This window comes from Puma concolor, chromosome F2, assembly GCF_028749965.1.
Source record: "Puma concolor isolate L17-30 chromosome F2, mPumCon1.1.hap2, whole genome shotgun sequence".
Lineage (NCBI taxonomy): Eukaryota > Metazoa > Chordata > Mammalia > Carnivora > Felidae > Puma > Puma concolor.
Window position 1 is genome coordinate 39,703,927 of NC_141684.1, and position 1,145,642 is coordinate 40,849,568.

The window sequence follows — 1,145,642 nt, forward strand, 5'->3', positions numbered from 1 at the left end:
ACATAAAATCCATGTACTGGCTCTTGAGCTAGAGAGAAGAGACAGAGGCATCTCCACGCTGGCCCCACCTGCTTAGCAATGTACTACAACTCTCCTCAAAAGTCAGGGTCTCAAACACCCACCGTGGGGGGTCGTACAGAAGATACTAAGCTGGAGAAATAAAGTCCAACATTGGACATGGCTGACAAAATTCTAAGACAAAGAAATGGTGAGGTAGAGTTGAGAGAGTTCAACTGAGTTTTCTGAGCACAGATCTTTTGGCACATTCTAAAATTATACAGACCCCTTCTCAAATTCTCTCCTGTGACACCTTTACAAAGTGCTGGCAACTTAGGAGTCCTTGGATCTATTGAGGAGACTTCTATGTAAAGCTAACAGAATAAAGTCATTTGAAGAAACAAACTCCTGGCAGTTTAGCTTACTTACCCCAGTGTTGAAGCAAATAAAAACAATGCTATCCATTTGCTGAATTTATTTAAACAAATCAATTTAGAAATATCATAGAATTAAACAAAACTTCTGACATGTAAACATACTGCCATGTTCCTGAAACAGATGTTAACACCTGATAAAAGTTAATAACCGCTTGTTAGGAAAGCTGTCCATTAATAAGGCCAGTCTTCAGCAAAACTAAAACCATTTTGTTTCTTTAGCTTTCCCAGTATGACAATGCAATACTATCAAAGCACAATCAGATATAATAAAGACAAGATTGGATGGACAGATCGGTACCATTGGTTACGCTGTTAAACAGTTTCGTTCTTGGCGCCACATAAAAACGAGCCAATCACATCAAATAAATCATGGCTTTTTTTTCTTTATCACAACTCACTAAGTGATGTTAATTATGGTCCTTGTCAAACACGTTTGGTAAAGGCTATTTACAGTGTACATGGCTGAGCATGCACTATTTATAGGTACAAAGATGCCTGCCAGTTTATTACAAGAGAATTACACAGTGCCTGAAAATGGTGAAGCATCTCACACGTCATTTAAATCAATAGTTTCAAGCAGAAAACGTTCCTTGTTTGACCACAATTGCAATAATTACATGAAAATTCTTATAAAAACACGAATCTCCCTCAAGAAATTGATGCATATTCTACGTACTATAGGTTAAGGCAGTAAAAAAATGTATTCCTGATAACTGGAGGTCTTGACAATGTCAATTAAAGCTGTCTGACTCTAGTTTTTCATTTTCCATCATATACTCAAAGTTCTGTCTGCATAACTAATTCGTGAAAGATTTCACTTCTAACATCGGAAATGGATTAGCAATGAAGAAGAGCGGACGTTGGGAAAAAGTAACTGCTAAGGAAAGGGGAAAACGTTAAGTCGGACTTTGCCTAGAAGTTTTCAAATCCTAAACAAGAGCATTATTTGTGAGTCTGAGCCTTAAAAGTATAAAACAAATACATATAGTTTACCTTTCTTAATTTAAAATATACTGAACTTTGAACAATTCAAGTAATAATGTAAGACTATCAAAAATAACTTCATAAGCCATACAAGCATCAACTGCATGTTCAATGTTTTAATTAAGAACTTTTTAAAAATTGTAAACTAAACCATGAGTTTAGTTAACAAATGATAAATGACCTTTTATTTGCACTTGTGATTCCTTTAATACAAATTGCTACCAACATATATGTAAAGATATGGCAGATTATGCATTTGATCAAAGCACTTTGATTTAAGCATAAAACAGATTCAAATGGTTTTAAGTTCCGTGCATAAGATCCAAGAGGCCGCCTACCAATTTGTAGGCAACCCTCTTTCTAATCAGAATCCTTTATTCCTCAGCTGCAGATGAGACAGGGCACAATCTGTTGTAAACAGGGCACTGCTGTAAAACCAGGGTAATATTCTTAAATTAAGATCGTTCTTGTTCAATTGAAAAGACTTTCCCCAAGTGTCTTCCAGCACTGTAGTATATTCTGCTGACCTCTTAATTTCATAAATTAACTTTCCTTTGATTCCATTTTTATGGTGGTTGTTTTCACAGTTTTGTTTTAAAAATTGGTTTAAATTTATATAAAACTCTGTACATGTTCACAAATTATTGCATAAACAGCATAATCTTCCAGACAGTGTTTACAAACACATGTCCAATGCAGGAAAAATATATTCACGTTTCCCGTCTGGCTTTTTTCTTCTTTTTTATTTGTTTGGGAGATTCCCAGCTAGTTTCAGACTTGGCTAAGAGGAAAAAAAGAAAGAAAAAACAGGAGAAAATACTGTTATGTCTCAAAAATATCAAGTACCATCAATGAAAACATGCTTTGAAATCCACTAATGACTCTTCAACCTTTATGTGTAACTTCTCAAGTCCCAGTCACATGTTTTTAGGTTATTCTATGGCTACCTTCCCCTTTTCCTTTGAATGCCAATGTATTATTTTGTTTAATCACATGAAAAGTACTGCACCGGTTTTGATCTAGAAAACCCATCATTTAACATGGCATTACCCATCTAAGTAATGAAAGTGAAAATGGGCAAAATGGATACTGAAGGTAGCTAAAGGGAGGAAAAGGGGACAGAAGGCACAGGACAATTCACAGCAGTCCCAAGAACATGTGCACAGAAAAAGGGAAGGACCAGATGGACAAGGGCATGTCTCAAGCCCTCCGCTGTCTATGTCCCTGGACACCCAGTCTCTCCTGGGGTGATTTCAGCCTCTTGACCCTCATAACTGACTGAGGTCCACAAGATGCCAAGGAATCTAGCCTGTGCAAAGGAAGGAAGGGCTGCTCTATTAATCTCTATCAGACTTCCAAGATTAGAAGTCTAAATATTTCAGACTTCTAAGAAATTAACTTTTATATAAACAGTACAGAAAACATACAAAAGAACTAAAAAGGAGAATTACTTACTCTGTGAAGGAGGCACACTATTTTGCTTAGTATTTGACTTGGATTTATCTGTTTCTTGTAGCATCGGTGGCACTTGGGAAGAGCTTTTGTCAGAATCACTTTTTGATAAAATAACAGATGGCTCGGTAGAAACAGCAGGTGGAAGAGTCTTGATAGGCTATTTTGGAATAAAATTAATATAAAATTAAATATCAAAGTAATACCAAGAGGCTGCTGAGGAGCAAGTAAATACTAAAATGATTTCCAAAGAATTTACTAGCAGAAGGGCTACAACTCGTGCGTGCCCTCTAGTGGCATAACCAAATAAATGTTTACCTACAACATCCATGAATAGAGGTGGAGATAAAAAGGGATGAAAAGCACAGAATTACAAGATGTTTACTGAATCTCAAGTAGGAGCGAATAATTCCATTTTCATGAACTTTTATATTTTCCTGTTCATTAGAAATAGGACGATTTGATGTTTCAGTGATTCAATGGTTTGTCCACTTCTCACCAACTCTCAACTCCTTGAAACTTTTTCATGTGAAAGACAAAGAAAATAGCTCCTTTCTGAACTCCCAGTAGGTGATACCACCCCCTTCTCTGCTTCTGGAGATGTAAGGGTTACTCAAACAGAGCAGCAACAGCTTGTTTCCCATGCAAGGGCAAAGACAGCCTATGCAGTCTATGCTAGCCTAAAACACTAGCAGACTAGGACTACTAGTCCTTCTCCATGAAAGTAAGTAGTAAAACTCATGTTCAAATCTTCAGAGTTTTATCCATTCTGGCAGTGAAATCATAATGTTGAGGGCCTAGACTCTTACTGCCTTGCTTCTCCTCTCCAGCCTGGAAGCAGAAAGGAGGCAAATTAACTGATTTGCCTCAGTGAGGCCTAACTGTTAATGGACGGTCAGGAGAGGAAGTATTTGGAGCGCCTGGAGGCTGGAACAGCAGGAGGTCAAGTCACCCTTTAGCTTTGCTTACAAATCCTGACTCTGAATATCGGAACAAGGGTAAGAAACATCACTATGTTTCTCTTGCCTCTCATTCTTCCAGGCTCTCTGGGTGTAAGAAAGCTCAGTGGAAAAGGAAACAAGAGGAAGCTGTGTGTACCCCAGAAATTACTAGGATCCCTTTCTTCTATTTTAGGTATCTGAAGCTGCATTTGTCTTGGTTGGTTCAGCTTTCTTAATGTTCTATTTACTTCATACCCAAAAGTTTTAGTACTTATTTCCAGTATTCTCCCCTTTATTCTCTCACTTAATCTATGTTAAGTCACAGAGGGACTCAAATAGTCTTTACAAGATGGCTTCTGAAAATGACTTTCTAACAACTACAACATCAAAATGTCAAATGACCTTCTGCAACCCTATTATTAAACCTACGCATGTACTGAGATTGCAGCCTTTCATCTCAAAAGGGAATTTTCCTCTTAGGGAATTAAAATCCAAACAGGAAGTATGGTTAAGATTTTATTTTAGTACAAGACTGTTACAAATTATTTCTTTTAGTGGTAACACAGGTTCTTTTTTTCTTTTTTTCTTTTTTTTTTTTAAAGGATTTTATGTTTAAGTAATCTCTATACCTACAACCTTGACATCAAGAGTCACATGCTCTACCAACTGAGCCAGCCAGGCATTCCTGTAACTCAGGTTGTCTAAAGTTGTTTCATTAAATATGTATGTTCCACAAAGGCTGAGATTGTTTTTTTGTTTTTTTTTTTAAAGTAGGCTCCATGCCCAATGTGGGGCTTGAACTCACGACCCTGAGAACAAGAGTTGGATGTTCTACTGACTGAGTCACCCAGGTGCCACAAAGGCAGAGATTTTTATGTTTTGTTCTTTGATATATAGCCTTTGAAATAGCGTGTGGCCCATAGTAGGTTCTCAACAAGTTTTTTGAATGTCTATATAAATGAACCATGAAACTCCAGTATACGATTTCATATATTTGTATATAACTTACCTTATGAGAAATCAGATTAAAATTTTTCTTAAATGTTTCTTTAGTTTTGAGAGAAAGACAGAGCGTGAGCAAGGGAGGGGCAGAGGGAGACACAGAATCCGAAGCAGGCTCAAGGCTCCGAGCTGTCAGCCCAGAGCCCGATGTGGGGCTCGAACCCATGAACTGCAAGATCATGACCTGAACCGAAGTCGGACACTCAACTGACTAAGCCACCCAGGCACCCAGAGAAACAAGATTTTAAAAAGCTATAATCTTTATGTCACTGGCTTAGACCTTTTATAAAATGGTCCTTTCTGACACCTCAAAATTTTCTACCAATAGCACATATTTCAAGAATCTGTCCCCAAAATGTACATAAATGTCCCATTTTGAGAGGTTGGATCACAGTCCTATTATATATTATGCACTGGCTTTTATGGAAATGCAACCAGCTGCATTTTCTCTAGCAATCTATCCCTTGTATGTCTAGATACTTAACAGGAGAAAATACAGTCCAGTGGTTCTGGTCTCACCACTGATAGTTCTGAGACTTGGGACAAGTTATTTAACTTCTCCAACCTCATTTATATAATAGATCTCAGCTTTCTGGAAGGTTGTTTTAAGGGCTAAATTAGTGTCTTTAAAATGCTTAGCACTTTAAAATAGTGATTAGTAATGCTTAGCACTCAGTACTTTGATAAAATATGAGTTATGGCACAATTTTCAAGTCATCAAAATTTTACTCCTTAAATATTAAAAAACTTACCTGGCTATTTTTGATGAGTGCTTCAGCTGGATCACTAGTGCTTATGGTCTTCAAAGAAAAAGCTTTTTCCTGTTTTGGACGGACTTTAGAGGTATTCACTGGAAGCTCTTCTCTAATCTCTTTTTCTAATTCTTCCGTGTCCTACAGAGAAGAGTAGTCATTAGATGATATGAATCACTTCTTTACTAATTAAAAATCTACTTGGTTGGTGCTATTAATGTCCAAAAGATATTCCAAGAAAATAATTTCACGTCAGTAACTGTCCAAATGGCTTAACAGAACATATAAAAACAATCATTCGGGTGCTTGGGTGGCTCAGTCAGTTAAGCATCCCACTCCAGCTCAGGTCGTGACATCACGGTTCACAGGTTCGAGCCCTGAGTCGGGCTCTGTGCCAACAGCTTGGAGCCTGGAGCCTGCTTTGGATTCTGTGTCTCCCTCTCTCAAAAATAAACAAACATTAAAACAATTTTTAAAACAATCATTCAAAGATTTAAAATACACAGGTACATTTGGAACAGTCATCATCCCTGCTTTCTCCAGGGACTTAAATCAACTGTGAATTAAAAAACAATACACTCCCATCTTCAAATGCAAACCATTCTAATTTACTAAACCAATTCAAACAAAATAAACTAGAAATTTTTTCTTTTAAAAAAGCACAGTTAATCAGGTGATACTTGAACTAAGTATACTTTAGAAATAACATTTCACTTAATGACTTCTTCAAGGAACAAAATATTTGTACCTCAGTGCATTCTGTAGGTAAGTTAGGCTTACCTAGTAGAAAGGACAGTTCAGTTCTGGCCTGCTGCAGTCTGCCTGCGCAATGTCAAGGACAAATCATTTAGTTTCCCTTTAGCTTCCTCAACTATAAAATGAAATGTGCCTAGATAATTTCTAAGGTCCTACCTAAGCTTTAACATTTCTATTCTTAGGCCTTTGGACTTTAAAAAAGTTTCAAAAAATACTTCTACAGCACATTACATGCTTAGATATGTGAAATAAATATAACTTGAATATGTTAAATAGGACCATCGTTGTTAATTGTATTGTTCTTTAGCCAACACATACATATGAACACCTGGCTAGGATGATCTTGAAAGTCTTCTTCCAATATTGATTATTTTATAAAACTTGTTCAGGATGGTAGTTGAGTTTAGACAATAATTCAAAATTTTATTGTGAATTTAAATTGAATGAGTAGCTTTGGGTATGTGTGTAAGATTTGCCATCTGTGCAAAATTAACGTGAAGACATAAGTTACTTCCATCCTAAGCTGCACTATAACTAACGGTAAAGAAGCCCGCCAACCACATACCCACAATTAAAAAGAACAAATTCCAAAATGTATTACGGATAGGATGCTATACACTATGTACCTGACACAGAATTTTATGGATAGCTCATTTAATTCTCAAAGCAGCTATGCAGTTAAGTCACGTGTGCAAAGTCAAACAAACAAAAACAAGTAGTAAGGCAAAACTGAAATGTGAGTACAGATCTGACTCAAAAGCCTGTATACTTACTTCTCACTGTATTTGAAAACAGATCAAACATTTGAAAAAGGAGTATCAGAATACCAAAATAATGTTCACAAGTTCATGACCTTTAACCAGTAAACTGAAATTTACAGATTACATCTATCCCACAAAACTTCTTTTAAAAGGAAGTCACCTAATCCACAAAAGAGAAAAAAACAGGCTAAGTAAAGGCTATCCTAGAAATCACAGAAATCTAAGAAAAGTTTGGCTAAATAGATTTCAGACAGTATCACTAACAAAAGGTAACTGTCAATAACATTTCTCATCAACTAGCTCAGCTAAGAGAAGCACTCCTATTAGTTTTTCATATCCACTGATCTCAGTCACGTTAACTTTACTAGTGAGAAAAAACGAATACTGAAAACAGATTGGGGTCATTTATAACAGGTCACGTTTCCCTCAACAAAAATTACCAAACCCGTAATTCCTTAAAAACCCATGCAGCAACTTTCCCCAAAGAGAACAATAAACAGGAAAATTCTTTGTAGGCTATCTTCCAGAAACTCTGGCTATCTCCTACATTTAAAGGAATAAAAACAATTAGTCACAAGGTTGTAAGTAAGGAACAAGATTTTCTAAAATTTTTTTTTTTTTTTCAAACGTTTATTTATTTTTGGGACAGAGAGAGACAGAGCATGAACGGGGGAGGGGCAGAGAGAAAGGGAGACACAGAATCGGAAACAGGCTCCAGGCTCTGAGCCATCAGCCCAGAGCCTGACGCGGGGCTCGAACTCACGGACCGCGAGATCGTGACCTGGCTGAAGTCGGACGCTTAACCGACTGCGCCACCCAGGCGCCCCAAGATTTTCTAAGTTGTAAGGTAATGGTGATGGAACTTTCAAAGAGAAACCCATGCAGACTTCTAGTAACCTAGTGTGTTTGAAATTATAAGAACTTTGTTTTCATCTATATTATAATCTAAACATTTTACCCAAATAGGAAAGACCAATGAAGAAGGAAAATGTAGGGGTGACATAAATAGAAAGTTTCTGTTAGAAGCCAAACGAAAAGGGACTAAGTGAAACTGGGTGCAAACGCAGGGTAAGGTTCTGCCCAATTGTTCTGTGCTAAAATTCCTTTTTTAAAAATTGTATATGCTTTTTTTTAAAAGTTTATTTATTTTAAGAGAGAGAGAGAGAGCAGAAGCAGGGGAGAGGCAGAGAGAACGGGAGAGAGAATCCAAGCAGGCTCCGTGCTGTCAGTGCAGAGCCCGACACGGGGCTCGAACTCACAGACTTTGAGATCATGACCTGAGCGAAACCAAAAGCTGGATGCTCAACCAACCAAGCCACCCAGGCGCCCCATAACTGTGTTAAAATTCTAATTTGCTGAATCCCAGTTACTCAAAAGAAGTTTCTGTCTGTGAGCAACACTGCATCTCCTTTTCCATTCCACCCTAATATAAACCAAAATGCATCTAATTTAATTTATTTACCTTGGGTTTACACCTTTGGTATGATTTTTCCCCCCTTTGGTACGATTTTTTCAGAACAATACAGTTTTATTACGGTAGGATATATAAGATCTTTATAAGATCTTTAAAAGATTGTGACTTTTCGAATACTTTGCAAGTAAACCCGAGAGCTCATATTGTGTCTTTTATCTCTACATATAGTTTGGATCTGCATGTTCTTTTCACATTTTGGCAGTAGGTGCTTTATGAGTCACATCTGTTGTTTTGATGCCCTACCTGTGCAGGAGAGTTCTCGTCACCTTGCTTCTTCTTTTTCTTTTTTTTCTTTTTAGATTTCCCAGTTGGAAGAGCTCCCTCTCCCTTTTCCTTGTCATCATCTGAAACCTGATGTTAAAAGCAAAAGTATTAAAGTGAACCAATTGGTTAAGTTTTCATTATTCAGAAATTATGGCATAATCTCATTCATTAGGCTCAGTCTTTATCTCGTAAATTCTAAGCAAGAATTAGTAAGGAGTAATAAAATGGATCTAAAATTATGTATTAGAAAAGAACAAAGTAAAGAGAACTTCATTCTTCTATTGTCTACGACAGACCACTTTTTGTTTTTTTTACATCTTTCATCACTCACTGCAAGACAAATTAGAGGGCTGTGCAAACCTTGGTTTTTAAAACTCACTGGATAGGTAATTCTGTTTTGTTTCAGAGTTTAAATGCAGCACTATGTGCAATAAAAATGAATTTGACTCTGCTAAGAGAAAGACAAGCTCCAGAGTAGGAGAAAATATTTGCAAACCACATATCCAACAAAGGATTTGTATCTAAGAGTATATAAAGAAAATTCAATAGTAAATACTCCAATTAGAAAATGTGCAAAAAATATGAACAGACATTTCATGAAAGAGGACATACAGATGGCAAAGAAGCACATGGAAAGATGTTCAACATCATCAGCTATTAGGGAAATGCAAATTAAAGCCAAAATGAGTTCACTACATTCCTATCAGAATAGCTAAAATAAAAAACAGTGATGGCAGCAACCGCTGGCAAGGATGGAGAGAAATATGATCACGCATTCATTGTAGGCGGGAACGTAAAGTGATACAGCCACTCTGGAAAATAGTTCGGCAATCTCTTAATATATTAAATATGCAACTACCATACAACCCAGGATTATACTCCTGGACATTTATCCTAGAAAAAGGAACACTTATGTTCACACAAAAGCCTGTACACGAATGCATAATAGCAGCTTTATTCACAACAGTGCCAAGAGAAGAACAATCCTAATGTCCTTCAATAGGAAAACAGTTAAACAACCTGGGGCATATCCAGACTATGACTACTAAGAAGTAAAAGAACCAAGTAATGATACGTAACAATCTGGATGAGTCTCTAGAGAATTATGCTCGGTGAAAAAAACCCCAACAGTACAAAAAGGCTGCATGCTATATTATTCTATTCCTAGAACATTCTTGAAATGACAAAATTATAGAGATGGAAACAGATTACTGGTTGCCAGGGGTTACAAGGGGGTGGTGACAGGAAGGAAGAAAGGGTGGCTATAAAAAAAGGGAAACATGAGGGATCCTTACAGAATGGAAATGTTCTGTATCTTAATTGCATTAATGCCAATATCCTAGTTGTGATACTGTATTATAGTTTTCCAAGATGTTATCACTGGGGGACACTGGGTAAAGAGTACAGAGGATTTCTCTGTATCATTTCTCACAAGTGCTTGTCACTCTACAGTTACCTCAAAATTAAAGATTTAATTTAAAAAATCGATTTTGAGTGGTGCCTGGGTGGCTCAGTCAGTTACGTGTCAGACTTTGGCTCAGGTCATGATCTCCAGATTTGCGAGCCCTACGTTGGGCTTTGCACTGATAGCGTGAAGCCTACTTTGGATTCTCTGCCGTCTTCTCTCTCTGCCCTTCCCCCACTAGCGTTCTCGCTCAAAAATGAACATTTAAAAAAATTGAATCTGAGCTGGAATGTCACTGAAAACAACATTCTGCATGATTAAAATAGTGAATTAGAACTGTTAAATTGGTATCCATAAGATCCTTTCAAACATACCATGAAGTTGACTTTTCTATGAAAAAGTGCTTTTTGTGTCTTCTGCACAGATGAAAGCCAAGATTCCTAGCCTACCCTTACAGGACGAGATGATGGGGTGACTACTATTTGTCTGCTCAGCAGCACAGTCATTAGGATGATTATGGAGGTCTCATGAACCACCAAATAGTTCACAGAAATTACTAGCAAATGGAAAAACAAAACCCTATACAAACTTAGCTAAGAGATTTTCAGTCCAAGTTGGTTGCCAGCTGTGGAGAAACCTCCACAGAAGTTTTCACCAGAAGCTCACAGTGATTAAAACACCACGTGCAAAAAAATGCATCCTCTGAAGGATATTCAGGTCCCAAGGACTCTGGGCAGTCTGCTTCTTAGCCAATTAAAATCCAACCATAAAGGAAATATAGTTCCTCATGCCTAAACACTATTTTTGTTTATGGGGAAAAGGCTGAAACCAACTCCATACCATTTTTAACTCCTATGAAAGAACTTTTGACAAATTTATTTTAGACTAATTGCAAGTAAAAGACATTACCGATAAACTTAAAATTCCTTTACACCCCCCTTCCCGATCCCATTCCCACACTACCTCCCCTAGGGGTAAACCATTTACCATGAACTTCTTTCATGTCCATTCCATCAAGTTTTTTATAAATTCAGGTGTGTTTACACACACACAAAATTTACACAAACGGTATCATATTGTATCTTTCTGTAAACCTGTCCTCCATCATTCAGCATGTTTTTTGAGATTTTATTCATGTTGACATTAATGTACCTTATTTCACTGATTTTTAACATCTAATATGCAACTGTACAGACCTATCACATTTTAGTTCTCCATTCCTCAACTGATGGGCATGTAGATGGTGTCCCATTTTTACTAAGAAATATGAAAGATGATCTCTGAATACACTCAAAAAAAGAACTGCTATGATATATGATAGTCTTCATTCCATTCAGTGGTTCTACTCTGTAATTCTGATGATAAGGCACAAGGAAGTTTCAGTTAGAGAAATATATATATATATTTTTAAATTTTTTTTTAATGTTTATTTATTTTTGAGAGTGAGACAGAGTGTGAGTGGGGGAGGAGCAGAGAGAGGGAAACACAGAATCTGAAGCAGGCTCCAGGCTCTGAGCTGTCAGCACAGAGCCCGATGCAGGGCTCGAACTCACGAACCGTGAGATCATGACCTGAGCTGAAGTCAGACACTTCTCAACTGAGCCACCCAGGCGCCCCGAGAAATATATATATATATATATATATATATATATATATATATATATATATATATATATTTTTTTTTTTTTAACATTTATTTATTTTTGAGACAAAGAGAGACAGAGCATGAACGGGGGAGGGGCAGAGAGAGAGGGAGACACAGAATCGGAAGCAGGCTCCAGGCTCTGAGCCATCAACCCAGAGCCTGACGTGGGGCTCGAACTCAGGGACCGTCAGATCGTGACCTGAGCTGAAGTCGGACACTCAACCGACTGAGCCACCCAGGCGCCCCCCGAGAAATATATTTTTGATTGTACATTCACTAAACATTCAACAAATATCAGAATGGTTACTATGTGTTAAGGTACTATTACCAGGAAGCTTTTTTCCCTAATAGACTTTATTTTTTACAGCAATTTTAGGTTCACAGCAAAACTGAAGATAGAGATTTCCATATACTCCCCCCCACCTCACATGCACAGCCCCCCACTATCAATACTCCCCCTCCCCCCCCCCCCAGAGTGGTACATCTGTTACAATAGAGGAGCCTACACTGCCTTATCATTACTCAAAGCCCCTACAGGTTACCTTCGGGTTCACTCTTGGTGTTACACATTCTACTGGTTTGGAAAAAATGTATTATGACATGAATTCACCATTACAGTGTCATACAGAGTAGTTTTACTGCCCTAAAAACCCTCTGTGCTCTGTCCATTCATCCCTTTCTCCCTCTAACCCCCTCAACTTTCATATTACCTGTTAACTGTCGCCCTCTACATTTATTTACACACTTAGTAATAAATCCCATTACTACCTCTTCCTTTCTCTGGTCTCTAAAGATCAGAGGTACTACCATCTTATCAAAGGCCAACCCACAATCCACTCATGCCTAAGGTTCCCCCACCTCTACTGCCAGGATCTTACTCTATTAGCCAAATCTCTTATTTATGTGTAACTTTTACTTTGTTCTAGACCCTTTCTCTTTGCATCTACAGTAAAGCAAGGGCTGACAAACCACAAATCTAGCCCAATGCCAGTTTTTGTAAATAAAGTTCATTTCCAAATTGTCTGTGGTTGCTTTTACACTGCTGTATGAACCTTTAATAAAAAGTTTACCAACCCCTGCACTAAAATCTCTCTTACCATGAAAGCACAAACAACCTCCAACAAAACCCTTCCTGGTACTAGAGTTTCACTGTCATCCACTACCTCCCCTCCATTCCTATCCTTACTTACTTTTTAAAAAAACACATTAAAAAAACATACTGTTTTCTAACCCTCATTTACTCAACTTACTGCAATATGGTTACTATTCTAAGATTTCTAATGAAACTGGTCTTTTATTTTTAATGTTTATTTTTGACAGAGAGAGACACACACAGAGTGTGAGCTGGGGAGGGGGAGAGAGACACAGAATCTGAAGCAGGCTCCAGTCTCTGAGCTGTCAGCATAGAGACTGGCACGGGGCTTGAACCCACGAACTCTGTGATCGTGACCTGAGCTGAAGTTGGATGCTCAACCAACTGAGGCCACCCAGGCGCTCCTCTAATGAAACTGCTCTTAATTACCAGACAGCAAATGCTTCAGCCTCTTGTGACCCAGAACTCTCTTCTCTCAGTCTCTTTCATGAGCTTTTGTTTCTTCTTAAAAGTTGGAGGAGTTTCCCTTTCCCAGATTCCTATTCATCCCACTGCGCTTTTCAGGTCTACAGACTTTTCCTAGATATTTCATGCACCCTCAAAATGTTTAACAACCATATGCTTATAACTTCCAAACACAGACCTTCTCCCTAAACTTTAACCTGGTATAAAACCAACTTCTCTTAGGCATTTCTACAAAACACTTCGTATTTAACATAGTCCAAATGGAACCAACCATCTTTTCCCCCAGTCAACCAGCTTTTGCTCCCGTATCTTCTCTGTTGGGAACACTACTTCCACCTTCCTTCCCAGTTACCCAACCTAAAATCCTGGAAGTCTTTCGATGACTCTTTCTCCATTCAATTCTAATCACATGTCCTGTGGATTTTATTTCAATCAATCAGTCTATTTCTTTATTAAGTAGGCTCCATGCTCAGCGTGGAGCCCAATGTAGGGCTTGCACTCACAACCCTGAGATCATGACTTGAGCTGAGATCAAGAGTTAGATGCTTTCACTGACTGAACCACCCAGGCACCCCTATTTCAATTTATTATTTTAAGTCTGCCCTGTATTCTGTATGCCATTCTTTTTTTAAAGATTTTATTTTTTTAAGTAATCTCTACACCCAACATGGGGTCTGAACCTACAACCCCGAGATCAAGAGCCGCAAGCTCCAATGACTGAGCCAATGGGACCCCTCTGTGTACCATTCTTACCATTACTGTCCCGGACTAACTAACCAACCTCTAACCTGGCCTTCCTACCTTTATTCACATATGCCTCTACTCCTTTTTTTCTACACGGGCTGCCAGTAGAATCCTTCCATCTTAAAATCCCTCCATTATTTATAGCATAAAACCCAGGTTTTTAAATGACATTCAAGAACTTTTAGCATCTGGTCCATGCCTCTCTTCTCCAGTTTAATTTCTGACCACTCTTTGTTTCACATTCTGCTTTCACCTCTAGGATGCTTTTGCTAAAACTTCCAAGTGCTTCTGTAATACCTGGCACAAACTGTAACATTACGTTCACCCGCTGATATGCCTGTCTTCTTCCTCCCCTCCCTAACTAGACTGTAGGCTCTTTGAAGGCAGTAACTGTGTTTTATCTTGTTCCTCCACTAGCACAATACCTGACTCGTGGCAGATGTTCAATTAGTAATTTGTTGAATGACCCTATTACCTTCAGAGCCTCTGGACTTTCCAACCTTATTCCTACAACCAACCAGTTGCAAAGTTTGATCAGTAGCTTTAGGACTTGTAAATTACTTCCATTTATTTTTCAAAGCTCTCAGTTTAGTTAATTATCTCCTACCCAATTCATATAATTGCCTCTTTAACACTTACCCCAAAATAGTACAAAATAGCTTCCCAAGCTTCTTCTCTTTCTCCTGTATCCAGCCTAACTTTCCTAACCCTAGTGATGGTTAGGCTATCCCTAGTTTAAAAGCTGTCAGTAGGTTCTAATCACTTATAGAATTTCATAAAAATGTGGCAAGGTATGTATCATTCATTTATTTACTGAGTGCCAAGCATGTTGCTAGAGCTACAAAAATAAAAACTTCATGGTTCCTTTCTTTAAGGAATATGGCCTACAAGGGGAAGATCCTGTCATTAATGGATTCCACAAACGTGTAATGTTTACCTCTCCACTAAACTGTTCACCTATCTTCCCGCCTTGACACCTTTTTCGTGGTGTTCTCGTCATGAGCCTTCCTTACTCTTTCATTGGCAACCATTCTGTTCTTCTCTAAACACACTTAGTTGCTGTTATAATATATCAACTATTATAGTAATTCTGATAAGAGAAAAGAACTGTGTTTTCTTATCAGTGCCTAATAGTGCTTTCCACATATTAGAATCCTCAATAATTTGTGGAAAGAAAAAACAGTGATATAGAGAAGGCATGCAGGCACAATGATTAAAGCAAGTATGATCAGAATGGCTCAGAAGCAATTCTACCACTGGATGTGTTTATGATACAGAATGTACCCTCCAGTAATTCTAACATAGTTGGGTGCACAGAGAAATAGACATACCCGCCAATGCCTTTACTCACTTTTTGATCATCAGGAATTGGTTCCTGGGACTTTAGAAGTGAAGCTCTTTCTTCATCTACCCAATTTCCCCACTCTTCTGCTGGAGCATTCCAATCAGAGCTGGGATCAGCAGAAGACAGACCATCTAAAATTTAACAGTGCGAATTAGGTATCTATCATTTCTGCCAAAAACTAAAATGCAAAAACTAAAGTTCCTTATGTTGAACTAAGTTGTAACTATAAACTATTGTTCTTCCTCTCAAGCATATTTTAGAGCTAGAAGAGAACCCAGTAACATGATGGTAAAAACCTTTGTCAAACTTCTGCTAGGCACATCATATGGCTAATTAAATGGAATTTCTAAAAAATCCCAGAAAACTTAAGAATTACCCGTTTAATTCCACTCCCCCTAATTCCTTTGTTACCTAACTCCTAATTTTGCTCTCTTTTCACTGTTTAGGTCTAACTTGGTTTGGGACTTGGTCATTACAGTTTTGTAATTGATTTATTTTCTAGGGTATGGAAGTAACCAATCTTTAACAGCAGTACCAAAATTATACTCCCACCTGTCCTTTTACATCATGTCTCCTGCCCTTTAGCAGCTTTTCAAGACTACATTCCTCTTGAAATTCACCAAGTCATGACAGAATATTTAATGTCTTCTTTCCTCTTTTTTTTTAAAAAAAATAATTACTTTATGATTTTTAATGGCTACAACCTCTTCCTCCTTTAATACTTAATAACTTGTACCTTCTTACATTTTCCAGATTATTCAATGCTACTTTTATTATTTCAAAACAGGCCAAGTCACTTTCAGGGTTTCTATCGTCTATTCTTAAGAATAAATTTTTATTCTAGACTCCTAGATTCCTTTCTTTCACTCCAGAGAATTTTACTTCCTTGCTTATTCTAAAAAGGGAAAAACAATCTTTGGCTTTATCCTGGTTAAGTAGCTCTCAAAGTCAATTCTTGCCCCTCTCCCTGGATTTCATAAATGCTTCCACATCTACTTCTGCAATGACTACTTATAGCCAGGTTTCATTCCCAGCGGTTTAAGATGATAGATATTAAGCTTTATTTCTAAATGGTTAACTAGTCATTCTATAATTGCTCCAATGAAAAATCCAATCTTTTCCCATTAATGTCAAATGCTACTTTTATTAACTAGTAAGTTTTTTCACATACACTTCAGTCTGCTTCTAGAATTTCTACCCTATTTCACTGATATATTCCTGGAATGGTGCCATATATGATTCTGTAATACCTGTTAGTAACTAGAATGACAAATCTGCCTGCATTCTTATTTTCTCTGCTATTCTTATTTTTTCATGTGAACTCCATTATTTTTGTTTAAAGGGGAGGTATTATGATACCACATGAAGGCTTTAAAACCAATGTTTTAGAAGAATATAATAATCTGGGAAAATGCTCAAAGTAAAAAAAAAAAAAAAAAGACAAAACTGTAAAACAGGATACCAAATTTATATGAAGAAGAGATTAAAGAAAATAATACATTAACAACAGATATATCTTGTCACTGGAATTACAGGAATTTCACCTTATTAAGCACTTACTATGTACTAGAACTTGAGCTGGGCAGGTACTAGAGATAGAAAAATGAGAACAATATACTTCCTCCCCACATGGAGTTCCTGGTCTTATCTATTTAGAGGTGAAGATAGGTAAGTACAAGAGACAATGAAGTACAGAAAGAAAGATTCTATCATGGGGGTGTGGAGAGGGAGAAGAGGGCTCAAACAGTAGAGGATGGAGACTGAAAACATAAGAATTTATAGCCTAGCGGAAGAAAAACACGGAACAATTGATTACAAGTATGAAGTATATTATAATAAAGGAAGATCCTTCTTAAATTTACTACCAGGAGCAGGTATCCAGAGGCAGTATTACATAGTAGTAACATAGGGGTTAAGAGCATGGACCTTAGAGTCAAACAGATTCACATCTGAATATTGGTCTGCCCCTACCACTTAACAACTATGTGATTTGGGTCAGATTTCATAATCTTAATGGGCTATATACTAACTTCACAGGAGTGCTGAGAAGATTATAGTAGATACATTTAAAGTAGTACACAGCAATGCAGTAAATGCTCAATAAATGGTAGGTGTAGTGTTTATGTATCACTGATGACATAACAATAGAAAGTCAGTTTCTAAGCTATCGGGCATAGACAACTAAAAATGTATTTCTTACAATCCTGATAAATCTCTCAATAAGATACACTGGTATGTCTTAATGTGGAAATCATTTTTATAAATATAGATGTCGAACCAACTGCTCATCTTACATTAAGCATTCATTAGCAACACCGTTAAGAGATTTGAATGTCACAGATTTTGCTTAAACCTCACAAATAAGAAATGCAGATCTGGAAAATTTCTCTTCATAAGCTAGTCTCTAAGGCCTCTTGTCAGAAAGGAAACTTTATTTTCTTTTAAAAGAAAAAAAGTCTAGACACGTGAGTGGGCAACATAGTAACATATAAACAAACTATTTTCTTAATAAATACGGTGGTGGGAGGAGATAAGGGGTAAAAATCTCGTAAAGTATTTAGTAACATTATTTTTTTAAAGGCTTATATAACCAGAAAGTCTGGGGAATGAATGTAGCCTATGATTTAACTTCTTAAAGAACATTAACAGCAGCACAAATCTCTACTGGCTTTATAAAGCTTTCTGTTGATTGTTCCAAGTTTACTGATTTTAGGTTAGGTTTTTTTTTTTTTTTTAATATTAACTGGAATAAATAAAACTACTATATAAAACAACAGATAACCTAAACATAAAAGCTGTCACCAGAAGACTTCTCAACACATAATTCTTTTTTATTTTTTAATGTTTATTTATATTTGAGAGAGAGAGAGCATGAGCAGGGGAGGGGCAGAGAGAGAGAGTGGGAGACACAGAATCTTAAGCATGCTCCAGGCTCTGAGCTACCAGCACAGAGCACGACATGGGGCTCGAACTCACAAGCTGTGAGATCATGACCTGAGTTGACGCTGGACGCTCAACTGACTGAGCCACCCAGGCGCTCTCTCAACACATAATTCTTAAGAGTCATGAGCCCTAATATGCTAATAAAATTTCTTTCCCTTAAGGAAACGATGTAGTATGGTTTCATTCATTGTATAGTTTTTTCCATTTATAATAGAGTAACTTCTCATTTCTCAAAAGTCTCCCACAGTTTGCCAGTATCTTTTCAAAGGGCCATACTAGTGTCCTTTCAAAATGGTAAAGAATTTATCTATTTAATTTGTGTGAAAAATGTTTTAAGTTTAAGCATCTCATAACTAATCTCTATTTTACCTCAGTAAAAAAACAGCTGTCAGCTGTTTCTGACCAGAACTTACTTTAGTACTAACTTTAATAAAACAACTATGTTAGAAAGACGTTTTCTAGTGTTCAGACAATACTAACTAGCCCCACTGCATAGACTAATTTTGCCCCAAGAAGAGTATCAGCAGCACCATAGCACTTACTATTTACTGAATATTCAGGCAGTGTTCTAAATGCTATATATGTACTTTATCATTTAATTCTCTCAACTGTGGGAGAAGAGCTACTCTTTTTACAGATGAGGAAACCGAAGCACAGAATGACTATGCACCTGTGTAAGAGCAAACCCAGGAAGTCTGTCCTTGAAGTTCATGCTCTTAACCCCTTTATTTGCTGCAGCAAATTCATTCATACTCTGATGTGAATTCATAATCTGACTTTTTACAGGGGTTATGATGATGGCTGTTCCTTTACGATCAATTACAAGATTATCAGTCTTTAAAAAAATGTTATCTTCTGTACTATAGCATCTTAACTTTATACCCAAATGTTGCCTTCTTGTCAGATGAGGTCAATGCCTCAAACAAGAAGGTCAACGTATTAATCACATCACATTGTTAAATGGAGAGCTAGTGTGTGTGTGTGTATACATACACATATACACACGTATATACATACTTTGTGGATTAGTAATCTCAAATATTAAATCATGCATTTTATAAATTTAGAAGGAATACTTCACTTCCCTGAATACCAAAATCAGCCACATTAAAGATAACAAAAAATAAAATTCAGAGAAAATGAGGTTGGTTAAAGAGTAACTCGGGACTTAAAAGACTGATGGGGCGCCTGGGTGGCTCAGTCGGTTCAGGGCCCGACTTCGGCTCAGGTCATGATTTCGCGGTCCGTGAGTTCGAGCCCCGCGTCAGGCTCTGTGCTGACAGCTCAGAGCCTGGAGCCTGTTTCAGATTCTCCCTCTCTCTCTGACCCTCCCCTGTTCATGCTCTGTCTCTGTCTCAAAAATAAATAAACGTTAGAAAAAAAAAAAGAAATTAAAAAAAAAAAAAAAAAAAGACTGCCAACAGCCTAACAAATGAGACAGTGTGGAAAGATGGACGGTGTTTGATACTCTTTACTTTCAACAGAGTTCCGTGGATACACACTTTTTCTTCAGTCTTTTATTTTAGCAGTCTATGGTGTTTTTCACGTTACAAGAATTCTAAAACAGATAAAAGTGGAGTCATTCTGTCCAAGTAGGGAAGCCCAGAACCCGGAAGACTCAGTTTTCCTCAGCTTCAGCGCAGAGCTGCCCAGATTCTTCACTACTATTCTCCTACAATCATTCCTATAAACACTCTTCACTTCTATTCTGTACCTAGCTGAGCATTCTTCTCCATAATCTACAAAAAGCTTTCACGTGCATTTATTACCACATTAAAACCTCACAACAATCTACAGAAGTAGTATGCAAGATTATTTGTTCCATTTTACAGTTCAATTAATCTAGATTCCAAGGTAAGTCTGAGCCACAGGAAGTATTACATTTTAAAGTGAGGACCAGAACTAGGAAATACCTTCTAAACTAGTATGCCAACCCCACATCCCTAGTCTTTAGCCAGGAGCTCAAGACTTTTCACTGCCTAACCTACCTTTCCAAACTCACTTCCCTTGATCTGTAAGAACTGTGCTTCAGCTCATCTACAAAGACTAAGTAATCTATGGGCTAATTTTTGTATTGTGTTGCAAGTTTTTTAATTAAAATAAAAATTTTTTTTAATATGTATTTATTCTTGAAAGAGAGACATAGTGTGAGTGGGAGAGAGGCAGAGAGAAACAGAATCGGAAGCAGGCTCCGGGCTCTGGAGCTGTCAGCACAGAGCCTGACGTGGGGCTCGAACTCCTGAACCGGGAGATCATGACCTGAGCTGAAGTTGGATGCTTAACCCACAGAGCCACCCAAGCGTCCCACTGTGTTGCAAATTTTACCTTAGAGATTACAACCATCCCTAAGGCTGTACCATATGGTGGGTAAGAGCTTGAACTCTGGAGCCAGACTACCACCTCCTGCACTTAACTGTGTGACCTAGGTTAGATAACTTTTCTTTGCCTCAGTTTCTTCATCTGGAAAGTGTGGGGGAAAAAAACACCTACTTGGTAGAACTGTTATAAGCATTCAACAAAACATACAAAACTTACGTGAGGGCCTGGCACATAGTCAAGGGTTTGCATTTCTTATCATCACTACTACTGAACACCCGCATGTAAAGCACTGCACTAAGTACTGAGGATGGAAGAGTAATTGAGAGTTCCCATTTCTAGTGGGTTTGTTTCATTTCATTCGTTCAACTCAAAGAAACCATAATCTCAAAAAAATATTTTTTTCTCACACTGGCCACATGGTGGAAAAGTCCACAAAGTAACATAAAAGTGCTAAATAAACAGTAGAAAAGGATGTGCTGTAAAATTTTTGAGAAAGGAGTATATTCTGAGGTTTGAGGTGCTGGGGGGAAAAAAATCTCGGATTTTTTAAAAATGAAGGTGGTATAAGTTTTCTGAACGTAAAAACTGTATTTTTTTCCCCTTCCTCTTTTTTTTTTAGAACTCTTGCCTTTAACTTTCCACTGGGAATCAGGCTAAGAAAACAGTTTTCTAATACAAAACTTGCATACCTCACAAACTAAAAGCAATTCCTGCATATTATATTCACTCTATTATGCTAAAACTAAGAAACAGAACATTCATTTAAAACAAAAAATAGAAAAAAACAGAAAAACTATAAAGCAACTATAAGAAAGTCATGTTTAAATACTGCCTCAATTACAGAAAGTGAATTTAAATTCTACAGTTATTGAGTAATTAGCTTATAAGTAGTACACATTTGGTATTATATTACTATGACCTAAGGGGTGAAAATTAGGATTAAAATTAAAACGTAAAAGCATGAATTTAGGGTGCTAGGAAGAAAATTCTAAAAAACAAAAACAAAAGCAAAAGCATAATTTTTAAAAGGACATACTTAACCCAGACCATTCATCATCGATATAGGGTTGATTACGGCTAGCATCCCACTGATAATCAGAAGTGGTAGAATGAGAAACTGGCTCAGCAGTAGACCCTTAAATGAAAACGAATGCAATAAAATTAAAAATGGAATTTTCTAGTGATGTTTCATAACAATAGTTCTATACTTTGCATACGGAGACTAAATTATTTTTTACTTCCCCTAAAAGGAAAAATTCAGACATTAGAAAGAGTTAAGATAAGTAAAAGTAGAATTGAGGGTAATTTCAGATTAAGCATGATAATCACTTGATCTAATTCACGGATTAGAACTACATTTTGTCCCTAGATTTTGTCTTTATAATACGTATTTTGTCTTTTATAATACGTATTTCAAACTGAGTATCTACAAATTTCAAAAAAATCCAAAAAAAGTTCTTTTATTTTTGTTCTCAATGAAAAATAATAAAGCACAACAGAAATCCTGAATGTTTCAAGGGTACACACCTATATCCTGAGAGCCCCAAAGGAGAGAACTAGAAAATGTCTGGGTTTGCTAGAACCTATGCCTAAGGAAAAGTTAAAGACCTAGATGATTACCTAGAGAGGCGAGGCAGAGAGAAGTCAGAGGCAGGAGAGTTGTGCTGATGGTCGAGAGACCATGGTAAGTTCAGGTGTGTTTAAAGAGAAGCGTCTACCTTCGTCTGAATTTCTTCTGTTTTCATTTTTTTGGGAGGAAGGAGAAAATGGGGTCACAGAGTCCTTACAATCTGATGAAAGCTCTGACGGACTACTGCCCAGAACATAACACAAAATTTTGCATATAATTTTGGGGGCTCAGAAACTCATGGATGCCAGGTGAAAAGCCCTTGTTCTATAGCCATAAATTCGTTATCTATCAGGGATATCTATACCCCAGACTTTCTCAATCAGAATTTCCATATGTACTGGAAAGCTTGGGAAACTCTGATACTCCCTTAGGACTCAAAGCCACTGACAGAAAGAAATGCTTAAGAAAACCTGTTAGTGTAAAAGACTTACATACAATCATGTCCTCTTGTGAAAGTCCTTCCTAACTTACACATTTCACTTGGTTATAGATTATCTTAGCAGCCTTCCTCTAACTTACCAGCCCATAACTCTTAATGTAATGGCTTGATATATAGTCAAAGTTACATACTTTTTAATATAAATTTTGACAAGTAGAATAGCCCTATAAATCCATATATAATTAGCATATTAACTGCTTACTAAAGTAAGCACTAAAGTAACACTATTGCTATTTTTTTAGCCGCCAATGCTGCTTTCTCTGAATATATGAAGAGAATAGCATCTGCATTGCACCAAGTCATCAAATGAAAGAGGCAATTAATTTGTATCTCTGGAACTGAAATGCAGTCTATGAGACCAGAGGTTGGTAAACTATGACCCATGGGCCAAAGGTAAACTCACTTTTTTGTGTGGCCCATGAGCCAAAACCAGTTTTTATATTTACAAATGGCTGGGAAAAAAAATCAAAATAATATTTCAAAATCAGACAGTCATCTGTTTATGCATCCTCTCCGGCTGCCTTCCTGCTACAATGTCGAATTAAGTAGTTCCACAGAGACAGTATGGCCCACAAAGCCTAAAATATTATTGTGCCCTTTGTGGAAAAAAACCTACGAACGGCTATTCTAGTGACTTCAAACACTGTGGAGCTACATAATTAGTACACTGGGTCCATGAAGTCTGACGTGAACCAAATGCTACAAACTTAACACCTCCCATATTTATGTGGTATTTGTTAGGTACATATGACTTCTACATGATTAATAACAGTGATTAATAAGTGGCATATTCACTTAAGTACTGCTGAATTGATAACAGTTTATTAGTAATACTGTATTTTCTACATCAACAGATGCTCTAAGTAGAGTTCTTATGTGAGGTTCTACATAACCTGAAAGGCTTAGCTATAAAATTCATGATGAATAAAATAGATAAAAGGGCAAACAGAAATAAAAGGCAAACTGCAAGTAGAAGCATGGCAGAAATATGCTAGTAACAGAAAAGTATTGTGACCCTAAAGGGAAGGAAGGCCTTCTATTTGCGTTCCTGTCCGTGTGCCAAGGCACTTTCAGTTATGTTAGGTCACAGAATCTTCCTATCTCCACTACAGAAAGGAACCACTTGCAGAAAAAATTTAGGTCTTTCTTTCTCCCCCTTTTGTTAAGGCCTCTGCTATTTTATATATCTATTACTTATGTTGATAGCAGCACTTGACTCTGGGTTATTTTCCAAATAGCAAGAGCTAAAATGAATTTAAACAGAAATTTTTTTGTTAACTAAATGAAAGACTGTTTTCACATACCAGAAACAGCAGAGTTAAGTGTGAGAGATGCAAAAGAAGCAGAATTCTGTTCAGAGGTATTCATTCCCCTATCCACACTAGACCAAGCAGCTGTTAAAATAAAGAACGTCACTTGGAACCTTCAATTTGCAAAAGAAAAGTTGAAAGATATGTACAGATTTAAACTACGATAACAATCTTAAAGATAACCTTAGTAATTAGGACCACAATATAGCAATAGCTACCATTTACTAAATGTCTATTATATTTGCCAAACTTCGTATCAACCACTTCTAATCCTTAGGGTAACCCTGCTAGGCAAAATTTCAGAGTAGTTAAGTGACTTGCTGATAGCCAGAAAACAGCTGAGCCATAACTGAAACTTAAGCTGATTTCCAAAGCCTATGTATGCCTTTCTCCACTTTAGCCAGCTACCTTATTATTTAACTTTGGGTCAGGCACTGAACTTGGTACTTGACATTCATTATAGCCAATCCTCACAACTACTTAAATATGAGGTTCATACAAGTTAAAGAACTAACCTAATTTCCATAAAAACCAGTATGTGGCAGAATGGGATTCACACCAAATAGGTCTGTCTGAACTAGTCCACACTCATTCCACTATACTGTACTATTTCCTTAACGTTTTCAAGATATTTCTTACCTATAAATGAGTATTTTAAGGCACATACACTTCCTTGAGGCCAGTCACAACGGTCTCTTCTTAGTAACTCACTACAAACCCAATTTAATATAGTTCCCTCTCAATTTCAACAAAGGTCCCAATCCATCTAGGTGGGAACTCTAATCTGCTGCTTAATTTTATCTGTAGCAACATTAAGTACCGTCGAATTTATGTCCTAATTATGAAAATGCTACATAGCTTTTATAAGTAAATTGCAAATATCTGGTAAGGCCATGGTTTTTAACATTACTCAATAAAACTACCATCTTTTGCTAAATATGAAAGGATGCTTTACAGCATCGACATTTATGCTTTCTTCATTGTTGAAATGAGGCTGGGAATTTAGGGAATGACTTCTTCCAAACAAATTTTGATATTTCTACACAATTCCTGGACATCGTACAGGAGAAAGGAAGAATGAGCTTGAGAAAAATTATCAGTAAACGATCTAAAGTTTGTTTCTTAGGGACATTAGTCAACCGGAGTCTTTCTAGACTGATGGAAACTGATGGAAAAATAATGTAGGAAGAAACAGGTCTTTTTTCCTACTTAAACACTAAAAACTCTAGTGTCTACTGCTCTCCCAAATATAAGAAATAAAACTAACAAAAGTATCTGCAACAAGCACAACAGAAAAGAGTGTATGTTTAATGCACAAGGAATTACAACTTGATAAAAAAAAAAAAAAAAAATAAGAGGCCATTAGACAAATGGGCAAAGAACACAGACAATTCATAAAAGAAATAGAAATGATCAAGAAAGTTGTAAAAAATATGCAACCTCATTAGTGATCTTAAAAAGTTAACCGAACAATTTATGTATTTTTTGTTTATCAAGTTAGAAAATATTTTTAAAAATAAGAATACCCAATCTTGGTCAGCACATAATAAATGGCACTCTTACCAACGCTGACAGTATAAACCAAAGCTACCCTCTTAGAAAATACTGATAATATGTCATAGAGCACTGTACACATACTCCCTTTAACCCAATAATATCACTCCCAAGAATCTATCCTAAAGAAATAACCCAAAAACAAATATATTCAATGCAATGTCATTTACATGCTTAAAAAAGGGAAAAAATTCTCTTGATAATATGGGAATAGAAAAATGATTTATATGCTATGCTTACATAATGTATTATAGGGACTTTAAATAAAAATGCTTACAAAAAGGAAAATGTTTATATTACAATATTAAGTGTGTTTGTGGGGACATAAAAATGAATATCCAATTTGGATTACGTAAAATATTGTACACAGGAAAAAAAAAAGACCATTAAATTAAAGAAATATAAAAAAACAGTGGTTGCCATTGTGCGGTGTGGTAACAGTGGGTTTTTCCTTTTCTTTTTGCAGTTTTCCATATAAAACATGGATTTCTTTTCCATAACACACACACACACACACACACACACACACACACACACACACACACACTGGAATTACGCTGCTTTATATTTGATGACTTTCAACAAGAATAAGCTTCTCAACTACTGGTCTTTATCTTTAAAATCAAGGGGAAAAATTATAAATAGGCATTTTGCAGACTATAAAATAGTATAAAAATGAATACTGTAAACTACTTCTATTTACCATTTTCATTTACACTCAACAGCTGAACTGTTGAAATTAATCAAAAAGTCTGCTCACACATCACACTTATCACTAAACATATATAATTACAGTCCTTAGCTACGCTGGCAATCAAATGTGATGAAACCACATGAGAACATGAGGGAGAGAGCAAAAAATACATTTGCTATTAGTTACTTTTTAGTTCCCACTTTGCTCCATGTAAAAAGGATATGAGATGTGTTAATTATTACTATTATTTCTGTATGGCTTTACGAATTTTTCTACTCATGGAATTTTTTTTTCCATTCCTGGAAAATTCAAAATGTACCAGAAATAAGCAATTTTAAATAAACTTAAAATGTTCTCACACTTCTTACCAATGCCAGAAAATATTGAACGGTCACTCCAACTCCTTCCCCAGTCTTTTCCATTTGCATTAGCATCTCCAGTGTCTTGACCCCAAGCAGATGGCTCATTTTTCCTCTTGCCTGCAGAAGCAGGTGAAACAGAGTTCCACTTCTCCTCACCTGCACTGATCTGTGAGGAGAGTTTTACAGACTTCTCATTCCAGCCTCCTCCATTTACGGTGAGGTTTTCGTTCATTCCTGAAGAAACTTAAAGAAAAGAAAAGAAGATTAAAAACTGATATGTGACTCCTTATTAAAACTGGGATATTATTAAATTTCTGTGATTGCTTGGTTTATATTTATCACTCATTTTCTCCCCTACTGTCTTCTAAATAGCTTGAGCTTCAAAGATAAAAATGAAGACTTTTAAAGGGGACATGACCACTGATGACTTTTAGTTTAAAAACTAAGAGGAGGCTTGAACTTTATATATTAATAATGTTTTCAACAGCAGAATGACTTGCTCAAAGAAAGTATAAAAGAGCAAACAGGGAAACAACACATATTCTGGTATACTCGGTATACTCACCCACTAAAAATATGAAGATTTCTCCTTAGTTATTATGTTCTTTCTTTAAATATTTATACACACACACACACACAAAATGTATAAGGCAGTGATTCTAAAACCTGGCTGCACATTAAAATCAATTGAAAATTTTCTTAAAAGTAGACAATGGAGCCTCAACCCAGACTAATTAAAATCAGAATCTCGGGGGGTGCGTGCCTGGTTGGCTCAGGTCAGTGAAAAATGTGACTCTTAATCTTGAGGTTGTAAGTCTGAGCCCCACGTTTGGCATAGAGATTACTTAAGAAAATAAAAAAAATCAGGGGCGCCTGGGTGACTCAGTCGGTTGGGCGTCCGACTTCGGCTCAGATCATGATCTCCTGGTTTGTGGGTTCGAGCCCTGCATCAGGCTCTGTGTCACAGCTCAGAGCCTGGAGCCTGCTTTGGGTTCTGTGTCTCCCTCTCTCTCTGCCCCTCCCTCACTCATGCTCTGTCTCACTCTCTCTCTCTCAATAATATAGTAAATGTTAAAAAAAAATTTTTTTTTAAAAGAAGAAAAAATCAAATCAAATCAGAAGCTCTATGGGTGGAGCCCAGGAATCAGTATGTATGTGTGTATATATGTATGCACGCACGTGTTGTGTTGTGTTTTTCTAAGCTTCCTAAATGACTGTAACGTGTAGCCAGGATTGAGAATCATGGGAATGAAGGAAGCTGACAGAGTTAAAACAAGCCTGAAATAAGGTGCTTTTTCATTTCTGAATTTATAGTATACTACAACACTTTTAGTTTTTAGGTAAGATATACTACTCTACTTAATTCAATCTTTATCATAAACAAGTACATAAAATATATTTTCTAATTGTGGAGCACTGGGTAACTTCAGACTGTAGTCCATTTATTGTAAAATATTTAATATTGTTAAAGAAGCAGTTTAAACGATGATAGGTATTAAGGTTTTTTCCTTAATAAACAGGGGTAAAGTCTTTTATCCCATATATTAAAACCAAGTCCTCCCCCCCCACTCAAAATCCTTCTTTTCTCTATTGACTTACACAATGCAAACAAGAATAAAAACTGCATATAAGCTGTTACTAAAAGATTGCTTTTACATATGGGGGAGAGGGAGAAACAACTAGAACATACCAAAGCCTGTTAGAAGTGGGAATGATTTTTCTTTTTATCCATTTTCCAAAATGTCTGGATTGTGATTATATTACTTTAGTAATTAAAAATCATTTCTAAGCCTTTTTTTTTCCTTCTGTATCATTCATGTGAGGAAAGAGACATGTATATAAGTTTCTATTTTGATGGGCCTTCAATTTAAGTTACATGTAATTTCTCTCACCCTGAAGTGTAGAATCTCCTTTTCCAGACTTAAAGTTGCTAACTTGAACATTTAGATGAGAATCACCTGGTTGAAATAGAAATAAAATTTATTTAATACTAAACAGGCCACTATGCACATTAAATTAGGAGTTAACACACAATTTAATTTTCACTTATTTTTAATAAATTGCTTCAAGTACTAAATTCTTACACTGGAAAAGAGTCAGTTTTACCCACAACATACATGACATGTCCTTAGGGAACTGAGTTCTTTAGTTACCATATTCTTAGTCAACTAAAATGGCAATATAGGACCTGGAAAATTGCTCAAATATATGGAGAGTCTGCTGTTCAATAATGGTTATCAAGATTCTTTTCAGTAGAACTGGAGAACTGGGCTCTGTAATTGGATTCAACTTTGCCACCTCTCAACAATACCAGCTGCCTTTTCAATAATCCTGGAAGCAAACACATCCAACTTAAAAACACTGCCAGTATTTGGGACCAGGACTTAGGAAATATGGCAAGAGGTGTGAATACATGTTACAACAAAGATACTATTTCTCCGACACTAAAAAGCAGAATGATCACAATGTATTAAAAAACTAGCATGACACAGGATTGTGCAGCAAGGAAAGCATGCCCAAGACAGTGAAAAGGGGTCACCAACAGAAGTGCTAAAGCATGACTAATATGGGATAGTGAAAATGCATAAACAGACGTTGTTGCTACACCAAAGCGATAAATTCCAGCAGGTCATCAAGCAAAAAAGTAAAAGACTGAGAAAGTGGTCTAGAGACAATGTGGGGTAGGGAGGCAATTAATAAAAAGGTGAAGGAAGAAAAGTCAATGCCCAAGTTGAACAGTATCACTCTGCAGACTGATGTTTCCAGGGTAAAATGATGGCAATGTAAAGAGCTACTAAGAAGCCATCAATATTGGATAGTCTGAGCATGTGAAATACTTGGGAAGACCATTAGCTCCACAACCTCTGAAGTTCCAGTCCAGCTTTATCAAACACCAAAGCATTCTCAAAAAGTTGGGGTGATAAGAAGTCCAAGACAGAGCCTGCACTATCCAGAACATGCTAGTTTCATCTTGGAATGCAAACATCCAACATGCAGAATGGTGACAAATAATTCCACTTAAATGTCTTGTCCACTATAAAAATGGAGATGTAAGAGAGCTGGGGCAAAGCATTGCACACAAGGAAAAAGGCAACATCATTTTCTCATGTGACTCAAGGCAGAAAGGCAATTTTAATTTAAAAAGCCATTCATTAGGCGGTATGTAATGAGTAACACTGCTGGTTATCAGGTAAACCGATACATGGTCCACAATGCTCTCACGAAGAAGGGTATATCAGCACAATGATGTAAGCTGTTCAAAATAGTCAAATTTTTGACGTAATGATATTTTGTACATCTGATTAAAAGGAGCTGGATTTGATGTATGACTCTTATGTTCCACTAATATACCTTTATTCTTCTTGGAACCAACAGGAAATGATGCGGTTGTAAGTTGCTCGGTGGTAACTGTGATGGTATTTTCTATCCCAGGGATAGTTGAATCCAATGAACCAGAATCAGTCTGCACCTTATCACGTTTACGCTGCTGTCGTTTCTCTCTGTGACTAATTTTAGTTTCCCAGGCTCCTGACATAGCCCCAGAGAAAAAAGTGTTATTCAGTAAAGGGGAAGAAAAAAGTTGCAGTTTTTTTTTTTTTTTTGGGGGGGGCACACAAAATATCATGATAGTAAACTAAAAACCAAGTGTACTGATGATATTAACTTATCCTAAGAATTTAATCTCAGTATGTTGTTTCAGGCAGCTAACTGTCATTATTATTTATTCTGCTAATTTTTATCAACTGTCCTCTATGATTTATAAAAAAATGATAAATGTATGTTATCTTATATATATTTTTTATCCTGCCAGACAGAAGGGATAGGAGAGTATTATAAATAAGTACTAATAAATGGATTTATTTGGTGATGACAATAAAGGGCTTACTCAAGAATTTTGTACACAACCTTTTAGGGATAGTGTATTTAAGAATAGGGAAAAAATTAAAACCATAGTTCTAAGAAACAAAGACAAAACAATTGCTCAACATATTGAGCTAGACCCTCAATTTGAAGATGGTTCCCTTCAGGAAACGCACTTAAATAAAAAAAAAAAGTGTTTTCTAACAATGTCACAAATCTGTACATTAAAATCTGTAGTTACTAAAAAGAAAAGCTAGATACAAGATTAAGCAACACAAATGCAGCTTTTATATAATCCACCTTGGTAAAAAAGGATTAAGAATGTTTCTATAGTCCTTTCACTTGCTCAAGTACCTTCATCAACTTCCTTTCCATCATGGCGTGAACTGTTTTGCACTGCTTTAGCATCTGACTTTGATTTCTTCTTATTTTTCTTTGACTGAAAGCAAAATAGAATGTTACTTAATATTTCATTGTTTTTGAAAAGGTAGGAGTCAGTAAAATACATAATGAAATGTATGATGCTGACAACCAAAAAAATTTAATGTCTGATAAAAGAACTTAACATTAAATGGCAATAATAATAGGAGGGTACAATTTATTGAGTGGTTACTACATGCTAAGTACTTTGCACTGATTTTCTTCTTTATTCCCTAAAAAAACTCACTAGGGAAGGTATTATTCCCATTTTAGAGATGAGGAAACGCAGACTTAGAGATGTTAAATATGAAATTGGCTATCTAGGGTCACATTAAGTTAGTAAGTGGTAGAGTCAAATTAGGAAATAGGTCTATCTGGCTTCAAAGTCTGTGCCCTTAAAAACACGCTATCCTAACTTCCATCACAAATAAGGCAGTATAATATGGTGTTTTCAGAGCAATAAAATTAAAAAAATATTGCTAGCGTTGAGAAAGAAAATGATGCACTGATTAGTGGCTTTTGGATTTTATAAAGCAGATTGCTGGAATACCCTGCTGTATAACAAATTAGAGAGTCAACCAGACAAAGCAGTTAATATTTTGTCAGTTTCAAAGCAATGCGAAAATACCTAGGATTTGCATATGGTAGGTATTTAGTAATTCATTAAAAAAAAATACCTACACACATACAAGATGTGGGTTATTTTGAAACAGCCTTCCAATTCCATTCTGTTAATATTATTTTCTCCTCTCAGAAGCTGCTCATTAAAACTTGGTAAAGCCACGATTTCTATATTTAGATTAGTGCTTCCAGGAAAGTGCTAATATTCATCAAATATTGATTTTACTTATAATCTATATTCACTCTTTTAACTGAGATTGGCTATGTATATCTTATTATCTTCAAGTTAAGTATACCACCAGAAAAAAGATCATATCTTGATACTAAGTTTTTTTTTTCTTTATGGGTAAAGCAGTAAATGATAGTTTGAGTAAGCAATAAATGACAGCTCTTAAGAGTGATTAAAAATTCTTTGACAACAGGAGTATATAAGCAACTATTCATAACAAACTTTTTATGTTCCCTGTAGTTGATCTGTACTTGTTTTTTTCCATGTTCTCATTAACATGTATCATGTTTCATGTACTGCTTTATGACATCTACCAAACCAGGCTCATATCTACTTCACAAAAATTGACGTATCATCTACATACCATAATATTTATCCTCTTTAAACTGTACAGTTCGGTGGATTTTAGTAGATTCAAGGTCGTACAACTGCCACCATTTTCTAATTCCAGAACACTCTCATCATCCCGAAGAAGAAACGTGGTACCAATGACCAGTCGGTGTCCCCACCACCTTTTTCCCACTAATATCTACGACCAATCTACTTTCTATCGACTGTCTGTCTCTCACACCCACTCAAGATAACACATTGAGCATTTTTCAGTTATAGCCTGAAGTAGAGGTCAGCAAACTTTTTCTATAAGGTATCAAATAATAAATATTTTAGGCTTTCCAAGGCACATATAGTTCTATACATAGTGATCTTACAACCCTGCTGCTGTAGCATGAAAGTAGCCATATACAATATGTAACTGAATGGCTGTGACTGTGTTTCCACACAATTTTATTTACCAAAATAGGCCTCTGGCTGATCTGGGGGACCAGAGTTTGCCCATCCCTGGTCTAGAGCAGCACTGTACAATAGAATATAATACAAGCCATGTTTGTAATTTAAAGTTTTCTAGCATACAGATGTCAAAAAGATGAAAGAAAGAGGTCACATTAATTTTAATATACGTTAACTCAACATACCCCAAATACATTTCAGAAGGTAATGAATATAAAAAGTTATTAATAGTATGAGAAGGAACGCTAAATAGCCATTAAGTAGCTACCACATTGGACCGTACAGACAGACCTACAGGAACTAACTAAAGTTAAGTACCTCCATTTTACAGATAAGAAAACAGAGGCCATAAGAGATTATATAAATAGCTTACGACAAGAGGGTTATTAAGTGGTAAATCCAGAACTAAAATTCAGTTCTGACTCTAGATCCTGCCCTCACAAATACTCTGCTATCCTGTCACTCTACATTGAACTCTACAAATTTAATCATGTATTACTTATGCGATTTTGGGCTAAGTGTCTCTAAACCCCTTTCCCCAACTGCCATTTGGGACAAAAATTCCTAACCTCATATGAGGTTCCTTTTTTTTTTTTTATGTTTATTTATTTTATTTTTGAAGGAGAGAGAGACAGAGCATGAGCACGTGAGGGGCAGAGAGAAAAGGAGACACAGAATCTGAAGCAGGCTCCAGGCTCTGAGATGTCAGCACAGAGCCCGATGCGGGGCTCAAACCCACCCACGAGCAGTAAGATCGTGACCTGAGCCAAAGTCAGCCGCCCAAACGAGAGCCACCCAGGCACCCCACATAAGGTTCTTTTAAAGATTAAAGAAGATGTGAAAGCAGACTAACTACAAAATAGTATACATAAGCATACATAAGACTTTAAAGGAGAGAAAGTATGAAAAAAGGGGAGAAGTTATATTCACACTGAAATATACTGTGATTCGTCACTAAAATGAAATCTGCAGAAAAATAAGACAGACTACCTTGATTTAGGTTTAGGTCTTGTTTGATTTTAGTTAAGTAACTAACCAAAGAATAATGCTTACCCAAACAAGACTTAATAACGTATTTATAAAAAGCTTTAACACAAATATGCATTCATGCTACTATTTGCCTTAGCCGTCCTACTGACATAAACATCTTACTTGTGGGCAGCTCCACTACAGTGAACGCTTTTGAAGGAAAATGCAAATACAAAGTGCCAGCTCCTTTGTTACCACGTTCTTCCCTCCTATTCTTTGTCAGCCTCTACCATGGAGCTAGTTAACCTCTCCTAATGGCTGTCATGCAATCAAGATTTATTAAATCCCTACGATGTGCTAGACATACACTCCCAAGATTGTTTCTTTGTAAATTTTATACACACCCTCCTGACAGTGTATATACATTTGTAAAACAACTATTTTTTAGTGACAGCAATATGACCGAACATGCCTCATTATTTTTGAATAAGCTTCTCAATTCATGTATTTTGATACTTTAATACTTTTAATAACTATCATACTTGACAAAAGTATAGAGATTCACTTAAACGAAGGCCATGCTTGTCAAAACATGACACTAATTTTTCAACCTCATCCTCTAAGTATGCAAAGGTTTTTGTGGAAATCTAACTAGTAAAAGTTAATCTTCCTCAACACCAGCGGTTCCTGCAATCGAATCTGATGGTTTTTTACTTTGGTATTTTTAACAAATGGATCCACTAAAAAGACTTAAAAAAAGTTTGTTTTTGTTTTAACTGGTTATATCACTATCACTTATATAGATCTTCCTAATTAACCCAGTCAGGTTTCAAAAGAATTCTATGAGAGGCAGATGTTATTACTTCCACTTTACAGATGAGAAAAGAAGGCACAGAATGATTAACTAACCAACCCCAAGATCACCTAATTATTAAGTGTCAGAGCTGGGATTTGATAAGCATGCTCCAAAATCTGGGCTGCTATGCTTCTGTTAGGAAACTGCTCCCAAGCTGTTAAATTGTGCAGATAGGAGAATTTTCACAAGTAACAGACAAATAATTTATTTTATTTTAGAAACAGAGAGAGCATGAGCGAGGGAGAGGGGCACAGAGAGAGGGAGAGTCTCAAGCAGGCTCCAGGCTCAGTGTGGAGCTCAACGTGGGGCTTCATCCCACAACCCTGGGATCTAACCTAAAGGTTAGAAATGGATGCTATGATACTTTAGTCTGCAGGTAAGTGGCTAGTGTGTAAGATTTCCCCCTAACTCATGGCAGTAACTATTCTGTTTTCTGAGACTTTTGTTCTATTTCCATTGGGTCAAAATTTTTCTTTTTTGTAATGGTGACAGTGATTTTAAAAATGTACATACCTGACAAAATTAAAAGCGGTCAGTGAAGTTCATCATTTTGAAAACTAAGCAACTGCTTCTTGAAAAGTCTGAAAACTACTGCTTTAGGATCAATTTCATCCACCTTTTGCCTAAACAAATATGGTAAGTCCCTATTTTATACTGCTCCACATTCAGCACTATTTATTTTTCTCACTTGTCTCAAACATATAGATGAACAAGGCATAAATGGCAAAGGATGGATGGTCCAAAGAACATATTATTTACATTTCTCTGAACTATCTATACCAACAGTTCTTAATCTTGGTAACTTGGTGACATGATGTAAGGATGAGATTAATTACAAAAAGTGTCACAAACCTTTTTAAAAGTAGAGAGAGTTCCAGCAGATTTTCCTGCTTTTCGGGGTGGTGGTGGTGGTGGTATAATTTAAACTACAGCCAAGATTTTTCCACCCACTACTAGTCTGATACATTTCCCTGAATGCAAGGAAGGAGTAGGATTGTAGATGAAGGGAAGTACCCACAACCTGTACTTTACCTTCCTCCTTACCCTCGTTAGTTAGATTTTCTTTCACTGCACTTACCACCACCTACCATTAGAGAATATATTTGCTTTATTTTAGTCATCCCTTTTCCCATTTTATCCTGTTTTATCAATCGTTATACTCCTAGTTCCTAGAATAATACACCTTGCAGACAGCAGTTATTTGGTTAATCAGTAAAAGAGCCTAAAAATAAATTGCGTTATATATGGTCCTGTCTGCCCAACTCTCATTGCCCCCAAAATAAAACCTCTGAGCTACTCTATTTGTATACTTGAACACTTATGCGAGCCATTAAATTATTTAAATACATTTGGTGTGAGCTCACGAATTATGGTACACCACAAAAGCGGCATGACTACCAACCCAGAATCTTAAAAAAAATTTACAAGAAACTTTTCTTAAGAATTTTATCTAGCCCCAAACTCTTTCCCAGACATGGTTCTCAAATTTCCAACAGCTTAATAAATTAATTCCACTTGGAGACTCCATTTATTACCTCAATCTTAGCATGTTTAAAACCAAATTCATTTTCTCACTCTATTTCAATCTCCTCTTGCCACTCCCACTTGCCTCATTCAACTACAGCATCATGGGAAAATGATGGGCTAGAGGAGAAGTCCTGGTTCTGGTCTCCTTTCTGCTATTTGTCAGGAGTTTAGACAGAAAAGTCTAGGGGGCAAAAATGAGGTTTCTCTTGTAAGATATTCCCTCTTTGATGGAAACTACTGTGTTTATGGAAACTACTGTGTTTACCTTCAAAGGGGGCACTGAAACTACTAATTCTTGGATGGAACCCAAGAATCATGAAGCTATAGATTCTATGGCACAAGGAGCCCAAAAGGTCAAGAGTCCAAGACCTACATAATCAGATTCAAAGCATTCCAGATAATGAAATATTTTAATGAATCCAAAAGATTGTATTAGAAGTTTAAAAGAAGTGTTCAGCAAAAAAAAGCCAGACAATATATATTTTATGCTTTGCAGACTATAAGGTCTCTATTGCAACCACTCAACTTTGCTGTTGTAATATAAATGCAGCCACAGACAATAAATAAGTGTGGCTGCATTCCAATAAACTTTCAAAAAATAGGCAGAGAGCTACATATGGCCAATGGTCATGGTTTGCCAATCCCCGATTTTAGACTATTGTTTCTAAGACGTATTATGGAAGGTAAAACACAAATGCATGTAAATTCACTGGGCACGCAGTGTTCTCTGTTTTGCTAAGAGCTACTATACCTTACAGTTGTTTAAAATCTATGATGCCTTGGAATAAGTTTGTCTATGGTCTTCTAAACACTGATCACTCCTAGAATAGTGGTTCTCAAACTTCTTGGTTATAGGATACTCTTAAAACAGACCAAAGATATCAAAGAGCCTTTGTTTACATGGGTTGTATCTACTGGTATCTAACATACTATAAATTTAAACTAAGATATTATTTAATATATTAATTTATTTCAAAATAATAATAGACTAATTACATACTGTTTAATTACACCTATATAAATAACTGTATTTTCCAAAACAAACAAACAAACAAACATTTTAGTGAGCAGCACCGTTGGTATGTTCTACAGTTTGCAAATATCTTTAATGTCTGGCTTCATAAAAGATAGCTAGATTCGCATACCTCCTTTTGCATTTAATTTTACTGTGATACGTTATTTAAAGCATGTGAAGAAAATCTGATTATATACACACAGATATATAATTGGAAAAAGGATCTTTAAGACTTTTTAAGAATATTTACTAATTGTGGGAGAGTGCAAATGGGGGAGGGGCAGAGAGAGGGGACAGAGGATCTGAAGCCAGCTCCTCGCTGACAGGCTGACAGCAGTGAGCCTGATGTGGGGGTTCGAACTCACAAACCATGAGACCATGACCTGAGCTGAAGTTGGACACTCGAACCAACTGAACCACCCAGGTGCCCTCGATTTTTTTTTTTTTTTTTTTGAGAGACAGAGTGTGCATGAGAGCAGGGAGAGTGGCAGAGGGGTAGGTGGGGGGTGGGGGGGATGGGAGGGAGAGAGGGAGAGAGAGGGAGAGGGAGGGAGAGGGAGGGAGAGGGAGGGAGAGGGAGGGAGAGGGAGGGAGAGGGAGAGAGAGGGAGAGAGAGGGAGAGAGAGGGAGGAAGAGGAAGAGAGAGAGAGAGAATGAATCTCAAGCAGGCTCCACACCCAGCATGGATACCACGACCCTGGGATCATAACCTGAGCCGAAATCAAGAGTTGGATAATCAACTGACTCAGCCACCGAGGTGCCCCAGGTAAAAGGATTGGTTTTTATTTTTTTAATGTTTATTTATTTTTGAGAGAGACAGAGCTCTGAGAGAGCTCTGAGAGAGCTCTGAGGAGGGTCAGAGAGGGAGACACAGAATCTGAAACAGGCTCCAGGCTCTGAGCTTCCAGCACAGAGACCAATGCAGGGCTCGAACTCACAAACTGCGAGATCATGACCTGAGCCAAAGTCGGACACTTAACCGACTGAGCCACCTAGGCGCCCTTAAAAGGATTGTTTTAATAGTTTTGTTGTTGTTGTTTTTTGCTTTTTCAGATAATTGTGATATCCTTTGACATTACACCAAAGGTTAGTGGTTGACAGGGGCTGGGACTAAGAAGAAAAGGAGAAAATGGGGCGTTACTGGTAGTGGGCAGAGGAAAATGTTCAAAAACTATGGCGAGAGCCGTACAACTCTGCAATACAACTAAAATCATACACTTATATGAAATAAATTTTGTGGTATATCTCAAAATAAAGCTGCTTAACAAAAAAGAAAGAAAACCAATGAGCGTAGACTTAAACAGGGTGAGGGGTAGGAACAGAGACCTGTATCACAGGCAGGACCTTTAGGTTATGTTCAAGGTTGTAGAGTAAGAGCAATGGGAAGTCACAAGGAACTTTAGGTAGAGGTAGGGGAAAGTATTATGCTGAAACTTGTCAAGTGGTAGTTTCTTAAAAATTGTTGCAACATGGAATCTGAAAGTGCATCAATGAACTTTCCACACTCTATTGGTCTACCTTGTGCATTTAATGAAACTTTCACAGTTGTCTGATTTTGTAACATGCAAGTACTGGTCACCTGGAAAATACTGGTTCAGTGAGTTACACACATCTTCTAAGATGTTAAAACATTCCATTGTATACAGTATTTTTAAAAATCACATTTGTTAATATCACAACTGATCTCATCAGATATTCTTTAAGCACAGGGATGCTGTCAAGCTAATGGTGGCAGATACAAATTTTCCAGATTTCTAATTTTCACTCAGAAACAAATCATTGTATCATTTGCAACAAATACTAAGTATTCTTTTCCTTGAAGTGACAGGATCATTTTAATTATTTTTGAGAAAATGTCTGCAAGTACCCAGGTCTAAATAACCATTGGTATCTATCAGCTGTTCTTTCACGTAAAAACAGTAACTAGTCTAGGTTGCAACTCAATTGTACAAATGTTCTTCCTCAAGACAACCACTGTTCTTCAGTACACAACATACTAGGTATACTTCCTATTTCATCAAGAAAAATAATTAAAAAGCATGTGTTCAGAGATCAAGATTTAATGAAATTAATAATGATCATTTTTATAGCTTCATTAAGAATACTCTTAAGTGAAACTAGCATTTTTTTTTTTTTTTTTTTAACTATGAGTGGATTGCATAAAGAATACAGTTACTAGTAGTTTGGTGTCACCATCACGATTTGTGCTCGGAAGCCAGCAGTTTTACTTGCTATTGCTTCTGCACCATTAGTGCAACTATCAACATGGTGAAGAAGGCAAATGTCCTAATTATTATGAAAATAGTTTCATCCCCCAGGGCCCAACAAAAGGGTCCCTGGGACCCCATCCCAGGGGTCCACAAACCACACTTGGAGAACAGCTGCCTCCGTGAAATTGAGGGAGCATTATTTACTAGGTATGTGATGCTGGGCAATCCACTAAACTCTTTTTAATGAGCTGTATTAAAAAAAAAAAAATGATAGTACCCCTCTCCTTCCTCAACCAAGACTTAGTCAACAGGGTCAAAAGAGGTGAAAATATTTTGTATTATGTAGCAACATAAAAATGTAAGAGCTTATTAATACTTAAAATGAATGATATTTCAGTAGGACACCATTGACTTCATTCTGAACATAAACAAATTTGATTGTGACCAAATTTTATACATTTTGGTTTCTGTTGTTTCTCTAACAATCTTTACACTTCTATCTTAATTCAAATCCTCATAATCACTCACAAGCCTGACCTGTTAATCATAAACGTTGCTGCCAGCTAAACATATCTATTTTTATCATACCCCACCCCCACCTTGACCAGTCAAACTTATCGAGAGCTTTCCATTAAGAATATCTTCTTTTGTTTCAGCTGAATAATGTCTGATTGTGTCCATTTGTTTCTCTCTCACTTGCCAAAGCTGGCCTCCCCACTTCTACTTACTAAAATACCATCCCTAGCCTTAAGAGTCCAATTGTCAATTCTTTCTGGCCACCCAAATTGGATAATCTTATTCCTGTGAATATCTGGCACCCAAAGTCTTGTTACCTGGTATCTTCTCCTGTGCTTGCCTTTCCTTAACTAGACTGCAGTCTTTCTGAGAGTAAGTACTTCTTCCATTCTTATTCTCTTCAGCATCCAATAGCACAATGCATTCAGCCAGCTAATGGTCCTAGGTCTACTCTACTAGAGACCAGTATCAATGAAGTATTGACCTTCACAGCCAAATAAAGACCTAGAAAACTATGGTAGTTTAACTTGCTTTATAGACACAAGATCTATAACTCTTGTCATACGTGGTTTTTAGACAATGTTTTACTTCTAAGGCTTATTACTCAAGTGACAGGGCAAGGTATTCAGTATCACAGCTTAGAGTGCTTAGATGTGGCTCTGAGAGAAAAACAAACATACAATGATGCATATTAAGGTACATAAGTAGATCTAAGAGAAGCCTCTTTAGAAAGAAAGTAATAAAAAGCCTTAAAACACATATTTACAACATGCAAAAACAGTGCAATAGCATAAAAAATGAACTGAAATAAAGTCTTTTGGGCTAAACCAAGTTAAAAAGCATAAATTCAAGATGCAGACAGCAAAAAGAAACACTAGCCATGAGCTGTAGCATTTACTATTATGCAAAAAGCCTAACCAAGTAGACAGCAAACCAAAGGCAGAAGTTTTGTTCTGAAAAAGCAACAGCAACTGAAAGGAGGCAGTACTGTCAAGTGATTGAAAAACGCATGGGCTTTGGCACCAGAATGAGCTGGATTCAAATCCTAGCTCAGAAACTGTGCGCTGAGTAAAACTGCAAAATCCCTCCATGCTGAGAGTCCTTATTTGTACAATGGGGCAGTTACTACCTGCCTGCTAGAGTTTATGAAAGGATCAGAAATAATACACAGCAGTAAAAAGCACAGACTTTGAAGTCAGATGGGTCTGGGTTAGAACTGACTACATCTAATAGCTTAGATAACTTATGCCTCAGGTTTCTTATTTGTAAGATAGGTATAATACCACCTCCTCTGTGCTCTTATGAGGATAAATAAAGTAACATGGATAAATATTCTATAAAGTCTTAAAAGCACACCCGATATGTACTTTGTCCCTACAAGATATATGTACATACATTCATACATTATACACACACCCCACTTTGCATAGTGCCTGCCATTTTACAGATATTTAAAATGTCAATTATTGTAATTATTTCCTAACATAAGAAATTTCAGAATGATTATAAACTCTAAACTGTGGTTTTTTCATCTTCTTACACCCGATCTATATATGATTAACCAATCAGAGATGAATGGCAGTTCATCAATTATTCCAACTACAAATATTTCAGGATAATTCAGGGAGTGGAAAAAGGAACAAGCATAAAATGCTCACTAGTAGGAAGAAAATCCAGAAACAAGGAAATATTATAGGGAAGGAGTACAAATATGTATTAGACATATAAACTATTCACACTTTAAATTTACAATCCTGAAATTGTATGCTTACTTGTTAATACAAGTTATTTCCTATTTATTTTTCTGCCAAAGGCAAAATCAGGCATAAATTCAACTTTTGCCCACAACTATTCTTCATTTTACGCCATCCTACCTGCAGCCATCTTGAACCTAGACCAATTTTACTGGGTTACGGAGGAGAACTGATCTTGCCAATTCTTCAAAGACACTTTAAAAATTGTAAGCGTTAAGAAAGTGTAGCAACCATTTCATACTATTATTCTGTAGGACTGGAATTGTCGCATTCTGGTTTCTAGAAACCACTTATCTACCTTTCGTTATTTTTTGGTTTGTCTTTCTTTGTTAAAAAGGAGTTATGCATGCACAGGGTTTTAAAAAGGGAGTGGAAGAGCACAAGTATTAAATGTATCGAAAGGACTTAAATGAGAAGTTTCTCTCCCACAGCAGGACAACCCACTGTTAACAGTTCCTTTTTACATTCTGCCTAAGTCAAATAAAAAATGGGTCAGTTCTAACACTGAAAACTGAATAAAACCCCAGGAATGTACCATTTATGGGGTATGACAGATTGTCTTATTTGAAAACTTAAGAGTGCACAGAACATTCTCTTTTGTTCAACAAACTCAAAATGTCTAATAAGTAGACAATTATGTCTCCATCAGAACAGAAATCTATTTCAACACTTAATACCATCGAACAAGTTGGTAAGCTTTTTATGTCAGAAGTGTACTATTAACAAAGATAATACAATCCTGTTTTCAAATAAGAGGGTGTTACGTACCTGCAACCTTACTCCTATAAAAGACGTTCAAGTCATAAATAAAACTGTTTTGGTAAAGTGAATATTTAATACTGCCACAGCATGTTTAAAAATATTTGGTGATACATCCTTCCTTTTAAAAGTAAAAAAACAAAACAACTTACTTACGCCTTTACCACCCATCTGCTATGATAAATTCATATTTTCAGTTGTCCTTAAATGGGGAAGTATACATACAATTTTGTGAAACAGAAAAACATCATTTTTATATATGTCACTCTCTTTATTAAGAGACTTGCATATAATTTCATATGTTCCCAAACTTACCTTTTCATTTTTTTTATCTGTCTCTAAGGGCTGCTTTGCTGTTATACTTCGAGGAGTTCGGACAACTTCCTCGTCAGCCACTTCAACCGTCCGTCCATTCGGCTGCACAGGTAACAAAAGGAATCTTGTTATCAAACTGCTTGGAGGGTCAAATCAAAGATTTATATTCAAGAAACAGCATATACTACAATCAAATGCTACCCCCTGACCCAACTTTAATAGGTTTCTGTACAGCCATGTTGTAAGACTTGATGTGCTACTATCTCTAATAACTGTGTTTTGTAATATGATAATGAACCTATAAACAAAAGCCTGTACCACAAATAAATTTTCTGATCTCACCCAGGGTATCAGTTCCTCCAACAAAAACTCATGGAATGAAAGCAGGAATATGGGGAACTAAACTGTATTTGCACTCTCACCACCAATTAGTAGTGTAATCTCAAAACGTTTCACTCATTCTTTTGAGTCTTATTTCCACATATATAAAATTATAGATCTGGTCTATTCAAAAGCCAGTAAACTTTTTCGATAAAGGGACAGGAAATATTTTAGGCTTTGTGGGCCATATCATCTCTGCTGCAACTACAAAACAGTGCAATTTTGTACAAAAGCAGCCACAGATGAATAAATTGAGTGTGGCTGTATTCCAATGAAACTTTATTTGCAAAACACTAGTAGAGGGCCAGATTTGGTCCCTGGTCCATAATCTGTTGGCCTCTATATTAGATTATCTCTAATGCCTCTCGTAATTCTATTATCTAATGGTTCTACTGTTCTGGGATTAAGAAATTTACCAAGCCAGTGCTACAGCTTAAAAAGGTTACCTCAGCTTCAACATTCCGAAAATAAAAAGATATGAGTAAAATTAAGTTTGTGAATTCCAAGTCTGGGTTTTAATTAGAATCACTAGTTTTGGGGGTTAATCATCCCCCCTCCCCCCCCCCAAAAAAACCACATTTCTATGTTCTATCACCAGAAATATATTTAGATTCAAGAGTTTGAAGAATGGAGTCCAGGTATCTGGTATTCTAACCTCTTCTCTCTGGGTCCTACTATTTCTTTTCACTTGCTTATTCTCATACTCCAATAATTCAATGAGTTAGTAAATCAATATACTAGTTTCAGTTGCCTTATTTCCAGTTCTTGCAGAACAGACTTCCACCAGATTACTCATTATAGCAGAACCATACTCCAGAAAACAATAGCACTGCTCAAGTTTCTATAATGTGACTTTGCCAGAGTTTGTTCGAAATTATCAGGGATATACGGTTAAAGAAACAGACCATTAATATTCTAAAACCCGATTTGTAGGCTTTTCAAAGATTTATGGCAGAAAAGCCAAAACAAAAGCTGTCTTTTAGCTGACAAAAATCCTAATTAACCCCAGTTTAATCTGCTGGCTCTTAAGCAATTTGTTAAACTCAGATGCCAAAACCAGGTCTCCTTCCTCTTGATTTGGTTTTCTTTCTCCTGTGCTGTTGTGTCACTTTCACGCTGCTTCCTCTCACCAGCTTCCCTGTGTATGTACATGTTGGGGGGGGGGGGGTGGTACACAAAGAAGGGTAAGAAAACCCTGAAAGGAATCTGGACTTAGAGCAATAACTACATCAGGAATATAAAACCGTTTAATTCTACTTCCAAGATCAGCATCTCAATTGTCAGTTCTCATATGTTAGTTCTTATTATCCTCTTCAGCCAAACCTTTTCTGATTTCCTGTGGTCTGCTTCAGCTTCACCCTCTCTATACAAGCCTTATGCCCCCTGAACGATCTTGCAGCTTCAATTTCAGTTTCCAGTCTCTAACTGGAAGCTCACAGGCTTACATTTCTGAAACTTCACTTAACTAATCCCTTCAGGAAACTTTCCATCACAGTCGCTACTATAGCACTTCCATTTTATTCATGTAAATGACTACATGGAGTCATCTTAATTTATTAACTGCTAAAAGGTGAGGAATTAATTCGTCAAAAACTACAAAAAATGCAATGCAATTCCTTTGAGGCCAAACACAAACACTGGTGATACAGCCTCCCAAATGAAAGATGAAACAATCTCCTTTTGAACAAATATAAACTCTGAAGTCCTCAATCCCGTGAGCTACAGCAGGAACACTCAGTTTCCATTTCACAGACTCTGAAATGACCGGCAAGCCACAGGTGGTCCCACACTCCAACCTGTGCCATTTTTACTTCCTTCTTCGCAAGATGAATTTATGCAATTACTGTAACTGTAGCTGTTCCTTCGGTCTATGCAGATTTCTCAATGTTCCACTAACATTTGGGAGTCAGCAACAACCCTTCCTCAAAATGCCAGATAACATGAAACAATATGCCTCCTATCCCAACAGAACTCTTGGGCCCTATGAATAAAGGATACACAATGGCAGCTGTGCCTTTCCTACCCACCAGCAACACTCATCTGTCCTGCCACTAGCTGGTCAAGAAGGTCTTGTCCTGGAAAATCATTAACCACATTTAAATCAGCAAATCCAGAAATGGAGGCATATTATGTAGATCTGCTCACATGAAAGTAACTAAATGTAAGTAAGTTAATTAATTAAATAAAGGGGCGCCTGAGTGGCTCAGTCACTTGAGCCTCTGACTCGATTTCAGCTCAGGTCATGATCCCAGGGTTGTGAGACTGAGCCCCAAGTTGGGCTCCACACTGAGCATGGAGCCTGCTTGGGACTGTCTCTCTCCTTCTCTCTCTCCCCGCTCCACCTCCCCCCAACTTGTGCTTCCACTCTCTAAAAAAAAAAGGAAAAAGAGAAAAAGAGGAAGAGAAAAGAAAAAGCAACTAACTGCAAACCAACACTTCAAATCCAACCTGACTGCCAACAGGGTTTTATCTTTTGTATCTTATACAAAAGGTATTATCTTTTCTCATCATGAAGCCTTAATATACACGTTTCCATAGATTAGCAATTATGCGGGCCTCTCACCGTAACCTAGTATAAAATTTTCTGGAAAACTTTGAGGTGTTTCCTTCCAGGGCCATCCAAAGTTAATTTCACATATAGAATATAAGCTATAATTTAAATTAGACAAGAACATCCTCCGAATTTGGTGAAAATCAACCAGAAACAGAAAAATGACATAATCATTTCTTAGATGGATAAACTCCTTATAGGCAATGCTATGTATGCTTTATTGTTATACATTCCCCAACTCCTACGCCACATATTTGAAAAACATATTCATGAATGAACATTGTGTGTGTGTGTGTGTGTGCGCGCGCACGTGCGTGTGTGTGTGTGTGTGTGTGTGTGTGTGTGTTGGGAGGGGTGGTAATAAACCAAAATGAAGATACCTAGCTGACAATCAAGAAAATAAAATGCAAAAAGGAGACACACAGGAGGGGAGCAGGGTCTCTTATTGAATAATACCTGATTTTGGAGCATCTGGGTGGCTCAGTCAGTTGAGCTTCTGACTCTTGGTTTCAGTTCAGGGCGTGATCACACTGTCCCTGGGTTCGAGACCCGCATTGAGCTCCACACTGCCAGTGTGGAGCCTGTTTAGGATTCTCTCCCTCTCTGACTCACCTCTCTCTCTCAAAATGAACAAACAAACTTTAAAAAATGCCTGATTTAAAGGAAATATAATTTTCATGTTAGTCAACCCTTAAATTATTAATTTCATAAATGTTTATTAAGTACTTCAGGCACTGGGCTAGGGACCTCCAGGAACAAGGACAAATGAAAGGAATTTGCCCTTGAGGAGTTTTGAGGTTCAGAATAAGCAGATATGCTTAATAACGGACATCTACTCCAAAGGAATCTACATCTAAGATAACCATATGTAAAGTTTAACATTTGACTTCTAAAACGAAACCATTTAGAATCCCATTTTCACTTAGTTATGTGAATTTTATTTCTAGATAGAAAATATAAAAACCATGACTTCAAGTTACTTGGAAACACCTTAAGAAACTAGAAGGGCAGCCTACCAACTATCAAAAAAATGGAAGATGATGGGGCGCCTGGGTGGCGCAGTCGGTTGAGCGTCCGACTTCAGCCAGGTCACGATCTCGCGGTCCGTGAGTTCGAGCCCCGCGTCGGGCTCTGGGCTGATGGCTCAGAGCCTGGAGCCTGTTTCCGATTCTGTGTCTCCCTCTCTCTCTGCCCCTCCCCCGTTCATGCTCTGTCTCTCTCTGTCCCAAAAATAAATAAACGTTGAAAAAAAAAAAATTAAAAAAAAAAAAAAAAAAGGAAGATGAAGAGACCATGGACACTGGAACTGAACAAACCTGGGATTAAGACTCGACTTCTATATATTTAATCACTGTGATTATAAGCATTTTCCTTGACTTAACCCTTTATTTCATCATTTGTAAATATAAAGAAAATATGTACTCATACAAGTTTCTTGTTAAAACGACAATAAATGAGAGAACATGGCTATAATGGTTCAAATCCTCATCTCCTTGTCCAGCTTTCAGGTCACAACTAGCAAGCCTACAACCAGCGTTAAGTCCTGGTGGTCAAGAGGGTCAACAGACACTACATGCATCCATCAGGCCCAGTGCTCCAGACACAAATTCTTTTGGGGAGTTAACAGAATACAAATGGTAAGTAAACACAGCCTCTCAGAGGCTAGAAATAGTCCAGGCTTGCTGTCAAAGACAGCAATGTAGTATCTTTCTTTTTTAAAAAACTGCTTATAGTTTCACCATTTTCTAAGAAAAGAAAATTACATCATACTCACTTATGTTCATTCACTTACTATCCAGTAAGTGAACATAACCCCTCCAACCCTACTCGTAAAGGAAAAGAGTATGGGTTTTAAAGGCAAGCTGAAACCAGGGTTGAATTTCCCAATGTGTGTAATCCCAGAGAAGTTACTATTTCACTAGAGTTTCAATTTTCTTAGCTTAAAGTTAATCTGAACATACAGGAGGCATAAGTAGACATATTACACCCATCATAAAAAAAGATCAAGGGCAAAATGTTATGGAAATTCAAGGTGCATCATCTTTAGCTGACAGAGTGAAGACGGCCTGACACGTAATTCCCAAGTATCTGCCATGGGCCAAGCACCTTGCTAGATGCTTTACATGCATCATCTCATTTAGTGAACAAAACCTTGCCTTGGTCAGTGTATTTTTAGTTTGAAGAGTTCTGATATAAATTCAAGATAGAACAATTTCTTGCCATTTATTTGAAAGTGTCTTTTTTTCTACCAAATGTGAATATGTCAAATATAAATATACTACAGCTTTAATTATAGTAATTTACTAACTTATTTTTAAATCCAACCCCAATTTTAAACTCTTAATAACTGAGAGTACAATCTTACAAATATGGCCTATGATTCAAATTTGCAAAATCATGCTATATATATCCTGAGCTATTTCCTTTAGTGTAAAGATCCTGTGCCTTCCAAGCAGCTAGCCAGACTCAACTCTCTTCAGGGATTCCGAACTATCAACTTGTTAACTGCACCAGGAATCCTCATGCTGTCAGCATGGAGCCCACTTCGGATGCTCTGTGCCCCTCCCCCACTCACGTGCTCACTCTCAGAAATAAACATTAAAAAAAATTTAAAAAATACTCTCAAAGCTTTCATAACCTTGAGAAGTAGTACATTAACCAATAATGTCAAAGTGCAAAAGAAACCTCAAGTGTTAAGAGGGTTTATTGCTGCTCTTAATATCTAAGATAAGCATAATTATTAAAGGTCTTCTCTGTTAGGACTTTGGCAGAATACAACGACAAGATGAAAAAGTCCTGTCATTTAACCAAACAGAGCCAAATTTCTGGAGCTTTGGTAAGAGTCACAACAATTTTCAGCACAAACTTTTGATTCTATTTTTTTAATGATTATTTACTTATTTTTGAGAGAGAGAGGGAGACAGTGAGCAAGTGGGGGGGGGGGGGGGGGGAGAGAAAGAGAATTCCAAGCAGGCTCCATGCTCAGCGCAGAGCCCAATGTGGGCTTGAGCTCAGGAACCGTGAGATCATGACCTGAGCCGAAATCAAGAGATGGACGCTCAACCGAATGAGCCACTTGGGTGCCCCCAAACTTTTGATTCTAAAAGTAAATTTTGAAAGAAATAAAGAGAGGGGCGCCTGGGTGGCTCAGTGGGTTAAGTGCCCATCAGCTAGTTCACGATCTCCTGGTTTGTGAGCTCGAGCCCCACGTGGGGCCCTGTGCTGACAGCTCAGAACCTGGAGCCTGCGTTGGATTGTGTCTCCCTCTCTCTCTGTCCCTCTCCTGCTCGTGTTCTCTTTCTCTCTCTCAAAAATAAATAAACCTTAAAGCAAATTAAAAAAAAAAAAAAAAGAGGAAAGACAGCTGTAACTTACTGGGAAAATTGGAATTGTTCTCTGAATGCAATGTAATATCCTTGAACATGCTATGAAAACCAGAGAGGTACACGGACATAACAGCAGAATTTGTAGACTACAAATTATCATACCATTTAGCCTTTGAAACTCCTTTGCTCTATGACCTCAAATAAGTTATTATAATCTATAAATCTCAAGATTCCATTTCTGTAAAATCAGCAATGTTTATCTAGAACTCAGAGGAGTTTTTAATCAAATGATTTTTCTTTTTATACTTATAACATGGGGAATAGTGATTTAAAGGTAAAAAGAAAATCCTGTTTGTAGGTAGCAAGTGATATAATTTACCTTTACTAATACCTGGGATAATACAGCAAAATTACTACCTAGAATAAAAGACATACTTTTTTTTTTTAATTTTTTTAACGTTTATTTATTTTTGAGACAGAGAGAGACAGAGCATGAATGGGGGAGGGTCAGAGAAGAGGGAGACACAGAATCGGAAACAGGCTCCAGGCTCTGCACTGTCAGCACAGAGCCCGACGCGGGGCTCGAACTCACGGACGTGAGATCATGACCTGAGCCGAAGTCGGACACTTAACCAACTGAGCCACCCAGGCACCCCTAAAAGACATACTTCTATTGGAATATCTTAACAGCTAAATTTACTTAGCCAAATAAATTATCCAATTAAATTATGAGGTATCATTATACTTTGTTCAGAACTGAGTTCGACAAATAATCATCAAAGGCACTTTACATGCCAGGCACTGTTTGCCATTGTATATATATATCAAGACATACAACCTAGGGGCGCCTGGATGGCTCAGTTGGTCAAGTGTCTGACTTCTGCTCAGGTCATGATCTGATGATTCATGAGTTCCAGCCCCATGTTGGGCTTTGTGCTGAGAGCTCAGAGCCTGGAGCCTGCTTCGGATTCCGTGTCTCCCTCTCTCTCTGCCCCTCCCCTGCTCGCTAGTGCACATGCGCTCACACTCTCTTGCTCTCTCAAAAATAAACATAAAAAAAAAAAAAAGACTTACAACCTAGTGGAGGGAAAAGGCCTCTGAAAAGTAAATGGGTAAGTAATTTACAAACTGTGATAATTATAATAAATACATACAAAGAGTTGACGCAGAAGACAGAAGGGGATGCCTATTTCAACTAGGGTGATCAGTAAATAGTTTTCTAGGAAGGTGAGGTGTTTTTTTTTTTTTAATGTTTATTTATTTTTGACAGAGAGAGACAGACAGACAGAGCACGAGTGGGGAAGGGGCAGAGAGCGAGGGAGACAAAGAAACCAAAGCAGGCTCCAGGCTCTGACTGTCAGCACATAGCCTGGTGTGGGGCTCAAATTCATGAACACTAAGATCATGACCTGAGCCAAAGTGGGATGCTTAATTGATTGAGCCACCCAGGCATCCCTAGGAAGGTGAGTTTTAAGGTGAGACCTACAGGCTGACTTGAACAGTAGGCAAAAGTTTATCCCAGAAGTGCTAATAATAGTTCATGCAAAGGAACTGGGTTGTAAAAGAGTGAAGAACTGAAAAGAGATCACTATAGTTGGAGGTAATAAAGAGAGGAAATGAACTCAAAATCAGCCTAGAAAGAAAAGCAGGTACTGGGCCACACAGGAAAATCTAAACAGATTTTAAATACAAAAGCTACTGAAGTGTTGGTTTTAGACAAGTGTTGGCTTTAGGACTGGGGGGCAACATGCAGAGGTTACTACTCTGTAAGTGAGCTAAGGGGCCAGACAGACATTAGAATGAGAGTAGTCAGACTGAATACACATCTTGGAGATAAAATTAATGGTACCTGCTGACGGATTAGATATGAGGTACGGAAGATATAAGGGAATGAGGAAAAGGGAAGAATCAAGAACGACTCCTAGATTTTTGGACTGAATAACTGAATGGGTGGCAGTCATTTACCATTTACAGAAATGGGGAAGACCAGGAGAGAAAAGGGAATCATGAATTGTTTTGGAGATGTTAAAATTTGAGACAAATGTCAGATTTCCAATAGAAGAAATCAAGTATATACCTAGACATGAGGTTCTGGAGATGAGAGGAATGGTCCAGTTACAGTTACAGACTAATATGAAGTTGATCCCATTATTCAGGGATTCCATATTGGCAAGTTCACCTGCTCACTAAAATTAATTTCTAATCCCGAAATTAATACCTGAGGTGCTCTCCTCATCACTCACAGACATGCACAGGGCTGGGTAAAAAATCTGAATTGCCCTTCAGGTACCTTCCCAGGCAATGTTCAGTTTTGTTTCAGATATCATAAAAAATATAAAATAAAAATATAAAAGAGAGAGACTAACCCTAGCTGCAGAACTAGGGAAGGCTTCAGAGTAGAGACAACACCATAGCTGGGCCTTGAAGGATAAGTAGAAATCATAGAGAGAAAGAAATAAAGGGCTTTTAATAGGAATAAGAGACACTAAAGTCTAGCCAATGGTAATGTGTTTGAGATAATAGTTAAGAGATAAATCTAAGATGGGGGTTACATTATAAAGAGGATTGAGTGCCATGTTGTCGACTGGGTTTTATTCAACATGTGATGAGAAAACTACTGACAAGATGCAAATATGAAAGTCATGGTCAGAGCTGGGCTTTAAAAGATTTAACTGGCATGAGTGGGTAGAAAGGATTGGCAACAAAGAGACTGGAAGCAGGAAAACCAGTTAGGATGGTATTAGTACAGTCTAAGCAAAAGGTAATAAAGTCCAAAAGTAGGGCAGTGGCAATGAAACTGGAACATAAATAATGACTACAAAAGATGCTGCATACTATTAGAATGATTTATTGGCTATAGAATGACGGACCTTATAAAATTTTAGCCAGAAGAGGCAAACACAGCCATCTTCCACTGTAAAAATAAAAAGGTGGCTCACATGGCTGTTTACCAGGCATGAAGAATGGGAATGAGTGGTATAAATACTTTGGTAGGGCATCTTACTACTTTATGCATTGAGTAATTTTTTACTGAGTACTAAGCACTATGCAAGGTTATACAAGAGCAAACAAGACAAAAACACTACCTATTCAGTGAGCTTATAGATATCAACAATTGCATTATGGCAAATCTTTATGAGAAGTCCTACACTAATATAAAAATAACCTTTTCACTAATACAAATTTTCACTGAAGTTGACCCTGGTTATAGGTAGGCTTCTAGTTGAAATTCAAGGCAACAACTGTTAAACGCCAGTTAGTTATATGATATCTCATATCCATCTAAATTATGGCTCAGATTAAGTCAAGTTAAAAAATATTTACTGAGTTCCTATTTAATACTTACATTGTACTAGCTGTCATGGGAAAATACATAATGATTTCCAAAAATGCCAAGAAATAAGCCCAGTGAAAAGTGCCACCCCCTTCACTTTTAGTAGGAAAACAAACTGCAATTCATACCCTGAAAGACCTTTGCCAAGATATTAGGGGATAAGAATCAAAATGATATAAAGATTTTAAAAAGTGCTTATGTGTTGGTTTAAAAAAGCTAAATACCGGGGCGCCTGGGTGGCGCAGTCGGTTGAGCGTCCGACTTCAGCCAGGTCACGATCTCGCGCTCCGTGAGTTCGAGCCCCGCGTCGGGCTCTGGGCTGATGGCTCAGAGCCTGGAGCCTGTTTCCGATTCTGTGTCTCCCTCTCTCTCTGCCCCTCCCCCGTTCGTGCTCTGTCTCTCTCTGTCCCAAAAATAAATAAACATTGAACAAAAGGCCGTGTAGGCCATCCCGATGATTTAAAAAAAATTAAAAAAAAAAAAAAATTAAAAAAAAAAAAAAAAAGAAAAAAGCTAAATACCACCTACTCTATAGATAGAAATAAACTACTAGAAACAAATTTTAAAAATCTGAGTTGCAAAATTTGCAATGATTTAAGAGAGAACTAAAAATAATGGGATAAAAAGATGAAAACAAAACATTTAATATGTAATATCCCTTCACAAAACTAGTTAGTTGGATCAGAGTAAGTATATACTAAAATGTGTATCAGAATGATATAGTAATGAAGAGACAGATCGTAAGATTAAAAATGACACCCCTTAGAAATCTCTCCTTTATTATGGATCTTATGGCTCTATGCTAGTGAGTGATTTTTTAAACTAATAGCAAGGATTTACCAAAGGAGCTTGTTAAAAATGCAGATTTCCTGGACTCAGTTCCAGAGATTTTTGATTCTGAATTTATAAGATCTGTGCTGGTGTTCAGGAATCTATAAATTTTAATAAGCATTCAAAGCAACTCCACTGCAAATAGTCAGAGATAACATTTAGAGGAATCCTCCAATATTTTAACTCAACTAAAATCTTCAATTTATAAACAAGATAAGCTAAACAGAGCAAGGTTAAATGCCTTATTCAAGTTTAGTTCCTGCCAGGCTGACAGAGTTAAGTCTTCCTCTCCTGGGCCTTTCCTGTTTCTTCAGCCTTTTCCACTATCTTGCTCCTACCCACTTTCAAAGCCAGATTCCGTGATAAGGTCTTTCACGGCCTCCTGGGCCCACAATGGGTTTGCACTGTTAATTTTTTTTAGCGTATCCTTTTCCACAACTGGAATAAAAATCTCCCTGGGGAGCAACTGAGCTTCTACTTTTGTATCCCCTTCACAATGAGACATATGAATATTGTATTCCTTTTCACTGCCTTCAAATTGCAAGCTGTATGCTACCTTTCTCCAAGTAAATACTTAGCACAGTGCAAAGCACAGGAGTACTACATAAATGGGTGCTTCTATTTCTCAGTCTCATAAAGCAGTGTTTTTCTGTGGGTCATGCCTCACAGTGAAATGTGAAACCAATTTGATGGGTCACAACTATCATTAAAGAAAAACAAACCGTATGGTTTGATATGTGTGTGTTCTCGATAAGGGGGTGGAAGTTGGGAGGTACTGTAATGGAAAATGTGTTTTTTATTGTAAGTTGCAGTCAAAAAGCTAGAATGCCACAATTTTGTTAATGTTGATAAACTTCTCCAACACCTGTATACCATGAGGTAGGCAAAGATATTTTCTCACCCAATCAACACTGAACAATTTGATTAGTCATCCCATTCTTCACTCCCCAAAGCTTAATACTAAGATTTATTTACTCATTCACTGCCCCATTCCTCAACTAAGATGAAAAAGAGGAGTAAGTCCTAAGTCTGATGAGTATTTTTCACAGGAACCTGTTCCTTCTTCAGATAGGTCGTCTGAGTGTTATGATGCACTTCGGATGGACTCCTAGAGCACCTGTCTCTCGACTCAAGTCTACCTGAAATTCTAGATGTCCCAGACAGGGCTTTGAAATGTTCACAATCTGCTTCATCCACACAGGGTTTAGGGTTATTAATGTGCGTGGTTTTTTCAAGATCACCTTCTTCGCTTATTTTGGAGCCAGGTTCTCTATATCCACCATAACATTACTTTCCAGTAACCTCTGCTCAAAAAATGTAATTATATATATTCGAAATCAGTTCTATTTCCTCTTCCAACTTAAGGTAGAATTCATACTGACAAAGTCATATCCTTTTCTAAGTTTTGTATGTTATCTTAATCAGCAGACTAAATGTGAACACTTATCTAGGCCTAATAATGCACCAACTGTGACCTGTCACTTCTCTAATACTGACTTATTCCAACAATACTCTCATTGCTTTAGTTTGAACTCAAATCCCACTTCCTCCAGTAACTTTCCTAAATCCCTTCAATGGAATTAGTCTCCCACCCTCCAAGCCTCACCTGTCGGTGCTCTATTAGCATAATTGATGAATCTGTCTCCTACATTAGTCTCCATGACTGATTCTCATTCCTATGTGTATACCTCCCACCCGGCAACACACACCAGAGTGCATTTCACATGCTACGACTGGGTTACATTTACTTTGTTGCACTGAAAGGTAAGGAGCTTAATTCAGTGTATATAAAAATAGCCTAGCTGTTTCTAATTCTACACACCCTCCACTTGTATTGTAAAAAACAAAACTCTAAAAGATATAGTGGAAGATCTACGGGTAATAAAGAATGTACAAATGAAAAGGGGAAAGCATGATAAAATGGATGTGATGCTCTCTGCATTTCCACACGTGGCCCGGTAAAACGGTGCCTAAATCTCTTTCAGACAGCACCATTCTGCTCTGTCATTCCCTTTTACTATTTCAAAACCTCGCACACCAATTACCTTGACTTAGCTCTCCCTCATGGGGCCATGTACCCCGAAGTATATTAGGCAGCGACTCCCTCTTGCCTTGCTGCTGTTCAGGCCTCCATTGGCTGCATTCACAAGAGTAAGAGTGGGCAACCATTTCCCTTAAACAGTTTAACTAAAATGGAAGCGCGTGTAGACCTGGGTACCTTTAATCCTCCGTAAACCCCAGATTTTTTAGGTCATCGTATTTCCTCCCCCGGCTACCGTCTCAATGTAACTTGAAGTAGACATCTGCCTTCCAGGCGCAGTCTTTCCACAACTTCCCAGCACCATCGTAAGGTCCCATCATTCTCCACACACAGCCTACCCGGTAGGCCTCAAGAAGGGTTGGCATGTTATTCCGGCGGTCAAGGTTCCCGAAAATGGCCTGACCTCCCGGCGCTTTTATTTAAACGTACCCCACGCCGCCGTCTAACTTCCTTCCTCGAAACTAGTCTTCCCCACTCGTCCTACACTTCCCGAGTTTCCACGATTCCCCAAGTAACGTGTCCACCGATCACCTCCTCCACCTGGGGAGAGCTCAGTCCCAGCTCTTGACTAACCTCACTCTTTTCCCCTTCCATTCCCCGCTGGGGGGACTGGGACTCGGCCTTCCGCTCGCTCGAGGGTTTCCACGCCGGGCCCTGGCCCCTATTCTACCGCCGCTCCACCCCTACTCACTTTGGGCTTCTCGGGCAATTTCTTCCGGTTCTTCTTCTTCTGCTCCTCGCTCCTGAGATTCTTCAACAGGGCTACATCGTCGGTGGCCGGGGCCGGCAGGGCCGCCGCCTCCTCCCGCTTGCGGGGCGGGCTCCTCCGCTTTTTTCGGGCGCCGGCACAAGCCGCGGCCCAGCCGTAGCAGAGCAGGAGGAGCAGCAGCAGTCCCAGCGCGCCGGTGCCCACCAGGATCACCCAGCCCGGGTACCGCTTCGGCTCCAGCCCCAGGTCGAGGCCCAGCTCGGTGCGCAGAAAGCCTAGGCCAACCGACAGCATTTCCCGCAGCCGAGCCGAGCCCTCCTCGGCCTGCTGGGCCAGGTCGTCCTGCCAGCTCTGTGCAGCCATCTTCCCTCCGTCAAAGAGACTCTCAGGGTGACGCTGGGGCGCACAGACGCCGTAGAAGAGTCAAGGGAGGCGAGGAAGGGACGGGCCGGACTGCCTCAAGCCGAGCGCATCGCGGCCGCCCCTCGCGCCGGAGCCGGGGATCGGCAGCTGCCGCCGCCAGGAGAGGGGGCTCCCAGTTCCCCCTAGTCAGCCTCACTCCGCCGCCGCCAGGAGGAGGGGGGCGGCGGGAGGGAGTGTCTCCAGTGGCGGCCGCTAAGCGGCGTCTCGGCGCCAGGGCCAGGCCCCGCTGTCGTCCCTTGGCGGAACAATGGCGGCTCCGGCCGCGATCCACGCCGCGCGCGCGGCGGGGGGGCGGGGGAGATGGCCGCGGGTCACGTGGGCAACCTGGGCGGGACGTGGGTGTCACGTGGGCAGGGCGGGGCGGGGCGGGAGCCGTTGGGTCGAGGGCGCGGCTCTCGCGGTTGGTGGTGACCAGTCCTGGCCTAGTGGAGGCTCCGAGCCTGGGGATCGCTGACCTTGGACGGGAGTCTGGGAGGGGTTAACTGCAGGAAGCCTCCGCCGGGTGGCTGGTGCCCCGGAACTAGGAGACGTGGCGCTTTGAATGGGTCCGGGGGAGGGGCTCTCGAGGAAGTCGGGGATGGGGTGGGGTAGGGAGGAGTGGGTGAAGAGTGTGGAAGCGGGTAAGGGGGTCTAGGTCAAAGTCGCTCAAGGAGAGCGTAGGTTTTCTACATTCTTTTCCTGGGAGTGGTGTTGAGGTGGAACAAGCATTTTCTCCCTGGGTCACACAGCTAGATGCTTCCAGAGTAGGCTTAACTGAGTATGAAGCCGGCACTCCTCTTGCGAGGCCTAGGTTTCATTCACAAACTGGCTATTTCTCTTCAGGGCCAACTAACATACTGCGTGCCTATCATTCGCTAGCCTGGCTCATTCACTGTTGATCTGGGTGTTCCCCAGAAATCAAAACTTGGAAAGCCCGTGGGCGGCACTATTTTCCTAGTAATTTGTAGCTTTAATAAGAAATAACAAGAGAAGCACATTGAACTGTGTTTACACGTAGAGGTAGCTCCCCCCTTGTGTTTTATTTTAAGCTTTTATACAAGACCACAAAAGGAGTTTGAAAAAATTCTGTGTTTATAATCTGTGTTGACCATCTCTGGGTAGAGTTAGGAAGAAATGAATTGCCTTTTCAGATTTTAATTACAAAGATAATGTTTGCTGGATGCCTTCAGTTTTTTCCTTTTTGCTATATGGAAACTTTAATCATTAAATGATAGCAAACATGTAAGCAGGTGTCTTGACTGGACTAATTACAGTTGACCCTTGAACAACTCAGGGGTTAAGGGCACTGACTCCTGGGCAGTGGAGTATAACTTTTGCCTCCCCCAAAACTTGTAATAGCCTCCTGTTGACTGGAAGCCTTACCAGGAACAGGAACAGTCACCTAACACATATTTTGTATGTTATATGTATTACATACTATCGTCTTAAGTAAGTCTTAAAGTAAGCTAGAGAAAAAAAAATGTTAAGAAAATCGTAAGGAAAATACGTTTACAGTACTGTGCTGTTTTATTTGTTGAAAGAAATGCATGTATAAGTGGACCCAGGCAGTTCAACTTCGTGTTTTTCAAGGGTCAACTGTGCAGACTTTCTCAAAGAATATAAATGGGATAAGATTAATAAGCACCTAATGCCAAAACTGTATTAAGGAGTATTTTGACCTACTTTGCAACAGTATTGTAAATGCATGTTGTGATTAATGGGTGGAAGGGAGTTTTGTAAATAATAATAAAAATAAACCACTCTTGCTAAGCTTTTATAGACTTATAATTAAAGACAGTGTAAATTATAAGGCCTAAAACTTTGAAGATATCATTGGGATCTGCTTTATCTCTACAAGGTTCCAAATTCCATTTATGTTTATGAAGTTAGATTTATAATCCCATTCTTAACATTTTGTTTCCAGAGACGGGAAATGTGATGACTTTCCTAAGAGGTTCCACTGCCCATTCTAGGTTAACACCTGTGGATTTAGGAATTGGGCAGATTATACAATAAGAGTAGCAGGATTTCCCTGTTCCTTGGGCAGCCTAGCAAGTATTGATTATGTAAAATCATTTCACCTTTCTTTTTTCTGTGACTGTCCCTAAAAATACCTTTAAAAAAAACTTTAAAATAAATTTAAAATTTTACTTTGTTTAGTAATACAGATAACATCATTTTCATATATAACTTTATAGTCATTTTTCCAGGTTTTGTAATATATGTATATATTATCTATGTATATATATGTATATATTATATATATGTTTTACACATTTATTTTAAAATTTATTTATTTATTTTTGAGAAAGAAAGAGAACACAAGCGGGGAAGGGGCAGAGAAAGAGAGGGAGACAGAATCTGAAGCAGGCTCCAGGCTCTGAGCTGTCAGCACAAGATGTGGGGCTCGGACCCAAGAACAGTGAGATCAGGACCTGAGCTGAAGTCGGCTGCTTAACCACCTGAGCCGCCCAGGTACCCCTCAAGTATCTATATTTTAAAAACATAAATAAGGTTGTACACTATTTACTGTTTTGCACTTCATGTGGTCATGAACATTCATGTCAGTGGATAAAGCCTATCTAAAACCAGAAACACACCTGTAGTTCCACAAAGTTGGGCTTATTAACTTGTAGCAGAATGAAGTTTAGGTAAAGTTTAAATGAAGCAATGCTTTGAAAGACTCAAAGCAAAACTGGTTGTGTATAAAGGAGTTATCAGGCCTGACCCAAGTAGACTCAGAATCCTAATTCCTTGGAAATGACAAAATTAAGATAAATGTGAAATGTTTCTGAAGCCTGAAATGTGGGTTGGAATTAAAACACTGCTTTATCCTTTTTTTTTTTTTTTTAAGTTTATTTTTGAAAGAGAGAGAGAGAGAGCTGGGAGGGGGAGAAAGAGGGAGAGAGAAAGAGAATCCCAACCAGGCCCAATGTCACCAGCGTGGAACCTGATGTGGGGCCCTGAGATCACGACCTGAACCAAAATCTAGTCGGTCGCTTAACTGACTGAGCCACCCAGGCGCCGCCCCACCCCCCCAAAAAAACCCCTGCATTTTCTAAGTGTCAAAGTGACTCATACAGTGGAATACCACTTGGGAGTAAAAAGGAATGAATTATAAATACATGCAACAACATGGATGAATCTCCACATAATTATGCTGAGTGAAAGAAGCCAGGCAAAAAGAGTACATAGAATATGATTCCATTTATATAAAACTAGGAAATGCAAAGTATAGAGACAGAAAGCAGATAAAATAGTTACTTGCAGGGAGGGGTGGGAGCAAGAAGTAGGAGGGAGCGATTACAAAGGGGTACCAGAAAACCAGGGAGTCATGGATATGTTCATTATCTTTATTGTTGTGATGGTTCTATGATGTTTACATACATACAGGTCAAAACTTATCAAGTTGTATACTTTAAATATTAGAGTTTATGTTGCTACACCTCAAAAAAAACCAAAAAAACAGTTCAAGGAAATTTTTAGAAAGTGAACTGCATGGCTCAGATCCTTACAACAGTGCGATGTTGTTCCAGTCTCACTGAGGAGATTTCTAACAAAATTTTTGCCAATCTACGACTTTAAAAAACAAGGTTTCTCAATACTGTATCCTTGATGTTTCTTAACCAAAGCAGTTTTTATAGGCTTACACAATAAATATTCACTTATTCTACTGTCTGGCTCTACTGTAATTTAACGTACTTTATTGTTGGATAGTTAGATTACAGGGGTTTTTGTTTTTGTTTCTTGCCATTGAATGCAGTTCTGGCATGAACTAAATCTTTGTGACTATCCATAATTACTTCTTAAAGATAGAATCCTAGCAGTGTAATTGCCTGAGTCATAGCCCACAAATGTAATCTAACCCTTTTAATTAGGAAGTTTTAAGGGACCTGAAGAAGTTCTACTTAAAGCCTCTCATTTCACTGAAGAAAAAAGAGAGCTTCAAAGTGTCGTCATACCCTAGAGTCAGAGTAGAAGCCAGCCTTCTCCTTGCCTTTGACCCCTTGGCTGCTCCTCTTTTTCAGTATCCTGTGTGATCAGTTCTTGGGAATAGAGTGTGTATCTGTATGTTCAGGCTGCCATAATAAAATTCCCTAGACAGGGTAGCTAAAACAAAAGATTTATTTTCTCGTGGTTCTGGAAGCTGGAAATCCAGGATCAAGGTGTCAGTATGGTCAGTTTCTGGTAAGGACTCTCTTCCTGGCTTGTAGATGGCCGTTTTCCTGCTGTGTTCTCACAAGGTAGATAGAAGGCCGGTGAACTCTGGTGTCACATAAGGATACTAATCCTATATATATATATGTGTATATATATATATACATATATATGTGTATATATATATGTATATATATATACATATATATGTATATATATATATATACATATATATGTGCCATTTTTTATATTTTTAAATTTTAATTATTTATTATTTTTTAATATAATTTATTGTTGAATTGGTTTACATACAACACCCAGTGCCCATCCCAACAAGTGCCCTCCTCAATGCCCATCACCCACTTTCCCCTCTCCCTCATCCCCACATCAACCCTCAGTTTGTTCCCTGTATTTAAGAGTCTCCTATGGTTTGCCTCCCTCCCTCTCTGTTACTATCTTTTTCTCCCCCTTTCCTTCCCACATGGTCTTCTGTTAAGTTTCTTAAGATCCACACAGGTGAGTGAAACCATATGATATCTGTCTTTCTCTGACTGACTTATTTCACTTAGCACAATACCCTCCAGTTCCATCCACGTTGCTGCAAATGGCATGATTTCATTCTTTCTCATTGCGAAGTAGTATGCCATTGTATATATAGACCACATCTTCTTTATCCATTCACCAGTTGATGGACATTTAGGCTGTTTCCATAATTTGACTCTTATTGAAAGCGCTGCTATAAACATAGGGGTACATGTACCCCTATGCACCAGCAGTCCTGTATTAAAGATACTGGTCCTTTCAGATCAAAGCCCTACCCTATGACTTCATTTAACCTTAATTATTTCCTTAAAGGCCCTATCTCCAAATACAGTCACACTGGGGGTTAGGGCTTGAACAGATGAATTTGAGGGGCAGGGGAACACAAACCTTCGGTCCATAACTGTGTAGGAAGCTTCCACTCAAGTAGCTTATCTCTGAGGGCTCATGGAAGGAAAATGTTGACTTGGGTCTTCAAAATGTAGTCTGCTGCCATTGTAAACTCCTGGGCCACAGGATTATACACCAAGAGAGTGATTTTACAGTAAAGCAGGAAACTACAGTTTGAGTGTGCCAAGACTTTGGAACTATGGTCAGGAAAGGGTTATCCTCAGAATAAATTAGTAAGAATTAATAAATAATGAAATTATCTGCAGAAATAGCCTAAGCTGAAAGATAATTTATAAATATGTTGCTGAAAGGGCCAGGATATTTCCCAGTCTCTTTAAAAGATCAGAAGAGGGGCGCCTGGGTGGCGCAGTCGGTTAAGCATCCGACTTCAGCCAGGTCACGATCTCGCGGTCCGTGAATTCGAGCCCCGCGTCAGGCTCTGGGCTGATGGCTCAGAGCCTGGAGCCTGTTTCCGATTCTGTGTCTCCCTCTCTCTCTGCCCCTCCCCCGTTCATGCTCTGTCTCTCTCTGTCCCAAAAATAAATAAACGTGGAAAAAAAAAATTTAAAAGATCAGAAGATATGCTAAGAACCTGCATGGAAGTAAAAACTGGTTGGGGCATGAAGGTAGGGGCCAAGGGAAGAAGAGAAGACTGTGATAATAAAAGCAAAAGTTACAGCAAATTCATTTGGTGGAATGCCATGCCACAATAAACCTAGCAAAGGAGATGTACATTCTGATATCATGTGTATAAAGTTTAAAAGACAGATTTATAAATAAAAATGCAAAACCATGCACGGGAATAATGAACACCAAATTGAGGATAGTGGTTATTTCTAGGGAGAGTGAGACAGAAATGAGACTGGAGTGAGTACACAGGGACTGCAAATGTATCTGTCATGTTTTATCTCAAACTAGGTTGTGGGTACAAGCGCCTCCTTATATTATCTCTACTTTTTATATGCCAGAAATACTTTATAATTAAAAATAAGCAACAAAAAGTAAATGACAAAAGCAATAGTTTGTACAGAGGCTAAACAAAATAATGGAGGCCCTCCTTGACTACTCAACTATTGTGTCACTATTATCTTGCGGTGGGGAAAAGGGTATCAGACCATCTTGGCTCAACAGGTGACTGCTAAGGTCATTTAACCCCCTTTGCACTGATTTCATGCTCAGCACACCACACCCATGTGGCATCTCATATAGACTCTATCACATAACAGAGAATGGGTTGAAGAGTTGGCTTAAGTACTCTGATTCTCTTAGCAGTTACATTTATTGGCATAAATCATGCATTCTTGATGATCCAATGTTGCTCCCATGGGGGTACAAATAACTGGTTCTTGGGGCAAAAAATACTTTAAGAAACATATAACACACAAATAAAATATACTAGATGCAAAGATATGCAATATATCTGTGGCATTACTAGTTCACAGGGGGTAATTAGGGAAAAAATAACTAAAAAGGCACTTAGAGGGGTGATAATGAAAATATGGTTGAAAAATACTGGTGTAAAGGAAGAAACTGACATTTGGTTTCATCAATTAGGCTCCCATGTTTTTGGTTAATTAGTCTCCTTGGGTCATTTAGTCATTTCTTCACTGTACTGTTATTAAATTGCAACTCTGATTTAAATGCATATTGTCCTCAGAAATCTCAGAACCTAGTGAGTAAAATGGACCCTTTTAAAAATAGCCTTAATGCAAGATAGTATTGCTATAGTAAGTTGATTTGAACATGGGGATTATAGTGGATGCTGTGATGTGCTTCCTAGATGCCCCTTCAATAATGAGGAACTTATCCCCAACTCTGGGAGTATTACTAGAAGGCATCTCTGAGGTACGTGTCAGACTTTTGGGAAGATTACTGAGGAAAACCTCCTCAGCCAAAGTCATGTCTCCTTCCAGGAATAGCCCACATCGAGTCACCCAATAGCCTGGGAGTATAAAATCTTGGCCGCCTTGTCCTAACTTGGGACTTATTTTATTTTACTTCTTAAAGTTTTTTTTTTTTAAGTTTTAATTTTTTATTTTGAGAGAAAGAGCATGTGCTCAGGGGAGGACCAGAGAGAGAGAGGGGGAGAGAGAATCCCAAGCAGACTCTGTGCTGATGGCATGGAGCCTGACACAGGGCTCGATCTCACAAACTATGAGATCTTGACCTGAGCCCAAATGAAGAGTTGGACACTTAACTGACTGAGCCACCTAGGCGACCTTATCTTATTTTATTTGAGAAAGAAAGAGAGAGAGAGTACAAGCAGGGGAAAGGAACAGAGGGAGAGAGAGAGAGAATCCCAAGCAAACTCCACACTCAGCCCAGAACACAACATGGGGTTCGATCCCATGACCCTCAGATCATTACCTGAGACAAAATCAAAAGTCAGAGGCTCAACTGCCTGAGCCACCCAGGCACCCCCCTAACTTGGGACAATTTTAAAAGACCATCCCAGCCCCAGAGCACTCCATGGGCTTGGCTGAGGATTGTTAGCACTGTATCATAGCTCAGTTTTCCCTCTGCCCAGTCCTACTTCCTTCCCTCCCTTCTACAGGCACCGTTTCTGAGAGCACTTCCTAATATGCTGATCTATCTTAAGTCTGCTTCCCAGAGAACACAACCTGTAACAGGGATGATAAGAAATATACAAAATATTTGGCATCACTAAGGTGGGAGAGATTATTTCCAGAATTCAGTGATTCATCACTTATATACAACTTCCAGTGCTTATCACAATAAGTGCCCTCCTTAGTTACCCATCACCTATCTATCCCATCTCCCACCCACCTCCCTCCATCAGCCCGTAGTTTGTTCTCTATCATTAAGAGTCTCTTGCGGTTTGTTTCCCTCTCTTCTCTCCCCCCCCCCACTTCCCATATGTACATTTGTCTTGTTTCTTAAATTATACATATGAGTGAAATCATATGGTTTTTTTCTTTCTCTGATTGACTTATTTTGCTGAGTATAATATATTCTAGCTCCATCCATGTCATTATGAATACTTCATGCTTTTTGATGGCTGAGTAATATTCCATTATACATATATATATATATATATATATATATATATATATATGTATTTTATATAATATATATACCACATCTTCTTTAACCATTTATCAGTTGATGGACATTTGGGCTCTCTCCATAGTTTGGCCATTGTTGATAATGCTGCTATAAACATTGGGGTGATGTATCCCTTCAAATCTGTATTTTTGTATCCTTTGGGTAAATACCTAATAGTGCAATTCTTGGATTATAGGGTAGTTCTATTTGCATTTTATTGAGGAACCTCCATACTGTTCTTCAGAGTGGCTGCACCAGTTTGCATTCCCATCAACAGTGCAAGAGAGTTCCCGTTTCTCCTCATCCTCGCCAACAACTGTTGTTTCTTATGTTGTTAATTTTAGTCATTCTGACAGATGTGAGGTGGTATCTCACTGTGGTTTTGATTTGTAGTTCCCTGATGGTGAGTGATGTTGAGAATATTTTCATGTGTCTGTTGGCCATCTGGACATCTTCTTTGGAAAAGTGTCTATTCGTGCCTACTGCCCATTTCTTAACTGGCTTATTTGTTTTTTGGTGTTGAGTTTGATAAGTTCTTTATAAATTTTGGATACTAACCCTTTATCAGATATGTCATTTGCAAATATCTTCTCCCATTCTCTAGTCTGCCTTTAATTTTGTTGATTTTTTTCCTTCTGTTTAGGTTAAGTCTTGAAGGATGAGTAGGATGTTGCCAAGAAGAGAAGGAAGGGGGTAGAGATTAATTCTAAGCATGGAGACCAGCAAAAGTAAAGGCTTGGGACATGAGAAAATTTGGTGTATCTGGATTGTGGTGAGCATTTCTATAACTGGTGATAAAGTCCTTAAGATTTTGGCAAGGGATTGAGGAAGATGGAATTTTCAAGAATGATTCCTGTGCTTCTCACTTCCAGTTGCACAGATGGTGGTGCCATTCACTGAGATAGGGAATATTGGGAAAGAACTAAGTCTGGCAAGCCAAGATTAGTGGTATGGTTTTATATGCATTGATTTTGAGGAGTACAAAATATCCAGATGAAGATAGGCAGGTGAATACATAGGTGTAGACTCCAAAGCACAGATGAGAATCTGGAGGTGACTCTTGGTTTCTTTGCTCTAATCACATTTTTCATTCCTCAATCACTCGATGATTTCTGCTCTTATAAGCCCCTTGTATTTCTCTTCCTTGGGCTTTCCCTGGTTAATTCCTACTCATTCTTCATATCTCAAATGAAACATCCTCCCACAGGCTGTGCTCAACCACCAGATCCAGTCACTTCCTCATATTACATATTTTCATAGCACCACAAATTTTCATAGTATTTGTCAAAATTGTAATTTCACATTTATTCACAGAATTATTTTCTCTCTCTCTCTCTGACTATAATTTCCATGAGAACAAGACCTGTGTATGGCTTTGTTCATCATTATACCCTGTACCTAACATAATGCCTAGCACATGTAAATGTTCAGGACATATTTAAAAGAATGGTTGATGTTCATATTAATGGGAATAAAAACCCAATGGCCATTTACACACGAAGATATGTCCCTAACTGAAGGCACCAGTATTTTGTGGATGAAAGACTCTTAGGATGCCGCCCAGTTATCCTGACTCCTTGTATTCACATCCTTGTGTAATTTCCTCCCCTGGAGCATGGGAGAAGCCCATGACTTATTTCTAACCATAGGATAAGGCAAAGGGTGATTACATTACATAAGACTGTAGCTGCCATCTTGCTGGAAAATCCTATTTTCTCGTTTCTTGCTTGTTTGGTAAAGTGAGCTTCCCTGAGGAGAGGCACATGGGGCAAGAAATTTGAGGGTGGCCTCCTACCAGCAGCCAGCAAGAAAGCAAGATGCTCAGTCGGATGATCCAGAAAGAACTAAATCCTGCCAACAACCACATGAATTTGGAAACGGAATCTTCCCTGATAAGACTCCAGTGCTGGCTAACGTCCTTCTGAGGGGCACCAAAGCAGAGCAGCCAGTTAAGCTGTATCCATATTCATGATTCACAGAAACTGTGAGATAATAAATAGGTACTGTTTTTCAGTTGGTAAATTTGTGGGAATATTGTTTTGTAGCAACAGATAACTAATTGTGGGATTTTGGTGCCTAATAGGGGGTGCTGGTAATAAATACCTGAAAATGTGGGAGTGGGTTTGAAACCAAGCAGTGGTCGAAGGCTGGAAAAATTTTGAGGAGCACGAAAAGGAAAGCCAAATTGTCTTGAACGGTTTGTGAGAAGAAATAATGGACTTTAAAGACAGTGCCCAGGAGGCTTAAAAGGACATGAGGAACATGTTTTTGAATATTTTTAATGTTTATTTGTATTTGAGAGAGAGAGAAACAGAGCACAAGTGGCCGAGGGACAGAGAGAGAGAGGGAGGCACAGAATCAGAAGCAGGCTCCAGGCTCCGAGCTGTTAGCAGAGAGCCACACCCGGGGCTCGAACTCACGAACTGTGAGACCATGACCTGAGCTGAAGTCGGACGCTTAACTGAGTCACCCAGGTGCCCCAGGAACATTTTTTTTTTGTAATAGCAGAAAATTTAGCCAGGTGTTTTCTGCAATTATGTGGAAAGCAAGACCTCTAAGTGATGAACGTAGACATGCAATCATGAAAATTTTCAAGCAAAAGTGTTGAAGGTGCCACTGGGTTTCTTCTTGATATTTATAGTAAAATGCAAGAGGAGAGAAATAAGAGAATAACTATTAAACAAAAGAAGCCAGGACTTGATAATTCTGGAATTTTTTAGCCTCTTCAGATGGGAAAAGATGCTAAAATGGAGGACTGGCTTTTTTTTTTTTTTTTAATGTTTATTTATTTTTGAGAGAGAGGCAGACTGCAAGTGGGGGAGGGGCAGAGAGAGAGAGAGAGACAGAAATGGAAGCAGGCTCCAAGTTGTCAGCACAGAGCCCAATGTGGGGCATGAACCCATGAACAGTGAGATCATGGCCCAAGCCAAAATCAGAAGCTTAACTGCCTGAGCAAGCCAGGCCCCCCTGGGGGACTGGCTTCTAAGCACTGACTGAGAAAGTGGCATGGAGAAAAAGCTGAGAGTGTGACTTAAGAACCTTTTGTTAAAACCTCAGAAAGATCGAAGGATCATACTATTCAGTCACATGAAGGATCTTGAGAGAGGTCGAGGGTATGCTTCAAGGAACCTCTCAATTAACTCATAGATCTTCTAGGAAGTGTAAGAGCGTTTTTTTTGTTGTTGTTGTTGTTGTTTTTTCTTAGCAAAATCAAGAGGGTCCCAAAGTAGAGAAGGTCTTACCCAGAAGAGATTTTGGATTGGCTTTTGTGCAGTGGAGCGAACCCCAGTGAAATTCATAGTTGACCCACAAAGTTTATGAGAAAATTGCATCACCAAAACACTGCCACTTTGGACTGAATGGGACAGAGACAGTACAAAAATGAAAAGAAGGTGTTGGGCTTCCCAAATTCTACTGGCAGGAGTCAGGCTGAGAAAACCACGTACACTGCCAACTTCTGCTACTTTCGCGAAAAGGAACAGAGATTCAGAATATGGGACCAAGATTCTAGGGGGTGGAGTCAAGGACCACAGAGAACTATACCTAGACCTTGAAGCCTAACCAAAGAATGTCCAACATTTGCTGAGGAGTATTTCTGAGTTGCTCTGGATCACTGATGCTTTTGTATCTACCATTTCCCCCAATGTGATTGGCAATGACTTAGCTGTTTTCCTTTGCCTGTCACACCACTGTCTATTCGGTGTCTAGGAGGAAGAAAATCTATCTCTTTAGTTTCACAGTCCCCCTAAATTGAAAAGAACTGTGCTCCAGGAGATATAGCTACCAAAACTACACCTAAGTAGCTTCCTTTGTAGCAGGACCTGATTTAGATGATGAGATTCTGAACTTTGAGCAGATGCTATAATGGGATGAAACCCCTGAGGGCCTTAGGAGAGGATGATATGTTTTGCATGTGGAAGTGATGTGAATCATTGAGGACCAGAGGGGGGATTTTGGGAGGCATTTTCCAACATGGACCCTAATGATCTCTTCTTCTGGTGTTTATGGCTTTGTATCATCCCATCTCCTTAAATAACTTGCTTCTAAGAAACAATAGACTACTTCAACATTGAGGGAATGTCATTTCTATGATCAGATTGCAAAAGATTCTGAGTTCCATCTGGCCAGCAGACTTACTTCCTTGATGGTTTTGATGAAGCAAGTTGCCGTGTTGGAGAGGCACACGTGGCAGGGAACTGAGGGACAGCCTCTGGCCAGTAGCCAGCTGCAAACTGAAGCCCTCAATCCAACAACCCAAAAGAAACTGAATCCTGCCAACAGCCATGTAAATCAGCTTAGAAGCAAATCCTCCCTTAATTAAACCTTCAGATAAGTCCCCGGCCCCGGCTTATGGTTTGATTGCAGTGAAAATTTTGAGAGAATTTAGAGGGACCCAGTTCAACTGTGCCTGAATGCCTGATTCTCAGACCCCGTGAGATAATTAAATATGGTTTCAGTTGCTAAGTTTGTGGTAATTTGTTACACAGAAGTAGAACTGATACACCTGTTATATTGCCAAAGTTGGAAAAGATGGACAAACCTCAGTGTTTGCAAGGCTGCAGGGGAACAGACATTCTCATGTAGTTTTGGTGAGAGTACAAAATTTCTGAAGGCAATTTGGCAGTATAAATTTAAGAAAATTCAGGAGCACCTGGGTAGCTCAGCCAGTTGACCGTCCAACTCTTGATTTCAGCTCAGGTTATGATCTCAGGGTTTGTGAGTTCAAGCCCCGTGTAGGGCTCTGTTCTGACATTGTGGAATCTGCTTGGGATTCTCTCTCTCTCCCTGTCTCTCTGCCACTCCCCCCACTTGCGCTGTATCTGTCTCTCTCAAAATAAAAATAAGAACTTTGGAAAAACAAAAGAAAATTCAAAAGCTCAAAGGTGGATATTTTTGATCCAGCAAAGTTCATTGCTAGGAAATTGTCCGAAAGAAATAATTGGACAAATGTACAAAAGTAAAATCACATAGTCATTACACTGTAGTTTATTCTCTCAAAAAATTATATGCAATCCAAAATGGTGATTCTTTGAATACATTGTGACACATGCAGGGGTAGGATATTATGCAGCCATTAAAGAATATGATGTGTATTTAGGTATGTCAGTTATTCACTGACCTGGAAAGCCACACTGCTAAGTGAAAAAACTTAGTTACAAAATAACATGTTTAGTAGTAACTCATTAATATTTTAGAATGTATTTTTATATATCCATGAATAGACATCTGGAAAGATATTCCCCCACATCTTTTTTTTTAAGTTTTCATTTATTTATTTTGAGAGCATGAACAGGGCAGGGGCAAGAGAGAAGGAGAGAGAGAATCCCAAGCAGGCTCCGTGCTGTCAGCACAGAGTCCAACAAGAGGCTTGAACTCATGAACCATGAGATCATGACCTGAGCCGAAATCAAGAGTCAGATGCCTAACTAACTGGGCCACCCAGGAGCACCCCCCCAAATCTTTATAATAATGTATAGCAGCCATGTGTAGGAACTAGAGTTTTTTGATGGTTTTTATTGTTTCTATACAACTTTAGAACTGTTTGAATATTTTATATGAACATGTATTATCCTTTTATTTTATTATTTTTTAATGTTTTTTTTTTTTTTTGAGACAGAGAGAGACAGAGCATGAGTGGGGAAGGGGCAGAGAGAGAGGGAGACACAGAATCTGAAGCAGGCTCCAGGCTCTGAGCTGTCAGCACAGAGCCCGACCGCGGGGCTCGAACTCACAGACTGTGAGATCGTGACCTGAGCTGAAGTCGGACGCTCAACCAACTGAGCCACCCCGGTGCCCCTGTATTATCCTTTTAATCAGAATAAAATAAGGGTTCTTTTTGCCTTGCTGAAGCTTAACCTACAGAATAATTGTGCACCACATCATATAAACAACCTTAAAAATCATAGAAAGAGAATGGCACAGCTATGTCTATATGCTCAGAGAAGCCATTGAGTTTTGGTGACATTTAAAATTTGAACAGTGACTAAGAATGAAAACAAACTCTGAATCATACAAAAATCATTCATTGTCTACCAGGTACAGCTAAAGCAGTGGGCACTGTTTTGTATGGTACGTGTTTCGGCCTCACACGTGAGCCGGGTCATGGAAGGAATCTGTTCAGAAAGGCTAACCTCTGTCTTCTGAATCATTCTTTTCTTCCTTCTTCCTAAAAGAATTTTTCATTCACCTTTTAAAAATTGGAAAGAAGCTTATTATTGACCCATAGAAAAATTTCTCCCAAGAGGACCAAGAGGATAATCATTTTCTGGGTAATATGTATTAGTTAGTATAATTTAGATTTAAAATGCCTTCTTGGGAAATGCTCCCTAAGAGTTATAATATTTAGTTAAGTATTGTGTTTCATTGAGGCTCACTTTGCTGAATCATGCCAGTACTAAATTTTGAGATATGCCAACCCATGTCATTTATTAATATAACCAGTGGCTTCTAAAGTTCCATTTAAATTTTAAGATTTATTTCTTTGCCTGTGAAACGTTTATTTCCTCAAGGAAAACTTCTTTAGAAGGTGATAAGTAGCCTCTGCTGAAAGAGAGGGGAAAAAATAATACCTCAAGCCTTATTGAGACCTCATGTCCATAAAGATGAGTAGCTCTTCTGGTGGCTGAGTAGAAAGGAAAGACACAGGTGCACTTGCTGGGAAAGACCAAAGTTTATGAAAATTAGTAACCTCAGATACTGAAAGGGAACCAATATTATAATCTAAAAAAATAAACTAGGCAGTTAGCGAGTTTATTACTCCAATGTGGCCTTACTACATCTAATAAGTTCTAAATTTGATGAATTACTTGAAGTCAATTTGTGTGTGTGTGTGTGTGTGTGTGTGTGTGTGTGTGTGTGTGTGTGTGTGTTGTTAAAGCTTAGAGTATGGTACAAGTGAATTGCAAATATGAACTATGGTTGCTATTTGGAGAAATTCCTTTATCCATGCTGTGACCCTTAATCTTGATGAACCATGCTGTGAAGCTATGTGACAGCTTTAACCACGTCAGTACAAATTTGTTGTCTTCACCTTTCAAAAAGGAATATTTTTGATAAATAACATCTTTTTCAGATAGGTATGTTACGACATTATTTTCTTGGAAAAATGGAAACAAAAAGTTGCAATGTGGAATACCTTATTACTTTAAGATACTATTTGATAGTTGCATCTGGTTTGGCCGAGACAATTATCTTGGCCTGCGAGCGTCTTCTTACTCTTCTGTGAGTGTCACATGAAATCTGTTTGTGAAAGGGATGTATACCCAAGCAGGCAGTTACTTTGTGACTTGCCCTTAAGAGGTTCTTTAGTTCCCTACGTGCACTTTGTCTGCAATTAGAGTAAGAAAAACCCCATTAGTGCTTTAGTTATAGCCTCCTCTTCCAAATAGACTTCCATCACTGGCAGGAAGAACAAAAAGAGAGATTAACAAACTTTGCCCAAATTATGCCTTAAGAAATAATGATGTTTCTTATTACAACAGTGGGGTAGAGTGATGATGAGGAGTTACATGGGCAAAGGTTTGGAATAGAGAGCTGGTGTGTCTTTGGAGAATCTCACTTAACTGGAGCTGAGGATTGGCATTTGAGAATAGTGCCTGTGTGGTGGGAACAAGAGTAGCAGGATGTCTTAGTCAGCTCAGGCTGCCATAAAGGAATATCACAGACTAATCCACAGACTGGGTAGATTAAACAAAAGACATTAATTTCCTTACAGTTCTGGTGACTGGAGGTCTATGATTAAGGTGCCAGCAGAGTTGGTTTGTCTTGAGGCCTTTCTCCTTGGCTTATAGATGGCTGCCTTCTTGTGTCTCCACATGACCTTTTGTTTGTGTGCGAGTGGAGGGAGAGAGAGCTCTGGTGTCTCTTCCTCTTTTTCTTTCTTTCTTTCTTTCTTTCTTTCTTTCTTTCTTTCTTTCTTTCTTTCTTTCTTCTTTCTTTCTTTCTTTCTTTCTTTCTTTCTTTCTTTCTTTCTTTCTTTCTTTTTCTTTCTTTCTTTCTCTCATTCTTTCCTTCCTTCCTTCCTTCTTTCCTGTAAGCTGTATGCCCAATGTAGGGCTTGAGATCAAGGGTTGCATGCTCTACCAACTGAGACAGCCAGGCACCCCTCTTCCTTTTATTAAAAGGACACCAGTTCTACAGGATTGTGGTCACCCTTATGATAGCATTTAACCTTGGTTACCTCCATAAAGGCCCTGTCTCCAAAGGCAGTCACACTGGGGGTTAGGGTTTCGATATGAATTTGGAGTTGGCAGGGTGGGGACACAAACATTCAGTTCATAACACAAGAGATCTGGGATTGTTCTATAGAGTCTATGGAGTCTTTGAGGACAAGATACCATAAAATTGACTTGCTATCATCCCTTGCTAGACCGTAAGTCCCTTGGGGACAGGAAGAGTGTCTGACTTGTGTACTATGGTACCCCTAGCACTTACTGCAGTGCGTGTTAGTACAAGTATTTGTTCCAGTGATGAATTAATGAATGTGGTGACTGGAGAGTAGGGTGGAAGGAAGGATGTTTCAGTGATCTGATAAGTGAAGTACCAAGTGCCTGAACTTAGTGGTGGTGGAAATAAAGTGAAAGGGTGACAATGAGTAAAAATAAGAAGATGGGATAAAAGGGAGTGGAGGGAAGAATCATAGATGTGATTAAGTGACATGATGATCACTATCCTATCAGATAGAGACATTGAGAGATTTTAGTACGGTGAATCCTCATGTTGAAATGAGATGCCTCTTAGGACTTGCTCCACAGTTTGTGAAACTGAAAGTTCTCATAGCTTCTCCCAGATGTCCTCTAAGGTTTCCCTGAAGGCCGTGTGATTCCTTTCTCTTCAAGCAACATTTACAGCTTCTCTTTTCTGACTTAGCACTCTCACCCAATTTTGGTGTAGCCCAAAGAGAATCAGGAAGACTGGAGACACACATTTCTCCTCCTCTTTTAATAATACTACTTCTAGCTTTACTGCCTTTTATTTATGGTAACCACCATAGAAATAGAAATTATAGTCATACTGGGCATCACAGTGAAATAAAATTTCTAATCATGAGTATTCTTTATTTTAAGATGGTTCCTCTTTTCCTGACTGCTTCCTTGTCTTCATAATTCTAAGAGCAATGACTCATAACTTTCTTTCTCACTTTGTTCTCTAGCTGAGTAATTTGTGAGTGGAAATTTGCATTGAATAGTAATCTACTTTCTGAAATTGCTGGTAGTTACAACAGCCTCAGCTTGTACCAGAAGCTTTTTGAACATCTCCATTACCTCTTCCGAACAAACTATTCTTAGCCAACTTTAAAACTGAAACTCAACAGGTTGTTAAATATAGAATTAAAGTAATTTGTTTACATCTGCTAAGAGGATTTAGCAACAGGAAGTTAATTGTTTATCTCGAATAATTGAAACTCATTCTTCTAGCTTTTGCTCTAATTGCACCAAAAGTAAAATGTTTCCGTGTACTCCCTTAAAAGTTTATGTTCATTTTCTTTGTGAGTCAACAGCATTGTGCATAACTTTTAGAATAGAGTTTGTTCACTGGATGTGGACTTTTATAATTAGCCAATAAAATGACCACTTTGTATATGTGCTGCCAAAGTGAGCACTAAAATGACCACTTTGAACTACTAGATGATGCAATGCCCATCGATGTTAGTGACCTTATCATCCTCTTTGTATAGACATTTGTACAATTCTTTGAACGTTTTATTGCTCCTTGACTTAAATACTCTGCAACATCTAGTGAACATGAAACAGCAATGAGTCACCAAAAGCAAACATGCTAAATGTAATAAAACTGAGGAGTACCTGGGTGGCTCAGTTGGTTGAGCGTCCAACTTCGGCTCAGGTCATGATCTCACAATCTACTGTCTGTGGATTTGAGCCCTGCAATGGGCTCTGTGTTGACAGCTTGGAGCCTGGAGCCTGCTTCAGATTCTGTGTCTCCCTCTTTCTGCCCCTCCCCCATTGGTGCTCACTCTCTCTGTCTCTCTCTCAAAGTAATAAATAAAACATTAAAAATTTTTTTTAAAATAAACATAATAAAATTGAAACTGAAATTGTAAGGTGTTTCAATTAGGATCAAGATTAATCTGCTTTAACAAAGACAGAGGTTTAAACAATATATAATTTTATTTCTCACTTAACAGTCTGATGTATTTCTCACATAATGTTGAGACGTTGGCTCCTTCCATCCTGCAGTACCACACCAGTGTCCCCTAAATATTAGCCCTGTCTGCTTGTTCTTAGGTGGCTTGCCACCATGTCCAAGTTCTAGGCACCAGGATGGCAAAAGAAGAGATACATTTTCCATTCAAGGAGCACAACTCAGACATTGTCACTTCTGCTCACATTCTGTTGGTCAGAAATTAGTCATTATAGCCACACATAGACACAATGGAGGGTGGGACATATGCCCAGCTGGAACTTGGGATTCTATCCCTTAAGGGAATATAGAAAGATGGATATGATATGCCAAAAGTTGTGACTCTTCAGTCTCTGATGAATGCTCATTGGATTAAGCCGGTTGGCTGTGTATTCAACCGTGAAGGAAAAAAACAGAGGCAAGAGCACGCACCATTAGCAAAATGTTGAAAGTATGTTGTCAAAAACCAAGTCTGAAAGATATACAAAATTTATGGGTCCCGGTAACTGAAGCTCTCCTTATAACTTGCAAGTTTATGGTTTGATTTTCAAAGATCTGGCCTTTGAATTTATTTAGAGTAACACGCTTTGTGTGAAAACAATGAACAACATATCTGCATGAAAATTTCTGGCTTGTCTTTTGTTTTGAAATTTTATGGCAGAATCAGTGTTACAGAGAAAGCTAGATGCTTTGAGTAGCCAAGTTTTCAGTGAAGAATATAATGTGGTGGGTGTCAGTACTTTCTAGACAAAGCTTCTCTACTGAACCTTAGAACATGCTTTTGAGTTTGTGTACAAGGAAGACTTGGTCATCAGGCATCATCAGTGTCCACTTTAACCAGAGCTGCTCTTGAGGGAAGCAGCGTTTTCTAATATCCTGCTCTTGTGTGGCACTGTCAGTCTGCCTGGAGAAGGGAACAAGAGCACAGCCTGAGAGCAAGTGAAGTGTTAGGAAGCATGGAGTGCCAAAGCCCAGCCTGGGTTCCGGTAGACCGGAGAACAAGATGAGTGGAAAAGTCCGGGATCTCACTTTAGAAGGGGGAAGAGTCACATGGTACTCTTCTGCGCTGTCCATTTGAGCGCCTCAGAACCTCAGCAACTGGTGAGGGAATGACTGGGGTGGCCATCTTGTTCAACACCAGAGCCACTATGGCTTGAAGTGTTTAATACCAGACCAGAACTAAATAGCCACATGCTTGGGGTTCTTTGAGGAGTCCCCCATGTCTCCCCCCCCCCCAGCCATTTTATATTTCATCTATTAACCTACTACAGCCCTTAGGGACTCTGACAAATATGAGATGCTATAGCTTCCTTTGGCTCTAGTGGCATGAATTTTCTACCACTGAAGGCAATCTTTCAGGTTAAGCAATAAAAGTGAAGACATTGTCTCTGAAAGCCACAGTCTGGCTTTGGGAGGGCAAGGGAGTGGGATGTTGTATCTCTAGTTCTTTCTTTAGCTCATAATCATTTATAACTGACATATTTATTTGATCAACTGTTTGCCACATTGGGAGTCAGAGAAGTGTGAATAAGTATGCCAGCAACTATACAGTCTGACTGAGTAGGGGCTGTTTTGCAGGGGATAAGCTAAGGAGGGCAGGGCCTGGGAATTACGTTGTACAGAGGCAGGTTGTGAGTGTGGAGCAGAAAAGTAGGAGTGGCACATAAGCGTCATCCAGTGAAACATATTCTCCAAGGCTGCTCCATCTCTGACTTCTTCTAGGCTTAGAACGTCTGGGTTGGAAGCAACATTATTGTGATTGTCCAATTCACTGTGGTTCGGTAAATGGAATATTTTTTCATCTTAATTTTTTTCATAATATATTCATAATTTTTTTGCTACTCATACCACTGCATTTTCAATACTTTGATCTTTAAATAGTTATATTATGATGAATTATGAATTTGGGTTAGAGCTTTTTTGCTATAGCCTTTGATGAGATTAGCGTGTCTCTGTGAGAGGCCTGTATCTTATGAATAGTACAGATCTTTAATGATATGTCTCTTTATCTAACCCAAACAAGTTTGAAAAAATAACCACATTTCTTTATGTATAAATATTTTTATAAGTCTTTATGGGATCAAAGATAGTTGCTTTAATAATGGATGAGAAACTATTGATCAATGGAAAATGCACTGCACCTAGATTCAGAGGACCTAGGTTGTTGTCATGGGTCCTGCTGAAATGATTTTGTTGTATTTTTAATCAACTGGATACCTAGTTAAAAACTTACAATGAGAAATACACCTTCCCCATGATCAGAACAGTCATATCTATTGACTACGGGTCTAATCCCAGTATTAGGGTATTGGGAAATAGGTATAGTATTACTTCTGATGTAATTTCTCATGATCTTAATTCATATTTTATAATATTAGAGGTTTGGATAAGATAGCCTTTAAAGTTCCTTTCAATTCTAAAAATTCGTATTGCATGGTCTGCATCATGGGAAAGGGAAGCCCCGCACAGAACTTGGAATGTAGATGGGTTCAGTGCCAGGCACTGTGGTAAACTCTCACTGCATTATTTGTTTAATCTTCACAATTCATGAGGTAGGTATTGTTATCATCCCATTTTTACAGGTGAAGAAACTGAGAATTAAAGGTGTTAAGGAACTTGCTCAATATCCTACAGCTAGTGAGAGGTAGAGTTGAGATTTTGAACATATGTATGTGGGACTCCAGAGTTTTGGGGATGAAGACTGTGCTTTATTTTATTTTATTTTAATTTGTTTTAATGTTTATTTATTTTTGAGTGATAGAGAGACAAAGCACGAGCAAGGAGAGGAGCAGAGAGAGAGGGGGAGACACAGAATCCGAACCAGGCTCCAGGCTCTGAGCTGTCAGCACAGAGCCTGACGCGGGACTCGAACTCACAAGCTATGAGATCATGACCTGAGTCAAAGTCGGACGCCTAACCTACTGAGCTACCCAGGGACCCCAGAAGACTACGCTTCTTAACTGTTATTTAGTAGCAGTTTTGAGGAATGTTTAACTACCCAAGAGCAATAAACAGTCTGATCAACAAGTTTTTACTCTATAACAAATGATGTAGCAGCAATATTTCTCTAGATATTTTCTATGTGCCTATTATTATAAGTTTATAAGATTTGAAAACTGAAAGGGCAAAGTGACCTCTGATACAAATAGCAAAATAACGTTGGATTAAATCATCTTCCTTCAAATCTAATGAAATGAACAGAAGTGGTGAAAAAAACAAGGCAACAATTCATGAACGAACAAAGGAGAACACATTTGCAGTATGAACTTCAGTGTAAACTTCAGAGTGACGGCTAAGGCAAGTGACAAGTTGTGCTGTGGCTCCTTTCTTCATACCCACTCACCAGGAGCAGTACTGAGAACTCTGAGCATTTTTATTTTTTATTTAAAAAAAAAATTTTTTTTTTCAACGTTTATTTGTTTTTGGGACAGAGAGAGACAGAGCATGAACGGGGGAGGAGCAGAGAGAGAGGGAGACACAGAATCGGAAACAGGCTCCAGGCTCTGAGCCATCAGCCCAGAGCCTGATGCGGGGCTCGAACTCACGGACCGCGAGATCGTGACCTGGCTGAAGTCGGACGCTTAACCGACTGCGCCACCCAGGCGCCCCTCTGAGCGTTTTTATTAATGTCATCCACTGTGGACGGAAGCAGCCTGAGGGAGTAAGTAGGTAGCCCTGGATAAGTAAAGGGAAATGTCTTAAGTGTAGTTGACCCAATTTCTCTTGATGGGGCCTTGAGGTGGGTGGGGTGGGTGAGGTGGAGGGGGGCAAGAAGGGCCTCCATAGCTTCTGATCCTTCAGGCCCCCGAGGGTGGGTAGGATGAATGAGAGGCTTATCTCCACAGCTGGGTGGGGTGGGCACTAGTGCAAGATGTTTAACTGGCCTCCAAAGGAGAAATTAGAGGCTCCCCCCTACCTAGTATGGGTTTGACCTCACTCACAGGCCTCCCAACATGCCCTCGGCTAAAGGTAAGTGTATTGAAAGCAATTCCAATACAATGAATTAGCTTCCTATGGGCAGACAGACTGGTCCTAAATAAAGTGGAAGCATTATATCAGACCAAATAAAAGTCACAACAGAGCTAGCTAATGAAAATGAAAAACCAAAAATGGCATGGCGATAAGTAAACACCTTAGAACAAGAAGATGAAAGAGAAGGAAAAGAAAAATGAGAAAAAAAAGGAAGAACATGGTACAAAAAGACATGCTTTAAGGGGGAGAATGGCTTTTAACATAATAAAAGTACAGCTTTTTCAAATAAGATTCCCCGAGAGAGCTTTAAGGTACAGAATTGCTTTATGACCCTATTATTCTATAAAACTAAGGCCTTAAAATAAGATAATAAAATAGCAGAATGAACTCAACAGGGACATTTCAGAGCTAAGAAAACTAGTTGCAACTCCAAAGAGCACCATGATAGATCTAAAAAATTATTTAGGAAGAGCAAGGAACAAGAGAGACAGTGGTTGAAAATAAAATTAGGGGGCGCCTGGGTGGCGCAGTCGGTTAAGCGTCCGACTTCAGCCAGGTCACGATCTCGCGGTCCGTGAGTTCGAGCCCCGCGTCAGGCTCTGGGCTGATGGCTCAGAGCCTGGAGCCTGTTTCGGATTCTGTGTCTCCCTCTCTCTCTGCCCCTCCCCCGTTCATGCTCTGTCTCTCTCTGTCCCAAAAATAAATAAACGTTGAAAAAAAAAATTAAAAAAAAAAAAAGAAAATAAAATTAGTGGAATGGAAGAAATGCATGACATAATCAGTGAATGCAGAGAAAAGGGACAAAGAAATTAAAATATGTAGAAGGCAGTCAGTATGGAGGACAGAGACCAGCCAACAGAGACAACAAAATGGAACAGGAAAGGTAGTTAGATATGTGATAAAAGAAACTTTCCCTGGAATTAACAAATGAAATCTTAAGCTAGAAGGTCACTCTGTATGCTAGAAAAAAATTGATTCAGCACAATAAACATGCAGACACCCTTTGGTTAAGTTACTGAAATTAAAGGATAAGAAAAGAAATCTTTAGCTATTCAGAAAGAAAAAGTAAGTCACCTATAAGGAGGAAAATGAAGATTGCCTTAGACTTCTCAGCAATATTCAAAGCCAGAACATGATGGAATAATATTTACAAACTTCTGAGGACAAGAAAGTGGGACCCACTCAAAAACTGTTTGGTTATAAAGTCAGCAAGCAGGCTGTCTCAAACATGGAAAAATACACAGAAAGTAGTGTTTAGAATCTGGTATGAAAGATACAGAATTTGAGAGACTTTCTTGGGAAAACAAAACAAAACAAAACACAATACATTTGACATTGAAATTCTGCCAAAGAAATGAATGAAGATCAAGAATTTAGGACTCGTAAAAGAATCAGAAATGGACACTGGACCCATTTTTAAAAAGAACGAAGACGAAATAATGAGGAGTATTGCAGTTACAGCACACAATGTGATGGTTTATAACCTGGCCAAGTAAAAATATAAGCAATGAACAATAGAACAGGGAAAAGTGTAGGTGGGAGGACTAACCAAAGTGTATCACTTCATCTTTCAGAGCACAGTCAATTCATGCTGTCTCAAATTAAACCACATAGTTTAAAAACAAACAAACAACGAAACAGCAGCAGCATTTCCAAAACTTTGATTTTTATAATCTCTGTGCTTAACCTAAGAGCCAGCAAGGCAAGGCAGCCTATGTGTGCCAGATTCACCTGCAGCTATGTTTTGGTTTTGTAAGGTCAGTTCAGCATTTTTAACTATTTTAAAATATGAATGTTTTTAGATGGGGGGTGAACTTGCCAGTTAACCCCAATTTCCATCGTATTTCACCCTTTTAGGGATCTGCCTGGCTTTGCCTGTGGGGGACTCTTTAGGAACTAAAATCTCTTGTGAAGAATTATGTGTCTGAACTTCAATCATTCCTAGTGTAAGATGAAATAGTAATTGATCAATAGATATATTCCTCTCATTTGTTTTGTAAAACAAGGTATTTTTCTCTTGCACAACAAATGACATTTTCCCATATGTTAGAATGACATAAATCTGTCTCTTGGCAAATCACTGTTTCCTTAACTTGGCTGCCACCAGGCCTTGACTCCAGTGGCAATCAGAAGTGATACAGAGTAACTTTCCTGAAAGATCCCTTTTACCACATAGGAACACTCCTGGGAAGCTTCTCCTTAGGTGGTGTCTTTCTTATGCTATTTAAAGCCTTAGGGCTTAGCTGTTGTCACCTGCCAGCTATTTCTTTGGGTCAGTTTTAACTTTCAGCCCTTTAAATAGAGTACGGATTGGGACTGAAAAGGAGCCAGAAGGAACAGCTGATTGGCTGTGAAGGCCCCGTGGGGAGGATCTGACACCCGCCTTAGAGGCTGAGCTGGTCATTCTAAGAAAAACTACGTGGGTGGCCCCAGGGGCTACTCTGATGGCTTTAGAACTGGCATCTGATGGGCACTGGAAGGACTAGCCCTCCAGCAGGAGACTAGCAAGCGGGCACTGCAAAAAGAACTGCACGATTCTTAAGTTAGTATTTCTTTTCTTTTCTTTTTTTTATGTTTATTTATTTTTGAGAAAGAGATAGAGTGCAAGCAGGGGAGGGGCAGAGAAAGAGGGAGACACACAGAATCCAAAGCAGGCTCCAGGCCAGAAACTGTCAGCACAGAGCCTGACACGGGGTTCAAACTCACGAACTGAGTGATCATGACCTGAGCCGAAGTCGGACACTCCACGGACTGAGCCACCCAGGTGCCCCATAAGGTAGTATTTCCACATCCAGGTACTTCATCAGATCTTCAGCCATTTGCGATGGCAAAAGACACTACCTTAGAAAGGCGAAACTAGCCTTTTATTTATATTAAATACTGCACTAATCAAGAGAGAGATGCCTCTCACTCTTAGGTTTCTAATTTATAAATATTTCCATATTTGGAAGGTGTTCCATAGGAGAGAATAAAGGCTGGACCGTTTAATGGTAGCAGTGAGAATGGGGGGGGTGGTTTCATACTGACCTGCTCCCCCACCCTATTCTCATGGCTGCCATCACACAGGCCACAGGAAAGGAAGACTCAGAGTTTGTTTCCTGACTGGATGTGGGAACAGAGAAGGAATCAAGCTCCGTAACTTGAACAACAGGTAACATGAACCATGGACAGGTTGAGGGTTTTATACACTTAACACAAAGCATTCTCACTTGCACATGTACTGCTTTGGTAGGGAATACCGTTGCGGGCAGAGCATCTCCTTTAGTAAGAAGACATTTCTCTGTCTTAGCAGTGCTTACAACGACAACTCTCTTAGGATAACCTCTGTAAGCCCCGGACAGATTACCAAGTACAGACAGACCCCTTGTACATCGCATTTTTCTCATGGAAAAAGGTTCATGAATGTGTGTAAAGCTGGTCACCATTAACCTATTGGTTGACTTCAAAGCTCAGCACTGAGAAAGGTAAATTGCTTGCTACTAAAATATTCAGGTATATAGAGCTGTCACCCTTTCCGCCATGTGAGGACACAGCAAAAAGACAGCTATCTATGAGCCAGGAAGTGGGCTGTCACCAGACAGTGAATTTGTTGGTGACTTGATCTTGGACTTTCCAGTCTCCAGAACTGTGAGAAATACATTTCTGGGGGTGTCTGGGTGGCTCAGTCAGTTCAGCGTCTGACTCTTGATTTCAGCTCAGGTCATGATCTCGTGGTTTGTGGGACGGAGTCCCAAGTTGGTCTCTGTGCTTGGGGTTCTTTCTCTTCCTCTCTCTCTCTGCCCCTCCCCCACTCTCTCTCTTTGTCTCTCAAAATAAATAAATAAATAAATAAACATTAAAAAAATACGTTTCTGCTGTTTATAAGCTATCCAATATATGATATTTTTGTGTCAGCAGCCTGAATGCACTAAGACAATACAGATTTCTTTTTTTTTTAAACATTTTTTTTTAACACTTACTCATTTTTGAGAGACAGAGAGAGACGGAGCATGAGTGGAGGAGGGGTAGAGAGAGGAGACACAAAATCTGAAGCAGGCTCCAAACTGTCAGCACAGAACCTGATGCAGGGCTCGAACTCACTAACTGGGAGATCATGACCTGAGCTGAAATCAGATGCTTAACTGACTGAGCCACCCAGGTATCCCAGACAATATAGATTTCTAAGTGTAGTATATCTTAAGTCTTTAAATACTCTTTATAAATGTAATTAAATTCAGTTACACATTCTAAAATAAGGGGAAACAATGAAAATTTCAATAAATAATAGGGTTAATATGCCAATTTCTATAATATGCCAGATTGTCTTCAAAATTTGCAAACAAATTAAAACACACAAAGATTTTCTTGATATTTGTAAAGCTTATTCCCAAACTTAACACAAAAGAATGAATAATGGATTTGGTTACCTTACCATCCTTGTTCTTATTTCACTGTCTTCTTAGTGTTATAGAGTCATTTGTCCAATGAACAGATTTACCAACTCAGTTGGGTTGGGGTTACCGGTTCTTAACCCCCACCTGCAATTGGGTTATGAATTAGATCAGTGGTTGTCAAACTTTTTGGTGTCAGGATCCTTTTATACTTCTAAAAATTATTGAGAACCACAGAAAGCTTTTGCTTATGTGGTTATAACTTAATATTTACTATAACAGAAGTTAAACCTAAGAAATTTAAACAATATTTTTATTGATTCATTTAAAAAACGAATATTAGGGCCGCCTGGGTGGCTCAGTTGGTTAAGCGACCGACTTCGGCTCAGTCATGATATCGCAGTTTGTGAGTTTGACCCCACGTCGGGCTCTGTGCTGACAGCTCAGAGCCTGGAGCCTACTTCAGATTCTGTGTCTCCCCCTCTCTCTATCCCTCCCCTGCTCACGCTCTGTGTCTCTCTGTCTCTCAATAATAAACAGTAAAAAAAAAAAAAAAATTAAAAATAAATAAGTAAAAAACCAATATTAAACACGTTACATTTTAACATAAACAATACATTTTTATGGGAAAAGACCCTGTTTTTTTCCAAAGCAAAAGAAATTAAAAGAAAATTAAAGTGGCATTACTTTACAATGTTGCAAATCTTTTCCTGGCAAATTCCACTGGATACTAGTGAGAGAATGAGAGAGAAAAAGGCCAATAATTTGTCAGTATTATTATGAAAATAAGTTGACCTACTGGAGCTGCTTGAAAGGGTCACTCTCAGGAGTCTCTGAACCACACTTTGAGAACCGTTATGTTAGATAATAATGAGTTAGATGACCAAGCCAGGACCTGAGTGTTATACACCAGGATAATTCGCCCAAAGCCACGGGTTAACTTGCTGAGGTTTCTCTCACAGTTGACTTGCCCGCTGTGTCAGTGGGGGGTGAGGGGCAAGTCTATGCCTTTCATCACATGTCCCCTAGGCAACTTTTAGATTTCATCCTTAATTTTTTTCAACTTTTAATCACCTGATCTAGGAAGATGGAAAGTTTTTTACTGAATGATTGGGACTTACTGAACTCTGCACTATTTCACCTAGATCTTAATAATCCCCTTTGTTTTCTAGTTAGACTGTACATTATTTTTTATATTTTTCTTTTCTGCCAGTTGACCGCAATTCTTTAGGTAATTTGTTACTAGGGCCCTGAGCCCAGTTTTCTTGCATGTAAATAGTCAAGCATCTGGACACCACTTAACGTTGTTTGTTTTCACAGAAGCTGGATGACCCCTTGTTAGAGAAATTGTTGAAGTGGCTCCTTCACTAGGCGGGAAATTGGGCTAGATCAATGATCTCAAAGTTCTTTCCATTTGAAGATTCTATGCTACTTTTGCTGTCTCCTTGCAACCCTGAAAAACGCGGTCTGCTCTGAGGAACACTGGAGGTTATGACCTCTGCTTGTTTTTTTCATGTTCAGTCTCTTCTTTGTCCTTCGTTGAAGAGACTCAGTTGTGTTAGAGCATTACTGTGTCCAGTTAAAAAGACATAATTCTCTGGATTCTTTGCAACCAGGGATGGTCTTGTGACCTAGTTCAGGCCACTCCTAGTTGCAAATGATCCAAAGACTCCAGAATGGAATATACAAAATGAGATTTAAGCAAAAGGACACATGATGGTGGTTCTGAGAGAGTGATTATTCCCCTTATAAAAAAGAAGCACACTTAGGAAATAAGTGTCTTTTTACTTCTGCCTGTCTGGAACATAGATGTGATACCTGGAGATAGTGTTGGGGCAGGGGCTCTCTTATGCCCATAAAGAAGAAAACCACATGCTGAAGACTGATGAGCAGGAAGCCAAAGGAAGCTGAGGCCTTGAGAACTTTCTCAAGAAAATGTGTGAAGCCTGGTCTGCCTCCTTCTCGACTTCTTGATACAGGAGTAAAAGAAGCCTTTTATAAGGCACTGTAATCGAGTTCCTGTTACAGGCAGGCTACATTTAATCTCAGTTGTCCAATACATTCACTAGTTGTGGCAGCTAGTGCCTTACTCTGTCATCTGACCACTTGAGCATTCTTGACAAGGTTAATACCATGGTACAGTGTAAAAACAACAACAACAAAAAAAACCCCTGGCTTTGTATCACTAGCTATGTGACCTCAGGCAAGTTTCTTAATCTCTTTGAGCCTTAGTTTTCTCATCCATTGAATCGAGACTATGATTTAATATCTCCCGGTTATTGTGAGGATTAAAAGAGGTAACAGACAGGGACATGTGGGTGGCTCAGTCAGTTAAGTGTCCAATTCTTGATTTTGGCTCAGATCATGATCTCAGGGTCGTGAGACAGAACCTTACATAGGGCTCCATGCTGGGCATGGAGCCTGCTTAAGATTCATTCTCTCTCTGTCTCTGTCTCTCTCTCTCTCTCTCTCAAAAAAAAAAAAAAAAAAAAGAAAGAAAGAAAAAAGAAAAAAAAGGAAGAGGTAACAGACAAACCCCCTAGCACAATGCCATGTGGGTCAAAATATGTATTCAACAAATGCAGGCTCCATTTCTCTTTTCCTGTTACAGAAGAAAATTAGTTCTATTTGTTCTCAATGGCAAATATTCGAGACGTATCTCTCACTAGTTTGAAGCTGAAAACAAAAATGTAACAGGATTTTGGTAAGCTAATGCCTAGGCAGATATTTGTACAATAAGCCAGGTAGGGTAGGGTTGCTGGTGACAACTGGCAGTCTGCACAGATGGGAAAGATGGGATACTGATCATCTACTGAAGCACCGAATGGTGACCACTTTGAAGGGTAGGATAGTAATAAAGATGATGATGATGATGATAGAAGGTAGTATTTCTTTTTTTTTAAACATTTTTTAACGTTTATTCATTTTTGAAAGAGAGAGAGAGACAGAGCATGAGCAGAGGAGGGGCAGAGAGAGGGGGAGACTCAGAATCCAAAGCAGGCTCCAGGCTCCCAGCTGTCAGCACAGAGCCTGATGCAGGGCTCGAACCTGCAAACAATGAGTTCATGACCTGAGCCGAGTTTGGACACAAACTACCATGCCACCCAGGCACCCCAGAACCTAATATTTCTTTTTTATTAAAAAAAATTTTTTTTAATGTTTTTTAATTTATTTTTGAGACAGTGCATGAGCAGGGGAAGGGCATAGAGAGAGGGAGACACAGAATCTGAAGCAGACTCCAGGCTCTGAGCTGTCAGCACAGAGCCTGACACGGGGCTTGAACTCATGGACTGTGAGATCATGAGCTGAGCTGAAGTCGGACACTTAACTGACTGAGCCACCCAGGAGACCCTAGAACCTAATATTTCTTAAGTACCTACTATGTGCTAGTTGCTACGGTGAAGGCATTGCTTCATTTCCAACACTCAAGAACTGTAAAGTAGCTACTATTATCTCCAGTTTATGGATAAAGAAATGGAAGCTTAAAGAAATTAAATAAGTTGTCCAAAGTCACCCAGTGCTAGAGTTGGGGCTAGATTCCAACTCTGTCCAACTCCAAGGTCGTGTTGATGACAATAGCCTATTGATAAGATGTAAACTAATGGTAAGCTGATTGTGAGAGCCTATTACATGCATCTCTTCTCAACTCTGAGCTCAGTGAAGTCACATAGGTAGCTTGAAATCAGCCCCAGTAAGAGTATTTACACCACAGAAGTTGGCAATTGCTACACGTCACATCTGTCCCTTCATTTCCTGCTGTGAGAACTGGTTGTTAAACATTTACCAGCACACCACTGGATGGAATATAGCCACTTTTGAAAGGCTATGGATCAGGAAACAGTGAATCTGGTGGATAGCAGATATTAAAGTATTGAGTAAATGAGGACAGGAAAGCTTCTTGAACATTTCTCTTGAGTCGTTTGCCAGGCGAGATGGATTCCTACGAACAAGAGAATAGAAGGATCCTTGGGGCTACAGAAAGGGGCGTCAAGCCTGAGTGAGGGTCTGAGAACCTCACAAAAAAGATACAATGTACATTTCCCTATTATCCCAAGGTTCTTCTTTCAAATGCCTTCTCTGTGTGGGTACTTCTACGTGTCACATAAAGAAACAAAATAGAATCTCTTGGTGACACACACATATATACAAATAATTACAATGTAATGTGAGAAAAAGTAATAACAATCTGTGCACATACGTTTTTTGGTGAAGTGGTGATTTGTCATAACTACTGTGAATAACCCGTTTGGTGCTTCACAGATCTTCTGAGGGGAAAACTCTTTTATTAGGATGGATTATGTTCATAAATCAAGGCTCACGTTGCACAACATCGTCATTGTGCTGTCTCAAGCCGTGGTGTAAATGTGCACAGCTATGGAGACCAAGAGCACCCTAACAACATCTCTTTGTCCGGGTAGGTTGGTAAAGAAGGCCAGTGTTAGCTCTTTGAAGTTGACTTTCTGTCCCTCTTCAGTAGCCTTCATGTTCCTAAGTGTTCTCTGCAGGCCATCAAAGGAGAAAGGATCTGGTATGTCACTTAATGTTTATCACCATGCTGCGTGCTTATCCCTACTGTGGACTGTTTCCATCACTGTGTTACCTGAACACATTTTCAGTCTTTTCTTTTACGAGGTATAATTGACATAACATTATATTAGTTTCAGGTGACCACATAATGATTCCATATTTGTATGTATTGTGAAATGATCACCATACTAAGTCTCCTTAACATCTGTCACCATACAGAGTCGTGATTTTTTTTCTTGTGATAAGAACTATTAAGATTTATTCTATTAGAAACTTTCAGGGGCATCTGGGTGGCTCAGTTGGTTAAGCATCCGACTTTGGCTCTGGCTCAGGTCATGATCTCACAGTTTGTGGGTCTGAGCCCCGCATGGGGTTCTGTCCTGATAGCTCGGAGCCTGGAGCCTCCTTCAGATTCTGTGTCTCCCTCTCTCTCTGCCCCTCCCGTGCTCATGCTCTGTCTCTCTCCCTCTCTCAAAAATAAATAATAAACAACAAAAAAAAGAAACTTTAAAATGTGCAATACAGTATTGTTAATTATAGTCTCCATTCTGTGTATTATATACCATGACTCATTCCTAAAAATGTTTTATTTATTTTTGAGAGAGAGAGAGAGGGAGAGAGAGACGGAGCAAGCAGGGGAGGGGCAGAGAGAGGGAGACACAGAACCCAAAGCAGGCTCTAGGCTCTGAGCTGTCAGCACAGAGCTTGACGCAGGGCTCAAACCCACGAACTCATGACCTGAGATCATGACCTGAGCTGGAGTCAGATGCTTAACCGACTGACTCAGGCACCCCAATGACTTATTCCTTTATAAGTGGGTTTGTACCTTTTGACCCTCTTCGCCCATTTTGCTCAACAATACTGCCCACCTCTGACAACCACCAATCTGTTCTCTGTATCTATGAGTTTGGTTTTTTTCCTTGAGCACTTCAACATCTATTATTCCTCTGATTGTGTACAAAATATTGACACATTTTCTTTAATGGAAAAAAAATGATTAAAATAGAAAATCTACTGCAATATTTTTTGATTTACTAATTTACTTATATTTATATTACTACATATTTTTTCAATTTCTCAACAATTTCATTATTCTTTCTTTTTATAATTCCCTTGAGCATCCATGTGGGTTTTTCCCCCTAAGGTTTTTTTATTGTTTATGAGAGCATTTGCATTAAACAGTGATAGATTCTGAATTTTCTGTACTCTCTCTCTCTCTCTTTTTTTAACCTCTTATTACCATGTGACGGGCTTGGAATTCAGTATCACTGTGATAAAACAACTCTGGTTGTTTATCTTTCAAGATAGGGAAAGGGTTATTGAAAATCTATTCCACGCTCACTTCCCCCGTGAATCTGGTAAGATTTAAAACCCACCTTTTTTATGATCAAGTATTTTATCTCTAGTGTCTGAAGGATCCTTGTGAATATTGTATCTTTGTTTCTCAGAAAAGAGTGAAGAATTAGGCTGGTCTCTTGCTGTATAAAAAGCGATTTCCTCCCAGAACAGAATGTTTAGGGGAGATAACGGTTTTCAACCTCAAAGCTATATATTCATGTCAGGGACTTAATGTCTGGGTTGTTAGATACAAGCAGAATGATAAAGATAGCTTCCCTGAGTTACATTCAGAGGAAAAGAGGATACTGGCCTTAAATTAGACCAGGGATGCTCTCCAGGCGAATTTTTAAAAACTTGGTAATAGGTCATTCTAAGTTTGACTCATTCCGTTGCTGGAAAGTCCCCTTTACTATCTTGATGAGACACTTTAATTTCTTTGAAGCTGTGGATGATTTTGGAGTTGCTATCACTCTTGTATAACTACCCCTCGTGGTTCCACAGGTACTGTAGAAATGAACAAACAAGCCAGCGCTGGGGTCAGCCTGACCAGCGTGTGGCCAGCACTTCCCCGCCTTCCAGATGGTCTTACAGGTGGGCCAGCTGGCCACTTCTGGCATCTTCTGATGGCTACTGGAAATGGACCAAACTTCATCCATCAGGGGATCTAAGAAGCAGACTGATTTCCATTGTTTAAATTTTTACATTCAAATTCATATTCCCTTAAGGACCATTTGTCTTTTTGCCTGTTTATAAGTATTATGCTGGCCTTTTCATTCCTTGAAAAGCTCAGTAAATACTTTTTTGGAGGGGTGGGGGGTGGGGAATAATGAGTTGGCTTAAATAGGCTTTTATTATGAATAGAAGTAGAGATGCATTTTTCCCTGGCATGGCTTGGACAAGCTGTTGTTATCCCTAATAATTTTTGTTATATATTTTGGAGATTTAACATTTTTTAAATGACTGAACCCCAGATGTCAACTGTCCCCCAGGACAGCTTCTGTTTTCACTTCATGTAAACCTATACACGGGATTCAGCACCATTATGAAGTCTTCACAAAACCCACTTGAAGGATGGTGGTTAATATAATGAATTTGAATCTTTGTTCTGGATGTGGAATCTTTACTATCTTCATTAACCTCTCTGCCTCAATTTCCTTATCTCTAAAATGGACATGATAAAATAATACCTACCTCACAGAGTTGTCTGGGTCAAATAGAAAAATTCATATTAAGTGTTCAATAAATTGCAACTGTTATTAGTGGGCCATATAGATTTAAAAATTTTTTATTTTTAAGTTTTTTTTTTAATGTTTTTATTTATTTTTGAGACAGAGAGAGACAGAGCATGAGCAGGGGAGGGGCAGAGAGAGAGAGAGAGACACAGAATCTGAAGCAGGCTCCAGGCTCTGAGCCTGATGCGGGGCTTGAACTCACAGACTTGAGATCATGACCTGAGCTGAAGTCAGACGCTTAACCGACTGAACCACCCAGGAGCCCCTTAAAAAACTTTTTATTAAGGAATATTTCAAACACGTGTAAAAGTAGAGAGGAAAGTACAATGAAACCCCTGTACTTATTTCCTAGCTTCAGTGATGATAGCTTTATGGCCAGTCTGATTCATCTTATTTCTTACTCTTCTCCCCAGGATTCATTTGAAACAAATCTCAGATTTTGTGTCTTTTTACCTGTAAATATTTAAGTATAGATTTCTAAAAGATTAAGAAAAGCATCCTTTTTAAAAAATAACCATAATACCATTATCACGCATTAAACCTAAGAAAAATTCTTTAATATCAACTATCAAACCACTGTTCAATTTCCTAACTTTCTCATAAAGATAATAATTAAAAAAAAAATCCGTTTACTTGTTTGAATCTGGATCCAATTAAGGTCCATACACTGCGATTCTCAATATGTCTTGAATCCTTTTTAATCCATAGTTTTTCTTACCCTACCTTTGTTTTTTCCCTATTGCAATTATGGAAAAAACCGGTCATCTGAATTTTGCTAATTGCTCACCCATAGTGTGTAGCTTTTTTCCTTTGTCTCCTATGGTTCTTGTGAACTGGTAGTTAGATCTCCAGGCTTTGTCAGATTCAGCTTTGAGTTTTCAGCAGGACCGGTTTTCATGGGTCATGTGATCCTTCCATCTGGCCGTGTCTCCTTGTAATGCCAGCGGCCATTGATGGTTCGTGCCCAGATCCTTTCATTCATTTGGGATTGCAGAATGGTGATGTTCTAATTCTGTTATTTATTCTTCATTTCTTAGCTGGAATACTATTTGGTTACACAGTGTACAGTTTATATAGGAAAGGCAGGATAAATGCTTGGTTATTTCCTTTTATCAGTTTTCGAAAAAATAAGCTGTCTCACTAGTATCCGCCAACAGTGACCAATAGGTTTTAATTTGCTTTATTCTCTTTATAAACTAATGAAATAAATGTCTTTGATGTATTTAAATCCTTTGGTGTTAGAAGTCATACTGATGCTCAGTGGTCTCACCTTTGGTCAGTGGGAGCCCCTTTAAATTGTCTCCAGAGCCCTTTACACAGGACTCTGTAGTCTCTGACATTCTGCGTTGTCTGGAATGACTAGATGTTCCGAGCTCACCTTGCATTCCTCTGCCCCTAGAATTAGTTCTTTATAAGAAGCCCTTATTCCTTTTAGTGGAAAGAATATTTCAAGGTCACAATTTGGGTACGAGGGTGCTCATTGCTACGTTTTTGGCCATTCTTTCCAGAACTTTTCATCAGACAAAGAGAAAATGCATCATTTTCAAATTCATGACTATAGGATTTTTACTCAACCTCTTTTATTAAATTTATTTCCTTCTTTTCATACCAAGAATCTCATTTCTCAATAATGTTGGAAATAAGAGAGTTGGAACATCACATAATAACTCATTTGCTTTATCCCAGGTTATATACATGACAGTCGCAGATACAAACAGTATAAACTTCAACACCTCCTTATTAATGTTTTTGTTTGTTTGTTTTAAATAGCTCCTCTCATCCTTGGGCTATATCTCACAGAGGATGCCACTCAAATCACTTTGTTTTAAAGTCACTTAGAATGGCTTTTTTCTGATGGTTATATCACCAACTAGATACACATTTGTTTCCTTTCATTTTTTGATTTTAAGGATTGCTTTTCCTTACGAATTATTTAAACATCTACTTGATCCCCAAGTTAAATCTCCCAAACAAGACCCATCTTAAGAAGTCTAATTTCTGTTTGTTTCTTCTCTACCTTATTTCCTCTCTACTTTCCCAGATAGGTATTGTTGTTTTTACTTTATGGTTGTCTTTTGTTGTTTAAAAAATATAATCATATATATTTATTAAATATAAGCGAATATATTTGTATGCTATGTTCTCATATGAGCTGTAGCATAGTATACAAATTACCTAAATCTTGCTTTCTTCGCTTAACCGTATATTTTGCAGCATTTAATAGATTTTTATTAATGAGTTGATAGATGCAGGAAATGTAGACTTAAAGGCAGGCGGACAAGAGATTTTTTTCCCAGTGTTTCTCTTCTCCCCGGCCTTTTTCCCTACACCAACAAGTACACTGTAGCCTCCAGGCTCCCGACTTTCTAGCTTGCTCTTTTTATTATGCAGATTTCTTTCGGACTCACCCCCTCCTGTTTCCTCCCCTGCCAACCCACACCCAGCAAAAACTCCAGGTACCAGGATCCTACTGTTGGAAGCCACTGGGATCATTTCGAAAAACAAAAAACAAAAAAACAAAAAAAACAAAAAAACCCCACAACAGGCCCACAATGGAGTCATATATGCTAAGCTCCATGTTACCAAACAGAGACTTAACTACAGTTTCGGCTCTCCCAGAAATGGAATCTTCAACCAGTCAATCAGGAATGGCTTCATCAGCACTAGTCAGGTAATCTGTTCGATGGGTAAATCTCTGCCATCCCCTAAAGGAAAGTCATCTTGTAAGAACCAACTTCTCACCTGGTATAACTTCCTTATTTTTCTTCTTTCTAGCCATATAAGTCTTTTGTATAGCATTTCAGAGGTCCTTTCTATCTGCTAGATTTCATGCTGCCTGATTCATCAATCACTGATCTTTAAAATTTACTCAGTTGAATATAGTTTTAACAGACTATATATAATACATATATATGTATATATATGTGTATATATGTGTATATATATATGTATTATATATATTAGCTTAGCAGAAAAAGTTTTCAAGATGGACAAGAGAACTGAAAACTATTGGTGTGAGTGGATCCATTCTTAACTGGAAATGTTAACAAATTCTTAAAAATGTTAAGACATTTTTGATCTTTGGGATGTGTAACTGCAAAACACAATTTGGAATATCCATGTAAAAGAAGAGGTCTTATTGGTTGGGAAGTAGGAATATTGTTCTTTAAATGAATTCCGTAGAAAGAAACCCAGTTAAGAATGGATCCACTCACATCGGTGGTTTTCAGTTCTCTTGTCCATCTTGAAAATCTTTTTTCTGCCAAGCTCATCTGGTTTCCATCTTAAGCAGGAATTACTTGCTCATCTCTATTTCAGTGCCATGAACACGCACTTCCTACATTTGGAATGTCTTCTGTTTCTATCCACTGCTTCTGTCAGCAGTTGGCTAAAAACTCAGATTCTGTAGGAAGCTTATCTGACCAACTCCACTCTCTTAGGATCCTTTTTCTATTCTACTTGCCTCAAGTTCAGTGTTGCCAGATTTAGCAAGCAATAATACAGGATGCCCAGTTAATTTGAATTTCAGATAAATAACAAATACCCTGTTTTCTTCTTTTTAGCATGAGACATGCTTATACTAAAAATTATTTGTTGTTTATGAAATTCAGATATTACTGGGGGTCTTGTATTTTATCTGGTGACTCAGGTTTAAAGATCTTGAAAAAAAAAGTAACCTCCCAACCTTGTTACACTTTATTACGTTGCTTTCACATTTTTCCATGAGTTATTTTATGTGTATATTTTGCTTTCTAAGTAGATTATAAACTCCTCGAAAGTGGAAACTGTCTTTTGTTTTTGTAGCCTCCTCCTCCCCACCGTGCTCCCCACACAATGCTGATCATCAGTTTTGAGCTCATGTTTGATGATGAATGAATATATCCAGGGAGCTTTGTTTTGGGTTAAAGAGAAAACAACCTGCATCCTTGAGAGAAATCTTTGACTGAAACATAAAATACTGTAAAGCTGAGTAAAAATTATTTTTAGAACCAATCTAAATTTCTAAGGCTGATTAGAGTACAGTCAGAAGTTATTACCGTATTTTCTTCTCACAAAACTACCCCATTATCTCATCTGTGATACACATTTTTATTACATTTTGTAGCTGCTTCTTGCTTCACTTAAAAAAAAATTGTAGCAGCAGTTGCTTTCCATGGCTTTAATCACTAAGCCACCGCAAACGACTGCCTTATACCAGATTCACTATCTGCCACGTCATAATCTGTGTTGGTAAAACTCGGGCCCTTTTGAATCAGCAGAGGGAGCCAACTTCAGTTTTGACTTCTCTCTGCGGTTTAAGAATTAGCTGACTTCTAAAAGTTCAAATGTAGAGGCGACTATTTGAAGGCCATTTATTTGTTCTTAGGATTGACAATGTGGGCCTAGAGGTAAGACGCTAACGAATTCAATAACCAGTATCAGGTTTTAACGTTAACAATGGAGTGGGGCGCGATTAAAGCTAGTACCACGGATTGCGGTTATGAAAGCAGTTTAATTTGCTGCTAATTCTCTGCACAAAATGTTCTGGTGTACGTCAGGGTTTTGACATTTTAATCTTGGGTTTTGAAAGAACTGACAAGATTGCAAAGAAAAAACAGAAGGAAGGGGCAATGGCTGAGGAGTGTTTCGTCCCTGGGACAGTCGCGAGAGGCAAACAGACCAAAAAAAAAAAAAGAAGGTGGTTTGAAGGGTGGGGTGGGCACAGGAGGAGGAGGGGGAGGAGGAGAAGGAGGAGGAGCTATTCTGTTTATCTAAAAGGAACAAAAAGGGAAGTAGTGGTAAAAAGGGGGAGAAATGGTGTGTCTGGTGAACCTAATCAGAGGAATTCTCAAGCAAAGAGTAGTTTGGAGCCTGTGGTAGGAAGAAAGGAAGTAGGAACAGAGTAAGAGGAGCCCTTTTTAGCCCACTTGGAAGGCTGGAAGGGGCCCTGGAAGAGAAAGCAGCGGTAGCTGCTGCTGCTGAAGTCATTGTGAGCTAGAAAGGAGGGCCCTGACCAGGACAAGCTGGCATTAAGGGTAGGTATAAAGAAAACTGTCGAAAAAAGCTCTGGTAAGAGGAGAGATGGACTCAGTTTGAAAAAAGAGAAAAAAGGGAAATTATTTTATTAAAAAAATTTTTTTAATGTTTATTCATTTTTTGAGAGAGAGAGAGTGAGAGAGAGCTAGCGAGCATGAGTGGGGGAGGGTCCGAGAGAGAGGGAGACACAGAATCTGAAGCAGGCTCCAGGCTCTGAGCTGTCAGCACAGAGCCTCATGTGGGGCTTGAACTCACAAACTGTGAGATCATGACCTGGCGGAAGTGGGATGCTTAACCAACTGAGCCACCCAGGCGCCCCAAAAGGGAAATTATTAGAGAGTTACATTGTAGAATCTATTTTAATTTAATTTAATTTAATTTAATTTAATTTAATTTAATTTAATTTATTTCAGGGAGGAACATTTTTAATTACCATTTCAAATTCTTTAATGGTTGTTAATTTGTATTTTCTTCAGCCTATTTTGGCATTATATATGTATATATATATATATATATATATATATTTAATTTTATTTTTTATGTTTTATTTTTTAAAATTTACATCCAAATTAGTTAGCATATAGTGAAACAATGATTTCAGGAGTAGATTCCATAATGCCCCTTACCCATTTAGCCCATCCCCCCTCCCACAACCCCTCCAGCAACCCTCTGGTTGTTTTCCATATATATGAGTCTCTTCTGTTTTGTCCCCCTCCCTGTTTTTATATTATTTTTGTTTCCCTTCCCTTAGGTTCATGTGTTTTGTCTCTTCAAGTCCTCATATGAGTGAAGTCATGATTTTTGTCTTTCTCTGACTGACTAATTTCACTTAGCATAATACCCTCCAGTTCCATCCACATAGTTGCAAATGGCAAGATTTCACTCGTTTTGATGGCCGTGTAATACTCCATTGTACATATATACCACATTTTCTTTATCCAATCATCCATCGATGGACATTTGGGCTCTTTCCATCTTTTGGCTATTGTTGGTTAATAGTGCTGCTCTAAACATGGGGGTGCATGTGTCCTTTTGAAACAGCACACCTGTATCCCGTGGATAAATGCCTAGTGGTGCAATAGCTGGGTCGTAGGGTAGTTCTATTTTTAGTTTTTTGAGGAACCTCCATACTGTTTTCCAGAGTGGCTGCACCAGCTTGCGTTGTAGAATCTATTTTAAGACAATTATTTTTTTGTTACTAAATTTAAAAATTTAAAAATCTTTTAGGTTTTTTAGAAATCTGTTATGGAAGGCTGTCATTTGAGTCTCTTCTATTTGAGCGTATAGGGCCACCATCAAAAATTTTCCCCCAAGCGATAAAGAGCTTTAATTAAAATACCGCCTGTAAGTTCACCACCCAGATAGTATAACCATTATAAGTAACATTTTGATACTTACCCTTCTGGAAAATGCATGTGTCCACCTACAGATAGAATGGATATGTAATCAGGCAGTGGGATCACACTGTATGTAATCATGGTAGCAAGCACTTGCCAGGAGCTTAGGATATGCTGGGCCCTGTTCTCAGGGCTTTCCCTGTAATACTGCATTGAATCCTCACAAAACCCCAGTAAGGTAGTACTTTCATTCCCACTTTGGAAATGAAGCCCAGAGAGGTTAAGAAACTTGCTCAAGATCACACAGCTAATAGTTGGGGTGTGATTCCAGACCATTTGATTCTGGATGTGTTTCTAACCCTTATAACCATCTTTCATGTTAGTGCTCTGCAGTCTGCTTTCTTTCACTTAAAAATAATGTATAAGGGACATCTTTTCATGTCAATATAGATCTTCACCATTAATATCACATGTATGTACTCAATCCTCTTCTGATGGGCATATGGGTTGTTTCACGTTTTTTTGCTACTGTGTACATACATCTTTGTTCATTTACTTTTTGAAATAATATACTTCTAAAAATGGGATTTTTTTTTGCGGGGGAGGGCATTGTGAACTCATTGTGAACTCACTGTGAGAAAGATTCTCAATAAGCATTCTACCAGCAGCGGGGCTCTGAAGGCTTGACAGCTAATCTTGGAGTTGGACTCCCAAGCCAGAGGTTCCCTAGTGCCACCTAGTGATACTATCTCTAAATTGTAGTAGCAGCATTTTGAGATCATTCAAGAATGAACACTCCAGGAAGGATTTTGAGCAAAATGTTGTTCAGTTTTCACTATTGTAAATAATACTGTAATTATCCAAGTTACTCATATTTGAGATCACTGTTTTAGTGAATAGAGTCATTAACAATTCTTTACATCGTCACAAGGTATAAACATATTTTTTTTTTGTCTATCATAGAATTTCACTTATATCTTGAATCAAAAAAAAAAAAAAAAAAACAAAAACAAAACAAACCCAAACAGAACAAAACAAAAACCCAGACTTACAGATACAGGGAATAGTGATTGCCAGAGAGTAGGGGAGTTTGGGGGGTGCAAAATGGGTGAAAGGTATCAAGAAATATGAACTTCCGGTTTTAAAATAAGTCATGGGGGGGTGCCTGGGTGGCTCAGTCAGTTAAGCGTCTGACTTTTGATTTCAGCTCGTGTCATGATCTCACGGTCATGGGATTGAGCTCCGAGTTGGGCTCTGTGTTGAGCCACTGAACTGAGCTTGGAGACTGGTTCAGATTTTCTCTCTCTCCCTCTGCTTCTCTATGGCTTGTGCTCTGTCTCTCTCAAAATAAATAAATAAGCATTAAAAAAAAAAAAGAAAACTTACTGTAAGAGAGGAGAGAAGTAATCACACAGGTGATTCAGTGGGGTGAGCCAGGGGCTCCTGGCCAGAAAAACAAGGTTCAATCAATATATCCCTGTGGTCATCCCCTAGCCAACCCTTTGGTTTCCTTGTGTAGAAAATACCAGGAGTGTCTCTAGGGGCTTTTGCAGCTCCAATCATCTGGGAGTTTGGAATCCTGATATCTCTATGGGGCAGGGCCGGGGTAAGTGTCATCTCGAACCACGAACCACGGAGAGGCAGATGTGTGAGAAAGGAGACACCAGCAGAGAAAGGGAGAGGCGGGGCTGGCTGAAGGGGACCCGTGAAGTGACAGGTGGCCCCAATGCACGCAGAAGGACCAGAGCTTTGGTTAGTGTTTTGTTTTCACGGTCCTGAACATTTTCAATAAGCTTTGAACAATGGTTCTCACATTTTCACTTTGCACTGGGTCCCACAAATTATTAGGTGGTCCTGGGTAGGGAACAGAATGGAGGTGGGAGGACAGCAGAGATGTGGCACGGATGGAAGAAAGTGCAGGGTATGCAGAGAAGGGGGCCCGGTCCCTCTCCTGCCCCATGCTGTTGGGCCCCCCAAGCCCACACCAAATGCTCCCCCCATTACCTGAATCCTGGGGTCCCCGTCAGCTTCCTTCACATAGCCCACAGCCCCCAAGTAGACAAACTTTCTGGTGTTTACTGTTCACAGACAAGTATTGCGTCAGGAATCCTCTTTTAATTTTTTTTTTTAATGTTTATTTTTGAGAGAGAGAGAGAGAGAGACAGAGTACGAGCAGGGGAGGGGCAGAGAGAGAGGGAGACACAGAATCTGAAGCAGGCTCCAGGCTCTGAGCGGTCAGCACACAGCCCAACACGGGGCTCGAATCCACGAGTCGTGAGATCATGACCTGAGCCGAAGTCAGATGCCCACCCGACTGAGCCACCCAGGTGCCCCAGGAGCCCTCTTTTAGACTAGTTTTTTTTTTTTCCCTGTGAATTTGGCAGAACTTTCACCTTAATACACAGTATTTTCAGGCGCTGGCTTGGGTTTGCAGAGGCCTGCAGAATAACAGGGTTAGAGAACATCTGTCCAGTGTGTGCACCGTGGGTGAGGGCCGTGAGTGGCCACCCTCACCCTGCTCAGGCATTCCTTTGTCTTCCCAGGCACAAAACAGCCACGAGAATCTAAAGACATTCTTTGAAGAGTTTGTGGCAGCTCATCCTTTGCAGAGGCCGCAGAGGTCAGGCAACAGGAGTCTAGAAGTGAAAGTTGGCCTAGAAAGAAATCCAACATAATCACTAAGTGTAAGCAGTTGTCTTTAACAGAATCCTGGACGATGAACTCACACAGCTGAGTTGACAGATTACCTGTTGGCATTAGACAGAATTGAGGGCTAAGTTACCAGGAGGGAATTTAATACATATTTATCCATCTTAAACAACATGCCAGGCGCTGTGATAGGCGCTTTAAATATACTATTTCATCTAATGTTCACAACACCCCAGGGTGGTTAAGCCCAGTTATTGGTCTCAGTTTGCAGATGAGGAAACTCAAATACAGAGAATAAAAATACGTCTTAGGTCTCTGTAGTGGAATCAATAGGCAGAGAGGTTTGTGAGGGTGGTGAAGGCGGTCCTTAAGGGAATATGGGGATGACTGATGTCCCATGTAGTCATTCCTAGATGTAAACAAAATTACTTATTTGAGTTTTCAAGGTCCTCCTCTGTTCACTGAGTTTCCTCCAACACTAAATGTCTGGAGTTGGGGGCTCGGGGCTTAGACTTCTCAGTCTTCTTATCTTAGATTTCTTAGATTCCCCCCTTGCCCCCATCTTAGACTTCTCATCTCTAAAGGACCAGTCAGAGCGACATGGTCTATAACAGCAGAGTTGTTTATCACACCTTTGTTGTCACTAACCTCTAACTGAAATGTAGTATTTCCTTCAATTATAAACATAGGCAGTGAACCACAGTTTGCAGGATCCTTGTTTGCAGGATCTGAGACTTCCTTCTTTTTTTTTTTTTTTAATGTTGTTATTTATTTTTGAGAGAGAGAGAGAGAGAAAGAAAAAAGAAAGAAAGAAAGAAACAGAAAAAGAGAGAGAGAATGAGCAGAAGAGGGGGAGAAAGAGAGGGAGATACAGAATCTGAAGCAGGCTCCAGGGTCTGAGCTGTCAGCACAGAGCCCAACGTGGGGCTCGAACTCACAGACCACAAGATCATGACCTGAAAGGAAGTTGGTTGCTTAACCGACTGAGCCACCCAGGCGCCCCAGGATCTGCGACTTTCTTGTCAGCAGAAATCACGTATATTTTCATTTTACATTATGGGAGTTGTAGAGATTTCTGAATATCACTTACTCCCTTCACTGCTTTGAAAGTATAGTAGTTATGAGACCCATGGCTAGATCTTGTTACTGGATGCATAGTACTATATCACAAACTTCTGAGCATTTTATTCTTGTGGTAAAGATATATAGCACAGAAGTTGCCATTTGAACCATTTTGAAGTGTACAATTCAGTGGCATTAATTACATTGATGGTTGTACATCCATCCCCAGGTTTGAACGATATTTTGATAGCTATATTTTAATGTAATGGGTTTCCCCTTGTTTATATTATATTAAAAGCATTAGTCTCAGAACGGGTTACATGCTTCATTAGACTTCTAAAGGGCTCTGGGACCCATAAAGATTAAGAAGCCCTTATTTATAAAGTCTTTCCACTTTTAACATTCTGTGATTACATGATTCTAAACCAATCAAGCTTTCTTTTAACAAATGGGGATTATAATATTTCTCTGCTCGAGACCTAACCTTGGAGATGGCCACTTGACAAGCTTTGGGTTAAGTGTTGTGGAATACGGAAGGCAGGCGCTGAATGTCCTTCAGCGCGGCATTGACGTTCTTGGCAAGACTTTGGCATGTCGAAGGCTCCCTGGAGACCCAGGACCTGGGATCACGCGGCACAGGCCCTCTCTCTGAGAGCCGCCTGTGAATGCCATGGTCAGGAAGGGGACAGTGCTTCACTCCTGGGGCTCAGAATCAGGCCAGGGACCCAGAGACCAGGAGGAGGCCTGCTCCCCCCGGGGGCACGCTCAGGATGGACCCCGTTAGCTGGCTGGTAGGACTCACCAACAAGTGGTATCAGCCATTTAGTATAGTTGGGAAAGTATCCATTCATTCGCTTTATTCATTTGTTTAGCCATGTAATACATTTTTACTGAGTGCCTACTCATGTGTCAGGATTACTTCAATGAAAAAAAAAGACAGAAGTTTTGCCCTTGTGGAGCTCACATTCTAGAGGAGGGAAGGCACAGGCAATAACCAAAATTTAAAAGTGCATCAGAAGCAACTGGGTGGCTCAGTCGGTTGAACGTCTGACTTCGGCTCACATCAAGACCTCGCGGTTCAGGAGTTTGAGCCCCCTTTGGGCTCGCTGCTGTCAGCCTGTCAGCACAGCCTGGAGCCCGCTTTGGATCCTTTGCCCCCCTCTCCCTGCCCCTCCCCTGCTTGTGCTCTCCCCAAAATAAATAAACATAAAGAAATAAAATAGCATATAGTAATGATACATTTTGGGAAATGATACAGTGCTCTGGGAGGTGGGCTGGGTTGTAATAGCTGCTACGGTGTCCAGGAAGGGTGTTACTGAGAAGGTGACATTTGATTAAAGGCTTGAATGAGGTTGGGAGAATGAGAGCGCAGACATTTGAGGCCAGATATACCAGGCAAAGGGAGAAGTGCAAAGGTCCTGAGGCAGGAGCACACATGACACGTTTAAGAAACACCAAGGAGGCCAGTGTGGCTGGAGCTGAGCCATGAGGTAGAGACGACAGACTGGTTATAGGAGTCAGCTCCTAGAGGGTCCTTCAGAGCACTGGGTTTTTATCTTAGGAAAGATCAGAAGCTGTTGGAGGGTTTCGAGTAGCTAAGGAAAATATCTGCTTTCAGTTTTTGCAGGATCAGCAGGAGGACAAGGTCTGAAAGTGCAGAGACCAGTAGAAGGCTGTTGCACTCATTCAGGAGAGGTGATGGTAGCTCAGACCGGGATGGTGATGGTGGCAGGGGCAAGAAATGGTCAGATTCTGCATATGTTTGAAGGTCAAGCTGACGGGATTTGCTAATAGATGGGATGTGAGGTGTGCTAGGAAGACAGGAACTGAGGATGATTTCAAGGTTTTTGACTTGAGCAACGTGAAAGATGGGGGCAGTTATTTTGTGGGTGTCTACTTTATGGCTGGCCAGAGTTAACCCTCAGGGAGACAACAATGAGTGGAGCCCAGTCCCTGCCTTCAAGCAGCTTATAGTCCAGAGGGTGGGGTGAGGAAGGCAGAAAAACAGGCAGCCATCATACACCTTCATAAGCCTTGTACCATCTCAACGGCTTCCAGGGTGTCCTTACGACTCTTGTCCTCATCTGTCTAAGTAGATACTAATAGTCCTTATAATGGGTTTCTATACTGAATAAATAAAATAAAGCATGCAAAGCACTTAGCACAGCACCTGGGACATAATAAATGCTAGCCAATATTCAGCACCATCACACATTAGCAATCTCTGGCATAGATTTTATTTGGTGCCTAAAGGGCAACTATATTTCCTAATTATAATTTTTTGGCTGGCATTTTATCGGTTGAACAGTTAAACTTCTTGCCCGTCGATGGATGTCTATATGGTAAAACAGGAGCAGCTTCTGAAATGAGAACTGATTTATGTTTTCATTGGGATTCAAGTAAATGTGGGGTATGGAAGGGCAGTGGAAAAAACATGCAATTCATATTATCAGTTGAAAATGAATGCATGCCACACAGTATTCTTTTCATCTGTTGTGCTTTGAGCTTTCTGCTGGTATTGTTTCGAAGGTTCAAATTTCTGGATTTGATAGCTTAGGGAATTAAGCTGTCGATCTCTTTGGCAAAGAGGTGTGGGAGTTTATAAATATTAGTTTAGATAAATATAGCTTATGATGGACATTCGATTGTTCTATTACCATATTTGAAAGATATAGTTGTGTACAGCCAGATACGATCTCCCCACAGCCTGGCTACTCTTCACAGGGCTAACGAGGAAATAAGGGAGGGGAAAGAGGAAGAATTTTTTTTTTACCAGAGGCCCAGAGCTGCAAAGCTCCTCATTTCTTACTTCTATAAACCAAAATATCAGCCAACAAATACAGCACCTGGCATGTTTTGTTTGCACATAGTCTGCACTTACTTACATGAGTGACTGAGTGAGTCTGAGGGCTGAGTCAGGCAGGGGCAGATAGAAATACGCTCTACAGAAAAATAATGGCACTTATCGTTCAGCGCAGGATGCTTTTTTCCCCCAAGTTCTATCACTGACATTACACCCTGCCATCCTGACCCCTATGTAGTGAGCGGCCAGATGGATGTCCTCAACTGCATTTTACAGAAGACACAGCTGAAACCCAATCACCTGCCCAAGGTCAAACTCTGAGAAGGTGGTGAGTCCCCGAATCCTCGTGGGATGTGCTGCCACCAGCATGAGCTGCTTTATGAAATCGACGCACCGACACTCAGATTCTGAGGTTCCAACTCAAATGAGATGGGCTCACAAAGCACAAGATGGCCTCCCATATGAGATCAGGTGTGGCCCAAATCTCTTCCCACTAGAAGCCTCTGGTCCCTCTCACTCCATGCGCAGGGTGTCAGCCTCTCTGCCTCGCCTAAGACCAGGTGCCACTCTGGGAAGTAGGGATGAGGGCTCTCAGGGTCGAGTTCTCGGCCTCATCATCAAGTTGCCGTGCTGTCGGCACTGCCCTCACCCTGGTGGCCCCATGTTTGAGGGCAGGTTTCTGTCCTAGGTAACCCAGTCTTGGGACATTGCGTTTTAGCAAATGGGTTCATCTGTCGTTAGTTACTCACCTTCTTTGTGGCTGGTCTGTGTTCCCGGTAGATCGATCTGTCTGGATTTCGGGGTTTTCTGTTTCTCAGGTCCTTGCCTTCACTGCAGCTGCTCAGAATCCCTTCTCCAGCGTCTATGCATGCCTCACACCTGCTCCACAAAGGTAAAATGCCCTTGGTACTAACCATCACTCTGCCACCGCGCTGGACTTTGTGTCTCAGCCCCCTTCTTAACACAGAGTTCCCATGGTCTTGGGAAATCCTCCCTGCCTGTCCTGGAGCAGGCCCGTTCTGTCTGGCCCTCCGATCACTCCTAGCACAGAGCAACCTGGGCTCAAGTAAGAGCAGCCGAGGTCAGTTTCCAGCTCCCTGCTGAGCCACATAAGGAGAAATGTGGGCCCCCATGTACACTTAGCCAATGACCTCCCATATTTTGAATAGTCCCCTAACATGGCTGTATGTGAAGTCGTGTGTCATTCGATGGCCTGCCATCGTCAACTCTCATAAACTTGTCCCGTGGGAGACTTGACAGGCAGGGCCTGGGAACAGTGGGCTGATTGGAAATGACGATCATTATTGTACAACATGGAGCCATAAAACAGTCTGTCTTCATTAAAAAATTTGCTATTTTGCCCGCCATGGATTTTTGACATTAATTTTGATTTTTAAAATTTTGCATTAAAGTTTTATTTATGTCGGTTAATGAGGGTTTTTTGGCACCCCTCTAAACTTTGTGTTTTAGGCAGGTGCCTCCGTTTCTTCGTCTTCCCCCCAGCTCTGTCCATCACTTGCAGCCGGTCCTCTCTTCCCTGTGGTCCTTTATCACCATAAAAGCCAAATGCACCTCCTCCCCTCCCCTCGCACCTCTGCTGTCTTGTTTTCTCTGTCTTGCTCTGCACCTGCTAACCTATGGGTCCTCCCACATTCGTCCTCCTTCCCGGTACACACACCACAGCATTTATTTCATCGTTTGCAAACTCCTCAACATCTCACATGTGTTCAGACTCGCTTTTTTCAGTCCTGGTCCTCATGAGAATCTGACTCAATGCCCTGAGACGCCACGTCTGCAATCCTCACAGCCTCCCACCCCAGGAGCACTGCTGGAGGAGGGGCAGGAAGACTGCTGGCTTCCTTCCGGCTCCCCTCTGCCATTCCTTGGTTGCCCATTCCCTGTTCTCACGTAAGAGGACATTTGCCATCGAGGCTCACTCGGGTATCCACGAGGACCTCCCTCTCCTTCTCGGAGTCTCCCGCTGGTAAGCTGGAGCCTGCCCACCTCCCTCACTAAAGACTGAAGTGGAGCTGACTCTCCCCACTAAAGAAGAATCCTACCACAATCTAGGATATTCTGTTGTCTTGTAGCTTTCTTGTCCCAACCTTGGCCTTGCTCTTGAACTTCCCCTTGACTTTCACTTCTAGTCCTTTATAGTTACCTGCTTCATGGGCCACATCTTCAATTGTTTGTCACTGGAAACAACTAGCAGATGTAGCCTTAATTTGCGACCGGTTCACCCCAAACATTGGTCATTTTCTTTTTCCCATGGACTTACTCTTTCTTGGACTCCTCCACCTCCTCTCCGCTTCTCTGATCCTGCTCACCTTCTTCCAGCCTTTCAACCCTTTAGGCTCTTCATCCCCTATTGGCTATTTCGTGCGTCTTCACCTGAACTGCTCTATCAACTCCTCTGCCCACAGACCCCTCCATCTCTCGGCCATATAATTCAAACCCTAACCTGATCTGTCTCCTGTCTTCCTAGAGACTTCTTGTTGGAAATTGTTGGAGAAAGACACGAAATGGTACCGCCTCTTGATCCAGCATCAGCTTGCTCCTCTGCTGGGACCCCCTCCCCATAGTATAATAATGGCCCCCATAGTATAATAAAGGACCCATAATTGCAAGGGGGGCGTATTCAAGTAGACTCAGAGGGTTGGTACATTGTACCTTTGCCACCATTTGCAAGCCTCATCCTCAGTGGTTCCAGTGGTGACTTTCTTTTCCTCTGGGTTCTCTATATTCTGTGGTAACTAGTATCTAGAAAATTCCTCAGATGGATCTTGAGACCAAAACATCACTTTGAACCTCATAAATCTTAAGTCCAAGAAACCAAAAATTTCATAAATCTTAAACCTCTCAGCTGGGAGTATACCTATGTATACACCAATTAAAAGGAGACTAGAGGGGTAGTTCAGTCAATTAAGCGTCCGACTTCAGCTCAAGTCACAATCTTACGGTTGTTCATGGGTTTGAGCCCTATGTTGGGCTCTGTGCTGACAGCTTGGAGCCTGGAGCCTGCTTTGGATTCTGTGTCTCCCTGTCTTTCTGCTCCTGCCCCACTCATGCTCTGTCTCTCTCTCTCTCAAAAATAAAATAAACATTAAAATTTTTTTCAAAAGGAGACGAGAACACATTTTGGGCTAAAAGGGAATGTTAGACATCATTAAGGAGTGAATTACACCACAAAGCTACCATCCAAAGGAAAAACCAGGCCAACTTTGAAATAACTACTGATTGAGACCCATGTCCCCTGAGCTGAGGGTCTGGTGTAAGTCCTACTATTTCCCACCAGGGTAGCCCCACCTTCACATTGTCTGCTAACCAGATAGCTAGGAGAGTTGCCCTAGGACCCGCCACAGCAAGAGGCCAAGGGACTCTGAGTCTTGGCTTGAGAAGCGTTTGGAAGATGGGGCAGAAACTCGGGAGATCTACAGGTGTTGGTTTGCAATCTCAGGAGCTTCTCAGGGGCAATCTGGAACCAACCCCTGTATGTGGAGTTCAGGGAGAGACTGAAGAAAGAGGCAGGCCACACCAGATTGGTAGGTGGCAGATTCAATAAGCAAAAGAACTTATATACAAGGCTTGTCTCAGATGCCATACGGTGAGTACATCTGTGTATCTGCCTGCCAGAATCTTAAAGATTTATATAGAGGACTTAACTGGGTTCAGTCACATATACTGTACAGACGGTCTGAACAACAAGTCATTATCTCAAGGCTATGTCTTTAGGGCAGCTTCTGGGAGTGGAAGGGCAAGTGGAATGCACATTCCAAGGACAGGGGGAGGGGTGGGGAGCTCTGATCGCCAGGGTCCAGATCCTGGGTAAACTGGTGGTCACATCCTCTTGAAGACCTCCCCCAACAACAGGTGCCATTGAAGGCAGAGGTGAGTCTGAAGCAGTCAGGGAGTCTCAGCCAGCTCTGACAGAGCAGAGAGCCAGCCTAGGGGTGAGTCTATTTGCAGAAGTAGGAATTAGCGATGTGCTGGTAAACTAGTTCTCAGGAGGGAAAGAAAAAGCCCAATTCATAGTGTTTGCTGATTTCTGTGCTGTAAATACTCCTACTCTGGTTGATTGCAAGCCTGCTTTGGATTCTGTGTCTCCCTCTCTCTCTGCACCCCCCCCCCCAGCTCATGCTCTGTCTCCCTCTCAAAAATGAATAAACATTAAAAAAAATTTTTAAAAACACTAAAAAAAGAAAAAAAGAAAAGCTATATATGCTCGGTTCTTGATAGCCACTATGAGTTGGCTCTAGAATACTGTTATCATTAGTGGAAGCAGTGACAAGAGGGACAAGGGACCATGACCCTGATCACCACAAAGGCTAGGGAGAATCCAGAACCAAGAAAAAGGATCTGGATGCTGTTTTCACACCCTCTTTCCCTGTCTCTGAAGTAACATTCTCCATAGAAGGCCTATATTTCTCTGCATATCTGAGTTAAACTAATAGTAGGTTTGGGGCCATCCAACATATGGCATAAAATCTAAGCTCACATATGTGACATTTGGGGCTAACTGATCTGCTCCTGCGTGTTTCCAGACTCGTTTCTTATTTTTTGCTATATGTGCTTCTTTTTTTTTTTTTTTTGCCTGCCTAACTTCTATATGTATTTTTAAAGACTTAACTCAGACGTCAAAAAGCCTTCTCTGAATTCTTTAGAATTCAGTGCTGTCTAGTAGAATGTTGTACAACAGTGGAAGTATTCTGGATTTGCACTGTCTCACATGGTAGTCATTTGCCACATATGGCTTTTGCCACTAAGGAACTGAATTTTAAATTTCAGTTAATTTTAGGGGCGCCTGGGTGGCGCAGTCGGTTAAGCGTCCGACTTCAGCCAGGTCACGATCTCGTGGTCCGTGAGTTCGAGCCCCGCGTCAGGCTCTGGGCTGATGGCTCAGAGCCTGGAGCCTGTTTCCGATTCTGTGTCTCCCTCTCTCTCTGCCCCTCCCCCATTCATGCTCTGTCTCTCTCTGTCCCAAAAATAAATAAACGTTGAAAAAAAAAATTTAAATTTCAGTTAATTTTAATGAATTTAAATTTGAGTAGCCACATGTGGTTTAATGGCTACCATATTGGGTAGCACAGCTCTATACTGACGTGGGTGCCTCTTTTCATGTTCATAAAATACATTTTGTGTTGCTCTCACTTTGCATTTACCTTATTATGTCACATTTGTTGTTTTTCTTTGCTTGTCTCTCCTCACCAGATGTTGCCCTCATTGAGGGAAAGGAATGTGCTTACAACGCAGCAGACCCTCAATGTCGTTGAACGTGTGAATACTGCTGGATTTTTCCGACACCGGTATCTGCCTCTTAGACTTTTCCCTGTAGGCTCGGCTGCCTGAATGGACCTTTATCTGCAGGCTACCAACTAGACTTGACGTTCTTCTAGACTTACTTCATTCCACTTGAATTTCCACCCCCGTAATTGGCTTTCCTGGAAGAGCAACTCACTTTTCACTTCTGTACTCTACCTAGATTAGCATCTAAGGCTTTACCTGGACCATGACTTAAGGTAGCCATCTTTCCATCTCTGGACTGATGTTGGTTTCCTTTTCTTCTGATTCATGCTTTTATATGCTGGCCCTTACAGTTATATCCCCTGACTTTATGTACATATAGCCATATTTTAACCTATGTCAAAAGTGTACCTACATTTGGCCTGAGGCTTGCCCTCTCTCAATCATTTCCAGCCTGCCACTTCTGAAGAACTGGGTTTGCTTCACTGGTTTATGAGACATACACATTTTCTTTTATGATCATCATTACTCTCTCTATATATGCCCTTCCAAGAGGTTCCTCCAGGCCCTTTAAAACTTGATCCTATAATTACTGTAAGCCTCTCTTGTACCCTGGTCATTTTCCCTAACTATAAGATTTAAAATAAGCCAGGTAATTAGCTGAGTGGAAATTAATATGTATTGTTCACTCTTTGTTTAAAAAAAGTAAAAATGTCTAATAAATATCCAAACTGAATATTAAATAACATTTTATGTAAGTGGTCATATAATTTTCTTCTTTATCCTGTTCATGGGATGAATTACACTGATTTTCAAGTATAAATCAGTATTATATTCTTGGAATAAACCCAGCTTGGACATGATGGATCATCCTCTTATAGCTAAACTTGGTTGATAATATTTTGTTTTGGATTTTGGTATTTATGTTCACAAGAGAGATTGGTCTGCACCTTTTCCTTCTGCTACTATCATTGTCTATTTTTGGTGTTATGGTCATGAAGGTCTGATAAAGTACAATTGGAGTATAAATACTCCAGCTCTCTTGCAATTTGGGTGATAGACAGGAGGCATTGCAGATTTCCCCTGTGGACTCAGGCTTTGGATAATCCCAGTGGCAAAAACAAACAAACAAACAAACAAAAACACACACAACCAAAACCCAGCTTTTTTTTGTCTGCCTTCCCTTCCTTGTCTCACTTCCCCACTACCCTACCAATGTTTCCTCTAATCATCCCTTACACTCAAATCATTCTCTTGGAATCTGCTTCTGAGAGGAACATAAACTAAGGATTGTGGGCTCTCAATTCCCGACTGTTTTGGTAGCTTCTGAAAGCCTTCAAAAAGATATGTGGTGAATTCTATCCAACTTTTCTAGTTGTTCTTGGTGACAGAGTTGGTTGAGTATAATCTAGTCCATCATGGCTGAAAACAGAAACACTTAATGATATTCTATTTACACATCATATATCTGTCATAAAAAAGAAAATGCCCTTTGGGTATTTTGATAACTTTCCTAATAGTAGAGTTTAGTCTTTGATATCTATGAGTTCTGATTTAAAGTAACCCTGGTAACATAGACATTTTGTTTTAAGTTTATTTATTTGTTTTGAGAGACAGAGAGAGACAGAGAGAGAGAGAGAGAGAGAGAGAGAATGCACATGAGGGAGGGGCAGAGAGAGAGAGAGAGAGAGAGAGAGAGAGGGAGGGAAAAAGAATCCCAAGCTGGTTTGAGTCTCAATCTCATGAACTGTGAGATCATGACCTGAGCCGAAATCAAGAGTCAGATGTTTGACTGAGCCGCCCAGGCGCCCCAACATAGCCACCCTTAATGTTTATTATTTACTCTGAAGGCTTATCTTGGAGTCAGATCCCTCCTGAGGAAGGTTCACGCTTCTGGGACTTAGGCCAGTTTGGGGTTCCTCTACTTCTCCACCACCTGTGTTCTCCTCTGTATGTGGCATTACCCTGGTAATTAAAGGTAAGCCTCAGTTTATCCTTCTAGCTTCCTTATTGCCTTGGAAATTCGCTGTGCCTCCTGATTCCCCTACATCTCTTCAAAGCAGAAAAAGACACAGTAGACAATGAACCTCATGTTCACTATGACAACAACATTTTGTTCTCCTGAACAACAAGAATTCAATTTCCACTTTACTTTAAAAGAGGGAAACATTTCTGTTCTCAGCCACTACTGCATCTCGAGCTTCTTACGTATTGCTAAATTTTAGTATGGGAGCATTTCACTCATTGTTTGAGTTGTCCCCCCTAATCTACAACTTTTATAAGTAGCACTTCTTAAAAGGGACACATACCTTTTCCCAGAATACGTTTCTTAACAACTCTGAAACAATGTTTCGCATTTAAGAAGCAGAAGGTTGTCCTATTGTTTGTCCTCATCTGTTTCCTATTCTTTTCCCTGTAGCTCAAAAGCCATTATGTGGGGTTGAGCAGCTCAGTGATCTTGTTGGGAGGGGGGAGATGTCAGTGACCCAAGGCGGGGGGTCAGAGCCCAAACAAGTTCAGGTGGATGCGCCTGCAGGGAGACAGGCCAGCTTGATTTGCTTTTTCCCTCACAATTCACAGTCAATCCAGTAGTGTTCTCACCTTCCCCTCTAAAATAGATTCTAAATCTGACCACCTTTCATGCTCTCCAATGTTGCAACCTTGGTCCAAGACCCCTAGACTATTGTAACAGCCTCTCCACTCGTTTTCTGGCCTTCACTCTTTGTCTACGTAGCAGCCAGAACATAAGTTAGAAAATATCACTCATCTACTTCCCATCACAACCAGAACAAAATCTGTGCTCTGTTATGACCTACAAGGGCCCACAAAATTGGGCCCTTAACATGCTCTTGGGCCACACCTCTTCATTCCCTCTTGTTCACGTGGCCTATATTAGTGTTCTATTGCTGCCGTAACAAATAACCACAAGCTTTCGTGGCCCAAACCATACACATCTATTTTCCTACGGGTTTGGAGGTCAGAAGTCCTAAAGTCATGGTGTGGGCAGGGCTGTGTTCTTGGTGGAAGCTCCAGAAGAACAGTGTAGGTTAGAAATAACTGTAGGAGGAACAGAAGATGGAGCCGTCTGTAGACATTGACTCTTGTATCTGGCCCAGTGCTTTGCACATAGTAGGTGTTCAATAAGATAAATTGGATCAAGGAATAGACACGTTAGAAAGACTCTTGGGTGACACTGAAGTGTCCGTTGAGGTTAAGATATTGACTTAGATGGTGTTACGGGCAGGGAACAGTATCCTATCTGGTGACTGCTTATAGCTGCTAAATGCATGGTGTTTAGCCTGCTTGCTGAGAGATGGCAGGGTAGTTTATCCTGAGGCACAGGCAGGGCAGAAGCTCCAATCATCTGGATGAGACCTTCTAGTCCATACTACAACCTGAATGCTCCTCTTTGACCACTATGGATGGCAAGAAGTTGAAGCCTGGCCACACCTGAACTCTAAGCATATTATAGAGCAAACAAGAATTGTTTAAGTCATGATATGATCTGAGAATAAATTCAACAATATGACCTCATTCCAAACGGGATCAGTTTTTATTTTTAATGTATTTATAGAATCAAGGTTCGGACTTCCAAGGGAATGTGAGAAAGGGATCGAGGTCAATAAAGGGGGTGAGAAAATAGCTCAAAATGAGCCCTGGGACATTCCATTTAAAAAGAAATGTGTTTGTGGCCAGCCAGAAAGTGATCATAATGGTTGTAAATAGGCAATAGTCATAAGAGAAAGATTTAAGTAACTTTTCATTACTTGGCAATGTTTTAAATTTGGCTGTATCTGACACTAACAGGGGAGGGAGAAAAGCCAGCCCATCATTCTAAAACTAAATTAAAACTGCTCTTGAGGCATCTGTAGATTTCAATCTTGGTGAATAATTGGTTTTTGTTTCAGTTCATGCAAGTCAGCAGGCAGGGTGAGAAAAGCACTGACCTGCAACAAAGCATTAGCCTTCCAAGCAGCGGGCCTTGGTTTCAATAAGTGCAGTTTAGAAAAAAAAACTCTACAAACCTTCTGCCTGTAAACTGAACGGTGTTGTACAACTTCGATGTACAGGAAACTCCACCCGTATACATTTGGCAGGTGTCCAAGGATACTGGCAGCTCAGGGTCTTGACTTACAGCAAAGGACAGCGTGATAGTACATCCTAAGAAAGCTATCTATAGGACACTAGTGCCTGTTATTTTCTTTAACTCTCATCTAATTGATCTCAATGTTTTTGGGCTCTGCCATTTATTTCAACATTAAATTATAGGTTTTTAAAACTAGACCATTATGCCTGGCCATCCAGCAGTTTCCTATTACTCACCTGCCACTGCTCGGGCAAGTCGTCTGAGGAAATGTAACAAGATCACGGGGGTGACCCCTTTCCAAGGCTAATTATTCCAGCACACTCTGTATCGCATTGTTATTTTTAACTTACTAACATTAGCTTTTGTCTTCCTAAGGAGACGAGTCCACTCGATTTCCTTAACTGTCAAAAACGCAGGTTGCAGTTGTATTTTTTTCTGATTTCCTGGGAAACTGTAACCCTCATGTCCAGCTCCATCTTCCCGCTTCTCTTTGATTTTCTCACGGAGCAGGGGTTAAATCTGATCACTGTAAGGTGACATTGCAAAAGCAGGCTGGACACATTTTCAAGTGAAGGCTGTTGGGAAGAGGGGCTCGCATCCAGGAGGGCAGCAGCTCTTAACACGGCTGTTTTGCCCTGACCCCTCTCCAATCTGTTCTCAATCCAGTGGCCAGGCGATCTGTTCAGACCTCAGTGGGTCACATCAGTCCTCCATCCCAAACCCTACCAGATCTATTTTCTCTTCCGGGAATGCTCTTTCCCCAGATATCCTTATCATTGGCTCTCTCACGTCCTTCACGTCTGTACTCGGTGAGGCCACCCTTAACCGTCCTATTTTAAATCACAAGCTCCTCCTCCAGTCCCCAACCGGAACTCCCTCTTCCCTGTTCCTGTGCTACTTTTCTCCATAGCACCCATCACCCTCTATCTTACTATGCGCATTTCTTGTTTATTTTTTCACGTCTGTTTTTCCCTACTAAACCTAAACTCCAAGATGGTAAGACACGTTGTGCATTTTGTTTATGGCTGTATTCCTACTGCTTAGAAGAGTGCCTTGAATCAATTAGTAAGCATGTTGTCTAACTAGGGGCTCATTTCACGAAGCCTATTGATGTTTTCTTTTTTTTCTTTTTTCTTTTTTCTTTTCCTATTGATGTTTTCTAACGTCATCCCTTAATATTGCTTCCAGTCTCCCTTGTCCAATGGTGTGCTGGTGAAATCCTTCCGCAAATAGAAACCATAAATACCCATAACCACCGCAGAAAAGAAACACAGAAAGATGCAATGGGCTCCTAATGTATGTTTCCATTTTCAAACACTTGAAAAATAGGTCATTCATGGTTCTTTCCCATATAATTAAGAACTCCATTAGCACCATTAGCAAGTTATTAGCAGTGACTCGGCATTAAGTATGTGTGTCATAGTCTTTCCCTAAATAAAGAAAATAACTTTCATAGTTCTGAAAGATGTCTCCAATGGAATTGGCTCAACTTCATTTTATTTTTTGCAGAAGTGATTTCTCTGCACTGCAGAGCAAGTTTTTGACTCGTTAAATATTTGTTAAACTCCCTTTATATTCCAAGAAACCATAGCATGCACTGTGCTGTAGTTATTTCATTTGTTAACTTCTATTAGCGGTCTTGAATTGGGGTGCTTGGTTTCCGCTGAGCAAGGCCATTTGGTAAAAATGTTAATTGCGTTCCCTTTTAAGAATCCCCAGGAGGTTACACCACAGTTCAGTTTCCTGGGGGAACATCTGGTTCTTTGGTAAGTTCCAAACTTGGTCTCAAAGGTCTGTCTCACTTCCATCAAATTCCCAAAGCAAGCAGCAGCCAGGATTCCCAGAGCAGCTTTTGCTGTTCTATGCGAATCTTGGTTTTTGTGGGGAATTAACATATGGAGTAACAATACTCTTTCGTAGCAGGTTATTCATTACTCTTTCAGGGGCCGGTGGGTTCTGGTTGTGGTTTGCACTTCCTTCTTAAACATAATAATCAACATGTATCTTCTGATTTAACTTTCATTCATTCATTCATTCATTCATTCATTCTTGTATAGTGGTTACGCCTGTGGATCTTGGTGTGCCGGGTAAAAAGTTCAGTACATTAAAAACATAAGTCTCATATAGAATGAACATGTGTCACACATTTAATTAACCCATGAATGAGGGAACTAGCAGGATGGTAAACGCGGTTCAAAGGATTACAGTTGAGACTGAAGTATTCATGGTCACTGAAAGAAAGGCTGCCAGAATAAGATTGCTGCTTTAGCTGGGAACTGGCTAACCGCCTAGGCGACAATGGAGCTGTCACCTTTGGAGTTACCTTTTCCGCTAGAGAGAAACTCCCTCGCATTGCTGCAGGTCAAGGATCATTTGAGTCACTCTCAGCTTTGTGCAAGTTAGCATATACCCTCACAAAGTTGTGGAAGGGCCTAATCAATAGTGAAGAGTGAGTCATTACGGTAAACCCCCTGGAGGACAAGATAATTCTGGAGTGAGTCTGTATTGTTCCAGTATGACACTGGAAAGGCGGCCAGCCGTCTTTGCATCTGCTTCCAAGCTTTGGATATTTTTGTCTTAACACTTGTTAGGTTGCCTGGAGTCAAACTCTGTTTCCCGCACTCGCTAGCTGTGACCTTGGCCAAGGTATTTAACTTCTCCAAGCCTCGGTTTCCTCATCTGTAAGGTAGAGATAACAATAGTTTCCACCACATTGGATTATTATGAGGTGTCAAGGAGCTGACCTGTGTGAGGAGAACAGAATGGAATAGAATCTCCTGGCATACAGTAAGTGCTCCACAAGGCTTGGCAACTTTTATTTATGCTGGCATTAGGCTGAACGGTGGGTGATCAGGGGAAAGGCCGGTGTCCTCCATGTTCTGGCCCTGTCGGGGAGAGTGCTGAGACTCGAAGGCTACCACAGGTTGGGTTGTAGTGGTTAGAGAGAGCTCATGTCATTTAGGAGTCACGGCGAGCTCTCACATCCAGCCTGTGGTCAGAGTAGCTATTGGCAATCCAGAGCAGAGCCTGGGTGGAGGCAGAGATGGGGACCCACGTGCAAGAAACGAGGTGGAACAGAGAACGGGAAGGGAGAGCTGAGGGTCTGGTGTCACTCGCAGGTGGGGCTGCTGAGCCAGTAGACATTTGAGTCTTGCTTTCCCTCTTTCCTTTCTTCCTTTCTTTCCCCAACTGTTGGAGTCTGCATACAAGTACCAGGTACTCTTCTAGTATTTCTCTACTCTTCAAAGTTGAATACGATATAGTCCCTACACTTAGGGAGTTCACAGACTGGTGGAGGAACCAAGTGTGACCAATCAGTTTGGAGTGTGTACAAAGTGCGGTGTATCAGATGAGAGATATGTCTGCAGAAGGAAGGCTTTTTGCACCCTCAAGGTTTGTGCCAGCAGCTAACTGGTCTGAGATGGACCACAGAAGGGTGGCACTGGAGCTTATGAGCACATTAGGAGCGCAATAGTGACTAGTTATGGGTTGAATTGTGTAACCCGATATATATATTGAAGTTCTAACCCTCAGAACCTCAGAATGACCTTATTTGGAAATAGGGTCATTGCAGATGTAATTAGTTAAGATGAGCTCATGCTGGAGTAGGGTGAGCCGGTGTCCTTATAACAAGAGGGGAATTTGGACACGGACATGCATTCAGGGAAGCTGATGTGAAGACACACAGGAAGACGGGCATGTGAAGATGGAGGCAGAGATAGGAGTTATGGTGTCACAGGCCAATGAGTGCCAGGGGCTGCCAGAAGCTGGAGGACGTGGGGAGGGATCATCCCCTGGAGGCTTTGGTGGGAACGTGGCCCTGCTGACACTTTGATTTCTAACTTCTAACCTCCAGAACTGTGAGAGAATACACTTCTGTTATTCTAGGCCAGCCAGATTGTGGTACTTTGTGACATCAGCCCTAGGCAACTAGATAGCTTTTTTAGGAGGTGATGTTATTTATAGTTGTCTTACAATTTTGCATTAAAAAAAAATCATAGAAGAGGGAAACGTTGGTATAAGACTTATAAAGCAGAGCTGACATGGCTCATTTCTGGAATTCTCTGGCCAAGAAGATGGTCCATCAGTCCAAAATGATGAAGAACATGGGGGTTACATTCACTGAAGGCTTGTGGTCACCCTTTGAACATCTTCTGTGAATGAGGTATTATTATTATCTCCATGTTACAGAGGGGGAAGCTGAGATATGGCCCAAAATCACAGTGAGTACTTTAGCAGGACTGGGATTTACAATGAGGAAGTCTGGCTCCAGAGCTTGTGTTCTTAACTGTGACAGTGCTGGAGTCCTCCCCTTGGACCTCAGGGGAGGGGAAGGGACATACAATGGCCAGCAGTTCCTCTCCTGTCCGCTGCCCTCATGCTCTCTTTTCTCAGCTACTGCCCTCAAACAATCACCCTGCAAATTGCTCCCTAGTGCTACCTTTTCTTTTCTGTTTTTAAAAACTGATTTAAAAAAAGAGTTGGGATGAAATTCACAAAACATGAAATTAACCATTTTATTTTATTTTTATCTTTTATTTGAGAGAGAGAGAGAGAGAGAGAGAGAGAGAGAGAGAGAGAATTTTAAGCAGGCTCCATGCTCAGCATAGGGCCCAACTTGGGGATTGATCCCAAGACTCTGGGATCATGACCTGAGCCGAAATCAAGAATCTGATGCTCAACTGACTGAGCTACCCAGGTGCCCCCAAATTAACCATTTTAAAGTGAACAACTCAGTGGCACTTAATAAATTCATAATATTATGCAGCCACTACTTCTAGTTCCAAAACATATCGTTCTCCCAAAATAAAACTCTGCTGTCACCCCCTCTCCTCTCCGTCGACCCCAGGCAGCCACCAGTTGGCTTTCTGTATCTATGGACCTACTCTGACATTTCACATCAATGGCATCCTACAATATGAGGCCTTTTATGTCTGGTTTCTTTCAACGATAATGCTGTTTTCAAGGCTCATCCAGCATGTATCAGTACTTTATGCCTTTCAATGGCTGAATAATATTCCATTGTTTGTATATACTGTAATTTGTTTATCCATTTATCTGCTGATGGACATTTTTTTTTAAAACCTCTGGCTAATGTGAATAGAGCTGCTGTGAACACGAATGCACAAGTGCTCATTTGAGTATCTCTTTTCAGTTCTTTTGGGTATTCCTAGGTGTGGAATTTCTGGGTCATATATTACTTCTTTTTTATTTCTGTCTTTTTTTTGGGGGGGGTCATATATTATTTCTGTGTTTAACTTTTTTTTTTTTTAATTTTTTTTTTCAACGTTTATTTATTTTTGGGACAGAGAGAGACAGAGCATGAACGGGGGAGGGGCAGAGAGAAAGGGAGACACAGAATCGGAAACAGGCTCCAGGCTCTGAGCCATCAGCCCAGAGCCCGATGCGGGGCTCGAGCTCACGGACCGCGAGATCGTGACCTGGCTGAAGTCAGACGCCTAGCCGACTGCGCCACCCAGTTGCCCCTGTGTTTAACTTTTTGACCTGGTGTCTCTTCCTTTTTTTTTATTTTATTTTTTATTTTTTAAAATTTACATCCAAATTAGCATATAGTACAACAATGATTTCAGGAGTAGATTCCTTAGTGCCCCTTACCCATTTAGCCCATTCCCCTTCCCACACCCCCTCCAGTAACCCTCAGTTTGTTCTCCATATTTATGAGTCTCTTCTGTTTTGTCCCGCTCCCTGTTTTTATATTATTTTTGTTTCCCTTCCCTTATGTTCATGTGTTTTGTCTCTTAAAGTCCTCATATGAGTGAGGTCAGATGATATTTGTCTTTCTCTGACTAATTTCACTTAGCATAATACCCTCCAGTTCCATCTACGTAGTTGCAAATGGCAAGATTTCATTCTTTTTGCTTGCCAAGTAATACTCCGTTGTATGTATGTGTATATATATATATATATATATATATATATATATATATCACATTTTCTTTATCCATTCATCCATCGATGGACATTTGGGCTCTTTCCATCCTTTGGCTATTGTTGATAGTGCTGCTAGAAACAGGGGGGTGCGTGTGTCCCTTTGAAACAGCACACCTGTATCCCTTGGATAAATGCCTAGTAGTGCAATTGGTGGGTCGTAGGGTAGTTCTAGTTTTAGTTTTTTGAGGAACCTCCATACTGTTTTCCAGAGTGGCTGTCCCAGCTTGCATTCCCATTCTGGTTACTGGAGGGGTTGTGGGAGGGGATATGGGCTAAGTGGATAAGGGGCATTAAGGAATCTACTCCTGAAATCATTGTTGCACTATATGCTAACTAATTTGGATGTAAATTTTAAAAAATAAATAAAAGAAAATAAAAGAAAAATAAAAGAATTGAAAAAAAAAAGAGCAAAAAGAAAATTGAATAGATGGACCTGCTAACAGATTGAAATGGGACTGAAATTACTTCGTTTTCTCCTAGATGTTAGACTATGAAATGCTTTATAGTCCATAAACGAAGTAGGTGGTGAGACTTGTGTTCTTGAAGAGCGAGGTTGGCCCAGTTGGGCGGGGCTCAGTGTAACGGCTCCATTCTCCACTAGATGGCGCTGCTAGCCTACTGGGGTGGAGGGTTTGGCGTTTATAGGTGCATATGCGCATGCACGGGGTTGGTGAAAGTGGCGCCATGCAGCTACCCAGTGTGTTCTCCCGGGTCAGCAATCGCGCACCCGTCCTCTGTCTTCAGCTCTCGTCCACTCCCCGCTTTTTCACTCTCCGTGACCAGGCCCCAGGCAGTACCTCTCTCCGGGGTTTTGTCTCAGATGCGGCTGTTTTCCCCGGCCCCTTACTTCCAAAAGACTGCGGCTTTGACCCGTTCCGCCCCTCTGCGGGAGGGTCTCACTGAGCAATAGCTGAATGCTGGCTGCACCCAGGAACGCTTGCTGGACCCTGTTGTTGCCGGTGCCCCGAGACTGCGGCCAGGTACCAGCCCGCCCCAGAAAAAAGTTCACGAGATAGTGTAGCAGCAGCTTTTCAGGGATTATGGAAAATCACAACCCACATCTGGCACCAGGCTTCACCCTTAATGACCTTGCCCCAGCACCAGCAAATGTGGCCGCCTTCTGGGGTCTGCTGGGACCAGGTGGATTCAACAGTTTCTACCAAATGTCCTTTCAGCAGTGGAACCGCTTTTCTCCGTGTGGCCCGAGAACCTCCCGGACCCCACTCTGTTCCTGGGGATTCGCCCTTCCTACCAGAGCACCGCCAGGTATGGAGCTGCGGAGTTGCAGACTTAGCGCTCCCCTTGTTTACAGTCTTAATGGAATTTAAACCCTCTCCTTTCTCCTTTCTCCCTTTTTAATTTAGTCCCTGTGGCTGTTTCCAATATTCCACTTTCTCTCCAGCTGCTTTTGGAGAGGGGTGCTTTTCCCATATTCCCCCCTGCCCCTCCGTCCTCTGTCCACCTGCAAAAGCACCTCCCTTCCCTGGGCTTCTTGCTCCCCAAGTTCACCTCTCCACGTACCTAGGGAATTCTGTGGTTCAGGTTGTGCAGATTGTTGTGTTAATCCTCCAATCAGTTTTCTAGGCGTGTAGGATGGTTTAGTGTTGGTCTGGCTGTATTTCATGGATGTGAGACACACAAAAAACTTCCATGCTGTTCCGCCATCTGGGCTCCTCCCAACCTGGTGTCTCTTCTTGATTCTCATTCTTCAATGTTGATTCCTCTTCACCAAGCCCTGCTTGGGGTGTGGGGAAGCTGCAAAGTCTGAAATAGGCCAAGGAGTAGGGTCAGAATCAAGGAAAGCCTGGGACCATGCCCACTTTAATTATCATTTACTCTGTCACACTTACTATGTGGGACTATTCTCAAGTTTGGGGAAAAGAGATTAAAATTTGCTCCTTACCATTGAATTGTAGAACTTTCAAGATGGAAGAGACCATAGAGATTTTCCAATTTGGTGAATTCTCAAACTTTCCTTGGCTGACTTCTGTCGGGCCTCATGAGGAAGGCCTTGGGGTCCTCCCATGTCCTATCCATCCTTTAGTCATGTTGGCTCTAATTTTTATCTGTTTTACATTTTGTGTTTTGGGGAAATATTTCACAGGAAGAGCAGAGGAATGATATTTTAAAATCTAACTTGTTTTATTTCTGGCATTTCCTTGCCTCCCTGGGCCCTTGACCCATTCAGTGAGCATGGGTTTCTGTGTCCATTACCTTAGGAGAAAGATGACTCAGAGAAGACAGAGGGACAAAAAAGAAAAGACATTCTTGGGCTGTAAATTTCAAAAACCTGGGTTTCTGCAAGGGCAGGTGTCTGTGTGTAGGACAGAGATTTGGGAAGTGAGTAAAGGCAAAGACTTCTGCCTTAGGAAAGACTCTCAGAGATGGGAGACAGGGAAAGATAGGGGGAAGTGAATAGGAAGGGAGGTCGGTGGGGTCTGGGTGGGGGACCAGATTCCAATATGTGCAGAGTCAGCATCTAGAGCCTGGCAGGCTCCCAAGCACCTAAGCCATCAATGAAAGGCTTACCTGTGTTGGATGTCAAAGGAAGCCAAGTTTCTGTTGGAGTGAGCACTGCATCCCCCACAAGGAGGAGCTTTGGCAATGGATTTCTTGGTGTCTGGTGAGGACTTCCTCTTAGAAAGCCATCTGCATATCATCTAATGACTAGCATGAGGACCTCCATCTGTGTCCCAATACTTTCTCATTCCTGTGGCATCTACAGCTAGTAGCCTACTCGATTTCCTCTCACTTGTTTCCCCTTACTATTATATCTCCAATTTGGTTCAGGGTGGCAACGTGTTCATCAAAAAATTCCTAGGTTTCCTTCAAGGTCATGTGGTCATGTGGACAGCTTCTAGGAAAGTTATTGCTTTGCTAAAAGAAATGGAGGGACTCAGCTGGCATGAACCTTTGCCCTCTCCTTTCCCTTCCTTTTCTGCCTAAAATGGAGACATGATGCCTAGAGATACCCCAGACACTTTGTGACCATTTGGTAAGGATGGAGGAGTTAGGGATGTAGGAGCCCCTGTCCTTGGGCAGCCACATTAGGGCTGGCTTACCTAGTACTCAGTTTCCTTGTTAAATGAAAGAAATAAATCCCTCACTTAATCTACTATTTAGCTGCTGAAACACGTAACCGAGCACACTTGGGATAGGCCCCGTGACTCCTACTCCATGTGGACAACTTGAATGGGAAGGTTTGTCCCACATGCAGGAGTCCCATCCCCATGATTGATGGGGGACCTGTTTCTGGACACCTGGAGAGGTGGTGCAGTGAGGAAGGGGAAACCTCCAACATTTGTGTGAGGCCAAACGGAATCCATTTACCATCTCTCTAGAGCCAGGACGTTGATAGACTATTCTTCCATTACAGAAGAATGGGTTCACTTAAAAATAAGTTTCTACTTACTTATTTTTGAGAGAGAAAGAGTGCAAACAGGGGAGGCGCAGAGAGAGAAGGGGACAGGGGGTTTGAAGCAGGCTCCAGGCTCTGAGCTGTCAGCACAGAGCTCAACACAGGGCTCAAACACAGGAACTGTGAGATCATGACCAGAGCCGAAGGCAGATGCTTAACTGACTGAGCCACCCAAGTGCTCTGAATTCGCTTAAAAATAAAAAGTTAAATCCTCTGTTGCAGTCCAGCCCTCTGTCACTTTACAAAGGAAGGGAATGAAATCGAGGGACAGGAAGTTACTTGCCCAGGGTCCTGCAGGTAATGGGTGGCTGATGTGGACTGAAAGGTAGGTCTCTTCCGTCCTCCATGCTGTTTCCACCAACTTAGTGGTTCCAGTGCTAAGTTCCATCATATTTTGTTCTGTTTTCTGCTAAGGCAATAAGCTGAATATCTGGTGTGCTAAATTAGTGAAATTTGAGGGCTGTTAAGTGAAAGTAAACAAGGCTTAAACAAACCAGATAATTTAAAAGAAATCCAGATGGTAGTTAAAAGGATTATTCCTGGTGTTTCTAAATGACAAACCGTTCTCTTAATCTTAATTATTAATTGCTAAATTAAATGTTACAGCCTCATATGTTCTCATATTGTTATGATTTATTCATCACCAGTGTACTTAAGAAAAGTGGCAACCATAAATTAAGCATATGTAAATTTCCACAGTCACAAGCAGATGCAAGAATAGGACCGCTCCCACTACTGCAGAAGGATTATAGCTGGCATAGAACTCCAGTCTAAGGCAACACTGATCCTACGTGACTCTGCCTCTAGGAAATGGGGTACTGATCTCGAAATCTGGAGCTGAAGATACAGTACTTTTCCATGGAGCGCAGTTTATGGAGGACTGGTTGGGAAAACAGCCATGAGCGCTTTGTGACTTCAAAATCTGAGTGCTCCTCAGGGAGCTCATTGAGGTAGTTCTCGGGATTTTGGTGGAGCACCATCTGGTGGCTCAAAATTTTTCCTGCAGGTTTTTCTGCAAGAATATGGAACCTTACCTCTAGGAATGGAGTAATTTGGGAACCACTGTTTTTTGTGGTGACTTTGCACCTCCTTTAGGAAAGCATTCTCCTGCTTCACATATTTTATGTTTTACAAAATTTTACTAAGTCCCAACCTGCCTTGCCTTTGATGCTGCTTAAATTCTTGTTTTTTTCTTCAGCAGGTAGTGATGCTTCTCCTACCAACTGAAATACATACTTTCAAATCCCGCATTTAAAGACTAATATTTAGTGGGCCACTGAGAAGGAAGGAGCCAGCTTCTCCTAATTTCGTTCAGTGTAAAAGGGAAACTTGCTACCGCACCTGTGGTCATTTTGGGGATTACTTTCATTTTAACATTATTTTGTAATATATGTGAGAGATTTGGAAAATTTTTAAGCCTAAGTATTATCTGCATCTCTGTCTATCTCAAGAGAATAGGAAACAGTCACCAAGCTCAGTTATAAAGGCAGAGAATCCTCAGCTAGAAGGTTGGAAGATCATTCTTTCATTCCCTCATCAAACATTTATTAAGCACCTGCAGCCAGCAAATACATAGAAGTTCTTAAAGAGCAGATAGTCTAGTGGGGGAGAGAAAAACATAAACAAATAGTTACAGTGTCTGAGCAAGTTTATAAGACTTCAATTCCCTTTATATTCACAACACAAAACCACTTTAACCCATGCAATTTGAACATACTATCTAAAGACATCATTTGGTAGGAATTACACATTTTTTAAAATTTATTTTTTGAGAGACAGGAGAGACAGAGAGCATAACCAGGGGAGGGGCAGAGAGAGAGAGGGAGACAAAGAATCCGAAGCTGGCTCCAGGTTCTGAGCTGTCAGCACAGACCCTGATGTGGGGCTCGAACCTGTGAGCCATGAAATCATGGCCTGAGCTGAAGTCTGATGCTTAACAGACTGAGCCACCCAGGGGCCCCAAGAATTACACATTTATATCATGTAATAGAAAATAAACTCACCTCTATTAATCACGCAATAATTCACTGGCTTAGATGATACCTTAAAAGTTTCCTTCTATCCCACTGGTTCCTGAAATAAAAAAGTGCTGACATGTTAAAAAAAAAAAAAAAAAAAAAAAAAGCGGGGCGCCTGGGTGGCGCAGTCGGTTAAGCGTCCGACTTCAGCCAGGTCACGATCTCGCGGTCCGTGAGTTCGAGCCCCGCGTCAGGCTCTGGGCTGATGGCTCAGAGCCTGGAGCCTGTTTCCGATTCTGTGTCTCCCTCTCTCTCTGCCCCTCCCCCGTTCATGCTCTGTCTCTCTCTGTCCCAAAAATAAATAAATGTTGAAAAAAAAAATTAAAAAAAAAAAAAAAAAAAGCAAAGCAAAGAAAACCAGAAAGTTTCTGTGGCAAGCACAGTGTCTGGCACACAGTAGAGGCTCAGCAAATATTTGCGATATGAACAGATACATGAATAGCAAAAGAGGGAAGGGATTTTTCTGTTTCTTATCCAAGCACTGTTTAGAATGTCCATTTTGGAACTCAGTACTAGGCTCTTGCACCCTAGCTATGAACATGTTAGCATCTATATAACTTTCTATGATTTCGGTTTTGAAAAGAAGCTGGGTCTAACCTCAAGCAGTGGTTTTCTGCACAGGGCGATTTTGTTCCCTCTCTTTGCAGGAGGTCTGGGGGGCTTCTCAATGTCTGGAGATAATTTTGGTTGTCACAACTTCCCCGGGGATGCTACTGGCATCTAGTGGGCAGAGGTGAGGGATGGTGCTAAGCATCCTGTAACCAAGAATTAAGCAGTCTTGGGGCACCCAGGTGGCTCAGTTGGTTGGTTAAATGTCTGACTTCGGCTTGTGAGTCCGAACCCCACATCAGGCTCTCCGATGTCAGCACAGAGCCGGCTTCAGATCCTCTCTCTCTCCTTCAAAAATAAACATAAGAAGAAAAGAGTTAGAGAGTCTTGAAAGTTAATAGGGCTGAGGTTGAGAGTCTGTGGTTTGAAGTTATCACGCAGTTCAGCCAAATTCAGAAAAAACCGTCAGCAGCAGCCCTCTTGAGTTAGGAAACACCTCTGATTCTTTCAGGGCCTGTCGCTTTGTGCAAACCCCTTGCCCACCTGCTGGCACTTCACGGGGACTGCTCCCATCCGCTGCTCCCCATCCCCTGCAAACTGGACCAAACTGCCTTCCTGCCAACTAATTGATTCCTCTGACTTGGGGACAAGGGGCTTTGGAGTCCGCCTGAGGTCAGGCTTAGCTACTGGCTCCAAAGGGGAGGTGAACAAGTAGATTTTTGTCTCTGATGAGGAAGCATGCTTAAATCATTGAAAACCTGGCCAAGGCAGCAAGGTAAATGCCTCTGAGATCTGAATGATGATTTTTACGTATCTTCTCTCTCTCTCTTTTTAATCTGAGGTCATTTAACTTTTTTAAATTTTTTTAAAATTTGAGGTCATTTTATTTATTTTATTTTTAGAAAGAGAGAGCGCATGAGCATGGGAGAGGGACAGGGGGTGGGGGAGAGAGAGTGAGAGAGAGAGAGAAAGAGAGAGAGAGAAACTTAAGCAGGCTCCACACTCGGGGCAGAGGTGGATCTCACCACCCTAAAATCATGACCTGAGCCAAAATCAAGAGTTGGTGCTCATCCCTGAGCCACCCAGGTGCCCCTACATAGCTTGTCCCTTTACCACTTTGTCTTACAAAGAGGAGATAGGAAAACTCTTACCTTTGGTAACTTTTGAATCACCAGCAGAGGGCAGACATTGCTTACCTAAAGGAAAAACCCGAGTACAGCCTGCCAAACCTGTATCTGCAGAAACCGCCTGATTGATCGACCACCTCTCCTGTCATTCTCTTCCTCCATGTCACAGCTGCGTGATTGAAGTCATCTGGGTCAATTATAATGTTGTATCTGGAAATACTTGATTTCTTTTTTTTTCTGTTGATGACTATTCAGGGTGATTTGAAAATCTTTCTTGAAAAAGTATCTATTTTTTCCTAATTAAAAATAATGCATGAGCATTGAAGAAAATGAGAGAAATACAGAAAAGCAGAAAGGAAATTTTTGCCTCCCAGAGATGATGACTGGTAGTTAGCTCTTTGGTGCCTTTCCTTCTGATCTCTGTTCCATTAAAATTTCTGAATGTGCATGTAGCAATGACATGGGAGGGATCCTTGACACACAGAGAAATGTATATACAGCATGTGTTTTCTTGTCTCTGTCTTTGCTCACCCAACTCAACTGGAAATTCTTTTTCTAATCTTTGAAAATGCAAGTCCTAGATATTTTTCAAGGTCAAGCTCTTATGTCTTGCTTGATTCTCCCCAGGAGGAATTGATCTATTTTCTCTGTATTTTTGTGTCACTGTGTCTATGACTTTATTATGGCGATTACCACCTTCTGCCTTACATTACAATTTTTATGTACAGTTGAATCTTCCTGTATTCCAAATCTTCCAAATTTTTTGAATGTGGGGACCTCACTTTATCATTCTGTCTTCCATAGGACCAACATTGGGTTATCACATAATAAGTACTCATAAGTATTTATGAAGAGTAAGGAAGGGAAGAGACAAAGGAAAAAAAGAGGAAGGAGAGAGGGAAGGGGACAAAAAAGGAGGAAGGAGTGAAGGAAATAAGGGGGAAAGAAAGAAGAAAATTATTTCATTATAACTTACAGCAAGCTTTTCGAGGAAGGCAGGAATTATTCCAGTTTCACAGGGGAGGCCCAGCGAGTCTAAGTGCTGGCTCATGTTTATAATGCCACTTGGAGGAATTTTCTCAGATTAGAAGATTCAGTGCGTGCGCGCGTGTGTGTGTGTGTATGTGTTCTCTAAAATGATGTATTGAAGTCCTACCCCTGGTACCTGTGAATGTGACCTTATTTAGAAATAGGGTCTTTGCAGATGTAATCAAGTTAAGATGAGGTCACATACTGGATTAGAATGGGTCCTAAATCTAATGACTGGTCCTTACAAGAAGAAGGAGGTCGGGACACAGAGATACACAGAGGGAGGATGACCATGTGAAGACCAGGCAGAAACTGGAGCGATGCAGCTACAAGCCAAGGAATGCCAAGGATGGCTGACTACCACCAGGATCTAGAAAAGAAAGGAAGGATTCTTCCCTAGAGGCTTCAAAGAGAACTTGGTCCTACTGACACCTTCATTTTATACTCTAGTCTTTAAGACTTGAGAAAATAAATTTCTACTATTTTAATCCACCCAGTTTGGAGTAATTTATTACAACAGCCCAAGGGAAACAATGCTTCATGTTGACAACTTTCTAGTGACAACAGGCCCACCTGGGTCATGAAAGGAAGTCCTATGGATACTTGGAAGGAAGTCAAGATGCCAAGGAGATATAGGGAGTCCTTGGTGAGGATCATACAGAAGGGAGTTGTTGGCTGGGTTCAGAGATAGCTTTCAGTTGTTTCTTTGCCAAAATTTTAGCACAAGCAAATCCTTCTTTTCCTTCATTTATCTTTCAAGGCATTAGGCCTTACCAAAGGTCTTTGGAAGATGTTGCAAAAGGTAACCATCTAATTTTTCTGGTGTCATCAACAGGCTATTTCTAAATGGATGGAACAGTGGTTGGCATCTTGTTAACTCCTAAGTAGTTTCTGTTGTATAATATAGTGATAAATTTGGAAAGATGATGTGAAAAGCTAAAAAATGGTAGCCACCCAGATCAAGTTTTGAGAATAAAAATGAGGATTTAATGCACTGCAGCCATTCATTTTTCCATTACCATCCTAAGGTTCTTATAGGATTCTGAGAATTAAATTGTAACTGGGAAAATATTGCCAAAGTAGGGGAATGGGGTTTCCTCTGCAAAATAAGCCCAAATGTCCCCCACTCTGACCCCTATGACTCAGGTAACTTAGATACTATGGCCCCAAAATAGAAAGATCAATTCTTTTTAATGTTTTTTTTTATTTTTGAGAGAGATACAGAGTGTGACATACACAGAATCTGAAGCAGGCTCCAGGCTCCGAGCTGTCAGCACAGAGCCCGACATGGGGCTCGAACTCATGAGTGGTGAGATCATGACCTGAGCCGAAGTCAGACGCTCAACGGACTGAGCCACCCAGGCGCCCCAAAAGATCAATTTTTAGAATAAAACAACTTGCAGGGAGGTGTAGGTGAGACTGCTTGATAAATGTCATCATCTCTCCCTGTGGTGGGAAAAATAAGTCAGCAGACATAGAGGTGACTTTTCTTAGGTTCCCATGGTGGCCTTCTCCACCAATGTCTCCAACATATCATGAATAATGATGAAGATGATGGAGATAGGGATAACAATAACCATTATCACTGGAACAAAAACAACAACAAACACTATTCCAGAGAGGATTTTAGCTTAGCAGTGTCTTGCACATAGTATCCCCTCAGTGAAAGTTTTCTGAGTGAATAGAATATACAATTAAGTGAATGAATGACTTAGGGGAATTGGATCCTAGCAGTGCCCTTTATTGCTTTGTAACTGAGTTTGTTTCTGTAATTTCCCTGCAGGATGTCTAGGAATGAGAGAAGCTCTTTAAACTGACAATATATGACCAAAGTCATGAATTTCAAGTATTAGTGTGTTTTGGTTTTCCTATATCACCTTCTGTCTTTTCAGGGTTACTGGTTTCTGAGTGTATCAGTAGGCTGGGAGTGGATACTAGACAACGATTTCAGGGATGCCTGATGCATTGTCTTCAAAACCAAAGGCAACTACATTGAGTGTACCAATGGCCATGACATTTCTGCTTTCAGTTTATGCTAAGTCCCTGGATTAAGTTCCTATCTGGCTAAAAATGATATTGCCATTTGAGTATTTCTTGACCTTAGGATTCAAGCCTTACTGATTTATTAAACAAATATTAAACATCTAGTATGTTCCAGGTTCTTCTTCTTTTTTTAAATTTTATTTAAATCCAAGTTAGTTAATATAGAGTGTAGTAATGGTTTAAGGAGTAGAATTTAGTAATTCATCACCTACATATAACGCTCAGAGCTTATCACAACAAGTACCCTCTTTAACACCTGCAACCCATTTAACCCATCCCCCCACCCAACACCCCACCAGCAACCCTCAGTTTATTCTCTGTATTTGAGAGTCTCTTATTGTTTGCCTCCTTCTCTGCTTTTATCTTATTTTTCCTTCCCTTCCCCTATGTTCATCCATTTTGTTTCTTAAATTCCACATATGAGTGAAATCATATGGTATTTATCTTTATTTGACTGACTTGTTTCACTTGGCATAATGCATTTCAGTTCCATCCACATTGTTGCAAATGGCAAGATTTCATTCTTTTTCATCGCTGAGTAATATTCCATTGTGTGTATGTATATAAATATATATATATATATATATGTATATACTACATCCTCTTTATCCATTTGTCAGTTGATGGGCATTTGGGCTCTTTCCATACTTTGGCTATTGTTGATACTACTGCTATAAACATTGGGGTACAATTTCCCATCTGAATCAGCATTTTTGTATCCTTTGGATAAATACCTAGTAGTGCAATTATTGGGTCAGAGTATAGCTCTATTTTAATTTTTTGAGGAACCTCCATATTATTTTTCAGAGTGGCTGCACCAATTTGCATTCCTACCAGCAGTACACAAGTGTTCCCCTTTGTCCACATCCTCGCCAACATCTGTTGTTTCCTGATTTGTTCATTTTAGCCATCCTGACAGTGTGAGGTGGTATTTCATTGTGGTTTTGATTTGCATTTCCCTCATGATGAGTGATGGTGAGTGTCTTTTCATGTGTCTGTTAGCCATCTGGATGTCTTCTTTGGAAAAGTGTCTGTTCATGCCTTTTGCCCATTTCTTAACTGGATTACTTGTTTTTTGGATGTTGGGTTTGCTAAGTTCTTTATAGATTTTAGATACTAACCCTTTATCTGATATGTCATTTGCAAATATCTTCTCCCATTCAATTGGTTGCCTTTTAGTTTTGTTGATGTTTGTGCCAACTTCTTTTATTGAAGATTTTTTAGTAAACAAAATGCATCCACAGGCTTAAATCCCAGGGAGGAAAGAGTGACAATACACAAATAAAGTGTAAAACAGTGTAAAGCATTGATCATGCTATGAATCAGAACAGCAGAATAAGGAGATGGAGAATGTTGGGGAGGCAGGGGTCTCTCTTACAGATAATGTGGCTTCTCTGAAGAGGTAATATTTCAACAGAGACTCAAGTGAGTGAAGGAGTGAATTGTGTGAAAACTTCTGGGAAAAATTCATTCCAACATAAAAGTCTAAGACCTTTACCTCCTGCCTCCAATACCCAAAACAATTGTCCTTCACGAAAGTGTCTAGGAGTAGTGTGCTTTAGAATAAGAGCACTGGCTAGAAGCTCACAGCCTGGTATCTGGTTCTTTCCATCTTTGTTTAGCCATCCTCAGCATTGGTCATACCTTCAGGCTGTCAGCAAAATGACTGCAACACAACCTTCTAAAAACAATAATCAGCAGAGTCTTTCATTGGCCCTTTGTTAAGAATTGCAGTTGACTAACTTCAATTAAGATAAAAAACAAAACAAAACAAAAGAGAACAGAGAGTGACCCTAGCTGACTTCTTGCATCTCATTAACTGTCACTGGCCAGTCACTCCAAAGGAGTGGCAGTGCCCTTAGCGGGAGTCACCTTCCCTGAGGCACTTGGCTGTGTTATATCTGAGCAAAATTGTGGTTCTAGTAGAGAAAAGAAGGGAGAATGGGTGTTTGGTAGGCAACCAACAGTGCCTGCTACACAAGACCAGCACAATTCAATGTGGTACAGATGATAGGTAGTTATTTTGGTGAAGTGTGGTAACACAAAGAATCACTAGTGGTAGTTACTGGATTGCCAGGATCGTTAAGGAAGCCACAGGGAGCAGGAAAGCACTATATATGCACTGAAGTTTCATAGTCAAGAACGCAGTTATATATAGGATTGCCATGTTGTTGTTCTGCTGATGAAGTCAGGCTTCCGCAGGGAAAACAGATGTTTAGAGCAAAGAGTTGGAAGGGAGAAGAAATGAATCCAAGTTCTGCTGCATAATATTCAGGTGTTTCATCAACTTAGCTGCTTGAGTCCCTGGAGACAAGGCAAGATACTCTGAGTCAGATGTTTACACGTAAGTAGTAGGTCAAAAATAAAATAGCCTTTTGCTACATCAGGCAGCCCGTGGTGGTTAGTCACATCAGATTTCTTATTTATTCATGTTAATGGTAGCAACTAACCAGATGAGTATGATAGGTAGGACTGGATCCAGACTGTATTTTCCTTCGGGAATAGTGGGAAGTTCTGCTGCAAATTCTTGATTATTCACAGCAATGGATGGGAGCAAGAGCACAGCTAATCTAAATTGGCAGTCAAAAGGGTTTCTTTTTCACCAACTGTGACTTGCATACGAATATGACTGTTATCTGCTATTTTGTTACTGAAAAGCCTGTCTCCAGAATTAGAAATTTCTCCATTTCCCCACTTCTGTCCTCCTGCTGCTCTTTGGCCTTCTATTTCACTCATATGGAGTCAACTCCATGCCTTTGTACATGTTATTGCTTCTTAGAATGCCCTTTTCCTGCCTTGTTGCCCTGGCAGATTTGTGCTCTCTTTTCTAAACTCAAATCAAGGCTCTAGAAATTCTCCCTCAACTAATAACTCCACTAATAACTGCCACTGAAGTGATTGAAATGTTCTGTTGTCTTCAGAATGTTCCCAGCCTAAAGGGAAGTTCTTATTAGAAGGATGACAAATTGTCCCAGTTTGCCTGGGACTGGGTTGCAGGAAAAGGGTGTCAAGGGATGTGGGATCTTCAATGCTAAAACACAGAAGTCAAGGCAAAACTGGGGATGAGTTTTTTAAGAATAAGGAGGAAAGAGAGCCAATAGGGCTTGGGAGGCAAGAAGCAGGAAGTGGAAAGTGAAAAATTTATGGAATATTACTCAGTGATGAAAAAGAATGAAATCTTGCCATTTGCAACAATGTGGATGGAACTAGAGGGTATTATGCTAAATGAAATAAGTCAGTCAAAAAAGACAGATACATGATTTCACTCATGTGTGGAATTTGTGAAACACAACAGATGAACATAGGGAAAGAGGAGGAAAAATAAGATAGGACAGAGAGGGAGACAAACCATTAGAGACTCTTACAGAGAACAAACTGAGGGTTGCTGGAGTGAGGATGGGTTAAATGGGTGACGGGCATAAAGGAGGGCACTTGTTTGGATGAGCACTGGGTGTCATATGCAAGAGATGAATCACTGGGCTGTACTCCTGAAGCCAAGACGACACTGTAAGGTAATTAACTTGAATTAAAAAAAAGAAGTAGAAAGTGAGGGAAAGGGTGAAATGACAAAAGAGCTCTCATGAATCCCTCCCCCCTCACACTTTAAAGCTCATCACACACTCCAGGCTATGAAAAACAATAAATGAGAATGGAGACAATTTACTTTTGGTCTTTTCCCTTTGAAGTTGGTCTTTTCTCTTTAAAATGTGTATATTAAAAGTATCACTCTTAAATGGAAGCAATGACTATTGAGTTGTTATGATCATTTAGGCACTTATTGAGTGCTCCGTCTCAAAAACTGCCCTTGCAACTTATTCCTCATTCATTCATTCATTCATTCAACAGATATTCACCAAGTGACCAGGTGCCATGTGGGTGCCATTAGCCTGGAAGGGTCCTGGCGAGGACCTTGTCTCTCCTAGAAGTTGTATATCAACTCCTCCCTGCATATTCTTTTGTTTGTGGCTGAGGGATTTACCGTGCAGGACATCTTGGTAGACTTCCAGAGCAGCCTTTGGAATAAAATGGCCAGTAGAATGTTGGAAAATTTGAATAGAGCTTGGGACACAAGTAGTCTGACGTATCCAGGAATGAAAATAGCCAACTACAATTCATCCTCAGCTTAAATGCAACTGTGAGATGGGGAAAGCAAGGCATCCTTCAGCTAATGAACCCCACAGCTTCATTTCTTTTGTCGTTCCATCCACCTACCTTGGTGAACTATTTGTGGCTCCTTGAACTTGCCTGCTTCTCTTTGACCCCTAGGGCCTCCCCGAGCTTGTTAAGTCTACTTGCACCATCCTTCCCAGTACAGCGCCTGCTCCTACCCCCATTAAGTTGTCTTATGTAGACTTGCTCCCAGACCTCATCTTTGCCATCACCTCCTCCTATAGACCTGCCCAAGCCCTTTCCTCTGATTTTGCACAGCCCACTGCACCTGCCCCACTTCAGCATTTACTACCTGGTATTGAAATGATTTATTTAGTTATGTGTCTTCTGTCACTAGATTGTGAGCTTGCTGGGGGCAGGACTGTGCCTTGCTCAGCACAGAGCAGGTGCTTAATAAATATATATGTATTGAATAATTGAATAAATAATTGAATAAATAAATAAATATATATTGAATAATTGAAAACAAGATTAAAGACATTTCACTGAAGCTATGGTAAAAGTAGGTTTCATGATTTTTGCAGTCAGCTGACACATTAGTTTGGTTAAAGAATATGATATTCAAAATATTTATTACTCTTGAACTAGATCATCAGTGGGAATGGACCAAACCCAGGGGTGCTGAATGAAGGTGGTATGCTAGATGTTACCCCTTTAGTTACTGGACCCTGGGGAGGTGTGGGGTCCCTAAGGAGGAGCCCAATGTCAGAGGTGGGGCACGATGGAAACTTGGTTATTTACCAATTGATTGATACCGAAGTATTTCAGTATTTTAACAACAACTGCTATGGTCATCCACGTGCATTCGGACCACATTCCAGCCCTGGTCAGGTTCATCGTCTCATTAAAATGAATGCTTAGGGTTTGTAGCAGGAAGAGAAAGGATGCATTTTAAATTGCCCCAGTTTCCCCTGGTGGGATGATCTGTGTAATCTTATCAGATATGTTTATGCATGGGGGAGACTCGTTATGCGGTTCCCATCACAGAGCAGAGAAATATCGATTTCATCTAGAACTCCCTTCCCTGAATGCCGGGCTGAGGGGGTTCACTGGGGTCCACCGTGGCTCGCTGTCTCTGATGTTGCATTTGGTGAGCCCGTGCTTTGACAGAAGGCAGGATGTGATGGGGAGGCTGTGGTGGGGAATGCTAGCAGCCATGTGGTACTGGGGGCTGCTATGCCCCTGGGAGCTGCCTGAAGGATGCTGGCCCTTAAATCAGAGTTTCATAGCAGATAAACAACCCCCAAACTGATTTTTTTCAGAGCCCGAGAGTGCCAAAATAAAATGTGAATCATTAAGACATGAAGACGCTAGGATATATTTGAAACCCTGGATATATTTGAAAGCTCTTTGTGTTTCCAAAGACTTTAAAATTTGGCTTCATTTAATTTAGCCATAGGGAGATGGCTGGTATAGGTCTGTGGGCCTGTTTTGCGCAAGCACTGAATATAGAAAGGTGTTTAACTACAACTTGGATGCTAATGAGTGCAAATTTCAGCAACTCTGCCACGTTCCCCAGTGAAACTCTGATCTAAAAGAATTATACAAAGCCATACTTCCTCTCTAAGCATAAGGGATTTCCCATGGAAAGAGATAAAGTTCAGAAAGTACAGGTTTGTGTGATAAAGGCTGTTTTCTACCTATTTTAATATATGCTTTGAAAACACAGGGGTATTAGAAGAAGAGGAGAATCTAAGATCCAAGTTATGTACTGAAAGATCCCGGGGAATAGCTTGCAAGGTATAATAGGATGTAAGATGTTGAGAGATTGCATCAGCTACCCGAGAGCACTGTTTCTGATTAAGAGCTCAAATCTAATGGCCAGGACACCTGAAACAGCTGAATGAAAATAGAATCCCCAGAAGAATCTTTGAAAATAAAATAGGACAGAAGCCCAGAGGCATATCCAGAAATTGCTAAAGGCACCAAGTAAAGAAAGGTCGCAAAGAATAAAAGAACATGGAATCGCTAAAAGAAGGGGGAGAACAAGAAGGGGTATCTTATTAAAATTTAGTGGGAAAAACTGTACTATTGCTACTCCTTGTTACGTATCTAGAGGAAATAAGCTGCTGTGCAGGCCATGATTTATGCTCAGAGATGTTCATCACAATGTTATTTATGATAACTCAACAGTGGAAACCATCTTAAAGGTCAACAGTAGAAGAACGATGAAGCCAAATATGGCGTGCCTGTGTAATACACGATTGTATGCAGCCATGAAAATAATGGTCTTTGGAAGGTTTTACTGAAATGAAAATACTTGTACCATACATACAGTTTAATCTCATCCCTGTAAACCACAACAAACATTTCTTTCTTTCTTTCTTTCTTTTTTAATATGAAATTTATTGTCAAATTGGTTTCCATACGACACCCACTGCTCATCCCAACAGGTGCCCTCCTCAATACCCATCACCCACCCTCCCCTCCCTCCCACCCCCCATCAACCCTCAGTTTGTTCTCAGTTTTTAAGCAACAAACATTTTCTTGTTGCAGGTTAATTTGTTGAAATAGTAATTCCTGTTTTTCCTCCTGTGTTTTTTTTTCTCCCCATTAAAAAAATGTTTATTTATTTGTTTTTTTGAAAAATTTTTTTAATGTTTACTTATTTTTGAGAGAGACAGAGACAGAATGCGAGTGGGTTAGGGGCAGAGAGAGAGGGAGACACAGAATTGGAAGCAGGCTCCAGGCTCTGAGCTGTCAGTACAGAGCCTGACGCGGGGCTTGAACTCATGTACGGTGAGATCATGACCTGAGCCGAAGTTGGACGCTCAACCGACTGAACCACCCGGGTGCCCCTATTTATTTGTTTTGAGAGAGTGTGAGCAGGGGAGGGGCAGAGAGAGAGGGAGAAAGAGAACCCCAAGCAGGCTCCGCGCTGTCAGCGGAGAGCCATGATGCAGGGCTGGAACCCATGACCTGAGCTGAAATCAAGCATCAGAAACTCACCCGACTGAGCCACCCAGGTGCCCCTTTTCTCCCCGTTTTTAAGCAGAAGGCAGGTTTTTGTCACTTTCTGTCTCAGAGATCTGATCAGTGAGCAGAGGCAGTCTGAAGTCAGCTACCTTTTGAAATGTTACTTTTCTAATCAGAAAATGACAAAAAATGGCTTTTAAAAAATGCTATGAAAACTCCCACTTTAAAGATCATGGAAAAAAAATCTTCCAATGCCATTTGGCAAAATGGTGCTGCCTACTGCAAAGTAGCAATGTCTGCTGCTGCCACTGAGTGTCCCGGCTCATCTGCTACGTTTACAGAGGACAGGAAGGCTGGCTGCGGCTTCTGGACCCAGGAGAAATTGTAAGGCTTCCTTGTCCTTCCAGACTGGTCTCTAGGCAGCACCTCAGGTTCCATTAAGAGCAATTTTGAGGGTTGGTTATGTGTACATATCATGTATTGGGAGAGCCAAGAATGGCAAGGGCCATTATCATCATTCCATTAAGCAGAGGTTTTACTGACCACCACTTCCATAAGATCTTGCAGTACTTTCCAAATCACCCAAAGTGGCTCAGTACAGATAGTCTGAATCACAACTTATTAACCAGAACAGTGGTGTTTAAACTTTCTTTTCAACAGAGCGACAGCCTGTTCTTCAAACCCCAGCTTGTATGAAGTTTAATGGGTCACCGAGATAAAAGGTGATTTGCTCTGGTAAGTGGTGGTAGAGAGCCTCCAGGACCCAGCTCAGCCCTACTTTTTTCCTGCAGGTTACCTTCTCCTCACCCTCAGGGGGACCCTCAGGCCCCCCCACCCCCCAGCGCTCTGTGAGCACAAATAAAAAACGGTAGAACTGTGGGGCGCCTGGGTGGCTCAGTCGGTTGAGCGTCGACTGCTGATTTCAGCTCAGGTCGTGATCTCACGGTTCATGGGATCGAGCCCCGTGTTGGGAGGACACAGAGGATCCTGCTTGGGATCCTCTCTCCCTCTCTCTCTGCCCCTCCCCCGCTCTCTCTCTCTCTCAAAATAAATACACATTAAAAAAATTCCAAGTTTAAAAACATAAGAAAATAAACATTAAAAAAATGCAGAACCTCAACATTTTCAAGAGAACAAGTTGTGACCAAACAGAGAAAAAGAGCAGATGGTCTGAGCACATTGCACATTACATCTTGCTGTGGTTGGTGGGTAGAGGAGGTAGAGGAGAGAGTAAAAGGGCGTCTCTCCCTGAAAAGCGAGACAGGTTTGGAGATCCTCAGCCCCTCTCCCTTCTTGAAACATCATCATCGATACTTGTCTGTAGACTGGGAAAACTGGGAGTGAGATAAGGCTGCCCTGTGAAATTCAGTACAAAATTAAATTAACCCCCTAATTTTAATATATTCCAGGGTCAACTGTACGTTTGGAATGTGAGGAAGAAACATGTTATAACAGTGCTGGATCAGAAAGCCTTTGAGTTTTCAGATCCATCTGGCATGAAGAATTTCTTCACCTTCTCTCTTTTTCCCAATTAAAATCGGAGTTTTCATCATTCCTCCTGGCTCACTTATCAACTACTCGGTGGCTTCAGGGGAGGGTGAGATAGGGTCCGGGAGGACACTGCCCTTGGGTCTGCAGCTGGACAGAGCTGAGTCTAAATCTTGCCCCCTTATTCAGTGACTGTGTCAGGGAGTGTGACAGGCAAGCTCCAGCGGCCTTCATTTTCTCTCTGCAAAGGGGGGTAGGGTAGTAAAAGTGCTTACATCACAGGGTGGTTGTGAGGAGTGAATGAGATGATACGTTTAAATACCTATCACAATGCCTGGTACGTTGTATCTATTTATTTTTATTATGAGTTTAGTTTGCGAGCCTCTACAACAGTGATTAGAAAAAAATCATGGCTACCAATTAGAATCACCAGGAGTGCTTTAAAAACTATAAATAGCTGATGGCACACACCAATTAAATCAAAGCTGTTGGACCGGCGAGGGGGGGGAGGCTGGGCATTTGTAATTTAAAAAGCTACCTCAGTGATTCTAATGTGCAGCCAGGGTGATGGCTGTGGGACTGAATATGAAGCAGAGGGGTGGTGAGAATGTCCCACAGTGTGGGGGAGGGGTGTGGCAGGTAGTCGGTCATCTTGTAGCTCATCTTGTTGGGGACGCTCAGAAGTGCTTGCGTCCCCTGTCATGGCCTCGTGGGGCTGGCTGCCAGGCAAGTGGAAGAGCAAAAACAGCGTCAGGGAGGAGGGGGGGTGGGGTGGGAAGGGATTTCAGAGAGATGCCTGGAGGTGAAGGAATCAATAACTGGACCTTGATTGCGCATGGCCCCATCCCATTTCCAAAGGGTTTCCCATAATTAACCAGTTCAGCCTTCTCAATAACCCCGTGAAATACAGGAGGCACACGTTATACCAAAGCAGAGAAAGGAGAATCGAGTCACGAACTCATCAAGTCATCTGCTTACCATCAGTCAGTATCTGGTGGGCAGGGTCATGACAAAACCCACATCTGCTGAGCCCACTTGTCTTTCTGGGATACCATCTATGTCTCTTGCTTAGCTCCTCTGCCTGGTGGCTGTTCCACACCCACTCTCAACCAGCAAGGGGAAGTTCTAGAGAACCTCCTGGTTTTGAATGCATGGACCCGTGAGTGTCTTTTTGCCTCTTCCACAAATGACGGGAACAAAGTAAGAGAAGGTTCTTTTTTTTTTTTTTTTTAATTTTTTTTTTTCAACGTTTATTTATTTTTGGGACAAAGAGAGACAGAGCATGAACGGGGGAGGGGCAGAGAGAGAGGGAGACACAGAATCGGAAACAGGCTCCAGGCTCTGAGCCATCAGCCCAGAGCCCGACACGGGGCTCGAACTCACGGACCGCGAGATCGTGACCTGGCTGAAGTCGGATGCTTAACCGACTGCGGCACCCAGGCGCCCCATGTAAGAGAAGGTTCTAGTGGAGACAAACATTGTAATGTGACTCTCAGTTTTGTATTAGCTAGTGTCCCTCTCCAAGCTCTGAAGTACAGGCAAGCTGGCACAGCAGGAGGAATTCAGTTCTCAACGTTGTGTCAACAACAAGCCTTAGTGCTGCTTTTGTGCTGAGCTCCCGGAAGTCGAATAATGTTTGTGAACATGATGGATTTCAAGCTACTTGTGTTGAATATTCCAGGAAAAGCTAACCTGAGAATACATGATGTCCTCAGTGTCCCACATAACTTCTTAGAAGAACCTGTTCCAAAGTAAACTGTGGTCTGGGTAACAGCAAAGTGCTTATACATACGTGCCCACCCACCATCCCCAGGACAATGACCAAGAATTGGATTTAGCTCTTAGGTACTCTGTGGCCCATGATTTCTTTGACACTCTAGCACTGTTCTGTTAGTTCGTGTGAACTATCTGGTTTCCCTATCCCTGGGGATCTGTTGCGACTTTAAATGTTGTAAGCAGATGATGGGTTTACGGGAATTGCCTAGCCAGCATTGCATCTTGATTTGTGGTCTCACAATTGGTTATGGAGTTGATCTGGATTCAAAGGAGCAAATGACCACAGCATCAGGATGTGGGTTGGTCTTAAAAACAAGGGTGGATGTTCGTGTAGCTACAGCTGTCTGGGAACTAGCTAGTTTGTACCATGAAAGAGACTATCAAGGTGTTTTTCTTTCTTTCTTTCTTTTCTTTTCTTTTTTTTTTTTTTTTAACTGAGGCTTGGGTTAGTAATTTATTCTGAGACTTCACACTACATCTGAAATCCCCTAGGACCTGAAGGAGTGAAGGGAAAGCTATTTTAATCATGTTTCAGTCATAGCTATGGAGAGAAATATTGTCCAGAAAACCCCTGTTCCAACCATAGGGATTTTTTCCCACGAGGAACTCAGAAACATAGAGAAACATCAGGTTCACAACTTGCTCTCTGGATTCTGATCAAGGTAATCATCACAATTCTGATAAGCTATCATCAGCACACAAGTGTAAGCCAAGAAGAAGTGAGACTATGGGATAATCAGTCACCCTGCCTTCTTGCTCTTCTTCCAGTATGCTACCCTCCTTCTGCCACAGGACCTTTGATCAGCCTTTCTCTCTGCCTCACTTGTCTTCTCCTAGTTAGCTCGTAACCATCTGCTATGGGTGAATTGTGTTCTCCAAAAAGGTATGTTGAGGTCCTGACCTCCAATACCTCAGAAAGTGATCTTATTTGGAAATAGGATCATTGTAGATGTAATTAGTTGAGGTGAAGACGTATTGAAATAGTGTGAGCCCTTAATCCAACATGACTGCTGTCCATATAAGAAGGCCATGAGAGACACAGAGGGAGAATACCAGGTGACGGTTGAGGCAGATATTGGGGTGGTGCAGCTGCAAGTCGAGGGATACTAGGGACTTATGGCCACCTAGAAGCCAGGAAGATGCAAGGAAGGATTCTACTCAGAGTCTCAGAGGGAACATGGCTCTGTTGGCACTTTGATTTTGGACTTGCGCCTTGCAGAACTGTGGGAGAATTGATTGCTGTTGTTTCAAGCTGCCCAATGTGTGGAGTTTTGTTATGGCAGCCCCTGGAAAAGAATACACCATCCTTCTGATCTGAATTGAAATGTCACATTTTGGGAAAGTCTTTCAGATCTTTCTGCAGCCCAGAGTACCTCTTCCTACCATGCTGTCCCCAACCACCTCATCTTTTCCTTCATGACCCTCATCATGTTTAGCAATTATCACTCAGTTTGTCTTTTCTATTAGAGTGCAAAGTCTCCGAGGGCAGAGATGACGTTTCCAGGACTCATCCCTGTGTTCCCAGCAACCAGGGTTGTAGCTGCCATTAGCATCCATTCTCTAGATGTTTGTTGAATGAATGAAAAATGAGGAAATTCTATTTAAAAATGTTATTTCTAGCTTTTCAGAATCATCTGGAGGTTAGCACTTTATGAATGGAAATTTGCTCATTAAAACTCACTTTATCTGAAAGAAGGATTGTTTTTTTGGGAGCTTGAAATCCAGCCTTTTTATATTTAGTCACAATATTTCTCTTCAAAGTACAAAAAAAATATTTAGGCTTTCTTTTATATAAATAGTTTTCAAGAGGAAAACAGTGTGAAAAAACCCTGCTTGAAGTGTTTGAAATCTCCCTCTCCTCCCTCCTCCATAAACTGCAATTTAGAATATATTTTGTATATCCTTTTCTTGATGGATTCACCACTTAAGGCAGTAACAGTGCCATTCACTGAATATGAAATGAGTCAACAAGTTGTTCAAAGTATTTTCCTTGCATTTTCCTCAATGCCCTCCACCTTTCTTTGAAGCTGCTGGTGTAGATTGTAAAGTATCTTTCTAAAGCTTTGTATTCCCTTTTGGCCATGTGTGATAGTTACAGGGAACACTATGGAAGAATGAAAATAGGAAGCTCAACTCTAAAGTAATACATGGATGCTAAGTATTTCCTCACCTTCGAGTATTTAATCCAAAATTGTTAAAAACATCATTCTGACTTTTATTCTGGAAGAGCTTCTAAAGTTTGCAAGAAGACCAGGCTTATTACTGTGTTGTCATGTCTGGTTTTGGAGGGAAAGAAAGTAAACCTTTATTTCCTTGGGTTATTCCATATGATTTTTGGCCATTTGTCCGTGATGGAGAAGTTTGAAGGATGGGCCCTGAGAGAGGACAATAGAGTTGCAGCGTGGTGCTGAGGGAGGTGCTATGGGTGTGGGGTGGGCATGGCTGAGTTTGAGCTCCCATTGGTGATGTCAAGCTAGTCCTTAACTTTCTTGAGTCTTAGCTTCCTCACTTGTAAAATGAAAATAATATTTGTAATGTTGCAAAGAAGACTTTTCACAATACGTGTAAAGATGCTTGACCACATATTAAGTGCCGTGGATATGAATTGAGGGTGGAATGATTTAGATACAATTATACTTTACACTCTCGTAACACTTTACCACTTAACAAAATGCTTTGGGATGCATTCTATTGCTTGGGATTTAAAATAATCTGTTGAGTGAAATGGACTAGGCAGTAAGCTACATAGGTGAACAGGATATAGTTTCTGGTGGCAAGGAGTTTATGGTCTAGGGGAAGAGACAGACAACTAGATAATTTCAATAGTAAGTGCAGTATACCTACTTTGCATTGTACTTTATATGTGCTATCCCATGAATCCTTATGACCAACTTATGAGGCCATAATAATTATCTAGGGACTTGCCCACAATCACACAGCTGGTAAAGGACAAAGTTGGGACTGAAATCTTAGCATATCTCCAGAGTATAAAGCTTGACTACTGCACTTGGCAGAGATTTCATAGGTGTTCCAGTTTTACTGCTGCATATCATATCACCCCAATCTTAGTGGCATTAAACAACAGCCATTTTACTATGCTCATGGATTTTTGTGGATCATGAATCCATAAAGGGGCACAGAAACAACAGCTTATCTCTGTTCCATGGTCTGGACCTCAGATGGACAGACTGAAAGACTGGGGTGACTCAGCAGTTGGGGTCTGGAAGGAAAACTTAACCACATACCCTGTGGTTGATTCTGGCTTTTGTCTGGGACCTCAGCTGGGGCGGTTGGCCAAATACCTATATGTGGCTTCTCCATGTGACTACTTGAATTCCCTCACAGCATGGAGTCTCGGTTTCAAGAGCAAGCTACCCAAAGAGAACAAGCCTGCAGCTGCATAGCCTTTTATACCCTAGCTTTGGAAGTCACACAGTGTCATTTACAAGCCCCACTCCACTACAGATTCGAGGAGAGAGAACATAAACCCCATTTTCAATGGGAGGAGTGTTAATGTCATATTGCAGAAACATGTGGGATTGGAAAATCCAATCTGCCACAGTCTACAATAATTCATATTCCTCCCATATGAATTACACTCATGCCCTCCAAGTCTTATCCCCATATGGCATCAGTTTGAAGTCCAAGATCTCATCATTAAATCTGATTCAGTGTGTATGCAGCTCCTTTTATGTGGTTCCTCTGAAGACCAGTGAATTAGAGGCAAGTTATCCATCTCCCTTCTTCTCCTTCCAATATGGATGTTTGTGGGACAAACATTAGATAACTGTGATAAAACTTTTATTTGAAAAGGAGAAAATGAGTAGCACACAGCAGTTACTGGTCCATAACAATTTTGAAATTGGTCTGGGCACATTTTATTTGTTCCTTAGTTAAGGCCCAGTCCTACTGCTTGGGAGTTGTTTTCTTGGCTCTTAGTTCCAACCTCTAAGCTATCCTCCTTTTCTATAAGAAACCACAGGTGTTTGCCACTGAGTGATTTTCTCAGCTGATTTCCTGCCCATAGAAATTCAAAGGTCAAAGGTCTCCTGTCTGTGTCCTTTTAAGTCATGTGTGATCTAATTCTTTAGAAAACTATGGATGTTCTGTGTATCTATTTACTGCATTGGATAAAAGTCACACACTTGGAACCCTTTGAGATAAGCTCTCTCTCTTGGGCTTCCTTTGAGACTCTGGGGTAATGTCCTTATAGTTCTTAGAAGATCTATCCTTTAATAGAGATCTGTGAAGCATGCCCTTAAGTTCCTTAGTAGGCCTGTTGTCTATTTGAAAGATTCTATGAGATTTTAACAAAGGATCTTAGGACCCCACCTTGGATTTGATCTTTAGCTTGAGGTCCTTCTTAATTTAAGAATTATTGCTGGCTGAAAACACTGGGAATGAGAAGCAGTTTTGTATTTGAACCTAGTAAGTTATGGCTCCTTTATATTTAACATTTCATTCATTAATTTCTTTCTACATTTTGTTTATTGGAAGCAAAAAGAATCCAGGTGCCATTTTCAATATTATGACTAGAAATCTACGAACCCAGATCATTGAATTCATTAGGTATATTCCTATTTTCCATGTTACTGTGACAGTGTTGCTAAATTCTCTGCCTGTAAATAATGGGGATCTCCTTTCTTTCAGCTTCCAATGACATTTTAAAATAAGTCTCCTTTAACTTGTAACCAACAGGCTCCCCAAAGCTTTATTGGTTTCCACCAACCAGTCCCGAAGTCAATGCTGTAATTTTTGGGTTTTATTATGACAGCACTCTACTTCCAGGTATCAAAATCTATTTCGGATACTATGGTTGCTCTACAAACCACCCCAAACTTAGTGGCATAAAACAGCAAACATCTTATTATGTGGGGCAGGAATTCTGAACAGGTATGTGTCTTGTTTCAATCATCATGTCTGGCTCTGAACAATGAGTATCAGTTGGGAAGATTTGAAGATTGTAGGTGAATTGATGGTTGAGGGCTAAAATCATCTGAAGGCTTGCTCAGTTACTTGTGTGGTAGTGGGTGCTGACTAATTAATGTCTGAGACCTTAGCTGGGATTGTTGACCAGACCACTACACATGGCCTTTCCCTGTGGCTCCTTGGGCTTCACAGCTGGGCTCTAAGAGTGACTTCTAAAAAGAGTTAGGAAGAAACTGCAATTTTTAAGATATAGCTCTGCAAGTCAATAACATCTCTTCTGCTCTTAGTCACCAGCCTGCTCAGATTCAGGGAGAGGGAATATAGAGCCTCTCTTAATGGAAGAAATGTCAAAGTTATTGAATATGATGGGAGATGTGGGTGGGAGATGCTGTTGCAACCATCTTTGGAAAATATAATCTGCCACGATTAGAAACTATGGGATTATAGGGAATGAACACTTGAGGATTCCAAAAAGTCTGTCAGAGGGAGATCATCCCTGATTTGAGTCTTAAAGATGAGCTTGGCAAGAGTATCATCATTTTCCTGACTTCATGGCAAAGGAAACAGAGTTCTGAGTATAATCTCCTAAATGGTTATGGGTATAACCTCCTGAATTACTACTTTGAGATATATATCTATATATCTACTGTTTTGTATATCATATATATGTGATAAGGTATATATATATATGATATATATATATATATAAAATATATGCACTGTGTTGTATATCATATATACAATGTATATATACTGTGTCATATATCATATATATGTATATATATACATACATATACATGTATATATATACTATGTTAGAAATGTTCACTTTATTTGATAGACAAACTCAACACTGAAGAAATGTTTAATGATGATCTATAAATGGCAAAAAAAATCACCACTTCAAGAGATATAATTCAAATGAATTGGTAACAAGGAGCTATAAATAGGCAGAAACTGATAATCATAGTTCAATGAAGAAAATTCAGGCAGGGGCATCTAGCAAAAAGAATTCTGTAGGAGGGAGAAAAAGAATGGAGAATCTGCCACAGCACAAGGCGAAGGGATTCAAGGCAGCAAATGAAATGGCTATACAATTTGGGGCTAAATATAGCCAGGACCAGTCAACATCTGCTAGTACAGAGGGATGACATCAATTTTCCCCTTAATGACTTTAGGCCACTGTCCCCGGAGCAGTGTTCTGGATGAGGTTGTCTATGCAATACCTTTCCTTGTTCAAATAATAGTCTGACAGTGAATGAAGGGCCATTTGGATCTCTATATGCCCCTCCAAATTGCTGCCCTTGTAATGGAGCTTTGTAGATGGTTACACAAAACTCCTCAAAGTTTTATCTCAGCTTTCTGTCTCATTTGCAGCAATAGGGGCCTGGCCTAATATTTATTTCTTTATCTCTAAATTCAATGTTATGAATAGCTCTAACTTCACATCATTCAAAACACCAGAAGGTATCAATAGACAAGGCATGACCTTCTCTCTGCCATCTTTGTCTCCATTCCACTTTCTCATAGGTAGCCGCTGTCCTTAGCTTCCTGTGTGTTGTTCTAGAAGTTTTTCATGTATAGATAAAAAAATACCAACACAGATTTTTATTGTCTTCCTACCTTCACCTCTTGCCTATTTTTAAACTTCAAAGACAGTGTATTTTTTCAAGTTTTTATTGATTTACTTTGAGAGAGAGAGAGACAGTGTGAGTTGGGGAGGGGCAGAGAGAGAGGGACAGAGAGAATCCCAAGCAGGCTCTGCAAAATCAGCATGGAGCCCCATGAGGGGCTCAAGCCTGAGCTGAAACCGGGAGTTGGTTGCTTACCCGACTGAGCCACTCATATACCCCTCAAAGACAGTGTAATTATGTAATGTGTTTTGCAACTTGCTTTGTTCACTTACTACATTTCTTGGAAATTATTCCCCTCACTTCATTACATGGTGAATTTGTATGTATGTATGTATTACAGGTCTACGGCCATACCACCCTGAACGCTCCCGATCTCATCTGTGCGTATTACAGTCAGTAAGAGAATTCTCAAACCTCATCTCATGGGAGGTAGTGGATATAATACAGATATTGGGATTAGAGCCAAGATGAGTTTGAAATTCATCTTTTCCATTTAAAAACCATGCGCGGCACCTAGGTGGCTCAGTCAGTTGAGGGTGTGATTTCAGCTCAGGTCATGATCTCTCGCTTTGTGAGTTCAAGTCCCACATCAAGCTCACTACTGTCAGCTTGTCAGTGCAGAACCCACTTTGGATCCTCTGTCCCCCTCTTACTGTCCCTCCATCACTTGCACTCTCCGAAAAATAAATAAATATTTTTTAAAAACCCATGTAATATTGGGCAATTTCCTTAATCTTTTAGAGCCAATGTCTTCCTATGAAAGTGGTAATAATGATACCTTGAAGGTTTATAATGAGGCCATCAATAAAAGACTACATATAAATGCCTAGAACATAGAAGATGCTCAACAAAAAATGCCTGTCATTATTATTTCATCATCTGAGTTTGGAATGACACTGATTGCTCTTCAGGTGCCCCAATAATCATCCTGATCTGGTTCTGGATCTAAGGCTTTCACCCTAAATAGTCTCCATCTCCATTCTGCTAGCACTTTATAAATCAAGTTCTATTGAACTTGAAGCCCTTGCAATCTCTGGTGAACATTAGCAGTGCTGCTAAAAATATCAGTTATGTCGATATTTTGTGGTACTTAAAGGAACAATAAGAAATACGAGATCTTAGACTGAAGCTTGTGTGTTGGCTCAGGTGCATTGGCCACTGTGGCAGACTGCATTTTAGTCTCGATTCGCCACCCTTTCCTGGATCCATGCCATTTGCCATGTGACTTGGTAGTTCCCCTGCTGAAAGGATGGAGTATATTTCCTGTCCGTTGGCTTTAGTCCGGGCCATGTAATTTGCTTTAGTCATTAGAAAGGGGGGGAAGTGATAGTGTGTCAGTTCCCATTTTAAAGAGGCCTTGTGGGTTTCTACTTCCTTTTTTCTGTTCTGCCATCGCTATGAGGAGAACATGTCTGAGTTAGGCCTCTGATCCTAGGAGGAGGACAAGACATGTGGAGCAGAGCTATTCCAGCTGAACTATCCTAGTCCAACCATCCTTGTAGGGCCCCGCCTTGATCAGCCGGCTCCCAGACAACCCACAGATGTTCAAGCTAAATAATGGTTGCTGTTAAACACTAAGATATTATGGTTATTTGTTACACAGAATAGCAAGCCAACAAGACTCACACCTTCCCACATGGTTAAAAACTGTTGAAAAATAACAAGAAATTTCAGAAAGAACCACAACTACTTGCATACTGATTCATTATGTATATACATGGGCAGGATAGGTGGCAGGGAGAGTAAGAGATGAAATGGTTAGATATGTTTACAATGCAACCAAACAGGGATGAGGAGGGAATATATAAACTGTCCACAAGTATTTAAAGTACAACTATCCGGGGGGGGGGGCAGGTAAAGAGTTTATTGAGCTCCAAGAGGAAACATCTAGGAAAAAATGCATCATTGGTGAGCCAACAAAAATTTCTTAAATTGGAGGGGCGCCTGGGTGGCTCAGTCGGTTGAGCGTCCAACTTCAGCTCAAGTCATGATCTCGTGGTCTGTGAGTTTGAGCCCCGCGTCGGGCTCTGTGCTGACAGCTCACAGCCTGGAGCCTGTTTCAGATTCTGTGTCTCCCGCTCTCTTTGCCCCTCCCCCGCTCATGCTCTGTCTCTCTCTCTCTCTGTCAAAAATAAATAAACAAAAAATTAAAAAAAAATTTCTTAAATTGGAGCAAGAAAAAGTCTTCCTGATCAGATCTGCATCACTCTTGCTCCTGAGAAGCATTAGGGCCCCCTTGCTCTGATAGTTTTACATTTAACGAATAAGAGAATAGAAACATATTGTGGAAATAACCTCTGGCCAACTGGATGGGGGCTAGAATCAATAATCCAGCAAAGCTGAGCATCCAAATCTCATTAGACAGATGGGCATCTATCCTGTCCCCAGTGATCTTCCTGCTGTCTACAGCTGTTTGTGAATTTTAGACAATTTAAAAGAGGAAATATTGAAAATAATCTCTTGACCCAGAAAACTGTCTTTTAAAATTAGACATACGGCACAAACAGACCTGATAGAAAGTCTAGGTTAATGAGCTTCGGGTCAGAAAGGAATTGCAATAAAGTCAGGTTGGTCTTTTTAAAGATGGTGCACAGCCTGAAACTATTGTAGAATCAGCGATGGCCAATCTAGGCAGAGGTCTCCTTCCTGTCATTGCTAAATACTTGGGTAGGCTAGTAAGTACTGGGCTGAGAGTCTTTCTTTTTCTTTTCTTTTTTTAAAAATGTAACAGCAAGACTGAACATTTTAGGGGAAAGTAATTCCAAGAGAAATTCCTGTTCCTTTGGATAAACACAGGCTTTCAATGCTCCAAATGGCCATTCCAATTTCTTCTTCAGGAAACACATTTTATTCTAAAAGACTCATTTCAAAGTCTTTCTTGCAATTTGGAGAGTCGAATAGTCTGTTGGTTATACAGGAATGGGTTTTATGGGAGTGTTGTCGGGGTTCTCTTGATGGGAAGGAATTCACAAGGGGACAGGGCAGCACAATGTACCTTCTTGCCATTAGCTAAGAAGGAAATGTTCTATCTTTGGTTTTAACAGGGGCTGGGGCTGCATGAATAACTTCTCCTGGTATTAGTAATAATAAACCTCAGAATGCTTTAAACGTAATTTGGATTGGCTTTTGTTGGTTTCTCACAAATGAATTCCTTTCAGCATCTGGAAATCGATACTTGGGAGACTTGCCATAGCTGTCTTCCTAAGGTTGATTGAATTAAAACCATTGGTTTCTCCTCTTTTTTTTTTTTTTTGGATCTTATTCTGCATTAATCATCTTGACTTTCATGGGTTAATACAAAGAATAGAAACTTGAAAAAGTGGGTAGAGAAGTGTCATTCCTAGGCATTAAATATTTTAGTGACAGCAGGGTAAGACTCGATTCGAGGCCAAACTAGTAATGTTTCAGGCCAGTAGATTCACATATGTGTGAAAGCCTTTTCTATGTGCATGACAGAACACTCTCCTATATTTGTCCATGTAGAAAATACTTAAATCTTCCATTCTCATTTTCAATAAACAAATGAAGACATTCTCAACATCTTAAAAATGACTAATTCAAAGTCACATAGTAGGTGAAGGAAAAAAAATTCTTATCACAAATGGGATATGTTTTATGATAGAAATTTTAGAATCAGATGACCAAAAAGAAGAAAACTTCCGTCATGTAGAATCTCCCTGACTGCAAGTAACAAAAAGTTCTAGGAATCCATATGTGGCAGGTAAGCACTCCCCTCCCTGTGGTCTCCACCTCCATTGGCATGAGGGAGGTAGAGTCCTCAGGACTCTGCAAACACCCCTTCTTTCCCTCCCCTGCAGCTCCCATGGCATTCTCACCTCTCCCTGCCTTGAGATGGCAGGATGAACTATCCCGGAGCTACTTATCTCACTTGGTCTGGTCCTCCCTCTTGCCCCAAGGCTTGAATGCCCTAAAGGCTCTTGTGCCCAATGTCCCTGACCCTAACCCCCAAATTGTCAAGTCTTTTATATCTTATATATCTTATCAACCTTGAGCCTCCAGCCTTTTCTAAATCTTCTCTTCATCTTCTTGCTGTATCTCTCTCACACAGTGGCTGCTTTCTTTTCCACACCCTCCATACCACAGGGCACAGACAGGGGTTGGATGTCCTTCTTATTCTTCATTGCCACTTCCAGATCCTTCTGCTTGTCTTCTCCCTGAAAACCCTAGCTTTGAATCTCAATCAGATTGGAAACCCTCTTTTTCCTATTGCAGACATCTTCCTACCCTACTTCCCCCCATTCCTCATTTTTTGAAGCATGTTCTACGTCATACTTTCCATAAGGACTATAACCATTCTTGCTACAAATCTTAGAGGTTTTCAGTATTCACATAAATAATGATTCTAGTTCACTCCCCTCTCATCTCCTTGACTTCCTCCCCTCCAGTGATGTTGTTCTCTACTCTAGCTCACCCTTCTCTTCCTGGTCATGCCCTAGACCTCACCATTACCAATAACCATGGCATGTCCGCATATTGGTTTGAAGCATACCCCTCTGATGTTCTCTGTTTGCAATTCACTCCCTCTAGTATCCCAATGACAAAATTTTTTCAGCATCACTGGCATGCATGGTCCACAGATCCTTCTTCTTTTCAAAGTCTTTGAACCCCCTCATGTCCTCACCTCCCTCTTTACCATACTTAGATCCTATGGTCCAAATTATATCACTCCCTTGCACATATTGTTAATTTCTTTTCTTTTTCTCCCTTTATCATATTCTCTTGGCAAAACCCCGCTTAAATCCAACTCTCTGCTGATTCTGTGTTTGTTCAACTGACCATGGCTAGAGAAAAGCTCACGATCATGCTGACTGGAGCCCCTTTCAATTCATGGCCATGAACCTCAAGTGGGCCTTTCTTGTCACCAAGGAATCTCATTACATTTTCCAAGCTCATTTATGCTCCTGCTCCTCAAGGGAACTATTTCACATATTTTTCTCTCTTTTCTAGTCTCTTCCACTATCCTTACTCTCAGCTTGCTGCCTATCACTAAGAAAATAGAGACAATTAGAAGAGGACACTTCCAGATGTTTCCATCACCATATCTACCCACCTAATTGCATCTCGTTTAATAAGCTCTGCCTGGTCTCCTTGGTGGATGAGTCACTTCTGCTCCATCTACAAATAATGCCTCCACTTTAGCACAAGTTCCCATGCTTTCACCTACTCAGGAAAGTTACAAAAAATTTTTTTGAGGGATCCCCTGTCTATATAAAAAAATTTTAAGTTTATTTATTTATTTTGAGAGACAGCGAGAGAGAGAGAGTGTGAGCACAAGCAGGGGAAAGGCAGAGAGAGAGAGAGAGAGGGAGAGAGACAATCCCAAGCAGGCTCCACGTTGTAGGTGGCTCTGTAGGTGCAGAGCCTGAATCAGGGCTCAATCTCCCGAACCATGAGATCATGACCTGTGCCCAAATCAAGAGTCAGACATTCAACTAACTGAGCCACCCAGGCACCCCTCTATAAAATTTTTGATTAAAAGATGTATTAGAAAATTCATGGGCCCATGTGAGGTATAGTGATTTGTTATGAAGATTGAGGATAATGGGTAAAGAAGTTCTTTTTTTATTTTTTAATTTTTTTTTATTTATTTATTTTTTTTAATTTTTTTTTTCAACGTTTTATTTATTTTTGGGACAGAGAGAGACAGAGCATGAACGGGGGAGGGGCAGAGAGAGAGGGAGACACAGAATCGGAAACAGGCTCCAGGCTCTGAGCCATCAGCCCAGAGCCCGACGCGGGGCTCGAACTCACGGATCGCGAGATCGCGACCTGGCTGAAGTCGGACGCTTAACCGACTGCACCACCCAGGCGCCCCTATTTTTTAATTTTTAACGTTTATTTATTTTTGAGACAGAGAGAGACAGAGCTTGAACAGGGGAGGGTCAGAGAGAGAGGGAGACACAGAATCTGAAAGAGGCTCTGGGCTCTGAGCTGTCAGCACAGAGCCTGATGCGAGGCTCGAACTCGCGGACTGCGAGATCATGACCTGAGCTGAAGTTGGACACTTAACTGACTGAGCCACCCAGGTGCCCTAAGAAGTTCTTATGTATTTATTGTCCCAGCAGCAGAAGTGAAGAGTCTGCATAGTGCTCGGGCACTATTTGTCTTTCCATTCAGATCGAGGGACCATCCCTTTTGTTTCTGATTGTCAGTGTGATGCTTCTGGCTCCTTTCACATCTCCCATCTTAAGAAAAGGGAACGAGGCTGTAATTACTTTGTCATGGCTCTTCAGAACCGTTTGTATCAAGGTAATATCGATCTTCTTGCCTCTGCATTTCCCTAATACCATTTATTTAATGCTGGTTATCTTATTACTCATAAAGCTGCATCATCCATTGTGCGGCCTGTGAATGCTCGCTTCCAAGGGCTCTCTTGAAGGTTGGTTCTGTGCTTCACTGCTGACCACCTTAAATACAAGTCTTACCCAGAGCATGGAGGGAAATCTGAACAACACTTTATGTTACATTTAACACTCAGAAGTTTACTGAATGAATGTAGAACATAGTCTTCTCTTAGCCTAACACGTTAGGCTGTACTCACTGCATTCCTAGGGTGTGCTCGCTTTCATTGCTGATCCCACTCCTGCCTCGCACACACTGCCACCCGGGAAGAAGAATAAGAGGGGCCCATGAGCAGAATGAGAAGAGTGGCTTCATTCACCCCAGACCTTTGTTCATTCCTCTGAACCAACGTGACTTACCATCAACTTGGGAGAGCATGACATTGCCACATTGATTGGAGACCAGAAAGGACGTCATCTGGAAGTGCCCCCTGGTGCCGTAGAGAGAGCAGCTGTCTCATAAAGCCCTTAGGAGAGATAGGCATGTCGCCTCTGAAGACTGCCTGGCACGGAGACTGCAGAGGGACAGGATGACTGACGTGGGTGTCAGTGGCAGGAGCATACAGAATAAGGGATGCCTGCCATCACTTCCCTGCTGTGAACTGGAGGTGGGGCCTGCGGTCGGAACACAGACTGATGTGTCACCCAGGCCCGTACATACCCAACAGTTGGTGGCAGACCTCTGAAGTCATCCTGTGTCCTATATGAGTCATCCAAAATCAGCACATCAGCCCCATTCTAGTGCCCTAATCTTGCACAGTCTTGCAAAAGAAATAATGCTTTGGTGAGTGGGAGGAATCCATAGAACTGAGGCCTGGCCCTGGATCCCCAGAATTCCACCACAGACATAGGCCCTGGAGCCCTTCGGGGCAGCTGATTGATTCCAAGGATGCCTGAAGGGTAATGGAGATATTAGAGATATCCCTGGATAATGGAGAGTGTCCTGAAGGGAAAACACAGTCTATGCTCGCCCCTGTCCAGGCTTGGGGCTTTCCATCCAGATGGCAGTGCTGGCCCCGGCCAATGTACCAGGCATTGAAGGGAGACAGAGCACGTCAAGGAAGGCACTCCTGGTGGTTACTAGGGTTCAAAGGTCAGGTCTGGGGACACCCTGCCCAGATGGCCCTAGTGGTCCCTCACCAACTTGGCATCACAAATCAACTGTCATCATATCAGTGAAACTTAACCTGAACACTCTTCTTGAAACATCAAATGTCTCCCTCCAACAACTGATACTCCCAATCCCTCTCTTCCCTTGCTTATATTAGAGATAGCACTTATTTCCATCAGATATATATTTCCTTTTAAATTTCACTTATTGCCTGTAGCCACCCACTAGAAGGTAAACTCAATGAGGGCAGTGATTTTTGTTTGTTTTGTTTACTTTTCTGTTTCTAGAACTGGAACAAGGTAGGTGCTGTATCTCTTTTTTTTTTTTTCAACGTTTATTTTTATTTTTGGGACAGAGAGAGACAGAGCATGAATGGGGGAGGGGCAGAGAGAGAGGGAGACACAGAATCGGAAACAGGCTCCAGGCTCTGAGCCATCAGCCCAGAGCCCGACGCGGGGCTCGAACTCACGGACTGCGAGATCGTGACCTGGCTGAAGTCGGACGCTTAACCGACTGCGCCACCCAGGCGCCCCAGGTGCTGTATCTCTTGAATGAACGACTAAACCACTTACTGTTGACTTTTTGTTCTTTCTCTTAGGACCACCTGGATTTACGTTTATAGTATTATTTAAAAATTTTATTGTTTATTTATTTTTGAGAGAGAGACAGTGAGAGCAGGGAGAGAGGGAGAAAGAGAATCCAAAGCAGGATCTAGGCTCTGAGCTGTCAGCACAGAGCCCAACCTGGGGCTCGAACTCACCAACCGTGAGATCATGACCTGAGTCAAAGTCAGACGCTCAACCGACTGAGCCACCCAGGCACCCCCCATATATAGTATTATTTAAAAGTCAAGACTATGTTGCACATATTATTTACTAACTGGCTTTAACACTATTTCATGAATATTATGTTTCCATTCTTTAGTCTTCTGTAACATTTTAATGACTGCCTGTTTCAAAGTTTATTTATTTATTTTGAGAAAGAGAGAGAGAGAGAGAGAGAGAGAGAGAGAGAGAGACAGCATGAGTAGGGGAGGGGCAGAGAGAGGGAGAGGGGGAATCCCAAGCAGGCTCCATGCTATCAGTACACAGCCTGACATGGGGCTTGATCTCACGAACCACGAGATCACGACCTGAGGAGAAATTAAGAGTTGGACGCTTAAGTGACTGAGCCACCCAGGTGACCCATGACTGCATATTTCATTGTATAGATAAATCACATCTTATTTACCTAGTGCTCTAGTGATAGAAAGTTGCATTTTTCCAAGGACTAACAATTATACTGCAGTGATGATTTAGCCATTCCTGTGATTAATTCTTTAATAACAGTAATTATCATAATTTATTAGGTACTTCCTTTGTGTTAGGCTCTGGGCTCAGAACTTTATTTTTTATTTTTATTAAAAATTTTTAATGTTTATTTTTGAGAGAGACAGCACGAGCAGGGGAGGGGCAGAGAGAGAGGGAGACCCAGAATCCGAAGCAGGCTCCAGGCTCTAAGCTGTCAGCACAGAGCCTGACTTGGGGGTCAAACTCACAAGCCATGAGATCATGACCTGAGCCAAGGTCAGACGCTTAACCAACTGAGCCAACAAGGCACCCCTGTGCCCGGAACTTTACATGCACTATCTTAATTAATCCTCTTAACAGGCCTATGAGGAAGTTATTTGTGGCAGGAATTAGTAGAAACTGAGGTTAAGTAACTTGCTCAGGGTCATGTAGGTAGAATGTGGCAGAGCTAGGTTTTAAACCCAGGTATGACCCCACTGGCCGCATGCCAAATTGAGATGCTCTGCCAATTTTGCAGGGTAATTTTCTAGAAATGGAATTTCTGCTTGATGCCCAATTCTTAAAAAGTCAGGTGTTTTGGAGAGATTTAATTCATTTATTGTTAGTTTAGGAGAAAGTCCTAGTTATAGCATTTCTTGTCATAGAGCCACAGAAAGAAGAAAACTTAAACATTTTTTTAATATTATTCATACTCTGAAAATAGTACACACATATGATAAAAATTCAAGTTATATCATGGTGTTTAGTGAAAAATGAATCTGCTTTCTACCTCACATTTTTCAATCCTACCAACTTAGAGGTGTCACCATTAATAGTAATTCATATCCTTCCAGAAATTAGAGAACTTAAAAAAAAATTTAATTGTTTTTAGAGAGAGAGTGGGCACACGAACAAGGGAGAGGGGCAGAAGAGAGAGAGAGAGAATCTTAGGTAGGCTCTATGCTTAGCATGGAGCCCACTGTGGGGCTTGATCTCATGACCCTGGGATCATAAGTCATGGATCATGAGTCTGGGATCATGACCTGAGCTGAATCAAGAGTCAGATGCTCAACCTACTGAGACACCCAGAATCCCCTAAAGGTTACTTAAAGAAAATTAAAAATTGGAAAGAGCTTTGGGAATCCCAAAAATAAAAATTAAGAGTTTTAAGGAGATAAGCAAGCATTATAATGAAGAAAGAGCAAGCAACCACCCAATTTTTCTCCTTTCCCTTCAGACCCTCATGTGGCTCAAGGTAGATGATGATTCTTGCCAATTTTTTTCTTTTTAAAAGCTATTTTCATATTAATGAGGGCAGGAATCTTGTCTGTTTTATCAGATAGAATTTTTTTAATTAAATTTTTCTTGTCTCTCCAATGCCTGGCACACACTCAGTACTCAATAAATTTCTAGTTGAATACATGAAATTATTCTAAGAACAATATTGCTTACTTGGCTTTTGGATGCTCCATTCTGAGGGAAATAAGAAGCCACTCTCAGTCTCACAGAGGACCATGGAGACACCTTGACCATCCTCTATGAAGCCAGTGAAGACGGTTTCCCTGGCCTTGACCTTGCAGGTGTCAGAAGAGAGGAGTCTAGACCTGGAGGCGGGGTTGGGGCAGAGGGAGGGTGGTCAAGAGAGGAGAGACATCTGGGAATCCAGTCAAAATGGATCTCATAGGGCCCCCCAAAATGTGACTCAATGGGAATAGTCAAGATGTATGTTTTCTCATCCTTTAACTTCTAGGTGTGTATGTCCTTGATTCCTATCAGTTTTGAAAAGTCCTCAGTGAGCCAGCTTTCGCAACACTGCCAGGAACTCTTGAATGTGAATATGCCACAGTTTGTTTATCCATTCACAAGCTGAAGGACATTATGTTTGCTTTCAATTTGGGGTTAGTATGAATAAGGTCATTATAAATATTTGCAAATAGGTTTTTCTGTAAACTTCAATTTTTCTTTGGTAAATACCTAGGAGTGGGATCCCTAAGTTTTATGGTAAGTGTATACTTAACTTTATAAGACACTGCCACTGTTTCCAAAACGATTACCATTTTGTATTGCCACTAGCAATGCATGAAAGGTCCAGTTTTCCCACATCCTCACTAGCACTTGGTATTGTTAGTTTTTTGATTTTAGCTATCCTAATAGGCATGTATCTTATTGAGGTTTTAATTTACATTTCCTTAATGATTAATAATGTTGAACATCTTTTCATGAGTTTACTTTAGTGAGTGTTAAATATTTTACCCATAGTTTTCATTGGATTCTGTTTTTTTCCCAGATAGCTTTATTATTATTATTATTATTTTTTCAATTTTTTTTTTTCAACGTTTATTTATTTTTGGGACAGAGAGAGACAGAGCATGAACGGGGGAGGGGCAGAGAGAGAGGGAGACACAGAATCGGAAACAGGCTCCAGGCTCTGAGCCATCAGCCCAGAGCCTGACGCGGGGCTCGAACTCACGGACCGCGAGATCGTGACCTGGTTGAAGTCGGACGCTTAACCGACTGCGCCACCCAGGCGCCCCTATTATTATTTTTTAATATGAAATTTATTGTCAAATTGGTTTCCATACAACATCCAGTGCTAATCCCAACAGGTGCCCTCCTCAGTGTCCATCACCCACTTTCCCCTCCCTCCCACCCCCATCAACCCTCAGTTTATTCTCAGTTTTTTTTTTGTTTTTGTTTTTCTTTTTTTTAAAAATTTTTTTTTCAACGTTTATTTATTTTTGGGACAGAGAGAGACAGAGCATGAACGGGGGAGGGGCAGAGAGAGAGGGAGACACAGAATCGGAAACAGGCTCCAGGCTCTGAGCCATCAGCCCAGAGCCCGACGCGGGGCTCGAACTCACGGACCGCGAGATCATGACCTGGCTGAAGTCGGACGCTTAACCGACTGCGCCACCCAGGCGCCCCTTGTTTTTTTTTTTTTTTCAACGTTTATTTATTTTTGGGACAGAGAGAGACAGAGCATGAATGGGGGAGGGGCAGAGAGAGAGGGAGACACAGAATCGGAAACAGGCTCCAGGCTCTGAGCCATCAGCCCAGAGCCCGACGTGGGGCTCGAACTCACGGACCGCAAGATCGTGACCTGGCTGAAGTCGGACGCTCAACCGACTGCGCCACCCAGGCGCCCCAGTTTATTCTCAGTTTTTAAGAGTCTCTTATGGTTTGGCTCCCTCCCTCTCTAACTTTTTGGATTCTGTTTCTTTAAAAACTTCTTATTTCGAAAATCTTATTAGATCTTATTAGAATTCTACTACTTTTTTTGGGGGCACCTGGGTGGCTCAGTCGGTTGAGCCTCCGACCTCAGCTCAGGTCATGGTCTCGCGGCTCGTGAGTTTGAGCCCCGCGTCGGGCTCTGTGCTGACAGCTCAGAGCCTGGAGCCTGCTTCTGCTTCTGTGTCTCCCTCTCTCTCTGCCCCTAACCCACTTGCATTCTGCCTCTGTCTCTCTCAAAAATAAATAAACATTAAAAGAATTCCACTACCTTTTCTACTAATGTCTGTTTTCTGGTACAGGATTCTAGTTAGAATCCCACTTTGCATTTTGTGGGGGTGATTTTTTTCTTCATCTGTTCTAAGCCATGACAGCTCCTCAGACTGTCCTTGTATTTCACAACCTTGAGTCCTGGTCAGTTATTTTGTAGGGTGGTCCTTTGTTTGGCTTGCCTGATGATTTCTCACAATTAGGATGAGATTGTACATTCTTGTCAAAAGTGCCGCAAAATGATACATTGTCCCCTGGGCTTCATATTAAAGGGCTCGTGATGTCAATGAATCCTGCTACTGGTGATGCTAACCTTGACCACTTTAAGGTGGTGTCTGATGAGCTTTTTAACTCTAAAATGGTCTTTCCCTTTGCAGTTAATAAATGTCTTGGGTAGATATTTTGAGACTATGAAAATATCCCTGTTCCCTTCACATTGCACCCAGGAATTTCAGCATTTGTAAATGGATCATGGATGCATCCGTTTTTACTGTGTTTTTTTCTTACACCGAGTAGGAATGTTTTTCATTTCTCTCTTTTTGACTTTTACAGAATTCTATTTTATAGGGGAAGAAGGGTCCCTACTTCCCATTTATTTATTTATTTGATTATTTGTATCAGCATGCACACACGGATATTTATTTTATTCTACTGATTAAAGTTTAACACTGTCATTGGTTGTTCAAACTATTCCATCTTTAGCTATTAGGGGCTCCGTTAGGCTACCTCTTGTGTTCTTTTGGCAAATCCCATGCTTTTCCGAGCAATTCCCATTTTTCTGCCACAAGATCTTATGTACTTTTCCTGACCAAGGCCTAGTATCACTTACTTATTGTTCTTTTTTTAAATTTTTTTAAGCTTTATTTATTTTTGAGGTAGAGAGAGAGAGAGAGAGAGACAGAGAGACAGAGTGTAAGTGGGGGAGGAGCAGGGAGAGGGAGACACAGAATCCGAAGCAGCTCCAGGCTCTGAGCTGTCAGCACAGAGCCCGACGCGGGGCTCGAACTCACAAACCGCGAGATCATGACCTGAGCCAAAGTCGGACGCCCAACCCACTGAGCCACCCACATGCCTCCACTTACTTATTCTTAACCAAGGAACCCTGGTTCCTTTGATTAGAAAATGGTAATTAGAAATAAAAATATGGGCACTAGGTGTGCTCTTTACTACTGAGCATCATTGCTTCTCGGCCCACCCAGCAGACAGAGCTAGAAAATGCTTGTCTGGATTGTAGCACACTCTTCCCCACACAGTTCTATTTCTGTCACCATCCATATAGACATTAAAAACAGTGAGTTATTCTGATACTTCTGATTCCAATCCAACACCAAAGTGTTCATTTTAGCCTTTCTCTTTGTAACTTCTTTCTCTCACAGCAAGAAATCTAGCTTTCTTGACCTATAGTTTATTTATTGTTCACTTCTAGTACACGCATGAAGTGGCTCAGAACAGCTAACGCATACCTTTGTGAGAAATACACTTGATAGCCAGATCACAGCATTTTGGTGCCCATGTTCTCCTCTTTGCCTTATGGCATCCAGTCAAGATTCTGTTTTCCAAAGTTACTTAGGTTAGTTCTTTTCTTCCCCGCCCCTTGCCGTGTGGTTATTTATTTGTAATACAGTGACATCCATTTTTCACTTTTCGTATTCTCTCTTGGATGTCCCCCCACATCTTACTTCGTTTTAATTGTCTCTTTAATTTGGCAAGGGGGTGGGTGGGAAATTTGTGAAATGTATGTGAAACCTTACTGCAGTTTGAACAGTCAGAGCTATAGGAAAGGTATGTTTGGAGAACAGTCAAGGCTAGTTTCATTTCTCTTCCTACTTCCTTACCTCCCTCCTCTGCCACTTGGTGGAGATCTGCAGAGAGGAGTCTGCCGGTGAGCGTGAACTTCTGTGGCTGCAGCTTCCAGGGAGTCTAGAGTCAGAGAAGCCCACATTTGGCCGTTAGCAACTTATTAAAGATTTTGCCACAATAAGTTCACCTCCATCGCCTCATATAGTTCCAAAAAAAAACCCCATCACACGTTTTTTCCCCTAGTGATGAGAACTTTTAGCGTCTACTCTCTTAGCAACTTACAGATACTTACATATATTGTAGTATATAGTCATTATGATATATACCTTAAACTTGTACAGTGAGGGTGGCAATTAGATCTCAACAAAACTGAAAGAAAGCAAAAATGACGTTAGCTGAATTCTTACCCATTTGTATGGAGCCTGGCATCTGCCATGCCGTGTGCTCCAGGAGAGCCTGTGCTCACATGCGGTCTTCTTGGATAGGCTCACTTCCTTCAGATTTCATGCTGTTGAGTTGCTCTGAGACCTCAGCTCTCTGATGGGTTCAAAAAAATACTATGCTTTTTATCCAGATGTTTCATGTTGCTGGAGTAAGACTGATGCTCTGTCCAGCTTTTTATGTCTCAGGCACAGTGTAAACACGTGAGGGGCACTCCTGTGCACGCTGCTGTTTAAGGCATCTTATGTGAATGCTTGGTTGTTCCAAAGACTTTATTTCTCCCTTAGCTTATCAACTTGTGAACCTCTTCCATGTCTATCTAAGTGGGTCATAGGCCCACTGAGGGTCACAGAAGGAGAACTTGATTTTTCTTATTTCTCCTAAAGTGCTCAGTGCAGCAGGCTCCGTATGCTATTGGCTAAAAAGTTTCAATCATTCACACTCCAGTTTAAACCTATTTCTTTTCCTATCTTTAATTGGCAGAGCTGGGGAAAGCACCACTCGCCCCTGTACTGGGTTGAATAATATCCTTCAAAAGTTCATGTCTGCCCAGAACTTGTGAATGTGACCTTATTTGGAAATGGGGTCTTTATAGATATAATCAATTTAAGATGAGGTCATACTGGAGTAGGGTCAGCCGTAAATCCAACATGACTGATGTCCTTATAAGAGGGAAATTGGACACAGAGACATAGGCACTCAGGGAAGTAGGCCACGTGGAGAGGGAGGCAGAGATTGGAGGGATGCTGCCAGAAGCCAAGGGATGCCAAGGATTTTCAGCAACGACTGGAAGCTAAGAAGAGTTGAGGAAGAATTCAACGTAGCGTCTCAGAGGGAGCATGGCCCTGCTGACATCTCGGTTTCAGACTTCTAGACTCCCCCACTCTTCAGGACCGTGGGATAATAAGTTTCTGTTGTTTGAAGCCCCAGGTCGGTGGTATTTTGTTATGGAGGTCACTGGAAGGAAACACACACCCAGTTTGTTACATCATGCGGTTCACTTCTGCCTCTACGATACAGGTGCAAAACTCTTTAGGTTTTCCGGGCAATTCCTTCATCCTTTCTTCATAGTCTTTTTTTCATACTTGTTCAGCCTATGTATGAGCATACATTTTCTCTAGTCAAAAGGGCTCTTGAAGAAAAGCTTTAAGGGAAAGCATTCCATATACAATATGGGAGAGCTGTGGCCTGCACATGGAGAAATGTCTTAGGATTTCAGAACAGCGGCCCATTCAGAGTCAGTGGTGGATGTGGTTTCCAACAGAATTAATGTGATGCTAAGCTATGCTTGATTTTCACCCACCAGAGAGATCCCTAAGATCCATGCAAACAGCTTTGGTCTCTACAAAGTTTCCCCATGAAGAGCCATTTCAGTTTAATGTGGTCTGGCCCATTGGTCTTCAGGATGCATTTTTGTGGTGATAGAATAGTCACTGGTTTCTTTAGAAGAGAGACGGAAATGGCTCCCTAGAAGCCTCCAAGTATTTTCCATCTACCCAGTTGATCAGACAGCCTTACCCTTTAAATCTCTACCTGCTGGGACTGGAATAAGGATGGCCTTTTAAAGTGGTCTGCCAAATAGGAAATGGTTTTTGTACTCCAAAGGATGAGCAGGAAATGCATTGGAGATTTGTCTCACTCCTTTCCCTGGTTTCATATCCCAACATATTTTTCCCCCTCACAAAAAATAAGTTTTACCACTGGCTAATTTCTCTTTCTTTTTCTGAATTCTTCCTTTTGACTTATTTCTTTATTTCCCTGCTCTTTGATTTCCTTTCTTTCTTCTTTCATTGCGTTCTGAATTTCTTAGGCCCTACATCCAAGAAGCTGCTGGATTGACTTGCCCCCACACATCTGTATTTGATCTTATGGGCTTGCTCTGGATAAGGAGGGTGTTTCTGGTGGGGACTATAATTCTCTCACCACCAACTGCAGAGATCTCAGCTCTGGATTTCACTTCCTCTTTGAGCGGCCTTGGATCAGAGGGGCCTCGTACGTGTTGGGGGAGCTGCTGAGTTGATCAAGAACTTTCAGGTTGGATCAGACCCAGATGTTCTGGACTTTCTGGCAGGAAGTAGCCTGGACTACACTTTCAGGCTTCTCAACCAAGAAATCTGAAGGATTCCAGGGGATGAAGAAATGAGCTTAAACTGACAAGATGACATTTAGCAGGGGTATATGTGAAGGGGATCAGAATATTCCATTCCAGGATATGCCACTTAGGCATAAAGATGATTTTGAGCTGAAAGCAATTAAGAAACATCAGACTCAAGAGGAACTCTCTGCCCTTCCCGTTTGTGTCTAAAAGCAGGGCATAAATTTCCTTTTTATAAAGGTAACATAAAATTACATTTGTAAAGATGTCCACCACTTCTGTACTAGGAAGAAGAGAATGATTCTTAATTATTCTAGAAAATTTTCAGCAAAGAAGGCACCAACTCAAGTCTTCATAACAAACCTTACTAAAAAACCTTTATCTATCGCTGGTTTCCCCATATATTTATTTACTTTTTCACAATTTACCACCCCTAGGAGCCCTTTATCTAGTCAAATTTCTGCAATTTATCACCTTTTGTTAAAATTTATGTGAGCTGAGCTTCTGAGTCTAATTGCTTTTGTGGGCTTTCACTTTTTTTCTATGAACACCTCCCCCCCCCGCCTATGCATGTAAAATAAAAAATATCAATGGTAAAAAGTATGTATTCCTTTTCTTCTACTAATCTGACTTTTGTCAGTTTAATTTGCACCCCCCAGCTACTGAATCTGAGAGGGTAGAGGAAAAAAGTTTGTTTTTCCTTTCCTATATGCAAGTATCTGAACTAAGAGTCAAAAAATCTGCTACATGAGTTCAGGTGGTTTAGCAGCTCTAGGAGCAAGGGAAAAAGAAACTAGTCAATAGTAACATCAGTGTTAGTCAAAACTTTTCCTTATGGCTTATTTGCATATTAATGCCCATCTTAGTGTAGACTAATAGAAATAGCATAGCAGTAAGCAAGATCCATATGAGCCACAGCTTATCGTAAAGACCAGGATAGAAAATTGCCTGTGTGGTAGATTAGTTACAAAAATGTTCCCAATATCTTTCAACCTCCTCCCTGTTTCCACACATTTTGCAATTTGACCATGCAACTCCTCCCATCTAGAAGGGAAGTCTATTTCTCCATGCCTTGAATCAAGCCTTGTGATTTGCTTTGGCCTGTATAGAATGTTGCAGAAATGATGGTGAAACTTTTCTGAGCCTAAACTTTGTGAGCCCTTGGACGTTTTCACACTTTTTTCTGGAACCATGCTTCTGTCATGTGAACAAACTCAGGCTAGTCTGCTGAATGCTGAGAAACCCATGGCCTAGTCATGTCTGTCATCCCAGTTAAGACACAGCCAACCACCACACCTGAGAGGAGACTATCAGACCAGTCAGCTCCCAGCTTACTGACAGTTGGCTGCAAATACGTACATGAGCTCAGCTGAGATCAGCTAAGCCTAGCCCAGATAAGGAGAGTGACCCAGCTGACCTGTGGTCTCGTGAGCTATAGTGAATGGCTGTTTCTTAAACCATTAACATTTGGTCTGTTACACAGCAATAGCTTACTGATACAGCTTTGAAAGCACATCTTATAACAGTTGCTATAAGCCTCCATTGTTAAAGCAATGGATGATATTGCCTTTGTAGAAGGGAAGACGGGGTGGCGTGGCAGCTCTGGAGACTGTGGGGTTCAGAGGCTGGTGCCGGACCCACAGAGTAAAACCTGAAGGCCAGCTCATCTGATGACAGAGCAAAGAAAAGCAGCAACCCAGGGAGTGGCCTGCACTATCAGTTTGTGGGGGCAACGGGCATGTATTTCCAATGGATCCAGTATAGACCACAGCCTGGAGAGATTTTAGAGAGACTCTGCTTAAGAGGGTAATCTGGAGGGGAGTCAGGATTCTAAATGACAGGATCTTTGGAGTGGCCTGCTGAAGGGACTTAAGGGTTGTAATAAGTGGCTGGTTGGAGGGAGTATGGGATGAATTAAGGAGACTGAGTGAGAGACTGAGTAATTTCCTAATTACTCTGAGCAAGTGTAAATCTGCCTTGTAGGGTTATTGTGAGGATTAAATGAACTATTCTGTGCAAAGTCCCTGGGGCGCTAGAGTATGCCCGCAGTAAGTGGCAACTCTTGGAAACAGCTTTCACTACTGTTGGGTCAGTGGGTTTAGGTTACCCCCAACTCAGCCAAGGCAGAGAGCAACGGAAAAGAATGATAGAAGAGGATAAAGGGAGGCAGAGGGCTGAGGGGAGGGGAGGGATGGAGAAAGGGAAAATGGAAGCAAAACAATGATAAAGGGAAAGGGTTTTTTTTTTTTTTTTTTTTTTTTTTTTTTTTTTTAATAGGAGAGGAATAGAGAAAAAGAAGAACATTGAGCTGGGGTCAAAATGTAAACATTATGACTCAGATACAGTCTTCTCTCCCCCAAAGAAGTTGATCTCCCATTGCTGGAAACAACAACTTCAATTGATGTGGAAAAAACACTTTAAGTGTTTTCATGCTTTCTAGCATGAAATAATCCTTTGTGAGTAAATACACAGTTGACTTAAAGTACAAGCTTCACAGAGGGTTTCTTTCTGCTTTGCAAGGTGTTTCCTCTTCCTTTCTCTTCTCAAGCTCTAATGTTCAGTAGGTTAGCTGTATTAAATGCATTTTTGACTTACAGTATTTTCTTTTTTTAAAAGTTATTTATTTATTTATGTATTTTCTTTTTTAAAGTTATTTATGTATTTTCTTTTTTAAAGTTATGTATGTATGTATGTATAAATAAAGAGAGAGAGAGAGAACGAGCAGGAGAGGGACAGAGAGAGGGAGACAGAGGATCTGAAGCAGGTTCTGTACTGACGGCAGAGCCAGGCGTGTGGCTCAAACTCAAAAACCGTGAGATCATGACCTGAGCCAAAGTCAGATGCTTAACCCAACTGAGCCACCCAGGTGCCCCTTGACTTATAATATTTTCAGCTTAAAATAGGCTTATTGGGGCATAATTGTATTGCAAGTTGAGGAAGATCTGTAACTAGTTATTTTTACTGTATTAGAAATTAAAATAGAAATTTAAAATTTTTATTAATCCATTTAAAAATAAAAAGAAAGTAAATAGCTATTATAGACTAATATAAATAACATTTAAAAGTGGAAGATAACTAGATTCCTAAAAAAATTAGTAAGAAAGCTGGTTTTACATTTTTTTTTCAAATTCCTTCAATATCTGGCTTCATAGAAGATGCATGTATTTAAGCCTATATCTAATAGAAGATATATACTTTGGCATTGAAACTATTGTGGTAACGTGCTGTGTAGACTCTGGAAAACTCCACTGTACCTTCTTGACAGGGTGAGAGTGAAAAAGACAAACAATGCCTTAGCAGGAGCATGAAAATAGCTTTGATCTCACGGACCCCCTGGCAGGATCTTGGAAGGACCCACAGGAAGATCTGGATCATTTTGAGAATTGCTGCTCAAGAACTTTCTCCGTTCACTTCCAGAAAAGCTTTCCACATCCCTTTCCTGTCTGATGGGAATCCCTCCTGTGTCACACCTTCCTTCCACCCTGCTGGCATCCTCCTTTACCTTCCCTGGGCCAAGGACAGTGTCTGGGCTGTAAGGAAAGATGTTGAATTTTCCAGGAGGGAAAACACCTGCAGGGTTATTTCAAATATGTTATCCCCACCACTAAGAGGAAGGTAACTTGAAAGAAGAGGATGGTTCCCACCAACAGTGCAAGAGGGTTCCCGTTTCTCCACATTGTCGCCAGCATCTGTTGTTTCCTGATTTGTTACTTTTAGCCACTCTGACCGGTGTGAGGTGGTATCTCAGTGTGGTTTTGATTTGTGCTTCCCTGATGATAAGTGACGTTGAGCATCTTTTACTGTTGGTAGGAATACAAACTGGTGCAGCTGCTCTGGAAAACAGTGTGGAGGTTCTTCAAAAAATTAAAAATAGAACTACCCTACGACCCACCAACAGCACTACTAGGAATTTATCCAAAGGATACAGGAGTGCTGATGCATAGGGGCACTTGTACCCCGATGTTTATAGCAGCACTTTCAACAATAGCCAAACTATGGAAAGAGCCTAAATGTCCATCAACTGATGAATGGATAAAGAAAATGTGGCTTATATGTACAATGGAATACTACTCGGCAATGAGAAAGAATGAAATCATGCCATTTGCAGCAACGTGGATGGAACTGGAGGGTATTCTGCTGAGTGAAATAAGTCAGTCACAGAAAGACAGATATCATATGTTTTCACTCATACGTGGATCCTGAGAAACTTAACAGAAGACCATGGACGAAGGGAAGGGGAAAAATAGTTACAAACAGAGAGGGAAGGAAGCAAACCACAAGAGACTCTTAAATCCACAGAACAATCTGAGGGTTGATGGTGGGGGGAGAGGGGAAAACGGGTGATGGGCATTGAGGAGGGCACTTGTTGGGATGAGCACTGGGTGTTGTATGCAAGTGATGAACCACGGGAATCCACCCCCAAAACCAAAAGCATACTTGACACACTGTATGTTGGCCAATTTGACAATAAATTATATTAAAAAAAAAGAAAGGAGAGGATGGTTGAAAGTGAAATGTGTTAGGGACAGGGAGTAGCAGAATTGTGCCCTCAGTGCCTGCTGGGTGGGGCATTGGAACGCTCTGCCTAGCCTGCCTAGCAAATGTTATGTTCTTTCAGCTGCATTTATCACCTGCCTCTTCAATTAATGAGACCAGCTCCCTTCTCTGATGGTCAATTCACTAGTTTCTTTCTTCCCCATTTTGCTTTGGGGACCAGAGTAGGAAAACATCTGCGTTTCCTTTTGCATAGGGATAGACAGATATCATATACTATTAGTGTCTCATAACCAAGATCTATAAACTCAGCCCAGGGTGATAAAGCTGGGTGATTTTTCCCCCCACTGTCTTTCATGTCAATCCTCCTTCATCACAACATCATCAATCAATCAAATTGCTCTTGGAGTTCCTTGTGTTACCATGGCAACGCCTCCCCGCAGAGTTAAAAATAAAACTTCTGTATTCCTACTGAAATTTGGAGAGAACAAGAACCTAATTGCCTGGCGGTCCTCATCATGGGCACACCGCTCCTTTGGCAAAGCCACCCAGCCACTTTGTCCTGGAGAATGAAGATGTGCTGTAAACCCCGAGTTCTGTGTCTGTCTCCCCAGGGCAGCACCCGTGGGAAAGTGAGGCTGCCCCTTGCAGAGCTGGTTGGTGCTTTTCATCACAGACCCACTGGAGTCTTCCCTGTTTTTAGGCTCGGGGTCCTTTATAGATACCTTCTCTGTGGTTTGGCAAATCCGCGGGGAAGAAGGAAAAAAAAAATCAATGCAGAAAGCAGGGTTGGAAGCTTTAAGCACTCTCTTGGACACTTTAGATTGCTTAATAAGGAAAAGATTTCTGCAGAGATGTTGCTTCTTTTAGGTTCCCCCAGAGACAGACCCGAGACAAGGACTCAAGGGCAAGCAGTCGATTTGGGAGACACAGGGAACAGCAGTGGGAACGGAGAGGGGAGGTGCCAAGGTAATACTGAGTAGAAAAGATAGCCAGTAAAGATGTTAGAAGCTCAGCCACCACTGTGGGCCATTGGGGCTTAATTCTGTAGGGAAACTCTGAGACGTGGGGGTAAACACTTGACTTTGAGTTATCCTACCCTATCTAAGTCATTTACACAATGACTCTCAAGGGTCTTTGGTTGAAGGCTGCTCCAAGGGTGTTTCTTCCCGGCATTTCTGCTCTGCCATGTGGGGCAGGGCAGTGCTTTGGCTCTATAGAATGCCCGCTGGCACAAAGATTTCGATACCTGCAGTCAGAAGTCTGTGGATAAGGGATTAGGATGGGTCATTGAAAGTGTCAGCTAGGAATGCTCGGACTGGGCCTTTATTTGGGAAGTTAAAGAAGTTCTATCTGAAGCAAGCTTACAGGAAACTAGACCCAGGAGTAGTCAGTATGAAAATAATAAAAAGTGCATAATGGTTTAAAAGTGGTTTTGTTATTGTTCTAGTTTGTATTTTTGAAGTAGGTATTTTCCTACAGTATGCCAGATATTTGAACGGACATTTGAATCTTCACCAGCATAAAATGGCTTTTCATCCTCACCAACCTCTCAGAACTTTAGTTCTTCAAAACCATGCATTTAATCCACAAATACCCTCGTGTCAAAATGTCAATATCATCTGCCTTCCCTAAGTGTGCTTTGCCTTTTCATTCTGCTCCTTTGATGCTTTCCCAAAGATGACTCCTGAGGGTCTGAGCGTGAAGTGACCGGAATATCAGAAACAAGGCTCCCAGAGGAGGGATGGTGACCTCTATGGAGCGTCCATGTGCCAGGCAGCGTGCTATGTGATCTCCGTGGATCATTTCATTTAAAACTCATAACCACTCCGTGAGGGAGATACTCTAATCACCCTACTTTACAAATGAACAAGCAAAGGCACAGTGACTTGAAAGTTCCGCATCTAACACATTTGGGAGCCAGGGTTCAAATCCGGGCTGTCTGTTCCCAGCAAATGTCTTTCATCGCTTTCATTGCCTTTATCTTTTTTTTTTTTTCCTTCTGTTAGTTCTTCCAAATCAAAATTGCTGTTTTGTGTTGACAATTTTCCATATTCAGGTGGACTCTACCACAAAATGTCTAGGACCAACCCCTCTGTAGCTAACCATCCTCGCTGGCCCTGGCCTGGGACCAATGTTGCTTAAAGTCAGATGTGTATTCAAGGCAAGTGTACTAGCATCCTCCTCCTCACCTCCCAAGGAAGAACCCCGCTGACACTTGCTTTTAAAATATTTCTCTCAGGCCAAAGTTGTTTATTTTGTACTTCACGGTAAGAGCTCAAAGGCGTCAGTTGATTTCAGTTTGTCCAGACCCCCAGGAAGATGTTGCTTGAGGACAAGTTGCCTCTAGCTCAGTGAACTTCTCCTATGGACCTGCTGCATAGGCCTACATTTCTTTCCATAGATGAAGCAACGTACTTTCATTTATCCTCTTGGGTGCAGACTGAGTGACTTAGAATATTACCTCCACTAGGGGCGCCTGGGTGGCTCAGTCGGTTAAGTGGCTGACTTCGGCTCAGGTCATGATCTTGCGGTCTGTGAGTTCCAGCCCCGCGTCAGGCTCTGTGCTGACAGCTCGGAGCCTGGAGCCTGCTTCTGTTTCTGTGTCTCCCTCTCTCTCTGTCCCTCCCCCATTCGTGCTCTGTCTCTCTCTGCCTTTCAAAAATGAATAAATATTTTAAAAAATGGGAAAAAAAAGAATATTACCTCCACTAATTCGCCACTTATTTTAAGGCTGCATGCACACAGGAAACCAAGAAAAACTGAAGAACTGGATGGAAAAGACAGAATCCACTGATCAGAGATAGGTGAGATGGTCTGAATGCTACAGTTTTGATATCGATGTGCCTCAGCCCCCACTGCAGATTTGCTTCTTAAACCTCTCTCTGTTCAGTTTTCTCATCTTTACCTCCATATGCAGTAAAATCTTGGTTTGTGAGCATAATTGGTGTCGGAAACATGCTTGTAATCCAAAACACTTGTGTATCAAAGTGAGTGTCCCCATAAGAAATAATGGAAACTCAGATGATTCGTTCTACAACCCAAAAATATTCATATAAAAAATAATGACAATACTGTAATAGAATACAAAAGAATAAAGAAAATACAAAATAGAAGGGAAAATAAACAAATTAACCTGAACTTACCTTTGAAAACCTTCGTGGCTGGTGTGAGGGAGACAGAGAGAGGAGGGTTATTGTGTAGGACGACTTTCATTATCGCCAATGGAATCACTGCTCTCTATTGGCTCAGTGGAATCTTTTTCTTTTCGTGCAAGTTTAACAAGGAACCTGTCCAGTGACACTTGCTTTTGCCTCTTTTTGAGGACTTCACGGAAATGTGACATTGCATTGTCCTTAAACAGATTCATCGCTTGCACTGCTACAGCCTTATTCAGGTGGTGCTTTTCTACAAAAATTTGCACTGTCTCCCGCATTATAATTTTTTTAAAAAAGTGTTTATTTATTTTTGAGAGAGAGAGAGTGAGCATGAGCAGGGGAGGGGCAGAGAGAGAGGGAGACAGAATCCCAAGCAGGCTCTAGGCTCTCAGCTGTCAACACAGAGCCAGACTCAGGGCTCAAACTCATCAACCGTGAAATCATGACCTGCGCCGAAGTCAGTTGCTTAACCAACTGAGCTACCCAGACACCCTGCCCTGTTTCCCACATTTTACGCATCTCCCTAATCTCATTTGAAGTGAGGGATTCCTCCACCTTTTCTCCTCCTTTGCAGAGGAAGATGTAGACTTCTCATAAAATCTTACAATTTCAGCCACTTGCATACCTTGTTCATACTTCTCAATGATTTCCTTCTTGACTTCCACTGTAATCATCTCCCCCTTCTTACCACCCTTCTTTTCAACCTTTTTCTGCATGGGGGCCATTGTATACACTCACAGGATATTGACTACAGTACAGTATTAATAAACTCTTGTCATATATTGTATCTATGTAACTGGCAATAAGGCAGCAGAGGAAAGGGTCTATAACTGCACGCAGCCTGACCTAGAATGAAGCAAAGCATTTTTAAGCTTACTCTGGTATGGAAAAGCAAAGGACTGTCCATAGGTGCTTTGAAGTGACAAAAAATACACTAGAGCCAGTTATGGGCACCTTCCAACGTTTGAAAAATCGCTGATTTCTGCCAAACACCACAGCCTGAGACCAAGCATCCAAGCATGGGAGATGATCACCCACAATCCTGCAGCGAGAGGGAGGGAGAGAGAGAGAGAGAGAAAACCATTGGCTCAGTTGTGATCATGTAACATTCAGCATCATGTACTACTCATAAGACATCGCTCATTTATCAAGTTAAAATTTATTAGAAACGTTTGCTTGTCTTGTGGAACACTCACAGAACAAGTTACTTATAACAAGGTTTTACTGTACTTGTACTTCTTTTCCTCATATCTACTGCTTCTCTTAGATTTCTCTTTTTTCTCTTTGTTTTACACACAGAGCCAACATGAATCCTGGCTTCTATTTATATTATGTTCATTAAACTAGTGTTTCCACAGTTAACTGCCCTAATGTTAGAATTTCTTGGCTTAAATGCTGAAGGGTGAGAATCAGAATGGACAAGTTCATGTGGTTGAGCCAAGCCATGTCATGAGCCTGTGTCTTCTTGGCCTTTAAGTCAAGTGACTGCCCCTGGTCCAGTTACCTTTGGCCAGGTACATGTGGTATCACCCCTTCAGCAAAGGTGCCTATGGGGGCTGTGGGCAGGGCCGGTACCGTGATAGAGATCCACTGTGCTTCTCTTTGAATTTCATAACCAAATGGCATCTTGCTCCCTGCACTTCTGTTACTAGACGCATATGGGTCTGATTTCTGGCATCAATAGAACTATAGAGACACTCAGGAGAGCTCAGTCTTGGGGCGCCTGGGTGGCGCAGTCGGTTAAACGTCCGACTTCAGCCAGGTCACGATCTTGCGGTCCGGGAGTTCGAGCCCCGCGTCGGGCTCTGGGCTGATGGCTCAGAGCCTGGAGCCTGTTTCCGATTCTGTGTCTCCCTCTCTCTCTGCCCCTCCCCCGTTCATGCTCTGTCTCTCTCTGTCCCAAAAATAAATAAACGTTGAAAAAAAGAATTTAAAAAGGAGAGCTCAGTCTTGAATTGCCTCTCAAAAGCACAGCCATGGTATTTTATATTTGATGAAGGTAACCTAACAGAATTTCTAATCATCTAATGTTCTAGATTTTCCAGGCTTTATCTCCACATGAAATTACAGCGTCACAAAATCACGTACCTGGACTATATTAGTTTACTTATTTGGAAACATGCCTGCATAAAATTATGGTTTAATATTATACCCCTGAGGTTAAATATAAGAAATGTTCACATGAAGAATGTATTTGCATCTTTAAAATTGCTTGAAAAGTCGCTAATTATTACAGGTTCTTTATATAAGGATTCATGTAATAATTTTCTCTTGGATTTTAGTGCCAAGGAAAAAACTTTATTTCTGTTTTAATGAGTGAGAATTATATAATTCACCAAATTTCCTATTGGCTACTAGAAAATTCTGAAGCAAAATTTAGGACTCAATTGTAGTATCACTCCTTAGCGTGGGTTTCTGGTATAATAACCTTTCTCCTCTTAAATATACACTTTTGATATTTTTATTTGATTATCCTTATTTTAACAATTGAAAAGTATATGTGTCTGTTGTCTAAACTGCTTCAAATACTTTTGGAGGTAGCTAGAATGTAAGTGATAAATATGATTCGATACATATTAATAATATTACTGCTTAGTAGAGTATATGCTAATGAATTCAGGGAAATTTTTGGTGCTTTAGGGGGTCTCCAGGCTAGTGACTTTCTACGCTCAAACGTATTGTAAATGAGAGGTTAGTTCCCACTGTGCTTCTGATACTAAGAAAATGTCTGTGGGGCCCCTGGAGCAATCTCATGATGTATTTATGTTGTAGAAAATTTGAATTTAAGAGAGTTCACACAAAGATTTTTATTAAAAGGGGAAGGGCTGAGGTTGGAAGCAACTGGCAAAGAATTATTCGTTTTCCGTAAAGGAATCAAAACTTGATTGGCCTTTTATAATCGATGTTTGAGGATGCTGGAGGCTTTTGTGAGTTCCTTTAAACTATTGTCCTGTTTCACATTTCTTATGTATTTTTTGGAGCAGTGACTTCATTCCAGATGTTTCAACAGTTGAAAATTTAGTGAATCCACAGTTTGAATACACATTATCAGTAACAGACCGATGAATTTCCCCCCCAACTAACACGATTAAACAGGCCCGTTGTTTTTAGCATTGGTAGGCACAACTTCAATTTTAGATAAGTACACACTTTCCAGAAAGGAAGCCTCTTTGGAAGGCAGCTAGCCATGTGGTTTACCAGGGTTACAAACCTGTTTTCCACTAAGTGTTTCCTGGGCTTCGCATTAAAAAAAAGAGAGAGAGAGATTTAGCAGTCACACAAACAAAACTTGCGCCTCTGTGGAGTGGTATCTTCCAGGCCATTGGGCATTCTCTACTATTGGATTGAGTAGCATGTCGTTGAATTTTTATTTTGGAAATGGCCAAGTCTTAAAATCTGCAGACGCTTTAGCCCCCATCCAGCACTCTAGTGAGCTTGGTTGGTGCCTGGTCAAACTCTGCTTCGTAGCAAGTTTGATTTGTTACTTTGGACCATTTTTCTATGGTTCTTTATTCTTTTGCTCTCACGTTGGAGGAGCCAAAGCAGTTGCTTTTGGCACCTGAATTTGTAACCTTTCCCGAATTTCTCCTTCACAGCCTCTTGTCAGAGACCCAAATCCCAAAGGCACATGCTAACGCAGCCCAGATGCCAGGAAGATCCATCCCCAGCTGGGCCATATGACCCTAATGAGCAAGCAGCCATATGTACAGTTAATTAAAACTCAAGTCAAAATAATAAAATGAGGTTTCAGGGTACACTCAGCAATGGCAAGGTTTCCTTTTGTAAAATCTGGAAACCACTTGTACAGCCACCAGGAAAAAGGAGCAAGCCACTCATGTGGATTCCCTTTGCTTCAAAATCTCAGTGAATAGCTATAACGTATATGTATGTCACACACTGAGACGTCCACCGGAAGACATTACAAGACAGATACAGAAAAAAGAAAGCAGTCTGTGCTTATGGTCTAGTGGGGCATTGACACATTAAATTCTCTCCTTCAGTGGCTGAAGTTCATGATTTTTCTCTTCTGTTTCCCTTGACCCTCTGCAGGTAGAATCTGTCTCTTACTTTTGTGGTTCTGTGTTTCCGTTGTGCTCTGTGACTGCCTGTGCATGCTGATGGTTGACTTGTTGCCTCCCCTGCTCACCTGTGAGGTCCAGCGGTTGCGCTGGAGCCTGCTAGTCTCAACTGGGGAGAGCATACTGTTACAGAGTAGTGTTGAGGGCCACTTGTTCACCGTGGGTAGCTGGATATCGACTATAGAGACAATATTTGTATATATCATGGAACTTGCCAAATCAGGGCTATGGATTTTTGGAGTGTGGATTTACCAGCACATGAAGTCCTTAAAGTTAGGATTGTGGCTTTATTTTTGGATCTCCAGAGCCTGGCCTCTCCTGGATACTCAACACATATTTGGTGAATGAATGAAGGGACACAAGTAGAATAAAACCAACTAACCGGTCTTGTATAAAATGAAGCAAGCAATCACAATAATGCAGTGATTTGAGAGGCTGGTTGAAGGGTCCTCACCTCCCCACCAATAGGTATCCCCTTGCTGTTTTGCTGCAGCGCATGATCCACATATTGGTATTCTTTTCTTTTTTTTTTTTTTTTTAATTTTTTTTTTCAACGTTTTTATTTATTTGTGGGACAGAGAGAGACAGAGCATGAACGGGGGAGGGGCAGAGAGAGAGGGAGACACAGAATCGGAAACAGGCTCCAGGCTCTGAGCCATCAGCCCAGAGCCTGACGCGGGGCTCGAACCCACGGACCGCGAGATCGTGACCTGGATGAAGTCGGACGCTTAACCGACTGCGCCACCCAGGCGCCCCTGGTATTATTTTCAAAGTAAAGGCCACATTTTCATTGGCTTTAGGGAGAAGTTCACTGGGTGGAGAAAGAGAAGTGGAAGCAGATAGGAAGCAAGACAATGGGAGCAAGCATATCAGCCACAAAACACACTGAAATGAGAGTTAGTTTATCCAGTTGTGATTCCACTACGGTCCATCACTGCCAGGACTCTGAAATGGTGAGATTTATTCCTAATCTCTTCTAACTTTCTCTGTAAGCCACAGCCTTCATATCACCCCTTGTTTGCCCAAGAAACATCTCCATTCCTTTTCTTTCTCTTTTAGTGTATTTATTTATTTTTGAGAGAGAGAAAGGGGGGGGAGGGACAGAGAGAAAGGGTAGAGAGAATCCCAAAGAGGCTCCATGCTGTCGGTGCAGAGCCTGACATGGGGCTCGAACTCTCAAACTGTGAGATCATGACCTGAGCAGAAATCAGGAGTTGGATGATGAACTGGCTGAGCCACTCAGGTGCCCCTTTATTCCTTTTAAAGAAAAGAATCCCTTGTACTCTAGACCTGTTTCTCTCCCCTTACTTTTCTGTTACAACTTCCTTGTCTTTAGTCCCTTCTCTATGAGACCAGATATTCCTGGTTATGATTTGAGATGTTCTAAGCAAGTTGCTATTGTAATTCAACAGAGGACTCATGGAAACAGTACAGATTGGATCGAAACAGCAAAAAACCCGATGATGGTGTTTCAGGTACTGTGAGAGCTGTTTGGAGGGAAATTTTAGTGTTGGGGACAGAGAATATTCTAGGTGGTATGCTTTAAATCACTCCATGTAAGTAATTGCCTCTACTGCCTTAGTGTAAGCTAGGGTCTGACGGATTTTCAACAAAAGAGAACAGAGGCCTGTTGAGGTAGGAGTTGGCAGGGGTAAGTTTTGATAAAGGGAGGGAAGAGGCACAGGTCTAAGATCAGGGAGATGTTTCCTACCGTGCATCCTGGGCATTTGGAAGGGGTCAGGAATATGGAGTGTGGGCGTATGCTGGAGGCTGGAGTGTGATGCGGAAGCTTCTAGAAGGTATTGGCGGTAGGATGGCAGAAGAAGTCTCAGAGGCAAACATGGCCTGGAGCCAGCCTTGACTGCCATCTGTGTTTTTCTACTCAAAGTTTACTAGCTTTGTAACTGCTGAACACTTGTAGTGAGGCAAACTTCTCAGATGAGATTTGAGGTTCTGTGCTGATGGCCTGTGTTTATTGGATTCACTTTTCTTGGAGAATGACCCCTCCTGTTCCCTGCTCCTCCAAGGCTTCATGGAGAACTCAGGTCCACACTGCAACGGAAGCTCAAAAAAGCCTTGCTTACAGCCTATTAGAGGATTCTGGGAAATAATGTTGTTTATTTCAAAATGCAAGGGGCAACATCTTTTTCTGAAAATTTTTTTCATTTATTTAAGTGTGTGTCTTTATTCTTTAGACAAGCTGTGAGGAGCTGGCAGGTGGGGATAATCCAAATCCTCAATGTTTTGCAGTATGTCTAAGGTTTAAATAAAGATTTCATCAAGACTTCAGAAAATTGTATCTGCCCCCTTGATGACAACTCTCTGTCTGGGGAAGAGCATGAGCTAAAGTACAGTTGGAGAAAGTGACTTTACATTTCCCCCCACTGGCACTGGGACTAGTAAGTAGTGTCTTTTGAAGCAGTATGACTAGGGGGTTGGTGCCAATGCGTGAGCGTCTTGCACCAAGGTTCTTGTGCCAGTGCGCTGGTTGTAACACATTGTCCAATGCTCACACGGAAGCTGCTTTCTCCTTAAAGGTGTCAGATGACAATAATAATAAAAGTAAGTGCACATAAACGCATTGTGCACATAAACGCAACACTGTGTGTTGGGTCCTGTGAACTAAGTGCTTCCCAGGATTATCCCACTTAGTCTTGTAAGAACCCTCTGAGGCAGCCACTGTTAATTATCCCCAGTTTATAGGTGAGGAAGCTGAGAGGGCAGTTAAACAACTTGCCAGTGGTCAGCAGCAGAGATGGGATTATGTATCCAGGCCTTAGCTGTGCTGCTAACCACTACACTACCTCGTCTCCTGGCAGTAGAAGGCAGGGCACAAACCGCAACAGCAGCATTTAACAAGCACCTACTATATGCCAGGAACTGCACTAAGTCTCTTCCACGCCTTATTCACTTTTTTTCTCAACCACACTATGAGGTGGGTACTTTCTCTTTACGTTTTACAGAAAAGGAAACCGAGGCATAGGTCACAGTTAGGGTAATGCAGCCGGGATAGTGGTGGTGATGAAGCATCAGCTGGGCTTGAGCTACTACGGGTGGCTGTCAGAGTGACTGAAAAGACTAGCAAGGGGCATAGACCCGTTTTCATAAAGGCTAATCTAGGGTCTCACATAACTGGTTCTGAGCATGTTGACAGCACGCAAAAATGTGCGATTTCTCCCACTCACTGAGGCTGTGATCTGCCTCCCACCACAGCCACTTTCCACGCCACACCTGTCTCTTGCTCACTGCCTGAAGCCAGAGCCCTCTGGTGCTATGAGTGGAAAGGCTTTGGGTGCTGCCTGTGGGTAAAGGGGTGTGGATGGACAGTGTCTTCGGTTTGCCCGATTGTTGTAATAAGTAAACAAGAAATAGAAGGAGGGAATCTCAGGTTCTTCTACATCCCTCGGTTCCAGTTACCAATATCAGTCTCCATCTTTTTCAGGCAAGGAAAGTGGATAAGCAACTGAGGGAATGTAAAAGTTGCTAAAGGCAGCATTTTGAGACAATGGAGATGCTCACACCTTGGACCTATGTGTCTAGGTTCACGGACAGAAGTTTATCGAATGTGTCTTTAGCTCAGCAACATAGAACAAGGGCTGATTTCTATCGTTTACCCCTCACTGGACTTCACCTGAACTTACAGCGCTCCCCAGTGATGCTACAGATATTAAACTGATGGTTCCTGCTTCCTTCCTCTGATTTCTTTTATCCCCACACAATACTTAATTTTTATGGGGATTGGCCATCTTAGCAGCTTATGAAATGAGAGATGGCTTTGACCAGAAGGTGTAAACAAGGCTTACTGTTTGAAGCTTCGCTATTTGTATTTGAGTTATTTTCCTGGTCACAGACACAGACTTGCAGTGATTTGTCATTCATTCATTGCCCTGAGCTCCCAGCCCCTCGAAGGAATGTAATCCAAATTTCCTCAAGCTGCTGACTTTCCACAGATAGGGGGACTCAAGTGCCCCTGCTCAGGCCACTAGCTGTGTAATGAATGACTTCCGTTTTCGCTCAGACTTCCACCAAGCTATTGCTAGGAGCCTCTGGGGCTGCCATATGAGATCATGAGCCCTGTTTCCACTTTGGACTGTCTTGTCAGCACCTGGGATTTGAGGGCAGACCTCATTGCTTCCATTATACAGCGTCCGATGCACCCCAGATCGTAAACCCTGTGGTGCCTGTGGCACCTGGCCCATCTGCATTTCTTTCTGCACCTAAACCTAAACCACCCACGATTTACACAGAGGTGAAGCTATGCGTGATGTGATGGCACAGGCCCTTCTCCCCCGCAGGGGTCTCTGAGCCTCCCGGGGTCCCTCCTGCATACGGCATCTTGACTCTTATCTGCAGCCTTCTCCCGATGCCTCAGATATGAGCCCACAGGGTTGGCTGTGGTCAGTATCAGACGTGGACTCTCCAGCAGCCCATACGACATGCCCAGACCACCGTGAATCCCGTGAGTGGGTGCAAATTAGTGTGAAATTTGGACCCCAGCCTCTCATGTCATTTTCAGATGATTTTCAGACAGATCCAGCTCAAGGCTTAAAGTGAAGTGATGTTTACATTCAGTGGAATGCACTGCTTTTGGCTCTCTATCCTGGCTACCAGAAGGGCTGTCCCTGACCCAAAGCGTCTGTGCCTCTGGGAGCTTGTTAGAAATGCCCAGTCTCAGGCTCCAGCCCAGACCTACTAAATGCAAACCTGCCTTTTAACCAGATCTCCAGGTGATTTACATGCACACTGAAGTCTGAGAAGCATTGCTGTATATCATAACTGACAGATCAGACCGTACTTAGGAAATGGTGCTAAAGTGATTTTCCAGATCTGGGGAGCCCCGCAGCATAGAACATTGCAAGTAATCCAGTGATTGCTTGCTATTAAATACCTATAGAACGTTTTTTCTGTCTTTACGTACTCTTTCATTTGAATTCAGATTTTATTTTGGGATTTTTGATATTCATGTTAGTCAATAATGGAGTTTGATATTGTGTATTAACTTGAATTCTCCCTCCCTTCCATTCTTCTTGGGTTAAGAACTCTGATAATAGAAGGGAACTATAGACCTGACATTCAAGGAAAATCCAGAAAATGAATTCTTTTTTATCTTCAGGCAGAGCAGCTCCAATGAATAGAGAAGTGTAATAAAGCCTTTTTATATGCCTGTCATAGAAAGACAAACCTTTTCCAAAGGAAATGGATTTGAGTATTTGCGAGGTATGATAAACAGCCTGACAAAAACGAGCCTGAATTTCCCTTTTAAATGTTCAGCAGGGGGAGGTTTTAACTTCTCCTGTCAGGTAAAAAAAGAATTCATTATGAAAGCCATTCTAGCTGAAACTCAAAAATGAAAACGAGGCCCGATCAGAGTGGAAAGCAATGATTTAGAAATGTGTTAAAGGGAGTATTTTAATGAATAAAGTGTCAACTTTCCATAGGAGCAAAAATAAATCACGCAAAGGCTTAACCAGTTTTGTCGCTGTGAATTAGCTGGGCGTAGTTGGGACCAGCACACCCTGTAAGGAAACATTAAAATCTAATTCTCGCTGAGATTTGTGTACGTGCATTGTTGATAATGATGTTAATAATGGCATTGTATGCATTTTACGACTTCTCTTTCCAGCAATTGCCAAAAGCCGGAAGAAAATGAGGCGCAGTTGAACGAAAATGGCCCCAATTCTCAGTTTTTCTACTCAGCGGAAAGCCTTGGGGCCTTGAATCCACCCGTCCAGGAACGACCTGATGTCCCGCTGCAGAATAGTCTAGACGCTCGGTGTTGCTGTCCTTGGTCTTGGTTCCCAGGTATCTTCCTTTCCTATGGCTGCCCTATCAGAGTACCGCAGACCAGGTGCCTTCAGCAGAACTTCATCGTCTCACGGTTCCGGAAGCCGGAAGTCCGCGTCAAATTGTGGGCAGGGTGGTTTCCTGCGGGGGTCTGGGTGGGAGAACAGGTGCCAGCTTCTGGTGGTTTGCTGCCAATCCTTGGCTTTAGATGGACCTCCTTGATCTCTGTTTTCATCTTCATGTGATGTTCTCCCTGTGTACAGGTCTGTATCCAAATTCCCACTCCCCCCACTTTTTAAAGTTTATTTATTTACTTGAGAGAGAGAAAGAGAGGGAGAGAGAGAGAGCATGAGCTTGGAAGGGACAGAGAGAGGGGGAGAGAGAATCCCAAGCAGGCTCAGTGCAGCTCCATTCCACCAATGGTGAGGTCATGACCTGAGCCAAAATCAAGAGTCAGACGCTTAACCGACTGAGCCACCCAGGTGCCCCCTAAATTCCCCCTTTGTTAGTCATACTAAATTAGGGCCCACCCAGATGATCTTCTCTTAACGAATTACATTTTCAAAGATTCTGTTTCTAAATAAGGTCACCTTCTGAGTTACTGGGGATTAAAACTCCAGTGTATCTTTTTCTGAGACACACAATTCATGCAACTCACCAGGTGGGACTGCTTTGTAACAAGGTTGTTTGATTTGTTAATAACTAAACTCACAAGTTTGTAGCACAATCCCTGGGCGAGTGATCAGAGTGCAGCATATCACCATGGAATAAATAAAGTAATTCCTAACCTAGTCATACATACTTATGAAGCACCGTTAGGTATCTTTGAGGCATGGGTTGTGTAATACTTATTTTTTTAGTAAGGAAATGGATTCAATAAGAGGTTAACAGAGTATGCTTCTCACATTCTATAGTTATCTGGTTTATTTTCTTATTATTCTTTGTCGAACTAAAAATGAGGGCAAGGATCTTGGGTAGTTGCTTAATACAATGTTGACCAACTGAGCTTGGTACTTGTGAGATGGTCAGATTCACGTAATTAGTGCTAGCTCTTAAGTACAGTGTGAAGCAACAGCACAGAGTGAAAGTACAAATTTGTGAGAACGAGAAGACTGGAGCTTTAATGGAGAACTCATCGGATCTAAGGTATCATGAGAAATCGTTCAACTTAATGCTCACACACGTTGGTGGGTCTCCTCAGCAGACAGCGAGGGAAGACGATCATCATATGCAAGTACTCCTTGCATGCCAAGGACAGAGGAGCAGATTGTGCACGTGTAAAACAATGCTTACATTTCCTTCCTCCTTCTCCTTTTCCTCTTTGATGTGTCGAGTCCCCACTGGTACCCACTAACATGCTGTTGCTTGAGATTTGCTCTTTACTAAGTAAGGAAAACCAAATGATTGCATTTTAGCTCGTTTTCTTTTTTTCCTGCTGTTCATCGAATGGCAACCTTACAATAACAGGTAAGGGAAGCAGGAACAGAAAGGAAGGGGAAAAAGCAGAGCCCTGCATAATTTGTGCATGGAAGTTCTTTTACAAAATCGTTTAGAAATGACTAGAGATTTATATAAAGTTTTCTCTTGTAAGACGGTAATTTTCTTTTTTTTTTTTTTTAATTTTTTTTTTTCAACGTTTATTTATTTTTGGGACAGAGAGAGACAGAGCATGAACGGGGGAGGGGCAGAGAGAGAGGGAGACACAGAATCGGAAACAGGCTCCAGGCTCTGAGCCATCAGCCCAGAGCCTGACGCGGGGCTCGAACTCACGGACCGAGAGATCGTGACCTGGCTGAAGTCGGACGCTTAACCGACTGCGCCACCCAGGCGCCCCAAGATGGTAATTTTCTTGGGGTAAATTCATTTTTCCATCTTCACCATTGGATGGAAGTATTGCAGAGTGGGAAGGGGCCTTACAATTTGTCAAGTTCAATTCTCATTTTATAGGAGGACATTGAAGCCCAGAGATGATAAGGTACTTGTCCAGGGTCACAGAAATTAGTTTTTACCAGAGCCTGTACTGGCTACTATGCTTTCTTCGTGCCCAAGTCTATTTTTTTTTTTTTTTTTTTTTTTTAGTATACTATATATTCCCTCTCAGAACTGAGAGGGTTTTTTTTCCTCCCCTCCCTCCCACCTCTTTCCTTTTCTTCTTTCTTTTCCCTTCCTTTGCTTTTAGATGCTGCTGACAGCTGTGTACCCTGTGGGAGAAATTGCTTACCTGGATGCCTCACTCTGGACACTGGAGTCTCCACTGTGTGAGTCTGGTGGGCACATCCTGGTGAGGTATCGGTTGCTAGGAGTCCCTGGAGGGGCATTTTGCTGTACCAGACTAGGTAAGGGTCATGCACGGGATAGGTAGTCAATGACTGTGGGGTCAGATCACATGTAGATTTCTCTAGGGGTAACCTACACTCCATCCTATGAAACAGTCATGAATACCACCCAGTGGCATTGTGAGATTCATTTCCACTCCCTCCTGGGGAAACCCTTAGCAAAGTGTGAGCAGGAACCGTCCCGTCTTTCCTTACATATTCTGCCCTTTCTCAGCTGGCCTGTGCTGTTCTGGTCTTAAACCACTCCATGGGACTGCTTGATCGCTTCTATTTGGCCCTTGTTAGGGAACTCTGTTCCCTTCTGCCCTTGCTCCAAGTTCATTTGCAGTTTGGGTCTACCTTAATGGTATTTAAAGGAGGCAGATGTCCCTCAGAATGCTCAGCAAAAACATCGTCTTCCTGTTGACCACGCCTGCAGAGAGTCTCTCTTTCCCAGGCTCTGGGACCTGTCCTCATCTCTGTTCTGAGCAGCTGGGCTCTGCTCCACTGCCTCTGAGTCTTACTACTGTGTTTTCTGCTACACTGTGACATGGGGAAAGGGCTTTCCCCTTGGCTTGATTTGGTAAAAGGAATAACTTCTGCACTGGAGCCAAGCGGAAGATGAATTTTCCTTGGCTTTAACCACAGAGACCATTATCTTTCTCAGCTGTGGGGCTCCACCAAGCTTTTTTCTTGGCTGCTAAATTTCTCCATTTTACTTTTCACATTTTCGTATCTTCACTCTCAGTGTGGGCTAGGCAGGTGGACTGGAGGCACCTACTATCCCCCCGAAACAATGCTGGTGGCTTGGTGGGGAGAGGAAATGGTCATAAATAGCCCTACAATATGATCTGGAGGGGAGAATGGCCCCAGCGTTTGTATCTTCTGAATATTGCCTTCAGAAATGGTGACTTGAGCAGTGAGGTTCTGCTTTTGGAAAACCCCAAAAGCAAAGCCAAAACCCAAAACAGAACTCTGGTCCCAAGAGGGAGGCAGTGAGTCCAGGATGGAGAAGAAGATGACAGGGGGTGGAGCTTGTATTCCCAGGTGAGCAATGGCCCCAAATGTAGCTGGAGGGCTGCATGGCTGCATGACATCGACCTTTGAACTGTCATGGTTCTACTGTTGTCTCTTTCCTTCTAACCCTCAGCTCGTTTGTCTTTTTCTCCTACTTCTACGTAACTCCTCTTATATCCCCACCACCCTGCTGAGACAGTCAAGCTAACCACCAACCATGTGTCCCCTCCCCTCCTGGATGTGGGAATGTTGCAGGGAGGAGGCAAGCTGGGTAGGCCTTGCATTTCCCAGCCCTCCTTGCCTACACATGTGGCCATGTAGCAAGTTTGCAGGGATGGAACATGAGCAGAAGAATGTCTGTCATTTCAGGCTGCACTTTGGAGAGAGAGTGTGCCTTCACCACCACCTCATTCCCCTTCCACCAGCTCACCATGAAGGATTCCGGAAGTGTTTTCAACCTTGTCGTTCATTGGCACCATCTGGAAAGCTTTAAAAACTCTCGCTGCCCAAACCCCTACCCCAGAGATGCTAATTAAATTGGTCTGGGGTGTGGCGGGAGCAGCAGGAGTTTTAAAAGGTGTTCTAGAGGCTAACCAAGGCAGAGAACTGGTGCTCTGGAGGGGTGTGGAGCCCCAAGAAGGAAATTGTCATGGAGAAGAAAGCTACCCACTTGCCAGGAACACCCACGTTGGAATGTCACTTAAAAGAGAAAGAAACCTTTATTCCGTTAAGTTCCTGGGAATTTGAGGTTTATTTCTTAGATCAGCTCAGTTGTCCCAATTAATGCATCTTTTTTAACGAACACAGAGAATGCCTCCTCAGCATGCCAAGATTTTCTCCCGACATCTTTCGGTTGCTGGGTTCTATTGGATTCAGCTGTCCCATAAGTGGGCGACAGGGGTGCTGGTGGGGTGCAGAGCCACCCCACTGCTCCGGCATTTGAGGTGCTACTCCTGCAACTGTGAGAACTTTCAATCAGGTACAGTGTCCCTGTCAGAGATAAGCCCACACAGAGATAATCATTGTTTTATTTGAAAGATGGTGATTTCCTCAGGTTTGCATTTATCCTGTGATTCTATTAGTCTGTGTGATTCTGCTTACTGATATTCTGTGCTCAGGATGTTGTCTTCTACTCTGTGGTTGGTGATAGGATACCATATTTAATTTTTCCAATTTTTCTGATACCACTCAGTGAGAAAAATAATGGTTAGCGTTCAATTGCGGAAGGTTTCTCAAGTAATTGTCTCAAAACTGCAGGGCATGTATTTGATTTCTTTGATTGATCTGTTTTGTGTATATATTTTTCCAACATCTTGAATAATTTAGGAGCAATCTTGGTTTGTGGCTAATTTGGTGTCCAGCAATTATGCATCCTTCTGAAGCTGCTATTCGCTCAAGTGTCTGAAAGCAGGAGAGAACAGCCTTATAACAAGACTCATTGTTATGTGAACTTGGGCATAGCATGTGGCCACTTAGGTTCCTGGAAACCTGGTGCTTATCTTCAGGTCAAGGTGTGTTCTAAAAGGTGGGTGTTGGTCCTGTCTCCTCACATCAGCGTTGATGGGTGGATAAGCTTTCTGTTTGCTTTAAGCTTTTTCCCTTGCATTAGTTGAAAGCAACAGTGAAAGGGAAAATAATGCCTGCTGGAGGTCCTGAACCGACCTTGCAAACAACCCTAGGGAGGAAGTAGGGCTACTTCTAGAGCGAAAGTGGGCTGTGGTGGGGGAGTAAGCGTAGTAATACGGATGCTCTAGAATTGTTCTGGGACATGTAGAGAGCTTTCCAGCTGGGTGGTAATGCACCCTCAAACAGACAAAGGGACTCATCTATACCAAAATGTGCACCTTGCTCTCTGATGCACTTGTGGCTGAACAAGTTGGGCTGGTTATTGTAATGAGGGGGGCACACTGTAGGGAACTGTGGGGAGACTCAGTCAAAGGAAGAACCTCTTGGAGGATTTGAGCTTGTGTCTGATGGTTTTTAGGAGGGTTTAAGAAACTGGGATTGGATACTTTTAGGAAGTGGGGGTCATCCTATGGTTGGGTATCTTAACTAGCTTCTCTAAAAGGTGGGATGAATGAATCGAAGCAGGAGTTGTAACTGGTAAAGAGTTACACTCATTTGGAGGATAGGGGGATATTGGGTGATTTTTGTGCTTTGGACAGCGTTCATATTTTTTGTGTGTACTCAGACGTGATTATGGGCTGGTCTTGTTTTTGCTCTGATCCGTCACATGCATGGTGGCCTTGTCTGATTATCGGTATTCTGTGAAATTGTTTATGTTCAATAAGGCCTTGCTCTGGGTGCCAGTGCCAGCCACTAGCAGCAGCAAGGCCTGGCTGATTGAACCAGGCCGGTTCCCAGAGCTCAAGCTGGTATACTCTCATATAGCCATATTGGTTATTAAAAGATTGAAATAGTTCTCAATTGCTAATGAAATAGTCATTAACCATTGCTGTGAGTCTTCTTCTTTTTTTTTTTTTTTAAAGCTTATTTATTTTTGAGAGAGAGAGGATGCATGAGCTCTAGCTGGGGAGGGGCAGAGAGAGATGGAGAGAGAGAATCCCAAGCAGGTTCCACGCTGTCATCGCAGAGCCCGACCTGGGGCTCTGTCTCACAAACTGTGAGATCGTGACCCGAGCTGAAACCAAGCGTCCAACACTTAACCAGCTGAGCCACCCACACGCCCCACCATGAGTCTTCTGAGAAGTATCGCAGGACAGTTCCCCGTTGTCTTCTTCCCCACAACCCACTGGTTAGTAGCAAAGTAGGGAACCCTCTGGATTGTGCCCCAGGTAGCAGGAAAGGGTGAAAAGACATTAAGAAAATGAAGCAGAAATGAGGTCCAAACAGTGACCTTAACAAAGGCTAAAAAAACTGGAAAAAGCTGAGATGGAGGGAGGAACAGAGGAAGGGAATAGAGAACAAGAGGAAAATTCAGGCCAAGGTGCCCACACTCAGGGGCTTTTGTCATACTGCTGTTCAGTTATATTGAATATGTCTCCAAATGAGTTTGCCGTCGGCTGGAGCTTAGAAAACAATCGTTTCATTACAAAGAAGTTTGGGTTGGAATTGGATCAGATTTGGCAGGGTTTAACCTGTAAAGAAAAGAAGGAAATGGAGCTCTCCGGCTTCACAGCCACTTATGGCACAGCATTAGGGAAGCTGGTTATAATTCCCAGCTTGGCGCCTTCGCTGACGCTCCTTTGAATCACAACTTGCACAGGGTCCTGTGCAGGTACGAAAAACCTCACTGTCTTTGAGTTAGAATGAAAACTAGCATGCGTTTCCCTGCCAAGTCTCCACGAGAAGGCAGTGCGAACAGATGGTGGAGGAAGCTGCACAGAAAACCTTGATTAACACCCAGTGATGTGCGTGGGGCACCACTCGGGAAGACCTTTCCTCTCCCACTTGTGAAGAACTTCTACAAACAGCCAGTGGGAACACAGGAGGGGGGTGGGGGCACCTGCGATCTCATTCTTCTGAAGTCCTACTTCTTTGAATTGGCAGCATAAGCACTGTTCCAGGGAACACACAGGGACTTTTGAAAGAATCAATGAAAAGGAAAGAGAAGGTAAGCGTGAAAAAGAGGAAACAGTGCCTTGGCAGATGGAGGCTGGGTCCTGGGAGCTGGGAGGGGCCTGGAAGTTCACTCCATCCTGAGTTATCTCCGCAGCTCTGTGTGTCCTCGGACTCTGGGGCATCTCTGGCAGCCAGACTCTTTCTGGTCACTTCCAGTGCCTGGCTCTGTGAAGTAGAAGCAGGCAATTGTGAAACTCTATTGTGCCAGGCACTCTATTTCTGCCAGGGCTAAAGTAGGGAAGATACTCACAAGGATGACTTTTCTATTAGATCTCTCTTCAGAGATTTTTTTCCTTAGAGAAATGAGTGTCCCATTTCACAAACACATTCAGAAAAGCCCCTACCGGGTGTGTGTGTGTGTGTGTGTGTGTGTGTGTGTGTGTGTGTTGTGTTGTGTTCGGTCTTAGGGAAATAATTATTGGAGAAGTTGTTCTTTACAGGGGCTTCCTTTGTCTGGGCACTGGAAGATGTAATTTGTCTACATTTCTTTATTTTACATTTTTGGCTGGGTGACTATTCCTGGAAAGTTGGATTTCCTTTCTGGTCATGGAGGGATAGGTCATTTTTACTGCAGAGAGTTCCCTTGAGTCTCAAATATTTTAGATCTACCTTCATTGTTGACAAGTGTTTATTGGATGAAGCTACACTTTATGCAGCATTCTCAAACCTGATCCTGTCCTTTTTTTTCTAACCTCTTAAAGGGAGCTCCATAATCTCAGGACGAGAACCCCAGTTCCTTGCTATGGTTGGCCCTGAGTATCTGGTCCTCTCTCACTTCTCCTGCCTCATGTCTCACCTACATCCCTTCCCATGAGAATCCTGGAAGTCTTTCTGGATAAGTTGTGCTCATTCTAGCTTTTCTGCCGATCCATGGGCTGGTCCATGAGAAAGCACTTGGGGAATGTGCCATCCAGCTGACCAGAAACCACAAGTCTCTATGATGTTGGACTCATTCTGGTTGCAAGGAAGAGACATGCTCAGAATGTTCTGGGATTTATTTCAAGGATGCTCAGGGAATGGAGAAAAGCAGAAAACTGTCTTAATCCCTGCACTGCTGGACTCACAAAAACCGGGCATGATATTTGGGATGTAGATCGTGGTTCGGGATATAACATGGTTTATCTCATTGTTGCCTACCTTGGCTGGTGTTTCTTGTTACGGCGTTTCTCTATTTCTGCCTAAGCTTTCGCTGTCTGGTGTTGCTGACTCACTCTGCTCTCTACCTCGTAGGTTTGGTTTATTCATGGCTGCTCTGTATTGCTTTTTTCAAAGTGAGTTTTTCTGTTTCCTCTGCCTCTGTTTTCCTCTCTGTGTGTTTGGCATTTGGACTTGCTAAGAGAAGGACTGCAGGCAGTCAGCATCCTGGATGGGATGGTGCCACCGAGCTTTGGTTCTGGGCCCCGCCCTGGGGCATTGGTCAGTGAAGAGGTAATCGCCTTTAGGACAGATGCTAAGCCTTGGTCCAATCAGCTGTAGCCAAGGTGGCAAGGTTACTTGGCAGAAAATATATCACCCTAGGATAAGAAGCATCAAACAGGGGTGGGTCAGCATGGTAAGTGAGAAAAATTTCTGAGAAGCATTTCTTCTCAGAAATGCTTATGCGGGCTGCTTGGTACTTGGAAATAATATAAGACAGCAAATAAGTGTTGTATTAGTGAAACATGCAATCAGTGTGCTAGACCCAGGCGAGAAGGGGCTGAGATCATTATGGTCTGGGGTGGGCACGCCTCTGCTTACAATCTTGAGAATAAACTTCTCAGGATGGCATAAGGTCTTTATGATATCAAGCTTCTGCTTACCTTTCCAGCTGCATTTCCAGCTCACAGGATCTCCCTGCGGTCACTGGATGATTGTACCATATTTATTCAGATGCCGCAAGGAAGAACTGCTATACTTCTTTAACCTTGAGATGAAGCATTGTCTTTGCCAAAACCTTGACATATCCCCAATACCTAATACCTTTCCCGTGGCCCTCTGGACCTGCCTCTTTTCTGGCGGTCAGAGCTCCCGATTGTGAATCCTGGCTGACATATCCACCTTGCTCACTGGACTGTGAGGAAAGGTGCTGACTGTGATTTATTCATTTCTGTATCCCAGCAACAAACCCAGGGCTCGGTACCTATTAATACTGTCAGGGCTCCTGTTTATTGAGTTATTACTCTGTTCCATGTACTGTTCCAAGTGTTTTATATGTATTAACTAATTTAATTCTCTCAATCATCTTCTAAATAGGAGCCATTAAGATCCTCATTCTATGTTTTGGGAAGCTGAAGCACAGACAAGTTGAGAAACTTGCCCAAGGTCACATAAGCTAATAATTGGTGGAGTCAGGATTCAAGTCAGGTAACTTGCTCCAGTCTGTGCTTTGTCCACTGAGCTATACTGCCTCTTGGCAATGAATCTTCTAGCGGAAGTAGTAGGTATTCAATTAGTGTTGAGGAAATAAAGGAATCAATGCAGGTATTTTAAGGGAGAGGAAAAGGCAGGGGCAGGCACTGTAGGAGAGGGAAATCAGCCATGCCAAAACATATCCACAGAACAGCCAAGTGTCAGCCTTGGGGGACAAGGCTGGATATGTTGGTTGGACCAGATGGTGGACACAGTCAAATGACAACGGGTCGGGCTTTTGGAGGGAGTGATGTGATTCAAAGCAAGTTTTAAGATTAATCTGGCTTCAGAGTACAGGATGATTTGAAATGGAAAGAGAATAGGCACAGAGGGTCCAAGTAGGAAGCCACTGAAATAGTCTTGGGAAGCAGTGTAATGAGAAGATCAGAGGACCTGGAGTCGGACAAATGTGGGGTTTGAGTCTTGAGTCTGTTGCTTGCTAGCTGTGTGACCTCTCTCAATCTTTGAGCCCCTAATCCTTCATATATATGACAGGCATTATTACTCACCTCACAGTTTGTTATAAGGATTCAATGCAAATGCATGTTTGCCAAGGGCTTAGCACAGAACCTGATCCTGTTCTTCTTTTGTTTTGGGTCAGGTGATTAGGGCTTGTGCCCCTGATATAGCACTGGCAAGGGAAAGAACAGGAAAATGAGACTCAGTAGAATTTGCTGATTGACGGGTGCTGGGAAGTCGGGGCAAGAAAGGGTCAGTGAATGGTCAGTGTGGGTAGTAATGTCAAGAAGCCTAGGTTCCGGGTCTCGTTTTGTCACTAACTACTTTGGACATATCACTCATCCACGTGGCTAGATCTCCGTTCCTTCCCTGGAATGTAAAAATGTTGGACAATTGCTCATTATTCTTCCAGCTCTGAATGCTACAGCACTTTAGCCAGGAGGTTTGGATTCTGGACAACGGGGAGAATATAAACGATGGCCAAGCTTTGCCTTCCCCTTCAAAGAGATTTTCCCACCCCCTCTAGTTTTATAATCCCACCCTTTCTTCTCCCTCTGAAATGGCAATATCTTTGTATTCTTTTGTTTTGGGCAAACAATCCCAAAATCTAGGCCACTGATGGAGGGTTTTACGACCAGAACAGAAGGTGAATCAGAGATGACTTTTTTGCTGGAGTCCGCTGGTTGCCCTATCTGACCTGAGCCTCCCCATTTCTCTGAGAGGCAGAAGCAGGTGGCTTCTCAAACAATTTAGTGTTTTTTCCACTGCCTGCAGGCATGGCCCGTGTTCTCCTTGGTCAGTCGTCACAGCTGGTTTGTGGTGATGCTCCTCAGATGTCTTCCTCCCTGGGCTCTCCAGCTGGGCGTCCTCAGAGAGAAAGACGGCGGAGCCCGTACCTGGCAAGATGCACTTGCAGTCCCCTGCTAATAAGTGTTTTTATATTGTGAATACTGCTTTGCCTGGATTCTATTGTGCTGTGGGTAAAAGGAAATGTCTGAGCAGTTGCTGAAGCCTCCAGTGGTTGGGTTTCCATGGCAGCTCTCAGAGGGTTGAATCCCTCCCCAGAAAAGAGTAGTTGAGTTTTCATTTACAAAGGACAAAAAGGTCTTTACTGTGATTTTGCTTTGGAAACTTCAGATAAATCTCCCTAGCCTTCCAGGTGCCACATGGAGCTGGGAGGAGGGTCGTTGACTTCTGTAACAGTACGACACCCTAGACACAGGATGGTGGTGATATGCAGCAACAAAAGAATGCTGGCTCTTAATCAAAAAGGGAAAAATTATCAAATTGACCTACTAGGCATTCATCAAGCACCTACTGATAATTCCACCTGCCAGAGATGGCAAATTTCCACTCTTTCAGGGTTCTGGGTTGAATGTCAAGACTGCTTGTCTACTTAATAGGAAAATGAACTGCGGCATTCTTTGAGCTGCTAAGCAAAGATATGGGTCTAATCAACCACCACGTTAAACATTTCAAGAATCACAGCTTCTATAAGGAAATAGAGGTAATGATTATCCAACATGCTTTGTAAGAACAGCCCAACCCGTGGAAAGTTACCATAATGCAACTGAAAGAATGGGAAACAATTTTGCCCTAAAATCTTGGAAAATGTGATTCCACTTGACCCAGAAAGATGTCCAAAATTTCTTTCCGTTCACTAATTTTTTCTTCTGATGTGTCCAATATGCAGTCAAATACAACTAATGAGTTATTATATTTTTCATTCTTGTATTTCTTTTATTTTGGGAGTTCCTTTCTTTTTTCTAAATGTGCATATCACTTTGGATGGTGCCGTATTCCATGCACATATTTTCATGTTTGACATTTTTAAAAAACAAGTTTGGGTCCGATAATTCCGTTACCTGAAATCTGTATGGGTCTGTTTCTATGGTGATTTTTTATGGTTCCTATTTATGTTGAGGTTGTCTTGTTTTCTTGTATGCCTGGTAATCCTTGACTGTTTGGTGGTCACTGGTCTTATAAAATTATTCGTGAGTGTTCTCTGAGGCCTAGTAGATGTGCCTCCTCCTGAGATGAGCTATTAGTCAAAACACCTCAGAACAAGTTCAAGTTTTGAGAGCCACTTGGTCACAATCCAGACTCCATAGAATGAGATACACATTTGTAAGATGTCTGGCAAGGGCCAGACCACAAATGCCCAAGAATAGATGCTTTTCCTCTTTTTTTCCTTTTTTCTCTCCTTTTGTTTATCACCAAAACAGGCTTTTGTGGTATTTCCAGAGGTTCTGGGGAGAGGGGCAGGATGAGATCTGATTGCTCTTCACATTGAGAGTATGGCCCTTTTAGGCCTTAGCTCCACGTGGGAAATGTCTCCTAAGACCTGCCCCCCCCCGCCCCGCCCCTCAGTGGGCCTGAGCCCGACTGCTGTCTCTCTAGGTCTGCTGCTGGTGGCCTGAGTATAGACACTCATCTACACATTTTACTGACAAATGCTCTCAAATCATAAGTGGTTTTGTTAGTCTCATTTTTGACTTAGCCTTCTGGTTGCAGGATTTCATGCAGAAATTAGCCAGGAAGTTCCTCATGTCTTTTCAGGTCTTGGGTGCTTTTAAGTTTTTATTTTTACAATTTTGTCCATCATTTTTCTTTGATTTTAGCTGGAAGGTTGATCTGAGTAAACCCGATTGCTTTTTCTAGATACTGGAAGATGGTCTTTCAAAATGCAAGTCTATGTGCGTTCTTCTTATGACTTATTATGGCCATTCTCAAAATACCTTACTTGTTAAAAGTTATTCACTTCTAGTTGGGCCCTCAGCTGCACTTTGGGAAACTTTCAGGATAAAGTTCAAGCTGCTTAGCATGAGCATGGAGTACAAAGCTGCTCCCTACCTCCCCAGACCTACTACCTTATACTCCCCCTTCACACTCCCACATTGTGCTCCAACGAGATGAACATGCCAAGGTGTATCTGAATGCACTGTACCTTTTCACACCATTGCGCCTTTGCACGTGCACTTCCTGTGGAACGGCGTACCCTTTTCTCTCTGTCCCCGAGTCAGCTGCTTATCCGTCTTTCAAAAGCCAGCTCAGAGGTCTCCTCCTTTATGAAATATTCTTGGACTGTCCTCTCCCCACAGGTTATAATTGATCTTCCCTTTTATGGTATACATTGTACACGAGTTTATGAATCATTATCATACAATTACAATTTCCTTTTATACTAGATTTCAGGCTCCTGGAAGGCAGGGATTGTAATAAATTCATCTGTTTTACTCAGCCTCCAGTTCAGTGCCTGGCACATAGTTGATGCTCAAGCTACTTTTGTTAATTGGTTCAATGAATGCAGCACATAATCAGGTAACTCAGATTCCAGCCCAAGCGGGAAGAGTACCTACTGTGACTTCTGATACTAACTCCCCCCAGATCTCAACTTTATAGGTTAAAGGCCCAGTCCTCCATTTTGGGTACCAGCTGCAAGTCTGGGGGTCCCTACGCCACACTCACTTCTGATCACTATCACACTATCTCCCTAGGTTTGAAATTTTACTAGAGCTACTTAGAGAACTCAAGAAATGCTACACTTATGACCATGGTTTTATTATGGCAAATTAGAACAAGTCAAAAGAAGAGACACTAGAACACAATCTGGGAGGGTTCCAAACACAAAGCTTCCATGCCCTCTCCCCGTGGAGTCAGAATGCATAGCCCTCCCAGAACATCAGTGTGTGAAATACATGGTAGAGCATTGTCCACCAGGGAAGCTCACCTGAGATTTGGTGTCTGGAGTTTTTGTCAGGGTTTCATCATGTAGGCATAATTGATCGAATCATTAGCCATATGATTGAAACCAATTTTCTGCTCCCCTCCTTTTCCAGAGGCCAGGCTGATATCACGTAGCTCAAAGCATCAAACTTCTAATCACACTGCTGGTCTTTCTGGCATGGCTAGTTCCAGTCCAGAGTCATCCTGTTAGCACAAGTATTCGGTGGAACGCCGAGTCACTTCGCTAACATAAACTGTTAAAGCTTACCATGAATAACAAAGACACTCCTATCACTTGGGAAGTTTTAAGGATCTAGAGGCTAACTTCCAGGCCATTCCAATTCTTTGATGCACAAGAAATGCTTTCAGCTCTAATTTGGATGTGGTTGGTGCCTAGGAATTCCATCTGGTGAGCAGGGGCCATAGCAGGAAGTCCAAATGGGAACTTGATACCTGAGACACAGGTGAATGGCATATAATAACTGACATTTTGCAATAACTGCCCTTAAATTATAGGTGAGAATCACCCAATGCGTGACACATAGTGGGTATTTAATAAATACTTGTTAAGTAGTGAAATGAAGTGAGCGTGAATTGGACCTTGACGTATGGGGAAGCCTGGACAGATGAAGAAGAGGTTAAGAGGGCATTCCAAGTACAACCCTGTCAAGGGCACAGAGCAGGGATGCATGTGTCAAGTTCAGGGGAGTGTTTGTAGGCTCATGTAGGGCTAGAGGGGGAAATAGGATGACTATGAGTAGAATTCATAGGTCCTTATGTGCCAGTATTGGCATATTGGTTCGGCCACTTTAACAGAAACCAAGGTAGAAGATTTAGTTCTAAATCATGTAAATGTGTGAGCTGGTGGTTGGCCCAGAGAAGTGATTGGCTTTACTCCCTGTTGTCTGCTGGGTTGAATCTAGTTCACCTCCCACCACATCTCTGTTCTTGTGCATGGGAAGGAAGAAAGAAGAGGTAAAATGGCAAGCAGTTTTCTTTGAAGGAGGTGATCCAGATGTTGTCCGCATTGTACTTCCTCATATCCTACCGGCCAGGGAGTAGCCATATGGGCAGTTGGGAAATAGATTCTTTAGCTGAGCAGTCTTTTACCCAGTTAAAATTTGGTGAAGGGTTAGGAGGGTGAGGGTTGTATAAGAAAAGTATGAAGGAGAAAATGAATATTGGGAAAAATAGCAGATTATGTCATACCAGCCTGAAGTGTTTAGACTTCATCTCCCAGGACATTGAGGCCTGGTGAGAGTTTGGGGAAGAAATGACCAAGCTCAGTTCTGAATGCCTTCTAGTGCCTCCTGAGTGGTTTCTGAGATTGATGATACACTCTTTCTTGATTTATGATAATAACGAGGTGGTATGAACATCTCCTCCACCGATGCTTAAAATTCTGCCTTTACGGTCATTCTTTTGGGAGGGAGATTCGTAGTCAACCTTGCTGAGCCTCTTCCTGCAGGGGCACCATGGGCGGGAACACATATTCTCCACTCTTAGTAGTTCCTTCTGTGTGGAGGGTCCTTCCTTACAGGAACACCCTGCTCCCTCCACTCTTCTGTCACTCTTCCCCGGAAGAGAAGGAGGGTCATACATGATTGATAAGCCTTTAAATAGGGATGGTGTCTCATTTGTTCTTGGTTATAAGGAAGGTCCTACAGGGCTGGTCTCCCACGAGGAGTCTGTCGCTTTCCAGCTGCACCTGTCACTGGTAGATGACAGTGCCACCAGACCTAAGCCATACCCTCCAACAGAACTTTTCATGTTATTGAAGGTGATATTTCCATCCTCATCTGCTGGATTCCTGTGCTTGCCTCTGAGCTATTTCCGAACTCCAGTGGGGGGCAGGATGCTGTTTATCAGCCCCTCGAAAGCCAACAGGTGTGCATGAGGCTGCTCCTAGTAGCTGAAGGAGTCCTGCTCACTGCACCCCTGCCACTGAGCAGCAGAGAGTCTGACACAACAGGAGAGAATGAGATTGGCTCATCAGCAAACGCTTCAGTAACACATCAGGTGCATAAACCACGGCTCTCCCCCAAAACTGAAACCAATGCAAGTGAGCAGGAAGGAAGGAAGAAAGCAAGAGAAAATGAGGGCTCAGAAAGAGGGGAGTTGGATTAGTGAATCAGTTTATTGGGATCGCTGAGTGTATGGCACAGGTTCGACATTATTTTTCTTTAACGATTTTTCCTTGCCTGACAAAGCCCAATTTTATGTATTCCCTGTCCTGTGAGCACAGAGTTTTCCACAACATACCGGTCAATTTCATAAACTTTTTAAAAAGGGATAACCTCTGAGTATAATTTTCCATTCTGCTTTCCAGTGCACTTGGCTCCCTTAGGAGGGGTGGCTGGCTATGGAGGTCTCCAGCTGCTGGGACTCCCTCATCTCTGATGGCCAGGGATGACTCACTTCCCTCTGCCTGCCTTGAGGAGCTGCTGAATCCACTCCTGGGTCAGACTCCTGCCCCATAGCCCTTCTCTCTGAATTCTGAAAGGAAGAAATTATCTGCTGTTGACCCAGAATTCAATCCCAGCTGTTAGGTGGACAGCCCACATTTCCGATCCTGAAGCAGTGGGAGATTTTCTGGGTAGTCATCCAGCTCCGAAGACTTGAAGGAGGGATGGGAACAAAGCTAGGAGTGAAAGAGGCAGGAATGTGCAGGCAGGGCAAGGACCCCAGGGGCTGTGTTCATTACACTGAGAACATCAGGTCTTGGGATAAGGAATGCTCAAAAGTCAAGATTAACTCAGTTTTCTGTGGCCCTCAGACAAGACTGATTATAATTTAAGAGACAAAATAGGATGGTTCCTAATCCTGGATGCATATAGTAGAGATCTCCGCTTGGGTGTCTATTAGGTACCCCCCAATTAAAACATTCAAAGTAGAACTTCTGATCTTACTTCCTCCCACCAAACTTGCTCTTTGCCACCTCCCCTCCTGATTTAGTGACACCACCGTTTACTACGCATGCAGCCTCAGTTATCATCTTCTGAACATACCATGTCCATGAACTACGTTTCATCAAGCCTGGGATTCTCCCAATTCTACCCCCGCTTACCATCTCCATGGTTTCTACTGGGACAATTTACCTCCATGTATCATCTGATCTATCGTGATATCTCCTCACTCAGCTTCCTGTTTCTATTCCTGCACGATTAAGGATGAATCATGCCAAATATAACCTCTTATTGCAAGACTCACTTCCGCTGGCTTAATTGCAGTCAGAGTAAAACTCCAAACTTCTTAAGGTGGCTTGTAAGACCCTAAATACACGAGTCCTCCAGCCATACCCCCCTTCTCTCTATTTCTTAAAATTCTAAACTCATTCCCACCTTGGGAATGAGGTCGTCTCTGCTTGGAAGTCTCCCCTAGATATTTGCATGGCCAGCTCACTAGCATCATTCTGGAGTCAGCAAAGATGTCACTTCCTTAGAGAGAACTTCCTTGAGCAGCATCCTTCCAACCGTCCAGTATTCTCTGTCCCATTTAATTTATTCTAGTTTCTTAATTGCTCTATTTGAAATTGTGTTCTTTGTTTCTGTGCTTATTTTATACCTCCTCTTGCTATGGTGAAGGGAAAATATTTTGTTTCTCATTTTTACTACACGGTGCCTAGAACAGTGGACCTGGGCAGAGTAGATGCTCATTAAATTGTTATTGCACGGATGAGTAAATATCAGCTGCTGTTTAATAAGCACCTGTTGTGTATCTAGCATTGAACTAGGAATGCATCTTGTTTGTTCTCTCATCCTTGGCCAAGGATTTGGGGATCCAGACCCATCTAACGGTCTCCCCAACAAATGGGTCCCCTGTGTGAACAAGATGTTTGAATTCAGCACGAGGCGAGTATCCATTTGGAAGCACTTTGGGGAAAAAAAATTCTAATTTCTAAAATTGTAACGCAGCTTCCTCAGCTGTTGATGACACCCTATTATTGATAGAACAAAAGTACACTCCTCCCCTATGTGTTGACATCACTCTGCAGACCGGCCATGGTCTCACCTTTAATCACTCCTTCCATGCCTCTACCCACCGTCCAGCCACACTAGACTCCCCTTGGCTCCACTCATGCTGTTCCCCTGGCCTCAATTTCCCATCTCCATTCTGCACGTCATGAGGCCATATTCATCCTTTAAGAGCTAGCTCAAATGCTACTTCCTTTAGAGAGCCTCTCTTGCTTTCTTCCCTCCCTAATCAGAATTAATTACTTCCTATTCTGTGCTACTTCGCCATTTTGTTCATCCTGCTATTATGACATTGTATTATAACAAATTGTGTGTATATGTGTGTATACACACACACACACACACACACACACACACACACACACACATTTTGCATCTCTTCTTTTAGATCTCCTAAAGTGCCTAGCAGAGAACTTAGCACAAGAGGATTGTATTTGTTTGCTAGGGCTGCAGTAACAAAGTATCACCAACTGGAAATTCCTATCTTACCGTTCTGGAGGCTCGAAGTCTGAGATCAAGGTGTTGGCGGGGCTGGTTCCTTCTGGGGGCCTAAAGGGAGAATCTGTTCCATGCCTCTCTTTCACCTTCTAGTGATTTGCTGCTTTGACGTTCCTTGGCTTTTAGAAGCATCACCCTGATCCCTGCCTTCCTTTTCATATGGTACTTTCCCTGTGTATCTTTCTCTGTGTCCAAATTTCTCCTTTTAAAAAAAAATTTTTTTTAATGTTTATTCATTTTTTGAGAGAGACAGAGCGTGAGCGGGGGAGGGGCAGAGAGAGTGGGAGACACAGAATCTGAAACAGGTTCTGGGCTCTGAGCTGTCAGCACAGAGCCCGACGCGGGGCTCGAACTCACAAACCATGAGATCATGACCTGAGCCGAAGTCGGACGCCCAACCGACTGAGCCACCCACGTGCCCCAAATTTCTCCTTTTTTATAAGGACACCAATCGTATTGGATTAGGGTTCACCCTAATGCCTTCATTTTAACTTGGTTCTATCTTATTATATATCCTAGATCCGAATAAGGTCATATTCTGAGGTACTGGGGGTTAGGCCTCCAACATATCTTTTATTTTATTTTTTTGTGGGGGGGACATGATTCAACCTGTAACAACTATTTACTCATTAATGATTGGACTTGAACTGGAGTCCTTTTCTGGAAAAAAGGAAAAAGCACCCATCTACCGTCCGTCTTCTTTCCTAGGTTGAGTTTCTTGAGGGCCAGGCCTGTGTCAGATTTATTTTTCTATCCCCAGTATGGAGCTCTGGGTGTGGCACATGGTCGTTGCTCAATAAGTGAATGATTAACCGTAAATACTTATTCAGATACCACTTTCTTCAAAGAAACCTGGCATATCAGGAAGCTCCAAAGGCTCTAAAAGGATGGAATCGCACAGAATGGTTAGGGGGTTCGTGCAAATCAGCCTAACATTTAGTGTGGCATTTTTCAGTCTAGCAACAATAAGATACATGATGTTTTGTACCCCATACAATACCTACCTACATGAGTCAGCTATGGGGACCAGGCGAAGATAGTATAAGTCACTTACATTCTCTCATTTACCACTCGCAGTGGTGTTCCGAGGTAGGTACAGGTATTGGTCCCATTTTGCAGAAGAAGAAGCAAGACAGATGTCAGGTCATGCAGCTGGTCGATGGCAGAGCCAGAATTCCACCCCACTTCTGAGACCAAAGCCAGTGTTGTGAGCCACCGCGATACTCTGCTTCTCTGCTTGTCTTTTAGGCTATGTTTGTGAGACACAGCTTCATGAGTTGGAAGGGGCTTTGAAGATCATTTTAATCAACACCACCCTCAGTGCAGGGGCCCACACTCCAACCTCCAAGAACCAGTGGTATGTTTGTAGTATTTCCAGGCTTAAAGTTTGTTTTCTGTAAAATGAGAAAGTTGGGCTCTGTGGTCCCTACCAACTCAACGATTCTGGGATCATTTGAACATACCCAGAGAATGCTTTATTCTGAGGGGTGTGACTGGAGGCTGAAACCAAAAAAGAAAGTCCATAATGAGTCGATGGCTAACCCCTGCGGCTCTCCCTTCTTTGTCTTGTTTGGCCCCTCTGAAGCAACAGAAAAATAATCTATTCCTTTTTTCACACGGTAGCTCCTTATAGATAGCTTTTCTTCGTTGACACCACCTTCAAGGACTTTACCACGTTGGTTTTCCCCTTCCTGGTGAGTGCCATGTTGTCAGAGAAATCTATCTTAAAATGCATGAATCGGAAGGAAGGAAGGTCTGAGGAAATTGAGTAGCTTAGTGGCTGCTATGTGCAAAACTTTCTTCAAAGCACTGACTCAACTCTGTTGCCCTTTTGGATGCCATTGTTTCTGCAGAGCACCTCAGCAGGAAATGAGGCTGGCCAGTTCCTCTGGGGTTTCGATAAGACTGTGAGGCAGCCACAGCCCCGGGGCCTGCTGGAACCCACCAGAACTCTTCAAACACACCCACCTCTTAACTCTTCCACTTCCTGCATTGATTTGGGCTGTTCTTAGGTCCGTCTTTATCTTGTCAGTAGTCTAGTCAAGTCTCAATTACTGTATTTTTTTGGAATATCTCCTGGGGGCGATATTCACCTTCTCTTCCTATTGCCTCTTCCCTTGGCCAGACCCTGAGACACTGGTGCCCGGCTTCCCACCGTAGGCTCCCTCCGTTCCTGCTCTCACCTATCCCATTTACTGTTGTCAGAGTAACTCTCCTGCAACTCAGCCTCATCCCAGAACTCCTTAACCCCCTGCCACACCCCTTCTCTGCCTGCCAGTCTGTGGCCAGTGCCCCCTATCTAACTGACCCACCTTCCCATCATCCTCCAGATGTGCAGGTCTCGTAGCAGTGTCTGTCAGGGTGAGAATGGGGCCTCTTTCTTAGTTTTCATCCAGAGAACAGAGTGCACAGTATGTAGTCCGCAAAAAAAAAAAAAAAAAACCAAAAAACAAAAACAAAAAACAAACCACCCCAAAAACAAACAAAAAAAAAAAACCTTGTTAATAAATTGATCTGAACTGGAGTGCTTTGTGAAGAACAGACACCCATCTGTTTTCTGAAAATGAAGAAAAGACTTATTTATGTTCTTCTCGGAGTGACAAAAGGACTAAGTCTGGCTGAAGCACTTTGATTTTGCACACAATTCCCTTGTTTATTACAAATTCTGAGATGTTGGGTCTATAATTAAGGAAAAAGCTCTCCCCACATTAATTTTAGTCCCCAAGAAATGCATCCAATTTTACCAACTCAGAGGAAGGTATTAAGGATCCTAATATTTCTCAGGTGCCAAATCCAGATGGTGAGGATGGAAGTTATTTTCAAAAGCCCGATCACGAAGTACACGAGTGGAGGACATGGTGGCTTTGGGTTTCTGTCCGCGTCCTCTCCAGGAGGGTAAGGATCGGCTCGATTTGCAGAGCAGTGTGAGGCACCCCCAGGAACAGCCCCGAAGGTTCCCACTTATCTGCAGGTCAGTTCCAGGAGAAAGATGTTAGGTTCCCTTCTCTTTCCAACAGCAGATGCTTTTTTAAATGTCTTTGGGATCTGTTCCTTCTCTCCTCACTGACAGCCCAGTCCCACATTGATATCCAGGTCTCCCAGGAGTTTTGGAAATCAGAACGCCCTAAAGCAAACTCCCTGCATTACTTCCGGCCACCCGAAGCCATTCCCAAGACGCAGGCTCTGGGCCTCTCTCTCCGGGCCCAGCTTAGGAGAGTGCGGGCTTACAGCTGGGGACCATGGACAACTCAGTCCACAAAGTCGAGGATTTGAGGGAAGTGAGAGTGTAGGTTTGTACTTCTCAGCACATCATTTGGCACGGTCTCTGCTTTCCTTCCATGTGTGACACACATTCCCATGTCTTGCAAAAACTCTGGCAAGCCCTTGGGGGAGGAGGGGAGATTAGCGTGGATGGATGACATATGGAAGCTGCTACAGGAAGTACACGCTATCTAATCTGGATGGTATTTGGGGCTTGAACAAAGTAGAATTGTTAGGACTTGTAATTACCGAAACAAATTCTTAAATATAGATGCTGAGTAAGTGAGATCATAGCATCATGCAAGGGCTATTACAGTATGTGATTTCATTGGGCCATTTCACTTTTTTAAATTTAAGTTCAAGTTAGATAGCATACAACGTAGTCTGGTTTCAGGAGTAGAACCCAGGGATTCATTTGTTACATATGACACCCATTGCTCGCCCCGAAAAGTGCCCTCCTTAATGCCCATCACCTATTTAGCCCATCCCCACTAGCAGCAACCCTCAGTTTGTTCTCCCTATTTCAAAGTCTCTTATGGTTTGCCTCCCTCTCTGTTTTAATCTTATTTTTCCTTCCCTTCCCCTATGCTCATCTGTTGAGTTTCTCAAATTCCATATATGAGTGAAATCATATGATATCTGTCTTTCTCTGACTCAGTGAAATTTGTAACTCATTGATTTATTTGATAAACATTTGTTAAGACTTGTTTGTGCCAGGCATGTGGCTAACTGCTGGAAATATATCTAGCAAGTGGGAGGAATTACTGAATTGTGCACATGCACGTACACACACACACACACACACACACACACACACCATTCACATTCACATAATCTCCTTTTGACACCTGGGACTGTTGGCCTCAAGCACCAGCTGTGGTTGCTTGTTTTTGCTTCGGCTACCTGATTTCCTTATTTACTTTTCCCCCCGATTTAATTTGATGTTGCCACTATGTAAGAGAGGCTTTAGCTGTTGTGAGAGAGGTGGAAAGAGAAATGTGTATTTAGTGTAAGACATTTGCGTGCACATCTGAGCTGTTGATTTAATGAGATGACATCCAGGTTGCAAACTGAATGAAAAGGAAGAGAGAAGGGATTTACAAGCTGGTTGGATAATTACAGATTTGTTTAACTGTTACTAAGATCCCATCTCACGGTTTTGTTTTTATAATTAAAGTTATTTCAGCACTGGGTTAAAACCTTATATCTTAAATGTCACCCAGAAGCATATTTTTTGTGATTGAGTTGTTCTAGAAAGCCTTTGAAACACAAGGTTTACCAAGGAAATAATAAAATACAGGCATAATAAATACAGAGGGGCAAAGTCAAGGTGGTTGATTAACGTGTAAAGATTATTGAAGTGTGCAGTGAAATATGGGGTAATCTAGTGGACATGGTTTATTGGTGGAAATTTTAAAACACAGGGTGTTTTAAAATAAATAAGGCTCAACTTTGATTAGTGTGTGTACTTTCAGTAACGGAATACATAATCTTGAAAAAATACTGGAGTCCCCTTTGAGGTACAATGGTTTAGCACAGATTTTTCATTTGGAATTAGTGTTTACTCTCAGCCAGAGAAAAATCCCAGATGTTTTTTCCATTAGGCTGTGTATTTAACTAGAAGCCATAATTACAGAGCACTTTGTAATGTGTGATGTGCTACATCATGCTCATACATGAAGCTTGCACTCATATTAATAACTGCCATTCATTAAGGGTTTGTCTTGGGCTTCGCCCTGTATTCAGCACTCCACAAACTCGTTTAATCCTGAGGAAAACTCTGTGGGTATTTTTGTGTGCATTTTTACAAATTAGGAGGCTGCTACCAAGTGAAGTTAAGAAGTACCCTGCCCAAAGCCATGGAGAGGCAGAGCTGGATCCTGGTCCCATCTGCCCGACTCCAGAGCCTGTACCCTCAATCACTGCACCTAGCCCAGGTCCTGAGTAGGCAGGCGTTTGTACGGGGATCCATCAGCCTTGCCTTCCACGCTAGGAAGATGTGGTGTGGTGGGAAAAAACATGTGGTCACTCCTCCTCACTAGCAACCGGCACCTTGGTTTCATGCTCTGTAAAATGGGAATTATAATTCCTATTACTCACAGAGTTCTTGTGAATCTGGAGTGAGACAATGCATAAGAAAAGTTTAGGAAACCATAAGGAGGCATACAACTGTAAATATCAATTGTATTATATTCATTATGATAATACTATTAATCTATCAGTCCTCACAAACTTGTGTACCCGGTTAATATTCCCATTTCCCAAGGAGGCAGAATGTTTGGCTGGCTCTTTAATATTTAAAGAACAGGATTGTGCTTAGCAGTAAGATCCTTTGCCTACTCTCCCTTCCTTTCCCTGCAGCTCAAATCAGAAGGACCACGGTTCCCTGGAGGTGCAGAGTTCTGTTTCACTGGAAAACAACTTGGCATCTCGAAAACATTTTTTCTTATGCCATAACCATTTTAAAAGCTCTGCTGTCATTGAAAGAACTTTCTTTCAGTGTCTACCACTGAACCCCAACTGCCCCCCTTCTTTTTCTTTTTTCCCCAAGAAACCTAAAGTTTTTCGAGAGGGACTTTAGCACTTTTTTCCCCCTAAAAGAGATATTTGCTTTGTTCTGAAATGTCAAATGACTCACTGTGGCTGGAAGAGGGCCATTTGAGATACTAGACTGCTATTTAAATATACAAATAATAGGTAGCATGGCTAGAGTGATTTTTCTGATCATGTTTATGCCTAAGAAGAGCCTCCACTCAAAGAGTCTGAGCGAGTTGTGAAGGCTCTGATGGCTTAGAGAAGCAGGAGATACAGTAAAAAGTATTTTCTCATGGGGCCAACACACTGAATGAAAGCACCATCTGGAGAAGCTTCTGGGAATTCATATCTATTCAATAAGTATTTGCTGAGGACCAATCACCGGTGAAGCACCATGTTAGAGACTAAAAAGATGCAGAGAGAGAGTAAGGCACTGGGCTTGTCTGCAAGATGCCTTGATGCTATTGGGAGGATGAGACTGGTCTATAAGTATAAAATAAGGTAGGACACAACATGTGTTGTAGTAAAGATACATTGTGTGGGATTAAGGGGAGCCTGGGTGGCTTGGTCGGTTAAGCGTCCGACTTCAGTTCAGGTCATGATCTCACGGTCCGTGAGTTCGAGCCCTGCGTCGGGCTCTGTGCTGACAGCTCAGAGCCTGGAGCCTGTTTCAGATTCTGTGTCTCCCTCTCTCTCTGCCCCTCCCCTGTTCATGCTCTGTCTCTCTCTGTCTCAAAAATAAATAAACATTAAAAAAATTTAAAAAAAAAAACAATGTGTGGGATTAAGAGGAGACCTAGATCCCATTCCATTGGGGGAAATGAAGAAGTTGGGACACTGGGAACAAAATGGTCCAGCTTGGCTAGAAGGTTGAGTTGCTGCAGGGAAGGAGTAAGAAACAAGATGGAAAGGTCAACAGCTCAGGTGACATTTTAGAGGGTGGTCAACAATATTGTGCCCAGGAGGAAGACTGACAGGGGACCTGGTCCTTGGACCTGGTCTCATTTTCCACATCTGTTTCAGGTCCTCAGGTAGAGTTATATTAAACCAACATCTTTTGTGGGGTGCTTTGAGTGGATTCCTGTATGCAAAGACCATGACCAAAGCTAGCCTTTTGTTATTTTTTCCCCCTCTGTTTAATGTATCTACCCTCTCCCCAGGGCTCAACATCAGAGCTGTGGTCGTGGGATAATTGGCTACAACTGTAGAAGCAGAGGCACTCCTCGCTCAGCCCATTTGAAGTCACTTAATCTTGGTTGCACAATCCCGCAATGAATGGAACAGATCTGGGCTCACTTCAAAACACAGGGAGGGGGTTCCTTAGATTATTGGTTCTCAAGCCCGACTACACATTAGAGTCACTCAGGGCAGCTTAAAACTTTCCCATCCTTTGGCCCTACCTCAAGATAACTGAATTAGAATCCCTGGATTTGGCACTAAACATTGGGACTTTAGAAACTTCCTCTGGTGATTCCAATGTACAGTGAGAGTTAGGAATCACTGCTTTAGATCATTTCTGGCAAGAAACACAAATCCAGCAGTCAAGAAACCCAATATTTCCCCCTTTGATACTTTTTGCCCCTGAATTCAGGGTGAAATTCAAAAATGTAATCCCTCAAAGTCCCATCCCAGTATTCTCTAGAAGTAACAGCCAGCTGCCTTACCACAGGGAATGACAGAGATAGCACATTTGCCCAGCAGAGGGACCTTGGCAGGCTAATATCAGGATTGTGACTTTTGACAAATTGACCACTGCCTTTTGTTCCTAGATGTTCTGTTACCACACAGTGTCTTCAGGATCCCCAATGTTAACCTGTGCTTCCTTCTCCTGACACATAATGTCACCCAGGCAATTAGGGGAGCTGCGCCCAGCTACTTGAAATAGATGTCTCTACCCAAAGAAAGACTTTTACTTAGCATTTCTCAACATATCAGACTCCTCACATAGAGACGGTCCTTGTAGTTCAAGGCCCCCATGCAAGAAGTCTTGTTTCCTAGAACTTGATGTATTTTTTTTTCCTTGAATTATCTGGGTAATTACTTTGTGCACTCCATTCTGTATACAGACTTTTGTTTGGACCAAGAAATCCAGATCTAGAAATATGGGGCATCAAATTTATGCCCATCCTTGGAGTTATAGAATGAGAGGAGTAACTGTTCCTAAACACCAGCCTATGGGAAGGATCTTCCTAAACACCAGCCTAATTTAAAGTCATAAATTGTTTTGGATTCATAGTTGTCATGCGGGAAATTATGTTGATGTAATGATAGCCTTCAAGTACATCATCAGGTGAGTGATCCCAGATGAAAGCCCAGAAGACTACTTGTCAGACTCCCTTGCAGCCAGGTGTAGCCACATCACTAGGTTCTGGCCTATGAGAGATCAGCCAAAGTGATACGTAACATTTCCAGGTCATAAACCTCAGAAGGAAGGAGTGTCCTCTCTCCCTTTCTGCCAGCTGGAATGAGGACTTCGTGTAGTCACTGGGAACAGTGCTTGAGAACAACTTCCGTGTGAGAGAGGAATATATTTCTATCTTGTTTATTATTATTAGTTTTTAATGTTTATTTATTTTTGAGCTGGAGAGAAACAGAGAATGAGCAGGGGAGGGGCAGAGAGAGAGGGAGACACAGAATCTGAAACAGCCTCCAGGATCTGAGCTGTCAGCACAGATCCTGACGCAGGGCTCAAACCCACGAACTGTGAGATCATGACCTGAGCTGAAGTCAGACGCTTAACTGACTGAGCCACCCAGGTGCCCCGATTTCTGTCTTGTTTAAACCAGCGTATTTCTGGGTCTCTACCACACACAGCTAAACTCATATCCTGATACATAGTTCCCCAGAATCTTAAGCACCACCGCAAAAATCTTTCATAGGTACTTGGCTCCAGGAAGGGGGACTGGACAGAAAACTTGACTTGCAACATAATGATTTAAGTCAACTTTTGTGTTAAAAGTAGTCTGATTTGAGTTGCCACGTACTAGGAAGAAATGGAACACAAGGAAACCGAACGGTACAGAGGGGTCACTGTATCATAGGTGCTATGTGAGCCCCACCCTTGGTCGTGCTGGGAACCTCAACTAGGTGTGAGACATAAATGCATCGGAAACAAACTCTGTCCTACTGGGAATGAAATGACAGTCACGCTCTACATAATGCAGGATTCTAAAATGGAGATAGTCCCCATGCTTCATGCATAATTCACTGGGAATAATTTATTCAAAATAAGACATTAGTTATATCTACATGTTCGGTGTGTCTCTCAGAAAAAAAAAAGTTGGATTTCTGAATTACGGGCATCAGTTGCTTTGCTAATGTCATAAATCCAACAGAAAGAGAGAAATATGGAAGGCGTTGAAATCCAGGGAGCACTTCTAGCCCAAACAGTGAGTCCCAGACCATTTCTTCCCGAGTCTGGCCACCATTTGTCTCTGTATGAGCTCCCTGAGCAATGATCCTTTGGAATATCTCTGGAGAGGAGTGGCTCAACTCTGTATTTCATACGGTTCGCTTTATTTTTCCTTGGCTCCAGAGAAGGCAGTCTAGCACATCGCATGTTTAGGAGAGAAAGTAATGAGCTGTCAGGAAGGGCAGATTAGAAGCAATTTACTGACTAGTCAGGATCCTCAGCCATGTTCTTGTCAGGTAGGTGAGCTTTTATGCCTCTCAGTTCCTCCTAGGAATTGTGTGTCGATTCCTAGGAATTGGTGACCCAAACGGCCGAGCTGCTTGCATCATCCACTGCACTCATACTGGCTCTGGTTTACGAGACACATATGAACCGAAGATGTATCTGATGTACGTACATAGTTCTTCCTCCTGAGCCATGTTTCTTGCCTCAATTCCAGTGCAAACTCAGACGTTTCAAGAGCACGAGGTTTAACAAAACATATGATACCAAGTTACATGAAATGTGGTGTTTAATTCCACCCAGGACTCTATTTGGTGATACAGTGTGAAGTTTTAAAATAATATTTTAGCACAAAGTAATGTATCTGTTCCTGCAAATGTCACATCTTTCCCAAGTGCTTTGGGTGATTCATTGTTTAAATGAAAAGCCTTAATTATATTTCTGCTACTCATTAGCAGCTACAGTGTGGGGATATTCACTCTCAGAACTTTCTGAGTGCTGATTTGATAAGATCATTCACAGATAGCAGGGGAAAAACATGTCCCACAAGGAGATGGGGTGATGGACTTTCTGACTTATTTGGCTCTAAAACCAATCTTCAGGGAAGGATGTGGAACTTCTTAGGAAACGAATTGCCAACCTCAAAGTGTTCCATTTTTACAGGTCACTGAAGTGCTCTCAAATCTACCAGGACTTCTCGCAGGGTCGTGACACCAGCCTCTCCCCAGACTGCCAACCTTCATCCAGGATGTACCGTTACGGTTCTCTCCTCTGCAGCCCCCTAAAGAAAGAGTGAGGTGCAGCTTCTGAGAGACAAGATGGGGACAAGTTGGCTGTTGAAGGCAAGGAGGACAGGGTCTGGAGTGGGGGACAAAGGAAGAATGAATCAAGAGAAAAGAAAATTTAACATGTGGGACACAATAGGCTGGGGTCTGATAGAGATTTATAGCTCAACAGCTAGGCAAACCACTCCAAGCCAATTGTGGATACCAGGATCTACCAGAAGAGGGTCCTACTGGGCAGGGGCAGAAAAACTGAGTTTTATCCATTTAGCAATTGAGTCCTCTTGGGATGGCCCACTTAGAGTGGATAGAGAGAAGTGGCCCAAAAAGCTAATATAGATTGCGTTTATACTGATTGCTCTGATGGCTATATATGCCTTGCCTCATTCAATCCTCACAAAGTTTTTCAAGGTAGTGATGATTATCTCTACTTTTCCAAGGGAAACTGGGTAGTTAAGTATCTTGATTGAAGTTAATCAGTCAGAAAGCGATAGATGTAGGTTAATTTGTTGATTCATTTCATTCACTCATACATTTATTCATTCATTCATCCTGTAGCTGGGGTCTACAATTTTATGTAATTACTTATACGTACAGAGAAACACATAGGTTCTTTACTTGGGATGCGAGACTTCTCACTGATGTTCTGTGCACAGGAGTGAGTTGTAGGGGGTGCGTGGATGTTGAAACTGTCCACACTCAGGGCAGCAGGACAGGATGGGAGCCCACTGGCCAGTCGCCCTGGTTGCTTTCCTCAATGTTCCACACCAGCGTCATCATTTTCTGTGTGCCTGGAGGTGAAAAAGATTGGGAGGCCCTGCTGTAAACTGACCTTGCTCTTGAGACCATGCTGCCTGGTGAAAGGGGCCAGAGTGTGGGTAAGGAGTACTTATGCCTCCCAATTTATGGTGTAATCATATCTCAGTCTCTTCCAGTGTAACCTGCCTCTTTCAAGCCAGCTCAATGCCTTCCATGTGTCTTCTTTTCGACCCAAATGCTTGGGTGTTCAGCATTTTCCTCTTTCCCCCTTCACTCCAAAATGGCTTGCAGCATATGGGTATGTGGTTTGGTGGCTCACGTTTTCCAAATCTTTGCTGGCTTTGGTTGAAGAACCGTGGCCTGATTGTCTCCGTTATCAGCTTCTGTCCTCACTGAACCCCCTACTGGTGTCACTGCTCCTGCCTGTTTTGGGGTCACATACTGGCGTCAGTGGCCAGCTTCCACCTCCAGTCTCAAGGTCCCTGCCCTTGGGAGTCTTACCAGTCCTTCTGACTTCTCTTCACCTCTCTGCCCAACAACCAGGACACATGGGAACTTCTGGAATGCCTGCAAATTATGCAGCAGCCATGGAAAACCACCAGTTCTTTCTCAGGTCATCTATCCAGACTCCTTCTGGTGTTGTCCTGAGGCCCACCTCAGGGAGGGCAATGCTCTGGCTGCACTCCTTCCCACCAGCAAGGAATCCATGGATCCAGGAGGATGTACTCTGTCTAGTCTCTATTTGAGTACCCAAGACACTGAAATTCCTTGTGCAAATTCCTGGGGTTCCTTCTAGGTCCTCACATGGCCTGGGTCCTGGCCTTTTCCCAGGTGCCCAGTGTGTACATACCTGGGCCCAAGGATGGCCTCAAAAATTTGCTTTTGGTAGGTAAAGGAAGTTGTATGGAATCTTACTTTCTCCAAAATAGCACACCAAACAGTGCTACTTTAGCAATTTGACATTGCTACACTATCTAAGTGTATGATCAGTGGGTTTGTTTCATAGACTGTACACTAGAATAGACTAGTTTGGTTGTCCTCAAGTTCATGTGTTATGTTGCCTGTAGATACTCATCATATGGACCATGTATGGATATGGAATGATAAAAAAAAGTACAATAAACAAAACAAAAACCACTGGTCCTTTGCCAGAGATTGAGAAACACTGATCTAAAGGTCCAAAGCTTGGAGTCAAAAAGCTTCTCAAAGACTCCCGTTTTCTAGGTGATCTCCACCATCCCCCTGGAGGGGTAGATGCACTGCTGTCCCAAGGCCACTGAGTTCATAGGATGCAAAAGTATTTTCATGTATCAAGCAACTCAACAACCATTGCTGTGCACCAGCTGTGTTCCAATTACTTCTGGGTACTTGAACTTGGATCTGTGTTATTCTGAAGACCGCATTCATTTCCCTCAACTATGTCACCTCTGCATGGGGGGTTGCTGCAATGCCCACCTTTCTCTTACAACTTCATGCTGTAAAGTGATCTCCTTCTAGTCACCTCTTTTTCTAATCCATTTCTTCATGGATTGCCTTATCTGCCCTTGATATGACTACTGGTTTGTTCTCAGGTTTGGCCATAGCTTTTAGGGCCCAGGGGTCCCTGGATCTAAGAAGGCCTGTTACACCCAGGAGTTGTCTGCAAGTCCCATCATAGTACAACCAGCATTGGACTTTGACCTTTCTTAAAGGCCAGTAAACCATGTGTTCACGTATTTCAAGTGATTCTGATAATCAGTGACTCCTAAGCCTACAATTCTAGCCCAGATCATTCACCTGAGCACCAGACTCAGAGGCCGAATCCCTACCCACCCTTTAGGACCTTGTGCAGGTGATGTCCTCTAGGAAATATTCCTTAGTCTCTGGCTAATTTCAGTGCACTTATCTGTGCCCCCATGGTGCTCGGTGGGGTTGTAGCAGTGTAGAAATATCCGAAGTACAAACTATCTGCTCCAGTGGCATTCTGTGCCTGCCCATACCACAGTAGAGAGGTGGCTGTGACTGTGGTTTTTAGACCAACATCGTCACCACCATGTAGAAGCTGGTTGGAAATGCAAATTCTCAGTCCCCAGGCTTGTTGAATACTAAAAGATGAGGTTGGGCTAGCAATCTGTGTTTTTAATTAATTGATTATTTTTTTCATGTTTATTTATTTTGAGAGAGAGAGAGAAAGTGGGGGAAGGGCAGAGAGACAGGGAGAGAGAGAGAGTCCCAGGCAGGTTCCATGCTGTCAGCACAGAGACGGAGATGGGACTCCATTCCATGAACTGTGAGATCATGACCTGAGCCCAAATCAAGAGTCTGACGCTTAACCAACTGAGCCACCCAGGTACCCCAGCAATCCATGTGTTAACAAGCACTCCAGGGGATTCCGATTCTTGCTAAAGTTAGAGAACCACCCTGTAGAGAAATAATGTTACCTGTTAGACTATCAGCTCCTCAAAGGCAGAGACAAGCCTCTTTCATCTTTGTGCCCCCAGAGTCAAGAAAAGTTCCCAGGTGCCTGGCCTGTGGTGGACAAAGCTGTGGGTTTGCTGCTTTTTTGATGATTTTGTGACCTAGACCCAGGAATGCCTGACTCGGGCCTCCAATAGCAGCCCCTGCCCTGGACGCCCAAGGAGTTTCAGAGAGAACAACAGATAAATGAGGAAAAAGAACTGCTTTAGTAATAAGTATGCCAGCTGAAACCCAGGAGGAAGCTTGGCAAGGTCTGGGTGAGATCCTGCTGTTTGGACTTGGGGCCTCTGTGCTATTTCGTATTTACGCCCACATTCAGACCTTGGTGGCCGCATGGAGCAGGGCATTTAGGGGAGAGAGGGGCCACGGGTGGCCGGAGCTCTGGCCCTGGTTTCCCTGTCATCAGCGGCACGAGGGTGAGAGGGAGAGGGGGGGAAGGCAGGTCCTAGGAGCCCTGAGCCATCTTTCCTACCCAGCCATGCAAGGCAAAGAGGATCATGAGTGCTCCCAGGGCCCACAGGAGCTAACATTTATGGAATACTCACTGTGTGCCAGGCACTGTTCCAAATAAGGTGGAGACAATGGTTCAACTGCCAGTTTTGCAGAGAGGAAACCGAGGCACGCAGGGAATGTATTGCCAAGGTCGTGAAAGTGGTATATGGCAGAGCCAGGCGGTCTGGGTCTAAACCCAATGTTGTAAATATTCTGCTAAACTGTTTCCCCACAGACAGAAAGTTGCTGTTTGGGAGCAAGTAGCAGGGAGTTTGTTAGGGGTAGAGGAGAAGGGGAGCATGGGGCACATCCATGTACACACACATGCATACACACACAATGAGAGAATGATTCCAGGGTCTCCTTATCTACCCAGACTCCTGGCCTAGAAGAGAGGGAGGATGGCTCATGTGCTCTGAGAGGCCAGCCTGTGCCCAGGTCTGTGGGCACACAGAGGTCAGAAGGGGGGCCTATGGGAGAGGGAACGAACAAGGGTGAGGGATCTTGCCTATAAGGCACAGCAAAAGTCCCCCACCTTCTGGTCCCCAACGAGTACACACGGCCCAGTGGATGTCTTCTGGTCAGACTACCTAGGTGGGAAATTCTCCTCACAGCCTTGGGCCCAAGGAGGGCAGGTGGGTGGGAGGCAGGCAGAGGCAGGCTTGGCCTGATGGGGTCATGCAGTCTGTCCTTCCTTAAGCACAGAGGGGTGGAGGTGTGGGCGGGGCTCTCTAGAGGAGGGGCCACCGGCAGCAGGGTGTGGTGGGCAGCGAGGCCAATGCCTGAATAAAGTGGGAAGAAGGCAAAACAGGTGGAGAAGTGGTTCTTTACCCGACTCACATTTGGGTAGTGTCGAACTTCCCTTAATGAGGGAGATGACAGTGGGTAGAGATTTTAAGTGAATACACGAGAAAGCTGATGCCTTTGTGGCTGTTTTCCCGCAAAGGTGTTTTGATATCGTGAAAATATTTTTTCTTCTTTTCGGTAGAACTGCCAGCTTCGGTATTTCTCTTTACCTTAAAGGTGCATTAGTTTTCCTCAGAGTGGTTAGTTTGAAAGAGACTTAATTTAGCTCACTTAGTGGGGCCCTGCAGGAAATGTGGTGGGTTACAGAAAACAGAGTTGGCTTATGATATGTATCTTCTCCCCAAGTGTCTCAAAGCACAGGTTCGGGACCAAGATTTTTCTCCCCACGTTACAAATGAGGACACCGAACCGAGGAGGTTCAAGCGGGTGATCAGTCTGCTGTCAGAGGCAGGGGTTGGTTTCAATTCTCTTCTGGTTCTGGCCAGCGGGTCTGCTCTTGGGGATTCATGCAGCACTGTCTTAGTTTCTGAGGCAAGTGACCTATTTCTGAGAAGACTCATCACAGAGAGGCCCTTACTGGATTTGCCTCACTTTTAAAGGGAGGAGCTCGTTTCTTCTCCTCCCAAGATACACATAGGATGGATGAGATTATTCTCCCATCAACTGCATTCTCTGTCTTTTCACGTTGGAGTGGGGGTTTTAGCTGCACCTGCTTCTTTGGAAAAGATTCATCACAGTGGCGGAGACCTCCCGCTGTGCCCTGGAGGGGGTGTGGTGGAGCCATCGAGTGGCCTTCGGTAGGGGCCACTTTCCATTTCTTGTAGCTCTGGGACCCCAGGCTGTCCATCCATAGAAATACCACATAGGTACGGGCAACTGCGTTGGTTCAGGGAGCTAGGTTTTCTTCACCTCCTTCCTCACAACCTGTAGGAAGCACAGAGAAGACCGTTTGGGATTTCAGACTGAATGATGGTCAGGACAAGGTAATTCCAGATTAATTAGAATTCATCTGAGGGGAGAGAAAGTGCGGGAAGAACTTCCACTTACTAGTGAAGGGAATGATGAGAAATTGGTAGCAGTCCTCGTGTTATGTGAACAGAACTTGGCCTGGGGGCAGAACTGGAGTTAGGAGTTATTGCCTGGGAAGCTACCCAGGTGCCGATCTATAAATGAGAACATCCTGGCAACACAGTGAAGGGTAACTCGAGTTTCCATGTAACGCCTTCCATAACAGGCAACAGTAAATTGATTCTACTCCCACAAAATAGGCAGGCTCTAAAACAGAAATTGAAGACCCATGCCTCACTGCCATCTTTGAGTATCTTTGCAACAAGCACGTGCAAGTTGTGTCTGCACCGTCAACCTTGAGGCTAGCTCCTGTGGACAGTTGTGGGACATTCGTAGTGACTGGATATTTTCAAACTGAGTGATACATGATATGGTGCTGTTTATTGGAAATAAGTAATTTATTTTAGAGTGATTCTATATATTGTCTACAGCTTTATATGGTTCAGTTTGCTTGGGAGGAGTTTTCTTGTTCTGAAGGTCACAATGGCTAATCTCTCATTTTTGAAACACAGAAAAGTATACCACTTTTAGCAATGGAAAATTAGTTTCTTTTTACTCCCATTAAACAAATGTTCAATAAATATTTAAAGCGTATTGGCTTGAGGGATCATCAGATTATTGATTGCTCAGGCCTCTCGCATGTCCAGGTAGGTATAGGTCCGCCTGCCTTCTCAACTGGAGGTAGGATTGAATTTGGAAGCAAGGACAGATTTTTGTTAATGTCACAGAGAAAGAAGGGACAAAAGTTAGTGACAGATAAAACTGAGGGAGGACCATGCAAAGTCCTACGACACTGATTTGCATTTGGTTGAACTGAACTGAATTGCCTGAGAGATGTGACCTTTTAGGGTAAGTGGGAAAACTGACACTTAGAGATCTCTTTGCTCTCAGGACCCCAAGAGGGTCAGAATCAGACCCAACAATGGAGTCTCTGGATTGTTGGCAGTTTCAAAGTGAGTGTCTGAACTCAGCCAAAGATTATTCTGGAGTTTTCTCTGAGAGTAATGAGAACCAGTACCTATCTGTTACATGAAAGAAAGAAGCAATTTGGAGAAAGCTAGTAAAGAAATGTCATCTTTGCCATATTTGGCTGAAACTGGGACCTAACAGGAGATGTGAGAAAAATAGAAAAAGAGAAGAGTGAGTGAAGAGTCAGGGGGTAGGGATGTGTAAGCAGACAGAGAAATCTCCCTTCCTCCCATGTTTGTTCAAGATCTAACTTAGAGAGGGACTGTGTATTCAAACGCAATTCTGTACATTGTTGTAGAAGCATGCGGCCTCCTTGGGGGAAAGAATCTAGATGAACACAAAGCCTAATGATTACCGATACGTCATTATTTCCCCATGTTGAACATGGGAATTATTATTTGTAGTAGATTTCAGCATTTTTCTTTTGCCCTTTACAGATCATTAGATGCATTTTCAAATCAAGAAAACTCTCGAAGGCCTTCACAAGCTAGACCGTTTATAGAGCAAAAACTCAGCTCCCAACAAATATTTACAACTTAATGATACGTTTGTATAAAGCCCAGAATTTTTGTATAAAACAGGTGTCAGTTCAGTATGTGTTGCCCTGCTCCGTTAAACATCCAGCTTTCCCTTGAAATTACTCCCCATCTTATATGGTGCAAATACATTGAACTGGTCATTTATTTTAAATTAACTCAGTGCGGGGCTGAAAAGCACAGTTCCCCGATGATGGCAAAATTATTCCAACGAGGTTGCCTTTGGGACTGTGCACCATAAAGTGATCTTTATAGGTCAGTGTTTTTCATTCCAATGTGCTGTTGAAAGGTAAGTGTCTGGCACCAGGCAAAGGCGTTGTTTGACCAACGGGGCTTTATGGCCTGTACTTCTTAAAATTCCATTTTCTTTTTTCTTTTCGCCTTTACTCACTGTTGGGACATGTGGAAAACAGACGCTTTGAGCAGAGAAGACATTCAAAGGTCTCCCTGTTCTCGGGGCAAAATATAAACAAACATGCTGGTCACCAGTTTCCAGATTTTTCCCATTTATTGCTTTCATTGCAGCTGCCTGTCCTCACTACAAGAATCGGCTTTCTCTCCCATTTGGAGACCCTCTTTAGCAGAGGAAAGGAGTGGATGGTTAGAATCCTCTCTGTCTTTAAGGATTTCTGACCCTATTGGATCCAAATATTGCTTTTTTCTGGAGCTTAGTCCCCAAGTGCTATAACCCAGCGCCTTGGCTTCCTGCCAGAATGTCCCAAAAAAGAGTGGAAGGGGGTTGCCCCTCTGAACTGCAGTATGGCTTTTGTGGCTTTTAGCTCATTATTGCTGGCTTTGTTTATCAGCCTTTCTCCCAGTGTTCCCTACCTCCTGGTTCCTAACTCTGAGTTTGGCCAAAGAGTGGACATGGATAGCCAAGGACAAGGGGATAAAGAGCATGTCCTCATTCGCAACCTGCAAGATGGATGATGTTTCCCAAGAGTCTGGTGCTTGACATTGGGTGCACCTAGAGCCACTCACTGGTGGAGGCTTTAAAACTCCTGCCCAGGCTGCCCTCAAGACCAATTACATCAGAACCTCTAGTGCAGGGCCTAAGCATCAATATTTTGTAAAGCTTCTCAGGTAATTCTTAAGTGCAGCCAGAGTGGAGAACCACTGTCTTAAGTGTATTTGAGTGATTTTGACACTTTCTTGGTGTACCCTAGTGGGGCAGTATTGACTGTTTCTGTTTTTATTGCCTTAAAATAAATCAAACCTGAAAAAGACTGGGTCTGACGTTACCACCTGAGGTGTCCCTGAAACTCAGACGTTAGCATTTCTGCTTTCAACTTCTGCCACAGAAGGGCTTCAGACTTTTAAAGTGAGAAAGTCAACAGTTTTTCATCACTCAATTAAGAACTGAAAGCCATAGTTATAAGTTATGGGGCATTATGGGGTATGGCTTAGAAATTGCTTCAGAAAGTACCATTAATTTTATTTTTTTAAGTTTATTTATTTTGAGAGAGTACAAGCAGAGGAGGAGCAGAGAGAGAGGGAGAGAGAAGATCCCAAGTAGGCTCCACTCTGTCGGCACAGAGCCCACCATGGGGCTCGAACTCATGAACTGTGAGATCATGACCTGAGCTGAAATCAAGGGTTGGATGCTTAACCGACTGAGCCACTTAGCTGCCCTAGGAAGTACCACTTATTAATTAATTTGCATGTATGAAATTATATTGTTTATTAGAATTTGTTGTTATGGGCATACTTTCTTCATATTTATACCATGGGAACAATGAAAGACAACGTATCATGCCGAAACAGAAGGTAAAACCTTTTCTTTATTCATGTGCTTAGCTACAAAATCATTTACACTCCATACCCCTCCTCTCCAAAAACAAAATAAACAAAGCAAAAAATAAAGAAATGATGTTTCAAGCTTAGAAAGTTCAAATATACTTAGATGCAATCCTGTTAATGATCAGTTTTCTATTGTGATTAGATTAGATTTTCTGCCATTTCGATAGCCAATTTCAGTATTAATCACCTCCAAGAGGCTTATACTGGAGTTGGTTTATTAAGACGATCACAGTGAATGTTCGAGCCCCCAGTTCCAGAAGATGGAACACAATTTATTGTCCAAGTGTCTGGATGAGCACAGGCTGGTTATCCTAATGTGAGTTAACTCATCAGTATTATCACTACAACCTGTGTGGGCATCAGCCAGGAAATGAGAAGAAATAGCTCCGGGTCATGTCAAATAGTTCATAAGTTAACTTGTGAACTCCATGATCATTTTTCACATCTCAGTCCTGAGGAAGTCTCCAAGTTAGAGAATTTTAGAGATGGGACCTAAGACTTACCCGATGCCAGATGGCAGAAAGATCTCATCCCTTGTGCCAACGTTGAACTATTGGTCGTGGTTGTGTGGGATGTTGCACTGATAGACTGAGACAACATCTGGGCTCAGCAGGAGCAGCGCTGTCAGCAATGATGCCTGTGAAGGGTGTACGAGAGGAGGGCAGTGGCAGAAGATGGTCGGTATTTGTTGTGCCTTCTCTCGTCCAACCCTTTCCTCCTGTGACAGTGGTTCTCAACATCACTGCATCCTGCAATCGTTTAAGGGGACTACAAAACATCCCAATATCTATGACATACCCAGACCAATTAAATCAGAGCATCCGGCTATAGGACTGTGGTGATTCCCATATGCCTCTCATGTTGAGAGTCACTTTCTTGTGGACAAAGGACACAAGGGCCTTGAGTGATAATGTGACTTGCCCAATGCCATATAGATGTAGGTAGGACCTCTTTACCAGGTCTATAATTCTACTCACTCTTCTCTTCACCATACCCTATTGTCTTCATCAAAAATATTTAGAGAGGGGAGCCTGGGTGGCTCAGTCAGTTTAGCACCCAATTTTGGGTCAGGTCATGATCTCGTAGTTTGTGAGTTCCAGCCCCGCGTCGGGCTCTGTGCTGACAGCTCAGAGCCTGGAACCTGCTTTGGATTCTGTGTTTCCCTGTCTCTCTGCCCCTCCCTGCCCCTCCCTACTCATGCTCGCTCACTCTCTCTCTTACTCTCTCTCTCTCTCTCTGTCTCTCAAAGATAAATAAACATTAAGAAAATCTTTAAGGAAACACATGAATAACAGCACATCGATTATTTTGCTCACTTTTAGAGCAGTGGTTCTCAACTTATGAGTAACAAGCACAGACTTTCTAGACTAAATGGATTATAAGCAGTCATAGTTTAAAATAACTGCTTTGAAAATATATGAATAGTTCATTTTATCGAGTAAAATACAAATGTATTTAGAAGCATTGCTGAGTTTAGGGTAGCTTTTGGACCTTTCATGTTTTCTCAGTATATAATACCCTCTCGGTTACCACCATGGTAGGGTTGGGCACCACTGACCCAGACCTGAGAGGTTCATGAAACAGTGCAGCTATGAAGAGCCCAGAGTTTCACCTGGACTAATTACAGGCTCCATGATTACCTGCAGACAAACTCTGACAAGTGTTGCTGGCCTGTCGACTATTGTTGATGTACATGAGAATGAGAAGGTCTTTTCAGGACATGTGTGACTCAAAATATTCTGACTCTTGGGTACCTGAAAATGACATCCTTGAGACTGAGTCAGTGAGGATGTCAGTGATGCCTCAGCCTGGAGCCATTTAGAGGCTCTTTCAGATCAGCAGCTGCTATCCAATTGCAGAATGTGATGGAGTTCATGATCATGTGGTTTGCCGTCGTGTTTCTTGTGTTTGTATGAATATTCATGTACACAACTTCATTTCATTCTAGCTGGAAAACCTTGTGTAAATCACTTTTCCTCCCTAGGATCCAATTTTCTAATCTCGCAGAAAGAAGGATTAGTCCCTTCCATTTTAAGAAACTGTTTCCTATGGACCCATAGCCGAAAGGTTATTATTCTACAGATGAGGATCTTGGGGCCTAGAGGTGTACACAGCAACTTTCCTAAGACCATACTTTATTATTAGAAAATACTGGACTCAAAATGAGATCCCTTAACTCAAAAATCTATTTTCTTTCTACTAACAAGGCTAAATAAAGATGTTGGGCTATACCAAAAATTTTAAGGCATCCCTGTAATTTACCACACCCTCTTTATTCTCTGTTCCAACACTTCTGGAGGGTTCTCTGAGCCCAGAAGCCTACATATGTTTGGCAATCCCAGATGCACATTCTTCCTGTCACCAGTGGGGCTGTGAACTGGGTAAGAGACCCACCTAAAAGATGGAATCGTTTCTTCCTTAGGGTCAGCTCTGGAGCAGGAGCTGGGAAATGAGACATTTAATTCTGTAAAATATATGTTTCTTGAACTCTGACTTATTGGATACTGGGAGCATTGGAGACATGCTCCAATGAGTGAGAAGGGGTTTCTGCCTTTGCCTTGTTTGAGAGGGAGACTGACACATGAATAAACAGCGACCAATAAGACAGATTGATAAGTTAGCTGGTTGTAGCAGATGTGACTGATTGGCCAATTTTACACCCATTTCCAGACCCCTTGCCTGTACCCCCACAGAAAAAGCTAAATAGTTGCTTTTCTAGCTCCTGTGAAGAAAGGTAGTTATATGAATAGTCTTGCCAATATTCTCAATGACACACGCCTTATAAGATGACAACTAGGATAGGTCCTGTGAAGGGGAGAGGCATGGGGGGGGGGCAGGAAAGCCTTTCCTGAGGACATGATGCTCCAGCAGAGAGTTGAGGGATGACAGGAGTTAACTGGGCCACGAGGGCCACAAAGAACATTCCAGCAGGAGAACACCGTGTTCAAAGGGCCTGTGGTGAGGTGGGTGGGAGAGAGATGTGTTTCAGGACCTGAAAGGAGGCAAGCTGGCTGGGGTGGGGAAGTGAGTGAAGGCTGTGTGAAGCAGGCTCTTACTCGCCTCTCCTGATGGTTCCTGCCACGTGGACAGAACTTCATTCGTTGTGGCCTTCTGGGCCTGCTTCTACCCCTCACTCAGTTACCTTCCTTGGGGTGGAGTGGGAATGACCTCTGGAGCGGGCAGGGGCAGCTCAAGAGTCTTCCTTTGTTCTAGGGAGGGAGCTGCCTGCAGTGAGCCTGAGGGTCCTCTGGTTCTCCAGGGAGAGGCTCTGCCCATGGGTGGCCTGCGATCAGTACTGCCTCCTCCAGGGCGGGGAAGTCTGCCTACTTTGGGGGCTCAGGGTGTGGAAGCACACCCACACACGGGTTCTGGCCACAGCCTCCAAACCGCTTTTATCATGAACGCAGGTGCTGTCGTGGCCCCCAGCGACTTACACCTTTGTCCTCTCTGTTGTCCAGAACTTAGGTGGGAAAAAGGACTTCTATTTATGGGGCCCTCAAAAACCCCACGAGGCATGGTTGCAAATACAGAGACGATCGGGCTTCAAACCACACAGAGCCTCACGGTCTTCGTCGAAAGGTTTAGATTCCATCCAGTACACAGTCAAGGTCTTTGCAGAGGTTTATTAGCAGGAGAGAGACCTGATCAGATTGGCATTTTGAGAAGTTCCTTCTGGCTGCTCCACAGAGAATGGAATGGGAAATTCTTAAGCGTGGATGGACGTCTTCCTCTGGGTCCCGACAGAGTGGTGGTGGGCAGGGGAGAGTCAGAAACAGCTCTTTGTCCCCCAGCCTCAGCTCTGGCTGAGGGGGGCAGGTGTGGCTCTCTCTGACCCATCCTCACAACCTCCATGGTAGGCTAGATATAGACTGAGAAATACAGGGCTTGCTTTGAACAGTGAGTGATGGATGACCCAATTTTGTTGTTTTCCAGTTGTTCGGGCTGAAAGAAGAAAAGTTAAAACGCACTTTTAGGTTAAAAGAAATGCTGTTTGAGTGACGGAAGATGGATTGACAATGCTTCTTTTCATATCCAGATGGTGTCTATCTCTGGGTCCATGGGTGAGATAGAAGGAGCTGTGGCGTACAGGGGGAAAGCTGCAGCTTGGCTGCGTGGGCGTCGGGAGGAGGCAGCGTGAGCTGGTGGTCAGTTGTGATCAGAGCTTGGAGGAGACACAGGGGACTAGGAAGGAATAACGAGGAGGATGTACTGTAAATAAGGGGCCAGGGAAGCCTCCCTGAGGGAGTGATTTATAAGCAGAAACCTGAAGGGTGAGAAGATGTGAGCCCTAGGGCAGGGTGGTGAGGAGTGGGGAGCAGGAGGTGAGGGATTATTAGGTCAGGATGAGCAGGGGCGGGGGGGGGGGGGGACGGGGGTGGGGGTGGGGGAAGAGCCAGACCAGCGCAACATGAGTTGGAGACACAGAGGGGCCCATTATACCAAATCACAAAGTCTCGTGGGAAGGAGGAAGCGACTGAGCCAAGGAATGAGAGGCTGACCTAGGAGGGCTTCTTAGAGGAGGTGGCATTTGAACTGGGTTTTGAAGCCTGAATAGGAATTTTCAGGCAGAAAAGGCCAAGAAGCACATTTCAGGGGGCAAAATAGCTTGGTGAAGGCAGAGAGACATGAAAAGACATGATCTGGGAGATCCATTTTTTTTTTTTTTTTTAATTCTTCAGAAAAAAAAAAAAAGCTGATTAATACGATGGCCTCTGGCTCCGGTTATATTTCCCCATTTCATGTTTTCTTTCCCATGTGTTTGTGTACTGCCGAGGGGCATCTGGGTATTTTCACTGAAAATAAATCTCAGGTATTTTATTTACTGTTCATGCTATGAAAAGCCCTTAGTGTTGGGCAAAGTTAGGCAGAATGCAACCACAACTGTCCCCAGTATGTTTGTTTCCACAGCCTGCTTATTCAAGGGGGATTGGAGGAGGTGCGTTTCATTGCAGAGATGAACTCAAGTTTGAATGTTGATCCGAGAAGCTGAACGCTCAGAGGCTCACAGTGGCTTTACTAGGCCAGGAAGTCAGGACCCTGTCGGCAAAGAGAAATTGAGAATAAAGAAACCTCCTGAATAATTCAGGTCAGAAATGGAAAACTTTGGTTTCAACTGTGCTTCTGGAGAGATCCTTACTTCGTTCTCTCAATGCTCCCCAGTTCAGCACTCAGAGGCCAGCTCCTAAAGAGGCAGCAATTAGAGATCACTGTCCGTTAGGACTTGCTTATCGCGCCTTCCCCACAGCACGGCCCCTTTACCTTGGAAGCCACGAGAAGCTAAGCATTCTGCCTCCCTCTTCCTCTGGTCTCCTTTACAGCTCCTCATCTGAATCTAGCTTGGGCCCTCCCCAGCCCTCCAGATCCTTCCACTACGCCTTCCTGACTCATGGTCTGTCATCGGCAAAATCCCCAGACCCTCCCATTATTTTCTGGACATTTGCCGCCACTTCCTGCAGCCCCAGATGAAATCCCCGTAGCCCTGTCAGAAGATGTTTTCTTTCTTTTTTCTCTCCTGCCTTCTCATACCCTGGGCATGGAGGCTGGCGAGGTCTCCCCTGCTGCTTCCAGTCCGCTGTTCTTCCCGCTGTCTAAAGTATCTAGGGCGTGTGAGACACCCCCCCGGGGCTCTACGTGGTCCTGCCCCCCTTTTGTGTCATCTGCCTTCCTCCTCCTCTCACCCCCTCATTTACTGACAATTCAGTAAACGTTCAGCCTGTTCCCTCACCACAGGCCTCAACTGCACTCAGTGCTCCCCGACCACCACCTGCTTCCCTTCCAGCCCGTTGCCCCAGCAGCCCAACTCAGGGGATTCTGAGGCCTCCCTCAGACCTCTGATCCGTCCTATTCCTTTGCTGTGCTATCTCTTCCCTCCTCAGTCAGCTGAGATCTCACGGGCCATCTTGCACACATTTTCTTGCACGCCGCTCAACTCCTTCGTTTGTCTCCCCCTGCTTTGCACTTGCCGGTGACCCTCCAAGCCCAGTTAAATCCTGCTGTCTTGACTGTCACGCGTCTGCACCAAGCAGCTGAGTGTGGCTTGCAAAGAGCACACAACCCTGTGATGGGCTATATTTTATTTTATTTTACTTTACTTTATTTTTAACTTAATTTAATTTATTTCAAATTCAAGTTAGTTAACATACAGCGTAGTCTTGGTTTCAGGAGTAGAACCCGGTGACGACGGGCTGTATTTTAAACTCAGGGCTATGGACCCGAGAAGCCTCTCCGCCCTGCCTGGCGGTGCTGCTGCTTCATGTATCTCGTCAACTCCTTCCCCTCCTCCCAGAGGAGTGTTTCACTCCTCTCCTCTCTGGCCTCAGACCACCAAGGCTCTCCTCCCGCCACTCAGGGCCTCGCTTCTTCGCTGAGAAAATGAATGCAATTGAAAGAGGACTCTGATGGGCTCTGACCCCCCGAACTCTGGTTCCAAGTGCTTTGGTGCCACGGGCTCTCCCTTCCTCTGTCACCTGAGCATGAGTCCTCACTCCTGCCTAAGGCTGGCTCTCACCTGCACACTGGACCCCATCCCTGCACTGGCAGGACACTGGTCCTGCCATTGCCTGGTCCCTTCTGCATCGTCCATCATTCTGTTGAGCATTTAAACATAATGCAGTACCTCATAGCCTAACCCGCATCCTGTTCAGGCTGCAGCTTCATTTTGTGCTCCCCCTTTTTATATTTTATTTTATTTTATTTTACTTTATTTATTTCGTGTCATGTCATGTCATGTCATTTCATTTTTTAGAGAGAGAGAGAGAGAGAGAGAGAGAACACGAGTGGGGGAGAGGAGCAAAGCCTTAAGCAAAGGCTTAAGTAGGCTCCACACTCAGTGCAGAGCCCGACATGGGGCTCAATCCCATCCTGGGGTCGTGACCTGAGCTAAAATCAAGAGTTGGGAGCTCAACCGACTGAGCCACCAGGCACCCCTTATGCACCCCTTTATAGCAAAACTCCTTGAAAGAGCTGTCTATTTGCTGTCTCCATTTCTTCACTTGTTCTCTCTTTAATCTACTCCCGTCGGGTTTTGTTCCTCATTGCTCCACCACACTCTGTGTCTACACCGACCGATCCAGTGGAGAATCCACACTCCTCAATTCAGGAGCATCGTTTGACATGCCACTTCTTCCTTCACTCGACTTATAAGTACTGCAACGTCCTGGTTTCCCTCCTACACCACTGCCTATCCCTTCCCACTTTCACTTGCTGGATCCTTCTCTTCTGGACCTCCAGGAGTTGGACCACATCAGGACTCTGCCTTGAACTTCTTCTCTTCTTTAGCCACGCACTCACCTCCCTGGTCATCTCTTCCAGGCCCTTGGCTCTCAAGACCATCTGTAGGCTGATGACTCTCACACTGATAGCTCTTGCTTGGAGCTCTCCCTGATCTTATTTCCTGCCCAGGAGCACACTTGCAGTTGTGCAAATTGGGCTTCGCACGACTCCAGGAAGTAGCATTGGTATGGGTAATAATCACAGATTTGGGTATTTATTAAATGAATTTTCTGGCATTTGGTAATAAAGTGACAGGGGAGTGTTTTCTTGGTTTGGACCAAGTCATCTTGTGGACTAGTGGGCAGGGCTGTTACAGCTTTTACCCTCCACTGGGCTGAGCAACAACCATCCTCCCTCGTGACTCTTCTTTAGGCAAGCCAAGCATACACCTGCCTGTGCCAGAGCACTGCTCTCCCCTGGCCTCGATCCTGCCATCCAGGTGGAGGCTTCCCTGCCTGCTTACGTCATTCCAGGCATTCCTTAATTATTACCACCCCAGATCAAGTAACAGCCCTCACTTCTCTCCTACTTGACTGTTTTTTACATATTTTTACTAGTTATTTTTTAAATGAAGTTTTTAGAAGTTTTAATTCCAGTGTAGTTAACATACAATGTTATATGGGTTTCCGGTACACAATATAGTGATTCAACAATTCCATACATTACTCAGTGCTCATCAGACAGAGTGTACTCTTTAATCCTCACCCCTGCTTTACTATTTTTAATAGTACTTATCTCTCTTTTGTATTGTATTGTAAATACAGTTTCTTACCTGTTTTTCTGTCATCTCCACCACTCTTTGAAACCCAGGAGGGCAGGGGCTTTGTTTTGTTCATTGTTGAATTCCCAGAACCTAGAACAGTGTCTGGCATGGAACAGGTGCTCAATAAAAAATACTTGCTGAGTAGGGGAATGAATGAGTGGGTAGCATGGCTATACTTCCTCATGTCACTGGCTTATGTCCTCGTACCTCATACATAGTCGGTATTATGGACTGAATGTTCGTGTTCCCCCCCAAAATTCATACGTCGAAGCCCTAAGCTCCATTGTGATGGTATTTGTTGGTATTTGAGGAAGTAATCAGGTTTAGATGAGGTCATAAGGATAAGGCCCCGTGATGGGATTAGTGCCCTTATGAGAAGACGTGCCAGACTGGTTGCTTCCTCTCTCTTTCCACCATGTGGAGCCACAGCAAGAAGGAGGCAGTCTCCAAGCCAGGAAGAGAATGTTCACCAAGAACTGAATCTGTTGGCACCTTGACCTTGGATTTCCCAGACTCCAGATTGTGATAAATAAATGTCTGTTGTTTAAGCCGCCTGGTCTATGGAATTCTGTTATAACAGCCTGAGCTCACTAAGACTGGGTGCTCATTAAATGGGAATGATAATAATGCTAAACTCCTGGGGATGTTGCAAGTCTTAAGCCACGTAAGGCATGTACATGTGAGCTGTATACAGACTCTTACTGTTGCTTTTATTGCTAAGAAATTAACTGGTAGGGACAGGAATTCGAATTTCATTTATCCATTTATTGCACAATTATTTCTGAGTCCCTCATATGGGCTACATTCAGGATTCAAGGTTCTGGGGATACAATGGTGAATAAACAAAATCTTTGTCTTCCTGGAGCTCAAGAACTCTCAGATTAGATTTCTTTCTTTCTTTCTTTTTTAGGCTTTGCCCCAATTTCACTTGGGTGTGGTCTTAGCGCAAGGTGCAATCTGTAACGCAGAGGAAGGGTGAGTGAGCATGGAAGTCAGGGAGGGCAGTGATATTTTCAGATGCCAGCTGTTGTAAGTAAAGCTGCATGGATGGGAAAGTTACTCTGTCTCTGTAAACCTCATTTGTCTCTTCAGTAAAACTCAGGAACTAATGAAATCTACCTTGCTGGGCTGTTGTGAGGGTAATTTATGTAACGAACTTGGCATCCGGTGAGAGTTAAGTGAGCCAGGAGTGTGACTTGTGGAGCCATTTTTAGGGGAGGTCAAGGAGGGAACAGCTCCCAAGGGAGAAAGTTTCAGATCTCAGTGGAAGAAGGAAGATTTCTCACAGTTGTCCTGGCTGTAGGCAAATTCGTTTATAAGGGATTGACGATTACAAAAAGACATTATAGCAGGGCCTGGTGGGGAAGGAGAGAGGGAAGCAAGGCTGGGATGAGAAAGATGAGCCAAGCAGACCTGAGAAATAAGGAAAAGTGGTCTCAGGAAGATTTGTTGGAGGAGATCATTTCCGAATCCCAGGGATGAAGGAAGGTGGGATGGGCCAATGGGTTTGGAGCCTGAGAATGTAAAGGAGCAGAGATCTGCTAGAGGAAAGTGGGCCTATGTTTACTTAGCTGAGAACCTGAGTGGCTTTGGATTCTCTAGGGGGGTGGGAAGTTGCTGAGGAGAGCTGGAGAGGGCCTTTACTGGAGTGAAATGCATTTGGAGTCTCTGGGTGCCCTTGGGGAGGTCGGTGGGGGAGATGGTGAGGGGAAGGGATGGCAAAGGGAGGAGAGGAACAGCACAGGGCAGGAGACTGTGGTGGCTGGAATGACTTAAGAACAAGCATGATTAAGTTGCAATTTCAAGCTGATAGCTGCATGTTGTGGCCACGTGACCTTTCCCCATACTAAGCAGACCCCAGCCTTTTTTGACGTTGGCAACATTCTTGTTTTGGTGGATGGTTTCTGGTAGGGTTGAGGGGATTGACTAAAGTAACCTTTCTGGTAGGCATTTTCATTCAACCCAGTACTTCACACGCATGTATGTGCGTGCATGTGCGCACACACACACACACACGCACACATAGTGACATACATTATTCCACGAAATAAGACTTATCCTTACTTTGTGTGATAAAGTAACAGCATAAAGTTAAACGTCATATGTGGTATTATTAACTCTTAAAGGCAACATAGAAACAATAAATAATAGAACATATTTATAATTTCAAATAAAGATGATATGATGAGATAGTTGTGTTTGCCTAGGGTCATAAATTCATCCCAAGACGCACGGGGACAAGACTCCAATCTTATCTTGTGGGCTGCTGATTGCAAGTGTTCTGCTTTGAAATGTGGTCAAGGGTGAAAATTTAGTTCACCCGGCTGGGTTACTGTGAATGATAATATCTGCAATATGCTTTTTATAATTAAGGCATTCTTATTCAATCTGAATCCAAAATGATGAACGTAAACACTAAGTCTGCTCATCATTCTTCAGGGTGAATGAATAAGTTGTAATAATTTATTCTCTGGACAACGCCAAGTTAAGCTCAATTATCGAATCGGGGCTTGGGAAAGAAAATGGATTTGTAATCCAAGTATTTTTCTTTAATGTTCCAATTTCCCTTTTGAATTTGAAAATGAAAAGTTTGGGGCAGAAGGGAGTGGTGACAATATCTCCACTTCTATTTCATTTGGGTTGATTTCATGAGTAATGTTCTCCTTGCTGTGTCATAACAACAGTGGGAATATTTAGTAGATAGGGCCATTACTTATGTCTTGCTTCCTAGGCAAATAAGATCTTTTGAAACCCCCAGGTATGTGGAGTACCTTGTTGATTTTCCTCTATGGTTTCAAATTTAGTTTGTGAAGAATACTGAAAATATCAGTGAAATATGCGAATTTTATTAACAAACATCATCTTTGATAAAATTGCCAAATGAAACTGCTTCTCAATTAGAACACTGAATCTCATTCCAGAGTTCACATACCCCGCTTAACACTTTCCTCTGTAACACTTAGGATGACTCAGCAAGTGGATATGATTAGCTCTAATCCCCGAAAAACCCAAAAGTCAGCCATTTAGTGAGGTTCCTTTAATAAAATTAACAATTTAGCCTACATTTTCCAACTCGTCCATGAGATTTGGCATAATATCTGTGAGATGTCCAGACCTCAAGACACATAAGCCAGATTTCAAACAGCACTGTTCTTAGTAGCTAATAACTTAGTAGCTAATAACGTTTTCTAATAACTGGACTGTGTTTTCTAGCTTTGTTTACTGTCCTGTGCCTTTTAAGCTCTTGATAATGCTTTCGTTTAATTCACATTGATCAACAACATCTATTTCGAGATTCAATTGAAACCATATAACAAATTCTCCAGGAATTGTGTCCTTACACCTGCTGACACACATGAAGCAGATTGCTTCTCTTACAATATCAGTGCCTCCTCACGTTGGGTCTCAGAATCTTTACTAGTAATTGTGTTCCGTACAACGATAGTGTGTTTTCATTAAGAGGAAGAGCTTTCATTTTATCTGCTGATTTCTTATTAAACGTTACATACACCGTATCCACGTGTGCTGAAAGAATAATATTTTTAAGAGCTGCATTTTCCATTTCTCTTTTGCCACTCAAGATGCCATTATATATGAGATTAGGGTTTTCTTCTTAACTGTTGCAGAATGACTAAGAATACCAAAAGCACACACTTACATAGGACTCTCTGTGGGCAGACTCTTTTCTGTGGGCCTTTACATGGATTATCTTTACAATAGCACCATAGACTAAGAACTGTTATAATTTTTATTTTACAGTTGAAGAAATGAGGCACAGAGGGGGCAAAGTAACTTGCTCAAGGTGTTACAACCAGTAAGAGGAGGATCTGGAATTCAAACCCAGCAACTCACTCCAGAATTTGGTTCATAATCAATACATTGAGCTACCTCTCGAATTGGAAATTGTGTCAATAATGTATATCCTTCCCCTCCCCATACTTGAAAAGACGTGAGGGATTTATTGAAAATATATAATGACCAAAAAAAAAAATACATTGGGTTCTCTCATTTTCAAAGGATTCTGCGTGTTAGATAAAGCCTGAATTTTAAGTAATCTTCATTACAAAATCTCACAGTTGCTCTTAACCTTTTAGAATGAAGTTCAGATTAAGTCCCAGTGTATTGACTAGAGTCAGCATTTTGCTCAATATTGTTAGTCTTTAATTTCCAATTCAGGACTTGAACTTGCACACATGCCTCTAGATTTTTTTACCTCATCTTTCCTTGATCTTCATCCATTTTAAGGACCATTTATTATATTTCAACAAAAAGGTGATAATTGTTGAGAAACTAAAAAAATATCTGGTAGCATCCTTTCTGAAAAAGAAGAACTTCTAAATTTGTAACCTGTTGGGACTTTGTGAATTAAGCCTTACTAAGCAGAGCCTCAGGGTGTTTGATGGTGAGCCATAGTTTAGTTTAACAAAAGACCACAAGGAAATTGAAATAGAGCAGTTGATTGCTCCCAAGTCCTGGAGGAGGGTGGAGAGAAATGACCCTGCTGGGAGGTCAAGGTGGGATGCAGGCAGGGAGAATGGAAGGACCTGGGGTGCAAGCTTCCAATAGGGTTCATGGGTGTCATGATTTAGGGTTTCTGGGCTAAGGTCTAGATTGGCCAATTCAAATAAAAAAGAGCAGGGTTTTGATAGGCTCTGCAAGGATTTTATCTAAGGGGCGCACAGGGGGAAGGCCCTGGGAGGCAGGGCAGACTATTGCTCAAAAGGGCTGCTGGGGAGATCAGAGGAGGAACTTCCATTTCCCTGTGACTCTGTGGACTGTTATCTAGGGCATGCGCTCATTGGAGGAGCTGGTTTCAGTTTAAGGCCTCTGCAGGCCACTTGGCCACACAGAATGACCGCTGAGGCAGCAATATTATCGAGTAATTTAGCTAATCTCTCAACAAACCAGCACTCAGTTGAATGGCTACTATTTTGCTGACAAGGGAAATACAAATTGTCATAATATAAAATAAAAGGACACCAAATTAACCCTCCCATTATGGTAATGGTCAAATTGACCATCATAAGCTGAGAAATAGAATGAGACGTCAACGAGAGAAGGAGCAAATGACCAATTCCCAGCCACCATGTGCATTCATCATGTGCCCACCACGAAGTCTCTCCAGTGGTGGGAGCAGCTGAGCACGGTATTAGCTGCAGCATTTACACTGCCAGGATTCCTCCTACAAACTCTGATATTTTCCAGTTAATTACAAAGATGCAGGTTGTAACCTACCACAGTAATTTGACGATCCTCCAGTGAAAGAGACCTACAATTTGAAAACCCTCAGTTAGTGAAAGAGAGGGAGTTTCCCCATTGCTTCTATGTCAAGGTGGAGAGAAATGAATGTCCACAAGATGTGGAGTCAAGAATGGGAATTATGGCAAGTTTAGTGGAGCAATAATACAGTTAGTGACAGAAGTGACCATGAGAGCTTCGAACCTTTGTGAAGTCTCAGGAACTTGGGAAGGGCATTGGGATTTCCCTGGGGTATAGATGGAAGTGTGAGCCAGTCGTAAGGTGGCCCCCGATGCCATTTGCTTGACCACAGTAGCAGTGGAATGACGTGGTCAAGTGTACAGGCTTTGGGGCATGGCTGCTGAATCTGAATCCTGGTTCTGCTACTTAGCAAGCAGCTGTATGCAGGTTACTTAACCTATACTGTGGCTCAGTTTTCTCATTTGTAAAATGGGAATAGTAATAGTATTAAATTTAGAGGATTATGATGAAGATTAAATGAGTTACTATATACCATGCATGAAAAATATTTAGAACAGTGTTTGGAATGTGATATGAATCCACTGAAAGTTAGCTTTTTTTTTTTTTAAAGTTTATTTATTTACTTTGAGAGAGTGTGCACAAGAGTGAGAACATGGGGGAAAGGCAGAGAAAGAGAGGCAGAGAGAGAGAGAATCCCAAGCAGGCTCTGCACCAGCAGCGTGAGCCCGATGCATGGCTCGAACACATGAACCATGAAATCATGACCTGAGCTGAAATCAAGAGTGGGACGTTTAACCGACTGAGCCACCCAGGTGCCCACCCCCAAATCCTTTTTTTTTTTAATTATCAAGGGGAGTCGTGTTCAGGCAAACTATAGGAATTGAAGGAGTTTTCAGCGTTGCTGTAAACCTCCATCTGAAGGTGGCCTCTCTGGGTGAATGGCTTTTCCTGACATTAGGTGACTTTGAAACACTGTAATCCCCCATCAGACCCACCCAAGAGTCTGTCCCCTGCTGTAGGACTCTGTGTTCAGAGACTTCATATCCATGTCCAGTAGCTGGAAATGGGTCAAACAAGACAATGTCAATCGACACTTGTCCATGAGAAGCATGACAGAGTTTAAGATGTAAGAGGAGAGGCAGCTATGGTCTGGGGCAGGGTGTGCTCACGGAGTGGACGTGTGAAAATGGAGCAGAGGTGGAGGCAGTTGATATTGAGGTAATTCAGAAATGTGACGTATGGAAGTTGGATGTATCATTGCAGGTAGCTTAGACCACTGAGAAAGAGGACAGGCTGTGGACAGAGAGTAGACTGTAAATCAGAGGTCAGAGCAAGTAACCATGGGGTCACGGAAAGGGCAAGAGTGACGGAGGACAGAGAGTGCTGTGAGCTTCAAGAAGACAGTTTTCTGCAGTGGGGTCGGGGGGTGGAATCAAAGACATCTAGAGGCAACATAGGGATACTGATGCTGCCTCCTGGCCTGGAGCGTCCTGGGTCGGGGAGGGGAGAGCAGTCCAATTTGAGAGGTCAGATAGAGAAATGCTGTCCTTTGGAATGTGGGTATGGCTGAGGGCATTCTGAAGGGATCAGACTGTTAGGGTGGAAAGCAGGTTCTAAAGGAGGGGAAGAGCAGGTGGAGGGACGTGGTGGAGAGCCACATGGGATGGTGAAATGTAGTGCCCGGTGATGACAAGGGCCATAACCTAGGGGATGCCAAGAATACAGAAACGGGACGTGAGCTCATGTGACCTGAGGAAGGCAGCTCTGGGAGGGGCAGGCCTGCCACAGCTTCTCCTGCTGTGTAGGCTTTAAATAAGCCTTCTTCCCTCCTTCCTTCTCTCCTTCCCTTTCACCCAGCCTCATTCCTACACCACGAACTGACAAAAGAGACTGATTTTTGTACATTACTCATAAACGTGGAAATGGGCCCACACCTTTCAAGATCCCTCATTTGTGATCTCCTGGAGATGGACCCCACAGGATCTTTAATTCTAGGCATTGGAACCTGTTGAATTATGTGGTTGGAGGTGGTGCTCCCCACTGGCTTTACCACCCAGCCCAGTGCTGGGCTTTTGCTTACATACCACTGTGGCTCCTCCAGGGCTAAGCCCACCTTCTGTTTTAGGGACATTAGAGCATTTAGGGGACTGGATAAGGGAGGGACTATATGGGGCAGTTCTGATGGGGACTCAGCAATTCTGGTAGTTCAGGCTGCCAGATGAGCCAGGGGACGGGCTGTCGAAGGAAGACCCTGGTCTCACAGTGATGGGTAGGCATGGCCTCAACATGGCGGCTGCTCCCTTGAAGGGTTGGGATGGTCTACAGATCCTCGGTTGTCTCGTTATCGGCTCTGATGCCTCTGAACACAGCAGACCTCCCTCTCTGGGAGTAATTCCTGTACCCCACACCAGTTCTTTCGTCTCTGGCCACAGAGCCCCCCAGGGTCATGGCCCCACCATGCGAGTTCTCTCTCCCAGTCCTGATGACCTTCACCTTGTCTCCTCTGGAGGGAAGTTTGCCCCTTCCTCCATGCATTGTTTTCTAGTCTTTATTATGACATAAACTCATGTCCATGTTCTCTTCCATGCAAGGATTTCTTTTTTGATTTTCAAGAGTTTGGCTTGTAAATAAAAGAGTCTGAATAGTAACTGTCTTCTTTTCTGTGTCCCTGTAGCTCAAGGACCTTTAGATGCCTGTGCCGCACTGGCGGATGGGGCTCTCTAATCTTTGTTACAGTACAGACTTGAAGTTCTGTTTCTCCCCGGGCCTTCTGTTCTCTTCAAGGTCAGCAAGTGAAGGAAGAAAGAAAAAGCCCAAAGATTAATATTGCAGGATCTTATCTCAGCACACGCACTATTGTTCAGGAACAGACCTCAAAGGGCTGCTCCCGGATAGGCTCTCTGTCATGGGCACTGCATGTGAAGGGACCTGCCTGGCAAGCTGCTATCTTAATCAGGATTCTTCCGGAGGTGACTGTCAAAAGCTTCTTGGAAAATATTTTGTAAATGGATACCCAAGTATCTGTCTGTACTCAGAGGCAGGGGAATAGCTGCTCAGATAGTGCCTGGTCCACACAACTGGAAGATTCTTCTTATTGTGTGTCCTTCTTTGTTTATGTAGTCTGATTTTTATTTCCTCTGACCACTTGGTAGAATATGGCCACCCAAGGCTCTCAAGCTTATGTGATACGGGTTGGCCATTTGGATGCTGCCTGCAACTGTCCTTCCTCAAGCTCAGAATCCCAGGATGGGGCATCTGATGTCTTTGCTCAGATCAGGCATTTGTTCCTGTTATTGTCATCTGGTGTAGGGGTAGGAAGGGGTAGCAAGGGCCGTGAGAGGGCTCAGACCATAGAGAATGGTTATAGATGGACACACAGAGCACCGGCTGAGGCAGCTCCTCCCTTGCCCCTGAATACAGACAGACCCTTGTACCCTTTTACAAGGTATTTCCCAGGAAGCTTTGACACTTGTTACCAGAAGAATCTGGATTAAGATAGCAGCTGGCCGGCAGGTCCCTTCACAAACAGGGCCTGTGACAGAGAGCCTGTCCCACACAGACCTGTGAGGTCTGCTCCTGAATAGTAGTGTGAGTGCTGTCTCTGAGGGTAGAGAGGTAGGGGCAGACCATTCTCAAAAGGTGAGGGAATTGGGGCGCCTGGGTGGCTCAGTTGGTTAAGTGTCCGACTCTGGGTCAAGTCGTGATCTCACGGTTCACGAGTTCAAGCCCTGCATCAGTGCAGAGACCGCTTCGGATCCTCTGTTGCCCTCTCTCTCTGCCCCTCCCCAGGTCGTTCTCTGTCTCTGTCTCTCTGTCTCTCTGTCTCTCTCCCCACCCGCCCCAAAGTAAATACACTTAAAAGAAAAAGGTGAGGGAATCAGCGTGTGCAGGGCACGCCTACTGTACCTTGTTCGGCTGCACTTCTGGTGCTCGGGGCATCCATGACCACACTCTGCCATGTGGTGATCCAGCCTGTGAGAACCCCTCCCACGAGGGGGAGTCCCCGTCCCTCCCACTTTTATCAGAGCTGACGGACTACTGAGCTGGAGGCTGTCTCCCTGTAACGTCCACCTTCTAGTGTTAAATCCGACCCCTGAGTCGTGGGAAATAAATCCGAGTTCCCTTTCCACTAACAAGACCTTCTGGTATTTGAAAAAGTATCTTCTTCAGGAAACTGTGGCCAACTCCTTTAACTTTTCCTCATGGGATGTTTCAGGCTCCTTTGCCATTCTGACTACTTGCCTCTGAATGAGCTCCTGACTTGATCGTCTTTACTTAAAAAATTATTTATTTATTTATTTATTTATTTACTTATTTTTGAGAGAGCGAGAGAGAGAGAGAGAGAGAGAGAGCGAGGGAGGGGCAGAGAGAGAGGAAGACACAGAATTCAAAGCAGGCTCCAGGCTCCGAGCTGTCAGCACAGAGCCCGATGTGGCTCAAACTCACCTACTGCAAGATTATGACCTGAGCTGAACCGACTGAGCCACCCGGGTGCCCCTAGATCATCTTTACTTTTATTAAACCGTGGTCTCCTAGACTGGATTCATTAATACTCTGTGCATGGCCTGGTGTGGGATGCACTTCCCTCATTCTAGAAACTACAGTGGACATAGTCTACAGTTGTACCAGGTTATTTAATGATCTCCTGTAAAGTTTAGAGGATGCTAGAGCAGAATTTAAAATCAGGTAGCATGGGTTCTGATCCTAGCTCCACCACTTACTGGTGAGGGGATTGTGGGAAGTCACTGCAAGACCTTTTGGAGCCTCAGTTTCTCCTGTAAACTGGGAATACTAATGGCCCTACCCTGATAAAATTTATGTTTGTTTTATATAGGGGTTAAATTAGCTAATATAAGAAAGCACAGTGCTGGTATTTGGTACATATTTTTAAATTTTTTTTAATGTTTATTCATTTTAGAAAGAGAGAGACAGAGCACATGCAGAGATGGGTCGGAGAGAGAGGGGGGACACAGAGTCCGAAGCAGGCTCCAGGTTCTGAGCTGTCAGCACAGAGCCCGACACGGGGCTCAACCTCATGAACCGTGAGATCATGACCTGAGCTGAAGTTGGACGCTTAACCAACTGAGCCACCCAGGCACCCCAATCTAGTACATACATATATTTTTAAAGTTAGCTAATAGTACCATAATTATTTGTATTGTTTCAAGTGCCAGTGTTGACACTGGTGTTTCTCACATGATGTTCTTCTGGTTGCCTGGATTCACCCGCGTAGTGTTTCGTACTCCTATGGAGGGCTCTGTTCTTGGGAAATCCCATTGTGTTAGATTCTGCCCATCTTCTAACCCTATCCTGCTAATTTTGGTCTCTGGCTCAGTAAGTCAGTCTATTCTATGTCTCTCCCAAATTTCTGCCTTGGTCAAAATGTAAGGAACCTCAATACCAATAGGAGGTTAGCTTTTGTTTTCCCTCTACCTCTCTTGAGGGTTAAGGAATGGAGTAGGGATGTGAATAAACATGAAACTCATTGAACTCAGAAGGATAGAGCGGCAGCTACACGGTTCAGGACTAGAATTGGCACCCCTGGGCTCCAGCCCCTACTTGCTGGTGACATGATGTTCCACCGGCTAATGGAATGTGCTAAGCCTAGGTTTCCTCATCTCTAGCATGTGAATACTATGGGACCTACCTCCTAGGGTTGTGGTGAGGACTCCAGGAGCAATCCATGCTGGGCACACATGTAGTAGGTACTCAGTGATACAAGGTGCTCTATTTACATCGCCATGGCAGTTCTCTGTGGTTCTGAGTAGGAACCATAGGACTCTGGAAGAGGCACTCATGTCTGGTGTAACACCAAAGCTGTCCCTGGGAGGAAAGAGAAGGTTATCCCCTTCTTGCCTCCCACGTGGAAGCCCGAGGATCTGATGGCCAGGGGAACGAGCTAACAGTAACAGCAGCAAACATGCAGTTCTACTAATATAAGCCACCTTTTGTTCGGCCCTCTGCTGGCATCTTCTCCAACACTGAGGCTATTATAACTCAGGCCTCCTGAACAGCACGCACCATCCTCACTGCCAAGGTTGGGTGTCTGGGGCCGACCTTCCCCAGCTGTGGTCTGGCCACCGCCCAGCTCATGTGGGTTGGGTGCTCAACAGAGGGAGGGTTAGAGGCCCAGGCTTTGGGGAATTAGGGAGGTTGGATCTTGGTATGGCAGCCAAAGAAATGTGAAAAAGGCACTTGTTTTTAAAAGCTCCTGCCTTAAAGCTTGGAGTCAGGGTCCCCAGAGAGTGTGGTAATAAAACAATGGTGGTAAATTACAAAGGTAGGGGCCACGTGGGCTTCTGAAAAGCATTTTTGCTTCCCGGAAATGAATAGCTTTTATGCATATTGAAAATTAATCAAATGATTCAGATCTTTATGTAATTAAAGTCCTTTGTAGGATCAAAGAAGCTTCTTCTGGGGAGGCTTTGAAGACACGGAGCAGAGGCTCTTGGCATACACATTCTGGAGATCCTGGAGATACCTAAATGAGGCTCATTTTGTCCAGACTTAACAACAATGAAGTTAAAGAAAAACCAGAACGAATCAGACCAGGTTGTTCGTGTCTGTCTGGTGCCAGCATATCCCAGTGTGGCCGGATGGCGTGTGGCTGGGTACCTCCAGGGAGAACTTCCCTCAGCCCTCCGGTTTGCTCTGATGTGGCTCTGGAGGGACAGGTGGTGAGCCCGTAAGTCCCCAACCGTGCCTCAGGTTTATTCTGCTGCTTCAGGGCCGGTCCAGGTGCTCTGCCCAGAGAGCAGGAATCTGCCAGCCCAACCGAGGCCTCCGGGGTGGATGGGAAGCCTTATCCCCAGGACACAGCGCCAGAGGTCCTCTGGGTAATAAAGAAAAAATGAAAAGTAAGTCACTTGGGTTGTTGTGCTGCTGGGCTCCAGGACCACTTTGTAACTTCCCTGAGGTTTCACTTTGCTCTCTGGTGACGTCTCTTTTCCAGCCTGTTCCAGAAACCAGGTTTCTTCATGGCTGCTGGTTCCTGGCACTGCCTCTCTTGTTCCTGGGTGGTCAGGCTGCACCTGGACAGGATTTCCATTAGTCTGGTCTTTTATAAAATCCTTCGATGTATATATCTTTTCCTTTTTTTTTTAAGCTTTATTCATATTTTTTTTCTGAGCATTTCCTGTCACTTTTCCCCCTCAATATTTTATTTGCTGCTATAGTGAATGGAATCCCCTCCTTGGGAAATTTTTGAATTGATTAATTCTGGAAAAGGATTGATTTGTGTGCTGGGTAGCACTTGGCATTAAATTCATCCGAGCCTATTGTTATTTTCAGGATAAAACTTTGACAATGAAAAACATTATTGGGGCGCCTGGGTGGCTCAGTCAGTTAAGTGTCCACCTTTGGCTCAGGTCATGATCTCACGGTTCGTGGGTTCAAGCCCCATGTCGGGCACTGTGCTGACAGCTCAGAGCCTGGAGCCTGCTTTGGATTCTGTGTCTCCCTCAAATTCAAGTTAGTTAACATACAGTGTAGTATTGGTTTCAGGAGCAGAACCCAGTGATTCATCACTTACATATGACACCCAGTGCTCATCCCAACAAGTCCCCTCCTTAATGCCCATCCCCCATTTAGCCCATTCCCCCCCCTCCTCTCCAGCAACCCTCCCTTTGTTCTTTGTAGTTAAGAGTCTGTTATGGTTTGCCTCCCTCTCTGTTTTTATCTTATTCTTACTTCTCTTCTCCTATGTTCATCTGTTTTGTTTTTTAAATTCCACACATAGTGAAAACATGTGATATTTGTCTTTTTCAGATTTGCCAAAGTTTATTTTATTAATCTTTCCAAAGAACAAACTTTTAGCTTTAGAGTTTAAGTCTGTTATTTTTTATTTTGTATCCTAATGCATTAATGTTTGTCTTCTGGTTATTAGTTATTTCTCTTTATTTAGGTTTATTCTTCTGTTTTTTATCTGGATTCTAGAATTGAACACTAAATTTGCTTTTAATTTTTTTCTAATGAATACCTATGAGGTTATTCATTTTTCTTTTTACTTCTGTGGTCAAATCTCTTAGCCTCCAATATGTAATATACTCATTCCTTTATAGTTTATAATTATTCTTTTAATTAAATACTTATTTTGAATACATTTAAATTTCCAAGTAAATTTGTGTGTGTGTGTGTGTGTGTGTGTGTGTGTGTGTGTGTAGAGAGAGAGAGAGAGAGAGAGAGAGAGAGAGAGAGGTGGCTTTAGTTTCCTATTGATGCTGTAATGAATTATCACAAACTTAGTGACTTAAAACAACACATTTTTTTTTCTCCTACATTTCTGGAGGTCAGAAGTATGGAATCTATTTCAATGGGCTGAAGTCAAAGTGTTGACATGGCTGTTTCCTTCTGGAGGCTCTGAGGGGAGAATCTTTTCCTTCCTTCCTTCCTTCCTTCCTTCCTTCCTTCCTTCCTTCTCTCCTTCCCTCCCTCCCTGCTTCTTTCTTTCTTTCTTTCTTTCTTTCTTTCTTTCTTTCTTTCTTTCTTTCTTTCCATCTTTCTTTCTTTCCTTCTTCTTTCATCTACCCTTTAGTGCAGCTTATATTCTTTGGTTTATATTCCTTTATCTTCAAAGCACATCACTCTAGTCTGCTTTTGTCATCAGATTACCTTCTCTTTCGTAGTAGCATTTGCCTGTTTCCTTCTTAGAAGGATGCCTGTGATCACATCACTGGGCCTACCTGGATGATCTAGGGAATCTCTCCATGTCAGGATTATTCACTTCATCACGTTTGCAAAGTCCTTTGAACCACATAAAGTAACACATTTACAGATCCTGGGGATTAAGATGTAGCTAATTTAAGGCACTATTATTCATCCTATCTCAGAGATGCTTTTCTCTAATTGTGAATTTCTAATAGGCTTTATTTCAGTTTTAGTGAATTTGTTGTTTCATGGAAAATTAAGATTTTTTTAAGTTTTGAAAAATATTTTAATTTAAATACCTGGTGACACTATATAGTAAGAATGTATTAAAACTGGTAGGAATATATTTTATGGGGAAGACATGAGAAAAGCTGTCATCTTAGAAAAAAATATAATCTGGAAATGCTTATATAAAATCATAAGGTTTTGAAATTGTCACAAGAAAAGACAATAAGAGTTAAATTGAAACATCAGCATGAGTTTACCACTTTAAGAAAGCTCCTACTGTGTCATGAAGGTAGCTTAGGTAGCTTTGGTGTAACTGCCTGCAGTCAATAATAAAACTAGAGGATAAAAATATATAAACGTATAATATATATATATAAATATATATAAATTTATATAAATGTAAATATATATAAATAATATATATATATAAAAAGACTAGACAGAGGATGCAAATTGTGACCATTGGTTTTCAGCAGGATGGGCCACAGGCTTTCTGTCTTATCTTGCAATGTCTTTGAAAAGGATGAGAAAATATTTGCAAGGCCCAGCTTGAAGCCTTCTTTTGGGACTCCTGATTGCTTGCTCTTTTGTCACATGCCTTTGTATCAGAAGAAAGTCGTAAGGGATCTTGCCATGGCCAGAGTGCATCATGGATGTTCCCATGGGTGGCAGTTTTAAGTAAATTTCACCTTAGCTCTATAATCGGCTGGCTGGAATTATAACCTGGAGACTCCCTATAAGGCTTGGCATTAAGCTCTTCCTTGCACACGCCACCCTTAAGCACTGTTCAAGCAATCCCAGATCTGGGTTCTGGCACTGTTTGCAAAATTAGTGTTTCCATTGTTTGATCAGAGGGCTGAAATCAATGTGGGCAGTATTTAAATATCATCTAAGCATTACATATGATAGTGAATAAATGGCTGTGAAACCCTTCGACGAGCCTATCAATTGGTGTTCTGAAATTTATCTCTTGATTCAAAGAATCAAAGTATAATTTATCCCAGAGACAGCAAAATTTGGAAATTTGGTCAACCATAAGGTGTGTACCAACTCATTTACATTTAACTACAAGTTCTCTTGGTTTCTTTGCTTACTAGTTGTGGTAGAATGAACTACTTGGCTTTGTTTAGATCAGACCTGTCAGAAGCAACTTGACTTTCTAGAGTTGTGGGAGGCCAATTGAAATATTGGCTCAGACTTCGTCACAGACAATTCATTTAGAGAAGTGGAAATCTTTATGCATGTATACCTGAAAAATATCTTCATTTTACCTTCTCACATTAAGTTAGTGTGACTAAGCATATGATTCTAAATTTAAAATAATTTCCTATTAAAAAGTTAATATGTTTCTTCTCTGTCTTTAGGCATCCAGTGTTAGCAATGAGAAATTTTATTAGGATGTGCTTGGGCATGGGTCGTTTTCTTTTTCTTTTTTTAAGTAAGCTCTACACTCTACGTGGGGCTTGAACTTACCACCCTGAGATCAAGAGTTGCATGGGGCATGGGTCTTTTTCATCAATAGTCTTGGGTACTTGGAAGTTCTTTTATGGAACTTTGGGATATTTTGTCTTATTAAAAAAAATTCCTTCTCACTCTTACCTTTTAATTTTAATTTAAAAAAATTTTTAAAGTGTATTTATCTTTTTTGAGAGAGAGAGAGAGAGAGAGAGAGAGAGAGAGAGAGAGAAAATCCCAGGCAGGCTCCACACTGTCAGAGCCTGACATGAGGCTTGAACTCACAAAATGTGAGATCATGACCTGAGCCTAGATTAAGAGTCAGATGCTTAACCAACTGAGCCACTCAAGTGCCCCTTAATTTTTATTTTTAAAAAATTTATTGAAGTGTAATTGATATTCAAGAAATTCATATATTTAATGCATATACTTTGATAAGTTTGAATATATGCATATACTCATGACATCATCACCACAGTCAAGGTATAAACATCCATCACCTCCAAAATTTCCTTGTGTTCTTTCACTTTTTTTTGTTTTTTGCTTTGGATTTTTGGTGATAAGAATACTTAATATGGGATCTGTCCTCATAATGTATTTTAAAGTGTATTGTTGGGGTGCCTGGGTGGCTCAGTCGGTTAATCATCTGACTTGGGCTCAGGTCATGATATCATGGCTCGTGGGTTAGAGCCCCACGTCGGGCTCTGTGCTGACAACTCAGAGCCTGAAGCCTGCTTTGGATTCTCTGTCTCCCTCTCTCTCTGCCCCTCCCCTGCTCATGCTCGCTCTCTCTCTCTCTCAAAAAAATAAACATTAAAAAAATTTAAAGTGTATTGTAAACTATAGATACTATATTGTACAGCAGATCTATAGAACTTAATCATCTTTTATAACTGAAATTTATACCCATTAAGCAACAATTCTCCATTCCCCCCACCCCCCAGCCCCTAGTAATCACTGTTCTACTCTCTGCTTCTATGAGTTTGACTATTTTAGATTCCTCATATAAGTAGAATCCTGCAGTATTTGTTTTTAGCATAACGTCCTCTAGGTTCATCGATGTTGTAGCAAGTAGTAGGACTTCTTTCTTTACAAGGCTGAGTAGCATCCCATTGTAAGTACATACCACGTTTTCTTTTTCTTTTTTTTTTTTTTAAATATTTATTTTTATTTTTGGGACAGAGAGAGACAGAGCATGAACGGGGGAGGGGCAGAGAGAGAGGGAGACACAGAATCGGAAACAGGCTCCAGGCTCCGAGCCATCAGCCCAGAGCCTGACGCGGGGCTCGAACCCACGGACCGCGAGATCGTGACCTGGCTGAAGTCGGACGCTTAACCGACTGCGCCACCCAGGCGCCCCACGTTTTCTTTATCCATACCTATTCCCTCCTTCTCAAAAGTCATAGGTGATATTGACCTTATGAAATGGTCCTTCATGTCTCTTATATTTTTCCTTGCATTTTTCTACTTGTTTAGCTTTTACCCTAGTTATGGATGATTTCCTTGACCCCCATCTTTCAGAATGATAAGCTGGTCTCCAGTCCTATCCATTTTATTATATTCTGTTCACAGACGGAGAATTTGTCAGAAGTGATCTTTGAGTACAGCTAAGAGAATGGACTGGGGAGCACCACTGCAGACAAGGAGGTGAGTAAGGGGCTCTTGAGGTAGCATGGATGAGAGACAGTGGGGACTTGTCCTGGGAAATGGAGGCAAGTAAATGGATTAGGGAAAATTAGCAGTTGGAATAGATAGGACTTGGGGCTAGGATTTAGCATTGAAAAAGAGGGAGGAGACAAGGATGAAGAAAAGGTTTAGACTTTGGTAGCTGGATGATCGTGACACTATTCTTGTAGGGGGCCTCAGAAGTAGAAGCAGGTATAGGGGCATAAAATGAGCCTCTATTTGGCCATGTTTGTTTCAGAAGCATCCAAGACATAGGAATGGAGATATCTAGCAGACAGCTGAATCTATGGGTTTGGAACACAGCAAAGATATCTGACATAGAGTTATGGCTTAAGGATTTAGTAGGATATGGATGGACATTGAAGCCTTGGAACCAATAATATTACTCAGGGAGAGTGAGAATAGGAATCATTGTTTAAGAGACATGTCAAAGAAGAGAGGTCCACAAGGAGGCAGAGAAGGAGCGGTTTGAGAGTGTATTAGTTTTCTACTACTGCTGTACAAATTGCCACAAATTTATCATCTTAAAAGAACACCCATTTATTATCTCACAGTTTCTGTAGGTCAGTAATCTGGGCTCAGCATGGCTCAGCTGCTTCTTTGCTTAGAGTCTCACAAGTGTGAACTCCAGTTTCCTTGCTGGAAGCTCTAGGGAAGAATCTATTTCTAGGCTCATTTGGGTTGTTGACAGATTCCTTGCTGGCTGGGCGTCATTCTCAGATTCTGGAGGCTACTCACATTCCTTGGTTCACGGACCCCTATGAAGCTAGCAATGGTAGCCTATATCTTTCTCACTCTTCGAATCTCTCTGACTTTCCCTTCAGCCCCACCTCTCCTGCCCCATCTCTCTGACTCCTCTGCTTTGAAGGGCAGAAGTGACTACATTGGTTCCACCTGGATAATCCAGACTACTCTCCCAATCTTAAAGTCAACTGATCACTTACCTTAATTCTACCTGAGGTCTCTTCACAGTAGTACTTACATTAGTGTTTGAATGATGGGGTCATGGGGATTTTGGAGAGGACATCTTTAGAATTCTTCCAACTGCAGAGAGAAAAGAAAGACCAAAAGAGAGGAGTTTGGGCCCAGGGAGCTAAAACCCAAGGAGGCATGGGGATGAGAATGAACGTGAAGATGGTGTCCATAAGAACTTATATTTAGTGATAATAGCAAGCAAGAAGTCATGGCAGGGTCAGCTAGCTGAGGAGCCTCACAAAGAATTATTTTTGCTGGACCTCAGTGAATGGTGGGGATGTGGTCATCTTAGAAATATCCATCATCTGTCTGGGGTGATGGAGCTTTCAAAGAAGTGCCAGTTTGTGGTGGTGAGGGGGTTTCTAGGGGTGAGGAGATACTGATTTCCCTGGAAAGTGGAAGTGAAAGTCTTGGGCACGCTTAAGACCAGAGAGGAATTGGGTGCCGAGCCCACGCCCCCCAACTTTATTTCTATCATTAGCTCCTGTCTCCTTCCCCCAAAGCTCTTAATAGGTGTCTTAATTTCCTGTGGCTGTTATAACATATTACCACAAATGTGGTGGCTTAAACCAACTGAAATTTATTCTCTCACACTTCTGAAGGCCAGGAGTCTGAACTCAGTATCCCTGGGCTGAAGTCAAGGTATGTGCAGAGATGTGTTTCCTCCAGACACCCTAGGGGAGAATTTACCCCATGCCTCTTCTGGCTGGTGGTGCTGGTGGGGTGCGTGCCAATGTGAAGGAGAATTGGGTGTGGGTGGAGAGCCTCAGCAGGGATAAGGCTGGGGAGATGGGCTGCGGCTGGGCCACGGAACCCCTACATGAAATGCTAGGAAATGGTCCAGAGAAGGCCTACCTAGCTCCTTACTGTATGATGGTAGCCTCCAAAGAGGAGGATGGAGGCCTCCAAAGAGGATATAATAGGGGATGAGGAGAAAATAGTAGAACTTCCAGAGAACTTCGGTCATATTTTTTTGATATCATATCCCTCTCAATGTCTGTTGTAATGAATGTTTTGCACTGCTTTTGTAAGACATTAGTACAGTAATTGATACATATAATCCACAGGAGTTGATAACAATCTAGTACGGTAAATGACACACATAATATGCTATATTTATATGTACACAAAATATTTACTTATATTTAAAATAGTTTACTGATTGGATGTAGGACCAAAATAGTTCAAAGACCACATAGTACTTTAAAGCACAGTAGCATAGCCTGCCCAACAATCTCACTGAGCACATAGGTAGACCCCTGGTTGGGTCCAGGAATGGTGTCCTGTCAAGTGGCAAAGTTGGCTCTAAGACCCTAGGATACCAAGCTTAGATTCTGGAAGCTTCTTTCAAAACAGGTGGGAAAACAGTTGTTCCAGAAGCTATGGTTGAATCTCATTGACCATATCTTAAATATCTTCCAACATCTAACTAACTTGTCCTAACAACCCTCTCAACAAATTGGTGTATTCAGTTACTGCTTTATGTTGGAGAGTTTGTCAGGAAGTGACATTGCTTAAAGTTAGGTATTCAGGATCCGTTATAATTGATGTATTTATTGTTTTTTTTGTTTTGTTTTGTTTTTTTAATGACTGTGCCTAGAGTTTGGAAACAGCTGATTAATTTTTTTCTGGGCTGAAATGATCATAGCCAGGCTGTGTGGAGTAAGGTTTTAGGGGCTTGGTCGCCCACATTACCCTGACACGCCCAGAATCATTTTCTGAGGGAATCCAAGCCCTGCTATGAGGGTTCTCCTGTGTCTGGCTCTGCAGAGCGGTGAGGTGGGGCGCATGTACCTTCTGGATCTTCATGGAAGTGTGATCATACGCAGACACCCAGTCGAAGGACATAGGCCTGCCTTTGGCTGGTGCCATGGAATGCCTGAACCCTTAGTGTTAGGACTGTGTTTATGAAGCTTTGCCTCCTGGGATTCAGCTAGGCCACTGGAAAACTGTACAATCTGGATTTGGATCTTACCACCTGAGGTTTGGTGCGAAGCCATTTCACTGCGCTGAGATGTGTCATAAATGGATCCACAACACGGCCTCCCAGAACCATGGCCACATTTGCTTCAGGGATGCTGTTGACGGTGACGGTCTGTCGATCATTACATCACACAGCCCTTTTTAAGAGTCTCAAGTGAGACATTTTCTGTAAGTCTCAGTACCAGGATAGAGGTTTTTTTTTTTTCCCTGAGTTTGTTTTTCATTTTATGAATACTGTAAAGCATGTAAATGAACACATTTCCCTCTTTGATGGAGAAACACAGAGCTACATTTGCTGCTTTCTTCTCTAAAGTACTCAGGACTCTGTGGGTATATATTTTGTATGCTAATTCCAGCTTCATCTTATTTGTTTCTACCTTAAATTTTCTCTTTACTTCACTGATTTGCTATCGTGTGTACAGAATGTGTTTCCTAAGTCACCTCAGATATTTCTGAAATGAAGAGAATTGAGGGCGCAGAGGTTTAAAATGTGAGTTCTTATGGTAGGATGATCCGAGGTTGGATTCCTGCCCTGCCACTTAGGACATGTGTGTCCTTGGATAACGTATCTGACTTTGATCGAGCTCCAGATCCTCATCTGTACAATGGGATGGCAAGAGCACCAGTTTTTTTTTAAGGCTGCTGTAGGCGGTAAATAGAAAGCATTTAATACAGTGCCTGGCATATGGTCAGTGATAAATCAGTGTTACATAATTAATGCTATTGTTAATATTAAAACTAGTGAGAGGAAAATTAAAATGTGAATAAATTAATTTATCTACTTTTTATCGACTGGAGGAGAAAAGGGCCAGTCTCATCCTGCCAGGGCATTTCCTCGATTCCTGTGGGTTGGGGCAGCCTGGCGAATTAATTGTACAAACTCCAATGATGATGGCTTAAAATCCCGTAGAAGTTCACCTAGGCTTCTGAGAAAGATTTTTATTTTTTATGTTTTAACTAGAAGGGTATGGAGAAAGGGTCATGACACGTTAAAGTATATTACTGACTGCATTATTGACCTGTATTATGTTTTAACAGTAACTCCAAAAATTATTACCATCTGAAAAACAATTCCAAACAATAATGTTGTGGCTTCTCTGTATATGCTGTCATCAACTCAGAGGGGGTATTGCTAGCTACTAGCCACATACCCTGAAACTTAAACAGTAAAATGAAATGGAACAGTAGATGATTATAATATTCTAGAATAGGCTGGTATTGTTACAGTGGCTAAAGTGATGTAGTCGAGAAAGAATAGTAATACCAAGGTGGTGTCTTTATTAAGGTGCTTTATAAACATGAACCTATTATTCCCCCAAGGAGCTCTTTCAAATAGCATAAGCTCCACACACCAGACTAAGAACTCATTTTAGTCTGGACTTTTATGTGCTTAACTCATCTTTGATTCTGTTCCAGCATCCAGCACATGCCCGGCACAAATGTTTCTTGACAGAGTAAATGAATGAATAGGTTGCTCCACATCGTAAGAAGCTCACCAAGAACTGGACGATCTCTCCAGAGGCATCAGGACCGAAAAAAGCTTGGTGACCTATGGGTTGATGAACAAGCACCTGGAAGTCTTTAAACAATTTTTTAAATGTTTAGTTTTGAGAGAGAGAGAGAGAGAGTGTGAGCAGGGGAGAAGCAGACAGAGACACAGAATCTGAAGCAGCCTCCGGGCTCTGAGCTGTCAGCAGAGCCTGATGCGGGATTCGAACTCGTGAATCATGAGATCATGACCTGAGCTGAAGTTGGACGCTTAATCGACTGAGCTAGACAGGTGCCCCTTCTACTGGAAGTCTTTAATGCTGGGAACATGGGAGAAGGTGTTGCATTCATTCATTCATTCACTCATTCAACAGATTTTTGTTTTAAGTCACTATTATGGTCCTGATGCTATGCTGGCCATAGAGGACATAGAAGACAAGGAAAATAGAAGACAAGGCGCTGTCCTCCTGGCACTGAGCACACAATAACAAAGACGTGACAGGCACAAGGCATTCTATGGCATGACAAAGAAGGATACCAAATCCACCCCTGGACACACACAGGGAAAGCTTTCATGAAGAGTGGGCATACAAGGGTTGAGTTGGATGTCTTGACCAGGTAAAGGGGGTGAGGGCAGGATAGCTAGAAAATGAGAGAGCACATAATACACAAGAGCCCCTGGCCATGCCTAGTCAGTGCGGCTGGGGTAGAAAGAATACAAGAACGTGTTCACGGCTCAGACTGGCGAAGAAAGGAGAGGGGCCTGCTTGGCAGAGCCTTGCCTTCTAGGATAAGGGATATCACTTTACGCTGAGAGCAATGGACCTTGATTGAAAGTTTGAAGCAGGAGAGTTTCCTGATCAGATCTGAGTTTAGAAAGCTCACTCTGGATGCCATGGAGAGTGGATTTCAGGGTGGAGACTAGAGACAGGGAAACCACTGAATAAGGAGGCAGGGATGTTGACCAGGCAACAGAGGGTGGACCTGAAAGATTGTTGAGTGTCCTTAGTGATTGGATGTGACTGGGGACTGAAGAGGAAGAGCCAAAGCTATCTTCAAAGGAATGAAAAAAGTAAGATCGATGTTGCCTTTGAGTACTGGATGGACATTTTCCCACTTCTAACTCTTTCCAAAGCCACCTTGTGACACATGGGCAGGACTGTGAGATGTGCATCCGGCAATGTGAGAGGCCGTCCCAAAGTTGTGGGAGCTCCTCTTTGCCTCATTTCCAATGTCACTATCATGGTGGCATGGCAGCTGCAATCAGGGAAGCTGTGGGAGCCTGAGGACCCCTCTGATGGGAATTAGGAGGCTTTAAGATCTTTGGACACTGCCTTGTGCAGATGAATGTGGGTCAGGATGTGCCTATGAAGACCCTGTCTTCTATGTCCTCTATGGCCAGCATAGCATCAGAACCATAATAGTGACTTAAAACAAAATAGAAAACAGGTGGAAATCAATGAATCAGATAATCATGGCATTGGGCTTCTTGGGATTTGGAAGCAGAAAACCTGCATCCAGGCTCCATTTGGGGTAAGCTGGGGAAAATCATTTAAGCTCCAACTAAAATGTCATTAAACGTCAACACTAAAAACTCTAATGACTTACACAAATCCAGGAGTCGCTTATACTCTATTAATTTTAGTTTTCCTCTTTATAAAATGAGAATTTAAATGTCTGCCTAGGGGCGCCTGGGTGGCGCAGTCGGTTAAGTGTCTGACTTCAGCCAGGTCACGATCTCGCGGTCCGTGGGTTCGTGCCCCGCATCGGGCTCTGGGCTGATGGCTCGGAGCCTGGAGCCTGTTTCCGATTCTGTGTCTCCCTCTCTCTCTGACCCTCCCCCGTTCATGCTCTGTCTCTCTCTGTCCCCCCCCCAAAAAAAGAAAAAATGTCTGCCTATACATATCTTGAATGAAATAAATCACATGTGTACTCATGCTTTGTAACTGGTAATATGGTTAACTATGTATGTGTTGGAAACCTGTGAGGGTTGCCAGGTGATGTGTTGAGCATGGATTTGACAAGTCAGACATTTAGGTTCTGGATATGTCACAAGCCAGCTCTTGGCAAGTAGAGTAGGTTGCTCCCCAAATGGCATCCAGTAATCACCACCTCCTGATATCTACTCCCTTGTGTAACCCCCACTTTGTGTGTGTGTGTGTGTGTGTGTGTGTGTGTATTGGAACTAGTGTTGGCTGAGTAGAATATGGTGAAATTCATGGGATGTCACCATGGAGATTAGGCTGTAAAAGACTGTGATATCTGGTTCTCTCTCTTTCTCTGCCTCTGATGAAGCAAACTGCCATGAAGAGGCTCATGTGACTGAAGGCAACCTCCAGCCAAGTGGTGTGGAACTGGAGCCCTCGGCCCAGTAGTCCATGAGGAACTGAATCCTCCAGTAACCATGTGAGTGAGCTTGAAATCAGATTCTTACCCAGTGGAGCCTTGACATGAATGTGGTTCCTGCTAATACCTCGACTGTAGCTTCGTGAGAGACCCTAAGCCAGAGGACCTAGCTAAGCCGTGCTGTGATTCTTGACTCACAGAAACTGTGAGATAGTAAATGTTGTTTTAAGCCACTAAGTTTTGGGAGATTTTTTTTATATGGCGATATGTAACGACTATCAAGTTACTCAATCTCTCTGAGTTCCAGGGTCTTCCTCTATGAAATGGAATCCTAAGCCTACATGCAGAAGTTATAGCGAGAATTCAGTGAGACAATGGATCTAAGCCAAATACAGTGCCTGGCACCTAGTAGGCAGTAAATGGTTGTTAACGTTATCGAAAAGGCAGCAGAGCCCCAGGACAGTTGAATGGTACATACTACGGGGCACTGAGTTTAGGGTAGCACCTTCATGTCTACCCTGTGATAGAAAACCACACTCTACTGTTAATGTTTGTTCAGTTGTGTGTCTTCTGCAGTTGACTTTGAACTGGATGAGGATGAAGGTATGTATTTTGTGTCCCCACCCTATTCCTTGTGCCTAGTAACATTCAGTGAAGGTTTGTTAAATGAGTGAATAAATAATTGAATTAATGAGAGGGCTGAGAGATTGCTTGCCCCTTTGGGACTTCTGGGACTTCAAGCAGCTGGCGCTTGTCCCAGGAGATAGTGTGTGTGTTGGAGGGGGGGCGGTGGGAAGGACGTCGGAGCTGAAGTGTCAGGGCCAATTCTCACGCTCCTTAGCAGATACCCCCCCCGCAGCGCTTGCTGAACTCAGGCAGCACATCGCTACGTCTGCAAGGCTCAGTTTCCTCATGCACCAAAAGGGAGTCATCATTGTCCTAACCTCCTAATAGGATCGCTTTGAGGATTAAGTGAGGCCACCAATAGAAAAGCATTTTGCAAACGGCAAACAGGGCACAAATATTAGCTGCTAGAAATGCTGGCGGAAACCCGCCCCACGTGGTCATTCTTCTCAGGTGGCCTATTACTCAGTCAGGCATGTTTGGACACAACTCAGATTTGGAAAATATGTTTGGATTGTGGACAAAATTAATGGACTAATTTAATATGAAGAGCGATATTCTGACAAAGTTTTACTTTTTTATTATCTGGAACGTATTCTTGTTTTCAAAGGAGTAAAATGTCTTATTTTTCCTTTGAAGTATTTTCTTTTCTTTTTTTTTTTAAGTTTTATTTATTTATTTTGAGAGAGAGAAGGACAGCATGTATGAGTGGGGGAGAGGCAGAGAGAGATGTAGAGAAAAAGAATCCCAGGTAGTCTCCACAGGGTCAGTGCACAGCCATGACTGTGAGATAATGACCTGAGACAAACCAAGAGTCGGGCCTATAACCGACTGAGCCATCCAGGTGCCCTTCCTTTGAACTATTTTCATTCACCTTTGTGATTGGCATGTTTGGATTGGTAAATGGGAAATGTGTCTTTTACAGATGACTCCTTTAGCAGTAGGGTCACAGTAGTTTTTGCAACGTGTCGTTGATAAGTTTTGGCTCCAAATATTTGTTTTGTGTCCATGGACATGTGGGTCAGCACTCTTACCAGCTAAGGAAAACAAAGGCTTTTGTGAGATGTCCTTCATTTGTATTCAGGCTGGGTTACATCCCGAGCAACCAGCTCTGCCTCACGTGAAACGCACCAGCAGGCCCTAACCAGACAGCTATTTCTGCTTCAGAGAAACACAAATGTAGCCAAGAAGACTCAGTTTCCTTGAACAAGTAATATCCAGGCCCCTTTCCATCACACCTGACCTCTCATTCCAAACACATCTTCCTCTGCATAATAAATGCCTTTCCCCAGCATTTTACAAATTGTGGTAAGGGAGGGATTTACCAGTTTACCATGAGTGAAGGCACCATGTGACATGAACATGAGTTAGGGAAACATAGCATACTATACCTCCCTCTTGGGGAGCAATGCCCCCCTTTTCACTGCCCTCCCCCCCCCCCCCCCGCGTTAGGCAACTAACTTTAACATGACTTAGGTGAAAATAAACATCATCAAGTAAGACTTAATTGCTTTCTTTGTTCTTTCTTATATCTCTTTACTAACAAGGATAACCTTCTTCCTTGCCTTTTAGTTATTTTTCCAATTGCCTGTCTCCCTGGTTACTCTAATATCTCTGTGAGTACAGACTAGATTTTTCACTCTGCATTTCTTTGTTTTTTCACTCTGCATTCCTTTGTTTTTTCACCCTGCATTTCTGCTGGGCCCAACCCAGTGCTATAAATGGCGTAGGTGCTCAATAAATGTCTTTGGAACATGCCGATAGAATAGTGAATATTGAATCACCTAGAGTGGGCCAAATAAGCAGACCTTAGAGGAAGAGGGCACTGACAGGCAAAAAGGGTCATGTTTTAATTAATTAATTAATTAATTAATTAATTATTTTAATTTAATTTTTTATTTTTTAAACTTTACATCCAAATTAGTTAGCATATAGTGCAACAATGCTTTCAGTAGTAGATTCCTTAATGCCTCTTACCCATTTACCCCATCCTCCTCCCACAACCCCTCCAGCAACCCTCAGTTTGTTCTCCACATTTTTGAGTCTCTTCTGTTTTGTCCCCTTCCTGGTATTTATATTATTTTTGTTTCCCTTTCCTTACGTTCATGTGTTTTGACTCTTAAAGTCCTCATATGAGTGAAATCAGATGATTTTTGTCTTTCTCTGACTGACTAACTTCACTTCGCATAATACCCTCCAGTTCCATCCACGTAGTGCAAATGGCAAGATTTCATTCTTTTTGATTGCCGAGTAATACTCCATTGTGTGTGTGTGTGTGTGTGTGTGTGTGTGTGTGTATATATATACACACACCACATTGTCTTTATCGATTCATCCATCAATGGACATTTGGGCTCTTTCCATCCTTTGGCTATTGTTGATAGTACTGCTATAAACATGGGGGTGCATGTGTCCCTTCGAAACAGCACACCTGTATCCCGTGGGTAAATGCCTAGTAGTGCAATTGCTGGGTCGTAGGGTAGTTCTATTTTTAGTTTTTTGAGGAACCTCCATACTATTTTCCAGAGTGGCTGCACCATCTTGCATTGCCACCAACAATGCAAAAGAGATCCTCTTTCTCTGCATCCTCACCAACATCTGTTGTTGCCTGAGTTGTTAATGTTAGCCATTCTGACAGGTGTAAGGTGGTATCTCATTGTGGTTTTGATTTGTATTTCCCTGATGATGAGAGTGATGTTGAGCATTTTTTCATGTGTCTGTTGGCCATCTGGATGTCTTCTTTGGAGAAGTGTCTATTCATGTCTTTTGCCCATTTCTTCACTGGATTATTTGCTTTTTGGGTGTCGAGTTTGATAAGTTCTTTATAGATTTTGGATACTAGTCCTTTACCTGATATGTCATTTGCAAATATCTTCTCCCATTCTGTCGGTTGCCTTTTAGTTTTGCTGATTGTTTCCTTCCTGTGCAGAAGCTTTTTATTCTGATCAGGTCCCAGTAGTTCATTTTTGCTTTTGTTTCCCTGGCCTCCAGAGACGTGTTGAGTAAGAAGTTGCTGCGGGCAAGATCAAAGAGATTTTTGCCTGCTTTCCCCTCAAGGATTTTGGTGGCTTCCTGTCTTACATTTAGGTCTTTCATCCATTTTGAGTTTATTTTGTGAATGGTGTAAGAAAGTGGTCCAGACTCATTCTTCATGTCGCCGTCCAGTTTTCCCAGCACGACTTGCTGAAGAGATTGTCTTTATTCCATTGGATATTCTTTCCTGCTTTGTCAAAGATTAGTTGGCGATATTTCTGGCTATATTTCTCTATTCGGTTCCATTGATCTGAGTGCCTGTGCTTGTGCCAGTACCATACTGTCTTGATGATTACAGCTTTGTAGTATAGCTTGAAGTCTGGTATTGTGATGCCTCCTGCTTTGGTTTTCTTTTTCAAGATTGCTTTGGCTATTCGGGGTTTTTGTGGTTCCATACAAATTTTAGGATTATTTGTTCTAGCTCTGTGAAGAATGCTGGTGTTATTTTGATAGGGATTTCATTGAATATGTAGATGGCTTTGGGTAGTATCAACATTTTAATAATATTTGTTCTTCCTATCCAGGAGCATGGAATCTTTTTCCATTTTGTTGTGTCTTCTTCAATTTCTTTCATAAGCTTTCTATAGTTTTCAGTGTATAGATTTTTCACGTCTTTGATTAGATTTATTCCTACGTATTTTATGGTTTTTTGTGCAACTATAAATGGGATCGATTTCTTGATTTCTCTTTCTGTCGCTTCATTGTTGGTGTATAGGAATACAACCTATTTCTGTGCATTGATTTTATATCCTGAAACTTTGCTGAATTCATGAATCAATTATAGCAGGTTTTTTTTGTGGAGTTTTTTTGGTTTTCCATATAGAGTATCATGTCATCTGCAAAGAATGAAAGTTTGACCTCCTCCTGGCCAATTTGGATGCCTTTTATTTCTTTGTGTTGTCTGATTGCTGAGGCTAAGACTTCCAATACTATGTTGAATAACAGTGGAGAGAGTGGAAATCCCTGTCTTGTTCCTGACCTTAGGGGGAAAGCTCTCATCTTTTCCCCATTGAGGATGATATTAGCATTGGGTTGTTCATATATGGCTTTTATGATCTAGCGGTATGCTCCTTCTATCCCTACTTTCTTGAGGGTTTTTATCAAGAAAGGATGCTGTATTTTGTCAAATGCTTTCTCTGCATCTATTGAGAGGATCATATGGTTCTTGTCCTTTCTTTTATTGATGTGATGAATCATGTCAATTGTTTTGCAGATATTGAACCAGCCCTGCATCCCAGTTATAAATCCCATTTGGTCGTGGTGAATAATTTTTTTAATGTATTGTTGGATCCAGTTGGCTAATATCTTGTTGAGGATTTTTGCATCCATGTTCATCAGGGAAATTGGTCTATAGTTCTCCTTTTGAGTGTGGTCTCTGTCTGGTTTTGGAATCAAGGTAATGCTGGCTTCGTAGAAAGAGTTTGGAAGTTTTCCTTCCATTTCTATTTTTTGGAACACCTTCAAGAGAATAAATAGGTGTTAACTCTTCCTCAAATGCTTCGTAGAATTCCCCTGGAAATCCATCTGGCCCTGGACTCTTGTTTTTTGGGAGATTTTTGATTACTAATTTGATTTCCTTACTGGTTATGGGTCTGTTCAAATTTTCTATTTCCTCCTGTTTCAGTTTTGGTAGTGTATATGTTTCTAGGAATTTGTCCGTTTCTTCCAGATTGCCCATTTTATTGGCATATAATTGCTCTTAATATTATCTTATTAGTGTTTTTATTTCTGCTGTGTTGGTTGTGATCTCTCCTCTTTAATTCTTGATTTTCTTTATTTGGGCCTTTTCCTTTTTCTTTTTGATCAAACTGGCTAGTGGTTTATCAATTTTGTTAATTCTTTCAAAGAACCAGCTTCTGGTTTCATTGATCTGTTCTGCTGGTTTTTTTGGGTTTCAATAACATTAACTTCTGCTCTAATCTTTATTATTTCCTGTCTTCTGCTGGTTTGGGGTTTTATTTGCTGTTCTTTTTCCAGCTCCTTAAGGTGTAAGGTTAGGTTGTGTATCTGAGATCTTTCTTCCTTCTTTAGAAAGGCTTGGATTGCTATATACTTTCCTCTTATGACCGCCTTTGCTGCGTCCCAGAGGTTTTGGGTTATGGTGTTATCATTTTCATTGGTTTCCATGAACTTTTAATTTCCTCTTTAACTTCTTGGTTAGCCCGTTCATTCTTTAGTAGGATGTTCTTCAGTCTCCAAGTATTTGTTACCCTTCCAAATTTTTTCTTGTGGTTGATTTCAAGTTTCATAGCATTGTGGTCTGAAAATATGCACAGTATGATCTCGATCTTTTTGTATTTACTTAGGGCTGATTTGTGTCCCAGTATATGGTCTATACTGGAGATCATTCCATGTGCACTGGAGAAGAATGTATATTCTGCTGCTTTAGGATGAAATGTTCTGAATGTATCTGTTAAGTCCATCTGGTCCAGTGTGTCATTCAAAGCCATTGTTTCCTTGTTGATTTTTGATTAGATGATCTGTCCATTGCTGTGAGTGGGATGTTGAAGTCTCCTACTATTATAGTATTACTGCCGATGAGTTACTTTATGTTTGTGATTAATTGATTTATATATTTTGGTGCTCTCACATTTTGGTGCATAAATGTGTACAATTGTTAGGTCTTCTTTGTGGATAGACCCCTTGATTATGCTATAATGCCCTTCTGCATCTCTTGATACAGTCTACCTTAAAGTCTAGATTGTCTGATATAAGTAGGGCTACTCCAGCTTTCTTTTGTTGACCATTAGCACGAGAGATGGTTCTCCATCCCCTTACTGTCAATCTGAAGGTGTCTTTAGGTCTAAAGTGGGTCTCTTGTAAACACCATATAGATGGATCTTGTTTTCTTATCCATTCTGTTACCCTATGTCTTTTGATTGGAGCATTGGGTCCATTGACGTTTAGAGTGAGTACTGAAAGATATGAATTTATTGTCATTATGTTTCTTGTAGAGTTGGAATTTCTGGTGGTGTTCTCTGGTCCTTTTTAATCCTTTGTTGCTTTTGGTATATATATATATATATTTTTTTTTTTTCCATCTTTTCTCCCCTCAGAAAGTCCCCCTTAAAATTTTCAGGGCTGGTTTAGTGGTCACAAACTCCTTTAATTTTTGTTTGTCTGGGAACCTTTTAATCTCTCCCATTTGGAATGACAGCCTTGCTGGATAAAAAATTCTTGGCCGCATAGTTTTCTGATTCAGCACACTGAATATATCCCGCCACTCCTTTCTGGCCTGCCAAGTTTCTGTGGATAGGTCTGCTGCAAACCTGATCTGTCTTCCCTTGTAGGTTAGGGACTTTTTTTCCCTTGCTGCTTTCGTGATTCTCTCCTTGCCTAAGTATGTTGTGAATTTGACTATGATATGCCTTGTTGATGGTCGGTTTTTGTTGAATCTAATGGGGGTCCTCTGTGCTTCCTGGATTTTGATGTCTGTGTCTTTCCCCAGGTTAGGAAAGTTTTCTGCTATGATTTGCTCACATAACCCTTCTACCCCTATTTCTCTCTCATCCTCCTCTGGGACCCCTATGATTCTGATATTGTTTCTTTTTAATGAGTAACTGATTTCTCTCATTCTTAAATCGTGCTCTTTTGCCTTAATCTCCCTCTTTTTTTTCTGCTTCATCATTCTCTATAAGTTTGTTCTCTATATCACTGATTCTCTGTTCTGCCTCGTCCATCCTTGCCACCACTGCATCCATCCGTGATTGCAGCTCAGTTATGGCATTTTTAATTTCATTCTGGCTATTTTTTACTTCTTTTATCTCTGCAGAAAGGGATTCTAATCTATTTTTGACTCCAGCTAATATTCTTCTAATTGTGATTCGAAATTCTGGTTCAGACATCTTGCTTGTATCTGTATTGGTTAAATCCCTGGCTGTCGTTTCTTCATGCTCTTTCTTTTGGGGCGAATTCCTTTGTTTTGTCATTTTGAAGGGAGAAAAGGAATTAATGAGGTAGAAAAATTGAAATTAAAAAAATTAAAATTAAAAAATATTAATTAAATATAATTAAAAATTAAAAATACACACACACAAAAATCAAATAGATGATGCTAGATCCTAGGTATGATTTGCTCTGGGTGTTGAAAGTGATTTGACAGAGTAGAGAAAAAAAGAAGTGGGCGGGAAGGAAATCATTTGAGAATTTGAAAAAATGGATACACTGAAGTAGACTAAAATGAGATGATGGGGGTAAAGTAGAATTTGAAAAAATATACACAAAAGTAAAGAATATAGTAGAAAAAATTAAAGAAAAATATTTTTAATAAAAATTAAAAATAAACATGAATTTTTTTGTTTTCTGTATTTAAGAAAAAAGAAAAGAAATGAAAAAGAAAAAGATAAAAAAAGAAATCATTTGAAAATTTGAAAAAGTGAATACACTGTATAGACTAAAATAAAATGATGGAAGTAAAATAGAATTTGAAAAAGTTTACCAAAAGCAAAATATATAGTAATAAAAATTAAATGAAAATATTTTTAATAGAAATTGAAAGTAAAGATGAAGTTTTTCTCTTTCTGCATTCAAGAAAAATAAAAGAAACAAAAAAGAGAAGAAACAAAAAAAAGGAAATTGTTTGAAAATTTGAAAAGGTGAATACACTGAAGTAGACTAAAATAAAATGATGGAAGTAAAGTAGAATTTGAACAAATTTACACATCAGTAAAAAATATAGTAATAAAAATTCAAGAAAGATATTTTTAATAAAATTTGAAAATAAAAATGAATTTTTTCTCTTTCTGTATTCAAGAAAAAGAAAAGAATTGTAAAAGAGAAAAAGACAAAAGAAAAAAAAGATAGAAAATTGAATAGATGAACCTGCTAACAGATTGAAGTCGGACTGAAATTGCTTAGTTTTCCCCTAGAAGTCAGTCTATGTAGCTCTTTATGGTCCATAAACTAAGCTGGTGGTGAGACTTGTTTTCTTGAAGAAGTGAAGTTGGCTCAGTTGGGCGGGGCTCAGTGTGATAGCTCTGCTCTCCACTAGATGGCGCTGCTAGCCTACTGGGGTGCATTGTTGCGGCGCTCGTAGGTGAGTATGCGCATTTGCATGAGCAGTGAAAATGGCGCCACCCAGTTACCCACTGTGTTTTCCCGGATCAGCAATTGTGCACCTCTCCTCTGTCTTCAGCTCTCGTCCACTCCCCGCTTTTTCACTCTCCGTGACCAGGCCCCAGGCAGTACCTCTCTCCTGAGTTTTGTGTCGGATGTGGCTATTTTCCCCAGCCCCTTACTTCTGAAGGACTGTGGCTTTGACCCGTTCCGCCCCTCTGCAGGAGGGTCTCACTAAGCAATGTCTGAATGAGCAATGGACGAATATTGGCTGCACCCAGGAACGCCCCCTGGACCCTGTTGTTGCCGGTGCCCCAAGACTGCAGCCAGGTGCCTGCCCATCCAGAAAATGTTCGCAAAACAGTGTAGCAGCAGCTTTTCAGGGATTATGGAAAATCACAACACACATCTGGCATCAGGCTTCACCCTTAACAACCTTGCCCCAGCACCAGCAAATGTGGCCGCCTTCTGGGGTCTGCTGGGACCAGGTGGATTCAACAGTTTCTACCAAATGTCCTTCCAGCAGTGGAACCGCTTTTCCCCGTGTGGCCCGAGAACCTCCCGGACCCCACTTTGTTCCCGGGGATTTGCCCTTCCTACCAGAGCACCGCTAGGTATGGAGCTGCGGAGTTGCAGGCTTTGTGCTCCCCTTGTTTACAGTCTTAATGGAATTTAAACGCTCTCCTTTCTCCTTTCTCCTTTCTCTTTTCTCCTTTCTCCCTTTTTAGTTTAGTCCCTGCGGCTGTTTCCAATATTCCACTTTCTCTCCAGTTGCTTTTGGGGAGGGGTGCTTTTCCCGTATTCTCCCCTGGCTCCCCAGTCTCCATCCTCTCTCCGCCCGCAAAAGCGGTTCCCTACCTTTTGCAGCTTCTTGCTGCCCAAGCTCAGCTCTCCATGCCTGCTGAATTCTGTGGTTCAGGTTGTGCAGATTGTTGTCTTAATCCTGTGATCAGTTTTCTAGGTGTGTAGGATGGTTTAATGCTGGTCTGGCTGTATTTCATGGACGTGAGACACACAAAATCTTCCATGTTCTTCCGCCATCTTGGATCCTCCCCAAAAGGGTCATGTTTTTAACGGAACAGAATCAGACAGTGAGGGGGTAAAAAAATCCCACTTCCGTTGGCTCCTTCAGGCAGAGTCTGACATCAGTAGATTCTGTTAAGTCATTGTTCCCAACGGTTTGGCCCTTTTCAAGCCATTTATTCAGCGTCGTATAAGCATGGTCTTCCTGTATTTTCCTGCCTGGGGACATTTCTTCATCCACACAAATCCTCTTTAATTTTTTTCCTAGAGACACAATGTTTGTTTATGAGGGGAAAGTAATTTAGAAACTGCTCATCTTGATTTGGAGTTAATGGAACCAAACACACTGCCAATCTTAAGTTACCAACAGGATGATCATCTCACAAGAACACTGAGAGTCTTTGGCCAGATGCCAATTTTGGAAACGCTTTTAACATCTGTGTCACCAGCCTCCTTTTCTCATGCTGTGGGTAGCAAGCACTCCTTGGAGGCTTTGAATATACTCTCATGTTCTCCATTACTTGTCAGGTTTCATGTCATTTTGCAAACACAAACAAGTGGAAAGACGGGCTTTGACTCAGAGGTGGTTCAGGACTCAGAATAAAATGTGTGGGTGCCAGGTGCTAATTCTCTGTAACGTTTGTCAGCGCGGATTCTCTACCTCCCTGTTAGCTCAGCCATGTGTATCTGCGGGCCTGAGTGTGGGAGAAAGAGATGGCCTTTCAGACAATAACGCTGGCTTCCAGAAACATGGCCACTGCCAGAGGAAGAGGAGGCCAGACTGCGTTGGATTGTTTCATGGTTAGCGAGACAAACTTCAGTCAACTCGAGCTGAGGTCTGATTGTGTAGTGCTGACCCCGGTGGTAAGTGGAAACAGTGGGGAAATCTGTCACAGTTTGGCCATGACACGAACAGCTTCAGGACACACTGGGGTCTATTTCTTGAGACCCAAGTGTCATTCATCGCTGAGCGAGGCAAACAAGCTGAGCAGACATGACAAGAGGAATCGCTTGTACTTAGCAAGAACCATTCAGGGAACCCAGCTGGGGGAAGCAGAATTGGTGAAGATGATCTTTAGTAAAAGTGACACCTGTTAAATTGCTAGTTATTGACAGGGACTCACGAAGCATGCCAAAGACAGAATAAGACTTTCTTTTTATTATCACTGGTCTTTTTGGGCTCCAAGAGGTGGGAGTAGCACGCGGAGCAGGAACATGGACAGCGCTGGAGGCCAGGAAGGAGGGCTCGAAAATACTAAAGGTCAGAGAAGAAGAGCGGGAAACGTGGTAAGGACAAAGAGAGGTCTCAGTGAGCTACATAGATAAACGGGTAGGGAATTCCTTTGGCAAACAAGTGAAGCATGAATCATTTAATGCTGAAATGGTGGTTGGAGTTACTGAAAGGAGTCTAGGAGGCGAGGTAGAAAATCGTTAGCAGAAATTAATCATCCACCGCTTTCAACACTAAAAATTATTCTGACCTACGCAAACCAAAAAGACCATAGAAGAAGCCAGAGGGACCGCTCCGGGGCCTGAGGTAGCGGCGGCTGCCGTCCTGGCAGGCAGAGGAGAGTGGCAACGGGGAGCAGGGCTGGGTCCGATGCTCTGGAGGAGATAATACTATCACAGATCTCTGTATAGTTAAGAGAGGGGAGGTTCCTGAAGATAAACAGAAAGGGAAGGTCAGTACTGAATGAGGCCCAGCACCCTTGGTGAAGAAAGTCACTGTGATGGGCTCAGCTCCTGGTGAGGAGATGTGTTTGGTTTGGACCCGAGAGTCCCCCTGCAGAACCTCATGGGTAGAGAAAAGGCATGCACTGTGCTGTCCAGGGGTCAGGCTGACCATACCAGAGGGCACCATAACCCCAGGAGCTGGACAGGATACGACCACACTGTTTCCACTGTTGAGAGCCAGAGGCCAACTTACTCCCTCTGGCGCAGACATCCCCAGGTTTCTGGACTGTAGCTTTCCCGACAGGTGTCTAGGCAGCACCCCACCATATCACAAGGAATCATCTCACAAAATCTTTTCCTCTTCCAGGCACTGGGGATGGTAGGTAGGAGCTTCTTGGACTCCTGGCTTCCTGGGCATGGTGATGTTGGGATCACAACTGGCACTAGGACAGCACGAGGGAGGTCCCTAGGGTGCAAACGTAAGGAGGTACTCTCAGTGCCATTGGGAGAGTGCGTGGTCGGCACCCCCTTGTACTTTGCACTTCGCTTCTCCCACCCTAGTACTGGCTGTGGTTGGCCTCAAGTATTTTGCTCCGTATTTGGCAGTCTAGAGCCCACGTTTCCGTCTGGTGTCTGGAGAAGCTGTGGCCAAATCTGGAATGCATCAGGATGGGAGGGGGGTGCTTTGTTCTCTGCAGCTGCCAGATTCCCAGGGGCTGTCCGGGCCCCACTGCTATGGGTGCTGCATGCAGCCTATGAAGCTGTTCCTCCTCTGGACAGGAAGGGTGGGAAATAGAAAGAGAGCTTTCACCAGTGTGACCTAAAGGTAACCCCCAAAGGACACTGATAAGCCTTAAGAAATAACTTCTCTATTATTTTCTGTTTAGAAAAACAAATGCATGTTCATTTTACATGGAGTTAAAAAAGAAAAAGCACCTATAATTCCAACCCCCAAAGTGATCCACTATTCCCACTGGCAGTCCCTTTTAGAGTTTCATCTTTCATCACAGGGCCCTGGTGATGCCAATGATGAAGATGAGAACGATGACCATTACGACAAATGTGTATCATTTCTCCACGTCAAACCCTAGGCTAATTGCTTTACATGCGTTTTCCAACATGAGCTAATCTATTGCTCATAACAACCCCACTGGGCCAGCAATTGTATCCCTATTTTGCAGGTAAAGACAAGGAGCGTGAGATGTGAAGTGACCTGCCAGGGTGACACAGCTGGGAAGGGGATTCAAATCCAAGCGCACCTGACCCCATGGTCTGAGTGCAAGAAGGTGGATTAGGAAAGGTCTCCTCTTTCTGGGCTCCCCCCTCTGGTTCCTTCCCTGTCCGTTTACAAAGAAAGCATAGAGCGAAGATCAAACAACAGATCCTGTTTTGGAAGATTTTCCACCTCTTGGGTAGAAGAGACTCGCCAAACAAGAAGCGAATATCACTCCCTCCATCCATCCCACTCCAGGTTCTGCACAGTGTTTATTGAGCTTGCTCACACCGTATAATTTGCAAGTTTGAAGGAAAAACTTCTTGTATCCTTTCTGGGTTTGCATTTTGATGTTCTAGATTGTTTTGACCCTTTCTGGTGCTTCATGAAGTTGCGAGCAGTGGAAAAGATGCTCCGTTGGAGAGAATTGTGCCCCCCCTCAGACCCAACGCTTGTTCACATCAGACATTCCCCCTGGGTTTTTGAAGTCAGACACACTGGGTCTGACACACTTATGACTTCTGCTGTCATAAGAAGAAACCGCCCTGTGTCCACACATGTTTTAGGATTATGTAAAACAGAGCATGCATGCAGATTCAAGATGGTTGCACATTCTTGGACAGTTCTTCTCTTTGGGGAAGTTGATTTCTCCTCCTCTTGAATCTGGGGGTGGCCTGTGACTGCTTGGACCAGTAGACTATGATGAGACTAGCTTTTATGGTTCTGAGATTAACTTTTATGGGAACTGGCAGCCCCTGCATTGGTCCCTTAGAGCACTCTGTCCCAGGGTCCTGAGCTACGTAACGGTGTTTCAATGACCCTGAAGTCACTGTGCTGTGCAGAAGTCCAGGTTGGCAACATGGAGAGAGGTCATCTCTCACACATTCCTGCCCCAGCCATTCAAGTCTCCCCAGATGAGACCATGGACACTGTGAGGCAGAAATGAGCTGTCCTTCTGTGTCTTTTCTGAATTCTGATCAGTAGAGTCTTGAGATAAAATACTAAGTTGTCTTAAGCCGTTAAGTTTTTGTTAGTTATGCAGCAACAGATAACTGCAACATAACCACCTGCAAAATTTTACAAAGCCACTGAAGATATTTTCATCCAGACAAGCCCAGGAAAGCAAAGTGGTGGTGTCTTGATTTCCTAGGGTTGTCATGATACCGCAAACTGGGTGGTTTAAAAAAGAACTCATTGTCACATAGTTCTGGAGGCCAGAAGTCTACCTCAAGGTGTTGGTAGGGCCTTGCTCCCTCTGAGACTCTGGGGAGAATCCTTCCTTGCCTCTTCTGGCTCTTGGTGGTGGCCACCAATCCTTGGGGTCCCTTGGCTTGAAGCAGCCTCACTTCCCTATCTTTTCTGTTGTCACATGGCATTCACCCTATGTGTGCCTCTCTTCTTCATGAAAAGATAGATTGTATTGGATTAAGGGCCCACCCTAAGCCAGCGTGGCTTTATCTCACTTAAACTGATTATATCTATGAGGACTCTATTTCCAAATAAGGCCGCATTTTCAGGCACTAGGGGTCAGGACTTCTACATATTTTGGGATGGGGGTGGGGGGACACAATTCAACCCGTAACAGGAACTTTGGACAAATGACAGGTCAGTTAGCTGCCAAATGGCTATTCTCTTGGAGAACACGTTTCCCTCCAGTAGAGCTAAGTAGTTTGTTGTGTTCTATTCCAGTTTTAGTGTTTACTCTGGTTTGAAATTCAGGCATTCAACATTCTAGTGACACATTTATTTACAACTTTAATTAGAAATGTTTCATGCATAGCCTTTAGGCATATTTATATTGGTAAGGTTAGGGGAAAAAACAGTCTGTGTTTTTACCTGTAACAGCATCTGATCTTACAAAAAACCGAGCAACCAGATGAGAATAGGGGGACTCCCTCCAATTTTCTTTCTCTTCCGGTCTCTCCTAATCTCTGTCTCTGTCTCTCTGTCTCTCTGTTTCTCCCTCTGTCTGTCTCTCTCTCTCTCACACACACACACACACACACACACACACACACTCAGTCACAGAGCTCAGAGAGAAATAAAGACAAACAAGAAATAAGGGCCAATCACAAAACTTTCGCTTTGATGGGGACAGGTAGGAACAGCATGGCAGTCTAGGCATGAGGATAAGCAGGTACCACAGAGCGTGGGACTGAGAGCCAGGCGGATGCCATTCATTCTGTTACTCATGCATTCACTCAACACCCCTGTATCAAGCTGTAGCGACAGCATGACGACTGTTAATCGAGTGCTACTCTGTGCACCCGGAACCATCAGAAGATAACTCTGGTCACTATCAGTAAGGGATTTTCAGTGGCCAGGAACATACAGGGAGGTGGGAGGTGAAGTACAGAATGGTCTAGAGCAGAGACTCCATCAGAACAGTGAACTTGAGTCTCGGAGGAGATGGTGGCGAGTGGAGGGTGCGGGTGGTGAAACAGACGGACTCATTGTCACTGTTGACAGTTTGTTTTACATGTTGGGATGGGCCCGTGCTGACCTCACACTTTAGTGGTCACGTTTACTGGTCCAGCAGTACTTAACCATTGGTGCCCAGCCACCTGAGTTTGAACCCCACCTTGGCCCCTTATTTGCTCTCTTAGTTTGCTGGGGCTGCCATAATAAAATGCCACAGACCGGGTGGCTTAAACAACAGAAATTAATTTTCTCACAACTTTGGCCTCTTTTTGTGTCTAAATTTCCTCTTCTTACACAGACACCAGTCAGATTGCATTAGGACCCATCTTTACAGCCTTGTTTTAACTTAATTACCTCTTTAAAAGGCCCTCTCTCCAAATTCAGTCACATTCTGAGGTACTGGGAGTTAGGGCTCCAGCATATAAACTGTCGGGGGGCACAATTCAGCACATAGCACCTGCTGTCCAGTATTGGCAGGTTACTTTCTAAGACTTACCTTCTGTACAACTGGAAAGCTGTTAGTAACTAACATGTATGAAATGCTTTCTGGGTGTTTTAAAAACATTTTTTTTTTTTGATGTTTTGAATTTTTTTTTTTTTTTTTTTTTTTGAGACAGAGAGAAAGCACGAGCTGGGGAGGGGCAGGGAAAGAGGGAGACAGGAACCGAAGCGGGCTCTGCGCTGAGAGCTGCGAGCCCAATGTGGGGCTTGAACTCATGAGCGATGAGATCATGACCTGAGCTGAAGTCAGATGCTTAGCTGAGTGAGCCACTAGGGCACCCTGCTTTCTGTGTTTTAAAAACTTTATATTTATCATCACATTTAGTCCTCACAATAGCCATAAAGTTGGTATTGTTAGAATACCAAATAAAAATACAGGATGCCCAGGTGAATCAGATACAAAAATGAATACTTTTTTTTTGTAGTGTGTATGTGTCCTATGCAGTATCTGAGACATACTTACATTAAAAGTTGTTATTTATTTGAAACATAAATGTAGTCAAATGTCCTGTAATTTATCTGGCAACCTTAGCTCCTGGAGCCAGAATAGTAAGAAGGGTCAGGGCTGTTGCCTTGGGAGAAGGCCCAATTGTCCTCTCTCCTCTCGCATTTGGAAACTCCCTTCTTACTGCGGCACCAAACTCAGGCTTCCTGGGAAGGCAGCCTAGACCAGTGTGGTTCTCGATTTTGGAAGGAATTTGCTTTCTGCCTCTCTCTTTAGTTTCTTCTTCTCTGTCACCAGCTGGTGTGGCCTGAATAAGTTTTTCCTTGCATTGCGATAAGACCAAAGATTCAGATAGGAGCTTGGGGAAAAATGGCCAAGTGCTTGCTTTCCTGGTTCGATGCTACTGAGACCTACCTAGCATAGGAAAAAAGACTCCTCCATATGACCTAGCTGTGTTCATCTAAGTCCTTCACTCAGTTTTGAACGCAAATCTTCAGCCAAGAGCAAAGTGCTATTTGCCTTGCTTTGCTTTTCTTCATCTGGAGGCTTAGCTCTCCCTTGGGGACCTTGGGTGGAGGGTTAAGAAAAATTATTCAATACTTAGCAATAAGCAAAAGGGTTATTACACGACCTTTTAATGTCATCTAAGGCTGTGCTATTTAAAATGTGGTTTGCTGACTAGCACTGTCACCTGGGAACTTGCTAAAATGTGAAATTTCAGGCCAAGCCCAAGACCTACTGAATCAGAATTGCTGAGGGCAGGGCCCAGAAGTCTGTATTTGTATATAGTCTGGGAAGCACTGATCCAGAGAAGCTGGCCTGAGGGTCCGCTCACTCTCTCTGGGAATGCAACATAGATTATACCACTGATTTGGGCTCAGACTTGGTGCAGTGCTAGTTAGATGGCGCTGATTTTATTTTCTGCCCAAGTGGACAGGACAACCTGAAATCTTACGGTTTCACTGACTTCTTGGGTGTGAACCAGTTTTGTATCTGGATGTGTAATGTTACTCTGCACTCCTGTTTTCTCATATTCTCTTCTGATCCAACATCGTCATCCTCCCGGCTCCCTCAGTCATGGACTCAATAAAACCTTGACTTGCGCTTTCTTATCTATATGAAAATTAGGTTTTTAATATTTTGGGAATTATACTCTGACAGAAGGATAACTGAGAGAAGACAGGGCTCATGTCTTCTTCAGACTCCTGGCTGAATACCGTCATCACGCTGTCTCCATCAGGGTCTATTTATTACAAACAACAAAAGCCAATCCGAATTAGCACAGATAAGAAGGAATTCACTGGAAGCCTATCAGAGTCACAGGACTCAGTTACAGGAAAGACAGCCAGGCCTCCAGGGGACCGGAACACTGTCAGTCCCTTACGTTCTCTCACCCCAAATGCTCTCTGGTGTCTGAGTTTCTCTAGAAATGAGCACCACTCTCTGGCTTCATTAGAGATTGCTTTCCCTGTTTACTTATCAGCCTGAAGACGGCTAGAAATGGATCTGAATGATCTTCCAGCACCAGAATCTGATTGGTCCCTGACAAACCAATGAATCGACTAGATTTCAGCACCATGCCCAAGTAGCTGGGGGAGGGGAAGGATCACACCTTCAGCTGCTCACTCACCAGAACCTAAGGTTAGAGTAGATGTTCTACGAAGCGCCAATGGGCAGGGTGGCAGATTTATTTCTGATACTCTGCCCCTTAATAAGACTGTTTTAGACACTCAGAGACAGAGAGAAGATGAAAGGTGTGTTCTTCCCAGGATTTCCCGCCTCAGACCTGAGAGTGATCTTAGGACCAATTTGGCTCAACCCATCCCTGAGGCCTAACAAATAGGAAAGCCTCTCGGCTTCTTAAATGGGCAGAGTGAGGGCTGAAAAAAGAGAGGATGATTTTTAATTAAAACTCTTTGAAATGGAACCTAATAAAAACATCATTTTTAGGGGTTATACTGATCATTGAGAAAATTGCATCATATTGGCACGCATTTTCAGCCCAAATACTTACACTACAGTAACAATAGCTACTGTAACAAATAAATCTCTACATTTCATTGCCTTAGCACAATAAAGGTTTATTGCCCACAGCAGTATAAATATAAAGCAGGTATCCCTGATCAGTGGGTAGGAATCCTTTGATTTGCTTAGGTCTTTAACAATTTCTGTCAGTAATGCTTTGTACATATTTTGTTAAATTTATAGATACTGGATGGTTTTGACACTACTTTAAGAATTATCTTTCTTAAAATAATTTGTTTCCCAATATTTGTTGCCAGCATTTGGAAAGATAATTTCTTTTCTTAGACTGATCTTGGCATATTTATCTAGCAATCTGGCTAAATCCACTTAGTTACTTTAATAATTTATAGGTACATTCTTTTATATTTTCTATGTATATGAATATATTGTCAAAAATACCTTTACGTCTAATTCTTATGCCCTTAGAATCTAAAGAACAGTCAGATAAGAATTATGGCAGAATATTAATGAACTAAATATTCTTCTTAGGATATTAGAAAAGGGCAGTGAAGTAAACTCAAAGAAAGTAGAAGGAAGTGGGGAGTCTGGTGGCTCAGTCGGTTCTCTGTGCTGACGGTGTGGAGCCTGCTTGGGATTCTCTCTCTCCCTCTCTCTCTGCCACTCCCCTGCTTGTTCTCAGTCTCTAAAAATAAATAAATGAACTTGAAAAAAAAGTAGGAGGAAGGAAACAACAAAGATTAAAGCAGATAATGAACACATAATAAAGAATATCCACAAAACCAAAGATTTTTCAAAAGCCTAAAAAAATTAACACTCTGCAAAATTAATGAAAGAGAGAGAAAGAGGAGGCACAAGTTAACAATAGTAATTGACTTTCTGATGTAAATGTGAAGATTGTGTAATGTAAAAATGTAAAAAATAGCTGCATATATTAACATTTTTTTAACGTTTATTTATTTATTTATAATTTTTTTTAACGTTTATTTATTTTTGAGACAGAGAGAGACAGAGCATGAACGGGGAAGGGTCAGAGAGAGAGGGAGACACAGAATCAGAAGCAGGCTCCAGGCTCTGGGCTATCATCAGCCCAGAGCCCGACACGGGGCTCGAACTTGCAGACCGTGAGATCGTGAGATTGTGACCTGAGCTGAAGTCGGACACTTAACCGACTGAGCCACCCAGGCGCCCCAACGTTTATTTATTTTTGAGACAGAGAGAGACAGAGCATGAATGGGGGAGGGTCAGAAGGAGAGGGAGACACAGAATCTGAAACAGGCTCCAGGCTCTGAGCTGTCAGCACAGAGCCCGACACGGGACTCGAACCCACGGACCGCGAGATCATGACCTGAGCTGAAGTCAGATGCTTAACCAACTGAGCCACCCAGGAGCCCTGCTGCATATATTAAATGTAAAAAACATGATTACATATAATAAAAAGAAAATAGTCTTTTGAACAACTTAATGCCAACACACTGAAAAATTTAGATAAAATTGACAAACCTTAGAAAAATCACCAAAAGTGATTCAAAAGGAAATAGAAAATATGAATAGCTCTATAATAAATAAAAATATTCAAGCAATAGTATGAAATATCCCCACAAAAAGTTATCCAGCTCCAGGCAGTTTTGCTAAATGATATCAAACATTCAAGGAACAAATAATGTCATTCTTACAAAAATTATTCCAGAATGTATGAGTGTAGCCTAATCTTAACAGCAAACTTGGCAAGGATGGCACAAGAAATGCAAACTAAATCCAATGTCATATGCCTATGTTTATGAACATAGGCACATTCTACACAAAAATATTAGCAAACTGAATTCAGCAACATAGAAATGTAATAATACATCATGAGTGAGCTGGAATTATCCCCAAAATGTAAAGTTAGTTTTAACATTAGAAAGACAATTACTATGATTCAATACATTAATAAATTAAAGGGAAGAAAATGATACAATTATCTCAACAGTTATAGAAAAATGTACTGTTAAAATTCAACATGTGTTCATGACATAAATTCTTAGCAACTAGCTAGAATTTTCAAAAGGAAGTAACTTCATTAACTTCAGAAAATCTGTAAAAGCACTCCAACAGCAAACAAACATCATAAGTAATGGAGAAGTATTGAAAATATTCTCTTTAATATCAGGAATAAGACTAGAGGGCTTACCATTCTTCCTTCACTTCTGTTTCATGTTGTAGTAGTGTCCTGACTAGGTCAGTAAGGGGAAGGAAGAAGATCAGAGTGAAAGAGTCCTAAAAGTCATAACAGAATTTAAAATAGTCTGCAGAGAAAACCCAAAGTCATCGGCAGATAAATTATTAGAGTCAGTACAAAAGTTTAGCCAAGTGGCTGGATGAACAACTGACAAAAACAAGAAGAAGGACAACAAAAACAATTGAATGTATATCTATCAGGAAATACATTTTTATTTTAAACGTTTATTTATTTTTGAGACAGAGAGAGACAGAGCATGAATGGGGGAGGGTCAGAGAGAGAGGGAGACACAGAATCTGAAACAGGCTCCAGGCTCCGAGCTGTCAGCACAGAGCCCGACGCGGGGCTTGAACTCACGGACCGTGAGATCATGACCTGAGCCGAAGTCAGCCGCTTAACCGACTGAGCCACCCAGGCGCCCCAGGAAATACATTTAAAAAATGAAATTTAGAAAATCTATCTAAGAGTATCCCAAAATAAGAGGTACTTAGTAATAACCCCTTCCCACCATAGACAAAACTTTTGTGGAAAATATAATAAAAATGTACTCAAAGATACTTAGAGGCCCTAAAAATGGATGTGGCTGTGGATATGAGTATGCACACACACATACACCAACTTGGGTCTGGTTCATCCTGGCAGTGGCAGGGCGGCAGGATACTCAAGCATGGCCATTGCAAATGTTACAAGTTTGCAAATAATGCTGAAGACTGGCTGGAAGGACCGGCAAGCTCTTGACGTTCTTCCAGGGAGAGACTTGGACTCAGTGACCTTTGGGGGGAAGCCTCAAGAAGTTAAACACCTCATTTATACTGTGTTGTTTCAGGCTCTGAACTGTTCAAAGACCTTACGGAATATTAGGCAGCATCTAGGCTTTAAATTTGGCTGGAGGAAAGTGGCTTTCTTCTTTCTAATAGAGAAAGAAATGCTTAGTCTTGGACAAATACAAAATGATTTTGCAAGGGACGCTTTATGGTAATAACAGACCCTCAGCTTTATGGCGTGCTATAACAAGGCTGAATTACTCACAGCAAGATTCAAAACTTGAAGGCTTAGTCTTTACCTTTAATTACTGTCAGATGAGGCTTCATCAAGCTTCAATTGCTTTATTTCAAACCATCCATTGAAAAGAAATCATACTGCAGAAACAAAAAGGGGGCTGGCACAAGTACTAATTTAGTGAAATGTGACCATTGTCATGGGCAAACATAAGTCTGGTTAAGGTGCGCGTGAAAGTCCTCTGTGTCCTTGCATCCCTTTCCTGTGTAGAATTTATCAGCGTGTTATTATTGCCCATTGGAAATCAATGGGAAAGAAGCCAGGAGCCCAAAGCCCATTCAGACTAATCATCTCAGTGTGTTTAATCACAGGACTGTCAGCCTTAGTGTAGTCACAGTCAGTACAGGTGGTAAATGACATTTCAAAATGTTACTGTCAAGTCCTGCCTTCCCCCATCCTCTGTGGCTTGCTTCTGTCCACCGTTGAGATGATTTACCCCCCACCAGCAGGTTCAGCCCCACAGTAGTTTCTAGGAAAAGGATTGCAAATATGCCTACCATCACTTACTTCCCTTCCCAAGACAGACATCATTAATGGATCACTACCTTCATTTCTGTGAAGCCCAGATAGCTGCCGCCTTAGAATCCTTTTCAACTCAGGATTCCTGGCAGCTATCCCCAACAGTCTGCATCCCCAAATGCAGGCAGGAATGCATTTGGCTTCTCTACTCTTGGACCAATTAGATGGAGAAGACCCTAAAGACAGCCAGCCTAGGACTGGCTCCACATGGAGTCACCCAGGCTGCTTTAGTCTGTCCTTGACTTTGTGTTCCTTTTCTTCTAACTGGGCTTTGCGGCATCCATCCATCCATCCATCCATCCATCTATCCATCCATCCAACAAATATTGAGTGAGTGCCTCCTACAGATCAGATACTATTCTAAGCTCCAAAGAAACAGTATTTATATTATAATGGAACTTTTATTCTAGTGGTGGAGACAGATTATAAACAAACAAATGAAACGGATAGTAATAAATGCCAAGAAGAAAATTAGAGCAGGACAAGAGGATATACATATGTCAAAACGATTAAATTCACAGTTTGGATATGTGCAGTTTACTCTATTTCAATTATAGCTCAATAAACTTGAGGTGGGAGGTAAATTTAGAAGAAAAACAATGGTGGGTGACATGAAAAGGAGTGATATTTCAGACAGAATGGCCATGGCACTCCCCTCTCGAGCAATACACGAGCAGAGTCTGTGTGAAGTAAAGGAACAGCACAGAAAGATATCTGGGAAGGAGCATTCCAGGTTGTTCAGGATGATAGGAAATCATTTGATTAGTATTTCTTCTCAGTTTTAAGGTAAGTTTCAGGTTATAGGACTTGTCTGACTTGTAATGGTTAAAGTAACAGATAACCCCCCAAATCTCAGGGCTTTAACATAGAAACACATGTTTTGCTCACTGGAAATCCAGGGCAAGTGTTCCTAACTGGCCAGACCTTTCCTCCAAGCAGTGATTCAGAGGTTAAGCCCTAGCCTCTTAGAGTTTTACTTCTCGTTACCAAGGTCAATTCAAAGGCATGGCAGAATGGGGGACCAGGTGTGGGGAATTCTAATGTACCAGTTGAGATCCACTTCCACTCTATAGGACATTGGCAAGAATACACACATGTGTGCACACATGGGACCCATAATTAAAAGAATCAAGATTTTTTTTCTTCGTTTTTCTTAAAAAAAAATTTTTTTTTAATGTTTATTTTTGAGACAGAGAGAGACAGAGCATGAGCAGGGGAGGGGCAGAGAGAGAGAGAACAAGGCACAGAATCCGAAGCAGGCTGCAGGCTCTGAGCTGTCATCACAGAGCCCAACGCGGGGCTTGAACCCACAAGCCGTGAGATCATGACCTGAGCCGAAGTCAGACACTGAACCGACTGAGCCACCCAGGTGCCCCTGTTTTCCTTTTCTTTATATTTTCTTACCTTTCTTTGCTTTTCTGCTCTTTTTCTTTCTTTTCTCAGGTCTATTCCTTTGCGGGGCATTGTCTAAAAGACCTTGTGTGAAGGGAGTATATTCCCAGACACTAGTGTGAGTGTGAAGGGTCAGGCTCCCCAAAGCCCATAAGGTGGGAGGACCTCAGAGGGTGGGCTGGGTCCCTGACCCCACCTCTAGGATTGCTTAACATTTACACCTTATTAATCATACAGTCCCACATGTACATAACAAAAGCAGATTAACTCTGTTATAAGGTTTATTAAATTATGATGGTAAATTATCTTCCCAAATCCCCCATCTTCATGTTTGTTGCTCATAAATTCATCTACTCACACACACCAAGAATTGGGAAACCTTGTTTTCTGTCCTGGCTTCCATCTATTCATACATCCATAAGTTATTTTTCATTTAGCAAATATGTATTAAGAAACTGCTATGTGCTCTGTTAGGATTATGAAAATAAAACCATAATATAAGATGAGATAAAACGTGGGTTTAGAACAAAATGCATTGAACTTCTGAATCCTCTATGAGTGTGTCATGTGTTAACGTGTCTTCTCTTTTATACGCAAAGATGAGACCCCAGCCTTCCATCGTGATAGATGTACTTGAGCTGCCTTCTGGGCATGGCATGGGTGTTCTAAACCATCCATTCCAAATTCCAGGCTCTTTGTGGTCCTAGATACATGCAGTGACTGTACTCTGAGACTCCATTCACTCACATACTCCAGGCTTGAGTCTCCACATAGAGGTTCTGGTGACTTTCAATGTATTTAAATGTTAGGGTTGTCTTTTTTTATTCTCTGAAAAGTACCTGAAGTAACTTTCTTTTAACTATTATGGTCAACTGCTTGTGAATGCTTGTGCATTGATTTTCCAACTAGTGTCTGCATTGAACACTGAAAATAGCCCCTTAATTGCCACAAAGCCAAGCTATATTGGGAGAAGCCTGTCCATTGGGGTGCAGCAGATGCTGGGCAGAAGGACCCCGGGCGCAGGTCCAGTGTGGCAGGCAGACCCTCGGCACATGGAGGACTAAGCTCAGACAATGGGGGAAACAGCACACTTGGTGCATGATCCAAACACAGGGAAAGGAAGTCTGGGAGCAGAGAACACCCGGAAACAGGCAGGTGGTACGGCAGGCAGAGGCCAAGCTGAGCTGCCAGGGCAGGAAGCAGGCTTTCAGATGATGGCAAAAGAACAGCTCACATCGGGAGACAGATGAGGGCAAGGATAAGGAGCGTTGACTCTGGAGGTCCAGAGCCCTAAGTTCAAATCTTGATCTAGTCATTAGGTAACTGTGGAGGACACTGCTGGCTGATTCCATGCTGATTCTCTTCTTTCTGCACACTCGTCCTTTGTGGTTCGTTGTGGCACAGGACTGTGTTCTTGCCAAAGTACCATGAGCGGAAGTGGATCCCAAATGGTATGTTAAAATTCCCCACAATGCCTTGAATTGACCTTGGTAATGAGAGGTAAAACTCTAAGAGGCTAGGGCTTTACCTCTGAATCACTGCTTGGAGGAAAGGCCTGGCCAGTCAGGAACACTTGCTCTGGATTTCCAGTGAGTAAAACATGGCTTCTATCACATTAAAGCCCTGAGATTTGGGGGGTTATCTGTTATTTTAACCATTACAAGTCAGACAAGTCCTATAACCTCTCTGAAACTTACCTTAAAACTGAGAGGAAATACTAATCAAATGATTTCCTATCATCCTGAACAACCCGGAATGCTCCTTCCCAGATATCTTTCTGTGCCATTCCTTTACTTCACACAGACTCTGCTCGTGTATTGCTGCTTGAGAGGGAAGGCCATGTCCACTAAGCACACGCGCACTGGCCTGTGGCTGGTGAGCTGTGGCAGCTCCTCCCTCTCTGTGCTCCAGTCCCCACAGATTGCACGTGCATCTGGAGGGGCTGCTGAGGAGAATAAAGAAGATGTGGGCCTGTGCATCTCCAGAAGTTTCGCAGTGAGACCATCCCACTTGCCACCTCTGTCCAGCCCACCCTCCACGCTGCCGCCGAAGCAATTTTCTTGGAACGCAAACCCAGTTGCGTCATTTTCCTCTTAGTGCCCTGCCTCTCCCCCTCTGTACGGTAAAGGCCAGACTCCTTATCATGGTTTATAAAGCCTTCATGGCCTGGCTCCTCCTACTTTCCAAGTCTAATCTGCCATTCTGTCAAATACAGCTTTGCTTCCAACCATTCAAAATTACACAAAACTCTCCCTGAAAGCGTGGTTTCACATTAACCCAGGCCTCTTTATGCACTAGCGCTCTTGCCTGGAATTTCTTCCCCTCTATTGTCCATTCAGTGAACATCTAGGCATTCTTAAAGACTAGGTTCAAATAGACCGGCATTGTGCAGAACTTCTCAAACCCTCATGCTCACAGGCTGTCTCCACAGCAGGCCTATCTCACTGTGCACATGGGCCTCCATATAGCAACAGCCACCCTGTGTGTCATTCGTTGACTTGTCTCTCTCCCAGGCTGGTTGCTCCCTGAGAGTGGCTACCTGATCAGACTCCTCTGGAAACCCCAGCACACTCTCAGTGCCACTGTTTGCTGAATAATAAGTCTGAGTTGCTTAGAATCGCACAGTGCCGGGTTGATGCATAGTGAGTTCAGTATTGTTTCCGTTCTGTTATGGCCTGTGTTCCCCAGAGAAGATATGTTGAAGTCCTAGCTCCCAGTACTTCAGAATGTAATTTTATTTGGAAATAAGGCTGTTGCAGAGGTAATGAGTTAAGATGAAGTCATCCTGGATGAGGGTGGGCCCCTAATCCAGTATGATTGGTCTCCTTTAAGAAGAGGAGAAAAGACACAGAGACGGACACGCACAGGGCCATTCAGCTCTGCACAGGAGGCAGAGCCTGGAGTGATGTATCGGCAGGCGAAGCACGGCAAGGATTCCTGGGAACAGCAGAAGCTGGAAGAGGCAAGGAAGGATTCCTCTCTAGAGCCACTGGGGAGAACGTGGTCCTGCTAACACCCTGATTACAGACTTCTAGCCTCAGAACTGTGAGGCAAATTTCTGTTATTTTAAGATACTTCATTTGTGATACTCTTAGGGCAGCCCTGCAGGACAAATACACTTTCCATCAGGCCATATGATCACTCCCGGTCCTCACATTTCAAGATGACTGCTGATTGTCTCCCTGTCTTTGCAAAGGATGATACCAAGGTCAGTATGCAGAGGGCATAAGGACCGTAAAACTCATAAAGCTTCAAGGGCCCCTCATTGATGAGGCCCATTCCAAAGGCATAGGAGGGTCTCCAGCTTTGTGTTCACATGAGTATAAGTTTTTGTAAAGATTTTAAAATAGTATTTTAACCACAATCCGTTAAGGCACTGTCTTTTTCCTCTCCCCTTGGGTCAGGTGACTTTAACATGGTTGTGAACTGTTTGGGATCCTGCAAAGGGGATGTAAACTTGGAGATAACTGAGTTTGGCTTAGTGGGATATATTTATGTGGTTTTCAGGCGCCTGCACGTGGAGTCAAGTAAGTGTTAGCTCTCCCGCTGTAGAAGGCTTTCCAAAATTCTCCTCCCACTCACTGCGGTGCAGGGCCAGAGGCTGTGCCCCATTATGCATGTGCCCCTCAGCACCCACTCTGAAACTAGGGGGAAGTGAAAAGACACAAGGTTCCAAGTGCATCCAGATGCAAGTCTGTGAAACATTCTTTGAATCACCAGATGTGTCAAACCGTAATTGGAGAATTTTGTGCTCATCAACTCTGTCAGAATGGAAGCTCCCTTCTGTCAGAAATATATTTTAGTAATGTAGCATGTACACTGATAAACACTCCTTACATTCTTTTATATCATGAGGGGAAGTCTCATAAAATAGAATTTCATCTGAATCCTTGTGTTTATAGGGCACACACCTGTAACAGTAGTACAAACACTGAGCTCATTCTGAATGCAAAGCTGTATGTTTTCTGCATGCATATCAGATCACGTTTTTGTGAATCTGATATACCTTGTTCCGATGAAGGCTGGTGGGTGCAAACAAAGAAGCGTGCAAGCGACAGCCTGATGAAACAAGTGTTTCCCTGAACAAAAGTCCTATATGTATTCATCTTGGAATCATTGTGTAGCGTAAGAGTAATTTATTGTATTATGGGACTCAATGCAATAGAATAACTTATGAAGCTGAAAGTAACTTTCCTAACCATTAATGAATAATGCAAAACAATTTTTTTATAAAAGAAAGACTGAATTTTGTTTTCTCTTTAGAAAAATTATACAATTGTTATTGCATGAAGAGTTAATCAGAGCATATGGAGCCAAAAACTGTGTGGGAAGAATGTATTATAGAGATGTGTCAGGCAATTATTTAATAAGAATGTGATATTTATGAGTTCTGTGATCCTGGTAGGATTAATCAACTTTGTTATATTTGAAATTTGTTGTATGTTCTTCAGTCTAAAGAAATATTCACTTTCGTATTAAATTTTATATTCCTCCTTTTGTATTTTTTTTCTTAAAGAAGACCCTCCTCCCCTCCCCCCAGATTATATGTGTTAAGCCCCATATAATCAGAAACTGGCCGTGTTAACACATAATGATGATTGACATGACTTGTTCATCGTTTTTTTGAAAGCCAACTGCAGGCAGGGCAACGTGGTAGGGACTATAATTATGGTATAAAGTGGGAAGAGCCCTTGGTTGGAGTTAAGGGTCCAGAAAGAGAGAGAGCGAGAGGGAGAGAGAGAGGAAGAGAGAGACAGCCATATGAGATTAGGCAAAAACCTTCCCCTCTTTAAAACTTGATTTCATCTTTAGTGAAATAAGGAATTTGGATTAAATAAGTCCTAAAGTTCACCTTCACTTGATAATTTTATGAACGTGCATTTCAGAGTCAGCCCAAGCCTTGATATTATTTATAAATAATATTATCACTACCTAGTTGTTTCTGCTCTCCAGGAGTTTATGATCCAGTGAGCCAAGACTGGTCTTTGGTTTGCTGTGACAGGCAATGTTTTCTGGGAGTTCTTTTCCTTTGTGTCACAGGTTGATTTACATCTTGGGCCAAATGAACTCCAATTCTGATTGCTGAAGTTTTGAAGCTGTGCCTGGGCATGTTCTCATGAGGATGCTGTTCCTATTTCAGCAGGAGTTACCATATCTAATAGCTGAGTTACTCTCTTGGTCTCATTGATCCTCTGACAAGACCTGTGAGGGCATGTCCTCCTGCCTGGCAGTTTGGGGCATGATTCCATGACTTTGTTTTCTTGGACCCTAACATCGAATAGAACATTCTGTTTGATGTTTTGACTCTTCTGAGGGCATCCTCTAGGTTGTTGGGAATGATTTCTGCTACAGGGATAATGCTTATTGTCACATGGGATACTGACATGACATTGCTCTGTAGTTCTTTTTGCTAAGGAACCACTGTCCATATAAATGTCAAAAACAAAATTTCCATCAACCAGCTACTGTTCATTCCATATTAGAAAAAGAGCAGTGTGTGCTTCAGTTGGCACTTCTGTTTTTATTCCCAGGCCTAAGTTAACCATGGCTGTTTTTATTCATTATTCATCTATGGATTTGATTTATATCCCTTCTTTTTCCAACATAAGGATTTGAATTAGATTTCTGAATTCAATAGGGAATTCTGGGCATATCAAGATGCCATTTTTGAACATGGCAAGATCATAATTGTATTTGGGTTTGAGTTTGATTTCCAAAGATAGCTTTAAAAGGTGTCAACAGCTCTTAATAAGGTCACTTACATAAGCAGGTAATTAGTTTAAGAACAGAATGTCAACATTGATAAAAGCTGCTAATTTGGTTATTTTTAAAGATGTTTCTGCTGTGGAAGAATACCTTTTAAGTAAGAACTCTTGTTTGCTATGACTGTTTTTGAAGATTACATGCAAGTCAGTTAAATGATTCATTCACTAATTCCCTCAATAAATATTTGCTAAGGCACTGGATGAGAAGCTGCTGACCACTCGCAGAGATGATGCAGTTCCACAGACTGAGAGTTAGTATGAAGAAGATGGAAGTTACAGGTCAACTTGACCCAGAAAAGGAAACCCTGCCTTTGAAGTTCCACCCAAAGATGGGACATTGATAGATGGTGTTGATCTATGCTGGCTTGGCAGACAGAGGGGAAAAAAAAAAGGCTCAACACCAGCATGGTCCTTTGGGGGAACCAGAGACATTGGCTCTATTTAATAAAGAAAGTGGTCATTTGGTTGCTGCTAGAGACAAAAAGCCAACCATAGGATAAGTCACAAAAGCAATAAAAACAGAAATTGCATGGAGCAAATAGCACAAACAATGTGGTCATATATCAGTTTCTTTAGATGGGTAATAATCACTATATAGATGGGTCAAATAATTAGCATTAATGCAACCACAGTTCTAGACTATGTGGAAAGTGTCTTGAACATTTCACTAATTAATTCAATCAGTCATCCAAACAATGAATTTTTATTGAGGCTATGTGCTAGGCCTTTGCTAGTAGGTGTTGGAGAATCAGAGATGAATAAACTGTATGGAGTGCAGTGTAAGGAGACAGATAAGTAAACCAACACTACGATATAGTTTGAAAAGTGCAATGACAGAGTACTTGAAAAGCACCCAATTCACTCGTGAAGGAGTGGTGAGCGAGGGACGCTAGGAGAGAAAGCATGGCCAAAACCATTGGTAGGTTACGCAACTACCATTTCCCCCATTCATCCTTGCCAATAGAACCTTTTGCTCTATATAAGGCAGAATGCATTCAAAGAAGAGGGCTTTCCGCCTAGTCACAGGGAAACCACAGCAACCCTTTTCCCTTTGCCAGTGATTGCTCTAGGGTAAGTTGGTAACCTAGACCTACTGGTCCCAATGGTAATGGGACCAGTAGGAAAGTCTGCTGGGAAATATTTTCTTCTCTGATAAAAAAGATGTCCCAGGGGAAGCCTTCATTTCTTTCTGCCTTTAGATGTGGTTTTGTGTGGATCTGATGTTTGGAGTCAAGGCATGCATTCTGAGACCATCTGGGGAAAGCCGAGACAAAGAGAAGGCAGCCTGCAGCTCAGATATCATCAGGCTGCTCAATTAGCTAGCTCTGGATTTGCCTGCTGTGCACTCCTTTCTAGGGAGGTAATAAACCTCTATATAATGCTGTATGACATTTCCAGTTTGATGTTTTGTTAGTTGAAGCTTGGAAACATCTCATTTGATACAAGAGTCTTCCTGAAGGAAGTTCTGAGCTGACTCTTGAAGAATGTGTAAGAATCAGACAAAGAACCGAGTGAGGCAGGTACAAAAGGCACTGAGCCAGACAGACACATCTGGGGAACCACAGTACTTCAGTACGGCTATGGCAAGAGGTGGGGCTGGAGAGAAATGTGTGTGTGCCATGAGAAGAACCTTAAATGTATCCTGAAATAACCCCAGGGGCACTGCACTGAAGATGTCTCTTAGATTTGCATTTCATAGAGATGATTCTGGTGGCCATAAAGGGGACGGAATAGGGGGCTTGGGATGAGACAGACAGCAGGTAGGCTAATCCTGATGAGAAACGAAAAGGGTGGTGAAGTGGGGAGATGTTAGGAAGGCAGGCTCCACAGGACTTGAAGCCTGATTGAATGTGGGGGAAGACACAGTGAGGTGGGAAGGCCAATTCCTGAGTTTCTGGTGGGTGTCTAGGCAGGTAGAAGTTTTTGCAACTGAGCTAGAAAATGAATAAGGTGGTTCTGAGGCTGGGGGAAACAGTTGGTATGTGTGTGATGGGTTGAAGGGGCATGGGGATAACAAGTTCAACTTGAACACATCCATTTGAGAATTCTGAAGGACAAGCAGGTGGGGATTTCTAGTGGGCAGTTTTATATGTAGGACTAAAGCCAAGGGCTCTGAGAAGAGGTCTTGCCTGGAGAGATCTGAGGATCCTCTGCACAAAGATGCTGTTGAAACCTTGTGAGTGGGTGTACAACACATAGACTGAGATGAGAAGTTTCTCTGGAAATGCCCACACTTGAGAAGCAAGAAAGAGGAAAAAGGTAAGAAAAAGTGGGACAAAGGAGGCAAAGAAGCATCAACTAGAGAAACAGGAGAAAATGGTACAATGGAAGCAAAGGAAAGGTTATTTCCAGAAAAGAGAAGGAGTAATATTGTCAGATTCCAGAGAAATGTCAAGTCAGAGGGACTCTGAGAATCCAGGTGTTTTACAGAAGGGAACTCGTAACCAGAGGAATGGTGGGGATAGGAATGGGTTTGTGCTCTGGTAGGAGAAGCAAAGGAAGGTAAGGAAATGGAGACAGATGTATACCTCATGGGTTCTTAAACTTCGCAGCACATTGGAATTTTCTGGAACTCAGCCCCAGGGAGCATAATTTAATTGGTTTGGGGGAGTCCCTTAACCATGAGGGGCACCAAAATTCCCCCAGGTAATTCTACTACGCGTCAAATTAGAGAAGTCCCGCCCCCAACTACACTGTGGGAAACTCAGCTGAGTGGGAGGAGGGCTCATGGCCCAGAGAGGCAGGCTAGAGGATGGTAACTCCTCAGAGAGACAGAAGAGGCTGAGATGGAGACACAAAGCACTGAACTTTTGCTGGGGGAACGCAGCAGGTCTTCCATGAGGAAGAAGATGCTATAAAGATGTGAAGGGGGTGTGTACCGTCCGGGAGAAGAAGTCGAGGGAGACACCTGTATGCTGGTTTCTCTTGTTGGAGTTCCTCACGGGCCACGGAGTTCATTTGTATGGCGGATTCACCGTTGGTTGTTTTCTTGTGTATGCCTATCCTTCCTGCTATACTGCAAGCTCATCTGTTTGGCTCACCATTGGATCTCCAGCAGCAGATCTATTGCCTGGACTCTAGTAGGTGCTCATTAGATGTTTGTTGAATGAATGAGTGGCTTATTTATCTCCCTTGGTGTGCTCAGCAGTGATCACTAGGATGTTCAGAAATATGTCAAAAGAAGTGAGAAGCCAGAGGCCTGCCACGGACATCACATGACACCCAACTTCTAATTTGATTCATCAACACCACAGAGCCTAGAAACTGAAAATTAAGACCAGTGACCAATGTGCGGCCCAAACCCCATTACTGCCTGTGGACTGACCTTGGGCAGGATGGTCACCTAGGCAACCTTACTGGAGAAGCAAAGGAGAGGTGGAGTGGGAAGGAGTTGTTTGGGAATGTGAATGAAGCAAGGAGAATTTCAAATATATGCCTCACAGAGGCATTTGCAAATGCCTTTTTTTCTTTTTTTTTTTTTTTTTCATTTGCTGAACTGACCGGCTGGCTCATACTATCCTACAAGAAGCAGAAAGAAGTGAATTAACAAAATTCAGTGTCTCTGTTCCCTTTATGGGGCTAGTATGTGCCTTCTAGTGGGTTGTTTGAAGTTGCTGATCTGTCTCTTACCAATAAGTTTCATGAGGGCAAATAATTTTGTCTGGCTTATTCTCTGATGTATCCACAGCCCTTAAATCAGCATCAGCCCACAGTAACTATTTACTGAATGAATGAATGGACATTCACATTGTGCCCTGGCTTTTATTCTAGGCCTGTGGGTTCGCTGCTTTGAAATCCTGCAGTGCGCCACCTCCCAGTCTAGAACTTAACCATCACCCACTCCATCATGAAACTAACTAGGACTCTGTAAGGAAGGGATTTTGTTTAATCACCCTTGGTACCTATCACTGTCCTGAGCCCGTAAGAGAATTCGTTCATTCAAAAAATATTGGCTACTTGTCTTGCTAATTCCAGGTGCTGAGGTAGGCCCCATTGATACCATGTTAAACAAGATCCAGTTTCTCACCTCAAGGGTTTACCATCCTGGGAGGAGGAAAACCTACAGGCAAATAAACCAGTGAGCAGTGCTACAGTGGGGTCTGTACAAAGAGCAATAGGAGGGCACACAATGGAGAACTTCCATCTTCCTGGGGCTAGGGTAGGGGTGGTTGCAAGGTTGGTCAGGGAAGGCTCCTCAGAGTGGCTTCTGGCTGAGTAGGGACATGGGAGGGTATGTAGGTTAGTAGCCATGGATATAGAGTGAAAGAGGGAAGGTGGTGGTCATGGGAGAAGTGTGTTAGGCTGAGAGAAGAGTGTGACCATGAAAACAAGGAGACGAGGGGCACCAGGGTGGCTTGGTTGGTTAAACGTCCGACTCTTGATTTCAGCTCAGATCATGATCTCATGGTTTGTGAGATCGAGCCCCACGATGGGCTCCGTGTTAACAGCTTGGAGCCTGCTTGGGATTCTCTCTCTCCCTTTCTCTCTGCCTCTCCCCTGCTTGTTCTCTCTCCCTCTCTCAATAAATAAATAAACATTTACAAGAAAAAGAAAACAAGGAGACATGAGAAAGTGGAGAGGGGTGTGGCTCAGGGCTAGGGTTGTCTATCATGACATGGAAAATAAATCAACGATTTATTATAATCAGAACCTGGGTCTCAGACTTAGCTAGAACGGCTGAAGGCAGACAAAGTAGTCTTTTCTGTTTGTGGATGGAGGGAGCCCAGTCCCAGTGCCCAGATCCCAATGAGTAAGATCTCTGCTGAAGCCTGGGCTTTGCTTTCTTTGTTTGCAATTGATTACTGTGGTTGTGAAGATCTCATTTTTCTCCACTCCAAATCCTGCATCTCTTGTCTGAGACTGATCTATGTAATTACACCCTTCTTTTCATATTGATCTGGTTTTATGGCACGAGATACTTTCAAATGATAAAACTTGTTTTCTTTCAGATAAAAAGGGTAGGAAAAGAAATTGACTATAGTGTTTGTAGAAGGATAAAGGAAATAAACATTTTTGGATAAACATGGACATTTTAAGCCCCAAACTGTGATCTATTATGGACATTTATATCCAAAAGGCAACCCTGTACACAGCAGTGAACAGAAAATGTTCAGGATGCAAATAGGAAATGCTTCAAGGAAAACATTCTTCTTTTAAAATAATCAAATTCAAAACAAAGAGAATTGAAACTAAACCCCATCCCTAATTTGTGCTAAAAACCATGTGGCCAAAGTGTACAATTTATAAATGAAATTATCCTTGGCTTCTTGAACTGTCATGATTGGCTTCATCAATGAAAGGAGGAAATAGAAGGAAGGACCTTTATCTTAGGATGTATTTCCTCTCTGAATGGGGCTCCTGTTTAATTGGTTTTGCTCTGGTTTTTTTTTCCCTGTGGGCAGAAATAGAGAAGAGGTTGAAGGATGGACCAGTCAAGGCAGAGACCCAAGACTCCTCTCTTTAAACCAAAGAAAAAAAGTAGAAGGTATTTTGACATTTTGTTTTAAATTTTCTAACTTGGCTCAAGTCATTTAACTTTCTTCACAATGCTATCTATACCAGAGAAACGTGTATCCTGTATTTCTTGTTGGGAAAGAGAAAACAATTCTTCAAATGCTTGATAATGTGGCGGGCAAGAAGTACATGGACATATGTGGTATGAATTGAAAGGCTCCATGAAACTTCCTCTATGACCATAATATAAACAGTTTCCATTATTCTGCCATTGTACCTAGAATTCCTATTTGATTCATTCCTTTAGGGAAAGATATGGCAACAATTCAGATTATTCTGTTCAGATGGTGATACCCAGCTAGATTGTCCACTGCTGGATGGCAGACCTATCTTCTGATTCCAAGTATGTCCACTTCGCCTAAATATGTCTATATCCATGGTAGGTGTTTAGTAAGTGTATGTGGAGAGCCAAAACTGAGCATTGTCAACCATTAGCACCATACTAGGATGGTTCACTTATAAAATAATTGTCCAGCTAAGAACACTGAAATTTATACTTATTCAGAAGAAGGAAACTCAGGTTGATTTGGGTGTTTTAGCAGACCAGGAGCAGGAGAAGGTGCAGTGAGATGCTTGGGACCCAGGGCACTAGACCTGTATTAGAAACATAATGTGACCACATATGTAATTAAGAAATTTCTAGTAGCTGCATTGAAAAAGGTAAAAGAAACAGGTAAAATTAATTTAATATATTATATTTAACCCAATATATTAAAAATTATCATTTAAACATGTAACCAAAATAAAAATTATTAGTGAGGTACTTTACATTTTAGTTTCATACTAAGTCTTCAAAAATCCAGTGCGTATTTTAATCTTACAGCAAATCTCAATTCAGAGGAGCCGCATTTCAAGTGTCCAAGAGCCACATGTGGCTACCATGTTGGACAGCCCAGAACTGGAAGGCCAGTTGGCACACAGGGAGGGAAAGGGAGAGGGAAAGAGCAAGGGGGGAGCCTTAGGGAGTCTTAGGGAGGAGGCTTAGGGAGCCAGGTGCCAGAAGAAAGTGGCTGGGAACAGGGAGGGGAGTTGGAAAGCAGGAAGGCATTGAGACAGAATATGCTTTGTAAGTCTGATGGGGCCCTTTAGTACAATGGCTGGAGCTGCACTGCTCAGGTACATTTGCTCAGGCTGGGTTGGAAGGATTTTTCAGGGCTGCTATAGTTGGGGTTCCTTCAAGTGCTGTTCCTTTGGTGTCCTTGATTAACTCATCCAACTCAAAGTCTCTGAATTTAATAAATTCAAGGAATTATTAGAACACCAAAATTATCACTTAATTTCTTCTGGAGAAAATGACCATCTTCTAGAAGAACATATTCAAATTACCATCTTGAAGCACAGGTATCCCTGGCCAGATGATATCTCCATGACTCTATATTTAATGTCACAGAGATTGTAGTAGAGACTGTGAGAAACTGGGTAGACAGAGAAACTTTCAGTCACTTTTACCAGCATGCCATCCAGTCTATCCAGGGCACTTTTCCATGATCTACAACCCATGAACTTAAACTCAGTTTGGAGGCATCTTCCATGAAGACATTATGGATGTATGGCACTACTTTACCATAATTGGGATGGGTGGGTGGGAGGGAAACCCACACCTAAATGCCATTTGCTTCATTAGAGACTGGATGTTGAAATGTTCTTTCTTGTTAAATTTAGAAATTTACAACAGTGGCAGCCCCAGTCACCCCACTTAATTCAAGGTGTATTTCTCTCCTAGGAAACAAATTAAAACTTAAAATTTTTAGGATTCTTTTTCTATTATACCCCATTAGATTTTGTTTCAGAAATTCCACATGCTGAGAGCTGAGAAATAAAAGATTTCAGGATCTTTCCAGCACACACTCTTCAGAAAGAAAATTTCCATCTTCACTCCCATGAGTGGAATAATCCAACCTAGGAGGTGTAGTTCCATTAAGACCAATAACCCGAGGCCTGCACCTGATCTATTTTTTTTGTCCTGCTTTCCTTATTTTTTAAAAATTTTTTAAAAAATTTATTATTATTATTATTATTATTATTTTGAGAGAGAGAGAGAGAGAACACAAGCAGGGGAGGGACAGAGAGAGAGGGAGACACAGAATCGCAAGCAGGTTCCAGGCTCTGAGCTGTCAGCACAGAGCCCTATGTGGGGCTCAAACTCATGAACTGTGAGATCATGACCCAATCCAAAGTCGATGCTTAACCGACTGAGCCACCCAGGCACCTCCTGCTTTCCTTATTTTTAAAAGGCCTTCCCTTGATTGTACCTTTCCATGGATTTCTTGGGCATGTTCTTTTCCAATCACAGGTATTATCTGTATCTTTGCTTACAATAATGGTTCCACCCAGAAACTTACCTAGTAATTGAGTATTTTGGATGGGTCTTCCCTCTCAAATCTGTCCAAAATTTCTGTAACTACCTGGCAGATTGGCCAGTCTCCTGCTTGTGGTTTCTTCAGTTACTCTTATCAGGGACTCTTCCTAGAGCTGTAAGAGGATGGCTTTCAATGCTTTCAAACTTGACATTCCTTAACCAGTGTGGGGAGAGGAGGGGTCATTATAGCTGGATCTTCCTCCTAATCTTTTCTTTGGGATCAGCTAGATCTGGGTGTGTCTTTTCATTCCCTTTATATCCATCTACCTTGTCTCTAAAACCCGAATTGTTTTCCTAAGGAAAGCTTTCTTTTCCTCCTACTTAAGCGGCCCATCTGCTTTCATTTGTCTTTCATTCTCTCTCTGCTCCTATTTAGATAGTAGGACAGAAGCATATTTTGACAACCAACCCATTTCCTCCTCGAATTTCTGAGCAAACCTGCTTTTAGATATACTGTTTCAAGTTTAGGCCTCCTAACTTGCCTTCTTAACTTTTCGGGCGATAATAATTTCACTGAGCATTTTTTTGAGGGGGGATGTTTTATTTGTTTTCTTTATCTAAACTCAGGAAGATGGATTATTCTTATAAAACAATGGCTTCTATTCCTTTCAATACATCCATTAGTGAAATCTACCACCTTTTGGGAGTGTCTCCAATGTTAGCAACCCTGAAATGTAAAGCGAGGGCCAGAATTTATGCAATTAACAAACTAAGGGCAAATTTGAGGCTGAGAGTTTTACTTCCATTATTTCATTCAATTTCCACAATAGCCATTGAGGTGTGTATTCATAACATTCAATTTACAGAGAAGCAAAGTAAAAATTGGAAAGATTAAGCAACTAATCCATGTTATAACAAGTAATAGGAGATAGAACTAGGATTAAAATCCAGATCTGATTCTAAAGGCAGCACTCTCAGCCTGGGTACTGTATCATTTGCCTGTTAAAAGGTGGGTCACTGTCCATCCCTGCCCTTTCATTTAAATCCATATTCCTTGGACGTGAATCTCGGGAAATTTTTGGCTTCCCTCTCTCATTATGCTTCCAGAATGCGTTTCCTTGCAGATGATGAAGTGGAGATGGGTAAGAATGAAAGGATGAATAGGAAGCTCCAGATGCAGGTGGGGCATGCTGAAATGATAGGTTGTGTACATAAATCAGTGGATGTGCATGGCTCTTGGTGACAGACACCCATTTGCCCTACAGCCAGACTGTCTGCTTTGGCTTTGCTGAGCTGTAGTGGGAGCCAAACTGTCTACTACTGAATCAGTGACCCAACAAGAGGGGCTGAAATTATTAAATCAAGCCAAATAAAAATCAAACCCTGTGCATTGCTGCAGTGGAAGAAGAAGAGATGTCACATGCCCGTTTCTGAGTATTTCAGAGATTTTTGTTGCCTGGGAATGGAATTCCAATGACTGGAAAGGCAGAGGGATGGTTGCCTTAATGCATTGCCCGTTAATCCTGTTCATCCTTTTGCCAAGGAGTTAATGAAGCTGAGGCAGAAGGAATTGTTATTAAACAACCCAACTTAAATCTACTATTTAAGCTAAAAGTAAAGCAGAACAGGAAGGTCCCCAAAGTCATAAAGGATAATAGTTTAAGCTAGAGAGGGAAATCTAAGGCAGGTTGCTGTAAACCTTGATTTTCAACCCTGTTACTGATGCAGATGGGCCTGTGGATCTTTTGAAATTTATTACTTTTTCATGCAAATTTGAGCCAAGCAAATTTGAAATTGTGTAATATGAAAATAGTAATAAAGCCTCCCTTTAGGTATGACATTTAGGATAATATAAATTCCCCTTATTTGTCATGTTCCCAGCAGGAAATAGATGGCACACTTAAATTGGATGAAAGGACTGTTTACAAAGGTGTGGGCAGGGTGCAGGGAAACTGCCAGAAGTAGTACAAACACTGGCTCCAGACCCACAGGGACCAGGGGAGGGAGCAGTTATTGAACCCTCAGCAGGCCAGCTGTATGGGGAGGTCCACCTGATGGGAACCTGGGTCTTTAGTAGAGGGACACAGCTGGTCTGTGGTGGCCCAGCAGGGTAGGACTCCTAGAAATTGATACCCTAATCTCTGTCCTCCGTCTCCCTGATTTCTTGCAGGTGCTGTGCATTGGCAGAATCTGGCTGGAAGCCAGAGGGCAAGGAGACTTGTTGATGTTGCATATATAGATCAAGTTCCTATGGCGAGCAGGGTGAAGGATCCGGAGGATCCCCAAGCTAAACCAAAAACCGAGCCAAGAATCATACAATTTCAAACTAACAGTAGGGCAAATTGTAAGGGATGCTATTGTTCCATGGCAATGCCCTTTCAGCTGGTAAACAGCACTCACACCCCGACTTCCCCCAAACTATCTATCCATGGTCAGGATTGCACTTGCATTGTATCGATTTTGAATTACAAGAAGCTTTGAGGAAACATGCTTTCCATTGAATTCAACCTCCCCAATTCACCTTCTCCCAAATACCATGTTGGTTTGGGGTCTTCCTATAGGAGATTTTAAGCTGCAAATTAATTACCAGGCTACAGAAAGAATTCTGGCTCACCTTTACGCAGCTTCTGTGTTCTTGAAATGCCAGAAAATTAAGATTTTTCTAAATACAATTCTATTTTTATTTTGAGGCATGGGATGTTTTCGGTGCAATGCAGCCCTTCTTTCCTCTTACCCTAGAACTGATTGGTACTCCAAGAAATTAATTTTAAATGGAATTAACAGTGATGCTTTCCTTGTCACAATGGATTGCAGAAGTTCTGGCTGCTAGACTGTAAGTTCCCTGAGGGCAGGGGTTTTGTCTCATTCAACAACGGGTCTTCAGCTTCTGGCATAATGCATGGTTCTTAGAAAGTACTCAATAAATACTTTTTGAATAAATGGACAAAGCTTTTAAAATTATGCATAGATCCACACTGAATCATACCTATTTTTAACCATATTCCCTAAGTATGTATTAAAGATTTCAGAATCACTATAAATTGTGAAGGTTGAATGGCTCCCACCTCCACTGGAATGCTGGGAACACACAAACTAAGAATTAATATCCAAGATTATTAATCCTTGTGTATGATTCAATCTTTTAAAGGATTCTATGAACTGCAATTACTGCCAATTAAATTTTTTCCCTAAGACTCAAAGAAAGTCATTTATCCTTTCAGATCCCTGTGGATGCGGAAAACTTGGAATCTCGACCAAACCAAGTGTAAGAGTTGCCATGGGGCCCATTTTGTTCAGTCATCTGCTTTACTTTAAAAATAACAAGGCTGTATATTAAAGCCATCAAGGTTCAGTTCCAAGTGGGTTGAAAGGAGCTTTGATTCTCTCTAGGTAGCAGGATTCACCTCTATCACCTGCCACAAGGCAAGGACCAGCTGGGAGGGGCGAGAAGGATTGAGAAAAGCTTTGCCCTGTGATACTGTTCTTTGCTTAGAAAGCCTGCATTCTGGCATCTCTTAATGATGGCTTAATTTGGGGTATTTGTAATCCAGGAGATTAAACCAAGCCATCCATTAAGAAGTTAATCCATGCATTTGATTTCCATTAAGAGGGAGAAGAACAGATTTTTTTCCTCTCCCTTTTGTCCTAATTTCCCCTTTACTTAAACTTCTTCTCTGCTCAGTGATGTCATTGTAGCTTTTAGTCTCTGGCCTGGGGGTGTGGGTGTTAGCAGGTCTCTCTGTAGCCACTGCTGATTCATCTTGGTGAATCATCTGCCTGGGCTTCTGGGCTAGGAAAGAGTGATGTCACTGTATGTCCTCTTCCTCCTCCTCCACCCCGGCCTCTCCTTTAATACTCTGCATGTTCGCAACAGGCGTGTTCAGCTGAGACTTCCCAGGAGCCTGGGAACTCACTAAGCTTCCCAAACGCCGGGTGATCCCAGGCAGGGAGCCTGGAGTTCTCACCAGTGCAGGGCTGAACTTCTTCACCTTGCTCACCACGAGGACATTCATGACTCAAACAGCGAGGAGGTGACCAAACTGACACATCCGAGGCAGCCAGACATCCAGCAGTCAAGCTTCCCAGCCCTGCTCAGCCTCTCTGCTTTGAGGTCAATTATTATAAACTATCATTTTTGTAGGAGGCTCTTAGTTAAATGGTTGTATAAACCATGGCTCTGTTTCTCAGCAGTTATAATTCAGAGCCTCTGGTACAACAGTAATCCCTGGTTTAATCTTTTCTCTCTCTTTCCATTTCTTTTCTTCTCTCTTCTTCAACTGCTTCTCCACCTCACTCCTAACTCAACAGTTTCCAGCTGTGTATCGCTTGGCTCTGCTTCCACCCCAGATTTTTCTATAACATTCAGTTGAACTCCTTCCAGGTCCCAGATGTGCTATTTATTTATGCTGAAGCATCTGGGCCTCAACACAGCCCTGTCACTGCAACATGGAAAACCTGCAAAAAATTCAACTGGCAGCTAGCTGGCAGGCTGCACCATCCTGACAAACCAGGGAGGCATTTCAAAGGTGTATGGGTGAGGTCAAAGTGAGGGGCGTGAGGGGTGATGGCAACCCAGGCGAAGCCAGAAGCTCACACTCTCCCATGCTGTGGCTTTTAGATGAGTCTAGTAACACTAGAAGATGAGGGTCTGATTTATTTCAAAGCAGGATAGTGCCCAAATAACTCATTCTTCTCTGTAACTGACCTGGAAGCAAGGTTACCCAATGGGGTTGTCATTCCAAAGTGATGGGGCTCTGAGCACCAAGGAAGACAGTCCAGAACTTGGGATTGTGAGGGCCACTGGGGAGGGACGCTGGACTGGGAGCCAGAGTCCTGGTTCTGGTTCAAATTTTCTCCCGCCCCCCCCCCCCTTTTGAAAAAATATTTATTTATTTATGGGAGAGCACAAGTGGGGGAGGAGCAGATAAAGGGGAACAGAGGATCTGAAGTGGGCTCTGAGCTGACAGGCTAACAGCAGCGAGCCCAATGTGGGGCTCAAACTCACAAATTGCGAGATCATGACCTGAGCTGAAGCCGGATGCCCCGACTGAGCCACCCGGGTGCTCCTCTCCTGCTTCTTTTCATGACCCTAAGAAAGCCTCTTCATCTGGGATTCTATAGCCTTTCCCACAAAATTAGAAGATTGGGTTAAATGGTGAGATTTCAAGCTTTTTCTTAAAAAAAATTCAACCTAAATCTTAAGTGGAAGTCTTTTATGTGAGTTTAATACTATGGTGCAAGGAAGTGGTAATGACAATGTTTTGTTAAACAGCATTGCTGGCAGCCATTCCAGTGCACACTGGATCCCACAGAATTCAAAGGCGGGGGGGGGGGGTGGGGGTGTCAGAAGTGTGCCTTCCCAACATTCAAGCATCCTCACCTTGAGAGTCATGGGGCTTGGCCACATGGCTACCCTTCTCGATGGCGTAGAGAACAAGCCCCTCAATTGGCACTCTCTCTTCCTTTTTCCTTCCCTGGGCCAGTCTAACTTCCTCCACCCCCTCCTCCTTTCTATTACCCTCTTATCCTTAGCTTCCTGCTGATATGGCTAGTCATTCAGTTCCATCCTCTCTGAATGGGCCAGGTAGAGCAGGCATGGGACAGAACCATTCATAACGTCAGGTGAAACAAATGCTTGGCACACGAATCTTCCGGACTACTAAATGGAGCCTCTCTTGGCAGATTTTCTGTGTATTGTATCAAAAGAAACTATTCACTCTCTTTTTCCACCTTGAGTCTTGTTACCGAAAGCCCCGCTTATCCTAGCCCTAGCTTGTGTGGCAAGCCCCAGGAATAAGGGTAGGGGCGAGGATGGGTCTGTGCCCCTCTGTCTAGCCATTTCTGAGATAACTTTGTTGAAACTTGAGGGTTCCTTAAAGCATACTTTGAGGACCACTGCACAAAATATAATCATTGCTCCCAATCCTTGGGTCCTAAAAACTCAGAGAAGAGTAGTCTTCACTTAGATTAGAATCCTAGGAAGTTTTTGGACTAGAGGACTTTTGGAAATTCCCCCATCCTTTCTTAGCTGCTGTTTTGAGGGAAGTCTACACCAATCCAGAGTCTTACCAGTTGAGGGAAATTCCCCTTGAGGAACAATTCATAACTCCTAGCACAATATAGCTATCCTCAGGTGACACAACTTTCTCTCCAATGGTGGAGTGTGAGATACTCTAAGCACATTTCAGTTTTGGAGAATATCGCTCCATACAGGTGACTTCTTATTCACAGACCCAGGAGTCCAGGTGGTCTAGAGGTGAGGGCTGTGCCACCGAAGGAGATCCCAAATCATCTCAGCTCTGTGGACAAATGATTATTTTCCCTCTGATCCTCAGTGAATGGTATAGCACCATACTTAAAGCTGTTATACATTGTATTATGTTCTCCAAATATTTGCTGCCCTACTGAGTGATGGATTAAGATCTCCTGGGTACATGAATGTTGAGCGTAGTCACTGATTTGCTTTGGCCAATGAAATGTGAGAAGTGATGCATATCACTTCCAAGATAACAGTCTCAAAGCTCATGTGAAATTCTACCATCTTTCTTTTCTCTTTTAACAAAGGGCAATATATGAAAAGGGCAATATCCCAAATAGTGGTTGCATCATCAGCCTGGGTCTCAGAATGATGAGGATGTGAAGAGGCAGCAGACCCACGACAGACATGTGATAAATATGGAGCATGAACAAGATATACACCTTTGCTTTTGTAAGCCTCATTCTAGCTCAACTGTTTCTCATGGATTAGGGGCCAGACACACCTAGCTCGGAGTTTCAGCTGTAGAACCTCAGACAAATCACTTAACCTCTTGAAGCTTCCATTTTCTCATCCATGAAATGGGGATGATAATGGCACTCATCTCACTGGGTTGTTGAGAGACTTAAATACAAAAATGCAAGTAAACTGCTCAGCACAGTGCCCGATACTTAGAAAACACTTGATACATGTTACCTACTATTATTGTAAAACATATTTAGGGCACAGGAATAAAAACATGGGCGTATATGAAAGAGATGAACAATTATGAAGCAGGATAATTGGTCATAAATCTTCTTTAACACTTAATTTTTAAAAATAATACTCAGTGGGGCACTTGGGTGGCTTAGCCAGTTGAATGTCTGACTCTCGATATTGGCTCAGGTTGTGATCTCACGGTTTGTGAGACTGAGCCCTGTGTCAGGCTCTGTGCTGGCAGCATGGAGCCTGCTTGGGATTCTCTCTCTCCCCTTCCCTCTCTCAAAATAAATAAATAAATAAATATTTAAAAAATATAACTCAGTATTTATGACTCTATGCAGTAAGAATAATGGCTCCCAAAGATGTCCGAATCTCAATCCCCAGAACCTGTCAATATGTCACCTTATATAGCAAAAGGGACTTTGCAAACGTGATTAGGTGAAGGATTTTAGAGATGGCAGTTTATCCTGGATAATCCAGGTAGGACTGATGCAATACAAAGGGTTTTATAAGCGAAAGAGGGAGGCTGGAGAGTCAGCAAGAGAAGGAAATGTGAGGATGGCAGCAGAGTTAGGAGCGATCCAGTTGCTGGCTGGAAGAGTCAAGGAATGCAGGAAGCCTCCAGAAGATGGAGAGCCATTAGCATGGATGCTCTGCTATGGCCTCCATTAGGACACAGACCTGCCACCACCTGGATTTTAGTCCAGTGTGACCATTTGGACTTTTGACCTCCAGAACCATAAAATAATGTAATATAATATGCCACTAAATGTGTGGTAATTTGTTACAGCATCAATAAGAAACTAATTCAGGCCCAATCTTTTTTCTGTCATTTCAGCTTTGCTTCTTGTCAACAGGTAGTCTCATTTTCCTCAGTCCAAAATCAGAAAGGTTTGGGTAGGCCTTTTTTAGATCCCAATGCACGCTGACTCATCAATTGGGCCCCTGCCTGTGGCCATCCTTTCCGGCCAACTCCCTCCTCCATCCCACATGATCACACCCTATCAATCTCACATACATAGTTTCAACTCATAAAAGGAATTTTCTATTTTAATTTTAAAATGACATGTTATACTTTGCTCACTGTATGTATTTTCCAGTCACTATTGAATGATAAAATTAAGGCCAGAAGGCCAGGCCCTTAGATAAACCTGAATTATGCCAGCATGTTTCTTATCATGACTTTTTCCAGGATTCTCTTCTAGCAAATGAATTCTTCCATCATCAAGAGAATGTCACATAAATTCTCTTGATGATAAATGAATTCATTTACTAGAGTAATATATGAGGCATATGGTAGCAATTAAAAAAAAATATCATTGGTTGCTGAAATTTTGTTTGATTATAAACAGGGAGAAGTGATTGTTGTTGTTTGCTTCTTTTAGGGACTTTTATTTTACTTCATAATTTTTTTTTTAATTCCAGGATAGTTAACATACAGCATTATATTAGTTTCAGGTACACAATTTAGTAACAATTCTATACATTACTCTGTGCTCATCATGATAAGTGTATTCTTCAATCCCCATCACCTATTCCACCCATCCCCCCACTCACCCTCCCTCTGTAACTACCAGTTTGTTCTCTACAGTTGAGAGTCTGTTTCTTGGTTTCCGTTTTTTTCCCTTTGTTCATTTGTTTCTTAAATTCCACATATGAGTGAAATCATATCGTATTTGTCTTTCTCCACTTGACTTATTTTGCTTAGCATAATATTCTATAGCTCCATCCATGTTGTTGCAAATGGCAAGATTTTTTATGGCTGAATAACATTCCAGTGTGTGTGTGTGTGTATGTATGTGTGTGTGTATATATATATATATATATATATATATATATATATATATCACATCTTCTTTATCCATTCATCTATCAATGGACACTGGGGCTTCTTCCATATCTTGGCTATTGTAAATAACGCTGTAATAAACATAGGGGTGCATATATCCTTTTGAACTGGTGTTTTTGTATTACTTGAGTAAATACCCAATAGTGCGATTACTCGATCATAGGGTGGTTCTATTATTAATTTCTTGAGGGATCTCCATCCTGTTTTCCTTTTTATTGGTTTTGGTGATGGCAGACAAGAGACAAGAGGAGTATTTGTCATCTCTTTTGCACAGGCACTTTTCAAACATTTCAGCTCACCTGTCTGTAGTATGTAGGCTGTGCAGGTGCTTCAGGGGTCTCCCTTATGCTGGCAAACCTGGAAAGAAGCCTGCTCAATGTACTACCATTTCGAGGACTATCTCTGCCTCAGGAGTTCTTGGTTCCTTTACTGCTTGTGCTTGGAGTTAAGAGAATGAGTCACATGGGGAGGTGTAAATTTCCTGACCCTTCCAACTATAGTTCATTGAGTTAGCCACAAAACTTGTAAATATTCTCTTTGCGTTCTAAATTAAGATAGTAATTTTGTGCTCAGATTGCTACTTTTTTTTTGTTTGTTTGTTTGTTTCCCATTGACTCCCAACTCACAGAGCCCAGGCTGAGAGTAAACAACTTTCCAGAATCTCCTCAACCACAAAATGCTGGTTAGTTTTTGTTATTTTCCCTATTAAAATAGGGTTGCAGTATGGGAGGGGTACCCTCTACCAGTCCTGGTGCCAGAAAATAAACCTTTTATCTTTCTTTATACCTTGCCTTTTCTTTCTTTCTTTTTTTAAAAAGTTTAATTTTGAGAGAGAGAGAGAGAGAGAGAGAGAGAGAGAGAGAGAGAGAATGAGGAGGGGAGGGGCAGAGAGAGAGGGAGAGAACGAATCCCAAGCAGGCTCTGTACTGCCAGTGCAGAGCCCAATTTGGGCTTGATCTCACAAACCATGAGATCATGATCTGAGCCGAAATCAAGAGTTGGATGCTTAACTGATTGAGCCGCCAGGCACCTGGCTGACCTTTTATTTCTAAGTGTCCCCCCATTACTTTAGAGGTCAGGGCTGTGAGCAACAACCCCCCCCCCCTCAACTCGAAACTCCTCTCCTTTCTGATATCCAGTCCCAGGGAAGGGTGGTCTGGCTACTCTCCAGTGACCAGCATCTCCCTCTCGGAGTGTAGTGTAAAATCTTAATACGTACAGTATACTCACTATCCTCATGCTAGATTTTTACTATTACATTTCAGCCTGGATTCTGCAGTGGAAAACTTAAGTAAGTGCAACATAACTTACTTTCATTCAATATTTTTATCTAAATATGGTTACACCCATTTTTAGCTAGATATTGTAGGAATTGGTATCTGAACCATACCAAAGAGCAGATGGAGTTGGGTTTTTCTTTTTTTATTTATTTATTTTTTTAATTTTTTTTTTCAACGTTTATTTATTTTTGGGACAGAGAGAGACAGAGCATGAACGGGCGAGGGGCAGAGAGAGAGGGAGACACAGAATCGGAAACAGGCTCCAGGCTCTGAGCCATCAGCCCAGAGCCCGACGCGGGGCTCGAACTCACGGACCGCGAGATCGTGACCTGGCTGAAGTTGGACGCTTAACCGACTGCGCCACCCAGGCGCCCCTGGAGTTGGGTTTTTCTGAGGAAGACAAAGCATTAGGTTTTCTTGTCTTAGTGATGAAAATGCCAGCTTGAGCAATTAACTGGCTGGTGTCCTAATTGTCTTAATGTGTGAATCACAGGGGCCATATGGCCCACCTGATCAATTGTGTGGGTATGAAGAAGGGGAGGAAAAAAGGAATCCAAAGGGGCATAGTTAGTCACTCAAGTCTACCATTTATGTCAGAAGTGTGTTGGTTGCCAGTAAAGATTTGTAGATGTAGCTGCTGGGAGAAGCGAGCAGCATGGCGTGTCTCTGAGCTGGTCTTGCCTTCACATTATAGGGAGATGAAAATATTTTTTGGAGTCTAAATTACATGTGTGAAGAAACAGGAGGTAGCAATGGGGTTCTATGTATGAAGAAATAAAGCCAATTAAAAATAATTATCATCATCTTTGAAGTTCTAAAAAAAAAATCTTGTCAAGAATATAACCCCTCACTTGTGCCCATCTTGAGTAACAGCTGTCTCCCAGTTGCCATCAATTCCTCACTTGCCTTAATGGCAAAGGGTAGAGTCCTACCTTGGATCATATTACTGCTCTTTATTTTCAAAGGCTTCTCTTAAGTGGCAGCCACAAAAATCTCTCTTCTTTGGAAGAATTCAAATAATTTCCAGACATTCATTCATGATTTCACTTATAAACTTAGTTTAAAAAAAAATAAGGGTGTAGAACAGGGATTTAAAAGTGAAGTCTACGAGCAGAATTGTTTTGTTTGGTTCTCACAGGATTTTTAAGAAATTTCACATTAAAAAAATGCAGATTTCTCCATGGCTGTAATTAGCTGGAGTTAAGTGGCAATCGCTAGCCTGAGAAAGGGCATAACCCAATCTTCAATTCCCTACAGATGGGCACTGGGCTGGTTTCATTCACTTATACCACCTGCCCGGTCCTATAACTGAACCCTGGCCTGAATAACCACCTCGCACACTATTGGGAAACTGAGGTACAGAGTTACTCTGAGAGGCAAACACAGCTTAAGTCCGCAAGGACTCAGCTTTGTGTGTGAATGGAAGAGGACCTGAAGTGGGGAAAAGGTTTTAAAAGCAACCAGAATGGTTTCTCTATAAACACACAGTGTGGGGGAAGCAAAGAAAGGAAAGTGATGGGAGACAGAGAAATCGATGAGGAAATGGGGGAGGAGGGCATGGTTCTCAGGAGAGCTTTGTGCCCATTCGGTAGCAGGGGACAGAATGAAATCCACCACTCCGTTCCTCATGTGATATTATCTCCCACAGACAATGCCCAGGTTCCAGACACAGAGTCAACTGGAGATGGACACATTTGCAGAGGCTGACTTCAAGACATATGTTCACTTTCTCCTCTAAATTCTATAAACTCTGTGTCCTTGGATGAAGCCACTATAGCTTGGGACCTGAACCACCACAGAACTGCTTTCATAAAGTGGCTCTCTGTCCTGCTCGCCAGCCTTTGTGGCTGGTGTTATAGGAGATGCCCATGGTGCTGGATTCAGCATCAGGATGGTACTGGGGCTTTCAATTCTGATATTCCTTTCTGGGTTCAGTATTGAGAATACATGTGTTTTCTCTGAGAACATGCTTTTTCGTTTTGTTGCTGTTGTGTGTGTGTGTGCGTGTGTTTTTAACATTGCAAACGTTATAAAGGTTATACCACATCTCCTTGCACTGGTAGGTTAAAGGCCAGATTTCTCTCCTTGCACTGCTGGGTTAAAGGCCAGAATCTGTGGCCAGCCTCCAGTAAGTACAGCAGACATAGTGGAATGGGACACATTTGGGTACTTCATTCTGTTTTTTGTTTTTTTTTTTTAATTCCCCAGCCCTTAATTTTCCTTTGTTCTTTTTTCTTGACTATAACTTTTTAAGTGCTTTTTAAAATGTCCTATTGTTATCAGATATTATACAAATACAGAATGAATAACCAAAATGGGCATTCCAGAAAGCAAGGAGTATCTGCAGTTAAATTAGCTCGAGTAAAAGGAAATGGAACCCCATGCTTATGGATACTAAGTTGATTGCAACACGTAATTGAACATTTTAACCACAAAATACTTTCCCATTAATTTAGAATTCAATTTAATTTTGGCTTTGTTCATTTTTCCAAGGTCTTTGATGTAAATTCCTAGCTTCATGAAGATCTATGACTTGTTGGATATAAAGTGTGTGTGTGGATCTTCTAATTGGTTTCTCTCACACCATAGTTAGCTGGCTGGAGTCTGAGATGTGCTGGGTGATATGAGAGGATTCTTTCCCCCACCTCCATCCCAGGGACCTTAACTCCGTGCCGGTTCTGGTCATCCTCCATGAAGATTCTGGCCTTCCTCAATCTCAGAAGCTAGTGTAAACCATGCAGGATCTTAGATTATATAAAGTGAAGGTGATTCCAATTTCTGTTTTTCATGTTGCCCTTTGTCAATGGCTTTTTCTGGGATTTGCCAAGACTCACATCCAAGTCTTGTTGGGATATTTTCCTCCCAATTTAGCTCCCAAGTGAAATTCTACCAACCTCACTTCCTTTTCTAGAGCATTTCTGTACTATTATTGTGTTGTTGGGAAAGAAGAAGGAGTAAGGATGTTAAGAGTGTGTCTGTGCGTATATATATAGGAAAGGGAACAATCGAGATTAAAAAAAAATATATGGGTATGATATGAACAAAACATTCCTGAATGCATAAAAAGAGATGTAGGGAAGAGACAGACTTTGCATCCTACTGTTCTCTGCACTAGACAACATGTGGTGGTGTTGACTGAGGACAGCTTGTTTTGGTTTAGAAATTGAGGGTTGTTTAGTACAGGAATGGCTGTGGGGTAATTCAAGGAGAAGGCACTGTGCAGCTTACATATAAGGCAAGTTTGGTGTTTGTAACTCAGGGAGCTTCTTTTCTGGTTGGAGACAAAGTTGTAACCCAACTAGGAAGAATTCAAGTGTATGATAAATTACTGAATAACATTATTAAAAGTAATAACTGCAATAAATGGGGTGCACCCACAGTTCTAAATTCAACCCATAACCAATTTATGAGAGACTTTCTTAGCACTTAATTTGGCTTTAGGTTCTCTCCCTAAATTGTAGTGAAAATTTTCATATTTGGTGATTGGAGTTTAATGGATTTCTTGATGTTTATAATCACAACTATGTCTTAAGAGGCCTTCTTTTAATACCTTCTATTATTTTCTAAAACTATCAATGTCACTTATCTTCTAAGAAGTTTTAAAGTCCCATCTCTTAAGTTTCTCCAGCTTTGGTGCTGCAGGACTAAACCCATTAGATATTGGGCCTGGACTACTTTTTTTTTTTTTTTTTTTAATTTTTTTTTTTTCCAACGTTTATTTATTTTTGGGACAGAGAGAGACAGAGCATGAACGGGGGAGGGGCAGAGAGAGAGGGAGACACAGAATCGGAAACAGGCTCCAGGCTCTGAGCCATCAGCCCAGAGCGCGACGCGGGGCTCGAACTCACGGACCGTGAGATCTTGACCTGGCTGAAGTCGGACGCTTAACCGACTGCGCCACCCAGGCGCCCCGGGCCTGGACTACTTAATACTATTGTAGTGAATATGAATTTTCATAGTTGCAGCAACTTACAAAATTCATGTAACTTAAACAGGGCAATTCAAGTTACTTGGTAACTTAACACTTAAAACTTCTGGTTTCTTTCATGCAGATACTTAATCACATAAGATGCCTTGTTCCTTTTCTCATTTCTCCAGGGCTAAGGATTTTCCATCTTATCATTGATGGAGAATATCATCTTCGGTCTTTGCTGGTATCTTTGAAATCTGTCTCTATTTCCATTGTGTCCACTGATGAAGCGTGCTCCCCATGGTTTCTAGTCATCAAATCCTTTACTCTGCATCTTCTTTGCCAACAATACAAGGCCCATTTAAATTCCCCATATGCTCTTAGCCAACCTCCACCTCTCTCTTTACTAAACATGGAGAAATATATGGCTGCTCTTGCACTCTGTTCTGGGGCTGTGGGAGATTGAGAGTAGGGTGGCTGGAGGGTAGGACAGGCCATTTCAGAAATCCCTTTGGCAGCTTTGTGAAAATCAGTAAAAGGAAACCTTGTTTAAAATAAAGTCACAGGGCACCTGGGTGACTCAGTCAGTTGAGCGTTTTACTCTTGATTTTGGCTCAGGTCATGATCCCAGGGTTGTGGAATCAAGTCCTGAGCTAGGCTTTGTGCTGAGTGTGGAGCCTGCTTAAGATTTTCTCTTTCCCTTTTTCCCTTTTCCCTGCTTGCTCTCTCTCTCTCTCTCTCTCTCTTAAATATAAACAAACAAATAATAAAGTCAGGAAGCTGGAAGGGGAGCTCTTGTGCCTACCACTTGTTGACAACTGAAGACACAACAGGAAGAGACACACTTTGTAAGCCCATACTACTTTAGCTGCTTTACTAGTCCAGCAGGAGGAAGGTTTTCTTCTTGCCCAGCAACAGTGCAGCCAATGAGAAACAGACACAACTCAGCCAATGAAAAGTGACCATACTTCAAACCCCCAGTTTACTCCAATGGGCGTTTGTTTCTAACAGTCCCTCCCAATTCCCCTTTCTTCTATAAAAGAGCCTTCCTCTCTGTTTTCTGAACTTGCCTATGGTTTTGCTATAGCTTTCATGTTCTGAATTACAATTCTCTGCTATTCCTGAATAAACTTTTTCTTTTCTTTCTTTCTTTCTTTTTTTTTTTTTCCAACGTTTTTATTTATTTTTGGGACAGAGAGAGACAGAGCATGAACGGGGGAGGGGCAGAGAGAGAGGGAGACACAGAATCGGAAACAGGCTCCAGGCTCTGAGCCATCAGCCCAGAGCCTGACGCGGGGCTCGAACTCACGGACCGCGAGATCGTGACCTGGCTGAAGTCGGACGCTTAACTTACTGCGCCACCCAGGTGCCCCTCTTTTCTTTCTTTTTTTTTGGTGTGTGCTTGTAAAATAACTGACTTATTTTTAAAGTACACTTGTACATACCTTTCTACTCTCCTGGATGTCCTGTGATGAAAGAAGCCCTTGGAGGATTTCTTGTCAGGGTTCCAGTGTTAAAGTTGGGAGCTAGTCCTCCCCACTCTTAGATGGCTGTCTTTTCCAGGATGGTCTCTACCAACTCCCCAAGGGTTTTGATCCCTGGAGGAATAACTGTGAGAATCTTTTTCTCAAGATCCTGCACCAGCTATATACTCTCTAAATTTTCTCTAAGTTCCTCAAACCCATCTCAGAAAAAGTTCTTATTGCCTCTTTGTGTGGTGGAGATAATGGCTTATACATCATCACGTTTTTCCTCCTTATGTTTTATGTTATAAACTCTATGCACTTAGTGCTCCAGGATTTGCCTCTGAAGAGCTAAATTTTTTTTTCAATGCTATTGTATCTTCTCCTCTCAAGAGGCTATTTTGAAATTCAAAGCAAAGCATTTGACTTGCTGAATTCAGCTCTTGCTAGGTTCTTCCGTACTTTCTCCTCTTTAGGATAAAAGCGTTAGCCTAAAGATCTAATTTTAATGGTGAAAATGTTGTAGGGTAAAAAGGAAATGCCAAGAAGTAAGAATATATCTGTGAATATTTTAAAATATTTTACAGCCACTTATATGATATGAACTGAATAACTTAGGTGGTCTACTATAAAATTTTGCTCTTTGGGGAGGATCTGGAAAGAAGCTAGGCACATTTCTCAAGATATTAAGCTTAGGGGCGCCTGGGTGGCGCAGTCGGTTAAGCGTCCGACTTCAGCCAGGTCACGATCTCGCGGCCCGTGAGTTCGAGCCCCGCCTCAGGCTCTGGGCTGATGGCTCGGAGCCTGGAGCCTGTTTCCGATTCTGTGTCTCCCTCTCTCTCTCTGCCCCTCCCCCGTTCATGCTCTGTCTCTGTCTGTCCCAAAAATAAATAAAAACGTTGAAAAAAAATTAAAAAAAAAAAGATATTAAGCTTAAATAGTTTGTGAAATTTACCATAAGAGGCAGATTTTTCTCTTCCTCCTCGGCTTTGAAAATATTCCCTGTATCACCCCCTTCTTTTCCATGATCTTCCATAACCTGGGAGGGTCAGTTGGCAAAATTCCACACAGTAAGCAAGACGTACTGCCATTTAAAGAGGCTCAAACTATCTCCCTGGGGAAAAACAAAAACCCTGTGGCTAAAAATGTCAAGTCTGGGGGCGCCTGGGTGGCGCAGTCGGTTAAGCGTCCGACTTCAACCAGGTCACGATCTCGCGGTCCGGGAGTTCGAGCCCCGCGTCAGGCTCTGGGCTGATGGCTCAGAGCCTGGAGCCTGTTTCCGATTCTGTGTCTCCCTCTCTCTCTGCCCCTCCCCCGTTCATGCTCTGTCTCTCTCTGTCCCAAAAATAAAATAAAAACGTTGAAAAAAAAATTAAAAAAAAAAATGTCAAGTCTGGGATCTTAAAGTTCTATTGGAGAAACTGGGGGGGGGGGGGGGATGTTACTTTCTTGGTGGGAGACTAGGTTGGATCACTGGAATGTCTTTTTCCCAGCTTGTTAATTTATATGATTTGAGGAAAATAGACCTTAAAAGGAGTATACAAAGCACAATTTTTTGGAGAACAAAAGTGAGCACCAGTTACATCAGTATTTTGAGAAATGTTTTTATGAATTTTTTTTTTTCAACGTTTATTTATTTTTGGGACGGAGAGAGACAGAGCATGAACGGGGGAGGGGCAGAGAGAGAGGGAGACACAGAATCGGAAACAGGCTCCAGGCTCTGAGCCATCAGCCCAGAGCCTGACGCGGGGCTCGAACTCACGGGCCACGAGATGGTGACCTGGCTGAAGTCGGACGCTTAACCGACTGCGCCACCCAGGCGCCCCAGTTTTTGTGAATTTTTAATAAAATTTGCAAATGATGAAATATCACATTTAAAAGAATCAATTAAATGCTTAAATAGGGACTTAAGCCCCTAATTATTGGGAAAAGGTAAAAATTCCCAGATTTCTGAGTTCATGATAGTAAACTTGTTATTTCTTTCATAATATTCACATAATGCTCATGACAAATATAGTTCAAATGGAGATGTTTTATTCCCAACATTGATTGTTCAAATGAAACTCACTTATGTTGAGTATCACCATGCCAGGGATAGAGACGAGAGAAAAATTATTCCTGGGGTTCTTGGGTGACTCAGTCAGTTAAGCATCTGACTCTTGGTTTGGGCTCAGGTCATGATCTCACGGCTCTGTGGGTTCAAGCCCCAAATCAGGCTCTGCACTGGTAGTGTGGAGCCTGCTTGGGATTCTCTCTCCCTCTCTCGGCCCCTCCCCACTCACACTGTTTCTGTCTCTCTCAAAATAAATGAATTAAGAAAAAGAAAAAGTATTCCTGACTGATGTATGTATTGTTCATGTGTGTAAAAATGTGTATGTATGTGCATATATAATTTTATACGTTCATAAAATTTTTGAACATTGAAAAGGATTTTTACCCACTAGAGAGAGTTTGCTATTTCAATCTCTCACACCATAATTTTACATCATGGAGTAATGGTTAAGAGCATGGGTGCTGGATCTGATTGCCTGGGCTAAAACCATTAATTTGCTGTGTGACCTTGGGCAAGGTACTGGACCTTTTTGTGTAGCAGTAACCTCATCTCTAAGAAGAGGGCAATAGCTACACCTGACCCATGAAGTGGCTGTGGGGATTAAGTGAATCAGAACATGGCATTGTATAAAGTACAAAATAAATGTGAACTTTACTCAGTAACATTACTAGTAAGTGCAAGGCCCATGCTAGCTGCCTTGGAAGATAAAAGAGACACAGTCTTAACCCTTACATGGCTTACTGTCTAGCTGAAAACTCAAGCTATAGTCTCATATAAAGTTAAATATTAACGCCTGAGAAGAACATCAGCAGTTCAGTTCAGCTGCATAGACCATCCTCTTAAATACAGAAGCCATATAGGCTGGGTGACCTGGAGTATCTTTATATAAAGTGGTAGTCTCACATTTGTTTCTCTTCACCTGACGCTTATCTCTTTGACATGATGAAAACAGGCTGGAGGCAGATTGTGTAATAAACACCATTTGCAGTGGCCCAGTCTACATTAACCTTGCAGTGGTTTTGCCATGGATGAGCAGTAAATGACGCAGATGCCGATGCTGGATTAAGGCTCTTGACAAGAGGTTGGTTGAGCTGTGAGTGCTCTGAGAAGTGGGCCAGCCCACCAATTTCTGCAATTTTTAGAGGGGCAGTGACTGCTTCAGCTAATTTTTAAGTTTTTCTGAGATTTACAGACAATTTCAGACAGTGGTTATCCAGTTTTAAGTGGTAATTTTGTACAAGGACTGGCACAAAACTGCATGTCTAATTGCCTGACAAATATTACAGTTAACTTCTCTGTGAGATTGAGGACAGGACTACTTACGATGGTCTGGGATGTTCATGGAAGGCCTTGGGAAGAAGTAGTTATGAAAAAGCCTTCAACAAGAATTTAAGGTAATCCTTGGACTAATCCTTTTTAAATCAAATATTAATTCCCCTTATTATTTTTTTTTAATAAAGAGAAATGCCTTTATTTATTTATTTTTAAAATTTTAAGTAGGCTCCAAGCCTGTGGGGCTTGTACTCACGACCCTGAGATCAAGAGTCATATGTTCTACCAACTGAGCCAGCCAGGCACATCATCCCTTAACTCAATTTTTAAATTAATCGCTCTGGATTTTCACCTACACACTGTCCCTGAATGGTGCTCATTTCAAAAGATAATTTTGTGTCTAAGTTATGAGTTTAATACATTTTCATTATGTTGATCGGAGTATATAACCTTTATCTATAAAACTGCTTCTGTGGGGAAAACAGGGGTATTCTGAATTTCAGAAGATCAATTTAGAAACCCATTTTTTAAAAACTCTACTTTGGTCGGTTCTTTCACTCAACAATTATTGCTTTTCATTAGTATCAGACACTGTTGTAGGCTCACATGAACAAAAGAAAGACACCTGACCTCATGGAGTTAACATTCTGGAGAGGAGAGACAGTTAAACAATATACCGAAGAAATAACCGTGTAGTGTGTTGGAAGGCAATAAGTCCTAAGGAATAAAGAAAAAACAGTGCAGGGTATGAGGGATGGGGATGCATGGCAATTTTAAACAGGATGGTTATGGAGATTACACTTAAGCAAAGTGTGAAGGGAGCCAGCCAAGATGACCACTTAAAGTGAGGGAAGAGTATAGAAGGCAGAAGAGCCAGTGCAACGTTGCAGCAGGAGCTGACCCAGTGAGTCTGAAGAATAGCAAGGAGGCCAGTACAGGCGGAAAGGAGTTGGGGGGGGGGGGTGGGGACAAGAAGATGAGGTCAGAGAGGTAAGCTGGGTAGTGGCAGGAGGGAACTTGCTAGATCACATACAGCCTTAGAGGATTGCAGAGCCTTTGAGAAAGTCAGCGGTCACTTGCACTGGGCTGGCTTAAAGTAAGGCCTGTTTGTATCAAAAGAATTTCTCTTCTCCCCTGTCTCCTATACTTCAACTTTAATGTGGATACAAATAAACTGAGATCCTGTTAAAATTCAAATTCTGATTTCATCCTTCTGGGGCAAGGCCTGAAATTCTCCATTTTTAACAAGTTTCCAGGTGATGCCAGGCTGCCAGTCTACAAGGACACATTGACAAATAAGAGGAGGGAGGGGTTGAGTTCCCAGGGGCTTTGGAACTTACTTCTCCATTAGCTGGGAGCAAGGGACTTCTTGTTCCCCGTGAGCCTGAAAAGATAACCTCAGAAGGTTTTTGTTTGTTGTCTTTTTGGTCATGGTCTCAGCACGTGCTACGCTATTTCAAGGTCCTATCACTTGGCTAGTAACAACAGGGTCTAGAACTTGCTCCAGGAACAAGAGCTAAGTTGTCTGGCTTTTTCCATGCAGTGTCTAAGAAGTTTCTAGGGCCTCCTCACTGCTACTATGGAGGCTCTGATTCTGAACTTCAACTTGGGAAACGCTGCTGCACTCCCTGAAAAATTAAATTCTCTGACCACATTCCTGTCTCACTCCAGTTGCAGAAGTTCTGTACAGGTCCTATACCTTCAGTGAAAGCCCAGCTGTGTAAACGAGGCCTGAGGCAGCTAGAGGATTTGGGGTAGGGCCACCAAGCAGAAGAGAGAATACCCTGCCAATGCCTATTTTACAAGCAAGGCTGGCCTTCTTAAGAGCCAGTGCAGTAATTTGCAGGCGGAGCAGCCCTGGAAGGACTGGCCGCTTGCAAATATAAAGCACAGAGTAGGAGTCAGATGGGCTTGGGTTTGAATTGTGCTTCTACCCCTTACTGTGTAATATCAGGAATATTCCTTGGTGTCCTAGAGCCACAGTTTTCTCATCTGGAAAATGGGAATGACAACAACGCTTCCCTCATTTATTGAGATAATGCACATAAAGCATGCAGTGCGTAACCTGGTTCATAATGATGCTCATAAAATACTAGTAATTATTTTTATAATTATTATTTATATTTATAATTATTTTATAATTATAATTATAATTATTTTATAATATTATAATAAATATTATAAAAATAAATATAATTATTTATATAATTATAATTATTTTATAATTATTTGTGGCCTGGCACTACGGTACCTACCTTTACATTCTCTGGAGTTAAGGCACCATGGCAAATCCCTCAGCAAAGGCTTTCAAAGAGAAAAACACAGGGACCAATAGCAGTTTCATCTTGGCAAATGTCACACGAGGTAATAGGACGCACTGAAGATGTTTAGTTTAGAAAGTAGATGATGGGGGGACACACGTGGTCATAGTTGTCGCCATGCTGTCTTGTATGAGAGGAATTAGACATGCTCTATGAGACCTAGCGGGTACAACTGACACCAACGGGAATAAAGTGAAGGACGGCACACGCATCCATTAGCAGACAAAGCGAGGTAGGGGGCGAGGGAGGAGGGGGGCGTCTGTGAGGGTCTGCTCGTGCGCAGCTGCGGCGGCGGAGCCAATCACCGCGCGCAGCCCGTCCTCGCGCGAGGGTACAGTCGTACAGCCGTGACGTCGGCGGTTGCCATGGAGAGGCCCGCTCAGTCGCGACCGCGAGCTGGCGCCAGGGGCCGCGGGGTCGGAGCGTGGCTTTGAAGCTGCTTCCGCTACCACCATGAGCGGCCGAAGTAGGGGTAGAAAGTCCTCCCGCGCCAAAAACCGGGGCAAAGGCCGAGGCAAAGCCCGAGTTCGCGCTGCTCCTGACGACGCCCCCCGCGACCCGGACCCAACACAGTGCCAGAGGCTCGGGGAGGAAACCCAGGCGGCACAGGTGCAGGCTGGCGCGGGTTGGGGTGGCCTGGAAACCGCTGCGCCCGCGCCGCCCCGTCGGCCCGGGGAGGAGGCTGCCTGCCGGCTCCCCCTGGATTGTGGCCTCGCGCTCCGGGCCCGAGCTGCGGGGGGTCGCGGGCAGGCTGCGACCAGGCCCGGCCTGGGGAAGGCCACATCCCTCTCGGAGCGCCTAGCGACAGATACGGTCTTCGTGGGAACCGTGGGAACCGTGGGAAGGCCAAAAAATGGCCCCCGCGTTGGAAATCGGCGTGGTGCTGCTGGGAAGAAGGCCTCAGAAACCTGTAGCGCAGCGGGGAGAGTACCTCAGGCCCTAGCTGGTGGGAAGCTGAAGAAAGGGGCCACTGGGGAGAGCGTCTCCGCCCCTGTGGGAGAAGAAACGAAGGTGGAGAAGGATGCAGGGTCAGGGCCCCTGGCGACAGATGGCAGCATGGATACGCTGGAGACCGTCCAGCTGAAGCTGGAGACCATGAACGCCCAGGCGGACAGGGCCTACCTTCGGCTCTCGCGCAAGTTCGGGCAGTTGCGACTGCATCACTTAGAGCGCAGGAACCTCCTCATCCAGAGTATCCCAGGTTTCTGGGGGCAGGCTTTTCAGAACCACCCCCAGCTCTCATCCTTTCTCAACAACCAAGATAAAGAGGTTCTCAGCTACTTGAACAGCCTGGAGGTGGAAGAGCTTGGCCTCGCGAGATTGGGCTACAAAATCAAGTTCTACTTCGGGCGCAACCCCTATTTCCAAAATAAGGTGCTCATCAAGGAATACGGGTGTGGGCCTTCGGGTCAGGTGGTGTCTCGTTCTACTCCAATCCAGTGGCTCCCGGGCCATGATCTCCAGTCGTTAAGCCAGGGCAACCCAGACAACAGCCGTAGCTTCTTTGGGTGGTTTTCAAACCACAGCTCCATTGAGTCTGACAAGATTGTGGAGATCATCAACGAGGAACTGTGGCCCAATCCCCTGCAGTACTACCTTATGAGTGAAGGGGCCCGTGCAGAGAAAGGAAAGGAGGGCAGGCAAGGTCCAGCAAGGCAGCCAGTGGAGACCCCTGAGCCTGGGGCAAACAAGTCCAACTGATCCTGCACTAGTCTCCCTACTACCTCCTGTTGGACCTGTGCCTAGCTAACCACATGTGTTTGGCCGTCTGCCTTCTCTTCACGTTGGCCTCTGTGCACTGTATTCCCTTTGGACTTCAGTTACAAGAATATGGTATTTATGATCATGTTCTTTGGCCCCCTCGTGGCCTTGCTTTTTTCACATTAGTGTTACACGTTAAATGATCTCACCCCTACTGTTTATACGTTAAGCACACATGCTTCAAGTGTGTGCTGCCTTTGTCTACATTGCCTGGACCGTGTTCTTGGCTCTGGCCTTTCCCAGCTGTCTTTAACATGGACACTCATGAGTCATCCTCCACAAGGACCAGTGCATCCTCGAGCTCTGCTGCTCCAGGGCCAGTGACTTGCTGAGCTTTGTGTTCATGCTGGCCATGCGTGCCATCTGTGGCAAAGTCTTCTGTTGCCACTGCAGAATGAAGCTAGCACACATGGTATTGGCCATCAGCCAAAACTGATTGTTCCAAGGCCCTGGGGCCACCAGCCAAGGTTCCACCACCTACTGGATCTCTGGCTTTGGCTAGGGGCCTATGCTGCCCTGCTGGATATGTGGAATAGCACTTGACTGCTGGGCATGGATGAGGTTAAGGGTGAGAAGCATAATGCCATGTGTTCTATACCATTATGCATCTCTTTCTGCCTCTGGGTCCTTATGATGAACATTCGTCAGGGTCAACACCGTACCCCATCACTGTCAGGCCACTGAGATTTGTCTAGGTTGCTATTGGCCCCACTTGGCTTCCCAGTCAATGAGGACCTCAAGAACTGCCTGTGGACCAAGGCCCCCTGCCAGTGCATGAGACACACACCTACCTTCCCCAGCCTTCTAGGAACCCTACTGCTTGCCAGACTGATGGGCGGGTATGTGACATGTGCTCACTGTCATCGTGCTGCGGCTCCAGGTGAGAGTGAGGACTGGACCCACATACAATCTAGGTACCTTTGTCAACTCTTCTCATCCCTTGCTAGCATATGACCAGAGTGCTATAGTGGGGTTGTGGGGAAAAGGGATTTTTGATCTATGGGCCTGTGTCTACTTTATCTTATACCTCTATACCTCCTTACTTGCCCTTCCTTCACTTCTCTTCCTTCTTCCCTCCCTTCCTTTCCTGTCCTCCTTTCTTACTCCTCTACTCCCTTCCTTCCTTCCTTCCTTTTTTGTTTCAATATTACTACAGCTCAGAAAGTGAAAACAACTGAAAAGCCAAGGTTGTCTGCATACAGCTAGTGAGAGAGCTAGGACTTGCTGTGCACACTCACACATTGGGCTGACAGAGGGCAGAGGAAACCAGAAGGCCAAGGTCCGTAGTCGGACCTTGGTCCCGACTCCTGGACGCACTCTATAATTCTGAAGTTGAAAATTCTTTTCATGGCTAACATGCTAGAATTATAAGTCCCAAGGCAGCAGTGTTGTGGACTTAGTGTTTACTCCTGTTCCAACTTTTTTGTGTGTGCCCCATAAGACCCAGTTGTCTCATATTGTTTCTTCCTCTGTGGTAGCCTCTGGCCATCTGGCCCTCGTTCCCCAGCTTTCTACCCTCAACAGTCCTTTGCTGTCTTTACTTCTACCTTCAGATACCCTTAGGAGTAGGCTTTCGTCTTGGGGCATGGGGTCAGGGTGGGCAGAATCTGTTCTGGATCACCAAGGCTCATTCCCAGTGGGTGTAAAAGCTGAGCTAGGCCCTTTTTCTCCTTCACATCCCTAAGGGTGATGCATTAAGACTGTAACTCCCATTCCTTGTGGGAGACCTTGTTCTGAGTTCCCCAGGGGCTGGGGAGGCCTTGACTCAAAATTGTATACAGGATGTGCCAGGCAAGGCAGTGGCAGCAAAAACAGAGTAGGAATGAACCTGATGTGGAGATGGGCCTGGAGAAGCAGATAGAAACGGGTGAAGAAACCTCAGGGAGAGTATGCCTATTTCTTAGTGATGGGGGGGACAGGGAGGGACCTTTTCCAGAGTGAGGAGAGGAGAGTTAAAGGGATCATGGGACAATTACAATGCCTAGATGTAGGTTTGCCCCAAGTTTTGTTCAGTCATTAACTCATCATTAGTGGATTTTATAAATCACAGAAAGAAACCCAAAACAGAATAATGTTACTTTGGATGCTTTCTCTTTTCTAGGTGTGGCCTTGCGTATGTGGAAGATTGATGCTATATGCTGCTTATTTTTGCCATAAGTAAAATCTTACCACTAATGGGAATATGTAGCAGAGTAGGTCTGTTTTTTTTTTTTTTTAATGTTTTTCTCTTTATTGTGGACATTTTCAGACATGCACAGAAGTGGAGAGGATGGTCCCTGGACCCTGAGTACCCATCACCTAGCTACATCAATTATGATCAACCTGGTATCTTCCTCTCCCCACCTATATTGTTGATGGAAAGTCCAACACTGTGCCAATTTAAACTTGACTACTTTGGGAGATCAGGACTCTCTTTTGGTGGTGATAGTGGTGGGGTGCACTATCATGATCACATCAGGTCTGCTTTTTGCTTTGAATGTTAACTGATGAAGTTCTAGAAATGGGCCTTAGAAGTGAAAGTCTTCAAGATTAACAGGGAGTACTCAAAAAGAAATGAAAATGTGCTGTCTTTCCCCTGCATCACAACAGGAGAGAGACTGTTGTGTTGTAAATCTTTCAAAGACTGATATAAGGTGCTTACTTGAGACCCTTCACCAGAATATCAGTCTTTTTTGCCTGTAAAAGATGGAGACTTGTGTGACTGTTAGAAATACCATCAGCTTGTCCTGGTCTCGTGATATAACTGTGGTCTTGAAAGTATAATTTGGTAATTGTTGCTGTGTTCTGTAAAAATAATCTCCCAAAAGTAATCAGTAACTGGTTGTCTTACTTGCTAATTTGACATCCTGGTAATAATGCAATTATTCCTTTGTTCCTAAGTATAAATAGTTGTAAGCCTGCATGCATTATGGAAAAATAAAAATCTGTATCTCTGTTATATTTTTTATTTTTAAAAAAGAATTGGAAGGTTAAGCCGAAGCTGGGTAGTTGAGGGGATGTGTACATTGGCCTCGAGTGATTCCTAGGTCTCAGGCCCTTGTGTGACTAGCTATATCACAATACACAAAATTCAGATTCCCAAGCCCTTAGCAGATAATGAGATTCTGTGGTTCTGGAAGGAAGCCAGGGAGTTCATGTTCTTAACAAGTTTTCCAGGTGATTGTAGTGTAAATCCAGTGCTTCTCAAATTTTAGAGTACATCTGAATTGTGTGAGGAAACTATTAAAATATGAATTCTGATTCAGTAGTTCAGGGTGGAAACGGAGATGCTGCATTTTTTTTTTTTTTATTTAATTTTTTTTAGTGTTTTGTTCTTAGAGAGAGACAGAGCACGAGCAGGGGAGGGGCAGAGTGAGAGAGGTACACAGAATTAGAAGCAGGCTCCAAGTTCTGAGCTGTCAGCACAGAGCCTGATGCAGGGCTCAAACTCACAAGCTGTGAGATCATGACCTGAGCTGAAGTCGGACGCTTTACTGACTGAGCCACCCAGGCACCCTGGAGATGCTGCATTTCTAACAAAATTCCAGGTGATTTCAGTGCTGGTGGTTTGTGAACTACTTTGAGTGCCTAAGGAGGTGATGTTCAAGTCCCATTCAAACGGGAGTAACAGTGCTCAGCCTTGGCTGCACACTAGAATTATCTGGGACACTTAAATATGCTGCCAGAGCTTTGTACAAATGCCAAGTAAATCAGAATGTGGGAAGGGGTTGGTCCAGATACAGGTATTTTAGAAACATCCTAGGTGATTCTTTTCTCTATCTAGAGTTGAGAACTAGGGTTACTGATGCTGTTCTAACACATCTATAAAAAGGTTAATTCTAGTAATCAAGAGAAGCATCAGCAGACAACAGAATGCCACATAGCTGCCCAGCAGAAAATAGTTGGAAAAAATTAGAAGTGGGCTGTTAAATGACAAGATAATAAAATTAGTTTACATGAGAAAGGGCTTGAATCAATAAGTGTACAGTGTTTAGAGCATAGTAGGTATTAAGATATTGAGGGGCGCCTGGGTGGCGCAGTCGGTTAAGCGTCCGACTTCAGCCAGGTCACGATCTCACGGTCCGTGAGTTCGAGCCCCGCATCAGGCTCTGGGCCGATGGCTCAGAGCCTGGAGCCTGTTTCCGATTCTGTGTCTCCCTCTCTCTCTGCCCCTCCCCCGTTCATGCTCTGTCTCTCTCTGTCCCCCAAAAAATAAATAAACGTTGAAAAAAAAATTAAAAAAAAAAGATATTGAATGAATGAATAAATTTAAAACAGTTTATAGAAAAATGCCTCTGGGCTAGTCTGATAATTAAATTAGTAAAGTAGATCAAATTTGTTTCTAAGGATGTATTAGTTTGTTGGGGCTTCCATAACACAGTACCATGGACTGGTGGCTTAAACACCAGAAATTTACTTCCTCAGTTTTGGAGGCTAGAAGTCTCAGATTGAGGTGTTGGTAGGGTTAATCTCGGAAGACCTCTCTCCTTGGTCGTAGATGGTCGTCTTCTGTCTTCACACTGTCTTCCCTCTGTGTGAGCCTGGGAGTAGTGGACGGTTGTGGAAGTTGTGTGTGGCTGTTCTGCAGGCCTAGATTGTTTCCCTGGGGGCATTGCGGGCCTCGTGTTGCTACATCTTCAAAGGGGAGTGGGAAGAATCAGGATTTTTATGTAGAATCTCCCAATTTTGAATGCTATCAACTAAAAAAAATTTTTTTAAACCCCTAAAGCCTCACTACTAGTGATATGGGGAGTGCAAATTGGTATGGAGAGCAGCCTCTATTTCAGGCTCAAGCCTCTTCTGGGGGTTCATGCCGACTCCTCTGGAGTTAGGAATTGGGGGAGGCTTTCTGCCCAGTTCAGCTCACACACTTGCTTTTTCATGGATGTAAAGCCTCCACTTACCAGGACTCCCTTTCACAGCCCTCCACTTGGGTTCCATCTGATCTGGGATTCACTACCTTCCCATGGGCTCATTCATTTATTGAATGTGCCAGTCTTGGTGTAGACATTAGAAATATAGCTGTGAACAAATAGAACTTTGAATTCTGCCCCCCTCCTAGGTTTCAACCTCTTCTCAGATTTTGCCTGGGATTGTCAATCTATTTCTTTTTTCCCTTTTCCCGCATAGGGCTTCTGAATGTTTTAGATCAATATGGGAACTAAAAGAAAGTCTCTTTTTCACCCTCTGACCTCCTAGATCAGAGTTCACAGAGCAATTAGGCTTTTAATAACCTGAAAAGTGAGGGCTTCTTGGAGTAATTCTCATTAGGCGGGGAGTCCCTGGCCCTTTTCTCAACTTTGAATTTTATTATAAAAGGACTTTTGATTTCTAAACTCATTACTGGCTGGGCTTTTTTGGAAGTGTGCTGGGTTTGACTATGCCATGGGTGAGGGAGGAGAACAAAACAGACTTGCTATGCATAGTTTATTGGAAGTTTTATCAGCTTCTGACTGTCTCTCCTTACACTTGGGGCTTTCTGCCTCTGGTCTGCTCCACTGGTTTGCAACAAGGCAGAGAGGCATACTGCTCTGGGGTGGCCTCCCAGAGGGAGGAGACTTTGCCCTCAGTTGCCCCTTTCAAGATTTTGGAAAGCCCTTATGCCTTCTCAGCCCTTGAGATCCTAGGCCTGGGTGAGCCACTGTTACTGATGTTACATATCCCTCAGATGTTGGGGCAGCAAACAAAACAAAACAAAACAAGAGAACCCAGGCTATTCAGCCTATGGTTTTTATCTGTCTTTGTCCTTAGCATCTTCACTTCTGCTTTTGGCATCTTCTTCAACTGTATTTCACCATTCCAGATCATAACTCACTTCTGCTAGTTCGTTTTTATCTGGAACTCTGACTTTGTGCTTCGGTACCCCAAATCAGCATTCTCTGGTTACCTACTCTCCAAGGCTCAAATCTTGAGTTCCTTCCTCCTCTCCCTGCCTCCTGTCAACCTGGTTCTCAGCTGAGGTTTGACAAATATAAGACAAAATAGTCACCATCCACGTGACACTTCATGTTTCCCAAACCACATTCACTTACATTATCTCAGTTATAACAACTGTCCCCTGAGATGGCTCAAAGAGGTTAAATGACTTGACCCAAACTACCCAAGTGGTACGCGGTAGATCCAGAACTCAACTCAGGTCTGCCGGTTCCAAACTCCATCCATACTTGTGATGGTAAACACAAGGCCCAAGCAGATATCTGGTACTGTGAATCTAGGCACTTCTTTCCACAGAACCTGGATTGATGCCTTCACGGAGTGCATCGGACCCCTCAGCATGGCACATTAGTCAGTCACAGCCAATCAGAGTTGGCATGAGTGGGAAACTTCTTGGCGATCCCAAACTACAGCCTGCTGTCGGAGCTCATTTAGGAGCTGGACTAGCTAGGGTTGGGTGGCTCAGAACGGTGGCTGAGGCTTCTTTTAACTGCTTTGTTCTAAGGTCAGGATCGGCTCAAAGTTTTAATACCTGAATCTGAATGATTCGGGGAAAAGGAGGTAACTCTTCTATAACACGGAGTCTGGTGATAGGAAGTTGCAGGCTTGCTTCCATGGCTCCATGATAGTAGGACTCTGGTCCACACCACTGCTTCCTCTTCTCTTGGCTTTTTTTTCTCATGGTTCCCCAGCTGCACGTAAGGACAGGCAGGAAGGAGGGAAAGGATGTCTTCTCATATGTCTCTGTCTTTATCAAGGAAGGAAATCTTTGCCAGCAGTCCCTTCTGGATCTCAGGAGAACTGAGTCAGGTTCCTTGGGCCAGAAATGGGTCACACTCCCACAGTCTATTTTAGGGAAACAGCACTTCTCAGCATCTCTCGTGGGTGTAGGGGTCTGCCATCAAAGAATAAGGAGAGCTCAAGAGGTTAGAATGGACAGGAGATTTTAGTCGCCTGTGGGCTCATCCTTTCTGGAGTGATGTGGCTGTGCTGCTGACACAGACACCACATACTAGGTAGAAGCACTGTGCGTCTGCACTTCCCGCCTCCCAGCTCTCCTGGGCACCTCTTTTGCCAAGAAAGCTCTACCAGTGCTTGGTGTTCTGTGTCTCATCTCCTCTGTTACATGGCTAGTGCTCTTCCAGCCAGGCAGTGCCTTTTCGGTTTTCCTCTCTCCCACAGCACCTCACTCAGGGCTCACTCAGCATTTGATGTATGTGTTCAGTAAATGCTACTTGGGTGGCTGTGATAAATCAATAATATTTCTAAAATGAAACTTTTGAACAAGTCAATCACCAATCAGAACTTTCAGGAGTAAGGTCCAATCCTAAGAAGCTCGTAACAGGCCCTTTGTTATATGACTGCATTAAAATTTATTTTTTTTTATTTTAGAAAGGGAGAGAGAGCACAAGTGGGGAAGAGGGGCAGAGGGAGACAATCTTATGCAGGCTCCATGCTAAGCATGGATTGATGCGGGGCTCAATCCCATGATCCTGGGATCATGACCTGAGTTGAAAATTAGAGTTTGTCAGTCAACTGACTGAGTCATCTGGGTGCCCCTGACCCTACATATATTTTATTTCAAACACTTTTATTATGAAAAGTTTTAATATACATAAAAGTTGACAAAGCACAATGGTTACCCATGTATGATTTTTAACTTTGTGCCATATTTATTTTGTCTGTATATGTTTTGCTGAGCAGTTTGGAAAAAAGTTGCTTGACCACTGAATCCTAAATACTCAGCTTGCATCTCATAAAAAAGGATTTTCTGGGGTGCCTGGGTGGCTCAGTTGGTTAAGCGTCCAACTTCAGCTCAGGTCATGATCTCACAGCTCGTGAGTTCAAGCCCCGCGTCGGGCTCTGTACTGACAGCTCAGAGCCTGGAGCCCATTTTGTCTTCTGTGTCTCCTTCTCTCTCTACCCCTCCCCCACTTGTGCTCTGTTTCTTTCACAAAAGTAAATAAACATTAAAAAAAAAAAAAAAAAAAGGATTTTCTGCTGCATAAACATAAGACCATTATCAGGCTACAGAATACAGTTCCCAAATACCATCTAGTATTGAGTCCATTTTAGTCCATATTTGGACTTTTCCATTGTTCCCAAGATTATTTTACAGTATTAGTTTTAATTTTTTTTTTTTCAACGTTTATTTATTTTGGGGACAGAGAGAGACAGAGCATGAACGGGGGAGGGGCAGAGAGAGAGGGAGACACAGAATCGGAAACAGGCTCCAGGCTCTGAGCCATCAGCCCAGAGCCTGATGCGGGGCTCGAACTCACAGACCGCGAGATCGTGACCTGGCTGAAGTCGGATGCTTAACCGACTGCGCCACCCAGGCGCCCCTACAGTATTAGTTTTAAAATCAAGATTAAATAATGCTCAGTCATTCATCTAGCTATCTCTTCAGTCTTTTTAAAACAAAAATAATTGCCTCACTTTTCCCCCCCATGATATTGACTGAAGATGTTAGGCCAGTTGTCTTCTAGGATGTCCCAAATTCTGGATTTGTCTGATGGCTTATTCCTGGTGTAATTTAACTTTTCCCTCTGTCTCCTGTATTTCTTGTAAAGTGAGGGATGCAGATGAAATGCCTTTGGCAAGAATACTACGTAGACAAAGTGGTGTACCTCATAATACATCACTTCCAAAGGCACAGTGACAGGTGTCCAACTGTTGTGCTGTTGGTTTGATCTATCAGTTAAGATGGCGATCACAATTAGTAGGTAATCTCTGAGATTACTGTGAGGATATTGTTTCATCCCAAGGTTTTATCAGCCATTGATGACATTTGGCCAAATCCGTTATTTCACTGTGGGATACAAAACAGTGACTTTCTGAACTTGGCATTTCCTTTACATATGCTATCTGGTATTTTCCTAAGGAACACCCAGCCCTTATCATCTAGTGGTGAACTATACTTCCTTGTGAAAGGCAGTATAAATGTCTAATTTGTTCCTTGTATTACCTATTTTTGGAATCAGAAGTAAGTGTAAATAATTGCTTCTAATGGCCTCAAATAAGGGTGTGTTATTCTTTTCTCTTTACTATCACTGTGGACTTGTGGGTTTTTATTTATTTCATGTTTTATGATCAATTGCAACCATTTTTCTTTTGGCTACTCAGTTGATCTTCATTTTGCTCCTAACTTAAAAAAAATTTTTTTTTCTCTAATTGAGAGAGAGAGAGAGAGAGAGAGAGAGAGACAGAGACAGAGTGCAAGCAGGGGAGAGGCAGAGAGAGAAGAGACACCGAATCCAAAGCAGGCTCCAGGTGCCAAGCTGTCCACATAGAGCCTTATGTGGGGCTTGAACTCACGAACTGTGAGATCATGACCTAAGCTGAAGTCAGACACTTAACCAACTGAGCCACCCAGGTGCCCCACTCCTAACTTTTTATCAGACTCCTCCTTGACCCTGATTTTCTCCCATTGCCCCCATGTGCTGTGCTGCAGCCAGTGTGACTCACTTCTCTGGATGCCCACTGGGTTCTCTGGATGCCCACTGTGCTCTTTCACACCCTGAACATTTGCATGAGCTGTTAGCATAGGAAGAAAGCCCTTGCAGCCCTTCTCAAATATGGCTCAGATACTGTTGTACGGGGGCCATACTTTTTGATCTGAATTTTTCCCTCCCTTCTCTTTATTTCCACAATATTTTGTCCACACTTCAATTTATAGAACCTAACTAACATAGTGACATGTTCTTGTCTGTTTACCAGAGACTGTGAGATTCTTGAGGCCACAGAATAATAATAACAAACAATATGTCTTAATCATTTTTTATTCTCATAGCTCAGAGGCTTACACATAGTAGGTTCTCATTAAGCAACTGAACAAATGAATGATCCCTAAAGATTCCTTAAGGCATCAGTGACAAACTACAGAGAGGCTAGAAGTGCCCAGAAACAGAGGTTGGGAATAGTTTCAAGTGAAGGAGAAGCATGAGTGAATACAAACGGGTTAAAGGATGATGGGGGAAGGAAGCTATCATTGGTACAACCTCAGGCAAAAAACTTAGTGGTACCAAATCACTCTTGCAGCATATTGGAAATCAAGTAGGAAAACGGAAGTGACCTGGAAAGCTAAAGAATAATGTCGGAAAGGTACCCTGCATGGTGTGCTGTAGTAATACTCCACGCGAATATATAATCAAAAACAAGAAAAAGCTGATATGATTCTCCCAATGACTTTTTTTCTCTCTTTATATATGCATACGTATACATAGTGTGAGCTCTCTCCTAAGAGGTCCCTTGAATTTAAAGGACTTCAAAAAATTGGCTTAGAACAAGATTTAGAAAAATCTCTAAAAGAGTGGTATCACCAAAAATCACCAAGCTAGACAAGTTAAGCCTGCAGAATGGAGCCCAGTGAGGTATCTAGCAGAAGGTTAGCTTAAGCCTCAATAGGAAATAGCCTAAATTCCAGGATTGTTGGGAAAAAATGGTCATCGAAGCCCACTGCTGCTCTGCCTGGTGCTGTGGGACCAGACACTTTATAAGAAAATTCAGAACACTTAGGGGGAGAAAGGTACAAGACAAGACCTTTGAAACCCAGGAACGTTCTGGACGTTATGATCGTGAAACAGACTGTTCCCCAGGAACTGAGGTTGTAGGACCTTGATGTGCCATCAAGAGAGCACTTCATCTCCTGCCCGGAGGATCCATCTTTCTGTCAGTGCCACTCTGGCTGGGAGAACATTTATTCACGCAACTAGCATTGATGTGAGGGACACTGAGCTCTTACATGTTTACACATCATTCTCTCAGCAAGAGGTCTTATCTGATTCCCTGATAAAATGGCATTCCCATGCCCACTGCTCACTCTGTATTCATTCTCAGTTCCCTCTCCTTCATAGGATTTATCACAATTTGTGACTATCGTTTTGTCTTTGAGTTTGTTTCTTCCTCTGTACTATTTGCTCTTAAGTACCTTCATTCATTGTTGAATCCCTTAAATCCCAAGTGCATGCACACCGACAAATATTTTGGTCTGGTGGAAGTGTTAGTCTTATGAGCCATGACCTATTAAAATGGCAGACTGAATGGGCCATCTCTTGGAGTTGTCCCATGGCAGGAGAAGCTTTCTCTTCCTAAGTGTGCTTTGAGATTTGGAGAATCCATTTTGTTGAGCACATGCCACATGCTGGGCACAGTGCTAAGCACATTTAAACACATCATTGTAACAATTCTATTATTATCCTTATTTTCCAGATGAGATAAAAGAGCCCAAGAGAGTTTAGGTAACTCATTCAATGTTTCATAAATTGTAATTCCTGGAGCTGGGAGTGGAAAGTCTCAATCACTATTCTGCCCTGCCTCTCAGTCTAGGGTATGCAGTTTGAATTGTTGAGTTAGACTAACATTGTCCCCTGCCTTCAGAAGGGAGGGAGGAGGAAGTGTGGCTGAAGATAGGCTTCCAGCTCTTTAGAGGATAGCTATCACTGTGCTCACTCACCAGGAAGTGGGAATACATGTGCATGTTTGTGTGTGTGCATGTGTATGTGTGTATGGGGGCGGGGGCACATCTTGATATGTGCCCAGAGAGGGAATGAGAATGGCCAACAAGCCAGCTTTGGAATACAGCCTACAGACCTGTAGACTGCATGCTGCTTGTCCACAGGCCCACAGTGCCTGGAGGCTGCCAGGGCATGTGTGCCCACTCGGATCACTGCCCACTGAGCAGTTGAGTCCACATTTTAAAGACTCCCAGCTGTGGGTAGCTTGTGGGCAACAGACTCCCATGGCCTGAAGCAGCTCAGAAGGAGTAGGCCTCTGTTGAGGCCCTGAGCAGATGGTGTGACAGAGAGGCTGAATCACAGAAGGCACCAGGCTCAACAAAAGGCCATCGCAACTACTAAATGAGGGGATTTGTTTGTGTAGAGGCAACTTAGATAGGCCTGTGGGTCAGAAGCTGTTCTTTGAGCTTCAGCCTCCCACACAGACAGCTGTCCCTATCTCTGCTCTTGTCTCCAAATAAGAAAGATGGTGAAAAATCATTCTTTCTTGACATTCCATAGGGACATTTTCCTATTCCCCCAAAACTCACTGAACATTCTGCTCTACACAGGGAGCATGTGGAGGGAAAGAAAGCAAAGCAGTTGACATTTGTTGAGCACCTCCTCCATGCTAGACTGTGACATGTGAAATTTTCACCATCTTTTGTTTAGGTTTGTTTTCTTAATAATGAGCTTATGAAGCCTCCATTGTTATGTACGTTTTCCAGTTAATAATACTGACACTCTACTCTGCAAGTTAAGAAACTTGCTCAGGGTTTCTCAGCCAGAATTCTGACTGATGGAGTGCCTTTGGCTCCAAAACTTTCCATTTTCCCATAGTTTTCCCTCCTAGAAGAAGAAGGGAGACACAGCTACTCCAAATTTTAATGAGAGTGATATGGATTAATTAGAATGCTTTCAGCTGTAACAGAAACCCTATCTAATGGGGACCGAGAATAAGGGCAGTTATTATTGCCATAATAAGGAATTTGGAAGCAAGTGGTCCCATGGTTGGTTTAGCTGTCCGGTTATTTTCTTAAGTCTCCAAACTCTTTCCATCTTTCTAGCCCTTCTAACATCCGTGGCATACACTTAGCAAGGACTTTGGGTCTTCAAATCTGTCTCTTGGTGCCAAGATGGCTGCTTCAGTGCCAGGCATCACATTCTCAGAGACAGTGTCCAACATAGGAAAGTAACAAAGTGGGCAAAGAGGGGCTTCTCCTGCACAACACTCTCTTTTACCAGGGGACAAAATATTTCCTTTACATCTTATTGACCAGACATGAGTCATATATATGTATATGCCAAGACATTACTGCCATGAGTTGCTCACATTAACCAGGACTAGTTCCCCAAGTCTGGGCCACATTACCCGAAAGGAAGAAGGGAGCATGGCTGTGGGATATGCACTTGCCACATGATAGTAAAGTCACGGCTCCTCAGGCTGTCTAACTGCCAGAGGCAGAGCAGAGTACTTGGGAGAACTGAAGACATTCACTATTTGTTCATGGATTTAGACTGCTTGTTTTGTTCCCTTTCTGATTTCAGGCATTTGTTAGGCGCCACAGTGGGTTGAAAGAACTATAGGATACAGGCTTGCATGTACTTTATGGGGGAGGAGTTAAATAAGGGGAACAGTTAAATGAGAGCATGAAACAAAAATTTCACAAAGCCAGCATATGATCGAATGGTCTCTGGGTCAAAGGGCAATTGAGCAGATTCTTCTTGAAAGTATTTTGTGAGTTTCTTTGTTATACTCATGATTGGATGGAAGCATTTCAACTCTTTTCAACCAGAGGGAATTGTTTTTATATCCTCTGCTGGTTTTTGTTATTTCCTTCCAAAGAAAATGCATAAAATTTTCAATGATTTGAGGATATTCTGGGCCAAGGAAATTATTTTTAGGTGTTAAATACAATATTGCTGACCACCCAGAGAAAATATTTGGTGCTTCGGCAAGAGATCCGAACCATCCATAAACTTATGTATGAGTACTGGTAGCTTTACGACGTATGGGTGACATTTTATGATTTTTTTTTCTTTTGCGGTGGGGCGGGAGGGTTCCCTGTGGAGCTAAGCAGTATTCAAATTAAGCATGAACATTCATTTCAACTGTTACATTAGAGGCATTTGAATAATGCTTAGCAAAATGGCACAGCAGCCAAAACTTTAATTTGGCCTCTGATTAAAGGCAATCTTCTCAATCTGGCCTCAGTTCCTAGAGTAATCCTTTGAACAGATTAAACACAAACACATACTTTGCTGATAATTGTGTGTTGATTCTATAATAAATTGGTTAGGAGTAGTTGTTATCATTTGAAACCCCAGATCCCCAAATGGTAACTCAGAATATGAGTTCTCATTCCTCCAGAGCCTCAGCTGGACAACTTTCCCCATGGCCCAGGCATTTTGCTAAGGTCACCATTTGGGAGACACCACCCCCCTGCCTTTTTTATTTTTGGACTTTTGTTTTAGGATCTACCTCGAGAAGCTTACCTTGATTTTTCCAGCCTCTCCTTGGTTGGGGTTTGGGAGAGAGAAGGGAGGATCACGCCCAGCATGGCATTTTGCAGGCTCCCTTTTCTGGGACTGTCCTAATGAGTATGGGCTATAAGTGTGCTGCTACCTCACCCCACCCAGTTGGGTATTTTAAATGCTCCTCCGCCCTAGTTGAGCTGAAGCCATGGTGATCCACGCCAATCTAAAAAGAGACGGTTTTGCCAAACAGTCATCTATGGGTACTTCTCTGCCTCTGAGCACTCCAGAAGCTTCTGGGCCAATGAGCAATCACAGAAAATGTCGTGGCTAAAAAACAAAACAAAACAAAAGACATGATGCAGATTGCAGAACATGCTTACCTCATAGCTGCCTTCAGGTCTACATTTGAAGCCATGGCCTTCAAAACCAAAACTGGAACTCTAGTGGAACCAAGAAAGAAGAGTAGGTATGGGCTATGGTCCAACCAAGGCTGGAGAGAGTCACTGGCTTTGGGTTCTTGGTGACGATGTCAAATGTTTCAGAACGGTTAACTGGTAAATGTTGACCAAAGTTAGGTGTGGGACCTGGAGAGTTGGGAGAAAGGTATGCAATGGGAGGTTGGAGGGTAGAGTAGTTAAGACTTGGATTCAGGCGTATGTGGGCTCATACTCAAACTCTGACAGTCAGTAGTTAGGGTGTGCCAACTTGGCAGGGTGTTTAGCTCCTTTAAGCTCCAGCTTTTCTTTTTTTAATCTATAAAATAGAGACAAACGTTCTGAGTTAGGTGGTGGCCATAATAAATAAGAATTAAAAAAATGTTAACAGAATTAACAGAATTAAAATTAACAGAATTTTAAAAATGTTTTAGCATGTACAACTGAAAAGTCCAGGAGCAGTCTGGGCTTCGGGTAGGGCTTGATCCAGGGACTCAAACAATGTCTTTCTTCACCTCTCAGCTTTTCTTCCCTCTGTACTAACTTCATTCTCAGGCAGGTTTTTCCCTCTGAGTGGCAAGCTGGCTGCTTGATTCTCTAGATCCACAAATATCACCCTTTCAGCAGCAACCCTAATGAAGAGAAAAGGTATTTCTTCCCTTTCAGTTCTTCCCTCCTCCTCCTCCTCCTCTTTTTCCTCAAAAAAACAAAACAAAACAAAACAAAAGGCCTGAGATTGCCTCTTCTGGTTCATTTAGGTCATCATGTACACTTGAACCACTTCCTACGAACTAGGTTACTGCCCAGCCCTCGAGCCTGGAATGGGGTCAGTCCCACCCAAACTATAAGGGCTGACAATAAGGAACAGATGACTTTTTTTTCCAGATGCAAATAAATTGTGGTGCCAGTACCAGAGAAAGGGGGTTGGATGCTGGGCAGGCAAAACCAGTAGATCCCCGCTGAATGGCAGTCCATTCCCAGGTCATCCTTGTTAATAAGGAAGTGGGAAGGGCAGAAATAAAAGACCTTATTTATGAGGATCAAGTGCCAACCACTCCCCACCTTGCCTTTCTTCACAGTGTCATAGTCTTTATACTATAGAAATTTGGTCACAGCTTGATTGTGACATATGACCCACATTGCTTTAAGCTCTCAAGGCAGTAAGCCTTGTTACTATTCTCTCAGGGTTTTGGTAATTCTCCTCTGTATTTTCTGATGTGTCTCTTGGCTACGGATAATCCAGACAGCGATTGCTGACCATGGGCATGTGAGGCTTGGAAGTCTAAAGAAGTGAGGCCAGCAGCTACGACTGACATACAAAGAGGGCTCCTTCAGGGGGCAGAAGTAGGGGGCCTTCACCTGAGGCCGTTGGAAGCCAGATGACACTGGCTAGTATGTCAGAGAATTGAGGGATGGGATTACGGGATTTCCTGGGAACCCCTTGACTTTCCATATACCTCAGAGTGGTTTGGGAGTTTTTACTCCTCCTTCCTAGGCTAGGGGTCTGCCCTTCATTCTTCCTCTTGGCTCCTATTCCAGGGCTTACATTTCTGTAACTCCCTCTTCTCTACACAGTGGTCTGTTCCATTGGGGATGAGCCACACAGGTGACCCCTTGTTAATGTGGGTGGCAGAGGGACACACAGGCGGGTGGGTGTCTTCCAACACCAGACGGTGCCAGTTAAGGGATGCATGTAAGACTGGTCACACAGGCAAAGCTCCTGAGGCTCACACAGATGGCAGGATTTACTCTGGGACAAAGAGCAGAACAGAGTTAGAATGAGCTTATAACAACATGGAAAAGAGTGTTCACGAGAAATGTTGTGCACAAACTTACTACGAGAACGTCAGTCAGAGAAAGAGATGAGCTCTACTCAGTGGCACTAATGGATTCCGCGTACTTCCCTTTGGGCCGGGCTGTGGTGAGAGAATGAAGAGAATTTTATTTTATTTATTTTTTAACGTTTACTTATTTTTGAGAGAGAGAACACGCGTGCGCGTTCGAGCAGGGGAGGGGTGGTTGTGGGGGAACAGAGGATCCAAATCAGACTCTGCACTCATAGCAGAGAGCCAGATGTGGGGTTCAAACTCAGGAACCACAAGATCATGACCTGAGCTGAAGTCAGATGCCTAACAGACTGTGTTAGGCACAGGCACCCAAGTTTTAGATGAATTGCTCAAAATGTGAAACTAAGAGAAAAGGAGGCAGGACATAGAAGGGGTAGAGGCTAATTAGGTGGTGGTAGGTGAGTGTCTAGATTACTTTGCCCAGGAGTTGGCGGAGTTAGGCCTGGGAGCCAAGTGAGGGAGACACTTCCTCCTTTAGCAATCAGGAGGAGAGTGGAGGAGATGCTCAGCCTTGGGCCAGAGTGAGAAGCAGGAAGCAGGCAAGCTTTGTTCTGAGGATGCGGGTTTAGGGTAGAGGGAGCAGAGACCACCCAGAAAGGGGAGGCTTTCCTGTCCTAAGGCAGGGGACTCAGGAGGCTGCATGGATATCTCCTTCCAACGCCTGTTTCTTTCATCTGTGCTTGAACTTCACTCTGTACTTGAGCCAGCTGTATGAGGACAGGCGTGGGAAGACAGGGTGATGAAGTGATAGAGAGGATGTGGGGCCAGCGAGGGAAGCCCGAGCCTCAGGATTGGCCTTCAGCAGAGCAATCTCTTCCTCCTTATGCTGGGGAGGTGGTTGCTAGGTGTGGATTGGAGAACAATTAACCCTATCACAGGAGGAGCCCTGGAGGTCCCTGTAGCCCTCTGGGGAGGGGTGGGGGTGGGGGCGCAGATGCTCAGCCTGCCTGCAGCTAGCGCAGGGTTTGTGTCCTGTTTTCCTGCCCTGCCTGAGGGCCAATGTGAGGTCACCTCCCACCCTCCGCCTCTGCCCATACACACGGTTCTAAATCTTGAGGCGCGCCAGGTTCCAGCCCAGCCTAAAGGAACTATTTGTTCTCTTGAGCTGTATTCTGATCTCCATAGCACAGAAGAAAAAAAGTCCAAAATAAAATGTAAAACCTATTTTCAACAATTAGGGGTTTTGTTTTGGTTATTTTTGGAAGGGTATGTATTGGGGGGGAAGGTGGGAAGGAGGAATTCTTTCTTCATCCCTGCAGAATCTAAATCAATGAAAATTAAAAACTGGCTCCCAAGATGACACTGAAAAGTCTTAGCCCAGGATAAACTCTGAAAGCTACATTTTCAGCCCGAAAAATGAGGACTTTCTAACAGAAATGTTGGCAGCTCCGAGCTCTGCAGCCTGGCCCTGGGCAGTCTTGGGACGGTGTTTATTTGAAGAGAGGACACAGCCAGAGCAGCCCCTCTTGGAGACTGTGGTCCTGGCAGTTGCAGGGCCGTCCCTGTCTCCTGTGTGTGAGCCCCTCTGTTCCGTGGAGCCCTCACTCTCAGCTCCACTGCTAGAGGGCTCTCACTGCAGATCGATCAGTCCTGGGCATCTGCCATGACCTCCCTTTGCCTTTGAAAGAAGGTGCTGCCGCTTTCCACCTGCCTCCTTTAGGGGGATTTTCTTTCTGCCTGCATCAGGAGGGCGCACAGCTGTGGACAGGAAGGGCCAGGGGCCCACTGGAGGTTGCAATGAAAGGTGAAACCACAGGACGCACCATGGGACCTGTCTGCTGGACCCCACGCCTCCTACGCCAGCCGCGGTCTTCTGCGGGCTGGCGGCTAGCTCAGCCCCTCAGTTGTGCGTGGATCTGGAGGGAAAGCCACGCTTGGCTGAGAGTGGCAGAGGGTGTGTGGGACGAGGCAGGGTGGTAGTGGGGAGTGGGGACGGGGACAGGGACAGTAGGGGTACTGCCTGGGAGCACTGGCTTTGCAACTAGACAGAAGTGGATTTGAACCTTGGTGCCAAGACTTACTGGCTGTGTGACAGCAGCCTGACTTCTCTGAGGTCCAATTTCTTGATGTTTAATACAGCGATAATAATGTTTACGGCAAAGTCTCAGGACCCCCCCCCCCCCAAATCATACACAGTGATTTTGAAATTGATGCCTTAGACCCAGACCATAGGCCATGGTTTGTGAAAATCTAAGTCCTCCTCCAGAAGCCGGCTTATTATGATCTGTGGACTCCTCTGCCCCAGCTTTGGGCCAGGACCACAGCCTCTTTGCCCCTGTATCAGCCCACACTTAAAACGCAGGGGCTTTCAGCACTTCCCACAAAAATCCACTCTTAGCAAGCACTCTGCAAGTCTGGTATACTTTACAGTTGATCTGGGGACACTGAACAGGCAGCTTCTGGTCTTCTTTCTAGTTCTTTCTCTTCACGTTTCCACTCTTGTCCTCCAAGATTGCCCAGAGTTTGAAATTCTTCTCCTCTATTTGCAGATTTGTCTGTGCCCACTCCCTGCTCCCCATATTACAAACCCAAACTTTAAGATTGTTCAACAGATTTCGCCAGATCTCAATGTCTTTGAAAGCAGTGGAGTAGCAAACAACAAATCTACCCTGAGAGACTGCCTATATCATAGCATTTTCATGAGTTGTAAATAAGGTGAGGTAAAACTACTACCACAGTGACTAGCACTTAGTTATCTTTATCTACCTTTTTGGGAGAAAGTTGGGGGTTAGCGTATCTGAGAATCCAAGAAAGGATCCTCACACATTTGTGAAACAAAGAGCAAATGTTGAGGTCCACATATCCTGCTTTGTTTTCACAGAGATTTCCCCTTCTTCATCTCCTTCTCCGTCTTCTTCTCCTCCTCCTTCTTTTTCTTTCTTTTTCTTCTTTTTAATGTTTATTTATCTATTTTGAGTGCGACAGGGGGACAGCGCAAATGGGGGAGGCACAGAGACAGAGGGAGAGAGAGAGAATCCCAAGCAGGCTCCACACTGCTAGTGCAGAGCCTGATGTGGGGGTTGAACCCACGAAGCTGTGAGATCATGACCTGAGCTGAAACCAAGAGTCAGATGTGCAACTGACTGAGCCACCCAGGTGTCCCTGTTTTCACAGGTATTTCTATGTCTCATTGACACTCAAGGAACTCTGTGGGGAGGCAGGACAGCCTTTATCATACCTTTTACACAGAAAGAGTGCCTTCCCCAGATTCACTAACTGGGAAGTGACCCTTGTAGAACTGAAACCCCACAGGGGTTGGGACTGCTGGTGTTGCCTCAATATCTCTTTTCCTTGTTTGCCAAAATTGCCCCTTCAGTCATTAGCTGTAGAATGTGGTCCCAGAAGAAAAGCACCACTTCTCTACATCCCTTGCAGATAGATGTGATCGTGTGACGCAAGTTGTTCCTCGGGACCCAGAAACCTTCCTTAAAGTCAGTCAGTGCCTCCTCTTTACCCCCTTTGTCCTTACCCCTTCCTCCATCCTGCCTTCTGTCACATGGATGTGGCCTGTGTCCCAGGGATGATGGAGCTGTGAGCTGGAAGGAGCCTGGGCTCCCCAAGAGCCTGTGGAGTCCCCATACTACCGGTCCTGGACTGGTTTCCTCAGCATTTTTATGTGTGAAAAGACGCTGTTTAAGCCACCAGTACTTTGGGTCCCTGTTTCTCACAGCTGAACCCTCTCCTGTCTGAGGCAGTAGATTTCCCGGCTCCAGGCACAGCACGGGGCCATGGGTTTCCTGGGAAGATGGTGGGAGGGGTGGGGGGCAGTGTGCGCTGATGAGAGGATGCTGAAGCAAGGACTCCAAGCATTCTGGGAAGCATTCTGACTGTGCTGTGCTCTGCCCTTTGCCTGCCTTCCAGAGTTTGTGAGGAAGTTTATGAGGAAGCAGACAGCCTGTCATCTCCAGGAAGCGCTGGCTCCTGGGCCAGAGTGTGAGGTTTGTCTTGAGTGCCCCCCTGTCCGCCATCTCTTCTGGCCCTCTTTCCCCCGCCTCCGCACACTGTGGTGCTGGTCTGGCACCCCCCACCCCCACCCCTACGCAGTAGCTACTACTACCGCAGGCTCCCTGTCTCCTTGCTTCTATCAAAACCCGCTTTCAGGAAAGGGTCTCCATGCCTGTCATTCCCACAGTGGTCAGAACCACAGCCTGCGAACCCTATGAAAGAGATGTCACGCTTCTGCGGGATACAGAGGTATTCCAGGACAACTTTCCTGCTGTGTCTACACCACTTACCATACAGAGAGTGAATCACACACCCTGTAGTGACATGGGCCTCCTGCCCAGAGGGGTAGAGATTACAAGGCAGTAGGACTCGGTGCAGGGAGCCTGGGCTTTGGCACCCGCTTTGGCGGTCCTGAGTTTTCAGGTTCTGGATGTTGGGGGCCGAGAAGCCTCAGGTTCTTTGCAGCAGGTGGAGTTTCTGGAAGCAGACATGGAGATGGAGTTTGGGCTCCAAAATGTTTATTGGGGATCAACACGTGTGACATGGAAGGGGAGGGAATAGAATCGGCCAGGGGAGAAGGTGATCTGCACCCCTTCCCTGGGGAGTTTGGAGGAAATGCAGTATACGCAGCCGGTCAGAGCTGTCCTATCATGGGCTGAAGGGCCTGGACCTTTGTGTCCCTGCCACTATCAGCTGCATGTGGGCTGCCCGGAAAGGAAAGAGCATGCCCTTGGGTGAAGCAACCCTCTACAGCAAGGCACGCCCGGAAGGGGCTGGCAGCTGGAGGCAACATGCCCATCCCGGAGCAGGGTCTGGGCAGTCATCTCCTCCTCCACCGCATTCTCCAAGATGGAGATGATGAGTACCAACCTCACAGGGGTTAAGTTAGATAACGTGTGTGCAGATCCTTTGTAAACTGACAGAGGCTATCTCTATGGGCACGAGGGTAAGTCGTCAAATTGACCTGGCCCTTTAGGATGGACTCCCTGGGCAGTTCAGGACTGGGAAATCCGGAGCCCTCCAAGTTGAACACTGTGAAGCCCATCCTTTCATTGAGGGTCCGCTGCTCCTGCACTCAGCTGTTCCACATTAAGTGGCAGTTTGGGTTCAGAGATGAAGAAAGCGGAGTTTCATTCCACGTGGTGATCTCTGAATATATTTAAGGCTTGCTCCTCCCCCGTTCTAAAGCCATGCATAAAAAGGCCCAACTTTTCTGAGTCTGAGTCTGATTCAGTCAGGGTCTAAGAGACATTTCAGGCCCGAGTCTACCAGAGTTGGGGTCCAAGATTAGAAGGAAGCCTGTGGAGGATGGTCTCGGTGTGACCCTCAAGGAACCATGCCTCCCGGTGCTGGCTTGCTCGCATAGTCCCCTCCCACATTGGCTCTGGGCCCGGCCCTGGGGCTTGTTTTGGCAAATGGGACATCAGCAGATGTAAAGCGGGCAAGAGGCTGGGTAACTGCTTGAGCCCCAGGAGTTGCTGAGGTTTGGACTGTACTCCTTGAGGAAGAAAGCCCGGTTGGAAGGAGAGGCCCCGCCCTTCCAGGCAGCTCTCCTGCTGAGCAGAGCCCAGGTGAAGCCAGCGGAGCCCCCCAGCTGTCCCACAGAATCATGAGAAATCATAAATTGCTATTATTATACATTTTTCGAATTGACGTTAAAGGCACTGAACATAAAATTAACCATTTTAAAGCGGACAATTCCATGGCATTTAGTGTATTCACAATGTTGTGCAACCGCCACCCCTTTCTAGTTCTGAAACATTTTCATCACCCCCAAAAGCAAACCCTGTACCATTAAGCAGGTTGTCACCCCCCACCCTCACCCCCGCCATGCCTCTAGCTCCTGGCAACCACCAATCTGCTTTATGTCTCTATGGAGACAGACCTTTTGTGGCTGGCTTCTTTCATTATCATAATGCATTCATCTGTGTTGTGGCAGGTATCAGTTCTTCATTTCATTTTGTACTCAAACTGTTGTAAGTGAATGTTCACAGCAGCACTATTCGTAATAGACCAAAGGTGAAAACAGCCCAAATGTCTATCAGCAAATGAATGGATAAATAAAGTACGGTGTATACATACAACAGAATAGAATTCAGCCAGAGTTATTGTTATTTTAAGCCTTTAGGTTTGGGGATAGTAATAGATAACTGATAGAATTTTTAAGGTGATCGGGGTAATGACAAGAGCCATCAGTTCTTACTAGGCTCTAGCGCCTTGCACTACGTGAAGCAATTTGCATGCATTATGCCCTGATTTTCACGGGGACCCTTGGCTCAGGTACTACTATCGACCCCATTTCACAAATGGGAAACCACCAGTGGGAAACTAACCCCCTGGGAAAACTGAGAGTTGAAATAATTTGCCCAGTTTAACCCAGATGATTTGATTCCAGAGCTCATGTTTCATCCACTCATTGTACACAATCCAGCCCTAAACCATAGGCCTCCTCTGCTAGAGGGAGGGGCATGAGCCCCCAACAGACTGTGGCTTTGCTAGGAGAGTAATACCACTCTCTGTTCTCTATACAGTTCCTAAGGAATATCCCTGGGAGAAATGATCGACAGAAATTAAAGCAGATAGTGTTGGGGCGCCTGGGTGGCTCAGTCGGTTGGGCGTCCGACTTCGGCTCAGGCCATGATCTCGTGGTCTGTGAGTTCGAGCCCTGCGTCGGGCTCTGTGCTGACGGCTCAGAGCCTGGAGCCTGTTTCAGATTCTGTGTCTCCCTCTCTCTCTGACCTTCCCCCATTCGTGCTCTGTCTCTCTCTGTCTCAAAAATGAATAAACGTTAAAAAAAAAATAAAAAAAAAATAAAGCAGATAGTGTTTAAAATCTGTACAATGTAAAATTCTAATCTGTGGAGCCTGATTTAGGAACAATTGAACTTTGTAGAAAAATGTCTATACAGTCAATGTTCCGGGGCAGAAGTTACAATCTTCGTATTTGATATAAACAAAGCACACTGGTCAATAGTCAAAGTTGTATTGTACAATTTGCATGGGAAAGAATTAATCCCAGTGAAAATAACTTCCATGAAATACAATGCCAATAAAAGTGGAAAGAATTGTAAAGGATTTAACTGGGCTGTTTAAAAAGATTGATCAAGAAATTAAAGGAATTAATGGAATTTGTTTAAAAAAGTACTTTCAGTACAAAAATGTATCCGTGATGATATAACTGTGGCTTAAGTGGTAGTGCTCTTAGGAGTCGAAATATCCTCCGGACAGAACAGTTTTCTGAGTCAAAACATCTTATTATCATTCTATTTTTGAGTATAGTTGGCACACAATGTTAAAACATTTTTTACCTTTCTTAATGGTTCTTTGAAGAGTGTAAAATGCTGTCAAGGTGTGAATGTAGGTCACTCTGGAACGCCAAGACAGATTTCTAGGGCCCTTTGGAAAATAAGTGCATTGGGATTTATTCAGGCCCCCAGAAAGAAAAGAAAAAGCCGCAAGTCTCTGTGGTGTGGTCATCTCAGGTAATCATGGAACCTAGCACCGCAGAAATATGAATCCAACAGCAATTCCCACCTAGTAGCCACGATCTAGGAGCAGGAGTTACTTGGGTTCACTAGAAAGAGATTTGGGGTTGGCTGGGGTAATGCGGGGATGTGGGGAAGAAGTATAGGAGTTCCTATATCTAGGCCTACAAGCTTTTCAGGTTTTGTGAAAATATTTATCAGCTGTAGATTACAAGTAATCTTGCAGCCATTCAGAGGGCATTGGTGGGAATTTGAGTAAAGTCTTCATCCTCCTGAAAGTTAAAATTATTAAATGAAGAAATGTGTGTAAAATATAACATTAGGTCATCTAATAATGGGTTACGCATAGTATAGTTCTCGTATAGTTATAATAAGTAGGATGTTTGGATCATAAACATAATTTATTCTTCACACATTCAAATTTATGAAAATTAAACATCCTTTCAAAAATGTATAGCAAATGATATATTATAAATAACAATATTATATATATAGACAATATATGTGACTCACTTTCTCCCCCTCTCTCTTTATCTATCTGTCCTTGAAAGCTGTGGGTATGTTTTAATATATTTCATGTGATGTAGGGGTAGCCTAGGGCTTACAAAGGTCTTCATACACGAGAGGGGTGGGGCATGACTTGAAGGTGAGGTAAGGGTTGTTAGCCTGTTAACAAAATTGAGTGAGGTTTGGAGCCAGTGACCTTGTAAATTAGGCCAAGAGCTCGATTTTTCTTGAGGCTGCTGTGGCCTAGGAAACAAGAATTGTATACAGTATTATTAGAATCTGAGCAGAAAAAATACTGAGCACACAGGTAACAAATAGATCTAGGTTTTAAGACTAAAAATGCAGGTTGTGGGTCAGTGATTTACTAGGTGCCAAGTGGGGTTAAAAATAAAACCCCCAAAGCACTGCCTGGGGCCGTGATGTGAATGGAGCCCTTTAGAGTTATACAATATGGCAGCCCTGACACATCCCTTGGATTCACAGAAACGTGGAGAGCAGGTTCGAACCATAGAGATTGTTCATCCTGCATTCCATTAAATGGGATCCTAGTCAAGAGATAATGGATGAGTAGTCATCACAAGGAAAAAGAGAAAGATGTTCTTTGGAGCGAGGAAAGCCCCAGGCTGAGTCCTAAATAACCCACCACCTGTAATTCCTTCCTTGCAGGACTGGGGTCTAGAGCCTTGGGGATGACATAGCTCTCTCTCTCTCTCTCTCTCTCTCTCTCTCTTTGTTCCTAGAGAAGCTGAACAGGTCTGGGCAGCTGGCCATAGGCTAAGCAGACAGATTGAAGTGCAGGGAGCACTAATTTGTTAGGAATCCCTGAAGTCCCTACTGTCACTGGCCATTACTTATGTCCTAGAATCTTTCTTTACAGGGGACCTCTCATTCACGAACACATCCATAACCTTAATGCCTTTGTTTTTTAAGGGGAGACAGCATAAGTCAAGGGTTATTGCAGTAGATCCTTGCTCTGTGAGCACCACACATCGTCACCGTTCATCCTGCCAAATGCCGGCAGGGTGGCCTCCGTGGAGAAAACAATTAATGAGTGCAACCTTACTTTTGGAGAGAACTTGAAAGCTCTCCTGATTCCCAGCCTTAGTGCTGATTCCTTGACACAGGAATCTCTCCTTTTGATGCTTTAGAAATCAAATGGATAATGGAAACACTTTCCTGGTGGATGTTGAGAAATGGATCCTTCACAAACACCACCTATCCCAGGTTGAAGGGAAGCTTGGATGCAGTGCATTTGGCCAGTGTGTTCTTACAAGTAATCTTGCAGCCATTCATAGAACATTGATGGGAATTTGAATAAAAGGTCTTCATCATCTTTATTTTTGGATGAGGTGACCATTCCTGCCCAATCTAACCTTTCCCACCCTTCTGCCTCTGTTCCTCCTGATTTAGAAACCTACAATTTCAGGTCTGATAAGAACATAAAATTGACTTATCTTACCCCTTATTTATTTTTCCCCTGGGAGAATAAGGCCCAGAAGGATGAACAAAATTGCCAATAGTTGTTCAGCTTAGCATCGAGCTGTAGCAAAGCTGGGTCCCTTGAAGGCAGGGCCATTCCCAAAAGGGCTTAGGATTTGTGTCCCTTATTTTTCACCTAGTGGAACTGGACGAAGACCCTTTGATGACACACCCCGATGAACCCCAGACTCCTATGTGGAAATGCGGGAATGAGCTCTATACTATCCTCATGGATACAGACTGACTAGGACCAAGCTCCAGCAGACACATACGCCTTGCTTTGTGGACCAAACATGATGCTGAAATTTGTATATAACAATTTTGGGGTTTAACAACTACATTTTATGAGCACAAAGACAGCTGGCAGGTTTAAGGAAATATAAAGGGGTCCCTGTGTAAAGTAAGTTAGTGTCTCTTTCCTTTTTTTTTTAAGTTAGTGTTTCTTTTAAAAAAAAAAATTTTTTTTTTAAACGTTTATTTTATTTTTGAGACAGAGACAGAGCATGAACGGGGGAGGGGCAGAGAGAGAGGGAGACACAGAATCGGAAGCAGGCTCCAGGCTCTGAGCCATCAGCCCAGAGCCTGACATGGGGCTCGAACTCACAGACCGTGAGATTGTGACCTGAGCTGAAGTCAGACGCTTAACCGACTGAGCCACCCAGGCACCCCTAAGTTAGTGTTTCTTAACTTGCCTTTATGATACATCTAGATTTTCACAATGCATAAGAATCCCTGCATTAATATTGTCGGAGATCTGAATCAAGTAACCTCTCTGTGTCTTTGTTTTTTCACCAGTAACATAATACTGATGTTCCTCAGCACCCCTGACAGGACAACTTTTAACTTGCTAGGGTCTCAGGGAGATATTGGTCATGTTGCCGAGTCCCAATATTGCCAGCAGTTTCCATTCTGCCCACAGCCTTGCGCTGAGGCTGACTGGAATGCTCCTATTGTGAAGCAGTGAGGCTGGATTAGAGTGTGTGAGAGGGCCTGGCTAGTAATTCTCATGTTAGAGAAACTACTCAAGTTAAAAGAAGCCCAAACAGAGGATGTGACAATCCAATTACACTCAGTTTGTGTAACGAGCACCTATTGTATACCAGGGCTATACTGTGCTCAGGGAATGGGGAACTCAGTGGCCAGTCCTTGCCCTCACGTGGTGGGGATGGGGGAGCAAGGGCCCCACAGGGAGGGCCCCTGTTAGAGCCCTGCCTGGAGCCCATAAAGAGGAACTCTCCACCTTCTGACTCAGTTTGGTCCATTGAGGGCAGAACCTTTTCCACCCATGTATTTTTGTTGCGTTGAGGCGGTCCCAGCAGAGTTAGTCAAACATACCTCGAAGAGTGGGGAGGAAAGAGACACAGAGAAGAGAGGGGTGGGGAGTCACAGTGACTTGAAGCTGGAATTTTGTCACACTGACATCAACATCCTTCTTTGAGGAGTTCTGATCAAGCTTTCACTTTGCAGAGAAACTTCTCCCCAGCTTTCCTCCAGCACTTGAAGCTGCAAGTTCTGAAGGTGAGCTCGGGCCCTCACACCCCTCCCTCGGGCTCCCACAATGCCAGTAACCATGATGAATTGCACCTGGCCATGGCAACAGTCTAAGTTTTTAGAAAAGCCAATCTGGAACACTCACCATGCTTAATAAGGAGCACTGACAGATAAGCAGCCTTCAGGATGCCATTTCCAAAAACCCATCTCTAACGAGGCATAGCTAACAAAATGTGTATGGTGATTATTTATTCCAGCAGCCTGTCCCAAGGTGCTGGAATCAGTTGCATGTGAAATTTGCTTTGACAAACCATCCCTGATTTTGTAAGCCTTCCACTGGGCTCCAGACAGAGGAGCTTCCACTATTGACTGAAGCTTCTGGTAAACTCTTCCTGCAAATGGCAGAATATAGATTGAAGCCATTGTCAGGTCATCAGTCACACACCATTTCCTGGGACTGAGATCAGAGAAACAAAACATTGAAAAGTGAGAAGTCTAGGGGCTGGGAGATACAGGGCCAAATACTGTTGCTTCCCTAGGAAGAAGCCAGTTGCTGCTTCTATGGGAGACCAAGAAAGGGCGATATGTGGGGAGATGTAGAAATCCAGGAGGTAGTGGGTGTGATTCCAGGGTTTCAGAGAACCCTGTCAGATCAGGGCTTTATCTCCCAGCACGTGACCCGGTTTCCCCAGTTTCAACATGTAGGAAATCATACCTGCCCTGGAAATTCTGAAATCTCAGGCTGCTTGCAATTTATCTGACTTTATCTGTTGTGTTTAGAAAACCACATGTTGGTTGGGACTTAATGGGTTCAGGTTCATAGCATGTCAAAAAATCTGACACAAAATGCATGGCACAAAAATGTGTCAACATTTTTCCAGGAAAGAGCGCCTGGGGCAAGTGGGTAGTTCACTTTAATTCAGGATAGTAAATTTTTTCTTAAAAGATCTCATAACTATCATATAATCTGTATCTGTAGGATTAGGGCCAGCTGCTAGAAACAGACAACAGAATGAAAGTGACTTCAGTAACATAGAAGTTTATTTTCTCTCATATAAAATAAGTCCGGATACCTAGAATAAGTTCAGAGCTCAACTATAGGTCTCCAGCTCCATGGCCCAAGATGGCTTCTGGAGCACCAGCCATCATGTCTGTGTTCTAAGTAGGAGAAGAAGGAAAGGGCAAGGGAAAAAAGAATGCTTCCTGATGGGATCCATTTTATTTAAAGGAGCCCCACACAATGACTTCATCTACTTCTATTGGCCATCCTTAGTTGCGAGGGGAATTGAACTATCTATTATGTTAGCTGGGCACATTGCTGCTTAGAATATATTGGACAGGCAACAGTTAGGCTCTGCTGTGTCATCTTTTAAGGGCAGCCTCTGAAGCTTAGGTGAAAAGAATATTGCCTTATCACCTAGACATAACCACATTTGAATGCTGGCTCCGTTGCCTTTTAGCTGTGTGACAATGAGTAATTCATTTTGATTTTCTGGATCTGTTTCTTTAGCCGTACAAATGAAGATACTAATCCTACCAGATGGGTCTGTTATAAGAAGTGGATGAGACAGATCATGTAAAGTGCTCAGCACCGTGCCTGACATTTGAACAGTAGGAGTTCGATAAATGTTAGTGCCCTTTTTCTTTCTTGTACGTTGAATGTAACATTTACCTGCATAGAGGCTTTGACCACCAGCTCCTTGGCTTGGGCCCGTAGAGCAGATTCCCTGGCAGAATGCCTAAGAGGGTGGCACTCGTATTTTTATTATGAGAACCATGGTGGCAACAGCAACAGTAAGAGTGGGCGTTCATCCCTAGCCCTCTCTGCACCGGGCACTGTGCCAAATGTTTTACAAAAATCATATCGTGTAACCCCCACTGTGTCAGACCCCCCTTTGTCCTCTGCCGAGATCTTTGGGTCTCTTACCAGAGTGATACTGCCCGCGGTTTACACCTGGGACTCTCATCAGATGTTGTCTAAGGGCTCCTGGGGACACTTCGCTCACAATGCAGAGTGCCCAAGTGCCTAGAATTTACCTTCCTTCGTGACCCTCAGCCCCTGGGCAACCAGTGCAGGTACGTGAAAGCCCAGCTTCCTTGTGAGCAGGACAAACTGATGTACAACATCCTCCCAAGTGCCTGGGAGGATCAGGCTGGGAAACCATCTCTGGCTTCGACTTTCCTCTGTCCCCATCTGCTTCTACTTTCTTAAGTGGGAACGTGTCCTAAATAAGTCACCTGTACATGAAGCCTCCTCTCAGTTTCCGCTTCTGGGGAGTCTGACTGAAGATCCACCCCAAACCCCATGAGGCAGACCTATTAGTGAACCCTTTCCCGTTTTACAGAAGGGAAAATAGATGTTTAGACGGGTCAAGGAATTTGCCTGAGGTCACACAACCAGTAAGGTGGTAGAATTGTGATTTGAACCCAGGTCTTCCCAGCAGCACCCTGACATCTTACCTTCCAGCTGCGTATCTTCTCCGCACGGTGACCCAGAACCTGCAGGGACAGAGTACCAAGGATTCGGGCACGTTGAATATCTCAGCCAACTTGCTGGTAAGGTGGGGGGTTATTTCCAAAGGATTTTGATGACAACAGCTAAGTTAAATTCTCGGTGAAGGGTCGTCGAGGGTGTCCTGAAACCCCGACTCTTCTGATTGAGGTTTGACCCTCTTCAGCCAGGGGAGGGAGCAGTGGAGCTCCTGGAGAGGACGCGGTTTGCATCCGCCTGGCCAGCCAGAGTAGCCGCATCCAGCCTGGCCGTCTGCGGGGTGCAGAGGCCGTGGCATTCGTGCCTCTCAGCCAGTCCTTGTCACATCCTCTCTCAGGGAAAATAGCTTGGCATGCTAGCATCAACTCTGCCCAGAAAATTGGGCTCACTTCTCACTGTATTGTTTCCAAGCCATTTTGGCTTTATCGCTGAAAGAGCGACACCCTGAGCCTTCCCATTTCCAAAGGGCTTACAAAGTCATTCCTTTCTCTCCCTTTGGCTTAAAAAGCCTGACCACACCATTTCTACTGAGGGAGACTGGGAAATAATTAAATTAGCAATAATAACTCAATAATTATAAAAAGTCCTCCTTAGCCGAGAATGGTTGGTGAAAGGGGGCCAAACATACAAACAAAACCACACACACAACAAAATCCCGGTTTGTGATTTTGCCCAGAAAATTAAATTTGTTATAAAAGCTTTTATAAAAGTAAGTTAGACTCTAATCATACCAATTATCAGCTAACTCTTAAAGAATAAATAAAACAAACTCTTTCCATGGGAAAATTTCCCAACAAAATGAACCTGATGGCTAATACTAAATTTTTCACACCTAACTTTTGTAGCACACTCCCCAGAAGAGTAATTTTTACAAAATGCTTGAGTGTTTTATCATTTTCTCCAAGGGCCACTATAAAATCTTTCCCATTTAAGTTGTTTCCTTTGAAGCAACCCTGACTTTGCTCGTCTCTCTTAATTTGGGAATTGGCTACCTCTGCCTTAACTTCTTGGTCAGTGCTTTGCTGACTGAATCGAGCATTCTCCAACATCACTTTCACTGACCTCATGAAATCCCTCACCTTGTGCAGGATTTGCAATTTTATTGTGCCATCCATTTGCATTGTGTTTGCAAATATGGTCAGATATTGTAGAGGTCAGGCCATCAGGAAGGGGCAGGCTTCCGTTTTTGGCAGGAAAGCATATTACTTAATTGTAAGGAGGTCTAGGGTGGAGCCCAATATCATACGTACTCTACTTGAGCAGTGGATAGTTTTGTGCTATGAAACCTTTGCTTTCCGGTACCAGTCCATAGTTTGGGCACTCATATATGAACATTCCAGTAACAGGGCCCTCCCTCTGTATCTGTACAGTGTCTCAAAATTTATGAAGCACTTTAACATTTAATTTGACCTTCATAGCTGCCAGGTGAGGAACCATCATTTTCTGGATGACCTTTCTGAGACTCATAAAGGTTAAGTGACTTGCCCAAGGTCCCATGGGGACTTGAGAGGCAGAGTCAGGGCTGGACCCCAGGGCTGTATTTTTTTGGTGCTTTTATCTGGAAGTTCTTCATCTAAGCACCGAGCAGAACAACCGTAGACCCTGAATGGAGGCCTAGAATACACAGACCCCTGAATGGGCCCCCTAATTCTGGCTTGGTGCATTCTGCTTAGGCAGGAGGCCTGTGGGAGGCAGAATCTGATGCACGCTACTCCCAGACCTAGCTCCGTATCAAGGTTGAAAAGCCCCATTAGCGAAGCTCATTTCTAAACTTCGCCAAAACCAAAGTGAGCTCCTCTGCTTGCAGAAGAGTCGCCCTGGGCATGAAACTCTCTCTCTGGTCCAGAACTGCCATTCGGCTCACCTTGGCAACATCATCTCAATTAGGGTCAACAACCCTCTTAATTATGCACGATTCCTTAAGCAACGAGGTAATGCTTCATTCATCAGAATTTTATCTCCTAGTTATACCACTAAGAGTCCCTTTGGTCTACTCCACTCAAATTATCAACAAGAATAAATCCGAGAGTTCAATATTACTGCAGGGCCATCCATTCATTAGGGCTCATTTTATTAGTCTCCTGCCGTTTGGAGCTGCCAGGAAGTGGGCAGTCTGCTGGCAGCGAAGGCTGAAATGTTACAATTAGCTACGCAGGCACGGTGGCCAGGTGGGCTCTGAGGCGTGCCAGGGAGGGGCAGGGTGGCCCTCGGGAGTGTCCCGTCTCTTTTTCTCTAATCGCTTCTAGCAGGCAAAACACACTCCCTCCCATTTCATTCCAAGGATGCGAACCGGAGAGGTCAAGGGCTCCCAAGAATCATCTAGTTTATTTCTCTTCCTCTAAATATTTCTTTAAAAAAAATTTTTTTAGCATTTATTTATTTTTGAGAGACAGAGAGAGACAGAGCACCAGCAGGGGAGGGGCAGAAAAAGAGGGAGACACAGAATCCGAAGCAGGCTCCAGCTCTGAGCTGTCAGCACAGAGCCTGGCACGGGGCTCGAACCCATGAACCGTGAGATCATGACCTGGGCTGAAGCTGGATGCTTCACTGACTGAGCCACCCAGGCGCCCCTGTTTCTCTTCCTCTAAAGCACTGGCTCCCATGTCCTGGCCTGGGACCCGGGAGGACAGAGGGGTTACTGCATCAGTTTGGACAGCCGTGAGTGTGTCCAGCACTGTATGCACCACAAGTTTTTTAAATGTTTCCAGATGCCTCTAGGATGAATATAATAAACATTCATTTAAGAGCTATGGGATTTACAGTAGTTGCATCAACAGCCGTTTGGGGGCATCTTCTCAGCCTCCAACGACTCTTTTTTTTTTTCCTGAGAACTATGTTCCTTCTCCCAGTAGAAACTGGCTCCTGGCCCGTGTTTATATCACCTGAGCCCCCTTCTTCCCTGTCACGGCTAACTGCACCTGATGCCAGTGCCTTGACTATGCTTACCAGACCAGAGTCCCCCTTGTAGAACTTGGAACTGGGATTCATAGATAGCCTTTGGGTGCACGTGACTGGCCGGAGGTGATGTGTACCTGGTTGCTGTGGGACGACAGCGCCTTCCTGGGTTAGGTGTGGAAAGCGGGCATGGGTGCAGGATGGGGCGGGGGGGTGGGTGGTGCGAACAAACAGAGAGAAGCAGGAATCCAGGCAGCCACAGTAGGGTCCTGACCACTCTCCAGCTCCAGCTGTTTTCCTCCCAGAGGTGTGGCTGTCCTGGCAATCCTTCCAGGACAGTAAAGCTGATTAAGGTGACTTCAACCAAAGAAACTATGACAAAACAGTGACTGCTAGATAATCTGTGGATACTAAATATATAGATACTAAATAAAACTTCCGATGTGGGAATTTGTACCTATTTTTATTTTTACCTATTATAAAGTTTCCTTAATTCCTTTTTCTTTAAATAATTTTTTAAAGTTTATTTATTTATTTTGAGAGAGCCAGAGAAAGAGAGAGAGGGAGAGAAAGAATCCTAAGTGGGCTCTGCAGGGTCAGCAGAGAGCCCAACAGGGGGCTTGAACTCACAGAACTGTGAGATCAAGGCACTTAGCTGACTGAGCCACCCAGGCGCCCCTCCTTAACATCTTAATAAGAATGTTTTAGAAAAATGATGTCCTCTGCTTTGCCTGAAAATGTTCTACAGACGGAGATGCATATCTTACAGGAGAACACCCGTGCAAAGTGCTCAGCTTGGCATTCTCCGCAGAGTTCGTGCTCAACAAAGGTTAGCAACCGTTTTCTTCACCACCCAGAGACTTCTGACCAGTCCTCACAATGTCCAGGTCCGGAAGCACCTTTCTCAAGTCTATTCTGCATTGAGAATGCATAGAACTTGAGCGTGTCCCCCTCACCTTGAAGATCTTTGCAGCCCCAGTGTAGTCCCCTGTTTGTAGGGTCAGGAGGAGGATGCACTGGGATGGGTTGTGGGTGTGAGGTGGTCTCACAAGCATGACGTGGAGAACAAACTGAGTTAAAAATTCCCCGGCTCGCTCCCAGACCCACGACTAGAAGCTCCGGGGAGGAATGTGAGCGGCTGCATCCTTAACAACGCCCCCAGGTGATTCCCATCATCAGGGAAGTGTGGAAAACACTGATCTGTCGGGGTTATAAATCCGTCTCTAAGTGGACGAACCACAGGTCTGAGGAGATGTTTTAGGTCCAGAAAATCATATCATATTAAAACATATGGGTTAAAACATCTTGGGGTTTTTTTTTTGTTTTTGTTTTTTTTTTGTGTTTTTTTTTTTTTTCCCACAATTACCCAGCATCCAACTGCCCACCTTCTTTCTCCCTAACAGGGCCGAGATTTTCATAGCATTTTCTTCTTCCCCACAAAGCCCCAGTACTTCTGGGAAGCTGACCCCATGCCCAAAATCAGTACATTCCATTTCCTGGTAGTGTGGTCACATGACCCAAGGTGGCCTCATCAAGGGGAATTTCAGGATGGTTGCTTGGAAGGGATGGCATACTCTAAGGATGCAAGGCCTGGAACCACAGTGGCTATTTTGCCACCACGAGGGAGACAGCTTTCAGATGGCTCTGATCCCCTGGAAAGCAGAGTAGAAAACAGAGAAGAACTCAAGTCCTTACTGGCATTATTAAGGTACCAAAGCTCAACTTATCTCTGCCCTCTCTGTTTGTGGGGCCAAAGATCCATCTGCTTCACTCTCCCAGTGCTTTGATCATGCTTCTAATGTCTGCTCGTCTACTTAGTTGTTTGTGGGACTCCGTTCCTAGACTCTGCATCCTCTGTCAGAGGATCTTTATTGTTTTCGTACTTTGTTGGGCATTTGGAACTTGCAACAAAGAGTGCTACCAGATATACTTCACAAGAGCTTTGAAAAGCGGTTACGTTTATTTCATGTGTTGACGCGTATTGGTCAAGGCATGAAATCCTCAGGTGATCCCTAAGCAAGAGGGAGTGGATCTGAATTTCAGCAAGAGGGATTTACGTTACAGACAAGGAAAACTTTTCGTCTCATGAACGTTGTGAGGTATTTAAAGGGATCGTCCAGGGAGGTTTTAAGACTTTCCTATTTTGCAGATTAAGAACAAAAAAAGCGAATTTTGTAGGATAACTTCAGTGTTGTCCTGCAGAGCAGTGGAGGGACAGATCAATTATCCTCACTTAGGATCTTTTCTCCGTGATTTCATAAAGCCGTCCAAACTTTGTTCTGGACGAGTTTCCCGATTTCGGTTATGAAATCCATCATCCCGGCTCTCCCGGAGCCGCTCAAATGACACTTTGCAAACATTCCCAGGGGCAGACCCGCCCAGATGCCTCTTCTGGGCTGCTGGGGGATGAAAGGGTTCGTTCTCTCCCTGGTTGTGACCGACCAGATGTGTCACTTGGCCAGCCAGGAATATTTTTATTGCAAGTATGCCGTTTCCATTGACGGCAATCCCAAAACTGTTAAGACAAAAACAGAAGAGAAGATCATATTCTGGTTTGTTTGATTTTCTGATGTGGACTTGATGAGACAGGCATTATTTCAGGGCCTTAAATCTCTCCCACTAAACCGTCCTACAGCGTCCAAAGCCCGCTCGTTTATACAATGAAAAAGCAGTGGTGCAGTGGAGGTGACTTTGCAAGGAAAGAGATTTCTTTTCTTCTTTTTTCGTTTTTTTCTTTTCTTTTCTTTTCTTTTCTCTTCTTTTCTTTTCTTTCCATTTTTCTTTTCTTTCCTCTTTTCTTTTTTCTTTTCTCTCCTCTTTTCTTTTCCTTTTCTTTTTTTTCTGTACAGGCTGCAACAAGGACCAGAGTGCTGTTAGCATGTTGGTGAGGCAGCCCCCAGGGCCTGGCCCAAGAACGTTCACTCATCTGTTATTGGTCGCTGACCACACTTGGCACAGGGCAGTCGGAGTTGAACCAGACACTGTCCCTGCCACCAACAAACTCGCGGCCTCGGAATGGAGTCCTCGAAACGGCCCACGAGGCCGTGAGAATGTGAACAGAGCGCCGGGGGTGTGGCGAGGCCAGCCCAGGGTCTGCCCGGGCCAGGCTCCTGAGGCCAGCCTGCTTGGCTCTTAGCGGACACCATCAGCCAAAGAAGATGGAAAATAACTCTTGTGGGGGAGTTAAAGCTATGGCCTCGTAGGCCCGACTCTGCTGTGTTTTACCTTAAGCCAGTCACTAAATTTTCCTGAGGTTGTTGCCTTAACAGTCAAGCAGAGCTTATCAAGCTTCCCCACAGAGTGCGTGAAAGCGCTTTATAAACCAGAACGTGTGTCCGCAGTTGAGCCACCCAGTGAGGCTGGCAGGCAACAGAATCAAGACGTGTCACCATGAAGAGAATGTGGGCTGAGGGGACGCACGGAGTGAGGCGCTGAACTCAGGGAGAGATCAAGCGCGTCTCTATGACCCTGAGGGCCACTCCTCAGGGATAGAGACTATCGCGGGTGTCTCCTTTCAGCTTAAATTGGCAGAAAAACGCAGGCTCTCCCGGATGCTGGGGTCAACCATCTCTGGGGATGGGAGTCAACAGTCAAAATTCCAATCCCACATCCCGGTCTAAAGAAAAGACTCAATTCGTCTGCTTGGTGGTGATTTTTTCCACTCTCCGAAAGCTCAGTAATATTTGACAAACCAGGCTGCATCACCATGGAGACGTGAACCGGCTGGCGCTTTCTCGGGCGGCACCACATAGGTGTGGAGGATGCCTGACTCCGTGGGCCAATTTCAGACACCGTGAAGGCCTTGATTTCTTACTTCTTCCCTTCCTTGCCTGCTTCACATTTTCGGGGGAGGGGCCCTGCTCATTAGCATACACAATTCCTTTAATGAGGATAATATCTTTCATTCCCTAATTTGCTCTAATGGCTAAGATTCCATTGTCCCGGGGGGGCGGGGGGGGGGGAAGGGTCACTTTTGCAGAGATCTAAATGCATGTGACATCTTTCGAGAAGGATTTTGGTGGCTGGAAGGGTGTGAGAAGAGGGCCCCAAAGTTCTCAGTGCTTGGAAACCCAGGGCAGGGCCCCTCCACCTCAGCCCCCCCGACAGAACAAGAAGGGAGCAGAATGGCTGCTGTGAACACGTTGGTCTCTTCATAGCTTTCCCCAGGGCTGGTGCCGTTAATGGTGCCTGAAATTTGTGGCAGCCACGTGTCTTCGGTCAGAAGATTCCAGTGGTGGGGCTAGTATCTTGGTTTTCAAAATGGGGAAAAATGTAAATTTTGGGGAATTCCTGGGTTTACTGCTCATCATCACCTATATTCTAGAATAGATTATTTGGTAGAGATTTGTGAGCCCCTTTCAAAAGAAAGTCGTGCTCATGACTTACAAGCCAAGGCTCAGTTAGGAATTTATAGCCTGTAACTCATCTCCTTCTGGGCAAGGGCTGTGTACAAGGGAAGCAGTGAACACACATTTGTTAAGTAAATGAAGGCAGATGTGAGGTGGTCTATAGTAATAAAAATATATCCTAATGGATAATTGGACATAAAAAAGAAAAAAATATTGGAGGAATAGAAAAAAATGTAGATTAAGAAGAAAGAGAAAACAAATAAATATTTTAGTCTCTAGACGATTGAAAGACTGTAAATGAGCCTGAGGTGTAGCTCCAAGGGTCCTGAAAGCATTACTTACTCTAAAAGCATTAGAGTAATTGTTAGACATCTTATTCTCTCAATGTTTGGAAAAAAGTAGAAAGAAAGAAAGAAGGAAAGAAAGAAGGAGAGAAAGGAAGAAAGAAAAGAAAAGCAAAACGAAACATAGACTTACACCCAAATAGATGTTTTTAACTTTTTTCCCTGGCATTAAATTCTACATGACATTTATTGCATGAAAATTGTATTTTACAAAGAACCACAAGCAATGCAATATGTTTCAAAAGATATAGAAACGTTCTTCAAATAGACCCTCTAATAATGATTCTCTATAAAAGCTGAAGGCTTCACATTGAGTCAGAACTCAGTTAAGATATTTTTGCAGGGAACTATTAAAATATAGACCAAATAAATTTGTTTAGAGACACTAAAGAAAATCCATAAATAAAGTGTCCTTTCGTGCCATTCTCTCAAGTCTTCGATATAAGGATGGAGGTCTACATTATATAACACTAACAGATACCAGACATATCCATATTCTGTGCCTGTGATGAGGGAGGGAGCTAAATCCTTTAGATACCAGACATGCGGAAGCAAATTGAATATCATGTTCAAAAATCTTAGGAATTTGATAAAAATTCTCACCCAGAGAGGTAATGTGGTATCGAAAATAAGAGCCCAGGATACAGTGCAGATAGATTGGGGTTTCAAAACTTGGCTCAAAATCACTATGTGACCACCTTGGCTGAGCTACTTAACTTTTCCTCAGCCTCAGGATTCTATTTGCCAAAATGTGGATAATATGCCTTACTTTGAAGATTGAGTGAAAATTAGATGACATAGTGCATTAGTTTCTATTAGTTTCAGCTGCAAGTAGCAAAAACCCACAAATAGCAATGGCTTAAATAAGATAGATATTTATTTCTTGCTTGTGTTCTAGACCAGGGACCGGGCTCCTTAGAGCTTGCTGCTCTACCACAAGTGCCTCCCATTCCTCAGATAACCTCATAGTCCAAAATGGCTGCTGGAGCTCCAGCATCACTTTTGCATTCCAGCCAGCAGGCAGGAAGAAGAAAGAGAGTGGGGCACACCACTTCCTTTAAAAAAAACATTTTCAGGGGCGCCTGGGTGGCTCAGTCGGTTGAGCGTCCGACTTCGGCTCAGGTCACGATCTCGCGGTCCGCGAGTTCGAGCCACGCGTCGGGCCCTGGGCTGATGGCTCAGAGCCTGGAGCCTGCTTCCGATTCTGTGTTTCCCTCTCTCTCTGCCCCTCCCCCGTTCATGCTGTGTCTCTCTCCGTCTCAAAAATAAATAAACGTTAAAAAAAAATTAAAAAAAAACATTTTAATTTATATCTCTCTGGCCAGAATTTTATCACATGGCCTTACCTAAGGTCAAGGGAAACTGAGAAATACCATCTTTAGAATTTTTTTTTAATGTCTATTTATTTTTTGAGACAGAGAGAGACAGAGCATGAATAGGGGAAGGGCAGAGAGAGAGGGAGACACAGAATCTGAAGCAGCTGCAGGCTCCGAGCTGTCAGCACAGAGCCCAACACGGGGCTCGAACTCACGGACGGTGAGATCATGACCTGAGCCAGAGTTGGACGCTTAACCGACTGAGCCACCCAGGTGCCCTGATAAATGCCTTATTAACTTAGGGCAGGCTGGTGTCAGATTTAACCTCCAAAATATAGGACACCCAATTGAATTTGCATTTGGGATAAACAATGACTACTTTTTTTAGCATGAGTGTGTCTTAGGCAATATCTGAGACATATGCTTTTAATAAGAAAATTTTCATTGTTTATCCAGAATTCAAATTTAACAGAGTTCTATATTTCATCTGGCACTCTAGCCCAGTTAAAAAATCAAAGGTCTCATTACTGAGGTGGGGGTGAAGAATGACAGCTGGGAACAGCCAGCAGTCTCTGCCACAAGCATGTGTGAAAGTATGTTTCACAGAGTGGGTCTCCAGTAAATGTCTGTTCTCTCTCCTTTCCCTGTGAGGCAAGGCCAGAGGACAGTCTCAAGGGTGACTTCGAGTAGAGCCAAATTTGTTTCTGAGGCTAGTTTGAGCATGTGTACCTGGTTTCGAGCTGAGAGATCTGTGCCCTATGCACGAGGGAGACAATTCTGGCCTGAAAATTAACAAAGCACCGTTCTTTTTAGTCACGAGAACACTTGGTCTCATCTCTGCAGAAAGTCCATTTCTGAGCACATCTGTAAGTTGGTGGACCGACCGACTGAGGTGGCTTCGAGGAGGGAAGGAGAGGCCTGCAGGGGAGGGTGGGGCGGGGAGGCATCGGTCCGTGGCTTGCCTGCCTGCCTGCCCTTCACTGCACACGTTTTCACTTCAGCGTGGCTGATGTGAGATTGCTCTCTCTGACTGTAGTCACCCAAACATTTCAGCTTCTTCTCAAGGCCACCTTGAATCCCTGATCACAAAGCCGTGTCATCAGTGTAATGGAGGAAGTCTCCCAATGCTGTGGCAGAGAAAGCATGAGCTCATTTCAGTTAATAACGGAAGTAAATTATTTGGGTTTCAGGTAAAATCAAGTGGAGATAGGACATAGTTTTGCTTTGCAGCACTGAGAATTAGAATCTACTTTGTCTAAAGACCGTTCTTGCCAGCAGTATTGTGTTGTGGGCTTTGATGACGGGTTATGTGCCCGTGCCCTCACTTTGAGAATGGCGGATTTGCTCCGAACTCAGGTTTTTGGGTTGGCACTAGCTTCTCAACTGGTCCTCTTGTGCCACTCTCCTTGCCCTCTACCTGTGTATCCATTCTTCACAGAGTAGGGAGTGATCATTCTAGATCATACCTCGGTGCAAACCCTACCTGAGATCTCTGGTGGCTTCTTGTTGCTAGACTAAGTTTCTGGCCAAGCGGAAAAGGCCCTATCCAGCCTGACTTTCTTTTGATTCTCTGGACACACTGTAGTGGGTTGAAAGGTGGCCCCTAAAATGTATGTCCACGTGCTCATCCCGGGAACCTGTGACTATTACTCTATATGGTAAAATACGTGATTAAGAATCTTGACAGGAGAGACATCTCCTGCACTACCCAGGTGGGCCCCAAATGCAACCACTTGTATTCTTACAGGACAGACACACAGAGAACGGGAGGAGGCAATGTGACCACAGAGGTAAAGACGGAAGTGATGTACACACAAGCCAAGGAGCACTGGAGCTACCAGAAGCTGGAAGAGGCAGTGGATGGATATTCCCTTAGATAAAGCATGGCCCTACCACCTTGAGTTTGGACTTTTGGCTTCCAGAACTGTGAGAGAATACATTTCTCAAGCCCCCACATTTACGGTCATTTGGTACAGTAGCCACTGGAAACGAAGGCACCTGCCATGATGATTACAAATCTACTGGTTCTTCCTGTCATTCAAGGCTCAGCTTAAATGCCACCTCCTCAGATGTACCTCCCCTGATTGCCTATCTCAGGATGGCTCTGTTGACTCCTCATTTATTCTTTGGGTTTTCCCAGAAGGAGGGAGTGGTCAAGCAGTTGCATACTACTACAAGGAGAAGAAAGATAATTATTGAGAGCTGAGGATACGAGGGGAGCAGGGACTAAATCCAGGCCATTGGACTGCAGGGCTTGTGTCCTCTCTCACCAAGCTGTACTGCCCCTCGACAGTGTGAAACAATACTGCTAAATGGCTGTGTGACAACATAGGATATATTCTTTTGTCCCCCAATATACTTGCAGAATTGCAGAGACCCTTGCTGCATTTTACCCCCTTACCTTCCTCGACAGTCTCATCCCTCCTGTTGAGCTTGTACACAGGGGCAGAGGAAGCAGAAATGGGAAATGATTGCTCACTTTCACCCACATGACATAGGCATTCTGAAGGATGAAGAGAGCGAGACAGGGCCGATGGCTATTAAACAATCAAAACCGATGGTCCACAAGGTGCACAACTGGACACGGACTTATACCTCGGTGTGCTATTTAGGAGTGGCGATCAAATGCGTGTTATCAACATGTTTGATCTGTGTATTTTCCTCTTTGCTTCAGCAGCTCACCCCAATTATTCCTGGAGAAACAATATTCCTGATCTGGGTTCCTCACAGATGACTGACAGAGCCATTGTTTCAATATTGGCATTGATATGTCAGAGTTAACAGATGTTTTGCAGATATCAAGCTCAGAAGAATGGCAAATTGGGTCCATCTATTTTGTAAGATAAGGGGCAACAAGACGGCCTTGGGAGTCATCTCAGGGATAACTCAGTTAGAAGTTATGAGTTATAGGTATGCCGAGATGACCCATCATTTTCATAGACTGGTACTTGTAACGAGAGGACACAGATCTCAGTGATTAGAAACTTTGTGGCAAATTAAATATGGCCACAAATCCTTTGACTCTCTTTCCATTGAGAGATGAGATCCAGTTTCTCTCTCTTTGAATCTGAGCTGGCCATAGTGTCTTGCTTAACTGATAAAATCCAATGAAAGTGATGTTCTGAGATTTTTTTTTTTTTTTTTTTTGAGTAGGCTTAATGCCCAGTGTGGAGCCCAATGCAGGGGTTGAACTCACAACCCTGAGATCAAGACCTCGAGCTAAGATCAAGAGTCAGAGGCTTAACAGACCAAGCGACCCAGGTGCCCCGATGCTTTGAGATTTCCGAGGTTAGCTCATAAGAAGTGTTGTAGTTTCTGCCTAGGGGTCTTGGAACGCTCGCTCTCAGGATGTTCCCTCTTGGAAGCAGGTTCCGTGCTGCCAGAAACCCAGACTATATATAGGTGCTCGAATCAAGCTTACAGGCCACAGACAGATCAGCTGCCAGCTATTGGGTGAGCCATCTTGAACATCCACACAGTCAAGTCATCAGAAAATTACATCCCAGCTGACATCTGGCTGCAATTGTATGAGAAACCCCGACTGAGAACCACCCAGCTGAGCTCAGTCAACCCATAAAGCCATGGGAATTAATAAATTGTGGTTTGAAGCCACTAAATTTTGGGTGACTTTCTATGCAGCCATAGATAATTAGAGCAGAATTTGGTCCCTGGAAGAGGTAATGCCATGCTAAAAACTGAAATCATGGGACACTGGCTTTGGGATCAAGCAGGAAGTTGTTACTGGAGGCTGGAAGAAGGCATCCCTTGTTTTGTTATGATGGATAATTTGGTACACTGTTGCTTGTGGTAATGTGAAAAACAGGAATACACCTATGAAATAGCAAATTTGGCCAGGGAGACATCCAAGAAGAATGTTCAAAATGCCTCCTGGTTTCTTTCAGGCTGGTATGATAAGGTATGGGTATAGAGAGATGAGCCCTAGTTGAAAGGCACAGAAGCAGACTTGCTGAGTTTAGGAGTCAAGCTGTTTCTCATCCCCAGCCTCTCTAGTTGAGAAAAGTAAGACACGGTGTGAAGGTATTGATCATCTCAAAGGTATGGCCGTAAGATACTTGTTATACTTTACAAAGTTTTAAGACTATGGCTCATAGACCCACTCAACTGGACAGAAGAATTTGGAAGAAATTTGGGGGTATTGTTTCATACACCGGACTCTCAGCCCAAGGCAGAAAGCGGCCTGTCTCTGAGACAGAAAGAACCTCACACTGATGTTCAAAGCATCATCATATGGATGTGTTCAGCAGAGTTTTATTATTCATCTATTCATATTGGCATTCGCTCATTCAACAACTATTTATTGCATAATCCTGTGTCCTAGACTCTTTGCTATGCTCTGGAGACCCATGATGCTTAAGAGAGAGTCTCTTCCCTGGGGGCTTATAATCTAGTGGAGGAGACAGACCAGAAACAGGAAGTATAACCTGAGGATGCATCCCACCTCTACTGTGCATCCCACAGTAGAGGTGATGTGGGAGTGCAGAGGAAGGGCCCCAACCCTGGCATCAAATCTGCTCCACCTCATGACAAAGTTCATGCGTGAGCTGTGTGAGCTATGTTCTGGAAAAAAGGACAGGCTCAGGACTGACAAAATGTGAGCTGCAGGCAGAGGCCACAAACAGACCAGAGAACTGGAGGACAAGCCCCCCACTGACCTCCTGGAGGCCATCGACTGGCTCTAAGCTCAGCTCCTGGAATCTGGTGGGTCTATTCCAAGCCTCCCGTGGGACCTACAGAGAGGGAGCATCTCTTACGGGCATGGATGTAAAATAAAACATCTCAACTATGCCTTGGTTTTGGCTCCAAAGATGACTTCTGTGTGGCCGAATCTTTTTCTTCATGCATTTTATTATATATATATATATATATATATAGTCCATGCTCTAAAACATTAAAAAATAAGAAGCTAAAATAAATTTCCAGAGTTCAAAATGGCAGACTGTGATCAGAGCCAATGTCCTTTTCCTTCCAATGTTGGCTTGTCTGCAAAGTGATTTCATACATACTTGGTGAAGCTATGCTGCCCCCACCCCCGTCTTTTCCTTCTTCCACCTCCCCCAGTTCCCACCCATTGAGGTTGTCATCAACTTCAGCTGTGGTCAAAGGCTAAGACCTGGGCTGAAGTCTACCCTGGACACCCTTTGGGGCTTGGCTGAGGGACTTAATTTCATCCCTATTTGGAAGGACTCAAGATGACATTTTTGTCAGTGATGGTATAGAACTCTCTCCTTCCTTACCCAACTGGTTGTCTAGCCTGAGTCAGGAACTGACTTTTCCCTGGAGTAATAACACAGTGTGGGCCATCAGCCACGGCCAAGTACAATCTGGGTGTCAGGTTCATCAGCACCAGTTGGTGAGAGCTCCTGGAGGGCAGGAACCAGACCCTCTTTCCCCATTTTCCAGCACCTAGCCAGCTCTCTGGCATCTGGAAGGGGCTCAGTAGTGTTTGGAGAATTCACCCTGGGTATTACCCAGGCAGACAACAGCCCTCAGGTTCACCTTATGATGAGGGGGATTCTTTTACAGCTAAAGAATAAAGATGATAGTGGTAATAAAAGAGGCTAATACCATTTATTGAGCCCTAATGCTTTGTCAGGACAAGCAGTTTACAGGCATTGGAACTCAGAACCTCTGGTGTAAATATCATCGCCCTCATTCTACAGACGAATAAATGGAATCTCAGCCTTGGGGAATCTTGCGACAGCTTGCTTGATGGGGCTTGGACCTAGGATGATCAATTTTGGACTTTGACTCTTATCCATGACATCTTGTTTTGCTACCTGAGCTAAGACTACTGGAAAGCAGTATCCCTCCTACTGCAGAGCATCCCAGCTTCCATGGGACAAAACTGAAGTCCCTTTTATCTGGGCTATACCCCCAACTCTCTCCCCATCAAGGCATGGGAAGCACAAGCCAGGCTTTACTCAGTGGGAGTTTGGGTTTGGGTGACCAAGCAGCAGAGAGATAAATGCCATCCAAATTCCCACTTAAAATAAGCAAAACAGCCCCAGGGCTCACATGACCAAAACCAAGGGCTGAGGGATTTGGTAGGTCTGTTTATTTCAGTCTGTATTTGACCTTGCACCACACTCACCAAGCAACTCCCAGTGAATGCAGAAACCTTTCCCCGCCTCGGGAACATCTCCATACAAAACAGAAACACTGCACAGATGAGAAAAATTAAGACGTACTCTCCGGCCCGCCTTGCCGTATTATTTAAAACAATTACTGTATGATTTTGCTTTCACATAGCCATGGAAACCCTGCTGAAAGGATTTAATACAATTTATTGTGTGAAGCTTAAGAAGAAATCTGTTTCTCCAGTGCAGGAAAACAAAGCCTGCCAATTCCTCCCCCACCTCCCTACAAGGTGTGATGGATGCAAATTGCCGGCCGTGGGTGACCTCACACAGCAGGCGCCTGAGCTTTCTGGGAAAGCGTTCTGGAGAGCCCGGACCTGCTTCCTTTAGATGTATCAGAAAACAAAGCCAGTGCCAGAGGAATGCTAATCTCCTTTGATGTGCCCAGAGTTGATTTACCATTTCGGAAAGGGAAGCACAGTTCTGGGCGGCAGGACCACAAGGTTTTGCAGTGCACACAACAGAGAAATTTCCCCTGCCAGGTGACCCTGGGAACCTCTCCATTCACAGGTATTTCAGGCCTCGGTGATGGGATCCGAGAGGGAGTGGAGCCGGACACGCGGGTCTGGGGACAGGGTGGGCTCGCTTCGGCGCTTGATACCTACGACCTAGTTTTGCAGCCCTTGTGGACCCTGGTTGCATATGACAAACCTGGCTGTGTTTTAGGGGCTTGGAGACGGACTGAGGCTCTAAGTCCCGGGTCTTTCTGATTACATTAGAAACCTTGAAGCTGAAGGAGGCCTGGTATTTTTTATTTTATTTTTATTTTTAAGTATTTTTTTAATTTTTAAAATATCTTTAATTATTTGTATTTATTTTTTGATTTCTTAAAATATAACTTATTGTCAAGTTAGCTAACGTGCAGTGTGCTCTGGGCTTCCGGAGGAGATTCCCATGATTCATCGCTTACATACAACACCCAGTGCTCATCCTGGTATTTTTTACAAGGGCACCAGGTGATTGGAATGCGCGGCCAGGGTTTCCAACCACTGCCCCAGGGCTTGGGCTTCCTTAGGCCTAATTCTTTATGCTGGCTTTCTGGTTCCCAGTAAGAGGCATCGTGCCTGATGATCTGTAAGCCTGAAAGGCCTGCTTTATTATTTTTTTAGTGTTTACTTATTTTTGAGAGAGAGAGAGAGTGAGCAGGGGAGGGGCAGAAAGAGAGGGAGAGAGAGAATCCTAAGCCGGCTCCATGCGGTCAGCACAGAGCCTGACGTGGGGCTGGAACCCAGGAGCCTGAGCAGAAGTAGGGCGCTTAACCAACTGAGCCACCCAGGTGCCCCACTCAACTCTTGTCTCTGCAGTTCAGTTCTTTATCCCTAGTTTCAGTGAGTGGTGGGGAGAACGTCAAATTGCGGCTCGATTGGGGGAAACTGGGTGAAGGGCTCTCCTGTACTATTTTTGCAACTTCCTGTGTATCCACAATAATTTCAAAACAAATGGTTGAACAAAGTTGCAGCTAACGGCTTGGGTTCAAATTCTGGATTTGTTTCTTAATAGGAGGTTTGGGACTTAGGGAAATAGCGTACCCTCTTGGGCTTTTTCCTGTGGAAGATGAGGATAATTATATCTATTTATTACACAGTCAAAGGAGATCATAAAAGCATAAAGCCTGGGTGTTGGCTGGAGTCTTAAGGGCTAGATGAGATTGTTCCAACCCTCAACCTACAGATCGTGGACTGACTACTTTCTCAAGCCAACTTACAGCCTTGTGGTCACCTCAGACTGTGACCTCTTGCTGCCACCAAATTAGTCAGCTTGGACACTGTCTCAACACAAATGTGTTCAACCCAAATGTGCAACTCAGCCACTTCTCTTGCCAAACAAACCTCTCATGGAGGCAGTTCTGAGTGTAGGGGACTTCACTGGAGGTTTGTGAAATGAAAGAAATTACATCGACGTTTCAGAAATGACTCACGACACAGCGTCATACAATCCCGCTTCTGAAGGTTTTTGGCCACCGCCATATTGGTTGGTCCTCACCTCTTCTGCTCTCGTCGTCCCTCCTGTCTTTTTCCTTTGCCCCCAGTTTCTGTGCCTTTCTAATGTGGAACATTTAGCCATCTTGTTGATTTCTTTAGCTCTCATCTTTTCTCCAGAGATCTTATTAAAATATTTTCCTGACACGTCCAGCCTCTCCAAAGCTACACAGAGCATCGGGAGGTCAACAAAAAGTCAGCCCCCAACTCTAACCCGTTGTGATGGCAACAGCAGGACTGTGCTTTCAGCTCAAGCTCACAGTCCGCAGCCCCCCTGCCTCCACCCTGTCTGACCCACAGTGGCCTGACGAGAAGGCCTCTCTGAGAATCATCTCTTTAGTCAGGCAGAGTTCACCAGCCTCCACGCCATGCTGCCAAGAAATGCTGTTTATGCTTTCATTAGAACAGACTTCCCCTCTGCTTGCATGCTGGGTCCTCCCGTCCCCCTACCCCTTGCACAAGCTGGTGAGGTCTTCAAAGACAGGAGACACGTCTTTTCCATCACATGGTATAGTCCTGGTGCACAGAAGGCATTTGGTAAATGTTTGCTCAAAGTAGCAATGAATGAATAATGGTTCACCAAACAACAGCGCTGAGTTTGCTAGGGTTATTTATTTTAATATCATGCAAAACACAGAGTGGACATTATCTCCTGTTTCTGAGTCTTTTGTGATTGGTTAACCAACAAGTTAGGACTAAAGTAGCTGCAGCGTAAGAGCCAGTGAGAGGGAAGCCATGGCGGTTGCATTCTCGGGGGGTTTATGCTCGACTGTAAAAATAATGCTGCGTCATGTTGTTGGAGCCGTTCTGTAGAGCTTATCAAGTGCTTTGTTTAATTTAAAAGTATCCTAGCAAGGATGAAGAAGGATAGCACACTTTACAATCCCTTGTCGGTAATTACCAGTCAACCCGTGATCAGACAGGATTAAAATTCAGATCTTTAGGACTTCCGACTCTGCTCTCACATACCTTGCCTGGGGATAATCCATTTCTGGAGAGAACAGCTAAATACTTCTAGTGGGCAGGGATGTGTCTGTCTCTTAGCAGCAGAAGGCAGAGCTCAGTTCCCAGCAGCTCCGTTGTCCTTCTTCCTCTGGCCTGTATCATATTTGGACTTCTTAGCTTCCAGGTCAACACAGGTCCCGGGGATGGAGGTGAGCATCGGGTGGCTGCGGAGATACCTGTCAAACCTCAATGCCTAGGTTTATTCAGTGACGCTGGATTGAGACAGCATGACGTGTACTCATCTGTGCTTCATAGCAACTCAGTCCATGCACATTTACTGAGTACCTTCTATGTGCAGGCACTTTTGTAGGTGCTGCAGATTCTCAGGTGAACAGGAGAGTCGCAGTCCCTATCCTGACCGTCTAGTGGAGAAGATGGACATTTAACAAATAAAGGATCATAAACGTGCACGGTGCTGTGAAGGAAGTACTGTGTGAGTCAAGGGAGTAATAGGAAGTAGTGGTGAAAGCTGAGGACAGGGTCACAGCGCGGTTGTGCAACTGTGGTCTTTGTGAATGGCGTCCCTTGAGGTGGGGTATTGTACAAACCGTCTGGTCAGTATGGCAGTGGGCCTGAGAGGGAGGCGGTAACATGTAAACTGAAAAGGATGGAAAGGATTTTCCAGGTGAAGAAAGGAGGACTGGCACGTGCAAAGGCCCTGAGACTGAAAGGAGCTATGCATGGCCAAAGGATGGAAGGAAAAGTAGTGTGACTAAAGCAGAGAGTGAGAGGGCAGTGTGGTGGGCCCTGAGCCTGGGGAGGAAAGAGGAGCCAGGTCAGGCGAGGCCTCAAAGGCCTCGGAGAGGAGTCTGAACATTATTCTGGCTGCAGCGGGGGAATGTTTTGAAGCTGGGAATGGTATGATCTCTGTCAATTTGGTCTCCACTGGGGGATAAATCGCGGTGGGGACAGCAAGACCGGAGGTGCAGATAGCACCCAGGTGTAGACGGCCCTGCCAGATTCAGTTTGCACGATACACCTTGACCTCCTTTTCCTTCTCATGCTTACAATTGTGACAGCCTTTGCAATTTTCAAAGCATTTTTAATTTGATCCTAGGAGGTGAGGTGGGTATGATCACCCCACTCCATACTTGAGGTAACTGAGGTTTAGAAGGGAAAAAGTGGCTTTCCCAAGATCCAACAGCCAGTGACTCCTGGCACTCGTTCTCCAGTCAAATCAAGGAACCTGACTAATCCCCATTCTATCATATTATGCAATGCCCAAGCTAAATTATATAATTACTTACTTTTTTAAACCCTAAGACGTAATCTGAAATTTCCGAGTCATGATTACCAAGCAGAAAAAGAAAGAAAAATACCCAGGAAAGACTGACGTTTTCCCTAGGAACAGCCAAGGTCACCCAAATTTCAGACGAATTGGGTTAAGAGCACTATATTTCATCGGCGTCACAGTGGCTCTCTCTTCTCATCTTTATTTACCCGAGTGTGGCCTACTGAAAAGGATCCAGTGTGCTCCAAGTCTCAGAAGATGTCTTTTTGCTCATTAATCACCAGAGGTTAAGACATAAACAAATCAACATTATTTAGAGCGAATGAGGCAAGCATTCGTTTCAAAGACTTTTGTTTCCTCTGGGAACAGGAGCTACCTGAGCCATAGCCACAAAAATATGTGTTTTCTTTCCCTTTTAAGGAAATGCCACCTCATTGCCAAACCTTAAGCACAACATCCCAAGTAGAAGGAGAGGTTTCAAGTATAGCAGGGAGGAAACTCAGATTCAAAAACCCCACAGTTCTCTTCCACTGGGGACTCCATCTGAAACTGTCTGTGGATAGTGTTTAATGTTCTGCAAATCTCCTATTGAACAGGGATTCTTGTTACAATTACAGTACAGTGTTTTCCCCAAGATCCCTCCTTGTCTAGGAGCCAACCGCTCAAACCTTGAACAGGTCGTTCCCAGACTGAATTTCCAATGCCCTCATTAAGGAGCAGGCATGAGGAGGAAATCATGTTTATCCTGCCCTCGTCCTTGACCCTGGGGCACACCAGATAAGTCATGAGTTTGGGGATTGAGGATTATAGCATGCAGTTGGCCCTCTTCACTTTTTTCTGGCTAGAGTTTTGTCAGAATTAATTCACTTGGATTTGTTATTTTGCTGGAATCTCTATGGAAATTACTAATCCAGAACATTATAAGCACAGTCCCATGAAGGCATAAAACTTAAAAGGAAAAAAAGCAGAAGGGGGGCGCATCTGGGTGGCTCAGTCAGTTAAGTATCCGACCTCGGCTCAGGTCACGGTCTCGCAGCTTGTGAGTTCAAGCCCCGCATCGGGCTCTGTGCTGACAGCTCAGAGCCTGGAGCCTGCTTCGGATTCTGTGTCTCCCTCTCTCTCTGCCCCACCCCCACTTGTGCCGTCTCTCTCTCTGTCTCAAAAATAAATAAAAACATTGAAAAAACACTTAGATGTGGACAAATAGGGCCCTGTGGGAAATGGAAAATGGAACACCTGAAAAGGGGAGTTTTTCAGCAAGTTGGGGTGGGGGTAGGGGTGGCAGGGACTAGAACCCAAAGCTGCCATGATCCCAAGGCATGTTCAGTGGAAAGTTTGGGTTTGCAAGGATGCCAAAGCCTACCAAACACACCCTCCTTGGCGTGGCTTTTCTGTAAACACCACCCTACCCCTTTTTCTGAGGGCACCCATTCAGAAGGAGAAGGTGGCAGCAGCTTTTGTGTGGCTGCGTCTAATGAGGTTCATGTCATTGTTGTATCTCAGTTCTGGGGAGGAAGGTCAGCGGGGAGAGCTGGCTGGGCTTGTCATATAGAAGCAGCATTGGAAACAATTGCATGCAGGCTCCCCAGATCTCCACCCCTGCTGTCCCCACCTCCCCCAGTACACATTCCCCGCCCCCCCCCCCCCCCCCCCCCCCCCCGGTGGCATTTGGTCCTACCTTTAGCACGTACCACACCCGCTGCTGATAATCTGTGCACAACTCTGTATCCTGTAGGGTTCTGTGACTGCAGGTGACAGAAAGTGACTCTGATTAGTTGGGGAGAGGAATTTTCTCGGGAGGTCGATCAGGCACACGTAGAATCAACAGCGCTGTTTCAATAGTTTAGGAAACAGACAGGAGGCGAGACTCAGCAATGGGGGAAAGCGTCTATTTATGAGCTTAGTCCTGCCTGGCCCCTGTGACACTGGACCACTGGGGGAGGTGCTGGGGGAAAGGAGCTTCTAGTTTCTCTATTCTGGGGTGCAGGTGCATGGATTTACCATCTTGCTAAATCAAAGCCAGGAGTAAATCAGGGTGCTGAGCGAGGGGTGGAGGAAAACAGGGTTCACTGTACTTTTTCAATCTCTCCCAAGGGTCTGTGAACCATTCCAGGCAAAGGACAGGGTGATATATTTCTCCTCTTTGTATCCCGCAGGGTAGAGTCCCCTGTTTAATGCAAATATCCTCAAACAGGGCAGACCTGAGGGGCCTCAGACAGGAAGCTTGGGTTGGCCTATTGTTGCAGGTTCAATTCTGGGAAGGGAGAGGCTCTCTGAGGGGGCGGGGGGCGGCGAGAGGTGTCCACACGCTCCTCCTTCTGGGTGGCTGCTGACTGTGAACACTCCTTCTGCAGGAGCTTAGAAAACTGGGGTCAGAGGCCTCCAGGGAACCTGGGAAGAGTCTCTCCTTAGTCCCTGGTGGTTGCCAATCCCTGCTATTCAGACAAATCTCCAGGAGCAAGCGGAAGGCCTGAGTGTGGCCGAGAACCTAAAGAGAGACAGAACGCCTGCTTTGCCCCTCCCTATGGATCCCCTGTTATCCTCATGGCAAATGATGGCTTCCTGCGTGCCCTCTCCTCTCCCCTCCCTAGGCTAGGACTCCAGGGCTGCATAGATTCATTTCTGAAGCAACTAGAAAAAACACAGCACCTTATAACTATTGGAGGTTGAGTTACAATTTTAACCCCAGCTGAGACTTACATTTTAATGAGAAAAGCATGAGCTCTGTGATGTTGGGGAAGCCACGTCATCCCCCTGGGCTCCTGTTTCCTCTTTTCCAAGGCGGGGGGGGGGGGGGGGGGGGGGGGGGGGGGGGGGGGCCGGGGCAGAGGGGTGAGTTCTAAGCGTCTCAGTTCTCAACAGCCCACCATATTAAATGAGCAGCCCCACTGCTTAGCTAGGACACGTATGAGCCTCATTTATTTGGGGCTGAGCTCAGAATCTAGAGGCACGGTTGGTCTCCTAGGTGACTGCCTTGCAACCTCACGGCAATCTCTTTCCTGTGCCTGTTTTCTCCTGTAAAGGGCTCTGGTAAGAGATTCCAGAGACGCTGCAGAGCAGGGAGAAGCCAGGATTTTAATATACATGCGGTGACATTTAGGGCCATGTCAGCATCTCCAGGCCGAGCTGGCACAGACTTACAGCTCACAAGATGATGCCTTTGGCTCATACCTTGCTTAAAAACAAAACAGAAATCCACTAGGAACACAAAATATTCTTTAGCAGAAAAGGAGGGACGCTTGGGACAAGTCAGGTGTCGGGTGGGCTGGAAGGCAGAGAGATTCCTGCTAACACTCGTCTTTCGGGGGTCACAGGGTACGACCCCTCAAGGTCCTGACATAAAGGAAAAGGTTTAACTTTGTATAATGTAGCCCTCCCCAAACTTCTTTGAACATGAAATATTTTCTTTTCGTGGACTACTCATCAATTGCTGGCAACTTTGCATGATCTGTCTGCACATACGCTTTTGTACAGGGAACTTCCCATGCGCACTGACCCCAGGGCCTCTCCAGCCTCTCCATATGTTTGGGACATGCAGACAGCTTGTAAAGGAATGACACAGTCCGTAAGGTTGGTGAATTCCCTTTGAGCACTAACCGTGGATCAGACATTGTTTGAGTATCAGATAAATTTGTAAAAAATACATGGTTTCTTTCCTCAAGGAGCTGGTAGTCTGGTCGGAAGGGGACACGTGAAGAATGGCATCACCTTGCCTTCAGTATTGCTATGCATGGAATTGTGTCCCCTGTTCTGGACTGAATGTTTGTGTCCTTCCCCCTCAAATTCATACGTTGAAATCCCACCTGCCAATGTGACGGTATTAGGAGGCGGGGCCTTTGGGAGGTGAGTAGAATTAGATGGGGTCGTGAGGATGGAGCCCTAGTGAATGAGATTAGTGCCCTTGTAAGAGTCCCTGGCTTCTTTCCACTCTCTGCAGGGTGGGGACACAACCCGGAAGAGGGCCCTCCCAGAACTCCCCCCTCGGATGACGTCGTGGTCTTATACTCCCAGCCTCAGGAGCCGTAAGAAGACAAACGTCTGTTGTTTATAAGCTGCCCAGTCTGGGCACTTCGTTACAGCAGCCCCGACTGACAAAGACACCCCAAACTCATATGTTGAAGCCCTGACTGCAATGTGACTGCTTTTGGAGATAGAACCTATAAGCAGGTAACTGAGACGAAATGAAGGCCGGGCCCTATTTTGATAAGAACCGTTGCCTCACAAAAGAAGGAAAAGAGGGATTGCTCTCTCTGCACAGGCCGAGGAAAGGCCAGATGAGGACACAGGGACAAGGCAGGCACTGGCAAATCAGGAAGAAAGATCCCACCAACAAACTGAGCTCTGCTGGAACCTTGATCTTGGCCTTTGCAGCCTCCAGAGTTTTGATAAAAGAAATTTCTGTTGTTTAAGCCACCTAGTCTATGGTATTTTTAAATAGCCCAAACTGCATGTGTGGGCATGAGCAGAGGATCCGAAGTCAAAAGCGGGCTCCAGAAGTGTCAGGAACCATAGCCAGGGGGAACCGTGGCTATTCGTGCACTGTGCTATCCTTACCTGTGGAGCTTATCATGGGCTCTCTGCGGACTTTGGGAAGCCAAGTCACGAGTCTGCGTCCCAGCCTCCTCATCTGATAGGTACAGTCGGCTTTAATGTTCTGTAATTATTTGGCCCTTGTATTCATTTCCTAGGATTGCCATTAACAAATTACCACAAACTTGGTGACTTAAGACAACAGAAGTTTATTGTCTCATGGTTCTGGAAATCAAGGGGCCACAGGCCATGCTGCCTCTGAGCCTCTGGGTAGAATCCTTTCTCGCGTTTCCTGGCACCTGGTGGTTGTAGGCAGTCCTTGGAGTTCCTTGGCTTATAGCTGCATCACCCCAACCTCTTCAAGTGGCTTTGTTCTCTGTGTGTGTATCCATGGGTCTTCAAATCTCCCTGTCCTTAGAAGGACTGCACTCATTGAATTTATGGCCATCCCTAATCCTGATGACCTTACCTAGATTATATCTGCAAAGACCCTATTTCCAAAGGCCAAAGGTCCCATTCGCAGTTCTGCCAGTTAGAACCTCAACGTATCTCTTTAGGTGACGCGATTCAATCCGCTACAGCCTTACCGTAGGTCGACACAATCAACCTGCCCAAGGCTTGTTGAATCACCTTGTAGACCGTGTCATAAGCCAAAAAAAATGGATCATAATTGGTTGTGTTCACAAACGACGTGAAAACTGGAAACATGACATTCAGCTCTTGACTGGTCTCCTGTTAACAGGTCTTACACTCTCCTACCTATTCTGTTCTGTGCTCTGAGAACAATGGCAATAAAATACAAATCTAATCATGCTGTGTCCTCGTCCAAAATTCTTTGTGGCTTCACCTTGCCTAAAGCATAAACACTACTCCATTGTGGAACATGCCAGCCCTTCATGATTCGGTCCCTGTCCAGTCCAGCTTGGGTTCCTGTCCAACTCATCAGAGCACTGGGATGTCAAAAGACACAGTCAGGTGGAGAGAAGACAATGGTCAACAGTTGGGCCTGCAGAGGATAAATGGGATGGGGGCCGCGATTGATGGAGGCTGCCCCAGAATGGGACAAAGAAGGACCCAGCGAGGGTTCTGTCAGAAGAATGATGAAAGTGACTAGTTGGTACCTAAGGTGTTATGAGGGATGAAAGGCTCGGCAGTGGCGTTAGTGTGGCAGGCATCCCACCATTGCCAAGTTTAGAATGTGGCTGGATTGGGGTGACAACTCTTGACATAGGACAACGACTTCACCACAGGCATTTGGAGAAGGAGGTGACTTGCCCCTCCCTCCTCCCGATGCTGGAAGGTGAGTGTCAGAGGGAGGGAGGCGTGGAAGCTGTCCTGACCCACCCCTGCCCTGGCCCCAAACCACAGTACCTATAGATCCAGTCAGTCAGCACTGGGGGGCTGGCAGGAGAGGAGCTTCGAAACAAATAGGAACTGGCACTCGTAAAAGAGCATCAAGTCCAACCACAGGAAACAAATAATGTAATGGCTAAAAGTGACAGAGCATGGTTGCTCACAGTCACTAAGGAAACAAAACTGTGTCATGTTTACGCCTGGCGAGTTAAGCCTCTTCGACAGTCTTTTTGATGGGGAAACCGAGGCAAAAAGACGTTAAGTAGATCTCATCTTCAGTTCTGAGGAAAATTAAATTGCGCATGGTTCTGGACATATTACCGAGGGCTCTGCAGATCTTAGCTCTTATTATTTCAAACGGAGAGGAAGACGTGTACAAAAACCCTGGCATCAAAAGGAGGCTCTGCTCAACCTCGTGTTGCCTCCGTTTTGGCAACTGTCAGCGTTGTGATCGTTGCTCTGCGTGTCTGCCTGCTTGACCCTGGGGACTGTGCCAGGCGCACCAGTGATGAATGAGCGAACGAATCGTGAATGAGTGAAGTTGATAAAGTGAATAGCCTTCCTATTTCAAACTGTAGGGGTTAAGCGGAGGCTTGGAGGGTAGGTGTAGCTAAAATCGTTAAGATGCTGAATAAAGGTGGTGATAAACCCAGGCTTTGGAGCATTTTCTTTGAGATGTGGGTTGTAATACACTTGGGTTTGTGAGAGAAGGTGGCAAAAATGGTCTGACACCTTTGGTGCAAGTTTGACTGGTGTTGCAGGGTATGGACAGGGGTTGTCTCTGGTTCCCAGGGGGCCCTGGGCAGCCTGGATTCGATGGTGACCAGTGACAACAGAATGCACAGCTCTCCGTTTGCTGTCTGTGTTCCTATGACAAGCAGGTGGGCATTAGATTTGGTCTTTTCAAGAGATGAACGTTACACAGAAGAACGTGTTCCACGTGAGCCAGTTCTGCTGCGACAATAAAAAACAACCAGCGGGAACCCAGCTTTGCCGGGCAAAATCCTAACTGAAAAGGCAGTGCTGGCCCTATTCGCTGAAATTCAGCAAAGCTCTGTGCTTACGTAGAGTTTTAGAGGGACGTTCTCTCGATCCCAGAAGAAGCCGTTATTCCCAAGCAGTTACTCTTGGAAGAGTAACTGCCGTTCTGCGAGAGCCTGTTTCCCGGGCTTTGCCAAATAAAGGGGAAAGGTGAGCTGTTGTGCGCCTGGCACTTCCGAGTCTGACACACAGTTGCTCGATGACAATGTGGGTACGATGGGATTGAATCTAGGGTCCCAAGGGAGAGAGTAGCTCGCTTGTCCACGGTGCAGCTTGTGGGAGCTCACTGGGCCAGGTCCTTAAATGGCTAAACAAGCAGTGGTGGATTGAGACCACGACCGTGCCGAGCTGAGAGAGTGCAGCCCATGCCACAGGAGATGCAGTCCACGCGCCTCAAGCTCAGCTTGGTTTCAGCGGATGTTAACCATCAATTCTGTCTTAAGGTGAAGGCTTCCTCCAGCCATCTCCTCTCTGGCCCTTTGATTTTGAAAGAGCCGAGTGCATTTCTGTAACGCCTCTGCTGTGCCAGGTTTGGTGGTCGTTGTTAGACAGGACGCGGTTCCCATGCTTGCTGGGTGTGCTTGCTAGTGTGGGACACAGATCCGTGAGCAAAAACAGGGCAATAGAGGATGCGCAGAGAAGTGTGGCTGTTTTCATCGCCATCATCCAGGGTGGCGATCCTTGGCCACTCAGAATGCTGACAGCTTCACTGCAGCAATGCTCCCTCCGTCCCACCTTAACAGATGCTCTGTGGCCACGCTGCTGTGGAGGGCACCATAAAAACCACTGCACGGTAGCCGAAATCGTTTCACGTATCTCATTCGGACCACTGCTTTGTTTACTCTGGTAACCCCAACAACCCTTGACTCCATGAGGACGCAACTCACGGACCCGGCCAATTTTTCAGTGACACCAACATCTTGGTGTTCTCAGAAGCTTTCCTATCCAGCTTGGAGTCTGTGGGGACAGCCCGTTCCCCTTCCTCCCTCTCCCTCTGTGGTACTGCCTGGTGAAACCTCGGCCTTGGTCACTTCTCACTCTCCTCCTCCTCTGTGCCTGCACCAAATAGCTCAGCCTGGCAGGACAGGATTCAAGGCTAACCCAAGGCTTTTGGTCTGAGCGCTGCAAGGATGGAGTTGCCATTTTTGGAGACGAGAGAAAGACTCTGGAAGGAATAGGTCTTTGGGGGAGAAAGTCTGAGTCCAGCTCTGGATCTGTGAGGTTCGACATGGCCACTGAACAGCATGGATTTATGAATTTGCGGTTAAAGGAAGAGAGGTCCAGGCAGGAGATAGAAACTTGGAAGTCAGCAGCATATGGACAATATTTAAAACATGGAGATTGATTGAACTCATCCAGGGAGAGACTGTAGTTGAGAGAGGAGAAAAGGTCTGGTGACTGAAGCCTGGGACACAAACAGAATTCAGGGAGACGGTGAGGAAGCAGCAAACAAGGCAAAGAAGGAGTAGCTCGTGAGGGAAAGAAAGCCGGGGAGTGTGGTGTTCCGGAAGTCAGGTAAAGAGAGTGTGGAAGAGGGGGCATGATGATGGGGGTGGGGGGAGATACTATAGAGATACTATAGATACTATAGGGTCAGGCCAGGTGAGGGCTGAATAGGGGCTGAGTTAGAGACTTAGGTATCATCTGGAGACAGTTTCTGTGGGATGGTGGGACAGCGGTTATGACTGAGTGCATTCAGGAATAAATGAGAAGGGGGGAGTTGAAGACATCAGGAAGCTTTGAACTACCTTGCTGTAAAAGACAGAGTAGAGCAATGGGGCAGTAGACAAGGATGTGGGGTAAAGGGAGTTTTTTTATGGGAGAAATTCTATCTGTGTGCTAGTGGGAAAGTTCCAGGGAAGAGTTAAAAACGGACGATGCAGGAGGGAGGGAACAGCTGCTAGAAGGAGTGGCCTTGATGGACGAGAAGAGGCGCTCAGGAGGGGCAGTGTGGAGGGCAGCCACAGGAAGGCTCACTGGGCTGGGCGCAGGGAGGGGCAGGAGGTCTGCACCCCGTGTGGTGGGGACGTGCGCGGAGGGCAAGATGTGACCCTGCTTTCTGGATCGGGTCCCTGTTCTCAGTGGATGGGGAAGCCGTGAGTGAGGATAGAAAGAGGTGTTTGAGGAGGTGTGTGGAAGGTTCATCCGTGAGATGAACAGTATGAGTGTCCGGGGAAGTGACCCTGCCCTGGCCTCGGGAAGGTTCTGACAAAGTATCAAGGCCAGAGAAGGAGGGAGGAGGAGACCTGGAGGAGGGCAAGTGAAGCCTGCATCCCTGTCCCCCACTCCAGGTCTGGTTGTACTCCTAGGGGTGCAGGAGGGACACATGGCCCGAATCGAGAGCCCTCCGAGGGTGCCGTGCCCTGGGGACACGACCTTCAGGGAGAGCAGGGGCTGGTCGTTTGCTGCCCCCGCACGAATGCAGCAGCCACTTGCCTCTCCATCCATCACCCTCTTCCACACTCCACACTCTGTGCGGCTTCCTGAAACCACTGTCCATCAACTCGCCTGCCCTCCCACGGGAAGGGTCTTGTCCATCGTTCTGTTCCTGGCGCCCTGGGCACCGCCTGGTGCAGACTGGCCCAGTGGTTCTCAACCCGTTTATTCTCAGGACTCTTCCACACTCTTAAACATTGCTTTTTATGGGCTATGTCTTGTCAATACTTACCATCTTGAAAATTAAAGTACAACATTTTTAATACTGCCTTTAAAAAATGTATTAGTTCTTTAAAAAAATATAATGAACCCGGGGTACCTGGGTGGCTCTGTCGGTTAAGCATCTGACTCTTGGTTTCGGCTCAGGTCGTGATCTGACTCTTGGTTTTGGCTCAGGTCGTGATCTCATGGCTTTGTGAGTTCGAGCCCCACGTTGGACTCTGCACTGACAGTGGAGAGCCTGCTTGGGATTCTCTCTCCCTCTCTCTGGCCCTGCCCTGCTAATGCTGTCTCTGTCTCTCTCAAAAATGAATTAAAAAAAAATTAAAAAACAAATGAACCCATTGCATATTAACATAGAGAAGTTATTATTATGAAAACATGACTTGTATTTTCCCAAACCAAAAGCTAAACGTTAGTGAGGAGGATGTCCTTGTTTTACCGTTTTGCAAATCTCTTCCCATCTGACTTAATGAAAAGTGGAGGGGTTCCCATATCTGCTCAGGCCTTCAGTCTGCCATGTGTAGACTCTGAAACCTCCACAGGTTATTCATGAGAGAATGAATGTGAAGGAGATAAATGAGGTCTTGGTAGTATGCGGAAAATAGTTCGGACAACTTGCGTATCCCTGAAAAGGTCCTGGGGACCTTAGGTCCCACTCTGAACACTACTGCGAATATTTGCTGATTGACTGTCTGACCGACTGAATGAGTGAATGAACGAACAAATGAGTGAATGACTCTGTCAGTGCGACGTGCTGTCAGTTTTCTCCCTGGGCTTCCTGCCACCACCCGGGGCTCCCTTTCTAGTTCGCCTTCTGGATTGTTGCAGAGTCACCTGGCCATTGCACTGTCTGTCGCTTCAGGGTCAAGTGCAGTTCGATAGCATGGCACCTGTGGTCACCAGGGCCAGTCCCTGCCCACTTCTCAGGGCTCTTTTTATTCTCCCCACCCCAGCCTCCTGCCGTACATAACCACTTCTCCCTTAATTCATGCTGTTCCCACCGCCCAGAACATCTTTTCCTGTGTCCTCCTCTCTCCCCGCCCCCCCCCCCCCCCCCCCACTGTCTGGCAAGCTAATCCTATTAAAGATCACCTCTCTGAAGCCTTGCCTGACTACTTGCCACTGAAGCCACTGATAGACCAAGAGGCACTTAACCCAGACCTCACTACACAGAGCACTGAGACCTTCATAGTCATGGCCGATGACCTAAGTGGGTGCACACACCTTACCTGCCGTACGCCTTTCATCCTCACACGGGCTCTGGGAGTCAGCCACTGCAGTTGCCATGTGGCCACACTGGGATGGAAACCACATCCCTTTAGGTGGAGGCTCTGGAGTCAAGCAGCTCTGAACCGAATCCCGAGAAACCTAGTCTGAAATGCCCAGCTGTAACTTGCCTGGGCAAGTAACTTAATATTGCTAAGCCTTAGTACCTTCATCTGTGAAATGGGATGCTAACCGGACCTATCCCAAAGGGTTTGGTAAATCTTAAACACATTAGTACGTGACAATGGTTTAGTACAGACAGCCACTGGCACATAGTAAGTGCTCAGTAAGTACCAGTTCTTATTATTTATGGTCACGTGTTCCTGCATTTTTCCACACTCTAAGTGTAGGTAGATATTTATGCCACTTTCCTCTATTTGATGTTGAAGTCATGAAAGCAGGAACTATGTCCTGTAAATCTGTGTCTACCACACAAAACCCACCACCGTTCGTGGCACTTAGTAGATGCTGGATAAATATCCCATGAATGAAGGAATGAATGAGTGGCCACGCTACAGGCTAAATCAAGTCCCTGTTTACTGGACTCTGTCCTGGGTAACTTACGTCTGTCATGTAGGCTGAGCTGCACACTCAAGTCTGCATCTTGGGACGGGCCGGAGGAATTTCCCCAGACGTCCTTGCCTCAGGGAACCTGCAAGGAGGCGTAACTGGAGGGAGAATGTTTGGTGAAGGCAGACGCTGAAACTGTCTTTGAGGCGTGCGCTTAGAGAGCATACACAGGTTCAAATGCCAAAGCAAAGCCACGACACCCGCCGCGTGGCTTCCAGGGGCCGACCCTCTGGAAGTTGTGCTCCCAGCTGATGCAACCGCGCGTGTGCCCCTCTGTGGTGGACTCCCCTGACAGTGCTCTCCGACCGTGCTCTGTGGGAAGGAAGGCTGGGAGGTGGAGGCCCTGGCTGTCACATGGCTCTCACTTCTGAGCCTCTCTGAACTCCTCTTTTGGGGAATTGCTGGGCTGGGTCTGACCTGGAGGAGGGACAGCAGCGTTCTAGGCCCTCGGCTTGCTCACTGCCTGGCTTTGCATGCACGTTGTTGTCATTGTTGGGGGCAGTGTCACTGAGAGCCCATCTCTGCTCAGCAAGCAAACAGCCTCTAGTGTGGGGTCATGCTTCTCATGCTGGAAGGCTGTAAATCGTAACGGTCAAAGGCATGAGTCTTGGGGGGCAAACAACTAGATACAAGCCCCAGTTTACATCTTTCCCCTGCGTGAGATTTCATGTAATCCCCTCAACCTCAGCTTCCTCGTCTGTGAAACGTGGATAAAGACAGTTCCCTCCTAAGTGCAGGTGTGAGATTTAAGGGAATTAGGGCAGATAAAGCTCTAGGATGTTCCTCAGTACTTAGTAAATGCTCCAGAAATTCTACCTGTTATTAGGAGATAAGGCCACAGGATGAACCAGGTGTGTATATATATATATATATATATATATATATATATATTTTTTTTTTTTTTTTTTTTCCTGGAAAATCAGTTTTTCTCAGAGAGTTAGGGAGAAGTTTTGAATTTTGATTATCTCAACAGAGCAAGCACATGATATAAACATTTTATGAATTTTTAGATAGAATAGAACCTTTGGAGAAAATAAAATTGTGCTTTCAATGTTTGTTTTGCCCTTTCTGACGCTGGCTCCAGAGCCCCAGGCCTGGGGCCGGAAGAGAACCCTCTCCTGGTGTGGGGGTACATCAGGTCTACATAGCAGGCCCCCCTCCGGAGAGCTTTAACAAGCATAGTTCCGGACCTGATCTCACTCAGAGGGATTGCACCCAGGAAGGCTGTCCCCTTAGGCTAGGGCAAGGGGTGGGTTTGCCCTCTCTCTTGGGGACCCCTGAAGTGTCACAGATGAGTCAGCAACTGATCTGCCACCTGAAGCCAGAGCAGAGCTGATCTAACAGAGAAGATAGAGTGGGGCGGGTTTATTTATTTCTCTACTCTGAAGTCCTGCAATACCATGAAATCTTTGTATCCCCAGAACCCTTGCTCTAATCATTTCCTCTGCATTTGGACTCACTTCAGGGCTTTGCTCAGGATGTCTGGAAAGGTGGACGGGACCGTTAAGAATGTGGCAATTACCTCACCTGCCCCTTGGCTTTCAGCTTGCATTGGTGGTAAGGCCTGGATGTATGGTTTTAAGTGGCTCCTTCAGGGTAACTAGATACTGAAAGACAACTAAAACATACAGATGCAGGCTGGGTAGCTGCTCCATTACATGTCTCTGCAAGACTGTGCCGCGGCTCGTGGCTTTAATACATCGGGCACATGACTGCGTGAGGTCTCCACCTCCCTGGGTCATCGGAGGTCTATTTAAGGTCAATTACGACAAGTTCTGAACAAAGGATTAATAGAAATCTGACAAATCTGGTTGGGAAATGTACTTATTTTGTCAGATTTCTTGAGTAGTAGCGTTGCTCCGTTCAGGCTGAATGATGGCATGCAACGTGCCTCCTTACTCATCCTGACAGCTAACAAGATAAACCTGTCAGCATGTGATTTGCCAAATACGTTTCCGAGAAGTTCAGATAGAAGTTGCCGGTGGTGCACGCTTTGGAAAAGGGATGCGCATCGCATTCAAGGTGGTGACTGTAAAACAAATCTGTTTCTGCCTGCTGTGCCCAGACGATTGTCTCCAATGGCCAGGCCAGCCGTGCCCGTGCTTAGGTGGTGAACTCAGCATAAAGCATCGTGGTATTGGAGGACCACTGGCAGAGAGCTGAGAGCCCGGTCAGGGGTGCCCTGCGGGTACAGGCCAAAGGCACAGCTGATTTGCATTATTTGGGCACTTGCTTCGTCTATGGCTCGTGCACAGCCACAGGTGTGCCAGGAGCTGTGGCACGGCCAAACTGCCCGAAGGGGTAAAAAGTTCCCCGGGAGGACCTCATGGTCTCAGAAGGAAACTGATGGATGTCTGGGGCTGGCCACACAGCAGACGGGGGGTTCCAGTGTGGGATCCCTTGAGTTGCTCACCAGGGATTGGCTGGTCAGGGACCACCGCGTCAATCTCTCCGTTTCCCCCAGGGCCACACCGGCAAGACAGGGCAATTCTGGGTTAATGCGGCCTCTTGTCCTCACTTCCGTTCCTGTTGATGGGTGCCAATGGACAACAGGATGCTTCCAAGTTCAAGGCCCCGTGGATCTGAATTTGGAAGACATGCTTTCACAAGAGGGTCATGCCAGTGCCACAGAAGCCTCACGCTCCCCAACCATCTGGGTCAAGTTTACTTCTGGAACCAACTTGATCTGACCTGGTCAAGATGGTTGAGCCTCAGCCCACCGGCCATGGCTCTGGACTTAGTCTTGGAGCTGAAGGCCTGGTGTTAAGGAGTGATGACCAGAGGTATGTCGTTACGAATGGGCTGGGCCTACTGGTTCACCTTTTCCCCTTTAGGGCTGAATCCTGTCCCCAAGATCGAAGATGGGGCCCGACTCACTAAACTGTTCCATCTCCTCTCTGGGGTGGGAGGTGGTGGCTACTAGGTCTTTTCCTGCACAGGAGAGGAGTGGACCGATGGTCCAGTACCATAGAGTGCCCCTTCTGAGTGTCACCCACCACCTGAATTCATGCCATTTTGTTTTCTTGAGTCAGGGCCAGGGGCAGGTCACCATACCTTTGAACAGCATAATAGCTCTGCATTGAGTCCAGACAAGGGGCTAGGAACACTCTGAGCTATAGACCTATCTCACAACAATCCTATGACAAAGGTTATATTATTCCCATTCATTCAACAAAACCATAAATTCATGTTGTGCTGGATTCTATCCACAGGTAGGGAAGCCTTCAAAGCTCAGAGAGGCTAAATAATCTGCTGGCTGAAAGATCTAGTAAGTGGCCAAGCAAGTAAGAACTCAAGCAGTTGGACTCAGGCACCTGGTGCTGAATGACCCACTGTGTCTGATCACCTTCTATGCTGGGCCATAGGCAGGGCCATGTGGGCAGCCCCAGAGCCCTTTCAATGCTTATAACTCCCAGGCCTGCCGTCCTGCCCCCCTGGATTTAGCCGGAGTTACTCAGAGTTCCGAGGGTGGGGAAGGGGCTGGGGCCCCACACACCTCTTTGGCCTGGGTTATTTTCAGCCTCCTTTCCTAGACCACACTGGCCATACTTGATAGCGACCACAATTAGTTATTTTCAGTTAACACATTTTTTCTTAAAGTAGAATTTAATAAATATTTCTTTTTATGGAGGTAATTTTTATGGCTAATGGTTCTATCTTTTTATTTAAAACTTTTTTTTAACGTTTATTTATTTTTGAGACAGAGGGAGACAGAGCATGAACAGGGGAGGGTCAGAGAGAGGGAGACACAGAATCTGAAACAGGCTCCAGGCTCGGAGCTGTCAGCACAGAGCCCGACGTGGGGCTCGAACTCAGACCGTGAGATCATGACCTGAGCTGAAGTCAGCTGCTTAACCGACTGAGCCACCCAGGCGCCCCATAATGGTTCTATCTTTACAGTAGTGATATAAAATTTGCTTTGTAAGTAAATGGATTTAAGCTTTTTTTTTTTTTTTCTGCATATACACGATGGAATACTACTTGGCAATGAGAAAGAATGAAATATGGCTCTTTGTAGCAACGTGGATGGAACTGGAGAGTGTTATGCTAAGTGAAATAAGTCATACAGAGAAAGACAGATACCATATGTTTTCACTCATATGTGGATCCTGAGAAACTTAACAGAAGACCATGGGGGAGGGGAAGGGAAAAAAAAAGTTAGAGAGGGAGGGAGCCAAAACATAAGAGACTCTTAAAAACTGAGAATAAACTGAGGGCTGATGGGGGAGTGAGAGGGAGGGGAAAGTGGGTGATGGGCATGGAGGAGGGCACCCGTTGGGATGAGCACTGGGTGTTGTATGGAAACCAATTTGACAATAAATTTCATATTAAAAAAAAAAAAATAAATAAATAAATAAATAAATAAATAAATAGCATTTTGCCTTGGAAAAAAAATAAAATATTGTGGTAAAATACACATAACATAAAATGTACCATCTTAACTCTTTTTAAGTGTACAATTCAGTAGTGTTAAGTACATTCACATGTTCTGCTACCAATCTCCCAAACTCTATGAAAATCTTGCAAAATTGAAACTCTGTACCCATTAGACAGCTCCCCATGCCTCCTTCCCCGAATTTCCTGGCAGCCACCGTTCTGACTTCTTTCTCTATGGATTTGCCTACTCTGGGTGCCTTCTCTAAGTGAAACCAGACAGTATTTGTCCTGTGACTGGATTATTTCACTTAGCATAATGTCCTTAAGATTCAATGATGTAGGATGTTTCAGAATTTCCTTCAAGGCTGAATAATATTCCATTGTATGGACATACCACATTTTGTTTATCCATTCATTCGTGGATGTTAATGGACACTTGGGTTGTTTCCATCTTTTGCTCACTGTGAATAAGGTTCCTATAAACATGGATGCACAATTATCTTTTTGAGACCCTGCTTCATTTTTTTTTTTTTTTTTTTTTACATAGATACCTAGAAGTGGAATTGCGGATCATATGATATTCTATTTTTAATTCTTTTCAGAAACACCATATTGTTTTTCACGGGGGCTGTGCCATTTTGCATTCTCGCTGGCACAAAGGTCTAATTTTTCCACATAGTCCCCACATTTGTTATTTTATGCTTTTTGATGGTAGCTATCCTAATGAGTGTGAGGTGGTAACTCACTGTGGTTTTGATTTGCATTTCCCCAATGATTAGTGGTGCTGAGCAGGTTTTCGTATGCTTGTTGACGATTTGCATACCTTCTTTGGAAAAATGTCTATTCATCAAGGGGCCCATTTTTCAATAAGGTCATGAAGTTAATAAGTTTTTGAATCACAAATGCTTCTGGGAGAGGCAACAGACTTCATCAGTTTCACTGGTTCAACTGACAGAATTCATTAGTGTTTGCCTCAGAAGGAGGCTGTGCTAAGGACACTGAGAGCATATGGATTGGATGGTGTAGGTGGACAGGAAGATTATGGGGAAGTAGAGGTGGGTACGATGGCAGGGGGCACTGGGCAGAGAACGGTGCCCTGTGGGATCTAGGAGAGAAGCAACAAATGGGAAGCAGGAGGGAACCCAAAATAAATTTCACTGCTTTCTCAATTTTGTCAATCACTGATCAGGCTCTTGGGGATGCCCAGAGAGAAGTAGGGATGAGAGTCCTCTGGGTTATACATATATTCAGTCCCTTGTTAGATTTCAGGACAGACACAAAGAGGCCTCTAAAGAATGAGAATTTTCCTGATTCAGCTCCCACCACCACCTGGAGGCCCCATCTATGGATGTGTGGGTCATGTGACAGGAGGGGAGACTCAGAGCTGGGCTCCCAGATGAAGCATTCTGACTCTCTGGGTCTCTGTCAGGTAGTTTTCAAGAGGGCCATGTGGGAGTGTTGGAAATGTGTGGAGTGGTTTGAGATGGAGAATGCTACCTACTTGGGATGTGGGTCAGAATGCTAATGGGTGGGCAGTACGATTAAGAGCAAATTGTTGTGCCTGAGTCACAACAACGTCCCCAATGAGAAATGCTGCTCCATTCCTCGAAGGGACAGCAGATAGGGCAGAAAGGGCACAGTCTGCCCTGGTGACTGACAACCTGCATCGAAATCCCCACTGTGATGCTTTCTAGGCTGCTTTGTGCTCATTCCTTAACCTCTCTGAGCTGTGTGCTACAATCTTCCCCAGGCGAACATGGGCTTGGCTGCTGCTTTGAACAAGGCTGATGGTTCCCCATCATTTGGTAGTGAAGAGGTGACCCTCCAGCTGTGCCTGAATGCTGCTATCTTCTGCCGGGAAGCGGGGCTGGCCTGCCAGGCCTTGGACGTGCGTGTGTCGGTGAGTTGCTTCCCAGCCGCAGTGGTGGGAAGGGAGCTGGCAGCCAGAAGGGCCACGTCAACAAAAGCAGGCAGTGCCCACCCACTTGTGTAGCATTCTGGCATCAGTTCCCTTGGCAGTGGCTTCCCTTTGCCCTGGAACAACCCTGCCTGGGTCGGATCAGCTGGTAATCACAGCCCTTTACCACCGCCCCCCCACAGACGAAGCTCTGTTTCCAGTGGGGCCAAGGCCCTGCGGATTCCACCTGTGCCTTTCCGGCTCAAAGAGAAGCTTTTGGTGCTTTTGTTTGATGAGCTGCTGGCAGCACCCCTGGTGGCACTCAATTACAGCCCAGCTCAGCCGAACTGAATTCGTTATGAAACGAATATGAAACGTTATGAAACGAATACCCGCTGAGCCCTGGACGCCCGAGCTCCGAGGCTGTTCAGATTTCACAACATCACTCTTGAAAAAAGCTCCTGTCTTACGCGGATCCTGTCACTCCCCTGTGTCATTGCATTCTTGCCTCCAGTTATGATTTTTGGAGAATACTTCCTCACACCTTCCCCCACCTCCCAGCCACCTGTATGTTCTCCCCACACAGCAGCACACGCAGCCTCATACCTCGGGGGTAAGAACGCAGACAGGAGCTGCAGCTTGGGACAATGTGTGTCACGGGGTGCTGGCTGTACCCAGGATTTTAGTGGCGGGACGTTTGTGTCTTTCTTCCTATGTAAAGGCCCATTTATCTACATTTCAGGCACCTGTGAATAAAGTTCTGTGATCTTGTTCATCTTACGGAGGCTCAGTTGAGTCAGGTTCAACTCTCCAGGGTGTTGGGGTAACCCCCTCTCTCTTTGCAGACACAGAAGAGGAGGCTGTGCCCTCCGAGGATATTGTCACTTGGTGGCTGTGCTCTCTACTCATTGGAAATACGTTGCAAGTTCGCTACAAATAGAAATCCCAAATTTTGGGAAAGGTGCATCGTTTTGTGACACTGATAAAAACATTGTTGGAGAATTGCTGGAATCCCATACAAAGCTATTGACAAATGTTGTTTGGTAGGGTCAGCTCAGTTAACGATGAAAGAAGGGAAACTTAGCAAGAGGAGGTTATGGAAGGTGGTTTAAAACGTAGAATATTAAAGGATAAAAAAGGCCTTTGGGGAAAATGACGATGACCTCAAATGTCTATGCAATGCTTTGCAAAAGCTCCATTATGATTGTGCTATAATTCAGAGGAGAATGCTTTTGTGCTGTGCTGTCACGTTGGGCACCTCTGACTGCCAGACTCACGTGCTCCTGGCCTCACCTTGACTGCAGCCAGGGCTTCAGGATGGAGCTTTCACATTGATGGCTCCCATCCCTGCCTTACTTCCTGGGCTTCTCTGATGCCGTAGACCCAGTGTTGATCTTCCAATAGACACAAGTAGCCCAGAGCGCTGGGAGCAACCCAGGAACAACCCACAAGCCAAGTGGAGCAAGGAGCTGACAGAGAAGTAGTCCTCACGGTCGGGCCCGGAGCCACTCTGAGATGCCTTCTCTGCCATCCTCAGAAGGTTGCCGAGGTCGGTGAGATTATGTCCCAGTTGCCCTCGGCAGTGACTTTGACAATGCACCCTATATTGCATCCCTACCCTGCCTTTCTCTTTGCGGTCGCTCAGCCATGCTTCCCTGATGTTTCCCTGAAACAGGGAGCAGCACAGGGGTCCTTGACTCTGTCTCTGCCTGGGGGGGGGGGGGGACTCAAGTCGCCAGCGTGTAATTTGTCAGAAAGAATATATCCAACCCTCCTTTCAGTCTGGGTTCCAAGAATTAGCTCAAAATTTTAGTTATAACCTATATAGTGTTAAATACAAGAGAAAATAAAATTTTATACCTTTTGGCTTAACTTTTCAGATACAACTCTAATCGATTCTTTTCTTGCTATTCATTTCGTAACACTTGTTTATGATCTAAGTGGATTCACTTTAAGTGGCCTTTTCCCATCAGATAATGAGAACCTTATATATATATTTCCCCCCAGAAAACTGTAACTGATCTTTCCCCCACTTATGTTGTATGTCTTTTTCCCTTTATCAAATATTCTTCTAAAACATAACATTTGACCATATGGCAGTTACCACCATTTATATACTCAATCCACTAGCACTATATTTTGAAGTTATTTCCATTTTTTACACTATCATAAACAAAGGTGAGGAGAATAATCTCAATGTATGAACCCTGGGCAGTTTTCAACTCCTGTGCCTCAGTTTCCTTATCTGTCATAGGGGGACAAGAACAGCACCTACCTCAGAGAGCCGTCCTGAGGATTAAATGGATTATGACTTGTAAAGTGCTCAGAACAGTGCCTTCCCCACACTCAGTGATCTATGAAGGTTAGTGATGGTGATAAAGGTGATGACTGTTACTCTAGTGAAGGCCATGGTCTGCCCAGGTATTCAGTCCAATCAATTCCCGAGACTTGTGAATTCTGACTGTTCACTTGGTTTAATTACTCCACCCTGTTGCTACCACACCCGGGTCACTCTCCCCTCTGCCTGGTGCCCTGTCCTCAAGTGGTCTCCTTGCTTTGAGTTTGCTCCTTCCAATCCATTCTGACTCCCACGGTCAAAGTGCTCTTTCCCAAAGACAAAACTCTGAAGAGGTGAACCAATTTATATTCCTTCTAGCACTGTGTGAGAGTACCTATTTCCCAAACCTTCACTAACCTTGTCTATAATTATTGAAGAAACATTTTTTGAAAAATGGTATCATTTTATATTTCATTTCCTTGCCATGGTTGAACTTTAAAAAACACATGCTTGCCATTTTTATTACTCCCATTCTATGATGCCTGTTCATGTCATTTGTTCTAAAAGGCCTTTGATATTATGACACAGTAAATGCTATCTGTGTTCAGAGGCTCAATTTTGGAGCCTGGCAACATTTGCCCTGGCCAGCCTTGGCTCTGGGCCTGGGGTCATACAGAAAAGCCCCGTTTATAGTTGCTTCTGATGGTATAGTGTCACGTGCCCATCTGTTTTAACTTGGCCCAGCCCATGAGTGCCGGAGAACAGGACCCCTTGAAGCACACGATAATCGTTTACTCAAAGTGGCCTGTTCCTCGGCCCTGGATCACTTTTACATCAAGCTCCTTCTGGATGGCCATTTTTAGCTCAGATGACCACACCGTTTTGAAGCCTGCTGCTTTGGGGGGCTAAATATAATTTCTCTGGGAAAGGGGCCAACCGTGGCAGCTTATTTCCGTTTGGCCTGTGTCTTGAGGCAAGACTGAATATGAGAGGAAATGTGGAGCCAGCATGAAGAAATAGCGTGGCAGTAACCATCACTGCGCACAGACCTTCCGGTGGCAAAGGCGGAGCCAGTGGACAGGTGAGTGCACCCACTTTTGAGCCCCCTGAGGGTAATGGCAGCTCAGTCATGACATTCTTTTGTTCTGGAATGACAGGGGTGTTTGGATGTGTGCCTACTCAAACCTTACTGGAAGGTTCTGCCTGAATTCCATTTCTCATTCTGGTAGTTCATACTACTTGGGATAGCACAGAAAGCCTTCCATGACTTAATCCCTAACTTCTCACTCTTGACACTCTCCAAATCCCAATGACCACACTCACCTCTCCAGCCATATTAAAAAAAAATTTTTTTTAATGTTTATTTATTTGTGTGAGAGAGACAGAGAGAGAGAGAGAGAGAGAGAGAGACAGAGAGACAGAGAGACAGAGTATGAGCAGGGGATGGGCAGAGAGAGAGAGGGAGACACAGAATCCGAAGCAGGCTCCAGGCTCTGGGCTGTCAGCACAGAGCCCAACGCAGGGCTCGAACTCATGAACCATGAGATTGTGATCTGAGCCAAAGTCAGACGCTCAACCGACTGAGCCATCCAGGCGCCCTGACCTCTCCAGCCATATTGAACAACTACAGTTCCCCAAGTGCTTCATCCCATTTTACACCTCTATACTTTTGCACATATTATTTTCTCTGCTTGGGCTATGACTGGAAAACCTCTACTCATTTTTTCAGATTCAAACCCAATGCCCCTTGACCCACTCAAGTAGAAGTAATCAGTCACTCCTTTGGTTCAGTATGGTTCCCAGTTTGTACCTTCATTGTAGCACTACTTTTTCCATGCTTATGTCTCCTCTATTGGAGTGTGAAAACATTGAAAGCAGGACTTCATTCATTCATTATTTCATCCATCCATCCATCCATCCATCCAACAGACATTTGCTGAGCACCTGCAAATACAACGTGGCACTCTTCCTTATCTTTGCACAGCTTCTGCAGAGCATGGCTTTGGAACATATCTGCTCAGGAATGGGTGGTAAGTAGTATGAGTTATTGAGAATGGCTGAATAACTCATTCCTGGCATTGGAGAATTGCCTTCAGGTGCAGCATATTTAATCATCCTGAGCTTTGTGATCTACTTGTGTGGGGGGAGATGCATCATTCCAGCACTCCACCCCACACTAGGACTCCTCATCACGTCCTGGCTGCCCAGTCTTCTTCTATGTCCAGAGCTGCCAGATACATTCAGGAGCATCATCTGGGCTTACAACTTCTTCTCCCACCACTGGCTTGCTTTCCCAGTGGAAATTATGTGTCATGTTGCACCCAGAAGAGCCAAAGTGTACCCTCATCATGGGCCAACTATGGCTCAAATAGTTGGAGCTGTGCTAGGACAGCATGATACCAATGCATAGCAGATAGCAGGAAGTGGGTGTTGGCAATAATCGCCGTGTTTTTTAAAAATTACTTAATTGGAGACAAATGGTTTGAGTGACTCAAGTCCATATAGAATTTGAAAAGGCCTATAATGGGGTGATGTTGGGGGGAAGAGAGTGAGTGCGCATGTGGGACAAATAAATGAATGCCCATAAACCATTTATAGGAGTGTGGGCCGTGCTTTGTTTTTTGGATGCACCTGCCATTTGTGCCCTCCTATTTTTCTTCTTGGTTTCCCAGGTTCTGGACTCCCTGGATCCTTCCTCCTTTGAGTCTCTCTGCCCTCTGTCAGCTTGGTCTCAGCTATAAAAAAGCCTCACTAAAGGAAACTGTTTATCCTCAACCTGGTCCGTGATAGAACCTCACACTGACCATAAGGCATTGACTAGCAACCTCTATTCACTATAGTTAATTATTTGTTCTGTAGGGTTTTTTGTTTGTTTGTTTTTGGGGGTCTTTTTTGATATTTGTGTTTGAAATATATTTTATGCTAATTATTTTAAAAATACATTAAACCCTCCCCTAATATCTAGTTCTAGACTTCATTTTTTTAAATGTTTGATGAGTTTTATAACATTAAAATATGCTGTTCATATTTTTACACAGAGCTTTCAGATGTATTTTTTGGAGTGTTTGTACTAAAAGATGACTTTCAGTGTTTCCAGACAGAATTCTTATCGGGATGTCCTAAGGACTCGGACTCTTGCTTTAAGTTGTTATCCAAAAACAACAATTTTCTTTTTAAAGCCCAGTATCTCATTTTGGATTCTTTGTAGGAATGTTGGAAAGATCCCTCTGTCCCCTCCTCTTGGCCCACCCATCCCCTATAATAGACAAACTTCCTAAGTTCTCAGGCCGGCGGTACAGGGGTCTGACCAAGCGGACAGCCAGGTCAGCACAGCTTGTTGGCAGGGTGATTGTCTGTAACAGGCCCTCTCACCCAACCCGAAGTTGCCACATGGCAGTCCGGGCTTGGTGATGCTTTTCGCTGTGTGGTGGTATCTCTAGGGCAAAAGTCACATCACAGTCCAATCTGGAGGGTCATTGAGCCACTCACTATTAGGAGTAAGTTTCCAAATCCCAAGTGTTGAGAAGTTAGTCCCTGGACATCCTGGGACATATGGTGCACACTGGCAGATGTGAAATAGAGATCCAGTCAAGTAATTTACCGTCAGGTGTGATTACCCAACCGTACCCACAACCACGGCATTGCATCCCGCTCCAAACACTTGGTTAAGTGAAAAACGGATGAGAGCTCAGACTTTACCTTAAAATCTTTATGCTTTTCTCTTCCATTTCTTAGAATGAAATTCATATGTGAGGTAGCAGAGTGCATTGGATAGGACCAAGGGCTCTTGAAGCCAGAAAAAAACCCCTAACTTAAAGCCTTCCCTCTATACTTCTTAGCTGGTGACCCTGGGCATATTGTTTACCTCTCTCGGTCTCAGTTACTCACCCGTAAGATAGGGATAATGATACTGAAACTCACAGAGCTATTGAGAAGATTCAAAGAGACCGATGTATTTAAGTGGCAGCTGGGGGATAGCACTCGATAAACAATGCAGAGGTAAAGAAATGAAAATGGACCAGGCTTTTGAAAGATCTGGAATATCAAAGACACATTTTCTAGTCTAATTTAGGTCTTGAGATCTCTTTTCTTACTTGGTGCCTCTTCACATTGCTGTCCTTAAGTCAACGGCGGGATTGGCCATAGCATGTGGAACTGCCCAGTGCAGGGTAGAAGGTTGAGTTATGCCAGCATCTTGCTTTATGATTGGCCCAGCTAATAGACTCTCATTAACGCTGAGATAACTTGAAGATGTTCTTGAAATAAAATGTTGATCTAGATCAGGGGTTAGAAAACTTTTTCTATAGAGGACCAAATAGAAAACATTTTAGACTTTGTGTTCAAAAGGTTGTCTGCATTAAAATGATGTCAATTAAGTGGAAGGAATTCAGAGACCAAACAAGTAAATAATAACAGCTTTGGAAAGGGCTGATTCAGGAAGCCCAGTTTGATTTGACAGTGGTGTTGTGGTGGCGAGTGATGATAAATGGTTCCCTGGGAGAGCCATTTGGCTGTATTTGACTTGAGTGTAGAGCAAGGAGGTCAAGTGATCAACTTGAATTGTTCTAGGGGCCATTAACCAGTCTTAGAAGAAAAGGAGAAAGGGTTGGGGAGAGAATGGGGGAGGGAGGGAGAGAAACAGAAGGACAGAAGGGGCAGAGAGAGAAATGGGTAAAAAATGAGAAACAAGCAAAATTGTCCAGAGGCAATTAGCTAGTCTTTTCTAAGGGGGGGGGGGAGGGAGAGGTAAAGAGAGAGAGAGAGAGAGAGAGAGAGAAACAAGCAAAATAGCAAGAAAAACTTGAGGTTTACTATAAGCCAGCCCTGGACTAGCTTCTGAAAGGAAACACGTATGTGTTTGTTGTGGGAGAAGCTAAACTAGGGTGCAAAAGTGAGATAATAAGCAAGCAGGAGGGAATGGCCGTGTCTGATGAGAATAGTAAGGACACGCGGGTGACATCCGTTTTCTCACCCAGTGACCAAAGAGACTAGATTTCAGGGTGTGAACCTGTATTAGCGGATAGGAAAGTTACTCCTCCAAGGCATCACGCCTGTGGGCATGTGGGGAACACAGGCGGTCCCAAATAGATGACAGGAGGATATCCTGGCTTGGGTTTCTCCCAGAAGCAGACTCTGAGACAAGTATTTGAGTGCAAATAGTATCTTTGGGAGGTGATTACAGGAAGCAATCAGGGCGTGGGGAAGTGAGACAGAGATGGGAAGGCAGCCAGATAAAGGTTCATTATCAAGTAAGTACCACTGTGGACAGAGTGGAATCCCAACAGGATCCCTGGGGCCCAGTGTAGAACATGGACCTTGGAGTTACCCTGCCCAAGGAGACAGGAGCTGAGGCCCCAGCAGCTGGTCAAGGGCCTTTTCCCCCAGAGTGTGTGACCATTGACTCCTGGTGGGCTCCAGGGGGCTTTGGCAGTCAGAGACAGCCCTTGGGCCAAGTGTGCCAGGGCTCGCTGGCAGTTGGCGTTGGGCTGGCGTTTATGGCAATGGCGACTGCCAAGAGGATATGGCCGGGATGCTGGCCGCATCTGCAGCGGGCACCTTCCAAAGAGCCATCTTGGAAGTGAGGCTCTGAGGGTTATGGTTTTACATGTGTACACGCCTCCTGCTACACAAAAGGGGTGGATGGGAGAAGAGAGAGAGAAGAGAGACAGAGGAGAGAGAGAGAAAGAGACAGAGAGAGAGAGAGAGAGACAGCAATAGAGAAGGAAGCAAGTCCACGAGGGACCAAAGGTGTCCGCATGAGGACCAGAGCAAAGAGAGTGCAAGTCTGGAGTGTTCTTGCCTGCCGCCCATTCCCGCGAGAAAGGAAAACTGGATATCAGGCTCAATAATTCAAGGACTCCATGTTCTCATGCTGAGTATCATGCTGGCGGATGTGAAGATGGGTGGTCTTCTCCTTCTTGAGAGAGGGGCTGGACATGGGAGAACAAGTTTGCCGTGGCAGAAAACTTAAGCCGCTTTCATTGGCATGGAAAACTCCACAGATGAGGGAAAAAAGATCCTCCGAGTCTTCCTTTTAAGTGGTCTGGTAGTGAGACTGTTTTTCCCAGATGATTTCCTGGGCCAGTATAAACTTCTTCTGGGGCCGACTCTGACATTTCTCTCTCCACCCATTCCCCCTAAAGCATGAGCCTAGCCAAGGCTCTTTCCATACAAACTCAGCTTTTGGAAGGTGTTCAAGCAGTCAGTCTTGTGCAGGGCTAGGGTGTCTCCATTACAGCAAACATGCCCATTCACCACCCACCCCACCCCGGTCTCGGAGTGGGTCCCTCAGGTGTCCACGGGACAACCTCTCCCCTGATCAGTGGGGCTTTGGTTTTTGCTGTTACCCAGAGGATGATGGGAACTCCTTTGAACTCAGGGCATCAGGGGAACTGAGCTGTGGGAAGCTGAAGAGTGACCCCCCCCCCCATACATCAGGGCCTGATTCCTAAAGTGTGTGAATGTTACATGATTTGGAAAAAAAGAGTTTTTGCAGCTGTCAATTAAGGATCTGGAGATGAGGAGATTATCCTGGGTTATGCAGACTTTAAATGCCATCACAGGTGTCCTTAGAGGAGAAAGGCAGAGGAGGATTTCACATACACAGAGGAGAAGGGGATGCAGAGGTGGAGCAGAGACTGGAGCGGTGTGGCCACTGGCCTGGGAATGCTGGGAGTCACCAGAACCTGGAGGCAGGAAATGGATTGTCCCCTAGATCCTCTGGAGGGAGCACCTGGAGTGCCCTGCTGACACTTGGATTCTGGACTTCTGACCTCCAGAGCTGTGAGAACAAATTTGTGTGTGTGTGTGTGTGTGTGTGTGTTTAATTTTAAGGGCAGAGTGGGGGGCCTTTTTCTTTCTTTCTTTCTTTCTTTCTTTCTTTCTTTCTTTCTTTCTTTCTTCTTTCTTTCTTCTTTCTTTTTTAATTTTATACATTTGTGTTTCTTTAAACCAAGTTTGTGGTAATTTTCTGTAACAGCCACAGGAAACTCATTACACGAGTCCATAAAATTTCTGGTCACAAGCGGATCTGGTTACAGATGACCTGTGGATTGAGTTCGGTAATAACCCGAACAGCCCCTTCTTCTGGGTTTAGGTGAAGGCAGGGAGAGAAAAAGGGAGGCAGATGTTTGTTTCCAGCGGTAGCCTCCCGAGGGTTGTAAACTTGCTTCCAGAGACCTTGGGGAGACTGAGATCCTTGCTTGTATCTTCCAAGTGGCCAGGATGCTATCCAAGGGTGGGGTGACTCAATGAAAGAACGTGAGTGGTGTGGATCTGGGTCTGGGGTCCAGTTCCAGCTTTGCCAGGTCCTCAGCATGCAATGAGGTGACTGGCTTGGGTAGCACTGGGATTTGTACCGAGGTCTCCTGAATGCACCACACATTGCACAAGGACAGGAACGCTTCCATCTGCCGGGCTGTGAGGAGGCTGATGATGTCGGATCCTGTTCATTGGGGAAACCAAGGTTCTCTTAGGGGTGACACTGAACACTTCTAGTGTACCTGGTACTCTCCTGAGGACCTCACAATATCTTTGTAAAGTAGAAATCCTTATTCCCTGTCATACTTAGGGTTCCCCAGAGAAACAGAACCAAAAGGTGTATGCTGTGAGTGTGTGTGTGTGTGTGTGTGTGTATATATATAGAGAGAAGGTGAGTGGGAGAGAGGAAGAGAGAGAGAGAGAGAGGAAGTGAGAGAGAGGAGGAGGGAGAGGGAGAAGAGAAGGATTTAATTCAAGAAATTGCCTCACATGACGGTGGAACCTTGGTAAATCTAACATCTATCGGGTAGGCCCGCAGGCTGCAGACCCCAGGAATCGTTGATGTTGCAGCTCAAGTCTGGAAGCAGTTTGCTAACAGAATTCCTTCTTCCTTAGAGGTCAGTCTTTTTATTCTTAAGACCTTCAACTGATTGGATGAGGCCCACCTACATTATGAAGGATAATCAGCTCTACTCAAAGTCTACTAATACACAAAGTCTACCGATTTAAATATTAATCTCAAATAAACAATACCTTTACAGCAACATCCAGATGTGTTTGACCAAATATCTGGGTACCATGGCCTAGCCAAATTGACACAAAAAATTAAACATCACTCCCTCTCCCAGCTCCAAGTCTTTTAACAGAAGAGGAAACTGAGGCTTGGGGAAGTAGAACAACCCAAAGTCACACACCTAGGGCATGGCTTGACTCAAAAGTCAAGGTTTCACTGCCAGGTTTAGATGTTTCAGCTGGCATTAGGCTGAAATCGGCCATGCAGCCACACCCAGTTCCTTGACTGCGTAGGTCATGCCCAGTCTAGGCAACAAGCCAAGGTGACCTTAATCAATTCAAGTTCTTTCTCTTCCTTACTACTCACCTTTGACCTTCTGACTCTCTCCTTCGTCCCTCATTCACTCTTCTCTGTTCCCTAGCTAAGTTTCCTTCAGCACATGCTTTTGCGATTTGTGTTTGATTTTTTTTAAGTTACTTCTAACATTTCACGCAGATTTCAGGTACCATATATCTACCATGAGAAAGCTCTCAGTCTCGAGCAACAAGTCAGCTTCTTGTTGGACACATGTAGTTGGGGCTAGTGAGGGGGTTTCTCTTCCTGGACCTCTCACTCACAGGGCAGCGAGGAGAGGAGACCTGAGTGTTCTTGCTCTTGAAGGGCAACTGACCTTGAAGATGGGGCCAACTCTTAGCCATCTTTGAACCCTGTGTCTGTCAGTGTCCAATCAGGAAAACTGAAATATACCGGAGATTTGAAGCGGAGAGAATTCCATTTGGGGAACTGATTGGAAAACCTGAATAGCAAAAAGGGAAGGATAAGGGAAACCAAGGATTCGTAGTGACAGGGAGCTGCTCCCCTTCCTCAGACTGGCCGGGGGAGGGGGAGGCACAAGGGAAAATGGCACTTCCAGAGAGTTCCCTGGGTGAACTCTTGCAGCTTCTAGAAGCTAGGACACATGGCTTATCCTGGATTTGGGGATTGCTTTTTTAGGCAGATGCCTGAAGTTGATGCGGAGGAGTGAAGCTAAGGGTGTAGCTATGGTTACAAAGCTCTGCGGATATGTGTAGATTGGTGGGAATGTGTGATCTTTCACTACTTATTACCCAGGTTAGGTTGGGCCCCCATTTCATGCTGCCATAGCCCACTGTCTTCCCTCACAGCATTTGGTACATAACAACTATTCCATTTATCATTAAACATTTTTTTAATGTTTATTTATTTTTGAGAGAGACAGAGTATAAGCGGGGCGGGGGGGGGTGGGGCAGAGAGAGAGGGAGACACAGAATCTGAAGCAGGCTCCAGGCTCTGAGCTGTCGGCACAGCTGATCAACCGTGAGATCGTGACCTGAGCCGAAGTCGGACACCCAACCGACTGAACCACCCAGGTGCCCCTCCATTTATGATTTTATCTATCTGAGCCAGCTTCCCAGCCAGGCTGCTAGTTCCATGAACTAAGGACCACGCCCTCCTTGTTTCCTCTCGTATCTCCTTTGTGTCTGGGGCTCAGTGGCCACCGGTGCTCGTGTGTTAACTGAACACCTACTGGGACCTCAAGAGATACCCTTTTTTATTCTCATCGAGAACATTCAGGGAGAATCAAAGGGCCTCATGGGAGTGCTGTAGAAGAAAGCTGTATTTGAGGCAGTTTTCATTCAGCCGTGGCCCTATCGTTCAACTTCTCACAGAGAAAAGGCGGCAAGAACAAGGAGGCAGAGGGCAGTCCAGGCAGAGTAGGGGCGGGTACGCCCTCCCTCCTGGAGAGGCGCCTCTGAGCGGAGATTTGGTGGTTACTGGAGCAGGTGGATCCGGAGGTCCATAAGCCCGCCCGTCTACTGTCTCCTCACCCCCTCCTCCCTCAGCCATCATTTACAGCTGGCTGCCCTGATCCCACATGCTCATCTCTACTCCCTAAGGAAAAAGAAGGGAGATAGATTGATAGGGTGCTTCATCTGTAGGAGAATCTGTGTGTTTGCCCCTAAGCCCTGTGGGAGTCAGCATTCTGAGAGCAGCTATATTCTCCCCGCGAGGTGTCCCCATGGTCTGGGCGTGGACTCCCCCTGAGAAGTTGCTCTTTCTCTCCCCTGGCTGAAAGCCAGGATGCTGACTTCTATCCTTAGAGGTGTTCAAGCTCTAATACCGAGAGTTTATGAATGTGACAGTCAGACCTGACCGATGACCACAGCTTGGCTACCTCAGATGCATTTTAACCTTGTCCCAGGTAAATGCATTTAGCAGGCCTGGCACAAGTCCGACAGGCTTCCGCCCGTCCACCATTTGACCACTACAGTACATCCTCGAGATGCCTGTAAGGTATACATATGTTTAAATATATATGGTGTATACATTTAAATGCCTTATACCTATAAATATATAAGGTATTTATATGTATAGGGATGTATGTGTGTGTGTGTGTGTACATTTTTTTTTTAAGACCCAAGAATTCTTTACGGGGAGGGATAAAAAATGAATTCTATCCTGCATGTCCACTCTGATCATTTATTGGTGGCCACCTGGGGCATGTGTTGAGAAGGATTCTGAAGTGCTGTGATCGCTAAGTTATGGGCACCAGAAGACTTATGAGACCCTTCTATAAGAAATATGTTAAAACCCAAAAGGCTCCATAATTGCATTTCTAAGCTTCCTTGGGAGGAATTCTGCGGCTTTTCTTGAGTGCTGAAATATCTAAGGCCATTCCTCTCTTTCTTCTTTTTGTTAATAGCAAAATTTCCCTTCCTGTCACACGTGCCTATCACCACACATGATGTATTTCGTGGTATCATCGAATGTTAGAGCTGGATGATTCTTTAGAGAGCATTTAGTCTAAGTGTCTTGTTTTACCGAGGGTGAAAATGAGGCATAGGAGTCTGATTTTCAAAAGGTCAAACAGCTAGTTTACACAGGTCCTCTGCCTCCCATTTGTCTTCTTTGGACCCTCTGCTTCCAAGGCAAAAATATCTGTCATCACCTTGACTCTCTGCAAGGAAAAATGCAGGGTTGCTTAGGATTGTGCCAGCTGCATATCTTGAACCAGAGAGGTCATCTTTGAGCTGTATGGTCTGGCTCTCTCACTTGCTAGTTGAGTAAAAAGTAACTAGTAAATGGCTTAATCTTGCTAAGCCTCAGTTCCTTCATCAGTGAACTGGAGGTGAGGATTGCGTGGATAAAATGAAGTGATGAACACAAAGTGTGTAGCACTGGGTCTGGCTCAATAAATGCTGACTATTTTTATCATCTGTACAATGATCCGGTTGGACTCAATGATTCCTTCTTGTTCTGAAGGCCTGTGATTCAGAACATCAGCTGATAACCCACGAGATTGCCTCTGAACTACCTGTGGTGGACTTCATGCTTCTATCGGGACTGCTCTACTCAAGTAAGATGATACGTGGCAAGTGAGTTGTTTGCTAACTAGCAAGCATTATTCATTGTTTATTTCAGCTAACATACTTATCATCATCTTTATAACTACTAGTATTAACTACTTTCAAGTAATATTCTAGGAAAATGGCTCCAATTCCGATGGCAAGTTTTAAATCCACAAAGGATTCTGTTAAATTCTCAACCCCCCCTAAGTACAACCTGGTTTTGCCAACCTTTATATTCTGACTTGTGTCTTTAAACTGACTATTCTCCACAAGGTGGTGTTTTAGGTTGATCTTTATATCCTGCTACAGTTTTAATTAGTATCATTTTATATTTGCTTTTTACTGATACCTTATTCCTGGGCTTGCATCCATAGTCATTTCCTAAAGGGCATGGTTTTTAAAAACCTAATAAATAAATTACAAGTGTGTGTGTGTGTGTGTGTGCACGCGCACATGTGTATGCATGTATGTGTCTAGGCTAAAGTCAGCACCAGCGTCTGAAGAGTGACCATTAGGTGTTTGTGAAGGGGAATGTTGTCTTGATGCAGAATTCTCTCTTATGTCTCCGGATGTTGTCTGGTCACAAGTCCCAAAATATATCATTCCTCTGCTAAACTCCACAGTGACAGCATGGGCTCCATCCTGATCCTGTAGTCTGGATCCACACCATGTGTTCCAGGAATCATCTGGGAAGATGCTGTTGACATGAATTCAACTGATGGCCCGTCATCGGGCATCTTAAAGCTCCAGCAAGCACCCCAGGCCTGAGCACCATCTTCCTGGAGATGGGCTCCACGTACAAAATCCACGAGGGGGGCGTGGCAACATTCTGACAAGGCCTAGGGAATCTGAAGTGTCCTTTGTGGCTGGAGTTCAAGGCTCTATCAGGAAAAACTCACTGAACTGTGGGCCTATTATTTTTCCACAAAAAGAAGGCATGAAGACTGTGATCGGAGCGCCTGGGTTGGAATCCTGGTTGGGCCCTGCCGTGGTGTCAGCTGACTCCAGGGCTGTATCTTAATCTTTTCAAGGGCCAGTTTCCCATCCATGAAGTGGAGGAGGATTTACTTCCACTGCTGATTAATGGGTTGTTGAGAGGATCATAGGAGATAATAGATATGGAAGGACTTGTAAATTCTGAAGTCACTTTCAAGTGCAATTTTCAAGAGAAAATTCTTACAATAATCATAAAAGTATAATGATGGAAGGAAAGACCTGCCCTGCATTAAAGTCCCAAGAGCAGACAGTAGGATCTATCAGGAGAGGTAGAGAAAGAATAGAGGACATAATCCCTGCTCTTAAAAGCTGAAGCCCAGAAACACGAGTGAAGCCTGGAGGCAAGGTACTGCTCAGGCAGGTCTCCTCCAGCCATGAGGGGCAGAGATCCACATCGGCATGGCTTCAACACACAGGAATTTATTGTCTCTGGTCGTGGATAAGACCGCAGGACACGGTTGCCCTCACTCCATCTCCTGGTTCCACTTTTCCTCTTTGTTAGTTTTATTTTCAAGCAAAATCACCCTACTCCCATCAAGAAAAGGAACTTCTCATTCCCAACGAAAGCCCCAGAACTTGAATCAGGTCTCGCACTGAAGGGCTAGTGTCATGTTGGTCATGTTTCCTAAACCAGGCACCCATCAGCAAGGGCGTGTGATATACTGATTCATTCATTTATTTGACACATATTTATTTAGCATCTAAATTCCTAGGACTTTCCTGGGGGCTGAAGATAGAGCAGCGAAGAAGAAGAACAACAACAACAAACTAAGAAAATGCATACATAAAAAGATAATTTTAGACACAGATTCAAAGTCAGACATTCTGGGTGGGAAGCCAGGACTCAGTATGTAGCAAGGTCCCTAGTGAGTCTGATGTCAGTGGTCTGTGTTCCACATTTTATTAGATGGTTGAAACACAGAATAAAGAATATGCTCCAAAGGCAGGGGAGCAGTGTTTAGCTGTAAGTCCCCCTTCCTTAGGTCAGGGAAGTTCTTAGAAGTGAACAGAGTAGACAATGAGATATCAATGATAATAGCTTCAGGATGGGCAGGAAAGCAGTCTGCTTGCTTGTAGAGCAAGAATGGCACTATAATTGTTCAAGGCATCATTTCTGACCCTTGAAGGCCCTCTCATTACTTCCCAAGCCAAGATTCAGATACTTCTCACAAATATAAAAATTAAGAGTTGTTTGCTTCCTTTCTTCCCAGCTTAAATATCTGTAAAGATTCAGTCTCTGTGGGAACTAATAATCTTGTGCTCTAGATGTAGGTCTATCTGTTTAGAGTCCAGTATTTCTATTTTGGTTGATTATCATTCCACTAGCTGTCCCTCCTTCCTCCCTCTCTGCTTTCCTTCAGAATAGCCTGTTCTATCTCATTTCCTTCCCTTTCCCCAGAAAGTAAATTCTTGCCAAAAATGGCTCTATGTGTGGAGGTCTAGAGACTTGTTTCTTGGAGGCAAATAGTGAGAGATGCTTTGAAATCTGGTTTTATAAGCTGTTTTACCAGTTTTACCAGAGGTGAGAAACCAAAGCTGAGGCAGAGCAATGCCAGATAGCACTTCCAGAACTTTTTCATGGCAAGCCATCCTCAGGTTATTGCTGGGAGCATCTCCTACTCCTTTCCTTATTCCTCATGTTTGCTTCCTGGGGAAAAAAATCCTTATGCCATGTGACTTCCTTTTCCTCTGAAATTATCTTGCATTCCAGCCTTTGGTCACTATCTTACTGCTGCCTGAAGGTCAGAAATCAGGTCCTTCCCTTTCTGTGTTTGTGGAAGTGCTCAGTGGAAGTTTATCAAGCAGATGAATGATTGTCACAGTAAGGTGTGGGAAGGGGAAGGCAATTATAATGAAACAAAAGGAAGGCAGGGAGTGGTACCCAACAGAAGGAATAGGCAAGTAGGTGAATCCTTGATGGATGCATTAAGTATCATATGTAGAAGAGGCATCTGTTAGAATGCCACTTCTGGATAACAAGGTGGGAGAAGGTTAGAACCATTCCTTTAGAACCCTCCTTCTTGACTGTTCACAGATCATCACTTCAATAGAAACATGGATTACAACTGCAGGCTTAGAACTATAAGAAGGCAGAGTGGAAATGCCAGAACTTACCCTGTCTGGGTTCATTGTATAGAAGAGGGAAGTGAGGCCAGCAAAGGTGGGTGATGTGACCATGGTCAGCCAGGATCTTTCGGTAACAAAGCATTGCAAGTCATAGGCAGAAGCCAGGGAGGCCACTCACTGGGTGGCTGAGATTCACCCAGGAGCACAATTCTTAAAAAGTCTATCAAGTTATATAATGAAGAAAAAGCTGCTATCATTTAGTCATTTTTGGATAAAGGAATGATGAGTCAAATTTTGACTTTTCTCACAAATTCTTCTCTTGTAGTGAGATGCTTGGTAAAGTGTGGACAGCTCCATTTGTAGAGAAGAATAGCTGGAAATCTAATGGCAGCTCCTGATTTCCCTCTGCAACTGAAAAGCCTCCTGACTGATGATATCTGGTTCTTCTGGGTCTGGCGATTTCCTCTCTTTTTAAAGAGCAGATTGAGTAGAATTTGAATCTTAATTTAAAAAATAATAATAATAAAATAAAAAGATGAGAACACATTCAAATCACATGTCACTTCCTGCCTCCAACCCTCCTATCCAAACTTCTTAGCAAAGATTTAGTCCTTTACCAGGCTTCTCTGCCCATCCTCTCACTTTGTCACAAGTCTGAGCTCCTGGCTTTATTATTTCTAAGACTAAGTTATGCATCAAGTCTGGGAAAGTGAGCTATCTGTTTTGGTATGTGTGAAATTATCTCCTTTTAAAAAATTTATTTTAAACAGTCAGATGAATTGTCAGTATTAATGCCTTGACTTTGAGAATTGAATCTAAATGACATGGCGTGTGTGTGTGTCAGGGGGGAAGAAATACAATCATGCATTCACTTGAAAAACGTTAGTTTAACCTTATATACTAAGATGAATGGGGGCAGAATTTCCTGAAGTCAAGTTCAGATGTGACATCCTTTCTAAAAGATGCCCAATTAAGATCACATATCAAGTCACCCCCCAGATTTGGACGTGAAAAGGCACAGGTATGGGGGCAGCAGTCTGTTTGCACTGCAAATTATAAGGAGATTTTTCTTTCTCTGTCATCAAGACATCATTTCAGCCATTTCTGTATAATTTTTGTGGGCTGGAAAATCCTTGTTGCCATTAATTATCTGTGTTCAAAACTGGAACGTGTGGAGAAAGGTTGGTAATAAAATAGGATGAAGCAGAAAATCATGCCAAATACCTCGTCAGCTGATAGTGTTGGGAAAAGCAGGTTCAGAACTATCTGTGAGAGAATTCAGCCCACCACAGGACAGGAGATAGAGGTTGTCTGTCAGATACACCTGTCCCTGTGTCCTCTCCTCTTCCTCCTACTTGGCAGGCTCATCAGAGTCAGCTTCATAGCACTGAGAGCCATGCCCCACCCCCAACTATCTACCTGTTTTCTTGGTTCACTTTGGCTCACAACACACTCAGGTTGGGCCATTGGTCTGGGTGGCCCAGATTCATTTTTGGGGGGGGTTTGCTTTGTTTTTTATCTTTCCCCATTCTGATGGATGGCCACAGTGAAAACTTGTGGAAACTTAACTGCATTTGAGAAAGCATAAACACTTCAGGGAAGCTGTTGCTTTTTCTTCATTGTGTTTGGTTCAGCCCGGAGCCCTTAGACCTGAAAAGCATGCTGGATGTAGGAGGACTGACTTCTGGGTTCATTACGTCTACTGGCCAAATGCCTCAACCTGGCTGGGCTTGGGTTCCTCTTAGATTAAATTAGGAGGGTGGGCTGAGTCTCCATTTCCTCCCAGTCTCCTGGAGGGAGGTGACACTGTGACTCCTGTGGCACTTCTGTTCCTTTGCCTCTGGGTATAGTTACAAAACTAGCCCTCTCATTTTGTGCCTCATTTAACCCAATTTGTAAAAGAGACTTCACTTTTCTCTCAGATTTCAGTTTTGATATACCTTTATGTTGGTGAATCATATTTTATAACCAAAACATTTTCTTACATTCCGCCCTAATTGGTTTGAGATGGGCATCATAAGGCCTAGTGCAGGAGGAAAGGGTCAGGATGTTAGGTCCCACATGTCAAGGAAACTGTCCCTTATTAGAGCTGAATGGATGAAGCATCATAACTGAGAAAACACATTGGACTTGAGCTCTCTAGCCTGGCAGCCCTCATGCCCTGGACACTTAGAAACTTCTGGGTTGAAAAATAAACTTCAATCTCTTAGAGGCAAAAAACTTTCCACAAAATCCTGGTTTAAACACAAAAGATGTAAATGTCTACTTAGCTGTAGAAGATTAGAGTTGTCACATAAGAGCAGCCATATGAGCTAAGGGGCCAAATTTTGATGCAGGTGAATCAGAAAGATGCAGATGACATTTTTTTTTCTGAAATGGAGCACATGGTGAAAAAGTAAGTGTTTTGGGCTGAAATATGCTGAGCACTCACTGAACCCCAGCTGTGCAAAAAAGCAGTTCAAGGTGCTTATGTATGGGAGTGTGTACGTGGTTCTCTTTTTTCTTTCCTGAACCCACTGCTGGAATCTATCGTCCTGTCCTCTTTCATAACCTTCTCTGCAGAGTAGACACACTCTCCCAACTGGGGCTCCATTTGCCCTGCCAAATCCCATTCTGAAAATCAACTCTTGAAATGGCAGCTTTAAGGGAACACAAATGGGGCTAACTAGGGAGCAGCCAAAAGGAATGGCTTGAAATCAGAAGTTAAAGAGGATTGAGAAGCCCTGTGGAGCGAACTTATATTTCCTAAGGATCCTGCTGTCTTGTGCCAGTTGAGGTGACCAGTGTCTCCAGATGGGATGTGCAACTTTGTGCGCTGGGCTGTAACTGCCTGTGATGATTGCAGTCTTCTCACTGCACCAAGAAAAAGAGCTACACCAACAAAAGCGCCAACCAGAAACCCACACTGTTTGAGGCAGATGTCCTATTAAAACTGTAATTGTCTCCATTACAGAAATTCCTCCCCATGTTCTCATTCTTTGTTTCATGTACCTATTTTTCAGTAGTCTTCCTCCAAACGCTTCCCTCAAATCTCCCAGTGTCTTTTTTGTGAAAGAGAACGAAAAGAATTGCTAACTTTGACTTTCTTTCACTGTTAGGATGGATATACAAGAAAGTATTTTTCTTGTAAGTTTCTCATAGCGCTTCCTGCCTTGGGCATTGATTTTTGTATCCATCCATCTATCCATCCATCCACCCACCCCATAGTCATGCATTTACTGAACCTTGTGAGAATGTTGTTTGTTTTGGCCTGCCCAAAACTGTTCTCTCTTCTTCTTGGCAACAACTCCATTTTCCTTTGGGAAAATGCCTTCATTCATTTTCCTTTTTTGGTTTTTTAAATTTTTTTAAGCTTATTTATTTTGAGGGACAAAGACAGTGGAAGAGGGGCAGAGAGAGAGGGAGAGAGAGAATCCCAGGCAGGTTCTGTGCTGTCAGCATGTCACTCACCCGGGGCTCGAACTCACGAACCATAAGATCATGACCTGAGCCAAAACCAAGAGTCAGATGCTTAACTGACTAAGCCACCCAGGTGTGCTGCCTTCATTCATTTTTAATCCATGTGGTTCAGGTGAAACTGACCCCAGCAGTCAGCAGTAAGAGTGCATACATCACCCAGGCTTGGCCACTGCCCTGCCTCAGCGACTGGATTAATTGGGCAAGTCAGAGTCAGTCTGACTCCTTGGTCTGTGACTGGAACTCTTGGGAAAGACAATCTCTGGTTCAGCTAGATTGCCAAGCCATAGGAATGTCAATGTGGAGTTCCCAATAGCTATGAGGGAAGGAAGAGTGAGGCCAGCAGAGAAGAAACAGAAACAAGAGATGGTGAGTGAATGAGCAGCCACGTCCTGATAGCCCAGTGGAGCCCCTCGATCCGACTGCTGCAGTTCTGTTCCCTGAAGTTTTCAGTCTTGTGCGTGAATAAGTATCCATTTTGCTTAGGTCGTTTTGAGTTGGGTTTCTGTCACTTGCAAATGAAGAGTTCTATCTATTCTGTGCCAGGTCCTGAGACCAAGACAAACCCATTTCAGAACCCAAGCAGCCTAGTGGAGTGCTTAAGGGTGTGAACTCTGTCATCTGCGTATGAATTCTGGCTTCGCTACTGACAAAGTACGTGACTTCACACAAGTTCCTTTGTGCCTCGGTTTACTCATCTAGAAAATAGTGAAGGTAAACAGAGTACCTATCTCACAGGCTATTGTGAAGATAAACTAATTCATCTAGAGTGTTTAGTATGGTGTCTGATCTGTAGTGAGCATTCGATAAGTACGAGCTAGAGGCAAATTGTGGCTAGAACCAATCAACAAGGTAACAGCCATACCAATATTCTCACGAATCTCCTTTGTTACCTTGTTCCTCCTCTCTATCCCACCTGTATAGATTGCATTATTGTTCCTAATTCATAACACCATGGTTGTTGTAAGCACTGGTGTTGTTTGCTCCTGTAGTATATCTGCAGCAGCTGGCTGACCGATCACCTGTCCACCCGCCCCAACAAATGATGAAGTGAGGACATGCCATGTGGGAAACTGTCTCCAAGTAAAACAGTTGCCTCTAAATACACTATTGAACAAGTTGTTCCAGAAAGACTCACAGAACAAATTAAAATACTTAAATCACAAGGCTTATTAAATATATTTAAAACACACAACAGTAAGCAAGGGGGGGAAAGATGGGGTCAGTTCATGCACTTGGGATAGGGAGCAATTGGAGGACTCCACTACATGAATCCTGGGGTACACAATGTCCATATGCCCCGTCTCTCTCTGCCACTTCAGCTCTCCCTGCTCATAGTGTGGTTACTAGGACCAGAGTTGAGGTTTGTGCAAGAGGACTGTATAGGAAAGAATTAGCTTAGCAGGCTTAGGGTGCTCAAACTCTGTACATTCCAAAGAAAGGATGGTCCTTGACTACCTCTTGGGAGATAATCCTTGAGCCCTTGAAATAGATGGTCTGATAAGAGTATCTTTGTTTACCAGGGGCCTTGGGCCCTGCCAGATAGTTTATGCTAACAATGTGATTTATGGTAAGAGACTTGGGCCACATGTTATCAGTTGGACCCCTAGGGAACTGGGTCTGAGTAGTTAAGGTCAGTCACATAGGCATTCCAATAAAAATTCTGGACACTAAGGCTTGTTTGAACTTCCTGTTTGGCAATGCTTTGCAAGTGGTGTCATGCATCATTGCTGGGAGAATTAAGTGTCATCCATATAATTCTACTTGGAGAGGACAACTAAGAGCCTGTACCTAGTCTCTCCTAAACTCTGTGATATGCACCTTTTTCTTTTGCTGACTTCTATCTGTATCCTTTCGCTGTAATAAATTGTAACCATGAATTTAACTGCTTTTCTGAGTTCTGTGATTCTTAGCAAATCATTGAAACTGAGGGTGATCTTGGGTATCCCTGACACAGGACCCCCAGATGGAAGGTGCCCTAGGCCAACGTCACATACATGTGCTACTACAGAGATGTAGGAACAAGTATGCTATAGCTTGCTGATTAGCTAGCTGAGCACCTATGAGTTCTATTTGAACTTGGGCACAGCACAGATGGGCCCTGAAGGATATAACCAACTGGTTGCCCAATTAGGAGATCACGAATATCAAATGCTCACATATATTTAATGCTTCTTGATATTTAGCCTTACATATATTTAGTACACTCTGAATATTTGGTGCTCAGATGCATCATAAATATCAGGTGTTTCTTGGTGTCCTTTCATCCTTCTCTCCATGTGATTAACATGCACATGTTCCACTTGCCAACTACTTATCTTATATTTATACTTAACACATCCCCTAGGTTCTGCCTATGATAACCACACTTTTTGCTTACTAGCTACTCATTTAGACTTACACACCTTCAGATAGTTTGCCTATGTTTGTAAACCACAAGCTTACTCACTTACTAGAATTGAGTATTCTCAAAAACCATGCACATCACAGGACACAACCTGCTAAGTGAGTTAGGGGAGGAGAGTCACAAGCATATCACTGAATCTTTAGTCCTTCAAGTATTTCTTATGGAATAATGATAATAGTGATGACAGCGGAACTCACATATTCAGAGCTACTACTATGTTCCAGGCATTTTTCTAAGTACTTTATATAAAGTAATGCTTCATAGGAACCCTATGAGGTAGAGGACATTCTAATCTCATTTTCACAGAAGAGAACATAAGACACAGGCGAGTGAAGAGATTTGCTCAAAATCAATGGCAGAAGTGATGGTGGAGCCAGGAGTCACAGGAGAGCTGGCTCCAGAAACTATGCTCCCAGACACCGTATTCCGCTCACTTCCAGAACAGTGCCCCGGCTGAGCTCAAGTTCAGGCCTTGTAAACATTGCCGAATGTAAAATATTTGAAAATGCTTAGGCTGAATGTTCATAAGAAATTAGAGTGAGTGAAGGTGGAGGCACATTAATTTATATTAACCTGTGACAAGACCATCTTTCAGAAGGAGCTCTTATAACTTCCTTCTTCGAAAGATGGCCGCGAAGAACAGAAGTTCAATATGGTAAAATTTCGCCCAGGGCTGGCACAGGGAAGTAGATATTCATAAGAGAGAATTCGACTTGGAAGCGTTATGGGCAAAGAAATTACTTACCTATATACATATTGAAAATGTATCATAAAAATGGAAAATCAACATCCACACCCACTTCAGATCTACCGGGTATTTGTCACAAAGTTCACCTGCCTACTTGCATACTCCAGAGTTGGGAAGGCTAACAAAAAAGGGGGTCCAGAAGCATACACAGGGTGGGTGAGATCAGAGGGTGTCACACTCAGGAGTAGACATTTTAACATTTCTTCCTTTAAGCTACATACTTTTGAATGGTTATGACAAGGGTTGCAAACAGTAACTGTTTGGGTTATTTTGTGGAGGCAGGGCTAAAGAGTGGAAAATGACAGCAGTCTGTCAAAGGATTTGAATACTGATGCTTGCTCTGCTCTCTTTGTGTGGCCCTTGGTGGACCTGTGAGCCTAACTCTTGGTGTGTGCATTTGCAGAACTAGTGACCACACACCTGTGCTGAAGAGTCACAAATTCTGTGGTATAGTGAAACGAGGCGAGAAAAATGTACTGTTGGTGCCTGGCATACAGTAGGTACTCAGTTAACGACAGCAAGGTCTGAAGCATGTATACATTTTGTCAAAATATCCCTTTTGGAGATGAGTTCCGAAATTTTGCCCAGCCTGGATTTCTATTTGTCCTCAGAATGTTGGCAGGGGCCAGACTGGGAATTGGATTCCTCACTTGAAATAAAATTTTCATGACAAAACACAACATTTTATCTTTGAGTCCTTCTAAAAGGAAAAAAAAAATTCATGCGGTTTCTTGGAAACCAAGTGCTTCTTTACATGAGCATGTCTTAAGGCATAGTGGGAAGCCGGATCTTCTAGAATGGATGAGAGTAGGGAGTAGGATTACTAAACCTGACAAAGTCTTTTTGAAGTTTCACAAGATCCTAATTTTATAGACTGAGAAATTTTGCTAAGTCTCCCCACTCCTCTTGCTCCTTCCCCCTTCTCCTGCCACAAGTTAATGATCCCATAGTCAATAACCCCCACAGCTAATGAACCCAACAGAAACCGGCCCAAGCATTGTGCCTGGTATCAGCCTCCAGATTCAGCCTTTGTCCAGGAGAGGGCGTTGCCATCAAACGTGGCCTCCTGATCAGCCCCCTTCCTGCAAGTCACTATAACTCCCTCAGCTTTGGCCACACAGTTCTCCTCATAATTAACCTCTCTTTTTATAGCTAATGGTTCTTACAGCGAGGCCTCTAATGTAGAGCAGCCAGTAATTCACCCTGAGGGTTTCTTTCCCTGTATGAAACCAAAGCATTTTAAAAAAGAGTCTTTCTATGCACAGCAATCGTCTAAAAGTTGCTTAGAAAGCTAATAGGAAAGGCCTTCATCATTCTGAGGGTAGCCCCACCGGACCTGTGTTTGATTTCCTTGTTCTTCTTCCCCTTCACTTTTTTTTTTTTCAACAAAGAAGATCAAATTCATTCCCATTTAGGCATGTTCTGTGATTATAAATGGTGCCCCCTGGTATTCCTGGGAATATCTGACTATGGGTTGCTGCTGGCTGGCACTTCAGAGAACTTCTAACCTGAGAATGATATTGTCCTTAGGAAGCCTTCAAAAATAGACAAGCTGTACTGCCCACCTGTGAGTTCAAGGGCACATTTGTTGAGGCTAAAAAGACTAGAACCTTCTATCAGATAACCTGCTAACAAATAGTTCCCACCAGAATACCAAGTAAATAAATAAAACCAAAAAACAAATATACAGATGAAGAAACAAAAACTCCAAGATCCTGAAACAAGAAAGAAAACGAGTGGCATCTTCCGACTCTATTTGTAAGTAAGAGTAATCAGTTGTGTGGTGGTCATTCTAAGGAAAGCTAACATTTATGACTGATTGAGGTCATTCCAGACACTGTTCTAAGCACTTTATAATTGTTCCCTCACATAATCCTTGGGACAATCGTATAGGGTAGATGGTATTAGTCCTATTGTACAGACGAGGTCACTGAGGCGAACACACAGGAGGCCAGAAAGTGTTGGCACATGGCCATGAGCTGGCTCTTAGCCACGCTCTGGCCAAGTTCATAAAGCTGCCTATGTAAAGATGTCCTCTGAGAGCTGCTCTTGGGTGACCTGCTGACCTTCCTGGCTGTATGTAGCAGCTGACACTATATTTTCTATTGCCCAGCATTATAGCTCCAGGAAAGTTCTCCCTTCTAAAGCCACATCTCCAGCCTACTCTATCTGAGCCTCTTCTCAACCCAGTTGGTTTCTAGATACCAATACTGCAGCCATGTCAAACCACAGAGTGAGTAAGAGAGAGCAACATCCAATGAACCTGCATTGGGTTCTTGCAACGTGTGGAGTTCTGAGACACAGAGATGGAAAAGCCAAGGGTTTCATAATCTGGTGGTGGAATAGATGAGTAAATAGACCATTCTGATACATGCAACAAATATTACAGTAGTTATAATAGCACTTCATTTGTATTAGGCACTGTTCTTAGCACATTTCATAGATTTTTCTCATTTAATCTTCACAATAATCCCATGGGTAGCTGTGGCTAACATTTTGCATATGAGGAAGAGGAGGTACCTACAGGCTATATGACTTAGCTATAAATGGAAGAGATGGGATTCTGAGTCCAGGCAGTGTGGTCCCAATCCTGTACTTTAAACCAAGCTGCTCTATGGCCTCTGTCCTGATGGAAGCAAGCTCAGAGGAAAGTTCAAGCACAGAGGAGGAACACTCCCCCAGGCAGAGGGGGGTCTTCCCAGATGAGGGGATCCCAAGTTGAGTGGGGTGGTCTATACAACCCAGTAGTACATGACTGGTACAAGACATGGGTTGAGTGGTGCAGGCATACCCTAGAGTATATGCTGTGGTCAGAAGCAATGGGCTGGCAACATGGCAACGTGGATATATCTTATGAACGTAAGAGTGAGTGGCAAAAGGGAGACAAGAATGGGGCTTGTAGCACCATGTCATATATGTTCCTTAAAAATGCATACACACGAAACAACAATATACGTATATAAGAACATATATAGGTAAAATGATTCCTATCAAACAAAGTAGAATGGTGGCCTTTTGGGATTGAGATGGAATTCTAGTGTGGGGAGGAATAAGATTAAATAAAGAGAAGCATCGTGATTGTAGTGTACTGTGAAAGGAGAAGAATACATCAGTTAACCCTGGGTCCCTGAGAGAAGAGGAGGGTGGGGAGGAAGAGGATCCTTATTAGTGTTGGTCAAACATTTCTTTGCCAGGATTTGCCCCCCCTCTCTCCTTCCACAGGGTGTAGCATGAGGACCAAGTTGCTTTCTCCAGTGTGATCTCACCCCCTTCTCATCATCGATTGGTCCTCAGATGGGTACCTGACTCAAACCTGGTCAATCAGTTCACTTCCTTTTTAGAAGGCTTTAGTGTCTGATAGAGACAGTATAACTGAGGGTTAACGCCAAACTAGATTAAGGGCCAAAGTAGATTTAAACCCTGCCTGCACCGTGAACCATGTGACCTTGAGTATATAGCTTAGACTCCAAATACCTGGGTTTTCTTATATGTGAAAGATGAAAATATAATACCTAACTTGTGTGAAGATTTAATGAGTGAATAAAATGCATGTGTAATGCTTAGAGCAGTGTCTGCTATACAACAGGGGCTCAAGAAATGTTGGCCATGATTGTTTCCTAAGAACTTGGGAATTGGGAGACTAAAGAAAGGTCTTTATCTGGGTGGCTGATCAGTATGCCAAGGAGTAAGTCGCTTTTGATTTCACGAAGCAGCCTCATTATTTTATCCCCATGGGCCATGAAAATATCATCATTTTATGTAATATTTGTGAGGTGAAAGGGTTTGGGAAGGACTGTTAAGCAGGAATCAGTCTCTGGTTTAATTTCTAAAGCCTGGAAATACCCAAGTGGAGTTCACAGGATACTTCAGTATTTTTCCATTCTATCTCTCTCTCATTTTTTTCTGCAGTTAGTTTACATGTATTCTTGTGACTTCCCTTTAGAATCCTGATTGAGGTCATAATGATAGTGAAGACGCCACTGCTCAGCCCCTTAGCTCATCTCCATACATGGCAACTTCCATGCTGTCTTCCTCACAGGGAGAGTCACCCTCAGGTGCTGATTACTGAGTTGGAACTTGTTGAGAAACAAGTAAAAAATCATGTATCTCTTCTACTGCCATGATCAAGCCCCAGTTCACACAAATGATAACGCAAAAAACTTGAGCACACTGGATTTTATGTGGAATCTTCTGGTGTAATAACACGTTTCTGATTTCATGAGGTTTAAATATGTTGGTAAAAAAATCAGTTCTGCACTTCTCATTTACCTCCATGCTGGTAAGTTCTATTTACCATTTCCTAGTAGGATGTTTATACAACTATTTCAAAAATAGCCATTTTTGGTCCTCAGAAAAGTTGGCCAAGTCTTTATTGGAAATTCAAAGTTGCATAAAAAACAAATAAATGATTGACTTAATTTTTTTTTTTAGAACCAAAGTACTTACAAGAGAATGTGAAAGTGAATCAGAAGGGACGAACACACACAGAAAACCTTCCCTGACCTTTGGAAGTCAGAGAATAGTCAACAAACTGATTTAAGCAATTTCACTGCTTTGAAGGTTTCAAAGAAGACTGATTTCTGTTTGTTCAGCCACCATTTGGAAGTGCAAAGATCAAGGACATCAAAAGTGTTATCTGAACTTTTGAATGTGTTTGTGAAATTGCTAATATGTCATGGAGGCATTTTTCAGAGATCTGCATTGTGGCACTCTTTATCTGTGTCAGTTTGGCAGGTGCCATCTGATCAAGTGAGTGGCCCTTCCGGCACACCAAATGCCTTCCAAACTCCTTCCAAAGGCATACCAGAGAGAAAAGAAAACCAGTCATTTCCTGTGATTGGGAGTTAGAGTCAACCAAAGGACCTATGATGACTTCCTGAGGATGTTTAGTTGGTCACTACAGTGGCTGACAGCTGGTGCATGAAGCTTGTAGTCTACACTTCACAAGCAGCAGTATTAAGTCTTCAAAATCATAAAGAAGTGCAGTCACGCTTTGCAGGAAGAACTACTTCAATAAAGTTTATCTGAGGGAGTCAGTCCAGGGCGATATGGTACTCCCCATCATTAGGGACCCATACTCCTTCCTGTTTGCTTCTCTGCTGTGTGTGACTTGCATTCTCAAGTTCACTTCATGGTGCAAGTTGGCTGTTGATGCTTCAACCTTCCGAAAGGAAAGAGGATGGGAGGAGAAGAGCATGCCCATCTCCCTTGCTCCCTTTAAGGAGACTTACTGGAAGTTTCTTGGGCCACTTCCAGTTATAACCCATTAGCCAGAACTTAGTCTCATGGTTACACCTAATTATAAAGTAAGGTAGAGACTACAACCTAGCTAAAATTTAGGGGGTCTGTTACCATAAAAAAAGTAGAATGCATTCTTAGGGACAATTAGCTAGTTCTGCCCCATCATCCTTCAGGACTCAGCTCAAATGTCCCCTTTTTAGAGACCATCAGAGCCCATCCTGTCAATAGCAGGCCTTCCATACTTATTATTCACCACATAATCAGCTCAGTTCCATAGAAGTGATCTTTGTTTATTTGCTTACTTCTACATTTTATGTTCTTGCTCCTCCACTATGACAAAGTTCTTTAAGTGTAGGGACCTTATCTGTCTTGCTGCTCACCTCCATACCCCAGTACCCTACAGTGCCTGCCACATGGTAGAAACTTGATAAACATGTGGAATAAATGAACAAATCATGAATGAGGGCCCTTAACAGAGAAAATCAATGAGGTATTAGGACTAAATACATAAGCTCTGGGATTAGATAACCTTAATTAAAATCTTGACTCCACCTCTTATTAGTAATGTGACCAGGGGCAGTGACTTAAGCTGTCTAAATCTTGACTTCTTCATTTGTAAAAATGGAGAGGAGGGTTTTGGGAGAATGATATGAGTGAATACATGTGAAATGCTTATCTCGTTGCCTACTGGATAGGTAAAAACAAATGTTAATCTTTATACATGACCATAAAAATAATTATAGTTTTTGTTATTATTGGGATCTCTCTAGTCCCAAGATTTAAAGGAGGCATGCCAGAGGAAGAGACTTTAGAGATGAGCCCAGGGGATAGGCAGGAGTTGAACAGACAAAGAAAAAGAGTAAGGGGAGAACATTCTAGGAAGAAACTACATGTGCACAGGTCTTGGGGGCAGGAAGTGATGTTAGAACTAGAAAAAAAGTCAATGTGGGCAGAGTGAAGACAGGAAGAGTGGCATGTAAACTGAGGCCAGAAAGGAAGACAAGGTTAGAACATTCAGGACTTTGTATTATGAACTTTATCCCAAGTGCAAAGAGAAGCTACTGAAGGGCTCCAAGCAGGAGTGCATAATCAGATTTGTAATGTAAATTATGGGATTATTGCTCTTTAAAAAGTGGAAGAGACATGAGCTCTCCAATGAACACACACTAACAAAAAATCATGTGCATGCACACAGTGAAGGTGATTGTATACAAGTCAGGAAGAGGGTCTTCACTAAGACCTTAATCTGTCAGCACCTTGATCTTGGACTTCCCAGCATCCAGAACTGTGAGAAATAAATGTCTGTTGTGTAAGATATCAGTCTATGGTATTTTGTTAGAGTAGCCTGAGCTAAAACAACATCCCTTACTTGTGGATTAGAAGACTTAATGCTGTTAGGATATCGATGTTACCCAAAGTGATCTATAGATTCAGTGCAATTCCCATCAAAATTTCAATAGTGTTTTTTTATGGAAATAAAAAATCCATCTTAAAATTTATATAGAATCACAAGGGGCCCCAAATAGTCAAAACAATTTTGAAAAAGAACAAAGTTTGAGGTCTTACACTTACTGTTTTCAAAATGTATAAAGTTACAGTAAATAAAACAGTGTGGTACTGGCATAAAGACAAACACTTAGAACACTGGAATAGAATAAAGAATCCAGAAACAAACCTTCTGTTAGAGATGGTTGAATGATTTTTGACCAGGGTGCCCAGACCATTCAATGAAGAAAAGATAGTCTATTCAACAATTGTTGTTGGGAAAACTGGATATTCATACTCAAAAGAATAAAGTTGGACCCTTACATTATGCTATATATAAAAGAATAAAGTTGAACCCTTATATTATACCATATATAAAATTGACCCAAAATGGATCAAAGACTTAAATGTGAAAGCTAACACTATAAAACTTTTTTTTGAAAAAACCATAGGGGAAAAGCTTTATGACAACACATGTGGCAATGGTTTCTTGGATAAGACATCAAAGGAACAGGCAACAAAAGAAAATAATAAACTGGACTATATCAAAATTTAAAAATTCTCTGCATCAACTGATAACAATCATCAGAGTGAAAAGGTAACCCCCAGAATGAGAGAAAATATTTGTAAATCATCTCTCTGATAAGGTTATACACAGAATATATAAAGAACTCTTACAACTCAATTACAACAACAACAACAACAATAAACCCAAACACCTTGATTAAAAATTGGGCAAAAGACTTAAACAGATATTTCTTCAAAGACATATGCAAATGACCAATAAGCACATAAAAAGATGCTCAGCATTACTAATCATTAAGGAACTGAATTCAAAACTACAATGAGATACCATCTCACACCCATTAGAATGGCTACAAAACAAAAACAAACACAAAACAGAAAAACAAAAGCATGGGGAAAGAAAAGGGAAAATAACAAGTGTTGGTGAGGATGTGGAGAAATCAGAGCCCTTGTGCACTGTTGCTGGGAATGGTGCAGCCACTGTGGAAAACAGTATAGTGGTTCCTCAAAAAATTAGAAATGGAATTGCAATTTTACTGCTGGGGTTAAGCAGGATCTAGAAGAGATATTTATATACTAATGTTCATGGCAGCATTACTCACAATGGTCCCAAAGTGTAAAAAACCCAAGTCAATATTGACGAATAAACACAATGTGCTTTAAGCATACAATGTAGTATTATTCAGTTTTAGAAAGGGAGGAAATTCTGATACATCCTACAACATCGATGAACCTTGAGGATGTTACATTAAGTGAAATGCCAGTCACTGGAAAACTATTGTATGATTTCACTTATATAAGGTACTTGGAGTAGTCAGATTCAGAGACAGAAAGTAGACAGGTGGTTGCGAGAGGCTGGGGACCCTAGGGACAATGGGGTGTTATTGTTTAATTGGGACAGGGTTTCAGTTTTGTAAGAGGAAAAGAATTCTGGAGATAGATGGTGCTGATGGTTGCACAAAAATGTGGGTGTACTTAATGCCACTGAACTGTATTCTTAAAAATGGTTAACATGGTAAATTTTAGCTTATGTGTGTTTTACAATTAGAAATAATAAACAACTATTGAATTAAAAAGAAACACAAATTGGGAGAAGCCAAGATGGCAGAACAGCATGGAAGTTTTTTGTGTGTCTCGTGTCCATGATATACAGCCAGACCAACACTAAACCATCCTACACACCTAGAAAACTGATTGGGGGATTAACACAACAATCTGCACAACCTGAACCACAGAATTCAGCAGGTACATGCACAAAGAGCTGAACATGGGGAGTGAGAAGCTGCAGCAGGCAGGGAGGTGCTTTTGCAGGTGGAGAGAGGATGGAGACGGGGGAAGGAGGGAGAATACGGGAAAAGCACCCCTCCCCAAAAGGAGCCGGAGATAAAGTGGAAAATTGGAAACAGCTACAGGGACTAAACTAAAAAGGGAGAAAGGAGAAAGGAGAGGGTTTAAATTCCATTAAGACTGTAAACAAGGGGAGCGCAAAGTCTGCAACTCCATAGCTCCATACCTGGTGGTGCTCTGGTGGGAAGGGCGAATCCCCAGGAGCAGAGTGGGGTCTGGGAGGTTCTTGGGCCACATAGGGAAAAGCGGTTCCACTGCTGGAAGGACATTTGGTAGAGACTGTTGAAGCCACCTGGTCCCAGCAGACCCCAGAGAATGACCACATTCTCTGGTGCTGGAACAAGGTCATTAAGGGTGAAGCCTGGTGCCAGATGTGTGTTGTGATTTTTCATAATCCCTGAAAAGCTGCTGCTACACTATTTCGCGAACTTTTTCTGGGGTGGGCTGGCACCTGGCTGCAGTCTCGGGACACCGGCAGCAGCAGGGTCCAGCAGCAAGCGTTCCTGGGTGCAGCCAACATTCAGCCGTTGCTTATTTGGCCATTGCTCATTTGGCCATTGCTTGGTGAGACCCTCCCACAGAAGGGCGGAGTGGGTCAAAGCTGCAGTCCTTCGGAAGTAAGGAGCCAGGGAAAACAGCTGTATTTGAGACAAAACTCAGGAGAGAGGTATTGCCTGGGGCCTGGTCACAGACAGTGAAAAAGCAGGGAGTGGACGAGAGCTGAAGACAGAGGACGGGTGCGTGATTGCTGATCGGGGAGAACAGAGTTCTGATACTAGAGACTGGTAGCTGGGCGACGCCATTTTCACTGCTCCCGTGCATGCGCATGCGCATACACACCTAGAGTGCCACGATACTCCACCCCAGTAGGCTAGCAGCGCCATCTAGGGGAGAACAGAACCATTACACTGAGCCCCGTCCAACTGGACCAACCTTGCTCTTCAAGAACACAAGTCTCACTACCTGCTTAGTTTATAGACTATAAAGCACTGCATAGTCTGACTTCTAAGAAAAGAAGTAATTTCAGTCCTATTTCAATCTGTTAGTAGGTCCATCTATTCAATTTTCTTTCTTTTCTTTCTCTTTTTCACTTCTTTTCTTTTTCTTGAATACAGAAAGAGAAAAAATTCATTTTTATTGTCAATTTTTATTAAAAATATTTTTCTTTATATTTTTACTATATTTTTTACTTTTGTGTAATTTTTTTCAAATTCTATTTTATTTTTTTTTATTTTTTTATTTTTTTTTTTTCAACGTTTATTTATTTTTGGGACAGAGAGAGACAGAGCATGAACGGGGGAGGGGCAGAGAGAGAGGGAGACACAGAATCGGAAACAGGCTCCAGGCTCTGAGCCATCAGCCCAGAGCCTGACGCGGGGCTCGAACTCACGAACCGCGAGATCGTGACCTGGCTGAAGTCGGACGCTTAACCGACTGCGCCACCCAGGCGCCCCTCAAATTCTATTTTACTTCCATCATTTTATTTTAGTCTACTTCAGTGTATTCACTTTTTCAAATTTTCAAATGATTTCTTTTTAAAAATATTTTTTTAACTTTTTCATTTCTTTTTCTTGAATGCAAAAAGAGAACAACTTCATTTTTACTTTAAATTTCTATTAAAATATTTTTAATTTTTTTACTATTTTTTTACATTTATGTAAATTTTTTCAAATTCTATTTTACTTCCATCATTTTATTCTAGTCTACTACAGTGTATTCACTTTCTCAAATTTTCAAAAAATTTCCTTTTTTTCTTCTCTTTTTTCTCTTTTTTGTTTCTTTTCTTATTCTTGAAAACAGAAAGAGAAAAAATTCATTTTTATTTTTAATTTTTATTAAAAATATTTTTCTTTATTTTTTTTCTACTATATTCTTTACTTTTGTGTAAATTTTTCAAATTCTATGTTACTCCCATCATCTCATTTTAGTCTACTTCAGTGTATTCATTTTTTCAAATTCTCGAACAATTTCCTTCCCCATCCTTTTTTTCTCTAATCTGGCAAACCACTTTCAACACTCAGACCAAAACACAACTAGGATTGAGCATCATTTATTCACTTTTTGTATGTGTGTGTATTTTTAATTTTTTAATTTTAATATTTTTTAATTTTAGTTTTTTAATTTTAATTTTTCTACCTCATTAATTTTTTTTCTACCTTGAAAATGACAAAAGGAAGGAATTCACCCCAAAAGAATGAGCATGAAGAAACAACAGCCAGGGATGTAACCAACACATACAAGCAAGATGTCTGAACCAGAATTTAAAATCACAATAAGAAGAATACTAACTGGAGTCAAAAATAGACTAGAATCCTTTTCTGCAGAGATAAAAGAAGTAAAAAATAGCCAGAATGAAATTAAAAATGCCATAACTGAGCTGCAATCACGGATGGATGCAGTGGCGGCAAGGATGGACGAGGCAGAACAGAGAATCAGGGATATAGAGAACAAACTTATAGAGAATAACAAAGCAGAAAAAAAAGAGGGAGATTAAGGCAAAAGAGCACGATTTAAGAATGAGAGAAATCAGTTACTCATTAAAAAGAAACAATATCAGAATCATAGGGGTCCCAGAGGAGGATGAGAGAGAAATAGGGGTAGAAGGGTTATGTGAGCAAATCATAGCAGAAAACTTTCCTAACCTGGGGAAAGACACAGACATCAAAATCCAGGAAGCACAGAGGACCCCCATTAGATTCAACAAAAACCGACCATCATCAAGGCATATCATAGTCAAATTCACAACATACTTAGGCAAGGAGAGAATCACGAAAGCAGCAAGGGAAAAAAAGTCCCTAACCTACAAGGGAAGACAGATCAGGTTTGCAGCAGACCTATCCACAGAAACTTGGCAGGCCAGAAAGGAGTGGCGGGATATATTCAGTGTGCTGAATCAGAAAACTATGCAGCCAAGAATTCTTTATCCAGCAAGGCTGTCATTCAAAATGGGAGAGATTAAAAGGTTCCCAGACAAACAAAAATTAAAGGAGTTTGTAAGCACTAAACCAGCCCTGCAAGAAATTTTAAGGGGGACTTTCTGAGGGAAGAAAAGATGAAAAAAAAAAATATATATATATAAATACCAAAAGCAACAAAGGATTAAAAAGGACCACAGAACACCACCAGAAACTCCAACTCTACAAGAAACATAATGATAATAAATTCATATCTTTCAGTACTCACTCTAAACGTCAATGGACCCAATGCTCCAATCAAAAGACATAGGGTAACAGAATGGATAAGAAAACAAGATCCATCTATATGGTGTTTACAAGAGACCCACCTTAGACCTAAAGACACCCTCAGATTGACAGTAAGGGGATGGAGAACCATCTCTCATGCTAATGGTCAACAAAAGAAAGCTGGAGTAGCCCTACTTATATCAGACAATCTAGACTTTAAGGTAGACTGTATCAAGAGATGCAGAAGGGCATTATAGCATAATCAAGGGGTCTATCCACAAAGAAGACCTAACAATTGTACACATTTATGCACCAAAATGTGAGAGCACCAAAATATATAAATCAATTAATCACAAACATAAAGTAACTCATCGGCAGTAATACTATAATAGTAGGAGACTTCAACATCCCACTCACAGCAATGGACAGATCATCTAATCAAAAATCAACAAGGAAACAATGGCTTTGAATGACACACTGGACCAGATGGACTTAACAGATACATTCAGAACATTTCATCCTAAAGCAGCAGAATATACATTCTTCTCCAGTGCACATGGAATGTTCTCCAGTATAGACCATATACTGGGACACAAATCAGCCTTAAGTAAATAGAAAAAGACTGAGATCATACTGTGCATATTTTCAGACCACAATGCTATGAAACTTGAAATCAATCACAAGAAAAAATTTGGAAAGGTAACAAATACTTGGAGACTGAAGAACATCCTACTAAAGAATGAACGGGCTAACCAAGAAGTTAAAGAGGAAATTAAAAAATTCATGGAAGCCAATGAAAATGATAACACCATAACCCAAAACCTCTGGGATGCAGCAAAGGCGGTCATAAGAGGAAAGTATATAGCAATCCAAGCCTTTCTAAAGAAGGAAGAAAGATCTCAGATACACAACCTAACCTTACGCCTTAAGGAGCTGGAAAAAGAACAGCAAATAAAACCCAAAACCAGCAGAAGACAGGAAATAATAAAGATTAGAGCAGAAATTAATGTATTGAAACAAACAAACAAAAAAAACCCCCAGTAGAACAGATCAATGAAACCAGAAGCTGGTTCTTTGAAAGAATTAACAAAATTGATAAGCCACTAGCCAGTTTGATCAAAAAGAAAAAGGAAAAGAGTCAAAAAAAATCAAGAATGAAAGAGGAGAGATCACAACCAACACAGCAGAAATAAAAACACTAATAAGATAATATTAAGAGCAATTATATGCCAATAAAATGGGCAATCTGGAAGAAATGGACAAATTCCTAGAAACATATGCACTACCAAAACTGAAACAGGAGGAAATAGAAAATTTGAACAGACCCATAACCAGTAAGGAAATCAAATTAGTAATCAAAAATCTCCCAAAAAACAAGAGTCCAGGGCCAGATGGATTTCCAGGGGAATTCTACGAAGCATTTGAGGAAGAGTTAACACCTATTTATTCTCTTGAAGGTATTCCAAAAAATAGAAATGGAAGGAAAACTTCCAAACTCTTTCTACGAAGCCAGCATTACCTTGATTCCAAAACCAGACAGAGACCACACTCAAAAGGAGAACTATAGACCAATTTCCCTGATGAACATGGATGCAAAAATCCTCAACAAGATATTAGCCAACTGGATCCAACAATACATTAAAAAAATTATTCACCACGACCATGTGGGATTTATACCTGGGATGCAGGGCTGGTTCAATATCTGCAAAACAATTGACATGATTCATCACATCAATAAAAGAAAGGACAAGAACCATATGATCCTCTTAATAGATGCAGAGAAAGCACTTGACAAAAATACAGCATCCTTTCTTGATAAAAACCCTCAAGAAAGTAGGGATAGAAGGAGCATACCTCGAGATCATAAACGCCATAAATGAACAACACAACGCTAATATCATCCTCAATGGGGAAAAACTGACAGCTTTCCTCCTAAGGTCAGGAACAAGACAGGGATGTCCGCTCTCGCCACTGTTATTCAACATAGTATTGGAAGTCTTAGCCTCAACAATCAGACAACACAAAGAAATAAAAGGCATCCAAATTGGCCAGGAGGAGGTCAGACTCTCATTCTTCACGGATGACATGATACTGTATATGGAAAACCCAAAAGATCTACCAAAAAACTGCTAGAATTGATTCATGAATTCAGTAAAGTTGCAGGATGTAAATTCAACGCACAGAAATCAGTTGCTTTCCTATACACCAACGATGAAGTGACAGAAAGAGAAATCAAGGAATTGATCCCATTTACAGTTTCACCAAAACCCATAAAATATCTAGGAATAAAACTAACTGAAGAGGTGAAAAATCTATACACTGAAAACTACAGAAAACTTATGAAAGAAATTGAAGAAGACACACACACACACACACACACACACACACACACACACACACAAAATGGAAAAAGATTCCATGCTCCTGGATAGGAAGAACAAATATTATTAAAATGTTGATACTACCCAAAGCCATCTACATATTCAATGAAATCCCTATCAAAATAACACCAGCATTCTTCACAGAGCTAGAACAAATAATCCTAAAATTTGTATGGAACCACAAAAACCCCGAATAGCCAAAGCAATCTTGAAAAAGAAAACCAAAGCAGGAGGCATCACAATACCAGACTTCAAGCTATACTACAAAGTTGTAATCATCAAGACAGTATGGTACTGGCACAAGCACAGGCACTCAGATCAATGGAACAGAATAGAGAAATATAGCCAGAAATATCGCCAACTAATCTTTGACAAAGCAGGAAAGAATATCCAATGGAATAAAGACAATCTCTTCAGCAAGTCGTGCTGGGAAAACTGGACGGCGACATGAAGAATGAGTCTGGACCACTTTCTTACACCATTCACAAAATAAACTCAAAATGGATGAAAGACCTAAATGTAAGACAGGAAGCCACCAAAATCCTTGAGGAGAAAGCAGGCAAAAATCTCTTTGATCTTGCCCGCAGCAACTTCTTACTCAACACGTCTCTGGAGGCCAGGGAAACAAAAGCAAAAATGAACTACTGGGACCTCATCAAAATAAAAAGCTTCTGCACAGCAAAGGAAACAATCAACAAAACTAAAAGGCAACTGACAGAATGGGAGAAGATATTTACAAATGACATTATCAGATAAAGGGCTAGTATCAAAAATCTATAAAGAACTTATCAAACTCAACACCCAAAAAATAAATTATCCAGTGAAGAAATGGGCAAAAGACATGAATAGACACTTCTCCAAAGAAGACATCCAGATGGCCAACTGACACATGAAAAAATGCTCAACATTGCTTATCATCAGGGAAATACAAATCAAAACCACAATGAGATACCACCTTACATCTGTCAGAATGGCTAACATTAACAACTCAGGCAACAACAGATGTTGGTGAGGATGCAGAGAGAGGATCTCTTTTGCATTGTTGGTGGCAATGCAAGATGGTGCAGCCACTCTGGAAAACAGTATGGAGATTCCTCAAAAAACTAAAAATAGAACTACCCTACGACCCAGCAATTGCATTACTAGGCATTTACCCACGGGATACAGGTGTGCTGTTTCGAAAGGACACATGCACCACCATGTTTATAGCAGCACCAAAAACAATAGCCAAAGTATGGAAAGAGCCCAAATGTTCATCGATGGATGAATAGGTAAAGAAGATGTGGCATATATATATACAATGGAGTTTTACTTGGCAATCAAAAAGAATGAAATCTTGCCATTTGCAACTGCATGGATGGAACTGGAGGGTATTATGTGAAGCGAAATTAGTCAGAGAAAGACAAAAATCATATGACCTCACTCATTTGAGGACTTCAAGAGACAAAACAGATGAACATAAGGGAAAGGAAACAAAAATAATATAAAAACATGGAAGGGGACAAAACAGAAGAGACTCAGAAATATGGAGAACAAACTGAAGGTTCCTGGAGGGATTGTGGGAGGGGGGATGGGCTAAATGGGTAAGGGGCATTAAAGAATCTACTCCTGATATCACTGTTGCACTATATGCTAACTAATTTGGATGTAAATTTAAAAAAAGTTAATAAAAGAAACACAAACTATAATTAATGAATAAATATTTAAATAAAAATATTTAAATAAAGTGAACTTAAAATTTAAATTTAAAAATGTTAAATATTTTTACAAAAATAAAACAATTTGCATTTAACATTGAGTGTCCATCTAGTTGCCAATTTAAATTATGGATATTAGATTTCAAAAGTGTTATGCCTAAATCAATAGATACTCAAATTTATGAGGAATACATATTATTTAATATCGCAGATATAAAATAATGTAGCGTGTCACCATGTACAACTCTTGCAAATGCCATGCTTTATTCACAGGTACGTTCAGGGCCACAAACTGGGACACGATGAGAATCAAGAAAAAATGCTCAACACTTCTGGGGAATAATAGCTCATTAATGCAAGAATCTATTGCATTCTCGATCTCTGAGAGGAAAGATTTGACAAGTTAATGAATTTGTCTTTTTTTCTTGAGTACTTCTGTTCCTCAAGTCTTCATGCTCTTAGGTAGTGTCTATGTTCACAACATTCAGATATAGTCTTCTCTCAAAGGCAAGACCTGAGGAGCAGTGCGTCCTTGGAGCCTGGGAGTGGAGGCTTAGAGTCATCGGTCACGCTGTGCAAGCCCTGAGCACCAGATCCCTGGTGACAGAAGCAACCATATATCCCTCATGAAATTTGCTGTTGGTGTGTGTTTGTGATATGTGTAGCCCTCTAAAAGCACAAGGCCCCTCTTTCTCGGGCCAAAGCATGGCACTGTTGAAGCCCCACCTGCTATTCGTTGAAATGAAAATGCGCCAGTTAGACTCAATCCATCCACACGGTGAAAGCTAGAATGGTTTGCTGTTCAGAGAATTTGTTTGTCTGAGGTAGATATTTGGCTTGAATTTTCTAGATTTCAGCTACTTTTTATCAGCTCCATGATCTTGAAAAAGTTATTTATGAATTGTATACCCAGGTTTTCTCATCTCTAAAATGGGGGTTAAAATAGGACTAGCATCGATGCATCGAGTGAAGATTAAATGAGAAGATGCATATAAAGTTCTTAGCAGTATAACTGGCCCAGGGTGGGTGTTAGTGATAATGGTGATGATGATCTGGATGGCAAGTCAGAGCTTGGTGGAAATTCACGTTCCATTACAATTTCTGGGATAGACTGGCTGGTACTTAAGAGTTAAGAGAACTAATTAGACTAGGGTGTGACTTTTACATCATGAAGATGTAAGGCACAGCTAATGTTCTTTCAATCTGGAAAATAGAACAAGGCTCTCTGAGGTACCGTCCAACCCAGAGATACTGCTTGAGGAGACCCAGAATAACCACCAGTGATATTAAGAATGTCAGGTTCTCTGAAGAGCTTGAGTGCTCTTAGGATATGCTGCAAATATATGAGTGGTTACCTGCCAAGTTTCAGGATCTCAGGGAGGCCTTAATATCCAGGGAAAAGGTCTTTGCCTGATTTGAGTAACTGATTGATTGGAAGACCTGCTTTGATGAGAACTGAGTTGACTTATCTCATTTTGTGTACAAAACTCCATTAACAATTGCTTTCCACCATTCCTTTGCTGAACTATGGACCATTTAAGGGAGAGAGAAGAAAAAAACTTCAAAGGTAATTTCTTTCAGCTCCAAAAATGGTCTTGGGTTTTCTGGTTTAACACAGAATTGAGAAGTAAGCATGCATCATTTATTTCTATGCAAAAAACATTCTTCACTTCAAACGGCAATTAGTGATAACATTTCTATCTGGTGTCGTGATGAGATTTTTATGCTAATCATCACATAGCAGTAAATTAATCATTTGGGCACAGTTAGAGAGAATGTATATTTCATGAGACAGATATAGATATCAAGATCTGTTTGATATTTACTCAAGGTAAATGGGAAGCATCTCGAATTATTATGAAGGAAGCATACTGAGCAAATAGAACTGCATGGCAATGAAATGGATGTGGTGTAGAAGCATGAGGATTTTCAAAACACTCTTGGTGTCATTAGTGTAATTATTGTGAGGAAGGTGGAACACTCTGGGGAACCTAAACTCCAAATCATTCGCAGACACATCAGAACCCTCAAAGCCACATCTTAACGAAGTCAAGGGCAAAATCAGCAATCCACCTCCTTTCCCTGAATCCCCTCCTTTTTCTGTTGCAGAATTCACCTTCTTCACATTATACAGTATTTAAATGGCTTCTCTTCTCAATTTGCACTTAAGTCTACTCAACCAAATGAATCAGAAAAGCAACTTGACCCTGAAGTCAAATTGGAAAGCTGCTGTATGCAGAGGAAATAGGCCACCACTCAAATGATACACCATTTCTTAGCAGATGAACAGTTCCTTTTACAACAATTTATGGAAAATAAGAGAATTCTACCTAAAAATGTCTATAGCTATAGTTATTCAATAGCATGTGCCAGGCTCCACAACTATCTAGTAGACCTAAGCAGTTAGGATGTGCATGTTCTTGTGAGTTTTTTTTCATATTCCTTCTTCCACCCTTCTATTTTTCCAACTCCCATGTACTTCTCCATATCTCCTATATTACTAGTGCTACTGATAACCACATTCACCAACACACAATATTCACAATGTCCCCCAACCTAGCTCCTCTAATACTTCTCCATTAAAGCAGCAGTAAGGGGGTCAGTTAGGAAATGGGCCAATTCTGCTATCGTTTGGCCCTGTATAATTCTTTCCCCCCGCCCCCAGGGAAATAAACAACTCTCTGGGGAAAGGCAAAGAGATGAAATAAGATCCATTTCCTAAGAGCCATTTCCAGGATATAGGCAATGGGTTCTGATAATTCATAGATGCTTCTTATTTTTAATCTCAGTCTTTGGGCAGTTCATGAAATCCCTGAGATCCACATTCCCAAATTAGAATCAAGTAGTGAGAAAAGAATGAACCAAAATGTACAAAACATAAAATGAATATGGTTGTATACACTGGACAAAAATTAGTGACTTGACACTCACTTCTGGCCAAGCAGAAGTAAAAAGGACCAGACTTGTCTTTCAATATTAAACAAAAATCCAAATAAAATGTATGAAACAAGACAGTGGACATCAGGAAATGAAGGACATAGGTGCCCAAGAGACAGAAACAAATAGGGTGAGCTCTATGCTGGCCCTAGATTACTGCCTTGAGAGTTGCAGTTGCAGTTCAGAGAAGGAAAACCCAAACAGAGAGCAGCCAACCGAGTTAAGGAGAGGGATCTGAGTGTTCACAGAGGAGGCCAAGGCAGCTAGAGTTCATAAGATACACTCTCAGAGAGGGGAGAGTTTCACAGAGTGAGAATGTTAGAGACCTGCAGAGGGTCTCCTCACCCCTCCCCTAAATCTGAGTTCTGAAAGTTTTGATATGGAGGTGGTTGTGTGTGTGTGTGTGTGTGTGTGTGTGTGTGTGCATGTGTGCGTGTGTGTTATTATTCAGTTGTGGAAGTGTTTTAATTTCAATTATGATTTCTTCTGTGGCACATGGGTCACTTCTTCATTTCATTAAGTCACTTATTTTCCAAACTTATATTTTTTTAGTTGATTAGTCCATTGTGGTAGTAAATTTATTGAGTTTTTTCTTCTTATTCCATTTTTGGAGATGTTGTTCTGTTGTTTTACACTCTACCTCTATTTTTTTTGTGGTGACCCTAGAAAATTTAACATTTATATTTAACTTGGTAAAGCCTAAATTTAGACAGTACCTCTATTATCTTCTAGAGCAATACAAGGACCTTAGGACACCAATTCCTGTAACTTCTCTTTTCATTTATATGCTATTCTAGCCAATTATCTTCTTTCTTTTCAAATTATAGATATTATTTTATTTAGTTCATGTTTGTTTAAAATATTTACCATCTTCTTTGCTCTTAATTTCTAGTGAGCTGCCAGACTGAGGTGATCAATTAGGACAAGGAACCAAAATGAAATTAACAATCATGCTTTTATTACTTATGCAGATAACATATGCAAGATGTAAGAATAGGCACCAGTTCCCCAATATTCCATTTTCCTCGCACCAGGCAAGGGTCAGGTGAATCAGCACAGATGGAGGGGAATCTTCCTGCCAAAGAGTTCTGAACAAAAGACTCCTGCCATTTTATGGATTGGGATGGGGCTAGGGAGAAGGGAGGGGAAATGGCTAGAAGTGAAAAGAACCAAGTCAGAGTAGACAAAAGTGTCTTAGTCAAGATCCCCAATAGGGAGGCCTCTGAATGGAGTTATTGGGCTTGAAATGCAGATTATGTATGAATCTGGCTGGCCAGTAGGTCCTAAGTGCTTGACTGCAACTCTCTTCAGAAAAATATAACGTACCAGTTGTGTACTAAGTCTTGTGTGAGGATAGCTTTCCTCCATGAGGCCTGCTGGGCTGGTCTGCCCTGCCCCCTTGTAATTGCCTATAGATGAGTCTAAATGATCACACATAGATTTTTGGTGTGGAGCCAGACTTTTCACTTCTTGTCTATTGGTCTTCACTCTAGGGCCATTTAATTTTTCCAGGAGTAGACATTTTCATATTTCCTTTATCAAAGGTCTGTTGCTGGTAAACTCTCTCAATTTCTGTTTACCTGAAAACATCCTTATTTTGTTCTCGTTCTTGTATGCTATTTTTGCTGAGCATAGAATTTTTAGGTTGGTAATTGTCTCCTAGCATGTTGAAGGTATCTTTCCAGTGTCTTCTGGCTTGCATTGTTGCTGTTATTAAGAAGTTAGCTATTATTGATTTTTGCTCCTTTTAAAATAATCCCTTCTCTCTTGTTTCAAAGATCTTTTCTGTGGTCTGTAGTTTCTCTATAACATGTCCTAGTGTAGATTTCTTTGCATTTATTCTGTTTGGGATTCACTGGGCTTCTTGACTGTGTTAACTGATATATTTCATTATTTCTGGAAGTTTTTCATTTATTATTTATTCTTATTCTTGTAGTCTTATTTCTTTTATTATTGTTTGTCTTATTTTCTCTTTTATGCAACCCTGATTAAATATGTGTTAGATGATAACTCTATCCTTCATATTTCTTAACCTCTCGTTCATATTTTCTGTGTTTTTTCTTTCTGTGCTAAATTCTCATTAATTTTTTCACTATTCTTTCAGTTCATGAATTCTCCTATCTGCAATTAAACTGGTCCCCTAAGTTTAAATTTTTACTTATAATTGTTTACATTTCTTTAAGTTCTATTTTTTTTTCTTTTTTACAATATGCCTGGTCACTTGTACTCTCATATTCAATTTTCAATCTCTTCTTTTGCTTCTTTAAACACAATAGATATAGTTTAGAAAATTCTCAGTCTAATAATTCCAATATCAGAAGACATTGTGGTTCAATTATGTTTTGTATTCTTAGTTTGTTCTTGCTCAGAATGCTACAGTTCTGTATTTGCTTTTGTTTTTTAAATTTTTTTGCATTTGACTGTGGGTTAATATTTATTGTAACATTATCGATGGGAATTTCTTTGGGCCTTCTACTCAGCACTTATTCAATAATGGTAATTTTCCTTGCAGTATTGAAATTTATTTTTAGTTCACCATTGTATTGAGGTATAATCCTTTGAGATCTCAGTTTTATTGGGGGTTCTCTAGTATCCCTAATATGTCTTTGAGATTTGTCTACAGTTCCCTGAGCCCTGAAAAGCAGTGAAATGGAATTGAAGTTTACCACCTTCTGCAAATTTTCTCATAGAGAAAGCTGATTTAATGTGCTATGTATCTCTTTTGGTTCATGCCTTCACTTAGTTTTTTGTTTAATATTTTTTTAACTTTTAACCAGTATTTATATATTTAAGTGTTTCTCAGATGGTATCCAGAATTTTTAGTGTAAGGGTCAAAGTATCACTTTGCTGCCTTGCCAGAAATGAAAGACCTACTCTATCCATCAATCTTTTTAATTATTACCATTAATAAAACTGTTACTTTGTCTTTTCCTTCTGGAAATTCAATTACATGTATGTTAGACCATTTGCTATCCAATTACATGTATATTAAATCACATATGTATTAGATTACAACTCTTGGAAGATCATTTCGGTGTTTGTTTGTTTTCCTTCACTATTTCTTTCCTTAGTATTTCAGTTTGGGTACTTTTTATTGGTCTAATTTCAAGTTCATTCTTTCCTCAGCCTTGTTCAGTCTGCTGAGGTACCCAATAAGGAAATTCTTCATCTCTGATATTATATTTTTTATTTTAGCATTGGCATTTGACTCTGTTTTATAGTTTTCATCTCTCTGTTAAAATTCTCCTTCTGTTCATGTATGTAGTCCTAGATCTTTAATGTATCCACCAAAGTTATGTCAGATCCCTCTCTGATAGTTCCAGCATCTAGGCTATCTTTTAGTCTGGCTCTCTCATTTGCTTTAACTCTTGACAATGCGTTTACTTTTTCTTGTAGTTTTTAAAATTATTAAAAAAATTTTTTAAATAATTTTTAAAGTTTATTTATTTTGTGAGAGAGAGAGAGTGACAGAGCGAGCAAGGGATGGGCAGAGAGAGAGAATCTCGAGCAGTCCCTGTACTGCTAGCACGGAGCCCAGTGTGGAGCTCAAACCCATGAACCGTGAGATCACAACCTGAGCTGAAACCAAGAGTTGGTTGCTTAACCAACTGAGCATCCAGGAGCTCCATTAAATTATTTTTTAAAATTGAATACTGGACATTGTGTGTAGAAGAACAGTAGATATTGTTCCCAGAGTGGATGAGGATCAATGTTTTTTCTCTGTTAGAGCCTATGAGTATTATTTGGCCTTGCTGAGTCTCAACCTTGTCAACAGCAAAATGGGAATATGCCCCAACTTCATAGAAATCTTTTGTGAAATATATAAAACATCAACAGTATATTTATATTATTGTTTACCTGGTGATAGACCTTATTTTGTATCTTGAGTAAGGCAACTAGATTATACATACTTAGTTTTTATCTCCAAATGGTGACATTTTTTTCTTTTAATTAAAAAATCATATTTCATTAAAAAATTCTAATGACATAAAAATGTAGAAATTAGAAAGCCAAATGTCTCCATACATTCAATGAAGACCATATTACAATTGTGTATTCCTCTACTCCTTCGATAAATAGCATAAAAAACTGGTGTCCTTGTATTTGACTTAATGTTCATCAATACACACATGAAAACCAGAGATCTTCCAAATATTTATCCAGTATTTACTTTCAAAGTAGAAACAATATTTTTTACAGGTGGTATAATGAAATGTCCCCACTGTGATCTCTACCATATGCGGATTCTATGTTGGGTGGGGGTCATTTATTCCTCTAGAAACACAATTTGGAAAGTATCAAGAGAGACGGTAATAGAAAGTATGAAAAAGTACTGTGCTTGAAAATGGACTAGGTCAGATGAAACTGTTAGTTGAAGAAGGACTTCCTGGAGCTGCAGACTCAGGATTCCTGGCCAGAAAGGACAAGCATGCTTTCTTTCTTGCTCTTGCTAAGACCTGGGCAGCATTTCCTCCATGTCTGCAATGACGTAAGAGACAACAGCCCAAACAGCGGCAGCAACATTCATCTGCTTTGGATCCATGATAGTCATGGTGTCTCCACGGGAGTGATGGAAGGAGAAATATTTATATAGGTCATCAAGTAGACTGGCTCCTGGGGAGAAAAGAGGAAGAATTCTTAGTGAAATATTTTGACAGAGATTTCTGATTAGCTGTTCAGAAACCATTGCTACTCACTCTTCCTGCTCCTACGATGCAGGCCACAGTGGCAAAATCATTACTTTCCCAGCTTCTCTTGCAGTAAGAAATGGCCATGTGGCACCATTCTTACTACTAGGATATGAGTGGCAGGCTATGGAGAGTTCTAGGAAAGCCTTTACTTTGGTGACAAGAGTCAGGAAAATGCCCTAGTGCTGCATTAAAGAAGATGAGAAGTTTGGAGCTGAATGGGGCAAAAAGCCCACACACTAAAAATGTCAGAGTTGAAAGAGAAAAGGAGCTAGGAGTTAGAAAATACTGGTAGCCCATTGAACATTGCCTACTTCTGGACTATCTGCTACATCAAATAAATAAATAAATAAATAAATAAATAAATAAATAAATAAATAAACCTTCACTTGTTTAAGTGACTGATACAAATGTCCTATTTATTTATGAAAAGATATCTTCTTCTGTATCTTCAAGCGTGAAAATTATGTACCTTCCTAGATGCAAAGAAAGCCCACACTTTTTTGCTCAAGTTTTTCTTCTCCAATGATCCATATACTTCCAATGAGATTTCCCAGCAACCTCCAAGGGCACCAGCAGGTGTCTCTACCCAGTTAAGAGCTTTCTTCTCTCTCTAGAGAGGCTTTTGTCTAGCTTCAGCCATGAACCACAGCTTTGGTGAGGCTTCACTGTCCCTTTGTCATCCTTCAGAAGATCTTGGACCCAGTTTGTAGATTCCAACTGCAGTTTTTTAGCCTCTGGTCTTACGTATGTATGTATGTATGTATGTATGTATGTATGTATGTATGTTTGTATGTATGTACTTATTGTTAACTATACATACATAAGATTTCAAAGAACAGAAATGCATATCATGATGGATGACAATATAAGAAGTAGGAATATGTTCACAATCCAATGCAAGAAAGACATTACAAGTACCTTTGAAGCCCATTTTATGAGCTCCCTGCCCCTTGCAGATCCTTTTCTCCCTCCAGAGGTACCCACTTTCCTGTTCTGCTTGTATGTTAATCACTCTTTGCTTTTTTAAAAAAACAGTTTTACCATATACTTATATGGCATTACAAATGAATGAATGAATGAATGAATGAATGAATGAATGAATGAATAAAGTATTTATTGTTTAACACTGTCTGCCTTTGAAACATATACACCAGATATGTTTCTGTGACTTGTTTTTTCTGCTCATTGTGTATAGCTGCAGTATTTTCATTTTTTATTGCTGTACATTCCATTTATTGCATTGCATTTATTTATCCATTTTCCTGATGATGGACATTTAGGTTGTTTCCAGTTTTCATTATTAAATGTTGCCATCAACATTCTCTAGTGTCTAAATAGAGGAATGAAATTGCTGGGCTATAGAGCAGATGTGTGTTTAATTGTATTGTGTAATTCCAAAATGTTGCCTTTTTCAGTGTGCACTGCCACTGTCAGTATATGAGTCTTCCTCTTGTTTCATATCCTCTCTAGCATTTGGTAATATTAAACTAACATTTGCTAATCTGGTGGGTATGAAATATTATCTCATTATGATTTTAACTTTATTTTTTAAAATTATTAATGAGACTAAGCAAGTTTTCATATATTTTTTTGTTATTTATGTTTTCTCTTTTGTGAAATGCTTGTTCATGCCTTTTGCCCATTATAAATTGATTTGTGTTTTCCTATTGATTTGTAGGAATTCTTGAAATATTGTAGATACTAATATTTTCTTGGTAGAAGTTTATACAAATCATTTCCCAGCTTGCGACTCTTTTCACTCTGTTTATCATGTACTTTGCTGAATAGATGCTCTTTTAATGTAATTTAATTTATTAATTTTTTCTTATGATTTTCACTTTCTGACTCTTGTTTAAGAAGTTTTCTCCTACCCTAATATCATAAAAATATTCTCTGGTGTTCTATTCTAAAAGCTGAAAAGTTTTGATTTTATTTTTGACTTCTTCATCCATTTAGAATTGGAATTCATTTTGTATATGGTAGGCTTATATTTTTATTTTTCAGATGTCCCAACAAATTTATTGACTAGTACATCCTTTTTTCCCACAGATCTGCAGTATCAATTTTCCATATATCAAATTTTCTTATACAAGTGGGTTTGTTTTGGGGCTTTCTAAATCTGTTCCAATGGTCTATTTGTGTATCCCTGTGGCAATACTACAGTGTCTTAATTACTTCTGCTTTCTATTCTTTATTATCTGGTAGAGCAAATTCTCTCACCTTCTCTTCCTTCCCCTTCAGGAATGCCTTACTATTCTCAACTGTTTGCTCTTTCAGATAACATTTAGAGTCGTTTTTAAATTGTACAAAGAATATTTTTGGATTTTGACAGATAGTGTGATAATCTACATATCAGTTTGGGGAGAGCTCAGATGTTTATATTAGGATATTGTGTTCTTATCCATGAAAATGGTGTATTGACATATTTCTATTTATTGAAGTCTTCTGTAACATCTTTAAAGTTTTGTAATACTGGTTGCATACCTTTTGTTAGTTTTCTTGTCTCCAAGACTTATATTTTTTGTTGCAAATTATAAATTATACATTTAAAAATTCTGCATTTTCTGTTTGTGGCTATCCATTTTTAGCATCAAACATATATCTGATTCATAAAAAGGCAGGTGTTCCTTCTTTTTGTACACATTGGAATAGTTTGTGTAAGATCAGAAATGATTCATTTCCTGGTTATTTTGTAGTAGAACTCCTTACAAAACTAAGTCTGGTCCTTTGTTTATGGTAAAAATTTTAACTAATGATTAAATTTCTCTCCTGGTTATTGGGCTATTCAGGTTTTGTATTTCTTCTTGAATTAACTTTGGAAATTATTTTTTATGTGTGAGTTTTGCCCAAATATTCAAAATAATCTGCATACAGCTATCAGTTATATCCTGTTTTTATCTCTGTTTATGTCTGCATGTATAGGAATGCACTTTTTTTCATTCTCCATATTAGTTATTTAATGACTTCTCTCTCTTTTGTTCATCAGTCTTGCCAGCAGTTTATCAGTTGTATTCATCTTTTGGAAAAAAAAGAGACATTTTTTTTTAATATATGAAATTTATTGTCAAATTGGTTTCCATACAACACCCAGTGCTCATCCCAAAAGATGCCCTCTTCAATGCCCATCACCTACCCTCCCCTCCCTCCCACCCCCCATCAACCCTCAGTTTGTTCTCAGTTTTTAAGAGTCTCTTATGCTTTGGCTCTCTTCCACTCTAACCTCTTTTTTTTTTTTTTTTTTTCCTTCCTTTCCCCCATGGGTTTCTGTTAAGTTTCTCAGGATCCACATAAGAGTGAACACATATGGTATCTGTCTTTCTCTGGCTTATTTCACTTAGCATCACACTCTCCAGTTCCATCCATGTTGCTACAAAGGGCCATATTTCATTCTTTCTCATTGCCACGTAGTACTCCATTGTGTATATAAATCACAATTTCTTTATCCATTCATCAGTTGATGGACGTTTAGGCTTTTTCCACAATTTGGCTACTGTTGAGAGTGCTGCTATAAACATTGGGGTACAAGTGCCCCTACGCATCAGTACTCCTGTATCCCTTGGGTAAATTCCTAGCAGTGCTACTGCTGGGTCATAGGGTAGGTCTATTTTTAATTTTTTGAGGAACCTCCACAGTTTTCCAGAGTGGCTGCACCAATTTGCATTCCCACCAACAGTGCAAGAGGGTTCCCGTTTCTCCACATCCTCTCCAGCATCTATAGAAGAGACATTTTTTTTTTACCACTCTCTACCATATAGTGGTTTTTCTTCCATTGATTTCTATTTCTATTTATTATTTTCCTCCTTCCTTCTTTGGCTTTATTCGCTTTTCTTTTTCTAACATCTTGAGTTGAGTGTTATGTTCATTGCTTCGCTGCTTTCTCTGTCTCCAGCACATACAGTAAGGCTACCATCCTTCCTATTGTTGCCTTGGTGATCTATATCCCACCAGTTCTGATGAGTATTTTCACCATTGCTCAGTTCTAAATATTTACCAATTTCTAATTTGAGTTTTCTCTTTGACTCATGAGTTAGAATGTGTTTTGTAATTATTAAAAGTATGAGGACTTCCCTAGTTATTTTTTCATTATTGATTTCTAATCCAGCTTATACAGAATGCAGGCCTTATGATACAGATTCTTGTAATTCTATTGAGATTTTCTCTGTAGTCTAATGTATGATCCATTTTTATAAATGTTCCATGTGTGGAAAAGAGTATGCTTCCAGTGTGTGGTATATATGCATGAGATCAAGCTTGTTAGTTGTGTTCTTTAAATCTTTTAACACCTAACTGATTTATTATCTATTCAGTCTATCAATTTTGAGAGGTTTATGTGGAAATGTCCCTCTGTGATTTTAGATGTTTTTTTTTTCTTGTAGTTCTAGCAATTTCTTTGTTATATATTTCAAACTTATACTATTAGGGGCATACAAATTTAGAATTACAGCATCCTGATAAATTGAACATCTTTATTAATGTGTAGTCATCCTCTTTATTTTTAGTAATGCTTTTTGTCTTGAAGTTAGTTTTTCTTAATATTTAATATAGCCATATCTTCTTTATTTACCCTAATATGTCTTCTTTCATCATTTTACTTGCATTCTTCCTTACTCCTTGTTTTTAGAGGTTTCTCTTATAAAGACTTTAAAGTTGAATTAAAAAAAAATTTTTTAACGTTTATTTATTTTTGAGACAGAGAGAGACAGAGCATGAACGGGGGAGGGGCAGAGAGAGAGGGAGACACAGAATCCAAAACAGGCTCCAGGCTCTGAGAGGTCATCACAGAGCCCGAGGCAGGGCTCGAACTCAAGGACCGCAAGATCATGACCTGAGCTGAAGTCGGACGCTTAACCGACTGAGCCACTCAGGCGTCCCTAAAGTTGAATTTTAAAAATGTAGTCTAACAATCTGAATTTTAACTGGACAGTATAACTCACTTGTGTAGATTGTGAATATTGTTAAATTGAATTCATTTATACCATCTTAGTTTTTTTTTTTATTTTTTTAATGTTTATTTATTTTTGAGAGAGAGAGAAAAAGAGAACAGGGGAGGGGCAGAGGGAGAGGGAGACACAAAATCTGAAGCAGGCTCCAGGCTCTGAGCTGTCAGCACAGAGCCTAACGCTGGGCTTGAATCTACAAACTGAAATCATGACCTGAGCCAAAGTTGGACACTTAACTGACTGAGCCACCCAGGTGCCCTTATACCATCTTAGTTTTTGCTTTCTATCTGTTAATTTTGTTTTCTACGTTTGTTCCCCTCCCCCCCTTTCTTTCTTGCCTTCCTTTGTGTTGATTTTTTTCCCTTTTATTATTCCTTTTATCCCTTCCACTCTACTAGTTTGGAGATTACACACTTTATTTCAATTCTGTCAGTGGAGACCTTAGAAATCATAGCTCACATATTTAATTAAAGTCAATCAATATCTTATAAGAGGACACTAGGGCCTCTTTTGTCTCCTGTCCCAGATGTACCCACTGCTCATTAAAAATCATGATTCAAAAAAACAGACATTGCCAGATACCCTCAAACAAATGCCAGGCTCCAGAGTTTTTTTTCTATAGATTCTCGCTTATAATTTTTCTCCTCTGAGAAATTCCCTTACTTTGCCTTACTAAGCCATGCATTATAGAAAGACAATTATTGTTGTACCCAACAATTATTTTTTGGGGGAAGAAATCTGTCTACAAACTTCTGATCTACATGTTGGCACAGAGTTGTCTTCCCCCAGTCCTCTACTTCCTACCCTGTGAACTGGACCCTGTTCTTGTTCCTGAGAACTTTCTGGCCTCAGGTTGCTGTTTAGATTTTCTCTATCCCAACCCAAGTTTTAAAAGCTTTGTCCTGAGGAGCGCCTGGGTGGCTTAGTTGGTTCAGCCTCTGACTCTTGATTTTGGCTCAGGTCATGATCTCAAGGCTCATTCAGAAGATTGAGCTCCATGTCAGGTTCTATGCCGACAGCTTAGGGCCTGCTTGGGATTCTCTCTCCCACTCTTTCTGCTCCTATCCTGCTTGTACACTCTCTCTTGCTCTCTCTCTCAAAATAAATAAACATTAAAACTTTGTGCCAAGGTTTTCCTCTACCTATCTCCCCTAACTCCTTGCTCCGAAGTAGGATTTGGATTTATCTCCATGCATATTTCACTTTGAGTTTAGCTATGATGCTATTAAACATAACACAAGCCAGTTAGGGAAAAAATAAGTATAAAAGAAAACTCAACTCTCACCTTTGATGACTCACCAACTAATGACTCCAGTGCCTGCCAGGAAATATCCAAAACAGGGTGTATTAAGTTGACAATGCCTCTAAAACCCTTCACCTGAGTTGAGGAGGCATTCTTCCAATACAGTGATTTTTCTTTCTAAAACTAGTAAATCATGTTTTCTATTAGCCCAGTGGCTCTGAAAAAGTGGGAATCTCACCATCATCCAGCCTAATAATGTAAAACCTTCAGTGGGTGGGCTGGAGTGGGGGTCCATAAATATTCAGAAGGCTCAATCCAATTCAATTAGATGAATACTTGAGTTCCTACAATATTCTAGGCAGTGGTCTAAGGACTAAGACAGAAATAAAGGTGAAAAAGACACAGCCTCTCCTCTCAAAAGACAGCTTTTGAGGCAGAGTTCCACAAGGAAAGGACAAAGAAATAGTGGATGGCTCATATAGCTGAATGACCTTTTTTGACCCCTAGACTTGGTCCCCTGGTTGTGTGAACTCCATACTTGTATTATCATTATCTCCACTTTCTTTTGTCATAATTGCTTGTTTCACATCTAATTTCCCCACTATTTTGTAAGCTCTCTGAAGGCAAGTCCTCTGTTTTGTTCTCTACTCTGTCACCAATACCTGTAACATAGCATCAAATAGAAGATGAATGTATATTTGTTGAGTGATTCAATGAAATTGGTAAATTTTATGACTGAACTGGGCCTTGAGGACGCTGTACCAGTCAGAGTCCCCATAGGAAACAGATGGGATGCTCTAAGAAGGTAGCTTGGAGCATTTGGTGAAAGGATTATTTACAAAGAGTGGTCAGGGTTAAATAAAACCCATAAGGGATGTTGACCTAGGACTGGCAACAAAGAGAGCCATTACCACTCCTAGGCCTAAAAGGCAAAGAAGAAAGCAGCTATAGCTGCCGGAAAGGGTGACTGGAAGAGCTGTGGCTATTTGTGGAAGCCAGGGAATCAGCTTCTTGCTGGTGCCTCTCATATCCTATTGGGCCTCCCTATGGCCAAACCCAATCATAGGCTAGAGGGAAGGTATGATTTGTTAATGTAGTCCATAACAGCCTTCAGGGCCACAGTATAGGGTAGAGAAAGGTGAAGATTTATGGGGACTGGTAAAAGAGAATTTTAATGTAAGTACTCAAGATGTCAACAGGCAGAGATGCAGTGCAGACATTCCAGGTGAAAGAGGATGTGAGCACTCCAGTTTGGGTGGCGTGTGTGTGTGTGTGTGTGTGTGTGTGTGTGTGTGTAACTTAAGTTAATTATTGGCAGATAAAGTTGGCAACCAACTGGGGAAGGTCCTAAATATAAGGCCGAAAAGAGACTGAATGTAGTTCATAAATGGGGATGCCTTGGGAACCAATGGGCAGGAAAGCAGGGAGACTGGAGTTGCACCTTAGGGAGATGCTCCAGAAAAATGTAGAGGTGGACTTGTATAAAAACCACTGTGGTGAAGAGAAGGCTGGGGAAGAGGTGTAGTCCCGGGGACAGGTGACAAAGATCATGGCCACATGATGATATCCCAGTCTCTGAAATTCTCTGGAAAGCATATGGTGGATGAAGACAAGCAAAATTCCCAGTGAAAAGGCCAGAGGTCCATTTTAAAACCAGAAGATTCTTTATGTCATGATCTCACAGCATACCCAGGGGAGACAAATCTGTGTGTTTACTTTGGTAGGAGCGAGAAGCATGTTAACAGAAACCATGACATTTTAGAACCAGCTGAAGCTGGTGAGGAGCACATGCTTTGAGAGCACCAGGTGGATGTCAAACTCATGGATTAAGGATAAAATCAAGGAGTTGAAAGAATTAAAGTCACCAATGGTGGATGGAAGATGAATTAGAGTTGTGTACATTAAGAAACAGGAAAGGACATTTAGTTCCAGCAGACAGAGTATGGCTCACTTGGGGCTGTTTTCCTCAAATCCAGGGCTTCTTAAAGACACTACATGATGCCTGACAGGAAAGATTCCAAATTCCACATTGCAAAAATAGAAGCAAGATATACTTATGGATGCCCTCTCCAGGCCTCCGAAATTCCCTCTCAGTCTCAGACTGAAAGAACTTGCCTGCCAGATGGGTGGGAATTTGGCTGCCTCCTCTTAGAGCTAGAGCATTAGGGAAGGCATTTCCTCAGAGATCATCGAAGTTCCCACGAACATTTTATAAAACTAAAACAGCACCAGAAAATCCGATATTACCAATAAGAATGCTGATAACCACAAGGAGATATGAGGTGGGCCTGTTGGCTGCCTTGCAGCCTTGTCTCTGCAATTCCAAGGAGACATTTTATCAGTGACAGCTACTAATCTAAAAGACCAGCACTGAGGGAGAGCCTGGATTTCAATTTCTGAGAGCACCTGACATATTCTCATGGGTGGAGGGAATGTTAACTATCCCCAGGGATAAATTGCAGTCTCTTTTGACAGGTATATGAGCTCTGAACAGGGAATCATCAAATGCTTTTTAGAAATAGAAAGCTGGTAGGAAGGAGCCTGCTCTGAAGGCCAACATTCACCCCCTGGAAATAAACCACAGCATTATTAGGCCAGTTCACTGTTAGGAAATTATTTCTAAGGGAGGTTTGGAATTTAAGGATGCGAAGACATATCCTGGAGTATGCCAGCCAAGCAACTGGACCTATGTAGGGAGATATAGCCGAGAACATAGGGATTAGAGTCAGACAGGCCTGGGTTCAAATTCAAACTCTTCTGCTTAACAAATGGGTGACTTTGGGTGAATCACATAAGGCTTTTCAGCCTTAGTTTTCTCACTCATGAAATGGGGCTACTGAGATATGAGAAATTCTGGTGAAAATTAGTAAGCATTCAATTAATACTTTATTATAGATGTTATATACCCATCATAAGGATGACCCAATATATACACAGCAGTTTGATCAATTAAATGCAGCTTGGAGCGATTAAAATTCTAATTTAATAAATTAAAGTTCTGGCAATTGTTCTTAAAGATGAAATTGCTGGACTCTGATGTCTATTCTATATGACCCTACCTTAACTTGGTTTGGATTATTTTTCCTTCTCCTTCCTCCTATCCCCTTCTTTCTACTCCTCTCTGAATCTTTTCTATAAACATTCATGTCAGAAAATATTTTCCAGCTGTGTGACTGGGTGAAGATGGTCCAATGAATATTGTAAGAAATACCCAACCTGCCCCATACTGTTCCCAGCAGATTCCAGTCTTCACAGAGATCTCAGTAATGACTGTGGTCTGTGCAGGATATTGGAACAAGATTGAATACCTGCTAATTCCTGAAAAGATGGGTGGGCAAATACACACAGATTCTCAAAGCCCCCTCTTATTTTAGGTTGACTCTCATTCATATGTAATCAGTGGATTTTCATGTACACAAATTAAGCAATTCATGTAATGGGAAGTTTTTAAAAGACATTTGAAAGCTTTGGAAGTTCAAGTCTGTTATTTCAGTGAATACGCTGGCTGCCGCAATGTTGCATGAAGGATGCACTAACAGGCAAGCAGCTGTGGAAAATCCATTCCTCCTTTATAAACAGATCTTGAACAGTCTGGGGTATGCAATTTAATTGCAATGGAATGTATTACAGACATTCCTCTGATCATAATTGTGGGGTTAGAAAAGAATGTTATGGTCTTAAACTTATTCCCTGCAAGAAAATGGTCTCCCTAGAATCTATAAAATCTAAAAATAGATTTAAAATTTAATTAAAATTATTTCTTTGAGCAACATTATCAATGAAAAAACATTATTGCCAAACAATTAAAATATCGTTCATGGAATTTGCAGACATTTAATTTTTGTTTTCAAAAGGGGCAGCTTTATCTCTACCGTATTAAATCTCATTGAAAATTAGGGTGAGAAGCAGCTAATTAATAGCTTCCTAACTCATAGCTCTCCAGAAGAGAAAGCAACTTATAAACAGGAAAGGAAAAAAAAAAAAACAGTAAAAGAAAGGAAAGGACTGAGCAAGGCAAGAAAGAGAAGGGAAAAACGTCTCCAATCAAAACCCCATCAAAAGTATTATAATTTTAGTTTCTACATTCTTAATTTATCCAAGAATCGCCAAGTCTGTGCTAAAAAATTACAGGTATAAGCCTGCACCTTCCATCTCTTTGTAAAACTTGGACTGGCTGCTGGAACAACTTTGACCACATAGCTTAAGTCAATACCAACAGACCTGGTGAAACCCCAGTTCACATATACCTAAACTCTGTGATAACGATTCATCTTTCCATCAAGTTGAAGAACTATATAGCAATAGCAAGACTAATTAATCACTGCTGCATTAAGCTGATACTACAGGCTTTCCCAAAGTGGGAATAATAAGGATACCATTTTGTTGAGTGCTTCCTGTGTGCCTTAGGCTTTATGGAGATTATTTCATTTAATTCTCCCAGTGACCCCGGGAGGGAATGATCATCATATGTCATTAGAGTCCGGATTCAAATCCAGGTGTCTCTGTTCTAAAACCCATGCTCCTAACCAGTTTTCTGTACCTTCTCTCACTGCCCTATCCCAGGTATCTGTAACTACTTTCTCCCCAGTGGGAAACTATTTGCACAATTTACTCCATTCACTGCTCTGGTCCCCCCAGTACTCATTTCTACCTCATGACATGGAGACAGAAATTCAAACTGGAGGTATCCTTGACCATGAAACAGAGTGAAGACTTGAATTATGTTAATACAGTGGCAGCGACTATCTACCAGAAGATGAACAGCAGAGCCCCATCTGTCACCAAGTCCCCTGCTGTATCTGGACGATACTCTCACAGCTGGCCAATCCTCCTGAGAGTTCCTCGACCATTCTGCCTAAAACTCACACCTTCCCTCTGATCACTCATTATCCTCCTTTCTATTATCTGAAAGTATATTATTCTTATAATGGTTTTATTATTTGCTGCCTATCTTTTCCATTGGAATATAAGTTCCCCAAGAGCAGAACCTTTGTCTTTTTGTTCCAATTCCCAATGCCTGGAATATAGTAGATGCTCATTAAATATTTGTTGACTCACTAAATGGATAAATGAAAGAATTATTAAATATCAAATTGGACAAAAGCTGAGATGAATACTGGCTTCATCCTCCTTTTCTACAGCAACTTTTGGTAAGGCAATCCTACTTTCTGGGGATTCTACTATCAGCTCTTTCCAAGCAGGTTTTCATTGTCAAAGACATATGATATTTCATACACAGGCTGAGATCTAAATGTCCTCTTATGGACTACACAATATGTTCCTATACCTTTCACCACTGTTACAGAAATTAACCACAACTTGAAAATAAGGCAAAAAGATGGGCAGCACATCTTTTCAATGTCATTCAGGAGCAAAGTACACCTAAGAACTGTCTAGGAAAATGTTCTTAGTTTGACTCACTGTTTACTATTGATTAAAGGTCACAGACTTAGTGAATTTATATTTTAAATTGTATATTTTTGTCTAGTAGAGATGAAAATGATTTCTGTCCCAAAGAATACATAATCCCAAACATTACAATTTATTGGCCACTAGGATATTAACCAGTTTTAAAAATCTAACCTAGCAATCTTATCCTAATATTTCTTTATTAAATTGCACACATTTAGTTTCTCATATGCTCTGTAAATTGGTATTAATATCTTACTGATTTCCTCATTGACTAATTGAATCAAATCTTTGACATGTGTTTATTTTGTATTTGCATGAAAATTATAATTTTTACCTTTTAGAAAATTATAGCTTAATACCACCCATCTATAAATCTTAAAAGAACAATTGCATTCTCATGTATCAAAGGATAAGTTTCTCACAAAGTCATCATCTGTAATTTTATCCATGAGCACTTTAATATGCAAGAGCATTGGGCAAAATGGTTACCAACACAAGACCTGGCCTTCTGTCTTCTCCCCGTGTGGTAGCAGATGGTCTCCGGGTATGAGGAGATCATGAGGAGAATAAGTATAAATTTTACACACATAAACACACAACATATATATAAATATAGGTGTATATATAGATGTATACATATATAAAATATATAGAGAGTCTATATCTATATCTGTATCTATATCTGCATTTGTATCTGTATCTATATCTATCTATATCTACGTATCTATCTGTGTGTATAATATTGGGCTTGTCCTTAACACTTCCGACCCCTAAATATCCTTATTTCTTTCTTGAACTGCCTTCCAACTTTCACATGACAGTCATGATTTTACCATTTAGAAAATTATAATTTAATACCATCTACCTAAAAACCTTCAAAGAACAATCACATTCACATGTGATAAGGTCCTTATCTTTGAGTTTATGATTTTAGGTGTGTGCATGTGTATTTATATCTTCATATATAGCTATAAAGAAAAACCCACACCACCATCCTTCTATCTGGTTTTGGAACACAAAATGACATTGACACTTCTTTGGAGAGGGGTAATTTTGAATCTTACTCATTTTTACATATTGGTCCCAATTTATTATTCTCCCTTTGTCCATACAGAACTTATCGTCCACTCTTCTTTCATGGCCTGATGTCAGTAAAATTCCCACCTATTTGAGCTAATGTGACTCCACGTAATTGCTTTTCTGCAGTTCTCTCCACACTTGGGGAATGATGCTCACTAAGAAAACATCAGTAAAAATTGTTTCTGACAGAGTACACTGTGAGAACATTCAATGTATATGGGTCTTTGACTTGAAAAGACTCTGAAGATTGTTTCCAGTGTGGTGTTTATAACGAAGGTCTTAAAATCATCACAGGTTTTCTATGTGCTCAAATGAACAGATTATGATTTCTGGCTACAAATACAAAGAGGTTACAAATCCACTGTGCAGTAGAAGGCAGGTGTTGAGACATAAACCTGTGCTTCTGCTCATCACCTCCCATTCTGTTGGCAAAGGAATGAGACAAATTGGAAGTATTACCTGGACATGCTGTTGTAGACCTACTTCCCTTTACTGAATATTGATAATTCTGTAAGGCTGGTTGACAGGAGTACTGCAGGAAGGCCTGGGTGACATGAGGGAGCTAGAGCCACAATTCTGTCACCCACTATTCAATGATCATGACATTGAAAGCCAACTGGTTGATAAAAATATGTCCATTCATGAGAAAGATCATAAGGAAGACTCTATGAACCTCTGACCAATGATTCTCACTTCTGAATGGCCAGGATAACGCATTTATAAAATCCAAGGTTTATTATTAAGGACTTAAACACATAGTTGATAGGTTGAAAAAGAAATGATGGCTTTTGTAAGAGGAAGCCTTGGCCTGCTTTTACAATCTTTACAATCTTTAAAAAGGTACCAAAAAAAAAAAAAAAAGGTTGTAAGCAAAGGAAAAGGAGGTATTTTACCTATTCAAAGAACCTTTGATTAAACTATGCTACAACCAAAAAGGTTGAGTTGCTGTAGAATTGAAGACAATGTTTTGCTGTGCATAGAGAACTAACTGGCTATGAGACAAAGACCAGAAGCAACAGGTATTTCTTTTTTTTTTTTTTTTTTAATTTTTTGTTTAACGTTTATTTATTTTTGAGACAGAGAGAGACAGAGCATGAAGGGGGGAGGGGCAGAGAGAGAAGGAGACACAGAATCGGAAGCAGGCTCCAGGCTCTGAGCCATCAGCCCAGAGCCTGACGCGGGGCTCGAACTCACGGACCACAAGATCATGACCTGAGCTGAAGTCGGACGCTTAACCGACTGCGCCACCCAGGCGCCCCACAACAGGTATTTCTATACAAGGAAGCCCACCTGAGAATTGGTATCATTATTTGGAATTGGAATCAGTCTTGAAAACCTGCAAAGACCTTCCAGCTACACTGTGGATCTCCATTATCTACCCCCTCCTCCCAATAAGGAGGACAGGCTAAAATTGTCCCTTTTAGGTTACCTAATATACATTCACAGCTGATTAAGCCATACTGATATACAGAAATCAGACTACTTGAGAGGGCACACCTATTAATTTTAGGTCATGTCAGGGTGGGCAGCCAAGGCCTCCACAAAATTCCTCTGGGGGCCTTTGTCAGAAGCAGAATTATGGGCTGGATGGACCAAGAGTCTACACTGAGATGGGCTTTTTCCATTTCCAGATAACCATAGTGTCAAAGTCACAAGAAGCTATGCGATGGAAAACAGGAAATAAATACATAAAAGAAAGTGTTACTACTAAAAGCAATCCCATCTGAAAACAGGCTATATTAAAAATATAATAAAATTTAAGTACTAATGAATAACATGCATCATGTCCAGAAACCAGGGGGCAGGTTTGGAGGTAGCTTAGGCCAATGAAGAAAATTGATCTGGGAATGAGAGTCTTTTGATTTCTTTCTATTCTTCATATTCATTTATACATCAGACAGCACAAATTTATCCAAAATAGGTGTGTCCATGATTTTGTGTAAGGCATGTGGTTACAAAAAGACGACAAACTACTTGGCTAACGCTGCAAAATATCAGTGAAGCTTCTTCCACCTTAGCTTCTGAGGGAAGGACAAGGAGAACAGGCATATGGTGAATAATTCTGGCCTTAAGCCATAATCCTTGAAAACACAGCAAAATTAGATGTTGGTAAAAATTTTGGTGAATATTGGCTCAGTTATTGAGCTTTTATTTTATTTATGCAAATAGGCTTTTTCATTCTTGGTCACCTGAGAGGTTCACATTTGGCAGCTAAATGCAGTCTCTTTAGTTGACTATCTGCTAAAAGGACGATTTTTTTTTACATAAAACCTTCTAAAATATAACCTTCTAAAAATTATTATTCAGTGAATAAGAAAAAATAGGCCAAACATGGAAAGCTTTCTGAATTCCAAAACAAAAGAAACAAATGTTTAAGAAGGAGCCTGGAAATGAATATGCTTTTAATGCAAACACATTTCACTTAAAGTAAAACATCAGTTCAAGGCACATCCATTAAATGCCAACACTCATGATAAGATCCTGGCCCATGGCAATCCACTAATAGGGAATCTACAAGGCTGAGGTACAAATTTTACATTTAAATGTAGCTAAATTTCCAATGCTATTATGGTTGACCCTCATTAATGTAATTTTTAGGACAATCCTCATAATGAAGAAATAGTGATTATTCTCAGTAGCCACCCAAAATATAATTACAGCACATTTGATTAAATGCTTCTGTGGTGAGATAAACTGCAATTTACACATTTCTGTGTTCTTTTAAAAAAAAGGCTGATGATGATAAAGGAAGCTAATGCTACTTTGTGGGGTAACATGTTATTAGCTGTTCCATCATTCATACTCAAACTCCAGAATTATCGGGTAAGGTAAATGGTGCTTGAGATTTGCTGCTACAGACCCTGAAACAGTTCCCAGCACAAACTTTATAAATAACACCAGGAGTCCTGCTGTTTCATCTGAGTCATTTTTCCGAAAGCAACTAGAATTCTTGACAAAGGTGTAAGTATGCTGTCCTTTACTAACTAATTAAACTGGTAAGAAGACGGATTCTGAAGGATATGGAACATGAAGCATGAATTTTTTCTTGCTTACTTTCATAAAGAAGAGGTAACAATCGTCCAGTTATTGTAACTAGTGGAGTGACTACTCGAGGTGATCACAACAACATTTACAGTGCACTCAGTGCTGCAGAGCAAGGCAGACACTAGGGATTCTGCCAAACATGACTTGGATATAAGGTTTTGAAAAGGAGATCATATTCACTCATCTGATATCTCCTGAGCTCCTACTGAGGTCCAAGTACCTTGCTAAGCCCCGGGCAAACGATGTTGGGCATAACTTAAATGTGTCTGCTCTCATGGAATTTCATGGAACCTTCAATCTAGCAGAGTACATCTGCAGAAATGAGATTAACGAACATAAGATTACATCCCAAACTGCTTGGGATTCCACAGATGAAGCTTAAAAAGGAAAAAGCCTCATTCTCCCCAAGTTACTGATTTTAATGTGGTAAAGACTATTTAGAAGCATGTTGGAGGGTGACAGAGGCTCTTTCACTACGGGCATGGTGCAGACTGGGAAATGGTATTCTTCCTTATTGTCTCTGGGATATTGGTTCTTTATAATGATATATCATTTAATGATGAAAAAGGAAAAAAAAATCATAACCATAATTGTAGCCAGGATTTACTAAGTGCCATGGCCTTAACTAAACATTTGACATTCATTATCTTATCAAATCATCGTAATGCTTCTGTAATTATTATTATCCTCATTTTATAGATGAAAAAACTTGGGCTTAAAGGTTATGATGATGATTAGAAGTGTAAGAGTCTGGTAAAAGGATCTGTAGACTTTTGTACCTTGTGCTGAATTCATCCCTTCATCTTTTTTTTTTTTTAATTTTTTTTAACGTTTTATTTATTTTTGAGACAGAGAGAGAGCATGAACGGGGGAGGGTCAGAGAGAGAGGGAGACACAGAATCCGAAACAGGCTCCAGGCTCTGAGCTGTCAGCACAGAGCCCAACGCGGGGCTCGAGCTCACGGACCGTGAGATCATGACCTGAGCTGAAGTCGGATGCTTAACCGACTGAGCCACCCAGGCGCCCCCATCCCTTCGCCTTAAAGATGAAGACCACAGGTCGGGGACTCTTGGCTGCATGGAGTGATGTGATAGGGCAAGTCTATGAATGTGCCTCCCTCAGAGTACCCATGCCCACACGACCACCCATCTTTTTTCCCCAGGGAACGTCTACTATGAACATGTGTTTTTTGAAATTCCTTCTATTAGATTCAATAATAGAATGTCTGACTCGTACATCTCTAAAATTATATCCTTCCCTTGCTTCTAATTCAACCTTGCATGTGTGGTAACAGACCTCTAATCCCATTTTACTTATTTAGGGTGCAACCCACTCTGTCTGTGGTCAGTGGATTGTCAGTGGAATAGCTACTGTTCATCCCTCTTAGCTTTTAAGATCACTTCTGTCTGTGGAGAAATACCTCATCTCATTGAAAGCTTTCTTTTCACATAAATCAGGGCTGGGATGGAACTTCTCTAGTCCAACAGTCAAATGAGCCACACACCCAACAAGTTTGCCTCATTTTGGCTGACTGGAATTAAAAATTTCCCCAGCCCTGTGGGCTCTGGGAATTGTTCAACCTCCAGCTCCCTGATAGCTGTTCTTTGCTGAGTGTTATAGAATTTTACCCTATACATGCTCAGCTCAGTATGTAATTAAAGACTCAAAGAGAACCTCATGAAGATTTCTGGATCTCTTTTTCTGTTTATCTCCCTCTTCTCTGGTACTCCATCCCGTAAACATAGCTGCCTCAGACTCCCCGAACTCTAGTCTCTGCCTTTGCAATTTAGCAAGACTACTGTGTTATGCTTGGGTTTCCTCTCCCTGCTCCATGGCCTGAAACGTGTCTCCAGTCAGAAAACTGGGGCAATCATAGGAGTCATCTTTTGTTTTCTTTACCTCAGGGATCATAGACCTCATTTTCCTTTGTCCAATGTCTGAAATTAGCTGTTTAATATATCATGCACAGTTTTCTAGTTTGTTTGTTTGTTTTAACAGCAAAGGACAAGTCTAATACCAGTTTCTCTCTAATGGACTGAGGCAGATATTAGCTTCTTTTCAAAAATTAAACACAAGTCATTTATTTTTTGTTTTTTAAATTGAGATATAATTGGCATACTTACCAGCTTCTTGAAGGTAGAAAATATGTCAGGTGCTGCTGTTGCTCCTACATTTCAGCACCCGATAGTTGCTTTACTTCTCAATATAGCAGACAAGTATTATATATGGCAGGCAAGTTAGTAGCACAAATTATAGAGCCAACTGCACTAAGTTTGAATCCTGATCTTGCATGTATCAGCTTGTAGTATATGGAAGGACATTTTACCTCTCTGTGCTTTGATATACCCATCTGTAATATAGGATTAATAATAATTGTAACTATCTTTTTGGCTTGTTTGAGCTTCAATGAGCTAATGAGGTAGAATGCTGCTTGGCATATGGTAACGCTCAGTACAGTTGCTATTATTAATATTACTATGAGTCATTGCCAAAAGGCCAGTTAGCATATTCCTGTACAACTGATCCTTCGTTGCTTTGAAATTTCATGCAGATAATCAGAGTGAGTTAGTCAACAAAATCACATGATATCGTTTCATTGTTATAATAAGGAATTATGCACCCCATTCCTCCCAGCCAATCGTAAGTAAGTAACATTAAGTTCCTAGGCTGAGAACAAAAGATGTTCACAAAAGCCACATCTTAGGATACAAGGGGATTATAAATGCACGTTGCTTTTCATCTTTCCATCCAGATTAGCAATGAAAAGGCATATGTGTTCTGCATTTCTAACAATTAGATTTTACTGGAACTGCACTAGTGGCAATAGATCAGTAAAAGAACATGGCAGTGAATTGGATTGTAAAGTGAAGACTCCTTTTATAGAGCAAATGATGGCCCACTGATTTATCTATGCCATAAATCTGGAGTTTCGGATGTAGGGTCTGTAAAAGGGCTGTACCTTGGCCAGCGTTACTTTCAAAGATCAGGCTTGGCCTCTTTAGACAGCTGCTTTCAGACACATTAAGAGCTATTCCTTTGGGGAGATTCTCCCTGGAGCTTTGATGGGGTTCTTAGGAAAGAGGAGGTCGCAGTATTTACACTTGCTAGGCAAAGATTTGAAAATCACTTGTGTGTATGCTTAACTAGCCCGGATATCAGTCATACGTCCGAGAATCAAATACAAATTAAAGTTTTAACATAAACAAATATCCTTGGTATTTGCTCTGCAAACCAGTCCATGTGCTACCACCATGACTGTTCTTCTGCCTTGGGAATAGTCCTTCCTTATGTGCCTGAAGGCCCCCCCCCCCCCCCCCCCCGTCTTGGTCCTGGATTAAAATGGCCGGTTGTCAGGTGACCTCAGCAGAGATGTTGGCATCATCTGAAGTTCATGTCTTATAAATATTTAATGGTAGTCTTCAGAGGATAAAGGGATAAAGAAGCAATTAAAACTCACACTCCTGACTGGATACTGTGATTAAATTCAATTCTGGTGCATTATTTTAGTTTGATGTAGTACCACGGTGCAGGGGTCTGTATGCTATCACTGATCTAAATAATCCCCCACTGATGTACATGAGAGATCTAATATCAGAGAATAACAACACATCAGTCATCATTTCTGAATTATCTAACAGCATCCACCTTATGAATAATACTTTGAATTTAAATAATCTTCCTTTCATAAAAGATCAAAGCCTTTGTTTTTTTTATCTATCTTAACAGCATTTCTGTGAGGAAAGAAGGGGATGGATTTGTATTCCCCTGTTTTTAGAGTATGAGAAACAGAACCAGACAGAGTAAAGCATGTGCTCGGGATCATATACTAATACAGAACTTAAGAGAAGCCTTAGATATTGGAGCACCAATCTGTAACCTTTCTGCGGCATCAGGGTTGGTAAAGTATTTTTGTAAGGGGCTAGAGACTAAACATTGTAGATTTGGCAGGTCATATAGTCTCTGTTGCAACTTAACTATTCAACTCTGCTGTTGTAGCATAAAAGCAATCATAGACAGTGTGTAAATGTAAATGAATGAGCATGACTGGTTATGATGACTTTGTGTGTGTGTGTTATGTGTCTGTGTGTGTGTGTATTTTACAAAAGTAGGTGGTGTGCCAGATTTAGGTATAGGCCATAGTTTATTAACACCAATACTAAATCATGGCCCATGTTAAATACTGCCTCAAGCTTAGGGGCCACTGTATATGACAGCAGAAAGTGACATTTGTACATGCTTCCTCCAGTATCTTCACAAGACGAATCTTGATCATCACAAGATGCATGCTCTACAGGCTGTAAACAACTCTCCATTTTATATACGAGGAAACTGAGAGGCTAACTCATTTATCCGAGGCTGCATGGTTGTAAATGAAGCATGAAGACTATAGCATGAGTCTCCTGACTTCTAATCTTTCTCTTCTGCTAGCTGTCCCATGGGAAATTCTTGCCTCTACCTGCATTTTCAGGTGAGGAAATTCTAGGATCTGGGGAGGTTGAATGACTTGTCTGGGGTCAATGACCTGTTAGTAACTGTGCCAAGACTAGACACACCATCTGTTGGCTTCTGGACTAGTCTTCATTTGTGAACATTTACATTATTTTGAACATTATTGTGAACATTTTCCAGGAAAAAAAGGTTTAACTAGAGAGAATGATGGTATGTCCATTGTATTTTATTTTTTTAAACTTCCTGAAATGAAACTATTTTATAAACAATTTCTTTGATGTACCAAATAGCATCCAGACACTGAATAATATTTTTTGATTCACTTTATGTTTTTGACTATTTTTTAATGCTTATTTATTTATTTTATTTTGAGAAATATATATATATGGAGAGAGAGAGAGAGACAGTGCAGAGCCTGTTTGGGATTCTCTCTTTCCCTTGACAAAAATAAATCAGTCTGGATTATTATTTCTACTCATTAGTGACAATAGTGTAATCTATCCATTAACCTAAGACACATATGAGTAAAGAGGGCTTTTAGCTTCCAGTGTAACAGAAGGCATCTGCTCAACACAGAAAAGTATCCACAAGCTACCAGTGATTGTCAGTTCCTAGACTCAACAGAGCATCCAGTTGCCAGCCGGGGATCCAAGCCTGCAAGGTACTGCCATGTTTCCAGACTCTGGATCTGGACCATAGGCCAAATGACACCTTCCCGAGATTTCTTAGGCCTCCTGCCATTTCTACCTTCCTCTGACAACTCTGGTTTTGCAAATTTGGGCTGACTGAGAAGACCTGCTCTGGATTCCCCAGCTTTGGGGGGAAGGAGTTTCTGGTGGTCCCATTAAGAATCCAAGTCCCTCAAAGGTTCTTTTGTTACCCATAGAATTAACATTCCTGCCAGGGGCTTCGCTTACATCACAGGTGTCAGCCACTCTCCCTGCCCTGCGGAATGTTAAAAAGTAAATACTAGAAGGATTCACATAGTCCAGCAATGGAAGAGTTGCTAATACACTAGCCAGGGCTAAAAACCGCAAATGACTAAAAACTTTGGAAAAAGCAACATGAAGGGTTTTCAGACTTTTCCTACAGGAACACTCACGACTGAAAGCCTTATTCTAATTTTCAGTTACATCTGGTGACTGTTTATTTAAGACCTTGGTTAGAAAATTCAGTTTAAATATGCATCAGTGAATTCTGTTGCCATTACAGGCTGGCCAAACCCAGTAATGAGTCTGGCTGGCTTTTATTTTAAAGTCTGAATTAGCATATGCAGGGGACAGTTTCCCTAATTGTCAGATGATCCTAAGGAATTCAACACCCAACTTCCTTAGGGATAGATCTACCCCTGTCTACACTCCCCTAGGTCACCAATAATCTGCAATTCTGGAGACGTTGATGTCTCTCTTTTTCTCCATAATTCTTACTCTGGCCTTCACTTATTCTATTTCCTTGGTTGAGTCCATTACTCAAGTACATGTCATTGCTTTTCCTGTCTCCTTTCTTCCCTTCTGCTTCTTCCTTGACCCTTTCTCCCTTTCCAATTTATCTCCTGTCAACCTCACCCACTTTTCTTTGTTATTCTCCTTTTAATTGTCCTTGTCTTAATTGCCTAATTTCTTTTCCTCTTTTGCAACTTGTTTCCTTTTTTCCACTTGGAACTTCTTTAAGCATTTTAAAAACCAATTATCACCATGTTGCTTCATTTTTAATAAACTTGATTTTTAAAGTGGAAACTCCATTTCCTTAGTGTGCTATGGCAGAGAGGCAGACATAAATTAATTAGAGCTGGCTGAGATGGGGAACAGAAAGCCAGTCTGAGTTCTGTGCCAGAATGAATATGAAGCAGGTGGCAAGGAGTATGAACACATACCTATATCCAGTTTAGCACACACTATACTCACCAAATATATACAGCCTGTCTGTGCCCAGAGAAAAATAAGTTTCTCTTCACTGAATGCCAAATGAAGGCTGTTAAGTCAGGTCCTGGTGAACCGTTTTTCTAAAATTTTTTTATTGAGGTCTAATTGACATATAACATTATATTGGTTTCATGTTTACAACATAATGATTCAATATTTGTATACATTGCAAAATGATCACTGCAATAAGTCTAGTTACCATCTGTCACCATATGAAGTTAACTTTTAGGATTTACTCTCCTGGCAACTTTGAAGTCTGCTCTACAGTATTATTGATTATAGCTACAATGCTGTATACTACATGCCCATGACTTATTTATTTTATAAGTGGAAGTCTGTACCTCTTGACCCCCTTTACCCATTTCACCTACTCCCCAAACCTCCTTCCCTCTGGCAACCACCATTCTGTTCTCTCTATCTATGAGTTTTGTTTTGTCTTGTTTCTTTGCTTTGTTTTTTAGATTCCACATATAAGTGAAACCATATGGTACTTGTCTTTCCCTGTCTGACTTATTTTGCTTAGTATAAGTCCCTCAAGGTTCATCTATGTTGTCACAAATGGTGGTATTTCATTCTTTTTTATGGGTGAGTAGTATTCATTACATATAAATATATATATATAAATATACATATATATGTATATAAATATACATATAAATATATATATATCTCACATATTTTGTATAAATATATATGTATCTCATATCTTCTTTATTCATTCATCCTTCAGTGGACAATTAGGTTGTTTTCATATTGGCTGTTGAAAATAATGCTACAATGAACATAAGGGTACATATATCTTTTAAAATTAGTGTTTTCATTTTCTTCGGATAAATATCAGAAGTGGAATTGCTAGATTACATGGTAGTTCTATTTTTAAATTTTGAGGAATCTCGATACTGTCTTCCATAATGAATGCACCAATTTATACTCCCAGCAACAAGGCATGAGGGTCCTCTTTTTTCCACATCCTCACCAACACTTGTTATTTCTTGTCTTTTTGATAACAGCCATTCTAACAGGTAGTGAGGTGATATCTCACAGTTTTGATTTGCATTTCCCTGACGATTAGTGGTATAGAGCATCTTTTCACGTGCCTGTTGGCCATCTACCTGTATGTCTTCTTTGGAAAAGTGTCTATTCAGATCCTCTTCTCATTTTAAAAGTCAGATTGTTTTTTTTTAAATGAGTTCTTTCTATAAAAACATAGAAACCCTTAACCCCTTATTGGATGTGTGATTTGCAAATATATTCTCCCATTCAAGGGTGTCTTTTCATTTTGTTAATGGTTTCCTTTGCTGTGCGGTTTTTTCAGTTTGATGTAGTCCCACTTATTTATTTTTTGCTTTTGTTGCCTTTGCTTTTGGAGTCAGATCCAAAAATTTATCACCATGACCAATATTAAGTATCTTGCTGCCCATGTTTTCTTCTAGAAATGTTATGGTTCAGGTCTTACATTCAAGTTTAATCTATTTTGAGTTAATTTTTGTGTATGGCATAAGATAGTGGTCTAATTTCATTCTTTTGCATGTGGCTATGTGGTTTTCTCAACACTGTTTATTAGAGACCATCTTTTCCCCACTGTATATTCTTACCTCTTTTTTCATAAGTTAATTGATCATATATGCAAGGACTTATCTTTCGGTTCTCTATTCTGTGTCACTGACGTATGTCTATTTTTATGCCAAATCATACTGTTTTGATTACTACAGCTTTGCAATATAGTTTAAAATCAGGGGGCATCTGCTTCCAGCTTTGTTCTTTCTTAAGATCTGATAAACTATTTAAGGAGAACAAATTCAAAAATGGTACGGAGCTTTTTGCAATTGCTATGAAGTCCTGTTTCAGAAATATGAGTAGTTAAGTCAATTGAAGATAGTCCTACAGGGACAGTGATGTCTGTGCATTGGCTGAAACACTCAGGTATACTCTCTAGATACCCCAAAATTCTGCTAATATAAAATCTGAGTAACACAGACCCACTAGCTAAAACACAATTTAGTTTCCCTAAATGTTGGGCCTTCAATAGCCTCCCTGAGTTTTCAGAAGGCTTGGAGTCACACCTGCTAATCTAGCTTTTGATTACAAAACACAACAGTTGGGCAGTGCAGGTAACAATAATTATCTCAGTAATTATATTCTGTTATGCATCGTATACCCAGGGCCTTGGGCTTTTGTGGAAACACAAGAGGCACCCAGAGTATCTTTAGAGCATGTGCTCTCTTCCAGTGAGCAGGTTGATAATAAGCTCTTCCTGAAACAATGAGAAGGCAGATTGCTTCCCCTTTCATACCTTCTTCCTCCCCTTTCTGGCTCAGCAAATTTCAGTTGTGTTGCAGAATGGAAAAGAAGGGAGAAAGCTGTACGTGAGGAGGGAGGATGGAAACTGTTCAGGAAGAAATCCAATTTCTGTCTTGTGCTCTGCGTATTTCAAAATGGAAATGATACACTTATTAAAGTGCCCATTAAGCCAACAATACAGGGAAGCATAATGGGGTTTAGGAGCCTGGGAAGGAGAAGAGGCAGGTCAGAGAGAGGAAACAAGATGAGGGCAGTATTTTTAAGGGAGACTGCAAAATGTTCAACCAGGGAAAACAAAATGCCTGCACACACTTCATTGAAGAGTGAAGAAGTACATCATCTCATACTGGCAACTGGCAATAATATCTCTCCTGCAGCCACAGAAAGATCTATTGGTGTCTAATAAGACAGTGGAGAATCTAGGTAGTGGTGTGAATTCCACAAAATGAGTTTAATGCATCAGGGTAAGGTTTATTAAATACTTGATATATTGACTTGATGTGAAGAATTATATCAGATTTGTGAGAGCAAACATGGTTACCTACTAGTCAAAACAGGGACACAGAGAAGGGAGGAGAAAAAACACAGAATCCCAACTGTGTGCTAGATGTTTCCATATATGTTGTCTCATTTAATCCCCAAAAGATACTGGTACAGTGGGTATTATCAGGCTTCATTTACAGATGAGGAAAAAAAGGCTCAAGAAGGTATGTAAATAACCTAAGTTCATACAGCTGGTCAATGGTAGAGCCAAAATTTGAGGGCAAATCCCATATGGCTTCCACCCTGTCATGCTGCCTTATGAGAACAAATCTTAGTACCTTCTAGAAAGGAAACAAACCTTAGGGATCACCAACCATGTGCTAGCTACTTTGGAACATACTTGCACATTCTTCATCTCCTATAATTTCAGCTCTACCGACATGCAGACGATTTGACAGACAAACAGTGTGCAGCCTCTTCAAAAGATCATTCAAGTCTCCACCACTGCAATTACATAAATCTGGTGCCTAGGGTTGGGAATATTATGAAATCCCCAGCATTTGGCACCCCTCCTGAACAGGGAAATCTCATTTGAAAGCCAGAAGAAAGGCTTTGGAAAGAAACAGGGTAGGAACGCACAAGAGATTTCTCAACTGTGCATGCACTGCCTTGGTGATGGATGCTTCTGCTGTCCCTACTGTGGCCAAGCAACACAAACATTAAGTGTTTCTGCAGACGAAATGGGCCTGGCTCTGGAGGACAGGTCTGACTTTCAACAATTGAGAAAACAATGGCACAAGGACACGTTTTTTAGTCGTTAGCAGCCTGGGTGAGAAGCCACTGGATAAATTCTTTTCCCAGGAATTTGGGCATCAGCAAATGATTGTAGCTAGTATTTATTGAGTACTTGCCTAGGGTGTACCAGGCGCTGTTCTAAGCACCGTTCTACTACTTTAGGTGGAGATATTAGAAAACTTTCCCAAGGCCACTCGCAGCTGGGAATGGACCACAGGGGTTTGCTCCAAGATCTGCCCACTTTGCTACTTCTACCACACGGAACGGGTAGAATTTTGTCATTATCACGAGAAGACACTGCTGATATTCTCCCATCTGTTATTTGCTTTATATCCTACAACTGCTTCTCACTACAGATTTCATTCATTCATCTTCCTATCTCCCTCTAAAAGTATATTAAAGTCCTGTTTATGTTTCTCCCACTGAAAAACAACAACAGCAATGTTCTTTTACCCCATACCCTCTCTAGCTACTGCTTTTTCTATCTCCTCCCTTTATAGCTAAACCTCTTGGGAGAGTTTCCTTTCTTGCCATCTGTATTCCTTCATCTCCCACTCCTTTCCCAATCTATTTCACCCTCACTATTCCCCTGAAGTTTCACTTGCCAACCCCACCCTTCTGGTTGTTAAATCCAATGGGTATAAAAGTGTTTTCCTAGGACATTGGACCTGATTGACCATCTGTTCTTCTTGAGACTCTTCCCTTGGCTTCTGTCAGGGGGACACCTTCTCTTGGTTTGCCCCATCCCTGGATGTCTCTTTTCAGTTTTCTCTATACATTTCTCTTTCTCTGCCCATTCTTTAGTGTTCTCAGCCCTCCTCTTTGCCCGGGCTGTCTACCCTACTCCCGTAGCAGCATGACCATTGAGTACTAATGACTTACCTCCCCACTGACCCAGCCCCTTTCCTGAGACCAGACACATATCAAACTATGTAAAAGGACTTCCTGCCCCCACCTTCTAACCTAAAGCTCTTTGTTCCCTGCTTCTGAAAATGCACCACTGTTCTCCAAGCCTAAAACCTGGCCTCATCCTTTACCTTTTCTTCTCCTTCACCTCTCATATCATATCACCAGGCCACAGCATTGCCAGTCCACCCACCTTCTCCATACACTCTACCACTGCTCTTGCTGGGGACATCAGCACCCCTTGTCTGGTCTTCTTACCTGTCCCAACTTTGTCCCCATGATCCATGCTATCAAAACTATTGCCAGAGTGACCTTTCCAAATACAAAGCTCTCCTACTCTTTCCTTGAGCTCCCCTTTGCTATGAGAGGTCCCTACTCCTTATCAGAACTTACATGAAAGGTGTGTTGTGATAATGCCCTGCTTATCTTTTCATTTTCAGTTTTCACCACTCTCTTGCCTCCTAATTCCCAAACACACCAAACTTCTTTCAATTCCTTACTGTGCCAGGCTCCTGGTTTCTGGGTGTTCCCACATACATCCTTTATAGGAACCACCCACCCCCCACCATCATGTCTTTCAGCTGACTGCTGGGTAACTCCCACTAGCTCAAATGTCACTTCTTCTTTGAAGCCTTCCCAGACCTCCAGAGCCTGGACTTGGTGCTCCTTACATGTGTTCCTACAGTCCCCTGTACTTCTAATAAGATGGCAGTCAGGACACTGTTTGGTGGTTGTCTCTTTGTGTACCTATATCTTCTAGTAAACATAGGCTCTGGAAGTAAGCACTGACTCTATCTTGACTATAGTTGGACTTCTAATTCCTACCATAGTGTCTAGTGAATAAATTAAAAAAATAATTTATAAAATACATATAAAAATAAATATAAAAGGTGTTAAATATTTTTGAATTAATATCTTCTAGGGGCTAGGAAGTGAGGAGAAAGTGGAGTAGCATAACCAGGTGAAGGGATGACCAGAAGGCAAAATAAAGAAGCATGGGATGGTAACATTCTTAGGTACTCTAGCTCACATTTTCCAGTATTGTAGATGAAGGATTCTTCTGGAGTCCAATGAAGACAATGAAAATTGAAAGAGAAGACTATGCTTTCCAGGATGTCTTTCAGGAAGACACCTGGGATAATTGCCCAGAGTATATGATGAAACAGACAAGATGTTGGTTTGTTTTGATACAGAGCAAGAGAAAACAGAGTGAAGGAAACCTATAGGGTTGTTAGTCCCCCCCTTTTTGTCTTGTTCAAGATATTTGTCAAATTTAAGCTGACTGTTTCTTTGTCTCCCATGGAAAATGAGCAGGCTGTACTGATGGCATGAGGGAGAGCCATGTTTCTCAGTGCTTTCCCACACACCCACAGGACTGAATACTTTAACATGGGCTCTTGAATGCAACTCAAGCTCTCAACTGACTGGTGAGTGGTGAAACATGGTCTGAAGCAATTTATTGCTTCAAGATGATGGCAGGAGGTAGATCTGGTTAGAAGTAGCGTGGCTCATTTTGAGCAAGGGATGTCAAAACAGAGGCTCTGCATAGCAGCTGGCCCTTTAGAACATGGCCACAGACATCTGGGGATACACTTGCCATTTAGGGGCTCTCTTCTGCCCTGGGGTACCCCTATTAATCTAGAAGCCCTGGAAACTAGGATGGGGGCCATTACTCTATTCTAGGAAGGTTATAATAATTCATAGGAGAGAATAGGTACTGAAGGATGAAGCAGTTGGGAAAGCTTCATAGACATATTGGCATTTGTGCCAGGCCTTGAAGTTCTAGCTTCTAGGAAGGAAAAAGGGGAGACATTCCAAGTAAGAATTTTCCGCATACTGTAGGGGAAAGGCATAGAGGAGGATTTGAACAGGGTATGCCCAGGGAATAACGATTAGACAAGCTTGGCTGGAGGGGCAGGCTCTGGTCATAGAATATTGGAAGTTAAGACAGAACAAAAATACCCTGCAGTGTTCTATAGGTAAGATCAATGGGGCTCATTTACCCAGCTTCAAAAGGCTGCAAATAACTATTTTTTATGTTGAAAAAGAAATCCAATAATTTGTATCACTTGCTGCTATGAATCTGATAAAAAGCTTTTCCTGATGACTGTAACAAATGGCCACAGGAGCCCTGTATTCAGCTGTAATATTATAATACACCCCAGGAGAGTCAGATCATATTGATTTCATTGGGCCACTAGCCTGTCTGTACAGTATTCTCAGAGCTCAATCTCCTTCACTGGGTTCCATTTTATTGTTGTGTGTAGATTGAGAGAGAGCCAGCTCTAGGGAAGGCTAGACTATGGGTGTGCAGAGAAGATGGAAGCACAACTACAGTCTTTAAGAAGTTCATATGGAGGAGGAGATAAAATAAGATGCTCCAATAATGTAGGGCAACATGTCAAAGAAAAGCATGAATGAGGACACAAAAGTAAGAGATAGATGCGGAGCAACTGGAACTCTCATACTCTGCTGGGTGGGAATGTAGACAGTGAAAAACAGTAAAACCATTTTGGAAAATAGTTTGGCAGTTCTTTAAAAGTTAAACATACCTCTACCCTATAACCCAGCAATTCTACTCCTAGATATTTTCCCAAGAGAAAAAAATCCACAAAAACTTGTATCAGAAAGTACACAGTAGCTTTAGACATAAATATGAAAAAAAAACCCAAAAATAAGCTAAATGAGTATTTAATAGGAAAATGACTAAACAAATCATGGTATATTCACATAATGGAAAATAGTCAGCAATAAAAAAGAAGGAACTGATAAGGGAGACAACATTGATGAATATCAAAGAGAGGATGTAGTACTAAAGAAATATGATATCCTGTGTTTTATTCCATTTACATAAAAGTTCAAGCACAGAGGCAAAACTAACCTCTGGTGATAGAAATCAGAATAGTGGATGTCTCTGGAGATGGGGGTGAGTTTGGGAGTTGACTGGAAAGAAGAATAAGGAAACTGGGATGATGGAAATATTATATCTTCATGTGGGTGGTGGTTACACAGGTGTAAATGATTACCAAAACTTACCAAACTGGGTGGCAATTCATTGTATGTCAATTCTATCTCAGTAAAACCATGAAAAAAATATAGGAGTTGGGTAAAGAACAGCTTCAGGGAAATGCTGTCTTGAGCAGGCTTCATAGAGAGTCTAGGGGAAAGGTGATTCAGGTGGATAAAACAGATAAAAGGTCAGGAGGTGGGAAAGTGTATTGTGGGTCTCAGGAAGGGCTATGTTGGCCACGAAAGGTAGGCTGAGGTCGTTACAGTGAGTGGGGAGGTAGGAGCAGAAAACACTGGTTATATATTCTATAAGATTCACCAAGAAAGAGAAGGCAGGAAGAATAATAACTTGAAGGGATTAAAATGCCTAAGGAACTTTTTTTTTTTTTTTAATTTGTTCGTAGCTTGTTTGTAGGCCAAAGGGCAGAATCACTGAGGAGGAAACATTGAAAAGAGGAGATAATTTATAGAGCAAGGTTCTGGTAGACATGGATGGTTCACACTTAGAAAGATGGAGGAACCTGTGGACTCTCTGTCAGGAGGGAAAGTGAAGGACTGAGTAAAACTGTGAAGGGCTGGGGAGAAGAAAATCATGAGAGCTCACGATGTTGTCTCTAATGTCTTAATATGGTGGGAGGAGAGATCTTCACTGGAAGTGACAGAGGTAGGGCTGGAGCTTGGGGAGCTTAGGGTGCTATAGAGAATATTCCTGGGATGAATGGAAAATTCTGAGAATTATACAGCATGGATTGATAATGGAGATAACTGCCCAGGCTTGGGACTGGAAAGCATGGAGAATGAAAGCATATGGTGGCTACTGAGAACATGCTTGAAATGGGTCATGGCTAGAAGTGTAGGTTAGATAGGGCAGGACCCATGGGGATTACAAAAAGGTCAAGGGTCTGGAAGTCAGGAAGAAGAGGAAAAGGTTCAGGAGGCATAAGAACTTTGGTAAGTTTAAGGTAGTGTTCATCAGTGAAGGTTGTTTCACTACTCAAGATGTTTGAAGGAGAGCAGTTCCCAACGATGAGTTCCAAGGTATGCTGATGGATGGGTTGAATGGTGATGACATTCAGCAATGGAAGTTGGATTCACTATAGATGATGGCAGAAGACGTGTAGAAAGGGACTGAGGAAAAGGCTGAAGTCCTGGAGAAAATGTGGCAGAGTGTCCCCACTGACAAATTTCTCTTTCTCCCTAGGTGAACAGGAAGTTGATCTGAACTTTTGTTACAAAGTACTATTTTAAATACTATATTATTTACTGTATTTAACTTCTTTTATTCTATGAAGGTAAAAATGCTTGAGGGTGTATTTTAAAGTTGATCTTAATCAAATCTTTATGAGTAACACATAAGTGGTTTCATCTTCATTTTACAAACAAGTAGCTTTACATCAGTGCCCTCCCACAGCCTTCCTTCCAATTGGGGTAGGATTTGGTGCACAAAAGTAATTGCTGAAATCACTTGACTATTCAGAAAATGATTGCATTAGACAGAGGGCACAACATGTTATAAGTTTCAATATCTGAAAAGAAGTTGCACGTTTTGACACTTAAAAAATGAAATTTAGAAGTGCCTGGGTGGCTCAGTCAGTTAAATGTCCAGCTCTTGATTTTGGCTCAGGTCATGATCTCACAGTAGTGAGATCAAGCCCTGTGTGGGGCTCTGTTTGGCATGGGGTCTGCTTAAGATTCTCTCTTTCCCTCTCCCTCTGCCCACCCCCACTCCCCTAAAAAAAAAAACCAAAAACCAAAAACTAAAAAAACCTCAATTTATGAGAAGAAAGGAAGTTTTTGTTCTTATTCATCTTTTTACTTCTTTCATTGATTTTTTTTATTGGAATAATTTCTTCAAGATTTTAAAAATCAAAATTCTTATTTTAGGACTCCCAGATTCCTATATCAAAAAATATATTCAAAAGGCCAGGGGAGCATTTTGGTGTATCATGAATCAGAAGGAAATGTCAGCAGAACTGTTTCTACCACTTATTGATTGTGTGTCTCTTGGCAAAATACTGCCTATCTGTGCCTCGATTTCCTCATGAAAAAGAAATTATGCAAGTGAAGAGCTATGCAATATGGAATGTAAGTACTAATTGTACTAAAAAACAGTGAATTGCTAGCGAGATTTTTTTTTTAATTTTTTTTTCCAACGTTTATTTATTTTGGGGACAAAGAGAGACAGAGCATGAACGGGGGAGGGGCAAAGAGAGAGGGAGACACAGAATTGGAAACAGGCTCCAGGCTCTGAGCCATCAGCCCAGAGCCTGACGCAGGGCTGAACTCACGGACCGCGAGATCGTGACCTGGCTGAAGTCGGACGCTTAACCGACTGTGCCACCCAGGCGCCCCGCTAGCGAGATTTTAAATAGAAATTAAATTAACAGAGGTGGCTGGGTGGCTCAATTGGTTAAGTGTCTGACTCTTGGCTTCAGCTCAGCTCATGATCTCACAGTTTGTGAGTTTGAGCCCTGAATTGGGCTCTGTGCTGCTGCTGCAGAGCCTGCTTAGGATTCTCTCTTTCCCTCTCTCTTTGTCCCTCTCCCCACTCGTGCTCTCTCTTTCAAAATAAATTAATTAAACTTAAAAAATTTTAAATTAACAAAAGAAAGGCAACTTTGACCTGAAATAGCATGCTGGCAAGGTATTCCTAATCAGGCATCTTCTAGAAATGAGCACTGATCAATGAGATGAGAAGTTCCACACCTTCCCACCACATCTAACTTCTTCATCAGCATCCACATACGCTGCCTTCCTAACTATGACCATAGAAGAACTTTTCAAGCTTATCCCAAAGCCTATTTCCATACTTATGCATTAGATCCTTTCCCCTTTTGCCTACTGGGAGAATTGCTTTGGTCATTCTTTTCTCTTCCACATCATCAATTTTTCCCCTCTTCACTGGACTGTTCTCACAAGCAAATAAACACATTATTTCCCTATCTGAAAAATCTTTTTCTCTACTCCATTTCTCCACAAGATCAGAGAGCCAGTGAGAGGATCCTTGCCCTTGGCTCTGTGCCTTCAAAGGCCACATTCTAGTCATTCTCCAGCCATGAAGTTTCCTATGGGGTAAGGCATCCATTGGGACAAGAAGTGCTTACCCAGAGCTGATGGTCCCTGCATTGTAGACCATTCTCTGGATACCTCATACCCCAGAGTTCTCTGTCCACCTGGCCCTTAGACCCTTACAGGGTGCTCACAGTCCTCTGAACTGGGTCTGTCTTCCCTAGAGTGGACCATGTTGCTAATTTACTCACTCCTAGGCTTGACTGATATTCAAGGGACGGCCACTTATGGGTGTGTGGCCAGAGCTTGGACATGAAGGCTGAGGTGTCTCCATCCAAGCAGACAAAGCCCCTCATAGTATGGGATGGAGCTGGGAAGGGAAGGGGTTTAGACCACAGTCCCTTTCCTTGTGCCACCAAGTTATGACATGAACTCCAAAGTCCACGAATTCTATATCTGAACTTGATTTTCCAGGTCCTTATGAAAGCATATTTGTCAGTGTAATGGAAGAACACATTTTATTTAATAGTTTTTTTAGCTTAATTTATACATTTTACATGCTGAAAATATTAAATTACATCTCCATTTATTCTTTTCCCCCATAAATATTAAGGGTGCACCCTTATAACCAAGAAAGGATTACTTAAAAAAATATTTCCCTTTGTGGCAAAATTCCACTAAAGAATGGTCTATAGTCAAGAGCTCAATTTCTCTCCTCCTGTTCTCTCTTAAACACATTTGTGTCATCAATATCTATTGCACCATGTATTTGCTTTCACCATCTAATAAAACTGCTCTTGTCAAGGTCACCAATACTTCACCTTGTTAAATCTACCAATTGGTTCTCAATCCTCTTACTTGGTGTTCCAGCAGCATGTGACATAGGGATCATTCCCTCCTCCTCCTCAACATACTTTCTTTCATTGTATTCAAAGATTCCACTCTCTCTGGTTAAATCTCAATGTCTTCTTTTTCACCTCTTTGCTGATTCCTCCTTTTATCTTATCACCAACCTCCTAATGCTAGAATTGCCAGGGCTCAGTCCTTATGATCCATCCAGTGCATGTTGCTGGTGATTTCCAAATGATTTCTCCAGCCTGTACCTCTTCTTTAGCTTCGTACTCTCTACTTGACATTTCCACTTGGATGTCTAGTAGGTATCTCAGATTTCACGTGTCCCCAGAGGAACTCCTTCTTTTCCAAAGCTGCTCTGATCACAGGCTTCCACATCGCAGTTTATGTCAACTCCAACTCCCAACTTCTTAAACCAAAAAACTTGAAAGTTCATTGGAATGATATTTTATTCTTGTAACCTATCAAGAAATCATATTGGCTCTACATTCAAAATATATCCTAAACATGACCGTTACTCACTACTTCCATTGCTAGTGCACCCTGGTCCAAGCTCCAATCACCTCTTGCCTGGAATACTCCAATAGCCTTCTCATGGCTCTCGCTTTTGGACTATTCTCAATACCAGTGTGATACCATTCAAATATGACAGACCAGGGGTGCCTGGGTGGCTCAGTCAGTTAAGCGTCCGACGTCAGCTCAGGTCACGATCTCGCCGTCTGTGAGTTCGAGCCCTGTGTCGGGCTCTGGGCTGATGGCTCAGAGCCTGGAGCTTGCTTCCGATTCTGAGTCTCCCTCTCTCTCTGCCCCTCCCCCGTTCATGCTCTGTCTCTCTCTGTCTCAAAAATAAATAAACGTTAAAAAAAATTTAAAAAAATATGACAGACCATGTCATTCTGCTCAAGACTCTGCAGTGGTTTCCTTATTTCACTCAGAGTCAAAGCCAAAGTCGTATCTAGCCCTATATTCTCTAGTCCTTGATCTTACTCACATTCTCTCCCACACTCCCTCAGCTCCAGCCACACTGATCTCCATGTAGTACCTGGAATATGTCAAGCATGTTCCTGAGTTGGCACGTTGTGCTGACTGTTCAATCCACTAGAATGCTCCTCTCCTAGTTATATGTTTAATATCCTGACTTCTTTCAAATCTGTTTAAATCTCATCTTCTCATCTGACCACCCTGTTTAATACCACAGCCTATCTCTAACTACCTCTGGCACTCCTAATTCCCCTTACTCTTCTCTACTTTTTTCTTTTCCATAGCACTTGCCACCTTCTAATATTTTATAGTTTGCTTATTTATTATTTGTCATTCCCCTATCATCATCCAATAGAACTTTCCTCAATGATGGCAATGTTCTATATCTGCATTGTCTAATATAGTAGCACTTGAGCTGTTGAGCAATTTAAATGTGGCTAGTGCACACTTGTTGGGATGAGCACTGGGTGTTGTATGTAAGTGATGAATCATGGGAATCTACTCCTGAAGCCAAGAGCACCTTGTATACACTGCATGTTAGCTAATTTGACAATAAATTATAAAAAAAAATGTGGCTAGTGAAACTAAAGAACTGAATTTTTAATTTTAATTAATTTTAATTTATATTTTAATTTAAATAACCACATGCAGCTAGTGGCTATCATATCAAGAACAGCTCTAGAATCTGAGTGCCATGAGAGCAGGGAACTTTGTCTCATTCACCAAGATCTCCTAAACACCAGGCAGAGTGCCTGATGTACAGGTGCTCAATATAAATATGTTAATGAATGCATGATCAAAAGTCCAAGGCCAACTTTTCCAAGGCCTTGCAGTTTATCACTGGAAGAGATAGGGGCAGAACCCAGGAACTCATCACTTAGGAAAACCACCTCTTTCCCAGCATACCAAGGAAAGATCCAGAAGTCTGGACAGGTGCCTTCTGGCAGGTGTACCCTGTAAAGAAGCATAATGCCTAATCCTTGGCATCCTTGATTTTATAAATGCATATACACATGCATATAAATTGGGGAAATAAGCAATCTTTCCTGCATAAAATCTAAACCTCCAGTCCCTGCCAATATGTAACCAACTCAGTTCATTTGTGGCTATCATCAGAATTCAGGACAGACACTCTCCACCTTCATGGTCTCGCAGAAGAAGGCTAATATAAATCTATAAACTATTTCACTGTTCCAATGGTGAGGAAGATGAGGGAATGTTTTATCATTCACAGATGAAAAGGTTGAGGTCACAAAATATAAGGTTTTATGCAACTGCATCCTGGAAACTGAACAAAATTACCGAATAGCTGTGGAAATTCATGTGGTTTTGGCAGAATAAAAGTACAATATAGGAAATTAAATAACCATAGAGTGAATGATATTTTAAAAGCTATTTTGGAAATGAAATATAAAATCAGTCTTATGATACCAAATCAGGAGTTTCAAAGTGTTTTCTTCCAAAATCTTATTTTGAAGATTCATAAAACCAATGTTTTCTGTTGTACTAGGGTAGTGAAGAAGTTACAAGTGCTTTACTAAACTGCAATAAAACTAAGGATTAGCCAATACTCTGCTCATGTTATATGCTTAATTTCTTAGGTTCCTAACAAAAGTAGCAGATTGTTATGTCTGTACTTTCCTTTAAAATACTTCAGAATAGGTTTGTCCATCAATGTTCATAGCAGCATTATTCATAATAGCCAAAAGGTGGAACCAACTCAAATGTCCATTGAGGGATAAATAGATAAACAAAGTGTGGTATATACATACAATGGAGTATTATTCAGCCTTCAAAAGAAATGAAATTCTTACACATACTACAAGATACATGAAGCTTGAAGACATTATGCCAAGTAAAATAAGGCAGACACAAAAAGAAAAACATTACATGACTCCACTTACATGAAGGACCTGGAGTAGTCAACTTCACAGAGAAAATAGAACGGGGAGTTATTGTTATTCTTTTATGGGTTCCTAGTTTGGGAAGATGAAAACGTTGTGGAGATGGGTGGTGGTGATGGATAACAACATAAATTCTAAAGAATAGCATACTTAAAAATGGTTAAAAGGGTAAGTTTTACATTAGGTATATTTTACTACAATAAAAGAATAGGTCAATATGTGCAGTGTGATCCTATGTGGCTGTTACTTAGGTTAGGCTATAACCAGGTGCTGGGTTCATTCTAATCAAGAAAGCACAACATAGGGGTGGTCTTTCCAGTTAGCTACACAGGTTTGTCTTTTCTTTATTTCAATCCATAAGCAATGCTTTGCTAATTAACATAACTGAAAGTCACTAATGGGTTTTTTCATTGATGAAATTAATAGTCTGTCATGTAGCTTGGTGAATGTTAGAAATGGGATCTCATTAGTGAAATTGAAACTCTTCATTTTATTTATATGTGGATTGGCAGAAATATTTTAGGGACACTCCCCACACTTGCTCCACAAAGGCATAAGAATTCAATTATGCCTGTGGCCTTTAGCCTCAGGGATGATGGTCTTGGCTAAATCTCTCAATAGTCCTATGCCCAGCGAGGAGCACCGGAAGATCCTGGATTTCTGATGATACTGGCCACAAGGGTGTCCAGATCCTGCCCCTGGAATCTTCACGATGGCCTCAGTGAATAATCTGTGCAAATTTGGGGTCAGAACACCAAAACTATAGAGTTCTAGAACAGACTCTAGTCTATAGAAATGGTCACATGAACTCTGTGTGTGGGTTTATTTGTTAATAAGTGTTTACTGAGTAGATGTTTTATATGTGTTTATATATTTGCCTGAGATTTCTGTTCGTTGTGACCTAGTAGTGAAGTTATCAGCTAAGTAGGAAACCCTTACCTCAAAACTTCTTCAGAGTCTACCAAGATTTACCAAGAAGAAACTGAGGGTCATCCATGACCAAATCAGTCCAGGTCAGTTGACAATCACAAACACAGAGGCCAGAGGGAAATTCTAGTGTCAAAGGACAAGGAAAACCAAACCAGAATCAGATTACTAATCCTGGGAATATGCAATGGATGGTAAACTATAACATTTACCTTCCTCTCTGATTTTAGAGATAAAAATCTGAGGCTCAGAAGTCATTGAGGATCTTTCCAAGTGCAAATGAATTTTATAAGCAGAAACTAAAGGGAAACCTTTGTTATTATCATTATTTAAGAGTTACCGGTTGTTGAGCCATTATCATGTGTGACACACTACTAGGTACTTTAACGCAGGATTGCTAATTTTCACAGAATCCTTGCAGAGTCAGTAGCATTGTCCCCAGTTTTCAGAGGAGGGGCTAAAGTTCAGAGAAGTCATGTCAGCAGATGTGGTCAGTGCCCCATTTGTGGCCCCATGACACTCAGCATTCTTCACTAGATGTCGGCATCCTACTACAAACAATCTCTCAGGGAGTGGAGCAGGCTAGAAGTCCTGGAGATGATGGCCCTTGGATCAGCCCTTGGCTAATGATGAAAGCTTTGTCCTCCAAACTGGCTACCTCTGAGGCATGTTCTACTGTTTCCCAGATCCCAGAGTTCACTCAGAGGCTTGCAGGAGTAGCCTGCTCAATAACATACTGTTTATTAGCTTCCTTCCATTTTCTGACTCATTTCCTCAGTCCCCATCAGCGCTTCTTGGAATCACCTTTCAAATAAACTACCTGTCTCAAATCCTTGTCTCAGAGAATATTTTGGGGGAATGTACCCCAAAGTAACCCAGCCAGCTACCAGGTTGTGGAATTAGACAAATGAACCCAGGTATATCTGCATTTGAGGGTCGTACTGTTCTCCTACTTTACATATTTGAATTGCATCTTCCTTTTTTCCTAAGTAGAGAGAAAAGGAGAGAGTGGATATTACAGAAAAAACTCTTAAGTTTTCTAAACAGTTTGTTTGGTTAATATCTCAAGCTCTCATGTCCTCAAGAGTTTATACTCACGATTCTGCACCATAGCAATATGAAACAAATTATCCCCATGATGTTTAGTAATCTGATTAGTCAATGTGGCAGGTTGCAAAACAGCCCTCAAAGATGTCTACATTCTAGTCTCCAGAACCTATGAATGTTAACTCTATATGGCAAAAGGGAACTTTGCAGATGTGATGAAGTTAAGAATCTTGAGATTGGGAAATTATACTGGATTATCTGGGTGGATCTAATGTAAGCACAAAGGTCCTTATAAGAAGGATATAGGAGTCAGGGAAGAAGGTGATGTAATGGGAGGGCGGAGATTATACTGATGCGATTTGCAGATGAAAGAAGGGTCACGAGGTAATAGGAGCCACAAAAGGTAAGGAAATGGGTTTTCTCCTCAGATCCCCCCCAGAAGGAAACATCCCTGCTAATGCCTTAATTTTATCCCAGTGAAAACTGATTTCTGATATGTAATGTACACAACTGTAAGACAAGAAATCTGTGTTGTTTTAAGCCACTAAATTTATGGTAATATGTTACAGAGGGGACAGGAAACAGTCAGCTAAGCAGTAGTGGTGATAATAATAGTATGTAAATTAGGTACTATTCATTCAGCCCTTACGATGTCTAAGCATGGTGCTGGGAATTCTATCGGATCTTCTAGCCTAATCCTCCCCAGAAGTCCTTTTGAGGGACTATTTTAAAATTATTTTCTAAATGTTCATTTTTGAGAGAGAGAGAGAGAGAGAGAGAGAGAGAGAGAGAGAGAGAGTAGGGGAGGGACAGAGAGAGAGGGAGGTACAAAATCCAAAGCAGGCTCCAGGCTCTGAGCTGTCAGCACAGAGCCCAACGGGGGGTCAAACCCATGAGCTCTGAGATCATGACTCAAGTTGAAATTGGATACTTCACTGACTGAGCCACCCAGATGTCCCTTAAGGGACTATTTTTAATCTACTCATTTTCTGGACAAGGAAGCTGAGATTTAGAGAGGTTTAGAACTTCAAATCATAGCTAATACCTGAACTCGGGTCCGTCTGGGCCTGAAATCACGTTCCGACTAAAAACACCAGAGTCTTAATCCTTGGGATGGTGAGTGGAAGGAGGTAAGCGAAAGGACATGTGTCACCAGTGTCGCAGAGCAGCTGTCCCTCAATTATATGTCGAACAGAGGGGAACAGCCACACACAGGATACTGAGGTTGAACCTTGGCCTCACCCACTTTTCCTATCACAGAACCTCTTCCCTCTTCCCCTCTGTGCTTCTGGAAAAGGGTAACTTAACTCTAACAGGACTGCTGGTTGGACGAGGATAATTTAGGAATTAGGTGTTTCACTTTTAAGGTCTTCTTAACTTCTAACTTCTATCAGAATTGAGACAAGAAATTCCTCCAGCAGCTTTCTTGAAATTGGGAGTGGCTTTGAAAACCCAGAAAGAAACACATCCTTCTTAGTTTTTTTCAGTTTGAGTGCAGTTTAATTCTCAAAACAAACAAAAAGCTCAAATGGTCACACTGATTCTAAAACAGAACAGGATTTAAGGGGCGCCTGCGTGGCTCAGTCGCTTAAGCGACCGACTTCAGCTCAGGTCATGATGTCGCAGTTCATGAGTTTGAGCCCTGCGTTGGGCTCTGTGCTGACAGCTCGGAGCCTGGAGCCTGTTTCTGATTCTGTGTCTCCCTGTCTCTCTGCCCCTCCTCCGATTGTGCGTGTCCTCTCTCTCTCTCTCCCTTCCTTTCTCTCTCTCTCAAAAATAAATAAAAACACTAAAGAAAGTAAAAAAATAAATAAATAAAAGGGAACAGGATTTGACTGATGCACACAGCTAGATGAGAAAAGCAGGAAGTAGGTTTATATACCTTTCCCCCTGTTTAACATCCAATATCTGAGAGAGAGAGAGACAGACAGAGAGACAGAGAGAGAGAGAGAGAGAGAGAGAGAATCACCAGTCAAATGAATAAATAGGGCCAAATAAATGAAGAAAGCAATATGTGGGAAGGAAGGCTAAGACAGTACTTTCATGTAAGGCTTGCATCTGTGTATTTTAATCACGTGCACTAATACCCACTTACATACTTGCAGGCCATTAGCAGTGATAAGGGGGCTTCTTTGTTTGAAACTTTGTAAAGCCAACCTTTACTCCAGGATAGTAAGTTTTCATTTTGCCTGTGCCATCTCTGACCTCCTGGAACTGACTTCTAGAACCCTATATGGCAGAGAATTAATGGCCAAATCAAGACTCAGCTGGAAAGAATGTGTGATTGATTAAGTGATGTCAGCTTTGGACTCAGAATAGGGGAGTTGTAGGAGTGCTGTGCATTTGCTGAAACCTTCAAAACAATTAACTGTGGGCAGAGCACACTGCCCAGATTGAAGACCATGCCATCATCTCTGAAACTATATGCTATGAATATGCAGTTTTCACTTCTGCTTCTTCCATAGTTTTCCTAACTGACAACCAGCAAATCTTACTTTTTGCTTCTAAGCGTACTGAAAAACAATGACTTTAATTTAAGAATGTATTTGACAAGAAGTTCAAATCAAATGTCCATCAAGTTCTCTGAAGATAAGGAATATTATATGCACCAAGAATCATTAAAGACAATAAAGCTCTAACATTCCTTAACACAAGTGTTGTTGGGTATTACTCTAATAAAGTTTCTTTATCAGCTCAGTGAATGAATGGGCCTTTACTTCCCACATAATAATTCTGTGAAATGAATGCATACAATTCATAATAATTTAAATCAATTACAAATTTAACTTTAAAATCACCTCTAAAACTTACTTAAGAATGTTTAAAGAATTTTCTCACTTGTTTTGAAATTATCCAATAGGCAATCACTAGGTTTTATCTTTTTACCTATTCTTCCCAGGCACATATGGTGGTGTCATTCTATCAACCAAATTTCCCATTATAAGAAAACCAGCAGAATCAAAAGGCTACCCAGAATATTGTTTTCATCAATAATAATAATAATAATAATAATAATAATAATAATACCATCTTTTAAATAGCTCAAGTTTGCAACTGTTTAATCTATCATATCTACTTGATTTCTTAAAATGTTTATTTACTTTGAGAGAGAGAAAAAGCGTGAATGAGCAGGGGATGGGCAGAGAGAGAGAGAGAGACAGAGGGAGAGAGAACCCCAAGTAGACTCCACACTGTCAGTACAGAGCCCAACAGGGGGCTTGAGCTTATGAATCATGAGATCATAACCTGGGCCAAAATCAAGAGTCAGACGCTTAATGGACTGGGCCACTCAGCCACCCCTACTTGACTTAAAATAATTTTTTAAATTCTCTTATTTGAGAGAGAGAGAGAGAGAGCACACAATTGGGGGAGGGGAAGAGGGTGAGGGATAAAGAGAGAATCCTAAGCAGGGTCCATGCCCAGGGCACAGCCCTACATGGAGCTCAGTCTCACAACAGCAAGATCGTGACCTGAGCCAAAGTCAAGAATAGGACGCTTAACCGACTAAGCCACCCAAGTGCCCCTTGATTTTTATTTAATATATGTTCTACAGCATTATTCCCAAATTATAGATATTAAGTGAGGTTACTGAATAAATGGCAGAGCTAGGACACAAACCCCAAACACTGTGACTAAGTCCATGCTCCCATGCCTGATCTGCCTGGTTTCTATTACATCACCATGTGATTCTCTGGCCTGAGATAAACCCATTTCCCTATTGCCCCATGAGAAATCCCCCCCTCTACTACTTCTCTCTTCTTTTTTCCTAGCTCAGACTGCCTCCCCTTCACCTCCACCTATTTGAGGTCTACAACTCCTCATGGCTCCCCTCATCTCTGCCATCTTTATACATTTTTGCTATTCTTGCTGAACTCCTTCCATGCTTACATTTTCAATACTTATTGATATATTCCTCCGTGCTGTTTGATGTCCATTCATTAAACAACTAATTCTTTTTTTTTTTTTTTTTTTAACGTTTATTTATTTTTTTGGGACAGAGAGAGACAGAGCATGAACGGGGGAGGGGCAGAGAGAGAGGGAGACACAGAATCGGAAACAGGCTCCAGGCTCTGAGCCATCAGCCCAGAGCCCGACGCGGGGCTCGAACTCCCGGACCGCGAGATCGTGACCTGGCTGAAGTCGGCCGCTCAACCGACTGCGCCACCCAGGCGCCCCTAAACAACTAATTCTTGAAGGTCCTCAGTGAATAAGGCTTCTTCTTGTGGAGTTTACGTTACAGCTGGGGTTCCTGCTTTTAGTATTTACATCTGGATTTTTAAGATCCTTTGCAATGGTAACTCCACTTGTGATTTCTCTGTCTATGGAGGAGCAATGTAATTTCAATGTTGTGTAGCTTATCACTAAATTAATAAACGGTGCCCTGGTGGTGTAAGTATATAGGTAGCTAATATCAGGTGACTAGACAGGTAAACTTACTTGAGATACCAACTCACTCCATTCTCCTCTAATTTTTTTAACACTGGGAAATCTACATTACCATTGAGTAAGGTACTTTTGGAATTCTCTAAGCGAGAACTTGTAAAGGAATTGTAAGGGGGAAATGCCTGGGGATTGGTTTCCTGTATATGCTAAAATCAAGATCCAAAATATCCATTTCTCAGAGATATGCCCGGAAAGACCCACTACACATGGGAACAACATTTTAAGAGGTTTTGAATTACTGTGCTCATTAATATGTTTTTTCCTTCCTTTGATCTTTTCCTTGAGGACAACTGGAGCTGTACTTACAACATTTCAAGGGTGGTGAGAATTTAGAACTAGGAAAAATCACTTGCTCAGAAAAACATATTTTAAGACTTTTTATTATAACCAAAATGAACAAGGGTGGAGTTGAACTCACCAAAACAAAACACCGTTCCCTTCCAAGTCTGATAGGAAGTGATCAGAGAACGAGCTTTAGGACTTCTTCCAGAGAATTCATCATAGAAAATTTAGTGTCTCGGGTGTTTTAAAAACTTGGTTTAAAAAATACTTGGTTTCTGTGTTAAATTAAACTTATATATTTAATGTGCCTAAGGCAGTTTCCTCCATAAAGTTTCTCCCTGAATTTTGCAAACACACACACACACACACACACACACACACACACACACACACACACACACACCTCATGTTATAGAGTTAGTTTGCATGTCTCCCTTGAAGAATTATGAGATACCAATGGCTGTTTTAGGATCCGATTTGCATAAATATCCCTTTTCCCTATTTGAGGACAGGTGAAGGGACTCTTGCCAACTCTTCTAGCTACTTAAGATCAAACTTCCTCCAGAGGACAGCCAGATGCACTCAGATAGTATAGGAGCTCACCTTGTGCCAAGGAACACAGTGAATTTGTGTCATGCCTTAGGACACAATCTAAAGAGAATCTTAGTACTAAGCAGGGGTATAACACTGGGTAATGCTATCTAGACTTATCTCTCAAAATTAATTATAGAGATGTTTCTCAAAGATCTTAAAAAACATAATGACCCTGGAGGAATAAGAAAAAATTTCTATAGAGAGCTAATGTCTAGAGCTGGTGTGGAGAGGGAAATACACCTTCTCTCTCAAGAACCTAGAAGCAGTCTGGGAGGGAAAAAGGCATTGGAGAAGGCCTCTTGAAATTGATGTTATGACTGGCCCCACTACACTAAGCATCTTGAGAGCACAGACTGTCTTGTCCATGACTGACTCCCTAGGACCTAGGACAGTGATTGCCTCATTAACGTTTTATAGCCGAATTGAATGGAAAGCAGCTGCAGAAAATGATAAAATAAAAAAGTGGGCAGTGCAAAGTTGGGAAGACTGTATTATTTGTGTATTCCAAGTTCTCTCCACCAATCTATTATGAGGCCCCAGTGATATCTGAGAGAGAAGAGTAGAGAAACTTTAAAAATACAATAACTGGAATAATGAAGAGGATAAAGGCTGTGATAGAGTCAATGCTATGTGTTCACCAAACCATTTTTCTCCTGGAGACACAAGAAGGCTCCATTTCCTAGCTTCCTTACACCTAGACAGGGCTACGCAACTAGTCCTGGACAATGGCTTTTGGGCAGGAGTCACATGTGCTACTTCAAAGCCTGGCTGTAAAAACCTCTCTTGTAATCTTCCAAGTTCTCTCCTTCTCTCCCTCCTTCCCTCCCTCCCTCCCTCCTTCTCTCTCTCTCCCCTGCTTCATTGTTTGACCAAATACAGAGGTACAGAGGTGTCATTTGAAGACTTTAAGTGTCTAAAGTCTTAGGGCACATCAAGGCCAGTAGATGGAAAAAGTCTGATTACCTGAATAACTGTGTAGTATACAACATCCCCTCCCAAATACTGATCCCCACTGGCCTGTGTCATGAGCGAGAACTAATGTTTATTTGTTAAGTCATTGTGATGGGGCTGTTTGTTATAGCTGCCAACATTACATATGCTAACTAATACAGAAACCATTCGATTCTGTGTTAGTTATAGGGACACTGAACCCTCTGATTCCTAAAGGAGAGCAGGACTGGAAAATGGGGATTGCTAGAAAATGTGGGTGCACATTTGTATATGTATATACTAAATCAAATGCAATTTATGAAGCATTTTCCACATGCAAGATATCAAATAAATAGCAAGTTATTTTCGATTTCCATAGCACTTGTCAGTTTTATCATTTATCATATTTTGTCTACTTATTTTTTTAACATGAAATTTATTATCAAATTTGTTTCCATACAACACCCAGTGCTCATCCCAAAAGGTGCCCTCCTCAATACCCATCACCCACCTGGTCTACTTATTAAGGTATGTTCATACCTTATTTCCCTTTCTAGGTGGTAAACTTAAAGGAAGGGCTATATTTTATTCAAAGGCCTAATTCAATCACAAAGTCCAGTTCACTCTTGAACAATGAGGGGTGGGGGTTTGGGGTTCCAAACCCCCCTGCAGCTGAAAATCTGCATATAACTTTTGCTTCCTCAAAAATTTTACCACTAATAACCTACTATTGACTGGAAGCCTTGCCAATAATGTAAATGGTCAACTAACACATAATTTGTATGTTATTCAGATTATGTACAGTATTCTTACAGTAAAGTAAGCTAGAAAAAAGAAAATGATATTAAGAAAATCATAAGGAAAATATATTTATGGTGTTTTATATCTACTGTATTTATGGGAAAAAACTCATGTATAAATGGATCCACACAGCTCAAACATGTGTTGTTCAAGGGTCAATTGGAGATATATAAGTATTTTGAATTGATTTCCCAGGCTTTCTCTCTCAAAGAGTAATAAATGGAATAAGGTTGATGAAGTACGTGGAAAATATTTACCCCGTTTTTTTTTTGTACTCTAGGCTAGTACTCTATGTGTTCAAATCCTGACTCCAATACTTATATGCTATATGACTTGGCTAAGGTACTTACCTCTCTCATTATCAGTTTCCTCATCCATTAAATGAGATTATAGTAAGATAATATATGTAAAACATTTAGAAAGTGCCTACCATATAGTAAGTATTCAATAAATATAATCATCACCACTACAACCCCCACCATAATTTCACTAGAAAATTGCTGATAATATTTGTTATTTTAAACAGGTATAGTAAACCCAAATGCCTTTAGGGTCCAGGTTGGTAATGTAAGTGAGATAAAGTAAAAGCAAAATGTGGAGTTCAGAACTAGGTGGTAAGAAAAATAAGAGGCCTATTACTATATATTACTATATATATAGGAAGATATATACACACAGTAATATATAGTAATATATATGGTGTATATATAATATATATAGTATATATATATGGCGTATATAGCAATATATGGGAATATGTATGGTGTATATATATTCCTAAATATATAGTAATATGTTATATTACTATATATATTCCTAAATATATAGTAATATGCTATATTACTATATATATAGTAATATACAGTAAATATATAGCAATATATTTATGAATATATATGGTATATATATCATATATACAGATACTATGATTAACACTATGTTAAAGGTTTGCTAGGAGAATATAAAGAATGGGTGGCAATCAGCCATAATGATTACTAACATTTCCTGAATGAGCACGTTAAGATGTTAGTATATGAACTAAGCCTTAAAAGATAAGAAGAAGTCAGCCACAAGGATTAGAAAGAAGTAATGTTAGAAGCAGAGGGAATAGCATATGAAAGGAAGAATTGTGAGATAATTTGGTGTTTTGAAGGAACTTCTGGTAGGGTGTTATGCTGGAGTAAATGTCCACATGGAAATCTGGTTGGAGAGCAGGCTGCAGAGTTTGGCAGGTGGCAGGTTATGAAGGACATTATATGCCATGCTCAGAAGTTTGCCTAGAAAGCAATGGGAAGCCACATTTTAAGAAGGTAACTAGAAGCAGTGTACTAATGAGAAAGTTTTAGTGCCTTAACTAAAGTAATAGCACAATGAATAGAGAAAAGGCTACATTCTGAAAGTAGAATTAGCATATCTTGGGAATCAATTGAGTGGAAAGGGCTGAATGAGGAAGAAAGGTCTAAGTCAATGCAAAGCTTTTAGGTTTGTGTGACTAGGATGATAATTTTCTATTCCTCGAGGTGGACTGGAACGAGAACGGGATAAAAGTTCAGCTCTGGTCATGTTGAGTTTAAGTACCTACTGACCATCCACATGGTAATGTTGACTACATGGATTTTAACACCCAGAGATGTAGATTTGGGAACTTCCAGAGCTCTCTTTTAGGGACACTGAGCTAAATAAGAAGAGAAGAATCCAAGCATGACACCCTATCACATACTAACACTTAAGAGACCAGCACACGGAGAGGAACCTGAAAAGGAACGGGAAGAGGGCGGTGCAAAATCAGGGAAGAGAAGTGCATCAAAGCTAAAGAAGTAAAGAGTATTAAAATGTGCATGGGGCTCACCTGTGTCAATGCTTCAGGAAAATCAAGTAAGGAAAGGACCCATTTGACTTGGCCAAAAACCAAATGAGTCCTTGGTGGGTAGTCTTGGTGGACTGCTTCAGGTGGAATTCAGACTGCAGTTGAGAAAAGGAGTCAGTGGTTGGAGACATGCTTGGCTGCAAAGAAAAAGACCTGGAGGGCCATGGAGTCATGTGAAGGTGCTCACATTTTTTTTAAATGGAAAAGACTTGAGAATATTCTATATTCTAAAGGGAAAACATTAGTGAAGAGAATTGAAACTATAGAAAAGAAATAATTGCCAGTTTGAGGGGCTTGAGAGGGTAGAAGTTAGAGGACCCAGAACATAATCCTGGAGAACGAAAGGAATATAGATCCTATTGTACCCAAAAGGGAGAGTAGGAATAGATGGATAATGGACTGCCTTTTGCTGAGCAAGGAAGGAAATGGAGGGTGGCAGAGGAGTTCAGTGGTGGTAGTTTGGGAGAGGAACTGACTGAGGACATACAGAAGGGGGCCTCACTGAGGTCCCAGCTAAGGTTGGAGGCCATGAATTTGCACCAAGTTAGTGGTGTATGTGACTTTTTCAAGAAGCCTTGTTTTCGAGTATAGATGAGGCAAAGAAGGCAGATGAATGATTTGATCCAAGATGTCCGGACATCAGAGGAAAAAGCTTATGCTCAGGAGCTGTTTAGTGATTTCCTCAGCCTGAGATTTCATTATGAGTCTGAACAATTTGCAAAACTGCAAATCATCTGAGATTTTCCCAAAGCCATGTTGAATACTAATTCATCTAGATAGACAGTGTAACCTGCAAGGGAATTGGAGCCTTTAAACTCAATTCTCTCTTGACACTTGAGAAATGAATGGAGAATTATGTGTCCAACTCTTAATCCTTGGAGGGCCAAGCACAAAAGTGTTTTATAAGAGTTATCAGAGAAGAGTTTTGTTCTCAGAATGCTCATTCTGAAAAAAAGTAGAAATTAGAAAAAAAAAAAAAAGGAGCAAGGAGGCTTTCACATACTTCTAAGAGGAAAAGGAGGGGGCATTCCCTACCTTTATGAAGCCTCATACCTTATGGAACTCTAGGTACTGGCTATGACAAGCCTTTACATTTAAAGTAGAAGGCAAAGAAAAAGCAGACAAATGGCTTCCCTTAAAGATTTCATATTCTATTTTTTTAAGTTATTTTCCTTTTCTTGTTCCACTGAAGGATTATGTACAAATCTATACCCAGTAGAAGCAAAGTGGGTTTTTTTTTAATGTTTTATTTTATTTTTGAGAGAGAGAGTGAGAGAATGAGCAGGGGAGGGGCAGAGAGAGAGGGGGGAGACAGAGGATCTGAAGTGGGCTCTGTGCTGACAGCAGACAGCCCGATGCAGGGCTCGAACACATGAATAGCGAGATCATGATCTGAGCTGAAGCTGGATGTTTAACCAACTGAGCCACCCAGGTGCCTCTAAAGATTTCATATTCTAACTGGTGGCTTAACCTCTCAGGAAGCTTAGTCCTTACAAAGAATACAGATAAGAGGAGGGACTCCTGTCCTCTCTGCCCAGGGTAATAAGCATCAAGCATAAGTTCAATCTCCATAGTTGTCTATGCCACTCATGGGGCACAACTGGATTCCTTCCCACACGTCTTGAGGAAGGATCCCTCTCTACTATTTCTGCAGAAGTGCCTGTTGGACAGGAATTCCCCCCACCATACCCTGACACCATTTCATGTTTATGTGAAAATGAACATTTCATAGGCTTTAAAAACCTTATGATTCTGAGGATAGCCACAGCTGACAAGAGATTTCTGACAGATTTAAAAGGTAATGGGTTTTCTACTAGTTTCAGCCCGCCTATATTCCCTTTTGTTATGAATGAATAAAACTTTCTGGACCATTAACTGCCTTTCTTCATAATTTTAGCAGCCCATAATTTCAGTATTATGTGTCAATATAGGTGCAATACATACATAAACAAATCATAAAATGGTAGGAATCATGTGTTTTGTTGATTTTGGTTCCAGAGGTATTCAGGATAACTGCAGATTATCTGGGATGGTAGTAAGTTCAGATGGGCCTGATATTTTATATCCATCCATCTATCCATCCATCCATGCATTCCACCCATTTCTCACTTGAGTAGACTTTGGAAAACCATTTCATTCCCCTTGCTCTTCCTTATAATTCCCCTACTGACCCACTGCTTCATGGAGAGGAGTCTCTACTCACCCTTCTCACTGTTCCTAAATCCCTACTTCCCAAGTTCATAAGTGATAGGGGCATGCAACTCGAGATCAGATGAACTAATCATAAACAAACAATGGCAAAGCAGAAAATTAATCTTAAAAAAAAAAACAAAAACACAGCACCTACAAAGAGAACCTGAAATGTTCATGGCAAAAAAACATACTCTTCCTGGTTTGCCCTTCCTGCAGATAAGATTAAGATATCCAGCTACAGAATTGTACCTCTTCCTGAGAACACCCAATCTAGAGCAAATCCCTGCTTCCTTGGACCCCACCTCAAACTCTGTCCTAATGCAAACCCAAATGTCTCAAGTCCTTTTTAACATCTTTGACTGAGATGCCCCATGATTTCTCATGGTGTATGTCCTCTCCCACTGCAATGAGTAATAAACCTGCCTTGTTCAACTGCATATGCCTTCCTGGTCTTTGACAAAGCAGAAGTTATAGGGACTCTTGGGGCACTCTGGTCTGATGTGAAGTGTACACAGTGTTTGAAAAGAATGAGGTGGGTAAAGAAATGAAAGAGGTGACTCTAGTGAGGGTGGACAAGGATGTTTCCTTTCAAAAATCCTAATTCCAAAGAATCTCTTGAGAACTTTCCCGCATTCAGCTCCTTTCTCTTGCATGAAGTCTAATATGGAGGCACCCACACACTGACTCATGATTGGGAAGGCTTTTGTGGTTAAACCTGACTTTTTATCCCATACATTATTCTAGGCCAGCTCAGCAGCTGTTTGTTATTTTCAGTGTCAAATATGGTTGACCTTCTAGGTTCTGAGTGTGGGAAATGTAAGATCTCCAAGGGTACCAGTTAGAGGGTGGTTTAGAAATGTGACATGTAATATGGCATCTCAATATCTTTATAGAAATGAATTGAGACAGGATGAAGGTAAAGTAGAAAGTTAAGGAGAAAGTCTCTGAGGAGGTGGTTTTACAAACCATCATTTAAAACCAAGGGAAATTATTATAAAACATAAGGAAAATGCTGGGTTTTCTATGGGTGTTTGGTTTTTGGAAATCTGTTACTTATATAACTACAGGACCATGTAGAAATTAGTTTATTTTTACAAGTTGTGCCTCTGTATTTGTCAGAGTCTTGGTATTATGGGGGTAGAAGGCAAAGATGATTATCTCTACTCATACACTAGAAAACTGAGTCATGGTAATAAGTCTCTCAACACTGCAAAAGCTTCATCAACAGGGCTCTGGAACTCACCCAGGTCTTCCCACTCTAGAGTGCTCTCAGCATCACCAAACTGCTATTCATCCCAAGTAGCCCAGTTGTTATTCCTTTGGTTCTGAATCTGATAACATTATTAAATCTGGGAAAACACTGACTAGATCATGCAATTCTTAGGTAGTTACAGTAAGTCGATGCTGTTTGAACACATGAACAAGGACCCAGAACCCCTGCCTTTCCTCAAAGGATGGTTCCTGGACATCCTACATCTTAGTCATAAGGGGACTTATGGGGAACTTAAGAAAAATGAAGATTCTGGGTCCCAACCCAGATTTACTACATTAGTATTTCTTAGTATGGGACTCAGGAATCTGTACGTTTAACAGGCTTTACAAGAGATTCTTAATTATATTATTTGAATACCACTGGTCCAGGGTAAGTAAGTGTTTGCAAAAGGCCAAAGTTAAAGAAAGGATCAACACCCCCAACCCCTATTGATGTTGAGTTCAATACACATAAGGGTTAGGGTAGTGTTGAGAGGGAAAAAGTGGCAAATGTTTCATTCAGGAATCATCATGCAAAAATTTGAGAAGGAGCCCTCTTAGCTTTTAATAACTACAAAATAAATACATCTACAGCAGTAAGGGATTCAATGTGGGTTTTTTTTTTTTTTCCAGATCTTGCAACAAAACTGCTATTCTTATGCTCATGGGGGATGAGGGGATACCCCTGTACTAATAGCAAATGAAAAGGATCTAGTAGACCATTCTGATGTTAGAATCAATGGCTTTAGGTCTGGTCTTGTTTAAGGGGAAAACTAAGGATTATATCATGGATCATTAAAATTGCTTCTAGGAAAGAAGCAGACATACAGCAAGGGTAGACAGAATCAATGTGATTTTCTTAATAGCAATGGCTGTCTACGTATCTTGGGAGTGGTAATATTATAAATTATTATCTTTAAAATTTTTTAATGTTTATTTATTTTTGAGAGAGAGAGAGAGAGAGAGAGAGGCAGACAGAGTGGGGGCAGAAGATCCGAAGCCAGCTCTGTCAGCACAGAGCCCAATGCGGGGCTCAAACTCATGAACCTTGAGATCATGACCCAAGCTGAAGTCAGACATTCAACCCACTGAGCTGCCCAGGCACCCCATACTATCTTTTTCCATAGAAGGGTTACCTTTAAAAGTTATTTCACGTATAGCTTGGACTTTATATTTTATGGCTAAGCTACATGCAATATATTCCTTTTCTAATAGTTTTAATCAAGCTGTTCTTTTAAGTGATCTATGGCTAAAATTAATCAAGTTGGATGAAAATAATGCTACAAACCAGTCTGTTACTCAAAGTAGTATTGTTTTAAATATTTTTTTTTTTTTTTTTTTTTTTTTTTTTTAGCAATCTCTCTACACCCAATGTGGGGCTAGAACTGAAGATCAAGAGTCACTTGCTTTACTGACTAAGCCAGCCAGGCACCCCCGCAACCCCAAGTAGCATTTTTAAAACTAGGTCTTATGTTCTGAACGCAAAAATCTCTTGCAAACTAATAAATGCAACACAAGGGAGTGAAGGGCTCCTGTGGTAACAGAGTTAAGAGAACCATCAGCCTCTAGCGCTTGATCTCAATTATTCTAATTTTCACTGTTGGAACCAATGTTTAAGTTCTTCAACAGTTGCATAACATTTGAAAAGTCAGTAAAATCACATGCTGGCTTGTAAAAAGCCATCCTAGGTTATTCACTCTATAATAAGTAAGCAAACTGCATACAATTTCTCTTTACAAAATCTCATTTGGGACTTGAATGCAGTACAGAGAACCAGACAACAGGTATTAAGTGAAGCCAGCGAACCTTTTGCTTCCTTTTCCCAAATGGTCGTCTTAGACACAGATGTTTAAAATGTGCTACAAATGTGTAAATCAAGGTAGATGGCTATTTATAAAATTAAAATGCCACTGACCAAAAATGAAATATGTACCATTTTTACCCCACTACCAGCTTGGCAACTAGTTTGGTGAAAATTAACTATACTTGTGTGAAATTTATTACTACTGTGTTCATTAGTACCATTTCTTTTTTACCACTAATATTTTTACCACAAATACACAGTAATGAGATATTGTCAAAGGAGTAAATACTTTCTTTTCCGAAATCATATTTTGAAAAGAATGGATGGGGGGGCGGTGGAGCTCATTTTCTTTCTTTTTCTTTGTTTTTAACTTCTGTTTGGATGTAAAATGTTTAATAAATGGAAATCAAATATCCTTTGATGACAAAGAGATTTCCAATATGATCTTATAAACTGTGCTTACGTATCACCAGGACAAAATAATAACTATAGGTATTTCAATTTAAAATTTGATCAAGTGCTCTAAATGATGTATCACTTCTTTTTAAACCAGGTACTGCAAAGGGGCACTTTTTAAAACCAGGTACAGACTATGAATATAAAATATCCCACGTTAGCAATAAACTTTTGTATTTTTTAGTGAGATCTTTTCAAATTAATCTTTCAACACTCATATTGAGAAATCCCAGTTCTTGTCAGTTCTCAAATTTAATGACAGCCTTTTGCATTTGTGATGTTGAGGATTAGAATAAGGTAATGAATTCACACACTCAGCTAATTCAGTTTACCTTCAGTCCACAAAATTAATGCAACTGGATTCCTAGTGGGAAAGCCTTTTAAATTTAAAATTCTGTTTTGGATTTCTTAATTTACTACTCAAGGTGTAATGCTAATTACCATTACAACAAAAGATTAAAACAAAGAGAAAAGACTGCTCGACTCTTCCGGGTGGTGAGGACTGTGGTTAAGCAGGGGTGAACACCCTAGCCCTCAGCTGTAAGGCAGGGTTGAAAGGCAGCAACCTCAGTGAACAGCGCCTGGGAAAGGTGTTCTCAGCCAGGCAAGCTGACTACTGCAGCTAGGAGCCACAGGCTGTCTTGATTTCCCTTCATTTTTTCACAGTGCAAGACCATTCCTTCTGTCCCATGTAATTTGCAGCCATTATCATAGATATTAGATGTGGAAAGACTTGGCAGGTCACCTAATTCCCCAGCCCTTCGCACAGAATGCCCCTGTTGAATATTTATGAGGCAGTTGTTAGCTGGTGGAAACCAGCCTATTAGCAATCATGGTCATTTACCACTACCTGGGGGCAAACAACATCAAAAGAGCCTTTAAACAAAACCATAAGTGGAAAAAAAATAATGAAGGAATGCCATATTCTAGGCATCTGACTAATGGTCAGATAATGAGATTTATTAAAAACTTCCAGAGAAGCTAGATTCCTCTTACGTTTGGGGATCAGTTGAAAAGGCTCTCAACAATACCTGATGGTGGCTCTTTACTTTTGTGTAGGAAAATCTCAAAATAGGCTCTTCCCATGCCAGAGACAGAGCATGCTTCAAAAGCCAACCCGAAGGATTCTTGATTTAGGTACCATAAATTTAATTAATACAAGACAGCACAGTGTATACTTGATTAACATAACACAACATTCTTAGTATTGCTCTGAACAGCGGGAGTTTTGAGACATTTTAAGCTGGCTACCAGGCAGAAATTGGAGAGAGTATCTAGCATTATTTGATATATGGGATAATTTAGACACAAATCCAGATAAATCAGGCCCCAAGTGGATTTGTGTGTATGAAGCTGGGTGTGTGTCTTCGATGAATCAGGCTGCACTGATTGCAAAGCCTCCGAGAACTAAGAAGCTGCCACTCCTCACTGTTTTCAGCATCACCCCAGGGATGTAAAGACAGCTGAGAAGGAAAACGTGCTTGCAGTCAAACAGAGCTGGGGCGGGTCTGCACTGCACTTCATACAAGTTAGGTAGGGGCTCCTAGTGGGTCTTAGCCTCAGTTTCCTCCTCTGTAAAATAGAAATAGCAGTATCTACTCATATGGACATTAAGAAGAGAGGATAAAATAGTGAATGTAATGCATTTAGTACCATGCAGGTCATCAATAAATACTGGCCTCCCTTGCCCTTCTGAGCATTCTATAGTTGCATTTATATGTTCATTTCTAGAAGACAGATTATTTAGGCCTACAGCAGAAATTTATTACAGGTAAATTTGCATGGCTGTAAATGCAATCAAATTTTCAAAATATTTCTAACCCACTGAACAGTAGAACAGGTTTTTAAAGTGCCAAGCAATTAAAATTGCTTCCTTCACATACCCTTGAGTTTAATAGCAAACCAACGCAAAATTTAATGTTGGAGAAGACGCACGCTCATGCATCCTGTTTTCTTCATTTGAAGGAAATGGGAGCCTAGGATCTAACAACTTCCTCTCTCCTGTAGAATTCTCCAAGCTCCTCAAGCTGCTCCTTCCTCTTCAAGAAACACTAAAGAATTTGTAGGTCACTTCCTCTTTTCTTCAATATGGTGGTGATTCATTTAGATATTAAGGATAATTAAGCATTACAACACACTTGATATTTAAATATTAAGAAACACCATTAACCACCATGGATGAAAGTACCATTGACTTTAACCTCGTTCTCAACTTCTTTCTCTCCTAGTTCTTCTTTTAGCCATTAAGTAACTCCCTTAAGGTAGCTCTTCTAGAATTCATTTGATTATTCATAATATTAATAAAATATGCTCACAATGTCCAAAAGCAGTACCCCTCTCTTATTTTATTTTTTAAAATGTTTATTTATTAATTTTGAGAGAAAGAGAGAGAGGCAGAGAGAGAAGGAGAGAGAGAGAGAAAAATTCCAAGCAGGCTCCACACTGTCAGCGCGGAGCCCGAGGAGGGGCTCAATCCTACAAACCACGAGATCACAATCTGAGCCAAAATCAAGAGTCAGATGCTCAACCAACTGAGCCACCCAGGCATTCCAGTACCTCTCTTTTAAATGAAAAACAAAAAACAAGAACCAACCAAACAAAAAACACCCTCAAACTATGTTACTATGATCATGCATACCCAATATTAAATACTTAAGTAAAAACAGGAGAAAATGTCAACATTTTGGATATTGCCAACTATTCCAGGAGATAAAATACCTGGGTAGATGACTTATAGATTCAGCTTTTTGAGGTTCTAAATACTTCCTTAGAAATATAGATTATAGAATGAAACATGCTTATAGGTCAGGAAGAGACCCAAAAGAAAGAGGGCATAACTTCAGAGAGGGTCCCAGTGACTTGTAATTGCAGACATATATTGAAAAAATCTGATCCAAATCTTGACCAAGAACATGAGGAAATAAAACCAGAATTAAGTAGGATTAAAAAAAAATACAAAATCCAAGAGAAGCCAAGAAATATGGTACTAACAAAAGAATGAATAAAAATCCAAAGCAGCAATTTACAAGGAAGGTTGGTGGGTATGTAAAAGAAAGTCTTTGTGCTTATTACCTGGCATGGTTTTTCTTTGGTGCGTGTGCACACGTGCGCGCGCGTGCGCACATACACACACACACACACACACACACACACACACACACACACAAACACACACACACACACACCCCGCGTAGTAAGGAAAAGCAAAAAAGAATGACTAGTTCCTTTACAAGGTGCATAAACACATTCTCAGGCAAAATTAAACTCTTTAGTTCCAGGACAGTGAAAAAGCACACACTTTGTAAATGTCCCTGAGGGCCTGTGACCCAAGGCACAGGGAAGCACATACCACGATATGAATGGCGTCTTACGTACCTCTGTAATTGTCAACAGATGTGGCATGCCAACAGACTAGAAACAGTTGCCACTTAACACATGCTTTTTGGTGACTGATAGGATGGAAGTCTTAGAAAAATGAAGGTTTGATGAATGAGGCATCCTGCTTAATTGTGCTAAGCTGTTTAGTTCAAATTTTCATAAATAGATTCAACAGAGAAGAAACAGAAAACCTTTTCCTGATTCTCTCAAGAAATAAATAGGGGAGGGCTAGGAAGGAAATGAAAGAGAGAAACACAAGATCACGTTGCTACGGGATACTTAAACTGTATAAATCAGGCATTTGTGTGGTTATATTAACAAAAATTGAAATAAAATTAGTATGAAGACCAGATGTTTAAAAAAATTAGGAAAATATATTCTTTCTCTTCCAAGATATTCTCATCAATTTGCTCCCTACATTTTAGTGATGTTGAATTACCAATCTTTTGAACAATTTAAAATTCATAGCTGACCTTTATTCATGTTTGTTTGATATAGGCAATTCTGTGCTTACCTAAAAGGTAAAGGTTCATGAGTAGACTGCTCCTTTGTTCAAAACACCACTGTTTACACTGAAAGCAATTTTAACTTATGGAAATACATGGGATTTTGATTATGGAGTACTGACACTATAAAAGGCCTAGTCAGGTAATTCCTCCATTTTCAGGTCAGAAAAGGTGCATACTAAATATACATTTTTGATGCATACTATTTTAATATCACTGTCTGGGATGAGGTTCCTTGCCAATAGAGAATACATAGCTGGTCCATAGCATATAATCTGGAACTTGATTTTGCCCATAAGAGTCAGAGTGCCATCTGTGTCCTTGGCCATGAGCCAGTTGGCTTTTACACCTTCATTCCTATAATCCTCTCACCAACTCTCATCAACCCATAATCAATTTACTTTGGCTGAATAGGAACTATAAAGAAGCCTCAAAATCCCCAGAAGCATCATTTGGCATCGAAGAGCTAGTAATGCTATTAATAGTTGAATTTTTTTCTTCTTTACTTCCTTATCTAATGTGTTATTCTATGTTACAGTGAAGTGAGTGGGTGCTTTTCTAAATAATGCCCTTGAACCAGTAAAGTAGCAAGGTGACTTATAGTGAATGCCAGCAGCTCCATCATTCATTTATGGAACCACAAAGTAAGTGTGCTAAGACCCAAGGGTCAGTGAATATCAATAATACTTGTGCATATTTTGCAGTGTTTCCTAGGATATTCAAGTATATGCCCAGCCATTCTCTCTACTGGGTCTAAATACATGAGAGCATGTTCATAGCAAGGCCTCTTCAGTTAATTTTGTAAATATAAAGCTATTCCCCAAACCCTGAAAACCACTTATTGGAGATCCAATATCTAGAGTGTAATTGACTTTCAAAGACCTTATTGCTTAGCAAATATATTCAACTCTTACAACAGTCCTGTGAAATATTATTGCCCTTATTTCACAAATTAGGAAACTGAAGCTCTGAGAAGTTAAATAACCTGTCCAAAGCACACTTGCTATAAAGCGATGAATCTTGTTCCTCTGTCATGACACTTGCTCCTTCACCACCACAAGGGGTAGATAAGTGGCTAGAACAAGTTAAATGTTAAAGGGGGTCTTTGGGTCTTTGTGATTGTTCTTGCACAGTGTCTTGTTCTTGGGTAACATGCACAGTAAAGTAGCTGTAGAGTGTGTTCCTAATAACTGCTAAATTTCCCCACTCCCATAGGTAAGGAGAGACTGTGGGGTGGGGATGGGAGGGGAGAACACTCAGGTATTAGACGATGCAGATGAGACTAGGTGTTTTATTTTTATTTTTTAAATGTTTGCTCATTTTTGAGAGAGACAGACAGACAGAGCGTGAGCGGGGGAGGAGCAGAGAGAGAGGGGGACACAGAATCCGAAGCAGGCTTTAGGCTCTGGCTGTCAGCACAGTGCCCAATGTGGGGCTCGAACCCACAAACCATTAGATCATGAACCTGAGCAGAAGTTGGATGCTTAACTGACTGGGCCACACAGGCGGCCAGAGACTAGGTGTTTTAAACTGGGGGTACTTTGTGACTGCTTCTGGGACCTTACTGCTGCTCTTCCTTAGATCCTACAATGGCAGAGGTTTTGTGCATTTTATATTATTTGAATTCAATTATTTGAATGGTGAAAATGAAGGTGGTTACTGTGTTCATTTGCACATTATCCTTCTCTCCATTTTAAGGACTATACATCTTGACCATGGGGGTGGATATAAGAGCCAGCCCGGGTCACTGTGATCTTCTCAACTGAGTTGAATATAATTAGCTACTCTTCTGTGCATAAGAAGCTATAGAGATATAAAAGGCTTGAGTTGCCTATGGTTATAGGCTAGCCTCTCCAGGGACAGCTGGCTTCAGAGAATGAAGGCACCATGAAAGAAACTGGAATAAGCACAAGAGAGAATATGTGTCCTAACAGCATTCAAATGCTGGAATCCAACAGACCAAATCCAACCCTACCCTTCTTGTGGCTTGCTTGAATTTCCCATTTTTTGTTTCAGGTTGTCCACATTTGATTTCTGTCAGTACTGAAGAAGTCTAGAATAATACAGAAATTTTACTTTAATAACTGAAATAATAATAGTGGATTCTTGAGAATGAACTTTGTGGCAAGCATTTCACTTAGACTGTATTTTTTTCTCAGTATAATCACATGAGGCAGGTATTATTTTTTTTTTAATTTTTTTAACGTTTATTTATTTTTGAGAGAGAGAGACAGAGACAGAGACAGAGCATGAGTGGGGGAGGGGCAGAGAGAGAGGGAGACACAGAATCTGAAGCAGGCTCCAGGCTCTGAGCTGTCAGCACAGAGCCCGACGTGGGGCTCGCACCCACAAACTGTGTGATCATGGGCTGAGCTGAAGTCCAACGCTCAACTGACTGAGCCACCCAGAAGCCCTGAGGCAGGTATTATTCTTCTCATTTTGTTTATGAAGAAATTGAGGCTCCACTAGGTTAAATGACTTTCCTAAGGTTCCACAGCTAAAGAATGGTAGAGCAAGATTTGAATCCATTTCTACTTGGCTCCTAAATACATGCTGTTATTGTCTCGTGCTATTTTATACCTTTACATGGTTCTCAGTTCTGGCTGCATTGTGGAATCACCTGGGGAGCTTCTAAAAACAGGTGTGCTCATGCCCCCTCTTTAGGCTTCCAAGTTTGTACAAGGACAGCAGGTACCATTCACACAGAACACAGTGGACTTGTGCTCCGGGAAGTTCGGGGGCCCTGGGGATGAATATGTTCTCAATAAATGATGCTTCCTGGACTTGTGCAACTGATGTGGTACTGCAGCCAGACCAATTAAATCTGAATCTTTGGGAGTGGGGTCCCAGGTTGATATGATTTTAAAAGCCCTCCAGGTGATTTTAAAGTGCAGTCAAGGGTGTGAACCACAACCGTAACCTAAACACAGATCTTGGATTTATATGGGCTATGACTACACTAGCACAAAATGAAAACTTAAAGCTTATGGTGGGGCAATTAAAACTAATATGCCATGTGACTACAATTATTGGGATATCTCAGATAAAATCTTCTGTCAGGAATAGTGAGTGTGAAATCACTGGACAACAGATCTATTTATGTATTGAACTTTGCAGTACAGTGTTGGCTAAAAATATTAAAACGGTGTCTATAAATATCTTCATTCTTAAATATGACATCAACAAAAATTAATAGACTACATCTTCAAAAATGTAGATTTTGTAAAAATGGGTCCAGCAAACATTTTCATGTGGGTTTATATTTTCCATAACTGGATAGTTTTGGGTATTGATGAAGGCCATGCCCTTTCTCTACATAAGATTCTTTTCTCTCACCTGCCAGGAGACTATCTCAATTATTATGACAAGAAGGAAAGAAAGGAAAGAAAGGAAAGAAAGAAAGAAAGAAAGAAAGAAAGAAAGAAAGAAAGGAAGAAAGAGGGAGGGAGAGAGAGAGAAAAAGAAAAAGAAAGAGAAAGACAGAAAGAAAGAATGAAAGAAAAGAAGGAAGGGGGAATACTAAGGACATTTTTCATAACTTGTCCTAAATAGGCAATAGCTCACTCAGATCTCGAAAGATCCATAACTAATAGATTTTACAGAGCTCAACTATATTTGATTTATGCATTATGAACTGGAAGGACAATTAAGATAGCAAATGTCATATGGTAAAAGAAAGTTTAGTTACCATGAATTATGCAATCTCACACTTTGTTATAAAAACAGGATGATGGGGAGACTTAATTCACTGTTAGAAATCCCCATGAGGGGAATGTATGAGAATATTAGGTTAAGTGGTTGTTGTGTTTTGTTTTTTTTTTAACTTTAATACTGAGCAAAGGAAGGATCTTAAGCCAAAGTTACCTGAACTAAAGAGTCTATTATATATATCATTAAAATATAACTCATTTCTAGAGTAAAAAGTCTTTATCCAAATCCGAACTCAATTTTATCCAAATCTCTCTCTCTTTCTTTTTTAATTTTAGAGAGGGAGAGAGAGAGAGAGTGAGAGTATGTGCACGAGAGTGAGGGAGGGGCAGAGGGAGAGAGAATCCTAAGCAGGCTCCGTGCTCATTGTGAAGTTGGACACAGAGCTCAATCCCATGACCCTGGAGTCAAGAGTTGAAATCAAGAGTTGGAGGCTCAACTGACAGCCACCAAGGTGTCCCATTACCCAAATCTCTTGCATTATGGTATTTTTTCTATTGCTTCCATAATCCCATACTTATTAAGGTAATCAAATTGATAAATATACTTTAGCAGATTTTTTATAAGAAATTGATGAGCTATCACAGTACTCTAAGGCTTATTTGACTCCAAATATATCCAATTACAGTCAGACTTCATTGTTGATACTGAGAATTCCAGTGCAACCAGTGTCGACCACTGTGCAATGTTTCGTGGGACTACTCTATGTCTAACTAGAAAGTTTAATTTGGCAAAACTTCAAGCAGCAAAACATAAAAAATAAGTTCAGCTTTAGCAAGAAACTGCAGAAGACAGGCAGACCAATCTGTTAGGTGTGTGATCTATGAAGCTAGGTTTTGCCTTGTGTCTCTGAAAGGAGGAAGATGTGGGTTAGATGGAACCTACCCAATGGCTGGGATTGAGCTCTATCATGCCTCACTTCTGGCTGTCCTAAATCCTCAGACTGGCATTCAGGTCCCAGCTGGGGTCCTAGGCACCTTTTCAGCTTTAGTTTATTTCCCTATATTAAACTCCAGCCAAACCAGACTATTCATCCTTTCAAGAACCCATTGCATGTTTTAACCTATGCAATTTTGTTTATTTCCATCATTTCATGTGGAATGCACTCCTTCTCTATCCAACAAAACTCTATTTTTTCTTGAGATTCAGGCAAATTGTCACCTCTTCTGTGATGCCCCTCACAATTTAATTCTTCTTTTGCCTGAACTTCTATTGTACTTTGTTCTTCCTGTGTCTAAACCCTCCAGTAACTCCTTGAGGATAGGGAGTGTACCTTATATATGACATTGGGAAAAAATGGACCAATATATTAATTCTGGTTTTTCCACTTAACAGCTCTGTTACTTTGGACAAAGGAGGCCCCTTGAGCCCCAACTGTCTCATCTGAAAATTGGTTACAGAATAATAATGTATACTTCAAAAGATTCTTATAAAATTTTGAGATAATGTATGTAAAACAGCTAGAATAACACTTGAGACATAGCAGACACTCAATACATGTTAAATTCCCTCTTTATTCCTCTTGTCTGAATGTCATATAATATTTATTAGGTATCTCTTGAATGAATGAATGAATGAATGAATGAATGAAATTGTGAAACTGTCTGAGTCAGGTCTAAGAAGAAAGAGTACGCAGTAGTATATCCTGAGAATTCAATGATGACACTCAAGGTAATTATTTTAGTAAGTCTCATAATCATTCCTATCTGTAACCTCTTTTTTGATTTATAAAGAAAAATTATAAATAGTCATTTAAACATTTTGGAAATTAGTAGTTTTGGGTTTTAAGACAAAAATGTGAAAAACGGCAATGATATCACGTTAAGGGTAATTTGTATTGTAGGTTAACAGAAATTTGTATATCTCTAGAGGAATATACATACTAAAGACAAATAATTCTATAATAAACAAACTGCTTTCAGTAATCATGCTGTTACTGGTTGTGTGGTATTGCTATTCTGAAACAACTATGTGTGTGTTGTGGGATAAGGCAAATGAGTGGTTATGTTGTTGCATTAAGAACCAGGAATTTTGGCAAGGGAAAAGGAAATGCAGATATAACATCAGTGAGGTAAGGTACAACTTTGTAATCCTGAGATTTAATTGGAAATATAATATACTTCATAATATACTTTTTCTTAGAGAAAAAAATATACATATTTCCTAGTTCTATCCACTGAAATGACCTAGAAACATTGACCAAGTCACTAGCAATAAGCACACTTAATGTTCAGACTGTGGCCTCTAAATACCATGACATACTAGAAGAAACTGGGCTCTTTGGAGAAATAGCTAATTCCAGATCTGGGAAGGAAATATACAAGATGGTCTGGAACATTTTGTCACATCACAAAGCTAGAACACTATCAATAACTACAAGAGTCATGTCAAAAGGACTCAGGGACCAGCTTTAAAAGGCTCTCACTGGCCAGAGATAGGATAATTTGAGCATAAAATAAACATACTTACTGCAACAGAATGAAGCACATCTATATTTTTAAATCTAATAGTAAACAGCAATAGCAAAAAATAATCCAATTAGTTATTTTTGGAGGATACTAAGGAACCAACTAGTACATTTTAAAATAGGTAAGTAAAGGGAAAGAATGAAACATTTATCTTACCTTTATTAAATGAAAGTACCTCAGGGTGATCAGACAGTCAATAAGGGGAAAGCTGTTTTTTATAGAATTGTTTCAACTAATAATCAAAATTACCGTTTGCAACCCCAATGAAATAACCTTCAATGACTGTTAACATCAAAAAAAGAGAGGCAAGTATATACTACTCCTGATGGAAGTAAAAAGCAGCACCTAAGAAGTATTCTTGCCAAAAAAAAAAAAAAAAAGTAAAGAAAAATCAAACTTGCATCAGATGAAGCCTCTAGCTTCAACCACCAATTCACAGGAAATATATGGGAGAGTGAAAACATGTTAAATGGTTCCATGGGAATGGAATTAGCTAAATCCAGACTATAAAGAAATCCCAAGGGACAAATTACTTGGTTTCTGTAACAAACAAGCAGCAAGAAAGAAGAAAGATGAAGGTAAAACCTATGGATTAAAAAAGGCTTAAGAGATACCAACCACATCAACTGATTACATAGTTTAAACCTTATTGGAATCCTGGTTTAACAAAGAAAACTGTGGAGGGGGGAAACAGTTTGGACACAATTGAAAACATTTGAAATCTGGCCCTATATTTGGTATGATATTAAGAAATGATTGTAAAATATTTTTAGGAGGAATAATAGATTGTAGTTACACACACACACACAAACACACACACACACGAGTCCTTACCTTTTAGAGATGCAAATTAAAATATTTACAAATGAAATAATATAAAGGTGGGCATTTGCTTCAAAATAATCTCTGTGTAGGAGAGTGATTGGGGTATGGATGAAATATAATTGCCCACGAATGAAGAATTCCTGAAGTGATGACTACGTGGGGATTCATTCATTATTCTACTTTTGTATCCAATCCACTTGAAATTTTCTGTAATAAATTTTTAAATTCATAATTTAAAATAATCTTGTATGCCAGGCCATTCTGAATTTTACAATCTAACACTTAAAGTAGGGATATACAAAGTTTATGTAGCTGGCAAGGAGGATACATATTTTGAGGTCCTACTTCCTTTGACTCTACTGGCCTTCATATAATTTTAAGGGTTTTTTCCTCAGAAACTTTCAATGTAGCTTTATTTAGTTTTCCATGATGAAGTCTTCCTCCTTATTTTTGTGATTATTAAGTAAACTAACTCATAGTCTTTGCTGGTGAACTCCTAGAGAAAAGGGGTCTCTTCTTATTTTTGTATCCTCCATAATTTATTTATAATAGCTACCTGTTGAATGAAGTGTTACATAAGAAGTTAATTCGAGTATCTGTTAAGTATTAGGTGAAACTGACAGAAATTCAAATGCATAGGATGGGGAATCCAGAAGAACTAACCTTGAGATCCTGATAGGGGCAATTAGAGAAATGAAATTTTTCTAGGCTACATCATTGGAAGGCATGGGAAACAACTGAGAGAGAAATTTAAGTCATAGTGTTTTGAGAGTCATTATAATGCAGAAAATGGAGGAATAATTTCATGTTTTCCTCTGATTTTCTACAGCAATTGTCTTTGCAATTCCTCAATCTGCCTTCTCACTCCCAGTCCTCTCACTGAGTCTCCTGCCTGACTGTGATGGGGTATCCACTGGTATGAACTTTATGGACTCCCTTCTAAAACACAGTTCTCATCAACTCCCTCTTCTGCTGAGGATTTCTGGTGACTTTGCATCAGCTACAAGAGTTTTCCACCCGAAATTTATTCCTCTTCTTCATCTGGCCCAGAGATACTCAACTGTTCTTACCACCCACTGCTCTCCAAGATGAATCCTCTGCTCAGTGACGTTATTCCCCTAACCATTCCCAGTGGGGACACCTGCTTTTGTTCATACTATTTCTGTCACCAGAACTGCCCTTCTCTACCCTTTCTGTCCATTCTGATACTAGATAGTCTTCAATAGCCAACGTAAGTTCTCCTTTTCCAGGTCTTTCCTGTCTCCCATCTTATGAGCTCCTACAGTTATTCTGCATGTAGTATTTATCTTGGTGCTATACCAAAAGCTTCCTTTTACTGTGATGTAGCTTTTCTTGTGTTCCTCTTCAAATCGATACATCTAATCAGCAACCATTTGTTGTATATCTATCATGTGCCAGGTAATAGTGAGTATTGTGGGTATATAAGTATGAATGAAATACTCTCTTGGTCCTTGATTCAGTTAAGCAGATAAAATACAAGGTATATTAACTTTAAAGTGAAAATATGTGCTTTAAAAACAGTTCCAGGTAACAACAGAAGAGACTTCATAAAGCAGTGTGTGACTAACTGCCCAATAGTGTAAAAAATGCCCCTACGCTGTAGTCAGTCATACCAGAGGCATGAGCCAGGTCTGCTTTGGTCAAAATACTCAATGACTTCTGTGGAGTTGAAGCAGGTCGACTGCAAGGGGGAAAACTATTATTAGTTATTTTGATGAGCAATTTCCAATAGTGTACTATTGATGTGGATGGTATACATATCTATCTAGCATATAGCAGTCATGGAATATTAAAGCAAGAGCTCTGACTCACTTGAGCTGGAGATAAGAGGCAGCTACCTGCTATAATTTCCTGTGTTACCCTTCTCTCTTTCTAATATTTCTTCTCATTCTTGATTTCTTTGTTGTAGTCTGCCTCTTCTCCTTCCTCTTTCCCTCCCCCACCCCCTACAATATAAACTTTACAAGAGCAGAGACGTACTAAATCTTTTTCATGTCTGTCCTATGTGTCTAGAGCACCTGGTTTACACTTGAGACATGCTTGAGGATGGAATGAAACTGCCCACCTGTTTAAATGAAGGCTAGAGTCACAAACCAGAGATTGCTCTTTTCATGTACCCAGTGGGGCGAGGTCTGCTCACCAACCAGGAATGATCTCTCTAGACATTATTGGCAGAGAGCGTTTCCACCACAAAGGAGGAATCTCTTAATCAGGAACAGAAAGGGGCATAGAGATGCAGTGTTGGACTACTCCATCTGGGGACTAGGAGACGTACGAGTCCTGGGTTCAGAGGTTGGACCTTCAATTTATTTTACATTACCATTCCTGCTTGTGTCCTGACCTTCTCCTTTCTTGGAACATATTAGAAGAGAGGCCTTTGGAAATGTAGAAATGGAAAGTTTTGTTTAGTTCTGTTTAATGTCATATGAGGTATTAGAAACAAACAAGATGGAAAATATGTGAAATTCTGAGTATTCTGCATATTTGGTACTTCAATATGGAGTCTGAACTTTTTAATCATAAAATGATGAAAGAAATTGTGATTTTTTTTTTTAATTTTTTTTTTCAACGTTTATTTATTTTTGGGACAGAGAGAGACAGAGCATGAACAGGGGAGGGGCAGAGAGAGGGAGACATAGAATCGGAAACAGGCTCCAGGCTCTGAGCCATCAGCCCAGAGCCCGACGCGGGGCTCGAACTCACAGACCGCGAGATCGTGACCTGGCTGAAGCCGGACGCTTAACCGACTGCGCCACCCAGGCGCCCCAAGAAATTGTGATTTTAAAAACAATACAATATGTGAAGAAAGAGGAAAGCTCAATGAAGCAAAGCTGTCCCTAAAGTAATCACAGCTTATAGTTATGGCATTAGAGTTTATAAACCTCTTTCACATTATCCTACTCTTTCTACAAACCTAAACCCTACCTACTCAGCATTTGATTCATGGACACTTTGTCGAGGGCCAGGCACTTCTCAGGTACTTGGAACTCTGAGGAATTCACCATCAATCACCTTACGGTGAAAAGAGTAAACACCGCAAGGAGAAGGCATTATGGGGGCATACCCAAGGTACACTTGTCCAGATCAGTAGGAGTAAAGAAGGCTTGTGAGAGGAGAACAAGTTGCTGAACCATAGATGAATAGGAGTTATCTGCTGAAGAAGACAAAACCAACTGGGTCCAATGGCAAGGAAATGGGAGAGCACAGGTGTACCAGGAACTTCGGGGAATGAGATTTGTACAGGAGATTAACAGAAAGGGGTGGGGAGCCATGACACCAGACATGGTTGGTGTGGTGGCCGCACACCAGAGAGTGGAACAAGAAACACCTTGAATTCCATGCTAGGTAAAGATTATACTCTGAAGACAACGGGGAGATGTTGAAAGATTTTAAGCAAGAAGCAGAGACAAACAGATATTGCAGCTTTTCTTAGTTGCTTACCAGAGGAAATCCTCATCTTCTTCCTAAGGAATCCCAATTTTTCTTGTATATCAGGAGGCTACATTTTCAGTGGTGACTGGGCCCCACTCTAGGCCCAGAAAGTAAAATTTGATCAAAATAAACCAGTGTTGGTAATTCCACTCCATCGCCTCTGCCTAATTTAGCCACAGGCATGTTTTACAATTTTGGCCAATGAGACTATGGAAAAAATCTGCTTTGTGTCTTCTGGGTGAGATTGCCTCACGATTAAAAAGAGATATCCATTATGGACATTCTCTCTTCCACTGTTGCACAGTGTGTGAGAATTTGTTGCTTAGAACAACTGCAGCTATCTTGGGAACATGGGGTGGGGGGGCTAGTCTGAAGACAAAAGTCAACATGCTGAGGATGGCAAAGTGGAAAGATGTAAAGAACCAAGGTCCTTGATGTGGTAGTGGACTAAATCAAGTATTGTGCAACTACTCATCCCCGAGCTCTTTTTAAGTGAATTTAAAATTCGCTTTTCTTCTGTTTGATTTTTCAAGGAAAAGCAACCCAACTAATAGATTGATTTTCAATGTAGAATGTTCATTTTGGAAGCAGTGAGCCAATTAGATGGAAGGGGTCTAAGAACGCAGGCTGGGGTGTTAGTAGGAAGCTGCCATAGGAAAATCAGTGAATACTGATGAGACGGGTCTGTGTGGTGGAGAGAAGTGAACAGGTTTAAGAAATAAATGAAATTCAGAGTAAGTGGGACTTGGAGACCATTCTGTTGTATGTAATGGATGATGACTCTGTGGTTTCTGGATGGTGGTGCCAGTCAGTGAGATAGGGGACAGAGGAGGAGGAGTACATATTGTGGCTTGGTGGTTACCATACTTGTTTTGCATATAAGATAACCAAGTCTCACTCAATAGAATGTATAGTTTGTGAGAGCACAGATCTTATCTATCTTCTTTACTACTGATTCCCTAGTGCCATACAGTAGATAACTAGTAAGAATGCTTGATAATAAGTGAGTACAGACATACAGATGGCCAATGGATACAAAAAGATGCTCAGCATCACTAATCATCAGGGAAAAGCACATCAAAACCACAATGAGACATCACCTTACACCTTTCAGAATGGCAAGTATTAAAAGGACAAGAAATAACAAGTGTTGAGGAGGATATGGGGGAAAAAGTGTGGATGAGGATGTGCACTTTTGGTGAGAATGTAAATTGGTGCAACCACTGTGGAAAACAGTACGGAGTTTTCTCAAAAAAGTAAAAATAGAAATATCATATGATCCAGTAACTCTGTTTCTGGGTGTTTACCCAAAGAAAACTAAAACATGAATTCAGAAATATATATGTACCCTTATGTTTATTGCAGCATTATTTATAATAGTCAAGATATGGATGCAACCTAAGTGCCCATCAATAGGTGAATGGAATAGGAAGATGTGATATATGTACGTGTGTACGTGTATATATGTATATGTGTATATGTGTATATATATGTGTGTATATATGTATGTGTGTGTATATATATGTATATACATGAATGTAATATTACCCAGCCACAAAAAAGAATGAGATATTGCCATTCGTAACAACATGTATGAACCTAGAGGGTATTATGCTAAATGAAATAAATCAGATAAAGAAAGACAAATATCATATGGTTTCATTTATATGTGAAATCTAGAAAACAAAGCAAATGAAGAAACAAAGCAGAAACAGACCTATAAATACAGAGAACAAATGTAGTTGCCAGAGGGAAGGGCGCTGAAGGGATGCGCAAAATGAGTGAAGGGGAGTGGGAGGAACAGGCTTCCAGTTATGGAATGAGTAAATCATGGAGATGAAAGGCAAAGCATAGGAAATATAGTCAATGGTATTGTAATAGGATTGTATGGTGACAGATTGTGGTGGTAGCTACATTGTGGTGAGTACAGCATAACATATAGACTTGTTAAATCACTATGTTGTGCACCTAAAACCAATGCAACATGTGTCAGCTATACTTCAATTTAAAAAATGTAAAGAAAAAAATGAGCATGGCTGAGAAAAATGACATCATTTGCCTAAGACAGCCCATGCAGTTACACAATATAAAGCCAGAAAACACACTCACACACTCTAATTCTTTCCAGCGCACTGTCTACCACATGCCAACAATATTAGAAAAAGGTTGACTCAGAGTTTGAAGCAGAGGAAACTCTTATTGGTAGGTATGGAATAGGGTAGGCTCACTCCCTCAGGTCACATTAAGAGAGTATCTAATTTTTTCATTAATGTATATTTCATAGAAGAGTTTCTAAAGAAAGAAGATGTCTGAGAAGGATGCATGCAAGGACATTTGGAAAACGTGGATTATATCTCATTACTGACATATTCCGAATGAAATAGACTCCTCTTGTTCTAACCTGGAGCTTGTAATTAGAGAATCAGGTAAAAAAAAATTAAGATGGAAAGTCTCTCTGCTCTCTAGAGTTTTTGAATAGAGACTAACCAAAATCTCTCTTAGACCACTCTAAGCCATGCTCTTGTGTTGTGTTTGAAAGAGTCAGAGAACTATTTACCATTAATATATGAGAATCATTAAAGACTAGAAGATATTATTCAGCCATTTCCTTTCAGTCTTTATTCCTTTAAGGGAAATAATCCTAACTGTTGTAGCCTCCCTAATTTATGCCAATCTTCTACTATTTTTTCTACCTTTATATCTCTTTTCTCAGCATCCTTCATTTTCTCCACAGTCTTAAGATGAGGGACCCGAAGCGTGTTGAGAAAATAATTGTTTCTGTGGTTTTGTTTTCTCCTCTCATGTCAGATTTACTAGAGTTTAAATGTTTCCCAAAATTAAGCTAAGAACTACAGAAGAAGAAAAGTAGAAACCATTGACTTTAACTTCAAAGAATTGATCACTGGGTACTCCTAGTAATCCAAGAACAATATTAGTGTGTAATTCAAATGCCAGATTGTGGGACACAAAAGTATTTTGGAAATTTAGAAAAGCAACAGAGTGCCATGGGCTGTTGTGGAAGGATTCATGGATACTGATGAAAACAGAGTGAACCTTAAAGAGCATCTAGGATTTGGAAGGGAAGAATAGGAAGGAGTATAGAAGGAAGTAGCAATGGGAGTAGGTTGGAGTGTAAAAATATCTAGAATAGTCAGTTTATGTGGAAAACACATCTAAGATACTTTAAAAAAACAAACCTCCTCCCCCCAAAGCCTTATCTTTATGTTGATAGTTATTATGTCCATTATGGATATCATATAGATGGATGAAGGACAGCATCTCTCTTCTCCAAAGATGAACCTTTCTTTCATCAATCAATCTACTTGGCTTCTATAATTAATGAAAATCATGTTGAATTTTAATTCTGTCTGTGTTCTTAATTAGTATTTCACTATTGAGTACACAAGGAACATGAAAAAAAATGGGGCCCGCCATCAGACTACAGAAATTTGATAGGCATAGGACAGGGTAGGGGCTCAATAAATACTTATTGAGTCAGTGGAGGAAAGAAAAGAAAAAGAGAAAGAAGAAAGATGGTGTTTGGGATATTATTTCTCATTGATTTTTCAAAAGTTAGGTGAGCAGTTATTTAAATCATAATTAATATTTCGAATACCATCTTTAGGTTTAAGTTACTGTAACTTGCCAGGTTTTCATGAATAGAGGGTATACATACAGCTGGCATATTTTTATTTCTTTTTCTGATTAACTATGGTTCTTCATCTTTTTCTAAAATTCCTGAAATTTTCAATAGGTAAAAAGAGACACAATATAAGCAGTTCCATCATTTCTTCCAGAAATAGACCAAATTTGAAATATCAAAAGATAGCTTAATGGTAATAGGGGAAGACAGAAATAATTTGGTTCCATCTTACAGTATTCTGAAGGAAATTAAAAAGAATTCCAGGAAACATTAGCTGCAGTCTAAATGAACCACTGACGTTTTATAAGCCTTCCTGATCCACCGAGGTAGAGAGGGGAGTGGAACAAAGAATGTTAGAAGAAATAAGTAGTTATTTACAATAACAAACTCCTTTCCCCAGGGGTAAAATTTTCTAGAGCAGGAATGAACTGAAATCCTTTGCATAAGTAAGAGCTGAGTAAGACAAACATTTCAGACACTGCCATAGATTTGGAAGGCCATCTCAGCATTCCAGACTCCCCTGTGTTGCTGCACATTGTGGGAAAAGGGCCACCAGCCTTGAAAACAAAGTGGCCTGGTCTCAGGATAACTTTTGCCCTTAAGAGCAGGATAGCCTTAGGCTAAGTTATTTAGTCCCTCTGAATCTGATTCTTTAATTGCAAAATAGGGATGACTGTACCTTCCCCTTAGCATGGTTGTATGGATAAAAAAGAGTGTCTACAAAAGCCTCATAGAGTGCCTGATCAGTAACAAGAGCTCAAGAAATTGTAACTTGTATTAATTCTCAAGAAACCATAATGGATCTCAAATTCCCCACTCCACTCCATTAGTTGGTGATCAAATCTGACCTCACGTTGGCAAGAGGAAAAGGCCTCCTTACCTTTGTGAAGACAATCAAACCAACCTGTTAATTGCAAACAGAACCATTCTTATGAACATCTACATGGAAGGAATAAAGCTAGAGCAAATTCTCAATTATCCAGTGCAACGAAAGCAAGCGACCCTGGGAGCAGAGATTTTACAAGTTTCTTTGTTCTACTTCTGGTTTTGGTTTCAGCTCCTCCCCGGCCCTCCACACACCCCCGGTCTCCACTTCAATTCACCCATAGTCTGTCAGTCTTTTCCTCACATTTACCACCCCACAAACTTACTCAGGCTTTCTCAGTTTTTGAGAACATCCCTATGAAAAAAGTTAAGCCATGGGAAAAATCTAAAATTCAAACAAATTATTCCATATAGCTTAAAAGGGCAAATTGCCTTCCCTTAGACCTTGATCGTAATTAGAACTGACAGAAATGTGAGGAGTCTCAGATCTGTCCAGATGATGCACAGCCCCATCAATGCAAATGATATTTCAAAATATGGTTAAAATGTACACACGCCATGAAACAGAATCTAGGTCCTTGTATTAGAATAAAGGAAAGCTCCTTCTATTTTTAGTTATGAAAGATTATTATAAACCTTCAAACTTAAAATATGCTTTAAAAATATACAATATCTTAAGGATAAGCTTTTTAAAAATCTTAAATCCATGCAGCATGCTATTGGTGAAATCTATTTTGCACCTATGAATGCTCTGTAGCCACAGAAATAGTTCTGGAAACAGTAACGTTAAAACTACTGAATGGCATAATACAAATAGATCCTTTAACAATGTTTTTGATTATGGATATAAGGAGGGAACAACTTCAGTTCATAGATGCTTAATACCATCAATAACCCTTTCCCATGGCCAGTCTAGGGCAAATTTGAGAAGCAGTATACGAAGACTGTTTCACGTTCTAGTTCTGTGACCTCTTGAGGACAACTCCTATTCTGTAAGTTTATCCTTCCCCAGGACTTGTCTTAAAAATATCAACCTGATAAATCACTGATCATGTGAGATTAGTTTATGTCCAAGAGTTTTCATTAAGAAAAAAAGATGAGTAGGAAGTACCCTACCCTCAAAAAATAAAGCTCTACTGGTAAAATTTCAGATTCCATGGTATTTGGGTAGGGAATTATTTGGGTCAGAAAAGATTTCCTAGCACAGAGCTAGAACTAGAAGCATATTAGTAGTAATAATTGCTTTGTACTCGATTTCTCAAATTTTGGTCATGAGATCACCATTTAGATACCTGTTTTAAAAAATAACAAAAAAAAACCCAAACATATTTGTAGGTGTAATCCAGGAATCAGTAAAGCAGAATTTCTGGGAGTGAGGAACTTATAATTTAGAAAAAAAAATACAAATGAGTATTATTATTCCAAGTCTGGAAGTCATCAGATTATGGACAAAGCTTAGAGTTTCTGTGTATTAACTGGCCTATCAGTATCCGCTGTGGCATGTTTGAATAGCAATTTTATTTTAAATCAGTAGCAGAACCTAAGGAACACCAACTTCATCTTTCGGTCTTACCAGGCACTCCAGCTTGGATCCAGAAGTTAATGTCTGTCCCTTCTCCAGCCCTAAAGACCTGTGTGATGTTGACAGGCTGCAGCAGGCTCATGACCTCCTCCACGATGGTCCTGGCCTTTTCGCTGCCAGTGAATTGCAGCCCAGAGGGTAAGAAGGTTCCCAGATCAGACTCCATCACCAGGCTGTAGTTGGAAATATTTGCCTAAACAAAAGAGAAAAGTGTTGGTTCGTTATCTGTTGCCTCTGTGCTTTCTCCTTGGGAACTATCAAACAATAATAATCAAATGCTTTATCTCCTCGGCAGTTCTTACCAAAACACACGCTTCTCTGCCTGACCTCGGGTCTGGTCTGCATGTTAGTTAAGTGCTCTGAGATGTACAATTACTCATCTTGGGATTTGCCAAACACAAGTTGACTTGGAAGGATTAAAAAGATATAATGAAAGGAAATATAAGGCTTAATATTGAAGTTACTCAATTATTTCTGCTAGCAATAATAGTCTTTCCACCAATTTTCTTAAATGCCTAGTGTGTACCAGGATACGATTCCTCCTACATGGTAGGTACCTCCAGATAGTGTGAGTCATGCTCAGACAAAAGAAGGTATGCCCTGCGGACCTATTTCTCTGTTTTTCTTTCCTCTAAATGAGTATTTGATCTTATTTTAATTGTGAGTTCTGCTGAAGCTTAAAGGCATCAAACCGACAGGTCTGTCTTGGATTTCTGATGTTGTTGTTGTTCCGTTTGTTGAATCCCCAGGGAGGGAGCTAATAGGACAACACATGAAGCACTGCTCTCTCTGGTGTACAACCAGAGCACTTGAAACCCTGGCAACTGTGTCAGGCCACTAGTTTGTAAGCTCTTTCCAAATGAAGTCTGCTAAGAAAGCACACAGTGGTTTCGTGTAGCCTATATTGTCACTGCAAGGGCTTAGAATATAAGATGCTGTCGCCAGGTTGCACAACTAAATTGCCACACAGCCCTAAGACTCACAAGTTTAAGGACCTAAAAACTAGCCTGACCTTCTGTTTCTCAGGAGCCATTCACTTCTCCAAGACTGGTCTAGTACCAACAACTACCTGGTTGAGTTGTTCCCACGCTATCCTTGGATGGCACCGCTAACCATTCCTTAATACTCACCCAGTAAAAGTCAATTAATAACATTTGCACAGGGCTTCCAGAGAGGTTTCACATTTGCAATCTCCTTTTATCTGCTTCTATAACCCATAAAGTAGACAAAGCAGCTTTATAAGGTTGATGCTGTTTTACAGAAAAGGAAATGAGGATTATAGAGGTCAAGTTATTTGCTCAACGTCACACGGTTGCAAATGGTAGAGCTGAGTCTGGAATCCTACACTTCCCAGGACTCCACACTGCCATCACTAGCATAGGATGGAGTGATAAGTAAGGCTTGTTCTGAATTAGAATGATTTCTCACTTACATAACAGTCTGAGGGCTGCATGTTTTTTTTTTTTTCTAGAACAGATTCCTTTTTACGATGATCTCCTAACTTGCCATGGAAGCGTACTATTGTTACAAGGGCAAGAACAGGAATGGTGGATTCTAAAGGAGGGTCTTGCAGGCAATTATAGGACTGAATGGGGTGGCCCGTGGGATTAGCAACATGCTTTGTTGCTAATGATTGATAAAGTTAACAAAGCAGAAGTCTTCTCACATTTCCACTCTCGTTTCTAGGAGGTTTCTGTCTTCATGGTGATTTTCAGAGAAGGACCTGAGGCACTTATAATCAAATGTGTCATCTCAGCTTTCAGCTGTGGCTACTGCACAACAGCAGCATCATTAGAGTTAATAATACGCACAATATTTGCATTAATGTCTCACATTCAGGGCTTGTTTAGCTAGCACACTGATGCTAGGTCAGCAAGTTGACATGTTATTTGGCAGTCCTAACCTTCTCCCCTCATATGTCCTGCTACTTCTTACCCCAAACTCTACCCTCTGTAAAAAAGAGAATAGACACATCACAATAATCTGCAAATGAAAACATAATTGGATAATCTTATATGTGAGGGTTCCCATACTACAGGCAGATCCCATCCTTCCAACAAGAAAATTAGACAGAGTGCTCCTAGTCTCGCACTATTTAGGTTAAAGTGGGGCTAGGCAGCAGTTTGGCTGTGAGACCCAACACTATAGAGCAGCCTGGTGAGGCGACACAGCCCTGGACCCACGCTATTCTATTCCATGCTGGGCTACCAAGGGGGTCACTGGCTTTCTCTCTCTGTCCCCAAGTCTTGTCATCTTGGCCTCTGGCTTCTCCATCGGTAGGGTGGGAGAAATGCTCTTTTTCAAAGCTTGAATAATGAGCCAGTGCACGTGGAGCTTTGAGCACCTTCAAAGGTAAGACCTTCGTGGATCACAGTGAGAGGGGCTGCGTGAGTTGAACTTGCCAGAGCTCTTCACAAAATGTGCATTAAGAACTTCTTGGCCCTCTGATTCGGCTGCAAATGAACAGACGTCCTAGGGACAGGGGCTCCACAGTTTGTGAATGCCCGTGTACAATGTCACAGGATGTTGCTAGGAACATAAGGAAATAATGTATATAATGAAGTTTTTAACGGTATGTGTGGCAGCCAGTTTAGCAGAGAGATAAAAGAGTATGGGCTTTGGAATTACTCAGACTGGGTTCAATTCTCAGATGAATCAGTCATTGGCTGTGTGACTTCATGCCGTCTATGTAACCTCTCAGTTTCGTCCTCTGTGAAATGGGCATGACAATGGCAGCCAGTTCACGGAGTTGTAAGAAAGAGTTCATGGTGAAGCCTGGTGCAGAATTTGCACTTAATAAGGTTGTCCTTACTGGTCTTACTACTAAGCATCTATACTTCTCAAACTTCCAAGGATGGTCTCCCCATAAACCATTCAGTTAGCTGTTACAAAGATGACAGGTGGCATTTTTCAGGGCTGCCTATTACCAGATATTGTAGGAAATGCTTTCCACCTTATGCCAGGTAACTCTCACAACCATTCTGTGAGACAAGCGGTACTGTAGTTCTCATTTCACAGAGGAAGCAATGGAGGTTTAGTAACATTACCTAACTTTTCCAAGGTTACCCTGTCAGTCAGTGGAGCAGCCAGAATTCAGATGCAGAGGTCTGCTTTCCAAAGCTCTCCACCCTCCACCACCCTGTCTGCTGAAGCTTTCTCCCAAGTGTCAGGCCACAAGCCCTCGGTTTTAATTTAAAAATACAGGGACTGTAGTTAAACAAATGCATAGAGTTTAAAGTTATTTTTCATGATCATAATAAAAGGTCTGCTTGGGCAGAATTTATCATCCCTGCTAATAAAGTAATTTGATTAAGCAAAGGAAAGAGTAAACAAAACAAAAACTAAACTAAACAAAACAAAAATCCCCAAAAAGCAAACAAGTCTTGCCCCACAATTTCCTCCCAACTAGGAATAAAAAGCCTAAAATAATAAAACATCTTTTCAAGCTGAATTACACAGGATGTTCAGATGTCAGTAAACCAGAATTCTGGCGTAGGTAGAGACATGTTTAATTTCTATTCATGTAGAATTTTATTAGCTGCTGCTAACATGATGGCAGCATTCTATTGTTTTCTATTTATATATAAACATCTCCATATGTTTTCAATAAAGAACTAAGAAAACACATCACCCACCATCCATGGCATTCATTTATGGAGTCACTGTCTAATTGTTAGCACATGGTGAAGGACTCAGGAAAATAAAAGGTCTCTGCACAAAGAAACTGGAATGAGTAAGCTAGGTCACTGGGCTGTTAGAACTGCTGCTTCTCGGGAATGCGTCATTACAAACATCCGTGTTCCTCACTACGCCACAAGTTGCTGGGAATGCACTCCATGTGGATTTGAAAAGCTGATCACAGTTAGTGACAGGCCAGGAGTCATGCTCGCTCCACTCAACCATCTTAGCGCACATAACAAGATCTTTGTCCTTCTGTTTTCAGGCTGTAGGAAGAAATCTGTTTCTAGAGACTGAAAACTTTATTCCTGAGATAACCAGCGCCAGTTGAGAGAAGCTGTGGCACGTAGATGAGGAGGCCGAGCAGCTCAAAGATAAGCTCAGATATTATCTGTAAGCCCCCACTTTGCTCTCGCAATAAAGAGAAAAGTCTCGTTATTAGGAGCCATGGAAACTGTTGTTCATTGCTGTGTAATGTACATAACGCAATGAGGGGAGATGCTCCTGGGTAACCTAGTTTGGCATCATTGGATTAGGTAATAGCTGCTCAGGGTTGAGGACCCATAATTTTGTCTTGTGCTACAATCACATCCTGTCACACTTCCTTTCTTTTTTCTTTTCTGAGAGGACCAGGTTACTCTGCCAAAGAACAATTTGGTAACTATTAGCATTCTTTAGGTGCAATGAAAGATTAAAAAGAAAAAAATGTTTAAAATACATACTGCATGCTTTAAAATGCTTAATCCCTAATATAAACACAAAGATGATGTTTGTGTTCTTTGCTTTTATAAAATTCCAGGCGATTCTTCTTCAGAAATATAGATTCAAGTTCAACAACATCTCCTCTCCCCTCAAATTTGGCTTTCTTCTTTCTTTGTTTTTTAATTTTATTTTTTTAATATAATTTATTGTCCAGTTAGCTAACACACAGTGTATGCAGTGTGCTCTTGGGAGTAGATTCCCATGATTCATTGCTTACATACAACACCCAATGCTCACCCCAACAAGTGACGTCCTCAATGCCCATCACCCATTTTCCCTTCTCCCCGGCACCCCCCACCAACCCTGTTTGTTCTCTGTATTTAAAAGTCTCTTATGGTTTGTCTCCCTCTCTGTTTGAAACTATTTTTTCCCCTTCCCTTTCCCCATGGTCTTCTGTTAAGTTTCTCAAATTCCACATATGAGTGAAAACATGATTTCTGTCTTTGACTGACTTATTTCACTTAGCATAATACCCTCCAGTTCCATCCACATTGTTGCAAATGGCAAGATTTCATTCTTTCTCATTGCCAAGTAGTATTCCATTGTATACATAAACCACATCTTCTTTATCCATTCATCAGTTGATAGACATTTGGGCTCTTACCATAATTTGGCTATTGTTGAAAGCGCTGCTGTAAACATTGGGGTACATGTGCCCCACTTTTATATCAGCACTTTTATATCCGTTGGATAAATTCCTAGTAGTGCTATTGCTGGGTTGTAGGGTAATTCTATTTTTAATTTTTTGAGGAACCTCCACACTGTTTTCCAGAGTGGCTGTACCAGTTTGCATTCCCACCAACAGTGCCAGAGGGTTCCCATTTCTCCACATCCTTGCCAATGGAAAAACATTCCATGCTCATGGATTGGAAGAACAAATATTGTTAAAATGTCAATACTAACCAAAGCAATCTATACTTAAATTACATTCCAATTAAAATTACTCCAGCATTCTTCTCAGAGCTAGAACAAATAATCCTAAAATTTGTATGGAAACACAAAAGACCCTGAATAGCCAAAGTAATGTTGAAAAAGAAAACTAAAGCAGGAGGCATCACAATATTTGACTTTAGCTTCTACTACAAAGCTGTAACCATCAAGACAGTATGGTATTGGCACAAAAACAGAGACATAGACCAATGGAATAGAATAGAGAACCCAGAATTGGACCCACAAATGTATGGCCAACTAATCTTTGACAAAGCAGGGAAGAATATCCAATGGAAAAAAGACAGTCTCTTTAGCAAATGGTACTGGGAGAACTGGACAGCAACATGTAGAAGAATGAAACGGACCATTTTCTTACACCATACACAAAAATAAACTCAAAATGGATGAAAGACCTAAATGTGAGACAAGAAACCATCAAAACCCTAGAGAAGAAAACAGGCAACAATCTCTTTGACGTCAGCCACAGCAACTTCTTACTCGACATGTCTCCGAAGGCAAGGGAAATAAAAGCAAAAATGAACTATTGGGACCCTATGAAAAAAAAAGCTTCTGCACAGCAAAAGACACAATCAACAAAACTAAAAGGCAACTGACAGAATGGGAGAAGATATTTGCAAATGACATATCAGATAAAGGGTTAGTATCCAAAAATCTATAAAGAACTTACCAAACTCCACACCCAAAAAACAAATAATCCAGTGAAGAAATGGGCAGAATACATGAATAGACACTTTTCCAAAGAAGACATACAGATGGCCAACGGACATATGAAAAGATGCTCAACATCGCTCATCATTAGGGAGATACAAATCAAAACCACACTGAGGTACCACCTCACACCAGAGTGGCTTCTTCTTTGTTTAAAAGCTTTTATTTTCTCATGATGTAGGTGACATGTCTTTGGTTTTTACCTAAAGTGACACTGCAATCCCAAGATCAAATGAAGAAGTAAAGAGACTCCTCTAATTATTCAAATTAATCATGTAGCCTCCCCAATTCAATCTTCAAAGAAGTAAACTTCACCTTGACACAGACCAGTATGTCTCAGTATCACTTTCCTGCACCATAAGTGTTAGTATTTTATAAATGATGGTGGTGATGCTGTTTGGTCAGGTGGAAGGCTCAGAAGAAGTTCTCAGAAGCACATCGTCTTATGATACCGTGGGCTGAGTTGCTGCAATCATCTTTTCCAGCCATGCCAGTGACCTTGGAATTCCCAGTTCACGGAGTGGAGCAGTGGTTTCTTCACAGAGCTCCAGCTCAAACAGCTGTCATGACTGAATAATAGGTAAAGCAATTTCTCCCTGCTGTGCAAAGCCAAGAGTAGGTTTTACTTTCTGGTCAGGTCTACCCTGAAGTTCAGCCTTTTATGTCTGTGGTCACCAGTATTCAGTTTTGAACATCCTTGAGTACCCAAGGGAGAGCCAGGAAAGGGATGATGACAAAGTGGAAGGCCATAGGTTATTTTTATTTGACAGATAAACTGGCTGGGGGAACAGGCAGTCTGGGGTAAGTTACATTACTACTAAAAGTGCAGACACCTATTGTGGTTCAGCTGCCATTCCGCCTGGAGACGGTACAGAATAAATGGCTTCTGAGGATCCCTTTCCAGCCCTATCATTCTCTATGTATGCACAGAAGGCTTCTGTTGTGAGACAAACCCGTGTTTTCAGGCAATCCAATTTTTACAATGTCATCCAAAGCACTCTAGATCTCAGTGAATTCTCCTCTTGAGGTGGTTAAGGTCCATAGATAGCCTTTAAACTTACTGAAAACACATGATCCCTCGATAAATGTCACTATGGTAACAATAGTGAGCAGAGAAGGCTGAAAATATGGCATAAACATAGGCTAAAAGAAATAGGAATTTTATTTATATCATAAGAGGAAATGTAACTGACTATATTCACATTTCCTTTAGGAATAAAAAGAATGCGTTATCTAGAGTATTTGGTAGATAGACTTAAAAAAAAGCTTACATGGCAAGCTAATGTCAATCTCAGTTTTAAATTTTATTCCTGCATGTCAAAGCAACATAATCAACACTCAGAATCGGTGGGACTCGAGATCTCCACCATTTTGATTCTTTTAAAACAATACATCGGTCAGGTGTTTCGTGCTACCAGTTGCATACACACTTCAATATGCAGGTGCAGAAGAGAAGTCTCCAATACAGACAGGTCTGTGAAAGCAGCCTTCTCCACCTTCTCTCTATCCTTCTCAACCCCTGCTTCTCATGGCGTCTCCCCATCAGCTTTTCCTCTTGTACCCATCACACTCCCCCTCTTCCCCAGGCCCAAACAGAATAACTGAACTGCCTAAATGAGGTAGCCATCCTTCAGTTGACCTTCCTTACTCAACACTGTTACCTGTTAAATAAACACAAAGACAGGAGCGCCTGGGTGGCGCAGTCGGTTAAGCGTCCGACTTCAGCCAGGTCAAGATCTCGCGGTCCGTGAGTTCGAGCCCCCCGTCGGGCTCTGGGCTGATGGCTCAGAGCCTGGAGCCTGTTTCCGATTCTGTGTCTCCCTCTCTCTCTGCCCCTCCCCCGTTCATGCTCTGTCTCTCTCTGTCCCCAAAATAAATAAATGTTGAAAAAAAAATTAAAAAAAAAAAAATAAATAAATAAAAATAAACACAAAGACATGTTTCTTGTTTTTTGATGGTGGTGTTTTACCAGCCAAAACGGTGCTTTCCTGTTGACTTCTAATCCCTTTCTCCTGACTGGGAAGACTACAGCGGCTTCTTTAAGCCTTCCTCTAAGACCAACAGCCGACTTCACCTTCTATAAGTGGACAGGTTATTTGTTTTAAAAAATATAGTACTTATTTTCTTGTCCTGCAAACACAGACTACTCTATATTCTAGAACTCAAATATTCATTCAATGCTGGGGGATATCATATTAAAACACAATAGTTAAGTCTACTTTCTCTACAGCCTGTAGACAAGCACAGTATTTTTGGATTATGACAATACTCTCATATGCTTTCTTTGATCAAGCAGTCTTTACTAATGTTAGTAAAGATGCTAAATACAGTTTTAGAAGTAATTTTGTTTTTGTAAGCATGCCGTTTTTTTTTTCCTCAAAAGCACAATATTGGGTCTGAAACCTCACCCCCCCGCCCCCCCCCCCCACAAACCCACAATAATATGCAAATATGAGCTTTAGGGCTCTTGGTCTACTCAAGTGACTTCATGCTCTAACTCTCCTCCTGCCTTCCCTGCCCAAAACACCACACTCCCATCTAATATGCTGGGTTACTGATCTTCATTTGATTTGTATTTTTATACCTACCTTCTCCAGAAAGGATTCAAGACTTCTTATAAGAAAAGGGCCTAATGCCATATTTTTAAAAAGTATCCAAACTCTCAAGAACCAAGAAAATGCCATGAAAGCAAATATCAAATCTGTGTGGATCTCTGTCATATTTCCAACTTACATAACAGAGCTCAGCACATAGTGGGTGCTCAATAAATGTCGGAGGAAAAAGAAAGTCACAACCAGGAAACCTGACATGATACCCTAACTGCAATTTGAGGATACAATTTAGCCCTAGCTTGAGCTGCCAGGGTAAGAGGGAAGATTGATGTATTACAGAGCTCTCATTATCTAGGAAAAGAAAGCATACCACCAGCTCCTTGAAAAAAGCAACAATTTTTCCACTGTTCAATTCTAAGAGTTATTATTATGTGTCTCTTTATATGAGGAACATTGAAGAAAATAACAGAGTCTCCAATAACAGTTTTACAAAAGAGGCAGAAACACTTTTCTGAACATCATTTCCTATATATTGATCCTCAATTAAAGCAAAAAGGAAAATATTAAGTCACATTTCAGTAAAGGTGTTTGCTCAGGAGCAAACTGTATTTATTCAACAGTTACTGAGATAGTAACAGAGCACAGGGTGACCATACATCCATGTTTGCCCTTGGCAGTCGCAGATTATATCCTTTGTCTTGGCATGATTATTAACAGTGCCCCCTTTATCTCACAAATGTTTCCCAGATTTAGTAATAGACCATATTGCCAATCTATTTATTTGTATATACAAATACAATTTATTTGTATATAAAGATGACAAAATAGGCTTGCTTCCTTGTAAGAGGGCAGAGTTTCCCAGCAGAGGCAATAACTGGCTGTGATATTAAAAATGTGTTGAGTTTTAGGAAAGAGACATGCACAAATAAGGGAGGGTAATTACTGGAAAACATTGGGGAGAGCCTGGGAGAGGAGGTGATGTTTGGCCTGAGCAAAAACCCTCAACTAAAGTGCTCCTGTTAGAACAGGGATCTTGTTAGTTCATTACTGCACCTCCAGGGCCTGCCAAGTGGCATTTGATGATACTCGTCAAATGAGTAAATGAAGAAATGATACTGTTGTAAGTATCCAAATAATGTTGTCCAGACATGTAGCTTTCTTTGTTTTTAATTTTATTTTTTTAATCTTTTTTTTATTTTTTATTTTTTAAAATTTACATCCAAATTAGTTAGCATATAGTGCAACAATGATTTCGGGAGTAGATTCCTTAGTGCCCCTTCCCCATTTAGCCCATTCCCCCCTCCCACCACCCCTCCAGCAACCCTCTGTTTGTTCTCTAAGAGTCTCTTATATCTTGTCCCCCTCCCTGTTTTTATATTATTTTTGTTTCCCTTCCCTTATGTTCATCTGTTTTGTTTCTTAAAGTCCTCAAATGAGTGAAGTCATATGATTTTTTGTCTTTTTTGTATGGAAAGGGCCCCAACATCCATCAATGGATGAGTGGATAAAGAAGATGTGGTGTATATATACATTGAAGTATTACTTGGCAATCAAAAAGAATGAAATCTTGCCATTTGCAACTACGTGGATGGAACTGGAGGGTATTATGCTAAGTGAAACTAGTCACTCAGACATGTAGCTTTCTTTTTTTTTTTTAAATTTTTTTTTTTTCAACGTTTATTTATTTTTGGGACAGAGAGAGACAGAGCATGAACAGGGGAGGGGCAGAGAGAGAGGAAGACACAGAATCGGAAACAGGCTCCAGGCTCTGAGCCATCAGCCCAGAGCCTGATGCGGGGCTCGAACTCACGGGCCGCGAGATCGTGACCTGGCTGAAGTCGGACGCTTAACCGACTGCGCCACCCAGGCGCCCTGACATGTAGCTTTCTAAGAGAGAAGTGGAGAGAAGACAGAAGTAGAACTTAGGCAATCTCTAAAAGAATAAATATAAACATATCCACATAGCTCGGTTCTTTGTCTTCTTCAGATCTTTACTCAAACGTGACCATCTTGATGAAGCCTTCCTGGCTCTCCCGCAACACAAACTCAGACCACTTTCTCCCCACATACCCTGTCTCTGTTCCTTATCTTAGTTTACTCCTCAGCTTCCCCTTCATCTAACATACCACTTTACCTCTTTATCCAGTTTGTTATCAGTCTTGATGCCTGGAATGGAGGCAAGATGAGGGCAGAGTTTAAAGTGGTACCCAGAACTTAGAAGGTTCTCAGTCAACATGTGCTGAGTGAATGACTAAATATATATATTTATGTGTTTAAAAACACACACGTGTGTATATATATGTACCTGCAAACTCTGCAAACCCATAACTAGATGCTATTATGGGTGACAGTGGTGGTGGTGAAGATGATGATGATGATGTGGCTGCTAGTGTTGGTGATAAGGCAACAGCAGTTTTTCAGATTCTGTTCTTTTTTTTTTTTTTTAACCTTCACAAGCAAGCACAGGTTCAACAACTAAAGTTGTAAGCTGAATCTGTAGTGACTATTTTATAAAGCTCTTAAAAATATACAAATTTTTTACAAGATTCATTATAAATGCCACAAATAAATACATCTAGGAAGGCTATCTAGAGCGACAGCAATATAATATGGCATTAAATACGAGTGAAACTTCTCAGATTCCTTCAATAATGGAATAATAAGCTACTCTTACCCTGGAAGCCATGCAGCAAAAGCTGTTTCCTTCTCAAGTGAAAAAGGGCTGAATACATCTCTAGCAGACCCTACGTCATCATCATTTGACCACCAAAGATGAGAACCCTCAACACTCAAGACTCACTAGAATAAAACGGCCATCATTCATAGCAGGAGCAGAGGATGAGGAATAACAACTGAATCACCAAGTGGGTATTTAAATAGCATTCTTCAAATGTGAAATAATTTTTATTGACTTTTAAATGTTTATTTATTTATTTTGAGAGAGAGAGAAAGAGGAAGAGAGAGAGCGCAACAGGGGAGGGACAGAGAAAGGGGGAGAGAGAGAATCCCAAGCAGGCTCCACACTGTCAGCACAGAGCCTGATGCAGGGTTTGATTTCATGAACTGCGAGATCATGGCCTGAGCCAAAATCAAGAGTCGGATGTTTAACCAACTGAGCCACCCACATGCCCCTCAAATATTAAATATTTTTTAAAGGAATCCTTAAGGTTTGGTATGCTTTAGTACAACATAAGGATAATAACAGACGGTGTAATCAGTAAGACTCAATTATAGAAACTAATAAATGCATCCTGGGACTACTTAGAGCTTTAACAATTGCTTTGCATACTTTGTAAGTTTTTAAGTATTCAGACAAAATGAAGGAAAATCATAAACAGATGAGGCAATTTAGCTTTGAGAAGAGTTAAGAAAATTTAATAGGTATAGTTTAGATAAAAGGAGGCTAAGGAATTATAGTGATTACAGAAAAGTATCCAAAAAGGTACCTGTATTGAGCTAAGGGAGGTATAGAAAAACAATTTTCCTCATGTGAGAATAGTAATAAGCAGCCCCAGTAATCACCTAAAGGTAGAAGAGGAAAATAGCTACAGTAGAAATAGCACCAAATATGTTGGAAATAATTATCATTCTGGGAAGCCACCTGAGGACCACGTTGGGGAGCCTGAGCATGAGAAAAGGCAAGTTGAATGAAAGCAGTCGGGTGCACAGCCCTCACCTCAAATTTCTCTTTGGATATCTGCAGTCTTGATCAGGGTATCACTGGTTTTTGAAGGAGATACATGTGATCAGGATAACAGTCCTGCGGGTGTTGTCAGTCTCAAAGTGGGATGGATACTATAATCCCCACTTCAATGGTGGTTGCCACTGGGGAACTGGAGGAGGTGAATACAGACTCTAAAATGTCACTTGACACATTTCCTGGTTGTCAGGTGAGAGATCTTAGGCAAACCATTTAATTACTCTGGGCTTCAGAGTAGTCATTTGTAAAACAGGGGTGATAACAGCTATTTTGCAGGTTTATTCTAAGGTAGGAGTTCATAATCTGGCAAATTTGGCGGGCTCATAAATTTGGAGGTGGTCTGTGAACTTAAATGGGAAAAAATTGCATCTTTAGTTTCATTAACCTCCAAATGAAATTTAGAATTTCCTGAAATTATGAATGAAAGTAACAAACCACACTAGTTAGCAGAACCTGTCACCTTGTTGCCAATAGAAATCACAGGTACTTTCATATCACATTAGACTTGTAGAAATCTCAAAATAATCTTTATGTTCATCACTACTTTGGGATTACAGTAATAATTAGATAATACTGTAAGATCTTATTTTATACATTTTTTAAAAACATGGCCATATCATATTTAGTTTTAACTTTTTGATAACTGTGCTGATAAAATTCATATCCTTATAATATTATACATTTCATTTATGCACTAAAAAATATTTGAGAAGATGTCCATAGGCTTCACTAGACTGCCAAAGTGCTCCATGGAACAAACGGTTGTCACCGACCTCTGTTGGATAAATGGTAGCTTTATTATTAAGGTGATGATGATGATGATGATGATGATGATGATGATGATGATGGTGATTCCTATTGCTATTATTATGATTATTAAGCTCACTAGAATTTATTTGCCCTGGACATCTGCACTGCAGTCCTGGTACTCTCACATACTAGCTGTATGTTCTTGGCAGGCCATTTAATCTCAGTGAGTTTCATATCCTCTTCGACAAAGGAAAGACCTCTCTAATAGGGCTTTTCTGAAGATTACATGAATTTATTACACGCATTCTAAGATATACTATATATCAAACTTTCAATTCTCTTGAGACTTATTACTGTTATTGTCACCAACAACAGTGTCCAATAAGTAGAATAGCCGTATAAATTATCACTCACGCCAGGATGCCTTTGCGATGAAAGATCAGTAATGATGGCAGGACAATGGGTGGAAACTGGACTATCTCAGGTAGATCAGAAGCCAGTAAGCTATTTCAATACTACTTTTCTGATGTTTTTGTGTCTCCAATTCGGCACTATAAAATCCAGTAGATAAACGCTGATTTCCCCCATTGTAATAATCACATTTTTCTCCTATTTTAACATTTTTTGGAAATGAGAAGGCATCTTGCTATTGACACATTCCATAAGATACTTCCCAAATACCAAGCAAACAACAAATCGTGCCATATATTAATTAGTTATCATTGCTTGTCCACATGCAAACTTCATCATACATCACCAGAAAGGGCTCTGGTAATTCATTTTACACCGTAGCTAAGTTATTTGCATTGCTATCAACACGGATCACTAAATTTTAAATATGCATCCCTAATTATGGCTTAAAATTCTTCATAAAGTTTTGATGTATGTGAAAGATTGATTTTTCACATGAGGCAAAACAAAGGCAGTAGAAATCACCAAATTTTCAGATTAGATCCTAGAATGTTCAAGGTTAGCAAAGACTGGTGTAACCAAACATGCATCTGGAGGCCTCCAAGCAGGTCCTGAACAATTTGTGAAAAGCTTCCTTAGACTTTCAGGAAAAGCTGTATGGCTTTTAAAAATATTAAGTTGGAAGTAAAATGGAAAACAAAGTAGCCAGATTGGAAATACAGAGAAAAGCCTGTATTCAATATACTTCATAATCAGGTGGTCAACTCTAAAGGCACATTTTTAGCAGACCCTCGTCAAAATGATGAGCAAAACTTACACAAAGTGGCCTCTCACCCTGATTTGGAGACCTCACTGCTGATGACCAAAAGGTATTTAATCCAATGCCATCTTTAGACTTGGACAGACTTTGACTATAACTACAAAAGTGTAAGTTTTTGTATGCTACCGTCAGTGTAAAAATGCACACTTAATGTAGTTTTATTTTTCCTTTAAAGTTTTATAAATCCTAACTGCACCCCCTATGACTGATAAGCCTTAAATCAAAGAAGTAGAGACTGCATTTCTTGCAACCAATCTCACAGAGTCACTCTTGAGTTCCTTCTCCCCTCCCTCAGTCTCCACCATGATTTCCTAGTTTAAATTTGAAAATATAATATTTGGAATTCTGTTGTTCTAGTTGAAGAGGTGTAAATGATTGTGTTTTTTTAAAAATGAAAGGAAATTTCCTTCATTATGATTCACGCATGTACTGCTTGAGCCATGTTTAAGAAAAGAGGCATAGTTTTTCGGGTGGGGAGTTTGGTGAGTTCTTTATAGATTTTGGATACTAGCCCTTTATTCGATATGTCATTTACAAATATCTTTTCCCATTCCATCAGTTGCCTTTTAGTTTTGTTGATTGTTTCCTTTGCAGTGCAGAAGCTTTTTATCTTGATGAAGTTCCAATAGTTCATTTTTGCTTTTAATTCCCTTGCCTTTGGAGATGTGTCGAGGGAGAAATTGCTGCAGCTGAGGTCATAGAGGTTTTTTCCTGCTTTCTCCTCTAGGGTTTTTGATGGTTTCCTGTCTCACATTCAGGTCCTTCATCCATTTTGAGTTTATTTTTGTGAATGGTGTAAGAAAGTAGTCTAGTTTCATCCTTCTGCATGTTGCTGTCCAGTTCTCCCAGTACCATTTGCTAAAGACACTGTCTTTTTTTCTATTGGATATTCTTTCCTGCTTTGTCAAAGATTAGATGGCCATACATTTGTGGGTCCAATTCTGGAGTCTGTAGATGCTGGAGAGGATGTGGAGAAACGGGAACCCTCTTGCACTGTTGGTGGGAATGCAAACTGGTGCAACCGCTTTGGAAAACAGTGTGGAGGTTCCTCAAAATATTAAAAACAGATCTACTCTATGACTCAGCAATAGTATTGCTAGGAATTTATCCAAGAGATACAGGAGTGCTGATGCATAGGGGCACTTGTACCCCAATGTTTATAGCAGCACTTTCAACAATAGCCAAATTATGGAAAGAGCCTAAATGTCCATCAACTGACAAATGGATAAAGAAGATGTGGTTTATATATACAATGGAATACTACTTGGCAATGAGAAAGAATGAAATCTGGCCATTTGTAGCAACGTGGATGGAACTGGAGAGTATTATGCTAAGTGAAATAAGTCAGGCAGAGAAAGACAGATACCATATGTTTTCACTCATATGTGGATCCTGAGAAACTTAACAGAAGACCATGGGGAAGGGGAAGGGGGGAAAAAAGTTAGAGAGGGAAGGAGGCAAACCATAAGAGACTCTTAAGTACTGAGAAGAAACTGAGGGTTGATGGGGGGGTAGGGGAGAGGGGAAAGTGGGTGATTGGCATTGAGGACGTCACTTGTTGGGATGAGCACCGGGTGTCATATGGAAACCAATTTGACAATAAATTAGACTTAATATAAATTTTTTTTAATTAAAAAAAAAAGAAAAGAGGCATAGTCTAGACTGTTGTAGCTGCTGGTAGCCATCCCCTTGACATCCCTTGGGTTTCTCTGTCAGTAATAATTTACTCACATGCATCTCACTACCCTACATCAGTGGTAAAGATCTGCTAAAAGAAGGTGGTATTTTACTCATAAATATAGAAAGCATTTTTCATTTAATCAGAATAGTCATGAGAGAAGTGTACTTCATCCCACTTGAAAATTTAAATATGAAAGTCCACAATTACTGGCTCTTATGAAGACAATGTTAATTTATTACTCCACACATGTCACTTCCATATAATGCAATAATTAGCTGGGAAATTATATCTGCATTCTCAATATTTTTGTACAGTAGGAGTGTCAGTATAATTAGGCATTAACTACAGTGTCAGAGAACTGAAGAAAGAAGCTTTGTGTACAAGTGAATATTTTTTCCATCTTTATTTGCTCCATTCTTGACTTGGTGATTCAGAAAAAGTCATTTAAATAGAGACTATCAATGGAAGCCATCACCACAGTATGCCCTATTAAGGAAATTGCCTAAAAGACGAAAAGATAATAATCACATGGGTGGTCAAAGCCTTTCTGGCAGGCTCTTGTTGAAGCCAACAGGCTTAGTGCCTTAGGATCCAACTCTTTGTTACACTCTTGAATCTGTCTTTCATTTCTATTCTCCTTTCCATTTCTGTTGTACTAGACTCTGGCAGGCTGAACTCACCACAAGGGGCAGCTCTTGATCATAGCCACCTTACAATGAAGAAGAGCAAACACCAATCCATTTTGGCAGGTACAGTTTTCCAACCCACTCAGTAAACAGTTTGCCGATTAAAGTACCAACAAACTGGGCTCTCAGTTATGAAGAAAAGAACATGCTAAAAGGTTATTTTTTCTCCTAATCAAGGAAAGAATAAGTTAGAGTCTACTTTCTTAAAAACAAAACAAACAAACAAACAAAAACCTGGAACAAATGTTGAATCATTTGTTCTTTGAGTTTAGTTTGCAGATAATATTTAAATGTCTCTTTTGCAATTCACAATTCATCTCTTGCCCCCAACTCACCTATCTCTCCTCAGTGCGCTCACACTGAAACTACTAAGGCAGATAGGATTAAGGGACACCACCTTTTGGAGAACTCACAGATACTTTCTTATATAATTACTCCTGCAGTATCCTCAGTACCCTAAGTTGCATCCTTAAATTAAGACACTGCTAAGTGGACGTGGCCTGGAATATCCTTATTGTCAAATAATGTTAAAAAATACTGACATTAGTGAAAGCCTGTCCTTGGAAATCTTTAAAACTAGCACTAGCAGGGACCCACCCTAGTGTCTTTGGTGTATCAGGCACAGTACCTGGAAGTACAAAGCTGAAATTGATATGTGGAGGGTCCTAATATATTTTTCTAGGTGTCTAAGCTATACACATGTAGAGAATATATAAACAGATAAATATATACGCTATTTCCATCTCTCAAGGATTAGAATTTTTCTCTCATTTTTCTTTTCTTTTAAGATTAGAGGCACTGGGAAATGTCCTGAGGTGGTATCCTGGGGTGCCTCTGATCTGAAGACACTCTTCCAAATAGTGGAATGATCTTAACATTATTAGCTTGAGAAGGTGTTTCATATCACTGAAAGTTCTCTTTGGATGGTTTTTGATTGTATCTATTGTCCAGCTAAAACTTTACTTAGAAAATGCCCCAAGCTAAGAGAATATTACAGCAAAGATTAAAAAGTTTTTTAATCATTGTAGCAAGATGTAGAGAGTTAACTTCAGGAACAAATAAATATATTTATTTTTATACTCTCCAGAGCAAGTACCAATTAAAACATTGAGAATTACTGGTGTAGCTGATGTCTGCATGATTATATAGTATTATTTAGCCTTATCCCCTAAAATGTTGTAGAATATGATTCTGTGCTATATGTATTTTAAGCATTTTGAAGTGCCTTCTCCATTCATCCATTCATATGTTACTTAACCACCATGCCTGATTTTATTGGTGTGTATGTACTTCAGTCTATGAGAAGTGGATACACACACACACACACACACACACACACACACACATATCCTACATATATATATATATATATATATATATATATATATATATATATCTCCTATATTTAAGATGGATGGCAGAGAAGTACATGGTCATAGAAGTTATTATGGCTGAAATCTTGAGATAGAAAAGCTAGGTTCAAGTTCACATTCTATACCTCATGGTTGTGCTGTGCAACTTGGGGAGCAACATTCCTTACTTCTCCGGGCTTCTTCATTTTCATGTATGAAATAAGGAAAACAGTACATTGAATGGCAACTACCAGAGTTATTACTATTCTCAAAGTCTGTGAAAGAGTACTCTTATTTATAAATGATCACACTGGTGCAAGAGATTATTACAATATCTTATAAATAGTAACAACTTGCTACATATTTATTTGGGAAATGGGATCTTTTAAAATTCTTGATGGTTTCTTTTCTCTCTGTGTCTATCCAAAAAAAGTCTCTACTACTGGATTTTCAGATCTATTAAAAGGAACAAATTACTTTCCCTTACATGGAAAAAAATGGACAATTTTCATAAAGAACTTTTCCCTCCATCTACTATTACATTCTCCTCCCTTTGACCTTTCCTAATTCAAATGACAAAACAGCTTGATTGCTTCCCATTTGGCTCTGCAGGGTATAATAAAGTATTTTCCAGAGCTTTGGAGGGGGAAAAACCATCCAGTTATGCCAGTGAGGGGGAAAGGATGCATGCCATACATTCTCCCAGCCCTCAGTTAATGCCAGGAGACTTTTCTGAAACATATTTACAAGTATTTATTATAGCACTGCCTGTGATTTCATGGGGTGGTGCATCTCATTGGATGAGTTTTATTAAATGAAACTATAGAAATCAATAAAAGCAAATTATACTCCTGTTTTAACTAGTAATGGAAATTCTGTCTAATCTCAAAATAACTCATGCTATGAAACCATTTTAAACCTTTGTTGAAAGACCTTGTTAAGCTGTTAAAATCTGAACTGTTGTATATATATGTTTTGCTGTGTGGCATATAAAAGGCCTTTAGAAATTGATTCTGAGAACTCTCCTTTAAGAGAACTCTGCAACCAAACCAAAACTCTGAAACTGCTGGTTGCTAGGGGTAACCTCAGGTTATAGAATGAATAATTGCCAATGCAGGACAAGCACTTGATAAGAGTATGCAAGAATAAGGTTTTCTGAAAGAAAAAAAAAAAAAAGGAATAAAAGCCCTAATCTTTTGGTTAGGAAAAAATAATTATTCCAAGATCAACTCTATCAGGGGACAAGTGGCACATTTAAGATACTACCGGACTTGGGTTACTACTTATAGGATGGCCTATTAGAATGAGTTCCATAGAGAAGGATAAAGGACTATAGAAAGTACTCAGGTTGTAGTCACAATGGTGTCCCATGATTCTGCTTCTCAATTCCCTGTTTGATCTTCAGTCCTGAAAGTAACATAGTTTTAGTCCTACTGATTGTGGCTTCTGGACACTATTTCTCGGAGAACAAAGTGAACTCACCACCCAGTAGCTGCTTTCTAGCATTGACCTTGATGCCAGTTTTATTCTGCCCATTCGTTCCTCAAGCCATCTTTGACAGACCATTCTTTAATGGCTATACATTTATTACTCTAGCAGAAGTACACAAAAACCATAGCAGCCAGAAGTAGGGCACAAACTTCCAGAGGGGCTACTGATTATCAAAGGATATGATGTTCTGGGCATCTCCTGGGAAGAACCTCTCTCCTAGACAATAAATCATGTTTAAAAATGAAATACTGTAGGCAAATCTGTGGATAAAACTAGGATGTGGTTATAAAACGTGAATGACAACTGTTAGGGATTAGGAAGAAAGTTGCTAGGTGTATTGGGGTGTTCATTTCTTGAAAAGACCCTTCTATATGTATAGACTTTTTTTTTAAATATGCCCCTTAAAATGTATTTTTGAACACTATTGTATTTAGTTATCTTAATAAAGGGTTCTGTTCTTGTAGTGGGAAAGTATGCTTACCCCTTCCTCTAGCCAGGTTCCCTTGCCTGTTGTATGGTTCCTTGGCTGGCTATCACTAAGACAATAGACTGACCTGGTGATGATGTGTTTTGTTAGCAAAATACCTAAGGGGAAACAATTGTCACCTCTTGAGAGCTGAGCTTACAAACAGTCCTACTAAAGCCCACCAAGACACAACTAAATGTTAGATACAAGATACCCTAAATGCTAGAATTTCACTATGTACTACAAGCCTCTTCCGCCAAAAGGTAAGACTGTGAGACTGGAAAAGGCTTCAGAAGAAAGTTTCCTAAACTTGTTCCGAATAAGGGTATAAAACAGGAGTCAACAAAAGTAACCAGCACGCCAAATCTGACCTGCTGCTTATTGGTGGTTTTTTTTTTTTTTTTAATTTTTTTTTCAACGTTTTTTATTTTATTTTTGGGACAGAGAGAAACAGAGCATAAACGGGGGAGGGGCAGAGAGAGAGGGAGATACAGCATCGGAAACAGGCTCCAAGCTCCGAGCCATCAGCCCAGAGCCTGACGCGGGGCTCGAACTCACGGACCGCGAGATCGTGACCTGGCTGAAGTCGGACGCTTAACCGACTGCGCCACCCAGGCGCCCCTGGTGGTGTTTTTTAAATAAAGTTTTATTGAAAGGCAGCCATGCTCATTGTCTAGTATTGTCTGTCACTGCTTTTGCACTACAATATCAGAGTTAAGTAGAGAGACGGTAGGGCTTGAAAGCCTAAAATACTTACTACTTGGACCTTTAAGAACAAGTTGGCCAGTCTTTGTTTAGAAGACGAAGAGAAGAAGACAGCCCCGGGCAAATTAACATAGTGCTGGTGATTCAAAAGTGGTTTGCTGATTCTGTACCTTAGTACATCTGCAGCACATGTAATGTGATAATTTAGTTCAAAGGCTCTGACCCATAGGTCACTTGGGAGCCTAAGGCATGATACTTCAGTTCAGATTTGTGTGTCCTGATGTGCCAACCTGATTTCCTTAGAAAGTTCATGCACCAAATATGCTATGGGTCCTTCCGGGTCAGATCATGACCCAGTTGGCAATAGGGAGGCACTGAGGCAGAAACTATTTGTACCTCATTGGCAACCTCTAGTAAGCTGGCAAAGTAGTCTGGATGCAAACTGAAGTCCTTCACAGTTTCAGGAATGCAGAATAAATGAGATAAGATGCCAGCCATGAGAAGTCACAAGAGACCTCAGTGTTTTGGCATAATGTTCTCAGAACAACCTTAAAAGTGTAGTTGCCTTATTTGGGTTACCAATGGTAGTGAATAAGTCAGAATACTATTCTTTACATGTATAGAGCTACAACCAATACTCAAGCCAAACTTCACTGTGATCCGAAACCATAAGGTGTTATATGGTAAATATTGCCCCACAACTGTAGGCAAAGTCCTGCCGCCCAAAGAATATGGGGAGAGTCAGTCCTAGTTGGCACAGCCAGTCTTTTTACTTTAAACTATTCCTTTTCTTTCCTTTCCTTTAATAAAAACCAGCTAAGAAGGATCCTTTCTAAAGAAATAAAGGAAAGAGGTGAGTCAAAGCCTACTCATGTTCATTCACAAGGTGACATAATGAGATTCCCTAATATCAAAGGGAATATTTTGATATTTCTGCCTAGGCTGACATACATCTATATATAAATACTACACATAGTATTCAGAGGATTCTGAAGCCCCATAGTCATAATGGAATCTACACAGGAGAGAGCAAACAAATATAAAAGACAGCCCTTTCACTTTACTAAAAAAAATTGATTCATAAATTCTAGTAAGACCCCAAAGAGCTCCCAGGTGTGCTGTAGAAATTATGTGAATGTTGGAACTATGAGGGGCTCCACACCAACGACACACTGAGATAAATGAAATTTAAACCAGTTTTGTGGTGTGCTTGACTGACTAATGCAAACACATAGGCACTGGAAGGCACTGGAAGAAAAACACAGGATGCATAAAAGCCCAGCAGTAACGATTGAGACAATAACCTGTGATTAGTACGTCTATACTGCATGGAACATTAACGATGTAAGGAAGGCCGCACTGGAGACACGGTCCAGACACAATTATGCTGAATGGGTATATAAAGTCTATTATTTTTATAACCAGAGCTGCAGATGAGCACAAAACTGTTCCCACTCTGGCAGTGTCACCCAAGCTATATTCACATTATATAGAGGTGATAGGGTTGGTGAAATAAAATTGCCTAAGTAAACCCATTTGCACAGCTACCATAAAGAAGTCTCACAAGCATTTCTACCATATCCCTTTACTTTAGAATGAAACATGAATCTAATTAGGGTTGAGAAGTTGGCAAGAACTCCACGACTACAAGAAGCTAGGATTTTTGTATTTTTACATAGGAGGAAATTTTGTTCCTTGGCATCGGCAACACAAGAAATTCTGACAAAATACCATACACATTCATTCCAAATTTTTCTGCTTTAGAGTTGGCGAGAGTCAGGGTAAAATGCTGTATTTATAATGATCATACATCCCCTCCCTCACTTAATAAAGCCTACTTAAAATATAGCCCTAATTAATGACTACCAGAACACAGCGGTGTTCATAATCCCTATAATTCAATTGCCAGTAGTTTGTGCAATAAATCAGGAAAAGGTTAAAATATTTTTTATGCCAGAATGGAACATATCAATCTATTTTATTTGATTACCTTGTGTAATGAGGCTTTTTCAAGGCTAGATTACCTTACTCATTATAATTATGACATATTTTTGCTTAAAATGGAAAAGATTAAAAAATGCCAGAAATCTAGTTGAATCTATTCTAGGATTTTTTTTTTCCTCTTTTGTACGTTTCAGGACATGAGAAATGACATTATGCTCTCCTTCCAAGAGTAGAGAAGAAAGTAACATGGTTCCCACGAAAAGCAGATTAAGCAAACGGCATCGGGACAACACTCATTTTATTCACTGATTTGAAGGTTAAATAAAATCATCTATAATATTTTCTAATTCCAAAGTTGATCGGAAAGGGAAGCTTCCTAAGGTAATGGGAATGCTCTATATCCATCTGGGTGATGGTTACACAGGGGTATACATTTGCTAAATATATTGTGTTATGTACTTAATATCTGTGCATTTTATTACTGAATGCTAATTTTACCTCAGTAAAACACTGTTAGCATGAAAAACATGTTAGTTTCAAAAATCAATTACATAAAACACAAGCAATATGCATATAAATAATTCTCATGTTCCTTTACTAATGTGAAGAAAGAAAGTGGAAGAAACTTTAGATCTGGAAGAGAACATTTTACAACTTATCAAAATATGTGAAGTAGCATTTTTTTAATAAGAGAAAAATATGTAGATGTCCTTTATAGGACTTTCTGCTACGAATTGTTATGGGCATGCTGGATGAACCCTCAGGATTATTTCTATTCTAGATGACTCCAAAATATAGTAAAAAACTCATTTCCTGGTTGAAGTACTTTATTTAGTTACCTCCTCCAAAATGCTTATAGACCTTTTTGAGCCAAAGTTTTTCTTGAAAAGAGTGTTTTAGACATTGTAATAGAGTTGCACATGAATTTCAAAATCTATACACGAACCACAAATAGCCTCACATATTTCACAACAATTTAGTAAGGTTAGCAATTATTACAATTTAGCTAATATTTCATAAGAAAATAAACTATGAAGTAAAGGTAACTATTAATCTGATTAAAATTTTGAAAATTAGTTTGGCAATAAGTTTCACCATATAATTTTAAATCACTTTAATTTTATATTTTCTATGAGTCTATGATAAAAGTACATTGTAAACCAAGATGTATTTCCTAAGAAAAGGATAGTTAATATTAATTTTACTTTCATTGTACAAAAGTTTAGCTACATGTGTCCATTAAAATAGCCTTTATAGGGGCGCCTGGGTGGCTCAGTCAGTTAAGTGTCTGACTTCGTCTTAGGTCATGATCTCATGGTTCATGGGTTTGAGCCCCATGTAGGGCTCAGTGCTGACAGCTCAGAGCCTGGAGCCTGCCTTGGATTCTGTCTCCCTTTCTCTCTCTCTTCCCCTCCCCTGCTTGTGCTCTGTCTCTCTCTCTCTCTCTCTCAAAAATAAATAAACATTTAAAAAAATAGCCTTTATAGAACTTTCACTGTTAAAAAGATTATATGAAGAGGAAGAAGGAATTCTTCTAACAAAAAGAAGGAAAAATAATTTTCTGCATTCTATTTTTATTTCATTTTTACATAGCCAACTTTACTATCAAATAAATACCTAAAAAGAGTGCATAGAACAAAGGACAGAACCTGTAAATTTATAGTATTATAATAATGTCTTCTTGAAGAATACTTAATTGTTTCCAAGCAAAATTAATAAAATTATCTTTTAGGTCATAAAAAGCCATACATAAATTGTTGTATGGAAATAATAATATAAAATCTTTTATATTTTTTATCATATAGATTAAGGGTCAGCAAACTTTTTCTGTAAAGGGTTAGAAATTTAATATTTTAGGTTTTACAGGCCATGTATAGTCTCTGTCACGTAGTCGGCTAATGGGGTAAAAAACAGTCTTAGCCTGAGGTCTGTACATAAACAGGTGGCAGGCTGGATTTGGCCTGCAGCCACAGATTTTTGGTCCCTTACTGATAACGATCACTAATAACCATAACTACACCATAAAAGGAAAATTATTTTAAAAGTTCAAATCTTTTATTTTGCAATTACCAAAATAGGTCCTCCCCAAATAAACGTTCCGTTCCTCTTTGATATCACCTACACTGGAGCCAAAGACATACCTTGGGTCTTAGTCATCACCAATACAAAGGAGAGTAGGGTTCTAATTTTCCTCTTCCTGATTACTCACTCAAACCCACATATTCCTCAAGGAGCCTTCCTCATGACCAACAAGTCATAGCCATTTCTCCCTTTTCTTAACTCCTTTCCATCCATCCAAGTGCTAAGCCTTTATAGCACTCAGCACCCTGTCAGGGATAGAATTCTTTGTAAAAGCAAGATACTTTTAGTACATAAATTAGAACCTTATTATATATTGTTTGTTATACTAAATTTTTTATGTGTGAGTTTAAAATTAATATTTAAGTGGAATGCAAGGTCCTTATGGCCGAAGACTCTGACTTCTTTTGTTTTTTACCTCCCTTTCTTGCATTTTTCTCTCCCTCCCTCCTTCCTTCCTTCCTTCCTTCCTTCCTTCCTTCCTTCCTTCCTTCCTTCCTTCCTTCCTTCCTTCTTTCCTGTAGATTAGAAATTATTCCACATTCTTAGAAATGTCTAGGTCAGGTGTTATATTTATTTCAAGGATAGAAAGATTATGTTCAATCAGGGGTTGAAGAGTTAGTCAGAAAATGCTCTTTTTTTAATTAAATTTTTTTTTTTACCATTTGTTTATTTTTGAAAGAGAGAGAGAGACAGAGTGCAAGTGGGGTAGGGGCAGAGACAGAGGGAGACACAGAATCTGAAGTTGGCTTAGGCTCTCAGCTGTCAGCACAGAGCCCAGTGCGGGGCTAGAACCCATAAACTGTGAGATCATGGCCCGAGACGAAGTTGGACGCTCAACTGACTGAGCCACGCAGGCGCTCCATTTAATTTTTTAAATTTATTTTTGTTTTTTGAGAGCGAGAGAGCGTGCACACATGTGTGAGCACAAATGGGGGAGGGGCAGAGAGAGAGGGAGGGAGAGAATGCCAAGCAGGCTCCATGTGGGGTAGGGCTCGATCTCAGGGTCATGAGATCATGCCCTGAGCAAAATCAAGAGTCGAAGCTTAACTGACTGAGCCACCCAGGCGCCCCTAGTCAGAGAATGTGCTGTGGGAAAGAGGGCCTTTGAGTTCATCCTTGTAAAACATGTAAGAGATGGAAAGAAGAGAATTCAAGGCAGAAAAACTGTATGATTACTGATATGAAGAAAGGCCAGTGTGGGATGTGTAAGGAACCACTCCTTCTTGTCAGACTAGAGGACACTGGAGAAGACTGGTGGGAAACCATGGCATGGAGAACCACAAAGAACAAAAAGCTAAACAAGTTAGGCTAGAATCTTTTTTTTTTTTTTTAATTTTTTTTTATGTTTATTTATTTATTTTTTTAAATTTTTTTTTCAACGTTTATTTATTTTTGGGACAGAGAGAGACAGAGCATGAACGGGGGAGGGGCAGAGAGAGAGGGAGACACAGAATCGGAAACAGGCTCCAGGCTCTGAGCCATCAGCCCAGAGCCTGACGCGGGGCTCGAACTCACGGACGGCGAGATCGTGACCTGGCTGAAGTCGGACGCTTAACCGACTGCGCCACCCAGGCGCCCCTGTTTATTTATTTTTGAGAGAGAAATAGACAGACTCGACCAGGGGAGGAGCAGAGAGAGGGAGACACAGAATCCGAAGCAGGCTCCAGGCTGTGAACTGTCAGCACAGAGCCCAATGCGGGGCTCAAACCCACGAACTGTGAGATCATGACCTGAGCCGAAGTCAATGCTTAACCAACTAAGACTCAAGAGCCCCAATTTGGGCTAGATTCTATTAGTGCTGGGGAACAACTGAAGGTTTGGAGACAGAGGGTTTGTCTGAATCGAGCCGGGCTTCTGGAAGATTATCTTGGTTTGGTGGGTATCATGGAAAGCCTGAACTAGAGAAAAGGCAGGGGGCATAGAAATGAGAGATTCATCAAAAGTGACAAAATGTAGGATGAATGGGGCTTTACTGTTTATTAGATATGGACTACAAGGAAGAGGAAGGAAGGAAAGGTGTCAGTGACATTTTGATACTTGGCAGTGGGGAGGATGACACTATCATTAACAGAAACAATAACGAAGGAGGAACAAGTGTGACAGGGATGATGGTTATACTTCCTTCAGGCTAGAGTGTCTGTTGTAGGGTAAATTTTCAATAATAGAAGTTTACTGATCTCCAACTGTGCTGCTGAAGGTAACACTGCCTTTGTTTTCTCACAGACAACAACACTAGATCTTAGAAGGGCATGCCTAATTGTACATTTTAATTGTAAATAATACTTTGTTCTCAATAGAGCAAAGCATAATTATGATACGAGAGTCTCTCTACATTGTGAGGGTTGAGAAGGGAAGATAAACTTCAATAAGTTGAGTTGAGGAAACTGAGTCTCCGAGAGGCTAAAGGACTCATTATTCAGGTCTCATGTTCAGTTAGTGGCAGAACAAAGACTAGAAGCAGTTCTCCTGAAGGCCAGTAGTGGATTGAGTTTCTTATTGGAGGGGAGAAGGCAAGAACAAGGCCTTGGAAAGCTGAGCTGTGGTGACCATTCTATGCTCATACTTCCAGTGTTTTGGTGGGTTTAATGTGGGAGGAAGAAGGCTATGTTCCCTTGTCTGCCAGTTGTGATTTATAGGATATAGCATTCTCTTTAATAGAAAATAGAAACTTTTGTCAAGTAATTGTTTACTGATATCCCTGTTCTTTTACTTGTTTTCTTTCATTATTTCTACTTCACAAGAATTAAAACAACACAGTTATATAACTTACTATATCCACCTAGTACTAGCTTTCTCTTAGACAGAACCATGTTAAGTGGAGGATAAAGATCTTTTCAGACTTCAGTTAAGCAAACATAAACTCTCTGCTTTTCCACATCCATTTCCAGAACTGTCCTATAAAACCTCTCCACTCTCCGTCTGACTGCCAGCTAGATATATATTGATGCTCAAGGCAATATTGAGAGCCATGTTGCTGAAGAGTCTCTGAGCCTGGATCCTTGAATGACTATGTGGAGAGGAACCCTCCTGTAGATTGGATGTTAAATGAGCAAGAAATAAATCTTCATTATGTTAAGGCACTGAAATTATAGGGCTTATTTATTTCAGCAGCTATCATAACCTTAGTTAGAACAGAGGATCTCTCTGTTATAGCTGGAGTGAATCGGACATTGTTTGACTATTTTCTGGTATTAAAAAATGCCATAGAAAAGTTTAAAGACAATATCATTTGTCCTCTCTGATTTGTGACTTCCTTATTACATTTATTTAAAGTTAAACTCAGCCACCCCAGAAATGATAATGCTGTTGGCAATGCCTCATTCAATATGTTAATCATGAGAATATAGAATAAGTCCTTTGAAATTGGCTATATCATATAAACATGCAGAATGTTTTTTAAAGGTGAGATAAAGAGATATCTATAAATAAAACACCTATGTCTCCCTTTCTAGAATTTCTTTTCATCCCTGAAAATGCAAAGCAGACCAGCCACCAATATATAGACTTTTGTAGAGAGGCAACATGGATACTGTCAAGATAAACCAGTTCTGTTAATGTGATTTCATGTCCTCTGGAAAAAAATGTGTGTGTGTGTGTGTGTGTGTGTGTGTGTGTGTGTGTATATATATATATATATACATATATATATACATATATATATGTATATATATATATATATATTGCTAACCTCCTAAAAGCTTAGAATCAAGTCATTTCTGATTTTATCCATGTATTTTAGTAGGCTACAGTGAAACTCAAAACCTTACAGAGAAATAAACCTTATTTCAGATTGAAGGAATTTCAGCGGTTGAGGAAAGTTCAAGCCAGATCCACTGCAGTTTAAATCCAATTTTTTTTTCTTTGAGTAGAATATTTTATCAAGAATAAATGTGCTTCAAACCAGTTCTTAGGTATTATGTTGCTTATAGAGTCCAAGGTGTATAGAAGGTGTATAGAAGCTAAAAGCACCTCCTTAAAAATAATTCAGTTACTCTTGTCGCCTCAAGGTAATCATTGTTGCACTGTATGCTAACTAATTTGGATGTAAATTAAAAAAATGATATTGAAAAACAAAGATAAAGTGCGAACTTGTAAACATGATGTATACGTCCTTCTTGTTCAGGCCCCTGTTTACCTCTCTACTGTGTGCTCTGACCACTGCAGCTTCCATTCCGTGCACCGACCACTCTGAGTCCCTTCCCCTTCCTCAGTGTGCGTGTGGTGCTGTCTTTACCTCCAGCCTTCACACATACGGTTCCCACTGCCAAGTACCCACCTCCCCCCTACCAACTCCTTTTCCTTAGCTTACTTCTATTCAGTCCTGAAGTCTCTGGTTAGATGTCATTTCTGCCCTGTAGCCTATCCTGAATGCTCTCCGTGGGCAGGTTAGGTGAGCTTCCTGTCTCTGCCATCAGTACTTTATCAGAACACTCCACACATGATTGTATGACTGAAGTTCAGTGGTTGGTGTCCTTTATACTGCAGTCTCGGTAAGTTTCGGGTGGCTTGTTTAATGACATGAAATCTAGCGCCTAATCTAATGCATGAAGCATAGTAGGCGGGACGCTATATTAAATGAATGTTGCTGAATCTAGAATAGCTCTCATCTGGAGTTCTAGTCAACCACAACACATAGAAGATGATGCTACTGACCCACCAACCAAAGGACACTTATCTGGAATAATCTGATTCTCCAGGATCACTCGAGGCCAAAAGAACTGAAGTGGTAAAAGCGTTAAGCATAAAGCATGGTTTTCCTTTGTACAGTAAATAACTATCTTCAGTGGCCAAATTCATGCCCCTTAGCTCATTATTCTTAAGCTCTAACTGAAGTAGGGTTATAGAGACTGACTCTGTAAATGATCCCAAAGGGTATAAACAAAATTCAAAAAACAAACCTTTCTCTGATTTTGATCATTTAAGCTTGCAAATCTGTTCCTCGTAATCCGGAAATGCAGGAAAAACAACCCAGCAGCAGCAGACCAGACCCTGCTCCTCTGCCCATCACTGTTCAGCAGCTCACCCACTGATTTGGAAATTCCTCTTTGAACTAACATTTGATTTGCTCCAGAGTATCTCTGAGCTTGTACACTTTGCCCTCTCTCAACGGTTGTTCTTGACATTAATCTCCCTGTCCCCCATCTTCACCGCGGTCTTGTATTTCTAATCATCATCTTCCACTATCACCTTCTTGCCTCAAGCTTCACTTTTGCCTTATTAAAGTCAGTGTCAAACCAAGCTGTCTTCCACATAGCCTGGTCTGAGGTGCTGCCAGTCCCACTGCCATTATCGATGCTCCTGGCTGGCTCTAGGCCCCCGCGTTTGGTTCTAAATCCAGGAGGATTTAGGGCATACAAGTATGGGAGAGGGCTCAGTGGTGAGAGGAAATGCTTACCTATTACTGTTTCTCTGGCACACAAGAAATAGCTGAACCAGAGAGGCTTTAAGAAAATGGCAGCGTGGCAGGTGGAATTCCTCTACGGTCACAGACTGATGTAGAAACAGAGAAGCCCTCAGGTCTACAACATAGCACCCTCGGTTCACCAGTGCATTCTCTGCCGTAGGACTGGATGAAGGCTTTTGCCAGGGGTGTTTGCTGGGGTCAGCCTACCACAAAGAATTGTTGAGAGTCTTCCGGACAATAGAGGGAATTTTTCAACCAAAAGCGCGGATGCTTCCGGTTTATTTACACTAATGTTAAACTCGCAAATGCCCAGCAACCCGTGGCTACTTCCTTACCTTGTGTAACTGATAATACTGGAAGGCACCGATTCCACCTTGTTCCTCTGCAGTCCAGAGCACCAAACGCAGAGTCCTCTTTGGTCGCAACCCTGGGAAAAATAATAAAATAAAACAAGTGATCCTTCAGGTGATTTAAAATTTTTTCAAAATGGCAAGGCCCCTCATCTGCATTCTGGAGACAGGAGGAACTCAGAGGTACGCATATTTATCTCTTGTTGATGTGGCTGCCTGATTCAGAGTGTGGCTGACACAGCAAAGAAGCGCCCTCAGGGCTGATCTCCAGGGCAGGCTAATGGAGAAAGGGGTTGTACAAGTGCTGCCTGCAGGCCAGAAGTGAGAGCCTCTAATCATATCCTGAATGGACAACCTGCCCAGCAGGACCCAGTGGAAGGCCAAGGTCAGTGGAATGTTAGATTGCATAGAGAAGATGCAGTCAGCAGGACTCTAGGCAGATCAGGGAGTCTTCCAATGACTAACTGAAACCCAATCATTTGGCTCTGCTTCAAGATCAGGTGTGAAGGGGGTTGCTCCTTAGTCTAAATCCACAAGCTGTCCGTGCTATTCTCAGTGACATGATGGCTGCAGAGCAGATACCGTGTTAATGGTTACCCACGGTCATTTTCCTTTACTATTTGGAAATACAAGGTCATTCGCTTCAGGTCAATGAAAATGAATTGCATGCAGATGACATTTTATTTACCTTATTGCTTCACAAACAGCTCGGTGACAATTTCATCGACTTGGGAAATACAAATTTCTGTCTTGGAGTTATTAAAGATCTGGCACATCTAGGACCATTTTTCAGTGACAGTGTCTGCTCAGTAAAAGTTAACTACAAGGATATCTGTTTTCCAAACTTAAAAAAATGGGAACACAATATGCTAAAAGTCTCATTTTGTGACCAAGAATTAAAACCTGTTCCGATTTGGACCTTCTAATATCATTTGAGAGAAATAACCGTGACAGAACAACAAGAAGCTGGGCTTGACTCTTATTAAGAGGATCTATGCACCTGCCTCACCACAGGGGAGTCACAGGGAAGGACTTGGAGGGGCACTGAGACGGGCACGCTACAAATCTCCAGTGTAACCACAAAAGTGCTGCCACCCAGGCATGTGGCCTTCAAGGGAACAGCCTGGCCAGCTGCAGCCAGGATGATAAATGCTCCTGGGGAAGGGAGCCAGGACCCGCCTCCTCCTGGCCCCAACAAGTATTCTCCTTTCATAAGCCTAGTGCTAAGGAGTGAATGGGTGCTACATTTTCCACTAAGTTGAATATTGTTGTGAAGCCACTTTACACTTGAGCATTTTAACATAATTAAAAGAATACAGGTTTAGCATGTAGGCTGACCTGAGTTCCCATTAAAGCCTGGGCGAGCAGTGTCTATATTCAATTGCTCAGAAAATGCCACTGCTGCGTTCTTCTAAGTCCATCGAGAGCCCAGCTTCTCACCTCTGCTAGCATGGCGGTCAGAGCCCCACCCTCTTCTGCCCAAGCTACTCCTCCTGCAGCCAGATGGCCCCTGTAAAACTGAAACTGGGTCATGTCATTTCTCTGCTCAAAACCTCCAACAGTCAGAATATAAGCTTCTGGAAGACAAGGTTAAGCTTGCTGATTCACTGTGATGCCCTCCGTGCCCAACCTGCTTGGCACACCTTGGGTACCCAATAAATCGGTAAGGAATGGATAAATGAATCCAAACCCTGGGGTGTCACTTAGAATAAAATTCAAAGCCTTCCACCACTTTCTCAGCCTCATCTCCTAAAACTCTCCAGCTAGCTCACTCTCAGGCAAGCTGTTACAGTTGAAAACGGCAGGCAGAGCTGGTGAACCCTGCTATCATTAGGCACTAGCTGTGTGCAACCACTGGGAAATCGATCTACCTGAACTTCAGCAACCTTATCTGAAAAGTGGAGAGAATACTATATGCCTATCCCATAACTCTTTCATGGGATGGTTGTGAGGATGAAATGAAATGTGATAATGTATGGAAGACAATTCTGTGCTTGGCATGTGGCAGACATTTAATAAATGAACTATGAAACTTCATAATGTGTATCTAGGCACAGAATGCACACTTGTACCCTTAGAGAGAAGGGGCATCTAAATACTCAGACAGCAAGTTCTTTCAAAGGCATTCAGGTGCCTGCTGACAAGGAATCCTGAAGTGCCCACTGCCTGTTCCAGAGTTAAATTAGCCTCTCACATCCAAAGCACAAACGTCAACCATTGTGGGAAGAAGTCTAACTGGTATATCTAAAGATCACCACCTTTGGTTTTGCTAAAAGAAATGTGCTTGATGTCACTTTAAATCAAATGACACTTTGCTTGCAACACAGAAAAAATAGGAGAGGATAAAGTACTACAAGTAAAAATTCTGAACATTTGTTAATCCATAAAAAGGAAAAAAAATATTTTCTTTTCACATTATCTCTGCACCTACCAGCAAAACAGTACCAAATTACTAAAATGATGGAATTCTCTAAATAAGGATAAAAGGACAGTTAGCACAGGTTAGAAAAAATCATTTTTCTGAATGCTAAGTGCTTTTTTCTGAATATCCCTATAGACTTGGTGTTCCACCTGAAAGTCATTATTGTACGGTATTAGTCTCCTTCCCATTTCAAATCGGCCAGATGGCCAATGATATTATATTAAGATAATAAAGAAGTAATCAGTTGAAATGAGGAATGCTAGGGTCTCCAAACAACAGGAGCATAGCTGTTGATGTAAAGCTGGCTCTAAAAAGACACACGGAGCTTCATTCAAGCCCCTGAGAAAGCAGCTCAGTTCCTGTCAGCACGGAACACGAGGGCCTGCCCTGTGTTCAAAGCGAAGGGCCAGACAGAAGAGGTTAGGAAAGCAGTGGTAAGCACATGGCCTGACTGAGCTCCAAAGTCTCTACTCTGATATTCTGGCTGTCTCTAAACCTAAGACAAATGCGTGACTTCATTCAATGATTGGACTCTGCTCCTAGTGTGGGGTTTGGACCCCCAAGCCACCCAAGTCCGCAGACGGGGAATGCGGGGCCTGGAAAGAGGCTGGCCATGAATCTGAGTAAGTATCGTTTGAGTCCCTGCCCTGCTACTTCCGTCTCCGTGACTTCAGACTAGTTACCTGATCTCTCTGGGCCTCAGTTTCTTCATCTGTACAGTAAGGAAAATGGTCATTGCCTCATAGGATTGTTAAGAAAATTAAATGAGATGAGGAAAATATGTATCAAGCATGGTCCCTGGCACATAGTAGGTTTTCAAGAATTGTTAGTTAGCTTCTTTCTATATGATTGCCCACAACTTCTTAGTCTGGGCCAGTAATCACCAGGGAGATCTTGTGGGAAAGCCAGGAAAGAGGCACAGTCCTCATTCCTCATCCTTAGGAACCAGAGAATATCTCTGTTTATTCAGAGTGTGTACTCAGCCAGTGGAAAAACCTCATCTAACTTGTAGAAAAATGCATAACCTCTTTCAGTGTGGAATGCTTCCTCAACACAACATAGAGCATATCCAAATCTAAGTAAAGACAGGAATGGGTTCCTCACTTCTTAGAAGTAAGGGTCAACCGGAATTCTTAGTTTCTGAATAAAGTCAAAGAACCGGAAAAATATGAAAACTGAATAAAGCTGATATAAGAATATCTGTTTATCATTTTTCTTTTTCTTTTTTTAAATTAATTTTTATTTTTTTTAAATTTAAATTTAAGTTAATTAACATACAGTGTAGTCTTGGCTTCAGGAGTAGAACCCAGTGTTTCATCTCTTACATAAGACACTCAGTGCTCATCCAACAAGTGCCCTCCTTAATGCCCGTCACCCATTTAACCCATCCCCCTCACCCACCTCCCTTCCAGCAGCCCTCAGTTTGTTCTCTGAATTTAAGAGTCTCTTATGGTTTGCCTCCCTTTCTGTTTTTTATCTTACTTTTCCTTCCTTGTGCATCTCAAATCCAAACTAGATTTAAAAGCTAAGAAAGAATTCTAAGTCTATAAAATAACCACAACAACAATAATAAAGCAAGATCACCCATAGCAAGACAACATAGTGATATGAACTGGTATGTAGGGGTATGATTTTGTAGAGATGGGGTAAACAAATAGCTCAATATCATCCTGACTCACAACCCTGGCCCTGGCACAGCACTGGCCCCAGGCAAGCACGGGAAAGAAAGTCTTACAAATGGAGGTGAGTGGTAGGACTCTGGTCTCAGCGGTCTAGGAGTCAGGTGTCATTGAGGTTTTGTCAGAAGACAGGCTACTCATTCCCCTTTGGATGTACAGAAACTTCTCAGAGATTTCTCACCCTCCTGGAATTTCTGTTAAGAACTCCAGATAGCATAGCACACATTTTACAGCATATGGTTTCCCTCTTAAAAAAACATAAAGTGCTGATATTGTGTCAGAATGTTGTCTTGTTTATGAAATATGATATACATGCATTTTCACTTTAATTTTTACTGAGGAAAATAATAATGCAAATGGGAAAATAGTACCTAGGAGAAAAGGTAAAAACCATCTGGTGGACTTTGTTTTTCATTCTTATCAAACCTGAAGATGAGAAGGCTGAGAGGTGACTTTCATTAAACTGATCAGTTGAAAGGTCAGTTGACTGTCCTACACTTGCGCCAAGTGGGGCAAAGCAAAATCAACTCACATTAATCCAACCTTGTAGATAGCTTTCCCATATCAGGAGTTCTAAAGAATGCTACTTGTTAACAATATGTGTCAACTCAAATTCACTTACTGCTCAGTTTCAATCCCTCCGAAACTATGGGTGAGTACTGTTCTCCCTTCTTTGACCTAACTTTGCAGAGAAAACACAACTTTCTCTTAGAGTAAATGCTGTATACCTATCTTCCATATAAATGCACTAGTTCATAAATAGACTTGTTGCCCAGCTCTCTTTTATCAATAGTTCAGTAGAGTGCTTACATTTAGAGATTTCTACCCCTGCAATAAACTTAATTAACATAATATCTGAGTTATAAGATAAATGACACATTAGCATCTAAATTGAATGAGAAGAGGCTGTAAGCATAGTGGTTAAACAGATGGATTTCGTGGTCAAGACCTATTTCCACCTTATGCAAGTTACATAATTTGTCATATGGTATATAAGCACATTATCATTGTTTTGTTTTTTTAATAGGGTCATTGTTGAACACTGATTATTTTAGTGAAATAAACTATAACTACTTCTCTTTATAGGCAGGAACACAAAATCACTTTGAAGATCTTTTGTTCTTGGAAAAATCATTTGGTGTCTTAGTTATGTAGATATGAAGCAATTAGGCACTTTTGGGGGGTCTTGGGGCAGGGCAATAACCTGTTTTTTTTTAAGTTTTTTTTGTTTTAATGTTTATTTATTTTTGAGAGAGAGAGAGAGAGAGAGAGAGCGCTAGTAGGCTGAAGCAGAGTCCAGGCTCCAAGCTGTCAGCACAGAGCCCAGTGTGGGGCTGGAACCCACAAACCGTGAGATCATGACCTGAGCTAAAGTCAGAGGCTTAACCAACTAAGCCACTCAGGCACCCCCTAACCTGATTTTTATATTCCATCTTGTATATTCCATCTACCTCTGAGTCATCTAGAGGAAATGGGCACTGGGCAGGAGGCAACTCAGTGTGTAAAAGGAGCCTAGGGCCTTCTGGGAGGAAAGCCCCAGTGTCCTCACCCACCTCCTTGGATTGGGGGTTGGGGACGAGAGACCTGTTGGGTCAGGGTGACAATGACTAAGGTCCTGGGACACAGAAAGTCCTGGAAACAACTGAAATGAAGTGACCCTGATGGAGAAGTCTGGGCTGGTGACTCAACACAGTCACCCAGGGCTCTAGGGGAAGGGCTGATTCCAGCCTAGCGTGTGGCCAACTCCGGATCCTCCAGATCCAGCCACCCTGGCACAGAGGTTATGGTTTAGGGAGTAATAGATGAAGATGAGAATGTAAACAAAGAGTTGCAATCTTGTTGCCCAAAATGAGCACCGCTGTGACTCAGGGGTATAAACAATGCCACACACAGCAGTCACAGGTGGCTCCGGCTGCAGGTTTTGGAGGGGAGACTGGCCTATTCGGCCCAAGTAAAGTCCTGGGATTAACGGGCAATCGGGAGGTGGCGGGAGGGACCTCAAAAGGAGATAATAGACTTCCTGCTAATAAGGACTGTGGAGGCTTGAATGATTAACTGCAAAGGCGATTAAAGAGATGTGATCATATTTATAACCTGTGTTTGTGGAACGGGTCATAACAGTTATAATTTCCATAATTCAAAAGGAACAGTCCTACCTCATTATAATGATTAGGATTCTATTAGCCAGGAAAATCACAATTAATCATTGCTGAAGCAAAAGCACAGTGACTACCAGTGCGTGAAGGCCATTTCTGGCCCTAACCCAGTTTCTCACCCTCATCTCCTGCTTCTGCCTCTCCTCCTAAGCTCCAGCCACATCACATTTCCTATCCGTCCCTGAACATGCCATGCTGGCTCAGATATTTGGTTCTTTGTATCTCTTCTTCCTATCTAGAATGCCACTGCACTTTTTCCATCTGGCAAACTCCTATTCACTCAACAAAGCCCATCTCTAATTTTACTTTCTTTGGGAAAGCTCCCCTAACTCTAGGGCAAAGTTGGCTACTCCTTTCTCAATGTTCCTCTAGAACTTCATCCGAACCTCTCTTTTCACTTTCAACCACACTTAAAGGACATTAATTTTCTGAGACTGACACATTTCTGTTTTTCATAATCCTGGTCCAGATTTAACAAGTGCTGAATAAATGCTTATTGGCTGACTGAATGAATGAATGAATGCCTACTTACATTTATATAAATATAAATAAAAGCTACTGCCTTTTCATTTAATCTAAAGCATATTAGTGCCTCCTGGTTCACAGAAAGTTGGTAAGATATGCTCTTTTTGTGAAACCAAAGCCCAAATAACACAGGTAAAACCATCCCAGTTGTCCAGATAATCAGATGTGCTTCAACTTCAACATGAGCCTCAGTTGCAATTGCATTTACTTATTTTTGCAGCACAGGTGGGTCTAGTCAAAATTTAGTACAACAGCTTTTGTCAAAGAAGTCATTAAATCAATGTATTATGGTCAACAGAAATCTTTCCAGCAGCTAACTGTATTAAATTATAGGTATTTGCATTGTGAACTCCGACAGTTCTCTTTAATTTTTTACTAGATATTTGTTCTGATTATAAAGACAATATATATCCTTTTAAAAACTGAACTAAGAAAAACAATGAACAAGTGGAAACAAATAACCTCTAAGCACATTGCTATATTTCCTTATAAATTTTGTATGCAAGTATGTGTACATGCAAACAGTGATATTTTATGTATAGTTTTATACTACTTTTTCCACTCAAAATCATGGCATATATGGCCTTTATCTTCTATAATTAATAATCAAAGAAATGATTCTTAATTGTTTTAGCTATTCCCTTATTATTGGATGCTTAAGATATTTATCCTTAGGGCAAGTTATTAAAAGTAGAAATACCGAATCTAAATAATATAAACATTTTTAAGGAGCTTGAGACATGTCACTAATGTCCTAAAGAAATGTTACCAATTTATATTCCCACCAGCAGTGTGTAGGAATATTTGCTTCTACTTGGTGTGGAACTTTTAATCCTATCTCCTTTGTTTTGATACATTCTATTCATTTTCAGCCCTAATAATCACACAAACACACACTGAAACTGTAGTGTTTTTTTTAACTTTATCGAGACAAATGTTAAGTTTATTTCTGATGCTTGACTAGAGTTAAAATATGTGAATTGATTTTTCTTATTTAAATTGCCTGATAGTATGGCTTTTTCATCAGTATATTTCCAGGATTATGTTAGCATCATGTAGGGATCACAAGTCTGATCTAGTTGGCATCTTTAAACATACTATTTCTTTTTCCCTATCATTATTTAGAGTGTTCTTATCTGCAAGGAGAAATTGAGAAGCCTGGTTAATGATAGATTTGAACTCTGAATCACATTTCTGTTAAGAGCTCTACCTTGCAAAAGCATCCAAATGGGGAAGAGTTAAACACAAAGTACGATGTCTGAAAAAATGATGCTAAGTCAAGTACAAGTACTGAGACTTCTCTTACAAATTCACAGTCAGCAATATAGTTCTTTAAATTTTATTTCTTGTGAAGATGGCGCTGCGTGAGAAGAACGAAACTGTTTATGCTTGAATCAGGGGTTATCAGAAAGTAATACATCTCCAACAAGCAACGGAGATGAGGAAATTTCCAGGCTCCCCCTTCAAGACGAAGCAGCAGACATGAAGCACAAGTTGTTTATATGCAAGAGCCATCATGAAGCTGCTTCTGGGAACTCTTGCAAGTGCTCCTCTCTAGGGTTATGGTCAGGGGGTTTTCTCTTCAGTTCTTTGTGTATAAAATTAGTTATGAGGTCGCCCAAATTTGTTTTTGACCAATAATTAACCACACTTTTTGTTCTTGGTTTCATCCAAGTTTGGGTTTTCAGGCCGGAACACATTCGGGAGGGTCAACACATTGTTTGAAATCAGTTTTGAGCAACAACAAAACCCCCATCCTTCTCGAGCACTGCTCCGTTCTTGGCTCCCAAAGTGATCACTCAGTGTTCTTGCTGAAGACAAACCTCATCACTGGAAGCACAAGATCATCAAAATGTCCCCTCCTTGCCATTCCCACTGCAGATACCATACTTTAAGCCCTCTGAATCACTGCAATCACAAACTGTTGCCTCCAATCCACTCTGTAAAACTGCCGCCAGATTCATCTTTTTAAAATAGTGCTTTGAACATGTCACTGGCTGCATGAAAATCTGTAATCAGTCCTTACTATCTGCAGCAGTAGTCTGCCTCCAAACTTTTTTGAATATGCATCTCTGTCAGCGATGCAATTTTGAGCACGCCTCAACACATGTGTATGTTTATGCGTAAATGACACATATGCAATATTGTCAAACACTTAATATATTAATGAAAGTATTTCTTTTTTTAGATAAGGAATAAATATTTTCCCATACCCAAATGATGATCCTACATAGTGCCTGGCTTCAGAGACCACTGGTCTATAACGTAGAGCCCATAGGCATTAGAATGGCATTTGAGGCTTTATACAGACTGGTTCCAATCTGCCTCTAGACTTACCTCCAACTAGTTTCCAAAGCCTCAATTCCAGAGAAATTGGTCTAGTTTCCAAAGCCTCAATTCCAGAGAAATTGGTCTCTTCATTTTCTTCCCATCTCTGTGCTTTTCCTCATAATTCTTATCCTACCCCATCTGCCCCTGCTTTTTTTCTTGACTTAACCAATGTCCCAAACATCTTGTAAGACCCAGCTCCAATTCCTCCTGCTCCACTCTCTCCTTCCTCTGAACTGCAAAACTGTTATTTTCTGTTCCACGCATTTGGCAAGTGGTCACAATTAGTGTACTTTCTGCTTTTGGTTTCCACATGCAGCTCCTGGTAAATCAAAGAGCTCTATATGTTGAATGGATTAACACACCTAATAGAAATGGTTGTAATTTACAATGAGATGGATAGAGATTAGATCTATAAAAAGAACTTTTGGACAGAGTATTTTTAAACATTAAATCAATTATCAGTTCCATTTGCCTAAGGGAAAGTAAAGCTTGGAAATAAGGCGGGGAACATGGAAGGAGGCTGGAATCTCTGAACCTCTGTTAGAGCTAGAATATTACAGTTGATGCCTCTGCAGATACTAAACCCATCCACAGGGACATGGGACTGGCATTTTCTCAAGAGAAGTGCTTGGCCTTCCAAGAGATGTGCTGTTTATCTCAAACATTTTCATTCCTCAGTTAGGGAAAGCGTGAGACACATTTGTATTCTCCAGATAAAAGAAACCTCAGAGCAAACTCAGGGGTGTTTACATGAAATTTCAATGCTTCAAAATTTATGAACCTTACACTGCCAAGGAAATAGATTATCTGACCCTTATGGAGCTTTTGCTTTTCCAGGTCATTGTGCCACATCTTATGTATAACCACTATTAGGGTAAGAAAGAAATTTTATATAGTCTGTTCAAAGTATTTATAGGAGCTTGGAAAAATTTACTTTAGCTCTCAGGGGAATGCCATCTTAGAAAGACTTCCCAGGTTTATCTGCTCTCCTCCTAGGGCTGAGCTTACAGGGGTATGCTTGGTGTCTGTGAACACTCCACTTCTGAAATGAAACCAAACCCATGCAGTTATGTGCTTAGTGTGGGAAGGAATGCGATGCCGCCATTCTTAGAACTTTTCCCAGGACCCCTGTCCTCAAACCTTAAAATCAAACTACTAGATTTTTTTTCCCACTGTGTAGACACTAATATTTCAATAACATTATTTCCTGTCATTTCCACATTTTACACTTGTTAAAACATGTCATTGCTGTCCATCTTTCGATACATGAGCATACATTTAAGAATTCTAGTCCATAAAGGAAGAAACCAAAATTCTGTCACAGGAGAAGTGGACATACAAATCAATAAATACTTGGACTAACTGTGCAGAAATCAAAAAGCTTAAATGGCATAATCAAAGCTACTCAAAATATCAGACTCACTCATTCAACAACTATTCCTGGCCCAGGAACTGAGGGATTTAGGGCTGAAGAGGACAGTCATGCTCTCTGGAGTCATGGAACCTAAACTTACATCTAGAAGACAAAGAGAGTAAGAAACTCCTACATTATTCTTATCACTACTGCCATCACTATCATTGTTGTAGGCACTTGTAATTCATCTAAAAAATTAACTTATCATTGCTCTGCATGGAGAATGAGGTTACTCCAGAGAGAGAGACTTACACTGGGTTCACAAATTGGAACTGGGACATAGGGCAGAAAGGTAATGAAGGAAAGAATTAGATGAGAGCAACCATATAGTGGTACAGCATTTACAGCATCCCTCATGTGATTTTAGAGATGGTCAGCACTCAGTGCAAGCTGGGAGAGACAGGACCAAGGTTTACTGGGCACTCAGTACTGTCCCAGACACTATGCTGTTTCCAGATAATATCTCATATAATTTTAGAAACATTGCCACATTTAATTCTGCAAAGCAAGTAATACTGCCTTCCCCTTTTACAAATAATGAAAGTGACAGGTATAGAAATTAGGTCACTTGCCAAGACTACACAGCTAATAAATGGCAGAGCTGGGATTCTAACTGGGACTGCCAGATGCCCAACCTATGCTTTTAACTACATCAGATCTCTGCCTTCCCAAGCAATAAGTTGCATGGGAAGATCTGACCAGTCCTGTACCTTCTTCTGTCTTTTTTTTTTTTTAGGTAAAACTCTAGCTTCTTCTGTCTGTTTTTAGGTGAAACTCTCACATTAGAGAGTATAATCTCACGAAGCTACTGTTTCTCTTCCCATTACTCAAAGGTCTGTATTAGCACCTTCAAATTCCATATAAAACTGCCCAATTTCAAAGAGACAAAGTGACAAGAATATAGCCTGTAGACCACAGACTGGTCAGTAGGGGTGAGAGCTGGGACCAGTGCAAAGAAAGAAATGTTCTAGGCAGATGGAGATAAGCAAGCAGACCCTATGACCTTCAAAAGTTGAACCACACTGGAATTTCATATTTATCAACAGGAATGACAAAAGTCTTGAACTGCTGGGTCTGAAAATCATCACTAACTTGAAATAAGTAGGAAACAGAGAAGGAAAATAACATTTTCTATATAGGTTGCTGAAGACTCATTGGTATTTTGGGAACCTGAGCTCCAGAAATAATCAAATTGAATCTAAAAAAATTATAAGCCTAGCATCCATTTAGACAAATCAACAAAATGCATTTTCTACACAAAAAAATCACAGGTATGAAAAATCAGGAAAATATTACTGTCAAGATTATTGTAGAAAAGAAGCTCCAAATGCAAATATATTAATTTTTATGTCAACAATAAATCCATTAGGAAAACATAACTCATAAGGACATAGCAGGGGTTTTAAGTTCTCCTATGGAAAAATGATTTTTTAAACATCAGGTTTTCACTGCTCTCTGCAGAGGGAGATTATACCAGAGGGACAGTCATAATTGAGTTTAGGAATAGATCTGGAGGAGGGCAGAAAGGTGATCAAAGCACAGATTGGTGGAGAGCAATTACATAACAGTGAAAGTATTTACAGTTCCACTGATGCTGTATTAGAGACAGCTGGCCAACTGGTGGGGAGGTGAGGCTGGGGAGAGAAGGGAGCAGGATTTATTGGGTACTTACCACTATGCCAGACACTGTGCTAAGTTCTTTCCAGACGTTATCTCACTTAACTTTCACAACAATCCTTTAATACCTGGAGTATTACAATAACTGGGGGTATTATCCCCAAGTTACAGATAAGGAAACAAAGACTAAAAGAATGTTAAGTGATTTGCACAACTTCACAGAGCTAGTAGGTGCTATAGGCTGAGTACGAATCCAGATTTTCTTCTACCCTAGTGTCTATGACTTTTCAATCAGAGACCACCCTGATTCAGGTCCCTATACATCGAGAACATTCTTGGACATACAAAAGACAAAAATAAGGCAAATACTAAAGACATTACCACAGAGGCTGAACTTCAATAACAATGTGAAAGTAACTGAGCTTTTTCCTAATGAACGTTTCACCACGCCGACCATGTCCTGAATCATCAATGTTAAGTCGCAAGGTGTCACTACAGAGGACAGCACTTGTTTTCAAGTCTTCCTATTCATTTCCACCAGGACCCCACCTTCTAACCTCTCCTCAAGTTTTTAGTGCAATCTTAGCCAGGAAAATAAGGATTGAGATAAACACCATGTTAGGGAAGGAAAAGAAGCAGAAGGAAGATAGACACAAAGCATGATACAGAAAATCAACTACCGCTAGCCTGTGACTTGTAGAAATCACAGAAATCACACAAATCCCACTGTGAGCTGCTGGCCTTGAGGCACCGCCATCGTCGTTCTCCCACACAGCACTCTGCTCAAAGTCATCCCCTTCTATGAGAATTTAGCAGGGCTTACTCTCTCACTGGCTTGACCAGGGCATGAGTGAAAGAAGGAAAGAAAGGAAGGAAGGAAAATGAATGAAAAATTAAGAAGATCCAGAGAGAAAAATGACTAGGACATTGAAGACATAGCTATGACGTAAGTGATGAAACCTGTTTCTGTTTAAAGAATAAACAGAATAAGGAACATTTTCCCCCCAATAGATAAGTAACTCCTTAAATAGAAACTGGTGACCATAAACAGCACTGACACAAACTCAAGAAAAGATGTGGACACCTTACTCTGTCTCTTCCTATACCTCTTGCCAATAGCCCCTTGGTTGGGGAAGTGGTCAGCAAACCATACTTGCTCCTTAGGCCCCGCATCTACCCTCTACAATAAGGAAAAACCAGAGGTGGCATGGGGGAGATGAAGTGGAGAGTATCTGAGACCAAGTAGAAAGAATGCTGGAACATATCCAACACAGAATCCAAAAATCCAAGGAGGAAGGTGCCCATCTGGCCTGGCTCTCTGAGGCATCCAGAAGGAGCACTGTGGCTTCTAGACACTAGCACAGTGCACGTGTAGATGGAGGGCAAGGGCTCAGGGACTGATCTGCTGGGGCCAAGTGACTGGCCGTGTAGAGGCCGCCAATGCACAGTGACTGAGCGGGTTCTACCTTGTGTGGTAAAGAGGCATTGTGCATAGGACTGGATGGTCTCCAAGGCCAAGGGACATGGGAAGGACAGTGCATGGCCCAGACTTCAGACCCAACCAAGTCATCATGTGAAGAAGCAGTCATGAGAGAAATACAAACCAGAAAGACTTCCATGGTGTCATGCCAATCCTGACATGGATAGGAGAACACTAACTACATAATAGAGATGTTTGCTAATGAGGTTAAGTAAAAGGAAAGCTAGCATTTTTATTGAGTGCCTATTATGTGCATTAGTTCCTTTGATTCTTCTCAATAGATTTTCACCATAACACAATGATGTCAGTATTATTATTTTTCCATTTCAACAGATTAGAAACGGAGGCTGAAGGAGGTGAAGCAACTCACTCCTGGTCACTTACAGTCATCACCCCTTGTCCACAGGGGATACGGTCCAAGACCCTATCCACAGATAGCACTGAATCCTATATGTACTGTTTATTTTCCTATATGTACATACCTATGATAAAGTTTAATTCATAAATTAGGTGCAGTAAGAGATTTAGCAACAATAACTAATAGTAAAATAGAAAAATAAAGCAATACACAGTAACGAAAGTTATCTGAATGTGGTCTCTCAAAATATCTCATTGTACTGTGTTCATCCTTCTTGTGATGATGTGTGATGACAAGATGCTTACGTGATGAGATGAAGTGAGGTGAATGAGGTAGGCCCTGTGACTGCAGCTTTGGGCTACTACTAGCCTTCTGACAATATCTGCTTCCGGACTGTGGTTGATGGTGGGTAACTGAAACCATGGAAAGTGAGATGTCAGACAAGGTGGGGGACGACTTGTGTATAATAATGGTAGAAGCAGAACTTGAACCCTTTTGATCCTGAATGCCACAGTTTAAGCCTATACTCCTGTACATGGGTCCCCACGGTAAGCCCTGCGGGCCAGGGCTGACTCACTTGAGGATTGAAGATGATAACAGATGATATCATCATATACCCACTCACAAGGCACTAATAAGAAAAGTACTCTCTCGGCCAGTCACAGAACTGAAAAGTTGAGGAGGTCCTATTCTCTCAGCACTGGATTCACCCTGGCCACAAAGTTTGTGGCATATTTGAATAAACAGCCTAAAATGTCCAAGCATAAATCTACACATTATTACAGAGTCTTCTGGGCTATAGATCCCAGTTGCCTGGCTCTCCTTGGTTTGACTCACCAACACGTTGCTTAAATCTATTTCTGTATACTTAGGGGATCAATAGCATAAAGCATCAAATTGCTCTGAGCAAACAATTTTGTCTTCAGATTCTTCAAATGACAATAGGCATTAAAGAGGTTTTTTTTTTTTAAAAAAAAAAAAACAAAGATGTCAGGTCATTTCCTCAAGGCTTGGGCTTTCCAAGGACCTAAAGAGGAAGGAGGGTTCACTACCCAACCACATTAGCCATACACATGTTCAAGTCCTCTGTAAGGCAACAGTGTTGACTTACTCATTTTTGAGCCTTGAACCTGGAGTACTTTGAGTCAACTGCCTCATCTAATCCCAGCCAGACTATTTTACTGTTCCAGCATTAAATAACAGCACCAGCGTGAGTCTCCTTGCGCCTAACAGACCATGGGCATTAAGTGTTAAATAAACAGGACTTATCCCAGTGTTTCACAGCCTGCTTCTTTACAGTATTAAAACTGTTGCTTCATCCCCTTGAGGTTCCCAAGTAAGAAAAACAGCCTGTTCTTTATTATAAGCAATAACAATTTCCTCTCCCATCTAGAAAATGCATGCCATTGCCCAGAATAAAGTTTATTTCAAGAATTAGATCACCTTAGACTGTAAAGCATAACTCTGTTCTGGTTGCCTGTGTTTTTTTTTGTGGGGGGGGAGGGAGAAATCACAACCCACTTTGAAAATTTACACACATTTGTCATTTTAGAAATAGTTCTTTGCTTTGGCTTTTGCGTGAGTAAAGGATTTTTCTAAGGACAGTGTCAAATAGCCCCATGATTACTCCCATTTTGCTATGCTAATCATTATCTTCCATTACTAGGCTACAGGCTCTGTCAGTTTTGAAAACAGCCTCTTTATGGAAAATAAAATATGAGTCAGGAGGCAAGCAAATTCTCGGTGGCATTTGCGTGTGTCATTTTATTCTAGGCAGTACCTGTGGCATTTCTGCAGGGTGGGCCTGCTTTCATCAGCTGTAAAGGCATCGTGAGAAGACACCAGCACTCAAAGATCTGGCTGGAAAAACGCCACATGGCTTCTGTTAAAACAGTTGGATGCCAAAAATTAAGGCACATAGAAATCTGTAAAACTCCAAATGAAATGGAAGGTTGTTTCTCTCTTCCTAGATGCCCCTCTCATTCCAGAGGTAGCTGATAAAGACATCGGTTTGGAGTTTGACAGAAAAACAAAACAAAACAAAACTCTTCAAACAAAACTTTTAGAGGACGGGAATGGGAGGGGGCAGGATTGAGAGCAGAACTGTGCTATTTAATGACTGAGGCTGAATATGCTTTCTACTGGTTTTCTTTCATGTTTCTTCATAAAGCATTTTTCATGCTTTCCTGCTATTTTGTAGCAGCTTTTTTTTCTAATATACTTAGGTTGCCAAACTAAAAAAGAATCCCTGCCCCCATGTACTCTATTTAGTTGAAAGACAAGTTTCAACTATTCCATGCAGGAGAGTGAGCAGGCAACCTGTCACAGAAGTCAGGCAACAAAGGGCTCCCTTCAGAGCCTGTCCATTTCCAGGTCCTGCCACTCTGTGCCCAGAGAAGTCAGTCCCCTGCGCACCTGCGTCCTCCTGGGCTGCCAGCAGGGTTGTTGGCACCACACATCAGGGATCCAGCCACTGTATTTACATTTTAATAAGAATTTTTGCTTTTATTCCTTTTTCTTGTTTGCTCCCAGGGGTTCTAATAAAGGGAGAAACAAAGTAATAACCAATTCACATAAGGAAGAATCAGCTGCATTTGGCTGAATGGACAATTTGGACTAAGAAATCAGAACTGGAATTTTTCAAATAGGACAAATATTTAGAAAGCAACGAATGTGCTTTGGGTAAGTTTTATTTCCCTTGCACTTCTTTGTACAGAGAGCAATGCCCTGCCATCCTATTTACTGACTATAACGGGTGTAGTTGGAGTCACAGACCCCTGTGACAGTGTCTGCTGGATTCAAGCTTCTGACACCTTTTTCAGGTCAGGTGTGGGCAAATCTAAGGAACAGCAGGACAAGTACATGGGAAGAGAGTCAAAGAAAGCAACTCAATTCTTAGATGCTTTCACTCCCATTCAATCTCACTTCTATCCCTTATGAAAATTATAAGTCTTCTTGGTGCCAAAACTGCCACCTCGCTTTTATAGAACTTCTATGAGCCTTCTTTTGACAACTGCAATAAACTCTCAAAATACCATAGGTACAAGGATTTCAGACCAGTTGACTGACTCAGCTGCCAAGGCCCCTCTGTTAGGCATGGCCAGGCTTATTTAGACTTTGCGTCCCTCGCCATACATTCTTGGGGAAAGTATCCTAGATTCTAAACTGCAGAGGGCACCTGGGATTGATGTTATTGTCAGCACATTTCATGGAGCATACGAAATAGGCAATAACATTTTTAAGTTCCCCATTGCTCAGTGCAGCAATGTGTGCACATATGGGGAATATATACCTCTGGAGGTGGGGAGAGGAGCCCAGAAGGACTACAAATTGAGATTTAATGTCCAGAACAACAACAAAACAAAACAAAACAAAACAAAACAAAACAAAACTCCCCCCAAAACAAAGCACAACTCTGTATACTCACATTCACACATTTAGATTTCACTTCATTAAACTTATAACCTCTTCAATGAAGAGACAATGTTCATTTATAATTAGTAACATTTATATGCAGTTAACATGTCAAAGCCCATCAACAAGTTCCTAAGCATAGTTCAGGATTTAAGCTATGATAAAACTTTTCTTGCCATCTTCTTCACACTTAAGTGTTAGCTTAGGAGAAGTTGTCTTTGCTGGCTATTCAAAACAGATTTTATATCAATCCATATGAAATGATCATAAATACTCGGTTGCTAAACAAAAAAAACCCATAAACCTTTCATTCAAGCCACATTTGTGAAGACCCTTTCCCCAATCTCATAGGAGATTACTTTGATTGTATTTTTCTTTTTTTTAATGTTTATTTTTTTGGGGGGAGGAGGGGAGAGAGAGGCAGAGAGAGAGAGAGAGAGAGAGAGAGAGAGAGAGAGAGAGAGAGAATCTGAAGCAGGCTCCAGGCTCCAAGCTGTCAGCACAGAGCCTGACATGGGTCTCGAACTCATGAGCTGTGAGATCATGACCTGAGCCGAAGTTGGATGCTTAACCGACCTAGGCACCCAGGCACCCCTTGATTGCATTTTTCAAAAAATAAATTTTCTTTTTCTCTTAGGAGATATCATGTTAATCATGGAAATTTTGGAAAATACAGGGAAAAGAAGGCATAACCCTATTAACGATAAATAATCTTTGCTAACATTTTGGTATTTTCCTTCAATTCTTTTTTTTTTTTTTTTTTTAGTTTTTTTAACGTTTATTTATTTTTGAGACAGAGAGAGAGCATGAACAGGGGAGGGTCAGAGAGAGGGAGACACAGAATCTGAAACAGGCTCCAGGCTCTGAGCTGTCAGCACAGAGCCCGACGCGGGGCTCGAACTCACGGACCGCGAGATCATGACCTGAGCCAAAGTCGGCCGCTTAACCGACTGAGCCACCCAGGCGCCCCCCTTCAATTCTTTTTTGACATGCTTTTAAATATCTCTAAGTTGATCCATTATATGTACACATGTGTGCGTGCATGTGTGTGTGTGTGTGGGGGGTGGGTGTATCTATATACATATACACATATAGGATCCATTACACATAATATTTTTCATTTTGCATTACAAACTACTAATTTATCTGTTATTTCACAGCCTTTCTATAATTCTATTTCTATTTGGCTGAAAAATATTCCATTAGAAGGATAAAGCATGATTTAACTGTTCTTCAGTTGATATACTTTCCCTTTACTTCTAAGTTTAATAATACAAACACCACTGTAATCACTGGGTTCAAACATAAAGCTTTTTCAGATATTTGAATATTTTTGAGGATAGATTATGAGAAATAGAATTAGTCAAAGGATAATTTTAAGGCTCTTGATATATAATGCCAAATTGCTTTCCAAATAGTTGGTATCAAATTATATTCCCATAAATAGTATATTAAAATGCCTTTTTGCTGTGCTCTTACCAGTATTGTTTTTATTTATTTTTTATTAAAATGGAACAGAGGTAACTCCACAGTGGGAATCTAGTCATAGGGTATCAAAGTGCAGCAAAGCTGGTTACAGGTGAGGTGGCCAAGGCTCTCAGGTTTCAAGAGAAATACCTAAGTGTGTATACATATATAGTGTGTAGAGTCCTAGGAAGGAGTCAAAGAATTGTAGACCAACTGTATTCATCTAAAACAAAAACTTCAGTTTAATAATGACTAAACTGTACAAAAGGTTTTGACATTAATTTTCTCAAACTTCCCAAGAAACCAGTGTTTATGATTACATTAGTTTTATCAATGCAGTAGCTAAGATAAGAGAATTTCACTGAGGTGCCCACAATCCTAGAGCTTTTAACTTGTAGGGCAGGGGATCAAGATCAGACCTATAGACTACAAGACTAGTCGATTTTGTGACCTCATCAATAATTCTTAGGCTTGCTATACTCCTTGCTCTCTGGTTGAATTATTGGCTTTCAGTTTCTCAAGAAATTCTGCCATATCTAAAGCCTTGATTCATATAGAGTTAATAGAAGACTACCTTTTCCCATAAGTTCTCAGTGGAAATTTTGGAACAAATTGCTTCTTTGGTGGATATATTTCCTTATTCTATCCTTCAGTATGACCTCAGCCATTTCTCCTGATGTACGAAAACTTCTAGGGAGAATTGGAATTGGGCAGCTACAATCGAGAAAGCTCATCCATTATCTGAAGGGCTTGCCTGAAGACCAAGGAAGCCTGGCCCTCTGTGGATGCGTCTTCTGCAACCTCACTGGAAAGCTCAACCTGCCTTCTCATCCCAACATTTTAAAGTTCAAATGTAGAACCAGAATCTGCTTTCAAGGGAAAGACATGAGAGTAGAGAGGAAATGCTGCCCTGCAGCTTGGGAAGGCCTTCAATTTCTGGCAACAGAAAATTCTTAGGGCTTTGTAAATGGTGAGCAAGTTCTATGCCTCAGGAGCATAAAGGGTTTTTGGTTTCCCAGAAATACATCACAGGGGTAACTACACTGGCTGAGAAAGTACTTATAACGCAGCCTGGATGATGTTGGCCATATGTGGATCTGAAAAAGTAAAAAAACATCTAGAAAACAACCAATCGCTGTGTAAGGATCAGAATTCCACCAAGGTCAATGTTCTACAACCTCACAGGAGAAAGGATGCTGAGAAAGACTTCTGGAAATCTCAGTAGCTTTCTTAAAGGCTTCTCTTTCTCATAAAACAAGGTATCATAGAATAGTCATTAAGAATCTGGGCTCCGAATTTGACTGACTTAAAATTTAGGATGCACCACTGACCATACTAGGTAAAGCTGCATGACCTTGGGGTGATTTCACCTTCTCCACCTAAGCCTCAGGGTCTTCATCTGGAAAATGGGGATGATACAATAGTATTAGCCTCATGGGGAGATTGTGAAGATTAAATGAAAAAAACCTTATAAGTTAGTAGATACAAAACATCCTATAAAAATATAAGCTATTATTATAATATTATTATGTGCTGCTTTAAAGCCAATCCCTTGTCCTATAGATAATTCTTATTTGTTATTTATAAACGTTTCTTAAAAAATGGTTTTGGGGGGTGCCTGGGTGGCTCAGTCAGTTAAGTGTCCAACTTTAGCTCAGGTCATGATCTCATAGTTCACGAGTTTGAGCCTCGCATTGGGCTCTGTACTGATAGCTCAGAGTCTGGACCCTGCTTCAGATTCTGTGTCTCCCTTTCTCTCTGCCCTACCCTGCTCACGCTCTCTCTCTCAAAAATAAATGAACATTAAATATATATATATATACATATATAAATATATATATGTATATATATATAGTTTTGGGGTTGTTCAGTAAATAGCAAAAAAACAGCAGCAAACTAAACTGGGCTGGAGGGCAGAACAATGATTGCATGAGAAGTGATAGCAGGCATATAACTAAATGAAGAAGAAAGCTTTCTTACAATAGACTGCAAGACTAAACCTCTGGTAATTAAGGGAAGCAAAAGTATTATTTCATATCTTCCCATTCAAAAAAGCAAACATTTTGTTCTTGATATTCTTTAGCTTCATCTAAATATAAACATAAGATAAAGTTTTTAAAATGTAATCTTGTTTGGCATTCTTTGAGCTTTTTGGAATATGAATACTCATGTCTTGGCTTAATTCTAGAAAATATTCAGCAACTTTCTCTCTCTTCTCTCCTACTGGAAATATTTACTGATGTATAATAAAACTTATTGTGTTTCAAAATCATCAATATCTTCAATTCTTTTTTCCTCTTTTACACAGTTTTCTAATTTACATATTCCAAATCATAAAGTCTGTTTTTGATAGCATTCTCTCTTTGACTATCTATTCCTTCTGCTGAAACTTTTTAAAAAATCCAAACGACTATGCATTTGGATTTCTAATAATTTTAATTGGTTTTCTTTTGTATCTGTACATTCTAATTTCATTATCACTTAGTTGTTATTTCAGAAACTCCTTTTTTTAAAGGTATGCTACTCATTCTTTTAGTTTTTAAAGATTCTAAACATACTTGTTTCTTATTTCCAAGTCTTTGCCACCATCCTCATGCCACCCTGTGATGACATGGGTAGCATGGCATGCTATATAATAGATATAAACTCAGTTGCTGCTAAGTATAAGAGACTGTTAAGATCGAAGGGAGAGCACAAGCAGAAGAATGGAGGTTGTAGAGATTATATGAGAAAGCCACCATATAACTTCCATTTTACTCAAGTTAGATTTTAAAATATTGAGAGAAAAATATTGAGTTCTTTTAAGAAATGCTAGATTAAGATATATGATAAATGGCTTGCTTTACAAATTCAAAATGCTAACTATTCCCAGGTAGTTTCCATTGCCCATTGCTTAGCAAGAGTTTAAGACTTAATACTGTTCTCATTATCTGAGTTGAATGGATGAATGAAGAATAAATGGAGGAATATTAAGTAATGATGAATTCCACAAATGGAAAAGCTCATTCAAGTGAAATGATCGTTAATATCATATTTCCTCAATTCTAAGAGTATATTTGTTTTACAGCCGGTGTTTCTAAAATTAGAACAGTCTTATGATCAATATATACATTCATTGAAAAGGTTCTTTTTCCTTTTAAAAATCTTATCTTATATGAAAGATGTATCTTTCAAATAATGTTATTTGGAATTAAAGAACTAGAATATTTTAATATCATAATTATGAAAAGACTTCACACACATGCCCAAAAACAAAATGATAGCAACAATTTGGAAATTTCTAATTAAACGGGAACAACAGAAACCAAACTCTAACTGAAATGGATAGGCTATGTTATACTATAAAGTCAGCAAAAAATCTGAGCTTGGTCAAAACCAGAGGAAAATTAAATTATAGGTTTTGAACTCTTTGGAGGAAAATAACCTTTTCCTAGCTCCCTAGGGTCTGCCCATATAAGCAACTTCGACTCTTCTAGCTAAAGTGAGTTTTCTAATAAACCAGTGGAAACATGTTTATGAGTTTATTCTGCCCAGCTAAGAGGACCATAATTGGTAACGAAAAAACTAGAAGGGGATTTGTGAATGCTTTTGATCAAAACTGAGGTGTCTCTGAGAGAAACTTTTCCCTTGAGGCCAAGAAAACATTTGAAGAGACTTTCCAAACAGATCTCAGATAAAAGGCTGTAGTCCAGAATTATGATGCAGTCATCAATCCTGATTCTCCTATGCCCTAGAAAGACTGGAGGTGAGTGATGGGAGACCTGGGACCTTTAGAAAACAAGGCCATTGGCTCCTCCTGGTAGAACATTTCCAGATGCTTAGCCTACGTTATTTCATTAGTAGCAAACCAACTGCTTTGCTCTAGTCAATAAACCAACCAAGGCTCTGGGGGGAAATGTTAGTCTTTAAAAAAAAATTGCCATTCAGTAAACCTCATCCAATGTTATGACCTAATAATTTAATAATCATTCTTTGGGAAAAGCTGGAAACACAGGCATGAAAAAAAAAAACAGTCATAAAGACAAACTGTATATAAGCATAAGCATAACTGGCTGAAAAGAGGAATCAATTAAAGAATTGTAAAAGAACGGAATGAATTCAATACTAAGAAAGTAAGAACTCTATTTATAAATGCACTATGTATGGATATATGTTTTGAACTCTAAGATATATTTCCCTAAAGAGTCATAAGATCAAATTAAATTCTAACTTAAATTTGTTGGGATAAGGTAGATTTTATGCCTTATCTGCAGGTATCACCCTGTGAAAATAAAAGCTGAACCTGGGAACTTATCAAGTAGAGGATCATGGAATAATAAATACTTTGAGATGGAAAGGGCTTTGAAGATCATGTAATCTAAAACCTTGCCTGGTCTGCAAATCCCTTGCGCTACTCTGGGACCAGATGATCCTATAGGCTCTGCTTTTGCAGAGCCTCCAGTCACCAGCTGACCCTTTCCTTTCCTTCATAGTCAAGTGCCTTGAAGAAAAGATTCATGTTTCATTACCTCCACACCCTCTTCTCTTTCTCACCTCAACTCTCTGTGACCAGCTTTCACTCTCCCTGCTCTACTGAATCTCTTCTCATTGAAATCACCCATAGCTGCCCCCCGCCCCCCACCGTGCTGAATCTATGAAATCATTTCTGTTCTTATCTTGATTTGTATTTGGCACTTTCCACTGTTATCCATCCTGTTCCTCCTTCACATCCTTTGCTGGTTCTTTACTACTTCTCTGGCTATTCCTTCTTGCCTTTTTTAAGGGCTTCTTTTCTTCTGCTCTTTAAGTACCACCCTACCTTAGGTACATGGTAATGGAACTTTATTATCTCACTCTGAATACTCTAATTGATCTCCTACATTTTCCTTGGTTCCAACCACCATCTAGATCCTAAGGACTCAAAATCTAAATTTCAGCTCTGAACTCTATTTGAGCCCCAGACTTAGACATTCAGATGTCTATTAGAAAATGTCATTTGGATACCTTACAGGTGCCTGAAACTCAACATAATTAAACAGAATGCATTATTTCCCTCCACTTAAATTGGCTTCTCCTGTATTTACTCTTTTAGTCATACATTCAAACTGTATGCATATTTCTCTCACATAAATTGTCTTCCCTTGCATTTATTATTTTACACAATCATCCCTCAAGACAGCCAAATCAGAAATCTGAGAGTTTTCTTAAATACTTCTTTCATATTCAGCCATTACAAAAAAATCCTCCTCTCCTCTCCTCTGTTTCCCCTTTTTTTCTTCCCTTTCTCTTTCTTTTTCCCATCCTCCTCCTCCTTATTTTTTATTATTGTGATCATAACAAATATCTATTGTTTGTTATGTTACTCTTACAAGCTTTATAATTTTTTATCTCATTCAATTTTTACAATTGTGAAAATTGTGAACTGAATAATTTTTATTATCCCTATTTTACAGGTAAAGCAATTGAGGCAGAGATAAGTTGGTAACTTTCCAAGTTAAGAGAGCTAACAAGTGGTAGAGTTGGTACTCAAACCCAGATGGTATGGCTCAAGAGCCTAAGGGTCATAGCCATTATGCTAAATTAATTACCAATACCTGTACAGTTTAATTCTTCAACCTCTTTCAAATATGTCTTCTCTGCTCCATCCTTATATAGCTATTGCCATGTTTAGGTCCTTATCATTCACTAACCAGACACTGAAGTTCCATGAAGGCCACAGAACCATGTGTGTCTTTGTTTATCAATGTCTGTAGTGCTTAGCATGATGATTAGCACTTACTATATCCTTAGCAAGTGTCTGCTGAGGAAACAAAGTATTTTTATCGTGTTAATAATTGGTAGATGATGATACACGTTAGTATCCAAACAACTTTTGAGATTGTTAACAGGGCACTACCAATAATTACTCTGGGTCAACAGGAATTGGGAGTGCTCCAGACAAACTGAGACATATCATCACCCTAATAATTAGAGTACCTATGTATGCCAGATGGGTTTTTGGCAACTCAACACCATTTTCTCCTTCCATACTCTCCCTGGTAGTATAGGAATTGGAAGCCTGGGAACTACATTTCCTGGAATCTATGCCAGCAGGATTATGGTGTTAGATGAAAACAATTAGCCTCATTCATGTGAGATTTCAAAGACAAAAGATAAATAGAAACCATCCTTACTCCTTTGAGTGGGTAGTCACATGGGTCTTGGTAGACAGCATATGTGAGCTTTTGCCAATAGCTTCCAAGTATCTTCCTAAAAATCACTCAGTTTAGTGCTGGGGGCAGCTGAAATCATTGGTGACAGTTTCCTGTAGGTCCTATACTTTGAAATTTTCTGAATACTAGTAACTGCATCACTGATCTTCTCTATCCCATGCCTTCCAAAATTTTATAGGTCTCTTTATTTATAAGGTAATTAATCCTAGTGGTCTCAACAGACAAAAGTGTCAGTCTTTGTGTCTCAGTCCATTAAAAGTTAATTTTTTCTTATGAGAAGCCCAATGCAGGCTGGTAAGAGCTCTCTTTCATCTGGTGACTAAGACAACCAGGATTCTTCCATCTTTTTATTTCCATCTTTTTATATAGCTTCCAGAGCAAGTGAGGCATACAAACTCAACCATTTTGACCCTGGGAAATTATTTTTTTCACTCCCCTTCACAATCTTTTGGCCAAGACCATCATAAGGTCCCAACCTAATAGCAGGAGAGGGTGACAGAACAATACAATTTTTGGTAAATATTAACTGTTTTTGCCATAGGCTCTAATCCACTAAATTAAATCCCTTCCTATTTGAAAAATCTAGAGTCATTTCTGTTTCTACTGATACACTATGAAATAACACATAATTGGAGAACCTAAGTATATTAACTTTATAAAGAGGCACTAATCATTTGTTTCCATACCTACAGGTGTAAATACTGGTTATGCTGTGTATCCCTAAAGCATATTATCTTATGTAAAGTTTTACATATATGCTTATTGTTTAGCTCATCTAGCTACTGATTAGATAGTATTTAAATTAATAGACTCAATAGTAAAGATTAAGTTAGGATTAATGTCTTAAATGAAGAGAACAAGGGCACCTGGGTGGCTCAGTCGGTTAGGCTTCTGACCCTTGATTTCAGCTCAGGTCATGATTTCATGGTTTGTAAGATCAAGCCCCATGTTGGACTCTGCACTGACAATATCGAGCCTGCTTGGAATTCTCTCTCTCTCCCTCTCTCTCTGCCCCTCCCCTCCTCATGCTCTCTCTCTCTCTCTCTCTCTCTCAAAGTAAATACAAAAACATTTAAAAAATAAATAAATGAAGATAACACAACAAAAATTTGTTGGTATTAACCTATTAATACATACCTATCATTCCTTTGAAATAAAATGATCTATATTTTTTAGTGAGTGATAATGCTTTTGAAATTTATAAAGATATATGACTGCTGTCCATTGGACCTATAAAGACCAGGGTGCACATCATCATTTTCTTATACCAACATGCCTGATGATGCATAGGGTTGTACTAAAGTGAGTTAGAGTGGATGTGAAACAGGACATTGATTCTTGAATTTGGTAATCATCACATTTGCATGTAAAACTATTAGCTTCAATTCAGCTCTTATTCCAAAAAAAAGATAATACATACACAAACCTACTCATGCAACACATTATCTTAAAACATTTATATTCATGTGATTATAGATGTAGATGCAACATATGTACTAGATCACCATCCTTTCCATTTGAAGGTAATGTTCAGCAAACAGGCACTTGTTTCCATCTCGGTGATTACAGTGAAGGTGGGTTAATTTCCAGGGATGACGGATAGTCAATGCAGGTGGCAGAGCTAGCCCACTCCACAGACAACATTCAACTCCTGCCTGAACTGAGACATTCATCACTGTGTTCTGCCTATTCATGGCTCTGTCAACAAATGAAGGTCATGTGACTCCCTCCAATTTGTGCTAACAGGAAATGTGGGTACAACAAGAAATCTGAAGGAGGAATATGAATTGAGAGGAAGTATTTCCTGTGAGCCTTTATAGGACTGAAGTCTAATTCAGCCATTTTTCATTCAGGTTAATTTATGGAAAAGAGACTGAAGAGAAAGAAAGTGAGTGGAAATTCACCTTTATTTAATACTTACTCTGGGCCAGATTCTGTGCTCAATAATTTCACATATTTCCTTACTTTTCCTTATGTTTATCATAACATCCCTTGAAAAAAGGCATTATTGTTATCCTTATCATATAATAAGGAGGCCTGACTGTGTCACTTATTGTCTCAAAAACCTTGAGCAAAGCTTCTTGCCTTTCTCAGCCTCAGTTTTTTTCACCTGCTAAATAAGAATAATAATCCCTGCCCTACATATAGGCATTCTTCACATATATAATGATTTCTTTACCATTTTCCTTCCCTGCTAGACTACCAGCTACACTAAGCTTTTAAAAGCAGAATTGCCAAAGGCCCTCTTTTTTTCCAGGTCTCAGAGCCTGCCTGTAGAAGGGGCTTTACAATAGAGCTCACTTGGACAATCTAGATCCTCCTCAGACACATGCTCATCCCCAGGCAGAAGCCACATTTAGTAGAGTACCATTAGAAGCTTACGTTTGTCACTAAAATTATTCATACATCAAAGACCAAAGAAGAGAACTGCAGAAGAAAAGCAGCCAGTGATGATAAGCAGAGGTCACCTTGCTGTTGACGATTGCTGGCACACACACATCAAGAGACATAGAACAAGCCCGAGTAAAGGTCAAACCCATCTACTTTGTGTGCCAGATACTAAGGCTAGGGAAGAATTTACAAAGAAATGCCATGAACTTTCAAAGTTACTCACTTAACGCCCAAGGGTCAGTGGTTGGTCTCTGTTGATTCACTGTGGGTCTTTTGCCTCAGCTCCTTCTCAGTCACGGCAGTGGAAAATGCAAACACAAACTAAAAACTGCCACCTTCTAGGGAGCCAAAACAACATCCAAAGATAGCAAGAATCATAATAACAGCTTATAACTCCTTTAAACTTCCCCCTGTTATTTGGCCAATCAAGCAATGAATATAGTACATACCCTACTATGGGCCAAGTTCTGGAGATTTAGTGACAAGACACAAAGAGACTCTGCCTTTGTGTAGCTGACAATCTAGAAGTGAAGGAAATGTTACAGAAATCATTATATGTGTGAAGGTTGTCTAGGTGTAGGGCAGGAATTATTATCCACATTTAAGAGATGAGAATCCTGAGGCTGAGATTGGTAAGAGGCTTTGCACAGTCATTGAAACAGTAAGGGGCATAGTTAGGCCTCAAACCTGGGTCTTTATACTTCTAGTCCAAGGCTCTTTCTATATTGCTACACTGCTTGGCTGCCTGCCTGTCTCTAAGGACCCCTTTCTACTAACGCATTCTTTTTAAGTGTACTGAGATTTGAACATGGTTAATACAAACAAGGATGGGAAATGCTTAAGTAGATTATACTTGTTTCTGGAGATGACCTTGAAGTCCTTCACTTTTTTTGGCATTAAACAATGGGGCTGTTATTTTAGGAGCGATTTTAAAAGGAGAAAATATGTCTATGGACTGCACTATGATTCACGCAAGCTCTTTGCTTAGGATAACTATGGTCTTTATTGGTTTTCATTAAAAAATCTTTCTACCATCAGTATACATGTGAGTTTCCTAGGGGTCATCTGTCACCTATGTCTATGTTGAGTATCAATCATAATACCCATCCTGTGCATTCCATTCTTCCAAAAAGGGGAGCTTTAGGTGAAACTGTGAATCTCAAAACTATAAAATTGATAAGACCTTTGGGACACTTCTGTCTCAACAGTGATAGGAACTACTTCTTGCTTGAATAGTCTCTGGAGGTAGGGATAAATGAAAATGACTGTTGAGGCAGGTGCTGGAGATATTTGACTTCCAAGGAAGTCTTGAACATCTATGCATTGAGTTCTGTACGCCTGGGCCTCTCTCTTACTTCTTCTAGCTGCCCAACAGAAGACTTTTCAACATGCCTGTCAACAAGCTGGGAGTCACTATGGTCCTAGCCTGGCAGTAGGTGCCAGGAGGACCATAGTGCAGAAGACAAAAACTTGGACATCGGAGACAATAATCTGTTTGGGAAATTGAGACCCAACATGAAACAGAATAAAAATAAACCTGAAGAAGTCCAGAGAGAGAAGAGGTTAATTTGGGCTAGAAGAACTACAGAGCCTTCACACTGGAAATGGGCTGGGCTGGGCATTGTGCGATGTGATAGGTTTGAGTGGAAGAGAAAAGCACGCTGAGCAGGCACATGGCATCAGCAAGGGCACAGAAGTGGGAGTGAGTAGGGTCTATGGAGGACACAGGGAGAAGACCCATCTGGTGAAGTAGAAGATGTGTCTTGGAGAGAAATGAGATTCAGCTGGTGTGGTACACTACAGAGTGTCCTGGGCCACAAGTCAGAATACCTGGGTTCTGATACACACTGTGGTCTGTGTCCTTGCACAAGCCACATTGTCTCTGGGTCTCACTTTGTTCATGTGAACAATCAGATTGTTCCACTAGACAATCCTTGTGATCTCCCTGCAGCTGTAGCAACTAAGATCCCTTGATCCTCAAAACTATTGCAGAAAAAAAACATACATATCCACTTGTGGCTAAAAGTCCGGGAGGAAACAGGGAACCAATGCCACAATGAACAAAGGGAAAAATGTCCTATTGTTTTTAGCACAGTTGAGACCCTCTGGAATTCCTACTTCCTGAAGGAGGAAGTCTGGGTGGTATAATGTTAGGTGCTGAGGCTCGCTATTATTTTCTCCCTAGAACTCACTATCTAAGGTTGGTGGAGTTTGAAAAAAATCCAGCTCGATGTTCATTTCTTTTCTCTCCTGCTGCACACACTTTTGATAAGAAGACAAGCTTCAACAGTCATATCCTTATATAACAGGGCATGTACATTTCTTTCTTCAGAATCATTTCCCCTTGAAGATGCTTTCCCATAGTTGAGGTTCTCAGTAGTGGTCATTGCAGGGGGCCTGCCTTCTATAGGCAGTGCTCAGAATGATGGGAATCACCTTTGCTTCCCAGCAGATGAGTGGAATTGTTGTGCAGAAGGCATGTGAGAGCCTCCCTTTTGCAGACACAATTCACACAGCAGATAATCTTGTCTAAGTCTCAATGCGGCCATGGCAAACATGACATCTTAAACAGACTTTTATACAGAGCAAGTATTTTGCAAAAAAAAAAAAAAATCTACTTTTATCTAGATGTAGCTCCTTAAAGAGAATAAATACATAGGAAAATTCAGTTTTGAAGACCAAATAAAAATTAGCACATATACGCACACTCATCATGGAAAGCTTCTAGGATTTTGATTTTATTACTACTATGCAGCACCCTCGGCTCATCTTTAACTGAAGGGGAGGCACTTCTGTTTGATCATTTTTATCTCCTCCCCCTTCAGCAAGTGTCTGCCTTTTAAATTGTCAGCTGTTTTTAACAAGAAGCAGAATGACCAAAGTTTCCTCTTCCTGATGTTGTCTCATAAGGGTTTAACTGCTGATATTACTACTTCTACCATTGAATCATACCAGATTAATCTTCCTAAGTGTGTGAAGTCAACAACCAAGGTTTTGTCAAAGCTGGAAAACAGCATCTGCGCTTGGATGTTTCTCACGGTTTCAAGCAATAAATCACCGGGAGAGAGGAATAAAAAAGGCATTTATTGAAATTAAATCATCTGCTTACAAACAGTACATTTTTTCCCAGTCTGGAAGATTTGAAAAGAAAACAAAACTCTGGATGTGTACGTGGTAGACAGGGGAAAATGCTGATCAGTCTTAAGTAATTAATACATGTATCAAAATTTTAAGAAATAAGACTTGTGTAGAGTAGTAGGAATATGATTTATTTAAAAATTTAATGAAATGAGAAAAAATAAGACTATTTTTCTTCTCTAGCCATCTTTCAGTAGGTAAAGGAGGGGGAAAGGGTACGTAAAACTGCATCTGAATATAAAATTTCAGGACAGCTAACATAATAAAACTACCCCCAAACTGAACTAGCGAACAACAGTCAGATCCAAAAGAAACAACAACAAAAATGTTTGAATCTCTTGGATGTAGATCAACTCATCTCACACATGTTTGAATCCAAAACAAACCCTACATAGTTGCTGACAGACAGTGTGGAACGAAGTGTCACTTCAAAGATGATCATAGCAATTCACAATGACAGGACAGCTCCCATCATGGGAATTCACTGCATGCCATGAAGTTACTTTTTATAGCAATTGGAGAATTATGAAAAATCTGCCACTGGGACCACAACTAATCTCTCCACTTGAAAAAATTATTAAAGAAAATCTGTCTTCTTCCAAAAGAGGAAATAACTGTTGCTTTAAGGATGAGTATATCAAAAAGAACTAGAAGTAGCTTACCTGGGAGACTGCCTAGGTTAAAGGAAGTTCTCTGAGTTAATAGTGATGTGATGTCTAAGATGGAGCAAAGAAGGAGAAAAGAAAAATGATTAAATGACGCAATTAAGGCTGAATGATTGACAAAAGGATAAAAGCCAGAGACAGTGCAATGATGGTGACCAGATCAAATAGATGGAGATGTGTGGACCATCCGACTTTATGACATGCATCCCAGATGTCACTTCTCCACTTGACCGTTCTTCCCTGAGACAGGGTCCACTTCTACCTGGCTGTGCCTTTTTACCTTCTTTCTCTTTCTTCTTTCCTTTCCCTTTAGTCCTTACCTTCCTATGTTTCTATAAGAAATCAAAGTCCTCCATGAACGGATTCCTCTACTCCCCAGAGTGAAGCTTCCCTCTGGCCCTCTCACTTTCCTGGCCCAGAGGATTTGTGCAGGGTCAGTTCTGCTAAATGTGACAGACACTACTGGTATTACCTTGTATTGGGTGCTGACAGTGAAAACAATGAGAACACATAATATATGGAGACATGGTGAATGAGGAGAGGTGAAATAGCAGGGCATATGTAGGGATCTGCAAGTAGGCATAATACAAAATATCCCTGAGATATACAGAGTAGGTGCTGCCCCTGTGGAAGGATCTGGATGATGTGCATGTGCCCATTTCCCATATGACCCCTACATGGGCTCCCTCAGGGACCTACCTCCACTCCTTCTGGGCCACTGACTAATGCTGACCAAAATCATTTTCCTATTCCAATCTTGTTATCTATATTCCCCAGACTTAAATGCAGTAACCTTAAATGTACTCACTCCCTCACTTAATGACCTTTATTCATTACAATAAAAGAATGTACATGGGGGTAAGTCTGGAAAGTTATAAGGCTACAAGCATAATTCACAAGCCTAGACTATAGGCTTGCATGTTTAGCCTTCTAGCAAAGCCCATTCTAAAAATATGCTCTCTTCAACTACATAAAGCAACAGAGATGGCTACTCCTCCTGATGGCTTCCTATTCACCTTCCCACTGCCACCCCAGGCTCTCTTGGTGACCAGTGCTTTGCCTGCTTTCCTTCACTGACAGGCTGGCTTCAGAGTAAGCCCAGGTGTGAGTGTCATGAGGGACTGAGATTTGGTATTAAGGATTTGTTTCTTTTTCAGTGCTGGGTGTTGGGGTTGAGAAATGGGGAATGGAGAAAATCTGCTTAACAACTGCCAAGAAGAATCAGTATACATTTTTCCAAGGCACTATTCTGAAAGAATAAACAAAAACCCCATCTTTAAGTGAGAGCTGATTACATAAATTGCATTTAGCAAAGCTGGGCAGAATCACTGATATGAACACATTTGCTTTGATGGCCCAGGGTTTTCTAATCTGATATGAAAATTGGGACCATTTGTCATGAGTGGCAACAAGATGATTCTATGTGATAATCTCCCTGACTAGTCCAAATAACATCTTCTGTAAGCTAATAAATACCTGCACCAAGACCACTTGGGAACTGCGTTGCCAACCTCTGCAGAATGTGTGACTTGTGTCGAGAAGGGGGTTAGCAGTGGCTGAAGATGCAGTTTCTGGACAAGCTAGCAAGAGCTAAACCTGGACAGAGAGAGGAGGTAGGCAAGAATGACTTCTTTCTAGGGTGCTAATCAGTACCTTTATGTCAGAGTTTCCAAACCTAAGATCATGAAACGGACTCTCTAGGCCAATTTCAAATATTGTGAAAAACATAGAAAAAATATACCTTTATAAGTGAAATGGTTCCTTGAATAAACCTGAATTGGTAAATTTAATTTCTTTGCTCTTGGTTGGAAGAAGATCAAGTTGGTACAGTAACATTGATCATCTCATAAAAACTTATGTTCTAAAATTGTGTGATTAACAAAATCTGAAAATAAATCATATTTGTTAACAAATTATTTTTTTCAAAATCTTGCAAAGCACACAGGTGAAGATAAAAATACTAGGGAAACTCGATGGCATAATGATTGGGGCCACTGCCCTTGGCCATTCATGCTTTTCACAGTTCTTCTCTGTCTCTCTCTCTGTTATTCCATGACAATGGGTGTCACAGACAGAACCCTACTCTCATTTCCCAGTTCTTGTCTTCTCCAGATGTCAAGCATCAAGCTGAATCGAAGGTGTTTTGCTTCCTTAGAAAAGAAGTAGGACTTCTGGCTGCTCAAGCTGAGGTAGAAGGGACCTTTTTCTCATAAAATTTACGGAAATGCTTAGAAAGTATGCATTTCCCCCATCATGTAAGTTTTATTAACTGTATGATATTTTTTCTAGCTCTATTGAGAAATAGTTGACATACATCACTGTATAAGTTTAAGGTGAGCAACATGATAGTTTTATTCACATATGTTGTGACATGACAAAGACAGGCTCAGCTAACATCCAGCCTCTCATGTACATACAATACAAGGAAAAGAAAGAAGAATACAGGAGAAAAAAAATTCTCCCTGTGATGGATTTATTCCTTTAACAACTTTCCTATATATCATACAGTGAATTCTACAAACTATCATTTAATACATAGCATAACTCAAGAAAGAGAAAGGAAGGGAAGAAGAGAGAGAGAGGGAGAGGAAGGAAGGAAGAGACAAGAAAAAGGAATATAGAGAAAGGGACAGAAATCCCCAGATTTCAGAAACAAAAAGGGAATTTATATAGAGCAGAAAGTAAAAGCTGCTGCTACAGTAACCCAGGGGATTCTGAAAACCCCAGGCTGAGAAAGTAACTGAAAGGCTGGTCTAAGATCTCAGAAACCCAGAGAGATCAAGCCAAAGCAAGTGTAGATTTGCTGTGCAGGCACTTGCATGCTTCACTCTCTCAGGAAAAAGAAAAAGGACTCAATGAAGATAAGACTATGGTAAAAAGAAAAACTACACACCCCAAATTTACATAATGATATATGGCCTAAACCATATGCAGTTTACGTTAACAGCCAATGCAAGAGACGGAAAGTAGAATTGTGGCTGCGAGGAATTGAGGGGAGAGGGGAATGGGGAGACAAGTGTTTAATGGGTAGCAAGTTTCAGTTTTGCAAGATGAAAAGTTCTGGAGCTGAATGGTGGTGACGGCAACAATGTGAATGTACTTAATGTTGCTGAACTGTAGGCCTGAACTTTCTGTTATGTATATTTTACCACAATATGAAAACATTACAAAAACATGTGGCTAAGTAGAAGTAAAGAATGCCTGTATAAAATAATAAAATTAACTTATTGTGGTGTTTTATATGTAAAAATATGTAAATGGACAGTGTCACTTTCCTGACTTGCTTCTAAAGAGTACTGAATGGAAGGGAGAGAAAGAGTTGCAGTAGAGAAACCTGATAAACACACTCAGCCAAGTGATCAAGGTCAATACCATCAGTGATAAGTCGTGTTGAGGGCACATACCCTTGATAAGATGCGATAAGAACAGCACTTTACCTCCGTGATCTTTCTTCACAAAACCTATAACCTCAGTCTAACCCTAGAAAAACATCCAACAAATTGCAATCAATGGGCATCTACAAAATAACTGAGTTCCTCAAAACTGTCAAGATCAACAAAAACAAGGAAAGTCTGGGAAACAGTCACAGCTAGGAGGAACCTAAAAAGACATGACAGCTAAAATTCACTGAGCAGTTGTTTTGTGCCAGAAACAGAACTAGCTCATTTAATTACCATAATAAACCTACAGGTAGATATGATTATAATCTCCATTATATATATGAGGAAACTGAGGCATGGCACCTTTACACACCTTGAAAGGTAGCACACCTAGTAAGTGGCAAAGCCAAAATATAATAACCAAATAATAATAAACCTGGAGAAGGTTTAGAAGTAAGGCATAACTAAAATGCTAGTCAACAACAATATACATGATCAAAGGGGATATATTGGAGCAATTTATCATTGCTGTATTATTTAATTCAGACATACATACATGTAACATTTTAATAATAACCACCAAAAGAATAGAAAACATGCAAGTTGCCAAATAGTGGAAGGAAAGACAGGGAGAGAGTGAAAGAAAAAACAATGAATCGAATAAAAAGCAAAAAAACAAAAAACAAAAGTAACAACCTTAATAGAAAAAAGGGGGGAAATTGGTAAAATATAAGTAATCATGATAAACACAACAAACATCCTTGTTAAATGATATTGCAAGATTCAATATTTAAAAATCTAACTATAGGGGTGCTTGGGTGGCTCAGCCCGTTAAGTGTCCGACTTCGGCTCATGATCTCACAGTTCCTGAGTTCAAGCCCCGTGTTGGGCTCTGTGCTGAGAGCCTAGAGCCTGCTTCAGAGCCTAGAGCCTGCTTTGGATTCTATGTCTCCCTTTCTCTCTGCCTCTCTCTCTCTCTCTCTGTCCTTCAAAAATAAATAAATATTTAAAAAAATTTTTTTAAAGGGAAAAAATCTAACTTTAAACTGTTTACAGCAGAATCAACTAAAACACATGACTTAGATAAAGAAAGGAATAGAAAGAGGAACCAAAAGAAAGTTGGTTCAATGATATTAATATAAGATAAAATAGACTTGCATAGAAAAATCATTATTAAAGATAAAGATCTTAGGGCTCAACTATATAAAGCAACAAAACCTGAAATTATATAAGCCAAGCTGATAGAAATTCAAGGAGAAATCCTAGTGGAAACTTTTAAAATACTTTTCTGAAAAACATCAAACAGATAAAAAACTAGTAATGATACATTAGTTTTGAAGAGCATGATTAATAAGATTGCTCTAATGATCATACGTGCAACCTTATTCCTGGGGAAAGGAGTCTGTATATTCTTTTCAAGTCAACACAATACATTTTTTTAAAGGGGGAGGGTAAGGGGGAAAAAAGTTACAGAGAGGGAGAGAGACAAACCATAAGAGACTCTTAAGGACTGAGAACAAACTAAGGGTAGATGGGGGTGGAGGAAAGGGGAAAGTGGGTGATGGGCATTGAGGAGGGCACCTGTTGGGATGAGCACTGGGTGTTGTATGGAAACCAATTTGACAATAAATTATATTAAGAAAAACTGACTATATAATAAACCAACATTCTGTTTCAATGAATTTCAAATAACTAGTATTCTGTAAACCATGTTTAATAATCACTATGTAACAAACTTGGAACTCAATAACTCGATAATAACTTCATACTTTGGGAAACTTAAAGAAAGCTGTAATGATTTAAAGGCTCAAAGAAGAATTCATAATGAAAATTCCAACATATTTAACTGGATGGCCATGAAGGCATTATTTCAAAACTGTGGAAAGTAGTTACTTAAGTGCTTAGAGAGAAATGCATGTTAGAAAATTAGATTGGCAGTTAATGACTGACAGTTAATAAACATTCACTTCAAGAAGAAAGAAGAAATAAATAAAATTGAGCAAACCCAAATACAGAAGAAAAAAACATCATTTAGGTAAATTCAAAATCACAAAAACTGTATGATACTGTTTTTGGATATACACACTTACAGGATGTTAATAATCAGAACACTTGTTAAAACCATAGAGAGAGAAGTGGATGAACCATGGAGAGGTACAAAACAGGTTTCAACGGTATTGATGATTTTTTATTTCTTTCAAATTAAGGATCTGAAAGAAATATTTGAAATTGTTAACACTTATGAAATCTGAACGGAGGATATGTCAGTGTTTATTTTCTACACTGTTTTCCAAATATTTGAAGTCTTTTTCAGTTAAAAAAAAAAAGTGGGCAAAGAAAAAATTTAAAGAGAAACATCAAGAAAAAGAAATGAGGGGCACCTGGGTGGCTTAGTCGGTTAAGCGTCCAACTTCAGCTCAGGTCATGATCTCACGGTCCATGAGTTCGAGCCCCGCGTCTGGCTCTGTGCTGACAGCTCAGAGCCTGGAGCCTGTTTCAGATTCTGTGTCTCCCTCTCTCTCTGATCCTCCCCCATTCATGCTCTGTCTCTCTCTGTCTCAAAAATAAATAAATGTTAAAAAAAATTAAAAAAAAATAAAAAGAAATGAGATTTTCTACTTTTGTAAGTTGTAAGTAACATCAGCCTTAGGCCCTTCATCTGTAGAAGGGATAATAGTAATTCCTGCCTTCTAGACTCAGTGAGAACTATATATACAGCACTGAGCTCAGAGCTTGGTATAGCAGGCTCTGTACCTACTTTACATCCTAAAGCAAGGGTACTCCTTGTTACTGTCAATTCTTAAAAAAACAAAAAATACCCCCCACCCCCTGAAATGTTATATATATTTGTAATTAGCAAACAGATATTACTGATATGGAACATAGGATACTACTGAAGTATTTTCTTACGGCAGCCACTTTAAGGTTACCTTGTCTGCCTATATCCAAAATCACTTCTTCCCCAAAGTGCTCTATTTGAATTCCAAGATGACGAATTTCATGAGATGGTCATCATCAGTAGCAACATTGCTACTAACATTTTCTTCAACATTACATGCCATGGATTTTTCATTGTTGCAATTCTGGTAGATATGTGTTTGTTTATATTATGTTTGATTCATACAACAGCCCTGCAAGCATATTGTCATTTATTTTCCTAATAAGGAACAAAGGCCCAAATAGGCCCAGTGATCTGCCAGAGATGATAAAGACATACCTTGGAGGGCTGTTTTCAGGATTTAAAAAGGTCGTATAATGTAACAGACACATTGGAGATATTCCATAAATACTGGTTCTCTCCTCCTTTCTCTCAAATATTCAAGTAGTGTTTGTTGCTATATTGTTCAATTAATGTGTTTATTATATGAAAATATAGGGCACAGGGTTCTTTTGGCATATATTTTGCATTTTTATCAAAAATCCCTGCTTCATAAATTGAGCCACTGTTTTTTGCAATAAATATAATAAAGTTCCAAAAAGGCAATCAATTTAAAAATTCCTCTAACTCTTTATTTGTGGCCAAAATGGCCTTCAAATTATTTTATATAAAATTATTCAACTATAAAAGATGAATTCACACTTTCCTCTTTCAGAAAAGGAGTAATTCTAGAATGAAGCACTTCATAAAATATTTCTTTGTTCTAACATGCTGCCTGAAACAAGTGAATTTGGGATAGCTAATGGATATATGGTCTATGGTGATGAGAAGAGAAATATAGCCTTTGAAACACTTCTTAATTATATTTTCCCACACATTAACCAAAGCAATAAGTCAGAATAGTTTTAAATACATTTTAAATATATTCCTTTTAAAAGATGCCACTCAGAAAGAATGATCATACAGGCATCAGTGGTCATCATCCACAGTTTTCTATGCATGAGGATCTTCTGAGAATGCGTGGAGATTTTAGGGTTTTGATTATATTAAAAATAGAAAGGTTTCTTGAGAACTCAGCCACCAGGGTAAATTGTAAACAGTAAACACTAGATTTGATTCTTTGTTTTTTCTGCCTTGATTTTTTTCCCTACATTTCAAACCACTTACTTTGTAGCAAATTATGTTGCCCTCAACAGCCATTTCCTGTTTTTACCATTTTTTTCTTCAGGTTTATTATAAAACTTTGTATATACAGTGTTCCTAGGTTAGAGACATTAGCAGTGAGAACAAAGGGGACAGGAAAAGGTAAAGATCTTTCCATTCCCATGTCCTGTGAGTGTTATTTTAATTCTGCATCACATTTATGAAGAATCTATTAAGTGACCTTCTCTGTAGCAGTGAGAAGAGAAATCAGTCCTGTATACACGTGGATGGTGGCTATACTGGGATGATGGTTTCAGTTTGGCTCATTGGAATCTGCTATTCTTTTATTATGAGGGCTTCTCTGCTCTGGGGACGTCTCTGACCCCAGCTGGACTATGAAACAAGATATAGACAGACAGAGTCAATCCTGAGATTATATCCTTTGCTGAAATATCCACCCTTGTTGTTTTGGCAATTAGTATCCAACGAAATAGTTATTATTATTGATGACCTAGTAGGGGCCAGACACTGTCTAAATTATTTCAAATTATCCTCTCAACTACTCAGGATTACACTTCTCCTATTGTAAGGAAGGGAAAAGTGAGATCTAAAAGGTTAAATAATTTGTCCAACATAATACAGCTACTAAGTAGCATAGAAAGACTTGAATCTAAGATACTCTTAACACGCTTATTTTGCTATATAGGCTGCCTCTCATTTATCTGCAGATTTTGAGTTATTTAAGGAGTAAGGAAGGAGATTTAAAGACTTGAAAAGTCTATGAGACCTGGCACACGGTATAGCCTGGGGATGCTGGCATCTTGTAAGGACATGGGCTGAATATCAGCTCATCAATAATGATGATCCAATATGAGGAGGGCATTAGCAGTATTACAAATAATCTAATAATAGGCAACATTTTTTTAAAGTTTATTTATTTTTGAAAGACAGAGTAAGAGAGAGAGAGAGAGCACAGGGGAACGGCAGAGAGAGAGACAGAATCCCAAGCAAGCTCCACGCTGTCAGCACAGAGCTCAACACAGGGTTCGAACTCAAAACCACAAGATCATGACCCGAGGCAAAATCAAAAGTCAGATGCTTAACCAACTGAGCTACCTAGGCGCCTTAACAGTCAACTTCTTTCAATACTTTATTTAGCCTGTCGTTGCTATCACACACTTGGTAGAAATTTTCCATTCCTAGAGCTTGATTTTGAGAATGTCCACAGGATTGGAAGAGCCTAAGTTTGAATTAAATTAACCTTTGTCTGCCAGGAACATTGAAAAAATCCATTTAACCATAAAGGTCCAATCAGATGTTTATAGCATATTTTCTTGTTTGTTTGCAGATCTCTTTTTCTGGGCAAGTTTACTGGAAGAGAATTCATTCTAAGCTGGGAAAACCACAGTTTTTTGCAAAATGCAGCATTAGCATGATGCAGAGAAGTGTGTAGGCGAAGAACACAACATCTCTGGAAACCCCATCCCTTCCTCTTTGGTATATTTAGCATAGAGAGGTAGAAACTGGCTTGTTAGCCCCATAGCAAACAAAATTGTAATTCCAAAGTTGTGGTTTTCCAGACTCTGTATAGCTGGGATCTCCCCAGTCCATCTTCCTGTGTCTCCATTCTGTTCACCGTACTTCTTTATAAGTTGAAGGATAACATCTACCTGATATCTTTATTATAGAAAGAACTCCTATCATGTCAATCCCATGCTTAAAATGTTCAATGGCTCCCTTTGCCTTAGCAAACTTTAGCTTTGCATCTAGTGTCCCTGACAAACTGACCCTTACCTTTCATTTGACTCATTTCCAGTCACTCTTCACTCATCTATTGCTCTAGACTTATAGAAACAGCCTCCACTCCTCAAACTATGTACTTCTGTGAGCTCTAATTTTGTCCTTTATTCTTCTACCTCCCACCCTTTCAAGGCTCAGCTCAAATGTCTCAAATAGCATGTGATGCTATTGCTGCCTGATGAGGAGTTCCTTCATGGAAGGACTTGTGGTCTATCCATTTTATTTGGCTGGCATGAAGTAGATGTTCAATATTTATTACTGAAATAGGAGATCTCCTTGTGAGCCAATTTGTGCAATACTGTGATGATACTGTTTTAATGAAGTAGCCTACATTTCCCAGACAGTCCCACCCTGGACTTCTACAGATCCCATTCTTGGGTGGGAGGAAATCCACTGGGGCACTAAGCATACCATCATTAAGTCTTCCCATAGTCCTTCTTCTCCAGGATAAATAATACCAAAGCTTCCGATTCCTCTAACAACACCACATTTCTTAACTTTCTAAGGCATGTGGGCCAAATCAAAGCAGATGTGGGGGAGGAAGCTGAGCACGCTGTGGAGAAAGGGGTCCCATGAGACCTTCGTCTCACAGTGTTCATCGGCTATCCGTCCAGACTCTGTCAGACAGGAAGGACTGCTCACAATTTGTAAGCCACTGGGCCTGGGTTTTGTCTACTTTTACATAGAAATGGTATATTTTAACTAACAGATAGAATAATAACAGCAGTATTCATGCAGCCTAAGGTTCTAAAATGACTACTGAATCTCCCATATCACATCCAAACTAACAGGCAGAAGAAATTCTAAGTGATTCATTTCACTTTATCTCATGGAAACATTTCGAAGATCAATCTACATACAGTTTGTCATTTTACACATGTCAGTGGAAATGTCTGTGTTAGCTAATGAGATGTAAAGATGCTAAGTATTTTAGTGAAACTTACACACGTGATTAAAACTCAGGAAAATTCTCAGCAATTCTCAGCTGAAAAAAAAATACGTATCTGCTACAGGTCTTACGGTAAAGCCAGACACTATATAACTTGTCACTAGAGGAAATAACATACCTAAATAAAAAAAAATGAGAAGATCATCCTCAAAAAAACCATGAGAAGAGGCTATGAATGCCCATGACAGTAAGGCTACTTTTAGAAGTAAAATTTTAAAAAAGGAAAAAGAGCAAGCAAATTCTTAGAGTCTAATTCTTCTACTGTTCTAGGTATTTGTCTTGTTAAATACAGTTATAAAAAGTCAAGACCAAAATTTGTTCAGAAGAAAGCAAACCACCATCTAGACATTAAAATTTAAATTAATAAAAATGAAATTTAATGTTGGGAGGGAAAGTTTTTTTTTCTAAGACTTAAAACAATTTTTAGTTTTTAGACAGCTAATTTTTTAGACAGTTCCGCAGCAGACGTATCATTCCCCAAAGGTTTTGAGGATCAGTGATTTTAGAGGATACTTATCCCAGAGGATACCTACCAGTCTCCCTTCTTGTGCTCACAAAAATAATTACAGAGGAAGAGCATCCGAAGTGAGAGGACAGAGAGTTTGTGGCATGTTTGAAGACAAAAATTCCTTCTAGGAAAGAAAAATGCTACCAAATTCTGATTCCTCTGGAGCCACAGAAAAACCTGGAAGGGAGAGCCCTTAGCACATGTCAAACATTTCTGATAATACCATATTCATTTAAATAAAATAGGCTCAGAGAGCATGGAGAAGAAGTTAGTTGTTGCATAGAGTTTGCACATGGGTACAAATGCTCTTCAAGAAGAAATACAAGGGGCGCCTAGGTGGCGCAGTCGGTTAAGCAGCCAGGTCACGATCTCGCGGTCTGTGAGTTCGAGCCCCGCGTCGGGCTCTGGGCTGATGGCTCAGAGCCTGGAGCCTGTTTCCAGTTCTGTGTCTCCCTCTCTCTCTGCCCCTCCCCCGTTCATGCTCTGTCTCTCTCTGTCCCAAAAATAAAAAATAAAAACAAACAAACAAAAAAAACCAAAAAACAAAAAAAAAAAAAAGAAGAAATACAAGAACAGTCTCTATTATGCCAATTAGGGAAGCATTGAATAGTTCTATCTTGTCAATATTCAGGCAACCACAGATCCCAAACACAGCCTAGAAAATCTGGAATGAAAATCAATCCAAGGCTTTTTGTACTCAGTTCCATAAAGCGTACCTGAGCCTGCATTCTTGGATTCTTGGTCAGTTCTGTCAACACCAATAATGCCCCAGAGCAGTGTTTCCCAAAGCATACTCTATCCATGAATTTGAATACTCTCCCAACAAATGTTTTCCGATGAATGAAGAAATTATCCAGGGTGTTTCCTAAATTTATTTGACTATCAGACACTTTTTTTTAAATATAATGTCTCAATATCCTGAGGATGAGTGTTCCTAGAAATAGACTAGCCATGCTGTTCCAGTAAAACAGTATTACAAAGTACGTACGAGTAAGAGTCAGGCTGCCTGGATTTAACTTTTTTATGTGATAGCTCTGTGACCTTGAACAGGATACTTTTCTTTGCTTCAGTTTCCTCTTCTGTAAAATGGGTATAACAAGTGTATCCACACCTTGGAGTTGTCCAGAAGAAAAGAGAGCGTGTGCATAGTGGAGTACTTAACACGATGTCCAAAACACAGTAATATTCCGTAGATGTTAGCTTTTAGAACAGTTATTATACTCAGAGGTATGACTAAGCCCAGGGCAGGGAGGAGGTCCTTTCCAAATGGGATTGCCTTTTTAGTCTGGGCAGGTGTCAAGTTGGCTTCAGGGCTCTACCTGTCTCTAGCTCTACCTTTTAGATTTCCATCTCATTGGAAGCTGTTCATTTCCCTTGCTTGGTTATGGATTGGACCACCTGGGAATTTTTCAAGGGAGGTTTGACAGGAGAGAAAGAAATCCTCTCACTGGATGTATGCATCCCTCTAAGAGAGAACCCACTGCACTCGAAATGGGTACTTAAAGCTCTGACTAGTCCAAAGCCTTGGCATGCATGTGGCTGTGTGCCCTTGTGTACTCCTGGGCTGGGAGGGCTTGACGGCTCCTGCGTAACTCTTCCTACTTCCTACTTCTGCTCTGTTGTTCCTGTTAAAACAATGTTTATGATAATGGCAATGCCAAGAATCTTTCCTTTGGCTTTTGAAGGTTTTTTTCCCCTTGATTACTAAAATCACAACTTCTTACTATACAAAAATGTAATGTTATTAAAAATATTAAATAAAAAGTGAACATTTCCTGCAATTTTGCAAATCCTCTCTTCCCTTACGATCCCAACACTGCTACTGTCAACAATTTATTCCTCATTTTTAATGATGTGCAGGCCTGGAGGCTCTGTGCTCTCCTGGGAATTCTTCATTGTGCCCCTTTTGCTTCAGGAATTTCTATTTATCTTTATAAAAGAAAGCTTAACTATCACCTTTGTGAAGGTGCTTTGACCCAGCTAAGCCATACCAATCCCTCCCGCTCCTAGGTGCCCAAAGCAGTTTGTACATCCTTCAGTTAAAGAACTTAAAACAGTTTCATGGCAATTTTTGAATTCAATGTCTCTCTCACTTCAAGGCCTTCAAGGACCACGTCTCATTCCTCTTTGGTACAAGGCATCTGGCACTCACTGACATGCAGGCCAGTGCACCGTGAGTATTTGTTGACTGAATCAGTGAAGGAATTTACAAATAAAATATTTTTCTAACACATAGACTCTCAAGCTCTGTAATAATCACAACCAGGATGCTCACATTTAAATTTCTCTAGAAAGATGTTTCACACATATTCCTCATTTCAACAACCCAGTAGTGCTATTACTTCTGATCTTTTCCCTTTGTTTAGGCCTAAAAACTCAAAATTCTAACTTCACAGAAAATGGTAAATTTGGAAGAATTTGGGGATGGATGGTGGTTTATTTTTCAAGTGCCAAATGAACATTCTGAAGCATAGGATCCTTTGCCATAGGCTTTGTTCACTGACACCAGAACATTCCAGGAAATGACATTTCAAATAAACAGTTTCAAGTCCAGTAAACCACAAACACAAAGAAGTATTCAATAGCATTTCAAAGCAAATAGCCTTCTGTTGACAGTTACACAGGAATGACTGATTATATTTGGAAAGCACAAATATCTCTTCTGTTAGATTAATTGAATATAATTTTAGCTGAGGGCCTGGGCAAAAGAGTGAACCTATAATAATAGTAAAAGAAGAGAACAAAGGAAAAGAGATAAGGAGGGAAGGATGGACCTTAGAACTATATTCCTAAATATCAGAAATCCCTGCTTGACCAACATTCAAATTCACAAGCCCCACTGTAGGACTTTGACATACACGCGTGCTGCATGACATATCGTCCAAGGAACAGCAGCCAAAAGAAGTTACTTTCCTTGGAAAAAGAGATTGCCACAGAGTTTTCATACTTCACCACTTAAATAGTTTGGGCTTAATATAGTTAAGTAATATAATTATGAACCCATTTCCCAAAGTCCTATTTCTTGTTCATGTGTACCAGTTATTTTCTTTTTTTTTTTTTTTAATTTTTTTTTTCAACGTTTATTTATTTTTGGGACAGAGAGAGACAGAGCATGAACGGGGGAGGGACACAGAATCGGAAACAGGCTCCAGGCTCTGAGCCATCAGCCCAGAGCCCGACGCGGGGCTCGAACTCACGGACCGCGAGATCGTGACCTGGCTGAAGTCGGACGCTTAAACTACTGCGCCACCCAGGCGCCCCGTGTACCAGTTATTTTCAACTAGAACTCATATGTCACTTGTTGGACCCAGCTCTTTGTATTAAAACACATAGGCAATCTACAAATAGAAATCCACAATCTAATTTTAACTTTAAAGAGTAAGACTCAGTGGGCACAATCACAGGAAGTGAGGTACAGAGATGACACCGGGCATTTGACCTAAGCAGGAAGTGACAAGGAGAAATTCAGACGCCTGAAAATGTAGTATGAAAGTAGAAAAAAGTGAAGGAGTCACTGGGTTTCCATCATATAAGAGATAGCAGCTTAAATAGTAAAGAGAAAGCATATTTAGGTATACCACAGCAGCTGGACCTAGAGTTACATCAGTTTAACTAACATATTAAGTGAAGAAGCAATATATTTACTAATGGGGGTAAGGGTAAAAAAAATTATCATTCTCTTTTACATAAAAAATATAGTACTGTCAGCGTTACACTTATTAAATAATAATAAAAGTTAACATTTATTGAGTACTTGGTTGGATCAGACACTATTCTAAGTACATTACGTGAGTAGACTTTTAAGTTTTCAAAGCAACTGTATGAGTTAGGAACATTATTATCCCAATTTCACAGATGAGAAAACTGAGGCACAGAAAGGCAAAAGCCACACACTTTGTAAATGCAGAGCCAGGATATGAACTCAGGCAGTCTGGCTCCATAGTCCTATGCCTTTTAACAGTATGTCATGCTACCTCTTAACACCTATTCAAAAGAAATATTACTCTTTATTTTAGAGTTTGTTTTCATATGTTTACATGAATAAACATAGGTTTCTTCATAGGTTTTCAGAAACCTATAGGAGAGTTAAGTCTTGAATTGAAGGAGGCTATTTACTAGCTATCAAAAGCAACTGAAGTCAGTGTTGAAAAAAAATACTTAATCCACCTTTGCATGATGTTATATTCATCCATGCAACTGAATCCAACTCAATTAATGGTGATTTAGGATTCCATGCTGAATACTAAAAATGTTAGATTCAAAGCCTAGAGAAGACATCATTTTTATTCCCATCTAAAGCAGATAAAATGTTCTGGAAGCTTACAGTTAAAAGAGATAAAGAAAATTAAGACCAGAGAGTTCAAATGACCTGCCTGAGGCCAAAAAAGCAGTTTGAGGCACAGAGTGACGTAAACTCTGATTCAGATGGGTCTGGTTCTCTCTTTGCTATACCACTTTGTTTCTAATCAAGCTGGCTGAACACATCAAAATAAAATCAACTTCCAAATGCATATCTGGGCCCTATAAAGAGGGAAATGTTTGATATCTGCCTGCCTCATGTCTAGAACCCACTTCATTCCGGAGTTAAGGTAAGGACAGAGAGAACAGACCACCAAGGGAATATTTTTAAGGGAAGGAGGAGATGATTCACACATAGAGTACCCCAGATCTTCTCTGAAGGAATGTATGTTTTGGGTTTTGTTTGCTGGACAATTCATCTCTCTCAAACCTTACACAATTCTAAAAGCAGACCTTGAAATTATGTCTATACTGGCACCTATATGTGTAGGTGCTTGTGTATGCTCCAATTCTATTCTAAGGGTTCTTAAGAACAGAGGACATGTTCTAAACCTTTCTGTATGTCCAGATTTTACCAAGTGCTTTCATACAGTAGGTGTTCAGTATGGAAGTGTTGAAAGTGTAAGTACATGGAATGTAAGGTTTCCAATGAGTTCATTTTCTCTCTCTAAAAAAAAAAAAAAAAAGTCCTGTATTCAGGTCTCTTAGTGATTTTTTTTTTATTAGTTTATTTTAGTGGAGAAATTTTATGTATTCCTCCACCACCACCCCTGACCTGCCAAGGGATATTTGGCAACGTCTGGAGACCATTTTGGTTGTTAAAACTTCAGGGGGATGGTGCTTATTGGTATCTCGTAGATAGAGTCCAGGGATGCTGCTAAACATCCTACATGCATGAGACAGACCCCACAATAAAGAATCATGTAGCCCCAAACGTCAGTAGTATCAAGGTTAAGGACTGTTTAGAAGTACAAAACGCACAACCACCTCTCCATTTCCCCATTTTTAAAACACAAGTAAGACATAAACCAAAATGGCACACCAAAGATATGCCTAAGCAAGACCATTTCAGCAATCTATTGTTAATATGACCAATTATTTAATAGGCTTATTTTTAGGATTATAAGGGTTATTAAACACTGGAAGAAATGTATGAATTTAAACACACACACATACACACACACACACACACACACACACACACACACACACATATATATGGAAAGCCTTCACCAAAAAAGATGTTCTGATCTTTACTGTATATGAAGCTGAGGCTACTTCACAGTTATGACAAAACATTGTGCTGATGAGGCATTTTAAAGCCACCCCTGCCCTAACTCAGATGTGGGACTCTTCAAATTGTTTCATTATTTCTATTTTTCTAAGTTTATTTATTTATTTTGAGAGGGAAAGAGTGTGGGGGGGGAGGGGTACAGAGAGAGAGAGAGAGAGAGAGAGAGGGAGAGAATCTCAAGCAGGCACTGCACTCAGTGCAGAGTTCCACCTGGGGCTCAATCTCATAACTGCAAGATCATGACTTGAGCCCAAACCAAGAGTTGGACACATAACCAACTGAGCCACCCAGGCGCCCCCAGACTGTTTCATTATTTCTAACCTCACTCAAAATCCACCTTTTTGACCAGCACACAAAGAGGAAATATATGTTTTTTTGTGTGTGCAAATAGGGTCATCAAAAACTGCTTTACTATTGGCTTATCCTTTGTATGCCTGTCCATCTTCTTCATTTCTAGGTTCACCTGGAAGTTCCTGTTTTCCAGCCTAGATTCCTTATTGTGGGTCCTTATTGAAGGATCATTCCTTCAGTTCTGCATTGCTCTCTTTGACTTCTGCCACGGAAAGATAGCTGCAGTAAAGCTATCCTAACAGCCTAATAATGTCTTTAAGATGAACAAGGAAAAGGAGGCAGGGGGAGCTGCTGGCTTTTCTTTGGACTTGGTCATGGTTTCCTTACATAGTCTCCAGCTGATGTGGTTATATTTGCTACAGTTTTATTTGCTTGTTCTTTTTCCCTAGTGCCTCATATTTGATACTTTGGATATCTGGCATACACTTGAATAAAAATTTCTTTCTTTAAGGGGACAAATTCATTCTTTTCTGAGAATAAACTAACGAACACATAGATCTCAGGAGGATCTCTGAACATACTACAGTCACTAATCTGTTCAGTATTTTGTGTGTTGAGTTAAACGTGTCACTACTGAGATCCTCATACATTGGTTAATGACTTTCTAAATATTTACCAAGATCTTTAATAAGCGAGAGTGCTTCCCATGATATAAAGGCTCCACCGCCATCATCCATGGCACCCTGCCCCACATCCCAGCTGTCCAGATGTCCACTGACCAGTACGACCTAGAACAAATAATAAAAAGAGAAAAAAAAAATAAAACTAAGCAGAAATGACATCAAAGAGGAAGCATTCATAGTCATTCCAAATATAGAAATGAAACTTTTATATTTTCTTTTCTATTTTTACATCTTAAAAGATCTATGTCATTACTAGTGGAAAACCTGGTATAACGCTCTATATAAAGGGTGTAAGGTCATCCTAACAGTAATAAAAATTCTCACCTTGTACTTCTCTTCACAAATATAAGTTTGAATACTAAAGTGAAATGGTTTATTACTGACCAATGTTTTACAACTTTATTATATGGCTTAAAAGCTAAATGACATAAATGGGGCTCAAAACTTCAACTATATTCTCAACTGTCCCAAATTCTAGCAGACAATAATAAACATGTGTTGAACTGAATTCAAATGAAAAAGTGAGAACGATAATTTTTTATTTTTTATTATTTTTATTATTTTTTTAGCATTTTTTATTTTTTATTATGAAATTTATTGTCAAATTGGTTTCCATACAACACCCAGTGCTCATCCCAACAGGTGCCCTCAATACCCATCACCCACCCACCCCTCCCTCCCACCCCCCATAAACCCTCAGTTTATGATCTGTGTACTATAAATCACTCTGGTGTTAATAAATAAATATACTGGGGTTACAAACTACAGTCTAGTTAGACAAAGAACTTTAAAAAAAATTAAATTTACACTAGTCTTAAATAAGTCTACAGATTATATTACAAATTTTAAATCACCAAAGTTTTAAATTATTTTCAAGAATCATTAGAAATTATCTCCAGGAAAATAGAAACCATATTTCAATAAAACTAAATTTCATTAAAACATTTTAAACAAAGCAAGTTAAGTGATGCTTGCTTAATGGGATATCCATATGGAAAAATTGTACCTTGACCTCTATTTCACACAATATATGAATGTCAAATCAGATAGATTACAAATCTAAATAAAGATGTTAGAGGAAAGCATAGAAGTTTTGTCAACTTGGAGTAGGCAAAGAGCACACACCATAAAAGAAAAAGTAACAAACTGAACTTTTAAAAAATAAGGAGTATCTGTTCATCAAAAGACCCCATTACAAGAGTGAAAAGGCAACCCACAGAGGAAGAGAAGATATTTACAATACATATACACAGCAAAGGAACCATATCCAGACTATATAAAAAATTCCTACCAAACAGAAATAAAGAGGGAGTCAACTTATAAAAACATGGGCAAAAGACTCGAATTGACAACTCATAAAAATAGGCATACAAATACTAATAATCAAGCGAAAAGGTGCTTGGGTTCACTATCATCAAGGAAGTACAAATTAAACCACATTCAATACATTTCCACCAAAATGACTAAAATAAAAAAGATAGAAAATGTCAAATATTGGTGAGGAGATAGACTGGAACTCTCACACACTGTTGGTGTGAGTGTAAGTGCTTATAACCACTCTGGAAAACTGATTTATGTACTGAGTCTGAACATACACACACCCTGTGTGTGCCCCAACACTTCCACTTCTATATATATCCAACAGGAATGTATGTGTGTATGTATACCTTCACCAAAAGAGATGTACTAGAATGCTCAGAATGTTCATAATGGCCCCTGCCCCCCCCCACCAAAGGAAACTACTTTAATGCCTGTTAACAGAGGAATGAATAAACTGTGTTGTACTGATCAATGGAACACTACATAGCAGTAATAATGAACGAACACAATACATGATCAATGGAGATAAATCTCATAAACATTATGAAATGAAAGAAGCCAGACACAAAATAATATATATCATGTATAATTCCATGTATATAAAATATAAAAACAATCAAAACAAAGAAGAATGGTTACCCAAGGTGAGAAGGGTTAGTGACATGAAGGAGAGCTTCTGGGGTGCTGGGCACATTCTGTTTCCTTATCTGGGTACAGTTACGCAGGTGTGCTCAGTTTGTAAAAGCTTATCTTGTTACACACTTAGGATCTGTACACTTTCTCTGAGAACATTACATACCAATAAAAAGTTTTCAAAAGTTCAACAGATTGATGTCTATATACAGCATGTAGTAAGCAAACCAAAGTTGAATGAATCTTCTCGATGAATGAAACAAAAATGCCCCATGACTTTGGGAAAGCAGGATTTGGGTTCTGAAATATCAGGGTGACCCCTTGCACTGCCTGATTCCCCAGGCAGCTGTAGGATCCTCCATTGACTCTGCATACACACACAGCCAGACCCAGCCGGCATGACTTCATTGTAGTTCCAAACAAGTACAATGCCTTGTAACTAACGAGACTAACAAATGGCCATGTAATGAACCCAAATGGATTGTTTCTAAGGAAAGAGGAAAAAAATGAAGAAGAAAACATGCTGCAATAGCAGGAAATTCTGACTCAGACGTTGGTGTAATCCCATGTGGGATGGACAAGCCAATTAGTCAACATTCTCACCATCCTCGGACCCATTTTCTCAATGAAATTGGAGTTCCCGTGGATTAAAAGTGTCAAAATGTGTTTTAATGAACTTTTTCCCAGTTAACACATAAGAGTAACTAAATCAAGGCAGCTGTTATTTCATCTTTCAGAATAATTGAGGTTATTTTACAATCATACTTCTTTATGTTTTCTAAAATGCCTCCATTATCCCACCCAGAATTATTACTTAAATAAATAATTAAAAGATGGGAGAAATGGTTTTGAATGATAGGAAATTAAATGTTATCCCATAAAATAAGGTCTTTGGCACAGTGCTAAAGAAGATTGACTACAAACCATGTAGATTTTAAGAGCTTATTTTAATATGTTTTTTAAAATCAGAAAATATATTGGGGGCCACTGTGAGACAGCAGCTGTAATTTTGATATAAAAAGTAGGTAATGACAATTCAGTAGCATTTTTAACAAACTTGAGTTTTCCTAATCATAAGAGCTCTACTCCCCTTAGAAAACAGTGATGCACAAGGTCTCATTCAACACGGTATCTGCATTATCATGCTTTAATGCAGTCCCACAAAGGATAAACCAGTACAACATACAAACTCACCATGCCTTGTGTCAGGGTCAGGCAGAAACGAACATTACTTATAATACATTTGTATCCGATTTAGGCAAACATACTAAAAACAGACTACCAAGAGACACAGTAAGCTCTAGTTTCTTGAAAAAGAATCACCTGATAAAAGACAGGAAAATACACAGTCCCTTCACTGCCTCTGTTGCCAGATGTGGAGCCCTTAGTGCAACAGGATGGCCTAGAACTAACAGAGAAGTGGGACACTCACCTATTTACTCCTCTTGTGTGCTGCTCCCCGAGGCAGGTAGAGCACTGACCAATTCCCCACCCACCACTTTCCTTTTTACCACCATCTCTTCCAAACACAGCAAAGAGTAAAAGTTATTAAAACAACAGCAGCAGCAATAGCAGGCACACCAAAACAATTAGGAAGGCAGAAGCAGAACTGTGATGATCTGAAATGCAGCTTCTTATTTGTGAGGAACACATTAGCCTTGACCACCAAAGACTCAGGCCTTGAGGTCGGGTGGGGCGGTGGGAGAGAGAACCTACCACAGAAGGGCAGAAACATACCAGATGGGAACCTGCTAAGATGAACAAAGACCAGCCGTGGCACACAACCCCCTACAGGCCAGCTGTGGGCCTGAGAGCAGAGATAAACTAAATCAAGGGTAGACAGACAGCAGCCTCAAGGACAAGCCCCTTACATCTTCATTATTGGTACATCTGGAGACACTAGTGCAAATAGATTTGCCTGATTAAATGATGAGTAAGAACATAATCAAAATGGGACATATGAAAAACATGGCAGAACAAGGAGAGAAAACAGCCTCAGTGGAAGTACATTCTTATGAAAGCAAGTTAATTCAAGGTATTGGAGAAAATGCCATGATCTTTGGCATTCACTGCATGCATTTATTCAACAATTTGTATTGAGTTCGTATTATGGGCCAGAAATACAGAAATGAAAAAATAAATAAATATTCTATCTTCATGGGATTATCGTTCTGGTAAGGGAAACAGACAATAAACAAATATGATATGATGGTAGTTTTAAGTGCTATAAAGAAATACTGGGCAAAGAAAGAAAATAGAGTGGTGGTAGCATGGAGAGGAAAGATCAGTGTGCTTCCTCCTAAAAGGTGGACAGCCACAGGAGTGTTCTGTGCCTGCCCTAACAATGAGAGAAATCTGGATGATCTATAAAAGCATAACTTTTTAAGGCCCATCAGAGATTTCAGATTGTGATTCAGTCAGAGGCGCTGAATTCCAGAGGACAACAAGCTCAAGGAGAGATTGGACACATGAGTTGCTTGGCCTTTTGCAGAGACAGGAGGGACAGGTGCCAGCAATAGACAGAGGTGTCAGACAAAAGCAGGAATGAAGAAGACAACTAAAAGGTTAACAAATTCTGAAAAGGCAAATGTGGGTTAATATGAGAGTTTAGAATACCTGGAAACCTCTCATGTAAGGTACTAGGTACCCAAATTTCCAGATCTTTTCCATAGGCCTCCATCAGGTACTCCCAAGAAATACTAGGAGCAGGGCAGAAGCCCTGAGAGAGCTTGCCTCAGTGATGCAGGAGTGCAGATGATGACCAGATACTATTGGGAGGCAGGCGCCAAACATAACCTGCTTCTGGGGCCCTTCTCTCATAGGAAGAAGTCATCTGCCCCTCCGGGAGAGGGGGAGTGCTATCTTGCAGGGCAGTCCTGGGCAAAGGTCAGTGGCTACAGGGAAAGGGGTAGAAAATTGCACTCCCACCCTGTACTGACACTAGGAAAAGCATGGATGCCTCTTGGGGAGGGCAGGAAACCAGCTCATACCTAGAATTCTGCATTGACTTAAAGCAGAGTCCTGCTGCCTTGGGGTGAGGGCTCGGAGTGGGGTGGGATACTCATTCCCATGACTACAGCAGAGTTTGGCTTCCACAGGGGCTTGGGAAAGAGTAGAAATGTTGGGAAAGCCCCACTCTTGTCCTCAGGCACACAGAGCCTGGCTGAGACCTAGGGGCAGGAGAACCAAGAAACTACCCTGTCCCCACCAGGAGTCCCCAGTGAGTAACAAGCACAGCATTAACAGCTTATAGCCAAGGGAAGGGCAGGAGCACAGAGAGAAACACCCGCTGTGGTGCCAACATACAGAGCCTGCTGAAAGCTGAGGATAAAGCACAATACTAAGAAAAGTCCTCCAAGCAACCCAATCCCTACACTAAAAACAGAGTAGCAGCAACCCACTGCTAGAGAAATTTGAAACATGTGAGCACCAAAGGTAAGAATAGAGACAATAAAATCCAAACCTAGCTCAGCAATGAAAGATGGACTCATCCACTCTCAGACTAATGGCTGGACAGAAGAGGAGTAAGCACTTTTGCACTCACATACTGTTCACCTCAGGCTCCACTGTTCTGGTACATATGACATCTAGCATGCAATCAAAATTATGACATATAAAATAGGCAAGAAATAAAACAATCCGTTGTCAGGAAATACAATATTCAACACAATACCGTCGACCCAATGTAGCCCATATATTCAAAATATCAGACAAGGAGTTTAAAATAATTATGATTAATATGTTAAAAATCTAGTGGAAAAGATGGGAAATTTCATCAGAGAGATGGAAACTATAGTTACAAAGTCAAATGGAAATGAAAAATATAGTTATTTAAGGGACTAAATACTTAAGTGAAGTCAAAACTTAAAACTTTTGTAAGAAAAAGAAAAATATTTTCATGTCTTTAGGGGAGGAGGAAGTGTTCTTCAACAAGATACAAAAAATGCAAAGCATCAAGAAAAGATGCACAAATTCAACTATAAGAAAATGAAGACTTCCTGTTTATCAAGAGAATAACAGAATGAGAGGAGCTGCTACAAGTTGGGAGAAGATATTTATAATAAATATAACCAAAAAGTGGTTTATATTCAAAATACAGTAAAACCTTGGATTGCGATTAATTTGTTCAGTGAGTGTTCCACAGGACAAGCAAATATTTCTAATAAATTTTAACTTGATAAACGAGTGATGTCTTGCAATACAAGTAGTATGTGACACCAAACATCACATGATCACAACTGAGCCAATGGTTCTTCTCTCTCTGTGGGATTGTGGGTGATGAATGCAATGTCACATTTTTGTGAAATCCTCAAAAGGGGGCAAAAGCAAGTATCATTGGATAGGTTCCTTGTTAAAGTTGCTCGAAAAGGAAAAGATTCCACTGAGCCAATAGATAGCAGTGATTCCATTAGTGATAGTGAAAGTCGTCCTACACAATAACCCTCCTGTCTCTTGTCTCCCTCACATGAAGGTTTTCAAAGGTAAGTTCAGGTTAATTTGTTTATTTTTCTTTATAGCTTGTATTTTCTTTATTATTTTGTATTATATTACAGTATTGTAATCATTTTTATGTGAACATTTTTGGGCTGTGGAATGAATCATCTGAGTTTCCATTATTTCTTATGGGGAAATTGGCTTTGATATGCAAGTGCTTTGGATTAGAAGCATGTTTCCAGAACGGATTATGCTCATAAACCAAGGTTTGAATGTATATAAGGAATTCCTACTATTCAACTAGAAAAGATGAGCAATCCAACAGGAAAATGGAAAAAAGACATAAATAGGCATTTCACATATAAGAAATTATGAATGGATACAAAGCATTTGAAAAGATGACCAACCTCATCATTGATCAGGGAAATGCAAATTAAATCCTCAAAAAATTCTATTCTGTACCTAACTGGAAAAAAAAATTTAATCTAACAATATGAAGTCTTGGCAAGGATGCTGAGCAAAAGGAATTCTCATCCACTGCAGGAAGGAGCAGAAAAACCTAAATGGCTTATTAAAGCCACTTAGGAAAACCGTTAGGCACATCCTATTAAATTGAACATATGTGCATCTCACAATCCAACAATTGCACTTTAGGTGCATATATATGAGGAATTCTGGCACTTGAGTTCTGGGACACGTGTACCAAAACAGTCATATAGAGGCAATCATAAAGCCTCAGACTAAAACCAACCCAAATGTCCACCAACAGAATGGATAAATAAATTGTGGCATAGTCATACAGTGGAATATTATAAAATAGTGAAAATGACCTACAGCTGCATCTATCAACATAACTGAATCTCAAAACAAAAATATAGGAGCAAAGCAAGAACAAAAAAGGAAGTCACAAAAGAAATAGAAGAGTATGATTCCATTATTTAATTTCAAAATCTGGTTGAACTAGAGAATATAATCTTTAGCAATGCATACAAAGATAGTAAAATTATGAAGAAAAGCAAAGTAATGGTGAACCAAAATCAGGATAGTTCTTATATCGGGTGGGGGTTGGGGCAGAGAGGAGGAGCTGATCAGAGAGAGTCATATGCAGATGATTTGAGTGGGTTTCTAAGGCACTGATAGTGTTCTTTCTCTGAAACTGAGTGGTGAGAATGTGTGTGATCTTTTCATTATTGTTTTTTAGGCTATACACATATGTTAAAGTCTTACAAATGTGTATGTTGAACAATAGCAAGAGTTATTAAAGACGTATCTTCAGGGGCGCCTGGGTGGCGCAGTCGGTTAAGCGTCCGACTTCAGCCAGGTCACGATCTCGCGGTCCGGGAGTTCGAGCCCCGCGTCGGGCTCTGGGCTGATGGCTCAGAGCCTGGAGCCTGTTTCCGATTCTGTGCCTCCCTCTCTCTCTGCCCCTCCCCCGTTCATGCTCTGTCTCTCTCTGTCCCAAAAATAAATAAACGTTGAAAAAAAAAAAAATTTAAAAAAAAAAAATTAAAAAAAAAAAAAAAAGACGTATCTTCAAAGTCATGGGGCTCAGAGAGATATATCTGACATTACAGGTCAGATATATCTCATCCTAATCCAACTGTTACAAAGCAAAGAAACAAATATGGAAAATGTCTACATTTACTTACAATCATAAGATTGATACTAAAATCTGAAAAAGAAAGAATGCCCTGTAAAACCAGCTACAGATCAAAGATAAATGTAAAAATCAAAATTACTTCTATCCAGCAGCATATTGAAAGCCATCGTGATAATGGCTCAATGGTCTCCAAATGCCCATAGAAAAGGGAAGTTATATAGATACTAGATATGCTAAGAAAAGGCCACTAAGAAGTTAAGTCATACTTAATCTTCTTGGCATGCCTAGTTTTTAACATTCTGCATTTTAAATTATAAATTATATAGGTGTTTATCTAAACCTAACCAAGTTCGTATTGATTGATCCTTAATAAACAAAATGCCCACTTAACTTTGAAGCCTGCTTCATTTTACAAATGTCTTGTTCAATAAAAAAAAAACCCAGAAAGACAACTACTCAGTGTTTTTATTTGTTGCTTTTGTGATGTTTTTCTTTGCTTGCAGCTGCTTCATTCTCTCGGTCTCATTTTATTTGGTGTATTTTAAGAGGTAGCAGGAGGAGTATCAGGGTTGCAAAGTTCAAGGCCTAGTGCAATTCCAGACACAGGAAATCCCCAATCCAATTTTCAACAACAAAAATCATTAGATAGTTGAAAAATATGACCTACAAAAAAAAGGAGGAAAAAAGTTTTCTCATTATTTGGCCTTAGAGAAGAAGCCAAGAAGTGATCTAATAATGGGCTTCAGCCCTGACAGGCCCATCTGTGGAGGACTGAGCACCAAAAGAAAAGGCAAGGGAACCAGGTTTGGGCCATACCAGTGACTGTGAGGGTCATATAAATGATCAAGAATTTTCTGATGGAAGGCTTTTGTAGAAGTTAAAAAAGTGGCTAACTGGGGAAAGATTATGGAAAATTTCACTCCTGGGAGGGTTTCTAAAATAGGATCCATTCTTAGGTCTTACATGGAAAGCTAACAAAGGAGGGATAAATAAAATCTTTCAAGGTTCCATCTAATCCAATATTCCATGACAGTTCTTAAGAATTCTTCTTCTATTCTAACCACTTTAAAGGAGGAAATTGTCTTTTGAAAAGTCTCCATAACCTCAATAGACTTTTCCCTGAGCATCTCCTAGATACTCTGGCTGCCAAGATCTTCCCACAATTTAGGATCTAAATGCAGGTGGGCAGGCACTTCTCAAGAAATCCACGTTTTCATAATCCCTGTCAGAGACAAAGCCTTGGTTTTCAGAGGACAGTTGCTGTGTGTATTGTGCTATTGCCCAACACAGACAAAGGGGACTATGTTTGAACAAATATTGTCCTTCCCAATGAACAGAGTAGGTGGTCTACAGAATAAAGCTAGACTCCTAATACACAGGGTGTGTTCAAAGACAACAAACATCTGAGCTCCTTTTGAATTAATTTATATTCAAGCTTTGTTTAGTGAAACTGCTGAATGTTGACTGCTTGCAGGATACAGACTTCTTTCCCAAGATAATGAACCACGTGTCCAAATGCTCACACATCACCACAGCTACTCCTGAAAGGAGCTGTTTCCTCTTCTTGAGTGTCCCCTCTTACATGTTCAGGGCACTCAAATTGGCTTCATAAAAGAAAGATCATTCCTGTTCCTGGTTGAATACTCTAAGCACATTGCTGGTATCTGAAGGTACAATAAGAAGGGCCTAATTTATCTGTGACTCAAGAAAAAATAAGCCTTAGGTAGACTGATGAATGTGAATTGCAGTGTACTTGGAAGAAATGGCTGAAATTGATTAAAGATTGACTTGCAGATGGGACATGGCAGAGAGTGTCTATGGAAGGAAATCATTCTGATTAAATGAAGGTGGCGGGTTTCATCCAGAAGTCATGACTGGTTGCAACTGGCAATGATAATCTTTTAAGTAAAAGAACTGTGTTCCTGAATCTCCTCTCCATTGGCTTAAGCAACCACAGGATAAGTTGTCTCACTTGAGAGGATGGAAAGAGTAGAAGTGTTGAATGACAACACTATATTTGAACTTCCTCAAAGGAGGAAAGGGAGATGGACTTTAAGCAATTTTGATCTCAATGGTGATCATCTTTCTCATGGTCAAATCCAACTATGGTACAGGGCACAGCTATAACTTCTCTATTCTCTTTTTTTTTTTTTTTAACTTTTTTTTTTCAACGTTTATTTATTTTTGGGACAGAGAGAGACAGAGCATGAACGGGGGAGGGGCAGAGAGAGAGGGAGACACAGAATCGGAAACAGGCTCCAGGCTCTGAGCCATCAGCCCAGAGCCTGACGCGGGGCTCGAACTCACGGACCGCGAGATCGTGACCTGGCTGAAGTCGGGCGCTTAACCGACTGCGCCACCCAGGCGCCCCTAACTTCTCTATTCTCACAGCCATTCACTCATCACTATGTTCTAAGCATTTGTTAGCCATGGCACATAAGATTAAAAAACAAAAAATAGAAGCACTTCATATTTTGGTATTCTACAGATTTTCATTATTCAATTTAGACAGGCTAACAGAGGTATCATCAATCTTTCATTATAGAAAACGGGGGCCAAGATGCTGCCTTCCAAAAAAAAAAAGAAAAGAAAAGAAAAGAAAAGAAAACCAAAGAAAAAGAAATTTTTTAACTTATTTTTTTTTGCCATTTAGTTTTATAAACTAAAGGATTATTTTTGGCCCCTAATGTTTTTTTTTTTTTAATTTTTTTTTTTTCAATGTTTATTTATTTTTGGGACAGAGAGAGACAGAGCATGAACGGGGGAGGGGCAGAGAGAGAGGGAGACACAGAATCGGAAACAGGCTCCAGGCTCTGAGCCATCAGCCCAGAGCCTGACGCGGGGCTCGAACTCACGGACCGCGAGATCGTGACCTGGCTGAAGTCGGTCGCTTAACCGACTGCGCCACCCAGGCGCCCCTTTTTTTTTTTTTTTTAATTTTTTTTTTCAATGTTTATTTATTTTTGGGACAGAGAGAGACAGAGCATGAACGGGGGAGGGGCAGAGAGAGAGGGAGACACAGAATCGGAAACAGAATGTGGCCCCTAATGTTTTATAAAATCCCAGAAGCCTATGCAGCTTAGGGTACTGTTTTTTGTTTGTTTGTCTATTGATTGTGGAAACTTTAATTATTTAACCTTCTGTGATCTTCTGAATGTTCCTACAGAAGTCATTCTGCAAGATCAGCTGAAGGCTTCTGTCCACACAATATTCTGCAGCCTCCAGTTCTGTACCAATTTGATGAGCCATGAAAAGAAGCTAACAACAGACCAGGGTTTTCTATCCAAATGAATGCTGTCACTTTGAAAAGCACAGTAACTGGAAGGCTGTATAATAATTCCTCCCCTACCACCAGTTCCCATAAAGAGAAAGATGAATTGCTATGGATTAGTATACAGATTTACTTCTGTGGATTTTTTCCCTAGTAGAAAGAAATTTGGTTTGAGGATAGGGTATTTTTAGTTACTCTGTGAATGATTAGGAAAAGAAGGAAGGAAGGAAGGAAGAAAGGAAGGAAGGAAGGGAGGAAGGGAGGGAGGAACGGAGGAAGGAAGGAGAGATTGAAGCAAAATGCTGACTAGCACAAAAAGAGAAGATGAAGTAGAAGACAGATTAGAGGGCAAGAGGACTGCAAAGAAGCTTTGGCATAGGCAGAGGAAGAAAAGAGAAAGTAAACCCAGGTCAAGATGTGAACCCAGTGTCAGGTTGCTGAGGCTCACATGACAAAACTAAGAGAAATTGTCTCACCATATGCTTATGTGCACTAGTTTGATGTCACTATGGGCGTGGCTAAGACTAGGTAAGCTGAGAAGTGGGAAGGAGGCTTTAACTAACACTAACCTGTCAAGATAGCCAGTATATTTTAAGTTGCAGTTACCTAAATTACTTCTACCTCAAACATCCACATTATTCTGTTGGCTCCTGCCTGCCAAGTCCATGGACCACAACAGTAATGCGGAGTCAGAAGTCAACCATCCCAAGTCACAAGACTTGGGCAGTGAACTTTGGGGTAGCTTCATGGCTTCCTATGATGTCAACACTTGATGACAACTTTAATTTTCATGCATAAATTACAGTTTAAATAAAAGATAGTCAAATAACATTATAAATACCCCTAAGAGGACTTTTCAGTGATCTAATTTTTGTCTTCAGAACAGCGTGTCAAGAAGCCACGCTTATTTTCAAAGATCCTATGTCTCCATGGGAAGCAAGCTAATGGTTCAAACACAGTAGTTCTTGGTCTTTACTCCTCTCATCATATTTGAGCTCACATACTCTCAGCCAGGTCATTTTAGTTAATAATCTTTGCATTCAGACTCTAGGAACAAGCCAAATTTCCACTAGCATACTTTGTTTTAGGAAGGGGATGTTGCAAATATTAAACTTTTTATTTTCTTGTATCTTTGTGTAAAAGAATACTATTCTACCCATTAACCCTGATTCAGTCTTATTTTTTTATGGGAATTTTCTTCTCCTAGAAAGAAAAAGAATAGTTTTCTTAACCAATATTGTATCTAATATAAATGTTATGTAAGCGTCAGAGAAAAGTGTGTATTGTGTTTATATACCCAAAATGAAAAATTCTTCCTTTCCATTTAGAATATAATAAATTGAAACTTAACTTCAATATTCACTGTCAAATAACACATCTACATTAAGAAGAGAAGTGATCATTTTAGACTCACAAGAATCAAGTCTCTAAAGGCTAAAAAGCTGATTAACTTCATAATGTTTGTGTATCACAAATCAAAACAGACAGTCTGAAAGTGATTTCCTCTAAGTCCAAACTAACTTGAAGCATGGTCACACTTTGCACAGCACAGAAAACTTATTTTCTGCCCTCTTAGAAGTGTACTTCAAGGATAAGGAGTAGAAGCAGCTTGAATGTCATAATATTTGGTAATGGCAGACCCACTAGATAGAAAGGGGTAAAAATTGATTCTAGGGCCTCAGAGTGCATGAGGAATGACTATTTAAAAAAATACCTAATGATACAAGGTAATTTTAAGAACATTACAGAGACCACAAAGGATAATGAATAGTATAGTGTTCCTCTCTCCAAAATGCAATTAACTGAAATAAAAGATCATGATAAAAGAACGATTAACGGATATGGTGACATTATCACTGCAGACTTAGATTTTTTTAATGTCAACACTTATAAGGTTATCCATGTTCCCCTAAATATTTTGAATTGTCATGAGATTATAGCCTCATCAGTTACATGTTGATTGTGGCCATGTATTTTGAATAATTAACTGTATACCCTGGGAAAAGAAAGAAAGAAAGGAAGAAAGAAAGAACTAATGAACAAACTTTTCCATCAATTGTGCATTTTCTAAAGAAACAAAAATACTAATAAAAACAAATGTTTATTAATTTAACTTGTATTTTATCAGTGCAGTGCATTTTAAGAGACTATAAAATTAGAGGAAGATGAAAAGAAATACAAAGTACGGTTCTCATGAAATCATATTTGTTATGAGTGTTAGCACGTGTTTAACTTAAGTCACCCCTGGTACAATGTCAGACAGTATTTCTGTCAATACCTCAGAGACACTTATAAACTTCAAGATGATAAACACATAAGATGAATCATTAATATGTTTAACCAAATAATCAAGGTTCTATAATATCACCCTGAAGCAGAAATGATAGCTTATAGCTAACAAGATAATTCAGCAGGGATAAATATCAAGGTGTACATTGCACTCTGAGATGCTGGGTTGATAGCAGTTCATCTGGGGACAATCAGAAAATTTAGGTGGACCTAAACATATTGAGCAGTGTGTCCCAGCTATGGAAAATATTAATAAAATATTAGGGTTCATTGACAGAAATATAGGATACTGATTATGTAAAGTAATACTCCCATTTCAATTAATCAAACACTTTTACCTCTCTCTCTCTCTCTTTTTTTTTTTTTTTTTTTTTTTTTTTGCCCAGATACCTATAGAGACCTTCCAGAAAATAGACTGTGGTTGGAGAAGAGATGCCAGGATCTTACAGTGCCTGGAAATAACACTGTTTGAAGAGCAACTGTATATGTTACCCTGGAAAAGAGCATGCTTCAAAGGGCTAGATGCCTCATCTACAAGAGAATGAACTTGATCAGATGGTATAACCAGGCCAGCGAGCAGAGGGTGCATGCATAGATTGCAGCTCGCTAGAAGAATGAATCTGAGCAGTTCAGCAAGGGAACAGAGGAGTCCTCAGAGGAGTAAGCTGCAAAATCCTGGCAGTGTTCAAGCAGAAGTGGAAGGAACATCTGTCAGGTAAAGAATGGATACATGACCTGAGGTCCGAGTGGCAGGTGGGCACTGAGCCAGATAATGTCCAAAGGCACTGTCAGCTCTAAGATTCCATGATTCTAAAAGGAAGAATGGGCTTATCTTGGCCATTATTCAGTGAGAATTGTTAACGATTTCCTGTAAAACCTGTATTTTTTCCTAGTACAAATTTCTATTATCACGTTTTTTTCTTCAGTTGGACCCAGAATAAAAATTTAAAATTATGTTACTAGTAATATTTATTATTAAGAAAATAAGACATACTAAAAAGAACTTTTTATGACTTAAAATTTGCCTTCTTGAATTGGTGCCATGCTGCATCAACTTCCATTGAAACCTAGGGGCATACTGTGGGAGGCATAATAATTATAACCACTGTCAATATCAACCCCTAGCTCCTTTGGTAATTTTCTGTCACATTTTCTGAGACATTTTTTTTCTTTGTAGGATGAAGGTTGCTACACTCATTATAACAGTCTCATCATACCATCTTGATGGTTCCTTTTGAACTTTCTCCAATTCCATTGGATTTTGAAACTGTAGCAATCAAACCCATAATGCATAGATAATGTAACTTTTTTGTGTGCTATATAGAAACTATAACACCTCTCCTGATATTTCCCGGAATTTGCTTATTTTCTTTAATGGCATAGAATTACATAAATTAAGAAACCTACAATAACTCTGAATTCCTTCTCAGGATCCTACATTCACACTATTAAAGCTAGAATGACCTTAGGAGATTATGGTCAATGCTCTGCTTTTACACAGAGAAGTGCTTTGCCCAAGTGGCAGGGCCTGAAAATAGAACCCATTGCTTCTGACACAGAGCTAAGGGCTATTTCCATTCTATCTTTCTGCCTGCTTCATAAAAAAACAATGCAGTGACTACTTTTGATTGCTTTTCTCTAATGCATTACCTTTTACTTGACTGTGCTGAAAATTAACCTGCTACTTTTTGCCTATACACATAGTCTAATGAGTTCTTCCTACAATTTATCCCTATCAGCTGGACATGGGCAAGTTATTTAACCTCTCTAAGCCTTGTTTCTACATCTGTAAGGTGGGAATAATAACACAAACCCAACTTTAAAGTGTGTGGTGAGAATGAAATGAGATGACATAATAGCTTCATCACTGTCTCAGTCACTGGGCACAAAGTATGGACTCTTACATGGTTGCCGTTATAGTGCTGATTACACCATAATTACTGTACGGTCACCCCAAACACTGCAAACAATTCTTTCTAGGAAAAATGCACTTGGGGAGTTGGAAAGGAGAGTGGATTTCACACACATTGCTTCAGCAGGCACAGGTTTAGGGTACTATGTGCTGCTTGCTTGAATTAGAGGGAGCATCAATCACAAGTGTATGTTATTTAAAATATGACAAATATTCTAAAAATGTTGTTTGGCGAGTCTAATTTAAAACAGCATGAACTTATCCCATTTGAAAACATTCGTACACCATGAAATAGCTAAGTTACATTTTCATTTCAGTAATAGGTTGCAAAGGGGAAAAAGATGTTACAGCTCAAGCAATCACAAACACACAGCCCTCCCTAACTAACTCTGTAGTTACTAGGTAACCAGGTAGTGCTGTGTGAAAATGAATTCAGGTGTTTGAACTAGAGATTCCCATGCACCTGAGGTGAGTTTGGTCCTGGCAATGGCTAGTCTAATAAATGATTCCACTGTCAATTGCATTTCTAGAGTTAGCAAGACTGGTCCCACAAAGGCTCTCTGTAGGAGGGCCCAGAATATAGGGAGAGAGTGAGTCTCCAGAATAGAGTCTTAGGGAACACAACAAAGTCTGGCATATTTCATGTAAAAATGAGAAGCTTACGCTTTTTTTAAAAAAAAACAAAAAGCATATCTTGACATCCCATTTGAGCATAATCTCTGCAGAGAAGGCTCAAAGATCGCTAAGAATAGGGAGTAGATAATAAATGGCAGATATCAGTTTTATGCTATTGTAGACAAATTTAAGTGTAGCGTTGTTTAAAGATCAAAGAAAAAGCTAAATGGCCCATCACAGAGCTCTGTTTCATCTCTTTCAACTCTATACTCTTAACAATTGATGAATTTTCATCTCCATATGTTCCTTCAGTAAATTTCAGTAAGGTTGGACATGTTTCAACCTTTTGAACAGGGGAGAAGGGAGGAACATGCCTTCTATCCTCACCCCTCAGCTGAGAAATACCAAACTCTCTTCTAATGGCAGAGACCTTTTTATTTCCTTTTACACATATTACTCATAAGACTTGAAATACAGTAGAAAATCAACAAACCAACTTTGATTTCTTTCTTTTTAATAACAAAATGTTATTCAGAATCAAGCTAGTTCAGTTCCTTAAAAAAAAATTAGGGGTGCCTGGGTGGCTTAGTTGGTTAGGCGTCCAACTTCGGCTCAGGTCAGGATCTTGCCGCTTGTGGGTTCAAGCCCCACATCAGGCTCTGTGCTGACAGCTCAGAGCCTGAAGCCTGCTTCAGATTCTGTGTTTCCGTCTCTCTCTGCCCTTTCCTGCTGTCTTTCTCTCTCTCTCTCAAAAATAAACAAACATTGAAAAATTTAAAAAAATAATATTAGTGTTTGTGATCAATGAACAACTAAAACAAATTTATAATTAATTACTTTGACTTTTACAATTCTAATCACCTAAACCCATTAAAGAAGTTTACTGCAAGAACTCACGGATCTTGCAGTCCGTGAGTTCGAGCCCCGTGTTGGGCTCTGTGCTGACAGCTCAGAGCCTGGAGCCTACTTCAGATTCTGTGTCTCCGTCTCTCTCTGCTCCTCCCCCACTCACACTCTATCTCTCAAAAATAAACATTAAAAAAAAAGATTAAGTTTAATGTGTGCTTCAAAGGTCAAGAACTATACAGAACTATAGACAAAAAATTCAGACCAAAAATAAAATAAAGCTTAAAAGTTAATTATGAGACTTCTGGTCAACAGGGTACAGCAAGTTCACACTCTCATGAGCCTCCTCTGTTCCAAACACATGGCAATTAGAGATGAGTTATAACAAGTGAAAACCAAAAGGCTATAGTTTGGCTCTAAAAACCAGATAAACATCTCTATGGACTAGAAATGGATTAGAATCACAAGGCAGTGAGTAGGTCTGAAGCCAGGGGATCTGCAGGGCTTCAGATCTAGAAGCCAGCACTGTCTTCTGGGCATCCTGTTCCTATAGGTACAGAGAATCTGAAGTAGCTTTGCTGGAGATAGGGGGACCTATGCCAGGTTAACTGCATAGAAGCAAGCAAGGTAGATGGGCTCATGAGAGGAAGCTGAAAACAAGAAAACATGCCAAGTGGTACAGCTTTATAAAGAGTTTTAGCCTCTAGAGGAGATATGGACAAAGATATGAATCAGAACCAGGCACTGAATCAAGCTACCTGCTGGCTTTGGAACAGAATATGTGATCCTCGTTATCACCATTGGCAAGGGTGGCTGATACAACATAATAAAACCCAGTTCTGGACAGGCAGTGTTGCAGGCCAGGTGAAAGTAATCACAAAACCTCCAGAGAGAGAATGGGGAGCCCAAAGGGAAAGAACACAATACAAACAACAATACAAATTGAATCTTAAATCATCCTACTCAAAATGAGTCAGCAAACCCAAATTCCAAAACACATGAAGAAGTACAGTGTTAAAAATGTCAACAAAATCAACAACTGGAATAAAAATTCCATTCCAGATTAAATTAATTTTATGGAAAATCTACATAACATTTTTTAAAATTATGCTTAGGGTGATCAAAGGACTACTTTTCTAGAAAAAAAAATTTACTAAAATTGACTCAAGGAGAAATAAGAAAACCTGAAAATATCAATAAACATTAAGAAATTCAATCAAGAATCAGAAAGTACTCTCTACCTTCACACACACACACACACACACACACACACACACACACACACACACACACACACTAAAGCCATCTGACTCAAGAGGTAAATTTTATGAAGGAATAGAAAATCTTCAAACTAAGTCAATTCATTTATCAAGATATTACCTTGAGACCAAAACAAGACAAGGGCATTACAATATAGACCAATCTTATTTATGAATGCAATGCAAAATGATTATTAATGCAGTATAAAACTTCCTCCACTTTTAACAGATAAAATTAGAAAACAGACAATAAAGGTAAAAAAAAATGAGCTTATGATTTCAGTCAATCTATATAATATATTATCATAAGGTTAATTTGTCATTCTTGAAAAAGCAAACATAAAAACAAACAATATCCTATGTTTGGTCCAAATTGCAAAATATGTTAGTGATTCTTTATGAAAAAAATAAAATCCACAGCAACCCTATTTAATACACATAGAGGGTTCTGTGGATTTGTCCATGCAGACGGCATTTGGAATGATCAAATCCTGCTTGTTGCTTAAAGATTAAAGAATAATTTTGAGCAGAAAATAAGCACATGGATTCATTTACTCCTGCTTCACTACCCATGTCTATAAAGCTTAATGACACTGTCCCTAGCACCAAAGTTTACTTATTTTTATTTTATATATGCACTATTGCACCATCAGTGAAATATTCAACAGTATAAAAAATCAAAACAGAGGCAATAAAACAGAAATATAGCTGTCTTCCATTTCCCCTTCTGTATCAGACAGGAGCCCTGAAGCAGTAAGTGCCTGCCCTGCCCACAGGCTTTTCCTTAGGAAAGTAGCCTCAGGAATTCTTTCTGCACAAAGCTGTTAGGGCTCATGCCATGTATGTCAAGAGAAATGAGCTCTGCTTCCATGGTTACAAACATTTATACTAAAATCAGCTCCTAAGTCAAACTAACATAGATAATCGGATATGAGAGAAACTTACCTTTGACCTGGCTTGGCTCCAAAACCCAACTCAAAAGGGGTGAGTTGCATTGGATGGCAAGAAGCCATTGACACATACAGAAGGGGACGGGGGTGTTGAGGAGGAAAAATTTACTCTACCCTTCAAGGTTCTTCTGGCTGGTCTAAGGATTATATTGCATGAAACAGATTAAGATGGGAAAAAAATCGGGGCGCCTGGGTGGCGCAGTCGGTTAAGCGTCCGACTTCAGCCAGGTCACGATCTCACGGTCTGTGAGTTCGAGCCCCGCGTCAGGCTCTGGGCTGATGGCTCGGAGCCTGGAGCCTGTTTCCGATTCTGTGTCTCCCTCTCTCTCTGCCCCTCCCCTGTTCATGCTCTGTCTCTCTCTGTCCCAAAAATAAATAAACGTTGAAAAAAAAAAAATTTAAAAAAAAAAAAAAAAAGATGGGAAAAAAATCAAATTTAATTCCATATGTTTGGGGAAACCACATAAACTTGAAAGATTCCAAAGATAGTTAGACAAAATGAGGTATAAATGTTATCCTGAACTAAGGAGAAAGGGGTAGGGGTCTGGGACTTAAAAGGGAAGGAAAGCAATTCACAGGAAGATGAAAAAGTAGTTGTTTGGTAAACAAATGTGTGCTGGACACACATTGGGACATAGGAATTTTAATAAACAGACTGCTAAATTCCTCCCTGTCTATTACCCCCAGTTCATATTATAATATAGTTATTTATGGTGATAGCTCCTTTCCTGGAGCAGGCCCTGTAAATTCTTTTAGGCAGTTAGGAGTGTCTCCTTGAAACTTTTGGACCTTGATTGTTTTCAACTCAAAATAATCTGTATGCCAAGGTGGAACGTCTTGAGGTGATTCGTTCTGAACCCCTACAGGGGTGAGGAGTCTCCTATACCCTCTGGAATTTACCTTGGTTCTTCTTTAAGCCTAGTCTACAATAGTCTTAAAAGTATAGGGAACAGTACTATACAGCTAAAAAGCACATTATGTACCTGCCATCCACATGTCTTTGTACATCTATAGTAAATCACTATGCACTATCCATTCTATGTTCCCCCAAATATCTATCTATCTATCTATCTATCTATCTATCTATCTATCTATCCATCCATCCTTAGACAAATATATTTGGAAAATGCTAAACCAGTATATACTATTCTAGAGAAACCTGTTTAGCCTTATTTTACCCAGCATTTCCAAAATGTTGTATCCATGCCTTCAGCAAGCATTTATCAAACCACTATGTGCCAGATGCCATAATATATAATTTCTGGGGATAGAGCAAGAAACTTGACAAAGCTTCTGTCCTTGTGAACTTACATTCTAGCTGGAGGATAAGTGAAGACCAAGTAAACAAAGGTAACTCCCGACAGTGACATATGCTGTGAAAATATAAAATCAAATAATGTGTCAGAAAGTGGTAAGGGGATCAATGGCCAGTAAAAGGCCTCTCAAAGAAAATAATGTTTGTGTTGAAACCTGAATGTTAAGAGCTGGCCAGGTGAAGATGTGGGAAAGAGAACTCCAGCCAAAAAGAATAGCTGAGGGAAAGACCTCGTGGCAGAATGAGTTTGAGAGCTTAAGTCTTTCTTTATAACAACCTGTTAGCATTAAGCAGAGCAGCAAATCAAGAAGCTGCACTTAGGAAATACCTGAGGTACCAGAAATACTAGTTTCATTTGAATTTAGGAATTATGATGGCATGCTGATTTAGGAAACCAAAAATATTGCTGAATGCTCATACATAGATCCATCTGGAAATGATCATTCCCTTTCAAGTACAGAAATGCAACATATTAAATCAAGAAGCCCCAGGAAAGATTTAATGTAGCAAACTAAAATGTGGCTTTCTAGAATTACTTTTCTAATTGTAGACAGTCATTGAGAATTTTTGTTTTAGATTTTTTTTTAACGTTTATTTATTTTTGAGACAGAGAGAGACACAGCATGAACGGGGGAGGGGCAGAGAGAGAGAGAGAGAGAGACAGAATTGAAAGCAGGCTCCAGGCTCTGAGCCATCAGTCCAGAGCCCGACGCGGGGCTCGAACTCACGGACCGCGAGATGGTGACCTGAGCTGAAGTCGGATGCTTAACCGACTGAGCCACCCAGGCGCCCTGAGAATTTTTGTTTTAGAAATGAAAGTAATACAAATATATAATTGCCATAGAAGTCCTGTGGAAGAAAACCAAAAGGTAAGGATCATTTTTTTTTTTTTTTTTAATCTACCAGGGGAAATTGGGGAAGGGATGAACACTGAGGACAGGATCAAACAGAAGAGGAGTTGGATAGCCAGGGGATATAAGCAGAGATAAATCTTTTCACAGTCAATTGGAAAACTAACATCATGGAAAGAAGCCCTGAGGGGAGCAGTGTGGGGCACTGGTAGCAATAACCGGTCAGCATGCCCCCAGGGACTCTGCAGTGAGTGAAATGAGCAGCCACTGCCCAACGCAAGCCACCTGGAAGTTACCTGGGCTGACCATAATTCACACTGTCTGAACAGTGTGAATTCACTGTCTGAATTCACTGAATTCACTGGTCAGCCCAGTGAATTCAGTGAATTCAGACAGTGAATTCACACTGTTCAGACAGTGTGAATCATGGTCAGCCCAGTGAATTCAGTGAATTCAGACAGTGAATTCACACTGTTCAGACAGTGTGAATCATGGTCAGCCCAGTGAATTCAGTGAATTCAGACAGTGAATTCACACTGTTCAGACAGTGTGAATTATGGTCAGCCCAGTGAATTCAGTGAATTCAGACAGTGAATTCACACTGTTCAGACAGTGTGAATTATGGTCAGCCCAGGTAACTTCCAGGTGGCTTGCGTTGGGCAGTGGCTGCTCATTTCACTCACTGCAGAGTCCCTGGGGGCATGCTGACCGGTTATTGCTACCAGTGCCCCACACTGCTCCCCTCAGGGCTTCTTTCCATGATGTTAGTTTTCCAATTGACTGTGAAAAGATTTATCTCTGCTTATATCCCCTGGCTATCCAACTCCTCTTCTGTTTGATCCTGTCCTCAGTGTTCATCCCTTCCCCAATTTCCCCTGGTAGATTAAAAAAAAAAAAAAAAATGATCCTTACCTTTTGGTTTTCTTCCACAGGACTTCTATGGCAATTATATATTTGTATTACTTTCATTTCTAAAACAAAAATTCTCAGGGCGCCTGGGTGGCTCAGTCGGTTAAGCATCCGACTTCAGCTCAGGTCACCATCTCGCGGTCCGTGAGTTCGAGCCCCGCGTCGGGCTCTGGACTGATGGCTCAGAGCCTGGAGCCTGCTTTCAATTCTGTCTCTCTCTCTCTCTCTCTCTGCCCCTCCCCCGTTCATGCTGTGTCTCTCTCTGTCTCAAAAATAAATAAACGTTAAAAAAAAATCTAAAACAAAAATTCTCAATGACTGTCTACAATTAGAAAAGTAATTCTAGAAAGCCACATTTTAGTTTGCTACATTAAATCTTTCCTGGGGCTTCTTGATTTAATATGTTGCATTTCTGTACTTGAAAGGGAATGATCATTTCCAGATGGATCTATGTATGAGCATTCCAGCAATATTTTTGGATTCACACTGTCTGAACGGTGTGAATTCACTGTCTGAATTCACTGAATTCACTGGGCTGACCATGATTCACACTGTCTGAACGGTGTGAATTCACTGTCTGAATTCACTGAATTCACTGGGCTGACCATGATTCACACTGTCTGAACAGTGTGAATTCACTGTCTGAATTCACTGAATTCACTGGGCTGACCATGATTCACACTGTCTGAACGGTGTGAATTCACTGTCTGAATTCACTGAATTCACTGGGCTGACCATGATTCACACTGTCTGAACGGTGTGAATTCACTGTCTGAATTCACTGAATTCACTGGGCTGACCATGATTCACACTGTCTGAACGGTGTGAATTCACTGTCTGAATTCACTGAATTCACTGGGCTGACCATGATTCACACTGTCTGAACGGTGTGAATTCACTGTCTGAATTCACTGAATTCACTGGGCTGACCATAATTCACACTGTCTGAACGGTGTGAATTCACTGTCTGAATTCACTGAATTCACTGGGCTGACCATGATTCACACTGTCTGAACAGCCCAGTGAATTCACTGAATTCACTGGGCTGACCATAATTCACGCTGTCTGAACAGTGTGAATTCACTGTCTGAATTCACTGAATTCACGGGGCTGACCATAATTCACACTGTCTGAACAGTGTGAACTGTTCATAGCTGAAAGCAAATGAACAGTGTGGAGACACCCCTCGAGAAGAGGACAGTTTAGGAGCACGTGGAAACCAGTTAAGGAAGAATTCACACAGGGCAATAGGACAAAATAGGGACAAGTAAACAAACAAGTTAATAAGGAGGGTTGTATTTTGTGTTTCAGTAAGAAATGGAATACTGTACCATTACAACAGATTATCTCACAGAAATGTATTGTAAGTTCCTCCAATTCCAAATCTTGAAAGATGTGCTAAATTGTATATAAGTGCAAAAAAACAAAAACAAAAACAAAAACAAAAACAAACCATGCTGCTGGGTACTCTTGCATCTTGAGGAAAAAAAAACACGTTCAATCAAATCATTTATGGAATAGAGTGTTCTGATTAAATTGATTTCCTGACTAGATAGATTATATTTTTTAAGTATAGTTGTCAATCTTTCTTAAGGACATCAGCCAAGATCAGTGGAACAGAACAGACAGTCCTAAAACAGATTTATGTATGTGTGTATAAAATAATTAAGTGTATTATAAAAAAAAATGTTTCACAACACCAACAGACTATGGGCTTTATGAAACATCCACAGCAACAGAAATTTAAAATGAGATAAGTCTAAGTTTTATATTTCTTCTCAACAACCTCGTGGATCTCCCCCTACCTACTTTGAAGACTTCTGTGCTCTCCACCCATACTGACCCCTGAATGCAACCATGACCTCCAGGAGTGAAGGGCTCCTCACCTAACCCCTGGTACTTAAGAGTACTCTGCAAGTGTTCGTTCTCGCTTGAGCCCTTTCATTCTTCAGAGGGATGAGACAGTAGCTTCTCTACTGCTTTCAGTAATCGAATCTACAACCTCTCAGGGGCACTGAAGAGAACTTCTCTGCCCAGGGACAGAATAACAAGCACTGGTGTGTAAAGTGAGTCCCTTTGCTAAGGCTACCACTGAAAGTGAAGGAGAAGTTTTTATACCCTCTAGGAAATGCAAGCCTTTAAAAAGAGGAATTTGAGGTATTTCCCCACTACCCATGCCACTGGAAGAATTTTTAAAGTTAAAGAGTAAATATGTGAACACTGTAACCTTTTAGAAGTACAACTGTTTAAAAAGAATATACTGGCAAGAGGCTCAAATATTCTAAAACAATGAACAGCTTGACATTTTTCAAACAAATATTTTAAAACTCAGGTCCACATGTGCACTGGAAATTAATGCCATTTGTTCGACAGTAATAGACTTGATTTATATCCACTCTCACATGTTGGATTATATTTGCTGATTTTATTAAACCTTCAAAAGGTTACAGCTGGTTGACATATGAAAAACTCCACACCTCTAGAAGAAGGAATTGTGTACCAGTCCTTTTTTTAACAAAACCACGCCTCAGAAAAAAATGATAAGACAGCATTCTGTTCCTTACTATCACTGATTATATACTTAAATGTTTATCATCTATGGATTACTAGGAAGGAAATAGAAACAGATGGTTGAGAACAAACTTGGACAAATACCCCTGGGAATTCCAAGAACTGCCTGGAGAGGATGTTGTTGGAAGGCCTGGAGACCTGGGCTCTTCAAGTGTAGGGTCATAGGATGCAAAACGGCATAAACGGTTCATGAGACCACATTTACACTCTTTGCTGGTTGGGCCAAGGGACATTTGGATCACAGACAGGACTCTAGAATGCAGTACTTAGCAATGCCAATTGTATTCCTAGCTTTTCTTTCTGAAATGCTAAACAAAGTCTTTGAAAGGGCCATGCAACTCCAGAGGGACTGAAGCCATCCTTTAAATATGCTTTATAAAGCAACTTATATTAGAGAAAATTTCATGGCCATGCCAGAAACATGATCAATGTGGGTTAAATCGGGGCTTCCATAATCATGACAGTAATTTTGGCAATGAGATCTTTAACAGTTACTAATGTACAGAACCTTCCAGCCTAAAAGGTTTAGTGACACAAATAACTATTACACTGTCAAGTCCTGAGCAACAATTAAAGTCCTGGAATTAACCCCAATAGGTATTAAAGGCTGCAGCTACTGTGTCTTGATACATTTCTGAAACACTAAAAAAAAAAAAAGTTACTCTTCCAATAAATGGTTGTGTTGTGCCCTTATAATGCCCTTCATGTATTTATTTCCTTTCTCTTTTGAAAAAGAAGCTTTCTGTAGATTCCTCATTTCCTCAATTGTTTCATTTTAACTTATACAAACCAAGGGGGCAAGACTGCTATTTTCTAACTGTGCAAGTTAACTTAATTTTCCTGTGCTTTGGTTTCTTATCTACAAAAGGAAGATAATAATAATAAAGTCTTGGTCGTTATGAGGATTAGCTGCATCTATGTACATCACGTAGGGCAAGGCCTGGGCCATGGTAGTCAATTACAAATTATTTGTATTACTTTTACTATTTCAGTGATTTAAATAGATTTATGAAAATAGGCTCAATCATGATATAGAGGAAACTTTCAAGTTCCTCATAATTTACTTCCAGGTCATTTACCTCTCCTATCTAAAATCCCAGCCTAGGAATATCTCCTATTTTACAATGGAAAACTAAAAGGATCTCTGAAGGAAGAGAATTTGGTTAGGTCTGGAAGGCTAGCGGCCAACTCCAACTTTCAGTCATTCAAAACAATGGACCTTACATGAGCCTGATGGGAGCCTTCTAAAGAGCCAGATATGCTGTAAGTAAAGTACCTAAAGTTCTCTCAGATAAAGTTCAACCAGTTTAGATTAAAGTACAACATAGGAATTCCTGCTTCCAAGTGATGACGTTACAAGAGTCATATTCAAAATCACTTCCTGAAGCAGAGGTAAAGTGCCGAAGGGAAGAGATGACAAGAGGCACTAGGGATGGTGTTTCTCTGACTGTGGTCCTCAGACCACCAGCATCAGAATCATCTGTGGGCATCTTTACAAATACAGAATCCTGGGTCCCCCTCTAGATCTACTGAATCTGCATTAAGCATGGGTCCCAGCAATCTACATTTAAAAAATTTTTGTTTTAATATATGAAATTTATTGTCAAATTGGTTTCCATACAACACCCAGTGCTCATCCCAAAAGATGCCCTCTTCATTTTTATTAAGCACCTAGATGAATCCTCTGCATGCTGAATTTCAAGAACCACTCCAGGAAATTTGACTCAGGTTATGGGACTGAGCCACAAATCTGTGCTGTTGGTGATGGATCCTTTGTGTCAGTTAGAGGAACTGTGGGTTGGATGATCTCTGGCTTATCTGTCTTCTCCACCAAGGGTCCCTGTCGTCTGCTTCATTCCTGCCCCCTACCCCAGCCTCAATGAAAGAATTCAACTCTACAAATCATACAGGGACCAAAGGAGGAAATTGGGCAGAGCTGGCCACTGTGAGAACTTGGCTCCAAGAATATTGCCTCTGTAGGATTTCTTCCTTAATATGGCTCCTGGCAAGACTATCTAATTTCCATTTAAAAAACAGCCATAGAGGTTTATGCTAGACAGTAACGTTTGTAAAAGCAACCCAGCCCCTGCCTCATAGGGATGAAAGAAGAGAATGGACTACAGAAAATGTACCAACTTGTTGCTTTTTGTGGTTTCCTTGTGAAATGAAGTTAGGCAGTCCTTGGGAAGACAATGCTATTTCAAATTCTGTTAACAAGAAATTGTTTCTCTAAATTATAAATGAGTATACACTCTCAGTTATTTAGATATTGCAAAATAATGTATCTTCTCTAGAGAAAAGAAAGAAGAGAAAGGATAAGGATAATAAAGCATTCTAGCACATGTATCATCATTAAAGAAATTCAATATTTCAATAGTATCTTGAATGTCTAAACATCTTTTTCTTTCAATGTTACCTGTCTTTTTCTCTCCAGCAGTTCAGTTTTCTTGCATTTCTATATTAAAAAAAATAGAAGTGATTACATTTGATCCATAGGCATGAGCACAGGACATACTGATGCACAATTTATGTACAAAGATGTGAAACTGTGCTTACCTCACCACTGTGAGGGGCACAGAAGAGTATTACAAACTTTCACCCCAGTAGTTTTAGAATCAGGGTTCTCAGTTAGGCTCATGACATCCCTAGCAGGAAGAGAAACACATCACCTCTGGCAGGAGTGAAATAGGGGCCCTGGAGTGACTTGGCAAATTCTCCCGAGTCCCACAGCATGCTGGCTGGGGAAACCCTCAGCCCTGAGCCACCTCAATTGCGCCATCTACTCAACCACATACGGATGCTCAGTAACAACTCATTACTACTAATAGCAACCATATTGTCCACTGTTCACATACACCGCCATGCTCTGGATAGGAGCCTACAACGGAAGAACTCTTTACAGAGTGTGAACTGGAGCAATATATGGGCAGCTGAAGTCTGAAGCTGCTTTACATGCAAGCCGACTAGGACAAAAGATTAAAGAAACTAGGGACCCAGGCAAATTCAGCTGAGCTGTGGAATGCAAATAAAGTTTATAAATGAGAAAGACATCAAGGTTCTAATAGTAAGAGTGCAAGGCCAGCACAAGTTCAGCCAATCCCAGCAGCTTGTTAAAAGCAGTTCTCCCCTATCCCACTGAATGTGCTTCCGGATCTCCAAGTTACATAACCCTATCTGCAGCAGCCGCTCCGCACTCCATCCATTACCCACATTCCACCCGGCTAATTACCAAGCACCAGACATGCTTCTATGGGAGAGGGCTGAGAGCAATTTTGTAAGTCCCTGTGTTTTCATTAATGTGAACTTCTCAGCTTTTCTAGGTCAGAGAAACACTGGGTGATTACAAGCTCTTACTTGTATGGAAGGGGAAGAAAGCATGCTGGCACATTAAAAGGAGCTAATAATGCCAGTTACCAAGATTAGGGGGAAGAAGATGGAGTGCTTTTTAAAAGAATGCAAAAAGGCATTTTTTTTAAAGTAAAATAAAGTGATAGAAGGCTTTACATCTCCTGAAGGAATCAATCAAGAGATCTTATAAGGTACTCTGAGTATTAAATTATCAAAGAAGACTAACTCTAGAAATAAGAGGAGGACTAGCTGATGGGAATTGAACTCCATGTAGCTCTTCCTAAAATACAACGAGTAAAGGACTGAAAACTCGTTTCTTTCATTCATTCATTCAAATACCTGGTAAAGCCTACCCCACCCCAGGGTCTCAGTTTGTTTCTTCCTCTGCATTCCAGGGCCATCTGTCCATTCCTCACTGTCCCATTTGCAAACTACATGGTAATATTCCTTTGTCCCCACAATTCCTTTCAAAAAGCATATAATCCAGTTTGTTGTGAAAGTCACAGAGGTCAGAAGTTTGGTAGAAAGGGGCCATGGAGAATGTTCATTTTCTCTTTCTTCTTTGCAAGCTAACTCCTCCAAATGGGAGCAGCCCTAACCATCAGTTGATGAACCACAGTTTTCATGTGCAGCCTTATCAGAATCACATTCATTTTAGAGTTCGAAAGAATTTAAAGATCCAACTGGCATATTTGTTTTCAATGTATTAACTACCTTTAAATATATTTAGACTGTGTCACAATCAGGGAACAATGGGACAAATCAAACAGGGCGGAAAAGGGAAAACCATTTTTGCAGAGAAAGTAACATTCATTTTTTTTTTAACGTTTATTTATTTTTGAGACAGAGAAAGACAGAGCATGAACAGGGGAGGGTCAGAGAGAGAGGGAGGCACAGAGTCTGAAACAGGCTCCAGGCTCTGAGCTGTCAGCACAGAGCCCGACGCGGGGCTCGAACTCACGGACCGTGAGATCATGACCTGAGCTGAAGTCGGACGCTTAACCGACTGAGCCACCCAGGCGCCCCGTAACATTCATTTTTAAGACAGCCAGGTTGAACACATTTTTTTTTTAATAAGAGAGACTTTCATTAAGCATTTGCATGGCATCCCTGAAAAGAATATTAGTGGTAAATATTAAGCACTTGAAAATACAAGCACTGGGGAGGACAGGGAACAACCAGAACTCTTACGTACTTCTGGTGGGAATGTACATTGGCACAATCCCACTGCAAACAATTTGGCATTACCTAGCAAAGTCAGATCTGTGTAAACCTCATGACCTAGAAATTCCACTCCTAGGTATATGCCCTAGAGCTACTCTTACATGTATGTGCTGGGAAACATGGACAAAAAATGTTCACAAGCAGCACTTCTTGAAACAGCAAAAATTGGAATCAACCCCAAAGTCCATCAACAATTGAATGGGGAGGTAAGCTATAGAATATTCACACGATGGAGTCTTATAAAATGTGAAAATAAATGAAGCACAGCGGCACACAGCAAAAGGGACACTGCATTAAAAAAAAAAAAAGCTAATTATAAGAGGCTATATACAATTAAAATAGTTTCATAAAGCTTTTTAAAGAGCAAAACTATATAATATATTGTTTAGAGATACATATACGGGAAAACTATTTTTAAAAACATAAAGGGGTTAATATGAAAAACTCAGACTGGTATTTTCAGGGTGAGGGGACACAGAGAGATTGCCCAGGAATGGAGCCCAAGGTGGGGTCCATGGGATTAAGTGATTTTAGGTTGAGAGGTGAATTTACGATGATAGTTTCATTATTAGGTTTCATAATTTACGTAGGTGGTACATATTCTCTTTACATATATTAGTTTTTTAAAAATCTGATATATGATGAAATATTGCATAGTCATTGAAATTCATTAGATCCATATGTACTGATAGGGAAAGATCTCAAGACAAATTGTTTAGGTTAATAAAAAAAGAAAGAATACCAGAATACAGAAAAATACCATAGTACAATCCCATTTCTGTAACAAGTTAGCAAGAAACTAAAAGCTCATAAAACTAGATGATAAGTATTTATTTGTACTGGATACCTCCTGTTTGCCCCTCTAATCCCACCTCCACCCTGCTCTCCGGCCAAGGAGGCTGACCTAGATGGATTGTATCAATAAACTCTCATGCCCCCAGCTTCCTGATGGGTTCAGCCAATGGGGAGCTTCAGCAGGAGTGTGGAAAGAGGGAAAAGAGAAAGGTCAGTGTGCTTATTCCCAGCTAGGTTCCTGTGGTCCCGGAGGACTGGCTGCTCCTTCCACCAAAGGTCTCACCACCATCAGAGGGTCCTTTCTACACCTCTGTGTCCACATTTCCATGGCCACTCTCCTTCTGTGCCCTCTCAGGTCCGGGGGTAATAAACATGATCCCTCATGGTTTCCTTCCATTCTCCCCACACCTCATAAATAGTGCCTTTATTAAATTCAAATTATCTTAATTTAAAAGCACCATCTATTTATTGCTGGGACCCCAACTGATAAAATTATATGTGGATATAAAAGCACAGAAAGGACTAGAAATATACACAAGAAAGGTTATCAATGATTAACACAAGTGAAAGAAGCTAGAATGAGGGGAAAGAAAGAAACACTGATTTTTTGGCCTTTATATTTCTGTATTTTATAACTTATTTTTAAGAGGCAAGTATTCATGTATTATTTAGGCAAAACAAATATTAAGGGTACTCAAAATATTATTTTTTAAAATGCAAAGCAGAGAGGGGCGCCTGGGTGGCTCAGTCGGTCGAGCATCCAACTCATGATTTCGGTTCAGGTGATGATCAGAGGGTCATGGGATCGAGCCCCACATCATGCTGGGCATGGGGCCTGCTTGGGATTCTCTCTCTCTCTCCCCCTCTGCCCCTCTCCACACGTGCATGTGCACTCTCTCATGCTTTCTCTCTCTGTCTCTCAAAAACAAAAAGAATAAAATAAAATAAAAAGTAAAATGCAAAGCTAACAAGTTGAAAGGAAGAAAGCAGATCCTTTCATGTCTCTATCCCCAGTGCCCAGCACAGTGCCAGGCACACAGTAGGTGCTAAAATGGAATGCTGGCACTGTAGTCCAGTGAACCTTAGGTTGAAAGGATTTCTCAGAAACAAGGTTAGCATCTATAAAGTTAAGTAATAAGAGAGGGAAAAAATAAGTACGCACCTCCTAGAGTCAACAGAGGCTTCCCAGAGATACAGGTAGTGGTATGCACTGTATACTACTGTTACGGGTGTGGGCAACAGCTGGGCTCAGCCTGGTTGCTGGCCTGTATGGTGTACCCATGGTGGAGGCCCCAGGCCCTCTGCAGGTGAGTTGTGCCATGGTCTCTGAGCATAAGAACTGTACCTGACTGTGTTCATACAGGTGTCTCTCCTAAGATCTGACAGACTTCCAGTATTGATATCTCCTTTTTTGGTACCCAGGGTCTAGATGTGTCTCTGGACTATGAACTCCATGGTCAAACATGGCTACTAGGCTATGACTACTGAACTGACTCTATCTGGGCACCTGAAGCTGGGGATGGCCAGCAACCCCTGCCTCACCCCGGTAGGTGGATTAAATCTAATCGTAGGCTCCCCCAATCTGGCCTACTCAGCCATGAAATACCAGATCGGGCTAACTCAAATTGTCCTTTAAAACTCAGAGTAGATCTCACTTCCTCTGAGAAGCCTTTCCTGATTCCTTGAGTTTGGGTTAAGTTCTCAAGTTCTCTCTTTCTTAAATGTTAATACTATATTGAAATTGCCCATTTACTTGTATGTATCTCTCACTAAGCTATAAGCTCTTTGAGGGCAGGAGCTAAGTTTTAGTCACTTCTGTATCATAAGGGACACTGATACAGCATAGGGGTTCATTAAATACTGGAAGGAAAACAGGAAGGAAGAAGGAAGAAGGGGATGAGGGACGCAGGGAAAGAAGGAAGGGAGGAAAGGAGAGAGGGAGAGAAAAAAGAAACCACATGCTGCTGGACCCATGCATATGACAATACAAGATAGATCACCCTGTTTTGCCTGCTGTAATGACTCTTAAAGTCATAGATAACTCAAGAACCCATGTGAATATGGAGACATAGATTCATCACATACTTGCCGAGAAACTCCTCTCCTCCAATCGCTGTGCTAGGTAGGGGCCAGTGATCTAATAGTGAGAGAAAAAAATCCCTTCCCCATCCTCATGTTTATATGTGGGTATGTTTTGTTTTTCGAATTTCTGAATGTTTTGAAATGTTTTCCAAAGGTTCCTCTGATATCTTTGGAGTGTTTAGATCGTTCTTTATATTTCTAGTAATTGTTGTCAGGCAAGAGACTTTGTGAGTGAGTTAATTAGCATTAGGTACAGCTACCAGAGACTTGCACTGGTTCCTCTGTGCTGAATTATCTCAAGAATTCTTTGCCAAAGTAATGGAAATGAATGTTTAATGTTGGCCCCCTCTGTCTCTCTGATTGCTTTACAGAATTCTGTGGTATTTGAAAAGTATCAGGGAAAGTAAATAAGGAAGGTTTGGTATTCCTTTTTTAAACATAAATGAAACTATTAAGCAAATGAGTCAGAAATCATATAAGAAAACATTAGAAATTAAAACAGACTTGAAAATGATTTCTAAAAGACCTTAGGTAAAAATTCCACTCAATTCAGTCCAGAAAAATTGTATTAGTCCCACCACATTGAATGAGGCTACCTTCTGACCACCCCTTACCACTCTTGCCTCCTTCAAATATGTAGCCACTGTACTGCGTGGCCTCACTGCTTCAGGGTAAGAAACTGTAGCACTTCACAAACCCAGGGTTTTCTCCAAGCGCATGAGAACTACACAAAAAGCCCATGAAAAGAAAAGAAAGAACACAGCCACTTTGCAAAATTACCACTTCCTATCTGATGTTCACTACTTAACTGGGGGTCATAGACATTGGTTATGCTCATGAGTGAAGTAAGCAAGTACTTGAAAAGAAAAGAGGTAGAACAAATTGGGATGCACAGCTGGGAGGACAGTTAAATAGCATCAACTTTCAATTATCCACATGTAACGGTTAACCAGTGGAGACCTTTTCATCTCAGGTTGATTTCCTGGATCACCATCAAATTAAGATTTATAAGGGGACAGAGTTGACAATTACTTTGTGCTATGATCTGGGAGAGCCTGAAAATTCCTCAAATCCGAAATCTCTACCTTCTCCACCCCCCCCTCACTGGCCTTTCCATGGTACACAAAATTCCCATGTAATACACATTAAAACAATGAGAGTCCTTCACTAGAGGAAAATGCTATCAGGGATGTAATACTTTGGAACTGTTATCGGCTTGTGGTTGGTTGTGTGGGGGTGATGTGTGGTGGACATACACATACCAGCCCGATATCCCTTTCCCTCTCCTTTGAAAACAGAAACCTGCTTTACTCTTGTGAACCACCTCTTTCCCACTCTCAGTCCATGGTTTAGGTGAGACTGACCATGACTCATGGTTCTCATAGTGGGCACCCTACCTGGTGTTGGACAATCACAGATCTACAACCCACCACCACAATGAAAGTAGACAAATGACTCAAGTCAAACTAATCAAAGTCCTATCTAGAACTTTTGCCAGAAAAAAATTTCTCTAATTCACTTGGGATGCTAAGATGGCAGGACATAAGCCTGGTGTGCTCTCCAGGCCTTTTGGACACTGTTTGTAGGCTGTTTGCCTGGGAATGAATCATACAGAGAAAAGTTGAGCTTTGTGAAGGAGAGGCAAACACTTGACATCTTCTGAAAACCTGAATTCAGTCCTATCAAAATTCTTCAGTTACATGAGAGAAGACATTTCTCTCTTATTAAACCAGTTTCACTAAGTTTCTGAAACTTAAAACTCCAAAGGCCCTCATTAATACATAGGTATCGATGCCCTAATCTGAATGCACAGTAAAGGAAAATGCAGCCTGCGTAACGGAAGGAAAAGAACACAACTGGGGATCACAGAGAACTGACTTTGTCCCTAAATGCTTAACCTTGGGCATGTCCCTTCTTAAAAAATGGGGGGGGGGGAGGGAGTTCTAATAATGAACTCTAAAGCTCTCTTTAAAGTTGGACATACTATGATTATATATATTTAAGCTATATAAAGATTTTGAGAGTGTGGAGAAGAATCAGAAAAAGGCTGCCAAAAGAGGCATATTTTGCAGGTTGGCAGGGTGAGGTGCGAGTGGGGGGCTTGTTTAGCTGACTGACAGGAGGACACAGGCAAAGGAAGGTGGGTTGCTGACAGGAAAATGAATGATCATGCAGATGAACGTCAATGACTTGACAATTTTGCCAGAACCAGGCCTGACTATCAAAGAAACAAACTTCCGAGCCAAAGTCAAGACCTTTGTATTACCCATTCTCCTCCAGGAGGAAGGCTGCACCAGAGGTGAGGAAATGAAGGAAGCCTCTGACATAACTGATGTGTGACTTGGCCCTTTTTGCTCCATTGTGCCCCTGTCTGGAATGCCCTCTTCACTTAGCTCATCTGGTCTAAAGCCTACCTGACCTACAGCACCTGGTCAAGGCCCTTCTCCACAAAGACTTCCCATGTCATTGCATCACACAGCAATTTCTCTGTTGTCCTTAATCCTAGGTCACTTGTCATGATTCCTCTCACTTAAAAATTACCTGATTCATGGACAGGCCTCTCTGCAATGATGGGGGAGGCCCAGAGGATACCAGAGAGCCCATGCCCAAGGGCACTGAGCTCCCCATGCATAGAAGCTGGCTGAGAACTTAGGTCTCTGGTCTCCTCATTCAGAGTTCTTCCCTCCCTACCCACTAATGACACCTATGCTGCCTTCTCTTCATGTTCCTGTTGCTTTTTTACTGAACTTTCATTTGAACAGTTCCCTCCTCCCTACCCCCCAACCAACTTCTTACTGAATCCTCCCATGTGCTAGGCACTGTGTGGGCTCCTTACCAACATATTCTGTAACCATCACAATCACCTTGGAGGTACACATCACTAGTCTCATTTTATAGATGAGGCTCAGTAAGGCTGTGTGACTTGCTCAAGATCACAGAGCTAAGAACAGGAAGAGCTAGGATTTGAAAATAGGGTATATAGCTGTGAAGTCATTTTTGTCCTTCTCTGTCATCATCATTACCACCAACACCACATTACTATCACTGCTACTGCTTAACAAGGAGTGGTCAATGAAAAGACATTACCCCAAATTCTCCCAACCTTATAATGTCAGTATTAATCTCATTTTCAGATGAGGTTACTTCCCCCAGTAAGCCTTTGTTGACCACCGCACCTCAGAGCAGGTTGGTGCCCCCCCACCAAGTGCTATTATACAACCCTGTGCTTTCTCTGCCTGTTTTCACATTTAGCTAATGGTTTGAAAACCCCAGCTTTCTGTGTCCTCCATTAAATTAGAAGCAACCTGAAGGCAGGGACAATGTCTTGTCAACTGCTTATTTGGTAAATAATTGTTGAAAAATAAGGTTGACAAAAGTTCACAGGAAGCTTTTGTTGATCTTATAGAACCACTTTCCATTCACCCTGGCCCCTTCAACCCTACTTTCCAGGAGAGTGCATCCACCTGCAAGCAGAGCAAGAACAAAGTGGCCCAAGGCTGCCAATAGCAGCAAAGGAGGAAATTGTCTCCCTTCGACTGGGACTCACACTGCCATTTCTCACCAAATCTGGTATTTGTGACTTACTGAGGCCAAGTCAAAGCTAAATCAAAGCTACATTCAAGAGACAGATGGCAAGAAAGTGTAGCATCTACCAGACCTTTCAAGTCACCAATTCTCTGTGGCAAGAGGTTTTGGTGGCTCTTTGCAAACATCCAGTGGGCCTCACTGAGCCATGAAGATGTCTACAATCTGAGAGCTGACAGAAATAATCTCTTTAACCTACTGTGGCAATTTTTGAGGAAAAAAACCAGTTGGCAAGAAACCAGTAGTTGCTGGAGAGTGGTGTAAATATTTGCAGAAAGATCTCAATACCCTCTTATATGCCTTCAGAATCACAGCATTTAGCCCTTATTCCATAAACATCTACTTACTTGTGAGTAGGCATTTGTCCAATGAGTATTATTGCTTATCTATTAAGAATCAGGTACTCTCCTAGATGCTGGTAAGATAATGGTTAACAAACCTCCATCTCAAATGACCTTACCTGGAAGAGGCTGCTTATGAGGCCATTTATACTCAGAGTGTCAAAGCACAGACAATTACTTTATCAGATAAGCTAATGGCTCTTTTGAAAAGCAGGGCCACCAGGTAATTCATGAAAGGCAGACTGGAGCCAAGTTGTGAAGAATAGGGAAAGAACATAATTAGCTTTGCATGATTAAGTGACTTTTAGAGCAACAATGACATTTAGTAAACTAATTAGTTTGCAAGTTAAAATCGATGAATGAAAGCTAGATATCTCAACATGAGTAAGTCTTTAAAAGTGTAATAATAATGTTGAATAAGGATATTCAAGTTGCAAAAGGATACACTTTTATGATATCACTTGTTTAAAAATTTAATACTAAAAATCGAGAACCTAATTTGGGTATGAGAATGTGCATATGTAATAAAAAACAATCAAAATATGCACGGGAATGATATAGATAGACCATTAAGTAAATTCTACATGGAAGATACAAGGAAGATATGGGCAGAACTTTAACTATATATTATTTTGTTTCCTTCCTTCCTTCCTTCCTTCCTTCCTTCCTTCCTTCCTTCCTTCCTTTATTAAGGAGGAATCTGAAGCTAACTGTTGACATCTGTTCAATCTGGGGAGTGAATATATACAGTAAAACCTTGGTTGTGGACATAATTCATTCTGGAAACATGCTTGTAATCCAAAGCACTTGTATATCAAAGTGAATTTCCCCATAAGAAATAATGGGAAACTCAAGATGATTCATTCCACGACCCCAAAATATTCATATAAAAGTGATTAGGATATTGTAACAATACAAAATAATAAAGAAAATACAAAATATAAAGAAAATGAACAAATTAACTTGCACTTATCTCTGAAAACCTTCATGGCTGCTGTGAGGGAGACAAGAGAGAGGAGGGTTTTTGTGTAGGGTGACTTTCACTATCACTAATGGAATCACTTTTGTCTATTTGGCTCAATGGAATCTTTCTATTCACACAACTTTAAGAAGGAGCCTATCCAATGACACTTGATTTTGCCTCCTTTTGAGGATTTTGTGGAAATGTGACACTGCATTGTCATTAAACAGATTTGTTGTTCACATTGCTACAGCCTTATTCAGATGGTGCTTTTCTACAAAATTTTGCACTGTTCCCCACATTTTACACATCTTTCTAATCTCATTTGAAGTGAGAGATTCCTCCACTTTTTTTCCCTCATCTGTAGATGAGATGCAGACGTAGACTTCATATAAGATCTTGCAATTTCGGCCACTTGCATACCTCATTCATACTTCTCGATGATTTCCTTCTTCACTTCCACTGTAATCATCTCCTTCTTGCCACCTTTCTTCAACCTTTTTCTGCATGGGGCCATTGTATATGCTCACATGGATGTTGACTACAGTACAGTATTAATAAACTTTTGTCAGCATAAGAGACTCTTAAAAACTGAGAACAAACTGAGGGTTGATGGGGGGTGGGTGGGAAGGGAGGGTGGGTGATGGGTATCGAGGAGGGCACCTTTTGGGATGAGTACTGGGTGTTGTATGGAAACCAATTTGACAATAAATTTCATATTTAAAAAATAAATTTTTGTCACATACTGTATTTAATGTAGCTGGCAATAAAGCAGCAGAGGAAAGGGTCTATATCTGCAGGCAGCCTGACCTAGAATGAAGCAAAGCATTCCTAAGCTTACTTTTGTACGGAAAAGCAAAGGACTGTCCATAGGTGCTCTGCAGTGACAAAAAATACACTAGTGCCAGTTGTGGCACCTTCCAACATTCTGAAAAATCACTGATTTCTGCCAAACACCGTGGCCTGAGACCAAGCATCCAAACATGGGAGACAATCACCCACAATCCCACCACGTGCAAGAGAGAGAAAAATCATTGGCTCAGTTGTGATCATGTATTTGGCATCACGTACTACTCTTACTGCAAGACATCACTCATTTATCAAGTTAAAATTTATTAGAACAAGTTACTCATAACCCAAGGTTTTAATATACATGCTTGTGTTTTCCTGATTTTTTTGTGGTTTTCTAGTATATTTGAGATATTTTAAAATTAAAAATAATTAAAAAAAAAAAAAGAAACACCGAGACAAGTTAGGAATTGCTATATAGGAAATCCAGAATGAAAGATTTTGAGTTTCCCCCTGGGGAAGTTGGTGATAGGCTAGAGGGAAAGAGTCCACAGAGCTCCATAAATAGCATTCAGGGCAAGAGAACTAAACTCATACCAGGAAGATCTTGGTTTACTAGACCAAGTCCTATGCAAATCTTTTACAATACCAAGAGGCAATCTGGTACGTCTTCTCCTTTCAACCCTGCCGAATGAGGCACCTTCTATTTGGAGGAATTTTTCTTGCACGACTCTTTTTGGAGCCGGGAGAAATAGGGTATGTGGGGAAAATAGTAGTCCTAAAAGTTTAAGATACTCAGACCACTGCCTTGTTAGTTCCAGAGCTCAACGATACCAGACTAGGGGATAGCTGTAAGCGCTTAAGGTAGGGACTCCAGACGAAGAAGGGCAGAACATACCAGAGCAAGCTAAGCCTATGGCAGCCTCATGTGTATTCCTCCTACTATGTCTATTCCTACTCTGAAGACCAAGTTAAACCTAGCTTAGGTGATCACAGGAGCTGTACAGGGCCCAGGAGATTTGGCTTTCCAAGTTGGTAAATAGAACAGGAGCAAAGGAAAGAGTAGGACTATACTAAAAATGAACAAACAAGCAGAGGGGTTGTACAAACAGTCTGGCAATTTCTCCAGGGCTAACATAAAACTATGAGTGAGACTTCAGTGTTGCCAAAACTTCCTTAGATAAGAAGGAAACATACTTGTCCTTTGTGGTGCAAAAGAAAAGTTAAAGAGAAAAAAAAAAAGAAAGGAAGCTAGAAATGAAACATTTTTACCTATTTCATGTTAGAACCGAGCATGGCTATAAGGCAAAAATGCCAGACCAGCATTGCTGAACTTTAGTGAAGAGCCTTGGTCCCTGGAATACTCTAAACGCAAGCCAGTTGCCTCTGGTCCAATAACATGATCTTTCCTTCAAAAAATCTTTTGTGGGGAAGAGGCCAGAAGCCTGCATGCGTGTCTGATGAAAGGTCAACATGGCCTTTGGTGTGCACATAGCCACTGATAGAAGAAGGGTAGAACATTCTTGAGTTTCCTCTCATCCCTTTGCCTTGGACATTCAACACCTGCAAGGGGGACACCTGCCAAGAGAGCTGATGCAAAGGAAGGTCATAAGACTCACCACACTGATGTCCCTCTCTGCCCCATGAATACCTCTCTGTGGTACAAACATCTCCCTCCTCCCAGCAGTGTTGACAGACCCAAGTCCAAGGAGATATAAATCTGCCCGACATTCCAATAGCTCATCAGAATTCTTTCCTTATCTTGGAATCCAGCCAGCTATAACTATCTCCCTTCCTACCTTTTGCCAGACAGTGAAATGACACATCTGTTGGTGCTCCTGTGAAGGGAGCTGGCATCGTCCTCTGCATTCTGCAGACCCGAAAAGTCATCATTGGGAGAACCAGGAGGGCAATGAAGGCTTTCCATCTAAACACTGGGAAATGGGGGTGTGCAAATTATGCCTTCAGTTAAAACAGACAGTTAAAACTAAAAATCTCCAAAGAATATCATCCTTGTTATCAGAGACAGAACTTTCTGGTAATACTGTTTGTGAGAATTTGATTTATTTAGAAATGGCGAGCCAAAGAATCAAATTTCTGAAACAGCAATTCCATGGACTTCATTCTATAGAGGAACTAGCAACTGAGATCAATTTTTTTACTCCAAACAAACTCTGCACAGATGAACAGGATTAACATTTCAGTATCTCCAAAAAAATCACTCTAGAACAAAAAGAAATATAACAGTTCTCTTAATTCCTCATCCATTGAAGATGTAAGGAGTTCTAGTTGCTAGCTGTTTGCTAGGCTAAAAGAAACAACAGGTCCTTCTTTGCTCTGTGACTTTCTATGTATTTGATTCCTTGATCTTGGGCTCATGTGAAGCTCAGGGATTTTAAGAAGAGAAGATGACACTGTATTTTCCCTGTTTGTTCCTACTGTCATAGAAACACCTATAGTTTTTGAATACGACTCATGAAATCTGCATCTCCTTCTTGATCTCCTAACAGCAAAGTTCAGAAAGGATAAACTTCTCCCCTCTTGGTTTCTGACTGTTCCAGCTGGGGGTGTTTCTTGATATACCACCTGACCTGAACACAGCCCCCCTCTCCCCCCTACCCCTGCCACACACTGAGTTCTCAGCACACAGAAAAGGCTGTTTTCACAGCATAGCAATTTATAAAGAAACTCACTTCTGGGACACAGTTCTACTGAATTCTTTACCTGTTTTTTTCAGTTCGAAGCAAGCACATGTAACTGTATTTGAATATAGTTCATGTCTTATATACACATTCCCAAAAGTCAGAGAATATAGTGAAAGTACATTTTCAACCCAAGCTCTACTGTGTAAGAACACTTAGAGGAAATATTAAGCATGTTTCAGAGACACAGAATTGGCAAGAGGCCATGCTCTGAACTAAACTGAAGGAAACTATAGGAGTATCCAACTGGATTTCTGAGATGAAGCCAGAGGAGTAACAAGAGAGCGGACCGCACTCTCACTCTCTGGAATTGAAACTGAGAAACTTGGTTTATTTGGGGAAGCATACGAGGAAACTTAGAAAGATGAGCATCTTTCTAACATTAACAAAGATGTTTAATCTCATAAAGCAGATCAAAAGAGTCACGAGGATAACTTCTTTACAGTATAACATGACTAAACACCTTATCTCCCGACATTCCTCCTAACCAATATAATGGGTCTCATCTGCTCATCAAGACTGTAGTCTCAGGCCAAGAAAATGAATGTTACACATTTTATTTCTTTTCCCTTGAAAGAATCTCTCCAGGAAGTTTTGGTCCCCTGTACTTCTCCAATAAATAGAAAGAAAGAAAGCACGTGGGATTTTAAACTATCACTCATTTACATCAGAACCATCTTCCATCATTCAAAAGCCTGCATAAGATCTTAATGTAAATGCTTGTTAATATATTGTTCATTAGGAAGTCAGGTGCAAACACGAGTTTGGAAAGGGAGAACATCTTCTTATTGAGAGTAAATTATAATAAAAATACAGGTTTTAAATAATGTATAATTCCTTAAAAGCAACCTGGTTGGGGAGCTCAGGTTTTGTTTGTTTCAGACTCAGCAGAAAGCCTTCTGGCCCTGGTCGCCTCAAATTAAAATCAGACCCAAATCCAAACACATTGTTTCTTCTGATTAGCCACCCTCAGACTTGGAATATAATTTCCCTGCGTCAGGGTCTGAACTTTGGAAGCCCATCTTGCAAGCAGCTTTCGGTCCATGAACAAAGCTGAAGAGACCTCTGCTTTTCACTGGGAGAGTCAGTGATGTGGAGAATCTGGCGGCTCTTCAGAGCACAGCCAGGGTGGGTACAGTCTAAACACAAGGCTGTTTGCTTTCTTTTCTGGAGCCATTGAGCATGGAGGTAAACTGCTTACCCATGTTTGCCTGTTCAAAATACCATGGGCAGGAGAACTTGATTCAAAAGGCTGTACTCAGAAAAGGACAAACATCTGATAGACATGTATCACCCACAAATCCCAGGGCTGCCTCTGCTACTGAACACAAGGAGGGCAATTCTCTCTTGCGATCCTCTACGATACCAAGGCCCAAGTTTGGGCTTATTCTTAAAATTTTTTTTTTTTTTTTACATTTATTCATTTTTGAGAGACAGAGAGAGACCCAGCACAGGTGGGGGAGGGGCAGAGAGAGAGGGAGACACAGAATCCGAAGCAGGCTCCAGGCTCCCAGCTAACAGCACAGAGCCTGACACAGGGCTCAAACTCACAAACTGCGAGATCATGACCTGAGCCGAAGTCAGATGCACAACCAACCGAGCCACCAGGCGCCCCAGGGCTTATTCTTATTTTAAAGTAGACAGATATAGGACAGCTCACAAGAAAGAAACGTTAACCCCTTAATATTGAATTTCCTGACGATTTATGCCACCATGCCAACGTTAACTCCATTTAATTTAATTGCTTTGGTTTACGTTCTTTTGAAAAGCACAAAGAAGTAAGGTTATTAGTGCATAAATGCCCTAGGGTCTGGAACTGAAGGAGCACTTTTCCCATACCCCTGTCTTATGATATTAGAAAACGCTTCCTGAGAGTAAGAGATGGGCATGGTCAATCCATAAAATGAATTGAGTAACTGGTTGGTTGTAAGACACCATGATGAACCTGACCTGTATAGGACTTGCTGGTCGGGCTGTGCATATTTGCAGTGAATGTGTCTGTTTTAAGGTTGATGCAACTGGGGGAGGGCACAACTACCTCCGGGCATAAGGTATACCATGGGATAAAGCATGGCAGGATAGAGAAATAAACCAGAATTAATCACCTGAGTGTAAATGTCACTGTGCTGATAAACAGAGATTAGAAGGAATTCAGATCATCTCAGGGCTGGGTTTACTTGAAGGAAAGGAGGACCTGGGGTCTAAATAGATAAGAAAGGATGGTGGAAACCTCTCAGCTAGCTTGGTTTCTAGACTTTAAATACCTCTGTGATGTGCTTCCAGGTTGAGGTAAATGGAACCATGTTCCAAGTCCCAGGAAAGAGTCCTTAGACCACCCCCCCGCCCCCCACCGGCTTTCCCTCTGGTGGGAGAGCAGTGAGTTTTCCACATTTGCCCAGCACCAGTTCTTTTTTTTTTTTTTTTGATATATGAAATTTATTGTCAAATCCATACAACACCCAGTGCTCATCCCCAAAGGTGCCCTCCTCAATACCCATCACCCACCCTCCTCTCCCTCCCACCCCCCATCAACCCTCAGTTTGTTCTCAATTTTTAAAAGTCTCTTATCCAGCACCAGTTCTTAAGGGGCTCCTCCCCACTGTGCCCTGGGGCCAAGGCCACTTCCTCACACTACTCCAGGGGGCACTGTTCTCATAAGTCAGGAAGTGTAGGAATGCAACCCCTCAGCACACAGCAATGGGAACGGAGCCCCTGGAGCTCTGTGGCTTCCTGCTCCTTAAAGAAGCTTTGGAAAGCTATGTAAGGCCAGCGTGAGCCAGAACTGTCCTTGTGTGCTTTGTTTCCCAGCAAAACCTTTAGTTTTAGGGAACTCCCATGACCAAGCACTGCTGGACAAAGATTCTCCTGGGAGACCCCAGCTAGCTGTTGCATTGTGGGGAACAACAGGAGGGGAAGGAACCTTGTTTATCTTCCCTTCCCCAAAAGTTATCAGGTATCTGATTCAGGTATCTGAATCAATCATTCACTCTCCCTTCCCGAGGGCTGCCTCATTTAGAGAGGTAGAATGACTCACAAGGAACTCTGAGAAGTAACCTAAGACACTGCCCTCTGCCCTCAAGGAAGTATGTAAATGAAGTCACATGAAAATATGCCATAGTTAAAGCCTGAAGGAAAGCTTGCACAACCTTATTCAGACAACCGGTCCCAAAGTTTTCTAGTCATAACTCTGCTATATAAATTTATCTTGCTGTAGCTTAAGCCCATTTGGTCTTTTACTATTACAGCCTAGATAATCTTTTATGGAAGAAATGTGGCAGGTTAAAAAAAAAAAAGAATTTATTTATAGAAATGAAGATTGACTTTCACATCCTCTTAGGAATCTGTACTTTTATTTCCAATAAGGTAGCCCAGGGCTCAATACATGGTAGGCATTCTTTAAATGTTTACTGAATGAATGATTTATTCAAACACTTAAAAACTTTGGGAGAAGGTTTTTTTCCCCTTATAGTGGCAGAAACAAGAAAAACAGGTAGAAACTAGAAAAAGACAGACTTAGACATCAACTGTTTGAACTGCCCAAAGATGGACACTGGGGAATGGACTCCACGTCACTGGGGGTATTCAAGTGGACAACCAGAATGTTGTCAGAGGTATCTAGGAATTGGAAGGGTGGGTGGGCTGGTTGATTGGCAGAGTAACTTGAGCCAGAATACAAGGTCAGCTACAACAGTCTTGAAGAGGTATAATCAAGATTTTCTGGGTCTTCAGAGAAGGGAGCAATCACATCCAGGTAGGGGGGTAGTTCTCTGCCTTGGCTGCATATTATAACCACCTGAGCTTTTAAAAATGAAGAGGCTTGAATCTCACCCCTAGAAACACTGATTTAAATGATCTGGGTGTAGGCTGGGCAAAAAGGTTTTTAACAGCTTCCCAACAGCATCTAGGTATAAGATGCACTGAACTGGAAGTAATAGGAGACACCTTATTAAAGAAGGAGAAATTATACCTAAACCTTAAAGGTTGGGCAAGATTTGAATAAATGGAGAGAAAGATAGAGGCATTCCTGTCATAACTTGGTTTATGTTTGATAAACACATATCATAGAGCATCCATAAAGGATTACAAAAAAGATTAATGTACTAATTTTTTGGTACAGTTAATGGGCTCTTGTTCTTACATATAAATTCCAAGCGGCTTTCATGCATTCAATAAATATTTATTAATCACCCACAATTATTTTTGTCCTCAGCCCAGTATTATAGGATGTATAGTATGGAATTACCCAAAAGAGTGGGTGGCTATGTTAAACAAAAACAAAAATTAAAACGAAACAAGGTCAATTCAATTATAAAGGGCAAAAATCTTTTCAACGGAGCCAAAGTAGATGACATTCAAACTCTGACACCTGTAAGTACTAGTAGCCATAGAGTTTCCTTGTTTTTTAATTGGCTCAATAGTACCCAGTAAATTAAGCCCAGCAAACCAAGCACTCAATAATCAATCATTTATCTAGTCTGGTTTTATATCCATCTCTTCTTCTCTGAAATCGAATATTTCTCTCCCAACTTTCCATGAAGAGTGCCTGCTTACTAACATACATAATTAGGGAGTGAATGGGTGATAAAACAAACCGCATTCACCATTAGAAGAGTTATGCTACATGGATGTAATCATTCTTCATAAAATAAAAAAAAAATCATTGCACAAGAGTTGCAAAGTATTCTTTTTAAATGATAGATAGTAAATCAAATGGGCATGATTAATGTCAGTATGGGGAAATTTGCAGTGGTGCTTTTGGTTGCAATATTTTTCTTGTCTGTATAAATCTGCTGAAAAGAGGTTGTAGAGAAAAGGGAAGCTATATATATTCAGGAAATGAGTAAGTCCAATTCTAAACATAGTGCTGTGCTTCTGCACATGAAATAGAGTAAATTTTACTGGAAAATGGAAAACTCTCATGCATTTCCATTTAATGCCACAGAGGTTGAAGCAGATGCTATGGATACTCCATCCCACAGCCTGTGGGCCCACCTTTGGGTTCACCTGCCCTCTGCTTTCCTGCCCCAGAGCATTCTCCAGCTAAATGCTTACAAGCAGGTAATCTGGAAAATGGGAGGGATTTAATGCTCCCAGGGTAACTTTCAACCAAGGGAGACAGCAGTCAGTACCCTGTCAGTCAGGATAAACATCTCAGCTTTGTCTTCAGGAGGACAATTTTGAAACATGTTCTACAGGGTTTCTCAAAAAAAAAAAAAAAAAAAAAAATCCCCCACAGACTAAACCCAGTTGCCTATAGCATTTACCCTATGTCTTAATGCATCCTTTATTGGATTTTTCCCCCCTTTGTTTCCCTCTTTATCTCACTTTAGCTTCCTGGAACTACCTATCAAATAGACTATCTGCACAAAATTCTTTATTATAAGGTCTGCTTTTGAAGAATCAAACTAAGAACAGGGCATCTAATCTTTCATTGTCTTCCTACTTTGGCCAGAGAAATAATGATCCTTTGAGGATATGCCTTGCATGCATGCAGTAGCTGCTCAATAGATGATGAATGGATGAATGGAAAGATGGGTACATGGATGGATGGACAAACAAGAGTATGCTACTAGGGACAATGGATAAAATAATAAGATTAACACTGGCCATGGAGGGGGGGTAGCGTTTGAAGAAAGAGAGAAATAGGAGTTAAAGGAGATGAATTCTTCCCATTGGCTGAGTTCTAGGGTCTAGTTGAGTGATTCTGATGAAAGAGCTATGTCATTACAGAGATGAAAAGGAGGTGTTCCATGGGGGACATGCACATTAAAAATGTACTCTCTTTGAATACCCAGACTTTGTGTTTAACTGCAATACCACTGATGATTCAAATTTGTATCTTACACCGCTTCCTGATACTTCTTTGCATCATAATCTTACCAATTTCAGTTTAATGCATTATGTTTAACCTCCAGGTAGAACTTTGATTTCCAGAGATGATATTTACAAAAAATCAAGCAAGGATAGTACAGAAGCCAAGGGAAGAAAGAGTAGTAGAAAGTCAAACTGGTTAACTGTGCCCCATGTCACTAACAGGTATGATATGATCTTGACTGGGAGGTCCTTATCACTGCAGCTGAGTCCTGGCTAAGATGGCTTCCATATCTGGTGGCAGTGGCTCCTGAAGACAGGGCTAAACTGCTCCTGGTAAATAGCCTACTACCTTCTACTTATTTCTGGCTCCAGGAAAGATGGAGCTGCCCTGGTAGAGGCAGCTCTTCCAACTCCCCTACCCCTACACGGAATTCATTCTCACTGAGACATGTAGAAACGGACTTAGGGGAGGGATCAATGTTAAGGAGTGGTCTCAATTGCATAGTCCTGCCACTACCTCAATTTTGAATGTCAGCTAATTACGGATACACTACCCAGTCAAGTACCAGAGGACTATTCTGACCTGGACACCCTGAGCCTTCTGTAAACCACGGTGGTCTAATCAAAACCAACCATGTATGCACTCATCTAAAGAAATCGGCTCTTCCAGCATATTATGAACCGTTAAATATTCACTTAAGAGGAGTTTCTACATTGGCAATAGAGATAACTGTAAGGAATTTGTTTAAAATTGTTACCAGATAAATAACATTATTCTATTCAATCAGAAAAGGATGAAATATCTAAAAGCCTTTCAGGTTTGGAGAGACATTGTTTAAGGTTGTAATATAATTTTACTTCTTTTTAAATAAAACAAAACCTTATTACATAGGGTCATGAAGAACAGGAAAACAATGAATTATCCATGCCTCATGTTTCAGCCACTAGTCAGTCAAATAGTTTCCAATCCCATTTGGCAGCTCAGGCTGAGTACATGGAATTCACAGCAGTCTATCCCCTTCCAAAGGAAAAAGAGAAACAAATTAGGGGGTTAATCCTTGCTGTCTGATCAACTCCCACTGTCCGAATCACATGCTGCTGAACAAACAGCTTTAAAGGCTCTGTTTGCAAAAAGCATTTTGATTATCATCCAAAGGTTTTTTTCCCCCCCGAACCCTCTACTTATGTCATCTTGTAAAACAGACAGTTGGGAAAGTATTAGGGGTTGAGCCTGGTTGGGAAGAATGGGTTGTCATAGTTACTGTTTTATAAATATGGGCTCTGGATCAATTCCAGTGCTGATCATACTTAGGAAACATCTTTCTAATTAGATGGCCAGAGAATTAAAGTTACATATTCTGTGTTGTCACACAAGAATAGCAAAGGTCTCTGAAATTGAAAAATTTAATTTAAGAAGATGAACTTTTACATTATTGTTCCTCTTAGGGGAAAAAAAAGAAGCATTATTCCTTTCTTGAAGTAAAATTTTTGGCGAGAAAAATATAATATACATAAATGTCTTTAAATTGCAGGCTAAAAATAACAGAGAAGAGATCCCAAATCAAAGCTGTTACTTCAATGTCCCCTCCCTGTCTATTCATACTTCCACATATGAGCAAACAGTTTTCACTTTAAATAAATGAATGACTGTGACAATAAAGTAAGATTATATAAGGCCAGTAATACTGGATTGCTTACTATATTACTTTGAGGCCAGCTTTTGCAAATTGCTATAGACATTTTTCTGAGGATGAAGGGAGAACCTTGAAAGTTTAATTTGGGGATGGGGGAAGGTATATTTTCAATGTAACAAGAAATTAAAGTGTAATCTCATGGAAAGGAAATGCTTTCCTGGATCAAGAGCCAACAATGATTTGTTCAGCCACATCTCTCTATGCTGAACACAAAAACTGATATCTAAACCTGGGGCTCATAACAGGTCCTCAATATATATTTGCAGAATGAATGAACAGCTAAACATTGATTAACCACATGGAATAGCTTGAAAGCAAAAACAAACAAAACAACCACACACAATAACAACAACAACAAAAAAAAACAGTAGATATATCAATATTCCATTCTTCAATTTCAAGTGGAACAATGAGAGAAACTTGAAAGGCATTAGATTCTGGAAGCTGAGTAATAAAGAAATATATTCTCTTTTCAAATTTGACAAGTTTGCTGTTTTCTTCATCCCAGCATTAGGTAGAAAGCCACAGTCACCTGTGTTAACCTGTCAGTGGTAACGTGTCAACACTGTCTTATAACAAGTCAAGTATATAAACTACACTAAGAAGAAAAGGTGCATACTCTACACTCATAGTAATAGTGAGAGACACCTTGGTCAAGTGCAAAGAGAAGGATATTTAAATCAAATAGTCTGGCTTCAAATCCCGCCTGTCCCCTGAGCATCTATGTGTTTGTGTAGACTCTCTGAGCCCCCAACTGCATCATCTGTAAAATGAAGTTAATAATAACACTTACTTTATAGGAGTGGGTAAGATTCAAATGAAGTGTGTGAAAAGTGTTCTATAAACTACAAGGAATCAAATAAAATCAGAAGTTCCAGAGTAAATTTTACTTCTCACTGTCAACTGTATTAGTTTGTTAGGACTGCCATAACAAAATACCACAGACTAGGCGGCTTAAATAACAGAAATTTATTTTCTCCCATTCTGGAGGCTGCAAGTTTAAGATCAAGATGCCAGCAGGTTTGGTTTCTCCTAAAGCCAATCTTTCTTGGCCCGCAGGTAGCCTCCTTCTATGTCCTTGCCTGGTGGTTCCTCTGTGTATATGCACCTCTGATGTCTCTCTGTGTACCCAAATTTCTTCTTCAAATGACATCAGTCATAGTAGGTCAGGGCTCACTCTAAGGGCCTCACTTTCACTTACTCACATGTTTAAAGACGCGATTTCCAAACACAGTCACCTTCTGAGGTACTGGGCTTCACTGTATGAATTTGAGGGGAACAGAATTGATCCCATAACACCAACTAAATATTGGGGTTTTGTTTATTTGTTTATTTGTTTTGCTTTTGTTTTATGTTTGTTTTTGAGAGAGAGTGCATGTAAGTGGGGGGGAGAGGGGGCAGAGGGGAAGAGAGACAGGATCTTCAGCAGGCTCCCACGCTCAGCATGGAGCCCAAAGCAGGGGCTCGAACTCACCACCCTTGGCTCGTGACCTGAGCCAAATCAAGAGTTGGAAGCTCAACAGACTGAGCCACCCAGGCACTGCCTAAATATAAGTTTTAATATAAAAATGTGGTGAGGGGATGAGATAGTGAAACATCACTGAAGGCTGATCTGCTGACTAATTAGCAGAATAGCAGAGTTAAAGTACAGCCTTTGGAGAGAACAATATATCATAATTGTTAAGAAAACAAGTCCATTACCAAATAACACATTTATTTACACCGATGGCTTCACAACATTAACAGCTAAATGGAGTAGCTAATGGACTTTAGATCATAAGAAATGATTCGTATAGCTGCTCTTTACCTTGGCTGCTAGAGCATAATCTTTCAATGTAATAGGTCTTAGTGAAGAAAGTACCACTGCTTCCCTAGGTTGCTAAATTTTCTATGCCCAATCCCAATCCCCACCCCCCAATTTTTTTCACTAAACTTTTTCAATTTATTTTAGACAACCATCAAATACTTGCGTGGCATTATTTTAACTGTCAGATATAGGTAATATTTGTTGAAAGCTTACCACATACCAGGCACTATGCTAAGTGTTTTACACAGATTATCTTGTTTTGTTCTCAGACCGCACAATACTGTGTGTATTGTTATTATCCCAATTGTAGTGCATAAAAACTGAGGCTCTAGAAATTAATGACCTACCCATTTGGTCAGTGAAAGAGCTAAGATCCAAATTCAGCTCTAACTCCAGAGCCCAGATTCTTAATTGTTACCTCATGTGGCTTTCTTAACCCTAACTAAACTTCCAAGTTAATTCCATCGCTAAAGTAATTATTTCCAAAGTTTAGACTATCCCCCCAATCACAAAAAATCTGCACAGAAAAGATATTAAAGTATGAAAGTCGCCTCTAATTAGAAATACCCAGTTCTTTTGGAAATTTCCCAAATTATAGTGTTCTCAATTTCCTTCAATTCTTTCCTAGGTCATCCAAAAACACTTCTAAGAGGCAGTACAGTTCCAGGGCATAAAACTGGGTGAAAACTTGAAAATGTGAGGTTCTAGTGCAGCCCAACATTATCACTTTACTTCTAAGATGGTACCTGAGCAACGACAATGTATTTCAGAGGTATTAGTGTCTGTTCCGAGTGACTGTGGCAAACACGGCACTGTGCACTTATTCTTAGATTCTGTAAGCCTGTATGAAGGATGTCTAGCACAATCAGTCCAGTGCAATGCTCACGGTGCACACACATCAGGTAGATGCGGTCCCTGCCCTAGACAGGCTCATAATCTAGTGGGGAAAATGGACAGATGGATTACAATACAGTATGGCATGCACCCCGACAGAGGTACAGTCAGGATTCTGTGGAAGCCAAGAACAAAGTAACTTACTTTGTTTGGAGGATTCAGCAGTTCCTTTTCCAAAGAGGTATCATGAGCCAAGACCAGCACAGGCCATAGAAAATGCAGCCCAGGCACAAGACTTCTTGTTTAAGTCGGGACTCCCTTCTCTCTTCAAAATCACCCCCATCAAAGCAACCAACAGCCTAAGAAACACAAATACAAACTCCATCTTTGATGAAATAAATTTAAAGATATCTGTAACACTGAACCCCATTAAGTGAAGGTACAAAGCAAATACAGGAACTTTTGCTGACTTGGCAGAGTAATTCAGAAGCCATGAGCCTGCAGATGGTGTACCTAAGAGAAACAAGCCGCATTACTGCAGAGAACCTAAGGAAGGTACAGGAATGAGAGTACCAGGTGCCTGTGAAGCAGGGGTAAGACACAGGGTTGAAAGCAGGAAGTTTGCTGGAATGTATTTATGAAAAGTATGTACACCCCCAGGTTCCCTACTCCCTTCATGATCACACAAACACTGGCAGCCCATATTCCCCCAAGGCCAGCAAACAGGCATGTACATCTCACAGAAGGGGATGCAGAGAGGCTTGGGACTCAGTGACTGGGCACAGTGGAAGAAAAGGTAACCCACCAGTTTGAGAACAGGAAGGTTAAGTGAAAGTCTGCCTATAAAACAACAAGACCCCTGGTCTCCTTTTCCACCCAATTCCCATGTATAAGCAGCCTTATTCCTGGCTCTGCATGATTATTCTCAATGAACTAGCCCAGGAAACAGTGGGTCTTGGGGGGTGAGGATAAGGAGTACGAAGAACTGAAAATTATCTTACAAGTTTGATCACATGAGAAAAAACGTGGGCTGGGTAAGAGCGATAAGTACATAGAATGAAGTAATTATTAATTCCAGGATTTAAAAAAATTAACAAAAAAGTAAATGAACACGGAGTATTGACTTAACTAAAAACCTGTGAAATAGCTGACTTAACTAAAAAACTGTGAAGAAATGGGTAAGGGTAAGGAGGTGAAATAAAGCTAATCCTCACCTAAAATAATAGGAAATCAATGGATAATGTTTAAAATTGAGAGCTTGAGAAATAGCTGTAAAGCACATTACTCAGATGCATGGCCATAAACAGCTAAGAGTTGGAAGTGTTGCTCTTGGGAAGCAGGTCAGGATGGAGTGGGAGTAGAAGGAGGGGACTGTGATTTTTATTATAAGCCCTTCAGCATGATTTCACATCTTCATCTATGTATTTATCCTTTGGATAAATAAAAAACATGCTTTAAAATATATAATGGTGTAAAACAACCCCACTGCAGACGCAGGGGAATAAGGTGCTCATCTAGGTAACTTTAGAAATGAGTGATGTCCATAAAGCTAAAGGTAAAATGAACTGCACTATAAGCACTGGCCTCTAGGTGATAAAGTTGTTTCACATGGGGGTGCAAGTTAACACTGCTGAAACAACACTACATGTATACTGGAACTGAGAAATTTAATGAATGTAGGGAGAATGGTGAGAGCCAGTTTTCTCACTGCTGGGGATGGAGGTTACAGAAAAACAAGAGGACAAGTTACAATGTGGTGAGGCATCAGAGTTGGAGATAGTCGTATGAATTCACATTTAACTTAATACATAGAGGGTTACTATAGTGTTATTCATAGATACGTGTACACAAGTGGGTTATTGTACAAACCCATACCTCCTTGCTCTGTCAGCTGAGAAGATCTACAAACAATGACACCCCAGTAATAATAAGCATACTTAGTGCCAGATCTTGGGTTTGAATGCCATTCTCCAATTAAAAAACTAGGGCTCCTTGGAGAAATGGCTGATTCTAGAATGAGGGCAGGAAATATGCAAGATAAGCCTAGAGTACCTTCTAGTTCCAGAAAGCAAGAAAGTGCTTAAATGAAAACAAAAAACAAAAAATACCACAATGATGGGAGTATGTGAAAGGGACACAGGAGCCAATTTAAAGAGCTCCCAATAGCCAAAGTAGAACAATTTGAGCAACAAAGTAAAGTAGTATTGGATTATAACCCAAAATATAGAATAAATATCCATGCATCCATACTAATTTAAATAAATGACTGAACAAGTAATTAGGTAGGTAGGTAGGTAGATAGACAGGGGAAAATAGTCAAATCTTCTGTGCAGAATAATGACAAATACTTTGAGATACTCTACCCTTAAGGAGATGGAGCATTGCTCACCAACTCTTTTTAAGTGTAGTTTTAACAGAGTGTATTCCAAAGAATACAGTACATAAAGAGTGAGGGGGAATTACAGTAAAGAAAACTGACAAACATGACTTCGGCCAGATTTTCAAGGTCAATATCAACAGTGTTAAGTCACACTGAAAGCATGTACCCTTGACGTGATGTGATAAGAAGGGCAATTTACCTCTCTGGTCTTCCTCCCAAAAATACATCATCCAGTCTAATCATTAGAAAAATATCAGACAAATTCCATTCTATACAATTGGTAATCCTCAAAACTATAAAGGCCATCACAAACAAGGGAAGTTTGAGAAATCATCATACCACGACGAGTCCAAGAGATGAGACTTCTAAATGTTGTGCATATTCCTAGACAGGGTCCTGGATAGGAATGGGACATTAGGGAAAAACTGAAGAAATGTGAATAAAGTTTGGGTCAACATCAATATTGGTTCATCAGTTATGACAAATGTACCACAGTCATTGTAAGATGTTAATAATAACTGGCTATGGGCTGTGGTAACTCTGCACTATTTTCACAATAATTCTGTAAATTCAAAACTGTTCTGAAATGAGTTTACTTTAAAAAATATTGTAAATTTACACAATTTCTACTCTTACTCTCCATTTTAAACTCACAAATTTCTAAAACTCTCAGCAGAAATGAAGTGGTACATGGGAGAATATTATTTAATTTCATTCATATGCGTGATCCCACGGAATTCTAGAACTTTTGAAACTGTAGGCAACAACCTTCACAATGCTTTCAAGATGTTGTACCCCGTCATGACATATACATGGGCACTAGAAGATGGAGTCTGTATCAGGATAGTTTGTCAGCAAACAACAGTCAATTTTGGCAGATAGGGACAAAATGAAGGGATTTCTTGGCAAGATTTGAGGCAGCTCACAGAATGCAAGGTAACGCTACCCAAACAGTCTTCATAAAGAATGGGAAGCAGGCAGTAGGGGTCTCCTGTCTTCTCTTCAGAGAACTCCAGTGAAAGGAATCAGCTCTAGTACTTTTCCATTCCGGAGAATTCTGCTCAAAGCCCAAATTCTCAGAACAGCAGGTAAAGCAGATAACCCAAGAAAACCAGCCTCCTGTACCACAAACTCTGCGTGGACTCATTTGAATCTTGTGACTACCTCCAGGTAGAAGAAAGAGAAATATCTTAATTGGGATGCTACTTAGCCTGCATGCAAAGTGGAAAAGAGTAAGTTCTCCTAAGTAGTGTGTTATTTCCAGAAGAGGAAGCAGGTGGTGGGGAGGCCAAAATATCAGCTGTCCCCCGGAGTTGTCCCTTCAGCGAACTTACAATCCAAAGGAAAGGTTGAGGTGAGCAGGATATTTCAACCCAAGCACAGGGGACAGAGGCAGCAAGTTATACAACAGAGAGATGGAATCCTCAAGAGACGAATTCTGAAGATCTGTACTCAGTCCTGAGAGCACAATGATGGAGGACACAGAGTCAAACCACTGTGAGGTCTTCTGGGAAAGAAGCTTAAATGAGACAAGTATGGAGAAACTCAAATGACTTAGAATTCATCAATGAAGAGAGTAGCCCATTTGGTCTATGTGGGTGGGTGATGTGTTTTCTCTTATTTCCTCTTTTGCAAATCTTATTTTTAGAGTGATTTTTTTTTAGAATATATACAAATCCATGAATGAAAAAGAAAAAAATACATCAGTCATGAGCGTGCTTACAATAATCAGCTATAGTTATTTTGGTGTTCAGCATTTCAACTGAAGACTTCAATATATATAATGTGCATGATCCTACAGCAGGAAGTTAGACTCAGCGAGCTTGTCCATACCTCTCCCATGATGCAAAGACTCTTAGACACAAGAGACAGACTGAAAAAGAACCTTCCTAGGGCCCCAACTTTTGTTTTGTTTTGTTTTTAATTCCAGTGTAGCTAACACCCAGTGTCATATTAGTTTCAGGTGTATAATACAGTGATTCAACAATTCATATATCACCAGTGCTCATCAGGACAAGTGTACTCTTAAGGCCCCAAAGCTTTTTTGGGGGGGCGGGTGTTTATTTATTTTGAGAGAGAGAGAGACAGAGCAAGCAGGGAAGTGTCAGAGAGAGAGAGAGAGAGAGAGAGAGAGAGAGAGAGAGAGAATCCCAAGCAGACTCCATGCTCCCAGTGCAGAGCCTGATGTGGGGCTTGAACCCATGAAGTGTGAGATCAGGACCGGAACCAAAACCAAGAGTTCGATGCTTAACCGACTGAGTCACCCGGGCACCCCTTAAAGCTCCAACTCTCAAAAAATCATAGGCCCCTGCAGTGGCAGAAGGAAAAGGGCATTTGCAGGCATTAGTTATCACTGGGCAAGTCAGTGCTAAGGATTGATCAACAGTTCCCGGGATCTGTAGTTCCTTTCCTCTTTTATGTCATGTGAGACAGGTAAAGCAGATAACCCGCAAAACCGGCATCCTGTTTCACAATCCATCTTTTCTGATAACTTAAAAGATTTCCTCTGATTATTCCATCAGTGATTTCAGTGCCAAAGAACCAGCTGCAGTAAGTAATTTTTCCCATTTTTGACTGCACAATGGACCATAATTGGCAGAAATGCATCCCACAAGTCAGTCTCTAACCTACGATTTAGGCTTACATCAACAAATTCCTCCAAACTGCCAAGTGTTATTCCATCTGAGCAATTGCCTTATTCCTGGCATCCAAGCATGCCACTTCCTGCTCTATATGCTGGAGGTGGGGACCATTTATGGCTAGTTGGAGTCAGCAAACTCGGTTTGAAATTAGCCTGGTGGAATTCTGACCAAAAATCCCTTACTGTAATTTTAAAATAAATCATCCCAAAATGACAAAGCAGGACCAGGGCTGTAGTACCCTCACTAAAAACTAAGAAGTTTAATGGAAAGGAAAATGCCAAAGCTGCGGGGAAAATTACTATCACAAAAATTGTATTTCAGATTTCTGAGCACAAGTCAATTATATTTCCTAAACCTGTTCACAGGATAGATAAAATGCCAGCCCCCCTCATGGTACTTATATCTATTAATTTCCTACTACCCATACTTGCTGTAAGCACCACACACAGAAGCCTGAAGCAATGTCCAGGGACCTGTTCTGGTTTTTCCACAATCTTGCTGCCATTGCTATCAATGGCTCTGTGATGGAGGCATTCCAGGAATGGATCAAGGCTACTTTTTTTCACATCTAGGCTACAGTGAGTAACTACCACTGCCTTCTCCTAGCTATCAAGTCCTTGGGATGCTGCCTCCTTTTGCAAAATGAATCAAAACAAAAGCAAATCAAAGACTCAAACCCAAAGAGAGACAAAGTTTCCTTATGACACGTTGAAGGTAGTCAATAAATGTTTGTTAAATCAATTTACAAGTGAAAGTATAAGCAGCAGTAATATAATCTGTCTATTGAAAAACAGCTAGATTGTTTTGGCCATGTGCCCCAACGTACCCCACCACAGTCTCCTAACACACATGTGGCACAATTATGTAGAGAAGCTTGAACGCAATTATTTTCTTTAAAAGCCATTTAGAATCATTTTGTAAACTTAGCATGTGTTTAGGGGGCATTATTTTGCAATTTCTTTTCAGTGGTGTTCAAGGTAATCATGTGGGTTGGTAAACAGCAAAGTAATGACTGAGAAATAAATGAACATAAAATATCATTTGTGTGGGGGCACCTGGGTGGCTCAGTCGGTTGAGCGTCCGACTTCAGCTCAGGCCATGATCTCGCAGTTCGTGAGTTCAAGCCCCACATTGGGCTCACTGCTGTCAGCCTGTTGGCACAGAGCCCACTTTGGATCCTCTGCCCCTCCTCTGCCCCTCCCTTGCTTGCACTCTCCCCCCAAAAATAAATAATTATTTGTAAAAAAAAAAAAAAGTATATATATCATTTGTGTGTGTGTGTGTGTGTGTGTGTGTGTGTGTGTGTGTGTGTGTGAAGTTTTCGGCAACCAGCAAGACTGCAGACTGAGTAATAATTTATAACTAGCTAGACAACCAAAACAATTTCCCTTAAGTTGCCCTTTTGAAATTTTAGCTGATAAGAGATGGGAAGTAGGGCATTTACAAATACAAACAATTTACTCTCCATCCTGAATCACAACGTGGAGCCTTGGCTAGAAAGGGAATTGGAAAGTATCATCCCCTACAGCTGGAAAGCTTATAATGAGTGAGGGTCCAAGACACTAAATTGAGACAGTCCAATCCATTTAATTTCCTCTGGTGACACCTCATGCTTGCCCCTCCTCCTTGCAAGAAGACAGCTATGGCAGAGCTCCTTGCCCCTCACTGTCCTTTGGACTGGCTTATCCACGGCCCTGTGCTAGCGAAGCACATGGAATTCACAACTTGAGAGCAGACAGAGATTTGCTCTTCTGGAAACAGCGTAAGGATGATGTGGTTGGATCAGCAAGACTTCAGAAGCCAGAGCAAAAAACAAGAGACCATATGTGTTATGACCATTTTTAAAAATACTGTCAGCCCCACCAGCAGTGTGGACAATGGCCCATATGTAAGATACATCTGGAGCTACATGTGGTTGCCGGATTGCCCTGCTCTGTGCTTCTGCATATTCAGTAGAATCAAAGGGTTGCTTACAGAGTTTTCTTCATAGCAGAGAGCGATGGTACCTTTTCCTAAAGAACACCATTTCTTAAGCTTCTCATTTCGAAGAGAAGAAGGGTGTACGCATATCGGTACGTGTGGTGGGGCGGGGGGTGGGGGGGGGAGAGGAGCAAGGAGAAAGCAGGGGAGAGAACAGTCAGTCCTGGCCTTGCCAGGATTGAGGATGTCACGATCTGATGAGTCGTCTGTGTGTGGTGTCTTGCACATTCTCCTCATCAGAGAAGCTTCTGTTCCACCGCTTCTCCTCACACTGGGCTCAAAACAGCCCCATTTACAGACACAAAGAGGAAGTTTCAGAGGAGAGCATATGGAATCATTCTATGCAGCTAAGGCAGAGTTGACCTTCCAGACTATTTAAAGATTCTAAGCCTGAAGCAACATAACTGGGTTGTTGCTCTTACTACTCCTTTGAGGTAGGTCAGATTCTACTGTTTCCTTCAAAGAACTGGCAAAGGAATTCACATTCCTTTATTTTAGCATTAATTCTATAAAGCTTTAAAAAAAAAACCTATATAAAGTCACGAATTTGGCTGGCACATGCCTGATTTAATACAATTACAAAAATATAATAGCCTGTTTATATATGCCCCCGAGTCCTCAAAAATAGCCTTATCTCTTAATGTACTTTTTAATAAGCATTTCTAGTCATTATTAATATACTGGAACTTTGAGATTTGTTGACATAAAAAAGGCTGGATTAAAACAAACAATATACTCACAGAGATGTACTTGGCACATGGAGGGTATTTTCACATTCGTAGGCAAGATAACAGAAAGAATGCCTTTCTTGCTGGCTTGCTCATAGTGAGAGGATAAGAAATGAAAGTAACCCGAGGTGAAAACTTACTGATGTTATAAGACTTGACTTCTAAAGCAAGGTACAAAGTGTTAAAAATAATATTTTTTATTTCTTTCAATAAAATGGATGTGTCTCACATGTTAAAAGAATCCTGAATGACCTCTGTCTAGATAAAGCCTCCTAATGAGGAAAAAACATCACAAATGAAGTGCTCGTCTGGTTCTGGGGAGTGAGATCAGGCGAAATGCTGTCTTTGAATTACAGAACATCCCACGTGGTCGCTCATTTGATCCTCACAGCACCGGCGGTGGGTGGGTGCCATCACCGTCACTTAACAAATAGGGAAAGCGAGGCTCGGAGATCTTATGTGAGCTGACGTGCTTAAGCTGCAGAGCCAGGACTCCCCCCCAGGTCTGGCTGACTCTACAGCCCGTGATAGTACCTTCTGAATAATGTTGCTTTATAAACCTGGAGTCAGTAAAATGTCCCCAGAAATAGCAGCAATAAAGGGAAAGGCAGACTAAATCGGGTTACGTAGGAAAACCTCAGAATGTCAATATTTACAGTTTTTAAATTTGCATGGCTTTCTACACATGGTCAATAGAAGGTTTCTGAGATTAAAAGATTTAGTTTTACTGCCAGAAAGGACTGCTTTTCAGTAAGCCTGCTTATTATATAGTGGCCCCGGTGGCTCACTGACAGCATGACCAGAGGAGCATGGCATTACTCAAGGGAGACCGGATGTAAGTGAAATTCACTGTGCTGTCCTTATCTCCAAGTATCACCGACCGCAGAGAGACGGACAGACAAAACACATGGCCTAGAGGCTGGGAAAGTGTAAAGGGGACTCCCGGTATGGAGAGGGCACTGGGACAAAAGGGCCAGCACAAGGCCCAGAGGCTCTTCTCTTGCTCAGCCCTCAGATGCCCATTTGAGAGCATGCACCAGTTTGACCCTTACTGGCCTGAACCAAGACTTGGAAGGAACAAATGACTCAGATGGTCTCCTCATTTATGAGCTGCATTTTTGAAGCAGCAAACTACTCATTTGCATGTTGGAGCAAGGGCCTTTCCTGGTTGTTGCACGTATGCTTTATTTTGGTTTGGTTTTGCAACTCCTCTCAGGGGAAACCTGCTGTCTCTTGCTCTACTTCTTTCCTTACCCATTGAGATCCTTCTGGTGGCTAGAAAGCACGTGGGTCACTAAAATACTAATATAATTCAAGAAAACTGTTTTGCTTTTCTGGTAGCATCCTTCTCCTAAAACATCCCAACTGCAGCTACTGAACTGTAGATTATAATGTTGACCGCTTTATGCTTCATCTCTCTGTCCTCTCTTACATGTGCTGGCATAACACTAAGACTCCACTTAGAACAGAGTGAAACCCACGCACTAGAGCCTCAAGACCTGGTGCTCACTCAGTCTTCAGCGCGACCTCAAAGAGATACTCGACCTTTCAGAGTATCGGTTTCCCCAACTGTAAAACAGGAGTAATGATACAATTTTAATATGATTTCACCAACTGCACATTAAATGGGGATATACCTTTTAAAAAAGTATTTTACACTTAAATAGTAGTATACAAATGATAATTACTAGGGTTATTACTGTGCAAAAGCTCAATGGGTACCAAGGAGAGAGAAAGGCAACAGGTCTAGATATGACCTAGTGAGGAAAAATCTTAGAATACGCTGGTCTTGGAAGACATTACTTCCAGTTCCAGGTCTACCATTAACTGGATGTACAACACTGGCCAAGGCATTTAACCTCTTTGACCAACACTTCATCTGTCATGAATGTGAGAGGAGGGAAGGGAAGGAAACCATGGGCCACAAGTAGGCTAGGATTTACATGTTTTCTCTCATTTAAGCCAAACACAAGAAGTGTTATGATGTCCACTGTCATCCAGGAAAAGAACCAAAACACTGGGAACTCAGGGAAAAGCATGCAAAGCACACACACGTGGCTCACAATTCAAACCCTGTTCTGCTGACTCCCCAGCTCCTACTCAACCTGGTCAAGTACCAGACAAAGGAAGAAGTGTGACCATGGCTTTGATCTAGACAAGTCCTAGGGGTTTCTTTTAATTCTAAAATGCTAGGAGTCTAAAATCATGTAACTTTTTCTACTTAATGAAAAACAAAAGCCTAAACAAGGCAGAATGAAATATTCCTTCAGTTTCTACATGACCTCCCTCCACAAACGTTCCCTTGTTATTCAGGGATAGGCACACTGGTTACTAGTGGGCTGATCACAATCACTTAGATGTCCACTCCCAGCTCTTCTCTGGGGGATGGACATGACTCATGTCATCGGGCTATTACCATTCATCTCTCTTCTCACAAAAACACATGCCAATAACAGCAGGACATTCACACCACTGGCTTCTAATACTGTGAGAAAGATCTGCCCACACATCCTCAGCTCCATGGACAGAAAAACACAACTCGGTCTCTCACTAAAATTCTCTCACTAAAATAAAAGCTGAATTTATAGCATGATACTCTCATGGTAAGCACATCGAGCAGAGGAGAGAGAAAACCGCAGAGGAATTGTCCTCTCTGACCAGCCAATGCCTTTAACAGAAGAAAAGCATTAGAGGAAGCCTGCTTGGTGTCAAGTACAAGGCCTCTAATTCCATTTTATTTCCACCATTTCTGATGTCATTGAGAATTCCTGCTGCATTTATAATTAAGAAAGAAACAGATGGTAATGCTTAGGATTAAGCAATAAGGAGTGGCCATTAAAACAATCTAGAATGCCAGCAGTTGTATATGATATCAGAGGTTTAGTTTACCATAACAAAGTTTTATATCCATGGGAAAAGAGGAAGAGAAATTAAAGCCCTTTTTTACCTCACAAATCCATTCACATCACAGCTGTCCTCTCTCTGAAGGCACATCACACATCACAGGCAGAATCCTGGACACATGCGTTGCTGGACACAAAACAGGTCACATCTTGCTTTTATTATAAATTGCTATCACAACTGGCAAAACATAAAATCCAAGATGGAACAGTCACCAAGCTATGTTGGTAAGTCTCTAGAGAATCGCCAAAATCACTTTGGTGATGGGACAGGCTGAGGGTAGAGGGAAGAATTCCAGAATAATTTCAGAATACTGTGGGAACATGGCCAGCGGCCTAGATTTCCTGGAGAATATAAGAGGCTATTATATTAAATTGTGTTACAAAAATAAAACCAAACACCCCTCCGCCAAAATATACGTGCATATGTGGTGTGTGCATGTGTAAAACTCAAAAGAGAAATGGCTGCATAATTCTTCTGGTAAGACACACTTTAATGACAATGTCAACTAGTTGTTAGAAAAAAGTAATCTATCTCCCATTCCCCACTTATACACATGAGTGTTTCTACCTTTAGTAATCTGAACTTCCTGAACAATCTCAGCCCTCAACCTGCCTTCAGATTCTCTGAAGTAATTTCATCTCACTGGAGTCACATCACAGTCTCTCACAGGGACACAATTCCCACGGCAGGGAGGTCATTCTAAAACCAACCATCCAGGCAGGAGCTCTTGTATCAATCTGTTTGCATCCCCTTTAAAAGTGTCTGTCATCTGTCAACTTCCAGCCTAAGTCACTAATCTCGCAAGATGCATGGCAGCAGAGTGGCTTCACCTTTAGAACATCCCAAGGCAGCTAATTACAAGATCTTCTTGTTTGAATAGTGCTACGTATCACAAAATAACAAACTTGCAAAATTCAGAAATGCATTGTCATGGTAGAACTTTCTCTCCCTGACTTTCCCCCATCACCGAGAGAGAGGGAAAGAGAGAAGGAGAAGGAGAGAGAGAAGAAGAGGGAGAGGGAGAGGCAGAGGCAGAGGCAGAGGCAGAGGCAGAGGCAGAGGCAGAGGCAGAGGCAGAGGGAGAGGGAGAGGGAGAGGGAGAGGGAGAGGGAGAGGGAGAGGGAGAGGGAGATCAAATAAAGAGTACAGAATAAAGACAGTGCAGGACCAGGTGGAGCCTTGAGAATTATCAGCAAAAATGCTGAAAATCTGTGAACTCATTTTCTGCCTGGATGATTCTTAAGAAAACATTCTTAATGTTCAGGACCTCTGATTATGTGACAATAGTCACACTTGAGATTCATTATATCACAACTGTCAGAACAGCAAATGGAAGACAATTCATACTGATACTTTGCCTATATATTTCAACCAATGGCACATTTATTAACTGTAGGCCAGGACTCAATAAGTCTTTTCTCATGGCCTGCATAGGATACAGGAGGAGAACCCTACAATTAAGAAAAGGGAATGCCAACATTCACATTGCCCAGAATAACTCACAGGCTTAGGTGGATACTAGGAATGACATTTTAGACAGGCTGGGAACAGCACATCAAAGGAAATATAATACTCCACAGCATAACAGCAGCTCTGGCTAATTAGTGAAGCCATGAAAGGTGATTGGCTCCACTTTCAAAGTTCCCTATACCTTTCCTGTGGCAGAGACTGCTAGTTAGTTACGAATTCTGTTCTCCTCTTCGTCTACAGCATTAATAATAGAGGTGTAGCTGGGTTTATTGCTATTCAGCTAGGCTACATTTCCCAGCCTGCCCTTCACTTAGGCATGGTGGTGTTTTTTAAGTTCACCAATACCTTGTGAATGGAAGTGATATGTGCCACTTTCAGGTCTGAGCCTTAAGATGTTTCACATTCTCTTTCCCTTTCCCAGGTGACAATCCAGCTTCTGCAATGCAGTGATGACAATGCCCTAGGTGATAACAGAGCAACAAGATAGAAGGAAACTGGACCCTAAATTACCATGGCGGGGCTGAGCTACTCAAGAGATATATACCACTCATGTCTGCTACATGAGGAATAAATAAGTGTCTCTGTTATTTGAGCCACTATATTGTTGGATTCTTTGTTATAGCAACTGGACTTTAATACATTCCTCAAATGGAAATAAAATATATGATAAACATAAAATATATTATGAATATAATTTATTGGTCAGTATTTGTTTTTCTATCTACTGAGTTCCTTCTATCAATCTGTCTTGGCAAATTCTCCTTCTACATTATTCTGGCAGCTCCTATTTTCTTTTTTTTCAACGTTTATTTATTTTTGCGACAGAGAGAGACAGAGCATGAATGGGGGAGGGGCAGAGAGAGAGGGAGACACAGAATCGGAAACAGGCTCCAGGCTCTGAGCCATCAGCCCAGAGCCTGACGCGGGGCTCGAACTCGCGGACGGCAAGATCGTGACCTGGCTGAAGTCGGACGCTTAACCGACTGCGCCACCCAGGCGCCCCTGGCAGCTCCTATTTTCTAATAGGCACAGAGACATAACGAATAACAGTATTCTTATTTTGATATTCTAGAAATCTTTCAAAGGCTCCTAAGCAAATGCAATACTGTATACTATACACTATATTATATATACTATATATGATAGAACCATCTATAGTCATATTCCTGTACTAAGCATGGGAGGGAAGGGGTGGAAAGTAGGTTTATAGAAGCCGAGGACGTGGACTTTAATTCATGTAGATTTCTATGGTAAGTAATTAACACTATCTCTTTTATTCACACAGTTTATTTTGAAAACTTGTTCTGAGGCGTGCAATTTTGGTAGGGGAAAGTAACACTATTCATATTACATGAAGGGAATCTAACACTCAGAGGAGTTGATAAAATTCCCAAGGCATACAAAGTTCTAGTCTGGGACAGAGTTCACCATCCTTCCTCTCAGCACATAGGACAGCATTCTCAAAGTGTGGTTCCTAAATGCTCATGTGAAATGAGGAGCCCACGTGTCCCCTCCATACCTACGGAATCAAAAAGAGCTAGGGGCTTGGCAGGAGTCTTCATTTGTGACACCTGACTCCTGATTTTCATGCAAAATAAACAAAATATTGTTCTAGACAATGAACATACTTCATTCAGGCCTGCTCAGTAGCCTCTTATTAGCTTATGAAAAAAAATTCACTTAGAACATTTGATCTAATCATGACTCCCTCCTAACAATCTTCCCCCAGAATTTAAACTTTTTTTTTTTTTTTGAGAGAGAGAGAGAGAGAGAATACATGTGTGGGGGACAGGAGCAGAGAGAGAGAGAGAGAGAGAGAGAGAGAGAGAGAGAATCCTAAGCAGTCTCCATTCCCAATTTGGGGGCTCAATCCCAAACCCGGGGGTCAAAATCAAGAGTCAGATGCTCAACCAACTGAGCCACTCAGGTGCCCCAGAATTTTAACCTTTTATCTGTCCCGAAGCCCTGGATTTTTATTTTAGTCTTTTATCAACACAACCTAGCTTCTGGTAGCTACTGTATAGTTCTATTCAGGCTGGGGTATAAACAATTTTTTTCTTTTCTTTGATTTGGATTATTTTTTCAAAAGGAACTTCACAGCATATAAAGGGAAAACAAAGCCAAATAAACCCCCAAAGAGAGAAACCAGTTGGCAACTATAATATTGTCCTAGCTGGGGGAAAGCCTTGTTTCTCTTCTTCAACTCAGCCCCGTATGGGGAACTCGGATCCAAGGGCCCACCTTTTGGACCAAGCCGCTTGTGATCCCCTACTTCCTCACAGACCTATTCTCAGATAGGTACCAGTAATGGGGAGACAATTTGATAGCCAGCTCAACGTTGATTAGCTGTTCTTAAGCTGCTTCCACATTCCTATCCTTTAACTTTCCTATGCTTTAAACAAGCATCTGAGATGATTCTGATGATCAGCATGGTTTGGGAATAAATGATCTCACCCAACTCTCCCATTTTGCAGTTGAATGAACTGAATCCCCAAAGAACTAGATGAAAGATCAAGGTCACACTCAGCTGTAAGCTACAGCTGCAGTCAGGTCCCAGAACTCATGACTTTCAACAAGGGCCTTTGTCTCCATCATTTAAGCAACAAATAACAAAATCAAAGGAAAACTAAATAAAGACAACCACGAAAACATTACTGGTAGGGTAAAAAGTGGTATGAGACAGCTCAAAGTGAAATAAGAAAGGCAATTTGTATTCTCCTTTCATGGATCTCCTATACCATGGCTTCCTTCCATGGCAAATGTGGTCCTAATTATGCATGAACACAAAATTCTGGGAATGCAGCAAGGAGAGAAAGTTGGGAGATAAGAGCTTTAGATTCAAAGGAATAATTTTAAAGAAAAATTGGCTCCCCAAGGACACCTACCAAGGAAGGCATTGAGGAAGAAGTCTGCTGGCTGCTATGGGCTGGGTGATCTCTGTAAGATCATCATGTTCAGGGTTTGGCTCTGCCGGGTTGACTTAGGGGACTTATTCATGCCAATCCAATACATAAAAGCATGACGAAGGAGCCAGAGGGCCCTTTTACTGCTTTACAATGGAAGGCATTCTTGGCTTACAAGTATCAACAGTCTGCTACCCAGAAGTGGGCAAGGATGTAAGGACACTCCAAACACCAGCAGCTGGCTCCACCAGAAGTTGCTTTTGGAGTAAATTAGAACAAAGGGAATAAGATGCTCTCATGCCATATTTTCTCTCCATGTGGCACCTCCTTGCTCCAAATAACTTCCTTTGATAAAGAACTTGGTAGAAGATAGCAGAAGGCATCAGCTATGAGTGTAGTCCTCAGAGTTTCGCAGATCTGGGTTTGAACTCTGGATCTAGCACTCATTAGCTGTTTGATGGTCACTTCATCAAGCCTGTTTTCTACCTCAGGGGACTAAATGAGAAAGTACACACCATTAAGTGTGGTGTCCAGCATATACGTAAGTGTTTAGGAAATGGTGGCTATTTTTGCTACTTGTAACAGGGAGAGGAGAAGGGGAAGGCATGACAGTCAGTAAAGCAAATGTGATCTCCAATCAGCTAATCAGGGAGATAATAGTCTGGCAATGTTCCTCACCCCTAAAATTACTTCCTCCTTTGTAAGTGTTCACATTGTGGTAAAATTAACTTCTTTTCAAGTATTGAAACTTACCCATTAGTCATAGTATCAACTTCCACTTTATTCTGAATGTGTTTTTCAAAGAATCAATGTCCTTTTGTCATTCAACAAAGAAGTATCACTGAGACATTGCCTGCTACTCTATTTGTTTCTACTTTTTAGCCCAGGCCCACTTTCTTAGCTTAGCTTTAATGATTTTTCGGTGAGGGAGGTGGAGTAAACCCAGAGCAGCACAGGTTAGAAACAAGGAAAGGGAGATTAGGAAGGATGTCAAGCAATGCGAAGTGAAGTATGACCACAAGAAGGAAAGCCTGTGCCTCAGAGTCATTCACGAGACAGGGAAAAGATGAAAGGATTTATGTGGCCACTTCCAGCCTGTCCCCTGCTTTCCTCTGTCAAATTTCATCCCACAGTAAAAGAGAGTTAACTCTCCTGCACTTCTGGAATGTATTATCCAGCTTCTTCCAATGCTCATGGTGCCTTGTCCCAGATGCCATGATTGGGTATGTCATCCAAGTCCTGAAATGACAGGAAGGGCCAGAAACTCCAAGCAGGGGGCTGGCTGGCCAAGCAGCACAGTGACAGGCAAGGGATCTCCCCAGGCAGGTCCTCTGGGAGGTTCTCTGGGCTGCAAATGCAAGATGCAGGTGGCCCAGATGGATCTGAGGTAGCATATATGATAAACTCATCTCCCTCCCTCCCCAACATATTCTGAACGGATCTTGGCCTTCTGTCTAGGAGATGTATAATGTATAAGAAGCTTCTTCCTCAGAAGCGGGTATGTAAGCAATATGCAATATTCAGAAGAGCATGAACTTTGGTAGAAGACTGCCTGGTTTGAAGCCAGGCTCAACCATGTACAAGCTTTGTGACATTGGACAAGTCATCCAACCCCTAGTGCCTCAGTTGCCTCAAGTGTTAAAGAGGTTTGATGATAATAATAGCATCTACCTCATAAGCTTAATGTGAGAATTAAATTGCTTACACACACACAATGATTAGAACAGCATCTGACACGTAATCGGTGACACATAATAAATATTTGCTATTCCCAGGCATCTGTTCCACAGTCTGACATCGACTTCCTAGGCGCTCTGCTTGGGGCCCACCTCCTTCTTCCCACTCCAACTCCTTACCAGCCTCCTGATTCTCAGATGAATTTTAGGAACTTAGCCCCTTTTATCCCTCTTTGCCTTAACTGACCTTCCTCCTCCCATAGCTTGGACATCTGGTCTCATTGATGTGCACCTCTCACCAGGCCCCTCCTTTGTCACCAGCCTCTCAGTCCTGGTCTGCTCATTTCAGTTCCTGCCATTCCTGGGATGACAAGTATGAAATTTATGACATGTTTTTTTAGACAATGCAAATACTACCAGGACTGTCTTAGGCAGGTGTCAGGACTCAAGCTCTCCCAAAGTAAATAAAAATGGTAATTGGCTATCTGACTACATCTCTCAAATCTCTTGCAGAAACCCCATAGCTCTGCCACTCGGCACCCCAAAGACGGGCTCATTAGGAAGCTGCCAATGAAAAACTGACCATAAAAGGATGGAGATTACTGGGACTGACCATTTCAGGGCAGAATCACTAGTGGCTAATCCACACCTATGAGACAGTAGTACCTATGTAGGATATGACACTAAAACAGTGTTTTGGTCCATGCAATGAAAGATGATCTTCCGTTTGGATTCCAAGCTACTTTCCAATTCCTTTACTCCTCACCCCAATTTAACAATAAACTGCTGCATGGCTTAACACCACCAGAGTCAAATCTCTGTGACATTCAAAATGCAGTGGGCACAGAGAAACTAATTCAAAGACGGCAAAGGAACTCTTAGGCAAACCATTGTCAAAATACTTGGCAATAAATGTCCGCTATTGGCAGAAAGGCACAAGGAATGTTTGGACCTTTTATAGAGGTTTCTGCAATTTCTCTCTGTGATAATTTACTGTTGATAAGTCTAGCTAGCCAAGATGAGTATTTTATTTTTTTATTTTATTTTTTTAATGAAATTTATTGTCAAATTGGTTTCCATACAACAACCAGTGCTCATCCCAACAGGTGCCCTCCTCAATGCCCATCACCCACTTTCCCCTCCCTCTCACCCCCATCAACCCTCAGTTTATTCTCAGTTTTTAAGAGTCTCTTATGATTTGGCTCCCTCCCTCTCTTTTTTTTCCTTCCCCTCCCCCATGGTCTTCTGTTAAGTTTCTCAGGATCCACATAAGAGAGAAAACATATGGTATCTGTCTTTCTCTGTATGACTTATTTCACTTAGTATGACACTCTCCAGTTCCATCCACATTGCTACAAAAGGCCATATTTCATTCTTTCTCATTGCCAAGTAGTATTCCATTGTGTATATAAACCACAATTTCTTTATCCGTTCATTAGTTGATGGACGTTTAGGCTCTTTCCATAATTTGGCTATTGTTGAAAGTGTTGCTATAAACATTGGGGTACACGTGCCCCTATGCATCAGCACTCCTATATCCCTTGGGTAAATTCCTAGCAGTGCTATTGCTGGGTCATAGGGTAGATGTATTTTTAATTTTTTGAGGAACCTCCACACTGTTTTCCAGAGTGGCTGCCCCAGTTTGCATTCCCACCAATAGTGCAAGAGGGTTCCCGTTTCTCCACATCCTCTCCAGCATCTATAGTCTCCTGATTTGTTCATTTTAGCCACTCTGACTGGTGTGAGGTGGTATCTGAGTGTGGTTTTGATTTGTATTTCCCTGATGAGAAGCGATGTTGAGCATCTTTTCATGTGCCTGTTTGCCATCTGGATGTCTTCTTTAGAGAAGTGTCTATTCATGTTTTCTGCCCATTTCTTCACTGGATTATTTGTTTTTTGGGTGTGGAGTTTGGTGAGTTCTTTATAGATTTTGGATACTAGCCCTTTGTCTGATATGTCATTTGCAAATATCTTTTCCCATTCTGTCGGATGCCTTTTAGTTTTGTTGATTGTTTCCTTTGCAGTGCAGAAGCTTTTTATCTTGATGAGGTTCCAATAGTTCATTTTTGCTTTTAATTCCCTTGCCTTTGGAGATATGTCAAGTAAGAAATTGCTGTGGCTGAGGTCAGAGAGGCTTTTTCCTGCTTTCTCCTCTAGGGTTTTGAGGGTCCTTTAACCATTTTGAGTTTATTTTTGTGAATGGTGTAACAAAGTGGTCTAGTTTCATTCTTCTGCATGTTGCTGTCCAGTTCTCCCAGCACCATTTGTTAAAGAGACTGTCTTTTTTTCCATTGGATATTCTTTCCTGCTTTGTTAAAGATTAGTTGGCCATACTTTTTTGGGTCCAATTCTGCAGTCTCTATTCTATTCCATTGGTCTATGTGTCTGTTTTTGTGCCAATACCATACTGTCTTGATGATTACAGCTTTGTAGTAGAGGCTAAAGTCTGGGATTGTGATGCCTCCCACTTTGGTCTTCTTCTTCAATATTACTTTGGCTATTCGGGGTCTTTTGTGGTTTCATACAAATTTTAGGATTGCTTGTTCTAGCTTTGAGAAGAATGCGGGAGCAATTTTGATTGGGATTGCACTGAATATATAGATAACTTTGGGTAGTATTGACATTTTAACAATATTTATTCTTCCAATCCATGAGCACGGAATGTTTTTCCATTTCTTTATATCTTCTTCAATTTTCTTCATCAGCTGTCTATAGTTTTCAGCATACAGATCTTTTAGATAAGTATTTTATTGATAAGTGAGCATACCACTTCACTACTTCCAATGCATCGGGAAGTTTCTCTACCTCTATGATTAAAGAAGAGAAGGCTGGCAGTAGTTCTATGGACTTGTTAGGAGAAAATGCAGTCCAATGCACTCTGTCCTTTATAAAAGCCATATACAAAGAAGACCCCAGAAACACAATGTTGTTGCTTACAGCTATTGCCCTATATTGGTTCTTTCTTGTCCTGTGTTACACCTTCCCAGCCCAAGTTTTTAGGTCCACAATTGCCGCAGCAACCAGCTGTGAACAGGTGTTACCCAACAGCATTTTGCCTCAGATACATCTGGCATTTCTCACTTTCTGCCCAGGGCTTTCAGTGCCTGCTTCCTGGGAAAGTGACAGGTACTCATTCAGCTGTTTTGAGCCACGCACAAACCTAGAGAGGCAAGGGACTTACCACCTCATAATGCAAAACTTGACCAATAGGAATCAGGAACTAATGGGTAAATTCTCTCCTCTTTTATTATCTGGTAGACAGATCTACCTGGCTTCTCAGAGAGTCACACTGGGAGTGAATCCCAGTTGCTTACAGTGGTGAGTAGCTCAATAACAAACTCTTGGATTAGCTTTCCCTTGTTTGCTGTTTCCAGTCTTCCACATCTGTTCCTTGGAATAATTTCTCAAAAATAAACTACTCACATGTAATTTTTGTCTCAGGCTCTGCTTTTGTAGGGGAACCTAAACTAAGACACAACCACTGAAAAATTCTCTACTGTGTCAGGTTACACATTGGATTCCTAACAATGGAAATTAATTTAAAATATTCTTCAAGGCCAAATATATCATGATCATATAGAAGATTACCCCTTCTCATGAATGGCTCATGAGAAGACTTGTAGCCATGCATTACATATTGGGTTCCCAGAAATCAGACTGCACCAGAGTTTGGCATGCACAGTTGTATGCCTTTGGGGTGAACCCTAAGGAAGGGAGGGCAAGTATGCAAGAAGGAATAGAAAGAGAAGTCAAGTTGTAATGCAGTCCAACAATGGCCTCAGCTAACCCCACTGGCAGCTCTGAACTAAAATGGCTTATCAGAGTTGTCACATATTGGACTGCAATAACTGGGCTGTTATACCCCCCTATGAATCAGTCATTGGACATGGACCACACCAGGACAGGGTGTGACCTTGTATGAGTGGCTCTCTGCCAGTGAAACAATCCCTGAAGGAGAGGACAATGGAGGCCATCTGCTGAGTGCATTTCCAGAACCTGGGCCAATAAGTCCTTCCCCAGAAGGAACCACTGCAGAGATGGGAGGAGAAACTCAGCTCAGTAAAGAGAAAATCAGGAGATACACAGAGGCTATTTCCAAATGTGCAATGAGCTCTCACCTGGAAGAATTAATGAGATTTGTCTTCCATGGCTGAATCTAGGAACAACTGGGGAATATCTACATATAGGTAGGAATATTTTTGCCTCAAAAGTAATATCTTTCATATAGGGAATGCTATCTGAAGGAATGGGGTGTGTCAGTAAAGACTTCACGCAGGTGTAAAGCAAAGTCTGAATATACAGCAAATCCAAGAGAGAATATTAAGTTCCCTTCCAACCTTGAGATTCGATGATTCCAAGAGTCACAGTAATGCTCATAACACAAAATTGTCACTTATGCATCATTCATAGGCAGAACTATCAGCCCTTAGGCACAAAAAAATAAATATGAAAGTTCTATTTGCCATAGCTTCATGAGGAAATAAAAGTTGCTAAAGCAATAGGAATACTGACTAGTGACTACAGGCATTTCCCAACTTCCAAACACCCAACTCACCAATAAACTTTATCTATCTATCTATCTATCTATCTATCTATCTATCTATCTATCTTCTTACATACCTATCTAGGTATCTGTCTATGTAGCCACCTATATCTCCTCCACTATCCTGCAGCAAAATAAACACTCCAGCTGTACCCATACCCACCTTTGGGCAACAAACCAGAATTTCTCCTGTGACCAGACATCAGGACACAGCTACCCTAAGGTAGCTCAAAATCAACATATCTAAAACTAAACTCAGCTTTCCTTTGCCTATATCCCACTTCAACCCATATTCCTTGTATATTCCTTTACTTTGTTAATGGTGGCACCATTAACTCAGACATCCTGAGAAAAAAATGCCGGAGTTCATGAGTTTTAGAGCCAAACATATTTGATTATGAAACTGACTTTTCCTGTTTAGTTATTATATGGACATGAGCAAGTTACATAAACCTCTCTGAGCCTCATCTTTTTCAATTATATCATTGGGATAATAACTATATCATCAGGTTTTTTGAAACAAGAGGTTCTGTTAGCAAGGAAAAGTACAAGGAACTTTAAAAGGAAAAAAGATAGGGTCACCAAAGACAACATTATATATATATATATATTTTTTGCCAAGAATTGGCCCAAAGTCCCTAGTCTCTTCATCCATCACCCTGTGTCCCTCACACTGACTTTCTCTTATCATCATACATTATTCTAGTATAGCTAACACTGCAAGATAAACTGTCATTTTCAATCTCATGTCCGTGTAGAAATGCATTCCAAATTCCAACCTACTTTTTGTACAACTGCTGATAAATTTGTGATTGTTCAAACTTGAAAAAAACATAACAAAAAGTCACATTTTAACTCATCATGTAGCTGTACCTATGGCTGCTAATACTCTCTCCAGACCCCATACAGAAGATCAAAGATACATGGTTGATCAAAACTCCCCCATAACTTCACATCAATGTTCTACCAGCCAGCAGGATCCTTTCTTTTTCCACTACAGCACCCTAATTTTGCCCACAACCTTTAATCGACTAGAATATACAAAGTCTTGATCCTAAGTTTCCTTAACACAGATGCCTCCTGGTCATCTCATTTATAATTCTCTATATTCTTATTATCAAATCCAATATGCACTGTTTCACTTTTGAAGTTCTCACCACCCATAGTGGAGCATTTATTAATATGCTGGAGCACTGCCATAACTCTATTCATTAAAGGAAGGATTTGGCCACTGGATGACTGGATGGCTACTCTTTTATAGACTATCATCCTTCTTACTCCCTCCACATCCCCCTTCAAATCCCTCACTCCCAAGAGGCTTGAGTTTCTTTCATACCATTGATTTTTTAAAGAACGAAGTATTGTGAGTTTTAATAGCAGTGTTATGATTAAGTAGCAGTGCATCATCCCACAGTTCACAATCACCCTGATTATCTTTTGCTAATTCATCATTCGAATGGCTGGGTATTCTTCTCAAGTACCATTAATAATTCTGCATGTTATGCCTCCATAGTAGAAAGAGTCTACTTTTGCCTTTTCTTCTTTAGGGAACAAATAATTGTCCTCAGAATCTTGAAGTGTGGTAACTATCTTCCACTGAATAACAACTCCGTGCCAAAGCTTTCATGAACAACATCTCACTGAATCCTCAAACAACTCAGTGAGGCAAAATACAAACCTCATTTTTCAGAAGGTAAATCCGAAGCTCAGAGATCCTGAACTGTGCAAGGCAACAAGACGATGACTCAGCCTCAACCTCCTCAGTCTGTGTGTTTCTGCTCAGGACTCCAGTTCTTAGTAGTGGGAGTTGGCAGTTTACCAAAGCACAAGTGCTAGAGAGGGGCTGTTCCCAAAGGAAGGGATCCTGGGCAGACAAAAACACCTTTCTCAAGTTCTGGTTCCTTCACTAGAGGCTCCTTACCTTTTCCTTGCTTCTCTGCCCTAAATATAAAAATAAAGGAATTCAAAGTAACTCCAGATTTTAAAAGAATGATCAATCATCTCCAGAAGGAGAGTCACACCTATTCTGCTACAGAATGGTGCACAGATTAAAAGGGAACTTCTAATCACTCAAAACGGGACAATTTTTTTTAAGATTCTCCCTTTCTGTGGTTTCAATAGTTTCCTAAAAACAAAACAAAACAAATGAAAAAAAAAAAACAGTCTAGCTCCCTAGAGCTAGTACAAGAACAACTATGTAAATGGAAATCATTCAAGGTAACTGAGAGGTTATGCAATGTACAGTGTCACTGTCACAGCCCACACATTTCCAACATCATGGGTAGATAAAGAAGAGCACATAGCTTGAACTCACAGGTTTACTCTACCCACCACCCACTTTTGTTATCCAGTGGGCATGAACAATTTGCCCGACTCTCTAAACTTCTAGTTCCCTAGCGTACGGTGAGGAAAACAAAAGAACCTCATTCATAGAGTTGTTTGGGGGGATTAAATGACAAACTGGACAGCAAAATCCCTGACACGTGGTAAACATGGGCCGATAGATATGATTATTGTTTTGACAGCTCATTTCTATTGGGAACTAATCAAAGTTCCTAGTTCTTATTGTTCAAAATAAATGGTTTTTCAAAAATTACTAAATCTGCTGCTTTTCTCACTACTCAGGTTAATATATTTGTCTTTTTGAACACTAAAGTAGGTTACTGGCACTCTGGAAGTAGAATCTCTCTATTCCATATAGTCCTTAAAGTCTTATAACAAAAAGCAATGACAAAGTGTAATACGGCTATTAATATCTAGATAGTGTAGAATGTGGTAGAATGCTGGTAAAAAAAAAAAAACCATCTGTAAATCAGAAGATGGGGATTCTATACATTCCCTTCTCTGTTAGAAATCATATTGAGGGTGTTTCATAGACTCAAAACCCAGAAAAATGTTAACTTTCTAGACCAGTTTAATAATTTTATTTTAATTATTAGCTTCCACTAGTAGAGAAGGCAAAACTTTTCTTTTGATCATTAATTTATTCATGTATTCATTCATTTTTTTCTTGAAATTGGAGAGCATTTTGGAGGCGCCTGGGTGGCTCAGTTAGTTAAGTGTCCAACTTTTGATTTCAGCCCAGGTCACGACCTCATGGTTCTTACGGTTTGTAGGATTGAGCCTGGCGTTGGGCTCTTCACCGACAGCATGGAGCATGGACCCTGCTTAGTATTCTCTCTCTCTCCCTCCCCTGCTCTCTCTTGCTCTCTCTCTCAAAATAAATAAACATTTTAAAGAATAGAAAAGCATTTTTGAGTGGCTACTATATACATGGCAATGAGGTATAGATTAGCGACAAAAGAGAAGTATAAAAAAAAGACCAGTGGAAGTTCCTAAAGAGAGAAACCATGCATATGGCTGAGGTGATCAGGAAAGGCTTCTTAGGGAAGATGGCATTTGAGCTTGCCCTTGAACAATGTCGGCATGCAACTAGAGCTCAGTAAATATTTATTAGATGAATTAATGTTATTGGATCATTCAATTAAACAGTGAACAGATGAACAAAGAGTAGGCAGATACAGAAAAGGGCATCAGTATGGAGAAGGCAAAGAAATAGTGAAGCGACACAAAACATATAGAACAGAGAATCTTCTGGGCTTATAGCACATAGATTACCTGTGGGGAAAGGCATGACCCTTAAAATATCTTGTAGACATAAGGCTTTAAGTGCCAGGTTTAAAGAGTGTTGGCTATTGTGTTAGCATAAGTGGAGAGACACTGCCTGTTTTAAGTAGAAGGTTGAGAGACGCATACTTCTGCTTTGAGGCATACTTAAGGAATATTGGTTGGGTGGTGGAATTCCAGACATATGGAGAGGAGAAAGACCAGAATAGAATATTAAGATGGTATCTCTATCATCTACACAATGTCGCCTGAAGGCTGAAGAAGGAACAAGGTCCGGGTCTCTGATTGGCACTGAGTCTTGTGCACTCATCTCCAGGACTACTTCTTAAAGGTTTATTATAAAAATACACAAGTGGTAGTTTATAGTATAAACTCAAAGGGCTTCTGATATAAACACTGAGGAAAAATGGGAGAAAGGCCTACTTAAATGTGGTCAGAATAAATTTGGAATGAAATATTGTAATTTTGCAAAGAGATGAGGCATGACTAAGGAAGAATATGCATTAACTGGCCATAATTGCTGCTAAAAATTCACATGACATTAAATTAAGTTAGTTTAACCTTAAATTAAGAGTCAAGAATGTGCACAGAATAATAACGTTCTCCATCCAATCATTCATGTTTAATTTAACTAACAGCATAACTATGACGGCACATTCAGCACATGGCCGCACAGTGTTCTTAGAATGTTCCAAAGGCAGTTCTTTTGGCAGGGAGAGAAACCATGTTAACCTCTTCCTAAGCTTCATGGGGATCATTATTTAAAAATACTCCATTTTAGCAAAGCCCATAAACAGTTCAAAGGACAACTTCAAAATCCCCTGGCCACATATTTATTTAGATGTAACATCATTTTTACTGAGAGATTCATGTACAATCAAAAAATCTAATAACAGGTTAAGCAAATTACCGCATATCTGTCAGAATAACTTACAGATACTAAAATTTCTATTCCAAGGGATAGTTTGCCTGATGTGAAACAAAAATCAGATCTGACACTATCTATAAAATATAACTATATACAAATATTACAGGGAAGGAAAATACAGGGAAGGAAACGCAGCAAGATGTCAACAGCAATTGTCTGAGTTAATGTGTTTCTGAGTAAGAATTCTTTTTATTTTTCTCTTTTTCAAATAAGTAGGTATTAATTTTATATTAAAATCCAACGTAAACAATAAACCAGGAGCTGCTACTAACTCTAGAAAACAGTGGAGTTGGAACTGAGAGATTTCTGCAACACAAATATAAAGGTTTGGTTTATGGGCCTGTCACAGTGGGTAACTCATGGGTAGCACTCAATAAATAGTCAATGAATGAGATATGGCATAGAATAACAAGTCAATTTGGGCAATTCTCTTTTTTAAAAACTCAATTGGTTAACAGGATGCCAAACAAAACACATAATTGGTTATAAAATGTTAATTTCTACCTGATTGTTGCAGCAGAACTGTAGAGTGAAAATCCTGGGGAAAATCCAGGTGTTCTTCATTAGCTATTTCTTGGCCCTACTTTTAAGCTTAAAGTTTTCAAAACACAGACCCAGACAGTTCAGTGAAGTAACAACACAGGGAGGTGGCTATTTTGGATAACCTGGACTCCCCTTTCACTAAGGATTTATACAGTACATTTTTTGTTTTAATTTTGAAGTAAACATTTCAATGTTTTGATTGCTTTCCTATCTTCTTAAATCACCCAATTGGAACTTAATTTCTCGCAGATTCATCACTCTTAGGAACATTAGTTGCTACATTATCAGATAATAGAGTAAGTTCTTAGTGAGACCCTCACACCCCAAATGCTATGATTTTTGAGTTGTGAGTCTTTGTCTTGTCTTTTATTTGCAATTCCTAAAATGTACCTTGCTGTGGCACACTTTTATACTTTTTTGCATGCGTTTTTTTTTCTTTGCCCAGACACGTCCCAATAAATTCCTAGACCATCTGTTAAACTCCTGCTTACCTGTCTTGTGTTCTTTGATTACTGTATTAGTTCACTCCAAAACCTAGTGGCTTAAAATAATAAATATTTATCACCTCACAGAGTTTTGTGGGTGTTCAGAATTTGGAAGGAGAGAAGCTGGGTGGCTCATGTTTAAGGTTGTGTTTTACAGCATCCTTAAAGCATTTTTTCTATGCTATTTTAAACTACAGGGCTCAAGGCAGTGACTACAGCAAGTTATAGAGGAATCAAACTTTGAATCTTAACTCCCGCTTATTAGATGTGTGTCTCAGCATGAATAATTGACTTTGAATCTCAGCTTCTTCATCTTTAAAGTGGAAACTGTAGGGGGGCCTAGGTGGCTCAGTCGGTTAAGTGTCCAACTCTTGATTTGGGCTCAGGTCATGATCTCACAGTTTCATGAGTTTGAGCCCCACATTGGGCTCTGTGCTGGCAGCGTGGAGCCTGCTTGAATTCTCTCTCTCCCTCTCTCTCTGCCCCTCCCCAACTTGTGCTATTCCTCTCTAAATAAATAAATAAATAAATAAATAAATAAATAAATAAACATTAAAAAGAAATTTCAAGTGGAAACTGTAACATCAGCCCTGTTGTCAGAATTAAATGAGATAATATAGGTGAGAGCACACAGCCAACTGTAAAATACTGTACAGTGCGTTTGTACTGAGCCAGCCAGGACGCAATGCTGCAGGCCCTGAGTCAATCCTGTAGATTCTGATTTCCAGAATTCACTGCCTACTTTACTTAGCCACCATGCAAGGGTCCCTTTATTGTCTCTCCTCTTTGCTCAGAATATTTCCCAAATTTGTAACACAAGTTCTACACAGAATACGTATTCAACAAGCATTTGTTGCTGTTGATTATAATGTGGACAGTTATGCTGGTTTTCTTTCCATTTAGGGTAAAACACGAAACTCTTTAGATAGCAGTACCTCACAACCTAGAAAAAAAAAGACGAAGAAGTCCAGGATGATGAGTCGTCAAAGAGTACAGGTTCCAGGATAGAATAAACTTGTGTTTACTCCTAGCTCTGCCACACAGGATAACAGCATTGCTTACTTGACAAGGTCATGGTGAAGACTAAAGGAGAAAATGCATGAGAAGCATCACATGGTAAGCACTCCATAAATGTGGATTACTATTCGCCTTGTAATTATTATTAAATGGCTCCATCACTAATAAAAGAAAGGTGCTCATACCCATGAAAGATGGCATCCTCCTACTTGCAAGTACCATTTTGGCCACTAGGATGACTTATTGAGTCCAGGAAAGAACACTCTCCAAGGTTTGCCTTGTCTACCTGGGTGGCTATCTATCTAAAACAGCCCGTCTGGCTTGAACTATTTCCATTTGCTGTCTTTATGAGCCCAGAGGCATGCACAGCTCTGAGCACATTTCAGAAATTTGAAAAATAAACAATGAAATGCCTCATGCTTGCCACACATGTATTTTTCCTTCCATGATTTAGGTTGGCTGGTTCTACGCCATAAAAAGTTTATAATAAGTAAGAAAAAAAATAAAAAGAATGAAATTTGCCAGCTTCAAACTCTTTAACCCCACCCCCTAAAACTTTCCAACTCAAGGTTAAGATGTGAACAAATGTTCCACCCGATATGTTCATGAAAGATTTAATAATTACTTTGCTTATGAAAGTTTAAACAGCTGCTTAAGTTAGTAAAAAGGCTCCCACCCAGGCAAAATAACTTGCTGTACCCATTAAGAAGGTTTTACAAATCATCAGACTACGTATTCGGATGAAAGGCAAAATTGCATTTGCTATACAGCATCTAACTAGTCAATTCTGTAGGGCATGATTTTGTTCACCAGGTCAGTCAGGTTTTGTTTATTCCTTCAACAAGGGTCTTGACAGCATCAATGTTAAAGCTGTTTCCAAAGGGACTGCTGAGCTTTTCGATAATTTATGTTAAAAAACATATACATGAAATAGGCCATGTGTTTTCCTTTAGGTTCTTTTACAGCATAACCCCATGAACACAGGGTTCATTATCAGATGGATTTGGAAATTAAAGGGAGTCACATCACATTCCTTAAAAAAAAAAAAAAAAAAAAAAAAAAGAAAAGAAAAACGCTACTCTTTGGGCTTATATACATACTACTCCTCTTCTGGAGCATTCCCCATCCCAGCACCCCAGCACCTTTAGCTTGGTTAACTCCTGGTGGTAAACTACTTGTGTTGTAGGAATAAGTTGGACCTCTCCAGAAAGGCTTCCTTGACCAGGATGTTCACCACTGCAGTGAGCCCTCACTGTACCATGTAGCTGCCATATTATAGCACTTATCTCCTTCTATAGTGGTTACCTGTTCACCGGCTTGTCTCTTCTGCCCCAAGTGCTGTGAGGGCAATGTGATACAGCCAGCACACAGCAGGAGCTCGATAAATTCTTGTAGAATTAATGAATGAATTCCCCTTAGTCACCCAAACTGCACATTTCCTTCTTTGTCTCTTCTATATCCAAACTTTAACAATCTCTGCCAATTTTATTTCCTAAGTATTCCCTGAATCCTTCTCCTCTTTCTCAACACTATGTCAACTGGCTCAGTTCCAGTCCTATTATCTTCTGCCTGAATTTCAGTATTTGCCCCTGCTAACGTATACAGTGGCCAGAGGGTACTAAAAGGCAAAGCTACTGCTAAAACCCTTCAGTGACTACCTACTGCCAACAGGACAAAGCCATAGCCTTGCACATGACATGCCAGGGCTGTGCTCTGTCCCTCCAATTTGCCCTTCCTATTTCTCAACCCCTTGCTTTTCAATAAGCTTTCCCCTCTCCAGGGAAGGCCAGGATTTATTGAGGGTCAGAGAGGCAAAACGACCGATCAAGAAAATAGAAGAGGTAGGATTTGAATTCTACTGGCCATGTTTCTAACTACAGTGCTATACTGCCCACCTCACACTCCTGCTACAACCCTCATGTCTGACGCATACCAGATACTCAATAAATTTGTTTTGTATTAATGAACAAATAGTTTTTTAAAGTGAATATTAAAAAACATCAAAACATAAGCTCCCCAAGAGATCTTATGCCCCTATCCTACTGTTTCTCAAAAAGTTTAGGGAATATTACAAAACTACCTCTTAAAAATTCCCAGAGTACACTAGCATAGTAAAGGTTTAAGAAGTGCCACACAAAAAAAGGAGTTTATTTAACTTTTTTTTTTTTTAATTTTTTTTTCAACGTTTATTTATTTTGGGGACAGAGAGAGACAGAGCATGAACGGGGGAGGGGCAGAGACAGAGGGAGACACAGAATCGGAAACAGGCTCCAGGCTCTGAGCCATCAGCCCAGAGCCCGACGCGGGGCTCGAACTCACGGACCGCGAGATCGTGACCTGGCTGAAGTCGGACGCTTAACCAACTGCGCCACCCAGGCGCCCCTTAACTTTTTTTTTTAATAGAAGAGTTGCTAACTGTATTTGAACATAGAATATTAAACAAACAAACACCTACCAACACTGTCAAATAATAAAAGGGCCCCATACACTATGTACTATTAGTCTGATGATAATCTCCAAGTATTTTCTTTTTTAATAATGGAGTTTTAGGACTGGAAATGACCTTTGAGTTTTTCCAGATGAAGTTCCTCATTCTATAGCTGAAGGACTGAGTGGGCCGAGGTCACTCAGCTTATTTGTGGCAGAAACAAAACCAGAACAAAGGCCTGGCAACACTCACATAGTGTTCCTTCCATTACTCCACACCAATGATTCTCAATCTGGGGTGACTTCTGTCCTAGACATTTGGTAATGTCTGAAGACATTTTGACAGTCATGGTTATAGGGTGTGGGGGAGAGGCCAGGGATGCTGCTAAATATTCTACAACGCACAGGGTAGACCCCCACAACAAAGAATTATTTGGCCCAAAATGTCAATAGTGTAGATGTTGAGAAATCCTACTCCCCTACACATACACACAAAGAAAAAGTGAGCTCTCCAGCTAACAAACTAGAGCTTTCATCTCAATGTTTCCCACTAGCCTCCATAGTGCTGCATTACATTTGAAATAATACTTTATAGGAAAACTGAAATTGTTCTTTGAATCCATGAAAATAACTACTGTAGGAAAAAGGTATCTTTAAAAAAAAACAATTTCACTCATCAAGGCTTTATCAAAATGGGTTTAGATATCATCAGCCCAAAAAAATAAAAATCTGAAACATTTTTCTTTTCCACATAATTCCCTCAGAAGACTTCTGGAATATATTAACATTTTTAGAAAATTGCATTTACTAGGAAAAACCTCAAAATAAGGTCTAGGAAATCACTGAGGAGCAAAAGAAGTAGGCCAGCCTCCAGAGTCAACACAGGGCAATCTGTTATCACGGGAGAGTCTCTCCTACAGGTGCACTAAATCCCTCATTTCCGGTAACATGCCCTCTTATCAGGTCAGTTTGAGAACAACTCTCCTCCTGTGTTTGCTTGTTTGTTTGAGTGAGATACCCTGGAAGCATCACAAAGTAAGGGCAGGAAAGGACTATTTGGGCTGATATCAGAGGAGGGTCCCCCCTACACTGGGCACTATACAGAGGATGCTCACAGGGAAGCCCCTGCTTTACAAGAAAGCAACTTGCTCTCAAGAGTACAGTTTCCTCACTGGGTAAATGTACTATGGTTATGTAAAATGTTGTTATTGGGGAAGGTGGTCAAAGGGTACACCTGGGCTCTCAGCACTATTTTTGCAACTGCTTGTGAGTCTAAAATTACTACAAAATAAAAAGTTGTTGGGGCCACCCGGGTGGCTCAGTTGGCTGAGTGTCCAAGTCTGGATTTTGGCTCAGGTCATGATCTCACAATTCGTGAGTTCAAGAAGCCCCATGTCGGGGCTTAAGATCCTCTCTCTCCCTCTCTCTTTGCCCCTCCTTCATTCATTCTCTCCCTCTCTCTCTCTCTCTCAAAATAAACAAATAAACTTAAAGAATGTTTTTTAAAAAGTTGTTAATTTTTTAAATGACGTGCCTGGTAGTAGACCTATGTTGGCTTTGTCTGTGGTCTTCTGTTAAAACAGAAACACCTTATTACCTGATTGGGGGGAGTAAAGGGATATGAACAGGGGCACAGGGGAACAGGGTGTCATAAAGAGTCATTAAGACCACAGAAGTGATTTCATCCATCAGATCCTGTTCCAAAGTGACAAGGAGCTAAAGAGGGATGAGACTCAAGCAAGACTTGCCTAAGAGATGATGCACAGAAGAACAGACATATCACTTGGTGGTTTTCCCAGGTGACAACCTTCATGAGAGTTCTCAGAAAACTCTGAGACAACTAGGGATGAGATTTATGAGAGCTCTTTGTATATAGGAAAGAGATGTCAGGAGAAAAGGCATGAAAGGAAGACAAAATCTCTCCTGTGTAATGACTTGGTAGGGACGGCACTGCCTGTGCAGATTCTATCCCGTTGAGGTAGGGCCAGGCACAATGGGATATCCTTAGGGCCGAAAGAAATGGGAGTCAGGAAATCTGGAGTCACATTCCAGGTGTGCTCCTATCACACATTGGTTGTGTCCACTGGGACAAGTCACTCTGGGATTTGATATTCTCATCTGAAAATCAGGGATTGGTATTAGATGCTAAGACCCCTACCTCTCCGTCTCTGTTTCTGTCCAAGACTACTTTAAGCGTTAGATAACCTCTATTGATTTAATACAAAAATAAAACTTATTCATGGATGGCAACAAGTTTTCTATGAATTTTCCAATGCAAATTAGTTCCTTAATGAATGGGAAATAGACATAATATTGCTAATTTAGCACCTGGAAGTATCAGCTCAGAAGTCAAAGTGCTCTTGTTCTCACTCTCGCATCCTCCTTCTCAACTATGGGTGGGCCTCAAAGGTACCATGGTTTCCTAGGAATAAAGCTGTCTGAGAGAAAGGAGTTCAGAGACCTAAGGTCAGAGCTTCTAGAAGACTGTTTTCTGCCCATGAAATGCACCTCCTCAGCATGTTCAAGGTCTGCTGAATTCTCCACAATATGCCCTAACCACAGAAGAACAGTTTTTGAGGAGGTTGAAGTACAGAGAGAATTCTAGGCTTGGAGGAGCCAAAACATGCCACTGTGGGTTGTTTAGGAAGACGGTAGAAGTAATGTGTATAATAGCCCTACTCTGGCATTTTCATATATCGAAACCCAATAAACTATCTGTATTACTGGTGTTTTTAAACGCCTGTGGTTGGTTAATTCAGTACAGGCTTATGGCCCTACTATGCAATAGGGTTTTGTAAAGTATTAATGCTTCATCAATCACATATGTGCTTTTCTAGAGCAGAAAGTCACCACACCTTGTCCATGGTTCTTGGGCCAGATCAGAAGGATTCTTTATGTGTTAATTGTTTTTCTTTCATTAAGGTGCTGTGAACAAAAAATGAGACTTAAAGGGCTGTGCTGGGTGTTCGCACTGAAGAGGCACTTCTTTAAGCCACCCAGGATGTCTGACCTGAAAGCAGAATAATAGCTGCAATAAACCCTCTCCTTTTTAGAGATAATTCCATTGCAACTAATTTGCTCAGCATGTGTCAGAGACACGTTAGTCAACCTAAACCAGCACCATCAACATTTATATCACTGTCGCCATTACAGCAATCCCCCCTCATCCATCGGGGACACATTCCAAGATTCCCAGTGGATGCCTGAAACCACAGACAGCATCAAATCCTATATATACTATATTTTTTCCTATACATACATACCTATGACAGTTTAACTTATAAATTAGGCATAGTAGGATATTAACAACAGTAATAAATAGAGCAATTATAATAATATATGGTAATAAATGTTATGTGAATGTCTCTGTGTCCCTCTCAAAATATCTTATTGTACTATATTCACTCTTCTTGTGATGATGTACAATAATAAAATGCCTACGTGATGGGATGAAGTAAGGAGAATGACGCAGGTATGTGATGTAGCCCTAGGCTACTCGTGACCTTCTGATCATCTGCTTCTGACCTTGGCTGACCAAAGGTACCTGAAACTGTGGCAAGTGACACTGCAGATAAGGTGGGGCTACTGTACTGATAATTAAATCACTGGTACTGAGTGATTTTAGGAAAGTTTGCCAGAGTTTAGGAGAGCTAGACTCCTTCACCAGTCAATGAAAAAAATAGGTCTTAGTTGGCATTTGAGTCTCCATTATAAATTTCCTTCCCCTCCTTCATTCTCATTTTCTGCTCATTTATGAACAGGACTACATAATTTCCTCTCACCTATAACTGCCTTCCTTTTAACCTGCCCAAATTCTTCCCCCTTTGTCTCTTTTCCTTTGTCTTCTGCTCACCTCTGATTACTCATAACTGAGTATTTATCTTTATCATAACCTTTATCTTATAGGAACAGGAGAGGGGGCCTGACAGCAGGGAAACACCATGTGGAGATCAGTGTTGTAAGATAGCTCTGAGCTACACTGCAAAAATACAGAAATAGAGGAGATATTAGAAGAAAAAAATCATGGGGGGAAGAGCAAGGGCCTAAATTAGGACAATCATTACAGTAAAGGCAAGATGGACAGATTTTTTTTAATATGCAGAAAGTAGACTTAAAAGGATGTGGTACCAGGCTGTAGAACAGTGATAAAGAGGAGACAATGAAAGATACTGTGACATTCTCTAAACGGGCTGACAGGTAAATATGGTTCCTTTCACAGAGATGAGAAACTAAGGCAAATGATCAGGCATGAGGGAGTTGAGTTGTTCAGGTTTGGACATACAGAGCTGCATTTAGGAGTGATGTCCAATATGCCAATGGATAATCTGAATGCGGCAGGAGAACTTCTAGATATTAAAGGATTAAGAAAATTCTGCAAACATTTTCTCCTTCATTTCCTCTTTTCACTTTACTGAAACAAAATATGTTTTCGAGAAGCTACTACATGCCAAGTCCTGAGATAGGCATTAGTGAAAAGCAAGGAAAAAAAAAAAAGTAAACATTGTGTCTGCTCAGGGCATTTGCAAGCTCTGGCGGGAAGATGACACCGTAACAATGATATCATAACAGCACACAGTGCCGGGATGAGGTGAAGGTTACCAAAGGAAGCTTCTTGGAAGAGATAGCATTTATCAGGGATAGACTGTGCTTACTCAGGTTCCTTAACTCACTGATGCCTGGGGGGGAATGATACATGCTTGCTGCTTCCCTTCACAACCTGGGCATCCCTTGCAGTTTTGGGCAGACTATAAGGCAGATTCCCACCCCCACCCCCCCCAAAACAGTCACATGGACTTCACTACACTCATCCACATTCCTTCCGTGGAAGTAATAGCATAACTTCTTTATGGAAGAGCTTCTGTTAATCTTCTACCTTGTATATCTTGGTAACAGTGTACTTATGACCCACTTCTCTGGAATCTACCCACCTAAACAGTCTACCGCACAGAATTAAGAGATGGAGGCAACTTGATGGCGACCAGATTGCTTCATATTCAGGCTGGCCCAGCAATTCCACTCCTAGGCATTTACCCAAGGAGAAATGAAGACACGCGTACACGGAAAGACTGTATAAGAATAGTCACATAAGTTTTACTCATAATAGTCAAAAACTAGAAACCACCCAAATGTGCAACAACTGCTGAATGGATAGACAAATTGTGGTATATCCATGCAATTAAAATATCACTCAGGAGCAATAGAAACGAATGGACAATTGGTAAAACAATGTGGATAATCTCAAAAGCAGTATGCTGACTGAAAGAAGCCACAGAGGAAAGACTACAGATTCTGTGATTCCACTCCTTGGAAATTCCAGAGAAGAAAAAACTATAGTTCTCAAAAGCAGATCGGTGGTTACCATGGGGCAGGGGAGTGGAGGAGGAGATGGACAGCAAAGGGGCACAAGGCAGTGTTTGGAGCGATGAAAATATTCTATATTATGATTATTGCAGTAGTTACATTACTGCATACATTTTTCAAAGCTCACTGAATTGTAACTTAACTTTGGTAAATTTATGTAATTTTACTTCCATAAAGCTGATTTAAAAAAAAAAATCATGCCAGACTGAGGAGTAGCCAGACTGAGCATTCCCAGCTCGAAGATGCCCAGAAACTCTTCTACTTTAATGATTTAACTCAGACCTTGATACCTCCTGGCTGTTTCAGACTAAGGGTCCCCATAACTCACTCATCTTGCCACCCAGGCTAGGGGCCAGAGTAGCCTGCTCACCCAGACAACTGATCACAGATAATCCTAAACCCCTCCTGCCCTGTACTAACAGCCTTAAAAATGGCAACACTTTTTCCAGTAGATCCTGGAACTACTGACTGGGGAAAACACCTGGTAAGGTTACACATTAAGGGGTCTGACTACCTATTGGCTGGAATATAGACTCTGGATTCTTCTGTTGTTACCAGTTCCCTAAAGGGCAAGGGACTTGTTTGTTTGCTTTTTCAATGTTGGAAACTAGAGTTTCTCTACAGCTATTTGACTCCCTATGGTACCACCGAGATCTTGCTTTTCAATCATCCCTGTGGCTACAACCCCAAAGCTGATGCATGCCCGTGTCCTGAAAGTGATTTGGGAAGGAAGAAAAGGGTCCCGAACATAAAACCAACCTTTACTGCAGCAAAGCCCTTAAGTCTGGGAGAGGTCCTGAGTTAAGACATGTATGGAAGGTTTGTTTCTCTATCACTATTCACTTTTTCCATCATCCCATTGATCTCCTTAAGCAAAAATAAGTCTGAAATTCTGGAATAACTTCCTTTAAGTGCTACTTTAGAATTTCAGTAGCTATTAATAGAGGAAATTTATACCAGACACCTTATCAAAACTGGTTTTGTTTTTTTTTTTTCTTTTTGTACATTTGATGCCATATGAGGTAAACTTACATTCAATGAGTGCCATGTCGTGCCAAACACTGTGCTGGCTATTTGACGTGCTAGGCTAATCGAGTTCTCATGATCATCCTGGTAAGTTACCTATACCATTCTGTCTTTGAGGGGAAGTTCTCTAAGACTTATACAATAAGTAACTTGCCAAACTTATTTAACCTTCAGCTAGCATAGAGTATGGATCTGCCTCTAGTACTATTTGATTTTCAAGTGTTGCAAGGAAAAATAAATACTTTTGGAAATTACTGCAGTCTAAGACTTGGTTTAGAGGTGCCTGGGTGGCTCAGTCAGTTAAACGTCTGACTCTTGATTTTGGTTCACAGTTCCTGAGTTCAAGCCCCATGTCGGGCTCTGCACTGACAGTGTGGAGCCTACTTGGGATTCTCTCTCTCTCTCTCTCTCTCTCTCTCTCTCTCTCTCTCTCACTCTTTCTCTCTCAACTCCTCCCCCACTCACGCTCTCTCTCTCTCAAAATAAACAAATAGACTTAAAAAATTTTTTTAAATAAAATAAAATAAAACCTGGTTTAACATTTATAAGGTCCTAGGTTTCAGTCCTTTCCCAGCCACTTACTAGCTGTGTGGACATTAGGCACCTGAGCTACCTTCTACATTAGTTTCCTCACCTATAAAATGATGAAAATAAATCCAACTTTACTAAATGTTGAAAGAATCAAATAACATAATCCATACATACAATAGGCACAGTAACTATTAGCTATTGGTATGATCTCAAATACTAACCTGGCTCCAGTTGGAATAAACACAACACATATATACAAGTAGTGCCCTCAGCTATTCAGAGGCTGAGTTTCCACACCATGGATCCTATTCCACCCTTCAATATGTTGTAGAACTTTTGGTTGGAAAAAATATATACCAAGATCCTGCCATTAATGAGTTTATAAGGACCATCTCTGCAGATTCAGGTTCTCTCTTTCCCCAACCATCTCTAAAAACTGACACTTGACCATGAAACCCTACTCCAAGACAGCCCATCCATTTCCTTGACTCACCTGCTCTGGGTACTTGCTGCCAATGATCTCTGCTACAGTGTTGAAGGAATCAGCATCGGGATAGTTCTTTGCCCCCATCTTCAGCTGAATAACAATTCTGTTCCCACGAGAAGCCATTCTTGACATCATTTCTGCATCTTCCACTGTAATACAGGCTGTTGGGATTTTTGGCACACCATCTTGGTATTCCTGAATACCTGTGTGAGGACTTGAGAAAAAGAAGGCACCAGGTCATCTTAAAAGTAAAAACGGACCAAAAGTATTTTTTAAGTGTCTGTATTTGACATTTGATTCTCACTGATTTCCATTTGCATATGATAAATATGATGGGTGGGCAATACTGGATTATTTGCTTTTGAATATAATTTTTCCTTTTGGTAAAAAATAACTTAGAAACCTCAACTTTACAATCATCTCATTGAAAACATTACATGACATTTATTTTGATAATGTGATGATCCTTTAAAGTTGCAAGTTTCCTCAAATTCAAAAGAACATTAACAGTGCCTTCATGACCAAGAGGTGAGTGAATGCAAGTGTTCAAGGAGACCAAGAAAGCTCTCAAGTCCCTCAAGGCTGCAGACCAGAGGACCCACACATCTGGAGGAAAACTGCCCATACACATCCAGCTTTCTGGTCACTGACAGCTCTGGGCACGTTTTCTTCTCACTCATACACACAGAGACGGTAGGGCACCTTGCAGGAAAACTAGGACAATGGGACATGCTTGTGTGTCCATGAAGAAAAGTGCTGAATAAACCCTGCTCCCTGATGTTACTGCCACAAGAAAGAGACAACTATTACAATTTTGGCACTAAGAAAGAAATATTGCCCCTATGGTCAAGTTTTTCCTGCTAATTTCCAGGTGCTTCTTAGATTACTAAAAACACTTGTAATTGATGTTTCTATTCATCTATTGTTGGTTCAACCTCTATACATGCTAATTGAGTTTATCAAACTCACTTTCTAAAATTGTTCTTTCAAACTGACCCTTTCCACTCGTGAGGCACAACTCTAAACCCTCCCAAACCACAGCTCCCTCAGGACCAAGCAGGCACAGCTCCAAAGTGTGCACCACACCCTATCAGTGCATTCCCATCTTCTGGTAAAGCACAAGCTAATGGCCTCCCTTTTAAAAGTAATTTTTCTTTCCTTATTTCCATGTTTGTCTCAGGTTGTCTCAGATTTGCAGAAAAAGCCTTTCTCCTCCTCTCAGCCACAACACATTTCTCTCCTACAGAAGTGATTCCAACCTCCACATGTATAAACACAATGTTCCAGTCTTATCACTGCCTTCTTGGTGTGACTGCATTGTTGTGACAATGTCAGATGACTATTTACTTCCTTAGAGAAACTGCATAGCAAAATGATTAAGAACAGAGATTTTGGAGCAAGACCATCCAGGTTCAAACCTGGGCTATGGCACTTATTGCTAATTGACCTTGAGCAAGTTATATATATTTGTTTCAGTGGCTTCATCTATAAATAAAAATGATAATAATAATACATCCTTAATTCATAGAGTTATTTTGCAGATTCAGTGAATTTATACAAGTGAGTCAACTTGCCATGCATGAAACACAGCACTCAATAAATGCTAAATATTTATTTTGTTAACTTGTCTATTACATCATCCCTGTAGAGAGAGACTGTTTAATTTCAAATCCTTAGAACCATCTTAGCACTTCCTTTATGAACATTTCTTAAATGTTGACTGAAAATGTTAGTCTTCATCAAGAGAGGGACAAAGGACTTATAAACTCAAAAATTGTAATACAGAAACCCTGGATTGAATCCCTGCTCTGGAATATGCCTAATCTACCCTAACTCCTGGTTCAAGATGGCCTATGGGGTCACATAACCTAGGTAAAATCCTGGCTCTACCATTTTCTACCCACACGACATGAAGCAACTTAGATGACCTCTCTGTTTCTGAGTTTTCACATCTGTAAAGTGGAGAATAATATTAGTATTGACTCCATAAGATTGCTATGAAGACAAAAGATATAGTATATGTAAAGAACTTAAAACAGTGTTTGGCACATCGTAATTATTTAGTAAACATTAGCTATTATTATTTCTTCAATGTTAATTTTTCCCATTGAGTTGACAGTGACTAAAGACCAAAGGTACTTGGAAACACGTAGGAAGACAATCTAAACATTTATTGTTTGGATTACCTTACATGATGTCTGGGATTCAACAAACTTTCCTGTTCTCAGACTTTCTTACTTAAGAAGTATAACACTTCACAGCAGTCTTTTTTTTTTAAGTTTTTATTTAAATTCCAGTTAGTTAACATACAGTGTAATATTGGTTTTAGGTATATAATACAGTGATTCAACACTTCCATACAACACCCAGTGCTCATCACAACAAGTACTTTCCTTAATCCCCATCACCTATTTAACCCCTCCCTCTACCTACCTCTTCCAGTAACCATCAAACCAAAGTTTGTTCTCTAGAGTTAAGAGTCTATTTCTTGGTCCAACCCCCCCAGCTTCGCTCTCTCTCTCATCCTTGCTCATTTTTGTTTAAATGATAGTTCTAAACAAATTTGTACCAGTAAGCTACAGGTAGGAGTTCTTAAAGTGGGGACAGTAAGTTAGGCAAGTACCTAACATGGCTCCACTGAAGAAAATAGCACTGAAAGGCATCTTCCAACTATGGTTCTGAATTCAAAATATAAAAGCTTTATAATTTGTTTCTGCAATTAAGAGCGTCCCCCAGTGGTGCAATATCCAGCACTGTAGTATAGTAGAAGTAGGCAGAATAAAGACTCAACACTTTTATTTGGAGTACTGTACCTTTGCTATCAATTGTTCTATAGGGAAATGATCAGCATTAAACAATATCTTTCTGTCTCCATTTATAACCCTGCTTGCAATTTAACAATAGCGAAGGGTATACTATAAAGGAAGCCATAAAAACTCAAAACAATTACATTTAAAAATTAATACCAATTCTTTATAAACTATTCCAAAAACTATAAGATAAGGGAACATTTTTCAACTTGTTCTACAAGGTCACTATTACTGATATCAAAACCAGATAAAGATATCAGAAGAAAAGAAAACTACAGACCAACATCTTTTCTAAATATAAATGCAAAAAAAAAAAAAAAAAACCCAAAACTATCCAACAAAATGCAAGCAAACTGACACCAGCAACAAATGAAAAGGATTATACATCATGACCAAGAGAGATTTATCACAGAAATGCAAGGTTGGATTAACATCCAAAAATCAATGAATGTAATTTATCACATAATATAAAAGGACAAAAACCACATGATCACCCCAACAGATGCTGAAAAAGCATTTGACAAAATCTAACACTCCTTCATGATTAAAAAAAAAAAAAACAACTATAGTAGCAAGAGAGTGTGGTACTGGTATAAGGATAGGTAGATCAATAGAATAGAATTTAAAGTCCAAAAATAAACCTTTAAAAGAATGGCCAATTCATTTTTAACAAAGGTGCCAAGACAATTCAGTGGATATAGAAAAATATTTTCAGAGAAACAGTGCTGGGGCCAACCAAATAACCACATGTAAGAGAATAAAGTTGTATTCACGTATCACAACATATACAAAAATTAACTAAAAAATTAATCACAGACCTAAATGTAGGAGCTAAAACTATAAAACTTCATGACCTTGGGTAAGTGATTGTTTCTTAGATACAATACCCAAATCACAAGCAACAAAAGAAAAAAATAGATAAATTGAATTATCAGAATTGTAAACTTCTGGATTTCAAAAGACACCAGCAAAAAGAGAAAAGAAAACATAAAGAATGGGAGAAAAACTTTGCAAATCATATACCTGATAAGGCACTTGTATCTAAAATATCTAAAGACCTCTTAAGATCTCAAAAATAAAATGGCTATCCAATTAAAAAATGGGTAGAATATGAATAGACATTCTTCAAGTAAAGTATACAGATTATAAGCATGTAACAAGATGCTTAATATCATTAGACAGCAGGAAAATGCAAATTAGAACCACTATGAAAAAAAACCACTATGAAATGTCACTTCATACCCACTAAGATGGCTATGATCAAAAAGATAAAAACAAGTATTGGCAAGGGTGTGGAAAAATCTGAATGCTTGTACATTGCTGATGGGAATGTAAAATGGTATAGCCACTTTGAAACACAATTTGACAGTCCCTTAAAAAGTGAAACATGTACTACTAGGTCTATATTCAAGAGAATTTATAATATATGTTCACACAAAGACTTGCACATAAACGTTCATAGCAGCATTACTAATAATAGTCAAAGGTAAAAAACAACCTTATGTCCATTAGCTCACGAACGGACAAACAAATTGTATGTCCATACAATGGAATCTTATTCAGTAATAAAAAATTATGTTTTTATACATGATACAACATGGATGAAACTTGAAAACATTATCTTAAGTGAAAGAAGTAAAAAAAGACCACATACTGTAAAATTCTACTTATATGAAGTGTCTAGAATAGGTAAATTGGTAGAGGTAAAAAGTAAAATTTAGGTTGCCTAGAGCTGGTCAGGAGAGAGGAAAATGGGCAGTGAATGCTATGGGGTTTCCTTTTGGGATGATGACAATATTCTAAAATTGGATAGTGATGGATGGTTGTATAACTTTGTGAATATAGCTTAACTGATTCAGCCAGCTTGCTGGCTATGGATCTTGTGACTTCACAGCCTCCATAATCATGTGAGCCAATTCCTCATAATAAAACTATATGTGTGTGTGTGTGTGTGTGTGTGTGTGTGTGTGTGTGTATCCTATTGGTTCTCTTTTTCTTAAAGAAGACTGACTAAAACAGCCACAATGAGTCAAATTTCTTTTTATTTGTATCCAAATATATTCCCAACATTTGCAAGACCAAAATAAATGGTGTGCTGCATATTTAAAAATTATAAATATTAATATTAAACCTTTCTTTTCAAAAATATACAGCTTCAAATCAAATATATAAATCCAAAATTAAAGTTACTGGAAGAAGCCATTATAAAGGATTCTGGGAAGATAGTGAAGTAAACCTGCCCTGTAAGAAATGCTCAAGGGAGTCCTAGAGGATGAAAGGATACTGGACAGTAACTTGAAGCCACATAAAGAAATAAAGATCTCAATAAAGATAAATAAATGGGCAATTATAAAAACTATTTTTAATTGTAACAACAGTTTGTAGCTTCATTTTTGTGTTTCCTAAATGATTTAAGAGACCAATACATTTAATATAATCATTAGTTTATGTTTTGGGACACATAACATATTAAGATGTAATTTTGTGATATCAATGACCAAAAAGCATGGGGGTAGAGCTGAAAAGGAGCAGAGTTTTTAGATGTTATTGAAGTTAAGCTGGCATAAATTCAAATTAGAGTACTATAACTTTAGGATATTCAATGTAATCCCCATGGTAACCACAAAGAAATAGCTCTAGAATATAAACAAAAGCAAATGAAAAAGAAATGTAAATATTCCACTACAAAAAATCAGCTAAACACAAAAAAAGACAGTAATGCAGCAAATGAGGGACAAAAAAAGAGCTGAAAGGCATAAAGGGAGCAAATAGCAAAATGAAAGAAATAAGACCCTGCTTAGCAATAATTACTTTAAATGTAAATAGATTAAAATCTCTAATCAAAAGGCAGAGATTGGCAAATGGATTTTTTAATGATCCAACTATATGCAATCTAAAAGAGACTCACTTTACAGCTAAAGACAGAAATATTTTGAAAATGAAAGGATGAAAAAAGATATTCCATGCAAATATTAACTAAAAAACAATAGGGGTGGCTATACTGATACCAGAGAAAATGGACTTTAAATCAAAAAGTTTATAAGAGACAAAGAAGAACATTATATATATTAATAAAAGTGTCAATACAGCAAGAAGATATTCACAATTATAAACATTTATGTACCTAATGATAGACCATCAATATATATGAACCAAAACTGACAGAATTGAACATAGAAATAGATAGTTCTAGAACAACAATTTGACACTTCAATATTCAATTCTCAATAGTGGATAGAGAAACCTGTGGCACATACCTGTTCTTAAACATTCTTCTCTTGGATAGTCCCTCAGCATGTACTCTCAGACTCTAGGGCTATAAAAGCAGGTCCTAAGGGAGATGGAGTTACAGAGATCTGCTCGCCTTGTACCCACCTAAAACACACTTCTGTTCACGAGTCCCCTTAATAAACTGTTTCTAGTCAAGCTGGACTTCTTTACTTTTTTCTTCACTTTTATGTCTCCTTCAGCCTTTAGAAGTCATTTTGTATATACCTCCTTTTCACAGAACAGCCAGACAGAAGATAAGTAAGGAAACAGAGGACTTAACACAATAAACCCACTAGATCTCACAGACCACTCTATCCAACAACAGCATACACACTCTTCTCAAGGACATGGAATATTTTCCAGGATAGACCACCTTAGGCCACAAACTGTGTCTCTACAGATTTAAAAAGATATGTATTGGGGCACCTGGGTGGTGCAGTTAAGTGTCTGACTCTTGGTTTCAGCTGAGTTCCAGCCCCGCATCAGGCACTCTGCTGTCAGCACAGACCCTGCTTTGGATCCTGTGTCCAGCCCCCCTCTCTGCCCCTCCTCTGCTTGTGCTCTCTCTGTCTGTCTCAAAATAAATAAATAAACTTTAAAATAATAATAAAATAGATCAATAAAAAGATGTTTCATGCAAAGTATCTTCCCTGGTCACAACAGAATGAAGTTAGATAAAGAAGGTAAATGAAAAGTCACAAATTTGTGGAAATTAAACTGCACACTCCTAACCAGCCAATGGATCAAAGAAGAAATCATGAGGAAAATTATAAAATATTTAGAAATGAATGAAAACAAAACCACAACATACCAAAACATACAGAATGCAGCAAAGCACTGCTAAGAGAAGTTTGTAGCAACAAATGCTTACATTAAAAAACAGGAAAGATCTCAAATCAATAAAACTTTACAACTTAAGTAACTAGAAATAGAAAAAGAAGAACAAACTAAACTCAAAGCTAGTGAAAGAAAGGAAACAAAGATTAGAGCAGAGATAAATGAAACAGAGAATAGAAAAGCAACAGAGAAAATCAATGAAGCCAAAAGTTGGTCCTTGGAAAAGATCAACAAAATTGAAAAACCTTTAGCTAGATGGACTAAAAAAGAGAGAGAGAACAGTCACATTACTAAAGTCAGCAATAAAACTGGGGACATTCCTTACTGATTCTACAGAAATAAAGGATATAAGAGAGTATATGAACAATTATATGCTAACAAACTGGAAAACCTAAATGAAATGGCCAAATTTCTAGGAACATGAAACCTATCAACTCTAAATCATAAAAAAATAGAAAATCTTAATACATCTTTAACTAGTAAGGAAACTGAATCAGTAATTAAAATCTCCTAACAAGGAAAAGCCCTGGACATGATGGACTTTATACTCAATGGTGAAAAACTGAAAGATTTTCCTCTAAAATCAGGAACAAGGCAAGGATGCTAACTTTTGCAACTTCTATTCAACACAGTACTGAAAGTTCTTGCCAGAGAAATCATGCAATAAAAAGAAGGCATCTAAATTAGAAAAGGAAAAATAAAATTACATGTGTTCACAGATGATGTGATCTCTATGTAGAAAACAGTAAAGATTCCACACAAAAACCTGTTAGGACTAACAAGTGATTTCACCAAAGTAACAAGATACAAAGCCAACACATAAAAATCAGATGCATTTCTATACATGAACAACAAACAATCTGAAAAGGAAATTACAAAAACAATTCCATTTACAATAATATCAAAAGACTAAAATACTTAGGAATTAACTTAACCAAGAAGGTGAACGACTTATACAATGAAAACTACAAAACACTGCTGAAAGCAATTAAAGAAAATACAAATAAACAAAAACAAATACCATATTCATGGATTAGAAGACTTATATTGTTACTACACTTGATCTTAGCCAAAAGGCTGAGAAGCAATAGAAGACTTATACTGTTAAGATGTCAATACTCCCCAAAGCACTCAACAGCTTCAATGCAATCCTTATCAAAATACCAAATATGTGCTTTGCAGAAATAGAAAAACCCATCCTGAAATCTATATGGCACCTCAATAGATCCTTAATAGCCAAAGTAATCTTGAAAGAGAAGAACAAATCTGGAAGACTCACACTTCCTAATTCCAAAACTTACTACAAAGCTACCACAAGCAAAATAGTGTTATACTTGTATAAGCAGAGACATATAGACCAATGGTATAGAATAGAGAGCCCAGAAACAAACCCTCAAATATATGGGGTTTTGACAGGTGCAAAGACCTTTCAATGGGGCAGACTTTTCAGCAAATGGTGCTGGGAAAACTGGATATCCACATGCAAAAGAATGAAGTAGGACTCTTATTTAACATCATACAGAAAAATTAACTCAAAATGGATCAAAGATTTAAATAAAAGATCTAGAACTATAAAACTCCTAGAAGAAAAATATAGGGCAAAATCTTCATGACATTAGATTTGGCGTTGATTTCTCGGAAATGACATCAAAGGTAAAGGCAACAAAATAGACAAATTAGATTTCATGAATATTAGAAAATTTTGTGGATCAAAAGGCAATATCAACAGGTAAAAAGGCAATATACATAATGGGAGAAAATGCTTGCAAATCATAGCCCTGATAAGGAATTAACATTCAGAATAAATACACAACTCCCAAAACTGAATGACAGAAACCAGACAACCCAATTCAACAGTGGAAAAGACTTCAATAGGTATTTCAACAAAGAAAATATACAAGTGGTCAATAAGCCCATGAGAAGATGCTCAACATCACTAATCATTAGGGAAATGCAAATCAAAACTAATGAGATACCACCTCACACCTATTAGGAAAACAGAAAATAACAAGTGTTGGTGAGAAAGTAGAAAAATTAGAGCCCTAGTGTGCTATAATGGAGAATGTAAAATGGACACACTTAGGAAAATAGTATGGTGGTTCCTTAAAAAATAAAGAATAACCATATGATCTGGCAATTCCACTTCTGGACTTATACCCAAAATAATTAAAAGCATGGTCTCAGGGATGTATTTGTACACCCATGTTCATAACAGCATTATTCACAATCGCCGAAATGTGGAAGTTACCCCAGGGTTCATCAATAGACAAATGGATTAAAAAATGTGGTATATATATGCAATGGAATATTATTCAGCCTTAAAAAAGGAAGGAAATTCTCGGGGCGCCTGGGTGGCTTGGTTGGTTAAGCATCTGACTTCGGCTCAGGTCATGATCTCACGGTCCGTGAGTTCGAGCCCCGTGTCAGGCTCTGTGCTGACAGCTCAGAGCCTGGAGCCTGTTTCCGATTCTGTGTCTCCCTCTCTCTCTGCCCCTCCCCTGTTCATGCTCTGTCTCTCTCTGTCTCAAAAATAAATAAACGTTAAAAAAAATTAAAAAAAAAAAAGGAAGGAAATTCTGACATATGCTACAACATGAAACATTGAGGGCATTATGCTAAGTGAAATAAGGCAGTCACAAAAGATAAATACCATATTCCATGCTGATGGTACTGTTAAATTAGTTTAATATTTCTAGAATGTGATCTCCCAATATGTAGCAAGAACTATAAAAATTCTTACTTTGTTTCTTCTGCTTTGGAGAACAAACTCGTTGGCAGTATTATAAAATAAGAAAAAAATTTTATATTAAGGTGTTCCCTGCATCTCTGTGTATAAATGTGAAAATCTAGAAACAATCCATTAGAGGTAGCAAGAAAATGAAAGACTGGCATGGAAAGTAAATGGCCAAAAGCAGTATCTGGAAACATGTAGATGAAATAATGTTAAGTTAAAATAAAAGAACTGAAGACAGAATGCACATGATAAAAAAATTGAACATGAATCTGAGTGATATAAATTAAGTTAATATACACTTGATTGAGAAACTACACTCATCCTGTTAGATTGTAATCGTGAACTGCAACATTACCAATAAACAGAATTAAATTCTTAAAAATGTATGCCACAGTCTGTAAAATAACCTGGAAGCAAAGCCTGAAGCTATCACAGTAGCATTTTGAATCCTTGACATACTAGGTCACAGGCATTTGAGCACCTGTGGCAAATTAACAGCAAAATATCTGTTGAAATTTTCTTTTCTTCCACCATCAATTACATGAAATGCTTGCAGCTGAATCCTTCTGCAGTGCTGGTCCATCAATGTGCCATCCAGGCAGAATTACAAAGCTAATATTTTCTTGATGTCAATCGTGTTTGTGTTCAAGGACTCTTCCTGTGCACCTGGTAGTGTTTTAACTGTTTATTCACATTTGCGTACATCTTCTCAGCCTCTGAGGCAATAGGTACCTTTTAGTCTTCTAATCTTCAGAAAAGTTGTATAAGCTCTCTTTCCCACAATGATATAGAGGGGCACAGAATTAATTCAGAAAACACTGCTGGCACAGATAGGAAATCAGCACTCAGTTACTTCAAAGGAAGAAAATCGTGTCTACAAACAGCATCTGTGCATCATTATCAGTAAATTTGCTTAAATAATACATTTCCATAAAGTAAAAATGGATGTCCTGCCCTTTGATTTAAAATTTTCTTCCCCTTGGCCTTTTTTAAGCTTTATTTTGGTATTATTCCCCCCCCCCTTATTTTTAGGCACCACAAAAAGGCTTTTACTTAAGCAGTGGAATCTTAATGCCTACAGAATTAAGGAATAGTGATATTTTTATTCCAAGGGCCCCTAAAACATAAACCTTTCCATCAAAATCACAACATACCATAGAGAGAAGTTAAACTCTCTGAGAGAGCAGTCCATGGCACATTCCCCCCCAAATTAATGATAATACCAGCCAGCACTTACTGAGCATACACTACAGGGCTGGTCATGTTCCAGGTCAGTCACTACAACCCTATGAAGTAAGCACTCAAGGCCCCCACCTTAGAGTTAAGGAAATTGAAGTACAGAGAGGATAAGCCATGGTCTCATGGTTAGAGGCTGACAAAGCCAGAACTGAATTCTGGCAGTCTGGCTTCAGTCTGTCTTCTTAACTCATATAGAATTTATATTATATTGCCACTTACCACTCTAATAAAAATAATAACGATTTTGATGATATTGGTAGTGGTAATGTTGATGATTACTGTCAACAGAAATAAAGACGTTACTATCTATTGAATATTTAGGACATACTGAGCTAAGCAACTTCATACATTACCTTATTTAATCTGCAAATCAATTCTGAGATAGGTGCCCATATACCCATTTCTGAAGGGAACTGACAAACGCAGAGTTCATGAATGGCTCAAGTGCTCTGGGCAAGGAAGAGTGAATGTTGAGACTAAGATTTTCTTTCCAGATTCAAGGGAACCTATTCAAGCCACATAGAACCTCTTAATATTTATATTCCTTCTAATGGCCAGACTGAGAAAATGATATATTGTGATGGAAAGCACTGCACTATGCCTGACAGATAACTTGTGGCTTATAAATGGTACTTATGATCATCACCACCCATATTTACATGCTTCTATACTGAAGTATCACAGAGCATTGTATCTATATATTTTAATCTATTACTCATCCTTTACCTATCCTAGACCACAAACTCTATGAAAACAAAGACATTATCTTTTTCTTTTGCTTTTACGTACCCAGTGTTACAGCACAATTTTTAGTCCAGAATATGTACTCAGAACACACTGAGTTTTATAACCTATGGCCTCTGACATCAACTTTCTCCCATCATACTATTATCTCCAGGAACTTTATTTCTAGTTTTTTCCAAACTTTACTATTTCTTGATCATGTATTATGTATCAGAATCACATGGAGGTTTTGATAAAGCACAGATCATCGTGTCTAACATCCAGAATTTCTGATTCAGGAGTTGCAGAGTGGGGCCAAGTAATATGCATTTCTAACAAATTCCCAGGTGATGCAGATGTTGTTGGTCCCAGTGTTAGAGAGTTCAAGCCTTCACCAGAAGAGTTTATTCAAAAGTGGGTGCTTGCCAATGGAAAAAGTGTATTCTAGACAGATTATTCATTGCTAGAGACCTATGACAAATATATATAACAGGTATGTACTATCTGTAAGGCATGAATACAGGTTCTGTGAAAGAATCACCCCTGCTCTCAAGGAAGCGAGATTATTTGGGATGATAGTCTTCTCATGAAGAGTTGACTACAGAGTTATGGACTTAATGAATATAGTAACAGACCTACCCAAATCCACATAACAAAAGGAGTGTTAGCTCTCCAAAGCTATCACTGCAGGAGGCTGCACAGTTATTGCAGTAATTTCCCATTGCTCTAAATATTTTTGGAACTTTTCCCTCTAAAATTGCCTTCAGAACATTTTGGCAGCCTTCCAAATGGTCAAAATGGAGGTAAAATTAGGTACTTTAAAATTAGAATTGATTTTTGGAGACAGCCAAAATATGAACAAAAGAACAAATGATGTAGAGTCCAAAACCAAGATACAAAAGACTAAAATAACTTTTTAAAAATTTATTTATTTAAATTCAAGTTAAATAAATATGTAAGTAAACATACAGTGTAGTATTGGTTTCAGGGGTAGAACCCAGTGATTCATCACTTACATACAACAGCCAGTGCTCATCCCAACAAGTGCCCTCCTTATGCCCATCACCCATTGAGCCCATCCCTCGACCCACCTCCCTACTTCCCTTCCAGCAACCCTCAGTTTATTGTCTGTACTTAAGAGTCTCTTATGGTTTGCCTCCCTCTGTTTTTATCTTGGTTTTCCTTCCTTTCTCCTATGTCTGGCTGCTTTGTTTCTTAGATTCCACATAGGAGTGAAATCGTATGATATTTGTCTCTCTGACTTACTTATTTCACTTAGCATAATACACCTTAATTCCATACATGTTGTTGCAAATGGCAAGATTTCATTCATTTTGATCACCAAGTAATATTCCATTGTATATAAGTACCACATCTTCTTTATCAATTCACATTTGGGCTCTTTCCATAATTTGGCTATTGTTGATAGTGCTACTATGAACACTGGGGTGCATGTGCCCTTTTGAAACACCACACTAGTATCCTTTGAGTAAATACCTAGTTGTGCAATTGCTGGGTCATAGGGTAATTCTATTTATAATTTTTTGAGGAACCTCTATATTGTTCTCCAGAGTGGTTGCACCAGTTTCCATTCCCACCAACAGGGCAAAAGGGTTCCCATTTCTTTGCATCCTCACCAACATCTGTTGTTTCCTGAGTTGTTAATTTTAGCCATTCTGACAGGTGTGAGGTGGTGTCTCATTTTGGTTTTGATTTGTATTTCTCTGATGATGAGTAATGTTACCATCTTTTCATGTGTCTGTTAGCCATCTGGATGTCTTCTTTAGTAAAGTATCTATTCATGTCTTCTGCACATTTCTTCACTGGATTATTATTATTTGGGGGGTGGTGAGTTTGATAACCTCTTTATAGACTTTGGATAACAACCCGTTATTAGATATGTTATTTGCAAATATCTTCTCTCATTCCGTTGGTTGCTTTTTAGTTTTGTTGATTGTTTCCTTCACTGTATAGAAGCTTTTTTTCTTGATGAGATCCCAAGAGTTCATTTTTGCTTTTATTTCCCTTGCCTTGGGAGACATGCCTAGTAAGAAATTGCTGTGGCCAAGGTCAAAGAGGTTACTGCCTGTTTTCTCCTCTAGGATTTTGATGGTTTCCTGTTTCATATTTAGGTCTTTCATCCATTTTGAATTTATTTTTGTGTATGGTGTAAGAAAGTGGTCTAGTTTCATTCTTCTTCATGTCATTGCCCAGTTTTCCCAGCACCATTTGCTGAAGAGACTGTCTTTTTTCCACTGGATACTCTTTCCTGCTTTGTTGAAAACTAGTTGGCTGGGAAATGACTGTTAAATGTGTAGCTTTATCAATTGGCTTTAAAGACAATCTCAAAAAAGAAGTATCAGAGATGTTTACATCAATGACACCTGTGTTAGAATATATGTTTAGACGTAGAAGGTACTTACACAGTAATGTTGATTAGATGTATGTGGTCTAGCATATTTGTTTAAAATGATTTATTCTAACAGCAACTCTTTTTAAAAATAGGAGCAGCCTAAAAGCTCAATAAGGAAATTGTAGAATAAATTATGTTATCAATTTCAGTGGAGTATTTGTAGCCATTAAAATGTTAATTATGAAATCTATAAAACAATATGAAATTTTTGACAATATAGAGAAAATGACAAATTCTTTGTAAAGTATGACAAGCAATATAAAGTTATATGCACAAAGAAAAGAAAGAAATATAGGATCACAGAAATAAGTTTAGATGGCAGGAGAAATGACAGCATTTTTTCTCTTTTGAATTTTCTTCTCTTTATACAACTATAAAGTTTGGACTTTAAAAAGCCTTTATCTTAAAGATGCTATTGATATTTGTCAGAGCAACAGAAAAATATGGACAAGGCTAATCAATCATAAATATTGTGAGAATGAAGTATGAATGCTTATATTTGTATGTGATATGAGTTATCAAATATGCCTGAAGTCAGCTAAAGAAATACTTTGAAAATAGATGGATAGGGGGAAATATTCCCCATTGTTTGAGAATCTGAGGGTGCATATCATGATCTGGCACATAATTCATGAAAATGAAGGTGAGTGTGGGTCCACTTGATGACTACAAGGTCTAAGCCAGATTCCTCAGATTCATTTAAATATGATCAGTGCATCGGCCAAGATAGGTGAAATTATACTATGATAACAAACAGCCCCTATGATTCCATTCCTTAAATAACACGTTTTTTTTTTTTATTTCAGCTTCGAGATATAATTGACAAATGTGAAAGTATTCTCTTCATCTAGTTAATTAACACATCCATTACCTCACATACTCATCATTTTTTTGTTTTGGTTTTGGTTGGTTTGGTAAGAACATTTAAATTCTTCTCCCTTCACAAATTCTAATTATACATTATTCCCTTATTGCCTGCAAAGATTCTGCTGAAAAGTCTGCTGATAGTCTTATTGGTGTTGCCTTATACATAACAAGCTGTTTTTTTCTTGACTTTAACTTTTGATATGTTAATTATAATGTGTCCCATTGTGGGTCTCTTTGGATTCTTATTCTACAGAGCAACTCTCTGGGCTTCCTGGATGCAAATGTCTGTTTCCTTCCTCTGGTTAGGGAATTTTCAGCCATTATTTCTTTGAATAAGCTTTATGCACCTTTCTCTCTTTCTTCTGCATCTGGGACCTCTATAATGAGAATACTGGTCCTCTTGATAGTATCCCATAAGTCCTTTAAGCCATCTTAAGTCTTTTTCATTCACTTTTTTTTTTTTTTTTTTTTGCGTCTCTGACTGAATGAATTCCACTACCATGTCTTGAAGTTCCCTGACCCTTTTTTCTGCTTGACCTATCTGATATTAAACTTCTCTTTAAAATTTTCAGTGCAGTTATTCTACCTTCTGTATCTGTGACTTCTGTTTGGTATTTTCTTATATTCTCTATCTTTGTGTTGAAATTCTCACTTTGTTCATGCATTGTTCTCCAGACCTCACATAAGCATCTTAATGACCATTGTTTTCAATTCAGTATCAGGTAAATCATACATCAACATTTCATTAAGATCTGTTTTATCTTGTTCTTTTGTTTGGAATATATTCTGTTTCTTCATTTTTCTTACCACTCTTCATAGGTTTCTGCACTTTAGATCAAAGAGCTACCTCTCCCAGTTTTGAGGGAGTGGTCTCATGTAGGAGGTGAATCTTATCATTTAGCCTGGGCTGAACTTTTGGTTGTCTCTCAAAACTTTGTGAATGTCCACGCTGCCATCTTTATTCATAGTGGCTCACAGTAGTTGAGGATGTGCTAAGACTTGTCAATATTCCAAAAGGAGGATCTCAGTTATCATCTATATGCAGGTTGATCGGAATTTAGGCTCTCAGACAGTAGCTTTTCAAATACTCAAATAGACTTACTCCTGGGAAAGACCAGTAGATAAGTTTTTGTATCTGCTATCTATGTATTTAGCCCTGAGGAGATCACTGAGTAAGAACTGTTTCTTTGTTTGCCAAAGTTCTGTGGCAAAAGCAGGTCCTGCAAAAATAGAAGTTAAAAACAAACAAACAAACAACAGAACAGATCCAGAAACCAGGAGCTTTTCTTTGAAAAGATCAACAAAGTAGATAGACCTTTAGCCAGACTCATCAGGAAAAAAAAATAGAAAGAAAGACAGAGGACTCAAATAAACAAAATCCTAAATGAAATAGGAGGGCACCTGGGTGGCTCAGTCAGTTGAATGTCCAACTCTTGATCTGGGCTCAGGTAATGATCGCAGTCATACGATCGAGCTCCATGGCAGTGTGGAGGCTGCTTGAGATTCTCTTTTGACCTCTGTCTCTACCTCTCCCCCCTCTCTTTCAAAATAAATAAACAAACTTAAAATATATCTATATTTTATATAGATATAAATATATATAATTTTTTTCTTTATTATATATATATAAAGAAGATAAATAACAACCAACACCACAGAAATATAAAGGATTATGAGAAAATATGAAAATTATATGTCAACAAATTGGACAATCTAGAAAAAATGAATAAATTCCTAGAAACATATATCCTCCAAAAATTGAATCAAGAGGAACTAGAGGGGCACCTGGGTGTCTGAGTCAGTTGAGCGTCCAACTCTTGATCTGGGCTGAGGTCATGATCCCACAATTTGTGGGATTAAGCCCTGTGGCAGGCTCTGTGCTGACAGCAGGGAGCCTGCTTGGGATTCTCTCTCTCTCCCTCTCTGTCTCTCTCAGAATAAAGAAAAAAGAAGAAATAGAAAATTTGAACAGACAAATTACCAGCAATGAAATTGACTCAGAAATCAAAAACTCACAGCAAACGAAAGTCCAGGACCAGAAGACTTCACAGGTGAATTCAACCAAAAATTTAAAGAACAGTTAATATGTATTCCTCTCAAATTATTCCAAAAAATAGAAGAGGAAGGAAAGCTTCCAAATTCATTCTATGAGGCCAGCATTACCCTGATACCAAAACCAAATAAAGACACTACCAGAAAAAGAACTACATGCCAATATCTCTGATAAATATAGATGTGAAAATCCTCAATAAAATATTTGAAAATTGAAACCAACAATACATGAAAAAAATCATTTGCCATGATCAAGTGGGATTTATTCCTGGGATACAAAGGTGCATGTGGTCAATATTTGCAAATCAATCAATGCGATACATCACAACACCAAAAGAAAGGGTTAAAACCATATAATTATTTCAACACATGCAGAAAAGCATTTGAAAAAGTCAACATCATACTCAATGGTGAAAATCTGAGAGCTTTTCCTGAGGTCAGGAACAAGACAAGGATGTCCACTTTCACTATGTTCTTATTAAACATAGTACCGGAAGTTTTAGCTATAGCAATTAGACAATAAAAAGAAATAAAACGTAACCAAATTAGTAAAAAAGAAATAAAATTTGCACTATTTGCACATGACATGATCCTAGATATAGAAAACTCTAAAGACCCCACCAAAAAACTACTAGAGCTGATCAATGCATTCAGTAAGGTTGCAGGATATAAAATTGATATACAGAAATTCATTTCATTTCTATACACTAATAATAAAGCAGAAGAAAGAAAAAGTAAGAAAACAATTCTATTTATAAACAGCACCAAAAATAATAAAATATCTAGGAATAAACTTAACCAAGGAGGTGAAAGGCCTATACTCTGAGAACTATAAAACACCAATGAAAGAAATTAAAGACGATACAAACAAATGGAAAAATATTACATGCAGGGCACCTGGGTGGCTCAGTGGGTTGTGTCCAAATTCCGCTCAGGTCATGATCTCACCGTTAGTGAGTTTGACTCCCACATCAGGCTCTGTGCTGACAGCTCAAAACCTAAAGTCTGCTTTGCATTCTGTGTCTCCCTCTCTCTTTTCCCCTCCCTTGCTCACACACACACACACACACACACACACACACACACACACAGTCTCTCTCAAAAATAAATAAACATTTAAAAAATTAAAAAAATAATTTCATGCTCATGGATTGAAAGAACAAATATTGTTGGGGCACCTGAGTGACTCAATCAGATGAGCATGTGACTTTGATTTAGGCTCAGGTCGTGATCCCAAGGTCATGGGATTGAGCCCACGTTGGACTCTGTGGGATTCTCTCTCTGTCTCTGACCCTCCCTGGCTCATGCATGCTGGCTCTCTCTCTCTCTCTCTCAAAATAAATAATGAACATTACAAAAATAAAGAACAAATATTGTTAAAATGTAAAAGCAGTTTCCAAATTTAATGCAATCCCTATCAATCACAGCCTATCACACCAACAGCATTTTTCACAGAACTAGAAGAAATAATCCTAAAGTCTGTATGGAACCACAAAAGACCCCAAATAGCCAAAGCAATCTTAAAAAGAAGAACAAAGCTGGAAGTATCACAATTCCAGATTTCAAGTTAAATTGCAAAGGTGTAGTAATCAAAACAGTATGGTATTGGCACAAAAATAGATACATAGATCAATGGAACAGAATAGAATCCAGAAATAGATGCAAAATTAAATGGTCAATTAATCTTTGACAAACAATGCTAGAATATGCAATGGGAAAATGAATCTCTTCAACAAATGATATTGGGAAGACTGGACAGCTACATTCAAAAGAATGAAATTGGACTATTTTCTTACACCATGCACAAAAATAAATTCAAAATGGATTGAGGACCTAAATGTGAGCCCTGAAATTATAAAAATCCTAGCAGAGAGCATAGGCAGTAATATCTCTGACACTGGCCATAGCAACATTTTTCTAGATATGTCTCTTAAGATAAGGGAAATAAAAGCAAAAAAAAAAAAAAATGATTGGGATTACATCAAAATAAAAAGCTTCTCCACAGCAAAGGAAACAACAAAACCAAAAGACAACCTACTGAATGGGAGCAGATATTTGCAAATGACATATCCAATAAAGGGTAATATCCAAAACATATAAAGATTTTACACAACTCAACACCAAAAATACCCCAAATAATCCAAATAAAAAATGGGAGAGGCCGTGAGAAGACACTTCTCCAAAGAAGACATACAGATGGCCAAAAGACAAATGAAAAGATGCTCAACATCACTAATCATCAGGGAAATGCAAATCAAAACCACAATGAGATATCACTTCACACCTATCAGAATGGCCAAAATCAAAAACACAAAAAACAAGTCTTGGTAAGGATATAGAGAAAAAGGAACCCTTCTGCACTATTGGTGGGAATGCAAACTGGTGCAGCCACTGTGTAAAACAGTACGGAGTTTCCTCAAAAAATTAAGAAGAGAATTACCCTATGATCCAGTGTTCCAACTACTGGATTTTTAACCGAAGAATAAAAAGAAGAAAAAAACACTAATTCGGAAAAATATATGTACCCTTGTGTTTACTGCAAAATTATTTACAATAGCCAAATTGTGGAAGCATCCCAAGTGTTCATCAATAGATGAATGGGTAAAGATGTGGTATATCTATACAACGGAATATTACTCAGCATAAAAAAGAATAAAATCTTGCCATCTGCAAAAATACAGATAGAGCTAGGGAGTACAATGGTAAGTGAAATAAGTCAGTCAGAAAAAGACAGACACCATATGATTTCACTCATGTGAAATTTAAGAAGCAAAACAAAATGGACAAAGAAAAAAAGAGACAAACCAAAAAACAGACTCTTAATTATAGAGACTTAACAGATGGTTACCAGAGGGGAGGTAGGAAGGGTGTTAAGTGAAATAGGTGAAAGGGATTAAGAATACTCTTATCGTGATGAGCACTGAGTAATGTGTAAACTTGTTGAATCACAATATTGTACACCTGAAGTTAATACAACATTGTATGTTAGCTGTACTGGGATTCATTTTTTTCTAATTAAAAAAAGATCAGGTCCTACTGGCCACTAGAGCCAGGCAATCCTAGGGTGTATCCTCTGGGTGGCAGCGACAAAAGCTGAGGTGCCAGATGTGTGCACATGCAGCTTCCAGGGAGACAACAGCGATGTGGAGTAGGCCAGAGGAAGAACACAAAGACGGTGTCTCCTGCTTCATCAGTCTCTGGGGAGGATTGCAGTCAAGCCCTAGACATATACTTTAGAAGCCCGGATAGGCAGGAGCTTTTAAAATATGCAAATAGGATTCTCAGGGAAATACTGAGATGTAAGTATTTCTATCTACTCCCGCTGTGCTGAGGCTGAGGTGGATAGCCACAGTGAGTCCTCACAAGCCCTTTCAGAACTTTGTCTTTGCTTTTCTTTGTCTCCTGTACAGAAGTCATGTTGGCTTTCAGTGGCAGATGTTATGAGGGCCTGTCCCTCAGGTGGAAGTCTTAAAAGCTGGGTACAAAAGGTGTTGGGTACAAACACTTTGCTCCTCAGGAAAAAGCTGGGTGTTGTGAAATACCTTCCAACCACATACACTCTACTAGAGTTGAGGAATATAGGCAGAGTGTGTCTCAGTCTTTCCTACCCATTTCAGTGAGGGTGTTTTCTTGTTTGTCTGATCTGTAGGAGTCACTAAGCTAGTTTTTGAATTTCTTTCAGAAGGAACTGCTCCATGAGTAGCTGCTGATTCGGTGTGTATGTGGAAGAAGATGAGTTTAGGAGCCTCCTTTTTGCCATCTTTGACTGGAACTCCCAAGATAAAGTTTTATTTTATGCTCACATTACCTATCCATCCCAGTTCTTCGGGTGCTCACCTCGGCCTCTCCCTCACTCTGGGATTCAGGCTCATGGAGTAGCCAGCTCTCCAGATGCTGCTGCTTACTGTGGCAGGGGGCAAAGCACTCTGGAAGATCTCTCGTCAATAATTAATGCTCTGCTTACATCTCCTTGGCTAGAAAAAGTCACACGTCTCACCAAAACCCAATGGTGCCAGAAAGCGCAGTGCTCTTTTATGTGTAGAAAATGAAGAGCCAGAATTGTTTGGTGACCAGGACTAATTAATAATAGTGAGCCGAGAGGGGCTCAGTGAAGACCAAGGGTGGATGTGAATCACCATGGGACTGAGATTAGGCACCATAGAAAAATAGGAAAGATCAAATAAAGGGTGGTAAAGTCATCACGAATACCTCTGCAGCCATTAATCACCATATTTTGAAGAATATGTAATGACACAGAAAATGGTTAAAACGTGTCTCAAAATTGTGTATATACGCCAAGCCCAATAGTATATATGTAAATTTATGCGGCAAAACTACTCAAAAAATATATGAAAAAGTAAAAGAAGGTTTTTTTTCTTTTTTACCTTCCCAACCTGAATATAAAATGTCAGCTTTAATATTGTTTCATTTTCCTCTTTTTTTTCTATTTCTTTCTCCCAATATACCTTTCTAAGTCATCTTAAACTGATTAATAGTGATAAGTAAAGCAGACAGATTTTTCAAAGGATTAGATTCTGCTGCTGGGTTTTGAGGAATTAGTGGGTGTTCCTGCATTCATATTGAATAGTTTCAATTAATAATCTGGCTTTAAAAATTGAGAAATGAAACTTTTATTTCTAAGAGACAATACATTTGGGGGAAAGTAGAAAAGCTAGTAAAGGAATAAGAAACATTACCAAGGACTTAGTATTCACACAAAATTCCACAAAACAGGCTGAATTCCTGTCATATGTCATAGAGAAAATAGGTGATGATAGGGAATAAGTCCCTTTAAGGCAGAGGGAGTGAGGGTGAAGGGCTGTTGAACAGCTCAAGTATAATATTTAGTTGATGTAAAATAGTTTCATCTGGTACTTTGAAGTAGGCAAATGTATTTCTTTACCACAAAGTCAAAGTATAAACAGGACATTAGTAGAATGGCATTTTATAAACATCTGGATAATGTATTCATAAGGCCTAGGCCTAAAGATTCAAGAATCACCTGGCAATAATTCCAAATCCATCACTGATTAGAACACTTTTCAAACATAAAACCTCTGGTACTTGGTGTGGTTTTAGATTGCACTGGAACATTCCCTAAGCTTTAACCCACTTCATAAACACTCTATTGAGGTATAGCCTTAAATTTAGAGTTTGAATTTTAAAAGGAAGGGGTAACTAAAATCATCAAAAAATGGGTAAGCCAACTCTAAAATATTTAGTAATCAAATGGAAACTATTATTTCCACTTTTAGAACTACGGTTTAACTTTTGGGAGAAATCAAAATCTACTACTCCTTTGAATTACAAAAAAAAAAAAAATCATCAAATATCTAATCAATTCCCCACAATTTTTTTCCCTTTTCAGGTAATTTCCGCTTTTAAATAGCAAAAGAGACATAATTTTAAAAATTATTTTCTTAGTTGCCTTGCAAGAATATTATATAATCTAATAGGTATCATTTGCTGGAAACTTTTCCTAAGCAACCTGGTGTAATGCCTTAAAACTGCCAACAGATTTGCTGAGCTTGTCATGAACCTTCTGCTTTTATTAAAAATAAATCACTCATCAAACCTGTGACTAAGTGCAATCATTAATTACCAAAATTTAAACATTTGGCTACCAGGTTGACTTTGGCAACCAAAATTTCCAGCTCACTAAAAGGGGCAAAAAGGACTTGAGGGTTGAATGAACTCATTCTGGCCACTTGATCATGTAGGTGGAAACATCAATAATACGTTATAATAATATAATATTTGAAATATTAAGTCAACTCACAAAACGTCTTGGGTTCTTGAGCCATTTTCTGTGCTAGATTCTGTGAAGATATGCTATATCTGTGAGCAAAACAAATGCAATTCCTGTCCTCTAAGGAAAAAAAAATTTCACACATTTGCAAAAGCTTGCTGAGCACGTATTTCCCCAACAAACCCGAATACCACCCTCAGGCTCTCCATCCTACTCTAGAACAAGCATTGTTCATATATTTATCTCTATATGCCTAGCACTTTGTATGCACACTAATACATGGTAGGCTTTTAATAAATGTTTGACGGATGGATGAATAAGATATAAGTTATTATTTCCATAATGATGTCCATTACTAGTAGATGATGAGTTTAACACAGACAACTTAAGTTTAGGAAAGATTTAACCTCTCTTTCTCGTCTGTGCAGTAACTGTTCTCAAACTCTATGGATATATTTAAAATCGATATCATCTGAATTTCTAACTAAGTCTGACAAAGAATCAGTCACACAGCAACTCCAGAGAAAGCCCAGATTAAGAGGCAAGGGCATGTTGCAGCTCCTCCAAAGTCAAATGAACTGAAGTTGAGTGGAATAGGAATTCAATAAATGGCCACCCTCCATAGGTAGCATATCGACCACAAACACCAGAAAGGGTCCCACTGGGCTCCTTTTGCATGCACTTGTCAAGGAAAGAGACACCTGGGTATCTCAGCACATCATCTATGTGCTGCTCAAAACTAAGTCAAAGCTAAGCAAAGCCTCCTCCTCTGTTCTCCTCCAAGACAGAGCCAGTTTACCACGGTGCCTTACTCTCCATACCTGCCTCTCTAGTCCAGGCTGACTCACAGGGTCTGAGTTGGAGGGCTGGCCTTTTGAAGTATTCAACGTGACTCAGCTGTCATTCAAGGAAGTGTTGATTCTCTGTTGAATTCTGGAGAGGTATAGTCACCATATGAACTAGAGAAACCAGGGGCCAAATCCATTTTTGACAATAACAGTATGATCTATAGAGTAGCTTTCATAACCAGGCTCAGCCTCAGATTTCTCATTTGTAAATGGAGATAATATCTAGCTCAGAGTGTTGGTGAGTCTGTAAAACAGCTTATACAGGATGCCTGGCACACTGTAATTTAAAATAGCAGCCATCATTATTATTCTACTGTTTGGAGCCACCCCCCCTTCCTATACATCCAGAGGCCCAAAGCCCATATATTCCACAGAAGCATTCCACTCATGCCTTCCTCCACAGACCCCACTCCCTGGCACTGCTACAATTGTTATTACTATTGCTATTAGTATCAATAATAACGTCCAACATTTGCATTGTCACTTAGAATTTACTAAGAAGATTCTCATAAAACTTCTTTACTTTTACAAAATCATAAAAGGTAGGCATTGTTACTCATATTTTAAAAATTAAGACACTTTTGGCTCAAATTTAAGTAATTTGCCCTATATCACACAATTAGCAATCAAAGGAACCAAAATCTGGGGCCCCTGGGTGGTTCAGTCCAGTTAAGCATCGAACTTTGGCTCAGGTCATGATCTCATGGTAACCATATTGGATTCCCTGCTGTCAGCACAGAGCCCGCTTCTAATCCTCTGTCTCCCTCTTTCTGCCCCTTCCCTGCTCACATGCATGCTCGCTCTCTCTCTCTCTCTCTCTCTCTCAAAAATAGGCATTAAAAAAAAGTATTAAAGGAACTGAAATGTGAACCAAGATTTTGCCAGTACCTACAATGAATATTTTATGGAGAACACATGCTATCTGTCAGTCTTCTCCCCATGCTATGCCTCATCCCCCATCCCATTCCTCCAATTTGCTATTAGTGTTCCTTTCCTTATGTTTGAAAATACAGAGCACAGGTTACATTTAGGATGTAGTTTTAAATATTATGGAAATAAGAATATTTACCCAAAATTCATCCAGCAAATATTTTAAGCACTCCTCTCGGTTTGGAAGATATGACAGTAAATGTTATTTTGTTATCATGGTTTGTGACTCTTTGGAGTTTCTTATGGTCCTACACTCTGCATTGTTTCATCTTTGAAAACATGGAAGACGTAACTGTTTTTGTATACTGCTGCTCAGGTCAACACCCTGTCCAAGATACCTGTAACCTTTATAAACACAGACCTGCCCCTTTAAACTCCTGATGAGTGTGGATAACTATAATCACTGAAGGTCTGCAGCCTCTTCCTCTCCTGTTGGCAGGGAGCAGAAAAGTTTTGGGTTGACCCATGCATAAAGTCTTGAAGACATCTCAGGAAATCAGGGAACCACAGATAGCGATATCTTTTATCTTTTCTAAATGAGAGAATACTGCTGGCAGATTTGCTGGCCCTGGAGGGTGAGGACTGGTGCTGGTTGACATCCTAGGTGCTCAACTGGGGGCAAGTCACTTTAGGCCTCCAGCTCTAGAATAAGCTAGTTAGGAAGCGGGAGAGGAAGGAACAGTGCCCTCCTCCTCCCCATCCTTCCTCTTAGTGCAAACCTTCCTTTCCCTCATATTTCTCATTATTCCCTCTTACAGCTCTCCCCATAAATTTCTGGCATATGTTCAGGCAAAAGTAATACTGAGTATTACCACTTATGGCCCATTACTAGATGACCTGTCATCACCAAGTCCAAAGATAATTATGCATGCTATTATAACGTGTCAAATCTAATTTCTTATTAATTTTATTTGATGCTAATACCAAAACCATTCATGAGTTCTCAATCTTCATGGTCTGTTGTTTAAGCAGAATGATCATCTACTCACAGCTTTAAAACCATTAAGTGACTTTCTAACCAAGACCATCCATCTTCTGTGGAATTCTTCGGTAATTCTCTCATTGAGATACTTTGGTATGCACCTGCTCACCAAGAAGAGCCTAACCAAAGCTCTTAACAGCAGAAAATAACTCTATGGTCTGGAATCAAAGTCCTTCCTGAAAAATTCAATAAAATAACATTTTATCCATTAACGAACACGTATAATCCATACATTCTTAATTATGGGAAACCTGGAAATTCCTTTTCTTCTTGCACATTTCCTGCCAGGTGCAAAAGAAATAAGCTTCTCCAATTCAGTCTCAATCCTTTCTTTGACCCCTCACAATCACCATGCATCTCTACCTCACCTCACTATCTCTCTTGCTTCTTCCTCCTCCAGGGGTAGAGACCTCACCGAGGGTCAGGCTTCGGTTTTTTGCACTTATTTTTTCACACTCTTTCTACACTCTACTCCCTTGGAAATTTCATCCCCTCCAATAAGGTCAGTTATCAGAGCTATTTAGAGGCCTGTTTCCGACTCCAAGTCTATAATCCCCCACTCCGACCTCTCTTCCAGGCCCCTAACACTGGTTGCTAATCATCTAACATCTCTGCCTGGATTGGACCCCAAGCCAAAAGGATCATCTTCCTGCTTGCTTCCTTTATTGATATTGGCTTGAAATCCTAGAAACTAAGCTCCTGTTCATATTCCCATTCCTAGCTCTGAGTTGGCTAGGATTAGATTCTACTGCAAGTAACAGTATCTCAAAGTCTCAGTGGCTTCAAGATAGTTTAATCCTCTCTCATGGAGAAGTTGGTGAAATTCAGTCTAGGGCTGTAATGACAATCCATGGATCCAAATGAGCAGCCAGAACTAGACCAAGACCAAGATAGCAGATTATCTAAATGACATAAGAAAAGTGATGGAAGGAAAGGTTGTGTTCCAGCCAACTTCTAGGCATGTTACATGATACTTCTGGCCAGAACACAGTCTCATAGCTACACCTAGCCACAAGGAAAGTTGGGAAATACAGTTTTTACTCTAGATGGCCAAGTTTTCAACTAAAAATCAGGGATTTTATTACTGTGAAGGAAGAAAGAATACATACTCGGGTGTGATTAGCAGTGTCTGACACCATTCTCCATTATCTAATTGTTCTTTGATATTTTATTCTACAATGAATCTAGCATCAGCATTGCTATCAGTACAAAATTTTAAATTGTAAACTTAAATCACATCATTCCCTGGTCAAAAATTTTCAATGGCTCCCCTATCCCTACATATAAATTAAAGTCTGTATTTTTAAACTAGCTCCTTAAAGCCATCCAAAAGTTGATTATACACTACTTTTTTTGTCTTATCTAATACCATTGCCCAAAATTGAGACAACCTATTTGCCATAATATTTGCTATTTATTAAGAGCCAGAAAGTTTACATAGATTATAACCAATCTTCACCAAAAAAAAATCAAACCACACAAAAAAAGCAAAATAAATATTATTATAATAATATTATCCTCATTTTAAAGATGGGGAGTCTGAGACTCAGAAAGGTCAGATAGCATGGGTCTAGTCCATATTTATAAGAAGGGATATGAAGCTATACTGTGTGACCCCAGACTACATTGCTTCTCTGCATCCTCCACCCCTACCCCTACCCCATTACACATGGGTAGTCATCAGACAAGTTCTCCTTCTTTATGGCTTTTTTCCTGCTGTTTCCTCACCAGTAATGTCCACATCCTCCATCTCTGTTGATATTCATCAGTTTTTGACATTCAAATCTTCTCCCGTGATCAGTTAAAATACACTTCCCTTCATGAAAACTTCTCTAATTTATTTGCCTCCCTCTACTCAATTCCTCAACAACCAGAAGTACTGTCCTATCTGAACATCCACAATATTTTGTTTGCATTTCTTTAAAGTCTTAATCATATACTATTTTACAACATGGTTGGGTATATCCCAGCTTGCCCATCCTCAAGGCTTCTCACGCCCAGAGTGCTGGACCAATGTGTTTGTCATGTGCATCCCCAGTGTAGGGACTACTGGGTACCAGGCATTCGGGATAATCATCTAATTTGTGTTAAGTAAATAAATCGGAATTTGGACATATCAAGTTTGCTTAAGAATAGGCACACCTGTTTAAGACGTATCTCCATACCCTGTTGAGCATATTCTCTGCAACAACTCTGATGCCAAAATTAGCAAAGGGAAGTGAGAATGGAAAGAATTTATCACACCCCAGTGATATCCTCATCATGTCTTTACATCCTCAGGGTCACAATGTACTGATTAGGAAATAGAAGATCTTGTAATCCTAGTGACCTAAACAACCTTCCTCAACCCTTGTTGCTTTTCCTCCTTCAGTTCAAATTTTGTCCTCTCAGCTCTGTCCCCATTCCATTAACTTCTTGCCCCTTTACTGTTCTTCCCAATTTTCTGCTTAGTCTTAGTCATAAGATTCTAAAATACTGGTAAAAAGAAGAGTAGTTTCTCACACAACTGGTTATACAATTTTGCTCCTAACTGGAGTATTTTTGTTTGGTTTCTATTTTCTAATTTCTAAAAGGCTCATGCTGGCTTAGAATTCAATCTAGATAATTTTTATGTCAGAGTACCAACAAAAATATCACAGCCTTATTCATTTCCTATCACCAGTCCAAAGCCCGAGATCTCATGCTTGGTAGGGATTTCATAACTGTTTAATGAAGAGTGAATAAATGAATGAGTCCTGAGGAGCCTGCTTTCCTTCTGACCCCTCCCTCACTATACTTCAAAGAATTAAACTGACATCATTATATCCAATATTATACTGGATATTTATTTATTTATATCTAATAAAATATCAAATATTTTAATTCAAAGTAAACACGTATTTATTACCAGAAAATGCACATTGATGATCCATTTATTAGAATGGAAAATAAGCATTACAGTTTTTTTTGTCTCAGTGCAAAAGAGAGTGTATGGATGTTGCCTAAAACTAAGCAACTGCAAAGGGGAAAAAGAGTAAGAAATTTTCTTTTAGAATTTTAGGTTTAGTGTCCAGAGGCCTGAGATTTATCCTACCTCCTACCTATTCAGCCAAGAGGTTAAATCTATCCTGGAGTGAAAAGAGACCCAAGATAACTCTCAGCAGATTTGCCCTATGAATAGGAGGAGCTCCTATAGGCTGAACACATTTGCGCACCCCAAGTTCACAGCACCAATCATTCCTACTGCTTGACAATAATAAGTGCCTAGAAAAGACTATCTTCCTACTACTACTCTCCATGCCCTACCAGGAAAAGAAATGGCTACCGGGCCAAAGACCTTGAGAGGTTCTCAAAAGGTATTCAAACATACTGAGCAAACAATCCAAAGGACTGATGTTATAGCATGCACGGGAAAATCAGTCATACGAACAAAGAGCAGGTCCCACAGCTATGAAGCAGTGGCCAGTATTCTCTCAGAGCAATCATAGCTAAGCTTTTCAACTGGGAAAATGAGAGGAAGAGAGAGAGAGAGGGAGAGCGAGAGGGAGAGCGAGATCTCTTGTATTGAAAATATGCTATTCTGGGGCGCCTGGGTGGCGCAGTCGGTTAAGCGTCCGACTTCAGCCAGGTCACGATCTCGCGGTCTGGGAGTTCGAGCCCCGCGTCAGGCTCTGGGCTGATGGTTCAGAGCCTGGAGCCTGTTTCTGATTCTGTGTCTCCCTCTCTCTCTGCCCCTCCCCCGTTCATGCTCTGTCTCTCTCTGTCCCAAAAATAAAAATAAACGTTGAAAAAAAAATTAAAAAAAAAAAAAAAAGAAAATATGCTATTCTTAGTGATTTGTTTTTTTCTACTGAATGACTCCTCAGTGCTTACATCACTCCCTTTGTGTCTTAGAGAATTTTTTGAACTCTTATAATCTAGCACATGATCATCTAACACATTGTAAAAGTACCGAATGTATCCTCAGGAGAGCACTGGGGTCACAGTGGCAAGGGCAATATAGCAGGTAAACCCTCAGTGTGCTCAGCATCTCTAAAAGAGTTAATAGGCCTCTGCATGTTCCTAGGAAAACTATTTGGTACTAGGTTCAAGCTATTAGATCAGATACTGACCTAAAAAGCATTGGTCCAGTAGAGAGAAAGCCTCCACCCTGAGATTTAAATGTAACTCATTTTTGTAGAACAATTCAGCAATCTCTATTAAAACTAAAAATCCATATTTTTCAATCCAGAAATTCCAGGTATTAGTAATTGCCATAAGTAAATAAGTGCACAAACATGCATGTACTTGGATTTTAATTCCAAGATTGTAAAAGTGAAAAATTAAAATACTCAGCATGTCCATAAACAGGGGAATGGCTAAATAAACTACAGAAGATAATACATCATGCAATGAAATAATCTGCAGAAGCTAAAAACAATAAGAGAAAGTTCTACTTCTGGATATAGAGTTGTTCATGGCAGGCCAACATTCCCACTAAAACAATAAGAAAAGTCAAATAAACTACAAAAATAGTTATATTAAAAACATTAGAGTTACTAAAGCAAAGAGGACTATGAAAAAGTAAAATTCCAGAATGAAAAGATTTCAGAGGTGGCCTAAGTATATGCAGCTACCTATAGGGACCATTTGTCACTCCTGAGTTGGCTCACTCTAGAGGATCAGGGAGACAGAATCAGAATAGGCCTGGGCAGAGGGCAGCTGCTGGGACTGAGAAACTAGCAGATCCTCTGGCAGCCATTTGAACTTCAGTGACAAAATTGGAAATGTGAGGGGCCCTGACCACAGAGTTGGTCTCCCCGGCAAGTTTTTTTGTCAAGTTCTGAAGCTGCCTGCAGAAAACTATAAGAACTAAGCTGAAATTTCTCAAAAGCAGACCAGAAATTCTGCGGTCTCTCAGTGCTAAGGATTCAAAGATCTACCAGGCTTTTGACCGAAAGCCCTGAAGGGCCATACTACAAAAATAGGGCACAGTGAAAGTAGACTGAGTCTTAATGAAATTTTAACCTATTTTGAAGCAACATAATATATGCTTGGATTAAGGTACTCAGTCCCTCAACTTAATCTGTGTAGCAGAGGAAAGGTAAACCTATGAAGCTTCCACAGCTTTTGAAAACAATGTCTGGCATTCATGCAAAAATTATAAGGCATAGAAAGAGTTAGAAAAACATATATCATATCAAGAGGGAAAAAATGAAAAATAAAAGCAATGAATTAGCGCTACATGTACTGATGTAAAAAGATTTCTACACTGAGTTGATAGAAAAAACATAAAACTGGGGCGCCTGGGTGGCGCAGTCGGTTAAGCGTCCGACTTCAGCCAGGTCACGATCTCGTGGTCCGTGAGTTCGAGCCCCGCGTCAGGCTCTGGGCTGATGGCTCAGAGCCTGGAGCCTGTTTCTGATTCTGTGTCTCCCTCTCTCTCTGCCCCTCCCCCGTTCATGCTCTGTCTCTCTCTGTCCCAAAAATAAATAAACGTTGAAAAAAAAAAAAAAAAAAAGAAAAAACATAAAACTACACATTTACATAACATTTGTACACATACATGTCCATGCATGGAAAAGAAATCTGTGATTTCTTAAAAACTCACATCAGTGATTACATCTAAGAATACTGACTTGGATACAGTGGTCGGCGGTGGGGGAGGGGGAGTCAAGCAAAATATTTATGTGTATTGCTCAAAACTGCCTATTTTAAAAAGTAACTAATTCTCAAAACCAGTTAAATGTTTCAGTCACCTTGGAAGTAGAGAGATACACACAGCTTTCTGCATCACAGGAAAGGAGGCACTTGATTACAACAGCTGGGAAATTAGTGCACTAGCAACATACTTGCCTTGATAGGAGAGAAGGAAAGAAGCTGGTAAGAGTAGAGGGAGTGGGAGGTTTCTTCTTTTGAACTACCCAGTAGTGGTGACTCTAGTCATATCCATTTTGCTCATACAATTTTGCATCAGTGATCTTCATTTGGGTAGGAAACAAAGGAGAAACTTTCCGAATATTTGACCCTGTTGTGCAAAGAACTCTGAAGTTAAGCAAGGAATTGGAAACAAAGGGTAAACTCAAAGTAGGTAGAAGATCATCTGATAAAAGCAAACACAGACACACATACCAGGCTTGATGAGGCCTGCCACAAGCTAGAGAAAACTAATAATCCAAGAGGAACACTCAAAATTAGGAGCTGGGATAAAGTGTGTGGAAGGATCCCCAGCCAGACCTGGATTCCTCCAAGAAGTATCTCCCTCCCCTGTGTTCCCACAAGACTTCATATCTCTCTTACGAATCTTAGCGTAGTCTTCCTTGACATGCAGTCTTCATGTACACATCTCTGCACTCAACACTGAGGCCCCCGAAGACTGGATGGATCTCAGTATCCTACCTCACTCCTAGCAGAGTGTCCTCCTGTGGTCAATGCTCTACACTTGTTTTGACCTAAGTCAAAATAAAGAGACTTCTGACTATGGTGCTTATCAACAAGGAAACAGTCAGACCTTCAAATTGCAGGGCATCATTCACTGAAACAATCCACTTTGAATTATGAATTCTCTACTGTCTCCTTAGCCTTTATGCTAAGCTGTTTTTCACGGCATAAACATTTTCATGGCTCCTCTCTTCTTAGTCTGCTTTCCGATCAGCCTCACTTTTCTTTCCTCCTAAAGGTGCTAAATGGGTCAGCGATCTTGAGTTATGGGGAACATGCGGACAAGAAAAGTAACACAAAGGCAAACCTTGAGGAACAGTTCCCAGTGGAGAACCACTATTCAGGAAGCATGTAATAAATATTTATTGACTATCTGACAACCAAAAAGTCTGTTCTGGCTAAAACGCATCACAGTAGTGTGTAAAAGGACAACTGCACAATACTGTGCTACTGGAGCATTCCATGCTTACTCTAGTTCACGAAGATTTTTCATTTTTCACTTTTCATTTTGATAGAGGACCAACAACCCAGGTAAAAATTTTCCCCTAATTGTGCCTAAGGGTAATTCCCTATCCCAGGAAAAGACTGCTTGAGGGCAGATAAAGCTCTTTTGAAAATTTTCTGTTCAAAGCAGATACTGTGGAAGAAATGACTTCATAAGAAAAGGTCTAAATATGTTTCTTAAGTAGAGGAGGAAGGGGTGGGACTTTTTTGTTTTGTTTTTTGATAAACATGCAGATGCTCCTCGGATCCCTTTGGCCACTGCTTTCTGGCACTCCCTCTTTATTGGCCTAAGTTTATTCCCTTACAGATTTAATTCTTCCCTAGTGGCCTTGAGGCGCTATCTGCTGACAAATTTGCGGCAAGGCCGTGTGTGGCTTGGCAAATCCATAGGTGGGCTTCCCATGCTTATTAACAACCCAAAGCCAGGGGATCAGTTAAATTATAGGTCTGTCCAGGCACAGGCCCATGGGTCTAGGTGTTGTTGATCTACAAGAAAAAGGAGGGAGTTAGCCAACTTCTCTAGCTGGTCACATCGCACAGACAACAAAAAAGGGAACTAAGGCCCACCAGGAACCAAGGATGGCTTCTGGGCATGACTATCCCAGGGCTTGTGGGTACATACTATCTGCTTAGCACTATACAAAGAATATAGGACCTAGTCCTTGCTTTCACAGAAATTACAATCTAATGAACATATGCAGAACATATGCAGAGAAACTAGAGATCTTTCCTGCACCACGCTATTGATCCTTTTTTCAATACAGCACTTACCAAAATCTGAAACAACTTAATTTACATGTTTATTGTCTGTCTCCTCCACCAGAATGCAGGCTACATGTCTGCAAAGGTTCTCTCTGTCTTGTTCTCCTCTGTATCTCAGTCTTAGGACAGGCGTATTCCATACAAACTGCTCAATCAGTATTTATATATGTATTCATTTAAGGCAATGGGTCCTGTTCTAGATACTAAGGATTAGGCAGTATCTGATAAGATAAGCAAGGTTGCTCCTCTCACTTGGAGGGGACAGAAAGCAAAGAAGTACACAATGAAATAAGATATTTCCAACAAAAATAAGTGCCATTAAGAAAATACAATCTAGCGATCACCTCTGAATCCCTAATTTCCCTGTTCCCACATCCAATCAATCAGCCAGTCTTGAATTCTTTGCCTACAAAACAGCCAAATCTGACCACTGACCACCGTCTCCACTGCTACTACCACAGTCCAACTCTCATAATCTCTCAGCAAGTCACTGGCAGCAGCCTTATAAATGTCTGGTCTTCTTACTTCTATTCCTGCTCCCGCAATCTACATCACACCCAGAGGTCAGGGATTTCCTAAAGTATGAATCAGTCTGCATCACTCCTCTGCTTAAAACCCATTTCCATTAGGGTAAAATGCAATCTCCAAACCAAGGCCCAGATGACCTTCCATGAAGATGTGGTCCTGCCGACCATTTTGCCAGCCACTTCCTACCTCTCTAACCCTTGTTCCCTCTGTTCCAGTCACATCAGCTTCTGTCAATGCCTGGAACAGGCCAAGTAGTTCTCCCTGTTGAGTTGTTATCTCTGGCCCAAGGGGCTCTACACCCAGGTCTCTGAATGAATATGTCCTTCTCATCATTCAAATCTAAGCTGAATGTGATCTAGAAAGGTCTTTCTTTTCTGACCAGTGTAGCTAGTACAATCACTACTATGCCCAAGTCAACACTCTACCGCATTACTCTATTTTATTTCTTATAGTATTTATCACTATCAGAAATTACATTCTTTGTTGTTTTTTTTAGCTTATATCTGCCCCCACTAGTGTGTGATATGTATGAAAGCAGGAATCATGTTTGTTATTCATAGTCATTGTTCAGTTTCCAGTGACTTTCAAGGGGTAGGCCCTCAATAATTTTTTTTAAATAAATGAGAGCAGCTTAAAGGACTACTTTAGACAGTGTCTAGGGACAGTCCCCCTGAGGAAGTAGTATGTGAGTTGAGACTAGAATGAAGAAAATGAATGGATGAATTCTTTACATAATTTAGAAGCTAATCTACCTATTTCCCAGAATGAGGCATTCTTCTATCAGGGCTTGATTTATTGTTTTTGCCCTGGATTCTTGGGCCTATGACAATACCACCAGCCTCCTTTCCCTGGCCCTTCTCAACAGCCACCTGCTGTCCAGAGATAGGAAGATATCTTAATATGACTGACTGGAAGGATGGCTGAAATGGTTAACTTTATGTGTCAACTTGACTGGGCCATGGGATGCCCAGATATTTGGTCAAACATCATTCTGGGTATTTCTATGAGGGTGTTTCTGGAGGAGATCAATGTGAGTGGATCTCATCCAATCAGTTGAAAGTCTATATAGAACAAAAAGATTTCTCTCTCAGAGTAAAAATCTCTCCTACCCAGCCTTCAGACGGGGACATAGTTTTCCCTGCCTTCAAACTGAAACATTGGCTCCTTGCAGGTCTCGAACATACCAGATTTTTTTTTCATATGAACTCTTCATACTTTCTAGTTGTTAGACTTCTGTTTTTATGGGCAAGCATTTTCTCCATTCTTCTGAATTTTTAAACCTCAGCTTTATTGGTATTCCCACCATCAGAGCTAAAACTATCTAAGTAATGAACCTGTCCATCTCTTTTTCATTTCTATTCCATCAACAGTCGAAAAGTGACTCCCACTAGTACTAGTCTGTCCACATATGTGGGAGTGTATTTATTTTTATTTTTAAGTATTTAACTTTCAATCCACCTGGAATTTTTCTGGAGAACACACCAGCTTTTGGATTGGGACCATATTATTGGCCTTACTGGCTCTCAGGCCTTCAGGCTCCTGGATCTCCAACTTACAGATCTTGGGACTTATCGCCCTGCATAATTTTATGAGCCAGTTCCTTATAATAAGTAAATTATACATACAACACTTTTACTGGGTCTTTAGCTCCCCACCTTGTTTCTTAAAAAGAAGATACAACACAACTTTTCTGGGGGACTCAATGTTACACTTATGAATTTCCACCATTGTAGAGTATGGCAATCCAGTTTGTGGCTACGCTTTAGTTTTCCTGTGTCTTCCTTCAGTGTCAAAATGTCCACTATCATTCCTATGTCTGCTGATATGTCCTTAAAAATCAGAAATTGAAACTTGTTAAAAATAATGTGCTAAGAATAACCAACACAATATTGAAGAAGAACAAAGCTGAAGGGCTGGCACTACCCAACTTTAAGACCTACCCTAAAACTACAGTAATCAAAACAGGATGGAGTGTTGGTGAAAGAATAGATAAACAGATCAATGGAATAGGATAGAGATTCCAAAAATAGACTCACATAAATACAGTCATCTGATCTTTGACAAAGAAGCAAAGGCAATACAATGGGGCATAGATAACCTGTTCAACAGAAGATGCTGCATATCCACATGCAAAAAAAATGAATCCAGACACAGACCTTACACCCTTCACAAAAAACTAACTCAAAATGGATCATGGATCTACATGTTTATATTCATAGATATAAGATTCCTAGAAGATAACATAAGGGAAAACCTAGATGACCTTGGTACAGTGATGCCTTCTTAGATACAATGCCAAAAACACAGCTCATGAAAGAACTGGTAAGCTTGACTTAGTTAAAATCAAAAACTGCTCTGCCAAAAATAATATCAAGAAAACTGGAAGACAAGACAAGACAAAGACTTGGAGAAAAAGGCACATGTGATGAAGGATGTTTATCCTAAATATACAAAGAACTCTTAAAACTCAACAAGAAGAAAACAACTTGATTTAAAAATGAGCCAAAGCCCTTAACAGACACCTCACCAAAGAATACATACAGATAGCAAACAGATATATGAAAAGATGCTACACATCATATGTAAACTGGGAACAAGTACGAAACTCCATTAGAATGGCCAAAATCTAAAACACTGACAACACAAAATACTGGCCAGGATGTAAAGCAACAGAAACTCTATTTCATGGCTGGTGGTAATGCAAACTGGTACAGCCACTTTGAAAGGCAGTTTGGCAGTTTCTTACACACCTAAATATGCACCATCCAGTAATCGTGCTCCTTGGTATTTACCCAAAGGAGTTGAAAACTAATGTCCACGTAAAAACCTGCACATGGATGTTTATAGCAGCTTTATTCATAATTTCCGAATGAATTCCAATTTATCACTTGGAAATGACCAAGATGTGCTTCATCAGGTAAATGGACAAACTGTGGTATGTCCAGACAATGGAATAGTATTCAGTGATAAAAAGAAATGAGCTACCAAGCTGTGAAAAGATACGGAAGAGCCTTAAATGTATATTATTAAGTGAAAGGAGCCAATCTGAAAAGGCTATCCATTGTATCATTCCAGGTTTATGACATTCTAGAAGAGACAAAATATGGAAATAATAAAAAAGATTGGTGGTTGCCAGGACTAGGGGCAGAGAAAGATGAGTAAGCAGAGCACAGATGATTTTCAGGGCAGAGAAAATAGTCTGAATGATACTGTAATGATGGATATATGTCATTATACACCTGTCCAAACCCATAGAATGTTACAACACCAAGAATGAACCCTAAAGTAAACTCTGGTGAAAAATTTCACCATTCTCTGGCACCTGGGTGGCTCACTAGGTTAGGTGTCCACTTCTTGATTTCACCTCAAGTCATGATTTCTAGGTTCCTGCAATCCAGCCCCAAATTTGGGCTCTGTGCTGACAGTGAGTAGCCTGCTTGGGATCCTCTCTCCCTCTCTCTCTGTCCCTTCACCACTTGCGCACATGCTCATGTGCCCTCTCTCTCTCTCACTCTCAAAATAAATAAACTTAAAAAACATTTTCCATTCTGGTCAGTGATACTGATAATGGGAGAGTCTATGCACATATGGAGGCAGTGGGTACATGGAAAATCTCTGTACCTCCCTTTCAAGTTTGTTGTAAATGTACAAGTGCTCTAAAAACTAAGTCTTAAATACTAACAATAATATACGCTAAAGTCCCAAAAGTTCTTGCTGAGAAGAGCAGAGGTACAATGTACTATCTCACTACATGGGGGTTGTGATAGCTATATGGAGGTGCTCAGAGGCTTCTTCTCTGATTTCTACCTGAACTTTTAATAAAATTTCCACCTTCGTACAGGTATGGCATTGTTATCAACTGGTTTTGCCTCAACTAGGAGATTCCTAATACTAAACACATGTATCATTTAGCACACAATTAAACAATAAAGAAAAGTGTGTGTTGTTTACACTATTTGGTAGTTTATTTTTTCACTCACAATAAGCCTTTTCTGTGAATAAGTTTCATCACTGAATTATCAACAACATCGAACTTCCCAAAACATGTAAATTCAGAACCAAAGTCCAGAGGCTGGGAAACAATAAAGGTTCTCATGTGAAGCAAATATAGACCAAAAGACCCCTTATACCCAGCACTAAAAACATTTGCTTTATTTGTGTACCTAAAACATCAACTTGAATTTGCTGTTTCAGAAGGTCTGCCAAGTGACCAATAACAGTATCGAGCAAAGTTGAGGGAAAGAATTTCACTGTAAACATAAGTGAACAGCAAATGTCACATGATTTTACCAGTGTTCAGAGGCGAAATTCCGCCTGTGTCTATGAAGGTTGATCTCTCTCTTCCTGTTCTCAGAGTATGTTAAGAATATAATGATTCATAGATTAGAGCTCGCCACGGTGCCCTAGCCTTGAATTTTAGAATGTTTTACACGGACCAAAAAATGTTTACCTTCCACTAAATAGCTTCCCATGACATTTATGACCGTATGTTCCCTTTCAGGCAAGAAAGAACCCAAAATATCAAGTTGTGTGGCAAAAGGGGAAGAAGTTTGAGGACACTTCTGCTCATATCTTGGCAAGAACTGCCAAACTATAGCCATAGCGGGAGAGTGTCCAAAATGTCAAAATGTTTGCAGCTTAGGTAACAGGCTTGTTTATTGAATAACTAACTAGCAGGGCTCAAAATTGATGCTCCTCCCCAAACAGGTCTGGGAATAATAAACATAAGTAATAGCAAGTAAGCAGTGGCTGTTCTCTTGGGGGGAATGTGGACATCTCATGCTGAGTCACTACCATCTCTTTTGCTTGGGAACTTAGAAGAACTTCATTTGTATTTCAAGGTTTCTGTTTGGGTCAACCATGAACACGTAAGAATAGGAATGGGGGGGGTGAAAGAGAGAGAGACAGAAAGGCCACCTGGAACGTGAGCTGGGAGCCTGATCAGAGTTTCTCCAGTCATGCCATCTGGTGCGTCCTGGCACTTGTCATCCAAATTGCTGTTCTCCTGAACAAATTTCGTTTCCCCCAGACAGTTCAGCTTAAATGAGCTCATACTGTCTATCTGACACCTGTCAAAAGAAGAGTGAAAGATTTCTCTAAGCCCTGAACTCAAGGAGAGAGTGAGGTAGACAAAGAGAGAGAGAGGTGAGCAGGAGCAAGGAAGAGGGCAAGGAGGTGGGAGCTCTTCTTGGAGGGCTAGTGTATTTTTATCTTCACCCATCAATCTAATGCCAGAAGGTGGGAAAAGAAGGAAAAAGGGCCATTTCCAGTCATATTTGCTAAGAGAAATGTGATTGAATACATGAAATACGAAAACAGTACAAACTACCTTCGCTCTCACCTTGTGTCTTTTTTTTTTTTTTTTTTTTTGGTCTGTTCCTTTTGTGTCATGCTTTGTTTTGTTTTTAGTTAAGAAAGGAAGAAATAGCAGTGGAGAAATCTGATCTGCTTTTGACAGCATGACCAATGCTCTTTTTCCATCCCATCTGGAGCAGGATTCAGTAACAGGCAAGGGCAAGTGGAGGAGTGATTTCATTAACTAAGTCTTGATTTTGAGGTTTGCATATCTGCAGATCTGTTTTTCCCTTGCTAGGTCTTGGGGAACTGCCAAAATGGGCAAAAGAAGTGATGATAATGGATTGAAGCTGCCACAGGGCAAATCTCTGGAAGGGAAAGATATCATAAATAGTTGCCAGGAGGATACTGTCTGTGCCTTTGCCTTTCAAGTTGTAAGGTAACAGGGAATCTAATTTAGAAACTGTTATTTGCACAAGAAGGTACTGAATAAAGAGAAGGAGGAAGGAGACAAGAGGGAAGCATAGGAAACAAATGTGCCTCACAGAAATACAACCAAGATGTCTTTCAAAATCCCACTTCCAAAGCAGACGGTCCAAGCCTGTGGAGGCCTTGCTGACGCCATTACTGTCAGTGTTCGGATATTGGTTGGTAGTTCTCTGCCTTTTAGTCTCTCAGCCTGGTCTCAAGGAACACACTGTTCTCTTTTGCAACCTTTAGTAACATGATCTTATGAAATCCTTAGCTATGTATTTTTTTCTTTATTTCTAGTTCAATTATATCAGGACTGTTAGTTCTTAAATTGGAAAACGGAGAATCAAAAAACAAAAACCAAAAAACAAAAAACCTTTCTCAAAATGTCCTATGGTACAGTCTTAATCAAGTCACTCAAATGTAAAATGTGTCTAAATCTCCTGCCTCCCAAGGCTCTTGTTAAGTTTCAATTAAGATGATAAATAGCGCACATACATAAAAGCTGTTGGATATACATTAGCTCTTTTCTCTTCCTCTCTCCTAATAAGAGATCCCTAGAATTTATAGCAGAAAATCCAGATCAGTAATGAGCAATATATAGGCATATGTCCATAAACTTAAGCTTCCTCAGGGAAATTATTCCAATTAAGATAAAAATCAGTATAATATCACAATGCCTCATTGGGGTATTTCTGAGCATCAGAATCCCTTTAAGAAAATATTCCAATGGAGAAGTATTTTAAATACACCATGGTGTTATGGATACAGCTGGTGCTAGGCAACGTGAAGCATGTAAGCAGTGAAGATCTATTTCACAGCTTCTTTCCTTAGCAGGAGAAGGGATGACATTTTGTCGGCCTTGCCTCCCTGGAGATTAAAAACCAAGCACCAGAAGAAGGCCAGGCAGCTGACAAATAGGCTCTCCCCTGCTGAGGAAAGGAAAACACAAGGCCCATGGAAAGCTTTCCTCTTCACAAGGTGAGTTTTCATTTCCTGTGAGAGTGTTCATGATACGGTTCCCTTTGCTAAAAGTCCTATCAAAATGGGCAAAGCAACACTATCATGTAGCATTTTAGAAGCACATTGGGTATCCTGACTCTTAAAAATATCAATTGGGGTGTGTGGGAGGAGGAACCCCACAGAGATTAAAAATCAATGCATGCCTAAATCGATATACTGGTAATCCCCGGAGGCTGGGGGTACTCTGACAGAGATCTGCCTAGGAGACTTGAAAGAAAGGAAACATGGTATCAGGAGCTAAAGACATGTGTCCTGGAGTTTCTGGGTGGTTCAGTAGGTTAAGCATCCAATTCAATTTCAGCTCAGGTCATGATCTCACAGTTTCTGGGTTCGAGCCCTGTGTTGGGCTCCATGCTGACAATGTGGAGCCTGCTTGAGATTCTTTCTCTTCCTTTCTCTCTGCCCTTCCTCTGCTCCTGTTCTCTCTCTCTTGCAAAAATAAGTAAACTAAAAAAAATTTTTTTAGGGGTGTCTGGGTGGCGCAGTCAGTTAAGGATCTGACTTCAGCTCAGGTCATGATCTCACACTCTGTGAGTCCAAGCCCCGCATCAGGCTCTGTGCTGACAGCTCAGAGCCTGGAGCCTGCTTCCGATTCTGTGTGTGTGTCTCTCCCTGCCCCTCCCCTACTCACACACTCTGTCTCTCAAAAATGAATAAACGTTAAAAAAATTTTTTTTTAATTTTTTAATGTTTTATTTATTTTTGAGAGAGAGACAGAGACAGAGTGAGAGCAGGGGAGGGCAGAGAGAGAGAGGAAGACACAGAATCCAAAGCAGGCTCCTGGGTCTGAGCTGTCAGCACAGAGCCCGACATAGGGCTCAAACTCACAAGCCATGGGCTCATGACCCGAGCCAAAGTTGGATGCTGAGCCCCCCAGGCAAAAATAAATAAACTTAAAAAAAATAATAATAAAAGACAAGTGTCCTTATTTTGCCATTAACTAGTTAAGTGACCTCAGCCCCAAATTCCTCACCTGTAAAATGAAGGAGGGGAGCAGATGTTCTCTAAGGGCTCATCCAGCTCTAACATTTTTGAAATCTGGATTCTAAAAGGAAAAGGAAGTAGAAATAGGAAGAAGCTGCTTATAAGAATTCCAAAACCACTAAAAACTGAAAAGTCCACTAAAATATGTATAGCAGCGAGGAGGAGGAAGAAGAGGAGGAGGCAGGGGAGGGAGAGGATGGTGTTAGCTTCATATGCGGACACCTGACTAGGAGCTCAGCACTGGTCTATGCACTTGACAGGTGTCAACCCTTGTAATCCACTCTGACTTCCTTTATGTCACACCTCCCATCACAGGGACAACACTGGGATGAACACAGGCATTCTGAGGATCCAGCCAAGAGGAAGTTGATTTGGGGTTGTATTAGTTTGAGTTTATGGGGACGTATTTACACAATTCACAGTTTCATTTCCATCCTGAAATGGCTCCTGGGACTACGGGTGTCATAATACAAAGGGGCAGGGCCAGAGGCCATCTTGTGCTAAGAATGTATCCTGCAACACCTGGCAATGAAAGTAGGGAGAGAGTGGTAGAGATCCAGATGCTAGTTGCCAGAAAAATTCTTCCAACTGCAAATGAATGAGTCAATTCTCGTCTATGCTTACTTAAAATGGAAGTACTCTCCTGTCAAGAAGAGAGTCAGTAATTCAGAGCATATTATGAACACAATTTCTTTTTTTTTTTTTTTTAATGTTTTATTTGTTTTTGAGAGAGTGAGCGTGAGCAGGGTAGGGGCAGAGCGGGAGACAGTGACGGAGGACCCAAAGCAGGCTCTGTGCTGACAGTAGCAAGCCCAATAGGAACACAACTTCTAATTTTATATTTTATTTTTCCTTTTTAAGGAAGTCAGGTAAAATGGAATTTAGCAGAATTTCTGTGTTTGTAGGGGGGACAACCTATAGTTGTACTACAGTGAGTGCAGTTATGTATGAGGTCACATGATTTATGTGTGTCAACCTACTGGATCTCATGTTAGGATATATAACATATTTGTCCTAACCAAGTCTGTCAATACCAGACAAAAAACATACAAAAACCATGATTTATTGAGAGAAAGAGATGTACTTCGAGCATTCATGACAAATAGCCTCTTAGATTATTTAGGAATACAAATAGTGAAGAGTAAATCACCTTCAAAAAAGACTGAAATTTCTTATTGATTTGACACAAAATACTGACAAATGTAAAGATAACAAAAAGTTATGTCACTAAAGAGGAAATAGACAACAAACTCGCTCAAATGTTGTCAACTCATTGTCACTATACAAGAAAAGGTAAAATGTCCTGAAATCGTAATGCTCGTACATGGAAGAAACTTAATAGCAGCTTTCCAAAATTTGACAACAATCCTAAAAATGTATATATTACCAATAAAAAGCTGTAAACCTGAAATAAATTTTACCAAACTATCAATAATAAAAACTACATTTCTATCAACCATGCTAGAGGAAAGACTGAATTCTCTTTTTTATTCTCTCTTTGCAAAACATAACACAAAAGCATTGTCACATAAAAAGCAATCAAAGAGTAGGCAAGCAAAAAACATAGGAAAAATATGGAAGTTTGATAGGTATTTAATAAAAACATTATATTTTACTGAATTTTGTAATGTTTGTAGTATTTGGCAGCTTTCTTAAATTTGTAATTTGTTATAATTTCTTTGTTATTCTAAGTAAATGTTGATTTATATCTAAATTTTTATTTGCAACTTTGTATTTTTATTCTTAAAGAGGCCCCAAAATTACATGAGAGCCTAGTCCTACAAAACTTAGGTCCTCCCCTGGCCTGGTATACAAAAGATGCTTAATAAATGCATATTGTGGGGTGCCTGGGTGGCTCAGTCATTTAAGTGTCCAACTTTGGTTCAGGTCTTGATCTCAAGGTTGGTGAGCTGGAACCTGCCTGAGAGCCTGCTTCCCATCCTCTGTCCCCTTCTCTCTCTGCCCCTCCCTGGCTCGCGGGCTTGCGTGCATGAGTGCTCTCTCTCTCAAAAATAAACAAACATTAAAAAAATGCTTATTGAATGAATGAAATTGGAAATGTTAAAAATTAAATTCTCCTAAATGTTAAATATGTAATTTATGGAGCAGTCAACCAGTGCAGCAACAGACATTCATTCAGCTTTTAAACTATTACCGTTGACCTGCTGGCCAAGGCTGGCTACCCTTTCCCAACCACTGATGACGTGGGGGGGTTGGAGTGGGTGCATAATTTACAGCTTTCTGTTCTCCACCACAGAAATTAGGTAAACTCCCCTCAAAGAAGCATCCTTGTAGGCTTCTGCAAACCCACACTGGGACACTTATTTCTCCTGGAAAGGGTTCTTTGAAAACACACTCCTCAACATCAGCTCTGCATGGCAAAAAAAAGGAGAAAAAAAAAATCTAGAGAAAATCAGGAGCAGTCGCTGGATCTAAGATTTTTGCTCATTTATTTTAACAATTAACAGCAATTATGTATGGGGTGAAGGATCTTCATTTGCATATGGTATATACTGGTAATGGTAAACTCTAAAAATAACTTCAGGAGTTCTTACTCCAAAGCTCATGCTGTTAATGAGAAAGTTCAGAGGAAATGGTATTGATTACACCCCGCTAATCAGTTGACTTATCTGAGATAGTTTGGGTTCCTTTGGATATAAAAAAGTGAATTCCTTCCAATGCTTCAAATATTCAAGCTTATTGTAAAATATTAACTTTGACATTTATTAAGCACTTTGAAATTTTTGATGCTTGTCAAAAAGAATAATGACTGTAATGAATTTTAATGCATACACTTTTAAAAATCCATGGAGTGATACTCAGAAACAATGAGAAGGGGAAAAAGGTGGAGGCTCCTCTTTACAAAAGCAGGCCAGTTAATAAATGTGAGAGGAATAACTGAATTAGGAAAACATTTGCAACCAGCAGTGTAATGACTGATTCAGGCAAGAATCATTAACATATGCCAGGGACGCCTGGGTGGCTCCTTCCGTTAAGTGTCCAACTCTTGGTTTCAGCTCAGGTCAGGATCTCACAGTTTGTGAATTCAAGCCCTGCATTGGACTCTGTGCTGACGGTGTAGAACCTGCTTGGGATCCTCTCTCTCTCCCTCTCTCTCTGCCCCTCCCCTGCTCACTCTATCTCTCTCAAAATAAATAAATAAACTTTAAAAAATTTTAACAAAAACATATGCTAAATTTTCATTGGGTGAAATTTTATTAGGAACTTAAGATTCACAAAGTCTCAAATCAACTCACCATGATTACAAGGTATTCCCTCTACAGATGTGAAAAGTACCTTTCCAGTGAAGAAATCCAGAGATACTGCCTTAGACAAGTGATCAACTTAGCCTCACTAATAAAGAAAACTGACATTATTTGCTTCCTTATGCAATGCAATACAAGGGATGCAACATTATCCATAGAGAATTGTTGCCAAAAATATTTAATCTGAATCTAATAATGAGGAAATAACAATCCCAAACTAGGGACATTGTGCAAAACAGCTGCCTGTATTCTTCAAAAATGCCAGTGTAATAAAATATTATGAAGGCTAGGCAAGAGTTCCAGATTAAAGGAGACTAAAGATACATGACAACTAAATGTAAAGGATGTCCTTGATCGGATTCTGGGGTGGGGAGGGGGGCGGGAAAGCAGGGACATTATTGAGAGTGAGGAACAATGGGCCAACATGCATTGTGTAACAATGGAGATTTCACAGGTATGATAATGCTGCTGCTGCATTATAAGAGAAGGTTCTTGTTCGTATGAAATACATGCTAATGTATTTCTGGGTAAGGTGTCTTCATGACTGTACACACGTCACTTTCAAGTGATTCAGAAAAGGAGAAAGAGAGCAAATGTGGCAAAATATTAAATAATGAATGTTGAAGAAGGGTATGTGAGTGAACACAGAATGCAAATAAAAATGGATACATTAGAATTCATTAATTTCAAAACTTTTCCTCATCAAAAGACACTGTTAAGCCAAAGAACAAAGCAAAACAAAAACAACAACAATAAAAACAAAGAATAGGCAAGACATCAACTGGGAGAAAATATTTGCAAAACATATATCTGGCAATACACCTGTATCTAGAATAAGTGAAAAAGTCCTACTAGTCAACAATTCAAAAACAATCCAGTTATAAAAGGGGTAAAAGACTTGAACAAACTCTTCACAAAGGAGGATTCAGAAATGACCAATCATCACGTGAAAGAGTGCTCAACATCATTAGTCATAAGGGAAATGAAAATCAACATTTCAATGAGCTACCAATGCACGCCCACCAGAATGGCTAAAATTAAACAGACTGACAACACCAAATTTTGGTGAGAATGTGGAGCAGGCTGAAATTTTACACAGGGCTGGTGGGAATGTAAAATGGTACCACCTCTCTGGAAAAAGTTAGGCAATTTCTTATAAAGAGCTTATGAGTCATTTAATATTCTTTCAATTTTTACCATAAACTGATATTTTTCCAAAAAAATAAAAAGTTGGGAAAAAAAGTATGTGATACTTTAGAATGTGGCTTCAGAAAACAGACATGATTCAGTGTATCTGATTCTGGTTTGTTCTCTATTTTTTGATCTTGGATGATTTTTTTAAATAGCTACTCACTCTACGAATATCTTGTGAGTACCTGCCATGTGCCAGGCAATATCCTGCGTACTGAAAATACAATGGTGCAGAAGAAGGATATAGTCTATTTCTCAAGAAGACCATGGGGGAGGAGAAGGGGGGAAAAAAGAGTTACAGAGAGGCAGGGAGGCAGGCAAATGATAAGAGACTCTTAAATACTGAGAACAAACTGAGGGTTGATGGGGGGTGGTGGAGAGGGGAAAGTGGGTGATGGGCACTGAGGAGAGCACTTGTTGGGATGAGCACTGGGTGTTTTATGGAAACCAATTTATAATAATAAATATATATAATAAATTATATATAATAAATTATATTATATATAAAATATAATAAATTATATTAAAAAAGAGAAGAAGGATATAGTCTAGTCCTCATGGAGTTTATATTCTCATGGAGAGATACACAAGTAATAGGTAGTTATATGAAAGTCACCAAATGTTATCAAGATTCTGAGCATACAGAAGAGGTACTAGGTAAGAGAATTTGAGGGAAAATGCTACTCTACTTGGGACAGTCAGTAAAGCCCTTTCAGGAAACAAAACAAAACTCTCAGTTGAGATCTGAAGGTTGAAAGAGAGTCAACCATATAAAAAGCTGGGGAAACAGAATTCCCTAGACAAAGGGGTCAATGAGTGCAAAGACCCTGAGGTGGAAAATAGCCTGGAAAGCATTTAAAATAGAAACTTACTACATCTCCATTAGCTGGTCACTGATCACTGGTCTGAGTTACCACATCTTTAACACTTACACACAAAGAACAGTATCGAGTATTCAGTGTGAGGCCAGAGAAGAGAGAAAAGACAAACAGCAGAGTTTTAAGCCAAAGACTGAAGGAGACTACAAGAGTAGTTCCTGAAATCAGAAGATAATCAGAACCAAGGTCTCTGGAGCCCACAATGTGGAGAGTTCTGAACTGTTGCTTTTTAAGATAAGTCAGTTCAGATCAAGCTACCTGCTCAGTCCTGTCATGACCTAATGATGTTAATGACGACAGTGACCATGATCAAAATAATATGTCAGTTATAATTCACTGATTGCTTCCCATGTGTCAGGTTCCATGTCTAGTGCTCAATCTCATTTCATTCTGTCAACAACGCTAGAGGTAAACAGTATTCTCCCCATGTTACAGATGAGGAAACAGGCTCAGCGTGGTTAAGTAGTAAACATAAGGCTGGGGGGTGACACCATCTCTAAGTGGCAGAATCTGCATTTGAATCCAGGTCTGTCAGACTCCAAATCCCAGTCTATATATTGTTATATTTGTTAGCCTTCAAAATTTCCCTAGTAGACCCTTCTGGTTGGCACTTTCTCCAGAAAGCTAAAGAAGCCAATGGAAGCAAGAGGATTTTAAGAGTTGACTTTAGCTTTCATGAGAGAAGAAGAGAACAAAGGCACCTGCAATAGTAAAAGACTGACTTGAGGCTACTCGGGATTCTTTTGGTTCATATGCTACACTAGACATTTTTCAAAGGGCACTGCATAAGCAAACAACATTGTCATAATCCTGAAACCTGAATTCCAAATGCATTCACTTCTTTTTACCACTAGAGATTCAGAAAAACATGCCACGGTGGTATGATTCTTAAGCTTGTGCTTTCAATAATGAGAAAGCTGGAAGATAGAAGGTGAACATTTATATACATTTTAAAATTATGAATGCAAAATAGCAGCCGAGAACAAATTTTTATATCAAGGTTATGAGCAGATGAAAGATGACAGTCAGTACCAGGAATGCAAACAGACCATTAATTATAGCAGCCTCACAAAGCACCATAGTAATATGCAGTTTGCAATACTTTACCAAAATTTACATAACTATATAGTCTCCTCTCAGACGCCAGAGATTCTATTTTTGATAAGTAGCAATTCAAAAGGTTAGTCACCTCACCTATAGTATTATTCAACTTCTATCAATGTGAAATGGTGACACCTTGAATTTACGTGTTAGCGAACCAGATAGGCTAGGCTGCCTCTAACTCTTCATTCATTCATTCGAGCACTACTGTGTGCCAGGCATTGAGCCTGGCTCCGGGGACGCTGACATGAATAAGACACACAGTACATCCCCAGGAGAACTTCCAATTCAGAGAGAGAAGCAGACTAGCAAACACATAAGACAGAGTTTGGACAAACTAAACAGGTGGAGATCCAAGTGACAATCTGGTGTTAGGGTTGCAGAGCGCTGCAGTGACAACAGTGATATGGGATCAACTACATTCTTTTTTTCTCCACCCTCCTTTCTTTCTTCCTTCTTCTCTTTTCTTCCTCCTTCCCTCTGTCGCTCCACACTTCCCTCCTTTCCTTCCTCCTTTAGTCAATAAGTACATCCAGTCATCATTTAACAAGACTCTATAACAATAGCACTTTACATGTACTAGGTGTCAGGCAATACTAATATCTCATTTAAAAGCTCACAAAACACCAGGAAGAAGGTATAATGAATTCCCCCACTTGACGGATGAAACTGAGGCACAGAGTTTATACACAGTTTGCCAAGGTCACACATGTGGCAAGTGGCTGAACAAAGACCCAGGCACCACGACTCCAGAAGTGGGGCTCCAGAGTCACTGCCTGATTCTATCCATTATGAGGTAGTATGCCCGTCACACTACCTGAAGCAATAATAAGATTTCGGTGATTAAAGAACATTTTGGAATTTCTAACAAAGGCCTTCTGAAAAGGCAGAAAGCCTTTCAAAAGCAGAGAGAGGGAAAAGAAAAGGATGATGAGAAGGAAAAAAAATGTTGTGTTCAGTGTGGGTCTTCTCTGGTTTCCCCCCTCGGGAGCACAGTGGCCCTCCACCTGCATAAATGATGAGAATTGGCATTCTGCTTGATTACTGTGCATCTGTCATGAGCCTCAGAGTGAATTAAGCAAAAACAATGTAAGGCAGGAAAAGAACCTACTAATGGAGGCTGGCCCAGTTGCACCGATTTGAGTCACGGTGGTATCCTCCTTATTTTGTAATCACCAGCAGGCACATATGCCCCCTGAAATTGCAATGATATTTCACAACAATTTAAATCAAGCTTGATAGCTAATTATGCTAAGGTCACGCCAAAGAACCAAACCACCAGGACATCAAAAATCCAAGATGGTCTAAGTGTGAAGTAGCAGCATTAATTTTCTCCCATTAAAAAAGCAATGGGTGGTGGGGGTGGGGGACAAGCTTTTTTACTCCCTGGGAATAACTGGCTTTCAAAAATCATCCAAAACAGACCTCTTAAGACATTTCACCTCTGCTCTGAATGTTTTAAGCTGGCCCTCTGATTACAAAAATGTTCATGTTAAATCTCATCAAGATGCTTTAAGATGAAGAATGTTTTATAAATTGTAATGGCTTTAATCAGAGGCCTCTCTGCAGCTATTTAACTCTACGATGTAGCCCAACTGGAGCTTCAAATTATGTCATTTATCGACTCTGTATTAATTAAGTATCATTATAAGGAGTGATTTATAGACTTTTTCGCAGCTCTCTCACCAGATGGTATAACACTCTCCCTCTCTGATGCTCCAAACACATCACCTGGATTCACTCATCTCTCTCTCCAGCTGAATATTCAATCAGATCTCAGTCATCTTCAAACTGGATTGCTGCTATTCCTCCTCCTCTTCACTTTTCTTATCAATATGGCACGCAAAGGCCAAGTGATATAAAACATAAACCAAGAGAATTCACAAAGCAAGTTCGATCAACAAGCCATCGCCGCCTCCATGAATTCTCACCCAGTGTAGTGATGCCATTTTCACAGGAGAGTGGAGGGAAAGCCTTTTGCTTCCTTAGCCGATTAAAACTTATAGTCTGTGTTCAATTATCTGGGGCAATGGAGAAAATAACGAGGAAAAAAAAATGTGTATTTGGCAATGGGAGTACAACAGACAGTTTGGCCTCAGTAGAGTTACTTTCTGAATTGTATTTTACTCGGGCTAATATGAAACTCATTTTGCATTCTTGAGCTCGCATGTAGAGAAGGCAGGAGGCGGGAGTCCCCAGGTGTACTGCATTGCAAGGAAGCCAGCCTAGAATTTTAAATTGCCTTGGGTGATCCAAAAAGAAGATAATTGAGAAATGGAAATGCTTACCTGTTTTTTTTTCACAAAATATGAAAACCAGGTTAACGCAACTTCTCACAGTTGCCTCAAACTCATAATGTCTAAAACCCAAGCTGCTCATGTTGCCTCCAATCAGTTCCCTCTCCTCTCCTCCCTCTCCCTCTCCTCCTCCAGTCGCCAGGCTGGGTGTAGGGAAACTGGGGAGCTATGAAAGACTGAAGAGGGTACATCCCATTAACTAAAAGGACTTGGTGGCTTATCCACTCAGCTGGTCTGCCTTATGGGAGACACTAGATGTTGCCAGATTCGGTTTTTCCCTAAAAAACACAAACTCCTATTTTTTATTTAAATTTCATGACTTTCAAATACTGTGCTGAACTGAACACAGATTCATCCCATGACTTTTAGTCCTTGCCTTACCGTAAACTTTGACCCTTCCTCCTGCACCCCACCTTCAAATACAACCAAGTACTGATCATTTTTTCATACTATCCCTCCTTGCTGTCTCTTGCTGTCCATTCCCACTGCCATCATCTCTGCCCTCATTATTTCACATCTGCATTATTAGAGCACTAACCTCTCTTTCCTTTTCATAGCAGGCCATGTAGTCACCATTCTGAAACAGCAGCTCCCAAATTTTAACATGCATCAGAATCACCTGGAGAGCTAGTTAAGCCATAAGCCCCACCCCTAAGCATTTTTAATTTAAGGGGTCTCAGGTGGGGCCTGATAATTTCATATCAACAAGCTCCCAGGTGAGACTGAGGTGTTCCAGAGACTATCTTTAGAGAAATATTGCTCTAAAACATCACCCCCCAACTTGATCACATTCAATGATTCTCCATTTCCTCTACATAAAACTTAAAACTCCCCAATCTGGTATTCTGGATTCTTCATAACCGGGTCTCTTCCACTCACCCCCTAATCACGTTTCTCTAACCTCCAATGAAACCTCTGGCTCCAGCCATACTGGTTTACTTGTGTATTACCCAAGTTCATCAAGCATTCCCACCTCCTTGCCTTGATCATGTATAGAATGTCTTTCCACTTCCCTTTCTTATTTAAGTTCAACTTTGTCGTTGAGTATACCCCAAATACACATCCTCAATGAAGTAGCCCTAATCAGACTTCTGCTACCTCTTTTAGACTCCAAAGCATTAGCTCTTCGAGTTGCTTGGTATAATTCAAAATGCATGGAATTCAGAGCTAGAGACTCTAAGTATGAATCCTTGTTCTTTCATTACCTGTGTAACTTGATTATTTAACCATTCTAAACCTGTTTCTCTTTCAATAAAAGAGACATACCAATTATTTGCCTCCATTGGGTTGCATAAAGAATTCATCGCAACAAACTATTTAAGTCTTCAGAGATGCACAAAGATATACAAAGTAGGTGCCAAATAAATGTTCATTTCTTTCTTTCATTCCTTTCCCCCAATCATTCATTTAGCACTAAATATAAAATAGATTACATTAGTCATTTATATTTTAAGCTTACCTTCTTCTCTTTTAGCCAGGTAGAATATTTCTGAGGGGCAACAAAAAAACATGCCTAACTCATTTTAATAACCCTACTGCTTGGCAATTTCAGAGCAACTGTTAAGCTCTCGATAAATATTTACTAAGAAAATAATTAATTTGAAAAATAACGTAAGACAAATGGTTCCTCTGCAGAACTTAAATTAACAATTACACTTAGCCTTAAAATATCCTCCTATGACAAAGGCAAAAGGTATTTTACATACAAAAAAACTAATCAAGATTTAATGAGAGTCCCAGTTGATACTTAATGTGAACAAGAGTCATTATAAAGCATCAATAAAAAAAAAAATTCTTCTCCTTAAAGTAAATTTGAGCACAAAGATACTGACAATGGCAATGCAGAGAAATAACAATGAACCTGGAGATATTGAAGGCAACAAGTAATGGACTTTTTACAGATGTCTCTTAAGGACATGTCATGTAACCATGTGACTGTTGTACTTCCAAAATGGCTAACAAATATTGTTAACTGCCCTGACAAATGTCAAATCAAACTGGTAAAACACATGTTCTGCATTTTAGGGGATTCTCTAATTTTGAAGTCAGGCAGAAACTAATTACAATTTCTATTCTGTTCTCTAGTATTGCTGACCTCTACACCACTCCTAGACAGAATCCAGTATCACCACCCCCATAAAACTTAAGGGTGAAATATCTGCCAGAGAGAAGGGAGCTGTTTTATTCAACTAGCAACTCAAAACACCATTGTTCATGAAAGTTGTGGCAGAAAAAAAGATACAATCTGGCATGTTGGGCACCTGTATATTTTCCTTAAATACAGAGCAAAGTGACCAAAAATTCAAGTTGTTTTGTATTTACTATACAGAGGTTATACAGTTTGGTCCGAGAGCATTTGCAATCTGGTCACCTGGCTTGTTACGAAAGCCCTGCCATGACTGACTATACAATCTCAAACAAGTTCATTCCCTCAACAGAACAGTTCCTGAGTGACTATTATGTAACAAAAATACTAGATGATGAGGATTTGGAGATGTAAATATATATATACATATATATATGTGTGTGTGTGTATGTGTATATATATGTATATATATATAAATACTTATATACATATATGTGTGTGTATATGTATATTTACATGGAGAGAAAGACAGAAAGATATCCCATGTCTTTCTGGAACGTACAGTGGAGTCAGGTGATCAGGATGGACTGGACAGTTTCTGTCACTGAGGGCATAAAGGCACACCACATCTCCCAGCCTCATGACTTTATTATGACCAGTGAAATGTGAACAGAAGTGAAGTAGGCCGTGTCCAGACCTGGCCATGGAAAACCTCCTGTTTGATTATCGACTTTCTCTCTCTCTCTTTTTATTTGCCAGCTGGATGTAAAAGATCCTGCAGAAGGCTCTGAGATCTTAGAGTTGATGGAAAGGAGCAGAAGGCCACCTGCTAAACACCCTCTTAGAACTATTATGTGAGTATGAAATCAACTCCTATTGTGTTAAGTGACTGAGATTTGAAGTTGATACAATAGTTAGTGTACCCTACCAAAGCATGGATCACATCTACCTCCAAGACATTATGATATAGAGTATGCACAGAACGATGTGGAAATGCTGGAAAGAGGCGGCTCACCCTGGCTGGAGCTAGATACCAGGGAGGGCTCCCCAGAAAAAGAAACATTTAAGATGAATCTTAAAGGACAGTTTGAGACAATGAGGAAAGGGATAGAAGGTTACAGGGGAGAAGGCATATGCAAAGTCATGAAATCCTGAAGAAACCTGGTGCATTGGGAAAGTGTCAGTGACTCCTGACTACTGGAATGTGGAGTCATGTTGGGAAATGGGGCTACTCAATATGTATTTGTTAAAGAGCAGAGCCTAGAAGGCATAGTAACTGTCAGCAATGATGGATAAGGGAAGAGGAAAAAAGTTCTCAAGAACCATCTAAGTTAGAAGGCGGAATAGATGACATGCTCTTCCCTGAGGTAGAAAATGCAGGATAAAGAGGTAAAAAGGTGAGTTCAGTTTTGAAGAAAACTGAAGAGATAACTAAGGAACATCCAAAAGAAGGATCAGGAGGTCGTCGGATGTATGGGCCCCGTGCTCAGACAAAAGTATGGGAAGGAAAGGTGGGTTTGGAAAGTGTCACAGGCAGAGATGGTGGCTGAAGCCACAAGCACGATGGGACTGCTCAGGTAGAATGTTCAGAGTGAGAAGTCAGGGAAACAGAAAAGGAAGAGGGTAAGTGGGAAAGAGAGAAAGAGTAAGAGCAAGAAAGAGAAAGAGAATATAAGAACAAAGTCACAGAAGCCAAACAGAAGAGGTATTTAGAAAGCATTCAACAGTGACAAATGTTTCAGAGTCGTTAAGTAAGATGATGGCCTGAAAATGTCCATTATATTTGACAACTAGGCCGCTATTTGTGACCTTAACAAGTTCCATTTCAGTATTGGCAAAAGCCAGATTAAAATGGTCTGCAGAATGAATGACAGGTGAAGAATTAGAGACAGGAATACAAAATACTCTTTAAGGAAAATTAGCTCTAAGAAACAATTAGCTATTAGTGGAAAAAGAGTTTGTTTCATTTTGTTTTTATTTTTCAGGATGTAATATTTAAACACGTTAATATGCTGAATTCTCTGAACTTTTATTTCCCTATCTGTAAAATGGGTATAATAATGCCCCTTCTGCTTGGCCCACTGAGTTGTCATAATGAGTAACATGACATATGTGAAAGATTCTAAAGTACTAGGTAAAGGGCAATGTAATTATGTATTTTTAAATATCAAAAAGATGGAGTTACAAAAGTCAAGAGTCCATTGAAATACGGTTGGCTATAAAATCAATGAAAAGATTATAATCAGTCTAGAACTAGAAATATTAAGAAAAACATCTTTTTAATATACACTATAAGTTGTTCATCCCAAATATTAAAGGCTAACAATACATTTCTATGTCCTATGCCGGGCAAAATTTTTCTGGGGCTCCTAGGGTATAGCCTGGGTTTCCAGATGTCATTACACCAGAAAAAAAAATGTCAATTAACCCTAGTATACTGCAGTACACTAAGTCATCTTGGAGTTTATTAGTCTTATAAATAGTAGTTCTTAAATAAATATTTTTGGCAATCACCCAATAGCTCCATAATTTAGATCTCATGACCAGTGAAATCATAGTGAATGGCCACATTGCCGAGGCCCTTGTTATTCTAAGGGGTGACTGAGGTATTCTGGGAAGTAAGCTAGCCATTTTAGGACTTCCCTCCTGGGAAGATTAACCATCCAAAAGAATAGGATCCAATGATTATTTCACTAGTCACTAAACCTTTGCACCCTACAAAGCACATTATTTTTAGCACTATGACATGAGTGGAACTAGTTTTTCTCTCATAAAACATTTCACAAGTAGTTTTAACATGTCCCATCTTCGTCCCTGGGAAGATATCTTATCCCCATTAAAGAAAAATGTCCCTTTTCTCTTTTCTCTGCACTTCTGGACAACTCTCTTTTGACTTGGTTTCCTATTTGCTGATGTCTCATCAGTTATATTATTTTCAAGGGTGTAGGGTGCTAATTAAGATCAAGCAACTGTGTCTCCAGCTCCAAACAAAAATTGTGCAGAATAAATAAGCTTTCCCTTACAATAGATACTGATCTGATCTTGAAACCCAAATAAACCCGATTTGCAATTGTTTCCGTAAGCTTTGTTTTGTTTTGTTTTGTTTTTTATCTTTGGGAGACCAGGCTAAAACACTAAAATGGTGCTTCTTTTATCCATGTTTATCCCATCAAATATTTCACCCTTAATGTGTGGCATGACCATATGTAACTATTAAACTAGGCCAAATGCCTGCAGGTCAAGTTTCAGAACTTTCATCCACTGAAAGGCTGAATTTTACCCTAAGACTGACGGTCTTGCAATTACCTCGATCAGATATACAAAGAAAAAGGAAAACTTATGTTGTCCTTAAATACCATCAAACACTTATATAGACCTTTACAGATAATCGAGTATCTTTCATAAGTTTATCTCATTTATTCTAAAAGTAATATTGTAAATTTATTATTCTTCATCATCACTGATTAACAGAGAAGAATGCAAAGACCCACAGAGTTCAAGAATATTCCTAAGGCCACATACTTGTTTGGGGGCAGAGCGAGGTCTGTATCCAAGATCCTCTACTCCCTAGTCTCCTTCCACTACACCACAGACAGCTCTCATCACGTTACCCACTTTATTTTTATTTCACTTCTCTAGCAACAATGGGAAAAGGCCTAGCTTCCTCTGAAGTCACTAGGAATCTTTGATGAAACACAGACGTGAATTCAGTTCTCCCTCCAATGAAAATACATAACATATTGGTTATATAAGGAATGTTATGGGGTCATCACGGATGTGGAAAGGTTTTTAAAGGAATGTACAAACAATGCTTGGAATCCTGAAAAGGCCAAAGAAGACATTACAAACAAGTGACCAAATATGGAATGAGGGAAAATTCCGTAAACAAATCAGTATTTTCATTTGAATGGTTTGTTTTTATTTCATACGGGTTTCTCTTTCATGGGTTTTTCTCAATCTTCGGGTTTTTTTAAAGGGTTTCAAATGAACATCGTGACCAACCTGTAGATGGAGAAGGAAGCCACTGATCGAATCAGGGATGCCACAGCCCCCACTTTGGCAGCTTCCACTGACCCCTGGACTCGGTACAGCACTGTCTTCGAGTAGTTGACATAAGGTTGATTATACACAACAATCTTCCCTCTTGCTTCTGGGGCCCTTCTCTGCAGTTCCTCGAACGAGGTCACCACGAGAACTTCTGCTGTAATGCCTAGAAAAAACATCATACAGGATTAACTTATGGTTTCCAATCAGCCCTGTTGAACTGGCACACAAAAGGTCATACAGGCTCTACCTGCTACATCTGGCAAACTGGTTTGAGAAGATCAAAGTTTTAGAGCCATTTGCCATGGAAGAAAGACTGCAGAGGTTAGCTAGTCTCCCAAGAGAGAGAAAAGGCATTCAAAATAATAAGGGATACGACTCAGAAGGCTTTTCAACTCACTCGACAAGCTGGTACTAAATCACAAACTGCTTGAAAAGATAGATTTTTCCCCCTTCCCACCCTAAGAAGTCACGAGTTTCACAGAATGACACTAATTATTTATAAAGAAAATGCATTTCAGAAGCTCCCCCTGGGATTAATGAAACACATATTTATCTTTTTATAAAGCTATTTTGTTATGTTGTTAAACAACCTTCATTGACATCATACAAAGAATGGCAGTTCATGAAGAATGTTCTTAGAAGCCAAGAATCTTCAAAAATCCAACTTTTGACAAATAGTTAATGTAACCTCTACCAAGAATTATAAAAAGTCAGCTTGTTTTCTTTCCTCCTTTATACAAAACACTCTCAAAGAATATGGAAATTTCCCATGCTTCTCAATTTACAGTACTGGTTCATCACCAAAACACATCACCGGTCTTCAGAGAAAAATTTTGAAGATGTTGTGTAATTGTCCTATTATCCTGTTGTGTCACTTAGAAGAGACATGCCATCTTTCCTCATAAGAGAAGACTTGCCCAGATCTTCCTGATTAGGGAACAGGGTTTCACAGCTTCCAAGAAGTCATTCAAAAACTGCCAGACCACTGAAGATCCAATTTGATGGAGCAGTTTGAGTGACAAGGAAAAAGTATTTAGCAACAAAGGACAGATGCAGCGACTAAATAAAACTGTGAAAAGAAAGTGGCAGGCGCCTACTGTTCTGTGGCTTTAGCCATGCAGTCATGAAATATGTCAGTAAAAACTGAAGTATCAACATGCATTTCGCGTGCTTCCTTAATCTTGCAAACTAGAGAACTAGGTTTTCCTGGAAGGTTAACAGATGCCATTAAAATATTAACTGTTACTTGGAAAATCCTTTTAAAATGCACTGCAGGTATGAGAGAATTCTTGCTTTCAACGTAGGCCCCATTATAATGGACCCTTTGGGCTGGCTCCACTCCTGCTTCTGGTTCTCCTATCTGGACTCAATTTGTGATTTTACTTTAAAGTGACTGACTACAGATCTCTAAGCATGTCTCCACAAACATTCAGAACTCTGAACTTAATTTATAATCTAAAAAAAAATGCAATGTACAATTATAAAAAGGAAGCCACTAGCTCCTTCACATGATAAATAAATATGTGAAACATACAAGTAAGAGTTCAGCTAGACAGATTTTGAGATTCATAACTTTCTGAAACCTGGAAGCTACCTTAATATTTGACTGGGGTTATTGTTGGCATAGTACAAGAATTTTGTTGATGGTTTTCAGTTGTTCCTAATGAATAACAGATTCAATGGTCCACCCAAGGACTGTCCCAGCAATAGGGTAATTTTGGCATCTGGACTGGATCCACTAGAAATGAAGCTGAATTTCTATAAATTTTCATAGGCCGTTGCAGAATTAAAGTCATAGGAGGGTAGTACTTCACTACAGTCTAGGCCTCAAGTTCTTTCAACAAAGGAAAGAGCGGTAAGAGTCCTGAACAACCAAAACCCAACCCAGACACCACAGTTGCCAATGCAAATCACTAGTAGAAGCTATAGGTCAAAACCTATCACCATAAACATGGAAGAAGAGTTCAAATTAATTGTTTTCCTGAAAGCCTAGAGTCATCTCTGACTCCTCTCTCCTTCAGCCCTCATGTCTAATCTATCCTCGAATCCAGATATTATGGCTTAAATACTGATTGAACCCAGGTCCTCTCCTCCACTCCATTACACTCTCACATCAGGCCCTCATTAGCGACCTTTTGGACTGCTACAACTCCCTCCTCTTCCACCCACCTGCCACCACGGGTGTCCCAGCCTCCAGCCCACCTCCCTCAAACTTCACCTCCACAGAGCTGCTCTAGTGAACTAACTGAACTGCAGAGAAGTCAGCTCAGCCTACATCACCACTCCCACACTGCCCCTCCTCCAGCTCTGTTGAAAACCATCTTTTCAACATACCACCCAAAGCTTGTCCCTCTCTACAGACACAAGCTCCCTCTTCTTTGAAATTCCATCATTAATAAACTTAAAAGTCCCCACTCTCACCATGACAGTTCACTCCTCAGTGTCTTTCTTTGTTCATACTATCACATATCATACAACATCATGTGTTGTTGATCTCATTCTCCCAGCTCCGTCATGTGACAAACACCTATTCATCCTCCAGGATGCCACTTAAGAATTTCTTCTTTAGGGAGCGTTCCCTGGCCTCTGACCTCCTGTCTCATCTCCCTTCCCACCACCTGGGACTTTCAGGTTCCCCAGAGGGAACCACCCTCCTCTGGACTTTCAGAGTGTCCTGGGCATACCTGGGCACTGGACAATTGGAAACCCTGCCTATTTCTGACTCTCTCCACCACATCGACTGTGATCTCATGGAATGGGGCCATGTTCATTTTTGCTTGCATCTCCTGGACATAACACAGTGTTTAGCATATGTGTAGGCAGTCGGTCAATAAACACTCCTTGAAAAGCACTGCTCCAAATAAGGGACCATTGACAGGGTCTAAAGCATTTCCATAAAAGTGCAATTTTACCTTTAAAGTTTGATAGCATTCCTCCCATAATAACTCAGCAGTATGATTCTCTTACCACCCAGAGCACAGCTGCATAACAGTAACCAAGCAAAAAAGGCCTTGGGGCAGTCAGAATAGAAATATACATTCTAAGTATGGAAAACTCAAGGACCTGAACATAAGAATGCTCTTCTGTTCTCTGTTAGAGCCTTGTTGCCCTTACTTCACACAAAATTCTAAATCTAGTATTTAAACCTATAAACCATGAGAAACAACAAGTCAAAAGGAAGAGACAGAGTTGGAAGCTGCTAGTACCACAAAAAACAATGTCAGAGACAGGAACATGTAAAACAACAAATGCTAGCAATTTTCTGCAATGCTGGAAATGAGCACTTAAAATATGACTAATGTGACTAAGAAACTGAATTTTTAATATCATTTATTTAAATTAATTTATATTTAAATTTGAATAGTCATATCTGTGTAGTAGCTGCTATGTAGAACTGACAACCACTGCCGACTCAGTCATGATGTAGGCAAATAGCCGAAAGCATCTCTGTTGACCCTGAGGACCTTGCTTCATGACAGTTCAGTAACAGGCGTGAGGGTCATGGTGATGATCCCTGGCAGCAGTCACAGATCAGGTGGACTGTATTCAGTATCCATCTTTTGGAAAGGTGGAGTATGTAAAAAAAGCATTTCAGGAAGATTTTTGCTCAAATTGAATAAAAGAAAACTAGCCCACCTGGAAGACTTTGCTTTTCTATATTAGTTTGTGTTTTGACACATGTTACACAAAGGAAATTCTCACGTTCTCCTATGAATCAGCAGACTCCTTTTCTGTGCTCTCATCTTCCTTCTCCATTCTCAAAGATAGTACATGAAATCCTCTACGAACAAAAAACCAGTGTCGTATTCACAGTAAGGCCTTCCCTCACCTCCCTATTTATAACTGCAACCCACTCCCAACTCCCTAGCCTCTTATCTTGTTTAATGTTTCCATAGAATTTATCAGCTTCCAGCCACACCTACTACAATCATGTAAGCCCCATGAGCAGGCAGAAATTTTTGTCTGTTTTATTCATTAATGTTATCAAAGTGCTTGAAATGGTACCCGATACACATTATGTGAAATTCACACACACACACACACACACACACGCACAAATACATACACGCATGCATATACTGAATGAATAAAAAGAAACAAAAAAATTAAAGTATAATAATACCTCATCCCTGATCACTCTCCAAAAATGTATACTTCCAAGGAATATGTGTATTTCTGCAGGTCAGAAAAATTGACGATAATAATAATAGTTATATTTGAATATCTATTGTTCATACTAATGCTCAGAGAAATTGCAGAGTAGTTATTGGGAGGATACTGATAAGCAGGTAAATAAATCTGCACAACTACTAGGTGTTGACGCTGACATTTGAATCCAAGGGTCATATTCCTCCTATTTACTGCACTGTTATCTTCTTTAGCAAATGTAAAATAGATCAAAAGAAAAGCTCAGTATTTTCATTTTAAAAGGAATAAAGAGGAAAAATAAAGTATATAAAAAGTCTGTCTAAGTTATCAGTTATTTTTCTTAGTCTACCCAGGATCTGACTAATAAATTAGAGTACTATGATCACATTAGGTCCCAATCTATTAACAGAAGAGTTGGGGGGGGGAGGTTTCCCTCTAGGACAAGAGTCATCAGACTCTGTTAGAGTAATGAAAAGGATTATGATAGTTAATTCTGAAGAAAATGTGTGACTGAAGCTAAGAATATTCACATTATAAAGCAACTCTCTTGGCTACAGCTGATTATATCACAAAAACAGTGTAAAAATCCTCAGGTTCCCTTTTATTCTCCACACCTAATTTTTTAAATTGATCAATTTATTTTTTAAGCAACCTACCCTGTGCATAATTACCACTGTGGTCTCCTTGCAGAGACGACAGATGCTGACTGCTGTGGTGTTGGCTCAGATCATTTTTTCTATGAAGAATGCGATGAAGAGACTCCAAGCTTGGTATCTTCTGACTTGATTCCTCCCAAGAACAGTTAAGAATAGGAAGACAGTGAAGTGAGAATGTTTATAATGTCTTCTATTATTAAAAGGAGAGGAAAAGACTACAAACAGAAAAACATATCTCTGGGGCTCAATTCAACGTGGTATGTTTTAGAAAATTGATTCTGATTTCAGAAGACTTGGCCTCCAAAAAGGAAATACTGGAGCCCCACCCAAAAGGAAGCCTAGCTTCTTACTCGTATCACACAATCTTATATTGAGTACACGACACAAGATAAGTAGGTCCAGTGGAATGGCTGGTTTTTCCTGAACTCACTTATGGAGAAGAGAAAACAGCTGTTCTTGGAAACTCAAGTGTTTTGAACTGAAGTGGTAAGGAAATGGCAAATTCATGGCAAGACAGAAAAAAGAACATCAGAGCACTTCTTTTCGAGTGTCCATTTGTTTATGGAGAATATTATAATTGTGCAATGTCCTTCTCATGAAAGAACAAGTCTTTAAGATTTAAATTCATTCAACAAATTTACAGCCCTCCTACTGAGTGGAACTTTGTACTGGGCATTGGGGACAGCATGAATTTGACTAAGTTCCAGTCCTATCCTTAAAAATTAGAAAATCTGGGAGGGAAAAGTAGGTAAAGAAGAACTTTAAAAACAGCACAGGCAGTCACAAGGTGAAATGAAAGTACAAAGGAAGATTTCACCAAATAATAAGTTAATTCTGACTGGGGGAAATCTAGGAAGTTTCCTGTAAGATGAAACTTTAAGTGAGCCTTAGAAGATTTCCAATAGCCTGAAAATGAAGAAAAGGGCATTCCCTGGAAAAGAGCAAAGAAGGGAAGACAAAAATAGATGAAACATTTATTCACTTACAGTGAATAGGAGGCTTCCTGCCAGGGCCCCAAACAGACAAGAAGATACTCTAAAATCTTCTAATTTTTAACCAAGACATTTATGGACCCCTATTTTCATTCTATGAGTTCCAAGAAGGCAAGGAAAACAGTCTCCTTGAAACAATCTTCAGGAAAAAAAATATTAAACTCAGCTATTAGTAGAGTGAGGGAAGAGCAAGAGGCAAATTGCACCCCGACCGATAGCTGCAGGTATGTGACTTACCCTCTCCACACTGTCTCCTGAGATGTGGCTCAAGTTAAATCTGGTCTGTCACCTTGAGAACAAGCCCAGACATGACTGCATCAAAACCCATGGGCACGGTAGACTATCATCATCTCTGGAGAGGCAGCTGTCTGCCCAATGGAGCAGTGTGCCACAAGCCGTCTTGCCACACTGACAGCTGAGGATGAGCCACAAGCAAAGCGACCTGTCTACCCTGACCTCTAAGATACTGAACGTACACATCTTGTTGTGTAATGGAGAGATGCCCACCACGGGCCCACCATGTTTAACAACCTGTAATGGAGCACACTCAAGGGGTACGAGGACCCAACTCCGCAACATGTAGCGGCAACAAGCGTGGGGCACAGACCAACCCTTAGCAATCTGATCCCTTAGGTGCCAAACTGCCACCATCGGTAAGGCCACTGCATGAAAGGCAGTCAGAGTTTGGGGTGCTTTGATTAATTTTAGCAGTTATCACAGGGAGCATTTATAGTCTAAAACATGAGGTGGACTGTGTTTGAAACACACTTGCATTGTCTTCAACATGGTTGCTCTGAAACATGTTTGAACTTGGTTGCTTTCTCAACCCCTGAGTATCTTCCTGTAATGGTGACTGGTGTGGGTGGGTGGGGACTTCCATAAAAAACATTATCATCTTATACATCTGTGAAAATGAAGGCTGAAATACCCTATGTATCTCAGTCAGCTTCCAGTGATATTTAAGCAGGAAAATCTACAGGACTTAGTGATGGCAGGGGTAGAGAGGTGAGTTTCTGGCTGCATTTCCACTGACACAGGACTAGCTATTGTGGTCTGGGGCTCATGGCTGGCTCTGCTGAGAAGGTGGGACCTGAGAAGTGAGTGCCAACAGACTAGGGAGGAAAAGAGAGAACTGAGATTAAGGACACAGAGAGGGGGAGTGAATGGCACAAGAGAAGGCTGGCAGTTTGTGGGGTGATATCACATGGGAGCCATGTAGCTGTATCAAAGAATCTGGGTGGGGAGAGAGGTCAGGCAAATTCAGATTTATACTTTGAAAATACCTCTAGTCTTGGTGTGAGGAAGGCCTGGAAGATGCAAGAAAAGGTATGGAGGGTTATTTAGGGGATGGCTGCCACATTCTGGTTGAGAGGCAATAGTGGTTGGATGAGGGCAAGGCAGTGGAGGGAAAGAAGAGAGTGGACCCCTTTGAGCAGCAGTATGGAGGGGACACCATTTACCGCAATGGGCAAAGTGGCTTCATAGAGTGTTGTACTCCACAACCATAGTGCCCAATCTATATAATGATTGCTTTCCTGGGGAAAGTTGTATATAAACTGAAATTTATTAATCAGATCACTCAAAATGAAGCTTTTATTTTTTTTAAATCTTAAGATTAATCCTATCCATGAAAAAATCATCTTACTCTAAAACTTCTTTACAAAGTATTTACTATAAGCATTCTTCCAGATATGCTTAAAACAGGGTATTTCTTTCTCAGTAACAAAAAGCGCCCACTGGTAGGTAACCTGGCTTGAATACTGGCTAGAAAGCTCATGAGCCTTTGATCTTGAATAGGCTGCTTAACTTTTCCCAGCCTGGAAATGGGAATCACAATAATATTGACCCCACCAGGATTCTTGTGAGCATGAGGATGAGTTGACTGAGGTAAAAATTGCTCTGTGTGCTATAAAGCATTATAAGACAAAAAGCGGAGTAAGGTACATAAGGGCTTTGGACATATGTCAAATGAATTTATTTAAAATTTCACTTCAGGGGCGCCTGGGTGGCTCAGTTGGTTAAGCGTCTGACTTCGGCCCAGGTCATGATCTCGTGGTCCATGGGTTCGAGCCCCGCGTCGGGCTCTGTGCTGACAGCTCAGAGCCTGGAGCCTGTTTCAGATTCTGTGTCTCCCTCTTTCTCTGACCCTCCCCTGTTCATGCTCTCTGTCTCAAAAATAAATAAATGTTAAAAAAAAATTTTTAAAAATAAAAAAATAAAAATAAATAAAATTTCACTTCAAAGTAATTACCAGGAATAAAACAAAAATAATGGATATATCTTCAGCAAATATGGAGCCTACCTGGATCAGAGCAGAGCTATTCTTTTTTTTTTTTTTTTTAAGTTTATCTATTTATTTTGAGATAAAGAAAGAGCACAAGCAGGGGAAGGGCAGAGATAGAATCCCAAGCAGGCTCCACGCTGCCAGCATGAAGCCCAACGTGGGGCTGGATCCCACAAACCATAAGATCATGACCTAAGATAAATCAAGAGTCAGATGCTTAACCAACTGAGCGACCTAGGTGCCCCAGAGCAAAGCTATTCTTTATCACATCAGACAACTCCAGAGGCTGTGTCAGTGTTGACTAAAGCAATCATTTAAGCACTATGTTATAAAGACGCATTATCAGGTTGGGCAGAGAGGCTGGGAAGGTTTTATGGGTCTACCTGGCAACAGAGGGTATAGGAATGATGGAGGAATGGGTGAGAGGAGCAGGGAAGGGACTTTTCAGGGAAGTATTAGAGGAACAGGGCATGACAGAAAAAGATGCTAGCAGCCCTATCTAAAATTATATCAATGCTATATTCTATTATTTTCTCTCCCCTTTCCTGTAAGAGAATGACACATGCCAATCAATTGCCTTGTAAACTGCAGTGTCCCTCCTGGAAGACACTGAGGCTGGGCTTGGCCACGAGATTTGCTGTGGCCAGTAGAATGCACATAGGGACGGAATATGGTCACAGCTGAGCAGGAACTTTATGAGCCACTGCGAGCTTTGATTGTCTCTTTCACCCACAAGAATGATGTGTCCCAGATGAAGACTTCTCCTTCCGCCTGGATCCTGAAGTGAAAAAGATACTTGAGGCAGAAGCAAAGGCACTACCAACTTTATAAACTTATATTCAAAGTGAACAAGAAATAAATCTTAGGGGGGTCCAAGCCACAGAAATTTGGGGGTTGTTACTGTAATACTGAGTGAGAGCTGACTGAAGTAGGAGCCCTGAATTTAAAGCTTCTATCAGAGCATTTCACAATCTATATCTGATGACAGATAAGATATAGAATGAATATATTTAATACCTTAGGGAAGACTGTTCAGTGAAAATTAGATAACTACTTTCTTCCTCTTGTCATATATCAAAGTGATCAAATGATCAGCACCAAACAGTAGAAAACCAACAAATCTGAAGAAGAATTTAGCAAGTGTCAGTGATTTAGCACATGCAGACTAAATGACAAAGAATTTTAAATAAGAGATAAACCCTAGAGATCATTAAAATACAGTCTTGGCAGCTTCAGTTAGCTAACCCACCTGATGTCACTTCTAAAAGAAACACGCAGTCCTGTTGTACTATTAAATAATTCTATACACTCTCAATAGATTTCAATATTTCATATCTAAATGCATTTTGCCTCTAAATTCTATCTCCAAAAACCAAGGGCAAAAATGATAAAAACTGGTGTGCTTATGTTTATATCAAGTACAAAATAATGTTATTATAGTGTTATATCAGAGAGATAAAATAACTCTGTGACAGCCTGGCATTCCAAAATGGGCTTTTTTATTTAGCTATGTTTTGAAATGTTAACTTCCTATGCTGTTCTTAGAGAAGTAAAACTTGGAGAAAAAAAATACCATAACAAAACAGAATTTTTGCCCTCAATAAGAAGAAACCTGACTCACTTTCATAATTCAGTTTGACATAGCAATTTGCCACTGGAAGATTCTAGACACATGATGGAAGAAACAGAACCACAGAACTTACATGAAAATTTCCTGGATGCTATTTATCAAAGTCCATGGGCTGTAAGGATGCACATCAGCTATCAATGTCAGTCCTGTTACAATTACAACTCAAAGCCATCACCATACAGTTTAAGCAGAAGAGATTTAAGCATAACAACATTAACCACATTTAATAGGTGAGAAGATAAGAAGTTTCAATTAGGTACAAGAAGGTTCAAATGTCTTACCAAACTATCAAGTGGCAACACTTGGGTCTGAATCCAGGTCAGACTGACTCCAAATCCATGCTCCTGTCACTCATCCCATATAGCTTCCAGCCTAATTAACTTAAATCAGCATGTATTTGCATGTTGTCTAGGACCCTCTCCTCAGGCAGCCGAAAACCTTCAGAGGAGCCCCACATCTTGTTTTCCATAAATTCCTGGATTTAGGAAGTGGAAAGGAAGGGCAAAGGGGTTCTAAAGGCTCACAGATGAATAAGTATCATTTACTTAAACTTTAACATATTCACAGGCTTTGGGTGGCTCTCAGAATATCCAAAATTGGCTATTCCCAGCCAAATATTGATCTGATTCAGTAAACAGTTGAATCGAACTAGACTCAACTAAAATAACTGACATTAAAGCGGGGGGAGTGTATTTCCATCTTAAAAAAGATAATCACCTACATTTATTTATTTACTTATTTATTCATTCATTCATTCACTCATTCATTCATTCATTCATTCATTCAAGAAATGTATTTGAGCCTTTCTAATGTGCAAGGCCATTCCAAAGTGCTAAACATCTGGTTAATGATACAGTGATTTCGCTAATGAAGATTCCATTCTAGTGGAAAGGACTGGCACCCATCAAAAACAGCAAACGTATTAATAGTTATACAATTTAATAAGTGAAATACAGGATGGTCTAAAATGGAAAGCCTTGAGACTTGTTCTGGTCTGACAAGGATCTTGGAAATCTTCTAAGAGAAAGACACATTGAGTTAAAAAACTGAAAGATGAGTAAACGTTAACTAAGTGGAGAAGAGTAGAAGGGTAGAAACAAAATATTCCGGGCTGATTAGATAACATATGCAAAGCTCTGAAGTGAGATGAAAGGCAAGGAATTGAAAGAAGACCAGGATAGAGTGTACAGTGATCTAAGATAAAGGTAAGAGAGGAAGGGAGGGAGGGACAAGGTTAGGCAGGATCTCCTAGGCCCCTTTAAGGAACTTGGGCATTTATCCAATAGGCAGCTGGAAATAACTGAACCATTTTAAGTGGGAGTAGTAATAATAATCTATCTTCTGGTTTTCATGGTCATATCAGACTTCACCCAAGGTGGCAGTGGCATTGCAAGTTTATATTTTAAGTATTAGATCAGAACACAACAACAAAGAAGCTTGCTCACTATCACAACTTCTATTCAACAATATGCTGGAATTCCTACCAATGAAGTAAGGTAAGAAAAAGAAATCAAACACTTAAGCATTGAGAAAAAGAGATCAAATACATAGGGGCTGGAAAGAAAGACACAAATTGTCCTTATTTGAGAATGACATCTGTAGAGAATCTGAGAAAATCTATGAAGAAATTTATAGAGAAACCAGTTTTGCTTTCATGCAATTAGTATAGAAAAATCCAAATATCCTATGTATCAGAGAGACTCTGATTAGGAAATAAAATTATGTTATCATTAATGGCAACAGAAACTACAAGTTAACTTTAAAAAAAAAAAACTAAAAATATAGTAGAGGAAAAAAACAAATTACTGTATTCATATTGAGAACAAAGACCAAAAATAGCCAGGAATATATCATTGTCAACAACAACAGAACACAGGGAGTGTATTACCAGATAGTAAGACTTATTATAGAGCTTTAATAATGAAATAACTACTGTGATATTACTACCTGGAAATAAAAATAAATAAATAGAAAAGAATAGATTCCAGAAATAGATCCACCCATATGTGAAAATTTGGTATATGATATGATAGCATTCCAAATTGGTGGGAAAATGATAAATTGTTCAATGATGATGCTAGAAAAATATAAAACTAACCTTTACCTTCTACATATTGGAAAATAAATATTGAAATATCAAAGACATGAGAAAAAAATCTTTAATAGCTTTGGAAATTCACAATCCCTATCAAAATTCAGAATCCCAAGGTATCTGGGTGGCTCAGTCAGTTAAGTGTCTGACTCTTGGTTTCGGCTCAGGTCATGATCTGACCATTCGTGGATTCTAGTCTCGCATCCAGCTCCGCGCTGACAGTGTGGAGCCTGACTTGGAGTCTCCCCCTCTCCCTCTCTCTCTCTGTCCCCCTCTCAAAAATAAATAAACTTAAAAAAACTTCAGAATTCCTATCAAAATCCCAACATTATTTTTTGCAGAAAATAGAAAAATTCTTCCTAAAATTCATTTGAAACCTCAAGGGACCCCGAAAGAAAGAAAGAAAGAAAGAATGAAAGAAAGAAAGAAAGAAAGAAAGAAAGAGACAGGAGAATTAACTCTTCCTGATCTCAAAACACATTACAAAGCCACTGTAATCAAAATAGCATGGTACTGGCATAGAGCAGACAAATAGACTAATGGAATAGAACACAGCGCCCCCCCCAAAATTCTTGCTTGTATGGTTAAATGATCTTTGACAAAGGTGCTAAGACCACTTCAACAAATGGTATTGGGAAAACTAGATATCCATATGCACAAGAGAAACTGGACCTTTATCTTACCCCATATATAATCGTTAAATGCATTAAAGTCCTAAGTGCAAGCCCTGAAATGATAAAACTCCTAGGACACATAGGAGGAAAGTTCCATGACACTGGACTCACCAATGATTTCTAGTATATGACACTAAAAGCACTGGTAACAGAAGCAAAAATAAACAAATGAGACTACATCACCCTTAAAAACTTCTATGCATCCAAGGGTACAATAAATAGAGTGAAAAGGCAACCTACAGAATGGGAGAAAATTGTGCAAATCATCTATCTGATAAAGGGTTAATATCCAGAATATATAAAGGACCCCTACAACTCAACAACAACAAAAGCTAAATAATCTGATTTAAAAATAGGTAAGAGATTTGAATACACACAAAAAAAACATAATACATATTACCTTACACCCATTATAATGGCTAGTCCCAAAAAGGAGCAGATAACAAACACTGGCGAGGATGTGGAAAAATTGGAACCCTTGTGCACTGTTGGTGGGAATGTAAAATGATGCAATGTAAAATGGAAAAAAAAGTATGGTGATTCCTCAAAAAACTAAAATAGAACTATCATGGGACACCTGAGTGGCTCAGTCGGTTAAGCATCTGACTTCAGCTCAGGTCATGATCTCATGGTTCGTGAGTTCAAGCCCCGTGTCAGGATCTGTGCTGACAGTTTGGAGCCTGGAGCCTGCTTCGGATTCTGTGTCTCCCTCTATCTCTGGCCCTCCCCTGCTCACACTATGTTTCTCTCTATCTTTCAAAAACAAGTAAATGTTAGGGGCACCTGGGTGGCTCAGTCGGTTAAGCATCTGACTTTAGCTCAGGTCATGATCTCACACTCTGTGAGTTTGAGCCCCGTGTGGGACTCTGTGCTGACAGCTCAGATCCTGGGGCCTGCTTTGAATTCTGTGCCCCCCCCCCCTCTTTCTGGCCCTCCCTTATTCATGCTCTGTTTCTCTCTGTCTCAAAAATAAATAAACATTTAAAAAAAATTTTTTAATGAATAAATGTTAAAAAAAATAATAGAACTACCATCTGATCCAGAAATCCCATGTCTGGGTGTATATTCAAAAGAATTGAAAGCAGGGTCTCAAAGAGATACTTGTACACTCGTATTCATAACAACACTATTCACAATAGCTAAGAGGTGAAAGCAACCCAATATCCATCAGCAGATGAACAGTAAACAAAATGTGATATATACATAACAATGGAATAATAGTCAGCCTTAAAAAGGAAGGAAATCCTGTCACATGTTACATTCTGCTAAGTGAAATAAAGCCATCACAAAAAGAAAAACACTGTATGATTCTAATTATACGAGGTATTTAAAGCAGTCAAATTCACAGAAACAGAAATTAAAATGGTGGTTATCAGGGGCTGGGGGAAGGAGAAAAGGGAGAATTATTGTTTAATAGGTATAGTTTTTCAGGTTTGCAAGATAAAAAGTTCTAGAGCTCTGCTTCCACAATAATGTATATACACTTACTACCACTGAACTGTACACTTAAAAATAGTGCAGGTAGCAAATTTCATGTCACATGTTTCTCACCGCAATAAAAAAAGTTTTTGAAGAAACTATAGGAATAGATATTTATGACATCAGACTAGGGAAGGAAATTCTTTTTAAAAACATACAAAATTCATATCACAATGAAAAGTTTCTTAAACTTGACTATAGTGAAAATTAATAATATAAAAACTTCTTCTTGAAAAACACCTAATAAACAAAGTTAAGTGACACAGACTGAGAGAAGGGATTTGCTCTTCATATAACTAATAAAGGCTTAGTTTCCAAATTATACAAGGAACTCTTGGAGATCTAGAAAAGACAAACAGATCAATAAGAAAATGGTCAACAAATATATGTAGGCTATGTATGGAAGTAGAAATCCAAAAGAAAATAAGCAAAAAGTGTTTAATATCTACTAATTCCACAGTGAGATAATATTTCACATCCATCAAATTAAGGAAAAATTTATAAATCTGACAATACCAAGGGTTGGCAAGGATTTGGGGACCACAAAATCCTCATACATTGATAATGGTAGTATAAACTGGTACAAACTCACTACAGAGAAATTTAGCAATTTCAGGTAAAGTTCAAGATGTCTTAATGCCCAACTGAAATGTGAACTTTAGAGATATTAGGGAAACTCTCACATGTGTGCCCTGTGGAAATGTACAAAGATATTTTAGCACTACTTTTAACTGAATACAAGTAAAAACAGCTTAATAAAAGTATAAACAATGAACGAACGTGTCCATCAATAGAAAAAGGACATGTAAATTCTTATACAGTCATTGAAAAGAATACAGTTGTTGAATGAACTAGATCCACATGTATCAACAGATAAATCACAAAAAGAAGAGTTTTTTTAAAAGAAGCATTGTTCAAAACAATTTGTTCCATTAATGGGGCATTTTAAAATATGGAATACAATCCTATATATACTTTGTGACACATATATCCAAAGTAATAGCATAGGGGCACCTGGGTGGCTTAGTCGGTTGAGCTACCAACTTCAGCTCAGGTCACAATGTCAAGGTTCGTGAGTTAAAGCCCTCTTCAGGCTCTCGGCTGTCAGCACAGAGCCTGCTTTGGATCCTTTGTCCCCCTCTCTCTCTGCCCTTCTCTTGCTCGCTCTCTCTCTCTCTCTCTCTCAAAAATACATAAACATTTAAAAAAACTAAAAAGTAAAAGTATAAATACATGCAAAGGAAATATAAATACCAATTTCAGAATAGTAACTACCCTGGGAAAGAAAGAAAAGAAAAACAGTTGGTGAGAAGTACAAAGGCAGCTTCAACTGCATTACAAACAAACAAACAAACAATTTCTTCACCTTAAAATTTTTATCAATGTGCTGACAGCTCAGAGCCTGGAGCCTGCTTCGGATTCTGTGTCTCCCTCTGTCTCTGCCCCTCCCCTGCTCATGCTCTGTCTCTCTCTGTCTCTCAAAAAATAAACATTCAAAGAAAAAAATAAAATAAAATAAATAAATAGTATATTTGAATGTGTATGTGTCTTTTTATATGATGCAAATATGTCCATAATTTAGCATTTGTTAGATCTGAGTGGAGGATACTTTCCTGCAAATTTGAAATCTTTAAAAATGTACTCTATTTGAGGGAATTGGGGAGTGGGGATGGCACACTTCCCGTGTGTCCTATCCTGTCCTTCTGTGATGAGGCACAAACCAATGCTACCACAAACCCAAACAACTTTTTTGTAACTTAAAATATATACGTTGTTCAACCAATATATCAACCCAATTTTTTAAAAAAGGCAAAAGGTCTAAAAAGACACTTCATCAATGGCAAGTAAGCATATGAAAAAAATGTTCATATCATACGTCATTAGGGAATTGCAAATGAAAATAATGAGATAACCATCACGCACGTATTAGAATGACAAAAATCCAAAACACCAACACCACATGTTGGCAAGGACAAGGAACATAAGAAATTCTCATTCATTGCTGGTGGGGATGCAAAATGGTATAGTCACTTTTGAAGGCAGTTGGGAAGTTTCTCACAAATTAAACATACTCTTACCATACAATCCAGCAATGGCATCTGTTGGTTATTTACCCATAGGATTTGAAAACTTATGTCCAAAAACTGCACACAGATATTTATAGCAGCTCTATTTAAAGCTGCCAAAACTTGGAAGCCACCAAGATTTCCTTTACTAGGTAAACAGATAAACTGTGGTACTTACAGGCAATGGAGTATTATTCAGTGTTTAAAAGAAATTAGCTATCAAGCTGTGAAAAGACATGAAGGAAACTTAAATGCATATTACTCAGTGAAAGAAACCAATCTAAAACGATTACATGATTCCAACTATATGACATTCTGGCAAAGACAAAACTATGGTGTAAAAAGATTAGTGGCTGCTAGGAATTAGGGAGAGACAGAAATGAATGGTCAGAGCAGAGTGGATTTTTAGGGCAATGAAACTATTCTGTACAAGGCTACAATGGCAGACACATATCATTATACATTTGCCAAAACCCATACAATATACACACCAAGAGTGAACTCCAATGTAAACTATGGGTTTGAGTGATAATGTGTCAACACAGGTTCATTAATTATAACAAATGTACTACTGCAGTGTAGGATGTTGATAGTGGAAGAGATTATCCATGTGCAGGGGGGGTGAGTATATGGGAATTCTGGATACTTTCCCCTCAATTTTGCTGTGAACCTAAGCTGCCCTAAAAAATAAATTTTGTTAATTAAAAAAAAAATATATAAGTATATTCAAAAGACAGCTTATGGCCAGTAAAGCCTATGATCAGGAAGGCCCCAAAGGAGAAGGTCTCCTCTATGTGGGAAACACAGAACCTAGCATAGCACTGAAATCACATATTCAATCCACATATACTGAGAGTTTAATTATGTGCTAAGAATGGTCCTAGAAGACCCAATATTAAATAAGACAGATACTGGGGCCCCTGGGTGGCACAGTCGGTTGGGCGTCCGACTTCAGCCAGGTCACGATCTCGCGGTCCGTGAGTTCGAGCCCCGCGTCGGGCTCTGGGCTGATGGCTCAGAGCCTGGGGCCTGTTTCCGATTCTGTGTCTCCCTCTCTCTCTGCCCCTCGCCCGTTCGTGCTCTGTCTCTCTCTGTCCCAAAAATAAATAAACGTTGGAAAAAAAAAAAATAAGACAGATATGATCCCTTCTCTCAAGGTATTTCAATATACTTGCCATCGGTTAATTTTGTTTCCATAATAATTTTAGCCCCTATAACAAGTTTGCTTACATATATGAATCCATATTCTAGAATAATTGTAACACTTGGGTTGCAGCTATCATGCATCTTTTTTCTAACTGCTGAGATCAAAGAACATACTTGCAAATGATAGGAAACCCCATTTGGCTTAAGGAAATTTCCACCTGGCTTAAGGAAATGTATTGGTTCATGTGACCCATAGAAACGCTGGCTCAAATAGTTCCTGGCTCCTGGTACTAACCCTTTCACCTTAAGCATCTGTGTGGTGCTTTGCCCTTCACAGCTCTAGGTTCTCCCAGACCTGATATTCTTATACTGCCCGAGGAAAGAGGGAGTGTCTCTTCCAGAAGTTCCCATGGGAAAAAAGCAAGCTTCAGTTTTCCAGAGCCCCAGGAAACAAGTCTGTTTAAAACCATGTGTTATATGCCCACTCTGAATCCAAAACTATGGTCTTGGGATGGGATGTGCTGACTACCTTAAGCCAAGGAAGGCCCACCTCTAGATTTGGGTAAGGAGCCAATCCCACCCAAACCATATGTCTGGGAGTGGGTGAAGGCCACCTAGTCCCAGACAAAGGGAAAATGGATGCTGGGTAGCAAACAACAGATGGCCACCACAGGGGTATCTCTTGATATTGTCACAATATGTAGTATAATGCTTTTCCCATATTCTGAATTCAATATATATTTGCTGTGTTGAATTAAATTGACCATATTTTTCATGATCCACTTTGGCAGAGCAAAGAGGCTCTCAGGCCATTCATCTCCAACCATTTGAATTCAACAAAATGAATGGGAAGTTTTTGATGAGCTTCTAAGAGCTACCAATTAATGAAAAACAGGCATCCATTTAACACCATTGATAGTTTATTAATCCATACCAGAAACTTAAGCAGAAATGCTATGGTAAATAGAAACATTAACGAAACAGAAGTCCATAGCTTGCATGGTTCCCCAAAGCCCAAGCGGACCATTTATTACCCTTGAACCATATCTGAGAAGTCACTATTTCATACAACTTCTTAATGGGAAAGTAAAAATGTAAGCCTTTGCAGACTTCCCACCAGATTGTAGGACAGGATTTTCAAATATTTAAAGAAAAAAATCAAGTTTGTTTATACTCAATATAAATCCAAGAAGTGAAAAGTAATAATTCTTCAGTTCAAAAGATTTGTATGAAACTGATTATAACAGGAATAACTGTCATATGCATACTCTGGCCAGACACCATGGAAAGCTATTTACATGAATTATTTCATGTAATCTCTATGTCCTTATGTGGTAGGTATAATCCCTGTTTACTAAGATAAAAATTGAGATTTGACCTAGTCCACAGAGTTTGGTTAGCTGCAGACCTAAGATTCAAACCCAGATATAACTGATGGGAACTTCCTATCCCTAACATGGAGAAAGGGAGAGAGAGAGCACAGTCCTTCTGGTAATTGAATCCAGTTAGTCATTCATATGTTTGTGTCTACAAGATGCCTAACTGCCAAACACATAAACTGTCTTAAGACCATCTCTACTAAGATTTTTAGCATATTATCTTAGCACAGCACAATGTATTTGTCAGCTGCTACACAGATTATAATCTGCAGACACAAAATAATCATTGATGAATGGCGCTTAAATATATAACTTTATCCATTCCCTCTGCATTTAACATACTTTGAGAGTATTCTATCTCTTCAAGCAGGCTTACTTGATGATCACTTCAAAACGATTTAATTATAAGAAGAACACTGAGCAAACATTTATGTAGTTTTTATAGTATGTCGGACACTGTTCTAAATGTTTTACTTGTATTAAGTCTTGATTCTCTCGACAACTCTATGATATAAATGCTTTCATAACCCTCATTAAACACAGGGTATTTTATTTATTTATTCACAATTGCATTTTACTTATTTGTTTCCAACTTTATTGCCAAAAGAATTTGAGGAGATGTACAAAAATACATTGAAAAAATAAAAGTAAATGAAGAAAGTAGAGAATTCCAGTGTGGTAAAATAAAATAATGCCATGGTTAATATAGAAGAAAATACATGTCATAAGGTTTGTGCAGTTACTAGAGAGGATTATAAGTTTAGTTGTAAACCACCTGGCAAACAAAGCAAAGAGTCAAACATAATCAGGCACAAATTAGAAATACAAATCACTTGTGCAGGAAAAGCACAAATTTTCTAAGAAGAAAGTTATTTTGTGAGTCATCATAAGGAAAATGCCATGTGATATAATAAGGGACAAGACTCCATTTCTACCACAAATATAACATATGGGGGCATTGTTCCTTTCCCCCATATCTACTTTCTCTCTTTCCTTCAGTAATAGAACCTTTCAATACTGATGGAAACATGACTACCTGACAAACAAACAACAACAACAACAACAACAACCCTCATTTTTCATCTTCTCTGTGGCTAGGTATGACCATGTTACTAATTGGGGGTGGGGGGGCATGTCTTTATCTTCCCCTTGACTTCTTCCTGGTCATTCAAATGCAGATGGAAGATGATGTCTTGCCATAAGGTAGAGCTGAAAAGGAACATTTGGATAGGAGTCCGGGTTCCTAACCCATGGAGCACAATTACCTAGAATTTTAAATGACAGAAAGAAACTTCTATCCTGCTTAAGCTACTACTATTATTTTGAGTTTCCTATCATTCCTATCTAACTGAAGAATGAATGGGTTTTTTTACATGTATATTACAAGAGAGCTCTTTGTGATGATAATTTTTCTAGGCAGGAGGACCTGCATAGAGGCAGATGATAGAATGCTCATATGAAGAATGTAGGTCTTGCAGGTATAGAGGAAAGAAGGCAGATACTTGAAGGGGTGACGCCCATTGAAAGGAAAGACCTGGACAAAGATGATGGTGGTCTGGCCTAATTTCATAGAAGGAAAAAAGAAGTGAATGAATTTGCAATATATGTTAGAAATAGAATCAATAGGTTTTGCTGCATGATTTGATGTGCAGAAACAAAGAGGGTATAATGGGGAAAAAAAAACAAAGAGAACAATTTGAGGAGAATTAAAAAACAAAGAGTTAAAGGATAGATTCCCTATCAAGAACCTGGAGTGAATGTGTATTCCACACTGTCAATTCAAAGCGGGACAATCCATATTGACAAGACAATCAATATCCCCTTTGAAAATTGTGACTAACAACAATACATGTCCACATCCAAGACCACCATACGTCCACTGGTTGGTGGTCATTGAGCTCTGATTTTCTTCAGGATACAGTATTCAAGGCCTCACATGTACTGAAAAGGATCAGAAAGATATAGAAATTTCCTTGTCCTCAAGAAATTCAAAATATAAATACTTAGCTAGTCTACAAAAAAATACATTAATATATTAATACATTAGTCTACAAAAGCATAAAAGTAAACAGTGCTAAAAATGTGATTTGGACTATAAGAGTTTCTGGAATCTGAGAATTCTAAGTATCTCTACCTTTGTCTTGTCTTTGTTCCTACTCTCTAATCTCAGTAGGCATGCTCTGCTTTCCTAAAAAATGAGTTTAATTAATTACCCATTCTGCTTATTAAGCTGTACATTCTTTGGCAAGTCACTTAAGCTCTCCAACCTTCAGTCTCTTCATCTATATAATAAATTCACAACAATGGTGTGAAGATGAAATGAGAACCTCTACTTGATACTATCGTGTAAATTAGATAATCAATATAAAAATAAAACATATCCCGTTATCACCCTCCCATAAAATATGCCCTCATAGGAATATTTTATGGAAGACCTATCTACTCATTCCCTTACTCACTCATTCTCTCTCTCTCTCCCTCCCTCTCTCTTTAATAACAGCTTTATTGAGGTTAAATCCACTTAACATACAATTCACCCACTTAAAGTGTACCATTTGGTAGTTTTTAGTATATTCGCCAAGGTATGCAACCTTCATCACAATCATTTTAGAACATTTCATCATCCCAAGCCAGACCCCACACCATTAGCAGACACACCCCATCAATACTCCCCCCCCCCACTAATCTACTAATCTACTTTCTATTTCTATGGATTTGCCTATTCTGGACATTTTATATAAATGGAATCATACAAAATGCAGTGATTAGCTTTTTCCACTTATCCTAATGTTTTTGAGGTTCATACATATTTTAGCATGCATCAATATTTCATTCCTTTTTATTGCCAAATAATATTCTATTGTATGAATATACTTTATTTTATCCAGGCAACAGTTGCTTTAGGACTCATCTTTGTATTCCCTGTAGTGAGTCATACGATGCCTGTGGAGGGTTATAAGCCACTGATATCAGCAACTGTGTATTACTCATTTCTATACCACCAGTATATGCATCCAGCTGGCATAAAGCAGGTGCTCAACAAACGTCTATTCAAGAAAGGAAAGAATGATAAGGATTTAAAAATCATTTATTGAAATAATTTATATGTTGAAGGCAAGATCAATATAAATGCACACATGTAGATTCAGATTAGTATGTTTCATTCATGAACCCTTACATAGCCCTAACAACTAATTTTACAAAGCAAATTGACTGCTTCCTTCAAAGTAGCCTGAATTTCATAACTCAGAATAAAAACTCCCCAGGAGCATACATCCATCCAGAATCCCATCACAAACCTTTGGCTTTCCATCTTCTAGTCTTTCTAGTGAAAAATGTGTTGTTTCCAAAATAATCAGAATAATAAGGTGCTATTTGCCTTCACAGCACTTACAATCCAGTCTAAGCGATACAGAGTCCCTGTAGTTTTGTATTCCACTAACAGGGGAAGAAATAAAGCTTAAGGAAACTAATAGATTGATTGTATGGCCATTAAAAATAAACTTAAAGCCCTCCCCCGTTCATGCTCTGTCTCTCTCTGTCCCAAAAATAAATAAACGTTGAAAAAAAAATTAAAAATAAACTTAAAGCTAACTCAAATGAACTTGGGTTTATTGTTTGGTCTCATCCTTGATTTAGGTAGTAGATAGAATAATGACCAGAAATGTAGTATTCATTCAAGAAGTGCTTGATACCTGGGTAAGACTTAAAGAAAATGAAAAATACATGTAAGACATTTCTTAGGTTGAAGCAACATAGTGATGAAATAACTGATTGCATACAATATATGGCTACCCAAATACCATAAGAGACGTTATAATGCCCGTAGGACCCAGAGCAGGTGGGTGTCAATCCCTGAAAGAACCTCCACTGTCCAGCTGTCAAAAGCCATTCATCTATAGGCTCTGCCCTACCCGGGGCCCTTGCAGTATGCCAGAGAAATGTCTGGAATGGTATGATGCATTTATCTGCTGTCTGAATGCCAGGGGTGATAAAAGTCCTAGGTGCCAGGGGTGCCTGGGTGGCTCAGTCGGTTAAGCATCCAACTTCAGCTCAGGTCATGATCTCACAGTTTGTGGGTTCAAGTACCACGTCAGGCTCTGTGCTGACAGCTCAGAGCCTGCAGCTTGCTTCGAATTCTGCGTCTCCCTCTCTCTCTGCCCCTCCCCTGCTTGTGCTCTGTCTCTCTCTCTCAAAAATAAGTAAATATTTTTTAAAAATTAAAAAAAAAATCCTAGGTACCAATGTGAGTGGCCATCTTCTGAACTACTCCCAGCTTATCCCTCACCTACTGAGGCCAAACATTCCCCAGGCCCTGGTTTTCATGGTAATTTCCTGTAGGACTTAAGTCCAGCCCTGAATACCAGACTGACAATCTGGTGTCCTGAGTTTCTCACCTAACTCCCACTTGTCTTTTGGGATTGACTCCTTTTTCCAAAATCTAATACATCAGCTCACAGAGTATGTCCTAATTTGTAAGTAAAATGATAGACTGGAGTCAAGAAATGACACATTATCTGAACACAACCACCTAGACAAGCATTGTTCCTCACCTTAGAAAGGCACTGTGGAAATATTATCAGTGCGAACAGCACTACAGTTCTCCATGTCCCCCTGAACTTAGTGATCTGGATACTAATCTCTGTTATAAGCCCCAGGCCTCACCCCCTTCCAGCTTTAGTTTTTTCTCTCCTTCCCACCAGAAATGCCTAGAATATCTCTTGACCAAATAGAATAATGGTTGAGCCACACTGAGGTTCAAGTTGGAGAATGGTAAAGGTTATGCTTAGTTTGGAATCAAATTTTAGAGGGCCTCCACCTGCCACCTACATTAAAGTGTTTGGACTTTCTCCTATTGTCACTGTGGGAAAGGTGGGAGGGGCACTGGAGGTTTGAGTAGGAGAGAAACCAAATGAAATCACAGTTTTCATATCCTTCTGTCCTAACCCCACAGGACCAAAATCACAGGAAGAAGTCTCTCACTCTATTTGAATCAGAGCCCAAAGAACTGTCTAGCTTAATGACAAATATTTTAGCTTTCTTTAAAATGAATATGTTGTTTATTTTTTATGAAGAGAAGAAGTAACAGACACCAGCTCGGCTTGAGAGGAAAACCTTGTGGTGCACCTGGGTGGCTCAGTTGGTTGAGCATCTGACTCTTGATTTTGGCTCAGGCCATAATCCCAGGGTCATGAGATTGAGCCCCATGTCAGGCTGCACACCGAGCACAGAGCCTGCTTAAGATTCTCTCTTTCTCTCTCCTTCTCATCCTCTGCCCCTCTCTCCCACTCACGCGTGTGCCCGAGTGTGCACCTTCTCTCTCTTTAAAGAAAAAAAAAGAAAAGAAAAGAAAAGAAAAGAAAAGAAAAGAAAAGAAAAGAAAAGAAAAGAAAAAAGAAAACCTTGAGAGGGACTCAGCATTTTCTAAGACCAATCTCAGATTTGTTTTTCTTTTGACTGTTCTGGTAGCAACACTGTCCTTTCCTCCCATGTGAATGGTGCTGCACCAGGCACTTAAGGACTTTATAGAAGATTGAGAAGACCCCATTCCTGGTCTCATGGACTTCATTATCTAAGGATCCCTTCTAACCGCTCTGTCCTTCCCTGACCTCACTACCCTTACCCAGTTTCATGTTTGCACTTGAAACCTTCAAAATAGTCTGCCCAAGAGCAAAGATACTACCTCCCAATCACACCAGCATTTCAATCCCTCAAGCAGTATTTTATGGCAATTACTTTCAAAAAGAGAAGTTTTTTATTATGCATGAGGCAAGAGACATAGACTAACCACATTTATTTCAATAAACAGTTATAAATTAATACATGCTGTTTAGTGAATAGACACAGTACTTTTTAAAGTGCTTTTAATCCTTTTAAATTTTAATGTACGTTTAAATGTAATTAAAGATGAATGGCTGGGAAACATTTTTGCTATAGCATATAACCCAGTAAGATACCAAACCATTTTGAAAGCATATGAAGCTCTGAGAGGTTATGATGATTTTGGGGGGGGGGGGGGCGGTGGGGAGCGAGGGGGGTACAGGATGTGAACAGAAAAATACCTGTGTTAAAAAAAGCTATACTGAAATAAAGTAGTACTCCTAAATGCAAATGCTACATGTTTCATCCTGAATATTGAAAAGAACCCATTTGGTAAAAATGTAGTATCTCTCTTTGGGTATTCTAAAGAGAATTGCCTCATAAGAATGTATAATGGTATATGAAAATAAAAATCAACAAAGAAAAGGAATCATTGGGTTAATATCCCAACTATCAGAGTCACTGATGTGGATTTCTAAATAAAGCCCATAAACAAACATTTGGTTTCTATTCAAGTTCCTCTTTCTTTCCACTTATTCCCATTTATACTGTCACTCATGGGAAAATGCGATTTATGTAAAGTAAATAAGCACAAGTACTGGATTTATTCCCCAAATATTTCCACGTCCTAACCAAAAACACATTTGGATAAATATCTATAAATGCTGCAAGAGGTTAGTGGCCCTTGACATATTTGAAAGGTTAAATCAATAAGGCAGCAAATGATTTTAAATTGCTCACCAAGATTAGAACATAGGTTTAAATCACCTTGAAGTAGAAATGCAGTTATTAATAATGACCATAATAAAGACTTTTTGCTTTCTATTAGAATTCTATCTCATAAATTTAAATATTTTCATAATATACCAGTAAAGTATTTCAGTATCTCTCACATTTTCTTGTCAATTTCATTTATTTTTATCCTGTGTCTGAAAAAAGTCATATTATCCCTAATATTATTTTTGATGAACTCTTAATGTACCTCAAAATTTATACACCTAATTAGGTTTATCCCATTTTTGTTGTAAGGAATAGCAATAAGGTTAGTAAAAATTTAAAATAATGTCGGCTAGCTAATTAGAGTGAATCAAGGTTATAGTACCTATTCTGTCACCTAAAAATATGACATAGTTCCTTTCGTTCTATAATCAAGGTAAGATATTATTTTTTAGGATGAAAATGTCTATTAGATGCTATAAAGATTACCACTTTAAGACTTGTGGAAAATGGATCCTAATACAGTGAAATTCTTTAGTCTTACAAAGTTCCAAAGACATCAGTAGACCTCCTAAGATCCAGAACATTTTATTAGCTTAAACTTGGAAAGTTTCTGTGGTAAATTATTTGAGCAGACTCTAAAAATGAGATGCAATTACAATTTTATTTTGAAATGTAGCCTTCTTGGAGGGAGGGAAGATGGCGGCTTAGGAGGACGCTGGGCTCACCGCGCATCCTGCTGATCATTTAGATTCCACCTACACCTGCCTAACTAACCCAGAAAACCACCAGAAGACTAGCAGAACGGAGTCTCCGGAGCCAAGCGCAGACGAGAGGCCCACGGAAGAGGGCCAGAAAGGATTGGCACGAGATCTTCAATGTGTTGAACAGAAAAAATATGCAGCCGAGAATCCTTTATCCAGCAAGTCTGTCATTTAGAATAGAAGGAGAGACAAAGGTCTTCCCAAACAAACAAAAACTGAAGGAATTTGTCACCACTAAACCAGCCCTACAAGAGATCCTAAGGGGGATCCTGTGAAATGCAGCCTTCTTAAAAAAAAAAAAACTGGATAACATTTCTCTATCCTTCTGTGTTAAGCTCTCCTTGGTTTATTATTTTAACATTTTTGGGTGTTATACTTTCTATTAAGAACTTAGAGGACCCAAAGATAAATAAGACAGGAACCATGTCTTCAAAATTTTATAGACTGGTTGGGAATTGCTTCTGTGCAAAATAACACAAGAGTAAATGGATTTGACAAGTCTATAGATGTCTCTCACAAACAGAGGAAGCTCTAACTAGATGCCACAAGGAGCCATGTAAACGTATCAATGTTATGCTGAGGCTCCATGTAAACAATTGAAGGTGAATAGACTTTACCTCTTTGGTTTGGTTTGAATCACTATATCCTCAAGCTGAGAAACTGCTCTATTCCAATGATATAATAATCATTTATGTGTGCAAACTGTGTTATTCTGTACTTCACCATACATCCTTTTATTCATGTCCCACAGCAATCCTATCCAGTGGACAGGACTATTCCCCTCACTTTTCATCAGAGAAAATGAAGGCTGACACATGAAACAACTTGTCCAAAGTCACTCTAACCACTGAGAGACTGGGATTCAACTAGATTTCCTTCTTTTCCATTATTTTCAATATCTTACTCTGCCTCGCCACAATTCCATGAGACACGCCCATTCATTCATTCTCAAACACTCACTGGCCATCAGCAATTTGGGATAAAAAGTGTGTAAGATATGGTGCCTTATCTCTAAAATATTACCATCTTTTTTTGAAGACAAACTCATAAAGAACTCATTATAGTGTAATCTGGTAAATGCAATGATAAAGCTAACAGACGGGGATAGCTTTGTGCAAAGCGCTAAGATGTCCCAATGTGCAGAGGTGCGGAGATATTGAGGAAAGGCTCATGGAGAAGGTGCATTCCGAACTGAATCTCTCAGGTAGGTAGGAGTCAGCCAGTGAGGGAGAAAGGAGGTGGGAGTCCCACTGAAGGCAGGGGAGGAAGCTATCCAGGGAAGTGGTCAGCATAAATGAACAATAGCAAAGACAGAAACAACACAATGGATATGGAGGACTTCTTAACAAATTCGGTCTTACCAGAGACTAAGGCTCAGTGCAGGAGACGAGGCTGAAAAATTTATTACTCAAAAGCTTAAATGGAAATATATATAAACTATACAGGGATTTAATTTGTAATAGAATATTCCTCCTTTCTCTTTCAACACTACATTTTCTACTTTTTCCTGAGCAAACTATTTTTCCCTAGTTCAATTTTTTCATCAGGTTTTTATTGAAGTATAATTAACTTGCAAGAAAATTAATCAGCTTTCTATATACAATTCTATGACAAATAGACATGACTATATTCTTTGGCAAATATAGTCATGTAACCAACCACCACCACAAACAAGCTACAGAATATTTCCATCATTTCAAAAAGTTCCCTCATGCCTCCCTCATGCAGTCAATCCTTTCTCCCATCCCTGGTCCCTGGCCACAAGTGATCTTTCCGTCACTAAACTTTTGCCTTTTGTAGAATTTCATATAAGTGGAATCATATGGTATACAATGTTTTCTATTTTCTTTCACTCAGCACAATTCTTTGGAGATTCAGCCAGGTCATGCTGTCTGTCGGTTCTCCATTCCTTTGTATCGCTAAACAGTATTCCACTGTATGGACGCACTACATTGTGCATATCTGTTCACCAAGTGATAAACATGTGAATTGCTGCTAGTTTTTAGCTATTATAAATAAAACTACAGTGAATATTCATACAAGCCTTTGTGTAAGCATATGTTTTCGTTTCTCTTGGGTAAATATCTAGGAGTAGAATTGCTCGGTTGAATAGTAAGCATATATTCATAGGAAACTGCTTTCTAAATAAATTAAAACTGTGGGCCAATAATTGCTTACTTTCACTAAAGACACTTCTTTTTTGGTCGCACAGCCCAAAGCATGTCTCAACTGCCCTCCCCAACTCATGAATTTCGCATTCATAACACAGATTTGTATACCCTTCCCGTTTTCAGAGCGTATTCACCCTTCCAGTTTTCAGAGTTTTCATGATCCTATTTTATCCTCCCTGCAACTCTGAAAGATTGTCATGGTTGATATTCAGCTGGTCAGGGACAACCTGACCAGATGCATATGTTATCTGTTTGACTGGCCAATAGCCAAGCCAGACTGGCTGTCAGATATTTCAACCATTACTTTTGAAGTAGGTAATATCGGCCCCATTTGAAGATGAGAAAACAGAAGCTCAAAAAAATTAAGAATCTTGGCCAACATGAGATCCTGGAAAGCCATAATGACAAAGGACTCCCACCTAGACTTTCTAAATTCCTGTCCTTTCCATGTCTTCTAAGCACCACAAAGAAGTAAACAGGTGGATGTTTGAAGTATAATTAGATTGATAAAGAAAGTACCTTTCTTCCCACAGGACTTGCATGGGGAGTTCATCCTATGATTTTCCCAAATTCAACTCTAGAAAATATTAGCAAAAAATACATTGGATTTCTCTCCCCAAGGAGCAACAGGAATAGAAAATATTATCAGAAATGCCAGAAGCCTCCATCTTTGAGGGGCGAGGGCTACAAGCCAAACTCTGTGATGACAAGGATCAGGGACTTTCCATGCCCTGTGTATCCAGGCTCATTGTGATCCCACAACAAACTCTGTCAGAGCCAGGACAGATACCTGGCGGCTACAGCTCAACTGTCAAGCCTCACTTCACTACTTTATAAATTTTATTTTCCTTTCTTTAGCTCAAAAAAAGATTCAGGTAATTTAAAAGGAGGTTTTTCTCCATTTTCATAAATAATAGCTATATTGCCACAATCTTACCAACCTTCCTGAAAATCACTAACAAACATTTAGTTTGATAAAACTGAATAGAATACAAATGAGGACAAAATTAACATTATCTGGATTCAACAGCAACCCGCAGAATAACCTGTAAAAGTAGAAACAGCACCGAACCCCCACTTTGCTAAAGGGCATGAAAAGTGCATTTTTTAGGGGTGTGAATCCCTCACATATGTTCACCCAGACATTGTCTCTGGTCTCAGGCTTAATATATTCAACTGTTTGAAAACCTGAAATGGAAAAAGAGCTTTACAAATATGAATATAAACATTATTTTTTTTCAAGATTGATCTGGGTCTGAACACAATCTGTCTTTACAATTTTGTATCTAAAATTGATGCTATGTATCCTAGATCAGTCATTCCAAAATTGTGCATTAAGGAAACTACAGCTGTACTTACCTTCATGAAGCAAAAGTTTCTTGAGACAAAATTGCCAGAAGTTGTTGGATGAATGATCTCCAAGATACGTACAGTTTGGTGAAAAGAGCAAAGAGCATTAACAGTGCAAGTAGAAAAGGAATGGGTATACAATATGCTTCTCTAGCACAGACCATCATGGGAAGGATTCAAGGGCAACTGTTCAGAGTGGTTTTCTCTGGCAAAGAGAATCGGAGCCAGGGATCAGTGGGACAGTAAGTACTTACTTTCCCTTGCATTGCTAGAATATCTTTATTGTGGTCACATATTAACCCTCTCTGCCCCCCTTTCCCTATTTTAATGAATCATGAATATGTTAATTACATTAATAATAGAGATAACATAAACATATTTCAACCTCCTTACATCTCAATATTTTGTCAACTTTGCTTCAGTTCTTATTTTCTTTAAATACCCATATATTACAACTTGTGTGATGCTTTGTCTCCCCCATCTCATTCTCTTCTTCCACCATAGATAACACTTACTAACTGTGGTGTTCAAACTATGCATGTGTTTATACCTTCAATACATAGAAATGTATAAACATAGCATTACTTGTGTGTTCTTTAATTTCATATAAATTGTATCATATGTACCTATGCTTCCTCAACTCACTTTTTAAAATTCAGCATTGTTTGTTAAAGTAATTCAGGCTGATATATATAATATATGTCATTTTAGTTCATCCATTTTAACTGCTTGGTAGTATTCCACTGTTACAAATCTCCTCCAACTTATTATTAAAAAAAATTCTTTAATGTTTATTTATTTTTGAGAGAGAGAGAGAGAGAGAGCAAGCATGAATGGGGGAGGGGCAGAGAGAGAGGGGACACAGAATTTCATGCGAATTTCATTTTATTTTCCTACTTGTGCTTTTAGTTTTCAAATTTCTACATTTGAAAATAAATGTTACTTTCATGACCAGGAAAATATTATTTTAAGAGACTGTATGGAATTTATACTTCCTGCTTGCACATAATTAGCGATTTAGTTTTTGTTCAGACCAGGTATATTACTCATGGCTCCCACAGATAAGTGCTTAACAAATGCTCTTCAAGATGAAAATAATGCATAAATGCAGTCTGAGGGCAAATGTCTTGTTCCATGAACTGAGAGAGAGAAAACCAAGAGCCTTCTCAGAAAACAAAACACTGACTGTTTTGTGGTAATGTCCCCCAGATTAAGTAGCGAAAATGCACTTGAAAGGTAAGGTTTCGGAACAGCACAATACAGCAGTCTGAGTTTCCAAAAAACAGAAACACATTTTGCAAATTAGTTCTGTCACTAAAAGCTGCATTAGCTTTAAAGTCATTTGGATCATAGTAAGACTGACAGGGACAGTTTACAAAATGGCAGCATTTTGTAAATGCTGGAGAGTAATATGAGTAGGAAATGAGGTTAACAGTTGCCTGTGAAGTTAAGATAGGCAATTATTTCATTGATCCCATGTGATCAAGAGAGTATGAACTGTTGTTTGGTTTATTTGATTTTTAAAAACCAAAAATCTTACTCAAAAAATCTCATAAATCCCCCTATCAAATACAAGTGTCAATAACAATATTTATAAGTACCATAGAAACTGACCCCAGGTAGTTGAAAGAATTTTTATAACTTTGACGTGCTCGACAGTAGTTAGTAGCAAAGATTAAAACTCAAAACTCTTTACTCCTAGTTCTCTATTCTTCCACTAAGAGGTACAAAATGAGGTTACCATCTAATCCCCTACCCTTCTATCCTCACCCTAGAAATAATTTTTGTCCTAAGAAATGTAGGAATACACAAGACAGCCTAAGCAAGTTTTTTACAGTCTACCTTTTGTACCTTTCCAGGCCCATCACCATCCTCTTCCATCTTCTCACCAAGAATCTGCTCCTCCAGTCACTGGGCAAGTACATCTTATGCTTTCACACCTTCATCCCTTTGCTTGTCTTCTTTCCTATCCCCTTTCTCCTTTCTTAACACCAATGAATCCTTCATTCTTCAATGTCATGTCCTTCTGAAGGGTTTGTTCAGCCCCCAGAGAGAACTAACCCTGTTCTTCTCATTCCCACCTTACTTACAACAGCCCTTGTTTGATTCACCTGTGTATCATTGCCACCTCACCTTGTGCTGGGTGTACGATGGATGCCAATACAGTAAACAATTGTCGAGCATCAGTAAAGTGGCCAGTGCTGCCTGAGGAGTTGGGGAGACAGAGATTATAGGCATCCTGTGTCTGAATCAGGCCCACCATCCAGTGATTTGACAGAGAAATAAACAGGAATCATTGTTGTGGCAGCATCAACAGAGGATACAATAGTTTGTAGAACTTAACCGCAGAAAATAAGAAATGCTACATGGGTGGGCTCAGTGAACACTCTGCTCCACTATTACCACTTTGTGGCACTCAGGGATGTGGTATAAGAGAACATGACTGTTTCTATGGAATCAACATCAAAAGGTCAGTGTATTCAAAACTAACCCTTTAGTCCACTGTCTTCAGTCAAGTTCCCTCCTCAGTCTTTCTCTCTGTGATACCACTATGGTTTTTCTAAGACCAGACTTGAAAGCTTTGTAATCTTTTTTTTTAATATTTATTTCTTTGAGAGAGAGAGAGAGAGGGAGAGAGAGTGCGTGTGTGTGTGTGTGTGTGTGTGTGTGTGTGTGTGTGTGAGTGGGGTAGGGCAGAGAGAGACAGAGGAGTGAGAGACAGAGAGAGAGAGAGAGAGAGAGAGAGACAGAGAGAGAGAGAGAGAGAGAATCTCAAGCAAGCTTGTGCTGACAACTTAGAGCCTAATGCAGGGTCCAATCCCCTGAACCATGAGATCATGACCTGAGCCAAAATCAAGAGTCAATCGCCCAACTGAATGAGCCACCCAGAAGCCCTGAAAACTTTGTAATCTTTGATTCTTCCCATTCCTCATCTCTCATATCTAAAATGTATTAATTGATCTTTATTTAATAATATTTGGTTCTCCATTTCTGAAGCCCTTACTCTAAATTATTAGTCCCTCAAATCTGAATTCTCTCTGGTCTTTCTCCTTTCTTGTCCATTTGTCACAGAGCTGAAAGAATGTGTTCTAAAAACTGTTTACCCCAAAATCCCCCTATTTATAAGTGTGCAATGGTTCCCACTGGCTATAAATCCATTCTGGCCCTATCCTAGGCTTCTACCACTATTCAGACATCATCTTCCTCCCAACAAGTCATCTATATGCATCTTTCAGAAATGCCCTACACATTACCTTGTCATGTATATCGTATGAAGTAAATAAGTAATGATCACCTACAAAATGTACTTCTCAAAATCTTCTGGCAAGAATTCCTACAGAATGTGGTCCCATGGAAAATCTGACAATTCTTAAGCCCAATAGCCACTAACAAAGATTAAATATAATTTAACCAAGTTTTGACAAGTTCCTTCAAAATCACTAGGTGGATGTCATCTGGTCCCAGTGGTTTAATGATCACCCACTTTTTCAATCAGGCATTGAGTATCTAACACATTTACCGGTAGTTGATGCAAAATCTCTAAAACTATCTACTTCTAAAGAAGACAAAGATTCTTAACGTTTTCTTCAGAAAAATGGTTTCAATTTAATGACATAAAGCTCTGAAACTTCCTGGAAATTTCCCATGCAATTTTTTAACACAAAGAAAATCAAGACTGTAAGGAGTACCATAAGGCCTTGTCCTATTGAGCTCCCCTGGAGAAATCAAAGTACCTTCAGTTAATTGATATTATTGATGCATTTACCCAATGGCCATCAAAATGGCACTGATTCTTAGGAAACCACTTTCAATGAAATCCATCACAAAATTTTTGAGTACAAAATATGCACTCACCAGCTTGCTTCAGGGACTGTAATTCTAAGAATACAATTAGGCTGTCAAAGAGGACTTTCATGGACTAAGAAAAAGATAGAAGTTCCAATTAAATCTAGAGCAATAATCTGACATAACTGCAAATACATCAGCTCTGGACTACCCTGGTGATGAGTCTATGAACCAGAAACTAGAAGGCAGAGGACAAAAAGAGACAAAAACCAAGAGTCCAAACCAAAGAAAGAAACAGGAAGAAACGAGAGATGAAAAGAGGAACAGAAAGAAAGGCAGAGATGGTTAGTAGACAGAAGTACAGATAAAGAGACAGACAAGCAGAGTAAATAACAAAGACACAAAGAAAAAGAGAAAAAGGAGAGACATAGAGAATCCCAGCTATCGAGAAGAAATTTCCTAGTCCTACATGATTAAGTTCAATATTAAGTATAACCTTCTGATTACTGAACACATTTCTTAAATTCACTCACATCAGTTATCAAAGACTTATAGTTATTAACCAGTGATATTTTTTGTTAGGAAAAAGGAATTAGATTTGCTAAAGAGAAGGAAAGATGAAATATGAGCTGGATAAGGGTGTTTATTAAAAAGGATACCTGGGTACTATCAACCTATGTTATTTCATCAGTAAGTCTACAGAGCACATCATCCATACTTTTACAATCTCAAAAGAAAATCTTTTCCTGGAAGATTTTTCATAAAACTAAACATTGGGAATATAACTAATGCAATCTAAATGTCCAACTACACTAAAGGCTCCACAAAGCAAATGGAAAGAAACTCCATCCCTGCCTCCAGAGAAGCTTTGAAACTAAGACAACAATAACAAAGATAAATATTGTATGACAACTAAAAACATGTAAGTAAAAAGTCAAGATTTCACATTATATAAGCATAAATCTAAGTGAATGTCATAAGATTACAGGAGAAGAGGGAACCAGATAATGTTTAAAAAGTAAAAGAGAAGCAGCTTTGTTTCCTCTTGGAGAAAATGACAAACTACCCAAATACCTTCCTTAACTTCATGCTTCAAGCAGCAAGTGGATTTTTGCTTTTAATATCAAATGAAGAGTTTTGAGTTAATTATACTCTTTAATTCATAGTATACCATCATCACTGGCCTATTCAAGGCAAATCTCTTTGTTTTATTTGCTTGTTTTTAAAACTTATTTATTGTCTTTTAACCCCACTCCTGCTCCTCATTCCCACCTCCACCCCATGTCTTAAGTAGACAACCATTCTAAGATCTTTTTTGTTTTATGTCTTCTTAGAAAATATGAAACATAATTCTACATGCATGCAAAATTGTATTTATATGTATGCAATTGTATTATGTATTTCTTTCTACTTTTTATTACTTTTATTCAGCTTTATGCATGTAAGATCCATCCATGTTGCTATACATATATTAGTCTGTTGCTTCTAACTTCTGTAAAACATTCCCTGGGAGGCATCCACCACATCTTACATGTCTACTCTCTCAGGGAGGGACCTCCAGATGGACCCTACCCCCCGCAAAAAAGGCTATAATAATTATCTTTGTATATATACCCATAGGTAACTGAATGGCAATTTCTTCGGGAAATATACCACGGAAGTGAAATACTAGGTAATTGAATATAAAAATATATTTAGGTTGGTTAAATACTACCAGTATGTTCTCCAAAATGGTGGCACCATGCTTCATGCTTACCCATCAGTGCATGAGGGTTCCTGTGTCCTCACAGCCCCACCAACACATTTTACATCTTTGCTGTAAAATGATCTCATTTTTTTCAAAATGTGCATTGTTCTCATTACTAATGAGTTGAGATCTCTACACACATGTTAGCTTTTATGGTTCCTCTTCTTTAAATTGTTTATTCAGAACCTTTGTCCAGTTTGCTACTAGGGCTACTGCCTTTTTATTATTGATTTCCAATAGTTCATAGCCTACATATTAATCCCATAACAATTTTAGACAGTGTTAAGATCTTTTCCCATTTTGTCATCTAACAGCTTTTGTCATGGTATCCTTCATGTTAGAAATTCTTAATTCTGATACAATAAAATTCAGTAATGCTTTTGTTGTATGGTTTATGCTTTTTAAGCTGTGTTTGTATGAGAGTGTACCACATAGGAGATAGATGTGGAAGTCCCATTCTTAAGGAAACAGCCAAAAGGAAAATATTAATACATGAGAAATGTGGGCAGAAATGTCCACGAGGCAAGGTGAAGAAGGAAGCCTCTTAAGAAGGCATGAGTTGGGATAAGGCTCTGCCACATATTGGCTGCGTGACCTTGGACAAAGTGCTGAAATTCCCAGAGCGTGTCGCCTGTAAGATGTGAACAATACCTAGCCCAAAGGATACTATAAGTAAAAGAATCATGTGATGACTAGCATATAAATGTCACTCAATAAATGTGAGTTCCTTTGTCCCCCTACCCCCTTCCTCCTCATCCCTACTCCTGCCTTGACGCAGAGAGAGAATTTGTAACCTCTGACACTTTAGAATTGGATCCTTCAGCTGATTCCATAACTGCAAATTCCAAGAATCACCTGTGGTTACAGGCTCTTTAGAACACTTGTTCACACTGTGATGAGATATTAGACAAAGATAAATCCCTGTGGGGGTGGGGGGGGAGGGAACACTGAAAATGCTGTTTCCCTGATGAGACCAAAGGAGGAGAAAAGGACAAGTTCAAATAACTAATTCTCTGATGACGGGGCCTTGTGCACAAAGTAGTTAGCACTTCACTAAGAAATGGATCAAAATTATAAGTAGTAGAATGTCTTTCCTTGGTAGATGTGCTAAGAGTATGCAGGAAGGCTATTTTAAGTTCCTCTGAGATGAACACAATAAGAGTTTGGAATATGCTTAAACTGCACCTTTCTAGACGTTCTGATCCATGCTGCTTAAATCTTCAGAAAGAATAGACTGTGGCAAACAACCCAATCATGATTTCATTGATGTTTATTTTCCCTTCTTTTTGTTATGTGCCTTTACTTTCGATGCACACCAAAACTCAATGCTATTTGGATATGACAGGGACATAAAAGACCTATGGAAATCATGTAGGGCTAAAGGAAGCTTGTTTGAGTAGGAATAAATTTTTAAATATCCCTTTTAAATGTATGATATTTCTCACAATCTAATCATCAGATCAATGGATATTTAATATGCATCTATTACCTACCAGGCACTGAGCCTATCGCTAAAGGAGATACAAAGATAAGATGTGGCTTTTACCCTGGAGGAGGTCACAATTTCTCAGAAGAGAGAACCCTGTGAATAATCAACTTCAATAAATTGTGATCATTGCATAATATAGGCAAAGTGCTAAGAGAATAGAGATGAAAGAACAATTAAGTTTACTAGGTTTGGATTCAAGAAAGACTTTAAAGAAAAGATCCGTTTTAAATGAGTCTTTAAAATGAGTAGGAATTCTCCAAGCAGGGAAGAGTTGAGTTAGGCTCAGTTAGGATTAGGTTTAGGGTTAGGGTGAAGGTTAAGTTAGCCAGAGGCCTAAGAAATAGCCTCCAAGGTAAAGAAGTGTGAACATGTCAAGGCAAGAGCAGTTAGGCCCATGTAGCTTCAGCCTAAGGTGTGTGGCTAGAGAGGAACTAGACATAAACCTAGAAACAGAGCCTGGGGTCACCTTTTTAAAGGTTGTAAGAATTTAACTATACCCTGAACAATGAAAAATTTTAAGGGAATGGCATAATGAGATCCATATTTTACTAAGACAACTGAAGCAGCAGTATTGAAATTGATCAAACTGAGACTGGGGTCAGGAAGATCAATTAGGAGATGATTATAACACTAGTCAGGAGATGTTAGGTCCTGAACTCTGATGCTACAGTGAGATAGACAAAAGGAATCACACATGACATTTAAGACTTGGTGACCAACTGAATGTTGGAGCAATATAAATGCAAAGACTTAATTCATTCGACTAATATTTCTTGAGGCTTTTTTGTGCATGAGATACCATGCTAAGGACTAGGGCAAATTTTCTCAACTTCGACACTACTGGCACTTTGGAATGGATAATTATTTGTTGAGGAGGAAAAAGAACCTGTTCTGTACATTATGGGATGCTTATTAGTATTCCTGGCCTCTACCCACTAAACTCAAGCAGTACTGCCTCTCAGTCACAACTATCAAATTGTGTCCAGACATTGCTAAATTTCCCTTGGGGAGCACAACGGCCTGAAGTTGAGAACCACTGAAACTTGAATCTCTGACTCTAAGAGCCTTACTATCTAGTAGAGAAAGCATGTATAGGGTACAGAAAGGAGATGAGCAAACACAGAAAAAGTCTCCATAGAGGAGACATTGGAGCTGAATCCTTAAATATGGGCATTCCAGGCAGAGAATAAAAACATGACAGCAAGATACCATCTCAGATATTAGATGCTCTAAGCATGGGTGCCTGGGTGTATGACAACATCATTAACAAATATGAGAAACAGAGGGGAGAAAGATGCTGAATTTGTGGGACTACTAGAACATCCAGTAGTTCTTGGAACTACAGACAGAAGTCAGGCATATATATATATATATATATATATATATATATATACACACACAATTAAAAGTTGTAAGTATATAGGTGGTACTTAAAGCCATGGAATTGGATCATATTACTTAAGGCAAATGCTTACAGGCAGAAACCTCTGAAAACACCAACATTTAAGATGAAGCCTAGGAAAGAGAAGCATCCAAAATAGATAAGGGGGAAACAGCAGAGAAGATGAAGGAGAAAACCTACTTTAATTTATGTGGCAAATTTCATAATCAGCCTAGAACATTTCTCTTCAATCCATCAGAATGTCCAGGGAGATATGCCCCCACTTCATTCCATGATTATTCTCCTCATATTCTTTTTAGTCTTTTTAGAGCCACTATAATTCATTTGTTACAGAAAGTTGCTATTGGTGGTGTTATGTGTACTATACAACCAGTGGCTATCTTTTTTTACTTGTTTATTTATACAAAACAAAAACTTCGTACCATATTGTTATCAAAGAGGCATAATGAAATGAGCATTGTGTTGGATGTGGACAATTGGCATTTAACATCCATTCTAAGCATTCTTCACAAAACTAGAACAAACAATCCTTAAATTTGTATGGAACCACAAAAGACCCCAAGTAGCAAAAGTAATGTTGAAAAAGGAAACCAAAGCTGGAGGCATCACAATCCTGGACTTCAGCTTGTATTACAAAGCTGTAATCATCAAGACAGCATGACATTGGCACAAAAACAGATACATAAACTGATGTAATAGAATAGAGAACCCAGAATTGGACCCATAAATGTATGGCCAACTAATCTTCAACAAAGTAGGAAAGAGTGTCCAATGGAAAAAAGACAGTCTCTTTAGCACATGGTGCTGGGAGAACTGGACAGCAACACGAAGAAGAATAAAACCGGACACTTTCTTACATCACACACAAAAATAAATTAAAAAATGGATGAAAGACCTAAATGTGAGACAGGAAACCATCAAAATCCTACAGGAGAAAACAAGCATCAACCTCTTCGACCTCAGCTGCAGCAACTTCTTACTTGACATGTATCTGAAGGCAAGGGAAATAAAAGCAAAAATAAACTATTGGGACCTCATCAAGATTAAAAGCTTCTGCACAGCAAAGGAAACAATCAACAAAACTAAAAGGCAATTGATGGAATGGGAGAAGATATTTGCAAATGAAATAGCAGATAAAGGGTTAGCATCAAAAAATCTATAGAGAACTCACCAAATTCAACACCCCCCAAAACAAATAATCCAGTGAAGAAATGGGTAGAAGACATGAATACACAGACACTTCTCCAAATAAGACATCCAGATGGCAAACAGACACATGAAAAGATGCTCAACATCACTCATCATCAGGGAAATACAAATCAAAACCACACTGAGATACCACCTCACACTGATCACAGTGGCTGAAAGTGACAACTCAGGAAACAACAGGTGTTGGCGAAGATGTGAAGAAAGGGGAATCCTTTTGTACTGTTGGTGGGGATGTAGCCATTCTGGAAAACAGTGTGGAGGTTCCTCAAAAAATTAAATATAGAATTACCCTACAACCCAGCAATACCACTACTGGGAATTTATCCAAATGATACAGGACTGCTGATTCATGGGGGCACATGTACCCCAATGTTTACAGCAGCACTATCAACAATAGTCAAATTATGGAAAGAGCCCAAATGTCCATCAACTGATGAATGGATAAAGAAGATGTGGTATATACATACAATGGAGTATTACTCGGCAATCAAAAAGAATGAAATCTCGCCATTTGTGACTACGTGGATGGAACTGGAGGGTATTATGCTAAGTGAAATTAGTCAGAGAAAGACAGATATCATATGATTTCACTCATACGTGGAATTTGAGAAACTTAACAGAAGACCATAGTGGAAGGGAAGGAAAAATAAGTTACAGAGGGAGGCAAACCATAAGAGACCCTTAAACACAGAGCACAAACTGAGGGTTGATAGGGGTGGGGGGTGGAAGGGGTGGAGGAGGTAGGTGATGGGTATTGAGGAGGGCACTTGTGATGAGCACTGGATGTTATACGTAAGTGATGAATCACAGGAATCTACTCCTGAAGCCAAGACTACACTGTATGTTAGCTAACTTGACAATAAATTTTAAAAAATAAAAATAAATAAATGTGTCTTTATTGTGTATAAAGACTAAAAAACTTACAAACTAAATTTCTTCCTACAGCTAGGGTTCTAGAAATAATTTAAGTGTCACCAACTCTATGCACCTGAACAAGATCTGGAAAGCAGAACTGGGTGAAGACTTCTTTCTACTGCTTCTACTATTTCCAAGGCAAGCACAATTGTGGCGCTGTCTGGATTTTCTACAGCAACTTTCCGATAAAAGCCCTTGCTCAATCTAAGAAAAGCAATAGCAGTCTTGGTAGTTTGTTTCTACAGAATGGTTCTCAAATTCATTCCTGAAAAGTTCAAGTTAAAGTCTGCATTATGAGATTTCCCAATAATTAGGGGGAAAAAAACCTTAAAATCTTAAAATATACCCATGTGTACTTTAAATTTAAACCAGGTAGAGTGGTTCCACAACTAAACATTAACTGTCAGTCAATTCTACACATTAAGTCCAGTTTAGTGCTATCTCTACCTCTCTTCCTCCCACTCCTAAATCATTTCTATGAAGAAAAGTCATGAGGTACACATAGTTTGACATGACCCAGCAGAAGTACCAATCAGGGCACTCAGCTCAAAATCTAAGGCCAGACAGACTGGATTCTTAAGTTTGTAAGTGCCATTTCTAGATCAAGTTCCCACCATCTGCAAACCATGATGTTAATGTTCCAAAGGCTGTGTAAACTGAGCTAAAGAACTGTATCTTAGAGCACTTTGATAGGACAGAGGGAGCATAAATTAGTCAACTTTGTTGCTTTACAATCTTTTAATGCACTCCAGGGCCAGCTAGCCCTCTTCATATATGAGAAATAAGTAAACTCTTAAGAAAACATGAAAAAGGAGATAATGAATCAATACAAACCATATCAATAACTTAAAAAAATTAATTTGAATCAGGTGACAAAGAATTTAAATATTTACTATGTAAAGAGTTCCTATACATCAATTAGAAAATCACTGAAGTACCAATAGAAAGTGTGCAGGGGATATTCACAGATAATCTGAAGAAGAAAAATACAAGTAACAATAAGTATATTAAAATATTAGTCTCACCAATAAGCAAAGAAATACAAAATAAAATAACAGTGAAATATCATTGTAAGCCCATCACAATGGCAAAGATTAGAAAAAAAAATATCCAATGCATATGAATGCACAGGGATTAGAATATTAAGATACACTGCTGACAAGACAGTAGATGTGCATAATCCTTCTGGAAAACAATTTAACAAATATATCAAGAGCTTAAAATATCAATATTTATATTAAAATTTTGAATAATTAGACTATATTTATACACTGTATTATAAATAATTTATATTATATATAATGTTATATAAATTCTATTATATTAACATTTCACATAATTTAAAATATTTGGACAAAAAAATGGTTTCTAAGAATTTTATTTGCATTTTTTGTATCTATAGGAGCAGTTTCAAAGCTATTTTTTGCCACCCTTTTAAGACTCCCTAGAATATCCCAATCATTCCTCTCTTTCTGATATTCATAAAAAATATAAAACTTTCTCCTTTAAAAATCTATCTGTATTAAAGGATTTGTATAGCTATGTTATCTGAAACAGTAGAAAAAAAGGAAAAAGGAAATAATAGAGATTCCAATAACGGTTTTATTCATGTTAATTATTGTAGATTTGTGTTTTATAACCATTAACATTTATTTCAAAGGATATTTATTAAATGTGGTAAATGTCTATGATATATGACATAAAAGGCCACAAATATATATAGTTTCATCTCAAATTTATAAAACAAAAATATATATGCATATGGAAAAATTAGAGAGAAAAATAAAAACACTAGAAATACTTTGAGAGAAAAGATCACAGATGATTTTTATTATTTTTATATTTATGTACATGTTTTCTGTAATGAGCAAGATTGATTTTATAATCAGAAAACAATTACGAAGCAAATTACGATGGGTCAACAACATCAGTAAGTAGAAGGAAGCACTATTTTTTATTATTACAAGTCACTAATAGTCTAAGGAAAGATCTACCTAAAATAATTCACTGTTCCTCAAACACTGAAAGAATAATGAATAAGCGCTGAGTATGGTGCCGAGGATAGAGAGATGGATAAAATTCAGTCTGGTTTTTCAGGAGCTCCCAACACAATTTGCAACATATAGTATTCTGGGAAAGCCCAGTACCTCTACAGAGATGTCAGTCTCCATAGAGAACTAATAAGTACTAAATAATCTGCTACTTGGGGTTCAGAGACTATATAATGAGACCCACAGAATTATGTGTACTGAGGAGGGGCAACAACATTCTGCCCAAGTTCCGCTTTCTTGCCCATATATTAGCCTCTCTTGGATTTGGCTGCTGGTTCTCATTCTTTCACTCAGTCCATTTAAATCTGATGTCTGGTATGTTCTCTCAGGATTGATTTGAAATTATACTTTCTCCTGTCTTACTTCTAAGTTTCGCTCAGCATCTTGTCTTACTTGGCCTACTTGCATATCTGTCTCCTTCCAACTCTCCACAGATAATTCACAGAGCCTTAGCCTGACACACCAATACATTAACACACACTGTCATACTCAACTCTAAGATTGGACCGTTAAAGAAAATCATCTCTGGCTAGGTAAGAAATCTGTTCCAGAGCATATGCCTGGGAGAACCCCTGCTCTCGTGAACTCTAGCTTCACTCATCCCTTGTGGATTCTCATAAAAATCACAATCTTTTCAATCTGGAAGAAACCTTACAGATTCAAATGTCAGACATCTCTCATTTTACAGATGATAAAATTAAGATCCAAAACGATCAAAAGACTGGACCAAGGTCACACAACTAGTAGGTGGCTGAACCAAGGACATAACATGGGTTTCCTAAGAGATGAGCTCTGTACCACACTACCTGCATACAGAGGTCCCTTTATGCTGACTTCACTCTATCTCCTATGGGAATTTCTCCTTACCTGGTTCAGACTAACTCTCCAGTGTCCTCAGAGCTGAAAATAGCCCAGTTTCCAGACAACTGTTTATCTACTTTGAGCCCCATGAAATAAGGAGTGGGGTGAAAGTGAGTCTTGGAACACCACAATAGATTCTAGTGAGTAAAACTCACTTCCCCTGGGTTTTGAAAGCCCCAGGAGCAATCAGTAACTTGGCTTAGTTTTCAATACCAGGCAGATAGCCAGGGAAGATCAGGCCCAGCTACAGAATGAGAAATGAGGATAAGAAAGAAACAGGAATGAGAAACATGTCCAAAAAGAAGGTGCAGACACCAATATATTCTGTCACAGTATGGGTATCAGCAACTTTTGAGACAGATCTGCTTCAGTCAGATGACTAAAAAGGGAAACGTTTATAAATGAAGATAACATACAAGTATTTGTATATGAGGCGATATAGTCTAGTAACTAAAAGCACAGACTTTGGAGTTTGACAGTTGGCCTCTCACTAGTTGTGTAACCTTGGGCTAACTACCTCACCTCTGGTTTTCTCATCTGTAAAAAAGAAAAAAATAGCTAGGTCTTTTAACGTAGTTTGGAAAACTTAAAAAGGAAAAAAAGTTATACAGACTATTTATATAGTTAGATAGATAGATAGATAGATAGATAGATAGATAGATAGATAGAAATAGATCTACATGCGTGTTGTGTTTGTGTGCATATATACATACATATATGTACATATATGCATGTGCATATACATATGTATATATATGTAAAGTCTGGTGCCTAATATAGATTAGTGTATAACAGAGGCAACTGAACAAAACACCTGGCTGACACTACAGAACCCAAGTTTAAGGGTTCCTTAATATCTCAGAAATCACCTATTCATGCAGTCTCAGAGAAATCAAAACAGACTATCCCAATGGTACTTCCAGAAAGGTGGAATGAGAAACTTGGCAGATCTGTCCTCTACAAAACTTAAATAAGAAAAATTATTTTTTTTTAAATCACTTAAAGTCTCTCAAAACTGTCTTAAGGGCATAAAGCAAATGGAGAAACATTCATTCAAGAAAAACTACTAAATCTGAGTTAGAATCATGAGAGTCTATAGAGTTTGGGCCATGACCTGCTTCCTTCTCCCACCCCCAGCTCTATTATGTTACAAAAACTCTATTATGAGCACTCCACTCCAAAAGGGCTGAGGCCCTATTCCTCTACCTAGCCCCAACTCACATGTTAGAAATCCTACCTTAAGCTTAGCCACCAAGAATACTTGGACCTTGATCATCACTGTCTGTCTCAGCTTATTCATAGGCTGAGGTCCCACACTGGGAGAGGCAAACTGAGAAGACCAGGAGCTACCACCCTCCCCTTCTAGCACCTGCTAAGGATATCAGTCTGGAAGAAGTAGGCCATTATTACTGTGCCTAACTCCTGTGCTACTTTAGCACAGAGGTTCTCTCAGAAAAGAGGCAAGCAAAGAAAAGGAAGAGCTTTGCAGTTCTTACCCAGGGTAGTGATTGTATTTGAAGCAGAACATAGAGAATTCCATGCCTAAGGGTGTTGTTCAAAACAATGGAGAGTTTGGTAGAAAACAATTAAAGGAGTGCTAGAAGCTTTATGATACTGCTGGTACCAAGCAAAATGGCAGAGCAATCAGAAGTTTAACAGAACCAGGAAAAGAAACAACCAAGAAAAGCCCTCCTGGGAACACACAGTAAACCCTGGTGACTGGAAAAGCTATGCACATGTTCCTACTCAGGAACAATGAAAACAGGACATGGGTCAGATTGAAAACATTCCCCAAGCTGCACACAGATCCATCAACAAAGGGCAGAAGCTTCACTGGCACAAGAGGCTTAAGCACACCCTCGGACCAAACACATGCTGAAAAACAAGCTATTCTGATACAGTGGAAAATATTATTTAGCAAGACTTAATAAAATTACATGCATCCTAGCAGGCTGGAAGAGTATGTGCATGCCCAAGGCTGCCCTCTCAAGACTGATGGTAGAGGGAACTTCCAAGCTACTAGGCTGTGGCTGAACTTAGGGCAAAAACATAAACTCCTTAAGTTTTAACAACAGCCCCCAAGCCATGTGTACACCCAACAATAAAGGGTAAAAATATAACTAACTAATGAGATCTACACACAACATTTCACTAGTAAGTAGTTTATGTGGATCAAGGGCTGACTCCTAATGAGCCAGACTAAAAGTGAAAAAGGGGAAAATAAAAGCATTCTTCACAAGGGCATCAGAATTTGTACACTGTGGGAGAAATAGACTTCACATAGTACAATCAAATCATTAAACAAATAAATGGCAAAGAAAACAAGAAAAATAACATCAACCTCCAGTGGGCAGGAGAGGAGAAAGGAGAAGAATCAGTATTGAGAGTTACTAGAATACATTACTTCAAATGTTCAGTTTTTAACAACAGCAGCAACAAAATGATGAGACATTAAAAGAAATAGGAAAGTGTGGCCAATACACTGGATAAAAAGCAGGCAATAGATACTGCTTTTGAGGGGGCCCAGTTGTAGGACATACCAGAAAAAGACATCAAAGCAGCTGAGTTTATAAATATGTTCAAGGACCTCAAGGAAACCATACTTAAAAGAATTAAAGGAAGTTATGATGACAATGTCTCAGCAAATAAGAATATCAATAAAGAGATAAAAATCACAGGAAAAAATTCTAGAGTTGAAAATTATGATAACTGAAAAGAAAAATTCAGTAAAGGGGCTCAACAATATATTTAAACTAGCAGAAGAAAGAATAAGTGAACTTGATGATAGATTGTTATAGGTTATACAACCTAAAAAGACAGGGGAAAAAAGGGGAAGAAAAATGAGCAGAACCTCAGGAAATGTGGGACACCATTAAGTGTCCCACCACTTACTGACAGTGGAAGGACCAGAAGACCAAAAAAGGGGTAGAAAAAAATTCATAGAAATAATAGCTGAAAACTTCTCAAATTGAAGAAAATCACTAACTGACACATTCATGAAGCTCAACAACTTCCAAGCAGGATAAAAGCAAAGAGATCCATACCTAGATACATCAGAATCAAAATGATGAAAACCACAAATGAAAACAAAATCAGTAAGAGCAAAATGGTTAATTACATATAAGGGAATCCCAATAACATTAACAACTGACTTCTCATTGGAAACAGCAGAGACCAAAGGACAATGGATGACAAATTCAAAGTACTGAAAGTAAAAAACTGTTAACCAAGAATCGTATATCCAGAAGAACTATGTTTCAAAAATTAAGATTCAATAAACAAATAAGAATAGATGAAGGGTTAGAGAATTTTCTGCTAGCAGACCTGCTTTGGGGGAAAAAAATTAAAAAACTAAAGGGAGTTATTCAGGCTGAAAACAGGTGACACCAAATAACAATTTAGATCCTTATCCTCACAAAATTAAAAATATTTATGCTAATACTTAGGGAAATACTATAAATAACTGCATGCCAACAAATTACATCATTTAGATAAAATAAACAAATTCCTAGAAACACACAAACTACTAAAACTGACTCAAGAATAGAAAATATGAATAGATCTATAACAAGGAATGATATTAAGTTAATAATTAACAATATTCCCACAAAGAAAATCCCAGGACCAGATGGCTTGTGAATTCTACCAAAACACTTAAAGAATTAACGTCAATCTTTCACAAACTCTTCCAAAGAACAAAAGACCAGGTGGTATTTTCTAATTAATTATTTGAGTCTAAAATTACCCTGATACCAAACCAGGTTAAGATATCACAAAAAATAATAATAACAATAAAACTGCAGACCAATATCCCTTGTGAGTATAGATGTAAAACTACCAGACATAATACTAGCAAACTGAATTCAGTAACATATGAAAAAGATTATATGCCATAACCAAGTGGGATTTATCCCAGGAACGGAAAGCTGGTTTAATATCTGAATATCAATTAATGTAATACACACAATAAGGAAAGAATAGAAAGAATAGTCTTTTCTTTTTTTTTTTTTTTTTCAACGTTTATTTATTTTTGGGACAGAGAGAGACAGAGCATGAACGGGGGAGGGGCAGAGAGAGAGAGGGAGACACAGAATCGGAAACAGGCTCCAGGCTCTGAGCCATCAGCCCAGAGCCCGACGCGGGGCTCGAACTCCCGGACCGCGAGATCGTGACCTGGCTGAAGTCGGACGCTTAACCGACTGCGCCACCCAGGCGCCCCAAGAATAGTCTTTTCAATAGATGATGCTGAGACAACTGAATGACCACATGCAAAAGAATGAAGTTGTACTCCTACCTGACACCATAGATAAAAATTATCTATCACAGACCTAAATGTAATAGCTGAAACTATATAACTCTTAGAAGAAAATTTAGGAGTAAATCTTTGTGATCTTGGTTGGGGCAAAGCTTTCTTAGATATAACACCAAAAGCACAAGCAACAACAAAAAATTTGGATAGGTTGTGCTAAATCAAAATTAAATACTTTTCTGCAGTAATATTACCATCAAAAAAGTGAAAAGCGGGGCACCTGGGTGGCTCAGTTGGTTGAGCGTCCAACTTCAGCTCAGGTCATGATCTCACAGCTCATGGGTTCAAGCCCCACATCGGGCTCTGTGCTGACAGCTTGGAGCCTGGAGTCTGCTTCTGATTCTGTCTCCCTCTCTCTCTGCCCCTAACCCACTTGCATTCTGCCTCTGTCTATCTCAAAAATAAACATTAAAAAAAAAAAGCGAAAAGAGAATCTATAAAATGGGAGAGGATGTTAGTAAATCAAACATCTGATAAGGGACTTGTATCCAGAATATATGAAGACCTTTTACAACTCAATAATAAAAATTCAAATAGCATAATTAAAAATTGGGCAAAAGATTTGAATACACATTTCTCCAAAGATACACAACTAGCCAATAAGAACATGGAAAGATGCTCAACATCATTAATCATTAGGGAAATGGAAATCATAACCCCAATGAGATATCTCTTTATGCCCACCAGGATAGTCATAACCAAAAAGACAGATAATAACAAGTGTTGAGAAGTATGTGTGAAAATTAGAATACATTAATGGAAATGTAAAATGGTACAGTCACTTGGGAAAAGAGTATGGCAGTTCCTCAAAACGTTAAGCACAGAGTTACTATATGACCCAGCAATTCCACTCTTTGGCATATATCCAAGAGAAATGAAACATATGTCCATACAAAAACTTATACACGAAGGTTTTTAGCAGAATTATTCATAATTGCCAAAAGATAAGAAAAACAAATATCCACCAACTGATGAATGAATAGATAAAATGTGGTATATTCAAAAATGGAATATTATTCAACAACAAAAAATGGATTAAGTACTGATTCATGCTAAATGTATGAACTTGGAACACATGCTACATGAAAAAAAAACAGCACAAAAGACTACATGGTGAATTATTATGTTCATGTGAAATATTCAGAATAGGCAAATCCATAAAGATAGAAAATTAGTGATTGCCTTGGGCTTAGGAGGGAGGAATGGGAGGAAGGCAAAGAAACTGCTAATGAGTATGGAGTTCCTTTTCAGGGTGATGAAAATGTTCTACAATTAGACCACGCAGTAGTTGCACAATTCTGTGAATATACTAAAAACCACTGAATTGTAGATTTTAAATGGGTGAATATTATGTATGTGAATTATACCTCAGAAAAGATGTTTGTTTGTTTGTTTGTTTGTTTGTTTGTTTGTTTGTTTGTTTTTTAACCTGACCATCTACTTCTATACTGGATCTTTCTTTTGGCATTAGAGAAAGTCAAAACTTTCTATAAACTTTTTAGAGAATGTTAACTAGTTTCTATAAAATAGTTCCTCTGTCATAGTTAAATAGTCCAAGAATACATGAATAGTCCATGAGCAGTCCACAGGAAAATAGTCCACGATTGGTCCAAGACTGACTGACAGCTCACTGGTGACTGGTTATATATCCCTGATCTAGTCACTTATACTGTCTGTTGGAGCTGAGCTAGGGTGCTGATAAGTAAAGGCAGAACTTCCCCTGGATAATTCCTTCCATTAGAGTCCTCAGGTTCTGTAAAAATAATTAACTCCAATCAATTCCATATGTAAAAATCTGTTCCCTATCTCATTAATTCTTCTTTTTTATTTTTTAATTTTTAAACTTTTTTTTAAACGTTTTATCTTTGAGAAACAGAACATGAGCAGGGGAGGGGCAGAGAGAGACACACACACAGAATCTGAACCAGGGTCCAGGCTCTGAGCTGGCAGGACAGAGCCCGACACAGGGCCCCAACCCACGAACTATGAGATCATGACCTGAGCCAAAGTCAGATGCCCAACAGACTGAGCCACCCAGGCACACCACTTTTTTAATTTTTAAAAACATTTTTAAGTTTATTTATCTTAAGAGAGAGAGAACGTAAGTGGGGAAGGGGCACAGAGAGAGGGTGAGAGAGAGAATCCCAAGGAGGTTCCACATCACCAGGGCAGAGCCCAATGTGGGGCTTGAACTCACAAACTGTGAGATCATGACCTGAGCTGAAGTCAGATGCTTAACTGCTTCAGCCACCCAGAAGCCCCCCTAATTCGTTAATTCTAAAAATTTCTGCACATTGAGGTTGCTTGGAGGAAATTATAGTTTTTCTATCCTATGCACACTTATCTCCATGCTCTGGAGAATGAAACTAATATTGTATTAGCTATAAGTTGTTAAGCGATAGGGCTGATAGATATTGTGGACCAATAGTTGTAGATCTTCATTTAAAAGGCAACCCTACACAGTCAGCTTTCTTTCAGAAAGAAACAGAAGAAAGGGAAGAAAGGAAGAAGGAAGAACAACAAATATAAGAGCAGAGAATTCATTAAGCCAGTGGAATGAGAAATGATTTTTATCTTCCTTCTTATCATCTAAATTGTAATACGAATCATGCATACTATAATCAACTAAATCACATGACATTAGTTTTATAAGGTACACAGCAGATTGACTTGAAAAGACAAAGAATACCTTCTGGGGGAGTCCCAATGCTGCTTCCAAGACCCAAAATAGCCATCTTGTGAATCCTTGGCTCCAGCATCACAGCAGATTCTTCCCCCCTCTCCCAGTGGGGTATTTTGACCGGCTCCAAGTGGACATTCTCCAGCCCATCTTCCTGCAGGTTCTGGTGCATGATTTGGATGGCTTTTTCTAAGCTCTTGGAACCACTTGGTCTGGGTCCAACAGTATCCACCAGAAGTGCCAGTCGCTCATAGGATCTGTTCTGGGCTTTACCATAAACAGCAAGGTTGATGATTGCTTTAGCAACATCTCCATAGCTGGCTATTTCTTCTTTAATTTCTTGAAAAGACCTCTGAGAGATGTCATTCTTATATATTGTTTTCCCAGAGCTCAGGGATAAAAGGTGAACAACCCCAACAAATGTGAGGAGAAGGAACTTCATTGATTTTTCCAGTTGGTTTTCTTCCTAAAATAATCTATTAAGTAAAAAAAAAAAAACAACAAAAAAAAAAACATGTTTTAGGGGGAAAGAATCTCACAGCTATCTGCCCATAACCCAGGAATTGCTTTTCTTTTCTTTACAATAGACTTTTTTTAAGTTTTATTTATTTATTTTGAGAGAGAGAGGGGGAGAGAGAGAGGGAGAGAGCATGAGCTGGGAAGGGGCAGAGAGAGAAGGAGAGAGAGAATCCCAAGCAGGTTCTGCACTGTCAGCACAGAGCCCAAAGTGGGGCTCGAACTCACTAACCGAACCATAAGATTATGACTTAAACCAAAATCAAGAGTGGGAAGCTTAACCAGGTGTCCCCCAGGGACTACTTTTCAAACAGGAGTCCCCTTCTCTTCTCAACCACTGCCCAACTTCCATCATCAAATGCAGGCACCATAAGTCGCAGGAATGAAAATGTACAGAGACAATGATTGGCTTAATATGCAGTATTTATTAAAACAACAGAATCACATGTTACCTAGTAATCCAGTTTAAAATATGCTAAAAGGTTGGGGTGCCTGGGTGGCTCAGTTGATTCAGCGTCTAACTCTTGATTTTGTCTCAGGTCATGATCTCAGGGTTTGTGAGTTCAATCTCTACAAGGGGCTCTGGGCTCTGGGCTCTGTGCTGACACGGTGAAATCTGCTTGGGATCCTCACTCTCATCTCTCTGTGCTCCTCCCCTCCCCGCACCCCTCCCCAACCTGCTCATGTGATCTCTCAAAATAAATAAATAAACATTTTTTAAAATATGCTAAGAGGTTAAAATAAAACAACTAGGAAAGAGAGGAAGAAACAGTGTTACCAGTGTGTAGCAGTCATAGGGCTCAGAAACTACTGTCTGCTGCTCCTCCCTCTTAATAGAGTATGATCCAAATGGGTTTTAGAGTTTCCTGTACCTGATATGCTCTCTCCTATCTGCCTATTGAACTCGTCCATCAAGGCCGCTGCAGATATTATCTTTTCCTGGTGCTTTCTCTAACCCCAACTGCTCCACATTTAATCCTCACAACAACTCTATGAGATTGTTTCTTTTTTAAAATATTTATTTACTTAAATAATCTCTACAACATGGGGCTTGAATTCACAACCCCAGGATCAAGAGTCACGCGCTCTTCTGACAGAACAAGCCAGGTGCCCCTCTATGAAATAATTTCTTAAAATTACTTTCATTTTATAAAAGAGGATCCTGGGGTAGTAAGAGATTAAGTGACTTGCCATAGACACACAAAGGCTTTCTCACTCTAGAGTCCATGCTCTAAATGCCTGAAAGTATGGTTTGAGGGCCAATGCCAGTCCACAGCTGTTTTTCACTAATACAATAAATACAGAGGTTAAGAGCAAACACATCCCATGCTGTGCAGCAAAGTAACCAATAGCCTCATGTGATTATTTCAATTTAAACTGATTTAAATGAAATAAAATATTTAGCTTTTCAGTCATACTAGCTGCATTTCATATGCTCAATAGCCACATGTGGCTAGCAGCTACCATATTGGGCAACACAGATAAAATATTTCCATCATCATAAAAGGTTCTATTGGATAGCACTGATTTAGACATCTTTATATACAATTGACTGAGTAATTGTACCTTTGTCTAACCTATGATTAAAAAGTGGTGCTTCTCTTTGTGTGTCTCTTCTATTTCATTTTTCAAATTCACTGCTATTGTATTTTGCAAAAGTCTAATAAACTTGACATTTTAAAAACTGGTCTTTCACCAGAGATAATTTGAGAATCGCAGTCATGAACTACTATATTATAGGGGTAAATTTCAAATTCAACTAGCATACAAGGCCTTTCAAAATAAGCCTCCAACAACCACTTCAAACTCATCTCTCTACTTCCCCCTCTGGAGCACACAAATGTCTTCCTTCTTTTTCTCATTCTCTCTTCCTCTCTTTCCTTCTTCCTTTTTTCCTCTTTCTTTCTCTCTCTATCAAACACGCGCGCGCGCACATACACACACACACACACATCTTAGGGAAGCTTCTAGATATACTGAGCATTTGAAATGGGGGACTAGTCCAAATTGAGATGTTTTTTAAGGTAAAATATATACCTGATTTAATCTTTAAAACCAAATACTTCATATTTAAGTATGAAAAACAACATAATTATTAGGTTAAATAAAATATTATTCACCTGTTTCTTTTATGTTTTAATATGAAATTAGAAATGTTTAACTTACATACTTATATTTATATGGGTCAGTAATGCTCTAGCTGCATTGAACTTGACACTGTTCTTCTAACACCCAGGCCCCTTCATTACTCTAGATCTCTGCATATTTTCCTTCTCTTTGACCCCAAGGCCCTTCTCCTCACCCTACTCCTCTGCTCCTGGTAAAGGTCTCCAGAGACTCATTCTTTAATGAAAATGTTTTAAAAATCACCTCTTGTGCAGAGTCTCACCAAACACCACTGCAGAGTTAATTGCGCCATTGTCCATGCTTCTTCCCTAATTAACAATATTACCAACTAATATATTTGTTTATAAATTTGCCTCTCCTACTCTCAAAGTCAAGTAGGGTAAATTATTCATCACTGTACCTTCAATCATTGTACCCCTATGTAAGCATAGGGTACAGTACATTTTCATTTAGGGAATGAAGGAACCCTTAATCTCTCCAGGTCTTAGAGTCTTGTCTTTCCTCCTATACAAAGAAGCTGAGGGAATAAAAACTTGTGATCATATTTAAAATGTTTTGAAAAATTATGAAAACTATACATTGCTGTTGCTTTCCTTTTTATTAGAACTATTTATATGCATAGGTTCTTGGTTTCTATAGTCACTATTATTGATGCTTGTTTTTAAAAGCTAAATTTTATTAAACCATGGAAATATTTCACCAGATTGCAACTTATTCTTGAAGTACATTCTTTCAATGTGTTGTTAGTGCAAAAAAAAAAAAAAGGAAAGGCTAATAACATATTTATCAATTAACACTAACCATAAGTATCTACTTCTCATTAAAAATTCTCTAAGCATCCCATAGACATTAACTATTTCATAATACATACATTCTAGTAATGGCTTAGAATCATATAATGGCAATTTTGTGGAGATACAGGAGAGCTTAGGAATCCCTAGTCCATACACTTGTTTTGTAGAAACAGGGCCTGTGCTGTGATTCCCAGGTAGCAGATAAACCAACAAGTACAATCAACCAGGTAACTGGACCAACTAGTACAGACTTGCCAGAGGATTAAAAATTGTTTTCTTACCGGAAGCTGTATGCATTTACATATAATAGAAATTCAATGGACACTCAAGTGCAGTCTGAGAAGCAAATAACTCTAATATAACATATGTACTCAAATAGTCTCAACACCATAGCACTAAAACATAGAGAAGAACAAGAGAAATCATGAAAAGCCATGGAGAAGACGTGACAACTCAAGAGAGACTCAAGGAAAGGCTCCACAGGAAGAGAAGGGAACCCTCCTGGAGGGACCACTGGGACATCATCCCTCAGTCACATTCTGTTCAGAAGATATGTTCATAAAATAAGTGCCTGAATCTTTTATTTTTACATTTTTTGCATATACGTCAATTGAATTAATAGAAAACATGCCATTTTGATAATAAGACTTAACTGCTCTCTAATGTGATCATTTAAATTAATTTTGACATGAAAAAATGATGTAATTACTTTAAAACAGAAACTAGTATCTTTGAGTATTGTTCTTAATATCTTAACTATACTTTGTCTTTAAATCCTACAAATGTAATAAATGCTTATTTTTAAAAGTAATTTAATTTAAAAGATGATTATTTGTTACTTTCAATGGATCAGTTTGTTCCTTGACTGTAATATTAGTACTTTAGAAAATTTACAAGATTGAAGACACAAAACAACAAACTACATGAGAAATCACCTAAGAACACTTGACATAAGTAAACACTAAATAGATACTAGTTGATCCTAAACCTGATTTTCCTTGGAACATAATCTGAAAATTACTGATGTAATTCTTGGCTAAAGAACATAATTATATACCTCTCCAACAGAGCACTGCAAGAATCTTTTATTATTGTTGTTTTTAGGAAGGCACATTAGCCCAACTGAGATATGTTTTTGTTAATAAATAGTAGAAAATAATAATTATTACTAACAGTATATAGTTGGAGAGGTAACAAAAATAGAAAAAGATATCACTATATCACATTCCATGCAAGAAAAACACTGTAAATAATATGTAATTTAAAAACAAATCGTGCAGGGGTGCCTAGGTGGCTCAGTCAGTTAAGCATCTGACTTTTGATTTCAGATCAGGTCATGAGCTCATGGCTCATGGGATTGACCCCCACATTGGAGCTTCCAGTGACTGTACATTCATGATTTTATCAAATTTTCTGTTTTGTTGGGGGAACCTAAGCTGTCAGCATAAAGCCTGCTCAGGAATCTCTCTCTCCCTCTCTCTCTGCCCCACCCCTGCTTGCACACTCTCTCTCTCAAATTAATAAATAAAACTTTAAAAACAAATAATGGAATCCAATACATAATTTGTACATGCCTAGCAAGAAATAAAGATTTAAAATACAAATTAAAATAGTGAAACAAAGAAGCTATATAAAGGCCAATGATCAAGAACACCTTGAGGAAATGCTCTCCTAATTCACACATTAATTGATAATGTGATCACCACACATCAAAAAATTTATTCCGGACCTAGAGTCAGTTCAAATGAAAATGATCAATGTAGGAGCGCCTGGGTGGCTCAGTTGGTTAAGATACCGACTTCGGCTCAGGTCACACATGATCTCATGGTTCGTGAGTTCGAGCCCCACATCAGGCTCTGTGCTGACAGCTTGGAGCTTGGAGACTGCTTCGGATTCTGTGTCTCCCTCTCTCTGTCTCTGCTCCTCCCCCACCTGTGGGCTCTCTCTCTCTCTCTCCCTCTCTCTCTCTCTCATCAGCCCTCCTCAGTCTGAAAAGACATAGGCCAAAAGTAGAAATATTTTGGTGTATGAAATCAAGAAGGACTTTGATAACACAAATATAGACCTACTCACCAAATCTTATATTAGTACCAGGGGATGGTCCGAGTAGCTCACAGGCAATTTGAGAAAAATCAAAATATACAATTTTTCACAATGAGTGATAAACTTATGAATAGTTTATTCCAACAAAAGAGAGAATTTGATAAAATTGTGAATACCATCACTGGATGTCATTTTAATCTACCACAAAGCATTGGTTGGTCACTGACCCAAGTGAACCCTGTGGTATCACTCGGAGTATCTTGTTGATCTGAAAGGCTATTAGTCTGCCCTAGTTCAGAACTACAAATATCCCTACACAGTCATTTCAGTGAAATAAAATTAAGCAAGCTACCGTAGTATTCTTTTATAGCCTGCAAAGGGAGAAAATAATTCTATGGTGATCAACAAATACAAGTAGTACTACTCATCTCCAACATTGCCTCTTTATTAATTGCAAACCGTATTCTGTTTGGGGTCATAACTTCATCTCTCCATTCATTTAACAAAACTTTATTGATCACCTACTAAGCACTGGAGATGCAAATGTGTGAGAATATCCACATCCTCAAGGAGCTTCCAAGTATAAAGAAGAAGACAAAATGTACAAACTACTGTAACTAGGGTAGTGACAAGGTGCTGTGAGAACAGAGGGGAGGAGGGGATTAAGAGGACAATGCTTGAGCTGAGGTTTAAAGGGTACTGATGCGCAGTGAAGAAGTCGGGAGTGGCACTGAAGAACAACCCAAGAAAAGACATAGAAAAGGGCTTTGGACAAAAGGGGGGAAATGGTGGAAGATACAGCAGTGATAGGAAGGAATTATTCCTTAGGGTCTGACTGAGAAGGTCTACTGGTGAAGCTCCAACACACATGGAGCAAAATGCCCCAGGGTACTGTAACAGGGGACATGAAGAACTTTTCCCATTCCTCATGCAGTCAGGAAAAGGAAAGAAGCAAGGAAAGGAGGGAGGAAGGGAGGGAAGGAGGAAGGAGAAAAAAAGGAAGGGAAGTTTCTTTCTTATCCTCACAACCTCCTGTCTCCTCAGCACAGAGAATTCACCCAGATTCCACATCAGGGCAAGGAGAGCATTTGAGGTTCCTCAAAATCCTCAAATAAGCCACTACCTATTATCTTCTGGTTATTCCTCAGAATTTTCACTGAGGGAAAAGTAACCCATGCTTACAAGAGATGCATTAGTCAAGCAATTTATTTACAAAAACACTCAAGATTTTCTTCCGTTTAAAATTCCAGGGGCGCCTGGGTGGCTCAGTGGGTTAAGTATCCAACTTTGGCTAAGGTCATGATCTCATGGTTCGTGGTTTTGAGCCCTATGTGGGGCTCAGTGCTGATAGCTCAGAGCCGGGAACCTGCTTCAGATTCTGTGTCTCCCTCTCTCTCTGCCCTTCCTCCTCTCGCACTCTCTCTCTGTCTCTCAAAACTAAATAAATGTTAAAAAAATTGTTTTAGAAAAAAATAAAATTCCTAAATACCAGTAATCTGACAAAAAAAAAATCTCCTGCACTCTTGAACAATTACAGGACATTTGAAATGTCTAAACTTGAACTGCATGTTTTCTAACAATACTGTTTATTTTTATATACAAAAGGCTGACGTTATTGTTCCTTTACTTGAATTCAAACTGTAAAAATATTAAATATTATACCCTTCAAAATCTTAAACAACTATTTTTAAACCCATGCTGTATCATGACTTTGAATTCAGAAAGTTATATATTCAAAGGAAATTGGGAGCACTATTTGAAAATGACTTGCTTTTCATATATTGTCTTCATGATCCATAGTTACAGATTATCTTTTTCATAAAAAGAGATAAAATTCTTTATAATGTCATTTTCATTCTTTTCTACTTAAATCTGGAAGCAAACTAAAGCAAAACCAACTTTACTCCTACTGTGAATTATTTTCTCTCTAATAATAGGTTTATATTTTGGGGAAACAAAACAAAATCCTTTGCTTCGATTTCTAAATATTTTTCCTAGAATATTATTGTTTAAAAATGTCTCAGGCTATGATAGAAATGGCAGAATGAATAGATTAAGTGAAGCGGAAAGGAACACAATGAAAAGAAAGTGCAATGAAAGAAGAGTAAGATTTAGGGACTGAGACTCTCACTGATTTTTAACTGTATCACTTTTTCTTCTAAAGACTGAATATACTACTTACATGAAAATTTAAATATTTCCCCTAAATTTTCCATTGAAGAACAGGGTTCACTGATACAAATTTAACTCTTAGTCTTCATAAATTTTCCATTGAAGAACAGTGTTCACTGATACAAATTTAACTCTTAGTCTTCATTCTAAAGCATGTAGCAGACATAAAGACCAGAAATTTTAAATCCTGGCACAGACATTTGCACGTCAAAGCTCACTTCCTCCTACTAACACGCCTAGATTTATGATGATTAGCCCGTTAGCCATCTTAAGGAAGATCATCCTTTCCTTTATTTAATTCACAATTCAAATAATGCTGGGCCTCCATTTTTCCATAGCTTATATTCCAATTGTTCATTCAACCATTCAAGAAAGCTTACTGAGAACCTACAACATGTCAGCAATTGTGCAAAAATTTGGAGAAGACACAAAAACTAAGTTCCTACTATTAGCAGGCACTATTAATTACCTATTCAATAGCCATTCCCCTTTTTTCTTGCCAACCTAACGTCAATTTTGTTCAGAATGCAAAGAGTCCAGCCCCATTAATCTAAGCAGTTGTTTTCAATATGGATGATACTACCCCTAGGAGTCATTTTAAATACGTGTGGGAGGAGGAGCATTTCTGGCTGTCATGAGAGTATAGGGATCCTACTAGTAATTACTTGGCAGGGGCCAGGGATAGTAGACATACTGTGATGTGGGGTACAATCATGTATACTAAGAACTCTCCAACATTCTACACAGATTTTTTAACATGAAAAACCTATTATCTGAACCTTAAACCTAACTTTATTGTATATATAAAAATAGTTTTTGTACAGCTTTAATGCAAGTTAACTTTTTCAAGAAGTAATTATCAGGGGCAACTGGGTGGCTCCTTTGGTTATGCATCCGACTCTTAATTTCAGCTCAAGTCATGATCTCACAGTTTGTGAGTTCAAGAGCCACGTCAAGCTCTGCACTATGTCAGCATGGAGCTTGGAATTCTCTCTCCCTCTCTCTCTGCCTCTACCTCACTCATGCTCTCTCTCTCTCTCTCTCTCTTTCTCTGTCTGTCTCAAAATAGAGAAATAAACTCAAAAAGTTAAAAAAACAAGAAGCAATTACCATGTATATCAAGGGAGGACTATGCTGTCTTTTGTTCAGGACTTTACTGTGGGCTGTTCACTTCAGCAAAACACCAATGACTACATTGCTTCTGGTATTGGAATCACCACCACCACACCCCTGGGCCATCTACATCTGCTGCTGTCACATTCACTATGTAAGCACTGGACTACTTCATTATGTCATTTAGTGGGGTCATGCCTGCGTATGTATTTTGAAGTACTTTATTATAAATTACTTTCCTTTAATTTCTCCTTTACATTACAGTTAGGATAGCATACTGATTAAATTGAAAATATGCATAAGCAGATTATCTATGATGTTTCTTCAGAATAATAAAGCATGTACCCTAAAGCATTATTTTTGAAAAGGGGGCATTGCATCCAATAGGATGATGAACTTGTAATTTAAGTGAACTTGACAATTCTATTCCTCACTCTTCCAGCCTACCTTCCAGCCAGAGGAGGCCCCGTGACCCAGTTCTACTCAAAGAGACCCAAACAGAAGCAGCTGACAAGAAAGTGGCCACAATTCTAGGGCTGCATTTCCTACTTTGTAACCATGAGGGCAAATCCAAGAGAACTGGTCCTGACATCACTAAGTAGCTGAGCCAACACCAGCACCACCAACTTGTTTGTTAGGTGAGAAAAAGAAACTCCATTTGTTTTAGCCGCTGTGAGTTGGATTCTCTGTTCATTGCAGTTGTGAATACATTTCCAACTGCTATACTACTTTAGGGGCTTCTGGGGGATCCATAATTGAATATATTATTTATATTAATACCAGAAGCAAGGTCCAAGATCTGGCATATGGTCTACCTAGACTTCTCGTATGCATCTAGGTTCTCAATAGCCAACATCACACTCAGAATCTTCCCTTCCAAACCTGATCTTCCTTTGTTCCCTGCCCTAGTCAGTAAGTTAGAAACTGCAGTGTGCTATTGGATTCTTGCCTCTCTCTCAGGGAGAACAGGTGAACAGTTGGCAAGTCCTGCCTGCAATTCCACCTTCAAATTCTTTCTTGACTAATTTCCCTCCTCTCCAACTTATCATCACTTAGCTCAGAACCTCATTATCCTTCATTTGAAACACTTCCTCACTCATATCCCTGCCTTAAAGTCAGGTCCCTTCCCAACCTATGTTCCTTGTTGCCACTAGAGTTATTTTAAACCCAAATCGAATGACTACTTGGCTTGTAACATCTGTTTCCCTACTGTTCATTGTTCAGTGTTATGGGTATGGCAGTCTTCATGATCACTCCCTGCTGTTCCCTCACCCCGATATCAAAGCCCCAACAGGCTGTGTACCAGTCCTGGAAATCACAGAACAGTCTTTATACCTCTCTGACTTTGCTCATGCTGTTTCCTCTGCTAAAATGCCCTTTCACGCTTTCTCCACTTGGAGAAGTTGCAATCATAATGCAAGGTCTGGCTCCTCGGCCTCCAACTCCCAGGCAGGATTATTTGCTGCCTTTTCAACAATGCACTGTATGCTATGTGCTTTTGTGTCTGTCACCCCACTGGACTATACATCACCTAATAGCGATAATATTTTACTTTTATAAAATTCACCAAGCATGTTCTCTGCAAGGAATGTGTTTTATTTATTTCATATACTAAGCAAATAGCAAAATACCTGTCAATAAATATTTATAGAACAAATGAATAGATTCATCAAACAAGTAGTTATATTTCACAACCGAAATATACGCCTCTGATTCATCACTTTCATGATTACCTTTCTTGCATCAGACATTAATTTGCTCCTTTAAACTGTAGCATATCCGTAAGTTCCTTTCATAAAGAGAGTCAAGAGACTTGGAACTTGGTCCTGGCTATCCCTCTCTAGATGCATGACTTTGGACAATTTATTGTAAGTCTCTATGTGTAAAATAAGGGGTTGCATTTCAGCTCTAACATTCTATTGTGGATTTTCTTAAATTTTTAATAGGAGTCACGCTTTTCTTTACAGTCCATGTTAGCACTTGACTAAATCACCTTATACCAAACATTTACTTGGTTCATATACAAAAACCACTACTGAATCTACCATTCTGTCTCCTTCTACTAGTCAACTGAAATTGAACTCTCAAAGGTCATTATGGATGCCCTTGCTCCTAAATCCAATGAAGACATTTCATTTCCTATCATATGTAACATCTGAAACATTTAACACTATGAGCAGCCTCTCCTTTTCCAAACACCCTTCTTCCAGTATTTCTGCTCTCCTTCTCAACCTTTTTTTTTTTGTAGGGCCTCTTTTCTCCATCTCCCCTGTAAAGCTTATTTCCTAGGGCTCTGTCCTTGACCTTTTTCTCCTACTACACATTCTAGCTGGGAAGGTCATTCACTTCAAGGCTTCATTACTATGCATGGCAAGAACTCACCTATAAGTTAATAAGTTCTCTTAGTTTGGATGCCCATAGGTACCTCTAACTCAACATATCTAAACCCTTCTCATGACTTTTCCCCCAAGTCAGTTCCTCTCCCTGAAGGCCCACTCTTGATGCCTGGCATTTATATCACCCATCATCTGCACCATTTGGGCCATCTCACCCTCTTTTAAACCCTTCAGCCACTTGATCATTAAGTGCTATCAAATTTAACTACTAAAAATCCCCCAAACCCATATTTCCCCTTAAGTCTTCCTCAGCAGCTTAGCTTCTGGCCATATTACCTTAACCTGAACCACCATAGCAGTCTCCTAACTTATCTCCCTGTCTCCAGCCTCCTGTCCTCTGATGCATTCTTTTTGCTGCACTGATTATCATTCAAAATATTTATATTCAAAATGTGTATCTTTCCCACTAAACTGTGGACTCAATGTGGGCAGGGCCTGCATAGAAGACATCTTTGAGCCTCTAAGATCTAGCATTGATCTAGCATTTAGTAAGTACTCTATAAACATAGGTAGGAAACATAGGAGGTGATACCTGAATTAGTTTTGGGAAAGTCTAAGACCTAGTAGGTGTATGGGTTGGGGAGGAGTGAGTGTCCAGGCTGAAGAATAGCTCTCCTCTCTTTATAATTCAAAGAAAAGTGCCAAATACATTTCACGTGCTTAGTCATATGTACTGTCTTGAGCTGAACCTTTCTGTATAAGCAGATAACTCCCAGATATAAGACCATTTTTTCCTTATAAGCATTTGTGTCCTCCTTGGAACCTAACGTATTGCTTTTTAGAGTAAATATTCAGACTGTATTTGTTGATGCAAGTTTTCTAGTATCTACTTTTCACATGATGGGAGACAGGAGGGCAAGATAGAAAGAAAGGAAGATACCAGAGAAGAACCTTTGCTCCCACTGCACCTTCAATTTTACTCACTAGAAAAACAATTCCATAGAGTTTGAGGTCTTTTGAAAGTCCCTAATAAAAACTGGTGAAATGCAAATGAAGTTTATAGATTCTACCAGTGGCAATTTCCTGGTTTTGATATACTTAGTCATAGATGTTACCATTGTAGAAAGCGGGGTAAAGGACACAACAGGGTCTCTCTGTACTATTTTTGTGACATCCTGTAAGTCTATAATTATTTCAAAATAAGAAGCTTAAAAAAAAGCTACCTATCTGACGCCTTTTTAAACTTTTTTTTTTTTAAATCATAATACTTATCTGTACTTCTGGGAAAAACCATACAGGAGTGAACCAGAACCGGTCCAACTTTAAGACAGGGAGCAGAGTGTCCCAGGCCCACCTCTCCTACAAACTTAGACTAGGATTCACCCTGTATCCAATAGCTTCATCACTATTTTTCTAGGAGACATGGTTAAAGAGGCTTCATTTCCAATGTTTCTGTCATTGAACATGTCATCCTGAATAAGGCATGGGCATTCTAGAGACAAGGGAGGAGGACTGAAGAAAGAGGCAAATCCTGCAGCCAGGCAAAGAAGTCAGTACATGAAATTTCCTTTCTTCCCCATTGGTTCTGGAAGTTAGTACAGAGATAGCTGGTTAGTGAGGTGATGAGAGCAGGGTAAGTGGTACACTGACTGGCAGTCCCCTTATGGGAAGGAATCCGAGATGCTGTGGGGGTGACACCCTGCTGGGAAAGGTCTACCAGTAGACCCTTCTCCTCCCATTGGCCACACTGGATCACTCATGCCCTGACCCTACAGATATCAAGCGACCTTCTCTCTCTTACCCCTCCTAATCCCATCAGCAATGAGCCAGCAGGCTGACTCATTTTGTGTCCCTGACATTTCACTGTTTATCAGTGAGCAGTTTTTGAGTTTACCTTCTAAAAAAATTAATTGGGCTCACTCTACTAATCCTTTTTCTAGATTTCTTTATTCCTTTCAAGTTTCTTGAGTGTATAAAACAACGTAGCCTAAATTCCTACTGTTCTTTGTAGGCATCTTTGCTCATATAGCTGAATGTAACTGACTTCTGACCTACATCGTGATGGGACTAAGAGAAATAAATGTAAAGCTCCCTTACATGCTGCTTAAGTAAAACAATATGATTAACATTCCAATAAATGAAATCAACCATGAACCCTCAGACAAACTTTGTATCCTTGGCTTGCAAAATCTATACTGAAATTCAAAGAGGCTATAAGACTGCTCTTGGTCCCTTTGTTAGCTAAAGATGCCAGGCTGACCGTGAGGGTAGATGCTTTTGAGAACAGGGGTCTCAGATCTGCGACTCAGCCACAAATGCGCATGCCCAGTCAGCAGCCATAACAAGCACATGTAATCAATAAAAACACAGATAAATCATGACGAATGCAGTTTATACCCTTTGGAGCCAAATACAAAGTGGGTAACCCTAGACATTAGCAATTCTGAGTCCCTATGATCCAGAAGAACTGAAAAAAGGGATGAAAGGAAATAGGATTGTAGCCTCGTAAAGTTCTAGTTTTCTAGGACTTGGACCCCCAACATAAGAGTAATAGGAAGTGTTTTATTTCTGCCAATAAAACTAGCGAAGCATTTGTCTTCGATCTGGTGATATTAAAAAGCTATTACAAGGCACAGCAGCCTCTTCCAGAGGCAGGGGAGAGAATATGGCCTTCCTTGAATCAGACAAAGTGCAGAAATCTTCCAGAGAGTCAGCTGCAGAAAACTATAAAGCCAGAGATATATAGATTTAATTACCATTCACCAATATAGGGTTACAGTAAGCTGACTGTACTAATGTGTTTTTATTGCTAAACAGCGTGCTTCCCCCATGTATCTTTCCCTGAACTGGTTAATAACAAGTTCCAAGGAACACTCTGGTAGAGATATTAGTAATTTCCTTTGGAACATACCTTTCAGTTTCCCTCGCTTTAGCCAGACTCCCCCATCCCATAAACACGAAAGCAGAGAGACCCTCAATGAATCTTGCTGCAAACGCAGTTCTTGTTACAGCCCAAGCCAGGGAGGCCTGTTCAGAAAGCCACTTACCGCAAAATTTGCTATTAAACCTGTCAAACGGACATATATGAATATACTGCTTCGCTAAACAGCTGTTAAGTTTCACGAGCTTAAAAAGAAAATACCATGCAGCTATCCACTGTTAACAGAGATTCACCAGTCCGTTTTAAAATCTGATACATCGGTCTGCTTTTCCCCAAATCCTAACATTTGCTCTCTGCTATGAGATGGCTGCCACATAGTACCATCAGCAAACACTGGCTGAGAGCACACACATTCTCACTTTACAACAGCACAAGCTCCCTCCTCCTGCATGGCAGCGCGCATCTGCTGCTTTGGGCTCTTGCACAGGAAAAAGAGCATTTCTCAACGATGTCGAGGGGAAATTAATGCACTGATTCCTCTCTGTCCCAATGGGCAGACATTAATCAAAGGTGGCAAAAGAAAAGAGTTAAGCCAAATACATTCACAGTAATGGAGCTGAAACAATTATTCAAAGTGCTTAATCAGTCAATGCAAAATAAAACCATTGTAGCACTGCATCAGTACACAGCAAGCAACATTATCCTGGGGAAAAGAGCACTCATAAAACAAGTTTTCTAGGAAGTGGGGAAAGCAAGGTGATACAGCAGATGTTTGACAGCAGGAAATTAAAAAGGTAACCTAAAGAAAAAAAAATAAGGAATTAGGGAGACACTTAGCGAGAGATGAGCTTGGAGTGTGGAACAAAGGCCGTGGGGGAAAATACATCCCAGTCCAGAGGTGAGGAGTGAGTTGAAAAGAGCTATACAGAAGCACGGGAACCAGCTGAGAGTGATTTTTCTTAATGGGCAATTTCTAAAATCCAAGAAGCAATTTTTAAAAAGAGAATCACATTCATCAGGAGATAAAATGTATGATTTAAAGGATTATGAAGACAGACTTAAAGAAAAAGATTCTTGGATCCCAGACGGAGACAGCAAAAGAAGTAGGGGGAAGAGAACTGGTTCCCTCTGGGGAGAGGCAGAAGATGCTTCGGAGGAGGACAGAGAGAAATCAAAGGAACCACAGCTTATCTCAATTTTTGTGACTTACTTCCCAATCTCTCACTCGAAAGATGAAAAGCCCATAGTCAGGTCACCCAAGTCATTGTTATAGGAAATGAGGTGAGGAAACACTCAGTTTGGAATAATCACCCCATAATTGCCTAGAGGTCTACTAAATCTGTGAAGGATCGGCCTATTTCCTAAATGTAGTGCGTTTGATTTCCCTCCAGAGAATGCAGGAAATTGTACCCTTTGAAACAGATGAGAAGTTTTGGATAACATCAGATTCTATTGGAAAGCCCCCGGGTAATGAGTCGGCAACTCACAGCCTGCACCACAGTGTCTGATACATTTAGTAGCAGATGAGGGGAAGTTTGTTGTGACAGCTGTGCAGAAAAAAAAGGCTGAAGGTTAGGTGGATTTGCAACATGAGAAGGTGATTTGGGCTTGGAAAAAGCAAAGTCATCTTCAGAAGGAAAGAGCGCGCAGAAAAAAGAACAAAAGGAAGCACGGGGCAGGTGGGGGGAAACACAACAAGCCCAGCTTGTTGGGAAGTTCTTTGCACTGTCTCCATGCATTGGGAGTTCCTGCTGACCAGTCAGAGTGTCCCCCAAAAGCCGTTGCCCGATTTGCTTTTATAGTAGCTAGACGTGGCCAAGAGTAGGAACATTGTACCACTTGCAAGACACATAGATAAAAGCAACCTTGATTTCTTACTAGAAGATGATTTTCCTCTCCTCTCTCCACGAAAGGACTAGGATGATCTCTCAGATGGTAGCTGCTGCCTGCCCCTCCCTTACTCAAAGACCACACTGTTCTTCTGTCCCATACAGCCCCACGGTGCTGCGTTTGTTCCCCATCTTCTCTCTCCTCCAGCACTTGCTCGGAGGCTTGCCACTTCTCCTCATGAAGTGTCACAGGCAGGACATGCAACACCTTGTACTGTGCATGAGCACAGCCCAGACTGGCATGAGAGGGAAAAGATTCTAATGATTTGGAAGCAGGAAGATAAATACCAAGTGACAGAAAACCCTCCAGAAGTTGCCTCTGCATAGCCTGCTCTGGAAGTCACGTTCCTCACTTGACAGAGGCAGGAGGGAAGGAGAAAGGAAGAAAACCAACATCTCCCTTTGCCCTAGCAAGAGACTGTGCTATGTGCTTTCATATATACATGTCTATCTCATCTGATAGATAGATAGATAGATAGATAGATAGATAGATAGATAGATAGATAGATATCATCTGATTTAATCCTCATAAGCAACCATTGAGGGATATTATTACTACCAAAGCAGAGGCTCAGAGAACATGATTTGTTCATGGTCAATTGGGTAGTAAGAGGTAGAACCCTGTTTTTCACTTGACTCACCTTTTGAAAAGCCCTGTCTGACCCTCAAAGTTTGGGTTGGGGGACCCTTCATACTGCTGTATTCTCCACGGTACATAACATTCTCCACGGTACTTTCTCCACGGTACATAACATTCTGCATTGTAATTCCTGTTAATTTCTGGGTCTCTGTCTCTAGACTGAGGGCTCACTGAAGGCAGAGGCTACGCCTTCAGTATGCCTCAGTGCTACGTACAATGCCTGGTCTATGTGTGCTCGAGGAACGCTGGGCCAGAGATGAGAACCCACCATCCCATGCCGTCTCTGAATAATACTGCTGGAATTTTAATTTCACCAAGCGCTTAGTGAAATGAAAAAGAGTAGTTATGAAAACTATACATGTCATCCTCTCAAACTCTTCCTCCATGGTCTCTGTGGTACTAATGCTGCCTTGTGGAACATAGTTATGGACTTGTAAAATAGGGTGTTTAAATGCAAGTGACTATACAGCTCTGTAGTACTCGCTATTCCCTGGTTGAAAATGAATGTTGGGTTTTTTCCAGGTCCTTTTCTGTCAAATAATGAGAAACACTGGTAAGCCCTGCTTTCACTCTCAGGGTCCTACAGACACCAATTATTCACACTCAATGTCACAACTTCAAAATGTTTAAGATGCTCTGAACTTTGGTGGGTTCTTTCTTTTAGAGATGAGAACAAAAAGCCAAATTACCTTAGCCCATGTTGTTGGAAGTCATTATGGTTTCTGCACCATAGAACCCATAAATTGTTCCAGCAATCCTGTTCCAATGCCTGTTTCCAAAGTAGAAAATACATGACTTGACCACCAGGAATGTCTGTACTAAGTCCAAGTCCGGAGCAGGGTGGCCCTGCCTCAGCTGTGACCCCTGAAGCCCCATCAGTGAGCAAAGTCTAATCAACCCAGAAAACCAGCAAAAAGAAGCCAGCCTAACAACTGAGTCCAGACTGTAGTAAATCTGCTTCCAGTTATTGTTCACCCTTGTTCCAAACACATCTAGGTACAGACTTTAATAAAGGCATGCGCAAAAGCTAGTTTTACTGAATTCCATACCCAATGGGGATAGCAAATCGTGGACTTGGAAAAAAAAGTAGCCTCTAGCAACTAGAACCACGCTGAACATGCATGCAATTCAAAGGTACTTAATTCTATGGAAAAAGCTCAACCTTTCTCAATTTGTCTTGGCATTTGTATGGTTCCATGCTGTATTTTAGGGCTACCAACACTGTGAGAGATCTCTTCTCAGTCTTCCGACTGACTGCCTGGATTGGGTATTTCCTAAAGAATACAAGAAAAACAATCCCGTCAATGCTGTTGAGATAGCGGACATTCAAATAGGCCTGAAAGCTGATGGCTAACCCTCCTGTATGTTTTCACCTTATTCTCTGATTCTTCACACCGTTAGTCCAACTGCTTTCAATAAATTTTTTAGCATCTTTACTGAGGTATAATTAACGTACAATAAACTACACATATATCAAGTATACAATCTGATAAATTGATATAATACTGAAAGGATGATCCATAAAGGAAAAGTGGATAACTTGGACTTCAATCACCTTTTAAGCATTCTTCCCTTTAAAAACACTTATGCATAGCACCTACATAGAGAACAGATAAAGCAGAGCTCCTTTTGAAGGGAACAAGGATCCTGGGTCCTGTTTCCTTCGTCCCTCATCACCTTTCTTTGTGGTTTCTAAGATGTTTCTGTAAAAAAACACAGGGTCCTAAAGAATAAAAAGTAGAAGCCACTGGATTTTATTTACAGGATGTTTGTATCTGCCCAAAATAACCACTAACTTTTGTTGAGAGGCTATATATGCATTGCATAATGAGATAGGTATTTTGCAATATTTTTTTTCTCTTTTAATCCCATTAGATAGGTATTATTTGCATTCACACATGAGGAAATTAAGGCTTTCAGAGCTGGTACATACCAGAGCTGACATTTGAACCCAGCTCTGATCCACCTAAGACCATGCTTTTTTGGGTTCCAATGTTCAGCCCCCCCGCCCCCCCCCCCCACACACACACTGCCTTGGGACCAAACATAAAAGATAAGAACTTGGAATTTCTGTGGACATAAACTACTTGTACAGAATAACTGTCAATTCTAAAACATGAAATTCTTATTTCCCTAGAAAAATAAACTTCAGCTAAAAATAACATATAATAAACATCCAGGATATACTTCCTATAATGCCACACCAGCACGTGATAGTGTGATAACACAGCTATTGAGCAAATAGTTTGGACAAGGCCCTTCTCCCAGGCATGCACAGACCTTCCCTGCTATCAAGAACAAGTAGCACATGAGGGTCTGCAGCTAGCTGACAAATTCCATTTGTTTCAAGGCCTAAGTAAGCCAGTTAACTCTGCCGCATTCAGGAGAGGGCTGGAATAGCACGTTGGTTATGAATATATTGTCACACAAACAGTAAAGAGCCTGAGCCCTGACTAGCCCCAAGGTTTGATGCTATTAATGGAGGTTAACAGTTATAATAATATCTCATCTTTATCAATTCCTAAGGACTTAATATCATATTATCTCATTTAATCCTTACAACAACTCTGTGATAGATGGAAAAGAGGCTTAGAGAAGATAAATGACGAGGTCAAGGTCATATAGTAAATGAGGGACAGAATCATGATTTGCACCCAGATCAGGGACCACAGAGCCAGTTCTCTGTACTATTGCTGTGGTCTAGGCCACCTTTCTCAGAGCGAGGAAGGACAAAGAAAAGAAGGAACTCCAATCTCATCCTTCTAACCCCCCACTCAAGTGCCCTGGGGCAAGGCATTCACTCCCCTGCTCACCCCATAGAGCCTACAGAAGGGGCTCCCCACTGGAGAAGTCAGTCCAGGGCTGTAGGGGAGGAAACTGAGGGATGCTGTGTACAAGGTGCAGAAAGCCCAGCTCCTGGAGGTGGCGAGTCACACGTGTGAGGCTCTGTATCTTCATGGCAGCGTATGGGCTTCTGATTGGCATCACAGACTTCAGGTGGGCTTGTGGGTATCAGAGGCAGACACGCAGCTGTCTTCCCCTGAGCTGAAAACCCAGTCAAGCCAGTCTTCCTAGCTCAAAACCACCTCAGACCAGGAAGGCCTTAGAAAAAGCAGGAAAACACCTGTCACCCACAGCTTCTGCACTTTGGCAACAGGGAACTGAAGATTTGGAAGGGAGGGTTTTACTCAAAAGTCACTAGCAGCTGCTTATTCCCTATGAAGTTTCAGGCAGAATGCTCAGCCACACAACAGTTTAATTGACACATATCCTAACTGAGACTTTTATAGCTTTAGTTTTTCTTGTTAGAAGATTTTGCCTCTCTCTGACATAATTACAAGTTCCATATTTTTGCCTGAAGCCTAAAATGTAAACCATTTCCTGGTATACCACAACTTCCTAGCATTGACTATATAAGGCAAGGCTGCACAGCATTTAAAATTAAAAACATCATTTTCCTAAATGTGTGTGTCATTATGATGTTTACCAGTGTGTTTTGCTGGTTAAATCACGGTTCCTATGTACTTCAGTCAAAGGCCTGCTGGCATTGTGATATAAGCCTAGCAATGCAGCCTAAAACACAGTTTTTCTTCTCTTTGGGTTCTCTTATGAGTTCCTTCACAGAGTACTTTATGGGGCTCCAGAATATCAATTATAATGCCTTTTATGACCAGCAGGGGCTAAATTCATCTCTGTTGGTTAAAGTTCTCTTTAGGCCTCTGAGAAATATTTCTCATTCACTCTTAGAATATCATCACTGGTAGACTTGGGCAAAAGTCTTGACTCTTCTACTTACAAGTTTGCACAAATTCTCCGAATCTGTGTTTCCTCCTCCATTAAATGGGAATGATGATACCAGACTTATAGAGTTCTTATGAAACAGATTTCTAACAGCCACTGGGCATATGATAGTTGCTTAGCAGGTGTTTGTTCCCTTCACTTGCTCTACCCTTCTTCTCCATGCAGCTCCCATTCCTGCCCTTGACAGTAAGCCCCAGACCTATAGGAGTCACAGGGAGGAGAATGGGGTTTGTAATCACAACTCAGGAAATCATAAGAAACGAAACAGGCTTTTAAAAGCGATGCTGGCTTGACCAATAAAGTGAAGAGGAAGTCAAGTAGCTAGGAGGTTGGATTATGAAATCAAGGAAACTTGATTTCAAACTCTAGCTCCACCAGGACGAGCTGTGTGACCTTGACCAGGCTACCTAACCTCTTTAAATTGCAGTTTCCTTGTGTGTAATGGGGGGCTAATAGTAGTGGCCTGCTTTTCAGGGTTACCAAAGAGTATTAAATGACAAAATATATACAAAGTGCCTAACACAGCAGCTGGTGTATTGTAAATACTCAATGTTAGCAATCATTTCCTGTCACTAACAGGGATAAACAGCGTGCTCTCATCTTACCGGCTGAAGACATGGCCTCTCATCAGCATGCTGCCCTTAGACACCACATGACTTTGGACAAATGTTCTCCTCATTCACAAAATGGAATGAGAATAAACTCTCACCATCCTTCACAGCATTGTTGGAAGTATCAAATAAAATAACAGACAGAAAAGCACTCTGTGAAAGACACAGTGCAGAAATGGACGCTAATCATAATGTTCTTAAGTTCACCCAAAAAGCAAGTTGGTCTGAACAGGGCTTAACTGAGTGCAAAAAAAAAAAAAAAAAAAAAATCAACCCAGAAGCATCCATTAGTCAGGAAATCACACTTCAAAGAAGGGTTTTAATGCTTCATACATATTTATGTGGTCTATTTCTGATTTTGGAATTCAACAGCCCATTTTTCTAATACTCAAATCTCTTCTTCTCTCACTGGAGGTTTGGGCAAAAGGGAGGAAAGGAAACCAGAGAATAAGTTGAGGCCCCTGAAGGTGGCTTAAAGGTAGGACAGAGATGGAGCAAGGTGAAGGAGCCCATCCAGCGGGGCTCTGGAACAGCACACTCGCTGGCTTGGTCCCAGGAGACACGACTAGGTAGCACATTATTTCCCCCTGCAAAAGACTAGGAAGCAAGGGGATGAGGTCACCACAGGAGCTGTCTGGGTTCCAAATTCTCCTTAGGAAATACTGCTCAAACTCTGTCCTTTTCCAGGGTGTAGCTTGGGTGGAAGAATGGAGGAGTAGGAGCTCATTCCTATCCCCTGACGAAGCTGACCAGCTGATCAGTACATACGTATTCAACATCTACCATATGGGGAATACAATGAGGTAAGACTGAGACCCCACCTTCAAGGAAGTGGCTCACAGTCTAATTGGTGATACAGTACCTGAAGTCATTATCAGTACAAGTGGGCAAATGGTAAGCTAGGACATAGAAGCAGTAAGAAGACTCATAATGGACTTCTGGAGTAAAAAGGTTGGGAGAGGACAAAAAATGAGTTAGTGAGAGAGGATTCAGCCCCTGAGGATAAATTAAAAAACAAAAATAAACACAAAATATGAAAAGCAAAATAATAATAATAATCACAACAATAACAACAACAACTACATAGAAAACCAAAAACCACCTGAGATGCCTCGCTCATCAAATTCAGTAACTGGGCTAATGGTTTAACATCTTAACATGGTAGCAGGCTAGATGTGCATGATAGGGCTTTTCCTTACTTCTCATAATAAAAATGACACATGCAACACACACAGACACACACACAACTGGCAAAATACAGAATGCCAAAGATCAGAAGGAAGAGCCATTTACTATGAGCATAAAATTTCCATTTAGTACAGCATCAGTGGGAGCGGGTTAAGAAGTACATTCTTAGACCATATGTCATGTGTTTCATCCTCACAACCAGATAGTAAGAATGGTCCCAAAGAATGTAGGAAAAGATTTTTATCACCCCCAGAGTCTACACCAAATTTCAGAACAAATTTCAGAACCTAGGGGGCTGCAGTGGTCAGAAAGATGGGGAGCAGCATCCACTTTTACAGGGACTCTCGTGCAGTCGTGCAGCCCCACCCCAACCAACTGTCTTGTCCCGTCAGCTCTGCCTACTCTCCTTTGGCCAAGAGACCTCAGCTCTCCCAGTTTAGCAAGATAATGAATAAAGGTGGAAGCTGAGTTTTTTAGTAAAAGCTCTGTAAATATGCGCAAAGACAGAGAGAATTCACATTCTAGAGGACATGTGAAGGAATATTTGGTGTTGTGTGCTATTTAAGTAACTGGAAATTGTATGTAACCTTATAGTTTTAAAAAATGCAAGAGTTTATTAGGAGGATATTAACTGTAATCCTAATTCCACTCCAACCCATGATAGATAAATGCCCGTTAGACATAAAAATAAAAAAGGAAACATCAAATTAAATTTTTAGGTTAAATCTGAGTAGAAGAAGCAAGTAGAGTGAAAAATAATTCACCTATTCTCTTGGTTAATAAACACAAAACCTGACTAGATATCACAAGATCTCTCTCAAGAGTGAAAGGGTAGAAAAAGGGCCAACAATGAGTTTATGGGGAAAGAAAAGGAAAAAACTCCAGCCAAAGAGAAAATAGATAATAGTCTGAAGCCTCAAAGAAAGAGAAACTTCTAAAAACGGTTTTCTAAAACAGGTGAAAAATAAAACCATATCTTCTTGTCTTCATAGAGATATGAAAGCTCACTACCTCTATGAAACAAGATCAGAGCACAATAATTAGAGAACAAACTCGCAAAAGAACTGGCTAAAATATGAAAATATAAGAAAACCCAAAATATAATCAGGATTGATTTTAAAAACATATTAACAACAACGAAGAACAGGGGCGCCTGGGTGGCGCAGTCGGTTAAGCGTCCGACTTCAGCCAGGTCACGATCTCGCGGTCCGTGAGTTCGAGCCCCGCGTCGGGCTCTGGGCTGATGGCTCAGAGCCTGGAGCCTGTTTCCGATTCCGTGTCTCCCTCTCTCTCTGCCCCTCCCCCGTTCATGCTCTGTCTCTCTCTGTCCCAAAAATAAATAAATGTTATAAAAAAAAAAATTTAAAAAAAAAAACAACAACGAAGAACAGAGTGACATCGTAGAAAACAGAATTTGTGATAGAGCAGGGCTGCCCAAAATTCAAGCGGACGTGGATCATGTAAGAATCTTGTTAAAATAGAAATTCTGATTCAGCAGTTCTGGAATGGAGCCAAATTCTGCATTTCTAACAAGTTCCTGGCGATGCTGAAACTGCTGGTCCTACAGACTATATGGACAGCAGAGATACAGAGAACAAGGTTGAAAGTTCTCATAGAACACAGAGAAACAGAAGCTATGGAAAGGAGATTGTGAGTAGGATGAATAGAGAATACATATCCAACCTACTATAGATATGCTGGAGTGAAAAAATAGGATTAAAAACAAAAATCAAATAAAACTTCTCAACTTAAGGAGAAGAGATAAAATGAAGAGACAGTGTTCCGGTTTGGGTGAAAATTATTGAAAGAATCATATCTAGATAAATTTCTGAATTTCAATGTGAAAACAATCACTCACAAACACATGGATCCGGGCCACAGAACGACTGCTACGAAGGGAAATACGGAGGGAAAGAGAGGAACTGAGCAAAAGGCTGGTCTCAGACTTCCCCCATACTAAACATCAGGAACCAATGGGTACTGATTTTTTTAAGTTTTGCTGTTTGTTTTGTTTTGTTTTTGAGAGAGAGAGAGAGAGAGAGAGAGAGAGAGAGAGAGCACAGGCAGAGGAAGGGCAGAGAGAAGGAGAGACAGAATCCTAAGCAGTTTTAGCACCATCAATGCAGAGCTGGACACGGGGCTTGAACTCACAAACCGTGAGATCATGACCTGAGTTGAGATCAAGAGTTGGACGCTTAACTGTTTGCACCACCCAGGTTCCCCAACAGGCATCAATTTATAAAGAGATTTTAGAGGCAAAAAAAAATCTGTGCCCAAAGAATTTGACACCCAATTAAGGTATAGTGCATGTCCCAAGGCATGAGAACAATATTTTCAGGTGTGAATGTGCTCAGCAAATATTATGACATATCTACACTTCCTAAGAATATTACTTAAGGACATTCTGACTGCAGGTCTAATCAAAATTATAAACTAATGAAGAGGAAAGTCACAGTATTAAGGGACTGGTGGTGAGCATTAAATCCAACTCAATGCTGTTTGCAAATGACAAACCTAAAGGAAAATGAGGTATAAACTAATATATTGAATCAAGCTATCCCAGGAAAAAGTATAAAAAAGGTAAAATGGCATTGTAAATACAAAACATAATTAAACAAAAATGAGATGCAAAAATTACATAAGATACAAAAATTATTAAACAGAAAAAGATCACTTAATATTGAAAAAATTTATAATGTAGACATCCAGTTCAGGAAGCAGCCTGATTACTTATATATCCTAAAAACCTAAAATCCATCTGAAATAACCCATCTTAAAACCCACTGAAATAATAGTAGAAAAAAGAAACAAATAAAAACAGAAAATAACTGAAGAAATAATAGAATAAAATTTTTCAAACCTGAAGAGGTATCAGTATTTAGACTGAAAGTACCTAGAAATGGTCATCAGGATGAATATAAAAAAGCAATTCTTAGACACATTTGGGAAAACATGGAATACTGAAGTTAAAAAGAAAATCTTAGACTCTTCCAGAAGGAATAATTCAGTTTACCTAGAAAGTAAAGAGAATAAGCTTGGCATCAGACTTGTTACCAGAAAAAGTACATTTTAAAAGACAAAGGAGCTATGCCTTCAAATTGCTAAGAGGAAAATATTTTAAATCTATAATTCTACAAAATATTAGTCAAGCATGAGGTCAAAATTATAACACTTTCAGAAAAGCATGGACCCAGAAAAGTTTACTGTCAACGTGCATCTTCTGGGGGAAAAAAATCACTTCAATATGTACCACCGGGGTTGAGGGGATGAATAAAAAAAAGAGAATACACAGGATGTGAGAAAGAATGGAACTAATCCAGAAGTGGCATGAAGAAAAATCCCAGGATGATAGCTCTAGACATATCAAGAAATAAATAGGTCAATACATACTAAAGCATTCAACAAATACTATGACTAACAGTTGCAAGATATTAGTTATTATGATGAAAAGGCATGTATTTCTTTTGTCAAGAAGAAAGACAATTAGAAACTCCAGAAAAAAAATTTTTTTTCTAAAAACAGTCCAAATAGGAAACAAGTTAAATCATGGTTATGAGCCTGAGTAATAGATGGGATATTAAAAGAGAGAGAATCCATTTATCCTTGACCTTTGGATCATTCCCCCTTCAAGGGGCATAGGTGTTGAATTGCATTACCTTCTCAATATTCCAATATTCCTACCAAATATGTAGTGAGTATTTACATCACTATTATATAAAAATGCTGTCTATCAGCTTTTAACTTTCAGAGTCAACCTACTGACAAAGTATAGAAGATTTTTCATAACTAAAGAAGAGAATGCCCTAAACCTTGATCATAGAAAAGTGATAACAGAGCTAACAGAAGTTGGATGGTAGAGAAAGAGACGTGCAAATGATGTTGATTGGGAAATTCATTTCCTGATGTTGAGTATCAAAGAGCCAAAAAGTGTTTTAAGTTGATGAAACAAGAAGTTGGAGCTTAAGTATTTTTTTAAATTATAAAGGTTATGAAAAAAATAATGGGATGGATTTGAGAAGGAGAGGTAAGGGTATAAGTAACTGAAACCGATTTTTTCATATTGAAAAGCATAGATAATATCTATAGTTAATAAATTAAGAATGAAAGATATAAATATATTATTTAGAGTTATGAAAGTAACTACCAGAAGAAATAAAAATAGTAAAATACATTCAAAAGTAACTACCACTAAAGTATGGAATATAGGTGGAGAGTCTGAAGAAAATTTTACTTTGCATTTGATGTCCTTCCATCCTCTTTAAATTCTTACTTCCTGGCATAGGTGTTACTTTCAGGATTAAAAAAAAAAATTTTTTAATGTTTATTTATTTTGAGAGAGACGGAGGGGAGGGAGGGGCAGAGAGAGAGAGAGAGAGAGAGAGAGAATCCCAAACAGGCTCTGCACTGTCAGCACAGAGTCAGATGTGGGGCTCGATCTCACCATCCATGAGATCATGACCCGAGACAAACTCAAGAGTCAGTTGCTTAACCAACTGAGCCACCCAGGTGCCCCAGGATTTTTTTTTTAAAAGAACTAAAGTTACTATCCAAAATACATATGAGAATCATCAAACTTACACTACAAATATTAGGGAATAAAATATAAAACACAAAAATTATCAGGAATGTGAATAAACATCACAAAAGCTCAACTTGAGAGTGGGGAAGTAATTTATCACATTCTATAATAATAGATCAAGTAAGCCACAATAAATAAAACTTATTTTAAAATAATAATTATATACTTTGTGCCTTTAGAGATGATACATTTTTAAATATCTAAATATTTCTAAACATTGACCATGTAATTGCTCATATGGTAAATCTCAGGACTTTCAAACACTATAAATTCCAAACCATATAAAATTAGAGACTACATTCTCTAATCACAATGCAATAAAAGTAGAAATGAATAACAAAATAACTTAATATCCTGTGAAAAAGAGTTTCAAAGCCACTCTCCTATTACTGTATCAAATGGGAAATTTAAATTAAAAGTAGAGCCTATTTAAACCTAATGAAAATAATAACCAAGTAAAAATGGAAGCATTCCTGACAAAGCAATACTCAAAAGCCAAATCCACTTAGAGTAACTGGAAGAATGACCGGGGCTCTGGGAGCAGGGGCTGCCTCTAGTGAGGCCCTAGAACACTGGGGCAGGAGACGGAAGGAGACCTGCTTTTCTCTGTGAGCCCTTCTGGATTCTCTGAATGTTGCAGCACATGCACGAAGGACCACAAAATACAGAGGTATTTTTAAATCAAATTTATAGCTTAAATATTTTCATTACTAGCCAAGAATTTTGTTTTAAATGAACCCATCAACTCACAAAGCTAGAAGAGGAAGCAAAACAACAGCAAGCCAAGCAGGAAGACTAAAATGGTAATCTAAGCAGAAAACTAATAAATCATGAAACGATAAATAGATGAGTAGATAAGGAGATAAGGAAACAAGTGGAACAGGTGGTAATTTGGGAAGAGTTTTTAAATGGACAAAGTTGTGACAAATCCAAATGCAAAAGAAAGAAACAAAGTCAAAAAAAGGGGGATTGGAAATAAGAGTTCACCCTTCACTAAGTGCCAGGCACTGTGTGTCAAACATTAGGCATAGATCATCTCATTTCATTTTTTTTTTTATCAACAGGTAAGTCAACATGCCTTAATAACTTACAAGAATTGTACCCACAATTATATTTTAACAAACTGGGAATCGCAATAAAGTGAACAATTTGTAGAAATATTAAATAAGATTGATTCAGTGGGATAGGAAAGCTGAATATCCATGGAAGACACTGCAAATGTTACCAAGGGACAATTTGCTACACTGATTCTTGGCCCAGACAATGCTATGGGCAAGGCCTTTCAAGTTTTCAAGAAATTGGTTAATATCCACATTCTATAATCTACTGCAGAGCTTATAAAATTATGAAAAGCTACCCCAATTCACTCTGTGAAGTTAACATAATTCTGATGCCAAAATATGACAATGACTAGTATATTTCAAAGAGGTTTCTGTGGAAATTAGCTTCACTTTCTGAGGGAGGGTGGTCTATTGTGGGTTAGTTTGGAAAACACTCTCAGAGATTCACAGCATGTATTAGCATATTAAAGTCTCTGAGAAGCCAGAAGCAAAGAAATTTGCTTAAGTGTTTTAATTTGCCTTTCTCAAATGCATCTGACCATGGAACTATATTTTTCCTCATACTATTCTTTCTTACAAAACACTTCAAAAAATGGTACTCCAGAAAATATTCACTTATAGATACAATATGAAAATCCTAAATAAGGAGCCAGTGAAATTAAGTCAAAGTATATTAAAATAATAAGCCAGCACAATCAAGTAGGGATTACCTCAGGAATGCAAGGATTACTTAATATTAGAAAATATATTAATATAACACATCACATCACTAGGTCAAACAAGAAAGAGCACATAATTGTCAAAAAAGGACAAAAGATCGCCTAATAAAATCCAACATTTTTTTTCTGATTTTTAAGCCTCTCATAGTAAACTAGGAAGCAAAGTATATTTCCGCATCTCTCTTAGACTAATTGCCAGTACCTCTTAGCAACAAATTACTAAAGCTGCTCTCATTAAAATCAGGAGGAAGGTAAGGATGTCCAAGATCCCAACTAATGTTCAAGAAAAGAAGCAAGATATATAAATATTTGAAAAGAGAATAGAAATTATTGATTATTTGCACAAGATGATATAAGAGAATAAAAAAAAACTATCACAACTAAAATAACATGTTAACAGATTGGCTAATTATAAAACATATATCCAAATTACATTTTCTATATACTAGAAATAATTAGAAAATGTAATGAGGAGAAGGTACAATTCACAATAGCTATAACTTAAACTTAATAATAATAAATAAACTATAAATTACTTAAGCAAAACACTGAAAGAAAAAAACCTAAGCAAATGGAAAGATAGAACATGCCCTCAGAGGGGTAGAAAAAAATAATAGAAAATGTCAAACATTCCAAAGAAAATCTACATTTTTAACATAATGCTAAGTATTGTATGTGTCAATCCGTGTGTGTGAAGATAGGTATATTTTTTTAAAGTAAAACCAGTGTAAATATACCCAAATTAGATGTTAAACTTGGGGCAACTGGGTGGCTCAGTTGGTTAAGCGTCCGACTTTGGGTCAGGGCATGATCTCGCAGTTCACGAGTTTGAGCCCCACATCAGGCTCTGTGCTGACAGCTCAGAGCCTAGAGCCTGCTTCATATTCTGTGTCTCCCTCTCTCTCTGCCTCTCCCCCACTCATGCTCTCTCTCTTAAAAATGAATAAAAGCATTGAAAAAATATATGTTAAACTGTATTTTAATACTTTAATAGTCAAAACAGTATAATGCTGGTGTTAACAACCAATATTTCAATGCAACAAAACAAACAGGACTATTTATCTATTTAACTTAATATATGACAAAGTACATATCACAAGCCAATATGGAAAAAAATGGATTATCCATCAATGGTTTGTGTAAAACTGGCTAAGTATTTTGGGAGAAAAAAAGTATGATCTCACCTCAATCACACAAAATAGATTTCAAATAAAATTTAGAATTAAATGAAAATATGTTTTTGAAACACAATAGGTAAGTATTTGCCAGATTTTATAGAGGAAGAATTTTCTAAACCTAATAGCACTGGAAGGACTACAGGATAAAATAATGGAATGATATGGGGTCATGAAAACTGACTCTCAAAACCTTTAATGAAATGAACAAATAGAATTAACGACCAGCCAGAAATATACCAGCAGCACTCAAAGAAAGGAGCACAGTCTCAACCAAGGAAGGGAGGTAACCTCATGCTGGTATCTGAAAACCAGGGAAGAAGGAAAGATCTCAGGAATCAAAGCAGCTATCCCATGGTAGCAGTTCTAGTGGAAAATGAATGAATAAAATTCAGTATTATCTCCCTAAGAAGAACTACTACTACCAAAATGGGAGTAAAGTTGTTTGCCCACTCACTCAGTATTTAATATGCTAAAATGTATGTTACAATTACTCTTTTCCAACCACTATGCATTCAGTCTGGAAAATGCCAGTCTGAAGGAATTATCCTTTTTATATGTAATAATTTTGAAAAAAAAATTATTATCCCTTTATAACTCAAGTATTATATGCTCTCTGTAGAAAATTTGAAACATCAAGATAAATAAAAAGAAAAAACTTCTCTGTATAACTCTCAGTAGTTGTTTGGTACCAATATATATATTATACATTATAAAAATTAATCATAATGGACCTGTGGACAGCTTTTTTAAAAAGTCAGTCAGAGAAGGACAGATATCATATGTTTTCACTCATATGTGGATCTTAAGAAACTTAACAGAAGACCATGGGAGAAGGGAAGGAGAAAAATAAGTTACAAACAGAGAGGGAGAAGGCAAACCACAAGAAACTCCTAAATACAGAGAAAAAATTGAGGGTGGAGGGGGGGGTGGGGGGGGGTGGGGAGGGAAAGTGGGTGATGGGCATTGAGGACGGCACCTGTTGGGATGAGCACTGAGTGTCGTATGTAAGCCAATCTGACAAAAAATTATATTTTAAAAAATTGACAATATATTATGTACCTCTTTCCTTCTCCATAAATATATCTCTACATTATTTCAATCCTATATAAAATTCCCTTGTATAGATGAATCGATTTGTTTCATCATTCTCTATTTGGGGTCCTTTTAGACTGGATCCAAATAAATATCCATGTACAAACATCGTGGTACACTTGCCTAATTATTTCATTAAGAAAAATTCTTAGAAGTAGAATTAGTAATACAAGACAGTATAACCTTTAAGCTTTTTTTTTTTTTTAATTTTTTTTTTCAACGTTTATTTATTTTTGGGACAGAGAGAGACAGAGCATGAACGGGGGAGGGGCAGAGAGAGAGGGAGACACAGAATCGGAAACAGGCTCCAGGCTCTGAGCCATCAGCCCAGAGCCCGACGCGGGGCTCGAACTCACGGACCGCGAGATCATGACCTGGCTGAAGTCGGACGCTTAACCGACTGCGCCACCCAGGCGCCCCGACCTTTAAGCTTTTTAATACGCATTGAAAAGCTGCATTCTAGAAAGGCTGTACCAATTTACACTTCTATCCTCACTAACAGTGAAAAGTGCCTGTTTCCTCAAACCCAGGCCAATCCCAGTACTAAAGTACTATCTTGACTACTGTGTCCTTGTACTTCCTTTCTTCTCAAGTTCTTCACCAGACCTAACTAAGCCTCTTACAGTCCAGGTTCCACACTGGCAGAAGAGTACCCCTTCCAAGCCGTAAGCCTCTTCCTCCCTCTTACATTCAATCCTAGGTCTTCATTGTTTATTGACAATTCATCCAAGCACTTTTCAGATCAGAATGAAGAGTTACGTATTCCTGACTTCTAAACCTAGCTGATTGACATATCGGAGCACTGGCCCCAATCTAGATTTGCGAACAGACACAAGTCTATTAAACTAAAAAAGGTAGTTTTCCAAGCTTTTCAAATAGCCATCATCACATCACTAGCAGTATATGAATTTTTCTTGACTGTTCTTTGACAGAGTTGAACTACTTCCCAGAGCAAGGGGAGAAGCCACATCACTTGGCCACTCTGTGTTTGCCAAATGGGTACATATAAGAACCTGTGTTCTAGATACTACAAAATAAGGTAAGAAGGATAAGTTTCTTGAGGAACAAATACCTAAATCAAAATAAGGCTTTCATATAACATCAATTTTTGAACATCAACTTTTTATCAGACCCCATACAGGCATTTAGGTATAAAGCTGAATGAGATATAACCTAGAAAGCAGCACAGAAACAACAAAAACATCATCATCATCATCATCATCACCATCATCAATTCAACATCAATTACAAAGAAGTACAGACAAATATCCCAAGTAACATGAAAAATACAGAGGACAGAGCAGGTGATTTTATCTGTAGGGGTCAGAGGAGGCTTCACAGAGAAGGTGACAAATTCACTGGATCTTGAACAATAAGTAAAAGTTTTTCAAGAGAAGAAGCTTCAGACAGGCATTCCAGAAAGACAGAACCACAAGGACATAGTCCCTGCTACTCAGCACTGTTCACAGAGGACACCAAATCAAGGTATTTCACTTTTTAAATCATAGCATGGAAAGCTGTTACAATCTTGCTGCAACAAATGTTTTTTCTAAAGTAATTAGGGGCGCCTGGGTGGCGCAGTCGGTTAAGCGTCCGACTTCAGCCAGGTCACGATCTCGCGGTCAGTGAGTTCGAGCCCTGCGTCAGGCTCTGGGCTGATGGCTCGGAGCCTGGAGCCTGTTTCCGATTCTGTGTCTCCCTCTCTCTCTGCCCCTCCCCCATTCATGCTCTGTCTCTCTCTGTCCCAAAAATAAATAAACGTTGAAAAAAAAAAATTTAAAGTAATTATATAGACTAGACTTAATTTTGAGTTATTCCTGCACAAATATTTCTTTTATTTGTTTTCAGTTTTTCTAAAAGCAATAAATGGCAAACAGTAAAAATACACAAAAATATTAAATAAAAAACTCAAGGAGCCAAATTAAATCCGTGCTTGTTTTCTTTATTAAGAAATCCTTATGGGGGGTGCCTGGGTGGCTCAGTCCGTTAAGCGTCCAACTTCAGCTCAGGTCATGATCTCACGGTCCGTGAGTTCGAGCCCCGCATCAGGCTCTGTGCTGACAGCTCAGAGCCTGGAGCCTGCTTTGGATTCTGTGTCTCCCTCTCTCTCTCTGACCCTCTCCTGTTCATGCTCTCTCTTTGTCTCAAAAATAAATAAACGTTAAAATTTTTTTTTAAAAAGAAATCCTTATGGTTTAATGTTTTAGCATAGTTTCTGTATATACGTTTGTCCCTGGATCCAACAACAGATTAAAATATAAAGCTATTTCATATTTAAAAACAAAACAAAACAAGATGACTCTAGGCAATCAGTTACCTACACTAGTTTGAGAATCGAAGGATTCCTGGATGAATGAGGGTGAAAATTGGGGAGCTAAAACTCCAATGGTAAGTTATGATGCAATACCTAAAAAGGTCTAGTAAGACATGCTAAGAAATTAAATGTTATTATAATACAAAGAAATTACATATCAATTCTGTGAGGGATTTCTTAGTGTTTGTTATTCATTAGATTAAAAAAAACTGATGGCAGCATAAAAGATGGACTTGAATGAGAAGAGACTGAAGGTTGCTCCAGCTATGCAGGAAAGAAACAGGATCAAAACAGATGAGCTGGGAGAAGCAGACATAAATAATGAAAATAGTATATTGTCATTACATGCTAATGAGTTGATTTCTGACAAATTTAAAACAACTAGAGTCTTTGACATTAAGAAGGGTAATCAATTATGACCATTAGGTACATGAAAAAGTGCTCAACACCACTAATCTGGGAAATGCAAATCAAAACCAAAATCAGGTACCATCTCTTACCTGTTAGAATGGCTATTATCAAAAAGGCAAAGATAACAAATGTTGGTAAGGATGTGCACTATTTGAGGGAATGTAAATTGGTGAAGCCATTATGGAAATTAGTATGAAGGTTAGTCAAAAAATTAAAATAGAATTATCATATGATCCAGCAATCCCACTCCTAGGTATATATCCAAAGGAATTGAAATCAGAATCTCGAAGAGATATCTGCATTCCCAGGTCAGTGCAGCATTATTCATAATAGCCAACACATGGAAGCAACCTAAATGTCCATAGAAAGATGAATGGATAAGGAAAATGTGGCAAATGTTATTTGCCACAACATGGATGAACCTGGAGAACATTATACTAAGTAAAATAAGCTAGACACAGAAGAAGGAATACAACATGATCCCACTTGTATAAGGAATCTAAAACAGTAAAACTCATAGAAGCAGAGAGAAGAAAGGTGGTTACTGGAGGGGGGGGGGGAACGGGAGGAGGAAGGGGGAATGAGGCAGTGTTGGTCAAAGTGTCAAAATTTCAGTTATGCATAATGAATAAGTCCTAGAGATCTACTGTACTACATGATGCCTGTAGTTAACAATACTGTATTATATACTTAACAATTTGCTAATGCTAAGTGTTCTTATCACAAAATAAAAGGACGGAACAGTGGGGGGGGGGGTAAGGAAAGGAAAAAGAAGAAAAGAAGTGGGGAAGGAGGGCAGAAAGAAAAAGAGCAAGCAAGCAAGAAGAATCTTTTGGAGGTGATGGATATGTTTATAGCACTGATTATGGTGATGGTCTCACAAGCATATACTTAGCTCCAAACTCATCAAATTGTATATATTAAAAACATACAGCTTTTAGTATGTCAAAAAAATATTTACACACACACACACACACACACACACACACGAAAAGTAGAGAAATTTCTGCCAAAATTAAATACATTATTGCTCTTTGTCTTTCTCACTCAGAGAATCATAGGATGTCAGGAGTAGAAGAAACCTGAGATTACCTTATCCAGCAGTGCTCCAACTTCAGGGCACATACATAGTTTGTTGAAAATTAAATAACTAAGTCCCACTCCCACAGGTTCTACTTCTGTAGGGCTGGGTGGAGTCCAGGAATTCAGATTTTCAACAAGCAGCCCTGATGATTCTGATACATGTGATCCTCCAAAGACCATATTCCTAGAATCACCAGCCTGGTGCAAGCCCCTCAACTGTCAGGCAAGAAAGCTGAGGCCAGGAAATGAAAGGGATGAATCTTATCTCCAGAAGTTCCAGGATTAGAACCCTGGGCACCCAATTCCAAGTAATCTTTATGCTACAAATGTCTGACGCCCAAAACAATCCACAGTCAATGTGGGCCAACTAGAGGAAATGAAAACAACCAATCTATAGCAACAAAGAGTCAAATTCTGAAAGCAAGAATTTTCTTGGGTGTTTTTTTTTTTTGGTCTCATGCTGCGGTGACAGCACATTCACTTCAATAGTAGGCCCTTTTCAAAGTGTGTTCACATTTAGTAGGCTTTGAGTAGCACTTTGTTGGCCTGTTTAAAATTTTTTTTTTTCAATGTTTATTTATTTTTGGGACAGAGAGAGACAGAGCATGAACGGGGGAGGGGCAGAGAGAGAGGGAGACACAGAATCGGAAACAGGCTCCAGGCTCTGAGCCATCAGCCCAGAGCCCGACGCGGGGCTCGAACTCACGAACCGCGAGATCGTGACCTGGCTGAAGTCGGCCGCTTAACCGACTGCGCCACCCAGGCGCCCCTGTTGGCCTGTTTAAATAATGAGCTCAGCCAACTGCAAGCAAGTACACTAAACCCCGGGTATCAGCCATGCCACGTAACTTAAACTCCAAGAATCAGAAACTCATGGGAAATATTTTGGAACATAACATTTGGCTGCTAGAGCTGTAAAGCTGAAAGATGCTTCAACTCTGTCACCAACTACTTAGCAATTCACAGCTTCTGTATGCCTCAGTTTCCTCATGTGTCAGAAAGCTATAATGAGATCTTTCCTACCCACCCAGAGAGATGATACAGAAAGTAGTTGCGAAATTGCTTTTGCAAGGTTTAATAGGACTACTCAAAAGTCAAGAATGTGGAAAATCCTTTTCCATATATTTCAGCTTCCACTTGGATACTTGGAGAGGTACAGGTACAGGGAGAGGGGCACAGGTCATTAGAAGCATCTGGAAAAAATATGGTGTGGGCCGGACTTTAAAAGAAGGGGGAGTGGTTACTGATGGAATGGCAGTGAGGATGAAGAAAATAAGGTGGAGAGAAGCAGGGTGGGGGGAGGGAGGGGGAACTTGATGAGATTACTGACAGAAATTAATTTTTTTATTCTTCTAGGGTTAGGCAGAATGTACCAAAAAAGCAAGAGACAAAGGAAATACGTTTTTCCCCCAATGTAAGCTAGCTAATTACTAAAAGCTATCTCTCAAATATTTCATTTTTTTAAATGTTCACATTTGAAATTAGGTATGGCTTTATTGTTAAGATTTTTATTTATTTTATTTTTTTTAACGTTTTATTTATTTTTGAGACAGGGAGAGACAGAGCATGAACAGGGGAGGGTCAGAGAGAGGGAGACACAGAATCTGAAACAGGCTCCAGGCTCTGAGCTGTCAGCACAAAGCCCGACACAGGGCTCGAACTCACGCACCGTGAGATCATGACCTGAGCGAAGTCGGACGCTTAACTGACTGAGCCACCCAGACGCCCCTGTTAAGATTTTTAGCATGAGGATGTGTGTTGATAGTAAAGTCTCTTAGCTTTTGCATTTCTTGGCTCCAGCATTTCAAATCAACGAACCTTATACTGTACCTATACATTCACTCTGTAAAATGCACATGACTTATTTTTCTCCTATCTAAACAGGCCAAGTCAACTTTCATCAAGTCACCATCAAAGAGCATTTTATGAAGCCTCCACCTGTAAACGTCATATAACACTGTAGTGAGTTGAGGAAGTTTAGTGAAGAAAGGACAAGTTCACATTGCAGCCACTTTCAAAAAGTAGGGGGAGTTTTGACAGGCATATACTTGTTGAGCTTTGGCACAGTTTCAACAAGGTGATGGAAACTGAAACAGACCTTAATGGTCATATAATCCAAGCAACTGTTCTAAAGTACAACTTCCCACTCAAAGGAAAATTCCCACTACAGTAGTCTTAATACATGCCCACCTCGCCTCTGATTAGAAATGTCCAAAGATGTGATGCTCATGTCCCCTAATGATAATTCATTATATATTTATCAATTTTGATTAAAATAGAATTCTTCCTTTATTTGGTGTTTAATAGTTAACCTCCCTGTGATATAATTCAGTGAACAAAGCAAGAGTTATAGAATCATACAGAATGGTGTGCAATTCCCAATCCTGCCACTTACTAGTTTTTTGATCGTGAAGATCTTCTTTAAGGTCTCAGTTTCCTCACATATAAAATGAAGATAATAACCCTCCTATCTCAGTGGTTTGTGAACAGCACTTAGCAATTAACCTGGTACATAACAGTTGTTCAATGAATAAAAGTATTATTCCATTCATTTGTTCTAGCTCTGTGGTTTGCTGCTAATGTTTTAATCCCCCTTTTATATGTATACAATAGTCCTTTAAATATATGCTGATGGTGAACTTTTTCTTCCTGACACTGTTCTTCACCCTGCTAACCATCTCCAGTTCCTGCATCATTTTATGGTACCATTTAAGCCCAAGTCACTGTGCTGTTGGGGCCAAAGGGACAGTCCATCATAATGGGCTGTGGATAGGTGATTGGGTGGTTCAGTGATTGGGACATCCTTCAACCAAGGGATATGATAAATCCAGATCAACACTTCATAGTTACAAACCATTACAAAATGGAAGAAATGCATCCAAATATAATATTAATTACAATCAATATAAATGGATTTGATTATCCGGCTAAAAGACAGATGTTGTCAGACTGAATTAAAAAATAAAATATGACTCTAAGCTATTTGCAAAGGACATATATAAAGCTTAACACACAAAAATGTAATGTAAAGTTTAAGAAAAAGATATATCAAGAAAACACTAATCAAAAAACTGGTAGGGGTGTCTGGGTGGTTCAGTCAGCTGAGCGTCTGACTTCAGTTCAGGTCATGATCTCATGGTTCATGGGTTCGAGCCCCATGTCAGGCTCTTTGCTGACAGCTCAGAGCCTGGAGCCTGCTTCACGTTCTGTCTACCTCTCTCTCTGCCCCTCCCCCACTCATACTCTGTCTCTCTCTCTGTCTCAAAAACAAACATTAAAAAATTTAAAAAAAAAACTGGTAAAGTTATATTAATATCAGACAGAATAGATTTAAAGGCAAAACAATTACTGGATATAGAAAGAATCATTACATGAAAGACTCAATTCACTAGAAACACACAAGAATTCTACATATACTTGTACTTGATTACATGGATTCAAAAGTATCTATAGCAAAAATATGTTTGAACTACAGAGAAACAGAAAACCCACTGAATAGAAGGTTTTAATGCATCACAGTACTGATATATCAAAAGCAACAACAAAAAAGTCAGCAATGTTATAAAAATCTGAGTACAAAAGACTTGATTTAATATGTGTATTTATGAAACAATGCATCCAACAACTTGAGAATACGTTCTATTCAAGCACACATGTTTTATCAAAATTAACTGCATTCAAGGCCATAAAATAGATCTCAACAAATTTTAGGTTATCTGTACTTCATGTACTACATTATCTAACAACAAATAGCTAAATTAAAAATCAGTAGCAAAAACAACTATAAAAGGACAGTTTATGTTTGAAATTCAAAACCACACCTCTAAATTACCCGTAGGTTATAGAAGAATGAAAATTTAAAAATACTGAAAGATAACAAAAATACTACTACCAAACTTTGTGAAATGAAGCTAGACACAGATTCATAACATTGAAATAGTGAAGAATGTACTTAAATGAGATTTTAAAAGGAAAATCTCTAAAAGAAAAGATTTTACTATATTAAAACTGATAATCTTGATTAATAAAAAGCCTGAATCGACTGAAAAAAAAAACTCCACAAATTGGGAGAATATATTAGCAATACAAATACTATCAAAGGAGATTAGAACCCACAATAGACAAAAATCTCAAAGAACCAATGATGAAAAGACGAACAATCTATTGGAAAAATGGCAAAGTCACTTAACAGAGGGGAAACAGGAAGGGTGGATAAAAAAATTGAGAGGTTCACTTTCATTAGTAATCAGGAAATTACAATTTAAATTGTGAGAGACCATACACACCATAATACTGGCAAAAACAAAGTCTGATAAGTATGGGAGAGAACAGGACACAAAAGAATGTCCACACTATTGGCAATAGTGTGAAGTGGCATAACCACTTTGGGAAACAAGTTCAGAATTACATGGCAAAGTTGAGTGTGCACATACCTGTGACCTAGCAGTGCTACAACCACATGAGCTGTATGAGGGGCAGGAGAAGTTAGTGGAAAGAATATGCTTATTTTACAAAGCTAAGCTGACAATACTGTGATCATCAACTCAGCGCCAGTGGAACTTCCCCAGGTTGATCAGCAGTCTGCCAAGGAAACGGCCTCTTAAAGATACACTCTAAAATCTTCATGTTGAAACAGAAGCTGGAACACTCGGTCATACCAATAAGAAGTTCTGCAACATTGAGACGCCTCTTAGAGCTACCAAGCTATTAAAAAACAGGCTGAGCACGTGCATTTACAGATTCAGCTGGAATTTACTGAAGGCTCACTATGTGCCAGGCCCTGGGTGAGTACTGCAGATACAAAGGTAATGAACAAAGGAGATACGATTCTCTTTTCTCATGAAGCTTACATTGATCGAGACAGATAATATATTAAAACTACACAAATAATCAGGCGCCTGGGTGGCTCAGTCGGTTGAGCGTCTGATTCTTGGTTTCGGCTCAGGTCATGATCCCATGGTTGGAGAGTTTGGCCCCACATTGGGCTCTGCACTCACAGCATGGAGCCTGCTTGGGATTCTCTGTCTCCCTCTCTCTCTCTGCCCCCTTCCCTGCTCAGCTCACTCACTCAAAAATAAATAAATGTTAAAAAAAAAAAAAAAAACTACGCAAATAATCATGTAGATAAAATCGTGGTAAGTGCTACGAAGGAAACATAGTGATATTATGAGAACACAGAATGGGCACCCAAGAGTCAAGGAAGTTAGAGAAGGTGTTCCTGAGGAAGTCATATTTAACCAAAATGACAAAAAGAGGTTAGCTAGGCAAAGACAGAGGGCAAACAAGTATTAAAAATAAAAATAAGAGATGTATGAGAATCCTGACACAGGAAGAGAGAGAAGCATAGCAAAAGGGAAGAAGTAGTAAACATATAGGAGCCAGATCACAAAGGGCCTCAGAGGCCACCATAGGATTCTGGAATGTTCTAACAGTATGGGAGGTTGTTAGAGGATTTTAAGTGGGAGAGTGGCTTGCTCAGACTTGCCTTTTATAACACAGGTTGCAGCGGGGTGAATGGAGTGGAGACCGTGCAGAGTGGATGTGGAGAGCCAGCTGGAGGCTACTGCAGTAATCCAGGTAGTAGCACCCTAAGGAGACGGCAGTAGAGACTGAAAGATGCGGTCTGCTTCTGGATGTACTTTGGAGGCAGAACCAACAGAACTTAGTGAAAGAATTGGAGAAGATGTAGGCTGAAGGAGATGAAGTGTCATGAATGACTCCCTTTCTGGTGTGAACAACTAGGTACTGACATAGCACTTCTGCATACAGCCCTATGCACTGTAATTCGTACTTCGTAGAGTTGAGCAGTGGTCCCACCTGTACCATACACGGCAGGCCTGTCGGTGACAATTACTGAACTGAAGAACACTAAAGGACAAGATTTGGGAAGAAAAGTCATTTAGATTTAAACATTTTTCACAAAGAAGACAGCCCAATTAAAACTAAGCATACTCTCGCAATTCTCTTCTTACTCAAAAGTTTTCTAAGCCTATGAATATGGTAGTCACTAGCCACATTTAGCTACTAAACATTTGAGATGTGGCCACTCCAAACTGCTATGTGCTGTGATTGTAAAATACAGCCTATATTTCAAAGACTAAGTATAGAATAAAAAAGGAAATATGAGATATCTCCTTATTTATATTGATTACATGTTGAAATGATATTTTAAACACTGAATGAAATAAAATATATTATTAAAATTTATTTCACCCATTTCTTTCTCTTTTTTTTTAACGTGGCTACTAGAAAATTTAAAATTAGGTATGGAATTCACATTATATTTCCACTGGGCAGGGCTCTTCTAAGACATAACTCAACCATGTATTCATTATTATCCATGTCTTCATTAAGTAGTGATGGATTGAAAAAGTTCATTGTTAAAACTGGTGAAAGGGAAATAAGGACAGGCCACAATAAATAAAGTCACTTGTTAAGTGAATGCAAAGTGAGAAACTGAAATCCCTACACTCCACAAATTTCACCTCTTCACCAATACTGAGAACAGTCACAAGCAGGCAGGAGCTAAGATGTCACTAATGTCTTCTGGTCTTTGGTAGGAACAAAAGGGACTTTTAAATGCCCTGGCAATGGGGAGGTATAACAGAAAGGGAGTTTAGTGATGTTAAGGTAAAACTTCATTAGGTCCTATCTTCAAAACTGGTTTGAAAGAAAAAGCCTGCATTGAGATCTGAAGAGGGTCTGTATGGAAGACTGCACACCACTCTTCCCCAGCCATCAAATCTGTTCCTGAAATCCTGAAACTGTCTCTGTTTACATATGCATTAATTGGGGTTTACAAGTGACTCCTTTTTTTTTAATGTGAAATTTATTGTCAAACTGGTTTCCATACAACACCCAGTGCTCATCCCAACAGGTGCCCTCCTCAATGCCCATCACCCACTTTCCCCTCCCTCCCACCCCCAATCAAACCTCAGTTTATTCTCAGTTTTTAAGTCTCTTATGGTTTGCCTCCTTCCCTCTCTGTAACTTTTTTCCCCTCCCCCTCCCCCATGGTCTTCTGTTAAGTTTCTCAGGATCCACATAAGAGTGAAAACATATGGTATCTGTCTTTCTCTGTATGGCTTATTTCACTTAGCATAACACTCTCCAGTTCCATCCACGTTGCTGCAAATGGCCAAATTTCATTCTTTCTCATTGCCAAGTAGTATTCCATTGTATATATAAACCACAACTTCTTTATCCGTTCAGCAGTTGATGGACATTTAGGCTCTTTCCATAATTTGACTATTGTTGAGAGTCCTGCTATAAACATTGGGGTACAAGTGCCCCTATGCATCAACACTCCTGTATCCCTTGGGTAAATTCCTAGCAATGCTATTGCTGAGTCATAGAGTAGATCTGTTTTTAATTTTTTGAGGAACCTCCACACTGTTTTCCAGAGCGGCTGCCCCTGTTTGCATTCCCACCAACAGTGCAAGAGGGTTCCTGTTTCTCCACATCCTCTCCAGCATCTATAGTCTCCTGATTTGTTCATTTTAGCCACTCTGACTGGTGTGAGGTGACATCTCAGTGTGGTTTTGATTTGTATTTCCCTGACGAGGAGTAATGTTGAGCATCTTTTCATGTGCCTGTTGGCCATCTGGATGTCTTCTTTAGAGAAATGTCTATTCATGTTTCCTGTCCATTTCTTCACTGGATTATTTGTTTTTTGGGTGTGGAGTTTGGTGAGCTCTTTATAGATTTTGGATACTAGCCCTTTGTCTGATATGTCATTTGCAAATATCTTTTCCCATTCCGTCGGTTGCCTTTTAGTTTTGTTGATTGTTTCCTTTGCAGTGCAGAAGCTTTTTATCTTGATGAGGTCCCAATAGTTCATTTTTGCTTTTAATTCCCTTGCCTTTGGAGATGTGTCAAGTAAGAAATTGCTGCGGTTGAGGTCAGAGAGGTTTTTTCTTGCTTTCTCCTCTAGGGTTTTGATGGTTTCCTGTCTCACATTCAGGTCCTTCATCCATTTTGAGTTTATTTTTGTGAATGGTGTAAGAAAGTAGTCTAGTTTCATTCTTCTGCATGTGGCTCTCCAGTTCTCCCAGCACCATTTGTTAAAGAGACTGTCTTTTTTCCATTGGATATTCTTTTCTGCTTTGTCAAAGATTAGTTGGTCATATATTTGTGGGTCCAATTCTGTTGTTTCTATTTTATTCCACTGGTCTATGTGTCTGTTTTTGTGCCAATACCATGCTGTCTTGATTACAACTTTGTAGTAGAGGCTAAAGTCTGGGATTGTGATGCCTCCCGCTTTGGTCTTCTTCTTCAATATTACTTTGGCTATTCAGGGTCTTTGTGGTTCCATACAAATTTTAGGATTGCTTGTTCTGGCCTCAAGAAGAAGGCTGGTGCAATTTTGATTGGGATTGCATTGAATGTGTAGATTGCTTTGGGTAGTATTGACATTTTAACAATATTTATTCTTCCAATCCATGAGCATGGAATGTTTTTCCATTTCTTTGTATCTTCTTCAATTTCCTTCATAAGCTTTCTATAGTTTTCAGCATACAGATCTTAAACAAACCTGGGTTTATTCCTAGGTATTTTATGCTTCTTGGTGCAATTGTGAATGGGATCAGTTTCTTTATTTGTCTTTCTGTTGCTTCATTATCAGTGTATAAGAATGCAACTGATTTCTGTACATTAATTTTGTATCCTGCAACTTTGCTGAATTCATGTATCAGTTCTAGCAGACTTTTGGTGGAATCTATCGGATTTTCCATGTATAATATCATGTCATCTGCAAAAAGTGAAAGCTTGACTTCATCTTTGCCAATTTTGATGCCTTTGATTTCCTTTTGTTGTCTGATTGCTGATGCTAGAACTGCCAACACTATGCTAAATAACAGTCGTGAGAGTGGGCATCCCTGTCATGTTCCCGATCTCAGGCGGAAAGCTCTGTTTTTCCCCACTAAGGATGAGATTAGCTGTGGGCTTTTCATAAATGGCTTTTATGATGTTTAAGTATGTTCCTTCTATCCCGACTTTCTTAAGGGTCTTTATTAAGAAAGGATGCTGAATTTTGTCAAATGCTTTTACTGCACCGATTGACAGGATCATACGGTTCTTATCTTTTCTTTTATTAATGTGATGTATCACATTGATTGATTTTCGAATATTGAACCAGCCCTGCAGCCCAGGAGTGAATCCCACTTGATCATGGTAAATAATTCTTTTTATATGCTGTTGAATTCGATTTGCTAGTATCTTGTTGAAAATTTTTGCATTCATATTCATCAGGGACATTGGCCTGTAGTTCTCTTTTTTTGCTGGGTCTCTGTCTGGTTTGGGAATCAAAGTAATGCTAGTTTCATAGAATGAGTCTGGAAATTTTCCTTCCCTTCCTATTTTTTGGAACAGCTTGAGAAGGATAGGTATTATCTCTGCTTTAAAAGTCTGGTAGAATTCCCCAGGGAAGCCATCTGGTCCTGGACTCTTATTTGTTGGGAGATTTTTGAAACCCAATTCAATTTCTTCACTGGTTATGGGTCTGTTCAAATTTTCTATTTCTTCCTGTTTGAGCTTTGGAAGTTGTGGGTGCTTAGGAATTTGTCCATTTCTTCCCGGTTGTCCAGTTTGTTGGCATATAATTTTTCATAGTATTCCCTGATAATTGCTTGTATTTCTGAGGGATTGGTTGTAATAATTCCATTTTCATTCATGATTTTATCTATTTGGGTCCTCTCCCTCTTCTTTTTGAGAAGCCTAGATAGAGATTTATCAATTTTGTTTATGTTTTTCAAAAAACCAACTCTTGCTTTCATTGATCTGTTCTACTGTGTTTTTCTTTTTTTTTTAGATTCTATACTGTTTATTTCTGCTCTGGTCTTTATTATTTCTCTTCTTCTGCTGGGTTTGGGGTGTCTTTGCTGTTTTGCTTCTATTTCCTTTACGTGTGCTGTTAGATTTTGTATTTGGGATTTTTCTTGTTTCTTGAGATAGGCCTGGATTGCAATGTATTTTCCTCTCAGGACTGCCTTCGCTGCATCCCAAAGCATTTGGATTGTTGTATTTTCATTTTCATTTGTTTCCATATATTTTTTAATTTCTTCTCTAATTGCCTGGTTGACCCACTCATTCTTTAGTAGAGTGTTCTTTAACCTCCATGCTTTTGGAGGTTTTCCAGACTTTTTCCTGTGGTTGATTTCAAGTTTCATAGCATTGTGGTCTGAAAGTATGCATGGTATGATCTCAATTCTTTTATACTTATGAAGGTTATTTTATGACCCAGTATGTGATCTATCTTGGAGAATGTTCCATGTGAACTCGAGAAGAAAGTATATTCTGTTGCTTTGGGATACAAAGTTCTAAATATATCTGTCAAGTCCATCTGATCCAATATATCATTCAGGGCCCTTGTTTATTTATTCTCTGTCTAGATGTTCTATCCATTGCTGTAAGTGGAGAATTAAAGTCCCCTGCAATTACCACATTCTTATCAATAAGGTTGCTTATGTTTGTAATTAATTGTTTTATATATTTGAGGGCTCCCGTATTCGGTGCACAGACATTTATAATTGTTAGCTTTTCCTGATGGATAGACCCTGTAATTATTATATAAGGCCCTTCTTCATCTCTTGTTACAGCCTTTAATTTAAAGTCTAGTTTGTCTGACATAAGTATGGCTACTCCAGCTTTCTTTGGACTTCCAGTAGCATGATAGACAGTTCTCCATCCCCTTACAAGCGACTCCTTTTGAAATGCATATACTCAAATCAGGATAAAACACTGAATCTTATCAGTGATTAATTCTCATATACCTTGATCTGAGCTATTCTAATCACATTCTTAACACAACTCACTACCATTGAGGCATTTTTTTAAAAAATAGAAATTTTCTTCAGAAGGGGAAATGCTAAAGGACGTAGACTTTCAGGGGCACTCTCAATGGAACACTGTGAACAAATGCACTCTCACAGGGGAGCCACACAGGGGTCCTGCGGAGCTGCTGGATGTGAGTAGAGGTGCCAGATAGCAGGAAGACACTATCAGAAAGAGGCTGCCATCGCGACAGATCATAGTTTTGCCAGAATTTGCCTTGGTCTCAATTTTAAGTTACAAAAAAAAATTTCATTGTTTTCACTTTTTACTTCATGAAAGTTTTTTTAATTTTCATCTGTCTGTTTAGATGGAAGTTAAAAATGGAACAGAAATTAAAAATAAACCCACATGTTTTAGATAATATGTGGATAAGATAATGCAAAAAAAATTTCAACAGACTAAATATAGACTCCATACTTGAGTCTACCAAACATCCTACTGGTCCAAACACCTACACTCAGGTGGCACTCCTCCATTTATTAAGATACCAGAAAGAAAAGAAAGTTTATCTGGAAGGTTCGTCATTGTTTAAATACTCAGGAAACCAAAAAGCATTTTTCATTTTTGTGGAGGTCAGGGATGTGCAGATAACACGATGTGGAAATTGATGCCAGCTTTGTAAAAGATAAACAAGAAATACCACCTATGGCCACTTGACTCACTAGTTCAATGTCACTGAGACAACGCCAAACGCAAATGAATCTTTCCTTTACCAGATTTTAGACATCTCTGAGTTGTGCAGTTTACTCAACATTATTCAATTACAGATCATTTAATTTTGTAATTCCCCAAGCCTCTGACTTCTCTGGTCACTCCTCTGAGCACCTCTAGCCACTTCACTGCTTACTAATGTCTCGCAGAGTGGAGGGAGTAGAAGGAGGAGGAAGTTAAATTCTTCTCAGTAAATTTCACTTCTTAGCAACACTGTAAGATATTCATAAGGCGAAAAGTGAGGCTTTTATATTATCTAGAAGGTTTTTTGACCATATGAGAATATATCAAAATGGGAAAGAATATGTTTATGTCTTTTCATGCTTGCTTAAAATTCCATTGTTCTTTAAAAAAAAAATCAAAAATCAAAAAATCCTCAGTCATGAACCTCTATCTCTGGTCCACAGAAAACTCCTTCCCACCTCAACCCCCTAGCCCAAACACTACCACCATTACTATGGACACTCATACCACTTTTTTTATAGTCATCCACATGAAAATGGACTTGTGATTATTGCCTCTCCATCAATTATCATTGTCCATCTGAGTTACAGAGTATTTCCTGAGGCATTTCATGAACTCAGCAGTGAACAACTCCTCCCCAACCCCATCTGTTTTTATGATGCTACGTCAATCAAGAATTGTAAATCCATCATGGGTAGAGGGAATCTGAGTTCATCCTACAATACAGGTGCAATATAAAAGTAACTAAAGATTACAGATTAAACCAAACCATCAATCTCTTCCCAAAACAAATGATAACATGGCCTCACAGAAAGCCTGAACTATCCAAGGAGCTAACCTCTATTGAGAATACACTACCTTACATCCAACTTTGCTCATTACAACTTGTGAGACAGGCACTATCTCTAATTAAGAGATAAAGGAACCAAGGATCAGGGAGTTTAGGTATATTTGTCCAAAGTCACATAGTTAGGGGGCACCTGGGTGACTCCGTTGGTTGAGTTTCCAACTTCAGCTCAGGTCATGATCTTGAAGTTCGTGAGTTTGAACCCCGCATTGGGCTCTGTGCTGATAGCTCAGGGCCTGGTGCCTGCTTCAGATTATGTGTCTCCCTCTCTCTGCCCCTTCCCCGCTCATGCTCTGTCCCTCTCTGTCTCTCAAAAATGAATAAAGGTTAAAAATTTTTTTTTCAAAGTCACATAGTTAGCTAACTGACAGAGCCAGTGTTCAAATCCAGGTCTAGATTGTTAAAATCCAGTATACTTAGCTACATGAAGATGCTGTTATAGGGAGGAAATGAGAGTTTTAAAGAAATGGGTAATGGGGATGCCAGATGGTACCCAGTGAGCAAGGTTTCAGCACTACCTTAACCAAAGAACCTCCACTTTTATCTCTTTTATGCATTGGGATTCCATAAGATTTGATAGAGGAGGGGGGAGTTGAGTACATTGTTCTTTTTTTTTTTTTTTAAAGGTCAATGCATATGCAGTTTATTGCTCTAGGTAAGTTGGTCTCAAATGTAGATGCACACTGAATCACCTGGGGAATCTTGAAATCCTGTTGCCATGGGCACATCTGAGACAAATTACATCAGAATTTCTGAGGGTAGGACACAGACATCAGTAGTTTTTAAAGCTTCTCAGGTAATACCAATGTGCATTCAAGTCTCAGAACCCCTGTTCCAAGTTAAGAATGCTAAGAATTAAGTTAATATTCCAAATACACCTTTAAGATTGGAAAAGATTTTATGGGCCCACCGACAACCACCAGTCTTTTGAAGGAAAGGGGAAAAGAGATGAGCTGAACCCTCTCACCATGTGCCCCTCTGTACTAAGATTCCCTCTTTGGCTGTCTCCTTCCCAAGTCTAATCTCCTAATGTCTGTCATCAGCTTCTCCCATGACACTTGGTCCTCTGCAGTTGTCTCTTTCAAATTTAGGTTCTCTCCACCCCTAAGAGAGATGAGCAGACTTCAAGAAAGGAGAACAAATTCAAGCTGTCAGGCTACTGGGAATTATCTGTGACCTTCTCATAGCTTTAGTTTCCTTTTGTTTTCCTGTCTCTTGGTTTTAACTTGTTTTATTCAGGATACACTATTCAAAATACACACCCAATAGGATCATTATATCCTCCAACTCTGTCCTATAGCCTAGCAAGAGAAAAAAAATGCCTGATTGTTTCTAAAAATGTTGTGAGTCTGTATCTGTCAGCTCTGGCAGGGAGCAAGACATGGGAATATGGAACACTCCTCCTTCCTTTGTGTTTACCTCCCTCATTATCAAAGGCCCTCTGTGTATGGGGTCTCCCAACTGTTACCAATTTCCAGACCCAAGGCCATTTTCAACATCAAATGCAAAACATCAAAACTTATCCTTGCAAATCAAACAAATCCTGAAGATGAGACATAGTACAGGCCAACTGGTTTATCTCTTCAACAAGTCAACATCACATGTTCACAAACACACACACACACACACACACACACACACACACACACACACAGAAGCAGGAGTGAGGAAGGATTGTTCTAAGCTAAAAAGAAACTTAAGAGACATAACCATATGAAATGCACTGACTTTGATTAGATACTAAACTGACCAAAAGACAAAAGACACTTTGAAGACAACTGGGAAATGTGAATATGGGCCAAGTAGTAGATGATGTTAAAGAATTACAGCCAATTTTAGTAGGAGTGATAATAGTAGGTGGTAATGCAAGAAAACAGTCATACTTTAAGAGAAATATATAGGAATGACCTAACATTAGCCAAAAAAAAAAAAAATTAGAAAGCGAGTATGGCAAAATGTTGACAATTATTAAATCCAGATGATGTGCACATGGATATTCATTATTATATTCTCACTACCTTGAGATTTTCCATAATATAAATAATTTTAAAAGTTCTTACCCTTGGAAAATAGGTACAGTTCAAACTGTCCTTCCTATAATGAAGATTTCCATAGGAAAACACTCAAGAAATGTGAAAGCAGGGTGTGCAAATACACAGAATGTGTAAGACAGCCATAGGACAAGTGTGTGCAGTCCTAGGCTCACATACAAGTCTCCCTGCCCTTTTACTCATCCTGCATGAGAAGAGAAAGTTGTCTTAGCGTGTATGTGCATGCTTCACACCTAAAAAGGAATCTCCTAAGAGCTCTTTAGCATAGTCACAGAGTTCCAACTTGACCACAGAGGTTCATCCCAGCTTCATTAGCTATAAGATTCCCCTTCACTTTCCAGATATCTGAGAAGCCATTAGTTTCTGTTGGTTATTTAAAACCCGTATGCACAGAATGTTGGGATATTTTATGTGATGCACAAGTTCTCCCTACATGTAGGTAATATAGGTGCTGAATCCACTCACAGATGATAGCACTTATCACATCCAGCAGGACATGTGCTTTGGGTTCTTTTTCCCCGGTGGTGAGGGATTTGCTCACTCTCTAATCTAATCCTCCTTGGTCTGCAACCATATAGTTATTTTCCAGACTGGCTGAACCAGAAATCCCTCTTTGGGCTAAGCTAATAGACCTGTATGGGGATCAAACACATGACCTTGTGCTTATTAGCACCTCGCTCTAATGAAGACCACTAGCTCAGTCTCAGAGACTGCACACATAATCACACCTGGCAGACCAGCAGGGTTGGCTCTGAAAATATCTGTGTCTGATATTGATTCAAGAACAGAGAAAATAATGATTCATGAAATGCTTTTCTTGGTTTCCCAACTTGATACTGACCACATCCACCTTCAGAATGTGCCAAATAATCCCAAAGAAAGCAAAGGCTTTCCATTTCAAGAAGGCTATGCTCAAAATGCTCCTGCCTAAAATCCATGAATCAAAAGGTAGTGAAAACTTCTAAGATGGTAGAAGGTTAAAGGCTTCCTTTTCTTATTAAAAAAAAAAAAAAAACAAACTTCTCTTTAGCCCACCAGTCTATTAGAATAAGGGAGGAGGAGAAATCCAGCTTCGAATTAAATTCTGATTAATATTAGATCAAGATCAAACATAGAAATCCTAAAGTACAAAAACAAAACAAAACAGGTTTGAGAGTCAGGGAATCACAAAATGCTGGCTTCTTGTCATACTTACTTCTTCAACAGTTAAAAAAAAATCCTTCCATATAACATTTCTCTTCTACTAAAATTATCAAAACAAATCTGGCCTCTCAAGCACCAGCATTTGGCAGAAGCACTTAAGGCAAGCAGTGATGCAAAGTCTAAGTAATCAGACATTGTCCTCCCTGCTCTCGATATCAGATCACTTCCAACTCAAGGTTAATCCGAAGGTTAGTCCCTTCAATGAAGTGTCACCCCAGGGAGTGGGTGACACCTTGGCAGGAACAGCCAGAAGGGGGCTGAGAGCAGGTAATAGCCAAAGCAAAAGGCAGGTCAGCCAAAGTTTGAGGCAAAGGTCACAGAAGAGTGACCTGTGTGCTGCAACCAGGTCAGATATAGTTTGGCCTGCAGTGTTTTCCCAAATATAAAATCAACTGGTGACATTAAAAGGTCAGGAGATTTCATATAGAAATTTGGATATCTATCTTTTTTTTCTGGAAAACTCAGAAGATCTAGGAGCAGCCTCATTAGAAGAGGCTACCCCATGATCAGATCACCATAATCCCACTTCTCCAAATGTGGGAAAAGATCAGAAGTCTGGAAGTCAATGAGTCTCAAGAGTTACTTTTCCACAACATTCAGCTGCAAGCTAGGCTTCTTGAGCCAGCAAGCTAGCTGAGATGTAAGAGAACTGTCAGGACTCAAGCAGTTGGGAAAATAAAGATGGCAGCACCACAGAACACAGCAGTGAGACTAAACCTAAAGTGACAGTGAGAAAGCATTTATACCTTATGTCAGGGCCAGGAGCTGCTAACCAGACTAATTCAAAGTTCTTTCCTGTAGATGCCTTACACAGTGGTTTTCACTCCTTGAGGACACTACGAAGGTGCCCCTATAGACATGGGGTAATGAAAGAGGGACTGAGAAAAGGGAATCCAAAGCTTCAACCACAGCAGCAACCTTTATATGTTTTACAAATTGGTCTTCTTTCTAAGATTTCATTTGTTGAAAGGATTCCATTCCTTAAAACAAATAACATAAAGGGAAGGAAGCTTAAAAATCACCACTCTAAATAAGAAAACTCCATTAATAGGATTCAGTTTTCAATCTACGTGTAACGTTCATAAAAGGATGCCCTGTCTCAGGCAGATCATTCAGGCCATTTAAAACATTGCTGTATTTCATTTAATTTGCACGATTGAGATATTCTTGAAAAACGGTGTCAACTGAATATTGAAAATGAAACCAATTTTTAAAAACTAGTAGACCCTAATTTTAAAATAAAGTGGCTCTTAATTTTTTTTAAGAAAAAGCCATAGACAATATGTAAAAAAAATGGGCATAGCTATGTATCGATAATCTTTATTTATAAAAAACAGCAAGCTGGATCTAGCTGTACTTTGTCAAACCCTACTACAGACATTTAAACCTTTCCTTTATGATCTCTGGAAATGTAGCCCAGAGAAGTAAAGACTAAGGAACAACAATTACTATCCTGTATATTTGAAGAGCAGTCATATTAAAAAAGGAATAAACACAATCTCCATTCATTCATTCATTCATTCAATAAATATTAATTGGATACCTATATATGCACCAGGCTTTATGAGCACTGTGGATATAGCACTAAACAAGGCAGATAAAATCCCTGCCTTTACTGAGCTTATTTCCTATGGGAGAAAGGAAAAGAAACATGAGAATTGTTAAATAATGACACTGTGGTGGTGTATGGAGCATAAAGTAAGGGGTTTCATCTGTTATAGGCCTTCAAAAAAAAAAAAGTTAAGTCTCTGGTGCAACCTAAAGGAAGAGCAAGTGTTCACCAAGTAAGATGGGAGTCAGAGAGTGGGGACTCCAGCCATAGGAAAGTAAATGTGCAAAGGCAGGGAGGCAAGTAACACCACTGCACATTTGACAAAGTGTAAAAGATCAGTATGACGTGCACAACTGTTCAAGACAGAATGCAACAAGCCACAGCTAAAGAGGGAGATAGGACGCAAATCATAAAGGGAGACCCGTGAATCACTTTAAAGAGCTCTAACTTTATCCTGAGGGTAACAGAATGCCTACAAAGGGTTTCAAACAGTGAAATGGCAAAAAGAAATGGGTGATTTAACAAGTTCACTCTGGACGTTGTGCGGAGGTTGAAAGTAAGGAGACCCATTAAAAGGCTGATGATGTAATCCTAATGGGCTGATTATCACCTATGCTAGCTATGGACAGGGACTGCAAAAAGTAGAAGGAGGACTTCTGCTTCCAAGAGAGTTCAGAAAGAATGCAGTTAGTGGTACAGGACTAACCCTCGCACCATAAATGGCCATAGAACTATAAACCTGGACAAAAATAGACAACTATTTTCAGGCATTGGGAAAGAGACAGTATAAGACAGCAATCTCTGAGAGAAGAAAAATTCACAAGGTGACACCAAATGCCCAGCTCTTTGCCCAGGGACAAATTCCCAACTACAGTGAAGTGGCCTAGAATTCATGCAGGGTACAACAGGCTCACTGAACTGAGAAGTCAGAGACCTGAGGTTGAAGAGTTGGAATCTGCGAGGCAGGGCACCAGAGAGGAGGAAGCTGTACAATGAGGAATTGCAAAAGTCCATGTGGGTGCCCTGCAAATCCTTGGCTAAGGGCTGGGCTGTACACACACAGACTGAAACTACTTTAAGATTCCCAGAGAGTGGCTGCTAAGGGGTTAAAGGAGAGCAGGAATACTAGGGTTTGAACAGTGTTGGAGGATATCTGCATTCTGGCACAGCAGGAAAGAGGGAAGAAGTCTCATTAACAACTCCTATTTAATCCCCTGGGCATCCAGCAAAACATCAGAAAGGCTTCACCTTAGGAATAGGGACCACCTCTAGAACAGCCTTTCTCAATAGAAGTGACATCATCAAAAAAAAATTCTTATAAATTATACAGTACACAAACAGATATATAGTTACATCTGCGGTATTGAAACTTCACAGAAGAATTAAGGTTGGGGGAATTAATGACTGGAGGGTGGGATGCCTGAAAAGTCTCCTAGGAGAATAATCATGGAAAAAAAGATTGAGAAATACTGGCCTAGAGTACAAAGAACTCTGGACCTGATGAAGAAACACCTAAACCTAAGCCTTCACAAGAACTTCAGAGGAAGCAGAACTTGCAACTTAAGTCTCACTAAGGGAGAAGGGCTTTGGTAACACCTAGAGGTTTCCACAGAACCATTTCAGCAAAGGATAACCCAAGTTTATCCAAGTTCAGGGTAATCAACTGCCTTCTTAAAAAAAATAAGTCTTCATGGGGCGCCTGGGTGGCGCAGTCGGTTGAGCGTCCGACTTCAGCCAGGTCACGATCTCGCAGTCCGTGAGTTCGAGCCCCGCGTCAGGCTCTGGGCTGATGGCTCAGAGCCTGGAGCCTGTTTCAGATTCTGTGTCTCCCTCTCTCTCTGCCCCTCCCCCGTTCATGCTGTGTCTCTCTCTGTCCCAAAAATAAATAAACGTTGAAAAAAAAAAAAATAAGTCTTCAGAGGAAAATATTTTCAGAGGAAGATAATATCACAGTGTCTAAAATGTATCATCTACAATGTCTAATACACAATCAAAAATTGCTAGATCTGCAAAGAAAAAGGAAAATGTAATACATAGTTAAGAAAAAGTAATCAAGAGAAACTGACCCCAAGATAGCCCAGGTTTGGGTTTTCCAAAGACTTTAAAATAGTTATTATATTTTCAAGGAATTAAGAAGAAGATATATTCAGAGAATTAAAGGAAAATATTGTCTTAACACACAAATGAGAATCTCAAAAGAGAGACGGAAACTATAAAAAGAACCAAATTTAAATTCTATAAATGAAAAGTACAATAACTAAAATGAAACAAGTGGACAGATCTGAGAGACATTTGGCGAGTTACACATTTAACATATTCAATAGTGGTGAATGAATATGGGGAATAAAGTAAACAGGACTCACAAAATTTTTGCTCAGACAATGGTGTGGGGGTAGTGGTGCCATTTCCTGAGAAAGGTAACAGCAAAAGAAGAGCAGGTTTACATGGCTCCAGAAATCAAAAACAGAGGGTGACTGTGTGCAAATGATAAAAATCTGGATGACAGAATGACAGAGCGGAACGACTAGAGCTATACAACAATGCAACGGATTTTGTTGCTAAGTAGGGAGTGCCCTTCATAGGAAACTCCTGGCAGAAATCAAATGAATTATAGATTCCACAGAAGAAAATACTACTGTGTGGGATAGAAGATTGGACTATGTATCATATGAGTTTCCTTTCAGAGTTAAATTTCTATCGTTCTTGAATCATTGTGAGACCTCTGCACTGCAGTGCATGAAATACAGACACAGGCTCAGCAAATAATGTGAAAAAGATGCACAGGGCTTAGTCCACCCTTTCACTAAATGGTTCCATATTTAGAAGATGATGTGGTAGGCAGAATAATGCCTCCCTTAAAGATGTACAACTCTTAATTCTTGAATCTATGAAAATGTCAGGTTACATGACAAAGGAGAATTAAGATTACTATCCAACTGACTTTAAATTAGGGAGACTATCCTGAATTATTCAGATGGGCCCAGTAGAATCAAAAGGGTCCTTGAAAAAGGAAGAAAGAGGCCGAAGAGGACAGTCAGAGGAAGATGGGACTATGGAAGAAGGGGACAAAGAGGTGTAACATTGTATGAAAATGGAGAAAAGGGGCCATGAACCAAGGAATGTGAGCAGCTGCTAAAAGTTAAAAAGGTCAAGGAAATAGATTCTCCCCTAGAGCCTCCAGAAAAGAAAGTAGCCCGGCTGGCACCTTAATTTTAGCCCAAAGACACCTGTGCCAGACTTCTAACCTACAGACCTATAAGATAATAAAACTATGTTGTCTAAGCCCCTAACTTTATGGGGTTTTTTATAGCCACAATAGAAAGCTAATACAACTATCTAGAACTATGCTGTCTAGTATAGTAGTCACTATCCACATGTGATTATTTAATTAAAATGAAATAAAAAATGAAATTCAGTTCCTCAGTCACAATAGCCACATTTCCAGCACCTAATGGCCTCTTGTGTCCAGTGGTCACAATCCTGGACAGGGCAGACAAACACTTGTCTTGCTGCAGAAATTTCTAATGGACAGCACTGTTCTCTTCAATGTCTCTCTTCAATTATGCTTTAAGGCCTGTAACTTTGTGAAAAGCTATTTCTAAATCTATCAGCTTCCTTTCGTTTCCTAGATTAAAAGTAAAAACTATATGTTTCCAGAAGGAAATAAAGAAACTGCCATAGATCATAACTAAATCAAATAAGTTCTGAGTCTACTATAGGAAAAGAAATGCCATTCTGGCCTTACTGAGTCAAGCCATGGGCTTTGTAGAAAGTATTTTTTTTAATGTTTATTTATTTATTTATTTTTTTTTGTGACAGAGACCCAGAGTGTGATCAGGGGAGGGGCAGAGAGGGAGGGAGACACAGAATCTGAAGCAGGTTCCAAGCTCTGATCTGTCAACACAGAGCCTGACACTGGACTCGAACCCACAAGCCGTGAGATTGTGACCTGAGCCAGTCGGACACTTAATCAACTGAGCCACCCAGGCACCCCTGTAGAAAGTATTTTCATTGACTTCAAAGGCTTTTTACTTAGTTTTCTCCTACATTTGTGGCTATTCCAGAAGGTTATGGTTGTAAGAAATTGGAAACTTGAATAGCAAGATTATTATTGCAATTTAAAATCTGCAAAACTGTAAAAGGATATAAGTAATGACTATTGAATAAAAGAAAGTCAAAATCATTTCCTCCTCTATAACTTTTCTGGGTTTTATTCACAGTACTAATATGATAAGACCCGAAGATGTAAAGCAGTTAGTGTCAATGAATAAGGTCATGTTATTCAAAATTATACTACTGCTTATGAATCATAACTTCCCATTTTAACGTTAAGCTGTCATTTTGAATGTATGCCTTCAAATGTTTTAAAAATTGGTCTTCACTCATGTAGACAGAACTTCGTATTCACCTTGATTTGAAATCAGTGAAATTTATTTTGTTGAAAGTCTGTCTCTCTGTCTCCAGCTTAGCCCCCACCTTACCTAGGCTTTCCACCCCAATACCCTCCATGCACTCACCCCAACCCTCAAGAGCTAGGTCTCACTCTTCTCCAGCCACATGCTTTCCCTAAAACTAACAAAATGTCCAGTCATCCAAGTCACTTGGAGATGAGAAATATAACAGGCAACACAAAAGATAACAGACACAGTCTGAAAAACACACACCTGGCTTAAAAGAACAGAGTCATTGGTTCAAAACCAAAGACTTAAGAAAAATTCCACAGGTCAAGTAGGCATAAAGTTCCACAGGTCAAGAACAAACAATAAGTCTTGAGGAAAGAAAATTCTGGCAGCCAAGATCATGAACTAAAGGAGAGTCCAGGCAACAAGGACTGGATCAATATTATAGCTGTTTGCTTCAGCCCAGGAAGAAGAACCGATTCTCAAACACAGAGATGGAAGGCTAAGCAAGCACAGGCACCAGGCAGGAATGAGGCATGGCGGGAGGAGAGGAAAACCCACTGGTCTTCATACACTGGTCACATTACTATTAGACCTGTTATCAAAGAGAATACAGAAACCTCATTACCAGAGGTAAAAATAATATGAGATGGAATAATGTATTTCAGAATGGAAAATGGAGAGGAGAGTTGTTAATAACACACACACAAAATTTTAAGTTTATTTATTTATTTTGAGAGGGAGGGGGTAGGGGCAGAGAGAAGAGAGAGAGAATCCCAAGTGGGCTCAGGGCAGAGGCTGAGGCAGGGCTCGATCTCACGAACTGCAAGATCAGTGAAACCAATGAGGTGAAACCTATGGGCAGACTTTTAACGAACTGAGCCACCCAGGCACCCTGATACAAAAATATTATTAATTTCTGAGTAAAATCATGCCTGAAATTACAGAACATACCCCTGGGGTTCTCTGGGCAAAGGAAAAAGAGGGATTGCGCTAAAGTCAGGGAAGTGGTGGTAGGCAGTCAAGGAGGAGAGAGAACAGAGGGAAGCAATTTACTGGGAGACATGAGCAAGCCAAACTCCAAATTGGTGAGGTGGACAGCAAATTCTCTGCTGCAGCATCTTCTGGGAATGATTTCTAGCAGCCCCAGGTCTCGAGAATGGGAGCAAATCCACGCAAAGGCACTAAATGAAGAATTTCGATTCCTGTGCCCCTCTGAAAGTTTCCCATCTGCTTGCTGATACCTGAAGTCACCATTTCACAGGTATTGACAAAATGCTTAAAATAAAGAGCCTACGGTCTCACACCCAGAGAAGCTATGTGAGAGAAAGCTGCTTTCTGTTCTTGCTCATCTTCCCTAAACAGGATCTTTATTCCCACTCAAACAGACATATTCATGCCAACGAAGCAGTCAGTCAGTGTGCTAGGTGCTAGGGTTTCAAGCATGATTTTCAAAGACAAAGCCTCTGACCCCAAACATGATAAAAGAAATAGACAAGAAAATTTGTGATTAAAACATACGAAATTGAGTTCTAATAGAGAGATATGCTCAAGGTGTATAAAATTATCTTTGGGCAACTGATGACAAAACTGTTTAGAGACGCCACAGAAATAAGCATACATAATTTAGCTACTCTGCTTTTAATTAAGATTCTCTCCTATTCATCAAGTCTTTAAACGCTGAAGTTCCTCAAAGCTCAGATTGAATAAAATCCCCTTTTTTTTCTTAACTTTACACTCTCTCCTTAGACAATTTCATCAATGCCCTGGATTTCAAATACTGTCTACTGTGCTGTCACTCAAATGTGTATATTCATCTCCAACCCCAAAAATGAATATATGCAATTGTCTACCTGACATCTTCAAGTGGACCATTTAACCTTGAATTCAACATTTCCAAAACTAAATATCTGATCTTCAAGACCATGAATGGTGACACCGTTCACACACTCGGTTGTCCCCCTCCCCTGAGTAGAGCAGCAAGATTGACTTCCTTAGTTGCTTCTCACTGCTCTTAGGATGAAATTCCAAATCCACATACAGCCTCCTTATCCCTGAGTGTCCTATCTTCTTCTACTCCTGTAGGTTCACCTCATGCGCTCTCCTTCTCCTTGATTCCAGATACACTGACTTTCTCTCACACATGCCAACATGCCGTGTTTTATCCTGATCTCTCTTTCTGGAATATATCCTCTTTACCAGCTTTAGTTAATTCTTACTTCTTTACAGTTTGACTCAATCAGTATTTCCTCAAAGATGCATTCCATTCCTGATTCCCCACAGTAAGTCAAAATCTCTGAGGATTTTCATAGCATAGCATCATGACAGTTATAATTAAATAAGAACAAACATTTACTAAGCATATACTATTGGACCGAACATTACAGGTGATGGAGATCCCGCAAGAGGAAAGACAGACAAGGTTTCTACTCTCTTGGAGCTACATACTTGTCATGAGGAGAGACAGACAATAAGTAGACAAAAAAGCAAGATAATTTCAGATAGTAGGGAATATGAGGATAATAAAACAGGTGATGTGAGAGCCAGTGCTCAGCAGACAGCAGATAATCAAACAGAAGACAACTTGGGAAAACTTGCTTACTATAAAAGTTTTATGGCTTACTTAAAAAGAAACAAAATATTGATTTCCAGGCCCATTCATGTATTTCTTAAGATTTAGAATATTAGACTATTCAAACCTTGTAGGTTTGAAGCATTCATTTACTCATTCATTTATTCACTCATTCTTTCAGTGAGCATTCACTCAGTGCCAACGACTTGCCAGGCACCTTGTAAGATACTCTGTGTTGGATTTTATGAACTGAGGAAAGAAAATCTGTGTGGCGACAGTGCTTAGCAAAATGACCACACTGCTTGGAAAGATAACTGTACATCTAGCCAAACTTAGGTGGCAGGGATACTTGTTAGCATCTTTGATAGAAAAAGATAGACAATTGAGTCTCATTATTCATGGCAGCTATATTCTATAAAGTCACCACAAACAATGAATTAGAGAAAACTGAACCATGGCTCTTAGGGAAATATAGGGTTAGGTTCCTGTGAACCTCTTATCATAACCTTTTTGTCAACATATCAATATATAACCTTGCTTTATGGGTGTTTCTTTTAAAGACACCATATTTAATTCTACTGATTCATTAACATCGAACTCACAGCCAGCAGCACTTTAATTCTTGCCTGAACCAAGTTTGTCTAACACAGGTACTCTCTATGTAAGGCACATCACAGCCTTCTTGCATTTAGGAATACTAGATAGTGCTTCAGCGTGTTAAACAGTAATCACCTCAAAAGGCACAAAAATGTGTCAGTAAGTAAACCGTGAAAAGGATACTTGTCTACAGTATGAGCGAAGAGAGAAGGAAGAAAAGAGAAAAAATATATAATTCTTGGGACTGAAACCTGGTTCTACCATGTACTAGCTGTGTGATCTAAGGAAAATTACTTTATGGATCCATGCCTCAGCTTTCCCTTCCCTGAAATGAAGATAATATTACCTACCCTGGGGGTCTGTAGTGAAGATTAAAAGAGTTAATACAATAAGGTATTTGGTGCAGTGCCTGGCACATAGTGAGCATTACCTAAGTGTCGGCTATCAAAATAAATAAGCCTAAAACACTAGGAGATTGTCTTAACCTTTCAGCAAAAGTACGTGAGGAGTATAGAATGGGTATTCAATACCTGCAGCTATCATTCATCTTTCTCCTTTTTCCTCTCCCTCTCCCTCCCCAAATCTCTTCTTCTTCCTCACTGAATCCTTCTTGCCTGCCTCAGACTCCCTGGAGGCCCACATTGGAAAGTCTTCCTCCCTCAAAGAGTTTGCTGACCTACAGGCAAACAGCTCTCATTCTGGAATTAGGATGACACTTCCTTCAAGTGCAGACTCATCAGCTTCTGGAATGAACACCTCTCCCTGCTGGACACCCGAAGGCTGCTGCCCAGGACAAACCAACCATCTGCAGGCAGAAGGAGCCTTCGTGTTAACCCCACAGCTCTGCAATGACTGCCCCTTTCCACGCCAGCAAGGGACTACACAGTCACCATCTTGCCAGCACGACTCTGGTTTTCAGTGGGTCACCAAACAAGTGAGCCTCCAGACGAAGTAAACAGAGAGATGAGGAGCCAGATGAGAAACTGGCAATGCCAAAGTGGGAGCTTCTCAAAGCAAACCTCCCATGTGCCTATCCCAGCTGGAGACTGTGGAGAGGAAGTCTGGGCCGGAGCCAACGAGTAGAAGGGAAGAGATACAATGGCCACTGCACAAACAAAAGATCCTTGGGTCGGAGATGGAGAAGGGGCCGGGAGCAGAAACACCCAAGCTAGCCCTGAGTGCCAGGGCTTTAGCTGGCAACATGAAAGTCCCTCCTGCCAAGGTTGCCAAGGAACGCTCTCAGAAGGCCAAGAGTATGTTTTTCAGGGCATCTTCTCAGTGAAATGTGTGTGGCACATTTTGAAGCTGGCAGAATCTCTGCCTCAGATCTCCTCTTTGGAGCTTCCTCATCTTTCTGATCAGGACAAGAGGCCCTTTTTCATGGTTTTCAAAGTATTAGCTTCCAGTTAGATACTTTTAAACTTCCAAATTAAGCAGAATAATGTTTCGAAAATATATTGCCTTCATCGAGAAAGATAGTTTGGGATTTAGAAAATGTCAAATACTGGGGCGCCTGGGTGGCTCAGTCGGTTGAGCGTCCGACTTCGCTCAGGTCACGATCTCACGGTCCATGAGTTCGAGCCCCGCATCAGGCTCTGTGCCGACAGCTCAGAGCCTGGAGCCTGCTTCAGATTCTGTGTCTCCCTCTCTCTCTGGCCCTCCCCCCATTCATGCTCTGTCTCTCTCTGTCTCAAAAATAAATAAATGTTAGAAAAAAAAATTAAAAAAAAAAGAAAATGTCAAATACTTATCAGATTCAACACCTCTATCTACTGCAAACTACACTTGATAGCTGCATTGGCCATTAGTCCTTGGTTTATCAGAGCTGTCTCCAGTTTATAATGATAATCACTCCCCCTTTCAAGGATCTATGCTGCAAGCATCACACTAGACACTTCCTAAAATTTATGTCATTTACTCCTCCCCCAAATCCCTGAGAGGTTGATGTTACAACCCACTCCCATCTCACAGTTAAGGAAACTATGTGAAAAGTAATTTGCCAAAAATCATGTAGAAAGTAAGTGACTGAGCAAGACCCAAACCCAAGTCTGTCTGACTTTAATATCTATACTCATACTTTTTCTACTATATTGTATATAACCAGGTAATTGTACACTCTGCACTCAATGGAATACAAACTTGAAATGGTTGTATTTTCCCCAGTCCCTGCTGCCACAATGAATCATACTTTACTGTCCCTTTAATAACATCTGGGCAGATTCGACAACTTTCCAATCATTTTCAGTTATTAGAAGAGTGCCATTTCAGTATTTAAGACTCAGACCTATTTATTTTTTAAATTCCAGTTCTGCACCCAGTTTAAAGCTCTTTTCCTTCCGTCGTTCCAGGGATGGCCCAGCTTTGGGTCAGAGCACTTCTCCTCTCGCCACCCTTTGAGTAGAGAGGAGATGTGCTTAGTGTCTCCCCCGTCCATCTTCCAGGCTAAAGTCCACCAATGTGTGGAGGCTGAAAGCTGAGAGGGAGCGGGGGTTGACATATCATACTGGCTGCCTGCGAGATGTGGACAGCTATTGGAGTTTCCTTTCTAGCTGGATCTGGTTCTCTCTGCTGCTGGTGGTCCTCACTAACCCAGAAGGCAGATGTGGTTTTCCTGGAGGGATGTTGTGCTTCACTCCATCTCTGTCCATGACTGAGAATGCCCTCATACCGGGAGCAACTATGTTTCCATGTTGTTTCTGCCAGGATCCATGCCCTCAGCCATCTTGCCATATGGGGCATCCCCTAACTAGATGTCACCTGATCAGCCCCAAAACCCATACATTCTTTACTTCTCCTGTGGAGCCACATTCTGCATTCTCTGCTTCTCCTGTGGCGGCACAGGAACCATGAAAGTCCTCCTCTAGGCCTTCCATGTGGGGTGGGGAGTATTTCCTCTGTCTTCTCAGATACCTTACCCTGCAGTCCCTTCTCTATCAGCTTTGGCAAACCACCACAGCCAGGTAAAAAGCAGGCACCCGTTTCACATTCACATGTGCCCTGACAGCAAACCATGTCAACCTCTCTCCTTCCTTCACCACATTTAGCTCCACACCATGCCAATGAGAACACCAAGAAGGGCCTCTGCTGCTTCATCTCGCCCAACATCTAGCCAGGAGAAAGAAGCCATCTCCAGTGATGTCTCTAGGTTCTTGTCCAGGAGTCCACCTTTCATGGGACTTTGAGGTAGGCAGGAAGCCCCAGTGGGGAAGAAAGGGGAACACTGTAACATTTGGCCATTTGGCCAGCATCTCACAACTATAACAATGTCTTCTTTCTCCTCTCTACCTCATGTCTTCTTTCATCGATTGGGAAGGGAGAGGGAAGGCATGGAGTGACTGTAGATAGAATTGTTTGGCCAGCTCTTACTGTGCCCTGGGGAAGTGTCTGACCCCAGTTATTTGCAGCTCAATTAAATAAGAGAAACAGTTTTGCACTGTTGGTGGGAATGCAAATTGGTACAGCCACTCTGAAGAACAGTGTGGAGGTTCCTTCAAAAATTAAAAATAGAACTATTTTTTATGACCCAGCAATGACACTACTAGGTATTTATCCAAAGGATACAAAGATACTGATTAGAAGGGGCACATGCACCCCAATGTTTATAGCAGCACTACCGACAATAGCCAAATTATGGAAAGAGCCCAAATGTCCATCGACCTGGTGAATGGATAAAGAAGATGTGGTATGTGTGTGTGCGCGTATATATATATATATACACACACATACATATATATATATATATATATACATATATATATATATACACACACACGCACACACACATACCCATACACAATGGAATACTACTTGGTGATTGAAAAAGGAATGAAATCTTGCCATTTGCAGCAATGTGGATGGAACTACAGGATATTATGCTAAGTGAAATAAGTCAGTCAGAGAAAAATATTATGATTTCACTCATATGTGGAATTTAAGAAACAGATGAACATAGGGGAAGAGAAGGAAAAAATAAGATAAAATTAGAGAGGGAGGCAAACCATAAGAGACTTTTAAATACAGAGAACAAACAGGGTGCTAGAGGGGGAGGGGTGGGGGGATGGGCTAAATGGGTGGTGGGCATTAAGGAGGGTACTTGTTGGGTGTTATATGTAAGTGATGAATCACCGGGTTTTACTCCTGAAACCAATACTACTGTATGCTAACTAACTTGAATTTAAATAAATCAATTAAAATAAATAAAATAAAACAAGGGGTTATTGATACCTCTTTGTCAATGCCTGCCCAGGCTGAAGGGGGAAGCCACTACTCAGCTGCTGCAGCTGTCAACACATGGGGATGTGGCCAGTGTTGCCCATCATCCATTTTCCAAGTGAAGTGGGAAATCTGTTCATCACTGGCCCCTTAGATATTGGTTTGTTATTGCCGTCATGGCACTTCTCCTTTGCTTGCTCCCTCTGCAAATGCTGGGTTTTTGTTTTGTTTTGTTTTTTACTCAATGATTCTTGCATCAAAACTTTAATAATCAAATAAATTCCACCCATATTTTCCCTTAATATCTTCCTCGGTCTCTATTCTCTGCCAGAATTCATATCTCCCCAAAGATTCAGCCTCTCCTATACATCACAGCACAGAAGACCCTGACTCCACACTTTCCTGGTTTTCAGAGGTCAAGGCTCTGCTCTCCCCTTCTCTGGTATTCTCTCTCAGAACCACCTACTGAAGGAGAGATCCAGAGAGAAAATCTCTGCCAAGTAAACTCAGTCCAACTGGTACCCTTGACCCTGGCCCTATCCCCTTCTCCAGTATCTCAGCCATCTTCCCCTTTGCATCCCTGTCTCAAAACTGCTTCCTCCCACTTTGTCAGCCAGTGGGTACAAAACTTTCCCCTGCCTGCCTGCCAGCAAAATTACCTGCCTGGATCACCTGTGGGCTTACTATTCATTAGCTTCCTTCCATTTACTACTACACTTTTCAATAGGCTCCACGTCCTCACCACACTCCTCCTCCTTAATTCTCTGCACTGTGACTTTTAATGCTTTCCAACCAATCACACACCCATGGTGCTAAGATTGTTAACAAAAATTAGCAACTCCAAGTTCACCTCTCTGAGCTACGTGGTCCCACAGCTAAAGCCACGCTTCTCAAGATTTTCTCCTATTTTAGCCCTAAGTGACACCAATCTATCATAGGTCTCCCACCTCTGGTGGCTTCTTCTCTGTGTTCTTAACTAGCTTTTCTCTATCTCTTTTATTCCCTCAGTCCGTTTTTTTTTTTTTCTTTTTTAACACTGTTAAGGCCAAATTTTACTACAAAATGAATGGTGGCCCTAACTGTGGAGTATGGTAAAAACTCTTAGGCTAGCTGGCGCCTGGATGGCTCAGTCGGTTAAGTGTCTGACTTTTGATTTCGGCTCAGGTCACGATCTCATGGTTCATGAAATCAAGTCCCGCATCGGCTCTGTGCTGACAGCATGGAGCCTGCTTGGGATTCTCTCCCTCCCTTTCCCTCTGTCCCCACCCCCGCTCATTCATTTTCTCTCTCTTCTCTCTCTCTCTTTCTCTCTCTGAAAATAATAAACATTAAAAAAAAAAAAAAAACCCTCACAGGCTAAGGTATGGAAGGCTCACTCCTTACTTAGAACTGCAGCTTTATTCAGGAAAGTCCTATTTTTCACTCACAAACAAATTTGCAATCCTGAACTTCTACTGAAAGCCTGAAGCAGTCCAGCCAGACCAGATCATTCACCTGGTGTTTCGAGCTTGTCTAGGTACATTCCTGCCTTTACCAATGCCATTTCCACTGCTGAAATTCCTTCTTTATCAATCACATTGCACCTAGCCTGTGAATTTCAGTTCAAGATCCATTTTCTAGAGACAACTCCACCCACAGAAACCTTGCCCTTCTCCAAAACTGTAAGATTCATTAATAGTATCACTGTCTTGCATTTAATCATACATAATTGTGTGTTTTAATAAAACCCAATCAAAAACAGTGTGGAGGCTCCTCAAAAAATTAAAAATAGACCTACCCTATGACCCAGCAACAGCACTGCTAGGAATTTACCCAAGGGATACAGGAGTACTGATTCATAGGGGCACTTGTACCCCAATGTTTACAGCAGCACTCTCAACAATAGCCAAATTATGGAAAGAGCCTAAATGTCCATCAACTGATGAATGGATAAAAAAAACTGTGGTTTATATACACAATGGAGTACTATGTGGCAATGAGAAAGAATGAAATATGGCCCTTTGTAGCAACGTGGATGAACTGGAGAGTGTTATGCTAAGTGAAATAAGCCATACAGAGAAAGACAGATACCATATGGTTTCACTCTTATGTGGATCCTGAGAAACTTAACAGAAACCCATGGGGGAGGGGAAGGAAAAAAAAAAAGGAGGTTAGAGTGGAAGAGAGCCAAAGCATAAGAGACTCTTAAAAACTGAGAACAAACTGAGGGCTGATGGGGGGGTGGGGTGGGAGGGAGGGGAGGGTGGGTGATGGGTATTGAGGAGGGCACCTTTTGGGATGAGCACTGGGTGTTGTATGGAAACCAATTTGACAATAAACTTCATATATTGAAAAAAAAAACCCAATCCTTTCGCTGGTTCCAAAGGAAATCCATTCAACAAATTTTCATTGTGACTTCTATGGCTTTACTGATATTTGTAGAGTAATGAGGAAGGGTTACATTGCATGGAACACAGCATTTCACATCATAAGTCCCCATTTGACTTGCCTCTCTCTAAAAGCCAACTCTCATGCCACCATCAATGACTTTCTTGACCCTCCTGTCCTTAAGATCCATCCTTCTTTCAGAAACCTGAGGACCAAGCCAGGCCTTGAAGATTAACTCCTACCCAAGCTTATCAAAGCATCATCTCAAGAAAGACATTGTTCCCAGCAAAAGAATTCTCATACCAGTTACCAGGATAACTCTACTTTGTTTTTTGGTTTAATATATACTACTGTTCAAATATAGTTCCTGAGCCCTCAATTAAATTTTAAGTATTTTGAGAAATACTAGTAATACTAACAATACTAATAATAGTAGTCAATACTCTGACACCTCTAGAACAGTGTTATTCACAAATGCAGTGCTTGTGTATATCTGTTGAATGAATGAAGACAGATGACACAAAAAGAAATACCGGTAAAGTGAGTTTGAATAGTGGTCCCTAAAAAATTATGTATGTATCCAAACCCCCAGAACCTATGCATAGGACCTTACTTGGAGAAAGAGTCTTTGCAGATATAATTAAGGATCTTGAGATGAGATCATTTAGATTAGCTGGTGGGCACTAAATTTAATGACAAGTGTCCTTAGAAGAGACAGAATAGGAGAAGACACAGAACACACAGGACAAGGCCATGTGAAGACAGACATAGAGACTGAGAGTTATTCAACCACAAGCCAAGGAACACCTGGAACGACCAAAAGTTGCAAGAGGCAGGATGACTCCTCCCTAGAGCCTCCAAATGGAGCAAAGCCCTGCCAACACCTTAATTTCAACGTCTGCCCTCCAGAACTATGAAGGAATAAATTTCTGTTATTGTAAGTCACCAACTTTGTGGTAATTTATTACAGAAGCTCTAGGAACCTAATAAAAGCCACTTCTGTATATTTATTCTTCCATTAGGAAAATACTCCCCCAGAGGCTGTAATATACAAAATAGACACTGTGCTAGGCATTATAGATAAAGACACCATTTATATGGATCTTGCTTTGGAGAAATATATATTCCTAAAGCAAATCTGGTTACTTCCTGGATAGGGTGCCAGTTGCTAGGAGGACATTTTATATTGTTTCATAAAAGGCCACAGATGCAGTCATACCTTTATGTCATGAGAACAGAAAGTCATAACATGGCTGTAGAAACAGGTGGAGAGAGGACTCTTGGCCAGCCTTTCCTAATTCCTGCTATTATCAGGAGAAACTGTAAGAGTCTGAACAAGTCAACAACTACAGCATCTGAAAGAACAAGATATATATCACTTCCCCTGCAATTGACATGTAAACTTTGTGTCACAGCTCAAACAGGGTTACAGGAAGATATCAAAAGAGAGCACCTGTGGCTATGGATCTGAGACAAAACAGCAGAGGACCATTCACCAAAGTGTCACACTCTCATAGGAAATACTATCTATCCCCTTTTTTGGAATAATGCTTCTAGGTGCATGAGCTGACAGCAGGAGAGATGTTTTGGACAAACCTTGGCACAAAAGAAAGCAGGTAGCTGGGAATGAATAACAAATCACAAGTGAATGCCATGTTGTCAGAAAGCTGAAGACAAAGGAGTGAGAAGGAAAGTAAAAACTAAAAAACACACTCACACATAAACCTCATGTCATAAAGACAATTGTTATTTAGTCTGGAATGGAGCATTGATCCTTGTCCCCTATACGTCTTGTACAAATAGCTGATCCAGAAAAAGCAAGCCTCATTTAAGGTAACTCTTAAAAGGGGGGAAAAATTATATACAAGCCATAAAAAGAGGGAAAAAAAACAGGAAAAAAGGGGAGGTATACAAAAAATATTGCCACAGAACAGATGAAAATTGTAGCCAAATAAAATACCATGAAATAAAAAATAAACAAATGCCTCTATGAAACAAAAATTTAATGTAAATATACAAGTGCTCAAATAAAATTAAGTGAGGCAATAGAAAGAGATGGCTTATGCATCAGCAAGGTCATTAAACAGATGAGAAAAATAAAACCATCAGAAGAATGAAGATCAACAGAAAGACAGCCCAAAGAGACTAAATATTGCTGACAACAAAGTAAGGATCACAAATGACACAAATAAAAAAAAAAGTCAGAATAAAATGTAAACAACTGAGTTAAAAGAGATCATAGCAAAAATAAATTTTTTCAAATAATTATAGCAAAATGATGTGCATGAACATGATAAAATGTAAATCAAACATATACATAACTGGTATCTCCCAACAGCATAATCAAGACAATGGAATAGGATTAAATCCATAAATTTTTCCCTATGTAGGGAAAAATTCTCAAAGAAATACTTTACGACCAAGTATTTTATATCTAATAAAAGAGGTGTTTGAGTATAATGACAGCTGACAAACATCTTTGAGCATTCAAGAACCCAAAGAATTTGATTCCCTGCCTCCCCTTTAACCTGGAAGAAACCAGTACATTAGCTTCAGCCAATCAAGAAATGAATGAAAAAACTCTAGCTAAAATAACTAATAGTAGTACTACATTCACAGCACAGTGAATTCTAAGACCAAAACAAATATAGATAGTATGGTTACAGGAGGATGGAATGGATATGTTATATATACCACATCTTTTTTATCCATTCATCTATATATAGACACTTGGGTTGCTTCCATAATTTGGCTATTGCAAATAATGCTGCAATAAACATAGGACTGCATAAAATCCTTTCAAATTAGCATTTTAATATTTTTGGGTAAATACCAAGTAGTGTGATTACTGGATCGTGTGATAGTTCTATCTTTAATTTATTGAGGAAACTCCCTACTGTTTTTGACAGTGGCTGCACCAGTTTGCATTTCCCTCAACAGCACAAGAGGGCTCCTTTTTCTCCACATCCCCACCAACATTTGTTGTTTCTTGTGTTTTTTTATTTTAGCCATGTTGACAGGTATGAGATAATATCTCATTATAGTTTTGATTTCTGTTTCCCTGACAATAAGTAATGCTGAGCATCTTTTCATGTGTCTATTGTGGTGTATAATATACAATGGAATATTATTCAGCCATAGAAAAATTGAAATCTTGCCATTTGCAACAGCATAGATAGATCGAGAGAGCATAATGCTAAGCAAAATAAGTCAGTCAGAGAAAGACAAACACCGTATGATTCACTCAGGTGGAATTAAAGAAACAAAACAAATGAACAAACAAACAAACAAAAAAGGGAAACAAACCAAAAAACAGACTCTTAACTACAGAGAAAAAAACTGGTTTTTACCAAAAGGGAGGTGGATGGGGGATGGGTGAAACAGATGAAGGGGATTAAGAGTACACTTATCTTGATGAGCACTGAGTAATATATAGAATTGTTGAATCACCATATTGTACATCTTAAACTAATGTAACAATGTATGCTAACTATACCAAAATAAAAATAATAAATACATAAATAAATACCTCTTAAAAAAAAGAACTGGATATGTTATAAGCCCTAACACTTAGCAATGTATAATTAACAAAAGTTGAGAGAGCAAGGGGACAAGAAAGTTGGCAGCAGTATACTTCTGCTGATTTCCTCATCTCATAGAGGCAGGGGCAACAGATAGCAATGGTGACCTACGTAAATATTTCCCTGATTTTTTTGTTGGTAGAGCCAGGAGGCTTTCGCCAACTCTAGGGAATGATCCTTGATCAGTCTAAGCCAGTCTTGGTAAATCGACTTCCCACAAAGTAAATGGTTTTAGCATGAACATGTGATTCAACTCTGGCCGTGAGACATGAGAGGATATTTGTTTCCTTCCTCTTATGAAGAAACCTAAGAATGTGTTCTGGGTGCCTAGCTGTGCAAGTCACATCTTACTGTCTGGATTCTTTCTCATTGTCTGAGACTTGATCATCCTCCCAGGAGTTTTAGTTGCGAAATATGAGTGCACAAGTAAGATCAAGATCTAGAAGAAGGGGAGATGAAAAAGAATCTTCTAAGCTGGATGAACTCCTGTTGCTCAGCAACAAGGTGAAAAAAAAACATCACAACAAGAGGAACCAACAACTGAGAATCCAGATTTTGAGCCTGGACAAGAGAGAGAAGAAGGAGCACCAAGAACCTGAACTGGAAAGTGAAAGTCAGAAAATGGGTCTGGGAAAGACCGGATGAGCATGGAGATGGCCCTGATGTGAAAGGGAAGACTCCACCCTAACCCAGCACTTGCTAAAATTCTAGAAGCAGGTGATGGACAGTTGTAAGTTAAAAAGAAGACAAAGCTGAAGCCACATATGTTTTATTATATTGACAATTTGGCTTAAATCCTCTCAATAAAGCTACACAGTTTGCTCAGAAAAAATATATATATAAGAAAACAAAACAGCACTTATGTAGCTCTTGCCACAGCAATATAGCAAATTTATCCCTATAAATGCAACCAAGAAGAGATAAGTATGAAGATAAAAGCCTACCTGCTGAGGGTTGCAAAGTGAAAGGGACATAACAAGCTGGGCCCTGATGACACTGTTGAGACACTAGGACTATCCTACTTCTTGAGTTCTTATTACTGAGATATCATATGTCTTCATTGGTTAAGCAGCCACCAGATGAGTTTGTAGTGACTTCCTGATGAAAATATTCTATTCCTCATATATTTGAGGTCAAAGGTACCACTTAAATCAAGTGTTAGAATTATATGTATATTCAAATGTAAAGAGATATTAATGAAGAATACAATATCATCAAGTTTGGGGCGGGAGTAGTAGGAAGAAGTGGAAGTTTCCAAGTTCCCCAGTGCTACAGTGTTCTATGTAAAGATACAGCTATAAGGATAACTGCTAAAACAAAAATACAAATCTCCCAAATTACCAAAAAATACACATACCACACAAAGCAGAAATACAGTTCATGTTGTGAATTTAACAACAACAAAGGTATGATGACAAAACTAAAACCAACCACTCATTCCATAAATACACATGGTCTAAACATACCTATTAAAAGGCTCTTAGACTGAATCTCAAAAGCAAAATCCAACTATCTGCTGCAATCCAACATCTTAAATTCAGTAACTCAGGGAGGCTGAAAATAAAAGGAAGGGCGAAGGCAAAAACAGCAAACAAACAAACAACAACAAAAGGGTCATGATATTAATACCAGATGAGTTTGAATGCAGAGTAAAATGCATTAAATGAAAAAGGACTGGAGCACCTGAGTGGCTCCTCTGACTCTGGCTCAGGTCACGATCTCACAGTTCATAAGTTTGAACCCTGCAGCAGGCTTTTGGCTGTCAGCACAGAGCCCGCTTCAGATGCTTTGTCCCCCTCTCTCTCTGCCCCTCTCCCGCTCCTTCTCATCCTCAAATAAATAAAACTTAAAAAAAAAAGACTGCTTATGATATTAAAGGGTACAAGCCAAAATGGTGATTAGTTGTTATGAATATCTAAGTACCCAAAAACATAGCATCACTATCCATTAAAAAAACCTACAGAAAATACAAGTTTTAATCTCAAAAATAAAATCTCAGCAATATGAAACTTTAATTCGTTTTTTCCAGTATATAGCAAAAACAATCACACATAATATACAAAATATACAAAGTATAAATATACAGAATATACAAAATATAAATAAAGCAAGGTATTCCTAAGTAATACACTCTGAAAATAGAGAATATACCTTCTTTCCAAGATTCACTGGTAAATTCACTGACTATTTGGGAACAAACAATACTTCAGCAAGTTCCAAAACTGGAGAAGGAATATATACATCTGTGATCATAACACAATAAAACTTTTTTTTTTTAATTTTTTTTCAATGTTTATTTATTTTTGGGACAGAGAGAGACAGAGCATGAACGGGGGAGGGGCAGAGAGAGAGGGAGACACAGAATCGGAAACAGGCTCCAGGCTCTGAGCCATCAGCCCAGACTCTGACGTGGGGCTCGAACTCACGGACCGCGAGATCGTGACCTGGCTGAAGTCGGACGCTTAACCGACTGCGCCACCCAGGCGCCCCAACACAATAAAACTTAAAAATAACAAAACTAGGAAACAAAAAATCTCTACCATCAGGATATTTTTAAAGTTCTGTTAACTTTTGCATCAAAGAAGAAAGAAATCAAAACTGAAAATGCAGATATCTAAAAGATAATGATAAAGAAAAGTAATATATAGATTTAACTATATATACAAAGACAAGATGACTATTATGTAGGGGATATGGCTAAAAATACCAACAAACAAGGAAGAATGAAAGATATGATTTAAGCACTCAATTCAAGTTAAAAAAAAAGAAATGGATGACAAAAGGAAGAAATTAATAATGGTGCTGGGAAAACTGGGACAGCCCACATGCAAAAAATTAAACTGGACTACTTTCTTATACCATACACAAAAATAAACTCAAAATGGATTAAAGACCTAGATATGAGACCTGAAACTATAACATTCCTAGAAAAAAACATAGGCAGTAAATTTTTTGACATCGGCTATAGAAACATTTTTCTAGATATGTCTCCTCTGACAAGGGAAACAGAAGCAAAATTGAACTATTGGCCCACAGGGGCACCTGGGTGGTGCAGTCGGGTAAGCATCCAACTCTTGACCTCAGCTCAGGTCATGGTCTCACAGTTTGAGTTCAAGCCCTGCATCGGGCTCTTTACTGATGTTGTAGAGCCTGCTTGGGATTCTCTCTCTACTTCTCTTTGACCCTCCCCTACTTGTGTTCTCTCTCTCTTTCTCAAAATAAATAAACTTAAAACAATAATAAAAAATAAAAAAATAATAAATAAAAAAACTGTCAGCCCACAGCAAAATAAAAAGCTTTTGCACAGTGAAGGAAACCATGTGCAAAACAAACTCAACATAAAACACAAATAATCCAATTAAAAATGGGCAGAAGACCTGAATAGACATTTTTGCAAAGAAGACACACAGGTGGCCCACAGACACATGAAAAAATGTTCAACATCGTTTCATCATCAGGGAAATGCAAATTAAAACCACAACAAGAGATCACTTTGTACCTGTCACAATGGCTAAAATCAAAAACACAAGAAATACCAAGTCCTGGTGAGGATGTGGGAAAAAAGGAACTCTTGTGCACTGCTGGTGGAAATGCAAATTGGCATAGCCACTGTGGAAAACAGTACAGAGGTTCCTCAAAAAATTAAAAATAAAATTACCGTATGATCCACTAATTCCACTACTAGCTATTCACCCAAAGGGAACAAAAACACTAAGTTGAAAAGATATATGCACCCCTATGTTTATTGCAGCATTATTTACAATAGCCAAGATATGGAAGCAATCCAAGTGTCCACCAATCAATGAATGGATAAGGAAGATGTGGCATATATTTGCAATGAAATATTACTCAGCCATAGAAAAGAATGAAATGTTGCCATTTGCAACAACATGGACGTACCTAGAAGGTATAATGCTAATTGAAGTCAGAGAAAGACAAACTAAATACCAAGACAAAGACATATATCATAAAATACCAACACCATATGATTCACTCATATATGGAATTCAAAAAAACAAAACAAAAAAAGAGACAAAAAATCAAACTCTTAAATACAAAAAACAAACTGATCACTGCCAGAGGTAGGGGGTGCAGGGGTAAAATAGATAAAGGGGGTTAAGAGCATACTTATTTTGATCAACACCAAGAAATGTATGGCATTTTTTTAATTTTTATTTTTAAAAGACAGAGAGAGACAGTGGGTGAACAGGGGAAGGGCAGAGAGAGAGGGAGACACAGAATCTGAAGCAGGCTCCAGGCTCCGTGCTGTCAGCACAGAGCCTGATGTAGGGCTCCAACCCACAAACCGTGAGTGAGAACATGACCCAAGCAGAAGCTGGATGCTTAACTGACTTAATCAGGAGCCCCTAATGTTGCTGAACACTATATTATACACTTGAAATTAATATAACACTGAGTGATAATTATACTTGAATAAAAATATTAAATTAAAAAATAAAATAGAAATTAATAGAAATAGATTTGAAATTAATGAATTAGAAAAACAGAACATACAAGAACTAAGAAGTAAATCAAAGGGCTATTTCTTTTTTTTTTAATTTTTTTTTCAACGTTTTTTATTCTTATTTTTGGGACAGAGAGAGACAGAGCATGAACGGGGGAGGGGCAGAGAGAGAGGGAGGCACAGAATTGGAAACAGGCTCCAGGCTCTGAGCCATCAGCCCAGAGCCTGAGGCGGGGCTCGAACTCACGGACCGCGAGATCGTGACCTGGCTGAAGTCAGACGCTTAACCGACTGCGCCACCCAGGCGCCCCAAAGGGCTATTTCTTAGATGGAAAGAGAAGAGAAACAGAAAAGAAAACCTTAAGCTTGCCTAATTTCTTTTTTTTTAAACGTTTATTTTTGAGACAGAGAGAGACAGAACATGAACGGGGGAGGGGCAGAGAGAGAGGGAGACACAGAATCTGAAACAGGCTCCAGGCTCTGAGCAGTCAGCACAGAGCCCGACGCGGGGCTCGAACTCACGGACCCGCGAGATGGTGACCTGAGCTGAAGTCGGATGCTTAACCGACTGAGCCACCCAGGCGCCCCTTGCCTAATTTCTTTAGAAGGAAAGAAATAAAGGGGGAGAAAATCACAGAAAAAGAAGAAATTAGAAGAATCCGAAAACACCCTTTTGCACATTCATTGTTAGTAAATTTGAGAACTATGATGAAATGGATTATTTTCTAAGAAATCTCACCCCCAATGAAATCGAAAATTTAACAGATCAATGTCCACAGAAAAAGTAGGACAAATTGTCAAACATTTATTCCCACCAAGATAGTTCAGCACTCAGTTGGTTTCACAAGGGAAATCTTGCCAAATCCTTCAAAAACAGATAACCCCACTGCCAAAGTGTTTTAGAGCATAGGAAAAAAGAAAGCCTCAAAATAACCTTTATGAAGATATAAACCCCAATATAGATAGACAGCACACAGAAACATGCAACCAAGAAAATTAAATGACCATCTCCACAGATTATGAAATAAAACTTCTGATAACATTCAACATCTTTTTGACAAAATTTTTTTACCATATACTATACTAAGAATAAATGCATTCTCTCTTAGCATAAAACATCCTTCTTGTATCTCAAAAACCATCATATTTTACCTAATAAAAACACTATTAGTATTCCTATTAAAGTCAAGTTGAAGAATGTCCACTATGACCACCATGAATTATCTGGTAATATTAGACAATAAAAACGGGTAAAATTTAAAAGGATATGATAAAATTATCATTATTTTCAGACAATATGATTATTTACCTGGACAACACAAGAGAATCCACTGAGAAACTATAATCAATAATAGAATACATTAAAGTGGATGAATATAAACACAGTGACATTGCTACTTTATATGAATACAAACAACACTCCTAGTGGATATAAAGGATTAGTAGATTACATTTAAAATGGCACACAAGGGGCACCTGGATGGCTCAGTCAGTTGAACATCTGACTTCAGCTCAGTAATGATCTCATGGTTTGTGAGTTCGATACCCACGTCAAGCTCTCTTCTGTCAGCATGGGGCTCTGCTTTGGATTCTCTGTTCCCCGCCCCCCCCCCCCACCACCACTCTCTCTGCCCCTCCCATGCTCAGGTGCATGCCCTCTCTTTCTCTCTCTCTCTCAAAAATAAATAAACATTAAAAAATAGCAACCAAAGGTTATAAAATAGCTAAAGAATGTATAACAAGAAATATGTATAGTTATATATGAAGAAAACTCTTAAGTGTTACTGAAGGACACACAAGAATTTAACAAATGAGAAGATGAAACATGTTCAAAAGTAAGAAAATTATGCATATTAAATATGTCAGTTCTCCCTAAATTTTTATCTATAAACTTAACATGATCACACACACACACACACACACACACACACACACACACACACACACTTGCACTGTCTCAAACTGGACAAATTGATTCTGAAGTTCACAAGAAAAATAAGCAAGAATAATCAGGAATATTCTGAAAAAGAATACAAATGACCAAGGATTAGCATTGCAAAATGTTAAAACATGTTGCAAAGCTGTAATATTTAATATGATGAGTTACTGATTTGTGAACAAAAAGACCAATGATAAACAGAGTAGAGGGTCCATAAACAGATTCAAAAACAGTTAGAAATTTTAAATGTGATAAGTGAATTTGAATCCCATGGGGATAAAATGAACTATTCAACAAGTGGTATGAAAACAATAAACTTCATAGCTAAGTGGGAAAAAAAAATAAGTTGGATCTCTATATCATACCTTACACCAAAATAAATCCCAGATAGATCAAATATTTAAATGTGAAAACTCTTAAAATATTATAATAAAATTAGAAGATTTTAAAAAATATTTTCATACTGGTGACAGATTTTCTGGTTATATCACAGAACTCAATCCATAGAAGACTGATAAATTTGACTCATATAAATAGAAATAAAAAATTCTTCATAGCAAAAAAACAAAAAAATGTCAAAAGACAAATTACTAAGAAACTAAGAAAAATATTTACAAATCATAAAATATTGGGCTAGCTTCATAAATGCATTAAGAACTCTCACAAATTAGGGGCGCCTGGGTGGCTCCGTCGGTTGAGCAGCCAACTTCGGCTCAGGTCACGATCTCGCGGTCCTTGAGTTCGAGCCCCGCATCGGGCTCTGTGCTGACAGCTCGGAGCCTGGAGCCTGTTTCGGATTCTGTGTCTCCCTCTCTCTGACCCTCCCCCATTCATGCTCTGTCTCTCTCTGTCTCAAAAATAAATAAACGTTAAAAAAAAAAAAAGAACTCTCACAAATCAGTAAGAAAGGACCAATAATGCTTTAAAAAGAGAGATAAAAGATATCAACAGACATTTCATAGAAAATACAAATGACTCTTAAACTTAGGAACAGATGCTCTCAACATCACTCATGATAGAAATGCAAATTAAAACAGGGTACCATTTCCGTCCATCAGACTGCTAAAGATCATAAGGTTTGGTACACACTGTGGTGACAAAGGAAAGGGGAAGTAGATATCGCTGCTGGGAGTCTACAGTTTCTATGGAGAGTAGTCTATAGACATGCATGTTCTTTTTAATACAAAAATTCATCTTCTAGAAATTTTCCTACATGTATAATCAGACAAATTGATCTACATACAAAGATTTTCACTGTTACATTGTTTGTAACAGCAAACGTGTGAAAAAGCCTAAATGCCCTCTGTAGCCTATGGTAGACTAAGTAATTTATGGTACAGACGTAAGGTAGAACATGAAGCTATTAAAAATGAAGTGCTCGGGGCGCCTGGGTGGCGCAGTCGGTTAAGCGTCCGACTTCAGCCAGGTCACGATCTCGCGGTCCGTGAGTTCGAGCCCCGCGTCAGGCTCTGGGCTGATGGCTCAGAGCCTGGAGCCTGTTTCCGATTCTGTGTCTCCCTCTCTCTCTGCCCCTCCCCCATTCATGCTCTGTCTCTCTCTGTCCCAAAAATAAATAAACGTTAAAAAAAAAAAAAAAAAAATGAAGTGCTCTCTATGAACAACTATTGAACAGCCTCCAAGATGAAATGCCAGAAGAACAAAATAAGTTGCAGAACAAAATGTATAGCAACCTACCTTTTTTTTATTATTTTGATCATTATTTATTTATTTTTTAATATGAAATTTATTGTCAAATTGGTTTCCATACAACACCCAGTGCTCATCCCAACAGGTGCCCTCCTCAGTGCCCATTACCCATCCTCCCCTCCCTCCAACCCCTCATCAACCCTCAGTTTATTCTCAGTTTTTAAGAGTCTCTTATGGTTTGGCTCTCTCCCTCTCTTTTTGTTTTTCCTTCCCCTCTCCCATGGTCTTCTGTTAAGTTTCTCAGGATCCACATAAAAGTGAAAACATATGGTATCTGTCTTTCTCTGTATGGCTTATTTTACTTAGCATCACACTCTCCAGTTCCATCCACGTTGCTACAAAGGGCCATATTTCGTTCTTTCTCATTGCCACGTAGTACTCCATTGTGTATATAAACCACAATTTCTTTATCCATTCATCAGTTGATGGACATTTTGGCTCTTTCCATAGTTTGGCTATTGTTGAAAGTGCTGCTATAAACATTGGGGTACAAGGGCCCCTATGCATCACAATCCTGTATCCCTTGGGTAAATTCCTACTACACACACAAAAAGAATATGCTTTCTCTTGAAGAATACATAAGACACTGACAACAGGAGATGCCTCTGAGAACAGGAGGTACCTCGGTGGAGCGAGAAATCCAGTGACTTAGTTCAAGGAGGAAGAGGGAAAATTACATTTTACTATATACCCTTTTTGAGTGATATCTCACTTACACATATGACCTCAAAATTATAAAGATTGTAAAAGCTTTTTGATACACTTTCTTTTATATGACTCATGTATGTTCTCAAATTCTCAACAAATATGCATGCCCTTAGTGTTTATTCTTCCAAAGAGGGTGTCGCCTTTGTGGGTATTCTTGTTTTGTTCCAGGGGACAGGCTGGATAAATTGCACCTTTATAGGCATCAATGTTTCAATTTTCAGTGTGATTATGATCTCCAAAAGAAAAAAAAATAGACAACACTGGCTCTTTTTAAAAAGTCCCTTAAATCATTTCTGTTCTTAAGCAAATCTGTTGCCAAACATCAAAAGGGTTTTTTTCCTACCTTTACATCCAAAGATAAACTGTTTTTCAAAAGCACTTATTGTGTTTCTAAAAACAAACCAAAAATCAAGATTCCCAAAGTTTTGTGGGATACAGCTGTATCAGGATATGAAGGGAATGTCTCCTTCAAACAAAAGAAAAGAAAGATTTTATTCACATTTTACTTGAATCTCTTTCTTCTTGAGAACTGCTATGCCAAGTTTCAACCTGAAAATATGTGCCTGTAAATGAATGTGCTGACAGACCTTTACCTAGAGAAATGTGAATCTAATGCAATAATTCTTAGCCAGGTGTGTTATTTTATTCATTATCTTAAAGTCTACACAAGCATTTCTTAAGGAAATTTATACCCTTAGTAATACCAATTCAGAGTGATATAAAAGTGTACTCAGGTCATGAGGTCTTAGACATTACAGGCTACAAAACTACGCTATTCAGCTAGATAGGTCTGACTTTATTAAGATGTAAAGAAGTGTATTTATTAAAGTCTCAATAAACCCACAGAAGTATTTAAAGCACATCATCAAGGAAAGGACAAAAAGTTCAGAAAAGTTCACGTATTTCAGTCCTGTCTACTTCTCAGACTCCCTTCCTCTTAGGAACATTTTCTGTTTCCAGCTGTTTTTTCCAGCGGGAGGAACCCAAGCTGCAATCCCAGCTTTGGCTATTTTGTGATGCTCAAAGTTTTAAGATACCATGCTAACGGTAGATATAGTGCATCACCTACTAAAATAGACATCCTGTGATGGGTTTCATTGTTTTTGTCCAACAATTATTTTAGAAATAAGACTTTTGTATTACAAGACTAGATCTTCTGTGCCACTACCTCCACTTTCTTAAAAATAATAGAAAGGTCTTGTCAAGGTGGGGTGCCTGGGTGGCTCAATCAGTTCAGTGTCCAACCTTGGCTCAGGTCTTGGTCTCAGGGTCATGAGTTCAAGACCCACGTTCATCTGGGTATGGAGGCTACTTTAAAAAACAAAGAAATAAAGAAAAGAAAGAAATGCCTTGTCAAGGTGTTGTGGGTTTTTCACTCCAACCACCCTTTCCCCCAACCGCAACCCTAACTTAGCATTTTATCGGAATTGCTTCAATATGGTATTTGAGCTGCTTCCTAACTAGCAAGGTGCTGTAGTGCTCATACCAAAGCTATCTGCTCAAATTATGTTGTTCCCTGCTTAGAGCCCTCAAAGTGTTTCCCATCTTGCTCAGAGTAAGAGCTTCCATCCACAGGGTGGCCCACAAGGCCCCTGCTGCATACAGACCTCATCGCCACTATTCCCTCCCTCTGCTCCAGTCACTCTGGCCTCCATGCTGACAACCAATGTTCCCACCTCAAAACCTCTGTACTAACTATTCCCTCTGCCTGTACACTCTCACCCAGAGGGAACAGAGTGCATCCAAGGCTTTGCTCAAAATTCACTTCTCCATGAATCTTTCCTTGACAACTCTACTCAAACTTGCAATGACCTCCCCCCTAATTCTAGCAGTCCTTTTCCTCCTTCCTTGCTTTATTTTTCTGCATAGAACATGTCACTTCCAAACATAATATAAAATTCACTTATCCATTTAGCTTATTATGCATATTTCTGCCTTGAATGAAAACTCCATGAGGGTGGGAGTTACCATGCGTTTTGTTCACTGCTGCTTCCTGTGTCCCTAGAGCACTGACAACACGTAGTGGCCACGGCTGCTGCGTCCAACCAGGCTGCGTACCACATGACCCCTGAAGCCACTAGTCTGATAGTCTTGGCGGGGTGCAGTGGTGCCTTGCCAGTGGAGGCACTTGGCATTTGCTAACTACCTGCTCTGTGATCTGTAATACAGCAGCTTCACAAATGGTCTCAGACTTCCACAAAGCTTTACTTTTGCCTTGTTGTTTTCATGGTTTCATTTTTATTACACAGCAAGCTGGTGTTGGATACTGCATAGAAAGACAACTACCTGACTCCATAAAGACAGAAATCTTCATCTATTTCACCTAAATTTGTAAGAATTCCTTTAAACCACAAGATCTGATAGGATCTATTTTTCTGCCAGACCCCTGAAAAACATATTCATGAATTGTTATTCTAGTTAAAATTTTGTTGTGAAAATAGTTCTTCAAAGAGATTCTACAGGCAAATGAAATGATAATTAGGAAAGAATTTTAAATGCTAAACATTCATATATTACATAAATACGAACCAAGGAAAAGTTGGCAAGAATTTTATTTTTTTTCCCAATTTTTGGAGATGAGTTGCAGATTGTTCACATGATTCTTCATTCATCCCAAGCACTAGAATTACTTGGAAGAATGTTCTTTTAAATATAATCCATTAAAACAAACCTCAAATTGATAGGTTCCTTATTGCAGCTGCCAAACCTTAGCTAGGCCATTTGTTTTTCTTTTGTTTTGCATAATTCAGATGGATTTGACAATACAATGGTTAGTACTGTAGTGAACCTACAGTGAATCCTCAGAAAGAATTTCTTCTTGGTGAGTTAAGAGCTGAATAGGATTACAAGTACCACTTTATTCTATAGCTCTTACAATTTACAATGGAACATAAGAAATATTTAAAGAAGAGAGTTATGTCTACCCCTTAGATATATTTGCACATGCTTTTCACACACACACACACACACACACTTTAGTTTGTATGTACTGTAAATCATATGCTTCTATACTCCTAATAATATAATATCCTGTACTCCTAATAGTTCCAGCCACCAAAAGGCTGAATGTAATGCAGAAATTAAGAATAAGTATTTGTTGACCAGTGTATCATCGGTTGACAAAAAGATTTAAGATTATCAACAACAGGTAAGGGAACTACACTAAAGTATATTAAGTTTTTAAAATTATACTTTTTATTTTGAGATAACTGTAGATTCACTTGTAGTTGCAAGAAAGATACAGAGAGATCCCATGTACCCTTTACCCATTTCCTCCCAATGTAACATCTTACAAAACTATGGTACAATGTCAGAACCAGAATACTGCCACTGATACAGTTAAGATACAGAACATTTCTATCAACACAAGAAACCCTCTTGTTGCTCTTTTACAGCTATATCCACAGCCTCACCACCACCACCTCTTCCTTTAATCCTAACAACTACTACTATCTTCCCCATTTCTATTATTTGTCATTTTAAGAATGCTATATAAATAAAATAGTACATATGTAACTTTAGGGTTGCTTTTTTTCATCTAGGTCATTGCCTGTATTAATGGTCTGTTCCTTTTTATTGTTGAGTAGTATTCCACTGAATGGATATACCACAATTTGTTCGACCATTCACCCCTTAGAAGATAGCTCGGGTGTTTCCAGTTTGGGGCTATTACATGTACAAGTGCTATGAACATTAGTGTGCAGGCTTTTGTATGAACATAAATCTTCATTTCTCTGGGATATATACCCAGGAATGCAATGCTAGATTGCCTGGTAGTTGCATGTTTAGTTTTTTAAAGAAATTATCAAACTCTTTTCCAGAATGGCTGTAGCATTTTACATTCTCACCAACAATGTATGGGTGATCCAGTTTCTCTACATCCTTGCCAGCAGTTACTGTGGTAATTATTTATTGTAGCCATTATGATAGGTGTAAAGTGCTGTCCCATTGTCGTTTTGGTTTGCATTTCCCTAATGGACAATGATGCACGTCTTTCCAGGTGCTTATTTTCTATCTGTATATCCTATCCAGTAAAATGTTTCTTCTTGCCTTTTATCCAAGTTCAAACTGTACTGCTTCCTTCCTAACTGTTAAGTTTTGAGAGTTTATATATTCTAGAGACTAGTCCTTTGTCAACTAGGTGATTTGCAAACATTTTCTCTCAATCTATATTTTGTCTTTTCATCCCCTTAACAGGGTCTTCCACGGAGCAAAAATTTTAAAGTTTGATTTAGTCCAATTTGTCACTTTTCCTTCTTAAGGATCATGCTCTTAGTGTCAAGTCTAAGAACTCTTTGCCTAGACCTAGATGCTGAAGACTTTCCTTATCTTTTTCTAAAAGTTTTATAGTTTGACACTTTACATTTAAGCCCATGATCCATTTTGAGTTAATTTTCACATAATGTGTGAGACTTAAGTCAAGATTCATATGTTACTGATGGTGTCCAAATACTCTAGCACCATTTGTTGGAAAGGCTATCTTTCCTTCATTGGATCACTTTGGCACCTTTGTGGAAAATTAGCTGGACACATTTACATGGATCTATTTCTAAGACCTGCTCTGCTTGACTGATCTATGTATCTATCCCTCCATCAATACCACAGAGTCTTGATTGCTCTACAATAAAGCATGAAATCAAATAGACGAATTCTTCACACTTTATTCTGATCCTTGGGAAAAAATATTCAGTTTTTCACCATTAAATAAAATGTTAGGTGTAGGTTTCCTGTGGATGTTCTTTATCAAACTGAGTAAGCCCCCTTCTATTCCTATCATCCTGAGAGTTTTAATCATGAATGAGTACTGAATTTTCTCAAATGCTTTTACTGCACCAATTGATAGAATCATGTGATTTTCTTAGTCTGTTAATACAGTGGATTGCATTGATTTTCAAATATTGAATCAGACTTGCAGCCCTGAAATAAACACCCCTTGGTCATTAAGTATAGTTCATTTTCTACATTGCTAAATTCTATTTCCTCATATTTTGTTAAGAATTTTTATGTCTATATTCATAAAGGACATTGGTCTGTAGTTCTCATTTTTGTTCTGTTTTTGCCATTTGGCATCACAGTAATCCTAGCTTCATAAAGTGAACTGGGAATGTTCCCCTCCTTTCTGTTTTCTGGTTTAGATTATATAGAATTGGTGCTAATTCTTTAAATGTTTTGTATAATTCTCTAGTGAAACCATCTGGAGCTAGAGATTTCTTTCTTGGCAGTTTTTAAATTATAAAGTCAATATCTTTAATCATTATAAGGCTATTCAAATCATTTATTTCACGTTGAGTAAGTTGTGGTAGTTGTGTTTCTCAAGGAATTGGTCTGTTTCCTCTACAATGTCAAATGTATGTAGAGTTGTTTGCAGTAATCCCTTATTAGGCTCTTGGTGTGTGAAGTTGGTGATTTCCTGCTTCATTCCTGATATTGGTATTTGAGTCCTCCTTTTTTTCTCTGTCAGACTTGCTAGAGAATTGTCAATTTTATTAATTTTTTCAAAGAATCAACTCTTTGTTTCCTTAAGTTTCTCTATTGTCTTACTGCTTTCAATTTCATTGATTTCTGCTCTTTATTATTTCCTTCCTTCTGCTTGCTTTGGGTTTATTTTTTTTTCCCAGGTTTTTGATATTGGAATGTATATTGATATTAAACTTTTCCTCTTTCCTAATATGCTCATTTAGTACTATAAATCTTCCTCTTAGCACTGCTTTAGGTGTGTACCATGAATTTTGATCTATTTTCATTTTTATTCTCTTCGATGTCTTTTTAAATTTCTTTTGAGACTTCTTCTTTGACCTATGCATTATTTAGAAGTGTGTTGTCCAGTTTCCAAATGTTTGTAGGTTTTCCTATTATTTTTCTGCTATTCATTTCCACTTTTATGTCATTATGGTCAAAAGACACATTCTGTAGAAGTTCAGTTATTTTAAACTTGTTACGGTTTGTTTTATGGCCAAGATATGGCCTATCTTAATATAATGCTCCATGGGCACTTAAAAAGAACAGTTTTCTGCTGTTGTTGGGTGATGTGTTCTATAAATATTTATTAGATCTTTTTGGTTGGTGGTATTGCTGAATTTTGCTATAATCTTCTGATTTTATGCCTAGTTGTTCTATCATGTGTTGAGAAAGGGTTATTGAAGTCTCCAACTACAACTTTGAATTTGTCTATTTCTCCTTTAACTTATACCAATTTTTGCTATGCAGGTTTTATAGCTGGTGTGTGTGTGTGTGTGTGTGTGTGTGTGTGTGTGTGTGTGTACCTACACATTTAGAATTGCTATGTATTCTTAATGGATTAACTCTTTTATCCTATAATGTTCTCTCTGTCTCTGATAATTTTCTTTGCCCTGAAGTTTACTTTACCTAATATTAATATAGCTATTTCTGCTTTTTTTTGGTTAATCTTTATAATGATCTAGTCAGTTCTCATTATTTATGGATTCAATATTTGCTAATTTACGCACTCAGTAAAATTTATTTGTAACCCAAAAATCATACTTTCAGTATTTTTGCAGTCACTCATGGACATGCACAGAGCAGCAAAAAAGTGAGTTGCCTGACACACATATTCCCAGCTAAAGTCCAACAAGTCAATACTCTGCCTTCTTATTTCAACTCTCGAGCTATAAACAAATATGCACTTCACAATCTACTTAGTACCACATTTTCCCCATTTTTGTGCTTTTTGTTAGTGATTTCCTGCTTAAAATGGCCTCAAGAATAGTGCTAAAGTACTGTTTTCAATTCCTAAGATCAAGAAGGTTATCTCTTATAGAGAAAATGTGTGCTAGAATCAGGACTCACAGTGCTGTTGGCAGTGAGTTCCAAGTTAATGGATCAACAATATATATGCAGTAGGGTGTCTTTACACATAAAACAAGAATATGTATTGACCAGTCGACAAAAATGTGAACAGAGGCTCACAGGAACCTAACTCTGTATTTCCCCTAAGAGCAGCAATTTAGTATTCCCCAATTCAGTGTTCACAGTGACTTAACTAGGTACCACAAATACAGAGAACCAACTGTTTGTGTTTCCCATCCTTTCATTTTTAACTTGCATATACTATGATATTTGAAATGAGTTTCTTATAAATGACATATAGTTGGGTATGTTCTTAATCCACTCTGCCAATCTGTTTTTCAATTGGGTATTTATAGCATTTACTTAATGTAATTATTGATATGTTAGAGCTTAAGTCTTCTATTTTATTTTTTGTTTTCTAGTTTTCCTCTGTTATTTGTTTCTCTGGGGGTTTTTTCCTGCTTGCCTGTGGGTTACTTGAACATTTTTTTAGAATTCCATTTTGATTTGTTTTTGAGTATATCTGTTTACATAGCTTTTTTAGTGGCTTCTCTATGGATCACATTACATATATAAAACATCTTAGTCTACTGGTGTCATCCTTTTACCAGTTTGAGTAACATATTGTAAACTTAGCTACTATTACATCCCTTTACCTTTCCATGTTTATAGTATAAGTTGCTTAAATATTTTATCCACCTACATTCAGAATCACATTTAGAGAGTATTACAATTTTCACCTCAATCATCAAACATATTCAGAAAACTCAGGAAAAAAAAAAGAAAGCAAACTTTATTTACCAATGTATATTTGCTTACCATGTTCTTTCCTTCCTAAAGTTCCAAAGCTCCTTCTTTTATCATTTCTTTTTTGCTGAAACAAATTCTTTTAGTCATTTTTAGGGTCTGTCTGCTTAAGATAGTTTTCTTTTACCTGAGAATGTCTTGATTTCCCATTTGTTCCTGAAGTGCATGTTCGCTGGGGATAAGATTCCAGGTTCACAGTTATTTTCTTTTGATACCTGAAAAACACTCTGCCACAATCTTCCAGCCTTCATGGATTCTGAGGAGGAAGCCACTGTCATTCTAATTATTTTTCCCTTATAGTTAAGATGTCATTTTTCTCTGGCTGCTTTCAAGATTTTTTGTCTTTAGTTTTCAGAAGTTTGATTATGCTGTGTGTTGGCAGAGATCTCTTTGGGCTTCTCCTATTGGGATTTTGCTCAGCTTCCTGAATATCAAGATTTATGTCTTTATCAAAGTTGGGAAGTTTTCAGCCATTATTTCTTTGGGGGTTATTTTTCAATCCTGATTTCTTCCTCCTTTCCTTCTGAGACTCTGATGATATGGATGTTATATCTTTACTTATAGTACCATAGCTCCCTGTGGGTCTGTTTATTTTTTTGCCACCTATTTCTTCTGCTGGTCAGATTGCTCTATCATCCAGTTTACTGGTTTTTTAATTTTGCCCCTCCATTTTACTATTGAGCACATTCACTGAGATCCTTATTTTGCTTACAGTATTTTTCAGATATAGAATTTCCATTTGATTCTTCTTTATGTTTACTGTGCTTTGCTGAGATTTTCTATTTCTTTTCTGAGGCTTTTTATTTCTTCATTTGTTTCAAGCTGTTTATAATTTCTCATTAAAGCATTTTTATTTGGCTATTTTAAAGTCATTGTCAGATAATCCTAAAATTTCTGTCATCTTGCTGTTGGTATCTATTGATTTTCTTTTTTCCTTCAGTTTGAGATCTCCCTGGCTCTTTTTGTTATAAGTGATTTTCAACTGAAACACAGGAATTTTCATATTATAAGATCATGGGTGTAATTTAAACCTTCTATTTCAGCTAGTTTTCTCTGACACCATTGCAGTAGGAGAAGGGGTGGGGGTGCTGTTGCCTTAACACTGCCATTACAGGTGGGTCTGAGTTCCCCACTTGGCTTCCACTGACATTCAAAGAGGGAATCTTCTTATAAATTCTGAGTGAGGATGGGAGTTCCAGAATACCCCACAGGGTCTCCACTGACAATGCAGTGGGATGGTCTCATTGCTGCTGCCAACGGTGACAGTCCTGGCTTTCCACTGGGTCTCTCTAAGACTGCGCCATCAGGGAAGAGGAGGGGTGCATTACAAGCCCAAGCTCCCCACATGGTCTCTACTTACTCCACTGGTGGGGCTTGGGGTGGGGAGGCTCATTAATGGGTGGTAGGTATGAAACTCCTGGCTCCCTGCTGGGTCTTCCCTCACACCACCCTGGCAGGAGTGTTGGAATACCCTGTAACAGCCTTGTGAGGACAGAAGCCTACGCTACCCACTCTGTTTTTGTTGGTATGGGTCACACCAGAGCTATGGTTTTTCTGTAGTGTCTCACTGGAGTAGAATGGTTACTTTCTAAGTTTTTTTGTCTTGAGAGACTATCCCTTTCCTGGTCCTTTGGCTACAGAGAACAGGCTTTTGTTAGGGCTTTTCCTTCCCCCCCACCTTTTTTTTTTGTCTGTATTCACTGGCATTTCCAAGTTGCTAGCTTTTTCAGCTCCAAGTCTGAGGTATATGATGCAAAAAGAAAACCCAAGGAACTCAGGTCCCAAGGTCCCTAGCTAGTCTGCCTTCTTTCCACCTTTCAGTCTTCTTACGTTTTATATATACATTTTTCCCCGAGAGTTCTTAGTTGTTTTTATCCCACTTAGCAGGATAAATAGGAAAAAGTACATCTACTCCATCTTTTCAGAAATGGAAACTTTCCGGCATGTTAATTTTTAATGACACGTTGTGTAAAGTACAAAATTTTCACAAAGCAAACATGAGTGTCAGTGCTACCTCCCCGCATGCTTCATTTTTTCCCTGAACATTATCTCCTCTGTGAATCCTTTCTAGTACTATCCAAGTCAGAATTAATTACTTCTTTCTTTGTGTGTCCACAGCATGTCATTTGCTTTTCTGCAAAGCCTTATAATCATCCAATGGTGCCAACTTTGGTCATGTAAGTAAAGCAAATTCAAAACGAAGACCATGTCATATTCACGTTTATATTCTCAATGTCTGAATGTCTAAGAGTTTACATGTATTCCAGTAATTCACACAGTGTGGGAAAAATGGTGGAGACCCAATAAATATCGGTTGACTGGATAAGTGAACAAATGAACGTTTATTCAGCACTTGCCCATATGTTCCAGAACTCAAGAAGCGTTTGTTAAATTGGACTAAATTGTTTCAGCATCTGTCAGTCTAATCAATCCACAATTATTTCTTCCCACGGGGAAAAGAGAAGTTCACAAAGTATATCCAAAGTGGAATTATTGCAGATTAGTACTTTTTCCCAATTAACAATTAATTAATTAGCAACTATTTATTTAAAAACTACACGAGAAGAACTATGCATGGTACAAAAGAAGTGAAAGTCAGGATTCCTGCCCTCAGAAGTATAAAATATACTATGGAAGGGCACCTGGGTGGCTCAGTCAGTTGAGCTTCTGACTTCAGCTCAGGTTGTGATCTCACAGTTCTTGGGTTCAAGCCCGCATTGGGCTCCCTGCTGTTAGCACAGAGCCTGCTTTGGATACTCTGTCCCCCTCCCTTGGCCCCTTCCCCACTCATACTCTGTCTCTAAAAAATAAACTTAAAAAACATTTAAAAAATAAAAAATAAAGTATAGTGTGAAGACAAAAAAGATAAATAAGAATTAAAGAGTAAATAAATCAGTGAAAATGAACTGTAAGAAAAAAAAGAACATGGGTGACCTGAATAATTTTTAAAAAGTGCATAAAAGAAGCAGACCTTCTATCAGACTTTAAAAGATAATTAAGATTTAGTTGACTGGGGCGCCTGGGTGGCGCAGCCGGTTAAGCGTCCGACTTCAGCCAGGTCACGATCTCGCGGTCCGTGAGTTCGAGCCCCGCGTCAGGCTCTGGGCTGATGGCTCGGAGCCTGGAGCCTGTTTCCGATTCTGTGTCTCCCTCTCTCTCTGCCCCTCCCCTGTTCATGCTCTGTCTCTCTCTGTCCCAAAAATAAAAATAAAAAAATGAAAAAAAAAAAAAAAAAAAAAAAAAAGATTTAGTTGACTGAAAGGAAAGCAAAGAGAAGGGCATCTCAGGTCTGGGAACAGTAGAAAGATACGAAGATAGAAACAAACTCAGTCCAAGTGTGGAACAGAGAGGAATTCACTTAGAGGAGATAAGGCTGAACATCGGAGTTTAAAAATGACTCAGAATTCACACAGCATAGAAAAAGAAGCAAAGAAATCACCATCACCTGAGCTGCATTACAGTTTATAAAGATTTTTCAAACATGCATTTTCTCATTTAAGCCACCAAATACCTTTGATGAAATGCCAAATGAAACATGGAGTGACTTGAATTTAGATCTTCAGACATTGCCATGTGCCCACCATTCTGTGTAATGTTCAAATAACTGGAGGATTTTGGAGGTGCTGTTTCCCCAGTAAAATAAACCTGCTGATATTTTAAAAGATAGATTTAAGAGAAGAGATTAGAAAGGTGATGAAGATCCTAACTAGAAAGGCAGTAGCAAACATGGGTAAGAAAGGACTAAATTGAGTAGAGATTTCAGAAGATAGAGGATTTTACAGAAGGGGAAAGAAGAGAGTAAAAAAAAAAAAAAAAAAAAAACAAGGTAAGGGTTCTGTTGCAGGCACTGAGGAAAATACTGGTACCTAGTCAAGGGGATCAGAAAACATAAATGATGAGTTTACGTTTAGACACTAAATTTCAGGAACTCTATAGGTTTGTAGAAAAGCAGGAAAAAAGGAAGACATCAAGCCAGGGAGCAGTACATGTTGTGCAGTAAGAGCTGTTAAACAAAACTAATCTGTCTGGAATCTAGAAGCCCAGAGTTACATTTGAACTGGTCATCTCAACCAAGATGGCTAGAGGCACATCATAGTAGACTCTGGTAGCTATAGGTTTTGGCTTCTCATCATACTTCCCCATTTTCTGTTTTCTTTTTCTGTAAGGTCATCCTCCCTGATTTCCACACTCTGGTCCAGGGTGGCTGTCGATCACAGTACCATTTCTCATCCCACACCCAAACTACAGAGACATAATGGCCCAAGTAAGGTCAATCAGAATTTTCACCAATATTGAAATATAGCATATTAACTACATTTTTTTAAAATTTTCTATATCGTTGATGCTCTGGCATCTTGGGCCTCACTGATTGCCCCTCCAAGAGTTAGCTGATTCTTAGACTCCCCTGTGAACACTCCTTTCATACATAAACCAACCAATCTAAAACCAATACCCTCCAAAGATTTCCTCTAACTCTCACATGCTTAGCCAATATTCCTCTGTCCTAACCAACCCCAGGCCAGGGACCAGACAACCTAAGATAGTCCCTATAACTGAGAACCCACTAAAATTATTCCAAATGGCCAATACTAAGCCTGTTTATTTTGTGTCACCCATTCTTTCTCACCAAAACTACAATAAAGTCTTCCACACATGCTTTCCCCTCACTCCTTCTGCCTCCTACCTGGCCCTACCTGGTGCTTCCCTGTGTGGCCCTGCATGGCATGCCATGCCCCTCCTCTCAGAAACTATGAGTAACAAAATACCTTTTCCATGGCAGTCATTTCCTGATCTGTCAGCTCTTCACACCTGAGTAATAATAAAATATATTTTTAAACATATGGATGTTGCAAATAAAAGTTGTTTCAACACAGTACTGGAAGTCCTGGCCAGAGCAATTAGGCAAGAAAAAGAAATAAAAGTCATCCAAACTGGAAAGGAGGAAGTAAATCGGTCCCTATTTGCAGATGACATGATATCATATATAGAAAACTCTAAAGACTCCATCAAAAACTGTCAGAATAAATGATTTCACTAAAGTTGCAGGATACAAAATCAGTACACAAAACTCTGTTGTATTTGTATACAGAAATAACAAAATATCATAAAGGGAAATTAAGAAAACAGCCCCTTTTATGATTGTATCAGAAAAACAAAATAACTAGGAATAAATTTAACCAAGGAGGTGAAAGATCTATATATGGAAACTTCAAGAAATAGAAAAACACACAAATAAGTGGAAATATATTTCATGCCAATGGATTGGAAGAATATTGTTAAAATGTTCATATTACTTAAAGCAATATACAGATTCAATGCAATTCTTATCAAATTCCAGTGGCATTTTTCATAGAAATAGAACAAACAATCCTAAAATTTATATGGAATCACAAAAGACTCCAAATAGACAAAGCAATCTTGAAAAAGAAGGAAAAACCGGAAGCATCATATTCCCTGATTGCAAACTGTATTACAAAGCTAATTAAAATAGTATGTCACTGACATGAAAATAGACACACAAATCAATGGTACAGAAGACAGAGACCAGAAATAAACTCACACCTAGATGGTCAACTAATTTACAACTAAGAAGCTAAAAATATACAATGGGGAAAGGATAGTCTCTTCAACACATGCTGTTTGGAAAACTGGATAGCCACATACAAAAGAATGAAACTGCACCCCTATTTTACACTACACACAAAAAATACCTCAAAATGTATTAAAAACTTGAGCATAAGACCTGAAATCCTAAGACTCCTAGAAGAAAACAGGCAGTAAGCTCCTTGACATGTCTTGACAATGAGTTTTTTGAATCTAACGTGAAAAGCAAAAGCAACAAAAACAAAAATAAACAAGTGCGACTACATCAAACTAAAAAGTGCACAGCAAAGAAAACCATCAACAAAATGAAAAGGCAACCTACTGAATAGGAGAAAATATTTGCAAATCATGTATCTAATAAGGGGCTAATATCCAAAATATATACAAACTCACATAATTCAATACCAAAAAAACAATTAAAAATTAATTAATTAAAAATGAGCAGAAGATCTGAGTAGACACTTTGCCAAAGAAGACATACAGATGAAAAGATGCACTACATCATTAATCATCAAGGAAATACAACTCAAAACCACATGAGATATCACCTAACACCTGTTAGAAGGGCTACTATCAAAAAGACAAGAAATAACGAGTGTTGTTGAGGATGTGGGGATAAGGGAACTCTTGTACACTGGTGGTGAGAATGCAAACCGGTGCAAACACTATGGAAAACAGTACAGAGGTTTCTCAAAAAATTAAAAATAAAACTACCATATGATCCAGCAATTCCTCTTCTGAGTAGTTATCAAACAAAACTAACTCAAAAAGATATATGCACCCTCACGTTCACTGCAGCAGTATTTATAATAGCCAAGATGTGTAAACAACCTAAGTGTCTACTGATGGACGAATGGATGAAGAAATTAAGGTATATATATATATATATAATGTAATATTATTCAGCCATTTTAAAAAAAAGAATGAAATCTTCCATTTGCAACAGCATGGATAGACATCAAGGGTATTGTGCCAAGTGAAATAAGTCAGACAGACAAAAACAAATACTATATGATCTCTCTTATATGTAGAATTAATCAATAAAGTCAAGCTCATAGACACAGAGAACAAATTAGTGGTTGCCAGAGGCAGGAGTAGAAGAGTAGGGAAAGAAATGTGTGAACTCTTTAGGTTTTGTTTGTTTAAATAAATGCAAATCAATGAATAAATTTAATTACATTTTTAAAACAGAATCTCTCCTTGCTAAAGGATGTGAGCTCAGATGTGCTTCTAGCATGGGATTTATTTTCTAATGTTCCTTTTAAGCTTACATAAGATGCCTCCAAGATCTACCTGAGTGGATTTTGTTGTTGTTGTTGTTATTCTACTATCCAATTGCTTTTCTTGCCCAACTTAATCATATTCCATGTCTCTTGGCACCTAATCCTAAACCCTGTTTTTGTCTCCTAGAACCAGACCTACATTCTCAAATGCCTGCTAGGTACCTCTATCTGTGGATCCTTTCAAAGCCTAACTAAATTCATAATCTTCTCTCCCCAAAGTCTTTCCTTCAAGATTCCCTATTTCTGCCAGAACTTACTATCCTTCCATATACAAATGCTCAAAACTTGGTGGGCAGCCTTGATTCTCCTTCTTCCTTCTCCCCCCAAATCCTGCTCTCTGACCTGCCACTGCACTGTTTCTGCCCTGAGGGACGCCCTTGAGGCCTCCCTTCAAGAAAGCAGGAACATTTTCTTCCTGAAGACCGCTGCAGTTTTTCTGAATTTTATGTTTGCATTTTTGTCTCTGACAGATCATAACTGCTTTGAAAGGAGCTTTAAATATCTGTGTATTCTGATTTCCTCCGTATTTCAGCATTTGTAACAAAAAATGATGCTGAATAAATGCTGGTTGAATTATTTGTATTAATTGCACTAATTACAGTAAATCCAATGGCAAATGAAGACAATGCAAATCCAATTTTAAAAAGGATTTTCTTAAATCTTCTAATCAGTAAAAAGTAACAGAAAAATCCAATGAGTGGGGTGGTGATTAAAATGGTATAAATATGTGACGGAATAAAAATTTGAGAAACTCAGTAGAAAGATGTTTAAAATAATAGCGACAGCTTTCCAAATTCATGAAAATAAAATAAATTTGGAAAATATACATACTCTTAACTTCAAATTATTAGAAGACAATTATAGTATTTCTGTCCCTCAACCAGACTACATTGAAGATTGCACATTTGCAATAACTTATGGTTTTATTTATTCATTTATTTATTTTTTGAGAGAGAGAGAGCACGAGTAGAGAAGGGGCACAGGAGAGAGAGAGACAGAGAGAGACAGAGAGAGAGTGAAACTTAAGCAGGCTCCACGCTGGGCATGGAGCCTTACATAGGGCTGGGTCTCACAACCCCGAGATCATGATGTGAGCTGAAATCAAGACTTAATCAGTCACCTCACCAACTGGGCCCCCAAGGCACCCCTATAATAACTTATGTTTTCAAAATTATATTTAAGACAGGTAAAATAAATTGTTCATGTAGGGGTTGGGGGAAAGAAGTTGTTTCCACTCAGATTGCTAGGACTTCTAGGCACCCATTTTGCCTACTGTATACTGAAAGCCTATCTGCAGTAGGTCAAGTTAAACTGAAATATAGACAGTAGGGATAGACATGGGCCTATATTACATCATTTGTGTCCTGGATCTAGCCATGCCTAACGCCAGCTATATCTCTGAACTTTCCAGTTATGAAAGCTACAGATTCCCTCTTCAAGTTTAATCTCATTTTTGTTGGATTGCTTTCACTTACAACCAAATGTTCTGATTCAACATCACCAAACTTATCAACTTCCCCCAAATCTTCTCTAACTTAGAAAGAGGATTTCCCTCTTTCTGCTAATGAAATCATAATTGTCCTATCATTCAGGTTCAAAAGTACAAAATCAGGGTACCTGAGTGGCTCAGTCGGTTAAACATGTGACTCTGGCTCGATCTGACTTTGGCTGACTGAGGTCACGATCTCATGGTTTGTGGATTCAAGCCCCATGTCAGGCTCTGTGCTGACAGCTCAGAGCTTGAGGCCACTTTGGATTCTGTGTCTCCCTCTCACACTGCCCCTTCCCACTTGTTCTCTCTCTCTCAACCTCTCTCTCTCTCTCTCTCTCTCTCTCTCTCTCAAAAATAAATAAATAAACATTTAAAAAATATGAGGTACAAAATCATCTATTCATTCCCCCACATACTCAGTCAGCCACTAAATCTCATCACCCCATCCTCTTACATCTCTTCCTTCTGTCCCTACTGATAAAATGTTCACCGCTTTAATTCGGGTCTTCTTTTTTTCTGTCACTTAGCAATAGTGTTATACATAACTCGTCTCAATTACCACCTTCTCTTTGAAACCTTTTCTTATCTGCCCTGGCCACATCAGTCCCCTTGCTCTGCTCTGTCCTCTCCCTTTCTGTCATTCTTCACCCCCACTATCCTATCTTGAGCCAGCTGAGACACACTTTTCCAGGATGCTTCCTGACTCGGCTCCTCTTCTCACAGGTTGCGTGATATCTCAGCACCCTCTTCTTAACTCCTTCAAAGTTTACCACAGTTTAAATTGAAATTATCCAAATTATGTCACTAGCCTTAAAGATTTTCAAGGGAAAGATTGACGTCAAATAGATTATCTACCCAATATATACTAGAAGCTCAATAAATGTTTTGAGCTTTTAAAGTGAATTGTGTTTCCTTCAACCTTATAGCTCCATCACTCAGCACATATGCAGCACAGAGTAGCAGCTAGATTGTTGTTGGCTGTCTAAGTGAAGAGTCTTCTTGAAATTCATATGTTGAAATCCTAACCCTAATGTGATGGTGTTGGGAGGTGGGGCATTTGCAAAGTAATTAGGGCATGAGAGTAGAGCCCTCATTAATGGGATTACTGCCTTTATAAAAGTGAGACTGGAAAGCCCCGGAACCCTCTTTTTTGCTATATTGAGGATACAATGAGAAATTGGCAGTCTACAACCCAGAAGAGGGCCCTCACCAGAACCCATCATGCTTGTACCCTGATCTCAGACTTCTGGCCTCCAGAACTGTGACAAACAAATTTCTATTATTTATAAGCCACCCAATCTATGGAACTTTGTTACAGCAGCCTGAACTAAGACACCTCTTCATCTCCAGTCTGACTATATATCTATCCAACCAACTCACCATTAAAGATTAATCTTGGTTCACAACCAAGTTCATAATTGGTGGTTAACAATTCCAAAATGCTTTCATTAGCACCCTAGAACGCCTCTGCCTTTCCTCCTCACCTACTTGCCTATTCCTTAAAACTAATTTCGAATTTTCTCTGTGCTTGCTTGCTCCATGATACCACCATCAACATTTACCTAATCATACCAAATGTCTCCACTATAAACTATGGCTGTCTGATCTCAGCCGGGTCCTCTGCATTGCTCGGCCCCTCATATTTATCTTCAACTGACCCCTATCAGATTCCCCGTAGCAGCTGCTACAAAGTTTTTCCACTCGCCTTAAGCCCCAAATTCCATCCTACTCCCCTCATGCTCAGCAAAAGCTCTCCTCTTCTACATAACTCAGGATACGATATTATAACCATGAGATGCCTTGACTTTTTCCATCCTCAAGTCAAAACTTTTCTATCCCTTTATACAGTCTTTCCCAGCTCATGCTCCAGTGAGGGATGTGCCCCCCCTCTTTTCTAAAGCCAAATTCTCTATTCATACGGTACCAATCATTTAATTTTTCTCCCTCTCCTGGCTCCTTCCCTTCACCACACAGGAATGCTTAAACCTCCTCTGTCCAAAAGGTTAGTATTTCATTATTAGCTAACATTTGTTGAGCATTTACAATGTAGAAAGTGCCACTATAAGCAGTTGACATCAATCATTATATTTAATCTTGACGACCTTCGAGGTTTTTGATAGTATATCCCCTATTTTAGAGATTAATAAACTGAGGCCAGTATTGGGAAATTTACTTAGGCCACACAGCTTTCTACTTCCTTGTACACTCAAGCTTTTCTAACAAATGATCTAAATTTGATTCTCCTTTATTTCCTTCCTCTCTTCCCCTGTGTTTCTATATCATATGTCCAAAGTCTTCGTTGCTATACCACAGTGACTTCTGGCTGAATATTTCTGTGTCTGTCAACAAGGATAGGGACGTACCTACACCGCACGCACATACACACACAACACCGCTGTTAACACTTGTTCAAAATATATGTGTTGAAAGGTTGAGCAAATGAATCCAGCCCTTAGGAGAATTATATTTAAGTAAAAAAAGAACACACCACATATCAGCACTGCCCTTTTCACTTTTTCTCAGCTGCTACCACTTTTATAAATATTCAAGCGCAAAATGTTTAGAACCATGCAAAAGAAACTAAAGCACCGAGGAGGTTTTCCTGCATTTCAGAAGCACTCACAGCCTCAATATTTTTCTTTAGTCACCTAACCTAATCCCATGGTCCACAGCTTGGCACAGTCTCCATGGCTTTCAGGAAGAATTCTGTCTGAACAAGAGGGACAAGATCAGGTCCAGAAAGGAAGGGCATACAACAGTATCAGCTGAAATGCTTCTCCATCAGAAAGGCCAGGCTGACACCAGGTCGGCTGAAGAAACAAACATTTCTCCCATTGACAAGTATTTAATTGGACATTTTGAAAATCTAATGTCATGTATGCAGATGCAAATGTCTGAAGAGTTGTTTACAGTGTGGTTGGTGCCAGACAGGCTCCAATGCCAAGCCAGCACACAGCCTCCCATTATTCTGCAGAGCTCAGCCTCTAAAGATGTTTCGGGGCTCTCTGAGCCTTGTAAATTTCCACATCCAAAGGCTTATCTGTGTTTTCAAAGCAAAGTCCTTCTTCCCCCATGAGTAGACATCAGTCCTTCCCCTGCCAATCTCTGCAACTGCCTGCCCTGGTTCAGAAAAGGCTTTGGAGAAATGATTTCAGAGGTGATTACTCCATCTCTAGAAAGTATAGTGTTGAAGTTTTAGTTTTTGAAAACTAACAAAAAGAAAATGCCAGACTCTAGATTCCTGCCCAGAAACCAGGTCTTAGCTGACACAATTATTTCAAGAATTATTTCTATTATTCATTGACCCAGGAAAACACACCGTATTAGCTCAGCTAACAGACAAGTTTACCTTAACATGCCAGCTACAAGGAAGCAGTTCTCAGTTGGAAGGATAAACAAGGATATTCTACACATGGACACTGGGGAATCCTTTCATGTTTAAGAACTGAACCATTCACAGTCTGCTTGGGAAAATGCAATGCAAAAAAAGCTGCCATTATCACAAATTGTTATGATGCTTTCACTGCATCCTCTTCCGATTCAAATACCTTCTTCAAGAAAACATTGTTCACGTATCATGTAAGAATATTTAATTCAAAAATAAAAATCCTCGTCGGGCTCTGTGCTGACAGCTCAGAGCCTGGAGCCTGCTTCAGATTCTGTGTCTCCCTCTCTCTCTGCCCCTCCCATGCTCATACTCTGTCTCTGTCTCAAAACAAAAAACAAAAAAAACCCCAAAAAACCCACATCAAAAATAAAAATCCTGCTACTCATTTCATATTCATTAAGCTTATTTCCTTACCCAGTGGTCTCCACTGTATAAAAAGCCATAAAACTTTTGATCATTTATTAATGAGTTCATTCATTTATTCATACTACAAATATTGACTGATTACCTACTATGTTCAGAGCAATGGTAAATATTTCAGATATACAGAAATAAGGAATATGCCATCCTTGGCCTGGAAGCTAGTGAAAGAGGAAGGCAGATGACTATCATATAAAAGGAAATAAATTCTCATGTACTCACAATAAAGTAATGATTAAAGCGCTACAGGATTGTCACAGGAGAAAATAAGGAAGAAATAACAGAGAAGATGGTATTTCAGTTCGACCTTGCAGGATAGATTAATTTTCATAGCTGTATAGTGGGCAGGGTATTTTTAGTTAAAGAACAACCATGAGCAAAAGTCTGAACATTTGTAATATGTTCTCCAGAAAGGATAAAGAGCCTGGGGAAGCTGGGGTGTTACAAATCAATAGGGAAAAACTTAAATACACTCACATGCACACAACAAATGTATTCCCAGGCCCCTTTCACACTTACTGATTCAGGACCTACAGTTAGGTTGGCCTAGGAATCACTATTTTTAAAAATCCTCCCAGGTCATGACATGCACTCATGATGTGACTTGATACACACATAGAATGCAAGGAAGAATATGGGAGGTGTTATGGGCTGAACCGTGCCCCCCCCACCCACACACACACCAAAATTGATATGCTAAAGTCCTATCCTAATTCAGTAGCTCAGAAAATGCCTATATTTGGAGATAAGGCCTCTAAAGAGGTCATTAAGTTAAAACGAGGGCATTAGGGTGGGCCCTGGTACAATCTGAACAGGGTCTTTATAACAGGTGGAAATTTAGACACAGAGACCAGGGATATGTGTGAACAGAAAAAAGACTGTGTGAGGAAACAGCAAGAAGATGACCATCTGCAAGCCAAGGAGACGGGGCTGGGAAGAAACCAAACCTGCTGGCACCATAATCTCAGACTTCCAACCTCCTGAACTGTGAAAAAATAATCTTCTACTGTTTAAGTCCCCCAGTTTGGTAGTTTGTGGTGGTGGTGCTGGTGAACTAATACAGTAAGTGAAAAAAACATGAATGCACCCAGAAATACATTTTTTTTTAAAGTTTATTTACTTTGAGAGACAGAGAGAGCACATGCACACGAGCCAGGAGGGGCAGAGAAAGGGAAAGGGAGAGAGAGAGAGAGAGAGAGAGAGAGAGAGAGAGAGAATCCTAAGCAGGCTCCGCACTGTCAGTGCAGAGCCAGATGGCAGGGCTCAAACTCACGAACTGCGAGATCATGAGCTGAGTTGAAGCCAAGAGTCAGACCTTAACTGACTGAGCCACCCAGACGTGCTACCCAGAAATATATTTTAATGCCAGATTTCTAAGAACCTTACATGCCATATTAGGCATTCAGACTTTATTCCACAGACATTTTCTCAAAATGTAGGCCTTTTGAGTAGAGAAATAGTATGAGCCAGCCTGCGATCCAACTCTTAAGTCAATGTGGAGGGCAAAGTGGTTTCAAAGATTCTGCCCAGCCAAGGCAAGAGACGGTAAGGGGTACAACTAGTGCAACAACAGAAAAGGATGGTAGGAGGGGGAGACGGAAAAATTCAGGAGCTGTAACAGGTAGACATAAACAGCACTTGCTGACTTCTTAATTTTGGAGGACGAGGAAAAGGGGAGAGTTAAGGATAACCTCCCCCATTTTGAGGCTGTTTTGTACCCTGTATTTCAGACACATCACATTACCTACAGTCCTGTAGAATGAGGTGCCATTGACCACAACAGAAAACACAGAAACAGCATATCTGGGAATGAAACTAATGAGTTAAAAACCAGAGAAGAGAAATCAGAGAGAATTCAGGTGTAGAGATGAAGATCTCTTGAGGACAGAGGAGCTTCTTCAAGCAACGGGGTAACGAGAGCATGGCCCTCACTTCTAGTTTTGGCCCCAACACGGAAGAGCTGGAAAGTCATCACTCGGGCCCTACGACAACAAATAACACAGAAAAAACTGAAAACCAGCAACCTTCCTTCGACCTAGCAGGGTACTAAGGTTGCAGCACAAACCACCACCCTAAAATCTGAAGCGACAGGTAAAGTCCCAATCTGCTTAGCTGGAGCAGAAGCCACTGGAGCCACAAACTGGTAAAAATACCTATGTGGTAATTCTGACAGACTGCAGGACACTGAGTATGGACTGCCATGAGAGTGAGAAACACCTCAGGCCAGTGTTGGTCAGGTTGAGGGCACAGGGGATTCCAACAATTTTAGATAATCATAAGACAACTATGATAATGGAGCAAAGACAAGGGAAACTAAACTACCAATGAATAATAATGGTGGCTGATAATGACAGCACTTACCATGTGGCGGGCCTGTCCTAGATGTTTATTTACATTTCTTAATCCTACAACAAATTTACAGGATAATGCATTACTTTTCGATTGCTGCTCTAACAAATTACCACAAACCTGGAGGCTTAAACAACATAAATGTATTAACCTACAGTTCTGTAGGTCAGAAGTCCAACACAAGACTCACCAAGTAAAAATCAAAGTGCGGGCACAGCTGCATTCCTTTTGGTGGCTCTAGAAGAGAATATCTGTCTTTTTCCAGCTCTGTGTGGCCACCCACATTCCTGGTCTCAAGGCCTCCTTCCCCCATCTTCAAAGCAGACAGCATTGCATCTCTTTGGCCACTTCTCCACAGTCACATCTCCCTAACTCTCTGACTCCTCTTCTGCCCTTTCCACTGTTAATTGGGCTACCGAGACAATCCAAGATGGTCTTCCTAGTTTAAACTTAGATGATTAGCAATCTTAATTCCATCTGCACATTGCCTTTGCCACATAACCTATAATATTCACGCGTTCCAGGGAATAGGGCTGCCACACAGTTTAATTATTACCTTTGTGTTACAAATGAAGAAGATGAGTCAGAGAGAGTATATGTAATTGGTCCAAGGTCACACAGGTGTTGGTGGCAGAGCTGAGATTTGAACACAGGAAAGCTGGCCCATATTCTTAAACATTCTATGTTCTAGAGAACATGAGTGCCGGTGAGTGATTTGTTTAAGTGGCAAACCCTAAAATTTGGACTGAGTAGGTAGTGAAATGTCAGAATAGTGCACAGTTCCATGTTTTGCCCTCAAAGGACCTAACTGGTATTGGTGATCCTCCATACGTTCTCTACTCTTCCTATGGCCACTAGTTCTATAAACGTCAGTTCAGAACAGCTAATGAAGAGAAAAACCCTATAAAAGTAGAGCCAGATGTCTGAGATGGACAATTTTGCAATATAATACACATGGAATTAATGATTGAGAACACTTAATCAAACGTAACAAACGCATTTAGTTTGGATAGCGTAGATCCCATGTCTTTTGATAATGGTAACAGAATATCAACATGATGTTCTGGGCACAAAAAGAACAATGTATATGAAGGTGGAAGATGAATACATGAGTGCCTTAACAGCATCATGAAAGAAAGATGTTTACTTTTTGTCATTTCGACCTATTACAAAACTAACTAAGAACATGGACTAAACCAGAGGACTGAGGCACTAGGCCAATAAGCCTTTAGAATTCACTGAAATCTTCATTTGGCTTTTTTTTTTTTTTTTTTTTTTTTTTTTTACAATCTTTCACAAATGTTCCAAGGAAGAAATGAATTTCTTCAAATGAGATATATATAGAGAGAGACATTCTATGTTCTAGATAACATGGGTGCTGGTGAGTAATTTAAGTGGTAAACCCTGAAATTTGGACTAAGTAGGGAGTGAAATGTCAGAATAGTGCAGACTTCTATGTTCTGCCCTCAAAGAACATATATATATATATATATATATATATATATATATATATCACATATATACACACACATATACAATAAAAATAAGATTTATGTATGTATACCTATATATGTATCACACCCATATATATTCATACATAATATAAATAATTGTATTATTTTATTAATATTAGGTATGTCATATTATTAGAACTTCCTACATTCCTGTTCATCTTTATGAATTATATTCTTCAACTTCATTAGTTACATTATTCAATCCTACCATTTGTCTTTTGTCTACTTGATCTGTCATGTAAAAAAAGATCTTAAGGTACTCCTTAAGTTTTGGCCATATTCTTGCACTCCTGACCATTTCCTTTATATGTTTTGAGAATAAATATTTTTAAATGCTTGGCCCACAAAAAAGTCACAACTATTCTGTCATCCTTACAGATTTTATCTTTCATCAACATAAAACTCTGGGTCTAGCATAATAATCTTTCTTTTAAATTATACTTGATTTCATTTTAATGATGTGGAATTCAAGGCCCATAGAGTTTTTGGTTTCCCTACTCTGGCCCATTCTGTTTACGTTTACATTCATGACTGTCTCTTGTGGTTCCCACCATCAGACCAGAGCACTGCCAGTCCTGGGCTTCACCCCAACCAATGTCCTACTTGTCCATGCTTTGTAAGCAGTGAAGGTAGCTAGATGGGTTTAACTGCAAATCATTATGCGCAATATGTTTTCACTGGTCTCTAATCATTAAGGGATCCAGGTCCAGATCCCCATTTCCATATTTGATGGAAAATATTTTTCCACGTTAGAAAAGTCTTCAACATATCATATAATCAAAATAGATGTAGCTTTTTGCAGATGTGTCTTGCTTTAAGCAAACCCCATATTTGACAGTCGGGATTTATCTAGACAAGCCAGTAAGGAGTGATTAATTTTTCACTTTATAAAGGGGTTATTTGCCTCATGGAAGATTTAATCAGAAGATATATTGGAGACTCTCCTATTGTATTGAAAGTATCATTAGATTTCCACAGATACTCTCTATACACAACCATCCATGACCATCCCTATAGTATACAGCAGAATTGTGCTAAGGATACTTTCTATCACTGCCTCTCTCCTGAGAAATCTTGCCTTTGCTGGCCTTCAAATGGCATCTGCTTTACTGTTACATGATGTGACATGGTAGAGGAGAGGGGATACACTGTAAAAAGCCAGGGTTCCAAGGCAAAGCAAGGCTCTAATACAATGGACAGAGCAGTGGACTGGACATCAAAGGCTTGGAGCTCTTGCCAGCCATGGGATCTGAGGCAAACTACAGCCTGCTTAATACCCAGATTTTTACTTTATAAAAGAAAGATAATAGTGCCTGGCTGCACCTAGTTTTAAGGGTTCATGTAACAATCAAATGTAAAAATTCCACTTAAATATAAAATGCCATGCTAATATATCCTTTTTTCTAAGCAGGGCTAATGCCACAACACTAAGAGAATACTATATCAATCTACCTTTTCCTTTGTTAGCGACTATTTGTCATAGAATTAGTTAAATGTTCTGAAAATACGTCCTAATCATTATCCTTTTCATTTTATTTTATTCTACCTCTTTTATTCTTCCCTTAGTTCAAAGTCTCCCAACACTTTCTCTGCAAAGATCAAACCCTCTGCCCAGCAATTCTGAACAATCTCCTACTTGTCTCTTCCTGACAAGCTGAGTAAGAGGAGAAAACAAAGCCTGTGGTATTCTTACCATTAAAGAAGTATAGTTATTTGGAAGAGCCAGCTCGAATCTCTGTATTCCAAACCTGCCTACACCTGTGTCTACAGACATCCGTCCTCTCTGCTACACTCCGGCCATTTGCTTATCTTTGTTCCTTTGAACCACTTCCATCTATATTGCTCTATTTTAGTTTCTCTTGGTGGCTTATGGTAACCCCTCATTGTCTGAATGTCCAACTTTTTTTCCTTCACTAGAACTTACGTAAGATTTGGAGTTCCAACAAATTCACATGAAATATGATGCAATGTTCCTTAGCCAAGTCCAGTGCGGTTTTTTCCTTCTTTTCAAGTCATTTATTGAATTGATTTTTCTTTTCAGACTAAGGACCTGTTGAAACGTTTGGCAGGTCTCAACTGTATGATGTTGCAGTACAGCTACAGTCAAAGCTGTATAGTGGAGCCTCCCCTAGATGTTCCACAGTTGCCTCCACTGTCTTTCCCCTAAAACATCTTCCTCGTCTTATATTTATTAGCCTCTTTAGTAGCATCTCCATTCACCCAGCCAAGCAAACCCCGAACCTTATTTCCCATTTCCAGCTGGTCATTAAATCCTGCCCTCTCTATTTTCTGAATATCTTTGAAACCTGTGTTAACTTAGACCCTTATCCTCTTTCATTTGTGCTACAGAAGCAGCATCCTCCTTTTCTTCTGGCTTTCTTCTAGCTTTTCCATCTCCAGTGCCTTCAGAGCATTATTGCTGGAGCTATTTTCTAAAGAAAATACAATCATAGAACTCTAATTAAAAATTCAGCTTAAAAAAAATACACTCTAAAAAAGATAATCCACGCTGTGAAAAAAGTTTAAATAACACGGCCCATCCTCACAAGACCTCTCTACTGCAGCCACACTGAACCCCTGTCTCTCCCCCGGAGTGGGAGTGCTCATACCCTCAAACTCCTTGTCCTTGTCAATGTAGTTCTTCCTGCTTAGAATGCCGTCTTCCCTCCTCTTGGCCTTCAAGCTTCAAAATCCAGTTCAGAATTCACCTGCTCTCTGAAGTCTTTCCCAGCTCTAACCATAGCTCTTTGCTAGTGGAATGAATGGCCCCACTTTCACATCACCCCATGATTCAATTATTTGTGGAATGGTCACTTTCCTACTTAAACTCAGTATCTCACACATCTTAATCTGGCTCATAGGATACACTCAATAAATGGTCACTGAAATTAACATGCACAAACAAAATAATAGCTAAAGAAAAATTCCAGAGACCTAGAAGCATACCAGTCCAACTTCTTCGCTGCATTAAAGAAACAGGGCCCAGGAATAAAGAGAAAGGGCTAATAATCTGACTGAGGCAAACACATGAATGGGTTGTTTGTTTTTAAAAGCTAAGTGGTTTAGGGAGGGTAGGGGGAGAAGAAAGTACATTTTAAAGCTCTAGCTCCAGGGCAAGTAATAAAAATTGTTGCTTTAATGCTTTTTTCATAACATTGTGAGCAATGGGAAGGCCTATTCTATCATACCAGCCTTCGGGGCGGAAAGTTTCGGCCTCCTGAGCTAAATCAAACTGGCATCTGCTCTCAGTTTTTCAAGTGGCCACTGATAGGTCTCAGAAGCTAAACGTGACTGACAAAGAAGAAAAAAAATAATTTTCCATTTATTTTATGGGTCTCTCTCTTCCTCTTTTGCTCTTGTCAATTAATTATAAAGGTACTGGAAACCCATCCTGCATTCTTGTCCCTGGATTACAGGGATATAGTCTCAGTTGTACTTTTTCTGCAATAGGAGTTGTCATTCTTATAAAGGAGGTTGGGAGGCAATGCCTTAACAAGGACCCAAAGCTAGCCTAAGAAATAATAATGCTCTGTACTCAAAGTTCAAAGCTCTTAAGCTTATGATAGCTCTTGATGTCACCCATTTTACACTCCCTAAATTAGGTTAAAGTCTGAATATGTTTAAAATTAGGATGTATGTGCATTTAGGGAAAGTATCAGAGTCTACCAGAGTCCCAATGGAATTCAATAATTTTCAAAATGAAATAACCAATTCTCTACAATCCAGTCTTAATCATTCCACCCCTAAGCCCCCACCCTAAATTCATCTACTCACAATGCCCCAGAGTTCATATATACATATCCTATACATATCCTAGAGACCCCATCCTCTAACATCACACAGACTCTCCTAGCAGGGATTGCCTACATTTCCGGGAAAAACCCTGCCTCTGCCTATATTTTGAGTACTTGACTTTCCCATTTCCAAGCAGTTTCTATTTCGGAAGGCTGAATGGGGATTTCAACAGTACCTAGCTCTTAGGTTTATAGTAGGATTAAATGGGGCAATATAAGTAAAAAGATTAAATATAACAGCACTTGCTACACGGTCAGTGCCCCATAAATATCAACTTTTGTTACATGCCATGCCTGAACAACTCATGACCCCATAACTGGCTCTTTGGGAAAAGAGTTCCAGAAAGTTGGTCCTTTTCACCAAGTACCACTTTTGGCTCCACGTCTCCCAACAGACTTGAAAGAACCGAAGTAGGTAACATTAATTTTCTTTTACTTAACACATTTGGGACTTTGAGTTTGTTAAATGTAGCATGCAAAAAATATTTTAATATGTTTGTAAAATGACTTTTTAAGTGCCATTAAAAAATCTCCAAGGCCCTTCCAGCTCCAAAATGTTGTGATCTATAATAACTAATTTCAAATGCATGCAAATTAATACTGATACAATTCCCCAGATGCACTGGAGATATATGACATTGTCAGGCTGGGTTGCACTGGAAACAAGTTAGACCCAGGCCCAGGAGCCTCTGGCAATGCAGAGTAAAATTTTGCCTCTCTTTCTCGCCTCCACCCCGGAGTCTATTATTCTCATCTTGAGCTCCCAGGCCCTTTGGTAACAGATGTGGAAGAGAATAAGGAATGAGCTGCAATTTGCAGAGAAGAAAGTAGGGCCAAGATTCTACAGAATCCCAAACAGATTGGCTGAAGTGAGCAGAATTCCATGAAGTCACCTACAATCTCACCTTTAACACCTAACGAAAGAGAATCCTAGAAGTCTAACTCAGAAAGGGGTCCCACCAACCGTCCTTCATCTTGGAGGTTAAAAAACTGAGACCCAAAAAAGATCAAATGACAAGTCCAAAGTCATCTGGCTTTTCTGGAACTCAAGTCTGGAAACCTATAGAGCCGATGCAGTCACCAATTGTATTAAAGCAGTCAACCACTTGTAGCTTGCAAAGCATCTGCACAGATGTCTCTCATTTTCCCTCTCTGGGCTCCATTCAGTCTCCTTTAGTCACTCACAAATCCGCTAGTACTTGTCTCAGGAAAACTAACAAGATTCTTCACAAACATGAATTCAAGAGAAATGTCTGATTTGACAAGTTACTAAAAGCAGAGTCACGTGTTTCTACCTTTAGATTCACCCTGATCTTTCAGAAATACAGTGAATAATATTATAGTGACAATGATTCTTCAAAAGTCCACACCAGATAGCAAAACGCAAGCAAGAAAAAGCCTGAGCAACACTCACACAACTTTTTGGAAAACGATCCGCTAGAAGATGCGCTGTGAGTCTGTCTCCACTGCCTCCACTTAGTATTTACATCCACTCGTGCATTCCTTCACCGGGCTCTACTTCACAGGCAGGCACGCATGCACTTACTCAGGTGTTAACGCACCAGTTCTAGTTCAAAGGCCCTGGCTCATTCCTTCAATTACTTAAGGAGTACCACCGAGCCGCCCGCCGGTAACAAGCCGCACAGGCCCTGCCCTCCGGGAACCTGGAGTCTGAGTGGAGCCTAGACGTGCACGCCAAAAGCGAAAGCACAAGGTAAAAGGCGAAAAACTCCTCAAAGGACCTGGGCTAAAGCGCCCTGGAGGCCCAGGGGAACCGGGAGTGCAGTCCAGACGAGGGGGTGGGGAGGGCAGCCCCGCGGCCTGGGCCGGCCGGAGGGGCCGCGCTCGCCACAGCTCCGCAGAATCCTCCTCCTCCCTGACGCCGGCGCCCGGCTTCCCGTTTCTGGGCCCGGACTTCCCTCGTCACGGAAGCCGCACGGCCTGCCCGTCTCCCGTGGCCTCCCAGCCCCGTCCGTCAGTCGCTCCCACGAATGAGCGACTTAGAAAGCCATCCCCGGGGCCCGCACCCCCTCAGCCCGCCCGCGGGAAGCGCCGGGGCCTCGTCCCGGCCCCTCCGCGGGCACAGCCGGCCTGCGGCGAACGCACCTGGCGGGCCGCTCGGGGGCGGCGGCGGCGGCGCTGGCGGCGGCACTTGCGGCGGCTGTGCCGGGGGCCAGGCTCGCGGCCCAGCTTTCAGGTGGCGGCTGCCACACCCCTGACGCGCCCGTGGGCCCTTAGTCCCCTGCCGTCGGGTGACTGCGGCCCTGCCCCTCCGCGCCGCGGGCGGAAAGGCGAACAGGGGAGGACGTGGGGGGGGGGGCAACGTGGTGGGGGGGCAAGGAAGGGAGGGGGCAAGTGGGTGGGTAGTGCAAGGGGCGGGAGGCGAGGAGCGGGAGCCGGAATGCCACCTCCAGAAAGCTTTGGAGCCTCACCGAAGTTCTGGCTCCCTTTGGAAAATCGAGAGCCACACGCTGGGTTTTAGGTCCCTAGCCCTTGCTTCTTTATACATGGCCAATGGGGGCTCAGGAGTCGCCCTCAGACCCAGATGGGTCCCGGAGGCCTGGTTTCTGGGCCACAGTGTGTTTGCCAAGGTGCAGCCTCAGGTAGGACATAAGACGTGGCGGACGTGGCATGTGCCGGGCAGGTAGGTTAGGATGGACGGGGCTGTGAAGCCAAACAGAAAACTTGACCGGTTTCTGTCTGTCTCTGAGCCTGGCTAAAGGAGTCTGGAAACCCCATGCTTAGTGAGCTGTCAGATGCTGATTATTAAACTGTGATTCTCCGGGTCCAGCCGGGAAGGACTGCTGGACAAGTGGTGAGGATGATAGCAAGGGAGGTGACCCGAGCAGGGAGATCTGGAAGAGTCGATAATCTTCAGTTTATGCCTTATTTGTATGAGGGTGCCCAAGAAGAAAGGAGACTCATCTGATCACCTGGTGTAGCTTATCTCAACAAGTCACAGGCATTCGTGGTCACAAAGTGTGTGCTCACGTGTTTTCAAGGTTTTCTGTTTTGATGAATTTGAAATTCTTTATTTAACTGCACTGTCATCAAATACAAACCGTCACCTATGTGAAACACGGAGCAGTTCCGGTCTCTCCTCTTAACAATTCAGTCTCTCCTCTTAACCAGAAAATAAAAATAATCTTTTAATTAAAAAGAAAAAAGAGGGAGGGGCGCCTGGGTGGCTCAGTTGGTTGGGCGGTGGACTTCGGCTCAGGTCATGATCTCGCAGTTTGTGAGTTGGAGCCCGGCGTCTGGCTCTGTGTTGACAGCTCAGAGCCTGGAGCCTACTTTGGATTCTGTGTCTTCCCTTCTCTCTATCCCTCCCCTGCACAGACTCTGTGTCTCTCTGTCTCTCAATAATAAACTTAATTTTTTTTTTTTTTAAAAGAGAGGGAGAAAACCACATGCTCACGGGGGGGGGGGGGGGGGGGCAACCTATATATGTGTAACCCTCAATTAACAGTCTCTTTAAACTTTTAATAACCCTGTTGCCCACGTATAACGTGTGAACTCTGAGACATTCAAGGTTCCTTGAAGTTCCTCACAATGTGATCTTGGCCCTACTCTTCCAGGTTCATCTCTTTGGTGCTCTATCCAGCTTCACTGAGTTACTTTTTTCTCAAACTATCTGGGGCAAAGGACAAGATTTTATTGTAACAGTCATGGACTGTAATTTTTGTAAGATACAATTAAAAACTTGCTAGAAAAAGTAAAAACAAGACATAAAAACTACAAGCCCCAGTTTTCATTATGAGTGTACAAGTATAAAGTTACTCTTTCCATTTGTCTTTTTCTTCTAACTTCTAAATGTTTACTCTTGATTTCTGTATTTATCTCATCATGGACTAGTAAAAACAGTTCACAGATTGGCAGTGATGACCATACTTGAAGTGGCACTGTCTTGCTGTTCTTTAAATGTGCCAGATGATTTTAAACTTCTGGGCCTTTGCTCATGTTCTTCCTTTAGTGCTGATCAAAGTTCTTGTCACTCAAGGTTCAACTCATAATGTAATAGTAATAATATCTTAATATTTATCGAGTGCTCTATGCTAAGACTTTTATGCATTCACTATGAATTCTTATGAGCTAGGTAGTATTATTATTATTTCTACTTTACAGAGGAGAACACTAAGGATCAGAGAAGTCAAATCACACAACCAGTGAGGCACAAAGTTAGCATTCTAAATTGAGCAGGCCTGATTCCAGAGCCCATGCAGTCAACCATGATGTTTGGCCCTCCTCCATAAAACCTCCCATTTACTTTGGAATTAAAGTTAATCACTCCTTACTTACACTTCTACCATATATTTTTCCCCGTTGGTTTTCATTCACTTCTGTTTCCTACACTAGGCTTTCAGCTTCTGAGTACAGTGACGTTTGCGTATCTCCATGGCTGTTAGTGTTGCTTTCTCCAACTGGAACGTCCTTTATGCCCTCAATTCTGCTCATCATAGCCACTGGAAAGCAAGCCCTTCCTCATCTTTGTATTACCATATATTTTGTGCTTAGTTCATGCTGTAATTATTTATGTCTGCATCCCCTATTAGACCACAGGCTACCCAGGACATTCAGTTATCTTATCAAAGATGGTTTTATTTATTTAATTGAACAAGAACTTCCATAGCACTTATGATGTGCCAAGCACTATTCTCAGAGCTTTACAATTACCTAAACAGCCATGTAGGGTATGTATTATTTTATCACCACTTAACCCGTGAGGAAACTGAGGCACAGAAAAATTAGTAGGATACTAGTAGGTGGCAGAGTCAGCATTCCAAGCCAGGCAACCTGGCTCCAGAGCTGATTTCTCAACCATCATGTTGTACTGGTTTTCCACCAGACCATGTGGTCTTCCTGCTGAAAACACTTCAGTGGCTTTCTACTCCTCTTAGGATAAAAGTGAAACTCCTTGGTAGGGCCTTTAAAACTCTGTGTGGTCTTAGCTCTGCACTTGCCTCTCCCACCAAGCTTCCTGGCTGCCTTCTAGCCACACTTGTCTTCTTTCCCTTACTCCTGAGGTTCATGCTCTCTCTGACCACAGCACACGTTGTTCCTTGGGCCTAGAATGCTGTTCCTTCACCTTGTTCCTTCCTCAGCCCAAAATTATCCTTCAGGTTTTAGCTCAGGAAAATCTTCTTAGACTAGGTCAATTATCCTAGTATACATTTTTAAAGCATTTTTTGTTTTTAACAAAGTTATCATTTTATATTTTATATGTGAATATTTGACTAAGGTCCGTCTTCCCCGTTCAGCACTGTAAGCTCCATGACCACCGGAACTATCTGATTGGCCAACCTTTATATTCTCAGCAACTACTGGTATCTGACACAGAGTAGGCAGTGAGGAAATATTCAGTGAATAAATGAAGAAATAAATAGTATTCAGAGTGTTATGAAAACTTAGAGTCACAGTATTGTGCTGGTAAATGTTTACCAACCAGAGAGACCTGATTTGTACCATTTGCCAACTTCTATGGTATAAATACTCTCTCCATGGCCAATTTCAAAATGCCAATATGACCTCACACAACGCTGGAGTTGGGAGGTGATGTGAGCACTTGGCTTTGAGAGGCTGTACCAGTTGGCTCCAGTACACCATTGGATGAACACCAAGGTGGTGTGGCTGAGAGTGGTGCACAAAGCCCAGGCAAGCTGCTTAGGGAACTGAGGTGAGATCTGAAATATGAATAGAACACAGGCTTGGGAGGTGGACACGTGTGTGGGACAAACAATTGACAAGGCAGGTGGGGGTTGGAGAAGGAACAAGAAAGGTCAGTGGGGCTGACATGTACATTTGAAAAGAGTGTTGTAAATCTGGGTAAGGTTCAGTCTTTATCCTTATGGGAAGCACCAAACTTGTGTAAGCAGGTGAAGTTAGCATTTTGAAGAGACATCTCTGACTGCCTTTGCCCAACGGGCTGGGCATAGTATGTAGCCACCCAGAGAAGAGATGCTGGTGAACAGAATCAGGACAGAGATGAAGAGAAAGTGAAGGCAGCTGTGAAAGGGAGCCTGGGTGGAGGTGTTTTGCATGGAAATATGGCCCAAACGGTAGTCTCTTGGTGAGCAGACCTAAACTACAGTTTCAGGGAGGTGGGACTTCAGGTGCCTGTGAAGGGAACCAACAACACAAGGCAGTGTTCCTTGTGCTGGAGACCCAGGGACTAGCCTTGATCATAAGCATAGACTTTAAAGACTAGGAGACGAGGACTTGGGGTCTGGTGTAGCCACTTTCTGGCTGTGACGGGTCATTTAAACTGTTTGGGATTTCAGCTTTCTTTTCTGTAAAGAAAAAGAAAACAAAAAGGAGAGTACGATAAAAACACCTCACATGGCAATTCTGGTGATAAAATGAGATTATAAGTCAGGCACCCCTTGGTTTATAAGAGTCGTCTTTAAATGTGAATATGTGTTCCTTTAGGAAACCAGAAGGGATACTTGAGGGGGTGACCAATGAGATCATTCAGACTGAGATACTTAGAGAGTGACAGGGGGTGCTCTTAATAATTCCATCAGCACGAAGGCATAAACTGGAGTGTGGTCATCTTAGTGCTCAAGGGCTCCCCAAGAGGCATGGAGAGTTTTAAAGCACCAGTTTCAAGATCCAGAATCTCAAAGGTCATATTGTCTCCTTCCAAAAGTTGGTTCTCTTGAAAGGTGCCTTTTATAATTGCCTTTCTCCCACTTTCCAAAAGAAAAAATTCCGCTCACATACCCGATGCCTCTCCAAAATTCATTGCCCCGAGAGGAAAGATGGCCCAGAAGCCAAGCTAGAGGACACTTTGGTATTTCCTTTAAACAAAGTTCCATAAACACCTGTGACTCCCATGTATCTCATGAAAATTCAGTTCCAATATCTTACATCTATGTTCAATAATTATTAAATGTATAATCTATTTATATTTTAATAAATTATGTACCACTAGTAATTATAATAATTCAATTCAGAGAAAAAAAATTGTAACACTGGAAACTTTTTAAAAGTTGTTATTTAAATTTCAGTTAGTTAAAATACAGTGTAATATTTCAGGTGTACAATTTAGTGATTCGACACTTCCATACAACACCCGGTACTCATCACAACACGTGCACTCCTTAATCCCTATCACCTATTTCAGCCATCTCCCACTCACCGCCCCTCTGGTAACCATGTTTGTTCTCTATGGTTAACAATCTGTTTCTTAGTTTGCCTCGCTCTTTTTTTTCCACTATGCTCATTTGTTTCTTAAATTCTACATTTGAGTGAAATCATAAGGTATTTGTCTTTGTCTGACTGACTTATTTCACTTAACATAATACTCTGGCTCCATCCATATCACTGCAATTGGCAAGATTTCATTCTTTTGGATGGCAGCACAATATTCCATTATATATATATATATATATATATATATATATATATATATATATATACCCTTTATATATGTATATAAAATTATGTATGTATATATGTGTGTGTGTATATATATATACACATATACATATATATATATATAATTATGTATATACTTTAGCCCTTCAACTGTCCATGGACACCTGGGCTCTTTACAGAGTTTGGCTATTATGGATAATGCTGCTATAAACATCAGGGTGCATGTATTCCTTTGAATTAGTATTTTTTTTATTCTTTGGGTAAACACATAGTAGTGCAATTGCTAGATCATGGGGTAGTTGTATTTTTAACTTTTTGAGGAACCTCCATACTGTTTTTCTGAGTGGCTGTACCAGTTTGCATTCCCACTAACAGTGTAAGAAGGTTCCCCTTCCCCACATCCTGGCCAACACCTGCTGTTTCTTGTGTTGTTGATCTTAGCCATTCTGACATGTGTGAGGTGATACTCATTGTAGTTTTGATTTGTATTTCCCTGATGATCAGTTATGTTGAACATCTTTTATGTGTCTATTGGCCATCTGTATATCTTCTTTGGAAAAATGTCTGCTCATGTCTTCTGCCCATTTTAAATTGGATTATTTGTTTTTTGGACGTTGAGTTTTATAAATTCTTTATATATTTTGGATACTAACTCTTTATCAGGTATAAAATTTGCAAATATCTTTTCCCATTCTGTACGTTGCCTTTTAGTTTTGTTGATTATTGATTGATTCCTGTACAGGTTTTTTTTGGGTTGTTTTGGGTTGTTTTGGGTTGTTTTGGGTTGTTTTGGGTTGTTTTGGGTTGTTTTGGGTTGTTTTGGTTTGGTTTTTTTTGATGAAGTCCCAGTAGTTTAATTTTGCTTTTGTTTCTCTTGCCTCAGGAGACATACCTCGTAAGAAGTTGCTAAGGCCAATATTAAAGAGGTCACTGTCTCTGGGATTTTAATGGTTTCAGGTCTTACATTTAGGTGTTTGATCCATTTTGGATTTATTTTTGTGTTTGGTGTAAGAAAGTGGTCCAGCTTTATTCTTTTGCATATTGCTATCCAGTTTTCCGAACACCATTTGTTGAAGAGACATTCTTTTTCTCATTGGATATTCTTTCCTGCTTTCTTCAAAGATTAATTGACCATATAATTATGAGTTCATTTCTGGATTTTTTATTCTGATCCATTGATCAATGTGTCTATTTTTGTGTTAATGCCATACTGTCTTGATCACTACAGCTTTGTAATGTAACTTGAAATCCGGAATTGTGATGCCTCCAGCTTTGCTTTTCTTATTCAAAGTTGCTTTGGCTAATTGGGGTCTTCTGTGGTTCCATACAGTTCTTAGGATTGTTTGTTCTAACTCTGTAACATAGAAAAAAATTTTAAATTATACTTACATGTGTATTTTTATTGTGGAGAAAAAAATATGATAGAGCAATCAACAAAATATTTTGAAACATAAAAACCAGGGGGATAAAATTCTGGATAAGGGGCATTAGGATGGAAAAACAACTTCATGGAAAGAAAGGAACAGTGTAAATTTTTTTTTTTTTTTACTATTACAAAGAGTTTTTCAAGAATTTTTTTTTAACAGATGATGGTTAGGAACTAACCATTGTAGAATTTAAATACGATTGGATACATTTAGAAGAGTAATATAACAGTTTTGTATTGAAACATCAATATTTACAACCTGCTGGAAACATTATTCTTTGCAACTATTAAACTTACAATAAAATTACAGAAGTAAATGTTTTTTTAAAAATGTGCCAGGGAGTATATTAGCAAAAACATTTGAAGGCCATGGGTTTACATGACCTACAAGTTAAAGTCTACCTCTGCCATTAATTAGCTGTGTAGCTATGGGCTAGTCATTTAACCTAAGCGTTTATTTCCTTATCTATAAAATGGGAAATAATAAAACCGACTTTGCAGATTAGATTGAATAAACTTTGTAAAAATTCCTAGCAAGCCTAGCACTCAAGCTTGGTACTCAATAAATGTTACTCAGTGGTACTCAATATTAATAATAGCTAATATTTCTTGATACTATATGATAAACACTGAACTAATGTAATTTAATTCTCACATTCTATTAGGTAAATTTCTATGAATCACAGATGAGTAAACAGAGGCACAGAGCAGTGTCTTTTTGTCTTTCAAGTACTTTACAAAAAACAGTTGGATAGTGGTAGAGCCATCATTCAAAATCAAGTAGTTTGACTCTAGAGCCTTCCTTTGATACCTAACTTTTCTTTCCTAGAGGCCCCTCTTCTACATCCTACTAACCTGGGTTACTATCAGAATTGAGGAGTAATTCTCTATTTACAAGTGGAACTGTTTGCTCCGTTGGGTCCCTTCTTACCATTTTTCCTCATTGCTGACTTTCTAACCATTTGCATATCATGGCAAAGAAGATGATACCTTTAAGGCATGCTGGGATGAAGGATTGAGGCATTTCATTGCAGGACATGGCCAGCTCAAGTAGTTTCAGTTTCCCCAAGCCTAGCTTGACCATCTTGAGGGCTGAGTAGAATCTGTGCCTCCACAGACTTGCAACTCATTCCTGGTACTCAATATGCCAAGGCACACAGTTTGGGGAGCTCTAATATAGATATATTGAAGAGAAGTCTTTACTCTCTTTTTCCTTTGACATGGGTTTACAGGAATAATTGATGGGTCTCTATTTTGGCAGCTATCCTGGTTAGCTTGGCATTATATAAAAATGTTTCTTTGTCAAAGTTGACATTACCAGAATATTACAGTTAAGGAAAGTATTCTAGTCAGATGCCATCCCTCAACTAACAAAAGTCAACATTACCTTTGTTAACAAGAAAACCAACAGGCCCCAGATGGAGTCACATATGCTGGGCTAAGTCACCAAACCAGGGCTTCATACATAACCTAACTGCAGTTTCAACCTCCCCTGGAAATGTAGTCTTGACAAGTCAGTCAGGAATTTTCTGGTCAGCACCAATGAGGTGATCTGTCACACAGGCCCTCTTTATCTCACCCCTCAAAAGGAAGATGAATTCATCAGCATGATAAGACCTCCTGCCTTCCCCTTAAGGAAAGGTCACCTTACTTGAAACTCTTTTTTTTTTTTTTCTTTTCTAATAACTTCCTTACCCTATCCTCTTTCCTGTAAGACACCTTCCATTTTATACAACTCCTCAGGACCATCTTTCTACTTGCTAGATGGGATACTGCCGGATTCATGAATCACTTAATAAAGTCAATTAGATCTTCAAATTTACTCAGTTGGATTCTTTTTTGTTCAACACCCCAATCCTTCAAAGAATGCAATATGAAGCATTGCTTATTCTCTTTCATCCACTCGTTCCTAACTACTTTGACAGGTGTGTAAAGAAAGAAGTCCCCTTGAATGTGAATGTCTGAAACTTATATCGAAACTCTTATCATTTTGCCTAAGTTTGAATCCAATAGGGGAAAACACACACACACGTCATAATAATTAAAAGCAATACAGGATCAATGGATTTTTTTGCAATCATAGTTCTCTATTCCTATGCAACAGTTTTTCATTAAGATTATATTAAATACTATAGAAGCACTTGGCTGGTTCAGTCAGTAGAGCATGCAACTCTTGATTTGGGGGTTGTGAGTTTGAATCCCACATTGGGGGTAGAGTTTACCTTTAAAAAAGATTATATCAAATAGTATCAAGATTCTGAAGTAAGTGAATACTAAATACCTGTGCGTAACTCCGTGAATTTTACTTATGAATGCCCCTGTATAATCAGCACACCGATCAAAAAACAATATTACCAGTACCACCAAAAGCCCTTCATTCACATATTCCCTTCGAGCCACCCACCCATATTCCCCATATTCCCCATATTAAGGGAATATCTAAGGATATTCCCTTAGACTGACTTCTAACACTATAGATTAGATTTAATCATTTTTGAATTTTATATAAATGGAATCATACAGTTCATATTATTTTGTGCCTGGTTTCTTTCATTTAAAAATATGTTTGATGGAATAAAGATAGATGTATAGACCAATAAACTATAATAGCCAAGTAAGCCCTCGCATAAATGGCTAAATTATCTTTGACAAGGGGCCAAAACCACTTAATGAGGAAGGACAGTGGCTTTAACAAAAGATGATGGGAAAGCTGGACATCTACATGCAAAAGAATAAAATTGGACCCTTACCCTATATCATATACAAAAAATCAACCCAAATGAATTAAAAACCTAAATGTAAGATCTAAAACTATAAAAATACTACAAGAAACTATAGAGAAAAAGCTTCAGGACATTAGGTTTGGCAATTATTTCTTGTGTCTGACACCAAAAGCACACAAAACAAAAACAAAAATAGATAAATTGGACTTCATCAAAATTAAATACTTCTGTACAGCAAAAGACACAATCAACAGAGTAAAACTCTCTGCATACAGAATGGGAGAAGGAGCACCTGAGTGTCTCAGTCAGTTTAGCATCCAACTCTTAGTTTCAGCTTGGGTCATGATCCCAGGGTCATGGGATCAAGCCCTGCATCAGGCTCCGCACTGACAGCATGGAGCTTGCTCAAGATTCTCTCTTTCCCTGTCTCTGTCTGCCCCTTCCCTGCTCACACATGTGTACTCCCTCTCTCTTTCAATATAAATAAATAAATTTTAAAAAAAAAGGAATGGAAGAAAATATTTGCAAATCATATATCTGGTAAAAGGCTAATACCCAGAATATATAAAGAAATACAACTTAACAAAAAACAACTGGGTTGAAAAATGGGCAAAGGACTTGAACAGACATTTCTCCAAAGATAATTAATAATCAAATGGCCAATAAGCATATGAAAAGATGTTCAACATCACTAATTGTTAGAGACCTACAAATCAAAATCACAATGAGATACCACCTCACACCCATTAGGATGGCTACTATTAAAAAAAAACAAGAAATGTTGACAAGGATATGGAAGAATTGGAACTTTTATGTACTGTTAGTGGGAATGCAAACTGCTGCAACCACTATGGAAAACAGTATGGTGGTTCCTCAAAAAGGTAAAAATAGAATGCATAGGAGCCAGATATCCACTTCTGGGTATATATCCAAAAGAATTGAAGGCAGAATCTTGAGAAGATTATTTGCACACCCATGTTCACAGAGGCATTACTCATAAGAGCCAAGTGTCTATCAGTGGAAGGATAAACAGAATGTGGCATATACATATAAAGGATATTATTCTGCCTTAAAAAGGAAGAAGATCCTGTCACATGCTACATTGTGGGTGGACTTTGAGGGCATTATGCTAAGTGAAATAAGTCACGCAAAAAATACTGTATGGTTCCACTTATATGAAGTATCTAATGTAGTCAAACTCATAGAAACAGAAAGTAGAATGGTGGCCGCCTGGGGCTAGCTGAAGGGGGAAATGGGGAATTGTGTTTAATTCAGTTTTGCATGATGAAAAAGGTGTGGAGATCTGTTGAATTACAAGGTGAATATTTACCACTACTGAACAGTACTTAAAAACGTACACTTAATAAACTTTATATTACATGCCTTTACTACAATTAAACATCTAAAGATTTTTAAACGTTTGAGAGACTTAATATTATTGTACATAACTATGATTCATTCATTCTCATTGCTATATATATTCCATTAGGTGCATATGCCACAATATATTTGTCCATTCTACTGTTGATGGACATTTGGGAAGTATGTAGTTTGTGGCTATTGTAATTAGTGCCATACATAGCATTTGAAAATGAGGCAAATAAAAATCTATCAGAATTTTAGAGCTTCGAAGGCACTCACAGAGCACTCATAATGTATTTTAAATATGTTAAAATATTCTCCATCCTTGCTCTCAGCTTGTATAGCCAACTGCTACCTTAACTTCTCCCTGTGGATATCTAATAGACATTTCAAACATATCATGCCCAAATATGCTTTACCTGCAATCTTCTTCACATCTATTGGCAACTCTATCCTTCTAGTTGCCCAGAACAAACTTTGTTAACATCTTGACTTCTTTCTTTCACACTCACATCCAAGGCATCAGTAAATAATGATGGCTGTACCTTCAGAGTAAATCCAGAATCTGACTACTTTATATTATCTCTACTGTTACCATATCACAACACCATCATCTCTGCTTGGGTTATTGCAATTACCCGCTTAGACAGACTGCACTTAGCCCATGCCCCTTCCCATCTTTTCTTTCACCACCCAATCTATTCTCATTACAGCAGCTAGAGGGACCCTGAGGCATTTTATATTTTCCAATAGCAGCCAGAAGAATAACTCTCATCCCATGTACTCTTCTGCAACGTGACTTTGCCACCCCCCAACTAGAAGTGGAATCTAAATCACCTCTTATGAATCCAGGCTAACATCTGAGACTTGCTTGAACAATAGAATGAGGCAAAATGGCTAGTTCATAAGAAGCCTTGCAGCATCCACTTAAGACCTCCTAGAATGCTCACCTTTGCAATGCTGCCCCTGGGAACCCAATTTCCATATTTGAGAAGCCCAAGTTATATGAGGATGTTCCAGTCAATGCCTGAACTGAGGACCCAACCTACAGCCAGCATCACCTACCATCTGACTGGAGATCTCAAGGAAGAGCTGCCCAACTGTGCCCAGCCAATTCACAGAACCATGAGAAATAATAAACTGTTTTAGGTCACTAAGATTTGTGGTGGTTTGTTGCACAGCAATAGGTAATAGGAATAGAACTTTTCACAGTGAAAGTCAGATAATGTCATTGATCTGTTCAAAACCCTCCAGTGGCTTCCCATTGTGCCCAGAGTAAGAGCCAAAGTGCTTATAATGGCCTGCAAGATACTGCATGATGTAGCCTACATCCCTTCCTCACTTCTCCATGGTTACTCGCTCCAGCTTTACTGCCATCTTTCTTGCTACTCCCTAAACACTCCTGCATTAGGGACTTTGCACTGGCTACTCATCTTCCCTAGACATCTAGTTGACCATCTCTCCTCACTCACTTTCTTGAAGAGTTTTCTCACATCTCCATGAGGCCAACCCTGACCACCAATTTAATACAATTTAATCCAGTCCCTCCCCACCCCAGAACTCCCAATTACCCTTACCCTCCTCTACTTGTTTTTCCACAGCACTTTTTGCTAACATAGTATGTAATAGTATTTATTTATTATGCTATTGTATACTTTCCGGAAGTCCCTCAAGGACGGGGAGTTTTGCTTTATTCCTTTACCTACTGTGTTCTCATCATGTAAGACCATATCTGACACATAGTAGGACTCAAAAAATGTTTGTATTGTATGTCCTAATAATAGCTGAGACTTAGTTAACCAAGATAGCCATGAGGGTAAGGTAAAGGTGACTAGCAGAGCCATGTAAGAAGAGAGAGGTAAAAATAAGTACAGGGGAATGGGTTATATTTCCAGAATCCTAGTCACTGCCCATTCCCCCACTCCTAGCTTTCCGTGCAAGGTGAAAAATATAGGGTGGAGACCAAGTTTGGAAGAAAACATTCAGCTCATGTAAGAAACCCAAGATGGTTACATGTCATATAAGTCAAAGCCAATGCAGGAGTTGAGCTAAACTCCATTATAATACTGTTCCTAATTACAGTGAATTGCAGCCAAATTACACTTCCCAAAACCAAATAAATATACAATATACCAGGTGGTAGCCCTGTTTCAAACCAGAGTTTCAAAGGAATTGCTTGGTATTTGTTTTGAACATGCTGTTCTGCAATTATCTGATTAACAATTCAGTTTTCCCAGAATTGCAGAACCAAATTCATTTTTTTCTTGATATTATTGGTCATGAGATATTACTATACCTTTAAAATATAGTTAGCTCTAAATTATTAGCCCAAAAAAGTAAACCTGACCCTTCAGGTCAATAGAATATTAATTTTGAGTTGTGTGTAAACATGTAGATTAGAACAAAAAAAGTCATCACAGAAAGAAAGATGTATTTGAGTGCTTTAAAAAAAATTATACAGCCTCCATATTTGAAAAAAAAGTCATGAAATACAAATGACTAATAAACAAAAATATTCAATTTCACTGGTAATCAAAAAAGGCAAAGTTAATGATAAACCTTTCTATGCAAGGTGCCGAATTATTTTTAATGCTGACAATGATGTGGGCTTTCTCATACATTGCAGATGAGAATATGTATTAGCTGTACATTTCTAGATCAGTTTAAAAATAAGTACAAAAAATAACCCAATATACAAAGATGTTTTAAAATGTGTATTTTTTTTAGCCATGGTAACACTAGCTGCTGAGACATTGGCCCAAAAATGTAGTATAATGGCTCAAACAAAATAGAGTATTTCTTGTTCATAGGATATTCCTAAATTATTTCAGGTCTTGTGTGTGTGTGTGTGTGTGTGTGTGTGTGTGTGTGTGTGTGTGTGTAAAAGAGAAAGAACAGCAGAGAGAGATGCAGGGACAGAGGAAGGGAGAGGGAAAGAGAGATGCTCTATACGATTATACAATCATTCAAGAATCTGGAAATTAATGGATCCTTGGCCCGATTCAATGGAGATGTCCAGGGGTCATTCTGCAGAAGTAGAAAAAGTATAGAGAAGTGTACATGTAATGTTTTATGGGGATGCCTGGAAGTAACTCACATTCCTCTGGATAGAACTCAGCTATGTGGGCACATTTCACTGTGAGGGGACTGGGAAATGTGGTCTAGTTGTGTGCCCAGAAAGAAGAAACAATGAATGGGTTTGCTGAAAAGTTAGCACTCTTTGTCACATTCTTTTACCTAATAATGTACTTCTAGAAGTCTATTCTAATTCTAAGGACATCGAAATATATAACAGATTAGTTTGGTGTAGCAAAACACCAACAATACATCATATGACTAATGATACCAACTAGCTCACAAGTTTCAGTACATTCAAAGAGTGAAATATACAGCAATTTAAAATTAGGCCTACAAATAATTTTTCTTAACATGGAAAATATCAGCATTAATTTTAAATTAAAAGCCTTAATAAAGGCCTTATTTGTAGCACTTTATATGTGTGTGTGTGTATATGATATATATGATATATATTATATATATATCATATATATATATCATATATATATGTCATATATATATATATCATATATATCGTATATCTTCCCCTAAATAAGGATATGATTAAGTAGGTAATACATTCCTTTCTGTGTAATGTTCTACTTATGTTATGCTTACAAGGATTACAATGGAAAAATGCTTCTTTTATGTTAAAGTCTAAAGCAAGAAAAATGCTTTATATGATTATAACTATGTAAAAAATAATCATGAAAAACATAGGATAAAATGTACCGAAATGCAACAATGGTTTGTCTTTGTGTGATGAGATGAATGCATTTATTTCTTCTTTTTCTGTATATGAAATTTCCATTTTTTTCTAGAAATAACTCTTATTACTTTATATTGGAAAAACTTACCTTCTCAAACAGGCTAATAAGTTGAGTGAATCCTTTAATAAAGTTGAATCTCTGCTGTAAAGTGGGTGGTGACAATCCTAGAAATGGAAGTTAGAGCTTCCTTGAGTTCTCTGCCCCTTAGGAGAGAGGTGATGAAGGGAGGAATTGGTAGTCATTGGCATTGTTCTTGTCTCCCCGAAGGCTGACTGGTACAGGAACCCTTGAACATGGCAGTATGGGAGAGGAGAGGACACCAAGGAGCATCAGTGACTGGTGCTGAGAGATCCCCAAAATGTTGGCATAAAGCCCCTGCTTTACGTATTCTTCCAGGGCCCCTATTCTATACTTCCCTATCCTGTTCTTGTGACAAGAGGTGGTAGTAATTGAGAAGCAAAAAGGCAGAAGCACATGGCTTTTCCCTAGTGTGAGCAAGAAATCTAGCTGCTTTATCTGACTTCACAAAGATTGCTTGTTACAATAGAATAACAACTAGACTAACTCTCAGAAGACCTACACTACTAAGTATGTGATTCCAGCTCTAACTCCAATTCTAGACTGCTTATAGTCCTCCACCGTGCCAGGGTGCCTCATGCCTCTATGCCTTTCGTCACTTCTGGAGTACTGCTGGCAGACATCCAGCCCGCAGCTATTAGCCCTCTTCCAGAATTTCCTTTGTTGCAGGTTGTCTTATTCATTGAGTACTTCTTTATTTTTTAGCACACACACAAAAAAAAGGTTGTGATGCATGACCGAAAGATGGAAGAAATTGTAAGAACAGTGGAATTGAGTGACTGTGCTCAGGCAAGAGACAGTGGTCGAGAGTGATTAATGTATAATCAAAAGCTGAGTGTGGAAGCCAGAGCACTCCTGTGGTAGCATATAAAGAGGCTTTCATTGCCTATACAGGAGAGAAGAAAAAGCTGATGACCCTCCTTAATCATTATAGGATAGCTTCAAAGAAAGTAAAATTCTCTATGTAGGCAGGGCTGCTATACACAGATTAGGACTCTGGATGGCCAGTGCTGGACTTTGTACTAGAATAGGGGATTGTAACCCAAAGTTGATGCAGGATCTGGCTAATATATACCAGCAGGAGTTCAGGAAATATGGGACTGACCTCAAAGGTGCAGGGATCCAGAAGAGTAAAACATAGAGATGAATAAGGAAGAGTTTGTCAATTCTGGTAGCACTTTCCACTGACACAGGATTTAATACGAGGCAATGACCTCAGAAGATGAATCTAATATGTGGCTAACTTAGCTTTTTAGGAATCTTGGAAAAAGTGATGGACCACACCAAAGGAAATACAAATGCCAGAGCTGCCAATGCAGATGGTGGAAGAATGGATTAAAAATCCAGACAGATTACCGAATAGATCCCAGAGATTACCAGATAGATACATAAGTTACCAAAAGCAAGAAAGCCCACCAGTCAACCATTTACCAAAGCAACAAGGATGCATTGATGAGAGGGGCACTCTCTCATGACAAACTCAGTAGTAGCTACTGTCTGTGGGCCAGGTAGGAGGTGCTGTTAGGGCATTGATCTCCTAAGAGGAGTGATAGAAACAAACCCAAGGTAACAGCGTCCAGGCAGTGGCGATTACATATCGGAAGAAGGTGGGTACAGTTATTATAATGTAGAAACTGTGGCACAATGCAAGGCACAGAACAAACTACACAGGAAATGGATACTAGAGAATTATTAGAATTGGGCACAGAAGGAGACATTCTTGGAAGAGGGAACTGAGTACACAAAGACAGGGAGGTGTGAAACAGCATGACCCATGTGGGGATTCAATGTAATGAGTGTGTAGAGGAGGAGATGCTATAGACAGTCAGGAGAGGATCAGATCCAAGACTGTTTAGAGGTCAGAGTGTGGACCTAATCATAAAAGCTACAGGGAGCCATTAAAGTATTATATAAGCAAAATAATGGTACCTTTAATCCCAGTTTCAGGACAATGCAACCATGTTTCCACAGTAGCTAAAGAAGTGTTCTAAAAGATCATCTCAGTCAGCTATTGATGTATATATAACAAACCATCTCAATGTTATAATACCATATTCATTTATTCTTACATGTCTGCGGGTTGGCCAGGCCTATCCAGGCTGAGCTTGGCTGGTTGCTCTGCCTCAATCTGCAAATCTAACTGGGATCAATTCCTTCTTGTAAGGGGCTCAGATTTGCTCCATGTTTGTTCATTCTGGGGCCTGAAGGGGGGGCTGCTTCTCATCCTCCTTGGTGTAGTTGACTATCCAGGGCATCTCCTTCCCATGGCAATGGCAGAAGCCACTGAGGGCAGGCAGGAAATGTGATGTCTCTTAAGGCTGAGGCTCAGAACAGGCACATAGTGCTATCCATCCCCATTGCATTGGCCAAAGCAGTTTAGATGGCTAAGTCCAAAGTTAAGAGACCAGGAAGTACATTATGGCCCTAGTGAAAGGAACTACAAACTCACTTTTTAAGAGTGTAGATACAGGGAGAGGTGAAAAATTGGGGTCAATTATTCAATCTACCTCAGAGGTCATTTTTACTCAATACTTAGAAGCTACATGGTATAATAAAAAGAATATCAATTGTGGAGCCAGACAAGCACTTAATAGCTCCATGGCTTTCCATGAGTTATTTAAAATTCTTCAGACATGAGTTTTCTCATCTACAGAATCTAGATTGATACCTCCTTCATCTTCTAAGTGATTACAAGTATTACATGTGATATTGTCCATGGGTGTGCACTTTGGGCACCAGTACTAATTAGGACCTCTCTGACTAGCAGTTATATCTAGTGTGCCGTGACTGTATTAATAAAAACTATGGGGAAGGAGATCAACAGTTGGACTTTGGTGCTGCAAAGTTACCATATTGGAGAGAAACAAAAATCCAGCAGAACCCAGAATGCATGTCCCAAGATGCCTATTAACACCCTCTCTGTGGGCAACGACAGCCATTTGTCTTTGAGGAAAGATGTATCTCCCAAAAGAAAGGCCAGCCATTTGCTAATATGTGTTTGGTCTGATCAGCCTTTTACACATCCACTCTGTTCTTTGGCACCTTCAATTTTTGGTTCATGAAAAAGAGGGGTATTTACCCCAGAGGGATCTAGGACAAAACTGGGCAGGAAGGACACAAATGGTAAAAGCTCCTCCTGACATTGCTTTTGAGTTGTTTTCCCTGAATCTGCTGCTCCTGCCCTGTCCAGATGGCCTCCCTTAGCGAAAGGATTGTGCCAAAGATAATACCCAAAGTGCCCTTATTTATCTTCTCAGATTGAGACCGACTGGCCCAACATCACATCGCTCTTTGAACTCAAACCTCTTGAGTCCCACAACAATGCTCTTTCTCCTGTTGGTATAAATTAGATAGGCAAAAGGCTAAGCTGCTATATAAAAGATCACCAAATATAGTGGCTCCAATAGTACTGAGAATTTCTTTTTCATATAGCCCAGAGATGGGCCAGCAGTCTAGAATGGGTTAGAGGCTGTGATCCTTGTGGACTTCCAGGAGTCCAGGTTCCTTCTGTCTTCTTACTCCAATATCCTTTAGCAGCCCTTCCCAATGGAGTTTTCAGAAGAGAATTAAGTTTTAATGCTTTAAAGCATCCACTGTGTTAATGAATTAACTTTTCTCCTAGGTATCTAGAGTAGTATAGCTTTGTACCATCCTTGGAATAATGGAGATAAGAGTTACTTAACTCATTTTCTGTAAGGCTTAATTCTCTTACAGAAACCAGTTGAGATAGGCTGCTAGAGTATGGTTCTTATCCTATAGTTGAAGACGGACCCCAGCACCATATCTGTACATTCCAATCTATAGGAAGGGAAACCAGAGAAATGGGAGAAAGGAGATTCTTTAAACAGTGTAACTGGGAAGTTGTATACATTACTTTTGCTCACACCTGATTGGCCAAAATATAATTTCATGGCCAAATCTAATCACAAAGGTGCTAGGGAAAGTAGTTTTCTAGCTTGGCAGCCATATGCACAGTTAAATCTTTTGGGGACTCTATTACTAATAGGAAGGAGGATGGAATAAACATAGAGATAGTTATCAACCTCTGCCACATGTGACTATTCTCTAGACAGTAAGTTTCATGAAAACAGGAACTGTGTCTCATTCACTAAGGACAAATAAGTATATTTTTCAGCATAGTATCTAGAACATAGAAGACCCTTAATGACTTTGATTGGAATTCCATTTACTTATATCACGTTGAGGTAATTCAGAGGAGTGTCTTAAGGTATGATTTTCAAAAGACCCAGGGACTAAATACTTCAGTGAAAACTTATTTAACATTTTCTTTTTGTATGTGTGGAGGATGAGGGTAACCTTGACTTGTTCTGAGCTAAGTTTCTCTTTGTTATTTTAAATTTTGATTTACTTTGACTTTCCAAATCTTCAGGATCAACTTTGTGGACTTTCATAAGCCTGAGGAAGAAAACATCTCTCCTCCACTGGGACACAAAGGGTACTGTTAGTATATAACAATTATGTGGAACAAAGGAGCTGATATTTGTAAAAAGCATATTAGAATGGTGCCTGGCACATAATGAGTGTTGTATAAGTGTCATAGATGATAGAAGATAGTCGGAGAAATGGAAGGTAGGCAGGAAGGTGGAAGAAAGGGATGAATACGCCGAAAAACAAGCCAGCGTTTTCCCCATATTTTGGAATAGCTTATAACATTTTCTCCTAAAAGCAGAAACAGTCCCTAGGCCTCTATGGCAGGAGACATCTCACCAGACACCTGAAGATTCATTTCCCTGCTTGGCTAAACTTGGATGTACTTTGCCTACTATATGTGCTATGGTCAAACTAACTGCTTACTAGGCTCTTAGGGGAAACTAAAATGACAAGCGAAAGTGGGCCAAAGTAGACACTGGTTTAACAGGGCCTGACTCAGAAGGAGGCCAGTGCCACAGCAAGAAACTCTAGGATGTCTTATAGAAGCCTCAGACCTAGTCTTCTAGGGTCATTCTCCCACATATTAGGGGTAATCTAGCACACAGAATATTCCAGGATAGAAGCTATCTTGGTCATGTAATATGTGTCCATTCCCTGGTTTTGGTATAGGTGATTGTGATGGATGCATGGTTTTGCCCACCATGCATCCATTCTCTTTTTTTGGTAATAGCACTTTGCTGCCCTTCTAGGGATCCTCAGTTCTCCCTTTCTACATGATTCTGATACAGTTGTGCCTAGCCCCTACCAGAACCAGAATAACCACTCAGATCATGCCTTCTTTCTGACTATGCGATTGATTTATGAATGGGTATATGATTCAAACTGTTCTAGAGTCATCCTTAAAATTTAAGATAGACAATGGAAGAAAGAGGGGAGATTCTTCTGGAGAGATGAAGGAAAGTAGAAGTTGCTCTACTTGAAAACATTTCTCCTAGCCCTAGAAAGGCCACATGTCGTCAAAAAATGTAGCCAAATCAAAGGGGAAGGCAGAGTTGAGAACACATCAGATGGGAAGTAATGATACTATTTGAACCCCAAGATCCAGTTGTGCCTGAAGCTAGATTTTCCCCTTTCAGCTACATGCACCAATGCATTCCCATTTTTAATTAAGCTTATTTGAGTTAGAATGTCTGTCATTTGCTTCCAAGAAAGTTCTAATTTACAAAGTGCCTGACTTGATTTGGTTACTCTAACAGCTCCTACAGTTCTAGGATGGCCAGGCAGCTAAGGGCCTATAAACAGCTCCTACAGTAATGTCCCAGTGCTTCAGAAAACTGCTCCATGTTCCACATTGTACTTTCTACTCTTAACCCTCTTTGTCTAGCTCCTTATTTCTACTCCTGTCCTGTGGTCTAGTACCTGGATCTCCTTGGATTGATACTTCATGGTACATTGAGCCTGACCTTCTATTTCAGTCTTACCCTGAATGTAGTTCTCCCCAAATCCTGGAGTGTGCCCTTTTTATCCAATGGGCCAGTGTTTCCAACCTCCGCACCCAGCCCAGGGCCCCTGAGCCAGACATCTGTCCCAGAGCAAGAGCCACTGACTCATTTTGTTTCCTTCAGTGGGCCCTGCAGCCAATCTTCCAGGTCCCCTTAGTACATATTCACTTTCTTTTTGATGTTCCTGCCCTTGGCTTCAACTTGCTATTCAGGAAACCCAGAGATCAAAACCTCCTCCCTAGCCCACCAAAATATTCATACTACTTTCCTCAGATTTGGTAGTAGGGATTTTTGCTGGGAAATGATAAGAAAGAATAAACTTTTCTAAAGAGGTTAGTCATTCAAATAAAGAAGCCCTAAAAATCTACATTGCATAAGACACTCTGACCACAAAAAGAAGAATGTAAGGCCTTATGAGAATATGTCCCTATAATGGGCTCAATTATGTCCGCTCAAGAATTCATATGTTGAAGTCTTAACCCCCAGGGCCTCAGAGTGTGACTATATTTGGAGATAAAAATCTTTAAAGAGGTAATTAAGTTAAAATGAGATCATTAGGGTGGGCCCCAATCCAGTATGACTGATGCTCTTACTGAAAGAAGAGAGTAGGACACAGATACACAGAGGGAAGATGGTATGAAGGCACAGAGAGAAGACAGCCAGCCATCTGTAAGCCAAAGAAAGGGTTTCAGATGAAACCAGCCCCGTGGACACCTTGATCTTGAACTCGTAGCCTCCAGAACTGTAGGAAAATACATTTTCATTATTTAAGCCCCTCAGTCTGTGTACTTTGTTATGGTATCCCTTGCAAACTAATACAGTTCCCTACTAATTATTAGTGACCTGGCATCTCTCCTCATCGAATCCTTTGTGAAAGAACATAGGAATCTTTTCCTGATTCTCTCAAAAAGATAATTCATATATTTGTGCAATTACCACTAACCACTTATAACTTAGCTAGTAACTAAGGAATACATCTGGGGTCTCAGTCACTTGTGGGAGAGGAAACTAAAGTGGCAGCCTTCTTTTCCTCCAGAATCAAATATGGTCCCTCTTCCTCTTCTTCTTTCCCTTCTTCTCTTCTTGAATAATCTGTGCAAAAGCCATTGGATGCAACTGAGCAAGCAAAGTGTAGTGTTGGGGGTTAGGGGGATAATAAGCTGTGGTGGTGGCCCAGAGCAGGGCGCAAGAGCCTGAGTGGGAGGAGTAGGATATCCATATAAGGGCTAAGCTTAGCACAGGGTAGCCTGACCAAGAAGAGAAGGGCATTTATGTCCTAGTGTGAAGAGTTGAAACTGAACAGAGTAAGGTGAGGCTCCATGTGGGAGGGTGACCCCATGTGGGGTGTCATAGCCAAAGCAAGGTGAGGAGGGTGTCCCTTCCCCCCAGGGATGCAACCCAGTGTAAGCAATGAAGTCTTAGCAGAGTGAGGAAGGTATCCATTTAGCAAGGTGGCTCAGCCTGGTGTCAGAGGACTAGAAGGATGAGGAAAGCATTCACATGGGATAGGAGGGGGGGCACTGGTATGGTTATGTTGGAGCACCAATGGGGTGAGGAGGATGCCCACAAAGAAGGGTGGGCTGGTATGAGGTGGCAAGACTTAAGCTGCATACATGGGGCATCCATGTGGTAGGTCAACCCAGTGTGGGGTGTTGGAACCCAAGCAGTACAGAAGGCAGATAGGAGGTTGGTTATATAGAGTTGGATTGATTCAATAAATAAATATAGTAAGAGCAATGACAGCTAGGTGTCTCACTATTGGAGAAGGAAATTACAAATATGGCAAGAGAAAATCAGAACCCTGTGCTGGTGATGTGAACACAGAGGTTTAAGATGAGAGAGAGAGAGAGAGATGGATAGAGATTATAGATAGATGGCTAGACAGATTTTTTTAAAATGTCAAAGTGTACATGTACACATCTGCACATTCCCCAGCTTTGTGCACTGAGAGCATCTGGGAGCAGTGACACTCCAATAGCAATGAGCATACTGAGGGCATAGATTTGAGTTTCTAAACACTATTCTCCACTAAAGAACATAAAAGAATCTTGGATAAATGGCTGATTCTAGAACTGGGCTAAGGAAAGCACCAGATAAGCCTGAAACCTCTTTTGTACCAAAAATTTCAAAAGTAATCAAAGAATTTAGAAACACGTCACACCCAAAGTATACAGAAGCCAGCTTGAAGGGACTCCCACTAGCCAAATATGGAACAATATTAGCATGAAAATAAAGACGGTGACTGATTATATAACCCATTAAATAAAATAGAAATCTGTGAGTCCATACTCCTATAAATAAATTGCAAATAACAATAACAGATATGATGGAGCATCAATCCCATCAGCAACTTTCTCTCACATGCTTCAGAAAAGAAAATTATTTTTACTGCAAATTTTCTGCAAACTTGGGATCTTTTCCAAATTAAAAAAAAAAAAAAAAGTTCAAGAATGCAGGACAACTGGCCCAGTCTCTTCAATAAATTTGTGTCATGAAAAAAGGGGTAGATTAAAAGAGGCTTGTGGGACATAACAAGCAGATGCAAACATGGTCCTGGCTGAGATTCATTTTTGGATAAACAGTGATAAGGCACATTTTGGAGACAATCGGGCAATGTAAATATAGTTTATTATTAGATGAGATGAAATGTGCTGAAATGGAAAAGTGGAGATCATTGATCACAAAAGGAAAAAAAAAACAGGAAATAAAATAGAACAGTAGTATATATCATGATCTCGTTTTTTTTTTTTTTTAATTTTTTTTTTTCAACGTTTATTTTTGGGACAGAGAGAGACAGAGCATGAACGGGGGAGGGGCAGAGAGAGGGAGACACAGAATCGGAAACAGGCTCCAGGCTCTGAGCCATCAGCCCAGAGCCTGACGCAGGGCTCGAACTCACAGACCGCGAGATCGTGACCTGGCTGAAGTCGGGCGCTTAACCGACTGCGCCACCCAGGCGCCCCTCATGATCTCGTTTTATAGAAAAGAGAGAAATATAAATAAAGTTCTGGAAGGATAAATACTAACCTTAGCGCTGGTACTTACTGAGGGGTGGGAATACTTTTGTTCTGTGATTTTTGCTTGTCCTTATTTTCTGATGTATGACAATGGACAGGCTCTGATTTTGTAGTAGTAAAAGATAATCTTTAAAAATAAAATTTAAATAACAGAATTAAATAATACTCACATTTGTATCAGCTGGGACATGTTGATGTTCCAGAAGACATATGGGCAAAGTGTCTGAAGCAACTTGTCTGTAGCATAGGGTCCCTAACTCTGCTATATGTGTCTGAGAGGTGCCAAAGGGGTGTGTATGGCTGTACCAGACCATTAAAATTTTTTATTGTTTATTTATTTGTCTGGGGAGAGAGAGAGCACAAGCAGGGTAGGGGCAGAGAAAGAGAGGGAGAGAGAATCCCAAATAGGCTCCTTGCTGTCAGCGAAGAGCCCAATGTATGGCTCAAACTCACAAACTGTGAGATCATGACCTAAGCTGGAATCAAGAGTCAGATGCTTAACTAAGCCACCCAGGCACCCCTGTACCAGTCCATTTTAAATACCATATAGAAATGCCTCAGTTATCTTGCTTGCAAAATGGGTACTCTAATACCCTTCCTCAGGAGGAGATTATCGGGAGTATTATAGGAGTTAATATATTTGTAAAGTGCTGAATAAATTATTAATAGATACCAATAGCACCTCATTTATACAAATACAAAATTTGTGATCATCTGTTTTTTGTTCTGTAAAGAAAATGAAAAAAAAAAACACAAGCAGATATAGCTTCCCAGACAGTAGTCCCCCTGATATATACCCCCCGCCCACAAGATGCCTGAAACCACAGATGGTACTGAACCCTATTATTTTATGTTTTTTTATACAAACATACATATGATAAGGTTTAATTTATAAATTAGGCACAGTACAAAATTAATAACTAAACAAATAGAAAAATAGAATAATTACAATATACTATAATAAAAGTTATGTGAATGTGGTGTCACTCTTGAAATATCTTACTGTACTCACCCTTCTTCTTGTGATGATGTGAGATGATGTAATGTGTTCTGATGAAATGAAGAAAGCTGAATGTCATAGACATTGTGACATAGCATTAGGCTATTGTTAACCTTCTGATAACACGTCAGAGGAGGATCACTTGCTTCCCAGACCAGGGATGACCATGGGTAACTGAAACCACAAAAAGTAAAACCGTGAATAAAAGGAAACTACTATATTTATTTTATGAATTCTTACAGTGTACTTTCTGTATGCTACACACTATTCTAAATGCTCTACAAATGATACATTTTTAATCATAATAATCATCATAATAATCATCATAATAATCCTAGGAGGAGGGTAATCCTGTCCCTCCCCCATAGTATAGATGAAGGAATTGAGCCACAGAGGAGTTAATTAACTTGTGGAAAGTCACACAGCCAGTAAGAGCCATGGACAGAATTAGAACTAGGCAGTCCAAACTCTGTCTCAACCAAGGGTGTCACTCTTACCAGCACATAACCAAGTACAGGAGAGAACTTTAATTTATATACCAATTGCCTTCCAAAAGTTCACTTGTAAGCCAATGTTTCAAGTTCTAATCAATTTTCCACCAAAACAATATTGTAAATTAGGTTTGGTTCCTAAGCCAACCTATTTATATAGACCAAATATATTTAATTCACAACATGGCTGATTCAGAACAACCATGGCCTCAAGGTCAGTGTCCCTCTGGGTAGAGGATGGGGAATAGGTTTCATCTTCTGACCTGGTTCCAATCAATTACTTGTGGCTACAGGGAGTGCTGTCTGGAGAAGAATTCTGAAGTTGGCCTTAGCAGGAGAGCATACTGGGATCAATTAATGATGTCACCATGAATGGAGAAGTAGGAAGAGGGCCCCAAAGCTGGGCACTGGCCATTTGCACTCCAGACCCTTTTAAACACTGACACTAAGCTGGAAGCTAAGGTTTGCAACTTGAAGTCTGGACACTTCTCAGTCTTGAGCCCTGAGGAGTCCAGGGAATGGGGAAAAGGGATGGGGCAGGGATTCTGACAGCAAAGGGGGAGGCAGAGACAGCCTGGGGCTTTGGGGATAATGTGGGAGGGCCTGGTGAAATCAGTGGCTAGAGCTCCTCTAATGGGGTGACAACCGCAGAATTATGGGTAACTCCTAAGTCGAATATTCCTGCGTCGGCCCCTGTCCTTCCTCACATTGCAGGCATCACCCCAGTGATCCACACACCAGCAAGCACGAGCAAGGTTTCGACATTGTCTATTCTTGTGGCATTTCAAAAAGTTGTCAGAATGGTTAAATGACCCATTCTAGGTCACACAGCGAGGTCAGAACATCTGTCATGAGCTATATATAAAAGCAATGTCAGAGCAGAACGAAAATGAGTACATACAACCCAGTAAGTTGATCCCACAAACCACCAATTTACGTACTGGACTATTTAACTAAGGTCTGGGGTGGGTGGATCCTCGCACACTCTGCGGAGGTTTTCAGAGAGGGACATTAGAAGGTGAAATAGATTTTGAGTGTGGTTTGCTGAGGATGTATTACTCTAGATAAACTAGAAAAAATAATAACATAGAGCTAAAAGTGAATCCCAGGCTCAGTTGCATTTGAGAGAGGACAGCAGCCCCGCAGGCCCACAAAATGTCACGTCAGCTTTCGAAGGCACTTCACAGTTGCTGCAACAGCGCTATTGGAAGAATGCCAAGGAGCTTTAGAAGCAGCCCAGTCCCTTAGACATAGATGACACTGCCAAGAGCAAAATAAAAAAGGGCCATTGCCTAGCTTGGCATCTGGGTCCTGCAGCTGCCAAATCATATCCAATAACCATGCCAAAGTAATCCGCAGAGAAATTCCCAATGAGAGGCCCAGCGGCCCAGCAAGCTAGAAAATTGCCTATGATCTAGGCGAGCAATGGGTTCCAGTTCTCCAGTGTCTGCTGTGATTGCCAGGCAACTTGAAGCAAGTCAGTAGGAAGATGTCCATTCCTGTCATCTTGCTCATAAAATGAGCACTTCACTCGTGAGTGTGTGTGTGTGTGTGTGTGTGTGTGAGAGAGAGAGAGAGCAAAAAGAGAGAGGCATTGGGAGGTGATGATAAAATGAACATTAAAGTTTTTTTTTTCCCAAATTATCCAGAAGATAGGGTCAATATGATTCAGTGAACTGAAAAGAAGGGTGGGGAATAAAAAAAGACTCTGGCCACTTCCTAACCCCTTCTACCAGTAGAATAGACAACTGCAACAACGCAAAGACTAAAATCACACCCTGTAGCAAGAAAAGCCATGCGTACTCTGCTAGGGAGAAAAAAGGAAGCAAAGCAAACACTCAGAAAAGTTGGCCAAGCCAGGCAGAAACTCGTCTCCCACCTGCACATCTGCCTTGGGCTTTTCTTCTTTTCAGATTGTTGCAAGAAAACAGATGGCTGCAGAAGCCTGAATTTTAAATTTATGAATGGAAATTTGAACAGATGTTAGCAATCAAGATGGCATATAAGAATTTTTTTCATACCATGTTTACAGCCCAGGCTCTTTCACAGAAATGGGAGAGAGGGTCATAAAAAGGGTAGTTTTTGATCTTAGGACAGCATGGATCCAGCATGGTGATTATGTGGCACAATAACGGAAATGTTGAAAGAACAAAGAAAGAAAACGCTAATCAGCACCCTGTGTAAATGCTAAATATTTATCTACAAAATGATAAAACGTATCTGCAAGAAAACCATTAACCCATCAGAGCACTTTCTGTGTTTTAAGTAGGTGAAGTTCAAGCCCAAGGTTTTAACAAATATCTGTGAATGCCTACTTATTTAAATTCTGTTTAGACTTTTGACATGATATGGATTGTTTCATTTTGTTTTGTTTGGCTGAAAGTCCCAGGCATATGAGACCTTACTGGATTTCAGAGAGGAATTGAGTAAAAGGCTAATAAGAGAGATCTGGCTATATGTGCATGCAGCTTTCATCCAGTGCGAGGAACTTGGGTTAGGTACTAAGGGCAGGTGGGGAATAGCAAAATGAATCAAACCTGATCTGGGTCCTCAGCACACTTAGAACTGAAGGTAAAAGCAGGCGTGTATAACACAAAGCTGGAACAAGTTATATGTTGAAGGTGGTTGGAGTGAAGAGAAAGGAGTGGGATTGATAGGGGACTGAATAATGACTGGCTTCTGATAGCCTATGGGAAGAGTCTGGAGCTTGGGGCCATCTGGAAGAAGAGTGTCACACAGGGTTTGCTAGCAATTCCTATTGGCTACACTGTCAAAGTAGAGGGTGGCCATAAAGTTTAGAAACATGGATCATATTGTTATCAGGTATTATACTACAATGTCAATAAGTCATTTATTATGTATTCACCTGGGTTTCCAGACTTTGTGGCCACCTTGACTCTCCAGAATCCCATCACTTCTTGCCATTTCCATCCGCAATGATGGTCTCTCCTCGAGTACCGAAAGAGCCTCACAAATCTTCCTGCTCTCATGTTTGCCCACATCCATCGCCCATAACCAATCAACCCTCAACCCAATAATCAAAGCAATCCCTTTGATGCAGTGGTCTTCAAAGTGGGGTCCCTGGATTAGCAGTAGCAGCTGCACGTGGGGAAAGTTGATGGATGCAGGTTCTCAGAATCAGAAATTCTGGAGGCAGAGCCCAGAAAGCTATGTTTTAATAAGAGCTCCTGGTGATTCTGATGCCTGCTAAGGTTTGAGAATGAATTGTAAGTCTAGCTCAGATAACGTCACCCTTGGCTCAAAATCCTGTAACAGCTAAGGTCATTACAATGGCTACAAGGTCATACATACCCCATCTGGTCCATGGATCTTTCACTGACTGCCCAGCACTCTCGTCCCTGGCTCACTTGCTCCTCTGCCACACTCAAGGCCTTGGCAGTTGTTGTTCCTTCTGCTAGGAACACTACCCAGCACCCCAGACCTCCCTCCCCTAGCTACCATGGCTCAATCCCTCACCACCTTCAAGCCTCTGCTCAAATGACTTTTTGTTAACACATTACACATTTGTTGTCTGCCTCTTCCCACTAGAATGTAAGTTCCTTGAGAGCTGGGAATTTATGCTGTTGGTTCCTGTATTCTCAGAGCCTGGAATGATTCCTGGTACATAGTGAGTACCCAGGAAACACTTTGTGGAGGAATGAATAAATAGTCCCGTATTGAGGTGCTACCAGATGCCAGATAACATGCTAAGCTACCTCACTGAATGTGCCTCCCTGAATTCCCACAATAAGCCAGTGCACTGGATGTTGTTATCTTTATTTTATACCTGCGGAAAAGAGGTAACATACTAAAAAAAGAAAGGACTGAGATACGGGTTATCAGAAAAGGGAACTTCACAATCCCCAAATTCTGGGTCTGACGTGGAACCCAGTACATCTACATTTTGTATCCTCTTTACTGCTTTTCCTTGCAATTGGTCCGGACAGAGGAAATGCGAGCTTACCCTGGTATTTACCTAAGCAGAAAGTAATTAAGGAGGCAAAAATCCTGCTTTCAATGATCCCAGGACTAGGCTACAAGTGGGAAAATGACTGTTTTGTTTGCTGATATTTTCCTATTGTAAACACAAATAATAGATTTCCTGAACATTCAAATAATTCTACTCCTCTGCCCAATTAACTTATTTTCTTTTAAAAACAGTTCATATGGTATGTTATTAAGAACCTGGTAGAAGTGGATACTTCATTATGCTTATTAATTTGCTCAAAAATGAGCTATGATGCATGATGGGGATTCCCCTCCCCACCCCCCCTTCCCTGCTAAGCATCTGTGAAAATGTAAACCCAAGTCTGTGACTGGTACTAAAGAGTGAATCTGGTAGTGGTTCGTCTAAAAAGACAGACTGTGTTAGAAGGCAGACCCAGGGTCATCCTCCTTCTTTATCTTTTACCTCTCCAAATGATCTCATCTAGACCCATGGCTTTAATACTATCTATATACTGTTCATTCCTGTCATCAGTCAGGGTCGAGGAAGGAAAACAGAACCCATGCTGGGCAATGCAATAGAAGGAATTCAATCCAGGGACTTAGTTACAAAGATGTTGGAAAAGTTAGAAGAGCAAACTGGGGATGGCAAAATAACCCAGGCAAGATAGCAACAGCAGGAAGCTGCTACCCTCCCTAAGACTGGAGAGACCAAGAGGGAAGACACGGGGTTCATGAGAGTTTAGGAACAAACTAAACTAGTGGGAATTCAAACCATTGAACAGATACATTAATGCCAGAGATGCTGCCCAAAGCTGGGACAGGGAAAAGTACTCTTGACTTTTCCCTTCCTCCTGACCTGTAGTCTTCTGCCAGTAACCTTCCATTGGCCAGACTTTCCTAGAAGCCAGTTGGCAAGGAAGCTTGGGAAACGTGGTTTGCATGGGTCATCCCTCTCCCTGCCCTCCAGCTTCCACACAGAGTAGAGCAGGGAAAATACGGAAATGGGAGTGCCAACAGGCAAGTGATTGACAGTATTCCCTTATTAATATCTCTAGCTCAGACCTCTTTGAGCTCCAGATTCTTACATTCAGTTGTTCACCTGACACCTCCACTTGGGTGTCTAATAGTTCCTTTTAACTTAATTTGACCCAAAAGGAACTCTTATCAGCCAACTCCCCAATATTCCCCTTCTCAGAATGTGACTCACTCAGCTTAGCCAAAAATATGGATGTCATCTTTGATTGCTTTCTTTCCTTACTCCCTACTTCTTCCAACCTTTTAGCAAGATCTGCTTGATTCTTCCTCCCCAAACAATTCCTCTCCACTCTTCTCCATCTCCACCGTTACCACCTTAGGCTCAGCCACTGCCATTTCTCCTCTAGGTAACAATAATGATCCCCTAAGTGGCCATGTTACCCCTCCCCCACTGTGTCTCCTCGTAACGGATTATCCAGGGGTCAGGTCCTGAAGATCTCGAGGGCAGGTGTAAGAAGTCAGGACTGTATTCTAAGTGCTATGGGAGCCATTGCAGAGAGTGGCATAAATAATTTTCATCATAAAGCAATCAGGCTAGCTTCATTGTGGGGAATACAATTAAGGGAACAAAAGTGGGGGAAGACCAGTAAGGAGGCAATTACACTTCTCAGCCTTCTTACCCCACCTTTTCTACCATGGTCTACTACCAAGGTCAGATGTTGGCCTTTTTACTGTTCTTCCAACATGCCAAGCTCCTTCCCTGCTTAGAGCTTCTCACAGCCTGGGATGAATGTCCTGATTTTACCACCGCTGCCCACACATCTTTCAGGCCTCACCCTCTCAGAGATCTTTCCTAACCAGGCTGTAATAATCATAGCAGTTCACAAATACCCCATCTCTCTCCTTTGGGGTAAAAGTAGGATTGCACTTCTCTGCACCCTGGAAGTTAGTTGTGGCCACATGACTTGCTTTGGCAAATGAAGTGTGGGTGGAAAGTAACATATGTCACTGCTAGGTGGAAGCCTTAAGAGCCACTGTGTGCTTACCATGATTTTCCTTCTACCACAGTGACCAGCAGCATTCCAGATAATATGCACTCCATTGACCGGAGATTGGGGCTGAGGGTGACAATTATTCATAGCAGAACTCTGCCAACCCACAGACATGTGGCATAAGCAAGGCATAAATCTTTGCTGTTGCAAGTTACTGAGACTTTGAGATTGTTACCGCAGCATACCTAGCCTAGCTGGCTAATACAGTCCTTCGGTCCCTTACATCAGTCTGCATTGTATCCACTGTGGAAATTACCACCAAATGGCAATTCTTACTTGCTAGTTTTGTTTCCTCCACATACCCCTCTCCAAACCCCATGAGAGTACGGTCTCTATCTAACTCACCATTAAACACCAGCTTCCAGAAGAGTGCCCAAGGCATACTCAGTAGGCAAACATCTGATTAAACCTCTGATGACTTGCACAAGCATTTGTTATTTGAATGCGACTTTTTTTTTTAATTTTTTTTTCAACGTTTATTTATTTTTGGGACAGAGAGAGACAGAGCATGAATGGGGGAGGGGCAGAGAGAGAGGGAGACACAGAATCGGAAACAGTCTCCAGGCTCTGAGCCATCAGCCCAGAGCCTGATGCGGGGCTCGAACTCATGGACCGCGAGATGGTGACCTGGCTGAAGTCGGACGCTTAACCGACTGCGCCACCCAGGCGCCCCTTGAATGCTACTTTGACAAGGCAACTGGAATGAATGAATCTTGCATTTGTGCCATCAGAAACACCAAAGCCTAAAGCTTTCACTTCGTTTGTACATTAGAACTGTTGCTTGGGTCACATACATCCTTCCAGCTCATTCATAGGAAACCAAGTTGCCCCCAAAGCCACCATGGTTCCTTGGTCAGAAAAAGCTTTGCTAAAAACCATATGCAACAGATAAACAAAAAGAAATGAAATCTTAGAACCATAAATCCTAAGAGTGAAGTCACCCAGAATTAGGAAACAGCATGGGACAAAATTCATTTTGATACTGTTTTTACCACTAACTGGCACACAGTTTTTCTATTCTTTTTTAAAGTTTCCCATGCCTGCTAAAGCTGACTTCCCAGAAATAGCAAAATCTCAACTTTCACTATTGTAATAGAATATCAGCACTAAAAACACCTCCATGGTTACTCAATTCAGACTACACTTATCATCTGGCTTGGTTAATTTTAATTGAAAACCACTTAGGGTCTCACTAATGTCTGCCAGAGGCTTAGAACCTAGAAATTCAAGTTAAGAGATTATGTTGCTTAAAATCATTGCCTTGTAGGGGCGCCTGGGTGCTTCAGTTAGTTAAGTACGCAACTTCAGCTCAGGCCATGATCTCCCAGTTCATGGATTCAAGCCCTGCGTCAGGCTCTGTGCTGACAACTCAGAGCCTGGAGCCTGCTTTGGATTCTGTGTCTCCCTCTCTGCTCCTCCCCCTCTCATGCTCTGTCTCTTTCTCTCAAAAATAAACATTAAAAAAAATTTTTTAAGAAGTCATTGTCTTTTAAAAATCACATTAAAAAATATTTTCAACCACCCCATTACAGAATTATAATAAAGCTGTAAAGACAATTGTCATAAAATTCACCCTGCAATATTTTTAAGGTTTTATATTTTTGTTCCTCACTTAAAAATTTACCATATGCTTTTACCATAAGCAATTTCACTATGCTTATAAGTTTTCAAAATGTCTAAGACACTGAAGAAGTAAGCTCCTAAAAACCAGGAAGTTGCTATTTATTGTCCCTGTTCTTGAAGGACCCAGCATCCTTTGCAGGACATTCACATTCTTTCAGGCAACCAGAATTAGGTAATTGTGTTCTACTAATTTAGGTTAATCTCCTAGACCCTACAAAATCAGACTATATTCTCAATAAGCAAGGGTCTTTTGTCTAATTTGCAAAAATGAATCACCAAAATTCCACTAAACATTCAATCTGAAGCTATCAACTTCCACTGTGAATAGATGACAATTTTATTAACCAGGTCCTAATTCTGAAGTTCAGGTACTATGTACCTGCAGCTGTAACTTAAAAAAACAATGCAAAACAAAAACACACAACATCAGCTCATCCCACTTTCCCCATCCACCAAAAATGGGGCAATTTCAATATTACAAGCCTTTCATACAAAAAGCCATATTCACACAAAGGAAATCACTTACATGTGGTTAAGGAAACAGGAAGTTTTCATATTGGCTTTAATGTTTATAATTTTACCAAAATTTTCCTGAACTTGATAATCGTTACTAACACTTCTTATAGTACTAGTCGCTGCATCTTAAAAATAAAAAAAACTAGGCAGAAAACATACAGTTGAAGAAAACTGGATGTCAGTCTATACAATGATTTTTTTTTACTTTCAGCATGACAGACTTTATTTTGGCACTTTAACAAATATTTTGCTTTACAGCAGTGACAAAATATTTGCCAGAAACTTTCTTTTCTTGGCACGGATATTCCAAGCAGTTGTTGTTCTACGAACTCAATTTCACTATGCTTTTGCACAGTTAGAGGTATACCCACTACATTCTTAACCTCTGTAATCGAGGGATATTGTGCAACTTTAGAAGGTGCTAGAACTTCCTTTTAATCACTCCAAAGTGGATTGACTCTGTAAGTGATGGGACAGGAATTTGAGAATTAAGGCCATTAAGAATTTAAGTAAACACTGTTCCGAGTGCTGTTTAAAAAAACTTTTTTAATGAGTTATGTGGTAATTCCAGGAAACGGTCTCTAAATGAAGCAGTATCCATACTTTATTAAAAGTACATTATGTATTGAAAGGGTTGCTGTTTTTGCGGTGTTCTTCCTACTTGGGCGGCTCACACGTTAAAACAAAATTTATGGTTAAAACAGAAAAGGAAATGTTCAGTTCGAAGGAAATACCCAGCCGGGTACCCTCATACTTCCATCTCCTCCTCAGGAACCCCTGCTTTGCAGCTATTTCAGTGGTCAGCAGTGAGGCCCTCCTTTTAATGCACAGAGCCTCCCTGCCCTTCTTCCCTTCCCTATGGTGTGAACTATGGCATTCCGTCTATTGCTTCTTCCGTTAAGCTTCAGGAGAGATTTGGAGCACAGTTTCCAAGGTAAATCAGTCTTCAGTCTATAGGACAAAACCTTAGATACTGACATCAGGAGAGTCCCCTTCGGTTCTTTGGAATTTAACTCCTAAAAATTATTTGCAAAAGCAGGCATCCCTCTCAACGTTGCCATCAGCTATCCTACAAAAGCTGCCAACTTCACTATTCCTTCCCTGGCAGTCTTCCAATATCTACACCCGAACACACACAGGATACATTCAGATTTCCTCTGGCCAATTCAGAAGTGAATCTGGTAATAAACAGCCTCATCGATGAGCTCTTTGGTTTTGATTTACAGACACTCTATGGAACACTCAGAAATCAAACCCACATCATCCTTGAGAGCAGATGGTCATTTGCAAAGGGGAGATGTACATTTGATCGAAAATGTACAAAATTTATAACAGTGACATTTTCAATATTAGGCCACATGATTTATTCAGTAGTTTTTATGTTCCCAAATTACAATTGATGTCTATTCGTAAGACTACAAAAGTTACCATTAGAATTGTCTGTGCTTATAAAATACCAACTTTTTTTTAAACTGTTATATATACTCATTAACACCAGTCTGCAACGAGTTACATAGAATCATAGGCACTTCAAAGGCTTAAAAAGACGTTTACAACTTAAATGCATTTTTAAGAACAAAAACTGATTTTTCCTTAAACCCCTACTCGTACCTTCAAATTGCAAGAAATTAACAAATACAGTGGCCAAAGGAATCTGCAGCAACTTCTCAAAATACTGTTAGCATCTTTGGGTTTGCTGAGGCTCGTCAGTAACTCACATCAAATCCTCCCAAAAGAAGATCTGATTAGATAGCTATGACTGAACAGTTTTGTGGTAATAATCCAATTTTACACATTAATTTGCTGTTGCAAATCTGCCTGAAGCTACAGGTAATGAAAAACAAAGCAAGTGTAAAATGGATAGTCTGACACTTAAAAATTTATACAAAGTGGAGGTTAAAGTTTACATATCTGAAAATCACATATACACTAAATTACCATCATCTGAATTATCCAAAGACAAATTGCACCGTAACAGCTACAAAAGGCATAGTTTTGTTTTGTTTTCAAGGGGACAAGAGGGAAAGTGCAGAGGAGAGGGGAACAGATAAATTAACAAAGTAAGACCACTTGGTAAGGTCAATCAGAGACACGCGGACACAAATTAAACAGCTTTCATCTTCGAACCGTAGGATAAAAACGATCATTTTGTATTTGCGCATAAAAGTTTAAACCGATTCCATGAACATAGAGGGTTTTCATAACATAATATTTTGCCACTGCTATTCACAGAACACTGCAGATGTTAAGTTTTAATTTTATGTTCTAAAGAAATACATGAAAAGTTTTAAATACAATGGGATTTTATCATTAAAGTGCCAGAATGGCTCTTTAATGAGAAAAACAAAAAACAAAGATCTTCATTATTCTATGCAAAAGCTTTATTTTTAAAAGTTCAGTGATCTCATAAATAGAGACACTAAGTGGGAGTTTCACGCGTAAAACTCCTTAGTAGGTGCCTTCTGATAAGCAGCACTGGATGGTTTACGTTCTCCAAGGTCGTAACTTCCTTCATCCTTCTTCCTCATGCGATACACCAACAGCAGGATAAGGAAAATTGCAAAGAGAAAGCCGATAACTCCGCCAGCAATGACAGCTGAAACATGCCAAAAAGGAAGATTACTTTTAGGATGATTCAAAGGTTGCAGAAATTAACTCTGTCAGGCCCAATCTGTTTACACTTTTATAAAAGGCTCCATTTGAAAAACCCCAAAACATTTAGAAACGAGATTCAATGAAACAACCGGGTCATTACACCAATCTGACATTCCCAAGGAAGGTACAATACTTTCTTTGATTAGTAATAATATCATCCAAAAGCCTCAGCAGGAAAAAATCTGGCTGGGGCCTCAACTGACTCCATACTCTAAAATTCCTTAGTGTTCTCAGTACTCACATTTCATAGTCTAATCTTCTAATTGCTTTTTCACCGAAGACACATAACAGGATATAACTGACTTAAGTTTTGTAAGGGTAAATGTGAAAAAAAAGCGAGCAAATTTCCTTTCTAGTCTTGGCTTTGGGACTATCCTTTCGAGGACTAAGTGTTCTTAAATCTTGCAAATCTTCCCCTTTAAAATCAAATAATAAATACTTCCATCAGGTAAGCTCTGATTCGAGACAGCATTCTTGATGCCTTGGGCATTATCTGTGTCAACTGCCCTCCCCATAAAGAACTTTTCCTTCTCTTGAATTTATTTTGGCATCAGGATGACTTGGAGCAGGACTGATAGAGCTGCAATCCCACCATCCCCCACACCCGGTTGTTCTGGACCAATTCAGTTCTGAACTTTCCTCTTCTTGCATCAGGTGGTAGGATGAAGGAGCTGACAGAAAATAAAGACAACATTTGCCTAACTCTTGTCTCTTAAGACTGCTCTCAGCAGGAAGGTGACATTCAGCAAGCTTGGCCTACACCTCTGAATATCACTTAGCCAAACAGGCCTATTTAAGGACCTTCCCACCAGGCCCCCACTGGGTTACTCACCTGCCAGGACTTCTGTTCGTTTAAACAGATTGTCTGAGTGTTTCTCAGTATACACATTTGTATCGTCTTCAGCTGGGTCCATCTTCCTTTCTGAGTCAGACAGGTGAACTTTTTCCTTATCAATTTCTTCAGGTGACTGATATTGGAAAAAGGAAAAGATTAAAAAAAAAAACTGTATAATGTGCTGGAAAGAAGATACAATAGATATATTCCAAGGTTTGTTTTTTTTTTTTTTTTTCAAACAATGAATGTGGGAAATAATTGGAATAAACTTGCCAATGGGCAAGTTTTATGATGGACCCACGCTGTTCATGGTTTCATATAACACCCATCACAGGTATAGGCAAAACAGCTGGTTAATGAGTTTGTAATAACCCTAATGACATGGTTAGGTTGTTTTAGATGACACCTCATAAGATCTGTTTTCTTACCACTCTTCAGGCTACAACTCTCTCTCGCTGCACCAACCCAAGAGCATGGCCCCAAGTCTCCTTATTCCTTCATCTCTTTGCCACATGGGGCTCTGTGATGACAGCTCCTCCCAGGCTTTCTCTCCAGGTGTTCTCCAAGGCTCTCCCTGCTACCACTCTGCAGAGTAGCTCCCCAGGCTTACTCTGTAATGCTCCCCTCTACCTATTCACCCTTACACTTTCAGCAAACCCTGAACTAGAACTTCAGGAGTCTGGGTTCTATAAGCAGCTCCCGTGTGATCCACACCAAGTCATACCACTTTCTCGCACCTTGGTGTCCGTGGCCGTTCAGTGATGTGCACTCCCAGCTTCTTGGGTATCCCACAATTCTAAAGCTCAAATCCAAGATGGTAACTCTCAGAAGCTCATCTCCAGCCAGCATTAATCGCAACCCCCCAGCAGCCTGCAGGACACTAACCAACCCCTGGCTGTAGCACTGAATAACACTGATCTTCTTTTCTATGTCCATTAATGGTACCAGCTATTCTTTTGGGGCCCCCAAAGTTATTTGAGCACATTTCAAATCATATGTTTTGCCATGTCACAGTCCTGCCAACTTGCCTTTCACCATTCTCTCATATTAAGTGTCTTCCTCAGCTCCCCATTTCCACAGCCTTGTTCAGGTGTTTATCACATCACACCCACGTTCTTGCAGCAAACTCTAACTACCAGGCTGAAGTTCTACTTGACCGACACTACTGATGAAAACACTGTCAACTGCATTGGCTATTATTATAGACAATAATCCTTATCAGCTCTACTAGTCTGCCTACAAACAGCCAAGTCCATTTTCATTAGGACTCTCAGCTGTGGTCCAGTTAAGTGATTGCTTTCTGAAGGCCAGAGTTCATCCAAAATGGGAGCCAGCTACTCGTCTACTCAAGTCTAAACATAAAAAAGAAAGACCTCACCTTTTTGGGGTGGCTTAAGGTCACTGGTATATCCAGGAAGGACCACTAACCAGACCAGGTGGATCCATCTGAACTCCAGAGTATATGAGGTCATGGGTCCCTGCCTCAGTAAACTGAACACTAGGCTTCCAAAGAAACTGAACTGGGGCCGCCATCTTCTTACAAGGATAGTCCATCAGTGCACAAACTTCCAGGTGTTCTGGATGGAACATTTATCCTTTAAATTGAAATGTTTTATTGTAGAGAAGGAGGGGTTTGATTCAGAAGGATTATTTCTACAGGATGGAACTAATCTGAAATACCTTAACTCTTGCGGATATGTGCAAAATGAAATTACAAAAAGGCAACACAGATGATTAAATGAAGTCAATTAGAGATCTGTTGCATCCACGTCTGGTTGTTGGGATGCCTTGGAAATGTATCCGAAGTAAAAGATGATGAGTAATGCTCTGCTTCAACAAACACCTGGGTTCTTTTCATTGCTGTCACATAAATTTACAACAAACTAGATAGGATATCTGTAACAGTGACGCTGATGCCACTGTCAGACCCATTCAAAAGTTGACATTAACGGTATCCTAGAGGCAATGCTTAACTAAGCCGTACCATGGAACTATAAGAAAATTAAATCATTAATTATCAATAGTATCATTATCAGTACCTAGGATGAGGAGTAGCATGCCATAAATCTCTCATGAAGCAATGAATAATCACTTCATTGAACATAAATGATACTAGGAATATACATATATTAAAATGTTTGGAGATTCTCAATTTCTGAGCTCATCTGCCAAACATCTATCTATCTTCTTTATCTAGACCTGACACAATTAATTCCTTAAGGCCAATTTTTAAAAATTGAAATCAATTTTAAATTCGTTTTTGTCAACTGACCAGAACTCGATTGTCACATTAGATTTTGTTTAGGGTACAATTTTTATCACTGAAAGCCAAAACTGGGTTTCTTGCCTCAAGCTAGTGGGTCCTAATGGTCACAAGAGATTCAGCCATGACAAGCGGTCAAATAAAACCACGGAACGCCAAATGCATCTTTCAATAGTCACACTGAGGGCCCCCTCCCCATCCTCCCATCAATGGCACCAGTTACCCTGCATTCCTCCCCTTCTTCCTTCTTCTTTCATTCGTTCAACTCCATGCACTGACAGAGGAGCTCCCGCACATGGAGCCAGCACACGCTAGTATGTCTGCCTGTGTTCAGGGACCTTCTTTTTTCCTCTCTCCTGGCCTGTGAAGTCAGTCTGCTACTGACAGTATTTGGTTCTTCTTAATCCTACAGAGCATCCTCCAGTGTGAGGAGGGTTGGCCACGGCCCCTCCACATCTGCAGAAACGCATCCAGCTCTGTCACTCACTGTCCTGTTCCCGTGCAGCGGGGACACAGAGGGAGGGACATGAAACTGTGGGAAGCTGACATGCGTTCCTGCCTGTAGAGGGGCACTTCTTACTCCAGACGAGACGTGTCACTACCTTCAGGGGACAGCCCTCCACATCTTGTCTCCTACTAAAGCTTGGCAGCAGCTCATTTCTGACCAACAGATGGAGGAGCTCTCAAAGGGGACACTTGTGTTTCTAAGTTTTCATAAGCAGTCTGCGAGCCCTGGGCCATCTACAAAGCCTCCTACTGCAGTTATAAGGCTTATCTGGTGATTGCTCTAACCAAATTCAGTCAAGGCTTACAGAATGCTTCCTGGGTCTCAGGGGCCATACTATAGGCACCCACTCCCATTTAATCTTCTCACGGACCCATGAGGAATGGCTCAGAGAAGCTAAGAAATTTGACCAGATCCAGGATTTAAAGCCTAGGCCTTCTTCAGACTTTCATATGCACTTTCCAATTTAAATAGCTTAACCCACTAGTAGGTGGTCGGCTAATTACAATATAATGATAATAAGGCCAAAATCACCAGTCTCATAGTTTTAAACAACTAGTACTTTGGCTCTAAATCCAAAGACCTTATTTCTTAGTAACTCAGCCCTCAAACTGAATATATTGAGATGCAACCACGTTCATCATTATCCCTGAAAGAGGTCAAGTCTATTCTGCTGATGACAGGCCTGAGGAGACTTTAAGAAGTAACTGAATGAGACCGGAACCTGGAGTTTCCTTATTCCAGAACCCGTTTCATCATGTGTAAAGTTCACAATGGTTTTGACTCAGAAAAAAATTCTTTATGAACTGAAAACAAATTTTCTTGGCTTAAGCCCAAGTAAACAAAAAATTTTGTTTCTTAACTGGGTTTTGAGACCCTTAGCACCCTATAAAAATTATCCATATATAAGCTGGGCCGGGGTGATAAAAGTAGTAGGTAGTAGTAGGTAGCTGAGTGAGCTACTGAGCTATGAAGAGACGCGGAGGAACCTTAAATGCATATTGCTAAGCGAAAGAAGCCTATTTCAAAAGGCTACATACTGTATGGTGATAACTCTATTACATTCTGGAAAAACCAAACTATGAAGACAGTAAAAAGATCAGTACTTTCCGGGGGTGGGGGGGGGGGCAGGAGAGATAAAGAGGCAGCACGAGGTACATCTGTCAGAACCCACAGAAGGTACAACACCATGAGCGAATCCTAAGGTTAACTATGGACTCTGGGTAAAAATAATGTATCAATTAGGTTCATCAATTGTAATAAATGTACCACTCTGGGGGGGAGGTGGTGTCTGTGTGAGGGCAGGGGGCACATGGGAACTTTCCACTCAATTTTGCTATGAACCTATAACTGCTCTGAAGAAAAACGTTTATTTAAACAACAATGAAGGAGTCGGTGGGTAAACGTCAAAACGATCATAAAGAGTAAGAAAGAGCCATTTACAGCAAGATGATGAAAGACCATTTGTCCTCACATAATTTTAAGTGGGGCTTCTCAAAAGGAACATTCCGTGCAATTTTTAAAATGAAACACTTACAATAACCCAGTAATGCAATGCAAAGCAAACACACCTTCGTCTGAGCAGGTATCTTGTTCTGGATCTCCCATGTCGTGGTTTCCACTTTGGGAACAGCACTAGTGAACCCTATCTTTGGAAGTGGTCGGGATGTGGTCATCTCCGGGCTCTCTACGTCCTCATCAGCTCCTGGAAAAAAAACAAGCAAAGAGGAGCTGAGCACATGAATCACAACACAGATTTCTATATCAAATGGTACTGTTCAAGATGGACACTGACAGGGCCATGTGTTTTCAAAATACCTGCTCCTCAGGAATTTGGCATTTAAGGGATGCCAGGTGGCTCAGTCGGTTGAGCCTCTGACTCTTGATTTTGGCTCAGGTCATGATCTCATGGTTCGTGAGTTCAAGCTCCTGCATTGGGCTCCATGCTGACAGCACGGAGCCTGCTTGGGATTCTCTCTCCCTTTTTGTGCCCCTCCCCTGCTTGTGCTCGCTCTCTCCCCAAATAAACTTAAAAAACGAATTCCACACTTAACTTTCCTGCAGTTTTCACTGCAATAAAGTGATTTCCAAGGGATGCATGGGCAGCCTGGCATGTTTTGTAATATTGTTCTAACACTCTCAAGGATCTCCTCTTTTACTTGAATGTTCAAACTCTTCTGTGCATGAGATTTCTTCCTTCCCTATGTTGAAACATGCTACATTTTCCATTTCATTTTATTTATTTTAAACTTTTTTTAACATTTATTTTTGAGAGAGAGAGAGAGAGAAAGAGAGACAGAACACGAGCGGGGGAGGGGCAGAGAGAGAGGGAGACACAGAATCCGAACCAGGCTCCAAGCTCTGAGCTGTCAGCACACAGCCTGATGCGGGGCTTGAACTAACAAACTGCGAGATCGTGACCTGAGCTGAAGTCGTACATTTAACTGAGCCACCCAGGCACCCCTACATTCTCCATTTTAAAACACAACAAAACAACAGAAAGAGAAGACTCTCCCACAGTAGGCCCTTTATTCTCTGAGGGGAACTGCTGCTCTCTGCTTTTTTTTACAGCCAAGACTTTTCCAGTGGTGCTGTGGGTCCTCATCAGCATCCCTGCTCACCAGCTATCTGTACCCCCCCCTCTAGTCAGACCTCCCCTGTCATCACACTCTCAGTGCTGCTTGTTAATCAGGTCACCAATGTCCTCCACGCTGCCATATCCAAAGGCATCTTCCAGAGTGGTCCTCATATAATTGAGCCTCCTAGCACCACTGGACACTGGTCAGCTATCGTCTCCTTCTTGATATACTATCTTTGGGCTTCTAGGACTTGACTTCCCGGCTTTCCCCCTCACCTCTTGGGCTATTTCTAAGTCTCCTCTGTGGGCTCAGGCTTTTTTGACCTAGAGTTTAAATATCAGAGTTCCTTGAGCATCAGCCCCAGGCTGCTTCTTACTCTACACTTTCTGCCTCACCTACAGCCATGGCTTCAATTACCATCTAAATACAAACAAAACCTAAGTTTATTTTTTTTATTATTATTTTTTTTTTTAAATTTTTTTTTTCAACGTTTATTTATTTATTTATTATTTTTTTTTTAATTTTTTTTTCAACGTTTATTTATTTTTGGGACAGAGAGAGACAGAGCATGAACGGGCGAGGGGCAGAGAGAGAGGGAGACACAGAATCGGAAACAGGCTCCAGGCTCTGAGCCATCAGCCCAGAGCCCGACGCGGGGCTCGAACTCACGGACCGCGAGATCACGACCTGGCTGAAGTCGGACGCTTAACCGACTGCGCCACCCAGGCGCCCCATCAACGTTTATTTATTTTTGGGACAGAGAGAGACAGAGCATGAACGGGGGAGGGGCAGAGAGAGAGGGAGACACAGAATCGGAAACAGGCTCCAGGCTCTGAGCCATCAGCCCAGAGCCCGACGCGGGGCTCGAACTCCCGGACCGCGAGATCGTGACCTGGCTGAAGTCGGACGCCTAGCCGACTGCGCCACCCAGGCGCCCCACAAAACCTAAGTTTATATCATTAGCTTAACTGCTCCTCTGAAATTCAGACCTACACATCCACTGGCCTACTTGACATTTTCACTCCAGTGACTCGAAGGTGCCATCCACCTCTAACGTGTTCAAAACAGAGCTCACAATCTCCCTCTGCCCCTACAGACCTGGTGGTCATCTGGTGTTAACGGGCAGCAAACAGAACCCCCCATTCCTGGAAGTCACAACTCTGACTTCCTCTTCCTTACCCCACACTGAATCCATCCCCTAGTTCTACCAATTTTATTTTCTTAATATGTCTTCACTCTAACAGCTTTTCACAGTCCCAGGGCCACCACTCTCATCCAATGCCACCATAAACTGTCCACAAGCCACTGTCCTGCCTTCTTTCGGAGAGCCCCCTTTTCAGTCCACTGCCCACAAACTGGCTGTCACCCCATCATCCTCCTGTTTAAAACCATTATAATGGCACTCCACTGCTCGAGATGTATAGGAAATGCCTCAGCCCAGCCTTGCAGGGTCCAGCCCTGGCCCACTTTTCCAGCCTCCTTGAGCCTCATTTTCCCGTTGTCCCTGATCTCCTGGAGGAAGCCCTCACCTGGCTAGTTCCTAATTCACCTCCAGACATTAGCACCAAGGTCATTCCCCGTGTTATCCTCCCTCTCTTCCATATTACCTCAGTGTCCTCTGTTAAATGGTTTTTAGTACCACTTTTCTTACCGTAATTGCATTTATCACAAATTTGTAATCCTGCATTTATTTACACAACTATTGATTGAAATCTCCACTAGTAGACTAGAAGCTCTGTAAGGCCAAGAACTGCATCTGTTTGCTCTCCGATTGCCTAGTAAATCTCCAACAGCCACAGGCTCCAATCCAGTATTTGTTCAATGAGTAACTAACCGCCAACTGCCTGCCACCTGGACACTATTTTATTTTTATTTTTATTTTTGCCTTTTTACCAGAATAGCATTTAAGAATTTCTGACATTCAAATACAATATTCTTTTTTAAGGTGATCATCTGTCAAATGTGTAACAAACTCAAACTCAAAACTCTGCAACTCTAACCTGCTTCCTCAGACAGGAGCGAAAGACAAATACCTCTAAATTCCTCACAGGATCCTGGTAAAATGAAATAAGTAGTTCGGAAGAGGTGCTGTGTTGGAAACATGGCAAGAGGCTAGGACGCTGTTGCTTTTGTTTTTGTTTTTCAATTTCGCATTTTAAAATATTTTATTCTATCAACTATCTCCTTCAACTTTAGCACGTACACTCATCATACAGAGAAGAAATGGTAGAGTATATCTGAAATACATATGGGATTTGGCATTGAAAACAAATCTAGGACTGGTTCTGGCATCTTCAGCTTTGACCTTTGGCAAGGAATGCTGGCGTCAGTGTCTTCGTGTGTGAAGTGGGGATAGGAACAAACTCTCAGAGGTCTGAATGGGATATATTTTGGAAGCACCGTACATATAAAATGGTATGTAAATGTGTCATTAATAATGATGGCTCTAGAAACACACTTCTCGTTTCTAACAGCCTACCTGATTTTCTGTCAAAGTTTGACACATAATATGCTTGATTTGCTCCTACAATGAATCATTTCCTTGCAAAAAATGTTTTTCAATGCCAAATGAAAAATTTTCCATTAAGGGCTTTCAAGACCCCCCTTTGTTCACAGCAGTTACAAATATGACTCACTGAATTAGGAGAATCTGTTTTGGGAAGAGAGGAGATTGTGTAAAGTAGAAAACTCCCTCAAGCTAACACTTCTTACGTTAGAGACAGAGGAGTGATCTGCCTCGGGTGGTTCTTCTACTGTATTTATTATCTTTATTAAAGTACGTTGACCCTCTTGCCTGAACCAGAGACCCGGGAGCCCCCTTGATCACATCTCTGTCATCCCTGACTTTCAAACTCTCACTGTTCTCTCTGGCCTGAGACATCCCAGCCCAGAGCCCGTTTCCACCTGGGAAACTACTGCTCACGCTGTCTTTCTCAGCATCAACGTCATCCCCTCTCTCCATTACAAGACCATCTGCTTTCCAGCTTTCAAAACATCATGGCTATTGTCTCCTCTACTGTTTTATGTGTCCTTGTGAGTTAGGACCAATTCCTTTATTGATGGTTTAGTTGGACATTGGATGGTATGTGTGTTCCCTTGTTTTTTGTTGTTCTTTAGTTTTTTGGGGTGTTTTTGTTTTTTGAGAGAGAGAGAGGGAGGGAGGGAGGGAGGCAGGCACGCAGGCAGAGGGAGAGAGAATCTTAAGCAGGCTCCAACCCAGGGCTCAATCTCACCACTCTGAGATCATGACCTGAGCTGAAATCAAGAGTCAGACACTTAACTGACTGAGCTGCCCAGGTGCCCCAAGGTACGTATGTTCCACAGCACCAGAATACTATGTTTAACTCTCAAATTTTTGCTGTACAGCATTTTCCTATATTATATCACTCCTGACATGGTGTTATAATTGTTTTTTTTCTCATTTTTACATTTCTCTCAGGTGCTTGGTCCCCTGAAGACAGAGACCAAGTCTTCCTCATCTCTGTGTCCCAAGAACAAGGCACTATGTCTGGCATACAGTGAATGCCTATGAAATATTTAAGTGAATGGTCAGAGTGTTCATATTCATTAATGCCCATTCTTGAGTCCACACATATAGCATGGCCCCATCTCTTCATCCAGGAAGTACACTTTAGGCCTCCAGCCATTTCCTCCAGTCCATTTGCTTTGCCACTAGATAGTTAAGATAGGAGTGAGGACAGAAGGAACAACGGCCAAAACCCTGGAGAGGATCCCAGTTTCCAGCTGGGATTGGGCATCAGCTAGGCAGGGTGGCCTAATTCTAGAGTGGGGTATTATGACACAAGAAGGCAGGACGACAAAAGAGCAAAAAAGAACACACTCTCAAGCCCAACTCCCCAGTCCCTACCCCAGCTCCATTACTCTGACAGTGCGATCTGAGGCAAGTTACTCAATCCTTCTGTGCCTCAGGCTTTCCCATGTGAAAAGTGGAGACAATAACAATCTGCCCTTACGTAGATGTTGTAAGTATAGGAACAGTACCTGACACACAGGAAGTGCTTTATAAATTTTGGTTACAACTTCTACCACCTTTAAGCTGCAAATCAATATACTTTTAAGCAGCATAAGGAGGTTTCCAAAGTCCAGAATGATGCACTTCTTTGCAGCAGTGATCTGCCCGGGGCTGGAGCCGAGGTGGAAGCAAGCCTTAGCTCGATCCATCTGATTAATGTATTCAGGATTTCAAATGACCCACTCCAGACCCCTTTCATCTGCAAGGGTGGCAGAGAAGCAGGACTGTGTACCTGCTTTCTTTACATTAAACTTCAGCACAATCTTGGCAGAAGTCAGCAAAGTGATTGAACAATAGCTACAAATCTAACAACTCTTGGGTTCTAAGATCTGTGAAATGGGGGGAAAAAGGGATCCATAGTTATTATTTCCTGGGATACTCTGATGATGGCAGTTACAAAGCACTTTTGAGGTGCTAGAGGAAGAAAAGAGGTGCCATGAGTGAAAGATATTAATAGTGTTGTGGGCCATGGAGAACAACTCTTTCCACACTCATTCTGCATGTGTGATATATATCACTTCCCCAAGAATAACGAGGGCTATTTTTACATTCAGATTGCATTGTAAGCTCATTGTTACTAGGTCAGCCACCACCTCTCTTGTCTTTCTCAGATTTGCTTTTTTCCAACTTAAAACACTCCTGTATAGGTAGATCTCTATCAAAGATACAATTGATTTTAGTTTGCTCTTGGTCATTCTGAAGCCCAGGCTAATCTGATTACAGACATCCACATTCAGGGTAAGTTTTGCCATCTGTTGAATCTACAGTGAAAACTCAAAACAAGAAGGGTCTTGGAGAAGACTTTCCTAGCATACTGCTGACCACAATTTCCTGACTTGATTGTTAGTTGAATATATGCACAAGCTCTTCCTCCTTCCCAGCTTCTTGGAGGGGCGTGCATTCCTGGTACAGATGAAACATTTATCACTACAGTAGATTGCAAAAATGGCCAGAATCCTTTAATACCCACCCCCCACCCCATATCCACATCCTCTGCAATGTGACTTTGTACATCCTTTCATTAAGAGTTGGAGTCTGGCCTGGACCTGTGACTTACTTTGACCAATAAAACGTGGTAGTGATGCTGTGCCAATTCTAAGCTTAGTGTGCAAGAGGTTTGCACACTTATACTTGCCCTCTTGGGATCTCTGCTTCCTCCTCTGAACAAATGGCTGGCCCACTGGAGGATGAGAGACTGTGTAGACCAGAGCCAAGTCTGCCCCAAACACATGTTAGAGCCCAGTGCAGATCAGCAAAGCTGCATACCCAACCTACAGTTGGCCACTGACACATGAGGGAACCCAGTTAGCCCAGCCTAAATTGCCATCTACAGAATAATAAGCTAAATAAATGATTGTTGTTTTTAGCCACTACGCTTCGGGGTGGTTTGTTATGCAGCATTACTGAGCTACTAGATAACTGATACACCAGAGGAGTAAGGATATCACTGTATCATGATTTTATTTGGCTGCTACGTTCTCCCTCCCACTTTTGAGTAAGAAGGCATAACTCTTCTTGGTCCCACCCATAATCTCTAACACAGGATTGGTAGTTTCATGAAACTAGCATTTGAGGGATTTAAGGGTAGATTCCACTTTTACCACTCTGAAAGCCTTCATAATAAAATCAAAACTAATGTTAACAGGACACTGACTACTTGCCAAGCACCAGACTCCTAGAGCTGTAGATATGTTCACCCCGTTAATCCTTACAACCTACGTGATAGAGACTATTACTACCTCCCATTTTATGAATGAGGAAACGGAGGCTCAGCTAAGTCAAATACGTTCCCAAGATCTCACAGCTTAAGTGGCAGAGAGCTAGAATATGCTGCCAGGCATTTTGACTTTTTAACCACCCTGCATCCTGCCTGCCTCCTTGAAGTGAGTTCCAGTAGAATGTCTGTGTGTGTGTGTGTGTGTGTGTGTGTGCGCGTGCACGCACACGTGTGCACCTATGCATGTGCATGGGTGTGGGTGCACGTGCAAGCACAAAGAACGGAGATGGGCATGGAAGTAGCCAGCCTTACCTGAGCCTGATGCAGAAGCATAGTCATCATCATCAATAGGATACACTCCTGAAGCTTCTTCAACAGAGCTGTTGTCGAGGTACATGTCTTTATCAGATGTCGGCTCTGCTCTCTGAGAGAAGAATGAGAAGGGATTCAGGATGGTGAGAGATCAAAAAACATGCTCATTTATCTTACTTGTTCAGGTTTACACCACAGTGACTATCTCTCCTCCATTCCTCTGAACCCGCATTTCCACCCTCCCCTTCCTCAGGACATCCTGATAAGTCACAGGCTAACCACAGGCAAAAGCCCCCCAAGGAAGCCTATGTAGCCTAAAATCCAGGAGAACCAAACAGCTCAGAGACGTAAGCACCTATCAGGGGCTTATTTAATTATATTCCACTAAAGCTGCCTGAGTTTGGTGGTCCCAGGGCTAGTTATAAGCCAGCTCAGGCATTCTCTTTGTTACAGGGTCACCAGCTCAGGCATTCTCTTTGTCACAGGGTCACTGTGAGGCTTCCTTACCGGGAAACTTACCAACCATTCAAATTATTTAAGACTTTCTTGGGGATGAATACAATAGTATTACCACACTTCTGCCAAATCATGACCCAAGGATCCATCAAGGCCCTGCAAATATTCACAGGCTTGGCCACACTCAGAGCTTTATCACTACACCCAAGAGCTTCCCAGTTGTCCAGGCAGCCCAGATCCATGCCGACGCCAGGCAGGGCACCCTGTGAGCAGCAGTGCCTGTGGGGTTCATCTGACAAGGGCAAAAGCCCCCACAAGCCCGCTTCTAGGGCTCACTGGCTTAGCAGAGCCTTAATGACAAATGCAGATAAACCCACACAAGCACATTCTTTTTATATTACTGGCACTTGGAAACAGCAAATCACACACTTCATATGGAGAGGGATCGTTCGCTAAGTATACCAGCTCCCCGGCTTCTTAGCTCTTCAGTAAGAGTTTTAGTATTAAAATTCACCCTAATCTTGCCAGAAGAGTACTCGCATGAATTGGAGGCAGAGTAGACATATAATTTTTTTTTAAATGGTTTCAGTAAACTGATATTTTACCACCAGTATCTCATGAAAACCGAGAAACAAAGCAGACTGTCAGATTCTAAACATTTGTGTTTAGAAACAGGCAACACTCGTTATTGTCCTATTTTTAAATATAAATTGAATGTTTGTTCCTAACAGGAATTATAAAAAAAAAAAAATGTTTTCCTTACTACACTGGCTTTCATTAGATTTCCTCTTAAAATAAAACTTTGCGTTCCAGCGGTCGCCGTGACTAGAACCTTCCTAAGAGGGCAGATGGGTCCAGCCTTCCATAACAGGACCAACTTTATTCTCTCCGGTTTCAGTGGCTGCCTCAAGAAGCTGAAGCATTTTAAACCTGAGCCCATGTTCTCCACCAGGCTTCAGTGCCAACTGATGGAAAAGTATGGGAACTCGTTTTGTGTGAGCCACAACACCGGCACATCGAGAACTAAAACCTTAGGGACTGGTTTTCCAGTGGGTTGGCTTGTAGGCATCGAGTGACCACCCTGAGCCAAGAGCGTGCTGGAATTTTTCTGGTAGAATGGTCAGAGCTGAACTCTGCAATCTGAGGCCATCCTGCATCCTACTGGCTTCCAAGGCCATCATCACCCTTCCAGGCAGTAATTCCCAAAGCTTGTGAAGCGTGTCAGGAGGCCCACATTCCTCAGCTCTACAATCAACCCAACTGACCCCTATCAGACTCTCGGCGGCTTTGAGGCAAGGACGGTGCCACACTCATCTTTAATCCACCTCGGCTCCCTGTAATCACAGCTCCTGGCATACACTAGGTGCTCAGCAAACGTTGATTAGGCTGTTTGTGCTCACACCGAAGAACAGTTTTCAGTCCTGCTTATGTTAAACTCTGTCCTGTGAACATCGTCTGGAGGACCCTCTCATTCTTTCTCTCAAATTCTGTCTATGAAAAAGGTTCTGACTTCCCCGTCCCTGTACGGCATCTAGCTAGAAGCTGCTAGAGGATTTTATAGGGTATGAACAGTTTAAGCCCTAAACTCTTACTGCCATTTCTCACTGTTTCATGTACACTTTCTCTTGCGCCTCAGCTGGGTCCAACTTGCTGAAGGCAGGTCTTCAATGACCCAGCATGCTCCCTGCCTCTCTCAAAGTACATGAGCACTCAATAAATATTTGTCCATTGAGATTACCTAAAACAAATTGGCCTTTGACTCAGGTTTCAGAGTTTACACATGTCACAAGACCTCCAGGATTCCTAAGGTTAAAAATCTCTCGATTCTAAGCCTGGGCGATCATCTGCCCCCAAACTTGCCATACATGTTGCACTGCATCTATTTAAGTAGCCCAGAGTCTGAAAAGTAAGTAAAAGTATCTTTTCACATCTTAGAGACCTATCTGTCTTTTGTTCATATTGATTTCATTTTCCTCTTGGCTCTGTCAAAGAAGTTTGATGGGGCATGGGTCACACGAAGATATTTAACCCCTACGGGTAAACTGCATTTCTATTCATTAGGTGCGGCGGCTGTCCGGACTAATACATCTGTCACAACGAACAGAGAGTTGGGCCAAAAACGTCTCCAGGGGATTCTGGCCACCTCACAGTTCAGCCACACTGGGTACCCTGACGAGCAACAGACTTCCCCAGGACAACCCTTACGAGGAAGTTGTCAGGCCCGAGTTGCCACAGGGCTTGGGGTAGAAGTCTGGGCGCATTTGGAGAAGCTGGCTTGCCCTCAGCCAATCGGGGTCTGTGGGGCTCCAGCATGGTCGTGGGGCCAATGGGATGTTTAATGTGCTCGAGGGCAGCTACGTGTATGTTCTCCTCCATCCTCCAGTGTGGTGCCCATAATTATGACCTCAAACTAAAAGTTATCACCTGCTCTGATGTCAGGGGCACCAAGCGCATAGGAGGAATTACCAAAATCCTTCCACAAAGTCCAATGAACAATAAGCAGGGCCCTTTTCACACTGTAGCAGATGATGCTCAAAGAATACCTCCACTGTCTTTCCTTTAAATAAAAAACACCTTCCCAAACATGACAAGTGTCTTTTGTGAAGACTCCACACTGCAGAAGACTTCTGCAGTCAACATGCCTGGGGAGAGAAATGGATTATGCACCACCACTCCCCTGGGGAAAGAAGATGTGCATCTCTCGAAAGCCAGGGAAAGGGGTGACTCAAGAGGACTTCTTTTTACACCTAGCCAAATGTGGTCTGCCTCACTAAGCAGAAAACCCCAGGACATACTCTGAATACTTTCTTGCTCAACGAGACAGAGCCACTGGACAAAAGGAATGGGGAGAGAATGTACGTAGACACAGTCCGGCAGCTCGGAGCAGCCGGCCAACTGGAGGATTTCATAACGAGGCTGTTTAATTTGGGACTGACCATTTCTGTGAGGCTGTGCCAATGATGTTGGCTAAGAGGGCTCAGAGTACGAGCTGCAAGAAAAATAGAGCTGGTCTTTCAGACCTTTCCCCCTCGGCTGATGCAAGATGTGAACACAGGAGAGCAAAGGGAAGTTGTGGAAAGCCGCCTGGTATACTGACGGGGGGCGGGGGGGGGGGTGGGAATCTACTGCAAACCGAGATAGAGGTTGATACTCTACGCCACCTTCAGCCACCGAACCCGGAGCACCGAACTGCCTGCAGAGAGGAGGCAGTTCTTCCCAGAGGAGAATGCACATTGGACTCAGTTTTGCATCCCCAAAATGCCCCAGGGAAGGCAAGATACATACCTGCCTCCACCCTAACTCCATCCCTCCCCTGGCCCCCAAATCACAGCAACCTCATCATACCAGGCCTGGACCATTAACTACTAAGGCCTCCTTACTTGGTCACTGCTTATGTCTTTGTGTTTGGATCAATTCTCTGCAGAGGGACCACCCTTAAATGTGACAGTGTCACTCCCAGCTGAAAACCTTTTATTGGCTCCCTGTCACCTACAGGATGAAATAAAAACTCCTTAGCCTTGAAAGAAGTGCTTTCACCATATGGCCTCACCTGCACTTCAGTATCAGCTGCTGCCACTTCCTCTACCCAACCCCAGGCTCCACGACATACTCAAGAGATGCGGTCACACCGATTTCCTTTATGTAACGCCTCTAAGAGGAAATAAACTCCTTTCAGGATGGCAAATTGAGGAAAGCAATGGTGACCTAGGTCTTACATGCCTGAGGATGATGAAAACCAGTATTTTGAGAACACGATTCAGCCCAAACTTGTAACCGTATCTAGAATATAAATGAACAGAGAAATGTTAATTCAACACACAAAAGACCATCCAGTGGACCAGTCTTGGTTTTAGTAATATCACCAACCTGTCTACTTTCTCAGCAAAGAAAATTTGTGACATAGCAACTGAACAAATCTACGCACTGGATTTTCTCACGTAGATAAAGCCTACTTTGAACAAATACTACGTTTCAAACTGCCAGTGTGGAAATCAGTTATTTAGAAATCTGAGGTCTTCCTTGAAAGATACACTGCCTTATCTACTAGATGAATGTTCTCTAAGTGCCTTAAACTAGTGCAAGCGATAAACAGTGGTCAAGATAATTAGAGCTCAAAGCAGCAGGTGTTAAATTCACTTTACGGTTTAAACTTAGGTTAATAACAAAGTCAGAAAGTAGAAAACCTAACTATTCATGGATACCAGACACCCCAGAACTGACCTTCAGAAAAGTAGCCTTCGGATATAAAAATAAAACATTCATGTGGCCTAATATTGCATTCTGTATCATACCATAGAAAACAAACACTTAGATGATACTCTTCTCTTAGTTTTGGGATAAAGGCACATTTGTCCCAATTTAGACTCAAATGCATATTAATTTTTATAGTGACTATAAAGTGCCAAACTGGCTGTTAACTTTAGCTTATCTTTCCAGAGATGACTCAATAAACTATTTTATTAATAGCTAACATACACCGTAAATGAAATAATAATTAAAATTTTCTCCCATACAGTCACTCAGAGATGGTATACTTGTCCTTAAGGTGAACTTGCCAATTCTGGCTTAGGTAAAGCCCAAAGGGACATTAATCTTAGAGCATGACTGGACACTATAGGCATCAAGATCATCTATTTGCTTCAAAAGTGAAGAAACAGAGTACCACAGTGGCAAAGTAGCTGAAAATCGTTCAGTCTAGTTGGTGGCCAAAGATAAATCCAAGACTTCAGACACCTAATTCTAGGTTCTTTCTATTACACTGTAATTCCCCAGAACATGAAGATATCAGACCCATTCAGCCTGGGGTTCAAAAGGATTAGCTGTAGGTGACTGTTACGTGTTTATTATGTGCCAGGCATTTTGTGCTAAGTGTTTTGTAAGCATTGGCACATTTAATCATCTCAACAATCTCCACTGCAGACCAAGGACCCGAGGCTTGCCCAAAGACCTACAGCTCAGAGGTGGGGAGCAGGCTTCATATACAAGTCTGGACTTCAAATTGTATGCTCACTGAGAGTGCTGGCCATGCTGTGCCTAACGTCTCACCTGCTTTTCTTGTGATTCACACCTAATCATAATAAAGGTCACGAGAAGAACTCCAATAGAGTCACGTTGAACCCTGCTTGATCCAGCACTTACAAACCTTAGCCATGGAAATCCTCCCTCCAGTGTATCTATTTAACATCTTTCAGAACTAGTATTCTTGTCATCATAGATAGGGAGAAAATTCTATGTTAAGAGTTAGAGTTCGAACTTAACAGTTTCTTCTCTGCCTAATGTCCTGTAAGTTTCCCATATGAAGGATCCCTGGAGTCGTGACCATCAATTGCCATTCATTTTCAGTAATACCTTCATCTCTCTCAAGTGTCCCATCCAAACCAAAGATGTTAATAGAAGGAAAGAACCCTATGTTTATTGTTGGAAAAAGATACTGCTGTCCTTGAGTATGTGACATTTGCTTGTTACATAAGCTTATAAGCAAATACTGTTGTATTTACAAGCACTTATTTTAAGGGTTTGTTTACAGACAACTAACTACCTGGTACCCAATCATGTCCCATGCTTACTCTACCATCCTGTATATAATACATACAAAAGCCAAGGTCAAAGGTGAGGTCACACATGAAAGAAAATTAGTAAATCCCCTACTTAAGAAATCCTCAAGAAAGGTCTTTAGAACTGCTTCAAACACCTATACTAGTCCTTAATTACTTACCCAGAAAGCTAATGCCTTTTACTTTAAGAAAAACTTTAGCGTACCTTCCATAAAGTGAGGAATGGATTCACAGACATACCTCAGAAATATTGTAGGTCTGGTTCCAGACCACCGCAATAAAGCAAATATCACAATAAAGAGAGTCAAATGAATTTTTTTTTGGTTTCCCAGTGCGTATAAAAGTTAGGTTTACTCTAGAGTCTAGTAAGTGTGCAGTAACATTATGTCTAAAACAATGTACATATCTTAATTACAAAGTACTTGATTGCTAAAAAATGCTAACCATCATCTGAGCTTTCAATGAATTCTAATCACTGATCACATATCACCATAATAATAATGAAAAGTGTGAAATATTGTAAGAATTACCAAAATGTGACGGGGACACAAAGTGAGCAAATGCTGTTAGAAAAGTGGTGGTGATAAATTTGCTCAATGCAGAGGTGCCACAAACTTCAATTCATAAAAAACAAAAAAAAAACCCCGTAATACCTGCAAAGCATAATAAAACAAGGTATGCCTATAAATTATTTACTTGTGCGTATTAGGAAAATAAACCCAAATTCTGAAAAAAAAAAAAACATTAGGTTTTATGAAGGAAGAATCACATGAAGGTATGAAGTGTGAGGCAGGATGTTGCTCATAAAAATGGCAAATTTAAAACAAATTAACATAAAATCATAGGCAACTATGGAGAAATCCAACTTGTTCCATGAACCTTCTGAAACAAACCAAGCCACAGCATACGACAGAATTCCTACGGTATCTATTTACAGTTATTTACAGTATCTATTTACAGTTCTTCAAGTTCCAACCACTCATTTGGAATTACCACTCTGGTTGGGATTTTCCTGTTGGATGCCTCACAGAGTGGGAATCTGATCTCACTCCTTAGAATGTACATTCCTTGAAGCGGTCTGAGGATCGGGACCCGGTCTGCTGTTTTCTGTATCCTCTACCAGACCTATCATTGTGCTCCAAGAGACAACACATGATAAAGGCTCAACAGAGGAAGATGTCACATTTTTCAGAAAGGCTGAACCCAAGCTTACAGCCACTTGGGGAAAGGAAATAACCACGCTTTTTAATGACATTACCTGGTTACCTCACATCTGGGAAAATTAGATCAACTTTCTCTTACCTGGTCTCTTTAAAAAGGGCAATCTGCACTTCTGCCTTATACTGTGAGAAGAGCCATAAAGATAAGTATGACCTTAGAAGAAACCACCAACTCATTAGGGATGCCTCCAATGAGCCAGAGACAGTGTTGGTCTGTGGAGAACTTTAAAATGGCTGAAGAGGGGCGCCTGGGTGGCGCAGTCGGTTAAGCGTCCGACTTCAGCCAGGTCACCATCTCACGGTCCGTGAGTTCGAGCCCCGCGTCGGGCTCTGGGTTGATGGCTCAGCGCCTGGAGCCTGTTTCCAATTCTGTGTCTCCCTCTCTCTCTGCCCCTCCCCCGTTCATGCTCTGTCTCTCTCTGTCCCAAAAATAAATAAAAAACGTTGAAAAAAAGAAGTTCCTTAAAATGGCTGAAGAGCATTTAAAAAATAACACTGAGTGGGGCACCTGGGTGGCTCAGTTGGTTAAGCTCCAACTTCGGCTCAGGTCACAATCTCACAGTTTGTGGGTTCAAACCCCACTTCGGGCTCTGTGCTGACAGCTTGGAGCCTGCTTCAGATTCTGAGTCTCCCTCTCTCTCTCTGCTCCTCCCCCGCTCATGCTGTCTCTCTCTCTCTCTCTCTCTCTCTAAAATAAACATTAAAAAAATTTTTTTTACAGTAACACTGAGTTAGTGTACTTAAAGGTAGAAATTTTCCTCTTAAAAAAAAAAAGTGGTTCAAAGCAGTTAGATTTTCTAGCTTTTGAATTCTGAAACACTGGAATTACAAAAATTCAATCAATATGTCTTTAAAAAATACTCTTCCTGAAATTGGTTTATTGCTAATGCTAAACAAAAACCAGTCTTCCTCTTAAGCAACAAGGAAGTGAAGGGGGGCACGGCAGAGAAGTGGAGGGAAGTCGGACACACCAATTTTTTTTTTAAGTTTTTATTTTAATTTACACACCAACAATTCTTCCTTCTGTTTGTGGTAAAGGGTTCATATTCCTAATCCAAAGAGAGAAGGGAAGAAGCTTTGTCCTGAATTAAATCTGTTGGCAACAAAAATAGGGCTCTACGAAGCAATGTATATTAAAGCAATGCTGGGATTTTGAGTGGGATTATGTTGAATATGCATGATACACAAAAGGAAAATGTTCATTACTTACAGATGTGTTCCAAGTTGTGCTTTCTTCCCTTTTTGGAATATCAAACAGAGGAAAGCAAGAGGTTTGTAGCCATGTTATTATAAGCATTGCCGCCTCTCCCCCTCTAAACTAGAATATTCCAGTATTTATTTTGTTATCCATATGACCACAGTTTAGACTAGAGTAAAAATAGAAGCCGTGTGATCCTAACCTGAAAAGTCCCAACTGCTGGAGAGGGTCAGTATTAATATATTCTAACTGAAATAACGAGATTCTGTTTCCTGGTGGAGTTTGGCAAGAGAGGGGGGAAAAAAAGATTTGGAATTTATTTCTTACTCAGAAGTGTTTTGTAAAAACTACCATAACGAAACAGACTCCCAGTCAAGCACAAGAAGCCAACAGGCTCTGGTTTAGATTTAATAATTCACTCTAAGGGTTTTCAACTGTTACAATTTTAGGTCCCAAGGCACAAACACATATATTCTCCACCCTACACGGGGGCTGACAGAATGCCACAGGAAGCCTATGGGACAGGAAATTGGGAAAGACCTTTTGTCCAGAGGGTAGACCACACCCTCCCAGGCTCCAGCTGATGCCCAGGACCAACTTGCATTGAGGCTAGCTAGCAACAGCTGATGGATGGAATTTCCAGCTCAGCCTGTACTTCAGAGGGCTCACCTAGCCCTGAGTTTGAATGTTACTAGGAATACGGGACACTTGAGTACTGGCCTGTAAAGAGACACTTTGACGATTTAAAAGATGCCAACTAACAGGGGTGTCTAGGTGGCTCAGTCGGTTGAGCGGCCGACTTTGGCTCAGGTCATGATCTCACGGTTCCATAAGTTCGAGCCCCGTGTCAGGCTCTGTGCTGACAGCTCAGAGCTTGGAGCCTGTTTTGGATTCTGGGTCTCCCTTGCTCTCTGCCCCTCCCCCACTCACATTCTGTCTTCCTCTCTCTCTCTCTCTCTCTCTCTCTCAAAAATAAACATTTAAAAAATTAAAAGATGCCAACTAACAGAAATTGGCACAGGCCCTTTGGGAAGCACACAGGTGATGTGTTTTAAGAAGATAGAAAATCTTGGGGTGCCTGGATGACTCAGTCAGTTAAGCTTCCAACTCTTGGTTTTGGTTCAGGTCATGACCTCATGGTTTGTGAGTTCGAGCCCCATATTCGGGCTCTCTGCTGTCAGCGCAGAACCTGCTTGGGTTCCTCTGTCCTCTTCTCACTCTGCCCCTCGATTGTGCGTGTGCGCGTGCACACACACACACTCTCTCTCTCTCTCTCTCAAAAGTAAACATTAAAAAAAAAAGATACAAAATCTAGATATTTCTACTCTCAGGCATTATCCTAAGGAAATATCCTAAGAAGAAAAAAAGTTAGGGTGTTTACTGCTGTATTAAAGGTAAAATGACTGAGACAACCTAAAGGCCAACTGTAGCAGGGGAGCTCTGTAAATTACGTGTGCTAGATTAACTTTCTCAGCATAGCCATTAAAAATCATATACACAGAGCAACAAAGAAAAATGTTTAGACAACACATTAAATTTCGAAAGCACATATTGTTTTAATTTTTCCTAATATTACAACTCTGTTAAAGTTTCATATCATTTGGCCAAACACTGGCAGGGGAATGGAAAATGAAGAGAGTTCATTGGTGAGGGTATGGTGGTGGCTTATGAGTGATTTCTTTCCCAAATGATATTATTGTGCATTTTTACATATATACGTATGGTGCTAAGTGCTCAGAAAGCACAAAACCAGTGAGTCACAGTCACAAATAACCAGGGGCTAGTTTCTAAACATCAATACTACAAATGAACTTCTGAAAACAAACTTATTACTTAACAGTTCACGCATTCAAACATTGACAAGTGCATACGCATGTGTGTGCATATATATCTGTAGATCTATATTTAGAATCTAAAGAAAGAAACATGGAATTATATTAGGTGTATATTAGGTGTATAAGTGACAAGCATTAAAAAGAAAACTTCACACTTCAGAAAAGTGCCACAGAATGACACAACAGTGCTTGGTCTACACCCGATCCATTTCATCAGGGGTCACAATAGCAAAAGGTCTAGCACAATGGATATTCAATTACAAGATTCCAGGTTCTAAAGTTTCCTGGGTTTAATTACCCATCTCATTAGCTACTCTTGGCTCCTAGGTTAAAGCAAGGAAGCCACTCCATGTCAGAGTGAGGTTGCCCAGCTTCCCAGTGCACAAGCTTCCATTCCAGCTTAGGCCCTGCCATACGGAGGACAAAACCTGAACTTGGAACGCTGAGCCCTGACATGCCTACAGGGCCGACAGGCCAAGTGCACCCCTGAATATTCCACATCGCTCCTGGTTTTCAGAGTCTGTTCTACCACACTTGTCTGTCTGTCTGGAAGGGGAGCCTTGCATTCTGCTTCTCCTGCTAATTCCAGAAAGCCTTTGGGTTGACACAACGATTGCCTGATCTAGGAGGACTTTTTCAATAACGATGACATTTGTTGCTGGTTTCTTATCTTGGAAGACTGAAAGTGTGTCCACACTTCTCTAAATAAAAGTAACAAAACAAGAAAGAAGGCGATAAATCCAAAGGCGGTAAGACCACTGATTTCACTCTAGAGCCAAGCTGTTCTGAATAGCTGGCTTTTAAGACCCAGGGCCAAGTTCAAAGCAGCAGCTGTACTGTATGCCCAAGGGATTATTCACATTCCTGATACCTGCTGGAAAAAAACACCCTGATTCTGCCCAAGACTCATAGCCCCAGGCCCCATATTTCTTTTTATTATATAAAGGAATTGTTCTTGACCAAACTTTTTAACCAAGTGGGGGAAAAAAAAAAAAAAAAAAGCAAGGGCCAAGCAGCTTTAAAGAAATGGTTTCCTTGACAGAGAAACCAGGATAAGATTTAAAGATATTGGGGCACCTGGGTGGTTCAGACAGTTAAGCGTCCGATTTCAGCTCAGGTCATGACCTTGCGGTTCATGAGTTCAAACCCAGAGCCTGAAGCCTGCTTCGGATTCTGTGTCTCGCTCTTTCTCTGCTCCTCCGCTGCTCGCTCACTCTCTCAAAAATAAATAAATGTTACACTAAATTTAAAAAAAAGATTTAAGAATATCATTAGAGTCTATTATGAAATCCATCATAGACCCTGCATGAAGTTTTCCAAGAAATGGAGCCTCCCCAGGCTATCCCATAGCACTTGAGGCAGGAGCATGAGCTCCTGGACACAAGCATGTGCCTCACGGAGTGCGTTTATGTGTGTCACATGACCTGCACCACCTCTAAGCAAACACATTTTAGAAAGTGCTCCTGTTGGTATGCTGAAGTGTTGTATTTGAGTCATTTACGTGAAGATGACATTTGCGGACTTGCCAAATGACGAGGAAGAAAGAGTCCTATTCTTTCCCCACCAACAATAAACACTTTATTGGCTTTGTAAACGGACATCTGACCAAAGCTCCCCAAATTCCAAAAGGTAACCTAGAGCTGCCTTCTGTCTTTCTGATCTACGTCTATCAGAATCTAGATGAGAAAAGACATTCTGACATTTTGCTGATGGAACTGTGCACTACTGTTAGGAGGGGTGTGGAAGATGAGGCAGAAGACAGCCTGCAGGACGGTTAAATTACCTGCTCAATTAAAAAATAATATTTAAGAAGGGCTTTTGTATCTATTTAAAAAGAGCATACCGTTATTATTTTTTGCCCCCAAAGGAGGCTGATTCACTAGTGATCATTAAAAGTCTCAGCTGGAACACACATTCATAAGCACCATTTCATAAGAGACATAGCACTTAGTTTTCTAAAAATATGGTAGATAAAGAAGAGAAATAGTTATGAGTTAAAATACATCAGACCATCTCAAGGAAATCTGTTTTTTATCCAAGTGAATCCAGTAGGAAAAGCAGCCCACCAGCTGATTCCATCGTTCCAAAGCAAGCCGTACCAAAGGCCTCTGCGGTGACTTAGCACCCAAGAATGCCAAATAAAACTTGATGATGCTACACCTAACACTAGTTTCTAAAAATTCCCACATTCCCCAGGATCTTCAAGTCTTCCCAAATTAGTGGACCACCCCCATTCCCACAAATGCCCCTGTGAAACAACCAATGACAAAGTCTATATAAAAAGTCCGTCCCACTCCTTTCACAATGCAAGCCACCAGGGCTATCTGTACCTCTTCATTTCCTAGAGAGTACAGTCTCACGGACAATGAAAAACACTGGGGGCCGGGTCCACATTAATGGTCTCTCACTTGGGTTCCATCACAAGCCTTCTGAGATGGGACCAATTTCTAATAGATTGGACTGTTCCAGGCACCCTGCCTCCAGACCCTGCCTCTGCCCGCAGAGTGTTTATTATTTAATTGGTAGGAGATCCGTGTGCAGTCCTGGAATAACTCAGTCATGGCACATGTATAGATGCCCAATGAAGACCTGTCCATGGGCCTCAGGGAAACAGCTGGGGATATGGAGTGCTGTGGAGATCTCGGTTTCTATGATTCCCAACTTCAGCTGGACATACCTGCCTTTGGCCAGTGCTCTGGAATAAAAGCAGACCTGCTGATTTTCTTTTTCTGATGCTTAACCTTACACACCACTTGTCGAAAAATTACTCACTTCTTGCCCCTCCTGCATTGGAGACTGCAGAATCTGGGCCTGAATGACTGCAGCTGCCGGGGCAACCTCTTTGGCATGCATGCCAGCAACTCCTCACCTAATAGCCTTCCTCTGCCTCGCTGCCCTGGCCCGCCGGGGACGGCCACAATCCCTTCAAGCAGTCACATTGCAGCACAGCCCCCATGGAAACCCATTTGGAACTGTGCAAGCTCGTACCAAAGATGATGTTTTTAATACAGATTGTTCTTTTTAAATCTCTTACAAAAGCAGCTGTAATCAATCGTCCTGGGGGGGGGGGGGAGCTCTGTAAAAAGCTGCCACTCGGAAAGCCCTAATATTGATTCCTTCCCCTTTCACGGCTTTTAAGAAAACAATCCTGTGCTAAGAACCCATAATCAATTTCTCTAGACTTGGCTAACATGAAACAGTATCTAAATTACAATATATTTTTTCAAATTAAATAAAAACCATAGCAGATATAAGAAACCCATCTGTTATCCTGCCTTTCATTCTAGGGCAAACATTTTTTTTTTTTTTTTGGTAAAGGAAAGTCAGTTGAACGAATTTGATAATTATTAAATACTGATTAAACATCAGGAACTAAGAGTCTTTTAGCAGGTGACACTAACTTAAAGATTAAAAGGAAATCTGTCTTCATTTGAGTTCTAGCATTTCCCAATTCTTTATTTGCAAGACAATATATGCTGTTTTCCCTATGCCTATTCTTAGAGAAAACTATCAATTTTAAGCCTGTGTTTATAGACAGTCATGATTCCAAAGCGGTCACATCCTGACTGAACTTCCAAATACCAGAATATTTCAAGTCTTTTCCCAGGAATTATGGTAGATCTATTATTCTGTCAAATCTGCCTTTCCACATTAGGCCTCTTAGAAACTCAAATATTCTAAAAAATGAAAAGTCAATGTTTAAAACTATAATGTGCAGATAGGACAACTTGGCATTTCATTTAAAAATTATATTAAAAATTCTCAACAGCCAATTTCTAGATTAGACATTAAGAAAAAGCACAGTTTAATGTAACGTCCTGTTATCTGTACTTCTGTTTAGAAGGAAAAAAAAAAACCCAGACTTTATTAAAATGCCTTACATAAAATGAATACAGAACTGGAATCCAAGCAGACAGCCCGTAACAGTGTCAGCGTGGCACTTACCACGTGAATGAAATGAGATCTGGTCAAATCCAAAGAGCTGGCAATAAAGCCAAAAAAACAAGAAAACTTAGCTGCCCTTTGCTTTGCTCCCAAGGAAGTATAATTTTAATTTCAAGGGAGTGAACCATGATTCTGTGGTAAGTATCTGATCTTCATTCAGGTTTCCTGTTCCCAGCATCCAACGACCACAGGGGTTTACTGAAGGGATGGGTATACGCTTTGCAAATTTATTAGTTGAGAAGTTTACCTCCCTCTCCACACCCACCCCAACCCTTCAAATTAGAGAGGGCCCCCGCTTTTTCACCAAACTAAATAAGCAAGAGCTGAGGATTCTGTAAAACTCCTTAACACTGGCTGATCAAGGGCCTAAACCTTTGTCAAGCCATACCTCCCAGGCCTTCCACAAACAAGGAGGGTCTCACAGCTTCACTGGCCTGGGCAGCCTTTTTATCCCCAGTCTGTTATTTAGAGCAACTTTCCTCCAGCAAACAAATCTCTGGCCTTCCTCTCCTCCATTGTAAAACCATTGCAGCACAAAACACTCAGGCATTAAATAGAAATCAGAATTAAAGTCAGTCTCCTGGTCAGCTAATGCCAATCCCATCCTTTTATTTGGATGCCCTAGATTAGGGCTATCTGATGAAATTTACTATACATGTAACAGTACAATTAACAGAAATGTTCTATACATGCCTTGTCCAAAATGGTGGCCACTAGCCACACATGGCTATCAGGCAGTGGGAACATGGCTAGTGCAACAGAGGCACTGAGTGTTTTATTTTATTTACTTTTAATCGATTTAAATTCAAATAGCCACATGTGGCTAATGGCTACCATATTGGAGAGTGCAGTTCTAGACAGAATTTTTAAACTGCTGTTGGAAGCCATCTACTGCTGCCAGGCTAAGCCACTGAGGGACAAGTGCTCTCCTTAAATAATCACTGCACATTGGGAGAAACCAGGGCCTAACAACATAATTGCCTTTTCCATCACGACTCTCCCTGGGCATTATACACCTGTCAGAAGAATTAAGGATTCGCTCTAACTGGGTCATTTAATGACTATTTGTCAAATACCTACTATGCACTGAAATGTGTTACCATTTGTTTAAAAATAGAACATCAAGGCTTGTGAATGGATAAACAAAATATGGTCCAGCCCAACAATGAAATGAGCTCTGAAGCCACTAAAAGACATGGAGAAAACTTCCATGCAGAACTTCCATTCTTCTAAGGGAAAGAAGCCAATGTGAAAGGGCTACATACTACAAGATTTCAACTATAGGACATTCCAGAAAAGGCAAAACTATGGAAACAGTAAAATGACCAGGAGTTGCCAGAGAAGGAGAGAGGAAACACAGGGGATTTTTAGGGCAGTGAACCTATCCTGTATGAATGTAGATACATGATGCCCTTATGTATTTGTCAAAACCCACAGAACTGTATGACACAAAGTGTGAACTTTAGCATAAACTGTGGACTATAACTAACAATAACGTACCAACACCAGCTCCATGATGACTGCATACACAAAGGTACCCAATAATAAGGTAAAAGGGAAGGCTGGAGGAGTCTGTGCACCAAAATTACTCTACAAATTTTAAAGAGTCCTCCCCTGCCCCCTCCCCCTAAATAAGAAAGTCTATTAATTATCATGAAGTCCCTATCCCTGGAGAACTCCTGAAGCCTGCCCAAATATTCTGCCCGGAGCTAAGCCTCCTGCTAGAGTGACAACAGGTTTTTGGCAAACCAGCACACAAGAGATGGCTCCTAGTTGCTAACAATGTGTGTACCTGGCTGCCTCACCCCCATGGCATCAAACTCAATTAGCTTCACCAAACAAATGAGACATTTCCAGATTTCTAGAAGTTATAAGGCCCATTCACAGTAGTGACAGTGTTATGAATTCATTCCCATTCGTCCATTCTTGCCATCAAGCAAGGAAGCAAACTGCCAAGAACAGGCGGCCAAGTGCAGTCTTCTCCTGGGAGGATGGCTTGTTTGTGTTCATGTATTAAGTAATGAGCTGCACCATTTCCCCCCTGCCCAACTTCGTGGTCAAAATCATTGGGGTATTCTCTGATGCATTAATAAATTGCAGGGGATAAAAACTCCAATGCATTCTGGTTTAAAAGCAAGAACTGAAAGAGACATACTTAGGGCAACTGGGGAAATCTGAATCCAGACTGGCTATTAGAAAATAGCCTAGACTCATCATTAACTTTCCTAGAGAAGATACTGTCCTTAAAGGGGCTGAATGCTGAAGTATTCAGGGGTGAAGTATCCAGATGACTAACATTTGCTATCAACAGCACAACTCAGAAAAATCTCTATATAAAAGAGAGTTTAGCAAATATGGTAAAATACTACCAATTATTGAATGTAGGTGGAAGAGACTGTCCTACTCTTTCAAGTCTTCTGTGTGTTTTAGAATTTTTGTAATGAAAAAGTTGGGGAGGAGAGGGAATGCTAATTGAAAAAACTTCCAGGGGACACTAAGGCTGATCACAAGACAAAAAGTTCTCCACTAATGGGACAAGAAAACGCGCTTTTCATGCCAGACGGAAGAGTGAGCTGAACTTCACTGAAAATTAAACCAGCCTGTTTTTAGGTGGTTTAAACTACCTGGATCCACAAAAGACTGCACGGGAAGGGAGACAGGTGATCAGACGGCCTTCTAGAAGAAAAGGCAGCTATGAACTTGAAAGATAAACTACAGTTCCAAAGGGAAAGGGTTTCCACCTTTGAAGATATACGAGTAAGGGGAGAAAACAAAACCAATCAAGGTAAGGGACTTACCAGAACAGCATGTACAGCTAGACTCTTAGGTGATCCTTCACTGGACAAATAAGCATCTGACACACAGAGATGGGAACAGACCATTTTTACGTGTAAGGATTTAATGGAATTCATTCAAGAAACAGGATTGGAGGTAAAAATTACAGGCTGTGAGTAACTCAGATATTACCACCAGGAAAACAAAATTCTGCCTCTTGAGCATGTGAATAACAGGAAAGTCGCTGAACAGTTGTGTCAGAAGAACAGAATTCAGAACTTCCTTCCTATCTCCATTCTCATCAGCCCCTTATTAATCAAACAAGAAATTGGTGGTAGCACCAAACACTAAATGATTAATGTATTACATACTTCTATATTAAAAGGGCTCCTTGAAAATTCAAGCCATACACTACTGATTTGTGTACTTTTCTGATTATGTTCTACTTCAGTAGATACTACATAAAGGGAGCAACAAACATAAAGGGAGCAACCAGAGTCTTACAGAACCCTTTTCCCTGGTCACAGCATTCTCTGTGACACAGGTTTGCAGGTACGTACATTTACAAGACACAAAGCCAAGGTCACGTGGCTTTTTTTCAGGCACACCTATAATCTGAGCACTAAAGTCAGATATATCAACACTCACCCAGGAAACATATTTAGTAGGCTTTGCATCTTATGGGAGCAAAGCAAATCCCCCAGGTTTGGATTTCGAGTTGTTTAGAACATACATGTAATGCAATAATTTTCCCATGGTTCTTGAGTTTCCCCAAGAAGTAAAGCGTAACATAGAGATGGGAGGTGTTAAATGTCTTTCTCACAGAACAACAGTAAGACCAGACTAGTGCCTCAAAACCTTCCACAGAAAGCTGTCAGATGACTAGAGACAGGTGTGGTTCCTAGCACAACAGGATAGGACCCTACAGCCTGTGTGGACAGTAGGTCAGGCTTTGCTACTTTTTAGCTATCAGAGTTTTTGTACCCGGTAACCACAGATAACCACTCTTAGCTGGATGTTGCTTGGGGGGAAAGACGATTGCTTTTGCATGAGGTATTTAGGGGCCATTATGGTTTAAATTTTGAATGGCCACATGGCAACTCTGGATAAATCCCTGATGGGACAGTTGCTGCTGATAAGGCAAAGTGTGGTGACAGTGATCTCGTTTCTCTTCACCTCAAGTTCCTGAGTGCACACTCCACATCTCCTGGTGGCTCAGCCACCAACCCAGAGTCTTCCCCTGAAGACCCAGACTGTGTCTACCCTAGCCAACCCTCCAGAGAGGCTACAGACTTGAGACGCGGAGCCCATGAGGCTAAAGATGCTGGCCACTCTGTATCTACTTAAGCCAAGAGTTAACTCATTCACTTACTGAACCCCTACTACGTGCAGGGTGCTGTGCCGGGTGCTGAGACCACAGAGCTAAAGGCGAGTTGGTCTGGCTAGGCAGAAGGAAGGAGGTGCGGAGGGAATGAGGAAGACAGGAGAAACAGGCACAGGAAACACTGACATTTAAGAGTCCAAGACAGGATGGAGAACCCAGGGGAGTCCCAGGCCTGCGCCATGGAGGGGAGAGTATGTGTGCTGGAACAGAAATGATAGTGTGAGAAGAGGCTGTAGAAAGGGTTGATCATGGAGGGCCTTTGGGGAGCAACTAGGGGATTTCTATTTATTCTGTAAGGGAAACGAGGGACTTCAAGGAGAAGTTTAAATCTGTGCTTTTGGAAAGATCTGCCTGGTGTATTGTAGACAATGCACTGGAGGGCCTGGATTGCAGTCAGGGTGATGAGTTCGATTATGGCAACAATTAGGGAAGAGATCTAAGGCAGACGGACTGCAAAGGAGAGGATGAAGTCAACAGTATTAATGCGGATAAAATCTACAGGGTCTCTAAACTGGCAGAATAAGTGAGAGGACATAAGTGAGAGGACGTAAGGTTGGGTTTTTTTCTTTTTATGACAATAGCTGTTGTCCTTATAGAGTATTTGTGTGTTGATAAGACCCCAAAATACTCTCTATAGCCAGCAAGGCAGGACAATCACATTATCCCCATTTTACAGCTCCCTGAGCCTTGGGGATCACATGGTTTGCCCACCATCACCCACATAAGTCTGAGAAGAACACCCAGGTTTCTGATTTGGGCCCCCAAGTAAGGGTAGGTCCTTCACGGACTCAGGCATGTAGGAAAAGGCAGGGGTGTGGTCAGACGTTAAGTTGTGTTTGAGACATGAGACATTTGGAGAATGAGCAAGGAGGATGTGCCAGTAGGGGTTACTAAAGTAAGAACTAGAAAGGATACTTGAGAGATGATAGTTTTCTCCTCTTTTGTTGAATGACTGGGTTCATGTAGCCCTTTGGCCATGTGCCGGAAAGTTCGGCAACGTGGTAGCAGCGGGGAGGTGAAAGAGAATCCATGTGGACTGAAACTCTGAAGACAAGTCTCCTTGTGGGTTAAAGGAGAAAATAATCAAGCCACCAGTGCCGGGGTTTCACGGGAAGACCAAGGAGATGCACTCTGTGAAACGGCCAGTGTAAGCTGACAAATAAAAACCCAACACAAATGATTATTTATGTTTGTGTAGACACATTCGCTCTTTTGGGAAGGTCAGGTGCCGTGTTAAAAAAGCCACTGACTGCTCCCCAAACACAAGCCACCTGCAGGAAGGTCACAGAGCTTTGTTAGTCAGTGTCACAGCTAAGCCAGTGGTCACAACGATGCGGCAAACCTTCGCTAGAGCAAAACCAAACAAAAACAAACGAAGCTGATCAGGGCTGAGAAATAAATGAAGAAAGGATTTGTAGGCTTTGTAATTAAGTCTTAACCTCACTCCATCTCCATAAAAACCTCTCGGAATAAGGAGTTCTTCATGAGATTAGGAAGTGTTGAATTAATTAATGACTTCTGTTAATTGACCTTTTGATGGTAAACAGGTAACAGTAATCCCACAGAAATGGAACACAATATACGCAGAGCTGAAAAATCCAGAGGGATTTCTGGTTTGTGGCTCAGATATCAATAATTACACAATAAAGGGACAGAACATACCTCTACTAGTTTTAGAAAATCAGCCCACATAGCACCTAGGCTCTCGGGAAATGAGAGGTCTAGTCATCTCAGGGGAGCACAAAGTATCCACTCAACTTTTAAACTCCAAACAGCCTTGGGAAGCCACAGTCATGACCTCTCCTCCTCATGCCACCTGAGATGCCCAGAGCCACTAGGACCGTTTCACTGAGGAGTTCAAATAGGACACAGAACTCCTCCACCAAAGAACAGAGCACAAGGTGATAAATCATCATCACTGGCTGGACTCACTCCCCAGCAGGTGGCCAGAGAGGTTTCAAAGCCCAGAAAATGTTTCCATGAAAGATTTTAGGCATTAACCACCTTCCCTTTTAATATGAACAAACATTTTCCACCAGGGGCTCTGGAGTCAAGGACTATTAAGAAAAAGATTCATTCTGCAGCACTTCCAATGGGGTCACCTCTCATTGTCTCAGGGCCCCTGCTCAGGAAAAGTCAGTAATAACACACAATGAGGCTGGCAAGCTGGACCCGGGAAACAGAACACGGCCTCAAGACTACCTGAGCCAGCACCGATGGCCTTTAATGCAAGGACAACCCCCAACTTACCTTCCTAACGACCCTCCCCCTACTGAGAATGCTAACCCTTCCATTTGTCCTGAGCCAAAACCTTTCCAGAAGAAAAAGTCTACCTGTGCAATAATAATAAATGCCGCCGTGACCTGACAGAGACAAGATCCAAACGTGCTAACAACACTATTATCTCTCCCTCTGGGTTCCAAATAACCACCAAGCTGACAAAGAGGGAGGTTTATGAGATAGGAAACGTTCAAGGTAGTACAAGATTTTTTATTATTTTTGACAGTTTTAGTTTGTGGTCAGCTAGGTTTTCTTCTGTTTCAACACAGATTTGTTGCCAGGCATGGTGATCCACAAGCCAATGGGGTGGGGGTAGGGGGTGCTGTCTTCTGAACACCTAGCAATGCAAAAATTATTAGAAAACAATAAAGTGTGTTCTTTGCTAGCAGACCAGGCATATAAAAGATCAAATCTCCAAACTACAAACACAATATCAGGTTTAATCAGATGAAATTGCCATTTTGTAGGTCAAAAACATCAGCAATTCTGTATGATTTAGTGTATACAGAATTTATGGGTTTTTTTTTTTTTATTGCTTTGTTCTCAAGTTGAGCTGAAGTAGTATCTGAACACTTCACCATGGCCTGTTAGACTGCATTATCTAGAACTCCCCACTTTCCATCCTTTTCTCACCCTATCTCCCCAAACATACAAACTTGTTCCCACCCCAGGGCCTTTGCAGCATCTCTTCATCTACCTAAAATTTCCCTCAAGCTTCTGTCTGCTCAATTCGTTCTCAGTTCAGAGGACTCATTTCTCTTTTTGACGATATCCTCAAAAAAGCCTTTCCTGACCATCTTACCCATCCCTCTTTCCCAGCACAGTCTCATAAAAGTAGAACACAAGCCATATCTGGAATTTTGAGTTTTCTAGTAGTCCAATTTTAAGTTAAATTCATTTTTTGTTTTTAAGAATTGTGGTAACGCATACATGAATTTTACCATTTTCACGTTCACAATTCAGTAGCATTAAGTACATCCATATTGTTGGGTAACCATAATCACCATCCATCTCCAGGACCTTTTTCATCATCCCACACTGAAACTCTACCCATCAAACCATAACCCCCGGGCACCTGAGAACCACCATTCTGCCGCCTGTCTCTAGCAATTTGACGATTCCTCCCATAAGTGAAATCATACAATATTTGTCTCCTTGTGCCTAGCTTACTTCACTTATTTCTTGTAAGTTTAATCTGATATATAAAAACTTAATTTAACACAATGTAAGAACTGAGAGATTTATAATTTTCTTTTCATACTAAGTCTTTGAATTCCAGTGTACTTTTTACACTTACAAAAGGCTTCAATATGGACTGGCCAAATTTCCAATGTTCAATGGACACGTGTGGCAGGCAAGAGGCTACCATAGTGGATAGCACTACGTAACAGGATATGTACCTACCGGGTTACTTTGTCTTTTTCACTTATCTTTCTCTATATGAAAAAAAAATTTTTTTTAGATGTCTGTTTTCCTATGTCCCCTTAGCAGAATAGAAGTTCTTCAAGGGCAAGACCAGTGTCTGTGTGTATGTGTATGTTTTCCTTCTAAACCAAGCATAGATTAAATAGAATATAATCACATATATATTTTTAGACAAAGATCTTTGGAGCAGATTCTTCGGGAAATGGAAAGATCGGTCTCCAAAATATCACTGAGATCCTGTACTATCTGTGATAGAAACATCACCAGCGACTACTTAGTAATCATTCCCTTTAACAAGACGACTCAGTGGCAGCATGAGAGAAAGTGGGGAAGAGCCTGGAACCAGACTTGCCTGGCCCTGCCACCTCACCTACCAGCTGTGGGGCGTCTCTGAACCTCAGGTTCCTCGTCTACAAAAGGGAAATGATAGTAACCGTGCCCACCTCAGAGACCGGCCATGAGCATTCGATCTGTTAATATTTGTAAAGTCCTTGGAACAGTGTCTGATGCATAGTAAGTGCTCTGTCTGTTAGGTCAATAAATCACACTAATATGTCTTGCCGTTGCCATTTTAGGAGTGACTTCACTGCTCCAGGCATCTCTCTTCTTCAAACAGTTCATCTACACAGCAATACCATGATTACTTTACCACAGAGGGCATGGGCTCACACACTCTCCTGCTTACAGCAGTAACAGCCCCAACGCCTCCAGAAGCCGGTCTAAATTCCCCTGCAGGGCAAGCCAGAGACAGACAGGAAGCCAGAAAGAGCCAGATTCCAGATCCAAATGGTAAGGGTTGAGCTAGGCCCTGCACTTACAAGCTGAGTGACCTTGAGAACACATTCAACTTTCTGTGCCTCAGGTTCTTCATCCATAAAATGGAATGACAACACTTATTTTCCAGTTTGTTAAAAAATTAAATGAGTTAATACCTGCCAAGCACTTTTTACAGTGCCTGGCACATAGTACACTATCAATAAATATCTATTATTACAGGGCCCTCCCTGTAATAACAACTAAACTTCACCCTTAAGAGCTTCATTTCATTTAGCCAATATTTTAAGCACCTATTAAGTGCTGGGCGCTGTGTCAACACGGTTCTTCCACTCATGGGAACTTACAGTCAGGTAGGAGCCAGTTATAATTGAGGGGGTAGATGACATGCCAAGGGTGACCCACTGTATGCTCTGACCCACAACAGGAGAACCTACCCCAGTCTTGGGGCAGAGGTCAGAGAATGGGCTTCATGGAGGAAAGACTATCTAGGCTGAGACTACAAGAAGGGGGAATGGGCATGAAAGAACAGTCTACCACTCTTACCTAAGCACCAGCCACATGAAACTTCTCACCCTTTCGTGCTTGCATAATGACTTTTCCCATTTCTCTTTATGCCTCTTACTTGTATTACACTGTGACTTATATCTGCCTACCCCAAAGAGATGAATGCTTCCCCATGCCACCTGTTTCTCTGCTGAGCACAGAAAATGTTCAATAATTGTCTACTGAATGAATTTGCTTTTCTCCTCCTTTCCCTTGTGACTAAAGACCCACATTTTCAAAATGGTGACTTGAGCTATGGTGCTAGACCAGGGCTGTACGAACCAGCTCCTGGCTCCCGTAGACGCAGGCTCAACTCATAGCATCTGATCAGTTCACATTCTACAAACTTGCAGATACAAGAAAAGAGGGCTCCAATTCAGTCCCTGTGGAATTCATTTCCCATCTATGAACCGGGAACCGCAAGCACCAGTCCCACCTCCAGGTTTTCCCTTACGCAAGTCATTGAACTTTCTGACCCACATGTATTACCCACCCCTCCGGCCACCTTACCTGCCTAGCTAACCCAGGCGGAGCTTCAGGGCTCTAACGCCAAGTACTAATCCAACTGTTTCAGCAACTGGACAATTGTTTAGGATCTCCAAGAGGTTCTGGTTATGTTTTAAAGGCCCATTATGAAAAACAAATTCATTCGAGCTGCTCCGCCTTTTGTTTAAAAACCAACTCTTTGGGCTGGCCAACAAGTTTATTCATTACAGTTAACATTTCATTTTCCACCCCCACAAGATGTATTCTTTCACCACAAGATGTGCCAGGAGTAATTAAGAACTTCTGAGGAAGAGAGGAAAAACCCACATGCTTCGCTGCAGACAGAGGGTTTACCTGGCTCCTATCTCGATAACTCTGTAAGACAAAGCAAAGAAAACAGAGGCAACCCTAAGTTTAGAATAAGCTCCACTGGCATGTTAGATAAGAGTCAGTAATTATGCCTCTATAAGGAAGCAGTGGGAAAAACATGGACTTTCCAACGTGCAGCAGACTTAGGTTCGAACAACTATACCACCTTATAGGAGTTCCTTCTTCTAAAAAGCGAAGATTAGACCACCCATCCAGGAAATAACAGTGCCTAGCACACAGTAGGTGCTCAATAGATGTTATTCCCACTCCACTTCTCAGAATACAGTTGGGTAATGAGGCTTTTTGGTAAAAATAAGTTATCTATGACAACTAAATTATTCTTGTGAATACTCTTACAGATGACAGAACATGCCAAAACTTAAGACTTTCATAAGACTCCATTTTCTCTTCAAAGTGCAATTGAGAAATAAGAATTCTTCCCCATCTTCTTGCTACCAGAATTCTGGGAAGTCAGACTTTGATGACATTCGATACAACGTATTATAGTCATGAGATCTTACTGAAACATTTTCAGTTGTGTAAACTTTAGAAAATAAATAAAGACACACTTAAACACACACACACACACACACACACACACACACACACACACACACACACACTCAGCCCTCCCAAAATATAAATGCTCACAGTGGGATTAAAGTATAAAAATTATGAACATGCTTCTCATATTGCAAGGTCAGAATGACTTAAGAAAAAAAAAATAGAGACCACCAATCTCAGGGAAACTAAGCACAACCAGCTAAAACACTTTTTGGTATCGTATATATACTTGTTAGTTGTATCTCATATAAAAGTAGTGAGTACAATAGTTATTATAGGAACTTCTTTAGACAGGTAAAACGTGCCCAATTAGAACCTGTTACGGGGGCACCTGGGTGGCTCAGCTAGTTGAGAGCGTCTGACTCCTGATTTTGGCTTAGGTCATGATCCCAGGGTCATGGGATCTAGCCCCACACTCAAAGTAGAGCCTGCTTGAGATTCTCTCTCTCTCCCTCCCTCCCCTGCTGGCTCTCTCTCAACAGGAAAAAAAAAAGAAAGAATCTGTTAGTATTCACATTTCATTATTTTCCCAGAAATATTGTGAATAGAATTCTTGAAAACACTTTCACACGAATCCTTACCATTCTAACAAATTAGCTGCAGCCTTTGCTTCTGGAGCTACAATACCATTAACAGTTTCCTAACTCTACAGCATTAGGACAAATTAAACTCCCTTAAATAGTCAGGAAATATTTAAAGGCCATGAGAGAGTTTAAGTGTTTAAGTTCATTTACCAAAGTCAACTCCAATGTTCTTACACGAAATGTGTTTTTAAAGTAAAATTCCATATATTTTTAAGAGAAGAATCTAAGAAACCCACAATAAAAATTAGTCAATATAACAGTCAAAATAATATAACCATGATAATCATGATAAAACACCAGACATCTCCTTTTGCTGCTTTATGTCTGTGACACACGTTTATGTCATCCGGGGAAAGTGGGTGCTCACTGCACCCAGGTAAGTTAGACCAGGTAGTCAACATCATCAATGTCAAAAAGGATGGGAGTCGAGGGTCCTACTCAAGATGACACAACTACTAAGTGGCATAAGGGGCAGAAAAGAAGACTGGGGCTCAGTTCTTGTGGTTGGGATGCCCACTGCATTTTTCACCAACAGTATGACTCTCTTGTGGGGTAGCAACTCAGGCATTTCAACCAGTTGCAGAATTTCAACTCCAAAACTTCCAACTCATCGATTCCTCAATTATCCATCCCTAGGCCCCTCCTTCCCACCTGCAGGGGAAACACCATTACATTTCAAATGTCTACAATTTCTTCATAGCAGTTGGCCGTGTGGCCTTTCCAATCAGTTATTTCTAGCCCTTGTTAAAGAAAATGCAGTATTTCCCAATCTATGTGTGATGTAGGTATTACTGGGGTCAGGGAAAATTGAGACACAGCCACGAGGCACCACTCAACACTGTAGTCACAGAAGAGGCTGCTGCCGGGGTCACAGATGTTCAATTCTCTACCCTCGCCACCCTATTTCCCACTTTGTCTCTATCCTCATAGACAAGACCACATATGCATACACTTGTTGAGATTTATATATGTTATATTCTTACATATGTATATCTATCCAAAACTTACTAAACTAAGACTTAACATAAATTCACTTCTTCAGCACAGAAAAACAATGAAGATTCGATAATCCCACAAGACCCCAAGATCTCCTCTAAATCAAAACCTAAGTCAGATTCAAGGTGGTTTTGGGGGTCGGTATGATTTATCAGGACCTCACTGCTCTCACCTATAAGACAAGAGATTGGATTGGAACATCTCTAATAAAACTTTCATCTCTAGAAAAAAATGAAAACATTTTTTAAAAATTGAAAATTCACAAATGGCAAATATCGACTCACTTAACCAGACCAATATTAAATGGGCATCTCCTTCCTAAAACAAACTTCAGAAAAGAGGGCTTAGTGTATTCATGCATAATATTCATATAATTTGCTCATATGGTATCTGTTCATAATGAACTATAACTAAAATACCTGATACATCTCATAACTTTAATGCACATGCTTAATGCATTACAATTTTCCTAAAAATTCCTTTCCTCAATGCATGACTTTAAAAGAATAAATAAATACGCCTGGGCAGAAAAGGATATCTTACTGTTAACCTATCAAAGTGTATGATGCAGAGTGAAGAAGGTACAGAGAATGAATTCAGATATGGCAACAGACAAGTAAGTCAGTGTTCCAAAGGACCACAAAATTCAACTCCAAAAACGAGGGGTGAGGTACTCTTCCCAAAGTGCTGGAAGGGCTAATTTCATCACTTAACTGCCAGCAATAGTAAAACTTGTAAGATGAACCACAGGGGGAAAAAAATGACGAATCTCAAGGTATTCCCTTGGGAAGTTTTATTTCACTTAGATATCAAAAGTCCAGATATATAAGGGAAATACCTTAGGTACGTTCACCAATCAGAAAGCACTCTTCCAGCTTTCACTTCAGAATCCTTCACGAAAGAAGCCCTGTTAAGTTACAGGTCCTTTCCCTCTCTCTCTGAGGCTAGGCCATAGGCAACCAACACACGCGGTTCTGTGTGCAAGGGGCTGTAGTTGAGGCCAGGAGAATGCAACCTGAATGAGCACAGAAGTGAAAGCTCTTCTATGAGGTACTGATTACCTTCTAAGGAGTCCCAAATGCCCTACTCAAATCACATTCATGCTTGAACATGCCCTTGCAAAGTTAAAAACACAAAAGTGCCTCTAATAGCCCATAGGCCTAGGCAGGAGCCACGGACCTATGGCCACAGTGCCCTCCTGGCCCTCCTCTCCTAGCCCCACAGGGGGGTACAGGTGGCTTACATTTCCATTTTGAATGAGACAGGGAAATGATGCCTAAATTTAACAATAAAACTATAACGTAAGCCTTCTCACCAGGACAACTGGGGACACCTGAGTCTTTAAAAAAAAAAAAAGGTCATAATTACCAAGTCATCAATCTACAACATGCTACAAGACTATGCCTAGGCTGGTCACAGAAGGAACCACCAAGATGCTGGCACAGGTTGGCTAAACCGCTTTTGAAACACAGGCCTGTAGTTTCGTAATTGGCAGTTGACTGGCTGTACGGCCCATTGGTCTGTAATGACAGAGTGTGGTCATCGGTGGCTCACGGATAAATATGGCAAGTATCCTCATCCAATATGTAGAGAGGAAACACAAGTATAACCCTTAATTTAACAATGCTTTTACAGGCAAAGGGCCTGTCAGCTGGCACAGATTAAGAGCTTAAAGTATATATATTTTTTTGAGCTCAAAAACATAATTTTAGCACTTTTGTACATAAACTCCAATGCACAGATCTGAATAACTAATGGCCTCCTTAGGAATTAAATTTATCCCCTAGCCTAAATGTATTAAGTATGAACTATAGTACTTCTACATCCAGCTTTTCAAAACTGCTTAGAACAGCGGTTCTCAAGATGCAAGGTAGGGTTACTGGACCACCAACATCAGCACCACACAGACACCTATTAGGACTTAATTCTCAGACCCCACCCTAGACCTGCTGAATCAAAATCTGGGGATGGGGCCCAGCCATCTATGTGGTCGTAAGCCTTCCATGTGGGCCCAATGCACACTAAAGTTTGAGGACCACTAGCTTAGAAGTCTGAAAACAAAGATGTAAGAGTGAAAACACAGAAGATATTTACAGGAAATGGAAGGACTAAGAGAACACGAAGAGAACTTGGCTTAGTTAGGAAGCCAAGAGCATGAGGGCGGAGGGCGGGGGGCACTAGAAAAGATGAAAGTTGCTGAAAGCCAGGAGACTGAGTGCCAGCCTGGGAAGCCCAAACTTTAACTGGAAATTTTGAGCTCTTGAAAATTTGGGGAGCAAGAAAGAGACCCTAGAAGGTTGGGTTTGGCAGGCCAGATGGAAGACTGTCAAGAAGGCTAATCTAGAGCAAGGCAACAGAATATGGTCAAGGGAGAGATTTATATAATGTCAGCAGTGGAAACTCCAATACGACTTGGCAACAGAGACCTCTTGCTGATACCATTTACAGACACAGCAATGGAAATTAAGTTTGGGAGAAGACGGGCAGATTTTTGCATTTGGTATTTGAGGTACCCACAGGGTGTCCAAGGGAAAATGTCCATCAGGTGGCTGGAATGGTGCGAGAGAAAAGAACACAGAGCCAGAAAAACAAATTGGGGTGACAGGTGTGAAAACGATGGTCTGAAGCCACAAAGTTAAGTGTTATTACCGGGGAGAAATATAAAGAAAGAAAGGAATGGAACTCTACTGTGAACATGTCCCCTCTCCCAGTCACTAACACATCACTAAATTAACCTTGGCCTCTACAGGAGAACTATCCAAGTCCCCCACTGGGAAAGAGGGAATTTAGGTTAGCCTACAGCTAAGGAAAGAGAAATGGGGTAATTTAAGCACAAAAGCTCTGCTTGAAAACATCCCTAATTTTATTGTAGGTTTCACTAGAAGGAAGAATTGAAGGTGAGGATTACCAATTATATTTGTTTCAATAGAATCCCTGGTTCCAGTGGTTACACAAAATTTTGCTCTAATTATCTTATCAGTTAGAATGAGTATGTTAGGGCCGAGGAGCCTGCAGAAGAGGAGGAGGTGAGGACTGGATTCACCGTTATTCCAGTAATGCAGACCCTCTCCCTTTCACTCTGAAAACAAGGACTCCTTTTCTCAAACTTGCAGAGCTACTGACACCCACAGGGAGTGCCCTCCATGCCAGCCCCCTACCATCCAGGCTCCCCAGGCAGACCATCACCTTCAGAAACCCTGCCAAGGGCAAGCAAGGCAGCAGCCCCATTGGAGATGCCACCTCTGTCCGGTTGGTAATCTTTACATCACGAAAAGGCTGCGGCCCAGGCATGAACCCACATAAACACAGTCAACCAATCTTTGAGAAAGGACTAAAGGCAATATAATGGAGAAAAAAAGTAGTCTTTTTGACAAACGGTGCTGGAACAGCTGGACACCCACTTGCAAAAAAAACAAAAACTCCCAAAACAAAACACCAACAAAACAAGGCCAGATAGACTTTACACCCTTTATAAAAATTAACTCAAAATGGATCAAAGACCTAGGGGCACCTGAGTGGCTCAGTCAGTTAAATGCCTGACTCTGGATTTCAGTTCAGGTTATGATCTCAGAGTTCATGAGTTCAAGCCCCCCAAGTCGGGCTCTTAGCTGACAGTGTGGAGCCTGCTTGGGATTCTCTGTCTCCCTCTCTCTGTCCCTTCCCTGCTCACACCCTATCTCTCACTCTCAAAAATAAACAAACGTTAAAAAAAAAAATGGATCGGGGTGCCTACGTGCCTCAGTCGGTTAAGCTTCCAACTCTTGATTTTGGCTCAGGTCATGATCTCAAAGTCATGAGATCAAGTTCCACATCAGGCTCTGTGCTCGTTCTCTCTTTCTCTCAATAAATAAGTAAACTTTTTTTTTTTTTAATGGATCACAGACCTAAATGTAAAACACAAAACTATAAAACTCCTAGAAAATAACATTGGACAATATCTAAATGACCTTGGGTATGACAATGACATCTAATTTTTAATGTTATTTAAGCATAGTAGACACACAATTTATATCAGTTTTAGGTGTACAACATAGTGATTTGACACATCTATAATGTTATGCCATGCTCACCTCAAGTGTAGCTACTGTCTGTCACCATGCAATGCCATTACAAGATCACGGACGGTAGTCCCTATGCTGTGCTTTATTCCTGTGACTCAGTCATTCCACAACCGAAAGCTTCAGCCTCTCCCCTTCACCCATTTTGCCCAACCCTCCGTCCCCCTTCCTTCTGACAACCATCAGTTTGTTCTCTGTACTTATAGGTCTGATTCTGTTTTTTGTTTATTCATTTGTTTTGTTTTTTTTAGATTCCACACAAGTGAACTCATATGGTCTATGACGATGACTTTTTAGATACAACACTAAAAGCAGGATCCACTGCTTAGGAATAACTGATAAGATAGACTTCATTAAAATTAAAAACTTCTGCTCTGCAAAAGACACTGCCAGGAAAATAAGAAAACAAACCACATACTGAAAGAAAATATTTGCAGAAGACAGATCTGATAAAGGACTGTTCTCTCAAGGCTGTGCAGCATGTGGGATCTTCCTTCTTATTTGACAGGGGCCACCTGGCCACTCTTCGTTTGGCTTTCACCCCACCTTTTCTCCCTGTCCCAAACCTCTGAGATCTGTTCTTAGTTTGATCCTTTTACCACGGGTGCCCAAACAACTTCCCATAACAGTGCATTTCAAATTAAGGAAAGTAAGCAGGAAACCAGAACTGGTAAGGAAGAAATCTGCTTTGTAGACACGGTAAGAACTTCTCTATTAAATCTATTGAGAAGGGGCGCCTGGGTGGCTCAGTCAGTTGAGCATCGGACTTTGGCTCAGGTCATGATCTCACAGTTGGTCAGTTTGAGCCCCACATCAGGCTCTGTGCTGACAGCTCAGAGCATGAAGCCTGCTTCATTCAGATTCAAGGTCTCCCCCTCTCTCTGCCCTTCCCCTGCTTGTGCTCGGTCTCTCTGCCTCTCAAAAATGAATAAATGTTAAAAAAAAAAAAAAAAAAAAAACACTTAAAGAATCCATTGAGGGATGCTGCACCATCGGGCCATTTAACAGGTATGAGATAAACAGCAGTGTTATCGAGTGGCCTGTGAGTAACAGCCATCTGGAGAATCAACTCAATCAAGGCCATCCCACTCACCTTGTAAGTGAGGCTGTTGTGAATTCCCACTTCCCACTGGTCCTTTCGGAATGTGATGCTAGTTTATACAAGGGTTCTAAAATGTGCAGGCTGGAGGGGCATTACTTGCAATATGAAAGATACTCTGGTTGCTTATTCTTCCTCTTGCCAGCTCTTCCAGAGATTACTTCTCAATGTGAGATGTAGGTGCATTTCTGTGCCTAGATCAGTATCCACCTTGCTTGGCCAAACACATGTACGCTTTTACATGGATGTTACGAACTGGACAGTAAACACACTTCTGGCTGATGGCTGTGTTTTCCTGTCAATGTGCCGGACTGCTCGCTCCAGCTCTGAAGCATCATTTTATCTCTCTTTTAAAAGACCAAGGGCCCTTAACCTGGTAGGTAGGGAGTGTAGAGATGGTTTTAAGGGATCCACGAACCTCCTGATTTTTTAAAAATAAAATCAAGTGTGCGTGCATAGCTTTCATCAGATTCTCCAAGGGGCTTGTGATCCAAAAACAGTTTAAGTACTACCATCCTGGGTTATACCTGGAAACACAAATACGTCTTCCATCCTGAAAGTCAAACCCTGAAGTCACAGGAACAACAAAAAATCTACCCCGTCACATCCAAACATTTGTTATGCATTCTATTATGTCCCACCAACTATTTTAAAGGATTAATATTTGATACCCTTTAATAATTCAGTGGAACAATTAACTGTGGAGCAATTAACTCCTGTAGCACTTCACAAAACACACCCACATAAATATCCTTTAGTCTTCACCAATTGGAAAGTAGATATTATCCACATTTTAAAGAGATGCAAGCAGACTTCACAAAGTTAAGAAATTTTCTCAAGGTCACAGAACTAGTAAACTGGGGTTTGAACCTAGGTTGCCTGATGCCAAAGTCCGTGGTAACATTTGGTATACTGGTTAAAAAAAAAAAAAAAAAATCAAGTGGACTATAGAAACAGAAATTTTATTAGTGGTTGCCCAGAGCTAGAGGGGTGGGGGGAAAGGAGGTGAAAACTGCAGGGTGGGGTGTGGGGGGCAGCGACTGCTAATGGATACAGGGATTTGGGAGGGGTGGGGAAGGGAACTTTGATGGAAAAATTCTAGAATTAGACTGTGGTGATGGCTGCATAGCTCTGAATATATTAAAAACCACTGAGTTGTATACTTTTTGAATGGCGAGATTGTATGGTATGTGAATTATATCTCAAAGAGGCTGTTAAACCAACTGAAAATTGAGGGGGGGGAATGAATGATACTTTGTCATCTTTAAAGATCAAAATTAATACCAACTCAAAAACTCGCATCTGGTCCTATGTGAAGCTATAAAGGCTTCATATAAGTCCAGGTGCTTTGTTTCCCCAAGTATTTGATTCATTTCACACTGGAAAGTTTGGTAATAACTGGAAGAGAAAAGTTGGCTTAGTAATCCTGGACTAGAGCCAACGTGGTGAGAATTCAGCTGAAGAACTCTCGAGTTTCATCAATCTGCCTTCCTATAAAACAGGGATGATTGCACTGCTTATTTGCACTCTAACTTAGAGAAGTATGAACCATGGTTTCATTCTCCACTTCTCTCTTCAGAGATCTTCAATAGCCTCTTATTACTTATCTTATTAAATCCCAAACCCCCTCCCTGGCCCCATACTCCACCTCATTTCCCACCTTCTACCAACAACTCCACAAGGTGGTCACCCACGCTCACTGTCCACACTCAACTGCATCTCCAAGTGAACAGAGATTCTCCAGCAGTCCCTTCCTTTCTCCCGTCTAGCTGTCAAAATCCTAGATCCCTTAAGCCCCACCTCAGATTTCCCCTCCTCCTTGGCCATTCAGCCTTGACTCCCCTCTCCTGTCATCATATCCCACCTGGTCCCCACTGGCTCTTGTGTCAAATGATGCAACCTTGTTTCCACGGTTATTCCTTGGGGAGACCCCACATAGCAGTTACCCCCAGACTGAGCATGAAGTAGATAACTTTAGCCATTAGACTACCATGAGGAGATTTAACTCCGCAGTTCCAAGAAGTCATGGAGAAACAGTCTAAAAAATAAACCAGTTCCTCCACTAGCAATTCATAAAATACTCTGGACGTTGCCTTTATATGGGACTTTGAAGATAATGAATGCACTGATTTCAGAGTTTTCCACTGAAGTGCTTGACTAATTTATATCACTTAGTTATTCACACAGTAAGAAGTTTCATTAGATTTGTGGAAAGGCTTCAAAAAATGGGTATTTGGTTTACATGGACTTATCCCATTGAAAAATTACATTCAGTCATTCAGTCACTAAATATTTCAGAGCACCCACTAAGTGTCAGGAACGTTCGTCAACAAACCCTAAGCCCATCTCAGGAGATAAAATCCAAAAATCCTTTGTCATGTTTACTTTGAAAAGAACTCTTCCACACACGTCAAGGGTGTAGGTGAAGACCACGGCCAACACAAGCATTCACAGAGGCAACAATACCTACCCACTGGAGGCCCGTCAGTTGTCTGCCACAAGACCATCAGCCATCTCTTTAGCCTAAGCATTGTTCCTACTTACCCAACTCTTGAGCTGGAATTGCAGATTCCCTTCTCCCTTCCCAAGAACCAGGGCCAATCTAGTTATTTTCCTCTCAACCCCATCTCCACCCACCAGAAAAGCAGCATGTCTGAACCCTAGCAAACCATTTCTAAATGACACACAGCTCTACCCTACACTTATAATCTCTTCAACCGCCAAAAACAGAATGGTCCCTTCTCTCAGACGGGTTTCATGCAATTAGAACTGCTCTAACTACTCATGCATACCAATTACGGGCTTTATTTACAAAGTACACTGAGTGTAGAAAAAGTTTAGACATGCCCTGACATCTATCCTCAGGATCAGTTTAATGTACTTGTATTCTTCCTGTACTTATGTATCTTCTTAAAAAAAAAAAAAAAAAAATCCAGCCTGGCATTTCAGGACCTTCCTACTACACAACACAGGTATCATGTTCTTGGGTTTGGGGCAAGTATCAAACAGATAAAAATACCATGCTGCAAGAAACAGCACCGTTCTTCTATGAAGACACCAACTGACCAGACACATGGCAAAACTGATACTAAAATAATCCTAAAATTGCTTAAAAGTGTGTGTGCACGGGGGTGGGGGGGATTGCATAACCAAACAGGAAGGAGCATTTTTCTTTTAAACATAATAAAATGTCTTACCACAGCTGGTTTATATATAGTTAACTTCTCAAATCAGCCCCAAAGAAGAGAACGTAATGGCGAGAAATCGGAAATAACATTACAAAAATAACCCACATCATAAGCTTTCTAGTTCAAGTAGGATGTCCACGCATGTCACCTAATCACATTTGAATATATGTGTATGACAGTCTGAGAATTCACTCCAAACAAACTATATTTTAACAAGCAAGCCCAGGAGGAAGTTGAGAGGTCTAGCTTTTACTAGGTTTGACGATTTATTGTAGCTCAACCTGGAAATATACTATTCTTAGACCAAGAGAAAATTTATACTATCTCAAACCTTTCTTTGCAGCAAAGAAGTATGCAGATTTGTACGGATGCCTCAACTTGTAGGTCAATAAAGGGAGTTTGAAAGATGAACAAAGGAAGGTGACTGGTGCAGAAAATGCTATTAAATCTGAAGAGTAAGTTTTGTCCAGAGTAACTGAGAAGTGGCCTCATTCTTGAAAATTTCTAAGACCGGAAAGCATTATACACCAAAGAGAACTTTAACTCTAGCCCACTTTATTAAACTCCACCAGTGACACACATTCACGTTTCAACGTTTATGCAGCTGCCCTAAATAAATACTAATATTTGTTATCTGTGTGCTTTTACCTGGGGGCTTCCAGTAACTAATTAAATCATCCTCGTTGCTCTGTAAACATGAAGCAATGCTCAGATGGAGAACCAAGAGCCACAGCACTTCACGCCCTGTCCCCCACTTAATAAATATCGGTTAAGTGATTGGTATTAGGACTAAGCAAAATAAAGGAGTTCTACTTTGGTCAAATCTGAGTGTTCTACCAGTTCCTCTTAATGGACATTAACGGAAGCTCACAGGCTCCCCATTATTCTAATGGCTTAAGAAAGGAGACAAAGTCTCTATCATTCATTCATCGGTCCATTCATCCAGACACGTGAGCCCTCTTATGTGCCAAGCACCGTGCCAGGGTTGAGAACAGAATAGGAGTGCACTGTAGATTTTTAAAACTAGAGTTTTGTTTTCCCCATGCTTCTGCATCCCTACAAATAGGATGTCGGTACCCTGGCTCAGGCGTCCAGTGAAGAGTGTGATGAGGCTGGTCCCTGCCACAAGTTCTCCTTCTTGCATTCCACTCTGACCCAGTGACATCCAAATGCACCAGTGAAATCTCCTCAAGCCTTTGCTTGTACGCTCCATCCTGAGTCCAATGAAGGCGCTTGCCCAGGGGACCTCATTCTCTCCAGCTCCCCACCTGCTTGGCTGAGCTTGCTTCCTGGGCACTCACATGGCCCTTTGCATGGCACGTCTTGCCACCCCTTTCTAGGACCTGTGAGTGTAACAACTCCTTTAATTGCATCTGTGTCTCCGAGTAGAATTTCTGTAGTCACGTTGGAATGAATTCCATTTACAACACAGGGTGCAAAACTGGACAAAGTCCCCATGCTTCTCAAGCTTGCTCTAATCAGGGAGGCAACCAAATGCCAGAAAAATAGCCCATAGAGGTAACTGCTTTCATGGAGAGAGGAGCGGAGTTAAGACCATGCAGAGTGGGGGTGGGGGGCTGGAGGGTTGGTCAAAAAAACATTTGCAGAGGCCTGAAGGACAACCAGCCTTCAGTGGGGGAGGAAGGAAAGGGAGAAGGACGAGCAAGGAGAGAGAAGAGAGCTACAGGTAGACAGCCACTTATGCAAACCACCCTTTGCCCCCTTCCCCCGCCCCACTGGAGGAAGTGGAATCTGCAGGAGAAGCTCAGGAAAGCTGTCAGGCTGCCGCTGGCTACTGAATGGCGCGAGGGCAGGGTACACATGGGGTGGGGAGACAGGGACCAGTAGTGCCTTGAGGATATGTCTTTATCTTAGCATTAAAAAGAGGAAAATCAAAACCACAGAGCTTTGCAGGGCACATTAGAAAATGGACTGGATTCCAAATCAACCCAAGGCCCAAGTTTCAGTTCAAAAACAGGCTGGTGGCATTCAACCTGGCCTCTGTCCCATTCAGACTGTCAGCTGAAGACACGAACACCCATATCCGAGCACCCCTGTGAGGAATGAACTAGGTAAAAGTATGTGAAACTGCTTTGTAAAGTATCTGGAAAATTAACAGCATTGTAAGATTAAAGATTATTTTTAATTAAGGGCTGGAACATAAACCACGATCTGCACAAAGTCTACTTTTTTCCTTTTAATTAGGAAACATGTGCCCAAAGATGATATCATTTTAAGAGTAATGCTCTCATATTTGTGCTTCAATGAAGGGAATGATATTCACAGAACTCGAGACTTTAATAAAGTTTGGATTTTAATCTGCATGATGACCCTTTACAAATGGAGGGCAGGCTGCTCAGATACTCCTATATATTATATTTCAATACACCAGAATCTTGTATCTTAAATAATCACCACGTAAAGCTCCTTAGGAAAAATATCCTGGGTAAAAATCCAGAATTGTGGGTAATCAATCAATTACCTCCTTATATAGAGAGCTTGGAGCCAAACCAGACAGATTATGAATCTTTATATAAAATTAAACGCAAATAAGTTGAAAATACAAGTAGCTCTCATGGTCTGAAGGCAATATTCTAAAGTAGAGCAATAAAGCATAAAGAGAAGAATAGATTTGTGACTCTTTATGATGGACAAATGGCTGTATTATCTACTCTGTTATTGGTGTGTGCAGTTCTTGCCTCCAAAAAAATACCAGGGGAAAAAAAAAAGAGGAAGGTGCTTTAAAACTGATGTTGGTATAAGTGTAGCTTATCTCTACAACTTCCTACTACCCTTATCTCTTCTGAAAAGGAAGTTACTAAAGCAATCAAACTTGGCAAGAGTAATGACTCAAAACACAAACAAAAAACAAAAACAAAAGCAAGAACTAGGCAACTTATATATTAAAACATATACCTTCCAGTCATTTATAGTTACAATTGCTGGAGGTCTCTTCAATTTAAAAAAATTTTTTAATTTTTTTAAATTTTAAAAATTTTAAAATTTTAAAAATCAAAATAACCAAACCGTATGCAATTTTATAAAAATGCATTCTCCTATACAACCTATATGGATATATATACTTATAGATTACTTATATCAAAATCAAATGCCTGTGATATTTTCTGAAATTCATCCCGGTTTATACGGCTTGAGTCTATTTTCAAAGGATGCCTCACAAAACACATTTTTCTCCCAAATATTCATCAAATGAAACTTATGTTTTTTGGCAAATTCCCCCCTCAGTGTAAAAGCATTTTATAAAATCAGGCTGTCAGATGTCTGCATCATTTTAAAATCTGAAACTTGTAGTTTATACAACCCCCCCAAGATGAGAACTGGTTTCTCTTCATCAGTCTGATTATAAAAATAGCTAATCAAGAATTCCTGAAATACCTACAATTCCTTTTCATTCAATACCAGAAAACTCTTATAAGCTTAATGACTAGAGAAGCATTACTCCGTAACAAAGGCAAGATGCTTCAAGACTCCACAGGAATTTCATCATTCCAATTCTCTGAACACGGCAGGGAGGGGATACCATGCTCTATGAAAAGTTAACCAAATATACTAAACACCTGTAAAGTGTCTCTTCTAAAGAACCACAGAACCAAGAAAAAAAAAAAATGGAGAGGTTCAAAAACAGTAGAACACTATTTTTAATCCCATTAGAATTCAGTGACAAAAACCTAAAACCTCCTTTGTCCTTTTCAGTCTTGAATGAAGAGGAAGACAGTCTGTAAGTGGAACTACTAGAAAAGTCTGTTCAAGAAAAACTTACGACTTGACAATGATACTGGATCAGAATAAACAGACACGGCGCACACCAAACGGATTGAATGAATCAATCAATTTTTTAAAAAGGCAAAGCACAAACTGATTTTATGTCAGAAGACTGACTTGATAGGATTCCTTCCTTGGAGACGTTGGATAGAATTCAAACAAATGTACAGTAACAACAAAGCACCATTTACTTCTCTCTCAATTTCAAAACCCACACTTGCCAAGATCAATAATGTGGAATATAATTCAAGAACTTTAATATATCAAAACAAAAGAGGGAAAGAAGTTTCTCGGGGCTTCTGGATAGAATATAATCCCAAAACGGAGCTCAGAGTAAAAACAAGCCAGAGTTACATATTAGATACTAGATTCTGTATCTCATTCCTCATTTCACCTAGAGCCTCAAACATTAACTGGAACAGGGTCTGGCTAAAGCAGGGGTTTGGGCCACACCTAGCGGGAGAAGCAAGCCAAAAGTACATACCAATGTGGCCCAGCTTCTTTGATTTTGATATAAACGGTCCAGATGCTGAAGTAGGTAATTTGTTACTTTCCCCCAAACCAAAAGACATCCAAGCCTTCCAGGGAGGCAGCAAGAACTGGCATCTCTTCCCACCAATCAAGTCCTGACTCATGGGGCATATATCCTGCACCCTAAGAATGAACACAGGCTGATCTTGTTCAAGAAAAAGGAAAGAGGAAAAGAAGATTTGAAGGAAGATGAAGATATCTGAGAACATCTATTCCAAGAAAAAGGAAATGGTCGCAAGAGGGCTTGGCATCCGAGCTCACAGCATTGGATTCAGAGGGCAAGAAGAGAAAGTCCCAGAGCACTGGGGTCTGCCAAATGCCCTGTGTAAATCACATCTTTTTCCTTGGCAGCTCTCCTCCGAAGATTCAGAAATGACCTTCCTATCTCATAAATGATCAAATTCAATCACCTGAAAAGCCCATCAGAATCCAAAATTAAGCACCCTGAAACTAGCCTACACTTGCTAATGAGAAGTACAGTAGGTAAAGGGCCAGACTTTGGAGCCCTCTTTAGATGGGTTAATTTCTGGTTCCACCAGACCTGGGCGAGTTACTTAACCACTCTGTGTCTCTCTGGTTAATTCACCTACAAACTGGGGCTAAAATAGTATACCTGCCTTCTAAGATGGCCAGGAGGACTCCATGAACTAACAAACACAGATTGCTTAGAATAGCAGTTTGGCACAAAGTAAGCAATACATCGTGTTAGTTATTAGTAATTACTTACTGAGGAAATGGTCTGTTTTAAACTGTTTTATACTGTCCCATGAAGAAGAGATGGGTTTAATTAGGAAAATTATAACCACGGGCAGATTTGCTCGCTTAATCTCAATTAGTGGGTGAGATGTGAATTTCTGGGGGCTTATAGAAAGAAGGTGATGCAGCCCAGAGCAAGGGGATGACAGGGCTCTTCTGCATCTACACCACCTACCTAGGCTAGGAATAGGCCAAAGAAATGCCCCCTGGGAGAAGGGCCTGAATGAAGTAGAAGCTCCCCACAGACAGTTAGCCACCGTTCCAGCAGCCCTGCTCGTCAACAGGACTTGGGTGAGCATGGTAATCCCCGGCTGAGCAAGTTCCAAGTCTTCCTCAACAGGGACTTGTGAGCTGTGTACACCTGGGGGCCTTATCAGACACAGGATCATGGACACTGTGGGTAGGAACCAAGAGCTGACTTGTCAAACCAGGACTAGAAAAAAGATCAGGACACCCATCAACAGGAAGCAACGGGACTCTTCTCACCCATCAGTGAAAGCTACACACGAGGCTTCTGGGGGCTCTAGAGACTGAAGAGGAATAATCACAGAGGGCACTAGATGGTCACGATTGGCCAGTTTAAGAATCACTGCGGCATACTTCAATCGAACATTTTTTATTTTCTAATAAAACGTGCCTAGAAAAGGGAGGTCAGGGGCCTTGTTTCAGGCTGTCTTACTAAATGATTTCCCCAGGACCTGTGTGTTGGGTGGGAATCAGCCCAAGTCAACAGACATGTGATACACACGTAAAGGAGGAGTATTGAAACTCCTTTTTCATGAGCATTTTTGACACAAGTGCTGTGTCAGTAACGATGAACTGTCAGCCATTAAACTTTCGTTGTCAGTGGAATTTCTCTCTCTCTGGGAATGATGGTCAGCATCCTCCATACATCAACTGTTTGAATTAAACTATCTTCTATCCAAAATCCTAGACTCAGACTGGGTCAGCCATCCAATCTTCCATTTTATTTCAACTTTTACATCATACGGCATACTTACTCATCAATATTGGTCTTTGCCAAACTTTTTAGGTTCCCATTTTCATATAAACAGAGAGGTCCCCACACTGTGCTGCCTGTATCTGAAAGTACCACACTGGGGAGACCCAGAAAGCCCGAGTGTAAGTTTCAAACCTAAAAGAGAAAACCATGTCCAAAGGGGAACCGGATTTCAAAACTGATGAATTTGAAAAGTTATTCTATCTATTTTCACCTGAAAGGATAGTATACGTGTCACTACATTTACAAAGGTTTCTAGGCTCTGGTTCCACATAAAGAAATAGATCTTGTTTTTAACAATGCTCATTAAATTTCGAGAAATCAAATTCAATGGTAAACACTTCTTGAATCCCTACACAAAGGCATTTCAGGGTGTGCAGACATGTGACTGATTGTTCCAGCTCTCAGGAGAGAGACTGACAGGATTTTTAAAGCTCTATTTTCCTTGACGGGAGGCACAAAGATCAGCCCAAGAAGATCCTCTAAACAAGAAGAAACAAAGGGCCAATAATAAACATCCCCCCAAATTACTGGCTTCAAAGACCTAGTAGGTGAAGAACAACTGGTTCTATCTGCCAGCTATAGTAGTTATATACCTATAATTGGTTCTATTTCATACCTAGACCTGGTTCTGCATACCAGCTATATTAAGCTAGATTAGTGCTTCTCAGTGTTCCTGTTACTAGGAAGGAACTTCCTCTCTCTCAGTAGCTGATAGGCCACTCATTTCTCTAAAAGCTGCTCAGTTCCTGGCAGCTGCTGGACAGTTCTGCGAGATCAAGGCTTCAGTCCCATATTCAGAGTTAACAGGTACGATTTTTGTTATTCACATCAACCTCTCCCATATCCTGCAAGACACCCTCAAAGTCCGAGTCTTCAGAGCTTCTCAGGGGGCTTGTAATTCAAGAATAGGAAACACAGGCAAACCTAAGGGAAAAAAGGTTGTGTCTGTTCTTCCCCCAACTTCCCCCCCCCCCATCACACACACACACACCCCTATGTCAAGTCCTCTGGTTGGAGGAGGGTGAGCAATGCAAAGAAAGAAAATAGGGGGAAAGTTTGGAAATTCCCGAAATTGTTCGTAAAGAACACATTTTCCTAAAATTTGCTTAAGAAACTGAGTGTCTCGATTTCAGTATCAGGGTGTTCTGTTAAACACTCAGTTTTTAGATTCATATACTTGGACTACCAAAGAAATGTTTCTGACAGATGTAATTAGCTATATGTGAGATAAAAGATACATAGGCACATTTGATTTCTATTTGCCAGAACGGTGATAAGAGAATATTTTATACAAACACAATCTGCTGCAAAAACTCATTAAATAGAATGCTTGCTTCACATGTGCACTGTTTTCTAGGACATTCTAGGAAGTTATGTCTCCCACGCAGAGTTGGGGTCAGAGCTCTTTTACTGCCACGGTCCTACTTACCAACCAAAATGGACATCAAGACTGTGAAGTGCGCAGCCTTCAAAGTCTGCAAATTCCTTGTTTTGTGTTCACTGCAAAGCAGATTCTCAATGTTAAAACTGGCAGTCTATTAAAGAGAAGGCTCAGACCAGGAATTTCATTCATCCATTTCTAGTCCTAGCTACTTCCAGTAGGTCTTTAATATTCAGGAATATCCCTGCCACTTCAAGAACTAAAAAAGGAAGCCCTAACATGAGGGGCTAAAACAGAGGTTAAAGCAGGTGGAAGGTGACACCAGGCTCACTCCAGTCTGAAGACTGCCTTGAGGTGAGAAGAATTCCCTCTGTCAGGATGAATCACATCAGAAATCTGCAACAAAAAGCACTTGGGACTCTTGGAACTTTCTTCCTCCTTTACCTTTCATGTTTGGGAAAACACAAATACTTCATATCTCAACTATCTTCATTACCACTATTAGTAACATCTATAAAAGCTGCATTAAAACTTTGCATAGAAATTCAAACCAGGACCCACACCAAATCCACTCAGATATTAAGAAAAGAAGGCATCTTTTAAGCCCAGATGCCACACTTTTACGTAACAGTCACCCTGATATCCTGAATCAGCAGGCAAGAACCATACCCTACCCAGATACATCTGACACAGTTTATCACCATCTGCAAGTCTTTTTTTTTAAATTTTTTTTTTTTTCAACGTTTATTTTTGGGACAGAGAGAGACAGAGCATGAACGGGCGAGGGGCAGAGAGAGAGGGAGACACAGAATCGGAAACAGGCTCCAGGCTCCGAGCCACTGGCCCAGAGCCTGACGCGGGGCTCGAACTCACGGACCGCGAGATCGTGGCCTGGCTGAAGTCGGACGCTTAACCGACTGCGCCATCCAGGCGCCCCCCATCTGCAAGTCTTAAGAAGAGCCCAGATTGGCTGCAGGACTGATTAGCATGGTGAGGCAAATGAATCCAGACCCTGTTGTCCGGGCTGACACCTAACAATTGCTGTTGGATTCTTCCATAAATAGCACAGTGGAGAGCGTTGGCGGGGAGGTGGTCCCCAAGTGTATGGGTGAGCTTGAGTCATCATTAGGCATTCTAGATCCATACTGACTGACTCACACTGTGTAAGTGACTGTAGAAGTCTTTTAGAGGTAAGCTAATGAACCAGATTTTTACATGTCTAACCAAGGCATAAGATGCCAGTAGACCTCTACTGCCACTGAAACATGGTCAAATCAAACTTTTAAGACACAATAATAAATTGAAAATAGCCTGCATTTTCCCCTCAACTCAGATATGAGACCATTCAATCTGACACAAAAAGGTCTTGCAAATCAAAAGGCCATTTCGAAATGGCCCATTTTCATTCTGCACTGTGGCTTTTTAAAAATGGTCACACCCAGTATAGCAGCCTACAGGCTGTGTGGAAAGTGCCAGTTCAGGAAAAGCGTTGCTCTTTGTGATGGTTACCATCATCAGCAGAGGGAATTCTCAGCAGTATACTTTGCTGGGCCCATTAATCAATATATGGAAATTCAAACAAAAGGCTTGTTTAGTCCTTCTTCCCAAAAGCGCTTCTTAATTCCACAAAGGAATCAGAAGGAAGAAGAGACTCTAGGATGGTTAGAGGGCTAACCATTCCAACGAATCTTTAATGAAACACTTGAGAAATCCATTCACACGTAGCTCTGTTTCACACACCAGCTTTTTTCCTCAGCTCCAAACTTGATAGTAATAACCGGTAATTCGCCTCCTTGCTGTTAAAATAGCCCTTTCTTTGTACTTCGGCAGAGACCACCGAAATTGCTCCATGAGGAACAGAAAAATTCATCACACATTCTACAGAAAGCTCCCTGTTCCTTTCTTCCTCTGATTTATTATTAATGATGGCATGCCCACCCACACAAAAACAAATGGAAGGGCTTCTGTAGGTAAATCTAGGGCTCCACTATCGCTCCATCCAACAGACTTGAGTCTTCTTTGTTCTTCTGGCTAATCTTTTCCACTACAGGAATTGGTTTTAGATATTTATTTATTTATTTATTTATTTATTTATTTATTTATTTATTTATTTAATTTATTTATTTATTTTATTTAAAAAAATTTTTTTTCAACGTTTATTTATTTTGGGGACAGAGAGAGACAGAGCATGAACGGGGGAGGGGCAGAGAGAGAGGGAGACACAGAATCGGAAACAGGCTCCAGGCTCTGAGCCATCAGCCCAGAGCCCGAGGCGGGGCTCGAACTCACGGACCGCGAGATCGTGACCTGGCTGAAGTCGGACGCTTAACCGACTGCACCACCCAGGCGCACCTAGGTTTTAGATTTTTAAAAAGAGACAGGAGAGAGAAAGCAAGCCAACCCATCAGCTAAATATTAAATCATCTTACCCAAGATCCCAGTAAGGGCTCCTTTGAGATTGTGACCAAGACTATAGACCCTCTCCCCAGAAAATGTGTGTCCACACAAAACACTGCAGTTTCTGGGAGTTGATATGTGAAGTCCCTGGGGCCATTCAGGGTTCATGGATTCCAAGTCAAACCCCAAGACTCTACCAGTCTTTGACTGGGCTATTTTGGATGACTATGTGGAACCTCCTAGAGGGGTAGATTAAAAAGGCTAATTTACTAAAAAATTTCAACAGATTATTTAAATGGAAATTTTCTCTACAATCTCTTAGCGGTTTAATGAAGAGGAAACTCCTTTTAAAGCTGTCTGTACCTTCTTGTGAGAAAAGTTCTACCCTTTAATTCCTGATCCTCCCTTCTCCCAGTCCCCTCAGGCATGTGTCACCACACCAGGGGCATTGGTGACCAGCAGCCTTGGACAGACGTTCCAGCTGGCGCTCTAGTCTCCCCACCATAAATCCAAAAATGGAAGGACCGCCTAAACGTAGTCCCCACCACCCTGCCAGCTTATCCTCTTTTACTCCATGAAGCAAGGGTTCCATCCCTCGGGGTGTTCAAGATCAGTGGGATGTTTAGAAATGCAGATACGCAGGCCACACCCTAATCCTCAGAACACGCCAAATTGACAGAATTTCAGGGTGGGGTAGAATGCAGGAATGTGAACATTTCAGAAGTTCACTGGACACTTATGTACCCACAGTTTGAGAACCATTGCTCTCAAGCAGTCTTCCATGGAAGCCTGGTTAGGATCCTCCTTGCCCACCCTCACTAACAAGACACACTCATTCTCACCCTAGACTTTGTTCTATTTCTTACCTGTACATGGAAATACCCACCTCTCCACCTACCTAAATCTTACACATTTTAAAAGGTCTATCTCAATACTCTGTCCCCGACACTGATCAATTCTGGTATCTCCCAAGGAGAATTCTTCTCTGACCTCAGATCAGAATTGCCTGGTTTTGTTTTGTTTTTTTTAATTTTTTTTTTTAACATTATTTTTGAGACAGAGAGAGACAGAGCATGAACAGGGGAGGGGCAGAGAGAGAGGGAGACACAGAATCAGAAACAGGCTCCAGGCTCTGAGCTGTCAGCACAGAGCCCGACGCGGAGCTTGAACTCATGGACCGTGAGATCATGACCTGAGCTCAAGTCGGCCACTTAACCGACTGAGGCACCCAGGTGCCCCAGAATTGCCTAGTTTTTAAAAACACTAGTTATTAGACCAATCCAAGTTCTACTGAATTAGAAGAATGTGGAATGAAATGCAAATATGTAAACGTTAAAAAAAGGAAAAAAAAAGTCTACATAAAACAGCGGAAACTCCCAAAACCACCCAAAGGCTGTCCACTGAGTTTTCCAAAAGTCCTCCAAAATACTTCTGAATCTGAGGCCAGGCAGAGGAGAATTAAAGTCTTCAAACTTGTTCTCTCAGCCAATGCAGTGAACGCAAGCTATAAAAGAAAAGCTGGTCAGGCGGGGACAGCTGTGCCCCGGCTTAGCCTAACAGGATATGCAGCAGCTTGAGCAGCCAGCTCACCCAGCTTCTGCAAAGGACCTCAACTCTACATGTCCTCTCTCCCTTCACAGCAGCATTCTGAAAAACACCTAAGCAATGTAATGAAATAATAGGCCCATAAAAACTAGGGCAGACTTAAAACTGTACGTGATAACCTACTGCATAAAAACACACAATTACTTTTTCAAATTATGCACAAACTAGGTGATAATTATACCGATAATAAGGCTCCACGTAATATCCATGTGTTTTAAATTTCTGCAATCCTCAAATCTTATCACAGTGGGCATAACCATCTCTAAAACTCTCCTTTATCCAAAACAAAACAAAACAAAACAAAACACAAACCTAAGTGCTAAGTGCTATGGGGACACCAAGATAAATAAGAAATGGTCATTGCCCTTGAGGAGCTCAGCCCAAGCTTGAGTGAGGAATGTAATAAAGACAGATAGCTAGAGTGCAAAACTGTGTGTGTGTGTGTGGTAAGCGTCACAAGAGAAAGTCAAGGCGCTACAACAGGAGCTCAAGAGAGGGATTACTAGAATAGAGAAAATAGCATTGAGGCAGTAGCCTTTCACCGGGTTCATGTGGAACGAGTCTGTGAGGTAAGAATGGACAGGACAGTCCAGCAGGAAGGGCAAGAGCTAAAGGACACAGATGAAAAAAAAAAAATCCCTATTTCCATTCTTGGAAATGCAATGGCAATGGAAACAGAGCCATCAAGAGGATATTTGAACTGAGGCCCCTGGCCCCTCTTGGGTATGCCCATAGGATGGAGATAATTTTGCATTAATACCGTGATTTTGCTGATGGGGAGACCACATCCAATCAGCCCAAAGGCACCCAGGTTATTTCTTTTCTAAAAAGGAACAGTGTGGCACAACCTTAAACTAGGCCTGAATGGAAAGCCAACTGGAAAAAAAAAATCTTTCTGAAATAAACTGGGTGAGAAGAAGTCAGAGGGAACATCATGGCTAGAGCAATGGACATAAAGTCAGAAGACCTGGGTTGAAGTCCAAGTTCCTCCTGCCAGCTGTAACACCTTGAGTAAGTCACTCACACTCTCCTTTCTTCACATGCAAAATACAAATGGTAATTCTTCCATGAGTAAGACTTTTTGTTGATCCAACAAGACGGATGTGAAGGTCCTTGGTAAAATTGCAAAAAGCTCTTTTCAAAATATAAGGTAATATTACTGGGTCTGCTGAAAATTAAAAAAAAAAAAATTAAGTACACACAGTCATTATTAAATAAAATTCAATACGATGACTGTCCACAATGAAAGGAGTGCCAGGTTCGGGCTGAAGCAGATGCCAAAGATGCCAGAGCAGAGAAAGGAAATAAACAGAAAAGTGCTAAGGCAGTTGGGCTGCTGGATCAACAACCCTGAATGCACCTTGCAGCTAGACTTTCCATTTACTTAAACAGGTACATCTCCTTAAAGAAAATTAGCCCAAACCTCTTTAAACTGAAACTTGCAACAAAAAACTGCCTAAATGATACTTGCTTAAAAAACACTTATTTGGGGGGCCCTTGGGTGGCTCAGCTGGTTAAGCATCCGACTCTGGATTTCAGCTCAGGTCGTGATCTCACGGTTTGTGGGTTCGAGCCCCACATCGGGCTCTGCGCTGGCAGTGCTGAACCTGCTTGGAGTTCTCTCTCCCCCAACCCCTGTCCTTCCTCTGCTCGCTTATTTTCTCACTCTCTCAAAATATATAAAAAAACATTAAAAACTTACTTTGTTCGGTTTACACGGTATTCCCTTAACAAATATAAAGATATTAATATGGTCCTACCTAATTTCCTTCATGACCAGCTTGGCTTTTCTTAATAGCTAAGGTCATTCAATATTGACTATCCACTATACAATTATCTTAGTTAAATACATACACATAGAAAACAGAATTTCAGCAGGCTGGAATTCATTTTCATAGTTAGGAAAATGAATGCAAGGTATATACTCACATTTGTACATGGCAGTGAACTCTTCTGCCATCAGCCATAAAAATGTTTAAAGCTCTAAGTAAACACATTAACCTGTTAACCTGCACTAAAGGATTCTATAGTATGACTAATTAAAATAAATCCTTTGATCCCATGCTGCCCTCAAGACTTTCAAATTCTAACATATTACACTAGCATGCATATAATTTAAAAGCCAAATAATTTTTCCCATCCAAAGAATATCCAACATGCGAGACTACACAGCTCTTTCTTAAATTCCTCACCTCTTGAGCGTCTGGCAAGCCCAAGTTACTTCTCCCCACCTTCCCCTAATAACTGATTCTTCCTACATATCCCTTCTTGGAGTGATAATATGAATTATCCAAACCAGGGCATTTTTGAGAATGAGAAGGGGGAGGTATTCATAATTAAAGCAGGAACTGGGACATATGGTGACCCTACTTACAACTATTATTCTGGAGAGAAAGAAAAGCCTATTCACTGAGAAAGAGAAAGAAAATCTTGTATTTAATAGGCTGAACTAGAACATAAATATTCAGACCTACGCCAGCCCTGAGTTCCCATCCTTGAACCTTGCACAAGAAATAGAAGCTGTCCCACTGCCCCATCACCCCTCTCTGGGATGGGGAGTCCAGGCCAGCATGTACTGGGGTAATACCTGACTGTGAATTCTTTGGGACCACTGGAAAAAGCTTGGAGGGCTCATTTGTTCCCTGCTGGAAACAGAACTATCCTTCACTGCTAAAGAGGCATTAATAACCTTCAATTAAATAGGCATTAGCAATGTCAGCTTCCAACTTCAGGGGTTCATCCTCGTCCAAAACATTCATTAAGTATGGTTTACTGTGCTCGGTGCTGCAAAGGTCAAAGTACACAGCCCATGTCCTCTCTGAATTCATAGTTCAAGAAAGAAAACGATGCGGGCTGTAAATGGGAGATACACGCACATCAAATAGGGGATTTAAAAGCACAGGCCAGTGAGGAAGAGCCAAGCTGGATTAAGAAGCAGAGCAGAAAGCAATCCAGTTGAAGCAGAAGCTTGTTAAAGGACCCAAGGTCCTGGTTTAGGGATACAGCATAGGGGGCTATGTGTTGTGAAGAGAAGGTGGGTAGAAAAGGGAATTCCAAAGAGAACCATTTCACATCCTTTTTCATGGCTTGGGTCAGGGTCACCCGACTTTAGGACCAAAGCATCCTTAACCGTGACATGACCTTGGATTCCCCATCCCAGCAGCTTTGCACCCTCACCTCTCATTGACCTGTGAGCCCCCTCAAGGCTGGGGGCTTTTGGGTCAGTCACAAGTATAATCAACTCCCCAAACCCCAAAATCAGGTGCTCATAAATACCTTTTAAAAACTATAGTTAAGATCTACAGAAAATTTACCATCTCAGCCATTTTTACATGTGTAGGTCAGTAGTGTTAGATATATTCACAGAGAACTACAACGATCAACACCATCCATCTCCAGAACATTTTTCATCTTGTAAAACTGAAGCTCTGAGCCCATTAAACAGCTTCCCTTTTTTTCCCCCTCCCTCAGCCACCGGCAACTGCCCTTCTACTTTCTGTCTCTATGACTTTGCCTACTCTAGGTACCTCAAGTTAGTAGAGTCATGCAATACTTCTCTTTTGAGACTGGCCATTTTAATGCCCTCAAGGTTCATCCAACATGGTAACGTGTGTCAGAATTTCATTCTTTTTAAAGACTGTAATATTCCACTGTATGGATATACCATGTGTTGTTTTCCCATAGTATTTTTTTTTTTAATTTTTTTTTCAACGTTTATTTATTTTTGGGACAGAGAGAGACAGAGCATGAACGGGGGACGGGCAGAGAGAGAGGGAGACACAGAATCGGAAACAGGCTCCAGGCTCCGAGCCATCAGCCCAGAGCCCGACGCGGGGCTCGAACTCACGGACCGCGAGATCGTGACCTGGCTGAAGTCGGACGCTTAACCGACTGCGCCACCCAGGCGCCCCAGTATTTTTTTTTTTAATCAATGAACTAACTATACTTCAGAGACTAGGACACAGTCTCTTCAAACTTGAGAGAACTTCAAGTCTCTTGTTCGGGCTAGAATATTTTAAGTGTCTTAAGAAAAACAGACGAATTGGCAATTAAAAAAAAAATCTGGTAAGACAACACTTCCCAAGGCTCTCTTCTACTTTCTACCATGCCAGGAGAATGCATAAGTTGGTAACTCACTCGATGATCTGGGATTTTTCCCCCTAAACTATCTTGCTTTTATCAGCTTTTATTTTAACACTACAGGTTCAATGCATGAGTAAAATCTATTTTCATAAAGGCGAGGAAGATAGCCTCTTTATCTGGAAAGAGAAAGTCACTACAGAATGAACAAACACTGCTAAACCTTTTCAAATCCTGGCTTCCAAAGCCACAGAAGTTTAAAAAAGAAGGGGGAAAGGCCTCTGGGCAGCAACTGTCACCACAAGGCGACCTCCCAAGATGGGCTGGTGGGCACAGGAGGCCCCACTGAAAACCACCACTGTGTACAATTCTGATAGTCTTCAAGACATTACTGCTGTAGTTGGCAGAAGCTTCCATTTTCTTTCCTCCCGCCATCTTGAGATTCTGAACGAACATCAGAAATGCATAAGCACACATGATTTTCCTAACAAAAACTGTACTCTATCTTCTTACTCCCTAAAACTTCTTAGGGGCTTAATCTAATTATCTCAATAAGGTTGAATATAATGACTTGTTTTAAAAGCATATCTTCTGTCAACTCTTGCTGTCAACATGGCCCCATTTTCCCAACCACATTAACCTGTTAGAACTGCTTCTGTTAATCTCTATCATAGGACATCCTAAGGGTAGGAAAGGGTTAAATTATACCTTGATCCACATATGACACCTTAGAAAATTGGAAAACTTGGGCAATGACCCATTAGACTACAAATTCCAGAAATGTTATGCAAAGTAGGAAAACTGAATGAATGAAAAGAATGTGAATAGAATACATTTTAGTGAAAATCTAATTTATGTACTATTGCTTTTTAATCACTAATAACTGGCCAGGAAATCAGACCAGGCAAATAAAGGGAGCAGGGATCATTCCTCATATTTCCTTTTGATCCCTGTGGTATATAATGCTAGGTAAATATCTATTATACTTAACACATATTGATTTATAGATTGATGTTTACCTGACAATGAGCAATAAAGCAAGATTGTTGTTTCTCTTCCTTTCTTAAGCTAACTCAGTAATTTTTTAAATACAAATTCAATCAGAGTCAACATAGCATGAATCCACAAATACATACTCTACCATGTATGCAACCCTATAGAGTACAAAATCTAGTTGAGGTCAGTAGGCAAAAAAAGCAAGTGCCCCAAAATGTTTGAAGAAAACACTTTCATACCCTGTCATTCACATTTAGATGCGTTTCATCTTTGAAAAGATGCGAGATAAAAGATCTTCCTTTAATGTCTTTTCTGTAGGAACTCCAACAGCTCATGTAGACACAGACACATGCTATTCTATGGTCGGTACTGGTTATTATGAGATAATGCCAGGCACCACCTTGTCCTCTTGTTTAAAAGAAAAACCAGAAAATGGTCTTTTAGTCAAAATTTGTATTTTGCGTTCTTTCTTAAGATACAAACACATACAGATTAAAGGAGAACATCTTAATGATGTTTGGGGAGCAAATTCCAAAGACAGCTCAACTTGCAACTGCCTTTCATGAGAGCCACACAGGGATAAGCAAAATGGATGGCAATCAGGCCCACGAAGGACTACATCCAAAGTCAATGCTTTGGTCAGTGGACTGGCAAGGCTGACTCTCAGCTGGGGACGGTACAGACCCAGATGTCTGATCTAACTATACTTACGGCAAATCAATTGCTTCAGCAACTGCTCTTTGCATCTTGAAGACTTGATTGAATTCTTAATATTTCATTCAGAGCTCAGCTAAGAAGATCCTTCTGAAATATCAGAGCATGGGTGGCTGAAGAAGTTGCCATGGCAACTGTCCCTCCTTCAACTTTTAGTAATTAAGAAACTTAGCTGCATTTCTACACTTTTCATGCGCAACACAATTTGAGGCAGATAACCCTATTATGTGACAAAATTTAAAGATCCTTGAAGCAATGGAAAAATACCTACATTTGCTCTAGGGAGATTTAAACATTGGACTCTAACAAGCTTCAGTCAATTCAGCCTAAACAGAAAAAAATTCCCCCAAAGTAGCATTTACAGAATGTTTTATGATCTTCAGTATCTTTGGCATGAAATCTTTAATGAATATTTGTTTAAAAAAAAAGTACATTTGTATATTTTCATATGTATTTTTATATCACAAAACAAACTTCCAGGAATGGAAGCCCAATATAAAACATAAGCTTTACATTTAACACAGCCTACAGGAAATATGAGTTTGTGTTATGGCCATGCCTCAAGACTAAACGTTCAGGAACCAATTAGGCCTGAAGTCAGTGGTTGCTTTAAATAAAAAGAGTTTAAAGACGAAGCTGACAGATATTTTTAAGTGCATTAGCCCTCAAGGAATGAAAGAACGGACTTTTTTCCCCTAACTTATCCTTAAAATTCATGGCTATAGGTTATATAGCCCCACTACAAAGTACTGGACTCATTAAAATAGCATTTGAAACCAGAAAAAATAACCAACATGTCCCAGAGAAAAATCTTTAAGTCAGTAATGTTTTTTTTAACATCCCTGAACGTAAAGGCACTGATTTCTATGCAGTCTTTTTGACAGGACACCGTATGACTGCCTGATTTGTTATGTCCCCCAACAGAGAACCCTGCTAGCCCTAAAGGGTACCCCCACTGCATGCATTTGCTCCTTAAGTATATTCTTTTCAGAATTTCCTGAGAACTGTGTGTCAGCTCTGAGATACCTAGACACCGTGACATTAGCCATCATGACATAAACCTTAGGCTGGGGATTCCGAGCAACCCAAGAAGCTTCTAGGACACAGGCCAAGGGGTTTAAGATCAGATTTTTCTTCTTAATCTTAAAGAAAAAAATTAGAATTGCCAGACCACTAGTCCTCTTTCTTATTCTGTACCATTTATAAATTATTTTGATAAGGAGGAAAATTCTTACTGTCACAGACAATCTTTTCAGCCCCCTAAAATTTTAACAAAGTGTCCCCAGAATTAATCACGTTGTATTATTTTTCATAATAGAACCCCACAAAGGTACTGATGACATATACCTTCATTATTTCATAAAGCATTATATTTGATTAACTAGCTCTTTTATTACAGACTGCCACGGTCAGCTTGGACTGGCTACTGAAGATTCTGGTATAAAATTCCTCAGTGAGGAAGACTGAGGTCTTAAGAGCTTTTCAAAAACACAACACACAGTCAGGTTTCCAGTATTCTGACCAACATCAGACTCTTTGTCTAATCACCACGGAGGGAAAGCTCATAGGTAATCAATCTTAAAGCAAGCTCCCAGAAGCCAGGATTCCCTCCTGACTTGGTACATCTTCATATTTCTCAGAGTATCCACAGAGATTGAGCACAAGCTCCGTGAAGCCAGGACTGTACCTATGTCACTGCTGCATCCACATCATCTAAAGCCCTGCCACGCATACGCAAGGCACTTAAATGTGATGGTGTCCCCCATCCAGCAGATACTCAAGAAATAGCACTGAGCCATTAATGCAACCTTTAGCTGGGAGCATCCATGTTTCAGAGTTCAGTGAAGAATTATCCTTCACTTGATCATTCCTATCCATAGCTGTGGCAGACCCAGTTCTGCCTCTGAGAGAGGGAAATTAAATGAAGAAACAAAATGAGAAAGCTGGAATAAGCCATTCTATTTTCAAATTTCTCACCCATAAATTAAATTTCTCAAGGGGCAAGTCCATATCATCAGATTACTGCAGTACTCCTCATGGACATTTCCATAAATGCTCCTGGTTGACAAACACAAATCATTACTGTTTGCGTTTTGCCATTCGACATCATGCCTTTAAGCTGCATGAAAAAGCCATTCCTAGGTTTCATAAAGCTGCCTAAATGTAATACTTAACTGGTAGAGTTTGTAGTTCAGTCAAGGAACCGAAGGCAAGATGCCATGTTCCAGTATGCATCCGTCTCTCAGAGGCAGAACTAGGTCTGCCACAGTTATGGATAGGAATGATCAAGTGAAGGATAACACATGGATGTATGTAAGACTGAACCAGGCTACCATTACATAGAACTGGTAAATCATATCATGGGGTAGATAGAGAACTTACGAGAACTCAATGATAAAACCATGCCAGACAACCAGTTTCCTAGTGTTCTTAAGGAATTTAAACAGTGAGTTTGAAAAGCAAGACAATTCCCAAGCGTACAGGTTTTATACCTTGAGCACATTCTTGATTTGTGTAAATATTTGGTTGTTTTTTACAAACACTAGGCTGTTTTTAGTTTCGTGACCTTAGTTTTGTTGTTGTTGAAAAACAACCTTTTAGTCTTCAGGTTGTGCGAAAGAAATATATAATTTTCGACTCTTAATCATATACGTCTCTGTATAAAACATGCCAAAGAGATAAACCTTCTGGGAAAATATGCCCCATAAAATGTTTTTATGGTTCTTAATGTCCTGGAAGAAGACCACAATGAGGCATCCGATGTAAAAGAAAGTCCTACTGAGACACAAGTTTCTGAAATGCTCAAATTCTAACTACTATAACATCGCTAATTCATTATGTAACCTTGAACAAGCTACTTTATCTCTCTGGATCTCCTGTGTAAACACAGAGGTGTCTCACTTATAAATCGGGAGGGTTAGATTAGGTTACAGTTTCCCAGCTGCACCAAGATTCTGACGGCCCTTGGCCCTCAAGGCAGCTGGGCAGAGCCCCCAATGGAGGCCCAGATCCATCACCTTCAGCCAAAAGAGGTCATTTGTTGTCCCCACAGTTAGCTATGCAAACCTTTTCAAGGTACACCATGATGGGAAAATGGCTGGGAAGCACTAGATGAGAGGGACACAAGGTCCATGCTAATTCAGACATTCTGTAACTCTGTAATTTTAAGTCGGAGCTACTGCCTGGGCCAACTAGGTGATTCTATCATCTACACTGCAGAGCATACTTTATAATTAGGAGGCACTCAACAAATTTGTCACAATGGCTCAAACTGCCCTGGCACCACTATAAGAAATCAACATTACTATAAAAATTAAATCTATAATTACAATGTCGTTTACTAGCATTCTACCAATTACAAATTTCTATTACTTAATAACTTAGTTAATATCTATATTCAGAATGTCAAGGCACACTACAAGATCCTAAGATATTATATAAAAGAAAGTTATCTGTATTCAGCATAGTTTTAATACAAACACCAGAGTATATTCTAACTTTTATAAATAATGACCATACATCATTATTTATGCTGGCCTCACTATTAATCACTCTAAAATTTTGCTAAAGAATTATAATGGCACTTGTAATTCCCCATGTGTCCACTACCTCCACTATCTACACAAAACAATCATAGGTTTTAGACACTTAAAATGTTTACAGTCAATGAAAAGTACCAGTTTGAGAAGCCAGAAAAAAATAGGGTTTAAACACCTTTACTGTGTATAGTGTTTATCCACAGAGTAAAGCAACCAACAAAAGGGAGGAAAAAAAGCCCACACTCCCTGCTCTCACCACTGCCCCCCACCTTCCCCTTACAAGTCTGAAAGTTGTAGGCAACTCATTACCAGAAAGATGCAAATAAGCAAGAGGAACCTGGGAGAGGAAAAAACAATACTGGAAATAGAAGGGTGGTACATAAGGGACAAATTAAAAACAGAATCTCTGTCGCTTAGCTAAGAGGGCACAAGGGACATCTAACTCTATACACCCTGGGGATCAAGGAGAACAAAGAAAGAAGGATTATTCCCTGATTGGAGGGATCACTGGGAAGGGGAAAAGAGGGAAGAAAGCATTTGGGAAGAAAACCTGGGAGGAAGACAACTTTGGAGATAAGGTATTCTGAGTAAGGAGAAGGCTTCTAACACACTCTACAGATAGGCTTTCTGCTCAAAGGTTACTGCTGATCTTAAAGCAGCCTTGAAAATAAGCACTGGGCAAGAAACCAGGGTATGAAAGTGCCCCAGGATATTTACATGAGAAGTAAGTCCAGGTTTGGCATTTTATTTTTGTTAGAATCTTAACACTGACAGCCACAGTGATCACTCATGGAGTTCTGAATATGGCTACAAGTGAGGTTTTCAATTACAAGTCTTATTTTAAACTTAACCCACTCTTAACCTAGTAAATCTGAAAGATATAGGATAAGAAATAAGAAAATAAATAAGAAATAATAAGAATAAAATAAATAAGAAAATAAAGAAAATAAATAAAGAAAATAAGAAAATAAAAATTACCCATAAGCCCACCAGGTTAGTGATTACTGTAATTACTGATAATTTTTTTTTTTTTTTTTTTTAAGAGAGAGAGAAAGAGTATGTGAGCAGGGGAGAGGGAAAGAATCTTAAGCAGGCTCCATACTCAGCACAGGGCCTGCGAGGGTCATGACCTGAGCCAAACTCATCAGTCCGATGCTCAATCCACTGAGCCACACAGGCCCCCCCTTACTGATAACATTTTGATGTATTTTCTTCTATTCATTTTTTAATATGGCTATTGAATATTGAGTGGGAAAGATGAGAGGTCCATTATATTTTAAATTATCTCCTTTTCCACCTAGTTTTCACCTCTTGAATTTAAAGCAACTCACCTCATACAGGCTTCAAACATTAAGTGTGATTTGTGGTACTATTTGCACAACTCCCTGGGGGAAACAAATGGCTGTTCTTGGCCAGAGGTGATAGATCTGTGGCCTCCTCCCCATGCTCTCACCAGCTACCCCTAGGCTCCATCCAGCTACCCTAAGGGCCAAGGAGCATCTGAATCTTGGCACAGTGTGCAAGGGTATCCCAGTGAGTAAACTGGAATCTAGCCCAGTAAACTGATCTAACCCAACTCTCTCTTTTTACACATGAGGACATCAAGGCCCAGAGAGTATCTTGTTCAAAGTCACATTGTGAATTATAATTTGAGCATTTCAGAAGCTGGAGTCTAACACAGCTTGTCTCTTACACAGGATACCTCATATGGTCTAGGATATTAAGGATCATAAATCCCCTTGATAAGGCATGCTTTCCCCAAAGGTTTATCTCTTTGCCATTACTGTATATGGAGACACGTATAATTAAGAGTAGTAAATTATAGGGATGCCTGGGTGGCTCAGTCGGTTAAGCGTGTGACTTCGGCTCAGGTCATGACCTCCTAGTCCATGGGTTCAAGTCCCACATAGGGCTCTGTGCTGACAGCTCAGAGCCTGGAGCCTGCTTCAGATTCTGTGTGTGTCTCTCTACGCCCCTCCCCCACTCATGCTCACGCGCACGCGCTCTCAAAAATAAATAAATGTTAAAAAGGAAAATATAATAAAAATAAAGATAAAAACATACTTAACTCCAATTCACATTACTGATATTTTGGCATATGACCTGAGGCAAGATTTTTTTTTTTATGGTATTCAATTTTACAACCTTCTTTACCAAATAATCTGTACCTTTCCCCCAATGACTTATCACCTATTATTCTATACACTGAGGATTTGAGACGTGCTATTTTGTCTGATTGTATATTTTTTACACTCCCATCATCTTTTATTATTATGGCTTTATAATATGTTTTAATCTCCAGTGGTACACATCTTTGCCTCATTCTTTCTCCAAATTAAAATGTGTGTGTGTGTGTATATACATATACACACATATATGTGTGTGTGTGTGTGTGTGTGTATGAACCTATACACACACATGTATTCTTCCAGATGAACTATAGAATCAGTTGAAAAACAAACTTTTTATTAAACTGATTTTTGAAGGATCTCTTAACATCTCAATTTTCCCTGGTTACTTAACATGAATTATTCCACTCCTGTTCCAAACATTCAATGCAAGTTCTAAAATCCCCTGGTTTTAAAACCCCAGGACTCTAAATCCACCTAGTAGATTAGAGCCCCCGCTTGACCAGCCGGCAGGGCTGCGCACACTACATACAGGGTGCAGAGAGACTTTGGGGTTTGATGCTGCAGAAGCATGCAGGACCTGACCACACGGGGCCCTGTGTGACCCACTAACAAAGTATGGATTTTATCGGAAGCAACAGGGAGCCATGGCAGGGCATTTAAGTAGGAGAGTGCCCTGATCAGATTTCTGTCTTAGAAGGATAAAGACAACGATGAGAGCTGGACAGCTGGATTAGTGTTAAAGCACTGACAGAGGCAGAGAGAACAGTTAGGACTCTCCTGTGGCAGACAAGCAGTGACAGGGACGACAGTAATGGAAAACAGAATGATTCTAGTGGTATTTATGCTATTAGAGTCTTGCCTCTATTGCTGTAGAGGGTGGGTTCCAACACATCAGAAGCAGAAATAGTAAAACTCGTGAACCTATCCCCAAGCATGGTCATTCTCCCCACATGTCACCAGGCCTCCCTCTCTACCCCTGGAGGTTACATTCAGTCAACCAATATTTACTGAGCATCTACCGTAGCTCAGGCATCATACTAGCTGCTGAGATAAATCGTGGATGGGTCGATGCCAATAATCAGCAGCAGTCACCAAAAATGAAGAATATGACTCTGACATCCAAAACAGGCCCAAGTATTAGAACTGCAGTCACCCAACCTTCAGGAAAAGACTGTTGTATGGAGTCACCACCTTCTCAAAGGATACCTGTCTCTCCCCTTCAGGCCAGAGGCCAGTCCCACAACTCCCCCAGCAGATTCAGAAGGCTTAGGAGTAACCTCGGATTAAAAAAAAGAAAAAACAAGGGGGAAAAAAAAAGGATCTGGGGATCCAGTAGGGTATGGTCTTAGACATGTCCTCTAAAGCTCATATGGAAATCTAGGTGGCCTGTTAAATAATGGTCAAAGTCTTGTCTCACTCAAATTCTGGTTCCATAAAAGAACAATAATTGTTAGAAAGTTCTCAAACATCACATCGTTGCAAGATTGAGCAGTAAACCACACAAAAATAAGAACCACCCACTGAAGTGCAGAAATGACACTACATTAGGTCCCATTCGATAGCCCAATGGGGTCTGCAGTATTTATGAGGTGTAACCACAGCAGTGCTCTGACTTCTATGGGAAAGGGGGAAGATGGAAGAGGAAAGATTTTTAAGTATCACTCAAGCGTGTTGATAACAAGCTTTGCGGCACTGGTTCATTATTCCCAGCCACCCTGCAATCATTAACCCGGGGCAGCAGTGGGGCAAGCTAAGACAAAGAAACCCAGTTCCCGGTCCAAGGAGACTTCCTGCCTTCAACCATGACTTTTAAGGAAGCTATAACTTCTACATCTGAAACCAAAAGAGCTAATACCCTAGGCTGGAATATCTAACTGAAATTAGTTCTGACTGGTTTTCATTAAATCTTTTTAGTCAGTTGTCAGTGTGCTTCAGAGGGGGGAAAATTTACACACACACACACACACACACACACACACACACACACACACACACATCATTTCACATGTTCAACAGATGTGGGCCAGAATCAAAGCCGAGCTGAGTGGAGCTGCACAGTGAACAGCAGCTCCCCCAAACAAAAGGTCAGCCATGTATAATGACATCCCCAGAGTGATATATGTGCACATGAGAAAGTTAGATTTCATGAAAAGAATGTCCAATAAAGCCATCAATTTTATTTTTGGTTCATCTGGCTGCAATTTCTGCCTACAGTCATTTTGCTCCAGGAAAACAGCACCAGCAGGCACCTGGATTCACTTCAGGGTCCCTGGTCCATGAACTATGACATTCCACACATAGTTTCCCGACACAAGTACTGAATGCCTGCTCCCTACTTCTTAGCTCACTGTCTGCAGAACATTCCCCGCCCTTTGATGTCAAAGAAAAATACTCCACTTTATAACATGACCCTGCACTGGGCTTTTTTTCTGAAAGAGGCTAAGACACCACCACCATTGTGGCCACCCTGAGTGGAGCGACAACTGTAGAATGATGGTCTTAATGTTACAAACACTTCAAGTGACTTTACTTCCCCTAAATCCTGTTACTATTTTAAGGAAAGAGAAATCACTAGAATTCCCCCCACAATTATCCTTGAAAAAAAGCCCACCTCTTTGTGGGGATAGATTCTTGTCCCAAATAGTTAAGAACTCCTCTTACCTTCTTATGCGGTAATTTGTTACTGAGTGCACGTTTAAACCACATTTATAATGTTGCTGGTGTTCTCTCAATGAGTCTCCTCCCCTTCCTACCAGGCATTTTGGACTATAATAGCCATCCCACAGTCACCTCCTACTGGATAATTATAACACTGGGCCAATTAAACTAATCACCTTTCCACATATTTTTATCCGGCTTACAGATGTAAATCTCCCCCAGAATGCCAAGAATGAAAGACTCCTCTCTCAAAGCACCTTGGAGTCCAAACACTCCCCCTGGAAGAGGCCCAGCCCACCAGGGCAAGCCTAACTCACAAGGCACATTCATAAATAACATTTTCAAATATGTGATATTCATGTATATTCACCAGATATTCATCTTTCTTCTTCAAGAGAATCTAAAGGGTCTTCCGGTTATTAATCCTGAACCACTTCTACACTTCAAAAGCCTAAAACTTCATGTTAACGTAGTTGAGCTCAAGCAGCAAAACACCACCAAATCTTCTAAAAAGAGATTATAAAGAATGACAGTGCTATACAATGTGGGATTTTTAGCTGCTCAGAAATGCATTGTATGCTTTCTTTCTTTTCTTTTTTTGAAGGAAAAAACATAGTTAGAAGAGATTTCAAATTCAGAGGTTTATCACTGTAGTGTGAGCCCTATACTATGGAGAAGCTGAATTAATAACTCCACGGAGAAATTTTTCCTGATGAATTAACCAGAATCTTCTGGCTCTGAAAGGAAGGACATATTTCCATTCAAACGCCAAGTGACAAGCAGTGAAAAGGAAAAATTCCAATCCCAGGCAAGAACAGCAGGAGAGAACTTCATTTGTGTAAAACTAATCCAGAAACAGACCTATAGATCCTCTGCCTAGAGAAAGCTACCACCTGAAGACTGTTACTTCTGGTCAAGGTGAGGATTTGGAAGCAGTACACACAGAGGATTTATCTTACACCCTATATCCTGAAACGGCCCATTTTGCTAAACATCCAATTGCACACCTTCATAACTATGAAATAAACACAGATCACAGGTCCTTAATCTATTCTCCCAGCCACAGCTGTCCAAAGGGCTCTCCAAAAAGTTTTATAATAGGTCATATAAATTGCAATAACTTCTTACAGAGAAAAATCACTTTAGTTACTTCTTTTGACATCATTACAACATTCTAACGGCATTGACACAGTGTTTCTCAATGGGGGCAAAGAGCCACTGCTATCCTCCATTAAGGGAAACAAAGGAGGAAAGGATTAACCAACCACCTTTTGATACCTTCTCCAAAGGTATCCAAAAAGTTGGTCTTTGGTGAAGAACAAAAACAACAGTAGCTTTCCCTTCTGCGCAAACTCGTCCCGCCAGAGGAGAGGGTAAAAGTATCTGGTCAACACTTGAAAGACTGAGGCCAACAGTACTTCGAAAAGCTCAGTCACTAAGCAGACATGGGTATATCCTAATTAGGCCACTGAATAAAAAAATATTACCCAAAGCACAGCTCTGAAAGAACTCTTACAACTGCCTGTTTGAGAGGTCTCCTTCTGTGTGCTCCAGACCTCTCTTTTCCCCTTTATTTACAGCTAGAGGTCACCAAAATCTTAGAAGAGGAATAAATGCAGACAAAGACATTCACCATATCTCAAAAGAGTATCCAAAATGTAACATTTTCTTTCAAGCTTCGTAGAAAGGATGGGGGACACAGAAGGACACTCAGCTCACACCTTTGAAGATGAATAAAGCAATTAAAAACACTGCTATTAAGAAAAAAAAAAATCCCACTGTTAAAACATGTAACAACAGATTCCAGATTCACTTGGAATTTGAATGAGTAAGAGCATCATGATTTTTCTCTCTTGCTTAATCAATACCTTTTAGGTCAGCAATGGTAAATAGTTCCATTATATCAAACAACTCAGCTCAACTGGCAAGAGCGCTTCCCCCATTTGGGTGATATCCTTGGATTTAACGTATTCTTTTCCAAGAGAAATTATGTTCCCAGCCTTTAAAAGGAAGAAAACTGGGGATCCTATTGACCACAAAGCAGGGAAAATTTTCAATTCCCAACACAGACGTGGAATAAACAGCAACACATTACTCTCAAAGAATGTGAGATGGCCATCTTCTTTGACAAAGCCTTCTGTTACCTGGACAACCTTAGGCTCAAAGACCCCACACAGGCTCCTCAACACAGATAATGTGAGCCCACCTACCTTCTCCAGACTGGAGGCCATAAATCTTCAGAGCCTGCAGCCCTGCTCCAGACCGCCATAGTTGAACAAAAGATTCATTACACCAACATCCTTCCTAGTTTCCAGAGCGGTCTTCCCATTTCCAGTTTTCCCTCCCAACACCTCTCTCCAATATGCTTGTTCTGCCTCCCAACACCTCCCAACATGATTTAAGAATCATGCACAGAATTTACTGGAATAATGTATTTGCTGCTCACCTAAGACTTACACAATGATAAAACACTACTGCTTGGAAAGAAAACCTGAATATGCCTGGACAGTCTATAAAAGGTGGTTAATACAGAATTCCAAAATGCTTTTTTTAAAGTTTCTTCCCTTTCGTCCTCAGTTTTCAAAAGGGTAGGGTTTGTATTGACATGAGAATTGGGTCATCAAGAATGTGGTAGGATGTAGAACAGCTCTAACCAGAGAATGAGGAGTCCTGAATTTTGGTTCCGACTAGTTCTCTTTGGGCAAAGTCACTCAGCTTCACCTTTGCTTCCCCATCAGTAAAATTAAAGGGTCTTACTTAAAAGGCACTTGCAAGCCCAAAATTCTACAGCCTTCTTCCTAGATTGTTCTCTCAAATTCAATCTTCAAAAGCTCCACCTTCTTTTAACCTCCATACTGTTTTGGCTTTTGCCCTTGGGTGTCCAAGGGAAGAGTCTTTTGTTGAAAAGACAGCCCTGATGTTCCCCAGGGGCCCCGAGGGTTAATGCAGGTCTCCCAGAGCAGGATGTGCATAATCAAACTCAGACAGCAGCTGCTGAGTTGGAGATAATCCTAAAAGGACTGCTTCAGACCTCCTCTTTCTCTCACAGTGAAATTGCCTGGCACCAGGCCTGTTCCGGCTGTTTGGACCTTATGTTTTCGGCACATTGCAAACAACATCTTCTGCGGATTCAACTCTCAAAACGCCAATGGATTTTTCTGTTTTGCTTTTCCAAGCTGGCTCTCCAGAAGCAAATACTTAAAACATAAGCATGCACGGTGTCCACATGCTGATCATATATAAACAGTCTGGGATGGGAAAGGAGGCTCTTTGAGGGGCAGGGATAGAGAACTCCTTATTAGTGGAATTATTACTGCTCCTCTGTTCACTCTGACAAACAAGATTTCATGAAATTGCAAAAGTGAGGAAAGTAGCAAAAACCCCCCATTTGGAAACTGCTGAATTTATAGATATCACACTAATTTCTAATACTGATTAGTGTTTCCATGAAGTCACAGCCTCTCTTCACTGAAGGGCCATGGCCCTAAAGTAAAAATAATTCTATCTTGTTTTCCTGGAAATATAAGGTGACTTAAACAGGTTAACCTCGTAAAATGGGTTCTACTTGTGATTCAAGAGAGCTTTTTACAAGGTGTGCTTCCAAGTGTAAAAAGGTTGTCAATGCAAAGTCTCCCTGGCAGGATTCTTCTATCAACTATACCTGACAAAAGTCATCTTGTTCCAGGAAGTCCGGGGAGAAAGGTAAAGATGATGTATTAGGAGAATCACTTAGTTTCAGTTAATAACTATTTACTAACAGCCAAATTAGCGGCCAGCATTAGTTAGGAAAAGTACCAATTTGTTCACACAAATAAGGTTATACGACTACTTCTAAAATAATGCAAAGTTAATTGCGATCAAAAACTTGACATAAGAAATATAAAGTTGAGCTTTTCTTCTCCCCAAGTAGCCAAGGTAATAATTTGATACAATTACATGTTCTCATAAGACATCTATTTTGTTGGGGCACCTGGGTGGCTCAGTCAGTTAAGCGTCTGACTTTGGCTCAGGTCATGATCTTGTGGTTCGTGAGTTCGAGCCCCGCATCAGGCTCTGTGCTGACAAGTCAGAGCTTGGAGCCTGCTTTAGATTCTGTGTCTCCCCCTCTCCGCCTCTCCCCTGCTTGCTCTCTCTCTCTCTCTCTCCCCCCCTCTCTCTCTCTCTCAAAATAAGTAAACATTAAAAAGAAAACATCTATTGTGCTGTTTTAAAATTTCTCAGAATACAACTTCAATCCAAATCATTCTTCAAGAACACATGCTATTTTTTATACTTACTCTCTAATAAATATTGATCATTTTGAAACATGTCTCTGATGAAACATTAAGAAACCATGGGAAGTAAACTCTTCCAATAAACTGTATTAATACTTTAGAATCTGAGGATTTTATAAAAAGGGGGTTGTAAATATCTTGTTTTATCAGCTTTATGATTTTTAAGACTACTATCAGAATTGAAAGAGTTCTTCTTATCCCAAGGAAGTTGTGAGGGCAGCACCTGGTTCAGCCTCCATTCGCAAGAGCCTTTAAAGCTAAGGCTCTCTCCCCTAACAAGCCCAAGTTCCTCCAGCAGAAATGGTCCTGCTGCGGAGGACCACATCGGAAGCTACAAGTGCCCCATATACTTTGATGCAGGCTGATGGTACTTCTTTCTGGTCTCTGCCTAATGGGGGTCTGCAGTGAGGATGTCCAGATAAATTCTGTTAAGTGTGGGTTAGCTTTGTGTGACGTGTGCTTTTCGTTGGAAGGCATGAAAATCAAACCATCAAAACCCTTGTAACAAATTAGCAAGACAAGGCAGATTTGCATACTTCCTGACCAAAACCTAGGATGGACCTCCTCCAAATATTCCATTTGAAGACTCTGCCAGACTTCAAGACTTTGCCAGACTTCAAGACTTCAGATCAAAAAAATTTAAGGGATTAAAACTAACAGCTTAAGAGGTGAGCCATTTTATTCCTAATTATTATTACCACTCTATTCATGCACCAGCTGTGAATAATTAAAAGCCTATATTTCTAAATTCCCAGGAACCCAAGAATAAAATTAAGACATTTCTGAAGTAAGTTTCACTCTTTATCTGTAGTTAACTGCTCTCAAGGTAAGGCAGTCTCTCCAACTATATCCACAAGGCAGAAGCATACTGCATACAGCAAAATCTTGTGTTTTCCTTTTGCTATGTCATGCATTCCGTCTTTAAACATTAAGATAACCAAGAAACATTAAGAGCACATGACTAGGCTTTTTATACCATTACACTAAATAACAGGAGGGCTAGTCACTCATTCCCACTATTTGTTTGTTTCCCAGCCTCTTCCCACCAGAATCAGCAGGAAAATAGGAGTAAAAGTAATAAGGGGTCTTTATTCCTTTGGTTTTATGTACAGAGGACAATGAGGAGATGTACCACTTTTTAGGGGCTGGCCAGGCACACAAATCACAGAATTTCAAGTTGATTGGGGTATTGGGGGAGAAGCATTAGAATCTAGTCAAGCTCTTTCATTTTACAGCCAAAGGCTTCAGGCCCAAGAATCCACATGCAGGGTGAAGGAGATTCAGATCTCCTGACGATCACTTAACCAAGTCCTGACCGGCAAGGCTAAGCCAAGACCACAGATCTAAAATGTGCCCCACTCCAAAACATTCCACAACATATTCCACTTCAGGAGGAAGGGGGAGAAAGGAATAAAAAGAGAAGCATACCAACCACCCGGCTACCTACTCTCTGTATCCCTGGCAAGTGGACTCAACAGAGGCTTGAGGGACCTCATGGCCAAGTCTCCTTATGTAGTTAATATCTGAAATTCCTACTTTTTAAATTTTGTTCCATTTCCTCTCCGCCTAAATTGAAGCCAAAGGAAAGACAGCATTCACAACCAAGTTTAACATGCCCTTGTGTTTGTGTACATACACACACACACACACACACACACACACGTAAATAAATAAGTGGAATAAAATTGAGACTCCAGAAATAAATCCTTACATTTATGGTCAATCCTTACATTTATGGTCAAATCCTTACATTTATGATTTTCACCAAGGGCGCCAAGACCATACAATCGGGGCAAAGAACAGCGTTTGTAACAAAACGTGTTGGGACAACTAAATAACACATGCAAAAAAAAAAAATGAACATTCATTCCACAACATATGCAAAAATTCAAACTGAATCATAAACCTAAATGTAATAGCTAAAAACCACAAAACTCTTCGAAGAACACACAGGAATAACTCTTTGCAACCTTCAGTTAGGCAATAGTTTCTTACATATAACACCAAAAGCAACAGAAGAAAAAAAAATTGATAAATAGGACTTGATAGGAATTGAAAACTTCTGTGCTTCAAAGGACACTATCAAAAGAATGAAAACACAACCCACAGAATGGGAGAAAATATCAATGAATTGTCTGATAAGGGACTTCTATTAAGAGCATATAAAGAACTCTTAAAATTCAGTGAGAAGATAAATAACCCAATTTTAAAACAAAGGATTTAAAAAGACCTTTCTCCAAAGAGGAAACACAAATGGGTAATAGGAACACAAAAAGATGCTCAACATCATTAGTCATTAGGTAAGTGCAAAACCACAATGAGATACAGCTTCACACCCACCAGAATGACTATAAGCAAAAGGACAGACAGTAACAAGCATGAGCAAGGATGTAGACAGACTGGAAGCCTTGTGCACTGTGGCGGGAACGTAAAATGTTACAGACACTTTGGAAAAGTTTGGCAGCTCTTCAAAATGTTCCACATGGAGTTACCACATGACCTAAGGGAAACGAAAACATACATCCACACAAAAAACTTGTACGTGAATGATCAAAGCAGCATTACTCCTAATGGCCAAAATGTTGAAACCACCGAAATGTCCATCACCTGACGAATGGCTAAACAAAATTTGGCATATCCATACAAGGGGGTGTGGTTTAGCAATAAAGAGCAATGCAGTCCTGACACACGCTCAGACGTGGATGAACCTTGAAAACGTCATGCTAAGTGAAGAGAGTTGGTCACGGAGACCAACCATTGGAGGATTCCGTTCACACAGAAGGTCTGGGATAAGCAGGTCTACAGAAACAGAAGGTAAGTGGGTAGCTGCCTAGGACTTGCTGGGGACTGGAATGAGAAGCGACTGCTAACGAATACAGGGTTTCTTTTGGGGATGATGAAAATGCTGTAAAATTAGACTGTGGTGACCGATGCCTCTGTGATAATACTAAAATCCACTCAACAGTACACTTTAAGTGGGTGACTTTTTGTAGCATGGGAGTTAAATCTCAAGAGAGCTGTTAAATATTAGGTACATTAACTGCAAGTAGCATAAAAGATACTGTTTGACATTCAGCCTATTGCATGACCAGATAAACTGCACTTTTTTGAAATGACCGCTTTCCCAATAATGTAGGTCTTGATCCGGAGCTCAGTGGCAAATTTTGCATTTTGTAGAGGACCTCAGAGCTGGAACTAAAAGCACCAAAAGATGAGCATAGAAGTGGGGTCCACAGAAACTTAGTCCAAGCTTTCTGGTCACTCAGCCAGAGCAGTTATTCTGTAACTTCGGTACATTTTGACCACATTCAAATACAGGGACTAAGGTCAGAACCAAGAATGTGCCTTTTTAACAAATCCATCCCACTGCCACCCAGAAAATTCAAATCCAGGCAGAGTGAGGACAGCACTTTGTACTAGGCCCATCAGCCTGGAAAGGCTCCTTTCCTCTGGCAGCCTGGGGCTAATGAGCTGGAAACTAGGGGTATTGGGGGGGGGGGGTCAGATCACAGGTCATGATCACATTTTTCACCTGCTTCATAATAACTCTTCCCATCAATTTTATGGGCATTTGGGAAATTTTCTTTCTTTTAATGTTTATTTTGAGAAGAGAGAGAGAGCACGTGTGTGCATAGGAGGGGTGGGGGAGGGGGGAGAGAGAGAGAGAAAGAGAATCCCAAGCAGGCTCTGTGCTGCCAGTGCAGAGCCCGACTAGGGGCTAGATCCCTGGAACCAAGAGATCATGACCTAAGCTGAAATCGAGAGTCAGAGAGGAAGGCCAGCTGCAAGAATCCAAGTCTTTTGGCTACCTGTCTGCTATTCCCTTGCTTCTCCCAGGATAAAGAAGGAAACACACAGTGCGTGCTATTTGGGCAAAAGAGGTAAAGAAATGGCTCCTAACCCAGAGTCCCTGTGCACCATTTGTTTCAGTCTTGTTTTTTCACAATGGCTGCTTGAGCCTCACGAGGAAAGCTTTGTGCTAGGAACCATGGGTCATGTGTGATCATGGCACGACATGACTGCCCTCGACCAGTCGGTCTGTGTGGTGTGGCAAACCAGTGGAAGAATGAATGCTTAGCAGGCCAAAGGTACCTCCCAAACCTCTGCCAGTAGCCCCTTTCCCTGTGACCTTAGAGACCCTCTGCCTCTCCACCTCTAGAGGCTCTCTTCCTACCCCCTCAAGGCCACCCACTGCAACTTTACCTCCCAGGTACACATCTCTCTGGCTCACATCAGTCAAGCTGGCTATTCCACCTGATTAAGTACCTGTCAGGGCCACTTGAAGTTTGGAGAACACCAAATTTCAATAATTACACGGTCCCCTGAATTGGGCAAAGAGAGGTTTTGTGGTTAGTCTACAGAAAGTTTGTCCCAGAATGCCATACTCCTTCAACCAAGGGCCAAACCTGATGTCTAGTTTCAGTCAGGCCAAGTTACCAGGACAGGAAACAAAATATATTTTAAGTGGCTCAGCCTTCAACTTCAACATACGGTAAGAACAACAGAATCTAAGGTTAGTAGGAAGCTGTAAACATCAGCTAACCTCCCAGCTAGCTGAGGTTTTGAAGATGTCAAACAGCCAAACACACGCTTGCTTATTACCTCTAGGTGTGGGGCCTCGCTACTTCTGAAGTGGTCTATTCCCTCTGTGACCACTTTTTAGAAAGGTCTTCCTTCCATTCAATCAAAATCTGCCCCTTTAAAAGCCTCCACACCTTCCATTCCTGATTGTCCAAAAGAAGGAAGATCCAGGAAGACAAAGGGTCAAATGTAAGTCATTACATTATATCTTCCTGGTGTTTCGCGATGATGATGCTTTCCAGAAAGTTTTTTGTTGTTGTTGTTGTTTTCTTTTTTTTTTTTTTTTTTGAGAAAGAAAGAACAAGCAGGGAAGGGGCAGAGAGAAGAGGGGGACAAGGATCCGAAGCAGGCTCCGCGCTGACAGCAGGGAGCCCAATGCGGGGCTTAAACTCAGGAACCATGACATCATGACCTGAGCCGAAGCCACATGCTCAACCAACTAAGCCACCCAGGCACCCCCAGAAAATCTTTTTACTCCTGTTTTTGAAATTTCCAGTAAAATAAAAACTGAACCTCTTGTACTTCTAGAGTACTAAAAGAAAGTAATTTTATATTAAATAGACTAATTCTCCTGAATGAATACTAAACACATCTGCAAATAGTTGATGGTATGGAATTTGTTTGAATCTTCCAGGTTCTCTGCCTCTATTATACCTCAAGGCACAAAACAACAAAAACAGCCTGGTAAAGACTCACAAGAGTAGTTAATGCCCAAGGAGAGAAACAGCAAACACCAGGAGGCAACTCACAAATGTTCTCTTAATATTTATTAAACCAACAATAGTGTTTTGGGTAAATCATATTAATGTAATACACAAAGTTCTGGGCAAATGAAATTTTTAATTCATTTACATCAAATGTGCCTGCAGTCCACATTTTTATTAAAAGGACAATAAGCATTCAGTTGAGAAGCTTGGAAATAGCATGTTATTTTGAATATCATGTATTATTTTTCTATCATTTAAGACTGTTAAAACTTTTTTCGAAAAACATCACACGGTAAGCTTTTAGAAAGCTCTGGTTGCAGGAGTATAATTCAACCATTTATATAATTTCTTCTAAAGGTTGTGGAAAAGGTATGCAGTCATGGAAATCACCTCAAATCCTCTCTGTAATGAGTAAGATACATATATATATATATATACACACATATATATATAGCATATATATGTATATAATATACACACACACATATATATATATTTTTGAAGGAAACAAAATCTTGCAAATGAGAGGGTAAACACAGCAATTCATCCTTTGTGTAGCACTCACCATTGTTTGATGTGCTAAAGGCCTCTATTTATACAATCTTTAGCAGTTAAAGATGCAAACCACTTCACTGAAAACATTTTAAAAGAAAAGCACTTACCAATCTGCCAAAGATAAACAGATTTATCTTTTCCTTTATTCACATTCCTGGACTTCCCCCATTACCTGAGCCACAATGTTTCTTTTGATTTCTTCATGCCAATCTGCGTTGGGATTTTTGCTGCTAGCACCTGCAAGTGTCTTAACTGCCATCACTCCCTTGATGACGGCTTACGGGCTGTTGTTACACCCGAGGGTCCCAGGTCCTTTTAGCAATAGCTACCATGCCAACTGTCTCTCCCGGATCGATGCCAGCTTCCCTGAGTCAACACCAGGCAGAAGCCAAACAAAGCTGCTGTGCTGCCTACCTCACAAAACTTGTAAATGAAGGGCATTCTAAAACCGGCTTCTAGGAAGAAAACTCACTATTTCTATATTGTTTTCACCAACTTTAATGTGCTTATGAGTCGCCGGAAGCCTTGTTAAAATGCAAATTACAGTTCAGTAGTCTCAGGTGGGGTTGAGATTCTGTATTTCTAACAAGCTCCCAGGTGATGTTCATGCTGGTCTGGTGTCCACATTTTGAGTAGCGAGGCCCTAATGCAGCGGCCCGCAAGCATGGCTGCACATTAGAATCACCAAGGCAGCTCAGAAAAAAAAAAAGACAAAAACAAAACGCTGATATCCGGGCCCCACAAGCAGGGGCTCTCATTCAATAGTGTCTGGGACAGCAGGGGTGGGAACCACTCTCAGTAGCTCTCAATCTCTAGTAGCATGCAACAGAATCACCCGGTGGGCTTTTTAAAGCAGAGTCCTACTCTCAGATTTCTGACTCAGTCGGTCTGGAGTCAGGCCCTGAAGCTGCATTTCTAACAAGTTCCTAGGTGATGCAGATACTGCTGACCTGTCCACACTTAGAGAACTGACCTAATGCCTGGGTTAATGACTCTCCCGATAGACTCCAAGTTCCACTGAGGACAAACACTTCTTTAATTTTTTTTAATGTCTATTTGTGAGAGAGACAGAGAAAGAGAGAGAAAAGCGTGAGCTGGGGAGGGACAGAGAGAGAGGGAGACCCAGAATCTGAAGCAGGCTCCAGGCTTTGAACTGTCAGCACAGAACCGCACGCAGGGCTTGAACCCACAAACCATGAGCTCATAACCTGAGCTTAAGTGACTAAGCCACCCAGGCGCCCCATGAGAACAAACACTTCTATGTACAAATTGTATTATATCAGCGCTCTGCAACATCTATGTGTCAGGGACACACTAAGGTTGGGGGGGTAGAATTCACATTTCCACTCCCTTAATTTCTAAGATTAGTCTACATGTACGTTTCATACTTTGGAAAGACATTTACACCGATTGTCCCCCCCCCCCCAAAAAAACCCAGCAATGTTGAATTTCATTCTAGATATTACAGACTTACTAGGTTTAAAAGCATATGAATCCTAGCAAATGGTTTATTTTTAAATTTTTTTTTTCAACGTTTTATTTTTGGGACAGAGAGAGACAGAGCATGAACGGGGGAGGGGCAGAGAGAGAGGGAGACACAGAATCGGAAACAGGCTCCAGGCTCTGAGCCATCAGCCCAGAGCCCGACGCGGGGCTCGAACTCACGGACCGCGAGATCGTGACCTGGCTGAAGTCGGACGCTTAACCGACTGCGCCACCCAGGCGCCCCTAAATGGTTTATTTTAACAGCTTGCTCAGAATAATCCTCCTTCCAACTCCATTGTGGGACAGATACATGTTGAGTGGCAGTTTCTAAAGGGTGAGTACTTTAATGTTATCCTGCAGAGCAATTTTTAAAAGCTTTGAAAACTCTAGAATTCTTAAACAAGGTTTTTTTTTTTCCTGAGTCAATTAAAGATAGCCCCCTTTATTCAAGGGATGGAAAATTGTGTTTCAGAATTGAGTGAGGGCAAACATGTTCCCAAATTAGATATCTGAACAAAGTAAACTATGAATAGATTAGATAATGGGCCGCTGCTTTTTTACTGAAGCAAGAACTAAAGACAACTCAGACGTCTTATTCACAGGATAGCCAAAAGCACTCGCTCTTCCCTACTTCAACCCCGGAAACAGTAGAGTTCCATGGAACTAATTCAACTTGAACGAGGTCCAAGTAGCTGAGCTGAAGTAATAAAGTATAAACTGAAGAAAAGGACCATCATTAAGACACGTGTGTGGGGCTTATACATGATCAGTAACTTCAGACAAGTTCTAGGACACATTCCCAATCAGGAAAACACAATCTCTCTGTTCAAAGCATGAACTCAGGCAAATCTAATAAGCTGACCAAACATGCTTTTCTGCAACCAGGCCAGGAGGACAAGCATCCTTTGTTCCACTAAGGAAAGTTTTTGAAAGGAAAGGGAAATGTTTCCTTTTTTTAAAGACATCCTCAGAAAGACTTAATTTATACGTATATAATCTTCTGTGTAAAGAGCACGTATCATAATCTACGAACATAAACTATCAGAAAAGTATGAGCCCACAGAAAAAGATGTTGAAGAGAAGAGTAGAAAAGGAAGAATCCCGAAGGGAGCAAGCATATCCTCTTGTATACAGCTTTGGACTGTGACGGGCAGCAGGGCAGTCCTGGGAAGCCACTGCAATCCATGGGGCTTGGTCACAAGCAATAGGAAACATGGTTTAAGAGGACAAAATCTTGGGGTGCCTGGGTGACTCAGTTGGTGAAGCATCTGAACCCGGCTCAGGGCATGATCTCACAGTTCGTGGGTTGGAGCCCCACATCGGGCTCTAAGCTAACAGCAAGGAGCCTGCTTGGGATTCTCTCTCTCCCTCTCTCTCTCTGCCCTGCCCCCACTCATGCTTTCCTTCTCTCTCTCTCACTCTCTCTCAAAATAAATAAACTTAAGAAGAAGAAGAAGACAAAATCTTACCTGCTAGATTTGCCTCTAAGCTGGAGGAGTCCATGAAGGCACCCAGAGCAGTAGTTCTCAAACCTTCTGGAAGCTAGAATCACCTGGTGAGCTTTTACAGCCAGCTGAGCCCCACCCCCCACGGACTCTGATGTCCCAGGTGGGGCCCAGGCATACAGAGCTTTCCAGAGTTCCTCAGATGAGTTTAATGAGCAGGAAGGGGTGAGAGTCAGTGATCTAGAACATGCCCCTCACTCTCCAGAGCTAAGAGCTAGAGAGGCTAAAATACCTTTTCTTTTCACCAAAACACAATAGCCACATTGAGAAAAGAAAAAAGAAAGAAATCAGCCTATTCTTTCTTTCCCATCTGGTCCATGGCACCATCATTTTTCTCAGTCTCAGGTTCAAAACCTCCGAAGAGGATCCTCTCTTCTTTGATCAGCACATCTAATCAGCCGTCCATTTCAATCAGCATCAACAGAGACCAGTGCTGACTCCACAGCGGCCCGCTTCTAAATGCTTGACATGCAAGAACTCACTAATCCTCACAGCATCACCATGAGGTGGCTACTGTGACTAATCTCCTTTTTACAGATGAGAAAACTGAGGCAGAGAGAGACTAAGTAATCTGCCCAAGGTCACACAGCCAGACACTGGCAGAGCTGAGAATTTAAAGAGACCCTGTGAATTCTACTCCTTAGTTCCCCCATTACCAGACACAAGCTTATGGAGAGAAGCCATCAAAGCAATAAGCTCCACGTTGGTAAAGAAATCAGAATATGGGTGGGGCACCTGGGTGGCTCAGTCAGTTAAGTGTTCAACTCGTGGTTTCAGCTCATGTCATGATCTCACCGTTTGTGGGTTTGATGGGTTCGAGCCCCACGTGGGGCTCAGTGCTACTGGTATAGAGCCTGCTTGGGATTCTCTCTTTGCCCCTCCCCTGGTTACTCTCTCAAAATAAATAAATAAACTTAAAAAAAAAAAAAAGGAATATGGGTGATCTAGGGTATTTGGACAACCAATGCAAATGAAGTGTGACACTTCATTTTTCTGAGCTACACCTGTTAGACCGTATTAAAAACTGGTTATACATTTAAATACTTTCACTGCTCTCTTGAAAGATAATAGTATCATGTCAGGGCTATTTAAAGCTAAAAAAAAAAAAAAAAAAAGCCCCCAAAACACGAGGATCTAACTTCTGCTAGGCCACATAAAATGCAGTCGTGGCAAACACCGCCTGGCAGTTGTGAGACAATTACAGACAAGAATGGAAAGTGTCTATCATGGCTCTAAGTACATAGTAGGACGTCTGTGTAGTAATTTTCAATGTTAGTGTCCTTTAATAAAATTCATTTCTTAAAAATACCACCCCACAGACTAATTTTCTGAAAAACTATGAGGCAAATATATTTATGTTATTATGCTAAGATTTACCAAAAATGTTTTCAAGAGAAAAATGTTGGGAGAAAAGATGACCCTACGCCCAACACCAGCAAAAGGAACTGAGCAAAAAAGTACTTCTACCTGGATCAGAAGTGCCTCAGCCTCTCTTTTCCAGGAAAGCACTGACATATTTTTAGTATAAAAATCTAAGGAACGCTCTTCTTCCCTCAACCTACCATAGCAGCTTTTTTTAATCCCATAAAATGTGGTATTAATTCATGAGTACTTTGCTTCTAGTTTTGATTCTTATCTCCAAGAAACTTTCATCTCCTTTTCTGTCTACAAGTCTCCACAATCTTCCTAGGATTTACGTCAGCCCCTGGTATCTCCAAATCCTAGTGCTTTCTGTTCTCCTCCCTGAATTAGCCAAAATGTTTGTGGATAATAATCGAGTCCACCAGAGCACAAGTTTTGCTGCAAGTTAAAAAATTATCTAAACATCATTTTAAATTATTCATTTTGCACAGAACACATTAACCACACTGATTCAGAGCATATAACATATAATGTATGTTCCATTTGATATTGCATTTACGTACCAACCATGGTCCAGAAGTAAGTGTATTAGATGCTAATCATTAATGTGCACAATGAAGGAGAAGAAGGAGCCAGAAAGGGAATGTTTTATGGTAAAAAAAAAAAAAAAAAATACTAACAAATCAGATGGCCTAGGTCCAATATATAGCTCTACCACTAACTATATGATATTGTACAAATACTGATGGGTTTCCCTTTAAAAGTCAATTCCAGCTCTAAATCCATTGTTACATAATGAAAAGGCAGAGTCCAAAAGAATAAAATAAAAATCATCCTGACACTTTTATACCTCTTTCATTCATCAGTTAAGACGATTTGATCTTAGCCAAACACATAAAGTCCAGTTCTCACCTGTCAGAGCCCCAAGTTTATAGAGTATGGAAAATTAGACTATATGAAACGTAAGGTTTCTTTCCCCTTGGATACAAACACCAAGAAATTATTCAGGTTCTAAACAATTTCTTAATCTTTGTGTCTTTCATACATCTTAATACCCAGATGTCTTTCCTCAGAGAACAGATGGGGAAAGAGAAAAAAATCTGAACATCAAATGTCTTCAGGTCATGAATAGAATTATTTTTCTCCAACACATCATGCCACTTCAAAGAAGGTTTTGTTTTTACTTTTCTGGGAAAGCAGTGACTTCTCTTCGACAAGGGGTTCTTCTTATCCCTCTCAATTGTAGATATAGTTCTTTGGCAGTTTTGATTGCTAGGTATGTCTAACTAGATTCAGACTGATACATATAATGCACATGTTATCTATGGGCCCAATACATCTTCAATTCCCCTAAATAATCAAAAGGTAGATGATAGTTGCTTAAAGGTAGGTATCATGTCGTAATTTCTTTTTTTACCTTGCAAGACCAGCAAAGAGCTTTGCTCTTGGTCGATGTGCCAAGATGATTTAAGTCTTAACTGATTGACTTACCAAACATAAAACTTCATTCAATAACCAATCAGAACCATTATAAAATCTAATCAAATCTAATACAGTTTCCTCCCGCTATCCGAAAGCAGAGAGTTCCCATGAAACCTTTCGTAAGCCAAAGTGGCAGAAAGCGAAGAAGCAATTACCAGTAATTTATACGGGAAAACCTTTGAGCATTCCCAGACCCAAAAAATAACCTCCCTTAGGCTTTTCTGGTATCTTAGGACACATCTTGCTAATGGATACACAAAATGAATCAAGATAAAGCACAGATGCTCACACAGTTCAAAGCTGCAGTGGTTTGATGTGAAGATGCTGTGTGTAGTTCCACAGGAAGGAGACTGGCAGTGCCCTTCTTGATGCTTAGGGTACATGCCACCTCCATAATGGCTCACCACAAAACAAACGCTCAACGTATTTTCACTTCTTGCCTTGTTTTGTAAAAGCGAAAATTCTCTTCAGATTTCTTTCAGTTAGTGAAAACAGGTACTAAGATAGGTCTTACATAAAAATGCAATAGCCTAATGTGAACTTTCAAAAGGCAGGGGGATGCCCAAATTATGAAATAAAAATACTCACCACTCTTATCTAAATGAGTTCAAAGCGGGGCAGAAATAAAATTAAGATTTTAATTCATTAGCAAACCTAACAGATAAATCAGGGTTTACAGCATAAGATTCCAATACTGACCTTCTGTAAGCATTTACAATGGTAATCCCAAGTACTATGTCAGGTTTTATGAAGCTTTCATGAAGTCTTAACTAAATTTTCAACTTATATGCAAGTCTCTTTTGAGCTTTAGCTGAATGTAACTGAGGAAACAGATGATGGCAGAAAAGAAAGTATAATTCGGCATCACACCCTGCCTGGTAAAAAATAAACTGGTCATAAATTTGTGAAAATACATGGCCTTTGGTGTCAGGGGTCAAAATGCAAGTGAGAAACAAAAAAAACATATGCATACATATTTATGCACGTAGAATGTATTCCAGAATCACAAAATTTAAAGCTAGAAGGAAAGAGAATCAAATGTGCTTAAAGCACGTTAGAAGTTTTCAGTCATTATTGAAGCTAATCTTCAAAATAACCAAAAAGCAAAATATTATAATTCTCGGTCTTACACTGAAAACACAAGGTCAGAAATGATAAGAAATTTCCTCAAGGTCAGGTGGATTTCAAGTGGTAATACCGAAAACGAAACCCCAATACACTGGATTCCAAAACCCTGAAGACCATCTCCTGTGTCATCTTAATTTGGGAGAGCACAAAACTGAAACTCGGCAAAGCCAGAACTACAAGTTCATATGGATTAGAATCTACATATGTTATGACCCCATACTTCATTGCACTGTCACACACCTGTCACCCAGGCAACTAGACACTGTTGCCTCACGACTCAGTAAACAGTGATCTTTTGGTTGCTAAACATGTCAAGTGAATCGGAGCCATCAGCACAGATGTACTAACCCTAAATAGTAAACCTTCAGTTAACCAGAAATTAGAGACCCTTGTATTAACATTTTTACAATCTTTTCTCAGATGTTTCCTGCATCTATTGAGATGATTATATTGTTATCTCCCTTCAACTGTTGACTGCATTGTTTTTCTGATGTTGAAGCTTTCCTTGGGTAAACTCTATTTGGCTCCATCAGTTTTTTAGTAAGCTGCCATTTTCAGTTTGATAATGTTATACGTAAATTTTTAGCATCATAAGTGAAGCTGGCCTGTAGATTTGTTTCCTATGCCCTCCCTGTCTGATTTTGACATACAGTAATGCTAACCTGATAAAATGAAGAAGAACAGCCTCTATCATTCTGGAAGCTCTATAACAACAATTATTATCTACTCCTTCAAGGATCGGCAGAACGTACTTGTAAAACTCTCTGCATCTGGCGCCATTTTTTTAAATTGATTTTTTTTGTTGAGATAATTACAGATTCACATGCAGTTGTAAGAAATAATACAAAGAAATCTCTTCTACTCTTTATCCAGTTTCCGCCAATGGTAACATTTCATAAAACTATCATGACTATCACAAGGATATTGACATTGACACAATCCACTAATCTTATTCAGAGTTCCTAAATTTCACTTGTACTCGTTTGTATCTGTGTGGATGCATATATTTAGTTCTGTGCATTTTATCACATGTACAGATCTATGCATACACATATAAATTTATTTAATATAACCTTAGTGTCACTATATATAGCTTTTTATCAGACTTTTTGTCTATTATAAACAGTTTCCAAGTTATAAACATTCTTCAAGCATATTTTTAATGGCTGTATATTTAATGTATAATTTAGACTCTTATTTAACTAATCTATTATTATACACTCAAGTTGTTTCCATTTTTTAACTATTATTAATAAATCTTCAATAAACACATTTTACCCAGCTATGACTATTTCCTTTGGATAGATTTGAAAAGGTAAAATTACTGGAAAAAATGGGCATTCACATCTTAACACTCACAGCTTCATCTAGTTCCTGCAAAGACCCTTTCAGAAATAACTAATGACATATCCTCTCACATCACCCATGTTTAGAGAAAAGCTGAATCCAAACATATCTCCAATGTCTCAACATAGAGCTAGGCCTCCTCAAATCAGCAAAGAGAACCCCAGCTATGAAAGAGCAGGCTCGGGGCACCTAGATGGCTCAATCAGTTGATCATCCGACTTCAGCTCAGGTCACGATCTCGCGGTTTGTGCTTATGGCTCAGAGCCTGGAGCCTGCTTTGGATTCTGTGTCTCCCTGTCTCTCAGCCCCTCTACCACTTGCACACCGTCTCTGTCTCTTTCTCAAAAATAAATAAACATTAAAAAAAAAAAAAAGAAAAAAAAAAGAGCAGGCTCAATCGTTCATCTCCTGGGCCACTCTCTGGGCTGCAGCTGATCAGATAAGCCCATGTAGTGTACAAAGCCCCCACTCTTTAAGGAGGCAGAAAACCATGAATCAGAAAAATAGTAACTAACACATGACATAAAACATGAACATGTGTTAAAAGCTCCTACATATTCTGTCTCGCATAATCCTAAAAATCTTGTTTAGAATATTCCATTTTATAGAGGAGAAAACTGAGCACAGAGTGGTTAAGAAAACTGTCTCAAGTTACACAGCGAAGGGGATTCAAACCCAGGCAAGTCTGACGTCCAATGACCAGGCTCTGAGCCAGTCTACCATACTGCCTGCTAATTTAGATTCTTGTTTGTGGTGACCACAGCACTTACACTGGGTTCCAGTGCTACAGAGAGGAGCTGAGGGGAAGGCAACAGTTAAGGTCCCCTCTCTAGAAATGGGCATCTAGGCCAGAAACCAAATGAGAAGCCTGAGACCCGTCAGTGACTTATGCCTTAAAAAGCCCTCTAAGGGGTGCCTGGGTGGCTCACTAGGTTGAGCGTCCAACTTTGGCTCAGGTCATGATCTCATGGTTCATGGGTTCAAGCCCTGCACTGGGCTCTGTGCTGACAGCTCAGAGCCTGGTGCCTGCTTCAGATTCTGTGTCTCTTTCTCTCTCTGCCCCTCCCCTGCTCATGCTCTATCTCTCTCTCAAAAATTAACATTAAAAAATTTTTTTTTAAAAAGCCCTCTAAATTAGGGGCACCTGGGTGTGTCAGTTGGGGTGCTTGGGTGGCTCAACTGGCTAAGTGTCAACTATGGATTTTGGCTCAAGTCATGATCTCATGGTTCATGAGTTCGAGCCCCATGTCGGGAGGCTTTGGAATATCTGTCTCTCTACCCCTCCCCCACTCACAGGCTCTTGTTCTCTCTCAAAATAAATAAATAAAAGAAAAAAAGCCCCCAAATTATATCAACAAGTTATGTTTTCTTCTGTCGAGACTGAAAGTGAATTCCATCACATCAACTTCATGCTACACTGGCTTGTATCAGAAAATATATGAGAAAACACTAGATCATGAACATTCAGAGCAACGTATATAATCCCAGTACATGATGAACACTCCATTCAAGTTAACTGATCACCATCAGCTCTTGGAAATGACTTACCCTTCAGTAATGTGAATGAATTCCTTGTTTCAGTAATAAAATAGTAAGTATTTGGCAGGAGCTTAATAATTACTTATTGATTAAGTTAATCTTAACATTTCTCCAATCTTACCCGGAAGCATATAGAAAAACTAAATGCTAAAGACAGAAAATTCTTCTAGTTCACTCCATCATTTTATACACAGGGAAGCTGAGGTCCCACAGGGATTAAGATAATGAACTGCATGTATGCAAAACCTCACTTTTGCCCTAAATATTGTACATTTATTTCTGCTGTCTTTATATTTAATAATATACCACACAAAACTAGTATTTGACTTTTACTCTTTCTTGGTAAGAACTAGAAAAAAATAATCTTCCCTTAAGATTAAGAGTATCTCATTCCAAGTGTCATCTTATCATGAGACTAAACTCTATTAATTGCACATACTCCTTAAATACCAGTACTATTTGTATTTAATATACCTGTATAATCATCAAAGAAAATAAACATCCAAATGCTTTGTAAAGGGCACACTTTCTGCATCTTTGTGACATTTTCGACAAAACGAATTGAACAGCAGAGGAAAAAAATGTAAAAACGTGTCTTGTCTTTAACAACATTTTCCATAGCTTGAAGTCCAAGACCAGGAGCTGGCTCTCACATCACTGAGTGCATACCAGTTGGCCTCTCTCTGCTGATATGAAATTCAAATAGGAAATCTCCAAAGACTTCAAGGTTTCTCCCCTTCTCCCAGTCCTACCAATTCTTTGAGATAATCAAGAAAAACATTCACAATTCTATTTCAACAGCGTTCTTTGCTATTCAGAGGCAGTCACCCCTCCAGCCTTGTTGCTAAAACTAATGCGGCCCCAGAAACAGACTTGTCAAAACACAGTGAGATTTTTTAATAGTAGGAACCGAAACTCAAATTGCTAAAAGGAGAAATTTCATGCATTTCTACTCTCAAAAAATACTCTCTTTCTCCACTCCCCCCACCCCCACTGCCCAACATTCCCTCACCAGCCCTGCTACCTCCTTTCAGATGACCAGCTTCACTGCAGCATGCAATACAGACATGACTCTCTCCTTCCAGTCTGCTAGAATCTCAATGGAACCAAACAGGAGGAAGCATGGATGTACACCAATGACTGCAGGACTTGACCTCGTCTTGTTTACTCTTCATGCCAACACTGCAATGTTGATGAAACTGAGGTCTAGTGAGTCAAAACTGGCAAACTAGCCCAGGTACACCCATGGGTTGGTGGATTCAGTTGATCCCAGACACACTGCTTTCAGTGGCCAGGGCAAAGCTGAGCTTCAGCAGAAATGATGGATCCCGACTGCCCTTGCCACGGGCACCTGCATTTAAGTATGGATCATTAACAGTTATTTACCAAGCTCAGCACTGAGCAGGGGTGAAATGTGTGAAAAGAGGGCCCTCCCCTTATATGGCATCAATCTCAATGGAAGAGAAAATTCACCTCTTAGAATGTCAGAGGGCTTAAGAACATCTTATACAGCTCCCACATTTCATAGACAAGAAAACAGAGGCCAAGAAAGGAAGAAAAAAACCACTTAGTACTTTCTGTGCCTCAACCACCATTCCTATGCACCCTCATTTTATGCCCACAATAATCATGTCATAAAGGCATTCAGGTCCAAATTATACACATGTACATATGTATTTTTTCAAGTGACTTGGAGTTGTAGCATCTTGTCCAAGTACTATAGTAAGTGGCAAAGTACCAGCATGTGAACCCAGCTTGTCTGCCTCCCATGCCAAAGCCCTTCGTGTTTACAGTGGTTCCCAAGGTCACACAGCTATATACTGCCAGGAGCCCACCAACCAACACAGAACGGCATATAAGAAGGGGAAAAGTATGTGACCCAGACCAGTGGTTCCCAAATGTGGCTGATTCATTAAAATCATCTGAGATGCTTCATAAAAAATACCCCACCCCCTTTCAGGCTACTGATCATGTAAGTCTGAGATGAAGCCCTGAAATCTGTATTTTTACATGCTTCTAACGATTCTCATCATTAGCCTGCTGTATCGTTTACAGAAAGATAAAAACAAGAGCTCAAACATGAAAGGCCATCTGGGGCTTGGGTCTGAATCAACAGAATGTTAAAGGAGAAACACTAAAGAGGTGGCTGTGTCCCAAGAGTGTTCATGACAGTGAGGCCAGCGGGCAGGTGCTGGGAGACATGATGGGAGTGATCAAGGGGGAAGAAATCGGAAAGAGCAATATTATGAGCATCTTCTAAACCTGGCAGAGATATTTAGTTAGATTCCATGCCATGATAACAAGGAAACACGGAGGTTTGAGGACCATGGGAACACCATCAGAATGGTACAGGATAAATCAAACAGCAGGTGAACATCTGGGCAGGAAGGACAGCTAAAAAGCTGCTGACATAAAGGCACAGGTCCCAAGAAAGACAAAACTAAAGAGGAAGCTACCTGGACCACTAGAATGTGAGCTCCAAGAACACAGAGGAGTTTGCCTGGTTTGTTCAGTGCTTTCTCTCGGGCATTCAGTAGGTGCTGAACAGTGTTTGTGGAATGACCACATAGGTGGATTTAACGTCCAACTGGACATGGACGTCAACAAAGTGGAATGAGTCAAGGATGTCTTCAAAATTCAAATCCAAAAGCCTAGAATGAAGATGATGGTACTGGCACAACTAAAAAAAAGTAAATAAGACTAGCTTATTTTCATCAAAGCCTCTTCCTCATTCCTTCCTGCTTTTTTGGTTTTTTTTTTTTTTTTTTTTTTTCCTCTAAAAGTTTACTTTGGCTTCTGGGCCATGAAAGAATTAGGTGATTTTGAGATACTGGAGTGTACTGTTGATGGTGGCAGAAATGGCAAGTCTTCTTCCATGGTAAGAACGAAATGATGAGGGGTACCTGGGTGGCTCAATCAGTTAAGTCTCTGACTTTGGCTCAGGTCACGATCTCACTGTTCGTTGAGTTCGAGCCCCACGTCGGGCTCTGTGCTGACAGCTCAGAGCCTGGAGCCTGCTTCGGATTCTATGTCTCTCTCTCTCTCTCTCTGCCCCTCCCCTGCTCACACTCTGTCTCTGTGTGTCTCTCTCTCTCTCAAAAATAAATAAACATTAAACAAATTTTAATATAAAAAAAGAAGGAAATGATGAGCAAGATCATTTAGTTTGATTTTTGGCAGTGTTGAAAAGGGACTGTGTTGTGAGAATCTAAACCCAGATGACATTCCTCATACCACCTATTGGATCACTGCCAGCTGACAGGCCAAATAGCACAGTGGCTTGACCAGACTCCTTATAAACCTTAATGACAGAGCTGTCGGGATTCTGGGTGGCTGGATCAGCCTCAGGGCTTTGCCAACCTGAGGAGACTCCAGGCCACCTGTGGCTGACCAGGCAGGTCTCCCAGGGCTTCTGGAGACTTGGGAATTAGTCCTGCCAAGGAAAAAAACTAGGTAATCTTTTGAAATCCTCTCCAAACTAATGATTACTCAAGGTGCTACGTGAGTAATCATGTTACACAGCCCTTCAAAACTAGATGTACCAGGCCCCAGGAACAGGAATTGGAGAGCAAACTCTAATTCCTTTTAGGACAACCATCTTTCACAAGCCTGATCTTACAAGATCTTTCTCCAATGATGTCTACCTACTGCTAACACCCAACTAAAAGAGAAACAGAAATTCTATAAAATTCCCCAGCAAAAGTAATTTGTTTCATTACTAGAGCAGCCAAAATATATTTTTTTAAAGAACTGAAAAAGGTTATATGGTTCCAATTCTATTTTTCTCTCTAATGCAAACTTTCCAAAGGCTGCCTTTTATAATGCACTGAGAGGTAACGCACGGGTCCAAATGTCTTGACAGTTTCTTTTAATTTACACACACTGAAACATGTGTATAAAACTCCACTAGTTCAAAACACTTCCTCTTCTTAAACATATTTCTAGTTCCAATTATGTGTTTATAGCAGTCTGCAATATATTATTTCTAAAGATAAACAGTCACATTAAAAAAAGAAATGGATAGAAAAACAGCAGCATATCACTACCGCCACACTCAGTCAGTCTTTCCCCTCACATGGTGTTCCCGCAGCGAAAGCCCTAACCTGCTGGTGCAAAGTATGAATGCATCACCACTGCTGTCTCCAGCATCCAGAAAGGAAGGGCCACAGTTTCTTCTCACAGATAGCTTTGAGCCTTCATTGCTAAGAACCTCTTCGCCCTCACCTTGCCTTGTGCTTAGTATAAAACTCAAGAATTCAATAACTGCAGACATTTTTCCTTTCCTCTTTACAAAGACAGACTTAAAGCTCGGAAGACCTCTAACTACTTCTAATTCCCAGGAAACTGCTGCAGTTTTCAAATTAAAATACGAGGTACTGGAAATAACGTGCTGTAATAGCTAATTGTGAAAAAATTAAGTCTATCAACTTCACCTACGTTCATGCCGCTATACATGAAACAGAAACTAAAAAGTAATTGATACGGACTAGTGGCCATCCTGGGCTTTGAAACAGCCTAACAAAGATTCTCTGCTAGAGTCTCCAAGTTGACATTTTAAAAATATCTAATCACCCTTCTGGATGGTAGTCCAATTACTGAAAAGAGTATCGACCACAGTGAAGGAGCTCACTGGGAAAGCATCTAATCCTGGTAGGAAATGAAAAATATTAGATCCACAAAGAGAGTTCAGGGGAAAGGTGTCACCAGGTAGGAAAACAGTTCAGCCACAAAGCTTCCTTAAGGAGCAATATCAGATTTATGCAAAAATCCAGAGAACCAGAAAATAGAGACATTCTTTCTGGAGAATCCCCAAACACTTCCTGGCAAATCCTAAACAGGATTTGACCAAAAGAAGGACTTCCTTACCCCTGTACAGCCTTTTAGGCAGGCTTCTCTTGAAAACCTTTAGAGGGAGTTCTCCCTTTGCCCTGTTTTGCAACGAGATGAGCAATAACGTTGTTTTTTTTTTTTTTTTTTTTCCCTGAAATAAACAGAGAATCTCTTCCTTTTTGTGTACAATGAGTCAAAGTTCATAACTGGCTGGGAGATTACCAGTCCCAACGGATTAGCCCATCATTTGCCAAAGAGAAATACTGATAAGGCTCGCAGTTCTGTTTTACAGCCCAAGCACCCAAATACTCATCTCTTCTGTGTACAGTGTACAATTCTACCTGCTTTTCTATCTCAAGTAACGTTTGGGGACCTTGCTGGCACACACAGCGGCTCCCACACTGATGGAAAACGCCCATCTGCTGCTCAGTGCCCAAGAGGTTTTCAACTCCTGAACTGCTGCTTCAACTCCAAAAAGAGGGAGAAGGGAGAGGGAAGTAACACTCCAAAGGCGAGGAGGAAAAATTCACAAAACCATCCCTGGACAAGTTACTAGGTGGCAAAAGGAGGAGGTATGGGGAGCTAAAAAAAAGGTCAAAAACAGCTGCACTCCGTCACCGAAGCCCCGGAACGCACTGAGGCTGCAGACAGTATCTGGGTGCTCAGGCTTCCACCTCAGCCTGGCAAAGCTCCGGGCGCCCAGGTAGGGGCTGCCACCGACCAGAAAAGCCCAGGAGGCAGATCCCTTTAGAGGGCGCTCATCGGGCGACGTAGGAAACAAACTCCAGCCCCAGAAACTCGACCCAAAGGAGGAGAATCCAAGTTCCCATTGCCGCGGCCGGAGGGAGGCTGGGTGCCCGCAGCCGACCCGGGCGGGAGAAGAAACTCCACCGGCCCTCGGAAGCACCCCTGCCAGAGCCCGCGAGGACAAGCGTGGCAGGCTGAAAGCCTCGGTCCCCGATGGCCAGGCGACCCGAGGCCGAGCTTGGTGTCACTCGCAACCCGGCCAGGTCCGGCAAGCCGCACTCCAGGGTAATCCGTATTAAAATGTCCTCCTGCCCCTAAGGGCCCGCGGGGCCGCCCTCCGCCCCTCAAGGAGGAGGGGTCGCCGCAGGACTGGGATTCCAGAGCCCCGGGCCCCAGCATTTTCCGGCGCGTTCCGCGCACCTCGCGGGACCCGGGACTGGGCCTCAGCGGGGGGGTAGCCTTTCCACGAAGTGTCTGCTACCTGGCCCCAGCCACAGAGAACATCAAACAAAAGAACTTCTGCAACTTTCCTCCCTGGACACTCTCAGGTTTCTTAAATCGGAACCCCACCTCCCCAGAATTTGCACTCAACTGAGTAGGAAAGCTAAGCTAGCGTGGGGGTGATGTGTGGAGGAGAGGACCCCAAAGTTTCCAGGTTGTCCCTGGGTCTCGCCCAGCGCGCGGAGGGGACGGGTTCCCTCGCCGGCCCTCCGACTGTTCTGCCCCCCCCCCCCACCCCTTCCCTAGGTCCTTCTCGGGCCAGGCAGCAAGACCCCTCGAGGGCGAAGTTGCGAGTGACTCCACGGGCCTCTGCGGTTAGACAAAACTGAGATTCTCGCACCCTCATCCCCGGGGACCTCGCGGCAACTCCGGCGAGCAGCGCTTTTCTGCGGGAAGGGAAGGCAAGGGGGAAAGTGGTGGAGGAGCGAGCGCATTTGTCCCAGTAGATCCCCGGGGACCAAGCGCCAGGTCCGGGTGGGGAGCGGGGATAGGGATTCCCCCAGGAGGCGCTGCCCGATTGCCCGCGGGCGCTGCGGACTCCCCGTGGCCCCGAACACCCGAAACGGCGCGCGCTTCCCCCTCCTGGCCCACTCACCGACTCCGCCGACACGCAGGCCACCAAGCCCAAGGTAAGCAGGATCCAAGCGCGCCGCATATTCCCCGGGGACCGGCTGCTCCCAGACGCCGCTTGCAACGAGGGCGAAACGAAGCCTACTGCCTAGCGCCCGGCGCAGCCGGTACAGAAGGATCCGGGGCAGAGCAGCCGCAACGACCGCGGCTTGGGCTCGGGGACTGGGGCTCCCGGCTCAGGGGCGCTAGCTGGCTCCTCCTGCGCCTGCTCTCGCCGCCCGCGGCTGCGCCCCGGGAATGCGGCGCTTTTCTCACTTGTTGGTTTCTACACTCCCGAAGCCGAGTTGTTGCTCCTGGGAGGCTGTTCTCTAGAGCTCTTCTTGCTCTGCTGCTGTTTTACTCCTCCGCGGACTCCTTCCCAGTGTCGCGGCTCAGTTGCTGGTTTTGAGGAATAAATTAGATGGCTTGGAATGTAGCTGCAGCTGAAGTTTGGGGGCAGAGCAGTCAGGGCGGGCGGTCCGCGCGGCTGGAGCTCCGGGAGTATCTGGAGAGAAGCGCGTCCGAGCGGGGCTAGTGGCTCAGCGGCTGCGCCCCTCCTCCTCTCCCGCCGCCGCCTCCCTCCCCCGATCCTCCTCCTCCTCCTCCTCCTCCTCCTCCACCTCCTCCTCCTCCTCCTCCGTTCCTCCTCCTCCCACTCCCTCCCTCCCTCCCTTGCCTGCTTCTCCCAGCTCCTCCGGGCGTCAGGGGGAGAGGAGGCGGCAATGTGACTCCCAGCTAAACCCGGGAGAAATTCCTACAGGATTACGCCTCGATTGGCAGCTTTGGGGACCAGTGGGCGCCGGTGGCTCCGCGCTGTGGCCGCTCTGGATGTGCTGGTCCGCAATCAGTGCTCCAGCGCTCCAATGCTCCTTCATTTTTCTCCTTCCTTCTCCTTTTTCCCTCTCTCCACCTTCATGCTCTTTTCTTCTCTATTTTCTTGTCCCCCGCCCCCTTTCACTTTTCTGGCAAGAGATCGGGGAAGCAATGAGAGACATATTTTAGCTTTTCTGCCTGCGAGAATTAGACCAGTAGAAAGAAACTGCTTTGGGAATTGGAAAAACATACACAAACTTTACAGATGCCTTCAAGCAGTGTGAACTGCTCATAAATCACTAGTTCATGAAAATTGTATTTTAAAAGAGAAGACAATAAATGTAATAAATGTGTAGTAAGAGTATTCCTCACCCTTCCTTAACCGCCCTCTGCAAAAGAAAAAAAAAAGAGGAGTGACCCCTGTAAACTCAAAATGCAACACTTTCAAAGCTCATAATTTCATTAAGGACTTAAATACCAGTTCTGCCTCACACACAGTTTAAGCCCCTAAGTCATTTTATAGGCTTCATTTCAGCATTGAGGTGTTAACGTTAGGAAGCTACAAATAGGGCAATTTGACGAGAAATTGGATAGAGACACTGAATAACAACAGATTTAAGAGAACTTCAAAGAAAAGAGGGATAAAGTAATTTCTAGTCTGAAGAAAATAATGAGCATGTACTTCCTGCATAGAAGTAATTGAAATATTTTGTGATGAAAACTTTTTTTCAAATCTGTGGCCATGGTATGTGTACTAGAGAACACGGCAAATACCTACCCTTCCAGTTTCTAACACTGCTTTTCTCTCTGACTTATGGAGTAAATGAATTGTGGAACCCATTCTCCTCGAATGCCCACTCCAGGAGACCGGGGACCTCTCTGTTTTTCACCACTGTATTCTCATTCCTGGTATGTAAAGACACACGATAAATATTTATTGAACAAATTTTGATCTAAAACCCAATCTATACTGCATAAGAATTGTCAGCTTTTAAGATACATAGATGTGGACACATAGATACGAGGCCATGGTAATTTTTGAATTTAGAATAAAATACAGTCATATTCTGAGAATTACAGTGTCTTAGTAACCTTTCACTGTAATAAATCTCAAAGAAAAAAACTTTAGAAAACTGGAGAGTTATAGCTCAAACTCAGAGGCATCCAGCCCTTTGCTGCTGAGTGCCATCCACGAAGCTCCCCATGGGCAAATCTAGGGCATTGGCAGTCCAAAAGGTAATGTAGAGAAATACAAGAGTGGACAAAGGAGGGGGGAAAAAAAAAAGAAAAAAATCAGGAGACTGGAAGTTGTATCATCAGATGCTTCTGATTCCATAGAAACTGAGCTGGCAACTATGGGGTCAATGTGGGTCCAGCTTGGTTTTTGGAAGAATGAGCTACAGCCATATTTTTAACATGGATTCCTTGTGGTTTGAAGAATTTCATGAAATGGGGGGAGAGGGACTTCTGAAAGGAGTTTACAAAGGAAAATAAGCAGTATGATGGAAATACAAAGAGCCACAAAATGTTACCTCTACCCCCAGAAGAGATCTAGCCTGCTCTCCAGTCTCATACCTCCTTTCTCCCCACTAGTTACAAACATCAAATAAATTAGAACTCTAATGAAAGGGGAAAATGCACTCATTTACTGGCTCTCTGAGTTATTGCTGTTTATTGGGGCATCTACCTAACAAGAAGCACAGTGGCTGCTCTCTGATTCAGCTTGGGCACACAGTGATAAAAATAAATAAGTACATGCATCTGTTCGAGGGACATATACACCTAAGCTCTTGGTGTTTACGGGAGTCTCAGTGATTTGTTTTTTATAAATGATCCTGAAGCATTGAGAGCCTGTGTGGTAAGGGGAATGGTACACTTTTGAGAGTCACACAGTATCAGGTATTTGATAACAAATAAATATGCAAATCCTGTGTGCAAATGTATTAACAGGTCTGGCCAGAAGGATAATCTGGAGGCATAAAAGGCACTAATAGGAAAAGCACCTACCTAAGGGCTGAGTACAGAAAAGCTGCCTCATGCTGAGTGGGGGGTGATGGGAGGGGACAAGGGATGTCTGATGGTGTTAGGAACATGTCTAAACTTGGAAATGACGAATGTCCGTGTCTTAGTCTGTTTGGGCTGCTATAAGGAAAATATCATTGACATAAACAACAAACATTTATTTCTCACAGTTCTGGAAGCTGAGGAGTCCAAGATCAAGGCACTGGAAAATTCAGTGTCTGGTGAGAGCAGGCTTCTTGGTTCACAGATGGCTCTCTTTGCTGTGTTCTCACATGGTGGAAGGGGTGAGGGAGTTCTCTGGAGCATCTTTGATAAGAGCATGAGAGCCATCCAGGAAGGTACACTCTAATGACCTAATCGTTTCCCAAAGTCCTATCACCAAATACCATCACCTTGGAGATCAGGGGGTTGGGGGCTGGAGCCAGGACACAAACATTCAATCTATAGCAGCCTGTTTGTGTGTCTTGCTAACTGTAATTTTTTTTTAACTGAATAAAATTCAGTGGAATTTTGTGGCATATATCTAATACACTAAGCATAGCAAGTGGTTAAAGCCAAAGGCTTCTCCCTCGTGTATGTTTTCATGCCCTCCTTTCGAGGGCTGTGCTTTAAGGGGCACAGCAAATAAAATAGCAAAACCAATCACTTCCCAAATAGCTCACTGATTGCTGAAAGAATAAACAACCTACCTCAAGAATCTCACAAGAAAATATAGAAGATGAACAGAATATAAACATAGAGATGCAGGGGTGCCTGAGTGGCTCCGCCAGTTAAGTGTCAGACTTCAGCTCCAGTCATGATCTCAAGGTTCGTTGAGTTCAAGTTCCAAATGGGGAGCTCTGCTGTCAAAGCAGAGCCTGCTTTGGATCCTCTGTCCCCCTTTCTCTCTCTGGCCCTCCCCTGATCAGGAGTGTGCTCTCTGTCTCTGTCTCTATCTCTAAAAGAAATAAACATTTAAAAAAAAATTTTTTTAAGACAGCGATGCAGACATGTAAATAATGGGGGGAAGGGCACTGTGAATTAAAAGGAACAGAACACATGAGATGATAGAAATGAAAGCTACTAGAGACATATTTTTAACCTAAGCTGACACACTGGACCTTTGTCATTATGGTACCTAATGACATCACATTATCGCCATGGACAGGCAGGTGCTGTGGCCCAAGGTGAGCTGTCAGAGTAGGACACTGCAAAGGGAGAAAGATGCCACTTTGTTGTCTTTGGTTGTTTTTCACTTGCCATTGCCTGGAATTCACCGGGGTCTAGGTGAGAAATCTATTCAGTAAGATCAGCCCTGGCTAAATTCACTTGAAAGATGACAGAACCTGAGAATAAGAGGAAATCCAGCCAGCCGGCTGTTAATTACTCAGGCTAATAATGGCAACTGAACTAAGGCCATGATGAAAATCTACAGGCAATCCAAAAAAATCTCTTCTTACCCTCAGCCTTTCCACTCTTCTCTCCATTCACTTGCATCATTCCTTTGCCAGGGACATTGGCTGACTTTTAACTTAAGAGTTGACCTCGAATTACAAGTCTGTGACTAAGGTACACGTCAAATTGCATCGTAAAATCCAGGATGGAAATTTTAAAGAAAGCATCATTTATAGACTACATCATTTTGGGGCATCAGACATTGACCTAAGAGTCATACTTGGATATATGAATTCAGGAAAGTTCCACAAAGGTATCTTCAAGTTACTCGCATTGCATTTGCATATATCCAGTTGAACAGGAAAATATAATCCCAGCCGATTTTATGTAAAATGCTACTACTCTTGTTACTACTATCTGGAGGCTATGATTTTGAGGGCAGCTAGCTCTAACCCTCCTCACTGTTCTTAGGGATCCACCCTCTCCAAGGCCCTGAAGGAGAGCCTTACACGCTGTATACTAAATGGTCTCACACCTCCTTGATCACAGTTGTGTGGACCAGGGCCCTGTGTGGGGAGAGGCAACTTTTTAGTGACCACTGACCAATCAGATCCACCCTTCAGATCCAGGGAGCCCGGAGTTGAACTCAACTGTACATTGACCTGGGAATCATCCAAAACTGTCAACGGCTCCTTGTGCCATGAAATAGAAAAGGCTGATTGATGTGCAGTGGAAAGAATAAAGTGGGTAAACAGAGAGAAGCAGAAATAGAAGACACATGGTTCCAGAAAAACGGAGGTCCCTGACTTTTGTTTTTTCTGTTCCTTTTCCAGCTCTTTTGAGACTCCAATTAAATTTATTCTTTTAGGGCCTGTGAGATATCCTTTAAGGTAATTTTTTTAATTTTTCTTCAGCTAGTTTAAGAGGACTTCTGTTCCTGGTCAACAAATGATCCCAGACAAAGACAGCGATGAAAATGAATCAGAGTTTGGACACTCTTCACTCTGAGCAAAATGAATTCCTCACTATTTAGTGCTTTATAAAGCATATATATGTAAAGAACAGTTTTTTTTTCTTTTTTCTCTTTTTTTTAAAACAGTCTTAATTAAGGCAAACTACTATAAAAATTATTTTTAAAAACTAGATTGGTAGGGAAAAACATTTTTAAAGAAAAGATGTTCTAATTATTGAATTTCCTTAGGGGAAATGCTTTCCATGTTCAGGAGAGCTAGGTATCTTAACTCTAAAAGCAGCATAGAATACATTGATACTTCTCTGAATAAAATAGTATTCATAGTGGGATCACCTACAGGTTAATTCAGGGAATTATTTCATTGAATATTTTTCTAAGATATCTAGAAGGCAAAGTGCACAAATTTCCAGGTATGCAAATGTTACTACATTCTTTCAGGTAATGAAATGTGAAACAGGTCAGATGCTCGGGTGAGCTGTTAAGTAACCCCATACAGTAAGGAGACGTAAGGCATCCTCTTACACCTGCTGTTACTGGAGTCCATACACCACAATATAGTAGCTCAGGCTTTGCTGACAGACAGCCTGGGGTTTGAATCCCAGTTCTACCTCTCACTGTGTTCTACGAGGCCGTGACACCTGAGCAAGCCTCAGTTTCCTCACCTATCGATTGGAGATGATAGGGTGATTGTGTGGAGTGCATGAACTAATTCATGTGAAGTATTTAGCCAGTTACATTAGTGAACTCACAATAAATGGTGGTTGTCTCAATAAATGCCAATTGTTATAAATGCCAGCTGTCATTAGTAATATTTCCTCTGCCTGGAATGACCTGTAAGTTCTCCCAGTTCTCTGCCTGGCTAATTCCTACGTATCCTTTCAGTGTCAATTTAGAAGTGTCCTCACTAGCAAGTAGCTGAGTGCCTCCTGTGTGTCACACACCTCCTCCAGGTAGCCTTCCCTGAGTCTCCTAGACTGAATAACAGATCTTGAGGATAATTAATGCTCACCTATGAATTATAATCTAGTATAGAATATTTGAGTATTGGTAAAACTTGCTTGTAGAAACATGTTATGTTGTGGGGCTAAAAAAATATGAACAAAACAGACCGAATAGCATTAAGAGGACATAGGAAACAAAAGTACCCATCATTCAGTCTTCAAAAAAAAAAAAAAATCAAAAGAAGTGCACCTTCACAAGTTTAAACCCAAATAAAAACCTAGAGAAAGAGTATAAAATTCCAACATTGCAAATCCTCAAATAGAAGTGAAGAAAATTAAGTTGTGAAAACAAACAAAAAAATCATCCCTTTGAATTAAGATAGAAATAAAAATGCTGGGGTGCCTGGGTGGCTCAGTTGGTTAAGCATCCATCTGATTGGCTCAGGTCATGATCTCACTGGTCGAGAGTTCAAGCCCTGCATCGGGCTCAGAACCTGGAGCCTGCTTCAGATTCTGTGTCTTCTCTCTCGGCCCTCCCTAGTTCACGCTCAGTCTCTCTGTCTTTTTTCTCTCTCTCTCTCAAAAATAAAAAAACATTAAAAAAAAACGAAAAATGCTTTCTTCTTATAGCTATTAGTAATGCAATGATAGAAGATGGAAGGTTCTCTGCAGAATTAATCCCAGTGCTGCACTGCAAAACCAGCTGGTCCTTCCCCCACCCCACCCCCCCACCTGTCCCGACCCCTATTCACCACAGGCACACCCAACGTGACCTATGTGAATGAATCATCTCCTTTCTCTCCCCTCATGTAACCCAAATAGACATACACACACATCCATGACACAGGAGTTTTTTGTTTTGCTCTTATGTGTTTTACTATTAAACACCTTCTTCATCTTGTAGAAATTCCTCCAAGTCACCTGACAGAACATTTATTCACTTTTTTAATGGCTTCTTATTTCCCTTTGGTGTGGGTATTTCATACTTCATCCAGCCGTATCCCTGCAAAGGGCATTCTTTCTGTTTCCAGTCGTTTCCTACAAACAATCTTACAGGAAATACCTTTTATATATTTCCTCAATTAATGGTGATTTTCTTTCTGTGGGCTAGATTCCCAAGAGTAGGATTGCTGAGTTGGAGAGTTATAAATGTGTTTAATTTTATGAGATGTTGTTTGACAGTTTTACAACAACAACAAAAAAAAGTTCTCATATTCCTACTAGCGATGTTTGAGAGTATCCTTTTCTTTTTTCCACTCCTCGGCCAGCAATTGGTATTAATTTTCTTTTTGGCCAATTTGATAAGTATGAAGTGACAGCTGAAAGCTAGTGCTGTTTACATTTCCCTGCCTACTAGTGCTTTAGAGCATCTTTTCATGTGTTTATTATACTTGGAGTCGGTCTTCTGTAAACTGTCCTTATTTTCTTCTCATTTTTCTACATGATAATATGACTTCTTGTCAGAGCTCTTGTATGACTGCTATTAATATATCCATCGGCAACTATGGTATTAATGCATCTTACATGTATTCTTACATATAGTGCAGTCTGCTTCCAATTCTCTATTCCACCCACAGATCTATGTGTCTATTCTCATGTCATGCCATATTCATTTGATTACCTTGATGATATAGGACCCTGGGATATTTCCAATCTCTTTATTCTTCCTCACCACACACTATTTTCTTTTTCTTTTCTTTTTCATGTTTTTCTTGAATATTTTGGGGGTACCTTTTTATCCATATAAATTTTAGGATATTTTAGACACAATAAACCATTTTAGAATTCCATTTGAAATCCATCTAAGCTTTGCAACAATTCACATTTTTCATGATAGTATGGCCTCTCAAACCAGAAAATATTACATTCAACCTTGTTCAGATCTTTAACTATTATTTAATAAGGTTTTATCATTTCTTATAGATCCTGTTAACTTCTTTTTATATGTATTTCCATTATTTATATATATTTTGTAACTATTACAAGGAGTAACAGGGAAACAGGATTTCCCCTGTTTTCATTTAGGAACCTTTTGCTAGAGGAAAACTGTCTTATCTTTTAATATTTACTTTGTATGCTACCATCTTAAAAATTCTTTAATCTAGTACATTTTTTTACTAGAGTTTCTTGGATTTCTAGGTGTGCATTTATATCATCAGCAAAGAGTGTGGTTTAGTATCTCCTCTAATGCCTATCTATGCCAGCTACTTAACAACAGAAGTGTTATAAAGAAAAATGGTGATAACAAGTATCCCACTCTAGCTTCTGATTTTAATGAAAACAATTTAGTGTACTGTGTTTTATCATTTCAAATGATGGTTGTGGTTGGTTTGGGATAGTCTTCAATAGACCAAAATTTTTGTTACTTCTAATGAGTTTTTATTAGAAATAGTTGTTGATTGGGGCGCCTGGGTGGCTTAGTTGGTTAAGTGTCCGGCTTCAGCTCAGGTCATGATCTCACGGTTCTTGAGTTCTGAGCCCGGCTTAGGGCTCTATGCTGACAGCTCAAAGCCTGGAACCTGCTTCAGATTCTGTATCTCCGTCTCTCTCTGCCCCTCCCCTGCTCTCACTCTGTCTCTCTTTCTCAAAAATAAATAAACATTAAAAAAATTTTTTTAAAGATATAGCTGTTGAATTTTATCAAAGCTTTCCCAAGATTTATTAATATGATTCTTTGGGCTTTATCCTTTAGTTGGTTGATGTACTAGACTGTGCTGATGTTCCCTGAGGGTGATTTTCTAAGAGCAATCCACTTTCATGTTCCTTTAATAACACTTGCTTGATCTTACTGCATCTATTTTTGAGAACTTGCTAATATTTGCTAGTATTTTGCTTAGAATTTTGTGCATCTTATTTGAAAGTGATAATAGCTCTATAACTTTTTCATCCCACTTTCTACTTGATCAGGCTATGGCATTAAAATTGGGCTGACTATATTTCCTCTCTGGCCTGGGATAATTTGAACAGCACTGAAAGAATCAGTTCTTTAGAGATTAGATAGCACCACTCCACCAACCCACTTAATCTTGGTACCTGTTTAGACGTTAGCTCTTTTACCACCATTTATTCTGCCATAATTAGTCTTTTTAAGATTACTATTTCTTCTTGGGTCAATTCTTCGTTCGTATTTCACCACAAAGTCATTATTATCCTCTAGGTTTTAAAATTTGTTGCCATATATGTGCTTCTAGAGAGATGAACATTCTCTTATGATTCTTAAAATTTCTCTTGCATTCTTTTTTCATTCCTTACCTTGTCTCTGACGATTCTCATCTGGCTCTGGAGATTTATCTTTTCTGTTACCTATCTTCTTTAGAGTAACTTTCACATTTACTTAGCCTTACTCTTTTTGTATTTATTTGCTTTCTCTTTTATGTTTATTCTCTCATTCCTTTCTTTTGTTTAAAAAATTGATCTCTTTAAATTTCTTAAATGGAATTCTAACTTATTTTTGTCTATTTTGTAATAATAAAAGCACTTGAGGCTATGCATTTTCCCTTTAGGTAAATTTGCTCTTTCAGTTAAAGAGCTTTTAAGATTTTCCAGTTATCTTTAGAATTGAGGAGTTTTACCAGGATATACCTACATCCTTGTGATTTCTCATCAATATACCTTTCAGTTTTCAGATTTGGGTCTTTCTGCTCAAGTAAAAGTTTCCTTGCTTGTTTAATTGTGAATTTTTTGTTTGGTTTTATTTTGTTAGTTTTATTATTAAAATTTCCTCACTTTCCATTTTTTTCTTTCCAGAACTCCTTTTTTTTTTTTTTGTCTTTTATTCCTACTATTTGTTTGCTACATGTCCTAAATATATTCTCCAAGTCTCTTATCTTTTCTGACATGATTTCCATATTCCCATGTTTTTGCTTGCTCCTGTTCATGAATTGCCAGACTGCTATTCAGATCTTAACAGCGGTAAGCATTTCTCCTTTAACTTACCTTCTGAACTTTTTATCAGGAAATCTTATGTTTTATTACTAATTAATATTATTTATTTGCAGATGCAATTGTGTTCTTAAAGTACATTTTAAAAAAACTAATGTTTTCATCTGTTTCTTCTGGGAGTTTTATTTCCTTAGGTATATGATCTGGTAGGTTTTCCTCTCTCAGGCTGCTGGATACCTACTGCTTCGACAGGGTATATTTCTTTGTTGGCTAGTTTGGTCTCAGATGTAGCTGATCAGAGCATATCCTTATGATGGAAATCGCAGGTGGAGGAAGGCAAAGGGGTTCTGCTCATGTGTCCCTGCACTGACTGGCAGGCATGCCCTCAGTTCTCTTGCCTCCCTGCCAGGCCACCTGAAGGAAGCTTCTCTCTTCCCTGGTCCTCAGCCTCAAGATCAGGAAAGAGTTACCCCTCCTTGGCCTCTGCAGAAGGGATCAGAAAGACCTAGTATGCCAACACGGAGCAGAAAGTGTCTTCTGCCCTATAGACACTCACTCTATGGCCCATCTTCTGGATTCTCCTTGGGGGAATCGAGGGTATAAATGGGTGTGTGTGTTAAGGACTGGCACTTTGGTGGCCTCTTCTAAGCTATCTGTTATATTTTCTAAAAGGAAATAAATCACTGAAATTATAACAGAGTGGCTGGTCTGGGCTGTGGCATCAGACCAACAGATCCAGGTTTTGTTGCCCATTTAAGTGAGAACAGAAAGGTTTAAGGAGCAAGAGTTATTTGCAAGGTGAACATTTCAGGGAAAATATCATGCAAACCAAGGAATGCCTGTGTATAACAGACTAGAAACCGTGGCTCTAGGAGTACCATCATTTGCCCAAATTGATCCAACTCCTGAGTTTGAGAGCCAGGATTCCCAGCCCAGTGTGTCTGGAAGTTTTAAGTCTTCTGAAATTTCTTCCATAGTTGAGTTCTTCCATTAGTTACCTGTTAGCTTTATTTTAAGGCTTAAGCAAAATTTATAAATATTTCACTGAGGGAGTTTCCAGTTTTATTTTTAATGTGTTTTTTCAGTTTCCATATTTGTAGTGTTTTTTTAATCTATTTTTTTTTTATAATCAAGTGCCAAATGACTAGTATTGTCATCAGAGAACATAACTGGGATATTTTTTATCTGTCACTGCTATGTGTCTCAAGCCAAAGAGGACCTCAAGGTAAGCTCAGAACCTCCTTGCTGGGTGATGTTTATTTTCTTCTTGTACATATCCATGGTGGATGCTTGCCTAGAGTATCAGATGCAGCTAGGGTTACTATGCTTCTGAAAGAGGCATAAAGAACATCTGAAGGTTCTATAGAAAAACAACAAACTGACCACAGATGTAAGAGCTATCAAATGAGGAGAAACTAAAGGAAATAGTAGAGCTCAGATAAGATAAAAAATGGTGGGGGGAGCACCTGGGTGGCTCAGCTGGTTGAGTATCCAATTCGATTTGGGCTCAGGTCGTGATCTCACAGTTCGTGAGTTTGAGCCCCACATCAGCTCTGAACTGACAGTGACGAACTTGCTTGAGATTCTCTTTCTTTCTCTTTCTGCCCCTTCCCTGCTTACATGCTCTCTCTCTCTCTCAAAAATAAATAAACATTTTTTTTTAAAAAGATAAAGGACAGTAGGAAAGTGACTTACGTTTATACAGTAATGAAAGTAATCTTGGAAAGAGGTCAGACTTGTTCGTCAAATTCTGGATTTGGAACCAAAGGGCATTATTTAGTTCTTGGAGGATAGTTCTATGACCCTGAGAGAACAAATTAATGAGAGAGAATTGTGAACTTTTAGAAATTTATTTATTTTTGCTATATTTTGTTATAAAAAATTCTAAATATACACAAAAATGTAAGAATTGCATACTGGAGATCTTTTCCTAAATAGGGCTTAGAATGAAAATATGAACAGATTCAAGAAGCATTTTCATAATGCACAAATGGTGACTGGACCCTGGACTTCTAATTTTTTTCTAAACGCTTACTTATTTTTGAGAGAGAGAGAGAGAGAAAGCACGAGTGGGAGAGGGGCAGAGAGGGAGACACAGAATCAGAAGCAGGCTCCAGGCTCTGAGCTGTCACAGCACAGAGCCCGACACAAGGTTCAAACTCATGAGCTGTGAGGTCATGACCTGAGCCAAAGTTGGAGCTTAACCAACTGAGCCACCCAGGCGCCCTGGGACCCTGGGCTTTTAAAAGCTCTTAAGGATTTGGGGTATTCAAGTTTTGAGATGAATATTTCAGAAGATGTGGATGGTAAGACATGTGGGCGAGGGTCTCTAAAGTGGTATGAGAAGGGGAGCACTGTGAGTGGGGGTGGAGGAAGGTACAAAAGTCCCAGAGAAATATTCTCACATATGAAAGGTAAAAAACTTACAGCAGTTGGAGATGTGACAGCTTTGCAAAAACATGAGAAATTAGATCTCTGAACTGTGAATGTTAGTCATAATTCAATTTGCTTTGCAACACCATAAAAATTCGAAATTTTTATTAAAACAAAATGAAAGCTTATAAAAATCAAGTAATGTCACTTCTTCTTCTGTCCAGAATGGAGTAATTGCTACTGAATTTGCCCACCTATCATGAGCAACTATAAAATTGAACAAAATATATGAGGTAACTAGCTGTTTTAAAGTATTGCATAACAGGCAGTGCAGGATTGTGAATCTTGGGAGAAATGAAGCAGACAAAGGGACACTCATGGCTACCCTGGCTTTCTGTGTAGGAGAAATTTCTGGATCACGACTTAGGGAGGGAAAGCCCAAAGAGAGTCTTGCTTTTTTGTGGAGATGAGATGAGAGATGGGGCTCCAAAAGGCTGAGATATGTGAGCAGGGTACTGGACAGGATACAGCTACACAGAGGATGACGCCAGAAGTCTGTGTGGAGATTCATCATGGATCCTTGGAGAGTACTAGTAGCCTAGTAGAAGACAGCTAGTGTGAAGCTAAAGGCAGAATAAAGATGCCAGACATCCTACAGTGATGGAAAATGTTGGAGTCCTGGCCCAGCCAGAGTAGGGATGTCATTACAATCAGTTAAAACCAGAGAAATACCACATCTTCAGAGTAAACTCTAGCCATTCCCTAGGACTAAGGATAAAATCAAAATAGAATCACTCTAACAGAGCATAAAATCAAGCCTGACAGGAAAATGAAGATCTAATAATACTGTAAATGCCTGCCAGAACAAAATTCAGCGCTCTTTGAAGGAAGGCAAAATAATCCCTACAACATATCACCCATAATATTCAGAATACTATTGATAATGACTAGACATGCAAAGAAATAGAAAAAAATGTGATTCAATGATTAAGAAATATATATAGTTAATAAAAAATAGACTCTGAGGTGACCAAGATGTTAGATTTACCCAATACAGGCTTGAAAATAGCTATTATACGTATTTCAAGGACTTGAAGGAAAAGATGGACATAATGAATAAATAAGTAAGGAATATTAGCACGTAAATGGAAATCATAAGAAACAGTGTGATGAAAATCCTAGAACTGAAAAGTAAAATATCAGAAAAATAAAAATCAAGTAAAAGTGAACAGAGTCTCAGTAACTTGTGGGACAGTATCAAGTGATCTAAAATACACATATTGTGAGCACCTGGGTGGCTCAGTAGGTTAAGAGCCCAACTCTTGATTTTGGTTCAAGTCATGATCTCATGGTTCATAGGATCGAGCCCCAGGTCAATACTGACAGCTTGGAGTCTGCTTGGGATTCTCTCTCTCCTTTCTCTCTGCCCCTCCCCCTGCTTGCACACACTCTCTCTCTCAAAATAAATAAATAAAAATTTTTTAAAAATAAAATAAATAATAAAATACATGTATTAGTGCCCCAAAAGAGAAGAAAAGGAGAAAAGAGACTAGAGGGGAGGGGAGAGGATGTAATGGGGATGGAGGGAAAGAGAGAGTAGGAGGGAAAAAGAGAGATTGAGAGAAACAAGCAAGGGGTATAGAAAAAATATTTGAAGAAACTGTGGCTGAAATTTTTCCAAAATTGGATACAAGAGGCTCAACAAATAGTGTGTGGGATGAATACAAAGAAAACCACACTTAGACACATTATGGTCAAATTGATGAAAACAAAGATAAAGAGAAAAACTTTAAAAAGTGAAAAATAAGGGGCATCTGGATGGCTCAGTCAGTTAAGTGCCCAACTTTGGCACAGGTCATGATCTCACGGTTTGTGAGACTGAGCCCCATGTCGGGCTCCATGCTGACAGTATGGAGCCTGCTTGGGATTCTCTCTCTCTGTCTCTCTGCCCCTTCCCCACTTGTGCATGTGTCCTCTCTCTCTCTCTCTCTCAAAATAAGGAAATAAACTTTTTAAAAAAGTCAAAAATAAAAGACCCATTAGGCACAGAGGAATAACAATAAGAATGTAGGATGACATCTTTTCTGCAACTTTGGTGACCAGAAGACAGTGGGAGATTATCTTTAATGTGCTAGAGGGGTGAAAGACAACTGTCAACCCAGAATTCTATAGCTAGTAAAACTGCCTTTGAGAAATGAGAATGAGATAGATATTTTCAGACAAGCAAAGGCTGAGAGAATTCATTGCCAGCAGACTGACACTGTAAGAAGTATTAAAGGACATTTTGTACGTTGAAGGGAAATGATACCAAATGGAAACTAAGTCTACAGGCGAGAATGAAGAACACCAGGAGCAGTAAATAAATGTACCATATTGAAAAAAGAACTTTTTTTCTCCTCTTGATTCCTTTAAAATACACTGATTGTTTAAAGCAAAAGTAAGTATGTATTTAGTTTGGAGTGTATAATGTATATGTAAGTAAAATCCATGAGAGCAATAGCAGAAAGAAGGGAGGAGAGGTAGTAAATGGAATTATAATAAGGTTCTTACATTTTATATGAAGAGGTACAATAGTAATTTGAATTAGAAATTGATAAGGTAAGGATGCATCTTGTGATCTGAGGGTGACCAATTCTTACAGTATGCCTAGGGTTGATGTGTTTCCTGGGATGGTTGTCCTATCTCACATGTGTGACAGAAAAAATAAAATTGCAAGATGGTAAACTTAAGCCCAACACTAGCAACACTTATATTAAATTCAAATGGACAACACACACCCATTAAAAGCAGGAATCAGTCTGGATTTTAAAAAGTAAGGCTGGGGCCACCTGGGTGGCTCAGTCGGTTGAGCATCCAATTTCAGCTCAGGTCATGATCTCATGGTTTGTGAGTTCGAGCCCGGTGTCAGGCTCTGTGCTGACCGTTCAGAGTCTGAATCCTTCTTTGGATTCTGTGTCTCCCTCTCTCTCTGCCCCTCCCCTGCTCGTGCTCTGTCTCTCTCTCTCTCACGAACAAATAAACATAAAAAATTTTAAAAAGTAAGGCTGAACTATAGGCACATTATAAGAAATGCACTTTTATATACGAAAACTCAAATAGGTTATAAATAACAGTATAGAATAAATATACTTGGTAAACAGTAAACCTAAGAAACTTGACTTGGGGTAGCTATATTAATATCAGACAAAGTCGGCTTCTGACAATGTTACAAAAGACTGAAAAACATTAAAGTGTCAATTCATTAGGAATACATAAATATATATGAATTAATAACAGGGCTTCAAGACACAAAGCAAAAACTGACAGAACTTAAGGAAGACAATCATAGTTGGATATTGTATCACTCTCTTCTCAGTAATTGATATAATAAATCGATTTCAAAATCAGTAAGGATATAGAGGATATAAACAAAACTACCAATCAGCTTAGCCTTTTTGGCAGTTGTAGAACACTGTACCTACCAACTGTAGAATATATATTCTTTTCAAGTGCACATAAGACATTCACCAAGGTACACCATAAACCGAGTCATAAAATAAGTTTCTTAAATTTCAGATTTAAATCTTACAGAATATCTTTTCTGTCTACAATAGAAATGAGTTTAAAACTAATAACAAGTTAGAAAGTAATAATAATAAGATACTTAGAAAAGGCCTAGACATTTGGAAATTAAATAACATACTTCTAAATAACCAGTGGACCAAAGAAGAAATCACAAGCTATTTTACAGAGATTTTTAACTGAAATTAAAATGAAAATAATGTATTAAGTTTGTGAAATATAACTAAAGCAGTATTGGGAGAGAAATGTCTAGCTTTAAATGATTATATTAGAAACAAAGAAAGGCTTAAAACCAACTCCCTAAATTTCCAATCTTAAAAAGGTATAAAAGTGGGTGCCTGAGTGGCTCAGTCCTTAAGCATCAGACTTCAGCTCAGGTCATGACCTCAGGGTTCATGAATTAGAGCCCCACCTTGGGTGAGCCCCTCCTCTCTCTCTCTCCCTCTCTCTCCCTCTCTCTCACTCTCTCTCTGCTCCTCCTGGGATTCTCTCTCTCTGCCCCTCATTCACTTGCGCCCTCTCTCAAAAAAAAAAAAAAAGGTATAAAAGATAAGCAAAGTAAACTCAAATAGGTAGAAAGAAGGAAATAGTAAAGTCAAGATTAATAATATAGAAAATAGACAACCAAATAGAGAAAACAAGCAAAGCAAAAAGTCAGTTCTTTGAAAAGATTAATGGAAGTATTAACCCCCTAGCAAAATTGATTAAGAAAAAAAGTAGCCCCATGGGCAAAAATGAAAAACTCAAAAGAACTATACATGTAATTGCTGCTAATTAGGGTGAAGTGTGCACCGGTGTTTTGTTGGATATAGAGATAAAATCTAGGAAGTCATTTATCTGATTTTCGAGAAAAACATTTAAGTATTTTCTCTTCTGCCCATTTCTCCAACTGTAAGTTAAAAATGAAACACCAAGAAGAGACAAAGTCAGAGGAGGTGGGTAAAAATACCGTTATGTAATTGTAGCATCTACGGATTGAAACTTGTAGGAATCCTTGAAAGATTATAAATGCACACATAAGACCAATTATGAAATCACTGTTTTTATTTTTATTTATTCTCTTTTGGGGGTTTAGGGAGACCTCATATATATAAAATCTGGTTAATCATAATCCTTGGTGAATGAACACTTTCTTCTTTGGTCTGGGGTTAGCTATCTTTTCTTTTCATTCATTTATTTTTTTATTTGCTTTTGTTTAGTTATTTAATGAAAACCTATGAATCTGCCATCCAATCTAAGAACACCTATCCTCAAAATTAAACTTACCAATGTGTTATCAACCTCAACTCCAGAAACATCCATTATCCTGCACTTTGTCTTTATTATTTTTATATATGCATGAACAATATGCTGCTTAGTTTGGTTCATTTTATATCTTGGACATGCTTTTCTCAACAATATGTTACTAAAATTCATCCATATTGTGGGTAGTTATAGTTTACTCATTCTATTGGATGAATATGCCACAGAATGATTTCTGCTATATCATATCATATATCATGTATACATACATAAATCATATCTATTCTGCTAATGTGAACATATTTTTTGGGGTATTCTTAAAAATAAGAATGTTTGGGTGGTACACAAGTGTGTGCCTAGGAATAGAATTATCAGGTGATGAGCTATGACTTTACAAGATAATGCCAAATTATCTTCCCAAATGCATGTAGCAATTTCTACTCCTACCTGAAATGTACAAGTGATTCTGTTGACTCATATCTTTTCCAACACTTGGTACTGTTATATTTCTTAATTTTTGTCAATTAAATGGGTATAAAATGGTTACGTCCTAGTCTGGATTCACATTTCTCTTCTTACTAATAAGCTTGAGTATCTATCTCTTCAAATGTGTTTTGGTTATTTACCTCTTCCATGAAATGCCTCTTCATTTCTTTTGCCTATTATTTTATTGGATTTTTTTGGTCTTTTTCTTATTAACTTGAAGAAGTTCTTTATATGCTCTAACAATAACATTGTCTGTTATATGTGTTACAAATACCTTCTCTCGGTCCGTGGCTTATCTTTTCAATTTTGAAAGGTTTCTTTTGATGAGCAGAAGTTCTTTGTTTTAACATAGTTGAACTTCTCAAGCTTTTATTTTATTTTATTTTATGGCCAGCACAATCTGATGGATTGTTTAAAAGATCCATAGTCCGGGGCGCCTGGGTGGCGCAGTCGGTTAAGCGTCCGACTTCAGCCAGGTCACGATCTCGCGGTCCGTGAGTTCGAGCCCCGCGTCAGGCTCTGGGCTGATGGCTCGGAGCCTGGAGCCTGTTTCCGATTCTGTGTCTCCCTCTCTCTCTGCCCCTCCCCCGTTCATGCTCTGTCTCTCTCTGTCCCAAAAATAAATAAAAAACGTTGAAAAAAAATTAAAAAAAAAAAAGATCCATAGTCCAAAAACATATTCACCTACAGAACTCTAAAAGTTTTAAAGTTTTACATTTGACATATAAGTCTTTCATCCACATAGAATTAATTTTTGTGTTGGTATGAGGTAGGGATCCAATTTCATTTTTTTTCCCCCTTTATAGGTAATTATATCTGTCTTCATTGTCTTCAGGCAGGAAGAGGGACAGAGAAGCCTAAGAAGACAATCTCTGAACATACATTTTTTTCACTGGAGTCAAAGGGGAGAAGTCCATATCCCCCATTTGTGAGAACACAAATCTAATGTACTGCCCTGAGATTTATCATCAGATTGCAGAAACGGGAAGAGCCTTCAGAGTTATATAATCTGTCAGCATCCAGAGATGTTTCAACTGAACCACTCAGGACAAATAAATATCTGACTCATTTTAAGATATCTCTGGGAAAACATTTCTCATTCCAACCCTTGACTATCTTTGCTAGACTTTCCCTCTGCCTAGTCATAGAATCATGCTCATTTCCTTATATCAACCCCTACTGGGAACTAATTTATTGTAATAACGGTTTGCACGTGGATCACAAATCTCCCCAAAGATCATAAACTCAAAGTAGTTTAAATTAGTGTTGCAGATCAAGGTTTTGCACCTGATTCCGTAAAAAGTTTTACCAGCCTAGAAAACATTTGCCTATCTTTTGGACCATGTCATAGCCCTGATGTGGTAATGCCAGGGGTCATTAAGAGCATAGAGAATATTGATGATTCTTTTTCTCAGTTGAAAAATTATTGCATTAATTTAATTTAATTTAAATCTAACCCAATCTATTTTTAGCCCTACTGAACCCAGAGGAGGGAATAAATATATGGATGGAGTCAGGAATTGTGGTTGTTTTAAATAATAACAACAGCAGTAACAATCAGAGAATAAATTGGACATAATGAATTTAAGTCTAACTCCTAGGTTTTTTTAAATTTCTTTAAGATAACAGGGAAACGGAAAGCAAAAATAATTAAATAGGCTGTAGTTCTAGTTTAGCTAATTACAAGATGAAAATAGAACACCAATAAAGCCCTTCCTGTAATTCAAATACAAGATCACCCTCTTGGGTAGATATTCTATCTAGTAATAAAAGTGGTAATTGTCTTCATATTTGTAAAGTATTAGAATAAAAATAAGCCAGAAAACCTACCCAAACCTGAAAATTAGGAAGAATGACCATAAATTATTTCATCTCTTTCTACTATATTCTGATGCTCTTTTTCTCTGGTGAAATTTTCTTCTTGATACCTCTTAATTTGCTTGCCTTTAACATTCCCACTGTAGACCCTTTGTCACAGGCTAAAGGACACTTGTTTTTTAAGGACAGGGTTTGAGTTATGGTTCTCCTGTACAGCTTTAGTGCTCCGGAGGTAAGTATCCAAGAAGTGAGTCATAAAGGCTCACATCAGTATTAGATGGAAGTTGTTCATGATGTTTTTATTGCCTTTATAGACAATAGGAAATAGCAATGTGCATTTAGGGGTGGGGACAGGGGAAAGATATATAAGCATTTAATTTCCTTTTAGTTAAAACAATCTCTTGTATAGGAATGTTGCTAATAACAATCTAAATGAAGGCCTACTTAAGGCTGGTGCTAAAACCATTCAAATGTTGGAATACACTTTAATACTCTAAAACTGGAGGCTGTATTCTCTGAGAATTAGTACATGCACTAGAAGTTATATTTGTTTTCATTTTATGTTCAAAGATGAGTACTCAACTTTTCCCCCCATTAAATTGGAAGCTATATAAGCTCTCTGGGTTCAGATCAAAGAGTTATTGCTTCCTTGCTTTGCCTCTGCCATGAATGTGATGAGTTTTTAACAAATCACTCCATTTTTCATCTGTTTTCGTTGCTATATTAAATGGAGATGACCAGCACATTTTACAAGGCTTTTGTTGGAAATAAAAATAGTTCAGTATGATTAACTACTACATGCTATATTTACTAACACAATTCCTCATTTCCCCTTGAAGTAATTTGTAAGGCATCTGGATTCTGGTCTATCTCCATTCTTGGTTTAGAACTAAAAAGGCTAAAGCAGAAACTTATAGAAAAGACCATACAAAAGTCCCAAAGCACATATTACTGTATATTTTTAAGAGAGAAATGAGAGGAAGGAGTAAAGTATCTTTTCTGTCCTTTCAAGTTTCAACTTAAACCCTAAAACAGCAAAAAGCAAAGAATTACATTGGAGATTCTCAATGTGAAAGTGTCAAAACATGTGTATGCCAGTATGTTTCTAAACAAGAAGTAGACAGAGAGGGGCAAGCGAGGGCAACCTTCTCTTTAGCCCTCCCCAGACCCCCTTCTCGTGCGTAAACACCTCTGGTCCTGGGGGAGGATGTGCACCCTTTCAGGGACTGTGGGGGGACCAACCTCTATAGGCCAGTCACCTGGCAGGACTGGAGGGGGTTTGTTCCCTTACCAAGAAAGTTTGAAGGTAGTTCCCACACTTCAGTTTGGTTCATTTGGTTTCTGGCAACTGTCCAGAAAAGTTAAGAAGGCAGTGGATAAGAAAGAATGAAATGCTTGGGAATGCAAGCTGGTGCAGCCACTCTGGAAAACAGTATGGAGGTTCCTCAAAAAAACTAAAAATAGAACTACCCTATGACCCAGCAATTGCACTACTAGGCATTTATCCACGGGATACAGGTGTGCTGTTTTGAAGGACACATGCACCTCCATGTTTATAGCAGCACTATCAACAATAGCCAAAGGATGGAAAGAGCCCAAATGTCCATCAATGGACGAATGGATAAAGAAAATGTGGTATATATATATACAATGGAGTATTGCTTGGCCATCAAAAAGAATGAAATCTTGCCTTTTGCAACTACATGGATGGAACTGGAGGGTATTATGCTAAGTGAAATTAGTCCGAGAAAGACAAAAATCATATGACTTCACTCATATGAGGACTTTAAGAAACAAAACAGATGAACATAAGGAAGGGAAGCAAAAATAATATAAAAACAGGGAGGGAGACAAAACAGAAGAGACCCAGAAATATGGAGAACAAACTGAGGGTTACTAGAGGGGTTGTGGGAGGGGGGATGGGCTAAATGGGTAAGGGGCATTAAGGAATCTACTTGTGAAATCAATTGTTTCACTATATACTAATTTGGATGTAAATTTTAAAAAAGAAAAAAGAAAATTAAAAAAAAGAAACAATGAATGAAATACAAAAGCAAATGGGTGGGAGAGAGTCACTAATTACCATTCTTCTTATCCTATTCAGTGGCAAAGGATTGGTCCTTGCTGGGGTCCTTTCATTGAACAGGTTCATGTCCTGGGAAGACACTGTCCTTTAGATTTACAGGATTCCCCTGCTTCCCAAAAGTAGAGCATTCCTACGAAAACTTTTGTAAGCCAAATGGCATAAAGGAAGAAACTATCATCAATTTACATGGAAAATTTTTTTAGCATTCCCGGACCTAAAAAATAACCTCTCTTCGGCTCTTCTGATACATTAGGACATATCTTGCTAATGGATGCACAAAATAAATCAAGATAAAGCACAGATGCCCACAGACACAGTTCAAAGCTATGACAGCATGATACTGAGATTCTGAGTGTGGTTCTTGGAGAAGGAGCTCGGTGGGGCTGCTCTCCTTGCTCAGGGTGCATGCTGCCTCTATAAGGGCTTCCTGCAAAACAGCAACAACAACAACCACCACCACCACCAAGCAAACAAAAACCCTACACACTATTTTTGTTTTTCACCCTTCTTCATGAAAGTGAAAACCTTCAGGTTTCTTTCAGGTAGCAAAAACAGGTACTAAAGTAGGTGCAGTGGGGTAACAAGAACTTTTGAAAAGCAGGGGAATACCATGGTGTCCACACCTCCAATGGAACATAAAGTGAGTGCTTTTCTCAGTGAACCCATATGATATTCTTACAACTCCCAGAATAGCTTGCCAATGACCATAGTTATTTTTTTAAAGATGTTTCAAGAACCATTGTACAGATGATGTGAGAAAGAAGAGTTTAAATGGGGGCAGGAGTTGTCTTGGATAGAGGGGAAAGTCAGGAAGGAACATAAACATGTAAACTACAGAAAATGTAATGACGTAAAATTATAAAGTACTGAGATGCTATGACAATAAATGCTTATATATTAAGCAGCATATCACCTACAGGAAAAATAAAACAAAAAGATAATAGTATGAATTGCTGAGATGTTTCAAAATTTAATGACTTATTTGGTCTTTTTTCTTTCTTTTTAAAATCTATTCAGGAAAAACTATAAACATAATTTTACTTGTCTTAGAAACTTTTTATTTGTTTTCTAGATACAGGAAAATTTTGAGCTCTTAAGTATTACCTTTAACATCTAGGACATAAGGAGGCCTTAAGGGGTAGCAGTGTTACTGCTTTTGAAAAACAAATTGTCTTTGTGACAATTAAGGTTGGGTTGAAAATTGCATTACACATTCTGTGTGCGTGGGACACAATGACACCTGAAGGTAGCCGATAGAGTAAAGCCTAGTCTAAAAGTATGCGTTTTAGGGGTGCCTGGGTGGTGCAGTCGGTTAAGCGTCCGACTTCAGCCAGGTCACGATCTCGCGGTCCGTGAGTTCAAACCCCACGTCGGGCTCTGGGCTGATGGCTCAGAGCCTGGAGCCTGTTTCTGATTCTGTGTCTCCCTCTCTCTCTGCCCCTCCCCCCGTTCATGCTCTGTCTCTGTCCCAAAAATAAATAAACGTTAAAAAAAAAAATAAAAATAAAAATAAATCTATCAAAAATCCATTGAAAATATAAGCAATGAAGGGCATTACTATAAGATATAAAGCCTGAATTTGACATTAACACACCCCAAATTATATTCATTACTCTGAAATTTTTTATTTGCCTCATGCTGAAGAACAGAATAGAATTTTATAGCTCTGTTATGATTATACAAAGCTTTTTGGTCTATTATCTAAAATAGAAGGCCTATAATTTATACCTCCCATCTTCCAAAAAGATGTTTTTCAGCTTTACATTAAAACAGATGAAGAATGTTCCCAAAACCCATTTAGGTCAGAAGTTAGAGTTGTTTTAGCAACTCAATAATTAATAAAGCTCAGAATTTTAGTTTTATTTTTTTTAACAATGACACGCTACTTTTGATGTCTCTCCTACAGCAACATTGGCAAACGTACACAAGGTAGTGTGAACAAAAACATTCAATGGATTATTGTTTGTGTAAAGACAATAGAAATGTCCTAAACATCCAAACACAGGAGAATGGTTATATATAGAACGGTATGTCAATACTATAGAGTAATGTATGTCCATTTAAAACCATGTAGCAGATTCTGACATCTTGACCTGGAAATAGCTCCAAACATATTGTTACATGAAATAAAATCAAGCCACAGATTAATCCATATAGGACTCATTTATTCAATACATCCTTGTTGACAGCCAACTACCTCATAGCTAGTTGTAAGGAGTTAATGAGGTATAACTCAGGCAGAACTTATTTAGAATGCAGCCTGACACACTTATTAAGTGCTCCAAAATGTTAGTTACTTTACTAGGTATTATTCTGCTACTACAAAACAGGCAGAATGACATCGAAGAAGAAGTCTCCAAGACACAATTTTTTCACTTTTGTAAGCAGGGCCAGCCCCCAATGAAATCATGGACTTGATTTTTATCATTCTATTACCCATATGGCAGAATTCCAGAGTTCTTGGGCTACAGTACGTGCATGGCCTTGTGTCCATTGCACATGCAGCCCTCACACAGACCCACCATATTTGGGCAGAAGATAAAATGTTTATCTGTCCTATGCTGGATGCCTGTAAGATGCTGACTGACTTATTACTAATCTGAAAGAGGTAGTTTGTAGCAGATCTAGAAGTTTTTGCTAAGGATTCTCATTTCCATAAAGACGTCTCCTCTCAGTGGTATCTTTTAGAAATACTCGCCTCCTATGGCGTAACCACAGGATCTCTACCACTCCTGATTCATAGTACATGGAGAATGGGGTTTCTCTTCTGGGTTCTGAAGTCCTGTGACCTGGCTTGAAAGCCCAAATCCACCATTTGTTCTTAGGTCTACGATCTAGGACAAATTACTTACTATTTCTAGTTAGAATTGTAAATTGTAAATTATAAATTGTAAACTGAGGATAATATGTACTTTTTGAAGATCATTGGGAGGATTATTAATAAAATGATATAAAGCACTTAACATAGTGTGGGGGGGCATATAGGGTACACTCCCCACCTGGTAGCAGTGTAGCTGGTGGATAGCTAGACAGGCAGTTTCATGTGTCTGGGTCACTCTCTCAGTAATATGTATGCTGGTCTCATCTCCTTATTACAACTAATCTTGAAAATGAGACCCTGTTCTCTACTTAATTTATTTTCTCACCCATAGCTAAGGTGACTTAGTTCCCAGATTTTGCAAGGAATCATTCCTGTCTTCTTTGAAAGACCATGATCTGGATCGTGAATCTGCTTTCTGGATTGGACGGTATGGCCAGCAGGATAACACAGAAGTTAAGACTATGCTCCCTGGAGTCCAAGAGACATATTTCTGCCTGATATTCACTGTGCAGTCTTAGGCAGATTGCTTTACTCCAATAAGCCTCAGTTTCCTAATATGTGTAAGTGGCTAACAGAAATTCCTACCTCATAGGGTTGTGTGACGCTTCCTTAAGATTGTGTGTATAAAAGACATAGCAGAGAATTAGGCATATGATACATGCTGATAAATGTTAGCTGGTATCATCATCTTCTTCCTCCTCCTCCTCATCTGAATTCTGGAAAACCCAACCCTAATGTTGAACACAGAGCTCTCATTCCTTCATTTGGACAATTGCCTAATGAATGCTAACTACACCTTGAACTGCAATGGGCACTTTAGAATATGAAAATGGATGAGTGTGCTCCTGAAGCCATGTTGCTTACTCAATGATGAAGGAGACAAACACATAGACAATGAGGTGAATTAAATGGGAAGGTGATAGCAGGGAGGGGGATAGAAGGAAATCAATATGTTTTCTGGATGAATTGAGTGGGCATAGATGCGCTCACTGGAAAGGCTGATCCATCATTGTATTTCTCCTCAGATCATATAAGTGCAGCTTGTCCAGGGCTGGGGAAAACACTCTACCTTCATTGCTGGACTCTTAGCAGAGGCCACCTGGGAAGGCTTTCAGGGCAAGTGGGAAGAAAATGTGACGTCATGACACAGGAAGAGATGTTCTGGAACAGGCAGAGCTCTGTGGTTACCCTCTGACTCCCTATGCTGGCAGTCACTGCTTTACCCAGATCTGGGGCAGGCTCTCATGCATGCACATGCACTTATTCATTCATTCATTCATTCATTCATTCATTCAACTGTTTGTGAACCTTGCCTGGGTCAATCTCTCATTACTGTGGGTGGTTAGGCTCCTACATAAACATGTATATGCCTTGTATGTTTCATGTTCACAAACACTCAAAACCTTCTATCAACTATTTACTTGTTAAAGGTTTGTGTATCTTCTATGTTTACTTATTATGACGCCATATACAAGTTTTCATGTATAGAGAAGAGAGCAAATGATCTGAGTCATGAAACTTCGATTTCCATCACAGTGGATGTCACTGTAACTTTCTAGGCCACGCTTCCCTCATCTGTAAAATGGGGATGATAACACCGGTCCTCACAGACTCACAGACTCATTTTAGCACCAAGAGAAGGAAGCACATTCCAAAATAAAGAGAATATGTATATTTAAGCTGATGTTATCATTGCTATTACTGGAAAGAAATTTTACATTTGTAACTGTTTCTTTTACTAAAGAATAGAAAGACCAGTGAAAAATCAGTGGAGAGAGGGTGTTGACTTGCCAGCTGCTGATCAGTATACATATTTAAAACACACTAAAAATGTCTTGTACAAACTGAAATGCTCTAAAATGTTCAAGGGGATGCCCACAGAGTGTCAAAGTGCAGTGATGGTTTTGACAGTCAATAACAGACATGGCATAGAGGCCACATCATTTTTAGCACTTAAAAAATGTTTATTTATTTATTTTGAGAGAAAGAGAGAGAAAGAGCATGCACAAGCACGGGAGGGTCAGAGAGAGAGACAGAGAGAGGGAGAGAGAATCCCAAGCAGGCTCTGCACTGTTAGCACAGAGCCTAGCACAGGGCTTGAGCCCATGAACTGTGAAATCATGGGACCATTTTGGACCTTAGCTGAAATCAAGAGTTGGATGCTTAACCAACTGAGCCACTCAGATGCCTCCACTTTTAGCACTTTAATGTTAAATGGGAGAACTGATTCAAGAGATTCTAAATGTGGTGTTTTAATGGAGCAGAAGACAGCTGCGCTCTGTTAACCAGACAGGAGGATATAAGTGGATGGTGACTTTGATCTTAAAGAAATTTGTATGGAGGGATAAGAAAGGAAGGAGAGGAAGAAGCAGCAGTATTAAGGAAAGAAACATCAATTAAAAAGAAGCCAGAGCAAGAAAAAGTATCTGAGCCCAGGGCCCTGACTGTGCCCAGGGAAATGGATCAAAATGTCATCAAAAAAAGCACTGTATTGAGCTTTATTCATATTCGGATCTTGCCCGAGCAGAAAATTTCTATAAAACTTCTAACTCCATTTACCTTGGGAACTCCATTTTTGAGCAAGGGAGGGTTCAAATTATTTTACACATTTGTAATATTATCATTAAAATTAACCGTGAAATGAAATTTGCATTTGAGGTAATACTAAGAGTTGGGATCAGATCACTCCGGATTTTAATTCCCCTGCAGCATTCCAAGGCCAACTTACCCAAGGCTGCCCCTAGCCAATGGCCGGCCACGGCGGGGTGCAAGAGCCCAACAGGGGACTCCTCTAATGGGAAAGTTTTGCTTTGGATTCCCTCCGCCATAACCGTGGATGAGATTTTCTCAGAGCTGTGCTACAGTCTGCACATCCTCCTACTCAAGCCCCCTACCTTCTCCCCTCCTTGCACAGGTGTCAGGCCAGATCATGATCTGAAGGCTTCCCTGTTATTCCTGTTCCCTCTCCCCTGCACTTCTAAATCCACCTTGACATTTGCTTCTTAGCAACCTGAACTGCCACACATCCTTAAAAGTTTGTTGTGAAGGTTAAATGAGATAATTCACGTAAGGGGGTTGGCATGGTAGGGGCACCTGGGTGGCTCAGTTGGTTAAGTATCCAACTCTTGACTTGGGCTCACAATGTGTGAGCTCTGTGCTGACAGTGTGGAGCCTGCTTGGGATTTTCTTTCTCCCTCTCTCTCTCTCTCTCTCTCTCTCTCTCTCTCTCTTTGCCCCTCCCCTGCTCACTGTCTCTCTTTCTCTCTCAAAATAAATAAATACATTTTTTAAAGGTGTTGGCATGGTATAGAATTCATAGCAAAAGTTCACTGACAACTGGTTATTGAAATTTTGAGAAAGAAGAGTACAGTTGCAGGAACCACATTACTTGATTTTAAGACTGATATAAAGCTACAGTTATCAAGACAGTGAAGGTATTAGTGAAGGGATATAGACACATAGATCAATAGAGCAGAATAGAGAGTCCAGAAATAGACCCACTCAAATACAAAAGCCAACTGATTTTTTTACAAAGGTGCAAAGCAAATCAATGGAGAAAGGATGGTCTTTTCAACAAATGATGTTGGAACAACTGGACGTTCATAGGCAAAACATGAACCTTGACCTAACTGCACACCTTATACAAAACTTAACTCAAAATAGATCATACAACTATATGTAAAACCTAAAACTACGTAACTTTTAGAAGAAAACACAGAAGTAAATATTTGTAACTTGGGGTTAGTGCCTAGACATGACACAAAAGCATGATTCATGAAAGAATACAATCATAAGTTAGACTTCATCAAAATTTTGTCTGTGAAATACACTATTAAGAGAATGAAAAGACAAGTCGCAGCCTGGGAAAATATGTTGACAGATACTTTCCACAAATGACTTATATCCAGAATATATAAGAATCCACAAAATTCAACAGCAAGATAACAAACCAGTTAAATCACAGACAAAAGACAAACAGACACCTCACCAAAGAAGATATAATGAGAGCAAATAAGCACAAGAAAAGACATTCAACATCACTGACCATCAGGGAAATTCAAATTGAGGTCACTATGAGATGTCACTACACAGTGGACAGTTAAAATAAAAAAATATTGACAACACCGAGTGCTGGTAAGAATGCAAAGCAACAGGAACCCTCATACATGTCTGATGGAAATGCAAAATAGTACAGCCCCTCTGGAACTTTCCTATGAAGTTAAATACAGACTTGCCATATGACCCAGCAATCCCACTCCAGGGTATTTACCCTACATGAATGAAAACTTGTATTTATACAAAAACCTGTACACAAATATTGATAGCAGCTCTATTCTTAATTGCTAAAAACTGGAAATGACTCAGATGCCCTCCCCCAAAGATGCATAAACTGTGGTGCATACATAGACTAGAACACTACTCAGCAAAGTGAAGGAGCAAACTATTAATATGGGCAACAACTTGGATGAATCTGAAAGGCATGCTGAGTAAAAGAAGTCAGTTTCAAAAGATCACGTACCACATGATTCCATGGATAGCACCATCTCTAAGACACAAAACTATAGTGATACAGAACTGATCAGTGTTTAGGGGACAGGGGTGGGAGAGTGTGACTACAAAGGGGCAGCATGAGGGTGTTTTGGGGTTAATAGAATTGTTCTGTATCCTGATTATTGTGGTGGTTACATGAATCGCTGCATATGTTAAAATTCATAGCACTGTACACCAAAAAAAAAAAAAGTTGACTTTACTGTGTGATAATTTAGAAAATAAATCTACAAATCAGCCATTGGTTTTATAAATATTGACATCGAGCGTTAGTTATGTAAATAAAAATTGCCAGTAATCGCTACACCTCATTGTTTTAAGTATTCCTACTTTTCACTTCCATACCCTGGGAAACCTTTCACGAAGCTCACACCAACGCCTTCTTGCTGTGTTCTAAAACCTCATTCAATCCTACCGTCAGACTAGGGAGATTTTGTTTAGAAAATTGGTTCAGCAAGGGACAGCTATAAAATGCCATGAAGATTGCACAGTCAATTTAATTGAAGTTAGTAATGCTGACAATGGTGCTGCTGCCGCTGATTATGATAACAGCGTTCTGGAACTCTGGAGCATTTTCTCAATGGTTCATCGGTGTAGGAAGAGCCTAACAGATATTGACAATAACTCTTCCCCATTGGCATGAAAGCCAGCGAGTCATGGCTCAAAATGTGGTAAGGACTTCCTGGGGGATCCCCAGAGTGACACATCAGTGTGATTTTAAAGGACTGAAGGATTCTTCTGACTTTCTGGGAAAACTCTCAGTGGGTCCACACCAGAGAGTAGAAGCTGCGGAAATAACCATGAAGCTTGATTCATCTCGTTTTCCTTGTCATTTTTTAATCAAGCCCTGACTCTTCATCAGTGGCTGATTCTGCTTCTGAGGATTGGGTACTGCTGTCTACCATATGTCTCTGGAGGGCAGATGGTTGGCCTTCGTAGATGAGTGGCAGAATGTGAAGGCAGAGATGGAGTTACCTGGTATACCAGTTGTATGTGGCAAAGTGTAGCCAGTCAACCACCTTCTTCTCTTTGGATTGTCAGCTTTTCTCCAGAGCCCACTCACCTCACCTACCACCCACAGGTCCATGCTGAGTTCAGAGCTCCTGCATAAGGCTAAGATTCTGTAGTGGAACGTAGAATTTCATGAACATTATTTACCCATTCATTGGAAGTTCATCTGCAGTTGTTAATGAAAGTTCACCAAGGGTAAAAGTGTGATTTTTGTGTGTACAGAGGACACTGTGGGTGTCTCCTTTGATGATATTATACTGAATGGCAGATCCCCAAAGTGCTTTCTCGGTGTTTTCTCCAAAAGACACATTTTCGACAACATTGGTAGCAAAGTAATAAAAATTAACAACACCGAGTTATCTTTTTATTTGTCAAATTGGCTAAGAGTAAGAAATTACTTTGTCCAGGCTTTCGTTCTGCAAGTTCATGGCTTGAGTGGTCTAATACCTTCGTCAAGCCAATTGTTCTCTCCCTGTAACACACGCCTCATGTTTTATTATTTATTTACTATTATTTAATTAAGTTTGCTGCTTTTATATCACAAAAGCAGTGTGTGCTCGGTACAGACAATGTAGAAACTACCAAAAAAGGCAAGCAAGCAGAAACAATTAACTGTAGTCTCAGTATCCCAAACAACCACTGTTAAAATGTTGATGACATTCCTCACAATGTTCTTTGTAAGCAGCATTTGTTCCTATTTTTAAATGGAGGTAGGATGGCATTACATACAGTATTCTATAGCTTACTTCATTTTCACGAAACGTCTTATCAAGCACAGCCTCCTGTTTGCACCTACACGTTGACTTCATTTAAGCAGGGCAGTGCTCAGTTCAAAAATTCTTGTCCTAAACGATAGTTTTAATGCCTCGTCATAAAAAATTTACTTCACTGCCATGTTCATTTCCTTTCTCTGTTGAGGCTTTTGTTCTCTCTCTCTCTCTCTCTCTCTCTCACTCTCACTCTCTCGCTCCCCCCAACCCCCTCCCACCATAGGGAACTCCAGGGAGAGAGAGAATCAATGTTTATGTCGGGTTTTCACTTCTGGTTAAAAGCTTTATGGCTGACAAACTTCTTCCTCCCTGAAAGGTCCTCTTGGGATCCAATTTTGTATTTCTTAGAGAGCCTAGGATGTGTCCATGCAACACCCTGGCATCCTTCCAGCAACGTCCCAACACAGAGAGGAGATATGCGTTTGGTTCTAGTATTACCATCCTTATTAATGCCTAATTTCTTCTCTGGAATAACACCACCTGCCACCGTTAAGAGTTTTGCTTTCAAAAACCCTCCTAAGTGTTTCCTAGAATACCCAAGAAAAACAAACACCCATTTGCTATAATCTTTCAGAGCTGCTTCCTGCAACATAATGACAACAGAAGGTTCCAGCCACTCCACAGTCTTAGAAATGACCTAAACCTTTTGAATCTTATTCAGACCTGCGCTCTAGAAATAAAAAGGAATAAAATCATAAAGCATTAATGCACATCCAAAGACAATGCAGAAAAATACAAAGCATCCCGAATTTACAAACAGGAATCTTTAAGGATTTTCAGTGCCCAACCCAAGCACTCTCCTTCTAAGAAGGCTTCCTGGAAGAGATGGTTTCTGAGCCAAGGTATAAAGGATGAGTAGGAGTTAATCAGGGTCAAGTGGGGGCAAAGAGTGGGACCATCTTGGCAAAAAGTATGATATGAGCAAAGTTATAGAAACAAGAAACGGGAAGGTGAATCTGCAGTGTTCTGCTCTTAAGGAATAAAGTACACAGTGGTGTGAGGGGCACAGGGAGAACAGCAAGAAATGAAACTGGAAAGCTTAGGGAGGGAACAAATGTCTAAGGAAAAAAAAACTAGTCCAGGGTGCCTGAGTGTTATATTCTAGTGGTCTATATTGCTCTAGTGACTGTTTCTGCTATTGTAGTTTTGTACAATATTAAAATCCCTATTTATAAACTGAGGTTTAAGCAAAAAATTTCAAGCAATTTTGTACTCCTGAGATTTCTTCTCCCCAATAAAAACCTATTGCGAAGTATTTTCTCTCCTTTCTTGATGTAGCATTTTAGGTAATTTAGATCATTTGCAAGTTTCACTCTAACAGTAGGAGATAAGATCATATTTTAATTATGATATATGTTGTGTATATATATGCAAGCATATGTGCGTGTGTGTGAGAGAGAGAGAGTGTGTGTGTGTGTGTGCGTGTGTGTAAGGTAGCACAACAGATATGCCTTATCCATTGAACTTCATTCCCTGAATACGTTTTCATATCTGTGTAGCTTGGTTCATGCTGTTCCCCATGCTTGAATACCTTCCCCCCTGTGCCTTCCCAACCTGGCAAATTTTTGCTTATCCTTTACCCCTCTGTGAAGCCATCCACAATGGTCCAGGCAGTGATAACTTTTCCATCTGGGTTCCCATAGTATTTTCTATCACTTTTGCAGCACTTAGGATAGTAGTTCTCAATGGTGACTGTATATTAAAATCATTGGGGCTGCTTTGTGAAAATACTCTTGCCTGGGTTTCACCCCTAGAGTATCTGATGTCATTGGTCTAGGAGGGGAGGGCCAGGAATCAGTATTTTTAAAAAGCTTTCCAGGGGATTCAAATGTGAATCAAGATTGAGAATCACCACTTATCTAGCACTAATTTAGCTCCATCTCACAAATACTGAAATGTTGTAACTTCATTTTCCTTCTGTTCAAAATATTTTTTAATTTCTCTTGAATATTTACTTATTTAAGAGGTGGGGAAGAGCAGTGAGAGAGGGAGAGAGAGAATCCCAAGCAGAGTCCGCACTGTCAACAAAGAGTACAATGTGGGGCTCAATCCCCAAACTGTGAGATTGTGACCTGAGCCAAAGTCAAGAGTCAGATGCTCAACCGACAGACCCCCCTCAGGCACCATTCCAATTTCTCCTGAAACTTGTTCCTTGACCCATGGATAATTTAGAAGTGTATTCTGTAATTTCCAAGTATTGGATATTTTTAGTTTTATTTCTGTGGTTGATCTCTAATTTAATTTCATTATGATCAGAGAACTTACATTGTATGATTTATTTTAACTTCATTAAAGTTTGCATTAGAATGCAGAATATGGACTGTTTTGGTCAATGTTCAACGCACACTTGAAAACAATTTACATGTTTCTGTGGTTTGAGTGGAATATTGTATAACTGTCAATTTGATGTCGTTGGTTGATGGTGGTGATCAATTCTACTGTATCCTTGTGGATCTTCTCTTTACTTGTTCTATCAGTTGCTGAGAGGAGAGCATTAAAGTCTCCAGCTTTAACTGTGGATTTTTCCATTTCTCATTTCTGCTTCCCATCAGTTTTGCTTCCCATATTCTGAGATTTTTGTTAGTTGTAGGCACATTGAGACTTGTCATATCTACGTGGTAAACTGACCCCTTTGTCACTGTGTAATGTTCATCGTTCATCCCTGGTAACTTTCATTCCTCTGAAATTTACTTTGATATTAAAATGGTCATTCTAGCTCTTTTCCATTAATGTTTGCATAATACACCTTTCTCATTCTTTTAACCTATACCCTTATATTTAATGTGGGTTCACTGTAGACAACATATAGTTGGGTCTTGCTCTGTTATTTATTATGGCATTCTCTTTCTTCTAATTGATGTAGACTATTGAAATTATGTCATTATTGATATATTTAGATTAGGTATACCTCTTTATATTTGTTTTCTATATTTTTTGTTCCTGATCTCCACCCTGTCCTGCTGCCTTTTGGGTTATTTGAATATTTTTCAGTATTCCACTTAAATTTATGTATTGAGTTTTCAACTATATTTTGTGTAGTTTTGTTAGTGGTTGCTCTATAGATCACAATATAATATTTAACATTCAGTCTACTAAGAATAACTATTTTAGCACTTCAAGTGGAATTTAGAAAACTTGCCATCACATACATCTCTTTATTCTTTACTCTCCCACTTTATGTTACAGTTGTGATATGTATAGCACCCAGCTACACTCAAAACCCATCACATCGTGTTGTAATTTTTGCTTTTAACTGTCATATATATATTAAAGCTTCAATCTATTCTATTCATCCAAATATTTACCATTTCTGTTGTTCTTTCCTTCATGAATTTCAAGGTTCCCTCTAGCATCATTGCCTTTCTAATCTGAAGAACTGCCTTTAGCATTTCTTCTACAACAGGTCTACTGGCAACAAATTCTATAGTTTCCTACCCCTGAGAATGTTGCTAACCTTCGAAGCAAAACTGTACACTTATTTTACTAGCAAAAAAAAAGGGGGGGGGGGTTAATTCAGGAATAGCAGAGAATCGCAATTTGAGACATGCAAGCTATAGCAAAACCAAAGTCAAATTCAGAGAACAAAAGTGAGAAAGACTCTTTGATAGAGGAAAGGGGGGGCTGGGAAGGGTCTCTTATAAACAAAAAGTTCATTGGAGTAAATTGGGAGTTCCAAGTGTAGTGGTTTTTCATTGGCTGAGTTGTGACTGTCTTTCATTGGCTGGGCTGTTGCCCTGCAAGGAGAAAACCTCCTGCTGGGGTATTAAAGTATAGGCTTCTTCCTGTTGGGAATGCAAAGTAGTCTCTTTCTGTTGGGGTCTGCAATTGACAAGGGGTGGTAGAGCATGAGAGCTCCCCCTGCTGCCTCCAGGCTTCATTTTAAATGAGGTTTAATTTAATAATTGTCATGTCTTTATTTTGCATTCATTTGTGAAAGATATTTTCACAGTGTATAGAACTCTAAGTTGGCAATTCTTTTCTTTAAACACTTTTAAAAATGTGTGTCTTTCTCCTGGCCTCCAGTTTCTGATGAGAAACCTACAGTTGTTCAAATTATTGTTCCTCTACAAGTAAAGAGCCCTTTTTCTGTGGTTTCTTTCAATATTCTCTTCTCTATTTTTAGTAGTTCTGCAGCTTGGCTCTAATATGTGTCAGCATTTACTTCCTAGAGTTTCTCTTGTTTGGGGTTTCTTGAATCTATAAGTTTATGTCTTTAATCAAATTTGGTAAATTTTTAGCCACTATATCTTCAAATGTATGTATATATTTTAAATGTGCATATCTTTCTCATTCCTTTCTGAGACTCTGATGACAAAAATATCAGACCTTTGGGTGTTGTCCTACAGATCCCTGAAGTTCTGTTCCTTTTATTTTCAATCTTTATTGTTTCCATTGGCTAGTTTCTGAAATATTATCCCTCCAAATAGAAAAACTGTGCTAACGTTAACTCAGTCATGTACTGTCCTGTTTTACAGTCTGTTGTGGCAGCAGTTAAACTAAATTCATTTCTCACAGTCTTGCAATCACTGATGCTAGATGATTAATTCTTAACATTTATATGGTGACAGTTTACAAAATGTATTTTCACACATTAGAAATCCCTAAAACCCTCAGTGAAGAATCAAGTATTATTCTAATTTTTCAGGTACGGAGTTTGAGAAGCAAAATAATAAGCCAGCCTAGGGGCACCGGGATGGCTTAGTCAGTCAAGTGTGCTACTCTTGATTTTGGCTTAGGTCATGATCTCACAGTTCCAGCCCCACATCAGGCACTGCACTGGCGCTTTGGAGCCCACTTGGGTCTCTCTCTCTCTCTCTCTCTTTCTCTCTCTCTCTCTCTCCACCCCCACCCCTCCACCCCCAGCTCATGCATGCTCTCTTTCTCTCAAAATAAAAAAACATTAACAAAAATAAGTAGCCAGCTTAAGATAACAAGCTTATAGAAATTAAAATCAGGACTCAAACCAATTGATTATAGAGTGTATATCATAGTTCTTCTTTTATACCAGGGGAATTAGAAGTGAACTTTAAAATTAGGACTCTGTTTCCAAGCAACATCTTAATAAAACTCCAATATGTATACAGATGTGAACAGAGTTGCTCTGGTTGAAGGGCAGGATTGGCCTCTAGGACATTATGGTCTGAATGGTAGAGTGTGAAAACCACTGCCCTGCATCCCAATTAGACATTGAAGGACTGAAAACTGACCACTGAGGATGTAGTTTGTTCTCGCCAGAAGTGCGGCCCATCTGTCATGCATCCATTAGTTCAGCACATTTCATCACGGTTCAATCACAGCCTCCCCTTCTGCACACTGATGTTGAACCCATTTTTTCTTGTATTTTTACTCTAAAATTGGAAAGAGGTATGGGCATCCTACATCTTGACAGACTATCACCCTCTACCGTCTTTGTTAATTTGTGGGATTCTCACCTGGATTTATGAAAGAACAGAGACAAGATTAATCTTGGGCAATGTTCATTGTAATCCTAGGGTTTCTCTGTTTGTTTGTTTTTTTTTTTCTTTCCAGCCATTCTTTGCATTCCTAAAAAAAGGATGCTTTAGCAAGGTGACAAAGTTGAGAAGCAGAAAGGTTGTAGGCGAGGGCTCCAAGCCAGTTGATAATGGTGGTCCTAAGTCTTGTCCCTAATAACTTAGTAAGAAGCCAAGTTTCAGCATTTTAGTGTGACATTGGTGGCTTTCTGCCACACTTCCACATGAGTAGCATCTCAATACGGTAATAGTAAAGATTAAAATTTTTAAAATTTACAGTGCTATTATTTATAAGTTTCAGACACAGAATTCAATCTCTATTAGTTCCTGGAGAAGAAAGACTAAGTGGCCCCAGCTCCTCTTGTCACTCTTCCCCTCTCCACGCCTCGAGGTACAATGAGGGAACCATGTGTGAGACCAAACAGCCTACGTCTTAGGATATATACCAGTGCTGATCTGTTATTTCTGTTATTTCTGAGACTCTCTATTCTGGCCATAGGGGCTAGACTAGTACCTATTCCAGCATCAGACAGGAAGGCAATAGCCTTATAAAGGATTTAACCACCTCCCACTATTGTGCCCGGTCAAATCCTTCACTGATACAACCTATTTGATTTTTGTTGGAATTTTAAAATTTTACCTTTTATGTTCTTATCTTTCATGTTTCATATTTCCTGCCTCTGCTCAGTATCGCATTCCAGACAATTTGGGCTCATTAACCTACTAGTTCTCCAGTTCCTCCTTCAGGGATAACTGTGTCTAGTGTAGTCTTTTAAAGCATTTGCCACTGGATTCTACCCCCCAAAATAATGACTAGCTACTCTCTAATAAAGACAAAGCATACAGAAGTGTCTACCATTTATTACTTCAAAATAGAAATAAGTTGTAGGGTGACAATCTTACTAACAATCAAATGAAAAACTATTAGAACACCCACATAATAGTGTCTTTTTTTCTTTTTGGGGGAGACTAATCAATGCTACTCAAGGCTAACAAGGATTTTCATATATTGCGGTGTCAATATAAATTAGTATGATATTATGAAGCAACTTAAAAACTACATATTGGGGTACCTGCATGGCTCAATTGGTTAAGCGTCTGACTTTTTGGCTTAGGTCATGATCTTGTGGCTCACGAGTTCAAGCCCTGCATTGGGCTCTGTGCTGACAGCTCAGAGCCTGGAGCCTGCTTCAGATTCTATGTCTCCCTTTCCCTCTGTCCCTTCCCTGCGCATGCTCTGTCTGTCTGTCTCTCTCTCTCTCTCAAAAATAATTAAACTTAAAAAAAAATACATATTAAGAGCAGCACCTGGGTGGCTCAGTCGGTCAAGCATCCGGCTTCATCTCAGATCATGATCTCACAGTCTGTGAGTTGGAGCCCTGTGTTGGGCTCTGTGCTGACAGCTCAGAGCCTGGAGCCTGCTTTGGCTTCTGTGTCTCCCTCTCTCTCTGCCCCTCTCCTGCTCATGCTTTGTCTCTCTTTCAAAAATAAATAAACATTTAAAAAAATACATATTTAGAAAATTTACCCAGGAGTTTAAGCTCACGAAACATACAGACCATAGATAATACTTTGGAAAGAACATTAATTTGAAAATAAAATATAAATTACATATGCAATATAAATTATTACTATGGACTATAAACTGGAACAAAATGTGAGCAGTATTTGGATTTGGATGGTGCAGCTATGAGTGGTATCCTTTCTGCCTTACTTTTTCATAAATGTTCTTATGCTAGACTTTTAAAAAATTGAGTAAAATTCACATAACATAGAATTAACCATTTTTTTAAGTTTATTTATTTTGAGAGAGGAAGGCGGGGGGTGTCAGAGAAAGGGAGAGAAAAAGAATCCCAAGGACACTCCATGCTGTCAGCACGGAGCCCGATGCGGGGCTCAAACCCACAAATTGCGAGACCATGACCTGAACCGAAAACAAGAGTCGGATGCTCAACTGAGCCACACAGGTGTCCCTAGAATTAACCATTTTTAAAGTGTACAATTCAGTGGCATTAAGTACATTCACAGTATTGGGCATCCATCACCTCTATGTAGTTCCGAAACATTTCATCATCCCAAGAGGAAACCCTCATTAAGCAACATCCTCACCCTTCTTCTTCCCCCAGCCCTGGCAACCACTAGTCTTAGCTTTCTGTCTCTACATACGTACCTTTCTGTATGTTTCACATAAATGGAGTCATACAATATGTGCCCTTTTGTGTCTGGCCTTTCACTTAGTATAATGCCTTCAAAGTTCATTCATGTCAGAGTATGTATTAGTACTTCACTCTTTTTATGGTTGAATAATATTCCATTGTATGAATATACCACACTTTGTTAATCTATTCATTCACTGATGGACATTTGGGTTGTTTTTATCTTTTAGCTATGGAAAACAGTGCTTCTATGAACATTTGTGTACAAGATTTTGTTTGAACACCTATTCTCAATTCTTTTGGAAATATACCTAGGAATGTTTTTAGACAGCCAGATCTAGTTACTCGGCAAAGACACATTTATTCATTTTTCTTTCTGAATTGGTGTGTAGCATCTTGGATGTGATGGGGCACGTGAAAGGAGACCCATATGGTTCTCCCATCCCAACAGTTCCAAGTGAAAGTCACGATAAGTGTGTGAGCCCTGGTGGGCTGCCACAGTGCTCCTGAGGAATAGGTGCTCTAGTTCAGTGCTACTCAAAATGCAGGCTGGGGGCCAGACGATGGGGGGTGAACAATGTCGTACCAATCAGCAGGCTGGAATTTTGAGTAGTGTTGCTTAGCACTGGTAATGTGCTAAGCACTGAAAAGAATCTGGGGAGGTTTTGTGATAAGACTAATGGAGGTCCAAGAATCTTGGAATGAAGGCTAGGAAAAAAAGAGGTCTTTTAGGTCTTTAGGGGTCTGAGTGTAGGTTTCTATTAACCTTGTATGGCAGCTGTGGGCCATATCTGGAGGTGGAGAAAGGTCGAGAAGAGTTTATACTGCCTTCCATGCTAGCAGACCTCTTCATGCCATTTATGACTCAGGCCTGGCTTAGTGGATTGATGGTTACCTGGGCAACAGATGTTGTATGGCTCTCATCGATAGTTCTGCTCTGTGTGTGACAACTTGGTCGGGACCGCTGGGCTTTGCAATGTTCTTCTGAAACAGTTGGGGCTCTTATCTGGGATTTGCTCCCAGTTTCATTACAGAAAGCTGATCCCAAAATTACACACATGGACTGAATGCACCTCTACTTCTGTTTCCTGCAAGAAGAATAAAAGTCATAAAAAATAAAAAAACGATTACAAATGGAGAAAACAACTCCCTTGATGAAATGGATAGAAATTCATTTACATATTATTTTTTGAATGTCATATATTTAAGCCCACAGGAGCCGCTGGAAGGATATTACAAAGATATTGCAGCCAGGAAAAGAACCCAACTACCTGAGAAATAGTTGTTCCTCTTAATAGGATGTGGAGATTAATCCCAATTTGGTATCAGACATCAGCCAAGTACTCAAAAACCACTGAGGCAGAAAATGTTGCAGGTTTTTAATCAAAGTTCTGGCGGGGTCAGAGTGACGTTCCAGGTTAGTTCAGCCTCACATTAATGCCCCAGCCCGAGTTGGGCAGCCTTTACCATCTTTCTTAACTACAGAGTGCTTTAATTAGTGGAAAGCAGAGCAAGCAGCTGGTATGAATCTGTTCGGCTGTTAAGTTTTCAATGCCAAAGCCCAATTTTGGGCACTTCTTAACTAAGCTTTCAGTATCATTCTGGAGTCCCAATTTGGGGTAGTCTGCAAGTGCTTATCAGCGGCAAATGGTGAGATTTCAGCACGTGACCAAAAAAGAAAAAATTCTGACCTTGAACTCAGGTCCTGCCCCTTGGGTAAGCATTAGCTTCAAATTTTTAGTGGTAGGATTTTCAAGTTAATACCTTTTTCTCCCTAAGTTCTCAACTGAGAATTTGAGAAAATTCAAATCATCTTTTTTGAACCTCTGGCTCTATGACATTCTTTTAGAAACCCCCGTGGCTCTTCCAGATCTGTTCTTTTCTTCTATGTGGCAAATAGGTTTCAAATCTGACTCATGCTGATCCTGGAGTGCTGGATTGAGAAAGATTCTAAGGCCACTTCAGGGTTCAGAAACCAACAATGCCATGGACCTGCCTCAGACATGGGAAGGGATTCCTGTATCTGCCCTTCTGTCTGACTTGAAGTCCGAGGTGGATTCCTACTCCTTGGCCCAGGATCCCATCCTCCAGCCACCTGCCCAGACCTGCCTCGTTCCTTAGCAGTGGGATGGAGCAGAATAGGTTGGGGTTCATACTAACATAGATTCAAACCCTGGCTCCTTTCGTCATTAGTTTTGTGACTTTGGTGAGAGAATTAATAAAAATACTGTAAGCAGAATATCCAGGAGAAGACCTGGCTTTAGCAGGTGCTCTAGAAATTATACTCTTCTTTTATAACTCAACTTGATCTCGCTTTTGGAAACTATTTCTGGCTCTCTTAGCTCCCATGGCCTCCCACATACCCCTCCACTATGTATTTTCCCTTTTTCCTGTGATTGACATTTTCCTCATCTCTCTCCCCCACTAGACTGAGCCATTTGGAGTGTTTATATTTGTTGTTCAAGAAATGCTGCTAGCTGATTGCTAAGTGCTTCTGAACTACTGCTCCCTACCCATCTGCCTTATAAAGTGAAGATATCTGTGCCTGAGAGATGAAAAGGATCCATTCGTAAGGCTCCTTCAGCAGTGTCAAGGGCAAGGTAAGCCCTGGCAGCATTAGCTCTTCCCGAACAGAAATGAGCCAGCAACACAGAATGTGAGGAGAGACTTGGTTGTTTCCAGACCATCAAACTACAAAGGAGCTCTTCCGCACTGCCATATGGCCGGCGAAGCCAAATGCATCCAGCGACGAGCATCATGGTGACATACTGTGCGGAGCTGCTCACTGAGTCGCTGGGATGATAGGACTTTTGATGATGCTGGAATCAGAATCCCAATGGGGGCAGCGGGTGATGTTTCTATCCAGCTGCTCTTCAGCAATGCGAGCCCTCTGTCAAACCCTTAACCCTCCTAAATTCCGCTTTAGGGGCTTAAGCTTGGCCTTGGGTGACCGTATAAAGAAAGCCATGAAACATTCTTTATGCCAGACTTGAGAGTGGGGAATTGAGCAGGAAATTTCTTACTATATTTTCTGGACATTCAACACTGTGTCCACCCCCAATGTCCCTCCCGGTTCTCCCTTAGTGGGGAGGGGGGTCTACTTACAATAAAATACTATGGGAGGTGATTGGTTTTAGCTTGAAAGAGGCTAGCTAATGTGGTGGGTGCCACATAAATGCAGGCAAACAGGACCCCGGTTAAGGAACGGTGGGAGCCCTGAGAGATGGCCTTCACTAGCTCCACCGCCCAGGAGCAATGACAGGATGGGGCTGGAACCCAATGGAGATGAGTGTGGAGACAGTGAAAGGGTAGGTGGCCAAGGAGAAGCGGCTTCTGTGTGGCCATGTAGTATTGAGGCAGCACTTGCTGAAAAGTGGCCCAAAGAGAAGGTAAATAAATATTTACACCAACCTTTGGGAGCCACACGTGTTTTTGATAAGCCGCGAATAAGACTGGGGATAGATTAAGAGGATCCACCTTTCTAGACTCTGAGGGGCCCAGTGGCAGCATTACATGGGCATATCTAGTTAAAAAGCAAACCAAAACAAGCCAAAAAGCAAAGGTCCTGATATCTTATCTACCAAAAAAATTCTCCCTCTCTCTTACCCATGCTGTAATAGTAACTTTTACTACAATCTAGGTGCTCTTCAGTGCCTCACAGGTTTTTAACGCATTTAATTCTCTAAGTATTATCATTTCACCATTTTACAGCTGAGGAAACTGAGGCAAAGAGGGATTAAAGTGACTTAAGCAAGATCACATGAGCTCATGGGGGCAGATCTGGGATTGAGAGCATCGGGTATCTGAGATGAAGGTCTCAGATCCTCACCGCTGGACACCACTGCCTCTCCTCAGCCATTACGACCATCTTCTAGGTGCCCCCTTTAGTCCTGAACAGCCTCACTGCCCACCCCCACCCCAACCATGCCCCGCTGCTCCCCTCTCTGTAATCTCACACCTGTGCAAGGAGTGCCCCAAGGTGACTCTCCTGTTACTTGGTGGATCTATGAATCACCTCCAGACTAGAGCATGAACTTCACCTCATCATTATTTCTGAGCTCCCTGAATCCATTTAGTGACAGATACAACAGCACTGACCAATGTTTGACAGATGAAATGAATGAATAAAGATATAAACTTAGGGATATGGGAGAAAACCGGGGCCTAATGGGATACAATTGGACCTTGTAATAATAGTCATTCATGTTTATTGACCACTCGCTTCATTCCAGGTAGTGTGCTGAGCATTTTTCATGCATTCTCCCTAAATCATTAGCACCACCCTATAGGGTAGTACTGCTATTCTCCCTACTGTAATTTGAGGAAAGCAAGGCTTAGATTGAGCTACCCAAATTCACACAGCTACTAATCTACAGAGCTAGGATGCCAACTCATATCTGTCTGATGCCAAAGCCACGGATGTTGACCTTCTCGATTTTTTGCTGCTGTTCAAATCCCTGCCCTGTTTGTCTAAACTTGTATATTTGTTATGGGAACATAGCAGAGGGTTTTCCAACTGCCGTTTTGAAGTCCTACCATCTTTCCTATAATCTCCCTAAAACAATTCTACACATGGTCATTTTGAAAAAGCTCTATTTTTTTTTTTTTTTTACTGGTGTTCCATAATCATTGCATTGTTACTACTGCTGGTCGGTTCATATTGAGCTCTTGCTGTATACAACTCTAGGTACTTTCAGTATTTAAATGTATTTAATCCTTTCAACACCTGCATGAAGAAGTTACTTGTATTCAGTTCGTGTTACAAATCAGGAAACTGAGTCCCAGAAAGGCAAATTAAAACTTGTGCAAGGTTCTTCCACTGGTAAGAGACACATTGGTATTTAGTCTCAACCAGTATGGTTCCAGAGCCTGTGTTCTCCATCACTGTGCTAACTTGACTCACCAGCATTACTGGGTGCTCCACCTCCCTGCCTGTGGCTGCCAATTCTTCTTTTTTTTTTTTTTTTTTTTTTAACGTTTGTTTATTTTTGAAAGACAGAGGGAGATAAAGTGCAAGCCGAGGAGGGGCAGAGAGAGAGGGACACACAGAAACGGAAGCAGGCTCCAGGCTCTGAGATGTCAGCACAGAGTCTGACACAGGGCTTGAACTCACGAAAGGCTGCCAATTCTTTAATTAGATTAGGGTCTTCAAAAGCCAAGGCTATGAGCTCGATCTCTGATAGCAGTGGTCTGCACCTTAACGCTGCCCAGGTGCTCTGCAAACACCTCACAGATCTAGGCCCTTGGTTACCAAGGAGACCAGGTGGGGATGGATCAGTGGTAGTCTGCCAGCTCCAATGGGGAAGCTGCTTCTGAGAAAAGGTCAGAGCTAGCATCTCTATATCATTAACATACCCATTCAAAACTCTACTGGTCAATGAATTTGGCTTCCTTGTTTCTCTAAGTGCTAAACCTGTCCCCGCCTGGCTTTATACGCACAGAACATTGGTTTTCACATCCATGATTTGTTGAAAGGGTCAAATTCCACACTGACTGTTTCATCAGAAGGGTGAATACTGTGTGTCCAGATATTTGAAGTGCTTGTACTAAGAGTGTTTTCCACTGAAAGCTTTGGAGGTTTTGGGGCAGAGCCTAGAGTAACAGGGATGTTAGAGCTGTCAGGGGCTTTAGGGATCAAAGTCCAGAGCCATTATTATTTTTTTTTTTTTTTAGAGATAAGGGAGGCCAGATTGCCCCAGCCTGTATCCAGGCAGCTAGTGAACAGCAGAACCAGGACAAGACATCCCATCTGCCATCAACAGGCTGACTGAGACTGAAGTTACATTGCTCAGAACACTTCGGGAATTTATTTGGGGCTCATCAGCAAAGCCTGGGAATTGAAAATGGCTATTTCATCTTTGGAGAGGAAAGAAGGAGGTGCCATCAAGGCATGAGCCTCTCTACAAACTGAAGTGAAAAATGGATGGACTTTCTGGCCACCTTGATCAATCAAAGTAATCAAGAGGAAGTTACTTCCTCAAATATCCAGGTTCTATATTAGAAGTAACTACTCTAAGTATGTTAACTCTATGTAACTCTGTGTAACTACTCTGTGTATTTCAATATGCTTCTATAGATAAGAGCATTTTGAAGTTTTTTTTTTATCCTTGACTACTAAGAAAATTGTCGCACCATTTAGTAGATCTTATATGCCATTAGCCTTTCACAAATCTTTGCATGCAAAATAAGTGTCATTTAAAAAATAAATTTGTAGTATGGGGTTTCCATTTGAGGTAATGGAAAAGTTATGGAACTAGATAATAATGGTGGTTGTACAACATCATGTAAGTGCTTAATGCCACTGAATTGTGCACTTTAAAATGGCTAAAATGGTAATTTATATGTCATGTGTATTTTTTCATAATAAAAAATATATTAAAAACCTAATTGCTATAAACAATAAAAAAGCTCAGTTGCAAAAAATATGTTTCATTGATTTATTCAGTGTGTGCGTGTGTATATATGGGGGGGGGCAGGAGTCAGTCAGTCACCTGCTATGAGTCAGGTGTATATTTAAAAAATATTTGAGGGGCGCCTGGGTGGCGCAGTCGGTTAAGCATCCGACTTCAGCCAGGTCACGATCTCGAGGTCCGTGAGTTCGAGCCCCGCGTCGGGCTCTGGGCGGATGGCTCAGAGCCTGGAGCCTGTTTCCGATTCTGTGTCTCCCTCTCTCTCTGCCCTTCCCCCGTTCATGCTCCGTCTCTCTCTGTCCCAAAAATAAATAAAAAACGTTGAAAAAAAAAATTAAAAAAAAAATATTTGAAAGTACTTGCTTACTGTAGGGTGTTATGGAAATGTAAGCTGTATGTTTGTGTATAAGCACACATGCATTTGTGAAATGTGCTGGATACTGTCTATTCACTCTTCACCCTTCTCTACCTTGCTTTGTGTTTTGGGAGCCTCCCCTAAAGGGACTGCAGCAATGGTTGTCTTTACCACTTGGCAACATATACTAGTTTTGGCCAATGGGAGGTGCCAGGAGAAGAAGACAGGAAGGGCAGAGTGAGGTTGGGGTATATATCCCCTCAACTCCCTTGCTGGCAGGTCATTGTAAATTGGTTGCATCCCTCCACCAAAGGTCAAAGCTTCTTGTGGTCAGCTTTCTCTTGCAGCTACCTTCACAGAGTTCCAGAAAGTGCCCTCTCCTGTTTCCCCTTCTGGCCTAGGGTGGTAACAGCTACCAGCTGTGGCTAGCCCCAGAGTGCTGCTGTCCTTGTTAATTCCCTTTAGCCCCTACCCACATGCTAGACATGACCCTTTTATTAAATATACTCAATGACCATGAATGAGTATGCCATCAAATTCCTGCCGGAGCTCTGGCCAGTACAGGGTGTGTGTGTGTGTGTGTGTGTGTGTGTGTGTGTGTGTGTGTGTACAGCCTGTGTAGCAAATGGTAGACATTTTCTCTGCTTCAATTCATTATCTAAGGCAATTGGAAGTGCATAAATTAAAATTTGCCTGTCTGAGAAATCCAGAAGGATTCAGAATAGAGAGAACTGAGTTTTAAAGACTCTTTCCACTTAAGGTTGCTCCTAGGTGTTTTGGGGTTTTTGTTTTGTTTTGTTTTTAATCTTTTTTAACATCATGTCTCATGCTTTAAAAGGTGACTATACTCCAAATGGGTTAACATTCTCTCAAACTCCCATTATTGTAGAAAAATGGACTTTGAATTAACAGAGTTTTGAAGTATTCAGTATCTTTTATTATAAAGCAAGAAGGCACCATTTAAACTAGGGAATACTGATTGCTTAAAACTACACTCTTTTGAATAAACCTATATTAGCTTAATGAAGTTTTCCTGTGATTAGTATAATTTACCACAATATATTCAAACCCCAAATTATGGGCATTATACACATGAAATGCAGCACTGGTTTAAGGCAATTAGTTTAATCACTTTCCTGATGTGAAATGAAGCCAGGACACTACCGAACAGGGCTGCCCATTAGCGCACTGCATGAAAAGGCCAGCACTCCTTATTGGTCCTTGTGGGACACAGCCTTACTTTCTCATGACAGCTTCTGCCCTTTCCACCCACAGCACATGGCATTTTATAAAACAACACCCCATAGACTGGTGCCTTGTTACTGTTCATCAACATCCTCGGTCTGTGCTGTTTAGGCCTTCCTCATCACACGCCTGGACAATTGCCAACATGCTTTCTTGTGTGCTCATGCACGGTGTTCAGGGTGCCTGTGCCAGAGCAAGGCTTAAAGCCGGCCTGCACCCTACTCACCAAGCCTCTGTAGGTTGCTTCTACAAAGAAGAGGTGACTTTTTCCAATTTGTTCAAAAGTGGAAACAGCAGCCCAATTGCTAGGGTCTCCAGACTGGTGTCTCTTCCTCTAGTCTTGCTCTCCTTTTATTTATCCTTCTATGAGGATACATTTCTAAAACGCAGGTTTTCAAAGCACTGATGAAGTAAATGGGAGATGATGCAAATAAATGGAAAGATATCCTATGTTCATGAATCAGAAAAATTACTATTGTTAAAATGTCCATCCTACCTTAAGGGATCTACATGTTCAGTGCAATCCCTATTAAAATTCTAGTGACATTTTTTCACAGAAATAGAAAGAAAATCGTAAAATTCATAGGGAATCACAGAATAGCCTAAATAGCCCTAAATAGCCAAAGAAGTGTTATGAAAGGAGAACAAGGGTAGAGACATCACATTTCCTGATGTCAAACTATATTCTGAAGACATAGTAATCAAAACAATGTCGTTACTAGCATAAAGCCGCACATAAAGACCAATGGAAAGAATAGAAAACCCAGAAATAAACCCTTACATATATGGTCAAATGACCTTCAACAAGGGTGCCAAGAACACATAATGGGAAAAGGGACAGTTTTTTCAATAAGTAATCCTGGGAAAACTAGATATCTACATACAGAAAAATGGAATTGGATACTTATCTCACTTCATATACAAAAGTCAATTCCAAGTGGATTCTTCAATCAATTCTTAAATGTCAGACCTGAAACTCCTAGAAGAAACTCCTAGAAGAAAACATAGAGAAATAGCTCCTTGACATTGGTCTGGGCAATGAGTTTTTGTATATGACCCTAAAAGGACAGGGAACAAAAACAAAAATAGACAAGTGAGATTGCATTAAACTAAAAATCTTCAGTATAGCAAAGGAAACAATCGACAGAGTGAAGAGACAACTATAGAATGAGAGAAAAATCTTGCAGATTTGATAAGGGGTTAATTTAAAATATAGATTCAAACAACTCAATAACAACAACAGCAAAAAAATAGCCCAGTTAACAAATGGGAAAACGATCTTGAAGAGATATTTCTCAAAAGAAGACATATGAATGGCCAGCAGATATAGAAATATATGAAAAATGCTCAACATCACAGATCATCAGAGAAATGCAAATCAAAACCACAATGAGAGACCACCTCACAACTGTTAGAGTGGCTGTTATCAAAAGATTAGTGTTGGCGAGGATGTGGAGAAAAGAGACCTTTGTGCACTGTTGGTGGAAATGTAAACTGGTATAACTATTATGGAAAATAGTATGGAGGTTTCTCAAAAAATGACAAATAGAACATCCAGATATGCTACCTCCAATGGTAACAAAGTCAGTATTTTAAAGAGATATCTGCACTCCCAGATTCACTGCAGCATTATTCACAATAGCCAAGGTATGGAAACAACCTAAGTGTCCATTGAGAGATAAATGGATAAAGAAAATATGATATACATATTATTCAGCATTCAAAAAGAAGGAAACCCTGTTATTTGTGGCAACATGGATGAGCCTGGAGGACATTATGCTCATAAGTGAAACAAGACAAGCACAGGAAGAAAATTCTGTCTCTACTTGCAGAGATAGAGAGTAGAATGGTGGTGGTTGGGGTGGGAGTGGGGCGGAATGGGGAGACAGGAATGGAAAGAATAAAGAAAAAGATGCAAGTTTGACCATGCTGCTTCTGCTTACATGGTTCAATGGCCCCCCATTCCAGAGAGCAGTGCGCCTCAAATTTCCGTGTACACATGAATTGCCGACGGTGGGGTGGGGGAGGAAGGTGGGGAGCTTGTTAAAATGCAGACTCTAATTCACTAGATCTGGGGTGGAGACTGAGACTCTGCATTTCTAACAAGCTCCAGGTGAGGCCAACGCTTCTGATCTGCTGACCACTTTGAGTAGAAAGGTTCCAGAGCAGTTCTGTCCAATAGAACTTTCTACAATGAGGGACATGTTCTCTACCTGGACGGTCCTATATGGTAGCCTTATGTGCCTAGTGAAACTGGCCATTGAAATGTGACTCATGTGACTGAGAAACTGCATTTTTAATTCTATTTTAGTTCTTGTAGATTTAAATAGCCACATGTGGCTAGTGGCTACTGTACTGGACAACACAGCTGTAGAGAGAAATATCCACATTCTCACTATGACATACAAAGCCCTCCTGCGATCGGTCTTCTACCAACGTCTTCCTGCTCATTTTGTGCCCTTCCTTGTTTCTTAATTTTTGGTATAATACCATGAAACTATGATAACCTTCCAAACACATCAGTGGTGTCCATGCCCCCCCTTTACACATGCTGTTCCCTTTGCATGAATGCCTTTATGATTTATGCCCCATAACGTCGCATCTGCTTTCCTGGTCCAGTCTCGGTACCCCCTCCTTCCCTGACCATGTCCTGCTAACAGCAATCATTTACCATCTACAGGTTTTGAAGGCCCTTCACACACATTATTTCAATCAATCTGTGCATTCAGCCTGGTGTAAGAAAACTGAAGATTGAAGTGGTTTGCCCAGGGACACAGAGCTAGAAAGCAGACAGTCATGAATTCAGATGCAGGTCTGCCTGATTCTGAAGCTGATGCTTTGCCCACTCCCCCCCCCCCCCAACACACACACCACAGTGCCTTCTGCTGACACAGCGCTGGCATATAAAGAGCACTAATCATACAGTGGTGAAATTATTTGTCCACAGTCTCTCTTCTCCATGGGATTGTAAACTATTAGAGGTCACAGACTAGGTATCATTTATTTCTGTATCCCATGAGCACATCACGGGTGCTAGATTGCTAGATAACTGTTGATGCATCAATACGTATGCTTCCACTCTCCAAATCCATTGTAAAATCTGAGCATGCAGTGACTGAGTTTTATGTCCCCGGTGTGCTAGGTGCTCAACATGCTGCTCATAAGAGTCTGAACAAGTGAATTATGAACTAAATGAGTATGTCAACTATGGGCAACATTGGCAAGGATTTTGTTAGAAACCCAGCGGTAAGGATTCTTGCTAAGCAGCATTTGGACTTCGAAATAAAACTATCCTTTTCATTCTCCTCATAATTTACAGAATGCTATTTTTCCCCCTATGCTGTGTCACTTTCTATCTCTTGAGTTACACTGGATCTAAATTACATATTTGAATTCTGTTCATGTACGTTAACAAATATTTAACAAATCAATCACAAACAAAACTCAGGGCTAGGCCCTCAGGGATATAGACTACAAATTGCCTCAGACATGTTCCTTACCCTTAGACTAGCTAAGCCTCATGCAAGAGAGAGATGGGTACCCAAATAATGCCAAGGAGAAAGCAAGGAGAGAGAGCCAGGGGTGTGGAGGGCTGACTATGGAAGCAAACTGCAATAATAAAGTTTTGATGTGTGATTCCCTTCAAATCTGCCTAATTAGCGTGGCGAGTGTTCTCCTGAATTAATGTCTTGTAAGGTGCACTTTATTAAGAATGTAAGAAGACAGGAGTGTGTAGGCGCTGCCGGCAGGACCCAGGAGTATAATCGGTACGACCTTCACAAAGGGAATTTGCAGTACTATTCAACTTCTTTAAAAACACGTATGCCCTTTGTTCCAGCAATTCTACTTGTAGGAATTTATCCTAACATAATCATCATGGCTGTGTCCTGAGTTTTATCAGCAAAGACTTTACCATAATATTGTTTATAATGATTAAAAAATGCAAAAAGACAAATTTCTAACCCAGAGGGAATTAAATAATTTAAATTCATATGAATGAAAACTACTCATTCATTAAAAGTGATATGAAACTGGGGTGCTTGGGTGGTTCAGTCGGTTAAGCTTGGTTTCTTGGTTTCAGCTCAGATCATGATCTCAAGGTTTTGTGAGAGTTAAAGCCCCATGTTGGGCTCTGCCCTGGCAGCCTGCTTGGGATTCTCTCTCTCCCTCTGTCTCTGCCCCCACCCCCCCGCCACTTGTGCTGTCACTCTCTCAAAATAAATACATAAACAAAAGAAATTTTAAAAAACTGATATGAAACTATGTGTATTGATATGGAATGACATCATTATATATTTTTAATTGAAAAAAGCAGGTTACAACATAAAATATGCCATATGATTTCCTAATTTGGGGAAGGAAAGTTTGAGGGTTTCTATACATGCACAGATGAAACAAAGACCTTAACACCCAAAAAGTTGCTTACAGTCTCTAGGTGATGGGGTTAGATTAGTAGTGTCTTTATACGTTTCATTTGTTTCTGTCACTTTTTATGACAGAAAAATCTATCTTAAAAAAATGAAGACACTAATCTACTCCATGGTATCATTTCAGCCTAGTCTCTACTGACAAAATACCTTCTTGAAGATCCAGGATACTTTACAGGAAATCCATAGGTGGCCAACTTCTTGGAAATGTCTCCAGTTTGGGGAAGGCATATTCTACCCTGTCATCATTCAATGTCCTCATTCCTTGATTTCCAATATCCATTATTTTCCTGTTTCTGCTTCCAAAGTCAGGTTACATTGGAGCCATCTCCTCTTTGTTCAGCTTGCACTTGAACAAGGCCCCACAGAGGTGTGCCGTCTGTAGCAGAAGTAAGCCTTCTGGTCCTCAAAAGCTGGTGGCCCAGGAACATTTCTCACTGCAGGATTTCCTTTTGTTTGCTGTGCATTTTGACAAATAGCTTCTAATCCTTTCTGTCATTCAGGTCTCTTGCTCTTTTTTTGGTAGTAGTGGTGGTGGGGGGGGGAGTGCTGTTGTCTCCTCTCTCTGCTGGGTCTTCCCAAACTTCATAGATGGTAAGGAGTGGGGGTCATATGCTGGGCTCTCACGAATTTGTCCCACTCACCAGGAGTTTATTAGTTGTAAAGGAAAAAGCAAAGCTCTGATTAGAGCCTATTCTAGAATCCAGACAGTTCTTGATCTGTAAACTAGACATGTAAAAAAGAGGAAAACAAGCTAACAAGTAGCTTCCCGGTTCATTCCAACAAACACAAGATAGGTTTTAGAAACATTACATTAGCTCCTTCAAGGAAAACTCATGTCATCCTCCTAAAGAGTTCTTCGGCTTTGCATAAGGTTAAGAGAGAGATTTTTAAGAAACAAAAATAAAAAAATGATCCAGACCGATTTTTTGCTGCATAAGAAGTGTGGCTTAAGCCACCTGCATGTATTTTTTCACAGTATGTTTATAATGGATCTTGCCTCCCTGATGCTACGCTACTTGCAGATCATGTGACAAGGAGATTCAGGAGACAGCCCAGTGCCATGGGCACGAGGAGAGAGCTGTGTCCTAGGAAGCACCAAGACTGTGGGGGTGGAGCCAGGAGTCAGGGCTCACATCCATGAACCAACTGGAATAAACCAGCAACTATTCAGCAGGTTGGTAGGAGAAGGAAATGCTGACAGCAAGGACACGTACACCTACTTGAAGGAGGGACCATCCCCAGCTGGTGTGGTAGGTGGATGGGCCCTGCTCCTAACCTCAGGGGTAGGCCGTGTCATATGAGAACATAACCTCACCTCTCTGTCTCAGTGATTGTTTCAGAGATGAGGAGGGACCAACTGTACGCTCATCAGCGTTATGCATTCCGACTGCCACAGAGATCAGTTCAGGCTTGCAAAGAGCAACATTTTGTTTAATGGGGAGAAAAGAGCTTTTTTTTGCACCTCACTTACCATTCTTCTATTTTGGATCTATAAAGGTACCTATTCCCTTTTTCTTTGATTTGTCTTCCCAAAGAACTAGTACCACAAGGCAGAGTCTGTGCAGATGGTTACTGGAAATTGAGGCTAGTATAGGTGGCTACAGATCACAAGGAACAACAAGCAACATGAGATATTAACATGCTCTTCCAAGTCTCTCTTTCCCCCTTAGGCACAATTTCCACCATCATACTCAACACCTTCCTCCAGTCCCAACTTCCTTGCATCTTCTCTATTCTCCCTCATCTTCCTGGGTCCCTCACCTCTCCCTCTGCGCCTGTTCCATTAAACTAAAACATTCTCATCTCCTTTGCAAATGAGTTCACCCTTTCCTTGCCTTCTTCAGACCAAGGCTTAGGTTTATTCCTTCCACCCCCCAATGAATGACTAGAGATGTTTCCTAAACAGAAATTTCTTTTCTCTTTTTTTTTTTTGTAAGTTTATTTATTTATTTTGAGGGGAGAAGGGCAGGGAGAGATAATCCCAAGCAGGCTTCACACACTCAGTGCTCAGTGAAAAACCCGATATGGAGCTTACCTCCATGAGTTCATGATCTGAGCTGAAATCAAGGGTCAGATGCTTAGCCAACTGAGCCACCCAGGCTCTCCAAAATTTCTTTGCTCTTCAAGAGGGATTATAATGTGGCTGCCAGTTTTAAGGTTTATTTTATCTTCAAGTATTAAAGGCAATATGATTTGCCCTGTCACTCAAACAGACATCTGCCCGAATTTCATCACATTCCATATACCATGAGCCATGACATCCTATCGATTCTGTATTAGAGAAAGCTCTCAAATTGAGCCCCACCTCTCCCACCCTACCCCACCCCACCCCACTCTTCACGTCTAGTTCAGGCCATCATTGTCTTTCTCCTAGACTGGAGTTTCCAGGTATCATTCCACAGACCCTAGTGAAATTTGTACCAATCTGAAGGGACAAATAAAGTTAAAGACAATGGAATAATTTTCCCCATAAGTCTAATTTTATTTACAATAGAGAATTCAAAACTGAATATCTTCATGTTAAAAAATGAAGTGGGACCCTAGCCTTACACCATATACCAGAATTAATTCAAAGGGGATTAAGGATCTAAATATAAAAATAAAACTATAAAACTCTTAGAAGAAAACATAGGGAAAAGCTTCATGACACTGGATTTGACAAAGATGCTTTTTGGATATGATGTTAAAGGCACAGACAACAAAAGAAAAAATAATGAAAATCGGACTTCAAAATGAAAAACTTTTGTGCTGTCAAAGGACACTAACAACAGAATGAAAGGCAACTCATGGAATTGGAGAAAGAAGTGCTGTAGCTCAACAACAACAAGACAAACAACTCAATTAAAAAATGGGTAAATACTTGAACAGGCATTTCTCCAAAGATGTACAAATGACCAATAAATACATAAAAAGATGTTTGGCATCACTAATCGTTAGAGAAATACAAATCAAAACCACAATGAGATGCCACTTCACACTCATTCAGATGGCCACTATTAAAATATATATATATAAAAATAATAAGTGCTGGTGAGGATATGGAAATTGGATATGGAAACTGGTGACAAAATTAGAAGCCTTGTGCATTGCTGGAAAGAATGTAAAATAGTGCAGCCACTGTGGAAAACGTATGAGGGCTCTTCAAAAAATTAAACATAGAATTCCCATAGGATCCAGCAGTCTACAGCTGAGCAGATGCCCAAAAGAACTGAAAGCAGGGACTCAAATAGATATTTGTACATCCATGTTCATAACAGCATTATTCCCAATAGCCAAAAAGTAGAAACAAACTCACTGTCCATCTACAGATGAATGCTAAACAAAACATGGAATATGTACATATGATGGAATATTATTCGGCCTTAAAAAAAGGAAATTCAGACACGTTACAACATGGATGAACCTTGAAAACATTATGCCAAGTGAAATATGCCAGTCAGAAAGGGACAGATATCGTACGATTCCATCTGTATTAGGTACTTGGAATAGTCCAACTCACAGAGACAAAGTGGAATGATGGCCCCCAGGAATTGGAGGAATGGGGGATGGGAGAGTCAGCCTTTAAGAGGGTCAGAGTTTCAGCTGGGGAAGATGAAAAAGTTCTGGAGAGGGATGGTGGTGAATGTCATACAATGTGTGTGTGTACTTAATACCACAAAACTGTACACATAAAGTGGTTAAATTGTAAATTTTATGTCATGTATATTTTACCATAATAAAAAAAGCTATAAACAAACAAACAAACAAACAAAGAACTTACCTCTAATCTGAGATTGTCCTTCATACTTTTTTGGTATGAAAATGTGTTTCATTAAAAACAAAATCTTACAACAAAACAAAACAAACAAAAATAAATAAAATCTTAAATAATCTTGTTTTCCCTTTAATCCTTATTTGGCAAAAATAATAAAGGTAACAAATTTAAATAATGCTATTGCTATCATTAAATTACTAGCCATAATAGCAGTAGTAGTCTATGAAATCTTAGAAGTTCCAGGCTACCTGCTAACTTCCCTGTCTCCCCGACCTCACTCCAGAGTGGTATTTCTAACATCTCATCATGTCACTCTTCCTTGTTTCAAATCCTTCAGAAAGTCCCCATTACTCACACTGATGGGGTGAAGAGTCAAAGAAAGATATTCCCTCAGAATCTTTAGAAGGTGTGCGGGCCTCCCGACATCTTGTTTTCAGACTTCCAGCCTCCAGAACCGTGAGAGGATAAATCTTTGTTGTTTAAAGTGACTGAGTTTGGAGAGGGAAGATGGCGGCGTAGGAGGACGCTGGGCTCACCGCGCGTCCTGCTGATCACTTAGATTCCACCTACACCTGCCTAAATAACCCAGAAAACCACCAGAGGATTAGCAGAACGGAGTCGCCGGAGCCAAGCGCAGACGAGAGGCCCACGGAAGAGGGTAGGAAGGGCGGCGAGGCGGTGCGCGCTCCACGGACTGGCGGGAGGGAGCCGGGGCGGAGGGGCGGCTCGCCGGCCAAGCAGAGCCCCCGAGTCTGGCTTGCAAAAAGCGGAGGGGCCTGACGGACTGTGTTCTGACAGCAAGCGCGACTTAGCGTCTGGGAGGTCATAAGTTAACAGCTCTGCTCAGAAAGCGGGAAGGCTGGAGGACAAAGGGAAGGAGAGCTGCTGAGCCCCCGGACGACAGAGCTCAGTTTGGTGGGGAACAAAGGCGCTCGCCAGCGCCATCTCCCCCGCCCATCCCCCAGCCAAAATCCCAAAGAGAACCAGTTCCTGCCAGGGAACTTGCTCGCTCTCGGCGCGCAAACACCCAACTCTGCGCTTCTGCGGAGCCAAACCTCCGGCAGCGGATCTGACTCCCTCCTGCTGCCACAGGGCCCCTCCTGAAGAGGATCACCTAAGGAGAAGCAAGCTAAGCCTGCCCCTCCTGCCCCTGTGCACCTTGCCTACCCACCCCAGCTAAGACGCCAGATCCCCAGCATCACAAGCCTGGCAGTCTGCAAGTAGCCCAGACAGGCCACCCCACCCCACAGTGAATCCCGCCCATAGGAGAGGGGAAGAGAAGGCACGCACCAGTCTGACTGTGGACACAGCGGTGGGCTGGGGGCAGACATCAGGTCTGACTGCGGCTCCGCCCACGAACTCCAGTTATACACCACAGCACAGGGGAAGTGCCCTGCAGGTCCTCACCACGCCAGGGACTATCCAAAATGACCAAGCGGAAGAATTCCCCTCAGAAGAATCTCCAGGAAATAACAACAGCTAATGAGCTGATCAAAAAGGATTTAAATAATGTAACAGAAAGTGAATTTAGAATAATAGTCATAAAATTAATCGCTGGGCTTGAAAACAGTATAGCGGACAGCAGAGAATCTCTTGCTACAGAGATCAAGGGACTAAGGAACAGTCACGAGGAGCTGAAAAACGCTTTAAACGAAATGCATAACAAAATGGAAACCACCACGGCTCGGATTGAAGAGGCAGAGGAGAGAATAGGTGAACTAGAAGATACAGTTATGGAAAAAGAGGAAGCTGAGAAAAAGAGAGATAAAAAAATCCAGGAGTATGAGGGGAAAATTAGAGAACTAAGTGATACACTAAAAAGAAATAATATACACATTATTGGTATCCCAGAGGAGGAAGAGAGAGGGAAAGGTGCTGAAGGGGTACTTGAAGAAATAATAGCTGAGAACTTCCCTGAACTGGGGAAGGAAAAAGGCATTGAAATCCAAGAGGCACAGAGAACTCCCTTCAGACGTAACTTGAATCGATCTTCTGCACGACATATCATAGTGAAACTGGCAAAATACAAGGATAAAGAGAAAATTCTGAAAGCAGCAAGGGGTAAACGTGCCCTCACATATAAAGGGAGACCTATAAGACTCATGACTGATCTCTCTTTTGAAACTTGGCAGGCCAGAAAGAATTGGCACGAGATTTTCAGTGTGCTAGACAGAAAAAATATGCAGCCGAGAATCCTTTATCCAGCAAGTCTGTCATTTAGAATCGAAGGAGAGATAAAGGTCTTCCCAAACAAACAAAAACTGAAGGAATTTGTCACCACTAAACCAGCCCTACAAGAGATCCTAAGGGGGACCCTGTGAGACAAAGTACCAGAGACATCACTACAAGCATAAAACATACAGACATCACAATGACTCTAAACCCATACCTTTCTATAATAACACTGAATGTAAATGGATTAAATGCGCCAACCAAAAGACTTAGGGTATCAGAATGGATAAAAAAACAAGACCCATCTATTTGCTGTCTACAAGAGACTCATTTTAGACCTGAGGACACCTTTAGATTGAGAGTGAGGGGATGGAGATCTATTTATCATGCTACTGGAAGCCAAAAGAAAGCTGGAGTAGCCATCCTTATATCAGACAAACTAGACTTTAAATTAAAGGCTGTCACAAGAGATGAAGAAGGACATTATATAATAGTGACAGGGTCTATCCATCAGGAAGAGCTAACAATTATAAATGTCTATGCACCGAATACCGGAGCGCCCAAATATATAAAACAATTACTCATAAACATAAGCAACCTTATTGATAAGAATGTGGTAATTGCAGGGGACTTTAACACCCCACTTACAGAAATGGATAGATCAACTAGACACACGGTCAATAAAGAAACAAGGGCCCTGAATGAGACATTGGATCAGATGGACTTGACAGATATATTTAGAACTCTGCATCCCAAAGCAACAGAATATACTTTCTTCTCGAGTGCACATGGAACATTCTCCAAGATAGATCATATACTGGGTCACAAAACAGCCCTTCATAAGTTTACAAGAATTGAAATCATACCATGCATACTTTCAGACCACAATGCTATGAAGCTTGAAATCAACCACAGAAAAAAGTCTGGAAAACCTCCAAAAGCATGGAGGTTAAAGAACACCCTACTAACGAATGAGTGGGTCAACCAGGCAATTAGAGAAGAAATTAAAAAATATATGGAAACAAACGAAAATGAAAATACAACAATCCAAACGCTTTGGGATGCAGTGAAGGCAGTCCTGAGAGGAAAATACATTGCAATCCAGGCCTATCTCAAGAAACAAGAAAAATCCCAAATACAAAATCTAACAGCACACCTAAAGGAAATAGAAGCAGAACAGCAAAGGCAGCCTAAACCCAGCAGAAGAAGAGAAATAATAAAGATCAGAGCAGAAATAAACAATATAGAATCTAAAAAAACTGTAGAGCAGATCAACGAAACCAAGAGTTGGTTTTTTGAAAAAATAAACAAAATTGACAAACCTCTAGCCAGGCTTCTCAAAAAGAAAAGGGAGATGACCCAAATAAATAAAATCATGAATGAAAATGGAATTATTACAACCAATCCCTCAGAGATACAAACAATTATCAGGGAATACTATGAAAAATTATATGCCAACAAATTGGACAACCTGGAAGAAATGGACAAATTCCTGAACACCCACACTCTTCCAAAACTCAATCAGGAGGAAATAGAAAGCTTGAACAGACCCATCACCAGCGAAGAAATTGAATCGGTTATCAAAAATCTCCCAACAAATAAGAGTCCAGGACCAGATGGCTTCCCAGGGGAGTTCTACCAGACGTTTAAAGCAGAGATAATACCTATCCTTCTCAAGCTATTCCAAGAAATAGAAAGGGAAGGAAAACTTCCAGACTCATTCTATGAAGCCAGTATTACTTTGATTCCTAAACCAGACAGAGACCCGGTAAAAAAAGAGAACTACAGGCCAATATCCCTGATGAATATGGATGCAAAAATTCTCAATAAGATACTAGCAAATCGAATTCAACGGCATATAAAAAGAATTATTCACCATGATCAAGTGGGATTCATTCCTGGGATGCAGGGCTGGTTCAACATTCGCAAATCAATCAACGTGATACATCACATTAACAAAAAAAAGGAGAAAAACCATATGATCCTGTCAATCGATGCAGAAAAGGCCTTCGACAAAATCCAGCACCCTTTCTTAATAAAAACTCTTGAGAAAGTCGGGATAGAAGGAACATACTTAAAGATCATAAAAGCCATTTATGAAAAGCCCACAGCTAACATCATCCTCAACGAGGAAAAACTGAGAGCTTTTTCCCTGAGATCAGGAACACGACAGGGATGCCCACTCTCACCGGTGTTGTTTAACATAGTGCTGGAAGTTCTAGCAACAGCAATCAGACAACAAAAGGAAATCAAAGGCGTCAAAATTGGCAAAGATGAAGTCAAGCTTTCGCTCTTTGCAGATGACATGATATTATACATGGAAAATCCGATAGACTCCACCAAAAGTCTGCTAGAACTGATACATGAATTCAGCAAAGTTGCAGGATACAAAATCAATGTACAGAAATCAGTTGCATTCTTATACACTAACAATGAAGCAACAGAAAGACAAATAAAGAAACTGATCCCATTCACAATTGCACCAAGAAGCATAAAATACCTAGGAATAAATCTAACCAAAGATGTAAAGGATCTGTATGCTGAAAACTATAGAAAGCTTATGAAGGTAATTGAAGAAGATTTAAAGAAATGGAAAGACATTCCCTGCTCATGGATTGGAAGAATAAATATTATCAAAATGTCAATACTACCCAAAGCTATCTACACATTCAATGCAATCCCAATCAAAATTGCACCAGCATTCTTCTCGAAACTAGAACAAGCAATCCTAAAATTCATATGGAACCACAAAAGGCCCCGAATAGCCAAAGTAATTTTGAAGAAGAAGACCAAAGCAGGAGGCATCACAATCCCAGACTTTAGCCTCTACTACAAAGCTGTCATCATCAAGACAGCATGGTATTGGCACAAAAACAGACACATAGACCAATGGAATAGAATAGAAACCCCAGAACTAGACCCACAAACGTATGGCCAACTCATCTTTGACAAAGCAGGAAAGAACATCCAATGGAAAAAAGACAGTCTCTTTAACAAATGGTGCTGGGAGAACTGGACAGCAACATGCAGAAGGTTGAAACTAGACCACTTTCTCACACCATTCACAAAAATAAACTCAAAATGGATAAAGGACCTGAATGTGAGACAGGAAACCATCAAAACCTTAGAGGAGAAAGCAGGAAAAGACCTCTCTGACCTCAGCCGTAGCAATCTCTTACTCGACACATCCCCAAAGGCAAGGGAATTAAAAGCAAAAGTGAATTCCTGGGACCTTATGAAGATCAAAAGCTTCTGCACAGCAAAGGAAACAACCAACAAAACTAAAAGGCAACCAACGGAATGGGAAAAGATATTTGCAAATGACATATCGGACAAAGGGCTAGTATCCAAAATCTATAAAGAGCTCACCAAACTCCACACCCGAAAAGCAAATAACCCAGTGAAGAAATGGGCAGAAAACATGAATAGACACTTCTCTAAAGAAGACATCCGGATGGCCAACAGGCACATGAAAAGATGTTCAGCGTCGCTCCCTATCAGGGAAATACAAATCAAACCACACTCAGATATCACCTCACGCCAGTCAGAGTGGCCAAAATGAACAAATCAGGAGACTATAGATGCTGGAGAGGATGTGGAGAAACGGGAACCCTCTTGCACTGTTGGTGGGAATGCAAATTGGTGCAGCCGCTCTGGAAAGCAGTGTGGAGGTTCCTCAGAAAATTAAAAATAGACCTACCCTATGACCCAGCAATAGCACTGCTAGGAATTTATCCAAGGGACACAGGAGTACTGATGCATAGGGGCACTTGTACCCCAATGTTCATAGCAGCACTCTCAACAATAGCCAAATTATGGAAAGAGCCTAAATGTCCATCAACTGATGAATGGATAAAGAAATTGTGGTTTATATACACAATGGAGTACTACGTGGCAATGAGAAAAAATGAAATATGGCCTTTTGTAGCAACGTGGATGGAACTGGAGAGTGTGATGCTAAGTGAAATAAGCCATACAGAGAAAGACAGATACCATATGGTTTCACTCTTATGTGGATCCTGAGAAACTTAAGAGAAACCCATGGGGGAGGGGAACAAAAAAAAAAAAAAAAGAGGTTAGAGTGGGAGAGAGCCAAAGCATAAGAGACTGTTGAGAACTGAGAACAAACTAAGGGTTGATGGGGGGTGGGAGGGAGGAGAGGGTGGGTGATGGGTACTGAGGAGGGCACCTTTTGGGATGAGCACTGGGTGTTGTATGGAAACCAATTTGACAATAAATTTCATATATAAAAAAAAAAAAATAAAGTGACTGAGTTTGACTGATGAATAGATAAAGAAGAAGTAGTATATTTATACAATGGAATATTATTCGGCTATAAAAAAAGAATGAAATCTTGCCATTTACAACAACATGGATGGAGCTAGGGAACATAATACCAAGATAGGTAAGTCAGTCAGAGAAAGACAAATACCATATGATCTCCCTTATATGTGGAACTTGAGAAACAAAACAAATGAGCAAAAGGAAAAGAAAAAAGAGGCCAACCAAGAAACAGACTCAACTATAGAGAACAAACTGATGGTTACCAGGGCGGAGGTGGGAAGGGGGGTGGGTTAAATAGATGATGGGGATTAAGAAGTGTGCTTGTGATGAGTACCAGATGTTGTATGGAAGGGCTGAATCACTAAATTCTACACCTGAAACTAATATAACACTGTACGTTAACTAACTGGAATCTAAATAAAAACTTAAAAAAAATAGAGACCGACTTTGTGCTGATTTGTTGTGGCAGCCACAAAAAACTAATGCTAAATTATTTTTATCTTCTAAGTAGAAGCATAGATCCTGGCACATATGATATGTTTTAAATGAGTGAATTAATTAACAGATTAATACATGGGAGTGATGAAAAAAGCTTTAAATTGTTTCTCAGTAACAGGGACGGAACATTATAAAAGTGTGCTTGGTGACAGTTTGAGGGTTATCTAGGAAGAGAACTAATATCTGCTGAGTGCCTGCTGTGTACTATACACACAGAGAAGTTTCACACATAAATTATATCATGGTGGGAGTAAGTATTATAAATTACGGTGGCAAAAGCAAGGTCTTTGGAGTCAAGTTTGAGCTCTGATTCTTATTAGCTGGATGACCTTCAGCAAATTACTTAAACTCTCTTAGCCAAAATTTACTTATCTGAAAGTGAGGAAATGATTCCTAACTCCCTGCCCCGTTGTGAGGATTAAAAGAGGTCGTGAATGAAACAGCTGAGCACAGCACCTGGCACATGGAAAATCTCAACAAACATTAGCTATGATGCCGTAACATGGCGGTGGGTGCAGAGGGAATCCTGGGATTGGGAACCAGGGCCCTCACCTGAGATCAAGTGCTACGTATCCCACTTTCTTTTTTTTTAGGTTTCTTTATTTATTTTGAGAGAGGGAGAGAGAGAATCCCAATCAGGCTCCATGCTGTCCGTGCAGAGCTCAATGCAGGGCTTAATCTCATGACCTGAGTGGAGATCAAGAGTCAGATACTTAAATGACTGAGCCACCCAGGTGCCCCTAAGTATCCCACTTCTAAAAGTTCAGAGAACTCTGGCATTGGAGTACAGCTGAGACCCCACGGGCTTACTGAGACAAGCCCTGCTGGTCAACTGGTCCCTGCACAAGGTGGTGTGGTTTATGTGATCTTGCCAGTATCCTCCCCCTTGGAAGGCTGTCTAGTCAGGGGTGGGGACTCAACAGCAAGAGACTGGTTTGGAGAAGGCAAACTAATATCTCATCCCCACACCAGGGACCAGGCAGAAGAAAGACCCTCACAGGGCCCACCAAAGAACCAACAAATGTACCTCACAGGAGAATCCATATTGGACACCTGCCCTACACAGGGGAACTAATGGACTGTCGGTGTCAAATGGAGGAGCTGGGGTGACCAACAGAAAAAGTTACCATCTGACAACAGGCAGTCTGGTAAGATGAGACCTGACTCCCCTTTCTCCTCCCTGCAACACCAAAGCAATGCATGCTGGGAAGGAGGAGATGTTGGCAGGACAAGAGGAAGCCAGACTACCCTTACCCTAGCAATAGTTTCAACCCTGGTTGCACAATAGAATCCCTTGGGGAATTTAAAATAAAATTCTTGATAAGCCAAGATATTCTGATGTAACTGATCTGGTCTGGAGTGGAACCCAGGTATTGAAGTTTTATTTATTTATTTTTTTAAGCTTTGACTTTTGATGAAATGTGCCCTACTCAATTTAAATTTTTTTAAAAATATTTATTTATTTTTAAGAGACAGAGCACGAGTGAGGGAGGGGCAGAGAGAGAAGGAGACACAGAATCCGAAGCAGGCTCCAGGCTCTGAGCTGTCACTACAGAGCCTGACGCGGGGCTCAAACTCACCAGCCGTGAGATCATGACCTGAGCTGAAGTCGGATGCTTAACCGACTGAGCCACTCAGGCACCCCTATGCCCTGCTCAATGTAAAACTTGCTTGGGACTGGTACATTATTTCTTCTAATTTCTCCCTTTGGGAATAGCAACAACTATCCTATACTTGTCTTATGTCTAAAGAAGTTCATTCATTTTCCTTCTTAAAAAAAATATATATTTTCGGGGCACCTGAATGGCTCAGTCAGTTAAGCATCCGACTCTTGATTTTGGCTCAGGTCATGATCTCAGGGTTGTGGGATCAAACCCCTTGTAGGGCTCCGTGCTAAGCATGAAGCCTGCTCAAGATTCTCTCTCTCCTTCTCTCTGCCCCTCCATTGCACTCTCTCTCAGTCTCTCTCTCTCTCTCTCTAAAATAATTAAAAAAAAAAACAAAAACAAACAAAAAGATTATTTTGAGTATAGTTGACACACAATGTCATATTAGTTTCAGTTGTACAACGTGGCCATTCAACTTCCTCTACGTTATGCTATGTTGTCCAAAAGTCTAGCTACCTTCTGACACTATACAATGCTATTACCGTATCACTGACAATATACCCTATAGGCATTGAAATTGTGAATCAGTAGTGGTTCCCTGAATTGGGAGCCACTTTTCTAAAGCCAAAGTATATTCTGTGCTTAGGAGAAAGTGTAGGACTGTCAGATTTAAGAAAGAAATTATATGAGATATCCTTATACAAAAAAATTATTTGTCTAAAATTGTAATTTACTGGGCATTCTATATTTTATCTGACAATCCTAAAAGGGAAGGAAAACTATTTGAAATGGATAGAAGACTGAAATTTTAAAAGGAACAAGGCAAAATCTTAATGACTAAAAGTAACTTTAATATTAAAAAGGTGACTGAAACACTAGGGAATGGGGCTGATCTGTAAAAGTTGCTTCTCCTCAGCCAGAAATGGAGGGTTTGACCTAAGTACAGTTTGGGAGAAATTTTAGGAAAAGTACAACCATTTCATATTTATGTCCCCAGTGAATTAAGACTCCCAATAAACCTTTTACATTATTCTAACCAATTACCTGGCCCCAGAGACGAGCAAACGAAATCTAGAAAATTCATGTGATTTGTGCACATTCGACACAGTTGATGACAGAGCCAGGCTTTGAAGCCAAGTTAATTTGACTTTAAAAAAATGGGGGGGGGGGGGGGGACAGGTAGTGGAAAGTTCTTTTTACTGTGCCATAATGGCTTTCCAAAATTTTCTATGATTCTGGTAATACTGTAAGTAGAGTGATTCCCTAAAACACAGCTGACCTATGTGAAGAGCCCAGGGAAATGCACCCGCATTAAGGGTAGAGGAGGAGAGGCAGCTGTGGAGTTATCCATTTTGGAGCCTTGGGGCCCCAGACCCTGCAGACAGGTCCGGTTCCTGCCTTCCTGCCCTGCTGTAGGTGAGCAGGATGAGCAGATCAGCCAGGGACACTTCTGTCTCCTCGTCCTCTCTGTCACTGAGCAGCCAAATGGCAGTGTCTGCTGGAATGTTTATTTTGCGGCAATTTGCTGCTCCTTCATGATGTCTACTGCTTATATTTTCTGTATCTTAATTAAATGCCATCTCACTGTGCCTGTACTTGTTGTGCTTGAGCTCTGGGGCTGTTTCAGTAAAGGGTACAATTTTGTGTATCAAATGGCAAAAAAATAAACAAAACCACCTGTTCTGTAAGACTGAGGCTGCTGAAGGCAGACGGGGCTGGAGGTACACTGTCCCCATCCAAAGTGGCCCCACTGGGGCTCCCAGCCACAAGGCATTGACTTTCCAGCGCTGAGAACAACTGTGGTGACAGAAGGGGGCAGGGGCTCAGGGTGTGGGGGGAAGGCAGACTGCTGAAGGCGGCCTGTCCCCAGATTACCTTAGACTCACATATGTGAAGGGGACAGAATTTACTCATGAGTAATCCCAGCCTTCCCTCACCCATTCCCTGTTAAGGGAAAATGTGTCCCTTCCCCTCACCCCGAGCTTCCCTAAGACAATTCTGTGTTTGCCAGACTGTGACCCAGGATTCTGAGATCTGGATTAGGGAGAGGGGATACAGAGACACAGGACCAGAAACATGGGAAGGAAGAGAGAGGGAACCTCAGAAGGGGTTTATGGCCTGCACAGGGAGGAACATTTTTGGTAGAGTTGAGAGTGAGCTAGATACAAAAGTTTCAGGCTGGGAGACAGAGGGTATTTTTTTCTAAATAATTTGCTGAGGTGAAATTCACATAAGCTAAAATTGACAACTTAAAGGCAACAATTCAGTGCCATTTAGTTACATTCACTGCCTTGTGCAACCACCATTTCTCTCTCTTTCTAAACATTCTCATTTCTCCAAAGTTAAACAGTGAACAAGGGTAGTTTAAGATGTGTTGACATGGATTGTGAATTGGATCCATTAGTTTTTCAAGAAACGTAAGCGAAGTAAGCTCTTCTTATCTTATTGTTATTTATCATTTCTCTGTCATCTGTATAACTCCCCCCCCCCAACCTATCATCACTTGGCTATCATATTTTGCCAAGCATTTCCAATTTAAATCAGTCAAATGTGTCTTTTCTTTCAGAGGTTCTGAGTTTCCCATCCCCTCTCGGATCCATGTATTAACCTAGATTTTTCTTCTAAGCTATTTACTATCTTATTTTATATAAATGCAACAAGTCCTTAATGTATCTAAAAATGTTTTTATCTATGGCATAAGATGGGATTCAGTTTGTTCTTTTGGAGAATAGTAAGTTGAACTAGTATCATTTTCCCTGATGACCTAAATGATCAGCTTTGTCATGTAAATGCTCTCCTGTCCTGGGATTGATTTTTTTCAATCCCCTATCCCGTTCCTCTCCTTCTCTTCCTGTACTAATACACAATGATTTGATTTGAAGACAATGGTTTTTTGGAGTGTTCTGATATCTGAAAATGTTAATCCTCCCAAAGCATTACACTTTTTCCTATTTTTCTTCTTTTCTGGACATTTGTGCCTCCATGTAAATTTTAAGTGCATCTATCCAATTAAGAAACAAAACTGCTGAAAGCAAAATAAGTCAATGGTATTAAGAGTCAAGACAGTAGATCCCCTGGGTGGGAGGTATGGACCAGGAGGAGGCATGATGATGGAGTTCTGGGGTACTGGTTATACTGTATTTCTTTATGGAGATGTTAGTTACAAGGGCACATTCATGATTTGAGTGCTTTTCTGTATGTATACTATACTTCAAAATAAAATCTATTTACAGTCCAAAAACCTTCTGGGATTATGACTGAGATTGCATTATGTTTATATTTTGGGGGAGAATAAATTTTTTGTGATATTAACTCTCCTGAACAAATGGTGTTAACATTTATTCAGACTTTCTTTTTTTTTTTCACATTTTTCTCTACCTTTCTTTTATATTCTTCCTTCAATATTTTAAAGATTTTGCCACTAAAATTAATTGAGTTTTTTTCTCATTTCTAGTTTTTTTTTTTTTTTCAACATTTATTTATTTTTTGGGACAGAGAGAGACAGAGCATGAACGGGGGAGGGGCAGAGAGAGAGGGAGACACAGAATCGGAAACAGGCTCCAGGCCCTGAGCCATCGGCCCAGAGCCCGACGCGGGGCTCGAACTCACGGACCTCGAGATCGTGACCTGGCTGAAGTCGGACGCTTAACCGACTGCGCCACCCAGGCGCCCCTCATTTCTAGTTTTTGATGAACATACTATAGTATGGAGAAGTGACTAATTTTTGTGTGCATTTTTGTAGGTCTTGCTATCTTACCAAATTCCTCATTAATTTGAGGGTTTTTTGTTGTTGTTTTGTTTTTTGTTTTTCGTTTTTTAAACTACAGTGTCCTAGGCTTTCTAATAATGCAATCATGTCATTGGTTGGAAGAAAATATTGTCAAATATTCATATCAATTACTTAACTTTATGTTCTTCCTGTATTTCCTAAACATATCCAAGACAAAGTTAAATAGTAATAGCAGGTGTAAATCTGGAAAAAAAGAGAGAAGCATGAGCAAAAAGAAATATTCCAATACTTTTTTTTTTCAAAATTTATATGAATCACTTCATTTTCTTACATTATATTTGTCTGACTCTCTAAATCTCTAGGCAAATATTTAATTAAAATGGCAATAGTGAGCATTCTTGTCTGGTTCTTGATTTTAATTGAAATGCTTTTGGTATTTTTCCAATTAGAATGATATTAGCTATTGGTTTTTGATAGAAACTTTATTATATCTAACAACTGTCATTTTATTCTTATTTTCCATAAAGCTTAAATAGGCATGGCAGCTGAATTTTATCAAATGCCTTTTCAGGAACTATTGATAGCATGATAAGCTTTTTCACCTTTAATTTACTGATGGAGGTATTTATGTTGATAGATTTCTTGATGTTGTGCTTTGTAATTCTAGACTAAATTCTACTTAGTTACAGTGTATTATTCTTTGGCCACGTCACTAGATTTTATTTGTTAATATTTTATTTAGAATTTGGGCATCTATAGCTGTAAGTAAGATTGGCCTACAGTTTCCTTTTATGTATTATCCTAATCAGATTTCAGTATTAAAATTATGCCTGCTTCATAAAATAAATTGAGAAGCTTTCATTTTTTTCCCCCATGGTTTATAGTAAGTTAATTAACATCAAAATTATCTGTTCTTTGAAGATTAGAAAACTGAGCTGTGGAACCATCTGTCCTGATACCCTTTTTAATGGTAGAAAACTTTAATATCTTTCTCCTCTCTCTCACTATAATTAGTCATTCAGGTTTTCACTTCTTGGATTGATTTTGGTAATTTCCTCTAGATCTTCAAATTTATTGTCATAGAATTAGCATATGATCAACTATTATAATTATTTTAATCTCTTCTGTATCTGTGATGATGGCTCTTTTTCATTCCCTCTGTTGTTTCTTTTTTGTTCTCTCTTTAATCAGACTTGAGAGGGGGTTATCAATTTTGTTGAATTTTTAATTCTTTAAATAAGAATTTTAGGTTGCAGTCCTTTGCTCTCAAAGGTCCATAAATGTTATGCACCTAGCTTCCCATTCAGCTGAGTGAAGTGCCAACGTGATTCTCCTTCCTTGTTCTTTTTACGTGTGAACCCGATAGAATTTGTTAAAACTCCCAAGACAGTTCCTGCTCTTTCCTCATCGGCAGGAAATCTTGTTTCACTGTTGAATTCTGGCCTGTTTTGCAGCTGTTTCTCCTTCTCCTTCTGGAATTGCTGTTTTCCCTTAGGGTGGCCATCTCTTTGTGTCAGCTCTGTGGTTTTTGTTTCTTCTGCTTGATCCTCCAGGCCCTGACTGGAGTCTCACCACTGACTATCCTACTCATATTACCTAATTCAATTGCTGTAATTTGGAAATCATATTGTTTGTTTAATTCCAGGCTGTCTCAGGGGCGTCTGGGTGGCTCAGTCGGTTAAGCAGCTGACTTCGGCTCAGGTGATGATCTCGCGGTCCGTGAGTTTGAGCCCCGCGTCGGGCTCTGTGTTGACCGCTCAGAGCCTGGAGCCTGTTTCAGATCCTGTGTCTCCCTCTCTCTCTGACCCTCCCCCGTTCATGCTCTGTCTCTCTCTGTCTCAAAACTAAATAAACGTTAAAAAAAAAAAACAAAAAAACTTAAAAAATAAATTCCAGGCTGTCTTTTGAAGACTTTTTTTTTTTTTAACTTTATTTATTTTGAGAGAGAAAGAGAGCATCTGAGAACAGGGGAGGGGCAGAGAGAGAGGGAGAGAGAGGATCCCGAACAAGCTCCACACTGTCAGCCGGACTCAGGGGTCCGTCCCACACACCAGGAGAACATGACCTGAGCTGAAATCAGGAGTCAGACACTTAACTGACTGAGCTACCCAGGCACTCCGAAACTTTTCTTAAATCTCATCAGCTTCTCTTACTTATTTATAGACTATCTCCTCTAGTGGTGGTAATTTTTTTGAGCCTTTATGTTTTGTGTTCTAATTGCTTTATCATCTCTCTCTCTCTCTCTCTCTCTCTCTCTCTCTCTCTAGCTGTTGTCCTTCTCTGACATATTATTTTCCTTCGTTCCTTGGGGCTCAGGTATAGCTGCTAAGAACCCTCTGTAGTATCGTTTCCAAGAGCACTAGAAAGCCCCATGGTCTCTGTCCCAAGGGCTGGCAGTGGAGCCAAGAGTAGTTTGTTAGATCCCTGTGAAGGCACCACAGGAAGGAGGCTTTTTATGTTTCCCATCTTTTCGTGAGTTCCCAACCTCAGGGATAGAGTGGCATCAACCTCCCATTGCAGTGCTCGAGTTGGGCCATACAAGTGGATACAGACATTCTCCTAGGGTGGACAGTCCCTCAGGGCTAGCTTACCTGAGTCCCTGAGACACTGGTGGCCACGATCTCATATGGCCCAGAGAGGAGAAAGCCACTTAGCTGCCAGGGGCCCCCTTACCAGTTGCTAACATCTGTCTGGGTTAGGTAAAATAGACCAGCTGGAATTGTGGCTGGGAGGGCGAGAAGTCAGGACATCTTCCCCAATTCCTGCTCATTTTTACAAGTCAAAACTCAATCCATCCTTAAAAGGGTATTTACAAAAACCACTTCCTCTATGAATTCCTTCCTGACCTTTCTGTCCCAGTGGGTCTCGAAGGGCTGAAATTAGAATCTCCTGAAGAACTTTAATAATTACCAATGCTTGGGGCTCCAAGACTGATTTAACAGGTTGGGCTCTGAGATCTTTCAAGCCCTTGTGGGAACTGTACCATGGCAGCCAGGACTGGGCATCACTGATTTCACTTGATGTGATTGTTCCTTCTCACGAAAGCACTCGATCTTTTCTGTATTATTCCTTTTGTGTACTTCTTGCATCCTTCCCCAAGTAAGCTTCTTGAGCTCATGTTCACTTACTTGCTCAACAACCATTCACTTCCTCACTTCGCTCATTCATGTATTCATTCAACAAACATTTAGTGTCTACCATACTCCAGGTGGCAGGCCCTGGAAGATTCAAAGATGAATAAAAGTCTTTTTTTTTAATGTTTATTTTTGAGAGAGACAGAGACAGAGCGCAAGTGGGGGAGGGGCAGAGAAACAGGGAGATACAGAATCCGAAGCAGCTGTTAGCATAGAGCCCAATGCGGGCTCAAACCCATGAACCATGACATCATGACCTGAGCTGAAGTCGGAAGCTTAACCGACTGAGCCACCCAGGAGCCCCGGGTAAAAGTCTTTATATAAATGTATTTACACATTGCTGTGAGTTCAGTTAATGTTTTTCAAATGGAAATGATCTTTTCCTTGCACTTTTCACAAACGTAAACTGAGAAAAAATTGGTATAGACTGCTCAACCCCCGGCCCTGAAAAGTGCTTTTGTGACTGAAGGTGCTATCACAAATTCAATTTTTTAAGCCCCAGATGAAAAAAGACTGCAGTGTCAATTGTTGACAGAGACAAACGGGAAAAGCCAGAAAGATCTGTGACTAGGGAAGCTTCAAAAATCACACAGCATGCAGACTCATGTCGATAACATCTGCAGCTTACTAACCTAGAAGTTAAACTCCCCTAAAAATGGATGGCAAAGTTCCCTTTTCTTGCCATAAATTTCTCTCTCTCTTTTTTTCTCAGAACTGGGTACATTCATAGGTACTATATGAATAATGGTTACTCCGAGTCATGGAAATGAAAACAAAAACATTTCTAACTACTGAGTTTTTGGTGCAGTCTAATGTTGGCGGATCGCTCGTGCACACTGGCTAGGAGGCATTACCATGGTGGGGTAAAGCCCGAGAACTGGCTGGTGAAGTTCTGGCATTTCTTGGCCATTTCCTTCCCTATGTCATGAGCACCTCTCACACACAGCAAGGAGCCCAGGTGATCTCTGTCCATCCTGAGTGAACCTTTATGTGGACAAGCTCTCAGAAACATGCGGATAGAATGCCAGAGGAAGGGCTGTCTGTGAAGAGAGGCTGCTTTTAAACTAAATTCCACAAGTACCAAGAAGGGCAAGGAAAATTGGCTCGAGTTAGCATAAGAAATGCCACCGCATAGTTGTTGTTTTGTTTTTCCTTCCCTTAACTTACTGCATTTGAAGTCACATCTCACCTATCTGGGGCCTACCCAAGAACCAAGAAAGAAACAAAAAAGGGCTCTAACCATAGCTGGCCATGGCAGAAGTTCTGCCACGAGGACACTCCAGCACTTTGGGTCTGGGAAGACCCAGCTTTTGTCCAATATTTGCTCTTATTCAAACACTTCAAACTTGAGCAACTTTGAGAATCTAGTTATCCAAACCTAAATGGATAATTACACAGTGGAAGGGATATAGAGGATGCTATATAACGTGCATACTGGCAGCCATGAGAAGCAGGCAGAAGATGCAATAAAGGAAAGGTGCATACAGGGGCATTTCTCCATCTTTTCAGCCCATTCTAGTCTCAGTAGATAGTTTCTGACACCTGGCTCCAGGTAGATATATCTTCCCTCCTTGCCACAGGCTGGGTTGTCTGCAAAGCAGACTCTGAGATAGAGTTTGGCATACAGGATGTTTATTACAGAGTGGCCATGACATCCAATTGTGGAAGGGAAGGGAAGAAAGCCGGAGTGGGCAGAGGGAAAGTTCGGGCTACAATGTGGTCTAACAAGAGCCTTGGCCAACTCCATGGGAAAAATTGAAGCTAGTCCTGAGTTGCCAAACTCCCAAGTTGGTTGTCATCAGCTGGATCAAGATGGGCATGCCTTTATAGTCCTGCATCAACAGTCACTGAGTATAGGCTGTCTGGGTTCCTTGGATGAAGAGGCTCTTCTGGAGGTGCTGACAGATGAAGGCTCTCTGCTGATAACACTCCATACAGCTGAGGCAAGTCCTTCATCAAGGGGGACTTGGGTGGCACATCAATGTCCACGGTGTTCCTTGACACCCATCCTGGAGGATTAGGATATCCTGACCTTGTCTCACTTGATTGATGGCTGTGACAGAGACATCTGATCATTTGCCAAATATCCATTCCAGATATTTGGATAAGGGTAGCAAGGTACTCAGCTAGAATATATATTTCCCTCTCTTCCTTGTCAATAAGTGTAGCCATGTGCTTTGGCCAATGAGATATAAACAACAATGTTGTATGGAAGATGTAAGGATTTTGTACAGTTGCTGACTCAGCCTTCACCCTTCTTTTCTCCATTCTGCTGTTTTGCTACCTGTAATGTGGGCATGATAGATGAGTTCTTGCAGCAATCTTGGACCACGAGGTAGCTGGAAGAATGGGACATACGCAGATCATAATATTCAATTCGTAAGACATTCCTCCTTGGGATAAAGTCTGGAATTCTCTACACGGCCTTCGAGCCCCTCCCAGTTCTGCCCCTAACTCCCCACCCTTATCTTTCACCACTCCTTCCCTGGCTCCCCCAGACCCAGCCTTACCCAGCTACTCTACTGCCTGGAAACCCTCCTCTAACTGGGTCTAGATAATTCCTCCTCACCTTTCAGATGATGCAAAGTCTATAATTCCTCCTCGAAGCATTCACTACCCTCTCTCTCAGTCTGGGTTAGATGCCTTTTTTATCTTTTTATTTTATTTTTTATTTTTTACTTCCTTAAGGGCGTGGAATGCAGAGATGCCCAATATATATTTGTTGAATGAATGAATAAATAAATGAATGGCTAACTCTCACCAATGTAAGAGGGTTGGGATAAACTGGCTACTGTTCTTTTTCTGTTACTTAACTCCAGGGTCCACCATTGGGAGAAATCCTACCCTATTGCCTTGGTATGGGCAGCACCAAGCCCAATGTACTGCATACCTTAGGTACTCAATATGTGATGATGGAGGGCTAGAGGGAGGTAGGAATCGAGATGAGAAGAGCAGTGTGAGCCCAGGTTTGGAGGCAGTGTGTCCCAGGATAGTGAGTGCAACATTCGGCTCAGAAGAAAAATCATTTTATAGGCCATTTACTCCATTTAAGCAGTAAGTCTGGCTTATGTCACTGGGCATCTCGATTACAGGCATTTACTGAGTCCCTCCTGCCCCTACACTGTTAAAACAAAATATAAAAGAATCTGCAGCTTCTGCAACCCGCTATTCTGTGAACATCAGTAATCCCCACGGGCTCAGTGCCAATGGCCATCAATAGCTATTCACAGAAATTCCTAGGATCCCAAATTGAAGGGAGTTGGTATGTTAGATGGACTTCATTCACCTTCAGAAAGATGAGATTTGCCTGAATGTTCATGTCAACTTGAAATGATCTCCTGAACAGCTATGCCATCAGGAGCAACTTAAATTTTTTAACATTTATTTATTATTGAGAGACAGAGAGAGGGAGAGACAGAATGCGAGCGGGGGAAGGGCAGAGAGAGAGGGAGACACAGAATCCAAAGCAGGCTCCAGGCTCTGAGCTGTCAGCACAGAGCCCGACGCAGGGCTGGAACCCACAAACCGCGAGATCATGACCTGAGCCGAAGTTGGACACTCAACCGACTAAGCCACCCAGGCGCCCCCATCATGAGCAACTTAAAAGGAGATTTTTATTTTCTTACTGCAGTATCTTATTTTATGGTAATATGGAACTCATGAAGCTGGACTTCACATACCAGTTTGTAGGAGAGGCTTCTTTATACGGCTGCAGCGATGGCACTTGCTTCTGCCTGTGAGACACTCTTTTCCAGGGAGCCAGGGTATACTCCCAGTGAAAGACACAGGGTCAGGGGATGGACGCCCTTAGTTCTGAATCCTGGCTCTCTCTCTCTCTTCACATGGATTTAGTGCCCTCCACCTCCGCATCTGTAGAATAAGGAAATATGATGACTCTACCTCCTACAGTAGTTTTGAGGATTCTGTGAGGCAATGTATGGGAACTTAGAACAGGAACAGGTACATGACAGATGCTTAGTAATGTTCCCCCTCTCATCGTCGTCATTCCTATAAAAGAATCATAACTGACCGTGAAGTATGGGGGGCTCAGGTCAAAAGCAGCTGTTCTTAGAGGCACTTCCCTTAAGTTTTTCATTATGTTAGGTCACTCGTGCATAGACACAGTTAATATTAAGTTTCGGTAGGCTGACTAATACATCCCACCAAAGATATCCATGTCCTAATCTTTGGGACTTGTGAAGGTCACCTTAAATGGCAAAGAAGGACTCTGAAGATGTCATTCAGTTAAGGAAGTTGAGATAGGGAGATCATCCTGGATTATCCATGGAGACCATAAATGCAGTCACGTGTATCCTGATAAAAGGAGGAAGGAGATTTGACACACATGGAAGAGAAACCAATGAGACCCCAGAGTGATGAGGTGACAAGCCAAGGACTGCCATAAGCCACCAGTATGGGAACTTATCAGTTGGAAGAGATACAGAATAGTTTCTCTTTTGGAACCTTTGGAGAGAGCACGGCCCTGATGACACCTTGCTTTCAGCCAAGTGAGACTGATTTTGTTTTTGTTTTTGAAGTTTATTTGTTTTGAGAGAGAGTGTGTGTGAGCAGGGGAGGGGCAGGGAGAGAGGGAGAGAGAATCCCACGCAGACTCCGTGCTGTTAGCACGAAGCTGCAAAGCCCCACTTAGATCTCAATCCCATGAACTGTGAAATCACGAACTGAGCTGAAACCAAGAGTCAGATGCTTTAATTCCCTGAGCCACCCAGGCGCCCCTGATTTTGGACTTCTGGTCTCCAGAACTTTGAGAGAATTTGTTTCTATTGTTTTAAGTCACCAAGTTGTGGTAATTTGTTATAGTAGCCATGGAAACTAATATGCCACTTATCTTAACTATTTGGTTGAATTATTGCAACAGCTGTTTATAATTTTTATTTTTTCTGTTTGTTTTTAAGGTTACTGCCCTCATCTTTTATGTCATTTTGAGGAAAAAAGCATGTGAAATTAATGAACCTAGGATTCAAGTTACAAGTAGCAAATTTTGATGCCTTTTTCTTTAAATTTATTGAACAGTAAAGAGTTGTTTTGCTCAATATTAATCATCTGATGAGTTCTTTGGTGCTTCAGTACAATTCATATTTTAATACTTAATTGGTATTTTGGTCTTTAATAAAGAATCTGAATTTAGAGTATTGCACATCTGAGGGTTAAGTAAGAGTTACTTTGTCTTCTTCATAATAAGTTGTTTAAAAAGCCAATTACTTATTACTGTTCTGTCTAATAGAGTTAAGTGTTGAAAACAATTGGTTTTTACTTTAACATGAAGTTTAGGTTTTTCACAGTAAAATCATAACCTGGAAAGTAGTAAGACACCTTGTTGCTCTTCTAACTTTTCTGGAAAAGGTTTCAGGGACAAGTGAGCAGAATGTTTAAACTGTGTGCACTCAGGGGAGGAACATGAATTCAGGGTCCCTGGGACTGGCCACTCTCTCTACCTTCTTTGTACACCAAATAAACCCACTTTTTTGTGATGGTCATCGGATTCCTATAAGAGATTCAGGCCTTTTCTCCTTGTAAAAATGCACATGCAGTTGATTTTCCTTATTGATAGTATTTATGTTCTATAAAATCAGAATACTGAATTAGAAAATACTGAACCCTGACTCCTAGGGGAAATGTCCAGTTAGGTTCCTGCAAGCCTCTGGTCACATTTTTACCAACTGATCAGTACATAACCTTATTTTATATGTGTTCTGTTTAAGGCCACCTCACAGAGTATATGTTGTTGATTTGTTAACAGTGAACTCCACCAACAGCACCTGAGCTCATGCCTGAATGAAGCTTATCTAACACACATATTTTCTCCATCACACATATCACAGCCTTCTTGTGCTGATGAGCACTAGACAGCCCTTCTGTGCTGTACTTGAATCCTTTTAAACAGCAAAATCACCAAAAAGGGCACAAAAATGCAAAAAAAAAAAAAATGCCACTAAAAGAACCACACACACACAAAATAGATACTTGTGTCCACTACTGAAATAAGCTGAAACATAATGAAAACAAATAGACACGATTGGTGTGCTTGGCCCCAGCTGAGAAGATGTGTTTCAGTGACTCAACCTTTAGGTCGCCTCTGCACATATCCGTGAATGAACGCAAAAGTGCTGGTGAGGTTACAAATAAATTTCAGTGAGTAGGAAAATTTGAAAACACAGAATCCGTAAATAATAAGGATCACATGTACTTTACAGTAAGCTAACAAAGCAGGCTTTACCAGCAATGGACACTTTAACGTGAAGTGACTTTCTTCAAAATTGTAAACTGAGCCTGTGCTCAGAGGAAGATGTGGTTCTCTTTGTGAAGGAGCTTGAGTCTGGTTAGGGAATGGGGCATGGGAACAGATGTCTGCATCTCTAGTACCATTACAGAGCTGGTTCAAGCACCTTGGAGCACATCTAGAGGAGCCATATTGAATCCTCCCCAACTGGGTGAAGCAAGTATGTGACGGAGAATGACGGAGCTCCTTCCTGACAGCAGGTCTCTATGAAGGCAGAGGAAGAATCCAGAGGTGCTAGGATCCCTGGAGACAGAAGTGGTGTTAAGGGAAGAGAAAGAAAAAAGGGAATAAAGCCGTGTTTGCTTTCTTCACAATTTTGTTTGTAGTCTGCACTCTTTTGTACTATTAACAGTTGTGGAAAGGCTTTAGACATATACAATCTGATGAATTTTCCTTGATATATCGAGTCACAGGAGAAAATTAAACATAAAGAGGATTCAGTTAGGCAAGGGCAAAATGCTTTGTGGAATGATCTAAGGTCCTTAATATAATTGTTGTGACACAGGATCTAGAGCTAAAAGGTGCATGTGATCTTATAAAGACTTACTTTTGCATTTTCCAGAAAGGATTGAGAAATTTGTCCCAGGTCTAAAAGTGGCAAGCCTAGAACTAGGGTTTCCTAATGTCAGTTTTCACTCTGCATCATTTTAAAAAATAAACTATTTTTGAACACAGTTTAAGGTTCATAGCAAAACTGAGCCAAAAGTATAGAATTTCACTTACACTCTGCCCCCAATTCTTCCTCATTTTCAACATCCCCCACCAGAGTGGTACATTTGTTAAGACCCATCAACACATCACAATCACCCAAAGCCCTTGGTTTATATTCAGGTTTGCTTTTGGTGATGTATATTCTAAGGGTTCTGACAAATGTATAATGATGTGACCCACCATTATAGTATCGTTTCACTGCCTTAAAGAACATTTGTGTTCCCCCTATTCATCCCCAACTTACCCCTAACCCCTGACAACCACTGATCTTTTATTATCTCTAGTTTTGCCTTCTACAGAATGTCATATAGTTGGAATCATACCACACATAGCCTTTTCAGATTGGCTTCTTTCGTAGTGATACACATTTAAGTTTCCTCAAGGTCTGTTCATGGATTTAAAGCTTATTTATTTTTAGTGCTGATTAATGTTCCTTTGTCTGGATGTGGCAGTGTACTTATCCACTTACCTACTGAAGGACATCTTGGTGCGTCCAAGTTTGTACAATTAGGAATAAATTGCTGCCACAAACCACAGTGCAGGTTTTGGTGTTGGCATAAAGTTTTCAACTCCTTTGGGTGAATACTAAGGAACATGATTGCTGGGTTATATGGTAAGGGTATGCTTAGTTTTGTAAGAAAAAGCCACACTAGCTTTCATGGTGACTGTAGTATTTTGTATTCCTACCAGCAATGAATGAGAATTCTGTCACTCTACATCCTCACCAGCCTTTGGTGGTGTCAGTGTTCTGGATTTTGGCTATCCTAACAGGTTTGTCGTGGTATCTCACGGTTTTAATTTGCATTTCCCTGATGACATATGATGCAGAGTATCTTTTCATGTGCCCATTTGCAATCTGTATATATTCTCTGGTAAGATGTCTGTTAAGGTCTTTGACATATTTTTAACTAGGGTTGTTTGTTTTCTTATTGTTCACTTAAAAATTTTTTTAATGTTTATTTATTTATTTTGAGAGAGTGCAAGCAGGGGAGGGACAGAGAGAAGGAGAGAGAGGATCCCAAGTAGGTTCGAAGCTCAGTGCAGAGTCCAACGTGGGGCCTGATCTCATGAACCATGAGATCATGACCTGAGGCAAAATCAAGAGTCAGATGCTTAGCAACTGAGCCACGCAGGTGCCCGTTCTTGTTGGCTTTTAAGAGTTCTTCAAATATTCTGAGTACAGATCCTTTATCAGATATGCCTTTTGCAGGTATTTCCTCCCAATATGTGGTGTGCCTTCTCATTCTCTTGACACTACATCATATTTTGGCATGGTGTAGATATTCCATGAATATTAGTTAAATGAAATTAGTTAGTGGCACTTTATCCCTGAAACTAAAATAGAAGCCTGTAATCTGTTCTGGGTGCTGGTTACATGTGGGTGTTCATTTTGTTCATTCATCAAGATGTATACATTTTTCTCTATATGGGTTATAAGCTTCAAAAAAAAAGCAGAAAAGTAGAAGTCCATTGGAAAACACAATCTGAAAGACAAAGTTCCAGTTTATATGAAATGTCTATCCTTCTGAAGGAGAGCAAATTAGAATCTTAAAGCGACCTTAGAAATAATCTTGTCCAGTTTTCATGTTTGACAGACGACAAAACTTAAAGATAAAGGGACAGTCTGACCTATCACTTCAACTTGGGCCTTTCAACAGGAGCAGTGTCTAAACAGTAGACCAACAGACCTAGAATCTGATAGACCTGCACTTTGAGCCTCAATTTTCTCATCAGTATAATGGTGATGATAAGAATACACTGATCTCACGGGGTGGTTATAAGGTTTAAATAATCATAACGTGTGGGAAGCACCAAGCTTATGCTGGTGCAGAGTATGTATGATGTGCTCAGCAAATGGCTGTTTTTGATGTCTTTCCTCAAGCACAGCACTTTACACATAGGGTTTGTCTAATAAATACTTGCTGAATTCTATTCTATATTTTCGTTTGGAAAGAGGGAGGGGAAAGGTGGTAGTGATTTTAGCATGCATATCCAAGTTCAAGTAGGACGGCACATGTTCAAAAATTTAAAGTTCTACTTGGAATCTAAAATAACAGCAAGCTACAAAACTGTACATTTATAAAGAAATGGGTGGGGGTGCCTGGGTGGCTCAGTTGGTTAAGCATCTGACTCTTGATTTCTGCTCAGGTCATGATCTCATGATTCATGAGATAGAATCCCGTGTTGGGCCCTGTGCTGAGCGTGGAACCTGCTTGGGATTCTCTCTGTCCTCTCTCCCTGCCCCTCCCCTGCTCATGCACGTGTACTCTCTCTCTTTCTCAAAATAAATAAGGAAGGAAGGAAGGAAGGAAGGAAGGAAGGAAGGAAGGAAGGAAGGAAGGAGAAAGAAAGAAAGAAAGAAAGAAAGAAAGAAAGAAAGAAAGAGAAAGAAAGATGGATGGATGGATGGATGGCAGTATTTCCAGGATCTTAAAATGTTGATATTTACACAGTGAATGTTCAGCATTTGCTTTTCATGCCAAGACCCCACCAGCCGCTTTCATGCTCTTTCCCCGCCCCAACTCCCTCTCATTCCAGCCCCAGACTCCAAAGCCACTTCTCTGGGTAAGATCCTGGTGTGGGTGTTGGGGAGGCGTAAGCTTCACAGGGAAAACTAGGCCAGTGGCTTATCTCTTATGTTTATTGTTCCTGAGAGCGTTTGCATTTTTATATTTTAAACAACTACTAGTGTAAATTTGTTAAATATAAACATTTAAAATACGCTATGTTTTTAACCCTGTTTTGGCATTTCCTCATTTCCACCAGAAGCTTGAAAGACAGAAAGTGACTTAGAGCCTCCCTTAGCCTCCAAAGACCCTGTCACAACACCAACAGTAGCAAGATAGTAATAACGAAGCAACAACTAGCACTCACTGAGCAGGAGAGCAGAGGGGTGGTGAAGAATGTGGGTTCTGGGACCCATTACCTACATTCGATACCAGCCTCATTCTGGCTAGTGACCTCTGAGAAGTTCCTGCAATTCTCACTCACATTGAACACGAGGATATTAGTAACAGGCTCTTCTTAATAAGGCAGTCGTGAGGCTCATACGTGTTAAAATACAATGCACTTAGGACAGAGCCTGACGTCTAATAAGCACTTAATAAGCAGTCATATGTATATAAATAATACTTTTTAACTTAAATGTGGTTTCCCTGGACTCTTGTAACAACTCAATGAGATAGGTTGCTTTATCATTCTAATTTTATAGATAATGGAGCTGAGGCCTAGAAAGATTAAGTCACTTGCCTGCGGTAACACTGCTAGTAAGTGGCCCAGAAAGGCCTCCTTGACAGTCAAGTCTACATCTATTACCACTCTGCCTTGTTGCATTATTTATAATAGTGGAAAATTGAGGAACAACCTAAAAGCCTGATAAAAGTGAACGGTTAAATAAACTATGGTGCATCTGCATGATGAAATGCAGCCAATAAATATGACATTTGTAAACTGGGCACAGTGACGGCAAAGCCCTGCTCCCTGGCACAGCAAGAGGCCAGGCTTGGGCATGCAGGGACATCTCTGATCACCACGGGGTGTCCTGTCCTGGGAGGCCGTCCCCACTCTGCCCCTCGTCTTGCTGAGAATGGAGGCCCTGATGGCAAATGCCTGCTTTCCTTCCATGATGTTTGTAGACAATCTCCATTCTCTCTGAAATCTTCCCCAGCCTTCCTCCGCCTCCAGGAAATGTCCCGAATGACCTCAGCCCAGGAGTAACTCTCCTTCCGCTGTTCTGGTTTAGCAGTTATTGGATGCATTTGCAATTTACTCTGGCGTGAGTGTCTTCACAGTGCTTGGAGGACAGGATTGAGTCCTACATTCTTGGCCCACTCCCAGGGCCTGATACAGTGCATTCAATAAATATTGTGTAATAATAATAATAGCTCACATTCATTAACAGCTTGCTATATACTCAGCCCTGGGTAAGCATTTTATGGGTTTTCAGGAAGCCAAGACAAATAGGAGAAAAAAGGAAAAGAGCCACATTTCCCCTCATCCTTCTCTTACCCCTGCCTGAGAGGCCAGCAGAACAAATAAGGGACAACAGATTAAAGCCAGTTTCATGCTACATGCTTATGAGGGGAGATAAGACCTTGCTATGTCACTTAAATTCCCTAAGTCATATTTAACCTCACTCGTATTAGTTAGCACCCCTGTCATGGGATTGTTGGTAGGATTAGAGATAATACAGATGTTTACTGTTTAGCACACGTTAATTGCTTAACAAACATTAACAATATTTCTGGGGAAATGGGGCAAGGGCCCTGATCAGAGCTGCAAGGCAGAGATATTAAGAGTGTGGGACACTGCCATCTCTACAATCTCGTTTCTGTAAGGGAGTATAGGACAGACTCTAACCAGCCTCCCCCAAATGCAGGGTTGGTGGAACAAGAGGGAACAGGTTACCTAGCAATGGCCAAGAGCTGCCATGAATCCACTCCTATTCAGTCATCCTGAGAAGATTCCAAAACACTTGATGACTGAGGTCATGGGCCTTTTGAACCTCCTCCTTCTGACACAGGTGGCAACCGTTCCAAACCTGGGATGATGAGGTGGTGGGGGTGGTTGATTCCCTGGGCCCTCAACCTTTCTCCGCCTAGGAGAAAGGTGAGTAGTGTGGCCTAAAGGCACCTGGCTATTCAAGAGTTTTACTGGGGCCAAGTTGAGACAGGCCAAGTGGGGAAAAGATGAGGAATGGGAAACCTCGCAGTTGGACAGACAGAACACTGACGTCGGACTCAGTTCTATGCCAGTACTTAGTATTTAACTCACAGTACTCATTTCATCCTCCTGGCAATGAGCGTGAAACAGAGACTATGATTTCTAGTAATGTGCTTAGGGGAGAAGGAAGAAACCGAGGCACTCAACGGCTTGAAAACTTGACTGAAGTCGCCAAGTTGGTAAGTGGCGTAGCCAGTATCTGAATCCAGGCAGTGTGGTGCCAGAGCCCATGCTCCTACCCACCAGGCCTGCGTGTGTGCATGCATGTGCATGTGGGTGCACACATGTATGTGTGTGTGTGTGTGTGCGCACGTGTGTGTGCTGGTTGGTTGGTTGGGGCATCAGATTATGAGCCTGTCACAGGAGCACCTCACTCTGTGAGTGGCAGGGGCAGGTGACTTTCCAGCCCTGGGCCTGACCCCTGTGTCCCACAGTCTTCTCTGCCTCCTGCAGAGCAGCTGTTCCTTCCCCCACCCATTCACGCTCCTCTTCTCTTCCACTTTGACCATCACACTCCTTCCTACATCCTCACCTTTGCATTAGGGCTGCCCTGAGACAGAACCATGAGAAGAAAGCTCACATTAACACAAAGTTTATGTTAACACAACGTTTTGGTGACTTTCACGGAGATACTATTTTTTATAGGTCACAGTACCTTCAGGGCAGAAGGCAGGCCGAGGAGATGTATCACACACCACACTATGGGTTGGCAGCCCACCCCTGACAGAGGGCTCCTGCAGTCTTAGCACTGAAAGATAAACCAGCCAAGCTAAGAGCGTCTTTTCCAAACCTTGGGCTTGCTTAATTATAAAGTGTTTTGCCAAAATGAAGTAGATCTGATCTGCTTCAGGTATTAAAGTCAGGATGGTGAGGAAACCAGAGAGCAGTGTGTGAGATTTATGTATAAGCGATGTTGGCTTGGTCTGGGGTTCAAGCTGACAGAAGTTCAAGAAATTCCCTGCTAGGAGCACCCTCTGGGGCTAGTTTGGAGGCTCCAGACTTGCCCTACCAGCATCATGGGCCCAGGTTCATTTTGTCTAGTGTCTGTGATCTCTACGCTCTTCCTTAGAAGGAGTATAGGGCCAATGGAGTGGGAGATTCCAGAAGCAGACCTTGTGTTGACATCTTATTATACAGCTTATCATCAAGAGACAAATAAAATGCCCTGCTGATTTATGACATTTCCCCCTTGGCAGCTGCTGAAAGACAGGTGGGTAGTGTGGTGCAGAGGGGAAATAGAAGGCCATGCAGCTTTTGCCTGTGGGCCTTCAGGGGTGCAGCAGATAAATTGCTTTTATTTGCATACCTGATGTGAAGACCTAAAGCCCTGTGTTCTTTCTGGCCAGAATAGTGAAGGTTAATCCACAACAAATGCCCACCTTTGAGCCAAGTGCAGATCTATTTGCCCCGTCTGCTCTTTTCAGCCCCTTCTCTTGCCAGCTCCCTGCAAGAGCGTATAGTTTCCTGTACCTGGAGCCCAGGGCTAAAAGCAAAACATCCTCTTTCAAACTTTTTGGACTGAGTACTCGTTAGGGTCCACTGAGAGTATGTCCAGGGAGATAGGGGACCTGGAGGCACACCAAGGAGGCTCAGAATTCACCTGGCACCTCTAAGCCCAGCAAGGGGAGAGGAAACCCAATTTAACACAAGCAGGGAACAGGCCTAGAAGCCACATAAAATTCTGTGTGGCTGTTCTTGTTATTTTAAGTTGGATCAACCATTCAAAATATATTACATTAAAAAAATTATGAAATAGTTCAGATATGCAAGAAAATAGGTTGTTATGATGCATAGCAGCTTACCAACTTTCCCTTTTAAGTAACTAGATATTCCCAAATGGCTGAAGCTCCCTGTGTACCATACTCAGATTATACTCACTTCCTTCTACTGAATTGGTTTTGGTGTTTACTATTCCTGTCAATGTCTTTATATTTTTGTTACACCTGTAAGAATCCCTATATAACAAATTTTGCACTCTCATTTGCATAAAAACATTTAAATAGGATTATGTAGTATACATCCTTCTGAGACTTGCTTTTATTATTAAACTTAAAAAAGGTATATCATGCTAATACATGAAATTCTGGTTAATTTATCTATTTCATTGCTATAGTGTATTTCATTGTATAACCATACTGCCTATTTGTGTTTCTGTTGATGGATATTCAGGTTATTATGTTTTTGTTTGTTTGCCCTTCTAGTCATTGCTTTGTGCTGGGCGGAGGTACAAGAGTTTCTCTGGGATGGCTACCAAGGAACAGAATTCCTGAGTTACAGGGTTTGGCCATCTTGAGTTTCATACTGTCAGAGAGACCTCAAAAGTGGTTGATACCAATGGGTACTCCTGACAGTGATGAGAGCTGCATTTTTCATATTCAGGCCAACATACAATATCGTCAGGTGTTTTAATTTTTTGCTCATATGGTGGATGTGAACTGGTATCTTATTGAAGCATGAATTCATAGTTCCTTGATGACTGGTAAACATGACATCTTTTTACATACTTATTGACCATTTGGATTTTCTCTTGTGTGAATTGCCTGTTCATTGACCTTGCCCATTCTTTAATTTCCTCATTTGTCTCTTTGTACTTGTCTTTCATACTAGCTCCTTACATATTGTGGACACTTTTGAAAATATTTTCTGCCAGTTCCTAACTTGCCTTTTAATATTTAAATAGTGTTTGAGAATTTTGTAAAGCCGTGGTAAAATACACAGAACATAAAATTTATCATTTTTACCACTTTTAGGAGTACAATTCTGTGGCATCAAGTACATTCACATTGTTGTGCAACCATCACCACCATCTGCCTCCAGAGCTTTTTAATCTTTCCCAGCTGAATCTCTGTACCCATTAATAATGCTTGAGATTTTGATGCACTCAAATTTATCAGTCTTTTATGTGTTGAACTTTGTATATATTTTTTAATCCTTCATAAAAATATTCTCCTAAATTTCCTTCTGTGGATTTGCTCTTCACTTTTATGTCTTGATGCATCTGAAATTAATTTTAGAGAACTGAGTGAAGTGGAGATCTATTTCCAGTTTTTTTTCCACACAGATAACCAACTGTTCCAGCATAGTCTTATCGGTTAGACCGTCTTGTTTCTCTCTGATCTTCAATTTTAAGTCCACCAAATATTATTTCTGTATATGCAAGGATCTACTTCTGAGCTCTTTATTCTTTTGCATTGGTCTGTTTTTCTTTCCAGGTGCCAAACTACATTGTCCTATTTGCTACAGATAATTAAAAGTACCTTATTTCCTCTGTACTTCTACCACCTGATTCTCTTTCAGAATTGTCTTGGTTATTCTTAGCTTACTGATTTTTCATCAATCCTAGAACCAGCTTGTCAAAGCCCATGAAAAGCTCTCTCAGAAATTTGATTGGAGTTTTATCGAGTTTATAGGTTAATTTGAAGAAAATCAAGTATTCTTATCCATGAATATGGTCTATTTCTCTGAGTATTTAGGTCTTCTTTAATGTTCTTGGATAAAGCTCTATCATTTTCTCCACAAAAAATGTAATGGAGCTCTTGTTATGTTTATTCATAGATACCTTATACCTTACATTTCACTTTGCTGTCACAAATAATATCTTTTTAAAGTTACATTTCAAAGGAATGCTGTTTTATTTTTTTGCATGATGGACTTACATCCTGCAATCGAGCTGAATTCTTTACTAGCTCTAATAATTTTTATAATAAAGAAATAAGCCCTAAGATATTAATTAACCTGTCCCAAATCAGCACACACCTAATAAGCATCTGTGGGAGTAGAGATAACGTCAAGATAAGCATCTGTGGGAGTAGAGATAACGTCAAGATAAGAATTTGCATGGTATTCAGTTCAAGTTTCATATTCTACCTCTATGAGTCATTTGTTTGTAATATCTGAAGGATTTATTGGAAGACTCCTCTGGCCTCATCTAAGTGCTGTAATGTCTGGGGAGGAGGGTGAGAGCACATGCAAAGAAGCATAGAATCATCTAATCCCAGAGAAGGAGGGGGCCTTGAAATACATCTAGTCCTTCCCTCCACCCTATGTGTCACAAAAATCTGCTCTGAAAGTGTCCCCTATGAAGCCATTTATTCATTCAACACATTCTTTGAGCACCTACTAAATGGCAGGTCCCATGCTTGATGTCTGGAAACAGCAGTGAGCAAAACCCTCAAGACACTTACAATTTACAGAGTCAGACTGTAGTGAATAATCACATAAATATATAACTGTGAATGGTACAGTGCCATGAAGGGATATAAATGAGACTCTGACAGTATATAGGATGGGGTTGGGCAACCTGACTTCCTGAGTGGGTGGTAGAACATTCTAGGCCCTGAGGTGAAAAAAGAGCTTGGATGTGTGAGAAAGTCTGGTGTGGTCAGAGCCCCACAGGGGTTGCACAGGGCCCAGCCTGTGCATCGTGCTATGGGCTCTGTTAAAGATTTTAATGGAAGTCACTAAAGGGTTTTAAGCCAGGGAGTGACATGATCAGATCTGCATTTGGGGAAGGTCACAAATCTACAGAATGGACAATAAACCAGACAGGGCATGGATGAATCTGGGAAGACTAGTTAAGAGGCTATTGCAGCTCCCAGTGAGTAATAACAAGCCTGGCCTAGGTAATGGTGGCGGTAAAATCAAGCTGGAAACCCAGTGGTGGTAATTCTGTTTGAGATGCACATGCCTATGAGATAAGAACTACTACTGTCACCCTTGGTGAAGCTGAGGCTTGGACAGGTTAAGAAACTCATTGGGTGGGGCACCTGGGTGGCTCAGTTGGTTGAGCATCCTACTTCAGCTCAGATGATGATCCCACAGTTCATGAGGTCAAGCCCCGCATCAAGTTCTATGCTGACAGCTCAGAGCCTGGAGCCTGCTTTGGATTCTGTGTCTCCCTCTCTCTCTGCCCTTCCCCTGCTCATGCTCTGTCTCTCTCTCTCTCTCTTTCTCAAAAAATAAACCTTTAAAAATAAAAAGAAAAGAAACTCACTGGGATTCCAAGCTGGCTGGTATAAATCTCAACTACCATGTCATAGTGCTATGTGTGAGGTTGGGAGAAGAGGAGTGAAAGGTGACCCAGTGAGCCCCCCAGACAGAATATGAAAGCTTCTAATAAGAGGAACAGGCTGAAAGGAAGTGGGATGTGAGCTGTGAGCCCTGGACCAGCAGGCTGGCACGTCTGCCTTCCATCTCAAATCTTCTGCTCACCTGCTCTGTTTGGAAGACATCCTTCATTTCCTCTAAGACTCTGGGATGATTACATACATGACTTTGGGAAAGTCATTGGATTTCTCAGAATCTCTGTTTTCTCTTCAGTAAAACCAGAATAATACTGGGGCGCCTGGGTGGCGCAGTCGGTTAAGCGTCCGACTTCAGCCAGGTCACGATCTCGCGGTCCGTGAGTTCGAGCCCCGCGTCGGGCTCTGGGCTGATGGCTCAGAGCCTGGAGCCTGTTTCCGATTCTGTGTCTCCCTCTCTCTCTGCCCCTCCCCCGTTCATGCTCTGTCTCTCTCTGTCCCAAAAATAAATAAACGTTGAAAAAAAAAAATTAAAAAAAAAAAACCAGAATAATACCTCTCAAGTGAGATGATACCTATAGAAGTGTGCTGCAAACTTTAAAGAGATTTACAGACACCAGCGATCACTAGGATTACCTTGTCCTGAAGCGATCCGCTCATTTGGGGCAATTCTCCATGTCAGAATGTTTCTTCATGTTGATCTGGTATTGGCTTTCCTGTATCTCCCTTCCACTCTGATCTCAGCTGTTGGACACTAAACCTCATCATGTTGTCCATCTTGCTTCTGAGAGAGCTTCAAGCATCAGGGGCAGCTGCCCAGCCCCCACAGGGACCTCTCTTCATGCTGAACACCAGCAGCTCTTTTAAGCACACCTTGGCTGATATTCAGCCTCTTTGGAGGCTCTCTGGATTAACAGCAGCTGAGTTAAAATGTGGCCCACAGAACCGAACACAAGATTTTAGGTGTTGTCTGAAAAGCTCTAAATACAGTGGACCTGGTTCATCCTCAATCTCAATTCCCTGGTCCTTCCCTGCAATGTGCAAAAGTCCTGGCTACACTCTGCTGGGCTGGTGGAGGCATCCAGATGTGCATTTGAGGAACCGATTCATTTTAACATGACCTCTTCCTGCCTTCCTAAAAGAATACATGCTACCTACTCTTACAGGACTTAAAGAAAGAAAAAAAAATGTATGAAAATACAGGGCTTGGGGCACCTGAGTAGCTCAGTCAGTTGAGGATCTGACTCTCGGTTTCGGCTAAGGTCATGATTTTGCGGTTGGTGAGTTTGAGCCCCACATCAGGCTCTGTGCTTGCAATGTGGAGCCTGCTTGGGATTCTCTCTCTCCCTCTCTCTCTCTCTCCCTCTTGCTCTCTCTGCCCCTCCTGCTCTCCTCTCTCTCAAAATAAATAAACTTTTAAAAAATAAAAATAAATAAAAATACAGAGCTTTTTGGATGACCCAAAGAAGTCATAATGAAAGTATAAAAGTAGACCTTTCCCTCACTGCCAAAGTCATATGGCTTAACTTCATTTTTAAAAATTTCTTGTAATTTGAGAAAGAAGACTTTACTTGAAATTTGACATATTTGAATAAAAAGGTAAATTTGGGGCAGGGTGTAGGAAGGAAGGATGATGGGAACATTTTCTGCTGACTTTTATGGATCATGGGGAAAAGTTAATAAAAAAGTTGTGATGCTGTTTGGGGCGCCTGGGTGGCTCAGGGAGCTGAGCATCCAACTTTGGCTCAGGTCATGATCTCACAGTTCATGGGTTTGAGCCCCACATCAGGCTCCACCCTGACAATGCAGAGCCTACTTGGGATTCTCTCTCTCCCTCTCTCTCTGCCCCTTCCTCCTCCTCTCAAAATAAGTAAACATTAAAAAAAAAAAAAAAGGTGTGATGCTGTTTTCCAATATCACCTCAAAAAAATGATATACTTTGCAACTTCAAACTTAATGCCAAGAGTCTTTGATAAAATGAACATGTTGTCTAAGTAAGTCGAAAAATAAAAAGTGAGAGAATCCATTTCCACTTGTCTCCATCAGAGAATTCCTTCTTTTCAACCTGAATTTGAGAAGAGAACATTACGCCCAAGGTGGGAGTACTTCAGGTGGGTTTTATTTTTTATTTTATCACTGATGCTTGCCACAAATCTACTAACTAGAAACCAAGATATTTGATTAAATTTTAGCCCAGTGGAGTGCTTAGGTAGTTATAGATGAGGTATACATAAAACCAACTGTAGTAGCCAGATACTTTTCTATAACATAAAACCCAGATCCAAGTAATGAAAAATTCCCTTTTGCTTCATTTCCCAACATGCTGTCTTCACATTAGTAGATTTTGTGCGTGCTTTCCCTTTTCCACTGGTAGCATTATGACATTTTCTTTTCCATGCATTCAAGATTTAATAACTTCAAGTACAGTCAACATAGCGTTTCTGAGAGCTCAGGCTTCATTTCAGATGCTTCTGGCCAACTGAATAGACTTCTTGGAAGAGATGCCAGACATGTGTGATGCTAATTTGGCTGCAATAAAACAAGATGCCCAGAAAAATAATTTTTGCTTAAACCAGTCCTTCTGGCCTTAGCAATTCCAGTTCCATAGCCACTGCCTTTGAAAATGGGCTGGGGCAGGTTGTGGGCCTCAGCCCTTCAAGGTGTCTTCCCTGGATATTCCCAGAAAGGGATTCAACAGGGAGAGAAAGGTGAAGCTGGATTTCAGATGACCCCAAAGCCAGGGAACCCCATTTCCTACAATGGCATGTTATCACTGATAAGTTGGATATTGTGGACTCAGGCTGCATTTTTCTCACAAAGTATAAGGGGTAAATACATAAGTTTTAAATTAATTAGGGGCGCCTGGGGGACTCAGTCAATTAAGCCTTCAACTTCGGCTCAGGTCACGATCTCACAGTTCCTGAGTTAGAGCCCCGTGTCAGACTCTGTGCTGACAGTGCGGAGCCTGGAGCCTGCTTCCAGTTCTGTGTCTCCCTCTCTTGCTGCCCCTCCCTTGCCCTCTCTCTCTCTCTCTCAAAATTAATAAACATTTAAAAAATTTTTTAAATTAATTAATCAGTTAACTATTTACTGAGAATATATCATGGTCATCCTTTCAAAGCCCAGGACCTACAATGCATCTCAACTAGAACTGGAAAGGTTTTTAGAAGCTGCTGTTTCCATGTCCACACGGCTAAGTCAGCCAAGGCTCCCCAGGGGCGCAAGTGATATTTAAAGAAAGCTTCCATGTTCCCCTTAAACTTCTGCTTTTCTAAACTAAACATCCAAAGGTAGCCAATAGGACAGTGGTTTTCAGACCCTTCGCTAGTTAGGAATGTCAGTCCTAAAGTGTGGGGCTTGGAATTTGTCATAAAGCTTGAAATGCCTTGTACTGGTGCAGGGAGTGCCTGGCTCTTAGCTCCCTTTCTCCTGAGACTCTGTTCGGAGGCAGAGAGAAACATACTTGCTTTGGGAAGTCACATCTGACTGTGAGGTCACTTTTGGTTGGGCAATCCACACATAAGGGCACGTTAAAAGCAAAATGAGATGGCCCCACCACCCTTGACCTTTACTGGTAGCAGGGAGAATTCATAATGGGAAGACAGAAAGGGAGGAACGGAATACACATGGAGGGGAAGTCAGCTCAGTGCTGGTTGTGGTGCTAAATGTTTCACCAACCTCACCTCTTTTTACTCTCACAGGGGACCTAGGAAGCAAGTATCATTTAAGCATTTGTTTGGAGTTTGGCTACCAATAACAGACAAACTGATCAAGAAAACCTGAAAAGATAGGGACCTTGTTGCCTTGTGGTTTATTTTTCAGGTCTGGGGTGGGCAGCCTCATGTGTCACCTCACGTGTCACCTCATGAACCCAGGATGGCTTGCTGTCCCTTTTGGGCATCATGTCCACATCGTAGAGGGAAGAGGAGAAGAGTCAAAGGGAGAAGTTCATGCCGGCCCAGGCCCTTTTAAGAAACAACCTTCCTACCGGCTATACTCGGTGATCTCTACTTACGGCTCATGGGCCAGAGCTTATCAAATGGGAGAGCGAGAAGATGAAAAATCTTATCGGGGCACATTTCAGCTCCAAACAAAATCAGGGTTTCACTGGTAAAGAAAAATGGGAAACGACTCAGGGATAAGCGACAGTCCACCACTCTGTGCTGCAAATGAGAAACTGGGCCCAGAGGCGTAAAGTAACTGTGTCCTGCCCACGTGCTAAGGCGGTTAGAAGGTGGCTGAGTCAAGATTTGAAGCCAGGCTCTTCCAGGTCCAGGTCTTGCTCTTTCTACTGTGCCGCGTGGCCCCAGAACATGGCACAAGCAGATTTCCCTTCCTAACACTGTCAGGAAGCAGGCACTTTCTCACTCCAAGCCATTTTACAGATGGGGAAAGGGAGGCAGAGAGGCTAAGAGACTTCAGCAACAGGATTTGGACCCAAGCAGTCGCTATAAGGAAGAAACACAGCAGTAGCAACATTAGTCTGGACATTTAATGTCTCTAGTACAAAGAGAGAGGGAATGTGAAAAGGTAGGGGTGTAGAGAACTCAAGAGGGAAGAAATGTGAATTGCCGTGAACAGGAAGGAGAATGCAGGCATGAAGATGACTGATAGCAACTCTCCCTGGGCCAGGAGCGGCTTCCAGCCGCATACCTACCACGTGGGGTGGGGAGGAGGACATCCTGCCACTCAACCTGAGTGATACGAGGATATCGATGGACACATTAAAAATATATGTAGTCAATTACTGAAACCCTGTGAATGGTTTCAAAGTTCCTCAGATCATGTTCTCATTCGGAAGAAACTCATTTTGGCTTTAACATCTTCAATGTCGAGACTATGCAGATTTCGTTTATATCAGAAATACCCAAAGTTGAGTGGAGCCCACTAATCAATTTGTCTTCCAAAGTGGTGCCTGGGCACAGACAGACGACCCTAAGAACAACAGGCTTTTATTCAGTGGCAGCTTAAGAGGGAGAAGTACTGTGATAAATGCTGCACATCTGTCATCTCATTTAATCCTGATCCATCTCTTGGGAGAGATTTCCTATTTTCCTTACTTTTCAGGTGAGAACCGTGAGTCTCAGTGAAGTGAAGTGACTTGTCCCCAGACACAGGCCTAGGTAAGGGGCCGAGCTAGCGCTGTAATCTGGGTCCATCTGAACCCACCACCACCGCCCTGCCTGGGTGTGGGCTGGAGACAGCAGGATGGAGACTTGGTCAGACTTGCAGGTAGGTAACCCCCTAAATGTGCTCGTGCAGCTGAATTGCGAAAGCTAAGTGAGAGTACACTCGTCTCTTCTCATTTACATTTGAATTCAGCCCACTGTGTTGGCCTGTGGAGGTATTTTTAGACTAGCCAACCAGTACAACTCTGCAGATTAAGCTACTTTAATTCTAGTGGACTTCCCTCCGCCTGGCAGACAGGGCATATCTTTATGTAAAATTAAAAGCTAGTAAACGTTAAAAAACATTTTTTTTTTCATTTGGCAGTAAAGTTGCTTTCTTCCAGTTGTTCACAAATGAAACGTGCGGTGCTGGTTTCTGAAAACCAGGAAGCCTGGAGAGAAATTTATGACTTCAAAACAAAAGTTAGAGGTTGAAGGATTTAGCAGTTTGCAGGGGACACAGAGCTAAGCCTGTGAGGAAAGCTGTTCCGAATGTCCTGGCCTGAAGTGCCCAGGTCTTTCTCAAAAGTCCCCGAAGAAGCTCTTAGGTGTCTGAAAGGACAAAAGTGGGAGCGGACACTTTTGAGACCTGTCTCCGCCAGGAGACGGGGCCCGCGAGACTCTGAGCTTTCCCACACAGATGTGCTCAGCCATTATGTTAGCCAGGCATTTCCTGTGCGCCACAGGTTTTGTTATCCTTGTTTCCGCCCCCCCCCCCCCCCAGGGAATTATCCAAGATTTGTAGCCAACAGCCTCTGCCACATTTTCTCTCAGCCCTTAGTCACACTCCCATATATGGAAATCCTTATCACATAGCTAACTCCCCGGCTAGGACATTTTTGTAGGAAGGGTTCACTGTGTTGCGGTCTTTATAAGTGAAACAATGCTAAGGATAGAATGGCAACAGCTGGGACAGGTGTGTGTGCGCGTGTGTGTGCGTGCGTGTGTGTGTGTAGCCCTTATTGCTGCTAGAACATATATGACAAATGTAAACTCAAGGTTTCATCCCCTTCGGTAGTTGTGGGATAGCCAAGTGAATTTTAACTATTTAAAAAGGCATGCCCACACAGTGCCTAGAAGCAAAGCTGCACGCCACGATAGATTTTTCCCACAATAAAGGATTTCAAAGCCCCTCCACATGTGGGCACTTTCTCTGCCCAGACAGCAGCAGCACAGGGTCAGAAAGAATGACTCAGTCGCCAGGTTAGTCCAGCTTCAATAAACAGAACACAGAGAAGCACTTCACAGACTGGACTTTCAGCAGATGCTCTCACCTTGCAGGGAGTGTGTGGCAGGGGCAGGGGGCAAGTGTGAACCCCTCTGGCTGTCATACATTTATGCCATGAATTACGCTGTTGGCTCAGAGAGTTTTCACACCTTTTTGTCCTTGTGCAACTAATTCCTCTTACCCGAGGTTCCAAAGGGCAAGTCATTTGCTTGAGAATACACAGCTAACACCATTTCTGATTCAAAAACTCTCATTGGCCCCCATTATTCAAGTACAAACTCCTTAGAAACAGTAATTACGATTTAACATTTAATAAGATTTTATATAGTCAGACACTTGTGGGCAGGCACCATAGGGGGCAAAGGGAAATAAGACAAGATCCTGGTATGTGAGAGAATCTGTCATAATACAAATAATTAATAATACATAATAACAGGGGCACCTGGGTGGCTCAGTCGGTTAAACATCGGACTTTGTCTCAGGCCATGATCTTGCAGCTCATGAGATTGAGCCCCGCATCGGGCTCCTGTGCTGACAGCTCAGAGCCTGGAGCCTGCTTCAGATTCTGTGTCTCCCTCTCTGTGCCCCTCCCCTGCTTGTACTCTGTGTGTGTCTCTCTCTCAGAAATAAATAAAAATTTTTAAAAAATGTTTTAAATAAATAATAACACATAATAATTGCCGTAATGTAGGTAAGTACCTTAGCTCGGCTGTGTAACAAAATACCACAGACTGGGTGGCTTAAATACAGACACTTGGCCCTGGAAGGTATTTCCCAAATTCCCTTCAGCGAAGATGGTCTGCTTGTACATTTTTACTCATATTTTGGGCCCACAAAGTATTTTTTTTTCTTAGATGTCTGAAATCTTGAGACCCTCTTCAAAGCCAGATCCCCGGGGCTGGTGGGGGTAGTTAACACACAAGTGAGACTGATCTCCCAGGCATGAGAGGAAATCTTTTATATAATCAGTGCCATGTTCTTCAAGCCCAGGGTGCCTTCCGGTCTGTCTGCTGTTGGCCTAGGGATGAGTGTTTTTGCTTTGCAATGGGAGTAACTGACTCCAGGCGTACTTCCTCTGTGTAGAGTCCTGAAGCTGGCAAGTGACTGTGCTCAGGATAAAACAGACTGAGAGAACAGCCCCAGCAGCCGGCCCTTTAGTCTGGAGCCCAGCCAGATAAACACCCTCTGGTACACCCAGTGCCAACCTTTGGTGTGGGATCCTTTGCCCATTAAACCCCATAAGATTGGTGAGTTTCAAAAATAATTAAATCACCTTACACAATTTTTTTTGGGGGGGAAGTAAAATGCTAAGAAGTTGTTGATACAGTTTGATCAATCAGAATGACACAAGTTAGCTGTTTTCTTTTAAAGGCTTAATACTGTGTCCTCCCTCTCTTTTCCCCTCTTTCCTTCCCTTTCACCTTAAAAAAAATTTTTTTAATGTTTATTTTTGAGAGAATGAGAAAGAGAGAGAGAGATTGAGACTTCAAGGGGGGTATGGGCAGAGAGAGAGGGAGACACAGAATCTGAAGCAAGCTCCAGGCTCCAAGCTATTAGCACAGGGCTGATGCTGGGCCCTAACTCAATGAGCCATGAGATCATGACCTGAGCCAAAGTCAGATGCTTAACCAACTGAGCCATCCAGGCGCCCCATCCCTACCTTTCACCTTGATTGAGTACCTACCATGTGCTGGCACTGCCCTAAGCATAAAGTATGCAAATACCTAAGCATGTTATGGAACCTGTCCTCTTTCATTCTATAAATACCTATTGTATGTGCCAGGCCCTATGCTAGTAGTGAGGATACTGCATATAACAGGAGACACAGATTCTGTGTCATCAGTATATTAGGAGTTTGTAAAGGTCATGAGTGAAAAGAGGGTATATAACATGAGGGTATATAACAGGAGGACCAGATTGAGATTATAGGATCAAACAGTTTGTGATCCCAAGGAGGAGCAAGCCAAAAATGCTTAGAACATGCTTTTAACTAAGGAAGCTGTTTTTAGTTTCTATCTATCTTCCTAAAATTAAGACAGTGAGCTTAATAAAAAAAAAATCTATTCAATCAAATTATTTTGATTTTGATTGCACTGAGTCAAGCAAGCAGTCTAATAAATGAGTTAGTTGCTCAAGATTTAAGTAAACTTAGTCTAGAGATGATTGGCCTTTTGATATATGTTTACTCAATACTGATTTAAACTTCCTAAGCTCCTATAGCAGCTGTGGTGGGCAGAATTCTAAGATGGCCCCCCAATGGTCGAACACCCCCCTTCCCCATTATACTTCTCCCAGTTATTTAATCAAACACTAAGCTAGGTAGTCCTAAAGAGACATTTTGTAGATGTAATTAACCTAACACATCAACTGATTTTAAGATAGGGAGATTATCTTGGGGCCAGAGGGCTGATCTAATCAGGTGAGCCCTTAAAAGGGATAGGACCCTTCCTGGTGAAAAACATGCAAAAAGCAAGCTAGATTCAACACTGTCCAGCTTTGAAGATGGAAGGGCCATGAGGCAAGGAATGCAAGTGGCCTTTAGGAGCCAAGAGCAGCCGTCAAGGAACTTGGAACCTCAGTCCTACAACCGCATGAAACTAAATAATGCCACAGCCACATGACTTTGGAAGATGACCTTGAACTTCCAAGGAGAACAAAACCTTGCTGACACCTGTGCAAGATCATGGATGCATGCCATGGACAGCCTTCTGACCCACAGTTCTATGAATAGGTGGGTGCTGTTTTAAGCCACTTAGTTTGTGATAATTTGCTACACAGCAACACTAGGTTAATACAGCAACTATTCTGTTTCTCTGCTCAGCAACATTCCCTTCAACTCCTTCTAATAATAGACTCAAATCTTCCTGACAAAAAAGACTGGACAAGTAACCAGGCTGGCAAATCATCATCTCTCTTGCCACTGAGCATAGTGATTGGCTCAGATACTGGGGCAGGTGACCCCAGCTTAGCAATCAGTGTCTTTACATGTGAATTTTCAAACGTGAGAAAGAGAGTTAATTTTCTTCTTTGGTCCTAAGCTGTAGGAATGTGAGCCCAGAGCTGCCTATAGCTGTGTCCTCACTGCACAGTGGAACTAGTCTGAGCCCCAGACACCAAAGAGCATGAAGAGTCTCTGAATCCATTGTCCTTTGGCCACCTGACCCCTGCCATTTCAGCGATTTGCTTACATGAGCCAAGGCACCTCCTTTCAAGTTAACCTAAACCATGTTCAGCTTTTGTCATTGGCAACCAGAGCCCTGGACAATACAGCTAGAGAAGAGTAAAGAACTGTTAGCTAGAAGACATCAGTTCTGCTTATTAGACAATATCAAACATAGAACCTGTTTCTTTTTTCTTTTTAATCAGTGATGAAGGACATCATATGATAGCAAAAAATAAATGCCAGCTCAATTGTCCTATTATTAAAGGTGCAAGGGACCTTAGATGTCATCTGATTAAGGTCCCTCATTTTCTACATGCAGAAGCTCTCTCTGCCAGAGAGGCACAGCTAATTAAGGAACAAACTGGTATTCCAGAATCATTGGCTAAAAATGACCCAGGTTGGATGAAAAATGATGCTGTTTGCATTTAATTAGTTTTTCTCTTCTGCTCCCTAACCCAGTATATTTTTCTCAAATTTTCTGAAACTGTGTCCACTGAGTACTGTGACTTTCAGGATTCATATGGTATATTTTCAAGTGAAACCTTGCAGTTTCTGGAACTCTGGTACCTCAGTTTGTCAGGATGATTTTTATCTGATGCTACCAAAAATGGTGTAAAACTGTATCTTCTTGTACACACTTTTGGAAGCTTAGCCTGGTCACAATCTTATCTTTGTGAAGACTGCATGAAGATAAATTCATAAGTGATTATCTTTCTGGAGTACAAACATAAGTAGTTTCCATAGATATCTGTTTACAAAGACTAATGAGATGAGTGTTTTCCAAAACCTGGCTGAATGACGTCTCTGACATATGAGATTATAACTTATTCCACTTGAACATAGAGTCACAAACTGCGAAAGCTGGCAGTGGTCTTAGAGGTCATCAGACTCAGCCCCCACATCGTTCAGACAAGGATAATGGGTTCCAGAGAGGAGGAGGGTCTTGCTCAAGGTCAGATTCTCTCTATTTTAAAACATCAGTAAGCATTCTGCAATGCCTCTAAAAGACATGAATGGATAGAATTTTTTTTTCTTTACAATTTGCATTTTCTGCATGTATGCAAACAAAAAAAAGTAGCAGAAGTACAAAGATCATCCACCATCTGGATTTTAACTTGGGAAATCTGCTCCCAGATTAAGAAAAAAATCTTACCGATGAGATAATAAAATGATCTATTTGTTACAAATCTAAAAACTGAGTAATTGGGAGAGAAACACTGTTATTTATTATGAGAATTGGTGCCAATTTATTTTTAAATATTTAGAAAACTTCAAACTGTAGAAAAAATAAGGAGGAAAAATTACATTTTTGTTACCCAGCAGAATGAGTCTTTAACATTTTTGGTTGTTTTTCTTTCAATTTTTTTATATGTATAGAAAGCTTATGAGGATGACAGTCACAAATATTTTCCCATGTTATTACATCTCTTTATAAATATCTACTAAGTGCATGTGATATGTTTTTCTTCATCAACTAACAATTCTATTATGGGAATGCTGGGTTTAAAATAATCTTAAATGAGCATCTTCATGTATAAATATCTTTTTCCATATTTAGGATTCTTTTCTTCCACATAAATGGAATGCCTGGGTCTGTTTTATAGTAGGTGCTTAGCTCAGTAGATATTCATTAAAAGAATGACATAAGCATATTAATCAGAAGAGCCTAGGCATGCTGTGGTAACAAGCAGCTCTAACATCTCAATGACCTAACAAAATAAGAATCTACTTCTTAGTATAAAAGTATCTCTCAAGTTGCTGTCTTCTCCACAGGGACTTAGCAGTCCAGGCTTCTCAGTCTCTGGCTTCACCATCTCAGCTGAGGCCTCCTCTCTAATTTATATCTTCAGAGGAAGCTTCTCAAATGAATCAGTCCAGAAGCCACACACACCACCCCTGCCCATTACCCACTGTCCAGAACTAATTGCACGGCCCTATCTGACTCCAACGGGGATGCAGTCCGGTGAGGAGGTATCATCTTCCCACACAATGGGAGGAGGTGAGCACTGAAATTCTCTGTCACATCAAGGTTAATATTATTGATTGACAAATTGCTTCCCTGTAGAGTCACATCAGTTAACATGACTATCAATTCACAAGAGAAAGTCCTTTTCACTACATGTATTTACAATACTCATTGGATATTACCCCTTAAAAAATATATTTGCTACAGTGATGGGCAAAAATATTTAATTTGGTTGATTTTTTTCCTTGTATTAATTCACTTAATCAATTATTCAACAAATATTTATTTAACAGGTAAGAGGCATTGGCCCAGGCAAAAGAGCTAAGATGATGAACACACAGACGTGTTCCCTTCCTCGTGGACCGCATAATCGTTGACTAGTAATAGATTCCCTTTGGGACCTGTCTGTACATATCTTGCCTGTTTACGGTCAGGGTTCTTTGCATTTTTCTCATTGGGTTGCTTGAGTTCTTTATACAGCAAAGTGAGCAGTTCTTTGTTGTATTTGCTGCAAATGTTTCCTGCAGTTTGCCTTTTAATCTTAATTTTGGTGGTGCTTTTTTTTTTTTGTACAGAATTTTAAAATAGTCTATTCCCTTATGATCTTTTCTCTTAAGATTTTATCTCTTGCTTTTGATTTATAAAATGCTAAAAATGGTTATTTCTGAGATTTCTTACAATTTTTCTTTTGCAATTTTACAGTTTTTCTCACCTTGTGAGAAAACACACACATTTATATGATACATATAATTATATTACTCTTAATAAACTAATTATACATAATTACACCTAACTATGCATACTATACATATATACATGATATATATTATACTATATATAATATACATAATATTATATACATCTAATTAAATATATATCATATACAGGGTGTGTTTTCTCACAAGAGAAAAATTGTAAGAAAACTCAGAAATATATGTATTATATCATATATGCTCAGAAATACATATGTACACTATACAATGTGTGTGTTCTATATAAATCGCATTATATAATATATATATATGTATGTTTTCTCACAAGGTGGTTAATATATATATAATTATATATTATATAATACATAAATATATATATATATATATATATATATATATATATATATATATGGAATTCAGTGAAGAATCCAAGAGTGTATATGCAGATTATGAACATAAAACTCACTTCAGGGGCACCTGGGTGGCTCAGTCGGTTGAGCGTCTGACTTCAACTCAAGTCATGATCTCACGGTTCGTGAGTTCAAGCCCTACGTCAGGTTCACTGCTGTCAGCGCAGAGCCCGCTTCAGATCCTCTGTCCCCCCCCCCCCCCGTCCCTCCCCTGCTTGTTCTCTCTATCTCTATCTCAAAATAAATAAACATTAAAAAAAAGTCTCTTCAGTAGACACTATGCTCTTCTACATCTCCTGTTAGTAGGATCTTTTCTCCTCTTGGGATTCCTACTTTTTCTTACCTCCAGCTTTCCCACTATATTTCTATTGTGTTTTCCTTTAGCAGTCTGTTCCCTTTGAAGTATTAATTCACAAGAAACAAAGACCGTACTTCTGTTAGGAGTAATTGCATTTTAATTGGGGTCTTTGGTCCCTTAGCTGACAGGGATTAATTTTCAAAGGAGAAATTTCAGGCACTGTGACAGTCAGTAGGGGAGATGTTTTGAGCCAGGATCTCCTAACCCATTCTCTTCAAACCGCACTATATCTGGCTTATAAGATCAGCCTTAAGCAGCACCTACCAAGATCTCGTGTTGTGTTCTTCCTCCAGGCTGACGTTAAATTCAGAGCCCAGCTAGCATTTGTTTACCCTGTAGCTCTACTGCATGGGCTCTGTTCATGTTATCTTTTCCCTAATGATTAGATTCCTCTCCTGGCTACCCTACTTCTGCCATTGGCCCTAACAACAAGGCTCAGAATCAAAGTCCCTGATAGCCCCTTGCTTTATTCACTGCCCTCCAACACCATTCAGACATTCCTTTTTCTGTACTCTGGAAATACCTTTCACATAGAATGCTGTTCCACTTACCCAGAGCCATGCAGGGACAGCTAATAGCAACCCTTGCTCTTCTGAGTCCACAGAGGACCTATGTCTATACTAGAGGTCTTCAAAGTAGGGGTCTATGGTAATCCTTTGGGGTGCAACAAGAAAGCAGTAGAGGTTCTGCTTATAAAACTTCAACCTTTTAAAACTCCCATCATGTGTGTTCTTAAATAGACCTAATATATTCATTTAGAAGTACATGACCAATTCTCATCAATTTTAAGACACACACTGCTTCACATTTTAATGTCTCTCATATTGAAATCCATTTTACAATTGATGCGTAAAGAAAGCCTTATGTCCCAATATGGTTGGCAGCAAAACTTTTCTTTCTTCATGCGATGTAAGATAAGGATGTCATATATAATTGATAGTGTCTTAAATTCTATGAAACATACATATATTGGGTGTGCTTGCTCAAAAAAGTTCTTAACTAATGGAGAAAATTTTGGAGGCCACCGAATCTATACAACTCAATTGTTTCTTGTTATACACTACCTCAAATTAATTATTAACTCATACATTTGTGTGTTGGCGTACTTGTGCACACTCTGTTATAAACTTGATAAAGTACTAACCACGTGCTATTCTTCTTTATAGTTCTTACAAAAGCTTGCACTGTCTAGTCCAGTAGCTCTCAGCCCTATCAGACCAAAGCCCTCTTTTATAGCTAATATTTTAAGTGTCCTCTTCACTATCTTAAAATGGAATTCACATAGAAACATTAGGAAAAAAAGGCTATGTTGTATTAGCCATGGTACACTGATCGCTAAAACAAATGGGCCCTATATTTAAAGGCTTAAACACAATAGAAACTATTTCTAGCTCTTATCATGGGACTGGCAGATAAGCAATCTGTGGGGAGGGTTGCATGTAGGAGATTTTCATGGGTCAAGCCCAGAAGTAGCATGCCCCACTTTTCTCACATGCCATTGGCTAGAACTCAGCACATGACCACACTAAGTACAAGGGTGGCTGGGAAATCGAGTCTAGTTGGGGGCCCAGAAAAGGAAGGAGAATCTAGCTTTTGGTTAGCATCTAGAAGTTTCTGCCACAACCACAACACTCTGCTATTCAAGAGAAATAAAAGAAAAAATAATCGTTAAGAAAATAATATGATTTTCATTATGTAAATTCTTAGGCATGGCCATGCTAGCAGACATGAGAGTAGGATGTGAATTTCTGCATGGAGAATCATGTGAATGGGAAGGCCTTAAATACAGTTTAAGACAGGTGCATTGTGGTAGTGACTAACATATCCTTCCCATTTGGATTACTATCCAACGGTGGTATTGTTACTAGGAATGAGAGGTCCTAAAATTGTCAGAAATCAGAACAAAATACAAATTTCCCTTAATTTACACATCTGACACATTCCTGGAAAATCCAATGCATATTAGAATTCTGCAAAAAAATGCTTTCCATTTATGTGCAAAATAAAAATAGTCTCTAGGCTCAGATCATTATGAAGAGTTATTTTTTTTTTAACCTACATGAATGTCCAGTGGGACACTAGGAGGCCATGAAAGATGAGGGAGCGTCCTTTGTGGTGGAGAGCTCTTCCGTACGCAGAAAGATGTTTAACATCCCTGACACCATCCTACTAAGTGCCAGCAACACCCCCCAAATCATTATGGCAACCAAGTACACCTTCACAAATTTCTAAAACATCCTCTGTGGAGAAGTTTGACTTCCACTGAGGACCTCTTCCACTCATTAATGCTTATCCAGGAGTGCCTGGGTGGCTCAGTTGGTTAAGCCTCCAACTTCGGTTCAGGTCATGATCTCACAGTTTGTGAGTTTGAGCCTCACATTGGGCTTCGTGCTGATAGCTCAGAGCCTGGAACCTGCTTCGGATTCTGTGTCTCCCTCTCTCTCTGCCCGTCCCCTGCTTGTGCTCTTTCTTTCTCTCTCAAAAATAAATAAACATTAAAAAATTGTTTTTAAATAATGCTTAGCCAATTCACTCATGGGCGCATGAATAAATGAACTGATTCACTAATCCTGGCATATTGCTGTAAAGCAAAGAATGTGGATATATGAGGAATGCCACCCTTCTGCTATGCTAGGTGATTTCACATATGCTATTTCATTTAATCCTTATGACAATCTTGCAAGACTAGTATTAATATAAAATGAGCAAAGTGAGGCTTTGGAGGTGAAATAGCATGTCTGCATTCATGTGGCGAGTAAGTGTGTGAGGAACTAGAATTGAAATATGGGCCTGACTAGAGAATCAATCCTATTTCCATTGATATTAGAGTGACTGTATGTGTCAGCCTGCTGTCCAGGAGTGATGATTATGAGCATTCCCTTTCGCTCTCAAAAGAGCCCCAGTTTGGGTACTAAATTACATGGTCACTGTGAGTATTATGTGCTGCTATTGTCATCACGATTTATTGAATGAGAAGATCAAGGGAGAAAGTGAAAAATGATATTCTTCTGTCTCAGACACCAGTGGGATGACTGAGGATGCAGAATGGGTTTTCCTCTTCCCAAGTCATTATCAAGGCATTTCTGAAATCATCCATGGAGGTTTCCATTTTTCTGTCTTCTAGTGAAACAATTTTTTTAAATGGTAGGAAAACAAATACATCCTAGATAATTCAATCTTTGCCCATCAACCAGGATGGTGTTCTTTACCTTCAAGTAAGATGTGCTGCCCCTTGAGAAAGTGAAAGATTAAATGCTCCTAAGTCTGAGAAGCAGCCGAAAGCATAGGAAGATGAGCTGAGACATTCTGAGTGAGGTAATGCATTCATGCTTGCTTTGTTTCAATTTACTGGTCACATTACTGAGTCAGAGAGGAAACCCTTCCTTTCCAGGTTGAAAAGTCAGAACCCATCTCCAGCTGTTCTTGTTTCTAACAATTTTGAAACAAATCGCAGTTTTAGAAATGTCACATGAACATGTTTGGTCTCTGAGTTATGGAAAAGACTAGAAATTCACAGAGGGGTTTGAGCATTCAAGGACAATATTCTACTTCGCTGGGAGTGCTCAGTCTCTGTGCCCCTCCGATGTCACTCTGGCAATGACTCCTTCCCCTCCCTCTAAACTGCTTTTCCCCAACTTTTGTTTTAGCTTTCCAGACATTTTGTTCTTCTTTCTCCAGGTCTGCAGCCCCCTCTCAGGCACTGGTGAGGCAAGGTGGATCAGATTATCCTTTCCCTCTTATGCTAAACATCCCCATGTTGGTTGGTTCAAATGTTTACTTATTTTTGAGAGAGAGGGAGAGAGAGAGAGAGAGAGAGAGAATCCCAAGCAGGCTCCACACTGTCAGCACAGAGCCCCATGCAGGGCTCCAACTCAGGAACCATAAGATCATGACCTGAGCTGAAATCGGACGTTTAAATAACTGAGCCACCCAGGCACCCCTCCCCATGTTGGTTCAAACCCAGAATCAACCTAAATCCACTCAGGCTCTTCCCCAGCTACATCACCCACTGCCCTCATGGGTACTCTGAAGAGCCTTCTTGGATTCCCATCAAAGAGCTCCAATATAGAGAGTCCTGGTGTGCCTGCTGAGCCAAATTCCCTTTGGGGCATGTTTCAGACCCAGGTGGGACAAAAGGTGGGAAGGAACAATCTGGACTGTCCCAGGTTTAACTATCACCATTGCCAGCACTTGCAAGCAAATGATGCTTGACAAACAGCACAGCATCCCGTCACAGGCTCACAATAAAATTCTAAAAAAAAAAAAAAAAAAAAAAAAAAAAAAAAAAAAAAGACTAAGTTGAGTTTAGAAATTGAGGGTGCTGGAGGGGAGGTCGGTGGGGGGGATGAGCTAAATGGCTGATGGGTATTAAGGAGGGCACTTGTTGTGTTGAGCACTGGGTGTTATAAGTAAGTCATAAATCACTAAATTACACTCCTGAAACCAACACCATATGATGTGTTAACTAACTTGAGTTTAAATAAAAACTTGAAAGAAAAAAAAGAAAGAAATACCATCCTGTTGCCATTGCTTCCTTCAACTTCTGTTATATCTCAGAAGAAAAGAAATCACATCAGAAATTATTACAAATTATTAAAATTTCCCACTCCTCAAGTCTCTGTAGTGGAGGAGCAGGAGTGAAGACTACTGAGGGAAACCTTAAATCCTTAAATGACACATATGAAATAAATCCCCCTAGATGTAGATCTTAGACTGTTTTGTTATACAAAGATAGGTTACCCTGCTGAGGCCATAGGCGAATACTCTTCAGAAATGCTTTTCTTCCTCCTCACCACCCCCATGGCAGTCACTGTTAATTGATTACCTATTTTTTCTTAGTGATTCTCCATTTTCCCTTCTGGCCTAGAGTCAGTGTACATCCCTAGAGAGGAGGATAGTCCCAGAATCTATTAACCAGGAAAGATTACCCCTTCATGTGAGACTCTAGAAACTTAGAGAGTGGACTGGCCCCACCATGGGATGGATCTCCTGTCCCTCTCTTGCCCATAGGTCTGTCTTGAAAAGTCTAGCTTTGTTGCAGTATGCCAGGTGGGAAGGAAAAGACGTGAAGGTATGGTAGGAGCTAAGTAGGGAGGCCCTAGAGAGGAAGGCAAGCTCGAAATGAGTAAGCTAGACTTTGTAAGCCCCATTCCCTAGCTACAACTAGCTTTCTGAATCTGTTCTCTCTATTGCTCTCCCTGAGACTTAGCAAAATTCATTCATCAAAAAAACATATTGAACATCTATCCTATGGCAGTCATTGAGCTATGATCTATAACATGGGGATGAAGGACTCAGATAGACCCCAGGAAGGCAGACCTATAACAACCACTTACGCTTATATCTGTTCAAATGGCCACTTATGCCATTTGAATGAAGAAATGCTGATGCTATGGGAGCACATGGCAGAGGAGCCTGGGATGCCTGGAGTCTAAGTGCTCTAGTTAAGGAGTGTCTCTTCCCCAGTATGATCTCAGTGGATGGACTGGACACAGAAATTTATGGACAGGGCTTGGGGAGGACGTTCAAAGAGGCAGCTACTCCCTGGGAGTTGGGGCCATGAGACCCAGGCACCTTATCCATGTAGAGGATTTCCATCCACTGCCAACCTTGGAGGAAGGAATGGGTATGATCTTAACAGAGTTTTATTTTTTTAATTATTTTTTTAAAGTTTATTCATTTATTTCTAGAGAAAGAGAGAGAGAGAAAGAAAGGTGCAGGAGGGGCAGAGAGACAGGGGGAGAGAGAGAATCCTAAGCAGGCCACCACTATCAGTGCAGAGCTGATATAATTTGGAGGGCTTTTTTTTTTTAAGTTTACTTGTTTTGAGAGAGAGCACACGTGGGTGAGTGGGGGAGGGGTAGAGAGAGACTCCCAAGTCTCCTGATGTGGGGCTCGAACCCATGAATGATGAGATCGTGACCTGGGCTAAAGTCAGATGCTTAACTGAATGAGCCATCCAGCCACCCGTAGAAGGTTTATTTCTTTTTATAGGGTATCATAGGAGCAAAATCCTTGGCAAAGAGCAATCTATGATCTGCCATTATTTCTATGTCATTCTATTTCTTCTCAAATGTGATTCTTAGAAGCCTCTACTCTGAAGGCCTCTTCTTTCAACCAAGCATCCGGCACATCCTTACAACTTCCTAGGACCACCCTGAAGCCAATCTTCTCACCGCTGACACCATCCCCATTGCTCCTGTCATGTAAGGCAGGAGGCTGCCAGGCCAGTTTGTCATGGTCAAGAGGTGAGCAGATAATACTCAAAGGCAGGCGGGTTGGAATTGGAAGGACTTCCCAATTAGCTATTATAAATGGAGATACAAGAGGTTTGAACAACCTGGACTGGTAGAAGGGAGGAAGGGGGAGTCAGGTGGAGAGGATGACGAGAGTGGATGCCTCGGCTGTGTAGTGACATAAAAGGGGCTGAGAGAAGGCTTCAGGAGCATATTTAAAAGGAAGGCAATGAAGGAAGGAAGGTACAGAATTCAGTCTTTGGCACTCAGGTGTGTGGTGATGGACTGAACTTGAAGGCTGGGATATCAGTCTCTGTTCTTGGAATGACTTCCTGAGGGCTTCTCATCTAACCAAATATTAGCACTCATTGACTAAACAAATACTCCTGTGTCCCTGGACAAGCAGGGACTGGAGTGTCATGTCCCCCATCCTCATCAAAGACAGCTCAGTCCCTGCCCCCAAGACTATCACCACCCAGACCAAGAAATGCTCTGAGAGCTTGTCAGGATCACCCTAGTGCACAGACTCAGTGTCCAGGGGTCCTGGGTAGCCACTGAATAGCCAGGGCTCCTGCTTCCCATAAATCTGAGGCCAAACATAGTAAAGCAGGGAGAAGGGAGGGATTTTTTAATATTGAGGTAAGTAGGATCAGGGAGAAGAATAGTCCCCAAAATAAAGATTAGATCACAAACAATAATAAGAAAGCAATAACCTGGCAAAACCACGTTCAGTTCAGTTCAATTCATCAAGTACATATTGAATGCCCCTGTGTGCCTGTCCTGAAATAGTCTGCTTGAGAGAAAAACCATATGGAGACATGAGCAGAGTTTAGGTGAATGGCAGACAGGCTAAAGAGAAGGTATCTCTTCAAGCACTAAGCTCTGTCCTACAGATAGCTGCCCTTGCACTGGGGGCTCTCTGATAATTCACACTTGGGAGACGTAGAAGGCAAGGGGGCGTGGCTATAAAAGGACAAAAGGAAGAGATATGTGTAGTGATGGGAATGTTCTGTATCTTGACTATCTCAATGCCAATATCTTAGTTGTGATCTTGTAGTATAGTTTGTTAAGATGTTACCTTTGAGGGAAATGCGGTAAAGGGTTCACAGAGCCTCTCTGTATTGTTTCTTACAATTACATGTGTATCTACAGTTATCTGAAAATAAAAAGTTTAATCAAAAAAAAAAAATAAAGCAAAAGCTACATCTCTTATTGTCTCACAGTTCTGAAGGTCAGAAGTCCAGGCACAGCACACATGGATCTTCTGCTTAGGGCTGACCAGGCTGAAACTAACATGCCAGCCAGAGCTGTGGTCTTATATGAAGCTTGGGGTCTTCCTTCAAGTTCAATTAGGTGTTGGCAGAATTCAGTTCCTTTTGGCCAAAGGACTAAGCTCCCATTTCCTGGCTGGGTGTCCACCAGGGACCATGCTCAGCTTTCTAGAGACTGCCTGCTGCTTCCTGCCATGTGGTCCTTGCCATATTCCCTCTCATGCTTTGAATCTCACTTTCTGGAAGAGCACAAGCTCATTTAGGGGCTCATCTGATTAGGTCAGGCCCACCCAGATACTCTCCCTTTTGATGAACTCCAAGTCAACCTATTAGTAACCTAACTATGGGTGGGATATCCCATCATATCTACAGGTTCTGCCTGCACTGAATGTAAAAGGAATTATACAGGGCGTGTATACCAGAGGGCAGGAATCTTATGGCTATCATAGAATTCTGCCTGCCACAGTCTGTCGGCCTCAGCATTCCTTATGGGATAGACTGAGTTTTGTTTTTGTTTTATTGTAGTGTTTACTTATTTTTGAGAGACAGCATGCAAGTGGGGGAAGGGCAGAGACAGAGGGAGACACAGAATCTGAAGCAGGCTCCAGGCTCTGAGCTATCAGCACAGAGCCCAATTGCGGGGCTTGAACCCACAAACTGAGATCATGGCCTGAGCGGAAGTGGGACGCTCAACCTACTGAGCCACCCAGGCACCTCTAGACTGAGGGTTTTGTTGGAACTGCATAGCATTGCAATTCTTCCCTCCACCACTCCTACCTCCTTTATTCCCCAGAGATGGTAATCTCTAGATTACCAATAAATTTTCTGCACGAGGATCTCCATCTGTGAGTCTGTTTTGCAAGCAACCTGACCTAAAGCATGAGTGGGCTAGAGTGTGCAGAGAAGGGACTGGTAACATTTAGAAAATCTCTGAGCCAGTTATTCTTGAGACTCTGCTTAAAAGGATGTTGACAGAGCTTGTGGGGCTTCTCCCTGGGGTCCCAAGTCAGGAGCACAATATGAGTCAGGAGCACAATATCACCGACAACCACATCACTCAATGATCTTCCTCCAGTGTCTACCTGTTTTAAAGTTTGGTCCTCCTTTATCATTGTCATCACTTTAACATCATAGTTACATACACTGAGAACTCCCTCTGTTTCAGAAACCATGCAGACATTTCGCTGACCCATCTACTGAGCCATCAGAGCAGAGGAGGTAAGAGTACCAGGGGTTAGACTGCTTCGTGTTGAATGCCAGCTTCTCCGTTTGATTGCAACATGGCTCCAGTGACTTAGCCTTCCAGAGCCTGTTTTCTCATAAAATAAGCCTTGGTTTCCTCTGTTTGATAGAATAAGCCTTCATGTAGAACTCTTAGCATGTTCTTGGTACAGAGCAAGCATTCTGTAAGTTTCAGTGACTTCATAACCTCCTTTAATTCTTATGACAACCCCGCAAGAGGGTTTATCGCTGAATAAGCTGAGGTTCGGAGAGGTTAAGCAGCTTCCTAGTTTCCAACAAACAGCTAAAGAGTGCCAGTGGGAGGATGTTAACCAAGTTCCTTCTGACCACAGGTCTTAGCCCTTAACCATGTTTCTGTCTTATTTCGCCACGGTGGGTATCAACAGGAGCCATGAAGCCAACACTGCCTTAAGCACAAGGCAGAAAGAAAGAAGAAATGAAAACACACACACAGAGTCTTAAAATCTCTGGGAAGAAAACTGCAGGTGAGAGCAGGTTGCCACAGGTTCGCCTGAAGAGCATCAGGGTTTTGAGCCTGAATCTCTGTGCTGGTTTGTGGTTTCCTACGTGGGGGAGGGGAAATCAGAGTTTCTCTTCTCAAGATATGCACTAGCCACTAAGGAAAATGTTATTGCAGGTCTGTGACCAGCTACTGGGTTCCCTTTCTAAAATCCGAAATATTCTCAATTTTGGATGAGGGCTTTGGGGCCTTTTAAGATTATCCCTGACCATTTTTGCTGCTCACCAGAGCAAAGAATTACAAACACACCAGATTTCATTCACAGAATGACCTTCACTGGAAGAGCCTTTATCCAAGAGCTCTTCCAAGAATCCTTGCCTCCCGCAATGTGGAGGCCGTACACACCTGTCCAGCCCTACCTGTCCAGGCAGGCTCAGGGATTCTTAGCTGCTGCCCAGTCTTTTTCCTAGAACTATGGCTTTCAACTCTGCATCGTAGAATTTTCCTGCATCGTTTTCCATGCCCAGAATGCTGATCCTGGCACGATTTTATGGTGTTGTGGCATTTTATAGGGCAAGGGGGTTGAGGGTAGGGGGGAATGTTGGGGCTGTGGACAAAGGTACAGAAGAGACACAGGTGTTATGCCCCTCCTTGGCCTCCGTTCCTTTCCTGGAACCTCTGGGGACAGCAATCATTCGCTCACGGTATTTTCCACATAATCCGAGAGCGTAAACTTTACATGTTTTGAATGCGTAAATTCCACGTCATCCTCTCTCCTTCTTCAATATTTATTCAAATGGGACAAAATGCCCATCGAGCTATAGGCCTGGTCTTATTTAAAATTATAGATTCAGGGGCACCTGGGTGGCTCAGTTGGCTAAGCATCGACTCTTGGTTTTTGGCTCAGGTCATGATCTCCCAGTTCATGAGTTCGAGTGTGGAGTGTGACAGTGTGGAGCCTCCTTAAGATTCTCTCTCTCCCCCCATCTCTTTCTGCCCCTCCTATACGTGCTCTCTCTCTCTCTCAAAATAAATAAACTTTAAAAAAAAATCTTTAGAAGAAAATTCAGCTTAAAAAAAATGAAATAAAATTACAGATTCAGAGCTGCAAAAGAAAGAGTACCTCCAAATAAATGACCCATGTGTAGATATTTCTGCCGAGTCTATTTTCTAACATTAAAACCCTATTTAGCCACTTTGATATGGGGTTGAATACGTGGAGCATCATTTGACCGCCATTAGTTTAGCTGTACTTTGGCAAATGTCAAGTCCAAGTCTGTGTATTTGGACTGTGGTGGACAAAAATGAGGTCAGCAGCCCCCTGATGTGCTGTCTGGCTGGCTGACAGCCCCTCACTGACCTTGACTCCATGAGGAATTGCATGCACAACCCAAAGGGAAGCACTGAATGAATAAGGCCTCTGGTGGCTTTCTTCTCCTCAGGATAAATATCAATGAACAGCCAACACAGAAGATACTCATCACTACTCCAGCTCCAGAGCTCACCCTGAGAGCAAATCACTGAACACTTGGAGCATTTAAAGTGAAAAAAAATTAAAAATGTTTCTGTGTTTGGTTGCTTCCAAATTATTCTCAGACTTATGAGCTATCTAGGGCAGTGTCCCCTTCAGCCTTTTCTTACTGGTTATCTACCATTGGTCAGCAAATAATCATGGATGATTCCTTTTCCAATACATGGATGGAAAGCAGGGAGGAAGGAAAGCAAAATTGGCCTCTCTTTTGAGTTAAACTCAGTTCTATAAACAAACTGAGCATCTACTAATGGCCAGGTATTCTGCTGATACTACAGAGAAAGAGACTAGGAATTATAGTCAAGTGGAGGGGACAGACCGATTGACTTTCTTTCAATGACGACAAGTTAGCACAAGACACTACAAAAATAAATAAGACATGGGAGAGTCACTCAACTCAGCCTTGGTGAGGATGGTGGCGGATCAGGGAAGGCTTCCTGAAGGAAGTGACAGCTATTCCAAGTCCTGAAGATTGCATAGGAGCTACTCAGGCAGATGGGTGAGAAAGAGATGAAGACAATGCATGCAAGAAACAGCTTATGCAAAGGTCCTGAGGCAAGTACATGCTATGAATTTTATACACACACACACATATATATGTATATATGCATTTTACATGTAATTTATTTTTAAATACTTAAGCTTAGACTGACAGATGTATGTGTTAGTTTTAACCTACATCATAGGAGCATTTTGTTATGTCTGAAGTACCCTAATCAGCAATACACATTCCAGAATGTTTTGTAAGCTTTGATATTCTAAGTAGAAATCTACACTCCAGGGTAGCTTCTATAAGAGCTTCAGCAATTTTCCCTCCACCCCCAGCTTTATTGGGATATTACTGACTTATATGTAAGTTTAAGATGTCCAATATGATGATTTGATAGACACATATATTGCAAAATGATTACCACAATAAAGTTAGCTAACACCTCATCCCTCACGTAATTACTATTTTTTGTGATGTTAAAATTTAAAATTCACTCTATGAAGAACTTTCAAGTATATAATACAGTATTGTTAACTATAGTCACCATGCTGTAAATTAGATCCCCGGAATTTATTCATCTTATAGCTGGGAGTTTGTACCCTTTGACCAACGTCTTCCATTTCCCCACCCCACAGCCTCTGGCAACCACCATTCTACTCTATTGCTATGCATTCTATGAATGACTTATTTTACTTAGCATAATGCCTTCATGGTCTATCCATTTGTTGCAAAGGCAGGATTGCCTTCTTTTTTATGGCTGAACAATATTCCATTGTACATGTATGCCACATTTTGTCTATTCATAAATATTAATTTTCTTTATCTATTCAACTTAGGTTATTTCCACGTCTTGACTACTGTGAATAATGCTGCAGTGAACATGGGTATACAAATATCTCTTCCAGATAGTGATTTCATTTCCTTCAGATATGTACCCAGAAGGGAGATTGCTGGATCATATCATAATTCTATTTTTATATTTTTGAGGAACCTCTATACTGTTTTCCATAGTGGCTGTACAAATTTGCATTCCCACCAAGAGCATATATGGATTTCATTTCTTCTATTTCCTCACCAACCCTTGTTACCTTTTGTGTTTTTGATAAAAGCCATTCTAACAGGTGTGAGGTGGTATCTCAGTGTGATTTGATTTGCATTTCTCTCATGATTAGTGATGTTGAGCATCTTTTTGTGTGTCTGTTGGCCATTTGTGTGTCTTCTTTGGCAAAATGCTTATTCTAGTCCTTTGGCCATTTTTAATTAAATTGTTTGGATTTTCTTGCAACTGAATCATATGAGTTCCTTATATATTTGGATACTAACACCTTATCAGATAGATGCTTTGCAAATATTTTCTCCCACTTGGTAGGTTGCCTTTCTATTTTGCTGACTGTTTCTTTTGCTGCGCAAAAGCTTTCTGTTTTTTTTTTTTTTTAGTTTATTTATTTTGAGAGAGAGAGAGCAAGTGGGGGTGAGGGGTGGCAGAGAGAGAGAGAGAGAGAGAGAGAGAGAGGGAGAGAGAGAATCCCAAGCAGGCTCCACACTGTCAGTGCCGAGCCTGACATGGGACCCGAACTCATGAACCATGAGATCATGACCTGAGCCAAAATCAAGGGTTGGACACCTAGGCAACCAAGCCACTCAGGCACCCCTAAAAGTTTTCTAGTTTGATATAGTCTCACATTTTTATGTTTGTTTTTGTTGCTTGTCCTTTTGGTGTCATATCCAAAAAAAAAAAAAAAAAAATCTTTTCCAAGACCAATGTCAAGGAGCTTTCCCCTATGTTTTCCTCTAGTAGTTTTGCAATTTTGGGTCTTACATTTAAGTCTTTAATCCATTCTGAGTCCATTTTTGTGAGTGGTATATGATAGGGGGTCCAATTTTATTCTTCTGCATATAGTTATCCAGTTTTCCCAAAACCATTTATTGAAGAGACTATCCTTTCCCCGTTGAGTCTTCTAGGCCTTCTTGTCAAATATTAGCTGAGCGTATATACATGGGTTTATTGCTGGGTAGAGCTTCAGCAATCTTTATCTTCCATCAGCACTAGAGGGTCTGCTCATTGTGAAATGGGTTTAGAAATTATTTTTCATTGGTAAAATAAACGGTGCAAAAGATATAGGGATAGCCAACAATACAATACATGTCCTCCATGCCCACCTGAGTAGAATGCAAGAGTTTTTCCAGCTCAACAGCTTCCAGCTACATCATAATGTCCTGCCAGGCCCCAGACTCTACCTTATCTGTGCGCTACACCTAACAGATGAGGCTACTGCCTGATTTTGACTAGAATTATTCCACTAGAATATTGTCTCATCCTGCAAAGTGTATGTCAGAGAGCAGAGATTTCATCAAACTCAGAAAAAAAGATTGGCATTATTATAATGCCTGCTTATTAATAAACGTTTGTATGTATACCAGAATTTGGTCTGGGTCTTGCTTTCAATGCAACCTACCCACACCCCCTGGTCGAGCAGTCATAGCAGAGGAGGTCTACAGTCCTCATCATCTTTTAACTATGGTAGGCTACAGATACCCAGCACAAAGGACGCTTATAATTATAAGCAGCCAAATTGGCTGGAGTCACATTTCCACAGCATGATTCCTTTGTTTGTTTTTAACAGTGCTAGCCATGTATCCACACCACTCCAGGGTGGGAGTTATCCAAGGTGGCTCAATTCAGCTGAGCAGCAGGAAGGACAGAATTCCATGGAAAGGAGCCTAAGTTCTGCCAGGAAGACAATACCAGTTCTGACAAATCTGCAGGGTGATGCAAGGACAAAACAAGAAGGCCATTTGGCAACTGGGAGAGCTGAAAGCAGGATGGAAAGAAGTGTGAGGCACAGGTTAGGGTGAATGACTCAGGACCGAGGCTGTGGCCAGCAGGTGACTGCCAGAACACACCTTTGTGGTAGTGCCAAAACGTATCGTGTCCGCTTAAAGGAGCCACACACAGCTAAACACCAGTCAGCCACCCATGGCCAAGCTTCTTACCTATTGCTTCTCCACTCACTTCCCCTGAGTCTGCTCTGCCTCCTTGTGTTTTCTGTTCAGCTAATGGCATCACCATCTACTTAAGAATCATCCTGGATGGGGCGCCTGGGTGGCGCAGTCGGTTAAGCGTCCGACTTCAGCCAGGTCACGATCTCGCGGTCCGTGAGTTCGAGCCCCGCGTCGGGCTCTGGGCTGATGGCTCAGAGCCTGGAGCCTGTTTCCAATTCTGTGTCTCCCTCTCTCTCTGCCCCTCCCCCATTCATGCTCTGTCTCTCTGTCCCAAAAATAAATAAACGTTGAAAAAAAAAAATTTAAAAAAAAGAATCATCCTGGGCACCTCCAATATCATCTCCCAAATTTTAATCAATCACCAAATCAGAAAACTTCTCCCAACTTGACTCCATCCCCAACTGCCTTGGTTCCAGCCCTCATCATCTCTCTGTGGGACCACTGATGCAGCCCACACAGCAAGAGGCTCCTTGCTGGTCTTCCTGCTCACAGTATCCCCCTCTCCACTCCTGCCTCTCTCCAGTGCACATTAAAGCCCTTTAGAGGCTTCGCATTGACCTTACTAGACCAAATTCCAGTGCATGGTGTATTAGCGTGGTTTTGTCACAAGTGACAGGAACTTAAGTAGGACTATATTGGGTGAAAAGGAGTAATTTATTTGCTTACATTGCTGAATTATAGGAAATACAAGGGTTGTGTCCCAGAAATTCGAATGGCTGTCCTTTGGTAATCTAGCCAAGTTTTTTTTTTTTTTTAAATGCTTATTTATTTTTGAGAGAGTGTGTGTGCACACAAGCGGGGGAAGGGCAGAGAGAGAGGGAGATAGAAGATCTGAAGTGGGCTCTGTGCTGAAGGCAGAGAGCCCAAAGTGGAGCTCGAATTCATGAACCATGAGATCATGACCTGACCTGAAGCTGGATGCTTAACTGACTGAACCATGCAGGTGCTCCAATCTAGCCAAGTTCTGGCCATGAGTACATGGCCCAGATAATTCCCTCTCTAGCCAGCTAACCCCTAGCAGCATGACACACGAGTTAAGCCCTTGGGCTTTGGAGCCACAGAGATATAGGTTCAAATCCTAGCTCTCCCAATTACATTAGCTATGTAGCCTTGGGCAATGGGCATAACACAGTGAGCCTCAGTTTCCACATCTGTAAAACAGGGAGGGAAGTTAAATAATACCGATGTGAAAATTTAAGGAGACAGGCTTCAAGAGTACTTAGAACCAAGCCTGGCCCATGGTGTGAGCTCAGTCAGCTCTTCCTGTTCCCAGTACCCCTGGCATAAGTGGACAGCCTTTGGAAGGCAGCAGGGCCTCGGGCCACACTGCCTGCTGCCAACAGAATGAGATCAGGGTTAATCAGAGGAACAGACTGACCTGATTCACAGCACTCCAGTGAAGTGACCCATCTGACACCCCAGAGAAGACCGTGCCAGGAAGATGAGTTGCTTGGCAAATGATATTCTCCAAAAGCAATGATGAGGGGTCCTTTCAAAGCACTTTGTCTCCCTGCCGGAGGAAGACAGCATCTGGGAGAAGGTGCTTCTCCAGCTCTAAGGTTATAATGCTGCCAGCCTTGTGGGTCACAACCTGGAATCATCTCTCTATTAAATAATAATTAAGAAGCCCCTGTAAAGGGAATCTGGGTATAATTACCTGACTCATGAAGCTTCCCAGGTAAAACTGGGAGGATGTTTTACTCCTGTGGCCACACTCTTAAGCAGTCTTCATGGTTCTGAAAGCAGCAAGTGGGGTCTCACTTTTGTGGGGAGCTCAGACTCAAAGTCGTGCGTTTAAGTATACACACTCCTCAGGAAGCCTCTAGCCAAGACTCTGATTCAAATGGTGAGTCCTCCCCTTTCCTGCCCAGCAAGATTGGGCTTGGACTGTTCCAAGGAAGGGCGGAGGGACCAGGTGGGCAAGGAGTCCGCTCGTTAGTAGCCTCCACGGAGGTATTGAAATGAAGCAAGTTAAAAGCATATTAGTTTAAATAGATTTTTCATCAGTGAGGGGTGGTGTTTAGATAGGAAGCAAATGCAATCATTTTTTGATGGTACATAATTTAATAATTAATGGGGAAGTTGTCGGCATAATCCTGACGGGAGTCCCAGGAAATGAAGAAATCTGTCTTTATTAAGGAGAACTCAGGAGAATGTTATTGGAATGCAGATAACTAACGAGCAAGGTCCTGGTAGCAAGTCCTTGTTAGATGGATGAATTGGGACAGTCTTTCTGTCCTGTCTGTGTTTCATCTTGATTTGCCCAGACCCACTACCTCTTTGAATGGAAATACAGAGAACAGAGGACATTGCAGGGGGTCGTGAATCGAGCAGGGGTTTTCTTTCTGCTTCTCACAAGGGCTGGCCAGTGCCTCTGCCAGGCTCCTCAGGAACGGCAGGGAAAGACAAGCCTAACTGACTCCCTGATGGCTCACTCATGTCTCCACTGCCCTAAGACCTGCCAGGGCTGTGCAGACTCCCAGTGGGCCAGAAAAGGAATCCTTGGGAAAAATCCTACAAAGGCACCCATAGCACAGTGGTTAAGGCAGGGCTCTGGAGCCAGAACACCTGGGTTCAGCTTTCCACTTGGAGACCCACTGGTGTGTGACCTCAGGCAAGCTACTCAAGCTTTCTGAGCTTCAGTTGTCTCCTGTGTAACAGGGACAATAGTTGTGCCAATCTCACTGGGCCATTAGGAGGATTAAAATGAGTCATTCTATGTGAAGGATTCACAGTAGCGATAGGCACTTAAAGTCAGCTCAACCAGTATTCCATCATTATTATTCTATTATCTAGAACTTGGCTGTCCAGTACAGTAACCACCAAGCACATGTGGCTATGGAGAACTAGAAATGTGTCCAGTCTGGGTTGATAGGTGCTATAGGTATTAAATACATAGATTTCAAGGACTTTGTGCAAGAAAAAGAATACACAATATCTCATTGATAGTTGTTACATTGATTATATGTTGCAGTGATAGCATTTTAGATATGTTAGGTTAAATAAATATGTAGTATTAAAACTCATTTCACCTGTCCCTTTTTTAAAAAAATTTCTAAAAAACACATAACACAAATTTCTCACTTTAACCATGTTTAAGTGTATGGTTCAGTACTGTTAAGTATATTCAATTTGTGTGACACAGATCTCAAGAACTTTTCATCTTACAAATCTGCAACTTTAGACCCATTAAATAACAACTCCCCTTCACCTCCTCCCCCCAAATGCTGGGCAATCACCATTCTATTTTCTGTTTTTAAGAATTTGACTACTTTAGCTATTTCATATAATTGGAATCATGCAGTATTAGTCTTTTTGTGTCTGGCTTATTTTACTTAGCATAATGTCCTCAAGGTTCATCCATGCTGTAGCATGTGACAGGATTCTTTTCCTTTTTAAGACTGCATGATAATACTCTATCCTTTTAATTTTTCTAAGGTGGCTGTTAGAAGCCTGGAAGTTTTATTTGTAGCTTGCATTATATTTCTATAGGATGGTGTTAGTCTAGAACCAGTAGTTCTCAACTCCATTAGTCTCAACCCTCCCTTATAACAATCGACTTGTAACACCTCCTTCACTCTCCTGAAATGAAAGTTACATATAATTCACCTACATGCATAATTAAAAAAATCGATATAATGGCCTAACTATAATATGAAGGATAAATGAAAGGAAAGGAATCCATAGGAGAAAATGTATTTCAGCTGATGGTTAGGCATGAGTACTTGAAGACAAAGTAATCACAGTTGCGCACATACGCAGAATCATCATTAGTGGGAGAGCTATTTATGAAGAGTAATAATTCAAATTCTAGGAATGACATTGCCATCAGAAACATGATTTTCTGAAATGTGACAGCTCAGTCAAATTCCAACAAATCGAAGTACAATTTTTTATTTTTATGATTACATTCTTACAAAACAGAGTATAAATTTAAGTGGAGCAAAATATCTATGTATATATGGAAATTTCGATTTTAGGCCCAGAGACTTATAAATAGAGCTTTCACCTAAGTGAATGTCCAATGGGATATTTAGAAATCCAGAGGATCCCAGAGTGATTCTGCGTTGGGCAGAGCTGTCCCGTGCATCATGGGACATCTTGTATCCCTGTATACCCTGTAGGTCTGTTGAAGACCAAGGGCATCCAATCACTGGGACAACCAAAAGCAAGCCCTCCATTTCCCAGGGTTCCACACCAGAGGTAGCAGAGTCTCCTCTGAGAAGCAGAGATACTGTATCATGAGAAACACAGTATGGTGGTCCCAAAGGTTCACTGTTCAGTGAGCTGCTCTGTTTCCTTGTCTGGTGTCCCATTAGTGTCCTCTGGTCCAGCACTGACCGCTCTCCAGCACAGACCAGAAACCTACACTGAAGTTCTTCCAGAACCTCAAATACAACAGTTTCAGCATCTTTCTCTTCAAACCCATGCCCTCCCTTGACACCCAGGTTCCAATGTTTTCTCAGTCACCAATGTTACCAATGTTTTCTCATGACCAGAAACTTCTTTTCCTCTCCCTCCAAACCCACTCCCGACCCTCAAATGTGGCAGTCACTAATATGCCCTGTTTCTAGCTCACTGCTACTTCCTTTTATCCCTGGGTTTCTCAATGGCTCTTCATTGCGCTTCCTGACTTTGATCTTCACCCAACCGCCCCTCTCCCCTGCCGCGAATCTATCCTAACCCTACATTGGGTTTGTATCCAAGCTTCACTTATTAGCTGCCCATGGGCAAGTGTGTTAGCCTCTACGTGTCTCCTTTTTCATCTGTCAAATGGGATCACAACGCCTGCCTTGTAGTGCTGTTATAGAGAACAAACAATAACATGCTTGTATGACATCAAGCACTAGGCTGGAACATAGGAGAAAATAAACAATGCTGGTTCCTTAGACCTTATTTTCTCTTATTCATTTTTATTCCTTGTCTCTATGCACTGAGCCAAATATTTGCCCGTTTTTCACGTCATCCCAAGTAGGCAGTTGTCCAAGAATAGTCCATAAGGGTTTAGACCATAAGGGTGCTAAAGCATCATTAGAAATGCTACAAGGTGAAGAAATCTGTATTTACTAGAACAAAAGGAGAGTACTTTCAATGGGCTCTAAGATTCCTTACGGGCATGAAAAGTCACAACTGACGGTCACCGAATAGGCCCGTTGCTGACTGTCTGGCTTGGGTTTTCTGGGTGGGGTGGATGGGTTTGGGTAGAGTGGAATTGTAGAGGTGATAGAGACCGTGAGTCCTGCCACCTTCAGTCCTGCATGCCTTACACATTCAGTCCTCAGTTTCTCTTCTGGCAAATATCAAGCAAATATTTTTAGCACATCAATTTGAAGGAGTGTCCAAATGATGCCAGCCCAGGGTGCTTTCATCTTCATCTGGATACAGTCAGATCAATACTCAGGCTGTTATTCCCAGACCCCAGGGTCCACGTGCCCTGGGAAGCTTTTAATGCTCTGTCTGTCCTTGACTGTCCTTCCCTTCTTGGAAGTCCTGGAATATCCACCAAGCACACGCCTGATAAACTCACTTGGATTACTTTGTGTCCTAGTGAAATGATGAGCCTCTCAGGGGTAGGGATAGTGCCTTCTACTTCTTTCCTTCCCTCACAGCCCCAGGACAGCTATGCTAAGAGATGCACAATAAAATTGGACATGAACGAAGCATAAAGGTAAGTGTTAGCAAAGTAAGAAAAAATGTCAGAGTGGGAGAAGACAGAGGTTATGAGTTCATACTCTCTGAGATGGCTTGGGCATGATCCTGATCGAAGGGGAAGGGAGGTGGTCCTGCCCTATGGTTTCATGGCACCTCTTTTATCCCAGAGCTTTGTTCTTTCTAACACACATCTTGGGAATCTCGAAGGATGCATCTTGCATGGGGCAGATTTTGCCACAAATTATCAGATAGAGACCAAAATTAGGTGTGGTTTCTTCTAACTAAAAAGTTGAAGACCACCTAGGAATGCCTTAATGAGATGGACTTTATCTATCTAATGGTGCCTACCAACAACAGCTGAAGAGCAAATTGTTTTGGCATGAAAATCCAAGCACCCATCTGGAGGCCCCTCCTAAAAAGAATTTAAAAGGAAAAGAGCTCATTCCTAAAGTGGTTTCTTCTGAATATAGAACCTCCTTGAAACAAAGTTTAACCTTTCTGGGGTTCAAGTTCATTTACTCTTTGCATATAACAATTTCAGCAGCTTCTTTATTTCCAAGAACAAAGGCTTGTTAAAAAGAAAAAAAAAGTCTCTAAAGTCTCCTTGGACATCAAATAGCTCTTCAGAGGAAGTGCTTTGATGAGTTAAGTGTAAATGAGTAAGAAACATATGGATTAGATTTCTCATATAATACACATGGATTTAAGAATTAACAGGGAAAATCTTTTTGGAAAATATGGTTTGGATTTGGGTTCTGCCTACTCCACAAACACTGATTAAGTTAAAGAATATGGATTTTCCTCGTGGCTCGCTCTGCACCTTCAGCCTCGGGCATTTGCCATCATTCTTTCCAAAGAGCAATGTCAGATCAGGAAGGCCAGGGACTATTTTTAAACAGAGAATTTACAGATTGCTAATGTTCAAGATCCAAATAGTTTTTGTAACAGATTTCTCTCCCCATCAGACTGGTTTTAAAGCATTTTTTAGAAACATCTCTCTGTTGGCCAATGCGACTAACCAGAAGGAACGCTGAGCCCTGTGTTTTGGTGAACTGAAAACACTATTCTCTGCAAAGCACACTCTGTGGCTGGTAATCCCATTTCAAGGAGGCCTCCTCCTACCCTGGGGTAGAAGAGTTTACCAGTTGTGGCCTTGACGTGACATTATGCATACACCACAAGTTGAACCCAACTGAGACAGTTTCTTTGAGTCAGCAAATGCTTTCATACAGTGTCGATAAAGGATTATACGGGATTAGGGATGTGAGAGCAGTTGACACTGTATGTGGCACATGAAAGGTGCTCATTATATGTTGGTTCTGTTAGAAAACTCTGAAAATAGACTGCTATTACCTCTGAGGATGGGGACCGCTCATCCCACACAGACCTACTAAGGGGCGGCCTGGTTAGGCAAACATGTCTCCATCCAGGGAGCTTGAAACTGGTCTACAGAGATTTCTTTTCTTTTCTTCTCTCTTTTTTTTTTTTTTTAGTTTATTTATTTATTTTGAGAGAGAGAAAGCACATGTAAGATTGTAAGTGGGGAGGGGGGTTGAGAAAAAGAGGGAGAGAGAATCCTCAGCAGGCTCTGTGCTGTCAGCGCAGAGCCCAATGTGGGGCTTGAACTCATGAACAGTGAGATCGTGATCTGAGCTGAAATGAAGAGTCAGATGCGTAACAGACTGAGCCACCCAGGTACCACTACAGAGATTTCTATTGTACGAGTAAGAGCGTGGGGGCTGGATGCAGTGTAGAGTAGATCCTAGGACAGCCTCTTTTCTCCTGTGCACAGAGAAAGCCCAGCCACAGAGCAGAAGGGGAACGAAACGGAAGCACAGAGAGGGAAGAGAGACAACGGGCTACACACTCCTCCTCCAAACCAACAGCTTGTCCTGTCAGTCCTGCTCCAGGTGTGGTCTCTTTTTTTCAACAGGGTTACTGAGAAATAATTCACATAGCATACAATTCACCCATTTGAAGTATACCATCCAATGGTTTCAGTATATTCACCAGTATGGGCAACCATCATCCCAGCCAATTTTGATTTTCATCACCTCAAAAATAAATCCCCCTACGCTTTAGCTGTCATCTTCCCTCCCACCAGTCCCACCCCTTTGTCCTAGGCAACCACTAATCTACCTTCTGTCTTTACGATTTCTCTCTTCTGGACTTCCATAAGAATGAGATAAAAAAAAAAAATATATGAGGCTTGAGTGACTGGCTTGTTTCGATTAGCACAATTTTTAAAGGCTTATCCACAATGGACCATGTATCAGTCCTTCATTCCTTTTTATGGGTGAATACTATTCTACTGTATGGATATACCACAATTTGTTTATCCACTCATCTGTTGATAAGCATATGCGGTTTTCACTTTTTGCCTATCATGAATAAAGCTGCTAGGAACACTGATGTACCCCCAAGTATGTCTTGACTATTCCCCCTTCTCTCCACCTCCCTGGTGGAGGCCTAAGCCACTGTCTATGACATTCCCACTCCTGCTCCCTCTCTCGCCCTTTCCCCTTCTCAATCCACTCTCCACCTGACTTCCAAAAGGATCTTCTAGAGACATAAATCAGATATTGTTACTCCTCAGGTTATAACTTGTCAATGGATTTCCATTGCACTAGAAAAGAAATTCATTCCATAGTCAACAAGGCTCTGAATGATCTGGTGTCTCCCATTACACTCCTTTCCTTTCCATCTGCTATACCATCCCTCGCCCACCTTGCTCCAGGCTCATGGCTTTCTCTCACTTCCTTAACGTAACATCTCCTCTGCCTGGCATATGGCTTTCACCTCCTCATCCTTGTGCTTGAAGCCTCAGTGTACCTCCTCAGAGCAGCAATCAATGATCCGCTAGGTCCCTCTGCCACCTTCACCTCCCTGATATTCTTTCTCACAGAATTTGCTTTTCTCTTCATTCAATTTACAGAATTTGGAATTTCTTGTTTATTTAGTTGCTTATTACTCACCTTCCCCAGGGTAAAGTCGGTTTTATTTACAGTTGCATCCTCAAAGCCTAGAACAGCAATGTCTGCAATTGAAAGAACAAATGTAGGTTCTATAAGATGAAGAGAGGAACTTGGTTTTAAACTCAAGTTTCTGGATCCAGTCCTTCCCTCGCCCCACTTTGGGTGCCATGAGACACCCCTGTGTTCTGATAAGCACTTCTCTTGAGCTAGTATGAGCGGGTTCTGTTCCTTACAACTCAATAATCCATGACTAATGACTTTTCTTGGCCAACTGTTCACTGGTATTCTTTCAAAATTGCCATTTTGGGCATGGATTGCTTTTTTGAGTTTTTTCTTTGTCTCTACAAATTTGTTTCCCTAAATCTCCCCTCCCACGTTTCCAAAATCTTAACTTCTCTATTCCTTTAAAAGCATTTCTAGGGACACCTGGAGGGCTCAGTCGGTTGGGCATCTGACTTTAGCTCAGGTCATGATCTCACAGTTTGTGAGTTCAAGCCCTGCATCGGGTTTGCTGCTGCTTTCAGTGCAGAGCCCACTTCAGATCCTCTGTCCAGCTCTCTCTCTGCCCCTCCTCACTTATGCTCTCTCTCTCAAAAATAAATAAACATTTTTTAAAAAGCATTTCTTTTTTAATGTTTTTTTCAATGTTTATTTTTTTTAATGTTTATTTATTTTTGGGACAGAGAGACACACACACAAAAAGCAAGCAGGGGAGGGGCAGAGAGAGGGAGATACAGAATTGGAAGAAGGCTCCAGGCTCTGAGCTGTCAGCACAGAGCCCAATGCAGGGCTCAAACTCAGGAGCTGCAAGATCATGACCTGAACCTAAGTTGGATGCTTAACCGACTGAGCCACCTATGTGCCCCCCGCCCAAAAGCACTTCTGTATTTGCACAGCTATGCTCATGGCATTATTCACAATAGCCAAGAGGTGGAAGCCACCTAAGTGATAATCAATGGATGAATGGATAGATGAAATGTGATCTATCTATCTATCTATCATCTATCTCTATATCTTCAATGGAGTATTATTCACCCTTAAAAAGGAAGGAAGTCCTGTCACATGGACTTCCATGGATGAACTTTGAGGACATTATGCTAATTGAAACAAGCCAGTCACAAAAAGACAAATAATAGGTCCATTTACACAAGGTATCTAAAGTAGTTAAATTAACAGAAACAGAAAATAGAGTGGTGGTTGCCAGGAGGTGGAGGGAGGGGTAAATGGAGAATTGTTTAATGAACGTTTTGGTTTTACAAGATGAAAAAGTTTTAAAGACCTGTTGCACAGCAATGTGAATATACTTAACATTACAAAATTATACATTTAAAAATGGTCAGGATGGTAAATTTTATATGTTTTTTTAATTGCGATCCTTTTTAAAAAAGGATCTCTCCTTCATTCTCCTTCCCTTCCTTCCTCCTTCCTCCCTGTCTCCCTTCCTGGTCAAATATCTCTAGGTCTAGGCCATGGCCCACGCTGGACTAGGCACTAACCAAGGTACAGACTCTGTCAGCAGATGCTCACAGGGCCCCCCAGCACATGCCCACAAACACTCCCCCTTCTGCAGAGGTCAACAACAAAAGGCAGGGCCACAGCTAAGGCTAGCTTAGTCTCCAGCATGGACTGACTGCATGCCGGGCGTTCCCCCAAGACGATGTTTCAGACCAGCTCTGGCCTTGTCATCGATTTTCTGGCCAAGGCTAAATTGCCCCCACTTCAGTGTTTCCACTTTTGCTTTTTTTCCAGTTGATATGTCTTTGTCCCCACCGTTAATGCTATGGGAACCAGGGTAATAGACTTAAGTAGGCTTTGGGGCATGATAACCGAGAACACTCTTTAGGACAAAATATTAGGTACTGGGGAGATGGTACAGGAAGAACCAATTCATCCCTAAGACTCTTACTGTGCAGTCAGAAAACTTATACATAAGCAGTAAACAGATTCAAGTTCACTGACAACAACTACAAAGATAATAATATCTAACATTGATTGTAAACTTACTATTTTTCTAAGGACTTAAAATATTCTATTCATTTTATCTCATAAAGCTGTTATTGCTATCTCTATCTTACAGATGGGGAAATGGAAGCCCAGAGAGCAATTTGCCAAAGGTCACATGGCCAAGATGTAGAGTCAAGATTTGAACACATGAACATTTATTAAGTGCCCATTGAGAACAAATCCCTGAACTAGGCTGTAACGGAGCGCCCAAATAGGAGAGAAAGCCCCCATTTACATAGGAAATGGCCCAAGAACAATTTGAAGTATGCCTAAGTATCTCTTCAATATATATGAACATGGAGGTTGAATATATATGAGTTGACCACATATGGAAGAGAACGATACAGTCTAGCTGTATCTATGAATCATGGAATCTCAGAATTGGAAGAGATCTGGGAGTCATCTAATCGCACCTCTTACCAAAGCAGGGATCTCTTCTAACAATCTGCGGAAGTTCCTCTGTCAACTTAAAGGCAACTAAGTCAGTTCCTTTGTTTTCCAGGTTTTAGTTACTACAAAGTTCCTATTTTTCATCAGCCAAATGTACCTCCCTTAGAGGAATTCTCCTACTCGTCCCAGTTTACCCCCTGGATCTATATCAAATGAATCACCTTTCTGATTGCTATGACTGCCCTTTGTATGGACAAAGGAAAGAGAAGCTCATTTTGACCACCTATTCTGCTTCAGGACATCGCAATAACCCCACTAAATAGGGATGATGACTTCTTATCTAAGGGCTCAGAAGATAAGAGATGTTAAGAAACCTGTCCAAGAACACACAGCCTAGAAGTACTAGAGCAGAGATTGGAGCACAAACTCACTTTATTTCTACTCGACTACACTGCCCCCCAAAGTCAGTTATCAACATGTTCCTTAATACCTCTTCTACAGACCACCTAAATGTCCCTGGTTTCTTCACTTTCCTCCTTACAGCACATGTTCTCCAGAACTTTCCTGATGGTGGCCATTCTTTAGACATGCTCCAATTTGTCAATGTCACTCTCAAAATGCAACATAAGACTGGAATACCATTCCTAGAGTGGCCAGACCATCTTGCCTCCCGTGCTTGCCTTGCAAGCCATTTTACCTGCCAGGATGGCTTCACTGACGTCAGAAGCATGGTAGCCCTATCACACATTTGCCTGATACAGCTACAACCCCATGTCTTTTTCATATGAGCTAGTTCAAAGTCAGAGGTAATCTATCCTTTACTTTCACTATTGATTCGAACAAATTTTTAATGGAACTCTGTTGGATTCCTCTCTTGGTTTGAGACAGTATTTCAATGTGTTATATAGCATATTAGCTTCTCACACTTTAGGACACCTGAAAATTTTAAAATTAGGTTTGGTCTTCAATGTTGTGAGACAAGTCACTGTAAGAATGCTGAACATGCCAGGACCAAGGGCAAAGCCTCAAGACATACTATTAGAGACCTCCCGCAGAGTGGCTACTAATGACTAATCAATGTTTTTAGTACAGTTGTGATTCCAATGGGCTATTTTAACCCCATATTTTTTCATTTCCTTCACAGTTTATACAATAAAAGACTGCAAAACTCCTCGCTGAAATTTTCCCAATCCATCCTTTCTCCAAGGGTGTTCTGTGGAACATTTGCTCAGCTGAATAATATTAAACAGGTTTCTTTGATGCTGGACTTCTCAGAACCTTTAATGTGCTATATGCACTGTGACTCTCTAGGAGGAGGTATAATAGCATACTGGATTTCTCAAAGTTGAGATGGTTTTTTTTTTAATATTTTAAAATTATTTTTTAGCTTAGATGGGATTTGTACTCTGAGATTTGAGATTTGATCTCCCAGTCTGGTAATCCTGTGAAAAAAGGACACATTAGCTTTGCATGGTTTGTTCTTAGTGAACCTCTGCTAATGCTCAGTGATTAATGCTTTCTTCTGTAAGGATGGTCACAGACCACTTTTTGTAACTGGTTCTAGAATTTTACTGTGAATTAATATCAAGCTTGTTGATCTGTAGTTTTCAAAATCTACCTCTTTCCTCCTCTCTTCTAATGACACTTTGTGTCTCAGGGTTTAACCAACAACAGCTCTAAAATTCAGCACTATGTTTATATAATATTTACCTGGAGCTGACATTTTTAACGCAAGTACTATCTTGGATTCCAATTCTCTTCTACGAAATGCATGTTCTGCCTTTTTCTGGGTTGTATCATACTGTTACATCATACTTTAATCATACTGTTGATGGGGAACATATAAAGGAAATCAAAATAACTCACTCATGGTCAAGGCAGAGTCCATGAGGACTGGACTCTGCCTCAGACTTTCTTGCTTCTCCCACTGCTCCCCATGGACTTCCTGCCTCCTCTTTGCTAATTCATATTCATCTCCTTCTAGAACCAGCTGGATGATCTCTCACTTCATTTAAGTCTTTCCTGACTAATCACATCTCTCCCTTCCTATATTCCTTTGTCATGCATGTATTGTTTCCTTTGCTCTATCAACTATTCATTCAAGAATTCATTCACCCAACAAATGTTTACTAAGTACTTACTGTGTTGGCTGTTGGGTATCTGAGAGCCCACAAGCCAAAAACAGTCTTAGAGTTAATAATCTGGCAGGAAAGACAGGTGTTGTACAGGAACTAAGAGTTACCAGAGGAGAAGGATGGTACTCTGGGGGTGGTAAGCTAGTATGGGCCTCGAGGAGGGTCTTCCTACAAAAGCAATGTTCTGACTGAGAGTGAAAGGATATGGATGAGTTTACTAGGGAGATGGTGGGTGGGGGGCAGGATGTGATGGGAAAGACGCTAGTGAGTATTTAATAAAAACAGGCCAGAATGGCTGGAGCACAGAGAAGAGTGGGAGATGGAACACAGAGGGGCCAGAACTTGACTTAACAAGCCATAGTAAGGAGCAAAGAGAAATCACAGAAGATCTGCAGCATGGAAATAACAAACAATAAAACATAATAAGATTGAACTGTTTCTTGTTTTTTTTAAATAAGGGACACCAATCTTTTGTTTTGCTTTCTTGTCCTATAGGCGACTTTCAAAATCTCTCCCTACCTCCTTTTAAAAAATTATCCTTAGCACTTTCCAAATAGCTCAGATCAACCCAGGCTTTGGCCACTTATGTTACTCTTTTACACGGGTTTGTCCTTTTATAAGCAAGTTGGGCTATGAGCGCTCTGGTTTTATATATGCCTTTTAAAATTCTGAACTTGTTAGTGATAGAAGGCTTCTGAGGCTGGAGCAGGCTCTGAATATGACAAATACACGGTTATAGGGAAGGAAAAAAATTTGGTTGAAAGGACAAATACCTTAAACACATGCACCCTCCGTGGCTGCTTAACCAACACACAGTTCATTGGCGTCCGTAACTTGCAGGAGGTTGCGGCAGGCGTGGGCGGGAGGTCTTGGTGGGCGAGGGTGGGATGACGTGGCGGACGTGGGCGGGAGGACGTGGCGGGCGTGGGCGGGAGGACGTGGCGGGCGTGGGCAGGAGGACGTGGCGGGCGAGGGCGGGAACGCTGGTGCGTGGATCCGGGGGCAACCAAAAGCTTAGCCCTGGGGTAGCCAGCTGTGTGACTCTGGGCCAAGTTACTTGACTACTCTGGGCCTTTGTGTCTTTTTTTTTCTTCCAATTTTTTTGTAATTGTAAAATACACATAAAAACTTGCCATTTTAACCATTTTAAGAGTACCGTTAAGTGGTTTTAAATATACTCATAATGTTGTGCTACCATCATCACCATCCATTTCCAGGACTCTTTTCACCTCATAAAACCGAAACTGTATACCCATTAAATGACAACTGTCCATTTCTACCCTCCCCTCAGCCTCTGGCCACCACCATTACACTTTCCGTCTTTGTGATTCTGACCACTCTAAGAGCCTCATATCCGTGGAATCTCACAGAATTCGTCCTTCCTTGACTGGCATATTTCCCTCAGCATAATGTCCTCAAGGTTCTTCCATATTGCAGCATACTGCAGAATTTCCTTCCTGCTCCATTCGTCTATCAATAGACACTTGGGTAGTTTCCACATTTCAGCTATTGGGAATAAGGCTGCCGTGAACATGGGTGTGCAAATCTCTCTTCAAGACTCTGCTTTGAATTCTTTTGGACATATACTCAGAAGTAGAATTGCTGGATCATATGGTAGCTCTATTTTTAACTTTTTGAAGAACCACCATACTTGTTTTCCATATAAGTGACACCATTTTACATTCCCACCAACGTGGCACAAAGGTTCCAATTTCTCCACATCCTCACCAACACTTGCTCTTTTGTTTGTTGTTTTGGAAAGCAGCCATCCCAGTGGGTGTGAGGGCATCTTGATGTTTTGACCTGTGAACTGTAGGGGTTTAGCCACAGGCTGAGCCTGAGCCCCTTCTTCCCAATGTCTCCTGGTTTCCACCATCTGCATGTGTGCGTGTTACAACATGAAGGTTAGGTCATGCGGGCTCTTTGCCATCCACAACCTCCTTCTTGAACAGTTTGCGAGTCAGAAGTTGGACTGCAGAAACAGCATCTGGGAGCAACTCTCTTTGCTTTGGAAAAGAGGTGAAAATGTGCTATTCTGTGTCATTTCCTCAGCTATCTTTTAATACAGCCCAGTCTTCTGGCTTCAATCAGCAGAAGGGATCGGTAGGCTGATTACGGATTGTAATCTTGCAGAATGGCAGGTCAGCCTCTCCTTGCAGCCAAGGGAGTGATTTATTTTTGGCTCAGTTAACCCCAGAGAGAAGTCAGATTCACACAGACACTTGCTCGGAAGGGGGGGATGTTGCATATGGCTTTCTTGAGGAAACACATAAGTGCTTTATCCAGGGGATATAACATTTTACTCGATGGTCTGTCATTGCCTGTTTGGAAAGCTGGTGGTGAGCAGATGCGAGAGGAAAGAACATTTGCCTTCAAAAGCAAAAATAATTCCTCGAACCAAACCGGTCACAGCAGGATAAAGTTAGCAGGATGAAAGATAATTATTTCAGTTTGGGGAGAACCACCAATAAGAAGTGCCTTTTCTTTGGGACCCTTTTCTCACTGAAGCAGTAATCAGGCCTTACAGGGTATGGAACGAACATCTTCCCTAGACGCCCAGCAGACACAGCCCCTGGCAGCCCAGCCCCTGTGGCTCCGTAAAGAACCCTCAAGAACACTGCTGTCACCATCTGAAAAACGGAAGAGCTGTGGGTCTCGTCAGGAAGGAAACAGCTTACATAGGAGCAGGAGCTCCTTGGTCAGGTCCGATGAAACAGACCCAGCCAGCTCCTCACAGGGGAACAACCATAACACTGCAAAACAGAACTTTTTAGTTTGTAACCTGGCACCCACTTGCTGTATGCACCACAAGCAAGCTGTTCCAGGCTTGCGGAGAGAACAGAGCTGCCAAGAGGCCAAAGGGCACGAGAGGAGCTGAGAACTTAACTCTCCCCTTTTGGGGTGGTGCTTATGGGAATCTCCTGGATGGATTAGCTGGTCCCAGGCAGTGATGGATACTGAGGCCCCAAAGGAAGACTGATCCTGAAGGAAGGCGGCACCTGGCTGGTGAACCGGGCTCCACTTCGACTTTCTCATTTCCTTTCATAAGTTTAACTTACAAACCTCAGTCTAACCACAAGGCTGACTGTATTAAAGGCTCTCCAGAGAAACAGAACCAATAGGAGATATGTATATAAATGTCCTACATACGAATTGGCTCAGGAGGGTATGCAGGCCGTGGAGTCCCATGACCTGCTGTCCACAAGCTAGAGAACCAGGAAAGCTGGTGGATGGTGTAACCCAGTCTGAGTCTAAAGGCCTGAGAATTATGCATGTGGTGTGGGGGAGGGGCTAAGCCATGGTCTGAGTTTGAAAGCCCAAGAACCAGGAGCAATAATGTCCGAGAAGATGGATGTCTCAGCTCAAGCAGGGAGAGCAAATTCACCCTTCCTTCACCTTTTTGTTCTATTTAGGCCTTCAATGGATTGGAGGATGCCCACCCACGTTAGTGAGGGCCATCTGCTTTACTCAGTATACTGATTCAAATGCTAATCTCTTCCACAGACCCCCTCACTGCCACACCCAGAAAGAACGTTTTATTAGCTGTCTGGTGCCTCCCTCAGCCCAGTCAGGTTGACACGTAAAATTAACCACCCTTCCGACAGACATTTTCTTTGCCCGCCACTGCTGGGTTTATCTTCACTTTCTGCTGAAATCACTCAGATGTACATGAACAGAAACTTCTGGGAGAGACACAATAGGGAGACCTGCAGCGGAGGTTATCTTGGGGAACAAAATGTGCATTTCTGCGTGGATGTCTGTGAGAACCTTGGCCCTCTCCTCCAGGTCCTATGCCCTATGTGTGGTCTGGCTCGTCCCACACTCGAGCTGAGCCTGGCATTTTGTGAATCAGATGTGGTCCAAAGAAAATGACAGGAAGACATGAAGGGCCGGTGTGGGGGTGAACAGGTGCTTGTGAGGTTACGTGTTTCTGTGGGTGGAAATGACTGTGATTATAAGCGCCATATTCTCACACTCACGGCTCTGCTGTCAGCACACTTACTGACCGCACACAGACCACAATCCTATCGACTTTTGGGCTGTTAGAACAATGGCTTGGGAACTCTGTGGCTCTGGGTGTTTTTTCAGCTTTTGCCCCTCCTTGTGAACTGGGATGAGGTCGGGTTTAAGGGGAAAAGTGCTGAACGCCAGCACAGCAATCCCAGGCGTTGTGTTCTGCGGTGTGAGACCCACAACAGAAACTCACACGGTGACCAGGTGGTTCCTTCTTGCCTCAGCAGAGCTGGCGGGGGGGGAGGGGGGGTGCTGCTTTTGCCCAGCTTGTGAAATCTAAGCTGGAGGTGACCCCACCCCTGGAATGAAAATTCAAACCCACTGCCACTGTGTGGTCTTCATTATGACTTTGTGGCTGTCCTCATTGCTCGTGACAGCAGTTAAGAAGTTACCTGTTGGGATGAGCACTGGGTGTTGTATGGAAACCAATTTGACAATAAATTATATATATAATTAATTAATTAATTAATTTTTTAAAAAAAGTCTGTTCCCGGTTAGAGCGCAGAACCTTGACTGATAAGACGGGAAGAGAATTTCACAAATCTCACAGGAAAACCTCCTCCTAGAGAGTTAAAATTGGGGTGGGAGGGGGCTTGCTAAGTGAGAACACCGGGGGTTCGTCTGGAGTGGCACCAGGTCAGTGGGAAGAATGTGGCTATGTGACAGTCACCTATTACCCTATGCTGTGAAGGGTAGCTTCCAAAGTATTTGGCTGGTGAGTCATCAGAAAAATGTTATCTCTTATTCATATCTCAGCGAGATATTTTACTGCTATCTGTTCTCCCTGGAAATATGGTGGTGGTTGGGGGAGTGGGGAACCCAGCCCCTTAGAAATTAAAGCCATATGCATACCATATTAAAAAAAAAAAATAACCCAACCCAGGCCATTCCATTATTGCTGACCATAGGAATTCAGTATTTATAATTTACATTCTTTCCCATACTTCGCTGTTTTTCAGAAGTGAAGAGCAGAGGTTTATGGCCTCACCAGATCATAAATCAGATTCCTGAAGGTAGAGGGAGCTGCCGTAGGCTGAGGAACTGCCTTCTGACAGTTTGCAGAATGCGTCAAAACATCAGGAAAAGTACCCAAATGGAGACGGGACCTGCTTCAAGGAATGACAGCTTGACTCATTTGAAGCCACAGAAACAGGACTGATGAGGCCACAGTCCATGCACTCATAAACACTAGTTATTGTTCCATCCAGCACACGACCAGCCAAAATCACATGGGGAGCCAACGTCTGGGGAGAGGCTTGGAGGTTTGGCCTTCCCTCACAAAGTGAGCACCTGAGAGCTGACTCACACCAAGCCTCCTTCCAGGGGGAGGAGGGGAGACAAAGGCCTGGGCGCCTCCATCGGAACAGGCTTCTCACTGTCCACGTGTCGGCCACTGATGCTGGCTGGAAGCAAGGTGGGGGCGGGTACATGAAGGCTCTAGTTTGGCAATGAGGCATAAGAGCTGTGTACAAGAATCAAGTCAAGGAGCCTCAAGTGGAAGAAAGAGCATTAGGCTCTGGTTGATACGACAGCCTCTAATGGCTGTGTGCTCTTGGGTCAAGGACTTCTCCTCCCTAAGCTTCATGACCCGGGAAAATGGGGATCACACCACCAAACTCACAGGATTCAAAAAGCACACACACACACACACACACACACACACACACACACACACACAGTGCTGGACCCATGGAGCAGGGGAAGGGTGGTTTCGGGGACACCCTTTTCCCCTGGAACTGAAAATGCCATCCTGGTTCTTGGCTCACTAGCAAAACCAGCTGAGTGTTACTGTCGCCCTGGGAAGATTCATGGGAGCAAGGGGGTCCCCGGAGCCCCACCCAGAGGTCTTTCCAAGGTTCTAAGTCCTCTGAAAGCCTGTCTGGAAGATAGGTTAGCAGTGGCCCATTAAACACATGCCCCCGCTCCTGGTCTGGATTTTGTCCACTCCAAGAGAAGGCATAGGATTCTAAACATTTTGAAAGCTGGAGATCTTTCTTAAGTCTTTTCTGGGTTGCACCCGTAAAATACCTAATCAGTCCATGACGTCTGCAGTCAGACTGACGAGAATGAGCCAAAGCAGCACTTTGTCAGGCAAGAGGGAATAGTTAAGGTTTACAGTCAAGATTTTCCAGTATGGATTATTACATAAACCCTGCCTGCAATTTGACACCATAATTAAGGCTATTGTATGTATACTTCAGACATGAAAATGCAGGATTTTGGTTCTTTAGTCTCAGATTTTTCTACTTTTCTTTTAAAGGCAACCAGTTCTTATTTCCTGTGGTTTGTAAAACCACAGTTAGTTACCTTTTCTGAGCATCCAGAACGGGAACACAGCCTGTGTAGAAACACCAGTATCTGAGGCCCTGGGGAGACTGCGTAGGGAGTGGGGGGCAGGAGGCCAGGCAGATGGAAGAAAACCTTCAAGACATTGTGGGACATTATCGGCACCCACAACTTGCAGGCCCTAAGAGCATATTTCCAGAGCCTTCCAATAACAAAGAAAAAAATAATTAATACCCGGGGCACAAGAGGTTCAAGTGTGAGCCCAGAATGGCTAAGGAGGCTGGTGGCTGGCTGCATCAGCTGTGAAAGCAAACCTCTTGGACAAATTCTCTTTTCTGAATGATGTTCTTGTCCTCACTGGGTTTATAATGGATTTGCCAATACGCTTCTCCTTGCTCCAACAGGACAGGAAGGCTGGGGACCAGGAGTCCCTTTTGCCAGCACTACAGGCAGGAAGCTTGCCTGTCACCCACCCCTCTGGTCAGCCATGTGTGCTGTCTTCAGTCAGAGTATCATGATGTATAATAAAAACCGAGCTTCGCCATGGGAGGCCTTGGAGCTACTTGGACCTGTTACAAATCCTTACCAGTGTGAGACTATAACAACAAATATTTTCTTATAGGGCAGGCAGCTTCAAAATCTACCCAAAAAAGCTGCAAGAAAGGGAATGTCAAGATAGACAAAGTCACAGATGAATTTCTGAAATGGATTAAAGGTACTCTTTAGTAAACATAGGAGACAAGGAAGATTTTTACAATTCGGCATCCCAACAAACTAAAAAACAAAAAAATCAACGTGTAACTATTTTTCCCATTCTTTGGTAGACATTAATAAAATAATTCCTCTAAATTCACAGAAGATAGCAAAAGTTAAAAAAAAAAAAAAGCTGTTAAGTATTTATTGCATCAAAGATAAAAAAAGTTCCAATTAAAAATTTTTGTGACTTTCGCTTATGATAGTCCATGCATCAGGTTTAGAATAAAATGTGATCAAGGGAAATGTAAAAATCGAATTATGGGCTAGCAGTGAGACTCTACAGCCCATCGGTCTTAGCCGGTACTAACGCTGACCCTTGCAAAGAACCAAATCTCAAAATATAACCCTTGCAAAAGCACACACATGTATGAAGGAGAGATGCCTCTATGATGAAACACTGATGGACAGAAGTCTTGGCTCTCCTTACATGTTGATTTCAATCCTGTAAGTGGGAATATATTG

General features: G+C 40.8%; 4 protein-coding genes, 8 long non-coding RNA genes and 2 pseudogenes across 35 annotated transcripts; 7 read left to right on the forward strand and 7 right to left on the reverse strand.

Moving 5' to 3' along the window:
- Positions 1-457: 457 nt before the first annotated feature.
- MTDH (metadherin) lies at positions 458-56,476 on the reverse strand. 4 transcript variants are annotated; one of them, XM_086695243.1, is made up of 13 exons: positions 55,762-56,476; positions 42,607-42,708; positions 30,984-31,068; positions 30,120-30,296; positions 28,661-28,726; positions 26,775-27,011; positions 24,153-24,242; positions 21,816-21,914; positions 15,524-15,648; positions 8,800-8,907; positions 5,566-5,706; positions 2,874-3,030; positions 458-2,199 (listed from the first exon to the last, which is right to left on the reverse strand). In XM_086695243.1, exons 1-13 carry the CDS (start codon positions 56,140-56,142, stop codon positions 2,129-2,131), a joined length of 1,839 nt encoding a protein of 612 aa, XP_086551369.1. In that variant the 5' UTR covers positions 56,143-56,476; the 3' UTR covers positions 458-2,128. The 4 variants fall into 4 exon arrangements, with proteins under 4 accessions (XP_086551369.1, XP_086551372.1, XP_086551370.1 ...); XM_086695246.1 differs by lacking the exon at positions 24,153-24,242 and having other exon boundaries at positions 26,925-27,011; positions 55,762-56,475; XM_086695244.1 differs by lacking the exon at positions 24,153-24,242 and having other exon boundaries at positions 55,762-56,474.
- A 322-nt stretch (positions 56,477-56,798) lies between these two features.
- Positions 56,799-174,399, forward strand: LOC147571970 (uncharacterized). Of its 4 annotated transcripts, XR_015246662.1 has the most exons (5): positions 56,799-57,597; positions 58,494-58,656; positions 107,990-108,297; positions 168,961-169,034; positions 174,265-174,399. It is a non-coding gene; the product is annotated as an uncharacterized LOC147571970 (long non-coding RNA). The 4 variants fall into 4 exon arrangements; XR_015246661.1 differs by lacking the exon at positions 168,961-169,034; XR_015246660.1 differs by lacking the exons at positions 168,961-169,034; positions 174,265-174,399 and having other exon boundaries at positions 107,990-108,780.
- Positions 174,400-174,588: 189 nt separating this feature from the next.
- Positions 174,589-177,153, forward strand: LOC147571971 (uncharacterized). Its single transcript, XR_015246876.1, has 2 exons — positions 174,589-174,939; positions 176,907-177,153. It is a non-coding gene; the product is annotated as an uncharacterized LOC147571971 (long non-coding RNA).
- Positions 177,154-306,559: 129,406 nt separating this feature from the next.
- Positions 306,560-362,162, forward strand: TSPYL5 (TSPY like 5). 12 transcript variants are annotated; one of them, XM_086695263.1, is made up of 3 exons: positions 306,560-308,891; positions 343,286-344,188; positions 348,193-349,088. In XM_086695263.1, exon 1 carries the CDS (start codon positions 306,670-306,672, stop codon positions 307,915-307,917), a length of 1,248 nt encoding a protein of 415 aa, XP_086551389.1. In that variant the 5' UTR covers positions 306,560-306,669; the 3' UTR covers positions 307,918-308,891; positions 343,286-344,188; positions 348,193-349,088. The 12 variants fall into 12 exon arrangements, with proteins under 12 accessions (XP_086551389.1, XP_086551388.1, XP_086551392.1 ...); XM_086695262.1 differs by lacking the exons at positions 343,286-344,188; positions 348,193-349,088 and adding exons at positions 310,079-310,134; positions 310,226-310,915; XM_086695266.1 differs by lacking the exons at positions 343,286-344,188; positions 348,193-349,088 and adding exons at positions 310,079-310,134; positions 310,226-310,915 and having other exon boundaries at positions 306,560-308,857.
- On the reverse strand, positions 317,657-323,140 carry LOC147571972 (uncharacterized). Its single transcript, XR_015247044.1, has 2 exons — positions 322,244-323,140; positions 317,657-317,965 (listed from the first exon to the last, which is right to left on the reverse strand). It is a non-coding gene; the product is annotated as an uncharacterized LOC147571972 (long non-coding RNA).
- CPQ (carboxypeptidase Q) lies at positions 358,492-876,119 on the reverse strand. Of its 5 annotated transcripts, none has more exons than XM_086695254.1 (8): positions 875,921-876,119; positions 768,112-768,578; positions 718,240-718,447; positions 662,005-662,212; positions 573,583-573,694; positions 525,102-525,193; positions 494,615-494,816; positions 358,492-358,563 (listed from the first exon to the last, which is right to left on the reverse strand). In XM_086695254.1, the coding sequence occupies exons 2-8, from the start codon at positions 768,542-768,544 to the stop codon at positions 358,499-358,501; spliced, it is 1,320 nt and encodes a 439-aa protein (XP_086551380.1). In that variant the 5' UTR covers positions 768,545-768,578; positions 875,921-876,119; the 3' UTR covers positions 358,492-358,498. The 5 variants fall into 5 exon arrangements, with proteins under 5 accessions (XP_086551380.1, XP_086551381.1, XP_086551378.1 ...); XM_086695255.1 differs by lacking the exon at positions 358,492-358,563 and adding an exon at positions 389,550-391,712; XM_086695252.1 differs by lacking the exon at positions 358,492-358,563 and adding an exon at positions 417,555-421,232.
- Positions 631,585-637,126, forward strand: LOC147571973 (uncharacterized). The gene is made up of 2 exons (XR_015246672.1): positions 631,585-631,776; positions 636,866-637,126. It is a non-coding gene; the product is annotated as an uncharacterized LOC147571973 (long non-coding RNA).
- Positions 669,908-670,004, reverse strand: LOC147571974 (U2 spliceosomal RNA; annotated as a pseudogene).
- On the forward strand, positions 702,264-718,324 carry LOC147571975 (uncharacterized). The gene is made up of 3 exons (XR_015246671.1): positions 702,264-702,392; positions 714,997-715,091; positions 718,214-718,324. It is a non-coding gene; the product is annotated as an uncharacterized LOC147571975 (long non-coding RNA).
- On the forward strand, positions 837,952-838,271 carry LOC112859303 (P antigen family member 4-like; annotated as a pseudogene).
- A 6,218-nt stretch (positions 876,120-882,337) lies between the features above and the next one.
- Positions 882,338-899,662, reverse strand: LOC147571976 (uncharacterized). Of its 2 annotated transcripts, none has more exons than XR_015246537.1 (3): positions 899,529-899,662; positions 890,617-890,815; positions 882,338-882,545 (listed from the first exon to the last, which is right to left on the reverse strand). It is a non-coding gene; the product is annotated as an uncharacterized LOC147571976 (long non-coding RNA). The 2 variants fall into 2 exon arrangements; XR_015246538.1 differs by having other exon boundaries at positions 899,547-899,661.
- Positions 899,663-909,649: 9,987 nt separating this feature from the next.
- Positions 909,650-1,011,546, reverse strand: SDC2 (syndecan 2). Of its 2 annotated transcripts, none has more exons than XM_025922905.2 (5): positions 1,010,973-1,011,546; positions 924,023-924,134; positions 916,953-917,086; positions 912,611-912,746; positions 909,650-911,719 (listed from the first exon to the last, which is right to left on the reverse strand). In XM_025922905.2, exons 1-5 carry the CDS (start codon positions 1,011,030-1,011,032, stop codon positions 911,556-911,558), a joined length of 606 nt encoding a protein of 201 aa, XP_025778690.1. In that variant the 5' UTR covers positions 1,011,033-1,011,546; the 3' UTR covers positions 909,650-911,555. The 2 variants fall into 2 exon arrangements, with proteins under 2 accessions (XP_025778690.1, XP_086551395.1); XM_086695269.1 differs by lacking the exon at positions 1,010,973-1,011,546 and adding an exon at positions 984,338-984,397.
- Positions 954,728-959,392, forward strand: LOC147571977 (uncharacterized). Its single transcript, XR_015246673.1, has 2 exons — positions 954,728-954,954; positions 959,103-959,392. It is a non-coding gene; the product is annotated as an uncharacterized LOC147571977 (long non-coding RNA).
- A 117,102-nt stretch (positions 1,011,547-1,128,648) lies between the features above and the next one.
- Positions 1,128,649-1,142,343, reverse strand: LOC147571978 (uncharacterized). Its single transcript, XR_015246508.1, has 2 exons — positions 1,138,898-1,142,343; positions 1,128,649-1,133,657 (listed from the first exon to the last, which is right to left on the reverse strand). It is a non-coding gene; the product is annotated as an uncharacterized LOC147571978 (long non-coding RNA).
- Positions 1,142,344-1,145,642: the final 3,299 nt, after the last annotated feature.

Coding starts and splice junctions, on each gene's coding strand:
- MTDH (XM_086695243.1), bottom strand. CDS start 56,142: ATGGCTGCACAGAGCTGGCAGGACGACCTGGCCCAGCAGGCCGAGGAG. Junction 30,297..30,983: donor TGGAAAGGAAGTTGATGAAG/GTACTTGAGCAA, acceptor GGGCTATGTCAG/GAGCCTGGGAAACTAAAATT. Junction 28,727..30,119: donor TGGTTCCAAGAAGAATAAAG/GTATATTAGTGG, acceptor TATTTCAACCAG/GTGATTCTCATCTAAATGTT.
- TSPYL5 (XM_086695259.1), top strand. CDS start 306,670: ATGAGCGGCCGAAGTAGGGGTAGAAAGTCCTCCCGCGCCAAAAACCGG.
- CPQ (XM_086695252.1), bottom strand. CDS start 768,544: ATGAAGTTCCTTCTCCTCACATTTGTTGGGGTTGTTCACCTTTTATCC. Junction 718,448..768,111: donor CATTGGGACTCCCCCAGAAG/GTATTCTTTGTC, acceptor TGTTTTTTCTAG/GCATTACAGCAGAAGTTCTC. Junction 662,213..718,239: donor GCTTCCTTCTCCATCTACAG/GTTGGTCACGAT, acceptor CTTTTTCTCAAG/TCCTCACACAGGTATTCAGG.
- SDC2 (XM_025922905.2), bottom strand. CDS start 1,011,032: ATGCGGCGCGCTTGGATCCTGCTTACCTTGGGCTTGGTGGCCTGCGTG. Junction 924,135..1,010,972: donor CCTGCGTGTCGGCGGAGTCG/GTGAGTGGGCCA, acceptor TTCTTCTCTCAG/AGAGCAGAGCCGACATCTGA. Junction 917,087..924,022: donor TGCTTCTGCATCAGGCTCAG/GTAAGGCTGGCT, acceptor TTTTTTTTCCAG/GAGCTGATGAGGACGTAGAG.